This window comes from Diorhabda sublineata, chromosome 2, assembly GCF_026230105.1.
Source record: "Diorhabda sublineata isolate icDioSubl1.1 chromosome 2, icDioSubl1.1, whole genome shotgun sequence".
Classification (NCBI taxonomy): domain Eukaryota; kingdom Metazoa; phylum Arthropoda; class Insecta; order Coleoptera; family Chrysomelidae; genus Diorhabda; species Diorhabda sublineata.
Window position 1 is genome coordinate 1,214,432 of NC_079475.1, and position 920,824 is coordinate 2,135,255.

General features: G+C 32.4%; 23 protein-coding genes and 2 pseudogenes across 36 annotated transcripts; 16 read left to right on the forward strand and 9 right to left on the reverse strand.

Annotated features, from left to right (window-relative positions):
• Positions 1-12,199: 12,199 nt before the first annotated feature.
• On the reverse strand, positions 12,200-264,761 carry LOC130452990 (kinesin-like protein CG14535). The gene is made up of 13 exons (XM_056792558.1): positions 264,462-264,761; positions 229,879-230,047; positions 59,485-59,706; positions 41,909-42,002; positions 32,045-32,242; positions 22,859-23,074; positions 21,542-21,877; positions 19,832-20,026; positions 19,535-19,779; positions 18,718-18,990; positions 17,394-18,343; positions 12,733-12,911; positions 12,200-12,600 (listed from the first exon to the last, which is right to left on the reverse strand). The coding sequence occupies exons 1-13, from the start codon at positions 264,494-264,496 to the stop codon at positions 12,251-12,253; spliced, it is 3,462 nt and encodes a 1,153-aa protein (XP_056648536.1). The 5' UTR covers positions 264,497-264,761; the 3' UTR covers positions 12,200-12,250.
• Positions 83,435-95,593, forward strand: LOC130452991 (juvenile hormone epoxide hydrolase 1-like). The gene is made up of 5 exons (XM_056792559.1): positions 83,435-83,645; positions 89,220-89,595; positions 90,320-90,694; positions 92,680-92,914; positions 95,383-95,593. Exons 1-5 carry the CDS (start codon positions 83,469-83,471, stop codon positions 95,585-95,587), a joined length of 1,368 nt encoding a protein of 455 aa, XP_056648537.1. The 5' UTR covers positions 83,435-83,468; the 3' UTR covers positions 95,588-95,593.
• On the reverse strand, positions 152,247-152,715 carry LOC130452992 (60S ribosomal protein L3-like; annotated as a pseudogene).
• Positions 264,762-284,908: 20,147 nt separating the features above from the next.
• LOC130452864 (AMMECR1-like protein) lies at positions 284,909-621,380 on the reverse strand. Of its 2 annotated transcripts, XR_008911004.1 has the most exons (4): positions 621,061-621,374; positions 618,891-619,207; positions 612,529-614,793; positions 284,909-284,921 (listed from the first exon to the last, which is right to left on the reverse strand). XR_008911004.1 is itself a non-coding variant. In XM_056792345.1 (3 exons), exons 1-3 carry the CDS (start codon positions 621,273-621,275, stop codon positions 614,627-614,629), a joined length of 699 nt encoding a protein of 232 aa, XP_056648323.1. In that variant the 5' UTR covers positions 621,276-621,380; the 3' UTR covers positions 608,682-614,626. The 2 variants fall into 2 exon arrangements, 1 of the variants encoding a protein (XP_056648323.1); XM_056792345.1 differs by lacking the exon at positions 284,909-284,921 and having other exon boundaries at positions 608,682-614,793; positions 621,061-621,380.
• Positions 291,444-302,821, reverse strand: LOC130452852 (uncharacterized). 2 transcript variants are annotated; one of them, XM_056792331.1, is made up of 7 exons: positions 302,461-302,821; positions 301,149-301,246; positions 299,597-300,801; positions 297,886-298,573; positions 296,979-297,121; positions 293,233-293,452; positions 291,444-291,833 (listed from the first exon to the last, which is right to left on the reverse strand). In XM_056792331.1, the coding sequence occupies exons 1-7, from the start codon at positions 302,500-302,502 to the stop codon at positions 291,572-291,574; spliced, it is 2,658 nt and encodes an 885-aa protein (XP_056648309.1). In that variant the 5' UTR covers positions 302,503-302,821; the 3' UTR covers positions 291,444-291,571. The 2 variants fall into 2 exon arrangements, with proteins under 2 accessions (XP_056648309.1, XP_056648310.1); XM_056792332.1 differs by having other exon boundaries at positions 297,886-298,564; positions 302,461-302,801.
• On the forward strand, positions 303,514-306,215 carry LOC130452859 (tRNA:m(4)X modification enzyme TRM13 homolog). The gene is made up of 3 exons (XM_056792341.1): positions 303,514-304,157; positions 304,271-304,600; positions 305,282-306,215. Exons 1-3 carry the CDS (start codon positions 303,677-303,679, stop codon positions 305,782-305,784), a joined length of 1,314 nt encoding a protein of 437 aa, XP_056648319.1. The 5' UTR covers positions 303,514-303,676; the 3' UTR covers positions 305,785-306,215.
• On the reverse strand, positions 306,140-319,637 carry LOC130452855 (targeting protein for Xklp2 homolog). Its single transcript, XM_056792335.1, has 8 exons — positions 319,418-319,637; positions 317,596-317,658; positions 315,761-315,860; positions 313,686-313,815; positions 312,002-312,273; positions 311,816-311,942; positions 309,541-309,945; positions 306,140-307,898 (listed from the first exon to the last, which is right to left on the reverse strand). Exons 1-8 carry the CDS (start codon positions 319,509-319,511, stop codon positions 307,491-307,493), a joined length of 1,599 nt encoding a protein of 532 aa, XP_056648313.1. The 5' UTR covers positions 319,512-319,637; the 3' UTR covers positions 306,140-307,490.
• Positions 319,801-322,966, forward strand: LOC130452860 (uncharacterized). Its single transcript, XM_056792342.1, has 4 exons — positions 319,801-319,985; positions 320,153-320,461; positions 321,595-321,810; positions 321,864-322,966. The coding sequence occupies exons 1-4, from the start codon at positions 319,918-319,920 to the stop codon at positions 322,117-322,119; spliced, it is 849 nt and encodes a 282-aa protein (XP_056648320.1). The 5' UTR covers positions 319,801-319,917; the 3' UTR covers positions 322,120-322,966.
• LOC130452853 (coiled-coil domain-containing protein 170) lies at positions 322,925-396,060 on the reverse strand. The gene is made up of 10 exons (XM_056792333.1): positions 395,980-396,060; positions 344,673-344,974; positions 342,519-342,726; positions 341,472-341,784; positions 336,811-336,983; positions 335,685-335,885; positions 331,135-331,278; positions 325,745-326,017; positions 324,746-325,059; positions 322,925-323,759 (listed from the first exon to the last, which is right to left on the reverse strand). The coding sequence occupies exons 2-10, from the start codon at positions 344,972-344,974 to the stop codon at positions 323,582-323,584; spliced, it is 2,106 nt and encodes a 701-aa protein (XP_056648311.1). The 5' UTR covers positions 395,980-396,060; the 3' UTR covers positions 322,925-323,581.
• Positions 350,434-364,425, forward strand: LOC130452854 (uncharacterized). The gene is made up of 3 exons (XM_056792334.1): positions 350,434-352,167; positions 356,311-356,435; positions 361,882-364,425. The coding sequence occupies exon 3, from the start codon at positions 361,891-361,893 to the stop codon at positions 363,520-363,522; it is 1,632 nt and encodes a 543-aa protein (XP_056648312.1). The 5' UTR covers positions 350,434-352,167; positions 356,311-356,435; positions 361,882-361,890; the 3' UTR covers positions 363,523-364,425.
• On the forward strand, positions 376,768-378,299 carry LOC130453108 (uncharacterized). The gene has a single exon (XM_056792709.1). The coding sequence runs from the start codon at positions 376,788-376,790 to the stop codon at positions 378,174-378,176; it is 1,389 nt and encodes a 462-aa protein (XP_056648687.1). The 5' UTR covers positions 376,768-376,787; the 3' UTR covers positions 378,177-378,299.
• Positions 383,574-388,682, forward strand: LOC130453110 (uncharacterized). The gene is made up of 2 exons (XM_056792712.1): positions 383,574-384,030; positions 385,285-388,682. Exons 1-2 carry the CDS (start codon positions 383,574-383,576, stop codon positions 388,680-388,682), a joined length of 3,855 nt encoding a protein of 1,284 aa, XP_056648690.1.
• LOC130452856 (probable methylmalonate-semialdehyde dehydrogenase [acylating], mitochondrial) lies at positions 432,094-453,168 on the forward strand. The gene is made up of 7 exons (XM_056792337.1): positions 432,094-432,185; positions 440,952-441,315; positions 445,073-445,353; positions 446,627-446,801; positions 446,924-447,171; positions 449,378-449,650; positions 452,850-453,168. The coding sequence occupies exons 1-7, from the start codon at positions 432,171-432,173 to the stop codon at positions 453,045-453,047; spliced, it is 1,554 nt and encodes a 517-aa protein (XP_056648315.1). The 5' UTR covers positions 432,094-432,170; the 3' UTR covers positions 453,048-453,168.
• On the forward strand, positions 471,957-481,722 carry LOC130452861 (circadian clock-controlled protein daywake-like). The gene is made up of 5 exons (XM_056792343.1): positions 471,957-472,140; positions 473,762-473,990; positions 477,380-477,513; positions 480,164-480,316; positions 481,511-481,722. The coding sequence occupies exons 1-5, from the start codon at positions 472,062-472,064 to the stop codon at positions 481,657-481,659; spliced, it is 744 nt and encodes a 247-aa protein (XP_056648321.1). The 5' UTR covers positions 471,957-472,061; the 3' UTR covers positions 481,660-481,722.
• On the forward strand, positions 510,795-520,081 carry LOC130452863 (circadian clock-controlled protein daywake-like). The gene is made up of 5 exons (XM_056792344.1): positions 510,795-510,904; positions 513,153-513,381; positions 514,387-514,520; positions 516,499-516,651; positions 519,880-520,081. Exons 1-5 carry the CDS (start codon positions 510,826-510,828, stop codon positions 520,026-520,028), a joined length of 744 nt encoding a protein of 247 aa, XP_056648322.1. The 5' UTR covers positions 510,795-510,825; the 3' UTR covers positions 520,029-520,081.
• LOC130453111 (uncharacterized) lies at positions 524,855-530,846 on the forward strand (the record flags this gene model as incomplete). The annotated part of the gene is made up of 3 exons (XM_056792713.1): positions 524,855-525,071; positions 527,963-528,813; positions 530,407-530,846. Coding segments are annotated over exons 1-3 (1,404 nt in total), but the record flags the coding sequence as incomplete, so codon positions are not given.
• LOC130452857 (protein kinase C and casein kinase substrate in neurons protein 1) lies at positions 532,300-574,207 on the reverse strand. Of its 2 annotated transcripts, none has more exons than XM_056792339.1 (9): positions 574,145-574,207; positions 554,500-554,869; positions 551,695-551,883; positions 550,187-550,413; positions 548,120-548,240; positions 547,932-548,036; positions 537,207-537,328; positions 536,008-536,165; positions 532,300-534,221 (listed from the first exon to the last, which is right to left on the reverse strand). In XM_056792339.1, the coding sequence occupies exons 2-9, from the start codon at positions 554,860-554,862 to the stop codon at positions 534,109-534,111; spliced, it is 1,398 nt and encodes a 465-aa protein (XP_056648317.1). In that variant the 5' UTR covers positions 554,863-554,869; positions 574,145-574,207; the 3' UTR covers positions 532,300-534,108. The 2 variants fall into 2 exon arrangements, with proteins under 2 accessions (XP_056648317.1, XP_056648316.1); XM_056792338.1 differs by lacking the exon at positions 574,145-574,207 and adding an exon at positions 558,359-558,455.
• On the forward strand, positions 576,690-597,988 carry LOC130452858 (beta-1,4-mannosyltransferase egh). The gene is made up of 4 exons (XM_056792340.1): positions 576,690-577,210; positions 586,103-586,379; positions 590,473-590,672; positions 597,108-597,988. Exons 1-4 carry the CDS (start codon positions 576,872-576,874, stop codon positions 597,684-597,686), a joined length of 1,395 nt encoding a protein of 464 aa, XP_056648318.1. The 5' UTR covers positions 576,690-576,871; the 3' UTR covers positions 597,687-597,988.
• Positions 621,381-624,239: 2,859 nt separating the features above from the next.
• Positions 624,240-663,221, forward strand: LOC130452965 (transcriptional regulator ATRX homolog). 2 transcript variants are annotated; one of them, XM_056792515.1, is made up of 21 exons: positions 624,240-624,356; positions 624,557-624,918; positions 628,353-629,088; positions 631,252-632,023; positions 633,044-633,271; positions 633,389-633,513; positions 634,450-634,596; positions 634,768-634,855; positions 634,981-635,073; positions 637,335-637,580; positions 639,797-640,118; positions 641,976-642,243; positions 647,720-648,024; positions 649,124-649,273; positions 650,739-651,011; positions 652,488-652,732; positions 654,135-654,338; positions 657,164-657,365; positions 658,886-659,046; positions 661,572-661,738; positions 662,657-663,221. In XM_056792515.1, the coding sequence occupies exons 2-21, from the start codon at positions 624,576-624,578 to the stop codon at positions 662,772-662,774; spliced, it is 5,193 nt and encodes a 1,730-aa protein (XP_056648493.1). In that variant the 5' UTR covers positions 624,240-624,356; positions 624,557-624,575; the 3' UTR covers positions 662,775-663,221. The 2 variants fall into 2 exon arrangements, with proteins under 2 accessions (XP_056648493.1, XP_056648494.1); XM_056792516.1 differs by having other exon boundaries at positions 628,353-629,007.
• A 10,480-nt stretch (positions 663,222-673,701) lies between these two features.
• LOC130452656 (protein slit-like) lies at positions 673,702-684,559 on the forward strand. The gene is made up of 4 exons (XM_056792017.1): positions 673,702-673,829; positions 678,413-678,637; positions 681,885-682,109; positions 683,867-684,559. The coding sequence occupies exons 2-4, from the start codon at positions 678,433-678,435 to the stop codon at positions 684,544-684,546; spliced, it is 1,110 nt and encodes a 369-aa protein (XP_056647995.1). The 5' UTR covers positions 673,702-673,829; positions 678,413-678,432; the 3' UTR covers positions 684,547-684,559.
• Positions 684,560-692,310: 7,751 nt separating this feature from the next.
• On the forward strand, positions 692,311-701,034 carry LOC130452657 (DNA-directed RNA polymerase III subunit RPC3). 2 transcript variants are annotated; one of them, XM_056792018.1, is made up of 4 exons: positions 692,311-692,679; positions 693,881-694,607; positions 696,191-696,708; positions 700,837-701,034. In XM_056792018.1, exons 1-4 carry the CDS (start codon positions 692,533-692,535, stop codon positions 700,972-700,974), a joined length of 1,530 nt encoding a protein of 509 aa, XP_056647996.1. In that variant the 5' UTR covers positions 692,311-692,532; the 3' UTR covers positions 700,975-701,034. The 2 variants fall into 2 exon arrangements, with proteins under 2 accessions (XP_056647996.1, XP_056647998.1); XM_056792020.1 differs by having other exon boundaries at positions 692,312-692,459.
• Positions 701,035-702,540: 1,506 nt separating this feature from the next.
• LOC130453117 (coiled-coil domain-containing protein 124-like) lies at positions 702,541-705,417 on the reverse strand (annotated as a pseudogene).
• Positions 705,418-705,935: 518 nt separating this feature from the next.
• On the forward strand, positions 705,936-863,405 carry LOC130452658 (N-alpha-acetyltransferase 16, NatA auxiliary subunit). Its single transcript, XM_056792021.1, has 12 exons — positions 705,936-706,132; positions 706,381-706,465; positions 708,495-708,757; positions 710,588-710,719; positions 710,791-711,315; positions 712,394-712,591; positions 714,563-714,844; positions 718,064-718,277; positions 852,311-852,504; positions 856,079-856,187; positions 858,196-858,539; positions 862,376-863,405. The coding sequence occupies exons 1-12, from the start codon at positions 706,076-706,078 to the stop codon at positions 862,559-862,561; spliced, it is 2,589 nt and encodes an 862-aa protein (XP_056647999.1). The 5' UTR covers positions 705,936-706,075; the 3' UTR covers positions 862,562-863,405.
• On the reverse strand, positions 730,989-768,027 carry LOC130452659 (uncharacterized). Its single transcript, XM_056792022.1, has 4 exons — positions 767,639-768,027; positions 736,010-736,182; positions 735,450-735,947; positions 730,989-733,474 (listed from the first exon to the last, which is right to left on the reverse strand). The coding sequence occupies exons 2-4, from the start codon at positions 736,013-736,015 to the stop codon at positions 731,396-731,398; spliced, it is 2,583 nt and encodes an 860-aa protein (XP_056648000.1). The 5' UTR covers positions 736,016-736,182; positions 767,639-768,027; the 3' UTR covers positions 730,989-731,395.
• Positions 863,406-870,526: 7,121 nt separating the features above from the next.
• LOC130452660 (kinesin-like protein KIF6) lies at positions 870,527-917,072 on the forward strand. 9 transcript variants are annotated; one of them, XM_056792023.1, is made up of 12 exons: positions 870,527-870,832; positions 870,892-870,983; positions 871,046-871,123; positions 873,340-873,382; positions 877,909-878,013; positions 883,251-883,363; positions 888,357-888,473; positions 890,607-890,738; positions 902,763-902,994; positions 905,319-905,471; positions 909,364-909,613; positions 915,701-917,072. In XM_056792023.1, the coding sequence occupies exons 1-12, from the start codon at positions 870,770-870,772 to the stop codon at positions 916,921-916,923; spliced, it is 2,601 nt and encodes an 866-aa protein (XP_056648001.1). In that variant the 5' UTR covers positions 870,527-870,769; the 3' UTR covers positions 916,924-917,072. The 9 variants fall into 9 exon arrangements, with proteins under 9 accessions (XP_056648001.1, XP_056648002.1, XP_056648003.1 ...); XM_056792024.1 differs by lacking the exon at positions 871,046-871,123 and having other exon boundaries at positions 870,892-870,984; positions 873,338-873,382; XM_056792025.1 differs by lacking the exons at positions 873,340-873,382; positions 883,251-883,363.
• Positions 917,073-920,824: the final 3,752 nt, after the last annotated feature.

The window sequence follows — 920,824 nt, forward strand, 5'->3', positions numbered from 1 at the left end:
TACATTTTATTTTTCATGTATCCCCACAAGAAAAATAGCATAGTGTCAGGTCTGCTGAACGGGGAGGCTAAGGAATCGCTCCGTTTTGGGATATCACACGATTCAAGAAAATCTCATTAACAATTGAGTTGCTTGTGATTCCATCTTGTTGGAATGAAGTTTGATTCACTGCAAGTTGATGCATTTGAGGACCACTCTGCGTTCACAGTAACAGACTGTCTCTTTTCATTTTGGAAAAAGAATGATTTCTCATAAAGACATGGCGTCAAACAGTTACTTGGTGAAGTGGAGATGTTGATGAAATTGATGAGGATTTTGAATAATCCAATACCCTGTATATTCACCAATCCCGAAATATGAAAATGTGCCTTGTTACTTATACAGAGGCTGTGAAAAAATTCCTCATTTCCTTCTGTCATGCTCCAAAACGATTTCGTTCAATGCGGCACTTGAATTTGAAGGGTACACTCATGTAAAATGTAAACAGAGGGAAGACAGATTTTGAAATTTGCGCTAAAATTATTAAATTATCGTCTTATGGCGTCTTATAGTCACATTACTTTTAGTTTTTGAAAAAAAACACATTCTTTAATCAATTTCATTTATTATAATGCTTCAGATACAACTGCAATATGTAATTTCTAACGTTTTATTACAAACAAACTCAAATTATCATTAACAATAAAAAATTATTACATCAATTTACAATATTTTACAATAAAGATTGCAAGAGTACTTAACATATCTAGAAATAAATTTGATATCAGTATTGTATTAGAAAAAAAATAAAAAAAGATTTTTATTGATGACTGCATGACTAGTAGTGGTAAAAAGATGTTTTGGACACAAATTTCCTATCCCAACAGTACTTAATCTCTAAATTCATGAAAATATGTGTAATTGATAAAGAAAATATTCAGTTTTCAATGAGATGTAGTAAATTTTGAAAATATTTTAAAAGGATATGAATAACCCAGAATTGATCAAGCGACGTTTCATTTAATTGAAACGGTTAACAAACAAAACTATAGATATAGGAGCAGAGAAAATCCTCACTGTATATTTGAAACTTACACTCAATATCCTAAAAAATGAAAGTTTGAGCGTTAACAATAAAATTATTGGTCCTTATTTTTTCGAGGGTGCAATTTATCTAGAATTTTTGATAAATGCCTACATTACAAAGAAATTTTCCTGATGTTAATCATCAAAATGAGATCTATCTACTTATTTAATATCAACCAAACGGAGATCCACCACATTTTGCACGTACAGTTAGAAATTATTTAAACGAGGTTTTTCCCAATAGGTGGATTGAAAGTCGTGGAACGATCGGATGAACATCTAGATCCCCCGATTAGACTCTTCTGGATTACTTCTTATCAGGTTATTTTAAATTCAAAGTATATTTTAATAGACCAGACAATATTACTGATTTGAAAGTTGGGATAAAGGAAGAAATTAACGAAATTACCCCCTGTGGTCAAAATGTACGAGAATTTCAAAATCGTATCGGTTGTTGTCAAAAAGTGAATGGTGGTCATTTTGAGCATTTAATTTGATTATAAAGTACAAATAAAATATAAACTAAAAGCCGAAGGTTTTGTCAGAATAATTGAAATTTATAAGTGTTTGTATAGTATGACAGAGAACTATATTGAACCACAATATTCAATCTATTGAAATGTGATATCAAAATATTAGTTAATTATAATTTATTCACTAGGTATGCAAAGTAATCAATAAATTGGTATCTAGTACATAAAAAATAATGAATATTGTAAGCAATACGATTTAATTCATATATTTAGGAATTCTTTATAACCAAAAGAGCTACTTAACTAAATATATATATATATATATATATATATATATATATATATATATATATATATATATATATATATATATATTAGGGTGTTTAATTTTTAATGGTAAAAAATGTAAAATTCTTGCTGACTTTGCTTTTGCCCTGAGTCTAGGTGATGTATAAGTTATCTGTGTGAAATTTGGATGGAGATGATTGGATAATATTTGGAAGTTGCACACTTTGAACATTTTTGGGTAAGTATTTACAAAATATAAATTTTCAACTTGAATAGATTTTTTGCTGAATTTATAAATCACAAGCTTAAGATAATGATTGATATAAACAATAAGATATTCCTTTAGTAAAAAAATCACATATTGTATCAATTATTCAACTATGTACGATGCAATAGCCTTTTTAGTTCGTTTAGTGACGGATTTTCTGTGATGTTCGACAATCCTCAATAAGAATTGTTTTTGTTGTTCGTCTCTTGCTGATTCATTGAACTGTTTTATTAATGCAATACCTCTCTCTGCAGTATCATTAACAACCTTAAGGGCATGAATATGACTTCGTAGAGGTTCCATACAGGATTCTGTGATATCGGTAATTCCAAACATTTCAAAGAAAAGTTTTGTTTTTTTAGTAACAAAGTCACTGATGTCCTTCCCTTCAAAATCAAAGGTTTTGCTTTCTAATCTTTTTGTTTCTTTTTTATTTGCAGTTTTTTGGTCTAAATTCAAGAACATTTTTTCCTTTACAGTCTCAGGAATACGTTCATCCACAAAAGCCAGTCCCACGTTAGTTTTGGATAAATACCACAGATGCCTCTTAGCGACAGTGAGTGCACTTTTTTGGACGCCTTCATTAGGATAAGTTTTGAGAAGCTGAATCATATCCAAATCATTCTTTGGAGCATACCTACTTACAATCGCCTCATGCCAAAAGCTTACATATATAAGGCTAACAAAGTGTGCGACTCTTGTCATTCCATTCAATTCTCGTTGAGGAAAATTCAACTGTTTAGTGAAGAGGGCAATTTTAAGTGCATACATTGCTTTTGCCATCCACCTTGCTTAGCATAGCATAGCTCCTGGGATTCTAAAACTGAACTCTTTCTTACATCAACCCCCTAAGTAGAGAAGTGATAACTCTAACAATTCCTTGTAGTCTTCTCTAGGATGACGGCCCGTTTTTAGGACCTTTTCTATGTAACTTATAATCTTCTGTCTTTGTTCTTCTAGAGAGCCTTCTAAGGAACTCTTCTCATTCAATATTGTTGTGTATGACATCTTATCAAATGAATTCCATTGACTTTGGAACTTCTTGAAAATCTGCACGTCTGGATCACTTGAAGGCGTGCGATAACACTCCTCAAACACTCCTTTTAATATAAGTTCATGGGTGTGGTGACGTCAAGCTAACCATAACAGTGAGTGATTTAACTATTTTTCAATTCTTGTATCAACCTTGTATTTGATGCGGTTGTATCGAAAGATATACCAATGATCTTGTCACGTAGTCCAAATCGGTCTATTTCATGAATGACTGTTTCAGCTAACTGCTCCCCCGTTCCGTTTGGAGCAACCGGTACACCAAGCAAATGCTCAAAGTTTTTTCACTAGAACTGCTAATCTATCTTCCAGAGTCTTGACACTTCCGTGGGCTACTGAGGGTAGCAGTTTACTGTCCCAATGTAATACCAAAGGTGGAGGATTTTCAAAACGTGACTCTTCAATTTTCTCTGCCATTTTGGTTCTGGTAATTGTCCGAGCTCGATACACAATAGATGGGGACACAGAAATATTAGAAACGTCATATCTCTTTGCTGTTGTTATGAATGAAGTACTTGCTTGCCGAACAGAAAGCTTGTCCCGATCCCAAGTAGACATGAGTGTTTGATCTAGAGGTTTTAATTTAGGAATGGCTCGTTGTTTTTTTTGTTACTGGAGCCAAAAACTCACTGTCTTTTTCATCTTCGGATGATAACGGAGAATTCAACTGCTACTGTCTTATTAATCTCAGCTATAGATTGGAAGTATTTGCTTTTGTATAACTCTTGTTTTGCTTTTTTTAAAGTTTTCGTTTCAGCTTTAGCGGCAAAAATCTTATCAACACCACTCATGGATGAACTCATGCGATCTTCTCTTTGAGACATGAGAAAGTCTTTATCTTCTTGTGATACTTTAGTCATAGCTATTACATTTTGGCGGGAAATGTCAAATAATTCGACCAGATCACCTTTCTATATTTCGCGTTTCAACTTAGCCTTATCCGTGTTTCTTGATTTTTCTTTATCGAGATTTTGATATTCTTTGTAGAGTTTCTGTATGCTAATACGAATGTTTTCTTCAGTTTTAACAGGTATATTTGCTTTCTTCCAAACTACTCGAAGTTTAGTACTGGTGGATTTAGCTGCTTCAGAAAGTGCTTCGTTCAGTTCCTTATGATGGTGAATGAATACTAAGAGTACTTGTTCCTTTGAAGGAAGCCAAGCTCCTAAAAACTCACTACTAGGCACTTTTTCTAACAGCCAAATTCCTCTTCTAGTTGCCATTTTATATATTAATTTTATATATTAATTAAATTAAATTAATTGTTTCCGATATAACTCAAACTTAGAAATACGCAAACCAGGTTAAAAACTGTTCATGTTCAAAGTGTGCAGCCTCTAAATGTTGTCCGGTCGTCCTGAAACTCGAGACAGATAACGTTTGCATCACTTGGACGCAGGGCAAGAGCAAAGTCATTTAAAATTCAAACTTTTGGAAATTTGAAACACCCTAATGGATCTAATTCTTGCAAGTAAATCTGTCTTTTGGCCCTTTCTAAATCTATTCCTCAGTAAAAAATTTCACGAAAGTCCAATTGACTTATCCACCTAATAAATCTAATTAGTTTAATCACTTTTTGAGAGTTTTTATCTGTTTTTGTTGAAGCTGAAGGATGGAACAGTTTTTAGAACTTAATTAACTTCAAAATCGTTCTTACAATTTTTAATCAGTTGCTGAGTGTCAAAATTATTTGTCTGTCTTTGAGGTTGAGGATATTACGAGGATTATTTGACCTCAATTGACTTAAAAATTGTTCGTATCATTAATAAAAAGCTTTAAACTTGCTAAGACTCGTTTTCAAATTAGAACCAAGAAACTTCAGTTGCGAACGTGAATTGTATAAAAAAATAGTTTTTTACTATTTACCTTCAAATGTTTATCATTATTTGTGGTATAAACCACCATCGCCAAAGAATCAACCCCCTGGTGGTTGAAGTAACAGTTATTTTCAACTTGTCATCATTTTCAAAGAACTTATAGTCGAAGGTAATAAGTTCAAAGTTACTAATTGGTGTTGGACTTGCAGGTTCCATGATGATTATTGATATTTATTTTATGCGTATTATGTTATTCCTATATTTCTTCCGAGTACATCGATTAGGTTGACAGGTCTTCGTACATCTGTACAAAGCGCCTACCTCACTAACCAATTAGTGAATGGTAATAAAAAATATTTTCGCATATTTCCCCAAAGTATTAAGCGAAAATCTTGTGGATAAAGTAACTCGAGTTGGGTGCTAAGATGTTTATCGCTTTTTGGTCATATCTTGTAGAGTAGAGAGAGTAGAGTAGAGAATTGTAGAGTCTCAATCAGATTAATTAATAGTTGAAATAAGCAACCAACGGTTAGTTGTACCATCAGAAACTCACTATCAAGGAGAGTGTGCTAGTCTATGTCAAAAGTTTTATAACCATTCATTAATTCGAAATTGGAATGTTCAAAAACTCCACCTAGAAGGCAGGAGGGCGAGGGATTTCAGCTTTTTATGATAAAAGTATAGGCATATTCCAAGATTCCGTTCTGTCCAGAAGTAGAATTTGTCTTATTTCGACAAGCTGATTGAATCACTAATGTAGAGTATTCTTATTTAGTGGGATTTGTACGTGGTGAAACGAGGCGACTCAAAGGAAAGGATACAACCAAAAACAAGATAGGAGCAGCATCTCCTCTCCATAGATCACTGAGAAAGACTGTTTGGAAAGTGCTTGGATGGTTTTCTCAAAACAGAGTTTTTGGATGCATCTAATGGTTATAAGAATTGACAAATTGTTTCTCAAGTTGCGTACAGTTCATTATAATCAATCAAAAAGGAAGACGAAATATACAAAATTTCTTTTTACTTTTCACAATAATCTCTAAACGAGAAGAAAATTCAACTGTACACGTTTCTTAAGACACTCGTTATTTTAGAAGTTACAATCAAGTTTTTATCAAAAGTAACAATTTATATTACGAAGCAGGCAAAAAACCACGAAATTGTCTTATAAAAGCACTCATACTTACAATAATATCTTTATCAAAAGCTGTGTAAAATTGGCAATTACAAGTAGTGTGATCCCTTTATTACTTAGGATGTGTTGATATGCGCTAGTACAAAATATTTCATAATATTAATAGGTTAGATACTGTAGAAATAATATAAAATTTGACACATGTTAACGTATACAAAGTTGATTGTTGGAATTATCCTGAGCAAGATAAGTCGAAATATATGAGTTATTCAAATTTTTTTTATCCTACTTCCACCATTTGCAACTACTATATGACATTTGGAAAAATACTTTTAAAGTTCTGGATCAAATTTCAGCGAACTATTATTTGCAACACGAGGTAGAAGTTTTAAAAAGATGGAAACTAGTTAATGCTGTTTTTAAAAAATAAATTACTGATCATACAAAATGAGGGAACTCAAACGGAGTCGGGTTCTACCTTCTTTAAAAGATGTAATCTAGTTTGTAAGGCTTCAAAGAATCATACAAATATATTCTTTGTCCAAAATCTAAATTATAAACTAATGTTAGTGCTGTCTACAACCAATAATTTATTCTATAAACTCATAGTTGTTCACAAAGAAGAATCTGAGTGATCTAATGGTAGACCATCAATCTTCACAGAGATTATTTCATTAATAATTTACCAGTATCACACCCTACGAGAATCTCATGATCTGTGTTGTATGTAACAGTTTATTTGAGATTAAAAATAGTTTTCTATAACTTCGATGTTTTACTAGATATTGGAATATAGCTTCTACTAGAAAAAACTGTAATAACTAGGCCTTTCAGTCTTTGTGTACCCTATACTCAGCTGCAGTATTTCTTCCTTCACGTCTGAGTATATAGAGTTGATTTTCAGTGATCCGTAATTATCCAATCATATCAGAATTGGCGGTTATTCACAGCAGTAGCAGATGAGGTTTAAAAACAAAGATTAGAACCTAACCCAACTTAACCAATCTCCTTTTTCCTCCATCTCTTCTATTGTGTCGAATTTTGAACTGGTAGCTATGCTGAAAATATTTGAGCGATTTTTCACTATCGAAGAAGGGTGGATTCCAAAGGGCCTGGCCCCAGGGAGATCTGAGGGCACAGATTATAACTCTCCTCTTCCGACCAAAACATAACAGAAGAGGTGGAGGGAAAGGAGATTGATTAGGTTAGGTTCTAATCTTTGTTTTTAAACATGTGCATGACCGCTTATTAGGATATTATTGGAGAATTATTGACACCTATAAAGTACTTTCGGAACACTTAGAAATAACCCTATAAACGCGAAAAAAGTATGTTCTAATTTTACTACTTTTAAATATTCCCCATATCTATTACAGTTTTCATTAACCCTTTCGCTGCGCAACACGTTTTGGGATATTGTACTCTCTGTGCGCGTATGTTTCAATGATTGCGAGTTTATTATGTATTACACAAATACAAATATATTTTATTTCAAAAACATCACTGTTTATAAACAAATACATTAATAAATTTTTTTGTATGATAAACCGCAAAACAAGGTACAACGCATAAGGAAACATTACAATATAGAATTGGCATCTTCTGAACGGCTATCAGTTTGATTGCGTTGTTGAGGAGTAAGATATTCATTCAGTAACTGTTTTATCAAATTCATTTGAAATTCTCCTACTGAATGTTTGTTTGCAGTTAATTCATTGTATAGAAGCATTTAAAACTACTAAATCAAATAAATGGAAAAATGTTTTTTTGTACCATTTTATTGATTTTCTCACTGTCTCAGTGGAACTTAGTATCATATCGCTTTTATCAACGGAGCCCAAATTTTTATTATAATCAATAATGCAGACTGGCTTGACCGTAAAATGTATAAAATTAATATAAACATTCACTTATAACAAATAGTCCGACACTTACTTCACAGAATGCTAGATATATATGTGGACACGTCTGATTTATTCTGACGGTGATGGGCAGCGTCAATTCAAGTTGAAACATGTTTAAAAGTACATAATACGCGTAGCGAAAATAGTCCTGTTGAGCAGCTAACTATATTAAAACAAGAGGTGAATATACTCGCTCAGAGCGTATGGGGCATCAATTTGTTTTGCGGGTATATACGGTTAGAGCAGCGAAAGGGTTTCAACGAGTATTAAATGATTTTTACTGTTTTAAGCCCTGTTAGGTCAGATAAACTTTTCCGCTCTAATATAAATATTTTCACGATTAAAGCAAACAATGTTTTTTAAATAGTATAACGTGACTTCAATTGCTCAGAAATAGTAACAAGTAATTAATTTTTAATACTTTAATGTTAACATTAGCTAACCTACATGATGAAAATATATTGAGGAAAAGCCGAATCGTTGTATGATAAAGTTTTATCTAAATAAATAAAAATGGAATAAATATGTAGAAAAATATTGGATAAGTTAATCACAATTAAGTGATAAACAATTTTTTATTAAAGTCTGTTATATCAGTGGTAATCATGTTGAAATATTGTTTTATCCTATTATTTAAATATATTGAATTATGATTATAATTACAGAGAAAAATTATTTTTATTTTCGTAAATAAGTAGATATAATTATATACATTCCGGTATTTTTTCTTACATTAAGTTGATGAAGAATCTGTTTAGTCGAGAATTTGACAGAATTTCTACCGGATTCTGCATTAACATTATAACGTATGTAACTAAAATTTCTAGAAAAAATTCCTTGTCTTTAATTTAATTCTAAATAACTTGTCTAGTTGCCATTGAAAACAAAGATTTTATGAGAAAAAATGTCGCGGAGGAAAAATGGCAGTCAGGAAACAATGACGATGAAGAAAAAATGGCGGATATAGGTGTGGTCAGAAAAGGAGTGAGCAACTTATACAGTGCGTATTCAGATAGGCTTAGACAGGCATGCGCAAAGACGAGCGTAAGCATTACAAGTTATACGGGGTGGATTAGAACATATTTCGGTTATTAAGGGTCAGATTGGGCAAACACCATTGTGATAGGTAGAGTATATACAGTATGATGACGTTATTATTGGTCAAATTTTTCATCTAACAAACGCATATAGGGAGTGTATTCGATGCCAAAAGGGCCTTAAAACGTATTTTTGGTTAAACCTCAATTGTTTAAGGTAATATTAGTATATACAGGATGCCGACGATGTCATAAAGGCGTTAGAACGTATCTCGGTTATTATCGGTCAAATTTTCATCGAACAAATGCTATTATTATAGGTAGTATTAGCATATACGGTGTTAGTCATAAAGATCTCTCAAATCCCCCCCAATTTTTGTGAACTTCCAACTCATTTATTTATGGTTTGATAGGGGAGTATATACAGTTTAGTAGGACTGTTATCAAAAACTGACATTGTGAATATATTTAGAGAGAAGAATATCCCATTTTCGAATATTTATAATGTGAACAAAGGATACCATGTTTAAGTCTTCAGAACAATCAATAGTCGAACGTGAAGACAAATTAGGAACATCAACATGTTAACCAATTTTGGGTTTCCCAGTTAAGAATTAGAATAAAAGATAATAAAATAGAAGAGTGAAGCATCGGAAATGACATAAATATCTGAAATAAATTGAATATTACCATATTACATTACAGAAATTGAATGCAATGATGGATTTCACTCAAGTAACATAGAAAATTCTCCCAATTACGTGAAATATAAATCCAAAAAGAAATTCGAAGATAAAGTTTTAGACTAGTATGCCAGATCAATAGCGGGCATTTCAATTTCTAATGTTGGGGAAAAGAGGCGATTTCCAAAATTGTTTGATTTTATTGATACACATAATTCAAATGACCAAATGATATTTTAGCTGGATATAACCGCTCGTCATTACGCCAGAATAATCAGAAATTTATCAGAAGCTCACGATATACCATTTAAAAGAAGATAATCCCTCCAGGTTCGCCCCATTGAAGAGTTATTGAGTGGAAAGGTGTATAATAAGGGTTGGGAAGCCGAAAATAAGCAACAGCTTTGACGTTAGACAAAAATTAGGCCCAATGAAATAGAACTGCTATTGAAGTATAATTTGAATTGAATTCCTTATTAACTATGTTACAAGAAATGTGAAATTTGAAATTGATAACAAACGTTTTTAATGTTAATGTGAAGTTTATTAGCTATTTGTTTATGAGAAGTTAACCTGGTAATATTGACCATTAAAATCTTGTAATATCAACATGATTACCAATTATACATTCGGTTATTTCTTACGATATTTCAAAGTAGTCTAAGTATACTAATAAATAACTTCACAAATGTAGAAAAGTGTAATGTTCACTAGCAATATATATTTTTCTAATAATTCGATTGGACAGTCTCGACTTTACATTTATTTTAGTAATAAACTTACTCATTAGATACAATTATTAAAAAAAATATCAATACTAACAATATATTGCAATATTGTGAAACTTAACACTTAATCGATATTTACAATACTGAACATAGCTTATTCAAAATTCATTAAGAGTGACCCAACTGGAGAACTTATGTAAACTATTTGAGGAGACGGGATGTCAGAAGATTATTTGATAGTAGGTGTATTCGTAGAATGAACAATGAATGTTTGACGATTACAGTTGTTATTTAAGTTAACTATAGTATCACATAATCTTGTTTTGACAATAATGAAACCTCGTTAAACTGTGTTGATATGTTCTCAAAAAGTGTTGATTAAACCAAAGTTTCCGTTAGAAGTGTTTTCACCAAATGTTCAGTTGGAAGTAGGTACATCAAGTGAAAAAAAGAATTGCCAAAGAAATTTGTCAATGTAGGAGACAATACGAGTATCCTGAATTAAGGATATTCAATGTTATATGTTGCTGGTTTGTCAGAAAGACATAATTCCAGCTTCAACGCTTTTTAAGACAATGTACTCTCAGAACCAGAGGAGTCACCAGAAATCTGATAAGAAATGAATTATTAGATGTTCGAAATGATGATTTATCGTCTCGAACGGTTAGAAGACGTTTACATGACGCAGGCTCATGCAACAGAAAACCAGCCAAAAAACCTTTGCTTACTAGAAAATTTTTGGAATACTTCATCAAAATTTGACCATCAATGATTGGAGACGGGTTCTGTTCTCCGATGAAACTAGAGTTAGCCGCAAACCTTCACATGAAGGTGCATTTTGGTGGTGGTTGTAAAATATTTTGTGGCGGTATTTACTTCGATGCAATATTACTTAGACAACACTACGCTCCGTTTGTTGGACCTTATTTTTTATCCAGGCAGGACAACGCTCGCCCTGGCTATATAAGGCTATACAAGTTATTGGTAACTTACATGATGTCAATGTCGATGTCAAAATTTCCGTTTCTAATCATAACCAGCTCTAGATACGTCGCAACAACAATTTCATAACTTAATCGTAATAATGCGATTGTAAGAAGAGAATCAACAATGTTTTAACCTTGGACTCGTAAAAATGGTATGTTTTGAGTCGGGTGTATTCGTCGCTTGGAATCTTCATTAAACTGGTAATAGTTCGCAGTGAGGATCGATCCGATTATATAATATAGTAATTAAACCTCCACCGGCTTCCATCTGTTTTGATTTCGGAAACAGATCTTCCTCTTATTCAAATCTTCGCGACGATGTTTCATTGCTAATGGTAAATTCTACTTTAAATTAGAGTCTGTCTTCGATTTATTGTTAGCATGTTCCGTACTTTCTCAATAATTACTGAAATGTAAAAGTTCATCTTTATTTTATTGTTGAAACGTTGTAACCAGTCGTAAATACATTTGTCTTTATACCTTGATCAAAAGTACAAATCACTAACATTTATTTCGAGGTAAAAAGTTTCCATCAACTATAAAGAGCTTACACCAAACTAGTGAAAGTTTGAGAGTTTGACATGTCTTTGTATCTTCATAACCAAGCCCATGTCGTAGCACATGTTGCCTAACTTTCCACAAAAGTTTTTAGACAAAAACAAGAATGAGATAATTGCTGTTCAATTGATAACCTTCTGTAGTATCACACAAAAAAAACAAGATATCTCAACTATCAAAATAATCTTCATACATACTGTAGTTTACATAAAATGGAATCATTCAGTACCAAAGTCGGTATTTGTAGAAAAATAGAATCTAAAAATGAGTTTCTGGTGGTTCATCAAAATGTTTACAAGTGAACGGATTCAGAAACCACGAACAAAATGATTTGTCATGTTTATGTTTGCATTTACCACGTCTATTATGGATAATTCTACTTTGATCTGAATCTATACTGGAGCTTTCCGAGTCGCGGACTATACTGTCGTATCCACTTTCAGCTCTTCTGGATATAGCGGCTGGACTATGTTTGGATGTTCTTGGCGTGGAGTCGTGTCCGCTGTCATACTCCTCAAGTTTTTGACCTCCATCTCCTTGATTTCGACTTAGTTTGATAGCGGCTATTCCAGTTTCTAGATTCAAGATGGCACGATTCAATCTCTCTACTGTAAAAAAAGGATAAGATGAAATTCGGAAAATTATGTCAAAAAAAACAGAAGAGACGTAAAATCAAGACGATTAGGAAACATAAAGATTATAATTTGAGTAAATTTCCTGAGAATAAATTTTTGTTTTACCTGAAGGAAGACTGTTAGGTGGAGGTGAAGATTGAGACGTGATAAAATCAGTAGCAATACTACAGGACGTCCCATTTCCGGGTAATCTTGAGGATATTAATTCTTCTTTCAAATTAGGATTTGAAGCTCCGTCTGGATGGCGCAAATTGGACAGATTATCTTGATGATTGTGGTTGTACCTAAAATAAGATTTATATAATAATCAAAATCTGTATTTTTGTAAATTGATATCTACACGAATTTGAACTTTTTTCTCAATCAATATAGAGCTTGTTGCACTCGGAAAATTGGAATTTGAAACCAAAAAGCCGCTACATAGTTTTTTACAAACATTTAGACATTATGGAGGAATTTTATTATCAAAAGATACAGACAAGACAAAAATTTATTGATGTTATGGATAGCCAAGGATACAGATATATAGGGTGTCCCACGACGAGTTAAAACTATATGTATATGGCAAAATACTATAACATCTCTAAAACTTTACAGAAAACATTTAATATCTGTAGAACGGTAAGGTTTAGGTTAAAGAAAGTAAACATGCCTCATTTCTTATCCCTGAATGCATTAAAATGAAAAAACCGGGTGGTTCTATTTATAAAAATAAAGAAATTTGATATTTATGAAGTTAAAATTTGAACACTTTTTATACACACCCTGTATAGAATTGAAACTTTATCAACATAGGTTCGAAAACGTCTGATCTTGCTAAAAGCAACCGAATAGGAACAATTTTCATATCTTCAAGGGTATCCTCATAAAAAAATAATTTATAAGGGGCTGCAATGGTCAAATTTTTTACAAAAATATTAATAACTCAAAAAGTATGTATTTTTCGTAAAAAGTTTTCAGACAAAATTCTACTAAAATTTCACGTAGATTTCAAAATTGTATTAATATATAGGGTGTTCTATTCAAAATAATAACATTACAGTCGACTTCGGGAAGAACCCGATTTTATTATAAGTATTTTGCCATATATAGATAGTTTTAATTCGTCGTAAGACACCCTGTAAAGTGGAAGAAGAGAAAACTCTTCAACTGATAAGTTAATTTTAGCCCACAGATCTGAATCAAATCTCCGATCTTATAGATTTTAGGAAGGTAAATAACACATATAACGTTCGCAAAGTACCAACTTTCAAAATTTCACGAAATTTCGATAGTCATAAAAAAGTGACAGCCATTTAAGTGAAGCTACTTTTGTTATTTTGGATTCAAAATTGGATTGCTCCTTGATGAAAAAAAAATACTATACAAGCTCAGAAATGATTTTAAAAGTAGTATCCGGACTCTGCTCCATAGAAAAGAACCATTTGTTATTGGTTTGCTGAATTTTAACGTGGTCTTACAGATACCGATGATGGTTATCTGGTTATCCAATTGAGGTGGTTACTCCACAAAACATCAAAAAAGTCCACAATATGGTTAGATATAATCGTAAATTGGAATTGCGTCAGATATCTTAAGGCAGGGTGTTCATAATTATGAATAATCATTTGACCACGAGAAAGCTTTTTTCAAAATGGGTGCTGCGTTTACTCACAGTCGATCAAAAACAACAGCGTGTTAATGATTCAGAGTAGTGCTTGACCACGTTTAAACGTATAAATAAGATTTCTTGTGTTCATATGTGATGATGGATGAAACATGGATCCATCACTTCAATTTAAAATCAAAACGATCATCATCTAAGTGAACTGCAGCTGGTGAACCACGTCCCAAAGACAAAACAGACAGCTCGGAAGTTTGTAGCTTTATTATTTTAGGATGCGATTGGAATAATATTCACCGACATCTCCAAAAGGGAAACACAATTAATAGCAAGCACTAAATTTTGTTGTTAGATCATTTGAATGCAAAAATCGTGGAAAAAATCACTGTTTCACTAATACAATCCATCGATTCACAAGTCGATAACAACGATGATTGAATAAAATGAATTCCACTTCGGCTTGCTTCCTCATCCACCTTATAGTCCAGATCTGACTCTCAGTGACTACTGGCTATTCGCTGATCGCAAAAAAAATGCTCTCCAGTAAGAAATTCAACCCAAATTAAGGAGTAATTGCTGAAATTGAAGCCTATTTTGAAGCAAATGTCAAATCCTTCGACAAGCATGGCATCAAGAAATTAGAGAAGTGTTGGATTGCTCTTTAGGAAGAAGTAAATCGATTTTTGGCAAAAAATATATCTGGATCAGTCAATTTATTTGTAAATTCCACTGTGAACTGAAATAGAACGCTATGTTTGAAATATTCGGCAAGCAGCTTGAAAAACGATTGAATACAAATCAATAAGGTATAATTACTGAAGAGATACCACGGATCATATAACAGAGATTAGGAAATAAAGCAGAAACTGGCAGTAAGCCAGAACACCAGCTGAGAAAACATAACATATTGATAATAATTTTATAACTGAGTGAATTAACTTTTGATAACGGATTATTCAGTTTGGAAATCAATCAAACGATCAAAAAGAACTATTTTGGATAATGAACCAATCAGAAAACAAGAAGTCGTGCAGGACAAAATATGCAAAGAGAAAAAACTTTCCTGGCCAACGAATGTGGAATGTACCACCATACGAAGATTTATTTGGTAGACTTCCAACTCCTTGTTCCAATCAAAGATTCAATCCTTGTTTTACCTACAATGCTTTTGGGTGGACCTAACAGCCCAATACCAGTTTCAGATCTCCCAGAAAACAGATAACTAGCTCAAAGTACAAACAGAAACCTCGACTGATTTAACGTTGACAACCTAAGCAAGGAAAAGGATAATACAATAAATAAATGGAAAAGCAAACATTTAATGACAATAGCCACCTGGAATGTTACATTGGACATAAGATAATGAAGTTGTTAGACTTATTACTTCAAACGAATTTTCTTAAAAAATTAGAATATACATAAATTATACAGCACCCCTGTACTGGACTTCTATATTGGGAAATCATGATGCAAATCTGTACGCGAAGAGACAGTACAAGATGTTATGATGATACCTGAACCTGGTTAACCTGCTTAGGAAATTACCTCACTTTTTCTCACCCGTTATTTCGAATTTTACGGAAAAATAGCTCCTCAAAAGAATATAATATATAAAAGAAAAGATCAATTAATTCATATCCCGCATCCACCAAATCTTAGAACAAGTTCAAAACATCATGATGTAATAGGAAAATTTTGAAAGGAGAATCCGCTCTACCATTTTATTAAACGAGACTCAGACTTTTGATCAAGTTTTCCATAATGGCTTAAATGTTGAGTATGTTACTAACACGTCAATATTCAGAACTGCAAAGATCTCATATCAGACATTTTGAAGTATGCTCTCAACTAACAAAAATTGATGTAGGAATATTGTACTCACTGTATACCAGCGATCTATAGAAGCTTGAGTATATATAATCGCAACGTTTACAGATAATTCCACCATTTTAGCCGTTGGAAAAATCATTGAAAAGCTAATATATATGGTGTATCAAGTTGAACAGAAACAGAAATAAAAGAAACCAAAATATCCAAGATAAAATAAGCAGCGCTCAAAGTAATCAAGACTTCGCTGTAGAGTCCACGTTGAAGACCTTGGTATAGGTCTTGGCGTTAACCAGATTCAGGTATCATCATAACATCTTGTACTGTCTCTCCGCGTACAGATTTGTGTTGATGCTGCTCAGGATTTTATGAATATAGAGATCCAATCCAGTAGTTCTGTAAAATTTTAATTTTTTCTAAGAAAATTCTTTTGAAGAAATAATTTCAGTATCTTATATCCTTTTTCTTGCGTGGGTTGTCATCGTTCAATCAGTCGATTTCTTAGATAGGTACTATAGGTACTTTGAGCTAGTTATCTCTTTTTTGGGAGATAGCCTGCTAAAATAGCCTCTCATCTTTCCTTTTTTCCCCAATAGCGACACTGGGCTACTTGGTCCACCCAAAAACATTGTAGGTAAAACAAGGATTGAATCTTTGATTGGAACAAGAAGATGGAAGTTTTTCATATAAATCCTCGTATCGTGGTACATTCCACATTCGTTGACCCGGAAAGTTTTTTCTCTTCGCATGTTTTGTCGTGCTCGACTTCCATCTTGTTTTCTCATTCAAAATAGGTCTTTTTCATCGTTTGATTGATTTCTTAACTGAATAATCCGTTATCAAAAGTTAATTTACTCAGTTATCAAATTATTATTAATATGTTATGTTTTCTGGTTTACAGCCATTTCCTTCTTTAGTCCCTTATCTCTGTTATAAGGTATCTCTTGAGTAATTATACCTTATTTATTTGTATTCAATCGCTTTTCAAGCCACTTGCCGAAGATTTGAAACAAGACGCTCTATTTCTGTTCGCAGTGGAATTTATAGATAAATTGCCTGACCCAGATGCATTTTTGGCAAAAATCGATTTACTTCTCCCTCAAAAGCAATAGAATCATTCCAACGCTTCTCTAATTTTTTGATGCAGTGCTTGTGGAAGGTTTTATTTGCCTCCGAATAGGCTGGGATTGTAGGAACAAACTCCGAAGAATATTACGAAAGCTGTTGATCATATTAACCGGAACATGAACGGATACTTCAACTAGGGAAAATTATTTTTTAAATAGAATGCTAATCATGCTATTTGGAAGATCCACAATCAGACAAATATACTTACTTTTGGAATCCTCCTCCAGAATCCAATTGACTCTTCTCGTAAATATTCTGAGTACTACTAAAAAACGATCCATCCATGTGCCAATTCTGAGACGCTGTTTGTCCGCACATATTTATTTTGCAGTTTTCGCAAAATTTTTTCTGCACGTAAACAGGTTCGCTGTATATGCTTCCATCGTCATTCCTTTCCTTTTCACTACCAAATAACATATCTGCAAGTGTCAAAGATTCACATCTAGTAAGAAACTTGTCATTTGTACTATATCTGGAAGAATCTAGATGACCTACTCTCGCTTTTGAAAGTTCGTTGCTATAAAGTTCATGAAGACGTGTTAGTTGATTCAATTTTTTATTTGAAGGTTCTTCAATGGTGTATGAACTAGGATTATCAACATCCTCATAGTCATTGAAATATCCGTTCGTATCTAAATGATACCTAGGTAATATCCGTTCAAGATCACTAAAAGCCGACATGGAGTCCGTCAAATTTGATATTGCAGTTAAATTTTCTTGGCTAAGAATCCTAAGGGGGTGATCAAAGGGACTCTCCTGATCATCTTCCGGCAATGGATTTTCCATATACCCCATACACAAAGCAATATCTTCTTCGGTTACTTGAAGACAACTATCTTGAGTCGGTACTGGTTCCAACGGTTCCTCCACTTCAATTATTTCTAATATTTCTTCTTGACCGTTCGCTTCTTCATAAGCAAGCTTCTGATAACTATTATATTCTGCATTGGATATCATTCTATCTTTCAGAATTTGATCTAGACTTTCGAGGGATACTTCTCGACTACTTAAGGGTTGTATGAGTGGAAGAGCTGGAGGTAGTTTTGGTTCATCTTCATCTTCACCATCTTCTTCAATAGAAGGGGGTTTACTAGGACTTTTTTGGATTTCTTGCGTATCGATTTGCTTCAAATTATCTAGTTTAATTGATTTCATGTCCTGTGGAAAAAACGTATGGTTATGTGAGATCCATAATCACGTATGGGGCAGTGGTTTGGAGTATAGTACTCCATGAAAATAACGAACGAACAAAAACTGGTTTGCATGTGTGCAATCGGGGCAATGAGATGATGGTAAAGTAACCGGTTTTCACAGGTTTTTGTCTAGTTATTAATAAGAAATGAAGGATTGTTAATAGCTTAAGGCGTAAACTGATAAATTCAAATAAAATAATACATTATTTACATGCATGTATCTGAGAGATACCGCGTCACAAGAAACTGCGCGCCTAGTGGAAAATAAAAAAACTGTCTACATCATTGAGACTTAGAACGTAGAAATAAGAGAATGCAAAATCTATAACTAATTATCACCTCATCTACTCCATTAGTGTGTTCACTAGATTTGAACTGCGTTAATTCTTTCACGGATTCCTTCAATTTTACGTGTGACGCCCTCGGAATAACATGTCTTGATTTTTGTATTTGAATCGTTTGATGCTCCACCCACTTTCTTATCATGTTTTTCTTGTGACTGTCCATATATCCATATGAAGAGTTGCCATCTTCTTTCATGGGACCATCTATCCACGTTTCACATTTACGTATGTGATATTTTTCTTTCATAAGATGAAAAGCTTCGACCACCTAAGATAATCAACAATTTTTTAAATTCAATGTTATTCAGGTCTATCAACTAGTGCTTGTGCTCTTCAAAAAGTATAACCTCATTGTCAAAATGTATTTGGTTAGAAATTTGATTAATTTTTTATGAATAAGTTAGTATGAATGAAATAAGGCGTTGCAAATTATTCGAAACGTGTTTTGCTATTCGTAATATTGCACTTTAGCGCAATTTCAACCACTATCATCAAATTGTTGTTTGTTTCATACTAAGCCCTTCAATAGCTCAGTGCCAATACTTATTTAACTTTGATAAACAAGATCCTATACTGATTAGACTAGATTTTTGAGAAACTTGACAAGAAACGAAAGTTCCAATTTTTTTAATGTATCTGTTTTATTGATGTCACTGTCAACGGGAGGAAGTGGTTGAAGAGTGATCTGAATTATAAATATGCTCAATTGATTGGTATTGATATCAATGGATGATATTTTGAAAAACAAAAAAGCCATATCCAACTGTAAATATTAGTTTTTATTTAGCTCTCGACACATAAGTAGCATTTACCTTTGATTTGGATACTCGGGGTCCGTCTATCCATTGTTCATCACTACACTCATTTTTGGAATACATAGGCGAATCCGTTCTAACTTTCGCAGCATCTTTTCGACTTGGCGAAAATTTCGTGGAACAGTTATGACTTGGGGAACTTTTATAATTCGAATTATTTCTTGATATGTTTCTTGATTGGATAACTTTGTCTTTAGATTTGATCAACTTTGAAGACTGAGGCTTCTGTTCGGCTATAGAACCTGAAAATGATATCTAAAGAACTAGCTAATCTTGATAATGATGATAGTTCACCTCTTAAAGCTTTACTCATCGAGCATCGATTGTCACCTGAGTTGAGGCTTGGTATGTACACGGGCGGATGTTCTCCATCTGTTGCATCGTCGGCTCTACCAACGTATATAACAGTATCAGCGGATAAATCACTACTTGATGGATCCGGTTCACTACTAGTACCTGCTGTTTTGGAACCATCTTCACCAGAGCTACCTAAAATCATTTTGTTAATAAATCATTATGATATAAATAATTGGAAACGACATACATCAAGATTTCAATTCAACATGAAACGATTTAGAGTTTCATAAGAATTTTTGAAAATGAGAAAAAACCATTGTATTTTCTCTTCCAAAATATACTCAAGCTCATTTTTAACAAATCCTGAAATTGCACTTTCTCTCGACATTGATGCGATTTTAAGAAATTATCCTATTAAATTTCACTTAACTTTTTGTTTAGCTTGCCGCCAAGGCATTCGAGGAAATGTAATGTTTTGTTTCTGTCTTTGAGTCGTAAATAACGATATCCCACTGGTTTATAGCCATATTTCCTCAATCCAATGGACTTAATCGACCAAATAACAGGCTGCAGATAAAGAAAATGGAATGATTCAGCTTATAGTCGCTTTTTTAGTTCTCTGTTAATACAGTGGACTCAGAACAATCGCGGAATATGAGGTAAACAGTAATCTATGAGAAGAAAACTCAGTAATTAAATTTAAACCTTTATTCGATATAGTTATTTCAGAGAAAAACAAGAACGAATTAAGTTAAACTCAGTATCCAATAAATTCCAGCATTGATTTTTTGTTAATGCTATGACCATATTATATTAACCATTTTCACAGGAACAAATTTTTTGTTCTAGTTTTTTCTTAAAGAAAATTAAAAACGAAAGCTTCATAGTATAGTAGTTTTTTTATTGGATCATATAACTGAAGCTAGAACGATGTTTTTCTCATCTAAAATATGTCACATTGAATATCCTTCTTCAAGGATCAACTTCTTTGGCTTTTCATCAATATAATTCTCAAAAATAATTTCACTCTCATTTGATCGAGACGTGTTGCTTTAGAATCTGCTTCTCAATTTTTATCACGAACGCTACTAACAGACATAAATCAAACACATAGAAATGAACAGGGTACTATAGAAGTTTTATTTTACGCTCAGAAGCGCAGCAAACAAATTTAGTATTAACAATCATTTATCAGACCTTATACTTTGCTATAATCACCGCTTTTAAGAAAGAAAGAATTTTAGCCTGAAACAACATTTACTAAGAAAATTCATCAGAGACCAATTTCTGGTCTCTTAGCAGGTTTTATCCAAATTTCTTAGTTTGAAAGTCTTGCTGAAGGAAGGATCGAGGTCGATACAACCTTAGCTGAAGCCGTGGCCTCTCCTATTTTTTTCCCATTTCTCATGGTCCTTGCTCTTTCAGAATCCTTGAAATTTCGTCATGTTTCTCGCGACACCAGATTAAAGCCCCGATACCATTAATCCATCGGTATGATTGTTTGCGCCTCGGATTAATCTCATAAAAATGGACTCATCCGTATTTGCATCGTTCTCTTTCCAAATGGGAGAATGGTGACCACTGGGTCTCGTCAATAACGTCAAGGTTCAACGGTGGAATTTAGTTACATTCAATTAAATACTATTTCATTTATATATTCAACCCATCTTGGAACAAATATTTGTAAGATTATTTACTTAAACTTACCTCCTGATCCATTTCCAGTAGCGGTAGAGACAAACTTGATCCTTTTTCGCCTCATCCTGTGTATCCTGGAAGCCAACTGTACCGTTGTGAGTGTATCCAAGTAGTTACTAGCTAAAGGTGATACGTGAGCTATCATTGTAGCATGACAAGTTACAGAACCAAGACATTCTTTTAACAAACGTGTTAATTTGTGCTCTTTGTACGGAAGATGTTTTTGACTATTGAATATAGCAAGAATAATATTACCAACTCCTGATAACGAGATTCCGCCACTAGATTTTCCCCGGTCTGAGTTACCTAAGTCTATGAGATGTAAACGGCTTCTACCTCCTGCAACTATGAAACATACAATTCGTATCAACAGAAAATTATAAGAATAACTGAGACATGATAATATTTCAATTCATATAAGAATATACAGCGTGAATAGTTATTACTATCAGTATCAAATCCCTTTGGTATGCTGTGAATTGCTACAATGAAATTTACGCGTAATTTATCCAATGTTATACAACATATGTTAACTGCTATGTAGTTTCTGATAACTGATTATGATCGACAATAGCTTTTCGTAACTACCAAGCTTTATTGGATCCAGATCAGCCATCTTGGGTGAAATCAGTGCATATTGTTTCTTAATAATGGACTGTGACTGTAAAGTATATTGACCACCACTTGATCACTATATAATCTATTATCATTTGTACCTAACCACCTATATCATCTGTCCTATTTCCATCAAATACAATTAACTCTTTGTCTACTATTTATAAGTGATGTTTAATGGAACACATCTGCGAAGATCGCGTTCCTCTGCCCATTACGCCATTACTGATGTTGCAATGCCTGAGCTCAGGTATGAACAATAGCCTGAAATGACTATTTCATTCTCAATTTTTTTCTCAGCATCATCAAAACTACATCTGACATCTTCTTTTTTATTTCCTTAAATTATCATATCAAAGATATTTACTGAAAATTTAGCAACAAAAATAGAGAAAAAAATTATATCGAAGTTACATCGATGGAGAGACAACATTTTGTTTTTCATTTCATGATTTGAAAATAGGAATTTATATTTGATATTTGGTGAGCTTGATATCAAAATATGGTTTTATCGTTTAGTAGCTCAAAACCATCTCCCCAGATTTTTAATTTTAGTTCAATTATTTGTGTGGATTATGTATTAATGTATTCGAAGTACATTGGGTATTTAGTCGTGTTCTCAAAACGGATCTTTATTTGATGCAATACGCTAAAATATTCACTTGTGTGGATTAAGGATGGACTGAATTGTTGCTCTAACTATTAACTTACCTCCTCCTTTTCCAGCGACGCTGTATTGATAGACATGTAGAGTAAATAAAAAATGTGAGTCTCTGGAATCTTCTCTGTGACAAGATCTACAATCAATCGCAGCATCTAAATAATGAGCTGCTCTTTCTGCACTTGGTACACGTAATTCGCAGTGGGGTGGTTGGTTACCAAATAGATGATCATCTCTAAGATACATTCCCGGCGATTGTTCGGAATCTGAAATCAAGAAATTGTAGTGAGAAGTTGACTAATATTGATAAGAAAATATATAAAGTGATTTTTATGTATGTAACGCCTCGATTATCTCGGGAACGGCTTGTACGATTTTTACATCATTAGGTCTGCAAACTCTTCACATTTATCAGAATCGTCATCTGACAACTCTTGAACCAACGTTACTTTGTGTGGATGAAACTTATCCACGTAAAATTTTCATCAGTTTGCGAAATATCAAGTTCCCTGGATATTTGTCTAGTACTCTAGTGTGGATCGTCTTCGAACAGGATATCTAAAGATTTGTTTTCCCAGTTTTTCGATTTGAAATGTTTACAATTCCCGGTACGTCTGGCCTTTGCGATAACGATAAATAAATCGCAAGGCCAGTCGTTGAAGGACGATCATCTTTCTTTATAGACGCACCACAAAACAAAACAAAAAATATAGTTTATCAGAAAGCTTTGAATTTATTAACAGACTGTATGATAACTGTGTATGTCTGCAATATCAAATTGAATCTTTATAAATAGTCAGTGTTTTGGGAAAACTCTGTTTTGTGAGTAAGCAGCATCATGTGTAATTATTCGATAATAATGATAAAACTTCATTTATACCGAGCATGTTTTTATTTTTTAATTTATTTTTCTATTTATTGACTGAGATAGTACGAAGTCTGTCAAACCAGCTAGTTTTGAATGAAAATGGACAAAGCTTTTGATTTATTGTATAGAAGAGATGTAGGAATGGACTGAAGTGCTCCCCCTCAGTAATAAGATGGAACTGTGAAAACATTAGGGTGTTTTCTACAAATAATGTGCAATCATAGTTGAATCATAATAGTTTTTTTGGACTTGCACATCAGCGGATGAAATTAAAGATTCTCCCATAGATTTTCCCACACTTTTCTGTTCTAAGCTATTATCTATTATCCGAGTATAGTGACCAGATCGTCGCTGTATTTGTTACTGCTTTTACATAGTCATCTTTCACTTTCTAGAGGTTGCCATTAAATAATAATTATTCCATCACGTGTACCACCGTGTACTACTCAAGATTCGGTTGCAGTGGATCTACTTTTTATTTCTGAATTAAAAATTGCATTTTCGAGTTACAGCCAGTTGTTTTTATGATAAAAAGCTATCTTCATACTTTTGTGATCTTTTATATTCTCAAAAATTCATTAGATATTCAGTCTTGTCAGTCTGTAGGTTCTGTTCAGAATTCGTTCTTGATATATTGATTGTACTTTGCTTAATTTTTTTTTAACCAAACTTTATTGTCAAAAATTTCAAGTGGCGCAGTCAGTAGGATACGAGTGAGTCTTTAAAAAATTTCAAAAAAGAAAAAAGTGTTTTCTTTTAATCGCTTTTGTTCGGATTATAGATTTTGTCTATAATCTATTAATATTATAAATACAGTAAATAAAGAATAGTTCATCGAATCAACCTCCCCAGCGACGAGACTTTTAAAAAAATCCTAACTCTACAGTTATTTTTGTAACGGCTGTCTGTAGAAACTGCGGTTTTTCGTTTTGAGCGGTTGGCTGCCCTGATTGTGATATCCAGAGCTGTAATCTTAGAAGTGTCGTTTTTCGCCTGCGTGTGTTTTGTGAATGCCTCATACGCTTCTGTAATCTTACATGTTCTTTGAAATTTATTGTATATTAAATCTTCTTAGTCTGTAGCTTTTGTTCAGAATTCGTTCTTAATATATTGATTGTAATTTATATAATTTTTTACAACAAAACTTTATAACTGGCGCAGTCAGTAGGATACAAGTAGATCTTTGAAGTCATCTTAGAAGTGCCGTTTTCCCCTGCGTCACGTTAAAATTTTCGAGCGGTAAATTAAATTCAATCTCGAAACAGTATGTTGCTATTTCACATGCGAGCCAAAGGTATGGATGGATTTATTTGTTTTATACTAACTTAAGATATAAAAACTTTGTTATTGATAAAGATAAATTGAATTTATAGAAAAGTGTCTCATTTATAATGTATGATTACAATGTTCACTATTTATATTAAATAATCATGCAATAAGAAAGTCTCAATGCTCAAAGTGTAGCTTTTCGTATTCTATGATTAAAATCATTCTTCGAGCTTTAGTGAAAGTTGTCCTACTGCAATTTGGATTCAAATTTGTCCCGCGCAAAAATTTCTCCATTGATCTCAATAAGTAGAGACTTCACGGTGCAACGTCTGGGATAAATATTGGATGTAGTAGGTAGCAAATTTTTCGATCTTATTCTAACTTTAGTCTTTTTGTGAAATAACTCGCTTCCGTTTAACTAGACCTGGATATAAAACCTGCACCATAAAATCTAATAGATTCCCGGAATATATATCCTAGAAACTGATCATATTACAGCTTAAGGGAATGAAAATTATAACAAAAGTGACCTCGAGAAACACGTGGAGATTATTTTTAAAATTTTTGATCCACTACTGGAAAGCATATTTCAAAATCTAATATTAAAAATACATAATTTTTTAATATTCACCCATTCAAGTGGCACTTTATATAAAACAAAAAAATTCTTCAGCGAATTGAAAGCATTTTTCATTTACAAGTTTTAGTCTATCTCTCCAAATAACAGGTAGTTCTGAAGTTCGGTTCTTCTATGAACTTTTCAAGCGAAAAAGCTTTCGTTCAGCAATATTTTCTTGCCAATTGCCAATTCTCCATTGATACATGAGTATTTCTAGTGTCAACCGAAGATATAGACCTTCCAACACCTCTCTCATCACCAAGTTATATCCGTCGTTCTTCAAGCTCGCTAGATCAGCAAAAATTATTTCCGTGAACTACTTTTATCACCAAATGCCCATTGTAACCGTTGAATACTTTGTTGTTCACTTGACCAATTCTCTAAATCTAGTTTCTTGGTGGTGAAAATATAAAAAACGCTTTTCGACTTTAATAGAGCGTTTTTAAACGGCTATAAGATTGTTGTGTTCAGCAAATCAATAACTAGATTCATAATGTGAGTGTTGCAATTTTATATCAACTACAAGCTGTTACAAATTCTGTTATAGTCGATTCTTCCATAGTAATCTCACGAGAAAGTAATATTAAGTGAAAAACCCGGCATACAATCAGATTATAAATATTAAGTATTCATAAAGATGCTCGTAAATAAAGAACGTTTTAAGCTCCTTAAAACTCCATGAAACTCATCCCTTTATTCAGTATACTCGAAAAAAAGGTCGTAAAAATGTTATAAGAAAGCTCTTCGGAAGTTTTCGATAACAATAAACCACATCTGCTACACGATGACAGGCTGTTGGCAATATGAAAGACACCTTGTTTCCTTGCTGAAACTTCTCTGGGACATTGTTGTCGCTAATAACATCAACACCCTCGTCTACATCTGCTACTTGTGTGTAATTTCAATTTTAAACATAAACATGACTGAGGATTCGGGATGTTCGAGGTGGTATATTCGGTGTCAGTGATGTTTTGAATATTTGTTTCGAAAACAGTGATAGGTATAGAACAAATACTTTACGGAGTCGCTATGAAAGTAGTCGATTTGAAAATGCACAGAAAAAAGTGAAAATCAGAATTTTTATTAGATTTCAGTATCACCACATCGATAAATCTCAAATCCAATACAGATCAAAATGCAAATGTGAACACCCTAAGGTGATTAGCCCATACTCATATCCTCATAGCTCGTTTCGATAACTAGGTTATCGTCATCAGAGACACTACATTGTGGGTGCAGTATTTTTAGTATGAATATCACTAAGGGCTCTGTCTTACCTCAGTGCTTATTAAATCGACATTCTTTCAATCTAAAAAGTGATGTACTATCAATATTAAATGTATATTCTTCTCATTTCATGCATGACTACATTTATGGTTTACTACCTTCCCTGTTCTCCGGAAGTCGAAGCCCAGCATTCTCACCATAGTATATGTGATCTTCTTCCTTCTGGGCTGTTCATTTTTGCATTCTTAACAAGCACTGTCTTATTCTCTCTTATCTACCTTGATTCAACCTGTATTTCACTCTACTATTCATTATCTTCATTCCCTATGGTATCGTGTGGAATCTTGCATTGAATACTCCTCGATTTCTTTATTTAGTCTATTCACATCGTCTGTAGTATCTGTTTCTGCTACGTTTTTAATGGTAGGTCTCACAGTCGTTATGTATTTTAGTTATTTATTGATAAAAAAAAGCACGAAAAACAAATTTTAACTGGCGCAGTCAGTAGGATACGCGTGGGTCTTTGAAAAAGAAAAACGTATTTAATCGCTTTTGGTTCAGATTATAGGCTTTGTCTATAATCTATGAACATTTATATACAGTGAATAAAGAAGAGATCATCGAAGTAACCATCCAAGCAACGAAACTGTTGAAGAATCTTGACCATACAGTTGTTTTTGTAACGATTGTCAATGAAAACTGCAGTTTTTCGTTGTGAGCGATTGGCCCTTTATTTCGTCTATTCAAATCGTCTGTAGTATCTGTTTCTGCTACGTTTTTAATGATAGGTCTTACAGTCGTTTCATACTTCTTCATTTACATTTGGTATCAAGTACTTTAATTATTCATTAATAGAAAAAAAAGCACGAAAAGCAAATAAAGTAACTCAAAGTTACTAAGATGTAGAAGCTGACTGCAACCACATATTGAAGATGACGAAACTAAAGAAATAAACGACAATAAGAACACACAATCTCATGAAATATCAAGTAGATAGCTTGAATAACGAACTTACAGTTGAACAATTTCAAAATGGTTAGGTTAGGTGGTTTGGACAGGTCAAGAGAGGAATATACAGATCAAAGGAAAAACGCAGATATAAGTGAAAAATAATTTGAAATTTATAGAAGAATATTATATGAACAGAGATGGATGGATAAGAAATTTTTATCAAGATACAAAAAGGGATCAGTCGTGGTTGAGCAGAGTTAATATCGAAGTGAAACGGTTGTCTAATAGAAAGCAGTAAAGGTAAACTGAATAGGTAGAGGTAATACTTTGATGAACTGCTATGTGATGAAATAGAGGAAAACGGAGCCACAGAAAGAGAGAGACTTACAGAAGTCACAGAAGAGAAAAGCAGTAGAGAGTTTCCAAATCATTATTTTCCAACTATATCTTTGGGGCATTCCGAAATTCGGGAAGCTTCCATTGTTTGTTTTTCATAGCTTGTTATTTTCTCTTCAAGGTATTCAATTGTATGATAATTTTTGAGTCGATTTTCAACTTACATCATATCTGTTCTTTGAACGTTACCAGGCATTTTGGTCTTCTCGGTGTTGATGAGCACGTTTAGTTTATTTGTTCTAGTGTTAAAGGAAAGTAATAGCCTTTGGAAGTTATTCTAGATATTGGAATTAATAACAACATCTTCAGCATAGCAGATCACGTAGAAAAATTTATGTCCTATTTTGAATCCCGCTGTTTTGGGCAGAGTTTCTTTATCTCAGTGAGTATCTGATTCCTGTTTGATCGGAACTCTTTAAACAACACATGTAATGTACAGCCAAAGATAGTATTTCAGAGAAGATTTTTTTTTCCTTTCCATTGAAGAATGGGGAGTTAAAGAACTGATCGAATTATTTACAATGTTCAACTATCATCTCGATAGTTATTACGTTAAACTTTCAATTTGGTTTCCAAAATAAAGAAGAGTTTGTAGTTTGAGCTTTTCATATTCTAGTAATCGTTATGTTTTTCTTAAAAATTTGGAGGACATTAAAAAAAATAAGGAAAAAATTCAATAAAAATTGAAGATCATCGCTTCTATATTTCAGCTTAAAATTGATTCAGTTTATTATAGAATACAAAAAATGGAATTTTTATGTGAAAAATCTTCTGAAAATTATCGGAAATCATTAATAAAAACAAAAAGATCAGACTTTCATATGAGTAGAGACATGAACTTATTTGCAGAATGTCAAATTTTTCCTATAAATAACTAGTCAACATACGGTATACGAAGTGTACGTACAACGACGTTTATCATGGAAAAGATTAAATATAAACAAAGGTAGAATGATGAATGAGGTATCAAGGTGTAAGTGAAATACAATCCGTCATAGTCTTGGTACAAGGGGTGAAAAGCATGGATACGAATCTACACGGCCTTAATGTACAACATAACTGAAAATACTTTACACGATTATTGATTGAAATATGGGGTCGGATCGAAATTTCCAATCATTCACTTCCATTTATTATAATCAATGTCTTATCATCTAATTTTCATGAATAAACGTGTTATAATTTCGTTATATTGTATTTAGAAAAATCATAACTAAGAGATTGAACAATTTATAATCCATTGAGATAACGATGCACCAACTCGGAAGGAGGATATTTCAGGTAAACGAAAAGGCAGGCCCGACTACTTAATAAAACTCGTGACCGATTCGATAAGAGTATTAACTGAAATTCAGTATCTAATCCACTCTGTAAAATTGAGAAATCTAAAATTAAAATCTAATTTTTCTAAATCCTTTGAATTGCATTTGAACATGTGGTAAGTACAATATATGATAAAGAAATGAGTTAGATTTAAACCTTAAAGTTGATCTATAAGATTATAACTGGGACATCAACCACAGAGCAGTGGAGGTGGTCGTAGATTTATTAATGATGGATATCTGCACACCATGAGAATCACGGAATAACGAAAAATAGCAAAATAATGAATTACATTACAGATAGAACAATTTTGACAGATGTTGAGGGACAAATGGGACAAATATGACATGTAGCGTTCTGCAGGACTTGGTTCTTGAACCAACCTTCTGGGACATACTTTATGACGACCTGCTGAGACTCAACAGTCCAAAAGACGTTACTCTAAATGGTTATGCGGACGATATAGCCGTAGAAGATATATAGAAGACTTACAAATAAAAACTGACACTTCATGACAAAAATAAAAGAATATCTACACAAGAAACGATTCGAATTAGCTGTAGAAAAAAACAGAGATAGTGATAAATGATGTAGAGCAGTACTGCTTCAATATCACTGTATGCGCTGCAATTAAAATGAAAGGGAAGCATGTCGAAGTCTCCAAAGGGATCATATAGGAGGAGGAGGAAATCCTTATTATCAGTGATCAGTCATTGATAGACCTACTAATGGAAAAGAAAAAGGAGATGGGAAATACCAGATATAAAAATATGGACGAGAAGGAATCATGGAAACTTTATCCGATTTCTCACGGATCATGGCAACTGAAAATCCTTTACTAGATACTGCACATCATACTGTCCAAATTAGAAAGAAGAGACACGGAATTGTCGTCGAACTATCAATACCAGAACCACAACTAGAAAATATCATATCATAGATGATTAAAGATCCGGATAAAAGTGGAGCAATAGGCAAAATAATAGAAGTGAATTGAAAGTTTATTGCTCATTCAGCTTTATCTCGTGATGCGCGTGTCGGGCTTTGAGAATAAAATCATTCATACCTTTCGACATATGGCTGCTAACTATTTATAGAGAAATCACAGTCAAGAAGAAACCATCCCAACAACCACGGTCCAAAAATTGTCGAGGAAGTAAGATCTGCGTTTATTCTTCATTTTAAAAACATATTGTACGAAGATTTGAAAAGAAGGAGGAAAATATAGATAAATGGATGTGAGTAACTGAAATTAACTAAAACTAAAATTGAAGTCATAAACGCTCAAATGGATCCAGGCGAAGAAATCAACAACAGAATTGGAATAACCCGAAAGGCATTTGTCAAGTATTCCTCAATGTTCCTCCACGTCAGAATAGGATTCATGGAATGTTATGTGTGGTCAGTACTGCTGGAAACTTTGACCTTGAAAGCTCAAATGATAAAAAAACTTAAGGCATTTGAGATGTGGCCTTATAGACGCATCCTGAAGATACCATGGACTGACAGAATCACCAACGACGAAGTACTAAGTCTCATTGGTCGCAAAAGAAAGCTGTACAATTATTAAGATAAGAAAAACATCTTACGCAACGACAAATACCAACTGCTACAGAGCATAATGGGACAGAGACGCATTTAAAAACGTGGTCGCTAACGTTCAATCAGAATACGGCATGAGATGAAGGAGAATAAGAAAACTGAAGCTAATTGATATGGATAGGTTCAATCCTCATCGTCCAAAATCACTTTTGCTTCCAATTTGTTCAGCAATGTAATTAAATGTTTCTTTGTCAAGTTTGTATCTGTTAGTGAATCTTGGTCTTTCTCTTGTCTTAATCTTTCTGATAGTTTGGCTCTTGCTTTTATGGGGCATTTTGTTAATTATATTGAATATTTTTCTGTCCTTGGTGGAGCTTTCCCATTGGGTTTGCCATGTCGTGAGTTGTAGTGTTGTTTTTTTCTGTTTTCATGTCTTGTTTTGTCGGATGATTTAACATACTGACTGTAAGTGTCCAAGTCGTCTGTTTTCATGCCTCTTCTTTTTTCCATTCATTGTTATCTTTTCTCTGTTAATGTTGTTGGATAATTATTTTATAACATTTGTTGAATCAACGTTTAAAAGTATTTGTTTCTGCTAACATCTCCAATTTATTGATGTCTAATTTAGTATTCTGTATTCGTAGTATTATGTCTTTGTCTTATGTAGATACCGATGGTTTTAGAAACGTCTTTATCGCTTGCATCTGTATAAATCTATACGTCTGGTGTGATGGATTGGTATAATTGTTTAGGTGGTGGTTGTTCTTTGGTTGTAACGCGTGAGTTATATATTACCTTGTGTGTCTAGGGGTCATTAATACGTCGAGTGCAGATATGAGGGCCGTTCTGTAGGCCTTTGTGATAGCTAACAGGAAAGGTATCCCCACAGCAGCTAACTGCTTGACTATTATAATGTTAGTAGTTTATCTTTTCTAAATCTCCGCTCTATACAGAAGCGTTGGTTTCACCGCTTTTCCATAGATGTATCTGTCAGTTATGATGAAAAGTAATTGTGAAACAAGAGATTATTGGTGCGCTTACCATTCGCATAACCTGCTAAAAGATCTTTGAGCTGATTCGTCGGACCACATATCTCCACTGCTGATACTCTAACTGAAAATCTAGCACCGGTCTTCTGTCTTTGTTCGTTAATTCCTTTGAAGAGCCAAGATATTGCACAAGGTATGATTCCAGGTGTATTGGCGTTCTCCGGACTTCCTATCATAGTATAAGATTTTCCTGCAACAAAATTCAATAGTTATCCATAGAATGGGATCGTCTATATTAAATTACAAGCAAATATGAAATTACTGATAGGTCTATGTTAATTGAATGAATTGAAAAAAAGCAGTTTTCTTATAATTTTTATGAAAGATTGAATGTTCAGTACGTTTATGATAAACAATGATTATCCATCAGATTCCTGGAATTGTCTTTTCCAGTCGACGATCGAAATGCAATTACTGGATTCACCTGTCCATTTAGTAGGAATATATTTACTGCTGTAGTTTATGCACCATCTTCTGTTGACTAGTTTTTGAAGTAACGTCTACCATCCAAGTTGATCCGGATACTTCAGTTGATAATCTTCAAGCATCGAGTGACCAAACTATCGAACATACAATGTTTTTCAAATGTTCTACCACCAACTCTAATTCAAAAACTGATTTGGAATGTACATACCAACATAGTAGAGTTTCAAATCCAATAAATTTCATATTATCTCATCGTGATTAATTTGGAAACTTTGGATCAAACAACAATATAAAAATAATGGAAAATCGATAAAATATCATTATCCTCGCTGACAGTTTTGAACTCCACCAAGGATCATAGGATATTACATCAAAAACAACCTAGATTGAGATATGAGAAAGTTAATCTATGGCTACTGAAAGAAGTGAAATCGATCCTCAAGTTGCTTCAAAATTTTTATAACTGTTAATTTCAAGGATATGAACATTGTAAAAATGGTAAAATTATCCATATTTGTAAAATGGTTCACTCTATTAATTAGTCTTCTGGGAAATCTCATCTCTACAATCTCCAGATCATCTTTGCAGATCTTACAATTGAATTCTTTCAACGAGTAAACCAAAAAAATGTCTTGTTATTTATGACAGTAGAGACAATAATATTTTGTAACATCTGTAGCAATAATTATCGTTTTTTTTAAATTACTTGAATGATAGGTTGTAAATTGTTTAACTAAATCAGTTTAACCTACCAATTCCTAGGGTTTAATTAAATTATAATTTGCGGACGTTTAAACTTGGTGTAACACACTGTGTAATTGAAAAAAACAGAATTAAGTCTTGGGGTAAGGTGGCGATAAAATATAGAAATAGAGACGGAAAATCGGAAAATATAAAACAAATTTAACGTTAAAGAAAATAGATGTGGATAACGGAAAATATGTAGAATCCTTAGGGTTTTAGCTTACAATATTCAAAAACCAAAAATGTCGATTTGGATATTAGTTTTTTTACACGACACGACAATTTCCGTTCGCATCCAATCATTTCTAGTAGCAATATTCTGTATATGAGACAGTTATGTAAGTTTAAATTGTCCTCGACTTCCTGATGTGATTATAGTGGAAAAACTTCAATTGAGTTCAGTGAATTGCCTCTTTCTCCAACGCACAACCACTTCCATTAAACTTTTATAGTCTTGGAATAATGTCAAGATCAATAGACTAGGAAATAATAATCGAAAAACATAGCTCTAACCCTATCGGGCATCGAATAAATCAAATTCTCAAATTCACCGGCAATTCTTCTCGAAGTACAATGTGGAGCTGATTTAAATCACTAGAAAGAAGATGACGATGTCTAACACGCCTCTCTAAATTATCCCACAAATGCTCTATAGGATTCATATCGAGAGATCGTGCAGGCCAATTCAGAACTGTAATTTCCACTTGCTCCAAGTAACAAATATGTTAACGAGCATTATCCTGCATTAAAATAATTTGCTCACCAATACATGAAGCAAATTGAATTACAGTCACTAAGAGGACTTCCTCGATGTACCTCCGAGCAGTAAGAGCCTCATTAACATGAAAATAAGTTAGATACGGGCGTGGAAATTAATAGCACCCCAAACCGTAACTGATCTCGTTCCAAAAGGCCCTGAGTCACGAATGGTACATTGAGCCAATTGCTCCCCTGGTCGTCTACATACTCTGTCTCGATAGTTTGAGTGCTATAGACCAAATCGAGACTCATCCGTGAATCAAACAGTTCAAAGTCTCAGTCTCCGAGCCACTTCAAATTTTCACATTTCACAGCTTAAACAATCGATTGTCTACTACCGTTTTTCCCTCAGTCGCCCACTAAAGGTCCTCCTACCAGTCTTCCGGAGATGATGGAGTGCATCGTGAATTGTAGACCCCACTACCCCAAGAGTTTAGGCAATATACAGCCTTCTCTGGCCAAAGCATAAGCTCGGGCTGTGTCAAAATTTGAAAAAACCATTATTCTGGACCAAAATGGAAAATAACTTGTCCATTAATCAGAAAAGGCTTGGTTAATAACTTAAAGTTGTTTAAATGTGCGAAAAACTATTCACAGTTTACAGGTAAATAAATTTCAAGACAAATAAATCAAATCTGAGTCCTGAGGGAATTAGTTCATTGGACTTAAGCCCTACATTCTCTGTAATAACTAGAATACTTACAAAAACGAACAAATTACTGAAAATTAGCTTTTCATAAGAAATTGTTATTTGTTTTAATTGTATCAAAAATATATAGAAATTTGGGCGCTTTCGTGACAAAAATATATTCCATTTTTCACTATCAAATTGATATATCCTTGATCTGAATGCTATAACATTTCTAAAGTTCTGCAAGCATGGAAAATTTGCAATTTGATAGAAGTATCGGAGTAGAACGGCAATGCATACCAAACTCTGTATCGGATTCAGCCGTTTTTCAGAGGCCGATAAGCTTTCTAAATCCCTTTTCAGAATAAATACAGCTCCCATAAAGAGGGTATATCTCCTTTGGTAAGATTAACTCTATTTTCAAGACTTTATTCTGTAGTTTAGAAGACTCAAGGCAATGGTGTCTTTAAACTCTTATTATGTGCTGAAATCAGGATATTGAGCGGTTTGTTTCAACTTAAATGAGTGGAATGAAATGGGGTTGTAATTCTGAAAAGGATTTGTTCAATACTAATAAATGAATCAATTCATTTTAACAAAACTAGTCTCACTAGGAACAATTATTTCTAGATGAAATATATTGTATATATTTATACTGTTTTTCTACATAAAAAATATATTGAGGTGATCTATAGAGTTTTATTTATGGATTTTTTGTTCGCGAGGATCTTGTAGTGATATCTACATTGTTGTCATATCTTTCGTTTCTCTGAAGAATGAACACAAAGAACGTTGTTATTTCAAATGAATTTTGTTATAAGATTTCGGTTAGGATATAAATTATTATTGTGAAAATATGATATCACAATCAATGTATGTTTTCAGTTCATTATAAATCAAATACTTTTAATTAATTAGCGTATATCTCCAGTTCTGAATCTTTTTATTATATTTTCTTTTTTGATATCATCTTATAGGTTGTTATATAATATAGTTTCTGAGGCCGGGCTACTTCACTTCCCAATAAAGTCTCTACGAACTATTATTTACTCAATTCACCCAAAAATTAGGTGTCTTGAGCTTGTAATAAAGTAAACCACCGATCAAATCAAGTAATTTGTCAAATAAGTTATTAGGCAGTCAATTAATTAAAGCGCTTGGTGGAAACTTAACCTTTAATATACATAAAAAATGGTTTGTTTGTTTATTGTACCAATATTTGATTAGTTCATTTTTGGAAATATTCGTCATACAAATAATATATGCTTTTCAAGAATCAGAAGTTTGGTTTGATGAAAAATTGATTCCTTCACTTTGGATTTACACACTCAGACTCAACATCTCTTTTGTACCATTAGCAAATTTCGCGCCATTCCAGATCACTTGAAATTTTCGATTTGTGGCGAGGTTTTCAGTGGAAGTAGCTGTAAAGAATCAGGTAAGCAGAATTCAGAGCGTCTCCTTGATAAATCTTAAAATGCGTTTGTCTGATTTTTTTAGATGGTGAACGTTTTGGTCGTTCAATTGAAGTGGTTACTCCAAGAAATATCAAGAAAGTCCCTCAATTGGTTACATCTAATCGTTATTTGGAATGAGATAGCTCAGGCCGTGAAAGTATCAGAGTTTAGTATGTTTACAATTTTGTATGAACGTTTGACTATTTTTTTCAAAGTAAATGCCTCGTTTACTCACAGTTGTTAAAAACAACGAGTTGATGATTCAGAGCAGCGTTTGGTCATGTTTACACGTTATAAATCATATTTTTTTACATCGATATGTGACAATGGATGAATCATTTCATTCCGGAATCAAAACGATCATCATCAGTCTGAACTGTAGCTGGCGAACCACGTTCTAAGCGTCCAGAGGCACAACAATCAGCTGGAAAGGTTATTGCTTTAGTATTTTGGGATGAGCATGGAATATTGTTTATCGACTATTTCCAAATAGCGAATAAGACATAGAGTTTTGGATCGTTTAAATGCACGGTTTCACAAGACAATGCACCGATTCACAAGTCGATGGCAACGATAGTTAATAGAACGAATCGCTTCCTCATCCATCAAATAGTCCAGATCTGGCCCCCAGTCACTACTGGCTATTCACTTATCTCAAAAAAATGCTCGTCGGTGAGAAATACAGCTCAAATGAATAATCAGTTGCTGGAACTGAAGCATATTTTTAAGCAAAAGACAAATCCTACTAAAAGCACGGCATCGAGTAGTTAAGTGAGCGTTGGAATGATTGCATTGCTCTAGATAGAATCAATTTTTGTCTTAGTTAGTCACACGAATTATTGAGTGATGTTTCATCTATACTTTTAATGTGAACACTACAGATTCTGCAAGTTTCTAGTTGACTAGTATCCTACTGCAAAATTACGTGTCTGGAAACAAATCTGGGTAGCTGATGTCCTTCGTTTGTATACTTATAATCGATTGAAACCCGTATACAGCGTGAACCCTTGACCTGTCCACGTGTTTTTGAGAGGTTTGAAAGTATTCAATAAAGTCAAGAAGTTGTTGAAGATGATTACCTTCGGGTCGACCTTCCAAGTTAATGATGAAAACATGGAAAAAGTCGGTAAACTATTTAGATTTGACTGTCAACTAAGTATTCGTAGGATTGCTCAATCTATGGAAATTGACAAAACTGGTCACTCAAATCCTATCTTTTGAAAAACAACGAGCTCGCGTTGTATTGACACTTTGAATGCGAATGAATCATTGATCCTGCATCGAGCGACTTTTACCTCTTTCCCAAGGTCAAATCTGCATTAGATGGAACATAATTTCAGTTTGGTGAAGCTGTGAAAGAAAAAGCAGTGCGCGTCCTGAAGAAAAAAACTTTCTGCACTATTTTGAACAGAAGGGATGATAAATAAATCTAAAGTATCAAGAAGATATGAAATTACAAGTTATTTAATAGCAACACCAGTTATTTGGATTTCTTTTTGTAGTTTTTGTTCAGCAGATCAGTTGAAAAAACACACGAAACTAGAATCATTGAAAATATTTTTATTATAACAATTTGATTAACAATGATAATTTATACAAAATTGAAGATTGATATTACTTCTTATAATCGAAATTAGGATGATGCGTGTCATTAACATCTGTATATAAAAATACTTTTGTCGTTGTTTCAATATTTTCCTCGCTTTTCTGGTAGTTTCTTCAAACTTCCCGCATATTTTTAAATTCTTCTTATACAATATTATAATGCATAAGCTTTTGCCAGCTGCGTCATAAGCTACAGCTGAAATTCTTAGAAAATTATTATTATCGTTGATATATTCATGATATTCCTTAAGGAAAAGTTGATGATGGTTTTCTATTTTTCCCAGTAAGATGCATCATATCCAATTGAAAACCTAATAAATCAAATTCTAAGTTCTCAATTCAAGAAGATTTTTTCTGACTCCCGTCTGTTCACCAGTTAATAAGGAATTTGGATCATTCCTACACGTATCATGAGGTTAAAGCTCAATGGGCCCCAAATGAAGTATTCAGAGTATTGTCTAAAGCGATATGAAACATCGTATTCGATTAAACACAAAATTTATCAAATCCTCAGGTCCCAATTCAAGAAGATTTTCTCTAGTTTCGACCTGTTCACCAGTTGATAAGGAATTCGGAGGAATTCTACAAGTATCATGAAGATAGAACTTAACAGGCCCAAAATGAATTATTATCAATGGGCCCCAAATGAAGTATTCCGAGTAATGTCTAAAGCATCGTATTCGATTGAAAACAAAATCTATCAAATGCTACGGTCCCAATTCAAGAAAATCGAGCGAAGCAACTTCTGATATACTGGTCTGGTAAAAATTGGGCTGCATTGTCATCTGCCCTGGGTTTTTCTTGTGCTTGAGTCTCTGCAGATTAACATCAACTTACATTGGAGATACACGTGGGAGGAAACTACCAAAATGGCACGGTCTGGAGGATGTCAAAGCTGAGTGAAGTCCCATTTCTTTGGACAAGACATCACACACTCGTAGATAAATGTTTTCTGTATAAAATGATGAATAATCTCGGAAAGTTTCTTTTCTATATATTCTCTATTAGTCTCTATCAAATGAATAAACGTGATGTAAAAATATCTGATTAAGTGAGTAAAATACGTGTGTTTCAGTAATAGACCTCAATATCTAGAAGGGGGAATAACAAAACCCTATAAATAACGTTTTTTACCATAATAAAGTCATAATAAAGCCACCTGTGAAAAGACACTTCAATACGATATATTAAGCGCCCTTTGCTTTTGCAAACACTAAACATATTTAAATGAACATCCTCCAGATTGGTCGCGCTCCTCGGGGAATTTCTCGTATAATGACCCATTTCGATGCAAACTACACTCTAGAAAATGCATACTGGCAGAAATCTGAGGAGAAAGTGCCTTTCTGTGATATATAAGTAGAAGCTGACTTGTTTCGTGCTCCAAGATTTTCCTTTATGTAGGGAGGACAAAGAGAACGATGAATGTTTATAACCGCGTTCACTTTCTAGATGTTAGTTTTATGGTGAATCACAGTTATATATCTGTATAATATAATAGTACGAATATTCTTAGAGAAATGATGTTGAAAAGTTCTTCTTTCTCCTATTATTAATAATAATTCTGTTAGATTCAACAAAAAATCATTCAAAACTTCGAAACGATCTTCAATGACTGAAAGTAATCTAAAATCTAATCTCTCGACTTACTTGTTTTATACTGAATTTTCCCACCAATAAACTTTCTCCCGTGAAATTAATTCTAGCGGGAAAACCTCCTTGGCAGGTATCTTCATATTCATTCTTTGACCACTAAAGTATAGAGGGGGCTGTAAAGAATTGGCCCTTTCTCCCTATTTAAGCTACTATTAAATTTAGCAATTTGAATACTTTCAAACGCATACAACAATTTATTAAATAAGCTATGTGCTTCTTAAACCGGATATTAACAGATCTCTTAGTCTGCCCCATATACTTTCGGTCACAATCACCACAGCTAATTTCATGTATACCCCATTTTTCCAAATTTCGTATTTAGGATGGTCCAACAATTATCTTAATGTATCATTGGATTTATAAACCAATTTAAGACCCACTTTGCTAAAATATTCCTTTCAATCCTTTTAAATAAAGAGGATTGAAGTTGTTTTATGGGCATTTCTGAAGGAGTAAAAAAATTTATGATAAATCCATCCAACAAACAGAGCTACCCAAATCACTATCGATGCGTGATCAAAGCATGATCACCACGCGCCTTAGCACCTATTGACTGAAATAAATATGCTTCCATACGATGGCCAATCAGATTCAACTTCAATCGGTCAAGAATATTGATTGTACTGTTTATTTAAATAAATATTTAATATATATATATATATATATATATATATATATATATATATATATATATATATATATATATATATATATATATATATGTATATATATATATACGGTGTTTGAGAGTTTGATATTTTCCTAAAATATCAGATACTGATACAAATTTGTGTTGTCATAGACCACCATAAAATACAAACAAATTGCATTTCAATATTTATAAAAAAAAACGTTATTTTGAACATTCACAAGAAAGAAATTGAAGCAAATCTTCATTCATCATCGATGAAATTGTGAGTAAAGTAGGAAATATCAAGAATTTATGCTGTATTGAGAAAATTCGAGGGTTGTCACTTAAATTTTGAGACATGGCAACACTGATGTGAATATGTCAAATCCATTATAAAGTTGGACATTTCTAATGGTGAACTGATTCAGAACATGTTGAGTTGCTTACAGATAATTGGAACATTCATCTTGGTCAAAAAATGGAATGAACTCATTTTCTATGACTTCTTATACTATATGCCTATCAACACGCTTCGATTTTGGAGATGAAGCATCATCTGGAGCCTTATTTCTCCAATTAAATCGTTGTGACTTCACTACGGTATGAATTTTGTTGAGGTCGTCAAAAATCGATTAGAAAATACAAACTAAGTGCTTAAACTGATATTGTGATATCGTAATTTGCTATACAGTGAGATTAAGACATACTGTCGGCGCTAGATACTACAAATTCAATCGGGTTGCTTCAAAAAACGTCTATAAGATTGTGACAGGCGACGAATCGGTACACTAGATATTTTTTGCCAAAAAGGTTCGAAAAAATCATCACAGAAGATGAACCATTACGACAAAGCTAGCTCTCACACATCAGTTCAAACAAGAACGTTCTTGAACATTCAAAACATTTATCGCACAGTCTTTGTTTGGCACCCAATTTTCTTTTAATGGTAATTTTCCGCGCCCTTTTTAGATTATTTTTTGACGCAATTGCATTTTTTAGTGCTTTTTATGAACTTTTAATTTCTTGGCACTGACTCTCCTTCCAGATTCCTTTCCATGGAATCTCTTTTGGACGTCGGATCATAGTGAAAGACTTATAACCCTTTACTATCGATAAGAATAGACGTCCTTGGTCTTCATAAAGAAATCTCCAAAAATACACTAATTTTTGTCATATTTGAATGCTGATGTTGTATCCTTGGAATCCTTGCTGTGTAAATAGTGGCATCTGCTCTAATTTATTTTGTTCAGGAGCGGATCAATTGAAGCAAGTTTTTCCACTAATTTAATTTTCTCTAGAGTAGTTAACGCCACAGAACCTTCCGTACGTGGGTCAGACTCTAATGATTTTCATCTTCAATGAAATTCATTCCAATATCGACTATTGCTTTCCAGTTCTTCATGTCCTGAATATGTTGGTTCTAGTCATTGACTCCTAGACTTTGAATATCTTGTACAATATGATTTTTCCATATATTTTTTGGTCTTCCTGGCAATGTTCCTCATACCCTTTATCATTTTTACATTCTTTTAATGTCTTCATATCATTTTCTTTAGTTGCACATCAACAGTTAAGACCCCAATACTCACCCAGGCTGGCAGAACTCGTTTCTATTCGATATTGAGCCCTAATTTTTTCCTCATTGTGTTAAAATAAAGTTCCGGTGTAATTTTTCATATATTATCATCAATTTCATCTTGTTTTTAGCTCATAGAGTGAGCTTATAAGAAAGATCAACAAGAGTATGAATATTGATCATAGTTCCTTGGAAGCTAATAATGTAATTGGAATATGTTTTTATACATCAATTTAAATCTACGAAAAAAAAACACGAGAAAAATAATTCACAGAAGAAAAACATATACCTACATCAGACATTCGAACAAAAGAGAATAACTCAAACAACTTTGTCTCAATAAATCTATTTTTCTTTGTAATCGAACTTACCAAGACCTGCCTGTCCGAAACAAAAAAGACATCCATCTGTGCCATTGATGACCGCGTGCACCACGTCCGTGAGGGCACTCGAACATATTTCTGTCTGGAAATAAATGAAATTTTTATTATGAAATCTGTTTTTATTTATTTCTCATACACCAGAGTAGATGGAAAATATTGAAAATGAAAATACCTTATCGATATTATTTTGTGTGTTTAGATTGGTTGATGAATGGAGAGGAGATGTTGTATTATGATTATATGATTAGTTTTCTTCTATAATTATTATGTCATCTGTGAAAATTTTGAATAAATATATCATTTTATACAGGTTATTCCTGAATTTTTTCTTTGTAGGTACCAGAAAACCCAAATAAAACGAAATGCATTTGTTGGGTAAAAAGTACAGTAAATAAAGTTCGCAACATACCCTCGTTTTGTCGGGGTTTAATTTTTTTTCAGTTGGCAGGTATTGATGGGTACTTTCAACTCCTCAAATTATTTACCAGAAAAAACATGTGGGAGTTACCGGAAAAATGGCCCAAAGTTCCAAAAACCCGTTTTTCGCCTATAACTACCGAAATATGGCAGTTAGGGAATTCTTTTTGGGCTTGAAATTAAGGTCAATTCATTATCTAGAAAAATTGTCTTAACAACTTTTCTCGAAAATTTGATCATTTTTCAGATAACAAACCCCAAACGCTGTATTTGGAGCGCTGCCGGGGACGCAGAACAGCTCGCTCCACGCGTTCTCGTAGAAGCAGATGGACAAGTTGTTCAATGACTCGTGTAAAAATTAATATTTTTTCATGATTTAAAATTCATTTGAAAGGAAAAAATCCGTAGCTATTACGGCATACTGACTATTGTTCCGAAAAATTTGTTTCCAATATTGAAAACCCTGTCCAAATTTCTCTTTCCTCGATATTTTTAGACTATTATCCAATTCATCAATGTTCTTGTTAATAATTTTCGTTAATAATAATAATAAGATAATCAGTTGATTCTTTCTTAATTTTGGCACATTGAAAGTTGTTAAACATGTTCAGAAAAATCATTTCATAACACCCAAGTATATTAAAGGTATTTTTTTAAGGTAGTTTTTTTTGGATTTTTGGAGTTTTTAAAAATCCTGGGGTCTTTAAGGAACTAACCAATAATTAATAATCAGATCGCCTTCAAATGTACATCATTGGAAACTTGAGAATGTCTGCTTTTTAGTACCTCTTTTCGTTTTTCCCTCAAGCTCGTTAGTTTTTTAAAAAATTGAAAAACCGTGGACTCTAGGGAAAACTATACTTTTTTTTCGAGTAAATTCTTTATCTTCACCCTCGATTTTTTCAGTTCAAGAATGTTACTTTCTAAAAGGCCATATTTCGGCAGTTATTGACAAAAAGCGGATTTTTACAATTTTTTTGGCCAATTCTCCGGCCCCATTCTGATGTTATCACTGTTAAGATTTGGTGATCCAACTAAGATATCTTAAGTGATTATTCTCTAATCACATTTGCACCCCCAGAATTGTTAAGTAATTGAACATTCCTGGGGCCCTCGCTGAAGGCCGTTATAATTTCTCGAATAGGAGGAACGTGATGGCGCCATCTACAATTGGTCTTTACACTTCAAAACATCGAGATCAGTGTATTTTTACACTCCTCGGCCTCGAATTCGAGAAGAAACTGATATATTCTGACAATGTAAAAATTAGGCATTTTCGAGCCCCCGCTTTCGCGAGAAATATTAATGTTCCGAGTCATTTATACCGTTTTTGTAGATAATGAACTGATCTTCCTTTTAAGCCCAAAAAGAATTCCCTAACTGCCATATTTCGGTAATTATTGGTGAAAAACGGAACTTTGGGCCATTTTCCCGGTGCCTTCCACATGTTTCTTCTTGTAAAGAATTTGATGGTTGTAAGTACCCATCAACATCTGTCAATTGGAAAAAAAATCAATCCCTTGAACAATCCTTGCAGGGTTGGTATATTTTCGACCTTTATTTACTATACTATAAATATAAAGTAAAACGGATCCGTTTCTGGAGTGCGACTCAATTTAAGCGAATCTTCAAACTACAAATGAGAGCTGTTAGATATTTACTCGGACTAAACAGCAGGGAGTTCTTTAAAAGATTAAAAATTCTGACTCTTCCTTATTCATCTTTGAATCCGTTTTTCCAATTCGTAAGCACGATTCTCCAATTTCAGAAAAATCTTGTTTGATATAGTCATTAGGGCAAAAGTGCAAAGACGTGCCTTATTTTTACACTAGACTAGGATCACCATCATCGAAGATAGCCTAGCACTCACACGTGCAAGACTCAAAAACTTGTGCTAGAGACTTCAAAAGATCATCGGCCTTGTATAATTTTGAATGAGACACGACGGGCCTATCAAAATGTGAATGTTCTGATTCATTTGCAAAAATATCATTCAACATTTTTTTTTGTTAAGCATACCATCGACAAATTTTAATTTCTTTGTAAACGCACTGTATATTTTCACGAAAATATCAAATAAATATCTAGGGAATGGACTTTTATAAACTCACATTGAGAATTTCGAAGAAATTAAATACCATAAAACTTATTTGGCTCGCGTAACTGCGGTTATCCCCAGCCCATAATTATAAGGAAGCATTCAGATTCTAAATCACATGTTAAATTGCCCAAAAAAAGTCGCAACTGCATAGTTACACGAGTCATGTAACGCAGAAAACGATTTCCGACAAAGTTCTATACCTTACTTCCATTTCCGAAGCAGTAAGGAAGCTCAAACGACAAAAAACTTTTAAATAAAAACTCAAATAAAGCCAAAGTACTTTCGACAATTAATATAAAGCTATACAGACAGTAGATGTCACGGTTAATAAGTTCTTCCAAATTTTATAATTCCCTACAAATATCTTAACATTCATTATATTTCCATTATCATATGAATTATATTAGTATACACTAAAAGTCGAAAGTTTATGCCCACACACTACATTAGAAACAATCGATTTTTGATATTTCTTTACAGGATGTCCCGCGACGAGTTAAAACTATATTTATATGGCGATCTTTTCAACTAAAATATTTTCAAATATGGTTCTAACGGAAATCGACAGTAACTTTGTTATTTTGAATAAAACCCCCAGTATTTTGATAAATTTTTGAAATGAATGTGAGATTTTTAATAAACTTTTCAAATTTGTTTTCTAAAAATATATATTGAATTTTTTGTAAAAAATTTGACCGTTGCAGACCCTTATAAAAATATTGTTTTACGAAAATACCCTTGAAGACTTGGAAACTGTTTTTGTTTAATTGCCTTTAGCAGGGTCAGACGTATTTGAATCTATGTTCAAAAATTTTTCGTTTTATACATAGTATGTATAGAAAGTGTTCAAAATTCAACCTCATAAATATCAAATTTCTGAAAAGTGTTTAACTCCATACATATCAAATAGCTTAATTGTTTTCAATAGAACTACCCAGTTTTTTCTATTTTTATGCATTGAGGGGTAAAAAATAAGGCGAATTTGTATAAATTTTTCTATACCTAAACCTCCCGTTATCCAGATATTAAATATTTTCCTTAAATTTTTAGAAATGCAGGTGTGGTCTAAATGTTATTTTGACTCGTTGATACAAGCACTAGGAAATAAAAAATATTTTCTTCATCTTGTCAAGGTCTGTGAAAAAAATCAAATCAAATTGTATTTACTATTCCAACTTTGAAATTTTTCCGAAATATTATTATTCTAATTTTTAAAAAGTTTTGATTTTTTATGTATACTTTCAGTAGGCTTTGTACACTTATTTAACTGTTATTAGTCAATTTTTAACACTTTCGGAAACCGTTAAAATGACTCGTTCTGAATTTAATAACGGAGAGAAATTTAATATTTATGAAGTTAAACTTTGAACACTTTTTATACACACCTTGTATAGAATGAAAAATTTTTCAACCTAGATTCAAATACTTCAACCTTACTAAATGCAAGCAAATAGGAATCATTTTTATATCTTCAAAGGTATCCTTCTAAAAAAATAATTTATAATGGTCTGCCACGGTCAAATTTTTGACCAAAAAATTAATAACTCAAAAAGTATGTATTTTTCGAAGAATTTCTTTTAAAAAAGTATATTAAAACTTCACGTTAATTTCAGAAATGTATTAATTTATATGGTGTTATATTGAAAATAACAAAGTTACAGTAGAACCGGAAGTCGGTCATCTTTGAAAATATTTCAGTTAAAAAGATCGTATCCAAAAACAAATTATAAGTGGGATATTGCTTTCTGACTTTCCTGTCTAATATGTTTACCAACAACTCAATAGGGTAAAAGGTTATATGAAGAATAATAAACAAATCAGGTACTTGCAAGTTTGATTTGTCGCATTCACTGACAACATATGAAGAATACCAAATAAAGGACGCTGTTAACTAAGTTGGAATTTCTGGAACTCTTGGTGATATTCATAGTGAACACACTGTTGATACTACGACAACACCAACACTCTCAATCATACTGAAATTGAGAATTGAGAGTGAACTTTACTTTTAGTCTCTGAAGATGATAGCTTGGTTATAGACGCGACAAACAGTGTAATTGTGAGTGTTGGGGTTGTTGTAGTGTCAACAGTGTGTTTATAGCAGACACTATTATTTTTAGTTTATGAGACACCTTTTGACATTTCTCTTGACAATATGAGAGGGAAAGTTGAAGAGTATTAGTTTAAAATTTGATTAATGGATTTTGTGGAGGGAAAAAACTTTTGACCGGTAGTATACATATCTCAGATCAGAAGATAGATTACACGCCAAATTTTACGTTGACAAATGTTCAGTTTTTAATATAACTGTTAAGAAAAACCTTTTCGGCATAACTGTTATTAATAGATTATTATGGAATTTCTTCGTAAAACTTTAATCAAACATTGCAACTACTGGTTGTATTTTTGATATTTTGTTTCATATTCCATCTAAGCGCTTGACAATATACAGTGTGAATCATTTATATTGAAAAAACACACGTGAACAACCGATCCATCGATTTCCAAAGAGGTTTTTGAGCAGACAATTTCATGTGAAAAGAAACTACCTAGATCTGGAGATCTAGATGGTCAAATGTCAATTTGTTTTAATCGTTGTTTACCACAATTTTTGTCGAGTAGAACCAGAAAAGTACTATTCACGCGAACTATTACCAACAAACTTTCTATTCCCCCGCACTCAGAAACTAAATAACCACCTTCCGCATCGTTACAAAAAAAAATATCATCGGCAGTAAAACGGATGGTACCAAGTAGATAAAACTACGTCGAATCGTCATCATTATCGAAGCCAAGAACGCAAGAGCACAGATCAATTATCCAAACGAAATCAGCGCAGATCAAACTGACAAAGCTGTCTAGCTCGCATGGACTGAAATCCACTTCACATATGTCCCCGGTGGGCATGTATTTCCCCGTGCAAACCGCCATCAAGAGTTTACTCCTGCTTCTTGATTACTTTCCCCGTGTCCTCCAATCAATACATGCACCCTTTATATCCTCCTATTTCGTTGTCATCTTTTTCATACTCCATCTCTTTTTTCCAACATGATTCAGTCATCCACTGGGCAGACTCAAACTCGACCACTACGTTCCTTTTCAACTGGTGTGGGCCTGGTGCCTCTGACTGCCAATGGTGATACGTACCACCTCACTCTAAGAGTCGTTAGTCCTCCAGGACTTTTTTGGCGAAGGTTATCGTTGGATTCTATTTGTCTTCAGAGTTAAACATCGCCTCAACCAAGATCTCTCGTGTATTATCTTGATCCAGAATGCCTTCCAGCTCTTGGCAGTATGTCGCAAATCTATAGAATGGAAAGACATACTTTGAATCTACTTCGTTTCATGCTGGGTATTCCGGAGATTCCTCGCAGTTATATCAGTACAGGTATATCCAAAAGCACCTGTGCTAAGCTAGTATCTGCGTCAGTTTATTCACTTTGAGCATTCAGCAATTTCTATGAGAAAAATCATCTCATGTCTTTTGCCATCGTTGATCACTCGCCTATCTTTTAAGAGTTTTGATATGGTGTTTGTAGTTTCTTGTTTGGAGTCAAACACTCTTACTTTTTTCAGCTAGCTGCTCATTCCTGCCATTTCCTGGACGCTCAGTTTTTGCGTGTTTTATTGGTTTTTAGGACATGGGTATACAAGATGACCGAATGATTGAGTTAATCCATAATTAACTACTTGAGAGAATTTCGAAATGTTCCCTCTTCCATAGAATTAAGCGTGTTTGAGGTTATAAAATAAATTATCAATTAATCTACCATAGAATGATAACATATTAGAAATTTCATTTTATTATTATGACCACGTATTTAACTCATATTCATCAACCGTTTCATTGAATCTCTAAAGTTTCATTACTTCTCTTAAATCTGAGCTGGATTTAGAGCAGCTGCGCTCAAACTCCACTTCTGTGTAAATTTCTACTTTCAATGGTAAATGATGAAGCGCAACAAGTTGAATTTTGAATCGCTCGTTTTGAACTTTATCAATTCTCGGACTCTGTGGATGAATTTCTACTCTCTACTTATACATTCCCGTTGCAAATTTATGTAAAATTGAATTCCAGTTATTACTTTGGTCACATATTTTAGAGAAATCTCGAAATATGTCATAACTAAATTGTGAATTAACTTTCTTCTACGTAAAATTGCGAAATTCTATGAGTATGATACGACGATAGTCCAAGAAGTGCCTGATGCAACAAATGAAACAAAAAAATTATGGAAAACATCATTTTTAAACGTAGCTTTTAGCTCCATACATTTTTTCCAGCGGTGTTCAATAATTTCGACCCCTTTTTATCATCATGAAGCTCCTCAAATGACCACCATGCCATTTTTTAAGTCTAGATATAGAAAATAATCCAATCTGTATTTGTATCTTTATTAATTTATATCCTAACCAAAATCCTATAACAAGATTCATTTGAAATGACAAAGTTCTTTGTGTTCATTATCCGAAAAAACGAAAGATCTAAGAACAATGTACAATACCATTGTATATTATAAGTATTGATTAATAAATAAAATAAATATAATTAAAAATGTGTTATATCGAAGAATTTTGGAGAAACTTCATATAAATTCGATATAAAACAATATTTTAGGGCCAATATGAAACGAAATCAATCGGTGCCAAGTTACGCCCACCCTTTAAATCGGCAAGTGCCCCAGATGTTACATTACTTCCATTCAATATATGGATGAAGTTTATGGCCTGTTTTTATTATCGTAGATGCATGTTCCTTGCCCAGTAAAAATAATGGAAGATATAAATCAATTTTTACATACACTATACCACAAAGAAAATATGCATTATGTGTCATTCGGTAATATGTCAAGGGCGTTTGTGCGAAATATGATCGGAGATTATATAATGTACAAACACGTAGGGTGTCCAGAAGGATTTATTTGCCCCGTGTAATATTGCTTGTCATATGTCTAGATTAACAATTTGATACACATTTTTCAATTCCTCTCTTCAATCAAGCAAAATTGATTTCAGAATTTTCATTTCATTTCAGATTTCAGAACTGGGTTTACATAGATCTTCATCTGAATTGCGTCTATACCTCAAGAAAAAACAGCCATGAAAGTAGATAAAAAAACTGGAAAAATCGGGTGTGTTCACAGATTAAAAAGAGCTTAAGCTGCAACCTATTTTGTTATCTATGAAAGATCCACGTCGATTAGGGTACAAACTGGCAACTAGAAATAATATTCCTCATAGATTTAGCGGTAATCATTGGCAAAGATTGGATCAGTGAATTTTTTATGAGACACCCTGATATTAGTAAGCGTTCACCGGAAGATTCTTCGGGGATTCTATGGGGGTTCTATGGGGTTCAACCACGTAGCTATAACTTAATTCCATTAATTTTTTACTGAGTTTTAGTTAGTGGGACTTATATGCCACCTATTCTGATCTTTCCATGTAAAAAACAGCAATAGTTGAACTGGGTCTGTCACTTGAAGGATGTAAGCTGGTTACCATAAAAAATGGTTCAAAAATCTACAAAGTTTATAACTTTTCGACGGGTATGTAACACATACGAAGAGTATTGGTCTTAATGATCTTACTCGAGACAATGTTATTTGAATATACTTTCCACCCCACTGTTTTCACCGCAATCAACACTTAGATATTTCTTTAATGCCCTATAAGCGTTTAGGGAGAAGGAAGTTAGAATTTGGATAAGATCTAATCCTGAAAAATTGTTGACGTTATTTCAAATTTCTACTTTATTTATAGCTGCGTTAATTCGAGCAAAGCGATTAAAATTGCTTCAGAAGAAGAATAATTTAGCCTCCTCTTTTATTGATGACGTTTTTGTCTCCACGGCTACAATAACATTGAGTTAGTGGATCAAGATCAAGCTGCTGACAAAGAACTCCACAAGGAAATTACTGAAGAGGTTCATTTAAAAGTGACGAGCTCTACAAAAGTGCCTCAAATTTCGAAAGTTGTACAGAACAAACAAAGAACGACCAAAAGAAAAGGGTAAACAATTCATCAGCAAATTCAAATGAGTTAGAAAAATCTGAAGAAAATCTTGTTATTGAAGATGCTAAGAAAGTGAAGCGCACTAAAATAAAACTTCCTTAGAGAATGAAAAGAAGGTCATTAGAAAGAATCCAAACTAAAAAATAGGAAGATACATTGTCAAAACAATATTTAAATTTGAAAAACTCCGTTTTTGTCTGTGGGTTGTGTTCTCCCTAACTTAACTAGAAAAGTTATTTTTTCAAAATATTGCACCTCATTTCCTTGTTGGAATTTTTCTAATGATCTTGGTAGGAAATTATTACAAACACCAGATGCTGTTTGAACTATACCTGGAGGTGTTTTCTCAAATTATAAATATTCGTACTCTATTTTATGAGTAAATATGAGCAGTTTCACTATAAAAAAAACAACCAATAAAACTTTTATCGTTTGGAAAGTTGATAGCAACAATAATTGTGTCAAGTTTTGTTCGCTAATTGGGATTGATATGAAACGATTTATAGCTATCATAATAACAATAGAAAAACTCTAGGACAATGACCTTGGTTTTAATATAACAAGTTCGACCATTTCCTGTTATTTGCCTGGCCTATATCTGGAGATATATAAAAACAGAAGGGACCCCTGCTACACTAAAACTTAAAAACCTCACGAAACCGAATTTATATGGAACAGTTTCATTGTAGGAATTTAAAAATCTCAGAAAGATTGAACACGACTTTTACATTTGTGCTTTTTCTACTGCAGGTTGATCAGTTCTCGCGTTTCGTAGAAAGAGAAGACAGATGTGAAAAATGAGGGGTAGTTAAACATAGACGTATCTTAGATTGCAGTCAATTTATATTTTTTAATAGAATTAAATAGCCTGAGTATTTTTTGTTACTAAATCAAATACAAAATCCATATTAATAACTCTCACAACAGTGATCTACGAGGTTAGGTTAGTTTTTTTAAACTCTAATAGGCTATAAATAAAAAAGAAGTTCATATAAAACAATAATTTTATTACCAAAAGACTGGTAAACTCACTTTTCGACATAATTATCAAAGAAATTGAGACATTTGTCATATCTGTGGACAAGCTTTCCAATACCCTCTTCAAATAAAATTGCTGCCAATGTAGTCCAACCGTTCAGTATAAAACAAACCTTAAAATTTCTGGAAATTCCGTAAACAAAGCAGTACTGGCGAATCTGCGGTTTTTTTCACATTCACACATCATCACTCATGAAGATTTCCCCATACACACGACTCATTCTAAGATGGATTTCTGCATCAATAATGTCGGACATGTTTACGTGGCTGTAGCCAAATACCGACTGACGTCTGAATGTCAACAATAGCGGAATGTGTAGTGCGAGAGTTTCACAATCGCCTACAACGCACGCCCGCTTTCTTCTGAACCCGTAGCGTCTGCACGGAGCGATCGGAGGTTGAAAAAAAACGGCCCTCGTTAATACTGAAAGTTGATGTATTTCAACCCTCTACTTATATCATGGGGTATTGTGACACCCCACAGTAAACATTATCTTTGACTGCAATAAAAATATTTGTTATTTTTTCTTTTTATTTCAGATAATCCATCACGGAGAAGCTTACAACAAATAGGAGAGAATAGAATTTTTTTAATTAAAAGTAATGTGCTAATTTTGTGCTAATAGCACATTGGTGTGTCGTATCACCCCACACTACCACTAGGGTCAATTTAAATCAGAGTGGAACATTTAAGTGAACTAAGTAGTGATGAAGAAGTTAAGCAGAATGTAAATGCAAAAGAAGACGCTGAATTGAGCGAGTACGCTCAGTGATTATCTCACTGAATCTGAAATTGGAGTTTTGGACTTTGATCTAATCGAACACGTGTGCAGAATATAGTCACACCTCTACCAGGGTTAAAAGGCTGCATCAATAATGTCGGACATGTTTACGTGGCTGTAGCACAACGCCGACTGACGCCTTAATGTCTCCAATAGCGGAGTGTGTAGTGTGAGAGCTTCGCAGTCTAAAACGTACCTTATATAAATATTATTCTTCATTTGTTTATCACAAATCTTAACCAGCAGCCCTTCTGTGTTTACACTCTGCTTAAGTTCTTCATCACTACTTAGTTCACTTAAATGTTCCACTCTGATTTAAAGTGACTCAAGCCGTAGTGTGGGGTGATACGACACCCCAATCTGCAATTAGCATAAAATGGTTTTATTAAAACAATTCTATTCTCTCCTATTTGTTGTAAGCTTCTCCGTGATGGATTATCTGAAATAAAAAGAAAATATAACAAATATTATTATTGCAGTCGTAGATAATATTTACTGTGGGGTGTCACAATACCCCACGATATAAGTGGAGGGTTGAAATAAATCAACTTTCAGTATTAACGAGGGCTGTTTTTTTTTCAACCTCCGATCGCTCCGTGCAGATGCTACGGGTTCAGAAGAAAGCAGGCGTGCGTTGTAGGCGATTGTGAAACTCTGGCACTACATATTCAGCTATTGTTGACATTCAGACGTCAGTCGGCGTTTGGCTACAGCCACGTAAACATGTCCGCCATTATTGATGCAGAAATCCATCTTAGAATGAGTCGTGTGTATGGGGAAATCTTTATGAGTGATGATGTGTGAATGTGGAAAAAACCGTAGATTCACCAGAACTGCTTTGTTTACGGAATTTCCAGAAGTTTCAAGGTATGTTTGTATATTTGATGTAGTGGTAGTTTGAACAGTGTATTCAGTATGAACATCGCCAACAGTTCAAGTAATTCCAACTAGGTGTGCGACAGCTCGCATTGTCGTAGTGGAGAATGATTCCTCTACTGCGATTGGTTGGACTGATTTTTTCGAACATTCCTGGCAAACAAATTGACTAGCAATATATTTCTCTAATGAAATGGATTTTACTCATCTTGAAAGACACATGCAGTCGATTTTTGTCTAATTTCATGTTAATATGCCCAGATCTATGATTCGCCGACTGTTAAGATCTTATAGACATCTTAAGAAGCACGTCACGAGCTATTTTCAAATTATGCGTTAGAAATTTTTAAAAAATATTCCTGTCACCCAAATCTTCGAGCAAAAGTGAATATCTGTGAGAAGACTTGATACAAAGTATACCTAAATCCCCTGGTATGTCACATGACGATCTTTCCCTCAAAACTTGAGTAGCAAAACTCATAACTAAATGAATTGATAAATTAATGAGTGCAGTTGTAGCGACAACAAGTAATCAATCAATTCAATGTTTCAAGTGAAAATTATTTAGAAACTTTAATAATAATTTTGGTTTCGTTATTAAAATTATAGACTTTGTTGCTGAAATGTTGCACGCCACTGCCACATTGCGACAGTACAACTCCAAAATAATAAATTACACTGCAATTGTATTCATTAACTACCCCGTGCCTGACTACGTTACGACGATCCGTTTGTTTTACATAAATTGAAAAAAAAATCGGCATAGATGGTGCTGTTTATGCTAATTTAATCGATGAAAAAAAAACCACTTATAATAATCGCAACTTTACGAACGGCTAATTGAAAAGTAATTGATATGCCTAACAGCGATTAACAGCGATTACAAATTCAGAAGATCTGTGATAAGTATTTTATTTTTTGGTTGAATTTTGAATGAATAGAATGTGCCACGTTTCATTTTTTTTGTTTTCTAGTATATTAACCTTGTCAAGGCCGGTCGTGCTCTAATATTGAATTCCCAACAGTGGAGGATCTGTTTGACTCTAACGAGGCGATACATCGCAAGTCGAAGACGAAGACGAAGACGAAGACGAAGACGAAGACGAAGACGAAGACGAAGACGAAGACGAAGACGAAGACGAAGACGAAGACGAAGACGAAGACGAAGACGAAGACGAAGACGAAGACGAAGACGAAGACGAAGACGAAGACGAAGACGAAGACGAAGACGAAGACGAAGACGAAGACGAAGACGAAGACGAAGACGAAGACGAAGACGAAGACGAAGACGAAGACGAAGACGAAGACGAAGACGAAGACGAAGACGAAGACGAAGACGAAGACGAAGACGAAGACGAAGACGAAGACGAAGACGAAGACGAAGACGAAGACGAAGACGAAGACGAAGACGAAGACGAAGACGAAGACGAAGACGAAGACGAAGACGAAGACGAAGACGAAGACGAAGACGAAGACGAAGACGAAGACGAAGACGAAGACGAAGACGAAGACGAAGACGAAGACGAAGACGAAGACGAAGACGAAGACGAAGACGAAGACGAAGACGAAGACGAAGACGAAGACGAAGACGAAGACGAAGACGAAGACGAAGACGAAGACGAAGACGAAGACGAAGACGAAGACGAAGACGAAGACGAAGACGAAGACGAAGACGAAGACGAAGACGAAGACGAAGACGAAGACGAAGACGAAGACGAAGACGAAGACGAAGACGAATAAGAATTTGAAAGTTACGTCTTGGACGATCAAATTTCACAACGTTTCTTAATTAAAATCGCTTTTATCTTATCAGTCTCTGCTAATTTCCATAATTTTTCATTAATTTCAAATTAAACATAATCACAACACACGATTACAACTTTTTGGATCATATTTCAGAAACAGTGACTTATAGGAAAAAAATGTTTCGTACATTTTTTGTAGATAATTTTATGATTCACAATTGAGGTATTTTTATGATAGAAATTATCGTTTTACTGATAATCATAAAAAGCGCACGTTTTCGACTTTTGACCTTTTGAATAAAATTTTCTCCATACACGTAAATCATAAGAAAGTCTCAAATTTGACTTTTAATTACATTTTAAGCAATTTCACTGATATCCAGTATGGTGGGAACTTATGTAACTTCAAATGTCTAAATTGACCGGACTAATCACCAATTTCCGTCCATAAAGGGTCATGGGAAAATCATATAACCTCGATGTCGCTCTTCAAATGTCAACAATTGAAAACAAAATGAAACTAGTCAATGTGTACAAGAATACAATTTGATAATCCATGTAATGTATCGTAACTTTGAACTGCAAATGGGTGAAATTATAATTTTCATTTTGATCATCCAATTTATTATTCCAAATGAAATTGAGAATGTTTTCTGATTTCTACTTGATTCAATTTTCATATTGTATCGACCCTTAACTGTGGTCTGCATTTAATTTTGGTAATGCTAGTTTAAAACACAGGTAAAAAGTTCTATTGGGCCCAATTTAACATTCTGTGATATTGGAAACTACATGAATGCTATTTCACCGGAAAATGATAGAGTTTTAGATGAGAAAAATTTAATCATGGCCAAATATTTCCGACCGGTCATGATTTAATTAACTTGCCATGTAAGCTGAACCGACAAGACCGTTGGTTGGCTGCTGGAATATTTAATGGCAAATTCCTGAACGGAACCGATCAATTCTAAACGAAACGAACGGGTGAGATGCCTCTGAAAAACCCTTTTATTCCCGTTAATTCCTCTTTTTTATTGCGAAAAAGAGCTAAACAAGAGATACAAATATTTCTCAGTCATAGCAAGTTTTAATTTCCCATTAAGTATTTAAAAAAATCATATTTTCGAGAATATTGCATCTCCATTAAACAAATTAACAACAACTTTAAACTGTATATTTTTTGCATATAATAGTTTTATTATTGGATATCGCCCACTCCAGACTATGCCTGCGTTATGAAAGAACTGGATTCTTTGAAAGGCGATCTGGAATAGGCAGAAGGTAATTTACAACCGCTTGTGATGACCGATCAAGTGCAACGACAACTATTTGAGGTGCCTGGAATAACCATTAATCAGATTAGAACAATGGAAATCTGTTCTGTTCTTAGATTAGACCAGAATATACCTACATAGTAGCAACCAAAGACTGAAAGTGTACTTAAAATCAAGGAATGATTTGCAGATTGCTGCTTAGACGAGTGGAGTGCTCATGAAGGTGATTCCTGCATGATCTGGGGTGCAATTTCTGTGCACACAAATATATGCAACTAAAACTAATTATCACTTTCGTATTTGTTTGTTTGTGGCACATAGTTCCAGAAGGAAGTCAAACGTGAGTTGGATTTGCATCTCAAAAAACGATTAAATTAATAACTCTAGGTGTGACTGGTAACAGTCGACGAGACTCTAGGAGCAATTATTCCCTAAAACAAATCACTCTATTTTGAATCATCAAATCACTTCATTTGAGATCGAATCCTACTCGGTAGAACTATCATCGTTGCATCCTTACCATGAAAACTGATTGTCCATTTTCCATTCTATTCACTCGAAAGTGCCTCCTTCATAGGGCAGCACTATGCTTGGAAAAAATTTCTAAGTCAAAACATTACAGTAATGGAAAATATTTTTCGGTTATCTTGGAACTCTTAATTTACAGAATGAGGATAGGCAGTAACGACGTTGAGTTCAAAATTCTGCCACATCAGAGAGGCAGGAAAGGTGAAGGATATTTCCTAATAGGATACTAGCAAGCAAAAATTTATTTCTCGAGAATAGAGTCGCAATATTTTTCCATTTTCTTCCAGGTACAATGTAGGGAAAGGTATTAAAGGTTATAACAGAAAAGGTACACAATAGAAAAACAAAATAATTAGCACAATCCAATCTTTATTTAATGCTGTTACAAACACAAACATCAGTTGAGTGCTTTCAAAAACAGAAAACATTTTTCGTGATATCATTGTTGAAAAATTTCACATTGAATTTTCAATTGATTAAGCGTCTTTAATATATTTATTCCAGCGCAGAAAACCGTGAAATATCTTTAAATTCCTTTATTTTAACCTTTTTAGCAGTTTTTTTTACTGTCAGTTGTAGTCTTCTTCGGAGCATGTTTCGACTTATCATTCAGTTTTTAGTAACATTCTTTATTTTTCTCATATTTCTGCTTCCTAGTTGATATTTCCGATTTTTGTAATTTTTTGTTGACGCGTGGTTATTGGTTTGGAATAGGTCTTAACAACATGCATTGGGAGGTTGAGCATCCCGGTTTCGGATTAGGTGAGTTTTCACGACTGGTACGTTTATATTGTTTTCACTTGAGTCTCTGGCAACACTGTATCACTGAGCAGCTATATCTGACCCAAAAGCGAAGATGATTCGGGAAAATCCAGGTTCTGGTTCAGGTGTACATGCGTCGCTACGAATAAAACACATTTTTAGCTAAGTCGCCAATGAAAAGTGGCGGGCATATCCACTTTGCCCGACTAGGTAAGTTTTGAGGTTAGCACATTTCATACGGAAACTAATAATTCTGATTTTATATTGAATAAACCATGAAAACATACTTTGATATGCAATCGAATTAAGACATTCTCAAGAATCAAGAACTAGTAATCTTTCATTTACGAAAACACAAAACTCCACTCCGAGGACGGGACGCGACGCAGCTCCTCGCTTCGATGTTTGTCTCGTACTAAATCAAGATGGTCGAATTTAACAGCGATGACGTGTTGGAAGAAAAACTAATAATTTAGACGTAGTGGGGAGCATCGTTTTGCCCATGGTATTCACTTTTCCCGGCCAAAAGTTTTTATTTGAGCTGATGTGTGAGAGCTCGTTTCTTCGTGGTGAGTAATGATTTGTCTTCTACGATTGGTTTCGCTGATTTTTTCGAACACACGAAAGTGCTTCGTGCGCGAATAATTTTTGTTTGATTTGGCTCGTAGAGAAACCGCGAATATTTTTGGCACTTTTTTGCACCAATAGACGCAAGCTTTTCTTTTAAACAATCGTCAAATTTAACAGTATTCAACGTGATAAAATCTTCTTGATAGCCAAATATTCATGCAATATTGAGTGTATACGAATGTTACCATATTTCAAAACTCATGTTTCAAGCCTCGTATTCATTAAAGATGATAATTCCATTGTAATTTCGATCAGTTTACAAGATGACGTGAATATAGTGGAACGAAAAATTAATAATTCAAAGTTATTGCGATAGGTATAAGCCCATATTAAATTTGCGTAGGTATATCCCTTAGAAATCGATATATCGGGTTGTATTTATATCTGAATAATAGCTCGGTTGTGTTTTGTACCAGAGGAATGTCTGTGTTTGAATTTCTTCATCATTCATTATGTGATTTTCATTCCAGTTGGCCAAGATACGAAAGAAGTTGGAGGGTAAAGTTCACTGATTGACTGATGAACTTGCGTTTCTAGTGAAACAAATAACTTGGATTAAGTGGAAGAAAGGAAATTATTTTTCATATAATGGAAAAAATGGGGCCGTAGACACAAGGAAACAAGAAAAGAAAATCAATTATACTTATGTTCTACAACAATATTCAATGATGATAAATTTTGATATACAAACATTATCATTCTATAGCTGTATCATATTTCTATGTTTAGATAGTTACTTTCTTTATTTTGCAGTAGATTTCGTTTAATGTTCAATTACTTATCATGAATCATACGCGAAACTTGTTAATTGTTAATGCAAAATACGTCCATGAACTTTGAATTTAAGACACATATCTCATATCGCCTCTTTGCGTTTTTCCAGAAAAGTGGAAACTCGTAAGAAATACTATTAACAATAATTTGAGAATAGACAAGTCTAAAAAAATGAGATAAGTTCGACATCTCAGTCCTTCGTCATTGATATAAGCTGTGTAAATTGAAACAACTATAAGGTATACATATTTCCAAAAGTATTTATAAAAATAATAAATTTATAAAATGAGGTTTCTACGACTATGATAGATCAAACAAAATAGACGGCAATTACAAGGTATATAAATCTCAAAATGGCCAAATTCCGATTTACTACATTTTTTTGTGTACAAATTGATTTAAACAAATTTGATAATTCTTCTTTTAATTTTGTACCAATTTTTTATTCAAAAAGTCGAGTGTTAGTTTCAAATTTCCCTGTATAAATTTCTATCTCCCTTATTCTAGATTTTCATACTTTCGATAATTTTTTCCAAAACATTGTGCTCTTTAACTAGATTATTTCATTGGTAATCGATGCCGTGAGGAGTTTAATTCTAAAAGAAAATATTTTTGCATATACCTGAGAATCATCCTGAGAGAAGATAGCATCGAATGCGAACATTTTAGGGGCGGCAACTCCCACCCTTCTATCCTCAGGGGCAACTGACCCATTACAAAGGGAAGGATCTGTTAGAGTTACTTGCTTTTTTCGCTTATCTATGCTGAAAAATCCGTTGAAACTGCCACTGTCGACACCTGGGCCCAAAGACGTGGGATTCGAAACCCTCAACATCACTTTCACCTGAAAAGAAACGAGAAGATATATTTTTATATGCTATTTTAGTAATATGTGTATGTTTCTATATAATTTTGACTTATATTTTTATTAAAAATGTACTTTAGGTTAAGCAAAAGATATAGTAGAGAAAATGACATAGAGTCCAATTCAGGGAAATTTGAGTAAATCTGTCAACGTTGTACGTATAATAATTAAGCTTACACATGCACTAATACCATTAATGATGGTAAAGCCATTTAAGGGTGAACTTTTTTTGTCTTTTCTTGGACCATTACGTTGGAAATGCTGTTAGTGGATTGATTCAAGTCTACTGGTATATGTCCACTCAATCCAAATGTTCGCCTCTTCGCAACCAGTCTTGTGACAACAGAAGAAACTATCGACGAAAAGAAAAGTCCTATAGATACAAGTGAAAAGCTCTCTTGAAATCAAAATTCATCTCAAAACTTTCCCAGCAAACCTGATCCCTAGGGCTTCAGCTATTAAATATAAACCGAAAATAGTACCTAATTTCTTAAATGATATACTAGAGGAAATACATAACAAGCTCATTTCAACGAAAGTTGTAAGAAAGTCAAGAAAATAACCTCAAAACTTTAACAGAATTTGAGACTAAAACAAAAATAAAGAAGCTAGGAAAAGTAACAGAGCAAGAGTAAAGGATCAAGTGTTCAAGGATTTAGATGACGAACCTGAACCTTTTTGTGATTATTCTGATGACGAGGATGATGCAGATACAGCAATGAACTTTCCAGTAGATCCAGGTTCAATAAGCAATAGAAGAAGTTATAGACGGAATGAAAATTCATATAGACACAAGTAAAAAGCTCTCTTGAAATCAAAATTCATCTCAAAATTTTCCCAACAAACCTGACCCCTAGGGCTTCAGCTATTATAAATAAACTGGAAATAGTAACTGAATTTTCAAATAATATGCTACAGAAAATACATCACCAGCTCATTTCTACGAATGTTGAGGAAAAGGAACCTCAAATTTTTAACAGAATTTGGGACTAAAAAAAAGAAAGAAGCTAGGAAAAATAATAGACCTAGAGTAAAGGATCAAGTGATTAACCTGAACTTTTGGTGATTATTCTGATGACGAGGATGATGCAGATACTGCAATGAACTTTTCAGTAGATCCAGGTTCAATGAGCATTAGATAAAATGCCATGTCTATAAAAACAAACATACATCACAAAAACAGTTTTTTTGTGATGTATGCAAAGATTAGTTTTAGCAAGTACTGAACTCATGATTTTATCCCCAATCGAAAGATTTCTAGTCAGTTATTTTTTGTTTTCAAGATTTATTGTGATACATTTATTGAATTCCACGTTTTTTGTTTTAAATTTGTTCATTAATCACTGCTAGATCATTTTGCTTATACGCTGGTGGACAAAATGACACTAAACGGCTTAAGTTTAAAGGTTTGTTTCTTGTTTGAATTTTAGTTTTTCATTTCCAATACTCTTTGAACATATTCTTGAAACATCAAAAATATTCTTGGTATTCACATAATCGATTCAACTATATATTAATTAAAATATCAATACCTAACCAAACATATGTCAACTTATACGAAAATCATCGTGTCGATATGACACAGATTCTCAATATCTCTTTTGAATCGATCCAAAATATTTTCGTTTTTGTTTTGGTTATAGGTCAATGCTTAACTTGAATCTCTGTCAAGTATTCGATAGAGTAATACTTAACAATGTAGCTAAGGATCCTATATTCACAAAACGCATCATTGCATGTCACAAAGCTTCGGTTTATAAATACTATCGCGAAAGTAGCATCAATAATGAACCAATACCAAAAAAAAAACGACACAGTCGGTCGAAAATAGATGTGATACTCATCGTTTTCCAATTCTTCGCTACCAGATTTGTGGACATTTTTTAGCTCAACACAAAACGAGTGTCAAGGCGTAGACAGTGTTCACGTCAGATTTGCCTCCATGTGATATTTTCCTCTATTCGGAACAAAAACATTTTGTCCAGTCCCATTTTTAATGCTACAGTTTCTAATTCGACTTCGGTCTGGATGAGTTGTGAGTCTTTAGCATTTTGATTTTTGGTTTTTATTTATAACTATTGTTGTTTTCTCATTCTTAATGCTCGCGTCGACGTATATGTTTGTCTTTCTGTGGGTATTCGAATCCCTCACGTCATGTAGGGAAAATTTTATCTTTGGTTAATATTCCTATATCTTGTTTCATATTTTTAGTCATTTGGAAATATCTGTATGTCTCATTTGATTCTATTGTCAAGGGGATACGTCCAGCTGATACTTGCATGGCTGCTATTGGTGTACGGTGGTATTCAGTTGTTAAATAATTCTTTTATCGTGTGTTCTGTGTTCTCAAATTTTTGCGCCGTTAGATGTCTTATTTCCTATTCATAATAGACCTGCGTTAGTTTTAGTCTGGATTCTCCTATGTTTATGTTATAAGCCTAACTTAACCTTTTATTTGCTCAGAATTCCATTTTTTACGGGGTTTTTTAAATAAGATTCCTAATATTATTATTTTTTGGTAGTCTGCAAAAGCTCGTATCATGTCAAGGTACTTTTATTGCTGCAGCGTGTTCATTATAGCCGCTATCCCTGCAGAGTTAAATGCCTTTTGTGATTTCAGTGTTATTATTAGTCTTATCTGTCTTGTTTGATTCAATTTTTGTGATTGTCATTGATTGTGATTGATCTCTAGTACATCTATTGTCGTGCACGCCTCTTTGAATCCGAATTTTCAAATGTCTTCTCCAAAAAGTCGTCTTGTAATCATTTTGTCTGATACTTTACCAAGTACAGGGTGAAGACAGATGGACCTCCGACCTCCTTCTTTTTTCAGAAGCCAGACCAAATCAGTATCAGATAGTATCCTCTGTAGCTATTCCATTAGCTTTCCTGCTATTAATATCATTTAGTATTTTTTGTATTTCTATTGTATTTCTATTTATTGTGTCTATTTTGTCTTCAGTTAATTCAACGCTTTCTTTTTTGATTGTTGTTTTTTCTATGTTTTAGTTTGTATGCACAGTTCCATGGATTGTGGGGTTCTTTTGTCTAAGTTCTTCTAACTTCAAAAATACCACTTTCACTATCAAACATTTTGTATGGTTTTTATTGTGGGTATTACAAAATTGTTGATCGTTTTTAGTAAACAGAAATTCCTTAAATTTGATCAATATCTATTTATAAATTTGTTGACGAACAGGTGAAATCAAATTTTAAAAAGATTAATCGGATCCATCCAGTAGATTTTCAGAAAATCTGACCTATTACCTGCTTATTAATAAGATTGTCTAAATTATGATAAAATTAAAAGAACAGTAAATTTTAGTGTTAACTATGAAATTTCATTAAAAGAATTATAAATTCAATAAGGTTTTATTAACGGTAAATTAACCCAAAGGTCACCAAATAGATGTTAGGTTCAAGATAAAATGATACAAAAGAAAGGAGAATTTAAATATTTTCCAGATGAAATATTTGGTAAAGGGCATATGGAAATAGGACTAAGGACCCGTGCTACTAGAATGTCTTATCTAAACGACACAATTTGGCATAATAAACATATTAGAACTGGAGCCAAATTCTGGATATACAAGACAGAAATTATACTAATAAAGATTATCATATATAACAGAAATCCCACCTGGGAATTCTAAAACAAAAAGAATATTAGATAACAGACACAGAAATAGTTAGAAAAATAGTACAAAGTCATTGATATTGAAAAAATTATGAGTTTAAGAATGGAAGTTTCGATTTAACATGTGTCTTTTGTGAAGATATCTACGACGCATGACTGATTAACAAAATAAAATTAATCTCTGTAGTTTGGAGCAACATTTGAAACATAGGAATATATCATTCGAATATATCAGCTTTAATTTTACATTAAAATAATACATTCTGATGTATTTTACGGGGTATTTGAAAAGTTGTAATAAATTTTCTATGGAAATCGTAAAAAGTTCAATACCCTGTATAATGTACAAGAGAAATTAAATAAGAACATCTGTTACCAAAACATTTGAGAAGTAGTGAGAATTTTGAGAAATTATTTTTAATTCTATTAGAACTGCTAAAGGGTGAATCAAAATTTGAATACAATATTTTCTAGGTTTTTGTCAAATGAATCACAGTGTATTTTATGCGAGTACTACCAGAATACTCCATATTGTATCGAGTTTTTCTATACCTAAAGACCAAAATAATGATTATGTCCAATAAAATACATGGTGATTAATTTTAAAAACCGTAAAAATAATTTATTACTATTTCTATTCAATTAAAACTAACGATATAAATAATTAAACAGAATATAGGGTGTTTAATTTAAGAAAATATAACTTATGATATGACACCCTGTAAGATTGTGAATAATTCTGTGAAGAAGAAGAACCTTTAGACAAGGAACCATAAGTCGTAAGTTTAACAACCATATTTTTAAACTTTTTTTCTCAAATCATTCAACAAATTTATGAATTTTTTTATATCAGTAAATATTTTCATTGTCACTTCACGGCAGGGAGAAACACCTCCCAAATAGCCATTAAAAGGCACAAAAAACTTGTAATCAAACAAACATGTAGTTTTAGCTTAACGTCCTATATTCAAATGAGACTTGGAAATCCTACATCGATAAATATAATCTTAAATCCTACTGGAGAAAAATATATTCCAACGAGTTGTATTAGGTTGATATAACCCTGTACATACAATAGTGATGACGAAGGGTGAGCAGTTGGGCAAAATTGTATTTGAATAACGTGTAATCTAATGAGATTAAAGTTTTCCAACTTATAATGGAAGTTTAAAACAAGTATATAGTTGAGATTAATTTTGTTTTACGAGCTGTGACTACTAAATAACGTTGTTAAAGAAAAGTACGCATCCGTCAAAGGTTAACGAATGTGAAATGTTTAGCCTGAACCCTAATCTCTTTCGATATCTTCAGTACCTGTAGAGAAACCACTGTAGAAGTGCCTTTCGTTTGTATAGGAGCTGTAACTGATGATTGTGAAATTTCACTTGGAAAATCTGTAACTAATAATAATAGTGATTCAACCGTTTTCAAAATGGCCGGGACGATGATAAAAATTATTCGCGTTAGAGTAGCCCCTTCACATCAAAAAAAGGACGAAAATATTGAAAATTGGATAATCGTTATCGATTTGATCGATGGCTACTCATGTAGGAGCTACCATACTTGAACGACGGGGCTTAGCTTGGGCCAAAGCCCGGAAACCCGGCCTTGGCCGATTTGAGGTCTGGGTAACTTAACATATTCTATAGTCAGGTGAAGTCTATGTCACCGTACATCGACCAACCCATCCCATTACAAGCAACCAGCCTGGCCTACGGTTGTAGATCAGTCTTGGGTTTATCTAGGCAACCAGGCTTTATTCAGCGCGGGACATTTTTATCATCCCAGAGTCCCACCAAGTCTGGGCCAATAATGGGTTCCAAGCTCGGGCTAGAGTTGTACGTACTTGGCCCAAGTCTGGGCCTATACTCGGCCCATCGTTAAATCCTACGATGGGCCAAGTACGTACAACTCTGGCCCTAACTTGGAACCCATTATTGACCCAGACTTGGTCAGTGTTGGTGCGATTGTTGAATCTATCAGAATTATCAAAGAAAGTGTGCAGCAAATTTCACATGAATATCATAAAATGTACGCAAAAATGATGCCAAACATCCTCACATCACAAGAAACTCGTGGAAATATTTCAATCCATTGCGATTGAAATGACTAATTAGAAAAGGTAATAACGTATTGAACAAGGAACAATATTTGAAGCTGTTGAAGCTGCGCAAGACAAAGCAAAGCGCGTCCTCAAAAGACTTCCTGCATTGTTTCGAACGATATAGCGATTAAAGGATATACAGGGTGTTCCATAAACATGTAATCCCTTCTCTAGAATAGATAGAAAAGTGGAAAATATTTGGTGTTTGTTCAGTGAAATATTTTCATCATATACACATTTTTTAATATTTCGACAACGGTACACAGTATCGAGTTTCATCACTTTTTGGTTTAAAATTGATTGATGCTTAAGTTAACTTGAAATTTTGTTGAATAAATCTAATATTGAAAAAATTATAATCAATACTACTTGATACGAGCCGTGTAACTAGCACCCTCTGTGTGAGTCAGACATAAAAACAAATCCATTGGATATATCAACTTCTTCTACGCCTTTTATTTTGAATATGGATGGCGTTCCGAAAATTTTTACTGACTAAACCCCAAAATCGATTCTGGAGACGGGATTATTTTATTTTATCTCTCACCTCGTATACAACGAGAATTTCGTTAACCGCTGATTGTAAATGTTTGTATAGAATGAGAAATAACTTACTACTTTCTTATAAAACACTACCATAATTTGCGATTTATTTTCGTTGTTATTTAACACTGAAAATTGATTATAACCCGATCACGAGAAGAGGTCAAAACACACAAAACGAAAACACCGGTTCTCGAAGAATTTTGTCCACTCTTCGACGCATCTGGTACACAAACATAAAACACTTCTTAAAAAATTTCCAGCATTATTTATAATATATATGAACATCTAAAACTAATTGAAATTCCGAACACGTGAAAGCAGGACTCGTTTAAGAGCCGTTAAATTTGATTAAAGACTACGACATACCTACTATGGCATTTATTTGACGTTTGGCAATAATAAATAGAACGAATTTCAATAAGAGGTTCCAAATGAATGATGTTTGAATACGAGGTAAATAATATTAAACTCGCGATCTTTCATCTCTTCTCACTATCAAAAGCATCATTCATTTAATTCACAGTTATGATATATCAAACGTTCTTAATAGAAAATATTTTCAAAAAACAATGTTTTTCTGCTGATATTGTGAGACTTTCCTTGCTTCGAATCGTTTCTACGAGGGTTGATTTACAAGACAAATAAAAAAATATGTATGGAATGCGCAAGATCTTGTGATATGATCCTATATATTTTTGTCTTCTCGGAATCTATTTCTCATTGAATGGATCGTTTATCTTGAAAAGAACGAATTAATATTCTAATGATATTAAGATATAGTGATAGAAATCAAGAAGAAACGTGTAATATTCTTAATAATTTATATCCTAATTGAAATCCCATAACAAGATCTACTGTGAGGTCACTTAAAAAACAACGTTTATAAAGCAGGACCAGCCAATATAAAGGAATTAGAAAATAGGATTACCACAGAAACAATGAGATTTGTCAGGAATTTTGCAAAATGAATTGCAAAATTTTAAAAATCGCATAGCTTGTTGTATGGACAACATTTTGAGCATCTGCTGTAATCTGCAATAACACATTCAACGTTTCAATAAATTATTATTGTTGAAGTTTATTGAAAGTATTATTTGAAAATGAACAAAATGATTTTTTAATGATATTAGGATATGGTGATAGACGTAGAAATCAACAAGAAACGTGTAAATCCTTAATAATTCATATCCTAACCGAAATCAAATAACAAGATTTACTTTGAGTGAATTAGTAAAAAAGTTTAATGAAACTGGTTTTGTGAAAGTTTTATCCAAATGGTATGTGAATTTGAAGGCGTGGTTTTACCGAAGAAATAATGAGAATTGTCAGGAATGTTACAAAATGTATTGCAAAGTTTCAAAAATCGCATGGCTTGTTGTATTGAATTAAATGGACAAAGTTTCTATAAAAACACGGGCCGATAATACATTAACACTCCAAACGAAAATCGCTTTCATGGTGTAAGCCGAATCAACAGCCCCGTAATTCGAGTTATTTAATTGATTCATATAATTAGGAACCAGCAAATACTTTTTATCAGATGTATCTTCAAAAAGTTAAAAAACGCGTATTTTCCAATCCATATTTATAAAACTCCTGCTCGCGGCACGCAACATTATGGAAAAAGCAACCAGCTCGAAATTATTTTTTTTTCTTCTTAAGATAAACCTTTTCTAATTGATGATGCTGCAAATTTTTGTGTGTGCTTCCCTACAACTGACAGGCAGATCAATAATAAGAAGTTCCAAGTTCTTTCCCCGTCCAATAGTGAATTACGTTACGGGGGTTCGACGGCTCGCGAAGACATACAATAAGGGGGAGTATTATTTATTATTTTAGTATAGATTGATAACCGCGCCATATATTAGAAGCGTTAAGTGACGTGAAATCCTACTTTAAACACTTTTAGACGAGGCCTTGCCAGTAATCTTGCTGAAAGAAAATTCACGATTTGCAATCCGATTAGTGCTTCTATATAGATGTTACATTATCTATATAATACAATAATTTGGACTCTTTTAGAATCATTTTTGATATAGTAGAAGCCTGATAATCTGGCACGTTCGGGAACGGTTCCGTGCCGGACTACCGAAAAATCCGGTCTATCGGGCGATAATTACAAGGTTAGGGTTAGGTAAATAAATAAAATACAAATACAATATGCAAATACATACAACAAAGTTTATTTTACATTTTATATAATGTTTATATACGTACTGTAAAATGCATTTCACTTAGATTTAAAAAAATCACGAATCACGAATGTCTTATGTTTTCTTGACTTTTGGAAATCAATAATTTCTGTAGCACCGTATCTAGTACTAGCATCAGCAAAAGGGATAAACTTAATTAGTGATTTTTGAGTTTCTGCCCAGCTGATATCCTCCTTTTCTTAGGTGAATCAATTTTTTCAAGATTTTGAATGTTGATAATGTCCTCATCGGTTAGTTCTTTTTCAACGGGCTTATTCTCGTCGATTAGAATCCCCTCCTCTACCTCATCTTCAGGCAGGTTTTTCAAGGGATTGTCATCACTTCTAACGACATCCAAAACTTTGGTCTTAATGGTTTTCTTCCTAATCAGTTTGTAGAGTTAGGTCAGATGCACGGTTTGCAGCTGGCCAAGGTTTTATCCAGCATTTTTTACCTGATTCCAAGTCAGTGCAATAGCATAGACGAGATCTTTTACTGTAAACTTTTTTGGAAATTCAGTCACGTCACAGTTGGCCTAAAAGACCTACTATAGAAGCATTAAAAATTTTGAATAACCCCTTGGTCTATGGGTTGAATCTAAGATGGCTTTTGAAGGATTCCCTGAACTCAGGCACAAAGTGGTGAAAAAACCAGTCTTTAAAGTCCTGTTTCATTAGCACTGTAAATCTGTTCAGGTGTTAAATCATTATCAGCCACGATTTTCTCTAGCTCACCTTTGTATTTTTCTGCAGAGTTTTGGTTTGCTGAAAGTGTTTCTCCAATTACATCAAGTCTTCGAATTCCATGCCGAAATTTGAAGTTTCTGAGCTAACCATAAGAATAATTACAATAACTTTCAGCAATTCCTAAGCCTTCGCCGAATTTTTTTCTCTCGGGCATTTTGGACTGTTGGATGTACTTCTACTGTATATTTCAGAAGGAAAAACTCACGAGCAAAAAATCTTGTATACTCTTGTTACAAGCACTGCTTTCCGACTTCCCTGTCCACTTTGTCCCACAACAACTCAATCGGGTTCAGAATGGCCAAATCATTACTTGAAATATATTCTCCTTTTTCAATTGATTCAAATACTATTTGCGCGGCTTCAGAAATGCTTGGAATTGTTATCATGATAGAAGATGAATAATCTGCCGATCAAGTGCTAGCCAAAATGTACTATAATATTTTTTATAGCTTTCTTACATCTATATTTCATCAATTTTCACCAGTTTCCAGTAGCTCTTTCTCCCTAACATTCCCAAACTATCACAAACCCTCCACCGTGTTCTACAGTCGTGATCACGCATGGATCTCCCATCGATCTGTACACACATACTCTTCTTTTAGACCAAAAAATTTCAAATTTCGACCCATCATAACATAAAACCTTCTCACACTCTTCATGAGTCCGATTCTATTATTTTTTAGCTCGCTGCAACCTTTCCACCGTAAAAGTATTCAAATGCAAAATCACTCAGATTCATTGATCGGAGCTGCTATCTCTGAAACCGTGAGTCGTCGATCACTTTCACTTATCAATTCAATACGTTCATCTTCAACGGTTGTGGTATTTCGAGATCGCCTCCAACATTTTCTACAGCCAAAGCTCATGGCGAATGTATATTTTTTCACTTTGTAGTTCATGATACTTCGAGGTATTTGTAATTTGGAGGCAATGGGATGGTTCCTTTTATCTAGTCTATGGAGACTTTCAATTAATACATGATTTTCAACCAATACATTGGTTTACTGGTATTAGTTCATATCATTATTCAGTTCCTCTTCTTTTTGTCATTTTAGATATATAACCTTTTGTTCTTGAAAACGTTAAGGAATGATGAGGATTTTTCAATCTCTTCGTTTGTATTTACAATGGTTGCAAGATAATACATTGAAATAACTGTAATTGGATAATGGCAAAACATTTAAAGTAATGTAAGAAATGCAAAAGTGTGGATCCACTATTTTCTTGTTGATTTCGCTTAGCAAGTCCAGTGTTATTTATCTGGAGTTTCAGACAACTCTGTACAAGCACAGAGACTCCACTGTGCAAGGTGTAGGTGTATTTGAATACACTAGGAAATAAACAGGGTCGTGGATGGTTCAACAGACACAAAGAATATTGTTTGCTGCTGTCGTTCCACATAATGGAGCCATTAGGTTCTTCAGCTTCAGTCATCAAGAGAATTTTTTGCAAAAATATGTGTTTCAGATATCCAGCAGGAATAATTTGATGGAGCATATTTTTCCAGTGAGAAACACACATTGATATATTACGCTTATAATTCTGGGTGATATGCATCGCCTAAATGATTAATCACACGCCTGGATGCTGATAAGGACTGGAAATAACTTGTGAGAATTACCTCTATCAAAGCGATCATAGGATGTGATTACAACCCTGCATTTTTCATAAAAGGAAAATTGGAGCCACATAAATTATTAGAAAATATGTGGAATTCTAGGAAGCTTTCATCTACTTTTGTTGAAGCAAAATTATCGTTAAGAACAAAATGGAATTTTCAAGTGTTTTGCGCTATTTATACAATTTAATTGATGTTGATATTGCTAGGATCATTTAGGTCCATAGCCTTGTAATTTCTCTCCACTTTTTATCGGTCCCTCGTGTTTTCTCTGGATGTTTCTCTCTAGGCCGTTTTTTTGGTTTATCTCTTCTCCTCTTGCCTTCTGGTATCTTCCAAGCAACTAGTTTCAAGAGCCTGTCTTTATCCATTCGTTCCAAGTGACCTAGTATTATAAATTCATGTTTATATATATATATATATATATATATATATATATATATATATATATATATATAAACATCTTAGATGTAAACGAAGCGTTTATTAAAAAATTTTCCAGAATTTCGATCCTACTACTTTGAAAAAGTGAGTTACAACGATAATTTTTGCGAGATTATTACATATGTAATATATAGAATAATGCCTACGTGAAAAATCCAACAACATATGAACCAGTAAATAATTTTTGGGTACTGAAAATTGACCAATAACATTTTAATTCATTTGAAAAACATCAATTACCGTTTGACAATAAATACAAAAAAAAAATAGAAAGAAATTTCGACATGGTACAAATAATCAAAAACAACGTAATGCTATTAATATAAATAGAATTATATAAATGATAAATTGTGTTGTAATGGGCAATTTTAACAAAATCGTGTGAGTTATAGCTTTTAGCAGAGATATGACTAAATACTCCATAATTAATGATAGTAATTATACCTGAATGTATACTGAAATGAATAGTTTACAATCCATTAGTTCCCAACAATACCAAAATCAGCCTGAAAATTATGAGTAGTATTCAACTAGTCCAATATCAGTAATGTTGACGGATAAATCGTTTATATTGTAGCCTTTGTTCGTGAATCCATCAAAAATATTATTTCTACCAGTAGTAGTTTGGAATTCCGTGAAGCAGCTATCACAAATAACGAAATTTGTTGTTTCACGAGTTCCGATAAAAAAAATTAACATAAACCCTCTTTATTTCAATCATATGGTTATTTGATGAGGTTGTCAATAATGGCTTGCATTATGCAAATCAACGACAACTATTAGTGAGTTTCAATTTTTTTCCCACAATCTACACTGAGGGTGCCAACTGATCATAGACCTAGTAGACCAAGAGCCAGTTATCAATTTCAGGTGGTCATTTCAGAAACTTTCCACAGTAAATTTTCCACATATACTGAAAATGATTACGCTCTTCTGGCAGCCCTCTGTACCCTAACATTTTGAGGTGGGGAAGAATTTCAATTGAAGAATCAGTCCTAAAATTAAGGAAATTGGTTTTGACATTATTTTGACTTCATGGAATTTTTGCCAGAACATTTACACCTCTTATAATTGTCAACAGAACAAACTCATTTGTGATAGTTTGAACATTATTCTGCAAACTACGAAATAAATGGTTATCAAGTGTTACAAGATCAGGACTGTATGGAAGATATGATATTAGTTCCCAGCTAAACTCCAATAGATTCCCACGAGTTTCTAAAGGTGTGTGAGACCTTGCATTATCATGATCCTTCATTCAGTTCCATTGATTGTTAATAGTAAATATCAGAGATGATCGTTGGGTTCCTTGGAATCAGCTGAAAAAAAACACATCTCTGTAATGTCATCAAACTGATAGCATGTTGTTTTTTTGAGCTTTCGATGTGATTTATGCTGGTTCATCGTGTTTGTTCCATGATCGATGTTACTCAATTAAACAAGTCAAACATTATGTTAAATATGTCTCAGATTTGACATATTCATATCAGTATTAATGTTTTTGCTTGTAGAATCACTAAATACATGTAACCAACCACTCTGTATCATTCCAATAATTCTAAGTGTGAATGTTGAATCCAATTATCAAATGATGTTATTGTGTATTGAATAATTGTAAATTGAGCATCCTGTATACTTTATTTCCAAACTATGTGATTTTTTTGGAATTTCTGACACGGTGTATTTGTTTGGATATTTATTCATCTTCAGATAAAATGGTTTTTTTAACAAACAATCACCGTTTCTAAAATATATGTATCAAAAAGCGAGAAACCAAATATTTGGATTGATATAAATCTTGTATTTTCATATCATTCCCTAAATATATTCGGTAGTTATTATCGAATTCTATTTCCAATGGGAGTGTTCCGAATTCCTGCAATCCATCTCAATCTTCCCTACTGATTCCAAGTAATCACAAAGTCCCCTACTGAATTTATAGTTCATTACGTAATGGATCATAAAATGACAAGGTTTTATTAAATGACAATCATGCGATGTTAAACCGACAGTCCCCAAAGTAATGAAAATTTTCAAGTTTAAAATGTAGGTGTGTTATATGTACATATATTAACGTGTTAAATATTTCTGACTCTATTTGTACTTTCATGTGTATTCATTGACCAGTGTGGACTGGCTACACTGGTTTGTTCACAGACACTTTTGCACAGAGAGTTTCGCATTCGTTTGTCTCATTCTGTCTATGTGTGAGCTTTTGGTCAATTGTTATTTGATCTTGCTGGATTTTGATCGAGTCTGTCTTTTATTGTATAAAACAGCTTTTATAATGTTTAATCAGTTTCGTATATCTTGTCAAGTTGTTGTCTCGTCGCTCAAAGTACCATTTGAGTTTTGAGCCGACTGGGTGTTCTGCTGATTACAGTCTAGAAAGCCAAGCAGCCTTTCAGTTTCCTCGTTTTTAAAGTCATGGAGTGATTCTAGTTTTGAGCACACCATTTTTGTCGTTATATATTTGTTTATGGCTTTCTGGTTAGATTAAAGTTACTTTTTTTCTTGGTGTCGGTTAAAATTGGATTGAATCAATGCTAATACTTTGTGAAAATAACCTGATAACTTTGGAGTGTCTTCAGCAGATGCCACGTCATTTGTCCTGGAGCCTTATCAAATTAATAAATTAATTGAATTAATACCAATATGCTAGAATAAAATAATTTTTCCTTCATCTGTATTTCACCGAACCAAGATGATCTTTCACTCCAATAATGATCGATGTATTACAACAGGAGAAGCAATTGATCTTGAAACGACAAAATAAAAATGCTACGTAACAGTCTTTCCTTATCCCTCTCCCTTTTCTTTCAGAATTCTTACGACAATCCTCTAATCTAATATTCATGTTTAACTTTATGGAATTTTTTGTGACCCTCTATGTGGGGTGACAAGTTTTTATTCCCCTGCCACAATTCATAGCTCAAATACTTAACTTTATCCAAGCATGAATAGCCTCAAGCGACACATTGAATCTGCTGTTATTGCGAAAAAGCTTTTATTATACTAATTCAAAAATTTTTTTACATTCGTCGCTTTTATAGTAATTAGTTCAGCATGTTAAGACAAAACTTTTACATAGAAAAAGTTTAAGTTTATACTAATAATAAGATAATTATGAAAGTTAAGAGTTTATAAACGGCTGAAAATGAAAATTTTATAGACGTATAACATTATTTCAACTGAAACGGACCGTATTTATAACTGAAAATTGAGTGCTTATATGTACATGGTTCCTAAATGTTCCTTGTAAGGCTTAAGTACCGTAGCAAGGCCAACGGTAAAATTTTTAAGAGACTTTATAAGAAACTACCGCTTTCGTAGGAATACCCTCAATATTTTAACTTAAATTAAGATAAAACTATGAATTTGTTTCTTTTGTTACAATAAACGTGTCCATATACGATAATTATCAGTAGAAAAATTTGAGATTATGATAAGTTAGCAGCTAGAGACTTAAGTTATCTTCTAGAAAATTCTGCTCACAATATGGATATCACATTTCATCTAGATTCAGTTTTCTCAGAATAAACAACTTCTTATCATTGGATTTACCAATTTAAAGCCGTGAAGATGCCAAAAGAAAATTGGTCGCACTTAGAAACCTAACTTTTGAAAAGCAAAGCGAAGCATATGACAGCATATGAAGAACAAAACCAACCAGCGAGAATATACTATAAATAAGACGAAGTACGTGTCATGGTGGGATTCCCGAAATACCGATTGCTGCCGATAAGTGAGATCGGAGCTCTTTCCATCTTGATATTTGATCGCTGCTTTTGGGAGAACAAAACAGCAATACAAAGGAAACATGTTATGCACGGCCAATATCCAGTTTTTTTTCAGCTCTCTCAATCTCCAAACTTGAGGAGCATCTTTCTCCACAGGTACTTGAGCCTGAAGTTAATAGCAAAAAAATGACCACTATGTAAATTGTCGACCACTGACAAGTAGGATGCATCATCGCGTATGACAATCTCCATGATTTTGGGGCCGTCCAAGGCATTGCTACTAGGCAGCAATAGACATATATCAAAATTTTATATTTGTCACATTAGTTCAGCGTAGAATTCCACATTCCTTTGGTTTTGATGAATATAAGTTTGAGATGACGATCTTTAGCATAAATACGTTGTTGGAGACGATATCTCAAGCAAATATATATAGAATAAAGTTCAGTTACATCACATGACAAAACAAATCAATTAAATTCCAGCTGTGTCATCAGCTGTTAAAACCAGAATTTCACTAAGCCATATTATTCAACAATTTCGACGACTCCGGATTGCTAAAGATTTTCCAGCATTAAAATTTTGTGGTATTCACACACTAAAGGTTCACGCTTACCTTCTCAAAAACGGTGAGTCCAAATTGTGGTAGGTTATACTACACAGTCCCTTTAAGCACATATTGTGTATTTTTGAATCATTGTTGAGATTATCTTTAGCATTTTGAGGTCATTCACGTCTAGATCCATTAGCTTATGGTGTCTTACTTTGTCGAAAGCCTTTTCGTAATCAATAAAACACTTTCTTCAACCAAAAGCTGCGTTACTTAAGCTGCTTAGTTGACCATGTTGGAATATTTCTATCTCGGATACGTGGGAGAAAACAAAAATTTTTGTACGAAGTGTTCAACCTGAAACCCACTTTTTCGAATACGATGTAAATGCATTTTTACTGAATGTCACAAATATGCTCTTCAAAGATAACAGATATCAGAGTTAAAACTATCCGTATAAGGCAAAATACTCATGGTAAAATTATGAAAATTTCTACGCTGGAGTTTTCGGATACGATTTTTTCAACTAAAATATTTTCAAAATGGCTGTAACTGTAACTTTGTTATTTTAAATAGAATACCCTGTAGATTATCATATTTTTTAAAAACTACGTGAAATTTTAGTATACTTTTGTCTGAAAACTTTTTTCTTAAAATGGATACTCTTTGAGTTATTAATTTTTTTGTAAAAAGTTTGACAGTTGCAGACCCTTATAAATAATTTTTTACGAGGATACCCTTGAAAGTATGAAAATGGTTTCTATTAGGTTGATTTAAGCAGCGTCAGACGTATTTGAGACTATGATAAAATGTTCATTTTATACAGGGTGTGTTCAAAGTTCAAGATCTGACTATGTGAATATTAATATAATACCGGGCGTATCATAAGTCTCATGTACACAGCAGTTATCAAAACCGTATAATTCAATAAACAAAATTGTATTATAACTTAGCCACACCCTGTATACACATTACTAAAAGTAAAATAAGTTCAATCTTAAGTCACTAAAACCAATTTCTAACAACATTCAAGTAAAGAGAGCATTCGATGAAAATGGTCAGGATACAAACGAAAACTTATAAAAGCTAATCAATAAATTGGTATTGAATCTTGAGAGGGCTTTATCTCGGCATTTCCAGATTTTCCAGCCGCAGTCTTAATCAAATTTAGATCCAATACCCCACGTTAGTAATTTCCATCTCCCACGTTCCTTAAAGTGCAGCTACTGCGGCGCCATACAATTCTTTTTGACCTGTCATCCAATTTCCATTGGTGATTAATTCGGCTTTTAGCGACACCAACACCCTCCTTGTTATAACTTTATTGCCTGCCACCAGGGAAGTCACAAATATCGGTTTGAGAGGGTCATAACCCTAGACAGTGAACGGTGATTTACAGTATTCTGAACTGACATTTAGTAAATTGCTGTTTGTTCTTAGCTAACTGTTAAATCACTGTTACATCATTTATTGTTATTGAAATGATTATTGTTTCGACGACTTTATAAATATCTATCAATAATATAATGTTATCAATGTTATACAATTTGGGAGGAACCTTCAACCCTTAACATCTATCACTCCACTGCAACAACTTTTTGTGATTTTTCTAAGGCTTTCAATCATGTTAATCAAAATATGTTAATCAACATTTTGCAGTACTTCGCTTTCAGAAGAAAACCTCTCGGATTAAGTCAAACCTTACCAACAGAAGTCAGCTTGTAAGGGTTGATACAACAATATCAAACCAATTGAATGTGGTGTGCTCCAAGGCTCAGTACTATACCCTATTCTGTATCTTCTGTTTATAAACGACATCTAGACATCAGTGATGTCTAGTTGCAGACGATACTAGTTTTTATTGGAGTAACCCTGATCCCACGGCACTTGATAGGATCATATCTAGTGACCTAATCCTCCTAATCTTGTCTTTCTCAACGTTTCTAAGGCTATAGTTATATCATACTTTGCAGCTTTTTTTGAGCAGTTGCCATATCTAGCAAAAACACAGGATTTCCTTCAGGATGCTTTTTATTTATGAACTGCATCAATCTATATTCAACACACTCTTTTCTAGAGTTACCAGAAGGACAAATGTATGCTGAAGTTTTGAACAGTTTGTGTCTTGTGACTTTTGACATACATTTCTGAATCAACTAATAACTCTCATTAATCTTCATTTCACTACCATAAGTAAATTTATTGTTAAATGGATCAGAGGTAGAAGACAATGTTCACAGGAGATGATGTTAGCAGACTCAAGGTATCTTGTCTTTGGCAATGATTGGGACTGAAACAATAGAAGTTATTGAAAACAGCCTTCAATCTTTTTTTCGTATGGATTGAACTCGAGCAACTTTCCAAATTTCTTTTTTATAAGATATAAAAAAAAGTTTGCATAGTGGACTTGTTAGATCAGCTGCGCAATTGTTCAATACAAATAGTGGTACTTCATCTGGGCTAGTTGTTTTATCAATAATGAAGCCTTGACTGACTGGTTTTATTACAGACCAGAAAGATTTTGATCCATTTGGGCAATTATATAGTTCCTCACAACCATCTATGGTTTGCTTGCAGGTATTTCGCATGAAAAAAAAGTTTATACGATTTTCGGCAAAAGGTTTTGAGCACCATTTACATTAAGCAGTATTTTTGCTCAAATGTAGTTTTTATCAAACCATGGGTTGTTGTCTATAAAGCCCTTGAAGGGGTGAGAAATTTAGGTTTCCATACCTGCCAAGATTACTTCTGCAATCTTGTTTGGACACACTAAAATGGTCAATGGAATAGAAGCAAGCATCATCCAAAGGAAATATAAGAAAGAAATCCTTTAGATGCTTCCATTTGACCGTTCTATAATCCCAAACTTCACGTGGCTTTGGTGGATCCTGAGTTTGGATTTCCACTTGAGACGTTGATGTAATTTGTCAATGATCCGATGTTCTGTGCTGTTTATTGTATCCCTCTATACTCAATACACTGATGTATAGCAATAATTTGTCTTATTTCTCATACCTTTACCATCCAATACTCAAACTATATTTTCCTAATTCGTTTGTATATTCTTTCTAGAAGTTTGGATCCTCCGAGCTCTGCCATATCTCATATTGATCACGTGGTTTCCCATTTCTTATTTTATTCATGATTTTCTCAACTTCTTCGATTGTCATTTCTTCTAATGAGTTTTCTTGAGTATCCTCTTGCTATTCTGAGTCCTCTTCTGTGCTTGGTTTAGTGAGCAAGTCTTTAATTATTAATAATTATTCTTAAATATTCTGAAACACGTTTAAATAAATAATCCTGTTTTAAATATTTTGATTCCTTAATTCGGTTATGACTTCTGAATTTGACTAGCTGGAGGGTAACCTTGGACGTGACGTCTTATGACGTTTAATAAGCGCGTGTTCACTGACCAAGTCAAACAGGTGGGTTCGACGTTGAGGACGTTCAAGTAGATCCATTTTCTATTATTATGAGGCAATACGAAGGTCCAAAGCACCAATCCTAAGAGGAATAAGGTGAATAGATTTTCTGTAAACCCTGAGATTCTCAGTATTTCAGCAAGAATGTTATTTCTCTTCAATTCCCTTAGTCGCTCCAGCCCGAGCTCATGGATGCTTTTTAAAATTGGAAATTTTTCCAGGCCTTATAATTTTCTTCCACTAGGTCAATTAGTAAGATCTTCCTCCGTATGTTAATAAGAGCTTGGTAGTCTCAAAGGATGTGTGACGTTTCACAGATATTACTGGGTCCCATGAATCTCTGTATTTCCTACATTAAACCGCTCAGGGATTTGTCTCAGCTAAGAAAACTTTAATCTATCTTAATATAGCTGGACTAAGAATACAATGCAGTCCAAAGTCTTTTTACCAGCTATTTCATTTTGTGTCTTGCGGCATTTCAAAATATTACAAAGAAAAATGGAATGTGGAAAATGCGGAACCTCAAAAAAATTAGTTTCCACAGTCTATTCATACTATTTTGATCATCTAAAACTTTTCCATGAAGTAAAACAAATTCACGTCTCTTTGAAACTGCTTAAGATTCATTTCTGTGGGGTTTTTTTGTAATCAGAGGAGCACATATTTACTAAAATTATTCAAAACTATCTTTTTTGGTTTTGGTACGCCCATGAAATTATCACTACGACCCTTAATCATGCAACATACCGAGTTTGAATTCAGCTGATTGATCTGTTTACTTATGATTAACAAAACAGTAATATTTTTTCTAGATGATCTTCTTGCGGAGGGTAGAGTTTTGTTTATAGGGTGAATCATGATGAATTGTCTTTAATCCGTCGAAGGTTTTGCATGCAAATATTTGAGATTATTAAATACCATCACATATAGAACTGATTCAAAATAACATCATTTGGTAACGTAGGAAAATTTTAATAGGAAAACATGATTGAATTGTGCAACGAAAATGGAACAATATCAATTGGTCCTTCTAATACCATCCAGATGTTTATACACTCCACTCATACAATTACCAACAGCTGGAATGAAATTTTAAATTCGTAACTTGTATGATGACAATATTCCTGAGAGGAATGATACTTTGACAGACAATCATGTCCTCGTCACCAGGAGCACCTCAATGGCGATGGTAACCACAACTCTGAAAGAATCCATTTAGTCACTTCTAGTTTATTCTTTGAAGAAATTAAGTTCCTATCGACGTCTCACTTAATTCGAATAATTTCATAGAACCTCATTGTTGCTTCTAAAACGTACTCTATCTACATTCTACAACTAAAGCTTGAAATTAAAGTAAATCCAATGAATTTGTATTTATAATATTTTTCAAATTTGCTGGTGAATTTACTGATGTCTTTTGAACTTCGCTTTTTATCCTATATCCTTAAATTTTTTATACTTCTGTCTAAATTAGTATTTTCTAGTTATTTGGGGAACTGAATATGACCGTTTCGTGGATGTTATTCTATTAATAGTGAAATAGCAGTGAATCGTATAAAAAAATTAATAAAACGTTTTCCATTACATATTATCTTTAGTAGCAAATCAAATATTTGCAAGAAATTGATAATTTTTGTGGATCTCACTGTGAATATGCCAGGTCCGGCTCTCCAGCAACGCAAAGTCAGGAAATTGCATGTAGAAAATGCCAAAATTAGGTGCTAATTATGTGCCAAGTTCAAAAATTACGTGCTGTGTAATTTTTAATTAATTTCCGTCATATAACGAATCTAACAATCAGATATTTCAAAAATTAAGAGCAATACCAGATCAGGTATCAAATAAGCAGGAACATTAGGTGCTTGTGGGAAATTTATATGAAAAATTACTTGTTACTACAATGAAAAAGGCAAAATAATCTCAACATGACTTTTCGATTAGATTATTAACAATTAATGTCAATTACTGAGACAATTAGCTGTACGAAGGTCGCGATACCAGTACATCAACATTTGTTACAAAATAATCTGATGAAACTTGTTCAAATTTTCGAATGATAGATAAAATATAATCGGAAATTACGTACAACAGAGTCGGTTTCAGTATTAATCACTAACTATATGGATACGATTTGAAATATCATCGGTTTAATTTAAGAAACTCCCTAGTCCGATTTTCACGATTTATCAGGTTTTTATATAAATATCTTTGTTCAATACCCTTTAGAGGTCATAACTCTTTGGTTACAACAATATCTATCGGAAAATCGCAGAACTTTCTAAGTCGTTGCGTCTCTTGAAATTACTCAAAAGCTTCTGAACCTGCATTTTGCATTCGGCCGTCATTGTTTAAAATGTGCTTATGATTCTGAACTAAATACTATTTTTTTTCTCAATAATACACTTTTTTGTTCTCAAGATGTACGAGGGCACGAGAAAAAAAGAATTTATAAGATCTCTAGTTCAAATGGAACTTATGGTAGATCAATTTTCTTCAGAATAGATAGTACCCCAATTATTGTAAAAAAATAAATTTATTACTAATGATGATGAAAAAATAGAATCAAAGAAAAAATTATTGCGTTGAGCTGAATTAAGGAAGTTTTTGAAAGAATTACCAAAAATAGAATCTCATTATTGTAAAGTTTCATCAAGTAAAAAGTATTTGAAAACAATTTGGTGAAACAAAGGTAAATTGTACAAAAATTATGTTAAATATCATGCAGATAAGAATATTAAGTCTTTTTCTTTAAGAAATTCTCATGAAAAGTTTGCTTCAAATATTCTCCAAGGAAAAATCTTCTAATTTTCTTCTTCACTCAATTATGATTAGAATGTAGTCAGAATTAGAAACAAACAGAACCTAGTCTCTAGAATTTCTTTTATTTTGGTTCAAAACCTATATGATTATAATAATATTTTTTAGTAAAAATTATTGTGAACAAGTCATTACCAACTGTAATTATTGGTTATTTAAAGATCAGTTTATATAATTGGTATATCGCACTTCAGGTTTTTAATCCCTCCTGCAAAATGAGTCAAAACTGAGAAGGTTTTAAATGTAAGCCGATGATATGCATGAACAATCAATGGCTCAATCAGTATTAGCAATGCAACAGGCTAAGTGTATGTTTATTTTATCCAAAGTTCATACTAAAAGACAAGATGAAACCCTACAAACTTTGAAGAAACTAAACCAGATCTCGTTCATTGTTGTTTGTCAATTGATCGGGTCGTAGTCATTCGATAGGATTCTTTCTATCATTGTGGAAAGCATTTCATTATAAAAATAGTTTATTGGTATCAAACTTCAGTACAAAATCCGTGTAAGTGGATAAATAGTTGATAACTGCCCAAGTATAATTATTAAGCATCTAAAATCTATTTATACAACTAAGTAATTATCACGGAAGAACGATCAAAACGTGGTAAGTTGTTATAAATCACATTCCCAATTGGAGATTTCCATCGAAAATATATATACAGGGATAAACATTAAACATTTTGAAATAATTCATACTAAATGAATCGACTTACACGACGTACACCACATCACTTAAAACTTGGATTTAAGTTTTGAGAAATATGCAGAGCTGAAAACGACTAATGAAATGCTAAAAAACAGAACAAATAAAATAATTCCATCAAAAAACTTCTATTCAAAATCTTCCTATCAAAAGTTTTCAAATATTTTGGAATTGAGCTGGAATTTCTGGAAGCGTTAATGATAAACTAAATACATTAATTAAAATGGGCATTAATTGATACAGTTTCAAATCACTTCTGTAATTTCTTTTGATAAATTAATTTTGACGCTGCTTTTTTTTAGGTATCCAAAGTAAAAAATCTAATACAATTACAAAAGTAGGAAAAAATTAAACATACTTCTTGACTACTACCACAACCAAAATGAAATTAGCTATAGTACGTTGGCCAACAATGTCTGTCAATCCTTCAAGAGTATCCAACTCATTTTAGACCTAGTATATTCAAAAATTGTATATACCATCCACAATATTCAAGGGTTCTTTGTTCTGATTGATGTTTTTAGAAATTTCGATCTAACATTCACTATAAAGAGAAAACATCCGATCATTGTATGCAATTGAAGGGTCATGTGCTAGACATGATGTTTTGTAATCTGGTAACATCTATTGTAGATGGTAATTCGTTGTGAATTGAATTATAAAAGCCTTAAAAAACAGTTCAAGTTATGTTTCATCTAAAACTACATCCAACTTCTCACATAAATCGTCTCTCAAAAACTCTTTTATTTATTCAAAGAGTTTTTCCTCGTTCTATTTATAGTCCGTATCTTATACTTAGTGAATTTCTGGTTTCTAATTATGGAATTGCTGATGCAAATTGATTGAATAGCTGAGATCGTATAGGGTGAAAATGAAATATGGAGGAATTTCTAGTAGAATTCTGTTCTTTTAGATGAAGAAGGATATTTCGTATACCTTTTCATAAGTTTTTCTTTATGATTCAGTGTGACTTCCAACTGATTTTATATGAAAAAACACCTATCACGAAGATTCATCACGAAAAAAAGATTGATTCATGAGAAACCTAGTTTTATAATTAATTTTGATCGGTAAATTGTATTGTTTAGTAGTACTTTTATACATAAAGCTATGACAATATTTCAGAGCCACACCTGTGAAGCAAGGAAACTAACTGAGTCCTTGAACACAATATTTATCAGCTTTAAAACATATTCGTCAGTATCGTTTGGTTAACATGGGAAAACTAGGAATATTTGTGTTATTAGTATCAGTTTTCGTTGGTTATAAAATAAAGACAGTTCTTGATCCTCCTCGTTTACCAGAAAAATTGAAAGAAACTTGGTGGGGACCAGGAAATCCAGATTCCGTGAAAACTATAATCAAACCGTTTACTATTAACGTGTCTGATGAGGTAAGCTGGATTTAGTCATATTGAAATCATGGATATCTAAGATTCATGATTTATGTTCTTTAAGTTATTAGGTTATAACTAGTTACTAAATTTCCATTATTATCTTAGGAAAATATTAAAAATATTTTTCTTTAGATAGTTACTATAAAATCTTGAAATCAAAGTTAGGTTAACTCAGGATCTATTTTGAAAATATCAAGATTTGTTCAACTTATATGCCATTTACAAAACTAGTAAATAAATTATGGAAATTGAGACATTTTAAACATGAATTCAATAAAACGTCTTTCTTCTATTCTGCATTTGATACATAAATACGTCCGTACCAGACAAGTTGCTTAGTCTGTATTCTTTCAGAAGTAGTGTTTACTAGACCTTTTCTTTGTAGAATATCTTCATTGTTCAAGCTCTGTTCTGCATATCCTGCACAATTTTCTTCAGTATCTAGGTATTTGTTGGCAGCACTCGCATTCATGGGTTAGAATGTGCTTCACTATCACTATATTTCGTAATTTTTGTCGTTTTTTCTTCAGAAATAATACTTTCTAGGTATTTAAATTGTCTACATAGTCTAATCTGTAGTTCGGGGTTTCCTTTTTCTCATCATATGATCATCATCGTCCTCATCGCAAGCTGTAACAGCTGTTAAACACTTATCGTCTATCTCAATTCCCTTTCTTGTAATTTCAGTTCTTCAACCAATCAGAGCTTCCTGAAAGTATATTTCAAACAATGCTGCACCCTGCAGCCTTGTCTCAAATTTTTCGAATACGAGAATGGTTGTTAGTTTCACTACACATTTAGAATTTCTGTATATATTCTGAATAGGTCGAACATAAACATAAAGCTTTTTCGAGATCAACAAATCACACTGGAATTAGAGCCCTGCAACTAAACTTTCGTATTACATTGATGATCTTTCAATCTATTTTCTAAATAATGAGATGTCCGACTTATGTCAACAGTAACAGAATCATAAGAAAGAGACATGAAAATGTATCTACAAATTTCTTCTTTATCATGAGAACGTGCCAGACACTTTTGATCTCTAAAAATCAAACCTGATCTACCTCAGTCACCAGATTCGATACCACGTCTTTTTGATTTTGAAAAAAAAAGATTCAAGATTAAAATTCTGTAATCTTTGTACTTAAATTATATTTGTGTTCACAAATTCAATTTAAACGTTCAATATTGATGGCTTCCAAATAAAAGTAAACAACGTGGTATCTTCAATCTTGAAACATGCTGTGTAGATTGTGTATTTTTGAAACAACTTCCGATATCTCTAGGTCAAGACTAGTACTTCTCGAATCATCCCTGTAATTACATGTTTCTATTAATTTTCCAATAAATTTCTTGTTCATTCAAGGCATCATTGATCTCAGAAGCCATCTACCGATACTACGAGCATCTGTACGAAAATATCCTCATATAAATTGCGACATACGGTATAACTCCAACTGTGAACACAGTTTTTATCTCTTCGTTTTAGTGAATCGTGACACGTGCTATTCTAAAAGAGAGTTACCGGTAAGAACCCCATTTTATCTCGTATCCTAATCGTAATTAGAATTTAAGCCTCAACGTTCCCGTTGAATCTTTGAATCTTCCATAATCAACCTCCAGAATTTTATGTATGCTGGATACTGAAATAACGGTTGTTGGAAAATAATTGATGGTAATGATCAAATTTGCCTTAAAGCGAAGTATCTATTAAGTGTCAACTGTGAGAGGTTCAATATATAACCTCAAAAGTATGTATTGATTCATAAATTCATTAATGACTTTGATTGAAGTGAGGAAATTCTGTGACTGATGACGGCATTTTATTTCACATACAGACCAGCGTCAAAGTCGGTAATTGCCTATCCGAACCTTCTATCCCTCTAACCGACATCCCAAAACGGTCCATCCTAACCCCACTTCTTCATCTATACTTATTAACGTCCAATTCCACGATCCTCAATTACCAAAAGACTCAAACCATCGTCTTCAAACAACCGAATTGCCAGCGCAAATATCTTCAAACTTTCGCTTGGGACTTTGATTTTCCTGTAACTTGCTTAACCGGTTTAGTATCCAAATGACCGACAATTAAGTATAATGCGACTGCAGCCCTCCATTCAAATTAAAAGTAAAACAACAAAAAAACGTATATCTCTAATCTAGAAGAGCGTTTCCACTTACACCAGAACTCCTTTTTTTTCTGACCAATAGTCGTTCGCTTTTCCTCCTTTCTAGCCAGGACAGCAAACACAAACCCACGCAACCTTCACAACCCCCCAGCCCTGCAGAGGAGCAACCCACGTTTGAGGTTCAACCTTCACTTGTAAAATTGAACTCTGGGAAATTTAGAAACAAGTAGTATTAAAGTATATGGCTATTTAGTTGTAATCTTTCCAAAGAACTAGATAGTCATTAAAAGACAGATATTTACTCGGCATCAAGTCACAGAATAAAAGGTTGCGCTGAACGAAATGCAGTGAACTTCTTCAGTTAATCACGCCACTGCTTTAGACTATAACGAAAGTCATTGTGAATCTAAGAAAGAGCTCGTAGAATATAATCGTGTATTTCAGATGAATAATAAAACTGCAACAATGTGAAACGAGTTCATATTCTAGCCATCCCTGTCTTGTTATTATTATAAGATCGGATCTGTCGAGGTGCCTCATAATCTGATTTGAATAATTAAGTAAATGATTAGTAATTATCTAGATTAAGTAAACCCCTCCGATTTCGTTAAAATTTTAGTTTGTTATAGAGAAAATTATACTGAAAAATTTGATGTATATGTTGGGCGCGGAAATCATCCCTTCATATGGTTTTCAGCTTTGAAGTTCCAGAAAAAGAAAAATAATTTATTCATCATAGTTTAGCTTCGCATGTCTTCATTACCTAATGATGACATCATGTATCATAAAATTTGCAGAGAATTTAGTCTAGTTTATTTACATACCACTATCGATTGTTATTTTTTATAGGTGTTTGACTATGAAAAAGATAAAATTCTATGACTTTCTATGTATTACTGTTTATTGATTGATATTCAAAGCTAAACTATAATGTATAAATTATTTTTCTTTTTCTGGAACTTCAAAGTTGAAAAACTATGTGAAGGGATGATTTCCGTGCCCTACATTTATATATAAAATTTTTCAGCATAAGTTTCTCTATAACGAACTAAAATTTTAACGAAATCGGAGGGGTGTAACCTGGTTAGGTTATGTTAGGTTAGGTTAGGTTAGATAAGGTTAGGTTAGGTTAGATAAGGTTAGGTTAGGTTAGGTTAGACATGTGAAGCTAAACTATGATGTATAAATTATTTCTCTTTTTATGGAACTTCAAAGCTGTAAAACAATGTAAAGGGATGATTTCCACGCCCTACATATATGTATCAAATTTCTCAGCACAATTTTCTCTATAACAAACTAAAATTTGACGAAATCGGGAGGGTGTAATCTAATCTAGATAATTACCAAATGATTATGACAAAATTGCTTGATTATACTTTTTGTGTGTACTACATATAAATAATTATGAGTTACTTAAACATCGTGAATATTATTTAAATAATTAAAGGAGATACTTGGAGTGAGAAAAGAGAAAATGTAATTTTAAAATTTTAACGCATCTCTGAACGTCACCCCTGACAAACATTGCATGATAATTTTCCCAACTAATTAGTTTACAAGTTTCCGAATACTAATACTTGTACAGCAAATTCCTTGAAAGATGACATTCAAAATCTTGACATCTACCCTCCATATTATGAGAAACTACTTCGTAAGAAATTGTGAGAGGCCATTAGAAAGAACAATAAATTCTAAATGAATTTTTAGATAGATATTAACAAATATACACTTTTTGTTTGCTGATGACCACATTTTCTTTCCTGATGACGATTTAAGTGGAGGATAAGATTATCCACGAAGGGATAGAACATTCAAAGGAAGCGTTGGCGTTCAAAGACAAAAACTCAATCCAACCCAACCAAACCTAGCTTCACCTAATCTAACTTAACGTAACTCAACCTAATCTATCTTTCAGAACTTATCAGTATCGTTTCCATATCATTTAGAGTCCTATATATTCATACTGAACCGACGAACCGACATAACATCTTTCATTCCAATTTGTGGGACATACAAAGAGAAATATTCAAGAAAGAAATAAACAACATACTTACTGCTAAAAACCTTGTACATACCCTACAGACTTCTGACTACTTTTGTGACGATGATGAAAGATATTTTTGAGATAAAGGGATTTAAACCCAACTCAACTTAACCTAACTCAACTCAACCTAATCTAACCTAACTTAACCTCCTCTCTGGAATTTTCAGAAATAGCATTCGGTGTTAAAATCATAGTGGATTATAAGATGGTGGTGTGATATTTATTGATATCCAATTGAAAAACTTGAATGAGAATGATTGCAATTAATCATTGTTCAGTTACAATCATATTTCAACAATGGAAAAATGGATTTGATCCAACAAATCGATTTGGCGAGCCAAATAAGAGAAAAGCGTTGTAGGCTTTCCGATTTCCATGAAGCTAGGGATGCAATAATCGAAAAACATCCGCGATGCTGATATTACAAGACTCATAAATCCCCACAATGAGGAAGACAAACATAAGGCAATGACATGCTCAATGCAGCAGTGGTCGCAAATTTTTGTAAGACAAACAATGAACTCTTAAAAACCCTCAACAAATATTGGTCGACAATTGAATATTATTTGTGGTAGATTGGAAAAATTGATAGATGTAGATCATTCATTGTCGTTCTGGAGAAGATTGTTTATTTTAATGCTGAAACCTGGACAAATTATTAACAGGAACGCTATTCACTAAATCCTACCATATTTACTAAGTGGCAAAAAACCAGTAAATGTGGACGGTGTTCAAAATACCACCTCGAGATATTCGAAAACAGATTTTCAACGGTTCAACATTGGAACGTTGAACATTATATGAAAAAATATAACAGGTGGAGAAATAGTGATCAATTTGAAATGGAAAATCCTAAGGGATTTCTGCGCATAACGCCAAATATCTTTCTAGTTCTCTCATTGGTGAAGTAAAAAAACAGAGAATACAAATCGGCACTTCATTAATCGGTTTACTCCACAAGAACGTGAAATAATTGTTTTCTTTCCTCACGCAGATGTTTCAGCTGGCCAAAACCAACTGCGACATTTGCCACTCGTATTGAAGAGATTGGTGAAACACGAGATATTTCCAGGATTCGCAGTCGCTCTGTTGAGGTGACCAGAACATCGACTAGATGTCGTACCAATTTGAAAAATCTACCAAAAATTCACATATAAACTCTCCAATTGATATTGTGTACTTTTTATCATATTTCAATCATTTATTTTGATAAATCACTCAAATAAAGTGTAAAGGAGCTGACTTACATCATACATTGAAAACATTCTGTCAGTATAGAAAAATTTTGTGCCTTTAGGATTGAATTATGGTTTTGAGGTTGAGGTTGAAATTTCGAATTTGAATTTTGAGCAGTCGAGTTAAGTTTTGTACAATTATTTGTGCTTGTTTCAGGTTTTGAAAGATTTGCAGTACAGATTAGATCATCATCGACCATTTACACCCCCACTAGAAGGCATCCAACAACAATATGGGATGAACACCAATCTTTTAAAAGAAATTGTGGATTATTGGAGAATGAAATATGATTGGAGAAAACAAGAGAAGTATTTGAATAAATTTCCACAGTATACAATTAATATTCAAGGATTGGATATTCATTTCATTCATATCAAACCGATTGTACCGCAAAATATTAAAAAAGTACCATTGTTGATTTTACATGGTTGGCCTGGTTCTGTGAGGGAGTTCTATGACATTTTACCGATATTGACAACACCGCAAGAAGGAAGAGATTTTGTCTTTGAAGTAATTGTACCTCATATTCCAGGTAAATTTGATGAACTTGGTAAAAATTGGGATACAGATTGAGATTGAAACTACGTCCACTGAGAATTATACCTGTATAGTATAGTAATGTTTAGACAACAACTTTAAGGAGTTCCACCGCACTGTTACAAGATATCGATGGATTGGTAGAAGTTCAGAAGCTCCGATTCATTGGCCTCCTCGGTCATGTGATTTCAATCCCTTGGATTACACAGTTTGTCTTGTTTTGAAGAAAAAGTTTATGTTACAGAGGTTAATTCACCCCAAGAAATGAAAGAGAGAAATCAATATCTCTTAAATGATCCCATAGCTGACTCCTAACTGTTTGGAAGATTAATGGAATATTTTGAGCACCTGCTCCAATTGAATTTTATGTTACTAGCTTTTTTTCGAATTCTCATTTGTGATTTTTTGTTTAATTGATACATTTATCATCACTTCATACCAGCATCGGTTATTAATTCATAATGTTTAAACGAAAATATTCCTTAAACTGTATCGAATTTTATCAAGAGTACCTTTTGCTTATTAAATCTTATACTGACAAAGTTATGTTCAATACAACTTGGTACGAACCGTGTAACTAAAGCCCTCTATTAGAGTAAGATATAAAAATAAATTCATCGGATGTATCAGTTTCCAAAATATATTTATAAAATTTCGATACAATCGAATGGAATTTTTTTCGTCTAAACTCAATCACGACTATCTCTATATTTTTTCAGGATATGGTTTTTCAAAACCTGCCATCAGACCAGGCCTGAGTCCTGATAACATCGCACTTGTTTTCAAAAATATGATGCACTCATTAGGATACCAGAAATTTTACATTCAAGGAGGGGATTTTGGAGCGATCATCCTCAGAAATTTAGCAGTTCTCTATCCCGAAGTAGTACTAGGATTTCACAGTAATATGTGTACTGTTTTGACACTAAAGAAATACGTTAAATCATTATTAGCTAGTATCTTTCCGTCTTTTCCTAGTTGGTATGTTCGACCAGAACATTATGATCGAGTGTTTCCTGTGAAAGAACGTTTTTTTGATACAATTCGAGAATCAGGATATCTTCATGAACAGTCTACGAAGCCAGATACATTAGGTAAGTTGAGTAAGTTGGAATATATACTTCCATACTGACACGCGTTTCGATAACCACGTTACCATCTTCAGAGACTGAAGGTATAATAAACACAATCAATTTTGCATTAGAGCAGGTTAAACACGAATTCTCAGATGTTTTCTGTCAATACCCAGACCCAATTGTAACTTTTGCATCGATGAGCTTCCAAAATTCATCAAGATCTATATATTTTTCTATCTATTGCTCAGAATTCGTGGAGTAATTGATAAACTACAGTATTTTGACGTGTATGAGATCTTTGCTCACCAATCATAATATTTCCAATCCTCATACCCTACCGAGATGTGGAAAAAGTTCTCAAAGATTTGGACATCAATAAACCATTTAAGTCCTAGCCATAGCAAAGATCATGAAGAAGGTCGCTAATCAGCAAATCTTGAGTCTACTAACATAATTAACGACCATGAATACAGTTTTTGTGATCATAGATTAACCTGACCTTTATCAACTACGTATAGGCTGAAGCTATGGAAAATTGGGAATTCAGACCAATCGTACTTGACAAATCGCATGCCAAAATAAATGAAAATCGTACGGTTTGTTGTTTAATGAGTTTAATACAGCTAAGCCCCAGAATACTGTCATAAATATTCCGTCACCATCAACGCACATTAACTTGTTGAGCGTTGAGAGTGGGAGTCCTGTTTATAGTCCTGAATCAGCAAATAGAGCAGTTCGACTTATAGGCGATCCAAAGTGAACCAGAAACTTTGAAAGCTTAGATCAGGTGGCTGATCTGACTCTGTTTTACCGATTGCACAAGACCTATTCGTCAACCAAACGTAGTTCATGAACAACAAGTTTGCTTTTCCTCGAAGAAGTTCAAGCCTGTGGTATCAGCTACCAAGTCTTTGACGAACGCTACAACCTACAAAAGTTCAAGATCAATATCTAAAGGCATCTCCACACGACATGCACCACTCGAACTACTCGAGTGTATTTGTTGTTTCACATGACAAAAATAATAACATCACCAAATCTTATATCAAACTCATAGTCGATTTGAAATATTACATCTCACTATATGTCAAACATTTAGTTATGTTGAATTCCACTACGATAGTTATCCTGTGAACTCATAGCAACCACGGATGTCCTGAAAGCCTCTGAAAATTAACATCAGCGAACAGGCTACCAAGGTGCGCTACCAGAAGCTACCCAGATGATGGAATAAAACTGCCACAAGCCATAGAAATTCAGAATCCTTATTATGCCCTCTTAAGGGAATACTTACTTGACAGGAAATATGTGAACGTTTTCAACAGTAAGGCATAGAACTAAAATAGATCCAAAAAGGCGAGTTAAGTGGAGGAGTTTTCAACTGCCAGGAAGGACACATCCTACCTCGAAGAATATAAGCTTAAGATAGCTGCACAAGATAATAAAATAACAACAGTGTAAACATCTGCACAGGCAGTGCAGCGACATGTCCGTGGATTTAAAGTTCATTATATAAAACTAAAATGCACTCAATTTGATGGTAGAGCTGCTCTAAATTCCTGGTTATAAGGAATTCAATGCAATGGAATTTAATATGTCATGGTGAAGGTAGGAATCACCCAATCATTAACTGATCATGAAACTGCAGCGAAAATTCCCTATTCTTTGATTGAGGAACATATTAAGCTGTGTAGAAGGAAAAAATCGGAAAGATACATATTTTACTATAAGGGTGAATCCCTAAGATTAAGCGGAAATGATTTTTAGAGATGTATAGGACAGTACGGTGGAATAGAAAAGGGAACTACACATCTGCACGTATCAAACTATTGTGAACATAAAGAACATAAGCTGGTGACGACCGGAAGATTCTAAGATTCTAGAAAACCTCCATGAGCTAGGAACAGCGTGACTTAGGTGATTGTGAAGGTAAACAGATATTTTATCGGAATAATTTGAAAGCATTTGTTTAAAGTATCTAAAATTGGTTTGTTTTATTTCAGGAGCTGCTATGAACGAATCTCCGATAGGATTAGCTGCATATATACTGGAAAAGTTCACTACAGGTACAAATAAGACATGGCAAAACCGAGAGGACGGTGGACTCTTAGAATATTTCACATATGACGATTTGCTTGATAACATCATGATTTATTGGATAACCAATTCTGCTACGACTTCGTTTAGATTGTACGCGGAAACTTTCAACCGCGCTGTTACAGAAAAAGGAATTTTGGGGTGAGAAAAATTTTCTTGTGTCCTACTCAAGTATTGATCTTTTTTTCTTAAAGTTTCCAATCAGTTTTAACTCGCTTTTATACTTTTCTCACATTCAGAGACCGTATTCTAGCAGGTTGAATTGCGTGAACCGTGTTGGAAATTTCTTGAAGTTTCAGTTTCACTCAAGTGAAAAGATGATTGGGCTGGATATTCGTTCATTAATAAATATTTATCTTCATCATCCCAGCCGGATACAGGAAATCATTGATGTAAACACTGGACTCAGTCCTTTAACGTAGGATGAAAAAGTAGAAGAATAAGAAGTTTTTCTCATTTCTTTTTTGGTCAACTAATAGACACTGTCTTAGTTTATTTACATACTATACACTGCATTGCACTTATAATAAATCACTATCAATTGAATAATTTCTGCGATTACTTTAGTAATTCGTTCTAATCACTACGACTATTTACTTAAAACTGACTAAACTGCGCTACAAAACTCTTTATATTTAAATCAAGAGTTTCCTTAAAGACTTTTTCGGACTCAACATAAAGAAACAAAACAAATAAATGAATAGACCTTCCTACAAATTATTCAAAAAAACCACGTGCTATACAAAAACTAGAGATCCAATGAATCAAAGGATAATCCAAGCAAGGAATTCCATGTATTGCATGGTATTCATTGGAAATTTTATCTTCAACAGATCTGATGAGATGAAAAAGTTCAAATATTTCGAAAATTCTGTTTGTTACATGATAAGAGAGATATTCTAATTGATTCACTAAATGAATGGATGAGGGTGGAGAAGCTGCAAATGAAAATTTGTGAATGCTACTAATGATTTTGTTTCAACAATTACGAACTAATATTTTTATAAAAAAATGAGCTCAGATGATCCATTGAATTCGTTAGACAATATATATTGTAGGAAAACTGTATCAATAATGAATTTAAGTTGACCCAGATGATGATGGGACAAAACTTCGAGAAAATGATTGATGTGAGTGAATTTGCCATGGACGAAGTCGAAGTAACATCATAGAAAAGGTTTTTTCATCACATACACACATATACATTTTATGAACACTGGGTAAAGGTTCGCGTTTCACATTTTCTCAACAAATATGTTTATATGAAATGAGTATGGTGATAGTAATCGTAGTGACATTGGTTTTTGGTAACCACGCCCAAGTGTCCATAAAACGATTACCAATGAAGAAAACGTGAGAATAATTCACGAAATCGTAGTGGCAGTTCATCTACTGTGCGCGAGATGGTGGAAACTTATAAAAAACTTATAAAAAACACGTGGATGAATTTATAGGTATCAACAAGCTGATTAGTACAGCGTTTGCTAACTCTGAACAACAAGTGCAACCGTGTGACCACGTCAGAGCAAATGGGTCCACGAGAACACACTAGAGACTAACTTCTGATGACACACTTGCCTTGAAGGATGAGGTTATTATTGCTGCAGTATAAATCTTCCGTAAGCTCAAGGGGATTATTTAAGAAAATTTTGTTTATTCATTTCATAGACGATAGAGAAGACCTAAATTGCTGAATAAGGAAGAGCAAGATCAATCCTGAAGACCTAGATCAAAAAAGGAACGCCCACATCATGATTAAATAATTTGAGACCGAACAAGAAAGATCAAAACCAAAATTCATCATTAATAAGAAACAAGAAGACCCAGGCGCAAAAGAAAAACTAATGTTATGTCCAAAAACAGGAAGCAAGACCAGTCTAGTACCTAAATAAGTCAAGACATAATAAGCAAATCCGCACAATCAAGACCAAAACCAAGATCAATCTTAAATAAGCGAGACCAAGACCCAGAGCGATAGAGAAGACCAAAATCATTGCTGAATAAGGAAGAACAAGATCAATCCTAAATATTCAGACCGAAAAAGGATGCCCCACATCTTGACTCTTATGGAGGGCGCTAGTTACATGGTTAGTAGCAAGTAGTATTGAACATAACATTGAATATAGCCAAATTTTATGTTTACCCAAACATCAATCAATTTTACACCAAAATGGTGATGAAACTCGTTTTCAGAACTTTTTTATTTGAAAATTATCAATTTTCTTCAACGCTCTTTATCTTGAATACGGGTGGCGTTAAAAATATTTCTTTACTGATCAAACTCCAAATAAATTTCAGTTTTCTATCTATCCTAGAGACGGGATCTCTATTTTTTGAAACACCCTGTATAATTTTTAATTGAATAAATATAAAATGAAATCTGAACTGTAACTTCTCAATAGTTTATAAAATTCTTTTCTCTGAGTTTTTTTTATATAAATCTACAAAATTCAACCCAACTACCCTAATGTTTCAATGATATGCCTAAAAGATTTTTATCTTTGTTTAGGCAGTTAATTTTTAGTTCGCTAGATTGGTCGAGTTATGTCTATCTCTTTATATTAGAAAATATGAACAAATAAACTATTTTAGTTCAATTTTTGTTTTAGACAACCAATACATGTACCCACAGCATGTTCCAGATATTCGAACGACTTTTATACACCTGACGGTATGCTGAAAGATATTTTCTTGAACCTTGTACATTTGACAGATTTTGACGGAGGACATTTCGCTGCATTCCAGTTACCAAAAATTTTTGCCAAAGATGTTTATGATGCTGTTGAGAAATTCGAAGTAATAAACAATAAGTAAACAATCGATTTTGTAAAAGAATTCTTACCCTCAAATTCTTATTTTCATCATCATTATTAATATGAAATACAATCTGATAAGTACAGTTATGAGTATCAGATAATTTAATCTACTTGATGGTGTATTTATTTACGTTACATACGATTCAAACACTTCCACGCAGTTGATGTTTTTTAAATTCATCCCTCACTTTGACGTTTTGAACAAAAAACACAAAAAATGTTCACAATATGCTTTGGAATGATTCTAAACCATCAATTGAAAAGTGATAATAAAAATTGATAAAATTATCATCCTGCTCAAATTCTGAAACTCCCTGTTGAACAAAATTTGCATTCAGTTATCCCTTTCAAAACTTCATTGCTCACAACATTAAAATTATTAACCAAGTATTAAACGAAATTTTGGGGTATCTTGTAAGTAAGTGAAAGTACAACCAAGACTAGAGAGTCAACGTAATACGTTGGATGTAGTAGAAGAGATTTAACTAGGTAGTAATTAATTTTCTACCGCGAAGGGGTGCTGAAATATTTTCTTCGTAAATACCGCCCCTTGTCGACGGTGCCCTTATTATACGCGTCAGTAAGTCAATTTTAATATGCCCGCGGCTGTCGTCTGTCAAATAATGTTAAGGAACCGCAGAACCGAATTAGGACTCTTAACTCTTGTGAAATAATCATCAACCACACTTAAAAACTCATTAAAATCTTGACGCGTTTAGAATATTGATACAGGGTGATTTTTATATGATAAATACTAACAGTTACTAACAGTTACTAATATACAAAAGCAGAAATAGACGAAGAAAATTCAACCACATCAACAATTACACTGTCTGACGCGCGTTTCGATAACCAAATTATCGTCTTCAGAGACTGAAAGTAACTCTTACGGAAAACGTCTTGGAAACGTTATCTTGGTATATATCCCTGAACATTTGGACGACATTGTGTTATTAGGAAAGACATTTGATACGCTGAACTCATGCTAAACCCAAAGAAGTGTCAGTTATTGAAAAACTGAGTCGACTCTCCAGGAGATATATTGAGCAATGAAGGAGTGGCTGAGGATCCTCCATACAGCGATGGACGCATCCAATCGACAAACATTAAGTTAGGAGTTTCCTTTGGAGATATTACCAAGCCATTAATTCGACTCACGGAAGAAGCTAAAGCTTTCCACTGTCATAAGGAGTTGGAAACATTGAAGAGACCAGATCGGAACTACTGCCTCACTAGAAAAGAACTTTAGGCGTGGTACCTGTATCTTTATGGTACTGACCGTGCAGCACTCAAGTGGTTAATGCAGTTTAGGAATCCCAGAGACGAGATCTCTGCAGACTGCTCCCACTGTAACAAAGCCGAATCAAAGGAAGCCGTAGTTTTACTGTAGTGGTGAATGAAGAATGGTCACCAACAAGGATCAAAGAAGATCAGGAGAATGATTCACTCACCTAAAAATAATTCAGCAATGGAAGGAAGGCCTACCTGGTAAGAAGTGTCAAGATTTTCACCGGCACTAGAAGCTTATTGGGACTCCCTTGTATTAGAAGAGGGGCCTTTTAAAAATAATCTCTGAGAACGATGATGGTTTCAAGAGCTAGTCATTCCGGTAACGAGATTAGCCGAGATGCTACAGGACAGTCCATCTGAAGGTCATCTGAGAATAAAGCAAACCCTTAAGCGATTTGGTGGAAGGTTTTATTGGATGAACAGCTCCGATGATGTGAAGGACCAATGAAACATTATAATGTTGGAAGTCCATTCGAAAAGATTGCTTTAGATATCGCTGGACTAATTCAGACGACATCCTAGTCGTAGTGAATTATGGAAACCACAAGTGTTGTGGAAGTATTGGTGGAATGATCTATCAACCAATATGGTGTGCTCTTGGTTGTCCAAAGCGATCAAAGAAGGAAGTTCGAGAGCAATGTGATCCAGGAAATCTGTGACCAGTTGGGAATGCATTATATTGACAATCAGATGGAATGATCGAGAGAATGAACAGCTATTCATTCCGAGAACGAGAGTAGCCGAGGTCCTGAAGAAGTTACAGGACAGTTCATCGAAAGATTATCTGGGAGTAAAGCAAACCCTTAAGCGAGTGCGTGAAAGGTTTTATTGGATGAACAGCTCCGATGATGTGAAGGACTTGTGTTACGAGTAATGGACCACATCGAAAAAGTAAGTCACCAATGAAACATTATAATGTTTTAAGTCCTTTCGAAAGGATTGCTATGGATATCGCTGGATTAATTCAGACGACATCCTAGTCGTAGTGGATTGTGGAAGCCACAACTGTCGTGGAAGTATTCGCGGAATAATCTACCAGCCAATGTGCCCTTGTTAGTCCACGGCTATCAAAGAAGAAACTTAGAGAGCCATGTGATCGAGGAAATCTGCGACCAGTTGGGAATGAAGAAGACCGCATTATATCCACAATATGATAGAATGGTCGAACTGGATAATTGGTAGATATCTTTCCAAAGTAGTTTCCAGTCACTAGAGAGATTGAAATCAGTATCTATGTCTATTTGATTTGCAATGTATTATCGATCCGCCGGTGAAACACCTGCGAAAATTCTGTTTGGACGTGAAATAATGCTTCCTTGTGACTTAGAATTTAATAGTCGACCTGGAGAAGACATCGCGAAACAAGATTATGAGATCAAATTGAGAAGGACGACATACACCAATTGGTTCGATCAACAAAATATGCGTTTGTCTATGTCATCACTTCTTCATTTGACTGAAATGTGTTTTCGCCAAGCAGATTTTTCAAATTTGCGAATATAAAATAATCTAAAGTAGCCAAATCAGGTGAATATTAAGGATGAGGTGATTAACTCTAACGTAACTAATCATAACAATACAAAACAAGTGAACAAGAGATGAAATATTGCTTATCGTACAAATGCGGTTGATTTTTCTCAATTTCGGTACCGAATCGGGTCAGAAAATCGTTTATTTCCTTCTCTAAATAATCTGTGAATATTACACATTCCAAAATACTGTATCTATGACCTTATCTACAAGTAAAACGTTTTTTGTTTATTTGGGGTCGAATTTTCCGGATGAAATGAATAATTTCGATTTAATTTTTATCTCTGAGATGTGATCATGTTCTCGGATTTCATCTACTGCAATATGTTAACGAAAAAATTTATTTTGATAATTTGATATCGATCGAAAGCTTTTGATCAGCAATGTGCAGCTTCTAGATCACTTTATGGGACTTATTGATAGAAGCTAATAATAAACTCACATGTTAGATTTACATAGATATTTTGTAGCATTTTCTATCAACGGAATGTTATTCCTTTGAATTATTATTTTTAGTTGTGTAAATATCTGGAGCTACTCCATGCCGGTACCTAGAAAGCTGGAACAAATAGATTGAAATTGTGGAACTGTTCCAGCCGCGAAATATTAATTGTCACATTTCTGGTAATTGAAGAATTCGAAGAAAATTTTAGCGAACATTCGATAGGATTCAAAATATAAAATTCGCTCCTGCTACTCATTGGTGAAGTAAAAGTATGTTTAATAGTCGGTTTAAGATCAATCAGAGCTCAAAGATTACAGCCTGAAGCGACATTTCCAATTTTGTCAAATCAACTCTGACATTAATCGACAGACGTTGTCTTTAAAAAGTTTTTGAAAGCAAATATTTAAGCCAAGTTTCAGCAGTTCGAAAACATATATTTGTTTGCAAGTACAGCAATTTCATCTATTTTACGCTCTGACGAAATGCGAGGCGTAAGTTACAAAAAGTTAAGTTTAGAAATAATATTTTGGTGGTACAGCTAGAGAAACTACGATGTGGAAATTCTGGACGAATAAGACAGTTTCTCATTAGATGAAAATATACCACCATTATATGTCAAAATTTTCACGTTTCAAATCCAAATAAACAATTTAGTTATCAGATTTTTTTAATAAATAACTATGAATCTCAGTACCTCCTAAACCTTAGTAAAAAATACGGTTCAAAATTTGACAACTTACTTGTCTAAATGATAGAAAATCATAAAAACAAGAAAAAAAGTCATTGGTTAATATCTTGCCAGTTTAAGGGTTAAGAACAATTAAATGATACTTGTCGTGGATGTCCTTTTATGGTATGAACAAACAAGAATGAAATTAATGAACTGGAAGCTTCTGAAATATGAGAATCATTGAAATACCGTGGACAGCTAAACTAACACATTATGAGATATTAAGACGTGTTAATACTATAAAAACTATACGAAATTGTTAATTCACCCTCTAACGGTAATGTGGAATGTATCATCATAAATAGTAAAGATGGTTTTCTTTTAAAAAATGGCTTAGAATCAAGAAAACAATTTTATTTCCTGTAGATCAATACATCAGTCGAATTACCATCATTTTTAACCACCAATCTGATAACACAAAAAATCAGGAACACATTTTTCAACTTTTTTCCAAAGCAAAATGAATATTTTATAAGGAACTCTTGTCACTTGGTAGTTTGTGATAACAGTTTGTATTCTACCTATGAACAATCACATTCAGTTTCATAAGCTACACCAATAAAATTATTATTTCACTTGAAAATTTAACTTCAGATTGAAGCAAAAATAATATCTATTTAGAAACTATCGGTTGTCATTTGGTAACAACAATAATAAGGTGAAAAGACATTATTCAGTCTTATCAAAGAACAAAGTGAAGTACTTTTGAAACCATTTTTCTAACTAGCTATAGGATTAGTACTTTTTCGGTTTCAAAAACATGTTTGATAAATCACAATCAATAAAAATAATCAAAGTAATAAGGTAGTAATCAAAATGTTTATCATTAGTAGCACATTTGGGACACACAATCATTTTGTGTTCTCCACCCAAATTTGGAAAAAAATAGTTGCCCTTCTTGTCATTCGAAGAATTATAATAAATATACCTTCCTTCTTCTTTTCTGCACTAGATTACTTGTTGGGTTAGTAGCTAACAATTGTGGTGGTTCCTTGCCCAAAATGTTTCCTATTGCGAATCGCAATTCTCTCGAAATGCGTTGATTCTTCAGAGTCCATAAGTAAGGCTTTTGAGGAGGTCTGCACGTGCGTGAAATGAGAATTCCTCACAATCTAAGTTCTATTTGAATATTACACCTGCTATGACGAGTATTCCAAAAAATACCTAATGGGTCATCTCCTGCTCTTCCTTTTCGTTGTTTTATTATAGCAAAGTTTGTTTGAGACATCTACATCACCTTTTGTTGAGTTATAAAATTCAATTATTTCCGGTTTTCCAGAAGCAGAACCTTTTTTTAGGTTTTGGTACATGAGCAAGAATCATTTTGTTATCTTGATACAGGTATTTGGTAGAACCGTATGTAGTAGCAGATAAAAATGAAGGCGTTATCTGTGGTTTACTTCTACGAAGTATACCAACGATTGTCAGTTTTCGTTCATAACGGACTTTTGCCAATTCAAATGAAGTGAACCAGTTATCAGTGGTAACATGGTATTGTTGAGGCGAGCTTTAGAACATATTGAGCTGGAATTGGCAAATCACCTTTTCGTTATCTCCTTTTCAACGTATGGGATGAAGTTCATGAAATAGAACGACCCAGCGCCTAGTGAAATATTACTTAGCAGAACAGTGTATTTAGTTAAGTGCGTCCCTCGAGGCCGACTGATAGGGTTTCTTGGGCTCTAGTACTACAAATAGTTGGTTGGGGGATGAGGCACTCAATATGGAAAGAAGTGGGTCGAATGTGATCTCCACCTTACCATTAGAGGGAGACGAAAACGAAGACATGAAAAGGATTGGCTGCGAAATATTAGACACAATGGACAGGCCTATACGACATGCAGTCATGGATAGGCGCTGTAAGGAATCGGAATCGGTCTTATTTGAATAAATATGTGAAATTATCCATTTAGTGGATGTAGAATTATGAATTTGTATCTTATCGCCACCAGTCTGTTTAATGGATGTACCAATCTAATACAACCAGTGCATTAACATTGAAAAATTGTCATGTCGTTTACAAAATGTCAATCCATTAATATTATAGATAATGCGTTTGGGTATATATTCCAATAAACGGTTTTGGCGAAAACGTATTTGGATAATTACTGATCACGTATATGTGAAATACTCGATATATTAATCATTAGGTGTTTATAAAGCACCCCTCACAATGTATTTGTTAATATCACAATCTGATTCCATCATTCCATTAATAAGTATTCGTTTATAACTGAAATTATTGGGACATTTTTTTGAAATTTTCATACAGAAAAAAATTAAATAATCATCGCAAGAATTTGTATTGGTCATATCAATTTGTATCCATTTAGGTACCAAATCGCAAGAGTTATGAAGTAAGAGTGGGTAGCACAAACTTTATATTGTATTCCAAGTTCAATGTCAAACGTTCTTCCTCCATTACTAAACAACCAAGACTATACACCTTGGCTGTAAAGTATATATAGTTAAATCAAATGGAGCCTGTTTGATGTATGAGGTGGAAAATTTGTTATGATAATTGCGCATCCAAAGCTTTGTCGACTGCTTCAATGGACAAATATGAAAAGTGATTGTCCAAGAATAATATAAAGCCTTCTTTGACTTACTTAATCAAGAAATTTTGAGAACAGCTGTTCATTTGACTAGCCAGTTAAAGCTGGAGCTCCAGGAGATGCGCCAAATAGCACAGATTGCTCTAGGAGGTGCGCCAAATAGCATTCTGTCTTAAAAAAACTCTAGAGAATATCAGCATTGGTGAAATATAGTTTTCAGTAGCATTAACTACTGCTATCATAGTAGCGAGGGCTACCCTCTCTACTGATGTTGCATTTTCTAGTTGTTTAATTCCTCCTGGTGCAATTATTTTTGACTGCGATTGAACGGTGCTTACACCAGTCCCATCTAAATTCCAAATCCGGTTCGAATCGGTTGTGTACATCTTTCATGATATCAAAAAATTTGTGTACATCAACTCTATTGAAACTTGTCGATCTGCTCAGACTTGTTGCCTTGGGTTTTTGAATTGATAGAGTGTTTTGATACTTTTCAAGAAAGCCGTGCATCCACTTCTTACCAGCAATTTGCTCTGCATCTCATGTAACTGGATATTTCTTTATCTTTTTATTAGCTAATTTTCTTAGTTGGACCATTTACGTTAAAGCAATTTTTCAATATATTCTGCTGAGCAATGTTCCTCTTCTTCCGTAAACACTTGCTTAAGAGTAAAATTCATAATTATCTTTCTCGTATTCAAATTTTTTTGACTCTCTAAATAATGTGGTATGGCTAGTTTTAAACATTTTGGAAGCCTCCCTAAAGCTCATTTTTTTGGTGGATCTTCACCACCATCACCTTTTAAGGCATCAAGATTTATTGGATCTCTTTTCTTGACAGTTTTGCTTTGTGGCATGACGATATCTGCGAAAAAAAAAACAAAAACCTAACCTCCTAACCATGGAACGCGTTTCGAGGTACAAGGTAACTGAAAAAACCACTTATCCACAATCATTTGCCGTTAGCAAGAAATCTCTTTGGCATCGCCAAATTGGAATTACCAAAAAACACCCTCGACGACATCCAGAAGGATGTAATATTGAAGTTTATTATGTGAACCGAGCCCAATCCTTTTGATACCTTTTATCCGGCTCTAATACTGAATTTAAAATAGAAGTAAATACTTCATTGTCGCTAGCCATTTAAAGTAATGAACATTACACGTCTTGCAATTTCTTATACAATAATTAGACTGAACACATAGAATTTTTACACCATCATTTACAAGTAAGAAAACTACCTGCTGAACAAAACTTCCACAATACATCAAACAATAGTTGAAGCAGACACGTTTGGTGACGGTTTTCGTTTTTTTAGTGTATCCAACACTGTGTATTATGATAGTACATTTCTCCCAAATACTCAAAATCTCCATGAATCGCTTCAGAATAGCTTCAAGTTTAGAAATAAGCGCCTCTAAATAGGCTGAAAATGGAAAAATGCGACTTTAGCAGTTTTCGGCATTCTGTGAAGAGATCGGATGAACAAATAAACTTATCTTTGGGTCATGTCTCAAATAAAACATTTTTTTACTATATGGGTACGGCAAAAATCATAGCTTCAAGATGTAGAAAGTGGAAATAAAGAAGTAAATATGCTGATCAGATTTTTAAAAAAAAATTTTATTGTTCATTTATAACATGATTCGATTTTTTGTACTCAAAGCTGGGTATTCCAGTTAATTTTTTTATTACAATGTCAGGAAGTTCGTGAGTCAAAATTTTAAATGTTTAAATTTAAATTTAAAACAAATTTGAGTCGGTTCAAGGTCGCTTCTGAATTGGAATTGACTACAACTATAAAAGCATTTTTTGAAGCTGGATGTTAGTTTATGTTCACGGAGTAATCTGGTACTGAGTAGATAATTGGTTCACCAGTTATATTACGGTAAAAAATATTTTAAATGCTCGCTGAGTCTCATAACTATGTCTTCTGTTTTATTACTAAAATTAAATGGCTCGTCTGGTTGTTTACCAACATAAACTTCTTGTGTAAAACATAAAATGTTCTTGAATCAACTATCGCAAATATTTTGATGGATAAATTGGCGGAACACAACATCCCCAATTTTTCTCTCAATTGTAAGATATTCATTTGGAGTGTAGACCTCCAAGCAATTTTCCGCAAATATTGCTTCTATCAGGACAAACTTAGCCAAATGATTCCTCTCCTCTCGGCTTCCGTTTTATCAAATTGCAGTAATATGCTGGACCTCTTTTGGTATATTGTTGTTCTGAAAATAACAACCAACTCCCAAGCCATCAATAGACCATAAATCGTCTAAATTTTGCCTCCCCTATTTCAAAACAGCAGAGCTTCCAGTTCATTGATGGTCGTATCGTTTACCAAATGTCGCGAGTCTGCACGATTATAGTTTAGAGCAGAGATGGGAAACTTTTTACCATTAGAGACCACATTTAAATTAGGCAGCAATAAGAGAGGGCGCATAAGCTGATTGACCTAAGAAAGTGACTTGTGAAATTATAGTTTTTCTATAGATTTAACAATTTATTGCATTAAATAGAAAAAATAAAATATAATACAAAATTTTAAATACAATATACATATAAAATAATATAAAAATATTATAAAGAAATACAATGAAAAATATTTTTTTATTCACTAAGTTAGTGACTTATTTAGCTTTGTTTTTTGTTTGACAGTAATTGTATATTTGGATCAAGCTTCGTAGCACACAACTTTAATTGATCCTCTAAATGTGCTTCTGTAATTTGCGTTCTTAAATTTGTTTTTATTTTTGACATGAGAGAAAATGTTGTCTCGCAACAGTAGGTACTTCCGAAGCAGGAAAGTAAACGGCGAGCATGTTCTCGAAGGCATGGATATTCAACAGCCTTTTTCCAGATTTCTATGGGATCCTTTTTAGCGTTAAAAAGGAATTTGATGATACTATCTTGCCCTAAATCAATGAACTCCATTTGTAGTTCTGCAGGAGCCTCGGATATATCTATTAAATGTGGTTCAAATTCCAGTTTCATAGCAGGAGTGTGCTCATCAAAATCAGAAAATCTATTAGTATACTCTTCTATTAAACAATCCAAGACACCTACATATTTAAAGAATATTTTATTTTCACAGTTCTGCTCATTTAACATTTTAGCTAGTTCCGGGAAGTGTTGTGCAGATATTTCCGATCGACAAAGCGATGTTTTTAAAAATGATAATTTTTTTCTAAACGCTTGGATCTTTTGCCACATTTCATAAATATACCTCGTTTCACCTTGCAGGCAAATATTTAAATTGTTTTGTTTTGTCATCATATCAGACAAAAATGCAAGGTTTCTGAGAAATACTTCATCACACTTCATAGATCACATTGTTTTCCTTTTTCCTTGTTCTTGATAAAAGTTCAAAATTTGTCGATGCAAAAACAAAACTTTGATCAAAACCTAACCTGTTGATAGCCAGTAGTATGGTAGGTCAACACTATACGTTTCCTCATCTAAAGAGAGCATCTGCCGAAAGTCACGATGACGCATTGTATTTACGCGAATATAGTATTACTGACATTCAATTGTAATTTATTACATACTTCTTTGAAGTTTTCGAAAATATCGGCTCCGCGAGTTCTTCCAGTTAGTGTACCCAACGCAAGTAGTTCTTCGTAACATTGAAAATCTTTAGTTATAGCACGAATAAAATATAAAACTTGTGCCGAATCTGTTTTATCAGTGCTTTCATCTGAAGCAATTGAAAAATAAACATCCCCATTTTGTATAATTGTATGAAGTTGCTCTGTTACATTTTGCGCTAATTCGTGCTGTCGATCTGCTACAGTTCTTCTTGAAAGAGGTAATTGTTTGTATTTGTCGACATTTCTTGGATCTAATATACTCACTGCTTCACCAATACATTCTTTTATTATTTCAATGTCACTAAATGGTTTGCCCCTTTTTCCATGTATATGTGCTATTTCATACGTTACAGCAACTGCAGCAGAATTTTGATTTACAAATTCACTAAAAGATGTCTGCTGATGATGCTTCTCATTTTTCAACTTTTGAAGTGCAACTTTTCGTGATTCACCTTCTAAAGCGAAATATTCATGTTCTTTATGAGTCAAGTAGTGTTTATTTGCATTCGTTTCTTTTAAAATATTTAAAACTGTATTGCACAACAAACACATCATTTCATCTTTCTCAGCAGTAAAGAAGAAATCTAACTCCCATTCTACATTAAATGTTCTGTTTTCATCACCTAATTTTCTTCTCTTTGACATGATGGATAAAAAAACTAATATCGAATAATATCTTTAACAAAGTGTATACTTTCTAGAAAAACAATAAAAAATAATTATTATAAGCACGCACTGTTAACTGAAGATCGCAACAGGGAAGCGTTGAGAGATGCGAGTCAGAGAAGCCAAAGCAAGGTGTGACACTCAAATGGGAGATCTGAAACCGAGTTTTGTTTTTACTTCTTAGACAAGGTAGTTGGCGCTGCTAGTGCTAATTTAAATTTTTTTTTGCAAAGACAATCAGCTGACTAATCAATTGCTCCGTGTAATCGATGATGCAACCAATCAATATCGATGTAATCATATCGTCTGCTAGCATGTGGCTGCTCTGTATGACAAATAAATAATTTTTCACTTACCTGAATGTTCTACAATTTCTTAATTCCCAATATTCCTTCCAAATAAAAAAAAGAAAAAAATAAGAAAAAAGGAAAAACACACACAGATAAGCCGGCTTTTTTTCGTTTAGTTCATTCTTATTGCAACTTGGGGGCGCTGAAAACTGTTTAAAAAATTAACATTGAGTGTCCAAGTCTGAAACGGATGGTCTGTGGGCCAGAGCCTCGCTCATGCGTGCTAGGATCCGTTTCAGACTAGTATTCTGACGTCATGTTACAATATGACTGTCTGGCGGGATTTTTCACGCAACTGGCGTTGATGTACAATAGTTGTTTGAAACGAACTCTACCATATTGTACTAGAATCTCGCGGAGGCCGCAGGTTCCCCACCTATGGTTTAGAGCTTTTTGCCTCAGTTATCACAATATCTGATAGCATATTATCTCTGCAAAGAAGTCGTCAACACTCAAGTGGTTCTTTGAGATCTTGAAAATGACGTTTAAGTCTGGCAAATGAAAATTATATTTTCAGATCCGGTTTTTACTTTCAAGTTTTTGTTTGCTTGAGTTTGTTAGATTCAGTTATATCAGTATCATCAGTTATTTCTTGTTTAGTGTCTAAGCCTGCGGATCTTTCACTTAAAGGGCCTTCTTCTGCTTATGAGCTCGATTCTATGTCTTATAGGGTCATTATAACACCCGGAATTTTCCGAAAAAAATTCGATTGTAATGTTGATAACTAGCTTTATTATGTACCTACAAAATGTATGGCTGATTATAAAATTTAAGAATGAGTTGGATCAACAATAAACTAGACCACACCTGCATCTCTAAAAATTAATAGAAAACATTCAATATCTGGATGACGCTGAGGTTTAGGTATAGGAAAGAAAATTTCTCCTATTTTTCACCCCAGAATGCATTGAAATAGAAAAAACCGGGTGGTTCTATTTAAAAAAATAAAGAAATTTGATATTTATGAAGTTAAAGATTTCTTATGCACACCCTGTATAAAATGAAAAATTTTTAAACATAGATTTAAATGCATCTAACCTTGCTTAAAGCAACCGAATAGAAACCAGTTTCATACTTTTATGGGTATCTTCGTGAAAAAATAATAAAAAATAAACGGTCAAATTTCTTACAAGAAACTTAATTACTCAAAAAGTATAGATTTTTCGAAAAAAATGCTTAGACAAAAGTATACTGAAATTTCATGTATATTTAAAAAATATCGTATCCTAAAACCCAAATGTAGAAATTTTCATGATTTTACTATAAGTATTTTGCTTTATACAGATAGTTTTAATTCGTCGTGGGACACCCTATATGTATATTGTATACTGTAGAATGGAATGTAGGTGACCACTAAAAACAGTGAATTCTCATAACCAAAATAGAAAATGAAATGGAAGAGAAATAGTATAATTCCGTATTCATAGAATTTGTAATGAGTTCCACTTTATAATAAGTGCATTAAGGACAAGCTCTCGGCGAGAAATTTCTCATTTAAATATTCCAGTTCAAATAATTACTGGCAACTAAAATGATATGCTCGCATCCGTGTAACATTAGGGAGTATATAGAATTTTTAATGTACAGAAATTTGACTAAGAGTAGAATATTTACAGAGTGAATTTTATTTATGGAACGCCTCAATTATCTCGGAAAGGCTTATACGATTCATATAAATGATTGTGTACAAGAGAACTCATTCTGTATATGTCAAATATAACTTGAGTGTCATAATTTATATTCGTTAGTTTTTTAGCAAGCGGTTTATTTACATTGTTCCTTTTCGATAATTTCTAAGAAGATCTATTTATTCATTTGTTTTGTTTCTTCATTTTACCAGGATTCTCAAGAACTTTTTTTGGATATATCGGGTTCGTTCAGTTTATAATGAATAGTCGTATAGTACAGTCATTCAAGCTTAAAATCAACCGAAACCTCGCAATTTTATAGACCTTTATCTTGATTTTTGATTCTTGAAAATTTGGAATTAAGTTCATCTCACCTTCCTCTTTAAACCTGACTTGGTCGTAAAGTATGCTTTTTATTTTTAAGGGGTGAATAACTGCAACTGCAATAAATTGAAAACTAATAAATTAATTTGGAGTGCTTTGTAACATGACTTTAATATTTTGATATTTGACAGCTCATCTACCCTTAAAAACAACCCCTCATACAAATATTATTTAAAAAATGTGGTAAAAAACATTAGATATTTTTTATTTTCGATCGTAATAGGAGAATGTTTTTCTTCAAGTACAAGAAATCTAACCCTCAATATTTCTAATACTACAACCACCAAAAAACACCCCTCAGAATGGAAAAAATTGCAAATTACTAATAGGAAGCAGTAATAGGGCTTATTATGTACAAACATGTGAAATGATTGTTGTTTTTTCACAATTTCTATTTTAAAAACTATAATACAGTTATTTAAAAAACGTCTGAAAGTATGAAATCATTCCATTTTTGATATTGAGTAATGAAAATATATATAATTTGAATATAACAAACCTGATATATAAGTTTCCAATTTAATTCAATCTCTAGAAACTACCCCATATCACAAAATTTTTTTTAAAGCTTAAAGTAATGGATTTCGTTGAGAAAATAGAAATGAACTGTTGCTTCTGATATGATGAAATATTTCCACAATTTTTCACCCCCTATAAATATTAAACCTTTTAAACTTCATAAGTATATTAAGTATAAAATTAACATGATTTCTGAAGTATACATCAATAATTTAACTTTCTAATTCGTTCATTTCTTCTTCATCAACTTCATTTTCTTCTTGTTAACAGGAGGACAATTTTGGCAGCTATCACCAGAGCAAGTACCGCAAGTTTGATTGCAATATAATCCAAGTATTCGACACCCGCAAGTTGAGCCACTTCCTCTTTTACAATTGGAAAATATCATTTTAAGTGCAGGAAAATCCGTCATTTTGTTTGGTACCAGGTGCCATTCACTTTTGTCCATCCCCAATCAGTGAATTTGAGAGTTTTGTTACCCAATTTTGGATTTGCAGATAAACTCTTTCGATAAGTTCATCTGGAGCACTTTTTAAATAATAACTCAACCTCCTAGCTTTTTACGCTTCTAGGTCCATTTCTTCAGAGAAATTTGATGTTAAAGGGTCAAAAAGACTCTTACCCTTAACATTGAAATCAATACTTTAAACGCTTATATCTCGTTTAATTCTCAAGCTCTGTGAGCTTAAAAAAAGGAAAATGTTCTGTATAATGAAAGCTAAATTTTAGTAGTTGAAAATTCTGTCGTTGATCCAATAGTTTCTGAGATATTTTGAAAAAAATTACATTTTTTTTAAATCGAAAAAAAAAATTCACAATAAACTACTTTTTTCAAAATATACGTGTTCCAAACCATTCAAAATTTCAGAACGTGTTGTTGGAGCTTAAACAAAGATAATTTTACATGGGCTAAGATTAATTTTGATTCTGCCGCACATGGTGTTAAATTAAAAATCGTAATAACTCGCTAAGTTTCCATGCTAAACGGTTTTATAAAATATGAAGGTCTGAGAAATTACTTTAAGAATGTTCATCACAACTTTTTATGAAAAATAAATCGTTTTTTCGTTATTTGAGCTCAAACCTTTGCATAAATTTACGAAAAAGAAAAAATTGGCATTCAATGACTCATAAGTTGCTGAATATTATTCAAAAAATTCAATTTAAACTAATTTCTTCCTTTTTTATCAGCTTCAATTTTGATAGGAATAATTTTTTCCAGAAAATGCGTAATTTTCGAATTTTTCGTGAAAAAATGTTGAAAAACGTGTTTTTTTTTTTAAATTTTCAATCGCGCATAAATCAGAAATCATTGAGTTAAATGAAAAACTTCATTACACAATTTCTTCATAAAATTCGATTTTCTATCGATTTCCGGTGTTATTTTGAAATTTTAAATATCCACTCAGAGTAATAGTGGCATTCACCCCTGGGGTAGAAGCATACAATGGCGCCAAATCGGGTTTGTTATCTGCATCATTTTTGAGCTTCTGTCAAAATTTCAAACCATTTGATTGGTACACTGTACTAGTAGTGATCAGAACGAATCGAAGAATTTGAATAAATTATTTAAGTTAGTTTAGTGATAGCGATAAGTGAATTATTGTTAATTAGTTAAGTGTGTAAATAAATTCATAACGTTAGAGACAGTATTTATCAATTCACTCCACAATTAATTGATTCATACTTCATGGTTGAAGAGTAGACTTACTATTTTCAGGTTATTTTCATTAAGGGGATGATTTTTTATTTCAAGTTTTCCCTCAACTGGTGTAAAAGTTATTCTGTGATCAAAACCCATTCGCATTTATTAATCTTCGAATTTACCATTACCTTAGTGAAAAAACGTTTGAATAAACAGGGGAAAATACAGAGAATGGTAAATCTATAAATTATATGTAAGATGGAATGCAGAGACAAAGATAATAGAAGTGGATACGGGATCGTGAAAGCACTGATTTCGTGGAGAGATTGTCGACTGGGAAATTGCGTTTGTAGATTTCTTCCGATAAGTTAAAAAGCTTCAGTTCGATTTTTGTAATGATGTAGACATTTTTTTGTTACCAGCGCTTCATGTATACAAGGGTATTTCGAAAGAACATTAACAAAAATTATTCAACAACATAATCACTTACTAACTCATTCATCTCATCATCATCAAGTCATTCGTCTGAAATCTCTTCCACCTTGATAGGTTTCCAACTTTGTTAACTGAAAACTATGAGAAAGAGCCGGATCAGAGGAATATTGCTGATAACAGTATAGATCTAGATGCACAAGTTCATTTTTCAAGAAATTAGGTCGGAAATGAGTCGAAGATTGGATTATTATGTTATAAGTTAATTTAGCAAATCTTATGGTTTCTCTATCGTCTCTATTCACTTCACAATTAATTATCAATATTTGATTGAATACATCGTTGTATATTTTAAATCCGGTCTGTATGAATGCACTTGATAGAGATACTTGAAGAAGCTACGAGAAATTTTTCTTTCACACATCTTTATGATCAATTTGTCATATATGACGATTTCAATTCAAAAATAGGTTCTGAAGAAAGCAATGCCCTCAAATTTGATCTTTCCTTGATACAAAAGACATCGAATTACTAGGAACTTCAAGTTCTTTCTTTTTAAACGACAGGAATGATGATACAAATTGAATACACAGACTATAATGTGATTTAATTTTGATAATAAACATTTTCTTATCACGTTTCTATTAATGAAACAATCTTTTCATTTGAGCTAGTTAATAATAATAGAACATAATTACTAATAAATTTATTCGATTCCACATAGTTGTAATAAACAACTGATTAGATGGGAGCTTCAAAAACATCATAGACAACTATAATTTTGTTATAAACTCAAACACCGTGGACATAACGTTAAAAAGATGCAAAATAACATAATAGTAATGTCGTGATTATTATAAATAATTACTAAATATAAGCACAAAGTTATAAATACTTTGTACACCTAGTATTATATGACTTTATTGTGATATATGATTCATAAAATAATGTTATAACTTATAGGATAAAATATATAGGATTTTAAAATTGTTTTCTACGATTTCGCCGCAACTACTGGAATATTGTATTTAAATTTCATACGAATATGTTTTGGAAGCTGATGCATCCATCAGTAAGTTGCCGCCCAAACATTAACTTTAATTGGATTCTCATCATACCAGTAGTGTGTGTTTTATTGGTAAAACACACCTTGCCTGGTAAAATTTTGGATTGAGGGCTGTCCTTTCTTATAATGTTTGACAAAAATCCACTTTAACCGGTAGATCGTCTGGCAAAAGCTCTTGGATTTGTCTATAATGATAAGGATGTAGCTCTTTAAGTATCCTCGAAGTACTTGAAGAACATGTATTTGTTCGTCTTAACTCTAACTGTTGGATTTTGATCGATTAATTGGAAGCTACTTGAAAACTTCCATCATCATTATCCGATTTTGGTGTAGACGGTTGCTGATCTGTTTATTTTTCACAATCCTTGTCATCCGTTTTCGGTTTTTTCAATTCTATTTCAAGTCTAAATATTAACTTTCTGTTAATAATGTGTGTGGAAAGCTTTGAATATATAAAAATTTTCTTTTTTGGAATAAAAGTATAAAGCATGTTCATTTTCTAAATTTTCCTTCTTATTCAGAGGCTATCTCTCTATTTTCTAGTGCATATTACATCAAAATTTTTCGTATATTTTTCGAAAAGAATGAATATGTCTATTTGGAAATATTTAGAAACAAATTGAATCTAATAGACACTGATATAGAGTTCTTATTTCGACAGAAAATGTATTTAATCAAACTGGCACTCAACCTGGACCTTTTTTGTCGTAGTGCGGTCTCACGAATAGGAGAGCTCGAATTTTTACCGTTCGAATTTTCCCCCTAAGGTTTCAAGATGAAGTATACTAATATCCAACGTAGAACCACTTGTTATTTTCCAATTATGAAGTTTTCCTTCGTTTATATACTTTTGAAACTGGAAGAAAATCGAAATCATTAACAACTTCGTTTATTTATCTTCACAGCATAAATTTTTTCCAGTACTAGGATGGTTATTATATATTCCTGATCTTGTCTTTTTAGCATCAAGATCATATTCAGAACAATTTATTGCTTTTTTTGATCACGTACAGTGCAATAATTCCGACTATTTTTCAAGAACCACGAAACCATCACAAAGAATATTATTCTTGTACCGTGAAAGTTAACCTGTTTTCGAGGTCCAGTAGAGAACTCACCTGTTTCTTCAATGACTTACAATATTCCTGGAAACTTTGAAGAAAACATTGAAGTATCAAGCTATTCACAAAATTATGCTGATTTCGAAGTGTCAGTTAAATAATCCTTTAAGAGATTTAAATATTTCTAAACAAGCTTCAGAATTGTTAGCATCAAGAATGAAACAGAAAAAACAGTTTTCTTCAGCTTAAAACAATACAAATCAAACGACTGGCGTTTATTAATACATCAACAACGCAAGACGGAGCCGTATATTGTCTTCTATTGATTTTATGGAAGAATAATAATAATAATCTTGAAAAAAATAAAATACAAAAGCCAAAGTGGTTAAATTGTGTCAATATAAAAATTGAGTACCTTCTTTTCTATCAACTTAGTGGTTGCACTAAGTTTTCCTGTTTTTTATGTCTTTGGGGCAGCAGAGCAGAACAAGAGCATTGAGTAAGAAGAAACTGGTCCTTGAGAGAAAATATGGTGCCTCAAAGAAAAAATGTAATCCAGAATTCATTAGTAGCTCGCGATAAACTTATCCTTCCACAATTTCCAACAGTTTCTTGATTCACTAGTTAAACAGCTTTCCTTACATTTGCCAGAATCAAAAAACTCAACAACGCTTCTCAATTTAGAAGTTCTTAAATGAGTTGAAACTAAAGTCATGGACCTCCAAAAATGCACAGTAGTGACCAGATTCGTACTCATGGCTAATAATGGTCGATCTACATGTTATTAATGTCACTGAATCCCAAAATCAGAAAACTTAACAAAGCTACTCACCTTAGAACTTCTCAAATGAGTTAAAACTAATGGCATGGACCTCCAAAAATACACAGTAGTGATCAGATTCATGCCCATAGCTAATAATGGTCAATCTACATCTTATTAATGTCGCTGAATCCCCAAATCATACAACTTAACAAAGCTACTCACTTTAGAAGTTGTTAAATAAGTTTAAACTAAAGGTATAAACCTCCAAAAATGCACAGTTATGACCAGATTCGTACTCACAGCTAATAATGGTTGATCTACATGTTATTGAGGTCAATGAATCCCCAAATCAGAAAACTTAACAAAGCTACTTAACCTAGAAGTTCTTAAATGAGTTAAAACTAATGAAATGGACTTCCAAAAATGCACAGTAGTGATCAGATTCGTGCCCACGGCTAATAATGGTCGATATACATGTTATTAATGTCACTTAATCCCCAAATCAGAAAACTTAACGAAGCTACTCATTTTAGAAGTTTTTAAATAAATTAAAACTAAAGGTATAGACCTCCAAAAATGCACAGTAATGACCAGATTCGTACTCATGGCTAATAATGGTCGATCTACATGTTATTGAGGTCGCTGAATCCCCAAATCAGAAAACTTAACAAAGCAACTCACATTAGAAGTTCTTGAATGAGTTGAAACTAATGGCATGGACCTACAAAATGCACAATAGTGACCAGAATATTACTCATGGCTAATAATGATCGATCTACATGTTATTAATGTCGCTGAATCCCCAAATCAGACAACTTAACAAAGCTACTCACTTTAGAAGTTCTTAAATGATATTTTTGAAAATAGTTCATCATATATGGTCAACAACGGCTAAAATTCTCGTTACTTATCAAATAATTCATAATTTTCGTTATATTATAACTAAATCTTTGACTTAATTTCAATAACTTATATTATGGTTGAATAATTCTTTGGAGGACAATATAGTGAAGCCTTCGATCGAACCCTGAAATATCGAAGCATGAAATAAAATGATGGAATAAGGTAATAGACATCTTACACCGCATAGATAAAATATAGAACTCAGAATTTGAAGATAACAAGTCATGTTGAAACGTATAAAACGGAAACTTTTTCACACCCCATTTTTTTCATTCATTTTAAGTGTTCATCAATTTCTGTGACATAATGATATAACGTTTTATTCGAATTGGACCGAAATTGGAAGGCAATGCGGGAAAGGGTGGTTTACGGAACGTTGCCAAATTTGAATTTTACGATATAAAGGAGAATGAAATGGAATTCCAACACGGTATATGAGTTCATTCCCTGAAAATATTGTTTCTACTATAAAACAGGGAGAATTGTTATAAACGTCAATGTTTTGTTTATGTGGTAACAAAAAAGTAGAATGAGATAATATTAAATAAACTGCTCAAAAATTAGGAAAATAAAACTAAAAAACGGGAGAAGAATTATAAATAGTAGTTATTCTTATAATAGAAATGATAAGAATATGAAATTACAATAGCAAAAACAGAAAATCAAATTTGAGAAGAGAAAACAAGCTCGCGAAATTGGTCCTTAGGCCGGAGCTATCTAAACACACTAGAATTTTATAATTCGGCGAATTCGCGTGTCGCCTTTGATTTGCTTCTTAATAAATGGCGGACACACCTTTGATGAAATTTTTATTATAGAAAGCGGTTAATAACGGTATTTCTTTCAAATAATTCGTAGAAAAATCTATTTATTCGTTTCTCTTGTTTTTTTTTGATCTAAAACTTTGTAGAATCTTTATGTTATAAATAAATTTATGTTCCTTAATCTTCTTGATTTTTGGTTTCTTTTGTTTCAAAATTAGTTTTTTTCCATCTATCTTCCAAAAATTATTAAGAAAACTAATTTTGGAACAGGAGAGAACTGAAATCAAAAAGATTCAGAAACATAAACATATCAAAAGGTCTAGGAAATAAGGTGAAGGAATTTGAATAAATTCATTTAATTTCTTATGTCTTAGATCTTCTAATATATCAATCCTTCTAAATGTTCTTGATTTACGCATTCTTCTGTTTTAAAGTTAGTTTTCTCAATAATTTTTCTTGATGATTCCAAGTCTAGACATCAATTTTTTATCAATATTCCAAACGTTATTAAAAAAACTGATTTTGGAACAGAAGAGACCTGAAATCAAGAAGATTTAGAAACATGAACATATGAAAAGTTCTAAGAAATAAGGTGAAGAAATTTTGATAAATCTATTTCATTTCTTATTTCTTAGACTTGTAATATATTAATCCATCTAAATGGTTTTGATGCTAGGTTTCTCCCTTTTTAAAATTAGTTTTTTCAATAATTTTTCTTTATATTTTGAAGTCTAAACGTCAATATTCTATCAATCTTTCAAGAATTAATAAAAAAAACTAATTCTGGAACAGAAGAGACTTGAAATCAAGAAAATCCATGAATTTTAAACATGTCAAGAGGTCTAGGTAATAAGGTGAACAATTTTAATGGATTTATTTAATTTGATATTTATCAAACTTTTAATATATTAATCCTTCAGAATGTTCTTGATTTTGGGTTTCTTCTGTTTTAAAATGAGTTTTTCCAATAATTTTTTCTCATATTCCGAAGTAAAAAAGTAAATTTTCCATCAATCTTTCACAAAATAATAAGAAAAACTAATTTTGTAACAATTGAGACCTGAGATCAAGAAGATTCATGAAACATAAACATATCAAAAGGTCTAAGGAATAAGTTGAAGAAATTTGGATGAATTCATCCAATTTCTTATTTCTTAGATATTTTAATATATTAATGCTTCTAAATGATCTCGATTTTAGGTTTCTTCTGTTTTCAAATTAATTCTTTCAATAATTTTTTTTATATCTCGAAGTCAATTTTTCATCAATCTTTCACAAACGAATTAGAAAAACTAATTTTGTAACAAAAGGGACATCAAATCGAGAAGATTCATGAAACATAAACATATCAAAAGGTCTATGTAATAAGGTGAAGACATTTGATTAAATTCATTCAATTTCTTATTTCTTAGACATTTTAAAATATTAATGCTTCTAAATGATTTCGATTTTAGGTTTGTTCTGTTTCCAAATTAGTTCTTTCAAAAAATTTTTTTTATATCTCGAATTCGAAAAGTCAATTTTTCATCAATCTCTCAAAAATTATTAAAAAAACTAATTTTGGAACAGAAGGGACCTGAAATCTAAAAGATTCAGAAACATGAACATATCAAAAGGTCTAAGAAATAAGATGAAGAATTTGAATGAATGAATTATATCAATTCTTAGACCATTTAATATATTAATCCTTCCAAATGTTCTTGATTTTGGGTTCCTTCTGTTTTAAAATTAGTTTTTTCAATAATTTTTTGTTATATTCCGAAGTCTGAACGTCACTTTTTTATCATTCTTTCAAAAATTATTAACAAAACTAATTTCGAAACAGAAAAGGCCTGAGATCAAGAAGATTCATGAAACAGAAACATATCAAAAGGTGTAAGGAATGAGGTGAAGAAATTTGGATGAATTCATTCAATTCCTTACTTCTTAGACCTTTTAATACGTTAATCCTTCTATCTGATCTCGATTTTAGGTTTCTTCTGTTTTCAAATTAGTTCTCCAATAATCTTTTTTCTATATCTCGAAGTCGAAAAGTCAATTTTCCATCAAAAATTATTAGAGAAACTAATTTTAGAACAGAAGAGACCTGAAATCAAGAAGATTCAGAAACATAAACATATCAAAAGGTCTAAGTAATAAGGTGAAGAAATTTGATTAAATTTATTCAATTTCTTATTTTTTTGACCTTTTAATATATTGATTGTTCTAAATGTTTTGATTTTAGGTTTCTTCTGTTTTAAGATTAGTTTTTTTAATAATTTTTCTTTATATTCCGAAGTCTGAACGTCAATTTTCCATCAGTCTTTGAAAAATTATCAAAAAAACTAATTCTGGAAAAGAAAAGACCTGAAATAATTTTTCTCTATATTTCGAAGTTTAAACGTCAATTTTTTATCAATCGCTCAAAAATTATTAAGAAAACTTATTCTAAAACAGGTGAGTCCTGAAATCAAGAACATTTAGAAGGATCAATATATTAAAGGTCTAAGAAATAAGAAATTAGATAAATTTTTTCAGCTCCTTCTAAATCTCCTTGAGGTCTCCTCTGATCCAAAATTAGTTTTTTTCAATCCATCTTTCAAAAATTCGGATAAAATATCAATCGACACAATTTTAATTATAATGTTTATGCCGTTATTAATTTTTTAGTCTGATGTTCCGAAATAACATCAATTAGTACAAAGGATAAAATCAAAAATTCAACGTTTACTGCCTCTATGCATTAAATATTCTGCTTTCGGGGTATTTCAACAATTTTATACGGCTTTGTAATATGGACCGTACTAACTACAAATGTTCATCCATTGTTTCAAACTTTTTATGAGAATTCAACTTCTTTTTATTGATTTTCATTATTGATAGCTCAGACAATTGAAAAAGATTTAAGCAATAGAGCCTAAAGATTATCATGAATTTTGAGTAATAATATTTCCATTCTGATGAAGAAGTACAAATATGGAATCGATAGGTCTTCAGTTGGTCTAAAAACAATGTCGGGTTTCTATTCTCAAATAATTGGCCCTGTCACATGAATTTTGATTTCACCGCTAGTCCCTAGAACTCATAATAGCGTTAATATAAATTTTTGAAAGTGAAATATTCTTACTTCATTCTGATTTATTATTAAGACGCATTAATTGCTTGCTTACGTCCCCAGAGCTGATCGATTCTGGGTCTATATATTCCAAATTAAGTCTTGTCTATTGTTAAATTTTTCTGATATATACCACAATATCAGCTATTGTATGTTGTCCATTAAATTTACATAATGTTCATAATGGCCACTTCCACCCTGAACGATATATGATATAAATTGTCTCCGTCTACACCACCGAACTGACCACGTCCATAAACTAGCAACCACTAACCATAAACCCACACAAACGTTGTTGCTTCTTTGTTTGAACTTGAACATATTAAACAGTTACTCATTTAAGCTTACATAAAACGGTTATAATGCCCAAGGGATGAATTCTAGCAATTAGAATACTTCAGCTTCGAAATTTCTTCAAATAATCTCGAAGATATCAACAGAAACAATATCGAGTGAAAATATTTGAAAAACAGGAAAAGGTATGTTTCTCTTTTCAATTTCTATTCAGAGAGGCCCCCGGATAAATCCACCGATAAATGCGAAGAAGGACTTTCCACCACCACCTGTCATTATAACAGGTCCTCATCCTTGTTTGCGTTGGTGTGTCGCGCGTAGACTCCTTCCTCTTCCCTGAGTTTTATGGGAGATTATAGATACTCTATAAATTTGTAATAAGTACCTTGTTGTGTCTTTTCGCTACCTCGAGTAAACCTTTTCGAATTTTCTTCGGCAAAATAGATCTAATCTGAGTAGTCTTTCGACTTCTTCACAGCTATCACCAATGTAAAACTCGGCAGTTGCTTTTGCAGTAAGGAGTTACTGTGTTGTGCAGTGTCCTCTAGTTTTCTAATTCGGAAAACCTAGGATTCGTCCTACCTCGTCCGTAAACATTGTTTAAAAATTGAGAAAATTTTTTTTCACATTTCGTGTGTTAATTTCTAAAAAAATCTAGTTTCTTGAGGAAAATCTCTAAGTGAAAGAGCTTGATCCCGTTGGATGTGGTAAGGCTATAACTGCAGTTCTTTCAAAATTCATCACAGAGATGGATGGTTAGTACTTAGGGTGTTGGCAATATTTCTTGTGGTTATTTCAGGGTGTACATCAATTTCATCTGAATTTTTCAGAATAAAAACGTCTGGCTTGTCGAAAATTACCATACTTCACAAAATGCACGTCGGCCATTTCAGCGTTTGTATACATGGATAAAGTATAAATAACCACATCCGAACTCACAAATAAATTTCAATTGGTAACTATCGAAAACTGTACGCGACATCAGCCCAATACAATTTGAATAAACATTAAATAAACACGATAAATGTATTGTAGAACACCCTACTATTCTAAAACTCTGTGAAAAAAGTAGAGGTGGTCATTTTTAGTATTTATTTTAGTCTTTCCACTCAATTTATTGAGAAAATTATTGGTTTTGGGACGTGAATTTAAGCATACAAAATATTTTTGAATACAAGGATTTTAAGTTATAATTTAAGAAAAAGAGAAATGCCTGGTTGTCAAAAAATTGCTACAATTCATAGACAAAAGCTTATAAAAACTAAAAAACAAAGAAAACGACAATAAGTGACAAAATTATAGTTAATAGTCGTTCATATACTAGAAGGAACTTTCCAGTAAATATGCCCTCAAATTATTGCGAAATGCAAAAAAATGATATGGATTTTATTTCAATTAGCTAGTGATTATGCATTGTATAATATTGAGCCTTTAACTAATTCTGTACTTGGATAAGGTAAAATTTGAGAATTGTACTTCATTTTGGAATAAGCTCTACTATGAAATAAAATAAGGGTTGCTAATTTTACTCCCGTATAATGTAACTGAAATATTGAAAAAATATCCAAAGTTAGTCCTTTGCGAATGCACAAAAATAACGGAATTACTGAAATTTGAAAAAAAAAATAAAATAAGAAGGGGTGGGCTGATGAAATATCTATCTTAATTTGGGACAAGCAATAACCTTATATATTATTTTTTATCTATTCGTTTAAATAAAAACCCCAAACGACGTAAACACCAAAGAAGTTGTAATAGAACAATTAATTTTGCCCTAAGTATCCTGGTTTAGTCTCAGTGAAAATGACAATAATTTTGACACATTTGTTCTACGCATTGTCTTCTCGTGCTTTTTAAGAGCTATGGAATTCACATTTTTCCGAATTGTACTTTTAGGGATTCTCGTTGAAGCTGAGGACTTTTTCAATGAGAAGCATTTTTCGTGGCCTCGCTCCACTAGCTTTAAATAAACACTTTTAACTATCATATTTGGTTCAAAAGGCAAAAATCACCGATGTTTTGGGGGATATTTTGAAAGAAACTATAAAACTTCATATTTCATGAAATCGAAATTAACTGACAAAGACAAAGGCACTGGAATTCGACCCTATTAGGGTCAGGTATAACTATGAGAGTAGTGCCCATATTATTGCATCTCATATATTAACCAAAGGCTAGTCATTTTTTTATATCATAAAAAATTCTTCCTCTTAATCTTCTCTATTTGTCTATCAGAATCGTCATATGACAACTCTTAAACCAATGTTACTTTGTATGGATGCAATTCCCTGGATATTTGTCTAGTACTTAAGTGTGGATCGTCTTCTAATCTTTTACTAAACCAGTTTCGTTATACTAATCTACTATCAGTAAATCTTGTTATTGAATTTCGGTTAGGATATTAACTATTAAGGATATTACATATTACATATTAACTTCTGAAGTATTTCTTCGGGATTTTGAAAAGTGAAAAATATACAAGGTGATCTATATGAAATAACAATGTCCATTATTCTTCCGAAAAATGGAAAGATCTAATAACATTGTAAATACCACGCTTGCGACTACTGAGACTTTCCATTTATAATTCACTCTGTATAAAGAATTTCTGTGGCGCAGTAAGTTCAGTTTATAATAAATAGTCGTGGTGAATACAACGAAATAGCGAAGTAATCGAAGAATTTAAGTAAATTAATTAAGTGAATTAAGTGATAGTGATAAGTGAATTATATTATAAGTTAGTGTAGTGTAAAGTATTTAAATATATTAATAACGTAGGAGACAGTGTCCATTAATAATAATGTGATTATTATAGTCGATGAGTACGAAATAAAAAAGCAATTCTCCTAATAAATGATGATTTTAAATTAAGGTAATTTCATTGTTTCTGTTTCGTACATCCCAACAAATATATTCGGAACGTGACTAGCAGGAATATAGTCAGTTATTCGATTAACCTATACAACGTTTTACAATTCCTTTCACGCCCGACGAAATAATATAAATACCAAAAAATATAAGCTCCTGTTCGGAAATAGGGTGGATCGAAAATGTATATATATTCAATCACGGTTTGTTTTTCATTTGGTCAATTTTTGTAGGGTTTTTCGTGTATTATACTAGTCCAGTTGCTGAACAAAATTATAATTGTTCCATAATCGATTTTGAATATCTGAGAGTTTGTATTTGCAATTAGCAAGAAGCTTATTTAAGCGTGTTTTTCCAGATAAAGCGCTACAGTTCAATAACCATAGCTGACTGGATCAACGAGCAATATTAGCGGCGAAAATAAAGATGTCGAGGATCTCAATGCGACCATTCAGAATTGTTTTTAAATCAGTCGACACTTTTATAAACCACTAGTTATTAAATTCACTAAAATAACTATAATACGAAGACATGAAGTAGTTCTAATGTTCAAACTATCAAATCAAATAAGTCTTTCAATCAAAGATATAATCCGGTGTAGGGTTGAGTTAGGTTAGGTTGTGTAAGGTTGAGTAGTTTCATTACCTGTCAAGTTTGTAGGTTAAGAAGGTCTATAAAGCTTTTTCCATCTTATTTTCGGCATGGAAGATAGGGGAATCATTGCAAGACAGAATTGAAACGGACTCAAGGAGTCACCTTCCTTTACGAATGAGTATTTCGTCATCAATGAGGCAGTTTGGACCGATTTGAAGATGTAGGTTCGTTCTCCACCCCTTCATCGTTGCTGAAAGGAAGTTTACAATAGTTGGGTGGACTTTGTAAATCTGCAAGCCCTCCACAAGCCAGGAATTAAGTACACCATCAAACGCTTATTTTCTTGGACGTGCCTATACATTCTGTTAGTAATACAAGCTTTAAGTATCTTATATAAAGTTAATAGACATGTGACAGATCTGTACCGAGTAGAGTCATTCCCAGGAGCTCTTTAGAAGCAAATGAGTGGAACCCAGTGCTTATAACGTTTGGATATCTTCTGGTTTCTGTGGGTGGTAAGAAAATTTCTCCGCTAATCGTGTTGTGTGTTTATGATTTTTAATAAAATACATGTTTAGAAATCTTTTTATTCGCTTTAGAATGTAATATAGAAATTTGATTAGATATTCGGCGTCTATTTGAATGTTTATGTTTGTTACAATACAAAAATCATAGTAAAATTACAAATGAACGCATTAAAATTTTTATTGCAAAGTAACAATCAAAAACTAGTTTTTCCATTTAATGTACTATGATGTTTTAATTCATGAAAAAATGTGAAAAATGAAAACATAACATTCTAAAACAAGATCCAGCTTTTAACCTTGATTCAACAGATGACACTGTATATACTGGAACATAATTCTTTTCATAAAGATGATTTCATGTTCAAAGTTATCATCAGTCATCTTTTGTCTGAAAAAATTGAAGGTCTCATCTATATCATCTTTTGTTGTGAAATTTAGATCTCGTGAATGATTCTTTAGGTTACTAAATTAAAAAAGTATCACATATGACCAAATCAGTCTAATGGAGTGGATTATCAGGGACTGATTATTTTCAAGTGACATTTTGTGATATAATTGTACATTAATTTCTTTTACCAATCCTGTAATGCAAAATAAAACTTGACTTTGCTTCATCCTCATCGTTGGTGATTCTTAATCTTCGCGAATCCACTCACGAATCTCCTGGTAGGTAGAAATATCATCAAATGGTATGTATATCCAATTATTTGACACTATTCTAGAAAGAATAAGATCTCTCTTCATCACCATTGATCACCAAACGGTATCCATCCTCTTTCAAACTCGCTATATTAGAGAAACACAATTACTCGTGAAGGACTTCATCAGCATTCAAGACTTTTTTCAAATTCATTTTCATTCTGTAATAGCAGCTACTCAACTGGGTCTATAATGGCCCTTATCTTAACTAATATTCATAATTTGATTGTTAGAAGTTGACAAATTATCAAAATATTTCAGAGGTGTTCAATATCTGGACATAATATAGAAAAATTGTGATTTACATGGGAAAGACATCTCAATATTTGAAAAATAGACATCAACGCACCAAAAAATTGACAATAAAGGAAATAATAAAAAAATCAATTATTAATAATCCTTGAAGGAAAAATATTATTCAATCTATCAATGACATATCTGTAAAACTTCACGAGGGCTAAATAGTGTAGGCGGGATAACTTTTTTATGCAAAAAAACGACATCATCTATATTACCAGGTATATAATCACACATAAAATAAAACTATTTCATATGATTAATAACTATCTATATAAATTTTCCATTTCCATGCCTTGTGCCTAAGTAAACAATTCACACTTTTTTTAATTATACAGTTTGTATGTTTACAAAAAATTCTGGATTAACTTTTAAATGTTAAATAAACCCACCTTGTCCTCGCGTCGGTGCAACTTAGTTCATATTAACTTTTTATGAGATTTGGAGCTAGTAACCACCACATCACCACATCATCCTCTCTTGGGAGACAACAATTACTAACGGAATTTTTCGAAAAAAAAAAAAGCACAACGTATTTCATTACGTTGTCTTTATCACTTGTATATTTGAACTTCTGTTCTTTACTGTTAGTATAAAGTACGTTCCACTTTCAATATTCAATAGTCATCAGTATAGTATGACATTTGCAGTTAATAACCACCATATCACCCCCTCTTGGAAGAGTATAGTAAATCACACGAGGAATGATTATATCGAATGTAATATCTTATAGTAGAGTGGTCTCATCTTACGGTAACGAAAACAATGTGTCATTAGCGTTTCAATGTTTTTCGGGGTTAGTAAACCTAACAGGTTAGTGTAGGTGTTTTCATGCAAAGGTAACAACTCGTTTTCTAGAAGAAGCTTACGATACACCCCTTCCATATCTAGATACTGTCGGTCATTGATTATGTATGGGATTTCATTTATAAGTGACTAGATAACTCCCTAATCTTCAGCTCCAAATTGTCATGCGAGATAACTTGAAACATACGGTATATTCTCTTAAATGTAGTTAGGCATTCCATTCATTCACTTTGTCGAAATTTCCAGCTATAGAGCTCGTGACTTCACTCAAGATCCACCAAATACTCTAAGTCCTTCATACCACAATTCATAAGTTACTAGTGGTCTACTAGTAGTTAATTTGGATCGTTTTCACTGTGATGATAATATGGAGAATCCTTCTATTTCGATAACTCATCTCTAACTCCAAAACACACGTCACCACTGAATTTTTTGCTGATTCCTGTTTTAGATACAAACTTCCATTCATTTCTTAGGTTTTTAGTAGCGCACTGGTTATAGTTAATCTAGTGTTTGTTTTTTAATTGTACAAATGATGACATTAAAATTTAATTTCAATGGAATATTCAATAGAACTTCAATAAACAATCATTCTTTTGGTTTTCTATAACTCTAATGATTCTTGCAGGATATTTGAATTTAATTTTTCATTTGTAAGGAAAATATGATATCACAAAAATACAAACTGATGTAGAAAATATTGGAGGTGTAATACACATTTCGATTTTTTTCTTATTAACCACAAAAGCTTAGCTACTTGCAAAAATGTGGTCCGTACATAATAATTTTTTGTACAACTTATAAAAATATCTAGTTTCTCTTCTTCTTCTTATTCTTCTTCTTCTTCTTCTTCTTCTTCTTCTTCCTCGTTCGTTAGGACTTAGTACTGTGCTTGCATCAATGGTTGCCTAGCTGCAGCTGTGATGATGAAGATTAGCTTTCATACCATCTTTTAGGTGGTCGTCCGTGGATGTATTCGGTTTTTCTTCCTTTGCAATCTTCACCAACTGGTGATCTGACATTCTGTCCACTTGGTGTCTCCATTCCCTTCGCCGATTTCTGGCCCATGTTTACATCTTCTCGGTTCTCTGGATACTGTAAAAGATTTGGTTTTCTTCAGAGGTATTGCATTTTAATAGCTTTTGCTATTTGTTCAAACATTTTGCAGTGGCATTTGTAAGTTATCTTCGACTTCTTTTCTATTAGGGATAGGATTCGTCTAAAGTTATCCCAAATTTTTGGACGCATGAAAACAAAAATGAATTTAATAGTTATGTCCACTTTTTTGGCTTTAGGAGTTATTTCACATTTAGTGATACTCATAAATAAAAGGTTACCCAAGGTGGTCGTAGAAAGTGTTTCTGATGACGATTTAACCATATTGACAACGTATGTTTTAAAATAATTTTTGAAACATTTGACGTCAAAATATTTTTATTAGTGACCTAAATAGGTCAAAACGTGAGCTTCTCATAGATACGAGTGGATAAATGTCAAACGAGTCTGTCCTACCTTGTTCGCTTTGCGCATGCGCTGCGTCTCGGCGGATACTTTTAAAATATTATTTGTTCATTGGTAGAATATTATTATTATTGATGGATTAATTTCATGTCAATAAAATGTTCATTCAAACTGTTAAACATTTTCATGAAATTGAAATTTACTCAAAAAAAGTTCAAATTGAACTTGTTCTAATCTATTTTTTGCATATTATTTAGTTTGATTTAGATATTAATTAACAATAACAGCCTTCGATTACAAGGAACTTTAGAAAATTGGATTTGAATTAGTTGGTGATTAGTTTTGTAACATTGAAATATATATAAATTTTTTCAATATTATTTGTATGGACTTTTGTTCTATTCACTATTTTCTCCTAAAATTAATAATTGTTCTCTTTTGATATTACCAACACATTGACAACATTCCCTTACAACAAATTGGATTTATATTCATTTGTTAGTTTTGAGATTATGATGTAAAGTATTAAATAATTTGAGTATATTACTATTTTGTTATTACAGATTGTATAAATTGTTACAAGAAATACAGGGCACCAAACATGTTCGAATATTGATGTAAAACATATGCATGTTCAAAAAATCATAACTACCAAAATAATTTTAGAATTGTGCTGAAATTATAGAGTTGTGTTAGGAAAGTTAGATGTACGTGGAAAGAAATCAAGACTTCTGGGTCGCACAGTATTGGAAATACAGGAAAACCAAACATGTTCGATGATTGATGCAAAACATATGCATGTTAAAAAAATCATAACTCCCAAAATAATTGTAGGATTGAGCTGCAATTCTAGAGATGTGTTAAGGAAGGTTAGATGTACGTGGAAAAAATCAGGACTTTTCTGGGTCACACAAGTACAAGACAATAGATTTGGAAAATGTGTATTTATTAATTAGATATTGAATTTGTAATTGTATGTACATAGAAAAGTACGTATAACATTTAACTCAGAACAATTAAATAATCCAGTATTCAATTCCTCTTCATTCCTACTTTCCCTCCATAATCTACTTTGAGGTTATAAAAAATGATATTTTAGTTGAGTAATACGATACGTATCTGTAAATATTACACATTTTACTCAATTCAATGATTTGCCTAGTTGAGAAAGAAATCAAGTAGAAAGTTTCTACCTGGTGCGTTCGACATTTGACGAGCGCTGACCGCGCAGACGTCGTTACGTTTCAGAGCATGCGCGAAGCGATCAAGGAGGAACGGATCCGTTTGATATTTATCCACTCGTTCAAAGATAAATGTATTGGAAAATGTTAAAAATCTATTATCTCCCATATGACATACTTAATTTAAATTAACTAAAATAATTCTAAGACTATATATTCGTATATCTTTTTCTATAAATTATTCATTTGATTTCCAGAATCTTATAGTTGGACTAACCATTGAAGAATTACTTGGACAATTGTCTGAACGGTATTAAATTATTTAGAATTTTTTGTTTTCCAATCGAAAATGTCCAAGATCTGGTCTAAAATGGAAAACAAACCTGGGTTATACAATATCGACGAGCGGAAGATAAGAAAAACAGACATAATCGAAAGATTATGCAAATGTAATATTGTTTGGGATATTGGATTTATGAAAATGACGACGACGGAAGCTTCACCGTGTACAGTCTATTGATAGATGTGTGAATTTTGAGTATAAATATGATAACGAGATTTTTGTTTCGTGTGAATAAATTATGAACCGTATACATATTCGAAAATTGCTCTCGGTTTTTATTGTTGTCAAAGGGAAAAATCTAATTTTCAACTCATGAAAAATTGATTTTATTTGTTTTAGTATGAGAAGCTTATAAACAAAACTCTCTTCGCTGCTGTAAAGAACAGTTATATGATAATCTTCACCATTTGCTTTGCAAGCTTTTACTTTCTAATTACACTTTTTATTCAATTATACATCACTGTTATAATTTGATCATTTTCAGTTACTCGCATTACAGTTTCTAATCCTTTACAAGGTCCAGATTCGTTCGTAATTGGAGTATTTCTCTAACTTTTAAAGCTAGCTTCCCAAGCATATCCAGAGGATGCTCAAATTAATACGGAAGAAACTAAAACGATTTATAAGAGATACAGAGTAGACCAGAAACTTTGTGTAGCTGGATATCCCAGCCCGATCTTATTCAGCATAATAATGAATAAGATTACAAACGAGGTAAAGCAAACTTGAAGAGGACACCGAATAGGAAACAAAGAAATAAAAATAGTATGTTATGCTGAAGATGCAGTAATCATCTTAGAAGATAAAGATAACTTACTGTATAGGTTTGAACAAATATCTCCGAAAAAAACTAAATCTTTTACAGTATCCAGAGAACCGGGAAGATGCAGACTCGTGATAAACGATCAGATTGTAGTACAAGTGATGTCATACAAATATCCAGGAGCGAATTTAACAAGTAATAGAATTCAAAAGAATGAGGTGAAAGCTGGAACAAAGGCGTCATTAATATAAGGATACTTGGAGATGTGATTTGGCGGGATAAATATATGACTACCAAGAGCAAAGTCAAAATATACAAGACCTGTGATCAATAGTGGGACAAACAATCTTTGACCACAAGAGAAGGGGAGATATATGACATCCAGGATATAGTGAGATGGACGAGAAATCGGTGAAGGGAATGGAGTGACCACGTGGACAGAATATCGGATGACCTCCGACAAGATGGTATGAAAATTGATCTTCATCATCCCAGCTGCAGCTAGGCAATCATTGATGCGAATACAGGACTAAGTCTTAGAGTACGATGGAAAAAAAGACAAGTTCAATTTAAAAAGTCACTTATGATTTAAGGACTACACCTTTTCCTATACTGTACTCTATATCATATCAACTATTCATAATCACCTACTGTGATTCTGGTTAATATTCAAAATGCCTTTATTTGCTGCAAGAGAGTTTGTGTAGATACTAAATCCAATTATACTGAGTTTCTCAAATATATTATAGTTTGTGCTCTAAATAGTGTTTATTATGACGTAACATACATTCTTTAAGTTTAGAAACTTCTCCTATACATTTTCATTCCAAAGTTAGTAAGATCATTATGTTGATTAAAGTTAGACATTAACACATTTCGACGAGCCATTCAAAACAAGAGGAATGCCTCCTGAAGGTATTGCACACCTTCCATCCACATAAGGCATTTGATTGGGATTTGTTCTGATCAACTCCCGGTGATTTTCACGTTTTTTTGTATCTCAGAATTTTCCTGCTTTTTAGTGAGTTTCTGAAGACGTTTGTCACCTGCTAGTTCCATTCCCAGGTGGCAGAGTTCTACGGAGGGATACGAAAGTTTATCCTTATTTTCTATTCCATTGATACCTTCAATGTTGATATTATTCAATAAAAGATGAAAATTTTTGTGATATCAATGGGACAAACAATATATCTCGATGTTATAAATATATCTCTTCCACGTGTCTTGCAAACATCAGTTTAGCTTTTTCAAAGAAGAAGAAGAAATTTTGATTTGATTCATATGAATATTGTTCCAAAATAGCAGGTAAAAATTATAGGGAGATAACAAGAAAATATTAGAGAGGCTGAGGAAATGAAGGAAATAGATTGGAAAAAAAATTTCTTAACAAATATCATTTGGGGTTACTCTAAAATCATTCATTGTAATAATCTTGAAAATGGTCTTTAAATCGTAGCACTAACTTGTTTTTTTCTCCGCTAATAAACTACGAACTAAAAAAAGGCTGAAGGCTGGAAAAAAGCTAAATTACATCTCTGAAGCTAAAATACTCTGATCTAATTCTATTACATCTGCTAAGAAGCCTAAATAGTCACTGTGCGAGCTTGCAAAGGCAATTACTGGAAGTCAAAAATCCGAGGCATCACTTCGATTAAGACTGTCCCTATAGTTAAGATGGCGGCAGTTCATACAGGATTCCCAGACTTCAAGATGGATGATGCGGTTAAGGGATTCATTTGTATGGTTGATTTATCTAATGAAGAAAAATACAGCTGAATAATGTGAATTCAGTGCAGAAAAATAGATTTGCAAAGATTGCAGTGGAATAAATCAATTTATATATCCATCCATTCAACAGAATCCTCAATTTTATTCTGGGCTATTTCTCCACTTATTATTTTGTTGAAGACAACTTGTCTCGATAAATATTGTTTATTATAAAATATAATGGCGTGATAGTATTTAATGACAACCACATTCTCAAAGTCTCGATTGTGCCTTATTGTTTTTTTCTTACACTAACATAAATACAACGCCCATACTAAAAGAATATGTTGAACCCTTAATATCCTTCGTGACAAAAGTGAATGAAACAAATATATCAACTGAATGACTTTATAGTATCGGTAGTTTATGGTGTTTATATAACATTTCTTTCTTATAGCATCATCACAATGGCAACAATGCCAACTAATAAGTATAACCAATATTTTTTAGAAATATAACCAGAGACGTAGGTACAAACCTCAAAAGAGTTGCTTATTATAAAATAAGTCGTCTTATAGGCGATCCTGAGTTGTCGAGATTCTTGGATAGATAGCTTAGAACTTAGAGAAATGTCGCTGATCTAATGGCAGATGCTCTTCCTACTTATCCAGCAGAATTCCACCTAGAGCAGTATTTGTGAAACCTAATCGACAGACAGACGTGACACCAAGTTCACCTCCAGACGCCCAGAATGTCAGTTTAGGCTCTACAACCTACAGAAGCTTAAGATCAATATCCAAAGGTATCTTCACACGGCAAACACCACTCGAATTACTCGAGTGCAATGGGGTTCACTACAATTGGTGCCTGGAACCACACTGAATATTCAATATGAATGAAAGCAAACTCATTACAAGTTAAAAACCAGAAAAATTCTGTCCACAAAAAGCAGGAAAAAAGTCCTGAAATAGGTTTAATTGTGCCATAAGTTTCTTCATTCCATCATTAATCATATTTTCTAGAAAGAACTTGAGGAACAAAAGTTGATGAAGCCTCCACCAGCATTCTTGAACTAGCACAAGAATCAGGATAGACGAACAAAGAGGTTGTGTGAAATTATTGAAATATTTTCAGGTGCAAGCGAAATGTACCAAAAACGATTCGGTTATACTTATTTTTGATGGGCACTCAATTCATAGAAGCATTACAAAGAAAATGGTGTTTACCACCACATTGCACGTATAGAATGCAACACATGGATGTTTGTATCTATGAACCACTAAAAACTTAGTTCTAAGTGGCTGTGAAATCATAAAGGGCGCGATGGAGAATCCGCAACTGAATTCACGTAATGGCTTCAAACAGAAAGGCATCTCACAACTAAAGTCACCACCAATGCTGATATTGGAGTTATTGCTTCTATTGTAATGAAACTGAATTTAGAAACGTGTTTAAAGTCTAATATAGTCAAGGTAGCTGGACCAGTGTACGATGACAGTGTGAAACCTGGTCCATCAAAAAGCAATTGATCAAAGGTTTGATAAAATTGGTAAAATTTGATAAAAAAGGATCCACCGGTAGACAAGAGGAATCATGACAGGAGATGATGAGGCTGAAGTAAATATTATCAGAGAAACTGTTAGCGATTTAGATTCATTTTTTGACTGAGATGAAAGTTTTAATTAACTGTATATAACTTGAATAGCACTCCTGAGTTTTTTCACCATTAAAAATGTCAAACTTTGACTGCATTGCTGCTAAATCTCAAATTTTTACTTGTAACTTGTAACTCGTAATTCCTATTTTTGAGCAAAATTTAATGACAATTTCTCTTATCAGAATGATGAATAAGTTGTTAAAGCTGATTATAAAGAATTAAAGAATACATTAAAAATTGATCTACGTTTCAATAAACTAATACGATCCCTTTTTTTGCTTTGCTACGACTTCAACCGCATAGCCGCCCATGCTCAAAATGTGATGTCTTTTTTACGAGTTAATTCCACGCACTTTGAGGCCGATACTTTACTGAAATTCGACACGCGATCTCCTCCTCTGGAATCTCGATTTACGCTCTCCTGAAACGCGAAATACCATTCAATTCAGAATCTATTAAATAACCGGTAATATATGTTTTCTTAGTGTTTACTAATTGTTGGAATAGTTTAGACAGTTGAGGAAGATAACATTAACCCAGTTATCGATTCATTAGTTGAAATAACTTCGCGTATAAAGAGATAATATGATAGGAATGGAATGGAAATACCTTCTGAGTTCAAAGACCCAATAAAAAGAACTGCTTATATACAAAGCTATACAAAATTTTATCTTTCCACGCCTCTTGTTTCTGTTAGATTTGTCAACAATGTTTTAACAAAAAGTAATGGTTCAAGCAAAAATCCAACAATCTACACAGATGAATGAAGGCAATAGAAATGAAAACTACAAAGTCAAACATGTTCACTAGTTATTTTGAGGCACTGCATTGAACTTGCAAGACTAAAGTAAGCTGGGAAATGGGAGAAAACTCTAAAATTTTAAAACTTTTTGAAGAATCTTGGTGCCAAAACAGACATCGATTGAATTTTCTTGATCATAGATAATTCAAAATCTAACAACCTTTCAAAAAAAAACAAGTTTTCGCTGTACGACTTATTTACGACCCAGCACTCACAAGTCACTGAATATAAAAATGAAAAACCTTCTATCATATTCGAAACCAAGGGAACTTTGAAAAAAATAAAAGTATATATATATATATATATATATATATATATATTTATATATATATATATTAGCATGAGTACCCAGGTATCATTTTTTTTTGTTTTTTCATCCTATTTTTCATGAAATCTGAGAGATTGAATTGGTATCCCCACGCTAAACATTTCAAGTCCTGTAAGTTTTCAAGTTAATGCGTCCCCTCCTAATATTATATCGCTTGTGCTTAATGTCACTTACCACCACACATAACTAAACATTAGATATTGCACTTATTGATATCATAACTTTCATTTGAAACATGTACTCAGAGTTTTTGGCCTAAATATAACGGATTAAAAATCAAAAAATTGATAATAAGATCCACAAAACACTTGATCGAGGAAACCATCTGAGAAATCACCTGGACATGATTCCGGAAATGAGAAATGGCAACGGACTAATATTGTGAAGGTTGTAACGAAGAAGAAGAGACGATTAAGCATCTGTTCTGCACGTGGCCCGAGTTTTCTTAATTGATACCTCCCTCGTCGGAACTTATATCGAGTCGTAAGGTTCGTTGGTAATATGTCGAAGTGCTTGAGTTCCAACACGGAGATCGGAGGTTCGAATCTGTTAAAAAGATATGAAAAAATTATAACAATCTAACAATTTTATATAAATATGGTGCTGAAATAAAGATATTCATATGTTATCGATGTAATTACACTAAAAAATAATAAAATTGTACTTATGCAGCCACCATATCATTGTGAATTGAACCCTATAGAATTGATTTGGGCTTCTGTTAAAAAGAGGCAACCAAAAATATTAATTTTTAACTAAAAGATGTAATGGATCTTCTAATATAAGCATTGGAAAATGCGACGACATTCACCAGCAAAATTGTTCGTTTTGATCTAAGAACACTTAATAATTCAAGTTCCTATATTTCAGATATAATATGAGTCCTATGGAGACGATTCTCTATCTCGTGTGCGTGGTTTTGAGTGGTAGTGAGGGCAGAGAGAGCACTGAAGATGACCAGCACCCAGGTCGCTCTTTGACCGTTTCAACTCTGGGAACAGTGACCAAAATCTACCAAATTGTGCGTGTAGATCGTCCAATGATTGTTGAGGTTGTAAACGCCGATGAAGAAACGGTTAGAAACATTTTACACGAGTAATTTCGTGACAAAAGTCTATGCGAAGTTGGTGCCAAAAAATCTGACTCTTGACCAAAAGCTCTTGCGTCAACGGGTCTGTTCAAATTTCCTTGAAAGATTAGAAAAAGATCTGCTCTAAAAGGGAACCGATTTGAATCGATGGAAGCGGTAAAGTAAAAAACGGCAGACTCCTGAAGGGCCTCACCAAAGAAGACTTCCAGCATTCGAAAGTAAATTTTTTTATAAAAAACCCTTTTTCGTAACAAGTCTCGTTATTTAATAGCCAAACCTCGTACTATTCTTATATTATTTCACTCAAAACAGAAACAACACACATTTAAGAATTCTCCTTTATAACCTTTCAGAGTTTCTCTTTATATACTAGAAGTTTCTCCAATATTCCGATGCAATTTCTAATATAGAACCACATAATAGGTGACGATATTCTTGTACGAGGGTTGCTTCTTGAGTTTTGAGATAGAAAGATGCAAAAAAATATTCATTTTTTGGATATGACGTTATTGTTTCCAAAATATTCTTCATTGAGATCAACTCCTGCATGCATTTAAGCCAATTGTCGAAGCATTTTTTTCATTACGATAGAAGTACCTCCAAAATATGTGATTTGAATGCATCCAGCGCTTTTTCATGTGTAGAAAAACGTTAAGCTCGCAATTAATATTTGATATGCGTGGCTCAGAATAAATCAATGATTCGTCCTCTACGATTGGTTCTACTGATTTTTTCGATCACAGCTAGCGAACAAATGCCGGTGTATCATTCAGAATTGAGCGTTCCACGATGTTATAATGGAACTTTGATCTTGAAAGACCTATATAGAACATTTTTTCAGCATTTCTTTGCACCAATTAATATTGTAGCAAAATGCGACCACTACTGAATTTGGAAACCAGTAAAACACGATGTCTCAGCACCAAAAGTCGTAGTGAGTTGGTTTAACCCACGTCTAAAGTCATAGTTAATCAACGCGAATTTTATTCATAAACCAAGATGGATGGTTCAACAATCTCTAAACAATTCAAGTAGCCCTCGTATGACAACACATTCTGGACACGTACACCATTAAAAATGTCTAATTTCACGATGGCAATGTCGCATTTGACATATTCAAATCGGTGCTACCATATCTCAAATCTCAAGTAGCGAGCCTGATTATTATTTCAATTTATCACATTTTCTATTCTGAATTTTAGTCGAATGTATCAAAAATTTTGACATTATTGAACATAGTGTATAATTTTCTTCACCTCTGATGGCGATTCTCATGAAATCAAAATGCAATATGTGGATCGATGCGATGTTTTAAGTAAAAAGTTGAATATAAAAATTTAATTATTATTTTTACGAGTAAGATACAGGGTATAATAAAATTCTTATCAGGTTCTTAACATGCATCATAAAAATGATGGTATAAAGCTAAACGTTGCCAGCTAAGTGGAATGAAAAAAAAATTAATGGACGAGAATCTTTCGTAATAAACTTATCACTGCTCTTCCATATTTTACGTTTTGACCATTAAAGTTACAATGTATACCTAGGAAGATAAGCGGAAAGTATAAACGAAAATGTTCTTTTTTCAGTTTCGTATTATAACATAGAATCGTAAAAACGAGTTTCTCCTCTTTCTTTTTGTATATTTTTCCGACATTGGCGGTACGTGATACGAAATTTTTATTGATATTATGGAAATATAAGCTTTCAGAATTCAATATAATGATATTAAAGCCGGTACCACACGATTTGTCTAATGGCTTCAACGTTGTATGATTGGACGCATAGTTTGGTCGTAGTGCGCATGTCATTCGACGAATGTTTCGCTTCTAATATTGGAAAGTGAACCGCGTCAAAGAAGTAGTCAACATTAGAAAGAATCTGGAGTCATAACTTGTAGTACAACCACGAACAGTTCTTGCTTTCTTGCTTGTTATTATATTATATTATTATCCAGTTCATTTTAATAGAATTTATATCCATTGTATACTTTTTTTGCCACGTTTTCATTCCTTTAGGTAAGTTTCCAACGTTGGTTGAATATTGGACGTATTGTGTATATGCAGCACGTTAGAACAAGAACGCTCGTGTAAAAGTTGAACGCATCGTGTAGTACCGGCTTAATACAGTGCTATTCTAATGATCCTTTCTTGAGGAGGAACTCAATTATAACAAAAACTAAAGAAATGTTAATTTTTATTGTATAAACAGTAGTACATTAAATCTTCAATGCAAAACATCGTATTTCGTTTTAATATTTAATAATACAGTGAATATTTGCTTGTAATATGCGAAATATTACTCAGAACTCTTCACGAAGAGGCGGCTGAATCTCGACTATCTTCTACCCTAAATCTTAAAAAAATTAAATATCATATCTGTCTAATTTACCGGTTTATAATCTTTTTTGGTTCCAAACTTGACATAAATTTTGAGATTCAATTTTTTCATCGGTCAATCTTGACAAGATTGGAGGTTTAATGCGTTCGGAATTATTCCAACTTCATAAATCGAGATGCTTGAAAATTAAGTAGAGATACTTCAAAGCACATTTTCAGTAGTTCTGTATATAACCACCATAGTCCTTCTAAGCCCAATCTCCTTATTATCTATCCTAGAGTCAGTTACCATGGTTAAAAAAAATATTTTCTCAGTTGGAAAAAACGCATTTCTTCAAATAACTGGATCAACGACGCGACGTCTCCATACTAGTTTTTCGAAGTACCTGGTTTATTTGTTAACATTCCACGAATAGATAGCTCCAACTTCATACAAAGTCAAAAGAACTCCAAGCTTTTGAGAGGAATTTGTAGTAAGTAAGAAAGGTACAAGAAATTAATGCAGACACTGCAGAAATTACCAAAGCGGGTTTAGATCTGGAAGATCAGTCAGAGTCCACTCTAAGGAAAACGCAAAGAATACGATCTACCAATTCACTCAATCTTCATAGATTTCCAGAAAGCTCACGATATTGTGAACAGAAACCATTTGTACAGTATTATGAAGGGTCTTAGAGCTTATAAGTCTGATAAAATGAAGACAAAGACAAATCAAACAATTTCAAAATGTTTCCAGACCAACGCAGGACTAAAATATAAAAATCCTTTATCCACTACGCTCTTCAATATAGTTTTCGAATATCTAGTGCAGGAAATCGGTTTGAACAAACCATGGACAATAAAAACAAGTTCTGGCATACGCAGACGATGTATTAATCCGTTTAACATCGGAAAACTAGCTTATTTTTGCTTCGTAAGACAGTGTTTCTTAGTGTAGTTCAGTGAAATGTAGTGTGGGGTAGAGCAGGGTAGTGGAGTGCACACAGATCTGCACTATTATAGTGTAGGTAAAGATTTCAAGGAAAATATTATATTAACACCTATTCGATTACGAGTTTTCAATTATTTCAACATCCTCATTCATAAAAATAATATCCATAAATGGAAATTCTTGAGAATCTCTATACTTCGATTTGTTTTTTTAACTGTCAATTCACTGGAAAAATGAGCGTTTTTGATACAATTATTTGAATCTATCTTTTGTCCTTAGCACGCACCACTGGTTTACATTTTTAAATTTGAAAATATTTGCAACGTTCTCGTGAACTTTTAATGATAAATTTCTTAAGAAGATAATCAGTTTACGACCTTGTTTTCTTAGTGAATGCGAATAATATTCGGAACGTCCTATTTGGGACTGGAGGGAGATAATGTCAAAATACCCAGTCGTTTTGGATTTTTAAAAGCATTTCACAATTTTAATCTTGACGCGATGTCAAACGTTAAGTGGCTATTAATTTCACGATCTAACTACAAGATAGCTATAATAATGAATAATTAAACAGCTGCACATGAATTTATTGTAAAAAAATGTCCAATGGCTAAAATTGTATTAAGGATCTATTGATAAAACTTGCTTATAATTTCTTTGAACTTCTTTGCACTTGTTCCAAGGATTATTCACTCTATTGATTCCATTTCTGATATCTAGAAGATTATCAAAACAAGCTTACATGGTTGCATGTTTCTTGAGCTGCGTAATAACAAGCGTTAGATTTATAAATACGTTTTTTATTTATAAAAATGTTTATAATGTGATTTTGCTTCATTTTCTCTTACCAACTTACTAGCTTTCTTTTCTTTTCGATTCATAGTGGTAATCCCAAGCCTTATTCACAGTTAAAGAATAACGCTCAGTATATATTGAACCATAGTGAATCAAGTGAAATTTATGGTGCATTTAATAGATTTTCTAATATCTTCTCAATGTTGCTTTTTACACGTAAAATGCTCACAGAATTCCAGTTATCTTCAAATATTTCCTTTCATTTCAATGCTCCTTCTTAATAAAATCTATTCTATCTACTCGTTTCTTCTTTAAAATTTTAATATATTAGATATAAGACTGAGACTTCTGTATGGTAATCTAGGATTGTTACAGCCCTCAACTGGATTTCCAGTTGTTGAAATCCTTCATTTTACTCCCAACTAGGCAGCTGGGAATTACTAAAGAAGGAACGAGTAGATAGAACAGATTTTAATAAGAATAATTAAAATTTAAATATATTAGAGATAAAACTAAAACTTATTTATGGTAATCTAGGATTGTTGCAGCCCTTAACTGGATTCCCAGTTTTTGAAATCCTTCATTCAACTCTCAACCAGGCAGCTGGAAATTAATAAGGAAGGAACGAGTAGATAGAACAGAGATAAGACTGAGTTGTTGAAATCCTTCATTTAACTCCCAACCAGGCAGCTGGAAATTAGTAAAGAAGAAACGAGTAGATAGAACAGATTTTAATAAGGATAACTAATATTTAAATTTATTATAGTTAAGTCTGAGACTTAGTTATGGTAATCTAGGATTGTTGCAGCCCTGAACTGGATTCTCAGTTGTTGAAATCCTTCCCTTTTAACTCCCAATATTTATATACATTAACTGAGACCGGATACCACTTCGGGAAGAAAAGTTTCCAGCAGGGAAAGTTTGACCCAAATTATGAATATCAAACTAAAAATAGAATCTAATTAAAATTTAAAAAAAAATGATAGAATATTTAAATGTCTTCAACTTATATCTCTACAACAAATATATTTTCAGTAAGGTGGACCCGGAATAAAGTAAATTAGATGAATTAAATGAAGCTGAAGATGTATGAGATCTGGAGAGTTCAAGAATCCAATCCGCAATTTTTAATGAACCATGTGATTTACAATAACCAAGGGCAACGTTGCAATTAGCGTTAAATCCTTTTTTCTCTGTGTGAGATTGTCAAAACCTACAAGTTTAGAATATAATTTAAGTCATATTGCATGGAAGTTCTTTGGGGAAGTAATTAAAATTAGTTCTACTCATTTTGAAGACTAATCCTAAATATTCAAACAATTAAATTCAAGACATCTCGCTAAATTCAGATACTCCCCTTTTGAGACAAAAGGTCGGCACGAATTCAGCCGCAAGCTGTCTTTATTGACAATAAGTTGGTTTTATTACAAAAGCGGAAGCCGGAGGATCTTTGGAATATTTCCTTTTACTACTTCGGGACAATAAGAAAGAGTGAACTTGACGATGATTAACTCTTGAAATATCAAAAATAATTCGCAATTTGCTTGGAGAAAATATTTTTTCCACGAATACGTTAATTTGAAAAAAATAGAGAATACTACTCGTGATTTAACAAACATTATAATGTTATATAAAATCAATCACCAGGATAGCAATGAAAATAAAATGAAAATCTTAAACACGTGTTAAGGAATCATTTTTATCAACCGGTTAGTTTGGTGAACTAATATTTTCAACGAGATTTGACACTAAATTATCCAAAATTCCATTTCTTTTATTAAAATATATTTCAATATTTTGTAAACAATAATCGGGTTGAAATGAACTACTTTATATCGTAAGAGGTTTATATGACTACACAGCTACCAGATATAAGAATATAAGAAAAAGTTTATATATAAGGGTTGTATAAAAAATATGTTATTTATAACGGAAAAATAATCATTCCCGCCTTCCTACTTAATCGTATTGTGTACCCAGGAAACAAGTTATGAATTTTTCTTTTTATCCAATATAAATTATTTTTGAGTTTGTATTCTCCGAATAATATAGGAATTTGAGAATTTTTTTTATTAATAACATGCTTTTTTCTCACTTATAGCAGATATTGTGAAACGTTTTATTGTTGAAATTATATCCAGTGATTCTAGGTGAGTTTCTACAAAAATTTGTTGCTCCATTTCCTGATTTCCCTCTATTTTTTTCAATAATCAATTTTAAATATAAACAAAAAGTAACCAAAACTAATTAGAATCCCCTTATATACTCGAAATTGGTTTTCGAATTATCGATCTTCTTTTTTTAAGATGGAAACATCTCAAATGCAGAGGTTATTCGGCCAATTAAAGTCTCAGATAACATTGTCCATATAATATAAAACCTAACCTCAAAAATTCGAATAGTTTCATACAATATACATAATGACAGAAAAAAATAAGCAAAAATAAAGAAAAATTCCAAACAACTGAAACTATAGTCAATTGAATTGCATATTGACGTGGCTGGAACTTTATTAATGGAATGCTAGATGGCGTTGAGGAAACTAGATTTTAAGATTTATAATATTACTAAGGATTATATCAAATTCAACCCTTTTTAGTGGTCATAATATACAATAGTATTGTATATTTGAATAAGGTTATAATGTAAACTACATTATGTGTGAATACTCTATTTGTAAACGTCCTCTGGAACTACACAGTATGAAAGGAAACTAACTTTCCGGTAGCTTTTATTGAGATCAAAGGACACGGAAACGTAGCTCTAAGGTAAAATGAGCACAACTCGTAGTAGTTCATATTTCAAAAATATTACTTACGTAAAGAGATACCTTGTTTATATATAAAATAATTTTATTTAAAAAACGTCATCAATTTGTTGATGGATTGCGAGGAAAATATTGGAAATATGAAACAATTCACTATAGTCCAGGGCTTTCATCTCCGATTTTTATGAACCTGCATCGATTTGAATGAAATTTTGACAGCATGTACGAAATACTTCAAAAATCAAAACCTACCTTACGTTAATGTGTGTTTTTGCCCTAGGGGTAAGTTCTACTCCAACTAGGGGATGAAAATTTTTATATTGAAAATTGCCAAGGAAATTTTAAGTAAAAAACTTCATTGCATTGTTTTTCAAAATCAATAGTTTTTGAGTTATGCACGATTGAAAATTTGAAAACCACGTCTTCAATCGATTTTTCATGAATAACTCCAATACTTTTGATTTTATCAGAAAAAATGTGGATAACAAATATAAAGATTATAAACAAAACGAAGAGATTAATTTTCTTAAATTTGTTTCACGCATAACATAAATCGTGTTATGATCTATTGAAGGTTGAATGGTTTTATCGAACAAAAATTTTTTACAATTCAACGAGTAACGGAAAAGCTTTTCGATGTGATTGCATAGAACCTTTTGAAATTACTTTCAAATAGCTTCAAAATGAGATTTAGTAGAAATCTCTAGTATAAAAACTAAGACAGTTAAGGTCGAAATAAAATTGATTTATATTTTTTTTGTAGAAAAAAACTCGATTTCACCCTTAGCAGTATTACCCAAATTTTAATAAAAACATAATCCAGTGATGATTCTCTTTATTTAAGTACTAATAATGATTTCTGGAAGTGTAAATAATTTAGAATGCATAGTTTCAAAAAAAATATGTTTTAAATTTCTAAAAATCTCTACTTGTTACCAAAATTTCTGGAAAACTATATATATATATATATATATATATATATATATATATATATATATATATATATATATATATATATATGTATATGGTATATTTTGTTAAATCAATAGTTTTTGAGTTATGCGTGATTAGAAATTAAATTTTTCTTTAAAAAAATCAAGTTTTCAATCGATTTTTCGTGAATAAATCAAATACTTTTGATTTTATCAGAAAAAATATACAGAACAAAAATAAAGCTTATGATAAAACAAAGAGATTGATTCTCTTAAATTTGCTTTACGCATAATATAAACCGAGTTATGATCTATTGAAGGTTGAATGTTTTAATCAAACGAAAATTTTTAAAATTCAACGAGTATAGGAAAAACGATCAGCTTTTCGAGGTAATTGCATAGAACCTTTTTCAAATTACTTTCAAAAAGCTTTAAAATTAGATGTAGTAGAAATCTCTAGGATAAAAACTAATAAAGTTAAGGTCCAAATAAAATTGATTTATATTTTTTTTTTTGTAAAAAAAACTCGATTTAACTCTTAGTAATAGTATCCAAATTTAAAAAAAAACAATAAAGTCGAAAAATCATTATCGAAATTTTTCAAAATTTCTATTTTTTTAAAAATTTCTGAAAAACTATGATAAATACAAAAAATTTGTTGAGAATCAAAAAGCCGGTATTTTTTTCAAATATTTTGATATTTCGAAATTTTTTGTAACTTCTAAAACAACTGAGATTTGACCTTATAACGTTTGACTGGTACCATCTTTGAACCCTTTAAACGTTGCCTTCAAAGAAGTGGAGGGCAGAACAACAAGCTGAGAACGTTTATAAACTTATAAATTATAAAATTTTCTATAAATCTATGTTTTGAGCAATCAATTTGCTTGAAAATTAAACGAGATATGGGGAATAAACTAATACACTTTTCCTTAAATTTTGGAGCAGATAGATTTGGAGTATAAGTGAAAATATGCATCGGAGATGAGAATAATTTCCTCATTTTTCAATATAAAAGATGATTTATAAGGGTTTAAAATTCTGAATACATAATATTAAGGTTAAGAAGATTAGAAAAATGTCAATTCGAAATAATAAAACCAAAAAATTGTACACGTACGTCTGTAAATATTTATTTGATTTTTTTCCGAAATAGGGAATGATTTATTGGGGGTTGAAAATTATAAATACAAAATATTCAAGTCCAAGCAGATGAAAAGATGTTTATTTAAAATAAATACATCATCAAAACGAATAAATACGTCAATAAATATTTAATATAAGTAAGCTATTTTATTTTTATAATTTAGATAATTATTATAATTATAATTTATTATAATTAATTAATTATATATAAATATAATTTATATATAATTAAGATTTATAATTTTATATCAACCGGGAATGCTTTATGAGGGATTATATACAACAATCAGGGTTGAAAAATTTTAAATACTATATTAAAGTATTAAACAACTATTAATCAATTATTAAAAGTATTTTTCCACTTATTAAATGCTCTTACTTATAATTTTATTGATTTTTTAAAATAAGGGATAGTTTTCACCCATAAGGGTGTACCATATTGGCATATGATAGTTTTTGAAGATAAGTGTAAGTCGAGTGAATCAATTCCAAATTTCCATGCAAATCAATGGTTCATGGAAATCGGAGGTAAAGTAGTGGAGGTAAATATTGCCCAGCGGGTAATATGGCCCAAAATCGCCAGCACAAAAAGTAAAGTATTTATTTGCAGTCTGACATCAGTAGACAACTGCGTATATGCCCCTCCATACACCATTGTATAGGCAACCTTTAGACGCCTCGTGTTTGCGTATTGTAACTAGTTAGGTTATATCTGCCGCGCTAAGCACATGCTCGTATAAGTTTTCCGCTAATTTCTTAAGCACGTTTTTCTGTAAGAATCAACGTGAACGCCGTACCCAATTAAGAGAGGTAAGTGTACGTAGTGAAGTAGCTATACACAGAATATTTATTAAGTGATGAAACTCTAAGTGTTGTTTTTACCCATTATGTTGTCTGGATGTACTGTCGACGATGTAATGGGTTATATGGCCCCTGGGCCATATAACCCGCCAGTGGAATGTATTACCTTAAAACTGTTTTCTATTTCTTTTGTTTGCTTTAGATTTAAGATGGGGAAGACTTACAAAAACCTGCGGAAGCATTGGTCTCAAGACCAACTTGAACAAGCAGTAGCAGCTATCAGAAGCGGAAAATCTCAAAGAAATGTATGTTCTAGATTCCAGGTACCAAGGCGCACGTTACCGTGGTATTTAGTTCAAGGCTTGTCAGAAAAGAAACTGGTTCGTCCAAGCATATTAAATCAGGAACAGGAGAGAAATTTTGTGCAACGGATTAAGCGATACTCTCAAATTGGATTGCCTCTCACTCCCAAACTTGTGCGACATCAAATGTTTCGATATTGTGATATCAACCGCATTCCCAATAACTTTAATAAAGAAAAACAGCTTGCTGGAAAAGACTGTCTTGCTTTATTTTTAAGAAGAAATGGCGATTTGTTCGTTCACAAGGCACAGCCTATGAATCCTGCCCGTACTCAGAAACTTAACAAGGCAGTTGTGAGCGACTACTTCACCAAGATAACGTGACAACATTGAATAAACTCCAAAATATATACAACATGGACGAGAAAAGCTGCCGCCTCACCATACACCATAAACAATGCGTTCTGTCCGAGAGAGGAGTACGCCGGGTTCATATGGTTGCGCCCGAACACACCGAAAATGTAACAATCGTAGCTTGTTGTAATGCTATGGGCAACTCCATTCCACCTATGATATTGTTTCGAGGAAAACGCTTAAAACCAGAATTTTGCGATCATTTGCCTCACGGAACTCTGGTAAAAATGGCACCTAAAGGCTCTATGACGACTCAACTCTTCAATGACTTTCTAAGACATTTTGCTCATTATAAATCGAACGGGTCTACATTGCTTGTGTTTGATGTAGCTACAAACCATTTAGATTTTACCATTGCTGAAACAGCAGAGTCATTTTATTTTGTTTGCCTTCAGATACAACGCACGAGCTACAACCATTAGATAAGGCTGTATTTCGCTCTTTTGAAGCAAACTGGGATCAGGAAATTTTGAGATACTGGAATACCTTCCCACAAAGAAACCTGAACAAGAGTAGGTTCAACATAATATATTCCCGTGTTTGGCCCAAGTGTATGACGCCGGAAAATATTGTGAGCGGATTTAGAGCTACAGGATTGTTCTCTCTAAACCCTGATGCAATACCTGATGCCGCATTCGCACTTCTACTTGTATAACGTTTTTTGCGTATTTAAATTTTTTGTTGAAGATATGAATCATCAAAGCTTTTTATCAATCATTTTTATCGAGCGCTTATATTTTCCTAAAAACACGCTCCCGTGGGAATGAGAAACAATTTGAGAAAAGAAAAACAATAAATTTAATGAGCATTATGTTCTTGAAACAGCTACTTTTTTTACTTTTTGCAGAAAATATACGGAAACTAAGAAACGTGAGTTTTTGTTCGTTACAAATAGGACGGTGTCCCAAGTGATTCAAACCCGTCAGTTTGGATTTCCTTCTCTACCAAAACACTTTTCTTTTATCTGACTCTACCTTTAATATATTTATGGAGTTGTTCCTTTCTTTGAAAAATGTCTAACTTCTTTCTTTATTTGTAAATGGAGTCAATTTAGACAGTTTCGAATACTAAGAAACATTTCTCAAGGAAACATCGCCGTATCTCAAGCTATTTTTTATAAAAGTTCACTTTCTAATTAGAATCAGAGCTATAGGGGAGGTGAATAAAATTTCAGTTAGTACAAGTTAAAACTAGCAACTGTGAATGATTCCTTCGACGTTTGTGATTGTAGTTTTTGAAGCTGAATATGTAGCTGCAAGTGAAGGTGCGAAGTTATTGTGTTGTGTGGCTGAATCGGTACGAAATCCTCAACCAAATCAAGAAAACTACCAGAAGATGGACAATTCGCAATTCGCAACCTTCTTCAGGCGAACTCCTTGTTCATTATCGACGTTCAGCTGTCGCATGTATAAGTTCCAAAATACTGCTTTATGGGATTATGTTGGACAGATTGGAAAAGCTTCTACCGTCAAGGACCTTTTTTATAAGCTTTAAGGTCTCTGTCTAGGTTTCTGGTGAACTCTGGATAGTCTATAAGTCAAATTGCTCTCTTCCATATTGAGTCTAGCATACGAGCCGAGCCGAGCTCCGAAAATGCAATATTCCAATATTGATAAATTTATCCCTTATGTGTTATTAAAAAGGGCTTCAGGCCACGTGATTATGTTAACAACACCCGATAAGCGAATTCGTGTGTCAGAAACACCATCGTTGACTGCAAATCTTTCGGAGATTTGTCCATCGATAAAGAACTGGATGGATTGGAATCTGAGAAAGCTACTAAGTTTAATTTTTTGGAAGTTTGGCAAATTTGCCAGATTTTCTACACTTGGTGTACACTTGGAGTATCAGCTTTTTACTAATTTTTGAAATCTTCTTATGATTAGAAAGAACGAATCAATATTTATTAACCTTGGAATACAATGAAAAGGGCTAAAACGGTTTATGAAAGGGTTAATTCCCTAGGGCAAAATATATTAACAAAGTTGCGTTAATTGAGTTTGGAAACTTTTCACAGCCTCATTATATATTTTCTGTTTTTTCCTTTTATTAGTCGTTAGGGAGAAATAATAAACGAAATATGGCGGCGATTTGAATTTGGAAAAATCTCATTGCTTTTGTAAAGTACTTGGAGATTCTTCGCTTGGAACTCCAATTGTAACTAATTTGATGAATCACTCTTTATAGAGGTTTCAAAAAAAGTTTAGCTCGTCTCTAGGAAAAGTAAAAAACTGAAAAATAATCGTTATTTGTATTAAGATGAAGGGCGTTGAAGAATATTTTTCGAAACTACTCGCAACATTTTTATTAAATTGTATACGAAAATGTTTTGGAAGATTATATATCCGATGAATTGAGTTTTTTGTCTGACTTTCATAGAATCACTGAAGTGTCAAAATGTTGAGTCGAAATGTAGCCAGTGAATGGATCGAACAACACTACGTGACAATCTATGTTCACCATGTTATATACTGTGGGTGAATAAATGTATTCATAAACATTGTAGAGTTTATATTTTTCATTCAACCCCACAGTTCGTACCAAATAAGATTTAATTCAATATTTAAGTTTTTGAATGTTAACCTTGAATATCATTTGATTATCCACCAGAGGGAACACTTTCTGTGAAACTCGATTCTGTGTATCATTTTCGAAACTTTTTTGTTTGAAAATCATGAAGTTACAAGAAATGGTAGTAAAGAAAAATGATAAAATCATTTATTATTAATTGGTATAGATTATGTGAAATAAAATTTTTTTGTTGCATGAATTAACTAAAAATTTATTTGAAAACTGTCATTTATTGATTAGTTTAGGCATTCAAGCTCAAAATGGTGTCAAACCTCCGAATTCTTTAATGCTACCTGATTTTCTTCAAAATTTGGAATTGAAGTCATTTTACCATCCATATCAAGATCTACATTGTCGCAATGTGTACAAATTATTTTTAAGGGGTGAAAACCACTTATCATAATATATTGTATGATAGAAAATTTGTACATTTTGAAATATTAACCCTTAAGAATCTTTAAAAACTACCCTTCTAATGAAGGAATATAGGAAAAAATCTTTTAACGATTTAAACCATTGCAATTTCATTTTTACTGTGAAAAATTCATAGCATTTTAACAAAATTCAATTGGTTATTGATTTTTATTATTCAACCCTTAAAAATTACCCCTTTGCAGAGAATGAAATAAAAAAAAATAAATCTAATAATTTCCAACTGTTAGATTTTGCATTCTTTTTGGTATTAAAGTTTCTTATCTCTACTAAGTAAGTAATTTTCAATTGTCTATACCCTGTCAACCCTTGAGAACCACCCCTTCGATATAAAATGAAAAAAAATTAATGACTGTTAATGTTTTGATATTGATTTATTTCGGTATTTAAGTGTATTTTCCAAACACGAAGTGATTTTTCATTCTCTACACCCTGACACCCCTTAAGAACCATCCCTTAACCACGATTATAAGTATATCATCTCTTGGTACCCTCAAATGTACCTACAGGTATCTTATAATAAACAGAAAAATCCTTGCTCCAAAATTTGAAACTTTTTCATATTCTATAATTCACAAAAAAAATTTAAAATACTTATTTTTCATGTAACTCCATTAATTTAAAGATATCAATTCTACAGAAAACCATTATAAAGGTTATTTTCAGGGCTACAGGCCTATGTATGTTAGGAGGTCCTGAGACTCTCCACGTTTTATTAATAAAGGGTCAAATGGCTGTGTATAAACAATCCTCGCACTGTAGTGACAGATTAATTTAGTTATAACCCCGTTAATTTTTTTGCTTAAAAAAATAAAAAGAGCAAAATAATCGTCATGAAAAATGCTTTGATTTGTTTTTGTATCTCTTATAGTTATGGAGAAGAAATGGGCTAATAAAAATTATTTAAAGAATCAAAAAAAAAGTTTCATTTAATGCTCTTTTTTTCAGAATTATGCATTTCTAATGAGCAAAACTTTCAGATGTCGTAAATAACATCAAAATAAAGTATTTGGTACAAGGAATTGATTTTCAATGAAATACCATCAGTTCCAGTACATTTTGTTTTTAACTACTTCAACTATTTTACATCATATTTCACTGAAATTTCAGTAGAAACGATTTTGTCAGTGGTAATTTGAAAGGTATTTTTAAGCTCTTCAAAAAGTATTCTATGAATTTTTGTAGAAAAATGTACCCTTTCCTGTTATTTGAGGTTATATGCTCAATTACATAAAACAAAAGCTATTCAAGTATCTATAACTTGCTTTAGGTCTCAAAATACAACTTATTTTCTTTGTTTTTTTTTTTCAAAAGCTTCATTTTTATTCATTACACTTTTTCAGATAAAATGCATCATTACAGAGTTATACGAAAAAAACTATTGAAAAATGCGTTTTTTGACGAAAAATCGTACTTTTCAATTGCGAATAACTCAAAAAGTATTGATCTAGCGAAAAATCTTCATATGACATTTTTCACTTTAAATTTGCTGATCTTTCTGGGATTATTTTGAGTGAAAAATTCTCCACCCCCGAAAAGAAGTGGCATCTTCTTGAGAAAGGCTCGTAATAGTGAATAATTCTTTGTATTGATTTCATTACTCAGAATAATGGATGCATGGATTTTGGATTTTTATGAATATTATTCTTCATTTTCTCTCGACGATAACCACATTTATGACTGATTTTATTTTTGAAAAAGAGATTTAGACAAAGTTCTTGTCAGTTCGAGATGATGGAAATTACCCCGAACTGAGTCGAATCACAATATGAAAACTTTCAAAATAAGTTTTTGTTGTAAAAAAGCATTCCGGAAGGTCTATTTCAATGAAAATAACGAAATTTGGTTAAAGAAAAATGTCATATAAAATATATATATAAAAGGAATAGAAAACCAACTGAGAAATATATTTTATTCATAGAAAATATAGATCAATTATGGACTCTAAATTAATTCTAGCAAAATGAAACTATTACAAGTCGAAGAAAGGCTTTTTTTGAATGGATTATCAACTAGTTCGAGTCCACCAAGTGGAAAAGGGAGAAGTTCAAACGGATCTTCTTTCTCAGTACTATATTTGTAGATAATAAAAGTTATCACTCGAGACTTTTACAAAAATTGTCCATAACCAAGTGGTTAGAAAAAGCTTTACAAAATTATATGAATTCAGAGAATATTTGGTTTCATTCCATGAAGATCAATTGGAAGAATATGGAATTAGGTGGTTGGATCTCTACCATATCATTGGAAAATGAACAGTCAGTATAATATTAGTGTGCCAATTTAATTTAATTAAATCATATACTCAAACAACCGACATTTTAATTATGATTGGTTGTGGTAATAAAACAGGAACTCAAAAGGTGGTTTGTAAGATTTTAGATAAAAAATGCCCTGGTCAACACGATTCGAGGTCTACAGTTAGCAAAAACCAGGTATAAATGTTCAATTGACTGTTCAAATAAAATTAGACGTACTTCTAGAGATCGAGAAAAATCCGCATAAGACAACTCAGAAGTTGATTTAACTTCAGAAGTTAAATGAATATGGAAGCAGTGAGTTGATGATGGACAGAATGAAAGCAGATTTACAATTCTTGAACCAAATATTTTCTGATGAAGCTGTTTCTTTCGAACAGAACGGTTAAAAAACAGAATTTTAGATATTGGAGCAGAGAAAATCTTCATTGAATCAATATATTAATGGAGTAAACGTTTGAGTTGTTATCATTAACAATAAAATTATTGGCCCTTATTTTTTTGAAAGCACAGTTAATGGTGAGGTTTATCTAGATTTTTTTATCATCTTCTTAAGACTTCTTCCTGATGTTAATCATCCAATTGAGATCCATCTACCCAACGAGATGAAGCTCCACGAACTGTCTATTAAAAGAAGTGATAATGCTTCATAATATATCACATCAAGTTTCTACAAAATCAACTTGTTATTCGGTTTGTAAACAATCCCATAACAAAAAATTACCAATTTATTAAATCAAAACTAACTATTCATTTTCAAAAACTTGGCATTCAAGAGTATTGACTTCAAAACTTTGCTCTTCATTCCTAACAAACCAAATTAGTGAATATTAAACAAGAAATTATTTCATACTGAATACTTTTAAATGAAATAATGAAGTGAGATTACTTCTAATACACACTGAGGTGCTAAAATAATGAATGCAAATAAGAGATCCTGAAGCAGGTCAATTTTTGTACATAAAAACACACTTTCTGTCCCTTCAACGCCCTAAAGGTAATAATAACCTCCATAAAAACTTTAAACAGAAAGGGGTTTATAAGGGGTTTCAATTCTCTATTCAGTAATATAGCACTTTCCAAATGTTGAACGTAAATACTCAAGAAAAAACTAATTTTGTTCCAAACAGAATTCAGCAATGTTTCTATCGAAAGTTTTCGTTAAAACTAGAATCGAAAAACTACTGTTACAAATAGGAAAGTGTATCAAAACTTTTTTAATCATAATATTTAACAATATTCTTTTTCGCCGCAGGATATTCCAGAGAAATTTTTCATCAAAGTTAAAAGTGTACAAATTTAATCAAAGTTTTCCGCGTTCTTAACTTTGCTCCTTATCACTATTGAAAATAGGATGCAGGAATTCTGTTTTTCTTAAATACATTTTTCTATTTTGGAGAAGCATCCAAAACTAGCTTCTCAGAAACTTGTAACGACCAACTAATAATCGAATGAGAGTTTATTCATACGAAGTTTTATTAGAAACATTGAAATACTATAAAGTTGCCTATTTTTTATACCTTTTTGTTTCATATATAATTTATCGTGACGAATAGAAAGCGTTGTTAGAGTGAGTTTCGTTGTGTACCTTTTAAGCCTTTTAGTTGTCTTTTCTCAATTCTATAGATTCTTTAGAACTGAAGAATCTTCTAGGCACCGCTAGCTTTGAAGCAAAACTTTCCACTAAGTCTCATATACCCATTTTATCTCGGTAGATAGTTTCATGGGAGGTTCTAAGGTCACATTTATCAAGAGTAGAGTTTTAATAGTCTTTATCGAATAATCGAACATTTAGTTTAGTTTAGATTACCATTTAGATTAAACACTTCAAATCACTTCCACAACCACCGCATAGTCAAGATCTGGCCCGAAGTGACTAATTGTGACTAATTCACTGATCTAAGAAAATGGTCGCCATTAAGAAATTCAGCTTAAATGAAGAAGCAATTACTGAAACTGGAGCCAATTTTGTGACAAAAGACATATTCTTAAAGGTTAATGAACAAAATCGATTTTTGGCAAAAAAATGTGTTTTCATAGTTTTTTAAACGACTTAGATTTCGCCTCCGCCCAATTGAATTTCCATCGTTTCAGCAATTTCATCTGAGTGTATTTTATACCTAAATCGGTCTATTTCTTGGAAGCTTTAGTGCCTTTGCCTTCATACCATTTCTTGTAGAGACGTCTCCTACAATCTTCAGAAAGATGTTCAGCCCAAACTGTAACTAGAACACGACTCCGTTAAATTGAACTTCCATCGTTTCAACAATTTCATCTGAGTGTTTGGGCTAACTTCAACTAGAGCCACTATGTGGTGTTTCAATGTAACCTACAACATCGACAATAACCGTCGGGGGAGTTTTTGAATTATAACTGCTTGTACCATTCCCTTCTTATTCATATTATATCCTGGTCTATATGGTTCCCGTACAACGTGGATCATACTTGATTTGTAACCAATGAAGGCTGTTAAATGAATTGGTTTAGAGAGATCATCTTCTGGAAATGCTTCTACTTTACCACGATGTTTTTGTGACCGTTTCTTGGGAGAGAATTTCATGGGCCTATGACTTGGCGCACTGAACTTTATGTGAGACATCACATCAAGTTATCTCCAATTCTACATCAAGTACGTGAATTTTTTTTAAGTTGTTTCAAAAAACCTAGCGGTGCGATTTTTCGGGGCTTCATGTGAAATTTCAAAACAATCCGTTGCCCCTATACAAAATAAGATACGGCTAGACTGATTTGTCTAGAAACACGCCAGGCATCATATTGGTCAGAGAGCTTTTAATATCAATTGATGTGAACACCAAAAAGTATAGACCTCTTTTAAGTATTCAATCGACGTTTCTTCCTGTAACTATATGAAGTATATCAATCCTTGAGGATTTTTCCAACAATTTCATCTATTTCTTCAACGACTGACAGACCAAGGGAAAATTCATCTTTCAAATGCAAATCGAACCAAATAATTCTCACAGTGAGGTTTTGATGAGCACTCATCAAGTTGAATAATACAGAATTCTCACCATAGAATTTGGGAAATAATTAAGCAAAAATATCTGGATAAGCGCGTTCTAGTATTCATGTATTTTAGTAATATTTGAAATAGTAACCATTTTGTACTATAAACTGTAATACTCAATTACTACCTAAAAAATAATTTAAAATTACAAAACTATGATGCAATTCTATCAATTCTAGCACAATTCATCATCAAAATAATGAAAATATTGTGCGAATGATCACCGTAATCCTTTGATTCACTACCAACAAATGTGTCATTGTGATCAAAGATTTCCTCAAAATTCAGTACATCATTGTGATTATCATCACTGTGAGCAATTAAATGATCAACCTTCTCTTGAGCTATTTCATAATAACTAGGTTCTATCCAAGATATTTTTTCATTTCCTTCTAACTTTCCATCTTTATTCTTATCCAACAAATCATAGAATTAAGCTTTTCTGGAACTGAATCATCTTTACTGATATCAATTCCTCTAGTTCCTATATATTCTTGGAAATTGATGAAGCTATCTTCATCCTTATCTTTGTCTTTAAAAGTTTGTTCTATAGGTAGCATGTTGGGTGAGAAAATGATATCCATTCACTAGCATCAAGAACACCGTCGTTATTGATATCTGTTGCTTTCCACATATTTTTATCATCTTGAATCAAATGTTCATTTTCACTCCCAATTTCAATAGTATTTTCGGAACTGTCTATCCCATATGTATCAGCTAAATATTTTTCACTAGTGACTATATCATCGTTATTTTCATCTGCCTCTTCCAGCCTATCTTTGGCTTCTTCATCTGAAAGTATTTTAAAAGAACGAATAAATTCTTCAGCTTCTTTGAAACTACCTAACTTAGCTTCATGATCAAATATATATCCTTCATATTTTCTTTAAATTACATAACAAGTAAGTAAGAAAGAACTGAAATTTATTTTTCCTGTACTGCCTTTTCTTAAACTATTTTTCCAGCGCGATTTATTTGTAATTTTGCTACTGTGATTTTCCTTATCAGGCTTTGTGGGGCTTTGTCCCAGCTTGAACAACTATCAACAATTGTTTCTTATTGGTTGCTGTTCAAGCTTTTTTATATATTGAGGTAAATACTGACGTTAATTACATATATAATGTATTTTCATATCTTGGTCCATGTTTTTCCAGATATTGTCTGTATCTAAACTAAACTGACCTTTTTCTTTCATGTATCTGCTTTTGTTCATTTTTAATGGTTCTAAGCTTCAATATCCGATCTTTCTCTTCAATTTATGGCTTTGATCTTCTATAATTACATCATCCTATTCATGAATAGTATAAATTGAGGTGAGCTGAGGCTGTTTGTTTGCTTTAGCCGTCAGATACTCTATTATATGAGTTTGCAATTTCATAAAAATTTTATTAAAATCTTCGGAAAAATGATCACTTCTAATATAATCAAAATGTTTCGTTTGATCTACCGATTTTGGTTTCGAAACTTGATTTAAATCGTACTATGTAAGATTTAAATAAGATGCAAACATATTTAAAAGGAAAGTACTCATTTCAAGAGTTTCTTGTTTATAGTCTACTGACGGAAAATTTACATTGTAAGAGTATTACAAGCCGCCTTTGGCAAAAAGTTGAGGATAATAACATTTGAATCTCGAGGGTCTCATTGATAATTATTATAAGAGGAAAGGAAACGTTAAGGGCAAGTTCAAAGGGCACTCAAGTGCCTTTGGGTGCATGTGAAAACTCTACTGGAAGTAAATTTGCAATTATAAGGAGCTATTCACCTGACTGAAGTGTATTATAAGACAAAATGATAAGTCATTAACAATTAATGAAACTGCATTAACTCGCTCTTCTTAAAAATTGAAGATTTCATCATAATTAAATAAAATAATATCACAATTATACTTTATTAATCATAGTTTCATATAATGTTATCAGAATTATTGAATGATTGGGGATATAGCAAATTTTCAAGGTTTTGTTTTTAATATAAGAGGGTAGTTCATAAAACAAGGTTATCGCGGTGCTGTAGGTGAGATCTAGACAGATTTTAAGTTCCACTTAAAAGAGGTTGTTATTTCTTGGTGTTCACATCAATTGATATTAAAAAGATATCTACTACCCCAAACTGAAACCAGAAGAAATCCGATCAAAAAATGATGATTAGAGGTGCGAAATAGATTATGTAGTCTCTGAAGACGAAAACTTGGTTATCGAAACGAGCATCAGGCAAGGTAATTGTGAGTGTTGGGGTGGTGGTAGTCTAATTAGTGTGTAATACCATCAACGGTTCCAGAAAATTCAACTAAATAAAGAGAGTGGTTGAAGCTTTACAAAGAGTTGTGAAACTTGAACTAATGGAGTATGGTGTTGATCTCACTGGGGTAACGTTTATTATGCATTACTCGAACCTGATCTACTTATTTAGTTTATCTACTGTCAATAATTGATGTAATTTAAGCAGGTGATGCAAAAAAAAACGAAATTAATATATTAGAAAGGCATTGTATTTTACGCAGTTGTATTTTAACATCTTCAGCGATTCTTTTGGAAAAAATGTTGCTTCCATTTTTTGCCCGGAAATTCTAAGAATTATACCAGAAGTTTGGCCACCAGCTGAGAGTTTGAAGGAAAAAATCTAGTCTATCAATTCATATCCTGGCAAACTGTGTACAACGTTCATTCTTATCTTGGTAGCCATGAAAGATGGCGCTTCAATTCGATTCTCACAACAGTGTACAAATTACTCTATGTTATACGCTTTTTGTTACCCCGGTGGACGTGCAGACGTCCATGAGAAACAGCGTACTAGCTGGCCAACTTATTCGGACGAAGTGAATGGAAAACTGGAAGAAGCATTACCGAGAGATGGAGGATCGGGACCTCAGTAGTGCAAAGTGGGTTCTGAAAATGCAACAGGCAACGTGTGGAAGTGACTACCATATCTTTTCTGAATTGCGAAAACTCTTTGATGGGATGAATTTCACTAGAATTTGGTAGGAAATTGATCTCAATTGTGATTATGATGTGATGTCGATTGTGAGTTTTTTACCTCATCTCACATAATTTACTTTATTATCCCAAAATACAAAGATATCATACAAAATAGTAAATACTTAATGAAAAACCGTAGTACCTACAAACTATTAACCAACTTTCAAATAAGGACGTGATAAACGTCATTAACAAAATCATTGATCTCGGCTACCAATAGCTTGATTTGATAAGGAACTGATCCTGCTTTTGATGCAAAATAATTTTTAAATACACGGAAAGTTATAGTATTGAAGAAAAATTTATCACGGATGTTATACCTTGAAATTTTCAATAGAAATTCAAAATATTGAAAATTTAGTTTGGAGAATATTCTAATTTATGTATGTACACCAATGTGTTGAGTATGAATAGTTATTTGGAAAGTAAATGTTTTTATAAGCGCCGCAAATACCAGAAGCACAAAAAAAATAACATCGGTTTATTCAAATCCTGTTGTTTTAAAATGTTTACTTTTAAGTCGAGTGCTTTCCCCATTTATCCATGATATAGGATAATCGGATTTTTCTCTGCATTTCTCGTTTATCCTTATAATCTACAAAATCATCACAGACTTTCCTTATTCATTTAATATATGAAAATATTTGGTTCTATTTTCAAATGACAACTGAAAATTGATCATCGTTGTCTGTACTCAAGAAACTTTAATACAGCAACTGAAAATTATTCTGTATCATGAACCAATAAAAAAAATTGAAGTCCAAATAACAACAAAGCTATTAAGCTGTCGTTCTACATTCACAACTTGATAGTCCAGTTTTTATAAGGGGTTGATTTCGAAAAATCGACAAATTCAATATATTATAACGTTAAAACTTGTCTTTTGGCTCAAGTTTTGAAATCAGGTGTCACAAAAATTGATTTTTTTTACATTTTTTGCAAATATCTCGTTTTATATGGGTTTAACACCATTTTTATTTATTAACAACATCATAGAGAGCTCAATTAATTCTCTACAACTTTTGTATTCAACATTTTTATATATCTTGAACTGTGTTCGAAATAGAGGCGTAGAGAGCGCGGTCAGAGAATTATTTGAGATCATAATTCATTGTTATATTGAAAATTATTATTTTTTATTAATTTTAGATTAATTTTAATCCAACATATCATGAAATTTATCAAACCTAAAACAGCATTTGAAATAGAAAATAATTAAGTTCATTTTATTTCCAATCCTTAAACTTGCTGCAGCATTTTAAGAAGAAAACTGTCCGGTTGAGATTATTTGAGATTAGAATGCAAACTTTATTAGAAATTTATAATGCTCCGAAATCTGTGGATAATATCGAATATTCCACCAACGAGTGGAGCAGCTCACTAATATTTCAATAGCGTTTATTCTCAAATTGAAACTTGGTTAGGGAATGATTTAGAACCGTAAGAATGGGGTGGGAGAATTCGTATCGAATCCCGATTATTTTACCACCTGCAGCAGCTGAAGTGAGGTTACAGTTGTCTTTAGGTTGCGGTCAGTGTAATAGACAAGCTTGTCCCAATGCTGCACCATATCAGACCGATATTAATGACGATAGAACCTTTGACCCAGAAATCATGAATGATTCGGAGACAACTTACTTCGAAGACAGTTGTGAAGAGGAAATTAAAATTTTGTAGCAAGACGACGATGATGAAGAATGAGAAGAAAAAGAAGATGGAGAAGAAGAAGTGAATTGAAATTAGAACTATCGAAATTTTTATGAACTATGATAATAATAAATCTATGATGTTTAATAAAAGCTTGAATTGAAAATCTTTATTCATATAGAAAGTCATATGGATTAGATTGGTATTTTCCTCAATAATTCCAATAATTATATGTAACCACGAAAAAATTTATCTAAAAGTTATTAAAAAATGATAATTATAAATGAAGTGATAAATTATAACCTAACTTAAGCTAACCTAACCTAATCTAACCTAACATAACCTATCCTATCCTAACCTAACCTAACCTAACCTAACCTAACCTAACCTAACCTAACCTAACCTAACCTAATCTAACATAACCTAACCTAACCTAACCTAACTTAATCTAACCTAACCTAACCTAACCTAACCTAATCTAACCTAACCTTACCTAACTTAACCTAACCTAACCTAACATAACTTAACCTAACCTCACCTTAATATTAGTGGTTTTTGATCGGGACTAACAGTTGACCTCAAATGATTCTCTGACCGCGCGCTTTACGCCCTATATCTTGAAAACGGTTCAAGGTATGTGAAAATGTATAATACAAAAGTTGTAGAGAATTAATTGAGTTTTCTCCAATATTGTTAATAAATACAAATAGTGTTAAACCCATAGAAAACGAGATATTTGCAAAAAATGTAGAAAGAATTGATTTTTGTGACCTTTGACACCCGACTTTAAAAATTGCGACAATCCAATTATGTGTGAGTTTTGAGAATAGTTTTAGGATGCCAAAAGACAAGTTTTTACGTGGTAATATACTGGGTGTGTCGATTTTTCGGGATATTCACCTAATTTGGCCTTGGAGTTACCCAATGCGAGATGTACACGGCTATCAATCATATCTTAGGAACGGCTTATATTATAGCACTAGGGACAAAAATGGCACACGTTAGCATTATTTTTAGAATTTTAAATCTACGACTAGAGGGCGTATTCGAAAACATAAAATTGAAAATGCAATATTTTTATTCTCATTCAATGGGATACTTTATATAATGGAATCCTTGAACAAAATCTGCGCTTTTCTATTTCACGATTTTCACCCTATCTTTTCAAATAATAAGGAGGGGGGAAGTGAGAACCTTGTTATGAGAAAATGCCTGTTTATTTTTTTATTACAAAATTCGCATCAACCGTATACTGGTTATTAGCGATTTAGTAAAGATTAAGTATTTAATCTATGAATAATTGTTAAATTAATTTTATAATAGAGATCTGTGTAAGGTAATTTTTAAGGTAAGTAATGTTGTATTTTGGTCCTAAAATTTCACGTATTGTTCCGAGTGGTAGATTTGATGATGAGCTTTCTGAGTTAAGAGATGGACATTCTGCGATTATGTATTTTATAGTTAATTTGCAATTGCAGTTGCTACATTTTGGTTCGGGTTTCGCATCAAATAAGTAGCTGTGCGTCAGTCGCGTATGGCCTAGACGCAGACGTGTTAAAAGAACTTCATCTCTGTGATTTTTCGGTAGTATTGACCATGGTTTTATTGAGTCTTTCACTTCACGAAGTTTGGTGTGGATGTTGTCCATTTGATCTCCCATTTATTAAACACTTTACGCTTTAAGATTGTTTTAATATCGATAGTAGTTAAAAAGTTCACGCACTCCGCACTATCACTAATTACAGCTTCCTTAGCCGTTAGGTTTGCCTCTTCGTTTCCTTTTATTCCAATGTGTGAGGGGATCTAACAGAATACTAGTTTTTTGTTGTTATCTTGTATGTATTGCAGTTGTTGCATTTTGATTACTAATGGATTTGTGGTGTGAATTTTTTGAAGACTTTAGATTTAGCTAAGTGAGTATGACATGATTAGGCTCGTTTGATGAAGCGGCGAAGTGGGTAGCTCGATATATTGCATATAATTCAGCATAGAAAGTGGATAGGGTTTGAGGAGATTTTATCATATACTTGGAGGTTAGTGTAATGATTGCGATCCCCGTACCGTCTTGGTGTGGTGTTTGTCGGAAGAGGTGAGATGGGTAATGAATTTCATGCTTCCTATTGTCCATGGTGGAGTTTGAGAAGATTCGATAGGAAGGCATTCAGGAATAAAGAAATTTAATTCGCTTAGATATGATCGAATTCTAGCATAGAAAGGTTTGGGGGTTCTGGGTTTATTTGAAAAAAGATTTGGGAATTTCTTGGAGAAGCAGTTTTGGAGGGTCGGAATGGAAGGATTGAATTTTAATTTGGCTGCATATGTAAGGCTCAAATATATTCTTCTGTCTCCCAAGGATGGTTCCCCTGATTCGCAGTACAGACTTTCCACTGGTGTTGTTTTGAATGCACCTGTTATCAAACGTAAGGATGAGTTGTGAAAGCTGTCGAGTTTTTTCAGTAGCGATTTGTTTGCTGTTGAATATACAATTGATCCATAATCCAGTTTTGATCGAATAAGTGTTCGGTACAATGTTAGTAATGTTTGTCGATCTGCACCCCATTCTTTGTTCGTTAGCGTTTTCAGTAAGTTCAGTCGTATGTTGCAAGCTAGGAGAAGGTTTCTAATATGGTAATTCCAGCTTAGTCTTCATTATAAAGTTTCAGTACCGGTATGTTTGGTATGTTCTTTTGTCTTGAGAAAAGAATATAGCGAGTCTTTGTAGTTGAAAAATTAAAACCAGTTTTTTGTGACCACAGTTCTAAGTTATGGATATAAGCCTGACTTTGTGAGAAGAGGTTTTTAATATTTTTTCCTTTACAGTGAACAACTAAGTCATCTGCGTATAGTCGAGCTTTTACTGATAACTTTAAGTTTTTCAGGATGTCGTTGATTGCGATGATAAAGAGTGTGGGACTTATGATTGATCCTTGGGGTACACCATTATTAAAATATGTTTTTTCGGAGGTGGTGCCGTTGGTTTTAACTTTAAATGTTCGATTTCTCAGGAAGTTTTTGTTAAAATCCAGGCAGTGACCATGTATGTTGAATTCGTATAATTTTTTTATGATGTAATCATGCCTTGCAGTGTCAAAATCACGGTTAAAGTCAAAGAAAATAGTTAGACAGCTGTTTTTTAAAGCAAATGCTTCGTTGATTTCACTTTCCAAGTCTATTATGTTATCCAGGGCTGACCTTTGTTGTCTAAATCCGCTTTGTTCCTATAATAAGATTTCTTTTTTCTAGAGTCCAGAGCAGTCTGTTGTTTATTATTTTTTCCATTAGTTTGCACATAGCACATGTGAGTGATATAGGTCTATAGGATTCAGGATGGGTTCTAATGGTTTGTGGTTTCAGTATAGGAATTATTATGGATTCACGCCATTTTTCAGGAAAGTTATGTTGCAGCCAGATGGTATTGAACAGGTTAAGGATGTATTCGTGTATCATTACTTTATCTTTTTCTTCTCTCTCATGGGTAATAACAGTATCATCGTAATTGCGTGTGATGGAGCGGTTTTTGTAAGTGGTAGCTAGTATTGAGACTATTTTGGAGTTATCTGTGGTTGTGCGTCCGTCTTTCTCTAGCATGTGTATATTATGGTGCTTGTAAAGTCCTGATATTTTTCTCACTTTTTCCCATACCTCCGTCATGGGTGTTTCAGAATTTATTTTAGAGACGTATTATGTCCAGGATTTGCGTTTAGCAGTTTTTATTGTACGTCTAGCTTCGGCTCGGGTTTTCAAAAATTCGATTTTGTTTGCTGATGTATTGTGTCTTTTATATCTATTGAAAGTTTTTTTGTTGCTCTTTATTGCTGATTCGCAGTCACTATTCCACTACGGCACAGGATTCCGTCGTTTCAGATGTGTAGTTCTTCCGATTGATATGTTTGCTGCTCGCTGAAAAATACTAATAAAGTTTTCTTAAGCTTCGTCTATATCTGTTGTAATTGTGTAAGTTGTCAAACTTTCGGAGATAATTGTTTTGAAAAGAGCCCAATCTGCTTTTTTTAAGTTCCATTTTGGATATAAGTCGTGATTGTGATTTGGTTTTCTGTTGTTATGAATGATGATTGAATAGTGGTCACTGTTGTAGGTATAGTCCAGCCGATCCCAGGAAAGAGCTGGAGTCAAAGATGGGTCACAGATAGTGAGGTCAATACATGAACCCTGTCCTGATTGTATGTTAAATCTAGTTGGCTTCCCATCATTTAAGATGGAGAGATTTGCGTCATCAAGAGTATCTCCCAGTAAGCGACCTCTCTGGTTTATTGATGTTGATCCCCACATGGTGTTATGGGCATTGAAGTCTCCGACTATTATTCTAGGTTGAGGAATTTGTTCCAATAATTCATTTAATTCTTTAGCATATACTTGATATGCTGGAGGGATGTATAGAGGGATATATACATTGCATATATTTACTTTTGGATTAGTGTGTAGTTCGATAGCTACGGCTTCAAGGTTTGTAAGGGTCGCGGAGAGATTTTTACATAAATATTGCTACTCCTCCGCCAGCTATTTCAGCATTTATTCGGTTCTTGTAGAAGCTGTTAAATTGCCTGAACGGTTCGTTGTTATTGTATTTGAAATTGGTTTCTTGAAGACAAATAACTTCGCATTTTTGTTTGGATAGGATGGTTTGCAACATTGGTAAGTTGTTATAAAAGCCATTGATATTCCATTGTAGTATAGATGTAAAGTCCATGAAAATACGGGGATCAAAATATTAAAGTAAATTATTGGTTCAGTTAGTTAATATTTGTTTGAGATGATTCACTTTCTGTTTCAAAGAGGTCTGTTTCTGGTATGTTCAATTGTAGGTGAGAAAACAGTTTCTTCTTGAGTTTAGTGCATCTGCTTTTGATAGCTCTCTGCTCAAAGAAAGGGTAAATTTTTGTTAGCATGTCTATTAATCCAGTAAAAGCATTTGTGTAGTTCTTTATTATACTAATTGGATCAGATGAGCTGTAGACATTTTCAAAAAGATCAGATATCTGGTTGTGGTCCAATATGAAAGAAGGATTTTGTTCTGAAATGACTTTTCTAATTGGTTCCATGAGAATTTCTGTAGAGATGTCTGGTTTATTTTTAGGCTTTTTACTTGGCCTATTTGGTTTGGGGAAAGAAGGTTTCTTAGGGTTCTCTGGTTTAATTCCTTCTGTTTGAGGGGGAGGCGTAATTATTTGCTCGTAGTTGTGTTTGGTGCTGTTTTGCAGAATTTCTTTTATGTTTATGGGGGGTGCATTCTGGGAGTGAGGTGTTATAGGGGTTTCTGATGGGATCTTGGTGTGTGCTTGTGGAGTATTGGCTTCGGTATTTTGGGGCTGCTAGGAAGGTTGGGTGCGGTTTTGTGGTAGTTCAGCTATTTGGGGTTGTTCATAAGTTTGTAATTGGGAGTTTTTACAGTTTGCTGCAGTATGACCTGGTTTTTTACATGTAAAACATAGTAGACGGTCTTGGGATAGGTAAATTATGTAACTGGTGTTCTCGTGTGTAATCATTAGACAGGCGGGTATTTGGATTGTGGATGGTGAAATAAATATTTGTCTTCTAAGGCTGTAGATGTGGTTATATTCCGGAATTGTGGAGCTAATTTTGAGGAAAGACATTGGTGAGAGTGTATTGAGACTTATTTTGTTAAGTTCATCGATTAGAGCTAAGTGTGGTATGGTGGGGTATACATTTGAGAGTATTGATCTTTCGGAAGGTGTTATAAGCTTTCGGGCTTGGATCGAAATGTTGTTGATAATGATCAGCACTTTATGAAAGGTCATGAAGCGGTCTACAGTATCTTCATTTGCGAGGTACATGCATATTCTATTGTTTGATAGCCTCGATGTGAATAGTATATTTTTTGGACCGATTAGTTCTCCAAGTGATATCAGGTAATCTTGAATTTTCAGGTTATCAACAGCTGGAAAAACAATTGCTTGGTGTTTTGTAGGAAATTGTGGTTACTAAGTATAGATGAGTATGTTTTTGTAGGGTTTATATTCTGAGAGTTTCTGTAGTCAGAAGTCCCAACATTTGTATTTTGCATCATTAATTTTAGAAATATTTCCGCTTTGATTCGAGAGTGCAGACCTGTTTTGGCACAGGCCACTTCTTATCAAGTTGATAAGAGCTGGTTTGTTGTTTTTTTTGCGAATTCCAAACCGGTGCGATGTAAAATTAATAGCACAGTGTGAAACAAATTCACTGTTTTAGTATGAATGTATGAGATTCTACTTCAGTAATGTCTCTGAGTTAAAAACACTTCTAAGCGATTCTATCTATAGTTTCATAGATTTTAGGACTGTGATAACTATCGAAAAAGAGTTATTTTTATAGGAACTGACAGGAACTGACACTTTCACTGTTAACGGTTGCCAGAGCCGGACTCCCAATGCCTGTTTTATTCATCTTATTTTCATCAACTTCATGTTGTTTTAAAAAGTTATTTATAGTACATTTAATTGACTTGAAAATATCATTTTCAATAAGTTTCGAGGCAATTAAAAGGAAAAAGATTCTAATTCTTACAGTAGTCGTAGTCCGGTCCTTATTCATTTCGCAGCTTTGTGTAAAGTTTTTATATAATAAAGAATAATCGTGATTATCTATTCTAAAAAACTGTTTTATGTAACTCCAGTAAATGTCGTATTTTTTTTTTCAAATACTGTTTTCCACAATTTTCTTTATCCTTATTCGATAAGCGTACCATCAGTTTCGTTACCAACGTAAAACTCGAAAATTCCCTTTATAAATGTATTGAAAATGGCGTCATAAATTCTTCTCTACTCTCTACCTCCGCAATCTGTTATCGGTCTCCAGAAATATATGTATTTGTCCTCGGGATACTGGATGCAGAGTGGAACTGGGTTTATTAGACTGTGACGAAAATCGAACCGTGGAATTTCGATGGAAAAAGTTTCATGAGATATTCGATTCTGGAAACTCCTCATACAATATGAAGATTCATAAGTCAATATTCAATTTTAGCTTGAAAAAGAGGAAACGATAAGCATCTTTTACTTATACCAAACAATTTTGAGAATGAAATACATTTCAATAATAGCAGGAAAAGAAATGTAGAAGGAAAGTACATGTCTCTTCCTTAGAAAAGAATTTCCTAGAGTAGACAAAGTTCTGGTTCCAGTTCGAGATGATCAGGAGTCAAAGCATAATTTGGAAAGAAATAGTTCATCACTGGAAAAAGCAATCCAGAAACTCTATAAATAAAAAGAAATGATATTTTAATAAGAAACTGAAGTGCTAGAATCTCCCAAAATTGGTAACCCTTTTCCCTTGAATCTCGACGATAAAGAGATAAATTTTGATGAAGACTTGGAAAAACGCAATTTTCAGCACGCTGGAGAGTCACTAGCAAAGGTCCAAACCTGCAGATCCAATAGAACTTGATCAGGTATGATATAGTGTTCACGCAATATTTATTGCAAGTGATAAAATACGCGGACGAATCTTGCTATTTCTGCTCGAGGTGTGCATTAAAATCTGTCTTTCCGGATACTTTCTTGCCCAATCCTCCAAACTCCAAACATGCTCGTGGTACGTAGCTAGATAAAGGATCGAGTTTTCAGAACTTCTTGCGAGGTTGATCTGTCAGCTCCTCGAGAAGAGTTTAAACGAATTCCTTATGATTTCTTTTGCCTATCAGTACAATTCGATCTCAAGAACAGATTATGTGAAACCTGTGGTTTTTCACATCCGAAAAGAGTGCCAGGAGATGAAGAAATTATAAGAAGTACTAACATTAGTGAGTTTTCAATAAATGACAAATGGGAAGCTGCTCAAAGTTATCACTTATAATTTAGAGATGATTGCAGGGAACAAAATAATAAAAACATATTATATTGAGTATCTGAAGTATTTGAGATAGGTTTCACTTTAATTGTACATTCTCACTAGACACAATTAAGTTAAAAACAAAGAAACAGAAACTGTTTAGGGAACTACTATCAATGATGAGTAATTTGGATGTGATCTCAATCTGAATTTACACAATAAACAAATATTAGAAATTCCTCTTTCTAATTGCTCATCTCAAATCATATTTAATTTCAAGTTTACATTCATAATTTTTCAGCTAATCACACGCGTTCAAGTACAGTAAATACGTACGTTTACCTACGTGTGCCAACTTGGGATATATTGAACCGATGACGCGTTTACCATAAACTTCGTTACACCATAAAGTCAAATATAATTTTTTTTATTCTTTGCTTCTAAGATTATTTCCACTAACTACTACTAACCTAACCTAACCGAACGTGGTACGTGCACTTAATAGGATTTTTTTCGTTAGTTCCTAAGGTCCCTAATTTTTAATTAACTGACTAAATTCTGCGTGGGCCTAGCCTTATAAGGTAGAAAAATGAATGTTTGTACCATTTACCTATATAATAAGTATTTTTCAGCTTTGTGGAACATTTTGGAAAAAATTACACATTTCTACTTTGAACTGTTTGGAAGTTATAAACAGGTTAATTAGCTTAAAATTGACATTTTTAATAAATAAATAAATGAATACGTTAACCAAATTCTAATCCCAATACAAATTTCTTCTCTCTTTGGACATTTCGTCAACTACATGTTGTATAAGATGATGAGTATTTTCAAATCCAATTGGACTTGTTCTCTTAAAGGGCCAATGAATAAGTTAAAATCTACTAATTTGTCATTTATGACATCAACTCACACGTTAGCCGAAAACTGTAAACGACTCTCTCGAATTGCATGGGAAATTTCTTCTGTCCACACGTTAGTCGATGTTGATCATCTACATCTACCTACAGAGTCCTTCTTCAGGAAGCAGTCGTTGAACCATTTGAATATGATATGGATACAGATGATTTCTTGTAAGACTCTACTTATTTTTATTATCTAGTGCTTATTGCAGGGTTTATAATAACAGCTTCAATAATAGAAGTAACAAAAGCTGTACCAAAACTAACACAATAGTTTTTTTCTTCTTAATGTACGGTATCAAGTCCCCTTAGATGTTGGCTATCAGCATGGCAAAACTCTGTCTATCTTGAGCTAGTCTAAATAACTGTCCTGTTTCTTTTATCCCAGTCCATTCTCTAAAATTCTTCAACCAAAAGGCTTGTTTCCTTCCAATTCCTTCAACTCAACCCATCATAATCAACTGGAGGAAATTAATCCGACAACCACGCATTATGCGTCCCAAATAAGCTGCTCTGTTAAGGACTGCATCGTTTGTTTGCATAACTGTTCACGGTATTTCTTCTTCATTTATGATTATTTGTCCTTTTGAATCCCTTAAGGTATGAGGAGTCTTCTTGTTGTATGGACCAGCTATTTCTCTGACTTTTTTAAACATTTTGAACGTGTCATGTTTGTCTTATTGTGCAATAGAAGAAAGATGTATAATAATGAAAATGGGTTTAAAAAAATAAGAAACGTCTAACAGTTAACGCCAATCTTAATTTGAAAATTTGCTAGAGTTGCTACATTTTTATTTGGTACAGTTGCTACAATGAATTATCATTTGGAATCATTTTTAATGAACAAGCATTAATATTTAGATGAGTTTTTACTTTCCAAACAAATTATCAAAAATAACAAATTTTTTCTAAAAATTCACTATTGGAAAATACATAATTGATTCTGCCCTTAGAGATAATATGAATTGACATTAAGATGTAATTGAACATATTAGATTATGTGATGGGAATTCTTTTCAATTAAAATACTCAAAATCCATATTTTTTGTTTATACAGAGTGAATTTTAAGTATGGAACGGCTTATACGATTTTTATAACAACTGAAGACAAATCTTAACATGTTTCTGTAATGTTTGAAGTACATCCACATTTGTAATGTAGAAAAATTACGAATTTAGAAAAATTTACTTTACTTTTAATTCGTTCTTTTTCAAATAAACGATCCATTGTGACTTTCAATAAACTTCAACAATAATAATTTATTGAAACGTCAAATTTGTTATTGCAGATTACAGCACATGCTCAAAATGTTGTCCATACAACAAGCCATGCGATTTTTAAAACCTTACAATTCATTTTACAACATCCCTGACTGCTCAATTCTTATATCTCTGAAGTAATTCTAAATTTTAATTACTGAATATTGGCAGGTTTTGTTTTATGAACGATGTTTTTCAAGTGACCCCAAGGGAAAAAGTCTAAAGGATTGATGTCGGGTGATCGCGAGGGCTATTAGATTAAACCACGACTTCCAATCCATCTTCTGCGAAATAGACGTCACCATCTTGTGGTAGCCAAATATTGTTGTTTGGGATACTATTATTGTCTGAAAATTTCTAATAATGAAGTTTCTTTTCAAATGTAATTGAAAATACTCACTCGTATTTGGAAATATCCAGACCAACTAAGGTATTATAAGATTTTGTCCATACATTCAGTTTTTCAGGATATTGAATGTGGGTTTCACGCATCCAACGAGGATTGTTACGTGAACAATATCTATATTTCCACTAATACATCGCAAAACATAACATTACTTCAAAAATTTGATTGAAAACTCTTACTTTGTATGGATGTTTGCGAAATATCAAGTTCCCTGGATATTTGTCTAGTTCTTGAGTATGGATCGTCTTCTAACAGGACACAAATATCTGAGAATTGTTTACAGTTGATGCAGTTTTTCTGCGCCCTGATTTAGATGAATCTTTCATTGAACCAGTTTCGTTGAATTTTTTTACTAATGTACTTGTGATGGGATTTCGGTTAGGATATTCATTATTGAATATATTACACGTTTATTGTTCTCTTCTATCACCATATCATCAAAATATCAATTTCTTCCTTTTCAGATAAACGATCCATCGTGATTTTCAATAAACTTTAACAATAATAATTTATTCTTTGTTATTGCAGCAATCATTGCCATCTGAATATATTATTTCAACTTCTGCGTCCGAAATTATGGCTTTTAGGTATAGAAAACATCAAAAGAAAGTATTTTTCAACGATTTCGAAAAGCAAAAAATATACAAGGTGATCCTGATAAAGTTTTTTTTTTCGGAAAAAGGAAAGATCTGACAACAATGTGAATACTACTATAATGTTGGCCTTATCACAAGGACCTTGTACAAAAAATCGTACTAGAGATAATTGAGGCGTTCCATACATAAAATTCTCTCTGTATTAATGCCTTATTATGTAAAAAGTCATTCTAGTTGTTCTATGTTTGATAAAATTTGATCCGATAAAAATTGAACAAAATGAGTGAGAAATTCGATACGAATACTTATATCCATTTTTCTAAGCCGGTACTGGAATTTCTAAGTTTCTAAGTTTAGTTTATATCATTTGAATAAAATGAGCTGTCTAAAAACTATAATTTTTCAAAATTCATGGTTGATTTAACAAATTACCTAGTAAATTAGTAAAGAAGAGGAGTTAGTACATTTAGTAGCCTCATGATATTCTTCTACATATGGTAGAAGCTCTTCATCACCCACCTTGAATATATTTTGTTTTACATGCGCGTCGAGCACTTACATAACCGCGATGAATTTGCAATAATTGCCAGAATAAAATGATTACGTGGTATAGAATATCTCACTTCAAAATGGGCTGATGTGGCTCTGGAGATCAGTGCATCAAAAACGGCCTTAGGTTATTCACGTATTTAAAGTTATACGAGCGGGAAATCAAGCGCAGAAGGGCGTGTAGTTATTTTATTGGTGCATGATTGTATCCAAATGCAGTTTCGACAATTACCGGCAAACGGAATTTCGTTTAATTCCGTAACTCAGGATGGGTCAGAATACGTGCTAACATTATTATCTAAAACGATGGTACATGTACGTGGTTTATAGGGGTCGAACAACTACTACAAGGCAACACTTAGTCCATTAGAATGTTTCAATTTTAATACCTTTACCTTGCGTTATTCTGAGGACGGAATTTTATTTTATCGATGTGTTGGGGAGTCAAGGAAAGCTTGACCCCAAGTTTTTGGGGTTCCACAGCTTATCCCCCAGTCGCCATTTTATTGAAGGGGTGAGTACTATTATCCCTACAAAAAATTAGTGCCTAGATAAATTGTGGCAAATCGCTTAGACTACAATTTTGTCTATGACACTTTTTGCCATTAACCAACTTGTCAAAGCACTCGTAAAAGCTATAGGATTCATCTTGTACGCCAAACGTACAGAACTTTACAAAATGGCGGAATTGATATGTGTAAAAACAAATGGCAACGCCATACTATTTATACACCATCTACTTCCGGCAAAAATCATTTCGTTTTGACTTGACATTTAACATGACGATTGATTAATGGTATTACATTAAATTCTTATTATTCAATATCCGAATAATAAAAGAGAGCTAATGAGTTGATTAGTTTGAAAATAAATTGTAAAAAGAGTTGATTGGAAATCAACCAATTTCAGTTTTGAATATTTGAATCGCGGTGAATTCGGATTTTACATTCGAATCTTTCTCATTTACGAGTAAGTCCATTGAAATGTTACAATGACCTTGTATTTTTCTGAGGACACAATTTCATTTTATAGATGTGTAATGAGGGTCACGGAAAGCTTAATCCCAAATTTGTGGGATTTCACAGCTTCTCCCCCAGCCGTCATCTTAAATAAAGGGGTAAGAAACTATTTTTGACGATATCTCGCGAACTGTTATTTCTAGAAAAAATTTGGTATCACATAAATTGTGGCAAATTGCTTTGCCTACAATTTTGTTCTTGACACTTTTTGCAATTAACCACGAATTTAAAAAGTTGTGAGCAAAAAAGTGCAAAAATCTCTTTTTTCGCTCAATAACTTTTTATTTTTTAATTTTTCAATAAAATTACCCCAGAACAATGTTTTAAATCGTTCTTGAAGGATAAATTTTATATGTGAATTTTTTTAATTTCGCTTATTCTTGTGGCTCATAGAACGCTCCAAATGTACCGGGGCGCGTGTATGCTAACCACATCGTGTCAAAACAAAATTTGTTATTATTCCAATTTTTTTTTTTTCATTTTCCTTTTCTTTACAAATTTTTCTTATTTATTATTTTTCGAGATATCGTCAAAAATAGCTTCTCACCCCTTTATTTAAGATGTCGGCCGAGGGACAAGCTGTGAAGCCTCACAAACTTAGAGTTAAGCTTTCCTTGACCTCCCTCACATATCGATATAATAAAATTTAGTCCTCAGAAAAACGCAAGGTCCTTTGTAACATTTCAATGGACTCGTAAATGAGAAAAATTCGAATGTAAAATATTCTTTTGAACTCACTGAGATTCAAATATTCACGATCAAAATTGAAATTGGTTGATTTCCAATCGACACTTTTTACAATTTATTTTTAAACTAATCAACTCATTGGCTCTCTTTTACTGTTTGGATATTGAATAATAATAACAATTTATTGTAATAACATTAATCAATCGTCATGTCAAATATGAAGTCAAAACGAAATGATTTTTTGCCGGAAGTAGATGGTGTGAAAATACTATGGCGTTGTCATTTGTTATTACACACATTAATTCCGCCATTTTGTAAAGTTCTGTACGTTTGGCGTACAAGATGAATCCTACACCTTCATTACTTTAGCGCTTGGTAGAATTGGTGGTAGAATTTTCTGGCGTTCATCCAAGAGCTTGGTTTTCATATCTTGTTTCTCTTCGTCAAGTGCAACAACGATCAAGGTCAGATCTTCAACATTATGAAGATAGAATTATTCTATCTTGAAGCTCAAGTTCCATATTATCGTTATAACACATTCCAGAGAGTAAGGCTCCGAATCAATTCCTGCGATATTTCACTATGTAAAATCTTGATATGAATATTTTGGCAGTTGTCCAGTCCAATATGTCTTGCTTCCAGATAACTATGTATTAGTTGGGAAGCTACAAAGCTGATTTCCATTCTTTCTAACTCGTTTAGGTGCGATGCGGTGTCGAACGCTTTTGCGATATCTACAGTAATCGTGTATTATTTTATTTTCATTTTGCCTACTGCAACTATTGTTGATTTTCCTTTTATAAAGAACTTTCTACTTCAACTCATCGGCCATGAATCCGTAGTTTAATAGTCGAGTCCTCAGAGAATGCATCGAAAAATAATACCAAATTCATGAGCGATGCAATGAGATCAGTTCTTGTACATATTTTATCTCAATCGATACCTCATTTGACTTATTACAAATGTTGATGGTAAAACCAAAAAAATATCTCACCAATCAAAAATGTTTTGATTAACGAAGCTTTAGAATGAATAATCATCAGTCGAATCGAGCACAGGCGTAAAAAAATATTTGTACCCTTTCAAAATAGAAAACTCGATTCGGGAAACGTGACGTTTTTCAAACTTTCATTTTGTTAGTTTTATCGAAAAAGCGAAGTTGTAAATTTCAAGTGTGTCATGAAATGGTTGCGATTCGGGAAAGCGAAAACTTGGTACTCTGCAGAAGGATCGCAATGGATTCCCTTAGGCGAGGAGTGAGAAATATCGGGAACATGATTCCGGTTAAGTGGCATTCAAAAACTGCATGCTTTTTATACCTCGCCTCTGGCGAATTAAAAGTCCGAAATGGATGTGATAAATCCGAAACAAACCAGTTTTTTTTGTATAGCTTATAACTACTTATAAAGTACGCTGGAAAATCAGAGAGAATTGTATATTAAATTCGTTATATAATGAGAAGGAAAAAGATGATTTCAAGAATCCATTCTGCATATAATATCAATAATAACAGAATTACATTTGACAGAAACTTATTGAGCAAAGAGCATCATCAATATTCGAATATAACAAACGTATTTTAAATTTTCGAAAGCGTACAATTCATAGTCATAGAAAGTAATTAAATGTTGAATCAATAAAGTGAAACAAGATTCTAAGAATATGTATAATTATAGTTGATTATTATTATATTATATTATACAAATGGGACAACCAGGAAACTTGTAGGGTTAAATGTTTTTAAGCTAATCACCAAAGAAGAAATGAAAAATATTTTTCAGAGTTACTGGTTGCTTGAAGACATAAATGCTAGAGAACTCTTTTCACTTTTTTCGACAGATTCTCATTGTTGGTGATTTTACCCCGACAGAACTCCTGTTAGTATTCGTAGTTTGTGGTTAGTCAGCTTGTTTTCTTTTGTGATAGTTTCCCAGAAGAGTTTTTGCCTGTCTCAGCCTCTGTTGTTTGTCCAAATATTTGGTTTTGCTACCATCTATCTTCTTTATCAGTAGCTGATACAACTGAAGTGTTCAGGTCCCACGAAGGAGTTTTCTGACCCCAATTTAGCGAGCTTACCAGCTATTCCTTTTCCCTCCACTTCGATGTGCTTTGTTAATCAGCTAGTTCAATTTTTCCAGGCGATCCCAAACGATTTTGGATTTTATGATATTGGAACTTAGAGCTCTAATGGCTGCTTGACTTGATAATGATCTCCTGTTTGTGATAGTTGGACACATTTTTCAGTCGCATAAATCTCTGCTTAAAAAGTGATTGGTTTGTTGCACAGGCTGTCAAAGTGCTTGGCTCTGGACCCGTAGACTTCTATTGCAGTTTTAGATCCGTACCATTTAATGGCATTTTTTGTAAAGTGTTATGACCCCATTTATTTCAACAGCTTAATATTGAGGTAGATTTTTTCTCAAAGCTAAACTTTTTCGATTTATCATCCCGAGGCTTGTTCCAGACTTGGTCATTATTTAGAGATGGTATTTCTTTGGTGAATAAGTGATGTTTTATCTAGAATAACTTTTAGTGCAGCTGTTAGGCATGATTTTATGGCACCGGCTGCACATATGTAAGCCAGTCCTTCCAGATATTGTTCCTTGTGGTATTCAAACTAGTTTTAGTACCCCAAAACACTGCCCCATATGTGATGATTTCTCTCATAGTAGTAAAAATCTTTATTATACTAATTGAGGGCTCATATGATTTAGTTAAAAATCTATGAGACTCTTCTCAATGAATCAATTTTGTGAATGAATATTCCTTTTCATCGAAAGTCTAGAAAAGTTTATTGTTTTTTTTTATAATGTGATTAATATTTCAACTTCTTCCAATTATTTTCCTTCAATCAATTTAATCGTATTTCCAGACCATAAAACGCTTACGTGGGATGAGAATATTGTACAGCAATAAAGACAAAAAACTCACTAACAAATATTTTCTATTTGCTAGTTTCATTATATAAAATTTATTTAACAGACGAAGAGAAAAAAATTAATTTCAATAAGGTTTCTATTGAATATACCGAAAAGAAAAAATACAGAAAATGTGAATTCAATAGAAATTATGTTATTTGTGAGCATTCTATAAAAAGATCAGCAGAATATCAAATGGTCAACTAGGGCCTGAGCAGGGATTTAACAGTGATTTTGACGAGTCCCTTGGAGGTGCTTCAGTAGAAGGTCAATCATCTCCCTTGTTTGAGACAGGAGTTATTGGTATTTATGGATATTTCGCTGTAGTTAGAGAAAATATTGGAGACAAATATTATATAGGTGAAAAAATAACTGGGATGAAATATTTTATTTGTCGTAGTGGGTTATTATTCCAAAATTGGAACAATCGATATAATTTATTGTGTGTGTGTTTGAAATTTGAATTATTCTCTATCAAAGTACTGAATATGTTGAGCAAATACTCTAATTTAAACATTTGTAGAAAGCTTATTTCGTATTTTGTTTTTCACTTCTAGTTATCAGGAATGGTATTAACATCTTCATGTCAACACATTTTATTTTTCGGAAAAGAGTAATAAGTTCTATGGTGCTAAATCTGGTGAATGAAGTGAGTGTTAGAGACACCGAAAGACTTTGATACCAAAAAAAAAACATCATGACACGGTGCATTGTTAATTGGAGTTTGATGTATACGTGTGAGAGATTTTAAGACATTAAATTGTCTTAACTGAATGTTAATACGTGTTCCAAGATCTACGTTCCCCATGAATCATTAGATACAAACAACTCAGATCGCCTTAAAAACTTAAAACACATGATGATTGGGGAAGCTGAATATGAAATAGATGTAGCCTATAGTTCAAATCTTAGGTTCATTGTCATACTTGTTCGCTAATTTGACACCATTTCTTCCAATTTTTTGTCTTTTTTCCATCGGGTAACCCTACTTCAATAACCATTTCGATTTTGGGCAATAATGTTTATCATCCTGCTGTTTTAACAGTCTTCAGTACTACCTGGTTTTTCTTTTAATACATACTCTAGCTTCTTATTCCTTCAATCCATTTCTGCCTAAGAGATGGTTCTTCTAAAGTTTTCCCCATAACCCTTCCAACACCATTTTCCAGCTTTAAAATTAGGATTTGGTTGTGAAAAGGTTCACTAATTCGAAGTGCAATTCGTAATTTTAGCCATGACAAACTTCGAAGTAAGAAAAAGTACGTTATCATGATAGAGAAAACCTCTTCTGTATTTTTTAAATCGGGTCGCTATTTCACAATTCCTCCCATCAACTCATCAAGCAATGCTTCGCCTTTTTGAATATGGTAGATGGACAAAACTTCCTGGCTATCTCAAGCAGGTCCTTTGCAATCTTTGGTTTTGGTAGTTTTTTCGTTCCTGGTTACTGGAGACTCAACGACCATCCATAGCTGATGACTCATTTTGCTTGCACCGCGTCAATAAGGCCTCGAAAATGTACATTCAAATGAGGAATTTTCAAAAAAAATGTCAAATCTAATACTGTCATTATAAATTTTGATAATTTCAATGGTAAACACTTGAAACATCCATATTGGTCAGAAAATGGAATATTTTCTTCCGATGAATTTTCTATCAGTTTCGACTTTAATTACCATCATCAGTGTGCCGATCAACTCGCCTCGACTTTTGGAGATGAAGCATCGTCTCCAGCAGCGTGTTTAGTTGGTTTTCCAAATTCAATCGTGGTCGCACTTCGCTACAAGATGAATTTCATGGAAGTCGTTCAAAATCGGCTTTTGTGCAATAAATATGGATGCACTGCGTCATGTGATATACCATGAGAGAGAACCATACCTGGGCATTAGCTCCACACTTCAAAATTGCATGAATATATAAAATAATATGTGAAATAACAACAATCGACTGTATGGGTCTTTAAGATGAGTTACTCGCTCTCCAAGTGCTTCTATGCGAATGAGCAGCGTAGAACGGTGACTTATGAATGATCAACCAACATCTTATTAACCAGAATTGTTCGAAAAATCAGGAAAACTAATCGTAGAAGACGAATCATTCTACACCACGAGAAAGCGAGCTCTCACACATCAACTGAAGAGAAAAAAACGTTTTTGAATAAATTGATTGATCATCTGCCTTGTTTGCACCCAATTATTCTCTTTTTCTCATGCAGATCTGCGAGATTAACGTTTTTCTACACCTGGAGAAGCCTATCATGATTTTCAAATTATCATCGAATGAAGTATTAACTGCTAAATTTCGATTCGAAAACGAGAAAATAACAAAATACTTGACATTCCGTTTCTCTAATTACTTTGTTACTCTAAATGTTTAACATATTGCGAAATTGTGTGGAAACGTAATCAGATAAACGCAAACAGTGAGTTCATAGATAATTAACCGTATCGTAATGAAATCTGAGGAAAATATGGACCATGAAAAGAAACAACGTAAAAGGGTTCAGCCCTCTTTGTATTACGCTATGTTCGAATTCACGCTGAGAATTCAGCATACGCAGGATGGATAATGTAATTTTAGCTAGCTAGTTGTCGACACAGTTGTCAGATCTTTTGTAAGAAGGATGAATAAACTTTAACCCAGTTCGTCCTACCGAAATCAAGAATTGTGCATAACCCATAGATATAAATGGAAGAATGAGTTTTGACGAATGCGCATTCAAAATTTCTCCAACGACATGGCGAACTGTCAATCGAATATTTCCTACTTTGATTAGAGGGAATTTGGAGTGAAGAGGAAATAGATATATCTTTATGTAGAAAATATAATTTCTAACCTAAGAACCAATCTACAAATTATGAACATGATATTTGGTATCATAGGTATATACAGGGTGTCCCACGATGAGTTAAAACTATCTGTATATAGCAAAATACTTATAGTATAGCCATTAAAGCAAAATGTTCAGTAAAATAAAAGCTTAATTTTAGTTACAGGAAAATTCTTTCGTTGATCCAATAGTTTATGAGATATTTTGAAAATATAACGTTTTTTTTAAATCGAAAAAAAAAATTTCACTTGAACAACTTTTTTCAAAATATACGTGTTCCAAACCATTCAAACTTTTGGAACGTATTGTTAGGGCTTAACAAAGATAATTTCAATTTTGCCACAGATGGTGTCAAATTTATATCTTTTCTCAAATTCGAGATACTTAACTTATTTTCGTCATAACTCGCTTAATTTTCATGCCAGACGGTTTAATAAAAACTCATTTCAAAGGTCAAAAAATATACTTGTTTGTTTATCAAAATTTTTTATGAAAAATTGATCGTTTTTCAGTTATTTGAGCTCAAACCTCTGCATAAATTTACGAAAAAGAGAAAATTGGCTTTCAGTGACTCATAAGTTACTGAATATTATTCAAAAAATTCAATTTAAACTGACCAGTTTCTTTGTTTTTTATAAGCTTCAATTTTGATAAAAATAGTTTCTTCCAAAAAAAAGCGTAATTTTCGAGTTTCTAGTGGAAAAATGTTGAAAAACGTGTTTTTTTTTAAATTCTCAATCGCGAATAACTCAGAAATTATTGAGTTAAATAAAAAACTTCATAATACATTTTCTGCATGAAATCAATTCTCTATCGATTCCCGGTGTTATTTTGAAATTTTAAATTTCCACCCCCGAGTAAGGATGACCTTCATTCCTGGAGTAGAAGCAGAAGAATCCATGAAGGTCTTCAAAAGTCGATTGTAACTTTGTTATTTTAGATACAACACCCTGTATATTAATACATTTTTGAAATAAACGTAGAATTTTAGTATACTTTTGTCTGAAAACTTTTTTTGAAAAATGCATACTTTTTTAATTAATTTTTTTCTAAAAAATTTGACCGTTGCAGACCCTTATAAATTATTTTTTCAGGAAGATACCCTTAAAGATATAGAAATGGTTTCTATTCGGTTACTTTTAGTAAGATCAGACGTAATCGAATCTATGTTGAAAAATTTTTCATTTTATACAGGGTGTGAATAAAAAGTACTCAAAATTTAACTTCATTAAATATCAAATTTCTTTATTTTTTTTTAATTGAATCACCTAGTTTTTTTCTATTTTAATGCATTCAGGGGTGATAAATGAGGCAAATTTTCTGTAAATTTTTAGAGATTCTGTTATGGTCTAAATTTTATTTTGATCCGTTAACTTTTGCTCCAAATGAATATATAGTATAGCTTCAAATTGTTGAGGATTCTTTTAACAGTATGCGAGTTTGGTCTATATGAATGCTTTGCAGCAAATAAAGTACATGTTTTTCACCCCTGAATGCTTCAAAAACTTTGAAAACTTTTAATACAAAACCTGTATAAAATGAAAAATTTTTTAACATAGATTCAAAGACGTCTTACCTAGTTAAAGGCAACTGAATAGAAATCATTTTCATATCTTCAATGGTATCTTCGTAAAAAAATAATTTTTTAAGGGTATTTAATACATTTTTTTCAATGTTCTTTAATTCCATTTTGTTTCAGGATTACTCAAAATACCAAACACTTTTAGGGATATCCCAGAAAACAGAAATAGCTCTGAATGGAAAGTTTAATTGAACATTACGTTGAATCAAGTATCAAGGCTATTAATCACAAGGTGTTGCTGATGAAAATAACTGTTAGAACGTACACTAACATTTGTAAGAAGTATGCAGAGAAAATTCGGGAGCTCATGTTAGGAGGAAATTTACCAAATTGATATTTTCTAATCGTCAATATACAGATTTTTCGGAATATTTGTAGTATTTATTTCTAAAAGTCACGACCCACTAACTATTCAACAAATGAAATTTGTTAATTTATCATTGTTTCTTGATGAAAAAAATACTGTACAATCTCAGCAATGGTTCAAAAAGTGCTCAATCGAAAAGAACCACTTCACTCCGGAATCAAAACGATCATCATATGAGTAGACTGCAGCCAGTGAACTACGTCATCTCAAAAACCTGTTGGTGAAAACATCAGGTACATTGATAATAAATATTATAACTCTATACCAACTATTGTGAGGCTTTTCCAATTCAATTTCAGAACGATTATATCATATTAATAATATAAATCTAATTCGAACGGAATTAAAAACGACTACAACTTTGTCTAATAATTTTTTCAGATGACCCCTGTACATAGTCCAGTTATATTTGAATGCTCTCTGTATTTGCGAGTGGAAAATGGCGGTCGCGATGTTTCAACATATTAACAAGTTTGCGTATCCTGATAATAACCCAATCAGGTAGTGGTCGTGCGATTGTGATGGCCATATCTTTTTCCACATTCTCCATCTTTAATTTTTCCAAATATTCTTTGCACAGCTTTTGTAGAATGCTTGGAACCGTCGTCATGCTGGAAAACTTTCCTGCCGAGCAGGCGCTGGCCAGAACATACATAATGTTCCTTTAATATTTTTTATAGCCTCTTTCTTTCAAATCCTTCCAATTTTTAGTAGTTACCCAGTCGCCCTTGCCCCAAAACATCCCCAAACCATCACCGAGTCCCCAACGTGTTTTACACTTGCGATTTTGCATCTAATATCTACAAATTCCTTTGGATCTAATCTCAAATTTTATTTTGAGAATAAAAAAAAATCATCTCGGAAGAATCATTCAAAATACTCGGTGGCTAATTGACTGGATCTCTTTTATATACACATATATACCTATACAAATTTTTTTTATTACTATCAACAATATTAATCAGATGTCGTTTCATTTGAATGGTTGGTTAAAAATTTGTAGTTAAGCTTTGCACTCAATTGATTTGGCAACATCGATCGCTTAACGTATAAGAGACACACTGAATAGTCAGTGTGAAACGGAGGTTAATTGCAAGACACAATTAGTCACACAGAATGCACAGCCTACTAATGACGGGATCGTTTATTTAATGTCGCATGCTGTCAAAAGATGATAGTTCAAAGCAGAGAAAGAGCCCTCTCTAAATTTAACTAATACCGAACGAAGCCCAAGTAAATACGGGTCCCAAATATGCAGCTCCAATATATGCAGAAACTGTTTTTATTAGAACTTTCTACTTTTGTGAGTTTTTAGAAAATAAATATAAAGTTTGTCATCTGAAATGCGAGTAACATTATAAAAAAAAGTTTGCATAATATACAGAATCACCTTTTACTCTATGCCATAGTTTTTCGCGTTGATCAACAGTTTCTGAAAACAGTTTCGCATGAATTGAGTTTGCTTTTAACAAAGATCCTTATAACGAATAACAAAGATTCAGTGATCATTATTTTGTGTGATACAACAAAACCATGAAAATATAGGATAAATATTCCCTTTTTTAAATTACAATCTATCAACAAAATTTGATTGCAATTCTAGGTGTACTTGATCATTAATCTCTTTACTTGATATAAACAAGATTCAAATGAACCGCGTAATCTCGTATAAGCGCGCGTGCGCAGAAATTATAATTTAAACATGATGAAAAATTGATTATTAAGAATAAAACGATCCAACCAGGGCCTGTGCACTAGAATGGAAGTTCAGGACGACTTTCAACGCCATCTCTGTTACTGGCTCACATCTAAAAGCTTACTTTTTGGTGTTTTATTTTTGAATGTTTGTCAATCTGGATTCTGAAACTAAGTTGCAATCATGCATCGAGGAACAACCAAGATTATTAAATGAATAATGTCCATCTTACAAAGGTGTTTGATATTGTTGGTTCATTAGCTATTTGCATTTTTGTGCATGTAACAGTTATTTGTTGCAAATTGTGCTGTCGTGTTTACTTACTCTATATGAGTAAACGAGTGAAGGCCTGGTGAGTACCAGGATGCACGAGTAAGCAAGCGATAAGATGAGAGTAATATTTACTATTTATCAATATAAAAATATTTACATTGAAATCAAGTTCATATCTTTAATGATTTTAACCTTATTTTACTTTTTTATAAACATTCCTTTCCTACAAATGAAGACGTTTACAGAATTTGGTTGCAAAGAATAAATAACCCCAAGTTAATGCTTGCAGAGTATTATCATCACACAGAATATGTGATATTTATTTTGAACCAATTTTTAGAAACCCCAATGGCAGGTTAAAAAAACTTTCACTGCCAACTCTACATTTACCTGGTAAGTACTTATATTTACTGTGACAATAAATCTCTTATGAATCCTAGTGAAAAGTTATGCAGAGGAAAAGAATTGCTATTTCCTCCAATAGTCAATGTCCTAATTTATAAACCATTCAATAGAAGCTCAAAATAATCTTGTCACTCCTTATGTGTAAAAATATAATATTTTCAAACAAACTACGATAGATAAGTAGATACGATTTGACTACCCATCAGCAGCAGAGAACATGATGGAATGTTTCAACATCCAGGCAATTATTTATGGCGTGCGCGACCACGACATGCAGAGGACGTTTCGATAAACCCATTCGAAAACCTTAGACTGTTTCTCTCCAATACGATGCATCCACGAAGGCTTTAGAATATAAAGTGGCGAGGATGGACCATATCCGAGTTGTGGTAAGCTAGGGCATGCAAGCTGATCGTGTGAACGTCCGCAAACAACATAGTCCAGTAGTTGGGAAAAAAAGAACGAGGGGGCAGCACCGAACTACGATCAGAAGCTTGCCTCTGTCTACCTGACTCTTAGGATACGTAAAGAGTTTTAATCTCCATCCTCACATGGTGTACCTATCCAAGGTCTCGAAACAAATTCAGTTCTATCGGAATTTTCTTTATATAATTACAAATTAGCAAGTTCCGTATATTATGAATAATATTTATTGTTAAATTGACAGCTTATACTTGTGATCTGAGGCACTGTATGTCTAATCTAATTGTATGATTGGATAATGGTAAATTCAATATCGACTGTCAACATAATCTCTACATTTCCATTTCAATATTATAATTGAACTGATATCTGAAAATCCCCTGTTTGAACACAGCATGTTATCTATCAACTTCGTAATTGAGATTATGATGGATGTTGATAATATAATGCATTGTTTTTAAATGCAGTGATCAGTATTTTCCAACCGTCTATCAAACATTGAAGAATAATTTATTATTCCTTTTAAACATCGAAAATTCCTCACTGAATGTCAATGTGTTCGCAATAAAACAAAACTAAAGTTGATATGAGATTTTTTCCATTATTTAATCATTATTTTTTATAGATGGCGGATGCGCCTCCTGCTAAAACTCTTTATTATAGAAGACGGTTTCTATTTGTTCCTGAACTTTGTAGAATTTTATTTAGGTACATAAATGATTTGAGTAAATACAGTAAGTTAGTTTTAAATAGATAATCGAAGTGAAGATATTGAATTTGTAATCGCTGAAATTATTTGAATGATTTCTATAAGTAAATTATTATAAGTTAAGTGTATTGTATAGTGTATGAATAAATTAGTGCTTATTAATTCATCCCACGATTAAAACGAGTGTAGATTATCACTAAAAACGTTACAAAAATCGTAAATATTATGTCTAACTATTTTCAGTATATTTTTTAATATACTAAATATATTATAAACTAAGTTTATTCCATTAACAAATCTGAGAAGGTAGCTTTAGTTTCGGATCTTAGATTATTATCATGAAACGCATCTCCGAGAAGATGTTCAATTCAGTATGACTTTTTGAACCGCTTTATCTCTTCAAACAGTCGTGTTTTTGACTTACACATGAAATATTGAACTAAAAATTAAATTGTTTCAATCAATTCACTATTTGACTTATCTCACAAAGTTCAACAAAATCTGTAAGACAGAGAAAATTCCAAAAGACTGCCTTAAATCAGTATTCATTCCATTGCCTAAGTCCTGTGACGAATATCGGATGATCAGTTTGATGAAAATAGTCCAGCAAAAAATATATAGAAAATGTGAAAACCAACTAGATGAAACGCAGTTTGGTTTCAGAGAAGGGTTGGGAAAATATATATATGCCTGTTTCATTGATTTCCAGAAAGCCTCCATACGAATAAATCAAGATCAGAATTGTAATAGCCCGAAAGGCATTTGTCAAGTGCTCCTCAATGTTCGCAAACAGAAATCTAAGCCTCCTTGTCAAAATAGGATTCATGGAATGTTATATGAGGTCAGTACTGCTGTACGGAGTGGAAGCTTGGACCTTGAAAGCTCAAATGATCAAACAACTTGAAGAATTTGAGATGTGGTTCTATAGACGCACCCTGGACTGTTAGAATCACCAACGACGAAGTACCAAGACGCATTGGTTGCAAAAGAAACTGTTAACAATGAATAAGATAATAAAAACATCTTACATAGGATGACAAATACCTACTGCTGAAAAGAAGAAGAGTTTATTTTCGAAAGTGATTCACGGCACTCGCTTCTTAAGAAAAATATTCACAAGCCAAGCAGTCGTAGACGAAGTCACACAGTGTTGCCGATTACTCGATGGGATATCAAAGTTTGTGTGGAAATTAAGATATTTACAACACGCTTAAGTATATAATGAATTGAAAAATAATGTATTGGAGTCAAAGAAAGAGTGATTCGTTTTTCTTCAGATGTGATAGTAAACCCATTTGTTGACTGGAATACACAGTCTCGCAAACACAATTAGAAAAGATGTCGAATTAACTATAATGCCGTTTAATGGCACATTAAATCTGGATGAACATTTGCGAACAATGGAAATGTTTCATTATATCAGCTTTTATTTCCCAACGAGAAAAGACGAGTTTGTGTCATCAAAACTCGTTTATCGTTTTGCCATAAACATCAATTTCAAATATGTTATATGTAGTCATTTCCACCGTAGAAATCTACCACGAATTTGGTTTATATCCGTATTTTCAGCTGAATACAATTTATTACTAATCTGGTGACAGTTTTATGAGAATATCAACACTATCGGCGTTATTAACAACGTATAATACTGAAATTCAATTATTTGATGCAGTGAAGGAATTAACAAATATAATTACGAGGTCTGGTTGTTAAATAATGAGACTGAATACGAAAAATTATTCTACTTTCATATGCTGCCTTTCAATATACTCCCCTCTACTCACGACACGCCTTTCCATACGTTTTTTCCATTGATCAAAGTAGTGCTGGAAGTCTTCTTTGGTAAAGGTCTTTAGGGGCTCTGAGGCTTATTGCTTTACCGCTTCCATCGACTCAAATCGGATCCCTTTCAAAGCAGATCTTTTTCCAAACTTTCTAACCTTCCAAAAAATCTTAGCAGACCCGATGACGCAAAATTTTTGGTCAGGAGTCAGATTTTTTGGCACCAACTTCGCATAGTCTTTTTTCATGTTTAATTCCTTGTGTTAAATTTTTCTAACCGTTTCCTTATCGGAGTTTACAAACTCGGCAATCATCTGGATGCTCAATCGACTATCAACATGCACAATTTGGTTGATTTTGGTCACTATTTCCGGAGTTAAGACAGTCACAGGGCGACCTGGGCACTGGTCATCTTCAGTGCTCTTTTGGTCATCACTAAAGCGCTTACTCTTCTCAAAAAGACGCTCACGACATAAAGATTTGTCCCCATAGACCTCTTGCTAAAATTTATAGCATTCAGTCGGGTTTTTTTCCAATTTAACGAGAAATTTGAGATTTACACTTTGCTCGTCACACATAGTAAGAAAAAAACACGTTCGTTTCAAATCGCCACCACAGAAATACTATAATAGTGACGTTTTGTTTTTTGTTTTGTTTTGGGACGTGCATAGACAAGATATCGAGAAACTCAACGCACTACTGCACCTGTCTAGAGCGCCCTCTAGGCGTGCAGTCTCGTTTTTAATAGCCAGACCTCGTATATATAGTTATCTATTGATAACAGTATCAGCTGAATGTATAAATATGTATGTCACTTAAGTATCACAAAAGATATTTTGCAGCAGCATCAATTAGGATTTCAAAATAAACTAGTCATAATAGTACAGGTAGGTAGATATCTGCGGCTTCCTGAATACCAAACAAGCTTCAGACCAAGTAATGATCAAAATATTATATTACAAACTGTCCATTCTTCTACTAATGCAGAAAAAGTCGTACTGCTCTAAAGCCAAATATTTGTGGGAGACTTTTGCCGGTTTGAAATTTTGATCGATGAAGATACATATAAAATTTCAATACACAGAATGCGGGAAAAGATGATATCGATTTGATTTGAATTAGCAAGTGATTGTGCATTTTTTGCGTTGTACAATATTGACTAATTCTGAACGTGGAGTGGCTCCGAAATCCTGAGCCGCGCAATGAAATTGGAGAAGCGTGCTTACAATCTAGGCAAACGGATTTAAAGATGAATAGGGAAAAATAGTCAGAATTTGTAATCTTCTAAGTAGGTTCCTGCAGTGACACCTACTGTTTAGTCCGAGTAAATATCTAAGAGCTCAAATTGAGTCACTTCACACGTACCTCAGAAGAGAAATATTTCAATAATTCACATTTAACAGACTTGAGTAGGTATTCCATAAAGACGATGGTTTATATCCAGTACTACTTTTCAAGTCATCTTGTACTTAAATGGTATCTAAAACGTTTCATGGTAATTTTGACTTATATCTTGACTTATCAATAATCAGATATTAGACTTCCAAAGATGGTTCACTAGGTTTAGAACCAGTAATTTTGATCTTCCTGATTTCTATTGATAGAAACACTAGACATCGATATGCTAACGGCAAAGGTCAATCTCTGACAGTCAAGTATAACCATCAAGAAATCTTGGTTGACTACCCAAGAACATTTGCAGCAAATTGGGAAGAGAAGAAGATTAGGTGATTGAACCCCACATAATCAGTTTGAGTAGAACAATTCATTTCCCTCAAGGCATTTTTTTCAACGACACCAACTGATTGATTGATAACTAGAAACGGAAAATGAGTCTTTCATGATAATACAAAATGCAAAATGAGGTGGTTTCTGCCAATGAATTGTCATGGAAAATTATAAAACCTGGTTTACATCCCAAAAACTTGTATAATCATATATTTTACTTTTTATATTAGGTGATGGAATCTCAACAAACTTCTAATGCAGATCTTCATTAAATAGAATAAATCAATATCTAATTGAAAAGTATAGGGATGATCTTCAAAAGAGAAGGCTTTATACTGAATTGAGATATTGAGTATTGCGTACCAAAAATTATTGAATTGGATACATTTTAATAAACATTAAATAAAATCTTGCTGGTAAAAAGTGTAAGATGACAAAATTTAGTTTCAGATGGCCTCATACGATTAATTGTCACAAAGCAATTTATTAATTAATAATCGTATGAATTAAAAATGGAAAAGTGTAGTTAAGATATTTTTTGTAGTGAATCAACTATTATATTCGTTCATAGTACGTCTGAGAGACGTACTCGGGCTCTCACTGACCAACAAGTCGAGGCAGCTAACTTCAAGCCACATGACCAACTATTAGCCCCGAATCAACCCCAGCCCACCAAGTATACGATTTGCCAAAGACGTAAATTGAAATGACGGAAATTAGGGCTATGATCCCTACTTAGAAAAAAACAGAGTCTGCCTGCAAGACGTGGCTTTTGGAGAAGGTTCTTTGTTGGTTTGGAATGGAAGCTAAAACCAAGTTGGTTTTTATTGAGACCATCGGTAGAGCAGGGAGATTAACGGCAAAGTGATACATAGGAAAAATATCAAGAAATCATTTCATTCCCTAGCTAGTTTTTCGGATACAGTGCAGAATGTCGAAATTGCTAGACTGCTGGTTGGCCAGCGTGAAGCCTGGATTCAAATCCTATCGAGCATTTATGGGATTGATTTGGAATGGAGCTCACTGAAGAAAGGGAAAACATCGAATAAGGATGAGTGTAGAAACTGGAATTTAACAAGCTAGAAAAATAATTGGAGCTGATGATTTCATGCTAGAGACTTTTGATCGCGATTTAAGTCGATTTATTTGCTTACGAGTCTAGTACACAGTCCAACGCTAACTGCAATTTACATAATATTGGTTGTACTTTACCCTCGGAACAACAAATCTCATATCAAATTTATCAGAAATTTGAAATTTTTCGAATGAAATCCGATAATGTAGGCCTTCCCGTATGTACGACATTGCTAGAAGGTGTCACGCGAAATCTGACTTGCAAATTGAGAGGAGCCAATCCACGTTTCAATTTCCATCTCTGAATGTGTAATGCGGCCGCAGCCGACTCGGATCGCTTCTTTGCCGGCGGCCTACGTGATTTTCAACGAGGATTTGCCACTTCCGAGTTTACTGGTGGTTTTGGAATGATCTTGGGGAATTTCTTTGATCATCTAGGGGGTTGGTAGAAGGAATAACTTACTAGATTCGGTGAGGTGACAAACTGTATGATATTTTTCATCAAAAACTCATTTCATTACCCCTTTTTCTCTGGAGAGGAAAAATAATTTTGATTTGTGTTGGTGTCAAGATGGGAATTCAGACTTGAAATATTCACATATTATTTCATACTAAAAAAAATTTTCTTAGTTTTTTCATGTCATAGAATTAAAACAAAAATATGAAACAACTTATTCATATACAAATATTAAAAATGGCAAACTGATAATGGCTCTATGATAACAAAATAAATCATTCGCGACTCCAGGAGCGGCTAGTACTTAGTCTGAAAAATAAATAAAACTAAAAAAAGGATATTTCCCATTACCTATTCAAAAAAAATTGAGTATTCCACTTTCGCCTTGTAATAATACTAATAACAATATTTAAGGCTTAATACCTTCATGCTTATTTCCTTCTACATCTTTCTAGTACCTGTCTATTCCTGCCAGTTTTCAGCCTCTACTCTGTTTAGGTTATCTTTCACCTCTTTAAACCATGTTGTGATAGATCTACCGTGTCTTTTTTATCACCAGAATCGCATTTCATCATTCTGTATGCTACCTATCTCCTTCTCTCTATACAGGCTCAAACCGCTTAACTTGCTGAGCTTTGATTTTTCGCACATCCTCGCCGATGAGTTCGTCTATTATTGCTTGGTTCGTTCTCACCTTATACTCTCTGAACTAATTTTTAATGGACATATTGTTTTCATCATCTCTTAGTTTGTTCTTCCCAATTTTCTCCATCATTTCTTGTTGGTGTGATTGTACATCAACGTTCTAACATCTAACAATTGGATGGAATATTCTCTCTAGCGACTTTTACTTATTTTCTCGTCTGACATTCAATTTTTTTCCATCTCAAACGTATTACGAATTAGCAAAATAAACCCTGGTCCACTAAAGGCTTAAGTATATCTGCGAAGAACAAGCGATCTTCATATCATCTAAAGAAAGTCTCAGGCAGCGTCTTCTTGCGAATCTACGTAAAACTATACAGCCAATAAAAACCACTATTGTTATTTATTATAATGAGAGACTCGCCAATTCTTGTGAAGTTTCTAAGGAATCATCTAAGAAATAGCTTCTTAATGGAGCACAATCTCTCTACTTTTGTGGATAACAAATTCCGAATCTCTAGCATTGTAAATTCTCTTCACTTCTTTCGATTCTTTGCTTTCTCTCTCCATCTCTGGGAGTTTTTATCTCTAAGGTCTTTTCTTCTATACTAACCTAACGCTATCTCTCTAAGGTCTTATTTCACTTCCTTCCACCATTTTTTTGGTCTATTTCTTCTCCTCTCACTCTCTGGTGTTTTCCATGCAACTCGTTTCAAGATTCTGTCTTTGTCAATTCGATGTAAGTGATCCGGTCATTTCAATCTGGTTGTCTTTATAAACGCGTTGATTGTTGATTCATTTAAAAGTATGATAATGTCATGATTTTATTTTTTCTCTCATCCTAACCTAACGCTGTCTCTTTAAGGTCTTATTCCACTTCCCTACACCGTTTTTTTGGTCTATTTCTTCTCCTCTCTTCTTAGTATTTTTCTGTTTTGTCTTTTTCGTCGTTATCCAATTTGCACAGGCATATGACAGGAAAAGTTTGAAAATTCTCTTATAAATTTTAAATTTCGTGGATCTGGATATCCATTTCGATGTTAATATATTTCTAAAGCTACCACAGCTGCTACTCATGGCAATTCTTAGTGGTTGGTATTTATTATCTAGTAGTACACCTAAATACGTGAAATTTTCCACTTCCTCGAATTCTATTAACGTCCCATCATGTTTATGTATTTTAAATTTTTTTGTCTTGCTTCTAAATTCATTCTTCGTTTCCATAAACTTTGTTTTATCATTTATAAAATGTAGACGTATCTCTTCTGCTGCTGTTTTAGTTTTAGTTACTTCAAATTTCTTCAAGCTTCCTTCTGTTTCTTGCTACCAATATCACATCATCAGCATAAGCTAAACATTGATGACTTTCGTTAGAAATCATGCTCTTTCTTTTGATACTGGTTCTTCTTACTATGCCTTCCAAAGCTAAATTGACTGCAGTTGATAGGGGGTCTCAATCCTTGTTGTGTTTTGACTGTTTCACATTTCTTGTTATTAATTTTCACTCTTTCTTCTTTATTATTTCTAAATCAGTTTGCCTAATCTATAAGGCGATCGCATAGCTGTCCACATGATTTTTAAGTACTTTCTTCTCTGTAGTCTGTAGCTCCAAATTGTTGAATATTGTTCTAGCAATGTGCGATTTCGATCGTAGTCCTGCCTCAATCGCCTTATTTTCAACCCCTGAATGTATTAAAATAGGAAAAAACCTCGTGGTTTTATTTAACAAAATTGAGAAATTTGATTTGAATTATGACTTTTTGTACACACCCTGTATACAATGAGAAATTTTTCGACATATGACCATGCTTACAGCAACCGAATAGAAATTATTTCCATATCTTCAAGGGTATCTTCGTAAAAAAATCATTTATAAGGGTCTTCAACGGTGAAAATTTTTATGAAAAAATTGATACTCACAAAGTATGCATTTTTCGAAAAAAGTTTTAAAACAAAAGTATTTCTTCAAATAGTCCCCATATTTCTTTTAGTGTTAATTCTTGTTCTAGTCCTCAGAATTTTTATGCGTTGCTTCTCGGTATTTCCTTCAATTCCTTCTATTCTCAACTTTTTCATAAAAACTTTCTCATATTCTCTGTTCACTTTCTTCCTTTCTTCTCTTCATATCTTCAGTAATGTTTTCACTTGTCTGTGTTTCGTGCCTATTTCTGCTTTTTGTATTGCTGCTATCTCCCCAATTATTTGTTTATTCATTTTATTGTGTATATTATATAATCTCCCCTTCCTTTTTTTCACTTCTGCTACGAAGTTTATTCATTCTCCCATGCCTGTACATTATCCATTCTCCTTTTCCTCTTATTCATCCTACCTCAAGATTTTCTTTGTTTCCTATTTGGGAAATCCAATTATTTTGATAGATACGATTAATAAAAATGTGATTTGGAAATATGTACAGATCATTAACTCTATCGTTCTTTTCTTTTATTGTGTCTGTAAGAAGGAATGGTGATTCCAAAAGGAGACAAAACACTCGTTGTTAATCTGGGAACGATTCCGAGTTCATTAAATCGGTAACGTTTTCAAATTGAAAGACGTTGAAGGAGAAAAATGCGTTAGTTCAACAAAGAAAGCGAATCCGGATAAAAATGAAGTTTGGAACGTGTCACTTGAGAATTCTTGTAATTGAACTGTTGCAAAGAAGACATTTACTGTTAAAATATTCTCTATACAAACTGTAGAGATTGAAGTGTGTTACTAGTTGTGAATAAGAAATTAAACGGGGATGTACTATTCCCCTGAAAAGAATCAATCAACAAATTTCATTGAGATCGAGCTTTTGATGAATGAGGTCAATACCTCAATAAAATATACAGATGATATGAGGTTCATGATAAACAGAAGATGCCTTCGATGGATGATGGATTGAGGCTTGTTTAATTTTTCTAGGCAATCCCAAACGACTTTGGATTTTATGATATTGGAGCTTATAGCTCTAATGACTGCTTAACTATCAGACAGAATGACGATCTGTTTACGATAGTTTCGACATTAAGATGGCGTCCATATCATATGGTCCTGCACCAAATGTTCGAGATTTTGATATGAGGCTGGATTTTTCCAATTGACTATTAAATATAACACACAACGATCCTAGAATACAAATATACAAATTTCGACAGATGAGGCTGCGTCTGTCTATCCGATACGAGTCCCCGTTGGATGCTCGAGATTCTAGGCTGACAAATAATAAGGCAATTTTTTAAATGAGATAATTAATGAAGAAAGATGTCCAAACTTTTCAAGAAGTTATCTCCTTTTAGAGAGAGCTACCCAGATCTTCAAAACTAACTTAGATTTTCATTTGTGAGGCCAAATACGAGATCTCATTAACAACAATATACCCACGACAAAAATAAACACTGTTGTCATATTTCGACTAATTTCATGTATAAAAAATGATAGACGACATCTTGAACAACTATTTACTATTTCAAATTATATATACCTTATACAAAAAGTACCAGAATATTTTTGACATATTCGAGAAGAAAATTACAAAATTAATTGCAAAATGTTTTGGAAAATACATGTATGAGAGCTAGACAGGTTTCTATTTTAGTAGAAGCTCTTCTGGCAAATGCAGGGAGCAGCTTAAAACGTCATAAATTCTAGAAATCTACCCCCGTAGTAAAAACATATATAAAAGAAAGTTTCAGTAACAAAACTGAGATTGTTCATATTCCAAACAAATTGAAATATCTGATATAATTTTGGAATTAACTCTTCAAGAAATATCTAACGTTTTCGATCAGCAACAGTCATCATCTTCGAGAAATTATATTGGAGGTAATCAACAATGTATTTAAAGTCCTGACCTGCTATTTTAGTATTGAGACAATTAATAGAGGCCGTGTGAGTAGTCGGATTATGATACTAGAAACTAGAATTATTGTAAAAAAACTTTATAAAAAAAACTGGGTATAAAGTTCTAAACAAGATTGATATTTTGTCAAAATCGCAGCGTCATTTTCGACATTTTGAAATTCATCAGACTGGAGGAATTTCTCCGAATTAGTTGTTGGTGAATTTAATTTCAACCCCACGTTTCCACCGGGGTGAAAACTGCCTATAAAATCTGCATATTATTTGAATCTATTGTTCAAACAAAACATGCCAACTCACGTCGGACCTATCTCAAATTATAATTTAATTGAACAAAATAATTTTGTGACAAATGATGATTGATGATTCTGTGACTACAGTACAACACGAACATATCAGAAGTCAAGTAGAAACTGCTACTAGTTGTAGTTGTAGGTATATTCTTCGATTCATATCCATTATCATGATCTAGTAAAATCGTCATTGTCAGCCTGAATATTTCGAATCCCACGCAATCTGTTCGGAAGACATCAAGAATATTGTGAGGATTGATCTTCATTTTACCAGCAATATAAAGCAAATCAAGCAGAGCTTTTATTTCATCTTTGTCCGTTAGTCTTGTAGTTCTCCTCGATTCTGAATATTGCTTCCTTTTTCTTCTACATCCGGCAGCTGAAGGGGTCTATTCTGTTCTTCTTCATAACTTCCTGGAACCATTTTTTTCAAACAATTCTAAATAAATGATAGTATTATACAATGAAACCGAATTCACTTAAAACAACTGAGACGATTGACACATGCAACCATTACTGAAAAGAGATGTTTGGGGTAGGAAGGTACTGGAAGCCATCGAACTATAGCTTGGCACAATTGGAACGGCATGTTAGCTCAAGAAAATTTTTCGTAAAGCAGCATAACCTCAAGTTTTGCAAATGATTCGTTTTATTCGTTATTTTCGACTATTTTCGAAAGTTTTTACAATTATTTATTTTTGCAAAAATATGTCAAAAGGTTTAGAATTATGTTGGTACGACTTTTATTTTGATATAAAAACATTGACATCCTTTACTCGATATTATCTGCTAATGCGTGATATTCAATAACAGCCGCCTAGTGTGGAATAATTCCTGGTGGTTATGGGATGGTATTTTCTTGAATTCTATATCTTTTTTTAGTGGGTAGACATGATACAACTATCAATTATGAAACCATAAAAAACCTGATTGTCAAAAGTGAGATAATATGGTAAAAGCTGTTCGAGAAAACAGAATAATATGTTTAAAAGCTTGCAAGCAATTCATTGTTCCAAAATCAATCCTGTTTAAGCCATCAAAAAACATGGTAATCCTGAAAACAAAATAAGGACATTTTCCAAGCTTAAGTTCTAGGAATAGAGCTGGTAAAGCAGTGCTTAACTATGAACCGGAAATTTCGTGGATTGACATGAAGAAGAACTTCTTTTTCTTCAGTTTTGAGGTTTAATAAGGATTTTGTCACTGCCTTTTTTTAATATTTTGGAGAAGAAACTAAGGAGATTCAACTCCACAGCAAACAGAAATTGGTCGACAAGACTGGACTGTGCGTTACTTAATTAAAACGCGACAAATTTTCTGCTGATTTGATATACTAGGAGGAAGATAACAACGTCTAATGCACTTCCCTAAATTATCTCACAAATGCTTTATGGGATTAATATCGGGAGATTGTGCAGGCCAGTCCATAACTGTAATTTCTACTTGCTCCAAGTAAGAAGTATGTTGACGAGCATTATTCTCCATTAATATGTATTACTCACTAATAAATGGAGCGAATGGAATCACAGTTTCTAAGAGGACTTCCTCGATGTACCTTCGATCTACCTCTATGATTTATTAAAATCAGTTCATGTCCAGGCATGGAAATCAACCATAACTAATCGAGATTCATTCGTGAATAAAACAGCCTAGAGTCCAATAAGAAAACTGATCGACAAATAATCATCCAAGTCTTTCCAGAACCTCAGAAGCCGCTCGAGCTATGTGAACATTTGAAAGAACCATTATTCTGTACCAAAATAAAAAAAATCGACAGGTAAATCAACTTGAAGACAAAAAATCTGAGTTTTATTTAATTGTTTACTAATCCTAAATTCTCTGTAATAACTAGAATACTAGAAACTAGAAAAACAAACACATTACTGAAAATTAATAAGAAAAATATGAAGTGTCCTTTTCTTTTTGCTGTTGAATATATTTAATATAACAAATTCTTAATGGTTTGAAAAAACTAGAGATTTTACAATAATATGGAAATTATTATATATATCTATAAAAAATCGCTCTTTCTACAGCCAATTTCAAATGGAATTCAAATGTTGCATAATAGAAATCCCACATTTCCGAATGTTACAAAAATTATTATATCAATCCCGGGTATGTTTCGTTTGTCAGCCCGATTCTATAATCTACATTTTTGAGTATTCAACAAAAAACAAATGCGTTACTTCATGTATTCATTCAATATTTCCGTCAATCAACTTTCCAATTCTACGAATGTTTGCCAACAAACTCATAGTTGCCAACCCAGTTATAACATCGTAAATAGCTGTGACAGATCGAGTGGTATTGAATAATTTAGTGCCTTGTCAAGTTGGCCGTGTGTGTGTCCAATGAGGCAGTAAAAACAAGCCAGTCTGTGACTAGGGAAACCCGAAAATATGACTTATTGAAGTCGGGCCGATAATTAACAAAAAGGGGGCTCGAATTGATTTATAATAACATAGATTTTTAGAAAAACGTTTCGTATTAACATCTGTTGTTTGAATATTTTTAGGAAAAGCATAAATATATTGTTGAAACACAAAATTTATACATGGTCGTTCGTGTTTTACTTTATGGTAAATGAGGAAATGGCGCGGTTAGTGGGAAGTGCCGGTCACGTTAAAATCTCAACCTTTCAAAAATATTCTTCTATTGCTAATAATATTGCAATTTAGTGAGGGGCCGAGTAAACTTATTTACCAATTTTGCAACGCGGCTTGTGAGTTTGACGGTTGTGTACGGGTACAAACATGTTTTGTTGTTACAAAATCAAAAATTCAGTATAGAAATAAAATCTGGTAAACTATTCGTTCAAATTATGGTAAAAACGTGAATTTTTGTTATAAGGTCGATTCATTCCAATTATATAATAAATTTTCGCTTTCCCAAATGATATTTTCTTTTAATCACTGGTTCGATGAAGAAAAAAAACTGATTTTCAGGTTAGGTTCCACGAAAAGATCACTAGGAGTGAAATCTGGTAGAATATTTGTTCAAATTGCAGTAAAATCATAATTTTTCGTTTTAGGGGTGATTTAATTCACTTTTATATCTAAATTCCACTCTTCCAATCGACAATTTTCAGTATTTTCTTCTCTAAGCTCTTGTTTTTTGAAGAAAAATTTTTAGGTTGGGAAACGTGAAAAGATCACTTGGAACTGAATCTGGTAAAATATTCGTTCAAATTACGCTAAAAATGTGAATTTTTGTTATGAGGGTGGTTCATTTCAATTATATAATCAATTTCCACATCCTCGAATGATATTTTCTTTACCCTTTTCTCTAATATTGGTTCGATAAAGCAAAAAAACAAATTTTTAGGTTATGAAATGTGGAAAGATCACCAGGAATTGAATTTTTGTTATAAGAGTGATTCATTTCAATTATATAATCAATTTCCACTTACCCGAATGATATTTTCTTCTTTTCCTTCCCTCTAATATCAGTTCATTAAAGGAAAAAACAATTCTTTAGGCTAGGAAACGTGAAAGTATCACTAGGAATTAAATCTGGTCAAATATTCGTTCAAATTGCAGTAAAATCGTGATTTTTCGTAATAGGGGTAAATTCTACTCTTCTAATCGACATTTTCTATATTTTCTTCTCTATTCACTCGTGTCTTATACCATTGATTATATTTTTTCAGAGCTCATTTACCATCTACTTGTTAGATTTTGTTAGTTAGTTATTCACGTTTTGTGAATTTGTTTTCATATTTTGAGGTTATATCATTCTAAGCGGGAAATACCGGTCAGTGGCAGGTAGATGTCGGGACCCAGAGAAAGAACCACAACGAAAGGAAAATGGGAGAAAGAGGAGTTGGAAAAAGCTCTTGGAAGAGCTGTTACAGTGTTATCATATTAGCGTTTAACATGATAGAGCGGGCTCGCGCAAATTGTATCTTCAGTATAACTGTTCTTGTCATAAACACTTGGTGAAGAATTAATTGGTTGCAATGAATTATTTCGGGGTAGCTTTGGATTGTAATATATCCTGGATAATTGATAGACATACGCTTGCATTTCTTTAAAACCCCATGATCTCCATTTTGACATAAAGTCCGGATGAATTCAACCAGAGACAACGCATCATATAGTCTATCATTTAAATTAACTTTGTAGTCATTTCATCTTCTTCCCATATATTTTTCTTTGAATTACGATCACCAAATTCCCCGCTTTTTTGGTGATGGTTGCGCGCTCGCTCCTGCTTGAAGACGCTCGCAATCCGCTAGTATGATAAGACCCTTAGTGCTGGAAATTCTCTAAGATCAATAGCCAATAAGTTCGGCATACCCTTCAGTACGCTATAAGATTGGATAAAGAAGAATGTGGTTAATTAATTATAAAAAAGAGTTTATTATGGTTAAAATAAAAAATAAATATAATATACTGAAAAACTAAGTAAAAGACAGTTCTGTCCATCTCAATGAGTGATCTTCGAAGTAGAAATATGAATAATTTTGATATATTTGACTAATTCTAATTTAATTTAGGTGAAAAAGTGAAAAATAATTGTGATTCCATTATAAAAAATATAGATCATATGAATAAAACGTCGTTTTATTTTGTTGTATCACATGTTAGAAGCAAACCTGTGTGTTTTAAGTCCGTAAAATGAATTGTAAGACGTATCAATGCTTAAATACCTAAGCCCTCTGTATTCAAATTCTACCTTTTCTGCTACTACTTCACATAAAGCTGTGACTAATGAAAAAATTTGAGAAAGCTATGATTAAAGTTTTCAATATTTAAAAACTAAATTTCCTCGAATCAGTGACGCCAAATTGAAGGAAGAAATTTGTGTAAGTCCACTAATGATCTAATGAAAGACGAAGCTTTTGATTCGAAGTTGAGCAAAGCAGAATGATTTCCGTGGAAGTTTGTCATAATTGTCTTGAAAATACAAGAACTGAGAACTGCCGACAAATAATTCGAGAGCTTCTTTCTGCTTATAAAGTTTCAAGATGCAATATGTAGCTCAATATTCATTTTTTGTATTCAGATTTCTTTTCTAAGAGTCTTGGAGCCGTATCACATTAACATGGTGTTAGGTTTCATCAGGATATGATGCAGATAACCTAACCTAACCTAATCACAAAATAACTTAACTAACCTATCATAACTTAAATTTTTTACCATACTTTTTACTTTTTTACTTTTTTTTACTTTTAATACGAATCCATCGACAGTATATTCATTCCATAAAAAATTTCCCTATTTCCTGTTCTTTATTCTATATTATATGCGACTAATTGATCTCGACGATTTATAGGGACAGTAGTTGATTCAAGAATCTATCCCCGCCTATGGTTAGGGTTTTCTAACCCTTCATCAAAATATGTCAGCCCCCGGTGACCGGAGCCGTTACACCGTCACTTTTTAGGCCTAATTAGATTAATTGGCAAGTTATGTATGACTGCTACGATGTACATGGAACTTGTGAGTGGATAAATAGTGAAATTTTTCACTGTTAGAAGTGGGTATGCAAAGAGGATACTGGTGTCAAAATAAATGGGAGCATTATTCTCAATTTATGGCAGATAGAAGTAACATCGAGGATTTTCCATATTCAATCCTCAATTTTAAAACTCAATACACATAGTCACAATGTCTTTGCTTAATATAGAATAATATCAATGTAGATGAAGAGGATTCAGTATATTCCTATGCCACGAACACCACTCAAGCAGGATGCAGGTACGCATTAGCTGCTAAGAAAACGCCGAGCTCAACAGGAGAAGAAACGCCCGAGCTACTAAAAGTGCTAAAGAACATGCAATATCATTGACCAATAGGTTAAGTAAAACGGAGGATCACTAGGTTAAGTTATACGGATATCAAGACCTCTAGAATAAGAAGACAAGAGTGCATAGCTTTTAAGACTTCCTCGAATCTTCCATAGAACTCAGAGAAGAGGAAGAAGTCTACGCGAGAAACTGCGACGCGAATAAAAATGAGGACATGTCAAAATGACAGGAGGTGGTGGAATATTCTTTCTTTGCATCCATCCGCGGATTTATCCGGAGGTGAATCCTCATATGGACGGGACTTCTCACGTACACGTTTGTATACATGGGGTGGTATTCGAAATAAAAAAGTTGGTATTATAGGCACTGTCATTAACACACCCTATTCAAAGAGGCGGTTATTTTAGCATACATTAATGGGGATGTAACTTGGTCAAACATTAAAAGAAATAAATTGTGACTTTTTGGCTGAGAGGAAGGGATAAAATCTGCGTTCATAGTGAAAAATGAGCCATCACTCATAATGTTAGTTTTCACCATTTCAGTTACAAATCGATTCGACTCTACATATTTGCATTCTGAACTTTGAGCAAGGAATATTGTTGAGAATTTAGGGAATAAGCGCGTCGTAATTGAGTTGGTCAGCAATTGGTTTCGAACCAAACCGGTGGAGGCAAAGCGGTCATACCAAATCTGGATACTTATGGATACTTGATAGAATTTGTTAGAACGACTTCTGTTGGAAGAAATGACTTTTGATCAACTTATTAACTTGTGAAGAAAGATTTAAACACTTTTTCATTAGAAACATTGATTATTATCATGTAGAAAAAAATGAGTATTGTTAAATCACCATTGAACTTCTTTTAGCAAAAAAAGTTTCTCACATGTTTTTTTAGTTAATTATCACTTTTAGTAATGTTTCACATAACGATTGTTTTAAAAAGTGGGATCATAGCAAATGTGATCAAAATCAAGAACTGAATATGATAGTTTTTTTCCTTACACTTAATAATAAATCTTCATAAAAACTGACGTTATAACATATTATTTTTGTATTTTTTCTAATTTTATTTGAGATTACTTCAACGAAAAGTCTAAGCGTTTTTCAGATAATGAGAAAACTGAGATATTACCTTTACAACCTGATCAATAGAATATAAAACTCGATGAAGCGTGTTAAACAGATTGGATACGAGACTAGGATGAGAAAAACGCTGCTAACAAAACTTTGAGATTGCCAATACGCAACCAACCCCTCTAGACTGAACCATATTTTCGAACTACATACATACAGAGTGGAGTTTTATGTATGGAGCGTCTCAATAATCTCTGGAACGGCTTGTACGATTCCTATAATTTTTGTGTCAGTTCTTTCCTTTTTCCAAATAATTAAATTTGTTATTTCAAATGGATCACCCTATATATTTTGTACTTTTAGAAAACCTTAAGAATAAGAAGGTGTAGGATTCACGCATCCAACGAGGATTGTTACGTGACTAGCATCTACAATTATGCTGATTTATCACGTTACCAGTAGTACAAGTAGCAAAACATAACATTACTTAAAAAATTTTGGTTTTCATTGTGAGAATTTCCCATCATTAGGTCTGCAAAATCTTCACGTCTATAAAAATCGTCATCTGACAATTCTTGAACCAACGTTGGATGGAATTTTTTATCATGTAAAACTTTATTAGGAATGTTTATGAAATATCAATTTCCCTGGATATTTGTCTAGTTCTTAAGTGACAATCGTCTTTTGAGAGAACACAAACATCTAGAGATTTGTTTTCAGTTGGTTCAGTTTTTCTACGCGATCTGATTTGGATAAATGTTTTACTAAACTTTTCCACTAATTTACATTTCTACATTTACATTAGATCTTGTTTCGGTTAGGATATACATTATTAAATATATTACACGTTACATGTTGACTTCTATCACCGTATCTATATAAAATATCAATTTGTTCCTTTTCAGATAAACGATCTATCGTGACTTTCAATATTAATAATTTATTGAAACGTCAAATTTGTTATTGTAGCAGTCATAGCCACCTAAATATATTATTTCAATTTCTAGATAACGCAAATGTAGCTCACCCAGTATATACCAGGGATATTTGAGGAAAAGTGAAAGGAAAAAATATGTTCGATCAATATTAATATCATTATTTCTTTATGTGGATATCAAAACTGATTTATCAATATTTATCAATACAGGGTATTTGTAGCTTTTCGAAATCATTATATCATAATCGTACACTACAAGAGCTGTCCATAAGTACTTATTCTCTCCACACGATAGCTTCAACATCGCGGTTTACCATTGTGTACTGCTTTTTCGTAGATGTCTACTTAGCAAGATCAATCTATTATTTTTTGTAGAAAAATTCATCTTTTACTAACCGCCAATTGATCGTGTGCGATTAGTTCAGGATGCAAAGACTTCAAAATATTTCGTGATCATATCCTATTTGAAATTTCAAGCATTGAAACTCACTACAGACAACAAACAATTTCGGAAATTTTTAAACTACAAAACGTTTGTGCAATTTTTTCTCCATAAATATTGATCAAAAAATTTAAAAATAATTATAATAACGTTGTATATAAACTATCCAAAATTATTTTTTATTTCTGATTAATCAAAGTTTAATAATAACGTTCATTCACTTTGTATCATATGTTCAGAGTTTTTTTACTTTTATACTTAATATGTCGCGCAATTTGACAGCCTAACTGAAATGTTTAAACTACCTACAGAATTTTTTTATCAATTTTTTTCTTTATAAATATTGATCAAATAATCTAAATATATATATATATATATATATATATATATATATATATATATATATATAATAAACGTTGTACATAAACTCATGTGTATAGAAATATGAATTTGATTTCAATCAAATCAAATATCATTCTGATTTATTTCGATTTCAATAAATATCTGGTTACTACTACGCTTATTTCACATCTCCTCCCATCATTTTCAAAAATCTTTTCTACTTTAATCCATTTTAAAAGATACAACACGAGAATTCCATCACATGAAATGTGTTTCAGAAATCACTCCGAATATTTCATCTTCCATTCCCGAGTTCTCCTTAACATCGTATCCCTTTACGCTGATTTAAACTGACCATGTGTGGATGTGCCTGTCGTACGCTATATGTATCCAATAGATTCGAATGGATTGGAAAATAGAAAATTTTATTGCTTTCGCTAGGAATATTCAGCTAGATTCTTGGCAAGAGATTTGAGTTTTTCTATATTTACGTATAAGTGAATTTTCATATCAGATTTTAGACTATTTTCTATTAGAATACACCAAATGCCAGTAGAAATATACATCTTCAATTACACATACAGTTGAGTTCAGATTATGTGACAAAAAGTTAATTCTAATGAAAAGTTCTGCATAGTTTGAAACTCAATTACGCTAATCAGATATTAAACATATTCAGTTTTATTGATAAATTAGACATAATTACGAAGTTATTATGAACTATAGGTTCTAGAGACCATCTCAACGGAATTTGTAGTTCAGTTTTGGTTGGTTTTCCTAAGTTTTCTTTAGTTTGGGCAGTTTCACAAAACACGTATGCTGCAACATTATAGCAGAAAAGTCTAATCCATCGCAATTTGGAAACCAAGAACTTCGTAAGAAAAGGTCAAGATCGTACACGATCCACTGCAGATAAAGAACAGAGCCATAGATTGCTAATTACACAGAAAAAGCTGCAGAATATTAACAAACGATAGAACAATTAGCAAAATAATAATTGAATACTCTAGAACGACGATTCCAAATCCTACGTCATTAACTAGCTGTAATCAACATCTCCAGACTAGGCGACAACTAGAATGACCATTTCACAGACCTCATTGACAAAGTTAAGCAAATATTTTTTGCGTCCCTTTATAACTGTGATGATACCTAGATCCACAGCTGCAATTCTAAAATGGAAAAACACTCAAGGTAAACGTGCCCAAAAGAAGGCAAAGACAAGACGGTTTCATCGGCAGGAGAAATTATGGTCAACATTTTTTTGGGTTAGTCATAGGATTGACGGTGAATAAGAAAATTAAAAAAAGAACCACATTTGAAGGAAAATTAAGTTCTATTCTATCAGGACCACGCATCTTTCAACACTTCGGTATCCGCGAACGTTAAAGTTGCCGAATTGCATTTCGAGTTGCTTGAATATCCAACGTATTCACCAGATCTTACCCCTTGCAACATTTTTTCGTTTCATAACCTCAAAGATTATCATCAGAAGAGAACGTTGAGCTTACGTCGTCACTTATTATGTGAAAAAAAACGACAACTATTATAGCGAATTTTTTTAAAAATAACAAAAATTATGGAGAAAAATGTCTTGTTTTTTGTTAGGTCCAAGATTCTTAGACAAACCTAATAAAGTTCAAATATTTTTATCTTAATCAATACGATTTTGTATTGAAAATAATGGACTAGGAATTTTTCATCAGAGTGTACAAACGTAGTGATATCTCTATTATTTCTTTGCGCAAAAAATAGAGCTCTAGTGAACCCCCGATACGGTTATTCCTTAGGTTAAGTCATAAGCAAGTGCAGAGTTATACACTGAGGAGAGATATTGGGAAAGCAATCATTTAATTCATTTTCAGCCCCACAAAAGAAAACACTTAGAGAAAAACCTAAATATCACTGGACCGCTTGGAAAAAACTCGGCTAAGACAAACGATTGAATAATTTTAGTGGAACGTCACTCATATCTCAGATTGGAGTTTTTGAGAATAATAAAATTTAACAGAGAGCAAAATGACCTATCTTATTTATGGATGAGACATATCCACTCCACACATGAGAAAGGATGGAGCGATAAAAGTTATTTCTAATGCTTACCTACGCTGAAAATCAAATTGTAAATCTGGTGATGACGAAATGAATTACGATAATTATGAGAAATGGGTAAAAGAAAAGCTAATACCAAATCTATTACAAAAAAGTGTAGTGGTTATCGATAATGCCCCATATCACAATAAACTATTGGAACCAATGACAACCTCAACAACAAGAAAAGCTCTCATGCAAGACTTGTTGAAGAAATGGATTATTTGATTTGACGATAAGCTGAGGCTTCAATTGTATGAAATAATCAAAACTCACAAATCAAATTATACAAGTTACAAAATATATTTTTATCATATGGGTTCGACGTTTTAAAATTGCCCCCAAATTATACTGAACTCAAAAATGTTTCATTAAAATTTAATGGAGTTATCCAATACTGCAACGATTTTTTCAATAACTTTTCAGTCGATGACTGGAAATCACGGAAAGTTTGAAAAAGAATATATGGGAAAGAACCACTTATGATCATGTAATCGACAACTTAATTATAGATTTCAACGATGATGATTCAAGTGGAGAAAGTTATACTGACGAAACTGATTGCGAAAGGCATTTTGCGAAAAGTGGGGACAATTTTGATTGCGAAAGCTCTTCAAGAAATCCCAAGTTTGAAGAGGTAGAAGGTTGCAGCACTGTAAGTGTGAATAATTTCGTCCAAAACGAACCCCATATGATTCTTCGTCAAAATTATTTAGAATTTTATAAATAATATCTACTATTTTCACATTCTATTATTTTTATTAACTTTGGTAAAGTGATATACTATAATATAATTTTATTATTAAGACAAAATAAAACAATTTAATTTGTTTAAATTTTCATTTTATTTGAAATAAAGCTCAATATTATTTTGTGACGCATTTCGCTAACACAGTAGCTAAGTCAAATGATAATGAAATTATATATAATGAAATATTTTTAATTTATACAGTACATAAATACGGGATTTTAAGATATTGACAAATGTATTACTAAATGTTTACATGGAAATAAAATACTAAAATTGCCTCAATACGGATTTCTACTAATATTAACTAAATAGTATTGAACAGATTTACTCCGAAATTCATTCAAAACAATCACATATTCTAGTCGAATAGATTTATTAAAGGTGAATGACTGATCTATTTGGTCGTTAAGAAGATTACCTGAATATTTGCTTTTATTTATCTCAAGGACTTCCAAGAGCTTTAATTTCCTGGTAAACTTCTCCAATACTTTAGTAGAATTCCGAATTTAGGCACTTTTTGCATTCAATTTCCATGTAAACATTTAATAATACTTTTGTCAGTATCTTAAAATCCCGTATTTATGTACTGTATAAATTAAAAATATTTCATTATACCACCACTGGTTTGACATAGCTACTGACAAATCAATATTGAGCTTTAGTTCTAATTAAATAAAGATTTAAACAAATTATCATTAAAAATACTTAGTGACATTTATTTAGGATTTTTCAACCTATTCAGCTTTCAAGACAACTACAAGATGTAACCTGATATATAAAGCGCGGTTTATGTTCAAGTAATATTGAATAAATATGCACATTTATATTCCTTGCTGACTCCATCCCCAAAAAATAATTTGTTTCGCACCGAACCACACATATTTAGCTTATCCTCCTTGTTACAAAAGTACAAAAGTACCAATGTGACGAACGCATAGTATTTTTATCATTATTTTTAGTTTGCTGTCTCTCTTCTATGTCTCAATCTACATTGGTCGAGCTGTAACTGTATATTAACTTCAATAGATGGAAATAGAAAAAGGAGTTACAATAATAAAATAATAATTGGAGACTGTTCACTTCCACCACCTGTAATCCTTCACTGTTCACTATAAACGAGAGTCGATGATCTCGGTTGTGAGCAAGACCAGTCAACAGTGTCCTTTGGCGTCCTGACTTTAGGTGCGGCCGTTACAAAAATTTCATAACCTAAAAATCTAACTTAATCTAACCGCATATCAATTTATTTTTATCGCGATTGCTTGTTTCGGTCCATATATCCCAATAACTAATCATTAATTCAGAATTATCATATAATGGTATTTGGGAACAGCAAAATGTAAGTATAATAAATATGAAAAGAAATATCAATTCGACTTCCGTATACATCTATATTTCTGTCCATTATCTGTATTAAAACACACCACCTGTATCTGTATTCCACAATTTCTGACGTAGTAAGCGTGGAAAACATTAGAAATTCTTGACTTGCCCCATCCATTTTTAGGGAAAACATAAATTGCATTTCCATTCACGTTTTGAGGAAAGACGAGAAAAATTGATGGATGTTAGCGAATTCTTTGGCTTGGCATTTCAACAATATTTTTTATACGTGATCTCAGCTCTAAAAAAAGTGATGTCTCAATAAAAATTATAACTCATTTTAAATTATGATAGTGGTAAGAAATTTATATAAAGTACGCCGCGGATAACAAATCACTGCCATATCAACTAGTATTCATTGGATTTAAAAGCAAATGAAGGAAAATATTAATTTTTATATCGAGGGGGACACATTATACCCTGTAGACCTTCACCATGTCAATTCGATTTTCGATTGTATTACCGTTGATTAACTTCATTCAAATTTCTTCAACTTCTTATTTCTTAGACCTTTTGATATATTAATGCATCTGAATGTGCTTGATTTTAGGTCTCTTCTGTTTTAAAATTAGTCTCCATCAATAATTAATGAAAAAACTAATTTTAAAACGGAACAGACCTAAAATCAAGAACATATAGAAGGATTAATATATTAAAAGGTCTAAGGAATTAAAGAAATATACACTCTATTGATATCAATGTATTCTTTTCATCGAATGGATTCTCTTTCAATTTTTTCACGAAATCGTATTCCCATGATATTTTTTGACTGTCCTAATTTTTAGCTTCCTAATAAAGAAAAGAATCTTATTAGCGAAATGAAACGAAAATATTCTATAATTAAATCTCTTGAAATAATAAGTTTTTCCCAACGTTCTTTATCTTCTATAATCACAATTTCACAGTATCAATTTAGTATGAAGCATCAGAAACGGACACTTATAGTCCGGTTACAAAGTATAAATCGCAGTTGTTAACCCACTACAACCAATATTTGTTTCTACAAAACGTCACCATGATAAGGTTATTTCGAGATTTTTTCATTTACAATCTTCACGAGCTGGTTCGTGAATACTTTCTAGTTTCAATCGTCCTTCAACATTAATACTACTTTGTTATATTATGAGTTTATTCCTCGAGGAATTTCTTATTTGATCAAATATTGCAGTATTGAGATCTAATCATCAATTCTATTGTTGCTGTGGATAAAGTTGACATAGTGAACGTGATTTTCACTTTTAAAGGATTAAAACATAATTTTAAAATGCATAGAAGAAGTAAGTACCCAAAACTATTCCAATGACCTTTAAAATGAAAGAATACTGTGAAAAAATAATGTTTCTAATGAACCTTCTTCAACAGTTAGCTAATATTTCCCAACCAAATAACATATGTATGGAATTCATTCGTAGTAAACTGGTTTTGAACCTAGATCCTTTGAGAACTTTTCATAATGTGTCCACACTCCCATCTGGATATTAATTTCTAAGTACGCCTTATAGATAAATAAATCTACAAAGAAATTTGTCATTGTAGGAAGCTGAGCGAGTGTTTAATCTCTTGAATGCATCACACATCAATTAATTTGTTGCTTTTAGGTTAACAAAACCTTATTTAGTCATACGGTTATTTTGCAACGAAATCTATACGTAAATCTTCAAAAAATTTGTCTCTGGAGGAAGGTGTGCGAGCATTAAATCTTTTGAATGCACCACACATCAATTAATTTATTGCTTTTAGGTTAACAAAACCTTATTCAGTCATATGGTCATTTTGCAAAGAGATCTTATAATAGAAGACCAAGGTCAGGTAAAAATTTTTAAGACATGCCCTTAGACATAAAAGAGTTACCAGCAATTTGCTAATAAATGAATTCACAGATGATCTCTGTATTGCTATATCATTTGAAACGTTCAAATTTGGCAGCTATTGAAGTTCGGAAAGGATTCTATTCCCTAATGAAAATATAATTAACCTTGAAACTCTAGTTGAATGAGATTGAGTCTTGCAAGCCAAGAAGACATATATAGAAGCTGCAAAATGTATTTTAGGAGAATTTTAGTGTAAAATCATGACAAAATTCATCAATTTGAACTCGTTTTAACGTTCTATTGGAATAATGGAAGCTGTTTGTTCCCATATGGTTAGACAAGCAACTAGCTACCTAAATGCTGGTAATGTACATCAATTTTAGTGATCACCCAACGCTCCCGATCTGAATTATGTGGAATACATGTGTTAGTTGTAATCAACTAATGGAGGCTATTATTGAATAAAGGATCTTACAAACTATATTTGAGTATCAAATAACGAATTTGTCACACAAAGTAAATGCAGTAATCATTGAATCAGACCCGTTTATTTTGTTTTTAGACTCTGCGGTCTCTTCATTCTTGTTTTATAATTTTTAATTATGGTTTCTTGTTCATTTATCCAGTAACACGGAATCGAAATTATATGAAGACCATGTTCAACTGATTCATATGCTTTTACCATTGTTTCAATAAAGATATTGTGGATATGTAGATTTAATGAAGTGGTGAGTTAACTTTGCCCAAAAGTTCATAATTCCCATACCTTTGTGAACACCATTAGAATATTATGCAGAATTATAGCTTTTATAAGTCTAGATTGATAATATGCATGTTTTTGGAGAGACCTGCTTTTTCTAATCAGTTGTGGTTCGATTAATGAACTATCTCGAGTAAATGGATCAATCAGAGTTTTCATTTCCGTCGTTCTCCTCTTTAATCGACTCTTCATCTTCTTTCACCTCTTCATCAGCTGCTGTTTCTCTTGTGGTCTTCTCATCACTTAAATAATCGTTATTTAATAACTGAGATTCTGAGCTTCAGAATGAGTACTCACATTTTTGTGAAAGGGAAACTATTAAAAAATCTGTGAATATTGAAATAGTAATCAACGGAGAACGAAAATATTGTTTATGATAGAGTTTTTTAAAAGTTGGTTAATTTGAAACCAAGATACACGAAAGACGAATCTCTCCTTGAAATTGCTTGTTTATCTGGTGACTCATCTCACAAGATTTTTGAAAATTTCTCGAAATAGAGATCTCAATCATTACGAGGCATTTTAATTTTTTCCAAAACGAAGTAGTTTTCCAATAGTTAGAGCAATTTCCAAGAGAGAATGGAACGTAAATTAGCTTGAATTCGTACTGGATGGTATTTGCTTCGGCTTCCGGCGTTGAGGGAGATGTACTCAAAAATAGTAACTCTAATTACGAAACATTACGAAAATTGACGAATCTACTAACATAATAAATATCTTTGTCAACTTTTATTGTCTTGTGATAAATTTTTCTGTACAGTTTCACGTAAATTTGTTAAGATCGCATATTATTTGTAGATATATCTAAACCAGAGTTTAGCTTATTTTTAAGAGGACTAGTTTATGTTTTTATTAATCTACGAAATGCAAAGTCACCAGAGAGGATGTTTCAATCAGTTGCATTTTTAGTATTAGTTTTTACTGAAAATTTTGTTGATACTGCTTTATAATTGAAGACAATACAGTCGATGAATTATTAGTGCTACAACAGGTCTTAGTTATTCTGGATCAAGACGTTCTTGACCAGCACACAAACTGGAATAATCAATATTGAGAATGCTACATAAAATTAGTTTGCAGTTTTGAGGTAAGGACTCCAGTGAAGTCAATAGTTTGTGATAGAAAGTATACAAGTAGGCATCATTCAATTCGATTTTTTCGATGTTCAAGACTTGAAAATAACACCAACATAGGACTGAAAATAATCCTAACCTTCTTATTCGTTTATAAAATCATCGTATTCTCATCCATCGTTACTTATACATTCTGTAGCTTTGTCTCTAAGCCTTCGAACTTCTCTCTTCTCTTCTCTAACATTTGGCTTGTTCTACCAGCTGTTTGTCGAAGAAGAAAGATCCAGATTCTTGAAAATAAATAAGAAAATCCAGTTACCTGTAGTTAATTCGCATTTATTCTTAACATCATTGTACACCATACACCATCGTATGTACAATGAAAAAATTTGGATGAAAACAGATGGAATACAAATTTATATTGGAACTTCAATGTTGAGTAAACACGTGGAATATTTTTGAAATGAAATAATCTCTTCCAAATATCCGAGTTTCTATGTCACTGGGTGCATTTTTGTTAATATCAACATTGTTTTTATTATTTGTAGAATGCATGGTATGTTCCACAACTTTTTATATAAGATTTCTAGTAAACACCCTTTTTCCTCTCATAATAATTCATATTTTCACATGGTATTTTCTACTTTATCTCTCCCTTTGTTAAATAATTTTATGTAATTTTTGTAACTTGAATCAACAAATTCTTCATTGTACGAATATTTTATCTTAGTTTCTCCAAACTAACTATTTTTCAATATATTCCAACTTTCCCATATTTAATTATAAGAGGGTGGTTTAAATATAAACAGTTGTGAGAATTTTTTCAAATAATCGCCGTCGCACTCTTTTGCTAAGTCTTCAGAAGATGATTCTATCTCCGAATCGCACTCTGCTAAGGGTCTTTTCAAATGACTCAAATCAAAAATAGTCACATGGCGACGAATCAGCACTATATGTGATTTCAACCCAACAATTCCTTCAACGTTTCCATCGTTCCCATACATGTACTGTATGAGTTTGGACAGCAATATCGCAATACGGATTGGAATATCGGGTAGTTTTGATCTGTAGACAAGTTTCACCGTGCTTTTAATGAGGTTAATACGAGTCCAAAGTTCGTTTTTTAGTACGACAATCAATCGCATTCACTTCTCTCATGTCGCACAACACCTCATCTGACAGTGTCATCTTCTCTTTAACTGGTGCGCCTTCTCTACACCATACATGCGCCTTTAACCTCCGGAATATAGTATATGTGTTGATTCATCGGTGTTTGAGTAATTTTTGTTCAATATCATATTATCTTCAACCAAAAAACGAATAATGAGTTGCGCAACAGACACTAGTTACATCCTTCCAGCTTATGACTATAAGTACACTGTATATTTGAACCGCCCTCGTATGTACTTTCATCTGTATGTTTATTTGTTCCGTTATTGTAATCTCCAGAAATTGATAATAAATTTTAGTGCGCATATTCCCTTTAATCACCTTTTTTCATAATTCTGAAATAGGAATTAGTTTGAGAAATTTTCACTCATTCAACAATTTTCCTGGCTGCTGGAACGTATTCGTAGAAATAAGCTCACGAAATAGATCCTTATATCGGCCTTGTCCAGTTACAACAGAATTTAAAAATTCGGCGAATTCGCGCGGCGCCTTTCATCTATTTTTTTATAAATGGACATTATTTATTCTGAGTAATGTCTGGGAAAGTCTATTTATTTATTTCTTTTGTTTCTTCTTTCTCCATCGCGTCTTCTGAAAGAACGACTTCTAAATTAGTCTTTAAGTGTTTTTCTGACATTTTTTTATCTGATATTTTTGTGAAAGATTTAATGCTTTTTATTATTTATTATCCAATAATTTATTCATAAACGTTATTCATTAGGGTATAATTTTGAATAAGTAAGTTATTTATAATAATTAAATTAATACACAAAAAGACTTCAATTATGTTGAGAAAGCTAATTTTCTTGTTTTCCTAACTACACATTTCGAAAAAGCGCACGCTGCATACTACTTGAAAAACCATATCTTTTTCTCTAATAGTCTTCAGAGGCTGGATTTTCTGGAAAACTTCCTTATACTTTGAAAATTTTCCAAAATTTCCCGCTTAGCCGGAAAATACTTCTCTGGAAATATTTTCCCAGGAAAAACGTTGTCTGTCTCAGTCTCCGTAGGATGTCCTAATAATTGATTTTTTTCCTATCTACCTTCTTTTCCAATGCTTTTTCTATTGATATGTAACTGATACAACAGGGTTCGAGTCCCACGAAGGGCTTGCCTGCATTTGCTTTAGCTACCTTATCAATTCATCATCTTTCGATAGATTATCCCTCTTGGTGTTCAGACTAGCTCTAGTACCCCAAATAACTGATCTGTATGTAATGATTGCACAATTGCCATGTAGATCAACCATAGGACTTTTGAGTTACAGCCCCGATGAAATTTTGTAGTTAAGAAGTAAGAAACAAATGATTGCAACAAAATAAAAGTAGTCCTAAATTGATTGTCGTTTTGAATTACGAATACTCTGGACGTCGTTTCTAATAGCATTATAAAGAAAATTAAAATTCTGTCGTTCAATTGGTGTCGGTTATTGATGTTCACTGTGTGAAATAGTTGATCCAAACGTCCTTAAATATGCTAATCATCATTGGAAATAAGGGATGTTGAAGGCCATGAAATGAGACCTTCACGTTCTATCTACCTCTTAAACAGTATTTATTTAGATGATGTCTAACTGCTATCAAGAAGTAGAGGGACGCCCCATCATTCCGAAAATATATCCCCCGGATAACATCGTTCGCGTTGGTGGGCAAAATCGGTAAAATATTTTGTGGAAAGTCCAAATAGATCTTTCATAGGATCATCAAAAGAATGATGACCTTCTAATTGGTAATTTTTGACACCAATCCACACGTTAACTGAAGACCTTAAGTGGGAACGACATTCTCTTTATTACTCTACAATTATATTGAATAAAATAAAATAAAATAAAAAGCAACAAATTATAATTATGTAAGGTGTATGTCGGCTGCGGCGTCAGCGGATTCCGGTTGTCGGCTCATCAAATTCAAGGACTTAATTCCTCCGGCCTTAGTGGAGATCTATGGGGTTGAACCAGAATTCGACGACTGATGTCCAAGATTCAACTCGAAGGGTTTCTCTTGAACGGCTTCATCTTCTTCTTCACTAACTGTCCAAAGCGCCATAAATTGTTTTTAATTCATCTAATTTCATTGAGTCTATTTGAATTGTTGGCAAGTTAATATTATTCAAAGTTTTGAATTCACTGATTGTTTTTGATGGCGGAATTTCAACATTTTTCAATTTAGTTTGATCATCGAATGTCTTCAGAAATATGTCTTGGATTTGCACTTCACATCCACTGATTTCTTTTCACTTTTTGAATTTGAGGTGATCTTAGTTGGAGTTTGATGGCACTTCGTGATGTTTCTAGAATATTCGTGCAGCTGAATTTCGCAAGGGGAAATTTCAGTTTTCTGGGTTGGCTGGATGTCTTCACAGAGGAATTCTTCTGTTGATACTTCTAGCCATCTGATATTCAAAAACGCGTATTCGTGCTCAGAGGATAGCAGGTATTTTGATTGCGGAATTATTGTTATATAGGAATGGAAATCTATTTTTGTTAAGCTGCTTATTGATTATTACAATTTGTGAAAGCAATTTAATTGGATCAGCTACAGAATTATGAAAGGTATTTAATTTAGAAAAAGTAATAGCTACTTCTATTTGTTCGAGTAGATCATAGATTAATTGAAAACTAGTGGTAATTTGAGATACAATAGTTTGAATTGTAAAACAATGTTTCTATTTCGTCTACTGTGAGGTTCTTTATCATTTCTTGCATTTTTGTTATATGGGCGTTAAGAATAAATTGATTATTGGAGAGTACTTGGGTATTTTTCTCAAAATTATCGAATAATTTTTGTAGTAAGGTGATTTGTTCTTTAAGTAACCTTTTGAATTTCTCTTGATTAGTTTATACAGAGATCTTTTACGTTTGGGTTTTATCAAAGCATTGAGCTGTATTAATTGTGTATTCATTTTATTTTCAAGTATATTAATTATGTGATAGGAATTTTTAATGTTTTTATATTGATTCCGAAGTAATATGAACTCGTTAGTTAAATTCGTCAAGTCGTAGATTTGTATGAATGTACAATGGTCGGTTTTAATTTGTGCGTTACCCATGTAGCGGTAGGATTCCAGGATTGTTATTTAGGTTATGGAATTTTGATTGGGTGCTGGCGAACCTGATAAAGAACGCAAAAATAACGATTTTCATAATTTTCTTGTTTCTTACTGCTACTGCCTATAGGTTCGGACGATTCTTGTTCTTCCCTCAGGACTTGGATTTTGTAGTACTCAACACTTGACTCGATATGCCTTCGATTCCGAGTTTAACACCACAAAAATTCGAATTTTTCCGATTAATCCTAGAAACGAACAAACTACTCGCGAATTTCGTGTAATTTTCCGGAAAATCCTACTGATTGCGCCAGTAAAGGCTTTGGTTTTCTTGAAGTTATTTTTAAAAAACGAAAATTTACGCAGTGACTTTATTACTCTACAATTACATTGAACAAAAAGCAACAAATTATAATTATGTAAGGTGTATGTCGACTGCGGCGTCAGCGGATTCCGGTTGTCGGTTCATCATATTCAAGGACTTAACTTGACTGGGAGGGAAATCTCCTCTAGCAACAGCTACAATCACCATTACAGAACACATCAAAAAAATTATGTGGGAATATTTTGTGGTCGAAAATTGATGACGCATTTCAAATGAAAGTAACAAAAGCTCCAACACATAAAAGAAAGATGCACACTTGTATTTATATATAATGATTCTAATGAATATATCAATATTAATATCGAGAAACGTCAAACGGTCAACGGAAATTTCCATTTTAAAACTTTCTACATGAAATTTCAACTTCTCACAGTAAACATACATTAACACACACATGAAGTTTGACTTCTTAATCAATTTAATATATTATTTATTGAAACTAATGCCCCCATGCGTTTTTTCTCCAAAAATTTAAATTTAAAAATTGATTTTACTCTTAGAGTGATTATGTTGCAGATAGACAATTTTAACACAAATATTGTTTCCATCACTTTTTGAAAATTTAAAGAATAGTATCATACAAAGTTTCCAAAATCCCTTAAATGACTGAAATTATAAACCCAAAATCCAATATAATATTTTCAATTCGGCGAAATACGTATATTTGGAATATGTGGTCTTTTTAGAGTTTTCCAAACCAGACTATTAGAAACCGAACGTAAAGAGAAATGAAAAGAAAGACCAATAATTGGACTTAACTTCGCTTCTTGAATACGAATCGGGAAGTGACAGTAGAGCAGATGAGACCAGAGAATTGTTTGGAATAAAATGAAATTTTCTATTCTCGCTGCTATTCGGTCTGAATTAGAGGTAATTGAGGGCTTTATAAATATGCATAGACTTTTAATTGGGAAGATGACACTGCAGAAAATAGTCTGTGGTGTAAGATTCACAAAAAATTAAATAAAACTTTAACGATGAAAGTATACAGACAAAGCTATACAAAATTTAAGCCACAATTATTTGTCAGTTGTCATCGACTCGAAGATTTGACCAAGTAAACAAAAATCTGATTGGACTAGGTTCAAATTTCAATGAAAGGTAGCTGCAATCAATCTTGATATAACCAACACTGTATTTACCCACTTATACCATTAACATTAAGTGAAACGAAAATGTTGATAATTTCTCCATAATTATCAAAACCAAAACACTTTACTCGGAGCGACTTCGTGAAAACGTGAGCAACATGGAAAAGCTAGGTTGGAATTCTCATTTTTTCCTAGACTGATGTTTGAACTACCTTTCATACCGCCTCGATGATAACGTTCACACCGATTTTGTCAATAAAAGCTCTGTAGAAAATGTAAAAAAAACGGTGGTTTTGGTTAGCGTTTCAGATTTAAACTCCGTTTGTGAAACTGCCCTTAAACCCATTATTATATTACCATCGAGTTGGGGATATAAAAAGAACAAATAAGACAGTTGGATACTGGAAATATCGAGGACGTAGATGTCATTGTAATAATAGTAGAAGATGAGAAAACAAATACAGGTTGGAAGAGCTGTAGCAGATATATAATTCTTCATATATATCAAAAAAGAGTCATACTAAAATTGACATATGGATCAGAAACAAGGACACTCACAAAGAAACAATAACTTGAAATAACAAAGAACAGAAATGACATTTCTGAGGAAAATACATACTAAATTATAATACGACAAAATAAGGCACAATACTATAAGGAAAAATTTGAATTCAACCAATTAAAAACAAAATAGAAGAAGGACAATTGAGATGGTTGAGCCAGGTTATAAGAATGGAAGAAGAACGATCAATAAGAAATAAAAAGAAAGGAAGACCGTGAAGGACTTGGATACAAGCAATTGAGATAACAGGGGAAAATCGAAGATTATAAGTTTGCAACAAATAAAACAGAAGATACAGGATATAAATGGAAACTTCAGAAGAAGAGGGGGCTCATGTAATAACTCAACTCCAATATTCCTTACACCTGAAAAGAAAGTCATCAGGATTAAATGAGAAATATGTAGATGTTACTTGAACAGAAACAGTTGATAATACTCCTACTGAGCATACTAGTTACCACCACCACTACTTACACACCGACAATTACAAAATCTGATGCTTATTTCGATAAATTTTGGTCACCATGGATTTCTCCAAATGCTACATACTGCCTAAAGAGAAGATTTTTATACAAATAACACTGAAATAATGATTATTTGAAGAAAGTATGTATGTGTATGTTGTGGTACCTTTAGAAATCTTCTCTAAAGTTCAATCCCATCAATCACTTTCTGGAGAATTTTCTCTAAAGATTCCAAGTGAAGTTTTTTACACAACAACAATATATAAAGATGTGGAAGAATCAAAATCAATGCACCCGTTGAACGTATTCTAATAATTACATTTGTTAATATTCAGATCAGTTTTGTAGCTGGAGACATTGATTTTCCTGGTGATCAAATCAGCTCTAGTACTTCAAACCATTGCCTCATACTTGATGATTGATCTGACTATCGTAGTGTACAGTATGATCTTTGAGTTGAAACCCCAATTTTCACTGTTTTTGGGCTTTTATAACTCAACTATATGATTTTACACCCCTCTGTTTGTCACGTCTAAATTTATGAGCTGGAGGTCAAGTTTTGTCTTCCTGTTGTGGGTAACTAACATGACGACCTCATGTGAAATATTGTCAAAGGCGTTTCCTTTGGTGGTGTTAAGTAAAGCTTCCACATCAACTAATCCATATCAAATAGTGACACAAAGTCAAACTAGATGATCGTTGAATGTGTGGGGAGGTTTTATTGGTGAATATTTATTCAGACCATCGTTTTTTAAGAATAAAAAAATTGATTATTTAGATGTATTAAGGTGTTCTACTTAACAAATTACCTCTTTTAATGAAAAAATTCCTATACTATACATGCCAAAGGATGTGGTTTTTGCACGATCTTACGCCTGCTGACGCTAATCAATCAATTAATGTTAACTGAATCAAATATTTCTTGGAAGATAGATCGGAAGACATGGTCTAGTACAATGGACACCAATGTCACCAGATTTCAATAAAACTAACTTTGTTTTGGGGTCACATCAAGAATGATTGTATAAAATACCTCTAACAACAAGAAATGACATGGTGGAAAGATTTTGGGAATTTTTTTGTGAAGGTCAAGCTGATTTCGATTATACAACAAAATATAAGACTTTTCATTCCAAAGAATGTAACTTTGATATGGTACGAGTACAACATACTGAAACACCCTGTAAGATTGCGGAGACTCAAACTTCATCACACTAATCAATCATCCTGTTAGTTGAACGAAATTGATCTATTGGTGTAAGAAGTAAGCACAGAAAGGTAAACCGAGTAGTTTAGGTCTGTCTGTTCTTAACCAAGTTATCGCCTTCAGAGTCTAAATACCACCAACGGCTCCAGAAATTCCAATTTATTCACTTTGGTGAGGTTTTTATAATAAATTTATTTTTCATAAACACAAGGTTTTTAAACGTTGAAGTTTAAACCCTTATACACACATAGACAACCAGTAGAAAAGAATAATCTTCATATCTTTTGGAAAAATGGAACATTTTAGGAAAAATTCCGCTTTTTCACCTACACATAAAGTTGATTACCAAACTGTATACAAACCCTTTTTCTTTCACCTACACAAAAAGTTGATTACCAAACTGTATACAAACCCTTTTTTACGTAAAGCCCCACATCCTGACAAAATCTTACGTACGATGGATCGTCCCTACTGGGTTCAAATGTCTTTGGAGAGGCCACAATGAACCCCAATCAAGTTATATTATCATACTCACCACAAACGTAGAGGCTGATTTGCGAGGGGAGGTGATGAGGCGTGAAAGTCAAACCCTCCCCTTCTGCTATACGGCTGAATATTTATTTTTACCGACAAGGGTTGATTAAACTTACCCTTGGATTAAAATTAATCAAATAAATTGATACATCCAGAGTGTGGAAAATTATATACACAGCAATATTTAAGTTACTCCTTTAGGGAATTTTTTTGGTAGGTGAAATAGATAAATATTTGGGATTAAGAGGAAATCCGTTCAAATTGATTGAATTGATTGTATTTTAGAAACTTGTAAAGAATAATTATATTTTCTTCAAATTAGATCATTTCTAGAATTGAGGTCATCAAATAAATATGTTTTCCAGCTTTTAGATGAGTTATACAAAGGAAAAAAACCCCGTCCCTCTCAGCATATACAACCATATAAACCTACGAATGGGTGCGAAGAAGGACATTCCGTCAACCCCCTGTAATTTCGACATGTTAAATAAATATTCAAGAAAATATGTTTTCCAGCTTCCTGATGGGCTTAAAAAATCAATATCTCCATCGCCATTTGAAATATCAATTTGAAATTTTTAAGGATCATAACCATTACTATTCTTCATACTTTGAAATAATGTACAGAGTATTCCAGAATGTTGTGTCATATTAAAGTTACTTTTTTCAAAAAGTCAAGTTGATTCATAATATGCAATAAAATAAAGTTTTTTATTTAAAAAATTCTGGAACAATCTTTAAGATTATGAATAATTTTTAAATAAGAAGATTATTGCTAGGCTATAATAAATGATAAATTTTTTAATTGATACCTCGAGAGAAAAAGGAGGCCTCACACTAATCAATAAAACTGTAATTGAAACACTAAAATCGATTCAACTCGTGAGCTTCAGTTTGGAATCCAATAAATTCTGCCATGCTGGGAAAAGTCAAATAGATCAATTCCTAGCCACAAAGGGAATCAGCAAGAAAACAATGGACCCAAGTAAAAATAAAGAGGACGCCTATCCAGTAATGGTCAGAAAAAAAAACCTGAATCTAAACAGATATTATGAAACAAAGAAAAGTACAAAACAGTGGGATGCAGGAAAAGTAGAAAAAGAAGAGACTATAGACAAAAAAGACACGAAACGTGGAAAGAGAAAAAAGCAATATTGCAAAAATAAAATTGCAAATAAAAGGAATGAATGACTCGATAAGACAATAGAAAAAATTAATAATGATGGAAATACGATTAATTTGAGACAATTCTACAAAAAGATAAAATATCAGAACTATAAACCATAAGAAATGAGAAATAAATGGGATGACTACTATAGATAAAGACTTAAAGAGAAAGAAAAAATCAAAACAAATACAGAAATGATGTTACCAGAGGAAAAAGAAGACAAGGTATTATGCCCTACAGAAATTGCAGGGCAAAATGAAATATAAAGAACTCACAGGAGAAGATGGAATAGAACCGGAACTTTTTAATATGGTGAAGAAAAACTAACATATTAGTCAATTAATAGAGCAGATATGAGAATAAAAGAACATCCTAGACGAGTAGACGAGTATAATCATAAGAATATTTAAAAAATGCAGATCGTCATAAAATATTGGCAAATTTGATAGATAAAAGATTGAAAGAAATCGCAAAGAAAGACCTAGAAGATTATCAGATCAGCTGTAGACTCTAGACCAAATAAAAGAAAAGACAGTGAAATATGGAAAAGAAAAACATTTAGTTTTTATTTACTTCAAAAGTACTTTTGATTGAATAAAGAAAAGACAAAAAGAATTAGAAAGATAAGGAATTCTAATTACCTATTTTTTTATCGCAATAATACCTCAAAACCCACATTCCATATCTCAAACTGTCAATTTATTGGATAGATAGATTAAATCTGAAATGAAATATGAAAGTAATTGATAACGCGCTTGGACGATTCTCAATAAGGATATATGTAATATACCAATGTCGAAAGAGATTAGAACGATTAGAGACACGTTAAATCCATATAATCGAATATATCATATGAAATCTTTTAACAAGTTTATCACATAACACAAACTAAATGATTCGACATAATCGCTGGTCTGGGTCCTTGGGTTACTGACGAACAGAAATGAGGATAATAGGAGATTAGGTGGACCACCACAAACGGGATCAATAACGTCCAAGTTTACATGAGTTGCTGGTCTGTTAGGACGACGATTTGACATAATGATATTATATTCGTACGTTGAACTAATCGTTTTGGAATTGGCCCATTAGTTCTGTAACAATTTGAGTTAAATTCAAATGTAAGTATGTATTGGAGTAATTGAAACAGGGATATTGTCCTTGATGAAGATTTACATGCATGGGTTATCACATGGAACCCTACTTTGGTTTTAATCAATCACGGAGAGACTAATACAGCGTGAATCATATTTCTACCATGTGTACCTACCTACATACCAATCATCTAACTATCAATCATCCATTATTCGTGTCAAGTTTCAATTTCTTAGGGTAAATCGTAAACGACAAGACACCCCTAGAAAAAAGGAAACTATACCATCAAAAGGAATGGTACCGAGTTGAGAATAGAAGTTGTTTAGCCGTCACTATCAAAAGGAAGAGCTAACCAAGGATTGATAAAAGAACTGAGGTAGTTTTCGAAGAACCAGCCGCCGTTCACCACGCAGCTTACAACAAAAACGAAATCTGAATCGGAGTAATTGTCTGAAATTTAACTTTGTCCGTTGAAGGGTTTCTAGACCAGTCCACCCGAACTGGTGAGACATTGACGTCAGTCAGTAATAAAACCTGCAGTATTCGTCAAAAAACATACTGGACCGCTCAGGCTAGAGTCCGAGTTGAGTTTGTGTTTATCATATTTATGGGATTGCTGTTTTAAACCGTTGGAGCTTCAAATTTCGTCGGTTGAGAAAACTATCATTGAGGGAGCTGAGTTTCACATCTCAGTGATGATCGTGTTAGAGCCTTGAGGAATCCGATCATACCGAGGGTGAGGAAACTTCTACTGGAGGTGGTGAGTGTTCACACTCTTGTAGGAGTCTCAAAACTGCCATTGAGGGTGCTGAGTACTCACATCTCAGTGTTGATCGTGCTAGGGCCTCCAGCCATCCGATTATATCGAGGTTAAGGACACTTTTACTGGAGAAGCTGAGTATTCACACTCCAGTAGGAGTAGGAGTTATTCTTTTGTTCCTTCATGACAAAATCATCCCCATATCCTCTTTTTTTATTCATTATGATCCTAACATTTCTTATATTTTTTACTGATATATTCAGGGCTCAGATTGTCATTATCCCTATGTCTACTTGCTCTTCCATTTTTTTAAATGTATCTGCTACGATTACTATTTCGCCAGTATACAGGGTGTCCCACGAAGAGAAACTATCTGTAAAAGGCAAAGTACTTCAAAGTCAACTGTAACTTTGTTATTTTGGATAGAACACCCTATATATTAATACATTTTTGAAATAAACATGAAATTTCAGTATACTTTTGTCTAAAAACTTTTTCAAAAAATGCATTCGATTTGAGTTATGGATTTTTTTATATTTTATATAAAATTTGACAATTGCAGACCCTTATAAATTATTTTTTTACGAGGATACCTTTAAAGATATAAAAATGATTTTTATTCGGTTGCTTTGAGCTTTGAGCAATGAATCTATGTTAGAGAATTTTTTATTTTATACAGGGTGTGTATAAAAATTCTTCAAATTTCAACTTCATAAATATGAAATTTCTTTATTTTTTTTTTCAATAGAACTACCCAGTTTTTTTATTTTAATACATTCAGTGGTGAAAAATAAGGCAAATTCATTATAATATATGATATATAATACTTTTTTATATCTAAACCTCACCGTTATCCAGATATTAAATGTTGTCTGAATATCCAAGTATTTTTCAATATACATACAGTCTTAACTCCCGTGGGCCACCCTGTATAGGTAATTATCAGTTTATTTGTATCGATTCCTAGTTTTCATGACCAATTATCGTCTCCAGTTAATAGTTCTTCTCTTTTACTGTTTTCATCATCATATCAATGACAAGTATGAATAGATTGTGCAAAAATTTTATACTAGCTTTCGTATGAAAACTAATATCGAAATCATCTAATAATTATTCAACATACTATAAAGGCCAATAGATATTATGAGAATGAAACGTAAACTGTTCTTACTTTCTGACTAGCTCTCGTATCAAGTATTAAAAGACACCAATATCAAATAAATGTTTCAAATCATTTCTCGATAAGTTTCTCTAACTTAATTACATCGCTTTTTAATGATCCTAATAATGTTTTAACAAAAAATAAATGTGAGAAGCTGGGGGCAGTTAATTGGATGAAACCCGGTAGTTTCTCACAGACAATCCCCTTTCATTTTTAATAGCCAGACATATAGCTTATGAAAAGTAATAAGATACTTTCCTTCCCAGAAAAATTGAATTGGGGGAATAACACGATAAATTATTTTGTATATTTAAAGGTTGTAATGAAATTAAATATCTTTTTCCAATCATATTTGATTCAATGTTAATTTGAGAAATATCCAATTTCAAAATATCTCGTAACAGGATATACCAGAGCTCTGCAATTATTACTATTATAGCATCCAAGTCTCAATAAATCCCACTGACTTCCTACCCTCCATTAGAGAGTAATAGCTCATTGAATACCAGGGACTTGGTTTCACTAGAGAGTTCTAGCTCATCAAGTACCAAGGAGTTGGTTCCACTAGAAAGCTCTAGCTCATTGAGTGAGTACCAGGGATGTAATTCCACTAGAGATTTCTAGCTCAATGGGTACCAGGCATTTGGCTCCACTAGAGGGTTCTAGCTCATTGAGTACCAAGGACTGGGCTTCACGAGAGAGTTCTAGCTCAGTGACAACTAGAGACTTGGCTCCACTAGAGAGTTCTAGTTCATTTAGTATCAGGAACTTGACATTCCCTCTTGATCGTTCACCACTATGTAATTTTTTTTCTTCAAAATCTGATGATTGATGCTGCAAAATTCGGCTCGTTTGCGTGCCCGGTCACAAAGGCAAAGATGAAGCAGATTCACTCGACAGATTGGGATCGGTGAGCCCACCAATAGGTCCAGAACCCATCTTTGATGTGCTGTCATCACGTCTTTCAACATCCCTCTCTCAAGGCGGGCTTTGCAGAGATAGATTAGACAAGTGGAGGCCCATATAGATGAACTCCGTTCATTTCTCAATAACTCCAGCTGAAAAGGCGCGAAATCTATTACCGCAATATGTCAACAGCTTAGAGCCTCACAGTTTTAATTGAGAGATCTTGATAAATCGCATTCAGTTTAATCGATATTTGAGTTGCATGTGCAGCAGTAGTCCAAGCAAGTTTTTTAACCTATTATACAATGATATTTTTAATGCAATATTTTTTATGTTTCATTTTATGCAATATAAAAATAGTTGGAACTTACCCAATATCAATTTAAGACCTATAATGAGCCTTTTAATCATTGTATATTCCTTCATATTTGCATTATAGTTCATTAGAATATTGCATGGACTGAACATTTTTTAGAGGACGCAATTTTATGTAGGGGTCAATACAAGCTTAAACCCAATTTTCTAAGGTTTCGGAAACCATCAATCTTACAAAAAAATTGTTGAGACATATTTTGTAGCAATTCGCTTCGCCTACAATTGTGTCTATATGTTCAGGCTGTGGCTTATAATCTAATTCAACATCGAATGTGAAGGTTCAAGAACTGAAAGGATTCAAAGATGGAGTCAAATTCATTTTCTTCCATTAATTCCAATAGAGGCACACACATGAAAAATTACATAAACATAATTATAGATAAAGCGATTCGCTACAAAATACGTCTGAACAAATTATTTGTAAGATCAATAGTTTCCGAGATATCGCGAAAAACGTGTTTTCGCCTTTTTTTCCAAGATGGCGGCCGGGAGACAAAGGCAGCAACCACACAAACTTGCGGTTACGATTATATTGACCCTCCCCTCATAAATAAAATTGCGTCCATTCAAAAATATTCAATTTTGCCCTTAAATTGTAACATTTCAACTCTTAATTTTACAACGTAATGTATTTTGTAGATTTTATACTTAGTAATATGAATTTGATATATTTAAACATTTCTGATTTATTGTTCATCAAATGTTGAGTTTCATTATATCGTTTGCACGTCGAAGAGTAAATTTAATGCATTTATTCATTAAACACATGTCCATTGTCACAAACAAGGCAAATATTCTCATATCTAAATTACGATCCGCTGCAACTACAAATAAATAATCGCTTCACTTTAAAATTTGCTATGTAAAATTAAATTGCACATTGTTACATTCTAAACATGCTTTTTTTACTGTGTTATGTTGATTGAAATAATAATTCCTAAAGGGTGTTTCAAAAGTAATATAAGTAATTCGGAAATAATTAAGAGTCAATATTCAATAAAATCAATTTAAGGATCAAAATAAAAACAGTTGTTTCGATACATACATTTTTTACACGAATTTATTTCTTTAAGGGGGTAATCTGATTTAAAAATGTGAAAAAATTGATTTTCTTGGCATATTTTTAAAGCTTATAGCCTTAAAAATGTGTCCTTGAACGGATTTTCAAAAATTAGGATTATTTCCAGAGATACAGTAGATTTTGTGATCTAATATCTCAAGTTCTAGTTCACCAATTCCTTTGAAATTTGATGGAAATCTTTTTTGAATGTCCCTCTACTTGAATTTCAATTCGAAAAGGTCGAAAAAAAAGGGTAAAACATGAAAATTGATTCAATGTCGACGCCATTTTGTGAATTTTATTTTATTTTAGGAATTTTTCAAATTTTTCTTCCAGATCATTACAAGGACTAGATTCATGTCAACCAGAGTGCACCGATTTTGTTATAGCCCCCACTTTACAAGTAATTCAAAGTAATTCATTGAAATTATGAATTTTTTTATATTCTTGAAAAGTCAATAGTATATAAAAAAATGTGTTCCATTTTTTTACATTAGTTCCAAAAATGCCTAAAATTTAGGCTTTTGATGATGTTAAATCTAAAGCTCCCTGGTCTTGACAAAAAAATTTTTCAAAATTTGATATATTTGCTAGATATATATTATATATCAATCAAAAGTAGTCATAGACATATTCAATACTTCTTATGACTTTATTTACATTTTTTCAGAATTTCAGAAGTTTTTTTCAAAAAGTTCAGCTTGAAAAATGAAAATTTCCGACAAAGAGAAACAGTGTGAAAAAAACATATGCAAGACAATATCTAAAAAGCCCCTTAAATGCAAACTAGAACTAGAAGGTCAAATAATACAACAAATAATGTAATACCATATCCATAACCAGTTATGGCGACATAGAAGCGATGGTAAGAAGACATGAAGCTAGAGCAAATAAGGTCGAGGAATAAAATATATGATAAAATGGTGAAAAATATGTAAAAATTAAGATCCAATTTGAACATGGAGTAGAGATCGATCACGAAAGAAGAAAGCGACAATCTGGATCCAGCATGAAGAAAGTTGTAGTAGAAAGAACAAGCTTTGGAAAAAAGAAGAAGCTCAATGAAGCTCCATAAAATATTTCGAGATTTTCTTAAAGTAAAATTTTCTTTGCTAAAATGAATGTTGATTTGACATGAAAATTTTTTAACAGTGTGAATGTGATTATGGTTTTTTTCTCAAAGTATTTAAATTTTGTTTCAATCTTTGATCTTTCTTATCTAAGGTTAAGTTGTATTTATATGATTTTGATAAACGGACTCAAATTTTGGTTTTTGACTATTGATATTTATTCCCAAGTGAAACACGATATTAGAGACATCGTTGCATTAGATATTAAAGAGCGTTGATCGATATTCAATAAATGCTCAAAAGAGATACTCGTAAATTCCAATCCTCACTCTACATTTTGGTCTCGATCTCATAGTTATGCATACATGACACACAGAATGAGAGTTCACTATATTCAACTGAAGAATATCAACTTTTTCAACATATTTTTGAGTGTTCCATACGAATTTTCCTTTGTATACGACTGTTCAACATACACTACAACTATGAAGCCGGCCTGTTCGGTTATGATGGAAGGGTCTCATATTTAACGTTTGGTATTGTTTTTTCGCATGTTTCTAGAATAAAATTATTCCAGAAATTCTTGTTAGTATAAATACCAGCTTGTTTATCAGCTGAAAGATCTGAAAGAATTATTATATTCAACAGATGAAGTTACTAGTGAATTTTGATCAATTATGTAAATTAGTGAATAGTTAATTATTAATAGAATGTCTAGTGTGAGTGATTGATTAAATTGAGTAGATAATTAACACTGTTCATAATTTCACCCCACCTTTAAAAATAGTTTCAATAAATATGAATACATCCGTAAATTATTTGAAAATTTGTGTGGTGTCAACTTGTTTAATCGCAAGTACAATCACCGCGATTCCCTCGATACGATATATTTTGATACGGACTTGCGATTCCTTCAAATTTGGACTTCAATAGGCTCACATTCAACAGTAACAGGTTGTTAAATAATAATGTATAGATAGGTCAGGAACAGGCAGGAAAATCAGATACACGGAAATGTTAATATTTCTGTTTGTAGCAAACTCGGCGGAGTTCGCTCAAAGCACAACAAAACTCAAATGCTCTGTAGCTTTTGAAATTCAAATATTCATCACTGGTATAATGAAAAATATATCGTTTGACGTGGTTAATTTCAGAATATGCTTCCAGGTTTATATCAAGAATCATCCCTTTATATTAATCGTTATAAATGTGTCTGAATCCAAACCGAGATTGAAACTTTTCTTTGGTTTGTCCGTCCTAAGCAAGTTTAATCTTTTATTTGTGTTTAGAAGTTTTCCTGGCAGTTCATTAGGGAGAGTTTGTTGTTAGCATCCAGTGACCTATCTGGACAATTGCTTAATTTCAAAGTAACTAGATTAGAAGAGGATGTATATGTGGAAAACTGTTTTTGCTCAAACTGAACGAAACTGACAATCAATAGATTTACACGGATTTCTCCACTGAGTACATTCGAACTTTAATGAAAAGCATTCTGTAGAAAGTTCTTGCCTACAGAAATGATAAATGCATATAGTGAATGGAGCAGATAAATGACTTTGAAAGTGAAGATCTATCTCTTACTAATTTGCGACTTTTCAGAGATGATTATATAGTTTACAACCACCTCTCCCTTCTTGCCAATAAGACATTTATTTCCAGTTTCCAGATACAGTCCAAATCCATCTCTACCTCATACAACTATCTCGCCCTCAGGCTCCACCTTATATTTACTCAACCATTATCCCAGCTTCCGATCCAGCGCTACAAAATATGTGACAGTAAATTGACTAGATTCATAACCTTTAGCAATTCTTCCAATTTTTGTTAGATAGTTGGCTTGAGTAGCTGCCTATGAAAGACCTATCATCGAATTGAATTGCTTGGTGTTAATTAAAAGCTCGTTCGCGTTAGAAATTGATTTAAATGCATTTATCTGTCAATATATATCAATTGATTCAGCTCTATTCAATTAATTTCTGTTTCCAAATTTAAAAAACTGTCTTGATGGGAAGCGATTTCTTTAGTCAAAAAGGCAATTCTCAAGAAGTTGTGAAGACATTTTTGCACCAAAAGTTGTCACACAAGTAGAATATAGTTTGTAGGCGATTGGATTATGCTCAAATTAAGCTTAAAAAACGTCTATCAATGTATAAGTACTTTCTCTATGAGGACTGAGTTATATGAGGAGTTTCCGGCCTTAAGAAGAAACATTAATTTGCTCTATAATCATTTTCACATTTCCACATGGGCTCTTTTTAAGTCTTTGCACTTTTTTCAGTAACCTTTTGAACCCTTCACAAAACGATACGTATAAGTCCTTGTCTGATGAAAATTTATTTTTCTGAAGTGAAACTTTGAGGTTAGAAAACAGGAAAACCTCAGTAGAGGTCATATTTGGTGAATACGGTTGGTGGTCAATCAATTCGTTAATTTTCAACCATGGCGATTACCGAAGTGTTAGAAGGTGCGTTTACAGGTAGAAAGGCTTTGTCTTTCTCTTCTTTAAAAGTTTTTTCGAATTTATCTTTATACCTGATCAAACAATGATGCATAATACTAATAATGCTTCATCTTTCTGAAGGTAGTCGAAACAAAGCAGTGACCTTCACTTTTTCGGTAGATTAGAATGTCTTTGTCCCTTTCGGGACTAGTTGGCCCTCCGCAACCCACTGCTTTTTTGTTTCAGTGTTGACTTGATTACCCTTTTGATCCAAAGTGAGCAATGACAGCACCCAACGCTTGGACGCATGCATACAGAAACATTTGATGAACTTTCTCAACGAAACATCGCTTGTTGTCGCAGTTGTTTGTCGTCGTTTGAACGGCCTCATTTGAATTCAGAAACAGAAAATTTACTATTTCAAGTGATGGTGCAGATTCTTCGTACATAATGTCTAAAACCTCTTTCATTTACGTGAGTGCACTGCCTTACAAAATCAATCAAACAGAAACTGAGCATCCAAAATTACCAAACTTACATTGGTAAATGCTGACATCTTCTGACCGAGGTATGAATTTTTTCTAACAACTCTTGCAGAAGGTACGTGAATCATCTTATGTCAGTCAGATACACTATTATTTGAAAAGTACTATTCAACCACTATACGAGGGCTGCTACTTAAGTTTTGAAATATGACAGTGATATTAGTATGTCAAATATGACGCTGCTATTGTGAAGTTTGACATTTTCAATGGTAATCGTCTACAAAACGTGTTGTCATACGACAAAGCTGTTCATGCAAAAAACACTTTGAAGCAAATTGTCGCCTGTTTTTTAGGAATAACTGGACTTGTCACCACCGTTCCATTAGAGCAACATCTACCAGCATTTATTTGCCAGAATTCTACGAAATAAATCAGGGAAATCAATCATGGAAAGGAAGCAGTTTCCACCACGATAATTTGAGGTCGCACACGTCAATTCAAAGAAAAAGTTTTTGACAAACAATGATTTCTTTTTATTTCCGTCAAAATAAATTGCTGAAGAAGAGGTTGATTGCTCAAATCATATATTTTGGAAGTACTTCAATCGGAATGAAAAAAATGCTTCAATAATTGGTTCAAACGCATGGAAAAGTGTATTGATATTACAACTTAAGTATCAACCTTCGTATTAACTAGCTTTCTAATTGTTCTGTATGGACGGGTGTCAAAAATAGATCCATATACTTTATAAAATGGACAAAAAAATGCGAAAAAGTCAAATAATTCCACAACCATTATATATAGGTAGAGGACATGTATGTATAAAATTATTCTTATTTTTATGAACGTTATATCAAAAGGATAATATACAAGGTGTGCTTTTATAAAAATGGAATTTTGTTATTCACAATATTCGAAACTATACAGTAAAAAACGACAACCAGTATGATCCGGGAAAATTTGTATTTACAAAGCCTCATTTTCATTTTGCGAAATTTTCCAAATATAATGATTTTTCAATATAAATTCAAATTCAAATACCCGGAAATTCAAATACGGAAATCAAATAAGTCGGTCTTATGAAATTCACCTTTGTTTTCAGGACTAAATCAAAAAATGCAATAAAACATAGGGTGTTCAATTTAGAATTTCACAGTTGATGTCGATACTGAAGAATTGGGACACCCTGTATAATAATAAATAAGTCAATAATTTGAAAATTCCTTTAAATAGAAAGAATTTTTTTTTTGAAAACTATTACAGGTTTTCACATGTCATTCATTTGAAGCGTTAAAAACAATAATTTTTTTCACTAAAATATGTCGAACTTTAATCCTGAAAAAGTGTTTTTACGAGGTGTTCTTCTTAATTACTTTAATATGAAGCAGAATGCTGTCGAAAGTCATTGTATTTTGGTGAAAGTTTATTACGAACATGCTCTAGCCGAGCGGACGTCTCAAAAGTGGTTTGCACGATTTAAAAGTGGTGATTTTGGTTTGGAAGAAGATGAACGTCCTGGGCAGCCAAAAAAATTTGAATATAAAGAACTGGAAGCATTACTCGATGAAGATTGTTGCCATTTCAAAACGTTTAAAAGCAGCTAGATATATTCAAAAGCAAGGAAATTGGGTTCGACATGAACTCAAGCTCAAAGGCGGTTTTGCATGTCCCAAATGCTGCTGGAACGTCACACAACGAAGCCCAATTCAACGATAAAGCCGAATATCCATGGCGCATAGGTAATGCTGGGATAAGAAGGGTGTGCTGTAGTATGAGCTGCTAAATTCGGGTGAAACAATCAATTGAGAACGATAATGAACACAATTGATCTGTTCAAAGAGAGTAGTATCGTAAAAACGCCCGGAATATGCGGCCAGACACGAGGCAATAATTTTCCATCATGACAAGGCTCTGCCCACGTTTTACCTCGCCCGCTTTATAGCCCAGACCTTGCCCCTTCTGACTACCATTTGTTCCGATCAATGCAGAACGTCTTTACTGGAATACGGTTCACATCAGAGCAAGTTATCAAAAATTGGCTTGATCCATTCTTGGCGCAGTTCTTTTGGGATGAGATTCACAAATTGCCAAAAAGATGGGAAAAGGTCATAGCTTCAGATAGCCAATACTATTGTACATGTTTTTCTTAAGTAAACGTTCTAATTGAAAAAAAAACCGCACAGATTAGGTTTTAGACCATAATTATCAAGTTGACATCCATGATTATGTAAAAAGTGCCCAGAAAGTTATGGATTATTCGACATTTCATAATTACAGAAATTGTTTTTTGTGAAACATTTTTGGTTTGCTTCCCTTTAATGAATCTGTTGTTTTATAAACTCTCAAAGGGATAAATAATAATAGTTACTTCACGGATATATCGTGAATAAATCCAAAAATGTTTGTGTTAGCCCTATTTGGAAATAAAACTTTGAATACAGTTCACAAAATAAGAACAAAAATGTAATTTACCTTTCCAAGACCAGTGACCTCTCTCACACCGATTCTTCGAATAAGTGCCGGAGGAACAGGAGGTGGAGTTCTTTGTAGAGTACCGGCAAATCCTGATTCGTCTGCACCTTCAGATGAGTATCTGTTCTGACGATGAGGTGAAGAGCAAACACTCGTTTTTTGTGTCATCCTGAAAAACAAATAAAAAACAACACCATATAAAAATTATTAGTTTCTCAAACATTCTTATCAGTTATTTATATTGCATATCCTCATAAATTTACCAAACTGTCTACTACAGCCTTAGAGGCGTTACTGAACTTGTTTCCACTTCACCTCATAGTGAAAAAATAGGATCTACTACTGATAGGGTTAGAAAGCAATAAAAAGGTACCCTATTCGAAGTGGTAATTAACGACTGTCAATCATGGATCAATAAAAATCTTTCGCAAGCTCGAAATGTATCTCTATGTACAGAGATAATTTGAAGTTAGAGCAAGGAGCTGTATTAAATGAGATCTCTATTCCTCTAGGAACATCACTAGTAGTAAACAAATGTACTCAGTAATGTTCGGATAGAAACCTCCAACAAAATACAAAATAACTTCTAGGTACAGGTAAAGATTAGCCTGTAAAGCCAAAAGAGCGCCACACATGTTTCATAGAATTCAAATAAACAACGACCTGAAATTAGTTGGATTAATTCACCAAGTGAATTGAAAAGAAAATATCTTTCTTCGTTGTTTAGTTTTTGCAATGCAGCATGTTCAAAATGCATTAAGCTGACAGAAAAAATTGAAATATCAAGAAAATGAAGTTAGACTGGGAAAGGAGAAGCAAGTATACGAAATAAGGTCCAATGCTTTTTTCTCTAAGCTTGTAGAAGATGGGTGGAAATAGAAAAGCTTCCCAAAGGATCTAACCAAATCTGTTTTCACTGTTTTTGCCTGTTTAAGAGTTACTCTACAATAAGGTTTTTGAAAGAATGTTGCGTCTAAAAACATATAGAAAATCAAGGAAAAAATATCGAGAAAATCTTTTAAAAAGATGTGATGATTGCAGATCCAAAAAAGTACATATTTCAAGGACATGGTACAGTTGTAAACCTAGTGCAAGATTTCAGGGTATTAGATTCCAAATAGAAGACTGAAAATTACTCAAAAAAAGTAGCCAAACAAAAATTCGACAAATAATATTTTGGTGAAATTTTGATGGAGAGGTGAAATCTTCCACAACTCAGACACTATTGTTTCTAAACAGATCTTAAAAAGAGGAAAAGCTTTGATTCCCATGATTATACGAAAAGAAGTACCTGTTAGGACTTAAAAGTTACATGATGTTCAAAATCAGTTATTAAAACATTTTGGCCGGAATAGATCAACAGAGAAGAACTAACGATTTACAAAACCTATTGCATCCTGAGGTTACTGATGAAGAAGCTGGTGCTTATATGTTGAAGAAAATCTCAAAGCTTTCCATATCCAAAATTGGAATCAGAAACTAAAATCATTTATCAAATTATAATAAAAAATAACCAAATACATAATTTGTTCAACTCGCTGTTTTGGTTAAAGTATTTATGCTTGCCTGCAAGGAGTTCAAAAATGAGGACCGAAAATTTTGGGAAACTAAGAACTGTAATCTTATTATCTAAATGAACCTGTAGCTCGTTCATTCTTGTTTGGAAACTAATCGAGTTAATCGGATAGTTATAAGATAGGATCTTCTCTATTCTAGTAAACCAGTGAGTGAATGCGATCAGCTGACGGGTTGTTTCATTTGTCTATGGTTTTTTGAACATTAAAAATCATTTATTTCTCTCATATAAGTGTTCATTATCACATCATTGATAGGCTACTGAGGTTTACGGTTTTTATACTTTTCGGCATTTCAACATAAAAATAACTTATTGGTATTGAGTGCGAAAACCCTATGAGTTGGTTAATCATTAATAACTGCTCAATCACTATTATCAAACATATAGAATTTGTTATTTTGCTGAAGAAGAAAAATGACTTCATGACAACACAAAAAATGAAATGTTGGTCTTTGTAGACAATGAAAACACAGTTCGCAGTTTCGAACCACAAAAATTTTCAAACCAATTCTAATTCTTAGAACAATAAATTGAATTGACTAAAAATTGTCGGTCATTGAATCTCTTGTAAACAAATTAATTTGGGACACCAAAACTTTCAAAAAACAAATCGTTTATCAGGTACATCCACACACAACTACATCCATAACAAAAACATTCTCAGAATTTTTTATACTTTTCTCGATATACGAAAAGTATAATCTCGCACATTTCCAACCAATTAATCACCATCAGACTCAATTCCAACGTTGGTAACTGATGTAATGTGTCTCATACATCATCGTCTCTTTCATAGATGCAAGATGATGAAAATTATTTCATTTCGTTGTCAAAACTTTTATTAATAAAAAACTAAATATTCCATAATTAAATAATAAACTTTGAATGGAACATTAAATTTGATATTAATAAAGACATACATCCAAACAATTATTGCGTTTACTATATGTTGATAATTTTATTTAATAAAAAATTTGTTTTCACTTCTATTGTTGTGAATTAGTGGAAATTGACATATTTAAAAACTTGGGTAGCAACCCTCGTATTGCAAAACATTCCCAACATTAATACAAATGCTGAACACTCCTATCTATTCAATCGAGAAAATACACCGAGAAGTGTAACTTGTACACTGATTGACCATTAACGTATCTGTCACCCTTATTGACAAAACTCGCTTTTTTAACACATTCCCGTCGGCTGTTATCATCTTGCAAAACCCGCCACGTTGATACTTCGATACTGCAGTAAGACGTGACGATAAGGATAAGGATAAACTTCACTTGTCCTATAACCCGCTTAGAGATTCTACTAGATCTAGATCGAACATTAAAACATTTATTGTTCAAGGGTCAAAACTATGAAGACGACAAACCACTTAACAACTCTCTTTCCTTCTTTTCTTGTATCATTTTTATTGTGTCACTTTTTTTATCAGACTATGTGGTGTTTTTCTCTTTCCGTGTCCGCACCAGTTTAAACAGATTTTAACTATTCGGTGGCCTTTTGGTTCTTGTTTGAGCTTCTCAAAAATTACCTCATTACCATTTTTTAGTTAATGATGGTGCCTTATTTTCCTACAGTTATCCATCTGAACTAACAGACGATAAATATTAGAATAATTTTATTTCATTGATAGGAATTACTTCCATTTAATAGCATCCAGATACATTAAACGTGATATAATCTCTAATTGGAAGAACTTTTCATTTTTCTTGGAGCACGGGAAAAGGCAAAAGTAAATAAACGGCTGATTACACATAAAACGCATTATTGGTTTTCAGAGGATTTCCTAAAGGGGGGACCAATAAGAGTTTTTACCGCATTTACCCCTGCCTACTGGCTGAACGTTTTATCCCCATCATACTTATTCTGTTTCAATCTCAAAGATGTCTTCGGCAATAAGTCGAAGCAATAACACATTAGGATGTTCCACAGGACCGGTTTAGTGATTGAGGAGCTTTAACATTCATAATATTTGCGCATTTTGTCTATTATAGACAGTTCATTTATTGAGATCAATCATTGATATCCCTAAGATTGAATTATTTGCGATTCAATATCTCTAACATTCGACATTCATCTAACATGAAAAATATCCCTTAGATTGAATTATTCATGACTCAACATCCATAGCATTGAATTATTTATGATTCAATATCCCTAACATTGAATTATGGAAGATTCAATATCCCTAACATTGAGTTATTCATGATTCAAGATCTCTACCATTGAATTATTCATGATTCAATCTTCTAACAATGAATTATTCATTATTTAATATCCCTTACATTGAATTATTGATGATTCAATATCTCTAAGATTGAATTATTCATGATTCAATATTCCTAATAGTGAATTATTCGTAATTTAATATCGCTTACATTGAATTATTCATGATTTAATATCCCTAACATTGAATTATTCATAATTCATTATCTCTAACATTGAATTATTCATTATTCAATATCCCTAATATTGAATTATTTATGATTCAATATCTCTAACATTGAATTAATCATTATCCAATATCCCTTACATTGAATTATTGATGATTCAATATCGCTAACATTGATTTATTTATGATTCACTATCCCTAACATTGAATTATTCATAATTCAATATCTCTAACATTGAATTATTCATTATCCAATATCCCTCACATTGAATTATTGATGATTCAATATCGCTAACATTGATTTATTCATAATTCACTATCACTTACATTGAATTATTCATGATGCAATATCCCCAAGACTGAATTATCTGGGTTAGAAGGCTAATTAAATCAAAAAGAATAAAATAGATTACCAACGCAATCTTTGTAGTGAAATTTCAAACTTAGATTACTGTATCAGTGATTCCATAAAATCTTATGCTAAGAATCAAGAAACATTCATTTCTTCTGGAAATTTAAACCGAATGTGGTGATGTAATTTATTATGGTGAAGTCGACTGGTTGAGCAGCGGTACATCAAAATCAGCTTTTCATAAAGCAAACAGAAAATGCTGCTAATATTTACGTTAATAAATAATCTGCTTTGCGAGGTCCTATGTCATGTTGAAACAACATAAAAAGTACGGGCATCTAGGTCAACCATATTCTGGGTATCTTTATTTTTTGATAATTTCGATATGACGTTCGATAAATTTGACCATATACTTTTTAATCATATTCGTTTCTACTTTCATATAGATTGATAAAAGCTTGTTATTTTAATTTATATCCCATATTTTGTTATACCTAAAAAACTTGACGTTACGTTATAAAGCCGATGCTGAGGTTACGAAAATGTAATATTTTGAGTGTCCTCCCTAAACACATCGGTCTGGGTAAAGGATTACATATGTACGTCACGATTTTGCTCTAACGAGGGGAGCTGAATGATGGAATAGCAGACAAGAAATCTTTACTGTTGATGGGCTCCAGCGCAAGAATGTGTGAAATTGGAAATCTTGATATTATTTTTGATCCTAGGAATGTAGGTAATTCAACATTTTGAAAAATTACCTAGCGCCATATGTTTCGTTAGAGCAAAGTACGAGGCGTGAAATGAAAGTTGAAAATCTTAATCTTTCCCTTGATAAATCTCATGAGTTCAATTTTATTTGTTATAAAAAATTTTCGTGTACAAATGAAGAGTCATTCATAATAAAAGAAAATATTCTCATTTTTATCATTTATATGTACGTATCGATACTTATCTTAAACAAAATCCAACATATCTGTCAACCAAAGCATATATGGATATAATGTAGAAGTTTATTTATTCAGCCACCCATATCTCCAGATCTAGCTGGCTTTGATTTTTAAACGAAGAGCCAAATAAAAGATTCAGATAATTCAGTAACTGTACAGGCTGGGTGGATTGAGTAGCCCAGCAAGTGCTGGTGCCGTTCCCAAGCCCGGATCAAGGAGGAGGGTTCCCAGGTAAGGTTAGCAACCTGCCTAGGGTAAAAAAAATCATAGCTCAAAGCACCGGAGATGCAGCCTCGGAACAAGGACAGATAACACGGAATTCGACCCCCGCACGAAATAGGAATAAACTCTACAGGAAGAAGCAACAAGTGCATTTTCTGAAACCAAAAAGAAAGGTAGAAGATTATCAAAAATAAACAATTACATCTTAGTATACTCTTGAGTAGAAAAAGATCAGAGAGCAACATCGGAAGTAGGAATACTAGTACAAGAAAAATACGAAGAAAATATGGTAAACGTAGAATATGTTAGCAATAGAATCCTGAAAGTAATAATGTCGTTCGACCATCCGCTACATATCCTATCAGTATATGCACCAGATATAAGCAAACGAGAAGAAGCGGCGGTAGATTTTTATGAAAGTCTTTAATCACAACTAGATAAAATACCAAATAATGGAAAGATAATGATATTAGGAGACCTTAAAGCTAGAGTAGGTAATGAAATCGTAGACGGGGTAAAACAAAAATACAACGAAGACGTAATCAGCGGAAACGGCGAAATGTTAACGGAATTTTGAGCACGTAACGAGTTGCGAATTAATAACACATCACTAACCGAATGTTTTTACCTGAACAAATCGTAGATGTAAGAGTTTTGACATCAGCTAACATAAGGACAGACCACAAGCTTGTCCTAGGGAAACTGAAGGTGATAACTCAATTAAAAAAGAAAACACCATCTGTAAAAACTAACAAATTCAACGTTGGATCACTCAACAATGAGAGCACAATTCAACCTTATTCAAACCGTTGTAAACAGCATATAACTCTTAATCCAATAATGCAGCAAGATACTCCCAATATAGCATGGCTTAAACTAAAAGAAAACATATATAAGGGTACTACAGAGGCCTTGGGAACCCGCACGGTATCACAGAATGGTAAATCTAACAATAAACCCTGATTTACCACTGAAGTCAAAAATATTACAAAGGAGAAAAAACAAATATATATCTAAAGAATAAGAACCATCCGACACCAAAGACCGAAACACATACATAGAAATAATAAATAGGGTGAATAACAGAGTTCGGAAAATTAAAGAAGAATAATGGCAGATATTTAGTGTTGAAATGGAAGCGGATATATACGGAGCGTAAAAACGAATTTGGAAATTATTAAGGGGTATGAAAAAGGGCACGAATGAAACTATGCAACTGAAAACAATCACAAACGAATCATGGGAAAAATACTTCAGAAATCTTTACACCGAAGTAGAAAATGAAGAAGAACCCTCAGAAAAAAAACTAGAAAACGACATTATAAACGAACCGGTAACAATAACGAAAGAGCAAGTAGCTGCGGCAATAAGTAAACTTAAAAATAGACAAGCTCCAAATGAAGATAAGATAACAAATGAGATGATCAAATACGGCGGAGAAGCCATGAAAGACGAGTACACAAAACTGTTTAACATCATAATTCAACACGGAAAAATACCAGAAGAATGGAAAAGAAGCGTAACAGTGCCTATATTTAAAAAAGGAGACAAAACTAATCCTGCCAACTATAGCGGAATAACCTTATTAAGCACCTCTTTGAAACTGCTTACAAAGATTCTTGCCGAGGACATAACGTCAATAATGCCAATCAGCGAAGAACAAGGCTTTCGAAAAAATCGGTCCACGATTGATGCATTATTTATAACAGGGCAATTAGTAGAAAAGTACTGAATGATGTAATTAAGATATTGGAAAACAAAAAGGTACCCAAAAAATATATAAGACTTATAAAAGATCTGAACACTAATACAACAACGCAAATCGCAAATACGAACAAACCACACCCCAATAGAGCATTTCGGAACAACGTCGGGCATCCGTCAAAGTGACAGCCTTAGCCCTCTACTATTGAATACTGTTATGGACCAACTGGTAGAGACCGTAAAAAACTTTGGACTAGGATACCGCATGGAAACCTACAAAATTAACATCTTATGCTATGCCGATGACGCCGTACTCATTGCAGAATCAGAAGACGACCTACAAAGAATTTTACACGCCTTTAGCAAACGCGCAGAAAATTTAAATATGGAAATTTCAACAAACAAGACATGCATGACCATAGCTAAGGAACCTCTGCGCTGCAAGTTAACAATAGACAACACCACTATAGACCAAATCATGTATTTCTAATACTTAGGATGCAAAATAACAAACACAGGATTCCTTGAAGATGAAGTGAGGAGACAAGTGAACAAAGCAGCTACAGTATCGGGACATCTTAAGCAACCAATTTGGAGAAATAAATACCTCAGTATACCATGCAAATCCAGAATCTACAAAACATGTGTGCGACCAATTATGACATACGGGGCAGAAACATGAGCAGAAACGTCAGTAACAAAGAGGATACTAAGAACAACAGAAATGAAAACGCTAAGAACTATAACGGGTTACACACTGAATGACAGACAAAGAAATACCGACATAAGGGAAAAATGCGAAACAGACGACATTGTCAGATGGGTGAGAAAAAGAAGAAGAGAATGGAACCAGCATGTCAACAGAATGACCACAGAAAGAATAGCAAAAATCGTACGTAACAACATTCCACGCGGAAGAAGACCTGTTGGACGACCACCAAAATGATGGCGGGACATGGTAAACAACCTCACAAGAACTACTGCAGAGAAACCGGAACTGAACAGGCGCTACACCTTCTACACGATGATGATGATGATGATGATGATGATGATGAGATAATTCAGTTTTAGGGATATAGACTCCTGAATAATTCAATATTGGGTATATTGAATCATGAATAATGAAATGTTAGAGATATTGAATCGCAAATAATCCAGTGTTTCCAGTCTTAGGGATATTGAATATTGAATAATTCAAAGTTATTTATATTGAATCGTGAATAATCCAATTTTAGAGATATTGGTTCATGAATAATTCAATGGAAGGGATATTGAATCATTGATAAATCAATGGAAGAGATATTGATTCTACGATCACTTCTACCACTAGAAAAAGTCCGTATGATTTCTTCTTCGGATACAGGTCACGAGGTATTACCGATGCCTTTTTGACAACCGAAGTTGACGTATATGAAGTACCAGATCTGGCTGCAATGAAGAATGAAATGTCTAGACAAGATTACGTTACTTTCGCAGTAGGACAACATGTTCTTGTCTAAAAGACAAAGAGACCTAATGAGGGACAGGGATAGGAACTCAAACCTTGATTTAATGGAGACTTTTGTCGTTATTTCAGAATGACCGTTACGTAGTTAGTGATTTACCTGCCTCGAAACGTTCTATGAAGGCATATACAGAGATATGTTCCTCAAAGAGGATCTAATATATATTGTGTGAAATGTTTTTGATGCCCAAAGAAAAATTCATCTTCACGAGAACGCCAAGAAAAGTCAGGTTTGGCCGACTGTAAGCTGACAAGCGTACACTTGGTACATTATCTTAGAATATCGATGGAAGATGAGCATGTACGCCAAGGATTTATTTATTTAGGAAATTCCAAAGTTTGAGGGGACGAAGGGTGGAATTATTTTCAGTTTAAACAAAACTGTGCAAAAACCTTAAAATTCAAGTTGAACCAAAGCAAATGAAGAAAATAATGTGAAAGTTTTTCCATCATAGAAAAGATATTTGGTTCTTTTTTCTCTATTATATCGTTGCTTCAAGATAAAAGATGACGGTAACAGAAAACAAAGCAAATATAGTTGATGAATGAAATTTGTATAAGTACTCATCTATCAAATGGAAAAAAAGTTTTTTTTCTCATAAAAGCGCCTACGATTCCTTTTTCATTATTCCGTTCATAATTAAAAATATTTCTTCAGCTCATTTTGGTATCAAGTTGAATACATTATTCCCTTAATCAAATACTCGCCCCTTAATCAAACTAATGAGCAGCTGAAATTATTATAAAAAAGATTTTAAATAAAAGGACAATCTTCACAAATAGAGTCGTTTTCATTAGCATTACTAAGAAAAGTAGGTGAAAAATATTCATTTTAATTTAATTAAAATTAATGAGGCGTGTACGTAACGAGAAATCATTTATTTTGAAGCTTTTGTAGGATGAAATGACATATATCGGATTCTATAGAATTTTTGGAAATACCTCCAGAAATATGAAGAAATCTTAAAATATAATGACTGCAGAAACAAATTTTATTAACCTCTGACAAATCACTTTGAGATTAAACCGCCAGTTTATCATAAATTTCCCCATATCATTTATCAAATTTTTCTACATTTTACAATTATTCATCGAGCTTGATTTCTGTTCATGACTGATTTTAATCTAATTTAACATATTCTAATATACTTTTGAACCATTAATTTGCCACGAAATTATTTGTCATGCTAAAGTTTTTAATTATAAAAAAACCTCAAATCACTTGTATAGGATCAAAAAGACAGAGCAGTAGTCATGAAATTGTGTATGTTTATAGAAAATTATTATTTTATAATCACGTTCAGCGGGTCTATTCAATCAAATTCAGTCTACAGCAAAATGAAAAATCACAAATTAGTGGGAAATGTATGAAATCATTGATGGATGATGCACGGAAGTTGGTAAATTCATCGAAATAGCATACAAGTCTTGGGACAGATTTTTGCAATTTTTGGGCCGTGTTAAGACATTTTAACCAGTATCAAGTTATCATGTAAGAAAAATCTCTATAAAATTTCAGTCCAGCCGATTCCGGTAAATCTTTTCCTTTCAAACTCATTTCATAGAGGGCATCTAGTTTATTCAGAAAACTACTAAAGCTCTTAGCTCCATCTTTCTAAATAGATCTAGAAGAGCTTCAGTCCATATGAACACTTGATCAAATACTCCTTGGGCATTAGAACAAAAGCACAATGAAACAAAGAAGGTAAAACGATGAGGTCTTCAAATTTCATTACCAAACGGAGCTACAGAATGATAGCATTAAAACAAATCGTATTGGTTCATACCAGAACAGCGAATTCGGTCAGAATTCGACCAGACCATTTGCTTTCCGGTATGATTTCAGTAAAGAGCCCGGCATTGATTTGGTTAGGATTGCTTTCCACGACGTTATATTACTTGCCGTGTCAAAACTTCTTTTTTTACCAACCACCCTCATAGATTTTCATTGGGACTTACCAGCAATGGTGAAGTTTCAATATTATATCGCTGAAAAATAAAATCGTTTCCAACATAAGTTTGATCTACCGATAACAAAATAATGATGTCTAGAATAATAAGGTAATCTTGCTCCAATTTTCCAACAAACGCCAGATCCATTGATACTCATCCAAACTCAAACATAATTCTCTTTAAATATCAAATTTGGAGGTTTGTAAGACGTCCATCGTAGGGTATGTCCTCTTAAGCAATCAACCAATACAACGTCTTGTACGTAATTTGAAATTTTCCTTCCTCCAGATTCAACCTTTCGTTGCAAGTTCCTCACTCTGCTGGCTACAGTATTCGCATTAAGACCTAGATGTCTTCTGATGGACCAGCCATCTTCCGATTCGGCAGTAATGACCGAGGAGGGATCAAGTACACTTTTATTTCAACATGCCCCACTAGAGTTTTAGTCCCATCAGAAGTGGTAATCAAGTAGTACCAACCATGGGATAATAAAGATCTTTAGCAAACTCTAATGCATTCCTATGGTATACAATTGGTGGGCATTTTTGAAAAAACTGATCACTATGTTTCAAAATACAATCACATCGTTTGTGAAGGCTATTCAGTTTACGTTTATGCTAGCATTTTAGTACAAAAATACCCTTAAAGCACTAGATTACAAACACGAAGTTACTCCAATATGGTAATACCAGATCAACAGGGTATCCCAGCCAATGGTACCAGGAGTCTACGTATTTTGGAGACAGAACTAAAAGATTCATAGTCTTGTACTTATTATCTTCTAGGTGAAGTTGCAGAGTAGCTGAAAACTCAAAACTCCAAACAATCTACTAAAACCTATAACTATAACTAACCTAACCTAACCTAACCTAACCTAACCTAAGCTAACCAAACAATCTACCAAAATCTATAATTTAGTACCACTTAAGAACCCTAGAATTCTGCAAATTTAGCAACAACTATTATGATTGACATTCGTTATTATTGATTATAATTTCTCAAATTGAAAAAATTATCGACATTTTCATGGTCTTGGAACAAGAATAATGATTTCAGGTTAATTGAAAGTGAAGGTATATTAATATTGATGAATAGCTGAAATTGAGTGAGAAAATTTATATTATCAATTCAGTATTTTTTGAGTGTTAATGTACGTTAGAAGTTTTTTAATGAAAAAAGTTGGTTGAATTAATTTTAAATTCTGAATGGTACTCCATATAAGGGATGCGTGCTTGACGACAGGGAGTTAAGTTTTGAAGTTTCGAATGAAACTTCGAAATATTATACCGCGAGATCCCGAATTAACAAAAAAATTAATTATCTACGTTCTAATAAATACTATCAGTTTTATTGCTTGATTTTTGATCAATCACTGAGGTTTGTATGTGTGTTATTATATATTTAAATTTTTTTATTCATCGATTTAACTCCCTTTCAATTCCATTTTTTCGGTGTAGAAATTTGGACCAATAATCGTCATCAACAGCTTCCAGGAATGCTTGAGATCGTTGTCATGGAAGATTTTCTACCGATCAGACATTGGTCAGAACCTGAAAACCTCATTTTTTAACTCAAAATGCACATAAAATTTTCGCGAAATTATTATGTTTTGAAGCCCATTGCAACCTCGTCTTATCCTCATGGATAATATTTCTATATATCTATTCAACCCTCAAACACAACGATGATCAATATTTTTTAGTATATAATTATTATTGAATAACCACGTTCATCAAATTCGAAGTAAATTCTCACAATTATATCCTGAAATTCTGAAACCATTCTAAGTACTAAATGTGGAACTAGTTGTATCAAGACCATAAACTCATAGTTTTTATCAAGAGGCTGAAAATTAGTGACAAAAAGAGACTTCAGTGCCACGTTATAAATCATATTTTTTTTCGAAATCGTCAAAATTCAAAAGTACTTGGAATTTAGACCAACTGAATAGATTTAGTTTAGTTGCTGAATAATATAATTATTTTTGAAAATTGGCATTTAAATCTTACTTCTTTTCATTCAATAATATCAATGGTAATTGAATTATTACTAATGTTAAATGGTTGACGTGTAATCTTCTGTGGATCATGAAGCGGATGACAGTTCAGTTATTTCAGTACTACCATTAAAAAGCAATGTCACTGCCGCAATGAACATTTAACTGTGAAAAGCATAATGTTTTTTCATAAAAAAAATTTTGTGACTATTTGAAGAGCAAACATTAACTTAATACAAAATGATACTTTTAATTGGATCTAATATCCTTAAAGGGGAGATAGAGACAGTTGAATTTGCCAAACTGTCAAGGAAACAGATAGAGATAACTAAGCAAAACTTCTATAGCTCCTAATAAGTACAGATTCAAACTGCTGTAATAAGAATACGGCAGCTCTAGTAATTTATTGAGCGCTTATGGTCATAACAGAATTCGTCCTTGTTACTTATTATTCATCAATACGTCAATTTCGGAACTCTTTTAACTAAGAATACTGCATTTAATAATAAATCCTGAAGTAATAATTTTTTTTGTAGTACATAATCACTAAATTTTCTTTTTCTACTACCGTGCGTGAAGTACGTACTTCAAACACACTTTCGTGTCCGTAGAAGAAACATACTTCAAGCAGAAGTACGTAAAAACATATTATTAAGGTCACCATAGTGTAGTGGCTTAAGTACGAGACTTACATGCAGGAGGTTCCAGGTTCAAGTCGCGCTCATGCCATTTTTACTAGCTACTTATGTAGTAAGATATAAATAAAATACCAGTATGCTGCATGTCCGGAATTAAATATTATTATTAGAATAGAAGTCGTTTACAGTTTGGAAGGAACTTTCCAGTAAATATTCTCTCAAATTATTGCAGAATGAGGGAAAAGATGATAACAATTCGATCTCAATTGGCAAGTGATTGTGCATTTTTTTGCATATAATATTGAGGCCTAAACTAATTCTGAACATGGACAAAATAGGTAAAAGTCGTGCTCCGCGTGGATAGCCATGCAAGGTCCTTACAACGTACTTACGAATTAGGCAAACGGATCAAAGTTGAATAAGGAACGAAGAGTCGGAATTTGTAATCTTATGAAGAAGTTCCTGTAGTGAACCACCTATTTAGTTCGATAAAATATTTAACAGCTCAAATTGAGTCACTCCACACGTACCCTAGTAGGAAAGGGCATATCGGAGATGCGTCTCAATAAGGGCTGTTAAAGAGGTGGATAAGTTCAGTTCTTTGGAAACTGATCTGAGCGCAAAACAGGAAGAACTTAATTTTTTCAGATCAGGCCTAAATATGTAACTCCCATTTCAAGGAATTGTCCAAATAAGCCCTAAGAATTTGACAGATTCAACAACATCAATGGTAGTGTTATTAACTAAAAAAGGCGTTAATTAAATAGATAAGGTGATTTAATGTGCAATCGGGCAGACTCGAAAACATTTTTAATGTAAATCGATCAGTTCTAGATGAGTATTTATTTTTGATGTCATTAATTGTTATTTGAAGTTGTGCTTAAACTACGAGCTTAAAGAACAAACTGTGTAAGTTAGCATTAGCATCAGATATTATTGAGGTAATCAGGTGATTTCGGAAGAGTTGTCAAATTCAATAACTGCACAAATTCTTCTGTTGTTTCGTAAATTTGTTCTAATCTTAATTAAAATGTTAATAAATATATTAATAAATTTATTTTGCTCAATATTCTTAATCTAATGCATCCAAATGTTTTTGATAAAGACTTAAAGAAAAGTCGAAACGTCAAAATTTACCTTTCTCAATATCAAAATATTATATTGATAATGACAATTTGCGTATTTATATTGATCAATAGATATCAAAATAAAAATAAAATCAAACTAGAACTTTGTTCGAATAAGAAAAATTAATTTTTTTTTGGTCCTTACATCTCAAATATATAGCAGTAATCAATTAAATTATTTGTAGTTTTATTAGAATTTACAAAATAGAGCTATAAATTTTATTTAAATTATTTAGTTCTTTTTTATAATTTATAGCTTTTTCGTTCTTGTTAATGTGAACCATTTCTAAAAATTCCCTTTTTTGTGTATTAGTAAATTCCGTGTCAAGAATTTTTTGAATCTTTATATTCGAATTTTTGTTTTTTTGATTCGTTGATGCAGTTCTATTTTTTTATCGTATTGATGACCTTCTAGTCTATTTTCTAAATTCTGAGATGTCTGTCCTATGTAGACAGCAACACAATTGGTATAAGGCACTCAATATATAAAATTATTTATTTTTTTCTCTTTTTTTGGTGTTTTAGATTTTAATTTAGTGAAATATTTAGATAATGTATTATGTCCTTCGTGACTTAAACTAATATTGTATTTATTGAGATAATTCGATAATTAATAAATATATTATATATTATATAAGAAAAATTACCATATACTTCTGTATTTATGTCCAAATATATTTTGATGAAGTCGAAACGTCAAAATTCATCTTTCTTTTAAAAAATTATTAAAAAAATCTAATTTTAAAACAGAAAAGACCTGAAATTAAGAACATTTAGAAGGATTAATATATCAAAAGGTCTAAGAAATAAGAAATTTATTCTTGATTTTAGGCCTCTTCTGTTTCAAAATCAGTTTTTTTGATAATTTGTCAAAAGAAATCGACGTTTCGACTTTCCTTTGAGTCTTTATTATGGCGTTTTAAATTTTAATTAAGTGAAATATTTAGATAATGTATTATGTCCTTCATGACTTAAACTAATATTATATTTATTGAAATAATTCGTTAATTAATAAATATATAATATATTATATAAGAAAAATTACCATAAACTTCTGTATTTATATCAAAATATATCTTGATTAAGTCGAAACGTCAATTTTCATGTATCTTTTTAAAATTATTAAAAAAACTAATTTTTGAACCCAAGAGTCCTAAAATCAAGAACATTTAGAAGGATTAATATATCAAAAGGTCTAAGAAATAAGAGATTAAAGAAACTTCTGTATCTCGATAAAATTTTTGTTAGTAGAAAAAATATTGTATGCAGCTCGTGTGTGAAGGCTTTTTACGATCTATATTGACATTTGTGGAATTTCTTACATGTTACATAAATAACTATATACCTTCATTCACCACCATATTCTCATACAAATGTCTTAGAATTGCAATAAATTTTTCACAGTGTTTCCCAATTTTCTGTTATTATGTCAAGGAACAATCAATTTGGCAACTATGTATCGAATAATATGTCTAGAATTGAAGGCATCCTAATTAATCCTATCTCAAAGAAATTCATAGTCAAATAAATGATGTTTCAATATCGATGCAGTTGATAGGAAATCGAGACAAACGTCGAATTGAAATTCTATTTAAGTGCTTTTGATGATACCAGCAAAAATAATTTGCATTATCGATTTTATCACATCAGACAATATTATTTGCCATTTGTCATAATCTGACCGAGTTATATAAGCGGCTTATCAAGAAAAGCACAGCAGAAATATGAAACATTCTCAGAAATTCTTATTTATCAAAATATGTAGATTAATCTTATTTTCTTGTAAATTCATTTATATAATGCATTCTATGTTCAGATCTCTAACAATAATAAACTTGTAATTGCTTGAATAAATATATTTTTAAAAACGAATTTTTCGTTAAGAAAAATAAAATTGGCGCAGTCAGTAGGATTCGCGTCAATCGTGGAAATTAAAAATTACTAAAACATTTACGGATATACAGTGCGTAACAAAATTTCGGATCGTGCGAAATAGTTTAGTGACTTCACGACTTTAACGTTTCAACGTTTTAATTTCGAATTCAACGTACAGTATTAGACTAGCAATTATCGTGCAATAGCTATTTAGTGGTAAACGTTGGAGACAACCTGGAATCATATCCGAAATCAAAGAGTCTTACTAAATGGCGTTGGTAAAATGAACAAATGATTATTTGGAAACCTCGTTTCGGATAACAAAATAAAATATAGTAACGCAATTACTTTATTACAACAAAATCAAAAGAACATTATCCATGGAGCCAACCTTCAAATTTCTTTTTATAAGAAACTCATTGATCATTACAAGTCAATTACTATCTTAAATAAAAATCAAGTAAAATTTAATGATGATTCACAACGATATTCATCCTCTGTATATAAAATAATTATAACACAAGAAAGTTATCTAACGATTCAAGGTATGTTATATCAGATTAAATTGGACTGTCAGTCAACAATAATGTTAATAGATAATATTGAGAAAGAAAAATAAAATTACCGTTGCGTTTTTTGAATATACCGACTAGTTGTTGAGAACATTTGATGTTTTTTCTTTTTAAACTGTTGTTTAAATCCAACCCTGAAAACGTGAGAATATTTTTATTATCTAATTCAACTTTATACTGCATATTTTTTAGTTCTGTGCGTGTGTCGCCGTTGCTGATAACAGTGCATATTTGTTACAATTGTAAAATTCTAACATGCCAATTATAATGTCTGCGGTAAATGTTTTACATTAAAACACCCTGTTGGAGAAGGTTGCTGGACATCAGTTGAATTTGCGATAAACTCTGTTTTAATAAAGTTGATTTATTTCCCCAATCCATGAAACTTTATTCTACGCTTTATTTTTAATTGCAATAGAAGAATTTGAAATAAAAAAACTACATTCAAATCACATTCCTAGATATTTCACATAAAAAAATAAGTGAATTCAAGCTCTAAACAATTAGATTAAAATAACTCTTTGAGTGAATAATGATAACTGTTACTAATAACAGCGTGTTGAGTGGTGTTATCCATTCAAATGAAAACGAGGATGTCCCAGAAGTACCTCTCCTTACCTAGAGATAGCGATAATTGCTTGAAAAATACCCACTATACAACATATGTTTCAAGTTTGAAGACCCCACGTTCTTTAAAATTTATTTGGCAAGTATCAATAGTGAAAGTTTTCAGTCAACTTGTGAACATGAAAAAATTATGTTATTGAAGAGGCCTTAGCTCAACCAATTTCGAAGCTGAACTAGACTCTACTCTGGGTGAGACTGATTGATGCTGTACGACCTGCAAAGACCACATTGCAGTGGTCGATCAAACAAGATGACGACTACAGAAACAGAGTGTTTGACAATTGTCCACAGAAATGAAGAGAAATTTTCGGGTCGTTTCTTAACCATAGATGAAACGTGGTTCCATCACTTCACATCCCAAACCAAAAGAGCAATCAAAAGAAAGAATTGGTTCCAAAGAAAGGAAAGAGCGTTCCATCTGCAGGCAAGGTCATGGCGCGGGTTTTTTCTGATGCGCGTGAGATAATTGACAATTGACTTGACATTTTCCGAGAAAATACCAAGAGAAAATCTTATCCACATTTCCACAACTAGTTTTGTGGAAAATGAGTATTTTGGATATTTCCTTATCTTTTTTGAGGTTATCAAGAAAAATTTGGAAACTTGAAAGTACAAGAAATTATTATTAAATGTGTATTATTACAGTTGTAAGTTATGATAGATGTTACTACATATTTTAAGGAAGTATAGCCCAGTTTCTAAAAAAATTTGTTTAATTATGATAAGTGCTCAATAACTGGTTGTTATTCTGTTAGAGTAAGTGTTGAAATATTGTTTAATATGCTCATCAGATCAGATTTCAGATGGCAAGAAACTACATTATTATTTTGGAAATGTACCACTAGTATTATTCAAAAAGGGTGAAATTTCTAGTTAGATATTATATGTGAATATCCATCATTGAATATCAGTTCTTTTATCCATTTCATATAGAAGCTGGTCAAATCAAAAATATTTTCTGAAATTGGAGATTTATATTTTGATTGTAACTTCATTTTCTTTTACTGAAAATTAGTATTTTTTTCAGTATTATCGAGAGCTTTCAATAAATACACGTTGTAGAAGAAATTTGACATAAAAACTACCAGTGACGTAAAAATTTTGAATTGATTTAGGTTGGTACTTTGTATGTGGTACCCTGCCTAGTCTGATCCCTGATTGATACATCTCAATAATATCTGCACTGTTTCATTTACTTTGTAGTCAATTGAAAAAGGAAAAACTATTAACCGCGAGTATTATGCGAAATTATTGCAATGATTGAGCCTAAAAAAAATCGAACAAAAAAGTTTGCAAAAGCCAAAAGTTTGAATTGCTACCTCATACACCTTTCTCGCCAGATTTAACACCTTGGATTATTTTTTGTTTACAGACTCGGTGTAAATAAAGCTGAAAGGAGATTATCTTCAAAAAATAAACATATTATTTCAAAGTACAGTTATTTTTTCAACTATTTCCACTAGTTTTAAGAATTTTTGTGCTTATTTTGATCATATGCACACAAAAATATAAAGCTCGACAAACGACAAACAAAAAGCTAAAGAGACGCTTTAAACTGTATATAGTTCACCTAAAGGAGAGAGAAATGCTTGATTTGGTACTACTTTTCAACCATTTAAAACGTTTTCTCACTGACTGAATTGAATGAATTGAGCTCGTTTATTCATGAGAGCAATCCAGAATCGCTGAGTAATTTTTCTTCTCGATTACGCTGCTTGTAAAACAGAGGATCTTTTGAGAGAAAAATTGATAAACTGTTATGCCCCATCCCCCATACAGCTCCGAATTAGCCACCTCTTCCTAAAGCTTGAGTCAAGCTGGAGAAACATTGTATTTATATTGTATTTATTAGAAAAATGAGAACCCTACGTTTGCTACAACCCTCATAGTTCATTGATTTGTTTGTAAAGTAAATGCATGAACACTTCGTTTGTTTTGTCAGAGATCCAAGCAAAGAGATCCAAACATATTACACCAATTCTGGTGGAAAATACATATGGAACATAATTCCAAAATTATCACAACAACAACTTCTACGGGGGCTGCTACTAGTTTTGAGACACAAAAATATAAAAAAAATATTCATAATTGGTTTTCAAAATATTCTCCATTAAGACTTTTGAACCATTCTAATTGAGGTACCTCCAAAACATGTGATTTGCACGCATCAACAACTTCTTTAGGTGCAGAAAAACGTTAACCTCGCAGTTTATTTTCAATCTGCGGAAAGAAGAAGAAATCATTGGGTGCCAAACAAAGACAAAGACGCATTGTCTTGGTGGAGAACGATTTGTTTTCTGCACTCGGTTCTCCTGATATTTTGACAAACAAATCCTCGTGCACAATTTAGAATTGGCTGTTCTACATTATTCTAATGGAACATTTATAGTAATTCTGAAAAAGTAACAAATTTTGTTGGATTTGGCTCGTCTTAAAAAGACCTATAAAGTCGATTGTTGTTGATCTTTGGGTTCATATACATAGATCCATGAATCTTCGTTTGTCACGATCTTATAGATACTTTTTGAAACACCGTAATTAAATTTTTTTGCACTAATGGACACGAGTTTTTTCTGAGCACTTGTCATATATATTTAATACTCCTATATGAACAGTTGGTATGAAAAAAACGTCCTTACGTTAATGTGTCAACAATATTCATTTTCTTTCTCGATCGAGGCAATTTATGTATACTGCGCATGCTTGCGAATGCGCAGAACTGAGCTGGAACCTCGGAGGATAGAGAAATAGTTGTCATTCTATCTTCCTTAGTCAGAACAGCTTTCACTGTCCATATAGAAGTTGGGTTGTCAAATTATATGATATCCAACACGATGAAATCCATTTGACAGTCAATTTTTCATGCAATGCAATGAATGTATGCTTAGTATCAATGTTTTCTAGTACAACAGTCGATTTTGGACAAAAAATTCATCTTGTAGCGAAGATCAAATTCGGAAAACCAGCACAACACGATGGTACTTCATTATCAAAAGTGGAAACGAGTTTATAACCTCCAAGAGTTATGAAAGTTTCAATTATCTGTAAACAATTAAAATAGAGCACGTTCTGAGTACGTTTATAATTAAAAATGTCAAACTTTGACATATTCATATCAGTATTACCATATTTCAAAATTAAAGTAGCAACACTCGTATATGAAGTTCTTATATATAATATTTGATAATATTCACACCCGCTAGAACAATAAACATTTTCTTATAAATCATGAAGTCTTTTGACGAGATTTCTATAATTAGAGAAGGGAAAGTGAACAGAGATTCGAAGATATGAAAAACAATATACGAATATGTAATAACTGATGAAAACGAATATCTTACAACTAGAGCCACGGACATTTCTTTCAACGCTCTTCCGAATCGATTTCATAAATAAGTGAAAAAGTATATTTTAAACCTTCTCAATAACACCGATATATAAACTGACGAGAAATCTTTTCAAACTGAAATATTATTCTGATAGTATCTAAAAATAAAAATAACCTTTAAGTCAACCCTTCTTCTAGTCGAAAATTAAATTCTTGCCATTTAGAGACGCTTTAAGGCGATCATGACTAGAAACCATGTGATCCGTGTCACTAGAAGACGTTTATGCCGACGCCGACGTCTTCCAATACGGTTGACGTTTCTCTTAAAAATAATGAAAATGTTATTCTTTTGTATATTTATTATTCGCGTTTTTTTACGAACGACAAAAATGTCTCGTATGTAGGAGCTTCGAATATCCTGTTTGTTGTTGTTTTAACTCGAAACACTTTGATGTCAAAGAACAATACTATTAGTTCTTTTCAGAGTGGCTGATGAAAATAAATAATCTGGAACAAAGAAGTATGACGTTCAATTGAATTATTTGGATACGACAATTATTTAGAACAAAGAAAAACGTTTTCATTTAATAATGAATAGATTTTTTTATACGTGAAGCGTTCATAACTAGAACAGATTACACCAAATAACATTTTTTTTTATCAATTTTCAATGTAGCTACCAACAACTGGACTTATCCAGTGATCATCAGAGTGAAGAAGAAAATACGAAGGCTGGCTATTAAATAACGACACTAGTCACGTAAAGTCTATATTCGAATGCTCCCTTCAATATACTCCCCTCCCATCGCCAATCACCTTTCCATACGTTTTTTTCCATTGATCGAAGCAGGGCTGGAAGTCTTCTTTGGTGAGAGCCTCCAGGAGCTCTACCGTTTTTTACTTTATCGCTTCCATCGACTCAAATTGGGTCTCTTTCAAAGCAGATTTTACCTTCGAAAATAAAAAAGTCGCACGATGCCAAATCTGGTGAGTACGGTGAGTGTTCGAGCACTGGAGTGTGCTAAATACTGATACACAGATAACGCGTCATTGGCAGGTGCGTTGTCCTAATGCAAAATTGGTTTTCCGCAACTCAAGCAGTTCTTTATGAACTGGTTCTCGCAGTAGTCATTTCTATTTTAATTCTAACATTTGAGCTTTTAAAGAAATTCGTTTGTTATGGACTTCCTCGTTTTATAACTGCCAGGTTGGAATTCAACCAGACGTGTTCGAGCTCTGGAGTGTGCCAAATACTGCTTCACAGATAGCGCGTTATCCCCAGGTGCGTTGTCCTGGTGCAAAATGGTTTTTCCACAACTCAAGCCGTTTTTTATGAACTGGTTTTCGCAGTAGTCGCCTCTATTTTAATTCTAACATTTGAGCTTTGAGAAATTCGTTTGTTATCGACTTCCTCTAACATATAAAAAAGAATTTAATCTTTCTAAAATATAACCAAACAGGAATTAGCTCTATTCTATTCATTCTGCTTCCCAAATAAATAGAAAATACGATTCCAAAAGTAAAGATAACTGGAATTTTGTCAGCATTATATGGAAAGGTATGAGAAAAACTTCAAAAAGAATATAGAGAATAGTATCATCACAAATTTTATTAAATTTATTCCGATTTAAAAACTATTAGAGTGTGAATAGATAGAGGACGATTTAGCAACAAGTTTAATTGAATTCCTCGGATGGAGTGGAAGGGTGATAACAAATTAATTTCTTCTTCTATTTTATCTACGCATTTTTTGACAACAACTTCGCACAGACTTTTGTCATGTGTAGTTTCTCGTGTAAGACTTTTCTGTTTCTTTATTGGCATTTATAAACTCGGCAATCATTTGACTATCTACACGTAAAATTTGGTTGATTTTGGTAAGTTAAAACAGTCACGGGGCGACCTGGGCGCTGGTCATCTTCATTACCTTTTCAGCGCTAATAAAGCGCTTTCACTACTCAAAAACCCGCGCACGAGATATAGAATAAACTAGCAATAATTTATAACACTCAGTCGGAGTTTTTTTTTTTTCAATTTAACGATAAATTTGAAATTTTTTCCCACCTATCTAGGGCGCCCTCTAGGCGCGTTATTTAATAGCTAGACCTCGTAGAAAGAGCATTCTGTGAATCACAAAATGGACAAAAACTAATGTACCACCAAGAAACCAACGAAAAACAAAGTATATAACTAAACTTAGGCAGTTCGCAATGAGTAACAGCTTTGGATTTGAATGGGAAACTACAAAAAAAGAAATTGACTCGCTGGCAACTTGATTCACCTGCCTTTTAAAGGTTCCATAGGAACTAAGAATATTTTATTTTCAACAGGTTAGTAATTTGTTCTAGTAAAATCACTGTCTTCATTTTATTCACTGATTTTTGTTTCTTGGAATGAATTTTTGATGTTTGCTCAAACTCGAGTAGTTCGACTGGTTTTTCTGTACGTTTTAGTGTTCGAGAAACCAACCATTGGTAGCTGATCCCACAGATACAGATACAGATACGCTGTCTAGATCTTGCAAACAGCTGGTAATAGCATTTGAACAATGTAAACCAGACAAATGGAGAAAATTCGTCGAAAACAAGCTTAAAAATTGTCCTGTTTGCAAATGAGTACGACTTACCATCAATTCCAATTGCATATTCTGTTTACATGACGGAAATATACGAAAATATCAGCCAAATTCTTGATAAACTTACTTATCATGATTATAAATTAAAAATTTGTACTAACTTAAAAGTTGTTGCTTCAGTCACGGGTTTCCAATATTTCTACTTCCTTTGTTAATCACACAGTCGAACCTGAAACCCCTGGTCAGACACTTATCGCCCAAGGTCCTTTAGTCTCAGAGGAAAAACATTTATTTACCACCTTTGAGCATCAAACTTGGATTGATGATGCGAAAACAATGGACTAGAAAACTGAATATCTTCGTATTATCGAAGATAAACTAAGAAAGAAGTTTTTTTAGATCTTCAAACTAGAGAACTTTTCCAAGGTTCAACATTTATTGAACACCTAATTAAAAAAGATAAACGTGATGATTATGTCTCTCACGTCGAGGAATTGCTCAAGGAAAATTCTTCACTCACACCTTGAAAATTAAGGAGCTGTGTCCAATGAACATGGTGAACGCTTCCGTCAAGACATTGCTAAGATGGAGAAGAGATGTAATGTAATGTAATTTTGGCGAAGTACTGATAGTTTTTGAGACGATACCGCTGTACCTCAAGGTATAAAAGGAAAATAAGCACCAAATAACGGTACATACTTTTATTATTTATAATTGTTTCCAATGAAAATAGTTCACTTCTCCAAATCAAATCAATGTCCATAAGATAATTATTATAATCAAAAATGGCTAAAATAGAAGTCAATGGATGACTGACGAAATCCTAGATTTGATGGCGCAAAGAAAACGACATATTAGGGAAAATACAAACAGATACAGAAAATAATCGAATTAAATTGAAGAGTGGCCAAAGAAAATTGTATGAAAGATAAATGCATTGAAATTGGAGAGTAACAAAACAAACATGAAACGTTCAATATGTTTAAAAAGTCTGAGAAATAGCTGGTATATATAACAAAAAGACCCCTCATACCTTAAGGGATTCAAAAGGAAAAATAATCATAGATGAAGAAGAGCTTTGAACAATTTGGTATGTGTAGATCAAAGAACTATTTAATGACTCCAGATCAGAAAAACAAATGATATTTGATGAAAATGGAGGACCAGAGATACTAAGATCAGAAGTGATACATGCTAAAAAAATACCGAGACAAACGGAAAGATGTATTTGGAGTTTTTATCGATTACGAAAAATTATTCGATCGAGTACAACATACGAATAATCAAATGTAACATATGGTCAATTCTCTTATTTGGTGTCGAAGCATAGACTCTAAAAATATCTACCATTAATCACTTTGAGGCTTTTGAAATGTGGTTATATAGACGCATACTCAAGATACCGTGGACAGCTATGCAACCAAACGATGCAGTCTTCAACAGAGCAGCTTATTTGGGACACATAATGCGTGGTTGACGGATCAATTTCCTCCAGTTGATTATGATGGTCAAAGTTGAAGGAATTGGAAGGAAACAAGCCTCTTGGTTGGAAGAATATTAGAGAATGGACTGGGATAAGAGAAGCAGGACAGTTATTTAGACTAGCTCAAGATAGAGTTGCTGATTGCCAAGGGGACTTGATGCAGTGCACTAGGATGAAGAAGATTCTTCAAAAAAATGTGACTGATGAAAAAAAACGGCAGATTTTTTTTGATTCAGATCGTCATTTTACATAAGAATCACCAAGAATAGTGCCGGGGTTTCATTAGAATTTTTATTGCACACTAGTAATATCTTTGAATGTCATTTTTGAAAATTAAAACTCTCTTTAAGACAATAAAAGTATGAATTATAATAAATACTACGATATAAAAATCTTACTTGATGATACAAATCCAACAATTTATAAACTCACCATAGAAACCGATAAAAATCAATAGAAATTTGGGTAAAGACGATAAATCTTTTATGAGGTAAGTTTTTATGGATAAATTGCAGAACACCTAAAATTTCTGCTGCGTAATTGAAAGCAATTTCAAATGGAGTCAGAAATTATTTCTTTTTTATCCGAATTCAACTCGACGTACTTTGTCTCCCAATATACACCCGATCCCTCTCATTGTGATTTATTGCATTAATATTACAATTGTAACTTGAAGAAAGTGTTTACCCCCTTCCTCTTAACACTCGATCCTATACCGCTACAATTCATCCGTTTCATCTCTTTCTAAAAGGTTCAGCGTTCGGGTGTGCAGCTGTTGTGATTTATAGACAGCAGGTCGCTGCTGTCTCCGCCGACATTATGCAAAGTTCCGCTGATGTTTCTACTACTTTTCCACGCCCTATATCCCTTTATTCACCACGCCGGACGCTTTTCCGTTTTTCCAGCTTCCCCTTCATCTGTTCCAAGATAAAAATCTGCATTCAAGACTTTCGATATTTCTTTTAAGAGCTACTTATAACATTTTTAACACGTATGGATCGATTTTCGTTTACAAAAGCTGGAGACCTTTTTCTCAAATTCATTTTGAATATACATCTGAATACAATATTAATTATATTAGAGTAACATACGAGGGAGGTTTAATTCGTTTTTATAATCATACTAATAAATGCATGATTTTCTAGTTTTACTTAAAAAAAATGTTACTAGTATATTTATTAGAATTTATTGACGAAAAATCGAGAAAACAATTACAATAATTTTTTGTCATTGAAGAAATAATTAAAAATACAATTATGCAACACAATGAAAAATATTTCATGTTTGTTAAAAAAAAAAATTGTGCCACATTTCTCCCAAATAGCCTGGAAACTTGCAGCGGGTTCTTTTCTCAGTTCATTACAGCTAATGCTCTAGTCTAACATACTTGGAAGGCGCATATCTAAACAGGTCTTCTTCTCTTCTTGCTTATATATCTTCTTAAATGTTAAATTGACTTGGGGAAGGCATACGGCAATGTCCGATAGTCATAGTAGACTCATCTGGTTGGTTTGCATTCGTTATTCAAGGTCATATCTATAAAATATTAAATTAACCTCATGTACCACTACTTTTTAAAACAATTTTATGTCTTATCATGATGGCATGTGCTTATTGTATTCTTTTATCAATAATTTCTATATTTTGATAACTTTCTCACGATTTATTATCCTTCCCTACTTAGGAGCTAACTTCAATACCATTTACGTTTTTAACTTGTTGGTAAAAATTTTCCCGATCGTGGTTTTTCATATCCCTTTGATAATTTGTGATCCTCAATCCTACGTTCTGATCTAAATATGGAAATAAAGGAACAGTTGTATGATAATCATCAAAATGTAGTCCATAGTTTTCATTTTAAAATATTATTCTAGATAAGCGTACAACAACGATGATATCTGCGCTCAAATCTAGTTCATTAACCGCATAACTTTGGTCTGCATTATTTTCTTGACCTGTACAGTCTGGATATTAAATAACGAGACTGCGCGCCTAGAGGTCCCAAAACCTTTTTTTTCTCACCATGTGCGACAAAAACTCCGACTGAGTGCTATAAATTGTTGCAATAGGTCTATGGGGACAATTCTCTATCTCGTGCGAGTGTTTTTGAGTGGTGTAAGTGCTTTAGTGACAGAGCCCTGAATATGATCAGCGTCCAGGTCGTCCTGAGACTGTTTGAATGATCCCGGTTCACGAACAAGACTTATTTTGAAACTAGCTGCTACACAAAATAAATAAACTCTGAATTTATGGCCTCGAGACGCTATACCCATAATAGTAATATCCAGACTGAAACTCTAATTATTAAAGATAAAAATGATCTCGAAGTGATATTTATTTAGACAGAAATGTTGAAGATATTCAAGCTAATGATGCTACCGAGCAACGTAACTTAAAAGTCCTAATTTTCACGATTTACCTTCCTTTATAGTTGAGTTTCAACATATTTTATGAATGTTTTTATTTGTTGCAGTTTTCGCAGTAGATATTCACATTGACCAGAGTGTTAATACGTGGAATGATTGATAAAATTTTTTTCCCACTTCTTCTAAAAAGAAATTTTAGTAAAGAATCAGGAATCCCTCGGAGTGGCAAAAGAATGAATCCAAATTGTTAAGAAATCGCGGAAAAGTCAATAAAGAAAACTAGAAAAGACGATGGAGCGGCCGAAAAAATATTGGTTACAAGAAATCAACGAAAATTATTACCTCCCTATATTGAATTGAACGATAGGCAATATGAATTTGACGCATTTTGGAACATGACAAACTTACAAGACTTCATTAGTGGAAATATCTACACTATTAGACCAAAATACTGATATGAAAAGAAACAAAGCCGACGTCGACTTAACACATTTTATTTCCTTTGTGGTACCGAAGGAATTAGGATCTGCAAACAATTCTTTGTGGCTACACTAGGAATCTGTGACAAGATGATGCAAAAAAAGAAATAATGATGGACATGGTTTTATTTCTGGCAACTTAAGAGGAAAACTCGATAATCACTCAGAGGTCTCGCCAGCGATTAAAGAAAAAAACCGAAAGTATTTTGCTACGAAAGGCAAAAGATTCACGAATATAAAAATCTAATGGACCTCTACAAAGATTATAAATGAAAATAGAATATGGTAATCACTCAATGTATTGCAACCTATTTAATTTAATTTAGAATTTTACAAGCCAAAAAAAGATCAATTCGAACTGTGCGTCAAGCTTAGAAATTCCAAGGGACGAGGAAAAGGAAAACCTTAATAGTTTGAGATCCACATAATTGGAAAAGAGCTATCCTGGATAGATATGGACTGAGAGAACTAATAACATGCTTGCTCTATATGACCTGCAGACGGTTTTGCCATGTCCTACAGGCGACGTCCAAATTAAATTCATCAAAGTCCATTACTCACAAATACTTCATTACTGGATATAGTTTGATAATACCCATTCCAATATCGAAAAAGAAATTAAAAGGTTCTCCAAAATATATTTCAGATCAGAAAATTAGTCTTATAAGTGCAGCAAAAAACTGACCATACACTGTACAGGAGCTTTCTGATAATGATTTTTATGATTTCCAGAGTCAAAGTTGGGTGTTAAACAAGATTACTGACCAAGAGACATTAAGATGATCCCGATGTGTGGCAGTATGAAAATTGTAACAGTGATCAGAATTGCCACTAAAAAGTATAGCTAAATTAACTAGAACGAAGGCTGATTTTAAGCAAGAGGTAATTCTGCAAAAAGTGTACTCAACAAAAACAGGAATCTCGGAGGCAAATAAGAAAGGTTGCTACGCCTGGTGGAATCTCGTATAAGAAATTATTTTGATTTTTTCAATGATGTGTTAGTTAGATACTATCCAAATAGTTTGAATTTATTTTTAAGCTATTCGTTTTCCATTTTGCTCTAATATAGATTTATTCGATTGTCTAAAACTCTTTTCTCCTGTTATAAACACTGTTTAAATTCGGAAGATACGATGTATTATGATTAGTCTAAAAATAAAATAAATCTCCTCATGTTGCGTTGTTTTAACATGAGTATAATAAAAAATATCGTTCATTACACGTCCAGAAATGTATTTTTTCCAAATTCCTAATGAAATATAGATACTTGTACGATGTATTATTATTAGTCTGAAAATAAAATAAATTTCATCTTTTTTTGCGTTGTTTTGACATGAGTTCAATAAAAAATATCGTTCATTACACGTCCAAAAATGTATTTTTCCAAATACCTAATGAAATATATTAATTTTTCTACGCATACCATAAAATTTCTCATTTTTCTGATCGCTCCCTCACGGAAAATTTGTCAAGCAGTTATGAAAGTTTTAGTGATTTCAACAAATCAATAAAATTGATTATCAATAAATTTTCGTGAAATATTCAGTTTTTGACGGTAACGTAAAAAGAAAAATGCGATAAACAGTACAAAACGTGACCTGTAAAAATCACGAAACGAAGTAACGACTATAAAAAAGCACTTAAGAGATCTTTAAATAACATAAAGTTGCTTTAAATCATATTTAAGTCAGCTGTTTTAGGCCTGAAAGTGAACGGTAGAAATTAACTTTATACATCATAAAATGTCTATAAAACACGTTAAAAGCCAAACTAAATTTCAATGGTAATAAAACATAGATGTTTTATTCGAAATTACTAATTTATCGATAATTCAAGTTCCAAAAAATCAATTATCGTTGGCTTAATGCAAAAATTCTTAGTTTTATCATCGTCAATTTATGAAAAATATAGCATTCTAATAAATTCAGCTTTAATTTCACATACACATTTTGTTCGAATGCCAATTTATATTATCACGTCATTATAAATCTAACATGACGGAACACACAAAATGACGGACTAGTTATTTTCAATGCTTTCCGACGAATGATTTCGCATCTTTAAATATCTATAACTCAGAAACGAGGTGTCGAATGAGATAATTTTTTCCATGTACTGTTTATTTCCATCCATTATTCTGTATATGGTAAAACCTAACATCGTATTTTCAGTAAAATTTCTGGGAATTAAAATAAAACAAAAAGTTATTTATAATTCTTTTCACTAGTCTGTGCCTTTTTTATATTGTTCAGTAGAACTTATGGTTATGAATGTACTTTAAATAATCCGATGACATTTCATTCACCTATTGTCTTAATTGGTATTCACGTAAAAACCCCAATACTCGGCCTATTTGTCGTAAAGCTTTTAGTCATTGAAGTGACGCAAGGTGTAGGACAGAAGCGGAGTTGATTTGTTATAGAGATAGAGACCCTTCATTTACATTTCCTGACTGGAACGTACAATATATTATAGTATGGAGTGCATACCAACAGATACATATTAGTCTTCTTTTCAAAAATATACGCGCACTAACTGTTGCTGAACTCTTAATGTCTCGTAATTAAGAATCACCCTTAATATGTTTATGTTTACTCAGGGTGTCAACACCGAAAATATAACTCGATGCCGACGGTTTACTTTTTTATTTTCTTAAATAGAATCGTTTGTTTTGACATTGTGATATTATTGCCAAGTGTGTGTCGGTTCTACTAAAACTATTACACGCCTGTGACCCAAAATCGTGGGGAAAGTTGTATTTCCAAAAACTTGTTTATGTAGTCCAGTCAAATTAGTCCTTAAAATAGAAGTAAGGTTACAAAAATTCCCATACAGCTAAAAGTTGGTATGAATGTTCAGAATACTATTTATAAATGCATTGTGAAAAGTCCCCATCGATGCAAAAAATTTTATTGAATTGCAAAAATAGGTTTTTAAGTAAGTAAATTGTCCCGTCCTTCTATAAATTTCAGTACCTCCTAAACCGACAAAGTATTGAAACATATGGTTCAAAAATTGAAAAAAACTATCATCTTTCTTGAGGTCTAAATGATAATAAATCTTGTAAACAAGATAAAAAAGTTATTGGTTAATATCTTGCGAGTTTAAGGGTTAATCAACAATTCTTTGCCTCAATTCATTTCTTTCGCGTTACCAAAAAAATCTTCATATAGTCCAGTCAAATAAGACTTTGAAGGTTACAAAAATTCCCATAGAGCTAAAAATTGGTATGAATGTACAAAAAAATACTATAAATGAATTGTGAAAAGTCCCCATCAATCCCCCTGATGCAAAAAATTTTATTGATGCTGAAAGTTTACAAAAATAGGTTTTCGCGTTTTTCTGCTAAGCGGTGAGTTTTACAACAAATATAGTTTGGACGAAAATAGTAGATCATCCGATTCTTTACAAAAAATGTAATCACTTTTTTTATAGGTATTGCCATTTCCGTGATTTCATAATTTTCCAAATATTTGGACACATGCAGCTCACCACTAAAAATATTATATTTTTAGGACATAAAGCTTTCAAAATCTGTAAACATATTGATAGAAATTTATACAGGGTGTTCCAAAAAAGGTGCCGAATATCGCCATCAAAAAAATTCGAAAACATACTTTTTTCAAGTAGCAATACCCATTTTTCTCTTTATCATTGGATTCTACGCTTTAAATTAAGGGGACTTCATTAGTAAATTCATATATCTCAATTTAACGGTTCTTGTGGAAACTTGAAAAAACTGAAATTTTCATGGTTTTTAATAGTTGGTTGTCTGGAGCGACTAAAAAAAAGCTAACATATCAAAACACAAACAATAAAAACAGGAGACGTTTAAGCTTTTTTTTTTGGTCGCTCCAGACAACCGACAATTAGAAACCATGAAAAATTAGATTTAAATTCCAAAAAAGGTCATTTGACCCGGCCCGTTCTTCTAGTAACTTATTTAGCTAAAAATTTCTAGACTTTATCTGAAATCACATCATTTATTTCTTTTTTTCACATTTAGATAGCTGTCGGCTCATATATAAATATGAATAATTTTTTTACAAGCCATAAAATTAAAATATATTAAAATAAAGTAACCAAGTGATTTTTTACGAGATATAAAACAATTTTTTGTCAAAATCTAGCTTCTTCAACGCCATCTAGCATTCCAGTAATGAAGTTTATCAGCAGTCACGTGAATATCCAATTCAATTGACTATAATTTCAGTTTTTTGGAATTTTATTTATTTATTGTTATTTTTTTCATGTATGTAGTATAAAAATATTTGAATTTTTCACTTTAGGTCTCATTTATGTGTTTACATGTTATTTATTATTTTATATCTCACTCTCAGGCTTTTATTTTTTATTCTATTTTTCTTTAAAAATGCCTCGGAAGCAAAAACCCCGTGCAGCAAAAGCTGCAGGAAATAAATGATCTTCGGTTCAAACAGATATGAGAAGACAACAGCAAGCAGAGCGACAAAGAGTTTTGAGAGCAGCTGGAATTCCTCTTCAGGTAAGAGTTCCTTCAGAAAGACAAGCTACGCAGCACGCAGCTAGAAGAGCAATAGAAATGCCGGAATAATCGCAAGCGAGAAGAATTCATAATTCGCCTTCGAAATTTCACCCTTCAATTTAATATCATAATCATCCTTTGATTATTATTGACTCGATGAATAATGATTTCAAATGAAAAGATGTGCTGCTCCAATGGCTCCATTCCTTGGTGAACCATAAGAGCTTCTAAAAACTTGATTATTAAGTATTACAAAGTCAAGTTGAATCAATTTTTAATCAAATTAAGAAAATATAACTTTTGCTTTCAATCATATTGATTCATTTCTATTGCAATGACTAAGTATCAAGAATGGGCATCAAAGAATCAATTTTTTTTACTAGTGAAGTAAAAGCAAAAATTTAATTTAATTTGTGACACCATTTACATTTCCCTTAAAGCATTAAATATGACACGTTCGAAAAATGCATTTTCTAAAACAGAAAATCAGTTATCACGATTTCTCATTCATATAATTACATTCAATACAGTATTATAAAGGTAAAACAATTTACCAATTTCCAAAAAACACCATATTGTTTGTACAATAACAAAAAACATCTTAACTTTTTAGGATTGGACGCCATTTCATTGATGAGATCTAAACTATTGAAGGTTTTTGTTCATAAACGTTGTTATAACTTTCCTTAGACGTAAAACAGTCTTACCAACACATTCACAAAATTTCCATGCCAGGTCCAAAGGTTTACCGACGATTTTTAAAAAAATTATTGAACAAATGCCCGTTTAAGGGTTAAGAACAGAAATTCCACCACATTTTGAAGCTAAAAAGATTGCGTTTTATGACAGAATATACAGGGTGCTTCTATATTCGACCGACAACGCTCTACCAAAAAGAGATCTTAATAAATGATCCATTTTGATATAGGAATACGAACCCTTACGGGTTCTAGTTGCTGAGATATAGGGTGTCAAGAACGCCTTTAAAGTTTTTTTCAAATTTTGGGACCAATATGCTCCTTAATAAAATAATATTTTGACATAAACAAACTTTGGAAAAATTTTATGGAGCTAAAATGAACGATATTGGAGAAATTTACAAACAAAAGTCTATAATCAAGTAATTTACAAATTAATTTAATTTCGAACAATAATTAAGAGCAAGTAGTTTAAAACAAATAAAAATTATCCATAATATCAATTGTTCAAACTGTTGGCCGCTTACTACGAATTGAAAAACGTGTCATATGAAAAAATCGATAGGATTGGTGATCCAGGAGGTGATCCTGCAGGCCAACAATTGGGTCTACCTCGAGTAATTCTCTAAAACGTCTGCAGGTGCAGCAAAATGAACAGATGCCTCATCGTATTGAAAAGGAAATATTAAATAATATTTTTTGAAAGGCCATTTTTTAATACTCGAACTGTAGGTTCGCTTTAATATTTGACCATTCTACTGTATGGAAAGTTTTAAAAGAACAAGGGTTACATCCATACAAATTGGTCAGTGTTCAAGCATTAGAACATAGAGATTTTCAGGTGCTTATGGAATTTTCAAACTGGTATTTACAAGAGTGTTGTGAAAATCGAAATTTTCCAAAATATGTGTTGTATACAGACGAGGCTAGATTTACTAGGAAAGGAATTTTCAACTCTAGAACACGATGTGGCATCTGTTCATTTTGCTGCAGTTGCAGACATTTTAGAGAAAAATGAATTGGTCGTAGTGGACACAATTGTTGGCCTCAAAGATCACCTGAATTAAATCCTATAGATTTTTTATATGGGGCTATATGAAGTCCTTCGTGTACGAAACAGTTTGAATAATTGAGATTATGGATAATTTTTCTTGTTTTGAACTACTCATGCTTAATCATTGTTGGAAATGAATAATTAATTTGTAAATTACTCACGTGGACACAGACTTTTTTTAGAGGCAAAGTTCTACAACATACAACGCCGTTAATTTAAGCTCCATAAAATGTTATTAGTTTTTCAACTAAAAATAATCAGGTAATTTCAAACAAAATTAAAAAGAATGATAACTAACCCTGATAGCGCACCACTGGTTGAATTTTTCCAAGGTTTGCTTATGTTAAATTATTATTTTATTAAGGAGCATATTAATCACCAAATTTGAAAAAAAATTTAGTGGCGTTCGTGATTTATGACAAATTTTTAATTTTGATTTAAAATTTTGAACACTCTTTATTTCAGTAATTAGGCCCCGTATTCCTATATCAAAATGAATAATTCATTGAGATTTCGCTATGGTAGAGCGTTGTCGGTCGAATATAGAAACGCCCTGTATAATATAAATTATTTTATTAAAAACGTGATAAAAGAAATATTACCTTCCATCTCTAGCAGCATCGCTAGCCGAAGCCATGTTGACTGAAAGAAAAACAACAAATTTCCAACACCGCAAAATAAAACTCAAAATTTTTCAAACAGTAATCAACAACATATTATGACAACCACGCGGATTCAAATAATTTTCTCAAAAAATATCAACGACAGTCTTTCCATTATATAAAATTATTATTAATGATAATTAATATGTTAAAATTTGGTTTGTCATTTACGCACGAGGCCGACGTCCGAAAGAAATTTTGAAAACATGACGGCATCGCGACGACAGACGACGCAATACTGAGTGCAGGAATACTGTGTAGATTTATGCCATGGAGGACTGCGCATTCGAATGGTTTATTTGGGGTCCCTTAAGGGTCTTAGGGGGAACTGTTTGACGATGAAGTTGATTCTTTGGATGTGTGTTCACGTAGTTATAACAAAAAAAAAAGAGGAAAAGTAAGGGGATAAATCTGGATGAAAGTAATAAGCGACTATTTTCAACTATTGGTAACGCCACAAGATGAGACGTGACAAGAGAAAAGAGCTTTTGTCTGTTAAACTGATTTTTTTCTCGAAAAGGAAAAAGTACTTCCTCAACTCTGCAATCAACTGAGTTGTGTTGCCAAATAACCAGTTAAAAATTTGTTTCGACATCATCCATTTTATGAATAAATGATTCGTTTGGAACTAAATTAAATTATTACCGCCATATTCTACCAGAATTTTCAATCAAATTAGTTTAACCAACACATTTATTTCTTAACAGAAATTTACAGTTTTTCCATGTAATTCTCTTCGCTAGTTACACATTCTTCCCACATGTATTTTTTTACTCATACTCATATACGAAAATCATTGAAATTCATTAACAAACATAAGAAATTTTCTCAATTTTTCATCTCATCAACAACGTCAAAAGTCTAAAGCCGGTACTACACGATGTTTGTCCAATGTTTCATATATAATCGAGACAAACGCTGTAGATGGCGCAAATGTGTGGTTTGAATATCGCGTGTGTTTCATATGCATGTGTCAAGTGCCAAAAGCTTTCTGATTCCGTAACCGAAGAATGTTTATTAACAACCATATGCGTACAAATATCTCGTCATCGATGTTGAATTTTTGACCTCCGAAAGCTTCTTCAAACATGTGATAAGTCCGGAATGTACGGGGGTGGTTCTAGTATCTCCCACCCCATGATATTCTAGAAGAATCACACTTCTATCAATATTAATGCTGGTCTTCCAAAGTGATTTGTTTTATGTTTCCTGGTTCCCAATTAATGATATTGTGCGACGGTTTCGCGGTCATCTTTGACCCATTAAAATACAGCAGATTGACTTCCGAATTGATTTCGTAAATTCTGAAGAATTTCCGTATTTTTAAATACGTTCCGACACCTCAATACAGAGGACAATACATTATGTAACAGCCGTAGGAACTTGATTTGAAATATTGGACAAACATCGTGTAATACCGGCTTTAGATGTTTGATGTTGTTGATAAGATGAAAAATTGAGGAAATTTCGTATGTTTGTGAATGAATCTAAGTGATTATCGTACGATTATGAGTAAAAAAAATATATGACATAAATCACCACACAAGTGTAGTGAGTTGACTTACTTGTCAAGGTCAAGCGATAATAACTTTTTGAGAATTGTTTCTTGTGCACTTACAAACAGTCTCAAAATGCTCAATTCATCAACGACAATGTCAAGATAATTATATTCAATTGATTTTTTTTACTTAATTGTGAATGAATGTTTTTTGTTGAAACGCAACGCAAAATCGAAAAATGGCATTTAAAAAATACCAAAATTTGGTGCTAATTAAGTGCCAAGTTCAAATATTAGGTGCTCTTTAGGTGCTGAAGAGTCAATATCGTGAAAATTCCCAATTAATAAAGGAGTCAATTTCTGTGAGATAACGAATCTAAAAATCAGGTATCTCCACTATTAAGATCAATACTCAAACAGGTATCAACTAAGCAGGAACATAAGGTGCTTGTGGAAAATTTAGATGACGAAAAACTTATGTTAATGAAAGAAAAATTCAGGGTATCTGTTACTAATATGAAAAAGTAATAAATTTTTGAAATGCTGAATATTGAAGTGCTTCAACGGAAAAAAAATTGCCTCACATTAAATTTTATGGACAAATAAAAGCCATAGAGCCCCCATGAGTTATGCAATACGTCTAGGGGATTATTTTTTATCTTCCAAACTGTTAGAGAATTAGGTGCCAATCAAGTTCTCACTAAATAATCAGAAGACAGTCGAGAAATATCGTTTCTACATTGATTTGAGACCTCAAAACCACTATGCCTGCTTCACTAAGTTCTACTAAAAATGTTTTATCGCTAACACTGATGTACTAAGTCCTAGTAAAAATTTTTTTATCGCTAAAGCTGATATAAAATGAGGTGATAATTAAGTTCTCACTAAATAATCAGAAGACAGTCGGGAAATATCATTTCTACATTGATTTCAAAACCACTATGCCTGATGTATTAAGTTCTCGTAGAAACGTTTTATTGCTAAAACTATCATAAAATGAGGTGCTAATTAAGTTCTCACTAAATAATCAGGAGACAGTCGAGAAATATCGATTCTACATTGATATGAGACCTCAAAACCTCTATGCCTATATTACTAATTTCTAGTAGAAAGGTTTTATAGCAAAAACTGTCATAAAATAAGGTTTTAATCAAGTTCTGAATAAATAAACAATAGAGAGTCAGGGAATATCGTTTCTACATTGATTTGAGACCTCAAAACCACTATGCCTGATTCACTAAGTTCTAGTAGACACGTTTTATTGCTAAAACTATCATAAAATGAGATGCTTATTGAGTTCTCACTAAATAATCAGAAGACAGTCGAGAAATATCGATTCTACATTGATTTGAGACCTCAAAACCTCTATGCCTATATTACTAATTTGTAGAAGAAACGTTTTATAGCTAAATCTGTCATAAAATGAGGTGCTAATCAAGTTCTCACTAAATAATCAGCAGACAGTCGAGAAATATCATTTCTTCATTGATATGAGACCTCAAAACCTCTATGCCTATATTACTAATTTCTAGTGGAAACGTTTTATAGCTAAAACTGTTATAAAATGAGGTGCTAATCAAGTTCTCAATAAGTAACCAGAAGAGAGTCAGGAAATATCGTTTCTATATTGACTTGAGACCTCAAAACCACTATGCCTGATTCACTATGTTCTAGTAGACACGTTTTATTGGTAAATCTATCATAAAATGAGGTGCTAATTGAGTTCTCACTGAATAATCAGAAGACAGTCGAGAAATATCGATTCTACATTGATATGAGACCTCAAAACCTCTATGCCCATATTACTAAATCCTAGTAGAAAGGTTTTATAGCTAAAACTGTCATAAAATGGGGTGCTTATCAAGTTCTCAATAAATAACCAGAAAAGAGTCAGAAAATATCGTTTCTACATTGATTTGAGACCTCAAAACAACTATGCCTGATTCAATAAGTTCTAGTAGACACGTCTTATTGCTAAAACTATCATAAAATGAGGTGCTAATTGAGTTCTCACTAAATAATCAGAAGACAGTCGAGGAATATCATTTCTACATTGATATGAGACCTCAAAACCTCTATGCCTATATTACTAATTTCTAGTAGAAACGTTTTATAGCTAAAACTGTCATTAAATGAGGTACTAATCAAGTTCTCAATAAATAACCAGAAGAGAGTCAGGAAATATCGTTTCTACATTGATTTGAGACCTCAAAACCACTATGCCTGATTCACTAAGTTCTAGTAGACACGTTTTATTTCTAAAACTATCATAAAATGAGGTGCTAATTGAGTTCTCACTAAATAATCAGAAGACAGTCGAGAAATACCGAGTCTACATTGATTTGAGACCTCAAAACCTCTATGCCTATATTACTAATTTCTAGTAGAAACGTTTTATAGCTAAAACTGTAATAAAATGAGGTAATAATCAAGTTCTCACTGAATAATCAGAAGACAGTCGAGAAATATCATTTCTTCATTGATATGAGACCTCAAAACCTCTATGCCTATATTACTAATTTCTAGTGGAAACGTTTTATAGCTAAAACTGTTATAAAATGAGGTGCTAATCAAGTTCTCAACAAGTAACCAGAAGAGAGTCAGGAAATATCGTTTCTATATTGACTTGAGACCTCAAAACCACTATGCCTGATTCACTATGTTCTAGTAGACACGTTTTATTGCTAAATCTATCATAAAATGAGGTGCTAATTGAGTTCTCACTGAATAATCAGAAGACAGTCGAGAAATATCGATTCTACATTGATATGAGACCTCAAAACCTCTATGCCCATATTACTAAATCCTAGTAGAAAGGTTTTATAGCTAAAACTGTCATAAAATGGGGTGCTTATCAAGTTCTCAATAAATAACCAGAAAAGAGTCAGAAAATATCGTTTCTAGATTGATTTGAGACCTCAAAACAACTATGCCTGATTCAAAAAGTTCTAGTAGACACGTCTTATTGCTAAAACTATCATAAAATGAGGTGCTAATTGAGTTCTCACTAAATAATCAGAAGACAGTCGAGAAATACCGTTCTTCATTGATATGAGACCTCAAAACCTCTATGCCTATATTACTAATTTCTAGTGGAAACGTTTTATAGCTAAAACTGTTATAAAATGAGGTGCTAATCAAGTTCTCAACAAGTAACCAGAAGAGAGTCAGGAAATATCGTTTCTATATTGACTTCAGACCTCAAAACCACTATGCCTGATTCACTATGTTCTAGTAGACACGTTTTATTGCTAAATCTATCATAAAGTGAGGTACTAATCAAGTTCTCACTGAATAATCAGAAGACAGTCGAGAAATATCGATTCTACATTGATATGAGACCTCAAAACCTCTATGCCCATATCACTAATTCCTAGTAGAGAGGTTTCATAGCTAAAACTGTCAAAAGATGAAGTGCTAATCAAGTTCTCAATAAATAACCAGAAGAGAGTCAGGAAATATCGTTTCTACATTGATTTGAGACCTCAAAACCACTATGCCTGCTTCACTAAGTTCTACTAAAAATGTTTTATCGCTAATACTGATGTACTAAGTCCTAGTAGAAATTTTTTTATCGCTAAAGCTAATATAAAATGAGGTGATAATTTAGTTCTCACTAAATAAACAGAAGAGAGTCAGGAAATATCGTTTCTACATTGATTTGAGACCTCAAAACCACTATGCCTGATTCACTAAGTTCTAGTAGACACGTTTTATTGCTAAAACTATCATAAAATGAGGTGATAATTGAGTTCTCACTAAATAATCAGAAGACAGTCGAAAAATAACGATTCTACATTGATTTGGGACCCCAAATCCTCTATGCCTATATTACTAATTTCTAGTAGAAATGTTTTATAGCTAAATCTGTCATAAAATGAGGTGCTAATCAAGTTCTCACTAAATAATCAGAAGACAGTCGAGAAATATCATTTCTACATTGATATGAGACCTCAAAACCTCTATGCCTATATTACTAATTTCTAGTAGAAACGTTTTATAGTTGAAACTGTCATTAAATGAGGTGCTAATCAAGTTCTCAATAAATAACCAGAAGAGAGTCAGGAAATATCGTTTCTACATTGATTTCAGACTTCAAAACCACTATGCCTGATTCACTAAGTTCTAGTAGACACGTTTTATTGCTAAAACTATCATAAAATGAGGTGCTTATTGAGATCTCACTGAATAATCAGAAGACAGTCGAGAAATATCGATTCTACATTGATATGAGACCTCAAAACCTCTATGCCCATATTACTAATTCCTAGTAGAAAGGTTTCATAGCTAAAACTGTCAAAAAATGAAGTGCTAATGAAGTTCTCGATAAATAACCAGAAGAGAGTCAGGAAATATCGTTTCTACATTGATTTGAGACCTCAAAACCACTATGCCTGCTTCACTAAGTTCTACTAAAAATGTTTTATCGCTAATACTGATGTACTAAGTCCTAGTAGAAATTTTTTTATCGCTAAAGCTGATATAAAATGAGGTGTTATTTAGTTCTCACTAAATAAACAGAAGAGAGTCAGGAAATATCGTTTCTACATTGATTTGAGACCTCAAAACCACTATGCCTGATTCACTAAGTTCTAGTAGACACGTTTTATTGCTAAAACTATCATAAAATGAGGTGATAATTGAGTTCTCACTGAATAATCAGGAGACAGTCGAGAAATAACGATTCTACATTGATTTGGGACTTCAAATCCTCTATGCCTATATTACTAATTTCTAGTAGAAATGTTTTATAGCTGAATCTGTCATAAAATGAGGTGCTAATCAAGTTCTCACTAAATAATCAGAAGACAGTCGAGAAATATCATTTCTACATTGATATGAGACCTCAAAACCTCTATGCCTATATTACTAATTTCTAGTAGAAACGTTTTATAGTTGAAACTGTCATTAAATGAGGTGCTAATCAAGTTCTCAATAAATAACCAGAAGAGAGTCAGGAAATATCGTTTCTACATTGATTTCAGACTTCAAAACCACTATGCCTGATTCACTAAGTTCTAGTAGACACGTTTTATTGCTACAACTATCATAAAATGAGGTGCTTATTGAGTTCTCACTAAATAATCAGAAGACAGTCGAGAAATACCGATTCTACATTGATTTGAGACCTCAAAACCTCTATGCCTATATTACTAATTTCTAGTAGAAACGGTTTATAGCTAAAACTGTCATAAAATGAGGTGCTAATCAAGTTCTCACTAAATAATCAGTAGACAGTCGAAAAATAACATTTCTACATTGATTTGGGACTTCAAAACCTCTATGCCTATATTACTAATTCGTAGTAGAAACGTTTTATAGCTAAAACTGTCATAAAATGAGGTGTTAATCAAGATTTGAGACCTCAAAACCACTATGCCTGATTCACTAAGTTCTAGTAGACAAGTTTTATAGCTAAATCTGTCATAAAATGAGGTGCTAATCAAGTTCTCACTAAATAATCAGAAGACAGTTGAGAAATATCATTTCTACATTGATATGTGACCTCAAAACCTCTATGCCTATATTACTAATTTCTAGTAGAAACGTTTTATAGTTGAAACTGTCATTAAATGAGGTGCTAATCAAGTTCTCAATAAATAACCAGAAGAGAGTCAGGAAATATCGTTTCTACATTGATTTCAGACTTCAAAACCACTATGCCTGATTCACTAAGTTCTACTAAAAATGTTTAATCGCTAATACTGATGTACTAAGTCCTAGTAGAAATTTTTTTATCGCTAAAGCTGATATAAAATGAGGTGATAATTAAGTTCTCACTAAATAAACAGAAGAGAGTCAGGAAATATCCTTTCTACATTGATTTGAGACCTCAAAACCACTATGCCTGATTCACTAAGTTCTAGTAGACACGTTTTATCGCTAAAACTATCATAAAATGAGTTGCTTATTGGGTTCTCACTAAATAATCAGAAGACAGTCGAGAAATATCGATTCTACATTGACTTGAGACCTCAAAAACCTCTATGCCTATATTACTAATTTGTAGTAGAAAGGTTTTATAGCTAAAACTGTCATAAAATGAGGTGCTGATCAAAATCTCACTAAATAATCAGAAGACAGTCGAGAAATTTCATTTCTTCATTGATATGAGACCTCAAAACCTCTATGCCTATATTACTAATTTCTAGTAGAAACTTTTTATAGCTGAAACTGTTATAAAATGAGGTGCTAATCAAGTTCTCAATAAATAACCAGAAGAGAGTCAGGAAATATCGTTTCTATATTGACTTGAGACCTCATAACCACTATGCCTGATTCACTATGTTCTAGTAGACACGTTCTGTTGCTAAATCTATCATAAAATGAGGTGCTAATTGAGTTCTCACTAAATAATAAGAAGACCGTCGAGAAATATCGATTCTACATTGATATGAGACCTCAAAACCTCTATGCCCATATTACTAATTCCTAGTAGAAAGGTTTTATAGCAAAAACTGTCATGAAATGACGTTCTAATCAAGTTCTAAATAAATAAACAATAGAGAGTCAGGGAATATCGTTTCTACATTGATTTGAGACCTCAAAACCACTATGCCTGATTCACTAAGTTCTAGTAGACACGTTTTATTGCTAAAACTATCATAAAATGAGATGCTTATTGAGTTCTCACTAAATAATCAGAAGACAGTCGAGAAATATCGATTCTACATTGATTTGAGACCTCAAAACCTCTATGCCTATATTACTAATTTGTAGTAGAAACGTTTTATAGCTAAATCTGTCATAAAATGAGGTGCTAATCAAGTTCTCACTAAATAATCAGAAGACAGTCGAGAAATATCATTTCTTCATTGATATGAGACCTAAAAACCTCTATGCCTATATTACTAATTTCTAGTGGAAACGTTTTATAGCTAAAACTGTTATAAAAGGAGGTGCTGATCAAGTTCTCAATAAGTAACCAGAAGAGAGTCAGGAAATATCGTTTCTATATTGACTTGAGACCTCAAAACCACTATGCCTGATTCACTATGTTCTAGTAGACACGTTTTTTTGCTAAATCTATCATAAAATGGGGTGCTAATTGAGTTCTCACTGAATAATCAGAAGACAAACGAGAAATATCGATTCTACATTGATATGAGACCTCAAAACCTCTATGCCCATATTACTAAATCCTAGTAGAAAGGTTTTATAGCTAAAACTGTCATAAAATGGGGTGCTTAAAAAGTTCTCAATAAATAACCAGAAAAGACTCAGAAAATATCGTTTCTACATTGATTTGAGACCTCAAAACAACTATGCCTGATTCAATAAGTTCTAGTAGACACGTCTTATTGCTAAAACTATCATAAAATGAGGTGCTAATTGAGTTCTCACTAAATAATCAGAAGACAGTCGAGGAATATCATTTCTACATTGATATGAGACCTCAAAACCTCTATGCCTATATTACTAATTTCTAGTAGAAACGTTTTATAGCTAAAACTGTCATTAAATGAGGTGCTAATCAAGTTCTCAATAAATAACCAGAAGAGTCAGGAAATATCGTTTCTACATTGATTTGAGACCTTAAAACCACTATGCCTGATTCACTAAGTTCTAGTAGACAATTTTTATTGCTAAAACTATCATAAAATGAGGTGCTAATTGAGTTCTCACTAAATAATCAGAAGACAGTCGAGAAATACCGATTCTACATTGATTTGAGACCTCAAAACCTCTATGCCCATATTACTAATTCCTAGTAGAAAGGTTTCATAGCTAAAACTATCAAAAAATGAAGTGCTAATCAAGTTCTCAATAAATAACCAGAAGAGAGTCAGAAAATATCGTTTCTACATTGATTTGAGACCTCAAAACCACTATGCCTGATTCACTAATTTCTAGTAGACACGTTTTATTGCTAAAACTATCATAAAATGAGGTGCTAACTGAGTTCTCACTAAATAATCAGAAGACAGTCGAGAAATATCGATTCTACATTGATATGAGACCTCAAAACCACTATGCCTATATTACCAATTTCTAGTAGAAGCGTTTCATTGCTAAAACTATCATAAAATGAGGTGCTAATCAAATTCTCACTAAATAATCAGAAGACAGTCGAGAAATACCGATTCTACATTGATTTGAGACCTCAAAACCTCTATGCCTATATCACTAATTTCTAGTACAAACGTTCTATAGCTAAAACTGTCATAAAATGAGGTGCTTATCAAGTTCTCACTAAATAATCAGTAGACAGTCGAAAAATAACATTTCTACATTGATTTGGGACCTCAAAACCACTATGCCTGAATCACTAAGTTCTAGTAGACACGTTTTATTGCTAAAAGTATCATAAAATGAGGTGCTAATTGAGTTCTCACTGCATAATCAGAAGACAGTCGAGAAATATCGATTCTACATTGATATGAGACCTCAAAACCTCTATGCCTATATTACTAAATCCTAGTAGAAAGGTTTTATAGCTAAAACTGTCACAAAATGGGGTGCTTATCAAGTTCTCAATAAATAACCAGAAAATAGTCAGGAAATATCGTTTCTACATTGATTTGAGACCTCAAAACCACTATGCCTGATTCAATAAGTTCTAGTAGACACGTTTTATTGCTAAAACTATCATAAAATGAGGTGATAATTGAGTTCTCACTAAATAATCAGAAGACTGTCGAGAAATATCATTTTTACATTGATTTGCGACCTCAAAACCTCTATGCCTATATGACTAATTTCTAGTAGAAGCGTTTTATTGCTAAAACTATCATAAAATGAGGTGCTAATTGAGTTCTCACTAAATAATCAGAAGACAGTCGAGAAATATTGATTCTACATTGATTTGGGACTCCAAAACCTCTATGCCTATATAACTAATTTCTAGTAGAAGCGTTTTATTGCTAAAACTATCATAAAATGAGGTGCTAATCAAGTTCTCAATAATTAATCAGAAGACAGTCGAGAAATATCGATTCTACATTGATATGAGACCTCAAAACCTCTATGCCTATATTACTAATTTCTAGTAGAAGCGTTTTATTGCTAAAACTATCATAAAAGGAGGTGCTAATCAAGTTCTCAATAACTTATGAGAAGACAGTCGAGAAATATCGATTCTACATTGATATGAGACCTCAAAACCTCTATGCCTATATTACTAATTTCTATTTGAAACGTTTTATTGCTAAAACTGTCATGAAATGAGGTGCTAATCAAGTTCTCACTAAATAATCAGAAGACAGTCGAGAAATATCATTTCTACATTGATTTGGGACTTCAAAACCTCTATGCCTATATTACTAAATCCTAGTACAAAGGTTTTATAGCTAAAACTGTCATAAAATGGGGTGCTTATCAAGTTCTCAATAAATAACCAGAAAAGAGTCAGAAAATATCGTTTCTACATTGATTTGAGACCTCAAAACCACTATGCCTGATTCAATAAGTTCTAGTAGACACGTTTTATTGCTAAAACTATCATAAAATGAGGTGATAATTGAGTTCTCACTAAATAATCAGAAGACAGTCGAGAAATATTGATTCTACATTGATTTGGGACTCCAAAACCTCTATGCCTATATAACTAATTTCTAGTAGAAGCGTTTTATTGCTAAAACTATCAAAAATGAGGTGCTAATTGAGTTCTCACTAAATAATCAGAAGACAGTCGAGAAATATTGATTCTACATTGATTTGGGACTCCAAAACCTCTATGCCTATATAACTAATTTCTAGTAGAAGCGTTTTATTGTTAAAACTATCATAAAATGAGGTGCTAATCAAGTTCTCAATAATTAATGAGAAGACAGTCGAGAAATATCGATTCTACATTGATATGAGACCTCAAAACCTCTATGCCTATATTACTAATTTCTAGTAGAAACGTTCTATAGCTGAAACTGTCATAAAATGTGGTACTAATCAAGTTCTCACTAAATAATCAGAAGACAGTCGAGAAATATCATTTCTACATTGATTTGGGACTTCAAAACCTCTATGCCTATATTACTAAATCCTAGTAGAAAGGTTTTGTAGCTAAAACTGTCATAAAATGGGGTGCTTATCAAGTTCTCAATAAATAACCAGGAAAGAGTCAGAAAATATCATTTCTACATTGATTTGAGACCTCAAAACCACTATGCCTGATTCAATAAGTTCTAGTAGACACGTTTTATTGCTAAAACTATCATAAAATGAGGTGATAATTGAGTTCTCACTAAATAATCAGAAGACTGTCGAGAAATATCATTTTTACATTGATTTGGGACCTCAAAACCTCTATGCCTATATCACTAATTTCTAGTAGAAGCGTTTTATTGCTAAAACTATCATAAAATGAGGTGCTAATTGAGTTCTCACTAAATAATCAGAAGACAGTCGAGAAATATTGATTCTACATTGATTTGGGACTCCAAAACCTCTATGCCTATATAACTAATTTCTAGTAGAAACGTTTTATTGCTAAAACTATCATAAAATGAGGTGCTAATCAAGTTCTCAATAAGTAATCAGAAGACAATCGAGAAATATCGATTCTACATTGATATGAGACCTCAAAACCTCTATGCCCATATTACTAATTTCTAGTAGAATGGTTTTATAGCTAAAACTGTCATAAAATGAGGTGTTAATCAAGTTCTCACTAAATAATCAGAAGACTGTCGAGAAATATCATTTTTACATTGATTTGGGACCTCAAAACCTCTATGCCTATATCACTAATTTCTAGTAGAAGCGTTTTATTGCTAAAACTATCATAAAATGAGGTGCTAATCAAGTTCTCAATAATTAATCAGAAGACAGTCGAGAAATATCGATTCTACATTGATATGAGACCTCAAAACCTCTATGCCTATATTACTAATTTCCAGTAGAAACGTTTTATAGCTAAAACTGTCATTAAATGAGGTGCTAATCAAGTTCTCAATAAATAACCAGAAGAGAGTCAGGAAATGTCGTTTCTACATTGATTTGAGACCTCAAAACCACTATGCCTGATTCACTAAGTTCTAGTAGACACGTTTTATTGCTAAAACTATCATAAAATGAGGTGCTAACTAAGTTCTCACTAAATAATCAGAAGACAGTCGAGAAATATCGATTCTACATTGATTTGAGACCTCAAAACCACTATGCCTATATTACTAATTTCTAGTAGAAGCGTTTTATTGCTAAAACTATCATAAAATGAGGTGCTAATCAAGTTCTCATTAAATAATCAGAAGACAGTCGAGAAATACCGATTCTACATTGATTTGAGACCTCAAAACCTCTATGCCTATATTACTAATTTCTAGTAGAAACGATTTATAGCTAAAACTGTTATAAAATGAGGTGCTAATCAAGTTCTCAATAAATAACCAGAAGAGAGTCAGGAAATATCGTTTCTACATTGATTTGAGACCTCAAAACCTCTATGCCTATATTACTAATTTCTAGTAGAAACGTTTTATTGCTAAAACTGTCATAAAATGAGGTGCTAATCAAGTTCTCAATAAATAACCAGAAGATAGTCAGGAAATATCGTTTCTACATTGATTTGAGACCTCAAAACCACTATGCCTGATTCACTAAGCTCTAGTAGAAACTTTTCATTGCTAAAACTGTCATAAAATGAGGTGCTTATTGAGTTCTCACTGAATAATCCGAAGACTGTCGAGAATTATCGTTTCTACATTGATTTGAGACCTCAAAACCACTATGCCTGATTCACTAAGTTCTAGTGACAACTTTTTATTGCCAAAACTGACATAAAATGAGGTGCTAATCAAGTGCTCACTAAATAATCAGGAGACAGTCAAGAAATACCATTTCTACAGTGTTTGAGACCTTAAAATCATGTCTGATGTACTAAGTCCTAGTAGGATTTTGTCATTCTAAAAACTGAGTTAAAATGAGGTATTAATTGAGTGCTTACTAAATCATCAGGGGAAAGTCAAGAAATATAATTTCTACAGTGTTTGAAGACCTGCGGACTCCATAAAAATTATATTCCTCGACTCTCTTCGAATTAGTGAATGAGCACTTAATTAGTAACTAATTTTATGTCAATTTTCGTACTATAAATAAAATACTGTATAAATGATGGATATGGATATTTCATCGCATAATTTTGCTCATGTACCTGGTTATTCCCATGAAATTAAAAATTATCGCAAAGAAAAAGAATAATACACAGTATCTGCTTGGTTTTCCCATCAGAAAAATTATTCAAATTTGTTAAGTCTCTCAGAAATTCGAAAACATTTTTCAGTATGTACAAACCAAACTCCGAAATAATGAATTTTGTAGGCAGTAATCCGTTACGCGAAACCTGTAGTAATTTAACAGAGAACAATGGAACCCCGTAAACATACAGAAAACACAACAAAAAGTCAATTTGACTGACGGATATTCAGCTTCACTTCTACTAACAGACGTGGAAATAAATTTAAGAGAGAAAAAGATGAAAAATCCTTTGTCGCTGTCATTTTTTTTTTGTTTCCAAAAGTATCTTTGTTTCGGGAACGTTTGATGAACATGGACGTGCCAATATGGGATTATTGTCATGTTTTCCATATTTTCGCATTTTTGGAAGTGCCTCTCAAACCATTTGACGGTTTATTCTGTCTATGAATGATAAAAACATTTCTATTCATTATTATTTCATTATTTAGTTTTAGTCATTAAATTTGAGGCTACAGGCTAGCCCCGTAGTGACCATGCTTCGAAACATAAACCAACCGAAAGTATGCAACAGAATGTGTTTGGTGGAAAGTAAATTGATGATGTGATTTGCCCAACAATACTCAAAGTAAAATTCGAGTTATCTGTCAGTTCATCTGTCAACTGTCAGTTTACCTTCAGTGTGTGAGGATGATAACTCGAGATAATTCGAGGTGAGAAAGTTCTCATTCCGAGGATCTCAATGATTCCAATCGATTAGTCGTTTGAGTTTAAACAACTTCAATTTCCGATCCGTCTCATATTCATAATGACCATTGACAAAATCACGAGGCCAATCATTGGAAGTTTGTGGCCTGAATCTACGAAATCCATATTTTTTCTATGATTAATTACCTATGTGGCACCTAAGTTGAAATTTTTGGAACCGTTGGTGATATTCACACTGAACATACTGTTTGCACTACCACTACACCAACTCTCACAACGCGCGTTTCGATAACCAAGTTATCTGTCAGTTCATCTGTCAACTGTCAGTTTACCTTCAATCTCTGAAGATGATAACTCAAAGAAAAATTCGAGGTGAGAAAGTTGTCATTCCGATGATTCCAACCGATTTGTCGCTTTACATTCGCCGTGAGAATTAAAAATCACAAGCCAATATTTCAAAGTTTGTGGCGGCCTGAATCTAGAAAGTTAATCTTTTCCTATGTTTAATTACCTATATGTCGCATTTAAATTGTAATTTTTGGAAGCAATGATGATTTTCATAGTGAATACACTGTTTACACTACCACTACACCAACTCTCACAATTACACTGATGAAAATATTGTAGTTTAGTTTAGAAGAAGAAGTTTAGAAAGTTTTCATTCCGATGATCTCGATGATCCCAATAGATTTGTCGTTTGAGTTTGAACGACTTTAATTTCCGAGCGGTTTCATATTAGCCGTGATCATTAAAAAATCTATTAAGGTGTAGAAGAATACAAAAGTGAAATTGAATGAACACTGATTTCATTCACAGTAGTTTTTATATCTGACGCAAGGCTAGATAAATTGAAAGAAAGTGAAGTAATGAAAAAGTTACTACAAACTACGCAGGCTCTGTATTATCTTATTACTCTTCTAATTTTACGATGACTCTGCTTTCACCATGACAGTCTCAATAACATCGCAAGCCAATATTTGAAAGTTTGTGGCCTGAATCTACAAAGTTAATCTTTTCCTATGGTTAATTTCGGGAACCGTTGGTGATATTCACACTAAACATACTGTTTACACACTCAAATATTACGAACGACTCCAGAAAACTTAATTAATACCAAGAATATAAATTGTGGTCGCTTTTATTCTGTTATAATCAATATAATACATTGCGCGATGTATGTTTGATATAATTTCTGTGTTAATAGTGACGATAATTTGCATAACTATTAACATTTCTATAAATTATGTAGATTTTATGACAAAAGTTCCACATTAAAATCAGAACTATTGTGGATATCAACTGGAAGAAAACTGTACGCTTCCGGTTTCCTATTTTTATTTCATGCGTGGTTTTTAACGCAACGACGACATGAAACGTCACGCTAATAAATTTATTGGTTATCATTCTTTTCGACCTACCTATATTAACAGCGGCAACAGTGGTACAATGTTTTACGACCGTCATTAAAAGCTTGTAAAGTCATTAGGGCAATAAACACTAGAAAAAACTAAACTTTATTTTCTATGTTTCATTAGATTAGCATTTTTTTTAATAAATGACCGTCATGTATTTAATCTAATGTGCTATTTGAACTCCCGCTCATAGATAAGACTTTTTGACCACACACCTAGTAAGGTACAACACGCAATTGGTCATCGCAATAACGGCGGTGCTGTGAGATTGCGGAAGGGTGAATTTTCACACACTCAATTTATCTAAGCACCTCTAGGTGCAAACTTAAATTAAACTATCTCTCTGACTCTATTTTTATTATTATACGATGAAAAATTCATTAATAAAAGTTAATTTCACACTTCAGACTTCATCACATCACATATCATATTGATTACAACACTCAAAACTCTTCAATAACTATCACCACCTGTTTCATTTGTATCGTTCGCTGCGTATCTTTCATATTAAACTTACTTCCCTCCTATGAACACTTTCTTTTTCTCTTGTAACAACATTGTAGAAACTTCTGTCTAGTTACAGTTAACTTCTTTTAGCATCTGAACATTCATTATTCGATAATAGATGGAGCCACCCGCTATATTTCATAGTTTTCATTGCGTTGAGTTATAACACGCGCCGTGAGATGGAGTGCGGCTATGTACTTGACACGTTATATCATTTATTGTAGGTTCTAAAGTATTTTAGTAACTTGTTAATTATAATTTTTCTCTGTAATGACATGAAGAATGAATCAATTGAAATAATTAATATAATTAGTGTATGCAAGGTTGAAAATTGCTAGGGAATCGCAAAAACTTAACAATCATGGATGACCCCGACCCTTCTCTATAAACTTTAAGGTCTAGCAACTCTTCAGGGAGGTAGAATTTAACTTCCACCTTGGCAAAACATTATTTTGATATCCAAGCATTTCCATAACCTTTTTGTGACGCTACTGTCACTTATCAGCTCAGTTTTAAATTCTTATAATATTTCCACGCTCAGATATTTGGGGACCTTCATGTGTATCTAACGTATTTGAATAATGGTAATTTTATTAGGGTCCATTGTTTCAAAGTACTATTAAATTGAATAATAAAAATTCCTTTAATGCCGTGTGATATCAATTCCATGGAATATTTATAGTTCTTATATTTATTGTATTTCATTTCATTTCCATAGCACTTTTTAGTAACGTTGTCAATGTCAACTAGTATAACTCGTTTCCTCTTGTATTGAGATAACCACTGATGAGTTTGACTCACTAAATTGGAAATTCTGGAGTCTGATATACTTATTTTACCTTCTTTTACTTTTTGTCCTCGAGGACGACAACTTGGTATAGAAACGCGCTTCGGGCTTGTAAACAGAGTATGAGTTTGAACCAGTCTACAGTCACTGCAGTAAGATAGAATTTACTGTGGAATATCTGCCAAATAAGACAAGGAAATTATAACCTTAAAGTTCCTGGCTGGAGACTCTTCCTCAAGAAGTTGTATTAGAAAGAACCTTCATAAATTTGTTCTATTATCTTTTTCCTGTTACTCAAATTAATAGAAATCACCATAAGAAGGAATTTAAATAATTTGGTTTAAACAATTTTATTATCAAAACAATAGAAGACTACACAATAATTTTTGTTAAACGTCTCTTCATCTCTTCATTTCACGATGGACCCAGTATAGGCCCAGACTTGGATCAAGTACGTATAACTCTGACCCTAGCTTGGAAGCCATTATTGGTCCAGACTTGGTGGGACTCTGGGATAATAACAAGCCTGGTTGCTTAGATAAACTCAGGACTTATCTGCAACCGTAGGCCAGCCTGGTTGCTGGGATGGGATGACCGAGGTAAGGTTACCCAGACTTCAACCAGACTTGGGCCATTATTGGTTTGTTAAGGCCGGGTTTATCAGCGTTAGTCCAAGCTAAGCCCTATCATTCAAGTCTGAGGGCTCCTAAATGAGATAGTATTCGATGTAAAACACCCTTACTAAGAGTTCTAAGAACCACCTACTAGAGTAAAACCGACACACTATTCTTTAAAATTTTGTTTGATCTTCATAAACGTTTTATGATGAGTGCACCCATGATCTTTATATATGAATAGCTGCGTTGAATCCATTCTTATACATTTCAATATTCCAACTTGTCCAACAACCTTCTCCATCTCCTCCTCAGTTTTATTCAATTCCATCGTTTATAATTTATGTTCTGTAGAATATGGTACGTTCATAAAAACAAAATTGAACTTGTTAATAGTAAGTTTTGTGACTACAAACAAGAGTTTCTCAACGTGTTGGGTTGATTAATCGTTCATATGAATAAAGATCAGCCTCTTAATTTCCATTGTTTCGTCTCTATTTCCGTTTCAATCGACGTTGCCTGTTTTGTATTCAATATAAAGCAGGTTTAATGAGAGTTCTGAAAACCATCCACGTGTTCTGTTAAAAATAAAAACTAACACACCGAGATTTCACATTTCAAGCTTGTCAAATATTTCCAGAATTCTCATGAAAACGTTTTTAGTCGCATGTGCTTCCTTAGTGTTGACTTGCACACCTTCCAAGGACTGGTCTTCTTAGAGTTGAATATCTGAATATAGTAACCGTAGAAGACCACTTAATTTGATACCACACTGCAAGGGATGTCAGGAAAGGGAAAGGGAAAGGGAAAGGGAAAGGGAAAGGGAAAGGGAAAGGGAAAGGGAAAGGGAAAGGGAAAGGGAAAGGGAAAGGGAAAGGGAAAGGGAAAGGGAAAGGGAAAGGGAAAGGGAAAGGGAAAGGGAAAGGGAAAGGGAAAGGGAAAGGGAAAGGGAAAGGGAAAGGGAAAGGGAAAGGGAAAGGGAAAGGGAAAGGGAAAGGGAAAGGGAAAGGGAAAGGGAAAGGGAAAGGGAAAGGGAAAGGGAAAGGGAAAGGGAAAGGGAAAGGGAAAGGGAAAGGGAAAGGGAAAGGGAAAGGGAAAGGGAAAGGGAAAGGGAAAGGGAAAGGGAAAGGGAAAGGGAAAGGGAAAGGGAAAGGGAAAGGGAAAGGGAAAGGGAAAGGGAAAGGGAAAGGGAAAGGGAAAGGGAAAGGGAAAGGGAAAGGGAAAGGGAAAGGGAAAGGGAAAGGGAAAGGGAAAGGGAAAGGGAAAGGGAAAGGGAAAGGGAAAGGGAAAGGGAAAGGGAAAGGGAAAGGGAAAGGGAAAGGGAAAGGGAAAGGGAAAGGGAAAGGGAAAGGGAAAGGGAAAGGGAAAGGGAAAGGGAAAGGGAAAGGGAAAGGGAAAATGTATATATTCAATCTAAGATTGTAAAAGCGAACTAGAAAGAATGCACTACATCACTGTTTTCACCATGACAGTCTTAACAAAATCGCAAACGAATATTTAAAAGTTTGTGGCTTGTCTAGGAAATCCATATTTTTCCTATGATTAATTACCTTTATGTGGTACCTAAGCTGAAATTTTTGGAACCGTTGGTGATATTCACACTGAACATACTGTTTGCACTACCACTACACCAACTCTCACAACGCGCGTTTCGATAATCAAGTTATCTGTCAGTTCATCTGTAAACTGTCAGTTTACCTTCAATCTCTGAAGATGATAACTCAAAGGAAAATTCGAGGTGAGAAAGTTGTCATTCCGATGATTCCAACCGATTTGTCGCTTTACATTCGCCGTGAGAATTAAAAATCACAAGCCAATATTTCAAAGTTTGTGGCGGCCTGAATCTAGAAAGTTAATCTTTTCCTATGTTTAATTACCTATATGTCGCATTTAAATTGTAATTTTTGGAAGCAATGATGATTTTCATAGTGAATACACTGTTTACACTACCACTACACCAACTCTCACAATTACACTGTTTAAAATATTGTAAAAAGCTCATTCAACGAACTAGAAAGGATGCACGACGACTGTGGTATCTAAAGGAAATACTCCACAGGAATGATGAAATTAATATAGAAAATACTGCACAAAATCAACCAAATAAAAATAATCGTTGAAATAACAAACATGTTGCAAATATTACTAAAACAGCGGAAACTTTGAGAATAGGTAGGCGAAAATTGAATAACAGAATCTGCAGATTAATACGAGAAAAGGGAGAAAACTTTATGATTCGTTAAAGAAGTTACAGTGTTGTCAAATGTAGTTTTTCCCAGATCTGGTTAAATATTTCTTTGGTTCCCAAGAAATGTCAATTAAATAGAAATAACCTCATGGTTCGTTTTACAAAAATTAAAGATAACAGTGTAGATATAGTTTTCACCAGTTGTTTGGAAATTTTCAAGATCTACTACTATACAGACTATGAGAAAATTGTCATCAATTTTTTCAAGTAGTGTTTCCTTATTAAAATTTTAACGACTTTAACATTTTTGGACGACCAGTGTATTTGGCATCTTCAAAGGATGCGGTATCCTAAAATTTTTCAATAAATTTCTTCACAGATGAAGTTAAACTATTTAAACGATCATATTTTGTGTGAAATTTTTTAACTGCAGCTGCCATGATTTCATTATTTTTGAAATATTGTTGACAATTATTACTAATATTAAACTATCAGCCGTCGATTTGTTTTTTTTTAAGGTTTTGTACTAAATTTTCCCACCAGTCCCACCAATAAACCTTCTCCCAAACTCCCAAACCCAAAATGAAGAACAAGAAACATTTGCTCTGATACCTTTCAATCTTGTTTTATACTAAAGGATTAAAAGGAATATTTAACAGAATGGGTTTCAAATCCACAAAAATCCTTAAAATAATTGTTGGACAATCCTAAAGATAAAATATCAAATTTGGAAAAAAGTTGTATATATGAAATTATATACGGCGAATGAGACGGGCAGTATATTGGACAAACTAAGAGATCCGTTATTGTCAGGTTTAAAGAGCACATAGCTCATTTAAAATATGGACGGACCGGAAAAGGTAAGTCAAGTCATTAGATTTTGGTTTACCTTCAGACTCTGAAGACGATAACTTGATTATCGAAACGTACGGTAGACAGTGTAATTGTGAATGTTGGTGTAGTGTATTCAGTATAAATATCACCAACGATTCCAGAAATTCCAACTTGGTAAATACCAGTTATTGAAGAATCAATTGGAGAGATGGTCAGTAATATTTCAAATCCTTCATCTGAATAGCGAACTAAGTGACAGAAACATTAAAAAAACGCTTATGATTGCCTGCAAAGAGTCCAAAATTGGATACTAAGATATATAATTAACGCCCCGAGGTATGCTCGTGATGAAGATCTAAACGAGAACTCCATAAAAGCAGTGAAGAGTTCTGAAAGTCACGACTTCATAACCACATAGATTTTGAATTAATGGAACTTCTAGATAATCGAGACACGCGTTTCGAAATTGTGCGAAAAGTTAATAGCCAGAATAGTGAAGTTCGCATTGAAGTGAAGGATTGGAAATGCCAGACAATAAAGTATTTAGTAGATTAGGTTGATAAAATGCATTAGTCGTGAGATTTTTTCTCTCATAAAAAAACTATGTATAAATTTACATCTTAATTGTAATGCATACTCTTAGATGAATATTTCCATGGAGAACATTCGATATAAATGTCAAAATGATTATCATTCGTGCTGCATTAACAGATAGAAAGCATTCAAGTTACATTATAAATATTAATTATTCCAGAATCTGTCACTCCCTACCTGCTGATAATTCCCAGCTACTAGCTTTTGGAAACAATATAAAATATGCAAAACGTTGAATTAAACAGAAACTGTCAGTTGATACAAAGATTCTCCATTATATTTTTGAATTATGCACGAAGTCATATAGTAATATGATAAAATATAATTTCGTAGTAATGGTGTTTAACTGGAATCTAAATTCATGTTTATTTTTATTACAAACAGTTAATGGACACAACTGGTAATTTAGACATTCATTGTTGAAAAATCTTTGACCACCGAACCGTTTATTCAAGTCTGGAAACAGAAAATTATCGAAGGGGGTTAAATCTAGCGAAAAGGGTGCATGAAGTAGCAATTCAAACTTCAATTAATTAATTTTGTCAATTGCAATAACGAATGTGTGGACTTGATGAAACAACACTTTCTTTTTACGCAAATGTGGTTGTTTTTGCTCAAATTATTCGCCTAAACGATGCATAATACTATTTTTCAAGATAGTCAATTAAAATTATCCCGCTGGCGTTTTAAAAAACCGACGCCTTTACCTTGCCTGCAGATGGAACGATCATTGCCGTCTTTGAAGCCAATTCTTCCTTTTCAGTTCATTGTTTTGCGCATGTCCAAATTAAATATGCGTTGTACGCACTGAATATATATATATATATATATATATATATATATATATATATATATATATATATATATATATATATATATATATATATATATATTTCATTGTGTACTTCTTTTGCAGTCAATGCTTTTATTGTGGGCGTCTTGTGTTTATTTCAGTTGATAAGTTTTGCTCTACTTCTTGATCTGTTTCGTGACTTAGTGGTTGGAAGACTGTAGTGAGATAATTTGCAAATAAATCTGCTTTTTCTTTATCGCTTCTACCCCCTTATCGTTTATTCATACCGTTCTGTAATCTTGGGCTTTTTTTTGATTTTTTATTGGCTTCCAAATGAAATTTTCTGTTCTTTTCAATTTAGATACGTATTCCTCAAATTGTGCATGTGGCTCCCTTGCCATCTTGCTCGAGCCTGTCTCTTTTCTGCTATTAGTCTCTTTATTTCGAGTGAGACATCTTTGTTTCCTTTACGTTTTAATATCACCATTCGAAGGTTATAATTTTGCAATACGTCGTCAAAGGAAATTTCGACCATAGTGGAAGTGGTATCAATTGAGAAATCGCTGTTCCGTCGAAGCCCCCTCGTAGACAGTAAAAAGTTCAGTACACATGGTCTTGATTTTCTAACGTAATGGTCAAAAAGATATATTACTACACTTAAGTCCGAACTTTTGCATAAAATCCTCATGAACATATGTGTAGGTGCTTAGCACGCAATTTCTTGACAAAAAAATAAATAAATATAAAGACCGCGGGTGGCCCTAATCAAATCTTTCTTTTCGTGTATATATCATTTGTCACCGTTCTCCTACCCTTTTACACCACCCATCAATTATTCAAATTAGTTGTGTAATCAGATTATTTAGGCCGGTAGTGATATTTAAGAAGCACGTTCCAATGGTGATATTTTGCCAGCCGCGGTAACATTGCTTAAAAAACTAAGAAATCATTTTCTGTGAATCTGGCAACGCTACTCCAATGAGCTGCTCTATTGGTTAAAAGTAATCGAACGGGGTATATAGAAGCATCCAAAACCTCCAGTATTCGTAGAAGAACCCTAGTAAATAATGTTAAAAGAAAACATGAGAAGAAGAAGGTGTCCGCCTAAAGAAGTTCAAAGACAATTTTTCCGGTGTAGACTGGTGCGAGAATTTTATTTATAGACATAAGCATGAATGTGATATGAATTTCACCTGGTTAACTACGACGAAACTAATCTGACAGACGATCCTTGATCGTCAAAATGTATTTTCAAGAAAGGGATCCAATACCCTGAACGCATTATGAACTCAATATCCGTCATGTTCGTTGCCGCTGCAGATGGAATTTTATTTGCCCCATATGTTGTGTATAAGGCGGAGAGATTATTTGATTCCTGGTGTATCGGGGAACCCCCTGGAACTCGTTAAAATACAACCAAATCTAGATGGTTTCACCATTACTCATTTGAGGACTAGTTTACACAAATGGTTACAACTTGGGACAAAATAATTGATGGGCATGATGAGTTCTAATCTATCGAGTCATTTAAATATAACAATCATCAAAAAGTGTCAAAGAAACAATATTAAATTTATCTTTCTACCCTCAAATTCACATTTGACACAACCTTTGGATGTAAGCTTCTTTAAGCCCTTGAAGGTAGTTTGGCCCCATATAACCTACAAAACCAAAAATCTCCAAGACAGTACCGTAAACAAAAGCAATTTTACTCATTTATTGAAAAAGCTCATTGAAGAAATAAAATTAAAAGAGGAACAAATCATTCAAAATGGATTCAGAGAATGCCCAATAGAAGATTTGATATTAGCGAGATCTTGTTGGATTTCCTCAAGGAAAATAAAGCCACTTCAAAAGCAAGTACCCAAAAAAAAGATGATATTCCCAAAGAGAAGAAAAATTATAAAGAAACTGGACCATGGAAACTGAATCTGATGACAATTTAGACTTAGATGAAGTCAATAATTTCCACAAGACTGATGACCGCAATGACGAGCCTCGAGTCCATTACTTCCGTAGCTAGAAAGACTGAAGATGAATCGAGATTAGTTGGAATGAAAATTTGGAAATTATTTCGGAGTAAAATCGGTTAGTATATAAGCGCTGCAGGGTTACACAGCTCTCATAAATAGAACTAAAAAAACGATAATTGAAGTAGAACCGGCAGTCGACCATTTTTGAAAATATTTTAGATGAAAAGATATTATCCGAAAACGCAAACGTAGAAATTTTCATGATTTTACTATGAATATTTCGCCATATACAGAAAGTTTTAACTCGTCGTGGGACACCCTGTAGAGCTGAGAGCTAACACTCACTCAATAAGTCGGCTGACTAACTAAAAAACGATTTTCAAGAGCAATACAATCATTTCAACGCTAACTTTTTGATGCTGTGCTTGTAAAAGGATTTGTCTTTTGTTTCAAAACAACCTTCAGTTTCATCAATTGCTTCTTCATTTGATTGAGTTCAGCGAATAGCCAAGACTATACGGTGGATAAAAAGCAATTCGAAATGTCATTCGTTCAATTTAACCATCGTTGCCATCGATTTGTGAATTGTCTTGGTTATTTCTTCGATTTATGAGGTCGTTTTTTTCCTGATTTCTGCATTAAAATGATCCAATAACTCTATGTAGTATTCGATATTGATTATCTCTCCCTTTTGGAGATAGTCGATGAACATTATACATTATTCCATGCACATCCCAAAATAGTAACTTTCTCAGCTGACTGTTGTGCCTTTGGGCGCTTAGGACCTAGTTCACCGGCCTCTGATTTATTACGTATAAACATGACCAAGCACTGCTCCGAATCATCAACTCGCTTTTTCAAAAACAAATTGTTTTTTTCGACGAAGAAAAGTCAGAATAACACTTTTAAAACCATTGCTGAGCTTGTAGCAATGATAAATTAACAGACAAAATTGTTTTGACAAAAAAAAGTAGTTTCACTTCAATGGCTGTCACTTTTTGGTGACTAATCCAAATGTGTTGGAATTTTTACATTTGAATGTTGGTACTTCATAATAAACGTCATATGGATTTGACAATATCAGCGCCATCCATGTGTCAGTCACCCGATTTATGAAAAATAAGACTAATTGATTTTTTTCCACATACGATGTGCGTACATATAACAAAAAGCGTTTTTTTTTCTTACCGGCCTATAATTTGAATAGATTTCGATAAGGTGCACGTGCGTTTCGAGGTGGCTAACTTGATGGATGGGCAGATGAATACCGTCCGACGTTATACTCCCTTAACTAATGGTGTACTCGTTTACGTCACGAATCACAAGTCGGCTCGTGTTTTATACTTTGCTCTATGAGTCCGATATTTAATATAACCGAATCCGTAGAGATTAAGAAGATAAAAAAACCTGAAATTTATCGATTTTTTATCCTTCGAAGGCTATTCAAAGAGTAAACGGATATTCATTGATCGAAGCAGTGCTGGAAGCTAGCCACCATTGTTAAATATTCAAACGCCTTTGGGAACTGCATCTTGTAATCTACCCACACTTCTAATGGGTTTTCGTTCAATCTACTAACCAGAGTCCTCAAATAAATCGATAACTCATCGGAAACACTTTTTATTCGTCTTCCAATTCCGCTAGACCAGTTTATGGTAATCGCTCCAGAGATAGAGATTCGTTGAATAAAATTTGGTATAAGGAGGATTTTTATAAGGAGTTGAGTGGGCCCCGATATAGGAATTTCTCCTCTGCAGGGCTGGGGTTGTTCAGGTTGCTTGTGGTTTCCTGGAGGAGGATTTAGGAGTTTCGGTTGGAAGAAATCGAAGAGAGCTTGTGAGCAGGAACGATCCTTCTCGTTTTGGTTGGCGGGTACAGCTGCGGCTGCGTTATTCCCTATCGTCGACCGTTTGTTTGGGGAACCGGTTCATCAGGATGCAGGGAAACCACAGAAAACGTGCAACACCGACGATCGACGAAGAGTTGCAGAAGAGGCGGCAAAGTTGGTTTTAATATCATCAAAAAAGGGCATTCCTGGAGTTGTAAAAACGAAATGGATGCGGTTACTCACGCCGCTAGTGACGGTACAGTTTTTTATCCGTAAAAGGGGGGAATGAGGCGTTGTAGCGTTTCGGCTACTGGAGCGCGAGAAGTGGGTGTGAAATTCATGATGGTAGTTGCTAGGATTGCAATAAGATGTTGGTTGAAAGGTCGTAGGGAGTTTGGGTTTTTTTCAGGGTGACTGGGCAGTTTCTTGGGGGACCTTTGGAGTTTCTATCCTTTTCGGACAACTTTAAGAATAATCCCCTTGTTGCTGGCTTTTATGTGTATGTCTTCGGCTTCTTCTTCCTCGGTTTTCCAAATCTCGATAAAATTTTAGCGTCTCGTGGTTTCTCCCCCCTTGTCCAAAGTGTCCAAACAGTGTTGCAACATCCTTTATTTTTGCAACTTTAATGCTAACTCCTTGTTGATGTCTTTTGGGTTTACGTCTTCAATTTTATTGCCGAGACCTTCGACTTCTTCTTCGATTCTCCAAATCATTTGCTTGACAAGCTTCAGTTATATAAAAGACTTCATACTGGACCAGAATCTCATTTTTCTTCTTGTTCTTTTTTAGCATAATCCTTTTTGATGGATTAGTGCCACAAGTTCGTTTTTTTTGTACTTTTTGAGATTGGACTTCTAGTTTTTAACCGGGGTAGTATTTTATAAATGGTAAATTACGATATAAGCTACCTTCCTCTTTAAATAGATTTTTGGATTTTTTATTTCATATCTACCAAATAGGGTCCTGGCATACTTTTTTAACGTACATACGTTGTGTAAGTAGAAAGTTAGTAAACAGACTCAAGTGAGGTTAGAGCACTATGCAAAAAAAAATCTAATAAAATCTATTGTTTAATTGAAAACCCAAAGGTAACAACAATTCCGGAAGTGTAGAAATACTCAGTACAAGAGGTTTTGTAGAGAAAAATATATTTAATTTAAAAAAATAAAATAAAATTAAACAATTTTAAAAATTAAAAAATTCATTCTCCGTTCGGGCAACCTGTTTGACTACCTTATTTACATATTCTTCCAAAAGTAAAATGAAATTTCTGATGTAATTAGATCCCATTAATTCATTTCCTAGGTTCTGAATGTGTTTCTCATCGACTTCTTCATAGATATGCATGGCGCTGATGTGAGTTATGGAACCAACGTTAGTCGTTGAGAGGTTTAATGTTATTACCCACCATATAATAGATTTTATTTTCATAACTTCCACTACAACCCTGAAAACATAACTGTTATAATTCTGAAAAGTAAATTCGTTAATTACACTGGTCTGCAAGAAAAATTTTTTTCCAACGCTCACCATTCTTCAGGGGATCCCCGCCTTAATGTTAATAAAAAACTTATGGACATTTTTTCAATTTCAAGGGATGAAAAGAACTATTTCAGCAAGAAACAATTATAAATAATAAAGGTATGTACTATTATTTGGTGTTTGCTTCCCTTTTTATACCCTTATGTACAGATATCTTGTCCCAAAAACCGACAATAATGCATTTCCACTGAAAATCTCTCTTCCCTCTTAGCGATGTCTTGATAGAACCGAACCGTGTTCATCGGAGACTTTCCAGGGAAGAACACCAGATGCGAGTAAACGAAGTGTACTTCGAAAGACATGTTATATTCTATAGTTAGGTTAGGTTCATCGGAGACTGAATACTCTTCATCATGGGTGAACGTATCGTTTGATGTTCCAGGTTGTAGCTCAAATCCATTTTTGTATCTAGAGTATAAGTTTATGGGGGCACTGGGATTGGTAAAGACTCGTTATTAAGAAGAGGTCTGGTCCAGTCAAAAGATATTCTTAAGCTCTTTTTCTAAAGATTCCACTGTTGAAGTCGCGATTCAAGAAGTTGAGATTTAGTCTTGGGTACCTCCAAGTTTTTGTCGAGATCATTCAATTCCGATTGAGTTAGCAGGTGAGGTTACCGAGAAACTGAATCGGCCGAATACTCTTGATCATGGGTGAAGGTATCGTTCGATGACCCAGTTTGTAACTCAAATCCATTTCTGTATCTAGAGTATAAGTTTGTGGAGGCACTGGGAGGCAAAAGTAAAATTGCAGCTACACCAAACCATGGGCACGGCAAATGTCATTGATTTACGGGTACCTCCGAGCCGTTTGGACAAACTACTGTACCTAGTCGTACAACAAGCTGATGGAGTCCGTCTTGTCACAGTTGCCAACTTGGTAATTATTCATAAGCAGTGTTAAGAGGTTTTCGTTGCGGTTTTCAAAGTAAATTCCACGCAGATGTAGCGAAAGCTATCGGGATGATTTTTACATTCGCGTTCAAGTTGTAATTTGTGTAATCGTTGGTGATAATAATGGTGAACACACTGTTTACACGACTACTACACCAACACAATTACACTTTCGTCAACCAAATTACCATCTTCAGAGAGTGAAAGTAAACTGGTCATTTCAAATAGGAATCATCAAGAATGGCGACGTCATCGATTTTAATGCAGACCAGTGTTATACAGGGTCTGCAGAAGATTGTAATGAGAGAGTCAAATATAACTTTGATGTGGTACAGCATTCTGGAAAACCCTATAAGATTGTAAATAATTTCAAAATGTTAGGATAAATAATAAGTATAATCGTTAATTACTTACGAAAATTGAGGATTCATCCTCAATTTATGAGTTGGTCCGTACTCTTCAACCAATTTATTGAATTCAACGAAGAACCTTTTAACCTCATCCACGCACATATTAACATAATCTAGTAAAGTTAATAAGTCAAAATTTTCGCCCAACGGTAACATCAAGTTTTCTCTATTCAATTTGTTTCTTAAACATTGCGAAAGGTAACGTAACAGTGGTACTGCATCATCTGGAAGAAGAATTGAATACAACGTATAATTAACCTAACCTCAAATTCTTGCAAAAAGTACCATGAGTTTTGAAACAAAACAAATATAATTGATCGAAAACAGGAGATTGCCATTGGTGCTCTAAGATCTAATATTATAAAATCCAAATTAGTTTGGACAAGTTAAACGAGCTGGACAAGAAAAATGAATTTGCATCCCGGGACACGCCGAAGTGGAAGGAAACGGTTAAAGTAGGGATAGGCAAATCCTTCGTAGAACATGAATCCTTTTGTAGGATCAATTACAAAACAATAGAAAAGTCGAGAAGAAGATAGATAAGGATAAAGCCAGTTACTGGGACAATCTACAGGAGTTGAGACTAGCGAAGACATTCCTGGGAATCATAAACAGAAAAGATCTACTGAATGTATCAGCTTAAGTAAAAGGAGTCTTGTCGCCCCAATGGACACCTGAAGACGGTAGATTTAGCAGAAAATGCATCCTTTAGATTCTTCTACTTAGAGGACGCAACCTGTATCCAGGATGAGACTACTATACCTGGGAGCGTATGAAATAGAAGACGAAGATCTCCGGTAGCTAGAGCCATCCCACTTTTTGAAAGAAACAGATCAGCTGTAAACACCGAGCTCTCCAAAATCGTAGCAAGAAAGGGATACAAAATAAATCCTTTAGTTCTATATCTGTACGAAAAGAGATGATATGAATGGACTTTATTGATTGATAAGAAACTATCTTTTCAATCGAGGTGTAAACTAGCCCTTACCAAATTATTAGATGCACTCTATTTGTGCATTGTGGTGGTAGATTTGTCCCTTTCGCATCGCCCTGTGAGATGCCACCACATCGTATCTAGGCGATGTGAATTGGCCCTAAAGGTTCCTAAAAGTTCCAAGTATATCATGATGGCACATTCAAGATCAAAATATTTCGGAGTTAAACTAGCCTCCCGTTCGGATCACCGGGTGGAGGCTGGTCTGGAGGACAGTTAAAACAAATTTTTTGCAATATATGAGGACTTGATACGAATATAAACGCTGTACACCAACATATGCAGTCGAAGAGACCTCATATTCTGGTTAAAGAAACTCAACAAAATTTAAGGTTCACCTTGTATATTCTGGACTTACACACCAGATTCAGGTATAGTTCTTCTAATATCAATTGCAGAAGACAGTTATAAAATTCGGTAAAACGGCAGTCTCATCATCTCCACTGTTTACCAATGAAAACATCGAATTGTAAAAATAAACGTATTTCTTCTTCTTCTTGTAGTAGGACGAGGTCCTGTCAGGTCTGTCATCTGTCCTCTTGTGACGCCGATGTCCAGCTATCGTACCAGCATTTTGGGGGCCTACCAATTGGGCTTCTTGTGTCTGGTTTCTGTGTTTTGGCCCATTTGGCAATCCGTTCTGGAGCCATTCGTTCTACATGGTCTCTCCATTGTCGGCGTCTTGCTCTTACCCATCTAACGACATCTTGTACTCCCAGTTCTCTTAAGGTATCTGTGTTGGTATTCTATCGTGGAGTGTGGTACCCTTTATTGTTCGTAATATCTTCATCTCTGCTGTTCTCATTTTTCTCTTTGTTTGTATTGTGTCTGCCCTTGTTTCTGCGGCATAGGTTAGTATGGGTCTGATACAGGTCTTGTAGATTCGCGTCTTACTTTCTATGCTCATATAAACGTATTTCTATTGGCCGAAACTGTCGGTAGGCGTATGTACACAATTTCTTCGAAATATTCTTGCCAAAATCTCTACGATAAGCAGTGGCGTGGCTTGCTGAGATTCAAGTTATTTTAAATATTCGAATGTTTAAGAAAGGAACATATTCGGAAATCCAATAATGCAATAAAAAATTGCCTGTGCAGCTGATTATCATAAAGATATGACAGCAGAATTATTCGAAAAGTGGTTTAATGAACAGCTTTTACCTAAAATTCCACCATAATCAGTAACCGTTATGGACAACGCTTCCTACAACTCGCGACGACTCCTTAATATACCAAATAGTTCTAGTAACAAAGTTCAAATTTTAGCACGTCTAAAAAAATTTTCCTATTTGTGTCAGCGAAATGTTTTTTTTTTTTCATTTATCTTATTTGCAAAGAATTCATTTTTCTTCATGGTTTTTGCTTTGAAATTTCGTTTTCCAGAAAAAAAATACAAAAAGGCTCAGTTCATGTCTGGTATCCTGTTTAAACCAAACACCCCAACAGGTAGGTACATTTTACTCGTCTATTTACAATTTAATTTATTTATAATTTAATATTAAGTTTTAGCAAGTTAACAAGGTATAATAATAATTTTTTTCCAAGTTCGAAGTAGGACTACAATTAAGTACATCTGTCTAATTAAAGGGTATAAAGCCCTTCGATTTATAATGATTCGATTGTGCCTTTTAACGATTATTTTCTTGCATAAGTATTTATGAAAATAATAAATTTATAAAATGGGGTATCTACACCTATGATAGATTAAATAAAATTGTAGGCAAAGGTTTCGAGCCAGTTTTTATAATTTGCAATTGATATTGGAAGAACTATATAACTTTAAACTAGCCGTGTTAGGGGCGACATATCTTTTCAAATGCTGAAATGGCGTATCTACAACGTAGATTTCCACGTGGCTCAAAAAACGTTTTCCGAAAAAACGAAAGTGGCCATATTTCTACAAATTGGATATAGAATGATAGACAATGATTTTTTTGCTTTTTTTGGATCATTACTGTATGGATGATATTTTATTCAAAAGAAAAGTGAACGAGAAGAATGTTTTTTTTTGGATTATTAATAACCATTAATTTAATTAAAATTATTTGCGGCAGTTTTTGACTGACTGCGGTATTATCAGTGTATTGCCCTATTCATAACCGTAAGTTATAAGTGTTTGTTTGACTATCGGTCAAAATACTCGAAATTTATAACATGTGTTTGAATTAATACCTTATGTGATACGTCATTGATGTTGTTTTATTTTTGATAAGATTTGAACGTTCATTGAATAAAAATGCGACAACTTTGACACAGATATCGTTTCCATTACTTATTTATGTAGTTTGAAAAAAATCACTCATTATACGAATCCCTAAAATAATTTTTCCAAAGCTGATCCTGGAATTACTAAGTTTAACTAAAATTGACACTTTTTAGTAGCAAGTTATAATAACGGACCACCCTGTATTACACAATAATAAAATGGTATTGCATCAGACTTTTTGCAGTGTCAGCATTTTGTACATTTAGTATATAAGGGTTGCATACATAATTTTGAAAAATTCTTAACTTTGTCACAACATCGTAAAGATCATTTTTGATTTGTAATTCAAATTTTTTTAAAAAAAAATCTACGTACTTTACAAGTACATTAATTAATCACCCCTGAGGGATTCTACATATGGTAGAATGTAAAAATCCTCATGACTCACCCTGTATACCAAAAAATTAACTGCCAGTATAATAAGAAGAAATAAAAAATCGAATCTACTAAATTAGGAAAATATCACAAGGTTAAGTCCAATATTTCTCACCTTCCATATTGTCATAAGTAGAAATTTCATCAACAACTCCTTTGTCCGGATGGACTTTAGCTTTAAAAGAAACGACACCATAAAAGATGTGGAAGCAATAATAATTGTTTTCACATCTAACAAATTCCCAATAATTTTCACACCTGCAATAACAATCTTGTTGATTTTGTAAATATACGAGGCTTGTCCATAAAATAAGATTACCAACGAATTTTCACAATGAAAAACGTATTAATTGACATGAATTCTTAGACTTCAATCTTTTTTTAGCCGTACCATCTAATCTCTTCTTTCATCTAGTTCCTCCCAAATGTATTTTCAAATTACTGGGGGTCGTTTCCACTCGTTGTTATTGTTGTCATCCATCACTTTTGGCATATCATAAGCAGTATCTCATAATGTGAATACAGGACTTGCTGACAGGAAGGATAATCTCGCTGAGGACCCGAGCCGTCACCTTCCGATCTTGCAGTTTCTTCCACTTCGTCAGAAAACAATGGTAGTCTTTGGATTCTCTGCACGAGACGGACCCTCTCTTCTCCCACCAAACAACTGCTCCAGCTAAATAGACGCGAAGTCAGACTGCCATCTAAGACGTCACCTTCACATCATGGACATCACATCACATCAGACCACGTGATCTATGAGTGCCTTGCACTCATTCGAGCGCGGTTTAAACCTCAAAACTTGCCTAACGACATCAAAGGGTTCAAGCCAAAGCGCCTGATCGGCTTTTCAAAAGATATCGGACTTTGATAACGTCAACTGGGGCACGATGGGTCTATCTATGAGTTACCAGTTGAGAATCGAATAGAAGGCTACCAAAATTAACGTTGTTGCCAAATTCCGCCTTTCAGAGTTCCTAGCTCATTGGGAACCTTATTTTACGGACAACATATCATATTACCTTGTAGCCGCCTCCTTAACCAATTCTTCCAAAGTTTGAGGAGCGACTATATCAGAAAGTCTGGTTTCTTCTCTAATATTATTACCAGAATCGACTTCAGCAGAACCAAATTCCAATTTATGCATTTCTTCTAAATCGATTACATCAATTTCAGGTACTTTTAAAGATTCCAACAAGTCCAAAATTTTCTTGTCAGTTTCGATTATCTTATCTAATAAATTCGTAGATAATTCGGGGAATGTCACTTTAGGTAAACCTAATACATCTTTGGCTTGCTTTAGAATCGATTCCCAAGAATCACCATCACTTGTCATACTATCAAATAGTTGTTCGCTTCCTTTCGATTCTTCATCGCATTCTTGGAATTGTGGAGGAGAGGTATCATCTACGGAATATATATCGTTTAAGTATTTTGGAGTAGAGGGAAATTCCACTGTTATGGTATCCACTAAATTTGTTTTGTCTGTGGAACTACAATAATTCTCATTCCTCTGACCACAACTCTCTTCTTCAAATTCAATTTTAGTAGATATATTCGAATGTGGATGTGTATCTGATGTGGCATAATTATTTTGCGGTGATATTAATCCCTTTGATGATTTAGTTAAGAAATTTTGTGTTTCTGTTTGGTGGATGTTGTTACTCAGTTGAGTTTTATCTTTAACTTCTCGATTGATATCTGAAACAACTAAATAAAAGCCGTTTGCAAAACAAGTCGCAGAGAAAACGAACAAAAGTCGCATCCAAAATTTTCTGTTTAATAATTTGTACAATTTTCAGTCATTTAATGAAATTTTACACTCAAATTACACTAAAAACGTGAGATTCATCATTACATTGATAAATATAGATAGAGTTCAAAATTTCAATAAATAACTAAAAATTGTGCAAATTATTAAAAAAAAATTTTGGGTGCTTTCCGTTTTTTTTCGCTGAGAAAATTTTTCATGGTAATATTTTCTCAAGCCACCAGATTGAAAATTAGGGTGCTTTTTCTATATTACGTTAAAATAAGGTGAAAAAAAACAAAAAATTAACATATCAAATAAATTACAGTGTGTTTCGAACATCAAAAAGTTTTTTGTAAAAGATAAAAACAAAAAATTCGGTTTTTACAAGTGTTAACATTAATTTTGAGGTTATATGAATACAAAAGTTGTTAATCTTCTTACTACCTACAACCAACAAAAAATTGAGTTGACTGTTTTCTCAGTGTATATTCAATAGAATTTTTTTTATATAAAAACTAATCTGAATCAAATTTTGTTTCAAGATTTTTTATTTTGAATCGAGTTGACTGTTTTTTCAGTGTATAGTTCATAATTTTTTTTATATAAAAACTAATCTGAATCAAATTTTGTTATTTCAAGATTATTTCTTTTGAGTCTAGTTGACTGTTTTTATGTGTATATTCCATAGAATTTTTTTAATAAAAACTAATCTGATAGGATAGATGGAAAACTGAAAAATATTTGAGGTTTGCTCGGTAAAAATTTTCCTCTTGAAAAAACTCGATACTGGGTACCGTTTTGGAATATGGAGTATGAATGCTTCAACGTCCCCTATCTTGAATTGCCCCATGGCAACATGTATTTATATCATCAATAGGACAAATTGAAGAAGAAGAGAAAAAATTGAGGTGGAATTAGTTACACCGATTCCTCCTGGAACAAAATTGGACAAATTATTACCAAATCTCAACTGTACTTACCGTCAATTTTAGAAGTAGATGGTGAGGGTTTCGTACTAAATATCTTTTTGCCTAGATATTCAGAATGAGGACTTTTGTTTAAGATCATGGCGAAAGAAGAACTGGGTGTCTCTTTGAGAGACAGCACATCCGGATTTAATTTTATATTATCACTGAAAGAACACGAAATGTCCATGTCTTCTTGAGAAACATCAACATATACACTCATTTCTTGTGACGGTTGAGACTTACTGGTATCCAAATTATTATTATCAGACACAATGTTTTCTAAAGATAAAGTTAATTGCATGTCCTGTACTTCATTAACAGTTTGTTCTTGTGAGATTCCTTTATTACAATATTCTAGCACTTTATTAGTACTAAAAACTTTTGTATTTAATTCTGTATTCGAATCACTTTTGGTTTGATCTGTATTTTTGAGATTATTGTTTTGTGGATTCCTTGGACAAGCACATGTTAACTCCATATCATATTGTGGAATATTTTCATTCGTGTTCAAACAAGTTTTATTCTTATTCTGCTCGGGGAAAATACATGTCAGCTGCATACTAATTTCCATGTGAGTAGTTGGAGTCGGAACAAAATTTTCAGCCTGTAGTGTATCAAAGGGTTTTTCTTGAAATTTCGATTCATCAGAACTATTCTTTAGGGCCACTTTTTTCGTATAATCTCTTTCAGTATGGGTGATTTCATTATTTACTGTGCCTTGATTATTGGATAGTGGTATAGCGCAAGTGAGCTCCATATTTTCTTCTACAACATTATCAATTAGGTCCACACATTTCACATTGTCGGAAATTTGATAAGCGCATGTAAATTGCATGTCTTCTATTTCGCTTGTCGTTTTTTCCGCATTATCCGTTGAATATATTTCAGATGTTTTCTTATCTTCTAATTTTTTCGAAGTATTTTCCATCTGCATTTTATTAGCTACTACAAAATTTGGTAAGACATTTGTGAACTCCATATCTTGCTCAGAATTTGAAGTAACATTTGCTTCTAAAAAGAGAGATTTATTTTTGAAGTCGCTGTCATTAAACGGATTAATCGGGATATAATTTTCTTTATCACATTCTTTGAAAGCTGTTTCTTCCAAAGTCATGTCTAGAATTTCATGGTCATTAGATCTGGTTGAATCGGCGAGCACTTCTTCTTCATAAGTGGTATCCCAAATTGTATTTTTTTCGGGATCTGCTGCAAACGGCCTGAAAGTAACGAATGATTAATTTATATAAATAAATCTGTAGGTACTGGGTGGTCAAGAAAGTTTAAAGATGGCCGAGATGATATGAATGATGAAGGGAGCCAAAAACGCAAATCTATCGTTTCAAATGATCTTGTTATCCACAAACATGAATACCTTTACATCTAAATTAAACGTAATTAACTCTTTTTAAAAGCAAAGATTTCTTGTTATGATTTTCTGCAACAGATTGTAAAGAAAATTTCAAAACAAAAGTGAATCAATTCATTCAATAAAGTCTGACAAAAATTTTCTATATACAGTTAACAAAAACCCTCCTATAATCTGGAATTATAAAAAATAACTCACTTAATAAAATTGCTACTGGCAAAACTAACTCTTCTTACTTCTCTATAATCAGTTGTCGAATCATTGGATTCACTGACACATTTTTTGAGCTTCAAAATCTATAATACAAAAAAACATAAATTTCAAAAATATTTTTCAACATTTATCTCTTATTGAATATTAACCAATTAGATGAGCTAAGGTGTAAGATATTGAATCTACCTATCGCCCCAATAGAACTCCTGTTAGGAAGGCTGAATACTTTTGCAAATAGTTAAAGAATAAAAGGAGAAGCTAAATTATTGATAACAAAATTAATCTTGAGACTGATAAATCCAGAAAACAAAATATATTAAGGACAAAGAATAATAATAATGGCTTAACACCACTAGCAGGGTTACATTGAAAAAATGCGATCTATATCCTCATGTTGAGGTAAATAAGTCCCCATAAACCATCTCTACACCTTCTCGCTTATTTCCACCACAACCTCCTGTTTCCTATCTTTTCCTGCCTGATTCTCTTACTCTATTTAAGTCATACCACCGAGATTCATGAAATGAAGATTTGGAACTTTTCATTTTAAACCACCTTAATTTATTAAGGGTAGTAAACAAGATTACAGAAAGTAAATAAAAACAATACCAAAGATCCAAAAGTTTTTAAATTTTAAATATTGTTGCAAATTTTCTGTAGGTCTCTGAGAATGAAATAGCCAAACTACAATCTTATTTGCATTCAGTTTTAAATTATGTTTAGTAGAATATTCAAGGATGCTTAACAGATCTGTTTAGGTGTGTAGCTGCTGCTTCTGGATCTACAGGATCGAAGTAGTGCACGACCTGAGTGTCATCAGCATATGATTACTTGTGAGAGTGAGAGACACTGTCACATGCAAGTTATTAGTTATCAATAGAAAAAATAGGTTGAGAATTATAACATTTTTGTTCTATTTTATTTTGAAAAAAATATTCACATGAAACTTCAAGGTTTGCACACTATATATTATAAAACAATGATTTATGAAAATTTTATTCAAATTTGTTGAAATATTGTTTTTGAAAAAAGCCCCGGAGCTTTAATTACAATCTGTAAAAACTTGTACGGTATTTCCTAGTACCTTATTAGTTTTTTTTATTTCCAGCGTTAATTTGAGTGTATGTATTAATTATAATTTTTCTCACTGATAAAATATTAAAATAAAGAAATCAGTATAATTAAATTGTCCACACATAAGAAACTCAAGTAATGAATGAAATAAAATTGGAATTGCTAAATTACATTTGGTAATAGATCAACTTAAAATGAGCAGATGTATTAATATAAAACTTACTGAAGTCCTAGACTGTTTGCTATCCATATTGTTTTCAGACATCGCGTATTCCAATTATATATACTTTTATTAATAGAAAACTATTATTACAATACCTCTACTGCATAATCACATCTCAATACATATTTGGACTTTGTATAATCACTTTACGAAATGTTTTCAATATACTTATATAGTATTAAAAGCACTTATAATGAGTTCTTATACGTCTGCATTATATTAAAATATTTTGACAATTCATTAATTATGCTCCAAAACAGAATTCATGTGAGTATAAACCTAAATACAATTTGAAAATTAAATATAAACGACTGTTTATGTTTGAATATGAAATGTCTGTCAAAATTGTCAAAAATTGACTGACTTCTTAAGGCTCGATTTTATGCTGACGCTCGACGCTGGCTTACAGTGTCAAATAAGGTCACATGATACAATTTTGACTGCAATGTCATCTTAAATTAATGCAGCATACAAACTAAACATTGTTTAGCTTGTGCATTCGTGTATTCTATTGACACGTGAACGTTCATTAATATTTGACGGTCTAAGCTAGCATCAACATAAATTGCACCTGTACTCTAGATTGCTTTTCATTCTGACAGAATTTTTAAATTTCGGCTATAAAAATCATTTGGTTGCGGTTCGATTCTCATTGTTTAGGCTACCCATCCCAATTCAAGTTAATATCTTATCCTATATATACAATAAACCATAGAAGATCGTTAGTAGTGCTACAACATAGAACATATTATATATGTTTTATATTTATGGAACATACCATGTTGTATGTTCTGTGTGCCACAACAATATTGGGTTATTAAACATGATCATTTAACACCAAAAGAATTAAAGTATATATACTTTCAATTCTATTTATCAAAAATATTGATAGATACCTCAATTTTCACTTGTTATATTTAACTGATTTTCTATTAAACGAAAGAGTCCTAAACTGAAATGATTCATCACGTCAAACGTATAAAATGGTCCATTAAATAAAAATTGGGAAAAAAATTACAATTATAACTCTTTGGGTAGATATTCTACGGATTTAGTCCATCATAACAGAGAACAAAAAGAAGATGACATGAACACTTTGTAGGTTATGTTTATGTCAAGATTCCACTCACTACATAATTAAAGCTTTCTTAAATTACATATGTAATGTTATTAAATTTAACGATAATATATAAGCTAATAATTATTGTAGTGGGTAATGGAAAATAATACAAAAAAATCTGTTTTAATTGAGAATTCTAAAAATACTGAACATGCTCAACGTCCGAAAAGAAAAAAAGAGTCAACTAGTAATAGTGGCCACTGTAATTTTTTTGTGTTGCGAAAAAAGCGTTTTTGCAAGATGACCGTAAAAGAAGGAGAGGAATATTGCGGTGAACATAAAAAGATTGATTCGGATATAGAACCTAATACTGATATCAGTAAAAACTCTCCAGTGCGAATCATTTGCCCTTTGGATGGTAAACACACTTGTTATGCTCATAATTTGAAAAAACATTTGAAAATATGTAATGCTAGACCCAAGCCAACAGATCCCTATATTTCCAAAGGAGTTAATTATGCCGATTCAGAAGAAGATAATTCATATAAACTATTATCTACATTTCCAGAAGATGACATATTGAAAACAATTTCAAAAGTTGATACTGTTTATAACAAATATATAGAGAAACATATTTGTAAGTAGCAGATATTAATTGGCAATGTGGTAATGTTTTATTAATGATAAAATTTTATTTTTATTTATTTATTAAAGTTATTGTGAGTGATCAATAACTAAAATTCATTGCAGCTGAACATTATTCAAATCACAAATTATTAGAAGATGAAATGTTGAAACCTGGGTATGGATTTAAAACTAAAAAACATCTAAAACAAGTTTCATCCATTTTGGGATTAATTACTGAATATGAAATGATGAAACGTGCAACTTGTTATATTGAATTTGGTGCAGGTAAAGGACAATTGAGTTTTTGGCTAGCTAAAGCCTGCGAAGATAACAAAGAATCAAAAGTTTTACTTATCGAGAGAGCATCACCCAAACATAAAAAGGATAATAAAATAGCAAGAAATTCAGACAAAGTTTGCAGGATAAGAGCAGATATATCGGATATAATTTTGGGTAGGTTTCATTAAACTAAACATCCAACAAAATAATATTACATTTCTTTATATTTTTTTTTACAAATTCACAATCCACTTCTATTAAGTAAGTCACAGATCTTTGGACCATTATTTTTCAAGTCTTCTTCCTTACTTTGGGGAGTAAACAGAGTGATGATGTATTTAGCTCTAAGAACAGTTCGAGTAATTACTCCCCCAGCTCCCTAATTAACGTCTGCCCTCAAGGCACTAATAAGCTTAAAAGATAAAACTCATAAATAATAAATCCCATTTATGTTAGGAGAAGATTCCTTTCTATGATAACCCCAAGTTGGACTCTTATAAAAAAGTATTCGTCTGTCAATTATCTAAAGTAAATAATCCAACTGAATTGAAATATTTGCTTCTTATAAGCTTGTGATAGGTAGTTTCAAAAGTGCTTGAACAATCTTGGCACCACATCCAGATGAACTCTTTTATGTGAAAATAATCTTCCCGTTCCTCTACGAGAAAGGCATTAGCTAATTTGCTGTTTCTTCTTCATTACTTCCGTGCATCTCGCAATCAATGCTGGTTGGTGGTTGGAGGTTCAGGACGACAAGTTAGGCTCTTCTTGTTCTGTATTCAGCTTTTATTCAAGACGTTTTTCCTCACCTCTACATTCCATAATTTAAATTTAATATAAAATATTGAATTTCAGATAAAGTGAACATTGTAGGTGAATGTTCTAACATCATAGGTATAACGAAACATCTATGTGGTGAAGCAACAGATTTAGCAATAAGAAGTCTAATGAATATTAAAGAAAATAGCTCTAAAGTGAGAGGTTGTATTCTAACATTCTGCTGTCACCATAGATGTCGATGGCTCCCTTATACAGGAAAAGACTTTTTTAAAGAAAATAATTTGAACAAAAATGACTTTGATATAATGTGTGGAATGGCAAGTTGGGCAACCTGTGGATCAGGTTTGAGTAGAGAAGTACGAAAAGAGATCTCAGAAAAGGACTTGCGGTTGAATCAAAGAGATCTCAGTATGGGACTAACTCGATCAGAAAAAGAAGAAATCGGCAGAAAAAGTAAAAACGTTTTAAATTGGGGACGTGTAGATTATTTAAGTAAATTTAATTTCAAATGCAATTTACATTATTATGTAGAAACTGGTATAACTTTGGAAAATGTTTGTATAGTAGCAGTTAGATAGATACATATTATATTCCAATATAACTCCAGTTAACTGGAAATCGGCATGATAAAATAAGAAATGATGTATCAAAAATGTATTCTACCTTCCTTTTCACAACTACCTTCCTGGCTAATATATCGACGAATATTGAATTACATCTCCTCTGAAGAGTTTGTTATACCACACTGATGACACGTAATAACGTCGAACCTAGTCAGTGGTTGCAATCATCTCCTTGCAAATGCGAGATATTGAGGATGTAATTCAATGTACGTCGCAGCATTAACCAGAAAAGTAGTTGTTTTCTCCTTTGAAGAACGCTAAACAATAATTTCGAATTATTAAAATTCTAAATAATACAAAGGTGGCAAATATATTTTACATGTATTCTTTTTATTTCAAAGAAAAAGATGTACAATTCTCAGGCGATTATATATAATTTCTTCAGATATTGTTTCTTTGTGCACTAATATCTTCATTTTCTTAACTTCAAAAATTATAGAAACAAAATGGAACGACACCAAAAAATATACTGACATCCCTTTTGATGAATATTATATATGCTCTGGAACTAACCCTCAATTCTACTTAATTCTTATATGAGCACCAAATGTTCAAGGAAATAGAAGGATGTACCTATGGTTCATCAATATCCTGCATTATAGCACAAATAGATATGGAAGAATTTGAAGAGTTCCCTAGTCTAGCTACTATGGAATTTTAAAAATTCGGCGAATTCGCGCGGCGCTTTTCGGATAGCATCTTTGACATTTTTTATAACTGACGGAATTCGTTTGATGTTTTATTTGTATTTAATTTTTTGTAGTAGCAGGCGGTTTATTCACAGTATTTCTTCTAAATGTTTCCAGGAAAGTCTATTTATTTCTTTTGTTTCTACAACTTTGTACAATTTTATGGATTTGCGGGCGTGATCAATGCACCACAATATTGAAACTGTATCAAATGTTAGATATTAGTTGCATCAACTTCTTGTACCTTTCATTTTGAGGTAATCATCTTGTGACTAGGTACCTATTCGTACGAGACCTAGCGATGGAGTTCATAAAGCCACATATGACCAGACGGTTGGAAAGACCAAACCATCAGTATATGTTGGAACAAAACCCAACCCAAGTGACAAGCTAGAGAAAAGGAAAACCTGCTCCAAGTGTCCAGTATCAAAGGAGAGGAAGACAAATTATAAATGCATAAAATGTGAACAGCCAATGTGCCTGAAATGCAGCAGAAAACTGCAATTTTTGTGCTACTTAGATTTGACTTTTGGACTAAGAAAAATCCTGCTGGACTCAGACACCAGATGATAAAATTCATGATACGGTTAAATAGTTAAATAGAAACATTTAAGGGGGTTAAAGTAGGAAAAAATTTATTTGAAACAACCTGATATAGATTTTTTTAAGCAGTTACGACTGAAATATTTCCATGTTGAACATTTCACAACAAAGAAAAACATAGGAAAATACGATACATATATTACGGTGAGAAATTAAAATAACCATACACTCAAGATATTTTAAAATATAAAATTTCAATTTTAGTAAATACAAATAAAGATATAAGTGAATATTTTTATTCTCTTAGTCATATAGATAAAAAAAAACTAAAAGTAGACAATACAAAACTTATAATCACGTTTTCTTCCTCAATTCTTTCTTTTTTCAAGCATTAAATGTACGTTTTTGAAACAGATAAACGATTTATTATTATGCATTATTTTCTTTATTTTTTGAACTGTTTCTCAACTTGTTCGTACTAAATTTGGGCGAAACTGGATTTGTAACTTTGTGAAGAGGTTGAATTTTTATTTCCTTGTATTTTCTAATTTCTTTCGCTTTGAAACTAGCCAGTTTACGGGCCTCGATAATTTCTTCTTCTTCCTGTCTCTTCTTCATAATTTCTTCTTCTTGCCTAAATAACGCCAATTTTTCTTCCCGTTCTTTAACCTGTTGTTCAAATTGTTCTCTCTCTTTCGCTCGCATATCAGTGTTAAGAGCAAAATCTTGTATTTCAAGTAATGGCCTGTTCGGAAGCTGAGGTACAAATGGTTTTTGATAAAGAACTTTTGGTGGTTTAGCCTTGAAATGAGAGGAATTGATATTATCTTCGTTATTCTGAAATTAAAACAATGAATGTATATTAGAAAAATGTACAATATGCTTTACATTATTTCAAAACGAGATATGGCAACACCAATTTGAATTGTCAAATCTGACATTTCCGTCATAAAGTTAGACATTTCTAATAGTAAACGTACTCAGAACGTGTTGTCATATAAGTAACAGCAATGTGCCGATCAACTGGCTTTGATGTTTCCCTGGAGAGCCTGAACTAACTGACAAATAAATTTCAGAGCGGATAGAAAATTTGAAAAAAAAACATAGAATGGAATTCCAGAAGAAATTACGAAATATAATGGGAAAGATTTATAGAAAAGAATTTGTTTATTGCTAGTAACTCTACCTGAAAAATGGTTAGTGATGTTACTAGAGGTAAAAAGGTTCTAGAAATGACCAGTCCAGCTCTTTGAACTAGCTTCGAACCGTCTGTGTACCAGAGAAATACATTTCGAGCTTGTGGAAGAATGGGGTATCTTTGTGTAACATACTCTGCATTTGGTCCATCAATTTGTCACGTCTTTCTAGCTTTATTAGCTATAAACCTACCAGATTTCCTGGCTTAAGTCTTACTATAGATTAGCCTGTGGGCGTTGCTAAATGCCTCTTTCTTCGCAATGAGGTGAAAAGGAGACTGGTTCAGTAGCTCCTCTAAGGTTGTAGTGGGGAAGGTTAACATTGCCCCTGTAATACCTAGACAGATTGAATTTTGTTTTGTTTTTTCTGAGCTGTTGTTTGTTCAGTTATCGACCACCAAACAAGTGCTGCATGTGTGATAATGGGTTTGATGACTGTTTGGTATATCCAGAATAGGCTTCAATTCCCATGTCTTGCTAACAAGCCAGTGACAATTCCCTCAAGGATAGGTGCGCTTATATTTGCCTTCCTTCTCCTTGTAAATGGATTTAATGATGTTTTACTGCTAGCAACTCTATCTGAAAAATGGTAAGTAATATTCCTATAGGATGGAGAGCTTGTAGTTTGATCCAAAAATGCCCAGTCCAGTTTCTAGCGCCAGCTTCGAACCGCGTCTGTACCAGAGCTTATGGAAGTTCTTAGTTACCCACCCAGTACTTACTTATTTTCGTCCATACAATCAATCAAGACCATATTCTCCGATAACCCACCCAATAGTCCACGACATCTACAAAACTCTTACTGATCTTCATATAGGTTTCTTTTATATGGCTTCCATCACATACTGAAATCACTGAAATTCTAATTCAGTTTGATAATGACCTCTAGAATTTCTACAAAAATCTTATCAAAGAATTTTGGCGCGATATATGGAGCAAGAGGACGACACTTCTACAATATCCATCCATCCACTTCTCACCTGCTGTTAGATATTTTGAGGAGAGAAGTTATGACAATAAGAAGACTTCGCATTAACCACATTAAACTTACGGTTATTTAATGTATTTAGAGAGTCGTCACGACTGCCAAAATTGTTGTATCTGTCACGTACATCATTACTGACTACAGACAATACTTTACTGCATACCATCAGTTTAATCTGAAACCTAACCTCACATTGTGTAACAGTCCTTCACTTAACTTATGTATCTTTTGTGTGTCAATGGCAGCACTGTCGAGTTGAAATAATAAAAAAAATAGTTTTTGAAAAAAAAATACTCACATTCCTTGCTGTATTTGATGAATTGCCTCTTGAAAATGAATAACCATTTTTCGGTGGTTCTATAACCGATTTTGGTACCGGCTTGGCATGGAACATTCTCGCTTTCTTTTCGGCTTCAATATATTTCTGAACCAAAGCTTCGCGCTTACTTCTCATGCACTTATCTCTCAATTCAAAACTAAATGGTATTGGTTTCGTTGGTTTCAGTTTGACAGGCTCGGTAGGTAAATTTTTGTTCTCCGTGGTGGTTGAAATGGAATTCAAACTCATTTTTTTAATGAAGGTCGGTGTTTGTGGCGTTGTTAACGAGGCTTTCAGTTGGGGTTTCATTACATGAGAATTATAAATGAATTTAGGTACAGGTCTTGCATGAAATTCTTGGACCTTTTGCGGGGATTCTGGAATCTGGAATAAAATGATTTATGTTAATGGAGACGAACAGTATACAATTGATCCAACTATAGTTAAATATATAATACTTTTGAAAGGAGCATCAGTGATTCATTCTACTTGTTAAGCAGCTATAAAAGCAACCGTATATTATCAATTCAAAGTTGGGGTAAGTGTAGCCAACAAACTTAATGGAAAAGGCAAGAATAACAGACCATTTAGTGTAGGTTCCTGGTTGCACAGGATTCAAAATAAGCGAGAACCTGAGCTACTCGCTTGAAATTGAGCGAAAACGTTATTTATTCCTGAAGCTTTTTCATGGTGTATGAAAATGAGTTTCTGAAAAAAAGAGAAACCTGCACTTTGGCTGAACCACTTCAAAAAGTTTCCTTTCAGTCTGTTTTATGTCAGAGGGGCAGGTTAGAGTCAGAGATTAGCTTGTGGGATTGCTGTTCTCAACAGCTAAACTTTAGGATTTTGTGGGTTAAGTAAACGGCTACTGATGACACTGAGCATTCACATCTCAGTGCTGATTGGGTTAGTGCCATCAGCTAAAGGTAAGGAAATTGCTACTAGAGGCCCTAAATATTCACTCTAGTAGCAATCGCGAAACTGCCATTGACTGGTGGTAAGGAAACTGCTACTGGAGGCGGTGAGTATTCACACTCCTATAGCTGATTAATCATGTCTCGGTGATGGTTGTGTTTGTGCCTCCAGCCAACCGAGTGGGAGAACAGTTTGAAAAGTTGTTATCGGAATTGATAAATTTTATAACCTCAGCCCTTACCATAGAACTTTGACCGACCGAGAGCTTAGTTTTTGCACTTACCAATCCAGAAGGGTGAGTAAAATCTGTTCAACTGGACTCAGCATATTCGTCATCACCATACTGACTCCTGGAGTATTTTATTTTCTTTACTGACGCTGCCCGGAGCATATCACGATAAAAAACTAGCGCCCGAGTTAATACGATACCTGAGCTTTGGCGACAAACCATCACGTAGCGACAAAAGAGCGTTACAGTACTATTATTAATCTTATACTATATTCTATTCTAGACTGTTTGATTTCCCTCTTCCTTGTCAAATATTCGGCATGGCGCTTCAAGCTTACCATTACCATTACCATTTGGCGAAAAACCATCACGTAGCGACAAAAGAGTGTTACAGTATTATTATTAATCTTATACTATATTCTATTCTAGACTGTTTGATTTCCCTCTTCCTTGTCAAATATTCGACATGGCGCTTCAAGCTTACCATTACCATTTGGCAAAAAACCATCACGTAGCAACAGAAGAGTGTTACAGTATCATTATTAATCTTATACTATATTCTATTCTAGACAGTTTGATTTCCCCCTTCCTTTTCAAATATTCGGCATGGTGCTTCAAGCTTACCATTAAATTAGTACATCTCGAGGATCTCCGTTTAATTGGGATTTCCCTTGCTGAAGGACTAATACCGAACCTCGTCGCTCGTTGAGCTAGTATTGAAAATATTACCCTAAATCAAGGGTAAATAAATCACGATAACTCCTAACCACTCTGATAAAAATTCATTACAATTGTATATACAGCTAACTTTCCTTTTGACTTTAGTAATGTTCTAACAGAAAATATATTGGACAGATGAAGAGATCCGTTAATGTCCGGTTCAAAGAGCATATATTTCATTTTTAATATGACCGGTCCGAAAAATCGGGTTAGTTGAGAATTATGAATTTTCCCGCAATGAGAATTTCCCACCGGAATTGTTTTTTGCGAGAGTGAAATTGTGAGTGTTGGTGTATTTATAGTATAAACAGTGTATTTAGTATTTAATACATCCAGGTTTACTACAAATTTGAGTAATTCAACAACTACGATGAGAATTCTACAACTCACCACCTTATTTTGAACTTCTGTTAATTTAAACGGTTCTGGTATGGTGGAAGTTTTTCTCTTCGATTTATTCGAGTCAACGGGACCTCGAAGTATTTTTTTATTTAGAGGGTGTGCTTTAAATTGGGACCTGAAATATTAAAAAAAACATAATAAAAATAATATTTTTTCAATTATCACATAACCTACTTTTTTGCTTCGGCCAAAGCAAGTTGCTCTAGTTCTTCTCGAGATTGTGCATGCAGAGGCCGATTTCTGAGAGATGTTTTTAATTTTGGGGAATGGGGAATGGTGGCTTTCAAAGGATTGTCAGCAACGGCTACAGGTTTCACTCTGAAACGTTTCGGTGTACCATTTTGAAATTTTATCAATGCTTCAGCCATTGGTACATATTCGTTTTTGTTCAATTCTTGATTGGACTTAAATTTTCTTTTTGGCTGTGCTAATCTGTTGATTAACTCCTGCAAAAAAAATTTTGGAATTTTAAAAATGTATGAATCATTACAGATTGTTCAAAACCTAATTGCAAGAATAGCTTAGCAACCACTAACTAGTTTCGACGTTATTGCGTCTCATCAAAGTCGTTTAACAACTCTCATTCGGACTTGAGACCCCAAGACAATATCAAAGAGCGTCGCTATTTGGTTTATGTAGTTAAACATTCTATTATCGGCGACAACGCTAGATTTCTAGCTGACCAGTGGTTCGTAGTTGGAAGTGAGGATGGCACTAGTTGGCGTTCGCCGGGGAATGTTTGACAACACGACACAAATAGCGACGTTCTTTGACGTTGTCTTCAGTTCGGGTCTCAAGCCTGAACGAGAGTTGTTAAACCACTCTGATTAGAGGTAATAACGTCGAAACTAGTCATGGTTCATGGGGATGTTAATATCGACAAAAAGGTCGAATGACATCACGCTCTTTAGAGGAGATGTAATTCAATATTCGTCGAGGCATTAGCTAGGAAAGTAGTTGTATTCTCTTTTGAGGAACAGCTGAAAACATCAAAATCTAACAACTAATATCGTATGGATATGTACAAAGAATGCTAGAGAACAGTTCTTATAGTGGACAACACAAGGAAAAAGGAGAAGAGGAAGGCTAAGAAGAAGCTTGAGAAATGGTATAGATAAGGAAACTAACAGAAGATCTATGACAGAAAGACGTCAAAGAACGTTGTAAACCGAATTGAAACACAAGATTGGCACGTTAACAATCGGAGATTAAATATTTTGTGAACTACCCAGGTGAAACAGCCAACCTGTCAAGTTTTTTAGAATGGTATATTCAAATAGCTTAGAATTGACATAACCAGTTATGGAGACGTAGAAGACGATGTAAAAGAAGAAGTGGTCGGAGCAAATTAGGTCGCAGGATGTCTTCAGAACGTTGTATGGCGGGACAAACACCCAAGACATAAAATAAAAACACGAATTTACAAAGCAACAATCAGATCTCTACATCGGAAAGATAAAAAAAAACGAAGCGGCTCTTGGAAACCACAAAGATGAAAATCCTCAGGAAGATTTTTGTGTCACAGCGTAAAATACAATGGAACCAACATAAAAGTCGAATGACAGACGATAGACTGGGAAAAATAGCAGAGAATAAACTTCCAATTGAATCACAAAGTAGAAGTCGACCGACCATGGAAGAGGTGGAATGACAACCTGGTGTCAGGGTAAGGAAATATGTTGAAGAATGAATAGACCTGTTATGGAAAAAAGAAGAACATGAATAAACATTTTATTTTTGTTGATTTTGACATGGAGTATGGGACGTGATCGATACCTTAAACATCAAAACAAAATTATTAGTAAATTCATACAGTTTTTCGAATAATATCGATTTTTTCAAAATTGTGAAGACTTACTTGAGATTTACTACTACAAATTCCTGAAGAACCAGCTTCACTGTTAACTGTTTGTTCTGAATAATAGTTCTCCCGACTAAAGTCATTTTCTTCACCGTTTTCACCATCATATACATATTGTTTACCACTCCTGAAAATTTTATATTGGGATAGAGAAGTTTCATAGAAATATGGTCAGATACAGATATAGTAAGCACAGAGATATCCTACTAGTGAGTGATGGCTGCAAGATCCATCTCGTTTCGTCACTCGGACAACAAAAGCAACGACGAAGCAAACTCACTCGCCAGGTTGGGATCCTTGGTGTGGCCAAAAGCGTTGCTGAACGATCTACTCGCAAGTTGGGCCCGGCAGAGAGAAGCGAAGGCCCATATAGATGGACCCCGTGCGTCTCCCCACACCAAACAACTGCTCTAATTGAACAAGAGCGAAATCTAACTAGTGACCAGACTTGTAACTGGACACTGCTATCTCTTAGATGCCATCTCCACACCATGGGCGTCAAAGACGATCCGATGTGCCGTTGGTGCATGGAGGAGGACGAAACCGCAGACCACTTTATCTGCGAGTGACCTGCACTCACCCGGGCGCGGTTTAAACGCCTGGGCAAACCTCACAACTTGCCTAATGAAAGTGTTCAAGCCTTGTAGGTTTCACACACTAATCTCATGATATCATCATAAATGAATCGAAATTTGACACCTACATTAATTAATTTAAATATTTTAGATAAAATGAACAGAAGACAAAGACTGGAAAGAAAAAATATTTGAATCAAACCGATTTTTGAGCTAGAAACTCAAACTCTGAATCTACCTAGACCACATAACGTTCGACATTATAGATCGGCCAAAGCTTCAAATTCAACTCTTGATTCGCCAGAAATAGAATTTCGACACCGAGATGTGGCAAAATGTATCAACGGCTTGGATGGGAGAAGTCTCTTCCTTGCAGATTGGAAACTTGCTCGGGTTTCACCCATACTAAAAAGACAGTTACCAACAACTACTGTTCAATTTCTTTGCCGTTGCCAAGTTCATGGAGAGAGTCATTAACCAGCAAATACGATTTTCATAAACATAAATTAACCAGAGATCTCCTGGTCTGTTACCAACGTATGTGCTATAGAGAAATATGAAGAATGAAAGGAGATAATTCACACTGGACACATCGTATGCTTTGGCATGCCAAGCTTCTGAATAAATCAAGATCAAGTCCTCAGTTGTCGACTGGCTTGATAGCTTCCTACCTACCTACACGCCTCAGAAAGGTTAGAGGTCAACGCTGGTGTTTCCCAGGGATGGATCTTGTCACCTTAACTCTTTCTCCTGTACATCAACAATCTACTTGACAAAACTGCAAACTCGATCTATAACTTCACCAACTATAGCCTTTAGTGTAGTCGTTCATCACCACCATCCATGTTGATATTCAAAACATTCTGGACAGTGGTGTAAGCAATCTCATTAAGCTCAAAGCAGCATAGATCAAAGCTGCTCCTTTTACAACTGCAGCTCACCATGTCTAGTCATAAATATCAGGCAACTTCAGAAAAACTTGGAATCCTCTTAAATACCAAACAGCTATTTACTCCATAACAGCTTCTAATCCTCCACAAGGCCCAGATTCGTCCATGTCTGGAATACTACTCGCGCATTTAGAGTTCGACTCCCAAGCAAACTCTGAGGATGCTAGATTAAATATGGAAGAGAGCGATTCGACTTATAGGCGATCCAGAGTTGAGTAGAAAATTAAACAGTTCAGGGCAAAGAAGAAAGGTCGCTGACCTGACTTGTTCCCGTCTAGAGCAATTTTTGCAATACTTATTCGACAGATAGACGTGGCTCATTAATACTGAGATGCCTGCAGATGTCGAGAACGTCAATTGATCGAGACTCCTTTCTGTGGAGAAGTGGAAGCTTGAGGAATCAGCTACCAAGGCACGTCTTTCCCGAACGCTACAACCTACAGAAGTTCAAGATCAATATATACAGACATCTCCACACGGTAGGCACCACAGGAACTCTTGTGTTTGCTTTTTAAATAAAAAAAATGATTTTTAATAAATTTCTTACCTTAATTTATGTACGTGCCCAATTATTCTTTGAAGATCACCAACACTCATTGATTTTCTAAAATTGGGTTTTTCAGAGAATTGCAAGTTTTCTACTTCACCTATAATTAACAAGTCAACCGTTACCATTTCAAGTTAATACACAATCTGATTATAAAGTATCACAACTTGCTTATATTAAATTTTAGCTGACCCGGTAGACTTCGTACTGCCTCAATCGATAAATAAAAGGCATAAACTTGTATAAAATAAACTCAAAACAAACAAAACACTGAAACAAATAAAAAGAAAATGCTCGATATGAATGACCTCCAACGACTGGCCTTGTGATTTATTTATGGACATCGCACCGGCCAGATGTACCGGAAATTTTAAACGCTTAAAATCGATTTTCCCTTTATGACTTTCTCTCTGTATGACGTTCGACAATTCTGACAAAGCAATACGACTATTTTCTTGATCTGTCTCTGGTCATCAGTGCGGTTATCACTTGAGGTAGCTCTTCGCACATGATTTGCCTAGTCTTCTCCTTGGAATCATAAATTGTAATTAATCAAAGTGAGAAAAGTTCTCGCGCACTCAGCCGTACTATCACTATCACAAAAGATCAACAAAAAAAAGAGCACAAAACTTGAAACGTCACTATCACAAAGGATCACCGAAGTAAAGAAAGTTCTCGCGCACGTGGAGGCAATCGTCACTCACAAAGCTGGAAGGATGAACTCTTTGTCTGTGGTATCGATCGACATATTAGTTGGTTGTCAAATGTTAAATATTATGATTTCATTCAGAAATTCAATTTGTGAGAAAACATCAAAGGACAAAAAAAATTGTTGTTTTTATTTAATTCCGAGCATTTCCATATTTCTTCACCTTTTGAACCTTCTCTGGACTGTTATCGCCTTACAAAACAATAACTTTTTTAGCCCTATAATTATGAACCTTTTCAATCCTATGTTGCCATTGTCTCCTACGGTTAGAAGTGACGATAAGGATATCACGATATCACGTCACTTCCATTCCAGAATCCGCCAGGAGCATCTACTGGCCTGTATAATTAAGTGTTGGACTAATTCTAATTGAAACTTAATTAGCATTTGTCCAGCACTTAATTATACAGGGTCTAACGAGGCCACACGAATCTATAATTATTCAACAATGATATTATTCTATTGAGAAAACTCGGTAAGTCGTGTTTTTTGTGAGGTCCAAAAATAGGAAAAAAATTTTTTGTATTACATTTAGATTAAATAATTGGTAATCCAATTGAATTTCTAGAGTAAATATTGTAAACAACTCGTCCACGACATGGACCGTAAAACTGGTCCTGTTCGATTTGGTTACTAGAATTTAAAATTTGGTGAACGTACAGGGTCAAAATATTTCCAAGAACTATCATAAAGCAGCAAACTATAACAGTATGTAATGGCTGTTTTTACAGAATCAATCTCTAAGAAGCTTGGACCGTGAAGCCGGTCCTGTTCGATTTGTTTATTAGAATCTAAAATTTGGTGAACGCACGTGAAGGCACTTCTTTATCAGCAAGTCAGTTAGTCATAATCACCACAATCTGATGTTATCCCGAACACATCGATATAGAAAAGTGTGTTTAAATAAATATTTAGTAATAAGTTAGAGGATAGTTAAGTTATGGCGGATAATTTAGTAAATAGTTTAGTATTTAGTGCACAGTTTAGTGTAATTATTGTAGTTATATAAATAAATTAAGTAAATAAGAAACATTGTGTATAAATTCGTCCAACTATTAAAAATTGTTTAAATAAATTAGAAGAAAACCATTACAATAGGTATCATATTATCAAAATGTCTACTCACTGGCTAAGAAGGTGACTTCATTTGATATATCTGAATTATTGAGAGGATCCTCGTGTGCTTGTTCTGAAAAAAAGTTTACAATGTACTTTACTCCATTTCTTGATTTCAATCACAGTTGATGGTAGGAATCACTACACTAGGGCCTCGATAATCCAGAGAGGCAAAAACAAGACCCTTTCAGGATTATCGAGGCGTTCAGAACAAAGTATGTCACACAAACATGTTCAACCCTAGTTTTTTTATCAATTTTTTTACATTAAAGCATAAAAACAAAAATATACATGTTCAAAATTAAAATCCTGTAAAAAAAGAAGTAAATTGAAATAAAACATTAGTTAATTTTTCTTGAGTCTGTTTATAATTTTCGCACTTTATTTCAAAAGCCCCGTCTCTAAGTCGACGGAGAAACATAAATTCGTCGCTATCAAATTCGTTATCTTCAGCCAATTTCAAAGCAATTTTTAAAGCTTCTACTGCCCCTGAATTAGCAACTTTTATGGAAGTGAAAACTTCAACGTTAATAATTTTTGGAGCTTTGATGTCAAAAGATCACAATTTTTTGTTAATAGGTTTCTCATTGATTTGAATAAAATTTTTTAAAAATTTGGGGCTTTGGTTTAGCATAGCTAAATATGTTTAAAAATGTGAGTTTACAAATGTTTTATCCACTTCAACTTTTGGTAGTAAAATTATGTAGCCTATTATAATGTCATTATATGCCTCCTTTATTGACATGTTTTCGCAAAAGTTTAGTTTATTTTGTAAAATAATATTCGAATATTCGTGTTTGAAATCTGTATATAACTTCACACAGGTGAAGAGATTGTAGGTAAATGTAACAACAGAAAACTCCCAAGTTACAATATCCCTTGGTGGATATTATATAAAAATAGATGCAAGGTATTTGAAAAGCAGTTTACTACTGATTTGAGCTAAAGGTTCGAGAAAATGAGATATTAAGTTGGATCATCCACAATTAAACAGTAATATATGCAAGCGCTACCACCATTCTTTTTAATTAAGTATTCATAACATTTAACTGATTTCAACATATGAATTACAACCACCAAGATACAGTAGTCATTTTTTGGCAAAAAAATACAGTAAATAAATCACCTGAGAAAAAAATTGGGAGAAAAAATACTTCTATTTTATTATATAAGGCTGCTTTGCACATATTTTGAACATATTGTGTCAGTTATAAAGTTTTTCTGAATTTTTGAAACAATCAGATAGTTGTAGCAAAATTTATTTCACTTCAATTGCCTAGAGATGCATATTTCTTGGCAAGATAAAATATTAAAAATATATGAGAACAAAAAGGAGATTGGAATCAACAAAAAGATTTAAATTTTGAACAAATTTTGTAAGGAAATATAAACATTATAAAGAATGCAACAAAACAGTTTTATACATAACTGCTTCCTAAACATAAATAAACTACCTAATATCAAGCATTTCTGGGTTAGTTAACTGGTATACAAATTGATTATTAAAAAGAAGGAAAACGGAGAAGAAAGTTCAAACTACTATCTGAGGTATAAAAACTATCACTTAACATTGCTTCGCCTGTTCAAAAACAGTTTCATTGAGACAACTTCAAGTTAAGGGAGCCAAGTGAATTTTGAAATCAAAGCGAAAACATTAATTTCAAAAAAAGTTTAATAAGAAAAATTAGATTTCACAAAAATTAATCCATTCATGCATACTCAACTAATTTGAGTTACATCATATTCGAACGCGCTATTATTTCATTCCACTGAATATATGCATTTTTATAATTAATGTATTATTGTTAATCAGTGTATCCATTAGTACTCACCAAAATATCCATCTGCAGTATCATCAAGATCTTTTATATCTCTATTGAAATCAAAGAATTGCGGAGCATTGATATCATCAAAGCTTTCTGCCATAATAAATCTTGAAAAATTAAAATATAAATCCAATTTTTTATCCTTACTTAAATCAAAATAAAAACTCAACGGAAATTCACTGGTCAAAATTTTCAAATAAATGTCAACGTCTACTAACGAACATAGTGTTATACCAACTTAAATTCTTAAAAGAGTCTTATTCACATAGAGAAAGTAAACTTCATAGAGTTTAATTGTAAATTCTTATCAAAATACTACGGTATAACATACTTAACATACGTAAGACAGTGAATACTAGAACAGATTGAAGATTATGGTGGTAGACGGAGAGATAGATCTTAGGGTATGTTCTGTGGTATGAATATTTATATGTCTAAGGACGTGAAGTAGAAATTAAACTTACTTATGCATTATAGCATTTTAATTAATAATTTATGAATGGAACATGACTGTATTTTGTGTAATTTGTAAGAAGAGACCAATTTCTTACGACAGGACTCGAAGTTTTCACCGGTAAGTAATTGTCAAAATATTAAGTTTGTTATTGAGGTTATGACAACTTTTCTGTAATATTTGTTTTAGTTTATAAATTGTTAATAATTAAAATAATATATGATATTATTTAAAAACTATATCTCAAGTTTTATTTGTGTATTCATTATATTGCATAAATTTTATAGATTTCCTGCAAATGAGAATGCAAAAAAGGCATGGATGTCTGTAATTGGTGTGTCTAGCATTACAAAATTATCGACCGTTTGTAGTGATCATTTTGATCAAAGCTCTTATCACCAAACTGATGGTTATACTCATTTAAGACGACTCTTGGCTGATGCAATTCCCTCTTTAAATAGATTTAAAAAAGATGAATTTGATTCAAATCAAGCCATAATTGTCCCAAAAACAGAACCTCCTGAGGATAATTCACTATCTACAGAAAACATAACTGATTCATATAAGGATTCCAATGCAATGATACATTTAAATAGGTAATATTCTGTCTTTTTTATGATAGAATCTGGAATGTAAGTGGATTGGTTTGAAATGCTTTAATCAATGCACTTCACCACGAGTATCGAAGAGTTCACTAGCAAATAAGTTTGGTTGCACACATACCTTGAATTAGCTACTATGGTCCTAGACACTTTGTTTTGAAGTCACTGTAGAATCTCTAGGATATAGGTTTTAATACGATTTTGTATATAAGGAGCTTGTGATAATAGGAATTGTCTGCCAATCATCCAGTACATTTGTTGCAATTTGAGCCCACGCAGTATTCTCTTGGTGAATATATGTTTGTTCCAAGTTAAAAGTTTTAAAAAAAACATTTTTTTGTCACAAATTATATAAATCATCTCCTGCAGCTTCGTTGGAATATCTTTGATTGATTTCAGTTGTGTGTTTCTGCCATTTTTTCAAAATTTCCTTTAATTGTGTTTTCATTTTTATATTTATTGTTGATTCTAATAGATGTTGAGTACTAAGTTGCTTTTTGTATACCTTTTGTCAGATTGTTGATAGTTTCTCTAATGTTTTAATTGGGATATTTGATTTAATCCAGTTTTTCTCGAAATAAATTCAAGTTAGTGTTAATATTATGTATATAAGGCTCTTACTGTTTTTACATGATTCAATATTCCCTTTATAATGAAGAAATCAATAGCATTTTTACACGGTCAGAAGACTAGTAGTTTCTCCTGTTGGTTGAATATGAAAATTGTTATTTGTAATTGTGGCCTTTGGTTCTTTGCCCTCAGTGTTTGTTAATCGGGATTTTCATTGTATTTTTTTGTCATTATAATCTTCAACACAACATTTATTTCTAAGAGCTCTTATGTAGTGAGTATATCCTTGTTTTAATTGTTGTGTTTAGGTGGGAAATACACTGCTGATAAAATTAGGGTTCCTGTCTTGCTGTCTATTGCTACACTACTGGCTTGTATGTATTATTACCTGTTACCTTATCATTCATTTGGTCTGCCTTTTTTGGAGCCAGTTCTCTCTTCTCCATCCATTATTTTGTTTCGGGTGTCAAGTGATAGACCAACATTTTACCAATTTTCTATATAATAACACAGAAATTGCTTTTATCAAATGTACTATAATAAATAAATATTTTCAGTGAAAAAATTTTTTATGGTAGTCAATTTGCATTCAACGCAGTAAATCAACAGTCTTCTATTTCTTCAATACCATCAAGTTCAGTAGAAAACATCAAATTATCACCAATTATTTTAGAACAGAAAGCTTCAGACTCCGTGGCTTCTTTTATTCAAGAACAATCAAGCAGTTCAAGCAATGAAAAAGAAATTTTAAATTACACTACAAATATAAAGAGGTACTTCCGAAATAACCATTATTATTTAATGTTTTAATAAAATTCTTTTTTAGGAAACATCCAATGCTAACTGCAGGAAATCCTACCAAAAAGATGAAAATTCGTTTTATGGATGGCTTTCAAACTAAATACATATCGAGACATGATTTTGTTTCCAATCAAGCATGGGATAATTTCTTGAGGTTTTGCGCTATTAAAAATTACCAGAAAGAAAATTACAGACTGAAAAATCTCAGGTTAAAACGAAAAATAGAACATTTGAAAGAACTTAATGCTAAAATGAAAAATGTTGCCAAAGAAGATTTTTGAAAATTTTATAACAATTAGGAGTTCTTTTTAGATTTTATTAGTTTTAATTTCACAAATTATCGAGGAAAGAATATGCTAAACTTATAGAGAGATAACTATTAGAAAATTAAGACGAAGAATGGATCAATATAAAGAAGAGTTTGCAAACTGTAAGAAAAAAGAATGTTTAATGCAGAGATTTTTATATCGACAAAAAGCTTGTTTGGCATTACGCTCTTTAGAGGAGATTAATTTAATATTTGTTGAGGTATTAGCCAGGAAAGTAGTTGTTTTCTCCTTTGAAGAACTACAGAATATATTTTCAAAATCGAAACAAATCGAATCTATATTATCAATGACTATGCTAAATTTCTACCTGAGCACTGGTTCGCAGTTGGAAGTGAAGATGGGTTTAGCTTTCGCAGTAGAATGTTTAACTTCATAAACCAAATAGCGACGTTCTTTGACGTTGTCTCCGGTTCGGCTCTCAAGCCTGAACGAGAGTTGTTCCACTCTTATGAGACGTAATAACGTCGAAACTAGTCAGGGATCTTGAAATTGTGAGCAATTTGGGATGTTAATATTGATTAATATTTCCCTATTTAGAGGAGATGTAATTTAACTAGTGATGTGTCAACTAGGAAAAAACAAAACTCGATTTCTGTGGAATTCGAATTAAATGGATCAAATAGCGAATTTATTTCCCCACATTGCATTAATAGTTAAAAAAATTGGATCTGTCGCATTAAAATTTTAATGTTTCGAAAATTATTTATTTACAATGTATTGGGAAACTTGAACTAACCGAAGTAAAAGAGGAAACTGATTTATTTTTGTATTTTTTGGTTGAATTATATTTTTCATTCAATATCGATTTTTTTTTTTTCAACGGTTGATAATCAGCATCCAATACTTTGGAGTAATATTTTGTTGATGATGAAAATTTACTTATTACATCTCTCAATAAGTCGTGTGACTGACACACGAATGGCGCTGGCATTGTCAAATCCATATGACGTTTATGAAGTACCAACTTTCTAATGTAAAAATTTCGATTAGTCACTAAAAAATGACAGACATGTAAAGCAACTTTTGTTATTTTCAAAACGATGGATTCACAATTTGATGGCTGAATTTAAACGTAGTTGTACAGACACCGATGATGGTGAACATTCTGATCGTCCAATTGAGGTGAGAAAACATCAAAAAAAGGTACATAATGCTTGTAACAATGCAAATGGTTAGAAGTATTTGGTAACGAGCTCATTTCTGACTTAAAAACAGCTGGTGATTGTTCTTATGATGGAATCTGTGGTACTGCTGTGTAATCAGGAACTAATCTGTTGCTGTTGACATCTAGCATTGGATGATTCAATTTAAAGCGTTCGAACGAATAATTTTGAGATTTAGATTTAAAATATCCAATTATCATTTAACGTCCAATAACTATGTTGTTTACCCTATGAAGATATCAACAAAAAAATTAAACATCTAAATCGACGCCGTCAATGTATCCAGAATCATCATATCTTGATCTATCAGGTGTTCTTGTGCTTCTGCTTCCTCCTGTAGGACTTCTAGTAGTTAATCTTAAGACTGGGTCATCGTAACGCCTTGAAACTAATGTAAAATCATGATGTGCGTCAACAAGTTTCTGCAGCCTGAAAAAAAATTGTCAAAACAATAGTTAATGAGTGAAAAACTACTTAATATCTTCAATTTAGTTCTGTATACATGGAAAATAATTTTAAAAAGTAAATTTTACTAGACTGGACTCGAACCCGTGACCAACAGTTTTAATGCATTGAGCACTAACACCAAGATATCAAAAACATTGAATATGTTTGTCTTATATGCGTTTCTTTATTAATTGAAGTACTTTTGGAACAATATGAACTCGACTCAAACCTGGCAACATTATTTTTTCAAATTATGTTGAAAAATCAACTAAAAAGGATATAAATTACCATCCACTCAAAAAATTAGATACTCAATAATTGTTAAATTAATCATTGTTTTGATTATTATGTATTTTCCAACAAAAAGACTTCAACCAAAATCTTTAGTTAGTCGTGGATAAGGTATGTACTCTACTCGCGTATATTGAGTCATTATTCACTCGGTGGTTTATGTAAGCTTCATCTCGTGAATAATATTGTTAGTAATATTGCATCAATTTTTTTTAAATGCACAGGTACCGTAAAACTTTGCCCAAACGCAAGGTCGTAAACTATATTTTTTATATAACTTTGGCAACACCGTGAAAATGTCCTAACGATCGCTGTATGCTGTGATGCTTCCCTACCAACGTAATTATGTTTAATCTGAGTTGTATTTATTAGAAATCTCATATGTACGACAAAAAGAAATGGGCAATGTGTCACTCAAATTTTCGGTTTTTTTTTTCATTATAAATTAATGAATTTTTTGTTTTGAACGCTTTCTTCTTTCCTTGTTCAATCTTTTTTGCAGCAGATATGGCTCTTGGTAACAGAAAGATTGTTACAAGCTATTAATGCTGTGAAGACTGAAGCTGTGAGCTCTAAGGAAGCCGAAAATCAATTCAACATCGCCAAGAAAAGTGTTTTTCCAAAATTTTTGTGTTTTCTTTGTTAGGCAGGACTAATAGCAGCTCCAAATACTTTACCTGGATATCAACTCATAATCCGGAATAGGTAAGCCGACTCCAAGAATTTTAGCCACGGAATGTTTGAAATTTTGTAATTGTGCTTCTCTTCTTTGCACTTCCAAAAGAGTTTCTTTGACTCTTGCTAAATCATCTCTAAGAAGATTTATGGAATGTTCGTTGATACTTCGTTCTCTTTCTATTGTCCCTCCCGTAGCTCTCACTTGATCCTTCAAGAGAGTTACTCGACGGTTACATTTGTTTCTCAACGTTTCGGATTCTATTAAACGTTTTTGAAGATCTTCGATCTTCCTACCTTTTTCCAAAGAAATTATCTAAAAAACAAGACAAAAAGTATTTGTAAAGAAAGCGTTAAATGAAATTTCAATATTGCTGGAGGCAATTATATTAATAATCGCCGTCTATTTGTTTCCATTCTTCATTCAGAACATTCCAAAGATGTGAAGTGGAACTAGGACTCTGCTTTCTGAATTCCCTGTCCAATTTGTCCCACAAAAACTTGATCGGGCTGAGTTCGGGTGACTGTGATGGCCAAGTCATTACTTTCAGTAGATGTGTCCTTTCCAATTATTTCAAATACTTATTGCACAGCTTCAAGGAGGTTTTGGGATCGTTTCCTGGTAGAAAATGAATATTCTCCCGAAGAGAAACCTCAGACTTTGTCTCATCACTCCATAAAATTCATTACTTCAGTCTAACTTGCCATCTCTCAATTTTGTTTTGACGTCTTGGATGAGATTTCACATATCACTTCAAAGAAAAACGTTTTAGAACAGTTATAACATCGAAATGGTAGGTCATCCCCCGCACAGTACTTGTTTGGCACCCAATGATTTTTTCTTCTTCACCTTGTATTGGAAATGGAAAAAATAGAGCAACATGCAATTATAAATATATTTTTTACAAATAAAATTTCAATTTGATTTGGAATTAATCGATAAATATCGTGTTTTGGGGACTCGTATTTTCGATGGAGCAATTGCTATATTTCGAACATACCTTATAATCAGCAGCTTCCGCTAATTGCGCATTGAGATCTCTAATTTGACTTTTAGCTTCAGCGAGTTGCATCTGAAGTCGATCAACTTGTTTAACCAGCTTTTTAACTCGTAGATTGGCTTCATCTCTTTCATTTTGAATCAAACATTTTGCTCTCGTGTTATCTTCTTGTAATGAAAGTTTCCTTCGAAGTAAATCCAAGTGGAGTTCTTTCCTTTGCAATTGTTCTCTCAGGCTTCTTACTCTACGTTGGAGTTGATAAATTAGCGTGGTCTGGTAAAAGAAAATATTTAAATATTTCACGCAGAAAATTCACCAAAATATGGAGATTTTAACCAAAACTTTCAATCTGATCTGAGTAGTGCTTTGAGCCGAAATAAAACTTGCTGAGGAGATCAAAAAATGAAGGATTTGAATGAAGAGAAAACATTTATGCAGCCCCAAGAGAAATTAAAGGATTTCAAACCTAGTTTGAAAGAGGAATGGATGTGGTTGGTGCTTGTCGTGTGGAGATGCCTTTGGATATTGATCTTGAACTTCTGTAGGTTGTAGGATTACACTTCTCCAAAGAAAGGAGTCTCGATAAATTGAGCCTTTGCAGGCGAACTTGCTCTCTATGAGCCGCGTCTGTCTATGTGCTTAGCTATCCAAGTTTCTAGTCAACTCTGGATCGCCTATAAGTCGGATTTCTCTTTTCTGTATTGAGTTGAGTATACTTAGCCGAGTTCCAAATGCGCGAGCAATACTCTAAAGATGGACGATTATGGGCCTTGTAGAGGATTAGAAGCTCTTGCGGAGTATATTGCTTTTTGATCTTAAAGAGGGCTTCTAGTTTTTGTGATCTGGACACAAACAACTTTCACCTTTCACGAAGACATCGCTTACCTCGCCGCGAATTTCATTGAACACGCTCGGGACCTGCAGTTGCCGAAACTGATCCCTTTCAGATTTCGGAGCCGATCTGAATCTCTCCATCTTTATAGGAAATTATTCGCTGAGTGAGATTACCAGACTGGAGTAAGAAAATAGAAGAATATTTAGTAATATTTGCTAAATTATTTAATGAAATGGAAGCATCTTCTTTGGAGAAAAAGGAGTACAGCTGTGAGCTGTGTGAATAGCCTGCATAAAAGCAATAGAAACTAGTGATACAAATACTGAAGATAAATTCTAAAGATGTTATATAATATGAAGTACAATTGAGATGGCTTTGCGTAAGCCCGAAAACAGAATACCAAACAGGACGTTCGAATCCAAAATAGCAAATAGAAAAACCAAGTAAAATATATTGAAAATGTGAAAAAGCAGAGGATTCAAGAGAGAAGATGGGAAGGAAGAAAATAAGAAACAAAAGAAAGTAAGACATAGCGAAAAATTATATGCAATCAAATAAAAACTCATCGGCGGGAGAAAGACGACAAGTCAAAGACCTGGAAATAGAAGTCAAAATATTTGAGGGAGTGATAAATTTTAAACATATTTGTGGGATTGTGGGCAACATAAGGAAAACCAGTAATTCTATTAGAGAAAGAATCTCGTTGGGAAAAAGCATTTTTGCTAATGAAAATTTCCTTGTCTTTTTAATCAAAAGAAAAATCTATGAAACAATGACAATGTACTGTAGTGACGATTCTGATCATGAACATTGGAATAAACGAAACGGATTGGCGCAAATGGAACAACCCCTAAGTGAACGATATATTTAAGCAAAAAGACAAAGTAGTATTCATAAAATTGCAAAGTCTAAAATAAAAATCTCATGCGCGCAAATTTACACCACTGGGAAGAAGTCGGGATCAAGGTTGAGATGGATGGATGATGTAGTGACAGACCCCAGGAGTGAATATACGGAGAGTTGTTATCTAGCGCACAATGTTGTGGCCTTTTTCTGGTTTTAGTAACATTTGGTGAGTTAAATCTTAAGAAATGAGCAAAAATTTCTTCTCTTTTAATCTTCATATTTTAAACTTAGCATTTACTCTATGAAAGATTGGTAGTTGGGGATTCTGGCTCTAACCGATACTGCTAACCGCTTACAAGCACAAAGCTATAAGCACGTTAAATATCAAACTAGGATCTCAAGAAAAAATTTAACATTCAACTATTTTTAAAATACACATTCCACTGGAACATTTTTGAGACTTAATTTCTACATTCTCTCTGAGAAGTGATATTTTTACAATAGAACGTTTTTGCAGTGAAAATATTTTGAGTGTGCAAATCATGCCAAAAGTATTTCAACCCTTAATGAACTCTTCAATGTCACATACCAATGAAATTACGTGCCTCATGATAATTCATGGAAAATTATACCCTTATTATCAGGGGTTAAAATCCTGTAAGTATGAGGGTGTACAAATATCAGCAGATACAAAAAAATAAATATTTTCAATGGAATATGGAAAAAGTCATTTAAATAATAATTATAATTTCTGATAATCGACATACAACACTTAATACGCGGTGTCCCATATCGAATAATTAAAAATGTGGTGGAATACATCGAATTTGATTTTCAAATAATACTTGAATCATTGAAAGAATTTTTGATTAATTTTAAGATTGTCTATAATGAATGGGGTGAAGTAAAAAGAAAATTTAAAGAAGAAATACAAATACTCATCGTTTAAATGCTTCCAGAAGATATTGAAATCAATGTCAAGATAATCCCGCTTCCACCTGGCAGATATGAATAATTCTTCATATTCAGTAATTCCTCAAAGTATTCCTATCATAACTTTATAATGTTTTATCTTTGTGCTTTATTTTCACGAAAAATCAATAGATAAAATGAAAATTTAGTAATTAAGTTATGCTAGGTTAGGTTAGGTTATGCTAGGTTAGATTTTTTGATAAAAGTGATGATTGCTCCGAAATTATGGTATTTAGCTATGGAAAATATTACATAAAAAATAATCAGTATTACTTAATGATTTCTAAAAACGCAAAATATATAGGGTGATATATTTGAAATAACAAAATTCATAATTTTTCCGGTAAAAAGAAAGATCTGTGAACAATGTAAATACCACTATAATACCGGCCGTACCACAAGACTCTTGTACATATAAATTTATAAGAATCGTACAAGACGTTTCCGAGATAATTGAGACATCCAATTTGTATAAATAACCGTTAAAATGTCAATGTCGCCATTTATAAAAACGATGATTCCCTTTTTCTACATTGGGACACCCTGTATATATTATTGTGTAAAAAATCGTTAGTTTAAAGTAATTAATATGAAAATTATATTTGAAATATTTTCTGCTTGTTTTAGAATGAATGAAATGGAAGTGCAAGTGATGAAGATAACTAGACTTATATCTAAATTACCTTCTCATATGGCCAAACGTATTTCAAATAATCCTAAAAATACACTCAATTATAGTTTACACATTCAAGTAAATGTCACACCAAGTATAATATGGATCGATTGTAATCTTTATCTAAATATATGTGTTTATATGTAGGGGAGTTTTCAACAAACAACACTAACTTTTGTTTTAAGGAAGACGAAAAATGTCAATTAGAACAATTGCAGAAGACAATTATGCGAGGAACAATCAATATTTCATAAATACGCACGGCATTCATACTAAATTAAGAAAAAATAATGTCTACTCCCCGTATAAAATTCGGTAAACACACCGCCAGTCCACGTGGACTCATCATCTTCACTTTTTACCAATGAAAATATCTAATTGTAAACGTGAATGCATTTCTTTTGGCTGAAGCTGTCGGAAGGCGTATGTACACAATTTCTTCGAAATATTCCTGCCAGAGACAGTCTGCGATAAGTAGTGGCTTCGTTTAGTGACATTTATTTAATTCATAAACACAGAAAGTTATTTTAAATATATTCGAATGTTTAAAAAAGGAAAATATTCAGCAATCTGATAATACAATCATAATCGAGTAGTCACGAAAGGGGTTGCTGTAGATCGTTCAGAGAACCAAAAAACATGTGAAGAAACACTGAAATCAGATGTCAAAGCTACTCAAAATTTTATACGTTAAGTAGAACAGTATTGTGACATTAGAAGTAATACATCAAAAGTTAGCAGATTATCTAAAATACAATTATACCAGTTTAGAAACATTGCATCAAATTTTGTCAGAATAGTGGAAATAAGATTTGTTTTCTAGCTTTCCTGTCCAATTTCTCCCACAATAATTCAAATTTTCTAGCTTTCCTGTCCAATTTCTCCCACAATAAATAAAATTTTCTAGCTTTCTAGCTTTCCTGTCCAATTTCTCGCACAATAACTCAATTTTTATATTTGTTATAGCCTTCTTCCTTCCAAATCCTTCCAATTTTTACCACATGTTCAGTGGCCCTTCCTCTAAAACATCCCCAAGCCATTACTGACCCTACGTCTAACATCCGTTCTTCTTTTGACCTGCGTACAAACACTATTCCCTTAGATAAAAAAAATCTGAATCTTTGACCCATAAAAATCTCTCCCACTCTTCATGGGTTCAATATGTTCTTCAGCCCATTGCAACCTCTTCATTTTATTTTGGCGTTTCTTCACTACTATCCTTCCAAAAAGGGCAGCTTTCACAATCGAAGTACTTAAAGACACATCCCTAGATTCGTGGATCTGAGCTGTTGTCTCTGGGCCTGTGAGATGTTTACTAATCAACACAATACGTTTATCTTCAGCAGTTTTGGTTTTTCGATGCCATCCTAAACATTTTCTATCGCCAAAGCTCCTGGTGGTTGCATATTTTTTTTACGTTGTAGCCCATTGCAACAGCGTGAGTTTCAACCGATAGTTCGATAAGGAAAAAAATTCGTATACGAACTTCACAAATGTCTAGGTCCAAAAATTATCTAGCACATTCTTGCATGTTACAAAACTTACTGGGATTTAACTAGATTAAAAATCAAATTTAATGAACGACTATGGGGTGATCAAAAACTTTTGACCAGTAGTATAAATCTTGCTTTCTTCCAATACTTAGACGAAGATTAACTCAGGAACATGATTTTCTTACAAGATGGTGGATCGAGTAGAAAGACACGATTGAATGCGCGGGACTGTATCGGATCTCTGGATTAATATCAAGGGATATAATGATAAAACTTTGGACTACACTTTAATCTGATTTGACTCTTTGAGATTTCCACCTTATGGCAGGATTGTTTATACATGTAAAATTGTTTGAGGTGTCATTGAAAAACTCAGTTTTGTATTTTGTGAAATTTCGGAATTCCATAACAAGAACTGAACAATTGATTAATATTCAAAATATAAACGTCACGGAATGTTTTGAAATATTTGGGTTAATTGAGCAGCAATTTTTATGATTTGTATTGTGTTTTATTGTACGATATCAAATCTACTTTTTTGAAAACAACAATTTGTTCGTGCATCATTTACCTTGTCAGTTATTTTTTCACTTTCCAACCTTGCTAACTGTTCAGCTCTCATTAGTAATGTTTCAGTATGTAAGTCAATACCCAAATCTTGAGAAATTTCATCCATGTTTAAAGCTCTTGCGAGACGTTCAAGAAAATTAACAAACTGAAAAGAAAATTGAATAAATCAATACAGCTATTGAAATTCAGATTTAACTGTACTATAAAACTAACAAAAACATTTTTGAGAGTGAAATTTCTTTATTTTCTACGATTACTATAAAATATGACATATTCCATACAATTTTAATTCAATGAAAGTTGAAATAAAAGTTTCTGTAAACTAAATTATAGTATTTTATACATATACATATACATATTTTATACATTTTTTACCCCTGAATGCATTAAAATAGAAAAAACCGGGTGGTTCTATTGAAAAAAATGGAATAAATTTGATATTTATGAAGTTAAATTTTGAATACTTTTTATACACACCCTGTATAAAATGAAAAATTTATATATATATATATATATATATATATATATATATATATTTATATATTCAAATACGTATGACCTTGCTAAAAGTAACCGAATAGAAACTAATTTCATATCTTTAAGGGTATCCTCATAAAAAAATAACTTATGAGGGTCTGCAGGGGTGAAATTTTTTACAAAAAAAATTAATAACTCATAAAGTATGCATTTTTTGAAAAAAGTTTCTGGACAAAAGTATATTAAGATTTTACGTATATTACAAAAATGTATTAATATACAGAGTGTTCCATTTAAAATACCAAAGCTATAGTCGACTTCCGGTAAAACCGCAAAACCATCTTTGAAAATATTTTAGTTAAAAAGATCGTATCCAAAAACGTGAACGTAGAAATTTTCATGATTTTACTTCAAGTATTTTGCCATATACAGAATGCTTTAACTCGTCGTGGGACACCCTGTATATTGAATAATGAAAAATTGTAAAAAGAGCCAAAAAAATCAATGTAAGGTTTTTACCATTGATGTGAATATGCCTATAGAAAATTAATGGATTGGCAAATGAAAAACAATGTGGAATCCTTTTCTGAGAATGTGTTAATAATTTATTTTGGTGAGCTCTGTATCAAATACAAATCCAGTACCATGTGAACTTTATATTTTGTGCTCATAAAACGCTAGTAGCAAAACATGTTAAAATTGTTACTTATTGCAAATTAAGAGCTCTGTTGAAGGAAGAATCAGTTATGACGTCTCAAATAAATGCAACTTCGTAACCAGTGACATATTAAAACATTTCTTCTATTTGTTAACAAAGATTTGTAAACATGACGAACATCTTTGAAAGTGAATTTACGTTCGCGCTTACATTGGCGCCCGCGTTCGCGCTTCAACGCCGACGTGAACTCGAACGTAGCGATTTTTTTTCGGAATTTGTATATGAATGCGAAAAGGTGATGTTTACAATGTTAAACTTGATAAACCGTCGTTGTTCTCCATACTAAAACTGAAAAACCTCGCCAATAACAATTTTCATATGTTTTGTAAGAAATATATCAATCAACGAGCTAAAGGAATGCAATTTGAAGGTATCAAAAAATTTGGTATATTGGTTCAAGACATCGCTGAATTTTTGAAAATTCCTAACCCAGGAACTTACACAAGGAACTCATGAACAACTATTATCGCTAACAAAAGTGGTGATCTTCTGACTGTGTAGTTCCATGGTGGATGGCAATTCAGCGTAATTGCTGAAGGTTATGTAAACGATTTTATCAGTAAGAAGATAGAAATCTCAAAACATTTTATACAAGCTGTAAGATCCTCTCATGTATTTTCCTCAAGCCAACCGCCATTTTGTGAAACTACACTTTCAGCACCAGAAAAGAATTATCAGTCTGATATGCATAAAATTCAAAATTTTGTTTCAGCTGAGGAACATAAAATAGTTAACCGTCTGCAAGCATTAATTCATTTTCAAAAGTGTGGTATCTTCACCAAAAACTTTAATAACGAAAATAAATAAAGTTGTCGAAAAAACCTTGCGTTTGAAAATTTGACTTCATACTCTCGTGTGAAATCTTCTATTTTCAACACTTCGTATATAAAATACTATTAAATAAATGTTATATAAATAACTCAGTATGATCACTATCTTTATCGAGTTGCTTTGTTAATAATAATAAAAGTCGAACTTACTTGTTCATCATGATAGTTTTCCGAAACTAGTGAACATATGAAATATCTAACGAGACACCGAATGATTTATACATCAATTTCCACGAATATATCTAGGTCAGGTCCTTCACAATTGACCTTATCGTGACAGTTACGACAAGGAACCTGATAAACAAACTTTTCACCAGAGGAGATACATGAATTATAACATTCAGATACTTTGAAAGTTACAGTCAAACAAAAAGGTTCTTCACAATCAACTTTATCGAGATAGTTACGAAAAGGAACCTGATAAAATAACTTTGCAGAAGAGAAAAGATGTAATTGATAACAAACAGGATGAAGAAATTGAGCAGACAATTTACTTTGAAATATATCCTATAATCCTTCATGTAATACAATCTCAAATTATAGATATCTTGAGAGTTACAGGATAAACAGGATAATTCAAACAAAAAGGCCCTTCACAATTGACCTTATCGTGATCGTTACGACAAGGAACCTGATAAACTAACTTAGCAGCAGAGAAAAGATGTAATTGATAACATACAGGATGCAGAAATTGAGCAGACAATTCACTTTGAAATATATCCTACAAATCCTTCATGGGATACAATCTAAAATTTCAGATAATCTGGGAGTTACAGGTGAATTCAAACAAAAAATTGAGTTGTTTCCAATTTAAAAAGTATATGAGAGGTGAATAGAAATTTGTATGTATTTAAAAAAATATAATTCCAGAACTTTGTTGACTTTTGATATCAAGAAAATTGTGTAGCTTTAACTTAGAACCAGAATCAAGAGATACCTTGATGAAATTAATAGAGGGTCCATCCATTTGATCAGTCCTCCAGAAAAATTACTTTTCACCAGCTAGTTTGAATGTGGTGATGAGTTTTATACAGACGAATATGTAGTTGTTGTACGCACGCCTTTACCACTTCAAAATATTCTCCATTAAGATCAATTCCGATTGACGTACTTCCAAAAAATTGCATCAACGTCTACTTCAGCTGTTTACATTAACCACGTAATTTACTTTTGTTTGCGGGAATAAGGAGGAATCATTGGGTGCCAAGAACTGCACGACTATGGTCGGATTAGCCCGATCGTGATTTAAATGTTGGAAATTAACCTGGATCACGTTAATTGTTGTTCGGAAATTAATACACAGGTAAATGCGATCAGCTAACAGGTTTTTTTACTTGTCTATGGTTTTTAGAACTTATTAATTCCCTTTAAGTGGCTCTCTACTATTAATAATTAACATGAGCAGCGTTTTGATTTAGTATCTTCAATCAACTTTAATCAGCTCAACTCGAGTTATAGTTTCCGAAAAGTTTTGTACTAATGTTGTTTCAAAATTCCATATACGGGGTAATTGATTACTGTGATAAAGTTCAGTGCCTCCTTTGTCCTTTGAATAATATTTATATATAATAATAATTTCAATAACCTGTACAATGTGAGAGAAATGAAATAATAATGATCTATTCTAGCTAAAGCAATCACATAGTAATAAAAATTCTGGAAAATTATTTATTTTGTTAATATTCATTGAATGGTTTTTCTAGATGAAACAGCTTGTATTTTATGTGAGTAGTCGAAAAGTATTACCAACATCTATCATTTAACAATTAATTGTGAGTTAGCTATGATTTATTTGTCAAAAAACTACATTTTATCATTGCTATTTGGTACTGTAGAGGTTGTACTGCAATTATAAAGATCTCAAGATAAGTGATATAACTATAGAAAAATTCCGTATTCTCTTCATCATATAATTCCTGAATTCATTAGCGTGAGCAGATTCACCATCATGCAAAAACCAGATCTTTTGACATGTACGCTGTTCTTGGTTTACTAGAAAATGTAAATACATCTCAAGAATCGAATGTTTCTCAAGAAAATCATACTTGATAGTACTTTTCGAAAAGTACAAGATGTTTCATTTACCCTATATCAGATTCAATAAATATTAACGTAAAAAGTAATTCTCCAGAATTTTTCCCACTATTTGATTGCTTTAGCTGTAATAGATAGAATTTTTCTTACATTGTATTGAACATTTATGTAAAATTGGTTACAACTTCTTAAATACCTCGTAGAATACATCACAACCCCGTATTATTTTAAAAGTCGAGCAGGTTCCAAAGATGTGATAAAATATAAAAACTTTGAAATGGCAAAGCATTCTAGAATGTAATATTGAGAATAATTTCAAAATTTGAAGACTAATAATCAAAGGTCAAAAGAGGCATTAAATTTTATAACATTAATTAATCACCTCCTTAAGGATGCAACTTGATATAGATGTAAATTGCCCTCAATTTTGATATTGTGGATTCAATTTACGAATTCACAAACTTTGTCAACTTTGATTGTAATTTAACTCACCGTAGTTTTGTCTCTGATAAGAGCATCCCTCGAAATTTCGCAAGCATTTATCTCTGTGTCCGCTTTGTGGAGCTGTGCATCCATGTGGGTTTTCTCCTCTTCCAACGATCTAATCTTCTCAGTGGCTTGATCATACAACGAAACATAACGAGATAATTGTTGACTTTCCACTGTTAATTTTTCCCTCAATCTTTCTATTTGCTGAAATTTTATTAGTTACATGAAATTGAGCATACAATCAAATAATATAATTTGCTTTAGACCATTTCTAGAATCCTGTATATAATATGCAAATTTGGAAACATGTCTCCCAATAAATTTAAAAATGTGCAATATCACTCATTTGAATTTTTTTCGAAATTCTAGAAATCTGATGAAAATTGTAAATAAGTTTATGTCTCAACAACATAAATTCGATTGGTCTCTGGCCATTTAGCCAGACTCAATTATCTAAGAGGCTATGGGCTATGGGCCTCAAGGACGATCCCAAATATCGCTGGTACACAATCTATACAGTTCAAGTTCCAAATTTGAAGACTTCACGTTGTTTAATATTTATTTGGCAGCCATCAACAGTGGAAGTTTTCATTATGTGATACAACACTTTTATTTAAAAGGCATTAGCTCAACTAATATGAAAGCTGAAACAGATTCTCTTCTGGGTAAGACTTTCCACAGAAAAATATTGGATAACATAGTTTAAACGAGGTCCTACGAAACCAGCATCGCAGTGGTTGACTAAAAGAAGCGAACGACTTCAGAAATGTTGTAGAAAATCCACAGAGTGGTACTGGATGATCGTCGACTGAAAATGTGCGAGCTATCAGATGTTGTAGGCATTTCAGGAAGTGCGGTACATTGCATATTAACTGAAAATTTGGATATGAGAAAGCTGTGCGCCGTTTGGACAATGGAACAAAAACAGCGTCTTGAAGGTGTTTGAGTCAAGTGTTTAGCAATAAAACCAAATGTTTGCACCGTTTCATAACTATGGATCAAAACAGGGAACTAAAAAAGGAGAACTGCCTCCAAAGAATAAATCGAAATCTTGAAACTTATAAAGCGTCATACTTTTTTCCAGCAATCTACATCTCTTTATCAACATTTCTATAAATATATACTTTACAGAGGTTTTTTCATTATTGTCGTTCATAACTTCGTGTATCCTCTCTTTTATAGTTGTTTCTGTTGAATCCACAAAACGGGCTGGCGTGCTTAGTAGTATTGCCATGGAATCTAAAATATGTTTATGATCATTAACTAGTCTTTGTATTTTTTCTTCTTTAACTGTGAGATCGTCTGAAATAAAAACAAAGAATATTTTGAATTATAACCAATATTAATCTAGTATTAAGTTGCAAATATCCACTTTTATGATGTATATTCGTTCTGAAATCAGATACCAAACAAATCAATCGATAAATATTATATAAACTGATAAAAACTGTTAACAAGAAAAAAAGAATATTTTGATGGTACAGATAAAACAGAAAGATTGATAAAGAAAGTAAAAAGTAATTATTACATTAAGAAGATGAAAAATAAAAAAAATTCGTCGATAAAGTTATGGAAACTAGTCGATGAGGTTGTATTGAAACCAATAAGAAAAGAGATTCAAAGTATCAAAGACAATAATCAATGACCTTGACCAAATGAATAATATATTCGATAAATATTTTATCGATGTGGGTAAAAATTTAGTCCAGACTATTAATATTTTAATAATTTTAATAATTTATTAATTAATAAATAAAAAAATATTTTTAGTTACCAGTGGTTATATTTGTTTCCCTCTATCGCGATTGGGGTGATACAAATTATTAAAAACGATTTAAACCAAAAAAAACCCTGGATATGATAATATCAGTGTCGAAACATTGAAAATTACAGTGAATAAATCTTCCATTCACTGTAATAATTAACAGTTTACTTGAAACCGGATATTTCCCAAAAGCTTTCAAAAACATTCTAATACCAATATTTGAAATCTGGAGACTGGAATGACGTGACAAATTATCGCCCAAAGTCACTGAAAACAAGCCTAGCCAAAGTATTAGAAAATATTGCTAAAGACTTGAAGAAAAGTCGTAACGCCAAGGGATCTAAAATCAAGAACATTAGGAAATATAAACATATCAAAAGCTCTAAGAAATAAGAAATTAAAGAAATTTATTGTGAAACCTAGAATAAAAAATTTTTTCAAAAAACATAATTTACTTTCAAACCCTCAATTTGGGTTTAGAAATCATAAGTCATCTCAAGATACAATATATTTATTAACAAACACTATTTACGAATTTATAGATAAAAATAAGGGAGTATTTGGAATATTTCTTGATTTGGTAAAGGCTTTCGACACTATTTTGTTGAAAACCTTAGAGGACCTAGAAATAAGAGATCCGGTACATAGTTTTTTTTGAAATATATTTGAAAAATCGAAATCAACAGGTCAAAATAAAAGGTAGAAAATATATTTTGATTGAAGGAACTTAGACAAATCAACAGATTTGCTGATGATACTGTGGTTGTATATAAGGACACAAACTGGTACAATTTGAAATTAAAAAATGGAAGGGAGTTTGTGGAAATGAGAAGTTGGTTGGAATATACATTATTATCGTTGAATTTCTAAAAAACAGTTCTACTATTCGGCAGCCTCGAGATGTGTCTTCCAAAAATTGATATAAATAAAATTAGATATTTGAGAATAATTTTAGATCGTAGTTTCCAATGGAAAACTCATTTAACAAAAAAATCAAGGAGCATCCTATATAGTTTTAAGAAAATTGTCGAATTATTAGATATAAAAGAGAAATTTATGGTCTATCAAAGTTTAGTGGAAACACATTCAAGTTATGGAATCAAAGGTGGGGGGGGGGGGTATTTCAAAAACACACTATAATGCACTACAAGTTTCGCAAAATAAATTTGGGTTAAGTTAGGTTAGGTTATGTTAGGGTATTATATAACAATCTGCCAGATAATATGCAAAAATAATATACACGATTCAAAACTAAACTAAAAAGTTATTTTAGGAATAGACTAAGAAAAGATATACATGAATGAATGAACAGCTCTTGATCTAAAAGAAAATAAAAACGTACGTTGATTGTAATGCCATATTTATACAATAACGATTTTATGTTATATGAAAAAACATTTTTTTTTTCAATTTTTTGTTTTGTTTCATATCTTATATATGATAGTTAACTTTGGTAATTTAAGGAATAAGTACTTAATTGCTTCTATATATTTATTTATTTTTTATTTAATAAAATGTCCCACCACGTACAAACTACCGTACAGATAGTTTAGATTCACACGCAAGAGGTCCCAGGTTCAAATCGCGCTTATTGCAATATTTAATATTTTTATTTATGTAGTAATAATTATTTTTTAGGTGGCATTTAGAGAAGAGCTGCCAAATTAAATAACTGCGTAAAGTGCATGTTTGATATTAGTATTGTTAATAATCGAATTCATCTGCTGTTTTGTTAATTTGTTCCAATCTTGATAGAAATGTTTGAAATATTGGAAATTAGAATTGGTTTTCGAAACGATCGGTAAAGCCGTTTAAAAGTTATTTAAAACACATTTCTTTTTGAGATCTACCAGTCCGAATCGGTCCAAATTTCATTCAAAATCCAATGTTGATCAAGCCCTTTCGTTACAAACAAAAGTCAATCGCTCAGTTTCAAACTTTCATGTACATATCCACAGTCGCCGACATTTCAAGATATGATTGTCCTTATTTTCCCGAACCATCAGTCACTATGAATAATAATTCGTTGATGTGAATATTAGGCATAAAATCTTGAATACCTTTTGTTGCACCAAATGACGTCATTTGAAAACAATTATAGTATTGCTGAATATAAGACAAAAAATGTTTAGAATCTGGCCCGTATCCGAAAACCAATCAATGTAATGGTTCTGGTGGTGGTACCAATGGCGGTAATTTGACTTGACCACGCACGCAACACAATCCATAAGCTTCATTTTTAAATTTAAATGCCTTGCAATATTGGCATACAACGTTCATTGGTCTAATAGCAACGAAAACTATTGTATTCTTCTGTATAACTAAGTATATCACACAAATTAGACCACAAAATAAGAGTAAAACTACATAAATAAAATTTGGATGTTTTAGTATCATTATCGTATATGGAAAAAATTTTATTCAAGGTCATAGGTCAAAAAAACGAGTTTTTCGTGATTATTAGCAAAACGGTAAGTTTTATAATAAAAATACTTCCAACAAAAATTGTAGATCATGAAATTATCTACAAAAAAAGTATGAGTACTTTTTTACCTACGAGCTACCGTTTCTGAGACATAACGATTCAAAAAGCTGTAAAATGTTTCAGATTTACTGTAGTATTTAATGGCTATAATGATTCCACGAGAAATCCAAAGTTGCAGAACAACATCCTCGAACTTTAGCAACATCTCCGTCAATTTATAATTTATTTGATGAACTTATGACGGTTCCAACCAGTCAACAGAAATTTCTTACAAATACTCACAAGTCTTTGTGAAACCATTAAATACGACAACTTTTTGAATCATTATATCTCAGAAGCAGTGGCTCGTAGGAAAAAGTATTCATGCGTTTTTTGTAGGTTCCAACCAGTCAACAGAAATTTCTTACAAATACTCACAAGTCTTTGTGAAACCATTAAATACGACAACTTTTTGAATCATTATATCTCAGAAGCAGTGGCTCGTAGGAAAAAGTATTCATGCGTTTTTTGTAGATAATTTCATGATCCACAATTTTTGTCTGAAGTATTTTTATGATAAATCTCACCGTTTTGCAGAAAATTGCGAAAAACTCATTTTTTTGACCTTTGACTTTGAATTAAATTTTTTCCATGCACGGAAATGATGGAGAACATTCGAATTCTTTGTTCAATTCTATTTTAAACAATTTTATCGATTTTCAGCTTGATGATAATTTATGTAAATTCGAATGTCTAAATTGGCCGGATTATTGTTATGTTAGTAACGTTCATGTTAGTTTATCCAAACTTACCAAAACTACATATTAAATTTAAATATTAATATTAGGCATGATTGCTCCGAACTAAATTTTTTTTAATGTTCCGCGCCAAATTTCAATTTTTTTCTTTCTTAAGAACTTCTTCCTGACAATAACCAACATAACAAAAAAATAGTGAAATTGGTCCAACCATCACTAGAGATTCAGTTTTCTTTCATCCTTTTTGTGGGAAATAATAAATTAATCATTTTACATGAATTTTTTATCAATAAAATAAATCCGATGGAAGCATCCAACGACAAAGGAAAGTCAGAAACTTTATAAATAGTTTCCAACGCGAACTTTAACTCGAACGTAACGTGAACGAGAGCGTCAGCGCGAGCTCGAACTTAAGAGTTTATAAACAGAACTTTATCATATTCGATTAAATAATGGACTTGAACGAATTAACATTATTGAATAATCAAAATTATTATACAATTTTTCAATGCTTAATTAGTAGAAAAGGTACAGGAAAACTGTTCGGAATTCGGCGATTTGTATACAATATGTATCGTTTTTATTATAAAAATGTTTACCTCAAAGGTTAAATTAATAACAAATATCTCTAACGATTTTACCCTATGATAAAATGCTTCAAAACTATGGGTTATACAAGAAAACTGAAGGCAGATTAGTATCCTAGTATCAGTAATGTGGTTATTTTGTGATTTTCATCGTTTCTTTTGAAATAAAATATTATGAATATCGTCTAAAAACCTATATGAAATAATCTTTATCACCTCTCAACTGACAAATCAATGACTCATGTTGTCCAATAGTTCCAGTAGCTTTATCTAATGTCCTGTTAGTTGATGATAGCTCAGTTTTCAAATCGTTGAGCTCTCTATCTACAACACGATGTTCCATTTCAATATTATGTTTTTCTTGTTTCAGTCTGTCAATTTCTATAACTTGAGCAGTACATTGGCGATGGAGAATTTCTTTCTCAGACAAAGAACGTTCTAAATTTTCTCTACAGTTTTTCAATTCTAGTTCAACAGTTCCCAAAGTATCCTGCGCCGAGCTTATTTTGTTTCTCAATCTGGCTGTTTCCTGTAAGTGAACATATCATAGGAATAAGAATAATTTTCTTGATACAATCAATCAGTGCATAGATAATTAGCTAAAAAAATGAGACAGTACAGAAGTACACAGCATGCACAAAATGACATACAAGCCGTTCATTTGGTATTTGGGGATATGTTTGACGTAACTTCAAGTAGTCTAGTTGGATTTATGTTTTCTCGATTCACTAGGGAAGTTGCAGAAATATATCCTTCTCAGATCGGAAGAGCATCAACATTTGTCCTAGAGGTATTCTAATACCATAAGTAGAAGTTGGAATAGTATAGTATAGTAGAATACTATCTAGTATTTCAGGGGCACAAGTCTTTCCCTGAATTAAAACGGTTTAGAGCAAAAGAGTCAACAAAAATTTTCCCAGCAAAGAAGTACCATCAAACAGTATCTTCGGCATAATGAAGAACAGCAGCTAGAGCTTCCTTCGTTCTTTTTGGAAAAATTCTAGGCGAAGAAGCCGGAGACAGAGGAGGTTTTCTTCTTCTTTGACTTACAGGCCTAAATATGATATGACTATGAAGACATTGTCTCAACTGGAGCTTAATAGTCGTGGCTGTGTTAAAATTTGATTTTCTGTTTCTAGACATATTCACAAAACGTTTCGTTCCATATTTGATTGATAAACAGATTAAATACTCCCAGACATTAGGAAGAAAGAAAAAAAGATTTTTCTAAAAGTTGTCTTCTATAAACTGTATTATACTTACCTGAATTAGTTCAGCTGCTTTGTGTACTAAAGATTCTGATGATATGTAAGAGAAATCTAGTAATTCAGCGCCCAAAGCTACAGATAATCTTCTGACAAAATCTTGGACTTGAATTTTTAGGCTTTCCTTTCTTTGTTCTTCTGTATTCAAATCAAATTCTAATTTACGTATCTTATTTTCCAAATCTTTAATTTTTTCTTCGCTGTACCTAAAATATATAAAAATATTTATTTGGAAGTTAATCTAGAGGATTTATCAGGCATAAATGTCTTTAAGTTTGAGGCATCAGCACTCACTTTTGCAGTCGAACTTCATATTCTGGCTCTAGCATATACAAAGGTTAACTCAACAATATCCAAGGTTCACCTTGTATATCCTGGATATGACTTACACACCCGATTTAGGTTTAACTCGTCGTCTTTAATATTAATCAGGTCTTGTTAAATTTTTCCAACAGATCTGACGATGAAGAGCGAAAAGCTGAAGATTTTGCCAAGAGTCACATACTGATCAGACTTATCAATGAATCAACCAGAGTTCCGATGCAGATGGTGATTTTGCTAGCTTCTTAGACCTGTTTCTAACTGCAGACCCTGATCTGTACTACTTGCGTCACTTGGATCACAAATTAAATACAGCAATGTGTTAACTAGGAATCTAAACTTAAATTTCACCAAGATCACTCGAGGTTTGGCGTTATAGATCGGCAAAATGGAAGTATCTAAAGAATTTGTTTCATGGGCTTCCTTGCAATGATGTTTCTAATGACCTGGTGTGTGCAAACGAGATTTTGAAATTAATCTTGGCAGGTATGGAAGCCTATATTCCTTAATCTTTCAAGTGCTCTGTATATAACAATCCATGGTTTGTTATAAATTGCTTTAGAGAAATCAAAAAACAAAAATACTGCTTATTGCTATTGCGCTAGTACCAAAAATAGTATAAACTTTGTTGTATCGAGAAATACCTGCAATAGTCCAAAGACAGTAAAAAACAAAGCTCTAAATTCCGGGTAACTACCATCTAGCCTGACAGGTTCAACGATGCTACAAATAGAATTTCTTCACTGAGATGTGGTGAAACTTCTCAAAGTCTTGGACATGAATAAAGTCACTGGTTCCGATGGAATACCATCAATCGTAGTGAAGGAACGTGCGGGTGTACTAATAAGTAAACTATGCAACCTCTTTTTCTATCATCTAAAGCTTGGTCGGGTCTAACCCATACCAAAAAAGACGGTTCCCAGCAAAAACAGTGTGATTGCTTTAGTCCCAGTCATTGCCAAAATGGAAAAGTCGTTAACAAGCAAAACTTGAGATATCTTCAATTTGCTAAGATCATCAGCGACCATCTATACGGCTTTCGTCGACAGATCAACCAGGGAGATCTTAACAATATGTGAACTGAAGCTATGGAGAAAATATGCGGAATCCCGAGCAATCGCACCAGACATGGTGGTTTATTATTGACAGGGTTTGTCATGTCAACAACGATCCAATAGACAAAACTGTAAACTCTATCTAAAGCTTTGCCGACGTTAGAAAGTTAGCCGCCCCAACAAATTTGGCTAACACCCAAATCAACAGATAACCACTATCAATAGTTATGTTGGGAACATATTTAAGTGGAGTGGGAACAATCTGATTGAGATTGCTGCTATTTTTACATAAAAACTGGTACTGCAGCTCATGATTTGGTCCTGTCTGGACAGAAAATATCACCATCACAGCAAATTCGATTGTTGGGTGTTGAGGTGGAAAGGCAGCTTCAGGAAAACTTCAGGACTAACAAGATTTACACTTCGCAACATCTTCTAATCCTCTTTAAGGTCCAGATTTGTCAATCCTTGGTGTTTTGTTCGCACATTAAGAACTCGATTTCAAGGATACTCTGGAGATGCTCGACTCAATACAGAAGAGAATGATCCAGAGATGACCAGTAACCTAGACAGCATAGAGGAAAGGTCGCTGACCTTTCAGTGTTGTACCGATACTACCACAGCTGAGGCACTTTCGAGCTGTCCAGCATAATCTCACCTAAATGATTATTTCCAAGATCTACTCGATATTCAGACGTGGTTCATGAGCAGAGAATTCTCCTGGACGACAATTGGGGCAAGATCAAGAAATTTTTTCATGAAAATAAAAATTATACCTCAGATCTTTATGTGCGTTTTGAATGGTATGTTCGTGACGTGCTTGAGTAGCTAATAAATTCCGTTCCCTCTCTTCCATTTCTTGAGCATGCTTTTTCAATGACAAAATTGTAGCATTTTGCCTAGCAGAGTGCTCTCGAAGCTGGTCAGCTTCGATTTTCAAATCAAGACATCTTTGATCACGTGAGGATATCTGAGTTCTCATTTCATCTATGTCACTTTGAAGCTGGTCTCTTTTATAATGCAGAGCTGCGATTTCGCTTCTCAAAGAAGTAACAACATCTATATCCACATCTTCCATCTGGAAAAATTAAAAGAATCATAATCAACATAATATTTATTATAATATTTCAAATGACAATATTTGGCTACAACAAGATGGTGCTCCACCTCATCAGAAGATGGATTGGAAGGTGTGGTTGCATCGAAAGGCCCCGGCGATCACCCGACATGAATTAATGAATTAAAAGTTAGAATTACCACAGAGATAATAAGAATTGGCCAGTCAGGGATCAGATTTAAAAATCGCATTGTTGTATTGAAGTAATTGGACAACATTTTGAGAATCTGCTGTACTCGTCTTTACTGTATGTTTTCTATTTCATAAATTTGTATCTACTTCTAATATGACCCAAACATTTGAAGATTTCGGCACCACCAGTTTCGTTAAACTTTTTACTAACTTACTGTCACCGAACCTTGTTATGAAAATTGTATTAGGACATCAGTTATTAAAGAATAATTATTGAATTAATCAAGTTTATTTAATCGTAGCCATCCAAATGTGAGATATTTATTGTAACTTTGGTGGAGAGGAAAACATACAAAGTAAAGTTTTGATAGACCTGAAGAGTTCCTATATCAGGGCCCTCCTCCTAACAAAATTGTCTTCATTTCATATTCAGAAATAGAATATTCCTACATTTTTTTCGAACCCTACCTGTTTTAAATAGAGTTTTTGGTAATTATCAAGATTAGGTTACACCCCTCCGATTTCCTGAAATTTTAGTATGTTATAATTACGCTGAACTGAACAAGAATATATATATATATATATATATATATATATATATATATATATATATATATATATATATATATATATATATATACGGAAATCATCCCTCAAGGCGCTTTTTGCATTTAAAGAATCAAATAATTGTAATGATTTTTCAGTGAATGTAATGTTTGAATTAATTGTTAAGACCTAACTCAACCTAACCTAATCTATATACTTCTCTACAAAATGAAATCCAATCACAAGCAGCGGTTGCTGTTATCGAATAAGCGATGATTCTAAAATCATAAAAAGTTTTCGAACAGCAGCCCTTGCTTGTGATTGGATTTCATTTTGTAGAGAAGTATATAGGTTAGGTTAGGTTTCAACGATTAATTTAGATATTACAATCACTGAAAAATCTATTCAATAAACAATAATTGTTTGTTTTACAACAAACTATTCACGAAAAAATATTATTTATTAGTAGTACTGAGTTAAAGAAAAAAATAAGTATGCACAGATAATCATGCTAGCGAAGCCATGAAAACCTCACCATGAACCCAACTCATACCATCATAGCTATCTAAACTCTTCGAAAAGATCCTTCTACATAGAGTTAGAGAAATTATGCCCAAAGAAGAACTGTTTCCAATACATCAATTTGGATTCAGAGAACCAATCCAACAGTGAACAATATCAAGCAAGCACTAGAACAAAAGGAATCATGTGCTTCAGCATTTTTAGACATCTAACAGGCTTTGACAAAGTATGACATTCCATCATATCTTCCTTTTACGCTACCTTCGGAGATGATACTGTAATAATGTCTTGAGATACCGATAAAAAAACTACAATACCAATTAAATGTTCTACACAAAAAACTGGCACCGCGGCTCAGGATATGGTCTTGTCTGGACAGAAAATATCACCATACCTCAAATTAGATTGTTGGGTGTTGAAGTTATAAGCAATATGTCCTTGCATAGTCACGTGGTGGAATCAGCGAAAGCAGCTTCAGGAGAACGTCAGGACCAAAAAGATTTACACTTCGCAACAGCTTCTAATCCTCTTTAAGGTCCAGATTTGTCAATCTTTGGTGTTTATAGAACTCGGTTCCAAGAATACTCTGTAGATGCTCGACTTAACATAGAACAGAGCGATTCGACTTATAGGTGATCCAGAGATGACCAGAAACTTAGACACCAAGAGGAAAGTTCGTTGACCTGACACTGTTGTACCGATACCATTATTTTCAAGATTTACACGATATTTAGACGTGGCTCATGAATGGCTGCATCAGTGGAGAATGAAAGTCAATACGTTCACCACAAAACGAGGTGTCTGTCCGCAAGTGACCATTAAGTATATGCTGATTCCACAGAAAACACATACAAGTTAAAAAAACACAAAATATGAACTGGCTTGCAACTAACAATGGAAAATGAGATACTTAAGTACAAAATCATCCTAAAACCAATATCGACATATGGTATAAAGTTATGGGGTTGCAGTAAATCATTGGACACCAAGATACTGTAAACTTTTTAATCTAAAATAGCTCCATGGTTGACTTCTGTATTCTAACCATCATTGAAGTTATTCAGACATCATCGATAAGAAACAAAAACCACCAAAATCCACGAATATGCAAGCTTTACACTGATCCAATAGAAAAAAGAAGATTGAAAATACGCCGACCAGAAGATCTATGGAGACTCATCAGTGGATGGTGCCCGCCTCAAGTAATTTAGCAAGAAACCATATCATTTACTTATTACTCCAGTTTTTGAGTAGATTGTAAATTTGTAATTAAGTCAAAAATAAAAAAAAAAATCTAATTTAGAAAAGAACCGATTTCTGGGGTCAATGAACCTGTTGTTTCCAAACTAGGTTACTTTGATAATACGTTGTAAAACAGTTAAAAACTCACATTTGATTGTTGACAAACAATATCAAATATATTCCAGTCCTCCTCTGTATTACCAGACATACGCAATACATCAAAATACCAGATGTAACACTTTTTAATTGTAAAAAAGCTCCACAATAAGTTTGGCCGAGCGTATAAAAAAGAGTTTTCGATACAATGAAACGTTACAGTCACAAAAGGCTGTTTATATTTTTGTATAATCAATATCTCAATAACAACTTGAATTTAGCAATATATTAAACCTTCCAGTCGCAGTTCCAGATTCGTTGTAGTTTCATCAACTGTTTAATTCAAATTACATATTTCCTTTTTTCTTTGTATCATCATTAGGCCAGGTATCTGCATATTTCCCGTGGAATTTTCATAATCAAGGTCTTAGAGATGAAAATTTATTTCATGAAAATAACCTCGTAGGTTTTTGAGAGCTATTAACGATTAAATATGCCCAAAGCGCATATTTTCGTACCGTCTTTCATAAATTACCTAAAAAGTTTTCATTTCATCAACAAAATTATCAAGGACAAATATGTAATTAATAAAAAAACAGATTCGTTTTTTAAGGACTTCTATGAATTCAATAATAACTGAGATTTTGCTCATTGAAAGGTGATTATTTTTAGAGAACCCTCAAATTGAAAACATTTAACATCAAATAAATTGTTTGAAAAAAACTCAAGAGAGATTTTTGAAAGCACATAGAAAAACCTTTAGAATGAGTACTCTCAAAAGTCTTTTGTATAATAGTTGACTGATTTATAACAAAATAAGATTTCTTCCTTTTTCTTTTTGATGATTCTGTCAGTCCGGGGTATCTTCATGATACGTCTTTAGAACCACATCTCAAATGCCTTAAGTTTTTTGATCATTTGAGTTTTAAAAGTCCTAGTTTCCACAGGAGTACGAACCACAATCCATGAATCCTATTCTGACGTGGAAGTTTGCAAATGCCTTTCGGGCCATTTCAATTCTGATCTTGATTTTTTCGTCTGGATCCATTTGATCCATTACCATTGAAATTAATCGTAATCCTCTCGCAATCAACTTCATGTATTATTGATATGATCCATGTGATTTGACCGATTTTGAATCCTTATTGAAAATTGAATAAACCAAGAACTATTCATGTTTCAAATGTCAATTGTAGGGTTTTTCTTATATCAAACATTTAGAGCTTTTTCAAATCTATATATCATAAAAATTGGACGACATACATTAGTTCAAAATTCACATTCGCGTACCAAATGTGTCTTAAGCAACCCCTTTTTCAAAACCTGAGATGGCAAAAAGTTTTAATTGATATGACGTTGAGCTATTTCCTGTACAGAACGCTTTTTTAAAAAATTTTCTAGCTTGAAAATTGAGCGAGTTATTGTCGAAAAACCAACTGCTTTGTTTTCAAAATTTTTGAGCAAAGAAAATCCTCACTGAATATGTGAGGCTCACAAAATTATTAACTCTAATTTTTTTAAGAGCACATATTTTTTAAACTAGGTTTTTCCCAATAGGTGGATTGGAAGACTTGAAATGATCGAATGACCGTCTAGATCTCCTGATTTGACTCCTGTCGATTACTCTTACGAAATTATTTAAAATCTGAAGTATATTTTAATAGACCATTCAATATTGTTGTTTTAAAAGCAAAGATAACGGAGGAAATTAACAAAATAACCCCTTAGCTACGTAATCCTTAACACACTGTGTTTTTGACTAGTCTAAACATTTTTCTATTGTTCTGTACAACTTAAGGTTTTTCATATGAAGGTGGAATGGATCGATTTTGAATTTTCTTAGGTAGTTCAGTATCTTCAGGATTATAACTATTCAATATCACTATAATTTTCTTTTTTAATTATGTATCTAAACGATTTCAGTAATTATGTGCTAAACAAGCTCAATTAACTCCCTTTCAGATACAATCTAATAATTTAAAGGTCTATTATGTTCAATAATTACTCAGTGAAATCGTTAGTCAATGCTGTTCATTGAGGATGTATTGAAATAACTTCTAGTTTGAGTTTCTAATAAATGTTGAAAGTAAGCTCCGATTCTCAGATATTAATTTTGTTCGCGGATATGTTCCCGAACCAATTCGCATGCGCATATTATTGTTTTCAGCTCGTTGAAGAAGTAATTTCGTTTTCTCTGGTAAAATTGATTCAGTTCAATATTAACTTCATTTGATTTTCGTCTGGACTAGTTAAATTCGATTATTAATGCATTTAAATATAAATGAAGTTGATGGAATATTATGTATATCATGTTTATTAATTATATACAAGTGTACTTACTTTAATATATTCCCTGCTTTCGAATAATCTGGGAAATAATTAGTTATTTTTGAATTTTGTAGTTTCTTGTGAAAACACAAAATTAATGAATTTAAAAATTTGTAAATGAGAACTTTTTATTTAACTATAGTTTCAAGCTTTCGGGAAGTGTTTTTCCCATCATCAGGGAAACTGCAATATAGAATAAAAATAATGAGTTAGATTCAATTGATTTGATCCAAAACGTATGGATTCTAAAATGAAAACTATATACAAGATTAGTTTCATATGAAGACTGTAACAAATTATAAATCGGTCAAATATTAGGATCATTTTCCAATAGAATTATTAATCACAACATTGCAAACTACGTCCTGAAAGGTGCGCTCTATCTGATCTTGTTAATTTAGCTGATTTGGATGCTGCAAGCTTATTAACAACTAAAAAACACTACACAAAAAGTGTTTACAACTTAATAATTGTATTAACAACCTCCTCGGCTCGGCATAAAATAATTTGTGCTTAGAATGCTTTTCATATCAAAGACTTTGATTGTTGCGGTCTTTACTGTCTACTGTTAAAATTTCAAGCAAATCGATGCGTCTTGATGTAAATATGTAAAAAGCGAGCAGTGCCTATTGTGTGGAGATGCCTATTGATATTAATCTTAAACTTCTGTAGATCGTAGTATTCGTGCTGATTCCATATGCTTGCACTTCTCCAAAAGAAGGTGCCATGATAAACTACGACGTCTGCAGATGAACTCGATGTTCATGTGCCAAGTTTGCATATCGAGTAGATCTTGCAAACACCGCTCTACTTGGGATGATGTTGGCCAGCTCGAACGTGGTAGTATCGATAAAAGAAAGTCACCTTTCTTCTATCCTCTAAGCTGTCCAAGTTTCTGGTCGTCCTATTCTATATCCATCCTTTTCTGTGCCTTGTATAAGATTAGTATCTTTCACGGAGTATATAGCTTTTTGATATCGGGAATTCGTGCAGACCAAATGATGTTGTTATTGCCTTTCTCGGCTAGCGGGATTTGATTGTAAGCTTTAACCAAGTCGACTTTCCAATATATTTTCTTGTCGTGCAGACTCTGTGACAAGTCGAGAATATATTGAATATATATCTGGTTGAGTGTTGAGTTGGTGATAATCCCCGCACGGGCACCGTCTCCGTCGTTTTTTGTCGCCATGTGTAGATATGCGGCAGAGATGGTGATAATCGCCGTATGGGCGCCGTCGCCGTCGTTTTTTGTCGCCATGTGTAGAGGTGCGGCTGAGATGGTGATAATCGCCGTATGGGCGCCGTCGCCGTCGTTTTTTGTCCCCATGTGTAGAGGTGCGGCAGAGTTGGTGATAATCGCCGCATGGGCGCCGTCGCTTTTTGTCGCCATGTGTCCGCCTGGAAAATTCGTGAGAATTTTCTGATAAAGCTTATCACCAGAGATAAATTTTATGCTTGCTACGTCGTTGCGTCAATTTTTACGGTTAGTTTCAACGAAATTACCCACTAAGTTAAAGCACATATTGGCATTGAGTTGACTTTGCTATTTAAGGTATTAACTATCTACTGTTGAAATTTCAAGCAAATCCATGTATCTTGATGAAAATCTGAGGTAAATACCGTTTTCACTGAACTGGAGCCTCTAAATATTCTAGGTCAAAGATTGACTGGTTTATATTGAACGAAACTTGTTCTGGCAGCGTTTTTAAACAGCTTATTCCAATCGAGTCAAATCTAGTAGCATTCACTAGAAAAAAAAACTTTTTTTCAATTAGATACCTACTTGGAATTTAAAAATTTTATTATTTTATGCATCTCAGGTAAGAGATTTCACTGTCCACTTTATATCGCGTTCACTAAACTGGGTCGATCATCATTAAAAACTTGTCTGTGTAAAATAACACATTCTCTGAGTTTCTCGCATCGAACAGAATCGAGTAACCCGGTACAGTGAATCACTACCATGGCTGCTTGCCACTTTAATTGGTAAACCAAGCCATATGTCACCGATAGTGAGGAAAAAATACTAAAGTTCCGGAGTCACGAATACAATTATTGTTGTCAAATTCATAAGTGAGACGTGTTTGTTCTTCAATTGTGTCACCTCTAATAAACATCCGCTTAGCAAATACTTGAGAGTAGTTGCAAGATTTATTAGTTACAAGATACAAATTTTGAAAAAACTTAATGTAACTTCAACTATTTATAATAGTGATAAAATAGTTCATTTGAGGTGATGTTATTTATAGTTGTTAGTACACGATTTATGGAATTCATAGTATAATGAGGTAAGTTAAATTTAAATAAACATTTTATCATGAACATTAAAATATATTTAAATAATCAATCAGGAAACTGAAATCTTCCAATTTTTGTTATTTTGATATTTATCTACCTATTTATTCACCTAATAAGATGAAAGAGAAATTAACTTAATGAGATACACAATGTATAATATTAAAGCAGTTCATATTTTATTAGAACGAGCAAATCAAGTCGAGGTATCTAGAAGTATCTGAAACAACAAGAAGTAGCCAAAAAGTAGATATAACAGAACAAAGAAAACAAAAGAAATAATTCAAAATAAACAACAATCAGAATACAAACAAAACTGAATCGATCTAACAGGATTTGAGGAAAAGAAATTGAATTTATTAACCTCAAAACTGACATAATACAAGTAACGATAGTAATAATATTAACGGCGTTTGTCTTAAGGTCAAGTACGGTGATGAGGGTTGAGGAAAATAATCGTTAATCAATAACTACTTGAACTTACTATTCATACATAAATACCAAACATATCAAGATACACAAAAATATAGCCAAAACTTAAAACTAAATTGGGTGTTGGTTTTCCTAAAACGTGTACTAGGTATATCAGAGATGATTGAGTCAAGCATATGATATTAGGACATTAAGAAGGTTATAAAAGAAAGATGAGTTGGAATTTCAAAATGAATGAAAAAAATGATTCAGTTATCTTTCTGCAGACATATAATACTCCTATATGGACAGTTTCCGTAAGTCGTTCCTCCAAAATATTGTTGTGAATGTTACTAAACATCCTTGTACAGTCCGGTATAAGCCGTCACTGAGCTTCGTCTGTACAGTGAAAACTGTTAGAGCCAAAACAAAAATCAAGCGATGTCAAAGATCTGCTTATACCTGGTAGATTCAGGTTGTTTCTAGGTCACCCAGTATTTCCCTGTGTGACAGGGATTTCGGTATAATATTTAAGGCTTTAAAGAAACATAACCGCATTTTTGATGTAATTTTGCGGAGCTCATCACGGTTTAATAAGTTAACTGTTCATGAAGTTACATCACCTGACATAGTTTTAGATTTCAAAAAATGGTAAAATAGGTTTTACAAAAAAATCCTGTGTATCACAAGAAACAAAAGGAAAAAACAAAGTTAAGAAGGATAATCTAAATTAAAAGGATGTGTTAAAGCCTATCTTACAATAAACGGTTAATTATAACAACTTTTTACTGGCTAAGACAAAAGCCTAACAGACAAAAACAGAAAAAATAAAAGATATTAAAAAACTGAGAGCCTGAAATATACATCTTTAATTTTTTTCCACTTTTAAATTCATCTTTTTAGTGAATTATAAGCATGGTTTTACAATAAAAATAAACAGTTTTCACTCGATGGTTTTTGATCTCCTTGCAACTTGATTTTTTTTTAAAAGGATAATTTAATATTTAATATTTTAGATCTATATAACTAAATTATGGATAAAGATAAAACTGTAAAATTTTGATTCCTGTTGTAAATGAAGTTTTAAATTGCAATTCTGTATTAATAGCTTATCAATAATCGTTATATCGATATTAAGAAAACATCGTTTTTGTCCGCAATTCGTTTTGACGAACAAATATTTTTTTTCAAAATCCAAGAAAGTGCCTTTACTACTCAAACCTATATTAATCATAACTTTTCCCACTATTTATATTTGTGTACATATATCTATATAAATTCTCAGGTTTTTCTGGTATTAAATACAGTTTCTTCAGTTGCCAAAAGTGACATTTTTGTCTTCCATATTTATCAACTCCATCACATTACTATATAAATTAGATGTATTATCGTGAACTCGTACATTAAACTTTACGAGGATGATCCCGGAAGTACCTGGCTTGACTAAGAGATGGCTGTAGCTGCTAATAAAAATACCACAGTATTAGAAAGTACAGAATATATAAAGCATATGTTCAAATTTTGAAAAATCTACGTTGTTTAATATTTATTTGGCAGCCATCAATAGTGAACGTTTTCATTAAAATTGTGAACATGAAAAACATTGATCAGTAGCAGAGTTTGAACGATGCCGTACGACCTGCGAAGACCAGCATCGCAGGGGACGACCAAATGAGGTGAAGACTCCAGAAATATTGAAGAAAATCCACAAAACGGTACTGAATGATCATCGACTGAAAATATGCATGTTAGTAGACATATTAGGCAACTGAAAATTTGGATATGAGAAAGCTGTGCGCAAGATGGATGCCACGTTTGCTCACAATGGAACAAAAACAGTGTCTTGAAGATGTTTCCATCGAGTGTTTGGCAATTTTTGGCAGAAATTTTTGCGTCGCTATAAACCAAACAAAAGAACAATCAAGACAAAGGAAAACCATTTCCAAAAGAATCAAAGACCGTTCCATTGGGATAATTTTAATTGACAATGGCCAAAATTAATGAATTAAACTTTGGATTGCCAGATTCAGCCCCATCGGAAGAGAACATCGATGGAAAAAGTGTATGGAGTTTAAAGGCTAAAATTTTTGAGTTTTCTTTGTTCGGCAAGGTACTTCTAGGACCATCCTCGTAATTCATGACATATAAACTCGATCAGATTCAAAATAAAATAATATGGCGAAAAGCGGAGGTATCTCGTGACTTCTTCCATTTTTAATTTCGACACGAACATAAAAAGTTTCGTATTTCACTTGTTGCTTATTGAAACTTAAGACTCTTTTGATGATAAGCATTTTTTGTGGACTGAATCTAATAACTTTAAGTAAACAAATATCATTTTTGGAGTGAAATGAACTAACACAGACAAACGCCTTGAGTCAGATTTAAATATAAGGGTTAAGTCTAATTCTATTCAAAATTATTGTAATCTAGACCGAATGGGAGCTGCATCTCCCACCCTTAGATATAGGAGGGGATTCAAGGGTTGTTGTGGAGACGATAATATGTTACCAACTTATTAAAACTATATTTACGATAAGTAAAATATAAACTAATTACAGTCCTTATTATTTCAACTAATCGGTCCTTCAAATACAATAATCATGAAGAAATGAAATATTATTTAAAGTTTCTATGGGTTAAATTGTTCGAATCAAGTTATTTTTTTTTTCTAAGAAAATAAAGAATTCAAATTATTCGTAATCACATTTTATTTGATTTATCATATTCAATAAATAAAGCAATTTTAGATTATTACTGCATTCCTTTAAATCCATAAAACAGTCTGCCATTCACCGTTATTTATTCTGAATAACTTTCCTATATATATTCCCTTTCTTTGAGTTTTTACTTCTTAGACCTTTTTATATGGTTTTTGTAATAATTTTATCTTGATGAGATGAGATCTCATGTCATTTTTCAGTATAATGTATATTTAAAATTCGAAAAATTGACGATTTTTACTAACTAACGATGTTAATAACTTTTGAACAACTAAATATTTTTCAAAATTGGAAAATCGTACTTGTTTTTTGAACCTTACCGTTCTGTATGTGTACATAAGCTGATAACCTTCAATTTAACACATATTCCTCAAATAAATTTGATTTATGGTCATTACAGCCACAGCAATACAAAAATAAGGATAAGTAATTGGGTGTCTAAGAGACTTTTGGAAACACTTAAGTAAGACATTGGTTCCCTTCAGGGGACGGTCAGTGTACAATAAATCTCAACGAATACAATAAAATTTAAATGGGTAGATTTATGATTCTTCACAGTCACAATAATATAACTCAGAAATTAAGTAATCCGAGACGATACGTTTCGAAATCACTTAACTATATGATTAACAGATCCTAATGATTTCCATAAGGAGTGGTGAGATAATTAGTTGTTAAATCTAAATAAAAAATGAGATACAATTACTATTAGGTAAAGTAAATATGTTGATAAGAGTGAATGAAACCAGAAAATTTTATTTTCATAACGAAATTTATTACTTGAAACGTTAAATTCATCAAATGCGCAATACAAGTCATCACAATTAGTGAATATTTTTCAAAATACTGTCCTTATACAAGATGACGTGACCATGAACTTTTGCAGTCAATACCCTAAACGCGACCTGGCATTAATATTGGGCACTGGGTGAAGGATAGGTTAATGACTGTTGATAGTACGAACCATGATCGTACATAATTACGTGTTGGTGTTGTTTTCAGGTTTGAGCAATGAGTACCGCTATTCCTTCATCCGTTCGAGGTCGTGAGTCGCAGCTAACAGTAGTTCATATGGTGTTGTTACAGTGCAAGCCGTTTGGCATCTTTTATTTAAAACAGTTTTATCAGTAAGTTTTTTTTTTAACAAATTATATAATATCTTATATCTATATAATATCTAATATCACTTTTACATATCAGTTATTGAATCTAAAACTAGTATTGAAACCATTAAATTAATTTAATATAATAAATTTCTTACTAAGACTACTTATATATAATTTACTTAAACTGTCTAGTGTGTTCCAAACTAATGATTTCGAAAGTTTCTTGATATCAAAATGTGAATCTCGCTTTCTTGATTTTGCTTTTTTGTTTAGATATCAATCAAATTTCCAATTTCTGTACCATTAAAAAAATAAGCGGCCGTAATAACGCGTTGGTTGAATAATTAAAATAAAAACTATTTATTAACAAAAAAAAATTAAATAAATAAATTGGTTTTAAAAATTTGAATCCTGTAGTAACTCGTTGGAAATTAAAACTATTAAGAACACACTATTCGTGTATATGCTCTCTTAAATAATAAAAATACTAATCCTATTGTATAAAAACGTTATAAATAATTATATTTACGGTGGTTAGAGTTACATGAATATGAATACAAAAAAATGTAAGTAATTTGATAAGTTAATGGAACTTTTTAAGTGACTTATGGAATCGCTTAACCACGACGTTGGTGCCCGTTGGTCTAATTGTTTGACCAAATGCCGCGGTTTCTTATTGGGAACATGGCAACGAAACACTAAAGTTGACTAACTTTCGAATACTTATGTATTCATCGTCTGAAAAATAATGGATTCAGATTTTCGGTGATTTTTGATAATATCAATGGAATATTGTTTCTCTTTTTAATAAAGGGGAAAAGAAAATTGATAATGTACATGTACATGTATAGATTAAAATTAAAAGATTATTTATTTTATTAATTAACTATAAGGGAACTGACAAAAATTCTGCAATATTTATTTTAATTTTTATATTTTTTTCTTTTCCTATTTATTCTATGCAGGGCCCCCGTAAGGGCTACTGGCGGATGTGTGCAAAAAACTATTTTGGCATTCCTAAGGCTACGGAACTAACACAAACTGTTAAAATCAGAGACATAGCCAAATAGATCTGTGGTTCCTCATCACACCTTGTTTTGTTTGAGTCTTTGTTGTGATATTCTTATTCAAAATTATATAAAATTCATAGTTCTCGATTTTCACCAACTTCTCTTCGAATAAACGAAGAATTGTGTATTCAAAAAGTATAGTCAATGAATTCGTATTGGACTACAATGATTTCAACTGGGGGGCTTTAAACACTTATTGGATATGGAAAGCAAGAACGTGGAATGAAGTGTGAAAATATGTGATTATGTCGATGAAATCTTTTTCTAACAAGAAACGTCGAAACTACCTTCAATCTGCAAAATCATGAGCAAAAATTATACAAATTCGTTCAACCGAGAAATGAAACTTAAGATTTTGTACAAGTCCGAAAAAAGCAAATTTATTTCGATATTAGTGACTGATTTACAAAAGGAAACGTTCAAATTTGCATGAAATTGAAAAATCGGTTTTTGCAGATCTGGATTTCATTGGTAATAATACGAACTTCTAATAAAAATTTTGGGTGGTTCAATGGAAATTTTAGGACTCCATCTAAAATTGTCATAATTACTGTTTTTTTTTTCTATTTTAAGGCAAAATTTGCTTCAAGGGATTCCGAACTTAGTAGAAGAAACGTTTGATGAACAATGTACTAAAAACAGCTTTTTTAGCTGCTAAAACCATTAGTCTTCAGCCATGTAGCCACATAAAAAGAATTCTGGGCTCTGTTCCCAAATAAAAAATGTATCAAAACATAATTTACCAACATTTCTGGTATTAAAAGATTATAATAAGATGTTTAGAAGCTATTTTAACATCATGTCACATTCTCACTTTGTTTCGAATATAATAATTAACCATTTTTTATCACATTTCGTGAGCCATAACAGAATAAAGAATTATTTCGATGTTTCAACCATCTCGAATGACCTAGAAATTAGTCTTGGCATTAAAAAAACTATTTGTTAATTTAGAATATTTAGCATGTGTAATCAAATATTCTTTAAAATTGTTTCGACACGGTACAAGAAATTACATCCAACTTACACGCCACTTAGATATTTCCGCATCGGCTCAAATCCATTTCAATGCAGATCTTTTTCCAACCTTTCAAGAAAATCTGAGCAGACCCGTTGACGCAATAGCTTTTGGTCAGTTAAAGTTAGATTTAGACTTTTGTCATGTGTAATTCCTCGTGTAAAATTTTTCTAATCGTTTTTTTATCGGTATTAACAGTCTCAGCAAACATCCGGATGCTCATTCGACAATCTGCAGGATCTGGTTGATTTTGGTTACTGTTTTTGAAGTCATCTTCAATGCCCTCATTAAAGCATTTACATCGCATTACAAACACGCGCACGAGATAAAGAATTGTCCCTATAGGACTCTTGCAACAATTTATAGCACTCAATCGGAGTTTTTTATTCTAGGTGCGCAGTCTTCTTATTTAATAGCCAGACCTCGTAAATGTGTGCAGAAGTTTGAAACATATAAAGTAGGTCAGAAGGTCATACCTTAAAATTATAACAGTACTTTTCAGTAGTTATTTTAATCGGTTTCTGTAGTTGAAATTCAACATTTTTAAATCTTCAATAAGAGTGGGAAATTAGTATCAATCGACGAATTATTGAAAGTATTAATCTTTCAGTATCCTTTCTTTTTCATATAATAACAAAATAATAACAAATTTTTCTTCGAATCAACTTTATTGATTGAACGCTTCTCAAATCAATGCTTTAAAGCTCTTGCCTCGAGATATAATGTATTTTTATTTTCTCTCAGTATCTACTAAGTATTTAAGAAGCTTTTATATTTTTTAATATATAATAAATTTAATCTCTTTACTTAAGCTTTTAAAGATTTTGGATGCGAGTTGAACAGGATTATTGAAAGCGTTCTCACGAGTCAAGTTTAATTGACCAATTTTAGTTGAGCAACAAAATTTGAATAAAAACTTTAGTGAGAACCTGTCGTTCAATAGAGTTGATCAACTTTTTAGTTGATCAAAAAAAGTTTGACCCAGTCAAACTTTTATTGTTCAAGTGTGTTTAGTACAATGTTTGGAAGTGGACGGGATACACGTGTATTTAGTTGATTTGTTAGGTGTTATTGAAAGTTATTAACCAATGAAAAATAGTTCAAAATGAGTGTCAAGTAGAAAGAAATGAAAATACCTGTCATTACTATTGCTGAAATAAAAAACAAAATAAAGATTATTAGAATAATATATAAAGAAGAATATTCATTGGTTTGCAAATCGAGACATCTTATTAATTTTTTAATTAAAATTGTTCACTAGTTTGTTTTTTGGTCTAAAAACTTTATACTTGATTTTATCAATATTCATTTATAACTTATTAGAAAACAGCCAACAACAATATTCATTAAAGTCTTCGTCAATTTGTTGTTCCATTTTTTTGCTTTGAGATTAGCAGGTTAAAAACATATAAAAAATAAAAAAAAAGGTCCGAGAACCGAACCCTGTGGTACCACGTGGTAATGGACTGAGACCTTAATTACAATTATATATTTAACTTATGAAAATTTATTTTTAAAAACTTTATTACTACAAAAACTCAATTTACAACGAATGAAGTTGATTAATTTTACGATTGAATTAACTAATATTCATTAAACGAACTAAATTAATTGAAAAGTGTTTATAACTAATTCTTATTTCAATTAAATGCTGACACATGTTTACAAAATATGATCTTTTTGCATAGTAATTTTTAGAATATTCTATATTATTCTTCACATAACTCCTCCATCCCTATGAATGAAAAATAACGGAGGTATTTTTCAGATCCTGCTCTCAAAAGTTTTCCTTTAAATTTCGGAATTAACCAAAATATTGAAATAATTACAAAAATTATTACCATTATTGAAAATAGTCCAATTGACATATGGCTCCTTGGATTTTGTATTTCATGAATCGGTTTTATGTTTGTTGCAATTTTATCTATTTCGTAAAATTTTTCAAAATCAATTTCTCTTAAATTTGGAGATTTGTATATTATAATTTCTTGAATATTATAATTTCAAAGAATGATTATATTTATTTTTCAAAAATAGTTCTCCTATTATCTTTTCATTTAGTATCGCATTTAATTTTCTATTCAAATATTTTGGACTTATGAATCAAATTGTTTGTTAATTGTTTCATAATTGATCTCAATTTTCTCATTTTCATTATTCATTTCTCTTTTATCAATCATGTTATTCTACATATTCAATATATTTATATTTAGTTCAGGTTCTCTGATATTTATTATTATTATTATTATTTATAATCTTTTCTTTCATTATCATATCATTATTCATTTCAATTATTTTTTTATTTAGTTCCATTGCCTTTTCTTTTACTTCAATTTCATTATCATTTCCATTTCTTTTTAATCCATCCTATTCCGTATACACTTGGTATTATATTTTTGAGTTTTAATTTAAATAAAACCCAGTTGAGAGTCGGATTGTCGTTGCCATTTTTGTTGAATCTGGATTGTCTTTCTCTTCTTTTATATTTAATTTATTAAATGTACTAAATAAATTATCTAAGTCATTCATAAAAATAATTATTAATAAATTATCTCAACTGATTGGTAAGGATAAAGTAAAAAAAGGAAAAATTACGAAAATAACGAAACTTGGCACTTAAAGCGATCTAAAATTTCTGTCCTTCGAAGAAAAATATTTCGTCGAGTTTCTCACCGTACTATGCGTAAAATTCGCACAAATCCTACTACGACTGCGCCAATTATATATTTAACTTCCGAAAATTTATTTTCAAAAAACTTTATTATCACAAAAACACAATTTTTAACGAATTAGCTTAATTAATTTCACGATTGAATTGAATATTAAAATAAATGCAGATACATGTTTACAAAATATGTCTTTTTCCGTATTAGTTTCTAGAATATGTAACTCTACAATATTGTTTTGATCCAAAGCCTATCTATCATTCAATTTATCATATAGTGAATTTCTAATATTAAATTGAGTCATCTTTTTGATGAAAAAATTTCGATAAAACATTTATAACAAAAATTGTCTTATATTTACTTATTAATTCTTTGTCAGCAGTTTGAAAATAGGGCAGACGCTACTTACTTTAAGTTTTTTTGGAAAAACACTCGTAGTTAATGCCATTTAACTAGTTTTGCTATTGGGTCTGATATAAAAGTCAATTATATCCATATACATATTACGATAAATATCAAACATTCTCGAAGGCTGATCGCATTCACCCACTGGTCTGTCATATGAGTACGTTCCGATTAACTTGATTAGTTACCGAACAAGAATGATCAGATCGTGATCGGATTGACCCGATAGTTTCCGAAAAGTCTTATAGCACAACAATAATATTTTTTATTTCATTTGAACTAATTCTAATCGATTTTTTTTGTTGCAGGTGAACGCAATGTCTTCGCGAGTGATTTTACTGTTAATTATAACATTTTTTAAGTTATTGAAATGTTTGCCATCGGAAGAAATCACCACCAGGTATACAACAGGAACAAAATATAACATAGAGTTAATTAAAAAGTCAACAACAAACTGTTCGCGATATTTAACGGAACCATTAAAAACCATTCTATCAAATAATCTCTGTGAGGCAGATTCTGCTAGAAAATTGAAAATAGTTCCCTCTAGAAAATATAATACGTACACAACAAATAAAAATATTACATTCACACCCCTTAAACTGAGAACTAAAATTATCTCGACCACCCCAAAAAGCATAAAAATTTTTAGTTCAAAAATTACTAGTGCAACTATTAAACCTCAATTAAGTACAGTAACAAAATTAATTAAAAATCCAATAAAGAATGTTACTTTATCTAAAGTAGCCCTTATTGAAAATTCGACCAAAAAAAAATTAATTGAACTGAAAAAAAGAAAACCTTCAAAGCATAAAATTGTTACAAAATGGAAAGTCGCTAACGATTTAAACGACAATAAAAAAACATTATATAAACAAAACATCCCTATTCCTAATCCCAATCCGGAAATAATATCTTCATCTCCTCCATTTTCTTTAAGCGATGTAGGACAAATCTCACCTTTAGTAACAATACCAAACCTCCAGAATGATTTGAATATCATACCAGAGATAACTTCCCACACGCCACCTTATTCATCCTTAACAGGTGTACCGAATTTATCAGAATTCACACCTGTTGAGACAATAGAACCTATAACCAATGCAGGAACTCCAAATAGACCATTAACAACCTTCAAACTGGATATGCTCCCTTCTGGCATCGAAGGTGATAGCGTTAATTCACCATGTCCTACAGTTCATATTTCCAGTTCAGTTTTACAACCTAATGAACGTCAAGGTTGTTCGGATTTGAACTTGGTTATAAATTCTCATGTCATGCAAAGCTCTGATAGTAATAGGCTTTCAGAACCGATCACTTATGATTCTATACCAGAAACTGAGGATTCTGTTCCTTTAGCGCAAGCTGTTGAAAGTGAAGCAGTAGAAGCTGTTGAAACACCAGCTGGTCAATCAGTTATACCACAATCTGCAGGCGGTACTGGTGGAACTGGAGGAACTGGTGGCTCTGGAGGAAGTGGTAGTAGTGGTGATGGAGGGGCTTGGAAATTTCCCGATCTCAAGCATCTTTTCGAAGCTTTAGGATATCTTTGGAGAGGGTTATGCTACGTATTTGAATTTTTGAGAAATCCATATCTATATTTGATACCTATGGCGATATTCTTCCTTTTAGGATTTTTGAAAGTGATGGTTTTATTTCCTTGGTGGATTCCTCTACTCATATTATACGTCAGTGTTAAAAGTGCTACTAAACAAAAGCCCGCTGTAACATTTTATAAGCACGTCCATAAGCCGGTGAAACATCTTGATGGTTGGTTCTGGAATCACCAAACAAAAACTTGGGAAAATGTCAACGATTACTCTTATAAAAGAAGAAATGATGTAGTGGGAAGTACTTATGATCCTAACGATAGTCTTACGAAAGACCTGCAAAGAATTCATCAGTTATATAATGGTACTACCAGAGTTCATAAAAGACGAAAATCTTAAAAACACGTTTAAAAAAAATACTCATAATTATATGATAAATATGTTATGCTAGTCATTTGTTTAAGAAAGCAATTGTCGTATTAAACTAGCTCTCTAAGTTGGTAGCTTAGAAATCCCAAAGTACATGTCGAATGTGTGAAATGATACGTATAGCTAAATATTGCTTTTATATCAAAGTGAGAAAAATAGACTTTCCCGAATAATCTGATCTAGTTCATTTATAAATAGAGGAAGAATTTACGTAACCAGTTCAGAAAATACTGTAGACGAGTAGACAAAATTGTAAGGCGAGGCGCAGGCAAGTCCTAGAGTCTACGAGTCCGATAAAACAGTTTCCGATTGTATGAAGTAGATTATTTTCTTAGCAACCGTGTACATTGGTTATTAACAATTATATGAAGTACATTTCTTCATGTTATTTATTTATAACACAATTAGAAACATTTAATGTATGGGGGTATCATAAACACTGCGATCCACTGTGTTTCTCTGTTTCTTGTTAAGATAATGTGGAACCCAATGTTTACAGCCGATCTGTTGATACTAATTCTTTCAAAAAGTTCAGAAAATACTGTAGACGGCTAGAAGTTTCTAAGGCGAAGCGCAGGCGAGTCCTAGAAGTCCCAGCACATTTATTCTGGTTATAGTTTCACAGAAGAGTCGTTGTTTCAGCCCCTGTTAGTTGTCTCAATAATTGGTTTTGCTCATATCTACCTTCTTTTCCAATTCTTTTTGTATTGTTTTATAGTTGATACCACAGAAACGTTCAGGTTCCATGAAGGATTTGTCTGCCCTCGGTTTAGAAAGCTTATCAGTTATTTCATTTCCCTTTACTCCATTTATACGAATTTCGTGCATTAGATCAAAAAAATTTATACAAAAATATTCACATTGGCGTGAATGCTGAAAAAGTTTCTCCTTACTTTCAATATAAACATATGCTTGTTAATTCAAAACCTTTGAGGTAGTATTTCAATAAAATAATACACTTTCATACATTACAGTTGTCAATAAATAATAAAATAAATAAAATAATTAAACCTAGAATCAGACAAATATGAAAATAATCTCTTAAATTCGTTTAATTTTTAAATTCGTAGAACTCTTTATATATCTTCTTAAATAGATAGTATTGAGTAGATGCTCTAGGATGGTGTGGGGGCGAAAGTAACATTTACGGGCTACTTAGTTATATCCTTATCGTCACGTCTATAAAAAATGACGGTGGGGCATATTGTTTTGTTAATTAGCAAACATGTGACATTAGGGCATTGTTATAAATTCAATACCGACTTGGCAGCGAATGAAAAGTTTATATATAGGTATGAAATGCAGGGTAGGATACTTCTGTGGCAGTAGTTTCTGCTAATTTCCTTAATAATCTCTCCTTACATCTTTCTCGTTTCCTCCTTTTTTCCACAGAATTCTTAAAATAGAATAAGCTTAACAAAATCAACACAAAGTACATGGTACTAACGCATTCAGTTGTTTTACTTAAAAATGTGACCTAATTTTTAAAATATAATTCAATTATTCTCTATTCGATTTGCTGATATCCACAACAAACTCTTCAAGTCTACTAAAATACTGAAGACATAATTGAACTTAGGTATTTAATATGTTCTAGCAACATGAGTTGCCTTAGCAACACTTTGATGGTAAACCAGATTTCTTATTCGCTGCCAGGGCGTTATCGCAATCTGCGGTTGGACGTGACGATAAGGATACCATGACGTAGCACGTAAACGTCACTTCCGCCCCAAGACCAGTCTAGAGCATGTACAGTCTGGTTTTAGGTCTATTTTAAGATATACTTTTTTAAATAATATACTTTTGACGTTTCAAACTAATTTTGGCTCTTATAAGATGTTGACACAAGGAATATATCCATGATAATATTTTCAAATTCATGTCTCACTATCAATTGACGATAGCGAAATTTTCATCATTGTACTTTGCGGTTTCCCAAAAATGTCTATTTTGTATATATTATCACAAAAATATATCCAATGAGAAGACTGATATCATTAAGATAATTTTAAGCGTGTTTTGAGATCTTTGGATTTCCCCTTATCAACTCTCCATCAATTATTAAGTTGTCTATTATTGAGGAAAAAATAATTACTCTCTAACTTATGACAGTAGACAATTTCCTGAAAACAGTAAAATATGTTTACCTATTCAAGATCCTTGCCTGGTATGAAATAGTTGATTCCACTGTCTAATATCAATTTAAAAATTTTTATTTTTGTTACTTGGATCGTGCCGAGAAACACACAGTGATTAAATAGTTTTGATAGAATTAGTTGACCCTAACACAAATTAAAAAAGATTTGGTGAATACATTCGAGTAATCTACAGTATCATATGGTGGAGAGTTGTTCAAAAGATTTGGTGGATACATTGGAGCAATCTACAGTATCATATGAACTATAGTGGACAGTTGTGTACAGACGAGCATGAAATTGGTGCAACCCCAACCACTCCACACAAAAATATTGGGCAAACAAAATTTTCTCACCAAATTAGTAACAGGCGTAATTTTGGCAAAAGGGAGTCACAATTATAAATTAATTAAGCTGCAAAGTTACATTACTATTAATGAAAAAGGCCGGGGAAATTATCGCGAGATAAGAAACCTTGAAGGAGATTGTAATGAAAAATGATAACCTTTGTTAAAAGTAGGTTGAAGACCTCTCGATGAATACTAGGTATTCACGGTTGTTTACTTATCTATGGTATAACTGATACCCGACTCCCACGTGGTCAAAATACCAACCTAATAAAACAGTGCTTACAAAAAGATATACCACCAATAGTTTGAAACGATTACAATCAAACTGCAATAAGGGCAATTAGTTTTGTTTATTCCAGCTATTAGTGGAAAATCTGAGTTGAAGCTTTGATCATCTAATGTTTGGTAATGTAGAAATGATTTCTTACAAATTCCTGTGAAACATTTTTTAATAATAATACAAAAAGAAGATGGGATATTTGTTTCATCAATAACACTGAAAAATAGTTTGCTAGACATGTTTAAACACTTTAACCTTAATTTGATGAGCTCTTCTTTCAGCAAAAAGCTCCTCCGGATTACAGTTTTCTTTGTTTTCTTGAGTATAATATGATTTTTAGCTGATATTCACGTTCTTGAAAGTTCAAAGCTAAAGTTACATACAAAAGTTGGTATTATAATAAAATTTCTCGATTTTTCTTGATACCCCATTTGTTAGAAATTTTTTTTTTTTTCGCCGACTATGAACGAATTCTAAAGAGCCATTTAGTACAGGCAAATTAGGTGATTTTGAGCTAAGACCTTGGATTCAATTGGGCGGTTTTGATTTTCTAGATTCTGGGAGGTTTCAATTTTTTACTAACTTCAAAATTTCCATTATAAAATTTGCTAAAGCTAAAAAATATTTAGAATTGTGAATAATTCGAAAACTATGAGAAATTCGAAAAAAACTATCGTAACAAAAAATGTGGTGTACGAAATTCTCTACAAGCAAGTATCCCAGCTATTTGTGTCCTAATCTAAAAATTTTCTCCTTAAAATGTGTTTATACACTCAAAAATATTTTGAATCGCGAATAACTGGAAAACTACGAGGAACTCGAAAAAAAATTCTGGAGCAAAAAACGTACAGCAGAAAATTCTCTACAGATTGGTCTGTAAGCATTTTTCTTTATCTCAAAATTTTCCCCGTAAAATTGGTTCATGAACTCAAAAGCATTCGGAAATGCGGATAAATCGAAAACTATGAGGATTTCGATACAAAACGCCGGAACAAGAAATGTGAAGCACATACTGCACAAAAAAAAGGTTTCATGTTTTGCCTAAACTCAAAGTTTCCATTATAAAACAATAACTCGAAAACTACGTAGAATCCGAAAAAAAGTACCGGAGCCAAAACTGTAGAATACTAAATTCTCCATAAATTGGTTTCCAGGCATTTTATTTATAAACTTTTTTACAGTAATATGGAAGCTCTAGCTGAGTTCCTAGATATTATCAAGGTATTTGACACTGTTAATCACCTTCAGGTACTCTCAGTGCCTTGGAGGAGGATATAGGAATACGAGGAACTTATTCACTATAGAAAAATCTGGCCAAATTTCTATTTTTCCGTCATCTTGTATCATGATAACATGGACATGGACAGATCTAAAGTTGAAAGCTGAAAAGATATAGATAAAGTTAAAGATCTTTTTTCACCACATAGCATTAAAAATTAATTTTTATATAACGTATTTTATTTCCTTTTCAATATATTATCAAAACATTCCAAATTATAATATATTAAAGATAAAAACAAATGAAGGGGATACTTTTCAAATTTAAATATTTCTCCAATATTCTAGACAACAGATAACTAAAAACCATTAACTACCCGATTTTTATTCTTCAATTGACAATTTGCAGTATGAAAATATTATCCCCATCAAGCATCCCCTAGAAAATCTTAAATAAGTCGTGTCGTTCCTTGCTGGAAAGGGACTTAATTCGTCTGTTCAATATTTCTTATATGTCCAGTTTCACGGAACTTTTTTTCAATTTTGTTAATTGTAGACTGCGAAGCGTGTTGACTACGGTATTTATTATCAAAAAATTTCACATACCTTCTTTTGAGTTCTTGTTTTATTACCACAACCAATCATAATTAGAATGTCTATTCTTTGACTCCCGGAGCCATAATTAAATTTATTTATTTATCTGGTTTTTTGACTAATATTTTAGTGAATTCAAATTTTTTTCTTGATATTTAGCAGATCAGATACGAAAATATCTGATTATTTCTGATATCATACAAAATGTTGTACGAGAATTCCAAAATCGCCTCCGTTATTGTCAAGAAGTAAATAATGGTCTTTTTGAACAATTGAAATTGATATCTTTATTTTACATAAAGTTTTGTTAAAGAGACAAAATTTTACATCTTAAAAATCAATTTTCTTAGTTATGATCGCATCGAATGGTTAAACAGATGACTAAAATCCCTTTCCGACAAGGTACCACACGACCCCCCTTCCTTATTTAAAATTTTCTATGGGGTACTTGATGGGGATGATATTTTCATACTATAATTTGTCCATTTAATAATTTAAATCGACCTGTTTTTCATATAGTACATAATAACGCTTAAATTGAATTTATTTCATACATATGGGCCGTAATTTATAATTACTTGAAATCTGTAAGACATATTTAAAAATTATTAATTCTGTATATTTCATCAAAAGTATGTTTAAAAAACCTGGAGTACTGAAAAATTATATCACATATTCCTAAATTTAAATGGGCCCACAACGATCTTTTCCTTTTAATTGTTTTTTTTATACTTCAAATTGTAGTAAAATAATTACTTAATTTTGATTATTGTTTATTGAAATAATTTGTAATTTTTCTGGAAATAAACAATATGATGTATAAACGTGTTCCTAACTATTTTCAACACAGAAATTTTTTATATAAACGATAGATTTTTGTTTATAAAACTAGTTGTGTTACTTGGGGGTACATGTAAGTAACTAGGAGGGAAAATTACGTGAAATACCCCGATTATACGACCCGATATTCATCGAAGTATTCAGTGAATTGAATAATAAATTTACGAATTTTGAAATTGGATGCAATCAATGTTGATGATTTCAAAGTGATGAAGAAATATATTTAACACTTTTTATTCAAGGATTAATACAGTATTTCTATAATGAAAAATAAAAAATCAATACAATAATTCATATTAGTGTAGACAATTTCTTTTGGTAAGTATTTAGAATTGGGGCTCTAGGTAAAAATCGTTCCAAAAAACTTTTCAGGCATTTGGTGTTGTTTCTGAGGGTACAAATAGTAAATTTAAGGAGGGGGAGACATATTATTTCCATTATTTTAGACATTACATGGTACAACTTACATATGATAAATCAATGAAATCTAACCTAACCTAACCTAACCAATACTAAATAATTACCATCTTGGTTAGGTTAGGTTAAGTTAGGTTTCATTAACTTATCGTCCCAAATTACTTGAAAAATTTTACGTTTCTCTGTATTAAAGCTCTCATTAATTTCCATTATAATAACTAAGTAATTTGTTGTGAATTATCATTATAATTACTACTGTGAAAAACGTTTGTTGTGATTTTTTTTAATAAGTCATGCTTCTGAATTATTGTTAACGAGGACATAACAAGCAAGACAGTCAATTTCTGTCGCATGCTAGAAATCGCAAAACAAATTTTCGTTTTGGATGAAACGTGTTTTACCTCGTATAATATAAAAATATATATTATGTAAACAAATTATTTATAATATATAATAATAAAGATATTGGAAAAAATATATTACCGTTATTACTTTATTCATGATTCTCGTTTCCTAATATTTTTTTAAATTTCTTATTAGTGCAGTCAATGAAGCTTTTCACCTCCGAATTTTTTGGAACTGGGTCGGTTTACTTGAAATTTTGCACATAGCTAGAAAAAAGGTTAATAAATGAAAGTGAAAAATTATTTTCAAAAAATAACGCATAAAATAGATAGAAAATCAAATTCTGAATACAAAATATTCGAAGAATTTTCTCGAGAAATTTATAGTTTTTAGTTATTCATGATTAAAAATTTTTCACGGCACTAGTTTGACTTGTAGGAGTGAAATTCAATTAATATGACCATGAAAGGATAAAAAAATGGTAAACAAGATGATCAGAAGAATGTATGGAACAAGGACCGATGTCCTGATGACAGGATAAAGTTTGGATGATAATGAATGTCAAAAGTTGGAGATCAAAGCCTGTCTTAGGCTATCAATTAAAAGGCTACAGTATCATGAAAAATCTGTTACCAGGAAAAGATGGAGACCGCAAATCGTTTCACAGATATTTCGATTACTTCCAGTTTCATCTATTTGTTAAAGATTTTTTGATCGTCTTTGTTGACATTTATCAAAAATCGATTTGAACCATAAATATTTCGATTACTTTCTGATTCTTCTTTTTTCTTTAAGAGAATTTTCGATTTCTTGTTTAAAATTTGTCAAAAATCGATTCTTCTTTGTTTTTAGAAAATTTACGATCCGTTTTTTAGAAATTTGTCAAATATCGATTCGAATCATGGAGATATTTCCGATTTTTCTTCTTCTTATTTTGAAGAATTTTCCATTTCTTCTTTAAAATTTGTCAAAAATTCATTCTTCTTTGTTTTTAAAGAATTATCAATCCGTTTTTTCAAAATTTATCAAAAATCGATTTTAACCATAGATATTTCGATTCCTTTCCGATTTGTCAAAAATCGATTAGAATCATAAAGATATTTCTCTTAGTTTCCGATTCTTCTTCTTATTTTAGAGAATTCTCGAGTCATCTCCGATTCAAGACAATTTTCGATTCCTTCGATTCGTTAGTTTTGACTTCTCTGAGTCTTATCGATTAAGAATCTGAACAGCATTAGACTTGCCAAGGGAAGAAGTGGTAGAAAATTCATGTCAGATAATCGAGGAATAACCTTAACCAACATTGGTCGTCCATTTACAGTAGAATGTGAAAATAAACATAACAGGTGTTTGGAAATTGTTTTAACGGAAACAAATAGAATTAAATAAAACCTGGACAAACTTGGAAAATAGCTGACTAATCTCAATATAGAAGACGATATTTTGTAGCACATCAATCAAAGACAGCTCTGTGAAAGACTAGCTTTTAGAAAAATCAATGAATTGGGGTGGAAAGTACTGCCAGCCATCTCGAGATATTTCACTGAAAATTTACGTTTATTGACATTGAATGTTTACACACTAGACGGTGAAATGTTTTTTGTCGAAGCTGATTACATTTTTAATTAAACATAAAAACATGTATTCGTTTGGATCAAGTTTGAAAAAAAAAATGATATTACTTCCCTATAACCTATGGTATAAATTGTCCAAGCGAGGCACTGATTCGCGGAAAGTTCTTTTGGAGAAATTAAAAATTCGACCTGAATTAACTTCTTTTTTTATTTAGTAATGGGTACAACAAACTAATGGGTTGAAAGTTTTATTTTTTATGTCGATTGCGTTATTTTGGAAACATTTCTATCGTACATTTTTAAATCACTTTAACTTGGTCAATGTTACTATTAATAATCTTATCATCTATCACTATCTAAAATCAAATTTGTCAAAAATCTATTCGAATCATAGAGTTATTGCTTTATTTTCCGATTCTTCTTCTCCTTATTTTAAAGAATTTTCGTTTCTTTTCCGATTCGTCTTTTGTTTTCAAGAAAATTTTCGGTTCCTTCTTTAAAATTTGTCAAAAATCGATTCTTCTTTGTTTTTAAAGAATTATTTATTTGTTTTTTTTTTAAATTTGTCAAAAATCGATTTACACCATAGATATTTCGATAACTTTCCAATTCTTCTTTTTTTTTTCAAGAGCATTTTTGTTCCTTCAATCAAATTTGACAAAAATAAGTCGATTCGAATCATAAAGATATTTCTTTTGGTTTCTGATTCTCCTTCTTCTTATTTTAAAGAATTTTCGATTCATTTCCGATTCTCCTTTTTGTCAAGAGAATTTTCGATTTCTTGTTTAAAATTTGTCAAAAATCGATTTGAATCATAGAGACATCTATTCTCGTATCAGATTCTTCTCCTCATTTCCACATAGATAACATAACTACTTTGACGAATCTTGGCTGAATACTCATACTCAAATTATGTAGAAAAGACCAAAAATTTGTAATATTATAAAGGTAAGGAGGCTGAAGGCTATGATGATTAAGGTGGCATGAAGATCAGAAACAATACTACAAGAATGGGAGGATAATTTTCTAGTGCAAATCCTCAAAAAAGGAAAAGTAACAAATTGCGATCCAAAGAAAGAACGCGTGGAAGATATGAAACAAATTAGAAAATCAATAAATAATCAAATGGACAGTCAATGCCCACTATTGTGGGTATTAACAGTGGATCAATATGATCAATATGATCTTAATAAACTTAGTAGACTATACGTTATATGCAGAAGACAATGTCTTTATAGCAGAAAATTCGCCGAAAAATAGAAGCAATAATAAAAATTTGGATAGAAGAGATGGAAAATTGAATTGAAAATTAACATATACAAATACAAAACAATAAAAACAAAGTAAGACTGATAGCAACAGAAAAACAAATAAAACAAGTCACAAGAATATCAAAAAGTAATAAAACAGGAAGTAGTGTGATTAGCTAGAAAAAACTTTTTTTGCCAAAAATCGTTTTTATTCATCAATGTAATCTCCTTCGAGAGCAATATTATCATTTCAACACTTATCCAAATTCTCGATGACGTGCTTATAGAAGGATTTGTCTTTAGCCTCAAAATTGGCTTCAGTTTCAGCAATTGCTACTTCATTTGAGCTGAATTTCTTACCGCCGAGCATTTTATTGAGATCAGTAGTCTTTGGGAGACAGAACTGGACTATAAAGTGGATGAAGAAGCAATTCTAAATGTTATTTATTCAATTTAACTATCGTTGTCATTGACTTGCAAATAGGTGAATTGTATTTGTGAAATGATTTTTTCTTCGACATATGGCCATTTCCCTTCGATTTTTGCATTCAAACGATCCAACAACTCTATGTAGTATTCACTATTGATTGTTTCCCCCTTTTAGAGACAGTCGATGAATAACATTCCATATGAATCCCAAAATACTGAAGCCATAACTCTCCACGCTGACTGTTGGGGCTCACCGGCTGCAGTTCACTCAGATGATAATCGTTTTGATTCCGGAGTGATCCATGGATCCATGTTTTATCTATTGTCGCATATCGACGCAAACAATCTGATTTATTACGTATAAACATGACCAAACACTGTTCTGAATCATCAACACGTTGTTGTTTTTGATCGACTGTAAGTAAACGCGGCGCACCCACTTTGAAAAAAGCTTTCTCATGGTCAAATATCAAACGTCAAGAACTGTAGAGAGGAGGAGAAGAGGCAGACTAAAAAAACACAGTACGAACAAATAGCTGACAAAGGCAACAGACAATAAATCAAATGATGATATTACCAGGAAAAGATTAAAGAAATTAGTAATTGTTTAATAAGTACAATTCAAACGCCCTAGAGAGGGCAAAAGGAAAAATTAGAAGAAGAGAGTATCTTTGACAGAGACAATACATTTTCCTAGAAGCTAAGTCACAATATGCGTAATAGTATGTCAATCCAAACACTGAGTGTTTTTATCGATATATAAAGATCATTTGACATTATTCCATTCAGCTTCAAACCGATAGCAGCGAAGAGTTTGGAATGGAGAAATCTATTTGATACGGGATCCAATATATGTTGAAGAATAGAATGGTCATCACATTTACACAATGGGTGCAGTATCCTCACCAATCATCTGGATAGTGATTTTTCACAACTTATTGCAGAAAACTCTTGATCTTATTTTTTAATGGTTCACATCAAAATCCTTAACTAGATAAGAAGATAAATCTAAGAACCTATATTGAACAGCCGGATAAAGAAGAAATAACAAATTTTTGGGTGCAGAGCAGCAGTAGACAAAACGTGAAGCCCAAAACACGTTACAGTATTGAATAGCTCTTTTGATTATGAAGATAATGAAATGTAATAGCTGCGTCTGTTTTGTATGGATATGTAATCGTATAAATAAATAACTAGAAAATAAAATTCAAAATGTTAACTATGTGTTTTATTTGGCATATATTTATTGAGTTCTTGATTTATTGACAGGTTTAGGACCTTTTTGCCCCAATGTGCGATAGTGTGATTATATTTAATAGATTGTTGATGAATAAAGAAAAATTTGTATTCGGCAATCACAACACAACATACTACCGTTTGATTTCAATATTTTTTTGTTCCAATAATGTAGCTGATGAATTTCATCCGTTGCTTGTTATATTAAAACATATAACATAATATATTGTTAACAAAAATAAGTAATTGATATTTGATGCACCAAAAGAATGATATTTATCGATTGTATAACAAAAAATATTTATATCAATGCTAATATTTTTAACTGAAATTATATTATCAAACATTTACAAATATTCTCGAATTTATATGCGATTAATACTTTCTCTTATATTAATATGCTTGATAGTGACACCTGTTCATTCAAAATTTTTCCTCTGATCTACTTTGAACGAGTTTTATGTTCTGAATTTTTTTATCTATTAGTTTTGAAATCTGCGTGATCCAGATTTACATTCCAAATACCAAATTTGATTAATTTTAATCATTATTTGTATTAATTATGCATTAGTTTCGCTTAACCTTTGAATTAAATTGAAGATAAATAAGAACAATTATGTATTACTCATCAAAATTTTGTATAAAATGTTTGAATAAATAGAAAAAAATACTACAAAATATGCTTTTTCACACAAATGATACCTTAAGAATTATACCTTATTACATCTACAAAGATATATTGAAAAATTCTTAGCCTACTATAGAAACAAACAAAATTTCAATGTCAAAATATTTTATCACTCAACATATTCTCTTAATTGGATACATTTATTACAGCCAACCTGCAACGTCTCTAGACCTTTAAAAAAAATGTTTCTTCCTGCTCTACAAACCAGATCTACACAGCTTTTATTACCTCCTAGTTGGAAAAAAAATTAGGACCTTTAAAATTTTTTTCCAATTGAGGAAAGAGATGATAGTCGGACAAAGCCAAATCTCGTGAATAAGGGGGGTGTTCTAGTAAATCACGAATTTTTTGCATGGCAACATGAAATTTTTGTGCAGGGGCGTTGTCCTGCAAAAACAAAATACCTTTGGATAGCTATCCGCGTGTTTTCTCTAATTTTTTCCCGTAGTGATGTCGAATAGTAATCTCCAGTTATTGTTCTACCCTTATCCAAAAAATCAATCATGATTACACCATGGCAATCCCCAAAAACTGAAGCAAGAACTTTTCCAGCAGATTTTTGGACACGAAACTTCTTAGGTCTTGGAGAACCAGAGTGTCGCCATTCCATCGATTGTTGCTTTATTTCTGGATCATAGAAATGTACCCAAGTCTCATCCATAGTAACAATACGCAATATTTTGATTATGCATGGAACTGTTCTAGGCTAACCAGATATCAATATATCCTATCCAATATACATACTAAATTTAATCTGTGATGTCTTCGTTATTGTCGCATTCTGAACAATTAATTACTGTATTTGCATTTTCTTTCCACATTTATCTATTACATAAATGACACTTCATCTTGTAACCCTATTTTTAAGCTTTTCGCAGGAAAAACATCTTCCCCGTATTTTTGCTGGTGGCTGTTCTTGAGGTCTACTTAGAAAAATACGAATATCGAGAGGTAATACTCTTTTTTCAAGATGTGGCTACATGAGTTAGATAGATAATACTTTTGAGTAAAGTCTTCCAAATTTTTGACCCTCGCGTTGTATTAAATTTGGCTATTTATTCCAGCTATGTTTAACAGAATACGTACTACACATTTCATCCGATGTATACACTTCTCCTTTATTGGAATTGTAGTCTAAAATAATCTCCGGATTCTTTCAAAAGATTCACTGCTAAAGGATAGCTTGTATACCAATTCTTTCCTTTCCATAGTTGCACCAAACGATGCATTTGGACCTTCTGGTTATTGACCACATTAAACCTCCAACTAACTTATTTACATAAAAAGTTATAGAGTCGTACAATACAAAAATTCTTAGACAAACATCGCTGGTATTCAGTAGATACTGAATAAAACTAAATCGTCCTCTAAAGGGAATCAGTATTTCTCCTATTGTAGCGTATGCACCTAAACTATAATTATTTTTGCAGTTTTCCACGAAACGATCGAGTGTGAATCTAATTGCAACAAGCTTGTCTAAGCATTTCTAAAGATTTCTGATACTGTTAGAGAGAGACTCCAGTGCAGTTTCTCGAAGAACTGCTTCATTGATTGGTAGAGGTGCAGAAGCTCCGATTATTTGGCCACTTCGGTCATGAGATTTCAATCCCTTGGATTACACAGTTTGGTCGTATCTTAAAGAAAAACTTTATGCTACAGAAGTGAATTCACATCAAGAATTCAATCAACCGTTTAGAAGATTATTAACATTTTTTTAAATTTTCATTTTGTGATTTTTTGTTTAATTAATATATTTATCACATCGGTTATCACTAGATATATCTTTGATTTATATATTTTTCTTTATTCTAGATCTGCCGTGATTCAAAACATCCGAAAACTAGATAACAATCCTCCGAAAGCTGCAAATAAAACTTTGATGGACGTACTAGATGTGAGAACTCCACCGAAAATAAAGCTCCAACAAGATAAAAAGAAATATGAACAATCACATCCCGGCGTAGCGATTCCCATAGATGAAGATTCGATCGATTTGAATGATCCAGTAACAAAAAAGTTCAATTTTTATAAACTAGATAGACCAACAACGGAGTCAACTATCTCAACATGGATCTTGCTGAGTGGTCAATCAGCTTCAACAACAAAATATTCAACTCCCAGTACCACAAATCGTCCATCTGATATAATTGTTCCTATTTACAGTCGAACTAAAAAGCCAGTCGAAGTGAAAGCACCAAGTATCATCAACGAGAGAGTTAAATTCACAGAAATAAATAATATAGCATCGAAAAAGAAACCTACATATACAACAACAACAACTGAAGCTACGAATTCTAAAAGCTCAACTAGTAAAACAACGATAATCAAGGATAAAAACAAAAATATTGGCTCCACAACAGAATCTATTAGTTCACGACCTCCAGCGACGATGAATAAAACTATTAACCATAAGAAGAAGATAACTGTATTACCTACATCCTCAACTGAATATTTGAAGAAAAATACAGAAGATTCCACGGTTGTTCCAATATTAAACAACAATAGCATAATAAACGTTAATAACACGACAGTGACGAATTCAAGTACGATAACCTTAGAATCCAAAGATGGTTCGATAGTACTAACTAACGATAAGAAGAAAAAAGCGTCCAATAAAAAGAAGAAAAATAAGAGACGCAAGAGACCAGCTAATAAAGCAAATACTAATATTGAAACTGTTAACAAAATTAAGAAAAAAACAGATGCTATAAGTTCGCAGATATACAGCTACTTATCGAGAGAAATAGTACCAACTCTAGGCGTCGGACTGGTTGGATTGATGGTAACAGCTGGATTAGCTGGTTATTTCTTATATCCGTTCGGGGCTGCCAGAAGAAATATCAACGTCGACAGAAATGATAAAGAAAATTATTACTATAAAGATGAATATTCGGGAGGTATACTAGAAGAAGACGCTATAGGGCAAGTTATAGCCGGTATGCCTACTAATTCTTTATATCCTTCAAAATCCTCATCAACTAAGAATCCGTATATGAATAAAATATATAGATCCAATCATCAATCGTCAATACAACATTCTAAGTCATCTGAAAATGTCGCAGCTTTATTCGAAAGAAACGATAACAAGAATAATATAGAAATAAACGAAAATAAACATACCAATAAAGTGGATAACTCAAGATTTGTCGTTGGTGGTGTACAAAAAGAAGTAATTGAAGAAGTGACACCTGCGGCAGTGCCAGAACACGGACCAAGAAGTTTCAGATCCGGAATAGATTTCAAAAATATCTTAGGCATTATAAACTGAGACATTATTTAAATAAAATGTAAGGGAGCTCTATTTGCGAGATTGAAGGTAAAATCTAAGCGTGAAAATTTTGTTAATTCGCTATTTTGAGCTTTCGACAATATCCACGTTTAAAAACATGGACGTATTTTGCAGTTTTGCAAAATTTAATTTCAATTGTAGACACGTCTGATCACGGCATCCAAATGCACATTTGGTACAATTTATGAAATTATTCATAATATTCCAAGTTTCTTTTCACGTGATTGCTTATAACATTGTTCATTGATTCTTTCTTTTTGTCTAGTTGAACCATTGGACTGAAACATTAGATTAGTTCTAGCTCTAATCATTTTTTGAATTATACATAACCTAACTATTCTGTTAGGAACACGTTCTTAATAATTTCTGCTAGAACATCAACTTCAACATAGTTAAGAAAAGAAAAGAATCATCATATTTGTCTTTCCAGTTCTACTGGTCGAATCCATTTCATCTCCACTAGCGACTTAATACACTATTCCCATTTTGAAAATATTTTGCAATCTGATACACGATCTAAAATGTTCGCGGACATGCGTAAATCCATGTTGCTGGAATATAAACCTTTTTATTAATTATTCAAATTGTTGGAGCTCTAGTTTCGTATGATCAAATAGTTTTTGGAACATGTACTAGAAAAATATTTATTCCCAGCTATATCCCAGCAGTAGCTTTTATGGGCTAGTATGTTTTTAATCAAGTGAAAATCACTTTGTGTGGGATAAGGGCTATAGGGTGTATGGAGAGAAACTGTCGTTTAAATGTATTAACGGTATTAATCAGAGATTTTGGAGTGTGGCATAGTCCATAGCGTTTTTAAGAAATAGACATTTTGCACAAATCAGAACTCAGATAATATTTTGGGTATATTTTCCGTGAATCTGAGGCAAATCATACATATGTCAAGATTCTTATTTATTCACTGGTCCATCAGTCGTTGTTTTGGTCAAGATAAATTTTTGGAATCGTGGGTTGTACTCATATTTTTTCGACATCAAGTTATCGTCTTCATACCACCTATTTCCAAACCACTAAACATTTTTCCACAACAAACAATTCTGGAATCATTTTCGTGGGAACAGGTTCATTGGTGGAATATTTTAGTATGAAAAATAGTTAATTAGTTTCAGTTGTGACTTGTGACTAAAGACTATAAGCTGGTAATAAAAACGCGCGTCGAAAATTACAATGGTGAGCGTTGGTATCATCGTGGGGTAAACAGCATTCAGAATTTTAAAACAAATTCATCTGGTTTGTTCGCCATATATTACAAAAAAATTAAACGTGCTTTGATAGGATAAACTTGCTCATAAGCATTAATAATATCAAAGTTTATAATACAGGCTTGTAAAGTTCTACCTGGAAGTCATTGGCAAACCAGGAATTTCGTGGATCAGAGTCACCAATAAATTTTATGTTGTTTGTGATGATTATGTTAATGAATTTAGTGTCTTCTCGAAAAAATTCTCTCTCCCAGTCATGATTGCTGAAGAATAAATTTGGATTATCTTATAAAGGTTGCTGAAATATCCGTTTTTTCAGTAGCTTGCAAAGAACTATAATGATCTCTACAAAGTTGTGGTTTTATACATAATTTTCAAGGTCATTTTCTGTAATTAATAAAGTTTTTCTCACTTTATCTGATAAATCTTTCTTCCAGTCATGATTGCTGAAGAAAAAATTTGGATTATCTTACAAAGGTTGCTGAAATATACGTTTTTTCAGTAGCTTGCAAAGAACTAGAATGATCTCTACAAAGTTGGATGGATTGTTCTTATAAAATGAATCATTTCATCTTGACTCTAGAATATTTAGGCGGGTTGCACACGTATGTATGATACACGGTGCGACTAGCAATTTCGATACCAGTAGCATCGCGTGAGATGCATGCAAGCTGCATGGTTGTAGCACGTGCTAGAGGCATGATGACAAAGGAGCAACATTTTTATGATAATGAAATGCTGTTGTTGATTAGAGTAACCTCCAAAGCTAACACAAAATCGATATTTGTTTGTTCGATACACGGAAAAGGCATTTCTAATTATTACAACTAACTATTCACACAATTTAAACTAGAATTACAAATTACCAATATTAAACGTGAAACTCCACGTGATTAACACGTGGTGTTCGAGATACATGCTAGTCGCACCGTGTGTAACCCGCCTTAATTTATTGAATTTCTAAAGTTAATTATTTGAATAGAAATTTGAATAAATAATTGTGTAATGGTATTCTTGATTATTACAAGAGCTGATATAGATAATGACTTACTTTTAAGCTTATAGCGTTTTTGATGTACGACCTATTCTATTTTCGTTAAAAAAATATTAGGAAATTCAAAATACATAATCTTTGAATATATTGTTTACCTATATAAAGTTGTTGATCTGCTAAGAATTCAGATACAAGTATTTTTATCATCGTATCTATTTAAATTGATTGTAAGCAGAAAAAACAAATTAAATATATTCTAAGACTATTCATGAAAAAGTTATTGAATTCGCTATTAAAATAGCTTTTTAGTGATATTTAATGCTTGGTTTTGCATGGTTGTATTTCTGTATTTTTCAAATATATATAAACCTCTAATAAAATTATAATTAAATATTTGTCACTGTCATTTGTCAGGATGAATTTTCGTTCTTGTTAGTGAAGATTCTTTGCTGAAAAAATTATTTCGGATTGCGCTTTTTCTTGGCCACAAAGAAACAAGCAGCTGTTTAGTAATAAGAAGATTTTAAGTACATTTAAAAGATGTACTGACAGAAAAAAAGTAGGTGAATAAAAAAATTAGTTATTGACACATATCATGAGCATTTAGAATTATAACAGGGTGAGCCCTTTAAGAAGTTTATCATGAGGCTACTAAAAAATGTCAATTCCTATTCTTTATCAATTTAGCTAAAATGTTTATACAGTTCATTTGATTTTTGAAATTTTAACATGCTTTAATACACTACTATCAAGCATTCAGCTAGTATTAGTATAACTTATAAATTCCAGGATCGGCTTTTGAAAAATCAATTTATAGATTTGTATTGAATTCTCCCCCCTTATTATAGTTTTTTAAATGAGAAAAGTGATTTTAAAACTACATAAATAACCAATGAAAATGATGTATGTGATATAACTGTCGTATTTTTATTGAATTTTCAATTAACGATCAATTTATAATTTTTTTTCAACTGATACGTTATTATGATTGTTCTAAGTTTGATAAGATTTGCAACAATATGTCGTCTTAATTGGTTATTTATGTAGTTTCAAAATCACTTTTCGCATTTGAAAAAAATATTATACAGAATGCAATATTCAATACGAATCCCTAAACTGATTTTTTCAAAGCCGGCCCTGGATTTTCTCTGTTTAACCAATACCAGTTGAATCATGCAGAAATTTATAAAATCAAATGTGCTACTTCAATACAAATCACCCTGAAAATTAATAAAGAATGTGTTTTTAGTGTGTTTTTATTGTTTTTTAGTGTGTTTTTAGTGTGTTTTTAGTGTGTTTTTAATGTGTTTTGAGTGTGTTTTGAGTGTATTTTTAGTGTATTTTTAGTGTGTTTTAGTGTGTTTTTAGTGTGTTTTTAGAGTGTTTTTAGTGTATTTTTAGTGTGTTTTGTGTATTTTTAGCCTTTGAAGCACGTTCGCTATGTGGAGTCCACTGTTTTAACTGCCTTAGGTTTTTAGTGTGTTTTTAGTGTATTGTAATGTGTTTTAAGTGTATTTTTAGCCCTTGAACAACGTTCGTTAGGTTGAGTCCACTGTTTCTTCTGTCTTTGGTTTTTAGTATGCTTTAAGTGTGTTTTTATTGTGTTTTAGTGTGTAACAGTGTGTATTCAATGTGTATTCAATGTATATTCAGTGAGTTTTTTGTGTTTTAGTGTGTTTTCAGTTTTTTTGCTTTTTCACTAGATTTTCAGAAGCAAGTCCATCAACCACAGAATTATTCAATGATACTACTTAAAGATTAATTTTAGTATCTTTGATAAAATTTACCAATAGATCCAAAGTCCGTCGGCTATTCACGCTCAAAAGTTGTGTGAGATTCAGAGATAGGGAGTAGTTTTTTTTAACAAGTAACTGCAACAAATTGTTTGTTTTATGAATGTGATTGCTGGATCCGAAAAAAATGTGATTGAGATCAGCACAAGAATTATCATCGCAAGTACAGACTGATGATTGTATAATACCTAGCCTGGCAAGATGGGCGGGATATTTCCCATGACCAGTCTTCATTCTAAGGATACTTGCTGAGTAAAATTTCGAAGTTGTGTATTTAAATATATAGTTCGGGGGTGAGGGTAAAGTGGGATAAATTTGAAAATAGGTGTTATTTGAGGATCGTGAGGCAGTATCCCAGTGTTTCTGCCAGGATACGTATATTTTATCTTTTATTGAATTGATCGCATATCTTCCTGTATATACGTTACATTTAGTACTGAATCTTTTGCTAATCGATCAGCTGTTTCATTACCACGTATTCCAATATGTCCTTTAACCCAAATGAAGGTAATACTCAAATTTAATGATACAGTTTTGATGTCACATAAAATAGGACATTTGATTCTTTCAAGATGGGTTTCTTTTATGGCACATAGTGCTGATCTAGAGTCAGATAAAATCACATCTCCAGCTTTTTTATTTGATTTCAACCAGACAAGATCCTGTAAGATAGCAAGATAGATTTTCACTTAAATTTGAAATAAGATCAATACAACACAAGCATTCCTTGATCTTGTGATTACACTCATACGATTTCATTGAAATAACTCACTATATTCAAAAATAGACGAAAATATAGTTAAAAATAGTTTTATCTGTATAAAATTAAAAAAACAACGCAACAAATATTTATACATGATGACTGTTCACGCCAGAATTAATTCAAAACTCATGAAAACTGGCAACGCTGTCCGACCAACCGACTACTGAGCGAATGGAAGAAATGAGATAATATAATAAGTTCTGTTGTTAAAGCTATGTAAAAATTTTCTTACAAATAAATGTTAATGTGAACGTGTTAATAATAACTATAATACAAAAAATGGTCCTTACGAGCGGATTATAAACAAAACCAGTGAAAATTCGCAATAAACAATATATTATTAACAACTATAACCCAAAAACAATTTACCACGTGCTGCAAGCAACTATCAACGAGTGCAAAGTGATCGACCAAACAAGTAGTCGATACAATATCACGGCGACCAGACATCAACTCAACTGGCCGACTAGTTCAATTGCAAGAATCAGGCAGTTCGACCGAAATCAGAGTGAGTTTGTTCCAAATTATTTATTTCCGAATTTTTCTTTCCATTTGCGATTTCAAAGCTTCTCTGTTTGTGCTTGAACAATTTGACAATATAAAATGGCAGAACTTGGCAAACTAATAAAGAAAAGAGGTGTAATTAAAGCTCAGTTAACTATTTTCACAAAAGCGGTAAATGAATTTGCAACTATATCTAATTTAAGCCAAACAGAAGTTACAAAATTAAAAGATAGGTTACGTGATGCCGAAAATTATCTTGACGAATTCAAATCATATCAATTAGAAATAGAGTTACAGGATGATATAAATTTAGATGAGCAATTAATCGAACGAGAGAGATTTGAAAATTCATATTATGATGCAATCGCTGTTGCTAAAAACATTTTACAAAGCTACAATAATCACGATAATGATACAAATCTTAGCGTGATTTCAGACAAAGCTTGTTGTAAAAACGAGGGTATAAAGCTTCCGGATATATCACTTCCTAAATTCAGTGGAAACTTTGAAGATTGGTTAGAATTCAGGGACACATATAAAAGCCTTATTCATGATAGTAAAAAATTAGATAATATTCAAAAATTTTATTACTTGCGAAGTGCACTAGGAGGAACAGCAGCGGCGTCCATTTCCAAAATCAAATATACGGCCGACAATTATGAAGTGGCATGGGCCACAATTTCAAAAAGATTTGACAATACTAAAAAATTAATATATGAACATATTAGAGCTATTTTTTCATTAGAAAATATACAAAAACCGACAGCTGAAAAACTACAAAATTTAGCTGACGATATTCACAAACATTTGGGATCTATTGAACAATTGGGGCAAAATATAACTAATTGGGATCCTCTACTAATTTTTTGGATTACTAATAAATTAGATACTAGCTCAAACCTTGAATGGGAAAGGGAAAATAGAGATCAGGAAGAATTGCCAAAGTTAGATAAATTCCTACAATTTTTACAAAAACGTTCCAATTTTCTTAATATGTTAGAATCAAAGAACAGTCTCAGTTTAAATAAATCAGATTCAAAATTTAGTAATGAGGAAAATAAATTCAATAAACAAAGTAGAGTAAGGTCATTGACCTCAAGTACATATACATGCTCCTATTGCAAGAAAGAGCATTCAATATATCGTTGTGCAGAGTTTCTCGGATTAACAATAACACAAAAAAAAGATTTTGTCAAAAAATCAAATCTTTGCCATAACTGTTTGCGTTCGGGTCACTCTGTCAAACAGTGTAAATTAGGGCCTTGCAAAGTGTGTAAAGCTTGGCACAATACAATTTTGCATGAAAAACTCGAGATAGCGGACAACGCGAGCTCAAGTTCCGCAGCACTAAGCAGTGGCGTAGTGGTACCAGCGGCGGGGCAGGTGCTATTATCTACCGCCTGTTTACTCATTTCAGACAATTTCAATAATTTTCACAAAGCAAGAGCGTTATTAGATTGTGGTTCTCAAACTTCCTTTATAACGGAGGATTTGCAAAAGCGTTTGAATATTGCGACACATAAAACAGATCTTTCAATTTTCGGAATTTCAAACAATATTTCAAAGGTCAGTAAAAGGTGTAAGGTTTCATTTAAATCTATACATACCAATTTTAAAGCGCATGGCAATTGTTATATTCTAAAAGAGATTACAAGTGTGATGCCGTGTTGTCGAATCAACACGCAATCTTGGGCGATTCCAGGTGATCTAAAGCTAGCTGATCCACAATTCAATATTCCCGGACCAGTAGACATGCTCATTGGCGCGGACCTATTTTGGACAATTTTAAGCAATAACAAAATTTCGTTAGGAAAAAATATGCCGCTATTAATTGATACAGTGCTAGGTTGGGTTGTATCTGGGCAAATAAGTACTAACAACGTTGAAAAGGCTTCTTGTAATTTAAGTATAAACCAGGAATTATTAAATTCAATAGCCAAATTTTGGGAAATCGAGGAAATATCTAGCACGCGACAACTTTCTCCAGATGAACAATTTCGCGAGGACAATTTCATCAAAACTACTACCAGAGACGCGAACGGACGTTTTACAGTCACTATACCTTTGAAGCAACAACCTTCTAGTTTAGGTGAGTCGAAAGCTCAAGCCGAAAAACGTTTCTATGCATTAGAACGAAAATTCAGGAGAGATCCAATGCTGCACAGCAGATATATACAATTTATGAACGAGTATAAAGAGCTAGGCCATATGACAATTTGTAACGGCAATGATTCAAGCTTCGAATATTTCATGCCGCATCACGGAGTTTTGAGAGAAGAGAGTTTGACCACAAAACTACGGGTAGTTTTCGATGCATCAGCGCCCTCTAGCAACGGTCTATCCTTCAACAATATTCAAGTCATTGGACCCGTTTTACAAGACGATTTACTATCAATAGTCTTAAGGTTTAGGAAATATAACTATGTAGTTTCGGCAGACATAGTTAAAATGTACCGGCAAATTTCAATAACGCCCGAGCAAAGGCATTTGCAAAAAATTGTATGGCGCGAAAATCCGAGTGATAACCTGGAAGTCTACCAGCTAAATACCGTTACATACGGGCAAGCCTCTGCCAGTTATCTTGCAATACGCTGTTTAGCTAAACTCGCTGAGGATATTCAAGAAATGAACCCGGAAATAGCCGAAATCATTAAGCACGACTTTTATGTAGATGACCTGTTAACAGGTGCACCTACACTTGAGCATGCGCAATACATATGTAAAGCGATAAGTGACACTCTTAAATCGGGATGTTTCGCACTCCGAAAATGGTGCTCTAACGACACCAACGCGCTCAAAAATATAAGTTCAAATGATTTAAAATCCGATATACTAGAATTTGCGCATGATGGCAAAACAAAAACATTAGGCTTGATATGGGTTTGCAATAACGACAAGCTTCAATATAAAATTCATACCAATCCTATAGGTACAAAGGTCACAAAACGCACAATTTTATCTACTATATCAAAAATATTCGACATCCTTGGTTTACTAAGCCCATGTACTATTATCGCAAAAATGATAATGCAAAAATTATGGGAAAATAAATTAGCTTGGGATGACGCTATTCCAAAGGCTATATCTGAAAATTGGGTAAGGTTGGAGAAGGAGCTTCTTATTTTGAACGATCTTGAGTTAAACAGACAAGCTATTTGCAAGAATGCTGTTGAATTACAACTGCATGGCTTCGCTGACGCTTCGGAAAAGGCTTACGGAGCCTGTGTTTATTTGAGAAGTATTGATTCCGATCAAAAGGTTCATGTATCCCTGTTATGCGCCAAAGCAAAGGTGGCACCTATAAAAACAATACCAATCCCGCGGTTGGAATTATGCGCAGCATTGCTTCTAGCCCGCCTAACAGATAAAGCTAAAACTGCTTTGAAAATTCAATTCAAATCTTTCACACTTTGGTCGGACTCAACTATAACTCTAGCTTGGGTACGCACAAGCCCGAATCTGCTAAAAACATTCACGGCCCATAGAGTGGCAGAAATTCAGTCTCTCACTAAACACGCCGATTGGAGGCACATCCCCACCCACGATAATCCAGCAGATATTGCTTCAAGGGGAATATATCCTAGTCAAATTTTAAACTCTGATTTGTGGTGGCGCGGCCCTACTTGGCTAGCTAAGGACCCAAGTTTTTGGCCCAATGACAAGCTGGAGGTGCTTCATGATTTACCTGAACTTAAATCCAGTCTTCTGACCAATGTTGCGCCCCCTACTCTGAGTTTTCCCTTTGAACGTTTTTCAAATTTCTCAAGAATGCAACGAACAATGGCATACATTTTACGATTTAAGGATAATTGTCTTCAGAGAAATCGCAGAAGAGGCGGTTCTCTTACAGTACAGGAGTTAAGTGATTCTCTAAAATGTCTCATTCGAATTTGTCAATCTCAATCGTATTCTACCGAAATTGAAACATTGAAAAATAACAAGCCTTTGAGCTCCCATAGTAATCTATTAAGTCTTAGTCCCTTTCTAGAACCCGATGGTTTGCTACGCGTAGGAGGGCGACTAAAACATTCAAATTACTCCTTTGACAAAAGGCATCCAATTTTGATCAATTCAAAGCATCATTTTTCAAAGCTACTATTTTTACAAGAACATGAACGCCTATTGCATGGCGGCCCTCAGCTGCTCTTAAGCACTATAAGAGAAAATTACTGGGTTATATCCGGTAGAAATCTTGCACGAAAGACTGTTAAGAATTGTGTGAAATGCTTCAAATTCAATGCTAAAACCATACAGCCAATTATGGCCAACTTACCGCGCGATAGAACTAATCCTTCTAGTGCATTTTCAATAGTGGGAGTTGATTACGCGGGGCCATTTATGATTAACGATAAGAAAGGTAGAGGTTGTCGTTTAAGTAAATGTTGTATTGGCGTATTTATTTGTTTATCAACTAAAGCAGTCCATTTGGAATTGATTTCTAGCCTTTCTTCAGAATCATTTATTCAGGCGCTATATCGTTTTGTCTCTAGACGAGGCAAACCATCAAAAATATTGTCCGACAATGGAACAAGCTTCGTCGGGGCACAGCGAGAGCTAAAGGATTTTCTAAAACATGGCAGCAACACTATAATCGAGAAATGTAGCTCTCAGAATATAGAGTGGAGTTTTATACCACCCTACTCTCCTCATTTCGGAGGTTTGTGGGAAGCAGCTGTCAAAAGCGTAAAGCATCATTTAAGGCGCGTTTTGACCCAAGTTCATTTATCATTTGAAGAATTTGCCACAGTTCTCGCACAAATCGAGGCGATTTTGAATTCGCGTCCTTTATGCCCACTGAGCTCTGATCCCAACGATTTTGGACCTCTTACCCCAGCTCACTTCTTGATTGGAAGACCAATAATTGCAGCACCTGATCAAGATGTCACCGACATAAAAATGAATCGACTTTCCAGATTTCAGCTCGTACAACAATTAGCACAGCACTTCTGGAACAGATGGAAATCTGAGTACATTGCGGAGCTCCAAAGACGCACCAAATGGAAGTCCAACCAAGGCCATCTAGTAGAAGATTCTCTCGTTTTAGTGAAAGGCGAGAACACTATGCCCACTCAGTGGTTATTAGGTAGAATCAGCAAGCTCCATAGAGGCCCTGACGGTATCGCTAGGGTCGCTTCTATAAGAACTCCCTCTGGAGAAATCATCAAAAGAAGCTTTCAAAAAATCTGCCCCCTTCCAGTTGACCTTTGAAAGCCATCCTTATGCTTTCAACGCGGGGAGTATGTTCACGCCAGAATTAATTCAAAACTCATGAAAACTGGCAACGCTGTCCGACCAACCGACTACTGAGCGAATGGAAGAAATGAGATAATATAATAAGTTCTGTTGTTAAAGCTATGTAAAAATTTTCTTACAAATAAATGTTAATGTGAACGTGTTAATAATAACTATAATACAATGACTGAACAAATTAATTATATATAATGTCATTTTTTTTTCTCAGACCTATTGTTCATACTAAAAAATTATAAAAGAAACTCATTTTTAAACAAGAGAGACTTAAAATCAAGAACATTTAGAAGCATAAACATAATGTAAATTACATAAAACGTATCATGGACTTATTGCTAAAACCAGTTATGTACAAAATCTATAGTTTCGAGATAATTGAGTTTAAAGTTCCTGTTTACTCAGAAAAATCTATAAATGGATTAAAAAGCTTGGAATTTGAAATATAGTTATATTTTCACTATTGTTCATATCAATATGAATAGAAAAATATTATACTATAAATACAAAAATAACAAAAACAAAGAAAAAAATGGACTTCCAGGTTTTTAACAAAATAAAAAGTGAGTAAAAATGCAAAAAAATATTTATTCATTTGTAGTCTAAATATTGTATATCAAAAGTAACGCGTTATTAATACCGTAAGATCAAATAAAAACGACCTCAAAATATGCCGGGCATGAAATAGTAGAAATCAACAATTTTTTCAAACTTTGTAAACAATATTAATATTCAATGTCAATCAATCACGTATTGGTACTATCCCCAAGCCTACCATGAGAACGTTTTTGTTTCTTGATTATGATACCAATCACTTTCATCTTCGTTCTCAATTGTAGGAACGCTATCTACTGCTTTTTTTGAAGTTGGTAAGGATTTGTACCAGCCGTGGAATTCCTCTGGAATGTCCCCTGTTTAGCACAACTGCAACAAACTATTTTTTTCTTCTGTGTTATAGAAAGTGCTTTTGAATATGAATTCTTGAGATTTATTTCCTGAAAATCCTTTGCTAAAGACTTGAATGTCCTTAAAATCTGCAAAATGTTCGTACTTATATCGTATTACTCTCGTAATAGCATTTGGAAAACTTTATAAGCACAATTTTTTTTTGTTTCTTAGGCGATTGGATCTTGTTGCTAGCTTGACAATATTCAACCAATCTGGAATAGTGTGAACAGAAACATACTTTTTTATTGTCTCTATGGCACTATCAACTTGAATCTATGTTCACTTTCTAAAATGTTCAATAGTGTTTAAATTTGTAAGCTGAACCAAATCGACCTTTATTCTGGTTACGATTTTGGCCACCACAAGTATCAGAATAAAAACAGAGTTGCTTGATTTCACTTCTAATTACTTGATATATTTTAGAAGACAACTTGCTATTTCAGAGCTTCCTCGTTTTCCTTGTAACTCTGTCCATCCATAACAAAAAGCGTCGTTGGCATGATTTAACTCATAAATTGTAAAATTATACATACAAAGCTTTATACTGTAATAAATCGAGTTAACTTTACTTGAAAGTATCTGAAAAACGAACTGCAAATCGAATATACAACACATAAATGTCTTATCTCTTTAGTATCTTTGTTTATTAGCAGCTTTAGCATTGTTGCAGTCTTCTTTTCTTCCTAGATGCTGTCTGTAGTCGCCTTCCAAGCTCTACAGCAGTTTTAAGAGAATCGTATCTAGTGCGTAGCTGACAAAGATTTTTCTTAGACTTGAAAAATGAGAGATGGTAATCATTTCAAAAAATTCTGTCTATATGTCATCTGACTTACATGTTTTCCTGTTCAAGATACAAACGTTAAGTGTCTTCTCGAGAATAGTGCGATTCAATTGCTCAATGTGGTCTTCAACCTTTTTCAGAGTTCCTGGATCTGTCTTGTTATGTGGTACTTTTTTCACCAGTCATGTCCAATAAAACCATTTCCTTTTTCTTTATAAGCTGTGTCGATCATATCACCCGAAATAAATTTTGATAAAAAAAGGCTTTGCATTCTCGAAACTTTCCGCTGTCATTAATAAAATATATTTCCTATCCCTCACTATGCCATTTGTTCGAATTCTTTTTCTTGTACACTTTCTGTGGTACCAAGATTAAACTCTTTTTGCTTTCGATAATCACTTCCCTAGAAGTTTTTGCATATTGATAATCAGCTCATAGGCTTTGGTAGTTTTGACTCGATTTTTTGTTTTTCTCGTAAATTTTTCTTCCATTATTATGGTTCACTTTTTATCCATCTCCTTTGCTTTATTCGGGTAATTGTCATTGTAATGTCATCAGGGTTGTCATCGTTTATCGCCATTTCATGTTTTTTTTTTCACCTTCTTCTTCACTAGCTTCGTCGGATTGTTCTTCGACTACAAAATCATGATCTAGAATCAAACAAACTGATTCAAAATTTTCCCACTCATCACGTAAGTCCTCATTATCATTGTTACTTGCAAGATTCTCATCTTGATATTATTGGAGGCTGCAACTTCAGATGAGGGTCCTGGCATGGTAATCAAGATTAAGGAGGTCGCTTTCTTGGTAATGAATGTCCATGGATACCACACTTGACATAGAGGAAAAATTATTTATGTGTGTGTTTTGAATTACGGAGGAATAAATAATTTCTTAGTTTCATTGTACTTTTTGGTCAAATTATATTAAAAAACATATGGCGTGTGTTTTAGACCACACGATACAACTGACAATATGAACAAATTGAACTTGTAATACAAAACCTTCAAATTCCAAATTGGAAAATTTCAGATATCATCGTGCCGAAAATGTTAATTACCGGATTATAAGCTCGTTATTGAGTTTACCGGTTTCAATTTTAATTTATTAACTTATAGAGTTATCAACATAAATAGACTAATTTTTTTCGGTAACAGAATATAACAGAGGTTAGAATTCTTAACCTAACTTTCTATTCGCTGGTATAAAACGATATTTTTGTTAAAATTACTCAATAACATTTTTCTTTTCTAAAATCATCCTAACACACTTAGCACCTCTGGAAATACACTTAGTATGTACGGAATAATTCTTTGCGTCCAATTTGTGAAAAAATCTATGTTAACACAACTGCACACTTATTGTAACGAATTTGGGTAAACTGTGAAAAAAATCATTCTCGAATAATCGCGTTAGTGACTTAAAACGATGTTTGCTGTTTAATTAGTTATCTATAATTCATTATACCAAAAAGATTGATTCATTGGATATGCAAGAACTGTTTAAAAATATTGTTTTTTGGACTTAGAGAATATGGTATGCAATGAAAACAGCATTAAACAATTTTATAGAATTACGGTTTTTTTTCAGAACATTCAAAATGAGTTTTCGTACTTAACAAAACTGGACTTAACTGCTTTTGCAGTAATTCCACGATATATTAAAAAAAAATAACGTTAAAATGTGATGAATCATAAACAGTGGCAACAAAGAATGAAAAACTGAATGAATATAATTTTTCATTGTTGTTAAAAAAGCGTTTATAAACCTTCTAGTATCCGAAGCCCAAGTATCAAGTTCATATGGCATCCACCTTCAATTTTCATATAATAATATGATACCATGAATATTATATGATGAAAATATTGACACTATGTCTAGAACTCATATTAAATTGGGAAAAAAATCAAAAGAGAATGGATAACCAATATAAACAGCTAAAAGGTAAGCAAAAAAGCGATGTTATGTTTTGCGGACACTTTTTGTATTCTATAAGATATTGCTTTGTATTCAGTCAAGTAATCGAATGAGAATGATAAATGTCACACAACTATTATTCAATCTGTACATTTAATAATATTTTTACTAATACTAACTCTTTCCTACAAAAATCACAGGAATCTCCAGTACTATTATATCTATTTACATTATTGCTTTTTCTTTGGCATATACATAATCACAAGACATATCAATTTAGACGATTTTGAAACATCAATATATGAAATATAAAGGAAGTAAAATAGTTCAATCAACAATATTAGAATGATTATCTAATCTATTATCAAAATAATCAATGATTATTATCTATACTTCTTCATATTAAATCGATATTTTTGTAGTCTCTTCTCGATCTCGCCTTTGTTTGTAATTATAAAAATGGTATGGAAAGAGGTATTGCCCATAAAGTCAAGGCTATCAAGATTTTAACCTCCGATTTCCATGACCTTAATTGATTTTACCCCCAACTAGGGGGAGAAAATTTTTGTGTGGGAATCGATAGAAGAAGACCAAAGTTTAAACCAAAATTATTCTTTGCATTTTTTTAATCAATAGTTATTGAGTTATGTGCGATTGAAAATTCAAATTTGGTTTGAACAAAACCACGTTTTTGGTCGATTTTTCATGAATAACTCAAAAACTTTTTATTTTATCAATAAACGTATGAGAAGCAAAAATTGCTTCTTAATGTGCTTTTTAATTGGTTGTAGGTATAATACAAATCGAGTTATGATTTCTTGAATGTTAAAAACATCATTCGAACGAAAATTTTTCAAAATTCAACGTCAAATAACTGAAAACCGTCAATTTTTCGAGAAAATTGCATACAATCTTTTTCAAAAACCTTAAAAATGAGGGTTAGTAGAACTCTCTAGTATAAAAACTAAGAGAATTATTTATATTTTTCAGTACAAAAAAACTCAATTTCAGTATTAGTACCCAAATTGTAATAAAAAGATAATTAACTGTCGATTTACTTTATTTACGTACTAACAATGATTTCTAGGAGTTTGAACGATTAAAAATGCATAATTTTGAAAAAATGCCCGCTTTTTTAAAATTTATTTTGTGAAGCATCATTCACAGATTTCATTCTGATAATAATGTCGTCAAACATATGTAAGCCTATATATTCATCTGGATCATAGGTACCACACAGTCAAACAAGCTACTGTCACAAAATTCCTTGGAAGTAAAGTTCTAATCAATATTCTATTTTTATTTTTATGAGGTTCGTTACAACCCATCAAAAAACCGTCCTTGGTACGGTGACGATTCTGCGCGATGGAGATTACGTGTTAAACCGTGCGGCTAGAGATTACGCGTTCCAACCGACATTGGAATCGTTTGTAAACCGTTTCTGGGACGGTCTTTTCGATACTTGGTAGATGGTTACAAGAAACGGAGATTGCTCAGAAAATATCTATGAAAGCTTCCGATAACCGTTCCAAGAACGGTCCACACTAGCAGGTTGAAACAAACCTATTATCTTCACGCTTTACTTGGTGTTTGGGTAATTACGTTTTTCAAATAAGCCACTGACATGTTATTTTTACTTGGCGGGGGTTGTGTTAACTGAGAATCTAAATTACTATTGTATTTACATCGAATTGTATCAATGTAAGCTAACCTATACTGTCTATTCATTGTAACGTATACAACTGGATTAACACAACTCGACAAATATATTAACAAATAACCGATAACATGCAAAGGGGCATGTTCCACATTATCATCGAAAATTTTCACTAAAGTTATAGGTAAATAGCATACGACAAAACAAATAAAAATAACCAAAACCATTTTCGTTATTTTCATTTCACTACGTTTATATTTGTTTCCTGAATTATGTTGCTGCATTTTCTTGTGGGATTCTCTAACTACCCAATAAATTTTAGCGTAACATATTACTATTACTGCGCAAGGTAAACAAAAAGCTATAATAAATAGTGCAGTTTTCGAACTGTGTCCGTGCTCATCTGGTTTTATCGAGCATGTTCCCAATTTGGCATCCAATCCATACTCCCCCCATTTTCCTAGTAGAGTGGGAATTAACAGTCCGTAGCTGAAGATCCAAACTATGCCTATATAGATCGCCACTTTAGTTTTTGTATAGATCGTTTGATACAAATGTGGCCAAGCTATGAGTATATATCTGAAAAATAAACGTATTTTTTCATTGAAAGATAGAGAAGTTTTATTAATAAGCTGGCTGCTGATCATGGTTTTTCGTTTATGCGTTAGTAAATGTGAATATTCAACACACAAAAGAGTAAAATGAAAATTTGTGAAAAAATAATCAACTAAAACAGCTCTGTTTTCAAAGGGCGTCTTAAGCTAAGATGTCGCCAGAAGACAGGACATTAAAATGTTCAAAAAATAATTGAAATGTGATATAAATTGGATAAAATATGGAATAAAATTTTTGTTTACATCATTTTTCGAAGATGTCAAAAAATAATATCACAATGTAAATATATATCTAAACTAATATGTAATATTATTTTTCTCTGTCACATGACATTAATTTATGACATTTTAGTTTAACTTTTTTGTCGATAGTAGCATCCCCAATAGCTCGCAATTGCAAGGAGAGGTGTTGCTAGTTTCAGGTGTGACTAGTTTCGACGTTATTACGTTCCATTCGAGTGTTATAACAAACTATATATTACAAATATATTCAAGAAAATCAGAAAAATAAAAAAGAATTAGTTATAATGGGAAATTTCCTTTTTACCATTTATGCCATTAACGCAATAATCTTTCAATACTTTTATGTAAATAAAATAACAAGAAATTTTGACGTATTTTGATTTTTTCTCCTTCGACCTTATCATATCCACGGTGATTCTCTAAATTTAGATCATAATCCAATTTTGAAGCTTATACAAGATTTTTTTCAATTACAAATAAACACGCAAAACACAGTAAGAAACAAAACTAAATATGACGAAGAGAAGAACACAGAAAAAACATAAAATCCTACAACTGTACGTCATAACCAAGTTCCTAGTTATACATTGGGGTCCCTATAAATAATACGAAGGACCACTCGGATTAGATCCTTTCTTGCTGAAGGCAGCAAAACACAAAATAATTTACGACGAAAAACCACCGCAGCTTGGATAATTCCTTTCCAATTTGCTGATATTTTTGTTTGCAAACCACTTGGTGTATTACTCAAGCTACAGCTAGTCGTTGTAAAGCAAGAATTTCTATCTGATATACTTTATATACACCAGAATGTTTCTGCGTCAAATGCAAAGATTTACATCCTTTGATTTCAATAGATAGTAGCTAATTTTTGAGTTTTATCCTATGACCAATTGTAGAAAGTATGTTTTCTAGAAATAGAGAGTGAATAAGCACGATCACTTCCCTCTCTCAAATAATAAAAGTTCAAACTTTTTCTCTGATATTGAGCTTTCTCAGTGTTTAATAGCCTTCTGATTTTTTCATCTAGCATAAATTCTTTATACGTGATTCTCAATTGAAAATATCGAAACAAATTCAAACTAAATTGAAAATTACCTGTTTATTGATATTGATCCAATGCTTAACAAAGATACACCGACGCAACCATATCTTAGCGTTGGTATCATTGTGCAAAGAATTTCTCCATGGATCCACGTACCGTGAAAGAATTGACTTGCAGAAAAAGGTAGGACTAGAAAGCAGAACATCAAGTCCGATATGCAAAGACTGAAACACAAAAGTTGATAATCAATGAATATGTTATTAGATTTGTTTCATAACAAAAAACAAAATTAATTGCAAAAGTAGACAAAATAAGAATATTATACTGATATACCAAGAGTCACAGCGATTAATTTTTTTCTTGAGTATACTAGTTAGCTGGGAAATGTGATATACAGGGTATTTCAAATAAAGGTGATTCCGTCTCTATAATAGACAAAAACCTGAAAAATATTTGGGGTTTGCTCTCGAAAACTATGAGCATTTCGACACAAACTACCGGGACAAGAAATGTGGAGCACAAATTCTGTACAAAAAAAGTTTCCTAACCTCAAAATTTTCATTATAAAATAGGTTTCAACGCTCAAAAATATTTTAGATCACGAATAACTCGAAAACTACGTAGAATTCGAACAAAAGTACCGGGACCAAAACTGTAGAGTATATAAATTGATTCCTTGTGTCTTAACCTCAAAATTTCCGTTATGAAATGGGTTTGAACGCTCAAAAATATTTTAAATCCCGAAAGCTACGTAGAATTCGAAAAGAAGTGCTGAAGCCGAAACTGTAGAGCATATATTTTTCTATAAATTGATTCCTAGGCAGTAATGCAGTGCGTACTGCTGTACGGAGGGGGAACTTGGTCATGAAAGCTCAAATGAGCAAAAAACTTGGAGGCGCTTGAGGTGTAGACCTTGGACCATTCTAGGCCATTTTGGACAATTCTAGATCATTTTGGATCATTCCAGATCGTTGCGAAACACCTTCGACAATTCTAGATCATTCTGGATAATTATAGATCATTTCGGATCATTCGAGATCGTTGCGTAACACTTTGGACAATTCTAGGTCGTTTTGGACAATTTCACATCATTTTGGATCATTCTAGATCGTTGGGAAATACCTTGAATAATTCTATGTCCTTTTGGACAATTTCAAATCATTTTAGATCATTATAGATCGTTGCAAAACACCTTGAACATTTCTAGGTCGTTTTGGACAATTTTAGATAGTTTTGGACAATTCTAGATCATTTTGGATCATTTTAAATCGTTGCGAAGCACCTTGAACAATTCTAGGTCATTTTGGACAATTTTAAATCATTCTAGATCATTCTAGATCGCTGCAAAATACCTTTAACATTTCTAGGTTGTTTTGGACAATTTCAAATCATTTTAGATCGTTGCAAAATACCAAAAGTTTGAGATTTTGGGTCGAAAAGGTTTTTTGTTTATGTAGAAGGATTAACAGATGTTAGATCCATGTGTAATGTCGATTGTAAAACACAGCAAAGGGTCGGTTATATTTTAGAGAAGATCTGATAAAATTGAAGACTATGAAAAATATTGAAGGAAAATGTAGTTAGTAATTTATCTTCCAGCACGACAACCAATCCAAGCATTCTTCGAATATTTACAAACAGTATTCAAGGAATTGGAAGAATGTACTGAAAGTAATGATTTGATTGTCACAATCAATCTTAACCCTATTGAGTTGTTTTGGGAGAAATTGGACAGGAAATTCATAAAGCAGTGCTCCACATTTGATATCTTTGGAATATCATGAAAAATGAATGGAAATAAATAGACGATGAGTTAGTCAAAGTAATTAAAAAAGGGGGTTCCATCGATGAATCGAAAATTTAACAATGTAGCAATTAGAAAAAGTAAATTCTATTCAATTTTGTTCTTTAAATTAAAAATATCAAAATCGATCGTAACGTTTTCATTTGTTATATATTACGTAAAGTACAGGGTGGGCAAAAACTTTCGACCGTTAGTATATATATATATATACTATATATATATATATATATATATATATATATATATATATATATATATATATATATATATATATATATATATATATATATATCAATGTACCTTGCGATGAATGCAGCTGCAACAGTTCGTAGTTTTGCATGTCGTACTAAAGCACTAATTGTCAATAAGTTGCCAACAACTCCAACAATCATTATAATTACAGTTAAAACTCCTGCGGCAGTCAACATCGAGCGGGAATACCTGAAAAAGAAATTAACAAATTATAATATTGGTAGTCCTAGTTCAAAATAAATGAAAGTAAGCAATAATTTAGAAATTATGCAAAAATTCAACTAGTAATAAAGTGACATATGTTCGAGCAGATGTTTTCTCTGTTAATTGTTTGTACAGTCAAAATAATGACCCCTTCAATTAACGAATATACAGAGAATATACAGAGAGATTAATTGATTTTTCTATAATTCATTTCATTGTCTTATTCTAGTCTTTAACACAATTTTTCAGTAACTCTGAAACTAAAATGTAGTTGTTTCATTGCACAAAACTATACAGTGTGAAACAGCGAATCAATTCGTTAATAAATAAATAAGGAGGTGTTTGGAAAAACGGTTAGACACGACCATTTTTTCCAAAATAATAAAAATTATACAGGTTATTTTAGATTGAGTCTAGACAAAATTCAAATATAATGTACTATATTCAACTTTAAATATTTCAGAAATATTAAGTGTTTCCAGATTTATAAAAAAAATTAATATTAAGAATTGATAATTTTTGTATTCCACAAAATCAGTATACGACACTAAAAACCTGATATGTGATACTGATTATTTATTATTAATGTCAATGTAAGAGATGTGGTTGCAGGAACTGTGGTCTTATAAACATGCTAATATGGTACAGAAATGTCTTAAAAATTACTTAGTATCTTAGGCATGACTGTTTTAACACAAAATACGTTTTTTCAAGTTATCTATGCTGAGGAGATTATTTTTGTCATGTAAAAATACGTTGAAGTCTTTTGTACTACATTGAGATCGTTGAATCTATAAAATTCTTACAGCTTTTTGCATACAATTCTTAGAAATACATTCGAGTGTCGAAGTTACATTCGACAAATAAAAATTCAAATCTTCAATTGATAATCCAGCTTGTGTCTAGTCTTACTAATTGATCGATAAAATATTTCGATGTTTTAGGATCTGGTCTCGCAAATCTAATTATTACAGCTCCGAAAAAGTATGGACTTGAATGTTCTCATGTGGTTGGTCAAGGTTACGATGGGTCTGTCGCTATGAGTGTGTATTTGCACGGTACCCAAGCAGAACTTGAAGTTTGGAAAACATGATATTTTGCCTAGATATATGCGATAAAATCCTAATATTTACACATTACTACAAATCTTAGCCAAACGAATAGGTTAACTCAAAAAACTTTTTGGTGGAGCTTTTTATGAGCTTCACTTCTTATTTTAAACTTTTTTCTCTAAAATCAATATTTTCTGAGATATTCAATAATATTGATAGCCTTAAAGGGGGCTGGGGTGCAAACGAGTTTTTCGGTGAAAATTCTTCAAGGAATTATCGATTGAGGACGAGTTTTGGTAAAAGTTTACCTTTTTATAAGTACATTTTTGTTTTTAAAATTATGATTTAAGAACGCGAATTTTAACTTAACCTAACCAAATATTTTTATGATCTGTAAAAATAATTTAAATTATGATAGTAAATTGCTTTTTTAAATTGTTTGTCTCCGAACGGAGAACGCAGTACTTTTTTTGAAAATTATATATACAAAAACAAACAATTTAAAAAAACAATTTAGTATCATAATTTTTACACAATTTCAGATTATGTTAAGTTAAAATTCGCATTACTAAATCATTTTACAAAAAATAAAAAGGTTGTAGTTATAAAAAGGTAAACGCCCCAACTAAGACAGTTTATAAGCATCAATAATGTAAATTACCACTAAAATTGTGAATATACTAATTTTCATCAAAATTTTCAAATTATTCGTTTTTACATCTCTGTTTTACGCCAATGACCTGAATTGACTTAATTTGTATATATTAACAACTGTATCATATATTTGCGAAATTTTTGTGAAATTGATTTTTTTTCATTCGAAATCATAAAACAAATTATTATAAATTGACACATTCTATTATTTACTCCATTTATTATCTGAGATAACAAACTACAAACATTAACAAAATGATGAAACTTAAGCGAAGGAATATTCGTCAATTTTGTAAACAGTTCCACCTTTATCTAGCATTTCCTTGAAATTGAGATTACAAATTTGTAGTTCGACAACATTTTTAACCATTAAACAACAATAATGGAAACGATGAATCAACAACTACTGTTCAGATTATTAATTGTTTAGTCACAAAACATGGACGGATCCCTCATTTATTCTTTTGATCAATGTGATTGAAGTGAATTAAGTATCGCTAATTTTTCGATTGATTATATAGTCTAAAAACAATTCTTTAAACCCACATTGATCACGATATGTATCAATTCAGTTGCTCAATCAAATAGGTGCAATATAGTTCCACAAGGAATTGAGCTACAAAAGTTGAGGAAATTATCCATTTACTTATTTATTTCATCTTTTCCTGTCCTGTGTCATCATTATCAATTGATATATTGTCTTTTGTCTTTATTTTCCAGTATCTGCTATTTATTAGTTTCAGGTTTTTCTTGATCTTCCTTTTCTTCTTCTTTTGCTTCTTCTTCTTATTCGCATAACTTTGTTAATCTATCTTGTTTCATCCTGGTTAAATGTACAAACCAATTTAATATTCTCTTATTTATTTCTTCTTCGATTGTTATTTGTTGTAAGTTTTCTTTCATAATTTTATTTCTTATTCTATCCATCTAAGTTTATCTTTCTATTTTTCGTAGGTAATTTATCTTTATTGTATTCACTCTACTATCCATTTTATTGTTATTAACTCACTTTTCATTTACATATGTCAGTGCTGGAACTAATTGTATTTCTTAAAAAGTAAATTTGTTAACAGTTGAATGCCAAAAAAGAATTTTTTTTATCTTAGATTGTTGAAAATTTGATAGAATTGTAGTATTGAATATTAAGAAAAAGAAATCAAGGATTTCAATAAAAAAGCATATCACTTTAGCACATCTTCTCAGCATGCTTTCAACCAAATTCTCCAATGAATGTGTGTGATTTCTGCCCAAAGTTTTGGAAGAAGATTTAAATGTATGTATGTGTGGATTTGGGGTCACATATACACTCAGTGATCACAGCTGATCTATCAATCCCATTCCATTTAAAAAGTCTAGAATATGAGATGGCTGTAATAGCCATAGATCTTAGTCTTCTATTCCATTCGTTCCCAGATGTAGTGCTCTGGAGTTCCTTGTCCCAATAATCGGTTTTGCTCCTAACCACCAACTTTTCCGGTGCTTTTTCTTGAGCTGATACCACAAAAGGGTTCTGGTCCCATAAAGGGTTTATCAGCTAAATCATTTTCCTCCGCTCCGGTGTATCCCGAATTCCATTTTATTTTTCTTGCTTAGCTCGTTCAATTTTTCCGAATGATGTTTTCTCTGCCTTGCCTTCCAGTACTATGTGGAGAGGTGGGAGATTTAGAATCACTTCTAGTGTAACTTTTGGGCAAGATTCCTTTGCACTAGTAACACATAAGCATACAGTCTTTGTACCATTGAGAGATTGTTCATCGTGGTATTCACACTAGTTGTAGTAGAAGATTTGTAAGCATCTGTATGGTTTCTAGTCGTGGATTGTAGTAAAAAATATTGTTATGGACTTATTCACTAATTATTACCTATAATTCTGTTACTTATTGTGGTTTTGTTCTGTATATTGAAATTTTATTTTATTTGTATCTTTATTTAGCTATTTTTGTCTACAAATTGGAACAATTTTTTGATAATAAAGCATTTCTCTCTCTCTCTCTCTCTCTCTCTCTTATAAATTCCATGAACGGCTTTGAAAAAATCAATTCAGGGATTCGTATTGAATATTGCACCCTGTATAATATTTATATAATATTAGTTTAGTGATTTTCAAACTATATCAATAACCAATGAAAATGACATATGAGACAACGCTCTCGTAATCGAATTTTTGATAGTAGTATACGAGGTCTAGTTAAATAACGAATCTGCGCGTCTAAAGGTCCCAAAATATCGTCCCGTGTGACAATCTATCTCAAATTTCTCATTAAATTGAAAAAACACCGACTGAGTGCTATAAATTGTTGGAAGAGACCTATGGGGATAATTCTCTATCTATCGCGCGTATTTTTGAGCGCTCTAAGCGCTTTAGTGTGGGCCGAGAGAGCACTGATGATGCCCAGCGCCCAGGTCGCCCTTTGACTGTTTCAACTCCGGAAACAGTGACCGAAATCAACCAAATTGTGCGTGCAAATAGTCGAATAAACATCCGGATGATTGCCGACGCTGTAAACTCCGATGAAGAAACGGTTTCGTATAACCAAACAAGAATTCTATTCGTTCTGTTCACCAAGTAAATAGAAAATACGAATTTACACGAAAGCTATTAAACAAACGGAAATTAATAAAGATAACTGGTATTTTGTGAGCAATGAAAAAGCAAAGTTAAAAAGATATTATCAGACATATTTAAATAAATTAAGTAGGAAAGATCCCCCTTGTGTATAAATGATTAAAAACTGATTACATAAATAAAAAGAATATTAAATTATTATCAAATGAGCTGTGTAAACCAATCAAAATTTATAGTTAATTTTACAAATCACCCTGTAAATTAATAAAGAAAAGGAGCTGACATGATATGTGAAATTAATTAATTCAATCAAACTTTTGCTAAGAAATAAAATATTTTTCACTCTCTATTTTATATAATTATAATATAATCTCTGTTTCAAATTCATTTTACCTTCGTTAATGAATGTAATTAGAAACCGTCCATTATACCAATAAGTTTGTAACCATTGCTAACCATTAAGTTATTTGATATATTCCATTTTGAACGATTTTTTATTAATATTCAATCTTGGCATATCGTTTAATACTAATAAAACTAGAATTATCTTTGTCTTTATTTTGCTGATTCAATTTTTAAAAAATAATATAGTTGGATAAAGATTATTTTCTATTAAAAAAGAATAATAACCTTTTGTTTGCTTTACTTTTGTCTATGATATAACAAAAAAAATATCATAATATAGGCCACTATATCTTAAAATGATGTAATGTCAATATTTATATTTTACTATTCGGGTTCCATTTTCAAAGTCCGAAGACACTACATGTAATGGATAAGAAATAATTCAAAGAAATTGACACCCCGTAGATCGTATCAATGTCATTATATCGATTTTTATTTCAATATGCTCACGAAACTTATTTCTACTTATTGGATGAAAAAATATTTTTCTTATGAGTAATATTGGAAATTACTAAAAATTTTACCCAGCTATTGTCATGTAAAGTGATTAACCAATACCTAAAATATGAACTCTTTTATCTAGAAAACTACACTAAAAAAAATAACGTACTAGTTTTAATTTATAAAAGTAGAAATAAATATTTGCGAAGTGCGCTTTTTTCAGTGCTTAAATTTATCAAAACCTTTTATAACTTGTAAAAACGAAATTAGAAAAAATAACAAATATATAAATGTTGTATTAAAAAACATAGTTTGTTCATAAATCTTGCTACAATTGGTCTTTAATGTTTTAAATAGTAGGTGCTAATGATACATTCACAAAATTTTGGAATGAGCCTTAGTATGAAACAAACAACAATTTGATGATCAAGTATTGCGGTTCTGGGAGTCAAACTGTTCTTTGTTTCATACTAATGCCTCAATAGCTGAATACCCATAATTATTTAACTTTGAATTTTCACGGAAATAGCATTTTCTCTTTGTTTGCCATGGAAAACTGTTATTCATTAATATTTGAGACGTTGAGTCAATAATAATCACATTTCTAAAATTTTGCTTTATAAACCTAATATTCAGAAAGTTATGTTCAATACTACTTGATACGAACCATGTAACTATCGCCCTCTATGAGAGTCAGACATAAAAACAAATTCATTGGATGCTTCCAAAACATATTCGTATAAAATTTCAAAGTAATGTTGCCAGTAGTTTCGGCAATATTGTTTAAAATGTGTATTACCCCAAATATTTTTTAGTTTTCTATATATCCTAGAGAGAAGACCACCTTTTTTTGAAATACCCTGTATAGCAGAGCTATACGGGTGTCCCACAACGAGTTAAAGCTATTTGTATATGGCAAAATATTTATAGTAAAAAAGTTTTTGGATACGATTCTACGACTTCCGGTTCTACTGGAAGTCGACTCTAACTTTGTTATTTTTAATTGAACACTCTGTATATTAATACATTTTTGTAATATACGTAAAATTTTAATAAACTTTTGTGTATAAACTTTTTTCAAAAAATGCATACTTTTTGAGATTAATTTTTTTGTAAAAAATTTGACCGCTGCAGACTCTTATAAATTATTTTTTTATGAAGATACCTTTAAATATATGAAATTGGCTTCTGTTCGGTCAGACGTATTTGAATATATGTTGAAAAATTTTTCATTATATACAGGGTGTGTATAGAAAGTGTTCAAAGTTTAACTTCATAAATATCAAATTTCTTCATTTTACAATTTTAATGCATTCAGGGTTAAAAAATGAGACAAATTCATGTATACTCTCCTATACCTGAACCTTACCTTTATCCATTTTTAAGTGCTTGTATCAACGTGTCAAAATAAAATTTAGACCATATTTGTATCTCTAAAAATTTACAGAAAACGTTTAATATCTAAATAACGGTGAGGTTTAGGTATAGCAAAGTATACATGAATTTGCATTATTTTTCATCCCTAAATGCATTAAAATTGTAAAAACCGGGTAGTTCAATTAAAAAAATTAAGAAATTTGATATTTATAAAGTTAAATTTTGAACACTTTTCATACACACCCTGTATAAAATGAAAAATTTTCAACATAGATTTAAATACATGTGACCTTACTAACAGCAACCGAACAGACACCAATTTCATATCTTTAAGGGTATCCTCATAAAAAATAATTTATAAGGGTTTGCAACGGATAAATTTTTTACAAAAAAATTAATAACTCAAAAAGTATGCATTTTTCCAAAAAAGTTTTTATACAAAAGTATACTAAAATATCACATAGATTTCTAAAATGTATTGATATACAGTGTTACATCTTTGAAAATATTTTAGTTAAAATGATCATATCCGGAAAACCAAACGTAGAAATTTTGCCCTATATACAGATAGTTTTAAATCGTCGTCGTCGTGGGACACCCCGTATAGTTCTCCAGCTGTATAGTGTGAACCCAGCTATTCATCGAAATTAAATAAAAAAAACTTTTCATTTAATTATTTGTATTATCTCCATAAACTTCCGAAAAAAACTTTATTGATGGAAAGATAATGAATTCATCTTAATAATTTATTGATTAACAATTAATATAATTACCTATTTTTATGCGTTTTATATCACAATGTTTTGAAGAATAGTGATAAAACGATAAGTGGAATGCCCCACAAAAATTAAATAACCACCTTCTCCGACACATGCACAACACATGGAAAACAAAAAGTGACTGCAGTTAAGAGTTGCAGTAAAGCCGTAGTAAAAACAACTTGTATGTGTAAAATGTTTAATCTTTAAGTATAGTCTTTAACACCAACCACCACGATAAACACCGATAAGATTATTTTAGGAATGTAGGTGTATTTACTTAAGCCAAAAAAATCTTGTGGGAATAAACGAAATAATTAATTAGTTCGCCCATGATATGAAGGGTATCGTTTACAGATGTTGATTTATTGTGAAAAAATATCACCAGTTTAATAAGATATTTTTAACCAATTTAACGAATGTTGAATGAAAATTTACTACTTGAATCTTATCTAAAAAACTATTTGTTGAAGATAATCTTGAAATAACAATAAAGGGCGTTGGGAGAAGCCTTCAATCTTTTAGTATAACTAACAACTCTCAACAACTCAACTATAACAACTCTCTAAAAGCAGTCCATATAAAAATTCGGTTTGTTTCACGTTTAATTACGTCTATAATACTACTTTTTATATATGTTTTATCATACAGGGTGCTTAATAAAGTCGAAATAACGGATTTTTCAGCTGCAGTTTTACTAAATCGCCCTGTATAAATATTTAAACATTATGGGGTAACTAAATAGCTACTAAGTTTGTTAGGGAATGATTAGGGATCATTTTTTTGGACATACACGTAATAAGGGAAGTAGTAACGACGTTTTTAATCGTTTATCCTTTGTTACATCCTAGAAAATATTTATTAAAAAAAAGCTACAACTCTTCATTGGCTTCCTAATAGAACGTGGACTTCATAGAAGTATCTGATTGTAGCTAAAACTGATGAGTACAGATTCTGTGACAACGAGAATCGAATCCAATGTCTGTAGTTCTAGAAGATTTTGTATAGAGAATAAAGTTTTGAACAAGAAACCTTCGAAAACGACTATCTTACATCGTTGAAGGTGGTATTGCTTTGATTTGATAGCCAAAAATAGACCATAAGCTATTTATCTGTTTCATCGACTTTAACTGCTTCCTTCATTTTCTATAAAGTTTATTACATCTACAGTAGAAGTGACATTTCGTTGGATTTTTCTGAATTTTTTAATGGAAACGGATGAGAAAATTATTTTTATTGAATTATATGATTTTTTCCTAAAATTATATAGAAACCTCTTGACGAGAGTTAACAATAACTATCATAAGAGAGCTTACAACAGGAATTTCTTAGTGTGCGTCATATAAATTAATATTCTGTTAATAATATCTAGTTTAGTACATATTTGAAAAATTGTTGAGTGAATTTTTTTCATATAAAATGAAACGTAACAGAAGTCGATAATATATTATCATTTTAAAACGTATTAGGAAAAACCCCATTAAAAAATTCCGTCACGTCTATGTTATCACGTATTATCTATTTAGTTTTGGGACTGTGAACATAATGTATGAATTTAAAAAAAAAACAATATTTCATCCATATATCGATGTGACTCTATCAGTGGAACAGGTGGAATTTTTTTGTGACATTTGTATTTTGAAACGATCTTTAGAAGTGGAGGGAATTGATTTCGAAGATTCAAACAGGGTATTGATTTATTATGTATAAATAATCAAAATAATTAAACCACTTTCTATCCAGTTTCCCCTCCACAACAGAATGAAATTTCATCGAGCAATGTTACCAATTTGTTTACGCAAATCAACACCGTCTACGATGTTTCAATAAATTTTATACAATTTATTTGTTTATCTACATCACATCTTATTTTATGTATATCTATAATTGGATATGGCTTTATTAATTAATAAAATATGTTATTTGAATACTTCTTCAGGTGTAGAAAAACGTCGACCTCGGAATTTATTTTTAATCTGCAGAAATTAGAAAAAATCATTGGGTTCTAAACAAGGACTGTACAGAGGATGATCAATCAATTCGATCTGTTCAAAAACATTTTTGTTTGAATTGATGTACGCGAATATCTTTTGTTGGATTTAAAGACCCATGCAATCGATTGTTGTTAAATTTTGGGTATAGATTCATGATTCGTTGCCTGTCACGATCTTATAAATATCTTTTGAATTTTTTCGGCATTTCTATGCAGCAATCGGCACGAGCTATTTTTTGAGCAATTGTCAAATCGTTTCGACAGCCAAATGTTCATGCAATTTCGAATGTATAAGAGTGGAACTGATGCCCAAGTGCCTTTTGGTATGTCACATGACACGCAAAATCAATTTAAGAGCATCATCGATGTTTTCTAGCATAACAGGATTTTGGACGACCTTCACAAAATTCATCCTTTGATGAAGTGAGATTATGATAGAATTCGATAAACAAGCAAAACACTGCTGCTTGACCAAAAATCTCACATCTTAAATTTAAACAGCAACCCTCGTATAATATTCCAAATAAAATCTCCACCTAGGTCTAAAGATATTAGACATTAGAAGTATCCAGAACACGTTCGGAATTAGTTATCTGAGCTCCACGAACACAGAATTCCAAACTGCGCAAGAATCTAATGACAGAACACATTTAAGATTAGTTGAGACACTGATATCACATGTGCGCCCTATGATGGTCTATGAAGGTCTGTTTCAATTAATTAAAAAGTCTTAAGGGGTTGCAACGCGTCCTTCACCTCTTTCGCAGGTATAGCGAATTTAAAAGAAAACAGATAACGTTCGTTGGAGAGGAACGTGCTAGTATGTCCGCAGTTACTATTGGAAATATTAAAAAAGTCAGAATTATAATTAAAGAAGACCTATGATGTCGAATCCCCAACAGTAAATTCAATTTAACATATTCATATTCAAGAGAACAACAAATGTTAATCGTTTTCATTACAAAATGATTTCAAAAAAGTGTATCCAGTAGGAATCATATGGAAAATGTTGGAAAAACGAATAAAACATTTCATAATATTAGATTAAAATCTACTTTCCATAGAAATTCCCAAATCTGTTTTCACATAAGCCGAATTAAATTCCTTCTTCCATGAATGTCTTCCTAGCGAATATTCTCAGACTCCACCATGGACAAAAAAAAGCATCAAATTCATCATCCAGCTGAAGGACAATGTTGAAAATAAACCTGAAGAACTAAGAATACTGCTCAGCTCATTCCTTCGATATCAGACAAGCTGTTGATAGAGTATGGTATTGAAAACTGCTATACTAAAATAAAATAGCTTTTCCCCTATGCTATTATCATCTTCTAAAATCTTTTCTAACCAGCAGAACCTTACAAACGAAAGTTAAAGAGGAAAAGGTTACTTTACATACTATATGTATCAGATCTACCAGTATACAACAGGAACTTTTGTATTCATCCTCTTTACCAACCACGAATAATGTTCAGGTTTATCTAAAGGAATTATAAGAATGGCTACAAAAATTGAGGATTAAATTAAATGAGATTAAGCCATCATATGTAATTTTGACGCTACGTAATGTCCCCCGGTTAAGATAAATAATACATTGATACCTGAATACCTACTTAGGAATCCACATGGATCAAAAACTTGGAAAAATCATATCACAAAATAAAAGAATACAACTTCAAAATCTAACATAAATATTATCCAGAGAAGACAATCGAAAAAATGTCATCAAATAGTAAATAATCCATTAATTCATACCATTCATGTGAACTTGGAAGTAGCCATAGTCCAAGAAGTTTTTCAAGAGAGGATCATCATAAAACTATAGAAACTCCTCTACTTGAGGAATTTATGAGACCAACAAACGCAAAAACTAAATGAAAATTGACAATAGACCTAGTATGAGGTATTAGAGGTTACATTATTGGAATAAACCTCATCAGAACATTATAGATGTTCGATTATCTAGCAAATTAACTCAAAGAGTGTAAATGCATATTCAGATTGTTGATTTGTTATAAAAAATATGGAGTTTTGAGATTTCTAGTTTTTTTAGTTCACAATTATTTTTAAGTGTCTTGTTTCTTATTTTTTTTAAGTTGAAATTGATAAAACGGATAATTGTCGTGAGAAATTTTCGGAAAAATAACTTTCGTTAATTTGACTCTGCAGTTAAGGTTTTGGATGGACTGTAGGAGTAAAATTCATAATACAATAGCTAAATCTATTGACAACGAAGCTACATAGTCTACATAAGTATAATCTACACTTTTCAATAATCAAATTTATTATGAATTACCAAAATTATATTCTTTATTATACTTTTGACCTTCTTCGCTTATCACTTGAGTTCGAAGTAATGGAAATTGTTCAAAAGATGATGCCGATATTCAAATTACGTAGAATGTTTATTTTATATCGGTAAACTTATATCAGCTGTATTTGGTGTTAGATTAAGTGGGAAAACACGAGGTAATTCCGTTTTACACTACGAAAAAGGTCTCACTGGAGATTCTACAATCTAGTCTACAATTTCAAATCAATATTATATTGAAATACTTTTACTAAAAAAATGTCAATTACCTCATTTGGTTCAGAATGATAAGTAGATCACATGGACTACTTGACGTTACCAAAGTCCGATGTTCTTTGAGAAACCGATCAGGCGCTTTGGCTTGAATCCTTTGTTGTCGTTAGGCAAGTTGTGGGGTTTGCCCAGGTGTTTAAACCGCGCTCAGTGCAGGGCACTCATAGATAACGTGGTCTGTAGTTTCATTTTCTTCCATGCAATAACGACACTCCGAATCATTCGTGATACCCATAGTGTAAAGGTGTTGTCTTAGATGGCGGTATCCAATTAGAATCTGATTTCGCGCCTATTTAGCTGGAGCAGTTGCTTGGTGAGAAACGAACGGAGTCCATCTATATGGGCCTTCGCTTTTCTAATCTTTGCCAAGCCCGCTTTGAGAGAAGACTGTTGAGAGCGCCTTTGGCCACACCAAGGATGGGTTCTGGTGGGTTCGCCGAACCCACTCTGAGGAGTGAGTCCGCTTCGTCGTTGAATTAGTTGTTGGAGTGACCCAAACGAGCTGGATCTCTCTCTACAGATTTTAAAAGACTCTCTTACAATCCAGCACTAGCTTAGAGATTACCTTTTTTGTCGTTATAGCTTGTATGGCAGCTCCGCTGTATGTGCAGATTTAAATTACTGCGTTCCTGTGGCGTCGATTAAGTGTTGCACGTCCGAATTACATCACAGTGAATATCTCGGTAGCGTGTGCCTCAAGCGAACAAGATTCGCTTATTTTGGGGTGTCACCCGCAGAGACCTGCACGGGACAAGCCATTCCTCCTAAGAACCGTCTGTGTACCAAGTGGATTATTTTTCAATATAACGGACTTGGAATCAGTGAGTATAAAGATTAGCCCATAGATTTTTCAGAAAATATGAACAATTAACCACATACAAATTTTAAAATTAAATACCAAAGTGTACCATTTCTAATATATTTCCTAGCTTTTAAATACTACCGATCTATAGTTTGGATGATACTCAACAAATAAAATCAGTACGATCGATTTTGACATTCATATTTTAAAGAACATATATAGATGAATAGAATAATAAAAATTTTTGTTTCATCAATATATCTTCATTCTGCTTTTTTTATTTCGATGCACATGAAATTCATCGGATTGGAAATTCAATATTCAAAATGACGTGTTATAGAAGTATTTCATCTCACCTAATGTTTCATTTCAAAATGGTACTTTTCCCAATTGCCTTAAGATCTCTGTATGAAGATGAAGATGAAAATCAAGCATCGAATTATCACTCAATTCTCACTTTATCTAGGATCATAGAAAGGTTGGTCAAAAAGTAGCTATTCAATTAATTTGGCTAGTACGAGGGTGGTTCAAATGTAAACCGGAATTTTGACTATAAGGACTTTATTATTGAGATACAGAGTTGAAATTTTTTACAGGTTTGCTAGATAGTGTCCGTTATACTCTAAACACTTTTTTCATTTCTAGCGAAGATGTAAGATGCCATTTTTGGCTTGTCACGTAATGATTTATCATTGGTAATTAGTTAATTAGAGGCTTTATCATTTATGATTCAATATAAAATACTTACTAACTATTTGGGTTTTCAAATAACAAATGCACAAATGATATTATTTTCTCCCTCTCAAACAATGTTTGCTCAGCTATCACTCCATTACAACAATTTTTGTGATATTTCTAAGGCTTTCGATTGTGTTAATCATAATATTTCAATTAACAAATTGCAGTACTACGGTTTCAGGGTAACACCTCTCGCGTGGTTTAAGTCATACCTTACCAACAGAACTCAGCTTGTAAGGGTTGATATAACGATGTCTTCTAGCAAGCCAATAGAATGTGGAGTGCCCCAGGCTCGGTACTAGGCACTACTTCGTTTCTTCTGTTTATAAACGACATCAATGGTGAAATATGTCTATTTGCAGATGGCATTAGTTTCTCTTGGAGCAACCCTGATCCCATGACACTTCATAGGATCATAGGACCATATCTAGTGACCAAATCACACTAAATTTTTTTCCTATAAGGATACATTGAAGTCTTTTTTATTAAATAACATCACAATTCACTTCGTTAAATATGTAAAATTTTTACGGCTTTTTGCAGACAATTGCCGCCTCATCTAAAATATTAAGTTCTTTCTGTTTTGTGCTGGGATCAGTTTCCAAAGAACTGAACTTATTCACTTCCTTTAACAGTTTATTATGCCCTTATTGAGTCGCATCTACGATATGCCTTTCCCTTCTTGGGTACGTGTGGAGTGACTCAATTTGAGCTGCTGGATATTTACTCGGATTAAACCGCAGGGCTTACTGCAGTGACTTCTTTGAAAGATAAAAAATTCTGACTCTTCCTTCCTTATTTATCTTTGAAACCGTTTTCCTATTCGTAAGCACGTTTATCCAATTTCAGAAAGGTCGTTGTACGGCCATACACTTAAGAACTCCACTTTCAGAATAAGTTGAAGGCTCAATATTTTACAATGGAAAAAAATGCACAATCACTTATCAATTCGAATCAAATTGATAGCGTATTTTCCCAAATTTCACAATAATTTGAGGGCATATTTAATGGAAAGTGCCTTCTACTCTTTAAACGACTTGTGCTGTAATTTTTGTTATGGACTTATATACTAGTTATTACCTATTACTATCACCTATAGTTTTGTCACTCATTGTGGTTTTATTCTGTATATCGAAATTTTATTCCATTTGTATCTTTACTTAGTCATTTTTATGTTTGTTTTTTAGTTTTTACAAGCTTTTGTCTACAAATTGTAACAATTTTTTGACAATTAAATATTTATATTTTGTTTTATTTCTTTTTATGGATTTGCTGGTTTAGGGAGAGAGTGCGATTTCCGTGGCGCCGCGAATTGGCTTAATTAGGCCAAAATAAATCGAGAATGAAGAATGAAATTTTTTGGTATCTCGCTTCGTTTTCGAGGTACTTAAAGTTATAATCAAACGTTAGTTACAATATGCTTTATTGAATAGATGGCTTTCAATACTTTGTTTCAAATGAATATTTTATAACTTTAAATTCAATATGAATCTTTTAATTCAATATTCAGAAGATTGTTTATTTAAAATTTATATTATTCACCCCGATACTCCTAAATTATATTGAAAAAAATAGATTTTTATAACAAAATGAGCCATTTTTGATAACATTCATCACTATGTGATGAATGAGAAGGTTAGGTTAGATTAAGTTAGGTTTAGATTAGATTAGGTTAGGTTAGGTTAAGTTAGGTTTAGATTAGATTAGGTTAGGTTAGGTTGATATATACAAATATTAAATAAAAATAAATTTTTCTAACTTCAAGTATCAATATCTCGAATACAAAGCGAAATATTGAAAAATTTTATTCATTATTTTCGACTTATTTTGGGTCTATTTACAAAATGGCATAGTCAAATCCAGGCACAACAGAAATCGTACTCGTGCCGCTTGTTTTGAGATTTTACCTATATAAAATTATGATCACAATTTTATTTTATATATTTTTTTAATTTTAATTTGTGATCCTCTTCAAACTGAGAAGCTGAAATCGCGTCTGTTGTAAATTACCATGAGTTTTATACCGCAAGGAACAAAATAAAACTAAAAATTATTAGAAACAAAGACTTAAAGCAGTTATCATAAATTATTTAAATCGGCGTATCTATTGTTTCGATTTTTGGCGCTCTTCCGGTTTAAGCATAGAAATTCTGAGTACCTACCGCAATAATTCCGAAAATTGTGAACGCTGTTCCATTTTACCTACTCTTCACACATCACAATCACTATACGTACACAAACAAACCGTCTCGCACGTTATAGATAACGATACTATTAAGGGAACGTCCCTAACACTAACAGGATGGTTAAAAATTAATTTTAATTGAACTTAATAAACGTAAAAGAGCGTTGGCAGTGCGTTTAACTTAAACAACACAACGAATGAACATTATATTGGTCAAAAACCCGCATCGCGAGTGTGTGTTAGTCATATTTAAGTATTAATCACCACAATTTTCATCGAAATTCATATAATGTGGAAATGGTATTGTAAAACACGTTATCACATCAATCATGACTCAAATCGGTACTACCTTACCTTGAATATTCTTCAATTTAATAGATATATAACTTTTAATCGTAGATGTATTGCGGGTTGTATTCACAATTCGCACTGGTTTAATACATCACCTATTTACAGAATATTTCCGAATATTTAATGTATATGTAGCGTTATTTTTGGTTTCCTGTGTTGCAAAGATTGTATTATCTTTTTGGTTTTAAATTTATCACCCTCATCAGTGGCGGACTAAACTCGTCAGAGGCTCGGAGCGACAAAGCTGAATGAGGTCCTCCAGCTTTAAAAAATTTAGTTCTACAAACTTCTTATTCAGTTCACATTTGTATGTATGAATAAGTGTTTATGTTTATTTATTATAAGTGAAATTTAAATTCGATTTAAATTATTTACGCTAAATAAACATAGAGGAGAGTACCCTAAACCAAACCCCTCCCCATAAAGTGGACCCATTGTCTTCTGAACTTTGTTCTATACGACTGTAAACAGTAGTTTAGACATCTACCACTATGTAGTGGAGCGCACACATCGCTCATTTCAACTGTTGCTTATCAGTTAACCATTACATGTTTAATAGTGAAAAAAGTTTTTGAGCAGTACTACAGTTTTCGTTATTTCGTTATTTATATCTATATACAGTGCTTTTCAGGTAAAAGTATCCACCTTTAATAACTTTTGTAATACTGGTATTTAGAAAAAATCCAAAAACACGTCAATTTATGTTGGAAGGGGCAAGCATTATGGCTTATTTAAACTTACTGGAAAAGCCACCCCCTCACCCCTAGCAGCATCCCCTTTATTTTTTTAAATTACTTGTCATATTTTTTATGTAAAATTTGGATACTCCTCTTTGAGCTGATTTCAAAAATGTATAATACTTGTAGGTTAAAGTGGTTAGTTTATGAGATAAACAATTTTTCTTTTAAGACCACAAATTTTACTTATTATTTACTTTCACCTTATTTGCCTGTACTAAAATGGGTTGTACAACAGTTCAAACTCTTTAATCTTTTTAACTGTGCTATTTATTCTACTTAAAAAATCCAAACAACAAAAAACTCTACTTTTTATTAAAGTTTGACATCGTCAACTAGAATTTGTAGTCACTATTGATAGTGTAATTTGATACAATATTTATTTTGTTTCTCTGAAATGGTTTACTCTTTGCAAGAATTGAAATTGTAGTTTATACTACCAAAATAATAATTGTGCAAGAGCTGCTGCTAGAATATTTAACGAATTACATGACGGAAGACTTGCAACTCATAAGTATGTAATTCAACTGATGGAGAAATTTACCACAACAGGGTCTGTTTGCAATAAAGTGCATAAGCGAGAGGGACTCGTAAATAACGAAGCAATCCAAGTGGCAATTTTAGGGCAAGTCAGCTTAGAGGCTCAACAACCCCAATCGTTGTCAGCAATAAGTAGAGCGATCGGTGTTTCATCTTCTACAGTTTTCCGAGTTCTACACAAATTCAAGTACCACCCATACAAAGTTAAGTTGGTGCACGAGTTGAATGAAGATGATTTTGATCGTCGTCTAGAGTTTTGCGAATCAATGACGCAAATTATCAATAACAATCCACAATTGTTAAACAATATTTGCTTTTCTGATGAATGCTCATGGTCATTAAATGGCTTAGTAAGTAGGCATAATTGTAGATATTGGGCTGAAAGTGATCCACATATTATGCGTGAATTCCATACACAACATCCCCAAAAGTTAAACGTTTGGTGTGGTATCCTAGGTGACCACATTGTCGGACCTTTCTTCATCAACGGAAATTTAAATGGTGAATCATATCTTGAGTTACTCAGGGAAGGGGTTGACCCACGTATTACAACAATAATAGAAAATCATGATAACCTTTCCGAAGATTTACTGGTATTTCAACAAGACGGAGCTCCCCCACACTATGCTATGCCTGTCCGACAATTTTTAAACGAAACATTCCCCGCTCGTTGGATAGGTAGAAGGGGGCAGATGATGGAGTGGCCACCTAGGTCACCGAATTTAACACCCCTAGACTTCTTTTTATGGGGGTATTTAAAAACAAAAGTTTATGCTACCCAACCAGAATCTCTGGATGATTTACGAGAGAGGATAGAAAATGAATGTCGACAATTAAATCCAGCCGTATTAAGCAATGTCAGAGAGGCATTTCAAAATAGATACCATTGTATGGAAGTGAATGGTACTCATTTTGAACACTTATTGTAACTTCATAATACATAGCACAGTTAAGAAGATTAAAGAGTTTAAACTGTTGTACAACCCATTTTAGTACAGGCGAATAAGGTGAAAGTAAATAATAAGTAAAATTTGTGCTCTTAAAAGAAAAATTGTTTATCTCATAAACTAACCACTTTAACCTACAAGTATTATACATTTTTGAAATCAGCTCAAAGAGGAGTATCCAAATTTTACATAAAAAATATGACAAGTAATTTAAAAAAATAAAGGGGATGCTGCTGGGGGTGAGGGAGTGGCTTTTCCAGTAAGTTTAAATATGCCATAATGCTTGCCCCTTCCAACATAAATTGACTTGTTTTTGGATTTTTTCTAAATACCAGTATTACAAAAGTTATTAAAGGTGGATACTTTTATCTGAAAAGCACTGTATATTCTTAAATGACAAGTTTTAAGTTTATTCTTCAGTTGCTTAAACAGAACCCCTCTTGTTGTTTTTTCACGTTCAAAGTCTTCTGAATCTCTACTCAAGCTTATTCTTTTGAAATTTCGTTTCAGATTTCAAAAGGATAATGATAAAAACTGATCAAAGAAAATTCTAAAAAGACGAAAGCAATTGAAGCAGTTCGGAAAAAAGATGGGGTGGGAGAAAGCCACTAAAAATTCAATTGTTCCGAAAACAATACTCATGAAGTTATCCAACATAAAGAGGCGGCAAAAACAAAAGCAGGCAAACCTACAGTTTTGGGCAATGATCTGGTTCGTTAATGCCTTGCTATGGAAGCTTCTTTTTTTGGTTTGACTCGTAGTGACTTATGAAGAATGGCAGTACAGTTGGTAGAAAGAAATAATCTCGAACACCCATTCAAAGACGATATTGCTGAGAAAAAAAAATTGTGTGTGTCAGCTCCGACGCACGACTGGAGTTTACTCCTTAATTCGATGGTCTAACCAGACGCAAAAAGAGTTTATTTAATTTAACTTAAAAAAGATTGATACTGTATAAAAGGGTAAATTTGTTAATTAATGAAAATAATATACATATATAAATATATATTTATTCAATTTATTCATTTCATATACATTTATTATAACTAATCGACGAAATATTTTACATTAAACTTTTTACAATAGTCAATTTCAGATGTGCATAAATATATCATTAGGAATGTTGATAAATTATGTAATTATTATTATCAGACTATTATAATTTTTTTTAAATATTAATTAAATCAACATTGTCTGCATTATTAATTTTATGGTAACTAAAATAAGACACATGGACGTTCGTAGATACGTGGTTCACGAATCTTGAAAATACCGCATCAATGGTTGTACCATACCTCGTTGTCCCCATTGCTCTATCAGAAACATTATCTAAATACCATTTACTGCCACTCAGTACGAGCGGCAGTAAATGGTATTCTTTTCTAAGTAATTTTGATCCCCCTTCTGTATAAGACAATAATGCCTCATGAATCAAAACTATTACATCATTAATCTTTTGATTAACAGGAATGTAAATCGAAACTATAACAATGTGATTACCGTTAGGCAAAGCACATCTCGCAGCACATATGTCTCCCAATGAAGAATGTGTTTGACTGTAGTGCATACTATTTTTTAAGAGAGTATCATTACTGCCAGTAAGCACATGGTGTGAATCATTAAAATTTTGATAAATGCTGACCCCGCCTCCTCGATTAATGTGAGATCGTCGATATTGGGATATACATCTGAAATTTTCAATTTCAACGGATTCCTCGTTGCGAAGCCATGTTTCTGATAATATTAAAATATCTGCTTTTTGTACAACGTTACCACGGAGATCACGTGCATGTGCTTGGAGACTTTGGCAATTGAGTGAGAAGAGAATCATGTTTCCATCATTTATTTTATCAAGTATAATCTGATCAACTGTTGTGAGTTGAGCAGTGGAAAGCCTCATAAATTCTTGGCGTAAAAGGGCCATTGATGCGTTGCTTCGTCTACCATGATAGAAACGTTGAATGTTGTCAGTAGGAACAATGTGAAGGCCTTCTTGAGACGTGACCCTGGATAAGGCTACGTAGACCAAAGATTGCGAATGTGTCTTGTGGTATTTGTACACAATTTCATCAAATGTTCCTCCTTGTGACTTGTGAATGGTCAACGCGCAAGCTGGTTTGAGTGGGAAATGATTTCTTTTAGCATGAATCGATTTATTTCGGTTCAGAGGCACTGTTGCAGATCTACGGTTGATAGGAACAAATTCTCTACTGATTCCTTTTGAGTTTGCATAACCAGCCACTTTCTCGCGAGCTTTAACACCAACACCTTTTGGAAATACAAGCCAAACTCGCAGTACTTGATTTTGAGGATCCAACTCAACAATCGAAAGTTTACCAACCGCTCCATTGGCTAAGCCATCAGCCACGTTGATGTTGGTTGTTATCATATATGGCTCATCTACAACGAATATAATTTCGTAGGGCAATCCTCCTGTGTCGATTGTAGCAAGCTTATGAAGCCTGTTTCTAGCAGCTCTTTCTTTTTCGTGATTTCCATAACATCCAATTATTTCGTCATCAGCAATTGAATTGGTCATTTCATCAGATGAACTCAAAATTTTTAAATTATAAGCGTCAACTGAGTGGTTTTCATTAAATAACCGGATTCCACTAGGACAGCGTCCTTCTGCCTCTGAACAGAACCTTGACTCAATCATATCCACCTGATGTGTATTTAATTGATCTCCATTATCGATGTTCGTCAACAGTGATGAGAATTCAGCATTTTCTTGTCGCATGACTTCATTCAATTCATAAAAAGAGATTCCTCTCCATAATTGCCGACCATCAATTCGTTGAACTTTTTGTTTCCAAATAGGAGTAGCTCTTACAGGGGGCAGTTGTCTCAAATCACCGATGAAAATTATGTGTAATCTACCAAAAGCAGCTTCAAAATTGCCTGTTATTTCTTTCAGTCTAAGATCAATACGTTCTAACATTTCAGCCCCGATCATGCTGATTTCATCAATTAGTATCATCTTGACAAACTTGAATAAACATCTATATAATCCTTTAACCTCGTTTGATAATGGTGTTTGAAAACTCGAAAGAGTGATTTTGAAAGCTGTGTGAGCAGTCGTGCCTCCTATAGCAACTGCGGCCTTTCATGTAGATGCACATGCAAGATAAGCATTGCAATAACCATCCGTATCAGTGAACCGATTACAGATTTCCATGATAAGTTTTATTAAGAATGTTTTCCACATCCAGCAGGACCAGTTAAAAAAAGCTGTAACGGGACGGGATTAGGAGAAGATAACAACCATATAACATGTTGTGCTAACTCGTACTGCTTCGCGTTTGTTTTTCTCATCGATTCAAGAAAGTCTCGAGTCTCCATCAAATTTTCTTTTTCCATATCGCACCGAGCTTATTCATCGTCGCTGATACCACGTCATCATTAATCCTTGAATGAGGATCTTGAAGAAGAAGTTGGTACGGATCTTCCTTGACATAAACTTGATTCCGATGATCCTTTGAATCTTTGAGCTCAATTTCTTCCCGACATAACCGAGAGCAAATTTCCATAGTTTTAGCAATGTCTAAATTAGATTCGAATTCTTTTCTTCTTTCCATTATGACGTCTTGATTTTCTTCAAAAATTCGTAAAAATTTCATGTCTGCCAGAATATCAGTTTCTTCAATCCTAAACGGAATATGTAGAGTAATCATTTCTCTTTTATATTCCGATAATTCTTTCCCCGTATCATAATTTCGATATCTTATAATTTTTGGAAACTTCCGGAGTTTTACAATGCCTTTAGCAGTAACATTATACTGAGAAACAAACTGGGCTAAAGTGAAGTGATCAAGTTCAACGGGTCTTTTTTCGTACTTGTCAAACCAATTCTCCTTCCAAATGTGTGTGTCATCATCATCAAGTTGTGCTAGTTCCTTTAGAGTTTTTCTGATTCGCTCTCGGTGTTGTGGCCAATAAGTGGGTATATAATCAACAGCTACCGACGGTTTGGACATAGGTTCTCGTAAGAAAAACCACGCAGCTTCTTGACTTGACATTTCGACACTATTGTGTATGTTGACGTTGAGTTTTTTAGTTGCAGAAATAATGTCAAAGTCGGGATACTCATTCATTATATCAACGAGTTTCTGTTGTAAGTCACTAATTCCTCTATTCGTCTTATTGATGTAACCAACGACATACTGCATGCATGAATATTCTTCAGTGATGAATTGAAAATCCATATTGGACCCAACCACATTAAGAATAAAAGGATTGAAACAATTATGCCATTTTTCAGAAGGTTGCCTTTTGATAAATACTCGCGGTCGATTTATTCCAGCTCGAATAATGTTCATGTAATTCTCATCTGATAATATGTCATTAGCTTGTCGAAATTCTTCAAAGTTGTCGTAATTATTATTTTCTAAGTTTTTCCGTATATTTTGGTACTGTAATTTTAAATTCTTCAACTCTGGATTTTCGCTCTCCAAAGGTATAAGAATTGTTGTTTGACGAATAGGCAAGAAAGGCGCCTCAAACCGACATTTACGAGCATTTGCGCGTGTACTTTTAAAGCACGTGAAAGTATGCTTATTAGTTTGAAGTTTTATGTGTTCAGATGCTTCTGATGAACTTACCGAGATAAGAGCATTAATTAAGGCTAGTGCTTCTTGATAATTTTCTCCTAACGCATCCTTAGGTGCATTATCCAACCATAATAATATATGGGCGTGTGGACTACCCCTATGTTGAAACTCAATGCGTTTGAAGTAATTGAGAACTCTATATTTTCCAAATGGACACACTTTCTTCGATTGTAAAATTAACATGATGACATTTACCAGCTTGTTGAAGTAAATTGCGCAACTTACAGCATCTTCATTGACCAAGGCTGTTTTTTGAAAATAATTTAATGTTTCAATCTGTTCATCCGTTAATATTTCACCGTTATTCTTGAGTTTATGCAGAAGTTTTAAAAGTTGCGGCCATCCTATTTCATTAGCGCTAATCGTCAAAAACATGGTTGGTTTACCCAACTGGTGCATCATTGCAAACAGATCTCGCTTACGTGCAGACCAATAAGCTGCAGAATTAGGAATTGATTTCATAAAAGTTACGTTGCTCTCTAAACAGGTATTTATATATTCTTCAGATATAACTTGCTCTTTAGAAATATTGGTATCCGTACCGATATGCTTGAACCCAATTTTCAAACCATCACAAACTCTTAGTCGCAATATTTTCATCGCAGTATAAAGAAGTTTATTCGATGTCACTCCCCGTCTATCAAAACGGCGAAATTCACTGGTTGCCATCATAAATGGTGTCACTGTAATTTCGTCCCGGTATACACGAAATTGTCCTAAGTAAATAGCTGGAAACGACAATTCCTCTGCATGTTTATCGAACAGTTGGAACTCATTGGAATATTATTTTCACCTGGAGCGATGTGAAATAATTTATCTTCATTCAACATAAGCGTTTGCTGTTGGGCTACAAGACTCCCATCAATTCCAATGTGTTCACTTAAGTCATCAATATGTGTTTGGGTTTGTAGAGAGTCTGGGTCAACAGGTATTATGTCATCTGCAAATTCAGTATAATCAATTATCACATTATCATCAGTTGTAAACCAGGAATCATCTATTTTGATATCATAATATCTATATAAAGGTGTCTGAACCAAATATGTTAACCATTGTTTGATGACAGATCTTTTAACTGGTCCATGAAGATAATTTGTTCGGTGAATAAGCTTTCTTTTGATGTGTACATTGATACAAAAATCTTCTTCCTGGCCATCGAGTGGTCGGGGTAAAATGTTTATCATATTGTTGACTGACACAGGTACATTGATTATTTGTCCGGTTATTGCGAACTGACCGTTGAAATGCCGCAATCTACGTATCTGCATAAAAGGGAGCCATGGTGATATGAATCTTTCAGCAATGATGTCTAATTCAGGTAAGTTCGCTGGTCTCTCTGTATATTTAAATCCATTGAAGGTTGCTAACGACGGAATCTTGCCCTTTTTAATACTGACATTGCAAGTCTTACACATCTTGACATCAGTCACGTCGGTAAATGCCTAAACACAAAAATATATATGATAAAAATTAATAAGGTATTAAATAAATTATAAATAAAGAATTTAAAAAAATAAAATTTTGACCTACCGTAATTTGTTTTAGTAGATTTTTATCATCAGATTGACCAGTTTTCAGATCATTTAAAAACCATAGACGATCACAAATATTGCAGACGTGACCAAAAGAATTTTTCACAAACAGCTTGTGAAATAGTTTATGAGCTGATTGATGTGCACGATAGCTATTATATGAATGGCTTGAATTCTCTTCTGGTAGCACAATATCCTCTAAATTCAAATCATCTTCATTATCAATTTGTTCATCTTCAATGACTGACTCAGCGTACACGCTATCATCAGCATCATGAAGATTTTGCGGTTGCATTGACACATCAACATCTTCATTTTCTATTGGCTGATTTAATACTTATTGTATTTCGTCATTTGGCAGACCTGAAGACAGTGTAGGTTGGCTTGGAAGTTGGAGGATTTTATCAAAATTAAGTTCTGATGAACGTTGCTTCCGTTTTTTACTCGAAACGTTGACTCTATTTTGAGGTTTTCGTTTTATTGATGGCCTCGATGGTACAGTTTCGATGACTGCTTCGTGCTCTATGATTCTGGGTCCTATATCAGGACTTGATGGTGACAACTGTGCAGCAATCACGGGTGCGACGGACCCTGAGGGTTGGTTGATTGCCAGAATATTTTGGGCTTCCTTCATTAATTTTTTTTAATCTGTAAGCTCGCTGTCTCTCGGCTGGAGTTTTTGGAGGTTTAGATTTTTTCCTAGTCAAAAAATATAAAAAAAAATTAGAAAATTTATAAATGCATAATTATAAAAATTTTAACCGACTTTAAGAAAATTGATAAAAAAAGGTTTTTATAAACATTTTTTTTTTAATTTAAAATATAATATTATCTTAATAATTAACAAAAATGGTTATAAAAAGATAATTATGTCACTAAATCTTTTACATACAATAATAAATAGTACATGAAAATTATTTAAAGCTAAAAAATAACTTTTCGAAAGAAAATTATATAAAAACATTATTATAATGAAAAAATATTGTCGATTTTTCTGATAATATTATCGAATTATTGACTACAGTTGTTAATATTTAAAAATTATTTATAAAATAAATCATAATAACGTGGAAGAATTTATAGACATCGAAAAAAAAATAATTTTTGGTTAGGTTAGAAGTTTTCTATTTTATGTGGATGCGCTCGATGGTTCATATTGGGTTGATTATCTAATTTTATGTTGTTGTTTTCAAATATATATTTATATAAACTACATCGATAGTTATTAAAATATTTAATAAATACAAATTGCAAATGCTCATACATATAATACATGAATTATAACGTACCTTACAACCACGTGTTTGTTAGATGTTTCAGCAATATCATCTACACCTCTTTCTGTTATAGTTATTTCAAAATACTTTCAGTTCACTTTAGCGGAACACAATGATAAAAATTAAAACGTCACAATAACAATATTAAATAGATTTTACTCCTCACATTTTTCTTATACCGGGCCCCTTATATATGCAAATCGATTCTTTAGAAGTAAACTCCAAAAATGAGTTAGTCTAAAATGGCACAAATTAAAACTATCTGGAACTTCGTATAACAAGGCTCTTGGGTTTAGCAAGGAAAGTACAGAGAAATTTTATCATATTCTGGAAGACGCTTATGAGAAAAGAAAGTTCACGCTAGACAGAATTTATAATTTTGACGAGAGTGGCATTACTGTGGTACAATCCAAAGTAGCTATTCATAAAGTGATTGGACTAAAAGGTAAAAGGCAGATGGGGCTCTTATAACAATAGTTGCTTACGTGAATGCTAGTGGTCCATTCGTGGTTATTTTTCCAAGGAAAAATCTGAGTGAGCAGTTGAAAAAAGGGGCCTCACCGGGAACAATATTTGCAGCGCACCCATCAGAGTGTATCCAGATCAACACCTTCATTCAGTGGTTTAGTCATTTCATCGAGTTTGTCAATCCCACAAAAGAAAAAACTTTCATGCATCCAAAAACTTTCATGCATCCACTCAAAGTTTATTACAACGAAGAAATCAGGCAGTGGTTAAAACATAATGAACGCGTTACCAGTGCAAACCCTATATTAGGTGCCAAACAGGTCAAATTGCAATCAATTGATTTAAAATAACAGGCATATATCCCTTGAACGAGAAGTTGTTCTCAGATGCTGATTTCATTGAAGAGGCTAACAAAAAACGATATTCCTCTTTAATTGAATCTGTGTCAAATACGCCAACAACAGAAAATCAGAGCTTTTCAGGGAGCGGAGATGTAGAAGGACAAGTTGCAGTGCAGTTTGTTTAGAATCAACTATCGACATCTTCGGCAGGTCATTATGTTCCTCTGTCATTAGCTACGCTGGAAGATTCTCAGGATTTCATATCATCTACGTTAAGCCCCTTTGATATCACTCCTATTCCGAAAATAAAATAGAGGGCTCCAATAGGGGAATAAAAGCCTGCAGTGCTACAGTAATCACCTCTACGCCTTATAAAGCTAAATTGACGGAATTCAAAAAAGCTAAAGATGCCAAGGAATCAAAAAAGCAAGCCGGAAATAACGAAGAGGATTCAAAAAAGGAAAAAATTTATAAAAAAGTGACTAGAGTTCGAAAAAGGCGATTCAAGCACCGAAGATAAAGGCAGCGTAGCGCGTCCACCGCATCATCAGAATTGGAGCTTCTCCCGGGAGTTTCCATCCAAACATGTTGACGCTTGGTGCAAGTTTTGTGAAAGAAAATTTTTGAACTAAAGGGGAGCGTTGGGTTATGTGCGTTATGAAGCTACTATATCTTTTTTTGTAATTTACACAAAAAAACGAACAAAAATGTTTATTTATCATGTTTTTACAATAAAAAATAATAATAATTTCACTTAAAATGAACTTTTCTCGCAAATAATAATTTGTACTGTTTTTATTAAGTAATCATTGAAGTTAAATTTGAACAAAAACATTCTTAAAATTACTTTTTAGTAATCAAATGTGAAATATCAAAAATTAACTGTGAAAAATTGAAAATTATCACCATTAAAAAAATGATATCTTGCTAAAGCTGACTGTTAAAGAATATTATGAGTGTCGCGAGGGGCGGGCGGTGGAGGGGGTATTTGAAGAGCAGACCAAATGTGAACAATTATTCTGATTTAAGTACACATCCCTTCAGTCTACCCTAATCTAACCTAACCTAATCTAACCTAATCTAACCTAACAAAAATAAGTTTTCATTTTTTTTATTTCCATATTTTTTTTCATGATTTTTCGAATTTCTGGAGCCTCACCAAGTTTTCTTTTCATTGTCCTCTACCTTATTATTTTGAATAATTAGAATTTAACCGAGAAATAATAAACTTAATAGATATAATGAATAATAATCAAGTCGCGCATAAAACATTTTGGTATCTGTTGTTTCCTGTCGTTGAACCTACTTTTTCTAATATTTGCTTATTAAATAAAACAACATAACATTTCATAATAAAAACTGGTGTAGGATGTACAGAGCGAAGAGGAAATTAAGCCCTCGTTTTCTACAATTATTATTTAATTTATACTCGTGGATAAAAACAATTGTGATTATAACTTCTATGCCACTATAAAAACATGATGTATCTTCACAATATTCGTTCACCCCCTGTTTAATTTCATCGTCACTGTAAAATATTTTACCACTCAACTCGGCCTTTAGCGTGACGAATCAAAAATATTCGGACGAAACCAGATCAGGGATATATAGCTTCACAGTCACAAAATATTATGGCACACAGTTTTTTGGTGCCTTACGTAACCATTTGATATTTTTGGCGACAGCTCTCTTTTCCAATGTCATTTCCTAGAATCTCTTTTGAACATCGTGTCAGTGTAAAAAAATGGTTTCATATCTTTTTACAATTGATCGGATTACACTTTTTTAATCGCGGCGAGGCTCTAAGAATCACCCACCTTGCACTAATTTTTGTCATAGTTAAATGTACATGTTTTTGCTGAAATTTCTTCCGCTAATTTGATGATTTCTGGAGTAGTTATCGTCAAGGAACCTCCCGCATTTGGGTCATATTCTAATAATTCTTGTCTCTAACGAAACGACTGGACCACTTTTTAATTATTAGAAAAACTCTTCGTGAACATCATCTATTCTGTTTTTGATTTGTGTTGGTGCTAATTCATTAGTTAAAAATTTTATAAAAGCGCGAAACTCAATTTGAGACATTTTTCAAAACAATGTGACTGAGTGGTAGCTAGATCTCTACTATAACAAAATGGATCGTACCAGCAAATTGAAAATATGTGTGAAGCTCTTGGAGCTTCACTTTCATGAAGATTTTTGAGTACGCACTCTATTGAGGTCATGAACACATGGATTTGACGGATGAAAGACTTTTCAAAATTGTAACGAAAAAAATTCAATTCTTCAACATTCTAAATGTTACATAATTAATCCATCAAGTTTCAAATTATTCAAGGCAATCAAATAAATAGTTTTGCGTTTGTCTGAAATCTCTTTCCACTTTTTGTTTTTTTAAATTTGAGTACAGAAAGTATCCAGATCAAATGAATTGGGGATCAAAGGGCAAGTGCAACAATGAAATGGAACAAAAATTTGTTTTTTTAACAATTGGGATCATTTTTTCTTCCGATTACGAACCAAACCAAAATAACATCAGTCATTTATCATTTTCTAAATAACACTAGGCAATACTCAAAGTTACTCGAACCAAATCTTATTGGTAGCGCTTGAAAAATATCAGTTTTTGTCTAAAATCATTTCAATATTTTTTTTCACCAAGTTGTCACTTTTTTATAATTTATAAATAATCTTTTGTGTGAGGTATTGGATGGCCGTAATGACAAATATCACCCATATAGTATCAAATTTTCTTGCCCAATTACGATAAAAATTATTATAAATAAGTGTTCTGATATTTTAATGAACTTTCCTTGTCGTCCATAGCAAATTAAACCAATATGCAGCTTGCCCAGGCACTTTCCAGTAAATTTGCCCTCAAATTATTGCGAAATGCGGGAAAAGATTGTATCGATTTGATTTAAATTGGCAAATGATTGTGCATTTTTTTGTTGTAAAATATTGTGTCCTCAACTAATTCCGAACGTGGAGTTGGTAGATGAAAATTGTGCTAGGCGTTCTTAGTCCATAGCCAACAACTTTTATGAAATTGGAGAAGCGTACTTACGAATTAGGAAAACGGATTCAAAGATGGATAACGTCAGAATTTCTAATCTTTTGAAAAAATCCCTGCAGTGAACCCAGCTGTTTAGTTCGAGTAAATATCTAATAGCTCAAATTGAGTAACTCCACAAGTACCCCAGAAAAGAAGGACTTATCGGAGATGCGAGTCAATAAGGGCATAATAAACTGTTAAGGAGGTGGATAAGTTCAGTTCTTTGGAAACTGATTTTAGTCCAAAACCAGAGGAATTGTCCACAATAAGTCCTAAAAATTTTACAGCTTCAACGACGTCAATGATAGTATTATTTGATAGAAAAAGCATCAAAGTATTATAAATGATGAAACTTCAGTTTTAAAAACGTTGAGACAGATTAGGAAGATTAGAATCGTATCTTGATTTAAGGGTGATTAGGTCACTAGATATGGTACTATGAAGTGACGTGAGATTAGATTGATCCAAGAGAAGCTAGTGTCTTCTGCAAATAGACTTATTTTACCACTGATGTCGTTTATAAACAGAAGATACAAAATAGGGCCTAGTACTGATCCTTGGGCACTACACATTATATTGGCTTGCAAGAAGACATCGTTGTATCAACCATTACAAGCTGACTTCTGTTGGTGAGGTAGCACCGCAAAATAGAAATGATAAAGCCTCTTGTTGATCAATGACCAATGACAATGGTTACGAGACAAGCCGAAAAAGACTTCTTAAAGCTTCTAGAGGAGTGGACACTATCTAGCAAAGCTGCTAAAAATTTCAGTTCCGTAACTTCATAATGAATTTTTATAGCCATATTAGAACCACTAAATTGATTGAGACTCCAGCTAAGTTTAGCTCAATAACCGTTCTAGCATATTTACATTAATTGACATTATTGAGGCATTGAGAATATCTAATATTAAATAGAAATGAAATATCATCAAAGATCTAGGCGAACCAAATAGTGTCATAGGAAATCAACGAAAATAAAAAACAATTATTAATCTTAAATGAACAAAACTAAAAACTGAAATAGGAAGCAATTGATCAATTGTTTCTAGGTTTTTATTTTCGTTAACCATTACGAATTGATAATAATATTTCAACTATCCCATTTTCTCTATTCCATCTCAATACTTTGAATACTTTTTAATTTTTTAGACAACTTGGAGTTATTTCCGAGACTGACAGTTGACCGCAGAACCATCAAGAAATTGATATGAATTAATTGCATCACGGTTTAACAATCTTAGTTATAAAAATTAAGAATTTATTGAAAGTCTTTTTATCTTTGAACCAATTTTGTATTTTCTACTTCCAAGAAAAAAACATCAATTGTGGTCTCATATTATTTCAATTAAATATATTTATATCAAGTGTGATTTCGCGAAATGCTGATTTAAACCGTTTTCTCTATTATTATCAATTAAATATAACCTATATAAATACAGGGTGTTTCAAAACGATTCAACTATTTAAAGAGTGAGTAAGAAGCAAACAAATTGCTGAGCGGGGTCGTTTTTTAGGGAGTTCATAGCACGAAAATCACCTCGTGAGTCTCTATGTCGGCGAAATGTATTATTGGGCTCTATGATAACAGACGACATGCAGTAACTGTAACTTCTACAGGCTGATATGGTTCCAACACGATGGGGCCACACCACTAACAACTCTTTTTCTGCATTGCACGAGTTGTTCACAGAAAAGGTGATTTCATGAAGAGGTGATATTGAATGGCCACCTCGAAGCACTGACTTGACCTCACCTGATTTTTTCTTGTGGGGTTATCTTAAGAGCAAGATCAGGATTATTCCTCAACACTTCTTCAAAAAGTACGCAAACGGATTGAGGAGTGCCATCAACGTGATGATCGTCATTTAAACAATGTTGTGTTAGAAAAGTAAAGTTTTGTTTCTTATCTTTTAATTTATATCAATAAATACATATAAAAATGAGTATAATGAATATATGAAATTTCAACGTTCATTATTAATTACCTTGAAGAATCAACTTGAGTTATTGCATGATGTAAACATGGAAAAACATTGATATTCAATCGTTTCAAATCATTTACAAACATTTATGTAAAATTTATGTGAAAGTATGATCGCAAAGGGAAATTATTTAGTGATATACGCTTTGTGTTGGGAAATTTACGATTTACAGAGTTATTAAAGAATTTTCAAACAGAATTTAACAGAAAGACATGCGTTCTTTTTTAGAAAAGAATTTCTGACAATAGACAAAGTTATTGTCAAGATCGAAGATGATAATGATTTCCCTAACTGAATCGGAGCACATTATGGAAACTTTTAAAAGAAATACCTAATTACTGTCGAAAGTATTTATCCACCAAAGAAGAAATAAATTTCATTTTGGTGAAACTTTGATCGATCACTAAGGGACATACACTTAATAAATTTTGACACGTTGAAAGTGAATTATGTCATCCCTACCCCGTACGAATTAATATAATTTCAAATACTATTTTTTGCATTAATTTTAATCGAAGCTAATATTTTAGTACTGAACAAACATTGTGGGGATAGTTAATTGATAGTTTGAATCAGTGAATGAAATTTTTGGAAAGGACTTCTCCTTTATCGATTACATACAGGAATCTCCAAGATAACCCCGGCCTTCTATCGGATAAACTCGGCATCGCAAAACTAATTCAATATTATTATTCGATGTTGTAATTTTTTAAAAGGACTTCTCCCTTATCGATTACATATTTGGCGCAGTCAGTAGGATTGTTCAGGTCGTGCGTATTGAACGTCCGATATTCGTTCTAACAATTTCCCGAGACCATCGAATCTAGTAAGCTATAAAAATCGGCCTGTGTACAATGAAAATTCAAGATTATTGGAATCGTTCAACAATCTATTGATGAACTGTTCCAGTTCATACAAATTCGAGAATTAGGACCCACATCGCCTAGTTTTTTCGAGGATTAGCTGTTCGTTATAGTACATGAGGCATGGTCAAAGTAGTACTATTTATTTTATTACCGGAAATTCTTGGATTTTAAGAAACTCTGAGGAATCTCCAAGAAAACATCAGCCTTCCATCGGATAAACTCGACAGCGCAAAACTAATTCAATTTTATCATTCGATTTTGTAATTTTTGAAAAGGATTTATCCTTTATCGATTACATATTTGGTGCAGTCAATAGGATTTTTCGGGTCGTGCGTATTGAACGTCCGATATTCGTTTTAACGATTCACTGAGAAAATCGAATCTAGTCGAATCGAATCATTCACAGTCTATTGAAGAACTGTTGCAGTTCATACAAATTCGAGAACTAGGACCCACATCGCCTAGTTTTTTCGAGGATTAGCTGTTCGTTATAGTACATGAGGCATTATCAAAGTAGTACTATTTATTTTATTACCGGGAACTCTTGGATTCTAAGAAACTCTAATGAATCGCCAAGATAACCTCAGCCCTCCATCGAATAAAGTAGATAGCGCAAAATTAATTCAATATTATCATTCGATTTTGTAACTTTTGAAAAGGATTTCTCCTTTATCGTATAACATATTTGGCGCAGTTCAATACGATTGTTCAGGTCGTGTGTCTTAAACATCCGATATTCACTTTAACGATTCACTGAGACAATCGAATCTAGTCGAATCGAATCGTTCAACAATCTATTGAAGAACTGTTGCAGTTCATACAAATTCGAAAATTAGGACCCACATCGCCTAGTTTTTCGAGGACTAGCTGTTCGTTATAGAACATGAGGCATTATCAAAGTAGTACTATTTATTTTATTACCGAGAACTCTTGGATTCTAAGAAACTCTAAGGAATCTGCAAGATAACCTCAGCCCTCCATCGGATAAACTCGACAGCGCAAAACTAATTCAATATTATCATTCGATTTAGTAATTTTGGAAAAGGATTTCTCTTTTATCGTATAACATATTTGGCGCAGTCAATAGGATTGTTTAGGTCGTGTGTATTGAACATCCGATATTCCTTCCAATTTGAACATCGAATTTGAAGTCTAGTTGTGTCAAGCTCATCTGTGTTCGATGTAAATGAGGATTCGTTTTTCTAAATTTGATTTGAAAAGGTTCGTTTTGTACCTTCGTATTTTTGTTAGTATTTTTTTACTACTCTTAGACATTATAAAGACTCTGCTGAGGGACATAACAATGAATCGAGATATACCACGAAAAGATTGTTGAATAATTTAGTTTGAGACCCAATATATACAAAATAGTTTTAGTGTATTCTATTCTGTTTATGTCAAAATACGCTCTCACAAAATATCAATAATTTGCATATACCATATACATACATTCATGACTATACTATTATTATTTTGAATGTACCTCCTCAACATTCATAGTAATATTGTTGAATTGTTTTAATTCAATTTCAATAATTCCTTGTTGGCCAGCTATTTCATAAAAGATTTTGTATTATTGAGTTATGAAAAACTAGTTGAGATACTATTGAAGGTTATAAGGTGCGAACTGAACCGCGCAGCTCAATTTAAGTTGTATCAGATCGTTTCCCACTCCGCTCACATTCAGTAGCTCGTGAGTGATAAACCAACCGGCTTTGCTATGATTAGGTCAGCTGTAAGTACATTACAAAAACGTATATTCAATATTCAAGGTCGATATTTGGAAAAACAACTGACTCGTGTTCATTATATTTTATTAATACCAGCTCCACAAATTGAAATGAAATAAAGCGAGAATTATTTTAATTAGTATCAGGTAATTTGAGACAATTGATGAATGTATTTGTGGACGAAGAAAAACATTTTAGTTTATTTTAATTTAGATCATACTAATAAAATGATTGCATTCACTCATAGTTGTGGAAAAAATCCCATATCAGCTGTTAACACTTTTACCAATATTTTCATTTCGAAATAATTTATTGAAGCATAATTTTCAAGTATAACTAATAAATATAAACTATAAATAACTTATACGCCTTCGATAAATATATAATATAATATACAGAGTGAGTTTTATATTTGGAAAGCCTCAATTATCTCGGAAACGACTTGTAAGATTTTTATAAATCATTGTGTACAAGGATCTTGTGATACGGCTTTAGTTTTTCGGGATATTGGGTGTGAGATTCACGCATTTAACGAGGATTGATACGTGACCAGCATCTACAAGTATGATGATTAACGTTTGCATTATTTAAAAAATTTTGATCGTTTTGATCGAACATTTTTCCATCGTTAAGGCTGCAAACTATTCACGTCATCTGACAACTACTGAATCAACATACTTAGTAAAATTTTGTTGATGTTAATTTATATATCCTTAAAACACTTATAAACAAATTACGGTGCTTTTTTACATGAAAATTTGTACATTTTGAATGTTCATGGACGTTTTGGAGTGACGTTTGACGTGACAATTGGCGTTTTCACGTGTCATAATATTTTAACTTGCTAATAAAAGAAACGTGATATGTAACATGCTACATTTTAAACTGTCATGTGACATTTTGTTGTGACACGTGTCTTTTTAACGCAAAATGAAACGTTTTGGAATGACATGTGTCATTTTAGTGGGAAATGTTGCGTTTAATCATGATTTGTGACATGTGACGTTTTGACATGACAATTGGCGTTTTTACGTGTCACATAACGTTTTAATCTGACATATAACTTGACATTGGAAGTTTTGGATGAATTAAGAAAAGGAAAAAGATTAGAATGTAATAAAAAACCATAGAACGAGCTTGAGAAGTGTATAATTTTGACATTTTGGAGACAATAAAACCTGTCAAAATTTATGGTTATCAAGGTTATCAAATTTAGTTTAATTTTTCTTGCAAATGTGAAATTATTGGTGATTTAAATGGTTGAATTAAAAAAAAATTGTGTGTGTCAGCTCCGACGCACGACTGGAGTTTACTCCTTAAGTTCGATAGTCTAACCAGACGCAAAAAGAGTTTATTTAACTTAAAAAAGATTGATACTGTATAAAAGGGTAAATTTGTAATTAATGAAAATAATATACATATATAAATATATATTTATTCAATTTATTCATTTCATATACATTTATTAAAATTAATCGACGAAATATTTTTACAATAGTCAATAATCTCGATAATTCATATTGGGTTTTTATTATCTAATTTTATGTGTTGCTTTCAAATATATATTTATATGAACTACATCGATAATTATTAAAATATTTAATAAATACAAATTGCACATGCTCATACATATAATACATGAATTATAACGTACCTTGCAATATCATCTACACCTCTTTCTACCATAGTTATTTGAAAATACTTTCAGTTCACTTTAGCGGAACACAATGATAAAAATTAAAACATCACGATAACAATATTAATTATTGACATTTATAATAAAAACAGCAATATAAGTATGTCGACACTGACAAATTAGAAAGTTGCGCATCATAGGGTCCGCACCAAAAACGTAACGATATCATTCATCGATAGATTTTACACCTCACATTTTTCTCATACCGGGCCCCGAGTGAACTCCAAAAACTGTTCAAAATATAGAATGAGCTTGAGAGGTACTATTCTGATATTTCGGATACAATCGAACAAGTCAATTTTGTATTTTATTGTAATAAATTTCGAACAGGAGTGTAATGATATGAATGCAATTTTTCCCTGTTTTAAATCATTTGGATTTTTCAATTTGGTCGCATATGAAGGCATTAGTTTACAAAGGAAAAATTACTTCGCAACTGCGACGGAAAATACATAGAAGAAGCCGCGGATGTAATTAAAAATAATAGACAAGGATTATTTGATATTAAGAGATCTTTACGAAAGCGGATCATAAATTGTATTGAAGTAAATGGTGGGCATTTTGAGCATTTGCTTTGAAGTTTTTTATTTTTGTTTACAAATTTGTTATTGTTACATATTTAAGGAATAATAAAATTTATTGAACTTTATAGAAGCAAATAACTCGATAACCGATTGAGTTATACGAATCAAAGAAGGGTAACTTTTTTTGTAGAAATAAACGCTTTTTAATATTTTTTATTATTTTAGTTGTAAGTTTAGCTCAAAAAAAGTTTTAACACAAACAAGTGTAACTAGCGCCCTCTATTAACAATGATAAATTAGAGTGCAAATTATGATTCCTCGTGCCAAAAAATATAAAATTGCCAATTTTCAAAGAGAAATTGTGAAAACATAAAAAATTATTGCGAAAATCAAAATTTAAATTTGAACTTTGAACACCACGTATCTCGGAAACTAGCCATATTTGCATAAGGCATGTTGAGCAGAATCATCATATTTTGAGGTCTAGAATCTACAATTCAGAGATTAGACATTCTTAATGTATGATATTTAACGTTGCATTAGAAAGTTTTGTGAGGTATAGGTACTATTCGTACAATATACATGGACCTTTTTGTTGTTTAGGTAGTCCTTACCTGATGAAAGAATGAAAGGTTTGAGATTGATGATGACATGCTACTTCATAGATAAAAATGTCAACAGTATATTAGATATTTACGTAATAATTATGGCACTAATGTTAAAGTTGTATTTGATGGATATGGTAATGATGGAACTATAGTGTCTGATAGAAATCGTAGTTATATCGGTAATACTTCCATTGATTATTTATTTGAAGAAGACATGCCTTTAAACACGACGAAAGAGTAACTTTTATGTAATAGCAAAAATAGAAATAGGTTCATTAATTTTCTCTGCAAAAAACTAGGCGAAAATAATATTGAGTGGAGTCAAGCCGAAAGTGATGCTGATCGATTAATTGTGCAATCTGCTATATATTGTTTCTCTCTTCAAGTAGTTGTTGTAGCTGAAGATATTGATGTGTTAGTTTTATTGATGGCTTTAGCACCTGATGATAAAGAAATGTTTTTTTAAAAAACACTAAAAAATAATATCTTGCAACAAGTTCACTCAACAAACAATATTAGAGAAATATCCAAATATTAAAAAAAACATCTGTTTTTTATTCATGCATTCACTGGATGTGATACTACATCCGCTTTCTATAACAAAGGAAAAAAAGGTTTTTCATAATAATCAAAAATTACATGCAGCAGCTGAAATTTTTATGGTTGAAGGACAAAATGAAGAAGTGTTTTTTAATGATGGTATTGATTGTATTCTAATAATGTATAGTGCTAAAACTGCCAAATGCTTGAATGAACTGCGATATAAACGCATTAGCTTCAAAAAATAAAACCGTACAACTTAATTCCTTACCTCCGACAAGAGATGCAGCAAAACAACATATTAAAAGAGTCTACTTACAAGTTCAGCAATGGAAAAATAATTCATTGATACCATCTGAAGAATGGGGTTGGCGAAAAGAGAATTTTTTAAAACCAATCAAAATGACACAACCAGCAACACCTGACAACGTTTTAAAATTGATATTTTGCTCTTGCAAAACAGGATGCGGTTGAGCGTGTTGCTGTAGAAAACGTCCTCATTGCTCACCAGCTTGCATAGTGGAAATGACTGCAGTAACCACCCACTACTTAAAAAGATGAAGCAGTCTCCGAAACGCGAAATGGGAATGAAAATTAAATGTACTTTTTTGTATATAGAATAATAAATTTTCTATGGTCAATAAAAAATTTATATTTTGGTCCAAAAATTAATTCCATGTCATTACCACACAGAACAAACTAATAGGTAAATGTTTATAACATTCATTAATATAGTTTTTAATGGATATTGTTTAGTAGAAATTTTGTTTGTGCATAAATATCACAGATATTGTATGAACAAAATAAATAATTCCGTCCCCACTCGGGGAGGTTTTTGATTTTAAAGAATATAAAAAAACAAAATTAAAAAAAAATCAAGATCGGATCTGTTCTTGAGTACTTCCGAAGATTGCCTGTTTTATGTATTCATTGACGCGACTAAAAACCGATCATGGAATTTTAGCTAATACCTGAGGACTGCTTGATATTAGTGTACTAAATAATGTAAAAATTTAAAAAATTAAATGAGCTGTGTAAACACCATAGCCAATTAAAATTCATGGTTAATTTCACAAATCACCCTGTAAATTGATAAAGAAAAGGAGTTGACACTTTTTAGTATTTAGTAGGGACTCTACTTGTGGTAAAAAATTATTAATTTGTTTTATGAAAAACTGTTTTATCATTATTTTAACTAATACGTATCATAATTTGGATAAAAAATGGATACTGTTGTATCTTTCAGTTAATATATTTATTGTTCTGTATGTGTACATTAGCTGATAACCTTTGATTCAATACATAATCCTCAAATAAATTTGATAATGTCTTACTATCTTAATTGGTAGGTAATTTGATAAAATTTTGTAATCTAATTAATATGTTAAGTAACATTTGCAATCACCACCGTCCTTAGGTTGACAAATTCTTTTTGTTATTCATTGGTAAGATTTGCCTATGAGTTATGTGAGTTAAATAACTTGATTCACAACTTTGTGAAAACTATTTATGGTTATTAAAACCATATCAATATAAAAATAAGGGCGAGTAATTTGACAAGTGGAACTTCAAGTGTCTAAGAGACAAGAGGCAAACCTAAACGAGTTTGTCGATAGATTGAACTGGACACAATTTTCAATTACATAGATTTCTGCTTAAGAAATGCTTGGTGCGATGACCACACCCAGAGTGTTTGGTTCTGGGCCCGCACACTCCTATTCCAGTTATGTCTGATCCATCGTTTACCATTTAATGGCAGGTTCGGATTGACGTTTAACCCCATCGATCGACACCACCTTTTTGTATCTTTGTTTTCTCTGTGAGCTATGCCACATAGTGTATTTTCAAAACTTCCTTTTGTGTAGTTGACTCTGTCGACTGGATATCCTGGAGTTCGTCTACTACTAAACTCCACATAAGTCGCATCCCCGACTTCCCCTTGTGGGCATTCCCTACTTGCAGTGATTGAAATGGTGTCTTGCCCTACTTTCATTTCTGCTGTTCTAGTAGATAGTAGTTTTATGCGAATTGACATGGATAAAGAGGTTTCCACTTCAGAATCTCTGTTTTTTTATGGGGCAACAGACGTTTGAAAAAAAATTTTGATATTTACACATTTCTTGAGATATGTCGAAACAGAAAAAAGATTTAGTTTACTTTTAAAAAGTCTACTTCAATTTTTTGCTAAGGATTTGTATTACTAGACAAAAACTCTTTGAAAAAATATCAAATTTATTAAAGCTAAGCAGAAACAGATTTTAAGGCATTTTTTCAGTCTCCCCTACTTTTTATTTGAAGAGATACACTAAACTCTATCAAATGAAAAATGCGTAAAATTTTGAAAATGGTGGAACTGAAATTCTGAAAATAATTTCCACGTTTTTTTCCAGGTCAATTCGGTTTATTTTTCCCCCTGACGCTGTAATATAATTCGTTCCTGTTTTTAGTTGCCCACCCAGTACATACTGAATGAATCCCATAACAAATAGCAGCTAACAGTCTTTCAAAGCCTCATGTTCGGGGATTTATTGTGAACTGACAGACACCTGACGATTTATGTTGACTCATGCTGTATACAAACTTGTATGTCATACCAGTTCGTTTTGAATGATAAATTTAAATTTATACTCAAATTTTTCATATTTACATCGACATTATCATTGTCGTTGTAATGAAACTGAACTGTTAATTTACTTTAATGATTTATTTTTAACGAGATATTGAAATTAGTTATTTTCACAAATTATGAGAGTGATTAAAAGTTGGAGCTTGAAAGTTGTACCAACTAAAAAAATCATCCGGATTTCGCATCGTCCTGGGACTAGAACAAGGAATAATGAGTCAACCATTGCTACAGTGAATTCAGCGGAATACATACAACCAAAGAATTTATAAATGTATATAAATATGTTAAAATATGATTTATATTTTTTCATTTTATTATTTAAAAATAAGTTCATCATGAACTGTTTTTGAGAATGCGTGCATCGAGCGCAGATGAATCGAGCGCACGTTTGTAGGTATAAATAAAGTAAGAAAGAGTTATACTTTCTAATCAATGCGTTTATAGTCATAGTCTCATAACCTAACCTAACCTAACCTAACCTAACCTAACCTAACCATTCTTAAATTAAAAGGCTTTTTAGTGGAAAAATTAATTTTATTAATTTTAATTATGTTGAACCAAATTTAAAAAATTCACTCATTTATGGGAAAAAATAATTTTTGTCCAGTATTTCATATTATATTGAACATTTGCTCATTCATCTTTCGGATTTGATGCGCTAGATGCACGAAATTTTTTCTAAATGTGCCTGAACGCTCGATGCACGTGCGCTCCTCGTACCCCACCGTTTTTGACACCTTAATGCCCGCACGGTTATAAAATAATTCATCTGAGGTTAAATTACATAATAATGCACTTACTGAGAGCAAAAAATGTTATGATTTGATGTACAAATGAATATATTACTTGTTAAATCATCAAGCAGTTTTCTAAATATTACTATCATATGGAAAATATTTATAATTATCTCGTTCCTATATAAATGTCTTTACAAAAAATAAGCTACTAAATGATTTTCATAATTAAATAGAAAACGATTCGATTACATTTTTCTCAATTCAAAAAAATATATCATTAATATTAACACTCGATTGTATTAATAACAGAAAAATTTTAATCTGATATGGTTCAAGCAAAGGTTAAAAACTGTTTTATAAATTCGAATGATTTCGAGACGAAAACCATGTTTTTTTTTTAATATTTGGATTCGTCGATTAGTCTTGCTAATCTATATGCCCCAAGTTGTCATTTATTGGGTTAAATTTAATTAATTAAATTAATTTAAACCTATTTTTTGAACTGATTTCTTATCAAAAGAGAAATAAAATCAAGATAATTCATCTAATTTGTCTTTATTTCTTACCACAACAAAAATCAAAATGTCATGTCTAGACATTTCGACAAATATCTGATTCTGAATTATTTAACAAAGAAATTCTGTTCATAATACGAACAGAATTCATCTTCTAACTAAACTAAAATATTAATTTATTAGTAGGTATGAAGTTGCGCATTTTTTATATAAATTATCAGTCTGCTTCGTTATTAACGCCTACCGTCGTGTCTACCAAAAAAACTTCGAGCACATAAGTTCCTCCAATATTGTACAGGCGCTCTGTGAATACATTTAAATTCGTGTGTCTCGGATCCATTTTATTTTTCTTGCCTAGCTCGTTTAATTTTTGTACGCAATCCCAAAACAAGTTTGGATTTTATGATATTGAAGCTTAAAGCTCTAATAACTGCTTGACTATCGGACAAGATGATAATCTCCTGTTTGCGATTGAACTGAACACATTTTTGAATTGCATAGATTTCTGCCTGAAAAATGCTTGCTCAGACTTTCAAACTGTTTGGTTCTGGGCCCGTACACTCCTATTCCAGTTCTATCTCCTGCTTGGCATTTCTGTTCATTTCTTGTATGGTGTTTTGATCCCACTTGCTTTTACAATTTCTTTTGAAGGTGAACTTTTTCTATGCAACATCCTAAGGCATGTCTTGGGTTGTTCATTATTCAGGAACGGATTTTCTTAGATTATTCCGCGATGTTTTCTCTGCCACGCTTTCCAATACTGTGTGAATAGGTTGAAGATTCAGAATCACTTCTTGGGCAGCTGTTGGGCTAAATTCCATGACCCATAAGCAGTCTTTGTACCTTTGTACAGATTGTTCTATTCTTGGTGGTATTTAGACTAGTTCTAGTACCCCAAACCACTGCCCCATATGTGATGATTAGTCTCAAAATTGCTTGGGGATTTTTCACTTTATACAAGCTCATAGTTATATTTTGTCAATGAGTGCGGCAAGTTGAAACTTGCAAGTACTAGCTGATTTGTTTATTATTCTTTGACTGTTTTTGAGGCACATGTGATAACTGGTTTCAATTAGACGAAAAGCCTGACCACTTGTAAGTTCTATTACCGAATATCCCGATGCAATATTTCCATGTATAGGTATGAGTAGGTACGAAATTATATACAACTTGATTGGAAATGTATCCTTCAGGATACAGATGGTAAAACGTAAGTTTCTAGGTCAATATCAATTGGATTGATTTAGTTTTTGTTAAAAACAGACGTTTACATGTTAATACAGGAGAATCATAATTTTAAAAAGCTGAATTTAGATGATAAATAATAGTAAATTGACTGAAAGCTGTTGCTAAAGAAACAAACTTTCACGCCAAGTGGGTATTGGAAAATGATAAAGGATATTGTACAATGGAACTAAAGGGTTATGCTTCCCATCAATCATAAACTTGTGAATGGCAGTCAAATAGCAGACGATTGTTATTGCCTTTTCATTTAAGAGGGAGTTAATTAATATTCCGTTTTCAGGCAACACCAGTTAAAAACATTTTACGTCGTAATTACTCGAACGTAGCTCCTACTACGAAACTATTCATTGACGGTAACTTCGTCGATTCAAAAACTACAGAATGGATAGACCTCCATGATCCTGCCACTAATAATTTAGTTACTAAAGTTCCTAAAAGTACCACTAGCGAAATGGAAGCAGCAGTTGAATCATCTAAAAACGCTTATGGCAGCTGGAAACAAACATCAGTATTAACCAGGCAACAGCTGATGCTGAAACTTCAAGCAGTAATTAGAAGAGATATTAAGAAATTAGCTCAAAATATAACATTAGAACAAGGGAAAACATTAATAGACGCTGAAGGAGACGTGATAAGAGGATTGCGTGAGTATTGGTTTTGATATTTATCATAAAATTAACAACTTACGTATTTGAGGCATTCAAAATATTAAATTGCTTTACACACACCAACTACACTAGACAATTGAGCGGTTATTCTTATTTATTCAATCTCCAATCGTACAGTATGATGTGGGATACAGCAAGTGATTGGTGTGGCCACCTCTGCTCAAACGCTGTGTGACTGACGATTCCAACAGATCATTTCTCGTTGAGATGCATTCACATAAACGTGGCTGTCGCTATGGACTCTCCCACCGAGTATGAATTGCGAGCTGTTATTTGTTTAGGGGGGTCAAACACGCAAGTTTCGCTACAGACAATTGTTTAGAGTGTTAACCTAGCGGTTAGGAAAACTAAAAGGCTCACCATAAGTGAATTATCGATTGGAATTTCTTGACCCCTACGATACTGAAGGAGTGTTTTTCCCATCCATTAGGACAGAAGATGAGAACTGAGTTCTGCATTACACGCTCGAAACGAGACGATAATCATAACAATGGCAAGATTATGGCAACTGTTTTTTGTGACCAAAAAGGTTTGTTACTGGTAGAGTTTTCGCACAGATCAACAATTGATACAGAAGAACTAGGATAACTTCCAAAATTGTTCCAAACTACGACAATGCTCGTTCCCATAGCACTCTTGTAACCTTCAGCAATTTCAAAGGGACATTTTCGAACACCCACCATACAGTCCCGACCTAGCAAAGAGTGATTTTCATCTTTTTGTAGAGAAGTTATTTGGAGTGCGGCGTTTCCAAACTGACGTGGAGCTTAAAGAAATCTTGCAAAGCTTATTCACTATAGGGTAAGTCCGGGAGAGTTGGCTCCGATTTTTTTAAAATGAGATAAAATCAAAATCAAAACGAATATTTAAACGCAAAATATGTATTACATATAAGAACCAATAAAACATTAGATTATAAACTAGTTTTAAAGAAAAGGCAAACAGGTAATGAAAAAAAAATTTTTTTCTCTTTAATACTGTCTGGGCCAACTCTCCCACATACTATGGGCTAGTTGGCACAAGGATATAGGGTGAGTTGACCCAACAGAAATGTGTATTTCTACTTCCTTTTCTTTGATAAGTTTTTACCACAAAGGTCACATGGGTTCAAATATTTCGAACAACTTTCGTGAAACCATCTCTGGCAGTGTAGACATTGAATCCAATCATCGGCTTTCGTGGTCACATTATATTTTTCACCACATCCAAGGCATTCTGTTGCATCATCTTCGTCCGGACTATCATCAGACTGAGTCACTAACCCATCTAATGCATCAGTATCATCGTCTGTTGATTCATGCAGAGCCTTCCTCTTTGATTTTTTTCTCTGATCTTCTTCTTTCTTCTGTTTAAAAGCAGATCTTTTTTTTTTCAATGTGACTTATGTTAAAACGGCTGCCACTTGCTCTGCCTTCTTTCGTACTTTCTGAATGCTAGCTGATGAGGAGCTGGGCACCGGAAAGAATTTGTTAAGAAGTGTTTCGGGAGTGTTTTTATCGTATTTATCAGCTCCGGTTCAGGTTCTGACTCTAAGGCTGAAGTAGAGGGCATTTTATCGTCTTTTGTTTGAGTGGTATTATTAGATTCAGTAGCGTAAACTAAAAGGTAAAAAATTAGTTTAAAGAGAGGTCTCTAAATTTATACTAACCTGCAGAAGTATTGGGATCTAATTTTTTATCTTCAGAATCCAAATAGGCATACTCTGGTATAGCACCAGGATTAAATGGGCAGATTCCTGTAGATTTAAAAGCCGACACAGCGTTATCAACAGTTGCTGCTTTTGACCACGCCTCCGACAACAATTGACCAAATTGCATACGAGAAATTTTCCTATGTATTGCAAGCTTTATTCCAAAAGGCTTTCAGGCTTTTAAAGAAACACCTGTCCAAGGGTTGAAGGAACTGAGTAGTATGACCAGGTAGACAAAACAGAATAACATTATGTTCATCGGCATATTCCAGCATTTCTATCGAATTACAATGACTGGCATGACCATCCAGTAAAAGTAGAATTTTTCCGTCTGGTTTACGTGGAACAAAATGTTCTTTTAACCAGGTAAACATCAAATCCGTATTAATATAAGCGGATTTTTCGTTCATGTAAACCACAGAACCCGGAGGCATACCATCCTCAAACTCGGTTTTTTTATTTTTGCCCTTAAAAATGCAAGCTGGTGGTATGTAAAAGCCTTTTGCATTACAACATGAGATTACTGTAATTGTTTCTCCCTTTTCTGATGATGTTATTGCGGCAACGCTTTTTGAGCTTTTCTGAGCAATAACATAACCTGGCTTATTATTAAGTTGGAGACCCGTCTCATCCATATTAAATATATGATCAGGCTTGTTTACTAAACCGGCCTCCATTAATGTTGTTTCTAACAGATTAAAGTACGCCGAGACCTTTTCTTTATTCATACCGTTGCATCGAGCTAGTGATACACCCTCAGCTTTTCTAACACTCAAGTCTGGATGTCGTTGTAAAAACATATGTAACCAGCAAGTTTACTGTCTCTATTAAAAGGGTGTTTAATTTTAAGCTGATCTGCCAGGTGAAACGCCATTGCTCTGACATTTTCACGAGTTGGCGCAAATCCGTGTTTTTGTAGCTTTTGTATATGAAACCTAATTTTTAATTCATTCTGGATGCCAAGGATACAAGGCGGTCCAAGAGTTCTTTTGATAAAGTCATTATTTTTAAGTCGCCTTCTAAGTGTTGGAGGAGGAATGTTGTTGAAAGTGCGGCATGTTTCTCTCAAGCCCATCACACCGTTTTTAACTGCTTCTGCAACCCGGAGTAGGTCGGCTTCAGTCCATTTTCCCCTTTGCACTGGCCCTTTTCTAATATATTTTGTTGGCATGATTCTAAAATCTGCAATAAATTATAAGCACTGTAATAAGTACCTACACACTTCGGGATAGATGGCCCGTGAGCCAACTAACCCGAATGTCCATTGGGCCATCTGTCCCAAATGCATGGGAGTGATGGCCCACTTTATATCTCGCATGTGCTAGGATATAAAGAAACTTTCATCATCTTAACATAACCTCAAACAATCCTAAACTTAAGATTTGCCATAAATAAGTCCGAAAAAAACTATGTTGGAGTTAACAATTATTCTTAAAACGGACCTTAATTATTTTTAAGGCATGCAAAATAAAATTTTTGTAATAACTTACCCAAAAACTCACTAAATTCATTCAAAAATGGAGCACGGTATGCACGACATGAATATTAGAAGGTGGCTAAAGTAACGCTAAACGTAAAGTTAAAATTTGCGGAAATATTGGAATGGGTCATCTTACACGTTGGGCCATCTGTCCCGGACTTACCCTAACTGTTGTGGAACTGTATACAAAAACGGCGCTGTAAAATATTCTATTTTGACATCATACATTTTAAACCTCTCGTTGTTTGAAACAGTACCCTGGAAATCCCTTTTTGTTAGCCAATTTCAACGAACTTAATGAGTAGAAAACCATGATTCGCTATCAAATACATTAGATTTATTTTCAGTAGCATTAAAAGAAGCATTTTTGCGTGCTTCTTGTTCAAACTTGATCAATTTGACACACACTTTATTAATATCTTAATTGTTATCTAAAGTTTCGTATTCTTTATCAATTTCCACAATTCCATCAGATGAGAAGTAAGCAGATCATCTTTAAGTTTTTAACTTTGATTCCCACAGATGAAGCTGAACCTAGTTTATATATATAATTGAAATTTCAGAGGTTGTTGAACACGCCTGCTCAGCTGGAACTCTTCTCCAAGGAGAATCCTTACAAAGTATTTCCAAAGATATGGACGTCACTTCATATAAGTTACCTCTAGGGGTAACGGCTGGTATCTGCCCTTTTAACTTTCCTGCTATGATTCCTTTATGGATGTTTCCATTAGCCTTAATTGCTGGAAACACGATGGTAATAAAGCCTTCTGAAAGAGATCCTGGTGCGACTATGTTGTTGATGGAGCTATTGAATGAAGTTGGATGTCCTCCAGGGGTAGTTAATGTGAGTAATGGATTTCATATATTTTCTTCACTATATATTATAGAAAAATATGGTCCAGTAGAATCTAATTGTTTTTAAATCTACGATTTTATAAACTGATCGGAAAGCGTAAATTACCTCTTGTAATTTTAAGTAGCTTGAATGTATGAACCGTAGTCTTTATCGATGGATAGTCTCGCACTCACAGAGGAGGTTTCGAAAAATCACAAGAGCTGTTAGGAGTTTCTTCGATGTTCTGTAGTCAGCATATAGCTTTACTTGATAAAGGTAGATTTGGAACCAGTTACTCGGATCAGAAAAATCTTGATTATTTCAGATCTTGGATCTTAGTATAACATAGTAATGATAAATTTATGAATTATTAAAAAATACGTCTTCTTCAAGTAATTGAAGGATACTTGGAAAGCAACAGTTACATCCTTATCATCATAGAGAAGTCCAAGAGCTTTTGCCAGATGGTCTACCGGTTAGAGTGGATTACAAGAAAGGACAGCCCTCAATCCAAATTTTTTAAGATGTATTCTTCTCAAAGGTTCAGGTATAAACCGGAATTAAAGAGGTATTCAGTGAGAAATTCGGCCGCCACAACTTCTTTCATGTATGTACATAACACCTTCAACGCTGACAGTGAAACTTTCACTGTCACTGGCGCGTCATCTTCTCTTTTCTCCACTCCATAGACGCGTGCTTTTCTCCGGAATATTTGCTTCATCTTCTTCATACCGCTGCAGGAGCCCCCTTGCAAACTTCCCAGTTTGTAAATTTCTGAACAAAATTCAGAAGTCTTGTTGGACATTTTGCGATATTCATCAATTATTTGCTCAATACTACTCACGTTGATGCCCAAATCTTCAGCAGTATCCCGTATAGTGCTGCGCAAATATCCCAAAATGAGTTTTTATACAGTGCATATCTCCAACTTGTTCTGGGGCGCAGCGCAATTGGCAAGTTTGTCAAGTGGCACTTATCCCCGAATTGTTTGATCAATTTCCGCGGATTTTACTTTATCTTCAATCAATAAACGATTAATGAGTTGTACAACATACACTAATATTATTTGATTAAATGCCCAGTTAGTTTGGCGGTTTTCGTGCTCCATACATGCTCTAATGAAGGCATTCAAAGAAAACAGATCTAAGATGACTGCAGTATATCTAGTTGAGCAGCAAGATATATGGAAAATGAATCAAAAAGTTGTTATACCTTAAAATATTTGTCATTATCCTGTAAACAAATTTCATATACCAAATTTTCAATCTAACCAAATTTACAGGTTATCCATGGAGCTCACAAAACTGTAGATTTCATTTGCGATAACAAAGATATCAAAGCTATAAGTTTTGTTGGATCTGATAATGCTGGTAAATATATTTATTCGCGAGGAACAGCTAATGGAAAGAGAGTACAGTCGAACATGGGAGCTAAAAATCACGCTGTAATTTTACCAGGTATGTTTTTAATTTCTTTGGAACGAATTAGAATCATAAAATCTACACTATCTCATCCAACTTTCTTGTTTTAATTCAATTCTATTTCATTACTATTTTGAGACCAATTGATTTAATTTTAGATGCCAATAAAGACGCAGCGTTAGATCAGTTAGTTGGTGCAGCGTTTGGAGCAGCTGGGCAGAGATGTATGGCTATAAGTGTTGCAATTTTAGTAGGTGAGGCTCAACAATGGATACCAGATTTGATAGAAAGAGCCAAAAAGTTGAAAGTTAATGCTGGACATGAACCAGGAACAGATGTAGGACCTGTAATAAGCCCACATGCTAAAGAAAGAATTTTAGGACTTGTTGAGGCTGGTATAAAACAGGTGAATCAGAATTAAGAAATCAAATACTCAAAATCCATTCACAACTCTTGTAGGAAATTTAATGCTAGAAGATTTTGTTCATCAGTTATAGAACAAATAGAAAGACTTTCACCATCATTTTTTGTGAAAAATTTACTGCCAAAAAACACTTTTTTTCCACTCTAATGTATATTGCTACGCTAAATGTTCACCAAAATCATTTTTTGTTGTCTTCCTTTAACGAATTTTCCTCATATGTTAAACAATTTCAAATTATTAATATTATTTATTATTAATATTTATTAATTATTAATAATTAAAAAACTTGTTGCTTTTGATTGCGCTAATATTAAAATAAAATTTAACCAACATTTCAATATCTATTATAGTTACTTCACTTCCAAAATAAATCATTATGTCGAAATTTCCATTTCCTTGAACTCTATACTTCGTTTTCCCAAAACTTTTAGAGACTCTCCCTCATATTTAGAAATATATTTCAACTTGGAACTTTTTATATTCTTTCCTTGTAACGTTCTTGTTTTTATTGTTCTACAGATGGATTGCGCTAGTTCATGGTGCTGATTGCTTAACAGAGCACACGTATGTGTCTTTCCCTCAAAGATGAGCAACTCCGCCTACTGAAGTTGATGATGATCAAATCACAGTTGTAATTGAAGAGGATCGTCATATGTTCGAGAGGATGCGAAGAGGCTACATGTATCGCATACAACAATTAAAAATCACATAAAATATCTTAAGCTAGTTAAGAAGCTTGATATTGGGGTACCTCTCGATTTTCTTGAAAAGAATCATCACTGGTGATGAAAAATGAGTCCTATACAATAACATAATTCGAAAAAGATCATGAAGGAAACACGATGAACCAGCACAAACCACACACAAAACTGAAAAACAACAAAAAAAACTATTGCTGTCAGTTTGGTAGGATTCCAAAGGTATTGTGTTTTTTGAGCTACTTCCAAGGAACCAAACGATCAAGTCCGATGTTTACTGTCAAAAATTGATAAAATCGGAAGAAGCAATCATAATGAAAGGCCTCACATATCTTTGACAACACGTGGAAAACTATTGGAGCTTGGGTGGGAAGTGATGCCACATCCTCCATACAGCCATGATCTGGCACCAACTGATTAGCATTTATTTCGAAATATGCAGAAATCTTTGTATGGTCAAACTTTCACAAATGACGATGAACTTCAATCGCACCTAGTTCAGTTTATTGCTGAGGAGGACTTGAAAGTTTATGAGCGTGGTATCATGAAGCTGAAAGAAAGATAGAAAAAGGTCATTAAGTAAAATGGAAAATATAAAATATATAAAAAAACTGTTTCATTTTATACTACAACTGATCTGCTGACCTAACAATATTCGATAATACATTGCAGTTCGAGAAGACACTTTAGAAGGCATCTATTAGTATGTGATAGCGGATATCCCATTCGAAGTTACCTCATAACAAAAGTAGAAAACATGAATTCAAACAATGATTAAAAATAATGAAAATGATTATTGAATAGAATTATTTAAATGAAAAATTGATTTTTAAGAATTCAACTGGCAAATACAAAGCACTACAGCACGCAACCAAAGATTCAGCCAAAACATTTATATACCTAAATAAAGTTCCACAAAGTTCTAGAACAAAAAGAAACAAATAAATAGTTAAACTTTCCTAGAAATTATTTAAAAGAAATACTGTGAATAAACTGCCTGTTATAATAAAAAGTTCTAAGAGAAAACATCGAAGTCGCGTCTGCCATTTATGAAAAAAATGAAAGGCACCCCATGAATTCGCCGAATTTTAAAATTTCATTGTAGCTGGATAGGGCCATTTCACGAACTGATTTGTAACAATATTGTTTCTTTTTTTAACGACACAAATTGTGAGTTGTGGCCTCGTTGCGCCATCAACTTAACGAGCACTTGCTCTAAACATTTGTTTGGAAAAAGTTAACAATGTAGTGAAAATTGATTATTTGCTATAAACATTTTAATTAATTAAGCGAAATCAAAAGCAATTTTTTAAAAAGCGTCTAGTAGCACAATGCAACTAAATGGAAAGTTTATATATACAGTGTGACCTCTTTTCCAAATTCCAATATTTTATGCCCATAGTACTGAACTATAGCCTTAATGTTAGATACTGTATTATTTAATAATATTAATGAAAAGTATAATATTTCTTTGTTATAATTGATTTTAGGGAGCCAAATGTATATTAGATGGAAGAAACATTAAAGTTGAAAAATATCCAAATGGTAACTTCGTCGGACCGACAATTTTAACAAACGTGAAAACAGATCAAGATTGTTACAAAGAAGAAATATTTGGTCCCGTTTTATGTGTTATTTCTGCCAATACTCTGGATGAGGCTATTCAAATAATTAATGCAAATCCATACGGAAATGGAACTGCTATAATGACCACGAACGGAAGTTATGCCAGACAATTTATACATGAAACTGATGTGGGTCAGGTAAATAATCTTTCTTATGTTATATATAAATACAAAGCTCAGGAAAAATTATAAAGATCTTCGAATTATAGTCCTTGAAATTATTCATATTTCATGTTTTAGCTTCGATCTTATTCCATTATCCATCTTATATTCACGTTTCATTCTATTTTGAATGTTAAATGGAAAGTTTCAAATATAATATGTCATCTGATTTTCGGAAAATCACTGTTTTAATTGTATTCAGCTCTTTAGTAATATTCCCACACATTAGTAAATAAAAATCATATCAAGTCGTTCATATCTGTGCGTTTTGGGAGTTAAAAAACTCGAATGTGATGCTAAATTGGTCATTTACACTCGCCAGCATTTGTTAAAACCGATTATCTTGAAATCCACCAGGTAGCGCTTATTATATGACGTTTTGACGATGATGCCGCTTCCGTTTTTTGTTGCCGTATTAAAATGTGTATAAACGACGAAAATTTCGTTGATATAATAGGTGCAAATCAAGCTAAGAAGTGGCCAGGTTCATGGAAAAAGAACCAGGAGAAAGTTATAATGTTTATACAAAACTAATTTTATTCATATCAACTTTTTTATCTCCATTTGAAATTTATTAACATTTCATGTTGAAAGATAGAATTTGAACCCATAAAAATAGAAATAAAAACGCCAATTACATCTGTTTGTGTTTGTCGTGATTTTGAAGTATGATGTTAGGGCGTCATGTTGAGGTTATTGCTCTGTCTGTTTGTTTATGGTGGGTTTTTGGATTTGCCTGTTTTCTCTTCGTTATTTTCCATAATTCGTATACGAATTTGGCACAAAAATGTCTTGGTACGGAAAGTATAAACCGCAGCACAATCTTGGTTGTCACAGGGCTAACTAAATCAGCCGTTAATTGTAAAGGTCGATTCATAAACTTGACTTTCCGTTTGCCGTTGTCATTGACGTTTGCTGTTACAACATAAAAAAATTGAAATGCATAAGACCATTCATAGTTACCGTTTGCCGATCGTTCTGCCGTAGGTGACTTTCAATATTAAACGAATTTATCTTTTCCCGTTTGCCGTTCGTAGAAATAAAAAAAGCCAATTACATCCGTTTGCGTTAGTCGCGTGATTTTGACATATAATGTTAGAGCGTAATGTTGAGGTTATTCCTCTGTCTGTTTGTTTATGGTGGTTTTTTGTATTCAACTATTTCTCTTCGCTATTTTTCGTAATATCGTCCATAAATACCGAATTACAAACAAAAAAACAAACATATCACGAAAACAAAAGGCAGTACACACGTCAAAAAGAATAACAAAAGCTCGTATAAAGTAAACAGTTGAGGACCAGCTTTCATACCACGTTATAGGTGGTCGTCCAGGAGGTCGAGTTGTGTCTGGTTTCTTTTCCTTTGCAATTTTTGCTAACCGTTCATTTGGCATTCTGTCAACATGGTCTCTCCATTCTCTTCTGCGGCTTCTTGCCCATCTTACTACATCCTGAATATCGCACATGTCCCTTATTTCTTCATTTCTCTTCCGATCGAGTAACCTATGTCCTGTTATTGATCTCAGAGCTCGCATCTCTGTTGTTCCTAGGAGCCGTTTAGTGGTTGTGTTCTCCGCTCTTGTTTCTATTGCATATGTCATGACCGACCTTACGCAAGTTTTATATATTCTAATTTTACATTTTGTGCTCATGTATTTATTTCGCCAAATTAAATCTCTAATGTATTCTGATATTAATGCTGCCTTCGTTGTTTGTGCTTTTACTTCTTTCTTTAGATTTCTATCGCTTGTTATGTTTGTTACTAGATATTTGAAGAACATCACTTGTTCTACACTCTGATCGTAGATCGCTAGTTTACATCTTCTCGGTTCTTTAGATATTGTGACAGATTTTGGTTTTTTTGTGGATATTTGCATGTTGTGCGTGTTCGCTATTTGTTAGAATTTATATAGGAGCTTCTGTAGGTTATCTTCGTCTTCCGAGATGATTACTGCGTCATCAGCATAGCATATTATTTTTATCTCTTTGTCTCCCATTCGGTATCCTGTCCCGGCTTGTTTTACTTTGTTGATGATTTCGTCCATTATAATATTGAACAGGATTGGGCTTAGGTTATCCCCTTGTCTGATACCAGTTGCCACAGGTATTTTATTGCCTAATTTGTTTGCCGTTCTCACAATGGTATGTAAGTTTTTCGATAACTCTTATTATATTGGGGTGAACGTTCCTTTTTTTTAGTAGAGTTATAACATCAGTTAAGCGTATCCTATCAAACGCTTGGGTGAGATCAATGAAGCACATAAAGGCTGCCTTATTGAACTCTATGGCTTTTTCAGTTATTTGGCGCATTATAAATATAGCATCTATAGCAGATCTATTGTTTCTGAAACCTTGCTGTTCTTCACATATCCCGGTAGACATTACTTCTTCTGCTAAGATTTTAGTGAATTGTTTCAGAACCGTACGCATCAGGCTAATGAGGCTAATGCCTCGATAATTTTGGGGATCGGTTTTTTCTCCCTTTTTCAAAATCGGTATCAGAATACTTTCCTTCATCATCATACAGTGTCACGTCCATATTTGATCATTTCGTTTGTTATTTCGTCGATGCCTGGGGCTTTTCTGTTCTTTATCTTGGCTATCATTTGTTGTATTTTATGCAGGGAGAAAATCCTATTTTGTATTCCATTGATGTTTTCATCTTCGCAGGGTCTTTCCTGTGATGATACGTTAGTTTGTGTTGAACTATAAAGTTTTTCAAAATGTCTTTCCCATTCGTCTACCGTGATTTTTGTGTTTTGTATGTATTTGTTTATTGGTTTTCTCCTATCCCTCAGAAGATTCCACATTTTTTTCTGTCCCCCATATAAGTCATATTCCATATCATTCGAAAGCTTCTCCCAGTGATCTCTTTTAATTTTTCGAATATTTTCGTTGACTCTATTTCTTACAGCTTTGTAGTCATTATACGTTGTTGCATTGGATCTGTATTGCAGGTACGATTTTCTTCTCTCTTCGGCTAGGATCTTGACCTCTTGTCTAAACCACGGTTTTGTATTTGTTCTTCCCACTTTTTTTATAGTCCTTCTTCCACGGGCTTCTTCTGCTACTTGTAGTATATTACTTCTTAGTTTTGTCATCTTAACAATATGAAAGAGAAATTTGTTTTATTTTAAAATTAATTGAATTGAATTAAACATTACTTTTATTAACAGGTTGGCGTTAACGTTCCCATTCCAGTTCCTTTACCAATGTTCAGTTTCACGGGTTCGAGAGGAAGTTTCCACGGTGACTTGCATTTCTATGGTAAACAAGGACTGAACTTTTACACTCAAACAAAGACTGTAACGTCCTTATGGAGAAAGGGACAAGTTGAATCCAGGACGTCTGTGTCAATGCCTGTTCATAATTAAAACACGGACAAGTTGATAATAAAGATTTGAATTCATACAAAGTTTTTGAAGTCATTTAATTATTAAAAGTGTTTCTATTAAAACATGCTATTTTTATAATTAATAAAAAATTGTTAATATACCAGTTGAATTTTCATTTCCACTACTTTAAAGCATAAAATATTCAAAATGATAGATGTTATTATTTATAATACGATGTCGTCTAATAGAATGGACAAATGAATTCTATATTCTGAAGATCGCTTAGGAATTTGGGGCTCCCTGGTGTTGTGGTTCTACTGAAATAACGGGTAGATCCTCATGTTACAACAAGGTAATAGAATACAAATAATGCTTCTTCATAACATACATAAAGCTAAAATTTGCAAATTATTCCGTTCTAACGATAGATAGGAACACAACCAATTATTGGGACAACCTACAGGGGTTGAAACAGGCAAATATTCTTCTAGAAACAGGAGTTCTACCGGTTTAACAAACCACTGAAGACCCTGGACCTAGCAGATAATGCTGCGTGCTGATTTTGTTACACAGAGGACGAAACGAAAAGTATGAAAAACTAAGGAACTACAGAGCACTACACCTGGTGGCGCTTGAAATAGAAGACGAAGAAGATATCTATCAATCAAAGCTAGACTTTTTAAAAAGAGTAGGTTTGATGGATCAACTGTAAACACAAGATTGCAACGTTCTCATCACTTTTTTCTCACCATCTACGGCCACAGTCTTTTTTTAAGGCATGTTTTGTGTATTTGGTCTTTATTACTTTTTTAAGAGACTCCTCTAGCTTCTTTTCATAGAGTGTGGACGTCGAAACTGCACATTTTTCTTTTCGTCCTGAATTTCGTTTCAAATTTTTGATTATTCTGTAGAAACGCAATATCAGCTTCTGGATTTATAAGTGGAAATGGTAGGAGTAATTTTCTTTATGTGTAGAGAAGCACAATTTTCATTTTTGGACGTGGGTTCAGGATCGGTATTTGACCTACATCCAATTTGTTTCATAGTAGTTGGCGACACAGTCTACAGTCCAGTTTTTTCTATCTATTTATTGTTATTGACATCATAACAGCTCTTAAATATGCATCACAAAACAATACAGGAGGTGACCATAAGGCCTTGTTGGTTATAAGCTACTTTTTGACTTCTTTCTCATAATATCAGCTTAAAGGCTTCATAAAGGCTATGTCTAGTGCTTGGAGCCTGTGCGTAATATGGAATGGCAAAAAATTCGAATATACTACAACGAAAATGGTTTCAAAGTGGTTCAAATGGTTGTTTTGAGGATCCAATGAGTTGTAATTATTTTTGCAATATGTCAGAAATACAATGCAATGAGAAATCAGAAATATGTAGTAAGTCTCTAGGTGTCCTAGTGTCTGTTAGGCTCTCTATCAGTAAGAAGCTAAAATACCTAGTTGCAAACCTGTAAATGCAAGGCATGACAACCAGTTGGAACGTCTTTTAAGATAATTTACAAAGTGAAACTTGAATATTAATGAAACTAGTCTTTTGAAATCAGAACGTGGACAGATTGAGTCCTGAAAACTAAGTATCGTTATTAAGCTACCGGAAAATAACTTCAAAAGAAGCCGAAACGTTTTGCTTCAAACGAAAAACGCATTTTAATTTTTCATTCATTATTTTTGTCGGGTGAAATAACATAATTGAAGAAATTAATATAATGGTCTTATTAATAACGACCCGTGTTAATTGTTGAAAACAAAAACTTGATACCATTGAGTTTCTTATTGACCTTGATCGAACTTGATCAATTTTTTATAAATACGTGAATATTCATTTGCATACTACGAATTTTATATGTAAACAAAAATTATTATCAATTGGAAATATTCATCCTTGATTTAAGACGCGAAAAATTGTTTTGTTAAGTATTATGACGTCTTGTTTAAAGTGAAAATCTATATATAAATGATTAAATTCCGGGTTTGACCCATAAGTTGTTTTCTCGTAATTGTCCAATAATATTAACCCATACTATCCCGAAGTAATTTTTTTTATTATGATAATTGTTTTTTGTGAAAACATTGGACCCAGATTGAGATTTTCTCAGTTTTTCGGCCTTCGACTCTTCACTCACATTAGATTGGCATCTTAAGACAACAACAACGCAAATATTAAAAACATATGGGAACAAGAAGAGATGCCAAACCAATGAGATGTCTTGGATGTCGTATTCAAAGTCCTAGCCAGAATCATAAGAAATAGATCAGGCATATACTTGGCCGAACAAATAAGCGTGCATCAGGGGGTTTTAAAGAGGGGTAGTTAACTAGTGACCAAATTTTTGATACTGAAGGCAATCAAAAACAATAGCTATGACCAAAGATTAAACCTGAAGCTCCACTTTATAGATTTCAAGCGAGCAGATGATTTAATAAGTAGAAAACATTTGTTCAAGGCGATAGCAATCCTCGGAATACACAAGAAAATATTAGATGACAATAAATAACACCGAGAATAAAGTAGCTGTTGATATATAATTCAATTGTTTCCTAAAATTCTTGCCCTTTTGTTTATTTCTCCCTCATTATTTACCTTTCGTTTCACCAATTTTGTTCAAATTTATTGATTTCTTTTTGTTTCATTCTCCTCGTTCATAATTTTTAATCTCATTTTCATATATTCATTATCGTTTTTAGTTTCTTTTATATATTTTATAATTTCCTAGAATTCTTATTTTAGATTATAATATCATGTTACATGATATCGAATTTATTCCCGAAGAACGTTCAAATATCAATGAATACTTATAGAATTTTTTCATAAATTACACCTCACTAAAGAGTCATATAAATGATTCCTTCTACCAAAATTAGAGAATATCACAAATAAAATATTATATATATCAAAGCCAGTCTTGAACCTATGATTTGACCGCAAGGCGACGACCTAACCAGCCAACATTATCAATATCATTCATGTTTATAATCATTTGTATTTCTTAATAAATATCCGCTTTAAAATTGCCAACGCTATCTTTTGGTGAAATTCTAAACGTTCATTTTGTGCTGCGTCCTCCCTAATTCTATGTGGCGATCTCAATATTGATTATTCTAGTATGTTAAGAATGTTTTCAGTCAATTTTTGATTTTCTTGGTATGATCATGCATATAATAGCACCAACTAGAATAACTGAGACCAGTTCTAGTACTAAAGACTATGTCGTGTCATCGTGAATCCACTAGCTATACTGTCTTCAATTCAGGTCTTCCGATCATGAAGCAAAATTTCCGGTAAAATCGAATACTAAAAATGTTTGTCGCAAATTATGCCATATCTTCTGGAAAGAGGTTTCAAGACTTCACTACTCCACGTTCAGAATTAGGCTCAATATTTTACAATGCTAAAAAAATGCACAATCGATATCATATTTTCCCGCATTTCGCAATAATTTGAGAGCATATTTAATAGAGAGTAACTTCTACTTTTTAAACGATTTGTAATCTAATATTTGCTAATTATTACCTATTACTATCACCTATAATTTTGTTACTCATTGTTGTTTTCTTCTGTATATTGAAATTTTATCTTATTTGCATCTTTATTTAGTTATTTTTATATTTGTATTTTAGTTTTTACAAGCTTTTTTCAACAAATTCTACAATTTTTTAACAATAAAGCATTATACTTTATCTCTCGCTATTAGTGAAATTTTGGAGTTTGATTCAAATGTTCTACAACATTTTGTTTTATTTAAGAATTAATTCATTCGCGAATTTCTTTATATAATCATATATTATCATCAAAAGCGAGAAATTATACGAAATTTTAAACAATAGTTCTAATAAAAGTTAATGAAAATTCGATTAGAACATTACATAAAAGCAGCCGAACAAATAATAAAGACTCAATAATGTGTGGTGATAAAAATCAAATACAATGTTGAAATAAAAACTCGTGGATGATTTATTTATTGCTACACGAAAAATAAAATTGAAAAATGTTGAATAAATACTCAATTCTAAATTGGAATTGCTTCAACATAATAATAATAGTACATTATGATAGTATTTAAAAATAATTTGAAGTAACACAACTAAATTGGTGTTTATGATGCCAATTATCTCACCATACTTGATAGGAATCATTAGGATCTGGTAATCATATAATAAGTGATAAGAATCATAAATCTACCATTTATTATTCATTAAGATATATTGTACATTGACCACGCCTTATGGAAACCAAAGTCATATTGAAGCGAATCAAGTGTCCCTTAGTTCCATTAACGTTTCAGATTAGTTTTATTTTATATTAATTAAATTCCAGCGATCATAAATATAATCAATTATAGTTTTTGTATAGAATAAGATTAGTACTTAAGATAGCATATTCACGAATAGTGTGTTCTAAATAGTTTTGACATCCAACGAGTACAGCAGTCAGATTATTGAAACCACTTAGTTTATTTATATTTTTTGCTTCATAAATTTGCTTTTTTCAAAAGTTATTTGAGTTATTTAACTTGCTATTCAATTCATTTAGTGAGCGGACATAAAATATTTTGAGTTTTATCAATAAGAGAGTAAAAAACCGATGAAGCATAATCACTTCTTTTAGTAGATAGTTGAAATATTATTTTGTTGTACTTTAAGTATTTTCGTATGGAATAACTTTCCTCAAACATTTGTTTAACATCACTTATTTCAAGAGAATTATTTTTTCTCGAAACTTTTCCTTTCATCTGTACCCAATCAATCGGGATTAGTTGGCAATGTTATGGTGGAGATCTGACCATCGTCATTTCACGATTTTCTGCAATTTCATCAACTCGTATTTAATTTTTCTACACAAAGAATACAGTATTTTCTCACAGGACCCATAAGAAACTTGATATTTCTTTAATTTAGCCAATTCTGTTAGTATTTCTTTAACCACTTGGTTGTGGGCGATTAGTTTTATAGTCTCAAGTGATAATTTGCATTATCGAGGCTGCTATTAATACTGTCATCAGTTTTTTACAGATACCTACTTGAAACATTCATCGTACCAATAAACTCGCTTCGACTTGTAGTGATTTAGAAAATATTTGATCGCGTAATTTGATAATCGCTGAAAAAACGATCGTGTTCATTGTTGCGAAGAAATGCTGATGCATATTATCCCGAAACTAAAAAAGAAACGACTGTATGAGATGAACCAAATCCAAGGAAAGTTGTTGGCGCATGAAGCACATCGAAGCAAATGGTTTTTTCGAAATAACAGGACATGTCGCCACGATTAGAACAGGTCAATTCTGTGACAACAATGCAAGCTCTCACGCATCAGCTCAAACAAAAACGTTTGTTTGGCACCTAATAATTTCTTCTAATTTCTGCAGATCAAATATTAATTGCGAGCTCAACGTTTTCCTACGCCTGAAGAAGCGGTAGATCCATCAAAATCACATATTTTGGAGGTACCTCATTTAAAATGGAAAAAACGACTCGATAATTGGTTCAAACTTATTTTGAAAAACAATAAAGCCAAATCTAATTATAAATATTTGTTTTTATTTGTCTTTCTCGTATTATTAAGTTCTAAGTTCTAAGGAAGAAAATCTATCATTTGTTATAACTATTCTTTAAAAACATCTGCATTCATATACTAATGGTGGCCAGCAAAACGAGTACATCCAAAAGTCTATAAACTATCTTCAACAAAACTATTTGAACTGCTGAACAGTCTACGCTTTTTTCCTGTTGGTGGATCTGAACATGTTTTTACCTACTGCAATATCGTTTCTATCTATTAAAATATTTATTGAATATTGAAATAGACCAAAACTTTGCCTACTGTCGGAAATTCTTATCTGAAAAAGAACGCGTGTACTTCCCTTCAAAGTATTTCTTTTAAATGATTTTTTATTTTGGTTCCACGTGCTGTTTTATATGCAAAATACAGAATGAAAGTACTTAGGAAACCGGCCCAGAAAAAGAACAAAAATCAAATGGGAAAGTTGACAAAAGTAATAATATAAACAAAATCAAAATCCGCGGATGGTGGACATGCACTAAATTTACGTAAAACAAAATCTCACCACAAGAAATAAGTCAAAGAGTTCTCTAGTAACCGGTTACTATTTCTTTTCTCAACAAAGCTATTTTATTGATCTTCATTATCTAGTATCTAGGCTAATAACAAAGTGATCACTTTCAGAGAAAATGAAAAATTAATAACTGGACTTACTAATTGATATGAAATTTTCCCACCAAAGATTGGCCTCCCGAAAATACAATTATAAATCCTTTCTAAGCTTACTGTGTTAAAGATGTTTTCTCAACTTTTGTGATAAATCGAATTGAGAGGCATTGGAGCAAATGTTTATTGTTTTTCTTTTGATTTTCAAAGAATAAGGTTTCTTTTTTAAAGGATGTATCAAACCTAGTAATATACAATTTTCTTATCATAATCTTGAAGTATGGCCACATCCTAAATAAAACTAACCCTACTAATATTCAAACTTAAGGACATAAAACTAACAAAGTTTTAAGTTCGAAAAAGATTCTTAATAAGTTGATAAGATGATACATCATTTTCGACTAATCAAAATGTTTTCCCGTTATCATGAACAAACTTCAGGGAAATTATTTCTATTTCTCCGTCTTCGTCTACTTCACCAAATGCTTTTCCAAGGTAAATGTATTCGTTTTTAGAAGTAGAAAATGTACAGCTCTGCATATACTCCACCAAATACTCGGAAATGTTTTTTTATGTAAACCTACCCACGCAGTTCTTCTTTATGATTCATTTGTGGAGAGCCACAACCTATTGCATTTGGAGCTATTATATATGAAGTTTGTTTTTTTTTTCAACCTCCGATAGTAAAGTTTGATGACCAGGAATGCAGTAGGTGATTCCATCCTGTTAAGTACGGATTGCGAGTTGTTATCCATTTCTTGCAGGCAGAAGTCAACACTGCAATGGAAATTCATCGAAGAATCAGTCGAGTGTATGGAGATACCTTTATGAATGATGGCGTTGTCGGTGAATTTGAAACTAACCGAACTAATGTTCGCTAGCTTGGACATTGCTCAGCAAGTTGTCCACGTGGTTAAGGAAACCTGTATCGTTATTGAACAGTTGCAATAAAGGAGATTTTGTACTCGATGATTCCCAACTATATTGAGCGACAACCAAATGGGTGCTGCTTGGAGTTTCTTGACCGTTGCAATGAAAAAAAAATGGTGTAATCCATTGTGATAGGTGATGAAAGAAATTCTTAATCAGACCCACGAAATTTAAACAGATATCAACAGCTGTAAGATATGGTACATGTTTTCGGCACCAAAAGGTGTGTTGACAGCAACCTGAAACACCAATCATATTGAGAAACTAGCAATTTCAAAGGGGCATTTTCGAAAACTCACCATAAAGTCCTGGAATAGCAGTGATTTTAAAATTTTCTGTGAACTGAAGGACTCGCTTTCAAACTAACTTGGAACTTATAAAAATCTTCAAAGCTCAATTCCAATCATTGGCGGTTACATTTTATGAAGGTGATATTACAAAGTTTGTTCACATATATGACAAATACCTTAATGGTCAAGGTGATTATGTGAAGAAAAAGCGTACTTTTGACGATAAAATCTTTTTTGTATAATCACCCGTCTCTTCTTCACGGCCCATCGAAGGATGAAGGTAGTTTCCAGTGATGAATCGACCAATGAATGATTGTGTATGGTGCCTTTGACGCAATATGTTCTTTGTAACAAATCGATCTATAGACCGATCATTATTACTAGTATTTTCCCAATCTGCTGCAGACCAAGGCTGTTAGAGGCGTCTGAGAGTTTTTCCATAACAACAAAATACCATCTATGGTATCTACATTTGGATACATTTGGATAAACAAGCAAATGCGAAATACATTTGCCCAAAAAGCTCTCCTTGTACTTGGCCGGGCATTTACCCAGAAAAAAAAACAAAAAAGTTCAATAATATATTATTTACTATGAACGAGTCTCAATTAACTTTAAAATATGAAAATTAGTTATGAAGGTCAGACAAACCAATAAAATAGATTAGAATACAAAACGAACTTAATCATCAAATTGAATAAAATTATTAGTTTGGCTGTCAGTTTCTGAATTTAGATGCACATTGGAATAACTGCATTGATATAAAAATATTCAAAATAGGGATAAACAAATATCACAGAATTATAAGAAATTAATTTAGAAATAACGAAACTAATAATTTAAAAAATCACAATCCAAAACTATTACACGTACATGATTATTTCAGACGTCTGGATAAAAGTTAAAATTTGAGTACTATCATTTAGAATATTCTTTTTTTTATGCAATCATAACTGAAAAATACTGTAGGTGTTTCCAAAAACGGTGAGTTTTGTGCCTTTTGCAAGTAAATTCCATTGTTTGAGACGTGAGCGAAGTTATGCATGGGCTTTAAAATCGTTAATTTATTTTGATGAGTGAATTGGGCGTAGAAAATATAAGTTTATTATTTGAAAACATTTTAATTTTACGAAAATAGTTCGAGTCAAGATATTATAGATTTAAAAATGACTACATCAGGTACAAATTATCAATTACTTAGATCATATATCAGCTTGTAAGCAAGCCAATAAAATGTGGAGTGCTCCAAGGCTCAGTACTAGGCCCTATTTTGTTTTTTCTGTTCATAAACGACATCGCCTATCTAGACATCAGAAGTCTATTTGACATCGTCCAATCTATAAAACTCTTAGGGCTTGTTGTGAACAATTTCTTGTAATTGAAGTTACATTTTGCTGCCTTATCCAAAAAATTAAGTTCCTCCTTGTCTTGCGCTGAGATCAGTTTCCAAAGAACTGAACATTTCCTCACACTGTATTATGCCCTTATTCTCCGATATGCCTTTTCCTTCTTGGGTACATGTGGAGTGACTTAATTTGAGCTGTTTCTCCAATTTCAGAAAGATCTCTACACTCAGTAACGCGAAGCACGACCTTTGCCTACCTACTCTACGTTCAGAATTAGTTAAAGGCTCAATATTTTACAGTGTAAAAAAATTCACAATCACTTGACAATTTAAATCAAATCGAAATCATATTTTCCCGCATGCCGCAATAATTTGAAAAAATATTTACTGGAAAATGCCTTCTACTCTGTAAACGACTTCTAATAATAATATTTAATAGTATTGTGGTTTTCTCCGGCATATTGAAATTTTATTTTATTTGTTTCTTTATTCATCTATTTTTATGTTTGTTTTTTAGTTTTTACAGGCTTTTGTCTACAAATTGTAACAATTTTTCGACAATAAAGCATTTCTCTCTCTATTTAGACTCAATTGAAAATTTTGATGGACATAGAAATGACTTACCACCGAGGACACTGTTGACACTAACACACTATTTCCATTTTAATCATTTTAATTTTTTGTTGCAGCTTTTCATTTCCTCGGTGAAATTCCAAGGAATAAGCAGACTGAGGCCTTGGAATCAACCAAAAGAAATATTTGATAATAGTTTACTTAACTTTAATGGACTGTTATGGAGATGTTTTACTCAGTTTTAGCATCTTTTGATTTCCACTGTTTAATTTTAGTGTCATCATTGTCCAATGTATTCGTTTCTTCAATAAAATACAGTATCTCTTTTGTCTAAAGCGTGGTTTTAGTTTTGAAATCCCACAGTGCATACAAGTCTGAATCTTTCAGTTTTTTGAATGGCTCTGAAATTATTGTCACTACTGGACATTATGTTATTACTTTTATTAACTCCAATTTTTCTAGAATGTATATTTTACATGGATCGTCATGTTTTTATTTGTTTCCTTACAGCAAAGTTGCAGATACATTTTACTATTTACGTTTTAAATTATGATTTTTTTCCAAGTTCCAAGTAAGACTTTAATTGAGTGTCTTTACATCAAATATTACTTTTGGAATTAAAAAAAAAACTTAGGTTTACAGCATACATTATACTTCATATTTTGATTTCAACAAGACGTCACATTGTTCGAGATAAATGGCGCGTGCCTGCGCATGAGCATAACGGTGAATGTCTATCAATAGACCCGTTATAAAGGTATTACTATGTGTATTATATACAGAGTGTTCCGCATTATAACCTACACAGAGCAGAGGCATAAAATATGATGAAATTTACATCTACAGAGTATTCAGGGAATCGATGCGAAAAAGTCAGGGGTGAGTAGATGAAAATAATGCTATGATAGAGAAATAATTTTTTCATATGACCCCTCGTTTCTGAGTTATAGGCTTTTAAAGCTGTGAAATCAGAACTTATATTTTAGAATATTTTCTAAATTATACACTGGAATATTATGAATTTTTGTGGGCGGCTCATGGTCAATGGTTTGCCTTAAAATATTATTTTTTTATTACTATTTACTTGAATTCTTTTTACCAATTATCCTTTCAATTTTTTATATTCCATCAGTCATTAGATATCAATTAATATGTCGAGATTTTTGAGAAATTTATTTGATTGCAACGAATCCACTCATTAACTGATAAATTGAAATATAATCCTTCTTCAAATATTTTTCAATAAAAGTTCCAATACTTAGATTTGCGATTCTATATAAAAAAACTATCAATTTATTATGTATTATGTATTTAATGAAAAATTAGCATTGCAAATTTATTTTTTCGATACATTAAACTTTAAATCAAAAAAAGTCTTTCAAGGTTGCTTATCTAAAAATGTTAATTCTAAACGTTGTATCAGTCTATTCATTGAAATTTTTATTTTTTTATTTCTAACATATTTCTACAAACTTCATCTATCAATAGATATCAAAATAAAATCGATTATCTTTTTCATAATACCAACTACAAGACATACGTAATCGTTACTTCAAATTGACAGTAGCAATTGTAAGAAAGGACGAAAAATAATTGACATAACGTGAATTAATAACTTTACTAATGATTGAATTTGACGTAGGACGGGAACATTACAATGATTTGGTTACTATTCCATTAGTGTTAAATAGTGGTTATAATTCGTGAATCTCCGATTATAATTGTAAAATAATATCAAGACATTTTCAGAAAATGGCTGTTAAGTTAGATTTTTTCTTGGAACCGTTGTTAATATTTATACTGAACACATTGTTTTACAATTACGCGCGTCAGACGGTGTAATTGTGGTAGTGTAGTGGTAGTGTAGTGGTAGTGTAGTGGTAGTGTAGTGGTAGTGTAGTGGTAGTGTAGTGGTAGTGTAGTGGTAGTGTAGTGGTAGTGTAGTGGTAGTGTAGTGGTAGTGTAGTGGTAGTGTAGTGGTAGTGTAGTGGTAGTGTAGTGGTAGTGTAGTGGTAGTGTAGTGGTAGTGTAGTGGTAGTGTAGTGGTAGTGTAGTGGTAGTGTAGTGGTAGTGTAGTGGTAGTGTAGTGGTAGTGTAGTGGTAGTGTAGTGGTAGTGTAGTGGTAGTGTAGTGGTAGTGTAGTGGTAGTGTAGTGGTAGTGTAGTGGTAGTGTAGTGGTAGTGTAGTGGTAGTGTAGTGGTAGTGTAGTGGTAGTGTAGTGGTAGTGTAGTGGTAGTGTAGTGGTAGTGTAGTGGTAGTGTAGTGGTAGTGTAGTGGTAGTGTAGTGGTAGTGTAGTGGTAGTGTAGTGGTAGTGTAGTGGTAGTGTAGTGGTAGTGTAGTGGTAGTGTAGTGGTAGTGTAGTGGTAGTGTAGTGGTAGTGTAGTGGTAGTGTAGTGGTAGTGTAGTGGTAGTGTAGTGGTAGTGTAGTGGTAGTGTAGTGGTAGTGTAGTGGTAGTGTAGTGGTAGTGTAGTGGTAGTGTAGTGGTTAACAAAATATTTTGTGTATGTTCCACCCAAACCTAAGATGCCATATTGGCAGATTCTACAAGAGTAGTAAATGGTTAACTTGTGTCTAGGATATTGGAGTTTTCGTTATCAATATGTTTATCCCATATTTTAAGTTTTTATATAAAATTACACCCAGTTACTTCAACCTTTTCCTCGCTTCTATTTGATTTATTATCTTTCGTTTATATTTTTAATACATTTTAAATTAGAATATTGGAAAGGGAATAAAAAATCTTTAACGTTATCCATATATTTATATATTTTTCAGATTTGACTTCAGATCTGCCCACATTTTATCACGATTCAAGTGACAGTATGGTCAGCAAAACTCAATTTTTCTATAGTGAATGAGTTATTTTATTATATTACTATGTAAAACCAAGGTCCTAAAATAGTTCCTTGTGGAACTCCTGTTTTGATTTCAATTTTTTCACTTATTATATCTGAATGGCTAGAGATAATTAACAGTATCACATGCCTTGTTGAGATCTAGGAATACAGCTAGAGCTTTGATATTATTGTCTAATAGTTTAAAAATTCCGGTAGTCAACATCTAAAACCATATTGTTGGGAAGAAATTAATTTTTATCTATCTATGAAGGATGTTAGTTGTTTATGTAGAACGAAAATTTTAGTTAAAGCAATAATAAAATATATTGGTAGATAATTCGTAATTTGTTATATATTTTGTTTATAAGAAAAGTAAAAAATGGGGCAACTTCATTCGTCACATTTTTCAATATTTTCGCTTTTATCTCATCAAATCATTTATTTGGCTTTTGAGGATTAATAATTGATTTTTTCTAATTCCATTATAATATTCACGTTTTTTTTTCATTCATTTGCATCAATAAAGAATGTAATTTCTGAATCGGTCAAAAGTACCATAGCGGTTCATTTTTTCACGGACGTAGAAAAAATTGTGTATTTAACTTTGTATAGAAAACTATTACTCCATTATCTGTTACAGCCGCAAGATAAAATGATTCATTAGATATTTTCATAATGATGGTCTTAACATTAACATCGAAAAGACCAAAACCATAATTGTCTCCAAAACATCATCGAAAATATCGAGGAATTTAAATATCTGTGGTGTTGGTTAACAAAAGATATAGATCCAGATATAGAAATAAGATCACGCATCGAGCAAGCAAGAAATCTTTTTCTAAAAATGAGGCAATTGTTTGATCGGTACTGGATGGTAAAATGCTATGTGTAAAGCACCTTATTATACGGAACCGAGGCTTGGAACTATAAGGTGAACTCACCAAGGTGTATAAAAAGTTTAGAAATGTGGATCTTTCGGAGGATGCTGAGAATTCCCTTCAAGGAATAGGCACCGGCAGGGAACTTATAAAATTAATAAAAACTCTAGAAAAACCTCGTATTTTAGACAAATACAGGCTTTTGCAGCTTCTAATCGAAGGGAAAATTGAGAGAAAACGTGGTCCTGGCGGACGACAGGCTTCATGATTGAAGAATATTTGACAGTGGGCGAGAAACAAAAATGGTTTGGCTGGGGTTTTCGCCCACCTAGAAGAGGGCATCCAAAGAAGAAGATTATTCTTACGAGGATTTGATTTACTTACATTTTTGGAATATTGTTTACATATGTTTGAAAAAAATCTATCAAATAAATGAGCTATTTGTCGGCTGTCGGAAATTATTTCTTAGTTTTTATCATATATTTCATTATTTTTGTCTGCTTGATCAAATGCTTCTATTGTTTTAACATAACTCCGTATTTTGAAAATGGAGGTTACATCACCAACCTACTGGTTGTCTCGTACATTTGTCTTTTTGATATTAATACCAGCAACAACAGAAATTAGCGCTCCCTTTGTTAATAAATGTTGATAATCGGTAGCTTCACGAATAAATTAATAAATTAGTTCAGTTGTTGAAATTTTCGATATTTTTGGTGTATAACGAGCTTTAGTAGTGCCTTGAGTTTCAAATACTCTGTAATACCAACAAATACTGTAATATCCTAATATGATAAATATCAAAATTGCTGTGTAACATCGAGTAATGTGTTCAAAAACTATTTGTGATGTCCTCAGAAAGTTCCTCTACGAAGACTTGATACTCGGTAAACGATTCGAAGTAGTACTTTCAGCCTTTTCTATGATATTTGGCAACGTACATTCTATTAATCATCACATCATCACTAGAAGTGATATCCATATTTTAATAGAATACAGCTTATTAAAAATCAATAATAATATATAAACATCAAATAACATTAGGTTTCACCCATCAAATATTTTTAATAATTGAATTATTTTAAGTTTCTATTGCAACTCCAAGAAGCTACCAATTGCGAGTAATTTGCGACAAATCTGTATAGTCCTATAATAAAAGCTATTGCATGTGAGTTAAGAGGTTGCAGTGGGTTGAGGAACATGAAAACTGGAAGTCTGAAGAGAATTTGAGGTTTTTAAGTATAAGACAAGATTATTTGTACGCAGGTAAAAGGATGAACGATACTAGATACAGATACTATCCTTACTATAAAACAGGCTGGATAATTTGGGAATGCTTTGTAGGAAAAGTGCCTGGAGACCTGGTGAATTTTGAAGGGTTCTTGAAGAGAGAAAGCTATAGAAAATATTAAAGAAAATGTAGTACGTTCTGGCCAGCGCCTGATCAGTATAAAATTTATTTTCCGCCATGACAAAGCTACGCAAGAAGTATTTAAAGGAATTGGAAAGGGAGAATATACTGAAAGTAATAATCTAGTCTTCAAAGTCGCCCGATCTCAACCCTATTGATTTGTTGTGGGAGAAAGTGGACAGGGAAGTCATAAAGCAGTGTTATACTTCTTTGGAATATCTTGTAAAATGGATAGAACCAAATAAACGACGATTAATTGTTGAAATTGTTACAGAAAATGCCAAAATTGGGCACTGAAATGATAAAAATAAAAGGCGGTTACATCGATGAATAAAAAATTTAAATATGTAGTAATTACAAACTATTGTTTTATCTTTGCTTTATTTTTAGCTGTTGATATTTTTTTAAATATAAATATTAAAATAGATAGTATTCTTTTTATTCAATGTTTGTTCATTTGTGCGTTTTCTGCATTGCATGCTGCCCTCGCCTTTATTTTATTCAACTTCCCCGCAATCTTTCAGTTTGATGATTTACCTGTAATTTACTGACTAAAAGTATTGAATTCATCATTATTATTAACTATTGAAATTGTCCTATTCAGGTTTTGCTTGAAAGCTATTAAACTGTGGAAATTTTTCACAATCTCAAGGTCAGATGGTAATCGATTTAGTTAATTTGTAATAAACACGTTCTAGAGATTTCTGCCACACTCACTTTTCATTTAAAATTTGTACAATAGTTTTTTCAATATCAAACATGATGAATGTGTAACATCATAAGTTGATTAACAGTTTTTTAGTTGGACAATTGTCTAACGCCTTTTCCTTCTTCGAATCTTTCCTGGCTCTGGATTTTCACTCTTTGGTGATCAACCTCTACTCCGTGTTCCAATTGAGGCTTAGCCAAAGAGATTTATCCCTTGCTATTTTCGACTTATATGTCATATGTACTCTTCTTCTTTGAGTTGGCTCGAATATTTCCAAATCCAAGTAAGTATTTTTGATTACATTTAAACAAAATCATTTTCAGATAATAACAATATCCCAAACGACAATATTTTGCCACAACAAGATGCTTTCCCAGAAGATGGATTTTAGGGCGTGATTTTAAAGAATGGCCCCTGCGATCACCCGACATGAATCCTTTAGACTATTTCCTGTGGGTTCACTTAAAAACATCGTTTATATTAACCGTTTGTATTAAAGTAAATGCACAACATTTTGAGTATCTCTTTTCTACTTTACAAATGTGGATCTACTTGTAACATGACACACAAATCTAAAGATTTGTCTTCAGTTGTTGTAGGTTTTTTGCCCGATGATTTGGATAAATATTTTACTGCATGAGTTTCGTTAAACTTTTTACTAACTTACTAACACTAGACCTTGTTAAGAGATTTGTCTTAGCACATAAATTATTAAAGAAAATTCAAATATTCATACAATATTGATTGTAACTTGTGGAGATACTGTAAATTCGAAATTATCTATTGATCTATTTTCTATCAGTTCCTTCAGGACGCGTGTCGCTTTTGCTTTTAAGGCTTTAACTGACTTGAATCTTGTTTTTTTTATTAAAAACTTGTCTATTTCCGTTTTAATGGTGGTACATTGTCAATAGAGAAACTAATTTTTTACGAAACCATAGAAGAGCGCGAGCTTTATTTGATATAAACAAAACAAGCATAGAATAGAATAAATACGTTGAAGCATGCACCGATACTTCTTTCACCATAACCATAAGATTCCAGAGGATACATCTAACTGTTAAGCAAAAATCTCCACAATCTGCCAACAACGATTGTAAATGTGATCTATTATATTAAAATTTAACCCCTAAAATCAAAAATTTTTGCTGAGTTTCCAGTAAACATATTTCAAATAACCGAAGAGTTTTCGTACTTACTTTAAAGTTAATATCAATCAACTAGTACCTACTATATATTCAATAAAGTCGTGGGTGAAAAAATTAAACTATAGAACGATAAAACAACGAGCCGACGAGATGGCAGTGCGAGTTCCCTTCGAACTCTTGAAAATGTTGTACGCCTGAGGCTTGCCGTGAGAAGAAGCCAGCGAAACGTTTTTGGGTATGCTTGAAGAAAATAAAAAGTCTGTTCACAACTTCTGGAAGGGTGACGAGGCACATGTTCATTTCTCTGAATTTGTGAACAAACAAAATTTCAGGTACTGGAATGATCTTTATCAATAATCTCTCCATTCAGCAATAGTAAAAGTTTACTGTGCCATATCCTCATCAGGAAGGGCGAACTCTATTCCAACAAGATGTAGTAATAAGTCACACGTGTGAACGTTAATTTGATTGATGAAATTTCTGTAGCTGTGAAGCTCTCCCATCAAATGATACAATCTACAATTTATCGAACTCAGCATCTTCTTCTAGCAATAGAATCCAAAAATAACACCATAAGATCCATAGTTTCTTTGGATTTACGTAATCGTTAAAAGAGACAACGATATTGATGTTATAAAGTAAATAACTGATCAATTAAAAGTTGAAAATTGAGGTATGTGAGCTTTATTACTGTTTTTTTAACGAATTTCTTAATTGACCACGCATTTGTTGTTGGAATCGGTTCTTACAAAAACGAATTTTACTTTTCATTCAATTTTACTCCAGTGAATATGATTATTATATGATAAATATAAAAATATAATATATAAAAATTCCAGAATGTAGAATCCTTTAAAAAAATCAGCTAACTGCATAGCCCTCTCGTAAACACTACCCCTTCAACTTTTACAATCCTATTTTTGCGGATCTTCTAATTACTTCTTGTATATACCCTCTAGAAATTTATTTCACATACCACAACATACAAACACTGCATATCCTCGTAGACACTACCCCTTATGCTAGCAAGCCCTCTAAAAAAACTTCTTTTAAACCCCCTACAGATACCTTCTACACGTAAAAACATATACACTTATTTACTTTATGCATAACCTTCGTAGACGCTACCGCCATTCCTTGCCAACCATCTAGAGATTTGTTTTACCCCTTGTAAACTTTTTCATATCGAAAACCCCTCATGGCCAACCTCCTGGTCATCCGATTCAATGTCTTATTTCTATTTATATCATATATTTCAAAGAGTTCAACTACTTTGAAAAATCTGTAAAAACCGTAAAATTCGTAATTATTTCTACTAAATACACAGAAATTTTGATTTGATTCATATAAATATTATTGCTGACGTATTAGGCACGTGATGGAAGACCACCACCATTTCTATTTTATGTAAAACAAATTTGGACTCCATCAATAGTCTCACTAGAAAAGATTCGAAAATTTATTCATTGACAATAATATACTATTTGACACCCTCTTAGAATAAAACAAAAAAAGTTACTGTAGATCACAGCTTAACTGGATTCCAAGACATACAAACAAAAATCTTCCTCATTATCAAGCCTTTCAATCCTTTGGATGATGGATATCGTATTTAGCTCTTTAAAATTCTTTTTTGTGGTGGATCACTACTCGTTTTTTATTTTTGGTTTTCCTACAGTTTATCGTTTGTCATGACTGTTTTTGACTTATTTTTTATTTCTTTCGGAGCTAGTGAGCTACTGCTGCTTGGTAAAGTATTAATTCCAAAAATCAATCCGTAGTAAGAGGATATTTGATGTATAGATATGGAAAAAAATCTCCAGTGTACGAGAGATGCTACTTAATTCGAGACATGACAACACTGTTGTAAATATGTCAAATTTGACACTACTATCATCAAATTTGATATACTCGGAACGTGATGTCATACAAGCGCTATTTAAGTTGTTTACAGATATATGAAACGAAAATGCAAACACTTTCTATGACTTCGACGACTTTTGGTAGTTTTTTGTGGTCGCAGGATGAATTCCGTGAGGGTCATTCAAAATCAGCTGTTGTGCCATAAAAAATCAATGCTGTGCGCTCGAAAAAAAGCTCGTGTTGATTGGTGCAAAAGAATGCTGAAAAAATTCAAGCGCGGTAGTTCAAAAGTGGAAGGCGACGAATCATGGATTTATGCATATGATGTCGAAACTAAACAGCAATCAATTGTATGAGCCAAATCCAACACGAAGCACTTCGAAACAATATTCGACTGTATTTTCGGATATCTCACCACCGTTCCATTAGAACAACATGGACGCTAAATTCTGAATAGTGCATCAGCAATTTTTTGACAAGGTTATTCGAAATGACAATGCCAGTTTTCACGCATCAGTTAAAACAGAAACGGTTTTGAATAGTCAATATTGCTGGATTACCGCCGTACAGTCCTTGTTTGATATCCAATAATTTCTTCGGATTAAAAATAAATTGTGAGGTCAACGTTTTTCTACACCTGAAGGAACGGTTGATGTGTTCAAATCACATGTTTTGGAAGTACCTCAATCGGAATGGAGGTAGTAACAGCCCTGATATCATGAACCGCCATCTAATAAACGTAGAAGTAGAATAAAAAAATAATTAATCAAAATATTAGAGCTTGAATTACCCTGTAACATACGAAAGAATGAGGATATATAAAGGATATTGGTAGAAATAATTTTCAGTGTTCCAAGATCTCGTTAACCGTAACCTGTAACAAAATGTGGACAGCCTTGATCGTGTTTTTTGTCTTTGGATTGACCAGTGGAATTGTTTCAGCTTCGGAACCTAAAAATTTACGTACGTATTGACTCTAAATTTTTTAAAAATTAAATACATTATTTAATAAAAATCGGAATACCTTTTGTGTTAGTCCTTTTTTTAATCAAGGACTATTACATAGAATTTTCATAAGGAACACGATTTCCGAGGAAATCATCCTTATTAAAAAAAATTATTTGACTTGATAAAAATGATTATTTTGATGGTTTTCATCAATAAAACAGATGTAAGTTAAGTCTTCTCATTATTTCAATTCCTTGCTTGTATACTTTTCTTTGGTGTTTATACTTAATATCATATCAATTGCCAAAATTTAGTCATTCGCAATAAGTATAAATTAAATTAAATAACAGAAACGGGTTAAGTTTTTCGTATAGTTTCAGTGTTTCCGAAAAAAAATATATGATTTTTTACACAAAACCTACGATGGAAATTCATATTATTTATTGTAATGTATATTTTCCAGAATTGATTGCATCTATTTTAAGAAAATTTATTTGTGAAAATGTTAACTATAGCAAAAAGTAATTTTTACATTACCAATTTTTTGTTTTGTTTGTAATAGATAAAAAATACGAAACTGATTCTAAAAATTTTCTTACTAATGAAAAGGATTATCGAATATTAACATTAACATTAACAGAAATGAAATTAGAAAATTAGACATAAAGTGAATAAAATTTGTAGTACTCAGCACTGATTTTGTAAAGAGCTCATAAATCTACTCAAATATTCCACAATAAATATTCAAACAATACGAAGAATTCACTTCTCACAGTTAAATTGTTTGAGCAAGTTTGACAAACTCCTCGTGGTGTGATGATTATTAGCAAAGCAGAGAAAGAGAAGTTAGATATGTAGGAAAGAAAAATACTTAGATGCATACTAGGCAGTAAAAAAGTGGGAGAGGGAGAAGGAATGATAGAATACGGAATCTATTTGGAGAAGCAGAACTCAACACACTACAGAGATGCCAGATGTTATAGCAACAAAAAAATGATGAACATAAAACAAGGAGGAACAAAAAAAAGGAAGACCAAGGAGAAAATGGTTTGCAGAGGTGATGAGAAAGAGGACTTTAGGACTGGAAAACGAAAGCAAAAAATATAAAAGAGTGGAAAGGAATCACTTGCTATGTTATGAGTCTAAAAGTCCTGCGTGAAGCACCTCCTGAATTTCGTCGTATTAATGTCAGAAAAAATAGTCAAAGTTTGTACATTCCTCCATACTTATGTTAATTTTTTTAACAAAGTCTGAATTAACAAAAAACGAGAGTTTTAAAAATTTTTTCAACAATAAATAATATCACTAACGATAACATATAAGAAAAACATCGATCAATCTCGAGAAAAAAACACGCGAAAGAAGTACTTTTGAGATAATTAACTTTGAGCAATAGAGTGGTCTAATGCTCTAATTGGAAAACTATGTCAATCAAACAACTTATTGAGTGATGTTATTATATCTAGGCCATAAAGCGAGGTCGTTCTTTAGCGTGATTGATTGTTGTCTAAATTGAACAATTAAAACTTAATCTTTCTTCACCAACTTTTAAACATAACAAAAAACATAAATGAATTCATTTACTATTGTGAAAATATTGATATTTTCTGTAAATAATTTTTTGTCTTCATTTTAGCGTCGTATTTAACTGCTTGCAAGAAAGATGCTCCCGATTTTGACGCATGCTGTTTATCATCGGCACGAGCAGGTTTACCAAATCTAGTAAATGGAGATAAGAAATATAATATTCCAAATTTCAAACCATTGAAAGTTGATAAGGTAGAAGTCAATTCTGGAACGTTGAAACTCTTGATCGAGAGCATGGATCTATGGGGATTGGACCAGGCTGATATAAAACAACTTAAGTATGTTGCGTACAAATTAACTTAAAATTGATATGTAATTATCGGTGAATACGGTTACAGAGCAATTAATATGTTTAATTGTTCACAATTTTTGTCTTTGCTTTAGTTAGCTTATTATGGAATTAATAGTATGAGAATGACTGAATTTTCAATCGAAGATTCGATTTTCGATTGTTGATCTAACTTTTTTATACATTTATACACACAGGGTACGTTCCAGAGTGCATTATCAAAGTTAAATTTTTCTAAATGAAACACCTTATATTTTATTGCATATTTTTAATATAGGTTTGTGATGGTACAGGGTATTTGGAAAGTTTAATATCCTGTACAATGTCAGAGAAATTCAAGAATGAAGATCTATTACGTCCAAAGTATTCGAATAATAATAAATATTCTGGAAAATAATTTTTTTCGTTAATATTTATTGAATTTAATACAGGGTAAATTGAAATTCTAATACGGCTTTTTCGGCAGCAACCTACAAAAGCAAGCTTGGAAAAATTGATGAATTGGTTCAAGTAATTATTAAAAGCATTAGTGATTAAAAACTCTTGTGCCAGAAGAAACTAAAATTGATGTTTTGATGGCAGTTACTACAAATCTACACACAAACTTAGTATTTACAGGGAAAAAAACTGAGCTACTACGGTGTGAAAGAATCCTTGACAAATATTTTTGAAGATTACCAGCATTTTTCCACTACGTTCTATTTGGAGATGATGCAACATTTAATGATAATGTTTGTGTTAACACTTAAAACTTTCACTATCATTCATCAATTAATCCAAACACACACTTAAATTAGATGGTCGTTGGATGTGTGGCAATGTATTTTTAAGAGGATTTTTAGTAGGACTATATTTTTAGAAAAACTTTTAAATGCTGAGATTTTTTTAGATTATCTAATAAATGAATTACCTCTTTTATTGGAGGAAGTCTTACTTTGTAAACGTCAAAGGATGTGGTCTTACATGATGGTGCTCCTGTTAATTCTAATCTCTAATTGGTAACTAAAAATGTATCAGAAAAAATGGTCCAGTACAGTGGCCACCAGTTTTTTATTGCTTCATTCCTTATTATAATTTGTAAAAAGGTTGTAAAAACTAAAAAACAATTAATGTAAACCAATATGCAGCATGCCCCTAAAGAAGTCCCTGCAGTAAGCCTTGCTGTTTAGTGCAAGCAAATATCCAACAGCTCTCTTTTGTAGTTTGAAGATTCTCTCAAATTGAGTCGCCCCAGAAGAGAAGGGCTTATCGGAGATGGTACTCAATAAAGACATAATAAACTGTTTAGTTCAGTTCTTTGGAAACTGATCTCAGCGCAAAACAAAGAGAACTAATTTTTTTAGACAAAACGCTGTAGCTTCCATTTCAAGCCCTACGAGTTTTATATATTGTACCACGTCAATTTTAGTTTTAAGAACGTTGGGACACGGAAGATTAGAGTCGCAACATGATTTAAAGGTGATTAAGTCACTAGATATGATCCCATAAAGTGCCGTGAGATCAGGGTTTACTCCAAGAGAAATTAGTATCGTCTGCAAATAGAGATATTTTACCACTGGTGTCAAAGTAGTTCCCATCACCAAAAAGCATGTTCCAGTCAGTTCTTTGACAACGGTGCTTGAAGTTTTGAAAACTTTTTTTTCGAAGAGATACATCATAATTTGCGAGAAGCATTTTTAGTATTGGATTTCACGGAAAGTTTTGTTAACATTACTTCGTGATCGTAGAGACCTGAATTAAAGTACCAGAACTGGTCTTAGTTATTCTAGTTATATACATGTCTATACCAAAAGAGTCAAAAATTGACTGAAGATAAAATTCTCACCTTAAAATGATTTTATACACTCAGAAATATTTTGAATCGCGAATTACTCGAAATCCACGAGGATTTCAGAAATACTGCCGGGACAAAATAATTTAGAGCACAAAATTCTGTACAAAAGAGGTTTAAATTTTTTCCTAGCCTATAAATTTTCACCGTAAAATGAGCTCTCGAAAATATTAATTTAGCAACTTCTAATTGCATATTAAGGTATCATATGATGTAAGGAAGATGTTGAATTATTGGTTGGTAATAAAAATTTTCTTTATTAGCAAGAAATATTTGATAATATTCTCAAGGATTTTAAAAATATTTATGTGTACAAAATGTTCCCTCCAATAATTCGAGGGAAAATAATGGATCAATCAGAGTCTTCACAAGAAGAAAGCTTCCGAATGTTCAGGACACGCAATCGATTCTGTGTAACGTAAACTCACTCTTGGATATTTAAGGACATATTTACGGAAAAATGGGACATTTTGAACTTTCCATGAAGTTTCAAAATTTTAAGAATAAGGATACATCATCCTGAGAATGTTTTTGTATAAACTGGAAGCTTCAAAATGAGTATCTACATTTTTGTGAAAGGAAAACTATTATGAAGTCTGAGACTATTGAAATTAATAATGTAATGAACGAAAGAAATGAAGTTGTTTTCTCAGACGATGTTGAATTGTCTATTCGCTCCTAGTGACCATAGACCGATCAGACCTTACCAAAACTGTAGGTAGTTATTACTGAAACGTGTTTCGTATTTATTTATACTCTTTCCATTCGTGGAGTTGATTAATAAACACTGTTTCTTACGTTCTTAATTTGTTTATATACTATACAACATTTATAATAATTCACTTATAAATAATTACTGCGTTTACACAAATCATTTATATACCTAAATATGATTCCATAAAGATCTAGAATAAAAGAAAGCGATGAATAAATAGACTTTCCTAGACATTATTTAGAAGAAATACTGTAAATAAACCGTCTGCTACTAAAAAATTATATACAAATAAAAATCAAACAAGTTTAGATATTTATGAAGAAATGTGAAAGACGCAGCCCGAAAAGAGTCGCACGAATTCTCGGAATTTTTAAAATTCCATGGTAGTTGAACAGGGCCGGCCTAGGCAACAATTTTGCGAAATTATTCGTAACATTACAAAAGTAGCAAATTATTTAGAATGTTTTCGTTGCAGGAGAAGTCTGCTAATATTTTTAGGGGTATATTCAAGTTTACTATGATAATATCAGGCACCCACTAGATTTGGCCTACTTACAGGTATTATGTGATCTAATTATATGGCAAGAACACCTGAAATACCTCAAAATACAATTGATTATCCCATTAAAATCATCTTCAGAGCTGTAGCTTAATGTGCACAACTGATGGACAAAATTTTAAAGCTTCAAATATTTTTTATATTTCACAAAGTGAAACATTTTTTTTTATTTTGTCGAATAATGTTTTTAGATTTGAGGTGTATTAATGATTAATTTATAGTAACTTGACGAAGGAAGCTATCATTTTTGATTAAGTAGTAGCTTGTTTTCAGGATCGACTTGAAAAACAATAAAGTGAAAATCGACTTCCACTGTCCTCAAATTAAAATCTTGGGAAAATATCAAATGGATGGAAAAATAAACTTACTTGCTTTGAAAGGAAGCGGTGATGCCAACCTAACTCTAGGTAAGGTTATTTATGCGAATTCTTCATTATACATTGAATACGTTGCATTTTATGTCTTTCGATACTTGCTGCTACTAGGGGAAACTTGGGTTTAGTGGCCCCTATAAGGTTAGAATGTCGATAATATTTTTGTTTTTAGACATATTTGAGCTGTTTGAGGGAGACCAATCACAAATACTAACAAATATTTTCAATAATATTTATAAAACAGGTAATATCTCATTAGATTAGCTAGCATCCATCCCCAAGAAAACATGACTAATGAGTCAAACGCTCAAAACCTTCTTGAAAGTTATACACAAATTTATTGAAAACTTGTGGACTTGGTACTCGGGATGCCCATTTCAGTTGCCTTGATGTTATCAAAGAAGTTCATACGAGCTTCATTGATTACGAGAAGGCTTTTGATAGAGTCCTACTTTGATACAGATACTGAAAGAAAAACGAATTGATTACAGAGACCTCAAAATAATAGAAACACTTTTGGTTGCATATTATAACCAATACTTTTTTATAGAAGACCTTCAAGGCTACACATGAATTTAGATGAAACTAAATACATGCACTTGTAGAAAACGCAAGACCAGAATGCAGAGTTATAAATTGGAAATAATAACATTGAAAAAGTTCATATCTAGGGATTAATTCCAAAAATGGTAGCACTGAAGATATAAAAGTAAAAATTGAAATTGCTTATAGTGCATTTTATAAAAACTTCTTTCGATGTAAAAACGAATTGAAAAAGAAAATGATAAAATGATGAGTATACTCGATCCTTCTGCACGGAATGGAAACAGCTACTTTGAACAAAGCAATAATGAAAAAATTCTAAGCCTTTGAAATGTGGATATTGAGAAGAATTCTACGAATATCATGGAGAGATAGAATCACAAATGAAGAAGCGCTCTAACTGCAAATCAAACCAACTATTCAGATCAGCTGTGAATAAAATTCGATGGTGGACAATTGACAATCTTAAACAACTAATGTATAAACGACAGCACTATACTGAAAATATTGAAAGTCCAAAATAACTTAATATCTAATTGTTAATTTAGGTATCAGAAACACCAATCAACTATTAAGGAGATCTTGAACGTTATTGGAGCTATAAATCTTCTTCTTCCTCTTTCAATAGGATCAGGTCCTTTTCAATCCTGTACGTTTGGCCCTCTTCCTGGATCTTCCTGAGAAGCTGAACTCCAGCTCTCGTACCACCTCTTTGCTGGTCTGCCTACAGGTCTGCGTGTGTTCGGTCTCTGAGTTTTAGCCCATCTGTCTTCTGACATTCTTTCTACGTGATCCCTTTAGAATCTTTTTCGTGCTCTGACCTATCTCACCACATCCTGTACGCTCAATTCTTCTCTTATCTCATCACTCCTTATGCGGTCCCTAAGGATGACTCCCTTCATGGTTCGCAGTATTTTCATCTCTGTGGTTCTCATTATTCTTTTTGTTGTTGATGTCCCGGCTCTCATTTCTGAGGTCTCACACACATTTTATAGATTCTGGTCTTGCTCTGTGCTATAAATGTAATTGGGTATTGGTAAACGATGGAGTCTCTCAGGATCCAGTACTGTGACCACTATCGTTTCTGCTATATATAAAAATTTAATCGACGTCTATCAAATGCTGATCAACTTTATTCGCCGACGATGCTACATTCCGGACTAAAAGGTCAGCATCGAGAATCTAAAGCTAGCTAAATCTTGGTTCGATTCAAATTTAGTTCTAACGAAATATCTGAGTAATAGTTGGGAAGCACACGGTATCAATTGGGGGGTGCATTGCGCTTTTTTCTTGTTGACCCACAGTCATCTGCTTCATGGTATCTCTCTATGGGACAACTCTTGCAAAGATTCACCTTCGTCTGAAAACTGCTTTGGTATTATTTACGATACAATAAATCGAGTACATTGCAGCGAAGTCTTCAGGAAATATGAGATCTTGCAATGTATATACATACAATGTATTTGAAACACTTTTGTTAACAGTTATACCACCAGTTGTACAACTTATTTCATTCTTACATATAGGTTAGGTCAGAAATCTAATTTTATGAAATTATCCTTCACATTTTATTACAATTTTGTACTTCATCTCATGTTATTATTAACCACTTGATTGTGATTTATTATTGGGACTAAACAAATACTTTTATATTCATACTACTCAATAAAATCGTATCGTATTAATTTGATCAATAGCTTCTCAGTTTCTTGTCAAAAGAATATCTTTTTCCGAGAGCGTAGTTTATTCTTATTTTTTGAGGGGTACAAATTATATTTAAATTATTTTTCTGGGATAAAAACGGAGCTCACCCTGTGCGATTTTTCGATAAAATCAATCAGTGTTTCCGGTGTCTTCCAGGTTAGAAAGGATAGTAACATATGACCCGATTTACTTGATTAGTTTCCGAACAAAAATTAGGTTAATTTCCGAACATTCAGATCGGGTTAACTTATAGTTTCTTCAACGTTCTTTACTCAGCAATTGAGAGTTTCCAAAAGTGATTTTTAGTGTTGAGCAAGTAATAGTATAGCTGTGAGATCCAGCTATACTATTATGAAATGATGATTGATATAATCTTGAAACAGTATTTGCAAAATTAAAAATTTCAGCTAAATTTGAAGATTTTTTATTATTTCAGAACAACCTGATATAAGTTTCTCTATTAACTTTAAAGTAGTGAAAAGAGGAGATTATGATTACATGCAAGTGCAAGATGACAATGAAGTGAACTTTAGTATGCAAAAGTTATACATTCATTTCGATAATTTATTCAACGGAAACGAACAGCTCGGTAAGTGTGAAATGTTGAAGCTTTTCCATTATTTCACCCGACATAATAGCATTGACAAAAGTTTCTTCATATTTTCTTCTCTCTTCAAATAATTTTCATTCAAAATGATCGAAATAAACAAATCACATTTGGTTATGTTAGGTGAGGTTAGGTTAGGCTAGGTACCAACTATAAAATCTTTCATTTGAGAATCGATTTGGCAAACTAAATGGTTATTGTCGTAGAACTTTATTATTCCACGGGCTTAAATTATTTGGAATAATTATAAATTTTCCCCTCTAACTGAAAATTATTCTTCGATTTTTGTCGGAGAAATATTCGGATTGATTCAGCCTATCTTGAAAGCAGGGACGTAGCTAGAGGATATGGCGATTTGTAAAGTCAGTTTTTTCTCTATTCTTCAACCCAGAGTCTAATCAACGAGCAGCAAATCAAACTATAAGGAATTGACCCATTGTTCATATTCAAGTTACAAATCGCTCTATAGTTTAGTAGTCAAGGAATGAATGTGAAGATTCTCTCCAAGGAAGTTTTCCCACTGGAATAAATTTTCGCCGGAGAGGTATTAAATTTGCAGTCTAATTAAGAGGTTGCTACATATTGGAACTAGACATGGATACTCTTGTAGACTTACGTACTTTGATTTGCAAAGGAAGTCTGATTATGATTATTTTGCAGATAAAATACTAATTTCTTTTGCCACTTTCACTTCTCTTCGTAAATTCCTGCCACTGGTAATGTTGACAAAGAGTTAATTGGAGCTTACAGCCTGATCGTGTATATCCAATTCTCAACGCTTTATTTTCTTAATCGTTTCGAGGGATTCAGTCTTGTATAAACAAATATTCATATTCAATCTCTATAATTTATAAAATTGTCATTTAGATCAGGTAACCTAACCTAACTTAGAGAATTCAGAAATTCTAGGTTTCAATTTTTGAATATTTCAACTTTACAAAGTGGATTAGGTACTAAATTCCAGGTAATACTTTTAATGAATCACGAGTTGTATTATGTATTCAGACTACCTTTTAATTTACCTGAAATATCTCCGTTCCGAGTTGACACACCATTGTTACAATGAAATGAAAATCGTCACGAGATGTAGAGTACCAAATTGAAAATAACGAAAATTCATCAGAAATATATAAATGCTTCTATTTGTCATTATTTTATTATTTTTGATATTTTCAGCTAAAACGACAAACGAATTTCTAAATAAGGAGTGGAAATCTATTGTAGAAGACTTCAGTCCAACTGTTAAAACTACAATCAACACAATTACAGTATCTATTATCAACGGCTTCGCCACAAGAATTCCTTATCAATTTTTGTTTCCTTGATTGTTGTATGGATGTTGAAATTGTTTATTTTCAGTTTAAATAAAAGCTATAAGTTAAGTTTTCCATGACATTTTTTAATTTATCTCTTGATCGAAATATTTCTAATACAAAAAATTTTGTTTTCTATTGTTAAAATTGTTAATTTGGGCTGATTAGGGAAGCTCACGCCCAATAAGGTAGATGCAGTCAATATGCCCATGTTAAGCAGAAACCTTGATAAAAATTATACTAAATATGTACATTGATATTTTATAGAAACCGTACCCTCATTCGTGAAGATATAATTTATGGACATCAACGCCATTATTTATTCTTTGTTTTCTCATTATATCGTTTTTTTCAGCACTGATCATTCAGGGCGTATTACCAGCCCTGTCGTTAATATGCCCATCGGATGTGCCTAATATGCCAAGGGCATGTTCTTGATATAAAGAGTGATTTATTTGGTCAAAAACATAAATCTTTCGTTAATTGAATATATTTATTTCAAAAAACAAATTTATGATGACAACAAACTAATAAACTAAAATAAATAATATTTCTGAAGAACTGAATATAAATTTTCAATCGTGCGTAAACACGCTCTGAAAAAATAAGTAAAATGTATCACGACAAAACAAAAAAGATACCTATACAGTGACAAAATTAGCAGCAATCTGAACAGATAAAATTTATTTTATCATTCTTGGTGAGCCCTACGCATTCTTCGTGAAAGTACACCGAACACACCGAGCACAATCGTATATCTTTTTTAACGTCTTCTCAGCAAGCTTTACAGTACCATGATTCTTTGAGTGTAATTTTTTCTCCCAGATCTTCGTTTTTTCGATCGATTTTTTCTATTTTGGTGACTTTTACTGCTTTCTTTACAATAAGGGCTTTTCTCTTTATAGCTTTTTTTTCTGATTGGTTTTGGGTTATACTAATAGGGTGTCCAACATTTCGATAAAGCTAACGTTCAGAAAGCTTTCATCTTTATCACTACTTGTCTTCCTGTTATTGTTTTCTATTCCAAGTTGGACTTCTGAGTATTTATCTTCATTTCCTCTATTTAGCTTCCTCTGATTGTTTTCCGCGTCAATATTTGAATTACTTACCCTTTTTTCTTTGATGCTCGTCATCTTAGTCTTTTCATCCAATGTTCTCTTTTTGATTTTGTGTTTTACTTCGTCTTCCGAGGAAAAGGTTTCTCTTAAAGTCTCGCTGTATAAAGATATTATTCTCATCCTCAATATTTATTTCTGTTAAAACGCCAGGCGCAAAGATATATCTACAATAGCATTAAGATTATAAGGATAGATACCTGTTGAAGAGAAACCTGCTTTATGCCAAACGATAGAGAATAGTTCCCCAAACATTGTTTAGTTATAGCTCTGTTCATCCCAGTGATGCTCGAATGACTTAAATACAGCCTTGTCCATTGGCTGCAGCTCATGTGTCGTATTCCTCGGAAGGCACAAAATAGTCTGCAGGTTCCACTATATATGGATCTAAATGGCAAGTTACACCATCGAAAATAAAAACGCATTTTCCTAGAAGCATAAATTTCCCAAAGTGCTTTATCCACTCGTTGAATGTCATGGTTACCATAGTTCCCGGTGGTGAATTGTCACGCCATTCTTGTTTCATTCTTTGACCTTTAAATAAAATTGTTGGGAGAATATTTCCTCCACTAGCGTTGCCACAAGCAACGAAATTGACATTTTCGACGTGCTCTGATGCCACTAAGTGGACCCTTTTCGCACCCTTTCTAGCTAGAATCGTTTGCTGGTGATGTAGAGTTAACCTACATCCCTTTTCATCCATATTGTATATTCTCCCAGGTTTATCCATTAAGTCAAGTTCTAGAAGCACTGTCTTAAGTTTTTCAAAATAATTAGAAACAATATATTTGTTGAACTTCTGTGCTCTAGCAGGGTTCATATTTTGAGCTCGTCTAGGAGAGATTTCTGGCTTTCTATTTAGAAATGCTTGCAGCCAGTGACGGTTAGCAAGACGTTTTTCTTATGAGAACAGGTTACAAATACCAATTCGTCCACAATAATTATATACAGATCTTCGAAGCATTCGTTTCGTTATAGGGTAGCCCACTTCTGTCAGCCTGATTGTTCGGGTTGCAAATTTTGACTCTTGCTCTTTAGTAAAAATACTTTTTCGGTCCAATGGCTGTTTTTCGTTAATATTTTGATCAATATAATATATTTGGCATTCTTGCAGGAAGATGTTATACCTCTCAATTTCCTTAGACCTGTTGGTTAGTATCTTGATGTTATAATTACCGGCAAACCCACAGTAGATGAAAAAGCAAAGTATATGGCTGAAATTCAAAAAATAAAGGCTTAAGTTTAGAATCTTTTTGCCTTTTGGCATAATAGAAGTCGGTTCCAGGAGGTCTCTGGCCCCAAAAACTTTCTAACGGCAGACTGAATGTAACAGTCTCATGTAGCGTTTTGACTCTTACACAGGGTGTTTCAAAAAAAGATAAGGTAAGGTGAAGAACTGAAAATATTTGGGTTTTGTTCAGATAAAAATTTTCTTTACGTCATTCGTATTCAATATAAAGGGCGTTGAAGAAAAAAATTTATAACGAATATGTTTTGGAAGCTGATATATCCAATGGATTTGTTTTGATATCTGACTCTCATAGAGGGCGCTAGTTACACGGTTCGTACCAAGTAGTAGAACAAAATTTCAAGTGTACTTAAACATCATTTAATTTTACACCAAAAAGGTAAACTTGAAAAAACTCGATACTGTGTTATATTTTGATAAAGACTTAAAGAAAAGTCGAAACGTCTAATTTTATTCAAAAAAAAACTAATTTTGAAACAGAGGAGACCTAAAATCAAGATTGCGAAAATTGGCCAGAAGGTTGATCTATGTTTACGGCAGCCGTATTGATGTTAGCAGACTCAAAATATCTCAATATTTGCTGGTTAACGACTTTCCCCATAACTTTGGCAATGGCTGGGACTAGAGCAATCGAACGGTAGTTGTTAAGAAACCTTCGTTTTTCCTTTTTTGGTATGGGTTGAAGCCGAGCAACCTTCCAATCTGCAGGGAAAAGACCTTTTTCATATGATAGAGAAAAGAGTTTGCATCGCGGATCAGTTAGTTCATCATTTCTTCAATCCGTTTGGTGGGCCAGTCGCTATATTGATCCCCAAAACTTTGATAACTTTTGCCACATCTCGGTGTTGAAATTCTGGGTGGTATGTTTTCCCGCGAATCAAGAGGTAAATTTGAAGCAAACATGCAACCCAACAAGTCCGTCTTCTCCTTTGGGGCCACTGCCATTGACTCATCTTCTCCGGTCAACGGTGGCATTTTTGACAAAAGCTTTGGCTGCCTGCGTTTGTTAGAGACAAGAAAGATCTTCATCTATTTGGGCATTTTCGAAGTTTGTTTCTCCGTTCCTTACAAGCATCTATTGCTTACTTACAGGTATTTCGCGCGACTACAAAGTTATACGATTGTTGGCACTAAGATTTGATCGCCACCATTTGCGATAAGTAGCATTTTGTGTTGGTGTCCGATGTAGTGCAGTTTTTATTAAACCAAGGATTGTTGTCGGCAAATCCCTTGAAGGAGTAAGGTCTATAGGCTTCCATACCTGCCAAGATTACTTCTGATATCTCGTTTGAACAACTGGAGGTTCATTGGAATTGAAGCAAACATCTTTCCAAGAAAACATAGAAAGGAAATCCTCAAGATTCCATTTGGTCGATCTATAATACCAAACTTTACGTGGTATAGGTGGATCCTTAGTTTGGATTTCCAATTCTCATGTTGCTGTAACTAGTTTGTGATCTGATCTTCCGAGTGGTTCATGTACGGTCACGTTGTATAAATCAGGTCGAAGATGCTAGCAAAGTCACCATCTCGATCGGGGTTCACCATTTGGTTCATTGGTAAGTTGGGTTAGTTCGTTATTGTTGACAAAATCTTCATCTTTCCGTCCTTCTTCGTCATTTCTGTTGGAAAAATTCAACCAGGTGACGTGATGAATATTAAAATCACCAGCGATAACAATACCTGCGTTTGAATGATTTGATTGCAGGTAATCGATTTTATTGGCAATTTATATACTGCCTGTAGCGGGTATCACTAGGTGGTCTGTACAGAAACTAAAAGAATTTTGTTGTTCTTCGAGTCGTTTGAACCACATTAGATCGAATTCTGGAGCCTCAAGTTACTCTTTCCGCTGGCAAGATATGTCGTCCCTAACGAAGACGGGTCCAAAGTTATATATTCTTCTAAAACCAGAATGTGAGGCCTCTTCGACTGCAAATGTTGAGATGCAGCATTTATCTTCGTATTAAGACCTCTAATATTGCAAAAATCTTTATCCAAATTTGCTTTGCCTGATAGATTCTCCAGACAATCCTCCACCTGGAGATCCGAACGGAAGGCTAGTTTAACTCCGGAATATTTTGGTGAGGAGGGTGCAATCATGCTAAATTTTTTCCTCTACCACCCATACATGAATAATGATAAAAATTTTATACAGTTTGGACTCCCCCGTATCTATACCTCGTGGGCAAACGGATACATAGAAATAAACCTCGATTGGTTACTGAAATCTTCGAATGTCAGTCAGTTGGACTTTTTTATGATGAAATTGATAAAGTTTTTGATTTAAAATATAAAGATCTAAAAAGACGAAAAGAAATAAGAGTTCACCTTAAGTTATTAGAACTGTTCAAAATAAATTTCAAGCAGATTTATGGGCAACACTATTTTTACTTTTTATTTGAATTTTGAAACTATAAAAGTATCTAGCAAAAAGAGAGTGTACTAATTTTAGTCTACTTTTGTGTACGAGAATTTAATAAAACCCAACTACGAATCCAAATATTTCCCAAAATGTTCTCAAATTTACCTGATATAATACAAACTGTACAGATCAAAACAAGAAAAGATTTGGATAAGCCAAAAGATGTGTGTAGCAATTATTACATAGTTTAGAAAATAAAGGTTAGAAATTTTTAGAAATTTTGTTTTATATAAACTCCTAGAAACTCTTCCCAACGAATTTCACCGAAAATATAATTTTCCAATTGTGTACTTCTAACAGTTTAGTTTAGTTTAAATTTGCAAGATGCTGTGTGAGTTTTATCTATGGAGCTGTACAAGTCAATAGATGTTTGTGTCCTGCTAGAAGACGATTAAATACTAGAAAATATTTAAGAAACTTAATGAAAATTTTACGTGATAATAAATTCCACCAATACAAAGTAACGTTGGTTCAAGAATTGTCAGATGACAATTTCAATAGACGTGAAGAGTTTGTAGACCTAATGTTACAATAAAAACGATCCATGTTATGTTTAGCATTGGTTCAAGAGTTGTCAGATGACATTATCAAAATTTTACATGTTTAAAATCAATTTTGTCAGTTATGATTGCACCAAATTCAAAAAACTTAATATTCCTGAACAGAGGACTAAAATCCCTTTCCCAGAAGGTGCCATACGACCGAATATATAATACGAATTTCTTATTAAAAATTTTCGATGGGGTGCTTATAATTCAGAGGTGGTGAGGACGGATAATATTTTCATAGTGTTAATTCTTAATTTAAGAATAAAAATCGACCTGTTTCAGGTTTTTTCTCATATATTATTGTATATTAAATTTAGAATTCAGTTTTTTACTTGCGATTATGTTGTTGGTAATTTGTGGATTTCTAATACCAGCTTTTTTCCACCAGGTATCAAGACTATTTTTCGATTGTTTTTGAATAGTTTTTCGTAGTTGTCACTGGGATGTGTTGCGCTTTATTACAGGCCTAAGTGTCAAACTAAACTGAAATTTTACTGTATAGAATTATGCCATTTCCATTCAAGTTTTCTATGTACTCCAAGAACTCTTCTGTGAATAATAGACGTTTCCTAAAGGGCGCTTAACATAATGCAGGACAACATGCAAGGTATTGCATGCAAGATCAAAATATTACATAGACGAATATTGCAAGACGCTTGCAATTGCATCATGGTTGCATTAATCAAAATTCCATGAGTAGAATTAAAACATTTCCTAACCTCAAACTCACAAATTTTATGGGCAGTTTGAAAATGAAAATAACCAAACTAAGTGTAATAAACAAGAAAAAAGTGGTCATTGCAAGACTGCCAGTAATTATATCTGCTGCTAGCTTTATTTTTGGAGACCGATGGACAGTTTAGCTGGAGATTGGATGAGAAAACATAGAAAAATTTGTTGAGAATGTATCAACAAAGATATAAAAAATTCCATACGTAATATCAACTTATTTCTCTCTAAAATTGTGGCACCAAACCGATAAAGTGCAAGATCTTGCATGAAACAATCTGCTGAACTTCATCTACGCATGCTTTTTATTAAAAAATATTTCATGTTGCATTGCATTGCACGTTGTATTGCATCATGTCGAACGGCCTTAACCAAATAAAAGTGTGTGTTTGTATTTGCACAGAGATAGTTCATACATGTCTTAACCCTAAGGGATCGTAAACCATCGTTATTGTTACCTTGTATAACAGGCAGTTAAAAATACGCATGAACATTTGATGTACCGCATTTTTTTAAATAGAAGTAAATCTTTTATTGTTAAAAATTAATATTTATAACACAAAATTTCGCTTAGACCTTGGAATAACAATTATTATATTTTAATGAGAAAGGAAAAAGAAATGATACTTCCTCAAAAAAAAAAATAATAGTATTTGTCACACGTGTCAAATTCAACACTTTTTTACCTGTTTGCTCCGATAAAGTATTTAGAGTCAATGTAAAAAAATCACTCATTTCTCAAAGGGATGTTTAGATAGATTCGCAACTATTAAATCCACATCTATATCTTGAATAACTCAAAACACTCACATTTTGGATATTTAACTATGGAGCTGAAGATTTTTTCCAAAGTTCCACGAACATATTTTGGTTGGTAAGATTATGATCATTGTTTTTTACAAATCACTTTGAATTACAAACTTCTTTAAACTCTTCATTTGGTCACATAGACGCTTGGCCGAAGAAATTTGCTGCTCTGATACCCAAGCTATTAAATGGAGGACATAATCATAGAATATACACGGCGATGAGAATGTCGTAAATCTTAACCAGAAATAGAAATATCAATAATAGAAGAAATCAAAAAAGATTTTCAAATGTAAAAGTTATAGATTTAAGTCCAATTAAAATATTTGATTCAAGAAAATTATTTTTGTTCACCTTTATTTTAATCTCTAACACAACCTAACCTTACCTAACCTTACCTAACCTTACCTAACCTTACCTAACCTTACCTAACCTTACCTAACCTTACCTAACCTTACCTAACCTTACCTAACCTTACCTAACCTTACCTAACCTTACCTAACCTTACCTAACCTTACCTAACCTTACCTAACCTTACCTAACCTTACCTAACCTTACCTAACCTTACCTAACCTTACCTAACCTTACCTAACCTTACCTAACCTTACCTAACCTTACCTAACCTTACCTAACCTTACCTAACCTTACCTAACCTTACCTAACCTTACCTAACCTTACCTAACCTTACCTAACCTTACCTAACCTTACCTAACCTTACCTAACCTTACCTAACCTTACCTAACCTTACCTAACCTTACCTAACCTTACCTAACCTTACCTAACCTTACCTAACCTTACCTAACCTTACCTAACCTTACCTAACCTTACCTAACCTTACCTAACCTTACCTAACCTTACCTAACCTTACCTAACCTTACCTAACCTTACCTAACCTTACCTAACCTTACCTAACCTTACCTAACCTTACCTAACCTTACCTAACCTTACCTAACCTTACCTAACCTTACCTAACCTTACCTAACCTTACCTAACCTTACCTAACCTTACCTAACCTTACCTAACCTTACCTAACCTTACCTAACCTTACCTAACCTTACCTAACCTTACCTAACCTTACCTAACCTTACCTAACCTTACCTAACCTTACCTAACCTTACCTAACCTTACCTAACCTTACCTAACCTTACCTAACCTTACCTAACCTTACCTAACCTTACCTAACCTTACCTAACCTTACCTAACCTTACCTAACCTTACCTAACCTTACCTAACCTTACCTAACCTTACCTAACCTTACCTAACCTTACCTAACCTTACCTAACCTTACCTAACCTTACCTAACCTTACCTAACCTTACCTAACCTTACCTAACCTTACCTAACCTTACCTAACCTTACCTAACCTTACCTAACCTTACCTAACCTTACCTAACCTTACCTAACCTTACCTAACCTTACCTAACCTTACCTAACCTTACCTAACCTTACCTAACCTTACCTAACCTTACCTAACCTTACCTAACCTTACCTAACCTTACCTAACCTTACCTAACCTTACCTAACCTTACCTAACCTTACCTAACCTTACCTAACCTTACCTAACGTTACCTAACCTTACCTAACCTTACCTAACCTTACCTAACCTAACCTTACAAAAATTACTAAATTTCCATTTCACCTATTGATTTGTATACTTTTTTAGAAGAAACTCTTGCATATGAGTCAATCATCTTGAGTTTTCTTACACAGATAGATTTAGATGAGATCTATCGATCAAAGTTATCCATGGTTAGATAGCTGTTAGCCTTCTTGAGATAATGGTCAGTTGGTCTATTTTATAGACGTTTCTGACCGATGGACCAAGGCTAAGTCGATTTTCCAATTAAAGTTCAGAGCCCCAGATGAATCTGCCAGCATATATAGATGTCAACTGGAGAAAAAAAAACCGGTTATCAAAAGTTTGTTTCTCTTGATGATTCATTATCATTGTGTTGTGCGGTAATTATTCTTGTTTTCCATTATTTTAGTCTCTAACACAACCTTACCTAACTCAACCTAACCTTACAAAAATTACTAAATTTTCATTTCATCTATTGATTTTCTGTCAAAATAATGCATTTGCGTACTTTTTTCACAGAAACTCTTCTACGTATGAATCAATTATCTTGAGGTTTCACACACAGATAGATCCTAAGGATGAAATACCAAATTTGGAAAAGAGTTTATATATGAAATTAGTTGTGGTGATTATGACGAAAGTATATTGGGCATACAAAAAGATCTGTTAATACCCGGTTTAAAGAGCACATAGCTCATTTAAAATAAAAATTCATCCAATAGATCATTGAAAGCATTTAAAAGCACTAAAATTGCTAAATGTAATATTAGCTTAAATAGGAACCAAAGGCCAATTCCTTATGTGATGGTTTCCACCAAGGAGGTCTTCCCGCTGGAATTAATTTTCGCGGCAGAAGGTTTATCTGTGGGAAAATTTAGTATAAAACAGGTAAATCAAGATAATAGGTTCTACCTTTAGTCTCTGAAGACGATAACTTGGTTCTCGAAAAGTGCGTCGTATAGTGTATTTTTTTGTTTTGGTGTAGTGTGTTCAATATCCACCATATTATATCAATGCTATTTTCTAATCTATCTATAAATGTATTAATTGTGCTAATGAACCAAGAGGGTGCGCTACGTTTCATTTTCTTCTCCTGCACCCTGTCTGAGCAAGATGGGTAGGCGTATTTGCGATTATCATATTGAAATATAGATCGATTATTCGCAACTGATGGACCTAGAACAGAAATATTTAAAGCAGTAATTAGTGAACGTTATTTTGACCTCAAGATAGAGGATATTATATAAAAACGATCTAGCTATAAAAATTTAATTTTTTTCCCAAGATTTTGATACAACATTTTCAAAATAAATTTTGCCTTGGACAGCCTGCTTCGGTAGATAAGATACTGGTAAGTTTGCAAGGAAAGTACTGGTTCAAGTTGTATATGCCTAATGAACGAGTAAAATATAGTTTTGTGTCTTGTGTATGCAGGAAATTATTGTTTGTATAACGCATATAAATACACCGGAAAAGATTTCGATAGTTTTGGTCTTAGTGATGGAAAGTAAAATTCTTAAAGCTCACTAAAAATTCATTACATTTAAATAAACCATTTTTTAACAACTGTTGCTGATATTCTCCTAACAACTAGTGAATGTCGTTTATCTATTTGTGGGCTTATTTTGTAGTTATTTTCAAGCTCTTGTATACAAATTTTGAACAATTTTTTGAGAAAAAAGCGTTATTTTCCTTCAATAAGTGAAAACACTCAGACTATCCACGGCTGGAAGATTTCAAAGTAAATGAACAATTGTGGAACCAATATCTTTGCAAGGCTTTGAGACCATCGAAATTAAGAATCTTCAGAGCAATTGATCGAAGAGCATTTCCAATTTTTAGCTCCACCAGAACAAATCTATTGGATACAAAAGTTTTGGTTCGATTCTGATTTGATTATTATCAAACATTACTAGGCGACAAGCTAGGTGTCCAGTGAAGAATTAACCAGGAAAATTTCCTAATGATTCCATAAAACAAAATATAAAGTAAATATACAGTTTTTATCTATTGTCATCACGTACAAATTATTAATTAAAATTGAAAGGAAATTCTAAATTGAACAATGAACCTAAAAAATTGCTTGAATAATTAATGTATGATCTGATACAAGTTTATACGGAATGAAAAAAAAATTAATTAGAATATAAGAACGTCAATTATACATAACTTATGGGAGAATCTTGATATATAAAGGATATTTGTAGAAGAGCTTCTCAGTGTTTGAAGATCTCGTTAATCGTAACCTGTAACACAATGTGGACAGCCTTGATCGTGTTTTTTTTCTTTGGATTGACCAGTGGAATTGTTTCAGCTTCGGAACCTAAAAATTTACGTACGTATCATTTTTGTACTTATTAGTACTTTCAAGACTTGAAAAAGACATTTTTTCTTATGAAAGAAATGTATTCAACTTTATTAAACTTATTATTGTCGTTTTTGTTCTACGTCAGTTAATTGAATAATTTTGCACGGAAACAATAAATTATAGAAATCTATTTAATCACATACCTTGGGAATCTGAAAAAAAATCCCTTAATTTCAATTTCCAGCAATCGCAGAAGTTATGCGAGATGGCACTCATACCAAATTAAGAAATGAGAAATAATGTTCACTCCCCGTATAAAAATAAGTAAATAAACCGTCAGTCCACCTGGACTCATCATCTTCACTGTTTACCAATGAAAACATCGAATCGTAATACAATTTCTTTGAAATATAATAATTTGGAAATATAATTCAATTGTACAGTGTATACGATTCTGACTTTGAAATTTCGTTTTCAAGGAAAAAAACGAATGGATTACAAAAAGAGCTCAGTTCATGTCTGCTACCCTGTTTAAACCAAACTCCCTTATAATGATTCGATTTATAATAAATTTATAAAATGAGGTATCTATGCCTATGGTAGATCAAACAAAATTGTCGGCAAGGTTTTTTATAATCTGTAATTGATATTGGAAGAACTTTAATACGACGAGGAAAAACGAATTTCTTGTTTGTCGATCTGGAGATGGGAGACAAGCTTGGCAAGACTCTCTTAACCTCAACCCTTTTCTTTAACAATATTAAAAAAGAATAGGGTGGTGCTAGGGATGCTGGAATGTTCAACCTAACCAGTTAAACTGATATTATAAGGATAATTTCATTATTTGTTGATAATGCATAAATTCAAAGAATAAATAACCAGCTTTAAAAAGTTTTTCCTACCAATCTAAGGGTAAATTATCAAAAAGTATTATGAGTGATGTATTTTACATCATAATTGGAGAATAATTCAACTCAAAGTATTGAAATAATTGGCTTATACTTATCATATATATGATAATATCAATATCAATAATACGTCCTCAATTCTGGAAAAAGAATGGTGGATTTTTACATTTGAAAGTTGGTACTTCATAAACGTCATATAGATTTGACAATGACAGCGCTATCTATGTGGCAAGTCGGCAACTTTTTGTCTTCTTTGTAATGTGTGTACTTTATAGTATATGGTTCAATTCTTTAATGCATCTTCAAGTTTGTTTTCATATATTAGTTTTCAGGTTATTTAGAGATAGTTTAAAAGCTTTAAATAACGGGAAACATATTAAAATAACATAATGGTTGCATTCCCCAGTTCCCCGAAGTCTATTTAAAAAAACATTGTTTTTACGAGTCTTGTCTTAGCTGGTTTCATTGTTAAATTCATTCATTAGTGGAAGAATATTTATACTTCGTATTTCTTTCAATAACTTTCGTTTTTATTTCATATTTCAGCCTCGTATTTAACTGCTTGCAAGAAAGATGCTCCCGATTTTGACGCATGCTGTTTATCATCGGCACGAGCAGGTTTACCCAGTATAATTAATGGTGATAAGGAATATAACATTCCAAATTTCAAACCATTGAAAGTCGAAAAAGTAGATATCAAAACTGGAACTTTGAACCTCTTGATTGAGGATATTAATCTGTGGGGTTTGGATGAGGCTGATATAAAAGACTTCAAGTATGTTTCATCTAATTTGATAATAAAATTATGTAATTTGTAATTCGTAAGTACACGGCCTTAACATAGGTGTAGTCTCGTGATATAATGAACAGAGAATCTAAAACCCGAACAATCATTAAAATTATTTCAATTACAAAAAAAAACCAGTGGAAAATTCTGAGACAAGGAAAATTATTTACAACATGTAGAAGCCGTAGAACTCAGACAAGGTATTGATACTGAAACACCTTCAAGTATCCGGGGAGCTTCAAGAGATTTAGGGTCGTAGTTTGGAGGAAAGATTTTTTGATGCGTTTCCAATTCATCATATAAAATCACAGGGTAATCACACACTTATCACAATTTGAATTATTTCTCAAAAACAGAGTATTCGCATTTTTTATGTTTTTGACTGTCTTGTCAACAATAAGGATGTTTAGTCGGCGGTTTAACTCTTGCAATTTGTACTCTTATTCTTACTATTACATTAGGGTTTGCCAAAATATTTTAGGCCCATTTTTTATATATATTTCCCTATAGCTTCCAATAAACACAACACAAGTTTAGGAAATGAGATGGCTGGAGATATTTTACCTATTTACTATTCCATAAGCCCCCAAGTATAATGCTCTAGGCCATCGAAATTTTTAGATATGAATTTCGTCCTCCACAAGTTAAACTCTATAATAAATTCAATGTCTTTAGGTATCCATTGAGGATGTAATGCTTCAACAAAACTCTTTATCTTAGATTGTTCTTGCCTGTAATATCCATCACATATTTTTTGGTTATAGGCTTTCAAGAGTATTTTTGCATCGTTCAGCCTACAGTAATTGATGTTTTTGTCTATCTACCTCCTCTTTTCTTATTTTCACGCAGAAGGATTCAAATCGTACAAGGGATTCATCCATTGGAGGGTAACTGTATTCTTTTCCTTTAACCCATCAAACTGATCCAGGCAATCTTAAACAAGCTAGAATTTTCTAGAATTTAACTCAGAGCTCTAATAGCTGATGGCTTCCGAACAAGGTTCGTTCAAAATGGATCTGGTCACAATTCCTATTGCATATATTTCTAGTCTAAAAAATTCTTGGTGTAATTCCCAAGCTAGTTTTTATTCTAGTCCCTCCAGGGCTGTCTGTTATTTTGGAGTCATCCTGGTACCATTTAATGACATTCAACAATTCAACATTATCAACATCTCAAGATAAAATTTGTCCGATCCAGAAGAAGTTACATACCCCTTGAAGTAGCTTTTGGTTGAAAACAATGTACCCAATATACCGCTCGTTCTTTTAGTCTGAAATGGTGTAATGAATAAACGACTCGGAAAAAATATAAATTATCTCCATTTTTCTATTGTGCTTTAGATCATGTCGTAGTCAGGCTAAGTAAGAGGTTGTTATTACAGTAAATTCGTTAGGGGTACTGTCTATCTAAAATCTGATAATATTTCTATGTGAATAGTCAATTTCGAGAAGACTTGTATTCATCTACTACTTCACCCCTTTCCTGGTCTGTCACTTATAGAGTAAGCTCAAAATATGATCCCTTAAGATGCGATTGATCAAATCATTAAGAGCGTACCCAGAAGAGTAGCGGGATGTTATATTTCAGAACTGGTCGCTTTTTGGAATCATTTTAAAGAATTTATAATTTGCTTCATCTATCTCATCTTCCGTCATGAAGCGTCAACCACGTAAATATCTATTTAGGTTAGAGAATAATTGAAAATCGCTAATAGTCTAATCAGGTGAATTATACATCGATTTCTCGTAAAAATGCAGCTATCTGCTGTGAATGACACATTTGGTAGTGTACCAGATTGTTATAAATGTCCTGTACATCGAAATTAATCGCTTTCGTTAGTGCTGAACCATAAAAAAATCTGCGTACACAGCTTTCTTGGTAGACGTTTGATTTTTTATAAAAATTTATAACTCGTTCTGGATTTTGAAAATCTTGTTTGAGGCACCCAATAAGTAACAATTTATTGTTGTGGATCCAACATCAAAATTTGACTGCTTTGCTTGATAGATGTATATTGAATCTTCTTCTATCTTTAGTCTCAATACTGAATACCAAAATTAACGTTTTATTAATATTTTTCATATTTTGCAGATGTAGGATTTGTCCATTTTAGTTTTTCATTAAAATCAACGTCACTTAATTTGTGTAAAATCTAATTTATCGATGCATAGACTAATTATACTTGCATTTATCATTATGTACTAAAATATGTTTGTTTTCAGAGTGGACCTTAAAAACAATAAAGTAAAAATCGACTTCTATTGTCCACTGATTAAACTCTTAGGAAAATATAAAATGGATGGCAAATTAAATTTACTTGCATTGAAAGGAAATGGTGATGTCAACATAACCCTAGGTAAAGTTATCTTAGTAAAATTTTATGAGAGATTAATGGTTATTTACCATAAAAGAAAAAGATGAAATATTCAATTCAAGTTATTCCTGAAATCACTTTTAAAAATAAAAGAAAAGTCACAAGATATCGAGTTATGGTATCAAAATAAAATTTTAGATTTTAAATTTACAATTATGATAAATTATATCTTCGGTAACCTGAGCTCCCACATTATTTATCATTCCAATCCTTTATTCTGGATTCCCTTATTTATTTTTCTCCTCAACTTCTGTGCTTTTCTGTTTTTTTCTCTCTGAGTTTTCTATTGCTGTATAAACATGATGTCCTCATCTCTATTCGCCAAATTTATTATTGTGTCCTGACAAGCTGTTAAGTATCTTCAACGGCTCAATTTTCCTTTTTCTCATAAAATAAATCTCTTTCTAGGACGTCGGAATCTTATTAATTATCTATTTAGCCTTTATCTCCATTTTTTTCCTTCTTATACCAGTGTCATCATTCTAATTATTGTGTGTTGCGTCTGTTTTTTTATATCTGATATTTGTTGTTTTTCTTGTTGTGCCCCTTTTCCTCCAATCCTTGCTTTCCATATTCGTTTTGTTAAACTATCTTGTTTCAACCTAACCAAAGCAGATTATTATTTGTATCTTTTTGCAAGTTGTGTATCCATCTTGGTTTTTCCTCATATTTTTCGTAGATACTTTTCAATTGCGTTTTCTTTACTATCTATTCCACTGTTAGTTATCCACGTTCACTGTTATCGTATTTTTTATGCTCAATCTCACTTTCTTTGATACCTCCTTCTAATCTAATACTGTTTTATTCAATGTATAGTATACATTTGATATTTTTTTATCTTGTTTGTAACATCCGCTTCAATTTTATAATTTTGTCATTTTCTGTTCCAAGATATTCAAAAGTTGTGACTATTTTTCTTTTGCTATAAGTCTGATTTTATTTCCATTTTTCTCGTTTTTTTTTCTATATCTTATATCAAAATTTTTGTTGCCGCCTTTCTTTCTATGATTCTCTGCAATAATTATAATGCCTTCTTCATGTAGCATATAGCCTTAATTGGGTTTAAATGGAATTTCTGGTGCCGTTGGCGATATTCATACTGTTTACACTACACCAACACTCATAATGTCTGACATACGTTTCTATAACCAAATTATCGTCTTCAGAGACTGATGGTAAACTGAAGTTGTTTGATATTTTCCACTCGATGTTTCTTTGAACTTAGTCTAATACTGCTCTCACGTCTATGAACATTAAGTCACGTGGTTCTCTCTCTCTTTCATTAGATCTTAGTACGAAAATATCATCGATTATTATTTGTCTTTCTTCTATGTATGCTGCTTGATCTTATTTTACAACACTTAAGTGAATTAGATTGATCTGTAGTTATCGCAATTTGTCTGTTGTCTTTTCTTGTGGATTGAAACTAGCAGATTCTCCTCCCAATTTTGTGGTATTGCTCATCATCTCCCATATCCATGTCTTGCCTTCTCCTAATGTCTGTATCTATCTTATCGGCTTCTTGATAACTAATTCCTCCCACATTTGTTCTTTTTTAGTCTGCTTCTTTATTAAACTCCTTTGAGTAAAATTTCATATTTCTCACGGTCTTGGTCTAGGTTTCCTCCCTATATTCTCAATTCCTATTATCTCCTTCTTTTTTGCCTCCCGATGCTTCTATACTATGCCTGAATTTTGTTATTATCATATTCTTTGTTGTATCCGAATTCCTCTCAAACTTTTCCGTTTTGCTCTTCTTATTTTTTCACTTTCTTACTCTGTTTTATTTATTCTTCTCTGTGATTTCCTCCATGCATATTTTTCCTGTTTATAACTTCTTCTATTTCTTTTATCCACCATCTAGTCCTCTAGTATTGTTTTTATATTGTCCTTGTTCCGCATATTTCTTCTGTTTTTTCATATGATATATTTTTGCATTTCTTTTATTTGTTTAGGGTTTCATCTGGTATGATCATGATAAAATTATTTAACTCAAACATTCTCTTATTACAGAAGAACCAGATTTCTTTTTTTCTACCAGCTACAAACTAATAAAAAAAGGAGATTATGATTACGTACAATTGGAAGACGAAAATGACATAAGTTATGATATTCAACAGTTATATTTGAATTTCGGAAATTTGTTTAACGGAAATGAACTTGGTAAGTTTATATATTGATTTCTCATTGTAAATTTTGCACAGATCGACATGATAGTAAAAACAAAGGTTTTTTTCAATTCAAATATTGTATTATCCCTTCGCGCCATTGCTGAAAAACGCTATTATTTGTTTTTATGGTTCATCTATTGAAATTTGCTCGCTTCTGATGGCATATTAAAACCACATGTTGACAAAACTTGACGCAATTTTTCTAAACTGGTATAATTGTATTCTAGATAATCTGCTACCTTTTGCTGCATTACTTCTAATGCTGCAACCATATTTTCCTCAAATAAACTATAAATTTTGTTACGTATAAAATCGCTTTGTCAATTGATTTCAGTTTTTTTACATGTTTTTCGGTTCTCTGATTGATCTACAGCAACCCTTTTCGTTTAGAGAAATTTATTAATTAAATCAATCTCACCAAGCTACGCCAATGCTTATCGCAGACTTTCAAGCAGGAACATTTCGAAGACATTGTGTACATACGGCTTCGACCAATAGAAATGCCTTTATATTCACGATTCGATGTTTTCATTGGTAAACAGTGCAGATGATGAGTCCACGTGGACTGACGTTTTATCGAATTTTATACGGATAATTTGGTATGAGTACCAATATGATATATCGATTGTTTCTCGCATAACCGTCTCCTGCAAATTCTTGTATATAAACTAAAAATAATAGTGTCTGTTATTTTTTTACTTTATACAATCCAATGTTAATATTTTGTCAATGAGAGCGACAAGTTAAAACATGCAGGTATCGTCAAGTTTAGCCCTGTGAGACACAGTAACGTGCTATGACTCATACTTATCCAAGACAACTTTTTGTAAAGTTCGTATACGAAGTTTTTTCGTTCTCACAAATTCAGATTGAAAATGGGTAAGACCAAAGAACTATCAATTGGAGCTCGTGCATTAATCATGGATTACAAAGTAAAAAAACTATGTTTTGAGAGAGTAAAGAGTATTTGAAAGAATTGGGAAAGAAGAATGCGCTGAAAGTAGTAAGTCATCACAGTCGCCCGACCTAAATTGAGTTCTGGGACAAATTGTACAGGAAAGTAGGGTTAAATTTCCACTTCATATGTTTCTAATTTTTGTGTATCACGCAAACTATAGGGTGGGCAAAAAACGTTTAAACGATATTTGTCAGTATTATTCATTATTTTCAATTTTTCCAGGTAAAACAACAAACGAGTTTTTGAATAAGGAGTGGAAATCTGTTATAGAAGACTTAAATCCAACCATAAAAACTACGATCAAAACAATCGCAGTCTCTATTATCAACGGTTTTACAACAAAAATTCCTTATCAAAATTTGTTTTTGTGATTGTCAAATAAGATTTTTCTTTTCTGAATAAACGCTACAAGTTACTTTTTTCAATATATTTTTTATTTTATCTCTTGAACTGAGTATTTAACAAAGATTTGTTCAGATAGCTACAGTTTTGTAAATAATTTATGGATCTGGATAAAATAGTTACAAAAAAATTCTACTACACAGTGTATTTGGTTTCGCTATCTTAAATAGTAACATATATCGACATAACGATCGATATTAAGCAAATGAAAATCTACTTTTAAACGCACTTATACATAAATAGAAAAATTATGAGCTAGAGATTGTGAGAAGTTGAATTTTATAACCCAATATTAGGGTTAAGTTGGAATTTCTGGAACCGTTGTTGATATTCATACTAAAACACACTGTTTACACTACCCGTACACAATTACACTGTCTAACGCACGATTCAACAACCAAGTTATCGTCTTCAGAGAGTGAAGGTAAACTGACAGTTGACAGATTAACTGACAGTTAACTTGGTTATAGAAAAGCGCATTAGACAGTGTAATTCGGAGTGTTGGTGTAGTAGTGGTGTAAACAGTGTATTAAGTACCAATAGTAGGGCGTTTCTTAACATTTCCCAAACCTGTTCGTACGTATCTCCATAATATAACTCAAGACAGCCATATAGATGAAAAGAGACCTATTAGCATAGTAGTGAAATCCTCTGATATCCATTCTTCGGACATTTTATTCTCAACTTGAGAAATTTTTTACACACAACAAAAAATTCTACGATTCAAATGTTCTGAATCTATTCCCGTTGGTCGATTTTTTCCATCACGTCTAGATTTTTCCATAATTTTTTCTTAAACTAAGGTGAAAAATCATTTTTGTTCATGTGGGTAATGCCAGTCGATTGACCTCATATGAAATCATACATTAAAAAATAATTTACGTCCTAATATTTCCATAAATCACTAGTTTCAATACGTAAAACTGATCGATGATGTACTGACAAACTGACAAACTACACACATTCTTGAAAAAATATAAATATAAGTACTCAGCACTTATTTTCAATGATGACGAAATTAGTACAAACGCAAAAAAACAAATGGCCGACTATTTCATGTCAACGCTTGCTGGTAGCTGAATCAGTCAAACACTCGATGCTGCGGTTTCAAAAGCAGTCGCTTGTACCAAACACTGTTGCCAAATCTATCTTTCTCAAGGAAATATAAGGGTGGCCGGTATTGCCCACTGACTACTATTACCCCATTTTACCCTAGTAGTAAATACGCACATGCGCAGTATTCACTGTGAATGTGACAACAGTTGAGTGAAAGCTCATGTTCTCTAAATTGGTTTTGAGATTTTTATATGTAGTTTTATGTAATTTTAGGTTATAAAATGCCACGAACTTGTAAAAACACGGCGAAATGTCATGACAGATCTTGTTAAAACACCTTCTAATATATATTTTGGATTTTCTGTCTATGAAATAAAAGTTGGTTTCCAAAAGTATGTTGCAACAGCTGCTTAAAAATTTTGAGAGGTTGACTTGTAGAAGCCACAAATCCCTGACGTTTACAATACCAATAATTTGGAGTGAGATTCAGAATCATGAAAACAAAAACATCCCATCTGCAACGAGACCAATTCCTCGTGGTGAAGGCACTCAATCTGCAGTTCCACCAATTAATGAGATGGGGGAAAATAAAAATATTTCTGGTCTACAATCTAAATCAAGTTTTCTTTCTGCCAGTACATATTCTTCATACACTTTGTCTGGATCTTCTGGTCCATCTAAAGAGCCTCACTCACTTAAATGATCTTGCTAGAGACTTTCAAAATCTAAGGCGCAATTATTTGGATCAAGATTATAACAGTGGAATCTATTGGATAAAAGAGTTTCATATTTTCATACAAGAAGATTTTACTTTTCCAAAGATGATTTGGTACATTATAATGATGCTGCAAGGCTTCTCCAAGAACTGAATTTTCCAGAAGATTCTAGTGAATGGAGACTTTTCATTGATGCTCCAGAAATAATCATAAAAGTCGTTCTACTCCATAATGGTAGTATATACCCATCTGTGCCCATTGTACATGCTACTAACATGAAAGAAAATTATGCAAACAAGGTATTACTCTAAAAGATTGAATATTCTCAATGCCTATGGAATATTTGCTGATTTGAAAGTCGTCGCTATACTTAACTGGATTCAAGGAGGATACACAAAGTTTTGATGTTTTCTTTGTGAGTGGGACAGACGCGCAATAGAAAAACATCACAAAATAAAAACTTGACCAATAAGAAATAGTTTAACTCCTGGACTTGAAAATGTACCTTAGAAAATTTCCTCGAATCAGTAACGCAAAATTGAAGGAAGGAATTTTTGTAGATCCGCAGATACGTGAACTAATAGAAGATGGAGTTGAGCAAAACAAAAAAAAGAGCTTGGGTTGCTTTTGTCAAAGTTTGTCATAATTTTCTTGAGAATACAAAAACTTGGAACTACCAACAAATCATTCGAGAGCTTCTTTCTGCTTACAAAGTTTAGGATGCAATATGTCACTTAAGATTCATTTTTTTGGACTCACATTTAGATCTATTTCCTGAAAATCTTGGAGCCGTATCAGATAAATATGGTGAAAGCTTTTATCAGGATATAATGCAGGATGTAATTTAAAAAGCAACGTTCTTAAGCAAAAATCAAGGAAAAACGGCTGTCGAAGAAAAACCACTGTTTCACCAAGACAATACATCGATTTACAAGTCTATGGCAGAGATGGATGAACTAAACGAATTACTTCCTCATCCACCGTATAATCCAGATCTGACCCCCAGTGCCTGCCTATTCGCTGATACCAAATGCTCGTCGATAAGAAGCATTTGCTGAAACTTATGCCTATTTAGAGGCAAAAGACAAATCCTGCTGAAAGAGAAGCGTTGGAATGATTGTATTGTTCTTGAAGGAAATCACATTGATGAATAAAAGCGATTTTTAGCCAAAAAATAAAATTATTTTTGTCTTAAAACTCCTTCCAAAGCTCTACATCTTCCAAAATTTATTCAATTATACAAAGTATGTCATAAATTATGTTTATAATATATGTAAAAGTTCCGCTTTGTACAATTGGGTTCTCTAAGTTATAAGTAAAGTTTGATTCAAAGTAATGGAGTCATAATCTACATTTGCTTTATATATTGTATGTTATGCTCAAATGAGAATGTGGATGCCAATCATTTAAATTAAATATTTCCTCTTTAACCAAGGTTAATAGGAAAATAAAAAATTCATATTAAAATTATATAACAATCTACATATAATTCCAATTACTGTTTTTTTGGCTCCTTCAATTAAGAATTGAACCAGTTCAAATGATTTACATGGTATAGAATATTTTTTATTGAATCATTTATTAACATCGAGAGTAAAAAATTATTGAAAGTAGAAATTTGATTATAAAATTACATCTAAACAGAAAAACTTAAATTTCTTTTGAATATTTATATCGTTCAATTATAACATAACTTTATGGTTCCAGATAAATTATATTGTATCATTCAAAACAATTTCTTGGTATGATACATGTTTACGCACTGCATCAATGTTTTCTGGTACAAAATCCGATTTTGGACGACTTCCGCAAAATTCTTTCTCTGACGAAGTGTAAGCACGATTGAATTCGGAATAGTCGAAGCGAGTTGGACGTTACTCCTCCTCCTCCTCTTTCCATCATCCTCCAAAGGATGATTTTATATTTGATTCAGTAGTTGTTTCCACGCTTGCCTATCCTCTATAATCTTTTCGGCAGGGTGCAGTCTCATATTTATTAAGGGGTTTGTTTGGTCTACCCATCTAGTTGGAGATATGCCTCTTGGGAGTTTGCCTTTCCAATATTCTCCAAAGAATGAAGTGACACCTTTTATATTTGATTCAGCAGTTGTTTCCATGCTTGCCTATCTTGTACAATCTTTTCGGTACGATGCAGTCTCATATTTATTAAGGGTTTTGTTTGGTCTGCCCATCTGCTTCTTGGGCGCTTATTGCGGTTTATTCTGGTTAGCAGCATGCGGACGTTCTGAAGGTCCCAGAGTAAGCACAGTCGATTCTAACTTTTGCGTTGTTTTTCTGATAGTTGCGCACCATTTGAACAATTTTTTACGTTTCCATTTCCTCTATTATGGTCCAAATATATCTCAAGTTAACTTTATCTAACGCTTTTTGATAATCTACAAAACAGAGATAGAGTGCAATATTAAATTCTCTAGCCTTTTCAATAAGTTGTCTAATACTTGATATTTTTCCCTAGTTTCTTTTCCTGACACAAAACCTGCTTTCTCCTCTAAATGCTTTGGCAAAAGAAATGGTTTTAGACGGTTATGTAAGATATGCAGGAAGATCTTACTAGCGTGAGAGATTAGAAAAACTGTTCCGTAGTTGGTGAACTCCAAGGGCGAACCTTTTTTGAATATTGGAATAAACAGCGATTCTCCTCAATCTTCATGCATTGATCGTTATACTGCTGGTTTAATCTACGTCGAAAGTCATAGAAAACAACTTAAATAGCAATCATATACATTCTTGGTACTTTTACCATTAAAAACATCAAACTTTATGATGGCAATGTCCGATTTGACATATTCAGATCAGAGCTACTGTATCTCAAACTTAATTTACTTAAGCTATTACTACTATTACTTACTATTTATTTGATCAACGAGCTTTTATAACAATTTTTTTTCACTTATTGAAAATTATCACAAACTGAATGCTGGAAACACTGAATAAGTTGCGATGGGTCATTTACGCTGTTAGAGAAGAAGAATCTCCGATTAATGAGTCTTCTGTCAGATTTACCAAGCGACTTTTGTCAACCAATCTAATTAGTCCTATTTATTGTGGTCTATAACTTAATTCGTGCGGTTTTTTTTTCTAAATTTGAACGTTTATTTAAGAAAAACATATACAATAGCATTATTCAAAATATTGCTCATCTGAAGCTATGTCTTTTCCCATCTTTCTGGTAATTTGTGTATCCCATCCCAAAAGAATTGCGACGGCTTGGCAGCCAAAAATGAATCAAGCCAATTTTTAAAATCTTGCTCTGATGTAAACCATTTTCCAGTGAGGGCGCTCTGCATCAACCGAAACAAATGGTAGTCAGAAGGGGCAAGGTCTGGGCTATAAGGCGGGTGAGGTGAAAATTCTCATCCACTGTTTTCCAAATAGTTCTTAACCGGAATAACAACGTGGGGCCGAGAGTTGTCATGATAGAAAATTATTGCCTCATGTCTGATCGCATATTCCGGGCATTTTTTGGCTATTGCTCTCTTCAAATGGATTAATTGTGTTAGGTGGCGTTTTCAATAGATGGTTTCACCCGGATTTAGCAGCTCATAATACAACACACCCTTCTGATCCCACCAAATAGAGAGCATTATCTTCTCGCTATGGATATTCGGCATCGCTGTTGAATTGGCTGGTTGGCTGGATTTGACATGATATTTTGCTCTTGGGATTGCCGTAAGGGATCAATTTTTCATCACCAGTAACAATCCGATGCAAAAATGACATATGAGACGTTCCAGCAGCATTTCGGACATGCAAAACCGCCTTTCGATGTCTCTCGGCTTGAGTTCATTGGAACCCAATTTCCTTGCTTTTGAATATATCCAGCTGCTTGGAATGGCTGCTTGAGTAACATCCAAAGATTCTGCGAGCTCTTTTTGTGTTTGGCAACAATCTTCATCGATTGATGCTTCCAGTTCTTTATCTTCAAACTTTTTTGGTCGCCCAGGACGTTCATCGTCTTCCAAGCCAAAAACACAACTTTTAAATCGTGCAAACCACTTTTGGCACGTTCGCTCAGCTAGAGAATGTTCACCATAAACTTCCACCAAAATACGATGACTTTCGGTAGCATTTTTTTATATTAGAGTAATGAAGAAGAACCTTCCACAAAAACACTTTTTCAGGAACAAAATTCGACATATTTGAGTGAAAAAAAATGATTGCTGTTAACGCCTCAAATGATTCAATTTCAATCACATTATTTTTAAAGAAAAGTTATTCAATTTTAGACAGTGATTTCAGCAATCATATCAATACAACATCTAGAAAACCAAAATGAAAGTAATTTCTCACATAACTAAAGATTTTTCGAAAGTCATTTTACAATCCATACGTTTATTTCTTTTTTATAAATGTTTTGGATCACGATAATTGAATCTAACTCATGACTTTCATTCTGTAATGTAGTTTCCCTGATGATGGGCAGAACACTTTCCGAAAACTGGGAATTATAGTTTAATAAAAAGTTCTTATTTCCCAATTTGCTAGGAAGTGATCCGATTCCGTGGTATCAATCCGCCTATTACACACACAACGAATCATCCTTTTTCTTGGTTGATTCCAAGACCTCAATCTATCTACTTCTTGGATTTTTACCGAGGAAATATGCTTACCATCGAGAGCCTGGACTTTTTGGCACACGTGCGTAGTATATTATTTGAGTGAAGCAAATGAAGAAGATGTTTTTAATTTGCCGGTAATATCTGGTTATCGTCCCTTGTGTTTAGACAGTTTAGAAGCTTCTCTAATAATCCTAGACTTGAAGGAGGAGAGCTGGGTGATGGTTTTGGTTCTATTGAAATGAAAAATTCTCCTTGACTCTGACGGAAATACGTCGATTTGTCTGGTCCATATAAAAACAGAGGCAATCTGAACAGGGGATTTCATACACTCCATGGTGTTTATTGGATATTTTATCTCTTTGTTAAGCCCCAAAATAATAATATTATATCATTGTAATGATGTGCAATCTTCTCAATTGAATTAAGCATTAACACTGAGCTATCAGCGACATTAAATATATTTGTTGTATATCTGTTAACGTACCATGGTTTTTGAAACAATTAATAAATTGAATTAGCTTCTAAAAGAATTTGACTCAAATCTGTGATATTTGTGATATTGTCCAGCTTTTACATTTTCTTTTCTACTTTAATCGCATGATTAACTGCTTTTTTCGATATTGCAGGCTTCAAATTATTCACAGCCTTCAAAAACAATTGTTTAACATTCCTCATTTTGAAAGAATTCTGAGAAAGTGGAATTTTCCGCCATTAAAAATTTCATTTGTTATAAACAAAAAAACGAAGACATAAAAAGGGAGTCTCCGTTTTTTAGCTATATTTGCAAAAATATAGAAGATAGATGAAATTTGAAAAAAGATCCTAGAAGAAGAGGAAATTTCAGTGAAAAAAGTCCCGCCAGTCAAAACATGCAATAGAAAATAATTTTTTTATAACATTTAATATTAATTTGAAGATCTGAATAAATTATAGTGTCATCTAGATACTTGAAGAAATGTAGTTCCAAAAAAAAATTATTAACCCTATTTTTGTTTAAGTTATTTAATTGTTCAAAAATATTAAAATAGTCTATTTGTTTATAAAAAATTTTAATCAATAAGCTTTAAAATTTTTTAGCCAGGTTACTAAACAAAATTAAAAATTAGGGTATTCTTTCCTTAATAACATTGTGCCGATTTTTCCATTTTTGATAAATTTAAAAAATGATTATAAACAAATGGAAAAACTTTTATAAACTTTTATGACGGAATCTTGCTCAGTATCTATATAAAAACAGGTTACAAAAGAAAAAAAACTATTGACCCATTTTTTTAAATATTTATAAGAGATTTTATGAAAACTCAAGTACAACAACTCAATACGAACAATTAATTTATTAACAATTAAATAACTTAAACAAAAATAGGGTTAAATTTTTTTTGGGAGGACTACATTCCTTCAAATGTCTAAATGACACTATAATTTATTCAAATTAATATTGAATGTTATAAAAAAATTATTTTGTAATGCATGCTTTGCCTGGCGGCGACGCTTGAACACCGAAACGGCCGCGCGGAGCACAATTTTCAACGTTAAATTAGAATTATAAATAATGGAACTACGACTCCGGAAAATGGGACTTTTTTTACTAAAATTTCCTCTTCTTTTATGATCTTTTTTTTAAATTTCATCTATCTTCTATATTTTTGAAAATATAGCTAAAAAACGCAGACTCCCCTTTTGTGTTTTCGTTTTTTGTTTACAACAAATGAAATTTTTAATGACGGAAAATTTCACTTTCTCAGAATTAAATTCTAAATCCAATACACTAATCATCATATTATATATAGACTATCAAACTTCTTACTTCATCATCATAATATGGTGGTGATCTACCCACGATCTTCTACAATTTCATAAATTCCATCTTGTTTCAATTTCTATGGGAAGCACCAAGAATACATTTTTTTTCTCACATAACCGCGATGGAATATTCTTTTATTCAGCCAAATCCCATCGAATTACCGATGTATTTATTTCGATATCTTCGAAGCTTGTAAAGGGTTTTCCAATAAGAGGTGTTATTTTGAACAGCCCGCTATTTCGGTAAATGTCACTTTTGAAGCTGTCATTTTTTGACATTTGACAAGTAGAAACTACGCCATTAATGAAAATGGAACGATACACGCTTCAACAACGCATTGAAATTATTAAAATTCACTATAAAAATGGTGAAAGTTTGGCAGAGACGGTTCGTAAAACTAAAACAAACCCAGGTTTGTCCATTCCTCGTCGTTCTTTAGAATTAGCCATTCCACAAACGTCATTACACCGTATTTTGCAAAGACTTGGGTCTTCTTAATGCCTATAAAGTTCAGTTAACACAAGAGCTCAAGCCGGCCGATCATCAACAACGTCGTCTTTGCTGATTTTATCCTTAAAATGCATGAAAATGATCCGGAATTTCATCGAAAAATCATCTGATGAGGCGCATTTCCACCTTGGTGGTTACGTCAATAAACAAAACTGTCGAATCTGGGGCTCAGAAAAACCCAAGAGCTATTGTTGAAAATCCTCTCCATCCTCAACGCGTGACTGTTTGGTGCGGTTTATGGTCTGGCGGTGTCATTGGACCTTACTTTTTCGAAAATGAGGCTGGAGCAACAGTTACGGTGAATGGATTGCGCTATCGAGAGATGATTAATGATTTTTTATGGCCGGAATTGAATGGTATTGATTTGTACAACGTTTACTTTCAACAAGACGGCGCTACGTGCCTCAGAAGCAACGAAACCATCGATCTTTTACGGGAAAAATTTCCAGACCCTGTTATCTCTCGAAGTGGTGATCACAATTGGCCACCGAGATCTTGTGATTTAACTCCTTGCGACTTTTTCCTTTAGGGCATCGTGAAAGATAAGGTCTACGCCAACAGTCCAGCATTAATTCAAGACCTCAAAGATGGAATTCGTGAGGCTATCGAGGACATAGGGCAGCCGCTTTGCAATTTGGTTACGGAAAATTTCATGAAAAGCGCAGTCGTGGCGGCCATTTGGCTGATGTTGTGTTCCATTATTAACGGCATACCTTCCTCTTTATAATGAAATAAACATCCTATCATTTATCTCAAAAAATGGCATTTTTCTTTGAATATCAAAATAACATCTCTTTTTGGAAAACCCGCTACAAGCCGTTTCCGAGATAATTGAGGCGTTCCATACATAAAACTCGCTCTGTATATTTCTTCCTTGCTTTCTCATTTCTCTTATAATCCTCAGATAATTTCTTCTCCATACTACAATATTGTTTCTTTCTATTAAATAAACTTTCTGGGATGCTTTTTCCAGTAACATATTTCTTTTAAAAGTTGTCATAATATGCTTCAACTCCGATTAGTGTAATCCTTATCATCGCAGCTCTGAAAATTTCTGTATACGTCTGTCCGAACCATCTAAGGCCGACCGACCGCTTTCCTCGGATCTTCTACTGCAACTTTCTCTTCTTGATTGTTGTAAGAACTTACCCATTTGCTGTAGGACCTCTATGTTTGTCTTATGTTAAGTCCAAGATATCCACAGTATTCGCCTGTAGGCGTACATTTCTAGCGCATCAATTTTCTTCTTTGTGGTAGAAAGATGTAACAGCTAGACATTCTGGTCCGGAGTTCCAGGCTGAGACTACGGTTTCCTAGAAGTGTCCTCATGTTGTTCAGAGTTTTCCGCTTCTTGCTCAAATCTTGATCTAATTTAGAGTTTTTGGTCGCATCGCTGGTTGACGAGCGTGCCCAAATATCTTAGAGATGACACTTGTTCAATGATATCTCCTTGGTGTCTTATGGTGGCGTTTCTTTGTATTTTTGAGAATACCAATAGTTTTGTCTTGAACGTATTCATATAAAGGCCGAATTACTCGTTATATCCCACGGTATCATCTGCGTAACGGAGATTGTTTATAATATTTCCATTGATCTTGATGCCTGCAATTGTATTATCGAGGGCTTCGCTGAATACTGTCTCATAATAGAGGTTAAACAGTAGAGGAGACAATACACATCCTTGTCGCACGCCTCGATGGATACCCGGTATGGACAAGAGGCAGAGGCAAAAAATACCTGGAGAAACCAAATTGAAGAAGATACCAGAGCACTAGAAATAATAGACTGGGGGAGTAATCCACCCAAATAAAGGGATATGTAGGGGCCCCAAACGCTGGCCATAATCCAAGGGATTAAACAGCAAGATGATGATGAATTAGATTATTATTAATATTTCCAGTGAATATTTAATGAATAGCTTGTATTATAAGTACAAACTAATAATTTTAATTTAAATAAAAATAATCAGTGTATCACGAACCATCAAAATTCTATAAATTTAATTAATTCATTGGGTTTAGAGAAAAAAATTATTTATAAAATAAAGAAGCGTAAATTACCTTGTTGAAGCGGAAACTAGGGAGATATATAAAGGAAATTGTTAGAAATACTTTTCATTTCTCAAAGTTCTCGTTAACTGTAGCCTGTAATAAAATGTGGACAACCTTGATCGTAATTTTTGTTTTTGGAACGACCAGTGGACTTGTTTCAGCTTCGGAGCCAAAAAATTTACGTACGTACTATCTTTTTTTTAAATATCCAAAATATAACGTTTATTAATTAATAATAAATAAAAATTTGTGTACATTCTAATTAATTAGATTAATACGAAAAAATTGTTCAATTTGACAAAACTCATCAACGTCGTCTTGCTGGTTTCCATTAGTACTTAAATTTATATTTCACAAAAAATTCGATTGCAGAAACCGTTTTTTATAAGTAAAAGAATTCATTAAAAATTGCTGCACACTTTTTTAATAACTTTATACTAACTACAAACAATATTAATATTAACAAAACAAGAAAAGTCACTTTCGTGAAATTATTGAAGTAGGGCTTACAAAAGCGTGCCGAGACGAGCCAATCTTCGCAGTTATCTTTGTTTATACGAGGTTGTTACAGAGCTGTGACCATTGGAATTAATAAGTGTTCACTTACCAGGTGATTCAATTTTGTGCGCTTTAAGAAACTAAAGAGGAAAATTTTAAGTTCTTTATTTGGTTGATCTTAATAAAAAGTTAATAATGTGTGTCACAAATTGAAATAAATTCATTCAAAACAAAGAATCAACATTTGCGATATGCACCTTAAAATAATTGAAACCCACCCTTTCTTGAAAAGAGTCATCACTGGTGAAAAATGAGTCCTGAAGAGAAACATCAATTGACGATCAATTCTGATGTTTACTGGATGAAGAAATCGAAAAAAACGTCCAGAATTGTAAAATTGGAAAGGTTTAGTGTTCCACCATGATAATGTAAGGCCTCACACATATTTGACAACTATTGGAGCTTGGTTGGAAAGAGATGCCACATCCCTTTTACAGCCCTGATCTGGCACCATCTGATCACCATTTATTTCGAAGTTTGCAGAATTCTCTTAACGGTCAACCTTTTACAAATAACGATGACTTTCAATCGTATCTGGTTCAGTTTTTTGCTGATAAGAATCAGAAATTTTATGAGCGAGGAATCATGAAGCTGAAAGAAAGATGGCAAAAGTTCATTGAGCAAAATGGAAAGTATATATTTGATTAAAAACTATTCTATTTTATTTTATACTAAAAACCGAAATTGATTTGTCGCTAAAATAATAGGTTGGGTATTATTAGAAGAACCAAAAGTTGAAAATTTTAACCTTTAATTATATAGGAACTGAATATAAAAGTGCCCGCCGAAATAGTTTTTTCTGTTGGAGGTGGTTCATTCGAAAAATTTAGTGAATCTATTTTTTATCGATAAATAATTTTAATTTTAGATCTCTTTCGAATTGAAATTGTTTTTTAAAACAAGTGTGTATCCATTCCGGTCTTTTCAGAATATAAATTGACATTGACAATATAAATAATTATATTTTTGGATAGAATATCTAAAACATGAATATGTAAATTAAATTTCGTTAAAACCACATTGATTTTTCATTGCAGTTTTATTTTTTTTAACATCAAATGTGACCTTCGAATCTATTTTCCAAATACTGCGATGTCTGTCCTATGTAGACAGCGTCACAATTAATACGAGGTACTTGATATCTAATAGAACTTCTTTTGATTTTGGGTGCTTCAAATTTAAGTTAAATAAAATATGTGGATAATGTATTATGTCCTTATGACCTATACTAATATCATAACCATTAATATAATTCCATAGTTGTTTGGAAAGTCCTTGTACAAATGGTAAGAAAAAATGTTTTATGTTTTGATGTTGTATTCTTTAATTTATTATATTTTCCAATGTTATTTATCCTTTTTTCAGGATAATTATTTTCTTGTAATGCAGTTTTGTCTATTTCAGTATTCACGCATCTAAATTCATCTGATAGATGGATAGATCTATCATAATAATCACTGATCTTTTTTGTATAGTATGACTTAAATTATTATGTGAATATCTTAAAAATTGAGTTGATTTTATATATCATTCTGTTTGACAAATTTCACTTTTAATTTCACATAAATTTAAGAGTTTATACAAAACAATTCTCAATTAATCAGGTATGAATACATAAGGATTCAAAAGTTCGAATTATACATTAGAGTGCTCTTTTTCGTTTTTCTGGTACAATTCCACAATTAGAATGTCCATAAACTGTATACATTATTGTGAATATTGTTAATAACACAAAAGTTTCTTTCGATCATCGTAGAAATAGAATAATATGGAAAATTCACTTAGTTTTTGATCAACTTAATCAAAAATTGAAAGCAGAGTTTTGTATTATACTAAATATTATCTTTCAATAGCTTTTAATTTTTATTTTAGCGCCTTATTTAACCCCTTGCAAGAAAGATGCACCCGATTTTGATGCGTGTTGTTTATCATCGGCACGAGCAGGTTTACCCAGTATAGTTAATGGAGATAAGGAATATGGTATTCCAAATTTCAAACCCTTGAAAGTTGAAAAAGTAGAGATTAATACTGCAACTTTGAAAGTCTTGATCGAGGATATGGATCTGTGGGGATTGGATGAAGCTGATATAAAAGATTTTAAGTATGTTGCACATAAATTAATAGCCAAATGGACGTTATATAACTCAGAGTGACGGTTCGTAATAAAAAAGTCCACAAAACTTGTCGTTGTCTTTATCAAATTTTTATTAATTTCGTCTACTTTCATGCTGAAATGTTGACACAAAAAAAAATATAAATCACCAAGCAATACTGTACTTCATTTTTATTTGCAATTCTTTAATTCCGAAAGATATGAAAACTCAAACAAATTATTACTTGAATTAAGGAATGCTTCGGAGCTCAGGATCTCTACTACCAATACAAGTGCCAATTCAGCTCCAGTGATACTGTTTTCGTCAATATAGACATAAACTCTAATCAAATCCGTCTAAATCACCTCCAAACACGCCATGTGATTCGTACCAACGAATTGAACAATCCCTTTGCCAAAGATACCCTTCCAACCTACGAAGACCTTCCCAAAAATCATCTCGCATTCCCCTATCACCATTAAGTCAAACCATCTCGTCGATCGTCAGTGCTGTAGGTTTTCTTGTTACCTGGTAAACCGGTTCACCAGCCAAAGATACCATCAGGCAAAACTTCAGCTCTGTATTTCCTATATCAAGCCCAAACCTAATAAATCGTTTCCCACGAATGAATAATATCCTAATCACAAAGAATCGAATGCACCTCTAATATGATCGCTTGAATCATATTATACTCAAAGAAGTAACGGACTTCAATTAACAGAGGATTAATGCATTACGTACTATTGAAAGCTGGGTTGAAACTTGTGGAGGGTGTGAGTTTTTTTTGTTTTTCCAAACTGCTTCACTATGTCACTTGGTCAATGATTTTGTGGTATCATCATATTCAATTGAATAATCATTTTACGCTCATACATCAAACCATGATGTTTTTTTCTACTAAATCAACGTCATACAATACATTAACCTGATTATTTCGTAGCAATTTGATGAAAAAAATCAATTATCATCATTATTCGTCATTATGTAGTATAATTAAATACACTTGTTTTCAGAATGGACTTGACAAACAACGAAGTAAGAATCGACTTCCATTGTCCTCAAATTAAAATCTTGGGAAAATATAAAATGGATGGTAAAATTAATTTACTCACATTGAATGGAAGCGGTGATGTCAACATAACCCTAGGTAAGGTTTTTCCACAGTTTTCCTTAAATTGGTTTGAAATATGAATTGATGGTTATTCAGAGAAAGTTTAAAAGGTTTGGTCACAAATCAAATTTCTAAACGCAACCATAGTATTTGACATTTTACAATATGTCGATAGATACCTCGGACAGAAAGTGCTTCCTTGTAAATGACTATTACTGCTACGTTCGCGAGTATTTTTACAACAAGATGAAACTTCAAATGTGTTTATAAAGCATCACATTACCCACAGATTTCTATCACAACCCAGGAGCCATAATTTTAAAGGTTTACAATTTCGGATACGTCTGGCCTTTGCGATGACCATAAATAAATCGCAAGGCCAATCGTTGGAAGTTTGCGGAATCAACTTGGAGTTTCCATGTTTCGCGCATGGACGTCGCGTGTTCACAATTCGGAAAACAGTCATCTTTGTTTATTTACGCACCACAAAATAAGACAAAAAATATGGTTTAACAGAAAGCTTTAAATTGGTTAACAGGTATCATAACTGTGTGTGTCTGTCAATATCAAATTGAAACCTTATAGGTAGCCAGTATTTTAGGAAAACTCTGTTCATTTTCTTTGTTTAAGTTTATTTTATACAAAATTTTAGGTCTTTATTTATCGATTGAAGGCGGATCAGCTAATACAAGATATATTTGTTTGTCATTATTGAGTTTGAAATTTTAATATGATGCAACTGCTCGGCTGGAAGTTAATCGATCATTGTTGATTATACAGCTGTAGTAAAAGTAGTTGTGCTGTATGTTGATTATGAGTTGACTGCAGTAAGCCAGTCAATATTGGACTCATATATTTGACAACTGCGCTCTCGATTTGAGATTATTACGAAAGAAGTTTTTTTCTTTCTTGGTGTTGAAATTACTGTAATTAAATAGAAACATTGTGATCAACCAATCGGCCTAAATTTATTTAATTCAATATGGACGGTATGCAAACCAGTACTTAAAATTATGGAGAAATTGGAGTTCTAGAGGTACTCGTTAAGTCTACCGACGCAGACGTGGTCAGAATCAAAAGAATTAATCGCTACCTGGCGGGTACGGTCGACTTTGAGTTTGTGTACAGTTGTAAGCCCAATTGATGCCGATTTTGCCTTCAAGAGTGGAGTGATCGTTAATTTTCAGGTGCAGCTATCACTTGGTTCAGCCGTCATCAAAAATTAGTTGCTGATTCTACCTGTGAATCAGAAATTGTCAAAGCAAATATTTATTCAAAAGAGACCATTTGGATTTCTCGGATGGATGTTCAAAGAGCTGATCGGACTTTCTCAAAATTGACAATGAAACTACCAGAAGGCTCACTGAATACCCAAAAATTTGAGTCTTCTTTGAGACAGTATCATCTATGCAAATAAGAGAAAGTTTTAAGAATCCTGACGACTCTACGGTTATTTTTGGAGCGGCTGTCTGCAGATTTATACAGCACGTTTTACATATTTTATGATTGACAATTGTATAATTGTCTATTTTGTTCTTTCTTGCATTCTTATTAGGATATAAAAACAGTAACTAATTCAACTAGCATACCCGACGAATGTCAAACTACCAAGAACTCAGTATTCGTGTACCAGAGATAATTAATTAAAAAAATGAAAGTAAGTAATTTGATACGTTGATGGAACTTCAAGAGTCTCTTGAACACTTGGAATCACTTATTAACAGATCCTATTGGTTCCCATTAGGATTGGTCTGTGTATAGCCTTGCTTAAGTACTAAATCTTATCGTATACAATAAAAACTATAAATTCTGGTAGTTAAGTAAATAAGGGACACTTTGTATAACTTAACTATATGAATGGCTCCCAACAGTATTGGTGAGATAATTCGCTAGCTATAACGTGGTTTTTATAAACTTGAAACAGTTTGGTAATAAATTTTATTTTACTGAGCTTCGTTCAATTAAAACTTGTTATCAAATAAAAACTAGACTAAGAAAAGTTTTTTCATTTCAGAACAACCAGATATCAGTTTCTCTATCAACTACAAACTGATTAAAAAAGGAGATTTTGATTACATGCAAATGCAAGATAGCAAAAACATAAGCTATAATATTCAAAAGTTATATATTAATTTCGAAAATTTATTTAACGGAAATGAACAGCTTGGTAAGTGTAGTTTTTTGGAATCAATTATTATTTGAAAATTTAATTGGTTATTCCTGTTGATACTAATCACGCTTCAACTGGAAACGATTCTTTTATTTCTTTCGGCAAAAATAATAAGAATTTTTTAATAGAATAATAATAAGCGAGAGTTAAATTAAAATTCGTCTGAAATGAAAAGGGTATTTGAATAAAAATATATTATGTCCTTTTCTTTTTTTAGGATATGATTTTAAAGTTTTATTACTAGAAAAGCGTCTAAATTTTGTACCATCTCATCGGTGGTCTGCTTGGAAGTTTTTCTTTGGTTGATAAAACTTCTCCGAAAATTTTATAGCTATCATTTGAAGGCAATAAAATGCCTTAACTTTGACAGGCTGCTACAACGACAACATCAATTTATCGCAACTTTTAGCGAAACGGTGAGATTGATGATAAAAATACCTTAGACAAAAATTGTAGATCATGAAATTATCTACAAAAAACGTATTAATACTTTTTTCTACGAACTACTGTTTCTGAGATATAATGATTCAAAAAGTTGTTGTATTTAATGGTTTCGCCAAGACGTGTTGTGAGTATTTGTAAGAAATTTCTGTTGACTGGTTGGAACTGCCATAAGTTCATCAAATAAATTATCGAAGGTGTTGCTAAAATTCAGCTTTGATATTTCTCGTGCAATTATTATAGCCATTAAATAAATCTGAAACAAAACTTTTACAACTTTTTTAATCGTTATATCTCAGAAACGGTGGCTCGTAGGAAAAAAAGTATTGATACGTTTTTTGTAAGTAATTTTATGATCTACAATTTTTGTCGCAAGTATTTTTATTATAAAACTTACCGTTTCGCTGAAAATTGCGAAAAACTCATTTTTTTGACCTTTGACTTTGAATAAAATTTTTTCCATACACAGAAATTATGGGGAACATTCAAATTTTATTTTCAATTGTATATTGAACAATTTTACTGATTTTCGGCTTGATCGGAATTTATGTAGCTTCTATCTTATTTATTGGTCTAATTTGACCGGACCATTACTTGATCTAACCCATAAAAAAGATGAAAATTTCTGGTTAGAATAAAATAATTATCTACCTCTTCAAACTATTCTTTATAGACCTGTTATTAAATTATGTTCCTCAAGTTTCAATTTGTTCAAAATATCTTCTCGCAAATAAAACTACAATATGCTTTTGAAACTTAAAGAAAGCGTCAAAAGGAAGGGACATGTCAACCAACAAACATCAAATCAAAATAAACACTTATCAAAAAGTCAAAAATTCTATTTTTTATTTATTATTTTCAGTATAAAATTCTCGTACTGAAGCTCCCATGAGTTTGAATTAATCTCTCTGAATTATTACCCAGTTCCAAATTTTTTACGGATATTAGCTCCTCAAGAAAATTTGAATTAAATGTAATAATTTTGGTTATCTGTTAATCAACCATTCTGTCATGATGAAGATTTTACTTTTGAAAATGTTTTTTTAAAAAAAATTTATAGTTACAAAAACACAATTTACAATTTGACAATTTTACAAGCGAATGATTTTAATTAATGTTACGATTTAATTAGCAAGATTCATTATTTTGTATGTTTATAATATTCATGCTAATAAAATGCTGACAGTTGTTTACGTAATTTAATCTTTATGAGTTTTACTTTTTAGAATGTTCTGGATTTTTCTTCACATAACTCTCCAGTCTTTTTTTTACCTCGTAATCTATTTCGAGAATTTATCTTTATCCGTTGTTCTGTTATCATTTGTAGTATTCTTATATTTGCTGTACACGAAGAAATTTTTTTTACTGCTGTTTCATTGTTCTTATTTCTTCATCTTAAGGTCATGAATCTCCCAGATTTTTTAGGTTATAGCATTTATAACATATGGTTATTCCTACATACGATGTCATCAATAATCTTTATAGATTTATTCATCGTCATCACCAAACATATATTAGGAGAGCCGAAAATTTCGTAAGTGAGTCCTTGGTACCTACCAACCACGAAATGGGAACTAGCTATTCCAGTTAAAGTGATAGCAGACATTTTGAAAAACTCAAAAAAAAACTGTATTTCTCAACTCTTGAACCCGAATATGAATTTAAAAAATGAAATTACAAAATATTAATCATAAAAAATTTAAGAAATTGATTCTAAATATTATCAAAACATGGAAAATTTATATTTCTATCTCTATATTCTGTTCATACTTCAGTATCATCTTCATCATGATAGTGAATTTCATCATCTGCTTCTTCAGTTTCTGTGAAATAAAATTGAAGTTAGCAAATCGAGCCTTTATTTGAAGTCAATTTTTTAAACATATATAATTACCTTGAGAATTCTCAATTGAGTCGCTGACTAAACTGGCAATTGATCTCCCTCAAATCAGTTAAACACATAGGAGTTAGTAATTATTTAGTTTAGGTTGCATACGCCCGATGTAGCCGGTTAGGTTAGTAACACTGACCGAGACTTGTCAAACAGATGCAAACACAATAAAAATAAAGATCATTTTGAAAAAGTTTCTTTTGAATTCATTCTAGCCATCCAAGAAAGAAATTTACACGTGTAAATAAACGATTATTGTTAGAAATTGATTTGTGTCATTACATTAATCGTAATTAATTATAGTTAACGTTGCTAAAAGATAGTCTAAATGTTCAACAGACCCTCCCCCGCCCCTAATCCTCTTCAGCATCAAGTATTTGCAAAATATCAACTTTCAATATAGTTTCCAATGTTTAAACCTCAAAAACTATATGAAGGAATTATTTTTCAGTAATAAACACTGTATCACATACTAAAATTTCAAGGAAATCGGACGTATGCAACCTAAACTAAATAATTACCAAGGAGTTTTCATTCTTCATTCAACCACACTCATGTGGGGTCAACGTTGTTGGTTGTTTTTGAGAATAATTCCTTCAAATGTTTGAAACATAATGAGCTCTGGAAAACTGTTGATATAACTCGCTTTTACAAGGAGGTTTAGAACTTGCGTCGTTAGAGAGCAAAAAAAGGAACATTGAGCTAGAAAAAATAGAACAGCAGTATATGAGTAGTAAGGAATCATTTCTTTGTGTTACTCAAAATTTGGGAAATCCTGATAACATTCAGAGAATCAGTGGAAAAAATCAAAATCTATCCTTGAAATAAGTGGACATGATATTTATCTTATCTAATCTAAATTTTATTCATTTTATTGATTGCAATGTTTTTAGGTAAAACAACAAACGATTTTTTGAATAAGGAATGGAAATCCCTTATTGAAGACTTAAATCCAACCATCAAAACCACAATAAACACAATTGCAGTTTCTATTATCAACGGTGTTACAGCAAAAATTCCTTATCAAAATTTGTTTTTGTGATTGTTAGATTTCTTATGCCTTGTTCGAATAAATATTATTAACTTTTTCTGAAACATTCTCTAATTTTAGAGCAACTGGTAGAGAACAGAAATTTATTGAGAATATTCTGTTTTCTGATGTTTTTTAATAGTGAGAAGCTCGTTTCCAAAACGTACCAAATCCAAAAATAACAATCATTGTATTTTGTGTTGTCTATCTGAGGTTTCCTTTACACAATCAAAACGTCATTTGGGATCAAAATTATATACAGTTCTTTGAAAATAATAGAGCTGAAATCAATTTTGTGCCAAAATGTACGACATTCGAATATGTTTTGACCAATTAGCTATATTTATCCAGTCATGTGACCTATTTGAATAAACAAACATAACCTCATTCTTCAAGTAGCGTATCTGTCACTTATTTATTATTATATCTGTACGTAATTTCAAAAATGACGGACAGTGTTTAGGAAGAAGAGTTCAATTCACTTCAAATCCAAAAAAGCGGAAAACAAATAAAAGTAAATGTAAAAAGAATGTTGCTAAGAAAAACCAGTACGAATGCATGTCATGGAAAGAACGAAGTGTATTTTGCTTACATGATGATAAATTATAAAACCAACTACAGCTGCTGATATACGTAATTTCCATTATCTACACCCCTTTGAAAATAATAGAGCTGAAATCGATTTTGTGCCAAATAGTGTTCTATAGAGAAAGTAAGAAATATGTTCCAACCAATAAACGACATTTATACAATCATGTGACCTATTTGAATAAACAAACATAACCTCATTTTTCAAGTACCGTCTCTGTCACTTATTTATTATTATATAATCTATATATAATTGTTTGAAAAATAACTGACAGTGTTGAAGAAGAGTTTTGTTAAGAAGTTCAATATACTTCAAATCATAGAAAGTTGAAAACTGATAAAAGTACCGGAACAATTTTGAATATTAATCGCATAGTAGTGAACTCTGTTGCTAACAAAAAATTCAGTAATGAACCAATTCTAGAAGAAAATAGAGATGACACCAGAATATTATAAAATATTGTTTTATTACAAATAAAATATAGGAACACTTCAAATCATTCAAATGTCCTCCTAAACACTGAAATGTTCTTAATAAAAAGTATTACCCCCCGATCTGAGCGTTAGGGAAATGTGGGAATTATTTTACAAAGAAAATTCTAGAGATGATAATAATAAAGTATGCACATACTTTTTGTTTCATAAGGTAATGTGACGATTATATGTAAAAGAGCATCCATAAATTGTTTTATAGGTGTTTACTACCAAATATGTATAATGAGTGTTAATGGTTTAGGCACTGTCAACATTGAACAGTTTTTCCCAGAATTGGTTGCTTGTTTGGAAAGTTTCCGTGCGATAAGTTAAATATCTAAAATATACTACTGACTGCGCCAATTATGGTACTGAACTTCGATATGATGTAGAGTCAATCTTTGCGGAAAACACAAACTGACGAAGCTTATTTTAGAAGAGAGCTAGCACGGAAGTATCTGTCAACATTGAATATTCTTTTTTAGAACTTGGTTCTAACTTCAACTAGTACTGGCGAACCAACACTGATCTCTTTAAATTTCTTAGATGATGTAGCTATCATTTTATCTGCTACTCTTTTTAAATTTATGTGCGACTGTTTTCTTTCTTGCACTATGTTACGTTCATTCAGACACAGATTACATAGCAATTGTGAGCCATAACTCTCATTTTATTCCGACACAAATATTGTGTGAACCATCTGTTTGCATTTCATACATGTATGTGGTCCAGAAGCTTCTTTATTGCACACCATATTCTTGATCTCCTCAATGGTTATAGGAATATCATCTATGTTACTAGCTGCAGATATTTCTTCCTCTTCATTATCTGATTTATGTATAATATCCAAAATTATCACAGGTTTCACACGTACTTAAGGAGGCATTTCAGGACTATTTGAAATATTGTTTTGATCTTGGACATCTATTTGCTGGCCTAATATAGGTACTTCTTCTTGTTCATTCACCTCTTGGTCCTTTTGTGAATTATTTCGCTTGTTATCGTTATTAATCTCCTCAAAAACTCTCTCCATGCCTTCTTCAGTTTCTAAATTGGATACAATATTTTTAGACAAACACGTGAACTAGAATCCTTGTTCTAGATCCTCTCCAAACAAGGCTTTATATGGAGTCCTTGCAATTGTTGAATGGTAAGACGAATTTTTCTGGAATTGAACGAAATAGCAGCCTATAGACCAATTAGTAGATTTGTTATCCAAGCTCGAATGATATTTTTTACATCTTGGTTTGAACGTTCTATACTTCCTTGGCTTAGAAGATATCTAGGTCTCCCATGGACAAAATTACAAGCAGGCCACAAACCTTCATCCACAATAACTGGTGAGTTTTGCGAAAGGACCGGTTCAAGCTCGGACATTGTTGTAATTGGATATAGCCTCACAAATCACAAATAATAATATAGCACAAGTTTCTTATATACTAAAAATGTTACTTTAAATATGAAAACAATGAATCTACTATTTAAAACATATAAATCTATCTACTATTTTCAATCTACTATTTAAAGCATATATAGAACACTTATTGAAAATCACAAGAACATCTGTTTGTTTACATTCAGTGACTAGAGAATGACCACCAAAGTTAGCGGCGCTTAACACTGCACGTTCAACCAATCAGCGAACAGTTCACAATTTAACGATCTGATGTTGATAGATTATAAACTATCGATAAATAAACGTAAAACAGCCGATATACAAAAAACTCTTTAACCCCTCGTATTTGGAGGATAATAAGGACAATAATCTGAAACTTTCCATTTCCGTACAAAAAGACAATTGACTGTAGTAAACAGATACACTAGGTGAGTAATTTTGTAAAAGACAATCTAAAGTATATTTTAATGATAATTTTCATCTTGACAATAAGATGATGTCGAGAGTAAGTCATTAATAGGATTAGAACCTGAAAACATCACGTTTTGTGGTCGAACCGAGAGAAATTGTTTCATTTGCATGACTTTAGTCTTTTTTGTACCATTCAATTACGATTAACTTTCTATTCACAACAGAGCAGATCAAGACTGGCCCATTTGTATGATTTAGTTTCTACATTATATTAGACGAAATTTCATTCATGCTTTGAATTTTTCTGTCTCTATTCCGATGTGGAATGGGACCCACATTAAATTAAGATTTATCTTTTTATTTCTACAAGTGAGGAGCTCTTTCTTGATATGAATAGGATGATTGGAATATTGTTGGCAGATTCAAAACATTATTTATCATAAATAAGGTGTCCCACAAGTTAAAACTATCTGTATATGGCAAAATACTTATAGTAAAATAATGAAAATTTCTACGTTTGGGTTTTCAGATACGATCTTTTCAACTAAATATTTTCAAAGATGGCCAACTTCCGGTTCTAAGGGAAGTCGACAGTAACTTTGTTATTTTAAATAGAACACACTATATATTAATATATTTTTAAAATCTACGTAAAATTTTAGTATACCTTTGTTTTAAAATTTTTTCCGAAAAATGCATACTTTTGAGTAATTAGTTTTTTTGTAAGAAATTTGACCGTTGCAAACCCTTATAAATTATTTTTTTTCGAGGATACCCTTAAAGATATGTAAATGGTTTCTGTTCGTTTACTTTTATCAAGGTCAGACGTATTTATATCTATGCTGAAGAATTTTCCATTTTATACAGTGTGTGTATAAAAAGTGTTCTAAGTTTAACTTCATAAATATCAAATTTCTCAATTTTTTTAAATAGAACCACCCGGTTTTTCTATTTTAATACATTCAGGGGTAAAAAATAAGGCAAATTCATATACACAGTTAATAAAGTGCCATTTATTACAAAGCATACTAAAAGTATACATAAAGAATTAAAACTTGTTCAAAAATACAATAATAATTTAAAATCTCAAATATCTCGGAAATGACTAAAAGGTGGAATAAGATTAGTAAATACAATTCGATTTTATTTTTTTTTTACAGACCTTGACACAATAAAGACAAATACTTTTTTATTTCTTAGTGCTTGTATCAACGGGCCAAAATAAAATTGAGACCACACCTGCATCTCTAAAAATTTACAGAAAACATTCAATATCTGGATAACGGTAGGAAAGTATACATGAAATTGCCTTATTTTTCACCCCTGAATGCATTAAGATGGAAAAAACCGGGTGGTTCTATTAAAAAAATAAAGATGTTTGATATTTATGAAGTTAAACTTTGAATACTTTTTATACACACCCTGCATGAAATGAAAAATTTTTAAACATAGATTCAAATACGTCTGTAACGGTCGAATTTTTTACAAAATAATTAATAACTCAAAAAGTTTGCATTTTTCGGAAAAAACTTTCAGACAAAAGAATACAAAAATTTTACGAAGATTTTAAAAATATATTAATATATAGTGTGTTCTATTTAAAATAACAAAGATACAGTCGACTTCCGGTAGAACCTTCTTCTTCTTCATCTTTGAATATATTTTATTTTAAAAGATCGTATCCGAAAACCCAAACGTCGACATTTTCATATTTTCACTATAAGTATTTTGCCATATATACAGATAGTTTTAACTCGTCGTGGGACACCCTGTATAACTATCAAAATATGTCTATTTAAGAAATAATCTTAAATTCACAAATGACTAATGATAGATATTTAAAAAGAGAAATAAAATATATTTTAATAAAAAGATCCTTTCAATGATAAAACTAGTAAATATAATAAATACGGTCCTGCAGCAAATCTATAAGTATGACATTTTCGAAAACAATTAATGGAAGTGGAATGTACTAGATCTGAATTTATTGTGGCGTAAACTTGTCTTAAATATTATTATACCGAATGTTAACCGTGAATGTTTCAGTCAGGGTTGAAGAGTTGTCCTTGAAAAATGTATTTCTTCAAAAGCATCTCAATATTCTGTATTGTAACATTTAACATCGCGTGTTTCAATCGCGTTCGCGCTGAATTTACAAAGAGGAATGGTGTGCATTCAAAATCGAGGTAAAATATTTATAAATAATTAATTTTTGTATCATTAAAATACGAAAGGCTATCCAGTTGTTCTAAGTTCATATAAGAAACCTTTTGGATGTCGGCGAAAGGGTTTTTGGCTAATCCCAGTTTGGCAAGTGCAAGACCTTAGGAACTTCCACATTTTCACTGTACCATAACTGTTTAATCTTAATAGCGAGAAGAGATGAGTTGATTCTTTTATCAACCACCACGATGTCAGGTTATTAATCGTCTGTTGGTGATATTGGATCTATAGTAGTAAACTTTATAGTGTCTATAGGTGTTGACAACTTGTTGGCCAGTTTCTGGTAGATACTTATAGATAATTAATATTAGCCAATACACTACAAGCAGACGTTATATGTTGAATAGTTTCAGGTGTTGAAACTTTCTGCATTTGTAGGATTGAGTGTTCAATTCCTTAATAACACTCTTGTAGTTCTTGGTGTTGATAAATGATCACTGGATAGTCATCCTGAAGTCCTCGGTCTCTGGAAACAAAGTTCTTCTACGAAGTCATCTGTTTAAGACGTCTTTGTTAGAATATAGTTGGTTAATATCATACTATGTAATGCTTCTCGGTATCTAATACAAGAAATCAGATTTTGACGAGATGAGGTTAAGAGGTGAGAATCTTTACTTGATTTTAGTGTCCATGGAGACTGTATGTTAACATGAACCTCTCACACTGTCTTTTCGGGGTATTGTGGTTCTAATAGTGGATAACTTCGAGTGGTGGTTGCTGTTCTTCGTCATCATAAGTATTTTAGACTTTGTTGGACTAAGTTGCCTGCATTTAATGCGGAATTCATAAGTGATTTTATTCTTTTTGTGTATTGATCCCGGTTCCTAGCTTTTGCCTGCTTGTGGTCCAATAACCTACCCTGCTGAAATCCTAAGTATTTATTGGTTTCTCCATTTTCCATTGTCTGTTCCATGTCTCCATTGGATAGCCGCACATTTCCGTTCATGACAATGCCTTTCTTGATATGTAATCTTTCTCTTAGACAGTTCAAATTTCAAATGCATCTCAATGGAGATTTGATGTGTTATACCAAGTAAGTAATTGCTGCGAATAGCTTGATACCACCCATGTAGAGAATATGGTACAATTGATGTTGAAAGCGTGCCTAAATCATTGAGCATAGTGAATAGATGATACATTCTAATGCAAAACTACTAGAGGCTTGTGGAGTCAACCCCTGCGAATGGATATTTCGTCTGTACTGGTGGAGTTTAGACCAATTTGCAGATATAGGTTTGTTTGCCATCATAGTTGTTAAAAGGAAGCTTACAGTAGTAGTAATTTGCAAGACGTCCACAGACTAGGAATGAGGTACACTATCAAACACATTGAAGAAAACAATGTGTATATACCGGTGGTCTTTTTGTGCTTGTGGGAGAATCACAGAGTCCACAGCAAGCTGTTCACTGCACCCTTAGTGATCTCTTTCTGTTTCTCCGTTAAGATGTGATTTTCCTCAACATGCTTCTAGTGATACAAGTTTTGATTATTCTGTAGGTCTGTACTAAGTAGAGTTATTCGTCTGGGAGCTCTATGAAAGCAACTCAGTGCTAAAAACGTTGGGATATCTTCTGGGTTTTGTAGAAGGTGAGAAAATTGCTTCACTACTTCCTTGTGTACTTCACTTTAGTAAAAATTTATATAAAAAATTACATAATTTGGATTACTCCTTCTACTTTCTGCGACTCTGCACAACAAAACGTGACACAAGTGTCCAGAAACTACTTTTTTAGCAAGCTAAATCAAAGTACGTATTTCTACGAAACAATAAAAAAAATAAACCTACTTCTTGCCTGGTCTTGGACTGGATTAACATTTCCTGGAAGAATACTGACCTGCAGGAATTGTCTCACTCATTTTCGTGTCCTTCTTCTCGATGTTTTGGCGGACTAAATCGAATAGATTATCGAAACTTTCTTGGTCCATGCGTAGAAAGTTCCTATAATCATCTGGTTCCGAACCACTCAGAAAGTTAAGGAGATGTTGATGAGTGTGATGGTTCCTCATTATATACCAGTCCTTAGACCTTTTTGTGGTTTCTCCCCTTCACAGCAACCAATGTTAAGGCCAGGAAGCCCAAATCTACATTTGTCACCACCACACTTGAAGTACGCTTGAAGCGCCCATCAATCGGAGCTTCAAACATTTGATCAACCCTCTTGACAGTGTAGGGCCTCCTTGAGCGTTCGTTTTATCCTTGATGACCGGTTTCACCCTGTTTGACCACCGACATTCTCAGGACCCCACTGAATTTTGTTGAGCCGCTCAATGCTCAGCAAGTTCGTTCAAATCAAACTGCAATGGAAGCCCGGCAGTGGTTTATGGTCTGTTTAAACTTTGAACTCACGACGTAAAGAACGGTCAGTTCCCGATCATAAGCACAAACGGGCTAAAACTTGTGAGGCAGAAAGCTAGTTATTCCTTGTAATTATTGGAAAATTGTAACACCCATACAGAGATCCGATGCATCAGTCTCGATCCTGATATGACCTCGATAGTCCTCGTCATTATTGCACATTATTTTAGCTCGCCTCTATCCAGTTTCTTCAGTCTTTGGTTGGTTGTAGAGTTGTTGTAGATCTTTTTGATCTGATAGTACTGATACCTTTCAACCCTTCAAATAAGGATGGAAGGGAACAATGTAATACACAGAATTAAGATAAGAGGCTAACATACAATTGAAATTTTTTGAACTGGTCTTTTCTTTTTAGTCCCAAAGTCAGTACATGTTGAAAATCATGTTGGAACCATCGTTTTTAGGTGTTAAGTGAATTGGAATTCTTAACGGTTTTATCATTAGTCCACTTAACAATAAAATTTGTTCTTATACTGTATCAATTTCAAATTATTTCAGTTCCAATTTCCCAGAACCGGATATTACAATTATCGAAGGGGACTCCTTATGGGGACGAAAAAAAACGCAAGGAGAATTTGAAACTTCTTCTGTAGCAGACCCATACAAACTCACAGGTTTCGATGATACTGAACAAAACAGCAAGTTTTCGACTTCAGCTTTAAAACGATTCCTAGATCATTATGCCGAAAAAATCAGAAATGAAAAATACAGAAACGCTACTGAAATTGTGGAAGAAAAAGAAGAAGTCAAAGATAAAAAAAGTTGGAATTTGATGAGCCCCCAAAGACAAAAACATCCATTTGAAGACCCGAATGGTTGGGTATCATTAGATCCAATACCATGGTCAATATCGCAAGTTTCCAAATGGCGTAATAAACATAAACCTACAGAACTATCATTCGATCCACCAGTAGAAGATATTCCTCTAGAAAGTGATTTAGAACTTTCCACGGTTTCAGATACATCACAAAATTATCATAAATATAAATATCCTTCAAGTTTAAATGATTATCAAATTATTTCTCCAAATGAAAATAATTTAGATAACACGCAAATTCGTTACAAAAGGCCTCCACTACAGAGACCTTCAATCGAAAATACGGAAACTTATAACACAAAACACAAGACGAATAAAGTTAATAACCAACAGTTGGGAAAACTCAAACACCAAACCACCATTTTTTCAAACAGGTTAACTTCTAACCTTCAAAGTTCAGAGAAACCTAATTTGGTTGTTAGTGACAACATGATTATAACGGATGGACTCCTTCCAGATTTTCCACACACTGATATAGATTATAACAGAAGGCAAGGTACAGAGTTGTATCCAGAGACACATCCATTTACAGGTGAGTCTTTAAATACTCAGATATCAACTGCCTACTATTTATCTGATAGGATTCTTTCATTTTTTCCATCATACAAACCAATAGAATCAAATTAGTGAAAATAGTTAATTGAATTTGAAGGTATGGCATGGCCAGCAGTTGAGACTGAAGTTTTCATCCTACTCTTCACCTGTTACTTTCATTTCTTTTATAACCGAAAAGATTTGTAGATCCCTTGCATGTTATTGGACACATACCATGGAGCATTTTTTATCATCCTCCACCAGCAATTTTTAACTGAAATCTCTCTATCGTAGATGTAGATGCTGAGCCCTACAGCTGAATTCCATATGTCCAAATAGGTTTCAGTATAAATGGTTATGATTTTCCACCAATTCTACTTGTTCAAATTCAATCCCAAGTTATTTTATTTCAGTGAAGGCTCCTATCCAAATGGATGCCAATATATTTTGACTTCCTCCCTTTGTGAAATTTATTGTAATGGGGGGACAGTTTTCTCGTCTATTTGGATGGATTTAGATGGATAAATTGGCTGTATATAGAAGATATAGTAGCGGGCCCAAAACGCTACTTAGGTAACACTTGCATTGATTAGATGTCTCATTGTATATTCGTTTTGGTACTTAACTATGGAATACCAATCTTCAAGGCTGGATTTAAGAATAAGAAAATAATTACGAGGAAGGCATTTTATGATTTTGTAAAATAGTTTCTAGTACCAGACTTTATTTTATTTTTTATTCTTTGTAGTTGCTAGATGGTATCATATTCCTCTTGTAATCCAAATTGATCCTTCAGAATAACCTGGTTTTGATTAAGAATTGGTATCTATTTTGGTTAGCTTCTATTGGTCTATATGGTCTATAGGAAGTAGCTTTTTCAATATGAAAATTATACCAGCTAATTTCATCTGAATTGGAATAAAACCCAGCTCTGAGTATTGCATTATAAATGAATGTTATCATATCAGTCTTTTTAAGAAGTTGTAGTAGAAGTTTGGTTGAAATCAGGTCATGACACGGGAACTTTCTGATTTTGTTTTGTTGTTCTCGTTAATTAGGTTCTAATAGGTAAGAAGAAGTCAAATATCGATTAATATTGATTTCATGATCTTCTGTTTCTGCGGAGTTAGTTTGGAAAACATTTTGTAAGTTTGTCCCAATAAGGCCGGATTAAGATTCATAAGGCCCGGGGCTAAAATAATGACGGAGCCCCCTTAAGGAATTCGGAAACCAGAAAAAATTTAAAAAATTATATCAATACTTAAAAAAATAGTTTCCAAATGAAGAGACCCTCTTGGACCTGGGACTATAATAGCCGCTTCAAACCCTAGCTTAATCCGGTCTTGTCGGCCAGATATATAAATAGCAACCTTCATAGTAAGTTTCCACTACATCACTACATCTATGGAAAATCTAGATTGCTAACTCTATAGAATATAGAGTGAATTAAAATCTAGAAGCTTCTTCAATGGTTCAATTCTTCATCACCTTCTAGTTTTGGATCTCACTATGACAATAGTTTTTTTGGCAACTGAAATTTAAATACAGTTTTAGTAACCAACATCTAAACAAAACCTGTATTTTTTTTTAGGTAATGGGAACTGGGTGCTTTTGTCTACTAGTAAAGGATACAAACGTCCTAAAAAACAAAGAGCTATAAAAGTTCAGCAACAGCAATTCGACGAACACAAAAAAGTTCAACTTGAGGTTCTGCCTCCCCTTGAAGATTCGAAATTAAATATGACGACATCTCACGGTGGTTTATTACAAGTCGAATCAAGTTTGGAATCTGTAGAGCAAGCTCAGAAGAAGATGGAAAAATTACAAAATTTGAAGAAGAAGAGGAGACGACGACCCATCAATTTGAAAAAAAGAAAGAAGATAGAGACTTTTAATGCTGTTAGTAAAACTGTTCCTAGAAGTACGGATAGTGGAGCTGTATTAGCCGGAGTGGGAGCAGGACTTATTCCTGCCACGATGGCTATGTTTGTCCCGATGGTAATGAATGGAAATAAAAGGAAAAAAAGGGAATTCATATATTAAATTTATACAAATATAAATCATATAAAATAGTTGATAATAATAATTTATTTTTGTGTGAAATACTATAAAAACTGTTACATAAATTCTTAGTTTTATTATCCTCATACACATCAATAATAAGAAATGATTCAACATCTACATCTTCATTAATATAAAGCAAACCTCATAAACTATTTCAGTTATTCACTCATTTATTTTCCACTTTTCAGTTGGATTTATTGTCAAATCTCCAACAGAGGACAGTTGTTAAGAGGAAATTTGCAGTGATAATTTCTAAAAAAAAAAATTTTTATTTCGTGAACGGAATTTGAACCCTCGACTGGCGAATCCGGAGGTTGACACTTTGGCTAACGAACGAAATTATAGTGGTGGGACATACTAACAGTAATAAGTCATAAAGGAGAGTTACAAACAAGTTCACAAACAAAAAAACTCGCATACAGGTGAAGCTAATATAATCGAGTTAACAAAAAATTTCCAATTAAAGTAAAGGCGTTCTTTTTTAGATAAAAATTACTGACAGTAGACAAAATTCTTGTCATGGTTCATAGTGGTTATACAAAAAAATTTTATCAACGTTTATTAATGCTAACTAAAATCTAAATATTAAAACGATAATTTTAATAAAATAATTGAAGAAAGGTATTCTTTTATTCCAAAATGGGGTAAGTTATCATAAAATGAATGACAGTTTTCAGGTAAAACAGCCTTCAATTGTTGAAGATGATCCCATTTTTGTTTTTTTAATTTTTAATGGCTTGCTTCTTAATCGTGGAAACGTTTTAAGATCAAAAACAGGTTTATTATCTTTCTCCCTTCCTGTAAGGTTCTCAAATTCATCGGCAAAGCCAAGTTTAACTTGAATACTGCCCTTTGGACTACATTTTATGACTTTAGTATCATTCTAGACTCTCTTGCTAGGCCTAATGGAAGCAATACTTTTGATTTTGGGAGTATTCTTTGACGAGAAATGTTTTTAACTTTTTATCTGGCTTCTTCAATGATTCTGCAGTAGTCACTAGACACAATAAATTTACTTATTTTTAAGCATTCTTTCGATCCGAATCTACTTCCATTTTGGTGGACACTTAAACTTAATAAAGTGTTAGAAAACACTAGATTTTTATTTTGGTATCCACAACCATCGCTCCGAATAATTTTGGCAATAAATCAAAAAATTCCATCAGGTGTTGTTCAACTAGTCTGTCTGAACCTGTGTCTTCTAGAAGCGTTAACAATCCTTGTGATGGAAATATGCTAGATTGAGAATGAGATACCCAATTAGAAACAGTCATTTAGTGCCAAGGTTGAAAGGAAAAATGGTTTGCATACAAGTAATTTGTGTATTTCAAGCTACTCGAACGTCGTGACTTTTCACCAACACCTTTAATCTTTCTATTTCAATTTTAAGAACAAGAGAAGAGATGTACACCTTTTTCCTTGGTCCCAGATCATATGACATTTACGAGTTTTGGACGTCTTACACAAGGTTTAACTACAGCCTGACCCTATTTTTCTTTCTTCCCTTATTATTCCTCTTCTTGCTGGCGTAGGCTTTTCCTTCTTGTCTCAATTTTTTGCTGTTGATATCACTCCAGTTCTTTTTAGTTGCCTACACTTTCCTTTTTCTACTATTTGAAATGACAGCATCCCAATCCGAAGATTCTACTTCAGTCAAGTTGTTCCTGTATTGTTTGCGTGCATTCTTCTATTTGTTCATTTTCCTTGTCTTCTTCGCTATTTGTGTATGTTATTCTAATTCTGGTGCATGCTTATCCAGATTATCTTCTCTTGATTGGCTATGCTGCTCAAGCCCCTCATTAAGATCGATGCTAATTGGGTATTTTGTTATTCGTTGTTCAGCTTGAGGTTCTAATGGTAATAAATCATTTTGAGTAACATCAGTCTTGTTATTTAATATTATGTCGCTAGTATTTAAAGAGGAGTCATTTTTCTGAATTTAAGGGCAATTCATCTTGTTTATTTGATACATCAGTGCTTTTCTAATATTTTCCTAGTTCGGGACGAATATTTTCCATCTTAAGTGATTAATACTTTGTTATATCTTAACACTAACTGGCTTAAAATTAGGAATTTATGCTGAAAGTCCTTAAGAGGCAGATTTATAAACACTCAACTGGCGTAGATACGAGTTCTCACAAAATTATATTAGCTGCGCAGTTGCCAGATAAAACTATAGGTTGATTGGTTAGGATTCAAGTTGCACAGTTGCCAGATTGGATAGAATTCAAGTAAATACAGTCACGTGATTTTAATGTAGATACGAGGTATCTCTGAAATAGGCCTGTCAATATCAAAGGAATCTGGAGGAGTTTATGAGTTAGATAAGTTGGAAGAATTATTGATCAAAAGTACCCCGTATGGGTGAAAAAAGAAGAGGTGAATTTGACGAAAAATTATAAGAAGACCGAGATTGATGAACAAAATATTTTGTTTAATGTTTCTAAAATTTCTAAAAATAGAGGAACTTAGTTGAAGATTCATGATGATTTGTTGTGATGTTGAATTAGAGTGATTTGACTGCATCTCATTGGTCACGAAAAACTTTGAACTTATAGCAAAATATTTATTGACACCTAATTTTTCATAAACATAAAGCAAACCTTGTGAACTATTTCAATTGTCCATTATATTTACTCAAGGTTAAAATTGGTATTATTCTCACCAGACATAATAATTATAAAAAGTCTAACTGACCTAATAATTTCCCATTTAAAATTATTTAAATTTAAAAACATTGCACGAATGTAACGCAAACAGAGATGCAATCTTCTAAGTGTAATTAGTCATTTAGTTGAAGGATACAATAATGTTCCCTATTTTCACCCTCCATTAACATATCCTCGCGGATTACATTTGAGGTATCAAATTACCTACTTTATTTTGTATAGATGTGACTGTAACAACCAGACTTATAGATAATTACAACTTTTTTATTTATTTAATATTCTGGCGTTTGGCGAGTATAGTCATCGGATTATTGAAACCAAGTTTAACTACTTATTGTATTATTTAATAAATAGTTTATTTCAAAGTATTTTTGATGTTTTAATACAACGAGTATGGTGAACCATCATTAGTTAGCCCTTTTTAGGTTGTTTACAAATAAAAATCATATTTGTTAAATAAACCTGTAGTACATATATATTTACTTATGTCTAAAAAAATAACAATAATTTATAACATTTTTACAGTTTTCTTTAATAATACTTTCAATGAGTATACATTCTTAATTTGAAATCACTTCTACATAATTAGCCGGATAAAGACCAACTCTACCGTCTTTCCTGCCTTTACACCAACCCTGTTCGTCTTCATCTTCTAATTTTTCAAAGACGTCTCCTGGAATAAAGATGTTTATTAGTACACTTCTAAATTTAATAAAAACAATGTGAAAACACAGTCAAAAGGAGAAATTCAAAATTGTGGTTACTACAGAACCATTTCCTTAATAACGTACCGAGAATATTTGCAAGAACCATAGACAAAAGATTAGAAACAATCCTTACAAAAACTCAGTTTGGATTCAGACCCAATAGGAGGACACAAAACACGATATTCATTTTGAGAAAAGAGGAATATACACCTGTGTTTAATCGATCTTGAAAAAGCCTTCGATACATCAAATAGAGAAGACTTATGGAAGATATTAGAACAGAGAGAAATAAACCGAAACTCAATTAGAAGCTTTAGTATCTGTATCGTATAGCAACATGAAAAATTGCATCTGCTCTACACAGTCGATGAGGATATAAAAGAATTAAAAACATGTTTAAAAAACGATAAAGTAGGGCACTGAAAAATGGACAAAGTTACACTAACAGAAAGATGTTATGCTAATGATATGATCATGTTTGTAGAGGACGAAGAAACAATAAATAAAAATTGTACAACTAAAAAATAAAAAGATACAGTATGAATATAAACGCGTATATAAAATTAATACAATGATCATAATCACAAAAAAAGACACACGACAAAATAAGAAATTATGTGATTAGGTTATTGTTACTATCGCTAGAAATATTGTCAGGAAATGTAATCGTCTGTACCAAGACATATTTTACCACACTGATGTCGTTTACAAACAGAAGAAACAAAATAGGGCCTAGTACAGAACCTTGGGGCACTCCACATTGTATCGGCTTGCAAGAAGACATCGTTGTATCAACCCTTACAAGCTGACTTTTGTTGGTGAGGTATGACTTAAACTGTAACCGTATTACTGCAATTTGTTAATTAAAATATTATAATTAACACAATCGAAAGCTTTAGAAAGATCACGAAAAGTTGTTGTAGTGGATGGCTGTTTACGCGTAAACATTATTTCATAAATTAGGATAAATTAGGTTTAATGAACAACATATATGTTTGATTGTGGTATTTTTTGGTAAATAATTAGGATAAGTGAGAGTTTAGAATTCAACGTGTGCATTTGATTTAAGCAGAGTCGAACCAAACAAGTAGAATATTTCATGGCGATCCTGCCAGTGCGCATCTCGTCGTAATACAAAAATATTTAACGTATCAGACAGAAGAGCGGCCCTACAATCACTTGACTTAAATAAAATTGAGTCAAAGCTAGTTTGGGACTGCATGAAATTAAAGTCAATGGGATGAAACAATAACTCTCATGTGGATACCTGGCCACACCAGAACATACGACAATGAACAATCTGATCAAGGTCTGATCAATCAAGGTCTAAAATAATCGATTTCTTTATTATTGTACCAACTGATCTCAAAAATCCCTTTCATTGGGCAAATATGAGCTAAGGAGAGTTACTGGTATGCTTGCTGGACACAATCTATTGAGCTATCACCTGAAGAACATCAGAGCAACTCCCGACAGCTTTGATCGTTTCTGTAAAAACTCAAAAGAGACCTCAACTACCCCCTTTTGTGAGTGCCAGTTAATCCATAAACAAAGACTACGGTACTTACATACAAGCTTTTTGTATCCAGAAGAAGTAACCTAAGTAGCTCCCATATAGACTTTTGCAAAATCCGGGGTACACAATAAATCAATAGGTCAAACTGTTAGCGAGTTATATTCACGGATTTACGCTCTCTAACTTATCTATTTCTTTACTTTTTGATATCCCACAAAAAACTACATACTACTCACCGGTTTTAAAACTAAGCTCGTCATTTTCTGCGCCATCATAATCGTACAATGCTTTAACGGGTACTCCCGGTTCTCCATTATCAACGAGAGCATCGTTTTCTTCCCATTCTTCTTCTTCGAAAGGGTTAGATTCATTTCCTTTATTTGTGGAACCGTTCCTACGGAATATACACATTTTCATACAAATAGTTATACTGTGTCAATTTTGAGGATGATACTTATTATTCGGGATACTAAAACGAAAACTCCAACTAAACACTCTGTTTACACTACATTTACAACACTCTCAATTACACAGTCTGACTTACTGAGTTTACCTTCAGTTTCTGAAGACGATAAAATGATTATCGAAACGTGAGTCAAGCAGTGTGATCGTAAACAGTGTGTTCACCAACGGTTCCAAAAATTCCAACTTAGTTTAAATAAACTCCAATTGAACACTCTGTTTACACTACATTTACGACACTCACAATTACACTGTCCCACTTACTGAGTTTACCTTCAGTTTCTGAAGATGATAACATGATTATAGTGTTGATATAGTGGTAGTGTAAACAGTGTGTTCATCAACGGTTCCAAAAATTCCAACTTTTGATATAAAAATGTCTCTAATCACATTCATTCAAGACTCAAATATCAACATATAGAAACAGTCTAAACAAAATTTAAAAAATAATATTTTGAATATCTTTTTGATATTGAAATTTAAGAGTGGGGGGACAAAAAGTCCGAACAAATTGTTTGTTTTAATTTAATTATTTGTACTTCACTCTATAAAACAAACACTGTCATTTGCATAATGAGCAATTGCCCTAATTGGACAAAACACACCATTTTCTGCAGGATGCTTTTTCTTTATGAACAGCATTAATCTAGATCTAGCGTACTAATGTCGATTCCTATTTTTTCAGCGGGAAAAAATAATGAAAATTTCACCTTTGACGTCACAAATGAAAACCAATGAGAATCGTTTTCTTATGTAGTAAAATTTGAAATTTTTGCGATTTTTGATTAAATATTTGGATATTTAGATCTTTTACTTATAAAGTATTCCAGTACAACAACGTTGTTCAACTTCCTTTATATACATACACATAAGTTATGTTTAGTGGCGAACCATCGATCGTCATGTTCGCTTGCTAATTATTGCTATAATAATAAACAAATCGACTAGTTACATGAAAAAAAAAATGACTCACGTGATCGTATTAGAAGGACTATTGATTGTTTCTACAGTTGTTTTAACTTCAGTAACTTGTGTTACCATATTTGATGGTTTATTTGGCACTTCTTTCTTGATTGATTTCTGAGACGAATAATCCTAAAAAACAAAAATCTGGATAATGATTTTATATATAATATAGAAATAAAAAAAAAGTTAGACATCAGTGAATACTAGCAAAAATCTCATCTTATAAAAGGACGTTCCCATGAAGTTAGAGTCAGACGACTGGCGAAATTATGTTGATTAATAGATCACCTACAACGTCAATATCAATGCAATTAGAAAAATTCAATCGATAGCTTCAACTTATTTTTGAGAAATAAACACTCAACAAAAAATAGAAAAAATTATTGTGGTTAAAACAAATTTCTATTTTGATATTTATGTTGTAGGTGATCTTTTGGTAATTTAATACTTTCGCGGTCCCCTCGTTTTTTTGGCTCTAGAAAATCAAGGAATTTTTAAAATCTTCGGTTTTACGGCGGATTTACGAAAAAAATTATGGGAATATAAAAAAACTAGTATTGGTTTCAGGGCTTTAAATGTTCATGAAGATTCTCTCATTCGTGTATAATTGTTGATAACTTTTTTCCAAATAATCAAATGAAGTTGTATAATTTTTTTTCATAACACAAAAAAACAAACAAATTGAAAAAAAAACTATACAAAAAGTAATTATTAAGGTGATATGAACAAAAACATTCTTAAAATCACTTATTGTAATCAAGTGTACACTATTAAAAGTTAAATGGTTAGGTAAGGTTAGGTAAGTATAGGGCAATATGGGGATCTCCTATATCTGATATAAAAGGACAAATGGTAGAGGAGTGGTTGGTCCAAACAGGATGGGTAGCAATCAACAACGTCCATCACACCTTTGAAAGAGGTAACTCTAAATCACACATAGATGTTACGCTCTGTCATACCAGCCATTATAATAAGATCACCAACTGGTGCACGGAATATGTCAATCCATATACACACCACGGACATATTCGATATCAGATAAAAACGAAACGAGTAATAAAAAAGATAAGCCCTAACAACAGGAAAAGGATTTACTTAGACACTGAAAAGTACGTAGAAATACTAAAAAAAAGTAATGGAACATACGAGGAAATACTGAAGGCATATAAAGACGCCACCAGTAAAAACGACGATAATACCTCGATGCAACCATTCTGGTGGAATCCTGAAATTGAAAATGCCAGAAACGAATACAATAGACAAAGACGTAGATACACCCGAGAAAAACTCCCACAGCTAAGACAAAAGTGGGAAGACGGTATGAAAGGGTTAACTTCTAAAAAGATTAATTCTGCAAGCCAAAAAGAGATGTTGGGATGACCTCATGAAAGCCCTTGAAAACGACATATGGGGTCAGGGTTACAGGATAGTGACGGGTAAGATGGCCAATAGAACACAAGGCCAACTCGGCGCGAAAAGGAGAAAAAAGATCCTCCGCACCCTCTTCCCGACAATAAGAGGGAGAATGATAAACAACGACGACGACGATGACGAACCCGCACTACACGAGGAACCTAAGAGTTTCACCAGCGACGAGCTCGATATAGCGATTAAGGATATTAAAAACGGCAAGGCACCAGGACCAGATGGCCTGCCAAACGAAGCTCTAAAAATCGCGGTGAAAACTAAACCGTTGCAAATCCTAAACTATTTAAACGAACTATTGAAATAACAACGGTTTCCCGACTGCTGGAAAACAGCGAGAGTCGTTCTACTTCCGAAAGAGGGTAAAGACCCAAACGAGGCAGGCAGCTACCGCCCTATATGCCTGATCAACTCTTCTGGAAAATTACTAGAACGTATGATTACAAATAGATTGGCTGAGGAGATCGAGAATAAGAACCTCTTATCTCCACACCAGCATGGCTTCCGACCCAAAAGATCAACGGTGTCGGCAATTAATGAATTAAAGGAAGTGGTATGCAAAATCAGCCACAAATGGGGTGTACTTGTGGCGGTTGACATAAAAAATGCTTTCAATACCGCGAAATGGCATAAAATAGTCATGGCTTGTAAGGATAACGGAATCCCAAAGCCCATATTTAACAAAATACATAAAGAACTATCTGAGTGGCAGGAGAGTGACTTCCGGCATCATTTCATACAAGTGCACGATGGGTGTTTCGCAGGGCTCGGTCCTTGGACCAGTCCTGTGGAACATTATGTACAACGGTATCCTAGAATTGGACTACGGCCCAAAAGTTTCCACTATCGCATACGCTGATGACCTCGTATTTTACATCGTAGGAGACAAAGAAAATGAGGTCAGGAATAGAGCGGAGGATACTGTAGCTCTAGCGGTCCGTTGGATAACAACAAACGGACTAAAAATTGCTCCAAAAAACGGAGATACTGAAGGTGAAGGGACCACGGAAAACAAATGGCCCCTTCAAAATGGTAGTGGAAAGACAGAGTCGAGGCCAAAAAGAAAAGAAAATATCTGAGAGTGATTATAACGAAAAACCTCAACTTTCTAGAACATATCAAATATACGGTCGAAAAAGCCGACAAAAAGATTATACAATTACGGAGACTGATGCCGAATGTGGGAGAGCCTGGTTATTGCAAGCGCAGAGTTCTGTGCCAAGTAATGCAAAGCGTGCTCCTGTATGCGGCGCCAGCCTGGCGCGAAGCCATGAAGATACAATCATACAGGAAAGATTAATGGCCGCGCAAAGAAAAGGCTTACTGATGGTCGCCGCTGCCTATAGGACCCTATCGGCCGAGGCAGTCCAGGTTATAGCAGGTTTCCCACCGATTCATCTCATGATAGCAGAGAGATGTTTTCTATATAAAATAGGAGGCAGGTTAGCCGGTAATAGACGAATGGCAAGAGAAAGAACATATAAAAAGTGGCAGGAGAGGTGGGGTAGTCTGGAGACGAAGGCCCAGTGGACAAAAACCTTGATTAGAGACATAAGAAGCTAGGTCATGTGCAAACACAGAACCACTTCTTACTACATCACGCAGGTTCTGACGGGACATGGTTCGTTCGGTACCTTCACGAAAAGAATCCGTAAATCCGAGGATGACACATGTAAAACATGTGGGCAAAGGGACGACCCGGCCCATGTCCTCTACGAATGTGTGAGATGGGGTGAGGAGAGAACCAGACTAAAAGAACAACTAGGATGTGACTTGGCAACGACAACCGAGATCATAGGGAAAATGGTCGAGGATAAAGAAACCTGGAACCCGGTAACGACGTACGTGACCGTAGTAATGAACAAAAAGGAAAAAGAGGACAGAAACTCTCAGGGATAGAAATAGATAAGGAAGAGGATTTATAGGGGAGGTGCGCCGATGTAATGACAACTTGTTGTCCTCCCGGCGCACGCAACTCCCCAGGAATGCGGAAACAAGGAGGGTGGTTTAGTGGGTGAGAGTCCCACACAAACTCACAGCATTGCACCCGCCCGCTGTGAGGACGGCATTAGCTTCCACCCTACCTTGGGGCAAAAAAAAAGGTAAGGTTAGGTACAACTAGGTACTAGGTACAAAAAAAATTATACAAAAAGTAATGAATTTTCGATGAATATGAAAATTAAAGATAATCACTCCGTAATATACTTTATTTTGATAGTCACTATATGTTGAATAAATTTAACAAGTTGTGATCAATATTTTCGAAAATTTAAGAACAATTGAAAAAAATATTAACTTTTGGTTAATATCTCATATAATTCAAGCTTTTCAATACCCTCTTATTAGAAAGTAGCAACCAATGAATTCGAGTAGAGTACAAAGCAAAACTTCTGGAAATTCCGTGATTCTGGTTTTCTTTGACAATTCTGTTAGCTCGTTGAACTAGATTATTTAAAACGACAGATTTGCTTTTTTGGTCCCCTTCATCATGCATACCATTCACGCACAACACCATCAATAATGGCGGACATGTTTACTTGGATGGAGCACAACGCCGACTGACACATGAATGGTAACAATAGCGTGTAATGCGAGAGCTTCGCATTCGCCTACAGCCTGTTAGGAGACTTCGCAGCTACAGAATTCCTGTCAGAAGATTTGGCAGCTATAGACTTCCTGTTAGAAGACTTCGCATCTACAGAGAGGCCCACGGACCGACAACACCCATTTTTGACAAACAAAGATAACGTAACCCAAACTGTTTTAAGCATATAAAATATTCCAAAAGTACATGGTTGCACTTTCACCTTTTATCCAAGAATTTGCTATATTACGTAATACATCTGACCTACTAATATATACAAGGTGATTCAGAATGATGTACATCGAGTTATACGAGTTGCTAGCACAACCAAAAGTAATTGATACTTGTTCATGTAGACTTTTTTCCGGAAACAACATTTTAAAATGGTGAATCGGAATTTTTTTCTTTCCAAATATATGTCAATTAATTTTGATTACATTAATATTTTTTGAGTGTTTGTAAGGCACTAGAATAATTAATTTCATGTCACCACCCACTGTATCTATCATTAACACCGGTCTGAATGTTGAGCTAGAGTTATTGCATCACATTTTTTTCTCAATTTTAATGATTTATTTCGCTAGACTATCCCACGTAAAAATAGCAAAACTATATGGTTGGATATTGTTTCTAGGAAACTGAAATAGTTCAGAAAGGGAAAGGATCAATGATCCTCTGGAACCAACAACTAAATAGTGTGTTGAAATATATAAACGAAACAAAGAAAGCAACGACAGAATAACTAAGGAGAAAATGATGGAAGGATAATTGAAAATATCGATCTCCTTTATATTAAAACATTATCTTTGTAATCACAACCATTTCATAGAAAAAATAAGGTTCAGTAAACACAAAAAAAGGACTTTAAGTTTTGGACATCCTTTAAACTGTATAAATAATTTTGGACAACCTTGTATATTACGAGTTTGGTAGCAAGTTTTAAATGATATTATTTAGAATAAACAATATTACAAAAAAATAAAGTCCTTAGAACAGAATAGCAAAACTATATGGTTGGGATCTAGTTACTAGGAAACAACGACATAATAACTAAGGAGAAAATGATGAAAGAATAATTCAAAATTTCGATCTTCTTTATATTAAAACATGATCTTTGTAATCACAACCATTTCATAGAAAAAATAAGGTTCAGTAAACATAAAAAAAGGACTTTAAGTTTTGGACATCCTTTAAACTGTATAAATAATTTTGGACAACCTTGTATATTACGAGTTTGGTAGCAAGTTTTAAATGATATTATCTAGAATAAACAATATTACAAAAAAATAAAGTCCTTAGAACAGAATAGCAAAACTATATGGTTGGGATCTAGTTACTAGGGAACAACGACATAATAACTAAGGAGAAAATGGTGAAAGAATAATTCAAAATTTCGATCTTCTTTATATTAAAACATGATCTTTGTAATCACAACCATTTCATTGAAAAAATAAGGTTCAGTAAACATAAAAAAGAACTATGAGTTTTGGACATCCTTTAAACTATATAAACAATTGGAAATAATTTTGGACAACCTTGTATATTTCGAGTTTGGTAGCAAGTTTTAAATGATATTATCTGGAATAAACAAATTTACAAAAAAATAAAGTCCTTAGAAGCAAAATAGCCACAATATATGGTTGGATATAGTTTCTAGGAAACGGTACAGAAAGTACAGAAAGGGAAAGGATCCATGATCCTGTAGAATAGTGTGTGGAAATATATAAAAGAAGCGGGAGAGCAACGACATAATAACTAAGGAGAAAATAATGAAACGATAATTCAAAATTTAGATCAGTTTAGTCATAAATTGAACAAGAAACTAGAAGAAGTGGATGTGACATAAGATGAAAATTTAATTAGCAATGAAGAAACTATCTTGGAAACAATAGGCAATGAAATGTAAGAAACACAAACGAACTTTTATATTTTAACCAGTTTTGATATCACACAATACTAAATTATTAATATTAAATTAATAATATAATTGTTTATAACTATAAAATAAATTCTCCAAGAAAATTTGTATTATTGATTTGGGAAGAAAAATTAACAAACATCGATAAAATCTTTTTTATTATAAAATATTTTTAAAAAAATATAAGAATTTATATACATGGTAAATAATTAATTTGGCATTGATTATTCCTGCTTTTCGGGGAGCCCTACAAAAAAAATATAAAAAATTAATCATCATCGCATTGAAATTGAAACAAATTTATTTTGAAAATTATAGAGAAAAACTAATCTACGAAAAGCAAGTGTGTGGAGAGCCAAAAGCCAGAATTGAATTATATCCCAATTCTTGAAAATGTAATATCCAAAATTCAACGTAACTTTTTCTTTATTAATATTATTTTGAAGCGAGCTAATGACACTGATTATAAAGAGGGAATTGTGGAAAAAAATACTTAGTACTGGTATTTTCAAGATTTTTATCAGATAATTTTTGAGGATACCTGACCTTATCAACTACAACTACCCATTTTTTTTCTTTCATTGTATAGGTCAATTAGCTCAAGTTACGAATTAATCTTAGTTATAGTTCTGCCCAAGATCAATTGCAGAAGACAGTTACGCTAAGATCGATCAACCCATGCAAAAATTCTGTTCATCTGGTTAAACCAATCAAAGTCCTAATGTAGAATATTGTAAATGTTGTGCTCTCACCAAAATGAAAATGTAAATTACAATTTCAAGAATTAGGATTCAGTTAAGTGACAATTCTTTTACTTACCATTTTCGTTCAATTGATTAATCGATCAAAACAAATTCCTTGACTTTGTCAGTACAGTGGATAAAAACTCACTATCAATTCATTCAGTGTGGGTCGTTAGTAGTAGCTTTAATTTTATAAATTTAAATAACTTAAAATCACGGGATTTTATGTAACGTAATGCATTGCAGTGTCTTCATATGCCAATCATTTGGTGAGGTTGTTAACTTAGTAAAAAGTGCCTTAACTATCACATGCTTCCTTTTCTAAATATAATATGAAGTCTTAGTTTGGATAAAACCAAATGACATTCGTTGAGCAAATTGAAAAATTTAGTGATGTTGGAAATCAATTACCAAAAAGCAAAAGATTGCACAGTCACTCAAATTATATTTTTTATTCGTTAAAAGGTTTTCAAGTAACATTATTCTGTCCATGAAGTGCTATATCTAACCTCATTAAATTTCTTTCTAAGGTTATTTCAATCTATAATCTGCATTAACAAATTTGTTGTTGCCCGTTGCCTAAAATTCGAATTGTACTGCCTCAATCGATAAATAAAAAACCCGAACTTTTGTATAAAAAAAGTTTTCATGAACTACTCGCTATATATAAGGTTTCAATGTCATACTGATAGACAAACACACAGTTTAAAGTTTTCTGATAAACTATATTTTTTGGTTTTTGTTGTAGTGGGTAAATAAACAAAGTTAAATGTTTTTCGACGTTTAATTGTCCATGCACGAAACATGAAAACTACAAGTTGATTCCTCAAACTTCCAGCGACTGGCCTTGCGATTTATTTATGGTTATTGCAATGGCCAGATGTACCGGAAATTTTTCACATCTAGTTCCATTGCACAGTCGAGGTTGATTAATGTCACGCTGCATGATGACAACTGTTCCTATTTTAACTGAAAATCGTGAGGTAGTAATCCAGGTAATTCCAGTGAATTTAAAAACTTCGTGGGAGTCATCCCGGTTCATAACAACGGTGTCGACTGATTTGAACGAAGCTAACTGTTACGGAAAAAAATTCCGAATGGTCGCTTAGAGATCCTCGACAACTTTATTTTTTTCCGCCATTTATGATTATTGAGCTATTGCGCTATATCTTGGAAAACACGCTGAATAAGCTCAACTTTTGACTCTGTGATGTGCCTGTAATCTGTTGGTAATGTTGGTAAACACATTTGAAGTTTCATCTTGTTGCAAAAATACTCGAGCACGTATATTATTGCGTTCGGAAATTTAATTTGTGACAAAACATCAAGAAAAATCAAAATTGTTGTTTCCATTTAATTCCGACCATTTATATATTTATTCACATTTTAAACCTTCTCTGGACTGGACTGGAAACAGTGAATTGGAAAAAAAATTAATTTAAATCAACAGTCGATTCGTTTTTTAATCAGATCAGAAGGAAAAATTTAAGAAATGAAACTATTTCATGAATAAAAATATTGAGGTTGCACCCTATATCATAAATAATTTATTCAAAAAATAATAAATTAAAATTAATAATTAATCTGCTTCGGATTTTTTCATTTCATTATTTATTCAATTAATAATGATTTTATGTAAAGCACTATCTAAAAACACGACATGCTTTAGTCGTATACCATAATTGTAGAGAGAGAACCCTAACCAGGGTAAAAGTTAAGTAAAAATAATAAAGAGTGAAAAAAATAATAGTAGGATGAAACCTTTTGGAAAAGGAGGAGACTATAATAAAAATGAAAGGAAAAATAATTTACTGGCAATCTGAGATCGAGAAGGGAAAGGGGGTGCGTTTTTAAGGTTAAAAACTTGAAGGTAATGAAAAGATCTAAAACTTTTGTATTTACACTTTTTTCACATAACCTCAAAATTCATGAAAAATTCAAAAAATCAAGATTTTTCGCTTTCAATTTTTATCTTTTACGAACAAATTTCATTTTTCACGAAATGTAATGAAAACTTATCTTCTTATGTCCCAAATTACTGTAATTTATTCGAATTGAAATATTTATTTTTTCACGTAATTTTGACATAATCGAACGAAAATTCTCCCGTCAATATATCAGATTTTTATTCGTTGTAATATCTACTTTTTGATGGTGTATAAATTTATTTAACAAAAAACTTTCTCAGAAAAGGCAATAAAAAAATCTCATTACATACAATTTAGTAATAAGAGCGAGTTTTTTTGTCTTATTTTTAGACTTTTCTGAGAAAATTTACTGTGGTGATGGTAATATTTTTATACATCAACACGAATTAGAGATTTCAACGAACAAAAATATCATCGATTTTTAAAAAAATAGATTTTTGTGATGGGAGAATTTAGGTGTGAAATTTAGGGTGCTTTTTCGATATTATGTGAAAAAATAAATATTTCAAATCAAAAAAATTACAGTGTATATGGTACATAAAAAGGCAACTTGGTTTTTTTATTTTTCACATGAATTTTGAGGTTATATGAAAAAAGTGTAAACACAAAAATTGTAGATCTTCTTATTGCCCACAACTTTGCTATTCGAGTTTTTGACTTGTAGTTTTTCCGGAAATCGAGTTAAACTATTTTTTACCCTTAAAAACTCACCCTTTTTCCCTACCCGACCTTAGATCATCCGTAAATTATTTTTCCTTTTATTTTTATCATATTCTCATCCTTTTCCAATGAGTTTCATCTACTATTTTTATCGATAGACCAATAAATCAATAAACTGGGAAAAAATAATAATTTCATATTATTATTTTTTTTGTGATTATATATCTTGATTTTAGGTATCTTTTCATGGAAAATCATGATTTATCTTGATTTTTACCTGTTATTATAAACTAATTTTCTATGAAAAGACACCTAAAATCAAGATATATAATCAGTAAAATAAAATAAAAAGATACAAAAAATAAAAAGTTGAAAAGATAAAAAGATTTTGATGTTATAAACCAAATATTTTTAAAAGTTTTAAAATTTAAAAATGCTTTAAAGTAAAACCAAAATATTTCGATGTCATTCTAAAAACTCACAATTCAACAATTAATCGATTCAAAAACTCGAAGAAACTCATCTTCAAGGTGAACATATCTCACAATACATACCTCAAAATATAATCTTCTAAGAATACAAATAAAAAATTGTTAATATACAATCTACAAAACAGACAAATAGGTGAACACTTCAAAAAAAAATTCAATTAAATAATAATTAATATTTTCACTAGTGTATAATGAGATTAGCTTAATTTAAAAATTTTTAAAATTTAATTTTAGCTTCTGTAAATTTTTTTATAATGATCACATTTGAAAGTTGGTTGTATTTTTATTTCGAATCATAAAAGGACGTATAAAAATATGTCTCAATTTTATTTTACTGATTTTTAACCCAAATGAATTGTGGGATTTTTGCGAATCCCAGTCCAGATAAAATATGAATCGTGTTTTTTTCAGAAGTCATGGGGTTCTAGTCGAAAAAGTAGGTTAGTTAGTGGCCGTCTTGGGGGGGCTTGAAAAATACGTTTTATCGAATATCTATCAAACCGCGTATAGTACGACAAAAATAGCTTAAATCATTTTTATAGATAATAATTTTTGGCATCTTTTTTATTTGAAAATTTTTTTTGTATAACGCACAGATTTTTAATTATGGCGCTCCAAACTTTTTATAATATAGTTTTTGCTAAATATATAGTTAACCGTTTATGATTAAAAATCATTAAAATGGTGGTAATTGAATTTGTAGAGCACGAAATTTCCTATAAATTGTATAAAAAACTTTTTCGGGCTAGAAATTGAAATATATAAAAAATAAGTCCCCCACAAACGAAGGGTGATTAGGTTGAGGTCATATTTGGATTTGATATCGTCAAAAATGATGTCAGGACCGATTTTCATGCTATTGACCACATTTTTAAATAATCATTATGCATTTTTTTATTTTGAGCAGTGTATATTGATAAATGACATTTAGCGTGTGATATTTTTGAAACATTCACCCTTATTAAATAATTAAAAAAGCATACATGCAAATCTTCTCCGACTTGACGCTGATGGATCAAAGTGATTCCGGATGGAGAAGCCTCTTTGGATTTCCCTTTGTGGATGTCACGAAATTCTTCAGTGTAGTCCTAGACGAAAACGCAATCACAAAATAAAAAAATAATAATAAAACTACACATGCGTATCTAAACAGAATATTTTGAAATTTTACCTCGAATTGGGGCCAATTCATTGCCATGTTAACGCCGTGATTGTTCGACCACCATTTTAAATCTTTTTCGTAATCAGCGTTGTTAATTGTATGATAAAATTCTTCATATATTTGAGTTAACCTGTATAAACAATAAATAATAATTTATTTGTCATTAGTTATTAGAAATAGGGACGATATAACTACATAATTCTCGATTTTGGGGTTATTGATGTAACTGCATTATCAAAGTGTATATTCTTGATTGGATAGTTGTCGTATCTGCCCAGCTAATAAATGGCGTCATAGCCAATGTGAATTTAATGTATCTGTCATGATATGATACGAGGAAAAGTCAAGTAACTTGAGTTACAACTGTATACCCCTATTAAATACTGATGCGAAGAAGATGCAAGTGTGTTAGATAAAAAAAGGCAACACTGTCAAAAGCTGACATGTGTCCACAAGGTAATAGTTATAGGAGGTATTGCTACTACTTTTCTTGTTTACATGTTTTATTGTGTTTTAAGTGTCAAATAGTAATAATTATACTCCATTATTTATATTTGTAACAAAACAAATGAGTTATTGTTCTCAAAATGAGTGAAAAATCCATGTGGGATGAAACAGTGGGTGCTCGTGGTGGTTGTGAAATAGTATCGTACATTTTTAAATGGTCACAAATAAATTTAAGGGCTGAAATAGTGGAGCTCCCCTGTAAAGTCAGAAAAATGTCAATTACGATAGTTTACCTCTGATGTACAGATATATATTTCGATAGGGGACTGTCTCCTCAATCATAAGGCATAAAAATTGTCTTAAGAAATGACACCTTAAAAAGTTATAGTGTGTCTCAACTTTACTCGACAAGCTTTTGTTTTCCATAATATTTTAGTTTTTGCTTAATTCCAAAATTGATGATTTAAATACCTCAACAAAATTAGCGAATAATTGCTCTGGGCAAAGAAGAATTTTTTACAATAAAAGGTGCAGGGTCTTCGAAAAAATCGACTTGAAAGAAATGTAATTACCGATTATAACAAAAATGGATTCCATCTAAACCAGTCATACATTAGTCAATTTGGACTAATCGTTAGTCAACTACAATGTGCACCAACCATTCGAAAACAGCAAACTCTAGCAATTCCAAAGACACCACAGATGTAATCTAAACCTCCAGCTAGCCAATGCATATACAACCAAATATATACCAGAATAATTCATACCTTACACTATAAGATATGGAGATAGAAAATAGTAACAGTGAAACAGACACTCAAGACAATCCGCATGAATGGTGGGTAGTCAAAAAAAGGAAAAAAACAAACACGAAGGAAAACCTCCATCGATATACATATATGACACTTTAAAAATTAATGCTGATACACCGGAAATGTACAAAAAACTAATTTGACACCTCAACAATGAAAAAAATCATTCAAACATCCAAAATAGAGTCTATTGATCCAAAATAGAGAAAATAGAGTCTATTGAGTGCACATCCAACTAGTGTGGGAGCGCAAACTCTGAAAGCACTAGCTAACAAAAACATGAGACCTCTTATGTTTTCACCTAGGTATACCAGGCAATGAGGGCGCAGACAAAAAGGGGGCAACGACTCCGTACCAAGGAGATGCCTCATCAATAACGAATTAAATGGATCGCTAAAGAATCAGTTGACTGGAGAAAAGCTTCATGACCAAGACAATCCAAAATATTCATAACCATAATTATATAAGCTCTGAAGAACTTCTAGTGATGAACAGAAACGACATTAAACTGGTGGTAGGTCTTCTGACAGATGCAAGTGATGGAAACAGCAGAGCCATCTACTCTGTGAAGGTCTATTTTGCTAAAAGGCTTAAGTACCTTGAAGGAGTAGTACTAACACCTTGGGAAGTGGTACACAAGAACAATGAGATGTAAAGTCTTGTACAACATATCTTCTAAGTATAGGTGCTGTAAATGACTCCCCGAAACAACCTTCGAGTAGATTAAAAAATTCAAAACACTCAAAACTAGTTAATTTATCAGTTTTAATGTTGTTGATTAGAAGGTCATTTTTAAATGTGATATTGAGGCACTTACGTTGGATCTTGAGACAAATTGAGGTGTTTATGTATTTCAAATAGAATCGATTTTATAAAATTAAGCCTTTGAGCTTCCATTTCTTGACATTTATCGAATACAACTGTCATATCCTCCATATATTTAGGGTTATATTGATTTATTTCTTGGAGCGCCAATTCGTATTTTTCTCGACACTTTTGAACTTCTTCCTTAGATTTTTGTACCCTGTCTTGCATTTTCCTAACCTATAACAAGCAATAGATTAATATTAATTCACAAAAGGGTAGAAAACTAAAAATGAAATTAGTTATCCCTAAGTGAATATAATGAAAGGATCGCAACTATATGTTCTTCTTCTTAATTAGGTCTACCGCTAGAGGGTGTAACTGAAAAAATTAAAAAAGAAAATTTTTTCGAAATATACCCAATTAAGTGGTACTTTATATACGATAATCGAATTCTTTAACAAATTCTACGCATTTTTTATTTTACAAGTTTTAGTTTATCTCTTTGTATAAGAGGTGAGGAAGCATGGCCGTTCCTAGCTTGTTGGCTCCTTCAATATTTACATTAAAAAATTTCTAATAACAATTTTATAAAATAAAATGAAATACAAAGTTCAATATCTTAAAATTCATTTTATCTAGCTTTGACAGACGAAAAAGTGGTCACAATGGATATAACAGAAAAATCTGAGAATGTTTAATTATTTTTAATTTTGAAAAAGACCTTTCTATTGGCGCAACTGAGACTGTTAAAGTCAGGAGGTCTTAAAGAAATTGCTGTATTTGTTCTACAATACCATATATCTGCGTCACTAAACAAAAAGTCATTGCATCGGTATTCGATATTGTTGGTACAATAAGTAGACAATTAATTTTAAATATATTAACTACTAACTACTTTAAATTACTACTTTATTCAGAATTTCCTAGCTATTAGATTTTTTTAAAGTCTCTGTTAATGCTAATCGTCGACTTATAACCAAAATGACGGTGTCCCCCAAGGGTCTATTCTAAACCCCATTCTATTTAATCTATATCTCTGCTCTCCTCCTTTTCCCTATTAAATATGCTTTACATGTAGACGATCTAATAATTTTTAAGCTAATGAGTCTCCACTTTGGACCCGACGACAGCAACTACTTCTTTCTTATGCTGCCTCTGTATCATCTAACCCCTTAAACCCACTATTCATAACCACCACTAAAACTTTATACCAACCATCAATCATTCCACCAATAATCCCATAAAGCTTCTCGACAGCACAGACCTTTCACAAACAAGCCCTTTTCCTATTTCCACTACCCTACCATGGACCATTGACACCCAAACAAGAAATCGATTATGCCTTTAAAGAAATAGTACTAGCGAAAAGAACAAATTAGTGAAAGTAATCGCAGAAATTGTTCAAGTGATATTTTTAACTAAATTATTGTAAGTTAAGTGTATTGTATAGTGAGAGACAATATTTATTAATTCACCCCACGTATAGAAAGAGTATAAATATAAATATTTTTACTTTACCTGATCAGCAGAAAATGATGTGTCTCCCGCCGCGTTTCTTTCTTGATTAGAAGCCGATTTTTCCGTTTTACACGCTGTATGGTAATCAGTTTTAGCTTTTTCCACTTTTTGTAAAAGTTTGGTCCAAGGTTTTTGCGCCTTTTTGAAAGTATCTTCCATATCTTTCTTTTCTTTTATATTCATCATAGACTAAAAATAAATGAATTGTTTTATGAATAACTAGCCGTTTGGACTCCGTTGTCGCCGTATTTACGACTGTGGCGGCTACTTTACCGACTCGTCGCTCTTAACAGTCTACAAGATGGGGCTAACTCGGAAACTTGGTATGTGTAGAATATTCTCCCATCATATGGGTAGAATCACCTTCGATATGGAAGCAACAGTGATAAATGAGAAGAATGAAGAAGATCTGAAGATAATCCAGAGAAAAATACTGAGAACTATAATCGGATCAGACTAAATTGGGTAGGATACATCATGAGAAGGAAGTCTACAGAAGAAGTTAGGAAGATAACACAATGGATACCTAGTATGAACAAGAGGCAGAGGCAGATGCAGACCAAGAAATACCTGGAGAAATCAAATTGAACAACTGACCTAGATGAAATACCAACAATCCTATTGAATAATTGCACAGCTGAACTAACAAGTCTCCTAAGCAAACTCTTTCCTCTATCGTATGAAAGAGATCTCGTCCCCTTAGATTGGAAAATTGCTCGGGTTCAATCCATACAAAAAAAAGGAAAGAAGATGGTTCTCAATAACTACCGTCGGATTGCTTTGGTCCCAACTATTGCCAAGGTCATGGATCATCATCAGCAACCATTAATACAACCATGAACATAGATCAACCGGGGAACTCTTGGCCTATGTCACGTATGGAATAGAGCTATAAAGAAATCTAGAGGAAACGCACTGTACATTTCGAAGGATTTGACGAAATTTTGTATGCCAATCTTCTAAATAGATTAAGATCGTACGGTTTGTCGTCTTCACTTATCGACTGGTTTAGTAGCTTTCGCAAAGACCGATCCATCCAAGTCACTATCGACGGACACACCGCAAAAAGGTTTGAAGTCCTCCCACTCTCTTTCTACATCATCAACGATCTACTCGACCAAACTGCAAACCCGATCTGTAGCTTTGACGACTATAGCAATTTGGTGTTGTCATTAAAATCAACATCAAATCTTGAAAACATTTCGGAGTGAAAACAATCTGAGTTTAATGCAGCAAAGACCTAGACTGCTATTTTTACAAAAAAAACTGGCACTGCAGCTCAGGATTTGCTCCTGCCAGGACAGAAAATATCGCCATCACCGCAAATTCGACTGTTGGGTGTTGAGGTTGGAAGCAATATGTCCTGGCATTTAACCACGGTAGCTTCACAAAAACTTGGAGCCCTCTTCAAGACCAAAAAGCTATATACTTCGCAGCATCTTCTAATTCTCTATAAGGCCCAGATCTATCTCAAGAAATCAATTCGACTTATAAGCGAACCAGAGTGGACCAGAAACTTAGACAGCTTAGAGCATAGAAGAAAAGTTGCTGACCCGAGTCTCCTGCCACTACCACTCTTCCGAACTATTCAGCATAATTCCACCTGCAGACGACCAGTACATGTCTATGGATCAGTTACCAAAGCACGTGTTTCCTGAACAACTTTTTACATAAAAAAATAAAAAAGGGATAGCAGAGAAATCAACAATATTACGAACTCGTCCACGATATGGACCGTCAAGCCGGTTCTGTTCAATTATGTTGATAGAATCTAAAATTTGGTAGCAGGGTATAAGTTTCCAATAACGATTTGAATTGTTTTTTATAACCCGTTTACAGTATGTTATGGTTGTTTTCATAGCATCAATTTCTAGTAAGTCCTTTTCATTTATTTACATTATAGAACCGAATTATCGAGAAATCAGTTTTGTATAAATAGGCTCTCGTTTGTCAGTGAGTCGGTCAGTAAAATAAAAAGTAAGCGGTGAATAGTAAGTCTTAGTGGATAATTTAGTGAATCTAGTGTAAGTGTATAAATTAATTAAGTAGGACACTATCTATATGAATTTATCCCGTCATATGAGAAGTTTGAATATATAGGAAAAACATCACAATATAAACAAAAAAATTTTAAAAAAATACCAAAAAAGGAATAGAAATTATTGGAATATAGTATAGAAAAGTACCAGGAAAAGACGAAGTATGGAATTGATAAAGTATGAAGTAGACGAACTTCAAGAAAAATTATATAGTTACGAACGTGTGTTCCAAAATAGAAAGTAATCGAAGAATTTGAATAAATTATGTAAATTAGTTAAGAGATAGTGATAAGTGAATTATTATAAGTGAGTTTAGTGTACAGTGGCATCGAAGAGAGAGGAGATTATTTGCCGATCAGTATTCTCATTGAACTCTGTAACAATGGTGAACTGTTTTATTCGATTCGGTCTATACCATTCGGACGATCGAGATAGAGTATGAAGACGACCAGGGAAGCGATTTACTCAATGTACCATTCGTGAATCACGGCCTTTTGAAAGGGGATCAGTTATAGTTTAGGGTGGAATTAATTTCCACGCCCGGACGAATCACAGTTCTGGACTGGCTTGCACGATCTGAATCCCATAGAGCATTTGTGGGATAATAAATCAGATCTTCGAGAAGAATGGGATACTATGGCGGCGGGGTACGTCCAGAATTTAATTTCTTCGATGCCTGACAGGGTTAGAGCCCTTCGCCATAGCAGAGGGAGTAATATTAGAATTAAATAAACCAAATAAAAATGAAAAATAACGTTTTTTATACCTTATGATAATTGTCCTTTTGCCATTGTTTGATTTTATTAACAACATCATTGGCTAATTTATCTCTTATTCTAGAATGTAAATCACATCTCCGGTCTGCTTCAACTAACGATCCCTTCCAAGCTGCTTCGGTAGTTCCATATTCCGGTCCCTTTTCTATTGCGTCATTCCATTTTTTCGACCACGCTTTCATCGCTTTCGCATAGTTTCTTTCTATATCGGCTCGTTCACTAACCAATGATATTAGTTCTTGACACAATTTGTAACCATCTTCAATTCGTTTCGTAGTCTTTTTGTAGTTGCCGGGTTCCCAGAATGAATCACTTGTGGCTATGAGCATGTTGTCATCACTGTGATGTGACATTATAAAGCTGAAAATAAATAGTTACATCAAAAGAAAGTAAGAATTTCCTTAGCACTACGGAAAGTAATCAAAAATAAGAATTTTGATTCATATTTATAAACCAAAGTATTTAATTTCACTAACTCGTTCACGACATGAACCGTGAAGCCGGTACTGTTAGATTTTGATGAAAATGTATAAAGTTTGGCGAATGCGGGATTTGTCGGATACATGTTTTTAGTCCAATTTTTCAAGGAAAAATTAGACTATTACGGTAGGCATGACTAGAAGAAAAATTGGGAGCACATCATTTTTCCCATGTTTTGAGACCTCCTGAACACGATTATGATGGTATTTCGATGTCTGTAGTTATATATATATATATATATATATATATATATATATATATATATATATATATATATATATATATATATATATATAGAGGGTGTCTAGACCTGACGTGCATCTCAATTCCCGCAGTTTTCCCGCTTTTTCCCGACAACTTTTTCTAATTTTCCCGATATTAGTAAACCAATTTTTAGTAATATTCAATAAACAATAGCATTCAATACAAAAAATATAATTATCGCTTTTTTATTGTTTTTTCATAAAGAATGATACATATTAGTTACTCATAACAAAATATAAATGAAATATATTATTGAATTAATGACTACTTATATCAATAGCGAATCACAATAGGTTCATTTATTTATTCTTTTCTAAATTTTTGATTTGGTCATTTAAAGCTGATGTTTGTTCTAACAAGTTCTTTCGTTTTGCTTTCAATTCTTTAACTTCTTCTGCTTTTCTTTTTCTTTCATTAGACTCCTTTTGTTTTTGTGCATCTTCATTTTTTTTATTCTGACAGAACTCCACATATCTACTATGCGCCATTCGCACGTTCAACATCATTTTAGATGTGATAGATACGTGTTTGATGCCCCCTCCCGCAGTAACTGCATCATAAATGATGCGCAAGGCAACTAGACTGTTTTCCGCCTGATTTACAACGATTGCCTCTTTGTTTACGGAAAATCCGCGCTCAACTGCTGCATTTCCATGAGATAAAATGAAAATTATTTCTAGAAAATTAATCAAGTTCGGGCAGGTCAAACCGGAATCTTCTATCAATTCTATCCAAAATTTATCAAGCCTTTTTACACTTCGATTATATATCTTCATGGATTGAATGGTGTTAGAAAATTGTAGAATATCTCGATACTCTTTTTTTATTTTGTCAGCCGTCGAGCCAGAAATCAACTTGTTCGTGTCAACCAGAACAGCCAAGCAAGAGTCAAGTCGCTGTAGAGCTACGTTGGATTGATGTGCGATTAAATTTGGATTCACACAAGTTATGTACTTTGTAAGTTTATACAATAGAGGTGATCGTTCTTGAATTTTTTAAATAATTTTAACGAAACAATTCTTACAATCAATCATGAATTTAGTCAATAATTCACCAGAGGGCTTGATTTTAGCATTCTTCAATGCGCTCTTAGTTGAAAATCCTATATCAATTTTGCTAGCAGGAAGCAAATTATGTATTGAAACTACAACTTTCTGTGCATTTCTCCGAAAATTCCCGATCTCGAAAAAAAATCCCGTTGTTTTCCCATCTTTTCCCGCTGCCAAAAAATTCCCGCTTTTTTCCCGCTATTTCCCGATGGCTAGACACCCTGTATATATATATATATATATATATATATATATATATATATATATATATATATATATATCCGATAATCGAATTCGAATAAAAATTTTGACGTTTCGACTACTTTCAGTCTTTATGAAAATATGTTGATAAAGACTGAAAATAGTCGAAACGTCAAAATTTTCACCTTTCATAAATTATAAAAAAAAATTATTTTATAACAGAAGAGACCTAAAATCAAGACGATTTAGAAACTTAAGCTTATCTAAAAGGTCTAATAAAGTAGATCTTATTGGGAACGTGGCAATGAAACACCAAAGTGGACAAACTTTAATATATTTTCTGAGTTTTCGAATACTTATTCAATTATTATAATTCAAAATTCAATATTAAAAGTGACGTAATAGAAACATTGATTAATTGAAATATTTATATATATTTCTAAATCGTCTTTATTTTTATTTTTATTTTTATATTTATGATGCATGTGATCTACTAATTGATATAAATACGCATTTTCCTAGTGGGATTGTGGCAAAATGGAACACCAAAGTATACTATTTCTAATATATTTCCGAGTTATAGCAATCAATAAATCACTACGCTTGATAATTCTATTAGTGTCAATTTGAATATTGAATTTTGAATTATGATTGGCTATGGTCTACGCAAAAAAAGAGTCGAGAATTTTGGATGACTGTAAGACCAAAGAGGGTGTCGTAGTTAAAATTTGAAGGGCTTTGATTTTCTTTGTTACAAGTTCTAAAATATAAATTGTACACCTAATATGGACATAACCACTTGGACTTTGCCACGCTTTGCTTACGCCAGAATGAACAAAAATCGTTTTGTGAGATCTCATTTTCTTGTCATGACCGGAATGAGAAATTATCTAAAAAAATCTATTCTTATAATAATAAAATATTAAGTGAAACCCAGGCTTTTGGTGTTTAATACCGCCGAGGGTTTGTCCAGTTCGAGTCTAAGGGGTAGATTTCGGGATCTGGAGCTCGTGCTATCTTTTAGCAATTGATTATCAATAAATTACTTCGAAGAGCGCGAGCTCGTATCTACTTGTCGCCGAGGTAGCGCAGCCAACTCCACCGAGAGGTTGTCGAGTTCAAGTTTTCGCGATACGACCGTTGGGTCGGATCTTCTTGCAAGTGTCGACGTCTGAGATTTTGTATAGCCCTCTAAATCAAAAAAGGGATAAAATTTGCGAGTATAACTTAAAAAAAAAATAGAATAATCTTGGAACTACATGGTAATGGAACTCTAAAAAACTTTTACAATTCACAATACCCTCCTCGTATTCTGAATTCTTGTCGCACGTATTAAAGGAATGATTTTTAATAAAGTGCTAGTTCTTCATCAGGAATCATACAATTTTTCTACGAAGAATTGTTTGGCTGGATACAGAACGAGTTTCTCAGGTGTACATTTTCAGACAAATACGTTTTTACTTTTTTGACCAGAGCAAATAATTTTGATTTTATCACGTAGCAGAGCTTTTGTAACAAAACTAATTTTCTAAGTTTTACTATGTCTTGTTGTAAGTTAAAAAAATTGAAGCACTGTAAATATTATTTTAAAATGAATGTACTTTGAAAACCATTTGGTGTAAAATTTTTTTAACAAATAAATATTTTTAGAAAATAGTTAACATCTTAGCACTAAAAATTCGTCAAAATTCCAATAAAATGTAACTACCACAAAAGTGATTAAATGAAATTTTCAAAAAAACAAACAATGGCGTATCAATTGTAATGTAATATTTATGTAATCATCTAGAAGCTAAAAATATTATGTGTTTTTATTACTAATCTAATGAAACATAATTTATAAAATTCCACATACCACCTTTTGCATATGACATGTATAATATAATACCAAAATTGTAGAGAATGACTCATGCTGGTAAAGATATTTTATAGTCCAGTCAAGTAAATGTACCCTGTAAAAATAGTCGTGTTTAATAATCAAATTAGTGGATTATTATAAAGTCTACTTGATTCCCATTCCTGCACCCTGCCGTGTCATATATACACGGTGTTTTTAAATTCATGCGACAAAATTCGGGAGGTGATTGCTCGTATGAAATTAAATTGTAATAAAATTCCCTCTGTCCGAGATATCACCCTTAAAAGGTGGTGTGACCAAAATTGAGTTTTCATTTTTTTTTTCTAAAATTTCAGTAATATTAGAAACTTCTGAAATTCTGTAATTTTAGTATAATCGTAAAGGACTAACTACGAGTATTTTCTCAATAGCTTGTAAAGTTTGTAAAAACTAAAAAAACAAACATAAAATAACTAAATAAAGATATAAATACAATTAAATTTCAATATACAGAAGGAACCACGATGAGTAACAAAATTATAGGTAAAAAAGATGATATCGGTTTGATTTCAATTGGCATGTGATTGTGCATTTTTTGCATTGTAAAATATTAAGCCTTTAACTAATTCTGAACGTGGAGTAGGTAGGTAATAGTCGTGTTCCGCGTTCCTTTTTTAGTTTGAAGATTCGTCCAAATTGAGTCGCACCACACGTACACCAGAAGGGAGATGTGACTCAATAAGGGCATAATAAACTGTTAGGAAGGTAGATAAGTTCAGTTCTTTGTAAACTGATCCCAACGCAAAACAGGAGGAAGGAAGTATTTTATATTTCAACAGAAATGATAAAAGCCTATTTTTGACCAATTTTTCTATGATCTTAGATAGGAGTGCAATTGGACGATAATTCGATACTTGATTTTCATCCTCATCTTTATACAGAGGCCTTAAGGCAATGGGGAAAAACACTATTTTGAAATGAAATGTTAATTAAAGCGATAAGGTTATTTAATATGCAATCGGGCAGAATTCCAGAAGTCTATCAGTTCCAGATTTGTATTTAATTTTGATGTCATCAATTGTACAGCGAAGCTCTGCTAAAACTAAGGGCATAAGGAAGAAACTGTGTAATTTAGCATTAACATCAGGGAGATATAAAAGCGGACCATTAGAAGGAGTTATAGAATTTGATAAATTTTCGGCTACATTTACAAAGTAATTATTAAGGTTATCAAATGAAGTGGAGATTATACTAAATGAAGAAACCTCATTTCTTAGATCATTCACGATGGACCGACCATGTTTCTTTAGAAATATTTTTGGCAGTTTCACGTAATTTTTGAAGAAGACACTATCCGTGAATTTCCTTAGGTAAGATAAAGTTGGTATAGTCTTTGCAGATATACTTAAACCTTTAGTGGACCAGGGTTTATTTTGCTTATTGTTAATACGCCAAAAAGGATAACAGACTAGATAGTATTTTTATCCAGTCCACATCCATATCATGATATATTGGGTGAACTGAAAACCGCTTGTTAAGTAGATTTTCTATCATCCACCACTTAGTTCCCACTGAAATTTCATCACCATCCGAACTTGTATCAATCGACATCACTTTCCAATGGTCTGAGCTGGACTGACACCGCTGGTGACTTCCTCGCTATGTGCAGTCGACTTCTACCGCGACCCACTTGTCCTGTTCGTACCCTTAGTTGTAACTGGGAATGACGTTGTTTTGTAAGGAATTTGTTTTTCAAAATAACTTAGATTACGTTTGTAATTTCCCTTCGTAACGATTTTATCGAACTGACCTTAATCCTACTAACCTAATACTTACAGGAATACTTATAAAAGTACAGTTATTGCAGGACAGCATATATTTATGTGTATTTCGCAGGAAAATTTCTATCAGAATACTTGTATGTAAAGATTGGTGACTAATAAAATTAAATAATAGTTGAAAACTGTGAATAATCATAGTTTTTAACCTTATATCTGATTATATCAAAACTACAACTCTAGAATTTGTTAAATTTTTTGGGGTTGATCTTAAAATATCCCCTTTGAAAAAATTCAAAAATTGTTTTCGAATTTTTCACTTTTTTATTAACAATCAAAGACATTAAAAAATTAATCATGTAAATAAAGCCAACAGGAATTTTTTCCGGTTATTGTAATGAATTGAAAGTAATTTTTACAAAGTTTACAAAAATTTATTGAATTTACAGTATGTTGGAAAGTTATGTAGTTGAACCAAAAGAAAAAGAATAAGAAAACAATGAAGAATCTTATGACTCACCACCACCGAAACGTTCCAAAAAAAAAATAAAAATTAAAAAAATTATAATTGTAGAATGTTCATAACTGTAAAATCAATAATTTTTTGTAAACTAATAATTAATTCATTAGATCCTTAGAATGAGAAAATAACATCAATTTTATTTAAATATTATTTATAATTTTTTAAATAATAAAATTAGAGCTCGTTTCCAAAGCTCAATTTGTTCGTTTATTAATGAAGAACAAAAAAAGTCTTGGAATGTTCTTATCATATTTTCATTAGTTTATGAGATATTTGAATTGAAATGGGAAAAAATTAGTGAATTTAATAAATAAAAAAACTCAATAAACTTTTGTAAAAATTAGTTTCAATTCATTAGATCCTTAGAATAAGAAAATAACATTATTTTTTTTAACATTATTTATAATTTTCTAAATAATGAAGTTACAGCTCGGTTTCAAAGCTGAATTTGTTCATTTATTAATGAAGAACAAAAAAGTCTTGGAATGTTCTTATCATATTTTCATTAATCATGAGATATTTGAATTGATTTGTTAAAAAAACTAGTAAATTTAATAAATAAGAAAATTCAATAAATTTTTGTAAAAATTAGTTTCAATTCAATAAAATATTTGGAAAAAAATGTTCCTGATGGTTTTATTTGAATAAATGAATGTCTTTGATTGTTGTTTATTGACATATCTACTTAGTACGCTAATTTATTCATTCCTTGATAATAATATTTAATCAGGCAGGTAAACCACTTGTTTCAACCCTTATTTTTGCCGCTAAATTAAAATTATAGAGGGTGTAATCACTCATAACGTTTATGATAAGATAATTACCAAAATCAAAATGGAAAACAGAAAAAAAATCATTCCAGTTGATAAAAAAGGATTTCAAATGATCCCATACGAAGTAATCGAATTCCCCATGTATCACTTGGTCGTTTAATTGGTTTATAAATAAATTGTCGGTAAATCCTGTCGAGATTTCAAACATTCGAAATCGGTGTCAAGTTCAGTAGAAATTTTTATTATGAATACGTTGACGGTTTAATAAATTAAAATAAAAAAAAAAACATCAACAAATTTTGAAGGAATGTTTACATACTAATTGTAAACTAATAATACAATTCGTTTACTATATATATATATATATATATATATATATATATACAGAAATGTTCAAACTTTCCAAAAAAGAAATTAATTACAAAGAACAAGAGAACAAGATACAAACGAACTAGGCCTGACCTAGAGATGGAAAAGTACAAACAGCCATCAATAGCGAACATTTTCAGTAAATTTGTAAACATGGAAAAATTGGTCATCGATATGTGATACAACACTTTAATTTGAAAGGCATTAGCCCAACCATTATAAAAGCTGAACTGTATTCTATTCCTTCGTTATTAACAGTAAAATTTTGAATTACGATCTAATGACGTCAATAGACATCAGAAATCGACAATAGATCTCAATTGGCTTCAATGGATGATAATCGACAATATCTGAAAAAAGTAGATGTCAATTCACATAAATATATAACAATTGATGTGATTCGACTTCAATCTACGTCAATAGACATCAATCAACAGTAAAATATTGGTTAGGTTAGTAAAATATCGTTAAACGAGGCCGTACGACCTGCGAAGACCAGCATCGAAGTGGTGGACCAAATGAGGTGACGACTCCAGAAATGTTGGAGAAAAACCACAAAGCTGTACTGGATAATCGTCGATTCAAAGTGTGCGAGCTAACAGACGTAGTAGGCATTTCAAAAAGTGCGATACATCGGAAATTAACTGCAAATTTGGACATGAAAAAGTTGTGCTCAAGATGGGTGACGCGTTTTAAAGAAATAAAGTCAAATTTTAGCGATGTTTCATAACCAAGGATGGGTGGGTCCATCACTTCACACCCGAAACAAAGAAGGTAAAGACCGTTGCATTTGCAGGCAAGGTCGTGGCGTCGTTTTTTTAGGATACGCGTGGAATAATTTTCATAGACTAACTTGAAAAAGGAAAAACTATCAACGACGAATATTATGCGAAAATATCATACAAAAACGGCCGCATTTGGCTAAGAAGAAAGTGTTGTTTCATCAAGACAATGCACGTGGACAAGTGAATGTAACCTCATCCGATTATTCTTGTTTTTTGTTGTTGTTTTATTTTTGTGTTACTGCTGGTTGTATTATAACTAGATGGTGAGTAAAATATACGAGTCACATAATAATATATTAAATTTATTATTGGATTGTTAATTACGTCATTTTTATTATTGTATAAAATCTGCAACATAGCGTTCGTTGCAGGGTTAAGTTGGACAACAGGAAGCCATTATCTGAACGTGGACTACAGGAAATTGCAGCGAATTTTTGACGGCAATATCGTACTATTATGAAAGAAAACATATTACGATATACATCCGTAGTTATTATCACGGTATTCGATTAGATACTCTTGACTCGGCCGCTTCGTCGCCTCGTCCATAAACATCTATCTCGTATCGTACTTAATCTCCGGACTTATAACGTAAATAACTAATAACTTAATAACAATCCAAGAGTGTTTTCTAAACCCAAACAATTGTTTCAAAAGATAAACTTTCTTGCGCATTGCCTCAAGTTCGCTAATATGAGGTTTTATTATAAAAATTATTCTACATTCGAATGTACCTCGCCACACACCTTTCCATACGTTTTTTCCATTGATCGAAACAGTACTGGAAGTCTTCTTTAGTGAGAGCCTTTAGGAGCTCTGCCGTTTTTTGCTTTACCGCTTCCGTCGACTCAAATCGGGTCTCTTTCAAAACAGATCTTTTTCTAACCTTTTAAGGAAATCTGAGCAGATCCGTTGACGCTTTTGATCAGAAGTCAGATTTTTTGGCACCAACTTCGCACAGAGTTTTGTCATGTAACTACTCGTGTAAAATTTTTCTAATCGGTTATTCATCGGCGTTTGCAGCCTCATTCGACGATCTGCACGCACAATTCGGTTGATTTTGGTCACTGTTTCCGGAGTTGAAACAATCACAGGACGACCTGGGCGCTGGTCATCTTCAATGACATCACTACAGCGCTTACACCACTTAAAAACCCGCACACGAGATAGAGAATTGTCCCCATAAGCCTATTGCAACGATTTATAGTACTCAGTCAGAGTTTTTTACAATTTAACTCCGTTTTTCGTCACACATGGTGAGAAAAAACAAGTTCGTTTTAAACCGCCACTGCATAAATACTACAATAGTAACGGAAACGTGTTTTAGAACATGCATAAACAAGATATCTAGATACCCAACCGTCTAGGGCACCCTCTAGGCGCGCAGTCTCGTTATTTAATAGCCAGACCTCGAATACCACTTCAATCCCTTCGAGAAAAAAACAGTTGTCGTGAGGACCATCCAGTTGTGAGCAAGTGCATACTAATTTGTGAAATCTTAAAAATTTTAATAGAGAGTTTTTATTTACCAGTACTTCAACACCTTTTCATCATATAATATTTTTTATCCAATTATAAATTGCTAAATCAAATTGATGTTTTTGAGTATTTGAAATTTTGAGGTTATAGTGAAAAATTTAAACTTTTTTTGTACAGAATCTCTGCTCCACATTTTTTGTCCCTGCAGTCTGTATGGAATCCCTCATAGTTTTCGATTTATCCGTAATTCAAAATGTTTTTGAGTACATGAACTCATTTTACTATGAAAATTTTGAAGTAAGGAAAAAAATGCTTGAATACCAATCTGTAGAGAATTTTGTACGGTACATTTTTTGCTCCAGCATTTTTTTAAATTCATCTATTTTTGCAATTATTCCAAATATTCAAAATATTTTGAGTGTTTAAATCCATTTTAAAACGAGTATTTTGAGGTTAGGAAACAAAATATACCTGGGATACTTTTTTGTAAAGAATTTTGTACTCTACATTTTTTGTTATGGCACTTTTTTTTCAAATTCCTCGCTGTTTTCAAGTTATTCGCGTTTCAAAATTTATTTGAGTTTCATGTCCCAAAATTTCGTGCCCGTAATTTTGTTAAGAGTTGCTAGACTTATTCAGTAACCCAGAACCTCTCGGAATCTAGAAAATCAAAACCGTCCGATTTAATAATAAGGTTTTAGCTCAAACTTGCATAATTTTCCTGTACTATTGACTTAGTGGTCGTTCGACATCTATTGTACTGAAATGAATCGCGCATAAAGATTTTTGAGAACGCACCCTATTCACTAAAGAGGCCAAAAACTTCTACCCTATACCCAAAAAAAATTTTGATTCTGAATAATCTACTGTTTAAAACACGTTTATATTTCATAGATTTTATGATCAACTCATACTACTGTAATTTTACAAATTTTTATTAAAATAAACAATTACCCAACTAAATTACTCGTGTATATTTATATACAGTATGTGATTAAGATAAAACATTTACATTCATTCCTAGTTAAGTGGACTTTATAAAGTAAAATAAGGTCAATATTTGATATTTAATTTACTCGATTTTTCAGTTATGTAAGAAAACCCAATAAAGGCAAAGTTTAATCAGTATTTAGATAGTTCGTATTGAAAAAAAAATAGGAATTTCAACATAAAAACTTCGATCGATTAGCTTCTAATTTTTCTACCTCTTCACCGTTGTCCTTAATAACCATCCCCAAGAAATACATAACTTTGAACTTGTTCTAGAAGTTCCTTCGGGGCCGTTCATAAAATACGTTCGCACTTAAGGGGGGGGCTCTTGCTGAGTGTGACAAAGTGTGATAAGGGGGGACGGGGAGTGTATGACAATATTTTCAAGTATTTTTTTTTACTGTTTTTATTTTTAAATTTTCATCATGACAAAAAGTCATTTATTTTCTATTTTATAGTAAATATATCGACTTTCAAACGTATCCAGTTTTATTACTATAAATTGTAACTTAATATATTTATTTTTGCTTATTTTACTACATGAGCGCTAGCTCTGTGGCGCGGGTTTAGCCTTTTGACTCGGCACTAGCGGCATTGCGATCGGTCACAATTGGTTTCTTTGTTTTTCCGATACTTGTAAGAGTAACGTTTCCACGCACTCTGCGCTCTCACCGTAGTAACATATGAAAATACTGTTTCTCATGGTTTTATTATTATATAATTTCTTCATTAGTCACTTAGTGATGAACTAATTCGGACGCTTTTTTTATATTTCTCAATTTAATACTTTTTATTACGTGAACTACTTTACCAAAATTTATAACTCTTTAATTCAATAGTCGAAATATTTATATTTATATATATATATATATATATATATATATATATATATATATATATATATATATATCTACTATATAAAAATAAGTCGGTTTTTCCTTCCTGACGCTATAACTCCAGAACGCACGAACCGATTTCCACGGTTTTGCATTCGTTGGAAAGGTCTCGGGCTCCGTGAGGTTTATAGCAAAGAAAATTCAGGAAAAAGTCGTGTTTTCCTTCCTGACGCTATAACTCCAGAACGCACGAACCAATTTCTACGGTTTTGCATTCGTTGGAAAGGTCTCGGGCTCCGTGAGGTTTATAGCAAAGAAAATTCAGGAAAAATTTCAACAGAAAAGCGGGAAAATCTTTTTTCATATACAGCGCCATCTCTGATACATAGCTAGTACTACAAACCAATATTTTAAGTCGATCAAGATGTGACATAGCTTTGGCGTTAGCATCATCTGGAATTGCGGCGACTCTACTAGATGGCGGTCGTACTGCACATTCTGTGCTTAAGTTGCCACTCAATTTAAACACAATTGATACTCCAACATGCAATATTTCCCGATCCAGTGCAATGGGAAAATTGTTGATGCAATGCAAGCTCATTGTTTGGGATTAGTGCACAATGGCACATAAGAAATCACTTGAAGTACTTAACTTCACACTGAAGGATCTTCGGAGAAATAACAACATCTTTGGCGGCTTGATGATATTGTTGGCAGGCGATTTCAGGCAGACGTTGCCAGTAATTCCCCGTGGAACGCCTGCAGATGAATTGAATGCTTGCCTGAAGGCATCACCTTTATGGAATAACGTAAAAACATTATCACTAACCACTAATATGAGAGTTCAACTTCAAAATGATCAAAGATCAAAGATCATCGAAATCCCGTGCAATAAAAAAAAGGAAGCTTAAGGATGTTTGTCTTGAGCATCCGGATGTAGCAGAAAAATTAAAAATAAGAAGCAATCCAGTTCGGCCGAGCTTAGAAGAGGATCAACCAGCTTTATTGCAAACGATCATGAAAATTGCCATCTTTGGTAGCTCTGCTGACGAAAGACGTAGAACTGAGACAGTAAGAAGATGTAAAAATTTAGATCAGTTACACGAACAATTAAAAACTTTAGGTTTTCAACTGAATAGAAGTACTACGTACTTACGACTTTTACCACGAAATTCATGAAGGAAAGAGACATGTCTCTAAGGTTCCAGTGAAATTAATTCGTGTTCAAAATGACTTGAAGAAATACATATTGACACCGAGTTTGCCACAGCTTCAATTAGATTAGATTAGACAGTGCTTCTTTTTTTAGACCTAATAAAGTATTTTTTTTCTCAGGATGATAAAGCCCGAGTTCCGATCGGACTTACAGCAGCTTCAAAACAAGCACCATTATTGATGCATATGCAATATAGGGTTTCTCTTCCAGACCATGACTGGGTAGTGGCTGCTGGACATAAATTGATACCATCTGTATACGCGGGTATTGTTATTGAACCGAATGGTTTTGGAAATCCTTCAAAAGTAACTTATTCAGGACCAACATTTATAGCTATTCCAAGTGGCAAACATTCTAGTTCGACAGCCAAGACACATGCTGATGATTTCAAAAAAATTTTTGAACTGGAGTCATTTAAAAGTTTGGCCTACAACAACATTGGATCGCCAAAACCTGTAGTAATCATTTCTGCTGATGGGGGTCCTGACGAAAATCCTCGCTATGAAAAAGTAATATTCTATGCTATCCAGCATTTTCGTGATTTTAATTTAGATGCTTTATTTGTTGTTACAATCGTGTGGGAAGGATAATGGTTCCATTAAGTCATGAGCTTGCTGGCTTCATTTTACCTTACGAGCATTATGGGTCGCATTTAGATTCTTACGGTAAAACTGTAGATAAAGATTTGGAGATAAAAAACTTTGAATATGCAAGGACAACTTTAGCTAGTGTTTGGAAGTCATTAAAAGTCGATGGTTATGATGTAGATGCAGAGTATATTGCACCAAAAGAAGATAATAGTGATGATGCACAAATATTAATTAATGATTGGTACTGTAAACATGTTTGTGAACCACAATACTTATTACAAATTTTGAAATGCTCAGACAAAGACTGCTGTGGCCAAACTAGAAGTAGTTTGAAAAGTTTACCAAACGGATTTTTGCCTCCACCAATTAAATTACAACAAACTCATAACGGATTAAAGGTATCGCAAGTGAATTCTGAAGATGGTAAATATCTTAATTTATTTACTCGTCTTGCAGTGAAACTGCAGCCTGAAGCTGAAGATTTTCAACAAATTCCTTGATTGGTTTTGTCCGTCAATTTACGATAAATTAGCAAGCAGAACATGCAAATAATGTAGTCTATATCACACATCTAATAAAACTCTACTACAGCATTTCAAAAATTTACATCCAAAACGAAAAAGAAAAGATGAAGTAGTTCGACACATACAACCAACTCGCATTGCAGCTCGACGAACTCGAGAACTATTATGCGTATTAGAAGATGAAAAAGATGGCACGGAAAATGCAGAATGGATAGATGACGATAAAGTGGAGAGTAGTTTTGAAATAAATAAAGAAGAAGAAGATGCTGCAATACCGATTATAGATATTTCGGCGCATTTACAGAATCCTTGGACTTCTGAATAATAAAAATATTACTTATTTATATGTTATGAAAGATATTTATTATATTTTATTATAAAAACTAAATAAATATTTAAATTTTCAAAATTTGTATACTATCAATTGAAATTTACCAGGGGGGGGTTAGTTAGTTTGTGACGATATTTATAGGGGGGGTCAAAGAAATCGTGACAATGGGGGGAGGGGGTCATAATAAACTGATTTTAGCGTGACGTATTTTATGAACGGCCCCTTCCTATATATATCACATATATTCAATGTCTCTAAAGCTTATTTTAATCCTCATCCTTCAAATTTTTGTTTTTTCCTAATTTAAAATAATACCACATGCCCCTGATATAGAGAGGAACTATCTAAAGCAAGTCCAGATATAACTATTTTATTGTCCGCCCTATATTCCGGACATAAACCCTATAGAGCAATTTCAAATTCAAAAGAGGAGCTATACAATCCAATCTGAATACAATTCCTAAAGCTTAGATTAAAACTTTCTCGCAGTAGCCTGCAGAAGAGAATAAATGCAGTAACTCAAGCTCCCGGAGGAAATACTCTGTATTAAATATTATCTTGGTGATTTGGATCATGTTTTGCCATAATGACCACTTACTTCATGACATAATCACTACATTCCGCGGGTATGAAGTGTATTCATCTGAATTAAATCCATATTCAACTATTAGATTGGCCGCCCTACATCCTGGACATAAACCCTATAGAGCAACTCCAAATTCGAAAGAGGAGCTTTACAATCCAATCTGAATACAATTCCTAAAGTGTAGATTTCAAACTTCACGCAATAGCCTGCAGAGAAGAATAAATACAGTAACTCAAGCTCGATGAGGAAATACTCTGTATTAAATATTGTCTTGGTGATTTAGGATCATGTTTTGCTATAATGATCTTACTGCATGACATAATAAGAAAAGGAAAAGAAAATGTCAGAATAGAAAAAGAATACACAGATACCTTCGATATCACCACAGGAGTAAGACAAGGAGACGGGTTGTCCCACCTTCTGCTCAACCTTGCTCTAGAAAAAGCTTTGATAGCAACTGAAGCTATTCCAAGAGGAGAAAATATCGAACAGTAAGAGTGACCTGAAAATACTGGCACAAGTATTCTATGAAGAAGCATGAAAAGTAGGATTGGAGGTAAATGAAGATAAGACCGAATATATGAAAGTGGGAAGAGTTACAGAGCCCAATCATTCAATGCTGGACATTATGAGATACAGCTTCAGAATTACCGAGGAATTTAAGTATGAACAGCAACAATAAAATAAAAGAAGAAATACAGATGAGAAGAAATACAGATGAGAAGAAATACGACGTTACGAAATTTTTTTACCGAGAAAACCCCAAATATTTTCTATCTATCCTAGAGACGGGATCACCTTTTTGTGAAACACCCTGTGTAAATAAATAATGAAAAGAAATTTACTTCCATTATTTTTATGTTAATGTTAATAACTGCCGAAAAAATATACTTAACAAGACTTCCAGGATTTCCAGGACTCGCCTGTGGTGTAAACCATGGATAGCTTCACCATTTTACTAATTTGATCAATTATCAAATCAGTTTTATCAAATTCATTTGCTTTCCAAGATAAATATTTCATTAATTAATTTTTTTAACATTAATTTTTCCGCAAAATTAGTATTCAATAAATAAATTTTTTAGATTGACAGTCATGTCAAAGATACGACCCGCAGGCCGTTTCCGGCCTCTGGGCCGTATCAATAAGTCCCGCGATCGCAATGTGTCACACAAAGAAGAAGTATGTTTTTTGGAGCTTTGAGACTTCATTAGATTCTTCTACGGATGTTTTAAATACTCGTACTAAGTAATTTCAATGTCAGCGCGTGTCTAGACAAACGAGAGAGAAAGACAGTAACGCCATCTCTTAGCAGCAAGCAGAAATATCCTATTATTTTTTACGACAACCATATCAAACGAGTGCGTCGGCGCGACGTGAGTCAGTTGAGTCGAATAATCGAAGTGATATGGTTGAAGAAGGATTTTAATTGTAGTGATTGTGAAGGTATTGTGCCCAGCATTTATTTGTGTCGTGCGCGTGCGATATTCATAATTATTGTATCGAGTTCCATAATTGTTACGATTCGAGCTCAACATAATTACCTACCATCATTTATAACTTTGATATGATTTTTAACAACCGTATATTATATACTCATATAATTTAATTTCATTTATTCACAATCTGACCCATCTACGAATTAAAAATTTAATATATGGCCCACTGCAAAATTGAGTTTGACACCTCTGTTCTACATAGTATTGGAGTTCAAAAGTTAATGAACCAATAAAACCTACAAACTTCATGAAACCGGCCAATAATTTTATTTTTGTAAACAACAACTAAACTGTTATTGTAGTAATAACAACAATATATTTTTGACTAATGTTTGGAAGTATTTAATGTCAAGAAACTACCCACGATTGAATTCCTGAAACTTTTCAAAATAAAATTAGAATCCAGTTCATTGCAGCTGGATGTATCAATAAAAAAATAGATTTTAATAAAGTGGCATCATCGCAAAACATAACATTACTAGAAAAATTTGGATCGTTTTGATTGTAACATTTTTCCATTATTAGGTCTGCAAACTCTTCACGTCTATCAAAATAGTCATCTGACAATTCTTGAACCAACGTTACTTTGTATGGATGGAATTTATTATCACGTAAAATTTTTATCAAGTTTCTTGAATATTTGTCTAGTAGTCAAGTGTGGATAGTCCTCTAACAAGACATCTAAAGATTTGTTTCCAGTTGTTGCAGTTTTTCTACGCCCTGATTAGGATAAATCTTTTACTGAACCAGTTTCATTAAACTTTTCTACCAATTTAGTAAATCTTGTTATAGGATTTCGGTTAGGATATACATTATTAAAGATATTAAACGTTTCTTGTTGACTTCTACGCTCGTTCTTTTCCAGATAAACGATCCATTTTGACTTTCAATAAACTCCAACGATAATAATTTATCAAAACGTCAAATTTGTTATTGCAGACATAGCCACCAAAATCTATTACATTTTAACTTCGCAAATGTAGCTGTAACTCCGAAATTATGGCATTTAAGTATAGGGAACATTAGATGAAAGATAAGAAGTATTTCTTGAGGATTTCGAATAACGAAAAATATACAGGGTGATCATATAAACCCTTTCCGAGATAATTGAAGCGTTCATACATAAAACTGACTCTGTATGACAACCGCAAGCAAGGTGGAAGTATAAGTGCAGATATAAAATCGTAAATGAACCCCTTAGACTTAAAAGTATTAATGAAAACATTGTGAAACAAAAAATTAGAGGCCAGAAATGAAAATGAAGACAAGTTATGATTATAAACAATACAGCAAAATATAAATAGTTATCAACATCAAAATTGATGAAGTAAACAGAAAATAAACAAGGTTGATCTCTAATTGTGATTTGAATAAGGAGTTTTCATAATAATTGTCACAATGGACTTTCTGTCTTAACATAAAGACTGTGTTTCAATTTCCTAGTTTGACTGTACTTCCATATCAAAGCATGTGTCATTTATTATTCTTATTATTATTATTTATTACTAAATGGCGTCATACTATAAATAGAATAATAATACAACTATATGATGTATTATAAACTGAAAGCTCAATCACATTTTATCTATGTGACAGAAATATGTGATAAGAAGTTTTGTACCCACCCACATCATTTAAACACAATATTATCATATCTATTACGAAATATGTGAATTACTGACAAAATTTCAGGATGTACTTCAATAAGAAACGAATTTTCTTCGAAATTGCATAATTTTGAATCAGGGAATTAATAGAAGATAAAACACAGACTCTTTCATTTCCCAAATAAATAATACTAAATCAGTTTGAGGCTCAGTATGAATGAAAAGCATCAAAAATCACAAATACTTTTAGTGAGGAATGAATATATTACATAGGTCTAATAATTAAAATTTTATGAAATATAATGATCCAAAATATCGGCTTCTGCCATAGAAAGAAAGTTGATATCTCAATTTACTAAATAATTCATCTTAAGCTAATAGAAAATATGATAAACTTGGTACACAATAGATAATTATTATACAGCTTGTTTCAAAAAAAGGTGATCCCTCTTTTTCCTAGCGTGCCGTATCAAGTCCCTTTGATGTTGGTAAAACTCTCTCTATCTTAAGCTAGTCTAAATAACTGTCCTGCTTCTCTTATTCTAGTCCATTCTCTAATATTCTTCTGACTAAGAGGCTTCTTTCCTTCCCATTCCTTCAACTTTACCCATCATAATCACCTGGAGGATATTAATCCAGATACCACTAATTATGTGTCCCAAATATGCTACTCTGTTAAGGACTGCATGGTTTATTTGCATAGCTGTCCACATTATCTTGAACATGCGTCTATATAACCACATTTCAAAAGCCTCCAAGAGATTGATGGTAGATATTTTCAAAGTCAATGCTTCGGCACCATATAAGAGAGATCTATCAAGGTAGCAGTGTCAAATTGGCAAAAATCAATAAAAAAATAAGCAAAAGTTGTAGCTTTTTTGTTGCTATTTTATTACTGAAACCGCGATTTTATTACTTGAGCTGTTCCCTAAAAATCGCCATTTATGCTAAATTCATATAAAGCTAGCATAAAATTTCAATAAACCAATAAATATCAAGTCAACTAGTAAACTAAAATTTGTTGCTGCAAGTAAGTAGAGTAATAATCATATACTGTTTTCCATCGTTCTGTGCTTGTTATTTATTTGTAATATACTTTTTCTTAGTACTTCAACCTCTATATACCAAACAGCAATGATAAAATATCTATTTTTGACAAATAAATCATAGACAACTCACAATTAATTGTTGAAAGATCAGATTTAAGTACATAATCATTATTTTTCACAAAAAAATCAAGAACTTATACTTTTAGGTATAGGGAATGCTTGAAAAAAAAAGAAATATTTTGGTAGTACTTTTCAATACTCATATAAAATATAGGGTTTCATTTAAAAAAAAAACTAGAAAATGTATCAAATGTACATTTGTATCCGATTCAATGAATATTAACGAAATAAATAATTTTCTAGAATTTTTACTACTATTTGAATGTTTTGGCCGTATTTTTAGGGAAAATTGGTTATAACTTTTTAAATACTCCATAGAACACATCACAACTTCACATTATTGTAATAGGAGAATCAAGCCGATTCCAAATATGCATTAGAATATAGGGTGTATATAAAAAATATTTAGTTTTAACAATGATCAAAGTGAAGTTATAATTTTTAAAAATACTTCTAATCAATTAATGGTTTTTGAGGTACTGCAAGCTGAAGCAATTTTTAAACTCCATTTTTTAGCAACAATTTGATCAAATTTATAAACAAGAATGATCTTTTTTCAATTGAACAATGTAATTAACGAAAAAAAACATAATTATTTTACAACTGTATTAATTGCTGATAAATACATTTCATAAAGTTAAATTTAATTCATATGCATTTAAAATTCCTAGCAGTTTTTACTGCGTAATCGAGCAGGTACATAAAAACGTAGCATTATATAGGTAGTTTACCTGTATATGGACACCTACCTACTTTATAACAAACCTGTATACAATTTACTGTGAAATTTGGTTACGGAATTTAGTAAACTGGCACTTTTAAATAAAACATTAAACTCACTTTTAGCAATTGGAATAAAATAACACTCCCAACAAATGAATATTAACACAAAATTAAATTACCTTCTATTTACCTACTTATCCACCTGATCACTGTATCAACAGTCAATTTATAGTATAACGTTGCGGTTTACACTAAATTAACCTAAACTAGTTTAACGGAGAGTTGTAGAATTTAAATATTTATTTTGTTTTGCAAATAAAAAAGTTCACAATCCCAAAGAATTACTGACACAACGACACTATCAATCCGATCTCTGAGATCCGTTTGATCAACTGCTCTGAACAGCACTCGACATATGCGTTGTACCTATTTAGATTGATTCTGTACAGTTCATGGTAACTTTGTTACCAATAACAAATAGTCAACCAACTAAGCAATCGGTTAGTAACTAGATAAAAAAAATCGAGATAGTAGCTGGGCTGCATTATCCGATTACAGAATGTCAAATCTGTATCGTGTTCCATTAATGTGACAGTTCGAAAAATAATCCCTTGGACTAATTGTTTATATTATAATAATAGATATTTACTGACATCTTCCATACCAGCTGGATACCTGGAATAATAATTCACAGTGACGTAACCGTTGTCTTTTTGGGTACATACATGTATAAACTAAGAGAGAATTTTATAAAATAACTTTATTTATTTATGTTTTGTTTCGAGCGAACATTGATTTTTGTAAATTTTGGGTAATTTCAATACACTTTATTTTGTTGAAAATTAGTTGAAATGATAACATAGTAAAACTATACACTTTAATAAAAAAATATTTATATTCCACTTTGCAATACTCCTGTGCTAATATTATATACATCTACGTACTTTTATTATATTATGAATGCTGAATCAATATGGTATTTTTCTTCAATCAATTATAAACTATTTATTAGATTAATACACTCTACTTTTTCAACATACGTTCAAAAATAAGAAAAACTAACCATTTCACTCAAATTGAGAAAAATATATTTTAGTTTAAAGATGAAGTATGAAGAAAACTTTTTGAGAGCTAATAATTTTATTTTAATGCATCTAAATGTTCTTGATTTTACTGATTTTATGTCTCTTCTGTTTTAAAATTAGTTTTTTTAAATAATAATACTAAATTTGACATTTCAACTTTTCTTTAAGAAAATTAAAGAAATTTTATTTCATATATCGTGAAATGAATAAATATGTAATGTATAAATAATTTGTTAATCAAAATAGACAAAGAGAATTTAATACTAATGACATTTGTAACTCTTCTTCCTCATGTGGTATTATTATATAATCCAAAAATGTATACTATTACATATTCGATTATAAAATGTATCCCTTGACTAATTTACTCCATCTCCATCAATGATTTTTATAACCAGTTTCAGTACTAAGGTCACAGAAGTGCTGTGTTCAATATGTCTGTCTGTCTATGTATAAGAAGGTTATCTATGATCTACCACGAGTATATTAAAATCTAAATTTATGCCGGAAACTAACAAAGTATTCGATTAACTGTAAAAATAAACGCTTTCAGCAATAAAAGAGATAAATTATTTTCTATTCTAAAGCATAAATACCTATGTTCAATTAAAAACAAAAACACTTCAACATTTTGAAATGTAGGCAACTAACATTACAGTATGCAAGTTTTCTAAATTTTATATTTCATAATTTAAAGGGCTAGAGTGTATTAAGTTGATACTTTTGGAAACAATATGTACTTAATTTTTGATCTTTTTTTTCAATACAAGCTAAAGTTTAACCAAAAAATGAAAATCTAAATTTATGCTAGAAACTACAAAAGTATTCATTAATTGTGCAAATAAAGGCAATGAAGAAGATGAATTACGTTCAATTTTAAAGCGCAAATATCTATGTTTAAGAAAAACACCTTGACATTTTGAAATACAGGCAACCAATATTACAATTTTCAAGTTTATGTGCTTCAAGCCAGTAGGAGCGTATTATGTTAATACTTCTAGAAACATCATTGTGCTTGATTTTCGTTTTTTTTATAATCAAAATATTTTGATGCAAGCTAAAGTTTAGAGATTTCCATTAATACTTTATTCATTGGATTTGAATATATTTATATGAAGAAAAGAATAGTTATCATAAGATAAAGACGAAAAAATAAAGCGATGTTGAAAACGTGGGCTTAAATTAATATATGATCGTTAAACCTTAATATTTATTACTTTTTTTATTCATAGGGCAAACACACAAACATGTGATATGTGACGACAGAGTCGACATCTACTAATAATCGAAATTTTTTACACATCAGTCTACCTTAAACTAGGGTCATTGTACAAAGAATGCTATAGGGCTAATCTAAGGAATCTTAAGTGTTGTATCATCCTCGCCTGAAAGGTTATAATATAGTTCATTAGATGGCGCAAATTTTGACATTTTTTGGAACGTAGTCATAGAGTAGTATTTTAGTTCTATGGTCGAAACACACCCTATATCTTAGTTGTGTCAATTGTCATATTACTTTTAATTCTATTTCTCTCATTTCCATAGTTTTCTTTTTTGCACTAACTATTAATCATTGGAGTAATACAATTTGAATTAGTATTTGCCCACCGCTTCTAGTAGGTGGGATGTGGTTAGGTTTAGGTATTTTTAAAAGTTAATAAGTTTACGATGCTTTCCAGTAAAACAAAACACTATTTACATTGTCTTCTTTTTTTAAGTGTGATAATATTTTTTGAGATATTTACTGGAGGCATTAGAAGCTTTAGCAGTGGAGTGTTTATACCACCATCAGAGTTAAATCCATGGATTCAGTACGGAGTTCTAGGAACGACTATTCTGTATATATTGAGATTCTTAACGTTTCTCCCTCTACCACAAGTACTTTTTAATTGTGTAGGCTTAACGCTCTATAACGCTTTTCCGGAAAAAGTAGTGTTAAAGGGATCACCGCTTTTGGCCCCTTTTATATGTATTCGCATTGTAACAAGAGGCGACTTTCCACAATTAGTAAGTACTACAGTTTTATTACAATTAATCTGAATTCCGTTTTAACGAATTATCTACTTTTTCAATGAAACATTTCAAATCAACAAGGTCTTTATTATTTACAGTATTTCAAATTTTCCAAGCGTAAATACCTAAAGAACCGTCTTTTGTAATATCCTTTTTTGTAATGGTTATTCTTGTACACATCCTACAGGATTTGTTAAATAATTTTAGAGATTTTAAGTCGCCTTAACTCATTCCCTATCTGATTTTCCTTCCACATAAATAAGGGTTATTGCTTCTTATTATTCTTTTATAATAAAAACTGAATGTAAATAATACTGACAGTGATCTCTATAGCTGTTTTCATATAATATGAAATGTTTAAAACTGATTTTGGTATGAACTTATTCTGATATCTTTGATTTATTCATCATACATTCAATCAAAGAAAAATCAATTAAAAGCTTAACTTTAGGTATTAAGTTGAAAAATTTAGCAATTAAAATATCTATTTTTTATAGAAGTACTTATTTCTAAGAATATCCCAGAATATTGTCCCAAATATTATTTAAAATACCAATATACCCTCAAGTACACTGCTGAGCATAAAATTAGTATCATCCCGTAATTTGAGAGGTTTTTATGGATTATTTTCCAAGTGTAACATAGTTTGCTGATTGTTTTCTTGAATAAAAAAAGTATCTGTTGTTGAAAATTTATTGAAAGTAATGAAAATGAACAATTTTACTATGATTATCATTGGAACTAAAGAAATTTTAAGACTTTCAGTAGCGAGTATTCCCTCCTCTGGCAGTGATAACTCATTGCAAATGACGAGGCATGCTTTGGATCGAATTCTGCAGAAGACCATCCCATTTCAGCACCAGTATGTCGTGAAGCTCTGTAGAATTTCTGAGGACCAGCAAATCTCCAATATTTTCATTGGAATTTAAGTCTGGACTGCGAGCAGAACAAACAAATTGTGTGATGTGAACCTCCTCATTATACTTTAGTGTAAGGCCATGAATTATCATGGATAAAGGTTAAATAACCTTGAATGAAGCAACATGGTCTTCTAGAACCTATCTCAGGCACCAATGCGTAGTTAACGCCCCATTCTCTATAAAGAATAACTACCTGTGAGTGTCAAAAACGCCTCCCTGTATCATAACTGGTCTTCCACCAAATAGAAGTCACTGGGCAATCTCTCAGCTTGTGGTTGCAACACTTTTACACATCTATCTGAGCCGGGAAGACAGAATCAAGATTAATTAAAAAAAAAGTAAGCGATTCCAATCTGCTATTGTCTAAACAAGGTTTCTCGTGCAAGAAGATACAGAACAGAAGATAATAATGAATAAAATTTTTAAAATTCTTTTTACGGATGTTTTTTACTAAGCAACCCCAAATATTTTTTAGTTTTCTATCTATCCTAGTGATGTGAATAAACTATCTATCTATCTATATATCTATAAAATTGCTTTATCCAGAGATTATAAAACCCTTTTATCAAAATCATCCATTTTGTCCTAATAAACATCAAGTTTTTAAAAATTGGTTAAGTAGAAAATGAAAAATATTTTCAAATACGCCCTTTAGTGGTGGAGTACTATCGTGGATTAAATTACTTGATTAAATTTATTATATTCCTATCAATAGCTATTAATAAAATTGTAAGATTCACTTTGACTTGATCATGAAGATAATCAGTTCAGAGATTAGTATTTGCAATAAATTTTATAATTTTAAGATTAAAATGATTCATCACTATACTAGGAATTTGTATTTACCTAACAATTAAAACAACTTCCAATTAAAAATGGAATGATATTACATTTATCATAAGTAAAAACTGATTAATAACCATTAAATAAAAAAAATTATATTTTTCTAAACAGTATTTAAAAGTTAATTGCATATTAAGAAATTAAGTATAATTTTAGATCATTCCATTATCGCGGATGAAACTTTAGACGCATGTTTTCAGTGAAATCAAATAAGAAACAGTACAAGCAAAATAGGCGATTTTGAGCTAAAACCTTGAATTAAATTGGGCGGTTTTGATTTTCTAGATTCTTATAGGTTTTGGGATACTGAATAAGTCTGGTAACTCGTTAACAAAGTTATGGACACTAATTTTCGAAATTTTGGGACTTGAAACTCAAAAAAATGGGCTTATACACTCAAAATATTTTGAAGCGCGAATAACCGGAAAAATATGAGGAATTTTGAAAATAACTACCGTAACAAAAAATGTAGAGTACAAAATTCTCTACAAAAAAGTGTCCCAAGTTTTTGTTCCTAATCTCAAAATTTATACCTTAAAAAGGGTTTATACATTCAAAAATATATTGAATCGCGAATAACTGGAAAACTATGAGGAATTCGAAAATAACTACCGTAACAAAAATTGTAGAGTACAAAATTCTCTACAAAAAAGTATTCCAAGTTTTTGTTCCTAACCTCCAAATTTTCACCTTTAAATAACCTTCGAATAAACACTTTTCTCTTAGACCCAATAACCTCAAACTTTGACTCATCACTCCATAAAACTATCTCCCGTTCTTCATGCGTTTAATTTTTGTTTTCCTTAGCTCATTGCAACTTCTTAATTATATTTTGACGTCCTGAAAGAAGTTTCTTCTCTCAATCTCCTTTTCACTATAGTACTATAAGGTATATCCCTAGATCCATCGATCTGAACTACTATCTCTGGGTGGTGTACAAAGACTTCAACTCTAAAGATGCATCATATTTTTATAGTGGCATAGAAAATTGAAGATTATATAGAAATAAAGGAAGAATATATTAAAAACTAATCAGCCCATTTGAGTTTGAAAGGAAAACAACCATCGGATAATATTTTTACCTGCAAACTGGAGTCACCATTAAAGGAATTTATATGTTTGCTAATATTTCTTTGTAAGTGGGTCAGTAGCGTAATAAATAGATCAGACCTCTGGGAGGTGCTTTCGCAAGTAAATTTGTAGAAATCAAACGTTGAATTAATTAAAATTCGAATATACGGTAGAAGAATTGAAAATTTATCCGGCTGGCCATAGTCAGTACCATAAAATTGAGTTGCTGTATTTATTAACATTTTGTAATTGTCACAAAGTTAAAATGTCCGTTTATTAGAACGGATTTCTGTATTTTATATGATTATAACTCTTTTGATATGTTTATCTACTGATAAACCCACGCGATAAAATTATTTATCAATATTACTAAATTAAATCTACATCCAGAAATTGACTCCTAATGTTGTTTGTCGAGAAATTAGCTCCATAAGAACGCCAAGAATAGAAATGAAAAACGAAGTACTACATTCATTTCCAGTTATCTCATTCAAAGGGAAATACTGAGTCTGACATTGAAAGAACATTTCGTAATAAAATGTTTCGAAAATAAAGTTACGAAGACAAAAATATTCTCAATTTCTATTTGTTATTTCAAAAATAGTTGAAACACTTCCAAAACAAAACTCTATTAACTGTAACGTTTCTAATTGGATCTTGCAACTCAACGTCTTACTTAAGCGATTACTTATGTCCTTTAGACACTTGAAGTTCTAATTATTGCAATTTTAAATTTTTGATTTCTCCCTTTTGCTTTTATTATTTTAGGGCACAATTTTGGTATTCTCTAACATTTCCGACAAATAATCGTCGTTTATTTTCTTACATCCGTTTTTCAGGATATTCCAAAGAAGTAAGACACTGCTTTGTCACTTCCCTGTCCAATTTCTCCCACAACAACTCAATCGGGTTAAGTTGAGTGACTGCGGCCAAATTATAACTTTCAGTACATTCTTCTTTCCCAATTTTTTCAAATACTCTTTGCATAAGTTCGAGGAATGCTTGGGATCTTTGTCATGCAGTAAGATAAAATTTGTGTCGATCAGTCGCTGGCTAGAACATTCTTATCTTCCTCCAATTTTTTATAGCCTTCGTTTTTCAAAATCTCTCTTAATTTTTACCAGGTCTTCAGTCGCTTTTCGTCCAAAACATCCCGAAACCATCATCGATTCAAAAACCTCAAATTTTGACACATCATTTCATAAAATTTTCTTGCAAATTTCGTGCGTCCAATTTTCATTTTCTTCGGCCTACTGCAATTTTCATTTTATTTTGACGTCTTGAGAGAAGCCACCCTTCAAAAAGGCCGACCTCCCTCAATCCCTTGTTTACTGTAAAAGTTCTAAAACGCAGATCCCTAGATTAATTGATCTGAGCTACTATCTCTGGGCCCTTGAGTCGTCAAACACGTTTACTGATCATTACAATACGTTTATCTTTAGCTCCTGGCACTCCTAGCACTAGTTTCAATCGATTGGTTTTACCCTTTTTAAAACTTACAAGTCTGCATTTGCGAGAACGAAAACAATTTTTGTATACGAACTTCACGAACAAATGTCTTGGTCCCCAACTGAATTCCCAGTTGTTGGAGTTCGGTTGAATTTGTTCGTTTGTGGTGTACCGGTTAAGAGTTTTGGGTGTGGTTAACCTCCCAACTTAGGAGCTGCGGAAAAAAATAAAATAAGGGAACACAAATGGATATTATTAAAGAAGGAACGAGTAGGTAGAACATATTTGATTAAAAAGGAACTTATTCTCTAACATATAAAAATAACTGAATATATATTTTTTAAAATATAACCAAAAAGGAGTCTGTTCTATTATATTCGTTCTTTTCCCCAAATAAACAGATGATACGAATTTACAAAGCTAACTGGAATTTTGTCAGCATTATAGAAAAAGAAAGTTAAAAAGATATAAGAAAAACTTACTAGCGAATATGTATAAAGAATAATATCACCTCAAATTCAAACACTCGTATGTTGACAAATAACGGACACTATTATTTTTGGTTTGTAAGACAGGATTCCAACCTTCGCTTGACAAGATTTGTTTGTTAAAGTGTATTATTTTGAAATTTATTGAATGGATTATGGGGTTTGCAAAACTTTTAACCGGTAGTGAACATGAACCTTCGATTTCAAATAACTTCATAATATCTAGAGGTATAAAATTTTGATATTTTGAAGGCCACTTTAAATGACATTGTCTACCAGTCGATCTCACAAGAAAACACTGATTTAAACTATCATCCATTAAGTTCGGATTGTTGATGGCAGGAAACATATTGTAAAGGACTTGTATAATTTCTGTTCGTCAAAAACGTTTCCCTATAAGATTTTAAAAAGAAATATGGATCAATAATTGTGCCATTAATTATTCCTACCCAAACATTGATTTTCTGATGGTGTTGAATATGACCTTCAGTTATCTAATGCGGTTTATCCCTTCTCTACTATCTGAAATTTTGATGATTGATTGAATCATTTAGGCACAAGATCGTAGTTTACTTTTAAAAAAATCCTGGAAACTTTCACAAAATGACATACGGCGATCGAGATCATCATCGTTGAGCTCTGTAACTGCATTTTATAAGGATTTGATTTCTCGACTTCCAGAATACTTAAAATAACATCAAATTTCACGTTTTCTGATAGTTAAGATCCAACAATTTCAATATTTTTAATATAACTTGGTTTTTCATTAGCCTAAACGTTAAATATTCCAAAGAAATTGTGTACAAACGCCTTCCGATAGGTTCGCCCAATATAAATGAGTTTATGTTTACGATTCGATGTTTTCATTGGTTAACAGTGGAGATGATGAGTCCACGTGGACTGACGTTTTACCGAATTTTATACGGAGAGTAAATCATTTCTTAATTTAGTATGAGTGCGTATTTATGGAATATTGATTGTTCCTCATATAACTGTCTTTTCCAATTGATATTAAAAGAACTATAGCTATTAGTAGTGATCTACTCCTAATAATTTATATCGTAGAAAGAAAAAAAATCAAATTTATATTCTGAATATATTTATTCAGTGGGGGTTTCGCCTCCCAACTCCCGGCGGGGCTTGCACACACACACCACTAGGTCTTAGCCCTGGACCCAGCAGGGGTTTAGCCCTTCACGACTTTTGTTTATTAGAATACGTCAAGGACGAACTTTTCATCCCTACATGCGTAATGTAGTATTTTTTATAATTTTTTAAATACATAAAAAATTTGACGCTTGTTTATTGAGTATATGCAAAATGAATTGTAAATTAAGAATGTTAAATACTAAGTTGAAATATTACAAATAAAATCACCACAAAAAACATAAAAAATATAAAATAATTCACGTGGGAATAGTTTGGGTCTAGACTGACCTTGGGATCCTCAATAAAATTGGCTGGCCCTTGTAAAAAAATGGACTCGAAATTTGTGGTGAATAAGCAGATTTTTAGGTGCGCAAATCAAATATTAGGGGTATTTACAGTTTTTGAAATATTCATAACAAAAAGTTCCACCAGATTTTTAAAACTTAGCGATCCTTATTTAATTAAAAATAATTTTGTACCTTTTGTTTCACATCAAGTGCAACAAATTTTTCTCAAAAAGTATTCGATATTCAACATTTAACCGTCAAAAATTCCTTGAATGACTTTTGTTTCGATGACCTCACTAGATCTGGTGGATCTTGATGAGACGGGTGCTTGTTCCAATATCAAATTGACTTTGATACATGTATCAGTCTAATCAACATCCATCACTTCTAGTATGATCGTCGAAAAAAAATTATTCAAAAAATGTTTGATGGTTAAAAGACAGAAATCTGTTTGAAGGGACTATCGACATCATTAGATAAGAGTATGCTCAGTGAAATATCACCAGCTGACAGACCAATCTAACCTAACCAAATTATTATTTAAGGACCAAAAAAAGAAATCGACCTAAAATATTGGATTGGAACAAGTCCCCGTCTCATCTAGATCCACCAGATCTAGTGAGGTCATCGAAACAAAAGTCATTCAAGAAATTTTTTATAGTTAAATGTTGAGTGAGGAATATTTTTTGAAAAGAATCAGTTGCACTTAATAAGCACAAGAGTTTGAAAACCTGGCATATCTTATTTACGATAATTTTTTGCATTTCTTTGACGTGGGCCAGCCATTTTATAGGGGTGGGTTTAATACGCGCCATTACATTAAAAACTACGTCCTACTAAATACAAAATTATTTTTGGTTCCCCTAAATTTTTCAATATAAAGTTATGGTGTATATAAACATGTAATATGACAAGTAGGGATCGTGTTAAGACCATGTTAGACTGATTTCCAAATTCTCTTCATTATTTCAATGTCAATTATTTCCATTTCATGTTTAATATCGTAAATATTTAGGTTTAAAAAAGTGGAACATCAAATATGTCCAAAAGTTTATTCATATTTTAATTTAACCATCAATTTTAACCTAAAATCTAAATAACCCAGTTAGCTTGAAATGCCAACAAATAAATAGACAAATTCCGTGAGGAAAGCAGCTTCATTAAAATTATACGAGGTGCGACTATTAAATAAGCAAACTGATTCTTTTCCTAACGAACTGCGAAAATAGTCTTTCTTAGACAATACAAAGGAGTCAGGCGGAGCACCGTATTGAGTTGAATATCTGTAAAAACGGTAAAGACAAAAACATTGAAAAACTTGGTAAATTAATACATGCTGAACATTTAAGGCACCACATGAACCTTCATTAAGTTTTAGTGACTTTTTCTGTAGTTAAGTCGGAGTCGAAGGAAGGAAAACAAAATTCGGAAACACTTAAATGCAGCGCTTGAAAAATTTCCAAAGGGCGATAAAGCAAGGTGTCAGGAATGGTGTTAGAATATTCCTTTGTCAGCAGAATATCGGAAAAAAGTCGCATTGCGTTAAATCTCGTGAATAAGAGCGGTTTGTAAAAATAGGAATACGAATTAGAAGTGACATGTGACGTAGTCATATTTAAAAAACCGTTGGATCATCTCTTCACAGTTGTTCCACTCTGATCTCACTAATCTCTCTTTCAATTGAGGCAAAAGACGACTATGACTTTGATGTTTAACTTTAACAGGCTTTTTGAACGAGACAAAAAGCGAGATTTCTTTGTCAAGCTTTAGAATAGTCAGTCGTCTGGTAGAACGAACTTTAGACCTATTTACATTTGTTTTTGGAGTCGAAAGATCTTTCTTTGTTCTTAATCGAATGATTAATTATCAGCACTTCGCTGAAATCGGCTTTTCACTGGTATTCAAGTCCAACAAGAGCTCACAGAAGCACAAGGAGTGATTTTGAGTAGTTGTACAGTCAGAGGAAGACTTGAAGTAGCTAACCTTGATGTTAATTGGAGTGACATACCATCCAGGAAGAAATTCCTGGATGGTTTGGGCAGGCATTTCAATGGTAGCAAAATACTGGTAGGTTTTTACTGAAATCGGCGGTGCAGTCGAGAGATTAACGGCAGATCGATACATGGAAGAAATTTAATGATATCACATGGTTCCCTAAGCCAGTTTCATAGGCAATAATTTAATCCTACTGCAAGACAATGCCCGTCCACACACTGCAAGTTCCGTACGGCAGTATTTACAGGATGTCGAAACTGTCAGCGCGTAGCCCGGACTTAAAACCTATCGATCATGTATGGGATGAACTGAAGAGAAAAGTTCGGGCTAAAAATTTTGCATCAGCCACGAAATCGGTTCTCAAAATGGCGGTTGAAAACAGTGATTGAAAGTTGTTATTAGGGCCAGGGGAGGGAACATTTTTCATTACAAAAAATAGCTCAATAGATGATCGTTCATCAAAAATCTAAGACTTATGGCTTTGAGATGCTAAAATCACAAATAGAATGAAAGCTACAGATTTTTTGCTAGAGACATTTTAACTAGTGGCGTGAGACTCTTTTTGTTCAATAGTTTAGTTGGATTTTTTTGAAATAATACATTAGTTAATAGTTGTCGTATTTCATATCACGTGATGCCCTACATTAATTCAATTAATTAATGCTCTTGCTTGGATGTTTTCAGGTAAAAAACAATGTTAGTCGTAATATGAACAAATGTCTAGATGCAGGTCTAGAAAATTTCCTAATCGAAGTGGTAACCGATAAATCGATAGGTTTGGATCATCATAGAAGAATTAGAGAAGTTGTTGTACCACCTGATTATCGTACAAAAAGTGGTGCTTTGTTCAAAGCTAGAGCATTGCAGTACTGTTTAGAAGATAAAGTGAATATATTCAGTGATACCGATTGGATCGTTCATTTAGACGAAGAAACTCTATTAACGGAAAATTCAGTCAGAGGTAAAATATCCAAACTTTCACCTTGTTAATGACCCAATTTTAAATTTAATTATCATAATTATCATTTATTGTACATTTTCCTTCTTCAAAATCCCTTCAATTTCACCAGGTCTTCAGTCGTCTTTTCCCCAAAACATCACCGGGCCTCCGCAGTGTTTTACAGTGAAGATAACAAATCCATTCTTCGTTTAACCTTCCTAATTTATTTAAATACTATAAACTACACTAACTTATAATAATTCAATTATCACTATCACAATTAATAATTTATTTAAATTCTTCGATTACTTTGCTAATTCGTTCTGTTCACTGCGACTATTTACTATAAACTAAACTGCGCTACATAAACTTCTTATATATTCCAAAATAATTCTCAAAAGATGTAGTAAAACAAATAAATAAATAGAGATTATTCAAAAATAAAACAATGTAAATAAACCGCTTGCTATAAAAACAAAGATCAAATTCCGGGTTTCATCAAAGACGGCATATTTGCCGGATTTCAGAATTCCACTATATCCAAGCAGGACCGGCCCCAGGGTAGAAAGTCAATCAAAAGAATACCCTTGTAATCCTAAAATATTGTAGTAATCACTTTTTTGATGCCTTTCGTGACCTTTGCTTTTTTCGGCGTGGGTTTTCGTGTCCGATGCTACTCCATGGAATGTCTTTTGGATGTCGATTTATAGTAAAACCATAATTTCGTCACGCGTAATTAATCGAATGACATTTTTTTGGTCCTCGTGACAAAGTTCAAAAATCGCTCAAAAAATTCTAGTAATCGCTGATTTTGCATTTCGCTGAGAATTCGAGGTAGTTCTTGGAACGAAATTTCTAATAATCATCGTAAACAGTCTCCATTCTGTTTGCGTTATTGTTAATCCTCTTTTGGTCAATCGCGAAACTCTTGAGACTTTTTCAAAGCAACTTGACTGAGTGGTTCTATGTGACATTTTGAACATTTTCCCAAGTTTAAAATTTTTATTTTACATATTTGATCTGTCCTTCGATAAATTAAGTGTATAGATATTGACGTAAATATGTGAAATTAAATAGATTTCTCAGTTTTATCTCGAGTAGTTTGAAAAGAAAGCGGTACTCGTATAAAATCAAATCAAATTATTCTACTAAGTAGCTACTTTACAGAAATAGGCAATAATACAAATATTAGTTAGCTCTACTTTTTCCTTCTATGAATGGTCGCACTTTCCCTTTTTAAAAACTAACAGTAATCACCCATCATACCGAATTTTCATTGTGGTGGAATCTTTCAACCTTCTAATCACTGACAGCTCCCAAATTTTCAGAAAAAAATGTCAGATGGGACTGAATTTTCAATGACAATCGAGCACCAAGTGGTTTTTAGGCGACTAAAAGTTCATCAACTAACTGTTCGTAGCTTGGATCCAATTGTAGCCCAAAAATCCCCTCACTATACTAACAAATGTCTTCCATGCTCTAAGTTCCTGTCTGGTGAGCTTTTTTGCAAAATTGTCATCGTCCAGCAATTTTTCCCTGCTAATGTAAACAGGGATAATTAAGCTATTGAAAAGTGGTTATGTGTTAAGGCTTAACAAATATTTTTTTCTATTATCGGACTGGTATTTCTATTTTAATAATAAAGGTGTCGCCTGTTTTACGAAAATCTTGTCTGCCAGTGGTATTAGAAGTCATAACCTACTTTAACAATCCACAGTAAGCCCCACCGAGACTCTAACTTTGCCTTTTATCGTTTATTGTACCGAATTAATCATTTTCCATAAAAATATTTCATAAAATCCTTCTAAAATTACATAAAACCTCCTCTATTTATTTTTCTTATTGTCTTTATAATTTTTTTATTGATATATTATTTACTTTTTACTGCACATGAAGTGTTTTTATTAAGTTTTTGTTCAATTATTATATTATTCTTATTATAATAGGGTCATATGAAGATAATATCGATAGCCACGTTGAAAAAATTCAAAAACTAAAAATGTACAGGAGGCGAATAAAACTGCATATTTTATGTTCCATTTTTATTTCAAGCTTAATACACAGATGGAATGTTTTAAGTAAAATTTTTGTTTTTTACTTCTGTGAAATAAAATTTAAACCCAATTTCATAACTTATACCTTACTCGGTTCTTACAAGCTTTGCCCTCATAGGAAAATGTAAAAAAAAATAGAATTTATTGCAATTACTTTATACATAATATGCTTAAAGTCCACCATTTTTTAATTATTTCACATTTTCGAAATTTTGAGACCTCCACTAAACAAAATATATTTCTAAGTTTAAATGAGTCAGATCTAATATTTTTGGGATTCGGACAAATAACACTAACAACTTTCAAAATCTGTGAAAACCTTGACAAAAATTTATACAGGGTGTTTAGAAAATGGTGCCGAATTTCGCTATCTAAAAACTTCGAAAACTTAATTTTTTCAAATGGCAATCCACATTTTTCTCTTTACCTTTGGATTCCTCGCTTCAAATTAAGGGGACATCGTTAGTAAATTCATATATCTCAAATTAACGTTTTTTTTATCGCTCCAGACAACCGACAATTAAAAATCAAGATTTCACTTTTTCGAGTTTCTACAAAAACCGTTAATTTGAGATATATAAATTTTCTATCCCTTAATTTACAGCGTAGAATCCAATGGTAAAGAGAAAAATGGGGGTTGTCTTTTGACAAAATTAAGTTTTCGAAGTTTTTAGATAGCGAAATTCGGCACCATTTTCTAAACACCCTGTATAAATTTTTGTCAAGGTTTTCACAGATTTTGAAAGTTGTTAGTGTTATTTGTCCGAATCCCAAAAATATTAGACCTGACTCACTTAAACTTAGGAATAAAATTTTTTTAGTAGAGAGCTGCATGTGTCCAAAAATTTCGAAAATGTGAAATAATTGCAAAACGGTGGACTTTAGGCATACTATGCCTTATATAAAGTAATATTGAATTTTTGTTTATTGTTATTTCGATCAAATATTGTTATTTTTATTGATTCGAGTACATTTTTTTTTATTTCGAAAAAAATTTCATTTTTTCTAAAAAATTGCCAAAAAAAGACGATTACACCGAAAAATTAACTTAAATCGTCTAGAGACACGTGTTTTTTTTTGAATTAAAAAAAATTCTTTTGTTTTTTCGTCTAGCTATAAAAATGTTTTTGTTTTTGTAAGAGGCATTCCTTTATGATAAATGTGATATAACTTATTTTCGTAAAACATAAAAAGAGTTTTTCTATAACAAAGTTTCTGATAATTTTAAACTTTTGCGCCCCCTCGTTTTTTGGCTCGAAAATCGAAAAATCATCCGATTTCGATGGTTTTTTTTAAAACCTTCGTTTTTACGGCGGTTTTATAAAAAAAATATGGAAATAATAAAAAATGACAACTTATATTGGTTAGGGTAGGTTAGGTTAGGGAGGGGTTTCATTTTTTGAAAGTTAACTTTTAATATTATACACTTGATACAATTTTAAGAATGTTTTTGTTCATATAACTTTAATGTAATAACATAATAAAATTATTAAGTCATAGATAGTTATTAATTCATAGATTTTTCAATTTTTGCTTAAGTTTTCAATCTAATACTTTTATTTTCGAACAAACATCAGTAACATTTCGATATAAGAAGGGAGGTTTCAATTTTTTTTTTCAAAAATTAAAACTGAAATTTTATCATAACACACATTCTTATATCCTCAAAATTAAAAGCTTGTTGGGGAAGGACAGTATATTTTTTTAGGGTAGAGTCATAAAAAAATTCTATTTTTAACGACCACCCCAGAAAACAAACAAAAAAATCGTCCCTAGAAATTGATTCTATAAAAGTGGCCGTAACATACTGTATATAAGTTATAAAAAATGTGTTCTGCATCCGCCAAACTTTAGATTCTATTATCATAATAAAACAGGACCGGCTTCACGATCTACGTTACCAGACAAGTTCGTAATAATATTTTTTTTTATTTTACTTATTTCTTCCTCAAAATTTTAGAGGATTTATAGTCCAGAATTTTGATCGAATATAATGAAAAAGTTTATACATAAAATTCATATAAATAGATCGATTATTGAATTACTGATATGCCCCATAGGTATTCTAAATTTCGTCATGGATGGAAAACATCATTTCGGTCAGGGACTCATAACTTATGCGAATGAGGAAGTTGTTAATTGGATAACAACTTTAGCTGACAGTTTTCGCGTAACTGACGATATGGGCAAATTGAAATTGCAATTTTTGATGTTTCACAAGCCTTTATTCAGCTGGAAAGGATCTTACGTTGTTACACAGGTTGGTTTCACTTTGTTATTCATTTCAATTATTACTATATTTCATGTAAGCACGGAAAAATCTATATATGGACGTGTAATGAACAATATTTATTATAATACATCATGTCAAAACAACGCAAAAAACGATAAAAATTAAACATTTTATTTTCAAAGTTATCATATCTTAATAGAACATGTTTTTTGTTTTATTATCTGTCAGTTTAATTCGTGTTAGTTTCAAAAAATGTACTCGGAAGAAAATCCAGCAGCCAGTGCTGATTTGTTACCAGAAAAAATCTAGGTCGAGATATGAACACGAGTATCAACTTTTTGCGAAAAGGGCGAAATCTCAAAAATGTTAAAAAAACGCAAAATATCCCAAAAATATCGTTTTTTTAAGCGTCAGGGTGTGGGCTAGATACCAAAAAAGTCTAGGATACTAAGGGCGAAAATCCAGCAGCCAGTGCTGATTTGTTACCAGAAGAAATCTAGATCGAGCTATGAACACGAGTATCAACTTTTTGCGAAATGGAGAGATCTCAAAAAAGTTAAAACTGACGATATTCTTATAATTTATGTTGTAAAAAAATCCAAGAATATGAAATCTTCCACGTTATGAAGTCGGTCCTCAGCTAAATAATTGTTTAGCTATAAAAGAAATTTCTGTTAACACAAAATATCCCAAGACTATTGTTGTTTTTTTGAAGCGTCTGAACAGGCAAAAGTGATTTTAATATTTGGGATCTTTGGTGCAGAGATTATTTAATACGGATCAGTTTAGACGATGTGTTTTTGCGAGATGTGTGCATTTTATCTAAAGATGCAGATCTTCGACCAAAAATATGAGCAGCAGATGATTATTAGTCGCATATCGAGAAATATACCGGACATCAACATCAACAATTTCAGAGCGTCGGATAACGAAAAAATTTCTTTTGTTTTAACTAAATATTCCTGAAAAACCCTTATTGCTGGTTTTAATTTATGCAACATATTCAACGCGAGGGACAAAATTAAAGAATTCAAAAAAATGTGAGACCAAATTGTTTTCGACTTTTGCATACAAATAATAATAACGTAGTCATAGATAAAAACGAAATATTATTAGATTTTCCACGGGAAGGTCGCTACTGTCAAATGATCGCATAAACGAAAAGTTTGTCTTTGAAAAGTATCAGCCCTTAAATGTTTCTAGTGCTTTTACTGCATCGCGTTTTAGAAATTTTCACTAAATTAACTTCCGCTTCCATTTCATCGTCATCTTCATTTTCCAAGGCTTGAACAATGTCCCTTTCAGCAAGTTCTTCTGAAACTAATCGTCGATGACTTTTATAAAATCTTTGAATGTTGGCTGTTGATTATTATCGTTGCTAGGTTCCAATCTTTAGTATCAATTTCTAAATCTTCATAGTCCTCGTGTAAGCTCTCAGATACGGATATTCTGATTCAAATTTAGATTTTTTAAAGCAGTATGCTTTAATGGTTTTGGTCTCACAAATCAAGCTTTCCTAGAAAACCTCGTTGCCTGAAGAACATTGATTTGTGGTCACTATAGATTTGATAACAACAATTTGTGTTCTGTTAAAAATTTTGATTGGCTTATCTCGCTTCCGGGCTTTAAATACCTGCTTCAACTCCTTCAACCAATCGGAAAAAATGGTAGACGTCATCTATGCTTTTTTATTATTTTGGTAATTCACGTACAAAGTTTTAACACCTTTGAAATATCTTCGAGTCTCAGATTAAGATAAAAGTTTTAACGTTGAAAATATCATCAACGGCTTAAAAGAATTTTCATGTCTTGAATCAATTGGCTATATTTTTTAAAATCAATAACGTTCCTTTCTTCACAAATTACTTTGAAAACTTTGCTGTTTTTATACCCTTTCAACCAATCATCGCTGCTACCAAAATTATGAATGCTGAGCCTTGGTAAATTGTTTACCTTTTCTTTAATCATCGGTCTATTTACCGGAAGCTGCTTGTTTGACCCAGGCTAGCAAACACCGTCCATGTTCGGGATATTCTGAATTATTCTATAAAATTCGACACAGATTTCATCGCGTTTTCGTTTTCTGTTTTCGCTCATCTCTATTATTTTAATTAAGTACCCGGCATAATGTTCGTGTCAGCCGACGACATTGCGACGCATATTTTAAGATATCCTGTAACGTACGATTTCCAAAAAGACTTATTTTGTTTAAAAACTTACAAACTACGGTTCTCGTAATTCTGAGACTTGGTTGTGTGGTAAAACTATTATTTTACTTACGTTTATTTTCCATTGTTCGAATCATAGATATATAAAATTTGCTTCGTCACATTAACATAGGTAATTCAGTGCTAAAATGTTCAGACCTCGGCATGAGTTCCAGTTGTGGAGGTTTCTCACTTATCCAAGAACCTCTTAATCAAGTTTCACTGTATGTATTTTATATACAGTTGTTAAAAATCATATTTTAAGCCCGAAGATTCAGATACCTACCTTCTCTTGTTTTTGACAAACTCATTGATGTCAGGTATCATATTTGTTGTAATTATTTGAGAAATTGATTGGAAAACATGAATTCACATAAATAGGTCCCACCAAACTATTAAAATATAAAACATAAGAGCGTTAACCTCTTCAATTGAAAATCTATCAACCCCATTTGCAAATGTGCCTGTGAATTTTCAAAATTGAATAGATTCCAGAATTCCAATTCATTTATTTTGTGGCAGTTTGTTTTATTCCATAACTGAATGAATTCCATCATCAAATGATTCAAAGTTTGATTTCTTACCTGATTTTCTCACGGACTCTACTTGAGGCTTGAATACAAGTCAAGTGTTTACTCATATCTACCAAAAAGTATCATGAACTCACCAGTCATTCAGTCACCAGATTTCTTTTTCTAACATAGGATCACGTATGCAAAAAATCTTTCTAAAACTACTCCTCTATTGATCCTGTGAAAAAAGTGGAATTCGAAAATTTCAAGTGTTGACACCAACGATTCCTGATGAATTATACAGGCGAATCCCCCAAAATATCCTGATTTTCTCTATTTTAACTTAGTTTCTATTAGATTAGATGAGCTAGGGCATAAAATCGTGAATTTACTCCGCTAACATTTTGACCTATTGATCTATTGTGTATCCTTGAATGTTTCCCAGTCAGGTAGCAACGACCTGTCTAATGACTATGCGGCTTACCTATTCTGGCTTTAAAAAGCTTGAGTTCAAGTATGGTAGTCTTTGGACTTATGGATTACTTATGTTCCTTTGGCTGCTGTTTCTCTGATATTTATCAGATGGTAGTCCAGTAAGCACACCAGTAACTCTCCTTAGTTCGTCTTTGTTCAATGAAAGGGATTTTTAAGACCAACATATGGAATGGGAGAGAAATATTCCTGGGGTCTTATTTCCACTTTTTTATGAACCATGGCTTTATAGGAAACCTATCAAAAGTTGCGGTCCTATAAAAAGATTTGATCCGCCTTTTTTTCACCAAATGATCAACTTGTCCATCAGTTAACTTAGTCACAACGCCCGAACATTTGCCATCTACAGTGTCCATTGGGGTGGTTAGGTTAGGTAAAGCCCCGACAAACCTGTAGATATAAGCTTCCCTTAGTATCTTCACCTATCTTAATATCTGTAGATTTTTCCACTAAATGATTTTTTTCCTATCTACCTCCTTATCTATGTCTTGGAGTCGATTCCACAAAAGATTTATCCGCATTTTTCTGCTTTCTCATTTCCTTCCATTGCGATGTTATAATTTCCTATCCATTCCAAATCCAAATTGTGCTGTTTGAATATTGTTGTACAAAATGCTTTATCCTGATTATAAATCATTTAAAAAATAATTCAATAGATGTTGAATTTCCTTTCACTGGAAGAAACCTTGATACGAAAAATATAATATTATCAAATTTGTTTGTTTACTTTTTAATTACATCTGTTATCTAAGATCTTCTTTGATTGTTTATTTTTGATAATAAATTGTTTATTGTCACTTCCACTTATGATTGGTGCTGTATTAATCCATTGTAGGGTGATAGTGTGAATATATTTTTTAATACACTTATCACAAGTACGGAGATTTCCAATTGTTATTTGATTATTGTAATGTTTTTCGTATTTATTTACACGTTTTCTATTCGCGGGGTTAATTAATAAACACTGTCTCTTACGTTCTTAATTTATTTAATCACTATACACTACACTAACTTATAATAACTCACTTATCACTATCACATAACTAATTTATTTAAATTCTTCGATTACTTTCTATTCATTATAAACGAAAATGATCTAGATCTGAAGAACTGCCTCGAATATTGTAGCTCATTCATGTTAACAAGAAAAGAATTTAGAGTGAGAAGTTTTTTTAGTAATTGTTGGCCTGTGACTGTAGAAAATAGAGCCATAGGATTAATAACGTTTGACAAAACCCTCAATAGATTCCGAGATGCACCGAAGCGAAGAGAAATAAAATAAATGATAAGCTCGCAGACAAGCTCTTCACGGAGCCTGAACCCTTCTGTAGCATCAGACACAGAACAATGGAGAAAGCACTGGAAAAGATGGTAGGAGCAAAACCAATTATTGGGACAACCTACAAGAGCTGAGACAGGCAAAGATTCTTCTGGAAAACTATAACCAGATCTACGAATACTAACTGTCGCCTCAACAAACACCTGAAGACGCTAGACCTAGCAGATAATGCAACGTGCAGATTTTGTTACACAGAGGAGCACTATACCAGGAAGCATATGAAATAGAAAATGAGATTGAAAATTGAAGTCATCCAACATTCTACAGTTTTTAAAAGGATAATGGATCAGCTGTAAACACTGGGTCCTCCAGTATCCCAGCAAGAAAGGGAGACACAATAGATCCATACAACTTTGACAAACGCCATTCATTTCATCTTCAATCAGTTTTTTTAGATCAGGTCCAACAAATAAACTTCCTTTATTTGAGCGTTACTCAAAGAAGGAACATTTTGTTTTGAACATTTGAAACCAATTCCATCTTTGTCCACAATTTTGATTACCCCTAATAATGATGTGCATTGGGGTATTTTTTCGGTGTTAACTGAAGGTTCATTTGTTCAGTTCCGTAAGCCAAAATTAGTGATGGAAGTTTATTTCCGTTATGGAGCAGTGACTTCGATGAATCAATGATGAGTCCCCATTCCTCTGACCTAAGTCATTGTCATTACAGTACACTGAGTGGTTCACTTTAGAAAACAAATCAAAATATGAACTGTGACGTTTTCGGTACACGGTAACTTTAACTCCCGTCTTAAGCAGTTTCAGTTTTGACCTTGACACTCCAACTTTTTATTTGGGCAAATCCGAATCTTTCAATAGATCAACAAATTTCAATTTCTTCGTTTTGCTTGAACTTTCTTCAACACCATAAACTTGAGAAGGCTCAGGAACTTCATCCGAATGAAGGACTGTTTTTGTTTGTTTTTACCGTATGCCTCGCTTTCCTCGAAAAGCCTTTGATATTGAACAAACAAAAATAAGTCGCTATATGGTTGATAGATTCACGCCATATCACTGGTTTAAACATTATCCATTAAACCAACCGATCAAATTGCATGTACAACAGATTTGGTTCAGTAACTTTGAGTGTCATTAGAGCCTAGAAGTTCAGAGTTTGATCCTCCTATTTAGAGTTTCCTCCTCGTTAGTAAGAATGTATCCGTTCTTGTTCTCACAAAATTTTTTCTTATGCTGTTAACCTTCCGGTAGAACTTTCATGATACTGACTGGTTTCTGAGTCGTTCAATTCATCCAGAATTATCTTTTTCTGTTATGTGTCCTCTCTTCGAATATTCCTGCACTCTTCTGTGGTATCAGATACAGTAGACGTGTGGAACCCAAACATTTAACATCGTTACGAATATCCAGGTTGAAATATTTTGGCTTTTAATTCTATATTCTAAGGTGATTTGGTGAAAATAATTGATGATAACTATGAATAAATTACAGTATTTAACATAAAATTGGTAAATTTGGTGAAACGGTTTCAGATGTGAATGACAAAAACTGATATTTTTGTATTAACTTTCAATAAAATGTACAACAGATTTGGTTCGAGTAACTTTGAGTGTCATTAAAGCCTAGAAGTTCAGAGTTTGATCCTCCTATTTAGAGTTTCCTCTTTGTTACTAACAATGCATCCGTTTTTGTTCTAACAAAATCTTTTCTTTTGCTGTTAACCTTCCAGTGATATTCTTCTGCCTTTCTTTTTTTCTCTGATATGTTTTGTTTTATTATAGCAAGTTTAAAATGTTGTCAACTAGTCAATGAACAACCACTATACATTAATTTAATTTTTAAATTTGAAATTGGAACTACTGATCGATGAGTTTCTGAAATAAATTTAATATTTAAACTACTGATTTGTCGAATTTATGATTGTATAGGTATTAAATTTATTTTATTTTTAGCTGGCAGCTGAAAAAGACGTTTCGTTTGATAACGGTATAGATGGATCAATAGCAGAAGACTGTTTTTTCGCAATGCGCGCTTTCAGCAAAGGCTACAGCTTCAATTACATCGAAGGCGAAATGTGGGAAAAGTCTCCGTTCACATTCTGGGATTTCATTCAACAAAGAAAACGTTGGATTCAAGGAATTGTTCTAGTCGTCCATTCCAAAGCTATACCAATCAGATACAAAATACTTTTAGGTTTATCTTGTTATTCGTGGCTTACTTTACCTTTATCTGTATCCAATTTAGTTATCGCCGGTAAATTCCCGATACCTTGTCCTCCTTTTATAGATTTCGTTTGTGCATTTATAGGTGCTGTTAATATTTACATGTTCATTTTCGGTGTAATCAAATCTTTCACAGTATATAGATTCGGTTTGTTACGGTTAACGTTATGTATCATAGGAGCAATTGTAGTTATACCTTTCAATTTAGTTATTGAAACTATAGCTGTACTATGGGGTATATTTGGAAAAAAACATAAATTTTATGTAGTCAATAAAACAAACGGACCTGCCGTCACAGTAACAGTTTAATTTTAATTTATTAGCAAAGTGTTGCTATAAATTATTTTCTATTTTGTGATAGATGAAGGTCAGATGAAGAAAGTAATAGGAATGTGGTTAAGAACCTGTAAACCAACAAAAATGCGTTTTTTTGTTCATTGTAAGTACCTAGTTGATTCCTTCTGTAGTATAGATGCAAAGTAATTGAATGTGTTCTTTATTCATTGGCGTTGAGGGTTAAAATCGTCCGTTTTTATTTATTTTTATTGTAACTTATTACTTTTTTGTGATATATTATTTTGGATAATAATTAGACGTTATCCGTTTGAAAATTTCGATTTTTTTTGTTGTTTCCTTAACCCTCATTAAAAAAAGCGAATACCCTATTTTTAAACTAGAAGGACTCTTTTAAATTAGAGTTAGCATCTGTAATTTTGACAAACATTTTGTAAATTAATAGTGCCCATTTTATTCTTACTTGTATTCTTGTTATTGTTTCATTAAAATATAAAAACAGTTCTTTTCAAGACTAATTTAAAAATGGACTCTGATAATATTCCAAGTACTAGACATTCGTAAATTTGTATAAAAAATCTTAAAGACAAAGGTGAAAGCCACATTCGCAACAAACCTATTTTCCTATCAAACCGATTGCGATTATACATGAAAGAAACAAGTCAAAACCACCAATTTTGGAAAGGAAAAATTTTTGGATAGTTTCACAGAGGTGACTGTCACAGACTGGGAGTTTTAAAAGAAACTCATCTCTAGCATGGATAGAAAACTGAAAAATATTTGAATTGGTTCTTTTTAGAAAGGGCGTAAGTCCAAGAAAGTAAACCAAAAACGATTTTAGATTTGAATGACAAAAACTAATATTTTTGTATTAACTTTCCAGGTGCTATCAATAAAATGTACAACAGATTTGGTTCGAATAACTTTGAGTGTTATCAGAGCCTAGAAGTTCAGAGTTTGATCCTCCTATTTGGAGTTTCCTCTTTGCATCCGTTTTTGTTCTCACAAAATATTTTCTTATGCTGTTAACTTTCTGGTAGAGCTTTCTTGATTCCAACTGGTTTCTTAGTTGTTTAATTTCATCCAAAATTATCTATGTGCCACATTCGCGACCAACCTATTTTCCTATCAAACCTATTGCGGTTATACATGAAAAAACAAGCCAAAACCACCGTTTTTGGAAAGGAAAAAAGTTTTTGGATACTTTCACAGATGTGACAATAATTTTTAAAAGAAACTCATCTCTAGGATGGATATAAAACTGAAAAATATTTGAATTGGTTCTTTTTCAAAAGGGCGTAAGTCCAGGAAAGTAAACAAAAAAAAAGTGTTCAAATCAAAATATTTTTAAAAAAATGTCAACCTGTAAAGAAATTCAATTTACAACAGGATTGAAAATTTTACAATTGTATCTTTATCCATAATTTAGTTATATAGTTTTAAAAAAATCAAGTTGCAGGGATATAAAATTAAAAGATAGTAAAATTACTTAAATGAGTTGAAAAGAGGGAAAAACATCAAAGATGTAGATTTGAGGCCGTATTTCTGATTTATGGGTCATCGTTGGTTTCTTCAACCTCTAAATCATCAATTGGCCAGTCACAAATTTCTTCGAAAAATCCCCGATGCTTGTCTGGAATGTAGGTTCTCAGTTTTTTAACATCTTCCATTTTAGCAGTTTTTATTGGCACTCGACCTTGGTAAGCATTAACCGAAGGCTTTTGTCTTAGCCAGTAAAAAGTTGTGATAATTAATACCATTTATTTTATTGTAGGGTAGGCTTCAACACATCCTTTTAACTTAGATTATCCTTCTCAACTGTGTTTTTTTCTTTTGTTTCTTGTGATATACACGATTTTTATCTAAAACTATGTCAAATAATGTAACCTCATGAACAGTGAACTTATTAAACCGTGATGAGATTTGAAAAATTATGTTAGTTATTTCATGAACATCAAAAATTACTCCCAATTACCATATTTTCATCCATTAGCCTGTCACCTGCAACTACTAAACTATTAAAACTGTAAAGTAAGCCTACAAAAAATGTACAAAGATATTTAGTAACATTCACTACAATATTTTGGAGATGATAATAACAATAGACAAATTTAAGCAGTCTGCAGATAACAGAATCCATAGAGAAAATGCACTTGCGCCCTTTTAAAATAAAATCGCCTTTTAACAAAAATCGATGTATTCTGATGTTTTGACCACAAAACCACCAAAACCTGAAAAGCGAAAAAAAAATAGACTTACGCCTGTTTAAAAAAAAATTCATTTGGGGTTTGATCAGTAAAAAATTTTCGTAACGGCATCCGTATTCAAGATAAAGGAAGTTGAAGAAAAAAATTATGAATTAATAACCGATGGTATAAAGTATCGATAGAATTATTAATTAGTAAGCATTATGTGAATTGTAAACTTTTTGTTGCTTATATGAGACCCTATCGATAAAACGGACACGTTTAAAAAAATTGGGACTGAGGATTTTCGTTTCTTGTAACGTTTTACAAAAACCCAGTCCAATGAGTATAGGATTTTATTTTTCAAAGTTAAATAAGTATGGGCACTGAGCTATAGGAGGCCTTAGTATGAAACAAACAACAATTTGATATATTAATGCCTCTAAATATTCTTGATTTTAGATCTTTTCTGTTTTAAAACATTCTTTTTTTATAATTTGACGTAATTATTATTTTTATTATGAATGAATTGAAACGAAGACTGCCAGCTAGATTATGAGCGTTTTCGTAGTGGGACTGTGGCAAAATTAAACACCAAAGTGTACTAACTCTAATATATTCCCATATTACTTCGGCAATTTGTTCTTTTTAATATATTATTGGAATATTAAAAAAAAATAAAAAACTTTTTGATTGTTGAATTACAATACTCGTGTTTTAATTTAAAAATAATTTAAAGCTATAAAATTTATATTCTAGTTGAAACATTAAAACGCTAAAAAAGCGAATCTCGAACTAACTGTTTGATTTGATTGATTGATTGTAACTTCAAGTATCGATATCTCGAAAATGAAACAAAAATAGAAGATTTTATTATTTTGGCCTTATTAAACTAAATTCATTGTCACATTATGGCGACACGTTTCCCTATTTTTGTTAAGATTTGATTAAACACTGCATCTATTTTTTTATGTATATTAAAATATCAAAAAACAAAAAATAAATTCTGTGTAGTCTCATATAACAGAATTTAATGATACCAAAGTACCGTTTTTGACCTTTTTTTCTCAAATCTGAATTGAAAAGCATGAATAGGAAAAATCTTTATTTTACAACCTACGAAAATTTTTTTATAGAAGGTTATAGTTATTTGAAAATCGTATCGCAGTTATACTAGAAATATTTTTATTTCGGGTTTTTGCCAAAAATTTGAGGCTTTGGCTCCATAGTGCAATGAGCAACTGCAGGTAGTAAAGAGATTAAACGTTCAAATAATTTAATGTTTGATTTATTTTTCAATAATATACCATTTTATCGACCCACCCAATACATTTATGTATAATTTTTAAATAGTTCTTTCTGAACACATTTGGTATACACAATGAGCTGTTTTCTATAGTTTTAGACCAACCTAGAGAGAATCAAGTATAGGTAATTTTAAATTACTAAGAGCGGTGTTGAACACTGTTGACCATTTATGTGCAGACAAAAAATTCCGAATAATAAACTCCGAGAACTTTTCTAGAAAATCGATTCAACAAGTGCCAAGTTTGACTAAACTACACAATAAGGTGGTGTCGATCGGTAGAACTAAATATCAACCCGAATAACCTACCTAAGTTCCTTCACTAGGAAGAAAAAAGTCAACCTCAAGCTAGACGAGCAAGTCATTGAGTGCAAAACAGTGTTGTGTGGATGTACTCGACAATAGTGAGACCAATCACCACATATAGGGCAGTAGTTTGGGATATTAGAACTAATTTCAAATACCACTAGGAACAATATCTCGAAGGTACAAAGACTGGCTTGCATAAGTTCAATCAAGACCATGAAATCATGCCCAACAACAGCACTAGAAATGATTCTAAATCTTCCATCTTTCCAAATAGTAAATACTGGAAAGCGTGGCGGAAAAAAACATCACTTGGAATGTTCAGAGATATAATCACCCAAACCTTAAAAAAATTATCAAACCTGATACATGTCTCAGGATGAAATAGCTTTGGGAAAAAATTTACCTCAATACCAAGCTGTAGAAGAAGTGAGTGGAATCAAAATGGTACACGACCGGTTATAAAGCAGCAAACAAAACCGGAATAGACTTGGTCCTAAAACCAAATTCTCTGGAAGCATGTGCAACAAACCAATCAGTTTTCAAAAAATTGATGTAACTTAGAAATGTGTACAGTTAAATTCAGATAGGAACTACCGAATTATAATCCTGTCCGATAGTCATGCTGTCATTTAGCTCCAATATCATAAAATCCAAACTAATTTGGGAATGCCTCTAATGGCACACATCAGAGTGGAGGGAAACGAAAGAGCTGACAGACTCCGGAACAATAAAAAAAGCATTGAACGAGAAGAGAGATAGGAGCAAAACCTTTTATTGGGATGGGCTAAGGCAGAGTCTTCTGGGAAACTATAATACTGACAGTCTTATTGGGGCTCTGTCCCTTTAATGTACATCTGAAGACGGAGATTCTGTTGCGCAGAAGACGGAACCTCTTTCGACATTCTATCGAAGTATGAAACACCAAGGAACTCCAGTGCACTACACTTAGGAGCGAAGATCTACACCTATCTCACATTCTGAACTTTCTAAGAGGATTTGGATCAATAGATCAGCTGCATATACTTGGTTGTCCAGTATAACAGCAAGAAAGGATGACACAATTGATCCTTTGGATCGAGGTGTATATGATACCTCAATATTTACGTACATACCACGTTTATCTCGATTGCAAATCGAAAAAATCTTTCAAACGAATTCAGAAGATTTAATTCTATTGCTACTTTAAGAAAAATTTGAAATCAGGTATGCAAACAAACAAAAACAGCATTTTTTGTTTGTAGTTTAATAAATTGATGTCAGTCCCTATTATTTAGGGCGAAAAGTGAAATAGATTTCAAATTCATAGTTCAGTTGTTTAGTTGCTCTTGATTAAGATGAATAATTGGTTAGGTAGAACCCAATCAGATACTCAATTCTGTAAATGATAATAAGCAATATAATACTTTTAATTTTTTTTTATAACCTCAATTTTCTACAAATTTTTTGATTCTCTGTAGGTTTGCCTAAATTAGACAATTAATTTCAAAACTTAATGATTCTCAACTATCTTGAATTAAGTTAGCGCGCTTTGATGAACTCTACCTCAAAGTACAAAATTATATTAATTAAAAAAACACTCACTTATCTACAAATATTGATTATACTAAGAAAGGTATATAGATAAAATTCTTAATAACTGTAATAATAAGCTTGAATATCTACAAGGTGGTCCAGAAATATTTGCATATCAATTTATAGACTGATATTACATTAAAAAATATGGATACTGCTTTTTGAAAAATGAGATCCTTCAATAACTCAGATAGTCATGAGACTTGGAAGCACTCAAGTGTTTAAGTACCTCCGATATTTCTACTAAATACACTGTTTACACCAACACTCACAATTACACTGTTGAATGCGCTTTTCCATAACCAAGTTATCTGTCAACTGACAGTTTACCTTCACCCTCTGAAGACGATAACTTGGTTATCGAAGAAAGAAAATTTAGTGAGATACCTAAAAACAAAGACTCAATTACACTTAACTGGAGAACTGGAGGGCAAAATGCCGGAACCGAAAGGAATGGAAAATAATAACAAAAGCGGAAAAAACAAATGATAAAGTATAAAGAAAACAAAAATAGAAAACGAGGAGTAATCTACCTCAAGAAAATGATTTTAAAGCGCTAAAAGCGATACCCATAATCCAAAGAATTGATGATGATATTGATATATGTGCTACAAAAAATATGACGAAACAATTTTCACAAAGAAATTTGAAAATGCCACTGTGGACTAGATGGAAGCCTTTGTGTTAAGTACTACCAGCATTGCTAGCAAGGGCAGTATTTTGAAGAATAATAAAAAATTTTTATGACAAAAATAAATCGCTAAAGTATTCTTTGAACTTCAAGGACAGTTCTTATTGGAAAAAATATCGACAAGAAAAACGTGAAACGCTTTTTCCATTTCTAATAAAAACGTTTTTAACTTGTCGTTAATGATAAAATAATAGAAGAATCAGATTCGCTGAAAACTGACGTTTCCTCTAGGTAGACTTGGTTGTCAGCTGTCACTGTATTTAGGAGCTCTATTGATGAATAAAACAAAGTTAATTTGACCTTTCCAAAATCGCAGAATAGTACTCAATCCACCCATCCAATGAATTGTATCTACATTTTAAATTGATCTACATAGTTCTGGATTTTCTTGTATATTTATATAAGTCATAAGTAATGGTTCAAACAGTAATTATTAATATCCTACTTAAACTTACTATTGAGTGAAAAAAGTAAAATGGAAAATAAAATATTAATGTTTGAATTTTTATTAACTGAAAGTTACAATTTGGTTTCGTATGTAGAGCCAGAAGTTTTGCATAAAAATTGAGTTATTTTGCAAAAACAAATAATTCGAAACTAACAAATTCGAGGAGTACTTTCCCGAAAAATACCAATTTAATATTTGTTTGTAAAACGACAATAAGGCCGATAATCATATTTTTATACTTTTGGATCTATGGCAAAAATGATTCTCGTGACGTATAATGATATGGAACGCCCTCTCTACAAGGTCATTATGTAGCAACTTCTTTTCTTAGTTTGACAGTTTTATAGTTAAAAATTTCTTTTAATTTAAACGATTTGCAAAATTGAATCTGTGACCCCTGCTGCACCCAAAAACCAACCCTTCAGAATGGAAACGATTCGTTCAAAAAGGTGAAAGGTCAGTGGAAAACAAAGTGTATAACATAATTATGATATTTCTTCACAGTTATTCTCAAGATTTGTTATTTCCATGTGATTTTCCTACATGTGTTTATCGTTTAACCAAAAAGAAAAATAGCGCCAACATTTAACAATAAACGACATCAAAAAATTTCATAAACAATACTCCCATAGAAACAAAATCCAACAGGATAGTTTTATTTTGAAATATATTTAATCTTTTCCCATAAAAACGATCCCGACTTGTAAAGAAAAATGTTCCATCAAAAACTGTGAGTACCCAGTACTTTGTTAGAAAAGCTGGAACTCAAAAATTCCTAAAATCAATCTACGTTTGTCAAAATCTTACGAATTTCATCATTTCGAATCAAACTCCTCTCAAAAAAATTTTGGTAGAGCGGAGAGAACGACCTAGATTAATAGAGCAGTAGTTAAGGCTTTTTTTGAAAAACTAACTTTCGTTAGATACTGTGAAACTGTTGTTAATGCACTTCTCTATTTTGCAATAAATAACAGTGTTACAAAAATACTTGGAGGTAGGATATACCCAAATAGAAATTGACTCGATGCACAGTGTAATTGAAAAAAAAACTTGCAAAGCAAAAACATTATGTTCCTGCAGACTTTGTAAGAGCTATCAGGATGCAAGGATGAAGTCAAATACATTTAAAATGACTTTTTCAACTACAGTGATGGATACTATAAAAGTATACACCCTGTGTCAAAAAAGGAGATCTTCAAGTTTGCTACAGATTTTACATTTATTACAAAATAGGCCTACAAGAAGAGTGGACAGAGCTGCCTAAAAGACCAAAACCAATATCTGAAGTATTGAACAAAATCAAATCTCTCTATGTCCAACCTCTAGCAATTAATGAGAATAAATTTAAAGACCTACAGGAACAGAAGACCTGCCTTGAAGAAGACTACCACTCGTTTTATGACAATTTACGCCACAGTTAAAAAATGCCATTTTGAAAAAACAATATCATCACTACCAATTACAACATTTTTATTTGCAAATTTTAAAGAAAACTTTCAAGTTTGTTCTGTACAAGTGGAAAGTTATTTTTTATAAAAACATTTTTTAAGGAAACTCATTATAAGGGCGTTTCTCTGTAAACTGGACAACTCATTGTCCCAGGCTAATTTTGTTAAAAAAAAATAAAAGACCGTAAATATTTCGTAGATAATTCCAAAAATCAATACCGCTGCTCAACATAAGAAATGTACTAAAATAAACTTTATTATATTAAAAACGTTTTTATAGTTTTTAAAAACCAGTCCCCTGGCATATCACCAAATCAGTATATTTACTTTAGACTAAATTAATCGAGATCTATTAGAATTAATCGAATTGTTGCATTATTAAATCAATATTGTTTGATTGTCAATGAGACCTTTTTATTTTACATAAATATTTTACAATTTAAAGAAAGACAATGAAACTTTGTCTTTGCATTTAGTGTATATATTTTAGATTACGTGTCAGGTAGCCAAAAGGTTAAACAACGTCTTTTATGCGTGTAACGAAACGCAGAGTTTGAGTGTTCGAGCGTCCGTAGAAGCCAAGTTGTGTAACCTGACAGCCAACAGTCTTCTGGTAAGGATTATTTTACTTCTATTTATGTATTTTGATGATTCCTTTAAATATTTGAATTGTTACAATAGATACATATTTCCTATGTGCAGCAAAGTAGCATAAATCAATTACATTTTGTAGTACTCATCAATGAACTCAAATTAAACAGTCCCCTGCCTCTCTACAAGACAGGGGACTGTCTAAATTATATTCGTTATTGTTTTAGATTTGTTTTGAGAATGGCAGCAAAGAAAGAAAAAGCCACTAAATAAGAGATTTTACAAAAAAAAGAAAGATATGATATATATGAGAAGATTAAAAACGACAATCAGAAAAGGGAAGAACTTAAAAAGAGTATACACCAAATACAAAGTTACAAAAAATGGCAGATACTCCAGAATCATGGAAAGATCTAGTCAAAAAAGCACTTTTCGGTGAAGTACGAAAACAACAAATGCAAGAAAATTTTTTAAAGATGAAAACCGTAAATGAAAAAAGACTTTTAACAAAAATGGTTACTGGAGAGATAATTCATAAATATAAGTTATGGCGAATTAACAACACTGGTGTAATAAGCTACAAAAGAATAAAAAAGGCAAAAACGGGTCATCGATTGGAAAGAAGAAACAAAATTTCAGATGCATGTATAAGAGCAGTTGTTAATTTCTATGAAGATGATTTCAATAGTAGGCTAGAAGCGGTAAAGAAAGAATTTATAACGGGAAAATCAAAACGAAAACAAAAGCGATACATGCTTGCCTCATTACTAGGGTTGTACGAAAAATTCAAACAAGAGTTATCCAACTTTTTGCAGGCTGCGACCGTTTTGGATTGTCATTCCCAAAGTTGATAAACGTGATACTTGCTTGTGCATGAATCACGCAAACATAGATTTAAAAGTATCTGCTTTATTCAGTGCAAAAATTTTTAATTATGGTAGCTATAAGAGATTACTTCAGGAGCTGTGTTGTGACCGCTATAATGAGAAAGACTATCATAAGTGTGTTAATAAGATTCCTTCTTATAAAGAATTTGATAATATAAGACATATCAGTTGTAAGAAATGGATATCTGAAAACTTTGATTTCATAGGCTCAAAAAAACTCGTCGAGTAACCAAATACATTAAGAAATCCTTTGATGTGAAATCGCGCGACCCCAATATAGAATTGCAAGAGCTATAATCTGTTTCTTATTGTCTGACAGCATGAGAAAAGGTCACAGATGCTAGTCAGGTAGTAAACCATAAGCGTCACCGTTCATCTAAGGAATTTATTTACTATTTAATTTTATACCCGATCTGATATATAAAAGTAATATAAATGTAAATTTGATTAGTTAAAACAACTAACTGACCTTCATACATTTGTAGAGTACATGCAATTAAAACAATAAATTATTTTTGAAATAATCTTGTAACGCAACTATTCTGACTGAATATTTCATTAATTATCTTGAGAATTTGGCGCAAGTCAATTCTTAGGAGACATATTAACAAACCATTTATCAATTCATTCTCCAGATAATTACTTTCTGATTTTCGAAATGTTGATAATAACATTTCCAAGAAACATTACAATAGGGTCCTACTAGGGATTATCCTAATGACTACTTAGAAATTTTGCAGGTATATACGGTGAAACTTGGTCTCGCCAAAATTTGTATAATTTGTTTTGTTTAAGTTCCATAAGTGTTAACTGTGTTGTGAAAAATGTCTTCAAGTTTTACCTCAGTAAAGTGTAAGAGCGTGCTTAGCTTACAAACGAAGACTGTAGTGTTAAATGTGCATGATGCTGTTGTACATCAAATGACAGGAGTTAGTGAATCTACTATTTACAGGCTTCTAAGAGATAGGAAAAATGGAAATATATCTCCACCTAAAAAGTCAACTGGAAGAAAACCACTTGACCTTGATGAACATATGCAAAATACAATAAGACGAAAAGTGCATGAATTATATTTTAAAAAAGAGATCCCAACCCTTGACATAATTCTAAGAATGGTTAAGGAGGACGAGAATTTGCCTAACATAGGGCGAAAAACTTTGTGGATAATATTACACAAATTAAATTTTACTTGGGAGAAGCAAAGTCGCAAATCAGTGCTAATCGACAACGAAGAAATAATATGTTCCAACATATTATTTCTTCGCCAGTATTTACGAGATATCCGAAAATACAGACAGAAGGGAAGACAAATCTATTATTTAGATGAAACATGGCTCAATGAAGGACATTCAGGTTTATCTACTGGACTGAAAACTCCTATCGGTGAAGGTCGCAGACTAATAATAACGCATATTGGATGCAATATGCGTTATTACAACATCAACCAAAGACTATGATGAAGACATGATTGCAGATGTGTTTGAAGAGTATTTTACACAAATGGTCGAATTAATTCCAAGTAATGCTGTAGTCGTTATGGATAATGCCACTTATAATTCGCGATTAACAGAAAATCTTCCATCTACCTCTTGGAGAAAAGCTGATATTAGAAACTGGTTAATCGTAAAAGATATACTATTTGAAGATGATATGTTGAAAAAAGAACTTTTAAAGGTTGCTTCAGATCACAGGCTACAATTCAAAAAGTTTGTTATTGATGAAATAGACAAGAATCGTGGGATAACAGTGCTTCGTTTGCCGCCATACCATTGCGAAATAAATGCGATAGAGTTAATATGGGCCCAAATGAAAGGTTATGTAGCTAGACATAATAAAACATTTATATGAAAGATGTTCGTGAACTCATGAAGTACACATTGACAACAATAACTGAAGAGAACTGGAGAGATGCCGTGAATCATGTAATTAAAGAGAAAGAGAAAATATGGGTTTTAGATAACCTCATAGAACAAACTATAGAACCGATAGTGTTCGGATGACTCTTGTATGGCTAGCGAAGAGGATGATACTATAGATTGAATTTTATATTTTTTATAAATTGTATGTTTACTTTACTCAATATACATTAATTAAATAATCAAAATGACAACATTTTTTCGTCACGAAAGAAATATTGTACATCAGTTCAGTGCAATTAAGAAACAAAAGTACACTGACAGAAGAAAACGGTCTTATTCACATGGACTTTTATGAAAATTATTCAACTTTTATTATTTAGTTACTTAATTTTTAAGCTCCAAAGTTTATAATAATAAAAAAACATTTAATTTCGATACTAGAATTGTATTTTTTTTATTTAAGTTCACAGTCCCCTGGCTTTGACAGCAGAAAATGCTTAATATTTTCTAAAGTAATGGAAATATTTGTGGTTCGTCTGCTCTATATTAATAAATAAACGGATACTTGTTCCCCAAATAAAATTTATTATAATATGAGCAAAAAAGTTGTCTTAGAACGAGTTGCCCAGTTTACAGAGAAACACCCATAAACATTATTTGCTACCCAACTGTAACAGTCACTGTTTTGTTCATTAAAGTTATCTCATCATTAATAGTCGTATGACTAGTTATTTCTTGAAATATAAAATACAAAAGATCTTAAGTTCAAAGGTAAAAGGTAGTATGTGAAAAAGTGTCTATGTATTTAGTTGAAAAACGTCGTATGTATTTGGAAATCAGTAAATTATTAAGTTAATCATTTCAAACTCCTACCACGTGTTTTTATATTTAAAAAGAAGTTAAATATCAGTTTTTTTGTTCATCTTTTGGACATACGTTTATTTTTTTTGGCACTTACTTAGACCATTTTGAATTTCCATTCTCCAATTGTACACGTTTTATTCGAATTCTCTTTTACCAAATTAGTTTTTCTCGTTGCATAAATATTTTTGAAAATCGTTTTTCTTTATACTAAGTGAAAAATATTTCAAACCATAAATCCGTACTTTATTGTAGTAAAACACGATACTATGCCTTTTGAACAAATTATACTATTCCTAAGAGCACAACTTAACAAAAATAAGACCAATTAGCGAATGGATGAAAATGTATAGAACTAATAATAAAAAGCATTTGGAAACTTGTATATAATTTTTTAAAATACTTCCGTGCTTATGGTGAATATTTTCTTTTTGTTGTTTTTAAAAAAATTGCTTAGTTGTATAATTTTTGTAATAATGCCCATTCAGGGCCGGATTAAGCTGGGGGCTTGGGTGGCTATAGCCCCGTACCCCAAGTCATTTGGAAAACATTCTGTATTATTTGTTGTGTTGGTACCACAAATGTAACGTATTGATATTATTTTTTTATTTTTTGCTGATTTCCGAATTCCTTAAAGGGACCCCGTCAATATTTTAGCTCCGGGCATTATAAATCTTAATCCGGCACTGGTTCCCTTTATTGTGACACGTCTATATGTAAAGTGATTTAGACACTTGAGCAATGAATATACAGCGAATACATTAATAAAGGAAAAAATGGTTTTGCCGGTTTACATATTATACAAAATAACCTTAAAAGATAAAATTTCCTGGAAAAACCACTGAATATGTGAAAATTTTACATCCAATCATCAAAATTAACTGCTGGCCCGATTTTCTATGTGGTGAGGTAACATTCAAACGGTACTTTGTTCACAAATTTCAGAAATTGAGTGGCTGATAAAGATTATTTTTCAAGAAAAGTCGATTTTGATCAAAAAGAGCATTGTGACAGCAGCAATTCATTACGTGATCATAGTCCTCCAGTAAATGAAGAGGACGACGACTTCAATGAAGTTCATTGTATTGTTTCGAACAAGCTCGTGAAATGGGTCTTTAGGCCGGTCATGTCCAGCTACAATGGAATTTTAAAATTCGGCGAATTCGCGCGACGTCATTCATCTGCTTTTACAAATGGCGGACGTTCCTTTGATGTTTCATTTTAGAACTTTTTATTAGAGCGGGCGGGTTATTAACAGTATTTCTTTTAAATTATTTCCAGGAAAGTCTATTTATTTCTTTTTATTCTAGACCTTTGTAGAATACTATTTTTTATAGAGAAATTTGTTAACTATTGATGCGAAAATATGCTAAAAAATATTTTATTAATGTAAAATGACTTTTTTCAAAATACAACAGTTTTTTGTTTCACTTAATAGTCCCTTGTAACGTTGAAAAACAGTCCCCTGATGTATCAAATAGTCCCCTTTCATTATTTCTTGTAAACTCGTTAATAGATCGGAAAATATGAATAAATTCAGCGGGATCACTTATCTAACCAAAATAATAGTTAATTTTTTTCAAAACACAACAGTCACTTTATAGTCCCTTGACACGTTGAAAAATCCCCTAATGTATTAAACAGTCCCTTTTCATGATTTTTTGGAAAATCGTTAATAATTCAGAAAATATGAATAAATTCTGTGGCACTACTTATCTAACTAAAATAATAGTTATTTTTTTTCGAAATACAACACGATTTTTTGGCAAATGTTGAAAATAATTAACAATTGTATAGGATCTGTACGAGCTTACAGAGAAATTCCCTGATATATGTTTAAATTTTTTCTTTAAATAATTACTCACTAGTATTACAAAAAAAGCTTTAATGGGTTTTAATTTTAAGGACTTATAACAAAAACTATGAATAAGGAAAAAATATTTCTCTCTAGACATTTTATGACGTCTATAAAATAATCATACCACAATATGATTTTTGTAATAATAATCTATATTCAAATAATATAGCCTCAATAATAAAATTTCAAAGTTAAGGAATGTCTGTCTCCGGAAATAGAAAAAAGTGTAACAGATGTCAAAATTAATAAAACCAAAATCATAATTAACCATAATTAGAAGCATATTTATGCAAAGAAAAAATAAACAAACTTCAAAAAGAGTAACGACATGAACATTTTGGAAATAACCTGGCAGATGAAGAGAAGATAAATGAATTAGAAGAAAAAACTATATAGTAACGAAAGCAATAGTGGGCACAGTAATATGTAAAACGAGTTAGTTGTTAAAAATTGTAAAGTTAATTAATAAACGTGCATTTCGACTCAATAAAAAAACACGTACCATCAGAATATAACAACATAATATTTGTATAAATATATAGATATAGACACACATATAGTTGTCAACAGTGACATTTTTATCAATATACTTACTGACTAACGCGTTGTCAGATGTCAGTAATCATAATGAATGTATAAGTTGAAAATATACCAGTGTTTTGAAGATATTGTCCCACTGATTGAAGACTCTCGACTTTATACAACATATGACGATTACACCAACACTCACAATTATACTTTCTGACGCGCGTTTCGATAACCTTCAGAGATTGAAGGTAAACTAAAACCTAATAACTTGACTTACCTGTTTTATATTACATTTTCCCACCAAATTAATTACATTCTCCCGATAAAATTAATTACAGCGGGAATTTTCATAAATATGAAGATATCAGTATAAATATACTGATAAACTCAAATTGGTACAAATGGCTTAAGCTTAAATAGGGATAAAGGGCCAATTCCTTACAGTCCACTCTATAATTTATTAGTATAAATATGAAGATTCCCGCCAAGGACTTTTTCCCGTTGGTATCAATTTTCGCGAGAGAAGATTTGTTGGCGGGAAAATTCAGTATAAAGCAGCTAATTCAAGTTATTAGGTTTTAGTTTACCTTCAGTGTAATTGTGATTGTTGGTGTACTGGTAGTGTAACCAGTGTGTTCAGTATAAATATCACCAACGGTTCCAGAAATTTCGACTTCGGGATAACGGAGTGATAAAAAAAGAACTTTATTGGAAACAAATTTCTACAACACAGACAAGAGTTCTATTATACATGATAACATGGTACATAACATCATATCATTGTACTAAAGTTTGTATGGTCCGTATGGAAAATCCACTATAGTTAATTGAAAAGGGATATTACCAGAAGTATGGGAGTACAGAAGACCTTGAGTGCTTCAAATTGTAAATACCAGTAGAATATGGAAACATTTGAAGATGAAATAAAATTAATTGTTGAGGATATCAATGAACAATAGAAAATTATTTTAAAGAAAGAAATTCTTGAAAATCCAAGTATACATAGCGAAATAAAAATATTAAGAAAGTAACAACAAGAATCAACAGAAAAAATTAACACGAAACAGCCTAATTGGTATGGATATCATACAGTATGTATAAAAATAGATCGATAAAGGAACTAGGGCAAGATGGACTGAGACCCTCATGAAACACTTGGTAAGAAGATTATTAAATATGAAACTGAAATTTAAAAAAAATGGCAAACAGCATTGCAGAATATGTACATTTAGAATTATAAGATATGGATATGTAAGTATTAATACTACTTACAGAACAGGACTAAAAGCACTCATAAATAGTATTAGCAAAATTAGTCGATTATTACGAAATTTGAAAGACCAATTCAATTCATTGCAAGCATTTTCTTTATATTCATTATTATCAAAGAGAAAAAAATTTAATGAAAATTTGTACTATTGCCACTAACATTAGCGAAAGATATATATATATATATATATATATATATATATATATATATATATATATATATATATATATATATATATATAGAACCACAAAATTCTGTTCTGTTTTTTTTAGAAACGTCCATCAATTTCGTAGATTTAGCATTAATTATACAGGGAGTTTTTAAATTCATGCGACAATATTCAGGAGGTGATGAAATTAAAATTTCCTCAACCCCCTCCCCTTTCCACGATATTACCCTTGAAAAGTGGCGACTGAAATATAGTTTATATTGTTTTTTTCTGAAATTTTTGTCTTTGGAACGGAACAACCCGTATTGTATATGCCATCATACCCAAATATACAACAGTAAATTTTTTCCCAAAACCATAGCTACAGAGAAAAAATTTAGTCGCTACCTTTTAAGGGTGATATTTCGGACTGAGGGAATTTTGTTATGGAAAAACTCATTTTAATTTTATACCAGCAATCACCTCTTGAATGTTGTGGCATGAATTTAGAAATACCCTGTATGTATTACCTTTTTTTTAATATGGGAAGGCACCGAATGTTTCTAATCTTATGCATACCAATATTGATTTATCAAAGGGTGTAGGACGAATCACGTAATTTGCTAATAAAAATCTGATTTCATTCACAATGAATAGAAATAATAAATTCATTTGGAAATACGTTCTTTCCATCCGCCAACTGGTCTAACAACTGATTGGTCACTTTTGTTTTTGGAAAAAATTATGATAGACATTATACTGAGATTCGGGTGTTGACAACCCAGGCATTTCTTGTCGATAAGAAGAACCTGGATAGCTGTCCCACCACATGGGCAGTGTAGTATGGGCAGGTGGCCCCATCACAGGAGGCCCGTAGGTCGGAATCGGAAGTGGAGGCTGCACCATTAATAATGTGGGCACTGCGGTGTAAGATGATGTTTGCGGAGGCGGTAGATGTGGGGGTGGTACTATGGGACACCCCCACACTAACTGCTAGCATCTTTGATTGTTCCAATGGTTCATATACTCTTGATAAGTCACTGTTATCTTTTCACTTTGATAACGAGTTAGTTTTATTGTACGACGCACTTCGCTAGATATCACTGATTTGTAGCCTCCTTTACGTAAAAGAGAGTCTATGGTTTGCAGCTGATCCCAACCTAACGAAATCGAAAAAAAAATTAATAAACATACATAATATCTAATAATAATATCTCAACATGCTTCAATTGCAGACGTGTGATATTTTTAAAAAAAATTAAATTTCTTTGTTGGCCTAAATAATTCCGTGAACGTTCCCAGAACTCAGTTAGAAATTCTTTTAAAAATTCAATACGTAATTGATTTTGCTGCATCTAAATCTTCCAAACTGAAGGCGAAATTAGAATGATGGCTTGCCAAATTAACATAATTCTCTTTTAAACAATATTGACGTGGAATGCACGAGGGTCGTTTTTTTCAACCTCCAATCGCTCCGTGCAGACGCTACGCGAGCATTCAGGCGTCAGTCGGCGTTGTGCTACATTAATGATGCTCCCACCAACTGTGATTCGTTTTCTACGGGCTGAAGGCCATAGTGCTGCAGAAATCCATAGGAAAATGGACAAAACTTCAGTGAGTGTTGGTGTTGTGCGTGAATGGAGTCGAAAGTTTAAAGATAGCCGTAGTGATTGAATGGGCCAAGAACGAAAATCTGTAGTTTCAAATCACCTGATTCAACGAGTTGACAGAATGGTTAGAGAAAACCGCAGATTCACAATTACTGCTTTTGTCTACGGAATTTTCAGAAGATTCGAGGTCTGTTTTGTACTCTACTCGTATTCATTGGCGACAACTTTCTTTGAAGATGGTACTGTCCGCAGATATAACAAATGTCTCAATCTCTTCGGTGATTATGTCGAAAAGTAAGTTTACCAATCTTTTCGTAATGAAATTATTGTTTTATATGAACTTACCTTTTATTTACAGCCTATCGGAGGTTGAAAAAAAGATAACGAGAAAAATCATTCGAAAAGAGTGGGAATTATTAATGTGGCAGCTCTCCTGTAAAATTATACTGGCAGACGATATTGAAAAATTTCAATTAGTTTAAAATAGTTGAATATGCGAAATTTCTGAAAAAGTTTTTTGTGTTCTAGAATAAAAAAATAATGTCATAGACAAAAACTGTCTGCCGTAACTCTTATTTTCCCATAAAAATTTGAGTTAATAAAGTTGATAAATTAATTATGAAACAAAAATTCCAAATACCCTCTAGTTGAAGACACTTCTGCAAAAACAGAAGATCTTGTATATATTGTATCTTTCTTACAAAATTCTAGCTACTCTGAATCTCGATATACCGATATTATAAGTGTCATTAGATTGAAAAGAAAGAAGAAGAGATAAGGTAAATAAAAAGTCTTATTGTCTCCCCTAAAATGTTATTGTGGCCATTCTGATTCACCAATTGAAATTTCTGCATCTTTTGTCGATGATTTTGATTCACCAACTACCAAAGAGGAAAGTTTTTTCGTACAACTATCGACAAAACTTTCTGCATGAGTCCTTCTCCTATTCTTTCCATTATCCTCCAAAAGATAAAGTGACACAATTTATATTTGATTCAGTAGTTGTTTCCATGCTTGCCTATCCTCTACAATATTTTCGGCACGGTGAAGTCTCATATTTCTTAATGGTTTTGTTTGGTCTATCCATTTAGTTGGAGATCTGCTTCTTGGGCGTTTGCCTCCTACTTTTCCTTCGATGATTAATCGTTCCATTGTTGCTGATCTTCTAGATATATGTCCCAATTACTGCAGGTACATACGGTTTATTATGGTTAGCAGTGAGTGCGACAAGTTAAAACTTGCAAATACCATCTGATTGTATTTATGAGTGTAGTTAGCTCTGTGAATCGCAAAATCGTGTTGTGATTTAAATTTTTTGGATCAAGACAGGAGCTTTGGTGATAGAAAAAGGTTCTCGAAAACCACAAATAAATCTAGGGATTTGCCTTCCACAGATTAAGAGAATTCAGCCTTTTTGGAATGGTGGCAGTGAAGAAACTTCTTATAAGACGTCAAAAAAAAAATTAAGAGGTTGCAGTAGGCTGAAGAATATAAAAATTGGACGCATGAAGAGCGAGAGAGAAGTTTATGGAGTGATGAGTCAAAGATTGAGGTTTTTGGGTCTAAGAGAAGAGAGTTTGTGCGCAGGTCAAAAAAAGAACAGATATTAAATACATGTTTAATGTAAATATAAATGGTTCCGTTTAAAAGGAATTGAGATTCTTTTTCCAAATATTTTTTTTATTGTAGACTCTTAATAATAACGACTGAGTGATTTTTATGTCATATTCTAACCTACCCCAATTATTAATTTAATAAGTTTTTTGTAAATGGAAGCCAATATAAAAGCGTCCATGATATTTAAACTAAAACCTTGGAAATTTTTTCTCTCGGTTAGTAAACCTAACAAGTACGGACTCAAAATTTTTTTTCTTCCATGCAAGTTTTCGCACCTACCCAGACAGTATTATCTCTGATCCCATTAAAAACTCTAATAGAAATAGCACCACAGACAACTGGTTCACATCCATCCAACTGGTTGAAGAATTTCAAAAAATAAACTAAAGTTAGGTTAGGTTAGGATTCCCTTCTATACGATCCGAAAAAACAAGCGAGAAATGCCTCAAACCATTATTCCAGGTAAGAAAACTTAAAACAGACACATCTGATTTTGTCTCGACAAAAGATGAAACTTTGGTTTTCTATGTACCGGAACCAATTGAATATGTAAAGTACATGAAATTTCTAAGAAACCTGATACCCATAACAATGGATCAAAAGATGTGCCAACTATGACAAGGGTCAAAGAACAAGAAGATGATCATGTACTATTTGGTTTGTCATTCTGAATAGAGCAACCGTAAATTCATTTGCTTTGTATATAACCAATACCAATGGTGATAAGTCAAAAATAAAATTTGTCAAAAGGTCATACACTAATAGAGCACCATATAAGGCGAAGTCTACTAGAAACAAAACTTCCTAGCAAAATTGAATCGAACATCAATATAGTTCTAGGAATTGAGGATACTGCCAGAGGAGTAGACGTCCTTCAACTTTGAACAACATCGTACTACTTGAAGCAATTGTAATATTTGCTCATTCTCATAATGGAACTTACCAAAATATATTAAAACGAACCTACTCAAACATCCTTACACGCTTTTATCATACAGAGTGATTGATTAATGTGATAAATACTGAACACACTGTTTATATTACCACTACACACATAATTACACTGTCTGACACGCGTTTCAATAACTAAATTATCGTCTTCAGAGACTGTGGTCTAGTAGTAGTGTAATGCAGTATGAATATCACCAACAGTTCCAGAAATTCCAACTTAGTTGATATCTTAAAGGACAAAGGAGAGACTGAACTTTATCACACTAAACAATCATACCGTAGAAGAATAAATTGTTCATTTTTTTTCTTCAAATTATTAGTCAATTGTCCTTACTGTTATTGAGCTCTAGAAAGATACACTATGATTTCTATAGAGAAACTTTATAAAAGTTTCATGTCCTAAATAACCAAATTTAGTAATTTAGAATATTTTTTAATCTGGTTACAAAGTAACGAACATTTTAGATGAAATCTACTTAATAGTATTGATATTTCTTACTATTTTCATAACAGCTAAATTTCGTGAGTGTTTACTTTGTCTAGTGGTAATCTTTAAAAACAGAATTGGTGCTGAACTACTAGGACAACCAGTGCTAGAGATAACGTTGGTACCCTCTTTTATAATGAATCCTTTCACTTATTATTACTATCATATATACCTAGAGCTTTAGGCATGTCCTAGTAAATCAAGCACTGCTGTTATAAAAAGATGTCAACACTTTATGAGAAATCACCTATGCCCTCTGGTATGACTCCAACCAGATGCTGCCCAATGACTTGGGAATACCATGTATCCAAGATATCATCAAAGACATAAGCGCTCATCACCAATTCTTCCGCCTCTTTTGATCAACAGTCAATAAGAGACTAAAGTGTTGTTCAAGCTCAAGTAAGGAATAAGAAGAGGTATCTCAACCTCCATTTGGTTATTAGATACTCCAACTTCTACGCTGGATTCCATCTTAGCGTAATAGCTTATAGAAAATTTTGTTCAGATTGCTGTTGAATAAATTGGGAAAAAAATTATTACTATTGAATTGTATTTAGAAACACTTTGTAAAATAAAAATCACATTCTACCTTGTTCTGAAGCTACTTCTGGTAAATAAGTAGCAGTCCTTTTATTCCCCTTCTCATTTATAAACTCAATTCTTATTCCATGAATACCGACTTGCCAATCTAAATAATCGTCACCATCTTCAAAATGTCTCAAAATTGACACTGAAACACTCAGTTTTGGAAATTCGTCACGAGTTATTGGACTAAATCTAGAGTCTTTTACAGCACTTGTAATAGCATATTCTCTTAATCCCGATTGGAGATTCATTGCATTAAATGTTCCTATACATCCTCGCAGTCGTTTATCTTTACCTATTTTCCATGTCACAAATAAAGGGCTGAAAATTTAGATAACATTAATTTTCTTCATGTAATTTCGAGTACAAATTATAACAATGTATATCAAATTCAAATAATTTTATTGGTGGTTTATTACTACCGATTTAGAGTGGATAATTTAAATATAATCAAACAGCTTTTCATTTAAATTTTTTAAAGTTTTCAGTCATCACATTTCACAATCTAAATGAAATAGATTGAAAAAACTGCTTTAAAGGTAGTATTGTAAAAGCAAGGCATGGTAAGCTCAAGATTATTGTGAATATTTTATTTTTGTGTATTATTTCTAAGACTAATTTCCAACTCGTGATAGATTTATACTTGAATAAAAATGATAAGACCAGGGTTGAACCAAAAATTAATATTGATTTGATTTTTTTGAAAGTTTTTATTCTTCAGTGCTTAATTTATTATTTCTGAATTATTTATTATTACAATAATTTGTTTAAACAAATTGCATCTAATGAAAAATTTGCAAATAGCGTAATATTATTTTCCCAACTCTCCCTAGAGAAGCAGATACGAATAAAACTGGATGCAGGGCAGTCTGTGAAAGTTGCAGTGAAGAAATCAAAGATTGTGAGTAGCATTTGAAGATCTACAGTTATCTCTTGTAAAAAAACACATATTTCTTCATCGATATGAGCAAGCTTTAACTCCAATCTACAAAGCGCCCTGGAAATGATTCGAGGAATTTTATGAACAAAGTAGGCTGCTACCTTCAACAGTACAATTTATGCCCAGTTGGAATCATTTTGAAAAATAATTTTTACTCAGGAAATAACATCAAAATTCTCCGGCATTGACTGGTGGAAAGCACAGAAAGATATTCTGAAATTGGAAAGCATCTACATATCATAAAAGTACAGTCAAAATCAAGGAACCAACTAGGAATAGAAAAGGCGTCCGAATTAGTATTTTTATAGTTCCTCAATGTAACTTCAATATAATTTATTTTTGAGCGCTTTGTCTATTTCTTAGATTTGATTGGTAGATATAATAATATGACAGCTTGTGTGAATTAAAAACAGAAAATGTAACAAATTTATGATTTGATTCCTATTCCAAAAATCATTAGATTAAAATCATCAAAAACTTTATTAAATCCCCCTTGCTAGAAGTAGGAATGTATGGTATAGCTTTTTGTACAGTCCCAGAGCATTAGTGAAAGCTATAGTTTTCTCTGCACTCGTTTGGATTTATACCCATAGAAAATATTCCACTTGTTATCTGTTCTGTAGAATTTCTGTTAATTATAAACAAATTAAAGAGAATTTTGCAATTGGAGAAAGAAATATGTATACATTTATAAAAGAATTATTTTCGCTTGTTTTGTTGAGAATATGTAGATAAATGACTAAACAACTTTTAAGGAAGCTTAAAATTCACTTAGATACTATTGTAATTATAATAATATAAATTTTGATGAGTCACTTAAATATTAATTGTAATTTAGACAACATTTTTATAAAATATACATAGTTTTCTCTTAAATTGTATTTGCTTGTCAAAATTTTATAAGAAGAATTTATGTTAAAAGTTGTTATTTTATGCCAATTTTCTTATAAGATCCAACATGTTAACAAACCAAAAAAAAAGTTAATTTGTATACTAGTTTCGAAGGAACTTAAATATTCTACTAGAAAGGTTTTAAAAAATGAGTAATAATGTTTTGAAAAATTTGTAAATCAACAGTACATGAATTATTTTTTTCAATGCACCCTCAAACAAAGGAAAGTAAACCAGCAAGTTCAATGACCCATTCGTCATTATCTAAGTTTAATTATTATACGAAGTGTAAAAATAAATAATGATATACTAGCACTAGTTTGAAAAATTAATATCAACTTACTATGCATCGTTACTAAACGATGGGTTCTTTGGAGGAGCGAGGTTATATAAATGACTATAAAGAACATCAAAACAAAAGAAACACATTTCTGGTAACGCGACAGTTCCCAAACCATTGCTGATACCATTCGGCATAACAGAGGATCCATTGCAGGATGGAATACTCGAAGAATTATTCAATTTTTGTTTTTTGGTACCACAACAACCAGCAGCCATCGCACTTTTCTTTCCAACAATCAACACAAGTAAACAACACTCTACCAGCTGAGTTGTACCACCAACGTCGCTAGCTACCTAAAGTCACGAAATGTGCTCCAATCGTTTGGTAATCACTTTTTTTAATGTTGTGTCTTAATAATTGCAAAAGCTGGAATTCCCATGTTTTGCGTCTATATAGTGAAATTTAATTGGCCGATTCACTTCACTTCCACCACAGAACATACCCTGGGTATGTCCTGTGACTTTTACCTACAACTACCTCTTTGTCCATCCAATAATATTCAACATTCAGTTAAACTAATGATAATAGGTTTGTTCCAACCTGCTAGTCGGGACCGTACTTGGAACGGTTATAGGAAGCGTTTATAGATATTTTCTGCGCAATCTCCGGCTATGCACCGCTCTTGTAACAGTACTTGTAATCAACCAAGTATCGAAAAAACCGTCCCTGAAACGATACCTAAGTCGGTTGGAACGCAAAACAGAATCGTTCGTATAACGGTAACCGGTCGGTTGGAACACGTCATCTGTATTACGCAGAATCGTCACCGTACCAAGGACAGCTTTTTGATGGGTTGGAACAAACCTAATATTGAAGCTTTCTCTCAGACAATCGATTTTTAAATTCGATACTTCTCTCTCAACCTTTCTTCGATATCAGTTATTTATTATAATCGATTATTTTTTTATTTAATTTTAGTTTATTTTTTCATACTTCCAAGACGATAAATTAAAGTGACCTTACATTTTCTCTGACAGTTCTGTTTTATAGGGTACTGTCCATGATATAGGACTACATGGCGTGCTATAGCGCACCAGCTGGGAAGCAGCCAATGAGAATTTGCTCCCAAAATGACGCGCCAATTTGGGAGCGAATTTTCATTGGCTCTTGAGAGACGCGCAGAACAATTCGAAAATGAGCCCTCGAGAAGAACACATCTTGTAGTCTTTACATCATGGTACTGTCCTACATAATATATTCTGTTTTTATACCCTAAGAAGAAATGAAAACTTAGTAGTTATTCAGTGCCATCGATGGTAGGAAGCAGAATTACTTTATTTTCGTGTCATCCAAATTTACAACAAAAAATATTTCAGTTTCCTGAAATCACTATAGAACTGGGACACGTGTATTTACAAAATAATATTTATATACATTTTCAATTGAACAAAGGAAAATTAGTGGACATGATTACAATATCACTTTTAAGATAAGAACTAACAAAATACAAATTTTTCTATCAAATCGAAAAGATATATATAAATAAATACTAACCAGAAATAAATATTCAATGGAAAATTACAGAAATAGAAGCTAATAATTTTTCAATTATTTCCAATAAAATCCTTCGTCACATACGATACTTGTGTATCCAAATTTGAAGGAAAAGCGGTGGGAACTCAGAAATTGATGACGAATGACATATTGACATTGACAGTAATGACACATTTTTATTACACTAACGTCACGATTGGTAGGTGCATATTCTATATGGACAGTTTCCATAAGTGGAAGGTGTTCCCACTAAATGAAACAAAATAATATTTCATCCTCTTTCTCCTCGGCCGCTTCAGTTAGTTCTGCGCATCTTTTGCGCGCATAAACCATGCGCAGTATAGATGAAGTGTCCCATAAAAACAGTCCATACAGGAGTATTACATATATGGGTAGGTGGCAGAACTAAATTTGTGCTGCCGAAATTTACATAAAAGTTGACCTTCTTTTTGGTATGTTCTGTGATGTAACCGATGCAACGAAGCAACTGTCTTATCAGTGTCTAGAGCTTTTAGTTGTTCTCACTATTATTGGTGACCCTGTGAACTATGGTCAATGTTTAGCATTTAAAGGTTAGATTAGGTTAATCGTTTACTAGAGGTTAGAATTTAGTTTATTAATCAACATAAAGAACGAGTTTGCAAATTCATTGAACAATTATCCTTTCAATTCAATTTTATTAGGAAAACCAAGATAGAATCTGTAGTACTTTGCGAGAAATGTACGAGTTAGCTTTCTATTTCTTGGGGAGGGGGGGACGGTTTGATATTAATCACCACCTTACGAGCAATAAACATAAAAAACACTTTCAGTCTGAAGCTTCTTCCAGAGAACTCTGCTAATTATTTCAACCATATATATAATACTCCTATATGGCCAGTTCTTATGGGAAAAAACGTCTCTACGTTTCGGTGACGACAGTATTCATTTTCTTACTCGTTCGAGACACTTTATACTGCGCCTGCTTCATGCGCGTAAAAGATGCGCAGAACTAACTGAAGCGCCCGGAGGAGAGAGAGAACGATACACTATTTGTTTCACACCTTCCACTTATAGAAACAGTCTATATAGGATTATTACAAATATTGTTTTAACGCTTACTTCGACCCATTTATTGACATAAGTTGTTAGTTGGTAAAATGTTAGTAGCCAACTTCATGTATGTTATGTGTCAGTTGTCTAAGTTGATATATTATGTAATGTAGCAAGCATTTTTTTTATATATTAATAAAATATTTAAACTTCAAGAAAGTAATCATTATTTCAATGCAAGAAGTCTCTTCCAAGTAATTATTAAACATAAGTCATCGTTAGCGTTGGTCATGACGTCATTAGTGACGTTCTCGGCACGACCAAAACGATTGTCGCCATGTGAAACGCACAACAAAGAATTTCAGGCACTGTGAACGCTTTCTGGAATGTACCAAATTTCAAACTTCCCATTGTTTTTATCAATCTTTATTTTTGTCTAATGTAGGATGCTAGGATGGACAATGTTTTCTTATCTTTATTTAAGATGCAATCTTGTAATTTTGATACTATTTTCAACGATAGGGATTAATCATAGAGCTGGTAATATCATTGTTATATTTATGATAGTAAATGAAATTATATGATTATGAAATATAGAACAATTATCGAATGCTGTGGAAAGAGATAGAAAAAGAAAATTATGTCCTACTGTTAGTAGTCAGTAACGTTTCCTTCCTTCTTGACAGATGCGGTAGTTCAAGTAACTAATCTTTAATGCTAGAAAATGGCGCTGATTTATAAGGATTAATTTTGTTTTTATAAATTTTGTGGTAAGAGTGATTATTTAAAAAATTTGTTAAAACGACAATAATTTAGTATTACTATTGTTTGTGGAAGTCTACTGCAAATTCCGTTCCATCACTCAGTTAGTTGGCGGGAAATGTATATTAATATACCATTGTTTTTAGTTCTTAATCTAAGCTTGTAGGTATTGATATATTGTTATTAATAATATTGAAATTTATTTCAGAAGAAACTAATCGAATAAGATGTCAAAGGACGAAATAATTTCCAACGTTCTGGATGGTTTAAGTAGAGTTCAGAATTTCCTTAATAATTCTGATATAGAAATATTTTTGAAAACTGATAAATCCGGTAACAAAATTAAAAAATCTAAGAAGTTCATCGACGATTTATTTGATCTGTCAAAAAATATCAAGGAAAGTTTTTATGAGCTGTACTCCAAGTACGAGATAGAGGAAACACAAGAATGTGAAAAAAATAATTTAGCAGTGCCTAACAGTAGAATCAGTAATGGTTTAATTTCCAGCAATAATTTAGGTAATGGTGATAGCAATAGTCAAGATGATGAAGATATATTTCAAAATGCAGGTGAGTAGTAACCCAATTCACATAGAAATTGCAACATTTCATGAATAATTATAGTTTTTAAAAATATTATATGATAACTATGTTTCAAAAGAATTTTTTCAATGTACTTAATTTCTAGTGCCTAGATTTTTACTCTTTCAAAGGAACTTACTTTAATAGATGTTTATTTAGTGAATGTCCAAATATTAATAACATCATTTACCATCCATCCATCCATCCATCTCATCATAAAATGAGTCGATATTTCACTATGACATTGACAATCAAGTGGAACTTATTGTGAAAGTTCTTTTCTAACTAAGTCAAAAACAATCAATAAAATAACAATGTTTTGTATATTAGCTTTGGTACATATTCACTACATTCATTAAAAGACAGTAAAGTTGTATCAACCATGTTATATGGCATTGAACAATTGGAATTTTATTTTCATTTTTGTCCACCTTATAGTTTGCATGATACACGACAAATAAAAACAATATGAACGATTTTTATATTTAAATTTAAAAGAATATATATAGATACCAATCTATGTAGTATTAATAAAATAATAAAACTACAGTCTGTAATTTATCGATGTTCCCCCTTTTTACTTTTATTATTTTGGTGCACAGTTTTGGCATTCTCTGTAACAATTTCCACAATTAATTGTATTTTGAGTATTTGATTCCATTTATTTTTCAGTATATTCCAAAGATGTGTGGTGGAAGTAAGAAACTGCTTTATGACACTATCCATCCAATCTACATTCTTCCTCTCCCAATTTTTCCTAATAATCTTTGCACAGTTTCCAGGAATGATTGGGATCATTGCCATGCTTGAAGATTAATTTTTCACTGATCAACCTCTGACCAGAACATACTACATTTGATTTATTATTTTTTTCTAGTTTCCTTTCTTCAAAATCTCTTCGATTTTTACCAGGTCTTTTTTCTCTTTTTCTCAGAAACATCCCCAAATCATCACAGAGCCTTCACTGTGTTTTACAGTCAGGATGCACATGGATCTAACATCCGTTTTTCCTTTGGCCTGCACACAAATACTCAAAGACAGATCCCTAGATTCATTGATTTGGGCTGGTGAGTCTTTGGTCAAGTTAACTGATTAATAAATATGATTATCTTCAGCGGTTGTGGTTTTTTAGGCCACCGTTAAATTTTTAATAATTCTGCCAAAAATGAATGTCTTACTACTTTTTGTTGTACTAACAAGTGAATCCTGAAGGTTTTTATATAAACTAATTTGGCTTACACACTATTTGTGATGTCTGGTGCATATGGAGGTATAAAAGTCAAATTGATTCAACTTAGAAGTAACTAATATCATATGTTTATTAATGTACTGTCATTATCAGTGTTCTCTTGCCTTATTTTTCGTTTTTTTGATCCAATTCTACATATAGATTTATTTAATATTATTAAATATAGCAAACAGGTGATAAAATAAACGTTGGGATTAAAACTGTAGATAGAAACAATAAAGAAATGTAAATTAAGAAGAAGAAATTGAAATTGAGAATAGAAAGAAAAAATAAATGAATTATATCAATAATATTTTTATTGGTTTACAAAATATTTACCTTGAAGACACCATACCTTTATAATTCTTTTTTGGGGCATTGAAAATATGTGATCAAATACTTTCACAATGTGTCGCATTTGTTTAATTCATAACAAATAGTCCTGTAACATCCTTCTATTTTAGTGAAGCTCAGTTGCCATATATCCAGCTTGCATTAAGTAACAATCACTGTTTGCATCTAATATTATCAGAACAAGAAACTTTTATTATAATGGACTTAACCTGCCGTTTGACCATTTTTTCTAGCCTATTAAAGTTAGTGGATATGGATTGGGAAATACATATACGGAAATGTCCATTTTTTTGTAAAAATCTGTGAGATGGCGTCCTTCATTTTGATCATATTCTTGTAGACTTTTATATCCACGACTCTTAGTAGCATATCTAGGGGACTATTGTTGATTTTGTGTTATATTTGTTCCTCCAATTCGTTCTTAGTTCTGGGTTTCTGCTAATTAAACTAACAAAGTGCTTATATATTGAAAGAGCAGGTAGTGCAACATATCAACGTATTGTTAGGAGTTCAATGTGGCAGTATTGCAGTTTTCACTGTTGAAAATGTCAATACTGACTACATTTTGTGCATAATACAGCTACTTTTTGTGAATGGAAAGGCTTTTTATGAATATTATGTGGGCTTTTGCCATTCTTGAACCATTAATGTTCGTACTGAGATGGAACTCTGTCTCATCATTCATACATAGATTATGAACATGCTCTTCTTGTCATGATTCAATTAGTGAGATTAAGCTCTATACTGTAAATATTTTCATGCAACCAATTAACATCATCAGCAATAGGAACCCTACTTTCTAAGTAACCCCAGCACTTTCACCGGTAAAGTGACATTTTTCATCATTTTTTTGTTTTACTTCTTCTACTTATTTTAGGGCTTGCCCAGTATTCTCCAATTTTTTCAGTCTCGATTTTGGGATGCCGATATCCATGATTTGGCCCATCTTTTTATAGGTCTGCCCGTTGATCTTTTAGTAGTTGGGTTCTCCTTGACTGCTTGAATCACCAGGCGACTCTTTCCCATTCCCATATGTCTACATCTGTCTAATGTCCAGAGAGTTACTACAGCTATTGATCTAAGGCTTTTTATCTCTGTTGTTTGAAGAAGTTGTTTTGTCCTGCACAGGTTAATATGAGACGAAAAGCTCTTTTGTATATATGCACCTTGCTTGGGGTGGACATGAATTTGTTACACTATATAACACAAACTTCTGGTGATTCTGGCTGCCTTGTTAGCTTATGATGCTTCTATTACTTGATGTTATGGTTCCTAGACGGTTGAAGTTCATAACTTAAGCTATTATCACTACTGGGTCTGTACTTAATGTCAAAGACTTTGTTTTGGGGATAGATATCTTCATGTTGAACTGTTCTGCTATTTGGTTAAATCTGAAAAACATTTGTTGTAGATTGTCTTCTGCTATGAGGACAGGATTATCTGCATAGCAATTTGGAACTCGCTGCTTCCCATTGTGCAGTTTTGACTCCATTTATTATGCAGTCTAGGTTAAAAAGCATTGGATTTGGACTGTCATCCTGTCTAATTCCTGTTGTTATTAGAATGTCTTCTTTGAGTGTTGTCGTGTTGTATTCCTGTATGGTTTGGTGAGTCTAGTTCCTTGACTTTTTTGTTGACTTGTTCTTTCTATAAAATGTATATAACGTCTTTGAGTTTTACCCTGTCGAAAGACAGGGCAAGGTTATCAAAGCATAGGAATGAACATTGAATAAGACTCCTAAGATTTAGTTATCTGAAAAATTTGAATAATGTAATTGTTAATTTTTTTTAATAATTGATTTGTTGTGCGTTTTTATCATCAGCAATTCCATTATTTCAGAATCCATTGATGAGAATATGGTTACTTCCATTGATGATGATATGGATCCATCATTCAATAAAACAACTGAGCTAAATACAGATAATGAGACTGAAATTTTACATATTGATCCATCTGAAGATCAAAACTTTAAAGTTGAAAACATGGAAAACGAGCACCCACGAATTCGATTAGTAGATTTGAATAAATTGATCGATCCAGACAAACATAAGAAATCAGTCAAGTTTGATACTTCTGTTATAATTTTATCCAGTTCAGATGATGAGAAAGTAATAAATAGTAAAGAAACAAAAACAGACTCTGTTAGCGAAAAAATAAATTTTTCTAAAAAACAAAAACCAGATTCTTTTGAATCGGGGAAATCTAACCACAAGAAAAATATCGATGATATCGATTCAGATATAGAATTGGACAAAAATTCCAGAAAATCTAGACGGTTAAAAAATGTCCAAAAACTGAAATCGAATATTAAAGAAAAATATCGACAAATCGAAACAAGAAAAAAACGTAAAGAGCGCTCTAAAAATACAGCTCATGTTGAAGTTATTTCAGATTCTTCCAGTGACTCTGAAACAGAAAAACAACAAAGAAAGTCAACTAGGATACGATTGGGTCGAAGCAACAAGATGGATGACATCAAACTACATAGCAAAGTGTATGTTCCGTTACCTTTATTTCAATGTCAAAAACTGAAGGAAGTCTATAACAGAAATAAAGAATATTTTGATATTATAAGGTAGAATAGTTATATCATTTTTTTAAATTCTAAATTACAGTTTAAATTTATTTTTATAATTCAACAACATTCAACTGAAATTTTGTGGTTTTTAAGAAAAAAATATTAATTTTCTTCGTTAATGTGAAGTATTAATTTTTAGATTGCACAAATAATTACTTTACATATATTTTTTCGTATATCAAAGCGAAGCTATCTCCAGAACAGTTGCACACTTTTTTCGACATTGAGTAATTATTTATCACATACTAATGCCAAAAGCTTGTGGGAAGTAGGGAAAAACTCAATGAATGAAACATTTCGAATAATATAAAATGAATAATTCTCAAATGTGCAGGTTTACTGTTGCCAGAACAGCCCCAATCTATGACCTTATATTCAATATATTTTATCCAAATTGCACCAAAATTATTGCCTTCCCTTTGGCCTCAAGGGGCACAGATGCTTCAATTTTTTTCTATGGATATATTGTAGACACAATGCAAATTCGAGCATTTTTCAAAAAATCAGCAAAACGTGATCCTGGAACTTTCTTGCATTATGCATTATGACTAGATAACAATGTAGGCAATTTGAGTAAATGCCAGAATAACATGTGTAGGAGACAACGTATATCGTTTTAAGTGGTTATTTTGGGGCATTTCACAATATTCTTGTTATTTTCTAGTCATAATTAGAAATGAGAAATGGATCTACTAATCACAGTTTTATTTCGAAAGAAATAAATAAAAATTTCTAAAATTAAATATGTAAGTGCATAGATTCTAAATAAACTTTGACTATAATGTAAAATACGAGAAGTACCTGGTCCTACAAAGAAAACAAACATTTTGGAAAAAAAAATTCATCGTAATCTCTTTTTAGCTCCATAAACCATAAGAATCGTTAAGCTCCTCAAAATAGCCATCAACTGCTGACATCACCTTTTCATTGTTGGAAAATCTTTGACCTCAATAGGGTGCATGAAGTATCAATTCAAACTTTGATTCATTAATTTCGACCATTGCAATAACAGATGTGTGAGCTGGTTCATTATCATGATCGAACAACACTTTCTTCTTGCCAAATGTGGCCCTTTTTGCTCGATTTTGTTGCTGAAATGTTTCAATTAGTTCTCATAATACTCGCCGTAAATAATTTTAATTTTTTGCAATATAGTCAATGAAAATTATCCCACGCTACAGATGGAACGGTCTTTGCCTTATTTAGAGACGGTTCTCCCTCTTCAGTCCATTGTTTTGATTGTTCCTTTGTTTCGGGTGTGAATTGATGGACCGTCGCCAAAATTTGATAACTCGATTACCGAATGTTGAATGAAATGCAACTGCATGTCTCAATGAGATTACTCGATCATAGACTTCATCTTGGAAACCAGCCGAGGAATCTTGAATTTTAGTTCTTCAAAACCAACATTTTATAATTCCTCTTGAGGTATCTGTCTTGTAGTGCCCTTTTCTGACCAGCAAAACAGTTTTGCCTTTCATTGTCAGTTGGACAAAGAGCACATTTAACTTCAGATTGTGATGAAGATAGAGGTTTGTTTTTGATATAGTCACTGCACATGATGCAACACACTTCAGTGTCACTTGGCGCCGCGTTTATTTTTTTCTATGCGTTTCAGATGATTCTTCTGAATTAAACAGACCTTGCAGTGGATGAGAATCGTTTTCTCTTATGTCTATGTTGAGATTAACCGGATTTTGTTCATGTATGGATGATGTGTTAAACAACAGTTTGTATAGTAAAGATAAGAGTTATCTAAGAAAAAAGATGTTTTAGTTTTTATTATGCAAATTGCATGGCATGATTGTGTTTGGTAAAACAAATGAAAAATAGAGTATTGAATATTTCCAAACCCATTTTAAACAATATAAACTTAAATATCCTTCTCAGATAACTCTCATTCTGAATCTTTACTAATCAAGCTGTCTTTCATACAAATTTTGATCTGTTTTTCAAAAATTATAAAAAAAACTAATTTTAAAACAGAAGAAACCTAAAATCAAGACGATTTAGAAAAATTTGATTTTAGTCTGATGGCGTCATTTTTTCTGCTTTTTATTTTTGAGTTTTTTAGACTTCAAATATTATATATTCACATATATTTAAATTAAAATTTTTATCAATAAACAATTCTGTTTTTGATTTCTTAATATGTTGTAGCCCGGAGAAGCGAGAATCATTGAGGAGGTCAAAGCGAACAAGAAACAAAGTAGAAAATGAATCTTCAAGTGACGCTGATGAATCACAGATTAAAAAAACTAAAGCAACAATAATCGACGGCGAGGACTCTCAATCTGATGATGCAAAGTTGCCCAAAAAGAGTTTAAAAAAACGAAAGAGAGATGTTGAAAAAGACATAGTTAATAGAGGAGATTCTGATGAAGGAAGATGCACTAAAACAAAAACGAAAACTATAAGTGCGGAAAATTCTGATTCAGACGAGAATACACGGAAAGAAGACAAATTATCAAATAAAAATTTATTGCTTAAGAAAGATGCAGGAGGTGAAAAAAGAAATAAAAAATTAACATCTACAAAAGAAACTACAAATTGTAATAATGTAGATTTACAAGAACAAGTTGACCATCCCTTGAACAGGAGTAATTCAGACTCAGAAAATGAAATGTCAAACGAAAGAACATTAAAAACAAGTAAAAATCAAAATGATGAAAAATCTCATAAAAAAAATATTTCAATAAAAAGTGCTAAAACTACAAAGGATTCTGCTAACGGGAAAACATCAGATTATAATGAAGAAAGCACCGAGAAAATATTGAAACATTCGAAATCAGGAATACATGTCTCTGAGGAAGATGAAGAACAGGAGGAACCTGAGATTGAACAAGACCCTCTCGCAGTAGATGATCCGTTGTCAACAGAAAACGACCTACCAGAACATGATCAAACTAATAGGGAAACGTCAGTGAATAAAGTTAGTATCATCTTAAATAAATACCAACATTTTTTTTTACTAAAATTCTTTCCACTTATCATATGGTTACAGTCACAATTACTCTGTCAGACGCGCTTTTTGATAACCCAGCTATCATCTTCAAAGACCAAAGATGACATTCATCATCGTTGTATATAGCTTCCAGTGGAGCAAAGGGCACCTGTGGTAAAACAATAAGGTCACTATCTTCTGTCACTATCTACTATTACTTTAGCCTCTTTCCATGTTAAGATTATCTTTTCTTGTAGATTGTTTAGGGGAGTCGTTTTGGCTTTATAGCATATACCTTAAAGATATTTTGTCCAAGACTCTACATCTCATTGTTCTGCTTCCAAAATTTGTAGACTCCTCCCAAAGGCTATTCTCTCAAGGTGTTAATACTACTCCTTCAAGCCTTTTAATGAAATGGGCAGGACATTCGCAGAGTAGATGCTCTGCTGCTTTCATAGCTTGCTCGCAGAATCTGCAGTTGTCGTCCTCTGATATGCCTATCGTTTTAAGGTGGTATTTCAAAGGGAAGTGACCTGTCAGAAGACTGGCCACAAGTTTCATGTCGTTCCTGGTCATCAAAAGAAGTTCATCAAACTTTTTAGTTGATATGGTTATGAATCTTTTGGATTCTCTTGGCATGGAAAGTTTCTTCAGTGAGATTGCATCTGATTCTTGAGTCTTCCTCTTAGTTGATTTAGTTAATTTTGATGTGGCATTTCAGTAGGGCTCTAGTCCTATGTATGAAGTCGTTGCCCTTTGTTTGGCAAGGCTTCCTGCTTCCTCATTGCCTGGTTTACCTTGGCGGCCTGGTATCCACATTAAACTGTAAATCCAGCGCTGCTAAATCTGTCTTGTCAAAAGCTCTTTCTATATCGGTGAAAGCTGTTAAGGCAATATCAATGCTGTCAAGAGCCTTTCCTATGTCTCCAACTAGGCAATGTATATATTTTGGGATAGCTTTGTATATTACTTCTTTAGCTCAAAATTTTTTAAATTAATATTTTTTAGGATACCATAAAAGATTCTGCAGATGAAGATAAAAGTGAGGAGAGCCATGATGATAATGATGTGGAGGTTTTGAATAAAAAAGATAAAGGCATTGAGGATGAATCTATAGAGTTAAAAAATAAGAGAGATGAAGATAAAGGAACGGAGAGGGGTGATTGTGAAAATCTTGATTCCGAGGATGAAAATAAAAGGGAAAAGAAAAATGAAAAAACGCCTCAACAATCAGACGTGAGTGATATGTTAGTTATATTTGGTTATCTCTCAGTTATCAATCTCATAATTTTCAGATATTAGATAACATAACTCTATTAAAAAAAATCATTACAAATTCTATTTCTGTTTCAGATTTCTGATGACGAAGAATCGACTAACAAGAACACCGATAAAAAAATTATGGTAAGCTCTGATTCTGATGAAGGATTTGGAGCTTTTTCTAAGAAACGGGGTAAAACAACTAAAGAACTTATAAGGTATGTTTGGTGCTCATTATCTCGCTTATGTCGTCCAAAAATATTTCTCATGAATAACATGGTTTTTACCACAGCTTTCTTTTAGCGATCACTAGAGGCGGTATTTGAAAATTTAAAATTGAAGAAGCAATTTTTTTAAAATGTACTCTATTAAGTAGCACTTTATATACCATAATCGAATTAATCGACAAATTTTGTGCATTTTTCATTTAACAAGATTTAGTTTCCCTTTAACTAAAATGTGGGGGAGAATAGGAACCTTATTTTAAAAAAATAGCTACAGAAAAGTTTGCTTGTTGTCTTGTATTTTACCAAATACGATGTAGCTCTAACACCTTCCTCCAAACTCAAGATTCCAATAGATTTCTTATTAGTTAAAAACCTAGGAGCAGGAAGACTCTGTGAACATATCGGCAAGTTAATGATGACTTAAAACGTGTTCCAGCTTGATCTGCTTATTCATGATTCTGTCCCGTATCAATCGGAAGCGTATCTCTATGTGCTTAATCCGGCGATGAAACTCTGGGTTCCAGATTAAACTTATAGTACTCATAATAGGTGATATTACAAAGTTTGTTCACAGATATGACACATGTCTTAATCGTTAGTTTTGGTAAAAAAATATTTGGTATATTCCACCATCTTTCCTTTACAGCTCATCAGAGGTTAAAAAGAAACAACCCTCCTATTTTATTACATATATGAAAACTGAATTATAAACTAGACATTAAAATAGTGGTTGGTAGCGATTAGTAGGATTAATTTCCAATTTTTGCATCTAATCGGCTCAATAAGTAAAACTATAAATATCTATTATAAATTTTTATTGTTTATTATTTCCACCAATGTAAAACATTCTTGTTAATATTGATAGCATTAAATCTTACAATCATTTTTTTTTTGTATTTTTGAACAAGATATGTTATGATTTAATAGAAAAGCAAAGAAGAAAATGAAAGTAGTAGTTTCCGATTCCGACAATTCAGAAAATGATGAGAAAGATAAAGAAGATACAGAAAAAGAAGTACAATCTATTTCTGAAGAATCAGACAAGCCAAAAGAAGATAGTGATGACAAAAAGAAGTATGTTTTTTTTCGATTGTTATCTACAGAAGAATTTATACTTTGTTACTATTGGTTTATAAAATCCAAATTTTATATAAGTAGAAGTATCAATGTCATCTTCGTAAGTTGCATTCTGTTTTTTAAAAATTTTTATTATTGTTATTTTTATTATTAATTTACACTTTTCAGAAAGTCACGAAGGAAGAGAATAAAGAGGACCAAGGACAGTAGTAGTGATAGTGACGAGGAAGTAGCAACAAGAAAAAATATTCGTAAGGTAAACATTTTTTATTATTAGAATTTTGGATTAATTAAACTATTTATTTTATCTAGTATATTGATTGATGAGTGTTGTCTTTTAGAGTTTATTATACCTCAGTATTTATGAAATGAAGTTTTTAGGTGTTGGATAAAAATTCTTTATCGGAAACGACAAAACAAGCAGAAGCAGAAGAAAAAGAACGGAAGGCACGTATTGCTGAAAAACAGAAAAAAGTGAGTATAGTATTTACAATATTGAACTTCCATTAATCACATTTTAAACTGAGGAATTGAATTATAATAAAAATTAATTATTACAATTTCGATTAGTACTTGAGTTTTGAGATAGACAAAAAAACAAATATTTATAATTGAATATGGTTTTATTGGTTTTCTAAATATTCTCCATTAATATCAATACACTTTTGAACCAATTGTCGAAGCATTTTTTCTATTCTGAATGAGATACCTCATAAACATCAACCGCTTCTCCATGTGTAGAAAAACGCAATTTATTTCGATGTCAACTATTCGAGGTATTTATATGTTTTGATTGTTCTAAAAGTCAAAGCGAGTTGATCGGTACTCTGCTTTTGGTTTAATCGAAAGATGAATGTTTCAAGTATTAATAAACAACTCAAATAGTACCTGTATGACAACACGTTATGAGTACGTTTACTATTAAAAATGTTAAACTCTATGGTGGCAATGTGAGATTTGACATATTCATATCAGTGTTGGCATATCTCAAAATTTCCGTCTTACAAGGTGAGGTTGGAAGCCTCTTTTATTATTGCGAGATTATTTTTAAACCAAAAGTTTTAATTGTCTGACGCATCTTTTCAAACGTTTACTGATGTTGAGTAAATGTTCGAAAATAGAAATAAAACAATAACTTTCGTTTCTAAAAATCAATTATAGCTTTGTTTCTAGAATAATAACACAAACAGAGAAATCTAATTTACCATTAACCGAAAGTAAAAAAATACAATATGAGGCAGTCGTTCAAAACGTCACAGGCGAAACGATATATAAATCGAGTCAGACAGGGTGACGGACTATCAACAACTCTAATATTTCACTAGATGGAGTAATAAAGACTGCAAGCTGACAGTTACAATTATTATTAAAGACGTCCAAATATGAGCATTCACAGATGATCTGGCGATAATAACGTGAAGTGTAAAGAGCCTAAAGGAAGTATTCTTGAAGAAGTTAGTAAAAAGGGACAAGAACTAAATGAACGGAAGACTAAGTATATGGAATTAAAAAGAAAAAAAATGTCCCCAAACAAAAGAATATAGAAATAGGGAAATATGTCTTCAAAGAGGTTAACAATTTTAAATACTTGTGAGTAACAGTTAACAAACATAATGAACTAGGAGAGGAAATTACTCAAAGGATGCAAGCAGGCTACCAAGCATATAATAAATTCCGGCTTCTACCGCTGCAAAAAAATCAGTAGACGTATAAAAATGAAATCTACAGAACAGCAATAAGGCTAACAGTAACCTATGAAGGAGAATCGATGAATGAAAACCCTTAAGAAATCGGCTCAAAGGGAGATCGAAAAGTCAAGTAACAAGTGATCTGAACAAAATGGAAGTCTGTGGATGGTGGAGTAATACCCATGACAGGATAAAGTGAAGAAAAATAGCGGAATAGCGAAATAAAAAATTAAAGAAATATAAACATATCGTTATTGTTACAAGACCCACAATTTAATTTAAAAGAATTAAAAATTACATTATCACATCTGAGGTGATTACTTCCCTGTGTTGCTTATTATTTGAAAAATCAACCTATTTTGAGATTTATGTAAAAAGTAAATTGTTTACAAATTAACATATGTAACAAAAGTTTTTGGAAAAACTTTGTGGTGCAATTTGAAATGACAAAATAATGTTAACAATTCATTTATTTAATTTTATTAACATATAGTTAACAAGAAACACAATTTAAATTATACTTAAAGGGCCATTTTCTTCAAATGCGCGCTATTTATGCTTAACGCATTACTTTATATGCTAGACGGCGTGATTACCAATTTGTAATTTTTTTTGTAAATATTCTACATTGAAGCTATTGCTCATTTTCGCCTTCCCAATCTTTATCATACACTTTTTTACTCAATACCTTCCAAAATTTTTCAATATGGCGGGAGATTATTTTCTTTTGGTACAAATAATGTCCTCTGGTATCTTTTTTCAGTACAAATGGTATGCGGTGAATCTCTAATCAATCTTTGGTTATTCTGGCGACATATGAAACATGAAATATTATAAAATCTGTGTTTTTGATGGCACCTAGATTCTAAGCTATTTTGAATTAAATTGAGGGCGACAAATGTTTTCCGAAAACTTTTTACATGGTTTCATGATTTTTTTCCATAATTGCTGTGGTGTTCATTTGCCGATATTTTTGCTAAGCTAATTGTCCAAAAATTGAGAGACCGTGTATGTCACATACTATTACATTTATTTTTATTTTTTTAGTATAACCATATATTTGAAGAAAAGAAAGACGCCAAAATCGATAAGGTAGTTTTGGATTATGACGCAAAAACTAAAGAGCCTCTTCTGGAGGTTCACAAAAAAATTGTCAAACATTTGAAGCCTCATCAAGCATCCGGTATTCAATTCATGTATGATGCTTGTTTCGAATCGGTAGAGAGATTGAAGGACTCCCAAGGATCCGGTTGTATATTAGCGCATTGTATGGGTTTAGGCAAGACGTTGCAAGTAATTACAAACATTTTTAATATTTTTTAATTAATCTAAAAAATGCATCTATACTTTGCAACCGATTTATGTAGTTTTTCTTTTAATATGATGCACTTGTCCTGAAACTATATTGTCCTCAAAGTTTATTTTGCTATTTTGACTACACAATTTGTAATAAATATTCCATAACTAAAAATTTTCTTTTCTTGGGCAGTTTTTAGTGCTACATTATAAGAAGCAACAATATTGTTGGTATGAGTATCAGATTTTTGGAAAAATATTTTTTCTTATAATCTGTAAATGGTCTTTTTAACGTCTCTGTTCATCGTTGAAACATCTTCTTGAATAGAAGTGTAATATCGTTTCATAATATATTCATTGAGAATAATAAGTACTTGCAAAAATCAATCCTCCCAACTTTGTGATTAAATAGTTTTATTCCTAATCGCTATCATGAACTAAATGTATGTAATTTTTCGTTTCTGTGAAGGCATATTTCACCGAGTATTTCAATCACAAAGATATAATTGATACTTGCTCTACATTAGAAAAATTATTAATTAACTCTCTTCGTCCCGGTTGTTCCAACCTTCTATAGGCACTAGAATCTTAGTGCCGAGTAGGACGAAGAGGTAACACAATCAGAAATGTTCGATAAGTACTCATATATACGAATACTGACAAAAGTCAAAATAAACTAAGTCGCGCGTGCCGAATCTCTAGGAGTAACATAATTGGGCTGATATCCAGGCGTTCGAAATCTGCTCAACACTCTGTCCCAAGAAAGAGTGTCCTTAACAGTTCGATCCAACGTCTTGTCTGGATTTGTTACCACATTAAGCTGCACGCTGTTCGATATTAAGAAGGTTATGAAAGAAAGGAGACTTGAAATTTCCAAAAGAAGGTAACTTGAAATTGCCTGGGTCAGGTATCAGTTAGTCAGGTTTAAGGTTTGTACGACTCATGAGCTTTTCACACCGTTATTAAGTAATCACCTTATGAGGCACTTTTTGGGTGGAAAGTAGAAGTTTTCAAGGGATGAAAAAAAAGGCTGCATTTATATGGCTTGTGTCTACCGGAAAGCTAAGTAATGTGATTTATGGCATCCAGAGTTACACGAGTAGCAGGATTATCCATCAATAATAAAATGGGATTATCTTTGAAGAAATTGACATATTGAAGAAGGGATTTTTGTTAGGAATTGTGGAAATCCCTGTCTCATCACAATTCTAAATTTGGTTAGCAGAGTACTTATACCTACTTTAGTATTAGGGCTTTTAGAGCTTTTAAAAAATTTGTCACTATTTTCTTTGTTAACTGCCATCAGGCATGGTATGGACATGGACCCGGGTATTTGTAAAGGTAACTTTTTTCTAAAATTCTCTTCACTGGATGACTGATATTGCAGTAAATGTGATTTCTACTTAGTCCACGATGTTAACCAATAGTGGTTTATTTTTTGGTAGCTGTTCGTCAAATTAACGACTTCGTCATATTACCCGATTTTATCATAAACCAATATACCTACTTTACTCTTAAACAAAATTCATTAATTCGTTTATACAGTAAATATCTGATTGTTATATTTTAGGTTATTCACATGATGTACACATCTTCTCATGCCGTCTTCTCATAAAGATTGGCGACCACGTTGTTCAATGTGTCTCTGTCCCTCGCAACAAGAAACAATTCTCCATTTTGCCCATTTTCTTATGTTACGGAGCCAGGATTTCTTCTTCCCGTCGATGCCTTTCTTTCCCTCTACTTCACCTTGCATTATATTCTGTAGCAGTATGTATTTGTCGTTGCCTAAGATGTGTCCTATGTAAGATATTTCTTCAATAGCTTTCTTTTGCGACCAACGCGTCTTAGTACTTCGTCGTTGGTGATTCTGTCAGTTTAGGGTATCTTCAGGATGCGTCTATAGAGCCACATCTCAAATGCCTCAAGTTTTTTTTATCATTTGGGCTTTCAAGGCGCACGTTTCCACTTCGTACACCAGTGCTGACCACACATAACATTCCATGAATCCTATTCTGAGGTGGAAGTTTAGAGTTCTGTTTGCAAACATTGAGGAGTACTTGACAAATGCCTTTCGAGCCATTTCAATTCTGATCTTGATTTCTTTCTATGTACACGTAAATAACAATAAATATGTTCTTAGTTTCTTCAGTAGTTTAAAATTTAATTAATATATATAAAATATAACTTGAATGTTATGTGTTTTTTTTTAGGTAATTTCCTTGGTCCATACATTGATAGTAAACAGTAATATAACTAAAGTTCATAAAGCAATGGTTGTTTGTCCTATAAATACAGTTCTCAATTGGAAATCAGAATTTAAAAAGTGGGTACCAAATAGCTCTCCAATAGACGTATACGAATTGGCGACGCCAAAGAAGAACTATGAAAGGCAATATACAATCAGCGAGTGGAATTGTGGTGGTGGCGTTTTGATTTTGGGTTATAATATGTTCAGATTACTAAGTAATCCGAACAATAAAAAAATTACGAAGAAAATGAGAACAGCATTTGTCGAAGGGATGGTTGATCCAGGTAATTATATAGACCATTAAATTTTAATGTAGTTATTGTTTCAGCACAGATATAGTAGAAACGATAATCTTGTATCACATGACCAATATGTCAACAAAAATATGAATCAAATGAAAATTTCTGTCAAATCAGTAGAAATAATCGTTATGACTAATATTCTAAAAGTCAGCCTTTTACGAATTATTTGGATTTGATTTATATGGTTAACATTCAACAGATTTAGCAAAACTTTTAATAAAAACATCCTTATACTGAGTCAATAAATTACAAAATCCAAATTTAATATTAGCTATGCTGGTTTAAAACTGGAGAACCGATTGTTTGCAGGATGACTTTGATTTTATATAAGTAGATATATATTTATATAGTTCATAAAAGTAACGTAATATTTAGTCTATCAACTTCTTAACTAAATTGAAATTACACTTTATTAACTGATTTATATTAGGAGCGTTAGTCTTGTAATGTTTATAGCAGAATATTTGACTAAAACTGTAGAATTGGGGCAGAAAATTTTGCTTTAGAGTTTATCCGATACAGAATCTGGTTCATAAAATAATAATTTTCTTGTCTATTAAGATTATAAGACGAAACTAACATCGCGAATTTTCACAGGAACACACATGATTTAAATTTTCTTGCGAACTACATTATCTATATAGCAAATCTGAAATTTGGTTTTGGAATGATTTTTTTTCCTTTTGGGGAATTTAATAAAAACTGATCTTACTAGTTCCTATCGAATTGTTGCCAACTTAGTTTGAGTTGATTTTTAACTCGTATACAGAATTTAATGTAGAGCAATAGAGGATTGACGAAAAATTCATTCAATCTAAACAAAAAGATTTAAAAATTAATACATTGTTATTCATATTTTATTATCGACAGCTGCTACCTGTCACTTTTGAAAAATTGAGAAAAAGGGGATAACGAAATGAGTTGAAAGTTTGCGAATTTCGGAACCTCTCACGTCCGTAATTCTCGAGTTGTAAACTCATCTCAGCTTATATAATTATATATATTTAATGTTTTTAAATCGTCTTGATTTTAGGTCTCTTCTGATTTAAACTGGTATCTTTTATAATTTTTTAAAAACCGAAAAAATTTGACGTTTTTATTTCTTTTAGACAGATCTAAAATAAAGGACATATAGAAGCATAAACATACCAAAAGATCTAAGAAATTTATATACACATACTATATGTAACAATGAGATTGTAATGTATGAGACTTTAAACACAAATTTTGACGTTGTTACATGTTTTATAACTTGTTAAATTGTAGCCGTTTCTTTCGTTTGTATAGGGGCTGTTTTGTTATGCCGTGAAAATGATCAGCGTAAAAATTCAGGAAAATGATGTTGTGAAATTAAACATGAAACTTAGGAAAACTGTCAAATTCTAACAACTGAAAATTGTGTGCAAAACTAGTGCTTACAATATTTACGTTTGAACAACAAGAAGCTCGATAAAATATTTGTATTGACACTTTGAATGCGATTAAAAATGAGTCAAATTTATTAGAAAAGGTACTAATGTGTAACGAATCTTAATTTCTTACCTATGATCCTGAAACAAAGCGTCAATCCATGAACTAGTAAAGTCCAACTTCGCCAAGAGTCAAAAAAAGCAAAAATGAGCGAATTAGAATTCAAAGCAATGTTTGTTTTTTTTTGATATTCATAGAATTGTATATCGTGGAAGAAGAAATCATGGCTTCTTCATCAAGACAATGCTCCAGCTCATTCTGCACTATCCGTAAAAGAGGTTTCTAGCCAAGTACAAAATCCCAGTGTTCCAAACTTCTCGAGCTATATATGTATAGATCATATTTTTCTTATAAACCTTTTTGTTTTAGGTCCCGATATAGTGATATGTGATGAAGGTCACTTGCTCAAGAATGAAAAAACTAATTTGAGCATAGCTATGAACAGAATAAAAACAGCCAGAAGGATAGTTCTTACTGGTACTCCTTTACAAAATAATTTGAAAGAGTACTGGTGTATGGTGCAATTCATAAAACCGAATCTACTTGGAACATATAAAGAATATATGAATCGATTCGTAAATCCCATTACAAATGGCCAATATACAGATTCAACTAAACACGACATAGACCTCATGAGGTAATTGATATATTGGTCATATCTATTTAAATTTAGATATATTAGAATTCCTTATTAACCTTTCAGACCTGATTTTTATTTAACAACAGTTGCCGTTGTAGATTTCTATATGTACATTAGAATGTATAAAAGGTCAGAAAATAATTTTTTACATGTTATAAAATTTATTGTCATAGAGGGGCAAATGATTAACATTATTGGGTTTTTTCTCATCCTTTTGACAGTTTTTGATTATGTTGATGTATCATCACAAGCTGAATTGGGTCTTCCTCTTTTACTTAAATTCTCAAAAGGCCTACGTGCCATTACGAGACCATTGGTTACATCAAAGTGAAAGTGAAGAAAATGAATTACTTTATTTTTTGAAAATAATTCTTAGTCTTTTAAATTCCAGTAATGAATTAGCTAGAACAAAATCTATCATGTGCATTATTAATCGCAAAATCCATTTTCGTGATTTTATGAAAATTCCATAGGTGCTAATCATTTCATCTAATAAGTCAACACCTTTCATTGAGTGATTGTGTTTTGCAATTACTTCAGGCCTCGGTATATTCAAGTATATATTAGATTTCTTGTTCCACCTTCTAGTAATATCTTCTTGTCCTTTTCCAATGAAGTTGGAGTTACACAAACAGTTTTGTTGTCCAACCATTTTACCAGTGAAATATTACCCGCACTCCCAACTTCATCTGTAAAACCCCTTTTATTTCTTTGTCAGACAGCACCGGCGGATTTTGCAATCGATTCAGTCTCACGACATGCTGCCCAAATTTTTTTTTCTGTTAGATCCTTCAAAACATCATAGGATGAAAAATAGTCGTCGCAAACAAGAGTTAATGATAATTTGGAGGAATTCTGCTTGCAAAATGTAAGACGCCACTGCCCCCTACTCCATATTGGTTAAAATTTTGCCCATCTAACACCATTTCTGTTGGTAGTAAATCTTCAGACGATTCTACTTTTTTCACACAAACAATAATTTTTTATGCCCCAAGGAACCATTTCCCCCTTAATGTAGAGGTTTTTCTCTAAAATCAGTTCCTAACATTAACTCATAAATGACGAACTTGTCTTAGCAATTTTTAGGATAACGAAGAAGATCAACGAAATATAAACATGTTTGTAACTAAAAAAACCTGTCCCTTGACATATTCTCTAGAAATAGAGTCGTATCCCAATATATTCTAAGTTTTGGAAACTTGTTCAGGGAGCTGGTGGCAATATGAAGTGCTATTAGAGTTTTCATTTCATGTTGATTAGTTAGCTTGTAAGAAGGTATTCCTATTTGCAGCGCCTACATATTTGTATACGGAGCCATTTCTTGAAATACATCATCTCCAATATATCGCAAAAAATACTGCAGTGGTGCATCTTAACTTTGTGGTGGACTGTGATTATTTGAATCTTGCAAAAACGTAGTATCCGGAGTAATAATCGCCTATCGCATCTCAAACATTGTTTTTTTCTTCTTACTGCTTGCTAGAGTTGATGTCTTATTCATGGTTTCTTCAAATTCTGGTTGATTTTCTTCAGATTCAGACTCACTGGAGGATTCTCTTTGGAAGATATTCATAATCGCTGCTATAATCTGACCAAATATCTATATCTGAAGTGTCTAAATTCTAAAAGATCTTGAATGTCTGCACCATTATTTAGGTTGTAACGCTTTTTTGTTGGCCTTTTTTCTGGAGGTGCTCTTGATGGACCTTGAATATATAAAATCCGAATGTCAACATAGCGTTCGTCAACCTAATGTACCGGGTGTCCCAATAAGAATGGCTCTCTGTCATATCTCGGGAACTGTTTATAGTACAGCTTCGGGGAAAAAATAATTATAACAAAAGTGACCTCGAGAAAAACCTGGAAATTATTTACAGAGTTGTAGGTCCAACGCCAGATGGCGTAATTGAATACCAAAAATATAAAATGAATAATTTACAAATTTTGCCTAATTAAGATGCATTTAAACTATGATTATCGCATTCTTCAAGAAATTCAGCGTATATTTGATTTTACAAGTATTAGTCTATCTCTTCAAATAAGAGGTGGGGGGAAGCGGGAGCTTTATTATGAAAAAACAACAAAACAACCTAATGAGTAACGTATACGCTAGAGGGCGCTATTTTTTTTAAATCTAGCTATCCTTGAAGAATGTTAAATGAAAACAAGCAGTTTTAATTAACGGATATGAAAGTAGACCAAATTAGCAACAGAATAGCGAAAACCGCATATCGATATCTTGTTCGTATTACGAGAAATCTTAAGAAATGTGTGAATTTTAAGCATTTTCCTTTAAATATAAATTACTCCGGTTTAAATGAACAGATTTTAACAATTTTTGACTCCTCAAAATTGTCTTTCCTTGTTCTATTAATAATAGTTCCAATTATTATGTCCATATTACTTATGCTGTCACCGGGTAACTGCGTTATAATCCACCCTTCTGTTGTAATCACGATCAACCAACTGTTGATGCAGTACTATATGATATGGATGAAATCTAAAAGAAATATAATGTCCTATTAAATATCTTTCCGGAATGATAAATAAATTATTATGTTAACATATAACCATGCCCACAAATAATATTATGCGGGTATATTTTGTTTAAGAAACATATCTTTTTACATCAAAATTTACCTGTGTCCTGTCAAAATACGTTGAACGGTGGTTCTGCTTATTCCCAAGTCTCAACTTATTGCTCTAATACTTAAATTGCACATATGCCAAAACATTTATTGTGTTTTCCTCTGAACGACCTCTGCCACGTCTTCTAAATACAGGAAGATTTACATTTCCAGTCGTTCTTAAACGGTGTATGAGTCGATGAAAAACTCTGCTACCGGGATGATGTCTTTAGGGATATTGTATGGTATATACCCTAGCCGCAACAGTTGTATTTCTCTCACATTCAAAGTAAATGCCTATCATATCAAATGCTTCTTCGTTTGTAAGAATGATCTTAGATATAACTTTTAAGTAAATTTTATATCGAATTTAATGCACACAAATCACAATGACACGTAAATGAACAAATTACTAGGTTTATTAATTTGACACAAGACATATCTTTTTATTTTGTTTTTTTCATGGCCACTACTTGTTTTTATATATTTCCATTTTAACTTCCATAACGCAGTTTCCCGATGACAGCATAAGTAATATTGACATAATAATTGGAACTATTATTAATAGAACAAGGAAAGACAATTTTGAGGAGTCAAAAAATGTTAAAATCTGTTCATTCAAACCGGAATAATTTATGTTTAAAGGAAAATGCTTAAAATTCACACATTTCTTAAGATTTCTCGTAATACGAACAAGATATCTATATGCGGTTTTCGCTATTCTGTTGCTAATTTGGTCTACTTTCATATTCGTTAATTAAAACTGTTGTTTCCATTTAACATTCTTCAAGGATAGCTAGATTTAAAAAAAAATAGCGTCCTCTAGCGTATACGTTACTCATTAGGTTGTTTTGAAATTATAACTCTCACATTGGTAGAAAGGAGCTCTCTCCAAAAAGACTAAGTTTGCATATAAGTATAACTGAACATAGGCGTTTTTTCATAATAAAGCTCCCGCTTCCCCCCACCTCTTATTTGAAGAGATAGACTAATAGACAAATATACGCTGAATTTCTTGAAGAATGCGATAATCATAGTTTAAATGCATCTGAATTAGACAAAATTTGTAAATTATTCATTTTATATTTTTGGTATTCAATTACGCCCTCTGGTGGTGGACCTACAACTCTGTAAATAATTTCCAGGTTTTTCTCGAGGTCACTTTTGTTATAATTTTTTTTCCCCGAAGCTGTACTATAAAACAGTTCCCGAGATATGACCGAGAGACATTCTTATTGGGACACCTGGTACATGATACTGTATATTCATTCAAAACGTAAATTTGAGCATCAAATATAGTATTTCATGTTTTGTAGACTTTTCTGAGAGTACATTTTTATCAATTAGTAACTTATTATACAAAAATTCCAATGAAATTGCTGAAAATTTTAGCAAAAATACAATAGGTGATCATTCACCGGGCAAATCCAATTTCTCGTCGGCCGTGTGCAACAAGTGTCTAATTAGTTGTTATTACCACTAGATGTCGTGACTTGTCTCAGTATTTTAAAACACATGTACATGAGAAAACATGAGAAATGCCATACGGTCTCAAAATGTAAACTGCAAACAAAATAACAATAACCATAAGTAGTATGTACACCATATTGTATCATAGATCTGAAAGGGTTAAGTAGTCACTACTACTGTCATTTTATACCAATTGGATAGTTTTTCCCATAAAATGTATTTTTTGACCATATTTAGTAAGCGAAAAATCGAGTCGAAATAGGATTATGTCATTATATATTAATTTTTAAAGGCGGACCAGATTTTTACCGAAAATACTGAGTAAAATCTGGGACTACATTAAGACACCCTTTAATGTATAGGAATGTTCTATTAAAGTAGAGCGTAATGTGAAACAGAACTAAACGAGGTTACCTTAACATGTAATTAATGAGGTTTAGAGGAAGATGAATAGATAATTGATTATGTATCAAATTCAAAAATTATGTTTTTTTTTGTAAAAATAAAACCAAATTATCTATTTCTTACAATTTGTTTTTTAATAAGCCATTTTTTAAAAATTTCTACAATCATCCATGCTTTTTATTGTGATCTACAGTCCTCAAAGCAATAAGGTTTCTTTGATTTGCCAATCATTACAGCTTAAATTTTTCTGTGCCTGTAGAATTTGTACAGAGCAGAATCGTTTTTTGCTGTATCTCCCTCCATAACATTTTTTATTTTTAAATGTTAATGTTTTATGAGGCAGACATTAAGTCAGCGTTAAAAACATCATTGTGATCATATCCATTTGATAAACTCTCCAATTGACTTTTCCATTCTATGCAAATTTTTTTGCTTACACTTGCACTTTCAGCCATATCGTGTCTGAAATTTCTCAACCAACAATTGCTAGTTTTAAAATTATGGATTTGCAGTGATTTAGCAGCTTTCTCCTTCATTATAGAGCCGCTAACACTAATGATTCTATTTCTATATTGTTTAAATTACGTAAACAAGCATTATTTCTAAATTAGGGAATTCAGCAATTCTTCATCTTTTACATAGAAGACTTTCGCCTGATTCTTGCTTCTTAAATAATTCATCTGCGTTTTTTAATATGATGGGTATGGACTGTACTTAGATCTTAGTGTTTTGTTTACATTTACACCAAGACTAAAAATTACACTGTCTGACGCACGTTTCGAGAACCAAGTTATCGTCTTCAGAGACTGAAGATAAACAGTTTACTGTATGAATATCACCAACGGTTCCAGAAATTCCAACTTATGATCTCTTATGGCTCTTTTGTTTGCACATCGATGCGATGCCCAAATAATTTAATATTTGTTTGTAGAGGGTTCGTCTTAAAATTTATTATCTATGTTTCATTTCAGAAAACGATCTCACGTTCTTCACAAACTCCTAGACGGTGTAGTACAACGACGAGATTATGCGGTTCTTGAACCATACTTGCCACCGAAACATGAATATGTTCTGTTTCTCAAATTATCTGATGTACAAGTTAAACTATACAGGCATTACATTGAGCATTATGCTCGCAAAAATGACGGATCAAATAGAACGTCATTTCTTTTTGCCGATTTTCAAGAACTACAAAGGATTTGCACGCATCCGAGAGTGCTGAAGGATAGAAGCGTGGAAAAGAAAGAAAAATGGGACGACGAAGAAGAATCTGAAGGTACCTAACAATTATTATGAAAATTTTTTTTTCGTAACCGAATTCTACGAGGGGTATTTTGTTTTAAATCTCCGATGGATTATAAAGTTTTTTATTGAAAAAATGTATTTGTTTTTATCAAAAGTAATATACAATAAATTGAGGCCGAAAAAAGGCTTTTTAAGTATTTTTTTTCCAGATTTTTTTTTCGAGATAACAGAAAAGTGATTTTTTTGTACATATCCGTGACTGTTTGATTTAGTACAAAATGGCGGCTGTGTAGCTTTTTTAGGATGACATCTCCTTTTTATTCAAAGTCAAGATAAAGATCTTTTTGTAACCTTTATACAGTGATTGTCGATCTCCCAGTACATTTGATAGCTATTCGGGTCGATTTCCATGTTCGTTGCCTCCATTATGTGCAAATATACCAAATTAGAAGATCTTCATTAGTTAGATCTTCTTATACTGGTTTGATTCCTTTATATACATAAATTGGACGAGCTGGTTTGTGTTTTTACTCAGCCTGAGCGGTATGCACTGCTTACTCTAAGAATGGCTCTGCTTTCCACCCTGGTTATTCTTTTGTGGTGGATTTCTATCTGCATAGTATCTCCTCAGTAGAGAAGTATTAAATTTGTGACTGACTTTGACAGTTTCTTTTTGGTAGCAGTCGGGACCCCGATATTTCTCATTAGTTGACTTAGCTTGTTGCTTTGTCTGCTCCTTTTATTATTTGTTCTCCAAAATTCATTTTCGAGTCTAATGTGAATCCTAAATATTTGATGGATTCTTTCGTTTCGATTTTCATTGCTTAAATATTGTCAAACATTTCTTTCTGCTTCCTGGTCCAGCAAAAGCTGGGCAAGCTGAACACCGTTTATTTTGTCTGAACACACAATCAAAAAACTTATGGCTTTATCCGGACGCCTGGCAACGCTAGATTCTTAAGAATATCAATATTTTGGAATTGATGACAACCCGGTCAATGGTCCACAAATGGATAAAGTGGTACTTTTTATGGTTCATAAGTGTGGATAAATATATTTTTAATGTATTTATATGATTGAATCTTATTCGGCCAAACATTCTATGTTTTTCTAATTTTAATGTATCAAAGGTTCCCTGAAGGATTTTATTGATGATGGCGAACTATCAACACACTCAACTTCTAGTTCTAACTCTAATAGTGAAGAAGATAGTTCTCATGAATCCGAAAGCGAAAAGAAGAAAAAGAAGCCCAGGATGACAAGAGCTAGAGCTGCACAAAGTAAGTAACTATTATTTTGATCCTGTAATCTATATTCTTATTTTTTATATAAATTTATTTCAGAATCACTAACAATAATAAATATTTGTGTAAATATCATCATAGAAATAGTAATATGAAATATTAGGGAAAGAAGAAAAAAATTATTATTTTGAATAATTATTACAATAAATTTTTGTGTTTCAACTTTTTTAAAGAAGTTCGATAAGGATTTATGAACATGTCTATAACAGATCTAGGTCTCTAATTTTAGGAATTGAACGATGTAGAAGTTGAGATGCTTTGCATTTTATGATCATTCAATAACAGATATTGAAATAAATTTCATCTTTATTTTTCAAATTAATTATTATATATTTCGAATTAATCAAAACAGTGCTAGTAAAAAAAAATAAAATAGTTTGTAACATGCCATTTGACTTGTTACGTTATTCTTGAAACATTTTGAATATTCCTTCTTTCCTTATATTGTGGCACAGAAGTCACTATCGAATTATTTATTCTAACATTCGAGTTTTGACGAAATTAGTTTGGTATCCCACTGCATTTGAGAAATTCAATAAAACCTTGGAATTTAATCGAAATTGTCCTCTACCTATTTACACTTTAAATCAAAGTGAATTTTAGTAAATTTATTTTTTATATTCGTTAGTAAGTTTTTACTTCCTTTTTTAATCATTGTTCTGACAAAAATTCTTCCTTTTGTTTTAAGCAAATTTTGTATGATGGTTTACCTGTAAATTCGTATTTTCTATTCATTTGGAGAAGAGAACAGAAGATTTCTATTTGGTTATATTTAAAAAAATATAAATTCAGTTTTTTTATGTTAAAGCACAACCACCTTTTTGTTCAGATCTATTCTACCTACTCGTTCCTTCTTCAGTAATTTCCATCTGTATTCCTATTTCCTTCCCCATTTTATTTTTTTCTTGTCGTGTTCCGGTTGACTCCTTTGGGCGTGGTTGAAATCTGACAGCTGTAGGTCAATCTATGGATTTCATTTCCAGGATATATTCACTGAACCATTTGAATACGATATGGACACAGATGATTTTTTTGTAAGAATCTACTTCCTTTAATTGAGTGACATCAATTTCCCGATGTGGTATTTACGCCCATGGTAGATCAAACAAAATTGTCGGTTTCGATCCAGTTTTTATAATCTGCAATTGATATTGGAAGAACTATACACAGTTTGCCGTTAAAGTTAAAAAATCGACGGGTTTAGTAAATCGAAAGTGAAACTTTTTATTTTGTTAGCGTTTTGTTGCACATCCCCTTTCAATTATGATTGTTTAGTACTGCCGTGAACAAAAGGAGTTTGACTGTCCACTGTCCTGTCCACAGCAGGACTGTCAAACTCCTTTTGTTATATATAATGTTGTAATTAAATTGAATTAATAATTTCATGTTTTTCCGCTAGTGCCTATTTTTTGTAATTTTATTAATGTACTGAAACTTCTAGAGAAAGACGACAATGCCGATAGTAGCGATTCAGATATTGAAGAAGTATCAAAGGAGTGGTGGCAAGAATTCTGTGATGGTGATGAATTAGATAATATTAAGAACAGCGGAAAATTATCTTTATTATTTGAAATTCTCAAAGAATGTGAAGAAATAGGTGATAAAGTATTAGTGTTCTCTCAATCGTTAAATTCATTGAATTGTATAGAATATTTCCTTGCTAAAATTGATGAAGCAACCGAAGCTGGGGATACAGAAAAAATGGGTTACAAAGGTGAGTGAATTTAATATTATCATTGAATCCTCTATATTTTGGCATCAAAATTTAAATTAACTTATAAATCGTAAAAACAATTCATAAATTTCAAAATTTTATGCTTTTAGGATTGAAACTTATCCAAAATCAAACTGAAGATGTCCTTTGAGACTAGTGGAAAAATATTATTGTTTATTTTGTTTTGTTATCATTCTCCGAATCCCAATGGGAGAATAAAATAATTAAAACTCAATTTTTTAATTATTTTTTTTTCAAAATGTATTCACAGCTTTTAGGAGATTCAATTTTTGTGTAAGTGATGATAGTAAAATACTCTGGAGTCACCAATTCAGTCATTTTCTGAAGAATAACGATCACTTCAATAAATTCGTTTCATTCCAAAATTTTCGGCAAAGAGATTACAAATTCAAATATTTTTGAATCTTGATCAGCTTATAAGTTGTTTCGATTGAAATTTTACTATAAAATTTAACCATTTCAGAAGATATTTATGTTAAAAAATCGTTCTATTTCACACATTGACTATTTGAAATTTTAAGGTTTTCCAATCACTATGTCTATTAACCATTACTTCCCATATTCTGCATTTCTTTTATAACATAATCCGAGACCTTATAATATCCTTATAAGTTCTTCAGAACATTTCGTTTTAGAACACTCCAGAATATAATTCTTCAGAACGTTCTTAGAACATTTTAGAAAACTAAAATATTGTTCTTCAGAACATTTCGTTTTTGAACACTCCAGAATATTATTCCTCAGAACGTGCTTAGAACATTTTAGAAAACTGAAATATTGTTCTTCAGAACATTTTACAACACTACAGAATATTGTTCAGGACGTTTACAGAACATGTTAGAACGCTCCAGAATATTGTTCTTTCAGAACATTTCTAGAACGCCTCAGAATATTGTAGTTCAGAACATTTCTAGAACGTTTTAGAACACTCAAGAATATTGTTCTTCAGAACATTTCTAGAACGTTTTAGAACACTCCAGAATATGGTTCTCCAGAACATTTCTAGAATGTTTTAGAACGTTCCAGAATATTGTTCTTCAGAACGCTCCTGGAACATATTAGAAAACTTCAAAATATTGTTCTTCGGAACATTTTAGAACACTTCAGAATATTGCTCCTCAGAAAATTTCTAGAACGTTTCAGAACACTCAAGAATATTGTTCTTCAGAACGTTTCAGAACAGTCCATAATATTGTTCTTTTTTTATGTATATTTTCACATAATATTGTATATTATTTTGTAGCCCATTAAATAAATTATAATCAGTTGAGTATTTATGAAATTAGATTGATAGAAAAATTAAGGGGGCGCTACAATTTTTTCAAAGGGGGCGCAGGTATAAAAAGGTTGGAAACCACTACTCTAAGGCGACTACTATACTAAAGTTTTTCAAGAACAACAGTTATAATTCCTATAATACAGATAAGGGTTTATAATAAGCGTTTCTAATTACAGGTAGTTGGAGTCTTGGGCTGGACTATTTTAGATTGGATGGCTCTTCTAGTTGTGATAATAGAGCATATTGGTGCGACTCTTTCAATAATCCTGACAATGTCAGAGCCCGTCTTTTCCTTATTTCTACCAAAGCTGGTGGCTTGGGAATCAATTTAGTTGCAGCTAATCGAGTGATAATATTTGATGTGTCGTGGAATCCTTCTCACGATATACAAAGTATCTATAGGGTATATAGATTTGGCCAGGTGAGCTACAAATTCAAAGTACACTACCGTTCAAAATTTTTCGCCCAAACCATAGTTTGCGTGACACAAGATCAATTTTGATATTCATATTTTAAGGAACATATATAGTTAAGAATATAATAATAATGAAATTAAAGTTTGTGATTGTTACATATTTGATTCATTGATGTAACCCCCTTTTTCTTTTTTAATTTTGTTCTACATTTGTGGCAGTGTCTGTAACAATTTTGACAAATAATCGTCGTCTATTTGGTTCCATTCGTTTTTCCGGATATTCCAAGAATGTAAACTGAAAGTATGACACCCTGATTTTCCTGTCCAATTTGTCCCACAACAACTCAATCGGGTTTCTATTTTCAGTACATTCTTCTTTTTCAATTCTTTTTTCACAGCATAAAAGAATGCTCGAGATCGTTGTCACGTTGGAAGATAAATTTTTTGCCGATTAAGGCTAGTTTTTGTTTATTATTTTTAATAGCTTCATTCCTTCAAACATTCTTCTCTTAAGCCCAAAAACTTTAAACTTTGACTAAAACTCTCCCCCAATCTTCATGCTTCCAATTTTTATGTTCTGCGGCCCACTGCAACCTCTTTTGACGTCTTAAAAGAGGTTTCTTCACTACCACCATTCTTCTTTTCACTGTAGAAGTACTTAAAGGCAGATCTCTAGATTTATTGATTTCAGATGCTATCTCTGGGCCCGTGAGTCGTCTATCACGTTTACTGATCAATAAAATACGATTATCTTCAGCGGTTGTGGTTTTTCGAGTCCGCTTTGAACGTTTTCTATCACCAAAGTTCTTGGTGGATGCGTTTTTTCACGTTATAGTCCACGATACGTCGAGGTTTTTTTAATTCGGCAACAATGATTCGGTTATTTTTGCCTAGATTGTTCTTGAGATTAAAGCTCGATTTTAAACCTATAGTTCCTTGGTTATAATAATCAATTATCATACAATTACCAGGAAGCGAAGACGTAGACATTTTTAGGAGCCGAAAAGGCTTTTTTTGCATTGAACGTACAAACTGTACCGGATGCTCGGCTTCGGATTCGTCATGACCAGACAATAGTCAATAACAGTGCTTTGAGAAGGTAGTTTGGGGAAGGACACTTTGGAAGACATCTATTATTGGGTGGCAGTGGATATCCCATTCGACAAAATTGGAAAACGTGAATACAAACGCTGAAATGTTATACTTAGAGCTTTAAGTTTAAAGGAATCTTTAGTTAAACTCACAATTAGATTATGAAACCGGTCGTTATTTTAAAATTTAATGAATAGATTATGGGGTAGGCAAAAACTTTCAACCGTTATTTTATCTTCTGTAAGCTCTAGACTATTACGTATATTATGTCTGAAGAGACAACTTATGACAAACCGGTGTTTTAATTTATTTTTAGTTGAAACCAAGTTACATTTATCGTTTTGTAACTTATGGTGCAATGGAAATGAAGATATATGAAAGGCAAGTTACTAAACAAGCTATTTCGAAAAGAGTTATTGATGAACAACAAATAGATAGACATTATAACCAAAATGACTTACAAGAATTATATAAATGTGATCTAGAACCAACTGAAAGACCTTTGCCTATGGTACCAAAGGTAAGTACTTGATGCATTTTTCATTAGAATTATTCTTAAACTAAACATAAAATCTCACGTGAGTTTTGATATGTATTTTCGTCTTTAGTTAACATGCACATAACACACAGATAGGTTTTTGTGGTAAGGTAAATAATGTTTCTTCATGAAACATACCAATTTTCATTTTGCACCTTCAATCTATTGAAATAATCTACGAGGTGTAGTTATTAAATGAGGGGGCTCCCGCAAAGTCGGAGCGTACTGAGACATGTTTTAACAAGACTACAGAAGCTTATGTAATGTTGAAAGAAGATGAGCCAGGAATAATTACAATACATTACGTATACATATTTAAAAATATAAAACAGTGCTTTTCAGAAGTCCCCTCCCCCCTCTTTTCTTTTGAACGGTGATAGACATGAAATAGGCATCGGTAACTTCTCCAGGAAACAAACTGATAATATTAAATGGAACCTTTTGGTAAGTGGCACCTCGTTCGAAAGGTTTTTAGATAATCTTTTCAATCATTCTGATTTTAATTTGGGATTTACGTTGTTTTTGGTGGCTAATAATTAAACTCTAAAATTTGAGTTTCGCTTTTAATTAATAGAGATTCAAGAGTCTGTTTATGGTTAATTGACCTAAAATTTAAAGCTTTTAGTCCTTAGACCCACGTCTAAAAGACCACACCCTGTAAGCTGTTATTTGGGCGGAGTCGGATGAAGTCGGTGCTTGGCGCAATATCGTACTGGGGAGGTGGAGAGTTTGGCTGTGCAGCTGTCACGAACATGTCAAATTTCACGGAAGAAAAAAAGTTACAATCATATTCACTAGTTTTAATTTGATCAATAGTTTTTATTATAAAAATACCGAAAAACATGTCGGAGAAAAATATTGGGACACTATAAATATGTCAAATTTATGCAAAACAAATATTACCACATAGTCGCCTTTAATACCAAAAAAACTATTAAAAAAAATATGGTAACCTTGTCGGACATTTTTCATGGGACATATGCGCAGGTTACGCGCATAAAATGTTAATTATCCGGAAATTGCGATAATAACTTGAAAATTTTTAGTTTAATTATTGTTTAATGAGATGTTTAATTATTTACATAAACAAAATGTTAGATACTCTAGCTGACAAAGTAACAGCTCATCACAATTTATAATCGAAACGGATTATAAACCACTAACTCATTTATTTTCAGACCCAACTTCGAATTTTGATATACAGTACGTTAAAGGAAAATCAGATAAGCTGACAGTGCATCCAGAATCTTTATAGGAGAACTGAAAGACATATATTAATAACACACACATTTTAGCGATCACAAGAGCGTAATCAGAATGGAAAATGCCCAATTAAAAAAGGATTTTGTACATGAGCAAAAAGTATAATAAAAACCTTAAATGATAAAAGTTTCATATAACTTTACCTACTAGAAATACAACTTTAACTTAGGGAGTACGTTGGAAAAGCTTGATAAGCTATCGGTAAAATTTGAAGTAAAGAAAATGAAAATATATGTAAATGATTATATTTTCAAAATGTGCACAATAAAAGAATTTATAGAAGAGAGAATGTAATCGAAGATTAATAAATGTACAAGTATTTATTTGCGAAGTACCAAAGATGGTGGAACAGAAAGGCTAAATTAAAAGATACAATGTTTGGAGGAAACAACGAATTAAGAAAGATGAGAGGAAATAAGGCCAAACTTCTTATGGAAAAACCTGGAATGATATGTGAGGAAATATGTAAAAAATTGTCACGAGTGTAAAGTAAACAAAACTAAACCAGGTCATAAAAGGAAGTTCATCATCACATCTAAATCATTTGACAACCATATAATATATAGACACTATATAGCTCCATTTTTCGAAAGTAACAATGGAAACGGTGACTGTGTTAAACTAACGGTCATATTACTGCTTAAATATTTTACAATTGCATATAAAAGTACGGTTTAATGCAAGGAATAAGGACAGACCAAGGAACAGAATATAAGAATGAAATCATGTATAAAGGAGAAAGGAGGTCATGTGGCACCTTATTGGAAAGGGATTTTAGTCCCCTATTCAGCAATATAAAGTTTTTTTAAGTTTGGGGCAATCAAAACTGAGAAAATTAATTTTTAAGATGTAAAATTTTTATAATGACTATCACGATACTTTACGTAGAATAAATATAATAATGTCGCTTAATATTTAAAATGTATCTTTCAATGTACTTAACAATTAAATTAGATTTTCAAAATGACCATTATTCACTTCTTGACAATAGCTGAGACGATTTTGGAATTCTCGTATATGTTGTATGACCTCAGGAGTTATTTTGTTAATTTATTCAGTTATCATAGCTTTTAAATCACAAATATTGTCTGGATTATCAGAATATACTTCATATTTTAAATAACCCCATAAATCAAATCGGGGGGTCTAGACGTCCATGCGATCGTTCCACGTCTTTTAATCCACGTATTGGGAAAAACCTCGTTTAAATAATTTCTAACTGTACGTGCAAAATCCGGTGTAGCTTCGTTTTGTTGGTAGTAAATAGATCGATCTATCTCATTTGGATGATTAACATCAGGAAAAAGTCTTTGTAATGTAGGCACTCAGAAGTTAATAAAAAAATCTAGATACACCTCGCCATTAACAGTGCCCTCAAAAAATAAGGGCTAATCATTTTATTGTTAATAATACCAGTCCACTTTTTTAAGATTTTTAACTTGCGAAAAACTTTTCAAATGTTGGAACTTATTGCATGTATCGTTTTACACCTATCTTAATACTAGTACTCCACTTAGAAAAATTATTTCGATTGTATATTTTAGGATGTCCTACTTGGAGAAATGTTACAAAAATACGAAAATATTATATTTAAATATCACTTGCATCAGTCCCTCTTGGAAAATAAACAAGATGAAGGTCTCAACGAGGAAGAGAGAAAAGCTGCTTGGGAAGAGTTCGAAAATGAAAAAGTTCTTAGGAAAACAACTACTAGTACTAATGCATTCTTTGTTCAAGCATATGGAAGTAAGTTTTTTTTAAATTTTTTTGGTATATAATAACTATTGACCCCGACTCTATTAGTGATAACTGCCCGCCAAAACTATAGTCTATTTTTATGGAAAAGAGAGTAATAAAATGATGAAGTATTTGTAAACCATAAGCGTATAAATACCGAGTGTACACTTATATTTTTATCTAATTAACCTACTTATAGTTCCTAAACTGCTGAAAGTGAAATGATGCAATTTTCATGTATTATACTGGTAATATTGGTATAAGAACAATCGAAATCGGAATCAGAAGATGAACTGTTGCTACCAAAATTCACAATGAGTGACTCGATCATATCAGTAATATTGTCCAACTTCCAAATTTTCTCTTCTTTAGTCATATCATTAACTACATTTTTTCATTTTTAAGCTTCACATTATTGTGATATGAAGGAGATCTGCAATATCTGCTGTTCTTTTCTCACAGAACAGGGATTGAAATTGATATTCTTTGAATTGAACTAATTTTGTAAATCTTTTTTTAACCTCTTGATTGCGGAAAATTTTTCTAAAATCCATAACTATTATACAGTTCTGAGGAAGAAAATTTATCATTTGTTCGAATCATTCTTAAAACCTTAAGCAAATATGTCTGTCCTCATGGTACTCACCGAAACAAGTAGAAGTCATTAAACCACCTTTAACCAAACCGTTTGAATTACCATAACATAGTATCATCAGTTTAATATGAACAGACTATAGAGTGAAGATGCTTTGTTTTGTTCCCAGTCGCCAGTCTTTTGTCGATTTTCCTGGTTTCACCTACTTCGTTTGTCACTGTCACTCCCAGGTATTCGAAATTTTGGACTCTATCAAATCTATACTCCTTGTTTTGCTCTGTCGTCACTTTCAATTGGTTGCAGCTATTCAGATCCCCTCCCATCTCCATATATTTGTCCTTTTGTTCATTTATGCGTAGTCCATAGTCTTTTGCTTTCTTTTCAAAGCGTAGAAACATTTTTTCTAGATCCTTTTTTGTTCTACTTGTAAGTACTACAACATCTGCGTAGGCAAGGATTTGTGTTTTGTTATTGTAAATAATCCCCTGGGTTCAGATGCCACTACTTTTCAGGATCACTGTTGATAGTGGGTCTCTTATCCTTCGACAGCTACTTCATTCTCGGTATTATTTAGTGTCATTTTTACCAAATGTAATATTTTCTTAGGTATCTCGAGTGCTATTAGTGTCTGGAACAAATGTTTTCTACTTATTGAATCATACGCTTGCTTGAAATCCACAAAGAGGAGCTTCAGGTTTAATCTTTGGTCATAGCTATTATTCTGGATTGCCTTCGGTATGAAAATTTGATCACCTTTTCAAAGCCCACTTGCTATTTTCCACAAAGGCGAGGATTTTCCAGGTTTTAAGTCGACTGCGCCTTTAATAAACTATTGTTTGTGCATATAATAAATCATTTGTGTCAGGCTCTCAAAATTCCAAATAAAGAAAAGTATTATCAATTTAGCTTTTATATTTATTTACTATTGTTTTAGATGCTGCAGGTTTTCAGAATATGAGTGCTGCAGCTATAAATGCGGCGCTGATGAATATAGTGAGACGGGATAATCCTACTTGGTCTGAACAACAGATAAAGGGTATAATACCTGCACTTGTTAGGCAGCTACAAGTTCAGATAGAAGAACAGGATATGTCGGTAAGTACCATTAGAGCCATTAGAAATGACGAAATGCCATTTTCTTTAATAGAGTGGTGATTAACTATTATATAGGATATATTGGACCCACCCATATTATTTCTTTTTTTTTTTTTTAATAAACCTTTTACATCTTGCCTAAAATAATGAAACCATACAGTTTTAGCTTTGTTTCTTTCGTTTTTCTCTATTTTTTTTCCCTCTATCTGTAGCTATTTTTGGTATATTTCTATCTTTCTTAGTTTAGGAAAAACGCTTAGTTGCAAACTGGCAATTTTCACACTTTTCTTGATTTTTCAGACGAGGAACGCTATATGTGGTACTTATCCTGTTTTCTCATTTTATTAAGGTTAATATTCTCATATTTGAATCTACTATAGAACCAAATAAACAGGTATATACTATTATACCTTCATAATAGATACTAGGTTATGTTACTACCTTTCCCAATGAAAAACCGCATATAAAATCTTATTTGGTTTTACCATTGTAGGTTGTTTTAGAATTTTTACATTTTTTGCAATAGACATTTTATATAAGCATAGATATTTCAATGTTTACTATGGAACGTACAAAGCAGAGCTAAAAGCTATGAATATTCGATTTTATAATCCAATATTGTAAAGGACTGGAAAAAAATGATAACGAAGAAAATAAAATAAAATTAGAAGAATTTTTAGAACAGGATAAAGAAATGACGACTATGTACACCAACGACGATAAAGTTCCGTGGAAAGTGCAGATATGCAAAAGGTAATGCTGCTTCCACGTATGCCCAACGTCAAAGAAACATTTTTTACATCAAGGCTGATAACTTATCACGAGACTTTTGATTTCTTCAAAAAATCGAAGGACGTCATCACTTAATTGATGGCACAAGGGCATTGCTGGTCGCAAAGCAGAAGATGTTGGGAGTGAATTTATCGTGATAGCAATTGTAATTTGTATGGATAAATACACTGGGCAAAATAAGAACTTTTCTTTGTACTCTGCGATATATATATATATATATATATATATATATATATATATATATATATATATATATATATATATATATATATATATATATATATATATATATATATATATATATATATATATATATATATATATATATATATATATATATATATATATATATATATATATATATATATATATATATATATATATATATATATATATATATATATATATATATATATATATATATATATATATATATATATATATTGAAATGATCAGAAATCTAAAAGCAAGTAGGTACATAATGAAAATTTATAATTTATTGAGATTAGTTTTACTAAAGATAATAATTAAACTAAAGGCAGAAAATCGATAAAAAAAATAAAAGAAATTGAATTGATATTTGCAAGTTAATTAATTATAGTTATTTTATATATAAGGAATTATTTATTAAAAATGATATATTCTAAAAGGATTGCATATGTACAAATCATAATTTGTATCATAGAATAATGTTATTAATTTTAAATTAATATAAAACTTAGTGGAAGATTGACAATGGATGAAATTCCTTATTTGTGAGGTTAAGATTCCTTTTCCGTAGAAATAATATGAATTGTGTAGTATTATTAAATTTTGTTCAATGTATCATATGTAATCCTTCCACAGAAATAGAACTTCTTGATTATATCATATAAAATTGACATAATTTTTTAGTATTTTCCTTATATTGTACATCTAAATAATAGAATATTCATCTGAGTCGATTTATAACACAGAACTGTGTAGAATTATCAAATTAGAGGAACGGCTAACTACAGGTTAGACTCATAGGCGTACTCAACTACATTTTATTAAACTTTATTTGAATTAAAAATAATACAATTAACTTTTAACATAAAACTTTTATTGATTTGTTAAAAGGAAAAACATCCATAAGTTATTTATTTATGCCAGAACTCAAAGAGAGAATGAGTTTCATGCCCGGCAAATAACGTGCTAGCGACAACAATAGAAAAATAAAAACAATAATAGAGGTAGAAATAAATAATTACTATATATATATATATATATATATATATATATATATATATATATATATATATATAAAATTCTGAGTTGTGCTTAATGAAATAGTCTTGAATTATTTGGTTAAGGGCCACACATACATATCAGCGAATGGTCTGCATGGACGTATAGAACAATGTGCACGAAAAGTTAAAGACCCTTTTTGACTTTGACGACTTTCTCCAGGCTTGATCAGCTTCTTCTAGAAGAGCAGATGTTTCAGTTTTGGTGATTTTATATACTTTTGGAAAATAATAACACATAATGATATTTTCTAGAATTTGGAAAAAATTATACTTAGTGAAAAATCATAGTCCTACCTTCAAAATAAACTAGAAGGAATAAAATTTAACTTTAAAGCCGTTTTTCTCAAAACTAGGTTTTTACATGTATACGGTTTTTCCTTTGTACGCAAGAGATCTTTATTACAATCTTAATTGCGATTTTGTGTAAGTCTCGACCAGTTAATGATATGTTTAATATTTCAGATGTATCAGCGTGTCGTCCAAGAAATACAAATAATGAACCAAACGAAATTGAAAGAATCACTTTATCAACAGCATATGATGAAATATTACCAACAACAGTACCTTTACCAAAAACAACAACAAGCAGTATTAGGAAATTTAAATATAAACCCTCAAACGCTACAAAGGTAAGTAGTAGATAAATAAAATTAATCTTTTGTGCGAATTTCTATCAAACTTTAACTTTCTTAAAAAGTCGAATTGTTGTTCTCCCTAAGCTGAAATTTCTGGAACCGTTGCGTATATTCATACTGAATACACTGTTTATACCACCACTCACAATTATTCTGTCTGACGCGCGTTTTGATTACCAAATTATCGTCTTCAGAGACTGAAGTAGTGTTGATAGAAACAATATATTCAGTATGTTGTTCTCACTATTCTCAGTGTCTCTTCTGTTACATTCTATTATTTCATTATCGTGATAAAATTATATACTAGAGGTTTTCCAAGTTTCCATACATTTTGCGAGTATTAAAGTTATAAACAAATGACTTTGTTTTTCTTGTTTTCATAATTTCCCATCATTTAGACCTCTTGTAAGATCTTTATTATGCTGTCCAATCTATTAGATTATGGCTAGCGCTTGGAGCGCCTACATATTCCTTTATTGGGGTGGATTACTCCCCTTGTTTTTTGTTGGTCTTGGTTTCGTTAGTCAGCTATTTCAATTCTTTTCTGTTTCTGCATTTTGCTTTCTAGTCTATTATTTCCATAATTATGTCAAGTAAGATATTAGAAAAAAAAAGAATATTTTTTTCAATGTGTTTTAATGGTTTAGGGGGTACTGAAATTTACAGTTATTAAGCTAGAAATTTATAGAATCTAGTTGCAATCACATGTGTCGTTTCCTTTTTACATTCGGATAGTTTTTTAATTTTTTATCATACAAAGATGAGTATGCTCATTGATGAAATAAATATGAATAATTTTTGAGCAAGCTATTAAATTTAGATCGTAATTAGTTTTGATTGCTTTTTTTATAAGTGCAGAATTATTTGTTAAATTAACCTTTGAAATATTAGGAAATATTATTTTTTTTTCAGCTTATATGGTCAGTCGAACTATTACCCTGGAAACACCCAACAATTTTTAAACGGACCGAGCACATCATCCAACACATCTAGGCGTCCTACTGGTGAAATTATAGATCTTAATGACTGACAGTTCTAAGTATAATTTTAGTTTATTGTAGGCGAATATTTCAATTTTTGAATGATAAAATATTTGGAGGATTTTTTTATATGATTCGGATATTAGATTGGTATTCTGTGAATACTATAAATATAATACTATAAACTTCAATCTTAGATAAATGGGGCATTATTGCCGCCACGGTTCAATTGACATTTATTTACCATAGCTTATCAGATTCTAAAGAATTGTTTCTAGTACTGAACTAATTAATTTTTTTCAATAATTCTTGCTCTTTGTGGTTGATAGCATCAGTATTTTCAGTAAAATTGAAAGGTGGTATATGCAAAAATACAAAAACAGAAGTAAAACAGTTGTGGGTTGTGGAATTTCTTGAATTGAATAACCAAAGAGCAATTAAGTTGGAGTTTCTGGAACCATTGATGATATTCATACTGAATACACTGTTTACACCAACACTCACAATTACACTGTACAATGTTACAATTCGGTGTTTCTGGAAATTCGCCGAGCAACTTTCAACTTGTACATATATATATATATATATATATATATATATATATATATATATATATATATATATATATATATAATAGGTTTTTACATAAATTTTGTTTGTACTATTTGATCATGATTTAGTAGTGAAAAAATTTTTGTAGCTAACCAGTTCTGTATTTTGTTTGTAAATATATTTTTAATGCAAATATGTTTTTTAAAATAAAATATAATATTTATTGCTTAATATATTTTATTCCTCGCCTTTCCTCAATTAGTTTATTTTAGTTTCAGTTTTTGAAAGTTCAATGGGGATCTGGGCCTTGCCCTACATGTCTGTGTAGTACTAATAATAAAATAACAAATGCTCTGTAGAGTTTAGGTCCTATTACAGTTTTGGCCAGTCTGTAACTGCTACCGTCGTCTAAAATAAAAGCCGGCAATATACCATGATTCACAATATTTGTTATTTGGGGGTAAAATATTTTTCAAGTTATACCTCAAGTATTTTCGTACGAAATATGTATAAATATACATCGGGTGTACACCTATATTTTAACCTAATAAATCTAATTTTATTTTCCTAACAGCCAAAGGTGAGAAAGTGCATTTTTTTCTAAAATGTTTTTCTCAAGCATTGTCTCATATAAGAGTTTAAACTTCGATTTTTAAACAATGTTACGTTCATAAAAAATAATTTTAATATGAAAACTGATCAATCTAAGTAGAACTATTTCTTAATCATCGAAATTAGAAGTTGAACTGTTGCAACCAATATTCACAATGAGTAGTTCGATCATTTTATCAGTAATATTGTCCAACTTCCTATGAACTACTATATAATTACCTGGTTTCTCCGAGTTCTCAGGCTTCACATTATTTGCAACCTCAAAAAACAACTGCTCAACATCATTTTAAAATACTTTCTTTTCTTGAAACTTCTCCCTTTATCTGTGCCCATATCAATTTGATTGGGTTTAGTTCGTAGTGATATGGTGAAGATCTAATCACTATTTTCTGCAATTTTATTCATTCAATTCCATGAATAGAACACAAAGAATAAAGTTCTTTTCTAACAGAACCGATATGGAACTTAATATTCTTTGAATTTAGCCAACTATAAAATTTTTTTTTAACTTAGTTGTGGAAAAATTTTCTAAAATTCTTGAAGAAGAAGATCTATCATTTGTCCGAACCATTCTTCAAAAACATCAGTATTCATGTCCTCATGGTAGTTAACGGAATGAGTAGATACAAAAGTCAATAAACCACTTTTAACAAAGCCGATGTATAGTATCATCAGATTGCACCCTTTGCCTGTTGGTAGATTTAAACTATTATTTGAAAAAGTCTGTCTTCGACTTTCATTTTCATATTATCGAAATTTATTTGGTGTATGTCTCTCACCGATTCATGTAAATTAAATATATTTTTTCTTTGGATTCTTCATTTCTTTTATAGTTCTTCCAATATCGATTGCAGAAGACAGTTATACGAGGAATAATCAAAATTTGCAATTGATATTGGAAGAACTATGTTAGTTCAGGTATATTTATGACAATATTAGGAAATATTTAGATTATTTTGTAATAATATTTAAAATGACCGTTTTGGATTAGTGATCACTCTTTCGGAAATAAAATAGACCATAAGAGAATTTAATTTCAAATAGTCTTTTTTTGACATTGCTAATTTTTCGCATTCCATTTCGTACATCTTCTTTTTTACACTTTCGAACCAAATTATCTCGGAACTGTTCGTTTCAAATTAATATATGAAAATATTGTACAACGCAATCTTTGTTATAGTCTCATATATTTAAAATAATTGATAGTGAAAGTGATGATTACATCGAATGATATCAACCATGTTTACTAACTGATATTGTTTTAGTTCAATATTTTGTTATCAATAAAATTATTTGTTGTATTCAGGATCGGTGTTAGGTAACATTTCGACAATATTTGACTCAAATTAAACAGTTAATGGTTGATAAAATGAAGTGCAGACTACTAGTGAAAGAAACTGATTGATTATCGGTATATCTTAAAATGAAATTAAAACTAACTTATTGCAAATTATCTAAGAATACCACATTTACTTTACTTTATTTCAACCCCCTGAACTATTGTGCTTAGCTAATCATTCTCATATTTTTCAGACCCAGAACAAGGACATACCAGATTATTTGGAAACTGCAAAACATCTAGGCAAAGGCAGAAATTTCAGTATAAGAACACACATACCTTTAAAGCTGGGACATTTATATCACACATACATACATCAGATTCGATTGTGATCAGTGTGGGATTAGTATGATTGAGCATACAAGCTTCCGGCTCATGTCCAATATTCTTGCTTGCTTAAAAAATTTAGTAATTGCGATGTAGCAATTATTGCACCGTATTTTGAAGGATAAGATCTACAGAAGGAGAGTATGCCACACTATCAATTTATCTGCTGGACCACAAGACAACATTCTTCCAATAATTTCAGAATGCCTCATCGATAAGGAAAATGCCCAGGGACACGCATCCCACGATACAATGAATAGACTTCATAGATCGGAAAAAACATCAGATTCAGAGGCATTCAGCAGCACTTCATATGAGCACAAGTACGGTAAGAGGAATTCTGAATACAGATCTAAATTTCCATCCTTACAAGATAACCGTCCGTCATGCAGCATTTAAAAGAGCAAGATTCCCAGTAGGGATTACAATTTTGCCGACAGATATTTACCATTTTTGAAGACAAGGAAAATTTTATATTGTTAATGAGTGACAAAGCCCATTTTCATCTTAATGTACTTTGGAGGACCAAAAGATCGCAATTCGTCGACACGTCATCCAGATTGATGTAGACATACTGCAAAGAATTAAGCCCAGTTTCCGTCAAAGGCTACAACAATGTATTGCCCAAAATGGACATCACTTGTCGGACATAATATTTCTTAAGTGAAAAAGTAACAAATGCTATGATTTAACAAGTGTTTTTGTACAAATAAAACTTTTTTAAAGTAAATATTCAATTTTTTTATGATTATTTTAAAAACATCCGGTTCCCATGACCCTGTGAAAACAATGTATTGTAATGAATTACGAAGATTGTGGTTGGATATATGATCATGATAATATTAGCATTATGCCGAATATGTTTAATGGTAGCCATAAACTACTTCAAATAGAAGAAATCATTTCAACTGATAGTAGCAACAAATTTTTTAATAACTACAGACAACGATGACGATAATGGTAATGATGTAGATTTTAATGACGATAGTTATATGAAAAGTTAATTATTAATCCTTGTATATCATTTTTTTATGTAATAAATCTCATTTATGTGTGGACTCCACTATCTGAGATTTGAATTCTTTTCGTTCTATCTCACAGGAATTAATTAATAAAACCACAACTCACAATATATTAGTCCGGGAGCCAGCAACAGAAATATACGACCAAGTTCCTCTTAAGGAATAATTAGTAGAATGCATCAGAAAGTTGTATAATAAAACCTAGAGAACGTCAGCTGCGGCTCATTGGGTGGAATGACATGAGAAAAAAAAAGAAATTTAGTCATTTCCTCGCAACTAAAACTGTAACTATCCCAATATCTCGAGGAAATAAAATAATCAGCTGACTATACTATAATGTATTATACGGCACTGCGAACATGAAAAAATAAATTATATTTTCAGTAATTTCCCCTCAAATAAAAATTTAATCAATGACAGCTTATATGTAGATGTGAATAAATATATGACAGCTGGCTATATTTCTGAGGAAAAACCGCCAGCTGATGTTTTGGAAGTTATATGAAAAGTTTAGATTTTGTATACCAATATTTAGTTAACGACTATAGTCATTTAAAATTTTTTAACACTGCATACTTCACTTCACTCACACTAAAATAGTGATGAGCGAGAAATCGCGACACACCCGGAAGAAAACATTTGAGAGAGGTCATTCAAATAAGACGGACGACCGATCATATGATATCTCGTCCGACAGGAGCGCCATTCTTGTCAAATTTTGAATTATAATTTACCGTCTATAAGCGGACAGTTTTTAAACCAAACCCCCATATGAAATGGTCATCCTTACCTCTACGCTCCATAGTTTTAAAGTAGAAGTTGACACTTTCAATGTCGGCAACACGCCTACCGTGACCGTACTCTGAAGAAGAGAACACATACCATTTGTTAGAGTACCAGGTTAGAAAATTAATGTTGAAAATAAGTTTTTATGAATTCATTATAGAGAACAAAAACAGATATGCATTTGATATTCTTGCACGTAGTGAAGGAGCAAAGAGCCACACTACACAGTGAAAAGATGTTATTAGAGAAGAGTTGAAACTTTTTCTCGGACTTTTATTTCACATGGGTACGATAAAACTAGACAGACTTAACGATTGTTGGAAAACCAACTCTCTATTTCAAATTCCAATATTTGGGAAAATTATGAGCAGAAATCGATTTCTTTTGATTCTTCGTGCCTTACACTTTAGTAATAATGACAATCAACAAATCAATATGTATAAAATTACGCCATTGATCAATTTCTTTAACGCAAGATTAAAAGATGTATATAATCCACATAAAGAATCAATAATTTTGTGGAGAGGTAGACTTAATTGTCGCCAGTATGTCAAGGGAAAACGCCACAAATACGGTATATGACCTATGGCCAAAATGTAGGCGGAAGAAAACACATTCAAAAGGTGGTATTAAAGCTTCTGGAGGATAAAATTAATATGGGTCACTCGATTTATTTAGTAAATTTTTATACTAGCGTCGAATTATCTAAAAAACTGTTGCAAGTCAACACTAATTTGACTGGAATTTTACGACCAAAACGTGTAGGAACTCCTTTAACTGTTACAAACAGACAATTAACGGCTGTTAAAAGTTATTGCGTGTATTTACAGGATGGAACATGTCTATGTAAGTGGAAAGATCTTAGGGAGGGTTTCGCAATATCTACGGAATTTGGAGACGACTTGGTACCAACTGTTTCCAAGAGAGGTAGGAAGCAACTGAAACCACAGGTAATTAACGAATATAATCAGTTTAAGAGTGATCTAGATCATTGTGATCAGCTCATTAGTTATTCAGTTGTGAACACAAAACTCTTCGCTGGTACAAAAAGCTGGGTATTCACATAATTCAAGTTATGTTGATAAACGCATATATGCATATGCATAATCAAGATGCACCAACGAAGCTAAATCTTTACGACTTCAGATTATATGTAATAACAAGTCTATTAGATCTTCCAACCTGCATTATTTCATTTGCCAAACCATTGCCCAAAAGACGCAAAGGGTAATACAAATGTAAGAACTGCTGGTAAACCCGTAATGTGCGAAAAGCATCCCTATATTTTTGTCCTCAATGTCCTGGAGAACCCGGATTTTGTTTAACACCCTGTCTTAGTGTTTACCACGAACAGTTATAGATATTATAGAATATCATATATTTTATTATTATCCTTGATTATTCAAATACATATAACTATAATTCATAATTCCAAGTATTTTTATTAGTTTACTGAAAAACTGTGAAAGACACGTTAGGCGTGTCGGTGGTATATTCCATCAGATATCATACTTGAACAAGGCTCGCGTGTTCACAAGTTTTTTGTCAATTTATGGAAAAAAAAATTGTTGTACATTAGTCTATTTGTACAAAGAAAATCAGATAACATCACTTAAAATTCATATTTTTGTAATCACTGCTTGGCACACAGGTTGACATCCCTATGAGCTCATGGCAGTGAAAGTGTTAAGCGGAAGCATCTACTGCATCAGTTGCCCAGGCTCTCCTCGACTCCTTGTTAACTGATTTTTTTTATATCACAGCAATATATTAACAATCAGCTTACAAATTTTCAGCTGGGGGGAAATGACTGAATTTCTTTTTATTTTTCTCGTGCGTGGAAGGCTACTGCCACTTATCCCACTTACCGCACCGCAGCTGACATAACTTTCTGATACATTTCACCAATTATCTTTCGAAAAAAAAAAAAAATAATAATTGATCAATTGATCAACCTGGCTATCGAACTATATGTGGTCAAGAATAAAAATACGGTGAGAGAATTATCAATATATTTGGAAAAGGGCACGAGTACGATTTCCGTGGTGCAATTTTGTAAATCTACCCAAAATAAGTCGAAAATGAAAAATAAAATTTTTCGATATTTCGCCTCGTTTTCAAGATATCGATACTTGAATTTAAAAAAATTATTTTTATTCAATATTTGTATATATCAACATAGCCTAACCTAACATAACCTAACCTTTTCGTGGTGCACTTTGAGTATAAAAAGTTCAAAAATCGTGAATTTGTTACAGCCAAAATTGTCTAAAAAATTTTTTCTTCGCGTGAAGATTTTATTTTAGTTTTATTTTATTATTATTTTTTTTCTTATATGGAGCTTCGCCCCCTGGACCCCGGACCCTAGTCTGCACAAAAGCCACAGGGCGCGACGAACGGATGAGTTTGGAGAGGGCAGATTGGGGGCAGATAAATTCGGAGCGGGTAGATTTGGAACGATTTTTTACAGTCATTTTTCTTATTCGGTTGATTTTGTCGATAAAAATAGGATCAATAATGCAAAAATAATTACTAAAGAACTTTACCAGGATAATTGTGAAATACTACAGTAGACTGGCTTTTCAATTATAAAACAAACGAAAATAAATAACTTTTGAAAGCATTCAGAACGTATTTTTTACTCGAAAGAGAATGTTTTTACATTAAATTACTAATTAAATCTTCATACTATCGTTAAATATTTTTTTTACTCTATAAATAATGAAAAACAAAAGACAATTCCTTATGAAAAACATCAAATTAATCATGTATTTATCGTATTCAAGTTATCAAAAATGGTTCATTTTGTTATAAAAATCTGTTTTTTGATTATAATTTTGGAGTATCAGAGTAAATAATAAATATTATTTATATATATATATATATAAATATATAATAAAAATTAAATAAAAAATCTTTTCTTTATTGAATTACAAGATTCATATTGAATTTGAATTGATAAAATATTCATTTGGAACGAAGTATTGAACGCCATCTGTTCAATAAAGCGAATTTCGAACTAACGTTTGATTTAAACTTAAAGTATCGATATCTCGAAAACGAAGCGAGATATCAAAAAATTCCAGTCTTCATTTCCAATTTATTTTGGCCTAATTAAATCCGCGGCGCCACGGAAATCGTTCTCTTCCCCATTTATTGAAGAAAGGTCACGAATGTATTCAATAGAAATTAATGATTATTTGTACGTGTGTAAGCATTTTTATATTTTAATTCGAATTTCGCGCTCTAGAAAGGGAATTTTGAGAGGTTAGGTTGGTAACACTGATCGAGACTTGGGTGAGACAGATGTAAACACAACAAAAATAAAGATCATTTTGAAAAAGTTTTTTTTTGAATCTATTCTGGTCATCCAAGAAATAAGTTACAAGTGTAAATAAATGACTATTGCTAGAAATTGATTTGTGTCATTACAAAAACGCGTGATTGGCTCATGGGATGCTAGTGGTACCTTTTATAACGATTCGTATTGGCTGAAGCAATGTCTGAGAAAGTCAAGTTCACACAGCTGCACGTTACATTAATTCATTATTATTATATTCTAAAAATTTTATATTAATAATTATTTCAAGCTTTTGTTTTATTATGTGATTTATTTACTTTGATAAAAATTAAAAATTAAACTACATTTCTAACATGCGCTTTTACAGTAAGAATTATGTGACTGTATAGCGTATGTTAAACATGTACTTTAATTTTTATTATTCTTTAATATGTGGTATTATAGTTATGTTATACATTGACTATCCTCTATTTTAAAATAAATTTTATTGTTAAAAGTGGCTGTGATATTCATGGAACTAAATTTAAACTGTCTATTTACGTTATTCAATCTGAAGAACAATCATTTCTAAACGCGTCATTGCTTTAATACTTTTAGAATTTTGACAAAATACATCTGAGCCACCTTACCATTGTGAATTCAACCCAATTGAACTCATATGGGCACAAATCAAGGGTGAGGGGGCAAGGAAAAACACAACATTTAAAATTAGTGATGTCCAAACTTTATTTACTAAAGCTTTAAATAATGTTACCTAAACCAATTGGAGTAAGGCAATCCAACATGTCCGCTTTTTTCGAAATAAAATGTGGGACATTGATAATTTAATTGAAAAACAAGTGGAACCTCTAATAATAAATTTAAGAGCTGATTCGCCCTCGTCGGAATCAGATTCCGATTTAGATTAAAATAAAAATTCATCCGCCCTTATATCCCTCTCAACCACCTTTTTTGAAAACAAAGAATTTATTCAGGAAAGGACCTTCTGTTGCTTATAAAGATTATTATTATTATTATTATTATTATTATTATTATTATTATTATTATTATTATTATTATTATTATTATTATTATTATTATTATTATTATTATTATTATTATTATTATTATTATTATTATTATTATTTATATCGTTTTGTATGAATTTACTTTATAACCTTTGATACGTATTTGAATAAAACATATAGCACGACATTTCTCTCTTAGATATTACTTTACAATATTAGGTACCCTTACATTTTTATTTAATATACCTTAAATTTGAAAAACCGTCTAGCTATTTAAGGTTAGGGAAAACAAAATTACGATTAAAATAATAATTATATATATTTATAGATACTTTTAAACAAATTAAGGCAACGTGTGAAATATGTAGGTATAAAATTTAGTAGTTAACTAAGTGAACGAAGATTTTAATGTATGAATGCTATGCAATTGATAAATAAAAGTATTATTTATATGATATGATATTAAAATAAAGTATTTAAAATTCAAATAAAAATGTTAGTTTGAAAAAAGCATTTAAAATTCAATTCAAATTTGCCACTAAATACCTTTTAGTGTTGTGTATGGTGTGATTCAGGCTTACAATTTCTCTCTCACGCACTATGCACGTGATTACTCTCTGTAATGAGTGGCCAGATTATAATTATATTTAATGTTGGAGATTTGAAGATTTAATTGATAATTTAATGTAAAAATATCCTTTTTCGAGCAGAAAGTACGTTCTGAATGCTTTCAAAAGTTATTTATTTTCGTTTGTTTTATAATTGAAAAGCCAGACTACTATAGTATTTCATAATTATCCTGAAAAAGTTATTTTTGCATCATTTATGCTATTTTTAACGACAAAATCAACAGAATCAAAAAATGACTGTAAAAAATCGTTCCAAATATACCCGTTCCGAATTTATCTGCCCTTATTCTCCCCTCTCCAAACTCACCCATTCCTCGCGGACTGTGGCTTTTGGGCAGCCCAGGGTCCGCGTGGGGTCCAGGGGGCGAAGTCCCCCATAAGGAAAACAAATAATAATAAAATAAAACTAAAATAATATCCTCACGCGAAGAAAAACTTTTTTAGACAATTTTGGCTGTAAAAAATTCAAAATTTTTGAACTTTTTACACTCAAAGTACACCACGAGGTTACGTTAGGTTAGTATATATACAAATATTGAATAAAAATAAATTTTTCCAACTTCAAGTATCGGTATCTCGAAAACGAAGCGAGGTATTGAAAAATTTTATTCTTCATTTTCGACTTATTTTTACAAAATGGCGGCATAGTCAAATCCAGGCTCCACGGAAATCGTACTCGTGCCAATAAATCTTCAATTCTATTTGAATATGAATAATGTCTTTTAAATAGAAATTCCCCAAAATAGGTATACGATAATAAGATCAAGTTCTTCCATAACGAAGTATGTTATCACGAATATCTCGTTAAAGTCGCTCAATATTTTGAGAATGAGCCTAACCTAACCTAACCGAACCTAACCTAACCGAACCTAACCGAACCTAACCGAACCTAACCGAACCTAACCTAACCGAACCTAACCTAATCGAACCTAACCTAACCTATCTAAATTTTCAACCTCGAAAATGTATGTGAAGAAATAATTTCCGCACCCTATATATATATTTTTTGGCAAAAACTATGATTTTAATCCATAAAAACTAGGCACTGAAATTCACTGCCAGTTAACAAAAACAAACAGAGAAGGATCAAATAATTCTTATTATTAACATTGACTTCAATGATTGAATCGATTAAAGTTGTTTGGAAAATACATTAGAGTCTTACAAACAATCCTGCGAAATACTTTTACTTGTAAAATTGGAAATGTGTTTTATATTTTTCTCACTATATTTACATTATTGTTAGGTCACATTGAATATTTAAATTGATCGTATTTCTCAGATTTACACAGTTTGTGTGAAAAATTGTGCATACAATCCTTTAGTTTTTTATAAAATTATTTCCACCTGCCCTTTGAACCTGACCTGTTTTATCTGATCAGTATAATATATGTATCTTATGCAAAGAATAACCAACCGATAATACTTTTCTGTCTGATATTAAATAATGATCAAATAACGGAAAGGTATAATGTGTTATTGATATTATAAATAACTTTTATTTAAATCAACAAAATCTCTTCAGATTACGTAAGTAGCTATTTAAATTTCTTGGATAAAAACTGATTCATTTCGATGTTTTATAACACAACTAAATTACAATAGGAATAATAATACAGAGTGGGTCTGAGAAAAATGTGCATCGCTATTTGACAGTATTCATTAGATTTTAAGGAAATTTGTTTTAAGTTGTAAAATTTTCCTAGTCTCATATTTTTTTAAAATGTCTGGCACATCATCATAAAAGCAATTAGATGGAGTATTTAGGTATAATGTTATAGTCTATTCTATAGTCTATTTCAAAAGGTATAGTGTAATAACATGGGGAAATCCATCCAGTTTGGATCAATTTCGGTGTAGGTCTTGAAATAGTAGTAGAGGAGATGACAGTTCCTCAGATAACGAAGATTATGATTTTTTATAATTTAATTTCTGGATAATGTATTTTTTATATAATATTCAATAAAAAATAAGTGTACCTAATACTATGTACATAATGCCTAATTTTTATTCTGTTAAAATAAAATTCTTTTCTTTTTACGAGTATCCTACCGGCACGCCTTTGTCACACTATTTTCACTGTTTGTGAATGGATAACAATAGGAATAAACCCATAAATAAACCCCAACCCGGGTGGTACTACGTGCACTTAATAAAAAGAAATTTTACAATGAAATCAATGCCAAACTATGAAAGTGGCTTAAATATTCGTTGGGTCACTCCGTGGTCCCTTTGCATGAGGTTTTATTACTCTATACCTTTCTGAAATAAACTACAGTAGATTATATTCACACCGTCTTTGCTTAATTGATTTAAACTGCAAATATAAACTCGTGGCCATGAATAACGCACTACCATTTATTTCAATATCAAAACCTACAATGTTAATCTTTTGGGTTTCTTTTTTTTTCTATCACAAATAGTTAAATTATTTAAATATTAGCGATAAAACATAGCAGAATTTCTCCTTCTTCTTCTTCTTCATCTTTCAATAGGACCAGGCCCTGTTCAATCCTGTACGTTTGGCTCTCTTCTTGGAGCTCCAACCTAACCTAACCTAACCTAACCTAATCTCTTTGGTGGTCTGCCTACAGATCTGCGAGTGTTCGGTCTCTTAGTTTTAGCCCACTTTGTCCATCTGTCTTCTGGCATTCTTTCTACGTGATCCATCCAGAATCTTTTTCGTGCCTTGGCCCATTTCGCCACAACCTGTACGCCCAATTTTTCTCTTATGTCATCACTCCTTATTCGGTCCCTGAGGGTGATTCCCTAGATGATCCGCGGTATTTTCATCTCTGAGGCTCTCATTATTCTTTTTGTTGTTGATTTGAATTTCTTATCAACAAATAACTGGTTTTGTAGTTTTTTAAAATTTCAATTTTATGCATATTTAATGTTTCTTTCATTCTATTGTTGTACCAACTTGTGGACAGCAGTAATTTAAGTCAATCAAGGTGTGTTAAAGTCGAGACTATTTAAACACAAAATGAATAGATTTAGGCGGTTAAGTGGACGCGAAGTTGAAAGAATAGCCAAGTTAGTTGGACAGGGACAACAAGTTATCGTCAAGTGGCAAATCTGTTTGGCGTACACCACACAACCATTGGCATATTTTGCAAAGATTTCGAGAGACCGGTTCACATTCTAGGAGATCTGGTCAAAGACGTCCTTCAGTTTTAACTCCTCGAGCATTTTTTGTAATTAAATTCATTAAGAAATCGGTCAATGACAAGTGTCGAGATCAACAGCCTTTTACGAGAAATCCGAAATGTTAATATCTCTGATAGATAAATAAGACAACACCTTCAGAATGCTGGTCTACACAGCAGAAGAACTCTCCAGGCACCTTTGCTAACCAGGCAGCTAGACTAAGACTTGCAAGGCAATATTTAGATTGGAATTTAGAAAATTGGTGCCAAGTTTTGTTTACGAATGAGACAAGATTCAGTCTATGAGGTCCAGATGGATGTAATCAAATTCGAAGACGGCGAAGAAAAAGATTTGCGCAGTCTTCTATCATTCCCGGGGTCTATCATATTTTGGGGAGGAATTTGTTTTGATGCCCGCACAGAATTAGTGTCCTAGATCCGCCCTTAACGCAGCAAGATACATAACTGACATTCTTGAAATTTCGTTTAATACATGACAAGTTGCAGAAGATTTTCTGAATTACCTAAACGAAGTAGGAATTCATACCCTGGACTGGCCACCGAGAAGTCTAGATATGAATCCTATCGAGTATGTCTGGGATATTTTAAAACGCCGCATTCGTCGTAGAAATTCAATATAATGAAAATATCGGGTGTACACTTATATTTTATTTTTCCACAACGTATGAAGAACTGGTCGAATAGGAGACAGAGATTCGTCGGTTAAATTTGGTAGGATAAGAAGGATTTTTTCATATTTTTCAACTTGATTATTATGTATTCAAAATTTTTAACCCCCAAAAATCATCCATAACGACAAAGAAATCTACCAGCTCCAAAATTTAAAAAAGTGTAAATAGTTTTTTGGCCATATCTCGCTAATTTTTTAGCAAATTAGTCCTTCAAAACGTAGATTTATAGGGAAATCTATAACTTATAAGTTTATAAACGTTTTAAATTCCTTTAGTCTTCTATTTAACGTTTAAAGGTTTCGATAATGGTTATCAGTCATACGTTAGGGTACGATTTGTAAGGTCAAATATTAGTTATTTTAGAAATTACAAAAAATTTAGAAAAAGCAAAATGTTCCTTATCAATTTTTATGTATATTTTATAATTTTTCAGAAATTAAAAAAAATGTATTTTAAAAAATTTCGAAAATATTCATTCTAAATCGTTGAAACTTCCAGAAATCATTATTAGTACGTAATAAAATAAATCATCACTGAATTATAATTTTATTGCAATTTGGGTACTATTGCTAAGGGCGAAATTGATGTTTTCTCTACAAATATAAATCGATCTTATTTCGGCCTTAACTTTCTTGGTTTTTATGTTAAATGTTCGATCGATAAAAATATTCAACCTTCAGGAAATTATTTTCTTTGTCTTATTATAAGCTTAATTTTAGTTATTCACACTTATTCTGATAAAATCAAAAGTATTCGAGTTATTCATGAAAAATCTTTGAAAACGTGATTTTTTCAAGAAAAATTCAAGTTTTCAGTTGCGAATTACTAAAAAACTATTGATTTATCAAAAAATGATTTTTAATTTAGAATGATTTAAAATTTAGAATTCTATCAATTTCCGTGGTTATTTTAAACATAAAATTTTCACAAGTGGGAGATATGGAAATCGGAGGTGAAACCTTGGTGGTAGCCTGGACTAATTTAAATTCTATATTGATACAAAGAATGATTTTTTTCTTAGATAAATACCAAAGAAAAGGAACAATTGTTATAGAAATATTCGCAATGAATATAGAATTTTGATCATTCGATGTATCAAAATAGGTTGTTTCATTTCGATAAAGGTAAAATCATCATACGTAATGCGTAATCCATTGGTTCTTAGCCTGACATAGAAAGAAAGATCGTAAATAGAGAACGTCGACGCATTTAGAGTCAACATGTTGATACATCGTCTGTTTAATTTAATTTTCGCTGTTAAATCTTTCACCGCTTAACTCAGCGTTTTGGTTTGCAAATAAAAAATAGTCGGACGAGACCAGATCGGGGCTATATAGTGGATGTTCAACATATGTGAAGCCAGATTCGCGTCCAGTAGCCTTGGAAAGTGAAGCAGCGTGTACTGTAGCGCACAGCTGTGCTGATTTATCCGCACCGTTTTTTTGACGCAACTGTGTTAGTAAATTGAAGTAATATCCCGCGTGCAGAGTTGTATTTGATTCCTTGATGTGAATCAAAAGAATACTGTTGCAGTCCCAAAATATTGTAGCTATCATTTTTGTGACCTCTGCTTTTTTTATCACGGGCTCTCCTTTCCGTTGTCACTTTAGTAAAAAATTTAATAACAGTGCTAAACTCAATTTATGACTTGACTGATTGGAATGAACTGGAAGCAACAAATAGAAATTTTGTGTAAATCTTGTTGAGATTTGTTACTTACCCAACCGTACTTTATTTACTACAAAAGGCCAAACACTGATGTTGTCAATTGTTAAACTTTGTTTGGTGCAAGTACATTTAACAATTTCTGAATTATGAAACGATGACTTCAGTTCAGCATTTATTTCTTTGTTCTCATTTATCATATCTGTTATAAGTTTATCGGTTCCATGATCCATTTGTCGTCTTTCCTTTCGTTTTTGCTTTTGATCAAAAGATTTGATTATAAAAACTTTGCACGCTTTTATAAATATAGCGTCTACAGAATACTTTATGAAAACTGTTGGTCTAGTAGAATTACAGAAAAAAACATAAAAACAAAACACCCAACTCGGTCTACCTAATTGTTTTAGTTCGAGTTTTTTGTTTTTGCTTTTGAAAATAAAAGTAGTACCATGTCCGTTCGGTGGAAAACTACCTTTAGAATTCTGCTCATTTTTATATTTTAAACAACGTCGCTACTGAATTAGGAACAACAATCCAAATTTCGTTATAATTTAACCGATAATTTCATTTTGAAAAAATTATTAATTTCATTCGTTTGATTTTTCAGAATCTTTTCCCTTCTTCATTATGAAGATTTCATTGAAAAAATGCGCAATTGTAGTTTTAATGCACTTGATAACCATTTCTTATATGGTTGAAGCAAGGTGTCCGTCAATGTGTAATTGTACAGAAGAAACAGTTTTCTGTATAAGTAGAAGTATTGAAAAAATACCGAACTTCGATCCGCTAGAAAATAATCCCGTAGTGATTGACCTTTCTGGAAATAAAATCGGTAAGTCGATATATTAGTCTGAAATTATTCTGTTATAGTTCTTCCAATATCAATTGGGATCAATTTCAGATTGGTACTCATACCAAATTAAGAAATGTTTACTCCCCGTATAAAAATCGGTAAAACGTCAGTTCACGTGGACTCATCATCTCCACTGTTTACCAATGAAAACATCGAATCGTAAACACAAATGTATTTCTATTGGCCGAAGCTGTGGACATATTCCTTCCAGACATTCCTCGATAAGCATTGGCGTGGTTTGGTGAGATTTAGATATACAATCACAGCAAGTTATTTTAAATATATTCGTATGCTTAGAAAAGGAGCAATCTGATATTGCAATCATAATAAAAAATGCTGAATTAACTGGAGTTAATAAATTTTCCATTTATCGAGTATTTACGAAAGTGTTGACAAAGCTTCTACGTAGGACAATTTACAGTTAAAGAGTACAGGGCTGCGACATTAGAAGTAATACACTAAATTATCCAGAGTACAATTATACCAGTTTAGAAACATTGTATCAAGGTTTGTCAGCATATGATTTTAAGCACAAAAAACTGACTAAACGGGTGGCAATAACCGAATCGTCAAAGATTGTTCGATGTTGACAAGATTATTTGCGTCAGATAAAAGACTACCGAAGCTCTAATAGACGAATGGGGTACAAAAAGGGTTCAGTTCACGTCTGGTACCCTGTTTAAACCAAATCCCCTTACAGGCAGGTACATTTTACTCGTCTATTTACGTTTTCTATTGGTCTATAACTTAATTCGTGGGGTTTGATAAGAGATGGCGTTACTTGTATATCATTACCTCGTTCCAATATTCCGAACCTGCATTGGAAAGCTACTGTTATTGTACGTATTTTCAGTATATGTCATTCATTTGAATCGTTAACAACAATAATTTTTTCTCACTCAAATATGTCGAACTTTGTTCCTGAAAAACTGTTTTGCTGGGAGTTTTCTTCGTTACTTTAATAAGAAGAAAAATGCTGCTGAAAGTCATTGAAGTTTATGGTGAACTGAGCTGAGCAAGCGTGCCAAAAGTGGTTTGCACGATTTAAAAGTGGTGATTTTGGCTTGGAAAACGATGAACGTCCTGGGTAGTCAAAAAAGTTTGAAGATAAAGAACTGAAAGCATCAATCGATGAAGATTGTTGCCAAACACAAGAACAGCTCGCAGAATCTTTGGCTGTCACTCAAGCAGCCATTTCAAAACGTTTAAAAGCAGCTTGATATATTCAAAAGCAAGGAAATTAGGTACCACATGAACTCAAGTCGAGAGACGTCGAAAGGCGGTTTTGCATGTCCGAAATGCTGCTGGAACGTCTCATAAGGAAGTCATTTTTGCATCGGATCGTCACTGGTGATGAAAAATGAATCCATTACGACAACCCCAAGTGCAAAAAATCATATGTGAAATCCGCCCAACCAGCCAATTCAACGGCGAAGCCGAATATTCATGGCGCGAAGGTAATGCTCTCTATTTGGTGGGATCAGAAGGATGTGTTGTATTATCAGCTGTTAAATCCGGGTGAAACCATTAATAGAGAACGCTACCGAATACAATTAATCCGTTTGAAGACAGCAGTAAGTAGCCAAAAAACGCCCGGAATATGCGACCAGACACGAGGCAATAATTTTCCATCATGACAACGCTCGGCCCCATTTTGCTATTCCGGTTAAGAACTATTTATAAAACGGGGGATGGGAAGTTTTACCTCACCCGCTTTATAGCCCAGACCTTGCTCCTTCTGACTACCATTTGTTTCGGTCGATGCAGAACGCCCTCACTGAGATACGGTTCGCATCAGAGCAAGATATCAAAAATTGGCTTGATTCATTCTTGGCTGTTTAGTTTTTTGGTATGGGATCTACAAATTACCAGAAAGATAGAAAAAGGTCATAGCTTCAAATGGGCAATACTTCAAATAATACTATTGTACATGTATTTTTTAAATAAACGTTAAAATTTTGAAAAAAACAGCACGAATTAATATTCAGTTGTAGCAAGTTAATAAGTTATAATAATGATTTTTTTATAAGTAGGTGGATCAAAAAAAATTATTATTAATTATTTTGGAAGAACTATACGAATTACTGTGATATTTATTTTTTTTAGGTGAAAGTACATTTTATTTAAGTGATAATTGCTCAAAATGTTACATTATTCTTTAAATAACAACAAATAAATTAATGAAAGTATATTTACTAAGCACCGGTTTGTGTAGATAGTGCGGATAAGTTGAACGGTATAATCTAATTATTCAAATTACTTTATATGATTATAAAAAATACTAAAACACTCCAGAAATGAAGTTATATTTTTCAACGAGAAAGTACGTTCCAAATTTTCAACCTTTGAATGACATGTACAACCCCTAAATTTATGAATGGGCTTACGATATTTCGTTTGATAAATTTCATAGTAGGATTGTGGCAAAATTTAAATACCAAAGTGTACTATTTCTAATATATTAACTGAATGAATATGTATGTATCATCAGGAAATTAATTAGTTGAGAATTGCGATGTCATATATTTTATTATTTATTTATAAAAACATTAAATTCATCAACTTTAACATTAAATATTCATGACAACACAATTTTCAACTGATTACTTACTCGATTATGAAAACATAGTTATTCGAAACTGTTCTGTAAAGAGACCTATAAATGATAGACTACTAGAATTTATTAAAATTTATTGTAAACATCTTAGTTCAGCGATTCAATATGTCCCTTAGACACGTGTAGTTCCATTAATTTTAGCTTTTGTATACAATAGGATTAGTATTTAAGACCGCATAAACATGCATAGTATGGTTAGTTTTTACAAGATTGTGAATTAACATTTAATTTACATAGTCACTCAAATCGGGAGTCTTCTCAATGTTTCCTGTACGTCTTTGTGGAACCAAACTACCGCAAGAAACTTCCAATCTATGATTGGAAGTTTGGGGACGGAAGCACTTTTGAATTTGGCGACTTACAGACTTTGGGTTCGAGTGATACATTTTGAGACACTGGCATATTATCTTTCAAATCACGTTCGTGAAAAATTGTGTTTTGTTTATTAGCACCAACATTTTTACGACGGTAAATGTGACTAGAATTTCATTGAATCAAATATTAACGCGGTTCTCTAGAAAACTTTATTATATTTGTATCTCTTTAAGATTAGTTATACCTAGACATAATCATATATTTATGTACTATTCAATAAGAACTTTTTTTTAGCATTAATTGGTCCTGACGATCTTTCGTTTGAAAAAAGTATGTACGTGAAAGAATTGTACCTCAATTATTCTGAAATAATAGACATTGATAATGAAGCTTTTGATGATTTGGAAAATCTACAAGAACTCTATTTGGGCGATAATTTACTTCGAGTCATTCCTGATGATTTTATTCAGGAATTAACTGATATGGTTCTATTGGATTTATCAGGCAATCCATTCGAAGGTAAGATGAGACATTTCTTAATTTTATCTAGTTGTTTGATAACAGCCCAACAGACATTTTTATGATTACGAACCTTTTTCGAAAAATGTATACTTTTTTAGTTATTAATTTTTTTGTAAAAAATTTGACCGTTGCAGACCCCTATAAATTATTTTTTTACGGGTATACCCTTGAAGATATGAAAATGGTTTCTGTTCGATTGCTTTCAGCAAGGTCAAACGTATTTGAATCTTTGTTGAAAAAGTTCTCATTTTATACAGGGTGTGTATAAAAAGTGTTCAAAGGTTAACTTCATAAATATCAAATTTCTTTCATTTTTTTAAATAGAACCACTCGGTTTTTTCTATTCAGGGGTAAAAAATAAGGCAAATTCATGCATACTTTCCTATACCTTAACCTCACCGTTATCCAGATATTAAATGTTTTCTGTAAATTTTTAGATTAAGATTAGAAGATTAAAAAAATCCCAATGTCCTATTTCGGATAATTAAGCGGGTGCGTCTCGGCACGCTCTCCGTTAGTGGTAAATGGATCAGTTCACTTGTGTAGTGGGTAGCCTTCGTGACTTACCTTATAACTAATTCGTTGTTGGTTCCACGACCGAGAAATTAAACTAACAATAAAAAAATCAAAAACGACATTGCAATTGTGTACATTAATTACGTTAACGATTATTTAAAATCATATACATATTTCATATTTTTTTATTGTCAATCAAATAAAATTTGTTGTAGGAAATATAATAAATAAACAACCTTTTACATTTTTTTATTAAACGTTTATTATATGTATAATTTTTCAAAAACTTACTTATTTATTGAAATTAATATAAGAAAATTTATAAAAATTTAATTAAAAAGATATTTACAATTAACAGTAGACTCATTCACTAAAATTAATGTAATAAAATTTATATAAATTCAATTCAAATTATATTTATAAACAATACAATTACAATTTCATGTTTTTATGATAGTTTACGAAATAGTCAACTAAGCACAGGGGGTTTATTTGGATAGGCCGGGCATGGATGTTCATGATTATGTCGTATTCTAACTTCTAAAAGTCGAAAAAATGAACAAAAATACACTATGAGAAATATAGAAACGATATTGTTTTTAAAAGTTAGAATAGGATGAAGTGAAATCAGAAAAAATAAAAACAGAATGTTTTATGGAGAAATATATCCCAAAATATGAAAAATACCTGAAAAAAAAAACAAAACAAAGAATTTAAAAATGAAGATACTTCTAAAAATGGTCTCAAAAATAAATGTTTGGTCCAATTTACAAAAATGTTTATACACAATTTGCGAAGTTATTTATCAAAAATAGTTTTATAAAATAGACTGAACGAAATGTTGAAATTAAATATTTTAAATTAGAAAAAATGTCAATTTATGTTAGCGATTTAGTTATTTAGTTGTCATATTTATTTTTTAAAATGATTTTACTTATATACGGGTGGAATTTGAAAATTAATAGCTATAACAAAAGTAAAATCTACGAAAAATGTGTTTCACTTAATTAAAATTGAATTTAAAAAAAGGCACACTTTCATTTGTCCGATTTTAAAACGGTAAACGGCGTATTGTACACTGTTTCTTCGAGCACGGGAGTACAAAGCCGAGTCCTTTGGTTGTAACGGATAGTCAGTGGTTAAGTACTAACAAAAACAATGACTATCTACATAATACGTTCTTCTATTTTGAGTTGATACACGTAACTTAATAACTTAAAAATCTTATTTTTTTTTAGGAGAAATGCCTGTAATCAAATCGGAATCCTTGGAGCTACTGGCCCTTAGTAACTGTCAAATCACGGAAGTTAGTTCCGAAGCTTTGAAATATTTGCCAAATTTAAGAATGTTATTACTTCACGAAAATAACATCCAATACATTAACCCGGAAGTGTTTGAACCTTTGTCAGAAATTTTCCTTAAGTTATCTTATAATACTTGGAAGTGCAACTGCAAAACTATGGAACTTTTCGATTACTTGTCGCAAAAGAATTTTATTGATACATCGGAGCCTTACCAATGCATTTTTAATAATGTGAGTTACAACATTTTTGAATTCCAGCAATCCAAAGAGCATAGTACTATATGTGAAGTCAATTACACCCAAAATATACAGGAAATTGGAGAAGAGCAAAGTGTAGGTAATTTAATTGTGATTAACGATAGCGAAGACGCAACTATAGACATTTCGCAAGGGCATTTATATGATGAAATAGATCACGAAGAGCAGCATGCTATTTTGGAACAAATGAACAAAAATGGGGAAACGTCCATTCTGTCTCTCCGTATTTTTTTAATTGCGATATTAAATTTTGTAATGGGAGTATTTTTTGGAGTTTTTCTCAAACACTTCGCGAAAGTTAGAAAACAATTAGAAATGTCAGATAGTACTTCTAAACTTATTAACTCGGTTGAATAAAAATTATACGTTACTTTTATTTTTTTTTAATCATATCTATTTTCAGTGTCTTCTTCCATCAATTTTTTTTCACACAAGTATTTTTATATATATAATGAAGATCACCAAGTAATGTTATAAATTCTAATGGTTGCAGCTTCTGTTTGAGTTTTGAAAATTCCGCCAGTTCCCTCAACGCTCACTTGATCCCACTTTTTGACAAGTAGAATGCACCAATAGCGTATACTATTGAAAATCAATTTTGGCAATCTATACCACCAATCAGAGGCATCGTCTTTGTAAAGTTCAATTTAGAAAATTACATAAGTGTCATACATAATTTAATAGACGTAAAGTTTTCCGGACGATATTGGTAACTGTATAGTTTTTGTCGACATTGACAACTCGAAAACTATATATTCAAGTTGTATAACAGATCACTTATATTTAAATGGATGAATGGATCACAAGTTATTTAGTATAACCATATATTTAATACTAATATAATAGAATAATATTCTATTCTTTATCCAATGGTATTACCATTGTATATAATACTGCTACTCGTAGCTTGAATCACGTGTTTTCTTAGCTTTGGTTGTCGAATTACCCCAATAACAGATGGTGCCAAAATTATTTAGAATATTATATTCAACCAGTAAGCTGTGTTGTAAAGTTTCTTATTCTGGATGCCTATAGCAAAGTTGCAATTTGAATTCATTATTGTATTGTGTTCGTTGTATTGTTGGGTTTCGTTGGTTGTGCATTTGGATTATTTTTTTATTTGAGAATCTTTGAACTTGGATATATATTTCATTTTTAAGGTAAGTGGATATTATTACAATTAATATACATCACTACTCTCTTAGTTAATATATTCAAATTATAAGAGGCGCTAGGTGTATAAATGCTACAAAGCTTACAATTTCGAAAAAAAAAACTGTATATTTAGCGAACTACTTACTAAAATGTATTTATATAACAAATAATCACTTCTTTTCAATTTTTTAGAAATGGCTGGAAATAAGTGTGTTTATTTTAAGTGTGGACTAAGTAAGAGATCAGATCCTACAATTAAAATGTACGGATTTCCTGTGAATGACCCTACCAGATGTCAAAAATGGATCATACACTCAGGTGAGTTATTCTTAAGACAATTATTTTTCATAAAGAAATAAAAAATAGTGAATGTGAATAAATGACAGTTTAGAAATTTTCAATACTAAACATAAGTAGGTATTTAGTTATCGTCAAATAAAAGATAATTCTCCAATATTTTTTTCTGATAATGAGTTTATTTGTATTATGGTCGTATTGCATATTATACGAGTACAATGATTTACTACAAATTCCAAATCCATTCAATCTTATAAACTTATCAAAAATACTTGAATCATACATAAATTTAAACTTAGAAGCCACCTTTATAGTAAAGACAAACAGAATAGAATGAAACCTTTTTGAAAATATTTCAAACTCATACATAAACACAACTAACCGAATACAAAGGACTGAACTTTAATATTTCACAAAAATTGAAATAGTATTTTTTGCTATTTTTTTATGTTTATAAACTAAGTACATAATAATAAGATAGTGTGTCTGTGTGTTTATATTTGGAAATTATTCTGTCAATGAGGCTCAAATGTATATAGACTGTTTTTTTATCACATATTATAATATGGTTATTATAGGGAGAAAATTATAATTTCCTCCATTCTCAAGTTATAAAATTATGCTTTTGTTTTATCCAGCATAGAATGAAATAATATCAAATTTGAATACAAATTTACTATAGAGATGTACCAACAAATCTTCGATTCGACGTTTCGTGCCTTCACGAGGCAAACATATAGGTTTTTAATGAGGATATGTTTATTTATTATAATTATTAGTCAATTTAAGCGATATAGCACACTTTTATCTCGAATAACTAACATCACCAATGATTATTCTTGAATACTTTTCTGTCATTTTGATTTTGTCAAAAAATGTACTGAGAGCTTTACTTTAAACATTACCCGGTGTTTTCAATATAAAAAGAGCTTTTTTAACCAATGTAATGTCCCTCCATAATATAATCACCATTTTTGTCTATTGTTCATTTTTGTCCTCATATCTATTAAAGGTAAGAATATAGTAATGCCATATACCATCTTATGATTGTTGAATACTTTCAATAAAAATGAATTTTAGTTTCAATTTTATTATATGTATTACAAAAAACACATTTAACAAGAGATAATTTTATTTGCTAGTAAGTACCCGCTTTTATGACCATACATATTTTTTGGCTCTCCAATGTGAAACCAAGACCGATCCTGGGTTAGTTGGTACACTTATCGGTAAGAATGAGGCCATTGTATAAATATCTTTACACAATGATAAAACTGACAAAACGACTATAAGTAGGTATTTTAGTAGTAGTTGATAGGACAAATTTTTTTCCTTTATTAGAAAGAGTTTTTTTTATTTATTGGTCTTATCCAATTATTCGCATTAATCCGTAACTTTCAATACAAAGCCAATCAATATAATATTTATATTAAAATCAGATTATTTAAATATCTTTGGTACGTATATACTTATTTGTATATTTTTTATTTCTGGTTTTGTTACAATTCTTTTGAATGATCTTTTTTGTTTGATTTTAAACCCTTATTAAAGATAAGTATGAGAGTATTTTTACCGTTGTTTTGAGCATACCAAGAAATGTCAATGATGTGTAGTTGTTTTTGAGAATGATACACAGGCATGGAATTATCTTAACACAATTCGAGATAATGCTGTCATTCCGACGATGATATAAGATACAATTAGGGAAATTCCAAATAAGGGTACTACTAGTTGTTATTCCATTTATGCCCGTTATTGAAATGAAATAAATTCAAGTTTTGAACATAAAAAATATTTTACCATAACCATTGCGATAAATATGTATGTTAACATTGATGTTCCTTATTTCAGGTAATGCTATTTTGGCAAACCTAAGCCAGATATCATAAGGAAATAAGCTGATCTGCAGCAAACATTTCAGTGAAAATATTAGTCCATCTAAAAGATTGCCTACTACTGCTGTACCATTCTGTTACAAAAATGATGAAGGTTCAGAAAGTGAATCGGATAGGGAAAATTTGGATGAACAAATAATCCAATAGAATGGTTCCTCACATCCACAAACATATTCAAATAGTGATTTTATTGCCCCGATTCATTCCAGAAACATTGACATGACAGTTAGTTCTATCAGTAACCATGAAGATGAAGAGTGGTTGAAAGAATTACAGAACCTTCCATCTTGTTCTATGGGAATTGGAGGTAGGAAGCAGTCATTGCAAGAAGAAAATGAACGGTTGAGGAAGGAACTAACCAATGCTAGGAAAAAAGTCAATAACCTGAATACTCATTGAGAGCTACAAAAAAAGGGTTATGAAAACGTAACTTTCTGCGAATGTTTTGTATGGAGAAGGAACTCTCACGAATTTTACAAATTTTCTTGTGAATATGCAATTACGACATAAGATAAAATCCCCTTGGCTACTATCTGAAAAGAAAACTGCCCTGTCATTATTTTATAAAGGACCTAAGAAACACAGATTTTTACGACAAAAAGGGTTTATTTTGCTAGCAATATCAACAGTGAAATCACAGGTTGCCAATTTCCGTTGCAAACCTGGATTCAATAAAAAAATTTTTATGCACCTTACTTTAAAGGCGGACACGATGCTGCCTTACGAGAAGAAATGTATTCTGATGTTCGACGAAATATCTATTAAGAGGAATCTTGAGTACAACATGAAAATAGATTTAATTGAGGGTTTCGAAGATCTGGGCGAGTTTGGAAGAAAGCCTTTCCCTGCCCGTGAAGCTCTAGTTCTCATGATCAGAGGAATTTATAGCAACTGGAAAATTCTTATTGCTTACTTTGTATCGAATGGTGGGGTGTCATATGCTTCTTTATGGTGTATAATTACTACTAGGCATAGTATGTGATTTATCAACTACCAATCAGAAACTCATAAAGCAATTGGGGGTTAACAAAAACCAACCATATTTTTTTCATAATGAGAAAAAATATTATGCTTTTTTTGATGCTCCCCATCTGTTGAAATGCGTTAGAAACAATTTTTTGAACAATAGTTTCATATTTAATGGGCAGTTCTTATGTTTTGCTGACATTCGAAAAGTTTATGATCTTGATAAAAGGAGCAAAACAGGAAAGGCCTTATTGAAACTGATTGATAAGCACATCAATCCGAATCCTTTCGAAAAAATGAAGGTTAAATTAGCTGCCCAATTGTTGAGTCACAGTGTTTATTCTGCCATAATGACATCTTTGGAAACTGGTGAACTTATTTCAAGTACAGTTAAAAACACGGCTAACTTTATTCTAACCATGAACAACTTATTTGATGCCCTGAATAGTACACGTTTACATTCAACAAAACCCTGTAATCGTGTTCTGAGCGATACAGATCCAGAAGTGCTAGCAGCTTTAAGCTCAAGATGTGATTTATTGGAAAATCTATACAAAGTTGGAAAAAAGGGAAATTTGACCAGACCTGATAACTTTGATGGTTTTCATTTCACCATTAACTCCGTTAAGCAATTTGCAAGTGATCAAAAAAATGAAAGTATCAATTATTTATTCACAGGCAGACTAATTCAAGATACACTTGAAAATCAATTTTCTGTTTATCGTCAAAGAGGAGTGTATAACAGAAACCCAACAGTGAAAGCATTTCGAGCTACGTTTAAAATAAATATTGTCGCCAATTTAATGAGGCCACCTAGGCGTGCTAATGCAGGCAGTCAACTGGATGATGATGATAATATACTGTTTTTACCAACAGATGACAATGAAGCACTCGCTTCATTAAATGTTGAAGAAGAATCATCATCAGAACAAACGGATTCATTCACCAATTCAGTTTCTTCCGAGGTACATTCAAATGATATTGCGACGTTAGAAAATTATTCTGTAGTATATTTTGGGGGTTATTTAATTAAAAAAATGCTTAGATCGCTTTAATTGCAAAGACTGTAATGTCAGTATAGAAGCTTCTGATGACATAAACAAGAGCTTCTTATATTCTATAAGAATTATTATTTAAATGATAAGTGTGCATTGAGAACATTATTGAAAAATTTCACCATGATAGTACTTAATAGCTTCGACAAAAATATAAGGAAAATTTCAGATAATAAAATAATATTAAATTTGAAAAAGAAAATTGTTAGAAAAATGGAAAAAATTCTTCCCGAGTGGTATGCAACAAATGCAATCTGTTGTAGTCATAGGCAATACATTTTCAATTTATTATTGCGAACTCAGATTTTCAAATATTCTAAAACTTTTTCAGTTCATTAAGTTCATTAAAAACTAGACAAACTAAAAAAATGATAAATAATTCAGCATAACTGAACAACCAATATATTTTGTATGTTTCTTATGGTATATTCTTTCTGTTTTTTTTTTGGTAAATCTATACACAATCTTTTTTATGTCAACGTTTCAGTAGCGTTGATTCAGCTACAGTTATGAAGAGAGTAATGTTTTATAAAATTATATTATATTATAATTAGAATTATAAGCAACACATAGATTTAGTAAGTTCCGAATATCGACGACGGCATTTCTTCAAGAAAGGATATATTGCACAACTGAAGAATTCTACAATGTCATTAATTGAATTATTAGAACGATATTGTATGTATTATGATACATTGAGTATATTTCATCTCGTTACGTTTAAAATATTAGTATAGTTAGAACTTTTTACAAGTTATTGTTTTTGATTTTATCAAATATATCAATACAGTATGAAAGCGGAACAAAATCAAAAATATTTTTCCCAGGAAGAAAGGAGAAAATGGATAAATCACATAAATCAAATGAAAGTTAAAAAAAAGACATACAAAATAGCCAGGACTTATTTTTTCGCCTCTTCAAAATATGAATGTTTCAAAAATACATTCATGACCGAGGTTCTGAAAACGCAAATTCATATTATTTCAGTCACCAAAGGAAAGTATATATATTTTATATACCTTTGTGCAAAGATCCTTCTTTCTATCCCAAATTTAAGTGATTAACAGATTAAAATTATTTGTTTGTTTGTTTCATTTGCTACTGGTACACGAACTCATTACAAAAATCTTTTTTTTATACATTGAAATTGGTGACAAATAATTAATACTGAGATTAAGTTTATTCTCGGTTCGAGATGAATACATGTTATAACATTATTAGAAACATGATATTTCAAAATACGCCCTTTCTATCTATTATAAAGATTCCTATCGAATAGGTAATTTGTACCACTTTCGTGACAAAAATAAAATCGGCAACAATGTACTGTCTACTATCCTATTTTCTATACCAGGGGTCTCCAAACTTTCTAGCCTTAGGGCCATACTGATTACTCCAGTAAGTTCCGAGGGCCAAAACCATATTATTATTGTTGCCGGTGGTAAAAAGTGAAATAGTCCACTGATGAAAAAAGAAGTCCGAAAAAGTACGCAACGTTTAAAAAAGGCTGCAAATCAGACTAAAGTCCGCAAAACGGCAACACTGCATATTATTAATTTTCCTGTCATTATCTGTAATTTCTAGATTAATCGTAAAGTACGAGCCATGAGGAGTAACGTGACACGACATCCGGTGGACACAAGCGGAAATAGGTAGTACCTTCTATCGCTAACAGATGGCGCTAATAGCACGTACAGAATAATCTTGTTGGTTCGAAAAAGTTCTGGTGTCTTCCACTCACTACTAGATGGCAGTAATTGGAATATATAAGAAGGCTAGTGGCGCAACCACAAGTCATTTCCTATGACACTGTTGTGTGAGTGCGTACCTCCTTAAAACGCGTTTGTGCGTATTTAAGTTTAAGACATCTTTGTAACAGTATTTTGATTTGAATTGTTGCTTTTGTGTGTGATTTAGTAGAATGGAAAAGAAGAAAAAAATTGATAGTAAATGCAGAAAATTCAAAGATCAGTGGAACATTCAGTATTTCGTAATTGAGTCCAGTAACAAGGCGCTATGTTTGATTTGCAATGAAAGCATAGCTGTTCTCAAAGAATATAACATTTAATGTCATTATGAAACAAAACATTTTCAAAATTACTCAAAATATACAGGAAGTTTGCGGACAGAAAAATTCGCTATGAAGCGCGGATTGAAATCGCAGCAATCTTCATTTACAAAACTCAAAACTGAACAAGAGGCTGCTACTCGTGCCAGCTTTCGTGTGGCTCTTGAAATTGCAAAACGTGGAAAACCATTCACCGATGGAGAAATGATCAAAGAATGCATAATTGCAGTAGCCGCAGAAATGTGCCCTGAAATGGTAAATTTATTTAAAACTGTCAGCAAACACTGTGATTCGAAGGATAGAAAACAGCGCTGAAAATATATCCTCTCAACTGTTCGACAAAAATGGACATGTTGAATGTATAAAATGTTGTTGGATTCATTTCAATAATTTGTTAGTTATTATATACTGAAGTTAAATTTTCTGCATATTATAGATGTCTTTATTCATTACAATTCTGGTTTCTTTATCCAACCTATCACAAAAACAATAACAATAAGCCTACAACAATGTTATGAGTTGTTAGCCCATGACCATATCAATGTAGATGTCATATTAATAATTATTCAACATAAAATTAGAATACTTCAGTAAACTAAATTTAATTTGATATAAAAAATATGTTGTCTAAAAGGAGTTTTCAAGTATGCTAGCTCTCCGCAGGCCGGACAACATCTGTCCGCGGGCCGTAGTTTGGAGACCCCTGCTTTATACAATGGTATTACATATAATATTAAGCATTACATATAATAATAAGTATTACATATACGGGTATAACCGAATTGACGCAACTGTTGATAAAATAAAAGTGAAGAAGATTTGAGGTTGGGAACGGTAATGATGTAAAAGTTTATTTGATTTGTTAATTTATTTATTTATAAATAATACATTTTAAATTTGAAAAATTATGTCTTCTCAGTTGGGTAAAGTTGTAAGCCTTATATTGCTTGAACGATTTGGAGTTGTTGTGGAAAAAGTAGGAACTTGTTTATTTCAATACGGCAGTGCTCCTTTATTGCATATAAAAAAAAGAACAGAATTGCCCCTTTCCAAGGTAAGAGTAATGAATAATAGTTCATCTGCAGAATTATCGAAGAATAAAATATAATAACCTATAGTCGTATTGCAAAGATTTTGATATATCAACTTATATAATCTATAGCTTTAAGAATGTCCCAAATAGATATCAAAACTAATTTTATTGCAAACATTAAAACTAATTTGAGACGAAGATAATGATAATGTTTTTCAAAATATCTGAACTGTAGTTCAAGTGCTTGTGAACTACTTTAGAAATGATATATACCTTTATCGAAAAAATATATACTTTTTGTGATTTTTGGTGTGTTAACTTCAGTAGTTAAAGTATGTATGCATGTATGGATATTGCGGTATCTTATACACTGTAGTTGCGCCAGATCATCTTGTTCTATTTCAAACACTCCCAGGTGTAGTGATCTGGAGTTCCGTAGTGTTTCACACTTCAAGAGAATGTGAATAGAAGTTTCATCCTCCGCGCAGCAAAATTTGCATGCTACATTATTTGCTAAGTCTAGCATCTTCGGGTGTTTGTTGAGGAGACAGTGCTCCTGTTAGTAGATTATTCTTACTTAGGTTGATACATTCAGTAGATCTTCTCTGGTTATAGTTTCCCAGAAGAGTTTTTGCTTGTCTCAGGCTTGTGATTTTTTTTGTTTTTAGTGACTATAATAATTGTTATTATTTTCTCTTAAAATGTTATACTATGAGATCATAATTTTGCAGCTACATGCAAAAACTCTAATTAAAATACAAAAACAGGTATTAAATACTTTGGTTTCATAAAAAAGACTTGATGAAGCAGTGGATAAGGTCCTTTTTTATCAATCTCTCAAAAATGATTAAAAAAAACTAATTTTGAAACAAAAGAGACCTAATATCAAGAAAGGTTTCTGCATCAGGGTTATGAACAAAAAAGGTTCACTGGTTAAACCGTTTTGAAATTCTCGATGTTTCGGCTCCCACTTTGGAGCCATTATCGAGAGAAAGGTGGTTATTCGTATGTTAGTGAGAAGTGATCCGATTGCGCGGTCTCAATCTGCTTACTCCTTGGAATTTCTCTGAGGAAATGAAAATCTCAAACAAAAAAATATAAAATGATTAAAATAGAAAATAAAAAAAATGCTTACTATCAAAAACAGTGTTGACATTAACGCACTCGGTGCTGGTCAGTTAGCTCAAGAAGCAAAGAAAAAACTAATAATTTTTTGTTCTAGGTGAAAGAGTCTTTGACTATTCTCATTAAATATCAGCTAGTAACTTTTGTACCAAACCAAAATGAAAATTTGGCAAATTATATCATCAAACCTGAAAAAGTATTACTTATGCTTCGTTATCCTAAATATATAAATCTTATAAAAAAGAAATTTGGAGATACTTCTGAAATGATAATTGAAGAATATCTACAAAGAAGTTATATCATAGCATCTGAAGCTCTACTTAAGGTAAATGAAAGGTTATCAAAAAATAATGAAAATACGGTTTCTTTTGCCCAATTAAAGAATGAATTTCTCACATTGATCAATGCAAAATATTTAATCAGGCTCCCACAAAATACACAAGAAGAAAAACCCGTGCCCGTAATCGTTTTGGATGACAAAGATGTGGATGTTCAACTACCTTTGATTGATGTTAATTTGTTCTTAAGAGCACAGTCTGGTGAACAGGTGGTTTTTCCAGATAAAGATATTTATTGGCAAATTAACTTTGATAGATTTCACCAAGATATGCGAGACAAAAGTATTTTTACTGCTTTTGCCAAAAAATTTGATGAAAATGCTGGGGAGTTTGTGAAAATACTTTTGCAACAGATGTATATTAGAACACAACCGTGGGCAGATATTTCCAATCCTGTACCTATATTGGAGATAAAGGATGTGGCTAGAAAACAGAAGAATTTGAATCAATTGAATGCATTTTTTGATCAATATGTTAGTGTAATAGGTAAGACACATTTTAGTAATATAAATAGAAAATAATTTCCAGTATAAAACAAAAAAAATGTTTTACTGCAATTATATTACTACCATTATTGTCAATCTACAGGGTGATTCAGATCATAAAGTGTATTGAAGTAAATGGTGGACATTTTGAGCATTTGCTTTGAAGTTTTTTATTTTTGTTTACAAATTTGTTATTGTTACATATTTAAGCAATAATAAAATTTTTTTATGAAAAAATTAAAATTTATTGAACTTTTTAGAAGTTAATAACTCGATAACTGATTCAGTTACACGAATCAAAGAAGAGTAACTTTTTTTGTAGAATTTAACGCTTTTTAATATTTTTTTAATATTATAGTTGTAAGTTTAGCCCAAAAAAAGTTTACTTTGATTTAATTAACACAAACAAGTGTAACTAGCGCCCTCTATTAGCAATGTTAAATTAGAGTGCAAATTATGATTCCTCATGCCAAAAAACGTAAAATTGCCAATTTTGAAAGAGAAATTGTAAAATCAAAAAATTATTGCAAAAACTTTGAACGCTCGGTATCTCGGAAACTAGCAATATTTGCATAAGGCATGTTTAGTAGAATCATCATATTTTGAGGTCTAGAATCTACAGTTCAGAGATTGGAAATTCTTAATGAATCACCCTGTATAGTATTGAAAAATATGAATTTCGTTATAAAATCATTTACTTTATTGGCTCTACAGTTCACAGAGGATCTTGGCCTTCTTTATCATGCAGCTCCACTTTGTCCATTCCCTGGTTTTCTTTTACCAACTATTAACTCTCATCATTCTCTTTAGGCATTAATCTACCTCCTCTTACCACATTTTTTTGGTACATATAATATCTCTTTTTCTTTCTACTCTTCCTCTATAGACCTTTGTTACTCTTTCTTTATTCATTTGCTCCAGATGTCCGAACCACTGTATTAATTTAGTTTTCCAAAAACTGTGTCAGACTTGTTAGACTAAGAGTAGTCACAAAACTATTCCACGAAAACAGGACCTTAGTGTCCCAGGAATAAGGGCGAGTCGTAGTTCACATTGGACCAGGTCCTACCTGTGTTGGCTGACCCCATGGATAGAACACTTGTGTCTGTTTTTTGCTGAAATTACAGGAGCTTTTCGAATTGTTTCATTGAATTTTTTCAAACACGAATGAGTACTTTTTAATGTTGCAAAGTGTTATCTTCAGGTGGAGTTGACCCCTTTTCATTAGATGAAAAGATCTTTAGTCAGAATCGAGCTCATTTTCCACCAATTTCTGCTAACTCAGTAGAAATAATCGTTATGACTAGCATAGAATAAGTTACAAAATCCAAAATTTATATTAACCATGCTGGTTTATTACTGGAGAGAGATAATAGTTAGTCTATCAAATGGGTGTCCTCTTAACCGAATTAAGCCTTGAATTCTATATAATTCCGACTTCTGATGAGAAATAATGAGATGTATTACAATAAAACTGATGTAGTTCTTTAAATATCCTGCAAATCAAAATTATTGTTTAATTGAAACATGACTGTGTTAATAAATGTTGCACTTTCTATATATTGAAATATCTTTTTATTTTAGAACAAGACAGTAGCAATTTAATAAGAAAATCAGGAGAAGCAAGTGGAGGTTCCTTTCAAATTTATCTAAAAGAAGTTTATACGGAATTTGCATGGGAAATAGTAGAACAATGTGTGATGGAAAAATTCGATTCAAAAGCTGCTAGAATATTTAGATTAGTTAAATTAAAACGGTGCATTGAACCAGACATGATTCAGCAGCTCGCCATGATACCAGCAAAAGAAGCTAAGAGATTAACTTATCAACTTTTAGAAGAAAATTTTCTGCAGATTCAAGAACTGCGTAAGCCGGCAGTTGGTGGTAGCGGACCAAATAAATCTTTTACACTTTTTCATATAAATTTAAATTTGGTAGTGAGAATGATTTTAGAATTATGTTATAAAACTCTATATAATGTTATGATAAGGAGAAATCACGAGAAGTTTACAAATAAGAGAATCATAGAAAAAAAACAAAGAGTGGATACCATAGCTTTAGGAATGAGGGCACAAGGAGCTGAAGAGGAACAATTGGCTGAGGTGAGATGCATTCAAAACAAGATATTTCTAGGATTTTCAAGGTGAAAGCATAGAAATCCCTGTGTCGAGGTACCTTTGGAGAAAGGGAATTAATTTTGGCCAATAGTTCTGAAATTTAGCATAATGTTAATCCAGAACAATCTGATTGAAAGACTCAATGCCCCATAACCCACCAAATGTAGAAGTTTTGACTAATTTTACCGAAACTCGACTAAATGATAGTTTGACCTCAATTAATTATCAGTATTTCTTCTAAATAAATTAATTTCTCGTGTATTAATATACGAGTAATTTGTTTACCGCAAGTACTACATGCTAAAGGAAGCTTGACATGGTGCAAGTAATTGCGTGCAATTTATTCCAAAGTGAAAATATTCTATGTTGCATGTCGTTTGACATTATGCAAGTCTTCTATCACTGCAGCATGGCTGTCCCTAACAAAAATTATATTAGTAAATCGAAGGGTTCAATGGAAAACGTGCCTAACCAAAAAACTTGTAAAATTTTACATTTTGTGCTTAACCCACTCATACTGGGTTACCATATGGTAGGCAATAGTTGCCTATTCGATATTTCCTTCATATAGGTAGCGACATCTATGAGAATTTTTGCATTGTACTCGGGTCAAGTTTATTTTTGTGACATAGTTGCCCAAGCCACCAAATATGGCGGAAAGTGACTCAGAATGTAGCAGGTGTGTAGGTGGAAGCCGTAGTAAACAAGGTAGGACAAGATATAAGATATTTACTTTTTCATTAAACCATTCATATTAGCCAAAAATGAGAAAAAAAAATTATATGTGGATTATGCATGTTTGCATTTAGTATTTATTGAGGGCATATTTGCCACTCGCATTATTTTGATACAAATGAGGAATAGGCTACAATTTTATTTGATTTTTAATACTGGACATACTGTATAGCTGTACTTTTGTTTTTCAGATGAAACTAGTGTATTGGTGCAGCCGAATGACTCTGGAATGGAAAACAGAACCTAACCTTCTAGAAAATGAAATCAAAGACCAGAACAACACAAAAAGATTGTAAGAAAATTAAAAAGAATGAGAGAAGAGGTATATATCACAGCAAAAGAACAAAAAGTGCAAGCAAAGACGTTGGAATCGGGGAAATATGTGGTTGCAGATTCACAATTTTTACACGTTATCGTGGGGCTTTAAAAATGCTTTATGGCAGGACAAGTTGAATTGATTTTCAAAAAAAGGAAATACACTAAAAATGAAAATTTTAGTAGAAATTGCACAAGAATTTCTAAACTGAATAACAATAGTGTCGAGGTAAAAGTTCGTAAAACTTATTTTAAAGATACATTACTGATCCGTGATGGTACTATTACTAACGCACTCAAAAGAATATTTGTAAATGGGGCTCACTTAGAGGATAAGAGAGGTAAACACGAACGGACTAATGAAAGATAGTGATAATAAAAGCAGAAAATATCTAAGACCGAAGCTTAATACTGGTAGCTATATGCACTGTATAAACAAAGGTGTGAAAACGACATGGTTGTTCTTTTATTTTCCTTTGTCTTTAGAGAAGTTTTTAAAACAAAATTCAATCTTCATTTTCACCGTCCACATGCCAAAGATGTGACAAATATAACGCAGAACTTCAGTCCACTAATAACGCAAGAACAGATGGACCGCATACATTTTGAAAGAGAGCTTCACCAGAGAAAAGCAGACACAGTGAAAAGGGACACAGAACAAGCCAAACATGATCCACTTGATTTATAAAAGACCTTAGCAACGCCGGTATTAAAAACGGGCGTCGCATATTATAAACGTCAGATGTGGAAGTACAACTTATGATAAAATTACAAATAAAGAATGTATGTACCGGGTGTCCCAATAAGAATGGCTCTCGATCATATCTCGGGAACCGTTTATAGTACAGCTTCGGGGAAAAAAATTTATAACAAAAGTGACCTCGAGAAAAACCTGGAAATTATTTACAGAGTTGTAGGTCCACCGCTAGAGGGCGTAATTAAATACCAAAAATTATAAAATGAATAATTTACAAATTTTACCTAATTAAGATACATTTAAACTATGATTATCGTACTTTTCAAGAAATTCCGGGTGACAGCATAAGTAATATTGATATAATAATTAGAACTAATATTAATAGAACAAGGAAAGACAATTCTGAGGAGTCAAAAAATGTTAAAATCCGTTAAGTCAAACCGGAGTAATTTATGTTTAAAGGAAAGTGCTTAAAATTTACACATTTCTTAAGATATCTCGTAATACGAACAAGATATCGACATGCGGTTTTCGCTATTCTGTTGCTAATTTGGTCTACTTTCATATTCGTTAATTAAAACTGCATGTTTCCATTTAACATTTTTCAAGGATGGCTAGATTTAAATAAATAAATAGCGCCCTCTAGCGTATACGTTACTTGTAAAATCAAATATCAAATCAAATATTCATTTTATAATTTTTGGTATTTAATTACGCCCTCTAGCGGTGGACCTACAACTCCGTAGATAATTTGTAGGTTTTTCTCGAGGTCACTTTTGTTATAATTTTTTTTCCCCGAAGCTGTACTATAAACAGTTCCCGAGATATGACCGAGAGCCATTCTTATTGGGACACCCGGTACATATGGGCCGAAAATGAAGTTTCATGAGGTACTCAAGAAATCGCGTCATGCCTATTTAAACATATGAAAAAAAATTTGCCACACGATACTTTTTATAGTAAAGAATTTTGGACAAAATCGCAATATTAAGATGGTACTAATGTTAATAGATTTCCTACAAAAGTCCAAAAATTTGAAAGTTTTGTTCGTGGTCACAGCTATAATTCATGCGAAAAGGCAAAAAAATATCATGGCAACATTTTCGTTCCTGATGATTGGCTAGACATGAGTAAAGATTCGAAAAAGAAAAGTCCGCGTTTTGGTGTATGTCGAATGAAAAGAGAAGATTTCTTCAGTAATAAGAACCTCGAAAGCTTTATAACAAACAGTAAATCTTTTACAGATGGTGCTGGATACGAATGGAAAAAGATAAACCGCTTCTAATACAAATAGTACAAAATTATAATGTCGAAGCCAATTTTTCAGAACTAGACCTGTGGCATAAAAAGACCTTAATATTTTATACCCTAATTGAAAGGAATTTACTGCTGAAAAGGTAGAAAATTTATTATTTTTGACTCTGTTTACCGCCAGTTCACCACGCCTTTTATCAAAATTTGAAGGGAAATCCGAATGCATTAGATCTGATTCAGATAATGTTCCAAATGACCTTGACGAACAAAATTGTTTCTGTTCCCTTTTATTATTGATTCAATTGTTAGAATTGTAGTTTAATTTCATATTTTGTAGGGCCAAACGTGCCAACCATTTTTTTTTTGTAAAACCACTTGAGAATAAAACTATTTGTTTCTGACATTATCGTCTGTTATTCTTACATGATTTAAAACATTAAAACCAAAAAATTTTTCACTTTTTATTATTGCGCCTTTTCCACTGAACCCTTCAATTAAACAAATTCCTAACGTAAAGTTTTTTCGGCTTCGTAAAGCACTAGAAATAAGAATGCGGTCATTCCTAGGTATTGTAGGTCCTGTCTCGTTCTGAACCAGGCCTTCAAGTGACCAAACCCTTCTCTTCGTACCGCTGCTACACTCGTTGTATATTCGAGACACTTACACCAACAGAATTCACGCATCATCAATGACAATACTAAATAAACTATTTGAAATAGGCAGAATAGGAATTTATGTGGCGAGTTATTTTTTTTAAAACGATTATCATAACAAGATTTTTTTATTTATTAAAGCAATCATATAGGAAACTATGGTATAACCCATATATGTAACACTTGTAATATGGACAATGGAAGCTGTTCCGACTAAGGAAGACAGAATGATAACGATTTCTCTATCCTCCGAGGTGCCAGCTCGGTTCTGCGCATTCTCAAGCATGCGCAGTATAAAGTGTCTCGAACGAGAGAGAAAATGAATATATTCGGCACCGTAACGTAGGGACATTTTTTCCCAAAATAACTGTCCATATAGGAGTATTACATATATGGTATAACCAAATCAATAAAAATTTGTAAAATCACCCTAATTTTATGCTTGCGATTAATTTTCAGATTGAGGAAATGATAACTCCCCCAGAAAAAGAAATATTGGAAAAAATTGAAAAAGGAATGAAGAAATTAAATACGGTAGAATTAGAAATTGATGACAGTATATTTTTGTTAAAATTGTTTTTAATGTATAGTGTCTAGTACTTTTGTTATTTTTTTATATAAGTAATAAATCATATATATTTGTTACTTTATACTAAATTTTAGATTTATCAATTTAAGAATTCACTTTCCAAGTAGGACCGATTCTAGTTTGTCGACCGTTCGTTTTCAAAGATCTGTTGTGTCTATGTTTAAGAACAAAAAAATTGAACAGCTATTTATATGCTTAGGCCGCAAAATACATTTTTAACGTACCGAAAGAACAATTATCGCAGAGGCCGCTTGGGGCCGAGGCAAGATAATCTTGAGGTCGTTCATGTGTTGTTTAGATCTGCAAAAGGCGTTTGACCGAATACAACTGGAGGATGTGGTACACCTTCATGTAAACAATGATATTCGACAAGGATATCCTCGTGTCGTTATGGACAAAGTAATAAAAGCACTCGTTAACCTAAAATGGTATAAAACGGGGAACAAAGACGTCAAGATCCTATGTTATACCGATGATGCTGTTCTGATTGCAGAAAACGAAGATGACTTACTGAGACTACTATTCAAATTCAATGCAACAACAAAAACGAAATGCACGACCACCTCAAAAACACCTATCAGATGCAAACTGGTTGTAGATGAGGAAATTTAAATATCTAGGCATAGAAATATCGGGATACAATCGATACAATCTTCTGAAACAAATACTATATCGGAATCGAGACACAGCGGAAACCAGACCAGAAACATCGAACACAAAGAGAATATTAGAATCCACCGAAATGAAAATAATACGCAGGATCGTTGGAACAACACTTTTTGACAGGGAGAGAAGCGAGGACATTAGAAGAACATGTAAGATTGACAACGTAAACGATTGGATATTGGAAAGAAAAAGAGAATGGAAAGATCACATAGATCGAATGAATGACGCTGGAATGGTCAAAATAGCTAGAGACAAGTCGCCGTTAGGGCACCGAAGCGTTGGAAGACTCCACAAGAGATGGAGCAACAAACTCTCTAGTAAGAAGACCAGGAACTTCCTACAGCTCTTGTCGTTTGGTTGCTTAGTTTTGAGATAATAAAAAGGTAGTTTTTGTTCTTATACTTTCCAATAAACGTTTTTGAATTATTTTTATTCAATCAAATAGTTAATGAATAATATATCTCAATTATTATTTTCCGGTTAAAACAGATTTTTATTTTGCTACTCATGTTGTAGATGATACATTTAAAGAATGAGGTAAATTGTGAAAATCAAATTATATTTTGATAAAGACCAAAATAGGTCGAAACGTTAATTTTTATTTGATGTTTTAAACTGATTTTCTATCACAGACCTAAACTCAAGACGATTAATCACGAAAAACTTGTGAAAGTGAAAAGATAATTATTGCCAAAAAAAACTTCCACTCTTAGACAAGGAAAGACTAATGAATATGTAAGAGATATTTGATTGGCGCAGTTAGTAGGATAGGGCAAACTTGAACGCGCTATTACTGGATATTGAAAAGCTCTATTTAATAAAAAAATTATATTATTGAATAAAAAATGTACATTATGATTCATTTTAGAAATTTGCTGTAATAAATTTGCATTAGCTCGAAATTTCAACTACTTTTCTAACTTAGGATTTTCTGGAGAAGTTTTCCATTCTTTCAAAAGTATGTCTTTTAGTTGTGACAATTTCAAAGTTGGGTTTGACATTTTCAATTATTTCAAGCGCCGTTCTTCAAAGATTTTATACGCTGCTATCATACGCTTTTCAAGATGTCTGTCTACTTGATTTTTACCGCTTAAAACTGAAATAGCTTCATCTATAGTTCTCTTTATTTCTTCATTTATTTTTATTCCAGCCATAGTTTCCTCCAAAAGTATCTGTATCTATATTGTAATAAAATGTGAAAATAAGTATATAAAAAATAAGTTTTTTGGAACCATATATGCTAAATACCATCAAAATATGACCAAAATGAATATTTCCTCAAAATAATAGAGATAGGGGCATTTAGTTGTACCTGTTAAGTTCTTATAACTTATTATTATTATTATCAACTAGGAGTATATTTGACATGTAAGTCTTTTCTTGGTTTTTTCAAATGAACCACCCCGTAGTATATATACAGTATCAAAATTTCCACCAACATACTTATATTTTTATCAAACACAAAATGGCGCTCAAATCCTAGTGCCACAAACCGTATAAACTTTGTGGTTTCGCGAAATACCTGCAATTAGACCATAGATGCTTGTAAGAAATTTCTCATATGCCCAAATGCAGGTTGGAAACTTGCTTAAGTTCAACCCATACCAAAAAAAGGAAAAAAGGTGGATCCCAATAACCATCGTCATACTTTTTGAGTTACAGAATTTGCGAATGTCTGAATTCTTTTGAAACAAACCTCGTATACGTTCTGTAGTGTTTTTTGAAGCCTCTTTTCAGACTTTGAATTGCGTTTTTTTGTTAATTATGCATCCGTTTGCAAATTAGTACACTTTAAACCAATAGACTGCAGAAGAAGAAGAAACATATACAGGGTGTCCCACTACGAGTTAAAACTAACTGTATATGGCAAAATACTTATAGTAAAATAATGAAAATTTATACGTTTAAGTTTTCGGACACGATCTTTTTAATTAAAATATTTTTATAAATGGCAGACTCCCGATTCTACCGGAAGTCGACAGCAATTTTGTTATTTTAAATAGAACACCCTGTATATTAATACATTTTTGAAATCTACATGAAATTTTAGTATACTTTGGTTTGGAAACTTTTGTCGAAAAATGCATACTTTTTGAGTTATTAACTTTTTTGTAAAAAATTTCACCGTTCCAGACCCTTATAAAGATATAAAATGGCTTCTGTACGGTTGCTTTTAGCAGTGTTAGACTTATTTGAATTTACGTTGAAAAGTTTTTCATTTTATAAAGGATGTGTATAAAAAGTGTTCAAAGTTTAACTTCATAAATATCAAATTTCTTTATTTTTAAATAGAACCACCCGGTTTTTTCTGTTTTAATGCATTCAGAAGTAAAAAAATAAGACAAATTCATGTATACTTGCCTATACCTAAACCTTACCGTTATCCAGATATTATGTTTTCTGTAAATTTTTAGAGATGCAGGTGTGGTCTAAATTTTATTTTGAACCGTTGATACAAGCACTTAGAAATGGATAACGGTGAGGTTAGGTATAGGAAATTATACATGAATTACCTTATTTTTACCCCCTGTATGCACTAAAATAAAAAAACTGGGTGATCATATTTGAAAAAATAAAGAAATTTGATATTTATGAAGTTAAACTTTGAACACTTTTTAGGTTAGGTTAGATACACATCCTTTATAAAATGAAAAACTTTTCAACATAAATTCAAATAAGTCTAACACTGCTAAAAGCAACCGTACAGAAGCCATTTTATATCTTTATAAGGGTCTGGAACGGTGAAATTTTTTACAAAAAAGTTAATAACTCAAAAAGTATGCATTTTTCGACAAAAGTTTCCAAACCAAAGTATACTAAAATTTCATGTAGATTTCAAAAATGTATTAATATACAGGGTGTTCTATTTAAAATAACAAAATTGCTGTCGACTTCCGGTAGAATCGGGAGTCTGCCATTTATAAAAATATTTTAATTAAAAAGATCGTGTCCGAAAACTTAAACGTATAAATTTTCATTATTTTACTATAAGTATTTTGCCATATACAGTTAGTTTTAACTCGTAGTGGGACACCCTGTATAGTCTATTTTCCGTGATAGAAACTATTGATACTATTCCAGCTCTTGCAATTCACCTCTGTACTAAACTATATTATGTACGTGAAAAAACATTAATCAACAAGAGTAATTTTACAAAAACCATTATTATTGATGTAATACGGTAATTTGACAAAAATCAGTTACTCCAAAATAAATGTATCGAACATCGTACATTTTGGAGTAGATGCTAATATAGTTGATGCACTGATACGTCGAGTACATTAAAAAAATAACAATCGCGATGGCGGTAAAACATTTTTTCATTTTTTAATGTTTTACGTATACAGAGCTTATGTTATATTTATTTAAATAAAAATTTTTTATTCCGCTATGACGGAACTTTCAGTGTTACCGGCTCCCCGCCTATAATGCACATACTCAACAGTAGAAGAAAAAATGTACTTAAACATTAAAAAATCCACTATGGAACTAATAAATACAAGAAAAAGAAGAATTGTGGAAAAATAATTGAAAACTAAAAACCTTCTTAGCCAAATAATTTTTTTTCTTATCTTCTTGCTCTTCAATTTTATTCCAGATTTCAGTTCTAATGGGTTTGTTAGTCTGCTGTTTTGTTTTTTCAACTTCTTTGGACTCTTCATTTTTTTTTCTTTGGTTTCTTCCATTTTCGTAATTTCCATTGCGTTCTTTTCCTTGTTTCGTTGTTTTACATTATTAGTATCTTTCCAGAGCTCATCTTCAACGATTTCATTATTTTCTTTTTGCGGTCCATCTTTTATTTGTTTATTTTTTTCAAAAGAGGCAGTGGCTTTTGTACCAGCTAATTTTTTGGCATTTTTTTGACAATATTGTCAATCAATGATGTCATATATTCACAGTTTCGTACTCAATCCATAAATAATCTCTCCAATATAGAATGAGTTTAGATTAAACGTTTTGAAAAGCAATGTTGTTACCGCAATATAAATCCATATAAAATTAAAATTAAGTGTAAAGGTTAATTATTTATAAATGGTTTATATAAATAACGATTACTTCTGGACATCAATACATATAGGGTGTTTCTAAATTCATGCGACAAAATTTAGGAGGTGATTGCTCGTATGAAATTAAGATTTTTTATTTTTTTTTTTAACATGACACGTGAGCAACGTGAAACATTACAGATAACGCTATCTATTTTAATGCTTCATACTTCCCTTCACTGTTTGGTTGATACGCCCATGTCCCTTATAGTTAAAGGTAACAGAAGCAATCTGTGTTATCGGCGACTGGCGTTTATATGTCAACTGTCAGTTTAGGTCACGTGATCACGATCGACATTGGAGAAGTTTGTGGCCACGAGGTTTTAATAATCCTTATAAATTGTATATTTTGTTTTATCGGGCTTATAACGTTCGCCGTTCAAGTGAAAAATCAGAAATGCCCTCCAGTAACCCGCTACCACCGAAAGAAAATGCCTTATTTAAAAGAATATTGGTTAGTATGTCTGATTAGACCCCCAACAATTCGAATTCTAGATAATATACCGATTGCTTGATATGGTCCTATGTTATTTTATATTTAAACATTTGTCTTTCTAAATTTTATTCTGACTTTGTTTTAGATCTTGAATAACATTTGTTACCATTACAATTCTATTTGAAGCATTGGTATGATATATTGATACGTTTTATATGATTATTTACATATTTATAGAATATTAATGTTTGGATAAATATTTTCAGAGGTGTTACGAGCAGAAACAGTACAAAAATGGGTTGAAATTTGCCAAACAAATTCTATCAAATCCAAAATATACAGAACATGGAGGTTAGTTTTGTCTATTTATAAAATTTATAATTTTTTTAATATTATACAAATATCATCCCTAGAAGGTGAACCATTGAAATTGTGTACATTATAGGAATGTGTAATCTCAATACAATTTATTTTGACAGATGTACAATTATTTGTTAATTATTTCTAGTCAATTTTGCAGTTATTTATTGTAACAAAAATTCAAAAACAAAGCTAAACAATTTTGATACCTATCTTTCAAAGTAATTTAATCCTGATCACCTATTGAACTATTTAGGATTTAGGAATTTGTTTTTCAGGACATGACTCAATATGACTATATTAGGTTTCCCCCTTGCCAGAGTTGTGCGGGTGGAAATGTACCCTCAAAAGGGGTATTTTTTCGGTTTTAGGGTAAAATCTCTTAAACTACTCATAATATCAAATTTATGGTTGTTATAAGGGTTTTAGAATATTGAATTTTGCTTTGAATGAGACTCATCACACATTTTGCTGACTAATCGTTCTGATACTATTGCACATCAGAGTTGAACCAGTTTGCCACATTTTTGAAAAATTGTTGTTTCAACTTTAGGTTTTTGGTACTATCATCTAAAATAACCCATTTATCAATAAAGTGGTTATTATAAAAGCTAAAGAGGAATAAATTCTGTATAGAATGAAACCAAATGTGAACTTTTTTCACCAACCTTTATTGTACAGTTTCTCCTTTAACTCTTTAAGGCGCAATGATAAGTAAAGCTACCATAAAAGTTCTTTCATACCTTCCTTACCAAGATTTTATTAGATTCGTTTATTGTTCAACTTGTTTCAATTGGATTTTAAATATAAACATTTTTAAAAGATTTTAAAAAGAAATACCTCGCCATAAGTGTATGTGACACAACGCCAGCACTCTTCAAGCAGGAAAGAAGAAGGTTTTGGAGAAAAATAAATCTCTTGTTGAAGAAATCAAACCTTTCTTCGAGCATGACATTCAACATGAAGCTATTGCCAAATCTCTCCTTCGATTTTTAATAACACTCTATGGTGGTAGGCGGTACTTTGAATAAATTGTGATTTGACCAAGATGGGATCCCTGCCACCAACATCCAAAGCCAATATTGCTTGAGAACTTACAAGTACAACTGTGGCTCTGACATCGTATGGATTTGTTTCATATATATATATATATATATATATATATATATATATATATATATATATATATATAATATAATATAATAATACTAGTATTAAGATTGAATATTATGTGAAAATATATTAAAAAATGGTTTTACATAGAGATCTGTTCAATTGATACAAAGATTGAGGTAGCATAATATATATATATATATATATATATATATATATATATATATATATATATATATATATATATATATATATTATGCTACCTCAATCTTTGTATCAATTGAACAGATCTCTATGTAAAACCATTTTTTAATATATTTTCACATAATATTCAATCTTAATACTAGTATTATTATTAACAGCAGTTAAACAAACTGATGATTGATGATAATTATGATAAGAAATCATCTGATTTTAAAGTGACACTGTACGAAGACATTTTGTCAAAAAAGTTCAATTTTGGTTTTGTTCTATGCAGAATTTATGTGGAAAATTGGTCCAACTATGATGTGCAGTAGTATCGGAACGAGTGGTCAGAAAAATGTGCGATCAGTCTCATTAAATGCAAAATTTAATGTTCTAAAACTTTTATAATAACCATGAATTCCATATTGCGAGTCCTTTTAAGATATATTACACTCAAACCGCAAAAATACCCCTTTTGGTGGCATATTTCCCCCTGCGAGCGGGGAAAAATCCAGTATAGTTTTATGGGGTAGAAATGAAGCCATTTAAGCAAAATAACCTTTTGTAACAATTATTCCTGATTTGAAGTATTTATATCTTTTTGTTTTAAAAGATATATCAACTTTTGCAATGTTTATTTGATCATATAGGCTAGTATAAAAGAATTAATGTACTTAGAGTTTAGAGGTAATCGATATTTTGCATATATTTAAATTTATAGAGACCCTTGCTATGAAAGGTTTGACCCTTAACTGTTTGGGACGAAAAGAGGAGGCCTACGAGTATGTCAGAAGGGGCTTACGAAATGATCTTAAATCACATGTATGCTGGCATGTTTATGGTTTACTTCAAAGATCAGATAAAAAATATGATGAAGCTATTAAATGCTATAGGAATGCCCTCAAATGGGAAAAAGATAACATTCAAATTCTTAGAGATTTGTCTTTGTTACAAATTCAAATGCGTGATTTGGAAGGATACAGAGTGAGTATTATATTTTATTCTTAATTAGAAGTCTGCATAATCAAAAGAGTTTTGCTGTAGAATTTGTTGCCAAATAATTAATTTTGTGGTTCATCTATTTTCTCAGTAATGAGGTACCTAATACAAATTTATGTTAACATATAAAAAATTTTGTAAATGAAGTATAAACTTTATATATGGAAAAATTTGTTTTTTGTGTTGCCCTTCATTTAATTCCCAAGATATGACATTTTTTGATAAATTCACCATAAAAATTGTTTTTCGACCCAACAAGCTTTTGAGTAACGTAGAATCGTTGAATTGGATTTTACTTGCTTGACTGAAAAATAATTACGAAGCTTAACACCTCAAAAAATATGGACGATTTCTTATTTCATTTCTGTTGCTGGCTCTGTGGGCAATTATTAGCTAAATATGTCAGCAACAAGCTCAAAATCATCTCGAATCATCAATTTTTTATTTCTAAATGTTCTTGATTTTAGGTTTCTTCTGTTTCAAAATAAGTTTTTTAATAATTTTTAAGATTGATAAAAAATTTAAGTTTTGACTAATTTTAAATATAAATCAATTTTTTATCAATCTTTTAAAAATTATAAAAAAATTATTTGAAACAGAAGAGACCTAAAATCAAGAACAATTAGAAACATAAAGATACAAGAATTATACAAGTTAACAACAATTTGGTAATATTTTCAATATAACTCGAGAACTAGCTCTTTGATTGAATTATTAAAAATAAAGTGAGGATTGGGAATAACATAATTTTAAATTATGTTTGAACAATATTTTACCAGTCCTATAATATGGATATTTAGAAATACTTTTTCTCAATTTTCATACCTGCATGTTATAAATAAAATAATCCATGAGTGGTAGTATCATATTTTACAGTAATTGTAAAATTTATTATAGTTTCATATTTACATGTTTCTAAATTCAGGAGGTGATTGCTTGTATGAAATTAACTTGGGTCTTTCCTATAACAAAATTTCCTCAGCCTATTCAATTTAGTTTTTAATTTTTTATCTAAAATTTCAGAAAAGCTTGAAACTTGAAATTCTATAATTTTCGTGCACTCGCAAACGATATTTTTTCAACATTCCTGTTACGTTATACTAGGGTGAAATTAACAACCCTTGCATTTATTATGAATCTTATTACATTTTTTCTGTTTTCCACTCAGTTTATTAAGAAAATTATAAATTATGGTGTTTTCTCCACTGCTTTTGGTTTGGCAAAAAAAATTAACAATAAAAAATATGTTTAAATAAAACATGGATTTTAAGATAGTTTTATTTCATAAAAGTTCATCTTGAAAAAAATTTTGTTGCCAATTTCACCCCTGTATAATGTAACAGGGAAATTGAAAAAAATACCCTTGGTTAGTCCTTTGCAAGTGCAAGTTAATAACGGAATATCAAGTTTTAAAAAATTGTAACTGTAATTCAATTTTAGTCACCACTTTTTGAGGGTGATATTTTGGAAAGGTATGTCTGACATGGAGAGACCATTGTCAAGCTGAGGAGTAATTGAAGGGACACTACAATAAATCTGTCTTTGGCTGATAACATTATATTAGTCACCCTCTTTTTATGCAATCTAATAATAAAGAAAACACAAAATAATGAAACATGTATACAATAATAGCGGTTAGTTGGTCAGATCCCAATTACAAAATAATATTTGTGCCTGCTCAATAACCATAGTATCAATTAATTTCGTGCCTTCCTGGTGACGGTTTCGGGGAACCTATTTTGATAACCTCTGAACTAGTAATAAAAACAATTCTCAAAGTATTGAATAGACATATAAAAATGTTTGTACTTTTAGGATACACGGTATCAATTGCTTATGTTACGACCTACACAAAGGGCTTCCTGGATTGGATATGCTATGTCTTTTCATCTACTAGAAGAATATAAAAATGCATTGATAATATTAGAAACGTTTCTTGAACAACAGGTAAGAAATTCAGCTTTTTTCATTGATAAATAATTTTCAATTTAACATATAGTATATTTTTTTTGTTTTAGAAAGGAAATAACTTTGACTATGAACATAGTGAACTTTTACTGTATCAAAATCTAGTTATTCAAGAATCTGGCGATTTAAAGGATGCTTTAAGACATCTTGAAGAATCGCAAGATCAAATTGTTGATAAACTAACGTTAAAAGAAAATCTTGGCGAACTTAACCTCAAATTGAAGCAATTTGATAAAGCCGCAGAATATTATGAAGAATTGATGCAAAGGAACCCTGAAAATACTACATATTATAATAAATTGATAGAAGCAAGGCGGCTGTCGACTCCTAAAGAAATTGTAGATTTTTATATTAAATTTTCGGAAAAATTTCCTCGAGCTATGCCTCCAAGAAGACTGCCTTTAAATTATGCCACCGGTGAACAGTTCAAGACATTAGTAGATAAATATATGAGAAAAGCATTGTCGAAGGGCGTGCCGCCTCTTTTTGTCGACTTGAGAAGCCTCTATGTGGACAAAAATAAAGTGGAAATTATTGAAAGTTTGTTACATCAATATGTAGATGCATTAAAAAAAGTGAGTTTGATTTATTATGATTAGTAGTTATTAAATAATTTATGGCAAAAAATGAGAGTAAAATAACTCATGAGTCAATTAAAGTCACCGTTCTTTAAGAGTATTGGTGGAGTATTTTGATTATTAAATGAGGAGCTAATTTAAAAAACCACAAAAAATTCCAAATAATGCAGTTAACAACCATTATAATAATCTTGACACAAGCATTGTACATTTGAATTCAGGGTATCGAATAAAACTCAGAATTCTTCTCATCTGCTTGGGTTCAAAAGTTGTCTGGGCTTAAGAAACTTTTGATATGGATGAACCACCCAACCTGTTTAGAGTTGGTGAATCAATACCAGAAATCGAATTTCGACACCGAGATGTGGCAAAATTTCTCAAAGGCTTGGACATCAGTAAAGCCACTGCCCTCTATAGGATACCACCATTGTCGAAATGCTTCCTGAACTAACAAGTTCGCTATGCGCTATCCCCATCACATAAAAAATGTGTCTTCCCTACAAGATCATGGAGAAAGTCGTTAACCAGCGATTCTTGAATCTGCTAACATTCTAAACGACCATTAATAGGGCTTTCGTAAACACGGATCAACCCGGGATCTCCTGGCTTATGTCACCAATTATGGATTGAAGCTAAAAGTGGATCATGAATATTGAGTTTTACTACAGAACTTCAATTTATCGGAACTCATTTCTTTGGAGAAGAAGAAGAAGAAGAAATTCAAGTTCAATATTCACAGGCATCTCCACACGGTAGGCACCACTCGAGTGTAATAGGGTTTACTCTCTTGTGTTTGCTTTTTACAAAAAAAAAACTTGAAAATTAATTTTTCTTGTTACCAATATCCAAAATTCCAAATGCGATGTCACTCGCTGTGACTTTTGGTTAAAATATTTATAAGGGTAGTTATTACTCCGAGGTGTTTGATTTTATTCTGAAATTGATATATAAACAAATTGACCAGTTTCAGCAGTTTTTTAGCAATAATTCGTTATGTAGAAACTGACTATTGATTACTATATATTGTCAGTATGCACTTCATTTTGTGCACTTACTATAAATAAATATTTTTCAGGTAGGAAAATATAGTGAATTAGAAGTTAAAAATGGCCCTAAAGAGCCAGCGAGCGCTCTTCTATGGGTTTACTATTACTTAGCGCAACATTATGACTTTCTTACACAGACTGAAAAAGCATTAAGTTATATTGATGCCGCTATAGAGCATACCCCTACTTTGATTGAACTTTTTGTTATCAAGGGTAGAATATACAAGGTGAGTTATATCCTTTTTTATTTATCAACATGAATCAAATTATGAACCCAATAATTGTCAAGGAAAAATAGCAGAAATAGGAATACAAATGGATAACAAGTGCCTAACAATACTCTTATTCATTGACAATCAAATTCACCATACACATCATAAGGTTTTATTTAGATCATGTATTATTTCCATTTTATAACACCAAAATATGGATATATTTGAAAAATAACAAAACCAATAGAATCCAGGAAATTATTATGGTACAAATATTTAATGAGAATTTAAAAGGTGATGTTGTCAAAGGAATATTTGGAAATATAACATAGAATATAAGAGCGGAACACCAAAAACGAAAGAGTGGATAGGAAGAATTAGGAATGAGATATAGAGAAATGTAACATAGATTGTAGGAATCTGAATGTATCATCCTTTGTCATAAAAAAGATCAATCATAATAAATTTGATCCAACTATCAGATCCAGAATTTAGCTATTCAAAAAGCAAAAACTGCATTGAAAGAAAATAATTATCCGGAAAAAATGATAAATAACATTTTCAAGAAAAGGATAAACAGATTCTATAATTAATTAAGAAACAAAACATCAAAATATAAAACATTTCTCCTTACCATATGTTCAAGGACTTTTCCAACAACTTTCGAATCATAATATCATTAAATATGATATTAGTATAAATCATAAAGGTCATAATTAGTTATCCAAATAGTTCACTAAACTAAAATCTAAAACACCAAAAAACATGAGAAGTAATATTATTTATCAAGTGCCTTGTATTAATTGTGACACTGTCTACATAGGACAGACATCTCAGTATTTAGAAAATAGACTAAAAGGTCATCGATACGATAAAAAAATACATTCAATTATAAAGATTCAACATTTCTTGGAGGTAATTTCCCTCGATATGTTTTAACACATTTCTCATACTCTTTTTCTGTTTGAATAGATCCACTATGGTTTTACACGAGAATAGTCCCAGTCCTTCCTACTGGATATCACACAGGGTATTTTCAAATTTTCCCATGGCGATTCACCCAATGGCTGAATCACACCGTTCATCTTCAGTGTGCATTTCACAACCTCATGAGACGTGTTATCAAAAGCTAACAAAATATCTAAGAAGTCGCAGGTGCCTGTTGACTGCCATGTACCGGACTTCGAAATTTACTTCTCTAATTTGGTTATCCACCATCTTTTTAAGTGTAAACGATGGTTTCGAGTTTGTCCAATCACTTTTATCTATTTTTGGTATGAAGAGGATCTTTCCCTTTTCCCAGTTTACTGATATGTAACTTATTGCTAAGAATACTTCTTGAAATTTTAACTATTTGTTGTATCAAATATTCCTACTATTTTTTTTAAGAGCGGGGAAGATCCTATCAGCCCTAATCCTTAGTTAATAGCCAATTTCAGTTTGTAGTCATTTATTATTTCTGCCAGTACTTTTAATATATATGGTTCGTGTCCAATGTATTTGTTGGTATGATACCTGAAAACTTTTTGCTGAGTGGAAGAATTATTCTATCTTTCTCCCTACTGTTTTTAAAATATCCACCGATTTTAAAATCTGTATAACAACCACCTCTGTAGCCATCATAAAACTTATGAGTCTCAGTAGAATTTAATCATTTTCTCTTCAAGGAACAAGTTGAGTCCTCATGAATATCTTGTTGTTTATCTTTGGTTGCCTGTCAGTATATTTTCCATTTTCTTACAAAGTCAATTTGTGTTGTTTTTTTTTTTATATTACTGGTGTTTTAGTTTATTGTCTAGTACTCCATTTCTCATTAGTTCTCGTTTTTTTTATATTACTGGTGTTTTAGTTTATTGTCTAGTTCTCCATTTCTCATTAGTTCTCGTTTTTTTTTTAATTGATATGATTCGATGACAATGTACCTCATACATATATTTGTATCAAACTTGTAGCAAAGAAATGCAATTTAATTATATTTTATTACAGCATGCTAGTAATCCCCAGGAAGCCTACAAATGGTTAGATGAGGCGCAAGCTCTAGATACGGCTGATCGTTATATAAATTCAAAATGCGCGAAATATATGTTACGTGCGAATTATGTGAAAGAAGCGGAAGACACTTGCGGAAAATTTACACGTGAAGGAGTTTCTGCAATGGAAAATTTAAACGAAATGCAGTGTATGTGGTTCCAGACTGAATGTGCGCTGGCGTACCAGAGACTGGAAAAGTATGGGGAAGCACTAAAAAAATGTCACGAAGTTGATAGGGTAGGTTGATATATATATCGTCACATGATATGCAGAATTATTTTTAGCGCGCGATGAAGTGGTAGGGAATACCCTCACAGGCCTGCCGGGTCTCAAGTGGCTTGCCATTTAGTCTACAATGGAGCGTTAGACGGATGAACATCGCGGCTACGCAATTAAGACTTATTATCAAAATGGTTAGAGTTTAGTGCAAACACGTCGAAATTTTATACGCCATTTTAATATACCACGTTAAGAAGTCTATCGACCGTCCGTCATGCCATACACCTTCGAATAACTGACAGATCGGTGAGAAATCTACTCCCATCAAGATCTTCGATATCACCCCTATGAAATACAGGTTGGTGAATATCAACAGCGTCTCAGATTTTGTGAGGTTATGCTTGCCAGGTTGGAAGAAAATTATGACCATATTAACAACTTGTGGATGAGTTTCACCTCTACGGTTTTGTAAACAAACAAAATTTTAGGTACTGGGCGGAGGAGAACCCTCGTTTGCTTCATGAAACACCTCTCTATACTTAGTAAGTGACAATATGGTGTTCATTGTCGGCAAATGGAATCATCGGTTCGTTAATTCTGACAGATATGTTGCAATGATTCGGAACTTCCTCACACCTGAACTTCACCGCTTTCCAGTTAATGAAAACAGACAGTACAACAATCCACACTGCAAGAATTTCAATGAATGCTTTATTCCCAAGGCGTGTCGTTTCTTAAAACGTGGATATCGCTTGGTCCCCTCGGTCTCCCGACCTTACTGTTTGCGACTTCTTTTTATAAGGTTATTTTTAAATGAAAGTGTTTGAAACTGATCCATCCAAGATGCACGCCCTAAAGTAAAAAATTCGTGACTAGATTGCAGCAATACCTGTTGATATGCTGCAAAGAGTTATGCAGATCTTTCAGGATCGACTACATGAATGGTAGTGTGAACAGAGGACATTTGGCAGATGTAGTTTTCAAAAAAATTGTTTAAGAAATTTTCCCGTTTCATTGCAGAACCCAATAGTTATACAGTAGAGCGTTGATTATCCGAACTAATGTTGTCAGAGGTTGTTCGGATGATTAAAAATTCGGATAATCGAAATTTTTATTTTTTATTCATTTATTTTGATTTTATATAGAACCACTCGTTTTCTTTATGTTGACATGTTTTAACACAAATGTGGTATACACCTCATAAAGAACGGTTTTAATGGAAAGAGTTTCACAGAATCAAATGCAATGAACAAATTAGGTATATAGCTCTAAGTATTATTCAACTTCTGATTTCATGGAACAGACACACGTTTATGAACTAGATAAAAATATGTAACAAAGCAGTTTCTGATAAATAATTAATTATGGCTTCGGTTATAGACGTTCTGAGAAAAATAATCTCATTTTTGTTCAATTTTATTGAAAGTAATAAAAACCCGTTCTAATAATAGGACGTTCGGATAATTGATGCTTTACTGTACTCAATTCTACCCTGAAAGTCCGAAAATTGAAAGTTTTCCATATGGTTCCAACCAAAGTATATACAACAAGCGAGAGAAATTTGTAAAGGTTGAAACGGTTAGAGCAGTGTTTTTCAATTTTTTTGATTTCGCGACCCCTTTACAAGTTGAAAAATTCTGGCGACCCTCTTGTGTCATAGAAAGACTAAGAAATAATATAATTTAATGAAAAGTCTACGTTAATGATTTTTTTCTATTTTGATACATTTATCTATTTATATTCAGATCTATTCTACAAGCCGCGAGAGTTGAAAGTAGGTAAAAGGTAAGTTGGTAAAGCTACCCGCGACTTAATTTGGATGCCAACTCACGCGAGCCAAACTGCGACGTATTGTTGTTGCGGCGACAGGAAGTGCCTCGCGCGCACCACCCGCCGCTGTCCGCAATGTTCTTTTGTTTCAACTCTCATCTCACTCAGTTAAGTGAAACCACATACAATTGCCGAAAATCTTATTTTGCTAATAGCTCTTGATATGGTTGAAATTATGGTCAATAAGCAGGAGGCAAACAAGTGGAAAAACATACCACTGATAATATAATTTCACGCACAGGGCCGGATTAAGATTTTATAAGGCCCGGGGCTAAAATAATGACGGGGCCCCCTTAAGGAATTCGAAAACCCGGAAAAATTCACAAAATAATATCAATACGTTAGATTTGTGGTATCAACACATCAAAAAATACAGAATGATTTCCAAATGATGGGGCCCGGGGCTATAGCCCCCCCAAGCCCCTAGCTTAATCCGGCCCTGTTCACGCAGAATAAATGATGTGACCAATGATATTCAAGAACAAGTAATCGAAAAATTAAAGCCTACATTTTGCCATGCAGTTTGACGAATCTAAAGATGTTTCAGATTGTGCTCAGTTTCATGTATTTGTGCGCTTTGAAACAGACGAGAGTATCATGGAAGAAATCTTATTTTGCATAGCACTTCCTGCAAACACTTCTGGCCAGTGTTTGTACGATATGTTTTTAGAAAGCACTTGCGACTACGATATTGATTGGAAAAATGTATCGCTATTTGTAGCGATGGCGTTAAAGCTATGACTGACAAAAATAGCGGACTCGTTGCGAAATTAAAATCGATAATGCCAAACATATTCTGGACTCACTGTTTTCTTCATCGACAGGCTCTAGCTGCTAAGGTAGTACCTTCTGATTTAAATGACGTGCTCAAGGAGGTAATCGTCGACGTGTTTTGGATGAAAAGAAAACACGAATATTCAGAGCTAGCAAGGGAAGCTCTAAAATTATTAGTGCCATTCGCCACTTCATACTTGTGTGAACTGACGTTTTCTGCAATGGTAGACATAAAGACTAAAAAGAGAAATAGACTGCAATTAGAAAACGATTTGATTATTAACGTTTCAAAAATAATTCCACGATTTGATAAACTTTTGAAAAATAAACAAGCCCATTCTTCTGACTAAAATTGTGCTCTTATTATGTTCCTTGCCTTTTTCTTTCAGTTGGCGACTCCCCGACTAAGGTCGTGACCCCCTAGGGGTCGCGACCCACATATTGAAAAACACTGGGTTAGAGCATAGCTGAGTTAAATGTATAGACTTTAAAAACTATAATGGAAAATGTGTGTTTTTTCTAGTCGAAAACTTATACTCATTTAAAAACTCATTATAAATTTATATGACTATATGTAAAAATCCATATAAACTCTCTACAGTCTGCGATCTAAATTACGTGCATTTTTTCCAGCATTTTTCCGAAATAATAGAAGACCAGTTTGACTTTCATACGTATTGTGTGAGAAAAATGACGCTACGATCGTATGTAGGCCTTTTAAGACTAGAAGATGTTCTTCGGGGTCATCCATTTTATTTTAAAGCTGCCAAATGTGCCATCGAGGTATATCTTCATCTATTTGACGAGCCCTTAAAGGATGAGAGCGCCGAACAGGAAATGAATACAGGTAAGTACAGATAATATGAATCATCATATATTAAAAATAAAAAAAATGTGATTCCGTGTTTTTAAATGTATGTGATGAGTTGATATAAAATTTCAGAGTTCTTCATACTTTTTTATAATTTATAATACAGTATTAATGATAAATATTTAAAAAATCAATCTTCATCATATTCTTCACTTGTTGACACTACTATGTATGAGGTTATCGTCAACTTCAAAATTATTGGTATCATACTGTTCAGATTCTGTAATAAAAGAAGTAAAATTATATAAATAATAATCGTTACATTAAAACTAAGAATTTTTTAAATTATAAATGGAATACCTTCTGTTGAGGACAGTTGATCCAATGATGTACTTTGTCAAACCAGTAATAATGATATTTATTATCAATAAACATCCATCCATAATCCTCTGGCGTTTTGTCAGTTGGATTCCTCATGTGCATTGCACTATATAAGAGTGACATCTTATGGGGAACAGTCTGAAATCGTTACAGTGTACAAACTGTGTAGCGAAGACAACATATAACCGTAAAGTTCTTGTTTTGGCCTGGGCACGAATCATAGAAAATAACTAAGTTATAGTAGACGTAGTTATATTAGGAGTAGGTAGATTTTTTTGAAAGTCAATGGTAATTCCCTCAACATTTTTTCTAGCTTCTTTGAGACAGTTTCTTTTTATTTAATAAAACTTTTCACTTTTTTTCACTCTTCTTTTTATGTAGTTATTTCGCTAATTTCTTCATCAGTAGCCTTTGCAATTTTATCTTCTAAAACTGTAATCTCAGATTTAAATAAATCATAACTACTGCATGTATCCTTTCAAGGAAAATCAAAGGAAATAATGAAGTTTCCATCAAAAATTTCATGAAATGTCAAATCAACACGGTGATTTTTGTTATCCTCGTTCTATGCTTTATTTAGTTCTTCGGACAAATATACCCTTGATGTATCTTTTAATGAATAGTGGGATTTCCTCCCTTTGAGTAAATGAAGGAGATAATTCTTAATTTAGATTAATTTGGCAGTTGATTTGGTTTGCTTTTGTGTTTACCATTACAGCAAAATAAAGAGGCTAAAAATGAGTTTAAAAAACTAAGAAACAAAGTCAACAACATGGGAAAATACCTCAAAAAGCAATATGTGGAGAGAATAATTTTGGAAGCAAATTGCAACTCAAAGAAAACTTGGACACTAAACTTGGACTCTAAACGAGCTGACAAACAGATAGAAGAAGAGTAGTAATCAGAAGATAAATAAGACGCAGTAAAAATTGTAGATGAATTCAATACACATTTCTCGAGCATTGGACCCAAACTTGCATCAAATATTAAAAAACCTAAAAATTCTTATTTCCGATAAGAAGAAGGACAACAACTTATGAATCAGTGGAAGATGATAAAGTTAAGATAAATCAAGGAACTGAAAATAAAGCTACACCAGGAGTCGACTACATATCAAAGGAAGATATAAATCTCTTGATTAATGAAATAGAAAATAAAATAGTGCAACTAACCTATGAAATACTGATAAGTGGCAAATTTCCAGAAGAACTGAAAGTAGTAAAAATAATCCCTATACACAAAAAGGGATGTCTTGAATTACAGACCAATTTGCTTAATAAGTACATTTCAAAAATAGTAGAAAAGGTAATCAAAGCAAGACTTTTGTTCAGAGCAGTTTTTGGACTTGATAGAAAGCAGTATGGATTTCAAGAAGGAAGTAACACACTCGTTACCACCGTAGACTTACTTGAATCCATTTAAAATGAAATTGATAAAACTAAGTATGTGGCTGCAGACAATAACAGAACAAAAATGTGCTGTGACCTAAAAAGTTATCTCCTAAAAATAGACTGAAATATTTATTTCCTTAACTATAAGAAATTTAATAATTTGACTTTATTTTTTATTATATTTAAAATATTTTAGTTGTTTCGTTAAATTTTAGGCCCTGGTGCCAGTAGCATTGTACTGTTTAGGTATCAGAAATAAAGATTTTGTAAAAAAAATCTATTTGGGATTAACCAAATTCGGTCAATTGTTTCTTTAACGTTTGCACCCGACGATTTATTATACCGTGTAAGGCTGAAAAAGCTTTGTGGCAATCTGTTACATCCATTATTGTATAGTTATCATCAACATGAGTATGTACACGATAAGAATAAGAGGTCATGTTATTACTTGCCTCTGCATCATCCTTTCTGTTGCGACGCCGCTCTAAATGAATAACGGTGATCGATCCACACTAATACTGATCCTGTAAATATTAAAAGAGGTTAGGTTGAGGTTATAGATCAGTCCAACAATACAGGGACGAAAGAAAATTCAGTTATATACCACTAAAGTGATACAACTAATGAGCTACAACTAAATTTTATAATTTAGTGGAATATTTGTAATACAAATTACAAAAATTAAGATATAAGAAATAAATTATCAATATTCATCAAGGGTAACTGATATGGAGGAACCAATAGCAGATCCGATACTGAAACTTTTTTTATGTGCTGTAATATGACAAAAAAATTTAATAAATAATCGCAAAATCTGGTAAATCTCCAGATAAAGCTACACTTTGGCATCACCGACTGGTATTTTTTACTCGAAAGTATATATTAATAGATTAACTCGAACTACTAACTAACGCTACTTGCCCTGTGCTAGCTGTTAGATATTTACTCGGACTAAACAGCAGGGCTCACCGCAGGGACTTTTTTAAAAGATTAAAAATTCTGAATCTTCCTTATTCATCTTTGAATCTGTTTGCCTAACTCGTAAGCACATTGATAGGACGTTGCATGGCTGTCCATGCAGAGCACGACCTTTACCTACCTACTCCACGTTCAGAATTAGTAAAGAGCTCAATATTTTACAATGCCAAAAAGTGCACAATCATTTGCCAATTGAAATCAAATCTATATCATCTTTTTACCTATAATTTTGTTACTCATTCTGTATATTGAAATTTTATTTTATTTGTAATTTTATGTAGCCGCATTATTGTTTACAAATTGTAACAATTTTTTAACAATAAAGCATTTTCCTCTTTCTCTCTCTTAAGTAACTTTGTGAGGTGCTTTCCGCTTATTCATATATTTGTCTAATATGACATTTTAATTGGTTTGTTCGCTTCCGCCTCCGTCTGACTGCGAAATACAATATGTTCTCAATCTATTTACACAGAAAACATTTTATAGGTCGTATTTAAATATTTGTTTTTGGAAGGCAATACGCCTACGCACATGAAAAGTAGTTGGACACTATGTACCATCGTAAAATTTTGGACAGCTGAATTCAAACATACTATCATGGTGGCCACAAAACTGGAAAACCTGGAAATATTGCCACATACATAGATCTGTAATGTCATAATACATACAGGTGGAGAAAATGGATTTGTGCCCGATGCTTATATAAGATGGAAATCTAATTGCAATACAGGTGGTTATCATAATGAGATGAATTTTGATAATTGTAAGAAACGGGTGTCAGAACAGTTTATTCTGAATTTGCTGCCAAAGAGCGTTGTGGTTATCGATAATGCACCTTATCATAATAAACAAATCGACAAAATGCCAACGACATTGACCAAAAAAGTTGAGATGCAATCATGGTTATCACAGAGAAATATTTACCAAAATATAAGCGGTTTGTGTGACTACCACCATATCATCCGGATTTGAATCCAATTTAATTAAAGAATTATTTTTGACCTGCCATGCACTTGTCCCAATGTTAAATCGATAACTGGAAGCATTTTTTACCTGAATGGCTTTCATACACTTTATAGTAACTTTATGAAAGCTAGAAATGGTTTCCTTTGAAAAAAATTATTTTGAGGAAGAGTTAAAAGTCAGATGGTGGTAAATATGGTGATTTAGGTAGATATGATAAATCGAGAAAGTTTTTAGGGGCTAAAAATTTGAGATATGATCCTGATAATTTACATAACAGCTAGTCAATTTCTCAGGTATCACTTTCTTTGTAATTAGTTTCCTCAAACGTTCCAATACCTCTGGTACAGTCAATTTTTGCATATTTTTTATCGTTTATAAGTGGAAGGGCGTCCGACCGTTCTTCGTCCTTAGCTGACTCATTACCACTTTTGAATAGCTCGTATCATATTCGGAAATTAAGTCTATATTAAGTATATATATTGTTAATGAGGATTATTTTAATTTCAACGATGTTATGCAACTTTGCGATGATTTTTTTAAAGAATTTCTCCATTATCGTAGATGATATGATTATTGATTTAAATGATGAGGATAGCGATACTGAATCAGAACAGGAAAATGAAGATTGTAATCTATCCGGAATCGAAGAGCTGCCTGACAAAAACCAATCTGAGAATGTGTCAACAGTGCTAGGATTTTCTCCAGGGTAGTGGGAATCTCTTATCAAAAGAGCGAAGAAATTTGAGGACGATTTCATGACGAATGAACCCATAATAGACATTATCGTAGATGATGTGGTTATTGATTTAAATGATGAGGATAGCGACTCTGAATCAGAACAGGAAGATGAAGATTGTAATCTATACGGAATAGAAGAACTGCCTGACGAAAACCAATCTGAGAATGTGTCAACAGTACGAGAATAGTGTCAACTGTGCGAGAATTTTCTCCAGGGCAGTGGAAATCTCTTAGCAAAAGAGCGAAGAAATTTGAGGACGAATGAACCCATAATAGACATTATCGTAGGTGATGTGGTTATTGATTTAAATGATGAGGATAGCGACTCTGAATCAGAACAGGAAGATGAAGATTGTAATCTATACGGAATAGAAGAACTGCCTGACGAAAACCAATCTGAGAGTGTGTCAACAGTGCGAAAAAATCGTATTATAATCTATAGGCAGTAGTACTCAAAACATTCTTGAAAATAGTTAAATAATCATTAAATAATCATCAATTTAAAGATTGTCCATCTTTCCCAAATACTGATTATGCATAATTCCTTTAATTATATTCTACTTGCGAATGAATAAGGATATTGGAATTCCTATCCTCTACTTTTTTTTCGTTATCGTCGACCGATACCAAATTTGTTTCGACGTTGATTCGGGTACTGCATTCAATCAACTTCTCTCGATTCTACTTCCCGGTGAAAGGGCAAAGTCGGTCTTTGTCGCATTTCAGAGGCAAAGCTATGTTGGTCGGTCTGTACAAATTATGAAAGGAATAAGGAAATGGGATTGACGCTGATAAAATACTTAATACAAGAAGTTATGCAGAAGATCATCCTTTCCAGATGAAATCCTAAATTATTTTAACTCAGATTATAAAAAACTAAATTGTTTGTGGTTGGATATTATGGCTACGCCAGATGATTTTAAAGAATTTACCAAATACATACAAATTATTTTTTCATGATGATTTTCTATCAATAAAGACTGCTTATAGTTCTCGGACCCTCGAGCCATTTTTTAGATGTTGACCAAAAGCTGGAAATTTGTAAATCGCTTGTTTAGGTCTAGATCGACTCTTTTCTTTATCTTACAATTATTCATTTATTCTTTTAATTTTTCAATTTCATCATCTTTGGATGAAATATCTCGACAACTAGTTTCGACTAGAGCTTTCTTTTTATCTAAAAGATTTTTCAATTGCTGTTTTTTTAAATATTTATTCTTACTATCAACTAATTCTTTATCTTTTCCATTTTTTTAAAAATTTTTCTCCATAACGGCTTCTTTAATTCTTAACCGACTGAATCAGTCTATTCGATATTTCAATATTTTCAATGCTAACATTTCTTAATTTATCATAAATTAATCTTTGGGCGATGAGCGGGCCCTCGACCAATTTTTTTGATGATGATCAACAAGCTGGAAATTTGTAAATCGCTTGTTTAGGTCAAGACCGAAAACTTTTTCCTCGATTTTGCGCCTTTCGCCCCGTAGAGAGTGGTAAACATGTAATTTGGGCGAGTTACCAATAATTAATTACCAACTGATTGATATTTATTTCAAACGGGAGATTATTCAATATTAATGTCCCGAGTGCATGTCAAATGTCGATAATTTAATTTTCTCGAGTGCGCGAACCAAATGATGTTTATTAATCCTAGACGAAAATTTGGCACTAGTGCAAATTATCGATAATTTGCACTAGTGCAGTATTATCGCTGAAATTTGATCGTTGCTAAGTAAACATAAAATATTACAGCTTTTTGGTTGGCTTAAATTTTTCGAAGGAAATAGTCATTATTATTACCTCAAAGAAATTTGTCTGACAAAAATAATGCGCCATTTTCCCTGTTCGACAGGCTAATTATGTCAGTTTACCACGCTTATATTAATGGCTGAATTTTTGATAATTCGAAGGTTAATAAATTGAAAAAGCGAGTACTCATGTTGTTCGACGTACAGCATGCGCCATACAGGGAGTTCGACACTTGGAATCTGCGTTGGTAATCACTGATTACCAACAGGCTGATTTTTTTACTTCATAATGACATATGGAACCTATTAAGTTCATTGGCCGACAAAAATCATTGGACAATTAAAAAACACAATTGCTTTTCTGTCCAGTATAATGGACAAACTGTATCTTTATTTTTGGCTTTTTCTCTTGATCTACTTAATTTAAAACAGCTAAATGCGAACATATTCTTATTTTTAATAATAACTAAAACTAAAAATGATTTAATTGAGGATTTTTAGCTTTCTTAGCTCAGTTTTTGATTCAACGAATTCAGGGTTGACTTGTACAAAATTTTACTAATACAATTGTATAGAATTTTCTAAAATAAATTTTTTTCCAAGCTTTCAATACTAAAATACTCGTTCATTCAGCATAATCACACATTTTTCAAGTTTATCCAGCCAGCACAAAATATTTGTGAAAGATTTCAAAAGGAATAAGTGAAAGATCCCAGAAATATTTCATGATCTTTTTCGAAAATTCTTTAGAGATCTATCAATAGTTTTTTATTGTCTAAGCTTGAAATATTTCAAAAATAAAAACCCCACAAAAATTATCGCATCACACATTATTTTTTAAATATTTTAAATGTGTTGCTTGTTTTTCGAATTTTATTATTATTACCAATTAAAACACCAATAGATACGCATTTTGCAACATTTATTTTATATCAGTTTGATTTATCAAAACAGAAAATATCAAAAAAATTGTACAAAACATCTATATAAAAAAATGAACGGTGCTTAAAGTAAAACCAACCAATGAATTTATAATAGCGTTTGTTGCCGCCCCTCGCTCTAATTACAGATTCCGTTCGTCTTGGAAGGCTTCTAAACGGCTCTTAACGTATCCTTGCGGCATGTTTTCCCAGTTAAAGTTAAAAAGAACGTTTTGAATATCATCTAGTGTTCTTATTGTTGCTGAATTTGCCATCCTAGATGGTCCCAGACATGCTCTATTGGGTTAAGGACCGGGCTACGTGCAGGCCAATTCAGGGTGGGTATCTCGACCTCTTCTAAGTACTGCCGAACCACCCTAGCAGCGTGTGGATGAGCATAGGGCACTACATGGGGTTCTAGGATATTGGTTATGCACCTGTCAGCATTTAGTCTTCCATCATTCACTGGTACTAACTCCGTGCGACCTTCGAAAAAATTCCTCTCCATAGCTTGATAGAGCCACCACCAAATCTTTCAGTTTGACAAAAATTAACCTGATCGTGCTGTTCACCACGTCGCCTATATACTAGTACACGCCTATCTGATGAATACAGACAAAATCTCGATTCATCCGTGAATAAAATATTGGACCAATCTTGAAAATTCCAATTTGCGTGTTCTCGAGCAAATTCCAATCTTGCTACTCGATGTTCTCTGGTAAGACGTGGACCTCTAGCGAATAATAACTCTGGATATAGTGCTTAGCTGAACTCTAATTACCTCGGCGATGTATCTTTGACTGCGGTCATCTTGTATAAGCGCGATGATTCTAGTGGTTTCTTTAGTCGTCACATGTCTTGTTAAAGTTGAGGCACATCCATTATTAACAAAATAAATTTAAATTTTCACTATACAATAACACAATTTGCTTCGAAAGTTCTCGATCTCATTGCATTCACCAAGACAAATGATTTTTGCTTCCAAAGATATTTGTAAGAAATTGTGATATTTCTTTGCCCATGATAAGAGACCAGAAATATCTATTAAGTTGATACATATGCAGATTGTTCTAAAAAACTAAAATTAAGTCTTAAAAATATCCTAAAATACCAGTGATGCGATAACAGAGAAGTATTGTACTATTCTTCAATCCGTGTGTGCGAATACAGCTCGCCACGAAATTCCATGCGCATACTCATATTTGGAAGAGAAGAAGCAATCGAGAATTGAGAAAATTTCACCCTTATTTCATGTACCTTTCAGCTTCTTTAAAGTATATAGAACAGGAAAAAATTATCAAAAAAGAAAAAAAATCAAGAAAAAAATGAATTTATATGTTCTTTGTGTCGGACTACGTTTATGGCGCAATATTTCTGTCTGTCAAAGTAATATTCAGTTAGAAAATATGTTTTTCTTATAAACTCTCCTGTTGTCCGACGGTTGGTAATCGGTGATTACCAACGCAGATTCCAAGTGCCGGACTCCCTTTATGGCGCGCGCTATACGTCGGACACGCTTTTTTAATTTCTTAACCTTCGAATTCTCAAAAAATCAGCCAATAATATAAGCCTGGTAAACTGACATAATTAGCCTGTCAGACAGGGGAAATAGTGCATTATTTTTGTCGAACAAATAAGGTAATAATAATGAATAATCTCCTGTTTGAAATAAATATTAATTATTGGTAACTCAAATTACATGTTTACCACCCTCTACGGGGCGAATGGCGTAATATCAAGGAAAAAGTTGTCGGTCTTGATCTAAATAAGCGATTTACAAATTTCCAGCTTATTGGTCATCATCAAAAAAATGAGTCGAGGGCCCGAGGACTATTAATTGAAAAGAAGATTCGCTAATCGCCCAAAGATTAATTTATGATAAATTAAGAAATGTTGGCATTGAGTCGGTTAAGAATTCAAGAGAAATTGAAAAAAAAATTAAAAAAGATGAAGAATTAGATGATAGTAAGAATAAATATTTAAAGAAACAGCAATTTAAATATCTTTTATATAAAAAGAAAGCTCTAGTCGAAACTAGTCGTCGAGATATTTTATCCAAAGATGATGAAATTGAAAAATTAAAGGATAAACGAATAATTATAAAATAAAGAAGAGAGTATATTTGTATTACATATGCTGTTTAGTTTTTTTGCTCTAAAAGTGTTAATTTTTCATATTTATTCAATAAATATAAATAAAATAAAAGTGTTATAATCGTATATATAATCGAATATTTTTAAATTTAGTCAGGGAATTTTAAAATTAGATCTCTGGAAAAGTCAGGAAATTTTATTTTAAAAATTCTGTGGTCACCATGACTATACAAGGAGTACCCTAAAGTAACCGGAATACCATTACCATGGGTGGAGCTTTTGTAGTACTGATTTCTGCCGCTAGTTCGATGCCGCGCGGGCCGTTGACCTGCCACGCTCTGTTCGTCACTAGTGACCGTTTTTGCTAGTGCCGTTTCACTGCTGCTTCGTTTTTTTATGATAGCAAATTTAAGTGAACAACGTGCCGCTGTGAAATTTTGTTTTCCACTCGGTAAAAACGCTGCCGAAACTGTTTTAATGTTGAAAACTGCTTACAAAGATGATGCTGTGGAGAAAATTCAAGTGTATGACTGATTTTCGCGATTTAAAAATGGCGACATGTCGATTGATGACAAACCTCCCTCTGGACGTCCATCAACTGCCCGAATCGATGAAAATGTTCAAAGAATTCAAGAGCTTGTGCGCACAGACAATTGATCAATTGTCTGAAATCAGTAGAATATCTTGGAACTCGGTTCAGCAAACAGGTGACTGGTTCTTCCACCATGACAACGCACCTGCAGTCATCACTGTTAGCTAGTTTTTGGTTCAAAATAAGATGGTTCCGCTGCCCCTCGCACCTTTTTCGCCTGATCTGGATCCGTGCGACTTTTTATTTCTTCCACGCATGAAAAGGGGCATAAAAGGACGGCGTTTTGAAAACATTGAAGACATTAAGAAAAAAATGAGACAGGAGCTTGCAGCCATCTCTAAAGATGAGTTCAAACAATGTTTCGAACAGTGAAAGCACCGCTGGGACAAATGTATTACTTGTAATGGAGAGTATTATGAAGGGGATAAGGTTGTTTTGTAAATATATAGCATTTAAAAAATAATTCCAGTTATTTTTGGGTACTCCCTCGTATAATCAAAAGTTCAGTTGGATATCGCGTTCATAACAGTAGAAAAAACCTGCGTCTTCAACTACACTCCTGAAATGTAAAAAAAAACAGCCAACATGGATTACACAAACGGATTCGAAAAGGTTTCATCGGCTGGAAAAGTTCGTTCAATCGTTTTTTATCACGGGATTGATTCCTTCGAAAATTTTCCAAAAGTTAAACTTCACAAATTTAATCTCGAATCTTGTATACAGTGCTTTGTGGCTGAAAGGATATATTTGCGAGGAGTAAATAAACTTATCGATATACTGTAGGATTTTAAGAAAACTACGACGTCGCACATAGGGGTATTTCAATTATCTATCTGGCCAAAAATAATTGTGTGGTTTTTGGGGTTTAGAATGACGAAAATAAAACATGCAAATTATACTGTACAAACTGTATTATTACTTACTCAAAAAAAAATAAAATAAAAGCAAAAATTAAAAAACAATTATTTTTACAATATTATAATCAATTTATCTTATCCTCGTTTTCTTATTGAAGTGATTCTGATAGGTTTTTCGGTGTGACAGGCAGAAGTATGTTCAATGTTTCAGGTAGAAACGAAGACAAATTTCTATTTTTTTATATAATTCTTGATGGACAGAGAAAAGGATCTGAACTCAAAAGAAGCCTGTTCAGACCATCTCTATTAAAGGATTCTCTGGAGAATTTTCTTGAGTAATCCTGTCTGCATGTTCTAAAATGTTTGTTACGTCCTTCTGCCGCTTCCTCAGACAATTGCCCTATTGGTACCAATGCATTTTTTATTATGTCTGTTCCGTGCACTAGTACTTTGAGCAGTGTGGGTATTATGCTTGCTGGGATCCGTCACAGCCCCATTATATATCAACTTTAAAGTGTTCCACTCTAAATCTTTTAATCTTAATAAGACCTCTTCCAAGAATTCCGATAAGCGCCGAACGGTAATATATATTAAAGGTTGTAGCTGGGTTTCAGCGTAGGTGCTTGTTATCGTGAACGTTTCTGGGCGAGAATAATACTGTTTTTTTTGCTTCTTGTATTAAGCTATAACTATATTGAGCTATTAAGCTTCATATTGTCCTCGAGTTAAATCTGCATCTATAAACATTGTTAATGCTTGCATGGGGTTTATACGCGAAGGATTTCTACATTTAGATATATCGTAACCCTTTTTATATTTTGTTGCACAGGTCGGAGAGCTCGTAATATCTTTGAGTACGTTTGAAACATTACGTTTTCCCGATTAACACAATTCAACTTGAGCTGTGTGAAGTATTACACCGTCTTCTAAATTAGAACGGAACTCTTCCGTTTTTTTTTATTTACTTTCGCTGGCTTCGCCAAACGATTTTCGAGGGTGACCTAGACGGTGTAGTGTTGAGACTGGAATCTCAAATGAACCTTCCAGCCAAAGATGATTGTTTTTGTCTTCCTTTTTATGGGCTTTACCCCATTTTTTTTAAACTCAGGTTTAAAATGTGCAAAATCCTTTTTAAATTTATTTAATTAGTTTTCAGTAAGGTCATCACGATTGAACGGATAATCTCTTAAGGAACTTAAGTTTCCGTCCAAATTGCGTAAATTTTCATTTTTCATAACATCCAATATTTATTTACGAATCACTATCTTCACTCCAAAGGTACCCGCTGTGCCTGGAATAAACAGAGATTGTTTTTTTAGACACGAATACTTTTTACGCAAATATAACTTTTTTGACCGTTAAATTCAAAGTGCTACGGGTTAGCGCATCCGCGCTTTTCCGTGGCTAATTCTTTTACTATCTAAGTGGTTAAAGTTATCATACAAATTACAAAAATTTCTGTATCTACCCAGATACTACAACAAATATTATTTTAAACAAAAGTTTCTATGAAAAAATAGCACTATTTTAGACATCATTTCTCGATTGCCAAAAGTATATGAAAAGAAAAACAAATTTGATTTTTATATTAGATTTAGGTTGTTACATACCTGTTTTCTCCGAATAAATTGTTATTTTGCACTAGGCAAACACAGAAAACTTCAGTTTAATTAACAAACTTAACGCTTCTTTGGAATGTCCCTTAACCACAGGTATTCATTGTAGAAGCTTTCTTTTAACTTTATTATTTTGACTTTTGACCGCGTAGATAATTAAAATACCTATATGTCGTTTTGTACCCAAAGGCGTAGTATTTTGATCAATGCATCATTATACCTCAAGATAATGCTTGTCCCTATGCGACTAATCGAAGATAAAGTATTCGAAGCTTGATCCCCACTGTCCCTATCTAGCGCCAAGTGACAATGCCATATGTTCCTTCATTTGAAGAAACACACAACGACGATGATGTTATCGACGAAGTTGTTGTCAAGACAGGCGGAAAAATTATTTGATAATGAGAATCAAAAGAAAAAATGTCTTAACTTTAATGAAAATTTGTTAAAAAATATATTGAAGTACAGGCTTTCAAGTAAAAATAAAATAAAATTACTATCTACTCGATTTTTAATTTTTAAAATGCACTCAAAAAACATTCCTCGTTTATTGTTTTATACAAATAAGAAGTTTTTTTAAACATTGTTTTAACCATAAAATATTTCTTCGAAAGTTTCTTAAATAATTTTTAGTTCAATATCATTTGGACAAGATTACAGTAACACATTGATAAATATTTTCCCATTATAATAAATTATTTCCGTTTTTTTTTTCGTCAAAATTGTACCCAAGTAATATTGAACGGCCAATCTTATAAAATCCTTCAGTTTTTATCGCTTATCACCAAAACATGATCACAGACCAGTTAGAATAGGCACTAATTAGTTTGAAAAAATAAATCAGTTCAGCTGTGTCCCAAATACAATTAATTCATCTTTGTACGTCTAAAGTCTTGTCGTTTCTTCTTCGCCTGGCTTTCGAGAAGTAGAAACCGGCGCCTTGGTCTTTTCTTTGAGCCAATTGAGGTGTGAGAAAGTAAAAATGTGCTCCGTCGTCTCCTGGTAACTCATAAGAAATAAAAGATCCGTCCCGGGGTTCACTGGAAGGTACTTCTATGGCTTTGATTATCTGAGAGTTACCTTTTTGAGGATTCCTCGATGAGTATCTCTCCATGCTTGGATACCTCGGGGTATTGTCAATGGGTAGGATTTCAGCGTCCGGATTGATGGTAGGTCTTGGATGAATGTAGTTCACCAGCGTGTCTCCTTCTAAAGATACGGGTTTTTGTTGGTAATTTGGATTTGGTTCTACGCGGGGAATTGGTGTTGTACTTGTCGGCAACTTCCTACCAAACATTGTAAAGTACGTTTTAGTTCTATCGTCAAAATAATTCACTTCAGGTTTAGTGTAATAGTTTTGGTATACCGGATTAGGTGTCACCTCGAACGAATATTCCGATACTGGTTTAGATGTTGCCATATCATTGACGTATCGCGTAACTTCTTGTTTACGAGTTGTACTAGGATAATACGGCCGCTGGGTGGTATGCTGGTACAAAACATTTTCTTGATATTTGGGTGTTATTATTTCTATAGCTTGCTGAATTTCTACTGTATATTCTGCTGGTATACGTTGGAATTGATTTTCTTTGTGTATTTGAGCTGATGGATAATTGGCAGCTTGGAAACTGAATTGATACACCGGCTTAGGTTCTGATCGAAAGGTACTAGTAGTAGAAGGAGTAGTATAATAATTCTGTATCTGATTTTTCAATTTACTTATGTGAACGTTAAAAGTATCTCGATTCACGGGTTGCTGAATGAATCGAAATCTTGGTTTTTGCGTGTTGTAAGGTTTCGCTGTAACATACACATATTGAGGTCTTCTTTGTCTCGACGCAAGAGGTTTCGGTCTAACATAATAGGGTTCATTGTTTTCTTTGAATGTGTTAATTTTACGAGAGTTTTCGTCTTCATTTTCGTTGTAAAAATAATATTGTCGAGGTCGAGCGGTAGTTTTATATTTTCTACTTCTACTAAAGTTTTCTTCGTCCTTGCTTTCTTTCGATTGGTATCTCGAAGGCGTTGTCGTAGTGACGCTTATTTTTTCTGTTTCTGGTGGACCATAATTTTTGAATGGTTTATTATTGGGTATTTCGTTTTCGTACGTAAATAATCTATGGGGTGGAGGATTTATCGGTCTTAGAATTGTTACACCATTCTTTTTCCCTTGCGTTATTTGGTGTCTAGATTTTTGAGGTGCGGCGTATACTTCTGGCACGATAGTTACCGATTTTATAGGAGGACGTGCAGTAGTCATTTTCCTAACTTCGCTGAGGTACTGGTGATTTTTTATCGGATAGATTTTAACTGTTTTTGGAGACGAAGTAGTTTTTTTCGTTGTGGATTTTGAAATTGTTATTGTGACTTGAGTTGTCGTTGGCTTTCTGTATCGCTGAGGTTTTCTTGTAGGAGAACTAGTTGAGGGAGTGTCTTCTAAGGGCGCGAAGAAATTTGGAGGAGGAGGTAATATAATCCCTGGTACCAACGGTCCGGGAGGAACGTTGGATGTATTATCTTTTGGATAATAAAAACTGTAAGGCGGAGGATAATAAATTGAAGGGTCGTCGTAATCTATGTAATCTGTTTGATTTCCTGGTGGTGGTAATATTACGGATCCTGGAGGTAAATAATTCAAAGAAGGCGGCAAGGTTCCGTTCAAGTTGAATGGGGGTAACGGCAACCCCCCTGGATACTCCCCCTGTGAAGGGTTGCTAGATATTGGCAACGTAGCTGACCAGGGAGTAGAGTTGGCCTTATTGGTATTGTGAGGTTCGTAGAACGACCGAGGTGAGGGATATCCTTCGGGTGGTGGAATAGCATTGAGGGCATTTTCGTACGTTCCATTAATCGTTCTCGAAGAGTTTGTGCCCAGGATTTGGAGCGGCCCGTTTTCAAAGAGCTGGACAGGAAAGGGCGGCGGTACCTTTGGATTTTTCGGTATTTTCACCTGTGAAACAAAAAAGAATATTTCAAACACACAAACGCTTCATTTGGAATTATTAATGGACACTCTACTTCATGGTGTTGAGAGCTGGACTTTAGAGGTGTCCAGCATGCGTAACTTGCAAGCTTTTGAATTGTGGCTCTTTAGACGGATCCTTAAAATATCATCGGGTGACCAACGACGAGGTGATAAGACGAATGAACAGAGAACGAGAACTATTAACAATTGCAAAGAGAAGGAAAGCTTCCTACTTTGGCCACATCAGAAATCAAAAATATCCCTGAACACTGATCATGGAAGGGAAGATAGAAGGCAGGCGCGGCCTGGGTAGAAAAAGATTTTCATGGTTGAATAACCTTCGAGATTGGTTACATGTATGTGATGCCGTAAATCTAATACGCATGACTGAAGATCGTGAGGAATTCCAAAGGATGTTCGCCAACCTTCATTAGAATGAAGCAGGTGTTGAAAGAAGAAGAAGAATGGACAACATTTTTGACAAAATAATGAGGAAAGTTTGGAAAAGAGAGAAATCAAACTTGATATATGAAACTTTTCTAACCACAGTAGTAAAACAAGGTGGTGGATTGGATCCATCGCTTCTAAACATATTTATAGATGATATATTGAATACCTCCTCAACCAAAGAAGATAAAAGAAGTTACAGGCAGTGAAAATATCTAAGATCTACAGAAAAACTTGACATCTGGAATAATACACCAAAGAAATTCGGTATAACGACCAGAGGATTAACTGCTGGATTGATAAGAAATAAATCTCATAAAAGACAAACAAAAATGTTTATGTAGCAATTTTTAGATCGATTTTGACTTGAAGCTGCGAAATGTGGACTTGATAGACAATGGAGTGCATTGCAAGCTGAAGAGATGAAATATGGATAGAATTCATCGAGCTATGACAGTTAAGTTGGTGGGGCAAGATTCAAGACTAGTGAAGAGCATATGGGACGCATAAATAAGAAAAAATCAAAAAAGGGGACGACCTAAAGCGACTTCACTTTATATTGGAACAAGTTGAAGCAATTTTTAAAATGAAATTAAGCTGGTAGAATTCTCAGAATTGATCAAAGAACTGGATAAAATCTGATTTCAAGCATTATACAGACCGAAAGCTAAGATCTATAACCTGCGTTTTAGATAATAACATCATGAACTTATAAATGAAGATTTGGAACTTGAAAGTTCGTAGGCATAAGAACAATTTTTTCAGTACGATTTGTCTTTAGCATCAAAATAGCCATCAGTTTCGACAATCTCTTCATCGTTGCAAAATTTCTGTCCAGCTAGCATCTTCTTGAAAACAGGAAAAAGTCTTTGGAGTCTGATCTGAAAAATTCGGTGGACGTGGATGTTATTCGAAGCCTAATTTACCATCATTTTCATTAGTTTGTGAACCGGTGCATTTCTTTGATGAACCAGTACTTTCTTCTTCAAATCGCCCTTAAAACGCTCCATTAACGTTATGATTTTCCCCTTTTTAAGATTGTCGATGAATACCCATTCCAAAATTTCAATGCCATAACCTTGCCAACCACATTTTTTCCCTCTTTGGAGTCTGTTCATCGTGCGGTCCACTAGGCTGATTGGTGTGGACTGGAGTCTGTAGTGGAATGATAGAGCCACGTTCTTTCCATTGTCACACAAAAATTTCAGCTTCAAACATTGCTTGGAGTTAAAATCGTATTTGGTGTGCTCATTTAGCCTCATTTAAATTTAACAAAGAGTTCCTCAATGGTTGATTTTCCTGTGGCAAAGTCCGAATAATGTTTATCAAGCCAAGAATTAGGTTTAATTGTCTTTTTTGTCTAAGAGAAATAATTTATTCTCCGCAACAGATGAAAGCTTACGAACTTTTCAGCCCACCTAATGAAGTGAGTTTAGCAATTTAAAAAAATATTTTTGGCACCAGATGACTCAAAATCGATTATTTTACATTTATATCTGTTAAAATTACGAACCTGGTGTAAGGGAGCTTTGTAATTGTCTAAAGGTGCCCAAGGTGATTCGCCTGTGTCTTTTCGATCATCGTAAGGTGGAAATACTCCACCTCTCAATACCAAGAGATGATTTTCCGCCAACCAAATATCGTTTTTATCCAAACCCCCTAGATTTTTAATATCGTCATTCGGTACCTCATGATTAATATCGTAACTCAATATTCCCAATTTTTTTGGAGGCTTACTAAATATCTCTTTTTGTATTAGAGCATATTTTCCGTCGGCTATTTGTTGAGATAACGTTTTGGGTTTATCATCATCCGCAGTTTTGTTTTTTGTTTTTTTATTAATTTTATCACCTGTCGCTTCGATTTTCATATACTCGGAATCGCCGGAGTCATCATCTGCAGTTTGTAAATGATTGTTGACGATGGGGTCTTTCGGTTTCAATTTTCGTTGATTCAAAGCCAAAGTTACCGTTGCAAACATCAGAATTGAAAGGAAACGGAATCGGCTCATCTAGAAAATAGAGAAATTCGATTCAATGTTATGATTAGGTTATATTTTATATGCGAGGATACCTTCATAACTGTTTCCGTACAGTTCTTCCCGCTACACTCTATTCCAAAGGACACCGGCTTGATGACAAAGAGACTTTGAAAGATATCACTCAAAAGATTATTAAGAATTATGCCAGGATATGAAATTAGGCTCGAACTTCAAAATTTCGAACATTGCATGGTGTTTCTCCCACCTGAAAAATATTTTTTATGTAGTGAAAAAGTTCCTTATGTAAAATTATGTAGAATTTATTGATATACGAGGTATGATGGAAAAATGTAGTATTTTTAAGGCAATAATTCCCAACTATTTTAATTGGTATGTCTTATACGGGGTAGGCAACTAAAAACGTCCGTTAATAATGGGAAAAAATTATTATAAAAGTTGTCCCGAGAAACACTTGGAAATTATTTTCTTTTTCAGAATTTCAAGTCTATTACTAGGGGGCTGATTTGTTAGTAGCACTTTATATAGAATAATCGAATTCTTCGATAAATTCTGCGCAATATTCATTCTACAAGGTTTAATTTATCTCTTCAAATGCAATACAAAGTACAATAAAAAGTAAAAGTAAACAAATTCATAACCTCAAATTTTATCTAATATTTTGTACCTAGTTTAATAATGAAAATAACGAAGTTTTACGAAAGTCAGTCGATCTGTTAAGTCAAAATGTAACTAGATCGCAACTTCCACGCAATAAAAATGGCACCAAACCGATGATGTTGCAAGTTCGAGATCTTGCTTGAAACAATCAGATGAATTTCATATGCGCATGCTTTTGATTAAGAAATATTGCGCCTTGCATTGCATTGCATCATGTCAAGTAGCCTTTAGTAGTTCTATGAATGTTAGAGGGCGTTCTTCCAATTATTGAAGATAATATTGTGTTTTCTCTTGACAAATCTGATTAGAAGATAGATGGATAGATAGATAGATATCTTGAGAAATATGTAAACGACGAGATTTTTTTTTTCAAACGTCTATTAGGTTAGTTCGAAAAATAATTTCAGTTGATAATATAGTGTTTTATCAAAATTGGACTTAAAATGATGGTATAGTAAATTACCATGTTGTCACAACTCTTCTTCTGTGATATCGCCTGTTTGGGACTGCTGCGCATACAGTTGCGTTTCTTAAATATTTAATATAAACCCCAGATATGTCAAACGCTTCTCAATTCGTAAGAATTCTAATAACTGCATTAACTAACTAATAACTTAACACAAGGTTTTCTACTGTATCCTTTTGTCAATCTTAACATCCCCAATGGCTCGCAATTGCAAGGAGAGGCTGTAATCACTGACTAGTTTCGACGTTATTACGTCTTATCAGAGCAGTTTAACATTCCTAATTGGGGTTTGAGACCCGAACTGAAGACAACGTCAAAGATCGTCGCATTTGGTAGTTAAACATTTCCCAGCGAACGCTAATTAGCGCCATTCTCATTTCCAACTGTGAACCATTGGTCAGGTAGAAATCTAGCGTAGTCCCCGATAATATAAATTTCGATGGTAAATGAGGTGTGCAAAATGTATCAAAATGAAGAATTTCTACTATTCACCTCTGAAATAATTTCGAAAATGTTTTCCGCCGTTCCTTAAAGGGGAAAACAACTACTTTCATGGCTAATGCCTCTACTAATATTGAATTACAGCCCCTCCTCACCTCATTTGGTCGTCTTCTGCGATGCTGGTCTTCGCAGGTCATACAGCCTCGTTCAAAGTCTGCTATTCAATATTCTACTGTTGATACCGAAGGCGCTAGTTCAGCTTGTATATTGGTTGGGCTAACGCCTTTCAAATAAAAGTATCACACAAGATGACCAATTTTTCCTCGCATATCGTATTTTTGCTCTTACCTCGTACTTTTGGAACTACGTTCAACGTTACTTGAACTATGTTGAAACGTTGTAATAATAGGCTTTCTATGTTTTGTGTATAAATAAACTTTTTATCTTGTTCCTCTCAAAAAATTATTGATTGCACCCAAATTTCTTTTAATTTTTATATTCATAATGATTAATATTGGTCCTGTTTATTAAAAATGTTGATGGAGCTTTGATGGAAGCAAACTTATTAGATTTCTACACACCAACACGACAAAATTGCGTTTAAATGGGTGTGATTGTTGAGATTGTTCGTTCGGCACCTACCCTTAAAGAGAAAGGAATCATGACAAGGTTGTTCCCATCGATATTCTATTGTCTTATTTCGAGACATGTAGCAATCAACTTTGTGAGAAAAATAAAATTCTACCAATTATGTGACCTTTTCTATAAACAATCTTTTTAAAACAGACATTGTTTGTTAAAGCGAATGAAAATAGTTTTTTCCTAGGAATTCGGAGTATAAATTATAGTATAGTATATAATCACTTAATTAGCGTAATAAAATATTTTACTATTTATTTTTATGATAAACTTTCTTCATGTTAGGTCGCTCATTTTTTAGTCAAAATATATCAAGATGAAGGATTTTGACTATTCACCTCTGAAATAATTTCGAAAATCAATATTTTGAAAATGTATTCCGCCGTTCCTCAAAGGGGAAAACAACTACTTTCCTGGCTAATGCCTCGACAAATTTTGAATTACATCTCCTCTGAATCCTCTCCTCAATGGCTCGCAATTGCAAGGAGAGGATATAACCACTGACTAGTTTCGACTTTGTTGCTTCTCATCAGAGCAGTTTAACACCCCTCGTTCGGGCTTGAAAATCGAACTGAAGACAACGTCAAAGAGCGTCGCATTTGGAAGTTAAACATTTCCCAGTGAACGCTAAGTGGGGCCATCCTCATCTCCAACTGTGAACCATTGGTCAAAATGTATAAAAATGAAGGATTTCTACTTTTCACCCCTGAAATAATTTCGAAAATGTTTTCCGCCGTTCTTCAAAGGAGAAAACAACTATTTTCCTGGCTAATGCCTCGACGAGTATTGAATTACAAACCCTCCTCGTCTCATTTGGTCCTCCTCTTCGCATTTTTTAGTCAAATTCTTCAAATTTCACAAATTTGAAGGTAAAACTCGTTAAATTGAACCATAGATTATGGAACCAACAAAGTTTTTTCTAATAATATGGAAAAAATATCACTTTTTGTCTAAACAGTAATTATTTGCGAATAGGAGTTGTTGGCACTGTATTAGTCTATAATAAGGTGTAAAAAAATTTATTTTCATTATTCATTATTCAATAAGATTGAAATACACTGGTCGACAAAAATAATTTTTTTGTAGTAACGCAAGAATAAACAACATATTCATTGGTAAAATATTTAATATTTATTAAAAAAATAATATAACGTTTTTTAAATCGAATAAATTGACAATATTTATAGTTTACGTCTAACAAACATTCATCACATCTATTAAAAACAAAAATTTATAAAAAATCACTTTAAATATCAATTAGCTCCACTTTTTATTTTTATGAGGGGTTGCACTTTCTATTTTTAAATACCAACAGTAATCAACCATCATGGCCGAATTTTCATTGTTCTAATATCTTGGTGGAACTTTTCAAACTTCTCATCACTGACAGCTCCCAAATTTTCGGAAAAAAATGTTAAATGGGAATGGAGGAAATGAATTTTCAATGACATTCGAGCACCAAGGGATTTGTAGAAGTTCTAAACAACTCGTGTATCTTGTACAAAAAAGCCTGAATTTAAGACAAAACAAAGATATTTATACGGATAAAAACAAAACCAGGGACAGTTGGAGAATTGCTTACAAAATAGTTTCTCATGTTGGTAACTTGTCCTTGAATGTGCACCTTTACCCTAACTAGCAGTTCGTTAAAATACGCCACAGACACAGTTTTATACTATTTTCTCTGTTTCGGCTTTTGTTCACAATATATATTATAAAAAAATGTATATTAGGAAAATCACACCATAAGGTAGATGATTTATGTTTGACAGTTGACGTAGATGGTCGGTGGGTAGCACTGATTTTCGTTTGACAGTTGACGTAGATGATCGGTTGGTAGCACTGTTTTATGTTTGACAGTTGACTTTGGAAATATTCGAATTTAAAAGTTTGCTCGAATCGTTTATTTTAAGGTTAGATCTTCCCAAGAAATTTCTTTTCTGTAGATTTATATATTTTGCAAATAATATCTTGAAATTGAAATAACCTCACACCACCTTCATACATGTACTGCCAAATTGAAATTGGTATTTAGAGGCACCGACCCACTACAAAACTCGTTGAATTGAGACTATTTTTACATGAAAATGCGTGCGAAAATAACGAAACTGATAAAAATTTGTTATTATCCCTCAAAAATAATGTACACAACACGCCGTAAAGTTATTTACTTTTTAAAATAGGATGAACCCAAATATTTTTTCTTCCTTCGGTAGTAAGTTCGTTTTTTACGTCTTAAGAATTCGTAATTTGCAGAAACGGTGATGGATAATCAATTGGAATCTACCACAATCCTAGTAGTTTTTCCGAGTTGTTCCCGACCCTTCTTGCACAATTATTTGTGGTCATCGGAGAAAAGTTTCCAATTCAATGCTGAACAATCAAGTCCTAGTCTAAAGACGGTGAAATATCTAATTAAAAATCGTTATTTTTTCAGTTATTTTTCTGGATTTTTCAACAGTTTATTTTTTAAAACTAGCCTTTTAGATTTTCAAAAATATCGTTCTTTGGTGAGAACCTTCTTGGAGCTCTACCGTTTTTTGCTTTACCGCTTCCATGGACTCAAATCGGATCCCTTTCAATGCAGATTCCTAACCTTTCAAAGAAATCTGAGCAGACCCGTTGACACAGGATTTTTTCGTACCAACTTTGCATAGACTTATGTCATGTATAATTCCACGTGTAAAATTTTTCTAACCGTTTCTTTATTGGCGTTTACAGCCTCTGCAATCATTCGACGATCTGCATGCACAATTTGGTTGATTTTGGTCACTGTTTCCGGAGGTGAAATAGCCACAGGACGACCTGGGCGCTGGTTATCTTCAGTGCTCCCTCGGCCTTCACTCCACCACTCAAAAACACGCGCACGAGATAGAGATTTGTCCGCATGAGCCTCTTGCAACAATTTATAGCAATCAGTCGGAGTTTTTTTTTCAATTGAACGAGAAATTTCAGATTGTTGAACGTGTTTTAGTACGTGCATAGACAAGACAATAGCCAGACCTCGTATATATAAACTCATGATAAAAGAAAATTAAAAATGGAAAGTTTTCTCTGTAAAAACATTTCTCTAGTTCATCCAACCATGTAATGAACGTCTGTGTTGAACTTGGTTTATTTAATTCACTGACTTGAGAAATAAAAGGAAAAAAATTAGCACGTTGTTGGTACACGCTACCTTTCATTAATTTATCTTTATGTTTATGACGTACGTGGGTTGTATATTGCGAGTTTAAAATGTATGAAATTCAAATCTGAAATCAATTACAATACTATACACATGATCCAAGTTTTATTCCCCAATAGTCCTTTCGATATAGAAATAACACCATATAAAAAGACATTTTCAAATATTCTGTCATTTTATTTACTTCAATTCACCACAATTTAAAATTTGTGTGATTGTGGATTCACTAACAAACAACGAAGCAAAATAAAGAAAATAATGTAAATACGTGTCAATAATAGGTGAATGTAAATGAATGTCACTGGGGGCCGTGGGGGGGGGGTAGTAGTTGTCCCCCCTAGAGATCAAATGTAGCTAGCTGCAAAGCAAAGTCCTAAGGCTGTTCGAGCAATAGATTTCGTTACCTATTAATAAATTCCTCATTGTACTATAATTACTAGTCCTTTTGTAAGTTCAAAGATATTCACGAGCAGTGTAAAAAGCACTTCCATAAGGTGGCATTAGAAGCTGCTAAATCTTTTTCCGAAGGTGTGCCTGTCGATTTGTAACTGAACAAATATTCCCAGCGAATTATTGAAGAAAATCGCAAAATCAGAGAATCTATTATTTCCTGCGTTAAGTCACACGAATTAGCACTGAGAGGTAAACATTATGGTGAAGGTATTCTCGAGGATTTATACAGGCTGCGAATTGACTCTGGAGATTTGATTTTAAAGAAACAGGAAAGGGAAAAAGAATGCCAGCTACCGTTCACTGGATATTCAAAATGAAATTATTGGTATTTGAGGAAGCGTTATTAAGGTACTAAGAAGCAGCAGCATATAGTGTACTAGCAGATGAAACAGTTAATATTTCTGGCACTGAACAACCATTGGGATGCGATATTTTGATGTAAAAACACAGGAAGTCCAAGAAATGTTTGTCGGATTCATTGAGCTAAAAGATTTGCATGCGAAATCGATTGCACATAGCATAGATAAGTTTTTAACAAAAGAAGATCTGAATATAAATAAATGCGTTGGTTTTGGTTTTGATGGTTGCTCAACGATGTCAAGAAAAGACGGAGAGTCTCACGCAAAAAGTACTCCAAATCCCTCTAGTTTCATTGCTTGTCCAACAAATTGAATCTAGTTATCAATGATCTAAATTCACTTCCCGAAACTAGAAATGCCACTGGAACCACCAAAGATACTATAAACTTTTTTCAGGAATCAGTTTCTTTCGTATCCATATATTTCAATTTCGCGTCATCCCCATTCAATCCTCAATATCAATAGCCTAGAAATGTTCGACTATCTCATTTTCTCCATCATGATCTCATTTGATTTTCTTTCAGTTAGTTTCTTCTCATACGAGCTTCGTTCTGTTATTTGGAACGCTTCTGGTGTTGAACGCCCACAAGCATTGGCCCAAAAATTCGTAAAAGCTGCGGAAATTGCGACGTTTTATTCCAAACAAAAGAATAAATGCTTATTGCAGCTGTTGGGCTCTTCCACATATGACTCGACTCACGGTAGCTGCTTCGACGAGATTTGGCCGAGAGGATTTGGTTTTGTTGAATCTCAAGAAATACCTGTCCTTCGCTGAGGGATAAAAATATATGTGGCAGCTTTCATATACGTCTCGGCATAAATTTTTAACAAGTTTATATTAGACTCACCTGTATGTGAGCTTTTTTGTTTGTAACTCTTCTTTGTGGCTTATTACTTTTAGTATATCACACCACTTTAATTGCGTACGTTAGCCGAGAGAGTTAAGGCGTTAACCTGCGGATTCGGTGGTCTTCGGTTCAAATCCCGTTCAGACTACAATAAAAAATTTTATTCTTGGAAATTATCACTGCAAATTTTCTCTTTACACCGAAACAAATTTTACATCTGTCTGCCCTCTGATGGAGATTTACAACACTTATGATTAGAACTTGAAGAAAAATTTTATTTAATAAATTTAATAAATCGAACCAAAAAGAAGAATTTTTTTTATAAGCTTGAAACAATAATGAATATAAAATACTATTAATATTGTGAAAAAAGCGTGGGGCGGTTTGTTCAATATTTCTTTGCATCGATAGCCCGATGGTTATTCCACAATAATACTAGAATTTTATATTCACTATTGTTTTAATCTTATTTTAATAACTTTTCAGTTTGATATTCAGTTTAAAAGTTTGTTTTTTAAACTGTATTCATTATTATTTGCTACTATAACTAAATCGTCCGCGTACGCTATTACTTGCCTCTTTTTTTTATTGACATTTTTTGTTAGATAAAAGAGGGCTAAGATAACACTGGTCGACAAAAAGATTTATAGATTTTAAAAGTTTATAAATAGAAATTTTATAAATAGAATTAATAGATATTGTGATAAAATATATACAAATACGAGAATATAAAAAAAATAATTGTAGCAGCTAAGGTTTTTATGTTACATATTCATTGGTAAAAAAATTAATATTTATTGAAAAAATAATTTCACGTTTCTTAAATCGTATAAATTGACAATATTTGCACGTAATTAACTAACTGTTGGTAGTTTGAATCCATATTGTTGCCCAAAAGTCCCCTCACTACACTTACAAATGCCTTCCATGATCTAAGTTCCTGTCTGGCGAGTTTTTTTTTGCAAAATTGTCGTCGTCCAGCAATTTGCCCCTTCATACTTACCTGCTAACGCAAACAGGGATAATTAAGCTATTGAAAAGTGGTACCAGTTAGGGCTTAACAAATATTTTTTCTATTATTGGACGGGAATTTCCATTTTAAAAATGAAGTTTTCATTAGTAATTACTGTTTTAATAATGCTGCTAGTCTATTGTTTTGCCTCACCCCTTCATTTATTATTTTTTGTTTCACCATAGTCACTTTTTTAGTGGATACTTATAAGCAGTATTTATACGAATCATATATTTCGAAAGAAATCATTAATGTTTCATTTTTTTACTCTGTATCATACGATAAAAGGGATGATAATTATATTTATTACATAAATCATAAACATTGTTGAAATCTTTACTTTGTTCATTAAGATAATCGACATAAGCGAATACGTATTTACACAACTATTATCAAATTGTGTGGAAATGGACGAAATGTGCGTATTTCAGGAAACTACACGATCAAATTACATTTACGTGACTCAACAACTAGAACATAATGTGGTTTCTTTTCGAAATACTCAATGACCACTCCCAGTTGGAAGGTGGTAATTATAACAAATAATGTTTCGAATGTGCACTGATAACTGTTGGTTTACACACTTGCTTGTTTGAATAGAAAATATTTTATATACAATAATAATGTAAGACCTCATTGTCTTAAATAGCAACGCTGTTATATTCAATTTTCTTGCCTACCAATTACAAAAAATAACTAAGTTATTATTCCGTCTTTGAAAATATTTTAATTGAAAAGATCGTATCCGAAAACCCAAACGTAGAAATTTTCATGATTTTACTTGTAAGTATTTTGCCATATACAAATAGTTTTATCTCGTCGTGGGAGTTATGGGAACGCTTCTAGTAACCCGACACAGCTAGACTGCTGAATTGCAATCCCACGGATACTTTTCATGAAAATTTTAATGTCATAATTAGATATTTTTTAGCTTTCGAGTTGTAAAGTCTCACTTTTAGTTTGTAGAGATAAAAAATTATTTTTAAAAAGTAGTTTTAATAAACTACAAATTTAATTTGGGCACCCTGTATATAGAAAAAAATATTAACGACGAATAGGTACTTATTCGTTATACCACCACCACGGAAATTGCGAAATATGAATAATAAAAGTGTCTGGATGGGATGGAAGACTATTTTACATAAAAAATGGCTGGTTAGATTGGTAGATGCGAAGAGAGTGAAAAATAATTTTATTTTTTTGGTAATTTTGTTTTCAAAATTTTGAAATTGTGAAAAATATTATATACTTTTATTTACATATATGTTTCATAAATAAGCGGCGGGTCCGATTTCCATGTAATCAATACATTCTATCATTGAAAACGGTTTTTTTGGTATGTTTGATTCTATAATTTCATCAATATTCTCGTCAGTATTACAAACAAATCGTAACATTTTCGAATATTTAATATTTAAAACGAAATCGAAATAAATCAATATGTATCCGTGATAAAGTGAAAACAGTCCACTACAAATTAACTGATTTCATTGGATTTCTAAACAATTTTCACTTAAAGCTGATGTGTTATACTAAAGTTTACTAAATTATTACCATTCATTAAAGAAATCACGAGCTGTAAATACTTTCATTGTTATGATTTTAATACTGACACTTTATTGTGTTTTGTTGAAAATGTGTACAGTACTTGATTTTTATTTTTCTAATTCCGTTATAATATTCATTTTTTTTCATTCATTTGCATTCATAAAGAATGTAATTTCTGAATTGGTCAAAAAGCGTGAAAAAAATCTATATAATAATTAAATCGATTGATCCTCGTGATATTATCAAATATTCCAACAATTTTTTTTTCAATCATTTATTTTCATTCAAAGCGATAAAGTGTGCGACACTTCAAGTTAATGGATTTGTTAAAAGTTAAATTTAATTGATGATTAAACAGACTGAGTAACCGACAAAAATTAACTTGTCATGTTCAGAATGACACTCAAGCAATCGACAGTTGAAAGTTTATTTTAAGTTTTGCAGAAAATCGCTAAAAAAGAAACTTACCATTGAAAAGCATACAGTCTATTTGTTTTAGAAAAATTATTTTCTATTTAATTTCTAGTTATATTTAAAAAAACCTGTAATTCACCGGTTTTTAGAGCTTACACATGTAGGAGCCCCCAGACTTGAACGACGGGGCTTAGCTTGTGCTAACACTGGAAAACCTGGCCATTCTATAGTCAGCCAGGCTTGGCAGAACTCTGAATAACTATACAGGATGTCCTACGACGAGTTAAAACTATCTGTATATGGCGAAATACTTTTAGTAAAATCATGAAAATTTCTACGTTTGGGTTTTCGGTACTACCGGAAGTCGACTGTACCTTTCGAAGAGAGAAACTACTTTCAGATTGAAAATATTTGTTTACCATATATTTAAACCCGGTAAATTAATTAGGTTTCGAAGATTTTTTCGTTCAACCACAGAAAAGCTTATATTTAAAAATTTTAGTACTGTGATTATGCTCCAACATTTATAGGGGCTATACCACATCACACAGTATTTTGAATCGTTTAAAAACATTAAAATATAAAAAAATATATAAAAAACCTTAGATACTAATACTGAATTTGGATGGGTACGTGTAAAGAACAAAGGTTTGGTAATTAGAAGATATCGCTGTATTGGTAGAAAAATGATACATATCAAAATTAGTAAATGTTCAGTAAGGCGGTTTAAAAATTCGAAAGTAAACACAGCATCTAACAAGGTATAAAAAATATTTCATTCAACACTTTTCATGTTATAACATTACGGATTAATGTTTAATTGGAATATTTAAAGTACACGACACTTTTTCATAAAAATTACTCATTACTTAACTACATTTCTGAAATCTACGTAAAATTTTAATATTTTTAGTATTTTGTCTGAAAACTAAAATGCATACTCTGTATATATGGCAAAATACTTATAGTAAAATTATGAAACTTTCTACGTTTGGGTTTTCGGATACGATCTTTTTAATTAAAATATTTTCAAAGATGGCCTACTTCCGGTTTACCGGAAGTCCACTGTAACTTTGTTATTTTAAATTGAACATCCTGTATATTAATACATTTTTGAAATCTACGTAAAATTTTAGTATACTTTTGTCTATAAATTTTTTTCGAAAAATGCATACTTTTTGAGTTATTAATTTTTTTGTAATAAATTTGACGGTTGCTGACTCTTATAAATTATTTTTTTACGACGATACCCTTAAAGATATAAAAATGGTTTCTGTTAGGTTGCTTTTAGCAAGGCCAGACGTATTTGAATCTATGTTGAAAAATTTTTCATTTTATACAGGGTGTCTATAAAAAGTGTTAAAAGTTCATAAAACTTCATAAATATTTTATTTTTATATTTCTTTATTCTTTTAAACTGTCATTAATGAATTGTTGATACTTTCGAAAATCGTTAAAATGGTTCGTTCTCAATTTAATAACGAAGATTATGTAAACAGCAGCAAATAAAGTACATGTTCTCGTAACAACTTTGATACATTCACCTTGTTTTAAAAGCAAATTTACGTAATCTTCATGATTTTACTATATATACATACTGCCATATACTGATAGTTTTAACTCTCCCTGTACACCCTTTATAAAGTTTTGTTCTAATATCTTATCCACAAAAGATATTTTAACATTAAAAGTAATAATTTTTTATGAATAAAATTCTAGGCAAGAAAAAATTGTATCATTTCTAAGTTTAATTATTTAACTAATACTTTCATGTACATTAATTAGTGCATAAGTGCATTGATAGAAATTTGTCATAAAACTATAATTTTATTTACAATATATTAAAAATCTATTTTAACAAGCAACAAGCCTGGCCCAGGGATGCCGACCAGTCTTAGGTTTATGAAGACAACCAGGCCTGGTTGAGGCTTGCAAACCAAGCAAGGTACATTATTATCATCCCAGAGTATCACCAAGTCTAGGCCAATAACGGCTTCCAAGCTAGTACCAGAGTGGTACATATTTGACCCATGTCTGGGCCTATAATGGGCCCATCGTAAAATCCTATATGGGTAAATCGGTGGTTTATGGTTAAAATGAAAAAAAAAGTGAAAAAGCTCTAAAGAAAAGGCATAAAGTTAAGTTTATTTCACGCTCTCCACGCTAACATAGTTGATTAGTGCACACACCACACGCCTTTGATTTTGACATAACAACACAAGAACTGATTCGACTTTAATCGGTAATTCGATTTGTCTTAATTTAGTAGTGGTTTTCTGTAATTATTATAGTTAAGATGGAAAGCGAAGATTCCGAGTTTGAAATTTGTACTCCTGAAGAAATCATAGAAAAAGTAAATGTGGCAAAATTCAATTTGTTGCTGGAAAATTCTAAAGAAAACTATCTAAAAGAATATAACACTTTTATAAAATGATAATTTCCACAGCTTTACAGAACGCGTGCTATTAGCTTATTTTGAAGAACGGTCTAAAAAATTCAATCCACTCCAGCTATTCTAAACTAAAATCCAAACATAATTATATAATATGGACTTAAATAAATAAGCTCAATTAATAGTAGTTTTCTACGTCCGTTATAGTGTTTTTTCTAATCATTTGCATTCATAAAGAATGTCATTTTTGAATCGGCCAATAAAATCCGTTTTGTGTCTAATAAAAGGAGTTATTAGTGATGGAGAGTAATAGTGAAGAAAGTTTAAACTCTACACCAGAAGATGTTGAATCGGCAACTGCAGCGACTATAAATCTTCTCCCTGAGAAATCCAGTATTTAAAGGAATATAATTCTTTTATGGAGTGGCCCACTAAAAAAAACATAAATTGCTTCACACAAAGAGTGCTACTAGATTACTTTGAAATTAATTCCAAAATGTGGAAATCTACAACACTTTGATCGAGTTATTCAAAACTGAAAAGCATCTTAATGGTAAATAACGACGTAGACATCGGTATATACTTGAAACTCATTTAATATTTGGAAAATAAATCAGTTGGAAAAAAATCTAAAACATTGGCCCCTGAAGAAATTAGTAAGTTTCTGTTGCAAGATCCAGGTGCATAAGGTATGACAGCAAAAAAATTTAATGTAAGCTTGGACATTATTTGTAACATCTTTCAGGTTTCTTCAATATTCGGAATCACAGGAGCTTTGCGGAAGGAGGAATTATATAATGATATTAATAATACTGAAAATGTTTTAATCATCACAGTACCTGATACAAAAACTCAAGTTCAACGTCGATTTTACTGTTATTAGTGAAATATCAAACAATAGATTAAACTTTATAAAAAATATAAAAACCAACGACCCAAAAATGTAAAACAGATCATTTCTTTTTGCAGTATAGAAATGGTGAATGCAAAACCCAAGTTGTAGGTATCAATACCTTTCAAAAATTCCCTCGGAATGTATTTGAATCTACCTAATCCAAAAAACTACGCTAGGCATACATTTCGACGCTATTTAGTTGATTCCGGTGGTGATGTCGTCGGCACCATGTTAAAATAACGAGTTCGATGGTTGTCATTTTTACGAATTCACAGCTCTGCCCGATGAACTTATGCTATATTTAGGAATATGATATTCATCAGTTTACACAGTTAAACAAATAAAAAAACTTCCCAAACATTATTATAATCTAAACTAGCGAAAATGTCAGATTTTGAGGCTAAAGCAAAAAATAAACCTTACGATGTGACTAGGCTTTAGCATGATGATTTTTTAAATTTTAATCCTTATGAAGCCACATTTGTTCCAGAAACTACTGAGAAAAGAAAAACCCAAAAAGTTTCAATTCTTGTCTGTGGTTTCAATACCGGAAATCTGAATTGAATAAAATTTTTGTCAAAAGTAATTTTGATGACATTGATTTCGATGTTTTTATCCGAAAACGAAGGAAAAAATTCATTACTCCCAATGATAGTCCTCCTGAATCTTTTATGCTATACGATGGTCAGATTTGTTTATCGGAGGTGAAAAAAAAGAAAGATTTATTGCAAATATGCAATCAAAGGGTAGTTCCCAGGGCATGCAGGTCTTTTTATGAGCAGCTTTAAGAGTTCCAAATCAGTCCGCGATTCTCTGGCAGAACCCGATAATACCGAAATTGAACAGCAAATTTTTTTTTTATGTATTATGTGTTTTTGAGTAATCGTTTGTAAAATGTAACTAAATTATTTACCTGATTATTTACTTTTTATTATTTATATTATATTTTTAAGGATTTATTACCTTGTCCTGTGTTCAATAAAAGTTTTTCTTAGGAAAAAAAATGTTTTTTTATCTTTTCATCCATTATTATTAATTTTATGGCAATTTTGTATCCTAGATGAATGTAAAGTATAGAAAATGAAAGCCATGAAACTTCATAGCAAACTATCGAATATTCTCTAAAATTTCATATTCGATACTTCACCTTCAATTCAGTGACTTTCGAAATTTAAAATAACCAAACGCGCCAGGTGAGAAAAAATTATATTTAGTGTTTTGGCTCTTCTGGTAAGTGCCAATTTTCACTTTCGTAATTTTAGCATGGTGCCGACGATATAATTCAACTGAAGAAACACGGTGGGTGGAAATCCAACACAGTTGCGGAGGGTTCCGTAGACAACACAATAAGAAGCAAAATGAATTCCGGAGTAAAAATTTTAACTAGAACAACTAATTCGACTTGAAGCAACATTATAAATGTTCACGATCCTACCAATACAACTATAGACGATGTTATTTCTTTGAACTCGTTAAATCCAAGTATCAACTTCTTCATTTCAAATTAATAATGCTCACAGTTTGATCAAGGTTAAAGAGATGGAAAAGACTATCGGTACATCAAAAGACCTCCTTTTTCATATACTGAGGATTATGCATGCGTAAGTAATCCGTGCGATGGGTGCCGCATTTGGATCAAAAGCGCAATGAAAAAGAAGATTTTTCGCTTCGATTCATAACTGCAGTGAAATCTGGATCACCACGTATTTATAGAACAAAGTGCTTTTCCCCAGCATTTCCCACAGTTGTACTTTTGATATTACTATCACAAAATAAAAATTGATAAAAGTTTTGTCAAATTTTTTCAAGTCTACGGACGTAGAAAAATTTTTGTATGAAACTCGTGAGTAAATTAACGGTTTTTTTTTCATTAGTAGGAATTGCCAAACCGTCCTACTCGTGAAAAAAAGCATCACCCTACTCACTTGTTGCATAAATAACTATTTTTTTTACTTTATTTTGATGTAAATTTCGTAATATATCGGTAAGTTATGTGGTAATTCTTAATGAAGGCTTCAACCTAATTTCGCTATAATTTGTTTAGTTTGGACAGTTGGACGATAGTGTTTTGTTTGAACAGGTTCGCACGTTTATGTTGTGAATGGCGTATTACAATTTTAATTGAGATGTTTTACAAGCAGCGATTCATTTTAATTGTTGGATGTCTATGTAATAGTGTATAAACATTGTAAAAAAATTCATGGTACAACAAGTTCGAAAGTAAATAACTTGATATGAAGCTATGACTTAAAAATACACTATATCATCATGTACTGTTTGCTATTAATGACATAATTGTCTTCCAATACCAATTTCCAGTTCTCTCATTTACTTTTGTCTTTCTGAGGTCTTCTATCAATTTTAGTATCCAGAGTAAAATCTGAACGCTGTTCTTTTCTGATACTTAGTTGATATTAATATCCAATAATTTGTTGGGACTTTTCAGTAGAGCAAAAAAACTTTGTTTATATATCGTGATCAGGATCAAGTTGTCTAGAGGTGCATCTCTCGTTCTCTATCGAATGACATTCAAAAATCGAATTTTTCGGATTTACACGGTGCTAAAACATAATCGACAATACGTACTAATTACATTTAACGGAAACGTCTTACAAAGATATAATTGATAGATAGACACATTTTATTTTGCAATCTACTGTGTGTTACAGTCTACTGCTTTGGTTGGTTTTTCTTCTAGAAGCGTAGCGGTGGATCCAGTTTCATCCACAGTTAAGAATCAACGATTTGCAAATGCGCTCTTGATTAAAAATGATAATGTTCTCATCTCACAACAATTTAGACATATTTTGAAGGTTATATGTGGTTGGAAGTTGAAAATATATTGAATCTACAATTACCAATGAAAAATTAAGCGAAAATGTTAATAACGCTCTCAAAAGAACCGATTTTAACGGTAAATAGCCTTTTAATGCAAATATGTCGCTAATTAATGTGAAATAATGGGAAAATCCACATAACCTCAAAATTACTTAACAACAAACTAAAACGTGTCTATCTATCAATTATATATTTTTAAGACGTTTCCGTTAAATGTAAAGAAATTGTATTGTCGATCATATTCTAACACCGTGTAAAGCCCACTCCATGACGCACACTTAGATTTACATTCAGGGGATACCCCTGAATATATTCAAAAAAATACCTGTTCCCGTACGTTTTAAAAAAACCGGTTATTATCCTTCGTGAGAGACGCCGATTTTTTTTATTTTAGTGGTAATTTTTAATCTTGGACTGAGTTTTTTTCGTATGACACTGACATGATTTTTTCCTCTACGGAATTTTATTTGGATTGTTTTCAAATGGTGTAGCTCCGCATTTGTTATTGTGCGGTCCAGCGAATGAACTACGTATATATATTTTAATTCAAATTATAAATATCTTCTTTTCAACAATCTCCAGCAATGACAATTAATGCGATAACTTTCACCAGTAAATAGTCTTTGTCTGGAGCGTTTCAACTTCTTCCTTTGTTAGCACCTCCGACTGGTTTGGATGGTTGTCTAAACTTTATTTCTTATTCCATCAAATCCGCCAAATTATGAAAAATGTTAACTTAGTGCGATGTTAACATAACTGTTCGTTGTCGATGGGCGCAGTTTGTTCCAGTACATCCGAAAATTCTTACGTTTGATTGCCACGTTATCGCGGTTGACTTTTTTTTGGTTAATTTTAATTTGATTTCTATCAATTTTATGTCACCGCAATATCCAAAAGATCAGATTCAATATTGATTTCCTGCTATTGGTTTTATTTTGTATATGAGAAAATTTCAAATAGCTGTGTACTATAATTGGGGATAATTATAATCTATTCTTCTATCCCTATTATCAAATATTCTTTGTTTCATTATATTCTTACAAAATAGACGTAGCGTAGTTATTCATTATTTTTACAACTATAGTGTTAAGTAGTGCGTTAAGTGCACAATTTGATAAATCTTATAATTGTAGTTTTCGGAACATATCGATTCTCGAGGAACTTTTTAAATTATTCCCCGGTATATTTTTGTTTTGGACAAAAAGGAAAGTCAGCGACGATTCACTGAATGAGAACACAAATCATGCAAAATCAATTTCTCTCCCAAATTTTTAGTTAATAACAAAAAATATTTCAGTCTTTTTTGTGTTCTAAAAGTTGTATCAAAATGACGTTTCGGTGTTGTTGAATGACATCGTTAAAAATAGTTTTTAACGGCTATCTAGGTTTTTGTTTCCCCAATGATATTAACATTCTATTAGTATTACGAAACATAAAATTTGTAACAAAATAAAACAACTTTATTTGTTACTATTTTCACTTTTGTAAGGTTCACGAAGTTTTTTCAAATAATTCAAACTATGTACTACGGTTTCAAGGAAACACCTCTTGCATGGTTTAAGTCATACTAAGCCATACTTGTAAAGATTGATACAACGATGTCTACTTGCAAGTCAATAGAATATGGAGTGCCCCAAGGCTAAGTACTAGGCCCTATTTTGTTTCTTCTGTTTATAAACGACTAGACACCAGTGGAAAAATAAATCTATTTGCATACGATACTAGTTTCTCTTGAAGCGGCCCTGATCTCACGGCACTTCCTAGGACCATATCTAGTGCCCTAATCACCCTTCAATCATGGTGCGATTCTAACCTTCTCTGTCTCAATGTTTCTAAAACCAAATTTTTATCATATAAAAATAATTTATTCAATAACATGACCATTGACATCGTTGAATCTGTAAAATTATGGACAATTCCTTGAATTGGGAGCTAGATACTTCAACCTTTTCTAAAAAATTAAGTTCCCCCTGTTTTGCGCTGAGATCAGTTTCAAAAGAAATAAACTTATCCATTTCCTTAACAGCCCTTATTGAGTCACATCTCCGATATGCCCTTGCCTTCTGTGTGCATCTCAATTTGAGCGAATATTCAAACTACAAAAGAGAGCTATTGGATATTTACTCGGACTAAACAGTAGGGCTTACCACAGGAACTTCTTTAAAAGATTAAAAATTCAGACTCTTCCTTATTCATCTTTGAATCTGTTTGCCAAATTCGTAAACACACTTCTCCGATTTCAGAAAGAACATTCCACGATCTTTACCTACCTACTCCACGTTCAGAATTAGTTAAAGGCTCCATATTATACAATCCAGAAATCTAGAATCATTTGCCAATCGAAATCAAATCGATGATCTTTTTCCGCATTCCGCAATAATTTGAGGGCATATTTACTGTACTCTGTAAACTACTTCTATTCTTATAATAATATTTAATTCTAGACATGCTGTATACTGCTTTAATTTTTGCTTTGGACTTATTTAATAATTATTAGTTATACCACTACTTATAAATTAGTTACTCATTATGATTTTATTCTGTATATTGAAATTTTATTTCATTTGTTTTATCTTTATCTATTCAACAACAATATTATAATATTTTTTTAACATTCTTCTCATAATAATTATTTTTGTTGCAGGTTAGTTCCCCATTCAAGACGCTCATAGTAAGTTCAATAAACTTTTGTTAGGTTAAGTTGCATCTCTCCGTTTGTCACTAAACCATTCGCGGTCGAATGATCCTATCTCCGAATCGCAGTCCGCCAAGTACCTCTTTCGGTAGATCAAATAAATAATAGTCGCATGGCGACAAATCGGTACTAAACGGAGGGTGTTCTAGAATTTTATAGTGTGTGAATTTCTGCATAAAAAGTCTTTGCACTCATCATCATGAATTATTTGCTCAATACTACCTATGGTAATGCGCCCAATTGCTTCGGTGTTCCAAAATGAGTTTTTCTATAGCACTGACGTTCTCATCTCTAACTCTTGTTCTGGGGCGCGCATGTGGTAAGTTTGTTATAACTTTACGAGCTTTTCGGAAAGCACTATTACCCTGATTTGCTCAAATTTTTGATAAATTTTACATTGTCTCTGACCAAACAACGAATAATGAATTGCGCAATAGACACTGGTAAACGAAGCACTTAAATTTTCCTCGCGTTTATTCAAAAATGTTTCTATATGCCAGAAATAAGGTGAGAAAACTGCTCTGGAGAAGGCTGGGTGAATGCAATTCTTGACTAAGTCTAGAGATTAATGGTGTGGTAATCGTAATTCAGTAGAGTTCTTTAAATTTTTCGCCCTGCATGAAAACGCTGGCTGTGCGATGGGTGCCGCGTTCGTTCTCAGCGGATATCAACCACAACACTTGTGTTTGACGTTGTTTAAACGTAATCTGAAGAAGTTTCTGCGTCGTTTCGTGACGGTTGACAAAACATGGGTCCACTGTTACACACCAGAAACCAAGAAATGATCAACCGGCGAACATGCTCCACAAAATGCGAAGACACCATCACCGAAGAGATTATAGCCTAACCTAAAATATCAAAAAAATTTGTTTTTCTGTTATTTTTGGCTCTACTGATTTGTTTAGAGAAGTTTTTATGGCGTTTGGCAAGTCGTATTTCTTAATTACCATACTTTGTATATATAGTTTTCCAATAAGGACTTGACAACTTTTTTGCAAAATAAAATGAAAACCATTTGAGATATTCCAAAAATTTTATATTATCGGGTTAAAGTATATTCAAAACATTTATGAATGGAACTCGACTTCGCTGTTATAGCCACCGCGGGCACGTTTGCAGCGATTGATTCATTGGACCCAATTTTCCATGACTCGGCCGAAACGGCTGCCATTTCTCGTTTAATGTTCGCTTTGAGCTCTTCCAACGTCGTCGGCTTATTAGCATAGACCAATGATTTGACATAGCCCCAAAGAAAAAAATCTAGAGGCGTTAAATCGCATGAACGAGGCGGCCAATCGACTGGTCCATTTCTTGAGATAACACGCTCATCGAAGTTATTCTTCAATAAATCGATTATAACGTGTGCTGTGTGGTTTGTGGCGCCGTCTTGTTAAAACCACATGTTCAAATATTCCAATTCGGACCAAAAATAATCGATAATCATGGCGCGATAACCATCACCACTCACAGTAACGTGGCAACCACACCAAACAGTTTTTTTTGTGGATGAAGTGGTTTTTCATTAAGAACATGTGGATTTTCACCGTCACATTTCGTTTATTGACAAACCCATTGAGCCAGAAATGACCTTCGTCATTGAAGATGATTTTACCATGAAATTGATCATCTTGGCGCAATCGGAGAACGTACGTCGCTTCGATTGGTCTATCGGCTTCAATTCTTGAGGCTGAACTTGTATGGTTGTAAAGTAAGATCCTTACGCAAAATTCGCCATATAGTGGTCTTGGCGATGCCCAACTCTTGAGAACGCCGTGGAATTGACTGGTTTGGATCATTTGCTAAGGACGTTTCAACGGCAGCAACATTTTCGTCACTTCGACCAACACGTGGTCTCACTGACGCGGCAACATCACACAACGATTATGTAGACTCAAACTTTTTCACTGAACTTGTTACTAGGTCGAGAATTACGACCGCAAATCGGATTTAATGTTCTTTAAGTAGCGGCCACCGACTCCGAATTTCTGTAGTAAATTTTTAAAATTTGCAGACGTTGTTCGTTCGTGTACTTCACCATAATGAAAAGTTTATGTCTACTAAATAAACGGATAGTGACAGATCGATGTTGAGTGAATAGGTGCGTTCACAAACTAAATTCAAAATTGTCGAATCCCTATTGGAAAATCACGTATTTGTCAAATGTCGTAATATAAAATAATAGGTGTTCGCGTAAAGTCGTGACCGAACTTATTATTTAAATTATTTAAAAAATGTAAAGAATAGTGAAATGTCGCCAATTTTGATGAGAATATCAACACTTTCCCATATTGTATTCAAAATTACCATTGTTGCAGATGGAAGTGGGTCAAATAACACATTCGTTTACACATGGGATTTTAATAATTATTTTTTACTTTAAACTTGAAAAAGATGCAACTCGTTTTATTTAAACAATTAAAATATTTCAAGAAAACGCCTAAATGTACAAGGTGTCTGTAAAAACTATCAACATATCGGATGAAGTGGATGTAATAAATATGACATTGAGAGAATCTATATTCTTTTGGTGCTGTATAAATTTGTGTTTGGTTCAATTTTGAAAAATAACAAATTGTGTCTTGTAAAATTTTTATTCGGTTAAAAAAAATTAAAAATGTACAAAACCCTAATAAGTGATCACATATGCGATGGAAACAACAGTAATAAACAAAAGAGAAGAAGTAGTTAACAGAACCGAAAAAAAGATAATGAGAACTATAACAGGTCCAAACATATCACAGGAAGGAGAAAGAAGAGCAAAGAAAAACGGAGAAATGGAGAGAAAATCAACAGAATGACGCAATGGATCCCATTGTGGCCAAGGAGAAGGCGAAGGCCAAGAAATGATATAGAGGAAGACAAAGACAAAATGCCGGAACCAAAAGGAATGGAAAATAATAACAAAAGCAGTCAAAACAAACGATAAACTATAAAGAAAATAAAAATTAGAAAACGAGGAGTAATCCATCTCAAAAAAAAAGGATTTAAAGCGCCAAAAGCGATAACCACAATTCAAAGGATTGAAAGGCTTGATGATGATGATGAAAGAAAAAATACGAAAAACAACGTATTAAAAAAAAGCACAAAGTATTATAAATTTATTTGCCGAGGCTGAATCTACTGTTCAAATTAAGACTACATCAAATCTGTTTTACTTGTCTTGCTAAGTACGTATGTTGTCATTAAACGATAGGTTTGTTTTGGAACGCTGTGTAAATTTCAATAATGCTGCCGGCCCCTGGGCCGTATCAATAAGTCCCGCGATCGGAATGTGTCAGAAAAAAGAATCATGTTTTTTAGAGCTTTTACACTTCATTCGATTCCTCTACGGATGTTTTAAATACTTGTATTCTCAAGTCTACGGATGTTTTAAATACTTGCATTCTCAAGTCTACGGATATTTTAAGCAAATATTTTCCGACATTAAAATAAATAAGAACAAACATCGCACAAGACTTACGAATGAGCATTTTCAATCAATTCTTAAAAAAACTATAACGAATATGATACCTGACATCATCAGGTATCTGGATCCTTGAGCTCAACATAATCCACCATTTACCATCTTTTATAACTTTGTATATTATATTTTGTATTTCTTGTATCTCTTAAGTCCTGATGTAGAATTGGCGATGTCGTCTATGATTTCTTATATTTCCAAGGTCCTAATGTACCAAGGGACATTAATTGCTATCTCCTGATGATGCCTTCCATGATTTTTTATTTCTCGAAGGTCCTAATATACCAAGGGACATTAATAGTTATCCCTGGAGGTGTCCATGATTTCTTGTATCTCCTAGGTCCTAATATACCAAAAAACATTCATTGGCGATGTCGTCCATGATTTCTTATATCTCCAAGGTCCTAATGTACCAAAGGACATTAATTGTTATCTCCTGACGATACCTTCCATGATTTTTTATATCTACAAGGTCCTAATATACCAAGGGATATTAATTATTATCCCCTGGAGATATCGTGCATGATTTCTTGTATCTCCAAGGTCCTAATGTACCAAGGGATATTAATTGTTATCTCCTGGAGATATCGTTATTGATTTCTTGTATCTCCTAGCTCCTAAAGTACCAAGGGACATTCATTGGCGATGTCGTTCATGATTTCTTATATCTCCAAGGTCCTAATATACCAAGGGATATTAATTGTTATTCCCTGGAGATATCATGCATGATTTCTTGTATCTCCAAGGTCCTAATGTACCAAGGGACATTCATTGGCGATGTTGTCCATGATTTCTTATATCTCCAAGGTCCTAATATACCAAAGGATATTAATTGTTATCTCCTGGAGGTATCATCCACGATTTCTTGTATTTCTTGCTGCAAGTCGATGTTTTGATAAATTTAAATCTTTTTCCATATCTTTTGGTAGTATATCCCCGTGCTTTATGACATATATAACTCGATCTGATCAGATGGTTGTCGATTTTAGTTGACATAGTCCTTTGACATCAGTCCTTGGTCCAGAATGAATCTATATTTTCCCTTGGTGGTGTAATCGTCGTTGGTCGCCTCCTGGTGGCGATCGGACTGTGTACTCTTACTCGAAAACGTTATTTTCAGAGCTCTAAACAACAGAGACATCTATTTTAGGTTTCTATTATATGGAAACTGATTTACATAATGTAATTAAAAGAAAAACTATATTGAAAGACGTCCACAAGAGGTTTGTGTGTATTTTGTAAATTATATATTTATATAATGTATGAAGGAAATATGGGGTGGTAGCGTAGAGTGTACGCGAAGTGTCTATTCGTCGCCTTTTCTAACAGTTTGGTGTATTTTACGAGAAAATCTTTTTTTTTTTTTAAATTCAACTAGTTCAAAAACTGGAGTCGACTGACCTACCGAATCGTTTCCATTTTAGTCGTTTGGGTCTTGATAATCTTGAAAATTCAATGACAAATAGAAAAAAAACTATGGAGGAGTAATGGCTCTTGCGCAGACGATGGTATTTACTGTTGAACCTGTGGTACAAATTATTTCTGAAATATCGAAACCATTTCAAGAAAGTATGAATTCAAATATAGTTCAAACAAAAAGAAAATCGTTAAATATCTCGGAAGCTCATTCGGAGAAAAAAATTCTTCTTGACTAACGTCTAAGTATTAATGAAAAAGTATCAGGTCCATTAGTCACATGCTAGTGATCTACGAGTATTTCTGACTTCATTCGAACCACGACAAACTGAAATCAAAGAAACGGAGAATCTTTTAATTAGTAATTGCTCAACCGACAGTGATTGTAGTTTTTTCAGCCCACCTAAGAAAAAATGTATCACGGACTATTGTTAAATTATTACAACATTTTTCGAGTTCCCATTATATTGTTTTATAAAACACGATGGCAATGTCATACTGACCGCCTTGTTTTATTAATATGTTAGTTTTACGTGGTTAAATAATTTTAGAGAAAATTAATCTTTGTTCTTACGAAAAATCGACAGTTATGATCGATTTTATTGAATGTACTGGTTGCGAAAAAAAGTTTTATTAAAAAAATTCTACGTTCAAATGCTCCCCTTCCCTCGCCACACACCTTTCCATACGTTTTTTCCATTGATCAAAGCAGTGCTGGAAGTATTCTTTGGTAATGGCCTTCAGGAGCTCTACCCGTTTTTTGCTTTACCGCTTTCATCAGCTCAAATCGGGTCTCTTTCGAAGCAGATCTTTTTCTAACCTTTAAAGGAAATTTAAGCAGACCCGTTGACGCAAGAGCTTTTGGTCAGGAGTTTCTTTATTGACGTTTACAGCCTCGGCAATCATTTGACGATCTGCATGCACAATTTGTTTGATTTTGGTCACTGCTTTCGGTATTGAAATAGTCACAGGGCGACCTGGGTGCTGGTCATCTTCAGTGCTCTCTCGGCCCTCACTAAAGCGCTAACACCACTCAAAAACACGCGCACCAGATAGAGAATTGTACCCATAGGCCTCTTGCAATAATTTACAGCACTCAGTCGGAGGCTTTTTACAATTTAACGAGAAATTTCAGGTTGAGGGTCTCGTTATTTAATAGCCAGACCTCGTATCTGTGAGAGTGGCATCAATAGCCTTGTTCGCGGGTCTGATTCCGAATCAATTAAGGAACTCATCTCATACGCACTTTCAAAATTGTCAAATTTATTTGTATTCATTTAAGAGAAAATGTGGTAGGATTTTCGCTAGCTCAGATAGCAAATGTTGTCTATTTAGAAAAGAACATTCCTCCGGAAAAAAATTGCATGTACAAATGTATCTTATAAGGATAAAATATTCAATGAACGGTAGTGGTTAGGTAGTAGAAACTACCCTACCCTTTCTTGTACTTATCTAATACATTGTACACAATTGTACTTATCTAATACTAAATTGTCTACATGTTCACTTTAACGTAGACCAATATGAGCTTTCACTTTCTCGTCTTACGAAATACGAAATGTGCTCACAGAGGAGCAGATGATAACCATTCCAAAAGAGGACTTGCTCCTACCGAACACACTGTTTACACCAACACACGCAATTACATTGTCTGACGCGCGTTTCGATAACCAAGCTATCGTCTTCAGAGATTGAAGGTAAACTAATGTCTTAACTTACCTTCCAGCGGGAAAAACTCCTTGAAGGGAATCTTCACATTCATTCCTTGACTACTAAACTATTGAATGGGCCGTGAGGAATTAGCCTTTTGTCCCTATTTAAGTAATTTCAATGCTTTTAAATGCTTTCAACAATTTATTATTGGATACATTTTTTTATAAATTCACATTCACAATTTCACAGCTATGTGCTCTTTAAACCTGACAATAACGAATCTCTTAGTCTGCCCAATATACTTCCCTTCATAATCACCATAGATAATTTCATATATACCCCATTTCTCCAAATTTGGTATTTTATGCTTTTTATGCTCAATAATTGTTTTAATATATTGTTGTATTTATAAAGTTACGAATGCTGTAGGAAAAGTATCCGACCTCAACCACTTAGTAATATAAGTTAACCAAAATGTCAGCCATTATGGACGCTTAGTTTCTGTTTGATGAGTTAGATACGATAAAACTTCAATCTACGCCATAAATGACGACCGTAAGGTGGACTGACGGTGTCACAAACTGCGACGGTTAGCGAAATAAAAGTTTTTCAAATAGCTTACCGCCGATTTAGGGTAGAGGGATGGAAGAGGTTATCAGCACACCATAAATGAATACAGAACGAACAACTTTCAGATGGCATCGTCTAAAAACTATAATGACTTTTCATATTACGAGGATGTATTGATATCTAGTTAGCCTAGATCAGTTCCATGCATAAACAAAATATTGCATTACCATAGCAACGAACAATAACTTATTAGAAGTGTCAGTGTAAAGTTTGACGTCAAAAAAGTAAACCAGAGTTACGCAATAAATTAAAAGAAAAAAGATGTCTACCGAAATTGTGAAAATCGGAAAATTGAAGTATCGAACCATCATCAAGTACCTGTATATAAAAGGGCCAAGAGGTAAGCAGATTTACAAAGATATGCTTAATTACTCTTGGTGATTAATGTCCTTCGTATACAAGCTTCAAAAGATGTAAATTTTCCATTGAAGATGATGACCGATCGGGAAGGCGGCCAGTTTCTGTGTCAGTTTCCGAAAATATCGATGTAGTTCATGACACGATTTTATCAGACCATCGAATTGGGCTAAAACGGATAGCTGAAGCACTGAAAATTTCATACGAACGCTTTCATCATATAGTTCACGTCAATTTGGACATGAGAAAAATTGCTGCAAAATGGATCCCCAATTGTTTGATTGTTGACCAAAAGCGTGCAAGGGTAGAAGCATCGCTGTGCTCGATTTGAAAACGATGTAGTCTTCTTAAACCGAATTGTTACTATGGATGAGACTTGGGTACATTACTAAAATCCAGAAACAAAGCAAGCATGATTGATTTTTTGGATAAGGAGATTATTCTACATTAATGACTACTCTACGGGAAAAAATTAAAGAGAAAAAACGCGGAAAGCTATCCAAAGGTGTTTTGTTTTTGTAGGACAACGCACACAAATTTCATGTTGCCAAGCAAAAAATTCGTGATTTAGGGTTTGAATTACTAGAACACCCCCCTTATTCACCAGATTTGGCTCCGTCCGGCTATCATCTCTTTCCTCAACTGAAAAAAAGTTCAAATGGTCGTAAATTTTCTTCCAACGAGGAGGTAATAAAAGCTGCTCTCCCTTAAAAGGAGAATGAATATGTTGAGTAATAAAATATGTTGACATTGAAATTTTGTTTGGTTCTATAGTAGGCTAAGAATTTTTCAATATATCCTCGTATTTATATCTATCAATGAATGTTATGTGTCTTGTACAATTCATAACCATTATGGAGGTGTTTTATCAATCAAATTTTGCTCTTTCTTGATTCATAACCATTGAATTACCTGGTTTATTATCAAGAACAACAAATTAGCATTATTTTCTATTATAAAATGCTGTTGAGGTTAATAAGTTAATTAGGTCGTATATTATCTTCTACACACCTTAACGTTTAATATTAGACAAAGCTGAGTTCACAGTGCAATTTATTCATAAATATATAGCGTAAAAAAATATATTAATTTAAATAATGATCATTTATTAATCTATTTTTATTAAGAAAATAATCCCCGTGTCAAATTTATAGTTTTCTTATGCTTATTTCGTTTCCTTTCAATAGTCATCCAAAAATTCATATTTATGAAGAAGGTAAGGCCAAAGTGGTTTAGTAATTTATAGTGTAAGATTTTTAAATATTTCAAACTGGTCCACGTAAAAAAATAATGCTATTATTTAAATAATTTTCGACATCACTATTGTGGGTTTCTGGCTCCTGCACTACGGTTATTATGGTCAAATAACACAGGCCAACAAAAAACTTTTGCTTGAAGACTTTTTCTATTTTTAAAGCTAGTCGTTTATTTTTATGTGCCGAATCCAAATTTGTTCGCTTTAGTTTTTTTGTACAACCCATAGCTTCCAAGTAATATGTAATTTAATATAATCTAATACCCCTGTACGGTATATAGGGAAATCAATGAAACACTTTGTTACATCAAAAAAATGGTTTGTACTTACAGTATAGTAATGTAGTGTGGTAATACAGGGTTTACTTGTCAACTGGAATTTGTATTTTTTCTTTCCCTTTTTTATTTCTTGTGTAAATTTTTCTGCCATGATTCGCTTGCTAAATTTTCCGTTGAAGTGACCAGCAGTAATCCCCCATCATGTTGGTGCTCCAGCGGCCCTGGTAACGTTTTTTTTTTCATTACTTTAAACATCCTGGTGAAAACGCTCACCTTGCTCCTCACTAACATTTCCTAAATTGCCCGCGAAGTAATCGAGGTGGCTGTTCAAAAAGGGAACTTTCAAGCTTATCAAACATCCCAACTCTTCAAACTTTTATTAGCACGTTGGCAACAATAGACTTATATTCTGGGTCTTTTTCATTTCCCAAAAACTTGATGACCATTCCCTTGAAATATACCCATGCTTCTTCATGCTTCTTTTTCATTTGAGGTCATTGTGGATTTGAAGTTAACGTCAAACATAATTTTTCTAATATCAGGTCCGATAAAGACGCCTTCTTTCAATTTAGCTTCTGAAAGGTGTGGAAATTTCTGAAAGATATTTGAAACAAGGCCCGTCTTTAGGCAAAGCCTTTACGAACTGTTCCATGAGGCCTAACTTTATATGTAGTTGTGGTAGGAGCACGTTTTATGGGTCTACAAGGTTTTTGCGTAGAATGTTCTTTTCGCCAGACTTTAAAGATTCTAGCAGGCCAGTTCTTTTTGCACCAATGTTGATTCCTAGCTCTACTGTCCCATTCACACAGGAAATATGAAATCTTGGTAAAACCACCTTGCTGACCAAGGAGCATGCACGTTACTTTCAAATCACCACATAACATTCAACCATGTGCAGAATGACCGACAGGTACAAAAGCATACACGTTACCGTTGTGTAGTAAAACAGCCTTCCAACTATTTTTGGATGAATCAATAAACAGACTCCAATCTTCTTTTTTGTATTCAATTCCAAACTCACCCATTAGACCAGAAATGTCTGAGCAGTACACCAAATCACCCTCTTGTTCAAAATACTTTGAAAATTGCTGTTCTCTCTTCCTATACACACGAACGCTATTTCCAGCCGCCAACAAGTTCTTTACTTGTAGCCTAGAGCCAAGAAGTTCAGCTTTTTCTTTCGTTAAGCCCAGATCCCTAACTAAGTCGTTAAGCTCGACCTGAGTAAACAATTTAGGCTCTATATTTTCTGTAACACATTGAAATTCTTCATCGTGTTTGTCTAACTCCGACTGTACATCAGAAAATTCTTCTGATACAATAAAATTTAAGTCCTCTGGTGGTTCAGGGACCATTAAATCTACACCGTGTCGTACTGATCGGATAGCGGACGGAAGGTTAGGGTTATGACAAGTAATATCAACACTGTAAAAGTAACAGTCATCAAAAAGATTTCTTGGTCCCTCCAAGTCATAGGAACAGCAAATTTGAAGTGATTTTTCTCTTTTTTTGACCATTTTCTAAGGTCCTCAACCCATACATAACAAATCTTATGCGGCGCCTAAGATTTATCCTGATTTCCAATTTTAGTTCCAAAATATGCTAGATAAACCTTTTTTACAAAGTCTGTAATGTTTCTTTGGTGTTTTTTTAATAACAAATTTACCACAAATATAACGAAAACTGTCAGCAGAGTTTTTACAACCTCGATTAGGCATTACACTGAGCACATGTACATACAGGAAACGGAAACGTGGAACTGATATTAGGTTGAACCTAAACTAAAAATCAGCTGTTTAGCATGTGTTTCAGCAGTACTATCATCTTCGTTCATCAAATACCCCTAGATAGGTATGGAGTCGGTCTTGGTTCATTAGACCTATTTTTTCAATTTTATTTTAACTATAAAAAAGCTGTTCAATTCTAAAAATGTGAATAAATGGTGGGTGATACAACTTTTTAAGCATTATATTTGGATTCAGCAAACCTAAAAAACATAAGAATAAGGTATTTTCAGTAAAAAAGTTTTGTCATCGTTGGCCTTTGCAATTTGCACAAAATTCAACGTTTGGGCAGTTTCTTGACATTGACAGTGCTAAAAATTATGTATAGTCCCTAGAGACTCCACCGTACCTCTCTAAACAAAACGCATAGTCTCTTTATTTATGAGAAAGCAAGTATTCTTTATGGCATTATTCAAAACCTTCGAGTGGTGTTATTGAAGGTGAGAGATACTGGGAACCTCCAAAAGTATTTATTATTTCCAAATAACTAATATTGGTTTAATTGATTATCGCTAAAAAATTACATACGCTTCATTCACATGTTATGGTAGTTGAATATTTTGTTTATTTACACTAACAGTTAATATTATTACCGGTTTGAGCAATACGCTTCCTCAAAAATTATTATTACATGCACGCTAAATTGATTAAAGTAGTTTGTTTTTTGTAATATATTTATCTACGATCGCATAAAAATTAGATGAACAAAATTTGTGGCCAAGTTAATAGTGAGTTATAAATCTCAAACTACCAGAAAGTTATACGCCAATTCCAAACAGCCGAAATAATAATATTTTACTGAAACAGAGGTAGAAGAAAAAATTGAAAAGATTATGCAGGCAGAATGGGTGATGATCGTATACCTAAAATCAGACTTAGGCCTCTATTCAGTTTACCGAAGAGATGGTTGGAAAGCTGGACCTCAACAATACGACCATTTCTCAAAACAGGAATAGATGAAGCAATTTACTATAAACATTTCATCCTTAGATGTGTGTGTAGAAAAAGAAACTGAAAAGATTATGCTGGCAAAATGGCTGATGATCGAATAGCTTAAATTAGACTTAGACCTTTATTCAGACTACTGAAGAGATGGTTCGAAAGCTGGACCTTAACAATAAGACCATTTCCTAAAACAGGAAGCAGATGAAGCAATCTAAAATAAACAGAAAGCTGTAAGCTCACACTCGAGAAAAAACAATTTAACAAAAATGTTTCAAAGATTATCGAAATAATAGATTGAACTCGGAAATCCAACTCTAAAGAACGTGAGAACCGTTTCAGCTGCAAGCATGATCATTACGATTATTTGGGATTTCGGATTGTGCTCTAAAACTTGAAAAATTGTTCAGTCGTCGAAGATTAAAGAATATTACTACAACAAAATAAAAATTGATAATTGTTTTGTCGTGTTTTTTAAGTCTACATACTTAGAAAAAAATTTTTGTACAAAACTCGTGAGTAAAGTAATTTTTTTCACTCGTAGGAATCGCCTGTCAAACCATGTTGCATAAATAACTATTCCTTGAAAAATGTTTAACAATTTTATCTACAAAATGAAAATTTCTTTGATTTCTTAGACCTTTTGATATGTTTGTCCAATGTTTCTAAATATTCTTTTTTTAGGTCTTTTCCGTTTCAAAATTAGTTTTTTTTTATAATTTTTAAAAGATTGATAAATAATTAATATTTCGACTAATTTTAAGTCTTTATCAAAATATATTTTGATATTTTTATCTACCTTTTAAAAATTATTAAAAAATCTAATTTTAAACAGAACATTTAGAAACATAAATAAAATGAAAATTATACACTTGAGCCTTATGTTGATATATTAAATTAATTTGAAATACTAATAACTTTGTATTACATAAATATTTAGTAGAACAAATAAATTTGTTCCAAATCATATAAAAATAAAAAACAAGAAAACCGGAACTACTGCACTACCATGTTGTAACTTTATTAGAAATTTAATCGAACGATGTGAAAATGTATAAGAAAAATATGAATTTATAAATACCCTTGTGGGTTTCCGTTTTCTGCAAATCCTTATTTTCAGTCCTTAAAATAATCCTTTAAATAGATAACATAAAAAAATCGTTTTTACTACACACTTTTCACTAGCACATTCCTATCAACTAACGTGGATTGTGCCGTTTGAATTTATTTATTTATTTCTTTTATTGTATTTAAAATCGGAGCTAGTACCATATAATGCGAATATGATTTAAGTCCGGCACCAACTGCACAATCAAAATTCAACAGCAACGTGCTCACCAGTCCACATTTCTTGTAAGTGGGGACGTCTCCGGCAGTCCATTGTCCTGGTGCACGTCAATGACGCCAATATTGGCGAAACAGTTGTATCTGCATCACGTTGGCTGGATAATTTTTTATTCAAATAATTGCATACCCGTATAAAGATTGCTATTTCGAAAATTTTATTTTCAATAAAATTAATGGACACTTGCAACTGTTTCTGCTGTCGATTTGATAATCATGGATAAACATGGAATGTACAAAATTTGTCCCGGGAATAATGAGAAAAAGTATCCATCGTATAGTATAAGCTAAAAGAATTATAGTATTTCGTATAATTGTCCAATACATGCTATCGTTTTCGCATTATAGGCCTCCAAAACTCTTATTTTAATTTCGTTTTTAGTACAGTGAACCAAGCAAATCACAACGCAATTTTAAAGAACTTCATGGATTATTTTGAAATTTTGACAGAAGCTCAAAAATTATGCAAATAACAAACCTGATTTGGTGCCAATGTATGCTTCTACCCCAGGGTTGAATGTCACCCTTACTCGGAGGTGTAAATTTAAAATTTCAAAATAACACCGGGAATCAATAGAAAATTGAATTTTATGTAGAAAATGTAGAATGAAGTTTTTTATTTAACTCAATAATTTCTGAGTTTTTGTGATTGAAAATTTAAAAAAAAAACACGTTTTACAACATTTTTTCACGAAAAACTCGAAAATTACGCATTTTTTGGAAACTGCGTAAATTATTCTTATCAAAATTGAAGCTTATAAAAAACAAAGAAATTAGTCAGTTTAAATTAAATATTTTTCGTAAATTTATACAGAGGTTTGATCTCAAAAAACGGGAAAACGATCAATTTTTCATAAAAAATTGTAATAAACATTTTTAAAGTACCTTTTTAGACCTTTAAAATGAGTTATTAAACCGTCTAGCATGAAAATTTAGCGATTTATGACGAAAATAAGTTAAGTAACTCGAATTTGAAAAAAAAAGCTTTTATTTTACTGAACATTTTGCTTTTTTTTTAAACTCACGTAGCTTGAAAATTAAACGAGATATAAGCGTTTAAATGCTAAGATTTCAATGCTAAGGGAGAGTCTTTTTTACCAGTTAACATCAAAATTCTCCGAAGGAAAGGGCCTAGACTCTCATGGTTTTGTAGCTTATGAAATTCCCTACTAAATGATGTATGGATGAATGCAAAAAGCTTAAAGGAAAGCCGAGTTATTATTAAAAAAACGAATACATTTTTCTAGAGATAATGCTGGAAAATCACGAAACGTCTAAGTTTTGATCTTTTTGTTGATGAAGAAGAAATAGACGAATTAGAAAGTTAGAGTTAAATTATTAATGTATACTTTAAAAATCTTGTTAGTTTTATACTTAACTTAATTTTGTAAAATAAATATTTTTTATTATCATCAAAGTATGAAGTTTAAATTTAATATTTATAGGGGGTAAAAAATTGTGGAAATATTTCATTATATCAGAAGCAGAAATAATCCATTTTCTTATCGAAATCCATTACTTTAAGCTTCCAAAAAACTTTTTCCCTCATTTTTGTGATAAGGGGTAGTTTTTAGGGATTGAATTAAATTAAAAACTTATGTATTAGGTTTGTTATATTTAAATTATATATATTCTTTCTACTCAAATGATTTCATACTTTCAGCCGTTTTTTTAAATATTAAGGTAGTTTTTAAGGATAGTTACATATAAAAAATTGAAATATTACTTACATTACTTACATCAAAAAGTAGATATTTCAAGGAACAGGAAACTCACCAGTTCTCTAAAAATAGCTTTTCACCTTATTTAGAATTAATATCGAAAAGCACCCTAATTTTCAATCGAAAATACTTCCGTAAAATTATCCACCTTTTTTTAAAAGCTTTAATATTTTATAAATCTACGAGAAATCTCACGTTTTAATAAATAACTAAATATTGTACAAATAAAAAAAAATGTTGGAAACGTTTTTTTTACTTTTCTGATAAAATTTCCCCTAGTGATGGTAATCGTTTTTAACACCATCAGAAAGTAGATATTTCAAGGAACAAAAAAACCCACAGGTTTTCTAAAAATAGATTTTCACCTTATTTAGAATTAATATCGAAAAGCACCCTAATTTTCAAACGAAAATATTCCTGTCAAATTATCCCCTTTTTTTAAAAAGCTTCCATATTTTATAAATCTACAAGAAATCTCACGTTTTAATAAATAACTAAACATTGTACAATTGAAAAAAAAAATTTCGGAAACGTTTTTTTTTACATTTCTGATAAAATTTCCTTAAGTGATGGTAATCGTTTTTTACATCATCAGAAAGTAGATATTTCAAAGAATAAAAAAACAACGGTTTTCTAAAAATGGCTGATATTTTGAAGGGAAAATTTTCGATTGAAAATTATGGTTATTTATGGGTATAAATCAAAATAAGGTTTAAAAAATAAATATTTCATATAAAAGAAATCACAATATAACTTGATTTTTTTAATTTTTCTTATAAATTTTGAAGTTACGTGTAGATCTCTTTATTACCTACAATTTAACTATTCAACTTTTTTCCATAGGGCTCATAGTTTTACCGGAATTCGTTTCTTACCCTCCAAAACTTGCCCTTACGACCTCAGATCGCCCGTAAATTATTTTTTGTTTCATTTTTATCATATCCTCCTCATTTTCCAATGAGTTTCATCCTACTATTATTTTTTTGATTTTAAAAATTATCGACTCTATTATATTATACAAACAAGGCGAGATTTGAAAAAAAATTGTGTGTGCACAGCAGTTTCTTTTATATATATAAACTTTGAAAGTAGTTGATACTTATAGTTTTTATTCTGAAGATATAAATTGTATCACTATCCTTCGGCATAATCGCTTAACCTTTAATTTAAAAAAAGTGAGAAATTTCAGTACAAAAGTGGATACTATTTTTTTAAGCAATCTTGTCCCGAGATTCAACCGATTAATTATTGGGATGATTCAAGGGAAGTTCAACAAACACTTAAACCGTTCCATTTTTGGCATTCTTATTTCATGAGTTAATTTTCACATATTAATTGGTAGGCAATTCATGAAAGTGTTATATAAAAGATTGTGCGATTTATATGAAATTTATATACTGTAGTTGTGTAAAATTGTAGTGCTCTAATTAATACCTATAATATCTCTAATTGCCATTATTGGACCGTTCAAACTTTTTTTATTAAGTGCTATTATGTAACTGTTAATATTCAAATTCTTCTAGTTGAAATATACATTAATCTACATTTGTAAAAAAGACTTAATATAAAATTATAAGTGTCGTAATTTTATTTAGACAAATAAGTCTTCCTCCACTTTTTTTTTTAATTTTTTCAACGACGCTGCTTAATGATAACCAGCTTTCATACTTGCAGTTTGGTAGTCTCCTTTGAATTAGGTCTCTTTTCCTTTGCAACTTTTACTAATCCATACTATTGACCTAAAGCTTTTATTCTAGTTATGACATGCACGAAATATCACGTGTTATCTTGATGGCGTTGCTCATTGTTCTGTCTCGAGAGTGTTTTCACATGTTTCTTAAAAGCTGTTTATTGTATATTGTATATTCCATGAAGCATATTTTATGTCGGGTGGCCCAAATAAAATTTTTCCATCGTGAAGTTTTGTTACAAGTGCCCAAAAAAAATTCCCTGAAAGTTTAGGCCTTAGAAATTAATATTCCTCGATCGAGAGGTTTGAAAATTTCCTTTCAAAAGACCCAGGAATCTGATTTTTCATTATTTCTAGAGCTCGGTGGCATTTCATAGCATCGCTTCGTCCAAGAATGTTTTTTCAGAATTGAATGTGTCTATTGAGGCCAAACTTTTGTCATACACGAGATAAAGCGCGAAAGCATGGAAAAATCAAATTTAGAGACTTGTATTACCTAATTCTGAAAACCCTTTCATGGACGAAGCGATTCTATGAAATGCCAGCTGAGCTACAGAAATTTAAAAATGAAAAATCTGGGTTCGTTTGAAGGGAAATTCCTTACACCCTTCGATCGAGGACTTAATGTTAATATTAAAGGCTCAAACTTTCAGGGAATTGTTTTTGGGTATTAGCAACAAAATTTTCTTTTGAAAAATACTAAATTTTCTGAGACCTGATTTTCGAAATTTTTAACATGTCGTTTGTTATAGATGAAGTGAAGTGAAAACATTTTCCACACTAATTGTTGCATTTAGTTTTTCATATATTGGTAAAATTTGCTTGGAGATAATGAAACGTAGAATTCTCATGTTTATTCATAGTTCTTCTTGGTGGTTATCCCAATTTTTGTATGGTTCACTGTACACAAGAAAAAGCTATTAGTGAAAAACTGTACAATCAAAGTTTATACTACCCCAACTAAATCTAGAAGATCTTTGATAAAGAACCGTAATAGAAAATTGGATATTTTATTGAAGGGAAGTTGGTTTCAAAAATTATATCCATCGAAATTATATTAATTAATCATAGGATAAATATGGATTTTCTAGATTCAGGCCACAAACTTCCAAAGATCGAAAATTCAAGTCGTTTAAATTCAAACGACAAATCGATTGGAATCATTGGAATGAGAACTTTCTAACCTCAAATTTTCCTTTGAGTTATCATCTTCAGAGACTGAAGGTAAACTGACAATTGACAGATGAACTGACAGATAACTTGGTTATCGAAACGCGCTTTCAACAGTGCATTTGTGAGTGTTGGTGTAAATAGTGTATTCAGTATGAATATCACCAACGGTTCCAGAAATTCCAACTTAACTATTGATTTAGATTTGTTTATGTACTTTCCGAAAAAAAAATACAACGTTCTCCTACGTTTTTAGGAGACAAATCGGTTTTTGCCAAAAAATTGTTGAAATTCTAGTTTGCGCCGAAAAAAAAATGTAATATGCCATTCGACGTTTTTTTCCAAACATTTTGAATATTCCTTTGTTCACGTATTGTGGCACAGTAGTCTCTTTATTCTAACACAATAAGTTTTTGAAGAAATTAATTTGTTATCGACCTTCCACTCCATTCTAGAAATTCAAAAAAACCTCGGAATGTATTCGAAATCGTCCTTTACCTATGTACACTTCAAGCAAAAGTAAATTTTCAAAAATTTTTGTTGATTTTATTCTCTATATTCGCTGGTAAGTTTTTCTTTACTTTTTTTTATTGTGCTCACAAAAATTTCAGATTTTCGTATTTTCTATTTATTTGGGGAACAGAATAGAATAAAACAGTTGATTCTATTTTAAAAAATATAAAATCAGTTTTTACATATTTTAGATCTTTTAGATCATTTTTACTCAAATCTATTCTTTCTACTCGTTCCATTGCATCTTTGCTCCCGTTTCCTTCTTCATTATATTTTTTTCCTGCAATTCTAGAGCTGCCAGGTTGGGAATTTCCACAACAACCACCAGACTACAAACTCAATCTCAATTCTAACATTTGGGAATTCAGGTGAGAGCTGTAACTATACAGGATTTCCATATACAAGTCCCAACTTTTTATCTTTAATATATACAAAACTGAGTTGTTTTTAATTTATAACTGCTTTTATTTGTTGTGCTCTTTTGGAAGCGCAGTTAATGCAATTTATCATTTTTTCAATAAATTTATTTGTTGCTGAAACTTTTCTATGTTTCTTAGCAATAAATATTAATTTGGATAATCGTGTACAAAGATAGTTTTAGATTGTTTAATTTTTATTTTTGACTTGATCCAGTTTTTCCGCGTTTTCATTAATTTTTTACATCGTTCGTTAAAAACCTGGTGGTTAATTGTTCACCCATCTTAGTACTAGTTTTTATATAATTTAATACCACTTCCTGGAGAAGAGACTCCTGCTGAGTTACAAAAAAGGGGTTGAACTATTAATGTTCCGATTTTTTATGACCAACGTAGAGTGGACCCCACTTCCAAATAATAAACCCCTTTGTAATATATCCTTGATGATCGTACTCATTATATATAATCTGTAACTAGGAATTTTCTCCATAAAAAATGAGAGTAATGTTTATAAAAATCGTCGATATAATGCATGATGACCTTAGTTTTTATTTCAGCCTTGACTGAGAAGCAGCGCAATTAACAAAAACCGAACTAGAAAAGGGTGCGGTACATTCTTTGAAAAAAAATTACTCTTAGATTGAAAAGTGAATTAAGAGTAATGGATGTTTTTTCAAACTGAATTGTCAAATCATTTATAGTTATATAAAATAGGAGAAAGTTATTCAATACATTTAATATTTACATTTATTATCATTAACCGGCGATTGAGTTTGAATTACGATTATTTGTTCTTACTTATACAAATTAAGTTGAGTATAAACAAGAAAGGTTACACGACAATTTAATTATTAAAGATTTACACACCAAGATGTTACCAACAGTTTTCAGGAACGAAAAACGAAGATCTGATGTGTCGCATAGAGCCATATTGGAAGCTGAATATATGAGTATGACCCAGACACCTTTACACAAAATATTCTGTAGTAAGTATCTTCGTGATATCAAAAACAGTAATTGAACTGTACTATAAGTACTGTAGCGACTGAGGGCTTATGTTTTCTGAATTCACCAAGACAGGCTGAATCTTTCCCACTACAACGCACCGGCCCACACTAGGGCAGAAAGGTCTTATACCTGGAAATAAATCGAAAAAGTAATTAGCAAAGTAAAGCCTTGTTCACCTTCGAATTTTCCTTAAAGTATCATCACGTAAATCATATTGTTTATCAGTTTACCCACCACCAAACGCGTTCCGAGGCATAGTTTTGGTTAACTAACCTAACCTAACATAACATAACCTAATCTAACCTTTAGTCTTAAATAGTGCCCTGGTGAACTAGGCACATCCAAATGGAAAAGTACCTTGAATGTCGGATTAAATATTCGTTCTTCAATGATGTCTGTCCCACATTAGAAATAACCATTGTATTTTTGAGTGTTTGCTAGAAAATTTCTTTGTTCGAATGTTTCGCCACGAATCAATTGATGTAATGGCTCATATTGCGGAGTTAATAGTAGCAATGTCTTTTTTCCACTAAGGCATATCATGGCTCTTCTTCAATGTGCCACAATATTTGCAAACAACGTACATGGGTTTAATACAAACGCATTAATCAGTATTCCATGGTTATCTTCAGTCTTTGACTTGGTTACCAAAACGTCCATTAGGCTGTGTTGGTATAGTGGTACTATGAACAGTATGAATATCACCAGAAATTCCAACTTATATTGATATACACAACCCGTCATAAGTTTCTGTCTATCTTATAGTACAAAATAATAAAACTTGTAGTGCATTTTTCCTTTCCAATTCTTCAAAATAGTCTTTGAAGAGTTTAGAATGAATGCTTGTGATCGTTGTAAGGCTGAAAGATGAATTATCTACTGATCAGGCGATAGCCAGAATGTACTACCCTCCTACAAATAATCCTAGACTCAAAGACCTCAAACTTTCATTCATCTTTAGTGGTTGTAGTCTTTTGAGCTCGCCCTGAACGTTTTCTATAGACAAAATTGTTGGTGCATTTATTCACGTTGTAGTTCACGGTACGTCGAGGTTTCTTAATTCTGCGGCAGGTTACTTTTACCCAGTCTCTAAAGATTTGCGACAAATGCACGAGTTTCCACTGATTGTTTCTTGGGTTTTATCCATTCTAAATCAAGTCTGAAATTGCAAGAGCGAAAATAATTTGTTTACAAACTTCACAAACAGATGTCCTCGGACAAAACGACAATCATAAATACATGTGAAATAATTCACTGTCAAAGAATAATCATCAAATCAGTACCTGCCAATATTAACTTTCGTAATAACGGAAACTATTATTTGTGGTTTCTAAGACACCGTTTAGACCTCCGCTTGTAAATACGAAAGCGAAATTTCTTAAAGTTTTTTTGGAATTTAATGAACGGATTATGGAGTGGGAAAAAAATTTTGACCGATACACACTGGGGCAGAAAGGTCCTATACATGAAAATAAATCGAAAAAGTAAATAGCAAAGTAAAGCCTACTTTTCATAATATACCCTCCATTATAACACAGGTAAATGTTATCATTAATCTCAAGCGTTTACTACCGATCCTTGTACTAAAGTCAGTTTTGTACGGATTTGTACTGTTGTAGATTTAAAGTTTGTATTTTTTTTTGTGTGAATTTATCATAGTTTCTGTTCGAACTTCAACATGCAACATTTCAGTTATATAACAACGTTTTTAAAAAATTATATCTGCAGAAAAGTATTTAGTTAATATTATTTAAAACAATATTTTAACATTTTCCGAAATATATGTAATCTTTTAGCTGTCTTTCAATATACTCCGAGTTTTCAAATATTTTTTTTATAATTGGTATTAATTTAGCTTTTCAAAATTGTTTAGTTTTCTTGCACTTATTTGCATTTTTATTCCAAAAAAATTTTTGTTTGTGTATTGATGAAATCTATGTAAGAATAATGTTTTAATTTTATCAAACACTATGTTTATTTCAAAAAGAAAGAGAAATTTTTAATATTCTCAGAATTTCAAATAAAAATGAAATTGATGAACAATTTGATTATTTAAAAGATGAAATAATGAAATCATCGCGCTGGATGAAAGCGTTCAGGATAGAAAAAAAGCTTTCTCAAAAATAATGCTGAGTGGTTGATGCATCACTTTCATTTACAATAAGATATAATCGTTGCTAACATTCTCTTGGGCATGTTTTCATGAACGACATGATTTTCAAGAATGTCAGTTATGTATCTTGCTGCGTTAAGGGCGGGTCTAGGAAGAGACACTAATTCTGTGCGGACATCAAAACAAATTCCTCCCCAAAACATGATAGACCCTCCTTGGAACGGCTCCCTGGGAATGATACAAGACTGCTCAAATCTTTCTCCTCGCCGTCTTCGAATTTGATTACGTCCATCTGGACCTCTTAGACTGATTCTTGTCTCATCAATAAATAAAATTTTCTAAATTCCAATCTAAATGTTGCTTCGCAAATCTTAGTCTAGCAACACGACGCTGCCTGGTTAGCAAAGGTGTCTGGACAGTTCTTCTGCTGTGTAGATCAGCATTCTGAAGGTGTCGTCTTATTGATCTATCAGAGATATTTACATTTCGGACTTCTTGTAAAAGACTGTTGAGCTCGACACTTGTCGTTGACTGATTTCTTAATGAATTCAATTGCAAAAAACGGTAATCTCGAGGAGTTAAAATTGAAGGACGTCTTTGACCAGGCCTCCTAGAATGTGAACCGCTCTCTCGAAATCTTTGCATCAATCTGCCAATGGTTGTGTGGTGTACTCAGATTTGCCTTTCACGATAACTTTGTCCCTGTCCAACTAACTCTGCTATTATTTCAACTTCGCGTTCACTTAACCGCCTAACTCTATTCATTTTTTGTTTAACTTTAACACACTGCTGTTCACAAGTTGGTACAACAATAAAATGAAAGAAACATTGAAATATGCATAAAAATAAAATTTTTGCAAACCACAAAAACAGTTCTTTGCTGATAAGAAATTTTGCTAAATTTTATCACTAACATTTAACTTTTTGTGATAAAAAAAAGCAACCCAAAAGATTAACATTTTAGGTTCTGATATTGAAACGGTAAGTAAGGACAATCGGTATATTTATGCACTTTTATCTACGACTCGAAGTGGTGGATCACAGGTTTATGAATGATGACTTGGAGCGATCGAAAAAGAGTAGCATCTGATATAGTCCAGGCGCTGAATGGAGTTGAGTATGCAAAATGTGAGGACTGGCAACTATGCTCAAATTCTTTTACCTGAGACCCTAAATAATAGAAAATCACATGTTGCTAGTAGTTGTGCTGGTCCGTTTCCCTTTTCCCCTTCCCCTTCTCCCTGCTCGGCACGTTGCCGAGTCATAGCGCTTGGAGTAGTCAATAGAAAAGAATTTGTAGCCCATAATTTTTGCGTATTTAAGTAATAATATTTAAGTTTTTTCGCAGTCGACTGTTTTATTAGTGTTATTTATTTAAATAGAAGAACGAACAATGTCACTACAAGTGATAAATGTGAAGAAGCGAAAGATAAATGAATTATCATGTTTGTTTTGTGATAAAACGGGTGATTTAGTGAAGAATCTAAAACCACAAACGTTTATTAGTATTAAAAAAGCAGCGGATCGCAGAAAAGATGATATTAGTAAGAAAATAGAAAGTGATGAATTTACTGCACACAATTGTTCCTGGCATCGAGCTTGTATTGCAACTTATATTAGTGAAGAGAAAATAAGGCGTCGAGAATTAGCATTACTAAAACAGGAGAATGCCTTTACTTCCACCTCCTCTACAGAAGCAAATGTTTCAGGTAGCCAACGTGTTCGTCATCAAGAAGTGAATTAAAACTTGATACGAAACAGAAATGTTTAATTTGTGGTAAACAAAAAAGAAATAAGAACAAAACTATTTTTGTTCCGAAATTTCAGCAGCGAAACAAATTTTAAAAACTGCCTGAAAAAAAAGATGTTTTCACAAAAATTGGCACTTGCGAACAATCAGCTGATTTATTTGCAATAGAAGTGAAGTATCATAAACATTGTTATCTGCGACTACCAAGAAATTCTGACAATCCTGCAGGCAGACCCTCAATTAAAATATCACATGACATACTTATAGAGGCATTTGGAAAGCTGATTGATGAATAGAAACATCAATTAACATCTCACTCTTTTGATGTGTCATTCTTGGCCAAGCGACTAGCTGAACTCACTGAAATAGAAGATGCAATTATAGAAATTGCGTTATGAAATCAGTATGTGTATAATAAGTGTGGTGAAAATGTTTAATTTTCATATCCGAGTGACAGATCAAAATCATCATTGGTGTTTATGGGCAATATACCACTGGATGAAGTCATTGAATATATGCGTACCATAAATTCAACAAACTACACTGTTCAAGTAGCTAAACAACTCCGAAAAGAAATATTAAATACTAAAGTAATACCAGATGGATATTTATGTGATGAAATTTTAATTGAACAATTTTAATTACACGCTCTGAGTGGTTGCGATTCGACTAGCAGATTTGGCTCGAAAAATAAGCTTTAAAGGCTGCATCGTTGGATTTTATACAAGAAGCTCTAAAGCATTTGGGAAATCCATACCTAAATGTCGAACAGCTAAAAGAGTTGGAAAACATTTGCACCTATCTTTTTTCAAAAAAAAAACTTACAGCTGATGAATTTCCCAAATTATGGGTTTCGGCTTAAATTTATTAAAAGTTATTTGCACATCAGATGCTCTACATTTACATCTATTAAGAGCTTCAGCACAAACGTATATATGGATAAATGCTGATCAAACTCAACTACAGCCAATTGATTACACGTTCTTAGGCTATGAAAGGAAGGATGGTAATTTGTACCCACGACAAATGACCAAGCAACCACTGCCAGAATTGTTGATTCAACCGTGTAAATGTGCATCCAATTGTAAAACAAAGCCTTGCTCTTGTGAAAAATTACATATTTCTTGTATTTCTCCATGCAAATGCATAAATAACGATTGTCAGAATAAAAAAGATTGATAATTATCATTTTTTCACTTATAATATATGAAAATTTTATTTTTTTGATTTAAAAAATTTTTTTATCAATAATAATTGTTTTTATTTTTAATTTTCCTGTTGTTTTTTCACTTGACTAGCTGTAAGTATCTTTAATCATAGAAATCAATTGGATATTCTCATTAAAAAAATCGTTATAATGATATCAAAGTATGTGTTCAGTCCATTTACTAGATGTCTAAGGGGGTGGTGTGTAAAAAAAATTGACCAATATGGCTCCTGGCAATATCCAGAATTATAATCTGCATGCTTTTCTGAGTTCAAAACCATACACCGAATGCGGTCCTCACATTTTGCACACTCAACTCCATCCAGTGCCCGGTCTAATATTCAAGTGAGATGGGCTTAACAAGAGGAAGAGCTTAAAGAGAACCTTCTTCTCTTGTTAATGTTTGGTGGTTCTAATTAAAGAAAAAATCAAAAATAGTTTGTTATAATAATTATTATGAAGTTAATTCGTGTAATTATAGAAAAAGCGTTGAGACTATTATTATCGACAACGTTGTAATAAATGTTGTAGAAATCGATAAGGATATCCTGTTCTTTGCGTTTCTGGTTTCTACGGAAGAATTTCTGTTATTTTCAGATAATGCATCATTTGGCTATAAAAATCTTACGATACCTAACTACTATTTATGGTTGTTTCCCGTATTTTATAGATTATTGAATGCAATTGTGTTTTAACTATTTAAAAAAATACAATATTGTATATAAAATTACCTTCGAATGAAAAAAGTCAACTTATGACTATGACTGAATATAAATTTGGCGAAATAACATTTAACCCACAGCAAAACCATTAGAATTTTATATTAAACTATAGTTTCTACAATCTATTCTATTGCCGTAACAGTTGCGCGGAGCCCAATTTTCAACGTCAAAATAAAATTATAAATAATGGAATATCAGAAATTTCCTCCTCTTTAATAAGCTTCTCTCAAAATTGCTTAAAAATTAATATTTTTCAAGTTATTAACGAAAAACTGAAAACCATTTTTTTTCACCATATTTTTATAATAATATTTTTAGTACCTTTATTACCTTTATCTCTATTTTTCACGTTTTTGAACTTGTTTATCCGACTACTTGGATTTTTTCTGTTCGAAATTTTCTTTTTTTATGTATTCTCTTTATTTACACTGTTTTTTATATGCAGTATGCAGCAAATCGCATTTTTTATTTTAAAAGCTCTAAAAAATGCTGAATATTGTTTCTATACCTTATTGCTTTAGTTTCAGAGCTACATATGTTATTTAAAATAATACATTGAGATGTCTACAAACGTTGACTTTTGAATGAATAACGCTGGTCGATAAAAAAGGTTTTTTGTAGTAACCCAAGAATACGAAAATATGAAAAAAATAATTGTAACACGCAAAGTTTTCATGTTACATTTATAAAACCATTGGTAAAATATTTAATATTTATAAAAAAATAATTTCACGTTTTTTAAATCGTATATATTGGCAATATTTATAGTTTACGTCTAATAAACAATCTATTAAAAACAAAAATTTTAAAAAAATCACTTCAAATATCAATTAGCTTTAATTTTTCCTTTTATGAGGGGTTGCACTTTCTCTTTTTGGAAACCAACAGTAATCAACCATCATGGTCAAATCCCATCGTACTTGGTACCGAATTTTCATTGTTCTAATATCTAATATCTTAGTGGAACCTTTCAACCTCCTCATTACTGACAGCTCCCAAATTTTTTCAAAAAATGTCAGGTGAGAATGAATTTTCAATGATATTCGAGCACCAAGGAATTTGTAGGCGTCATTAACTAAGTGTTAGTAGCTTGGATCAATATTGTTGCCCAAAAATCCCCTTCCTCGCTCTAAGTTTGTGTCTGGTGAGCTTTTTTGCAAAATTGTCATCATCCAGTAATTTTCTCATTTGTGGTCCAATAAAAATACTTTCCTTTAATTTGGCATCACTCAACTGGGGAAAGACTTGTCTATAGTTTTTACATCAATCCAAGTATAATGTGCAAGAAGGGCAGAACTCACTTCTTGCTTGCCAATTTGATCTACTGCCAAGTGTCCCATAGACAAAGAAAATAGCGATGTTTCGTAAATCCTCCCTGAAGTTCCATTAAAATTCCAATAGGCTAGTTGACAAAATTTGGAAATTAATTTAAAACTATAGCATAGCATCTATTTCAAAAATATATTATTTAAAAAAATAGGTTTTTTTACGTTAGTATTTTGAGTTTTTAGAAATAAACTTTAAATTGACCGCCAAAAAGGCCAAGACTGTCGTGGCGTCTTGAATGACGTCACACCTCGCGAAACAACTGTGTTTGTTCATAGCAGTCAATTGTGTTTCTTTAATATATAATGAATTTCTCGTATTATAAGTATAGTGCCCCAATGTGAAAGTAGAAGGATAAAAACGCTAGACGACAAATTATTAATATACGTTCCTAACAATGTAGAAATACGAAGAAAGTAGTTAAAAATGGCAAGGAGGCAAGACGCTTCTATTTTATCAACTAATTCCACAAATTAATTCTGTGAAGATCATTTTAATGTAAGTATCAAGCAAAACGTGATGTATATATTTATAAATGTACAAAATCTACCATAATATACCACACATAACATATAAAATGTTATGACTTAATTAAGTTATTGAAACTTTGTATGCGCTAACTTCAAAATCTGTTAAGTATTTTCATGCCACATTGGGTAAATGCGACTCTCTGACTGGTATTTGCTAATTAAACAAGAATTTTTTTGTTCTTCACATAATACTTACATATAAGCTTTAACACCGCGGACTTCCGATGAAGAAAAGTAGGTGTTCATTGCAAAAAATTTGTCAAGCATAACGACGTCAATTTTGGGCAAATTACTGCAGTTTGTTTTGTTAAATTCTGATTCTATGGCAAATTATACCTTTTTTTTCAAGATTAAACTAAAAACGAACTTTATTCATTTAACAATAATTGCTGAAAACTCGAAATAACTTTACACGAAAATGACAGCTACAACATAGCGTTTCGCGATGTGTGACGTCACGCTTTTCTGATTGGTGTTCAATGTCACGTGATTAAACTCCTCATTTTGTCGATTTTATTTTCCAAAAATATTATTAATCTTTCATTATTTTTGTGGAAAAGTAGTTTTTTCATTTACTTATTATCATGGTAAATCATTAGAAACTCGAAACCATCCGATTTATTCTTAGTGGAAACAAGCCTATTGCGCGTTTCGTTATCGTCATCTATCTATCCAGAATGTTGATGATCGCTGATGAAGTTAGCAGACTCAAAATAAAATTTCTAACCGTTTCTTTATTGACGTTTACAGCAATCATTCGATGCACAATTTGATTGATTTTGGTCAATGTTTCCGCAGTTGACCATTAAATGTTCATGCAATATTGAATGTATGCGAATGAAGCTAATGTACAAGTATGCTTAAATTTCGTGGTATGTTTCATGACGATCTTGCAATATCAATTTACGCACAGTATCGATGTTTTCTTGCACAACAGCCGAAGTCATAAAAAAATCAAAGTTTATGTAAGGCAGTGTTAGATTTAAAATATTCACATCGGTGTTGTCATATCTCAAAAGTAAAGTACCAACCCTCGTTCTACGGCGGTTTCACCTTTTTCTATTTGGAATGTGAATACAATCAAGAACTATATTATTGTATGTTAATGTTTATGTGGAATTGTTACAATTTCAGTCTGTAATTGGACAAGGTCACATTAGAGAGATCGAAACAATAGAAAAATTCTTCAAGAAAAAAAGTGTGTACTTGATTGGGACAATACTACTTTCAAAACATTTATCAAACTCGAATATTATAATGGAAGCGAAAAGATGAAAATATGTACGAGGTCTGGCTATTAAACACACACACACACACACACACACACACGCACGCACACACACACACACACACACACACACACACACACACACACACACACACACACACACACACACACACACACACACACACACACACACACACACACACACACACACATCACGCGCACACACACATATCACACTCACCGCTTCCATCGACTCAATACGTGTCCCTTTCAAAGCAGATCTTTTTCTAATCTTTCAAGGAAATCTGAGCAGATTCGTTGACGCAAAAGCTTTTGATCAGGAGTCAGATTTTTTGGCAGCAATTCTCACAAATATTTGTCATGTGTAATTCCTCGTATAAAATTTTTCTGTTTCTTTATTGGCGTTTACAGCCTCGGCAATCATTCGACGATCTGCATGCACAATTTGGTTGATTTTGGTCACTGTTTCCGGATTTAAAACAGTTACACGTCGACCTAGGCGCTGGTCATATTCAGTACCCTCAATAAAGCGCTTACACCACTCAAAAATACGTGCACGAGATAGAGAGAAATTTAACCAGTGGCTTGCTGTCTGGGTTAGTTGTCACTTTTATCCACCTATTTTTTACGCCACTGGAGCAAATTCTTTTTTCTATTTTGTCTCAAATTGCCTGATTATTTTTAGTTACAAAACTGATAACCTTTTATGGAGCTGGATATTTCCATTCAAAAAAACTTGGTGAGCACAAAATTACATCTCATTTTGATAAATTGAAAGTAATAATCCAGTTTTATCCAGGATTTTCTACGAAAAAAATTTTTCACTTTCCGATCCTGTTGAAGCATCTCTAAGAAAATAATTCCTCTATTGAAAAACTCCATTTTAAAATAATATTTTAGAATATGAGGTAAGCATACCTCAGCATGTTTCAGGAATTTGAAATCCTCTAAATGCTGCAATAACCAAGTTGAAATTTTCTCCTTTGAAAATTGACATTGGTAGTTTTTAAGTACAATTGGTGGATATTAAAACAAGACATAGCACTTTGAATACGAACTTTGTGTTGAATTTCGAAATATTGTCTAGAAATCTTAGTTCAAAACACAAATGGTTTGCTTTGAATGACCTGGAGAACGAAGATATGAGCTTGGGTTTGCCGTTCTTTCCCTTTTTGGTTCTACAATATTTTTCAAGCATGAAAATGATCAAGGGTAAACTCAGAAGTCGTCTTGTTGATGAGAACTCGGAATCATGCCATTGAGAAAATCAACATTCAAACCCGACTTACTCAAACTTTCCAAGGAGATCAAGCACATTGTTAAATATGAAATTTAATGTAATAAAAGTTAATAAGTAGATTTGGCTCCAATTTTTTTTAAATTGTTGTACTGCTCATATTTAGACTCTTTAGTTAATAATTTTGCCGACCGAATATGAGGAAAAAAATCATAATATAATGGAATGTAGAACTATGTCACGTTCTGTTGATTATCACCAACATGATATGCAACATAAGTCATTCGCACGTGAATGTCGAAATAATTTCCTTTCAAACCTATTTGGAGCAACTTTTCGATCGGCATATAGATTGATAATATTTGTTATTAACTACAATATTGTTGATTTTATTACCACCCATATTAACAATAAATCCACTACTAAAACGCAATTTTGAAATGTATCCTAGAAATTGATTGATTTAGAATGTTTGATAAAAAAAAAGAAAATATAATGAACAATTAAAAGTGACAAAATCATGCAATGGTTAGTAAATAGACAGAAATCGGACAGAAAAAATCTCTATAACAAAAACACAAAAGGAAAGTATATGGAAAATGAATAAACGTAGGGGGAGTTTGGGGAACAAATTTCAGAAAAAAAATCCTGAACAAATATTAAAAAATTCATGGGAACCAAAATAGAAGTGACTTGCTACAAATAGAAACCTATAATAAATATATAAATAAATATAAATAAAAAATGAAACCAATGGAAAGAGAATCGTTGAATCATCAATAAAAAATTTTACTTAAAAGTCTACTTTTGCTAGAATTAGCCTTCAAAAACAGCGAATTGGAAAAAAATCAAACAATTGGTTTAAAATAAATTCTTGCTATTTTATGATTAAGTTATGATAGAAAATGCTACAAAGTAATAAAAACTAGCCTTAGAGGTTGGTTGGTCAAGAAAAGTTTTAGGTAAGAAAAATGTATGGCAATAAATCACACATCATAATTTAAATAAAAAGAAATTTATTTATGAAATTTGAAGTAAGTTTTTAAAGTGGCCACCTCCCGCCGCAATGCACATTCTACACCTTGAGACCAACATTTCCATAATTTTTATCAAAGTTACGAAGCTGGGTATTTTACGTATAATAGTACTATTCAGGACGATTTAGTTACAAAAAAAGTATCAAAAAGGTCCAATACTTTTTTTGTAGATTAATTTTAAGATGGACAAGCTGAAAATTCTCAAAAATTTATAAAAAAAATTCATAACTTGGAAACCGTGAAAAATCGCAGAACATACATGGGGGTGATTCGAATACCCCATGACACGAGGGACCTTTTTTTGACGTCAATCTTCCGGCCACCCTGTATGATGAAATTCCTTTCGTTTTTTAAACTCTCTGTGAATTCTTCTACTACCTACTAAATAATTAAAATAATAGAAGAAAAACCAGAATTCACTAGGTTACAGATAAAACAGCAGAAAATCTGTAACACCGAGCAAAAGGAAGTATTAATAGTCCGGTAAAATTAGACTAAAAAATAAGAGTGAAGCTTCATAAATTCCCACCAAGCTGAAAATCAATAAAATTGTTTAAAAATAATTAAAAATAAAATTTTAAATCTCCCCATCAGTCCCTTGTGTGGAAAAAATGTTATTCGAGGTCAAAGGTCAAAAAAATGAGTTATTCGCGATTTTCAGCGACACGGTGAGTTTTATCAAAAAAATTCGTTAGAAAAAAAAATTGTGTATTATAAAATTTTCTACAAAAAACTTTTACTTTAACTTTTTTTCCTGCGAGTCATCGTTTCTGAGATATAACGATTCGAAACTCCAATTTAAAAAACTATTTTCTTATCAAAATCAGGAAAAGCTCAACATCAATCGGAAATCTCTTCATCAAAAAGTTTATCTACTTTTGGAAAGTGACAAAATTATGTAACTGGATGTGACACGACATCGGCGTTTTACAGGAAGGGTAAAATAACAATTTTCTGAATGTTTGAAAAACAAGATTTAGTTCAATGTGCTGAAGTTTTTAAAAACAATAACCTGACAAGAAGTTATTACCAACGGCATTCGCTTTCTTTTTTCTATGTATGGAGCTTCTAAAAAAACTACCTGCATAGGTAAGTATCGATATGCTTGTTTAGTTAAAAATATTGAAAGTAAAAAAAATAAGTTCAATTGGCTTGTCTTCCTCCAACCTGAGTTGCTGTTCATCAACATCTTTTTCGGGTATATTAACAAGTTCAAGTGTGGCTTGGTTATCAGCTGAACCCTATAGACTGGGGTTGAAGTCGGCCAACAATACGTTAGAACCCGTTCTTACTTAACTCCCACCACACACAATTTTGTTGCAACTGCATAAGGGATGCAGATTTTATCTTTGCTAATTTCCATTATTTTGCAATAATTTCAAATTAAACATTATCCGTGAAATAGGCCTACTGGGGAATCCACGTTTAAAAAACGCGTTAATTACACTACCTGGAAACGTGTGCATATTATGATGACTATTTCCTTCGAAAAATTTAAGCCAACCAAAAAGCTGTAATATTTTATGTTTACCTAGCAACGATCAAATTTCAGCGATAATACTGCACTAGTGCAAATTATCGATAATTTGCACTAGTGCCAAATTTTCGTCTAGGATTAATAAACATCATTTGGTTTTAATTTTATATTTTAAGAAAAGGAACAATTATTGTTTATTTTAAATTAAATTTTTCTCATGAAATAGTCTGCCAAAGTGCCCTCTCGTGCATGTCAAATTGCCTCATAATTTTCTCGAGTGCGCATTCGCGCACTCGAGAAAATTAAATTATTGACACTTTGACATGCACTCGGGACATTAATATTGATTACAGCATTTACAACTTTTTGAATCATTATATCTCAGAAACAGTGATTTGTAGGGAAAAAAGTATTGATACGTTTTTTGTAGATCATAAAATTGATCTACAATTTTCGTCTAAAGTATTTTTTTGATAAAACTCACCGTTTTGCTGAAAATCACGAAACAATCATTTATTTATCTTTGACTTGAATAAAATTTTTTCAACACAAGGGAATGATGGGGAACTTGAAAATTTCATTTTCAATTATATTTTAAACAATTTTACTGATTTTCAGCTTGGTGGGAATTTATGTAACTTAGAATGTCTAAATTGACCGGACTATAACGGGGAAGAACAAACTGCAGATATAGATATAAGCAAAAAGAAAAAATAACTAGTTGAATAATTTTCGATAGCTGTGTTATCAAATGGATCCCTTCAAGTACGAGGGTTATTCTAATTGTAGAAACCAGTAATATTTTAACTCAGACGTTCGAAATATTTAATCAAGAAATCCAACGTATCCAATCTAGCTGTTCTCAGTATTTACGTACTTCATTAAAATGTGGAAAAATTGATCATTAAACATATCAAAAACCTTCTCACACAGATGCAAAATCGGTTCAAAATTCATATGCTCACAAACTTGGAAAAAACGCATTTTAATTTACACAGTAAAAACGTGGAAGTACAAAAAAACGTGGTTGTTTACATTTAGTATTTACAAATTCAGTCCTACATAGAAAACTGTGGAAACAAAATTTTATATGAAAAGTGGGTCCCTTTTTTTTCTATAATAGACAATACCAAATGATTATTTCTAGTTTCCGGCTAGTGCATTCAAAATTTACCCAAAGTTAGTTGATAAAACGTGAAGAAAATCCAATTCATCTTATATCTTTAAACAAGCAATTATTGTATATACAGAGTGAATTTTATGTATTATCTTGTACGAATTTTATAATTTTTTTTTTTGATACGGCCAGTATTATGATGGTATTTAGATTGTTGTTAAATCTTTCCTTTTTCCTCCTTTGTTATTTTAAATAGATTAAAAAATACGTATAATTTTTCATCTAATGTTCTCTATACTGCTCTACAATGCCATAATTTCGGAGTTATACTGTTACAATAACAAATTTGATGTTTCAATAAATTATTATCGTTAAAGTTTATTGAAAGTCACGATTGATCGTTTATCTGAAAAAGAATGAATTGATATTTTATATAGATATGGTGATAGAAGTCAACAAAAAACATGTAATGTATTTAATAATGTATATCCTAGCCGAAACAAGATCTACTGTCAGTAAATTAGTAAAAACCAAATCAGGACGCAGATAAACTGCATCAACTGAAAACAAATCTTTAGATGTCTTGTTAGATGACGATCCACACTTGAGTCCTAGACAAATATCCAGGGAACTTAATATTTCTCAAACATCCGTAATGAAAATTTTACGTGATACTAAATTCCAACCATACAAAGTAACGTTGGTTCAAGAGTTGTCAGATGACGATTTTGATAGACGTGAAAAGTTTGCAGACCTAATGATGGAAAAATGTCACAGTCAAAACGATCCAAATTTTTTATGTAATGTTATATTTTGCGATGATGACACTTTTTGTATTAATGGAAACGTAAATCGGCCTAATTGTAGATACTGTTCACGTAACAATCCTCGTTGAATGCGTAAATCCCATTCCCAATATCCCGAAAAACTGAATGTATGGGCTGGAATAATAGGCGACAAAATAATGGATCATTTTTTCATTGAGGGTAACTTAAATGGTTCGTCGTATTTAGATTTATTGTGAAAATAGTATTATACCTTAGTTGGTTCGGATATTTCCAAATCCAAATAAGTATTTTCAATTAATACATTTAAAAAAACTTCATTATCAGAAAGTTTCAGAAAATGGATTGGAAGACGTGGTTTTATCTAATGGCCATCGCGATCACCCGACATGAATCCTTTAGATTATTTCCTGTGATGTCACTTAAAAACATCGTTTATAAAACAAAACCTGCCAATATTCAAGAGTTAAAAGATAGGATTACCAATCAAGCTAGAGAAAAGTGGTACGTGTTAGGGCTTAATAAATATTTTTTCTATTATTGGACGGGTATTTCCATTTTAAAACTAAAGGTCTCGTCTGTGTTACGAAAATCTTGTCGGCCAGTGTAATTACAAGTGGTGTATTTTGAAAATTACAATGAATCTAAAGCAGTGCAAATTAATTTCATACTACTTGGGTTTTTTATAATCTTACTTGAAAGTTCAACAAACATTTTGAAGGTATCTTGATTTCAAGTAACTACATTTAAGTAACACGAAACGTAATCGTTCACTATGGACTTTTCTGCCGATTACGAAAAAATTTATATCGGGCGACTACAAACAATTTCTAAAAATAATACGTCTACATAGTATTTAAGGTAGTCGCACCCAAGTCGAAGGTTCATGAAAATTGAACTAAATATAATAAAAGAGTGATAGTTGATTTTGTACCGATAACTTGTTCCAATGCTATATCAATGAAACCTAACCTAATCTAACCAAGATGGTAATTATTTAGAATTAGTTACGTTAGGTTTCATCATATGTAAGTTGTACCACGTAATGTCTAAAAAAATGGAAATAATATGTCTCCACCGCCTTAATTTTACTATTTGTACCCTCAGAAACAACCCCACTGCGTGAAAATTTTTTTGGAACGATTTTTGCCTGGAGCCCCAATTCTAAATAATTACCCATTTTTGAAATCTACGTAAAATTTTAGTATAATTTTGTCTAAAAATTTTTTTCGAAAAATGTATACATTTTGAGTTATTAATTTTTTGTAAAAAATTTGACCTTTGCAAAGAGAGTTACAAACAAACAAGTTCACATACTGGTGATGCTAATAATGTTGGTAGTGATGTTAAAAATATGTAATATTCTCCCTGTTTTTTTTAGGTATATCAATTCAAAGTCTTTGAAACAAAACAAATTTAATATCTCAACAAAAAATTATTCAATTAACTAAAACTAGGATATCTTTTGACAAGCTAAAATTAGTAATTTGCGTGTTCGAATATTTCCTCAACGTTTGGTTCTTTATTATATTTGTTTTGGTATATAAATTTTATGTAAATATTGATGGAGTTGTTGATTGAAAGTGATATTTGCGTTTCAGTCATCCCATGTAAATATTTTAAAATTTATCACTTCGCTTGTTATAATGAATAAACATTAATATTATCGGAAGTGCTTACACAGAAGATGACCAAGAACAACTACATCAACAGCTCTCGTACCTGACAGCAGGCGGTCGTGTCTATTGTGTATTTAACATGGAACCAGTTTCTTTAAACTTTTAATTAAATATGTGGCATATTCATATTTTTTTGAGGTCGAAACTAATGAAGCCCAACTACAGGTTATACGTTTCGATTCTACAGGAAGTCGACTGTAATTTTGTTATTTTAAATAGAACACACTGTATATTAATACGTTTTGGAAATCTTTGAACACTTTTTATACACATACTGTATAAAATGAAAAACATTTCCATTTCTTTAAGGATATTCTCGTAAAAAAATAATATATAAGGGTTTGCAACGGTGAAATTTTTATAGAAAAGTTTATAGACAAAAGTATACTAAAATTTTACGTAGATTTCAAAAATGTATTTATATATAAGATGTTCCATTTAAAATAACAAAGTTACAGCGGAATTCCGGTAAAACCGGAAGTCGGTCATCTTTGAAAATATTTTAATTAAAAAGATCGTATCCGAAAACCCAAACGTAGAAAGTTTCATAATTTTACTATAAGATAGTTTTAACTCGTCGTTGGACGAGTATTTTCATTATTTTAACATTAAATTTTCGATTCCTGGAAATGTGTACCATACATAGTACTTGAAGAATTATTCAATAAATTTGACATCTAAAATTTATTTTTGAAGGCAAATTTCGTATGAAATTCGTATTCTAAACAATATTCCGTTTTATCTCTTATAACCGCGACAATGAAAATGAAAAAACAATAAAAAAGTTTGTTATTTAATAGCGTGACTATCATCTGCTAACCAGGAATCCTAAACGGCCTTCAATCTAACATGCAAAAGACCGATCACGATGTAAAAGAAGATACAAACGAACACCATCCTCATATTTCTCATTTTATGATACATATCTATAGTTATGTGTGAACCATTCACATTCTAACTATCTCTTATGCATATTTGTAATGATTGTTGAGAGTATAATGGATTTGATATCAGCTCATTCACCATAAAAATCGAAATACTCTTAAGATCGTATGTTACCAGTGCCATCTTCATACGAACACGGTTGATAATAGATGGGATTCCATCGCTAATGGTGAACTTGATTATTCTAAAGGTTATTTTAGGTCGTCAACGTCTACCATTTATTTTATAGTCTATTGTTGAATCGTGTGAATAAATCGAGTGAAATGTCTATCATTTTGTAATGTTGCAATTATTGGATATAAACTAAACGTAAAAGTTACCTTTGAAATTTTCATTGTAATTAACGCCTGATCTAATTTTCACGCTGTTCGTAAATTTTTTTTTTTCGTTATATCAACAAACGTCAAAGTTATTCAATAACTGTCTTCTAAATTGAGATCTTCGAGGACAAGAAACAAGACATTTTTTTCACAATTTTCATTTTTCATCATAGTCTCGACTTAAGTCTATGCAATTTGTTCAACGATACTCAATAATATAAATAATACGAGGATATATTAAAAAATTCTTTGCCTACTATAGAACCAAACAAAATTTCAATGTCAAAATATTTTATTACTCAACATATTCTCCTCTTAATTGGATACATTTATTACAGCGACTCTGCAACGTCTATAAACTTCAAAAAAATGTTTCTTCTTGCTTTGCAAACCATACCTCCACAGCTGTTATTACCTCCTCGTTGGAAGAAAATTTACGTCCTTTTAAACTTTTTTTTCAGATGAGGAAAGAGCTGATAGTCAGACGGAGCTAAATCTAGTGAATAAGGGTGGTGTTCTACTAATTCAAACCTTAAATCGCGAATTTTTTGCATGGCAACATGAGATTTGTGTGTGGGGGCGTTGTCCAAAACACCTTTGGATAGCTTTCTGCATATTTTCTCTTTATTTTTTCCCGTAGAGTGGTCAATAATGTCGAATAGTAATCTCCAGTTATTGTTTTAACATCCGAAAAATCAATAATGATTACTCCATGGCAATCTCAAAATACTGAAGCAAGAACTTTTCCAGCAGATTTTTAGACACGGTCTTGGAGAACCAGAGTGTCGCCATTCCATCGATTGTTGCTGTGTTTCTGGATCGTAGAAATGTACCCAAGTCTCATCCATAGTGACAATTCGGTTTAAGAAGTCTACATCGTCTTCAAATCGAGCACAGATCGAACGCGATGCTTCTACCCTTGCACGATTTTGGTCAACATTCAAACATTTGGGGATCTATTTTGCAGCAGTTTTTCTGTCCAAATTGACGTGAATGAACGCGTTCGTATGAAATATTCAGTGCTTCAGATATCCGTTTTAGTCCAATTCGGCAGACTGATAAAATCATTTCATGAACTGCATCGATATTTTCGGGGACTGACACAGAAACTGGCCTTCCAGATTGGTCATCATCTTCAATGGGAAATTTACCTCTTTTGAAGCTTGCAGTCCAATTTTTCACGGTCGCATACGAAGGACATTAATCACCAAGGGTATTAAGCATATCTTCGTAAATCTGCTCACCTCTTAACCCTTATACAAGTACTTGATGATGGCTCGATACTCCAATTTTTCGATTTTCACAATTTCAGTGGTTATCTTTTTTCTTTTAATTTATTGCGTAACTCTGGTTCACTTTTTTGACGTCAAACTTCTAATAAATTATTGTTCGTTGATATGGTAACTCAATATTTTGTTTATGCATAGAACTGGTGTAGGCTAACCAGATATCAATACATCCTCGTTTACGTCTTCGTCTGACAGAAATCTCTCTTCTGCAAGTGAAACTTGAGACAATGTAGGAAACGCTTGCTGTGGGTCATATCTGGTGAATAGAATTATTAATGCAGTTCTCGAATTTTAGGCGATCGCTCAAGTGTGAGAAGGTGCGTTGCCTCGATGGAAAAGCACTTTTGTAGTCTTGAAATGTGGTCACCTTGTTGAAATTTTCGATACACATAATCCTATGACAGTCCCAAAAAGGGGGCACCTTCACTTTTCGTCTTTATTTTTTTAAAAACAGGTTCGCTCTTTGCAATCCACTATCTTTTCAGTTTTTTCATTTCAGTAGTGGATCCTGGTATCCTCTACAGTTAAGAAAAAATCCGACTCAATTTGGCCTGAGAAATGTTCATGTCCAATGTGAGCAAACGTGGTACTCAACGCTTTTGCAAGAATTATTCTCCAGTTTATATTTGGCAAATGCGCTTTTTTGATATGCCTTTTCTACATCTCTAACCTCAATTCGACGATCGTCCAGCGACTTTTAGTGAACTTTTTCGATGTATATTTTTTGATTGTACATGATGGTCCAGTGTCAGTCAGTACACAGTGTCTAACTCCTCTATCATTTGCGTTGGCGGTTTCTTATTGGGAACGTGGCAATAAAACACCAAAGTGGACTAACTTTAATATATTTTCCGAGCTTTCGAATACTTACAGTACTGTATTCATCGTCTGGGACTGAAATTATGGTCACATACAATATGAGAAATATGTATAAATGTATAACAATAATAAAATTTTACTTACAATAATTAATCGAGATTTGTGGTGGTTTTAAGTTGTATAAATTCTTGTAAAAATTTCAAATTCATAGGATTCAGAATTCAATATTTAAAATGACGTTGATAGAAATATTGATTAATTTAAATATTGATTCTGGTTACTATAGGAATTTTTATCAATTTTTAATTGGTTAGATTATGACGATGAATTGACGTTGTATTTTTATAGGTTAGATAAGGATAAGTTGTAATGAGTGATGTTCAATATTGATTGATTGATTTATGGCTAACATTAAATTTCAATAGGTCGTTATGAATGTAGCTGAATATTTATTGGTTAGAATATAAATGACCATAAATTTTATAGGTTAGATCGTTATAAGTGAAGTTGAAATTTATAGGTTAAGTGAGGTTAGTTGGTTGTTAATGGCATTGAATTTTTTATAGAATTTGTTTTTTCAAAATCTAAAAGATATGCATAAATTACACTAAGGTTATTTGAATCAGTTTTCCTATTAATGCATTGGATTATTTTGAGCTATATATGTTGTTTCTAAATATGAACGTTTTTTGTAGTTTTTTTCAGTTGTCGAGTCAGTGACCTTTTCGACTGACCAATGTACTTTTTGTCATAATTTAAACAAGGTAATTCATATACTATGTTAGGCAATTTATTGATTGGTGTTTTATCTTTTACTTTAGTAAAAATAGATTGAATATTAAGGGTTTGACTATACGCTATTTTAATATTGTGTTGTTTAAAGATTCCAAAAAGTTTAGGAGTAATTAATTTTATATATGGTAAAGTTGTATAAATATATGGAATAGAAATGCTAGAAATTACGTTTGAAAATGATAATTTAATGTTAAGTCAGTGTCAGATGTGTTATACAAAATTCGTTTTAAAAGGTATGGAGGATACGAATTTTCATAAAAAAGTTTGTAAAGTATTTAATGTTTTTTCATGAGAAAGTGGATCAGAAATTTTAAGAATTCTATTTTTCATCTGTTTGATTAAATTAATTACGTGTTACGTGAGTGATATGAATGAATTTTCTTTAATTTCTTATTTCTAAGACCTTTTGATATGTTTATGTTTCTAAATCTTCTTGAGTTTAGGTCTCTTCTATTAAAAATTAGTTTTTTTAATAATTCCTTTTCAAGTCTTTATCAAAATATGATTTGCGTTTTTCGTTCTTATCATGGTGAACCATTTCTAAAAATTCTCAAGAATTCTTGTATCTTTATGATTTAATTTATGTTTTTTTGATATTTCATGTTTCGTATTGTAGGTTTATTTTTTTTATCATATTGATGACCTTTTAGTCTATTTTCTAAATACTGAGATGTCTGTCCTATGACTTATACTAATATCATATTTATTGAAATAATTTTAGGAAAAGTCCTCGTACATATGGTAACGAAAAATGTTTTGGTTTCTGTTCTGTTTTTCAATTGATTAGATTGTAGTGTCTGTTTATTCTTTTCCTGAATATTCAAACATGGATACAAGACGTGGGGATAGCTTGAATCCTATCTGTTATGTATGTTAATAACGAAATGGATAAAGGATAAAAGTGACCTTTTGATTGCTAGGCTACAAAAATATGAAATCAGTGAAAATTATTTTGCGCCTGTATGCATATGAGGTGGTATTTGCAACTAATAGCAGAAATAAAATGCAGAAGCAAGTGTGGAAATCTTAAAAAAATTAAGCAACGGGATCAAAATATGTATTAAATAAAATTGAGAAACTGCACAAAGCAAACGAAAGAATAGAAGGAGAAATAATAAATGAGGGGAATGAGAGAAAATTAGAATTGAAGTAGTATCAAGCTAATATTTGATAAAACACCTGAAACAAAACAAATAATGAAGAGAAATTAGGAAGTGATAGTAGGAGGTAAACCGAATAAGAAGGATTGATCAAATCAGGAAAATAGAGAATCAGAAAGAGAAAACCAGAGATAAAATAAAAAGAAAAGTAGGAAATTATGGCCAAGGTAAATTTTAAATTTCATTCGCTGTATATTCCAATATTAGTACTATAAAGAATTTTGACAACACAATTAACTTATTCCAAATATTTTCTTTTTACCTAAAATATTATCCACGTAACCATTAAATATGTTGAATAAAAACACAATAGATTTAATGTTCCGTGAAGAAAGAAAATAAAACACTTTTAAACTTTCTTATTTTAAACATTGTCTGCATTCAAGTTAAGAATTAATTCAACGCAATAACAAGAAAACTGAGAACATGTAATACTGTTGAATTTTTCATGATAGTTGATACTTAATATGGATGAATAAAATCTCCGAAATCGTTATGTTTAATTATTGCATAACCAAATACAACAATTACCAAGATCTAATAAATGACAAATATCAATTTTATACATAAGGTAAGATTGCCATAAAAAATAAAATACACGAAATGGTATTGAAAAGTTCAACAACAAAGTGTCAAATATTGCGGTCTACTGTAGTTTTTAACTATAGACTGTCATTTTCTTCTTTTATATAGGTCTTATTCGTTTTTATGAATTTTTTGACATTCACAATGTGTCAAATGTCAATATATTCGTATTGGACAGCCGACTGTCATTTTCTTCTTTTGTATTGTCATTTATGTCATTGTTTATACATTTTTTGACATTTCCAATTGGTTTTGACAACCGACTGTTATTTTCTTCTTTTATACATCACATATTGACATTTATATCTGTGTAATTTTTTGACATTGATAGTGTGTCATATGTCGATTTTATTCGTTAATTCAACGTACAGGATTTTAATATCGTATTGATTCGTAGATAGACCGTAAGGAGTGCATTTGAATTACTTTATAGGGTTTGGATACATAATCTACCATCCAACTCATTTTCTTCTTTTATATTCAATTCACAGCGCATTATATCGTGAATTTCTGTGTAATTACATTATGTGACATTTGCAATGTGTCATATGTCAATTTTTGTTGTTAATTTAACGTACAGGATTTTTATATTTGATTGAAATGAAGTTATTTTGGTTAGAAGTGTATTTGAACGCTCTGTAAAAGAAAATTTTCGCTATAACAGAGCCTTTCCTAAAATAAACCGTAACCTACATGAAAATTTCACTATTCCTCCAATGAAATAACCCAATGAATCTTCTTTTTCAACGATTTTATCGTGTTGAGAAACAATCTATTGGTATTGTACAACCAACTATCAATTTCTAGATCAGGGATTCCCAAACCATTTTATGCAAGGGACCCCTTTTCCTAACTGAACTAATATCTCAGACCCCCGTCATTATTTTACAATTAATTAAAAAATTCTATCTCTATTTTTTTTCTATTGATACAAAATATTTACCAATTTTGAAACTTTGCGGTTGGTTAAGTGAGTGAATTAAACATTCTTAGTCATCAAAAATTATCAAAATCAATACACTAAAACTCAGTAAATATCAAGTGTAATTAATAATTATTAATACAAGTTACGTAAGAATACTTAAGTAGGGATTGGTAGAAAAAAAATGAAAAATTCAGGGCGATGGATGAATCTGGTGACTTTCTACCAATCTAGCTAAATTCGGTTTAATATTGGTGAGTTGCAGCCTTAAATCGCCACGTTCGTTAATTTTCAAACGGTACCTTTGTTTTGACAAAATGTTTGTAACAACACTGAAGCCTTTTTCGAACTCGGGTTAGTTAATACGGGCCGATTTTTAGACGTCGTCGACCCCCAAAAACAGGTTTCGTTTATGTCGACCCCTTGGAAACCGATATTGACTCCTTGGGGAATGTCTGTGTTGTAGAATTTTTGTGGATCAGGTGAAGTAAATAATAATCTCGTGAAAACTGAATACTTTAATTAAAACTCGTAACTCGAACGTTTACAAGTAAAGCAAATAACCGACTGACTAGTAAAAATACGATACACTTTTTAGACCTCTTTAAACAAGAACAGAGCGTCATTCTTATCGTTAGCAAAACATACACATAAACGAAAAACTAAACCAGTAGATATAAAAACGGTCAACAAATGTATCGATTACAAAAAACTCGTATGTCAGCCTAAAAATGCCGACACGCTAGTCAGTGATGCTTTTAAACACTTCAATACTCTCCCTAAAAGTATAACTGACTAACCAACTCACCCAGTCTATAAGCTATTATTTCGAACTAAACCAATTTCCGAAAAACAACTTCACAAATTTAGGTTTTGGTAAAGGCTTCGTCATAATATCAGCAACCTGTTCATCACTAGATACATAAATGACGTCAAATTCGCCCTTAGCATATACATCCCTAACAAAATGATACTTAACATCAATATATTTGTACGAGCATGAAATTCTGGGTTCTTTATCAACTTAAGTGCGCTTTGATTATCGATACATAACAATGGATTTTTTACATTTTCTAAACCTACTTCACTGATGATGCGCTTTAACCAAATTAAGTCTTTTACCGCCATAGCCGCACTCACGTATTCGGATTCAGTCGTTGATTGCGCGATACATTGTTGTTTTTTACTGAACCATGTTACAGCCGCACCCCCGAACTTACAAATTACTCCCGAAGTTGACTTTCGCGTATTTACGTCACACGCGAAATCCGCATCACAGTAGACCTTAAGATGTTCCTTGGTGTTGTATAGCAATCCAACATCTTGCGTCCCATTGAGATATCGAAGTATGCGCTTCACAAGCTGACAGTGTGCTTCAGTGGGATTATCAAGTGATCTTGATGCGATATTGACTGCATACGCAATATCAGGCCGTGTAACAACTTGCAAAAACATTAGACTTCCAACAATTTCACGGTATGGAAAGTTCTTTTTAATTTCAGGAGATCTTTCAACTAACAACCACGTGTCATTTTGTTGCAGGGAGCTCATTTCTTCTTGCATAGCACGTAACCATTCAGTCGAATGTTCTGATGAAACCGCCTTCTCGAAGCTTTCTGGCTCACTCTGAGCAACCCACGCTACAGGAATACCGTAATAATCTGGAGCATTGATTTTATCCCTGGGACGTAACTGACGTGTTGTAGTTTCTGAAGACACCTCTTCCAAAACTTCTTTTGGCTCTTGCAGCATTTCTGGTATCTGATCTTCATCGTGATTTTCTTCTGATATATTCTCAAATTGAGTTGATTTTAAAACTATTTTCTCCTCCTTAAAAATCACATCATGACTTAATACCACATCATGTTTTTCCGAAACCCAAATACGATACCCATCAAGATGTTCAAGATATCCGACAAATATGCCTTTCAATGCCTTTTTGTCCAGTTTTCTACGTTTTTGTACAGGTATGTGGACAAAACAATCCGTACCAAAAACTTTTAGGTTACCAATTCTGGGTTTCTCAGCAAACCATAATTCATATGGGCTTTGATCTTTGATTTTGGTTGGTCCTGTTCTATTCAAAACAAATACAGCAGTATTTACAGCTTCGGCCCAAAGAAACTGCGGTAAATGTGGCTTTGCATGTAACATAGAACGTGCTGCTTCCATTAAGGTACGATTTTCTCGTTCGGCACTTCCATTTTGCTCCGGGCAGTAAGGAGTTGTTATTGTATGTTTAATACCTCGTTTGTTCAGGAAATCTTCAACCTCCTTATTCACATATTCGCCCCCACCATCTGTACGCATTTCAATGATGTCTCTACCAAAGCGTGTTTTAATTTCCGCGCAAAAAAGTTCAATTTTGTCTCTGACGCGCACGCATCACACAACTCATTGTTTAACTTATGTTCAACTCCGCGATTTTTCATAACCATCTGCACGTGTCGTTTATTTTGATGACATAACCGTTCATGCCAAAGTTGCAGTTGATCATCCACTGACGCGGCAGAAGCATTATCCGGCGAAACCACTCGCATTAAAAGTCGATATAAGTTACCCGCTTCGATCCCGACAGCCACCAATTTTTTACCTCTACGAAATGTACATTGAGTACCATTATGCGTCAGAGTGAAATCGATTCCCTTTTTAGCGGCTACGCGAACCGAAAACAAATTTTTCGACATTTCCGGAGTACAGAGGACGTCACATAAAGTTCCTGGGCACCACTCACCGTTCACAAATGTCTCCATATCAATGTCACCACTTCCAAAAGCTTCCACGGCGGCACCATTACCTACATAAACCATAGTTGGTTTTGCAAATTCTTTAAAATTTACAAACCAGGTCCGTCGATTTGTCATATGCTGCGAAGCTCCAGAATCAATGAGCCAATGATTTTGTCCACTCCCGGTAGTATTCCCAACAAAGGCTTCTCTCTTTTTACTTGACGAGCCTTCACTTTTATTTGGACAGTCCTTTAATAGATGTTTTTTGGAGCCACACGAAAAACAACCCCGACAGTCTTTAAACGTGTGGTTGTTTTTGCGGCATAACGAACAACGCGTCACAGAATCAGCTGAAGATGACTTCCCGAAACGATTTTTCTTTCCAGCAAACTTTCCTGAAACTAACGCTACTTTAGACTCATCTTCAACATTTTCTTGACTGCCAAATCTTAGTTCTTCAGTTAGTAGTCTTGTTGTCAAATTTTCTAAAGTACGTTTGCTTTGTTCTGTGGAATCCCAAGCACTGTGAAAGAAGTTGAATTTAGGTGGTAATGTGGAGAGTATTCTCGTTATCAACACAGATTCCGGTATCTTACCACCCAACTTATCCATCTTGTTTGCCAGCTGCTCAAGACTTGATATGTGATGCGCAATACCACCATCATGACTCCACTTAAATTCAAAAAATTGCTTTTGTACCAACGCAAGGCTCTCTTCGGATTTAAGATCGTGAACACTGTGCAGTTTTGACCACATTTCATGAGCCGTTGTACAATTCATAATTAACTGCAAGGGTTTTGTTTCAATTGTTGTGACAATCAACTTACGGGCAAGTTTCTCTCTTTTGATCCATTTTTTAAGTATATTCTGGTAGTCCGTAAATCCTTCAGTTGGCCGTTGTTCTGTCCCTTCACAAATTTCTAACGAGTCGTCACTGTCCAATAGCGTTTGCATCACAAACCGCCACTACGACCAGTTGTCAGCATCACGCAGTTTATCTATTTTCGGTTTGTCAATTTCCATTATGGCAAACTTGACCGGCGAACGATAGCCGAATGCACTTAGTTTTTACTCAGTCGCACCCGCACTTCACTTTTCCGTTACACCGAAAAAAACCGAACAATTATTTACTTCCACTACACACCTGGGCCCATAACCTGTTGTAGAATTTTTGTGGATCAGGTGAAGTAAATAATAAACTCGTGAAAACTGAATACTTTAATTAAAACTCGTAACTCGAACGTTTACAAGTAAAGCAAATAACCGACTGACTAGTAAAAATACGATACACTTTTTAGACTTCTTTAAACAAGAACAGAGCGTCATTCTTATCGTTAGCAAAACATACACATAAACGAAAAACTAAACCAGTAGATATAAAAACGGTCAACAAATGTATCGATTACAAAAAACTCGTATGTCAGCCTAAAAATGCCGACACGCTAGTCAGTGATGCTTTTAAACACTTCAATAGTCTGGTCTAGATGATTGTTCAAAGTAAGTGATTTATCTCCTACATACTTCATTTTATTAGAAAGTATCATTTTGATTTTCACTAGTGGTCGATGCGTCTTTCTTCTTGTATACAGGATTAATGCGATTTTACCAGCCCTAATTGAAAGCTTCTCTCCATAACTCTTGGCTCTTATTATGCTAAGACAGTTCGCATCCTGGCAAAGATTATGCCTTCACGTTTACCCCTTACTACCACTATCAGATCAGCGACGTAGACAAGGACTTTGAACACAGCTAATAAGTCTAATAAGAAGTTTGTCAACTACCAGTGACACTTACTGGAAAGTGCTTTCTAGTCTGTAAAGGTCTTTAATTCTAACAGTAATATTTAATTCTGGACTTACTGCGTACTGGTTTGATTTTTGCTATCGACTTATATACTAATTATTACCTATAATTTTGTAGTTTTCTTTTGTATATTGAAATTTCATTTTATTTGTAGCTTTATTTAGTTATTTTTTTCCTTCTCCTTCTTTTTATTTGAAATTAGGGATTTCCCCCTCCTGTTCTTCTAACGCTCTCTTGATGGATTGATGTGTCAAAAGCGCCCTCTAAGTCAATGAACGCTAGAGTAATCCCCTCGCTATGAATAGCCTTTTTTATGTCTTTAACTAGATAATTTAGTGAACTTGCCTTTTTGATAAGCGAATTGTTTTGTGTGAAGTAGCTTTTCTATTAAACCTTTTGATGTATCATCATTCTACATCTTTCTCCATAATTAGATTTTTTGGTCACCTATCCGTTTTTGGTATGAAAACTACTTTCGCCTCTCCCCATTCTTCAGGTATGTATCCAAAAATCATGCTGGCTTCAAACATATTTTGAAGATGTTTCTTCATTACTTCTAGTTCTTAGCATTTTTCATTATTTTTGAGCCAGGAAAGTGAGTCTTTAAAAGGATCCCAAAATTTTATTGCTTCCTTGTTGCAATATTCTCCGTTTGGCTTTTGAATTGGTCCAATTTCGTTTGTATGGGTTTTGACTTCGATTTGTTCGAGATATTATACTTAGGTTAACTCATGTATGTTTCGCAGAACTATCTCCAAGTTCTTCTAAATATCCTGAGTTTTTTGGCCGTTCTATAGTTGGCAAAATTGCTTTGTTGATCTATTTTATTAACGCAGTTGTTAAAGCGGTTCAGTTTCCTTTTCCACCAAGTCACGTCCCAATGAATTGCCTTTTATTTTACTAGGCAATTATTTTCATCTTACCATCTTGATTAAGAAGAACAAATGGTTGAAGACTTCTTTTAGTCCCTTTACCGTCTCCATATAATAGGGAGATTCTTCCAGATTCATTTAGTGACAGAAGGTACACTAATAATCAATGAACTAAAACATTCAAGGGATAAAGAGAGACAGTTTCTGTTCCAAGCCTTCAACATTGGTTTCATTGGACTGAAAACAAATTTTAATAGTTCTGAGATCATCTCAATACTTGACATAATACTTCAATGATTAAAATTTTTATTGAATTTTTAAATTTACTAAACAGAATTCAATATTGTATATTGTTGTACCAATAGTGATCGAGCTGGATAAAGCAGAACTGGTTTGAATAAGAAATTATCTACTAATTGTTTGTGTTGTCACACATATATTAATTTCTATTTTAACTGCCCTAGATATATGTATATACATACACCAAGATATCTATTTAAAACCAAGTGAAAGTTTTCATTTTCATTAGAATCATATTCTGACACAATTTTTACACATCGCGTATTTCTAGTTCAAATTTATGATTTAAAGCGAGTACGATGCTTCCTTGTAAATTATGATATGTTATTTTTTTGGGTAACCTTGAAAGGTTACATTTATATGTTGATTATTAATGGTTTTATGTAATACATCCGGTGTTTGTTTGTGAAATAAGCTGAATGGAGAAACAATATGAGTCTCCAATTTGAAATATATTTAACAGTTAATCTACAAGTTCAAATCGATGTTAATTCAACTAGAATTACAAGGTCTGAATATAAAATAACGAGACTGTTTACGAAAAAGGGTTTTATTATGAAAATTATTCTACATTCAATAGCTCCCCTTCAATATACAACCCTTCTCTCGCCACACACCTTTCCATACGTTTTTTCCATTGATCGAAGCAGTGCTGGAAGTCTTCATTAATGAGGGCCTTTAGGAGCTCCGCCGTTTTTTGCTTTACCGCTTCCATCTGAGCAGACCCGTTGACGCAAGAGCTTTTGGTCTTGAGTCTGATTTTTCGGCACTAACTTCACACAGACTTTTGTCATGTGTAATTCTTCATGTGAAATTTTTCTAACCGTTTTTTTATCGCCGATTACAGCCTCGGCAATCATCCGGATGCTGTTTCCGGAGTTGAAACAGTCACAGGGCGACCTGAGCGCTGGTCATCTTCAGTACCCTCAATAAAGCGCTTACACCACTCAAAAACACGCGCACGAGATAGAGAATTGTCCCCATAAGCCTATGGAAACAATTTATAGCACTCAGTCAATGTTTTTTTCAATTTAACGAGAAATTTGAGATTGATGAGTAAAACACGTTCGATTCAAACAGCTACTGCACAAATACTATAATAGTGATGGACACGTTATCTCCATTTTGAATAATTTTAATTTAACTCTGAAAACAGCCCTTCGCGCGTCATTTTTAGGTACACTGCCTTGAAATTTAGTATTTAATCAAAGAAATGTTTTCGGGTAGTTAAAGTAAAGAAAAATCTTATGAAATGTCTGGATTTATTAACTTTCACGCGTAATGATGTAGACATCATTTGGGATCGAATGAGCTTCTTCAAAATATTTTAGTAATAGTATGTCGAACTCAAGGACTCTTCCACAAAGAATAGGACATCAACCTCACACAACCCAATTTTATAACTTCACAAATTACAGCGAACGTGTTGCCATCCTATGAAATCTTGCATCTAGGTAATATTGACAAGAACAACGGTCATGTCAGTCCAGTTAATGGATTTTCAATCTTTGTTGTTAATATATTACTTCACTTCAATTTTTTGGATCCGTGTTTGCTCATAATTAAAACTTAGGAGCTACCAACATTTTCTTCACCTTATAAAGTGATGTTTATATTAAAGAAACGGTTAGAAAAATTTTACTCCAGGAATTACACATGACAAAAGTCTGTGCGGAGCTGGTGCCAAAAAATCTGACTCCTGACTAATAGCTCTTGCGTCAACGGGTTTGCTCAGATTTCCTTGAAAGGTTAGAAAAAGATCTGCTTTGAAAGGGTCCCTATTTGAGTCGATAGAAGCGGTAAAGCAAAAAACGACAGATCTCCTAAAGACCGTCACCAAAGAAGACTTCCAGCACTGTTTCTATCAATGAAAAAAAAACGTATGGAAATGCTTGTAGCCAAACCTCGTATTGCCAAATTGGTAGATGGCTGAACTGGAAGGTATAATGAAAATTTTTTTTAATACTTACCTGATAACTTAATATTGGTAAACATGGCAACAAGTATCTGGTAAATTTACACATCTAACAAATCTGTCCCAAAACGTGCATGCTGTTTCAATCAACAGAAATGTACTACCAGGATTGACTTGAAAGTTTCCGAAGGGGACATGAATATGTCAGCACTTCTCAGTATTTGTACATGCGTTGATACACTGAAGACAAAAAGAGCAACAGTTCATTTTTCTAGGAAATATTATAAACTCTTCTTCTATAAGAACCGTTTATTTCTAAGTTTTTCGGTATTTTATGTATAATCAAAAAATGCAATCTCCTATTATGGAATCACAACTTTTTTAAATTTCCGCCCCCAATTTTCTGGTAAACCATTTTTTTTTTAAATACTTATCATGAAATTTTAAGTTTATCTCCATGAAATAAAATGAATTTGCATCCCTTAATTTAATCTACACAATGATAGATCACTTTATTTAAAATTTTCAGTTTATCCCCATAAATTAAAATCAATTTACATTCCTTAATGTAATCTACAAAATGATAAATCAATTTTTTCAATGTTTTTAATTTGTCCCCATAACCCAAAATTAATTTACATATCTTAATGTAATCTATAAAATGATAAATCAATTTTTTTAAAATTTCAAGTATATCTCCATAAACCAAAATTAATTTACATCTCCTAATGTAATCTACAAAATAATAAATCAATTTTTTCAAAATTTTAAGTTTATCTCCATAAATCAAAATTAATTTACATCCCTTAATGTAATGTATAAAATAATAAATCAATTTTTTTTTAAATTTTTAGTTTATCCTCATAAACTAAAATGATTCTACGTTAATAGTTTTATTTTACTATACATACTATAATTTTATAATTATTTAAAACTATAATTGATTTTAAGATCAGATTGAAATGCCGCTTATAGAGAGGTTGTTATTGAAATAACGTGGTTGCTGTTTCAAATATAAATTTGAATTAATAATCCTATTTAACATAATCTGAAAATATTTTTCCTTATATCTGTCATATTTATACTTAGAAAAAATAATAATGGACTAATTTTATCTAGATAACGTGACAAGTTTGAAACAATTTATTATAGATATAAAATCCGATTAAATAGTCGTGTGTCACGAAACGGGTGTATTTTATGATTTTTTAGAGATTTTCCTTAAAAATTGTACCAATTTTTCTTTTACTGACCACAAATTATCTAATTATATAATAAAAGTTGTGTGCTTCAATATTAAATGTTTTAATCGCTACTTACTTAGAACGTAAATATAAGAAGGCGTCAAAAACTGTTTATATTCTGTAATATTTTCAACTATGTTGGATAATGACTTCCTATAGTAGTCGCCGAACTTTTGAGTTAGTGAGCCCATCCTAGCATTTATAAACCTTTTAGTGAGCTACCTAGCAATATTGGGCAAAAGAAAGTACACAAAATGGAATTTAAACCAGTTTATTACAAACAAAACAAAATTTCTAGTACTGGAAGCAGTGGAACTCTTTTTGGTCATCAAGTACTGGAAGGAGTGAAACTTTTTTTGGTCATCAAGTATTGGAAGGAGTGAAACTCTTTTTTGTCATCAAGTACTGGAAGGAGTAAAACTCTTTGGTCATCAAGTATGTTCTTGAAGTTCGGAGAGTATGTTTTACCCGCCATTCTGATGCAGTTGTCCAAATGTTCATCAGTAAATCTGTTTCTATATTTGTTTTTTATGAATTTCATACTTGAAAAAGATGCTTTACACAAGTATGTAGAACTGAACATAGCTTTCAACCTCAATGAAACTTGAACCACAATACGGATTTTAGATACAGGTCATTCTGAAAATCAACCAATTCTATTACAACACAAGCATGATCTCCACCAATATGTTTTACAACACAAACTGAAAAATCTTCTGCATCAATCTCTACAAAGAGTTGACGGAATGTGCCACAATCAATACGCTTTTATAATCTTGGATCGTTGATAAAATTGTTGTCTTAAGTCTGAAAGAATTTCTCCATATTCTTGGTTATTGCTGGGGTGTTGCGGAGAATTTTGTTTGTCAACGATTTGTTTGTATTCAATCTTTTCGCACAGCTCGAGCTTTTTTAAAAATGATGTTACATCTGAAATCATTCCACCGATGTTCTTATGTTTGCCTTGAAGCTGCAAGTTTTAGCCAACTGTGCCACAATCAATATGCTTTTTAAATCTTGGAATCGTTGAAAAATTTGTTGTCTTAAGTCTGAAAGAATTTTCACGTATTCTTGGCTATCGCTGGGGTGTTGTGGAGAATTTTGTTTGATAACGATCTGCTTGATGTTTTTGTTTGAATGTTTTCAGATTCAATGTGCTTTTTAAATTCTATAAATATATGATTTCCAGTTGTATGCCCAGTAAGCGGCACAACTTTTATCAGCTCTTCTTTTGTTTCAAAATCTTCAAACACCAACCTTACAAAAATAACCAACTGAGCTGTATCAACTATATCAGTTGATTCGTCAAAGGAAAAATAACTACAACCATCAAAATCAGTTTTAAGCTGTGAAACTAAATCAGAACTCATAGCTTCAACTCTTCGCATCAATGTATCAGCAGAAAGCTGATGTAGCTTTAATAACTGACCTCATTTCACCTTAGTTTTTGAAGTTATCAAATAATGTATCTGCACTTTCTAAAAATACAGGTTTAATCAACTCACCATATTCGTATGGTTTCCTACATTGAGCGATGACCTTGGAAACCCGGAATGACGCCTCGGTAGCTGCCTTGTTGTTGACTGTTGTGCATTTAGCTGAGTTTTAAATGTATCATCTTCTCTCTTGTCAGAACTTATTTCAGCGGATAATCTTTCTCGATTCCACTGTGAACTATCTTGAAATGACGCTTAATTTCCATTAAACAGATTTCCGACAATGACTAATCGGATGCAGCGCTCACAGACACTTAGTGTTGCCAATCTGCTGAGCTTCTCCGCGAGCTGTCCAAAATTACCCCGCGAGCCACCGGTGGCTATTATATGAAAATTAATTTATATTTTAAAAGAACATATTATCTGTGGGTCTCGGAAAATCAACAAAATTGTGTTATAAGTACTTTAGCAGTTTTTACAGAATGTCGAATACTTGTAAATGATTTTTCAATTTTTTTCCATCAGCTATAATGTAGAAGATGGAAGAGGGGTAGAGTTTTAGTAGCGATATAATATTGAAGTCGATAATAGGGTAAAATGATTGAATTCAAAATGAAATATTTCAGAGCGTATTTCTCGTTGTTTATCAACCACACCTCGTATGTACATTCATGAAAATATAATTTCAACAAAAACTACGTCTAAATATATATGTAATTAATTATACCATCAAATTAAGTAATCCAGAATTATTTTGATTGCAAATAACGTTGGCCAATTATCATATGGGTGAAGAAATGTATCAACTAGTTGTGTCGAGGAAGTAGCTTATAGTTGTTACAAGATATATTTAGTATTAATCGAATATTATTCGAAAATAATTACTTCCATACCCATTTTCATTTTCAAACTTCCCGTTCCGCTGTCGCACCAGGGTTATATTAGTTTATCACAATTTAATTTTTGGCTATTTGATTTCTTCTCCCGTTTGTTTTCTTGGCATGAGACGAGATTTGCTTGGGTTTTTCGTAGTTACAAGAATATTTGATAGCCTCATTAAATATTTTGTAGCGTATGGACAACTAAAAACGGTCTACGGCTATATCTCAGGAACGGATTACGAGGATGTATTGATATCTATTTAGCCTAGACTTAGTTCCATGCATAAACAAAATATTGCGTTACCATAGCAACGAACAATAACTTATTAGAAGTGTCAGTGTAAAGTTTGACATAAATAAGTAAACCACAGTTACGCAAGTACATACCTGTATTTAAAAGGGTTAAGAGGTAAGGAGATTTACGAAGAATATGCTTAATATCCTTGGTGATCAATGTCCTTCGTATGCGACCATGAAAAATTGGACTGCAAGCTTCAAAAGAGGTATATTTCCCATTGAAGATGATGATTGATCGGAGAGGCCGTCAGTTTTTGTGTAAGTCCCCGAATATTTGAAGCACTGAATTTCATATTTCATACGAACGCGTTCATCATATAGTTCACGTCAATTTGGAGATGAGAAAAATTGCTGCAAAATGGATCCCCAAATTTTTGAATGTTGACCAAAATCGTGCAAGTGTAGAAGCATCGCGTTCGATCTGTGCTCGATTTAAAAACGATGTAGACTTCTTAAACCGAATTGTTACTATGGATGAGATATTTCTACGATCCAGAAACAAAGCAACAATCGATAGAATGGCGACACTATGGTTCTCCAAGACCTAAGAATTTTCGTGTCCAAAAATTGATTGATTTCTTGGATAAGGGTAGAACAATAACAATAACTGGAGATTATTATTCGACATTACTGACCACTCTACGGGGAAAAATTAAAGAGAAAAGACGTGGAAAGCTATCGAAAGGTGTTTTGTTTTTGCAGGACAACGCCCCTGCACACAAATCTCATGTTGCCATGCAAAAAATTCGCGATTTAAGGTTTGAATTAGTAGAACACCACCCTTATTCACTAGATTTAGCTCCGTCTGACTATCATCTCTTTCCTCAACTAAAAAAAAAAGTTTAAAAGGACGTAAATTTTCTTCCAACGAAGAGGTAATAAAAGCTGTGGAGGTCTGGTTTGCAGAGCAAGAAACATTTTTTTTTATATGAATATGTTGAGTAATGAAATATTTTGAAATTTTGTTTGGTTCTATAGTAGGCTACGAATTTTTCAATACATCCTCATTTATTATATAAAAAATATAACAAAAGCGACCCCTAGAAACCTGTGGAAATTATTTTCAGAATTTTGGGTCCATTATTTGACGACATAAAATTAAAAAAGAAAAAATTTTCAAAATGAACCCAATTCACTGGCACTCTTTATACGATAATCAAATTCTCTAACAACTTCTGCTCATTTCATAAGTTTTTTCTCGTCAAATGAGAGGTGGAGGTGAGTGGGAACCTTATTCTGAAAAAATGCCTGTAAATTCGAATGCGCGTATCGAGCGAAAGGTGGTTCGAGCGTTCGTTTTGAACGCTAATTTTGGATGTTGCTGATGGTTTTTCGTTTTGTCTTAATGTTTAGGAGTCTCTTCGGCAGATCAAATTTTCTTGTGCACTCGTCGAGTGATCACCTTTAGAAAAATGATTTTGAAGGATTTTGGTGAAGTTAAATTATTACAATTGTTATTAAAAAAGATGGTATTTAATTTTTTGTTAATAACTAATATACTAATATTAAAGCAATTTTGAAAAGAACTCGTTAAAAAGGACGAAATTTCCGATAAAAAAGTTCTAACTTCTTGAACTTTTTTTTCTCCATTATTTATAAGTTTAATTTGAAAATAGGGCGTCGCGCGCTGTCGCTCAAAATAAAAATAATTTTACTATAAAATAAAATGTCATTTCAAAAATTTGAAAAAATTCTAGTATCTTAAAAGAATCGAACCCCGTAGAAAAAAAGTTGTTGTGCGCTCCTTGCATCCCACCGTAAATTCGGTCTGCTTAGTCGATTTTTATAAACTTGTTTGAAAAAGCTTCCACCCACCAATACAAAATATTCAAATTCTAACCAATTTAACTAGCAACGTAAATGTTAGAGGGCGTAGATCCATATATTTTAGATAATATTGTGATTTTTCTTCACAAATTTGAATAGAAGCATAAAAGTTTAAGTAGGTCTTTCAAAAATAAACTAGAATAAAAATAGCCATAATCTCATTTGGAAAACTTTTTCTTGTCTCGAGATATCTTAAGAAATGTATGAACAGCGGGAGTTTTCTTCAAACGTCTATTAGAGTGATTCGCGCTAACGGAAATTGAACATTTATTCTGGATGGAAAGTTCTTACATTGGCCTTCCTGCAATATTCTGAACCGTTACCATAACAATCTTATTATTGCCGTTCCAGAATATTCCCCCCATTTATTTGATAAGATAGACCAACTATTGTGAAATGAAAAATACGCAGATTATGTTAAAGAATTCGATTATAGGCCAGGTATTCAAGCATTTCCTCTCCGAATTTAATGCAAGCGTTTCCTCTCCGAATTCTTTAATGCAGCACCGATTTATTTGAATTTTGACATATGATACAAAAAGCGCCCCCTTTTATAGGGTGGAAAATTTTTCACTCAAAATAACCCCAGAAAGATCAGCAAATTTAAAGTAAAAAATCATATAAACAGCATTTTCCAGTTGTTTTTTAACGTATAATTCTGTAATGATGCATTTTATCGAAAAAAGTGTAATGAACAAAAATGAAGCTAACTTTCGCACGAAATGACCGCGATTTTAAACCTTGCGAGGTCGCGGAAATTTCAAAAATATCGACGCCAAATTTTTTCCTAATCTCCGTTGGCATAAATTATGGGATAGAAGGTATAAATAAATAATTTGAAACTTTGTGGAGCCCTTAAATACCTCAAAAGATCCTGAGATAAATGTTCAGAACAGTTCATTAATTTGCTTGTAACCCAAAAGGTCACATTTTGGACTCCGACTAAGCTCATCATGTTAATGAGTGTTGTCGGAGTTGGTTGCAAGATTTTGTTGTGTTAAAGATGTATAAAAATTTTGTATGCTTCCAATTTCTCAATGGGCCGCCACTTAATTTTTTTTAACCTAAATTGAGAAAGGTATACAATAGGTTGAGGAATCTTTAGTAATGAAGCTTCTTGTTGAGAATAAAGTAATTAAGTAAGTAATAAAGGAGTAAATTTTACGACCAAAAAAAACTAATATGGGTTGATCTTTAACAAAACATAAGGGCTCCCTACTTTTCAGGAGAATAAAAATAGGACCATATCCGTGGAATGCGGTTAGGAATTAAAGTAATTGTCACGGACTAGGTAGTTCCACGAGTCAAAGTTTGACGTTAAATCCAAATTAAGGTCGTCTAAGTTTTAAACCCCAATAAAGGTCCTTTGTACAAAACTAGGCCCCTAATTAAATTGAAAATAAAAATATACAAAATGCAATCTGTGCCAATTTATAGACTACTAAAAAACTAATTTATAACTTAATTTTTTAACATTTCCTGAATGCAATAAAAAAGGTAGTCTATAATTTCGAGCCTAAATTAGTTCATAAGACAGTAATTAGAACTATTTCTGCTTTAAAAAAAAATCTTACCTTCCTTTTTAACGAAAAGAAACTTATATCTACTTTTTATTAGAAGTCAATTAACAATTTTATATTCCAATTTTTGAAATCGGTGGAAGGCTCCTTTAGGCCGGCTAAATCCCGCTTCTCAAAAATCTCTGGAGAAATTAATCTTCACGCTACCACGGTCGCTGACCAAAAGAACAAGGAAACTAACTCTCCAATTGTCAAATTCTCAGTCGGAAATAACACGCTTCCGCAAATATAAAATTTGGAGCCAAATTTAAAAATTTATAATCAAATCCATAATGAAAAATTCCACATAGATCGACAGTCAAAAGGAAAATATGAATGAAGTTAGCAGCAGACTTCTTGAGCAAAATGGGGTCACACGTCATGACGACAATCTAGCCAGGTGCAACAATAGCTCTCTTTCAAAAACACCAGCTAACAAATATCTCATCAAAACCACCTTTCAACGGACTGAACAGCCAAAAATCAATATCCGCAAAATTCACAAAATACTGCACGAATAACTTAATTCGTAAACAGTTAACTAGATGTTGCTCGAACCTTCTAAGGAGAAGCAACTTGGCTCTTACAAGCAACATAATTCTGCAACCAGTTATACCACGTCTGGCAAATTTCGAATAATGCTTGCGTCCTCATCATTCAATTTGTTTAAATTTAAATAGTACAACAAAAAGACAAATTAAATTGTATTAAATAACTTAAATTTCGGGAACCTAGTATGTCACCAACAAGTATATACAAAACTACAAAACAGATATGAAATATAATATGTAAATATTTCTATTTGAATGATAAAAGTTATTCTACGCGCATAAAGTGACTAACAATACAAAGACGGTTATTACTAATAAAATCGATCATCAGGGTCGTTGAAAAGACCTAAATTCGTTGTATCAATATTCTTCATATTTTAATGATTCTAGTTTGAAGTAGTGTTGAATTTATTGGTGTATATGGTTATCTGATATTTTCTTTCTGCTACATAATACATGATGATTCATTACACCTCCTTTTTCGGGAGTAGGTGTTGAATTCACAAGGTGCAATAGGAATAAATCGTGCTAACCGTGTCCTCAATTGGATAATTTCGTTAATATAATAAACACTTTGATCGTATTCATTAACATTATGCTCTATATTCGATCACGATTATCCAATTATATTGAATGAATAATAAATTGTTTTACTGAAAAAAATTCAAGCGGAAATTGAACATAATTACTAAATTACAAACAACAATTTGTGAAAAAATATTTTTTTCTATGTCCGTTATAACATTCACGTTTTTTTTCATTCATTTGCATTCATAAAGAATTTAATTTCTGAATTGATTTCTCCGATAAACTGTCCCACTCGTGAAAAAAAGTATTACTTACTCACTTGTTGCATGAATAACTATTAAATCGTAATAATCACGACTTTATTAATACATTCTGACTGACCCAAGTGCAAAATTAAGACGATAATCCGAAAGAAAATATCGATGACTAGATTAGGTGTTAAACCCCTCCGATTTCGTTAAATTTTAGTTATGTTATAGAGAAAATTATGCTGAAAAATTTGATATATATATATATATATATATATATATATAGTGCTTTTCAGATAAAAGTATCCACCTTTAATAACTTTTGTAATACTGGTATTTAGAAAAAATCCAAAAACACCTCAATTTATGTTGGAAGGAGCAAGCATTATGGCTTATTTAAACTTACTGGAAAAGCCACCCCCTCACCCCTAGCAGCATCCCTTTTATTTTTTTAAATTACTTGTCATATTATTTATGTAAAATTTGGATACTCCTCTTTGAGCTGATTTCAAAAATGTATAATACTTGTAGGTTAAAGTGGTTAGTTTATGAGATAAACAATTTTTCTTTTAAGAGCACAAATTTTACTTATTATTTACTTTCACCTTATTTGCCTGTACTAAAATGGGTTGTACAACAGTTCAAACTCTTTAATCTTTTAAACCGTGCAATTTATTCTACTTAAAAAATCCAAACAACAAAAAACTCTACTTTTTATTAAAGTTTGACATTGTCAAAGAATTTGTAGTCACTATTGATAGTGTAATTTGATACATTATTTATTTTGTTTCTCTGAAATGGTTTACTCTTTGCAAGAAAGAATTGAAATTGTAGGTTTATACTACCAAAATAATAATTGTGCAAGAGCTGCTGCTAGAATATTTAACGAATTACATGACGGAAGACATGCAACTCATAAGTATGTAATTCAACTGATGGAGAAATTTACCACAACAGGGTCTGTTTGCAATAAAGTGCATAAGCGAGAGGGACTCGTAAATAACGAAGCAATCCAAGTGGCAATTTTAGGGCAAGTCAGCTTAGAGGCTCAACAACCCCAATCGTTGTCAACAATAAGTAGAGCGATCGGTGTTTCATCTTCTACAGTTTTCCGACTTCTACATAAATTCAAGTACCACCCATACAAAGTTAAGTTGGTGCACGAGTTGAATGAAGATGATTTTGATCGTCGTCTAGAGTTTTGCGAATCAATGACGCAAATTATCAATAACAATCCACAATTGTTAAACAATATTTGCTTTTCTGATGAATGCTCATGGTCATTAAATGGCTTAGTAAGTAGGCATAATTGTAGATATTGGGCTGAAAGTGATCTACATATTATGCGTGAATTCCATACACAACATCCCCAAAAGCTAAACGTTTGGTGTGGTATCCTAGGTGACCATATTGTCGGACCTTTCTTCATCAACGGAAATTTAAATGGTGAATCATATCTTGAGTTACTCAGGGAAGGGGTTGACCCACGTATTACAACAATAATAGAAAATGATGATAACCTTTCCGAAGATTTACTGGTATTTCAACAAGACGGAGCTCCCCCACACTATGCTATGCCTGTCCGACAATTTTTAAACGAAACATTCCCCGCTCTTTGGATAGGTAGAAGGGGGCAGATGATGGAGTGGCCACCTAGGTCACCGGATTTAACACCCCTAGACTTCTTTTTATGGGGGTATTTAAAAACAAAAGTTTATGCTACCCAACCAGAATCTCTGGATGATTTACGAGAGAGGATAGAAAATGAATGTCTACAATTAAATCCAGCCGTATTAAGCAATGTCAGAGAGGCATTTCAAAATAGATTATACCATTGTATGGAAGTGAATGGTACTCATTTTGAACACTTATTGTAACTTCATAATAAATAGCACAGTTAAAAAGATTAAAGAGTTTAAACTATTGTACAACCCATTTTAGTACAGGCAAATAAGGTGAAAGTAAATAATAAGTAAAATTTGTGCTCTTAAGAGAAAAATTGTTTATCTCATAAACTAACCACTTTAACCTACAAGTATTATACATTTTTGAAATCAGCTCAAAGAGGAGTATCCAAATTTTACATAAAAAATATGACAAGTAATTTAAAAAAATAAAGAGGATGCTGCTAGGGGTGAGGGGGTGGCTTTTCCAGTAAGGTTAAATATGCCATAATGCTTGCCCCTTCCAACATAAATTGACGTGTTTTTGGATTTTTTCTAAATACCAGTATTACAAAAGTTATTAAAGGTGGATACTTTTATCTGAAAAGCACTGTATATATATATATATAGTTATGGTATGATAATGTGTAATGTTTATTTTTATATTTTTTTTTTTTTAAATAAAATCAGATTTTAATTTGGGCGCCATTAATAATTATTTGAATTTCTTTATTTTATTATGTTATTATTATTTTTTTTATTCTCAGGGTATTATATTGTGAGGTCAAATTAAAAAATTTTATTGCGATAAATTGTTATGGTTATAAGGTCAGATGATAATAGTTTTAAGACCGGGTCTGATCTTTATAATGAATAAAATATTCAAAATATACAATTTCTTAACTAGCTAATACAATTATTTTATTTTACAAACATTCATTCATTCATTTATACTCGTAATTACACTCATAAAACTAAATTATATGGAAATGTGAACTCAAATATTATATACTAAAAGAAATACTTAAACTTAATAGAACAGTACCTTAAGTGTTTGTTATGTTGTATTTTTAATTTTTTTTTTAAATTGGAAATTGTTACGGCCTTGCAGAATAAACAGATACTCCGCTGTAGTTCCACTCCTGTTCTTTTCCTTTTCCCAACTTCTTTATCTTGGAAATTGTCCCTTTGTGAGTATTCTCACTTATTTCACTTTATTTAATTGTTTTGACTAATTTCTTATTACTACACTTATACAATTATTAATTATCAATCCTTTGAATATTTTATGCCTTTTTTATCAAGATTTTAATTTTTTAAATTTCAATTAAAATTATTTTACTCTTTTTTTTCTTCCCAAAAAATTTCTCCCGTTGTTGATTCTTTTCTTCATTGTTTTTTTTTATTTTTTTATGTTTAACCAATGATATTTATTTTAAAAGTTAGTTACTAAATTGTCATTTCTAAATTTTTAAATTATTGTGACTTTATTCAAATAATATTATTCTATAATTTCTTTGCTGTATTTATTTCATTCCTATGTTATTAATTTTATCATTGCAGTTGTCAAAATTTTTATATTTTATCATTTATAACCTTAAAATTTATGTTGGTATGTCACACAAATTTTTGAAGTTGGTGCTCCTGTTTTTATCTGTCAATTTATGGATTAAATTCTTTGATTATACAGGATTTGTCAAAATTAAATAATAATTTAGAATATAGTGTTGGCCAAAACTTAATATAAAGAATGTTATTTATTTTATTGTGATAAACTGCTCTAAGTAACCGAATAACAGAATTGAACTTATTGCTTTATTTATATCTTATTATTATTTAATAATTTATTTTGGATATATTCATACCATAACAATATATATATATATATATATATATATATATATATATATATATATATATATATATATATATATATATATATATATATATAGTAGGGCGTGGAAATAATCCCTTAAGGTACTTTTTTGCGTTTAAAAAATCAAATATTTGTAATGATTTTTCAGTGATTGTAGTATTTAAATTAATCATTGAAACCTAACCTAACCTACATTCTTCTCTACAACATGAAATCCAATCATAAGGAAGGGGCTGTTATCGACTTCGCTTATTTTATTTATTGTCGATCACCTCATCAAGCAAAAATCATGGAAGAGTTTTCGATAACAGCAATCCCTGCTTGTGATTGGATTTCATTTTGTAGAGAAGTATGTAGTTTAGGTTAAGTTAGATTATGTTAGGTTTCGACGATTAATTTAAATATTACAATCGCTGAAAAATCATTACAATTATTCGATTTTTTAAACGCAAAAAGTACCTGAATGGATGATTCCCGCGCCCTCTTGTTCAGCGTAATTTTCTTTATAACATACTAAAATTTTAATGAAATCGGAGGGGTGTAAATTAATCTATAAAATTACCCGATTTTCTCATATTCAACGTTTTTCGTAGTTTAAACACTTCCCTTTTACACTGGCGAACAAAAAATTTAGGTCACTGCAGAAATTGCCAATAATTCAGAAAATGCGAATAATTTTAGCGTCAAAATTAATAAGGATTAGTAAGCGTTAAAACAAATTTTTTCCGAGACTTGACAGCTGACATTCGATATATTAGAGGACGACTTTGATGAAAAATGTGCCTTTGTGCTAATTGAACATTCACATTTCCCTTGCCTGTTATCCAGTCTACTGTTGATTCTTTGTGTAAAACTTAACGATTGCAAAGTGTAGCGATTTAACAGGTCCATAATGCCTTTAGATCCGATTGTTGTGGCAAGAATTGTTGCGATGTTACTAAATAGTCGGGGGCAACATGAAACTGCAAGAATTGTTGGTGCTATTCTTTGTGGTATACAAAGTGTGTAGTTCTGGAGACTGGACTTATCACTAGAAGACTAAGGTCTGGGCGAAAAAGAGTTACCACTCAACGAGATGACCGTTTTTTAGTGTCCAAAAGTTTGGAATAGGACAGCAAGAAGTGAGAAATGTCAACGTTAGTGAATGGACCGTTAGAAGAAGACTTCATACTGCTGGACTGTCATGCAGAAGAATGGCTACAGATCCCACGTTGAAACGCCAGCATCGGACTGCAAGATTGACATTTGGCAGAGATCACGTTCGTTGGAATGATGTAGACTGGAGCTGGGTATTGTTCTCAGATGAGTCGCGTTTTTGCCTCACTGGGTCAAATGGACGTCGACGAGTGTGAAGAAGACCTGGGAAAGATATGCTGAAGTTTGCATTGACTAGCGTCTTCCATTTGGCGGTGGTCAGTTATGGTTTGGACGGGAATCACTGCACAGGCTCGTACAGAGTTGGTCTTCATAGAAAATGGCTCCCTAACCTCTCACAGGTATGTTATTCTTTTCATTGTGACTATGGGGAAACGTGGCATTTTTATGCTGCCCAGGAGCTGAGAAGATTGCTATTGCAGGAATGGGATAACATCGACCAGAATGTGATACGCAACTTAATTCAAAGTATGCCGCGCCGACTTCAAGCAGTCATCAATGCAAGAGGAGGGAATACACTTTATAAGTTTCATTTATTTTGTTCGTTCCATATCTTTTCCTAACAACAAAACGTTCAATTGCGCCCAAAATGTTAATTTGCTTCATTTTCAAAATAAATCATTAAATCCAAGAAAAAAATGCATTTTTCTTTAGTATAGAGTATCACATTCAGCTTACAAAAGCACATGCTATGATGTTTGCGAATACTATCTGAAAATGTAAAATTTCAAAGAACATGAAAATTTTAAGGTGGCCTCAATTTTTTGCTCGCCAGTCTATATAGTCAGCACAACAGACAGAAAGAAAATATTCTGCAAAAAACACATAAGAAATCAATACATTACATGGCAAATTGGGGTTTACTCACAAACTTCGAGGTAGTTTAAACTTCAGTTTAACATGAAACGGAGGATCCGAACCTAACTTTTTCAAATTTGTCACATTTTTAGAATACTATAAAGAATTTTGGTAGAATGATTTATTATTTACACGTTATATTTGATGAACTCAACGATGATGATGAGGAAATTAACAACATTTTCGACGCGCCGAGAATATATTAAGTTATTGGTTCTAGAATCTCTGAATTGTCTTACGTTTTTCAAATTTGTTGTACTTCTTTCGAAACCATTATCGTTTTTGTTATTTTCATCATTAAATTAACTTTCCAACTCCTCCTAATTTTTTTCCTTTTTCTTCCAAATTACTATATCAATTTTTTTGGATTCGGCTGTTTCTTTGTATTTCTTCAAAAGGTTAACCAACAACAGTACTTGATGGAATTTGCACGATTTTTATGTTTTTTGCTTAATTTTGTTTAAATCAATTTACGTACGTGTATTACACCGATTACGGTTTTCACTAGATGTGACTTTTTGCAAGGTTAATTACGATGAATGAATCGTAAATTCACCACTATGATGTAGAGGCTAAAATACAGACCAAGGAGTGGAAACACCGCCGAAAAAAGCAAGAAAGTTTTTTATTATTATTATACTAATTTGCAAAATTTCATAAAACGAAAATAGGAAAATGCCGGAGGAAGTTGCTCAAAGATGTTCTCTTGCATTAAGATAAAAAATCGCAGTCCCCAATAGCTTAGATAGACTTCGGATTAGTTAAGCATAGACGGTGGTATCAGGACTAAATGTCAACCCGGAGTAAAACCTAGTTTATTATTAGTTTATAAAGCTAGACAGGGAAGCGATTGGGTGGAAAACAGAGAGGAAATATGAGGAACTTACCTTAGAGCAAACATTTAGCAGGAATGAATTGGAGTAGGCCAAAAATCCTGTACGCGAGGATGTCATCACTTAGGACAAGAAATAATCTGTACACCTTATATTATTGGAAAGCGAGGCAGGAAAAATGTCACTCAGAATATTCAGAGAAGGCATAATCCGAAATCTCTCTGAAAAAATGTTAAAATATCTGGGGTATGCCTACATATGGCAAGCATCAGCTTCAACACGTTGAGCCCCTACCAAACTTGATGAACTTTCTGTTAGGATAAAAAATTTTTGATGCTTCATATTGAATACGGTCCATCCTAAGATGTTGCCCTATATAATGTATACCCATATTCCAAGATGGAATGAATATAAGCCTTATAGAATGTATACGCAAGGTTCGCATTTGCTTCCTATTTTCTTTTGGAAACTACTTTTAGCAGATTCATACCTTTTCCGCATTCTTTTTAATATAATTGGTATGGTTCGTCCATAGTAATTTTTTATCTAAGATAATGCCTAGCTATTTGAATTCGTCGACGAATGGAATAGTGAAATCAGCAAGGAAAGAAGCTCTAGGAGTGCTAACTCGATATCGAGTGAAACAATGGAGTTGATCATGCCAAAAAATCAAATGGAAGTGTAGGGTAATGTTTCTATGACCAGGACGGTCTAACCAAACTGTAAAACATATTTAAATACAGTTCCTTAGGCCGAGGTGAAGGTTTGGAATAAAATACATCGTGCGGTCCATATAACCTCTCCGGGCTATAGAAAAAGTTCATTTGCGGACCCATGGACCGCAACGGGGCTGAACGTGTTAAGAAAAATTTACCTCTAATCTAATCAGTAGAAGCAAATAAAGAGATCAAGTTTAGATCAAGACACAATACTAGAAATGAACAGAAATGCCATCCAAAGGCAATACACTAAGTTTTTTTCAAGCAGAAATATATACCCTCGAAAAATGTGTCTAGTTCAACCTAGAAAGGATTTATAGAGTTAGTCTCTAATGGATTCCGCGACATATGGAGTGGTGGGAAAAGCTGATAGTTCGCCAAGAATAATAGAGAAAACACTGGAAAAAAAGATAGATAGGGGCAAAACCAGCTACTGGAAAAATGTACAAGGATTGCTACAAACAAAGATATGTGTCGAACTAAATAAGTTTTACTTATAATCTCTAATTATGTCTCCTAAAAGAACGAAAAATGAGTCATTTGAGCCTAACAAGAAAAGAAAAACACTGTCTTTCGAGTGTGAACTGAATATGATTCAAGACTTTGAAGCAAAGATTATAATTTGTAAATTGGCAAAGAAATTTGACCTATCGAAATCAACAGTCCGAATAGTTATAAAAGGTAAAGAAAAAATTAAGAACGCTGTGAAAGACTCTCAATCTTTGAATTCAAGTACAGTCTTGGTGTGATAATCAAGTAAGAAAGAAAAATTGTCCTGTAGATCAAAATACAGTGTGCGTTCAAGCAAAGCAGATTTTTGAAAAACTAAAAGAAGAAAATGTAGCGATTCAGCCGATTTAAGAGTCGTTTTAATTGGCATAGGAGCGGCAAAGTCTGATAAAGAAGCTGCATCTCTATCCAGAAAAATTCAAAACAATGATAGATGAAGGTGGCTACTATAGCCAAACCATTTTCAACGTAGATGAAACCGTTTTTTTTTTGGAAGAAAATGCGTAAAAGAACTTTTATTGTGCGTGAAGAAAAAACTTTTCCAGGTTTTAAAGCCGCCAAGGATCGATTGACATTAATGCTTGGTGCATATGCAGTTGGAGATTTTAAATTGAAATCTCTCTTAGCCTTAAAAAATAAATTCAAAGCGGGTTTGCTTGTCATTTGGAAGTCTAATGCAAAAACTTGGGTGACAGCTTCTCTTTTTGAAGACTGTTTTGGCCATAATTCTATTTCTGAAGTTGAAGGCTAATTGACAATGTACCAGGTTACCCTCTCGCACTCTAATTAATTTCGATCCACGTGTGGAAGTTGCATTTTTGCTACCAAACACTACCAGCTTGCCTCAACCAATGGACCAGGGAGTCATTAAAACATTTAAAGCTTATTACACAAGGCGTTCATTTACACATCTACATGAAGCTATGAGAAAAAACAATTAGCTTTCTGTTAAACACTTTTGGAAGCAATCAATGTTTTAGATGCTGTAAGAATTATTGGACAATCTTGGATTGAGCTTTCATACAAAAATCTCCATAGTGTCTGGAAAAAACTGTATCAGTTTCAGATGCTGAACAAATCGATAACATAATAGAAGAAGTGGTCAATATCGCCAAACAATTCAATTTAGAGGTCGACAATGTTGACGTTCAAAAACTGCTAGATTCACACAATTAAGAGCTAACAATTGATGAGACATTGAACAAACTGGAACAATCGCAAACATAACAGAAGGACTCAATTCAATTGAAAAGTGGTTACAAATTTTAGAAAAAATAAATTCTAATGAAAAACGCGTTTCTACTACAAAACGGAGAATAAAAAAATTACTGGTATGCTACGAGGAAATTTTGCGTGAGAAGAAGAAAAACTCGTCAGGCAACATTGTTAGAATATGTGAAACCTTCGACATCAAAATAACTTCGGTTTAGGTTACTTTATTCATAACAATGTAAATTGTTTTATTATCTTACACTTTATTAAACATTTTTCTTCCAAATTATTGTTTTCTTTGAATTTTGGTCCAAATTAAATATACTTTGTATGTATTTATATGCAAAGTTGAACTCCGACTTACGCAGATTTGACACGGCAATCGCTCGTACCCACATACCGCGTAAGTTTGGGGTATTACTGTACATAGATAAGTACCCGCCGTATTGTCAAGATTTGGCTACTAGCGATTAGCGGCTGTTAGCAAAACTTGAAGAAGTCTTGTGTGGTAATATTGACATTCATGCGAAAAACTAGTGATTTTTAGATATTGAAAAATATTTAGAGACGTATTATAAGAAAAATTGATATTAAGCTTAATTGAGACTATATTGAACATAGAAATTTTTTGTGGTAAGTGTGACAGACGTAGCTCTACAGACCATATAGACCTAGGTGAACAATGGCAGTATTACATAGTTTTATATATTATATATCAAAGTCCTCTATTTTGCATTTTCCACACAATATTTCTCCATTCCTTCCTGTTTACAGGAAACAATTATTATTACATTATTATTTATTAACCAAACATTATTTTTTAATGTCTTCCATTACACGGTCATACCATCTCTTCCTTGGTCGCCCCTTTCTCTTTTTCCTTATTGGTCTTCTTTGCAGTACTATGTAATCTCTCAACATGTCCCAACCATCTCAATCTCTGTCCCTTGATAAACGAGCTTATTGTAGCTTCTCCATAAAGTTCCTCCAATTCTTTATTAGTTTTTCTTCTTCAGCCCTCTTCTGCGTGTACTCCTCCGTAGATTTCTCTTAGTATCTTCCTCTCCCATCTTTCCAACATAGCTTCATGTGCCTTTTTTAATATCCATGTCTTACTACCGTTTTATATATTCTTATTTTTGTTTTTCTTGACTCATATTTTAACTTCGTCAGTGATCTAATACTTCCAGTGTTCCTTTAGTTATTCTGGCTTTATTTCTTCTGCTCCCTTGTCTTCTATTACTACTCCTAGATACACAAAGTTGGAAACTCTTTGTGTCTGATTGTCTTAAAGAACAAGGAATCTTCTGTGTATGATCAAATATTTTGTCTTCTCTTGATTTATTTCTAGTCCAAAATTTTTGGCTTCCTCTTCCAATTTTATTACTGCTTTCTTTAAGTGCTTCTTGGATTTTGTTATCAACGCTACGTCATCTGCGAAAGCTAGACATTGGCATTCGTTATTGAGGATTGTTCCATCACTTGTCAATTTAGAATTTTGAATAATTACTTCTAAAACCATATCAAATAATATAGTGGAGAGCGGGTTACCTTGTCGGAGTCCTCTTAGTGCTGCGCACAAGTTGTTCCTATTAATTTTGTCATATACCTGCTTAAAATCTATAAACAAAGAATAAAGTGGTATCTTGTATTCATAGCAGGTGGTTTGTAATTCTTTTAGAAAGAAAATCTGGTCCTTTGTTGACCTATTAGCTCTAAAGCCTACTTGATATTATAATATGTACATAATACAATAAATTACAATATTCCACGAAGTCCAGACTTTATATTAAAATTAAAATTTATTCCGCATAAAACTCGCTATCAAACTTAAATATCGAATGGAATAATTCTAAGTAAGTACCGAATACTTAACTCTCAATTTTCGAAACGAATTTTTCTACAGACAATGAGAAACCGCTTGAACTAATTTACTTGGAATAATTCGTTGTTAAGCGGGGCGAGGAAAGTCGCCCAGTCAGTATCGACCTTGATCCGATCACGAAGTAATTGACTAAATTGTTGAGCTAGTTGGACGCGTGCCATGATACTCACGATTTCGGTGCTAATCAGAGTTGGTACCTGGTCTAATTTGTATAGGCTTCAACTAGAAGACACCATCAGAGATGTCTTTCATATATTTATCATCCTTTTAGTTTTACATTCGAGTCTGGAATGTCAATATTTTTGCGATAAAACATTGTCTACATCAGAGGTGTCAAACACAATTTTGCAGAATGGAGAATGGTAAAACTGAAATGGGAAAATAGTCAGGACGACTAAGCAAACAAAAATTTGTAGAATTGTTGAAGGGAAGGTATTACTAGAGAAAATATCGTATTAGGAGTTAAAAATACTGGAGTTTTGATTTATTTATAAAAATGTACTTTCTATCTATACGAGGTTCTCCTTAATGCAAGGAAACAAATCTAAATGAAATGATTTTTCCTAATCAGACTCTACAGCAGAAGTGTCAAACTCAATTTTGCAGAAGGCCATATATTAAATTTTGAATTCGTAGGTGGGCCAGATTGAAAATAAAAAAAATGAACTGAATTTTTAAAATATTTTATTTATTAAATTATATAAGTATATAATAAATGGTTGTTAAAAATTATATTAAAGTTATAAAAGATGGTAGGTAATTATGTTGAGCACAAGGATCTAGATACCTGATTTATCTTGTTTTTGACAAGCTCATTCATGTCAGGTATCATATTCGTTGTAGTTATTTTAAGAATTGGTTGGAGATGTTGATTCGTAAGTCTTGTGCGATGTTTGTTCTTAATTATGCGTGCTGCATGCTTTTTTAATTCCGGGCTATTATCCAAACTCTTGTAATATTGTGTATAAAATGTGAGAGCGTTAATCTTATTAAAATTTTCTTTCAAAATACTGTCCGATTGAAGATATTTCAACTCCATTTGCAAATGAACTGGTGCCTGTGAAGCTTCAAAATTGAATGGATTGTTGAAAATTGGGAATTCCATTCCATTCATTTTGTGAAAGTCTTCAAAACGATAGTTGAATTCCGTAGTTGAGAATATTCATCCAATTTTTTTTGGTTCACTGTACAAAATGATTTCAAATGAGGGAAATGATCCATAGTTTGTTGTGAAATTCGTGAAGCACAATTTATTTTTGTGTTGAGAGAATTGCTTACACATTTCCATCCTCCATGTTGTTTAAATTGGAAAATGTCTTCACACGAATCAACAAGCAGCGATGTCGAAGTTTGATCTGTTATTCGTCTGGATGCGGTAAACTTAAAATATTAAGCAATTAATGATAACATTTTCGAAAAAGTGTTTGTACCAACATTTTCTATTTCTATATGATAGGAAGTAGTTCCTGGTTGCGGTTTTCAGTCTCAGATTACTATCGGTGGGGTGAATTTGTAAACACTACTGTTTTTTACTAATTTAATTTATTTACACTACAATTAACTAACTTATATAATGATTAACTTATGACTAATATTTAACTAACTTATATAATGATAAACTTATCACTAATACTTAACTAACTTATTTACATTCTACGGTTAATTTTCTACTTCGTTCCGTCCACTAAGACTATTTATTATGAACTAACTAACTGCGCTAAACAAACTCGACTATGTATCCAAAACGAAGTTCACGAAAATTAGAAAATAAAGAAACAAAACAAATAAATAAATAGACTTTCCTAGAAATTACTTTGAAAGAAACAATGTGAACACATCGCCTGCTATGATAAAATTAAATGTAAAAACGAAACATATGGAAATAGCACAGTTTTCACCAGGTACTGATGGTGGGGTGGATAGTAGTTTCTGTGTTGGAATAACTGGCATGAGCTTGGCAGCTTGAGGTCGCTTGAATACGTCTTCTAAATGCTTGAGATGTTTCTTAAATGTCTTTCCCAATACCACGATGTCATCCTAATAAACCAGCCTTGTTTTCCATGCCGTGCCTTAGTCCAGATTCGGTAGTAAAAACATTCTTCTGTTTATCTCCTTTCTGATTGGCTTGGCATCACCAGAATCGATTTTGTGTTTAACGGCTGATGTTCTACCAGTCATTATCCATTTCTCAGATCGATTCAAGGAATGATCAGCTACTGATATCATTTGTTCGACACAGTTTATGGAAATTGTTGTCGTCGTTTGGTGGAATATAGACGTTACTGATACTCAGGATTCAACCCTGGTTTCCTGTTTGATGGTAATCGGGTAATCGTTTACATTCATCACATGGGCTGGAATTTCCTTCGTCGACGTAACTAATGCTTTTCCAATTATTACTCGTTTGCCAACCTCTACATCGTGGGCTTCTTCAAGAGGTATCATCTGGAGTACATCTAAGGCATCTCTTCGCAGTGAAATGGTTAAGTTCACTGCCTTTACTTTATCAAACCAATTATTCACTCTAATGGCAGCCTCAAACTGTTTGACGTAATGGGCTCAAAACGTCTTACCATCAAACGGTAGGGCCGATTTTAGTTTCAGAAATGCTATTAATTTGGGAAATCTACCTTCAACAATTTTTTTCAGGAATATGGTACAATTTGGCGAAATTGTTGTAAGGACCTTTTTTTTAAAAAAAATTTTGTGCCGTTTCTGAATCTACATTTTTTTTGACAAGACAATGATTTTCTGAGGTATTCTGAAATTACATCAAAAATAAAGTTTGACGCATATTTTGGGGGAGTAGCATCCCCCATTATGGAGTGGTGAGATTCTCTAGTAATGTGCAGGTTATGACCTACAATTTAAAAAAATATCACAGGAGCAATTTAAATTGAAGTTCATGGCCCTTTTTACTGACCTATCGTTTTTTCAGAGAGATTTCGGATTATTCCTGGTGACTCCTTAACTGAATATTCTGAGTGAGGTTTTTCTTGCCTCGCTTTCCAATAATATAAGGTATTCAGATTAGTTCTAGTACCATAGACCACTATCCCAAATCTGATGATTGATCTCACCCCAATTCATTCCTGCTAAATGTCTGCACTAGGGTAAGTTCCTGATATTTCCTCTCTGTTTTACACTCCATCGCTTGCCTGTCTAGCTTTATAAGCTAATTTAATAGGTCTTACTCCGGGTTGACATTTAATACCGATACCAACTTCTAGGCTTAACTAATCCGAAGCCTATCTAAGCTATTGGGCACTGTGATTCTTTATGTTAATGCAAGAAAACATATTTAAGCAACTTCCTCCGGCATTTTCCTATGCCTGTTTTTTTAAAATTCTGCAACTAAATTGATATAATAATCACCTGTAATTATGTGTAATTTTTGCAGGTAATTATACTTTCAGCAACCCAAACTACTGTTAGAACTTTCCCGCTTTTTTCGGCGTTGTTTCCACTCCTTAGTTTGTATTTTTGCTCCTACATCATGGTAGTGGATTCACGACTCGTTTATCATAATTAATCTTACAAGAAAAAATATTACAAGTCACATCTAGCGAAAACCGTCATTGGTGTAAACACGTACGTAAATTGATTTAAACAAAATTGAGCAAAGAACAAAAAAATCGTGTAATTTCTATGTAGTAGTGTTTTTGGTTAACCTTGTGAAGAAATACAAAGAAATAGCCGAATCCAAAAAAAATTGATACAGTAATTTGGAAGGAAGCAAGTTAGCAAGGTAATTTTATTATGAAAATATCAAAAACGATGATGTTTTCGATAGAAGCACAACAAATTTGAAAAATGTGAGACATTTCAGAGATTCTAGAACCAATAACTTTTTGTTTTCTCGGCGCTTTGACAATGTTGATAATGTCTTCATCATCGTTGAGTTCCTCAAATATAACGTGGAAATCTTCACCTAACCTAACCAAAACTCTTAATAATATTCTAAAAACGTAACAAATTTGAAAAAGTTAGGTTCGGATCCTCCGTTTCATGTTCAACTGAAGTTTAAACTACCTCGAAGTTTGTGAGTAAACCCCAATTTGCCATGTTATGTATTGATTTCTTATGTGTTTTTTGCAGAATATTTTCTTTCTGTTTGTTGTGCTGACTATATACATATAAGGGAAGTGTTTAAACTAAAAAAAACGTGGAATATAAGAAAGCAGTTTCGAGGGCTTTGATAAGTCACCGAAATTTTCTTTCATAAACATTGGATTATCGGGCTTAATTTTGTACTTGGGTCAGACAGAATGTATTAGTGATTATTACGATTTCAAAATAATTTAAATAAGTGAGTTTTTTGTTTTTTTTTTATATGATTTGGAACAAATTTATTCGATCTAATAAGTATTTATGTAATACAAGGCGAATCAAGTTAGTAGTATGTCAAATTAATTTAATATATCAACATAAGGAACAAGGTTTTAATTTTCATTTTGTTTATGTTTCTAAATGTTCTTAATTTTAGGTCTTTTCCGTTTCAAAATTAGTTTTTTTAATAATTTTTAAGATAAATAAAAATATATTAAATATGTTTTGATAAAGACTTAAAATTAGTCAAAATGTTAATTATTTATCAATCTTTTAAAAATTATAAAAAAAAATAATTTTGAAGCGGAAAAGACCTGAAATCAAGAATATTTAGAAACATAAACATAAGGTCTAAGAAATTAAAGAAATTTTCATTTTGTAGATAAAATTGTTTAATACTTTTTTCACGAGTAAAACGACTTGACAGGCAATTCCTACAAGTGAAAAAAAGTTACTTTACTCATGAGCTTCATACAAAATTTTTTCTACGTACATAGACTTAACAAATTCGACAAAACTATTATCAATTTTTATTTTGTGATAGTAATAATAAAAGTACAAGTACAACTGTGAGCATTATTAATTTGAAATGATGAAGAAGTTGGTACTTCAATTGACAACATTTAATGAGTTCAAAGAAATAACATCGTCTATAGTTGTATTAGTACTTGAATTGGATTGTTGGTAGGATCATGAACATTTACAATGTTGCTTCAAGTCGAACTAGTTGTTCCAGTTAAAATTTTCACAACGGTATTCATTTTGCTTTTTATTGAGTCGATTACGTAACCCGCAACTGTGTTTGATTTCCACCTACCATGCTTCTTTAGTTGAATTATATCACCACCGGAATCCTCTAACAGAGACGCCGAAGAGCGTCGAATGTATGCCCAGTGTAGTTTTTTGGATTTGGTAAACTCAGATATGTTCCGAGGGAATTTTTGAAAAGGTATTGATATCTACAACTTGGGTTTTGCACTTCCCATTTCTATACTACAAAAAGAAATCTGTTTTGATATTTGAGGGTCGTTGGTTTTTATACTTTTTATAAATGTTTACCAAGTTTAATCCATTGTTTGATATTTCACCAATAACAGTATCGACGTTGAACATGAGTTTTTGTATCAGGTACTGTGATAATTAAAACATTTTAGGTATTGTTAATATCGTTATACTTCATTTTATATAATTCCTCCCTCCGCAGAGCTTCTGTGATTCCTAATATTGAAGAAAGCTGAAAGATGTTACAAATAATATCTAAGCTTACATTAAAATGTTTTGCTGACAAACCTAATGCATGACATAATGATCTTCTGGAGCTTGCAACAGAAACTTATGAATTTCTTCACGGGCCAATGTTTTAGATTTCTTGGGTCTATAGCAAACTGATTAATTTTTCAAATATGTAATGAGTTTCGAGTATTTACTGATGTTATTTACTATTAGGGTGCCTTTCAGTTTTGAATAAGTCGACCAAAGTGTTGAAGATTTCCACATTTTGGATTTAGTTTCAAAGTAAGCTAGTAACACTCTTTTTATGAAGCTGATTATGCCTTTTTTAGTAGGCCAATTCATAAAAAAATTCCATTCTTTTAAATACTGTTCCCTGGTGTGTTCTGGTGTGCAGTTTAAACTACACTCCTTTTAATTACACACAAAACGGATTTTCTTGAACGAATATCAAGAAATAAAAGTGACAGTTTATCGAAAAAACGAATTGACTTAATAAAGAAAGCGTTCACAGCCCGCTATTTTGTTAAAACAATTTTGGATGTGATATATTTTCATCACTTTCCAATCTTTTTTCCATCTATTATCAGCTTCTGATGACCTATTCTTTTTTGTTTACCCTTCTTCCTTCGCTCTTTCTCTGATTTGTTTCTGAGTTCTCAGACTATCTTTTATCATGTCCGCTTCTTTGCAGATTGTATCTAATAATGGTACTTATTTCTTGGGCAATATCTTATTTTTATTTTTTGGTATGAAAATGTCTATGTTCCTCGTAATTATTTGTCAGTTTAAATATTTGTTGTATATTTATAAATAATAAAGTAGATGTATCAAAATTAATTATTCCAATGTCGTTAATACAGTGGCAGTCTTCCTTGGCAATAAATGTTTCTTCGCTATAAGTTATTGAGAATTAATTGTGGTATCTCAGGACTGCCTTGTATTAAAAAAAACTGTTCAACGTTTATCATAAAACACCTCTTGGACATCTGAGTGATTAAAATATTGTCCTCCGGCATATTTTTCAACCTTCGTATACGAGCCAAAAATAGGCGTTTTCCACACCGCGTTGATAATTCATTCGACATTGTAAATTATATTGGGCACAATTTTCGTGTTATAAAAACTTGAAAGGTGATTTGATTTGATTTGTATTAGATAATTTGATGAAATTATTTAAATTAGATAGAGAATTGGCCCGTTACCAAAATTAATATATGAACAAATAAATAAAAGGTGTGAAACATAAATCGTTGAAATAATCGGCTGATCGATGAATTCTGTCATTTATTCAATGAATGATGGCGTTATAAAGTTAATCGTTCCAGTTTTCTCAAAGTTTTTATAACGTATTTAACATTTTTTTGGATATTTTTTCAATTAACAACGTCAATTTGACAGTTTATTATCAAGAATTAAAGAAAATCATATTGTTGGTTTTTATAACAGCCAAGGGATTATAGAAACACCAGCAAATATTGTTTGTCTGTGACTTGCGTCCTTTAAAACAGGGTCAACAAACATTGTTACAATATAGGGAGAAAAAAGTAATAATTTCAATTTTTTGAAACATCTGGATGTGAGAATATGTAAAGGAAGACCTCGTTTGCATTAAACAAAAATCATTTTCCATCAAAGTAACGCACCCTCTTATATATCTTAGAAAATTCCTTTTCGAACGAATAGGAAATCGAAAAATCAACCGATTTCGATGAATTTTTTCACCATTAAAAAAATGGTATTTTACTAAGGTTGAAGAGAATTGGGAGTGTGGTGAGAGGCGGAGGGGTGTGTTTGAAAAGCAGACCAAATATGAACATTTGTTCCGAATTTTTAGCACATCCCCCCTAACCTAACCTCCTAACATAACCTAACCTAATCACTATGAGTTTTTATTTTTTTTATTCCCATAATTTTTTTGTGAATCCGCCGTAAAAACGAAGATTTAAAAAAAAATTCATCGAAATCGGAGGATTTTTCGATTTTCTAGAGCCACAAAACGAAGGGACCGCGAAAGTTAGTCTATTAGTCTTTATGAAATAATGGCTCCTTCCGGTATCTCCGGAAGTAAATAAATATGATAAATCGATTTCTCGTATCATCAATAGAGTTTAATGATGATCGTCATGGTGAGGATTATCATACTTTGCCCAATTTAGTTTATATTTTCGTAATTTAAAATGTTCTACATTCCCTTATTGTATTTTTAACTTAACACAAACAATTTTTTCAATAAAGTGAAATTACATACATTTATAATACGGATACCGCATCGTGTGAAATTGAATTAATTGTTTGGCAACAGTGTTACAAGTGGTCTAGTTGAGTGAAAGTCTTCCTAACGGCCAACCTTCGCTCGAAGCGTTTCGTTTAAAGACTATACAATAAAAAAATTAAGTCGATCAGTATGCAACTACCTATAGGCATTCTCCACTAAAAGCGTGTACATTGACCGTATACAGACTTTCAATGCAAGGGATTGTTTCGTGTTGTATAATATGGAACGTTCATATTTTATACATTCGTTTGCATGTAGTTACAAATAGTCCGGGAGCCAGCTACAATTATTGTTCTCGAGCGAAACTATGAATACTATTAGTCTCAAGCTGGCTACAAAAAACAGGGTCGATAAACTTGCAAACTGGCGGCCCCAACTTAGTACATCACCAAACGCCACTTCTTAAGGTCGGTACAAGTCGGATATGAAAATGCTAGCCTGTTTTCCCGAACAAAAAAATTGGCTGTAAAACCTCGTGCGCGCGTAACCTTCTGTAAAGTGAAGTTTAAACCTCAAATAAGAGCTGTGTGTTTTACAGGCTGGAAAATCCTCGTAAGAAGTGATCGAAAGTGCCGGAAAACTCATCTAAAAAACCTCATAACGTGCGCTCGCGAAACCTTCAGTAACGTGAGGTTTAAACCTCAAATAAGAGCGATGTGATAGCGCAAGAAGTTTTGCAGACCGGAAAACCTCCGTAAAAAATTGAAGAAAATTGGCGTAAATTTGTAATAAAAATTTTTCGTATTCGGCTTAATGGAAAATTATTTTTGATGTCTCTATTCAAAATATCTGTTTGAGCTACCCGAAATTGAAATAAATCATCAGGATACGATGAATATTCGCTGAAATATAATCATTTTTTATAGCGCTTACTCATTTTTAGGGCGGTTCGTAATGACTGGTTAGGGTATGAACGAAAGGGTATTTTTTCTCATAGCTGTAGTTTGTTTTAAGATTAACATTTACATAACATAAATCGAGCTGAAGAAAAAAAATTTCAAAAATCGCAAAATAATAATAGTTTATCATAAAATGTTATTTGATTTGATAACTATTGATATTTTTTAATTTATGGTCATTGAAAATCAAATGCGCGCGTTAGATAAGTAAATACTTTAACGCATTTTTGCAAAATAGAGGCGAACTGAGCAACTTTATCAAAAAATATAACTATTCCCAAAAGTTTAAAAAAAAATTGATCAAAATCAATTGATGATTGGCGCAGTAAATGAATAAAAAAACAATTAAACAATTAGAACAATTTTGCGTTTTTGGCGGCGGCTTGAGAAGGTGGAAAATGAGTAAGCGTTATAAAGTCTCGCGCGCGATAAAAAATGATTATATTTCAGCGAGTTTTCACCGTATCCTGATGATTTTTTTTAATTTCGGGTAGCCCAATTAGATATTTTGAATGGAGACATCAAAAATAATTTTCCATTAAGTCGAATACGAAAAATTTTTACAAATTTACGCCGATTTTCTTCAATATTTTACGGAGGTTTTCCGGCCTGCAAAACTTCTTGCGCTATCACACTGCTCTTATTTGAGGTTTAAACCTTACGTTACTGAAGGATTCGCGCACGCACGTTATGAGGTTTCTCAGATGAGTTTTCCGTCACTTTCGATCACTTCTTACGAGGGTTTTCCGGCCTGTAAAACTTCTAGCGCTATTTCACCGCTCTTAGTTGAGGTTTAAACCCCACGTTACAAAAGGTTTCGCGCGCGCACGTTATAAGGTTTTTCAGCCAATTTTTTCGTTCGGGAAAACCGGCTGGAATTTTCATATCCGACCTTTGCTGACCTTAAGAAGTGGCATTTGGTAATGTACTAAGTACCAGTTTACAAGCTGAAATGGCGCGCACCTTATCGACTCTATTTTTAGTTGCCAGTCGCCGTCTATATAAATCCTTGCAACCGTCAGCTGCGACTCCATGGAGAAAAATAAATTTTTCTTCAGTCATTTCGAATTATAGTTTACCTAATACATCGTTTATATGCTACTATGAATGGAAATTAATGTATCTCAGTGGAAAGCTTGTCAGCTGTGTTTTCCCTTGACTTATGACAAACTGTTTTGTTTTCATTATTTTTTTTCAAAGCTTTGGCTTGAGTCGCTTTCATATCTCTCTGATTAACTGTCAGAGTCGCTATCAGAGTTACATGCGATCATGTCTTCATCATCATCATCTGTGAAAAGATGAAAGGAAAATTATTAGTTGTCGTGTATAGTAAAACATGATCATATGAAAAAATAAAATAATAACAAAATAATTGATACCTTTTTCATACTGAATAGTTATTTCCTCAATTGACGTTATTAATTGAGTCCCAGAAAACCAATCAAATTCATCTGTAGGAACTTCAATTTTGCGTGAGACCAAATTTGCGTAATGTAACCCCCCTTTAAATATTGTTTTTACAATTTTCATTCGCAACCGTTAATACGTTTTTTAGACAACTTTAATTCATCATTATTGTCCAAAAATTTGTTGCAAATGCAACCCTAGCATCATTAATTTTTTTTTAACCGATTAAAGCCATACATCTGATAAGCAAACTCTTTAAATTTGCCAAATGCATCTTCCTTCATCAATGGCTCCGATATTTATATGAAACAATCTGTAAAATATTTTGTCATTATCGAAATGGACCTTTTTGGTCTTTTCTAAAAAACACAGGGTTGTAATATGTTTAAATTTGATCGCAAATTTTCACAAAATCGAGTGTCATATGTTTTCCAACACCAACTTTTATAAAAACGTTACCATGTTGTGAAACATGAGCTTTATTAGCTAATATAACCAATAAATCAGTGTCAGAAAAACGAATTCTTAAATGAGTATTAAATTTGATTCGACAATCATTTTTGTATCTTCAACTGTTCTATCAGTGACCACATATCTATAACAAGTATCCGTATTCACAAAAAAGTTTTCCATAAAATCTTGTTCCTAATTTTCAATAAAAAACTAATATTTTTAGCTCGACGGAAATTTTTTTTTTTTCGTAATTGATGCAAATGTTAGAAAAAGTACTTTTTCAGACCTCTAAATTGAGCTTTTATAAAACCGTCTAGCATGAAAATTGTTACGACGAAAATAAATTCGATAAATTTGACACCATGTGCGGCAAAATTAAAATTAATCGTAGTTCATGTAAAATTATCTTTGTTTAAGCCCTAACAACACGTTCCAAAAGTTTGAATAGTTTGGAACACGTATATTTTGAAAAAAGTTGTGAAATGTTGTTTTCGATTTACAAAAAAACATTATTTTTCAAAATATCTCAAAAACTATTGGATCAATGAAAGAATTTTTTTGTAAATTAAATTTAGCTTTTATTTTACTGAACATTTTGCTTTTTCTAAAACTCAAGTAGCTTAAAAATTAAACGAGATATAAACGTTTAAATGCTAAGATTTCAATGCTAAGGGAGTCTTTTTTACCTGTTAACATCAAAATTCTCTGAAGAAAAGGGACTAGAAGGGTTACAACTCTCATGGTTTTGTAGCTTATGAAATTCCCTACAAAATGATGTATGAATGAATGCAAAAAGCTTAAAGGGAAGCCGAGTTATTATTAAAAAACCGAATAAATTTTTCTAGAGATAATGCTTAATGTGTCTGCTGTGTCTCCTTTGTATTTATATATCTGGATTCCCACATGTATGAATATATGCCTAAATAGAAATATTACTTATATTGTAAAAAAACAATAATCATTTCACATGTTTGAACATAATGAGCCCTATAACTGCTTCCATTTAGTTATTTGCAATTTGTTCCATTCTGAGGGGTGGTGTTTGGTGGTTGCATTATTAAAAATATTGAGGGTCAGATTTCTTATACTTAAAGAAACAAAAATTCTCCTAATAAGATCCAAAATAAAAGAAATTTCATGTTTTTACCACATTTTTTAAATAATCTTTGTATGAGGGGTTTATTTTAAAGATAGGTGAGCTATAAGTCATGATACAAAACAATGAACATTTATTATATTTGAACCTAACTATAGCCCATTACCGCTTTAATTCATAAGTTTCCAATTTATTGGAGTAAGGGTTGATTTTCACCCCTTAAAAATAAAAAGTATACTTTGCGACCAAGTCAGTTTTGAAGAGGAGGGTAAGATGAACTTAATTCCAAATTTTCAAGAAGATCGATGAAGATCTCTAAAATTGCGAGGTTTCGGTCGATTTTAGGCTTGAATGACTGTACTAATAGTTTTGATTGTTCTTTTGTTTCGGATATGAACTGATGGACCCATGTTTTATCCATGGTTATAACATCTTCAGGACGCTGTTTTTGTTCTATTGTGCGAAAACGCGGCATCCATCTTGCGCGTAGCTTTCTCGTGTCCAAATTTCCAGTTAATACTTTTTGATATGTCTACTATATCTGTTAACTCGCGCACTTTTAGTCGACTTCAACATTTCTGGAGTCGTCATCTCAATTGGTTGATCACTGCACAGCTGGTCTTCGCACGTTTAAATTCTGCCATCTAATATTAAACTATTGATAACTAAGTAGTAGTCTCACCCATAGAAGCATCTAGTTCAGCTTTTATATTAGTTGGACTTCCGCGACCATCCTCGTAGTGTAGAATCTGAATGTAATATAAGAAGAGTAAGTTTTATCCTTTTAAAGTAACTCTAGTAGGTACTAGATTCACGATGGAATTTTTGTGGAACCATAATGCAGAAAGTAATTAGTATCGTATAGGCAATCGTCACAATTGTACGAGGAGTGTTTAAATGAATAGTTACGAAACGATCCTGCAAGTAAGAGAAGTCAAAAGTTATTAATTTCATTTGCTGTGGCGCATCATTCGAGAAGATTTTTAACTGTCCGTAGAGCGGATTCTCAATTAACTTGACTAGTACATTTTGCGTAAACTTGGAGATGTGTGGGAGTTCGTTATTGTGAAGTTGAATCACTCCCCTTTCTTAACAGCTCCGGTCAATTTGAGTTTGATAGACTTTTATGGGATACAGAGTGTCCACAGTACATGACACTCGTATTCTTATTATTAAAACTCGACCACTTTTAACCTAGCCCATGATTACCGTGTTTGTCTGTCCTGATCTCTGGTAGTCACTGTATTTTAAAGAGATTGGAACAATATCAATGAGGTAATTATAAAATCCAATTGTTGGATTTTCAAATCGAGCGCCAATAACGCGAGTCCAATTTTTGAAGGATACTATGTAAATGAGATTATAAAAAATATATATCTATCAAGCTTCAAAGTACAGATACGAAATCTGGCTATTAAATAACGATTGGTTAATAAAAATAAGTTCTATCAAAATCGTTTTCCATGAGCTCCTAAGAGAATAATAGCTTCTTTATTCTATGTACGTGAGTTTTCGTCAAACTTAACCATCGTATCTTATTTAATTTGATTACTTACTGCATTGACAACTAATTTTTCATATGCTTTACGTGATGAAATTCGCGAAAATACTAATTTATTTCAATAATTGTTGCTTAAGATCACTAAATTTTTCATGAACTGCGAAGAAATTCCTGTTGTGTTCTGGTTGTCTCTATATAATCAATTATTTTTAAAACTGTTAGTTTATGCATTTCCATTAATTTAACCATATTTCAGAATTGAAATTAATAGTTTTCAAACTAAAAGCTAATGCATTTCATGCCGCGGTAACTCTTCAAAATATTTTTAATGAATACCGACTAAAAATCTCGGTGAATTATGAGGTCAGGCTATTAAATAACGAGACTGCGCGCTTAGAGGGCGCCCTAGACGGTTGGGTACCTAGATATCTTGTCTATGCATGTTCCAAATCACATTTTCGTCACTGTTAGAGTATTTGTGCAGTAGCGGTTTGAAAAAAACGTGTTTTTTTTCTCACCATGTGTGACAAAAACTCCGACTGAGTGCTATAAATTGTTGCAAGAGGCCTATGAGGACAATTCTCTAAATTGCATTACTTTGCATTGTATATGTTCCTAGTTTTCTTGAGGGTTTTGTTTCTTTATATGACCAATTTCTAGTAGAATTTTCGTGTTATTACCGTAATTTTCAATTGCGGTATTCACGAAATGATGTAACACTAACCAAGACTTCATTAAAAAATCTCTGTTTCAATTCGTATGTACTGTTTTTCATTCATTCATTTTTTAATTGAATAAAAATAAAGTATTTTTCATTTCAAGTTAATGTCGTATGATTTACATAAAATGCATAAATACTGCTGTGGTTCACTGGATTTATTTTACACCAATTGCTAATAAGACCCCAAAAAATCACACATAAAAAATTACATAACGAGCAAAGAATAGTTTATCCACCCTAGTACGATTTGTTTTTAGCCTCAAAATAGGCTTTAGTTTCAGCGCCGACCTTTTCTTAGGCGTAAAGTTCTGTCCAGCGAACATTCTTTGGAAATCTGAGAAAATAGGACAAAATGTCTTGAATCATATCTGGTGGGGTGGATGTAGAAGCAACTCAAAACCCATTTGATGAAATGTGGTTTTCGTTGTGTCAGCTTACAAACATTTTAGCCCAACTAATAGTTGTTGATAAAGTATAGTACTCAACTCTTTCTCACCATGTGTGACAAAAACTCTATAAGAGTGGTATAAATTGTTGCAAGAGACCTATGGGGACAATTTTCTATCTCGCGCGCGTTTTTGAATGGTGTAAGCTCTTTAGAGAGAGCAATGAAGATGACCAGCGCCCAGGTCGCCCTGTGACTGTTTCAGCTACGGAAACACTGACCAAAATCAATCAAATTGTGCGTGGATATCGTTGAATGAGCATCCGGATGATTGCCAAGACTGTAAACGCCGATAGAGAAATGGTTAGAAAAATCTTAGACGAGGAATTACACATGAAGTTGGTGTCAAAAAATCTAACTCTAACTAACCAAAAGCTCTTGCGTCAACGGCTCAGATTTCCTTTTCATAATAAAACTCTTTTTCGTTTCACCGTTAAATTTACAATTTTATATGTTTTTCTCAACAAATATACTGTTTTGTCGATTCATTCAATATTCGAATATATTTCTGGATATTCTTCTGTAATAAAATAAAATAGGAAAGTATTAGATTCAAAAACAATGAAAATTTCTCTTGAATACTACCTATTATGGAGCAAAAACCTTCTACTCGAAAATAAAAATAGATGAAAAACAATAAATAAATAAATAATACCATATTTTACTGCTGGAATATGCCTTTGAGGTAAATAATAATTAAGGTGTATGAGCAACAAAACCTTGAATCAAAATAGCCGCACCTTTCACTATAAAAAACGTAACAAAATAAATAGCATTGGAAGTATTTTCTGATTTTGAATGATTTATATATTTTTATCAGGTCTTTTTATCTGTTTATGAGCATAATAATATTAGACAATTTTTGTAAGTATGAATTGTTGAAAGTAATGAATCATCCTAACATTAATCTATGAAATAGCATATTATCTGTTAAATTATCGATTTAAATACATAAAATTTAACTATCTGCCGACATATTAAATTTTTTAGTATACGAGATCTGGCTATTAAACAACAAGACTGGTTACGAAAAAATTATTCTGCATTCGAATGCTCCCCTTCAATATACTACCATCCCCTCGCCACAAACATTTCCATTAATGGATGCAGTCCTGGAAGTCTTCTTTGGTGAGGGCCTTCAGGAGCTCTGCCATTTTTTGCTTTACCGCCTCCATCAGCTCAAATCAGGTCTCTTTCAAAGCAGATCTTTTTCTAACCTTTCAAGGAAATCTAAGCAGACCCGTTGACGCAAGAGCTTTTGGTCAAGAGTCAAATTTTATGGCACCAACCTCGCACAGATTTTTGTCATGTGTAATTGGTGTAAAATTTCTAACCGTTTCTTTATTGGTGTTTACAGCCTCGGCAATCATTCGACGATTTGCATGTACAATTTGGTTCATTTTGGTCACTATTTCCGAAGTTGAAACAGTCACAAGCAGGGTGTCTAGCCATCGGGAAATAGCGAGAAAAAAGCGGGAATTTTTTAGCAGCGGGAAAAGACGGGAAAACAACGGGATTTTTTTTCGAGATCGGGAATTTTCGGAGAAATGCACAGAAAGTTGTAGTTTCAATACATAATTTGCTTCCTGCTAGCAAAATTGATATAGGATTTTCAACTAAGAGCGCATTGAAGAATGCTAAAATCAAGCCCTCTGGTGAATTATTGACTAAATTCATGATTGATTGTAAGAATTGTTTCGTTAAAATTATTAAAAAAATTCAAGAACGATCACCTCTATTGTATAAACTTACAAAGTACATAACTTGTGTGAATCCAAATTTAATCGCACATCAATCCAACGTAGCTCTACAGCTACTTGACTCTTGCTTGGCTGTTCTGGTTGACACGAACAAGTTGATTTCTGGCTCGACGGCTGACAAAATAAAAAAAGAGTATCGAGATATTCTACAATTTTCTAACACCATTCAATCCATGAAGATATATAATCGAAGTGTAAAAAGGCTTGATAAATTTTGGATAGAATTGATAGAAGATTCCGGTTTGACCTGCCCGAACTTGATTAATTTTCTAGAAATAATTTTCATTTTATCTCATGGAAATGCAGCAGTTGAGCGCGGATTTTCCGTAAACAAAGAGGCAATCGTTGTAAATCAGGCGGAAAACAGTCTAGTTGCCTTGCGCATCATTTATGATGCAGTTACTGCGGCAGGGGACATCAAACACGTATCTATCACATCTAAAATGATGTTGAACGTGCGAATGGCGCATAGTAGATATGTGGAGTTCTGTCAGAATAAAAAAAATGAAGATGCACATAAACAAAAAGAGTCTAATGAAAGAAAAATAAAAGCAGAAGAAGTTAAAGAATTGAAAGCAAAACGAAAGAACTTGTTAGAACAAACATCAGCTTTAAATGACCAAATCAAAAATTTAGAAAAGAATAAATAAATGAACCTATTGTGATTCGCTATTAATATAAGTAGTCATTAATTCAATAATATATTTCATTTATATTTTGTTAAGAGTAACTAATATGTATCATTCTTTATGAAAAAACAATAAAAAAGCGATAATTATTTTTTTTGTATTGAATGCTATTGTTTATTGAATATTACTAAAAATTGGTTTACTAATATGGGGAAAATTAGAAAAAGTTGTCGGGAAAAAGCAGGAAAATCGCGGGAATTGAGATGCACGTCAGGTCTAGACACCCTGCACATGTTGACCTGGCGCTGGTCATCTTCAGTCCCTCACTAAAGCACTTACACCACTCAAAAACACGCGCACGAGATAGAGAATTGTCCCGATAGGCCTCTTTCTGAATGGTACACCAGCATTTGTTTACCAGAAGTGTTCGAAAAAGTCAAGGAAATTGCTTCGAGTTGTGTTCTTATTGTATCATCGCTTATTTCTTGTTGCTAGTTACACAAGTTGAACTTGATTCATCATCAAATTTTTCTCTGTAATTTTTTTTCAATATCATTCATTTAAAACGCTGTTACAGCGCTCCAAAGTTGACGGGGTTCGTCAATGCATATGAGAATCCATTCAAAATGAAATGTGTAAATTATTTTTGATTTTTTTATTGTAAATATATTCTTAAAAATTTTATTAAGTTCGTACAACAATTATTCATTTCTAATTTCCCTGTACTGAATTATGAATTCGTGTAGACGTAATTTTCAGGTTTCGCTTCTATAAATCAAATTCAGACGTTTCTAAAATGCTTAGTAAGGCGAGGCTACTTAAAATAACAAATAAATTTCAACTATATGGTGTAATATTTTGTTATAGATAAGGGAGTACACTGAATATATTGGCTTGTTTAAACCCCTTTTAAGTTTAAGGCCAGTTTTGAATTTTGATTTGACCAAATATTTATATATTATACGATATAAACTTACCAACTTCTTTTTGTAAATAATTTTCTTTATAAGAAATTTTGTCATTTTATCTTCGAATAGAAATATTTACATATTATATTTCATACCTCTTTTGTAGTTTTGTATGTGACATATTGGGCTCCTGAAATTTAAGTTATTTAACACAGTTTAATTTGTCCTTTTGTTGAATTGAATGTTTGGTTCATTTTCTTTTGAGGTTAAGTCTTGGTCTACAGGACCAGAAATTTGGCAGACGTGGTATAACTGGTTGCAGAATTATGTTGCTTGAAAGAGCAAAGTTGCTTCCCCTTAGAAGGTTCGAGCAACATCTAGTTAACTGTACACGAATTAAGTAATTCGTGCAGTATTTCTGTAAATTTTGCAGACATTGATTTTTGTTTGTTCAGTCCATTGAAAAGTTGTTTTGATGTTTTGATTTGTTAGCTGGTGTTTTTGAAATTGAGCTATTGTTGCACCTGGCTAGATTATCATCATGATGTGTGACCCGATTTTCCTCAAGAAGTCTGCTGCTAACTTCATTCATATTTTCTTTTTGACTGTCAACCGATGTGGAATTTTTCATTATGGATTTGATTATAAATTTTTAAATTTGGCTTCAAATTTTATATTTGCGGAAGTCGTTCTTTTGGTCAGCGACCATGGTAGACTGAAGATTAATTTCTCCAGAGATTTTTGAGAAGCGGGATTTAGCCGGCCTAAAGGAGCCTTCCGCCGATTTCAAAAATTGGAATATAAAATTGTTAATTGACTTCTAATAAAAAGTAGATATAATTTTCTTTTCGTTAAAAAAGAAGGTAAAATTATTTTTTTCTAAAAGCAGAAATAGTTCTAATTACTGTTTTATGAACTAATTTAGGCTCGAAATTATAGACTAACTTTTTTATTGCATTCAGGAAATGTTAAAAATGTTAGAAAATTAAGTTATAAATTATTTTTTTAGTAGTCTATAAATTGGCGAAATTTTTCATAGATTGCATTTTGTACATTTTTCTTTTTAATATAATTAGGGACCTAGTTTATGGGTTTAAAACTTAGACGACCTTAATTTGGTTTTAACTTCAAACTTTGAACTACCTATTCTGGGACAATGAACTGAATAAACTTCTTTAATTCCTAACAGCATTCCACGGATATGGTCCTATTTGTATTCTCCTGACAAGTAGGGAGCCTTGTGTTGCTAAAGGTCAGATCCACTCATATTAGTTCTTTTTGTTGTAAAAGTTACTTCAATATTTTCTGTAAACCAACAAACTCATGAGTTTATTTTAACCTGGGTTTTTTTGTAATTTGTAATTTCAAAATATAGATCATCGTATTTTATTTTCAAAAAGTAGCTTTATTCGTAAATATTCATCTACCTATTTGTATACCTTTCTCAGTTTAGGTTAAAAAATTGAGTGGCGGCGCCCCATTGAGAAATTGAAAGCATACAAAATTTTTATACCTCTTAAACACAACAAAATCTTGCAACGAATCCCGACAACACACATAAACAAATGATGAGTTTAGTCGGATCCCAAAATGTGATCTTTTAGGTTACAATATAATTAAAATAATCACTAAAATCACATGAATACAACGAATATATTTCAAAAATTATATTATTATTTTATTATTAACTATACGGTATTAATCTTAAGTGTGTTATTACTAGTACTTTCATGAAAGTAATGATTCATTACTATTTTGCTAAAAAATTAGTGTAAAAAATTAAAAGCATTTTAAAATTTCAATGATGAACACTCTAACGTTTTCACTTCCCGTAATTTTATACTAATAAATTATTCCTATTTTCAATAAAAGATCATCAATCAGAAATTGCAATCAAACACATATGAAGCATTTATAAATTACACTGGCCGACAAGATTTTCGTATCACAGACAAGACCCTTATTTTCAACCTTTCGTCGGTCGTATTTCATCTATAAAATGAGTAGAATATATTTTGGTCTAACAAGTTTCTGTGTTTCACAACAGAGAGTAGACCTACCAGCTTTCTAAGAGTTAAGACGCGAAACCTACAGAGGTAGCTGAATTCAAGGAATTTATCGGATTACTTTATCTGGCTGAGGTGTATTGAGTGAAATGGTTTCATTAATTATAAGAGAATAAAATTTCTTGTGACGTGCACTCGATTTGATAATATTAACACCAAAAAAACTCAATAATCATTGGCAGTCCACCATATGGTTCAATCATTTGTAAATAATTGATAAAATTTTTGGTTGCCGCCAAAATTATTTAAAATATTATATTGAACCCTTAAGTTGTGTTGTAAAGTTTCTTATTTTGGGTGCCTATAGCAAAGTTGCAATCTGAATTCATTATTGTATTGTGTTCGTTGTGTTATCGTTGAGTTTTGTTGGTTGTACATTTGGATTATTTTTTTATTTGAGAATCTTTGAACTTGGATAAATATTTCATTTTTAAGGTAAGTGGATATTATTACAATTAATATACATCATTACTCTCTTAGTTAATATATTCAAATTATAAAAGGCGCTAGGTGTATAAATGCTACAGCTTACAATTTCGAAAAAAAACTGTATATTTAACGAACCACTTACTAAAATGTATTTATATAACAAATAATCACTTCTTTTCAATTTTTTAGAAATGGCTGGAAATAAGTGTGTTTATTTCAAATGTGGACTAAGTAAGAGATCAGATCCTACAATTAAAATGTACCGATTTCCTGTGAATGATCCTGCCAGATGTCAAAAATGGATCATACACTCGGGTGAGTTATTCTTAAGACAATTATTTTTCATAAAGAAATAAAAAATAGTGAATGTGAATAAATGACTGTTTACAAATTTTCAATACAAAACATAAGTAGGTATTTAATTATCGTCAAATAAAAGATAATTCGTCCAATAGTTTTTTCTGATAATGAGTTTATTTGTATTATGGTCGCATTGCATATTATACGACTACAAATTCCATATCCATTCAATCTTATAAACTTATCAAAAGTACTTGAATCATACCTAAATTTAAACTTAGAAGCCACCTACATAGTAAAGACAAACAGAATAAAACATAAAACATAAAACTAATCATATAATAATAAAGTAGTGTGTCTGTGTGTTTATATTTGGAAATTATCCTGTCAATAAGGCAAAAATTTCACCTGTTCAAATGTATATAGACTGTTTTTTTATCACATATTATAATATGGTTATTATAGGGGGAAAATTATAATTTCCTCCATTCTCAAGTTATACATAAAAATTATGCTTTTGTTTTATCCAGCATAGAAGTTTGAATGAAAATAGACATGTAACAACAAATCTTCGATACGACGTTTCGTGCCGTCACGAGGCAAACTTATAGGTTTTTAATTAGGATATGCTTATTTATTATAATTATTAGTCAATTTAAGCGATATAGCAGACTTTTATCTCGAATAACTAACATCACCAATGATTATTCTTAAATACGGTTCTGTCGTAGATACTTGTTTTGATTTTGTCAAAAAATGTACTGAGAGCTTTACTTTAGACATTACCTGGTGTTTTCGATACAAAAAAGAACTTTTTTAACCAATGTAATTTCCCTCCATAATATAATCATCATTTTTGTCTATTATTCATTGTTGTCCTCGTATCTATTAAGGGTAAGAATATAGTAATGCCATATACCATCTTCTGATTGTTGAATACTTTCAATAAAAATGAATTTTAGTTTCAATTTTATTATAACAGATGATTATGTAAACATTTATGGTCTCATTGTAAAATATAATTTCTGAAAGTTGAAGATGGCAACAAGCTCCTCAAGTACATTTTTCCAGTCGCACATTATGAATAAATTTATCATCCCAACAAATATTGATGTTAGTTATTTATTTCACGATTTACCTATCCATAACTTCCTACAGTGATAATAGAAACAGCATATTTAAAACTATAGAACAAATTAATTATTTTTAAAAAATGTTACGTATAAAAAATTCTGGAGAAGAGCAATTTATATTTTCAACTTTAGTAGTTGGTGTCTTCTTTGGAACGTTATAACTATATTAAATATGACGCCTTGGATATATTTTTAATGGTGTATATTTTTTGTATTGCAGGTTATAATTTCAAAAATATGTGACCCATGCTTGATTTACCTATAACAGATTTGTGAATAAAATCATTTTGTTAAATTAGTACCACTAGTAATATAAATATATTTAACTCAACAATGAGCTCAGTTTTAACATTTCTATATTATTTTGAGGTCAATCCAAAAATTATAAATATATAATACAATAAATAATATTTTCGATTATTATAACTTTTGGCTCTCCAATGTGAAACCAAGACCGGTCCTGGGTTATTTGGTACATTTATAGGTAAGAATGAGGCCATTGTATAAATATCTTTACACAATGATAAAACTGACAAAACGACTATAAGTAGGTATTTTAGTAGTAGTTGATAGGACAAATTTTTTTCCTTTATTAGGAAGAGTTTTTTTTATTTATTGGTCTTATCCAATTATTCGCATTAATTCGTAACTTTCAATACAAAGCCAATCAATATAATATTTATATTAAAATCAGATTATTTAAATATCTTTGGTACGTATATACTTATTTGTATATTTTTTATTTCTGGTTTTGTTACAATTCTTTTGAATTGTCTTTTTTGTTTGATTTTAAACCCTTATTAAAGATAAGTATGAGAGTATTTTTACCGTTGTTTTGAGCATACCAAGAAATGTCAATGATGTGTAGTTGTTTTTGAGAATGATACACAGGTATGGAATTATCTTAACACAATTCGGGATAATGCTGTCATTCCGACGATGATATAAGATACAATTAGGGAAATTCCAAATAAGGGTACTACTAGTTGTTATTCCATTTATACCCGTTATTGAAATGAAATAAATTCAAGTTTTTGAATATAAAAAAATATTTTACCATAACCATTGCAATAAATATGTATGTTAACATTGATGTTCCTTATTTCAGGTAATGCTATTTTGGCAAACCTAAGCCAGAAATCATAAGGAAATAAGCTGATCTGCAGCAAAAATAAACATTTCAGTGAAAATATTAGTCCATCTAAAAGATTGCCTACTACTGCTGTACCATTCCGTTACAAAAATGATGAAGGTTCAGAAAGTGAATCGGATAGGGAAAATTTGGATGAACAAATAATCCAATTGAATGGTTCCTCACACCACAAACATATTCAAATAGTGATTTTATTGCCCCGATTCATTCCAGAAACATCGACATGACAGATAGTTCTATCAGTAACCATGAAGATGAAGAGTGGTTGAAAGTGTTACACAGAACCTTCCATCTTGTTCTATGGGAATTGGAGGTAGGAAGCAGTTATTGCAAGAAGAAAATGAACGGTCGAGGAAGGAACTAGCCAATGCTAGGAAAAAAGTCAATAACCTGAATACTCAATTGAGAGCTACAAAAAAAGGATTATGAAAACGCAACTTTCTGCGAACGTTTTGTATGGAACTCTCACGAATTTTACAAAATCTCTTGTGAATATGCAATTACGATATAAGATGAAATTCCCATGGTTACTATCTGAAAAGAAAACTGCCCTGTCATTATTTTATAAAGGAACTAAGACACACAGATATTTGCGACAAAAAGGGTTTATTTTGCCAGCAATATCAACAGTGAAATCACGGGTTGCCAATTTCCGTTGCAAACCTGGATTCAATAAAAAAATTTTTATGCACCTTACTTTAAAGGCGGATACTATGCTTCCTTACGAGAATAAATGTATTCTGATGTTCGACGAAATATCTATTAAGAGGAATCTTGAGTACAACATGAAAATAGATTTAATGGAGGGTTTCGAAGATCTGGGCGAGTTTGGAAGAAAGCCTTTCCCTGCCAGTGAAGCTCTAGTTTTTATGATCAGAGAAATCTATAGCAACTGGAAAATTCCTATTGCCTACTTTGTATCGAATGGTGGGGTGTCATATTCTTCTTTACGGTGTATAATTACCAAGCCATTGGAAAAACTTAGTTAGACAAAACTAGACACTATAGGCATAGTATGTAATTTATCAACTACCAATCAGAAACTCATAAAGAATTCGGGGGTTAACAAAAACCAACCTTATTTTTTTCATAACGAAAAGAAATATTATGCTCCCCATCTGTTGAAATGCGTTAGAAACAATTTTTTGAACAATAGTTTCATATTTAATGGGCAGTTCTTATGTTTTGCTGACATTCGAAAAGTTTATGATCTTGATAAAAGGAGCAAAACTGGAAAGGCCTTATTGAAACTGACTGATAAGCATATCAATCCGAATTCTTTGGAAAAAATGAAGGTTAAATTAGCTGCCCAATTGTTAAGTAACCATGAACAATTTATTTGATGCGTTGAGTACACGTTTACATTCAACAAAACCTTGTAATCGTGTTCTGAGCGATACAAATCCAGAAATGCTAGCAGCTTTAAGCTCAGGATGTGATTTATTGGAAAATCTATACAAAGTTGGAAAAAAGGGAAATTTGACCAAACCTGATAGCTTTCATGGTTTCTTCTCACCATTAACTCCGTTAAACAATATTCTATCAGAATTATTAGTACTTAATAGCTTCGACAAAAATATAAGGAAAATATCAGATAATAAAATAATATTAAATTTGAAAAAGAAAATTGTTGGAAAAATGGAAAATATTTTTTGGTAAATCAATACACAATCTTTTTTATGTCAACGTTTCAGTAGCGTTGATCCAGCTACCGTTATGAAGAATAATGTTTTATAAAATTTAAAAAATTCGAAAACTAGAACAACAATAATATTATATATTATTATATATAATAAGATGGTTTAAGACTGTTGCAAAAAATTGTCGTATATTTTTCAAGGTCCATTCATAGTAGATTATATTTTTGATAAAAGGTGAATATTGAAATATTTGTGTGTATTGTGGTTTGATTTCCAATATTCAACAACAAAAAGAACAATGAATAACCAATAATAATCAACGTTTTTATTTATAGTAGATGTTTTAATAGTAAATGTGATTACTTGACTCAAGAATATCTACAGGTCATCGCGAGTAGATTCTACATGTAATACATTTTTGGGGTTTTACAGTTTTCTTAACGGAGATTCAGGTTGTTGAGTGGATTTTGTCCATTTCTTTCTGTGGTCAAAATTAAGAGCTACTTTGAATATTTTTCTTGATAACACATAGTCCAAATGGGTCGGGTACTGGTTATAAAAAAAATAATTTTCAGAAAACAAAAATATTAGAATGTGAATAATGCTCCGAAACAACACTATCATACTTTTTAACAAACATTTTGAGAATTTAAAAAAGTTTTAGATTACAATAATTTTACTCAATTTGTTGGCCATTCGAATTTCCCACTAACAATGTTGTAGCTGTAAAATGCACAAGGAATATATACAGGACCGTACTACTTGTAGTTTTTGATAATTTTTTCAAACGCTCAGTCTATAATTATTATAATTTTATATCAATAATTTCATAAAAAGTGTAGTTATTATTGTTACTTTATTTAATATTTCTAATAAATTCATTTACTAAAACTTTGAGTGTTTATTTAGTTATCTAATATGAAGAATGCAATTACCTCAGAGCAAAAATCCGTGATTCCTGACGTTTATGCCAAAATCTAACTTTTTTTTACTTACATTCATTTATTTCAATTTATTCATAATGTACTTCATACCTTCACATTGTATTGAAAATACAAAATTTAAACTCATCCTACTCTATTTATATTGAAATCTGTCTGTTTACAATTTAACTGAAAGTCCAAGCATTGGGTAATGCCATATTGCCCAACCGATCTCTGACCTGTTAGAACCTTCATGCTAAAAAATTATCATCTAGGTATCTTTAGAATTATAAGCAACAAATAGATTTAGTAAATTCCGAATATCGACGACGACATTTATTCAAGAAAGGACATATTGCACAATTGAAGAATTCTGCAATGTCATTATTTGAATTATTAAAACGATATTGAATTATGATACATTTAGTATATTTCATCTCGTTACGTTTAAAATATTAGTATAGTTAGAACTTTTTACAAGTTATTGTTTTTGATTTTATCAAATATATCAATACAGTACGAAAGCGGAACAAAATCAAAAATATTTTTCCCAGGAAGAAAGGAGAAAATGGATAAATCACATAAATCAACTGAAAGTTAAAAAAAAAACATACAAAATAACCAGGACTTATTTTTTCGCCTCTTCAAAATATCATCAAAACATGAATGTTTCAAAAATATATTCATGACCGAGGTTCCGAAAACGCAAATTCATATTATTTCAGTCACCAAAGGAAAGTATATATATTTTATATACCTTTATGCAAGGATCCTTCTAACAAATTAATAAAAAATCATTTGTTTCATTTGCTAGTGGTACACGAACTCATTATAAATATCTTTTTTTTATACATTGAAATTGGTGTAAAATAATTAGTACTAAGATTAAATTTGTTTTCGGTTCGAGATAAATACATGCCATAACATTATTAGAAACATGATATTTCAAAATACTAAATATCTATCTATTGTAAAGATTCCTATCGAATAGGTAATTTGTACCACTTTCGTAATAAAAAGTAAAATCGGCAACAATGTACTGTCGATTTGATAAAGAAAGACAAAGAAAACTTTACATTTAGTTGGGATCTTTTAAAAAAAATTTAGTTGTTGAAAATAGTGCTGTTTATTCTTTATACAATGGTTTCGTCTAATCCTTAATGGTTAGTCTGACCTTTAAGAAGTTTTATTGATGTTGCCTATCCATAGCTTTTTCTGTCTTGAGAAAAAAATATGTCTTTTTGGTAGAGAAATTAAAGCCTGTCTTCTATGACCACACTTCTAAATTTAAAAGCATAGATATATGAAGAGGGATTTTTAATTATTCTGACTTTTAAATAAAGGACAAAATCATCTGCTTAAAGTCGAGCTTTTACATACAATTTTGAGTTTTCTATATCTATATCTATATCTTTAACGTTTGTTGTAAGCCATTAAAAAAACTGTTGGTTACTTATGATAAATAAGTGAAGTTGTTTTCGTCATTGATGTCATCGCGCTCTGGTCAATGTTTTCAGTATTAACCCTTAAGGACTTGACATGATCCTATATCAGATCACATATCAGCTGATTTCAGATCCTCAACCAAATACAGATTTTTATAAATGTTTCCCATTTGATTTTGAGCGGAAATTTCAAATTTAGAATTCAATCTACCTCTTATTTTAATTACTTTAGTTTCAGGCGTTATAGTTTTTTTTGTGCTTGTAGACCTCTGTATTTTGAGTATTTCATAAAAATTATTAAGCAGTTATCAGTTAACTATACACACAGATTTTCACTAAAAAACAGACGAGTAAAAACGAGAAGAAAAAATCTGAGAAACAGTGGCTTTGTAGGAAAAAAAGTATTGATACGTTTTTTGTAGATAATTTTATGATCTACAATTTCCATCGAATGTATTTTTATGATAAAACTCACCGTGTTGCTGAAAATTGCGAAAAACTCATTTTTTTGAGCTCTGACCATGAATAAAATTTTTTCCATACACGGAAATTATGGGGAATATTCAAATCCTATGTTTAATTGTATTTTAAACAATTTTACTGATTTTCAGCTTGATGGGAATTTATGTAACTTCGAATGTCTAAATTGACCAGACTATTACTATTATACATATTTATGCATGCAAGAGATGGAGGTAGATTTAATTTAACTTCCAGATGACAACATTGGGTAAATATTTACTTTTCAACCCCCACTAATCTAACCTAACCTAACCCTCCAAACTTTGTTTCTAAGGGTAACCGACTGCTAATTTCTTGATATTTGTAAGGAGACACTTACCCCTACCATCCCCTAAAATTTCAACCCCCTCCGAAGTGAGGGTTGAAAAGTAAATATTTACGCAATATTTTTTTTCGTCGTTTATTCAAATTATTTAGGTAATTACTCATGTATTTCTTTCATCATGTATATTTTTATCAAGGCACAATAAAGATATTAAAATAAAAATTATTTGCTCCAACTTTTTACTTCTCAAATCTTTTTATATGTTGTCTGGATAAATTGTCTTGGTTTTAGGTCTATTTTTATATAGAATAAGTTTCAAAAAAGGGGCGAAAATGAACGATTTCGGTCTTTATTAAAATAATTCGCACTCATACTAATATGATTGTTTTTCAGAGAATCTCGCACCTTCGGAATTAAAAAAATTAAGGAATAAACAAAGGAAAGCGAAGAAAAAGGCAGAACAAGAAAGCGCCCAGGCTCGAGAAGCTCAAGTTAAGAGAGATCAGCATCACAAATCCCGACAGCAAGCAGATTGTGAACCTGACGCTCCACAACTTGACGAACTAATTCCGGATAAACTCGCCAGAGTAAGATTATTACGTCAATATTATCAAATTAGTCGTCTCTCTATTATTTTTTATCCATATTCTTAGATATAAAGAAGTAAATTAATCATTAAAATAATGACGTGCGTAAAACTCTGAGAATGCATAGAAAGATTGAAGGTGATCAACCCTGGAAGAAACATGGTCACTACTATATATGCATTGGTACTAGAACAACAAAAACACACCCAAAAAGTAGGAATAGCCCAAAGGTAATCTGCAAAAATAATAGAAGAACCAAGGAAGATAATGTAGGAATATAAGGCAAAGACAAGGTATTGGAAAGTAATCAATTTTCAAGCTATGTACCTAAACAGCCAAGGTATGGCAACTTAAGCTGAAAATTCAGTCAGAAATAAAAGTCATTCCAGAAGAAACTTTTCAAAATTATCGGAAACAACAAAGATCCAAACTCCCCTCCCCTGTGAATCAGTGCAAAATCCTTGATATGACTTATGATTCTCGAACTGGAATCACCATATTCATGATGTAAAAGGCATTTGCCTAAAGAGGGTGAACATACCCAATGAAACTATACTGCTAAGAGTTTACAGACCACTTATACGCTCAAAACTCGACTATGGTTGTTTTATCTATATGTCCGCTTCCAAATTTAAAACTGTCTTATTGAACTCTGTACTCTGCCTTGGTGGATTTCACTCAAGCCTCGCCACTAGTGTTAATGGTGAAGTTAATGAACCACCACTGTCCTTAAGACGACAATCTCTTCTCCTGTCATACGCTGCTAAAGTATCTTCTAATCTTGTCCATTAGTTATTTACCACCACGCCCGTACCTACTAACTCACGAACAATTGCAAATTAAATCCTTCAATTGCTCGCACCTCTACTCCAAAATTCTAACCACTTCTTGACCTTTCCACTTTCTTCACCTTCTTCTCCCCCTTGGACCAAAATTATTCCCATAGTAGATACCTCACTTACCATTTACAATAAACATGAATCCCCTAGAAATTCTGCATATAAAATCCTTATTCGACCTAATTCTCTATACGGATGCCCCCAAATCTGAATCCAGTATCTGTGAACTATACAGTATCCTTCAAGCTTTCGAATTTATCTCAGCTCCCCATAAACATATCGTCATATGTACTGACTTTCTTTCATCCACACAGTCAATCTCAACCTTATTCACCGACTATACATTAGGTAAAACATTCATGACATCTAACAAACTCTCATTGTTCTTGATATAACATTCTCTCTCATCTGGCTTCCATCGCACACTGGAACTGCTGGAAACTAATCTGCAGATCGCCATGCCAAAAAAGCCACAAAGAATCCTCCTCCAGTACAACTTGCGAATGATCTGAAGACTAACCTCATGCAAAAATCTTGGCGCGATATATGGAACAAGAGTACTAGAGCACCAGCATCTACTTCTCACCTTTCCCTAAACTTTTTGAATAGGAGAGAAGCTGTGACAATAAGAAGACTACGCATGAACCACATAAAACTTACTCGTAATAGATTTTGTAACAGTCCTTTATTTAACTTATGTACGTGTATCTTATGATTATTTTTATGTGCTAATGATCAGCGCTGTTGAGGCACGTTAAACTGAATTAAAAAAAAAAAAAAGATCCAGACCAAAAGGAATCGTTGAGATCAATAACTTAACCTTAAATCCCCAGCAGGAGACTCTTCCTCGGGAAGTGGTATTTGACATCAGTTAAAGTATATAAGCAACTCAGACTTGTCTATATATTAAAGATAAGACTGGGAAATCCGGGATGGTTGCAGCTCTCAACTGGATTTCCAGATGTTAGAGTTGAAGTTGAATTTGTAATCTGGTGGTTGTTGTGGAAACTCCCAACCTGGAAACTGTAGAACTGCGGAAAAAAATATAATGAACAAGGAAACGGGAACACAGATGGAAATTTCGAACGAAAGAACGAGTGGAAAGAATAGATTTGAATAAAACAAAACTTATGCTCTAACATATGAGAAAACTGAATTAATTTTTTTTAAAATATAACCAAGCTGAAATCTGTTCTATTCTATTCGTTCTGTTCACCAAGTAAATAGAGAATACGAATACAGTACAATGATAAAAAAGAAAGGAAAAACAGCGAATATTAAGAATAAAATCACCACAAATTTATTAAAATTTAATTTTTCTTCAAGTGTAAATAGGTAGAGGACAATTTCGAATACATTTCGAGGTTTTATTGAATTTCTCGAATTCAATGGTTAGAATAAATAATTCGAAAGTGAATACTGTGTCCGAATACAAGAAAAAAAGGAATATTGAAAATGTTTAAAACGCAACAAGTCAAATGGCATGTTACAACCCAACAGATAGATTCCACAGAAAATGCCTGTGGTATAAAGTAAGAGAAAACAGAATGATGGTTTATAATGTGATTCTGATTATGTTTTTTATATTATTTAGTCGTTTGTTAAAAACTAAGAAGCTTATCGTAGTAGTAATTATAGCCTTGTCTATGAAAATGAAAAAAAATGATGATGATATGAGAGATAATATTCTGAAGGATTGAGTTGAGAAGTTTATTTTTTCCTACCTAACGGTTTTTATTATAGAACTCATATTTTAGTGGTTATTATTAGATAGCGTTCTATTAAATCAAATCCTTCAATACAAATCAGTTGCTGCCTATTTCTGGCAATGTATAAGGTATTTTATGCCAGAAGGTACTTTTAGCAAAATTTATCAAAGTAACCAGAAAAAAATAATTAATCACTAAACACGTCCCACGACGAGTTAAAATTATCTGTATATAGGGCAAAATGCTTGAAGTAGAATCATGAAAATTTCTACGTTTGGGTTTTCGGATACGATCTTTTTACATATAAGGCATACTTTTTGAGTTATTAATTTTTTTGTAAAAAATTTGACCCTTGCAGACCCTTATAAATTATTTTTTTACGAGGATACCCTTGAAGATATGAAAATGGTTTCTGTTCGGTTGCTTTTAGCAAGGTCAGAAATATTTGAATCTATGTTGAAAAATTTTTCATTCTTAACAGGATGGTGATAAAAAGTGTTCAAAGTTTAACTTAATGAATATAAAATTTCTTTATTTTTTTAAATAGAACCACCCGGTTTTATCTATTTTAATGCATTCAGGGGTTAACAGTCAATTGTTGATACTTTCGAAAATCGTTAAAATGGCTCGTTCTCTATTTAATAACGAAGAAAAAAATTAATAACAATAACAAAAGTATACTAAACTTTTAAGTAGATTTCAAAAATGTATTAATATACAGGGTGTTCTATTTTATATAACAAAGTTACAGTCGACTTCCGGTTATACCGGAAATCAGCCAACTTTTAAAATATTTTAGTTAAAAAGATGGTATCCGCAAATCCAAACGTAGAAATTTTCATGATTTTATTTTGTATATTTTACAATATACAGATAGTTTTAACTCGTAGTGGAACGTATACGATCGTGAACGCAGTTAAAATTTTGTTTGGAAAGTCTATTCTGGATTGTATCATATAAAGTATATTTGGTATGAGCGTAGACCATTCTGTTGTTACTAGATTGTATCAAAATTTGTATTTTTAGGTCGATGATCCTTTAGAACAAGCTATAAAATTTCTACAACCTCTACAAACTTTAGCCAAAGACAGGATAGAAACGCATTTAATGGCATTTGAAGTATATTATAGAAAAAGTAAGTTGCATGTTGAACAATAAATCATTTTGATGATTTACTCGTACCCGAATAAGTTTGAAAATAATGATATTAATCTAGAGCTTGCTCTAACGGCATGTTTCAATTCATCGATGTTTTGGGATGTGTTTAGCCATGCCCATGTATGTGTCTGGAGATGTGAGGTGTGGAGAATATGAAGGATAAAGTGACTCAGTAGTTTGTAAAAGGGTTCTGGTTAGAAAATGTTCCTGAAAAAACTGACGAACTGCCGCAGCAATATGGCAAGTTGCTGTATCATACTGGAAAAATTGGTTTCGGAATGCCAAATTACGTGCACGACAGAATTAACGTAGATCATAGATAAAGTATGTTGTATGTACCATCCTGAGGATGTACCTGAATCACTTAAGAAAATCCACCCAGTTCCTTAAGGACTCATTTTCGTCAACATGCAACCAAAGCTGGCTTTTGGTTTTTCTTTCGATTCGCTAAAAAACACGTTCATGGTTATTGTCATTTTTAACTGTTCTGGGAAAATACATAACCTTCAAAATTACAGTATTACTTGGAGAAACTTATTAAACCATTGTTTGAATTGCTATAACTAGAAAGTGGTGTCAAGCCAATGAACTGATTGCATAGCATGATGGACATACACATTCCATTCAAAGTGGTAACCAATAATTCTCAATCATAAGTCAAAAAAAAATCTTCTATAAGCTCGAAATGCATTACTCAAGTATGCAGATGTTTCTAAGGTAACACGAGGAGCTGGATTGGACACGTAGCACTGATTTGCACCATTACAAAATAATGCGCTACCAGTAGGACATGCTCCGCTGTCTCTATGACTTGCTCGCAGAATCTGCAGTTAACATCCTGTGCCAATCCTATGGTATTCGACGGGGCAGTGACCTGTCAGAAAACCTACCACCAGTAGTAGATGTCGTTTCAGGACATCACAGACTTCTTACCTGATATGATTATGAATCTTTTGAATTGTCTTAACCCTGGAATATTTCTATTTCAGTTCGTTATTGATGTGACATCTCATGGGGTCAAATTAGCGCTCTGTTCGTTGCTACTTTTTTATTGCTCTACTATGTAATAACATAAGGATCACTTTGTTTCTCTTGGCTAATGCTTATAGAGTTTGTTTGCACACTCGCGTTAGCTTGGGCATGCACTCAATCATTTTCAGGGTTTCATGACCGTTTGGATATTGAAGAGAATATGAATGTGCTTCTGGAAAGGTTTCTAACGAACACAACTGATCTCACATATTCATTGTTAGTAAATCTATTTGAAAAATTGTGAATGATTTTTCCAGTGCCTAATCTAGCTCATCTCGCTACTTTCGAATATATGTATACTAGAGTGATGCATTTCAAGCTTGAAGAAGATCTTTGTTGTCCTACGATTGATCACCATTTCAAATGGAATGTGTATGTCCATCATGCTACACAATCGGTGCATTGGCTTGACACCATTTTCTAGTTATAGCTATTGTAGAATCTTTAGGGGACCTGTGAGATTCCTTGACTTTAATTTTTTGTCTGGTTTATCCTGTGGGTACTGTTGAATGGATCTTTTTAGCTATAAAGTGAAGGGGAGGCAGGTTAGCAGCGCATCTAAGACTGTAATGGGAACTGTTGACATTGCTCTTGAGATACCCAAACTTTGTAATTTTGTGAGCTTGGAGTTAAATTTAAATGGTATGAATGGAACAATTGTGAAGTTTGATTAGAATTATTTGTTTGGACAGGTCATGGAAGAATAACTCACATCAATTTCCAATTGGAGTCTATGTTTCATCGTGAACTTGGCCATAGCGGATGTATGTGTTACAATAACACATAATACAAAATGCTTTTACTATGAGTACTTCCAGGACTATGCAAAGAATATGAAATGATATCTTCAGAGCTATCTCATATCAAATACATTAGTTTTATATGTCTTTGAAAGTGTATTTTGTTAATATCTCGTATATAGGTTGATTCTATTTGTTTTTATTTTATTTTAGAAAAAGCTCTTCTGATGTTACAATCACTAAAACGCGCCTACAAAGTCGATTCGACAAATCCAAAATTACACAGCTGTTTAATACGTTTTCACCAATTTGTACAAAAAAACAAAGGCTCGTGGGACTTCAACGTAGAACAAGTGATAAGGCAAGAGACCAAAGTTTATTTTGAAGGCAAGGATGCCATTAGTTTAAATAAGGAATTTTTGGAAAAAAACTCGAATAGTCTAAAAGCTGTGCTAGAAGGCGCAAAAGTGATGTACCGCTTAGATAGTAAGAAGCAAAGTGAAGCCATAAGTTTGGTTACTAGTCTGGACAATAAATATCATGATGTAAATATTGAAGTAAGTCGAATATTTTTATAATAATTTTCTTAGGCATAAATTATATTATTAATCTACAAACAAATCTACTTTATAAAACACTCAAAAGTCTGCTTTGTATAGTGGGCAAATGTGAAATGTCCAGAGGAATTGAATAATAAGATAAGTCCAACAAACTAATAATGGAATTAGTCAACTATATAATCAAGCGAATTATTTATAATATAAAATAATTATAATCTCAAATATTGATCATGCTTCTTTTTATAACTCAATGTTTGATATTTGAAAAATAAAAACTTTTCGTGGTAAAATGATAATTCAAAGTACATCACTCAAACGATTTATTTCTCTTTTGTTACTAAATTGGAATTTCTGCAATCGTTGATGGTATTCTTACTGAACACACTGTTTACACTACCACTACACCAATATTCACAATTACACTGCCTGAAGCGTTTCGATAACCAAATTATCGTCTTCATAGACTGAAGTTATAATGTTAACAGAAAAAATTGAAACTGATGAATTTCAGAAGCCGAGAAATTGGAAGAAATTGAATAAATCTATGATCGTTTACTGAACACACTATTTATACACCAACACTCACGATTAAACTGTCTGAAGCGCGCTTCGATAACCAAATTATCGTCTTCAGAGACTCAAGTTATAATGTTAACAGAAAAAATTGAAAATGATGAATTTCAGGATCCGAGAAATTGAATAAATCTATGCTCGTTTACTGAACACACTATTTACACTACCACTAAACCAACACTCACAATTACACTTTCTAGAGCTCGTTTCGTAGTGTAAACAGTGTGTTCAGTAAGCACATCATCAATTTTTAAAAAATCCACAGTTGTTTCTAGTACTAATGATACAGATCTGCGGGAAACTTCACCTTTATTCCTTATACTAAACTAAGGAGTGGGTTGTAAGGAATAGGCCCTTTGTCCTTATTCGAACTGTTCGTACATTTCATAATCTCAATACTTCCAAATACATCCAACACGTGTATCATTGATACTTAACAATTTTAATTTATTTATTTTTATTTCATGATATGACTGGCAACGTGATCGTGAATACTCGATTTTTCGTTCCGTCCATATTTTAAATGAGCTATGTGCTCTTTGAACCAAACACTAATAGATCATTTATTCTGCCCAATATACTTCCAGTTGCAAACATTTCAGTATTTCCTAACATACCTCTCTTTTCAAAATTTGATATTTTATCCGTAGGATTATGTTTATTAAAAAAAATACCGCTACATGCAGGTACATCTCATTGATTCCTTCCATTGTATGAGATGGCGAGTCTCCATTTCTTAGTACATCGTTTTAATTAATTTTCCTCTTAATATAGGAAGATATGATAAGGAAAGGATGTAGCGGAACTCAACGATTATGATAAAACAATTGTAGAATTGTAAATAGGTTAATTAACAGTCAAAGGCTTGAGAAATATTTATGTGAAATCCCGATTTTACAAAATCAAAATGAAAAACAAAAAATTTGCTTATACAAAGACTGGGTGTAAAATTGGTTTATAAATTCATTGAAAGAATTTTTGAATAATCCTAAGGATAAAATACCAAATTTGGGAAAGTATTCAAGACATTAACTGAAATTATTGTGAGAGGAAGTATGTTGGACAGACAAAGAGATTCGATTGTCCGCTTAAAAGAGCACGTAACTCATTTAAAATATGGACGGACCGATAAATCGAGTATTGCCAGTCATTATCATGAAATTAATTAAAATTGTTAAAAAAATGTATTCAATTATTAGATGCATTTGAAAGCATTGAGATTTAGGAATATACGAACAGTTTAAATATGACAAAGAGCTATTCCTAATTATCCACTACAGTTTAGTAGTTGAGGAATATAAGTTTCTCCCTTTTCCCGGTGGAATTATTTTTCGCTGGAGAAGACTCATTGGTGGGAAAATTTAGTACAAAATAGGTAGTCCAGTTATTAGGTCTCTGAAGACGATAACTTGGTTATCAAAAAGTGTGTCGTGAGTGTTGGTGTAATTATAGTGTAAATAGTGTGTTCAGCACGAATATCAGTTTGGTTTAAAAAATTGCAATTTAACTATGCTCCTGTGTCGCAATTTTGATCCAAACAGTGGTTTTCAACACAGACTTATTCCATGTTTGTTTCTTGAAACCCAATAGCTTCTTTTAAAATAAAACTCTGCTATTAATTGTGTAATTGGCGCTAACATATGGTAAAATATTTGTAATTTCACTATAGGTATTTATTTCATAGAATATAATATATTGCAATCTCAAAATTTGAACAATAAGCATACAGAATCATTCAAAAAAACAAAATATACTTCTATTTTATCCTTATGACTCTCAGGGATCGAATGAAGGTTCCCATCTTGTATCTGATTTTTTCAACTGTCTTATTTTAACAATTTTTTATTTCTATTTTTGTCTCCAATTCCTGTATTAATTTTTTATATCTTTATACTTTTCTTCTACATTTTTAATGGTGTTATACTCTCCATCATTTGTTTAGTTTCTATCTGACTTCTTACAATTCATTTTCTAATTTCTTTGCCCAGTTTTTTTCAACATTTTCTTTTGTTTATGCGAAACATATTACAAACATGAAATATTTAGAGTTTTCCATTTATTCATGAATGCAAGTTTATAAAATTTGGAGCTATTCCGTCTTCTCTCTGACATTTCCTTTTTATATTTTTCTTCTTTCTTAATTTCTTCTTTCTCTGTATCTTGAAAATTAATGTGTATTTATTTTCCTACAACCACTTATGAAAATGATTGATTCCACACTCATTTTTACTTAAGAAAATAGCTTGTTTCAAACACGTACTAAAAAATAACAAAACATGTATGAAATACTTCTTTTTCTTATGTTATATATGGTCTCGAACGATAGAAGGAATATGCGAATATAAATCTGGCTGAGTGGCGAAAGGCAAAAGGCCAAATTTAAGAAGACTGAAGAAGTAGACAATATGGTTTTTTGAGGTTATGTCAGTATTTTCCTACGACCATTTATGAAAACAATAGATTGCACACTCATTTTTACCTAAAAAAGTAACTTATTTCATACAATTTGGGTAGATGCAGGAGTAGATTTTACTACACACACAAGTACATTAAACAAAGAAGTTGCAAATAGAAACATTGAACAAAATGCTGAACAACATACTGACACTGCATAACCCAAAAACAATTTAAGTTTGTGTACTTCATCTATACAGCAACAAGAGGCATTAAACAAATATGTTAGAGATACCACCAATAATGAAACATCATAAAATCCACTGCAATTTAGTAATTGTTAAAGTAACAACTTTATATTTATCTCTTATAACGTCTCGGAAAAAAAGTAAAACAAAATCATTAATAGTTATTTAGTTCTTGTTAGGTATCTAATATAGATACAAAAAATTTACTGTTCTATTGGTTCTTTTTCTGTTTTTAAGTTGTAAAATATTTCATAATCATTCTTTTCGTTTTTGTTATCTTTACTATTACAAAATAAAAAATATTTTGTAGGATTTTTTAACTTTTCAGCACACGTGTTTATATACATTTCAACACATGTGTAATTTTGTTTAATTGACTTTCTTATCTAAAAAATACGTTTTTTGTAGAATTTTTTACGTGGTCGTATAAAAATAGTGTACACAACTCGTTGGAAAGTGTATTTTGCCCCAAATTCGTTATGTAATATACTATTTCAGGACTTTTGTAGATTTTGTATAATATTGTATCTAGTGTCGAGTATTTGACCCATCCCTATTTGTAGTTAACGGTAAATCTAAATTTTAAAGATTTAGTTTCTCAAATATTTTTAATTTCAGGTATGTACAGATATATTGAAATCGCTTAGAAATGGCGACTTGGGTAACTGCGATGCTCAATTAGAAGAATTTATAAAGAAATGCTACGCTTTGTTTCCGTATACGGCTGCGTTTCAACCGCCATCGGAAGTGGAGCCTCCTAGTAGCGAATCGGTAAATCACGTTCAAGAACAAGATAGCAATTGATTACGTCACGCCGTGCCGAAAATAAAATTCTGTAGTGTTACAGAAAAAAATAAGTGAACAATGGTGTTTTTTTTATGGAATCAATTTTAATTCTATTGAATGAGGACTTGATCATAGTTCATCTACAAATTATTTATACTACATTACTTTTTAATTTGTACATTTATTGTAAATTATTATACTTAACCGATCATCTCTAAATAATAATAAATGGGACTCGAAAATCTTTTTAAAATAAATCGTTTAGATAAATATGTTTTTTCGTAAAAGTTAAGATCGGATTTTGAAAATAATTTACCTAACAAAGATAACATGTGATTTTTGTTTGCTTAAATTTGCATGTTATATGAAAAAAATTTTTGTAGCGACTTTTAAAAAATTACAGCATTCGTTTTTACATTGTTGCCATTACAAAATATTTTATTACAAAATAAACACTTGTCAATTTTACATTTTAATAATATTTTTTTAATTATCAACAATAAAAGATAAATATTTCTTGTTAGAACTGAAATCACAATCATGAGTAGAAGAATTAAATTTAATCAATATCAAGTATTGTTATCAAGGTAGCATTTTGTTTTGTATGAAAACTGTTAGGTATAGCTTTTGCTATTTTTTTTTAAATAAAATATACTTGAACTGCTACCCTCAAAACTGGTAAATCTCCACAGAAATATACTTTTTCGTTTTCTTATCATTTTATGAGCGTTTCAAAAAACTTATCTAAGAAAAATAATCTATTATTTATTATTATGTAGATTTCATTACGTCTCTGCCTTCAGATATTCATACCACTTTTGTTACTTTGTTAAACAAATAAAATAAATGTGTATTAAATAAATGTTAATTTCTCAAATAATTGGATTTTGACCTAAAACGGCTTTTAGAATTCTAATTTGGACCAAAATTGACTTTTCTTGGTTCAATTTTGGAAAGAAAATTAATTTCAGAATCAAATTTAGATTAATTGAGCTTTTCTGGGTTTAGTTTGGAAAAAATTAACTTGTTCAAATTGGCTATTCTAGTTACAAGTTTAAAATTTCATTGGGACAAAAACGAGTTTCTTGATTCTGGTAAGGTCAAAAATTGTCTATATTCAGTTTCATCAAAAATTGGCCTTTCTAATTTCTAGTTTGTTGCAAAATTTAATTTAGACAAAAATGGTTATACCAATTAAAAAAATTTAGCTTTTTCAAAAAAACTATTGTATTTACTTAATTTACATCATAAATCTTCAAAAACCATTTTTCCTGTTTGTCCTTTACCAATGAAATGTTTATGAAGTAAAATCAAATAAAGAATGGGATAGCAACTTTGGTAAAATATATGGGTTGGTTCATTATTGTAAGCCCCCAGTAAATAGTTAGGGTCAGTAGTGCCATGGGGCACAGATTTTATATTTCCCCAATAATAATCATATTATGGAAACCGCACGAAGGTTTTTATCTCGGACCGTTGATTTGTTAAATGGATTTTTATATTCTATGCTATAAAGTCCGTCTACTTTTTTCTTGTGCTAGTGATTTTATATACTATAGATTGAACACATAACCTCAATTTGAATAATTTTTTTTGTATATGTTTTATATTTTTCAAGAATATTTATTGAGGGCAGGTAATGAAAAATGGGAGCAGACATCTTTGAACTGATATAGATGCGTCCAGATTTACTAGAGATATAAATCTTAATTCCTATGAAGCCTTTGAAGGTGTTCTTGAAGTAATGAATGAATAAAAAAAGGAGAAAATTTACAAAAATAGATAAAACAAATACTCTTTTTCTTTCGCGATTCTGTATTATATCATTCTTCCTAAACTAAAAGTTTGATTTCCCACTTTCTTTCATGTGTTATATGACTGGCAAAATTTCATTTTAAGATGTTTATTCTCTTCTATCTCTTATGTTGCAATATTTACAATTAATATGCTCGAGTCTACTGTAATGATATTTTGTGTCTTGAAAAATTCATAATTAAAATAGAATAATTGTTATTTTACGATGAGTGCTACTTATGTTTTGAAATAGACGAATAAAAACAAGTATTCATAATTGGATATGACTATTGTTTTCCAAAAATATTCTCCATTAAGATCAATACACTTGTATGCTTTTGAACCAATTGTCGAATCTTGTTTGTCATTCTAATTGAGTTACCTCCAAATCAGGTGATTTGAATGCATCAACCACTTCTTCAGATGTAGAAAAACGTTGAGCTCGCAATTAATATATCATCTGCAAGAATAAGAAGAAATCGTTGAATTGTGGGGCGGATGACCAATCAATTCGATGTTTTGACTGTTTAAAAACGCTTTCGTTTGAACTGATGTGTGGTAGCTCGCATTGTCGTGGTGGAGAAGAAAGATTCGTCTTCTGCGATGGGTTTCCATGATTTCTTTCGGCAAACAACTGCTGATGTACCGTTCAAAATAGACTGTTCTAAGTTTCTGTAATAGAACGGTGGCCACATATTATTCCGAAAAAACAGGCGACCATAGACATCTTTTCTTTGTACCGATTGACACGAGCTCTTTTGAGCGATTGTCAAATTATGCAACGGTCGAACAAATCTTTTTGACAGTGAATTGTAACCACAGATGAATTTGAAAAACCAACGATACATAATGGCTTGATATGGTGCTTCATCACAAAAAGTATAAGCGACTGCTGTTGGCTTAATCCACGTCGAAGGTCATATCTTACGAAAATGTTTGCGATTTAATTCCATTTTTTGACCAAGAGGACAGGCTTCATGGCTGAAGAATATTCGCGAGTGAATCGGTTTAGACGCTGATAATAAAGGCCAGAGACAGAAATGACTTTGCTGGGGTTATCCCCAACCTTCTTTAGAAGAGGGCACCCAAAGAAGAAAAAGAATTATTTTATATAATCCTGACTTTGACAATGATCATGATGTGATAAAAATGATTTTCTCTATGCCAATTCACCAAGTCCAATTCCAAATTTACAAAAGTTGCCATTATGTCATGATGTATTGTCAAGGGCTGATATTAATTTTTATAAAAAATTTGTTAATTACTGTATAAAATTTATGATGAAATACATTTGTAAGTACCCTCAATAGTAGCAAACTGCTACGTAAAAATTAGATTTCAATTTTTTTCCGTACATATAGTAAATATTCACTTAAAACACTTACACTTTAATGAAATGATCTTGAATTGTAATGCTGATAATGGGCTCATCAGCAAGGCGCCATCGTAATTTCTAACACACCAGATTTGGTTCTACTTTACATTATGATTGAATATTTCAAGTTTCTACAATTATATGCGTCTATTATTTACATAAAAGCTATATTTTATAATTTTTGAAAATGCATAAGTATAGATGCACTATATTATGGAATATCCAGCACAAGGAAGAGTTTACAAAAATTATGTCCCAGTAGAAACAACTATTAATTAAGATTAGTTATTATAAACATGATAAATTTCAAATGTACTTTTCAGTATGACTAGAGACTATTTATGCTGTCTCGAAATTCTGATTAATTCATGGAAATAAGTGCGTTTCACATGGAGGATATGATCAGGATGTATAAGCATATATTTATATGAATTGTTTCACATGAAGTACGTATTGTCAGTCCAAATCATTTTGTACTTTAAGCTTGTGTATCTTTGTAACGTCAGCGAGTTCACGAGTGATTGTACAAATCTATATTTTCACATGAGAATTGATCGTGAGTTGCGTATGCCCTGTTGCCGGTTGTTGAACTATAACTAACGTCATATATTGTTAATTTTCATTATTTACCTTAAACACACAAAGTATTACCACATATGAAATTTATAGTTTTATTCTATGGGATAATTCAAAATCATTCTCCAGTTTATGATGTAATTCATCAAATATTTTGATCTACATACTAAATTAATAATTAAAACACTTCATTTCGTCTTCTCATCCTCTCCATAACAGTAGGATGCACCCATTCCTCTTCTATGTTTTATGAACCAAGATACAGCAAGAATCGTATTACGTCGAGAAATGGTAAACAACAATTAAAATGGCAACAATGTCACTGAACATACGGCAACATATAAAATATGAAAGTCGTATGGTAATTTGAACATTTGGTCTGAACGAACGACACTGATAAAGTAAATTTGGCCACGGACTGAAAACTCGAGACTGCGGAAAATGCCCTGTGAATTAACACATTGAAATTGAGAATTCGCACGTAAGAATGAAGGAGGTATCTATATTGTTACTTTCATTGAAATATCTGGGTAGTTATCCGTTACATTGAAACCAACAGCAGCCAGCAAAGCAAACAAACCCATCACATCTGACCAAACTTTGTGTGCTTTTTTATGAGTCCTTTAGATAGTTTGTCAGAAATGTTTGTGCAACGGTTTTTTTGGTGAAAATTTAACAATTTGAACACAAACTTTCTGGCACATTATTTATATCAAAAACACCTAGAAAAATTGTATGACTTCTTTGGTTAAGATTCAATTATTCTGTATTTTTTAAAGTAGATTCACCAAATGACGTGTTTCGCAATTTTAAGATCATTAAAACTCCAAATTTAATTTTTCACGCCAAATTTAATAGATTCTCCAAAACACGTCTATCAAAATATAAACTAATCGTTTGGTCATGTGAACATATTTTAAGAAGAAATTTAATAAAAATCGAATGTATGTAGGTATGATAATTATTTGAACACGTATTGTAATGAGATCTGCGAAATTCCAGAATATCATCACCAAATATTAGTATTTAGTTAATCACTTTTAAACCAAGTGGTGGCGATTCATTACTAATAATAGTATTTTCCTGCATACATAGAAAATAGTATGAGCACAGCCTTTTGGATGGATTATTATGATTATATATCTTATCAGTTTGTAGATAATTTTGAGAATACTGCCTACAATACATTATGAAAACTGTAAATTTTGGTTAATAAAAAAATTGATCATCTCCCGTTGTTTTATTATGGTACTAGCTATGTGTTAAAGGTTAGTGAAAACAATGCTCCATAACTTTTGAACCAATTTTCAATTTTTTCAGGACTATGGCCAAATTAAGAATAGGTATGTTTCGATGATCAAATTATTCGTCAATTGAAAATGGGGAACAAATTGATCAGTCGAACGCCATTTATGTCTATACAGGAAATAAATATGCGGGTTGTTTGAAAAGTTTATGACTTAGCAAAGAAACAAGACATATTTTCCAATAACATTTTTATTTTTCAACTAGTCTCCTTCCAAATAATAGTTGCCGTCCTCCTTTTTACGTATACGATAACGCCCCTCATTTGATGAGAATCTCTCTTCTGAAAATTAAACTTTGAGGTTAGAAGAGAGGAAAAAGTTGCTGGGGGCTCGATATGATGGATTCATCGTCATTAAAGCTGAGACGCCAATGTTTGAATTCATTTACTCAAAGTTTTATAGTCGTAAATGATAGACAGAGTCTTTGTACACAGTGTCTCATTCCTTTTTCATTTGCTTAAGTATGTTGCATACTATTTTAATTAAAACGTTCATCATTAAAGTAGGATTAGACCAGGCATTTAACAAACCGGGGGACTTTATAAGATAGGATAGGACTTCGCATTTCAGTTGCTTAGTTGCATTAAATAGTTTTTCTTATTTTAATAAGCCTTCCCCCATCCCCAGTAGATGAGCTTAGTATTTTTAGTCTTAATGTTTACTCATATAGCCTGTATTATTCTTATTGTGTATTATGACTGCACTACCTCCCTTACAGTCATTGTTAGGGTGTGTGGTTTGGTATATTTTATATCCTTCAAATCTAATGTATGACTCCTTTGTGAAATGAAGCGTATATCAATTTGTTCTAGCTCTAGTATGACTTGCAGCTCTTGTTGATGCTGTAATAGTCCATTTGCATTCCACTCTAGGATTCTTAGACTATCTACCGCCATTAGAAACAGTTTTTGGTATAGCTCCGTGGGTGCTGTATTACATCCTGATAATCCTTTCATCCAAATTGATTAGTTTGTCCAGTATGTGCTGAAGAGTTTGTTCTATGTATGAACCGTTTTTATTTTCTTCTTGTTTTTTTTGGCTGTCCAGTGAATACCCGGTCATAGGTCCTGTTTCCATTTTCAAATTGAGTTGCATTTTGATCTGCTTTTACCTGTTCCTTTTGTGGTTGCTTACACGGGTTCTTATTACTAATTTTTTTGTTTTGGTTATTGTTTTTAAATTTTTGCATTTCTTTAACATTTGCTGGATATTCTCCACCAAAATGTACCCATTTTGCGTTTCTTGGTTTGCATCTTGGATCTCTTTCGCAGTAGCTTCGAGTATGTCTATATGATTGGCACCTTTTGCATTGCGGTACCAATTTTGACTTTTTTAATGGCTCTGTTGATAATTTTGTATCAAGTGTACCAGTAATTTCATGTATTTTATATATTGTCTTCATTACTAAATACTAACATGAACATGTTTAGTAGTTATTTTAGTTTTGGGATTGATATTTTGTATTCTTTATTTGAAAGGTCCATAATAATGGCTCTGATTTGTCCGTTTTCATACTAGTGCCACAAAAAATTATTACCATTCAATTTTGTAGTTTATTTTATAGTCTTGTGATGGCATCACTTACCACTTTCATGTTGAACTTATTGGAATTATTTCCACTTAACTTATGTAGTGCTGGGATATTTTCAACTATTAGCAGTGGTAGCTGCTGTTCCTTGATTTTTTCAACCCCTTTTTTTGGTTTCTCATATTCCTCGGTGGTGGGATTAGTGATTTATCCATATAGTCCTTTTTACAATTTTTAACTAGAATCCAATTTGTCTCCAGAGCTAGTTTTTCTTCATCGGTTACGTATTCGGTCTTCTGTGCTTGGTTTTTCTCTTTTTCTAGTTCTTTTATTTGTAATTGTTTAATTACTAGTTGAGCGGCCCCTTTCTCATCATTTTTCAATGAAAAACAGATACTGTAGTGGTGTAGCTCCTCATATAAACACAAGTTTTTAATACGAATTTGATTCGTTGTGTTTATGTGTTTATTTAATGTTTTTCTATTCACACCACCCAGGAAACCTCTCGATGGGAGACCATCAACCCTAATTTATTATTATCTTTACATGTTGCATATATTTCATAATTTAAGTTGAACTCATACAGAAATAAAAATAAAATAACAGACAATAAAATAAACAATGACAGTTTACTTCGAGGGACTTCCTGATAACTTACATACAAGACTAAAAAATAACATAACTCAAGAAAAAGATAAGAGCAGAGAATTTGCTAACTTGACACCTTACCTAGAATTGTATACTTATTTTTATGACAACTGTTAAAAATGTTATTTTCAGATTTAGTTCCTGTTTTGTTTTTAAAAACGAATTTCAATTTTTCTTATATTTATCTCCAGTTTTATCTTTTATCTTTCACACCAAACGAATCCGAATCAATCAGAATCACTCCGAATCAAGTTGAATCTGATTGACCAAGATTCGGCTTCGAGCGCTCCGTTTAAATGTGAAGGGACTCTTTTCCCGCCTTCAGACCGGACGAATCTGGTTCAATCAGGTTTGATTCGAGATCGCACATGATTCAACCTGTCAGATTCCTCGTCCGGTCAGTCTTGAATCAACAACCATACGAGATGGACGTTGAGTTATTAATTTTAAAAGTTAAAGATTATAAAGATTATAGATTCAGGTTGATTCAGCTGGTGTGAAAGAGTGGAGATGACGAATCAGATTCAACTTGATTCGGATTCGTTTGGTGGGAAAGGGGCCTTATTCTGTTACTGAAAACGCATTTCTGAAACTTTTTTTTTCTATATGAATCTACCTTAACTTTCCAGAACTTTTTTTAATCTGTGTCCCATGGAATATTTAGTCACTTTGCCGACAGTATTCATTTTCTCTCTCTTTGAGAGAGTTTATCTATACTGTGCATGCTTGGAATGCGCAGAACTAATTGAAGCGCCCGCCATGAAATTAACTGCTATGTACTTAAGGCATAATTCAATCACATAACCTCTATTTATTAGACATTTATATCAGTGTATTTTTTTCTTCTGTCTAATGTACGATTGGATTATTTCAAGTTAATATCTAAAATAATATATATTTTCAAACTATACGTGACATCTATATTTTTGTACAATAATATGTCAAATTAAATAATATTGAGTGAACCCGCCGCGGCCATAAATTAAATTTGGATTAGAATGGTTCATCAGCATATTAAAGTGTACGCGAGAATAAAAAAGGAATTGAAAGATAAATCTTCGGTGAATATTTATAATTTATTGTGTTTTTTAGACTGAATTTATTTGAAAATTGATTTCAGGTAATTTATGAAGTCACCAAAACCAAAAAAGAATATGAAGATCTGATGTTCTATCCAGGAACCAGCAGTTTTTTGAATTCATGCTGTGGATTTAGGAAAGTATTTCGAATTATATTTTGATTGAAAATATTTATTCTATATCATCACCCTATTGTAGGTTTTATAAAGTTTTTAATGTAGATAGTGTACAAGCAGAGGTATTTGATACGGTTGCAATACCTGTAATTAGAAGGTGAATTAATTTTAATTTATTCCATTCTTTATTGGCTTTATTTATTTATTAGGTCAAGTTAATAGCTGAAATAATGTTTGATTTGTCATCATCTACACCTCTTTGTATTGTTTGGATTTAATGAGTACTTTTGTTTTTGTCTCTATATATCGTCGATATACAGAGTGAGTTTTATATATGGAACGCCTCAATTATCTCGGAAACGGCTTGTACGATTTTTTTTATTATTTTTGTCTTATGATACGGACGGTATTATATCTACATTGTTGCCAGATCTTTCCCTTTTCCTGAAAAATAATGAACTTTGTTATTTCGAATTTATCAACCTATATATTTTGTTTTTAGAAATCCTTAAGAAATTATTTTTCATGTAATATTCTCTATACCTAATTTTCATAATTAATGCATCTAAATGTTTTTGATTTTATGCTTCTTCTGTTTTAAATTTAGATTTTTTTCAATACTTTTTGAAGGAAAGATAAAATTTGACGTTTCGACTTTTCTTTAAGTCTTTATAAACTGAAGACAAATCTTTAAATGTTCGTGTCTTGTTAGAAGTAGATCCACATTTGTGAAGTAGAAAAATTACGAATTTTAGAAAAAGCGATTACAGCAGATGCTCAAAATGTTGTCCATACAACATGCCATACAATTTTTAAAATTTTGCAATACATTTGCAATCCCTGACTGCTTAATTCTTCTTATCTCTGTGGTAATCCTATCTTTTATTTCCTGAATATTGGCAAGTTTTGTTTTATAAACGATGTTTTTTAATTGACACAATCACAAGAAATAGTCTAAAGGATTCATGTCGGGTGATCGCGGGGGCCATTTGATAAAACCATTCCACGTTATTGACTCACCACACGCATAGTAAGGTGGGGCAATAACTAGTTGTAGCCAAATATTGTTTGGGATATTTTTATTGTCTGTAAGTTTCTAATAATTTAGTCTAAATACGCTGGACCATTTAAGTTACTCTCAATGAAAAAGAGATCAATTATTTTGTCGCTTATAATTCCAGCCCATACATTCAGTTTTTCGGGATATTGGGTGTGGGATTTACGCATTCACCGAGGATTGTTACTCGAACTGTATCTAAGTATAATTATGCCTATTTACGTTTCCATTAATCCAAAAAATAGCCTCAACGCAAAACATAACATTACTTAAAAAATTTTTATCGTTGATTTTTATCATTTTTATATGGGTGGAATTTATGATCACGTATAATTTTCATTATTATTGCAAAATATCAAAGTTCCCTGGATATTTCTCTAGTATTAAGTGTGGATCGTCTTCTAACAGGAAACAAACATCTAAAGATTTGTTTTCAGTTGATGCAGTTTTTCTGCGCCCTGATCTTTTATTGAACCAGTTTCGTTATACTTTTTTACTTATTTACTAACGGGATATAAATTTATTTTATTACTTTCGTAAGTTGCTGCTGGAAATAGTATCTAATAGTACCCAGTACATCAGTATAACTGCATTCATCAGAAAAAATAACACTTCTATATCGATCTATAATAGTAAAACAGTCCAATAAAGGGGTTATTTGAAAAGTTTGTTTGAGTCTTTGTGAAGATTTTTCTAAAAACGAAAAATTACGTATGGAGCTGCCATTGAATATTTGAAAGGCTTATACGGCTTAAGAAAAAGTAGTCGGATTTTTTGTGTCGATCAACAGCTGTAGATATAACCTGGAACCACTACTTCACTCCTGTAACGAAATAACAATTAAAATTAAATGGACTGCAATGATTTAACCTGCTCCGAAAATTGCAAAAAGTGACAGTATTTAAGAAAAAGAAAGTACTTTTTCTTCAGGAAAACACACTTTAGTGATCGCCATAGCCAAAATTAACGAATTGCACTTTGAATTGGTTGACCACCTACCATATTCACCAGCCTAGCGACTTTTTTAATTACTAACCTCGAAGCTGGCTAGATTAAAATAGAGAATTAAAATTAGATAGGGTCCTGCTGACCGCGGTATTAAACAATCATTAATAATAATAATTGAGGTGAAGTTAAATTATTGCAAAATCTGAACAAGAAAACCTTCGATTTCAGTTAGTTCTGTCACATAATAAATATAATAATATGAGATTTTAACCATGGAACCCTGTTTTTACTTCTAATAATAGTCTTATAAGTTGCTTTAGATTGCTTTCCTAAAGTAATGATGTTTATGTGTATTTTTTCATTTTCAGCGTAATTCAGGGATTTAATGGTACAATATTTGCATATGGTCAAGTAAGTGAATTGTACATTCAATTATTTTTATGAAGAATCCATTTCTTTGAGCTTAAACAGTTACAAATTGAAGAAAACTCTATAGAAGAATGAGGGTTGATCTAACAAAGAAACAAGACATAGTCTCTTTTTATGTCTATATACTTAGTCCAGCGTTGCTTTTATCTTTTAAACCCTTCCATATAATAGTTGCCGTCTTACATATGCGATAACGTCCTCGTCTGTTGAAAATTTCTCTCCTTCAGATGAAACTTTAATTTTAGAAAATAGGGCGCCAAATCTGGCGGATTCGAAGTGCATTTTGTAAAATTTAGCCATTGGGATCAGCGAAGTACGAGAAGGTACGTTGTTCTGATGTGAAAGCACTTTCTGAGGTCGCTTTTTTTAAAATTCGTCCCCTTAGCAATGACGCGTAATACTCTTGTTATTGTTTGTTTGTCTCTCAAGTAAATCTAAAATATACATCAGGTATGAATTACTCTGTCTAACGTGCGTTTCGATAACCAAGTTATCGTCTTCAGAGTCTGAAGGTAAACTGACAGTTGATAGATGAACTGACAGGTAACTTGGTTATCGAAACGCGTGGTCAACAGTGTAATTGTGAGTGTTGGTATAAACAGTGTATTCAGTGTTAATATCACCAACGGTTCCAGAAATCCCAACTTAGTAACAAAAGTACTTGAAAAATATACAATTTCTTCCTTAAAATGTAAAATTTATCTGTGTTTGATGAAAGGACAAAAGATATGGGTTTTATCTTTGCATTTCTCTAAAATGCGTCTCGAATTTCCTTTTTTTTTTTTCATCAACCTTTGAAATATGGTGGTAGCTATCATACCTTATTTTTACAAAAGATTTTGCCTCACATTTTCTTTTTTTGGTAACTGCGGAATTCGAGTCACTTGGAACCCCTTTTTTAGGTGGATTTCTAATCAGTATGAGGTGCTATGCCATACTTTCACGAAATGCTAATAGATCCATTATCTTTTGAATTACCAGTGCAACAGTTTGCTTTCATATTCCATCCATGAATTTACTAGTGCTATCTGACAAATGAGTGATGCATATCCTGATCCACCCTTACCTTATTCTGTTTATAAAATTCCATTGTGTCTGGTCTTGAATACTTTGTTTCATTTAGTAGGATGTCCTTATTTTTTCAACCCCAAAGAAATTGGACGTTGTAATAACGGGTTTGCTAACATATGTAGGGATTTCTTGGTTGTCTTGGGTTCTTCTTAAAACGCCGGTTAGAAAGAAAACACTTTTATTACAGAATTTAAACAATGGAAACACTTATCTACAATGCAAATAAGAGAACCAGGTTGATAGTAAAAGTATTCGTGTATGTGGTTTATACGTTAAATGAGCGGGAGATTGTATCTTGATCATGCAGGATGGCGTCTTAGTTGTAGTTGTAGTAGTAGTAATTTTTACCGTTTAGAGTAGAGTAGAGTAGAGCAATAATCTCGATTCTATACATACTATTTTTTTATTACATCGTCTTTGCCATGTGAAATACAAGAAGCACCACGCTCGTCGGCTTTCAATTCCTTGTCAGTGAGTAGCTTGGGATTTGAAAAATGGTTAACTCTTATTGTTCTCAAAGCAAAAATGGATTTTTCTTGTAGGAACTGAAGAAAATGGTAGCTAGTAAAGTAAATTGTCAAAGTAAAGACAGTTATTCTTTCTATTAATTGCATATCAATTCCTGTTGTATCGTAATGTCTCGTACTTTCCATACTGTGTCATTATTATTTTCGAGTCGATTAGTTATATTACTAAATGGAATTCCAGTGCGAAGTTTGCAAAATCTATAAAAGCTAATGGCATCTTTTATCAGTGGAATTCCGAACATGGGACTTCAATATAAGCGCACTCTCGGAAATTGCAAATTACCTAGTGCAATTAGCTTTTGGATTTCTTCTATCGTTGCTAGATGAAATCAAGGTATATTCTTTTGAGTTGAAAATACATTTTTTGTCATATCGAGTATTTACTGCATAATTCACATAAGCAAAAAATTTATCTTCATAGAACTGATCTCCAGTGTTTATAATGACCTCTTCTTCAGACAGCATCGGAACATCCCAGTCAACATCAGTTTCTAAATAATGCAGAAGTTCCTCATCAGTAAGAGGTTTTCTGAATATAATCAGGAATAAATGGAAGGGATATGATTCATTGTACAAACGCAAAATCAGAGGTGAAAATCCAAGGCATATCACCTGAAAATATCTAAAAATCACATCAAAAACATATATATTTATGGAGTAGTTTTTGAAATGGCACGTTTTTTTGTCCCTGTGAAAGGGTATAAAAAATTGCGTCCTCTGTATAGCTCTGCGATGGCACATAAATATTGATAAAAAAATATTTTCAAACTTCCGGAGATCCGGTTTTTTTCTCAAAACCAGATTTTTAACCCTAATTTACCTCACTGAAGTTGACCTCAATCAAAGCATCTGATTTATTTCAACAGAAATTTAGTTGGAAATAACCCATGAACGTTCTTAGAATTTTTAAAATCTCGAAAATTATGTCTCTGTGAAAGTGAACAAATATAATTTATTTACTTATGAGTCATTCGCTTTAGTTTTATCCTAGTGATAAGGATTTTTTGAATTCCAAATGATTGGTTTTTAATTTATTTATGATGTATAAATCGTTTCTCTACTACACAATGATAAAAAATTGCATGCGTGGCTACTGAGCAACAGTCAACAGAAAAATGATGGTGATGAGGAAATCGCTAAAAAAACGTTTATTCCATGTTCTCGAGGTCTCTGAATACGAATCTAGAATAATAATTTCCTAAAATGGAGAGCCTGAAATGGTTAATGGTTAATAATCAATCAGTGCTTCATGGTCACTCACTGCTATTTCTAAATCACTTTTTGAGAATGTCTTGCTCGCCTATTTAATACAGATATATAATAAAACAATAAATAGTTAGGATAATAATATTCTATTATCGATAAGGATTGAATAACATATTGTGAAGTTTCATCTTTTATTATACTTTTCCTTACATATAGGATTACATGCATACATAGTATTACTAAAAAATTATAAATTGACATTTTTTATACAATTACATAATTGTCATATTATTGGTAAATACAACAACAATACCAGGATGGACTGTTTATTTAACAATTTGACTTATCCGAGTATTTCGAGGTCGCGATTTTTGGCAATTTCTAAAATTGAATAGTTAATCAGCAAAGAATTAGAATGAAAGGTAAAATATCGAGCAAACTATTATTGCAAACTTTGTCTAAATGATTGTCTTAATTAAAAGGGTAAATTGAAAATAAGTTTTGGAGATACCTAGATTAAGGCTAGTATTAAATATGTCTTTATTTACTTTTACTGTTTTGAGGTTTTGTGATATGTAATAAAATATTTCTATTAATTAGTCGTTTTTATTTCACTTGCATATGTAGGTATAACTCATCTCAGTCATCTCACAACTATTTTAGTATTACATTTCCATTGAAGAAACAGTTATAGAAAATCACTATCATTACACTACTAGTTCAGCTATGTTACTCTAGTCTCTGATTCTACATTCACATATACAAAATCAAGGACCACCAAACTTTGCTTTTTCCTTAGAAGAAGTAATATTATACTTTAGTGGAAAGTATTAGATAGTAAAAAAATGTCGATATATCGATAAAAATCGATGCTCGATCCGATGTTTTACATCGAATATAAATATCCATATATTTTTCAAGTAGACACCCCTACACTGAGGTCGATTGTAACTTTATGTTGATTGAACATTTTCTGTTAAACTCGAATCACATCAATTCTCATATATTTGTCAGATATTGTCGATTTGCATTCATTGAGGTTGATTGAAAATTTTCGATGTCCATTGACGCCGATTAAACTCGATTAACATCAATTCTTATAAATTTGATTGAATTGGCGTTCACTTTTGTCAGATATTGTCGATTAAGGTCGATTGTCACTTTATTTTGATTGAAAATTTTCGATGTCCATTGACGCCGATTGAACTCGAATCACATCAGTTCTCATATATTTGGGTGAATTGGCGTTTACTTTTGTCAGATATTGTTCGACAACGAAGATTGCAGGCTATCTTACTTAACCCAAAATACTATTAGTTCATAAGTAGTATCCAAATCTTTAGTCTTTTGAGTAAAATTTAATTGACACTTCACTTTACACCTTTTCTCTATATGTGACAAGCTCGAATACATAATTTTTTTTGTTTTTATTTTGTAACCCTTTGTAAAACTATCAAGCAAATGGACTGATTACTTCCTTACGAAAGGCACTATTGATATCAAAAGCTTTCGAGTATTTCTGTCTTTTTTCTACATTTTGAAAAACCTGTACTCACATATTTCATATAATTTTTTTTGTATCATTTAATATTCACAATTCAATTCCCACGACGCTCGAGTGAATCTTTATTTTGCTTCTTCGGCTCTGCAACTACTTGATATGTATTGTTAGTGGTTTTTAATAAATAGGTAAATTGTTTTTAGACAGGCAGTGGTAAAACATACAGTATTACTGGTTCGCCAAAAAATTATGACGAAAGAGGTATTATTCCAAGAAGTATACAGTATATATTCAAACATTACGAACACGTAAGTTACTTTGATATTGAGTTCATGTCAATACTACAGATCACCTATATTTAGATGGTTCACGACAATGTTATTTGGTAATTTTTTTAATTTCAACCAACGTGCATCTTAATATATAAAACAAAGACTGGTTTTTTCGAACATTTCCATGGTTTTTTTTTTGATCTATTTCTCTCCGTCCTGCATAGCCATAGATGAACCACATCCTATAGATATCCAACTCGAATCTCATTTCAGCGCCATCTCTTGGTTCATGAGCAGTACTAAACGTACATATAACAACGAATATCCCATCACTAGATAGATATAATTCTGACAAGGTAAATGATTAATTTTTAACATTAGACTTAGCATAAAGGTTCTACCAAATTAGGATACACCTAAATGATATCCAAAAAACGGCATGGGTTAAGAAATACTAACCAAATCTGAATAAAGTGGAAGCCCTTAGTAGATTGTTCTCCAATCCAGAAACAACTAAAGAGATAAAGTATCGAAATAATAGGAGCTATGGAATATTTCAATTCTTATTTGTATGGATCTTTTCAATAAAAGAACCTAATGTTCGTTTCACGAGATGTAGATTGAAACTAGAAGAATTTGATTCTCAAATTCTGTCTAGAAAAGGAACTAAATTAAAACGCATTTTCTAAAATAAAAATAAACCAGATTAACGTTAATGTAATTTTTGAAATAGACTATATTTGCAAGAATATATCTAATGATAATAAAAATGATGAAAATAATCAACAGAATGTATCTATCTATTTTACGACAATGAATTGATCTCAAATAACGACGACGACATAGCAAACATAATTAATGAATTATTTCCAGATGATAACAAAACCTAACAAAAGAAATTCTCATATCAAAAACACCTATTAATCATTTTTAAAATCAAATATTTATTTAAATTGTATCCCATTTACCAGCAGCAGAAAATTATTCGATTATATGAGAATAAAACTAGAATCTCTATACAAATTTCAGAACAAAATGTCGAACCTGAAATTATTGATTTAAAGTATTTACCTTGATAAATAAACTTTTAGCTATAAATATCGATAAACTAGATTCAATTCCTATTCTTTGTTGAATAACAAAATTTTGTATTGTAAGCTACTACTATCTGTATTACTGTACTAGAAGATGTAATTAACCTCGAATCACAGGTACAGAGGGTAAAAATGTATTATGAAAGCTACAACAAACATAGAGATATCAATAAGACGAAAACAGAAATTAAATTTAAACGTTATAAGGATGAAATAGTACAGAAATCCTCCAAAACAAAAATTCGAATTAACACCCACGTTTGATAAACCTTTCAAAATAGTTTACGCAGATGTTTTCTCAAGTAAAGGATACAAAAACTTGACAATAATTGACAGATTTAGTACGCTCAAGCAAACCATTTAGTAGGAGTAACTGCAATACCGAGGTTGGATCTGTGAGCAGATAAATTCGTTTCACGTCCGGCAGGTTGTTGGCCTCACCTGACAACCCTCCTCCTTTACCCGGGCTTGGGAGCGGCAGTCACCAGGATACTCTATCCACCCAGCAACCAACCACAGGCATAGAAACAAGAGCGGACAACAAAAGAACTAAAAACATCATTCGAACAACAGAAATGAAAATACTGAGAAACATATGCGGGTAAACACTAAGAGACAGAAAGAGAAACATAGACATAAGACACGAATGTGAGGTGGAAGACATAGTCATATGGTGAAGTAAACGTAGAAGAACTTGGAACGAATACGTGGACAGGATGACAAGAGAAAGATTAACCGGTAAACCAGGGACACGACCACCTTTAGGAAGACCTCCAAAAAGGTAGATGGATTCATGGACATCAACATTCTAAGGATGACAAGTTGGAAACTACAGGCCTAAGGTCTACAATACGTTGAAGAAGAAGAAGAAGAACTGCAATACATTCAACAGCTAAATATTTCATGAATTTCCACATTCATCACATTACACCTGAAATGTTGGTAATTGAACTAAGAAATCAAGTTATCGAAAATTTCGCAAAACTACAAATACCACAGCACTAAATTCAAATAGCATAATGAATGGAAGATAGTTTTACAACAATAAAGATAAGAGAGGTCGCTTATCTGGGCCACATATCCGAGTACAATAATAATAATAGAAGGAAAGCGTGGACTTGGTCGCAGACAACATTCATGGTTAAAAACTGGTATGAACACATTATCTTTAATTCGCATCACTCAGGACCGAAATAAGTATGCCGAAATTCATTAAATGGATATGACACCCGAAGAAGATGAATCGTTGACTGAAGACGGAATTGTTTTCGTTGTTCATTTTCCATTAGTAAAGCCTGTAACACATATTTCTACCTGTTCCCACACGATCTTCACCTCACCTAAGTCGTTTCTGGCAATACAAGGTAACCAGTTCGATTACGAAGGTCAAGAATGTGGAAATGTTTAACACCTCTATTATCACATCTATATAGAAATGGTAAATCCCAAATCCGAAGAATGCATCTATCAAATGTTGCAATTAACAATCGAAATTAACAGGTGCCACTAATTGTCGAAATCATTCAAGCTATAAATTCAGCAGATTACATTTCAGTATTCCCGGAAAAAAAAATCAAAACTACCTGCTCCAAAATTGATATCATATCTTTCAGGATATGAAGGATTACTTCATCTAGGAAAAATCAACATAAAAGAAATGTCTTCAGACAAAGTTTATCAATTTATAAAATAAAAAAAAACGAATGAAAGAAATTAGAACGAAGAAGAAACTACTTCCTTGCTTGATTCATACCTTTATGTTTAACAGTTGCGATCATACTTGAAAGTTAAAATAAAGATGAAAACATCAACAAACAACAAAAACCACCGAATTACACCTGTATTGAGTTTTTAGCTGGAATTTTCAATAATTTTGAGCTTTTATAAAAACATCAAATGTCCCAGTTGTTGATATAGATATGTGGGTATGTAGAAGTACTAGATTGTCTCTGGTTGATCTCTGTCCAAGGAAATATTCCTTTGAAAGAATGTTATGTTTTTTGAAGAACCAAGATCAATTTTTGTAACAGTTCACACATAATGCATTGAATGAAATTGGCATTCAAAATTTCGGCGGTAAAGGTGATAGATTCTGCAGTACTAGGATAAAATATGAAGGCAAATTTTGTGAAATCCAGTGGAGTTGTGCATTTTCACCAACTGTAACAAAATACATCATTGAAGTGTTTAACTACTTAATTTAAAAAATTTTATTTATTATTGAGGTCACTTTCTAGTAAATTCAATTTTCCGTATTTCATAAATTTATTATTTTTATAAATACTTTTAAAAATAAGTGTATCTTAAGCGAGGAACTATCGCTGCTTATCGAAGACGGTTTAGCAGGAATATATCAAAAAAATTGTGTACATAGCCTTCCGACAGCTTTAGCAAATAGAAATGCTTTTATGTTTAGATATTTTCATTACGTGGGTGTTTAGCACACATATAAAAAATGTTGTTAGTTTACTCATTTAAATATTTCGTTAAATCGTTTGTGACTATTCCCTTTAAATGGGGTATGTTTTGAAATTTGTCTCTGAGCTGACGTATCATGTATGCGGGTTGGCATAACATCTAACCCTATAATCAGGATTCACCACCTAGAACAATGAACAATTTTGTATTAGTACCAATCGGATTATTTTTGATCCGTTACTATTATTATCCACCGTCTATCGATCTTAATAACATTCCTCATCGATTTTATTTTTTGGTAGGTATTATTTCACAGGACACATTTTAATTGTCTGGATAGCTTGCAGTTGTTGAAAAATATCGGGTTATATGAAATTTTCGTTTATAGACAGTTTTTGTTGTTATGAAAAAGTAACAGAAAAGTCTGCTTCTTACTTTTCCAAGTTAATTTTGCTGCAACTGTATAAGAAAATTTTTCTTAAAGTCCGTCTACCATGTCTTTATTCACTAGAATATTCTGCTTGCAATCCTTTTGTAGTTGTGTTCCTAACATGATGTTTATAGTCAGTACCAACAATTTTTCGCATATCAGGAAAAATTAGAATTAATGTTAGTTCGATGCTATATCTGCATCTAATTTGTGGTTGCGCTCCATTCAACTTATAAATTATTTCCATATGTATGATTTCGGTTATTTTGTATCACTTTATATATTTTGGATGGTATCTTCTTCCGAAATTTTATCAAAAAGACTTATTTGAAAGTTTATATTTATTTTTTCAAAAAATTTTCTATATCGATGGTTACATCGCATATTTGAAATCAAACTTTGTTCTAAGACAGCTGATGTTTTCGCGACAATACTAGATGTTTTTAACACGTTGAGCCCCGGCGCAGTCCATAGGCCCGCAACAGAACATTCCTCACAATCCATAGCGGGCCTATGGACCACACGATGTAATTTATTTTAACCTTTCTCCAAAGCCCATGGGACCGCATTTTCTTCAGTTTTACAGTTGGGTTGGACCGCCCTGGGTCCTTGAAACATTACCTTACATTTGGGCCGTTTGATTTTCTTTCCTGATTTTCTACTCCATCGTAAACCCAAAAAGCTTACTTTCATATTTTGGTTAGGTATTTTCGACATTATTTGAATAAACTTGGATTATAACATTAAATATGTGAAATGTTTACATTACCTGTACATATTTTCATAAGACTTAGAAGCAGTAGCTAATGCTATTTGCATTAATCTTCTTCCGGGTGAAATTGTTGGCTTATTATTGTTTGTCGAGCTGTTGTTCTTATAAGGACAATATAAAACCTGGTTATAAATCACTCATCAAGGGATGCAGGTATAAAAATAACCACTAATACGTACATTTCAAAATGTTTTGACACAAAAATACAAAGACATTGGAAATGAGGAAATTTTTGGAATAGTGACATTTTTTTGTGTGCGGTCCCTAGGGCCCAGAGCGGGCCTATGGAGACTAAAATAGAGCAAAAAATTATTGGGCCAGGTAGAAATTTCATCCATTTTGGTTGGGGCTCAACGTGTATGTTATTGCTATCAGATGTGAGTGAAATAATCGATATAATTGATAGAATTAGCATTTTCGTAATATTTTTTTTTATTCATGCAGGTAGGACTTTAAATAGAACATAAAAAATTACTTAGACCTGGAGTAATCTATGTGAACCGTTTATAAAAATAGGTGGTTTCTGATCAATATTGTATTAATAGTATTATTTTCAAAGGTATCCGAGATACCTACTATTTATATTTCTTATATGGAGATATACAATGAAGTTGGATATGATTTGCTGAGTACTAAACAATCGAAAATTTCAAAGAATTTAGATGATTTTCCGTAAGTCAATTTTCAAGGAAATATGTATTTTCTTTTAATATCTGTATAAAATACAAAATACACTCGTGATCAAAAATAACGCACCACCCCGATTTCTGAACTTCTTTTCAATCATTTTGACGCAATAATAAGAAATGTGTAGTAATTTTAAGTGATTTTTAATGAGTAAAAAAATAAAAATAAAAACATTGCAATAAAACCAAATTCTCTTAAAAATAAAACTTGCATTCTAAACAATAACGTTCCTTTTTTTAAAACGCTAGTGCGTGTATTTCACCCCCTGGATGTGATTGCTGCTAACATTCTCCTGGGATTTCGACGACGAATGCGGCGAATTTGATTACGTCCATCTGGACCTCTTAGACTGATTCTTATCTCATCAGTAAATAAAACTTTTCTAAATTCCAATCTAAATGTTGCCTTGCAGATCGTAGTCTAGCAACACGATGCTGCCTGGTTAGCGACGGTGCCTGGAAAGTTCTTCTGCTGTGTAGACCAGCATTCTGAAGGTGTCGTCTTATTGATCTATCAGAGATATTTACATTTCGGACTTCTCGTAAAAGGCTGTTGAGCTCGACTCTTCTCATTGACCGATTTCTTATTGGATTTAATTGCAAAAAACAGTCATCTCGAGGAGTTAAAACTGAAGGACGTCCTTGTCCAGGCTTCCTAGAATGTGAACCGGTCTCTCGAAATCTTTGCATGTGCAATGCATAAGTTCGATTAGATAACAAATAATAACCTCATCGTGCGTAATAGACACTTTTGATAACATAAAGCAATACAAATCATCCATTATCAAAAATATAATAATATATAATAAGTTATTTTAAAAATCGCACCTAGTCGGACTCGCTTCTTGTATTTCAGTTAGTAATCAATAACTAGATGGAGGTTAGAGGAAAGAACTCTGTATGTGTCTAAGAAGTGTACATAATATAGAGAAATTTTGGGATGGAGTTATATTAAAATCGAAAATTTGTATGGTAAAGCATTTCTTCGCTTACAAATTTAAAAAATAAAAGTGTGACGTTTTTAGGCATCCAGAAGGATACATTTTTAAATCCCATTATATATATTATATATGCACCATTATATATATATATATATTATATATGCACCATTATATATATATATTATATATGCACCAACAAAGGTGGCACAAGAGAAGGAAAAAGATGAATTCTATGACGAGTTAAGACAAGTAGAGGAGAAAATACCAAAGATAATATTACTTGGAGACGCAAACGTACAATTAGGAAAAGAAAATTATCTACGAAATGTGATAGAAAATAAAAAACGAACAATGAAACACCGAAACCCAAATAGATCATATCCTAGCAACAAAGGGAATTTGCAGAAAAACAACGGATACAAGAACTTACAGAAGATACAAATCTAGAATTAAGCAGATATTATGAAACAAAGGAAAGCACAAAAGATGGGAAACTAAAATAAGAAGAGAATAGGATAAAATACCAAAAAGAATATTCAAGGATCACAGAAAATTACTCAATAGACAAAAAAGATGTTAACGAAACATTGAGGACAGTAAAAACCAATATTGCAAAAACGGCAGAAGAGACGCTAAACAGGGAGAAAGGAGAATATAAAGATAAAGAATGGTACGACCAAGACTGTGAGGAGGCAAGAGAACAAAAAACAAAGCGATAATAAAATGGCTGATAAAAAAAGATGAACAAAGTAGGAATGAATACAAAAGGAAAAGGAACAGAGCAAACGCAATTTATAAAAGAAAAAAGAACGAATGGCTTAATAGGATGATGGAAGAAATAAACAATGATGGAAATACAATAATACAATAATTCTACAAAAAGATGTAATATCAAAACTATAAACCAAAGAGGCCAAGGAGAAGGGACAGGCCGAGAAAAACTTGGAGAAACGAAATAGAGAAGGAGATAGGAGCACTCAATTTAGATGACTGGAGAGCAAAATAACGGAACCGAAAAGAATGGAAAATAATAACAAAAGCAACCAAAACAAACGAACAACTATAAAGAAAATAAAAATTAGAAAGCGAGGAGTAATCCACCTCAAAAAAGGATTTAAAGCGCCACAAGCGATAGCCATAATCCATATCGGATTGATAGGCTTGATGATGATGATATAATAAATGTAGGTACCCACGTAGTGCTTCTCACTATCTAACAGACACAATAGAACTGACAATAGTAGTCAAGTATATCTGCTTGAGGTACCGTACTAATCCCTACTATCATCATTTAGTAGCGCGCATTGATGGGCGAGGCTATTTCACATTCATTTCTGTATTTGCCAAAGTGTAATAGAAATTAGAAGATTTTACCGTTAGGTTCGTTTGAAAACCAAACATTGTAGCGATCGGTACCTGCGCACAAAGAAAAACAAACTGATATTGATTTATTTGATGATCCAATGTTGGAGTTTTAAGTTAATTGTGACCGTTCGAAAATCAATTCCTGAGAGGTCAGTCCGATACTTGGTTGAGGGGAAATACTGTTGGGATTGATTGCGGATAGATTATCCGAATTGTAGTTTGTTATTTTTTGGTTTGTTTTTGTTAGTACTGGTTGCTAGTTGCTGGTCAAGCAGTGTTTGATGGGGATGCTGGGGAATTATCGATACCTCATGTCATTCTGTAGTATTGTCTACCTTCTGGGTTGTGCTGTAATAACTAATGTTTATTCCTGTCAACAAGTGAAGTAGATAATATCCATAATTTTTAAAATGGTGTGGTTACTTGCAGAGTATCCTGACTCTTTAAGCGGCGAATCAAGATTTTTCGATATCATCATCTTGTTCGATTTTAATATTTGAACTTTGTAGATTTCATTCCAACTGATGTACTATTATAAACTTATTTATATAAACCCTTATAAACCCTTAAAGCGTTCTACGCCTTGCGGTGCCCAATCTCTATTTCTTTCGATCCTTCCAGTCCCTGGTCTGAGATCGCTTGTCGACGATCCTTGTTTACGACGTTCCAATTTATTCTTATTCTTCAGGTACCACACACTTTGCAGCGTGTAGGTGTTCTATTATCCAAAACTTCTAATCTATTATCTGAAGGCATCCCTTTTCTGCACGACGAATAATTATTGCTGCACCCTGAATGCCACACCAGTCTCTTATCTTCCGCAGCAAGGAATGTTGTTTACGCTCTGGTCCTTTCGTTCCGTCGATCTTTTCGGTCACTATGAGCTGGAGAGTTAAATAGCTCAATTCTTGCAGGATGTGTCCCAAATAAGATACGGTTCATGGGATCCGCAACAGCCACATTTCCATTGCTTCTATTCTCTTTAATGATCTCACTTTCAAGGACCACGTCTCCACACCATACAAAAGGATTGGCTAAATATAACATTTTATCACCTTCAATATAAGGTTTAGGGGGACTTCTTGGTGGATTAGGAACTTATTAAACTTTGTAAAAGTTGTTTTTGCAATTGCTTTCCGAGTTTTAACTTCCTCGTCGCAATCCCATTTTTGATTTAACATACATCCAATGTAGTTAAATTTATTGATTCTCTTTATGTTATTTCCATTGACAAGTAATTGAGCTTCGCCGTGTTGTTGTCTGCTTATTAATTTGGTTTTATGTGTGTTTATTGTGAGTCCGTATTTGGTTCCAGTTTCTTTGATAGAATTTACTAGCTTTTGTATGTCTTCTACGTTGTCGGCTAATATATACGTTCTACGTATATGTTAAATAGCATGGGTAAGAGTATGCATCCCTGACGGACCTCCCTAAGTATCTGAAGGTGTTCCGTAGTTAGAGAGCGCCTAGTTCGCAGTTCTGCTGTTGGATCTGCATACAGCTTTTGTATGATCCTGATGTCTTTACTATCAATATAAACATCCTTAAGGATGTCAAACAGTAAGTATGCCGAATGGAGTTAAACGCTTTTTGGTAGTCTATAAAGCAAACGAAGACATCTTTTCTTTGATCTTAGCATTATCCTCTGTACATGGCCATACTAGCTGAGTTGCTTTTCCTATATTTTTTCAACATTCATCAATTTTCGTATTATGAAATTTGGAATATATCGGAGCTTTGAAATAGTCTGACGTCAGTTGCCACGTTTCACAACCATATAAAACAACGCTCTTCAAGATTGTGTTTAATATTTTTTTTTCTTTAGAGATTTTACTGGATGGAGATGGAGCTCAATGCTCCAATGATTTTTTTCCTTTTATTATTCGTTCTCTTATTTCTGGTTCCGTTCTGTTTGTGATTTCTCTTCCCAAATATTTCCGGGACTGGTATTTGTTTTCCGTCTTCAAGAGCATTTATCATAGAGTTTTTGTACTGCTCGAATCAGAATTACGTTTAAAGGAGTATCTTCTAGTCTATACATGATCGTCCTGTTCTAAACTCCTGTTGTTTCAAGTCATATGGTTGATATGCTTTGTCGATTATATATTTTAGAAAAATACACATTGAAAGTTATTGCGGTCGGTCTTACTACCTTTTTTTATATATATTTTTTCCATTCAGAACAGAACGCTCAACATATTCCATAGTTTCTTTGTTCTTTTTCATGGTTTTAACGGTATTCATTACTTGTTCTTCAATGATTTTTTCTTCTAAACCTTGAACTGTATATCGTTTCGGAAACTTTATAATAAACTTTTTTTTGTTTTTTCTGAGATCTTTTTCGTAATTTTCCTTCCACTCCTTCCTTGCTATAGGTTGTATATTAGGTCTTCTGTCTGTTTTCTTATTAAGGTTTCCATGCTTCTGAAGATTCACTTCCAACCATATACATCCCCGATGAATTTACGTTGCTAGGTTCGATTTTTATTATTTATTATCATTTTCCTGAATCTCCATTATCCGTTTTGATTTGAATCTGTTCAAATCCATATGGGAAACGAGACTGTGGCTATTGAACTATTAGCATCACAGTGGTTGTTGTTGAAGAGAAATTTTCAAACATGCATTATTTTTTTGTTATTTGAGGAATATATCTTGATATTACAATTTTAGTCGAGTTACTCTTTTTGAAGATAAAAAAGGAGATGCACATATTCGAAATTTGAATGTTTTCCCAGTTACTACTGAACAAGAAGCTATGAGGTTTTTATTTTTAGGAGATACCCATAGGTATGTATTGAATTTAATTCATATGTTTATAAATTATTTTATATTTCGATGTATTATCACGATATTATCACAGACTTAATTTTTAGTGCCAAAATTATATAAACTCAGTACTTAAATGATAAAATGGCTTGTTGTGATAAGACATTATTGCAATTTGTGAAATTAATATAAATAAGGTGAAAATTATTCTGGTTGTTCATTTGTGTATTTTCTTTTATTCTCCAATTGTACTGATTATGATCGAAGCTTTCGATATCTTTCATTGTCCTCTTCTTGCAAAAAATGGGCAATATTTTCTTTAGGCAAATTCTTAATCTTTTCGGTTCGTGAGAATTGGAGTATCCTTTTAAAAATTAAACTTATTCTCATTTCTTGACATTAACAATCTGCCTCGTAACTTCGAAGAATAACTGTTTGATTCATAGTTTTTTTCTTCATTAATCTCTTTCCAAAATAGACAGACATCAACTAAATTTTCAATTGCTGTAGGCAAATCAAATATTTTTAAAACTAATTCAAGTTTGATATTTACATTTGTATACAGCGAATCATTCGGTAGCTACCGAGGATTTCGACCTTCTTTAAATCGCCGATGTGTCTATTTCATCTTAGTATATTTCTTGCAACGTTTCTTGGAAAAGGAACCATTCCTGTTCAATTTCAAATATTTAACTCCCTCCTGAGCCCTTCTCGAGGCCAATTCCTTACAGCCCACTCTTTACTTTAGTAGTCAAAGAATGAACATGAATATTCCCGGCAAGGAGTTTTTCCCGCGGGAGAAGGTTTATTGGTGGAAAAATTTAGTATAAAATAGTCAAGTTGTTAGATTTTAGTTTACCTTCAGTTTCTGAAGACGATAACTCGGTTATCGAAACGTTCGTCAGACAATGTAATTGCGAGTGTTGGTGTAGTGGTGGAGTAAACAGTGTATTCAGTATGAATATCGCCAACGGTTCCAGAAATTCCAGCTTAGTCTGCCTAGTCGTTTCTGTTTATTTAGTTTCTAGTTTGTTACCCATCTGTTTACTGGCATTCCTTCGATATCTCCAACTTCGTTTACGTTCTTCAACCTACCTCACAAGATCTTGAAGGACTAGGAAAGTCCTTCTCTAATATCCTAGCATTTTATTATATCTACCTGGTTCACTTTTTTAATTATTATTATTAGCGTCTTCGTTTTAATTCTTCCCATTACTCTATTTAGCTACGCCAAGGTAATTGAATTCCATTGTTGATGTCGACAGTTAGTTCACATCTAATCGAATCTTTACTAGCTATAACAATCGATTGAGTTTTTTTATTAGAAGATGCTCAATCAAATCGGCTCCATTTTGAAGCAGATCTCTTTCTAACCTTTCAAGGAAATATAAGCAGACCTGTTGACACAAGAGCTTTTGGTCAGGAGTCAGATTTTTTGGCTTTTTGCTCTAACTTCGTGCAGATTTCTGTCATGTGTAATTCCTCGTGTGAAATTTTTTTATATTGGCGTTTACAGCCTCGGCAATCATACAGATGGTCATTCGACGATCTGCACGTACAATTTGGTTTATTTTGGTCAGTGTTTCTGGAGTTAAAACAGTCACAGGGCGACTTGGGAGCTGGTGTTCTCTCGGCGCTCACTAAAGCACTTACACCACCCATAATACGCGCACGAGATAGAGAATTGTCCCCACAAGCCTCTTGCAACAATTTATAGCGCTCAGTCGGATTTGTTTTCAATTTAACGAGAAATTTCAGATTGATACGTTACATCTGGTTTTTGGTCACCACACATGGTGAGAAAAAAGAACGTTCGTTTCAAATCGCTACTTCTCAAATACTATAATAGTGAGGGAAACCTGTTTCGAGACATGCATAGATACGATATCTAGATACCCAACGCCCTATTCTTTTTTTACCCGACCCGTCTAGGGCGCCCTCTAGGCGCGTAGTCTCGTTATTTAATAGCCAGACCTCGTATATGTTCGTCATTAGGTTTTTAAGATAAATGAACGCATTTTTATTACATGATAATCTTCCAAATTAATGACCATATTTTGTGATGGATAACAATGATTTGAGACAAAATTGTGGACGATTCATCGGAATACAAAATTTTGTATGAATTTTATAGTAATGGGAATTCAATTTTAGGACGATTGCAGAAACTGTTTCTAATGAGTTTTCGTCAAGATCTCATTGCATATTCACTCTTTACATCAATTTGCGAGACAGCAATTCTGTACAATTAAGATCTTCGAAGCTGCATTTGGTGGATCTGGCTGGGTAAGAATTATTAAATATTGAGTACTCAGTAACTAAATTAAGATGAATTAATATTTCTATTGGTGAGTGCTAAATACTATGCATTCCATTATTTTACCATTTACTACAAAATAGTTCGCATATATGCTAGGAATAAATAGTTCGTTTTTCAATAAGTTTTGTTCGATACGAAAAATATGTTTTTATGGTTTAAAAGATTATTTGATATAATATAATACTAACTATGAACTTCAAGGCATTTTTTCTATGATGTTGTAATTTATGGATTCTATCCCCGGATTGAGTCTGGAGAATTCCACAGCTACTGTTACTTTTTCTCTGAATGGAAATTTTACACGAGTTTTCCTAGACGATTGGAGAACGAGTACTACGATTCTCATGTTCAAATTATAGGGAAATCAATTTGCTGGGTAGCACTCTGAAGCTTACAACAAAAGTCATCACAAACAAAATAAACAGTCTTATAACCTTAACATATGAGCAACAGGTATTTAGATCGGGAACGTCGTGCACAGATGTGATCTTCGTCAACAGGCAGATCACAGAAAAATCGATTGAGTACAACAGACCAACATGTGCTTTATAGATCTATAAAAAGCCTTCGTTCGAATACAACTCCTTAAGCCCCTTGCTTTTTAATATCGTTATGGACGAAATAATGAAGAAAGTAAGAAATCTAAGGGGCTACCAGTTAGGGGACCGAAATATTACAATATTATGTTACGCTGATGATGCTATTCTAGTCGCAAAAAATGAAGATGATCTTCAACGGCTTTTATATGTGTTTAACTGCACGGCTAAATCTTTCAATATGATAATATCTGCGTTCAAAACAAAGTGTATCACCACATCCAAGACTCCGATAAGACGTAAGCTAGTCGTAGACGACCAAATAATTCACCAAGTAAGGAAATTCAAATACCTAGGGATCGAGATTTCAGGATTTGGAGACGTAGAGAATGAAGTAAGAGAGCAAACAACTAAAACCTTAAGAATAGCAGGATTTTTGAAGAATAGAAGCCACGGTAAGACCCATAATGACCTACACCGCAGAGACACGGCCAGAAACGGCGAAAACCAAAAGAATTATGAAATCAGCAGAGATGAAAGTGCTACGTAGGATAGCCGGAAAAACCCTACTGGACAGGGAAAGAAATGAGAAAATCAGATTGTGCAAAATAGATAACGTCAACGAATGGGTTCTATCAAGAAAGAAAGAATGGAAGTCGTATGGACAACAACAGACTGGTCAAGATAGGGGGCGATAGATAACCTTGAAACAGGATAGGAGGCAAGCATGTCGAAGATAAAACAGGCGACTACACCTAAGAAGAGTTTTTTGAGATGAGATGAGAGTTTTGGAGACTACAATAATACTCTGTGTTTATTGCTGTCAGTGTGGAGGTGATTCATGAGCGAAATTCCTTTTTTATCCCCTAAAACCATAACCTTTCTTTTCGATTCCTGGATCCAAACCCGCTTTGCATTAGAAGTACCGGATTCGAACCTCTTCTTAGCCTTTTGTTTCAATTCATAGACCTGAGTCGTATTTACAATTAAAAACAACGCACAAAATCTTTTTCGGTTTTTTTGTACAGATCAATATTCTCGCACTAGTTAAAATGACGTCCATGTTTTTAGTTCTATTTTGAACGTCATATCTCATCCCATAACAAAACTTGTTGAATAGCGGAATATAAAGGTTGTCTCACGACGAGTTAAAAATATCTGTATATGGCAAAATACTTATAGTAAAATCATGAAAATTTCTACGTTTGGGTTTTCGGATACGATCTTTTTAACAAAAATATTTTCAAACTAGAACACCCTGTATATTAATACATTTTTGAAATTTGCGTAAAATTTTAGTATACTTTTGTCTAAAAACTTTTTTCGAAAAATGCGTACTTTGAGTTAGCAGACCCTTATAAATTATTTTTTCACGAGGATACCCTTGAAGATATGAAAATGGTTTCTGTTCGGTTGCTTTTAGCAAGGTGATATGTATTTGAATATATGTCGAAAATGTTTCATTTTTACAAGATGTGTATAAAAAGTTATCCAGATATAAAATGTTTTCTCTAAATTTTTAGAGATGCAGGTGTGGTATGAATTTTATTTTGACCCGTTGGTACAAGCACTAAGAAATAAATTTTTTTTATCTTGTCAATGTCTTTAAAAAAAATTAAATCAAATTGTATTGACTAATCCTATTCCAACTTTTAGTCGTTTCCAAGACATTTGAGGTTTTAAATTATTATTGTATTCTTGAACCAGTTTTAATTTTTTATGTATACTTTTAGTAGGCTTTGTAATAAATGGCATTTATTTAACTGTGTACATGAATTTGCCTTATTTTTTACCACTGAATGGAATAAAATAGGAAAAACCGGGTGGTTCAATTAAAAAAAAACATCATAAATTTTATATTTATGATGTTGAACTTTGAACACTTTTCAACGCACCCTGTTTAAAATGAAAAATTTTTCAACACAGATTCAAATATGTCTGACATCGCTAAAAGTAACCGAATAGAAACCATTTCCATATGTTCAAGGGTATCCTTGTAAAAAAATAATTTAAACGGTTTACAACAGTCAAATTTTTTACAAAAATAACTCAAAAAGTTTGCATTTTTCGGAAAAAGCCTTTAGGCAAAAGTATACTAAAATTTTACTTAAATTTAAGAAATGTATTAATATATAGAGTGTTCTATTTAAAATAATAGTCAACAATAATCAACAATAAAAGTTACAGTCGACTTCCGGTAGAACCAGAAGTTGATCATTTTTGACAATATTTTAGTTAAAAAGATCGTATCCGAAAAGTATTTATAAGGCCCGCATGCACAAAACGTAGTTCTTCAAAATTAAAATATTCCTTGGAATGCCCATTTATTGAAACAAAATTTAATTTTCTAGTTTTTTTTTCTAGAACCAAAATATTCGTAAAAATCAAGATTTTTATTCTTTATTAACTAATAAACTATGTATTGAGAGTGGAAAACAGTAAAAATGTGGGTACATAAGATGAAGAAATGTTTTTAAATGAACAGACGTTTGAACCAACTAAATCTCTGAAATAAGATTTGATAATAGATGAGGTGAGGGCTGCTAAATCGAAAAAGTTCGGGTGTTTAAGACGTTTGTATGGACAAACGCCACCTGAATTTTATCGTATGAATTTAGAAATATATAGTCTAAAGTCTTCTTTAAATTTTTGTGTCCACCTAATATGTACTCAAAACCAAAATTAAATTTAAGAACGTGCTAGCACTTTCCAAAAAAATCAGTTTTAGGTTCAAAAATTAAAATTTTCTAATACAGAGGGTTTCTATATTCGACCGACAACGCTCTACCACAGAGAGACCTCAATAAATGATTTATTTTGATATAGGAATACGAACGCTTACAGGGCCTAGCTGCTGAGATATAGGGTGTTCAAAATAAAAAATTTGCCATAAATGAAGAACGCTTTTATATATTTTTTTCAAATTTGATGAGCAATATGCTCCTTAATAAACTTCTATTTTGACATAAACAAACTTTGGAAAAATTTAACCTGTGGCGCGTTGTTAGGGTTAGTTGTCACTTTTATTTTTTACTCCGCTGGAGCATTCTTTTTTTAATTTTGTTTTAAATTGTCTGATTGATAGTTCGTGACATTTTGTTTTTTGACACGATCTTGGTAGATTGAGTCATAGAATTCTAAATTAGTTTTTACATTAATTTTGCTGTTATAAAATGAATTTTTCATTTGAAGAATTGATCGATTAGTTAATTGTTTACGGAGAAGCTCGAACAAAATGGTAGAAAGGCAGCTCGTTTATACCAACAAAGATTTCGTAATCGTCGAACTCCACATCCTTCCACATTCGCAAGTATTGGAAGAAGGCTAAAAGAAACCAGAAACTTGTTATTTGGAAGAAATAATGCTGGAAAGGACTGTGCATCTGGAAGAGGAAATATTAAATAATATTTTTGTACTCGAACTGTAAATCGCGCTTTAAGACGTTGACCTCCAACCGAAATTGATAAACTTTCCCCTAGGCTTAGATTTTTTTTTATTTATACTTCATGAGGGGTGTGGATCCAAGAAAAAATAAAAAAAATTGTTTGAAATGAAAAAGTGCGAAAAAATTATGTTCTTGTGTGCGGTCCATAGGACCCCTCTGAGTCCTAGGGAGATTTTTAGCGGTAAACTTTCCCTCGGCCCCAGAGCGCGCCTATGCGGGCCCGTAATTTTATTTCAAATAAATTTTTATTCTTTGAAAAGGACGTTGAAGTGGTATAAGAAAATTGCTATTGAAATGCTATTTGGTACAACAATTTGTAAAGGAATAACAAAAAAAAATAATATATCGATTACTGACTTTCAAATTCGTGTAAAAAGAAGTTACTGGAAAAAGAAACTACGGATGTTTCTGACCAAGAGACACCAAAACATAGAAAAGCTCATTGCCTAGCGAAGAAAGAAGGTCCAAGTCACAAGGTTATGTAGAGTGTTGTGAAAAAAAATTATTGTGAAATCCAAAGTAAAAAAAAGTGATTACTTTTTGTAGTGTTTGTTTTGGAAAACCACATTATTGCATGCAGTGTTTTGCGGAAAAACATGATTAATTTAGATTGTAACAACAATTTATTGTATTTATTTTATAATAAAAGTTCCGTTATTTTATGCCGTAAAAACAAAATATACCAAAAATAGGTACAGGTAATGTAAATATAGCACAAATTAACAATTTTGATGAATATTATTTGAATTATGTTGAAGGAAACAAAAAAAATATGAAAAAGAAGGTTTACAGTTTCACAATGGAGTTAAAGATAAGGAGGATTCAACCAAACTGAAACAAATTTAAATGCAGTCCTTTGTGCCGCGGAGAAGGTTTGAAATAAAATACGTCGTGTGGTTCATATGATCACTCTGGGCTGTGGGGAGAGTTCCGTTGCGGGCCTATAGACCGCACTGGGGCTCAACGTGTTAAGATTGGACCATTCTATTGTATGGAAAGTTTTAAAAGAACAAGTGTTCTATCCATAGAAATTGACCTGTGTTCAAGCATAAGAACGTAGAGATTTTCAGATGCATATGGAATTTTCAAACTGGGATTTACAAAAGTGTCGTAATAATCGAAATTTTCCAAAATATGTTGTATACTGATCGGCTATATTTACTGGAGAAGGAATTATCAACTCTAGAAATAGTCACTTTTGGGATGACGAAAATCTAGACTTTCTTCCTGAAAGGAGCATAAATATTCAGTTAATGTGTGGGTAGGTATAGTTGTAGATTGCTTAATCGGGCTTTACATTTTACTAAATAAACTAGATTGATCAATTTATACGAGCTTTCTGGGAGAATTGATGAAGAACGTTAAATATTAGACAACACATGTGGTTTCAACACGATAGGGCATCTGTTCATTTTGCTGCAGTGGCAAGAAATTACTTAAACAGACGCTTTAGAGAAGAATTGATTGGACGGGGTGGACCCAATTGTTGGCCTCCAAAATCATCTGATTTAAGTCCTATCGAGTTTTTTATATGGGGTTATATGAAGTCCTTAGTGTACGAAACAATCATCGAATCTGAGAATTCAAGCTGCGGCAAAAAACATTCAATCCCATCCAAATTTATTCTCAAAGACACGTTTTTCAATGACGAAACGGTGTAAACAGTTTAAACAACTACTGTAACTTTGTCAATTTTGTTGTTGAAATACAGTGATGTTTAAATTTAATTTGTACTATTATTATTTTTATTTTCATTGCCAATTTTTATTATTATTGTAATACATTTTTTTGTTGTTTGAAATTAAGATTATGAATAATTTTTATTTGTTTTAATTTACTTACGCTTAAACATTATTCGAAATTTAATGAATAATTGATTAATGTGTAAATTACTTACGTATTTGCAGACTTTTGCTTTGAGGATAATTTATATAACATACAACACCGTTCATTTTAAGTCCATAAAAGGTTATTAGTTTTTTAACTAAAAATAATCAGTCAATTTAAAACAAAATTAAAAAAAAGTTTGCTCCAGTGGCGTAAAAAATAGAAGGATAAAAGTAGCTACTAATCCTGACAGCGCGCCACTGGTTAAACTTTTCCAAATTTTGTTTATGGTAAAATTTTGATTTAAAATAATGAACACACTATATCTCAGCAACTAGGCCCCGGTCGTATTCCTATATTCAAATGAATCATTTATTGAGATTTGTCTGTGATAAAGCGTTGTCGGTCAAATATAGAAACACCCTGTATCTTACATCAGTCCGACATATTCATATATTATGTCAAATATTAAAAAAATATTCGTGATGGACGTCAGAAGATATAATAGAGTTTAAAAAAATGTGGGCGCCTTATGAGAGGATATAACACAACATAAACTATTTTTGAAAAAGATAAAATCCAACCACCTGCACTTTTGGTATTGTTAGAATTATTATTACCAACTTCCGACGTCAAACGTACCAACATGTTCTGACGACACTACACCTATATTGTCTTATTTTCTACTTTTTAATGCATTTTTTGAATCTTTATGAAGAGTGCTATTAAAAAAAATATTTAGTCTTATAATTGTATTAGTAAAATTTTGTTATCAATATTTTAAACACAGATATTTCATTGATTGTCTACTTCTAAATCTAATTGCAAAAGATAGCAATGAACTTTACCTTTAGAGTGCGATCCAAGAGCACCATATCAATTTGGTCATATCATTTGTTTGACAACGATACACAATTGATGATTGACAATCGGTCAAGCACTTTCAATTTTACACCAGGGTTTTAAGTCTTTCCATTTCATCTAACACTTCGTTTTTGATTGGAGCAATCGAGTTCTTTTTTCGTAATACGTGATTTTACTCGGTTTAGTGCCACGTATGCAATTTTTTTTAAACAGTCAACACGAAAAATCAATTATATTCACTCATATAAATTGTTACTACCGTTATCTATTGCTGAAGAAATTTCTCTATATGTAATGTTAACTTAATTAATTACCACTAATTATTCATTCAATTCATAGACTTTTTAATTGATTTGTGTGTCTTCGTAAGCAAGAAAAATTTGGTTTGTACACTGGAAGTTATATATTGATCACAAAATTTGTATCATACAAACAAACAGTGTGGGTTAAATAAACTATGGAAAAAATTCAAAATTGAATTGAATTTAATAATCCACTCAAATTTCAATAACATCAAAAAACCTATTTAAAATTTGTAGTGATACCTCATTATAAGGGTGTTCCAAAATTATCTTCACAATTTTTTTTAGTACACTTCAACATACGCACCATTGGTAGCCCTAAGCACTTCCAGTCTGTAATCAATTTCAAGCCAGGTACATGTAACATGATTGTACAAAAAGCTTGTGTAATGCGGCGTTTCAAGTCATCAATGTCATTAACCAATGTCCGGTAAACAATGTCCTTTAAATAACCCCACAAGAAGAAGTCGAGGGGTGTTATGTCCGGAGATCTTGGTGGCCATGGAATTGGGCCATTCCGTCCAATCCATCGGTTGGGAAAAGTTTCGATCTGCTGTCAACCAGTCTGGTCGTGCACCATCCTGTTGGAAGTAAACAAGTAAACGGTTGTAATTCTTTTTGAAGCATATCCAGGTACACTCAGCCAATAACCGTGGTTTCTATGAAGAAGAAAGGCGCAATAATTTTTTTGTGTATAAGCCCACACCACACATTAAACTTTGGGCTGTCGCGTTGAAACTCGACTACAGCATGTGGGGTTTCAGAACCCCAAATTCCTACGTTATGGCTGTTTATTGTACCAGACACATGGAACGTGGCCTTATCACTGAAACACCCCTTTTTGAAGAAATCTTCATCATGCTCAATACGTTGTAACACGTCTACGGCAAATTCCACACGTTTTAGTCGATCTGTTGGTAACAGTTCCTGCAGCAACTGTACCTTATACACATTCAGACGCAACTGTTTATGAAGAACCCTGTGGATTGTGGTTGTAGGTATTTGGAGTTGCTTTGAAGCCTGACGAATTGAAGTTTTCGGATTGTGCTGGAATGTTTGCCGTATTCGCTCTACATTTTATGATGATCTACTGATTCGATGCTTATGAAGCTTATGTGCCATGCATGGATGGAGGGTCTAATGGTGGGTCTCTTTGTAATTTTGTCTTGAAATTCCGTTGAACCTGTGTATTTGATTTCGTCTCTATGAACCATGAAACGCATTGAGATTTCTGTTGTGTTGTCCACATCTTCACTTATAACTGTTCAGCCTATTGAAAAAAAAATTTATTAGTTGCAGTAATACATTCAAAAGACAGAATATAAATATCTAGTTTATGTTCGAAGTTATGAATTTTTGAAGTTGTAAAGATAATTTTGGAACACCTATAAACGAACACAAACATGTTTGGTTGTGAATGTGTGAACTCATCTTTCATCTTAGCTCAAATTTAAATCATATTCATTGTAGTTGGGAATATTACAATGTTTTTATATGCGTTAAAATCGTTTAATTTGATACTGCTCAAGTTTTTCTAAAGAACAAAAACTATTCGTATATGTATGTAGGATCGAGATTATTGCTCTATACTATCCTACAGCCAAGCACGAAACACGAGTTCTCTTTAGCAGCCTCAAACCGACAATAACATTTGAGTGAGTCGGGAGTAAGACGTAGACGGTAAAGATTACGCAACTAAGACGACTTTCCGCTTTATAAAGATACAATCTCCCGCTCATTTAACGTATAAACCACATACATGAATATTTTCACTAATCACTATTTTCACACATTATCAACCTTAGTTCTCTTATTTACATTGTACATAAGTAAAGTGTTTTCATAGTTTAAATTCTGCAATATAAGTGTTTTCTTAATTAGGAAAAAGACAGAGAAAAAAAATTAAATACCCAAAAATTGACTGAGAGTACCTCATGATCACCCAAAAATCCAAATACGATATAAAACATCGTCAGAATATAATTGACCATAAATATTTATTGGCACTACCAAGCTTTAAAAATTGTTACATCCAACCGTAGCCTAATGTTAAATTATGCCTGAGTATATGAGTCGTCGTATGCCATAATTAACAATTGAAAAATCAAGTAAATACGTTTTGAAAATTTCTATCTAGCGTTCTTGATATGAACATTTGAGCATGAAAGAGCTTCTCTTGAAATGAGTGCGGCCTTTTCTGACAACAAAAACAATGAACAATTGATTATTCAGGATGCTATTTGGAGCAATTCGGGTAAAATAAGAATTTTTTATATAAATTTGGATATAAATGGATAAAACCATTACAAGTCTGAATAAAAAATTCCTGAGTGGATTGATTGAGCCCGGCGGTAATCATTCGAAGCAAGCGAAAACTCAACTCAATCGACGGATGAGATTATAGCCTGTGTAATCTGAAATGAACATAGCCTATAGTTCAACCACCATACCTTCCAGCATCTATTGGCGAAGTCCGAATCAAATATCAATGAAGTGATGGACCAGAAGCATATTTTGCAACCAAAAAATTGTTAGTATAGAAGAATTGGAAAAACTTTGGACTGATTGGAAAAAAACTTGACAGATGAAATGAAACTTGCTACAAACTTTGTTTTCTGTTGATTAGACCGGAGGCTTATTACTCAAAATTTTTTCATTGCTTTATTTTAGATCGCATTTTAAAAAAATCTTACAATTCTAATCCTAACATCCTACGATGATGATTTTTTTAACTTACAAATTTTTTATTAATTTTTTTAATAATAAAGATAAACAAAAGTACTTTTCGATCCAAGGAAAATTTAATTAATAATCAAGTGTTTTTAATAATTTTTATTGACCAATTTAAAATATATTGACATTTTAACTTATTCCTAAAAAAAAAGAAATATCAATACATATGTTAAGTCTTTTAACTTTTAAATGCAAGTCATACAGTTTTAATGAGAACCTCGTGCTTGAATACATTTTGAAAGATCTTCAAACCTCGGTTGAATGCTTGTCAAAGAGCACCTTATATCTATTTCAGGATTTAGCTTGTTCCGGTAATTGTTTTTGATTACAAACAGAGCCGAAAAACCAGCCTAACACATATATGTTGTTGAAAAGGGCAATAATACTTTTAGGATTTCTTTAACAATTATTGGCTTTTCGGTTTTTAATTTTAACCAGATTCAGTGTTTTTGTAGAAATTGTATCGAAGTGCTTGGTCACTTTGTATTTCGATTAATTGTTCTTGAAATTGATTAATATTAACAAATTCCTCATGCAAATCACTTACATCAAAATTAAATGGCATTCGAACCCAATTATAGTCTGCTATTAGTTTTTCTAAATAATTGATAATAATTTTCTGTATTTCAAAATCTGTGATATCAATATTATTGTCTTCAACAAGTAAATCAAGAGTCGGGAATGAAGCAAGTTTCTTTACTTCAACCTTATTTCTCCATAATTTGCGTTTATTTTTAAAACATGTAATTTTTTCAGTTAATTCAATAATAGTATGATTACGTCCTTGCATAGATGTATTTAGATTATTTATTTCAAATAAAATATCTGAAAAATAAGCAACTTGAGTAATCCACTTCAACTCGGAGAATTTAGATGCTAATGGGTGTTTCTTTTCTCTCAAAAAAATTCAACTTCTGTCCGCAATGATAATACTCTTTGAACAACTTTGCCCCGGGACAGCCATTTAACTTCAAAATAATATAATAAATATTTGTATTCTGTACCAAATTCGAATCACAGTAAAATTCTACAGTTAAGAGCTCTTGATTTGATAAAATTGACTACCGCAACAATTTCTTCCAAAGCGATACATAATTCGGGTGATAATTTTTTTGAAGCAAGATTTTGTCTATGTAACAAACAATGAATCGATATAATTTGTGGATTCATTTGTTTTGCTCTTGTCGAAAATCCCTTTTGAGATGCTGTCATGGCAGCTGCACCGTCGGTGCAAATACTGAAACACTGATTCCAATTTAATCCTCCTTTAAAAACGAATCGACCATAACAAAAATATCTTCACATCTAGTTGTTGTTGACATTGCAAAATACACCAGCAATTTTTATAGCAGAAATAAGTTGTTTCTTAATATCAAATGATATATCATTAATTCGTAAACGAATTATATCATTTGATAATGGTATCTTTTGTAATTTCTTTGAACTTTCATCTCCGCACATGATACGTGCCATGTCAATGACAGCAGGTTTTATAAGTTTTTCAGCAATATTATGGGGTTTCTTTTGTCTTGCAATATGCCAAGCCACATTGGTGCATCCAAACGCTGTCTTTTTAAATGGGCTTCTTTTCTTTCGAGAAAAGTACGATCTTTTCCCGCAAAGGAAAAATCTTTATGTTTTGCATCAAAATGTCTTTTAAGTTTGTTCGGTTTCATCGATTCATTACTTAATATTTCACTGCACAACACGCATTGCGGCTTGTTCACTCCTCGATCATAAATGCAAGTAAAACCTAATTCTATAAATGCTTCCTTGTATTCACGTTTTGCCATTATTAGAGTGATTACAATTTTACAATACGCACTGCAGCTTAATCACTCCACTATTAATTAGACAAAATTTGTTTCTAAAATTCTTGTATTCACGTTTCAGTGTTATTCACAACACAATACGCAGAAACGAATTTTTGACAGAGAGTCTGCGCGCACGCAAAGCAATGGCGTGCGTATTACCAACACCTCCTAGAAGAGAAAGCCTCACGACAGAATTGGACGTCACTCCCGGAAGGCGATTCGCGAAGAGCGGTAAAACCGAAACATTGTATTAGGGAATAACTCTTCTAGGAGGTGTTGGTATTACTTATTATTTGGTGTATTACTAACTTTTTTGGTTCGACTCAGCGCGACCCATAGGTTAAGAACCACTGCTTCGTTGAAGCTCATACGAATATTTTTAGAATATTATACACATTTTTGTGCGATAGTATATTGGCTGAGCTACTTATTTTATATTTTGATATATTTTTATTTTTATTTATTCAAGGTCTGAACGAATTTCCAAAACTCACACAAAGGGTTATTGCTTACAAGAAGCGAAGTCAATCAACTTATCCCTTCATTTTTTACAGCAAGTAATCTTAGCATTATCAGAATCTAACAGGACTCACATTCCTTATAGGAACAGTATGTTGACTCACATTTTAAAGGATTCTTTAAATGGAAATTGCATTACTAGTATGTTGGCTACATTGTCAATTTCGCAGTCTAATATAGAGGTAAAAAAATCTATAAAATTACGTTTAAATTGGGTAATAAATTCTTATATACCTATTTTGATTTTCGCGTATAGAAAGACTCAATTGTCACAGAAATCTCTAATGAATTTTTGTATGTTGACTCACGTTTTGAAGGATTCTTTGAATGGAAATTGCATTACTAGTATTTTGGCTACATTTTCAATTTCGCAGTCTAATATAGAGGTTAAAAATCTATGAAATTATATTTAAATTGGTTTTTAAATTCTTATATGCCTACTTTGAATTTTGCTTATCGAAAGTCTCAATTCTCACAGAAATCTCTTTCACTATTATAATAAATTTTAGTACGTTGACACACATTTTGAAGGATTCTTTGAACGGAAACTGCATTACTAGTATGTTGGCTACATTGTCAATTTCGTAGTCTAATAAAGAAGTAAAAAAATCTATAAAATTACGTTGGAATTGGATAATAAGTTCTTATATACCTAGTTTGATATTCGTAGGGCCGGATTATGCTAGGGGTTTGGGGGGGCTATAGCCCCGGGCCCCAGGTCCAAGAGGGCCCCATCATTTGGAAATCATTCTGTATTTTTTTATGTGTTGATACCACAAATCTAACGTATTGATATTATTTTGTGAATTTTTCCGGGTTTTCGAATTCCTTAAGGGGGCCCCGTCATTATTTTAGCCCCGGGCCTTATAAATCGTAATCCGGTCCTGGATATTCGCGTATAGGAAGTCTCAATTTTCACAGAAATATCTATTCACTATTATTATAATAAATTTTTGTTTGTAAAAGTTTTGTAGCATGACAGATATCATAGTGGTATTAACAATGTTGTCAGATCCTTTGTTTTTCTGTAAATATAATGAAGTTTGTTATTCGAAATGTATTTAGTTTAATTTAGAAATTTCAAAAGTGACTGACTGTTTTGTGAGTGTACTTACTGGATCGAAAGTAAATTATGATTCAGATCAGCATAAAACTTATTGAATATCCAGGTTGGCGAGTCGGGATAGATATATACAAGAACGTTAGATTATTCTACTACTATCTAGATGCGGAGCTTGAATTCATTGCTTTTCTTTTTTTAATACCAGTTGCCAAGTACAATGACCTGTCGACGTCATCTCTGACGAATGCGTCAATCTTTGATATTCAGTTTAATATGTTCACTAGTTGATCTACAATCATTTCAAAGATAGCACTGCATAAATTATGAAATACTCCATTCAGTACAAAGTTTTTAGTTAATCGAATAGCTTGGCCGTTACCATATATCTTTATGTCCCAGCATGACAAGAATACAGCTATAATTTGACATAAAAAACGACATTTCATTCTTTTGAGATGCAACACCTTAAAACAGGGTATCTAACTTTGTTTTGAACTTCAATTATTTATTAAAAACCAAATTAGTTTAAAGACATAATTTGCTTATGATGCATGATGAAATACTGCGTCCTAAAAGTGTTTCAAAGTAAAAATTTTGGTTGGGGCATTGTCTTTTTCTTTGAATATTTCAATGTTATAGGCATTTGTCTTAAAAATTAGACACTATATCTTGTTCACGACTGTTCATAGGGCATAGGGCAACAATACAATTGATCCATAACTAACAACGTCGTTATTTTGTTTTTTTGTCGCAATTAACTACAACGCAATTTCTAAAACTTTTGGTTACCACAGAAAATACTGATTTTTTTACTTTTTATTCTGGTTCTGGATCATCTGAAAGGTTTAAGTTTCAATGCTTTTGTACTTTTTGAATTGGTCTTTTTCCTTTAAGACGTTTTCTTATTTACAACTTCAATTAAATGTAGATTGTTATTGGAATTTGAACCCTGAGACGCTCGTTCTCTGAAGTCCATATATAGAGAACTCTAAAGTGCCGCTCATTTGCATTGAGTACATCGAACACTGTTATTCTTTTACCAGAAGGCATTGGGAGCTTTTTCCTTCTGTGAACACGAGGTGCTGTACTTTCTTGACGTATTTAGGTAAGATATCCAACAACTTTTTTAATGCGAGGTATCAGCAACAATACAAAACAACTTCTCTATTACATGGGTGAATTCCACATTTTCTAAATTCAGATTTAAGGTTCCAAGTTCCGCATTATTCAATTAAAGGTTTCATATATCGGCTACAAAACTCTTTATTTGTTTTGATTATAGAAATCTTTCACAAATACTTTCATACCCATTCTGTATGTTGAAAAAACTCACGGATAAAGGAATTATTTCTATTTAAACTAATAATTTAATTATTTTGGTTATTGTTTCATACTGATTTCATAGAACTATAAATACCAAATATTTGTTAGGTTATTTTTTAGGAATCAATAAGTACCTGTCGATTTGCTCAAAAAGTTTCTATGATATCCACGGATCCTATCATCAATGTCTTAGATCCACAAAAAGAAATTCATTTTTTAAAACTCAAAATCGAAGACTTAGAAAAGAAGCTGTCTTTAGCTACAGGATTTTCTGTGAGTATTTCATTGTCCATTGACTGTTCCAACAGGAATACTACGTTTACTAACAAAGTTTAATTAAATAACCTATAGTGTGTGGGGAATTTTGATTTATAACAATTTCTACCAAGCCCGTGAGCAGGCTTTGGAACTGGTGACAACATAAATTATCATCTGTGAGTTCAAACTATGGAAAAGTTTTTGACTCGATATGTTAGCTAAGGTGTTAATCATGATTACTGGATCTAGAATTACTATCAATAAACTTTAACAAAGAAGAATTGTAAGGAGACAACCATATGAATCAGAATCATTTCAATAGTGAATGCGCACGTGTATAATTTTATACAGAATCAGTATGAATATAAAAGTGACACTACTACTGACAATGTCGAAGAAAGAATTCAATATTTTTCATAAAAATAACAGACAGAGTGAATTATATGAGTTAACGATGATAAAACTGACGTCACAGAGGAGGGAAATTAAACAACAAGAAAGTAATAAATTTAGAATAAGTCAAAAGCTATGAATATATTGATGTTGTCATCAACGACAGCAATTAGGGAGAGAATTTAAGATGGAAGGAAGTGAAAATCTATATATTTTAATAATATCTTCTGAAAAACAAAGCTGCATCTGTACAAAATAAGTTCAGCTTAGGAAACGGACACTTAATTGGATATATGAGAAAGGAAATGGAGGAAGAAAAAGGGAGGATTCTATACTTAAGAAGATCAACTGACAAAATATCAATTCATTTGGAGAAGCAGAACTGAACAAAATAATGATAGACAAAAAGAATTAGTCGTTTACGAGATATACAGAGAATGTCAGATTTTAGAATGATAACAAAAAATGATCGGATTGGAAAATAATAATAAAACATACAGAAGAGGGAACCGAAATCAATTCTTAACTTTTACACTATTTCGAAGGACGTTAGTAACAACCAACCAAAGAGGTATTGATTGCCTTTGACAACGGGTTATGAACCAACTTGACATGGATGTCAGTCAACTTACCACCTAATAATTTATGCCATATAAAATGTGTATCTTATTTATTAAAAAACACTTCATTAAGTTGTACTAACAATGATTTAATTTTATTTTTTATTAACATCAATAACTAAACATTTATTCTAATTTTTGAATGTTAACAGTAATGGTGAAACTACTGTTACCAGAAACAATTATTGTAGGAATTACTGGATGCACTCCTTTATTTTCAATAATGCTGGAAGACATGTGGTTTTGGTTAAAGGGGATCATCCCATGTGATGGGCTCAAAAAATCGATTTTTATTTTCATAAATTGCTTTCTTAACATATCTAGAATACGGTAGTAAAGTGATTTTTGAAAATTCGAAGTCGTTTTAAAGATACAGCAGTTAGAAGAAAGCGCTGAGTTGGAAGTTGGGGTCCGGGCCTATTGTGTACCGACGACTTTATACCTAGCCTCCCTTTTATACATATATACATTTAAGCAAGTTTGGACATGTTTCTACAGGCTTAAACAGAAATTTCTATAGTTATTAAATATTTTACCAAAGTTATTTTAGTCTTTGTTGAACTTCGAAGAATGCAGGTAAGTTGAGATGTTCATAGTTTTAAATGGGCTTGAAACTTTAAACGCGTTTTTCTCAAAACTGTGTTTTCCAAACTTTCCTCCATCATATCTCAAAAACGGCTTGACCGAATGACTTGAAATTTATAGGGCACACTCAACGCATGGAACGCATGAACTATTATCATTATCGAAAGTTTCCGAAATTTCGAGTTTTTTATGGCAAAAAAACAAAATAAAACGCAAAATTCGCTACTTTTATTTTTAATGTCTACCAAAAGTCCAATTGTTTGTATATTTATTCGACAATAGTCCATTCCGTGCATTTAGGTTTTAGGCTTCCGTTTTTTTTGTTGCAGATAAGCCAATCAGCTGGAATCGTGTTCATTTTTTCGAGGTGGGGGTGTTCAAACTCAAGTTGTACACAATATTCTTAGCTTAAAATTTATATTCATACTGTCGAAATATATGTTAATGAATGATAATAAACTTAAAGCTTTATCTATTTAGTGGTCGTAGAAAAAAAATCCCTAAAAAAAAGGCCGTCACATGGAATGACCCCCTTAATCCTTGTACAAAAGTTTCACCCCCTTCTATCATTCTCGCTATTTGCTTTTTGCTCTCTACGGATTCTTCCAAATATTTTTCAGCTCTTTCAACTCTTCCATCCACCATGATATCAGCCCCCATGGTGACGAAGTTCTTTTGGAAGCAATGTCCGGTATATTTTTCTGGATGCTCAAAATTGAGGCATTCAGCATTTTTTTTAGGTGTGTACTCCAGCTCTTTGGCCTACGCATTTTCCTTGTTTGTAGCCTACCAAAAGTGCTTTTAGTGAAAGATGTTTTCGCAAATTTTTATATTTTCTGAACGCAACCAAATATTGCACCGCATTGTTCTTCATCGCAGTAAAAATCCGTCGAATATGTGTTTTTGTACGATTAATACGAACCACTGACTGAGAACCAGTATCCTCTATTTCTTCTACTTCTAAATTTAAAGTTCTTCCCTTCTACAACCTCCAGCAATGACAATTAATGCGATAACTTTCACCAGTGAATAATATTTGACAGTCCTTTACAAATGTTTCAACTTCTTCCTTTGTTCTTCCATCCAAACAAAGAGCTATTTGATGTTTTTGACTGAAAGTTTAAGGTGAAAAGAATACTTCTAAAAAAACTGTTCTTACCACATCAAAAAAATAAGCATCACATTTTCATTAGCACTTTTTACCTCGTATTTCTTACGCCAGTCGCAAAACAGCGCATATTCTTTTTCGTACCCTTTTCAAAGACTTAATAGGAATAATTTGCCCCTTTGTCAAATATAACATTTCATATTTTAATGTAGTTTTGCTTATATCACGATATACGTCCGTGAAGTTATTATCAATGTACTTGATTAGATATTCTTAACTCTGCCCCTTCGTCGTCTCGTCCTTAAAATCTATCTCGTACCGTACTAAATCACTTCCCGGACTTTAACGTAAATAACTATTTTAATATGCTCAAAATTCACGTTACTTGGAAAAGGGCGGATTTCAGCATGGAATAATCACATCATAAGACTTTAATACAATAAATTTTTCGTTAAAGTACGCGAAAAGCACGGTTTATGAAACTGCAGTACCAGTCTTTGTTTAAATATCATTTCTTAAAGTATTGATACATGCTTCTTACCTCTCCATCGATTTTTCAATCAGCGCCAACAATTATGTGCAGATTTTTCTATATCCATTTGGATGTCACACAAATCACTTAATTTGAATTTCTCACAAATTTTGATAATACATTATCAGCTTGACGTTATTGATAAAATAAGAATGCTTATGACACTGTAGAAACCGATCTGGGAAAGATATAATGAAGACGAGAAATTATACCTCAACTGGTTTCAACCGGGATGGCCGGGGCTAAGTTTTCCAGACTTCAACCAGGCTTGGGCCATTATTGGTTTCTCAATGCCCCGTCGTTCAAGTCTGGTGGCTCCTACATGGGTATCCTTTGCAGCAGACTTGTTTTTTTCGAGTGGTTGGTAAAAATCTGTTTCTGTGATAACAAAGATTGTTAAAATCGATTATAAAATGGAACTCTACAATTACAATGAACAGTTACGTGCACAAAAAATACAATTATGAATAAAGTAAATTCATAATGTTATTTGTACTAGTTCAGATTATAACTGGAGCGAGCAACTAATGTGTACAATAAGGGCCAATCTCGTAAAATCTGCGCGAAGAATAACTTATAAATATAAAATAAATTTTGAGTACTTCTAGCCGGTAAATTCCTATAATAATTCTCAAAATTTTCGAATAATGTATATAACTATCTTTTTAGAATTGTAAGCCATTAAGTAAGCAAAAAATGGAACAATATATAATAGAAGTGAAATCTTTTGTTGGTTCAGACAAAAAATTGATAACAGTTGCACCTGATATGTCGGAAATTCAATTTTGTTTCAATTTATTGAAAAATGAAGTTGAAAACAAAAAGAGGAAATGCGTTCAGTTAGAGGATTCTTTGGTGAAGAAGACAGAAGGGATATCTATGCTAAACGACGAGTTACTGAAAAAAGATAAAGAAATTTGTATCCTTTCCTCATGTTATATTCATAGTTTATAGTTACATTGTCGTCGGCCGAGAGGCCGATCAGGCGCTTTGGCTTGAGCTCTGATGTCATTAGGCAAGCTGTGAGGTTTGCCCAAGTGTTTAAATCGAGTGCTGGGCACTCACAGATAACGAAACTAATTTTATATTTCAATTTATCATTGTATATAAACTGATTTAGCTACAATGGACTCGCTTCTATGGTTACGGGATAGGCGCGGCGTTGATCGTTCGATCCCTGGATAGAAGTTGAAACAGCCTTCAAATATTCTAGCTTTTTATTAACACCGATATACACTAATATTTAGAACAACTTCCAAACTTTACATAGCACTGTTTCAACTGTTTTATTTATTATCCTTCGTTTTTCACTGGTATCGCTGTCGAATCAAGATTAATCCAACTAATTTTCGACCCAATATTACCAATGAGATTACATGATTTCTGTTCGAACTTGTTAGGTGTTTGAAGTAAATAAGGTGTGAAGAAAACACAATCTTAATGTGGATACCAAACTTCCTAAATATGACAGGTTATTGAAAATTTAATTTGTTAAAAGTTTTATGTTTAAGTTTCTCTGTGATCGTCTTATAATTTGGGGCATTAAATAGCAGTTGAACATGGTGGAAACAAAGATAATTTACGATCAAGTATTAAAGAAACATCTGTTTAGTATTCACCACAATATTCTAGAAAGAAACATTAGACAAAAATAATAGATGGAAACAAATTCAATACAGTACCATAATATTGATGAAGCAGGAGACCTCGAACTATAAAAAATGGAAAGGAGAGAATCAACTTAACCATTCATAGTGAATAAAAAATATTTCATTCATGAGCACAATTGTGGAAGACATTTACAGAAATAATAATGATGAGGACCTGTTTAAATATTGGTCTATAACTTAATTCGTGCGGTTTGATAAAATATGGCGTAACTAGTATAATATTACAACGTTCCAATATTCCAAACCTGTGTTGGAATGATACTGTTATTGTACGTCTTTTCAGTATGTCATTCATTTGAAGCGTTAACAACAATATTTTTTTTTTCGCTCAAATATGTCGAACTTTGTTCATGAAAAAATGTTTTTGCTGGGAGTTCTTCATTACTTTAATATGAAGAAAAATGCTGTCGAAAGTCATCGTATTTTAGTGGAAGTTTATGGTGAACATGCTCTAGCTGAGCGAACGTGCCAAAAGTGGTGATTTTGGCTTAGAAGATGGATGAACGTCCTGGGCAGCCAAAATAGTTTGAAGATGAAAAATTGGAACCATTACTCGATGAAGATTGCTGCCAAACACATGAAAAGCTCGCAGAATCTTTGGGTGTCACTCAAGCAGCCATTTCAAAACGTTTAAAAGCAACTGTGAAATCCGTCCAACCATCCAATTCAACGGCAAAGCCGAATATCCATGGCGCGAAGGTAATGCTCTCTATTTGGTGGGATAAGAAGGGTGTGCTGTACTATGAGTTGCCAAATCCGGGTAAAACCATCAATGGAGACGCTAGCGAATACAATAAATCCGTTTGAAGAGGACAGTAGCCGAAAAACGCCCGGAATATGCGACCAATAATTTTCCATCATGACAACGCTCGGCCCCACGTTACTATTCCGGTTAAGAACTATTTGGAAACCAGTGGCTGGGAAGTTTCACCTCAACCAACTTATAGCTCAGACCTTGCCCCTTCTGACTGCCATTTGTTCCGCTCGATGCAGAACGCCCTCACTGGAAAACGGTTCACATCAGAGCAAGATATCAAAAATTGGTTTGAATCATTATTGGTGCCAAGCCGGCACAGTTCTTTTGGGATGGGATCCACAAATTGCCAGAAAGACAGGAAAGGGTCATAGCTTCAGAAGATGGGCAATACTTTGAATAATACTATTGTACATGTTTTTCTTGAGAAAACGTTCAAGTTTAAAAAAAAACCGCACGAATTAAGTTATAGATCGCGCACGGAGAAATTCTGAAAATATTGGGTTGGCAACAAAGAAATATAGTTCTTTCTGTCATGTCAAATATAAATTCAAACACAGCAATAATATACGAAGGTTACTACTTAAGTTTTTAGATATGGCAACACTGTTGTGAATATGTCAAATCTGACATTGTTATAAGAAAGTTTGACTCAGGTCACCTTCAGTCTCTGAAGACGATATCTTGGTTATCGAAACGCGCGTCAGACAGCTTAATTGTGAGTGTTGCTGTAGTGGTGATGTAAACAGTGTATTCAGTATGAATATCGCCAACGGTTCCAGAAATTCCAAATTAGAAAGTTTTTTAATGGTGAACGTACTGAAAAAAGTGTTGCTATACGAGTGCTATTTGAACTGTTTACAGAATCTTAAAACATTCCTCTTGGTCAAAAAGGGAATTAATTCGCGAAAATTTTCTTGCTTCAGCTTTTGGTGATTAAGCATTATTTTAAACCACCGTCTGTTTCTCTGGATTTCCGAACTCAATCGTGGGCGTACTTCGCTTAAAGATGAATTTCGTGTACCAGAAAACATTGATACTGATATTGCAAGATCGTCATGTGACATACCGTGAAATGAGGCATACTTGACCATCAATTCCACTTGCATACATTGAACATTTGGCAGTCAAAAAGATTTGCTCGCGTTGGATACGCATAATTTGACAATCTCTCAAATAAAAGCTCATGTCAATGATCGTGACAGACAAATACAACAAAAGTTATTCGCACACGAAACACTTGGTTGCCTGTTTTTTCGCAATAACAGGACATATTGTAACCGTTAGAGCAGCGTAGAACGGTCAATTATGAACGATATACCAGCATTTGTGTGCCAGTGTTCGAAAAAATCAGGAAAATCAATCGCAGAAGACGAATCATTCTTCACCACGACAATGCGAGCTCTCACATATCAGTTTAAACAGGTGTTGATTGATCGACCGCCGTACAGACCTTATTCCTACAGATCAGATATTGCAAGGTCAACGTTTTTTTACACCCGAAGAAGCGTTCAACTCTCATAGTTTAGATGCACCTTAATCGGAATGGAAAGAATGCTTCGACAATTGGTTCAAAAGTGTATTGATCTTAATGGAGAATATTTTGAAAAACAATGAAGCCAAATCCAATTATAAATATTTGTTTTCATGGGTCTATTGCAAAACTTAAGTAGCAACCCTCGTATTTACCGTTCTGATTTTCTAATGAAATGGAAGACAACGCCTGTCCTATTGATTAATATTGATCAATATTTTTTGCAATCACCGGCCTCAATCACATCAGTTGTTTATAGTATATAGTTGATTTAATCGCTTGGTCAGTTGCCAAACACTAAGCAACTGTTTTTGAAGTTTTTCTGGACTTCAGCCACGATCTCTTTCGCAATTTTTTTCCAAGAAGGGATTCACAAATAGAAACTTCTCTGCATATTACATATTAATATTCCATATAACAATAATAAAAACAAAACCTTATCAAGGATAAAAATGTGAATGACGAGTGGGATCTGATCAAGGAATATGTGTGGGTATATCGTCCTGTTGCCTTGTTTTAATGTCATACACCACCAACTTTTCTTTATAGTTAGGTGAAATGAACGCAGGACATTATAATATTGGTATCCACATAAAAAGCTAACGCAGTTCCTCTTTGGTAGTGGATGTAGTGGACATGAGATTTTTCTACATCCAAAGCTCCAAATCTTTTTCATTTGAGATTTCATATGACTTGATTGGTTGAGCCTGAGAAGAGCTGTGAGGGAACATTCAACTTAACTTTTAATTTTTCTGAGATTTTTCAAATTATCTGCTTAAAAATTCATATTATACAAAATAGTAAATTCTGATTGGTTGTTGGCTTTGCCAATAACTTATCAGTGGCGATAGGACTGTGCTCCTGTTCACATGTTTCCTCAGTTCTTCTTCGCCAGAAAGAATTTTTGTGAATAGTTTTTATTGCGTTTAAAGTATGGGTCTAGGTAGGAAAACAAGAAAAGCACGTACTGTGTAGGAAAAAAAGGAAATCAGAGAGTGAGGGACTGAATTTAATGATAACTGTAATATAGAGGTAGCTCCTGGAAATGATACACTTAATCATGATGAAATTAATGTATTCTTAAACGTAAAATGTTTATTCAAAAAATGATGCTCCTAAGGAAGCATTAATTCAAGCAGAGTTACGTAATATACAGCAATCCTACTACAAGAAGTCCTTACATTTATCCTGAAACGCCAGTCCACTATGTATGGAGTAAAAATTAATGTCATAAACGTAAGATGTATACCACAACAATAGGCTGAATGTTCAGGTTTCACCTTCTGATTAGAGAGCTACCATCTCCGTTTACTATTACTTCATACAGTAGCCGATTCAAATTACTACTAAATTTACATTCTGTATCTGGCTTAAAAGTTAATAGTAAGGAAGCCGCCATAATTCGTTCCTCAAAGTTCATCTGGGATGCGGCACCTATGGCCAACAAACATTCCTTGATGTGTATTAATCGACTATTGAAAGATATAATGGGTAATGATGTACCATTTAGTGGAAAAATCTTCATCATGAGAGGAGATTTTCGGCAAGTGTTACCAGTTGTACCTCATGCATCTAGAGTTGCTACAGTACAAAACTCAATTCAATTTTCAAACTCACCAAAAATATGAGGGCTAGCGATGATAAATGCGAATTTGCTAACTTTCTGCTTGCAATTGGTAATGGTCAATACCCTACTAATGATGATGGTTTAGTGGAGTTGCCTTTGTGCTTGATTTCAGACTCTGATATTATCAGTTAAATATATGGTCAAAGTTTACCATACCCTCTTGACGCTTCCTACCTTTCAAGCCAAGAATGGCACCCAAGAATAAGCACTGCGATGAGATCAATAAAAGGGTTTTAGATCTACTCTTAGGCTTAAGATGACTGGCTTACCATCCTATGTTGCTAAGAAAGGATTACAGTTTGGAGATTATTTCTGGTAGAGAGTTTGGACAACGGGTATTATTACCTCGCATTGACTCATCACCATCTGACACTACTGTTCCATTTTCATTTAAGCGAAGACAATTTCCTGTGACAATGGCATTTTGCATGACAGTTAACAAGGCACAAGGACAAACCATTGACCGAGTTCGAAAATACCTGAACCAGTTTTCAGTTATGGTCAGTTGTATATGGCCATAACGCGCGGGAAATCTTTCAAAAAAGTCAAGGTAGAAACTAAACCTAAAGGTCTACCAAATCCTCATATACTTTTTCCCCTTTGATGAGGTAAATTATAACTACTGACGCGTTTTTTCCTACTACTAATTCTAATATCGACTAATGCTGCGGAACAGCACGGGCCTTCTAGTTAAGTAGTAAATTCAAACGAGAGATAACGCAGATAACTGAAAAGCACATGTTAAGGAGTAGGAATAAGTTCGAAAGGCGACTAGAATAGAAAGCGTTGTTGACTGCTTGTGATGATTTTGTCAATCCAAACCTTGTCAATCGTATATCAACCATGATTCGATTGAAGTTTTTATTTTGAGATTATCCAATTTCAGTAGTTAGATGCTTACCACGATTAAAATGTGCGAGGTTTCACGAGTCGTGTTGTCGTTGTCTTCGATTTAATCAAATATTTTGTTTGTAGACTGAATTTTTTTAATAAAATGAACTTTTCAACTTGAACTTAATAGGTACCTGAACTTGGCCATATGTTTTATTTCGACACACACAAATAGTGGACAATGCGGCTACTGCCATACTTACATAACGACTTCGGGTTTCCGCTTATGAAAATAACTTTCTCAAATATCAAAAAACATTACATAATATCTTGTGGAAATCCTAATTATTCGCAATCACATTCTTATGACCACTTCTAGTATTTTTTTATGTACCTATAAGTAACATAGCTCACAAATTGCATATTTAGTTTGTTATAGTGATAGTTGATTAATCATTTATCGCTTCTAATCAGCAATTATTAAAAAGATAAAGACGATTTATTTGTTGTCTTATGGTTTTTCCAGACAAATTTATCTTTTGATTAAAGTCTAACTTTGTATTAAGACATTTTCCTTAATATTTATACAGTGCAGTTGAAAAATATTATAGACAGAATACCAGAAACTCCAGTTCCGTTAAGTACAATAGACGGACGAAGTACTATATCTTCTATAGATTCGTTGAATCATAAAATGCAATATCTAAGTATAGAAGACGAGAGAATTTTATATGAAAAGTTTATGTCATGTCCAGAAATATCCAGTGAATTGATATTCTATAAAAACGCATTGGAAAAGCAATTTAGGGAAGCTAAATTATGCGCAGAAACCATAGAAAATTGTCAAAAGCAGATAAATTTCATAAAGCAACAATTAGATTTACCTTTAAGTTGGATTGAAAGAAATCAATTGATACCGGAACTTGAAAAGCAGCAAACCATTTACAAAAAAACATTGATGGATATTAAGAATATCCAAAGTGAAACAGCCCATTTACAATCTGGTCTTAAACAAGCAGAAGTTAAATCCCAACATAAATTCAAAGTATGGATACAAGAGTGGAGTAATAATAAAAACCCTCGAAACGACTTTACCGACCGAAACTCAAAAGAAATCTCTTATTTTTCCAATGCTTCAAGTGATTATAAATTTTTGAATAATTATTTAGGGACTCATGAATATATGGACAAAATTAGGAATATGAATACATTAAATTTAAATTCATTTGATAATAGCAACGATTTTCTAAATAAACATTATTGTTATAACTCTGACACGGAAACTAATGATGTTCCTTCTCTATCCTGTTTAAAGAAGGACGTTTACTTAAAGCCTAACGCCTTATCATTTATTAGTGAACATGCATGTTGTAGTACCAATTGTATCCATTGCTGTGAACATTTTAATTCAGATTCTACTCTACCTCAGTCTTGTTTGGCACCATCATCAGAAGATTTAGTTGCAACCAAAGATTCGAATGGAGATAAAGACATTTCTGGAGATTCAGTTTGCAGAAAAGAATCTATTCCATCCATAATTACGTTGAAAAGTGGAGGATGTACTTCAGATGAAGATTTATTTTCAATTAAAAAATCACTGTTGTCAGTTAAAGAAGACGACGAAATAGTCGGTGATCATACATATAGAAAAGTAGCACCTGAGAAAGATGTTGATACCTATAATGGGATTGAGAAATATTTAATGGAAACAGATACTCTAGAATTTAGAGAATTCATGAAAAGCGTTGCTCTTACCGGTATAGACGAAATTGACAATGAAATTTTTTGTTTTTATAGAAGTAAATTTTGTTAATAAATGTTAATATATGATAGTTATCATACATTGGAACATTTTTCACATAATTATAGTGATTTAAATTCGTTAACAAAAGTGGATGTTTGTTTATCGGTATGACTTTGAAAGCGCTATAAATCTTAGTGAATTAAAAGACAAAAAGAAAAGTTAAAAATTTTATAGAAACGTGCAATGATAGTTTGCAGTGTGGTAAGGGGTATTAGCGCACTCGGAAATCAACTTGAAAACATATTCGCACTTCTATAAAATAAAAATATGGAATAATAATAATCATTTAGTACATTTATTTTATAATATCGATAGATCAAAACATACTTTCTATTAATAATACATTAAATAAATAAACTCAAATTTCATTGTCCCTAAAAAAGTATGTATTGATATTTAGTTAGCCTAGACCAGTTCCAAGCATAAACAAAATGTTGCGTTACCATAGTAACGAACAATAACTTATTACAAGTGTCAGTGTAAAACTTGATGTCGAAAAAGTAAACCAGAGTTACGCAATAAATTGAAAGAAAAAAGATGTCTACCGAAATTGTGAAAATCGAAAAATTGAAGTATCGAACCATCATCAAGTATCTGTATTTAAAAGGGTCAAGAGGTAAGCAGATTTACGAAAATATGCTTAATATCCTTGGTGATCAATGTCCTTCGTATGCGACCGTGAAAAATATTTGCATGTTGACCAAAAGCGTGCAAGGGTAAAAGCATCGCGTAGGATCTGTGCTCGATTTGAAAACGATGTAGATTTCTTAAACCGAATTGTTACTATGGATGAGACTTGGGTACATTTCTACGATCCAAAAACAAAGCAACAGTCATTAGAATGGCGACACTGTGGTTATCCAAGACCTAAGAAGTTTCGTGTCCAAAAATCTGCTGGAAAAATTCTTGCTTCAGTTTTTTGGGATTGTCATGGAGTAATCATGATTCATTTTTTGAATAAGGGTAAAATAATAACTGGAGATTACTATTCGACATTGCTACCCACTCGGAAAGCTATCCAAAGGTGTTTTGTTTTTGCAGGACAACGCCCCTGCACACAAATTTCATGTTGCCATGCAAAAAATTCGTGATTTAGGGTTTGAATTACTAGAACACCCCCCTTATTCACCAGATTTGGCACCGTCCTATTATCATCTCTTTCCTCAACTGAAAAAAAGTTTAAAAGGTCGTAAATTTTCTTCCAACGAGGAGGTAATAAAAGCTGCGTTTGCAGAGCAAGAAGAAACATTTTTTTTGAAAGGTCAAGAGACGTTGCAGGTTCGCTGTAATAAATGTATCCAATTAAGAGGAGAATATGTTGAGTAATAAAATATTTTGACATTGAAATTTTGTTTGGTTCTATAGTAGGCTAAGAATTTTTCAATATACCCTTGAATTTAAGGCGCGTGAAAGGTGTAACAAAGAACGATATATTAATACGACAAGATCTGGAAATTGTCTCTTATGGAATTCATTGAGCAAAGACAGTTGAGTTGGCAGGGTCATTTACAAAGAATGGAAGATTTAAGAAGAGTGAAGAGAGTATAGCAAGCAAAAGTAGACAAGAACAAAAAAAGAGGATGACCTAAAGACACGTGGGTCCAAGTAAACTTAGACCAAGCACCACTATGTGGTTATTTTCTTAGACCTTTTGATAAGTTTATGCCTCTAAATATACTTGATTTTAGGTCACTTCTGTTTTAAAATTTATTTTCTTTTAGTAATTTTTGAAAGAAAGATAAAAATTGTCGTTTCAACTTTTATTTAAGTCTCTATCAAAATATGATAATGACAATTTGTTTCAACAGAAGGCGCGACATGTCATACTTCTAATGTCTCTTTGGCGGCCGTAAACCAGATGTTTGCTGGGAAACTGTTAGGTTTAAATGTGCGTTGTATAGAGTGTGTTAAATAAAATTATTTATTGGAACAAAATGACTACAATAATTCTTTATAATAATAACTAAAAACTTAATTCACTCTGTCGACCATGCTTTCGACACCACCTTCAGTCTATCTACTCAGCTTCCCGCTCTCTTCTTCTTTTTTTGTATATGAAACACATTTTTCAGGTTTGACCACAGAACTATATTGTTTGTCAATATTAACACCCTCCCTCAAACCTATAAAATGTGAGAAATGAATTTAAACCATATAACACTTTTTCATCACAACAAATTTAACATTTTTACAAATTTAGTAAACTTTTCATTTGTTAAGGCTTTAGTGAATACATCCGCTAGTTGCTCAGTAATACATAAGTATTCAATCCTGACAATATTTTCATTTATTAAATCTAATACAAAATGTAACTTAACATCTATGTGCTTACATCTCTTGTTGTTTTCAAAATTTTGCAGTAGTTTAATGGCACTTTGGTTATCTTCAAATAAACAAACTGGTAAATCTAAAGTAAGATTTAAATCTTCTAACAAGTTTTTAATGTAAAGTAGTTGACATGATGCCACAAATTCAGACTTTGTACTTGACAATGTTACAAATGGTTGCTTCTTAGAGCACCAAGAAATAATATTATTAATAGTTTAAAACAATAACCACTTATAGATTTTCTATCTAAAATATCATTGGCCCAGTCTGCATCACAGTATCCAACTAATTTACTGTCACCTTTGTAAAAATGCAATTTACAATTAACGCTAAACTTTAAATATTTGAGCACTCTTAGAAGATGTTTGAAATGTTCGTCACTAGCGCAATCTTGAAACTGCCCAAAGAAACTAATACTGAAACAAATATCAGGCCTTGTGCCCATCATTATATACATCAAACTCCCCAAAAGTTCTTTATAAGGTAATTTTGTTTTTTGACTTTCTTCACATCTTTTTAATTTCAAATTTTTTTTGATAGGAGTTTTGACCTTCTTACAATTTTCTACATTGAATTTTTTTACTAAGGTGTTGATAGCAGAAATCTGATCTAAAGTCATGACTCCGCTTTTCTGATTCCTCTGTATTTTAATACCTAAGAAATCAAATTCATCATTAATACTTTTTTTTATTTTGAACGTTTGACATAGCTTTAACTTAAGTTGATTGGGAAAAGTAGAATCATTGCACGCAATCAAAATGTCATCAACATACAGAATTAAGTAGCATCTTATGCTTTGATCAAGGAAACTATATAAGCAGTAGTCAGATTTCGATCTTTTAAAATTCAAGTTTACCATTAAATCATTGAAGGTTTCATTCCAAGCTTTGGGTGCTTGTTTTAGTCCATATATTGCCCGATTTAGCATACAAACCTTATTTTTATCAGCAACTGTTATTTTAAGACCTTCAGGTAATTCCATGAATATTTTCTCTTTAACTTTACTATGTAAGAAAGCGTTTTTTACATCCAATTGTTCCAAAAGTAAATCATAGTTATTGCAAATACAAATTAGGATTCTTAAAGTGGAAAGCCTTGCTACTGGCGCATGTATCTATCCAAACTCATTGAAATTATTTTGTTCAAATCCTCTTGCTACTAATCTCGCTTTATAACTAAAATTACCTGCACCGTCATCCTTAATTCTGAACACCCATCTGTTGCTTATTATATCCTCATTTTCTGGTCTTTCAACCAACTTCCATGTGTCATTATAGTTTAATGCATTTAGTTCATCTTCAATAGCTTTCTCCCAGCTTGGCCAATTTGAAGTTTTCTTCGCTTCTGTGTATGATTTCGGGACATCTGATATTTCAGAGATTAATGCTAAACAACTTACATCTAATTCAAAGTCATTGAATCTTAATGGTAACTTCACTTGTCTTTTAGGCCTTTTTTCTTCTGTACTATTTTCAACATTTTCAAGAATATTTTCTCTTGATTTTTGAATTCTCTCATTTAAACTAAGATTTTTTACTTCTTTTTCTTTACTATATTCATCTTCAAACTCTTCATTTTCAGC

What these genes read in the sequence shown, in the direction of transcription:
- LOC130452990 (XM_056792558.1), bottom strand. Translation starts at nt 264,496, where the DNA reads ATGGCTTCGGCTAGCGATGCTGCTAGAGATGGAAG. An exon ending in TTTCGGACAGGCAGGTCTTG is followed by an intron (nt 32,243 to 41,908) that starts GTAAGTTCGATT and finishes ATTTTGTTGCAG; the next exon opens with GAAAATCTTATACTATGATA. An exon ending in TTTAGCAGGTTATGCGAATG is followed by an intron (nt 23,075 to 32,044) that starts GTAAGCGCACCA and finishes TCTTGATTTCAG; the next exon opens with ATTCCGAACAATCGCCGGGA.
- LOC130452660 (XM_056792023.1), top strand. Translation starts at nt 870,770, where the DNA reads ATGGTTCATCAGCATATTAAAGTGTACGCGAGAATAAAAAAGGAATTG. An exon ending in GCAATACCTGTAATTAGAAG is followed by an intron (nt 871,124 to 873,339) that starts GTGAATTAATTT and finishes TTTCATTTTCAG; the next exon opens with CGTAATTCAGGGATTTAATG. An exon ending in CTTTAGCTACAGGATTTTCT is followed by an intron (nt 905,472 to 909,363) that starts GTGAGTATTTCA and finishes CTATCTTTTTAG; the next exon opens with AATTGTAAGCCATTAAGTAA.
- LOC130452856 (XM_056792337.1), top strand. An exon ending in AGACGTGATAAGAGGATTGC is followed by an intron (nt 441,316 to 445,072) that starts GTGAGTATTGGT and finishes TTGAAATTTCAG; the next exon opens with AGGTTGTTGAACACGCCTGC. An exon ending in ATGAAACTGATGTGGGTCAG is followed by an intron (nt 449,651 to 452,849) that starts GTAAATAATCTT and finishes TTTTATTAACAG; the next exon opens with GTTGGCGTTAACGTTCCCAT.
- LOC130452657 (XM_056792018.1), top strand. Translation starts at nt 692,533, where the DNA reads ATGTCTTCTCAGTTGGGTAAAGTTGTAAGCCTTATATTGCTTGAACGA. An exon ending in CAGAATTGCCCCTTTCCAAG is followed by an intron (nt 692,680 to 693,880) that starts GTAAGAGTAATG and finishes TTTTTGTTCTAG; the next exon opens with GTGAAAGAGTCTTTGACTAT. An exon ending in TCAATATGTTAGTGTAATAG is followed by an intron (nt 694,608 to 696,190) that starts GTAAGACACATT and finishes TTTTTATTTTAG; the next exon opens with AACAAGACAGTAGCAATTTA.
- LOC130452863 (XM_056792344.1), top strand. Translation starts at nt 510,826, where the DNA reads ATGTGGACAACCTTGATCGTAATTTTTGTTTTTGGAACGACCAGTGGA. An exon ending in GCTGATATAAAAGATTTTAA is followed by an intron (nt 513,382 to 514,386) that starts GTATGTTGCACA and finishes ACTTGTTTTCAG; the next exon opens with AATGGACTTGACAAACAACG. An exon ending in TGATGTCAACATAACCCTAG is followed by an intron (nt 514,521 to 516,498) that starts GTAAGGTTTTTC and finishes TTTTCATTTCAG; the next exon opens with AACAACCAGATATCAGTTTC.
- LOC130452855 (XM_056792335.1), bottom strand. Translation starts at nt 319,511, where the DNA reads ATGGCAGAAAGCTTTGATGATATCAATGCTCCGCAATTCTTTGATTTC. An exon ending in TGAAGTCACCTTCTTAGCCA is followed by an intron (nt 315,861 to 317,595) that starts GTGAGTAGACAT and finishes TGTTAATTATAG; the next exon opens with GTGAAGTAGAAAACTTGCAA. An exon ending in CAGAAGTTCAAAATAAGGTG is followed by an intron (nt 309,946 to 311,815) that starts GTGAGTTGTAGA and finishes ATTTTATTCCAG; the next exon opens with ATTCCAGAATCCCCGCAAAA.
- LOC130453108 (XM_056792709.1), top strand. Translation starts at nt 376,788, where the DNA reads ATGGACGTACTAGATGTGAGAACTCCACCGAAAATAAAGCTCCAACAA.
- LOC130452659 (XM_056792022.1), bottom strand. An exon ending in ACAAAGCTCCCTTACACCAG is followed by an intron (nt 733,475 to 735,449) that starts GTTCGTAATTTT and finishes TTTGTTTCACAG; the next exon opens with GTGAAAATACCGAAAAATCC.
- LOC130452858 (XM_056792340.1), top strand. Translation starts at nt 576,872, where the DNA reads ATGCTTTCCAGTAAAACAAAACACTATTTACATTGTCTTCTTTTTTTA. An exon ending in GAGGCGACTTTCCACAATTA is followed by an intron (nt 577,211 to 586,102) that starts GTAAGTACTACA and finishes GGATGTTTTCAG; the next exon opens with GTAAAAAACAATGTTAGTCG. An exon ending in GATCTTACGTTGTTACACAG is followed by an intron (nt 590,673 to 597,107) that starts GTTGGTTTCACT and finishes TTTTATTTTTAG; the next exon opens with CTGGCAGCTGAAAAAGACGT.
- LOC130452658 (XM_056792021.1), top strand. Translation starts at nt 706,076, where the DNA reads ATGCCCTCCAGTAACCCGCTACCACCGAAAGAAAATGCCTTATTTAAA. An exon ending in TGAAGTATATTATAGAAAAA is followed by an intron (nt 856,188 to 858,195) that starts GTAAGTTGCATG and finishes ATTTTATTTTAG; the next exon opens with AAAAAGCTCTTCTGATGTTA. An exon ending in ATCATGATGTAAATATTGAA is followed by an intron (nt 858,540 to 862,375) that starts GTAAGTCGAATA and finishes TTTTAATTTCAG; the next exon opens with GTATGTACAGATATATTGAA.
- LOC130452853 (XM_056792333.1), bottom strand. Translation starts at nt 344,974, where the DNA reads ATGGAAGATGTGGATATAGATGTTGTTACTTCTTTGAGAAGCGAAATC. An exon ending in AAGCAGCTGAACTAATTCAG is followed by an intron (nt 341,785 to 342,518) that starts GTAAGTATAATA and finishes GTTCACTTACAG; the next exon opens with GAAACAGCCAGATTGAGAAA. An exon ending in GATTATGAGTTGATATCCAG is followed by an intron (nt 323,760 to 324,745) that starts GTAAAGTATTTG and finishes ATTTTTTTTCAG; the next exon opens with GCTGCAGAAACTTGTTGACG.
- LOC130453110 (XM_056792712.1), top strand. Translation starts at nt 383,574, where the DNA reads ATGGCAGAACTTGGCAAACTAATAAAGAAAAGAGGTGTAATTAAAGCT. An exon ending in TAAAAGCCTTATTCATGATA is followed by an intron (nt 384,031 to 385,284) that starts GTAAAAAATTAG and finishes AAATTTCGTTAG; the next exon opens with GAAAAAATATGCCGCTATTA.
- LOC130452854 (XM_056792334.1), top strand. Translation starts at nt 361,891, where the DNA reads ATGTCTTCGCGAGTGATTTTACTGTTAATTATAACATTTTTTAAGTTA.
- LOC130452852 (XM_056792331.1), bottom strand. Translation starts at nt 302,502, where the DNA reads ATGTCTGAAAACAATATGGATAGCAAACAGTCTAGGACTTCA. An exon ending in ATCTACTTCTAAAATTGACG is followed by an intron (nt 298,574 to 299,596) that starts GTAAGTACAGTT and finishes GCTTTTATTTAG; the next exon opens with TTGTTTCAGATATCAATCGA. An exon ending in TACTTATGACAATATGGAAG is followed by an intron (nt 293,453 to 296,978) that starts GTGAGAAATATT and finishes TTCTTCTTCCAG; the next exon opens with ATGATGCAGTACCACTGTTA.
- LOC130452656 (XM_056792017.1), top strand. Translation starts at nt 678,433, where the DNA reads ATGAAGATTTCATTGAAAAAATGCGCAATTGTAGTTTTAATGCACTTG. An exon ending in CCTTTCTGGAAATAAAATCG is followed by an intron (nt 678,638 to 681,884) that starts GTAAGTCGATAT and finishes ACTTTTTTTTAG; the next exon opens with CATTAATTGGTCCTGACGAT. An exon ending in ATCAGGCAATCCATTCGAAG is followed by an intron (nt 682,110 to 683,866) that starts GTAAGATGAGAC and finishes ATTTTTTTTTAG; the next exon opens with GAGAAATGCCTGTAATCAAA.
- LOC130452859 (XM_056792341.1), top strand. Translation starts at nt 303,677, where the DNA reads ATGGAAAATAATACAAAAAAATCTGTTTTAATTGAGAATTCTAAAAAT. An exon ending in ATATATAGAGAAACATATTT is followed by an intron (nt 304,158 to 304,270) that starts GTAAGTAGCAGA and finishes AATTCATTGCAG; the next exon opens with CTGAACATTATTCAAATCAC. An exon ending in TATATCGGATATAATTTTGG is followed by an intron (nt 304,601 to 305,281) that starts GTAGGTTTCATT and finishes ATTGAATTTCAG; the next exon opens with ATAAAGTGAACATTGTAGGT.
- LOC130452864 (XM_056792345.1), bottom strand. Translation starts at nt 621,275, where the DNA reads ATGGCTGCTGGTTGTTGTGGTACCAAAAAACAAAAATTGAATAATTCT. An exon ending in TCGTTTAGTAACGATGCATA is followed by an intron (nt 619,208 to 621,060) that starts GTAAGTTGATAT and finishes CTAAATTTTCAG; the next exon opens with CCCTTTATTTGTGACATGGA. An exon ending in AGAAGTAGCTTCAGAACAAG is followed by an intron (nt 614,794 to 618,890) that starts GTAGAATGTGAT and finishes CGATTTCGTTAG; the next exon opens with GTTGGGATCAGCTGCAAACC.
- LOC130452965 (XM_056792515.1), top strand. Translation starts at nt 624,576, where the DNA reads ATGTCAAAGGACGAAATAATTTCCAACGTTCTGGATGGTTTAAGTAGA. An exon ending in TTGCTGAAAAACAGAAAAAA is followed by an intron (nt 635,074 to 637,334) that starts GTGAGTATAGTA and finishes TTATTTTTTTAG; the next exon opens with TATAACCATATATTTGAAGA. An exon ending in CACGACATAGACCTCATGAG is followed by an intron (nt 642,244 to 647,719) that starts GTAATTGATATA and finishes GTTTCATTTCAG; the next exon opens with AAAACGATCTCACGTTCTTC.
- LOC130452860 (XM_056792342.1), top strand. Translation starts at nt 319,918, where the DNA reads ATGACTGTATTTTGTGTAATTTGTAAGAAGAGACCAATTTCTTACGAC. An exon ending in AGGACTCGAAGTTTTCACCG is followed by an intron (nt 319,986 to 320,152) that starts GTAAGTAATTGT and finishes TAAATTTTATAG; the next exon opens with ATTTCCTGCAAATGAGAATG. An exon ending in GCAATGATACATTTAAATAG is followed by an intron (nt 320,462 to 321,594) that starts GTAATATTCTGT and finishes AAATATTTTCAG; the next exon opens with TGAAAAAATTTTTTATGGTA.
- LOC130452857 (XM_056792338.1), bottom strand. Translation starts at nt 558,414, where the DNA reads ATGAGTCATTCTCTACAATTTTGGTATTATATTATACATGTCATATGC. An exon ending in AAAAGGACAATTATCATAAG is followed by an intron (nt 551,884 to 554,499) that starts GTATAAAAAACG and finishes ATTTATTTTTAG; the next exon opens with TCTATGATGAATATAAAAGA. An exon ending in CATCATTTTCTGCTGATCAG is followed by an intron (nt 550,414 to 551,694) that starts GTAAAGTAAAAA and finishes TGCTTGTTATAG; the next exon opens with GTTAGGAAAATGCAAGACAG.
- LOC130452861 (XM_056792343.1), top strand. Translation starts at nt 472,062, where the DNA reads ATGTGGACAGCCTTGATCGTGTTTTTTGTCTTTGGATTGACCAGTGGA. An exon ending in GCTGATATAAAACAACTTAA is followed by an intron (nt 473,991 to 477,379) that starts GTATGTTGCGTA and finishes GCTTGTTTTCAG; the next exon opens with GATCGACTTGAAAAACAATA. An exon ending in TGATGCCAACCTAACTCTAG is followed by an intron (nt 477,514 to 480,163) that starts GTAAGGTTATTT and finishes TTATTATTTCAG; the next exon opens with AACAACCTGATATAAGTTTC.
- LOC130452991 (XM_056792559.1), top strand. Translation starts at nt 83,469, where the DNA reads ATGGGAAAACTAGGAATATTTGTGTTATTAGTATCAGTTTTCGTTGGT. An exon ending in CTATTAACGTGTCTGATGAG is followed by an intron (nt 83,646 to 89,219) that starts GTAAGCTGGATT and finishes TGCTTGTTTCAG; the next exon opens with GTTTTGAAAGATTTGCAGTA. An exon ending in ACAGAAAAAGGAATTTTGGG is followed by an intron (nt 92,915 to 95,382) that starts GTGAGAAAAATT and finishes TTTTTGTTTTAG; the next exon opens with ACAACCAATACATGTACCCA.